Source organism: Harpia harpyja, chromosome 7 (assembly GCF_026419915.1).
Source record: "Harpia harpyja isolate bHarHar1 chromosome 7, bHarHar1 primary haplotype, whole genome shotgun sequence".
Taxonomy (NCBI): Eukaryota; Metazoa; Chordata; class Aves; order Accipitriformes; family Accipitridae; genus Harpia; species Harpia harpyja.
This window is the reverse complement of record NC_068946.1, coordinates 45,300,099-46,292,344: the sequence shown is the minus strand read 5'-3', so window position 1 is coordinate 46,292,344 and position 992,246 is coordinate 45,300,099. Positions and strand designations below refer to the sequence as shown.

Genomic DNA, 992,246 nt, shown 5'->3' with positions numbered 1-992,246 from the left:
GAGTACAACACTCAACTGCAACAGCAATCAGATGGGACTAAGGTGGAATTCATCTGCTCTACCAAAAGCTAGGTGGCCAGTTTGAACCCACCATCTGGCTCCTCCAGTAGCCATGAAAAGAGACAAGCATCCACAGAGGGTAGCTCACCCCATGGTAAGATATCCCTTACCCTTGACAGTAGTGTCACAAGACCCCACACGAGCCAGCTGCCCTAGATGAAGTGAGTGCCACTCAGAGAAGTGGTGAGTCTAGAACATACTTCTTGCTACAGCCTGAAACTTTAGTCTACTTTCTACTGTGATATAGTACACAATTATGTTATATGCCTGCTCCTTGTCTAGTAAGACTCCGGTGGGAAAATAAAGGAGAGAGTAACCCGATTAAATCCTGGGGTTCTGTTCATTTGCAAGAGAAGGACTGTTAACAGTTTTGTTACCAATACTATTGCAAGTTGTTCTATTTTCTGTGTGATGTTGGTATCTTTTAAGGAAATTGGCAGTGCAAAAGGACTGGTCACAACATTGCCATGAGACTAGGCAAAAGCCCTTTGCAGTTACGGGCAAGACATGATTTAACAGTTCTGCCCACTTCAGATTTGCATATCAGTGCCTCTGAGACCATCAAATGCATCCATAGTGCGTGCCCTCAACCATCTTGGGTACCACCTGAAAAGAAGTCAAAGTGCACCTGCTTCCCCTGATTATAAGCGAATCTGTATGTATAGCACTTTGATTTAGACTTTCTGGAGGTTTTTTTTGAACTTTTAGCTAATTACAACATATATTTCTACTTGTGTATGTAATATACAGTGGATGAACCAAATTTACATGAGATAGCAAAATGTACGGGAATCTAGTAAGGAATAAGATTGAAAAAATAAGCAGGAAGAAAGTATCAGGCTGACGCACATGAAAAGCTATAACAGACACTTTGTCCTACTTTAACATACGTCTTCTGACAGTATGATTGCCCCTTGATTACATGCAACTTACAGTTAAATAATGAGGCCGCACAGGACTATGTACCTTCCAATAGATAAACAAGGCCTTTTACCTTTGATACTTCTTTTTCCTGCCATAAACAAAGATCAAGACAAGAGAACAACTACTGTGTTTGTTACTAAATATAGCACACTTTTTATTCCATAATACTCATTTGTCAGTACAGCTTCTGTAAAATTATTTAGTTATTTCTGCAAAGAACGTTTTCTCTGTAATTTCTTACAGGACATCATAACTGCTGTGGCTGTGCGAGTCTGTCTGGACTAACAGTCAACTATCTATTGTCCAAACATGTGCTTAATAACGTCATTAATAATTGCAGTAGAGCTGCTGATGTTTCATTGACATCAGTTCTCCTGTTTTGGTAATTGTGTCTGTTCTCCTAAACCATCAAATCTCTATTACTAATTCCCCCACAAATTGGCAAGCAATGGGGCACATACAGCCTGTCACCCCTCTTCTCCCCAGGGAAAGCCAGTTGTGACCACCGGTGTGTCACAAAATGGACAGGGAAGGGCATGCAGAGATGTAAAGGTCTGGTATGTGACGCGGTGTGTCTGTTCAGCGCAGTATTTCCTCGAGGAACTAGTGCCGTTGCATTGCAAATGATCCACACTTCCCAAACTGTGATCGTGATAAACAGGAACAACCAGGTAAGAATGGACATGAACTCTAAAAATTTAGTTAATATGCCAGCTCCTGATGTGCATTCACTGTAAAGATCAGTTTTAATGTGCAGGACTATGCACTCAACCTGTAGATACCAGTGTAGCCAGCGAAGCTGCACCATTTACACCTGATGAAGACCTGACCCTCATTTTCAACAGTGCTCTGGGAAGTTCTCTTGGTCCTACACACTCACTTCACAGACAACAGGGAGATCTTAAGACCTGGATTAGTTTAGTTGCACCCTGAAGCAGCATCCTGAAAATGAGGTTGTATCGTGATCACTGAAGAGTCTAGATATGGGAGATGGCCATCGCCAGAGGACCAGTGGCAGGCAGCTCTGCCAAACACCCTCCACAGCCAGCCTTGTCCCCCTCTGCACACTGATTTCCAGCTGAAGCACATGCTGTGGCTCCCCACATGGCTGGTGCCAGGGGTGTTGGGTGTCCCCGGAGGCTCACAGCACAGTCTGCTCAGGACTGAAATGCTTCTTTCGAGCGAGAGTCTGGGTTTAGTTTTTGGGTGCCCCTGCCTTGTGTGAGGCAAAGCCGGGAGGGTGGTGGTGGCCTGGGGCAGAGGGTGGGCACAGCGCTCTGGTGACAAACATTTTCCAGGCATTTCCTTTCCTTTTTCTGTCAGCTCCCTGGCAAAGGGGAGTTTTAAGGAGAGGTCTGGAGGAACCAAAGGTGCCGGGCTGTGTGGCTGGCATGGGAGCAAGCAGCAGCCGGGGCAGAAGCTGGATCCAGCATGGCCCGGGGGGAGTGGCTGGAGTGAGGAACCCAAGCACGCCCCAGGTCGCCCCGGGGCTGGCTCTGACCCTGGCTACCCTCACAGGCCGGCCCTGCTCCCTGGCTGGGGGCGGTGGGACGGGCCCTGGCTGCTCCTGGTCCCCCACCACCCTCGGCCCCACAGCTCCCTGTCAGTGAGCGTGGGCTGCCTCGGGCCTAGGGCCCCCTGCCCAGCGCCGGCTCCTGAGGGACTCCCTAGCCTGGCCTGATCCCCCATGATGCGGCCCCCTGCCCTGGGCAGGCCCACCACCCTGGGGAAGGCCGGGGCAGCCCCCATGACTGGGCCCTGCGCCTGGCACTGAACCCCCCCCGAGGGGGGGCACGTTGAGACCCCGATACCGGCCTCCCCTCAGAGCCTGGGTTTTCTGCCACCCCACATAACCACCCTGGTGACCACACAGGGTGTCCGCCATGGGGCTTCCTAGGGGTCTGTGGGTCAGTCCCAGGCTGCCATAGGGCAGGTGCTGCCGGGGGGGTCACTGTGGGGACTGGGGGTAGGTGCGGGTAGCAGGCTGCACTGGAGGGGCTTCGGGGCCAGAGGGGCAAAGGAAGATGCAGACAAAACACCCTATGGTTCGGGCTCGGCGCCCTGAGCAGGTCCACATGGCAGGGCGCAGAGGGACGAGGCCGCTTGTTTCCCATGCCGGCAGAGAAGCAGCCAACAGTTTTTGCTGTCTGTAAGCCACCAGTGTTTCCTGGTTCAGTGCAAGATAAAAGTTTAGGACAACCCTAAGCTCAGGAATGACTTGAGTAATACTTCTGGTCTCTCCCACCCTCCTACATACAAGGACAGCCACCCTCTTGAATATATGAGATTAGTACACAAGACTGCATGTCTTATTCTTAAAACAGCAGATCAAACAAAAGCGGGTGAAGGAAGGGGAGAGGTGTTTAACACACAGAGCTGTTACTTCACATTCAGAAACATGTATAACCTGCCAGTGTTGCTGGCAGCGGAGTTTGCCAGAGGAGACCAGCTCCACAGCCATTAGAGGTGGCTTTGTGGGGGATACACCAATGGGTTGCTCAACCTTCTTGTGCATGTCTGATAACGATGGGATAACCTGTGTTTATTTCACAGAAAGACTTTACTGGCAGTTGTGGCAGGATCCAGGGTCACCCAGACCTTTGAAGTGAGAGAAATGACACCTTTGCCTGAAAAGGAGGAACTGAAAACCACTGTGGGCCATCCAATTTCTAATGGGCTCAAGCAGTGCATTTTACTAGAGCACAAAGCAGAACAAACACATTGTTCAGCTAGAGAACTTGGGCAGGTGAGGCAGCTAAAAATAAGAGGGTTTGGGAAAACCAGGTCCTGCCCACAGAGACCTTTTCTTCCATCTTGGTCTCTATCTAGCAATTTTCAGAGGCTTCGTGGGATGCAATGTCAAAAAGTCTCTGTCTCCCACCTATTTTCCCTGTGTCACAGCTGTGTTACTTGCTCCATGGCCTTCTGAGCTATTTCTCACTTCAAGATCTGCTGTGGGCTCCCTGCTCCAGCCTGACCATCCCTGCTTCCAAATGTCCCCCCAGCATGAACATGCTTCCTCTCAAGAAAGGAGGGCTGCCATCCAGATGAAGCCAAACACCTGCTGGCTGTCCTGCCTGCTCCCCCTTCTCTTGCCACCACTTTAGTGAGCCTGTAACACACATAAGATAGCAGCAAACAAAATAGCCATAATCACTGCCAGAAGGCCCAGGATCAGTCCTGTTTCTTTGATGACAAAGATGTAGGTATTGTCTGTCGCTTTTTACCCTGTTGAGCAGTAAGAAGTGCTTTGGCATAAAATTTTGCTTATAAGGAAAGAACAGTTGGAGTCTGTGTTATAAAGCTTGTCTGTACTGGTAATTTATTGCAAAGGAAAGTGAGCATGTGAATCCCAGGTACTCTGCTCCAAATGCAGAATTAGCATGCCTTGGGATAGGATAGCTTCTTCCACTTTAAGAACAGATTATACAGCACCCTCCATTTAATTTGCACTGAAGGTGTCAGTATGGAGAGCTGGCAGGGGATAGCTGGTGTGCTCTCAGTTCCCACGTCAGCTTATTTAGCAGTAACTTCCTTGTGTCAACAGGTCTCAAGAATTTATGACTTGAAGAAAACTGCAGGTCCAGAAATCTCCTCCCAGCCCGAGGAGGAAGAAAAAACACAGCTTGGATCTATCATTTGCTGCTTGCCACCATGACGTCAGCTCAGGGCTGAACTCTCTACCTGTGGCTGGGACCTTAAATAGGCTGACATCAGAAGAGAAAAGCACTTTCTCTTAGGTTTAGCAGCAAGTAGCAGCAGCGACAAAAGTGGCAATGAGACGCTGTGTATTCCTCGCTGTGGTGCCCATCCTGATGTTGAGCCTTTCGGAAGGTAAGAAACACTATCTTCTGTTTTGGGATTTATCAGGGCAGCTATTCTGTGGCAGTGAATGGATCACTTTTAGTACTTTCAGCAGCTGCTGCGAGGCTGGAGGTCAGTGGCGTTACACAACTCAGCATGTCTAGATTTTGGTTAATTAACGATGAAAAATGCCACTGCAAGCCAACCGTTTTCCTTGTTCACAGAACAATGCAAAATCACTGGTGCTTGTGATTAACTTAATTTAGCCTATTCCAAGAGCAGTTTTGGGGACCTGCATGCTAAACCCAGGTAATTCAAGCTCTATTACAGTCATAACAAAAGGTGCGACTGTTCCACCCCAGTACCCAGGGAAAGGAGTACTGCCGCTGGCCTTCTGGCCAGAGGCTCCTTAACCAATCAGTCGGGAAAGCAGTGCTGCCTGAGCTGGCTCACAGACCATTTGTTCCCTCCTGTTGAAATTAATGGGAACTTCACCACCAACTTGGGTGGCAGAGAGTTGCACCATGGTCTATTCAAACTGAAGAGCAGGTGTCATTCCTTAAGCCACTTACTACTTTTTCTCCATTGTGACAAATTCGGTAGTTGTGGGCCAGAGCCTCTGCCCAGACTTTCCTGTCCCTGATATTCAGTGACAGATACAATGGAGCGAAGGCTTTAGCAGAAGTAGAGTTAAGGCAACTATATGAAGGGTTTTGTGGCAACCTGAAGCTGTGAGAGGACGGAAACTCCCAGCTAATAATGGAGATAAAGTTACAGAGATATGAGCCAAATTAAGACCTTCACTGATGCTGTTGAGCTTGCAACTGGTGACAGATGGTTGTGGGTCTCTGTTGACTACTGTGAGTGAACATACGCATTTCCAGCAACACCTACAACATGCTACAGACCAATTTTTAGCTATAAATTATAAACATAGAAGTCTTCAAGACTGTCAGTTGGTTAGTTTTCTGTTTGGAGGCTTGTGGGTAACAGCAAGATGTGAAAAATCTTGACCCAAGAGCTACTGAAAGCAACACGAGTCTTTCATTTACTTGAACAGACTTTGCATCAGGATGGGCCTGCCCAGAAACCTTTTTCATTCTAAGTAAACATTGTAAAAGGTTTGCAGGATGTGTCTGTTTGAATAGTACTGGCAAAGGCCCTGCCCTGCTCAGCAGCCAGATGTCTCTGTTATTCCATAACCTCAGTTGTAACGTCCATTTCTTTATCTCCATAATAAACACCTAAGTCTATTAGCACATCCTGTTTCCTTACACAGAAGGCTGGGCCTAGGCAGACAGAGCCATAAAATAGCCACCTTTGCTCAGGTTACCTTTGACAAGCCTGTCAACCATGTTCAATTGCAGCTCATGTGCTCTGCTGTCACCACGGACGCAATTCTTCCTGAGTCCAAAGGATACTCCTGGATGACTGTTAGCCAGAGCCTCTACAAGGCTAACAGTTGTTGTAGACTAAGGGCTAGCTCTGTAAGTGGTTATTGCCCCAAAATCCATTTTGAGAAGGCAGTCTAAACAATGCTCCAAAACCATGGCCTGTGGCCAGCATAGATTCATGTTATCATGGTTATAGGAAAAACGTATATTTCTTTACATTGACTGGGGAGCAAATAATGCTGCCTATAGGACTTGATGACCAGTGGAGGCAGAAGACCTGGCAGAGAACTGGCACAATTGCTCCTGTTTCCCCTTCACCTATAGGAGACTAACGGATTACTTCAGGCATTGTGGTTTTGATGTGCCTTTTCTGTGTCAGCTTTATTGATCAGAAGAAAAAATTGTGTAAAATTTGCCTCACTTTGGATTTTCAAAGCTCTACAAAGCTTTTGAAAAGTGGAGTCTATTTTTCAAATGTCTGTTGAGATTTGCAATATTTTTTTTAATATACCAGCTATAAGAGTGTGTTAGTTCCAAGGATTTTAGCCACAAACACGTTAGTCGTCCAGCTGCATGCTGTTAATGACTTAGATTAAATTATGATTGCAGTGGCATTAACTCAGAGTAAATACATTTATTCCTGACTCATATATTAACTATTTCAGATTAAAGTTAGATCATATGATCCAAACTGGCCATTTCTCAGTACCACATATTTATCAGCAAGGCTGTTTTATTATTTGTTCTCATTACTTCTAGACAAAAAAAAAAAATCCAAACATTCTTTATATGAAGAGTTAAGAATGACGCAGTTTAAATACAAAATAAACATCCTAAAAATAAATAAATAAAATACTTTGGAAGCGTAAACACAGCAACAGGTAACGCTGAAAGCAGAATATGAGGAAAATATTTTTCAACTATTGTCTGGTATTAGCCAGGTTTCTCTCTATTCAGAAAGAATTATAACAAGGAAGGAAAAGAATGAGAAAAATAATGTATACTGTCATAAATTCATGGAAGTGTAGTCCTGGAAAGAGGGTCTTGATACCACTGATGATAATTTAGCAGAATATGCATTCTTTGAATAAAAATACTCTGCTTTCAATGTCCACTTGAGTTTGTTACAGCATAGGAGAAGGTGTTAGCAAAGGCAGTCATTCTTCCACTGCTGCTCTGAAAGAGTCCATATAGAGATTTTAATGATGCTTCTCCTGAGAGCATCTTCCATATTTGCAAAGTATCTATATATGTATATCTTGCAGAAAAAGTATTTTCTGTGGATTTAGCTGAGGTCTAGAGCAGAATCTCAAGAGCCACTGTGAACAAGTTAACTGTGGAGTGCAATGTCATGTAAATCTAATTAAAAACAGTGCAACTACTGAAGATGCATAATGGTAAAGGCACTGCTTGTTTAAGGAATGAAAAAAGCAAATTGACATACCAAGAGAAGGAGGCAACACTGGCACTAAGTCAGAGCTCAGCTAGCTCTCAGGCTAAAGCATATGTGCTAGAGAATGGGATTCCCTTGACCCTGCTCTGGCAGCCAGCACTGGCCGTGTGGTCCTGCCTTTGGAAGGCGGAGGGAGCTGTATTGCAGGGAGACATGCATATGCCGGCAATTGAGCGTGCCACAATTGCCTAGAAAAGAAAGGCAGGAAGGGTAAAAAACTGCTGTTGGTGTGAAAGAGCCAAATGCCAAGGGGTGGGAGAAGGACTACAAAGGAAAACATGACACCAATGAGGAATTGGGCCTGCGGACAGCCCAAAGTCAGGACATGGCTGCCCAGGGCTGTGGCTGCTCAGCCCCACGCAGGTCCCCCACTCTACCTGCTCAGAGGTTGTTCTGCACACGCAGAGTTCCCCAAGACTTTTCCAACACACAACACTAAGCTGTGCTACCATCTCCTTTTCCTTTCATCAGGAAACAGCACTGAAAATGCTACTGCCACACCTGTGACGACAAGCCCACCAGCTACAGGTAAGGAGCAAAAGGCCTCAGTGATCCCTTTCCGAGGACAGATTGGAGTAACTCAGTCCCAGGGAGCTCTGCAGCCCCCACAGGCAGGGACAAGTTCCCCTTCCCATTTTTCCTCGAGTTCCTCTCCCAGGGGAGACAAAGGTGCCTAGGTCAAGGCTGGGAATACTCTCCACTCCTCCCTCTTTCCCTGCTGGCCTTTGCTGCAATAGGGAAAGTGTTGGGGAAGATTAGAAGAGAGAGGCTGCTCTTTTCCTGCTTGGTGCCTTAGCCTCCTGCACCAGTCCCGGGTGCCTGAGGATCCCTGCAGATGAGGTGCCCAGGGCAAGTGCTGGGGGTCCCATCCAGGTTTGTCAAATCTCCTGCTGGCGTCACCCTGAGGAGGGGAAGCCTGCCCACCCCTCACCTCTTCCTCCACGGTGCACTGGGGTGAGCGCATCCTTCCTGCCAGCACCCCACTTTCCCATCACGCCTGCCCACCACCCGGAACTACCGGCTGCCTCTAACTTCCACCCGAGTGATCCTGGGGAGAAGGCCTCTGTGGGGGAGCAGAGGGTGTGCTGGCTGTACTCGGTCTGATGGCACCCCTCGACCTGCTCTGGCAGCCGGTCCTGGCCGTGTGGTGCCACCTTGGGTGGGCAGAGGGGGCTTTCCTGCAAGGAGACACGCGTGTGCCGGTGGCTGAGCTGGCTGTGGGCAGTGAGTGCAGCTGAGCTGGGGGCAATACACTGCCTGTGTGGGGCACATGCTCAAGCCTTGGGATCTAGGGTAGAAGGGGCCATGGACATGTTAGACTACAGAGGCATCATGGCCAGGGAGAGCCCAAAGTCAGGACATGGCTGCCCAGGGCTGCTCAGCCCCACGTAGGTCCCCCACTCTACCTGCTCAGAGGTTGTTCTGCACACACAGAGTTCCCCAAGACTTTTCCAACACACAACACTAAGCTGTGCTACCATCTCCTTTTCCTTTCATCAGGAAACAGCACTGAAAATGCTACTGCCACACCTGTGACGACAAGCCCACCAGCTACAGGTAAGGAGCAAAAGGCCTCAGTGATCCCTTTCCGAGGACAGATTGGAGTAACTCAGTCCCAGGGAGCTCTGCAGCCCCCACAGGCAGGGACAAGTTCCCCTTCCCATTTTTCCTCGAGTTCCTCTCCCAGGGGAGACAAAGGTGCCTAGGTCAAGGCTGGGAATACTCTCCACTCCTCCCTCTTTCCCTGCTGGCCTTTGCTGCAATAGGGAAAGTGTTGGGGAAGATTAGAAGAGAGAGGCTGCTCTTTTCCTGCTTGGTGCCTTAGCCTCCTGCACCAGTCCCGGGTGCCTGAGGATCCCTGCAGATGAGGTGCCCAGGGCAAGCCCGTGACTGGGACCTCCAGGGAGTTGTTGTTCCTGTGGCTGCTTGGAGCATGGGCAAGGAGGGAGCCGGGGCACAAACCAGCATGGGGCTGAGTGCCTGGGGTCATGGCCGGGGAGCATGGAGTGTTCCCTCCCAGCAATCCTCCAGGCTGGCCAAGCCCCTGTCCCAGCATGGTGCTAGGGGTCCCATCCAGGTTTGTCAAATCTCCTGCTGGCGTCACCCTGAGGAGGGGAAGCCTGCCCACCCCTCACCTCTTCCTCCACGGTGCACTGGGGTGAGCGCATCCTTCCTGCCAGCACCCCACTTTCCCATCATGCCTGCCCACCACCCGGAACTACCGGCTGCCTCTAACTTCCACCCGAGTGATCCTGGGGAGAAGGCCTCTGTGGGGGAGCAGAGGGTGTGCTGGCTGTACTCGGTCTGATGGCACCCCTCGACCTGCTCTGGCAGCCGGTCCTGGCCGTGTGGTGCCACCTTGGGTGGGCAGAGGGGGCTTTCCTGCAAGGAGACACGCGTGTGCCGGTGGCTGAGCTGGCTGTGGGCAGTGAGTGCAGCTGAGCTGGGGGCAATACACTGCCTGTGTGGGGCACATGCTCAAGCCTTGGGATCTAGGGTAGAAGGGGCCATGGACATGTTAGACTACAGAGGCATCATGGCCAGGGAGAGCCCAAAGTCAGGACATGGCTGCCCAGGGCTGCTCAGCCCCACGCAGGTCCCCCACTCTGCCTGCTCAGAGGTTGTTCTGCACACATAGAGTTCCCCAAGACTTTTCCAACACACAACACTAAGCTGTGCTACCATCTCCTTTTCCTTTCATCAGGAAACAGCACTGAAAATGCTACTGCCACACCTGTGACGACAAGCCCACCAGCTACAGGTAAGGAGCAAAAGGCCTCAGTGATCCCTTTCCGAGGACAGATTGGAGTAACTCAGTCCCAGGGAGCTCTGCAGCCCCCACAGGCAGGGACAAGTTCCCCTTCCCATTTTTCCTCGAGTTCCTCTCCCAGGGGAGACAAAGGTGCCTAGATCAAGGCTGGGAATACTCTCCACTCCTCCCTCTTTCCCTGCTGGCCTTTGCTGCAATAGGGAAAGTGTTGGGGAAGATTAGAAGAGAGAGGCTGCTCTTTTCCTGCTTGGTGCCTTAGCCTCCTGCACCAGTCCCGGGTGCCTGAGGATCCCTGCAGATGAGGTGCCCAGGGCAAGTGCTGGGGGTCCCATCCAGGTTTGTCAAATCTCCTGCTGGCGTCACCCTGAGGAGGGGAAGCCTGCCCACCCCTCACCTCTTCCTCCACGGTGCACTGGGGTGAGCGCATCCTTCCTGCCAGCACCCCACTTTCCCATCACGCCTGCCCACCACCCGGAACTACCGGCTGCCTCTAACTTCCACCCGAGTGATCCTGGGGAGAAGGCCTCTGTGGGGGAGCAGAGGGTGTGCTGGCTGTACTCGGTCTGATGGCACCCCTCGACCTGCTCTGGCAGCCGGTCCTGGCCGTGTGGTGCCACCTTGGGTGGGCAGAGGGGGCTTTCCTGCAAGGAGACACGCGTGTGCCGGTGGCTGAGCTGGCTGTGGGCAGTGAGTGCAGCTGAGCTGGGGGCAATACACTGCCTGTGTGGGGCACATGCTCAAGCCTTGGGATCTAGGGTAGAAGGGGCCATGGACATGTTAGACTACAGAGGCATCATGGCCAGGGAGAGCCCAAAGTCAGGACATGGCTGCCCAGGGCTGCTCAGCCCCACGCAGGTCCCCCACTCTACCTGCTCAGAGGTTGTTCTGCACACGCAGAGTTCCCCAAGACTTTTCCAACACACAACACTAAGCTGTGCTACCATCTCCTTTTCCTTTCATCAGGAAACAGCACTGAAAATGCTACTGCCACACCTGTGACGACAAGCCCACCAGCTACAGGTAAGGAGCAAAAGGCCTCAGTGATCCCTTTCCGAGGACAGATTGGAGTAACTCAGTCCCAGGGAGCTCTGCAGCCCCCACAGGCAGGGACAAGTTCCCCTTCCCATTTTTCCTCGAGTTCCTCTCCCAGGGGAGACAAAGGTGCCTAGATCAAGGCTGGGAATACTCTCCACTCCTCCCTCTTTCCCTGCTGGCCTTTGCTGCAATAGGGAAAGTGTTGGGGAAGATTAGAAGAGAGAGGCTGCTCTTTTCCTGCCTGGTGCCTTAGCCTCCTGCACCAGTCCCGGGTGCCTGAGGATCCCTGCAGATGAGGTGCCCAGGGCAAGCCCGTGACTGGGACCTCCAGGGAGTTGTTGTTCCTGTGGCTGCTTGGAGCATGGGCAAGGAGGGAGCCGGGGCACAAACCAGCATGGGGCTGAGTGCCTGGGGTCATGGCCGGGGAGCATGGAGTGTTCCCTCCCAGCAATCCTCCAGGCTGTGCCAAAGTCCAATCCCAGTGGGACTTTCCAGGGGGGACAAAGAGCCCCCATCTATGCTGTGACTTCTCTCCACTCTTCCCTGCTGGCTTTTGCTGGAGGGGGAAAGTTTTGGAGATGTTTTTGCAGGCATTGTTGCTTTCTGCTTGGGATTTCTTACTCCAGAAAAAGTATTTGTCTTCAGGAGGAGCTCTAGAAACACAACATCTGGAGATGAGCCCTCTAGCCAATGAACGTTCATTAAGTTTTTTCCTTTCCACTTTTGGGGAGATGAAAGAGAGTTATTGTGTTTTTCCGCATTGCACAGAAAATCTCTGCCTCATCTATGAGAACATACCTATGAAGTTAAGTAAAAGAAAGCAGGCAGGGTGAAAAGCAGAATTTGGTGACTTATAAGAAAATTGTAATTACTATCCTATATATAATGTATATTGAAATATAACTTTTGATTACTTATAAACTAATGAAATATGTATAGATATGAAATACATACTCTAAAATCCTTACCGAATATATGGCTACTCAGAGAAATTATAACTGTGGCCATTTTAGGCAAAGGGCATACCCTACAAAAAAGACAGCTGTTGACAGCTGTAAGCTCTGCAACGAATTCCTTACCTCAATAGATATCAGAGTATGCTGCTATGTGTACTATAATGATTAATTTGCGAGCCTTTATTTTATTAATGTGTCTGCGTTAAAAGACCCTACCATGATACTGTATTATAATAAGGCAAGTACATACAAGTGCAGTATTAAAGATGCACAGGCTATTGTATTCTGCCTTTTTCTAACTTAGTCACTGATTTTGGGAACCCTCAATATACTTTGTTTGTTTGTTTTGGTTTTAGTTGTATTAAGTAGAGTTACATTGTGAATGCTCAGTATGACAGATAATGAATTTCAGCATTACTCTGTGTCCTCACTGTGATATCCTGCTGGACTCTGTAGGGAAAACAGTTACTATACAGACATTAAGCAAACAAGACATAGCCATGGGCTCTTTAAATGCATCTCTACTCTATAAAACATACCTGGTGGTTTCCTTTAGTAGAAGTATATATGAACTATTTAATATATGAACTACTTTATATATGAACTGGTTATTGCAATTTCATAGAAATCCTGACGTCACTATCTTTCACCTTTGTATCAGGGGACCCGTGCAACCCAGACCCTTGTGGAAAAAAATTGGCTAAATGTGTTGCTTTATATAGTACTTTTACTTGCCTGTGCCAATATGGATTCTACTATAGCAACAAGGATTGTCACAGAGGTGAGTTGCAGAAGGGCAATCTATATTTTTCGTTCATAGATAACTGCTCAGGTGAATTTTTCTTCCCATATCCCTTGTTCTCATAACTGAAAACATAATCAGTCTAGGAAAGTGACTGCTGAATAATGGCTTGCTTTGCAGACAGCCACTGCTACAATGACCTAGATTGTTATCTCACAAAAAAGTAACAGCCAAAGAGATTTATGTGCTAGGGAAAGAAGGTGAGTTCTCTGTCAGGGGTACTGGAGATTAAAATGAGTCAAAAGCAGAAAAAAATGCAAGTGTAAACCTGACATCAATATCAGTGGCCAGGATTTTAAAAAGCCCAAACTCATGAAGACCTATGAACAACTGGCTTGATTTTCCCTATTGCTAAACACTCATCACAGTCCTGCTGAAATGCATCTCTGAGATACCGCTGAAGGCCAAGCATGTGACCAATGGGGCTTCTTATTTAAGTGGCAACAAGCAGGATTCTCAAATTTACTTGTGAGCCCAAAGAAGCAGGTAGACACTGAATTGCTTTTTCAGATATGGTGAACCACGTTAGCTGCTTAGTGGCTGCAAATTTGGAGTCCTTAATATAGGTATTTTCTCACTAAATGCTGTAACACCTAAGATGGAGTCTTTTGTTAGCTTCAGGCCATGCTTACAGTTTAATGTTATTCAGTTTCATAGTTTGGCCAGTTTGGTTGAGCCCAGGATCCTGCCTGCTTCTCAGGTAGCCAGAGTACATCCCCCATTGTAACTGGATTGATTGAGCAAATATTTGTTCGCTACTGATTCCTCCAGTATATGAAAAATAGCACTGATTGATTTCTGCATTGTATTTCCCTATCTCTGAAAGCTGGAGAACTCTAAGGTGAAACCCGACTTAGTTGAATGCTTTCTAATTAATTAATATTCTCTGTTCTCATTCCAGGGAAAATATACCCAGGGGTCATTAAACTGAAAGGATTTTACAGTGATAGCGTTCAAACTGTAAATTCCACGCAGTATGAAGAGGTGTTCCAAAATACAACAATGTTTGTGAGTGACGATGTTTTGGGTTTTTTTTTTCTGTTTATTTAATGCTATCCTGAATGTCATGCAGACAGAGGGGATACATGCTGCCTTTAATGTGAAGCCTAGAATGGTTTCACGTGAGAAATCTACTTCTTTCAATGAATGCTTCACAATAGTTTAGACCTATTCATAAAAGACTTGATTTTTGCCCTCCGATGAGTACATGCATGGCTCTTGCTGAAGTGATGTACCTGAAATAAGGAATATATGCATTTTTAGTGCCAATTCTATTCTGGGAAGTTCTCACATAAATTGCTCTGTATCTTTCACCATTCCCTCTCCAGAAACCATGGGGCTGAGTGAAGTTTTCCAACCCATTTAGCTTCTGATCTCTGCTATTTGCTAGGGGCTCAGTAATACTCGGTGGTATGAGTAAAAATGAACAATTTGTTTTGTTTTTTTTAACAAAAACTATCGTTTCCACACAGCACAAACTTTTCAGGATGGCTGTCCAGCTGTGTCTAAATACCTAAATAATAAGCCTCTTCCATAGGCATACCAGGATTAGTATTTTAATGCTATTAGTGAAATGGATATTACACATTTTGAGCATTCTATGATTATAGATAAAATCTGGTAAAGGATCTGCTGGAGAAATAAGACGAACAGTTTAAGTTTTACTGCCATGTTGAAACAAGTGGATTTGCTTATGCTGGTTTCTGAAAGTAAGGAAGAAGAGGTATGCAACTCTAACAGACAGCTGATCAAAAAATATTCACCAAATATTAATCAGAATTCATAAAAAATGGTTATCAAATTCTTCATGTTATTATATTGCTTCCTATGAATGTTTTATCAGAAAATAACCCAAAATTACCTCTCCGGAATGTTAAAAAATATTTTCCTCAATTTTTTTGTCCAACATCTTTTCATGACATGGCTACAGAAGGGCATGATATGCAGCACTAGAATAGATATGCAATAGCATGCAAAAGTGAAAATAGCATAGAAAATAATATTTATTACAAAGAAGGATAGTTTATCTTTCATTTCAGTTGACTTAGACATCTTATCCTTTTCTCATGGTGACTCCTGCTTGTGTGGCAGTTGGAGGCAGCTGCCTCCACCAGTTGTTTCCTGCTTCACACGGGCTGAGGGAGAGCAGTGACTTTTCTACTGACCTCATCCAGTCCCCAGTGCTTTCAGGAGTGCTGTGCTTCTCCCCGCAAGATCAACCCCTGATGATCCCACTTCACTGCATCTTAGGGACACATGCCATCTGTAAGGATGCCTAATTCTCCCTCTTCCCTCTAGTTGCACATAGGTCGGTATCACGAAAGGAGAGGTTTAGATTGCTTAAAGAATCACCATCAAAGATATTAGCAAAAGTGATTTTCTTAATGTGACTTTGTAAAAGTGCAACATTACAAAGTTTGACAGCAAGGTTCACTCTATTAGTTAGTACATCGGAGAAACATACAAAGTAAAATAAAATTAGAATTGAGCTAGAATGATTTACACAGAGACCGGAGATGCAGAAGGGTAAGGGAGACCCTCCCATTGAGTCATGAGGTTCAGAATGGGCCCACTTGCTTTCTAAACTCCTGATGGAGCTTAGGTGCAGCTAGATCCAACTTGGACAATGGTTTATGCCTAGTAGAAGGGATACAAAGTGTAAGGAAAAACTCCCATTAAATTACTATGCCAGTTTGTCCAGGAATGAGTGATTATGGATCCTACATTACTTTGAGGTAGCAGCAGTTTAAGATTTATTAACACTATTACGGTAAATCACAAGATTAGGTTATATGATTTTTAACAATACTTATCAGTATATAATATCAGCCAATTATCAGAGTGATTTAATAAAGTTTGCTATCAGCACTACAAAGTTTCCTAAATCAAATTGCACACACACACACAGATATAGAGGTTAACCTATAATCAAGATTTTTCTCTCTTGGCCAATTATAGTAAATTATTAGTACCAAATGATCTTTAAAACCTCAGGAAATCTAATTGTAGTGAATTAGTCACCATTCTCCTTCATCAACATTTGTCAGCAGATGATATTTGACCCCTTCTTCGTCAGCATCTATCAGCAGACAATCATAGAAATCCTTGCGAAATCTACTCTCTGAAATCCTCACGACATCTACTGCTTAAAATCCTCGTGAAATATACTCTTAAAAATCCTTGTGAAATCTACCCTGAGAGGCATCCCAACTCAGAGTGAGATACTGGGTCACAGCCTGCAGTGATCCCAGAGAGCTCAAAGGGTCTCACTTAAGATCACTGTTTATAGGGTTGCGAGATGATTGACTTTGGTCAATGTATTTCCATTCTGGCCACAATTCTTGTCAGGCAATTCTGGCACCCTCCAAGGCAGGCCATGATCGAAGCAGCAGGAGTTTCAGGTACAGTTCCAGGCAACAGGAGTTTCAGGTATGGTTAGGGAGTGCCTAATCATCCTGATTCACTGTACCATAGGCAGGGTAAGAAAGTACCAGATTGTCCCAAGTCACTGCAAAAGAACACAATGTTGGCTGGTTCTGACATTGCAGTGTGGCCTGGGGAGTGCTGCACCACCACAGCTGGTACCGCGGAGACGCCCTTCTAAGCTTTGAGTCTGCAAGGGAGTATCTGTAGCTATCCAGCCAGTCAACCCTAATGCACTGCCTGACATCCATTCAGCTCTGGTCTCTCCATTCCTCCACTGCTCTCCCATATTCCCTGTTCTGCAGCACCACCCCACTGCTCCTCTTCTGCAATATCTTGCACGGTGGATGTGACAAATCAGCTTGCTTTATTTGTGCCTATAGTAGCATGTTCTGGATTAAAACTTTACAGCTGAAGCCTCAGTGGTTCATATGCTTTTGGTCTATGTTTCTGCTTGCCTTTAACTCCAATTCATTTCTCTTTTATAGTTTAAGGATGCCTTCAAATATTTAGCAGGCTTTGAACAGACTGTCATCGTGGAAATTCAGTAAGTTTGCCAGTTTGGTTTTTGCACAGTACATGCTTCCCACACACCCCATTTTAATCTGTTTCCCATGGAGTATTCAGTCTAAGAAAGGATATGGGATGAGTTCAGTTCAGTATGCCTCCTGCTAATGGAGGACATTCTTTTCGTATTTTTAAAGACATTTTTACCCCCTGGATTTCCAATATGTCTGTGAATTTGGATGGCTGACACAGCTCCACAGTGCATGTCCCACTTTTAGCACCATGTAGGATATAGCACTGTGCTATAACTAGCAGTTCCTATGACATCTGACATGTCTCTGAAATTGTAACAGTTAACTCAGAGGTTCCTATGAACAGGTCCAACCTGGAGTCCCAGTTTAATTTAAAAAACACTCTCATTATAGAAGGCCACTGCATCTCATTGTGCATTTGCTGGTCTCTCCTGATGGCAGGCTGAGCAAAGATGTTATTGAATGGGCTATGGTGACTGTAGCTGTGGGCATAGGTCCTTTGCTGATCTAGGCAGACACTGTAAGATATCCCTCTCTTCCCATCCCCATCTGTTACGTTACTGTCCCAAGAGCTCTGCCAGCTTCTCTGTGAGTGCTCCCTAACCCACATCAAGCAAAACCTGGCATGCTAGCAGACAGCAGTGTAAACCCTTTCAGCAAACCCCATGGATTAAGCACTTAAGCAGACTGTTGTTCTAGCAGAGTTGTGAGGGCAGTAACTTCCAGCAGAGCGGTTGTGACAAACACATGGGACACAGTAACATCTTAAGGCACTACCACAATCTAGCACTTAAAGGTATTTGTGTGCATATCGCAGCAGCACGAAGTTCAGCTGAAGAACAAGGTAGTCACTGCTGTTCTCCACCTCACCCCAGGGAGATTGCTGTCCAGCTGAACTCAACCCAGCCAGGATGCAGTTAGCATAGATACCTCTACATTGCAAACAGACCCTTCTGAATTCATTGCGGTCATACCATGAATTATCCTCACCATGCTTCAGGACGGGTTCTCCATATCATGCCTGGATAACATAGGCTGATGTGAACATGTAAAAGTTAGGGTCTAACAGATAAGGTCCTCCACACTGCAGCCGGCTTGAGGTTAGCCCAGTAAAAAAATACCAGTTACGTGCCAACAGCACACAAAGGAGTGATGTTGTTAGCATTAAATCAAACAGCCTTTGCTTACCAGCTACCTATTCACATCTGGATCTACTGGAAAGATGGCCATTAATGTATTCCTAAGCAAGATTTGAACTAATTTTCAGGTGTCTTAGTAATTACCCACATTGTGGGGCGGCAGAAGCTAGGGGAGAGAGGGAGGTTTGGTAGAAATCTTCTGTTGTCTGTGCATCTAGCTTGTTATCCATATGGATTATATGAGACTTTAAAATGATGCTATCAATCATCTGTACTTTTCAGACCTGTAAAAGAAGGCAGAGCTTCTCTTCCAATGAGTGTAACAGTGACAAACCTGTTTATGGAGAACTCAACTGTAAACACTGAGGAAGTTAGTTCTGCAATAACTGATGCAGTAAAAAATTCACCCTACATCTCTCAGTACAGAGGTATGTAATTCCTTACTGTGGGAGTAAATAATCAGTAGAAACAGAGGTTCCTATCTTCAAAGCTGGTTAGAACATCTCTGTGTGCAGCAAAGCCCATCAGACCACAAGCCTTGTTGATTTTAAGGAGCTGAATGTTCAATCTTAGGTAATGTTGAAGACTCAACCATTCCATGCTGGGCTTTTTTGTCTTATTAAGGCTTTCTACTTCCTGTGTAAAGAAGAGAAGGAAAATGCTTATTCCCAAGTAAGCAATGGCATGTTGATTTTAATCTGCTGAGTGTTAAGTGGCTGGAAAAATCAGGACCAAATATATACAGACATATATATTGCTTCTGAGAATAAGGCAGTATTTTACTGGCAAAATAGGATGAAACTCTCTTTAGACTTCTTCCATAATTAATTGAAATGAGGCCTCACTGATTAGCTACTGAGCTAAGTGATTAATTGTTCTAAACCGGTAAAGTCTTGCATTACTAAAAGTATAATATTTGGAGAATGATTTTCTAAATAAAATATGGACTTTTTTCTCTTAAAAAAAAAATATGCTCCTATTTTGAAATCAGCTTTTGCAAAAGTTGTAGCTAATAATTAAAGGAGTCTATTTCATGGCTGATAGCCTGAGTTTGGTCTCTGAAGTTGACTGTATCCACCTCAGTCATGACATTTCCTGTGTACTGGTCCTAAATGTGAGGGGGAAATAGAAAAAATCTGCGAGCTCACAAAGCACAGTGCAATCACATCCCTCCACTGCATGCCACCCACTGAGGTTTGCAAACCATTCCCACCACCAGGACATGGATCTAAAGAGCAACATGCTGGGCAAACAGCATACTAATATTGCTCATGAAATGAGCTGCATGCCCATAAATATTTATATCTGTGTAGCACTGTATGGGATCTGGGCCTCACAGTTCAGTTGTAAGAAAAACGAAGTGAATAGTGCTGGGGGTTTTCTATAGTTTTTTAAGGTAAGGCAGAAAGTCAGTGTTCAGAATGTGAACTTATGGGTAGAATTTCCCTCTTGTGGACTGGAGGACAGGAAGGTTTGGAGGCAGTTGTAGGAGGCTGAGAAACAGAAGGTCAGAAGGTGTAATGGAAACAGGACCTTAACTGGTAAAGAGCAAAGGAAAAGAAAGGGCTGGTCCAAATACCTGCAGTATTGATGTCCAAAAAAAGGACTTACAAGGTTTTTTTCTGAATTGCTAAATAATTGGTTTATGATTTACTGAGCAAGTGCAGTGCTTTCTATGAAATGATATTATTAGTACTCAGGTTTGCTTCCTGGCTGTTTCTGTTTTAAAGCTACAACCTACTGTGCTGCTTTTAAATGTGATGTTCAGACCACAAACTGCGTAGAAAGTATGTTTCCAAAATGCATATGCAAAAGTAGTTTCTCAAAGACAGAATGGGATGATCGTTCTTGTTCAGGTAAGAACCTTGTTACTTTATCTATCCCTGAAAGGCTGACCTGGTTATTCCCTGTCTCAGTCCCTTTTTGAAAAGGGCGCTCCACAAATGGAACCTCTAAAAATCAGGGAATGTGTGTCTTTTTAAGAAAGCCACAGAAACACATTCTCATGTTTCACTTTAGATGGTTCCGTAATTCTATTCCAGTAGAATAAACTACTAAAGCCTGAATAGGCAACTCTTTAAATGCATTGGTAAACTTTTGGTAAGAATTGAAACCTAAATAAGTAAAGGATGGAACAAATTGGATCCTAGATTCACAGCCTTCTCTGCTAGGACATATTTTGGGAATAAATTCTACATGCTACCTGGAGGCAGCTATGGGGGATGCTGACAGAACTGGAAGTCTCATGATGCACTACAATGATCTGTTAAAGCTCTGTCCCTCATTGGTAGTTCTAGGATTGCATTACCTGTATTTAGACAGCTTTTTGTGGGAAGAATGATTTATGTGATTTTTAGGAACTGTTAGTTGTTGGGGTTTTATTTACGTGTTCATTTTGAATCTTTCAATGAGTACTCTGTTTATATTTTTAGCTATCCTCCATAGCCCTGAGATGTACTGTATTTTCTAGTTATGAGCACTAAAATTTTAGACTTTAGAAAAAAGTCTAAGATATGACGTTTTAAGAAAAACAACAAATACAGCAAATACTCATGATAAAATCATGAAAGCTGGCTATAAAAAAGGCCAGTGAGATGTGATCTAGTGAAGGCCTTTGTGGCCGCTAACCTGTCTAAATCTGATCCAGTTTTAGATCAGTTGCAATACAAATCATCTGCTGTGAGACCAAACTGCAGGTCATGGCTTGCCTATGTAAGATGCAGCCTAGCCAGATTTCCATTCTGATGAAGCTGAATGGTTTTAAACAATGACCATTTACTTCTAATTTTGTGCTTTTGTATTTCAGTTTCTGTTCTACATAGGTATAGCCCTAAAAAAGCCATTCTGATGCTCTGAAGCACAACAAAGTTGTGTGTTTACAGTGCAATAAAAAAAGGGGGGGGAGGGGAAGATTTTCTCCAATGTTGATTTTTTGGGGGCTATCTTCAATTCACTCAGTATTTTTTCCCTCTGAAAATACAGATTGCAGTAAAGACTGTTCTGCAGAAGAAAACAAGTACTGTGCAAAAGAAAAAGGGACTCCAACATGCAAATGCATGCCTAACTTTGAAAAGAACAATGACAAATGTGTACCGTGAGTACTCAGCTTTTTCTTGCGTTCCTGTGTTCTAGGCAAAGATAGGGAAGAAGAACATCTAGCATGGGGTCACCCTCTGTCTAGAAGAACAGGCTGCAGCTAGGTGAATCAGAGAGGTGCCTAAGGTGGTTAGCAGGTAGACAAATTCCCATGGTATCACGAGTTATGGCATTTTAACTGCTTGGCATTAGCCGTTGGTGTGCACTCATAATACTTCAGAGGAAGGTCAAGGAGAACCAAGGTCATCTGTGAGTCAGTGAAGAGGATAAACTACTTCACACTTATTTTGTGGGTTGCCCACATAAACATAAACTATTCCTTCAGAGTAATTGAGCCATGAGAACTGGTATGCTGAAGCATTTAGCAAGCAACAGGCATTAGAGCAAGACTTGCCTCAAATCCCTGGAAAGTTTCCACTGATATCAGTGGGGACTCTGTTTCCTGATAACTTTCAGACCTATGTTCTTTCATCTTGGTTTTCTCTCTGCGGGTATTTCTGTCAGCTCAGGATCAGAACAGAGCAGTGGTGTTTGCTAGTGAAGCTGAGTAAGTGACTGGTTGTGCTCTGCTCCAGTGGATAAGCAGAGGGACCTTACTTCCCATATCCATTAATTCAGCTCTTTTTGTAGTTATTGCTTCTACACACTGAACACTTCTTACTGTAAAGTCGATATATTTTAAATACAAGAAACTAGTAAGGGAGGAAAATAAAAAGCTACCAGTCCTTATATTGAGGCTTTTGATAAAGTGGGTAGCAATTCCAAGTGGCTCAGAGGTGTAGGGCTTAGTTCTTTGGAGAAATTAGGCCCTTTTAACATTTTTCAGGCTGAGAACCTGAAACTTTGAGTGCCCAGCTCACCAATCATTCTGAAAATCTCAGATTGTTTTACTCTAACAATGAAGCTAAAGAATTCAATATTAAGATAGCATTAAAGAGGAAACCTTTAATGAACATACCTTGCAGAGAAAATGCTGATAAAAGGTGGAAATACACCATTGTTTTGTGATCATCTGCTTAATGACATTATCTTTCTTTTCTTTTCTTTCTTTCCCCTTTTTTCTTTTTTCTCTCATGTAGTTGTCCAGTGGGCTACTCTGGGGAGAACTGCAAGAACAGTAAGTACAAGAATTTCTGATTTTTAATTATAGAATGGAAAAATATCTGGTAATGTTTAATCTGACTGATATAAAAATAACAAGTAGTAGTCTTTAGGGGTGCCACCATCCTGTATTGATAGCAGGAAAATGTTAGAAAAAAACAAGTGAAATTCCATTGTTGCCTGGAAGGAAAAATCCTCCTTGAAACTCATGTTCAGACAGAAAGTAGCATTTTCTCTAATGACCTCTGCATTAAGCCCAGTAGTTTTTAGTCAAAGACAGGTTATTTGACAGAAAAACATTTAGTCCTCATCTGAAGACATGCAATGCTGAACTCAGCACCACTAATGGATTAGTTTCTCCTGTAATTAATCACTCCCTCTATTAAAACGTCAGTGGATTACTCTCATTTGAAATATTTCTGCTTTAATATCTAACCACTGGTTCTTGTTTGTGCTTTACCTTGCAAGCACTGCATAATATTTAGTACTGTATACTGGTGAAGAGATGATGGCCCCGACTGTGTTATCCCATAATTGTAATCATCTGGACAAGCTAACCAGACAGGCCTTCCAAAGCTTTTTCTTTTCTGAGTCAGTTTTGCAGCTGCTCACTGCACCTTCTCCAGTTTCCACCACCATATAGATTAGGAGAGGACATTCTTCATGCCTTCTAGTGTTTGCATGTGCCTAAACTCTGAACATCTAATACAGTCAAAGGCAGACTTAAAAACAAACAGTTATGGGGTTAAACCACGACAACTTCTCACAACTCCTTTGGCTTTATTTGTGCAAAAGCTATATCCTCATGTGGCCCTTCGGAGTCTCACACTGCTGCATTCTTAAACTTATACATGTTTAATATACGTTTAACATACCTGTGTCTGCCGCAATGAGATCTTCAAGGGTTTTTTTATGGTTTTGCCTAAAATTTTTGGAGATTGGCTAATGGTAGTTGTAGTGCAGCACAGTGAATCTTGCCAGGTATAAATGTTTGGCAGGAAGGATATTTTTTATCACATGGAACATATTTTTCTAGAGAAAGTTTTGGGAATTTTAAGGCCTTTTTCATAAAGCAAATGAAAATGCTAAATCAGCACAAAATCAACACATTCTGAATTTAAACACGAATTTGAGACATGCTGATAATAAACTCCATTAATAGCCTCATCTTCTCCATACAGCACTGAGTGGGTACTGATATAAAAAGTTTGCTGAGCAATAACCAAAGATACTTTACAGATGTGTTTGGTGTAATGTTCTTTCGACTAATCATACTCCCTGTTGTCTCGATGTATGCTCCTATGATTAAATGTGCTGGATTGTTCTGCTGGTAATGGCACAGTTGGTGGTTTCATGTTGTGTATCTCCAGTACAGGCATTCAGTGTATTAAATGGCAAACTCATAAATCCAGACTGGGATCTTCAAGTAGGTATCACCAGTAAGGTTGGGTAGCTCAAGAGACTGTGTTACTCTTCACACACTTGTCTTGAAATTATGCGTTGCAGGACACAATTATCTTTTTTTTTTTTTTCTTACCATGGCTATGCTGAGCTAAGACCAGGTTTTAGTAGCAATTCCATTCACAGTTGAAGGAAGATATACAGAATCCATGTCTTCCTCCCTTAGTCATGCTGGTTCTGCAGCAAGATCAGTGAAAATGAATTTTCCTTGCCAAACATTTATTCAGATATAGCATATTTATGCAGTGTTCATAGTGCCACATAATAGACACCTCGGATTGGTGTGCCTTATGTGCCTAGGGCATCGCAAGAGCCTATTTGATGCCTAACTACTTATTTTAGCAGCAATACTAGCTTAAGCAACCCCTACACCCTCCCAGTTGTTCCTGTCCCTCAGCTATAACTATGTGAAGCCATTCAGTGCATGGGATTAGGACCCTGAGCTGGGATCAAAATAGCCATCCAGAAGAGATGGTCTTTAATGCAGATCAGTTCCTTAATGTACATCTTTCTGTGTCCACAGATGGTTGTACTGAGACAGCACCAGAAGCCTGGGAATGAATAACATCTTCTTTCATATTTCTTTCATATTTTTCATCTTTCTTTCTTTCTTTCTTTCTTTCTTTCTTTCTTTCTTCTTTCTTTCTTTCTTTCTTTCTTTCTATTTCTTTCTTTCAAATTTTCTTCTTTCTTTCTTCTTTTCTTCCTTTCTCTCTTTCTTTCTCTCTTTCTCTCTTTCTTTCTTTCATAGTAAGAGGACAGGGACCGGACTTGGTTTTCAATATTTACCATGAGTTTTCAATTGATGTTTCTTGTTTGTTTGTTTGTTTGTTTTTTCCAGATAGTGAACTCATCCTTATAATAGTGGGTACAGTGTTTGGAGCCATTATCCTGAGTTTAGTGATAGCAGTCTCTATTGTTTCAGTAAGGTAAGATTATTTCTTACAATTGAATAGAAGCTGCATTTCTGCATGTACGTAGAGAGCTAAGCAGAAATTTAGTGAGGGGCAGGGCTGTGAATGTGGTTGCATGCCTAGTTGGGCAGACAAGTTCATTTAAGTCATGTAGCATTAGAATTTGGTTTTGCCTGTGTGCTCTTCCCAGAAGTATTTGTTCTCTTGCTGTGAATTCAGCTAAGAAAACTTTAGCCAAGTCTTCAGAATACACATCTGACCCATTAATTATAATCCTGCCCTAGCCAGTCCTGATATGGCATCTGGATGAGATGGATGAAGGATGCTAATATCAGAAGACTGTGTGGCCCAAATTCAGACCCTCTGCAGCTTTCCCTGCTAGCACTTCAGCTCAAGGCCTGGCATGCTCCTTTCAGCTCAATACAGGCGGCATTTCCAGCCAAGCATCTCTTTAAAGCTTGCTATTCCCAGTGTACTGGCAAATTCCCAACTGCAGTTGCACCTCCTCACTTCTCTCCACACAATAAATATAGACATTCTCAAGCAGCTCCTCTGCCTTTGCTCTCAGCACTGCCCAGGTAAGGATGCCTACAAGACCGCCCATAGCAGGCATAGCTCGCCAGCAGGTGCACAAGCTGGTGCCAAGTGTGTGTGTGGTGTATGGACTTGTGATCACAGACAATCCAAATGCATCATTTGAGTGTCCAGCTTTGGCTGCAGGCATGAGGGCAACTTTTCTTAACCGGGCCTAATGAACGCCTCATTTCTTCCTCCGAACAGTCAGTTAGAGCTAGTGGTGGTTGAGGAAACTCCTTCACTCTAGGAACTAGTTAAAAGAGGCCAAAGTCCCCCTCTGTCTCTCCTAGCAGCTTAGCCCCACCTGTAATAAGAGACACCAATCTTTGTACCCTATCATTGATAACAAGCGTTTCGCAATAGGTATGCTAGAAAAATCTGTTGCATGTTTCAGAACAGGACTGAGCATTCAAAATAAGGTGGGAGTGGATAACTCAATAAGTTGGACTTACTCAGTAAGGCACACTAACATGTCTTTTAAAACTTCCTTTGTTCTTTCATTTCCTCTGAAGAGCCCAACGCAAACAAGATCCAGAGGAGAAAAGACTGATAAAGTCAGGAAATTCCAACCCAAATACCTCTGATGACAGACCGACCACAATGTTCCCCAGAGTCCAGACCACTTCTGGCCATGGAAACCCAGGATATCAGCCAAACAACCCATATGAGATGCGTTCCTCAAATAGAGGTCATTTTCCGGAGAGGGATTATGAAGATTTCGTAAGTATTTCACACAGGCCTACGAGAATTGCGTTCCTGAACTGTAGCGTTATGGGCTACAGACATTGTTGGAACCTAAACTCCACTCTGTCCATCCTCCCTTGATCTAGAAGGCCAAAGTGGTGCAAAGGCAACCAAACAACTGTAGATGCAGCTGAAAAAATTTCCCTGAATACAGAGATCAGCACTCACCTTATGAAGACCTTTCTAAAGCCCCAGTAGTCATCCTTGAGTCACAGGAGGGATATGTGAAAAGCAAGGGTCAAAGCAACAGTTTGGCTGGGCAGTGGTCTGCTGTGTTGTAGGACATTTGTCCGCATTGACCGAACACATCCTTCAGCACAGGTGTGCATGCAAGCATCACAGGCTGTTGTAACCTGTGCTGCTTTTAAGCTGGTCGTAGTGTCAATAGGTGCTGCACTGGCACTTCCCAGTTGCAGCTTCATGCAAGATTCACAGTCAGCTTAAGCTGGCACAGCTGCCCAGAGGGTCGGTGTCCTCCCACCCACTCTGCCAATGCCTAGTTCACAGCAAGACCCTCTGCAGTTGCTGCAGCATTGCAAAGGGGTAAGTGTAAAGTGCCATGAAAAAGCTAGCACAGCTTTTGCATTGGTATAGCCCAGGGGAGCCTGTTCAGCAGAGGCATGTCATTAGCTGAAAGGTGTGTTCTGAAAAAACTGCCTGTTTTATCCTTGAACCCTGCAAGGGAGCTGTGGAGGAAGCAGAGGCTCGAGAAGTGCTACGCTGTGATATGATTGATTTGCTGGGTTCTGCATGCATCGAGTAAATAGGAAGCACATTGTCCATTCAAATTGTGTTTAAATGACATTTTAGCTCCACCTCTGCAGTGCAAGAAACTACCCTGTTTAGTGAAGAAAATCTGTTTAGTTGTAATACATTTACATGTTTGCAGAATTGAGGCCTAAACTGTGATAGAAGCAACACAGAAACCTGATGTTTAAAAAAACCAAACCCCCCTTTTAAAAAGCTGCCAATTAAGAGTAGAAAAACATCTATTTAGTTAGTTGATTGATCAGATTCACGTGGATTTTGCCGTTTCTAACTTTCCAAAGATGTCAACTTCTTGCTGATGAAAATCTGCCTGTTTGGTTGTCCTTGAGGGCTGGTGTGTCACAGAGAGAGGGCTATCATGTGCAGTGTGCTACACGGTGAACTATTTTGAGAAAGGAGCTCTCTGACCCAGAGCTACTCTTTATTTCTTTTCTTTTCCTGTCCAAATTCTGTGTAGTATGAAGCATCACGGGAGTCTGAGGGCTTTAGGATGCAGAGCAGATACTAAGTGACCAGAGTGGTAGAAGGAAGGATGGATGACCACCGCGACCATGGGTCAGACCAAAGAGTTTCACAGCCTCTCAGCAATGCAGTTACTTCGGCAGAAAAGACAACAAAGTCCATAACCCCAGATTATCTGAAGATTTCTAAAGGAAGACCCCTGCTTGAAAGAGATCATGGACAACTCTCTGAAATAAGGGAAAAATGAAGGAAAGAGTATGGAGAAGAAGATGACTTTTAAAAGAACTAACGGACTCCAATAAACATTAGACTTCTTTCAGGAGGCCAGTACATAGGCAAGAGAGTGAGGGTAGACAAGATACCAGGATTTTAACCCTGCTGTTTTCAGTTCTTCTGGAAGATGGTCCAGGCAATATGCATGATGCTGAAAAATGTCAACACCCAGAGCTTTGCCTGTATTTGTGCTCACTCCATTTCAGCTACAGGCAGCCTGCATGGCTTTGGACAGATCAAAACTATTCTTCATGAGAACCTAACCTGTTTCTCTCTACTGTATCAAATACAGTCTTTTTCCCCTCCTTAACCCCCCAATATTTCCTGTCTGAAAGCATTCTGTTTGGATCTCTACTGACATGCATTGTGTGAGACAAAGGTACTTGTCTGACCTTTTACGCAGCCTTCCTTCCCAATACAATGACAAGAAACAACATCTTCAAATAAACTCTGTTGTTCTCCATCTTGCACAACGACACTGATTTTACATTCTCAGCTCCTGTGAAAAGTGCAAGCTTTTTTTTTTTTCCCGCTTGCACTCTTTATGTTCTGATTGAATGATCTTATGGTTGGGTTTTTTTAAATTTCTTACATACACTCAATAAATCTGTCTGTAAAAGAATCCACATTTTACTGTACTCTACAGAGTGTGCATTATCTATTGACTAACATTAACATTTCCTTATATATATAAAATATATATATATGCACAAATATGTACATATATTTATAGGTTAAGTTCATTTAAAATATCATTTAATTCCATGTTGTATTTTGTGGTTTGTTTTTTATATGTGCAGATTAACTTTTCCTATTAAACATTACTGTTTCTCAGTACCAAGGCTTTCTTATGTTGCTGCCCCGTGGTGTAAGGGGTTTTTTTTTCAACTCCAGAGACTATTTTATGTTAAAACTTGTGCAGAGTTTAGACGCAAGTGTGCACAGACTTGTTAGATCAGCACCCAGCTTTCACTCAGAGGTTCTGATCAGGAATATTATTAAATCTTAACGAAGCTTAAATATTTATTGTTGTGAGGCTGGCACCAATTTTCTGTGATCGCTTTCGGTGGGAACTGGGTAGTTAGTGCAGCTGGGTCTCCTTTGAAATTGCTGGACAAGCTGCTTTCTGTGATTGCAGCTTTGTGCATATGGGTCTGCTAATGTCACACAGCTAAAAAAAGAAGTGTCTTTCAGCTTAAATGGCAAGTTTGGGGGCCAGTGGTAGAGAACACAGTGTGTGACTGTAGAGGTTACCAGGATGTGCATGCAGACAGGTTGTTCCAGTGCTCTCAGTGATCAAAACCAGCTCCCACTTGCCAGTTATGCAGTTGAAAACTGGGAACTAAACAGTCCTGATCTTTCTCATGTGGTTTCTCTAGCAAAAGAAGATAGACCCTGCTTTCTCCGAACTGCCTGCAATGAGTGGTAGTTTAGAAGTAGCCTGGTGAGAAAAGGTGCAATTTTCTCTCTGTTGTCAAAATGGATTTTCACTGTTTCTTTCTTCCAGCTGACTCCTGTCCCTTTTGCTGCTGTCATCTGGCTGCACAGCACCTGCTGTTGGCAAGTGTCTGTAGGAGGCCAGGTTTTGGTGGCTTTAGCCACCCTCCACACTGGCTGCGTGCATCTCAACATGCACAAGGTGACCTTTACTCCATGCAAGCAGGGCTAGCATAGCTCGATTTAGCTATTCATGATACCTTTATTGAAAGGATGGTAGAGATTTGGTCTTATTTTCTTGACTTTTCCTCTGACAGTGCTCGCCCATGAGGAGCAAAGCAAGGCATGGTGGCTAACCTTAGCACAAGAGGTGGAGAGGCCCCGTCCTTCCTCCAGCTAGAAGAGCCCTAGAAGGGGGACCAGCTCCCTTCTCCAACAGTTTCATTAAAGTATGGCCCCCCGATGCCTGCTGCCCCCTTCTTTTTCTTTGAGCCCTGTGTGTTCCCACACTTCCTAGGGTGAAGGAGATGCTCCCTGCCTCTAATCCCTCTGCTAAGCCCTTTCCTTTTCCTCTTCTTTCTGATTTTTCAGCGGCAGGAAAAGGTTCTGCTGCCAGCAGAACACTCCAGGGAGTTTGCATGGGGTGGGACACTGAAAAATGGGTGGGATACAGGCAGAACAAGTGGCAAAAAGTCATGAAGCTCAGCGTAGAATTCTACTTTGTTCAGCTGGCTGCTTTTGTTTGGATACTCCCTCCTCCCCTTCTTTGTAGGGCAGACTGAAACTTGGGGTTACATGGAGTCTAATAAAAGGATTTCTTTATATCAAGAGTAACAGCCCATGCATCATGGTCTTTCATTGAGATAAATTGCCTGGTTCCATCAGCTTAGTGCAGAGGATCCTTAAAATACATGTAACAGTAGCCTGCTAAAGAGGCACATGAAAAGGCTTTTAAGTGTTATCTCTTATTCTTTCACAAAGCAATAGGAGTTGAAAATGCAGCTGAAAGCTCAATGATAAACGAAACTTTAATGCAGTAAAACTTTATTGGGGGTGCGATATCTAGACATTTGCTGTCATTGACAATGAAAGCAGCAAAAATAGTCAGGTGTTTGCGTCATTTAACTGCAGAGGAATTTTCATTGCTCTAGTTCAAAGCTAATTTCTGCAACTGCAACCAGTTCTCATTTAGCCTGTGCTGGGGAAGGGCTATCAGATACTACTGTAAGCCTACTACTCTTTAGCATTTCAAAGGCTGCTACAGCTTTTTTATCTGGACTGGAACTCTGTACCGAAAGGGCAAACTCTCAGATATTTCACTTCTGTTTGGCTATTAGCAATGTGTGATTCTGTTGGGAAATATGATCATAGAAAATAGCTCTTTGTGGTCTTTTATGACTGCTGCTGCTTGACTCATGCATCATTTCAGCTGCCCATCCTTCAAAATCCAACTGGGCATGGGAAAGAGAGCTGAGTGCAACCCTCACCCTTTGGTGTGGGAGAGGACTTGCCTGCAGGCAGGGTGAGGGGCTTCAGGGAACTGCTGCAACTCGTTTCGCATCCTGGGATCTTCTATCCATCTGCTCCCCTGAGATACAGGGTGTCCTGCTGGCACGCAACCCGCAGAGGACATGGGAAGATGGTGCCACTCAAGTCTGCTGCCTACTTTTGTCCTGACCAAAAATTACACTGGAGAGATTGCTTGGCACATCTGCACAGGGTGTACTAAAAAATGCTAAATGAGTCGGGGACAGAGGTTTGCATGGTTGTAACAAATACTTGTATGGGGGCATTAGGTTCGCTTAAGTCACGTGCCATTCTTCATTTATCTGGATACACCTGAGCACATTCAAGCGATGCGGGGTGGCAGGGGAGGGGCATGGTGCCGTGGGTGGCTGTGGGTTAAGAGCCTGGGTCTGGGCAGCTGCCCTAGAGGACCTGTCACACAGTAACGTGATGGGACAGTAGGGTAAGGATGGGCTTCATCAGGCCTGATGGATCTTGTGCTGTTTGCACTGCTTATGCCTGAAACCAGCCTTGAAAAAATGAGACATAAAACCCTGCATCCAAACACTCCCCAGCAAGGCCCAGCATCCAAACTTGCATGTGAAAGGCAGCACCTTTCAGGCCTGAAAGAAGGAAGCATTTTGCATTTTTCTGGTTACCTGCTGGTGAAAACCACTCCTTGTTTCCTTTCTGGGACTGTTTTTACATAGATACTGCATGTGATGTGCCAGGCCAGAGGCATAAACAAGTAAGAGCGAGCAATGAAGGTAAGACACTACTGCAGACCCAAGGGCTTGACTTTTCACTTCTTGTGTACTTCCTTTGACTTTGATGGTTTGTTGTGAACAGTAGCGCTCCTTCCAACAGGAGGAACAGAGGTAAGGGAAAAGGAGCGTCTCCTCTAGCCAGAAGTGCTCCCCTCCTTGCTAGGAACAGCTTCCCCAACCAAAACCCTTGGTACAGAGAGCTTTTAGGGAAACTCAGGTGAGGGCTGAAGGGAGTCAGGTAAATGCCTCGGTGAACACCACTGTCCCTAGCTGGTTTTGAGGGGACCAACAGGCTCAGAAGGGTGACTGGACCCTGGCACAACCCAGGGACAGCGGATCCTGCTTGGAATTTGGGGTTCATTAGCCCGGGGCCACAAACCACAGAAAGGCAAGCGAGGCAAGCCTAGCACTGCCTCATTCATCTGCCACTCCCGTGAGAGGAGGACTGTCATTTGTCAAGTTTGGCAACTGCAAAGTCATCAATTGCTACTTTTTTCCCAGTTTCCCACCCTTCACCCTTTCTTTCTTAGCCCAGTAATACTCCCTGTTTCAAAGCCTTGTCTGGTGTTTGTGGATGGAGCAGCTCTGCTTATTAAGGGTTCCCAGGAGGATTAAATTGATTTCTCCCAGGTTTTGGGGTGTGAGATGAAGATACTGATTTTTGCAGCAACTAGTCAAAAAAATCCCCAGACCCAACCCTAAAACTCCAAAGTGGTCTAAGAACAGGGAAACCCATAAAACATCTCAGGTCACAATTAAATGGGAAATAAATAGAGCTAAAAATAAGAATCTGTAAATTGCCTTGCAAAGGATGCTCTAACTGCTGATAAAAGGCTCTTTAAATGTATCAAAGCCGCAAAGGCAGCTAGGAAATTAGTGGGAACGCTGATGACAAGGCTATAAAAGGGTCAGATAGGAATGATGAAGCTGTAGCAGAGAAGCTCAGTGATTTCTTTGTGGCTGTTTTTACAGCTGAAGCTGTTTGGGAGCTTCCCACATCTGTCACACTCTGCAGTGGATCAGCTGGAGGAGCCGGAGCAATTGGAAGTGAAAAGGTAACATGGAGTAAAGAGTTAGCAGGAGTAAAGGAAAGTAAGTGAAGTAACTAGGTAACAGGAGGTATAAGGTCAAATAGATAAAGTGGTTGTTAATATGTGACCAGGACCAGGTGGCGCTGATCCAGAGGACCCAAAAGAGCGGTACGGGGGGCTGCGGTACCCAGCTGTTCCCAGGCACAGCCAGCCCATTGCGCCCCATAGACTCACCGAACCATCATTGATGGGCTGTGTGGCAGCCAAACACCCACCAGAATTTGAGGCTATGCAAAGCTAAAGGAGGTCAGCATAAAGCAGACAGAAAAAAAAAATACTTTACAGGTGCAGGTGGTGAACTTGCTGCCACAGGGTGTTGCAGACGCTGTATTTGCAGGTTCAAAAAGCGATTAGGCAAATTCAAGGATGCAAATGCATGACAGAGATGTACCATCTAACAACAGGGTGAAAGTGGTGTGCTGGAGGAAGGGGCTATAAAAGGAGCGAGGCCCCCAAGATAGCCCCTCCGGTTGCAGTCCCTGGAGCAGACCCTGGGGCTGGATGGGCAGCCTGGGCCAGGGGGGACATTTCTCACCTTCCGAACTCATTGACCTGCTTTATTCAACAGCAGCACAGGCTGAAAGGTGATGCCTGGGGTGTGCGTACATAGCATGTCTTGTATGCCCTAATTATGCCCGGGCTGTTCATAAACTGTGGAGGGGCAGGGTAAGGTGCTGTACACCGAGCTCTTTACTGTTTATGTTGGAACAGCCTCATAAAAGAAACAAGGGAAAATCTTTGCAAGCAGATAACTCAAAAATTGCAAAACGCTTCCTGGTTTTGAGCCTGAAAGGTGCTGCCTTTCACAAGCAAGCTCCAAAGAGCAACCTCTGGAGACCAAAGTCTATTCCTCTCCTCTCCACGAAAAGCAAACGAAAACCAACAGCTCCCACCCTCCCTCTCCTGGTGGAAGCAAAACAGCTTGCGAAGGAGGTCTGTGCTTCTCTCTGTCCCCAGTCCCCAGGCAGTGTCCCCAAACCCCGGGCAGTGTCCCCCATGGCCCCTGCCAAGGTGGGCGAGATCAAGGGGAGCAGAGAGAAAATAGCTGCCCAGCTGCTGGCCCAAACACGGTAGAGATTTCACCAGGGGAGCTGGGAGACTTGCAGGGCCAGATAAGGTGGAAAAGGGAAAATAGGGCACTGAGAGAAATAAGAAATTTTGCCCAGGATTCCAGAGAGGGCTGTGAAGGGACCAACATCGCTTTTGGTGGGCATCTGTGGCAACCGAGCATTTTCTTCCTTTTTTTGCCTGTTTTTTTTCTGTAACACTAATACCTCCAGCAGCACCCTGAGGGACATTTGTCCCAGCTGGTTTCCCAGTTTGGTCATTGCTTTGGCAGTCAGTTTTCTAAAGTGACATTAACAGCTTCCCAGAGTAACATCCATCACATCTTGGTGGGGTGGGGAAAGCTGTCCTTGTTTCAGCTGGGATAGAGTTGATTTTCTTTCTAGTAGCTGGTATAGTGTTATGTCTTGGATTCAGTATGAGAATAATGTAGATAACACACTGATGTTTTCAGTTGTTGCTAAGTAGCGTTTAGACTAAGTCAAGGATTTTTCAGCTTCCCATGCCCAGCCAGCAAGAAGGCTGGAGGGGCACAAGAAGGCGGGAGGGGACACAGCCAGGGCAGTGACCCAAACTGGCCAAAGGGGTATTCCAGACCATGTGACGTCATGCCCAGTATATAAACTGGGGGGAGTTGGCCGAGGGGGGCGCATCACTGCCTGGGAACTAACTGGGCATCGGTCGGTGAGTGGTGAGCAATTGCACTGTGCATCACTTGTTTTATATATTCCAATTCTTTTATTATTATTGTAATTTTATTATTATCATTATTATCATCATTAGTTTCTTCCTTTCTGTTCTACCAAAGAGTTCTTATCTCAGCCCATGAGTTTTAGTTTCTTTCCAATTCTCTCCCCCATCCCACTGGGTGTGGGGGAAGTGAGTGAGCGGCTGCGTGGTGCTCAGTTGCCGGCTGGGGTTAAACCTTGACAAGGGCGAGGAAAACTCTCAGCCCTCCTGAGATGGCTCCCCTAGACCCTCACCGGTGTCACTGCTGTCTGCCCTGTGCCTGCTGACATGAGCCTGGTTAAACATTAGGGAATATCTGCCTCTCCTTTAGTCATGGATGTCTGGGTGTAGCTGGGTAAAGAAAGTCTGCTGCATAAATGAGACTTTGGAAAAAAAAGGCTTTCTCTGAAGTCTTTTATCCATAGAGATGCTTTTATGGGGTATATCAGCCAAAAATTTTAAAAATTGTTACATATCTGGGACTGTCAATGAATTCAAGAGGTTATTATAGTGCTAAGGTGCCTAATACCCTCTCAAGTAGAGGAATGTTTAAATTGGTGGGAATCAGGGGTCAAGTGCAGGCAGGAATTTTGGTGCCTAACTTGTACCGACATTAATGGGAATAAGGGTCCCTGGGGAGGAATTGTGGACTTGGGCCTATATATCATTCCTATAAATGAAACAGGGCTTGTGCTGCACATGTGTAACAGTACGTTATTATTCTTTTCAAAGCAAGGTCTTTCCTTGTACACTTTTCATCATTTCTCAACTGTTTTGTCCTTCCAAGGTTAGTGTGAACAGATTCTGCAGCAAGCTCATGCTGGGCAGAAACCGTTTGCCAGAAAAACAAGCAAAAAAACGGAGTCCAATGATTTATTTCAGATAGTGATTAAATAGCCAAGTGTCAGCTGAGATTTGAAAAAGCTGCATGGGGCATTGGGAGGCCCAAACCGCACAGGTCCAGGGTGAATTCCTTGGAAAGCTGTTTGTACCCCCAGAGCACTCTGCTTGCCCGGGCGCTTGGGACCTGGGCTTTTACTCTGTTCAGTGGGAATTTTGCCAGAGATTTGAGTGGAGCCGAGCCTAGCTGGCTCTACCTGCTGACATATTAAACCGTATTTAATGATGCTTCTCCCACATGCATGCATACAAAGGAAATCTCTTTGGGCTTTCCATTTATGAGAAACCCTCTGCTAGATGCACCCAGTAAATGCTCCTGGCTTTTGTGGCTTTCCCGGAGTACTAATCAAAACGGGTCCAGTTTATTTGAGGCGAGATGTGCAGGAAGAGAGAATATTTCTTAATACACCATGCAAGGGACAGACCTTCAGGCTCTCAAACTCTCCTCCCGCTCCCTCCTCTTTGAGACTTGGCCAGAGTCCCTGGCCGCAAGATGGAGCTGTCTCTTTGCAGTTGCAGGAAAAGCCAAGCGGAAGGCAAAACCTTTTAATGAGCATATTTTAATTGGGGCTAACCATTAACAGAAGCCACAGGCAGGTTTCCAGTGAGCTGCTAATTTTTAACCCTCTCCTGTGTCACAGCCTTGTGCGTTGCCATGCCCATCCCTTTGATGGCACGCTCCTTAACTCCGGGGATTGGGGCGGATTTTTTGGGGTGGCTCATGGCTGGAGACATCTGTCACCATTTCAGTTCAGCACATCAGTAAGCCCCTCATGAAAATAGCCTCTCAGGCAGCCAAGTGTCCCCCAGCCTGCTCCAGGAGCTGTAGGAACTCCTAAACTTGCCAGGGTTGGTCTGGCTCCAGCACCACTGTTTGAAGGACTCAAGTTTATGCACCTTAGAGGCATGAGGAAAATCTCCCCCGTGTACCTTCCTTGCTTTCCAGCCCAGCAGTTCCAGCATGGCTTGCACAGAGATTTATTCTGAACCCTGCCTTTTTTCATGTAGGAGAGGGACAAAACTTGGCAAGATGACTTCAGGTGCCATTCTCCTCTTCCCTGCAGTATTGCAATGCTCCTTCTCAGCAGGTTGGGAGTGGTAGCGTTGCTCTTGAGTAGCAGAGAACAGAGGTTGGTCCTCAGATGGTAAAAATAGATATTTTCAAATCTATTTTTACAGCAGGCAGCAGCAACATGAACTGCAGCTTTAGCCGGAGGGTAGCACATACTGTATAAGAAAGAATGAAATTCAGGATTGTCATTTTTTGGCATGCGATAGTTGCCTATTACTGACAAGGATTTTGTGTGAATTGGAATTCTTTTGTAGCTTCCATGGAAAAAGCAGGAGACAAACTTTTTCCATTGTTGTGAAAATCCCAGCAGCCAGGTCTGTGGGCTGGCTTGTGGTGGGAGGCAGCACGGGGACGGCAAAGCCACGCGGTGCCCACGACGTGTGCCTCTGTGCTCCCACTTCCCATCGCGGTGCAGCCAGGAAGACCCGGCAAACAGCATGGTGAGGAACTGGAAAGGAAGAGAAAGTGTTTTCCTAATACCAGAACTGTTTGTAACATGGTGGAGGTCCCCTAGGTTCAAACAAATTTGCCTTTTTTTTCATATCCCTGATCCTATGCCCCAGCTTGACCCTAGCTCCCCCAAAACTCCTTTTCATTACCAAACCACAAATCAGCCCAGCTTGATCATCATCTAGGTTCCAGTTTTGCCTATCTTTTGTTGTATAGAGAGCTGCTTGGACCAAAGGACTGAGGGACATTCAGGACCTGCTGTGTGCCAGTGGTGCTGGAGGCCAGGCTGCATCTGGATTCCTCTTCCAGCCATCACTGGCTTCACTGTGACTTTTGGAAATGGGTAATCCTAGCTGTCTTAGCTGGTCTTTCTGGCACACTAGAGAGCTGTGCCTGAGATCCTATGGCTTCTGAACTTACTGCAGATATGGTGGTTGAATGAGTTATATCCAATAACGAGGTTATAATGAGTTATATCCAGTCAGAAGATGTCTCTTCCAGCTGCAGCTGCTAGTAAGTAGCAACCCTAAACTTCTGCCACAGAGTCTAGAAATGGGAGAAAGTCGGAGATGTCCCAGGATTTCACTGCAGGATCATTAAGGCAGAGGTGGAGTGTCACCCTGAAACAGGCTGTAGCTATGAGCTGGGGCCCTGGGACCAGCATTTTGCTCAGACTGGTGCAGAAAGAGGAGTCATCGTTGAAAATCTAGAACCTCATCAGTGCCATGGCAGATATCTAGGTGTGACTCAGATGCTTTTTTCCACCCTTCCTGCCATGAGGAAGATATGACAATGGAAACCTATCTTTAAAACACCCGAAGTATCTCTGATTGATAAAGCATTTTATTTGTTTTGACTGATAATAAAAGAGCCAAAGAACTAACTTACCATTGTATCGCTTGCAGATGCATGCCTAGGTCAGATACACTGGGTTTATGTCCTGCTTTGACCATATAGCTTTAAAATGCAAGTGATAAGAAAGCAAGCACAAAGATCAGGCCTTTCCAGCCCGGGGTTTTTCCTCTCTCTGTTCCAGCAGAACTGTGCAATGATACTCATAACCCAAGTTCAAGGGCCAATGTGGCACCTAAATACTTGAAGGAACCTAAGGCACCACGGACTAAGTGATCCTCAAGAATGGTATTTTGTAGACAGGAGACATGAGGGTCAAGAGAGAAAAGACACGGGCAGACGTGATGGCCGTTCCTGGAGATCGAGTGACTTTTTGTTGCAGGTCGTCCTTTCACGATCCCCAGGAGATAGAGCCTTTCTTTGGATTCCCATCCCCAAATCATTGTGCTGCCTCAAACTCATCTTCTACTGGTTTGCATGATCCCTTTGTCCTTAATAATCTCGTTAACATATGGGCACTAAAAGCTTTTTTTCTCAGTCCCTTATTCAGCACAAGGGAATCCCATGAGGAAGATGAAGGACTTATCCAGTTTCGTACATGGACGCAATCATCTTTCTGGGCATCTACTGCCACCGCGTCCCTGACTTCAGAAAAGCAGCCAGCACACATTGGTCCAGCGCCCTGATCACCAGCAAGCAGGAAGGATTTATACTGACAACACCCTCTCCGGGGACTTCATTTCAGGCCACACGTTACCCTGCTGATGCTTCATTTCTTGGCCCATGGCTGACCTCAGGGACATAAGGCCCCCTGCTCGCTCCGGAGCTGAGCTGCCTGCCCGGTGGCGGGTGCATTCCCCACATTCAACCACCGCAAAGTCCCCCTGTTGAGGTTGCAGCTGCTCGCTTGGTCATTAGCGCAATTACATCCCCTTTTGCTGCTGCCTGCGGGGGCAAGAGCACAGCGCTGGCTTCAAAGAAGGGTATTAATGCCGTTCTCATTGGGAAGCTGTGGCACTTCCTCCTCTGCAGGGTCTTTCCCTGTAGAGCCCTGGGCCCACACCATGGTCTGTGGGTCAGCGGTGGTCTACTGGGATGAGATAGGCCGTCTGTGAATTTGCAGGACCTTCACAAGGTTTGGCTTGAAAAATGCAATGATAAGGGTACATGACAGATAGCAGATGTTAAGCACTGACAACAGCCCATGGCTCAAAAACATGTGTAGTAGCAGCTCCTGACCTCCCTTCTCTCAGGGGTTTCTCCTGGGGGCTGTGGGGCGAGGTCAGCCTGGGCACGGCGGGTACCGGGTGCTTGAGACGACGCTGCAGGTGCCCATGGAAAGCAAGGGCAGGCACGCGACCTCGGCTGAGCCCGGCTAAATATAACCGGTAACTGGTGAGCTCCTATGCCTTGCCTGGCTCCGGTCCCGCTGCAGTATGTTCCTTCTGAAAGGCATCCCCCTTTTCCTCAAATCCTCTTCTCTGCTACTTGAGATGCCACAGTTGAGTCTCACAAGGTGGTTTTCTTCCCTCCAAGTCGTTTCTTCCTCCCATGACCCTGCTTGTCCTTTCTCCCTCTTGCTCATTCACCACCTGCTCCTGTGCATCTGCTCCTTTGCCCCAGTGCTCCCTGGGTGGCATGGCAGGACACAGGGACAAGGGAGGAGGCATGAGAGATGAGGGACGAGGGCTGAGGATGTCCCTGCTCCTACGAGCAGGGTGATTAAAGCTCTCACACACAAGTCTATTTATGTATGTTTGTACATGTGGTTGTGTCTCGGGGTACTTGGGCATGGCCAGAAGATCTGAGAAGGGACTTCTAGGTCTGCATGAGGCTTCTCTGGGCATTAAGGCTCGTATCAGGTACTTTATCTCCTGCAAACACAGGATCTGCATTTGATTTTCTTTCTTTTCACAGAAATATTAAAAATACACCACAGAGGAACAACCCGCTTTGAATTCCCTGCACACCACGTCTTGCATTTCCAGGTCAGTCATGACATGGCCGGTATTAATTTTGTTATTAATAAAGGGTGACGGCATGCACTTTATCACTGATGCTGCCCCTTTCCCCACGCACAGCCGACGGCTTGAGGGCAGCTCGTAGGTCACAGCCTGGCCCACGCACCACCTTTCTACCACGGCAGCAGTTTTGGTGAGGCATTTAGTAGTATTTTTGCACTGCTTGCAAAACACACCAGGAGTTACTGTGATTTAGCAGCACCGGGACAGTTAAAATGTTGCAACTTTTGCGGGTGTGTATTTCCTAAGACAACAGTGACTTTAAACCCAAACCTGGTGTCTCCTAGGGGTATGGAGAGGCTGAAGAAATCAGCGAGGTTTATGAAAGCAGCGCTGGAAATCAGTGCAAATAAGGGGAAATTTTGGCAGGTGGCATTACAGTTAATCACTTCTTTCTCAGAACAGCAATGCAACGCATTGGACTGAGGGCATGTGTTTTAAGCAAGATCTAATGGTGAGATCTAGTAGACATTATGCTGAAGCGGCATGAAGGTCTGCAGGCCACAGGTAGTTAACTGTTACTATAAATTGCCTTTAAAATCAGTGATCAGCTCTACAGTTGATTTATGATTTCTTTTAAAAACAGAAGAAAACGGAAAGCTCCCCAGCAACCCAAACACCACCATAAATCTGCCGTTTCCTTTTGATCTGAAGTGTTGATGTCCCATCGCACCAGGGACAGGCGGTGGTTGTGCGGACAGTGCCAAAAAGCCGGCAGCCAGGGCAGCACTGCCCGGACGCCCTTGCTTCGAGAGCCCTTTAACAGATGGATGCAGTTTGTTTGCACAGAGAAAATCCCTGAAGCAGGAAAACGCCACGTAAGAGCGGCCACTGACCCGTGGGGAAACGAGCGCAAGCCCCGCCGTGAGCCGGGAGAGGAGGGCACGCCATTATTCACGCGCCTGTGGGTACATAGGCACGCGTGTGCCTGTGCACGCTGTGCACGTCTGCCTGTAGGTACGTGTCTGGGTGTGCCCGCGTATAAGTGTGCGTGTCTGTGAAAGATGCACACGTGTGCGTGCATCTGTGTGCAGGTACGTGCGTGCATGTACGCGTATGCAGGCGGGTGTATGCACGTATGAAATGTGCATGCATGTGCGTAGGCATGCACAGGCGGGCGTGCATGTACGCGTGTGTGCGTGTGTGTACGAATGTGGGCGTGCGTGTGTGGGGGGATGTGTGTGTGTGTGTGTGTCTCCCCGTGCCCACGCATCCCCACGTGTGCGTGGGCCCGGCCGTGCCCGCGTCTGCCCGCTCCGCGCCCGCGGGGGACGGGCTTACCCCTCCCTGCGCGGCGGGGCGGGGAGGTGGCAGCGCACCCCTCGGGAGCGGGACAGACACACAGACACGCACACGTCCCGTCCCGTCCCGTCCCGTCCCGCGGCGGAGCGCGGCGCCCGCCGCCCCCGGGGCAGCTCCCGGCGCCGCCCCCGCCGCCTCCTCCTCCTCCTCCCGCCGCCGCCGCCGCCGCCGCCGCGGCTGCACAAAAGGCGGCGGGGAGGGCCCGGCCGGGAAGGGCTGCCCGGCCGCCCCGGCCGCCCGCACCATGCCCCGCCGAGGGGGGCTGCCGGCCCCCGCCGCCGCCCGCCGGCCCCCCCCGCTCCTCCTCCTCCGCCTCCTCCTCCTGGCCGCCCCGCTGCAGCCCGGCAGAGGTAAGGGCCGCTCCGCTCCCCGCCGCCCCGGGCCCTGCGAACGCCGCCCCGGAAGGCGGATTAGCCCCCAAACCCGCTTCGGTGCACTTTTGGTACGGGTTTTATTTTTTCCTCCCCGGCCCTTTCCGGCTGCCTCAGCCCCGCTCCCATCTCCCCACCGCTGCGTTTTGCGTGTGCGCCCGTTCCCCCTCCAGCCCCGGTGCCGGCGGGACGCGGCTGGCTGCCCGCCCCCCCCGCACCGGTCCGGGGGGGCGGCCGGTGCCGGGGCTTCTCAGCGCTTCCCTCCCCCCCCCGTCCGGCCCCGGGGCGTCCCCGAGCCCCGGCGGGGGTCTGCACCCCGGGTCCCCCCCCGCCCGCCGTGCCCCCGCTTGCGGGGCGGTGGGGACCCGCGCTCCAGCAGCGCTGTTGGGCACGGACCGCATCCTTGGGCTCTGCGGTGCGGGATTTTGCACCTTCGCCTTAAAACGCGTGGAACAGCTATATATGCAACTCTCTCTCTCTCTCTATATATATACTTTAATGGAACCAGCTATAACCACTTCTATTCAGGGAAAAGCACTTCCCTGGGATGTTTGTCTGAGCTGTGTGTATTAATTGATTGGACGAGGAACAGCAGCATGAAGCCACAAGCGTTCGCTCTGCCCGTGCCCCCTCTCACCTTATATCATTACCCCACTCTTTTACCTTTTATCGTTCCCCCACGTATGCGTTGCGTCCGGGGAGCAGTCCTTGTCCCCAGTGGGGATGCTCTCGTGGCTCCTGGACACGCTCGGAGACCGCGGCGCAGTTTGTGGCTCTGCTCCAGTAGTACTGGAAACGGGGTTTCTCTCCTCTCTGAGCACTCGGGGAAACTTTTTTGTATGAAGGGAGCCCACAAAATGCCCAAGTCCACCATTACTCTCAGTGCTTAATGTTTTAATGAGCGATCTTAACAAGAGGCTCATCTTGCAGAGTGCTGTGGCGTGCAACTGCAAAAACTCAGAAAAGACTTTCTTAGCTTTTATTTATTTATTTATTTATTTTGTGGGTCTGATCCTTAGAATTGATGGTTCTGTAATGCAGCAGACCATCTCGGGGACGAGGCTGTTAGAATGCTTATTGCAAGCATAAATAAAATTATCTTTTTTCACACTTAGCTGTGCAAAGAATGAAGCACATCACTTTTTTTTTTTTTTTCCCCCAAGCAAGCCAGTACATTCGTCTCCATTTGAGGAGCTGCCCAAACTAGGATTTCTTGCAGAACAGGTTTAGAATGAGGTCTGATTGCCTGGAGCATCTTTATGACTAAATTTGTTGAGTACCTTTCATGAGAGTTTCCTATCTTGCTCTGCATCAGTAGTTTGATGTATTAAAATCTCAGCTGTCTAGTGGGATGCACTGTCTTTGTCTGCTTTTTTGGGCTCTCCTGCGGTTCAGCCCAAGGGAAGGATGTCATCTGGAGATGTTCTTCGTGCCTGCTGGACACTGCTCTGCAAAATGAAATAGGGTGCAGGGCTTAGGACTCAGCGGCATTAGTGTGAAGGACCGTATGTGTGGTGTGGAGCTCAGCGGTCCAGGGGGGGTGGATTATTTTCCTCTGGAGTAATCCCAACTAAATCCTGGATGGAATTTTCCCCATTGTAAGAAGTTTAGTTGATGTTCAGGAGTGGTTTCATTAAATGTATCAGAATCAAGGAGCAGACTGAGTTTCTTCCAGTCTTACTGGGTGACTCGCCCCAGCATCTGGAAGGATCTGGACTGGCATGAGCATCTTCAGGTCCTTCCTTTGCCTGATTCAGGAAAGACTGCACTGAATCAAGCACAGCAGACTTGCATCTGGAAAATCCTGCGTGTTTTTACTCCAACTCAAAAAGCTCGGGTTTCAGTCCAAAATCAGAGGGCTTCACAAAGCTCTGTTTTCACAACAATGCTGGAAATGCTTTGGTGTTGCTCCAAAGTGGAAAGAAAAGCATACTTGGAAACTTCAAAAGCTGCCACCAGGAGGAATGTCACCCCGTGGCTGGCCACAGGAGCGTGGGCTGCTTTGGTCATGGCACCCGGTGGAAGGAGGAGACATTGGTTTTCCTTCAGATATTGCCGTTACTAAGTAAACTCCCAAAAATCCAGCAGTCAGGAATGGAGGTAAATATTATCCTACTTCCATGCAGATGGGCAAGTGAAGCCGTGGGAGAGCTGGGGCTGGTAGCCAGGGTACGAACTCAAGTGTTTGCTTTATAAAGCCCATTATTTTTGCTGTTACCCCGTGCACTGCTGCCAGAGCAGCAGCTCTAGAGGAGAGGCTTTGGACTCTGTTGTAGGGTTTGGAAACAAAAGTGTTAATCTCTGTGCAAATTATAACTCAGTCAAACAAGATACATTTTACTTTATAGAACCTATTTATGTTCTGAGCTCTTGCTGTGTCCAGGAGCTGGAATATAACTTCTGAATGTGAACAAGGAATGAAACGCCTGGGTATGTGGTAACAGCCAGCAAAAAAAAAAAACCCAACCCTAAGAAGGCTCTTGTTTGGTATGAATGAGCCCAAGCAGCCTGTCTGAATGAGACCCATAGAGAAAGTCCAGGGCTTCGCGCTCCCGGGTTAGAGTTAACCACCTTGCGGGCAGCAGAGACCCGTCAGTGCAGGGCTCTGACACCGTCATGCCTCAGCGATGACTGAGAATTACTGACAGGACCTACTTATCCTCTTTTTGCTTTTAGCCTAGGGCATGCTAAGTTTTCCTCCAGCTGTCCAGCTTGATTCACTGCTTCCTGCGCTCACAGACTGGCCCGGTATGGGAGCGACCCAGGCAGCCACCGCTTTTCAATTTTCGGAGCAATATTCACATGCAGTACAGCAAAAATCCCTTTTCCAAAGCTCTTGGGGCAGAAAGTTCTTGGGACAGGAGAAAACTCAGTGTGGCTCTTCAGCAGCCATCAGCAAGGCTGCTCAATCTGCAGATTATACCCAGCAGCAGCGTGGTGCAATGGTATCTGCAGATGCAACTGGCTGAAAATAGAGGCCTGACAATGCTTTTATTGACATTTGGGTTGGAAAAAATAGCAGACTAGGAGTTCGAGCCTGAGGCATTTCATTTGCAGCGTGCAGCCTCTGTGCTGAATCCTCGGTTGGAGATTTGTTTAATCAGTTATTGACAGTAGAAGTTAACAGCCGCACCCGGGGGAGCTGGGGCATTGGCGGTATCGAAGGGCACATTCATAGCCACAGGCATGCTTAAACAAGCTGCTGCATTCAAAGCTGATACCGTTGATGTTTGCTTCAGCTTAACTTGTGTGGTTCCATTTCTTCTTTTTAAAGCCCAAAGCCCAAATTGTGGATTTTGCAAGTGAAACTCGCTCGGTACCCCTTGTGCTGCTGGACACCAGCAATCCAGGAGCAAAGAGCATCACCGCTGCCCTGGTTGCTGCTGCCTCGGTGGGCGCAGAGCCCCCGCCGGCGTTGTGGGCAGGGAGAGCCCTCGGCCGTGGCCTGGTGTCTTCCACCCCGGCCAGCCTTGGACGTGCCCCAGTGCAAACACGCTGCCCGGCTTAACCTGGATATCCTGTGGAAATTACTCTCGTAATAAATTAAAAATAATTTACTGTAACAGGAGTCCACTATGGAAATCACCTGTGCGGAAGGGGGAGATGAGTGTCTTCCAAGGCTGCTTTAAGATGAAAATTTTGGGGAGGGGCCCCCCATATATTCAGCTGGAAAAATTGAGAGGATATGCCTAGTGTGACTTTAAAAGTCGGCATCTCGGGAGGTTTCGGACAGCCACCTTCGTTTTTCAGGCTGGTCAAACAGCTATTGCCTTCTGTCCGCAGTGATGGAAGTATTTCATTAGGAAGACGAATAGCTGAACTCTTTGATTAACCAGATCCATGAAAAAAGAGGGAAGGAAAATCACCAGGGTCATATTTTAGAGGTTCACAGCACCCCAACACAAGTTTCTGTCCTTTTCATTTTTCTTGGAGAAGGAAAAGAAAACAAGACCTCCTTACAGGTGAAGAGAGATTTACACCTTCTCCTGTCTTTTCAGCTCCTGAGAGATTCTTTGCTCTTGTTTGAACTTACAGTATGTTTAGCATTAAGAATATCTCAGAAAACCCCTGAACACTGTTTTGGAGTGAAGTAACCGTTCGGCCCATCCCGCTCTCTGTCGTTCTCTCTTGCTGAAGGTCTCAATCTGTGCACCAGTGGAAGCGCCACATCCTGCGAGGAGTGTCTCCTTATCCATCCCAAGTGTGCCTGGTGCTCCAAGGAGGTAGGTGGGCAGACCTCGGTTGTCTTGCATGCTTTTTATAATGCAGGAAGGGAGATATTCCCCCACCTCGCCTGTTCCTGACACTGTCCCATGCCAGAAGGGGTGGGTGAGGGCAGCGGGTGCTCCATGCCGAGCGTATTTTGCGTGTATGCGACTCCTCGGCTCTTTGACGCTGTAGGATACAAGTCTCTGACCCGTCTGGCCCCCGTGCATCCTCAACAGAGCAGCACTGTTCCTTCAGTCCTTCTGTCCCTTCAATTACCTTCTTGTTTTCGGTGGGTGCTGGGTCCTTGCGTGCGCTCTGTGTTGCAGGGAGCTTTGCTTGAAAGCTCTCTCCCTAAAAAGCCCCAAGCCCCTGGCTGGTGTCCTGCTACGTGTTCCTTGTTGCGTGGCCTGGCATGGCATGGGCTTTTTGTCTGTAACAAAGATAATTCTCCTTTCTGAATCTATTGTGTCATTTTGGGGGGTGACCCATGCTTCTGGCATCCACGCCATGCCGTGGCGACGAGTTACACAGCTTAACGGTGTGCTTTGGGGTGAAAATGCATCCTTGTGTTGGTGCTGAAGCTGCTCACCCGTAATTTAATGGGGCCTCCTTGGTTTGTGAGAAATTGCAAATGTCTTTCCCTGCTTCCTAAGGACTGCTCATGAGTTTAGGCTTATATATATATATATCTCTATCTTATCAAATATATATCTTATCACATAGACTTATGTTTTCTAGAGAACAAAGTGTGTGAAAGACCCGATGATAACGTCTGATGCATAGATAGCTGTTGTCTGCTTAGTACCTGTGTCCGTCTTAAGTGTTTAAGAGAGAAATATGGATGCTTACAGATGCAGGGAAAGACTCTGCCTACTTGCAGGCACAGCTGCTGTGCCAGGAACCAGCTTTGGGCTATGAGAAACCCCAGAGCAGTGGATAATCTTGAATCTCTCCATGGGCACGGCCAGGAGTGATGCTTACCTGTTCCCTGCTGACCCTTCTTCCTCTAGTGTGGCCGTCCCAGTCCTGTTTTGGGGGAGGCAAGCTGTGGACTTGAGCACATACTTCACCTTCTGGCTATAGGTGATGATGCTGAGCTGAGGATGCAGGCGCTGCCCACGCGTCCCTCTGCTGCTCCCATCCTTCCTCCTGCCAGCCCTGCCTCAGGGTGGAGGATGAGGATGGAGATGGGCATGGGGCGAGGGGGGCTCCCGAGCCCCGTGGTTTGGCTGGGTCTCAGGAGGTACCCCAGCCTCTGGCTCTCCAGGTCTATTTTACTGGATTTTCACTTACTTGTAAGCACAGCTGCAGCTCTCCAGGGACAACCTCCTAACGCTGCTAACACCATGCTACCTGACAGCGTAATCGCTTTCATGGGTTTTTTTCCAGCAAGGCGAATGGTGTGCAGAAGGGAAGGGGTAAAGCAATAGATCCCGCTTTTGAGACATCTTGTAAACAGCTGTAAGAGCTCCTCTTCCAGCCAGCTAATCTGCGGTGGTGAGATTGGATCCAGGAATGCTGGCTATTAAGCTATGGGTACCCAACAGCTTGCTTTTTTTTGTTTTGTTTTGTTTTGTTTTGTTTTTCTTCTTGGCATCAAAAGACAGCTTTTTGCAAATGCTGCCAGTGGAAATGTTTATCTGGTGGTCGCTGTGACCACTAATTGTATGGCAGCCCATGGGACTGGCAGCCTGACTCTTATCTTACAAACAGGAGAGCTACCAAAAAAAAATATACTCGTAAATGGAATGGAAGAGCCAAGAAGGAAGATGGGTGTTTACAGGGAAGTGCTGTAATACTTCCTGACCTTTAGCCTGCAGCAGCTATTTAAAACTACATTTCAAGGTGTTTTGTGCCAAGAGCTACGTGTTTAAAAGCTGCTGTCCCCTTTTACATGCTGCATGCTAAAACTTAGTGAGTTCTTATTCTAATTCTGTATTTTTTTTTATATAATTTTCTGTTTGAAACTCTAATTATTTCTCTTTAACTGACATCATCAGGTGAGGTAATGGGATTGCGAAAGATATCTAGAGGTTTTCGACTTCAAAAGTTTTAAAGTAATATTATAACCTCTTAATATCTGCTTTCCTTTTGCATAGTCATTTCACCACCTTATTTCCCTTCCCTCTGCCGCAGCCTAGTCAGGTATGCTTATTAAATTGCTTTTAGTCTGTTTTCCTTAGCTATTTCCATTAGCTGTCATTTGCTACGTATGTTGCCCGGGAGCATGCATGCCAGTCAAATTCTATAGCTCTGCTGCTGTTTAAGTATCAGGGCCAAGATATTGAAGTGGTTTCCAGAGATGCTAGTTATGTTGTGGTAGAAACATGATCAGCTGATTAGTGTGTATTTTCTGCTCCCTTTGCATTTACTTAACAGGTTTGGGAGCAAATCGGGCCATCTGTTGTCATCTTTGTAGGCAACAATTAATAATTTTTTCAGGAAGTATATATAGTAGAAGTCTGTAAGTATATATAATATAATGCTACATATAATTCTATATATTATAATATGTGAATATGTATTATATATACAGGAAGTGTAGAGATGTCTATAATATATATATTATATATATACACAAAATATATAATATATATTATTATATCTTCCTGTATATATATATATATATATATGTACACCTTCTCATATATAATATTCCTCCTTTTGGGGAATAACATCACTTGACGGTGCCATCATACCTGGTTACTCTTTGTCCCCCTGGGTGCCCGGCAGTGCCGATGCTGTGAGGGACCCCTTGGCTGTGCGAGAGGAGCAGTTTGAGCAGGAAAGCCATGCTGTTTCCCAGAGACGGTCACGCTTCATGCAACCTCCTGCAGTGTTGCATCCTCCTCCATCACCCTTCGCACTCCCGCATCCAGGCTCCGTGTGACCGCAGAGGAGCAGAACGTCTTGAGCGCTCATGGACTGCAACTAGGGGTTAGGAGTGTGCGAAAGCAATTCTGGAGCCCTGTCGGGATGGGTTTTCCAAGTGGGATAAGGTTCCTTGTATTTACATTGCCTTGAATTGTGAGGCTAAGAGCATGCATGTAGATAAAGGCTTACAGCAGAGTAGTCAAGATGCTATAAATTTATGACTACCACCTCCTAACCTGTTAGTACAGGGTGCATCATGTCCCCTCGGCTTGAATGGGCCTCTGTTCACTTCTGCTTGTGTTCGGCATCTCTGCTCCCACCCAAGAGGGTGATGATGGATGAGTTGATGATAGCAGCTTCTGGTATCCGGCAGCCCCGCAGCCCCCAGGGGCTGCTGAGCTAACCACAAGTCTTTGGGCTGTTGGAAATTTGGAAGCAGCCATAGATTCTGTTGGCTCGTGGAAGAATACCTTGAAAAACAGGACTTAAATGAGGTGATCTGTTTAAATGGCACTTAAAAGAGGAGGTATGAATGTGTGGCCTTAACGGTTGCCTGAGCATGCCTTGAAACAGGGCTGTCTGGGGGAAATATGTGACTCTTGGGTGATGGAGCCTGCTGCAGCCTTTCCATCCATGCTGGAATCTGAGGAGATTCCTCAGCTCCTCCTGCAAGCTCCAGAAGAAGCTGGAAATGACTAGAAGTTGCTGACACAGTGCTGGTGAAATACTCTGGCTGGAAACTGCACAGTGGCCCGTGGCATTGCTGTGATCTCTGCGGCAGCCTGGTTTTTGTGGGTGGGAGAGGAGGATGCTCACTGATTTTTTTGCAGTGGCATCAGGTTGCCCAGGCTCAGCAGGCCTTGCTGGATTTGCTGGGGAGAGCAGGGAGCTCTGGAAGTGGCTTCAGTACTGTCCTCTGAGCTGTCAGGTGGGCTGTGATAGGCAGGTGGGGTTTGTGTTCATGATAAACCTACCTGGAGTGATTGCAGGGGGGATGCTCTTCAAAAGAGTGTACCAGTATGGGGGGGGGGCGGAAATTATGTCATTACATTGCTGTCATCTTCTGTTTGCTGCTTTGGGGAGCAGCGTGCCAATGTGCAGAGGCTCCTCTTGTTTGTGAGGTGTGTGTACACTGTGTTCATCCATGCATTACCTATGTGGATGCATTTACATGTGTACATGCAAAATAGAGATGCACATTAATTACATTAATTAAACTGAAATTTCCTTTTTGATTAATTAATTGAACTGAAATTTCCCCAATGGCACCCTCTCTTTTCCAGCAGGTTGCTTGTACCCCATCCTCTCCCATCTCCCATCCTATCCCATCCTGAGACGTACCCCATCTCAGGAATGTGTGCCTGGAGAATGAGGAACCAAAATCAAAGGATGTTCCTGGAGGGAACACGTCAATTTTTTTTGAAATGGAGAAAACAAGCATATTTCAGAACGAATTAATGCAGAACTGGGCTGATTAAAGCAAAAAAATGGTAGGGATGTGTCTGGTCAGGAGTTAGGTATAGTCAGCTAGATACAGTCAGTGCTATTCTCCATTTTTATAGCATGAACCAAGCAATTTGTCTTAAGACTGTCAAACTGATGAGCATGTAATTGTCACATTGTTGTTTCCATTCACTCTGTCCGCTTGTGTGCATTTGCTTTTGTGAGCTTGTTAGCACAGAGGCCGGACCGCAAGGTGCCCACCGGGCTGCAAGCCCCCAGTATTGCTGACAAGGACTAGGTGGGATCTTCCCGAACCGATGCTTCTCTGTGGCACGAAGCAATGCTTGGGGCGGTTCCTGCTTGCCGTGGGGTACCTGCTGCATTTCTTGCTGAAGCAGGCATACGGGCAGATGGTCGGCAGGTATTTGGGTGCACCGAATTGCTTAACTAACTGTGAGGTGACCTCTGCTCAGGGGGAATTAGGGTTTGAACCGGTGTGCCACGTTAAGCTGGTGTGGGGCTGCCTTTTGGCACGGTTGCTTGTGAATTATTTGGACCTGCGCAATACCCTTTACTCCTCAAAGCTGCTCACCCTTTTTTCCTTTCATTTGACCTCCAGGAGCCTTGATTTTCTCTGTCGCAGAAAACTTTGTGCTTTAGTTGGATGGTACCTGGTAGCCACAGTTTTGGCTTTGGGTTTTGACCTACGGGTGCACGTCAGGGGTGTTTGTTTGTAGGGTGCTGCAGCGATTGCTGGGGCTTTCCCGAGGCCACCGTCACGCCCCTGCTCGGTGTCACCCTGCCTGGGTTAGAAACGCAAGCAGAAGTAGGGGTCAGTCCTGCACCCCTGGGTGCTGAGCTGCACCCCCTCTCCTGGGGTCTTTGCACCCCTGAGGGGGGGGTATTTTCTTCCACCCCGGGTAATGTGGCTTTTCATCGAACAAGAAAAGGCCTGGATTTGATTGGAGCTGCAGCTTAGCGATTGCTGCCCTGTGGCAAGTCCTCTGGGCCCATTTTAGAAGAAAGTTTAAGAGAAAATAGCTGGGTCGAGCGAGGGGGACCTGGGCACTGGAGGAGTGCAGAGGTGCTGCTGACCTGAGAGCTTTGTGCAGCTCCCGTCAGGAGGAGTTGTGCAGGGGCTTTCCCCCGACCTCCTGGGCCTCCTTCAGAGAACTTTTGTCACGAAGGCTGCAGAAAAACACATTGCAGCAGTAACCGTTTCTCGCTGCCGTGCAAATGGACAGGCTTGCACGCGCACGGGTGCCGTGCCCCAAAAAGGCTCCCGGCAGGTCCCGCAAGGGTACGCTCCTCACCCCGTGTGCCGGTGCTGCCTCATCCTCAGCGTGCGGATGCTGCTCTCCTGTACACCCCTTGCTGGGACGATGAACGTCGGTATGAACAGTACCGTACCCAGAGCTGTCTCTCGTGCTGTTAGGAGCTCGACTGCTGAAGAGTAGCAGCTGGTGGAGGAAGCCACCATCCTCCTCTCCCCGGGCTGCCCGCCCCTCCTGGCTCTTGTTCTGCTACCCCAGCCCCAGCCAGAAAATTAAGCCCTAATTCAAAGCCCTTTGAAGTCGAGTCTTTCCGTTCACATCAAGAGACTTTGGAGCAGACCCCAGGGAGGATTGGAAATGCCTGATAAAGGCTGCAGTTGCACGAGCAGCCCTAAGTATTGTCCTGCTTGGATACTTCTCTCCAGTGTTAATTCCTGGAGAATAACTAAAGGTTCCCGGCTGCACTCCTGGTGCTGTTTGTGTTGCTTTTTGCACAACCAGAGTGTCCTTTCTAACAGGTGGCAGCAGAAATGAGCTGGCAGAGGTGTCACCTGGAGCCGTGGTCCAGGTACTGGGAGAGCAGGAGAGCATCTCCCCACGGGTGCCCTGCTGCTGGGTAGACTGACCCAGGAGAGTGCCTGGAGCCCGACGGCTTTTCACTGACTTCAGGTCAAACCACATCCGAGAGAAACTTTTCTCCAAGGCTGCCCTAAACGTGCTGCTCTGAAAGGCTGGGCATTGTTTTTGGTTTCGTGGGGGATTCTGATTTTTATTTTGTCATGCTGGTGATGATTTAAATAGTCCCAGTCCTCCTTTCTGGGAGTTCATCTGTTTACACGACATGTTCCAAGAAATTCATGTTCGTATCCATCCAACATGCTGTCTTCTTGGCTGGACCCCACTGCTGGATGCTGGAATGCAAATCTTGCATTTTTCAAATAGCATTGGGACCTCGTAGTGAGAAAATGCAGCAGAGAGCCTCTGTCTATGTCCCGGGGCCCTGCATCCGAGGCTGTCCTCAGGGGCCCCGGAGCACCTCATGGGGTGCGAAAGCGAGATCTCTCTCTCCCTCCTTGATGTCTCCCCTGTCCTCTGCCATGCCGGAGCTTTAGCAAAAAGTGAGGTTTATTCAGCCCTGCACTAGTTTTTGGCTGCACAGCTGAAGGAGGGGCTGGTGTGGCTGGGAGCATCTTTGCATTATTTCATGTCATTTTAGCCCATCAGCCCTGGAGCAGAAGACGGTTGTCTCTATTGTTATAGTGTAGAAATAAGTAGGAATCGACTGTTGAAAATCCAGTAAGTTTTGGACATGTGACTTGCTCCCTTTGGCGCTTTTGGAAAAAAAAAAATAAAAAGGCATTTTAACAAATGGGCTTTTTGCAAACGGCTGCATTGTGCGGCCGGCTGTTCCCGAGTGCCGCCCCGCACAAGGCTGCATTGTGCACCACGTGTGGGGCTCGCAGCGAGGGCTGGAGCTCTGGGGACGGGCGCTGGGAGATTCCCTGCCATGGCAGCCCATCCTCTGGGAGCAAGCCGCTGCATGTGCCTCGCTGCCTGTGGGCACAGGCTCTCCCACCTCCCTTATTCTCCGGCAAAGCCGCCCAGTACAGTGCGCCCATGTCAAACCGCTCTGGCTGTGCTCTGCCTCAGGGACAGCTTGCTGTCTCTTTTTTTTCCCATGTGATGGTGTCTTGCCAACGCCTGCAGTGCAGAGGTGTGAGGTGGGGGGGACGTGCGGTGCTTGTGTGGGGATGTGCGGTGTCTCACCCCGGGGAAGAGGGTGCAGGTCCCTGGAGCCACCCAGCCTCAGTCTCCAGCTTCACATCTTGACTTGGCTCTCTGGGTTGGTGGGTTTGCTCTGCTTCCCTCGGTGCGACCTCCTTGCCCTCTTTTCTCTCTTTCGCAAAGATCCTTCGGGGCGATGCCTGTGAGAAAAATAATGACATCTCACCTTTTCCCCTTGAAGAGATGGCAACCAGCTGTCCAGGCAGCAAACCAAACATTTTGCCTTGCTTTCACGTGGCCCAAGACAGGGCTGGGAGCAAGTGCTGCTGCTGTGGCTGGGGTGAAACCCCAGGCTAAGCTTTCTGCTGCTGTGGTCTGTGAGCAAATTCAATTTTCAAATCCTCGCAGAATTTCTTTTTTGGTAGATCCCTTTGAAAGGCTCAAGGCTCAGTGCAGGCTGCTTTTGAGTATGGCCACCACAAATGACACCAGCTTCTCCTTGTCATCTCCTATTTGCTACAGATACCAGCATGTCAAAACAAAGCCCCTGCTGTGGGATTGATGTTTCTCCCTCCCCTTCCCCTTTGTCCGTTCTTCACCCCCCAGGAGTTTGGCAGCACGAAGTCCATCACGTCGCGGTGCGACTTCCTGCAGAACCTGATTGCAAACGGTTGTGCCGGAGCCATCGAAAACCCCAGCAGCAGCATCAGCGTGGTGCAGAACGTCCCTCTGAGCAGCAAGGGCTCCGGCCAGATCCACCTGGACGTCACGCAGATCACGCCTCAGAAGGTCGCCTTGAATCTTCGTCCTGGTGAGTCCCCAGCGGCTGTGAGCCGTATGCTGGGGAGGGTTGTGGGTGAGAAAGGGTGCCTGGGATGTGCCGAGAGCGTGTTATAGCTCGTGACCTTGTAGCCCCCCAAAGCAGGTGGCTGCCGGCCCCTTCCACAGCCCGTGAGCTTCGGTGGTGCATCACAAACAGGTTTGGGGCTGAGGCGTATGTCCCTGCTGTTACGCAAAGTCAATCAAAGCCCACCCACGACTGTTATCAGTACTAGTCTTAACCCTTGCATGTGTTTAAAAGGAACCTGCTCAGCTTAAAAACGTAATCACTGGATGGAAGGAGTTAAAATAACTTTGGATCCTCCACCAAGCTGACAGTACTTGACTCTAAACTGAGACAGCTCCTTCTATGATTTGGAAACAAAACCGCCTATCTGTTTTCTGTCGGTATGCAAAAGAGCCATGGGATCAAGGCAGAAGATGGAGATTTGAACTTGTGACTCAGGCCTTGGACTGTAGCCAGGTCCCTGTTTCATTCCCCTGAGCCATCACTTTTCTTCAATCTCTTCCTTTTAATTAAAAATTAGAAGGGAATGGCTGGACTGAGCCATGCGAGCATGCTTGTTATCAAAAGTTTTTGCATGGTGGGGGCAGGCTTTAATGTGGGTTCAGAATTCTTGCAAAAATCTGGCAGCCAATATTTCTGAAGGGGGAAAAAAAAAGCTCTTTATTGCAAAGTTAAGAAGCAAATATAAAAGCTCGATTCATTATAAGCAATTGGTGTGGGTTTCTAAGGCTTACAGTTTTGTGACAGCTCTCATGAGCATACAGAAAAATGAAATATGATGTTTCGCCCAAGAAAAACAGGATTTTGAGCTGGTGCTCACGCTACCAGTGCTCTCCCAGAGCCTACCAGTTGCTGCAGGATTTTTTGGTTTAATTCTATGGGTTGGATAGTCGTCACATCTCTTCATTAACTCTTCCTCAGCAGTATGACTGCTGCCATCAGTCAGACCCTCCAATGTAAAGAAATTTTGCTTCAAAGCCTTAAAAGCAGATACCTGAGGGTAGTCACCACTGGTTGTATGGCTAGATGCATGGCTTCTGCAACTGAATGTTACTGATGAAACAGGTTTGCTCCCGTAAAAAAAAGGGAGTCGTTATTACTCCTGTTTCTTGAGGCAATTCCTGGCAGAAAGGGCTGGCTCAGCTTCCACATCTCCCCTCCTGCAGACCCTCCTTCACATGCCGTGCCCGGTGCTCAGCACATTCCCCATTCCCAATCCCCAGCAGTTCTGCCCAGCCGGAGGCGCGGACGCCCACCTCTCTGGTCCGCGGCAGGGCGCGGGGGTCCATCTCCCTGCGGCTTCCAGGGGGCCGTGCTGTCGGATGCTTTGGGCTGCGCAGGGCTGGTGTGCTGTTCCTGCCAGCCCTCGCAGGGGACCACGCTCGTGGCCATCTTCAGTTCTCCTGGGATGGCAGAGAAGCCCTCCGGGTCTGGGCTGAGCTGCAGGAATCGCCCCGAGGGCCCCTGCAGCCATTCCCATTCCCACGCTGAGCCTGCTAGCTCCCCTCCCTGTGCTCCTCTTGCAGAGCATCAGAGTCCTTGCAGGAGGAGGGACATACCTAGACGTTTGTAATAGTATCTCCCATTTTTGCGCTTTTTGATGTTGGACAGCACTCCATTTTAGGGCTGATGACTTCCTAAACCCTTGTATTAGCATCCCCAGTTTAAATTATCCATTAATCCTTGAGCTTGGGAATGAGTTTCACGCTGTGAACCCAAGACAAAAAGGAGACAATGTTGATTTAATTTTGGGCATGAAGGGTGTACTATTTCAAAGATGAATTCACACGGCGGTCTGTGGCAATGGTGATCTTTTATTCTTAGACCGCTAAGCAGAAGCAGAAGGGAGCGAATTGTCAATTGTTCGCTGTTCCCACCCAGGCAGTTTGATCTAATCGTCCTGTGGCAGAAGTCACATCCCCAAATCTCTGTGCCCACAGCTAATTTCCAAAGGCCTTAAATCGATGTCCTTACAGGGTAGCTTTCAGATCGAGCATTTAGTTTTTATAATATTGCTTTTTAATCTTGGGTGCAGCTATAAAGCAGTGTGTCCTGGTTAAATGAAAAATATGAATAGTGTAAAAGGAATTTTAAAAGATGAATAGATGCAAGTTGAGTTGCCCATCAAGCCGTAAGTCTCACCAAGCAGAAAAAAGAGCTTTTCTTGGATACACGTCATTGTCGAGTTTGTGTTCTTAAATTGGCCGAAAGCAGTTTTTCCAGTTTCTGCATTGCCTCTGTGTGACAGTATCCAAGAAACATTTCTGAATTCAGTTTTGAGTTTAAAACTTTTCAGTAAAAGCCCTAAGGAGAGGATAGTGGTGGCGGTACATTGGGAAGGGGGGGGCTGGATTATTCCTAGAAGTGTGAATGTAATACTGTGCACAGAGAATAATAAATTCTTTTGGACTTACATCTACATACATTAGTGATGTTTTCTCTGAGATAATCGATTTGTGCAGTTAGGAATGAAAACAGAATCAGGACCAGGATTCTGTTATTTTTGGTGCTTCTGAAGGCTAAATTTGTAACTATTAAGAGAAGAAGGTTTGATCAGAGCATCTCAAATACCCTTTCTGGCACAGGAATTCCCATCTTAGGACCTGCTGAGGAAGAACAGTGTTTTGGAAACGGAAATGTTGGGAAATGCAGAACGACACATCCTCTTTTCCTGAAAGGCTTGGGTATTCCAGTGGGAAAAATATGTAGGAATGAAAAAAATAGACATGGGAACAAATTTTCCCAGAGTTAAACACATTCTCGCAGCACTGAATTAGAGTCAAGCTTGCAATCACGGTTTGCTACCGCACAGTCAATTCTAACAGGTTTTGCCCTATATAAATGATGTTCTTCTTTGTTCCCCCGCAAAATGTGTGCCAGGTACAGCGTTAGGCCCACCAGATTTGGTTGAGCCGCCTCGATAGCTTTGCTTACTGTAGGGCCAGTGCTGAGTTGCATCCTGCTGCATACCACATCTCAGCGCTGTGCCGGGAAAGTCCTGCTCCAGCTGGAAAAGAAAGCCGGGGAGAATAAGGAGGAATATTTATGGCAAGTTTCCTGCTTCCTACAGCTGATATCTGGGCAATACCTATGTGTACATGTTTGCGCATGGTGCCTCTTGCAGCCCTGCCTTTGCCAGGTGGGGTTGTAGCAGACTGCAGGGGGGAGCAATTACCTTTAAGAAAAGAAGCCCTGGCTTGGAAGCAACCCTTGATCTAAATGTGCAGGGAAATCATTAAATAGAGGGAAGGTCTTGGTTTAGGAGCTGTAGCTGACTCCTCTGATACCCCAGCACTGAGCTGGCTGAGATGCACAGAGAAGCGGGGGAGCAAAGAGCAGACGCGGATCTAAACCCTTCACAGCTTTGTTTGCAAAAGAGGCAGGCTCTGACCTTAATGCACGTCCCCCCCGGGTGCTGGGACCCCGGCTCCTTCGCCGAAGGGGTGGGTGCTGCTGGGCCGAAGCAGCTGCTGCAGAGGGCTGGGAGAGGGCGTCCGCTCGCTCCCCGCAGACGGGGACAGCTGTAGAAATCACTGCAAAGCGGATCCTGGAGCCAGGGAGGGTGTTTGGCCCTGCGTGGGGCTCAGCACAGCGTGACCCCAGGTGTCACGCAGGGCTCCTGCCTGCCGGGCTGCGAAGCCCCTCATGCCGTGTCTTGCCAGCGCAGCAGTTTTGGGATGCTGCTGCTGCGTGTTGTTGGGCTGGAAGTAAGTGGGAGCAGCTGTGCCGCTGCACACAATGAGGAGAACAATAAAATGGTTAGGGAAATGTTTTCACAATACTAAAAAATGTGTGTTTCATTTCTGGGGAAGAAGAGGGGAAGCTACGAGTGTTTTGCAGAACCTGCCGGTGTCCAAAGTTCAGCCTGAGCCATGAAGAGCTGGGAGAGGTGGGCAGGAGGGAGAGCTTGGTCTTGAGAGGATCCGAGTCCCTGGGTCTGAGACCCCACTGAGCTGGAAAATGGGCCAAGGAGGCAGCTGGGGACGTGGGATCTCCAAACCAGCCTGGGGTTTGAGGGTGCTGGAGTCTGGGGTTTCCCTTTAAACCCCTCTCTCAGCAAGGGTTTAAGCAAAGCGTAAGGCAAACATTTGCCACCTCCTCTCGGGCTCCACCGAGGTCCATCTGGTGTGAAGTTGAGTTCACTTTGAAGCCATTTCACCTTTTTTGAGGCGTGGGCAGTGCTGGCAGTGGCCTCCCCTCCTGGCACCCCTTCTAGAAGGCGTCTCTGGTGAAAGCAGTTTGGCAAAGGGGAAGGTTAGGGGAAAGGTTTTCCTCTGCTCTTCTTCGCATTTGCACAGCCTGTGACTCAGCCCTGTCAGCTCCTTCCCTTGTGTTCGTCACTTCAGGAAGCTTCGTCCCTGCCTCGGTGCTTCCCTGGGTGACCCTAACAACCTTCTTTTTCCACTTTACTTCCCTTTTGCCCGGCTTTCTCCAGAATCGTGGTGGCACAGCTCTTTTTCAGGGGAGAGGTCCTTTCCAAAGGTGTTTCTTCTGTGTCTGCTTCGGCTTGACTTCCCTGCACAGCTCAGAGGACATCTTGCATTTATCTCACGCTGGCTGTTTTTCTCCTGACCCTCTTCCTTCTCCTGCTCCACCTCCTCTATTTTACGCAGGACTTCTTGGACTGCTCCTGGTTTGCTCTGAGGACGTACCCAAGTAAGCATGTGCAGGGTCCCACTTTCAGTAGTCCATGGAACATCCATTTGAGGTTCACTCTGCTTGCTTTTCTTTCCAGTTTTCTAGGAAAACACCCCTGGACTGTACACAGCCCGGGGCAGCAGCATTTTTCATGTTTCCCGCCTTAGACATTCTCTTAGCTGGGATGGAAGGACCCCTTCCTGTATCTCCAAAGTAAAATAGAGACAGGCACTCTATAGATCTGTCTTTTTCTTGCCAGCCAGTACATTACATAGCTTAAGAGGACCCAAAGTCATTACCTGCTTTCCTGTTAGTCTCGTAAGGGATGGATTTGGAAAAGCTTATTCTCCTCACCCTCTTCTTTTGCAAGTGATCTGCAGGGGAAAAAAAAAAGCATGTGGTCTGGATTTTATGTGCGCTAGGAGTTTCCCTTTCACCACTCTCAAGTCTTGTGTGTATGCAGGTGACCAGACCTCCTTCCGAGTTCAAGTTCGGCAAGTGGAGGACTATCCCGTGGACCTCTACTACCTGATGGATCTCTCCCTGTCCATGAACGACGACCTAGATAATATTCGCAATCTGGGGACCAAGCTGGCTGAAGAGATGCGAAAGCTCACGAGCAATTTCCGGCTGGGGTTTGGCTCTTTCGTGGACAAGAACATTTCTCCTTTCTCCTACACGGCACCAAGATACCAAAACAATCCCTGCATTGGGTAAGTGGTAGGTGTACCCTGAAGGGACAAGCCCCGTGTTTGCACAGAGCCTAGCTGCAGTCTTCTCTTCCCATTCTTGCTTTAAATAATGAACCACACTTAAGCCCTGGCTTTTGGGAATGCTGATTAGCCATGGCTGTCACTGTGATGCTCCAGAGAAGTTCAAAATAGGACAACTTCCAATTTTGCAGGGGCTTTTGGGAGATCTCTGCATCTGGAGATGGGAAACTGTTGTATCAGGAGCCTGAAGCTATTTTTAAGTACCTGAAGAGGATGCAGGCATGGCAGACTTTTTTTGCATGCTTTAAGAAAAAAGGAGCAAGAGCCAGAAATTCCTGATTTCTGATCCTAGCTCTGAGTCATAGTTTGGCCTTGAGTAAATCAATTAAGCTCTTTGTCTCCATTTTACAGATAAGGAGACCAAGGCAATGTAAGTCCTTCCCAACAGAAGTGTTTGGGGGAAGTGAGATTTGTGATGGCCTGTAGTACTGATTAATGAGTTCTTGTAAAGTGTTTTGAAGATGTCGGGCAGGTTTTTTCATCTTTATTGCTGTGGAAGCAAAACAAACTGGCAGTTGCAAAAGACACAGATGATGTGGTTTGCTTTGCGGTGATATCAGAGCCTTCCTCCTTTTTGTTTTTTTGCTTGTTAGTGTCTTTGCTAGAGTCTTTTTGTTTGCCTTTTAACTGCTGGAGTTGGGATCAAGATCATTGAATTGAGGATTATGCCAGAGTGAAATTGGGTGTAGTGGAGGATGTCCAGGCTCAGATGGGTTTGGATGTTGGCACTAAAGGATGGATGCAGCAGCAAGTGCCCTCCTGGGAGAATGTCACCATTGACGCTTACCTTTGTGGTCCCCATCTTTTACCATATTCATTGTTGGAGTGCTTTCTGGTCATGTGAGGGCAGTAGGGTTAGCACTTTTATTTGAGCCATTCGTGAATACTTACATTGTAAGATCACCACATGAATGGATGCCAAGCTCTGCGAGCGTGCATCCTATAAGTTTTCCATATGAGAGGCAGATTAAAGAGAGCTGGCATCGGCTATGAGTTTCTTGGCCAACTTTTGGCGTTGACCAAGCATTTGGCATCTCATTGCACATTGACCAGACAAAATTATCTGTATTTCCTTTTCACCAGTTCTGTCCAGAGAGAAAAGTCAAATGGATTTTAACACTGAAAACTCCTGCTTTGGCCATAAAGCATAGCCAAAAGCGACCACACCGACTGAGCCGGGGAGGTGGCTCTGCCACCATGGCATCGTACGCTATGCTCTACATAGCTCTTTCCCCCAGAAATTTGGCTTGGCCTCAGAGGGATGCTCTCAGTCATCTCTGTTGTCCTCAGTTTCCATCACCTGCTCATGTTGCTTGTGGGCTGGGGACAGGATTTCGCTCCAGCTGGGGAAACCTTGGAAACTTTGTTTGGCTGTTGTGTGATTTAATTGAAGTGACATGGCTTCTGCTGAGTGAAATGGAGCGAAATGTGCAGGAGGGGAGGGATGGGAGAGGAGGAGAGTATGGAGCTGGACAACTCTGCAGCAAGGTCTGCCTGAAACTGCTGATGCCCTTTCATCAAGGGCATCCAGAGCTATCACCTCAGCTTTTCCCACCACGATCAGGCTATATCTGCATGTCCTTTTGATTTTACCCAGGTGGTTGCTTTTCTGTTTGTGGGTTACATTAAGCCAGCCTGGTCTTGGGAAACCATTTAGGAAGGATTGCCCAAGGCAGCTCGCCTGGTGGGCGCTCCCTTCCAGTTTCCATCTGTCTCCTCTTCATCCAAACCAGGGGTGCTGGCTCCCTGTTGTTCTCCGGCAGCGTCGCCTTCCCCTGCCTGCTCTGCGAGCCGGCTGTCGCTGCTGCCAAGCGGCTCGCTGATGTGGCAGTGAGGTCGTTGTCAGGTGTGGTTTTGTTTGCAGCTATTTCTAGTGTCAAAGCAGACTTTGTCCAGTAGCCTGCTCTCATCTAAGAAAAGCTTCAAGTAAACATGAGCTGTGGTGGGTGTTTTTTGCCCCCGGTCCAGGCTCTCTCCTCCTCCTCCTCCTTTCGGTGATGGCTGTCCTGCAGGTCTGGGTGGCGTGCAGCCCTGCTTTCCTGCGGGGTCTGGCTGGGATCGCTTGTGCCTCCTCCACCTCACCCCAGCTCGCTGCTCACCCCTGCTCCTGGCTTAGCATCCCAGCTGGGACCTGCCGGGGAGCCAGGATGTGGCCTCTCACAGCCACAGTGTCATTCAAGAGAGATAGTATGAAGGAAACAAACAGTAAATTTGAAAAGATAAGGAAGGCAGAAGGTTTGACTGAACACCTAATTGCCCATCTATCTCTGATATGACTTGTGGAGGTTACAACCTGAGATAACCCACCCGCACTGCTGTGTGCCCTTGTGTAGTCACTCAGATACCCAGATGCACCCAGATGTATCACATGGGTTAAGGGCTGCTTGCTGAGACCCTGCAGTGCAGAGGTTTCAGACATCACAAACTCCTTGTCTTGGCCCTAGGTGCGAGCAGGATGCAAGTCTGAACACGGCACTGATCACAAGGGATGGCTCTAATTGCCAGCCAGGCCCAGGGCAGTGGGACCTGCCCCGTGGTTAGGTGTGTGCATGGCTGTGCGAGTGGAAGTCCTGGCTCTGGGGTTGCTTGTGAGGGATTTGCGTTCCCAGCCATAGTAAATCTTAAATGTTCCTTTGTGTAAAAAGCCTCTTACCACTTACCCATAGTGGGTCATGTGTCAGCAGAAGCCTTTAATTGTTCGCTGGGTTTTATCTTTGAAGATAGGAGTGAATTAGTGCCAGCCCAACTCCTTTTTAAGCACATTTTCTTCTTAACCCTTCTCATCCCTCTCCCCTGCACACACTCTGATTTCCCACGCCACAGGAGCTACTCTGCTGAGCTCTCCTGGCTGCGCGGGGAGCACCAAAGCTGCCTCCTGATAGTTTGGTATGGAAGAAGAAGTTTTCCTGGTAGCCTGCCGAGGTGTTTCTCTGCCTTAGGGTGCCACTCCTAGCTTTCTGCTCCGGCAGCCCTCTGGAAAGCGGAGATGGTGTTTGCTCACCAGCTTGCAGGTATAGTGGGAGGATGCAAAAGTTGGTGTTAGTTATCACCACATCTCCTGTTGGGCAATTGCCAGGTGCCCGGTGACGTGCAGTGGGTGCGGGGTGGCACATACTGCCAAGAAAAGTGGATGACAGAGTGAAAATGCATATTGAAAAATAGGGGAAAAGTAGCTCTCGGCGGTGACACTTCTGTGCGATGCCCTTTGACACCAGCCCACCAGTTCTGCAGGCATGGGGCACAGCTCACACCACCCTCCTGGGCTGCTGGGGACGGTGGCTTTGCCAAAAAGCACCCTCTGCATCACTGTGAGTCACATCCTGCACTGTGGATTCCTGCTGTGAAAACCGCTTTATGGGTGCTGAAACTGCAGAGTTGCATGGCCCAGGGCAGGCTGGTGCTTGGTGTCTTTGCTCACACCTTACATGGAGAGAGATGTTCAGTCCTGGTGAGATCTCTGGAAACTTCAGCTGCTCAAAACCCCAGGGGGGGAACAAAAAAAAATGGGCTCTACTGTAGGGTTTTGTAGATAAATACCTGGAAATCGAAGTGTCCAAAACATGAAGCCTTGTGGAAGTATTTTATCCCTCTGAACAGAAGTTTGGAGACCAACCTGGTAGAGCTGGGAGCTTCTGCAGCTCTTGGCTGCTGGTGTGGTTCCTCCCAGCTGACCACTCCTCTGTTCCTCCTGCAGTTACAAGCTGTTCCCCAGCTGCGTCCCATCCTTTGGCTTCCGCCACCTCTTGTCCCTAACGGATAAAGTTGACCGTTTCAACGAAGAAGTTCAGAAACAGAAGGTTTCCCGCAACCGAGATGCTCCAGAGGGTGGTTTTGATGCAATTTTGCAGGCTGCCGTCTGCAAGGTGAGTTGCTCTGATTTCTGGGGTTTTAAAGCAAAGCAAAAGAGGAGGAGGTTTCTTCTGCTCTGTTCTAGGACCGGGGTAAAGCTTCAGTATGCCATTTTTTGGAAGTAACTACTAAATTTTTCTTGCAGAAACCATGAAAAATGCCTTGAAAAGTAGAGGCTATTGTTTTCATGTGGTTTTGTACATGAACAGGCAAAGAAAAAAAGGTTAATATTTTTTCTAGTTTAAGGGGGTAAAACCGAAGCTTTTGCAAATTCAAATTTACGGCTGCGATTTCATCACATGGCTAGACTTGTAGGTGCTGATCCCTGAGCACCTGGGACAAAATCCTTTAAGATTCATGCACACTTGTGTGCAGCAGCACCGTGCATCGGCTCAGTGCTTGTGTGCCAAACACATCTTGCAGCGGTTGACTCATGTTGAGGGTTGGAGCTGGTTCCTACTGCTCGTACCTGCCCCCTTTGTGTGTGGGGCTGGATGAGCCCACCCCCAGGCCCTGATAGCCTGCTCTCCCTCTTTGTCAACAAAACTGGAGCTGTTAGCAGTAATTAAAGACAGAGTTCATTAGCTTGGTGCCATGTTAGCCATGTCCTTAGGGTTTTTGGAGGTGTTTGCTTGAAGATCTTTCTGGAACAAGTGGGTGGGTTGCTCTGTATCCCTTTGTGCATCAGGGGTGGAAGTGTTTGCTCCCCTCCACTGTGTGGCTGAGCTTCCCTGCTCGCCAGGGACAGCTCTGGTTGCTTTTTCCCCTCTTGACATACAGTTTGGGTTTTGCTTGCTCCAGCCTTGCGTAGTCCTTTGGATTGGGCATGTTTTCTTCTGAGTCTGGATTTTGGGAGCTGGGAGATAGGCATCGTCTGCAGGAGTGGTGGGACACAGGCTTGTGGGAAACCAGAGCTTCCCTCGCCTGGGTTGGCTTCATTTACGCTTCATGCTCTTGGCAGGACTGAACCTGCCCCATTGGATCTGATGCCACCCAACAGCCATCTTCCCTCTCCCAGCCTGGCACAGGTATTGTTGTTGGCACAGCTACAGTGCTGCTCCCAATACTCATCTGGGCATAAAGTGCTTCTCAGTTTTGGAGTGGTGGCTCTCATGGTTAGAGCAGAGACATCTCAGGATGGTCACTCAGTTGTGCCACCCACTGTGTGGTTTTTTGCAGTTCCTTCCAGCACGTTATTGCAAAAATGGGACAACGTTTCCCTATGATGCAGAAATATTGTGGTGTGTATCACAAGGGCTCATTTTGGAGGTGTTGGTGGAAGGCAGGAGACCTGCAAGATATTTCCTCCACATTTGTGCTAGTCTCAAACTGTTGGTAGGGACCAAAATCTTTGACTGTCACTCCTGAGTGCACAGCCTGGTCCCTTCTAAATTCAGAAGATGAATTTAGATGCTGGTACCATCTAAATTCAGGACTGAGCATCCTCTAGGAAGGGTGAGCAGAGGTGAGCATGTGCGCTTGCGTGGCTCTTGGCATGATGTGGCAGGTCATGACAGAAGAATTTCTGCAGCCGCGGCGGTTAATTAAATGCCAGAGCTCAGGTGTGGGAAAGGGAGTCCACGGGACCGGTGTGTGAGGCAGGAGAACCGGCTGCACCGTAACTCGCGCTGCCTCGGCAGCCCCTTGCTGTGGGTGGAGCAGCTGCCTGCTGATCGCAGGTATGAGCAGCAAAGGCTCCATCTGTCCAGAGTTACAACAGCCAAAATTCCAGACCATTCCGGCTGGTTGACCTCCTAAGCCCCGTAGCCAAAACGGGAGCTTAGTGATTAATTACCGTCGTGGCGGCCGAGCGATGGGCCAGACCGGTCGGCGGCCGTGGGTTGTGGTGGGGGTCAGCACCATTGAGGTGGGTGAAGGTGGCAGACAGCTGGGGTAGGAGTGAAGCGCTGCTGCCTGATGAGGATGCTCTTTGCTGCAACAAATGGTGCTTTGCAGCCAGCAGTGATTGATGAAGTATCGTGGGGACTAAACCCTGCAGAGACAGTAGTTTCTAGTAACTCAGAAACTATATTCCTCCACTGCAGAGAGAGCAGCATACAGATACCTTGGTGACTTCTGGCGTGGGTTTCTTCATCACTACTGTGGTACCCCATTGCATCTCGTTGGCGCGCTCCAGCTTTTTCCAGCTTTCACCCTCTGCCCTATTCAAAACCCAAGATTTAGAGCAGTTATGACCTTAGAAAGTCCTCTGCCGTCAGGGCGATGTAGCATGTTGACCATGAAGTACTTTGTGCTCAGCAGCAGAGCTTGTGGCATCGGGGGGATGTCCTGGGGAGAGCGGGTCATGGCAGGGCAGAGCCTCTCTGTTTCCAAGCCACGGTGTCCAAGTGTGGTCTTCTCCACCTCTTCAAGCACTGAGGTGTCAGAAACAATACCTACTCTGTTGACTAGGTATTTTTATACTGTAATTCATATCAAACATTTCTTCTGCATGAGCTGTCTAAGAGCTCTGTAACGCTCAAGTCATTTTTTGGCCTGGTTTTCAAGCCAAGGAAGGGGGAAAGTTTGTACAGCTAATACAGACTAACAAGCAGGCCCAGGGTTTGGCTCCTTTCTGAAAGATGAAGATATAGTAAATGTTATTCTGGAGGCAATGAAAGAGCCAGAGACAATAAGCCTTTATCCTGATGCTAAAATGGTAAGCCAGGAATATTAATCAACTTTCTGTAATTACATTTTCCATTTGCAGTATTTTGGGTTTCTGCCATTCTTTAAGTGCAAGCGTCATATGGCTTGGTGGTACGTGTAAGTTTCAGATCTTAATATACTAAGATGCAGCAAGGAGATAATGCTGGATTAGAAAATGAAGCATCTTTTGAAATAGTCTCATTTGGTGCTTGCTAGACACTGGTACATGGAGATGGCCAAGACATCTGGGAGACACTGAGGTGCCTTTCAGAGCTATGCCAGACGAAGGAGGTTTTGGCTTTTAATCTCTAAGGCATACTTGTCTTGCACCTGTATCTGTTTCTTGCTTCCAAAAAGGTCTGCACCTGAGAAACTGGTCGGGGTTTAGACATATTGATGAATCCAGGGGGTCTCCTGGCAATTAATGTCTTGGCAATTGAACCATTTTTATTCAGTGCCCAAAGCATAAATTTAGATATTTATTTCAGGCTTGGAAATACTGATGCAGGGTTTTGCAGCCTTTTCAATAGGATTTGGAGGGCTGTGCTGTGCTGAGACAGTTGTGGCACTTTTGCCAGTCACTGTTGGCTGTAAGGCATGAGAAGCTGGTCTCCTGGGGTACAGGAGGCAACTGCAGCTGGTCGTAGGAGTAGGGGCAGGATCCGTAGCGTGCCCAGCCTTGTGGAGACACGTCTTCCCACTTCACTCTGCTTTGGGTCAGGTCCCACCCCTGCTTTCAAAATCCTTTATATCCCATGAGGATCAAAAACCAGATGAGGGGGCAGATGTCAGTGCAGGTTTTTTTGTTCAACAATCCCAGTCCAGTAAAAATAAACAAAAGTCTCTTTGGTTATTTGTTTTAAGCGGAGCAGAGTGCTGCTCTGGGTTTTGTGGTGGAAACTGCATGTTGAAGAGCTGTATTTTCCAGTGCCTGGAAGCTGCTGGTGGAGGCAGTGTGAGATGCAGCGGCTCCTCGGCATGCCAGCCTCTCCGGGTGCTTTTTCCATAGGTCTCCGGCTCTTTCAGTGTGGCATCAGCACTGGCTCAGCACCGCGTCTGAGACATCCTCGTCCAGGGCTCTGAGGCATCAAATGCTCTCAGTGCCCAGGTATTGGCACCGACACTGTGGGTGCTCGGTGCTTTTTGGAAGTGAGTTCCTGAACTGAGCAACCAAAGGAGTTTTGCTGTTGTTTATGTGGGAAAGTGTGTGTTGGAGGCACAGAGAATTTGTCCGCAAAGGGATGCTTAGCCCTTGATTTAAAGGTGGGCTTAGCAGGCAGGTGAACAGCAGCACTGCCCCTGAAGTGGATTTGTAACTGCTGCTTGAATGCAGCTCGTTCTCTTTGTGTGTAGCGGATTTCTAAGGAAATGAAACTCGGATTAATCCTTTTAATCTCTTTGGGAGTTTCTTGGCCTCAATCATTAAAAAAGAAAAAGAAATCAGCTTTGGATACTCAAAGAAAAGTGAACTGGATGGGCTTCTGTCTGGTGGCTGAGTAGACCAAGAACTGCTTCTTGCATTGTTAGAGCCATAATCACTTTTGGGTTGAGTTCTTAAGAAATTACATTTTGGCATGAAGATCTTGCCTTTTGTCGAGTGGGGTCACTTCAGTGGAATGAGTCCTGCTTCCCAGAGCAAAAAAGTCCTCATTGCATACTGAGCTGGACTGTAATGTGCTGGTACGTGGCAAAGGATGTGTGTTGCCAAAGACTTCTTCCTATGGCCTTATTTGCATTGTGTGGGTCTTTAAAATGCCATTAAAGAAATTATACCTTCTGCAATAGGGACGAAAAAGAAATCTACTCTGGAATAGTGTCTCTGAAGCAAGAGTTATATTTATTGGAAAGATCAGGAGGCTTTGGGCTATGACTCACATTTGCAGGCGAAAATTGCGCTGGCAGCCGCCATGATTCCGCATCTGTCTGCCTGCTCTGCCCTCTTGCCCTGTCCACACCAGCGCTTTCCATAGAAAGCGTCTTTGCAGCTGGGCTGCGGCAGCTCGTCGGCTAACATCTTACTGTAAAAAAAGGCAGAGTTCAGATTTTGCTAAATAAGCTGCGCGATAAGCTCTGGAGGAGTTGGATATATTCATCTGCACTGTGTTCCCACCAGTAAGCTTTTACCAGCTTTTCCCTCATCCCTTCCCAAGGGATTTGCGCTGTGTCGCTCCGAGCTGGGGGCTGGAGGGAGGGGGATGCTGGGTGTGCGTGGGGAGGGAAGGCGTGGGGCTGCGTCTTCGCTGGTGGACAGGGCAGGGTGGCCAGCCCCAGGGGAAGCTCTGGGAGATGGGGCTTTCTGGCTCCGGTCTTTGCCGCGGCAGGATCTCTCTGCCGCGGTTGGCAGGCGGGACCTCAGGCCGCCCGGCTTGGCAATGAGCTGGCAGTGGGAGCAGCCAGCGAGCGCAGGGGAGTGTGCTGCAGTGCGATGGTTTCCAAAAATTTCTTTTGGGCTTCGCTGTTTTCCTCCACTTCTGTTGCAACAAACAGCTTCAGTGTGCTGTTGTAGGCACAGATCTGCTTCTCGGGCCGATGCAAAGGCAGAAACCTGGGGAAGCTCCGTGGGAGGGAAAAATTTATCCACTAAATGTTATCCCTTTATTTGGAAAACAATCTATCCCTGCATCTCTCTCCATGCAAAGATGGTGATAATGTCTGGTCCTTGCACAGAGTGCCTGTGCATGCACATGGGTGCACCAAAGCCAGCACCCTCGGGCAGGGACCTCACTGTGTGTCACAGCTCAGAAACAGCTTTTACGAGCGGGTGGTAATGAAACTGCTGAGCGGGGATATTGCAGCCCTCGCTGTTGCCTTGCCCACTCCGCAGAGCCGAGGAAACAAGGTCAGATTAAATGTGTGTGGAGGAATTTGGCAGGTCTCCTTTGGCTATAAAAGCAGCTGAAATTCTTATTCTTGGATCTGTGTAGAGAAGGTCTGGTGGACAGTCCACATACCTCCTCATGCTTTTTTAAGTAAGTGCGTTGGAAGGAGATGTTGGGAAATACTAGATGGGCCCCTGATGTTTTGTTCTCTTGCCAGGGATGGGGGGACAGCAGCATGGTGCTCTTCTAATTAGTGCTAATGGGTCTGCTGCTGGACGGGCACATGGCTGGGACTGTGTGCAGGGTGAGGGGCAAAGCGTGGGCTTGGCAGGGGCAGACCGGCTTTCTCACGGGGTTTGTTTTCCTCCAGGAGAAGATCGGCTGGCGTAAGGAGGCGTCTCACCTGCTGGTCTTCACAACGGATGACGTGCCCCACATAGCCCTGGATGGGAAGCTGGGGGGGCTGGTGCAGCCCCACGATGGCCAGTGCCACCTGAATGAAGCCAACGAGTACAGCGCATCCAGCCAGCTGGTGAGGGGGCACATGGGGGCCCAGCCCTTGGAGACCTCAGGGTGTTGGTGGACCTCTCTGGAGACCAGCCACCCCCAACTCCAGCAGCCTTTGGCAAACGCACCCCCTGACCAGCACGGTTTCACCTGCTCCTGCAGTTTGCAAATAAAATTTGCGGTTCCGCTTGGGCATCCCCCCACAGTGAATGCTTCTGTGATGCTCAAAAATGAGTTAGGAGCTTAGCAAGTTCCTTCAGGGCTCATTGCGAGGGAGGGAAAAGTAACTTGATGTTCTGAAGAGGATCAGATTTTGCATGCAAAGTGTAGAGGAAACATAAAATATGTCATCCCTTTTCTAAAATGTCCAGTGGACTGTCAGCTTCTCCCTGGGGAGGCTGAGTCTACCTTGATGTGACTACACTAGCAAGCACAACAGGATGCTCCTCTTATTCACAGCCTTTGAGCACAACACTAACATAGGTCTTAGTAATAAATAGACAAACTGGCCCTTTTTTTAAATTTAAACTCAGTGGGGAGGAAACTTCTGGGGTGAACGGGCACTTGCCTGCCACCTCATTATCACATCCATCTGCAGAAGGGTGCTTTATTCAGCATATCACAAGCACTACTTATGATTTTTGTTCCTGCATGGATGTCACCTCGTAACAGGAGGTGTTTCTGCATGGAAGCTAGGATCCTCGGAGAAACTCCCTTTCCACCCACCTGTGCAATCCTAGCAAGCATATGTATACCAGAGTACAGCCCCTGTACTGACACGGGGTTATGCTGGGGAGCTGGTGTGCAGATGCTGCCTTGGTGTTCCCATGTTTAAGTCTTCGAGGTTCTCAATCAGCCCTCCAGTCTGCGAGTAAACGAGGTCTTTTTTCCCAAGGACAGCACTTCAGAAGCAGCCTGGGATTTTAAACTCAAGCTGATCTCTTGAAATTGAGCCCTCGTTCGTTATTTTGTTGCTTGTGGGTAGCTAGAGCAGTATCTTCTTGCCATCCTCTCTGTCTGGGAAGTCTGCAGAATTAAAGAGCTTATTGTAATATCTTTGCGGTTCCAGTATGCAGAAAGAGCAGGCAATGGATGTTTCCGCTTTGGAAGAAAAATCATACATTTCCACTTACTGCAATTCTAGATCTCCCCGCCTTGCATCCCTGGAGATAGCAAGCAGCTTATTACACACGTGTGTCTGCTGATGGCAAAGCAGAGAGGAAAGAAAGAAATCCAGTGTTTCAGGTGTTGCTGCAGCTAATGGTGTTGTCAGTCATAGATTCTAGTGAAAGGTGCAGCAGAAATATTTAAGGCATGACAGAATTTCTACTATTTCAGTTGGGATTGTGCTGGTACATCAGGGACTTCATCCTGCAACAAAACACGCCACATTTCTGGAACAAATTTTGCTGTTGGGAGGAGAAGAGCAATGAAATTAGTCTTTGTTTCTGTGTTACCCATTAGTCTTTCTGCCTTTTTTTGTGCCCCTAGGATTATCCTTCCCTAGCACTTCTTGGGGAGAAACTCGCTGAAAACAACATCCACCTGATTTTCGCTGTTACAAAAAGTCATTACGTCCTGTACAAGGTAAGCGCTGCTGAGCCGCCCGGGCTGGGGGGAGATTTAAACGCCTCTGGAAAGCATCTTCCTGCTGCAGCCGCAAGCGCGCGTGCGCGTGGCCACGTGCTGCCCGCGGGGCTGGCAGGGGCAGGCAGATGCGGGCAGGCGAAGCTCAGCCTGCCGTCCCTTCCCGCGAGTCCTTTCAGTGAAAAGCACTAAAGCTCCTTACAGCAAACAGATATATATGTTAGTGAGCATGCGAAGACCTAAAATAGACTCCAGCTTAATCTTGATGTTCGGATGGCTGCCAGCTGTGCAGCATGCGAGAGAGCAGAAACCTGTTCAACCCATTCTGCTGTGACTTAATCCCATTACCTAATCGCGCGCAGTGTTTCTGCCCAGCTGTGTTTTTCCATCACGGAGTCCAGGGCCCTGACGTGCCACATATAGTTTGAACTCCCTCGCCATCCCCGCTCTCCCCTCCGAAAGGAAAAGGTGACCTGAGTCGCAAGGGCCGGCCTGTGTCTGGAGCTGCCCGGCAGGGTTTCGCTCCTCTGCGGATGCAGGGGAGGTGTTTCAGGCGGGGTTGCTTTTGGAAACCTCTGCTCTGGCTCTCGAGGCTCGAGGAAAAACAACAAGCAGCTGCGTTGCTACCGTCGAGATGCTGCTGCTTGCCTACGGAGAGCGGGAGGGCTGAGCTCGTTCTCCACCCCCTCTCCCGGGGATGCTCGCAGGTCGTGAGGCGAGATGGGGCAGCCGCACCTCCCTCCCCGCGGTGCCGGCTCTTGCCAGTGCGCAGTGGCTGGGTCTTGCCCCCTCCGGCAGCAGACCTGGGTCCGTTAGTCCCCGTCCCGTGGCCATGAGCTTTGCTTAGCATTCAACGTGCCCTGTTAGCAATGCTTTGCTTTCAAAAGCTCCACGTTAACGGGAGCCAAACTGTTCCGTGTACGCCACTGGATGATGGTGCAGGGTGTGTGGCCGGTGTCCCTGGCAGGGGGTCGGTCCCTCCTCGTGCTCTGCTTTCCTTTCTGCATCTCAACATTTTCTTTGATTTTCTTTTTTTCCCCCAAGAACTTTACCGCCTTAATTCCTGGGACGACAGTGGAGATTTTGCACAAAGACTCCAAGAATATCATCGAGCTGATCGTCAAGGCCTACAACGTAAGTGCATTTTAATACCGCAGCTGCTGTCGTGCAAAGTGCCAAGAGCTCAGCCAGCTCGCCTCTCCCCAGCGTGCTCCACCCGGCTTGGCCGCCTCCCTCCCTGGTCCTCTGTACGCTGCCGGAGCTGGGGCATCTGCCCTGGGAAGGGAAACAAGGCGTGTGAGGTGGAGAAGGAGCACAGGGATACCCAAGGGAGCCTGCAGCACAGCAGAGTTTTCACCCCACGGCTCTCGTATGCAGAATTACCCTCAAAATACAGCCCCGATCTAAAACAACTCTCTCTCAGAGCACCCTACCAGTAGGTAAAATAGATTATTTCTTTGCTATCTGATGTTCAGAGGCCTCCCGAGGATGTGACCAGGCTCCAGCTAAGGTCACATCCTTGCGTTGGTCTTCATGCAGCGCAAGTTGGTCCTCAGCACCCATGAGCATCACCATGTCTCTTAGGTCCCAAAGGAGCCCTGCCTATGTGGCATTGCCAGGGCAGCCTGCCCTGCCGCAGTGGGGCCCATGGAGGACAACAAAGGACCTGCAGTTGTACTGCTGACCTGATGTTGTCCATCTCCATGGAGATCAGGGGAGCAGATCAATTAGAAGCAGCTAAATTGCATGTTCGTTGGGTAGTTAGTTGTTGACATTTCTGTTGACTTCTCCCTGAATTCTTATGGGTTGGCTCTTCGTGCTCCTGGAAGCATATTGCTGTTTTGGTGCTGGGCATGGAGATCTGACCCCATAATGGGTCAGCCTTCAGGTAGGGTTCTTCATGCATGGGACCTGTGAACACAGCTTTTGATGGCTGCAAGCTCTTCTTAGTACTACGCTCATTAGTGCAAGGGAGCGAGGAAGGACTTCTTTGGAGGAGTTCACACATCCAGAGGTCATGCAGGATTGTGCTGTGCTTTGCATGACCTGTAACATTCATCTTTTCTTCCCCCCCAGCTCCCTGCACTTAAAGCAGCCTTTGGTTAAAGCAGCATTTGGTTATGCCCTTGGGAAGAGTGCTGCCCAAAGCTTCACCCTTTGAAGAAAGGCAATGAGCAGCTAATGCTGCTAACAAGGCCCTGGACATACTGCAAAACAAAAGCCCAGTTGTCCCAGTTTGTCCCCTTGAGGAAAGAGGGTCTTGTGGCTGAGATGCTTGGCTGGGGAGAAAGAAATGAACGTTCACTCCACATTGACTTTGCATGTGGTCTCAGCGCTATCATGTGAAAACCTCCCTTTGCCTCAGCTTCCCAGCTGTAACATGCATCCGTGCCTCCATTTCACCACCCCTCAAGCCTTTGTGGATAGATACAAGCTGATGAAAACTGTTGGGGACCTGATGCCCCCACCTCTGCTCCCTCCTCTTTCTCCTCTTTGCTTGTGAGCTTTCCAGTGTAGCTGGCTAGAAACCACTAGGATGCTGAGACCATGGTGCCCCGCGGAAGGAGCTGTGGGGGATGATACGCTGCTGAGACTGGGGCTGGTTTCTTGCCTGTTCAGCTGGGTGGTGGGTGCGGGCTGGGACCCCCGGGCATGCTGCCGGGAGCTGGCAGCTCCTGCCTGTGCTGCGGGCATGGGAAACCTGGCACCCGCCCAGCCCGTCTCCTCTTGGTAGCTTTGTTTTTTTCGTGAAATGAAGGAGGAAGTTCTCACTGAGGGAGAAGGCTAAAGTTTCTGTTTCCTAAGTGGGAGTGAACCTTTTTTAATTCCTCACAGAAAGGAAACTCTGTGCTTAGAGAAACCCATCACCTGCGACAGGGACCGTCTCCTCCTGCGAGGTGGCAGTGGTTGGTGCTCTGGGTCTGGGCTCAGACTCTCCCCTTCAGTGCTTCAGCCGTCTCTGGTCCTCTCTTGTCTGCTTCCCTCCACTAATGCGTACATCAGACTTGCTCAGGGCTTACGTTACCCCCAAGATCCCTTTCCCCCTTCTCTTCATCTTCCATCTCCCTTTTTCTTCTGCCCAGCGTGCTGTCACCTCTCCCTCATCCGGCAGGGCCTGAAGCAAAAGAGAAGGGGCACTGCTTTTTTCTCTGCCCTAAGAAAAAAAACCTTTCCCCCAAATCTCAACACGCCTGGGAGATGGAAAGGCTCCTGGCGGGCTGTGCCTCGTAGTAGCTAGGTTTGGACCAAAGGGAGAAAATGGGACACTGGTTTAGAAACTGCTTTTCTAAACCCAAGCCAGGCAGGTCTCAGATGTGTTTCTCATTACACTACTGATGGGTTTCCCATGGCGGGTGGCCTTCACATCAGCCATCCCTGGAGCTGCTGCCGGTTCAGGATTTCCTTGTTTTTACACTGAAAGGATCCAGTCTTGGAATTTCCCCCAGGCTACAGCAAACAGCTTTATTTCAGGCAGAGACATTGCTCCATCTCAGGGCCAGGTCCTTCCTCTAGGTCTCTCCAGTGTCCTCCGCTTGTCCCTGAAGGCACAGCAGGCTTAGGGGCCACCAAACAACACAGCAGCAAAATCTGCAGTTGCCCTTAGTGGTGGCTGCGGTGCTGTGAGAAGGTATTGCTGTGTAATGGTGCAAAGTGGCTAATAATAATAGCATTACAATTAAGCTAATAGCATTATTATATAGGGCTAATAAGAGACCTTGGCATCTCTGTAAGAACATTGGGAGGGCCCATGCAAGGTCATAGCAAGGGTTGGCCTGGTGTCCTGTCTTCTGCCATGCCCCAGATGAGATGCTCTGGGCAGGAAGATGAGAGGGCATCATCAGTGTGACAGCTAATTCCTATGGGATAATTTTGGGCAGAGCGGTATGTTCAGCTTTACCAACATGCACGGCATTGAGCCTGCAAGCGATAGATGCTCTGTATGGTCCAAATTGCCACCCCACGAATGGCTCCTCCGTTACAGCAGAGAGATGGGAAATTATTCCTTTCTCTCCTCAAGGGCTGTTTAGGTTCACCCAGCCAAAACTCATTTATTTTCTGCCTGTTCCCAAAAGTGTTAGCTCTTTGCTGGCGTGTGAACCATGGTTTTGTTATCACATGTACTGGTAAGAGGTCTGAATTAGCACTTTTCCTTAATCTGGCCACATTGGTAAGGACTGGCGACAAGGGGGAGAGGGATGGAGCTGCAAGCTGGCCTTGGAAAATAAGTGTATTTGTACAAAAAGCTCCATTTTGAAAACCTTTGTGGTTTTTGGACACCACTCATAAAAAAATCAGTTCCAGCCATTGGAAGAATTAAACAAAACAACCTCATTCCGACTTAATACTTATAAACTTCATTTTGTTTTGACTTAAAAAGTCTGTGCGTGCAGCAGGGCGGAGAGATGAGAAGCAGAAGAAAGGGGGTAAGAGCAAACCAAAACCTCGCTGATGGAAAACGTTTTTCACTTTGAAAAGTTTCATAAAGAAAGAGATTTTTCATTTCTTTTTTCCCATGGTGGTGTTTCCAGCTGATACATCTGAAAGAGTACTTTTTGTTTGGCATTTTCTCCTAAGAGGGAAAATGTATTTTTGTGACCAGGTGAAGTCAAGAAAGCAGGACAGAGTTAGTGCAGTTTTACGCCTTCTCTATGCTGTATGACAGACGTCACAGGACGACTGCCAGTGGAGAATCAGACTTTGCGCTTTGCTAAGGGGCTGGTTTATGGGGAGGAGGAGGTGCAGATGTGCGCAGGAGGCTCTGACCTTCAGCTCAGAGATGCTCCATTTGTGCTCGAGAATGTTTTCTTCTTTCTTTTTCTTGTGCATCTGTATCTTTTCAATGCAGGCTACAGTGGTCATCACACTTGTCCTAGAGGGCATAAGCCACCCACAGGGGTTGTAGGCAACTAGACTCCCCATAAGTCTAGTTGCATTCATCAGAAGTCTCCTGGGCTGGTTAAGTCAAACCCAAATGTCAATGTGTGTGCAAGGGTGATTTTTTTTCATATAGGTGCAGAGATGTCCTAGCCACCCTCTGGAAACATCAGAAGAGACTAAAGCAGAAGAAACCCACCTGCCTTTGGGAACCTGACGGTTTGCTTTCCCATTGTGTTTCTAGAGTATTCGGTCCAAGGTGGAGCTTACAGTCTGGGACAGCCCTGAGGACATTGGCTTGACCTTCACTGCCACGTGCCAGGATGGGTTGTCCTATCCTGGGCTCAGGAAGTGTGGGGATCTCAAAATAGGAGATACGGTGAGTCTGCCTTTCAGTGTGTCCCCTGGAGAGGCTGTTTCACCCTCCGTGCAGCCGCTTACCGCTCTCAATGAGTGGTCCTGGGCAATAAAATACAGCTTTGCTCATCTTCCTCTGCTCTCCTGACGCCATGCCATGTCAATAAAGCCACGGAGAGTGGCTTTGCTAGAATTGACTCTGGGTGGTATAGATCAGCCCAGGGTAGCTGTGAGGAAAGAGGAAATACAGTCATCTTGTCTACAGCACCCTTAGCCAAAAGGTCTTGATCAGGCAGCAGGACACAATAGTCAAGAATGGGCTCTTTTTTCCTGTAATCCCAGATATTCACGTCATGCTCTCACCTGTGAAATTTTTATTGCCGTGGTCTGCTGGTCTTTTCCTGGTCCATTGAATATTCAAGGTTTTCTTGTTATTGTTTGAGAATCCTGGCTTGTATTGGCATCCTGGCTTGTATCAGAAATAGTGTGGCCAGCAGGAGCAGGGAAGTGATTGTCCCCCTGTACTTGGCACTGGTGAGGCTGCACCTCAAATACTGTGTTCAGTTTTGGGCTCCTCAGTACAGGAAAGACCTTGAGGTGCTGAAGTGATCCAAAGAAGAGCAATGAAGCTGCTGAAGGGTCTGGGGCACAAGTCTTATGAGGAGCAGCTGAGGGAACTGGGGTTGTTTAGCCTGGAGAAAAGGAGGCTGAGGGGAGACCTCATCGCTCTCTACACCTACCTGAAAGGAGGTTGTAGCGAGGTGGGTGCTGGTCTCTTTTCCCAAGGGTAACAAGTGATAGGACAAGAGGAAACAGCCTCAAGTTGCACCAGGGGAGGTTTAGATTGGATATTAGGAAAAATTTCTTCATCGGAAGGGTTGTCAAGCATTGGAACAGGCTGCCCAGGGAAGTGGTTGCATCACCATCCCTGGAGGTATTTAAAAGACATGTAGCTGTGACGCTTAGGGACATGGTTTAGTGGTGGACTTGGCAGTGTTAGCTTAACGGTTGGACTTGATGATCTTAAGGGTCTTTTCCAACCTAAATGATTCAATGAGTCTAATCTAAACCTGTCTTTTCCCGGAGTGAAGAGTTCATGGTTAACTTCGGAGGTATTGCCAAAAAAGACAGAGTGCCCAGAAAGGCAGCAACCCTCCTCTCGTGTGTTCAGTTCCTAGGGTTATTGGATGGCAGCACAGGCTAAAAATATAGTTTGCCCCTTAATGTTAACAGTATACACAGCATAATCCATCCTGTGCTTTTTTATAAAAAAACCAGAGAAGCTAAACTTTGCTTGTTTAAATTGAATACTGGTGCAGATCAGTGAGTTGCTGGGCTGTGGTGCTGGGGCAAGAGGGCTCAGACCAGCAGGGAACCCCCTCCCCTTCTCCAGGCTTTTGCTGTCTGCAAGGACGTGGGTGCAGGTTCGTTAGCAGCCTGATTGCCTTATTTGAGAAGAGTGACTCTGCAAACATACCAGAGCTCTAAGCGCTGAGGCATATAAAAATAGTTTGAAAGAGTCAACAGTAGCTGGATTTTTACCAGGCCAAATAAGGATCATGCAAAGTGTTAAAAAGGGAGGTGGCCTCTTCTTTTTTAGCTGACTTTACTGGATCTCTGATGGACGGGTAAAAGCAATCCCTGTAGCTAGGCATGTGCCCTCCTTGTTCCCACAGCGAAGCCTGAGCCCCTGACGTAGCAGAGTTAATCTGGTGGTTGATCCTGGGCTCCCGGCTTTGGCATGAGCAGGGGGGTTGCCCCAGCTGCTGCAGCTTGTGCCGTAATGGGGTTTGGCAGCGGGTGCAGCAGGGAGCCAGCACTGGTACCTCTCCCATTTTAGGTGCACCCAAGTATCGAGGTGCCTGCACAGGCAGACATGCCACAGGATCGTGGGGTCCCGTCCCTCCATCCCCTCTTGTTCAGCTGCTCTCTGCTCCATTGCTTCCACGTGGATCAAGATTTGACTCCTGCTAAGAAAGTGTCCCCAAAGAGGATAACACTGGCACTGGGTCCACCTAATCTGCCAGCGTTTAGTCCTGGGGCCGTGGGTGTCAGAGGGTGAATGGGAGCAGGATTACCCTGATCCCTTTAGCTTGCTTTCTGATCTCCTTCTGCTCTGTAATTTGAGCTCGTTGCCTAATTGCTTCAGGCCTTGGGAATGGGAGGGGGTCAAGGGAGGTTTCCTGGGGGTGCAGCTCTCCCGGCTGGGGGTGGCTGCTATGCCGCCGTCTGCACGTCGCCCCTCGGCATGTGGGATGGCGCAGGCAGTGAGAGCTCGAGGTGACCCCAGATGTCTCCAGAGAAAAATCATTCCCTCCTGATGGCTAGGAAAGGGGCTCGTTTCCTTGGAATAAAGTTAATCCTCTTTGCTAACCAGCAGCTCCAGGCAGTGCTGGCCGGACCAAGACCCCCACCGAACAGCAGGATTAAATTAGGGGCCATTCAAGCGGCCATAGGATGGTCTTGGTTTTCCCGAGGAGAAAATCCCTGACACTGGATTGTAGCAACAGAAAATGAATAGGGGGGTGATGTATAACCATGTAATGATGTATAACCCTTCTGAAGTGTCCTGGTTTCAGCTGGGATAGAGTTAGTTTTCTTTCTAGTAGCTGGTATAGTGTTATGTTTTAGGTTCAGTATGAGAAGAGTGTTGATAACACGCTGATGTTTTCAGTTGTTGCTCAGTAGTGTTTAGACTAAGGCAAGGATTTTTCAGCTTCTCATGCCCAGCCAGCAAGAAGGCTGGAGGGGCACAAGAAGTTGGGAGGGGACACAGCCAGGGCAGCTGACCCAAACTGGCCAAAGGGGTATTCCAGACCATGTGACGTCATGCCCAGTATATAAACTGGGGGGAGTTGGCTGGGATTGCTGCTGGGAACTAACTGGGCATCGGTTGGCAAGTGGTGAGCAATTGCATTGTGTATCGCTTGTATACTCCAATTCTTTTATTATTGTTGTCATTTTATTATTGTTGTTATAGTCATTATTAGTTTCTTCCTTTCTGTTCTACCAAACTGTTCTTATCTCAACCCACGAGTTTTACTTTTTTTCCGATTTTCTCCTCCATCCTACTGGGTAGGAGGGGGAGTGAGTGAGCGGCTGCGTGGTGCTTAGTTACCGTCTCGGGTTAAACCACGACATGAAGCCAGTCTTAATAGAAGCATCCATCAAAGTGGCCAGTTAGGAGCGTGCTGAAAGCTTGGGACTGTGTGAATGATGCACATCTCTATTTGCAGATCAGGATTCCCATAAAACCTTCTAAATCTGTGACCTTGTAGTCACCTTGGGCCCTTGTGCTACGTTTGTTAGATCCTTGATAGTGCTTGGTTTCAACAGAGTTTATTATTTTTAACAGCATGAATACCAGCCTGTTTGGTAGAGTTTTGCCCTGTTTATTTCATGGGAACAGGCAGGTTCCTTCCCGCTTCACAGAAACCAGTGCTCCCTGATGGGGAAAATTACTGCTAACGGCTGACAGAAGAGTTTTAAAGCGTTAGGGATGCCAAACGCCTCTTGGAACCGGCAGATGTTGGTGCATTGAGCTGCAGATGCCCTTGCTAGACATGCAATTGTTTGGGGGTTTTTTGCACACCTGGGAGCGAAGCTCAATGCGGTGAGCGTGGCCCCGCTCCGGGGAATTGCTCCATGGCTTTTCCTCGGGACCCTTGCCCTTCCCTCCTGCCTTGCCTCCCAGGACACCCTTGATGGCCATTTTGGGGCCGTGCGTGTTAACTTACACCTCAACCTGTCCCCCCGCCAGGTTTCCTTCGAGGTGGCCGTGGAGGCGCGGAGCTGCCCCGCCGAGGACACCTCCCACGCCTTCACCATCAAGCCCGCCGGCTTTCGGGACACGCTGGAGGTGGCGGTGACCTACAACTGCCTCTGCGGCTGCACCGGCCGCGCCGCGCCGGCCAGCGGCAAGTGCAGCGGCAACGGGACCTATGCCTGCGGGCTGTGCGAGTGCGACGCCGGCTACCTGGGGGCCAGGTGCGAGTGCGAGGAGGGTGCCAGCGGGGACATGCACCACGCCATGTGCCGGGAGGCGGAGGGCAAACCCCTCTGCAGCGGGAGAGGGGAGTGCAGCTGCAACCAGTGCCTCTGCTACGAGAGCGAGTTCGGAAACATCTACGGGCCCTTCTGCGAGTGCGACGACTTCTCCTGCGCCAGGTACAAGGGAGTCCTCTGCTCAGGTAGGAGCCTTTCCTCCCTCGCACCCTCCGCTTCGCGGGCGTGGGGAATCCGCCCCGAAACGGGGAAGGCTGCTGGGCTGGTGCGTGCAGGCTGCGTCTGCCCCGCCTGCCCAAATCTGCCCTCTTTCTGGCGGGATCTGTGCTCCCTTTCTTTTCTTTATGGAAAAAAGGAAGGAGACGTTTAAGTGCATCCACACTAATGAGCAAAATTGCATTATCCCCATCAGAACTGAGTTTCCAGCATTAGAGTGAAAGGCGCTCTCCTTGCAGGCTTCTCCTCTGCCCGGGTCCTACGGAGATGAACAGTCTTGGCTTTGGTGTCGTTATTTTGACGCAACCACGCACATCTTTTGCACACTGAAGTATATCCCTAGGAAAGAGTAAACCAGCACAGGCTTGAATCCTCTGAAGCTTTTTGGTGTCGTCTTTGGTTGGATTTCTTCTACATGTGCCATCCTTCCCTGCGTAGGCAGAAACAGTCTTTTTTTAAAGATAAGCATTTGAAGTAATCCTCTGGTGCAGCGCAGGTGAAAGGAAAGGTTGTGTTTCAGTCTGTTACTTATTAGAGAAGATCTGTGTTAAAGATTCCTAAAGGTATTTCAGGTATAGATTTTTCTGCCCACTGGGAAAACAAGTCGTTCACTGAGAAAGATGTAGTCGGTCAGCTTTGCTTAAGCAAAGGTAGAGGAGTTATTTAGCTGTGTTTGCTAGACTGGCTTTAATTCCTTGTCAGTCCGAGGTCACATAATTTACCTTGCACATAATTGCCTGGATCAGCCCTTGGACATAATTCCCTCAGTTGGAGCCGGGCAAAAGGTTACTCTTTAAAATTTGCCTGCTTTCAAGCAAGTAAAATATTTCCTTGACTGAAAATCTTGGGCAAAATTTCCAAACCAAGTGTAAGCTTGGAAAAATAGCTGTTTTTCACATTTTCTCCAGGGAAGTGGTGGGGTTTTTCCCCACTGTTTATCTTGCCCTGCGTGTTTCTGAGCTGGGCAGTGAGTGATGGGGCACCTTTTGGTTGCGAGTTTCTGGCTGTTTGAGACAATGTTAGGTGAGTAGAGGATGTTCACGCTTATTTTCCTGTAGCCTGGCTAGTGATGTTTTGGCACTGCTGAAGATGAGGCAGGCGATACCCCGGTTTTTGGCTTTGCCTTGGGGCTCCCTGCTGCAGAGCAGTGAGAAAGGCCAGTACCACCTTCCACAGTGACTGCCCCGGACCGGGAGGGCTGGGGCTCTCCCTGCTGATGCAGGAGCCGAAAGAAGGGTGAGCAAGCAGGAAAAAGGTATTTGAAAGTAGGTGGGGGCAAAAATAAACTCAACTGTGAAGTAATTAAGAGCAGTACTGCCTGGGGGTTCTCCCTATGACCATATTGCTTTGATAGCATAATCCCACCCAAAAGGAGTGTATTTAATAGCAAGCAGGGCAGCGATACTATAGAGGGGTTGGAATTTACTGGTGTAGCAGTTGATACTCCAAGAGAAGGACACTCCTTTGCTCAAATTTCCTTTTCATCAGGAGAGCCAGAGCTCTGCCACTCTGCAGGAAAGCAAGCTATGTGTCTTCTGTTGCACCTGCTTTCTTCTGTTCCTGTGGAGGGCTTCTGGTGCTAGGAAGAGCAGCATAGCTGGTTTGGGATTTGCCAGAGTTTTTTAAAGTCATTTAAAAGCCCTTTTTATAGCTATGAAAGAACACAAAGGGTGGGCTGAGGCCAAGTGGCCTCTTTGCTCTAGGGGTGGGATGGAGTCTGGCATGGCTGCGTGGGGTGGGGTGGTTCTCCCTATGCCTCCTGGCATTTCTATTGCTGTTGGTTGGTTGGCTTTTTCTTTTTTTAAATTCCAGCAGTTAGAATGCTAAATCTGAGCTGTAGCAAGCACCATGCCAATGACATAATATTTTAAGGTGGTTTGGTCAGCCCAAGAGGTTTGGGGCTTCACCAGCCCACCAAAAATGTCAGAGCTTGTACAGTGGGGCTGTCCCCAAAGCTGCCCCTAACAACCAGCCCTTGGCTACACAAGCATCTCTGGTGGCTTCCACCAGACGTGTGCTCTCTCCTTCCTACAAATGAGGCCTTCTTGAAAAAGACCATATGTTTAGCTTGACACTGAACATCTCAGTCCACCAGCATGTGTAGACTTGGCAGCCAGGGGAGTTTGGGTGCAGGATGTCCCTCAGGGTGGTCGTGTAGAGTCCAGTCACTGCTTTTGTTCCTGCAAGGGGGAGAAGTGACATCCTGCCCTCCCTCTGTCTTTTCCTGGGCACAGTGTTTGTCCCGCAAAGGCTCTGGCATCCTGGTGCCCACCACTCTTGCAGGCTGAATCCCACTGTGAGGGGAGACCCAACAGGTTTTAGCAAATGCAGAAACCGAAAAAAGCAGCATGGAGGGAGCTGTCACTTTGCTGTAGATGGTTGTTGTCTCCATCCTTGTTTGGGAGTTGCTTGGCTTGGACCCATGAGGGGAACTCATCACTGTTGTCAACGGCTTTGTTTATATTGTATGAGTCTTCTGGTAGTGTAGAAGGCACTTAATGCCTCTCAGTGTATTTCTGATGACTGTATTTTGAACAGCTTTTTCACCCCAAAGGAACCCAACCTCAGTTTTAGCACATGGGCTATGGTGTCCCCTGTTAAATGCATTTACACCTGCCCAAGCTGTTGAACAAGACTGTATAATGAACCTCTGAGCACCCATCCCCGACAGAGCAGGTGGGAAAGCAGCCAGTCCAACTCAGCCTGAGGTTTGGGGGAGCACGAGGAGGCAAGCACAGTTTTCCAAGCTGAGAAACAAAAATCCATGCATGCAAACTGCTTTGCATGTACGTGGCCCTGCTTTTTGCATGCCTCAGCTCAGAGGCACTGTGAGCCCATCACCAGCCAGCCTGGGCATTTCTTCCTTTTATGATCCGGAGCAAAGCTGTCCCAATTGAGTCACTGCCATGACACAGGGCTGGGCAGCAGATTGCGCTCAGGCATCCCATATTCCCAGCGAAAGCCACAGCAGGGTTGAAACAGTCTGAAATGAACTTTAAGCTTCTTGTCTCTTGGTACTCAGTCCTTTGGCCAGCAAAAGTGTTTTCATTCTTGGGTCCATTTATAAATATCGGCACCTCATTTTGTCAGGGTTTGGAGGAGAGATGACTGCAGGCAGTGCTGCATACAGCTCCTGTCCTTTTGTAGCCCCACCCCCCCTCCCCCCACCCCCCCGGTGTGAAGTGGAGAAGCAGATTTTGGGTGGGAGATAACCTAAAGGAGAAGCAAGAATTCAATTCCTGTTAGTGGGAAGTTTAATGTGCCTCCTGCATCTGTGAGGCAGGCGGGAAAAGGAGTCATTTATAACGTCATAAATGTTGATTCAAGTTGCATCCATCTCTTAGTCAATGCTGCTTAGTCACTAATAAGTGGCGTTTGTTCTGCTGCTCCCCGAGTCCACTTAACAACTCGTAGCTGTTTCAAACCATTAATCCAGCTTCTGGAAGGGCCATCAGGGATGGTTTGCAGAAGTGTTCTTTTCCTCCAAAAGAGATGCAACTGGGTTATCCACAGCATCGTGCTCTGACAAAGCGGGCAATTGCTTCCCAAATCCCTGAATGCTTTGTTCCCGGTTTTTCTCTGGACGGAGAAGTTACCCTCTTACATTGAGACGTTCAGCACATCGCTCTGGCCTCTACTCTGAAATGTGGGTGGCTGCAGGAAAGGGGAAAAGAGCTCTCCCGCCTGCAGCCCAGCTCAGGAAGGGGCAGCTGGCTGCACGGCCCAGTGGCTTTTGAACCCCTTGGCTGCCTGCCAGGCAGTTTGACAAAGGAGGAAACATCTCGGCACTAATTGCATTCCTGAAGGTCCCATAAAACTAGGTGGCAAGAAGGAGGAGAGGCCCCGGTGAGGGCATCACAAGTTTGCCTCTAATGAAGAGAGGCTGGCTCGCCAGAGGCCAAGCTTCATTAGCTTCAGTGCTGCAGACCTATTTTTTTCTTGGAGGAGGGGATGCAGAGTAGTACAGCATCGTCTTTACTTTGGTGTCTCTAGAGAAATTTCCCCTTAACTGTCACCGCTGTTACCTGGCTCCATGTGGGTGTCGTTTGTGCGCTCTTCAGCCTGGGACTGTGGTTTTGCACAGGAACACCATTACCAAGGCATAAGTAAAGAGCACCCACCACGCTGCAAGCCATTTCTACCCCTAAAACACAAAGGATCTCATCCCGAAAATCCATACTGCCTGAGTACCACACAGACTGCTGATGTTGGTGCAGCTTTGTGGGATCAGGTCTTTTGTGGTTTCCCTTCTCCATTTTTTTAGAATTAGACAATAAATCAGATTTATAAACACCTTGCAATTGTAAATCGAGCCCTGCAACTTCTCTCTAGCTCTTAAGCATCTGCGAGCATCATAACTGGTTAAGATGACAAGATCATGGCTGGCTAAAGCATGGTGAGATGGCGATGCCTCGGAGCGCAGGAGCCAGGAGTCAGGCCTCGTTTGCAGGTACAGGGCTTCCAGTGTCACAAAAAGCTCGGGTCGGCAATAAAGCATCGGGTGTCAAATTCGCAAATACATGCAAGTGCCAGAATCACTTCTGAAATGGGATTTGGGAAGTGACAGCTCATTGAAAATCTGTGGCTTGTTTCACAGAGAATAGCCAAGCTGACGTGCGATGCGGCTCCAGCTGCCCTGCAGAAACCACTTCAAAAACTGCTGAGGATGTACAAGTCCTCAGTATTTATTTCTGAATGCTTCCCTTTCTTGGTTTTATTAAATGGGGAAGCACTGTGAGGTTTTAGCCTGCACTAAGGTCCAGTGAGATAAGGCTTTTCTGTTTAACACAGCCTCAAATTAGAAATCTCACTCCTGCTTCTGCAATTTGTTTTTGACGTTCCCTGTCCCGAGTGCTGTAACAGCGTTTAACAGCGCTGTGTTTGCAGGAGGTCTGGTGGGACGATGGCTCCGGTGCCAGCGCGGCAGTTTCTGGTTGTGCAATAGAGCCCCGCGCTCGGAGAGCAGCGCTCGGGTGTGATGGCACCACTGCTGTCTCCACGCTGGGGTTTCTGGTGGGGCCTGTTACCACACAAATCACTGTGCCCATGGACACTTCTTATGGAAATAGGCTTTTTTCCACGCTTACTTTTGTGATTATTATTCACCCACCCAGGGGTAGTGCCTGGACAGAGGATACTGGTGTACATCTGAAGGCTCAAATGTGAGATCCAGCTTTAACGTTCTTTTCTTGCCTTAATTCTCTTCATTCCTCATGTGTAAGCTTTTACCAGAAGCTGCTGTTAAGACAGAAATGGGTAGTAGTTGATTTATTAACTTCCAAGGTGCAGGTGATGGGCTGAGCGTGGTTTGGGGAGGAAGCGGAGCTTGCCTGTGCCCACTGCCTGTGGCGGTGCCAAGGAGGGGGTGGCATTAAGCAAATGTGGCCCCTGCCAGGAGGAAAGAGGGTGGCCTGAGGCAGAAAGAGGGTAGGGAATGGAGCTTAAACCACAATGTTTGTGCAACCAAACCACAATCACTGCAACATTTTCTTTTAACTCATGTCAAGTCTTGTTATCTTTAGGTTTTTGATTTGGGGGATTTGGAGGGGGAGTATTTAGTTTGTGTAAAAAGGTGAAATCTGAGCACTGCCTAGTAAAAAAGGACCTGAAGGGGAGAGACAAAAGGACCATATAAAATGTGGATGTTAAAAATAATCCTTTGGTTGTTGCTAAGTGCTTGTGCTGCCATGAGCCACACAGCTGTGGAGGAGATGCGGCTCCATCCCTGGGGCAGCTGCCCTGCAGGTTGTTCCTCCTCCACTCCCTGGGCTGGAGGAGGATGGGGAGCACATGTCTAGCACCATTTTTGAGGCTTATTTTGGTGACAGAGGATGCCGTGTCAGCTCCGGTCGCTGCAGTGCAACCTCAGTTGCCGGTTGCTTCATTAGTGGTCTCAGTCATTAGCAGCAGGTGGGGGGCTCATGGAGGGGCAGGCAGTGGCTGCGTGTGCTGAGGGGGCTGCGGGGCATGGGAGGGAAGTTTGGGGGTGAGCTGAACCTAGTAAAGTCCTCTGAGCCGAAACCCTTTTCCATTAGAGCAGGTTATAGGACTGCAAGTGTCTCTTTTCCCCATCAAGGAGCAGGGTAGGGGACAGGGAGCTAAAAACTAGCTGAGGTTGGGCTAGAAAACAAAGAAGTATGTAAGTGTCATCACACTGTGTGGGGCACAGGATGCCCATCACTCCTTGGCAGCCAACAAACCTGGTTTCAAGCATCTTGAGTTCTCCTGCCTACAGAGCCACAGCATAGCCCAGAGGGACCTTATGGCCAGACTGAGCAGGGAGGAGATGGCACCGTGGTAGCATCTCTCTTTTAAGATGTGGTCAAAAGTCACTCAGGCTGCACATTTATCCTGGAGCTTCCTAAAAGCCTTTCTCCTTGCTGTATTCCTGTTTGGCCTTGGCTTTTATTACCTGCAAAAGCTGCTCAGCAGAAGCCCTTGCCCTGAGATGCCTGCATGCCTGAGAAGAAACGCATAAAACAAAAAAATCCTCCTGAATAAGCGGAAAAAATAAACATCTGACTTGCTGTGTCCCGTAGCAGTGATGAACTGAGGGTGGAGCACCTACCCATGAGGCCTGGCATCGCTGCTGTGTGGGTATCCTCTCTCCAGCTTACATCCTCCCTCCACCTGTGAAATGTTTTGGCTCCAACAAGAATTTATACAGACTGCAAACATTTAATAAGAAACAAATCAAATGGGGGACCTCCGCTGTCCTCTTCCTTTTTTGGGGTTAAACTGTGAAGCTGGGCATGTTCCACTTACTCTCATCACGTGGATTGGTGTAAAGAAATGTAAGGTTTAGGTCAGCTCCGTTTACTCCCATCCTGTGGGTCAGCCTTAAGAAATGTAAGGTCCAGGTCAGCTGGGGCAGGCAGGGCTGAGGGCTGTGATGGGGATTAACTGGAAGAGCAGCTAATTGAATTCACCTTCATCTCGCTTGGACCGATGCCATTCTCACCCTGTGTACAAGCTCCCTGCAGATGCTGTTGGCCGTGTGTCCAATGTCATTTGTCTGCATGACAGCATCAGAGCCCCAAATCAGGAAAAAGTCCTGGTTTGGTTTTTTTTTTTTCCCCCAAAGCATGTTTGTATAAACCAGGTCTTTTCTGATGTCAGTTGTTGATATTCCTGCATTCCTGCTTGACCTCCTGCAGAGTGTGGGGGCTGCCATGCCATTACAACATTTTGGGGAGGCAGAGTGTGATTGCTCAAGCGGTGATTTGGAAAACATTTCCACAGGTGGGTAAGGAACTGTGGAGGAGCCCGCTGCTGCCGTCACATGTGGGATGTTGGCTTTTAGGTCTCCCTCCAGTGACAGGAGCTCATGGCCGAGCCCTGGGGTCATCCTGGGCTGCTTCCCACGGTGCCTTCCCGAAAGGCTGGGTCTGGCCGTGCTTGGCCTGGGGGCAGCGAGCTCTGAGAGCAACACTTGAAACCTCTCAACCGTTAATGGGGAATGTCATTGAGAAACTCTGCTCTTTACACAATGTGAAGAGGATGAGAAACCACAGGCATGCATACGGGACTCGCTTACCCGCTGTAGGCAGCCCACGGTGCCCCGCGCTTGCATCCTGCCCTGCACTGGGGTAGCACCTTCTGCGACTGGAAGCAGGGACACCCAAGCCCTGGGCTCCCAGATAATTTGAAAGGGTGGAGAGAGACTCCCCAGGAGCTTTGTGAGCAGCTGGCTGGCGTTAGCATCCCTTTTTAGCAGTGTTTGAATTTTCCTCGCGAGCAAAGGGTTCCTGAGCATCAACCACTATTATTTTGGAGGGCTGGAGCGAGGCAGGGAAATGGGGGCACTCACACCTTGTTGGTGTGCTACTGCTGACCTCTGATACCTGTCACCACGTGTTAATTGCCTGTTATTTGTAACAGAGAAGCCAGGGAGGATTTTTATTTAAAACACACCCTCTACCAATGCAGGCTTTCCAGGTCATGTGGATGGGCTTTGGCTTGGGCACAAGCTCCCTCCTCTTGGCAGCTGTAAGTTGAGAGAGACAGGCACCCCGTAAACCACCACCTTGGAAGGGACCCGTCCTTAACGCTGTCTCGCTGGTGTCTGTGCAGCCAGCCTCTCACTCCCAACAGCTCCTTTGCTCATTACAAGTCTCTCTGCCTTAAGCTACCAAATTCAGCAGTGTGTCCCACGTGGTTCTGGGTGTGCTCATCTCCAGGAGCCGTGGCTCATAACCCCGTGCAGAGAGGGGCTGAGAGCTGGGTGGGAGGTGGTTGCATCCCAAATTTCATCTTCATGAAGTCTCTATTTCCTTGGCATGCAAATACTCGGTCGCCTTTTGGAGGAGCACGGAGGTGACTCAGTGCATGTGTTTCCTCACATCTCCAGTCCTGTGAGGCTCCTGAAGCCTCCCTGACGCTTCCCCACGGGGCATCATTTCCACCCTTCCCCAATCTCTCTCTTCTGCTTCCTCTTCGAATTTATTTTTTCCCCTTTAACCTGGTTTCTGTTCTCTTTCCACTTTAAACCTGAGACATGTGCTGCTCTCCTCCGAGAGCGTGTGCTTCACCGTCCTGCTCCGTGCCCGTTCAAAAGGCTGAAGATCCCAAGGGATTCAAATGGCCGCTGGGCTGGGGCAAACAGCACGGGGTGACCCTTGCCCGCTGGCCGTGACCTGCAGAAAGCATGGCCAGTGCTTGTAGCTGCGGCATGTAAAAATGCCTGGTTCCCCCTCTGATTGCTCTGCTAATGACCTCCCATGTCGCTCGGTACAGCTGCTGTGTTTCAGGTCAGAGGTGGCTGCGTTTCAGTGCAGGTGGATGGTTCTTAACTAGAATGCTCTGTGCTTGATATATATGCTTCTCTGGATTTCTTTCACAAGAAATAAATGCAGTATTAGGTATTACACCACCAGGCATTACCATTACATCGTTGCCTGTTAAATATTATTGATTATTTGGGAGTTGGACTAGGTGATCATTATGGGTCCCTTCCAACTTGAGATACTTTATGATCTTTGCATGGATTTCTCGCGGGACCACAAATGATATTTCCATTCGTGTTTCTGCTCAGTGCTGTGTTTATTCTTCATCTTCCTTTGTGTTTCTGGCAGCAGGTATGCCCTGACTGCCCTACCTTGCTCACTCCAAGGGTTTGTGTTGGTTGTTCACACTGAAACAGCAATTGAGTTGGACTTTCTTTCCCCAGCGTATCTCGTACTGCTTTGCCAGAGTTTCCATTCCTGGCACGAAAGGGCAAGGCTGCCTTTTCTTACCCCTCCTTTCCCTCTGCCCGGGCCCTCATTGCTGTCAAAGTCTTGTAGCTCTCCCCAAATCTGGCAGCAGCTCCTTGGAGGACCAACCCACACAGAGCACTGCTGTTCCTGCCTCTTTTCAGTGGGGTTTCTTCTTGTCCTCGAGCGGACCTTTAGCAAGCATTAATGCATGCTAATGAGGCATTAAATGCCAGGGCAGAATTAAAGAATAAAGAAGTGACGTCTTCAACATCTTTATGGGAGCCAGAGCCCTGCCTGTGGGTCTCTGCCCTTAAGGCGGCACAGCATGTGGGTCGCTACTGGAGGTGTCATCTGATGGTGCATGCACGTACCCAAACCCCCCTGTCGTGCTGCAGCCCCCCCCCCCCCCCCCCCCCAGCCAGGAACCCTGTATCTCAGAAAGTAGAAAGCTCCAAAATAAAAACAAGATGAACTTTGAAAACACAGCTCATTGCCTACTCGCTCCCCAAAGAGAAAAGATGGTCTTAGAACAAACTCGCTTAAATGCTTTGCCTTTATGGCCAGTGTCCCACTGAGTTTGGCATTTGCATTTGGTCCTTCTGATGATAGTAATTAACAGAAATAGACATTTGGAAATTAATGCTTTATTTAGGGTGTAGAGACAGATGAAAGTCTCAAACCAGCAGGTGAGTGAAATTCTGGGTCTCTGCATTTCTTGTTGACATGCGCGGACAACCTGTGAATTTTGCTGTTTGGTTTAAAAAACTGAATTTAAGTAATTGACCTGAAAGGGAAGTGCAGCACAGGCTATGGGTTCATTCTTTCTAGGGGTTTTTTGTCTTATTTTGAATGATATTCTGACTTCTTCCAGCTTCTTTGGGAAGGGAGAAATCCGTTCCAAAACCATGGACCTTTGGTGAACTTGCACCAGATTATGTGTTTGCATCCAAACACAGAACTGGGCAAGGCTCCCGCAGCACTGGATTTTGCAGAGAAAGAATCTCTCTCTGCTCCAGAGCCCACTCCTCTTATCGAGGTCCAGCTGAAAGGACATTCGGCCCACTTTGGCTTTGGCAGGGTGGGAATTAACCTGCTTTTCAATTGAAGGATGGACCTGAACAATAGAATTTTGCCCTGGAGTTCAGGCATTTGGGATCGTGCAGCTTTGTTTTGGAGCCAAGTTTTATTTTAAGAACAAATCTGGATTTTTTGGGGGTGGTAGGAGCTGGTAGGAGCCTACTCAGGCACCGGAGCAGGAGGATGAAGGTCGTCCTTCCTGGAGGCACCACACGTCGGTGGAAGGGTTGCAGCACTATGGCTTTTCTCAAGCCCTTTATCTTCATTTCATCCAACTGCGTGCTCACCATATGCCCCCTCATGTTTCTAAATCTTCCAGAGCTTTCACGGTGACAAAAGCCGAAGGCTAAATGTAGAGTCATGTAAACAGACCTGGGCAAAGAGATGGGCCAAGAAGTATGTAAGTGAGGGAGAAGCTCCTAGTTCTAGACCCATGGGTGCTGGTGGTATCTGGGCAGTGTTGGACGAGCCAAATGGAAACTGCTCTTTGTCAAGCAGTTTTCTTTGTCATGCTTTTTGGGGAGAAAGGAAACAAATGGGGGAGCTGCATCGAGGGGGTTTTGCAAGTGGGTCTTGTCTGTTAGGGGGCTGGGGAGTTGGCTGGAAAGAGGAGCACTGCAGTGGGAGAGGCATTGCTGTGTCCCATGGGAGACCCAATAAAAGCCTGCACAAGAAGGGATGGAGGTCGATAGAAAAGGACAGCGGCATAGAGCCCTTTTTGAGTTAGAGGATTGGAGGGAAACACAGGAGGGGGAAAAAAACAGAGGATTCCCCCCCACACACACACATACCTTCCTATCTGGCTTAAGGAATAATCTGAATTCTTAGCAGTTTCTGCAGTGCCTTCCATGTCAAGTGCTTAAGGGGTGACAAAGCCAAGGACAAGCATGTGCCCAATTTGGTGGGATGGTATTTGGACCCACGACTCGAAGGGAACCAGCACACCCATCCCAATTGCCCCTGCTCAGGATGAAGCACTGCATCTCTGGGAGGATCTGGCAGCAGCCCTCGCCCCGTATCGCTCCCTGCACCGGTAGCAGAGTAGGCAGCAGGACCTAAAAACTCCAATTCCCAGCTCTGGGTCTCTGTCCAAAAGGCCACGTGTGGCAGACTTGGCTGAGGCACTAACGTAAGCAAAAGTCGAGAGATTTGTGGAGTGCTGAGCTTACTTTAAAAAAAAAAAAAGGAAGGCTTTATTTTAAGAAATGCAGCTTTAGATCTCCTTCAGGAAATGACTCCTCGCTGCCCATTTTGGCTTTCTGGTGGATCATCAGCCGTATCTCATGATTGCGTTTCAGCTCCACTTCTGTAGCGGAGAGAAGGAAAATGAGGAAAGGCTGGCCCAGGCTGCTGCAGGAAATCCGCCTGCCCCGGATCGCTTTCAGCTGCCTTCATGAGACAGCAGTTTCCAAAGCCCTGTTTTCCCTGCCCAGTTCTCATTTAACCCAGAAGTTACCAAGTGAGTGAGAAACTGGGGGGCTGAGGCTTTTTTTTGTAATGGCAGTGCTGCAAGGTGGGGGATGCTGGCAGTAAAGTGGAGCTGGTGATGGGGCTTGTGGTACACAAGGCTGAATTAGCAGCCTGAGCATCTATTTATTCCTTCACTTTTGGTTTCATTAGCCTGCATCTCTGATGCTATTTTTGATGATTGGTGAGCTCAACCAGCACTAGGATTGAAGTAAAGGCTTATTTAAAGCCGTGTTGATTCTCGGCCAAACCCATATGCTTCAGGATATAAATATCCATTGAAATTAATGCAATGGAAAGATGCACAGATCCATTGTGTCTGGTGAAAATAACATACAGAAAATCACTATGTACTTATTACTACCCTCTTAGTGTTTGTTTTGTTGTTTCAGTATTGCGTTGTGGATAAATGAGCGTGGGCGAGCTCTCTTCTGGTGTGAACGGAGGCGGTCGGTGGATGCGTTTCAGTTTACATAGAAACCTTGGACCCTTGATGTTTGTCTGTCTTTGTTTATATAGTAACCTCCTTTTCACAAGGAGGTTGTTACGCTCTGTAGGCTCCAGGAGTTGGGGATGCTCCTGCCAACCTGCCACCCTTGTTTTCCCTACCAGACTGGTGTGACCCTGGGAATGGATCCTAAGCCCATCCCCAGTATTTAAAATTTCCCAAGCTCTCCCTGACTCCCTACGGGTGCCGACCATCTGGCAGCAGGACGGCGCCGTGAACCTGAGCTGTGCCACGGGCAGGCTGCCTTGCCTTGCCTGGCCTCTTGATGTGCAGCGCCGGCTGCTTTGAGTCATGGAAAGACATTAGTGGGGAAGTCAGTGATTTATTTGTCTAAGCAGGCACTGTGTCTTACCATAGCCCTCTCCCAAATGGAAAGGTCTACATTTTCCAAGTGTTTAAAGCCTCTTCCATTGCCCTTCCTCCTCCCACTCAAAATGTGCCATTCACAGAGCCTCTCCTGCAGATGTTGAGCGCTTTTGCTGAGAGATTGGCTGGTCTGGTACAAAACTGATGCTCAAGCAGTGCCCTATGTTGGTAGGGTTTGACTTCTTCCTCTCTCGTAAGCAGGTGGTTTTGGTGCATCCACCCCTATGGAGTACGAACAACGTGTGGCTTCTGTGTCGGGGCTCTCCGGATGATGGGCACAGCGGCCAGGGCTCTTTAAAGGGATGGCACCGGGGAATCTGGAAGTTGCTTGCCATAACTTATTTCCTTTAATTGGTTTTCCTGTGGGGGTTTTGTGGGTTTTTTTCAAACTAGTTGTTCAAGTAACCAAAAATGACAGAAGCACAGCATTTTGAAGGTCCTGACCCAAAGCCTGAATGTGAGCATGGAGGCACAAAAATAAGTGGCTTGATTTAATGGGAACAAAATGCAGTATGACCCTTCCCCTCCCAAGTACTCAGAAACCAAGAAACTGGCTTAAAAATCATGAGGATTATTTTTTTCTTGCATGGTAGGCACATCAATTTAATTTTCCAGAAGGTGGGGAAAAAAAGGAGTCTTGGAGGGGCTTGTTTTAAAACCCTTTCTCCTTCTCTATAAAGGCTGGGATAATTTTTTATTTCTTTCAAAAGAAAGCTGGTATTTTTGCATTATTTTGTGGTTCCCAGAAGTCGGAGGCTTTAGGAAAACCGCTTTCTATCAAAAGATCTAGCGACAGAGCTTTTAGCGCATTCAGTTTCAGACCTCTTGGTGCAGCAGCAGTCGATGCAATTCCTAAAAGGCAAACAGTTATTGCGTAGGGCAGATGGGCTGTCCCGCCGAGCACTCAGCTACTGCAGGGTCCTGCTTTGCAGCCTGCTATCAGGAAGCCCAGGATGAAATCAGGGTCAGAGGCTGGAAGCTTCTGCCAGAAGCTGCTATCCCGATTCCTGCTCGCCGGCAAGGACCCTGCTTGGGGACCAGAGCGACGGCATGCAGCACTGCCAACCCGGGTTTGCGCGGTGCCATGGCGAGGGCAGAGGGGATTTGGTCTGCGGCTGGCGGGCAGGCGAGGGGGAGAGGCAGAGGCAGCTGGGGTGAAACGAGGACAGTTGGACGTCCTGCCAAAAGCTGCCTGAGTGACAGCGAGACGTGCAGCCCAGCCGGGGCACGGCAGTGGGATGGGGATGTGTTTCAGGGTGGGGAGAGAGGTGGAGGAACCAGCTGGGCTGCGGGTCTCGGTCCACCTCAGTGGCCTCCTTGGGAAGAGGGTGCCTCCAAGCAGCAGAGCACACCATGGCTCCCACCCTGCTGGATCCCAGACTAGTCCAAACTTAAGTCTGGGGACCGCTCTCCCCCTGCAGAAGCATTGCTTTCCTCTGCTACACCCTCCCAGTGTGTTTCTGCAGCCTCCCAGACATGTGTTTCGTGTTAGCTCCACCAACAATCAAGAGCTGGCTGGAAAGTATGTTATCAAATTCAGAGGGAGCATTTCATTTCCCAGTTAGATCTGGATCTTTTAAACACCTAAGCTCATCTCTTTTCAAGGATGGGAACAGAAGGAAACATCTCTTGTTATGTTTGGAGAGTGTAATTAATGTCTTTTGGCTTCACAAACCAGCTTTAATAGAGAACATGCAAACTCAAAGGGTTCAAGGGGGTTAAAATCCAGGGTAATGTCCTGCACCATGAGACTTCTATTGGTTCAGAGGTGTCTTGAAACACACCCTCCTCAAGGACGCATTTTCATCTTGGAAATGAAACTGGGAAGTGAAACTAGGTTCATCATCGGCATAGTGGTGGAAGGCTTCCCACAGGCATGATCTTACATGGCATAGAGACTGCTTAACGACATGAGCACTGTGTGTGACTATAGGATAGCTGAGACTGGAAAGGTGCAGCACATTTTGCTGCAAAATACAAGTACCAGGTAGCACTCTGCATGCTGCAAACCTCAGCTCTGGGTCACCATCACCAAAAGACTCGCTGCCACATTGCCTCGGGGCTCCTCTCAGGTTGTGTCCTGAGCAAGAGGATGGAGCGGATTCCCACCTCCAGTGCTCCAGCTGGATGTTGAGAAGTGGGATGACTTCTGTCACACCCATATCAGAAATAAATGCATCCCATTCACCATGTTTCTCCAGTCTTCAGGCTGTGTGTGAGATGGATGGAGAGCACCAGAGGTGGAGCTCATGGTACTTGCAGGAGCGGCCACTCAAGCTGATGCAGGCAACGAAGATTGTAACATCTTTGTCATTAAAGGTCAACATGGAAATTCCCACTCTTGGCACATTCCCCATGATGAGCTTCAGCCAGTGACTTCTTGCACGTTGAGCCAGTGTGGCTGAGGCAGAAAACACATTTCAACATGTTTTTAAATTTTAAGCTCACACCCCACACTTAGTCATCCTCATATAGAAGGACTTTTTATTCATCCCCTTCAATAAATGAAACCACTTGCTTTAAGATGCCATTTCTTAAATTTTCCAATATCACAGTGGTTTAATAGGATGCATGATTTGGAAATGGCTGTCTCCCTTCCCCAGTACAGTTGTTCCAGGCTCTATCCCCAGCCTCCCAGGGCCTGGAAGGGATGTGTAGTCTTTCTATCCTCCTATACTGGCCTGGCACTGACAGGCTTTAAAAACTGAACCATTTTATGGTCCAGAGACAGATTTCCAATGGATTCGCATCTTGTGCTGGGCTCTGTGGTGTCCTAGGAGGACTGAGCTAAGGCTGACAATACAGGGGCTCTGCCCCTCTGCAGGCGCTGGCTCCCACGCAGGTCAGGACCATGGGGTGGTGTGAATGCAATTGGCTTGCTTCTCTTGGCCCTCCCAGCTCAAATTCAAGCATGAGCACATTTACTAAATGCCATATACATGAATTCCCAATGCCAGCTTCTTTGGATTCCTTGAAATAGTGCCCATTTAAGAAAACCATGATTTGTAACTAATTTGGACACATGCATTGCCATGGAGGCACCAAACTTGCTGTGTGCAAGAGCCTGATTGCCTGAATTAATTGTGAATAAAAGCCAGCCACCCCATCTGGTTTGCTTGTGAAGCAGAGGTCACAGGCGTCCCCGCTCTGCAGCTGCACCCCGAGCAGCAGTGGTGGTGGATGTAGCTGTGTCCATGAGCTCAAAAACGGAGCTTTGTAGGGAGGGGGCAACCCAAACCTGCCTGTACAGATGTGTCTGGGGAAAGGGCAAGGCTGTCATTGTGAAGGCAAACAGAAGGAGGGATTTCTAATCTCCATCAGATGTAGGCAGGGAAGGAGGTCACCTCGAGATCTTGTAAACATAGTCTCCTCTGTCTAGTAATGTTTGAGTTTGCAGGCTGGATCCAAAGCAAACGGTGGGAGTGTAAAAGAGGCTGTAGGAGGGCAACTTGTGATGTGCTGTAACATATGAGATGCCTAGTAAAACAGAAGGTGCTCCCATGACTTTTGGCAAGGGATATATCTTGACAATCCACAGCATCTCTGGTAATCTCCGAGTGATGGGAGAGGCAGTGAGATCAGCGGTTTTGTGCCAATGAAAGGAGCATGTATATAATTTATCTTGTCTGAGGCGCTTGAGGCTGTTTCCAGTGGGAAAGTTGAGCTGTAATTAGATTGCCAATGAGTCTCATATACCAACCCTTCAGCTCTATAAACTATGCCTTCAAAGGCATCCCTTCTCCTAGGGACCGACCAAGGAGGAATTTAAGCAGTAGTTCCAGCGAGCTGATGGATGCCTTTCTGAAACCAGATGCTCGGCAGCCAGCCACTCCACTTACTGTCACTGAAAGCCTTGAGGCCTGTTGACTTTCTCAGCCCATCGCTAAACCCCATAGCTGCAAGGGGATGCTTCAGCAGAGGAGTCCCCTTACTGGATCGGTTTCTTCATCCATCTCTGCTGTGAGCTGCCCTGAGCTACTCCCTGGGGGAGGTTTAGCTGGTCATGGCAACCTTCATGGTTGATTTAATTTTTTTTTAAGGCGTTTTAAGGTTTGGGGGAGTGCTTTTTAAGTAAAACTGTTAGGAAAGAAGGGTGGGAAAGACCTTATGACATGGTCAACCTGCTAGGCTTTTTGCTGCTAAATCCTGGGTTTAAATCCAGCAAGGAAGCACTGCTCCATTCCCGTCTTCATATCTCTCAATGTAGGCAGAGAAAGAAGAGACTAATTTGTACAAAACACCAGCCAGCCCAGTAAACATGGAAGCCTTTGCAGGAGCCCCACCTTTTACACCATTTTGAGGGCCTAGCAGTAATACTGATCTCCAAAGCTCAGGGTCTACAGTGGGCAGGGAAACGTGGAGGAGGAGAAAACTTCTTGTTGAGTGGTGTGGCCTGGAGAAGGCTAGGCTGGAAGCATGGCTTGGGTCCCCCATTTACCGGCAGAGAGGCTCTGCTAGCAAAATCCGATGCTGTAGCAAGACTGAGCTGAAAACTGGCCGCAGTCAGGCTATGCTGCCTCCTGTCCAGCTCATGCACTGAGCAGCGAGATTGCATCGACTCTGCCACATCCTCTGGTGCCCCAAAGTACTTGTCCATCCAGTGCCATGCTGCTGAGATGGACACATCTGGTTTGAGAAGCAGTATTTTGAAAGCTGCTGCCAGAGACCCTTTGTCAGCCTGAATGTTTTTGCTACTCCAGTAGCAGTGGAAATCATGGTACTAAGCTGCACATAACCCTCCTAGCTTAGCCAGAGCCTTCAGGTGGGCACGTGAGTGAAGCCAAATGATGCTAAGGAAGAGTTGGGGACTGAGTGACAGAGATGCTGCTCGCCTTCTGCGGAGGTGGGAGATGTAGCACTCTCCAAAGCCCAGTTACGTAGTGCTGGGCACCAGGAGGCAGAGGTGGGGAATATGCACTCTATGGGTAAGAAAGGCTCATGACAACATGCTGCCAGAACATGCTCTCAGGTGTTAATGTTTTCCTGGTGGTGTCAAGCACTGAATGGGGGCGAACCAGGAGAGTGCAGAAGGGCACCCTGAATAGAGCGAGACACTTGGGAACCCTCATCCAGAGAGAGGAAAATAAGAGGGTAACAAGTCTGACACGTGGCCGGAGCATACAGTCTCTACCAGCTAATCATGTTTGGGCTCTGCAATAGTAGGTGGTTGTTTGTCGCGTGGACTTCAGGTGGAAGTCAGCTCCCCCAGCTGCAGGCTGTGTCTGCTCAAAGGGAGCTGCCCTGTTCTCCCCATGGTCGCCATCACTGCTAGTACCTCCTGAGGGCAGTTTGGGCCCCTGTCCTGGCCACCTGGTCCCACCTAGGAAGGGAGAGGTGCCCATTTGTCTTGAGCGACTATAGAGGGAAGCTGGAGGAGCTGCATCTCGGTATTTTTTGCTGCTAAATGTAGATAATAATTTGATATCTAGGTGTTTCCCATCGCCATCTGTTTGTTACTCTGCCAAGCAAGGTCTTTCTGGCAGCTTTTCCTGCTGGGCTGTTGGTCCCTCCTGCTCAGGGGCAGCCGCGGCGCAGGGATGCTGCTGATGCCTCTCCCCTGCTCTTGCCTTCAGGCCACGGAGAGTGTCACTGCGGGGAGTGCAAGTGCCACGCCGGTTACATCGGAGACAACTGCAACTGCTCCACCAAGACGGACGGCTGCGTTTCCAGTGATGGGCAGATGTGCAGTGGTAGGGGCACCTGCGTCTGTGGGAAGTGTCAGTGCACTGAGCCGGGGGCTTTTGGAGAGACGTGTGAGAAGTGTCCCACCTGCCCAGGCGTCTGTAGCACTAAAAGGTACTCACAGGGGAGTTCAGGAGGGACTTATCGCTGATGGGAAGGGCAGCTCTTTAGTTCCTGGGTGACTTTTCAGCTAAGGAATTACTCCTGCTTCGTTAAACAGGGGTGATGATTAGCCCCAGGCAAGCCTGCTGCTGCTTGGAGCCCACACAAAGCAACTTGAGAGAGTTAGTTAGAGAAGCAACAAGTGTTGCTGCCCAAGTCCTCATGGAGGTTCATGTCCCTGTTCATTTCCAGTGCTGTCCTGCTCTGCAGGAAAGGCTGGCATCCCCAGTTCTGCTGCACCCTGAGCTGCAAACATCTGGGCCCAGGGAGCTGCGAGCTGCAGAGGAGGGGAGGACGGGGATGACTGCCTGCCTCGCGGTGGCAGAGGTGCCCTGGGCATCAGCCTCAGACTGGCGCAGAGCAGCAGTGCTGTCTGCCTTGATCTCAGGCAGGGTGGGTTTTGCAGTAGCTGACATGCAGCTCCTGACATCCAAAGGGCAAACAGACCCCAAACCTACCAGCTGTTTTGCACCTTCATTTAATCCACCCGTAGAATAAATCCATCCTTGAGACGGGAGATGCTTGGCCCTGAAGTTGCTCTTTCCTTGTGGTGCAGATGGTGGTGGTCCAGACCAACACCCAGGGAGTCCCCTTCCAAGGGGTGGATCTCTATGTTCATGCAGTTTCTGATGGGTGCTTAGTCTTCCTCTCCGTGTGTCTTTCTGCAGGGACTGCATTGAATGCAAGCTGTTTAACTCAGGAAGACTGGCTGATAACCAAACCTGCCAAAAGCACTGCAAGGACGAGATCATCACCACTGTGGATGTTCTCGGTAAGTAGGCAGCAGCAGGACTGCAGATGGTGGGAGCCAGTGACTGCGGCATTGAACTCTTCTTAACCAAACCAAGACATATCTGTAAACAAAGCCTCAGGGAAAACCTGGTATTTAGAAATGTGTGTGTGTGTGTAGTATGTATATGTGTATATTTGGTATGTGTGACCCTCTCTCCAGGCTGTAATCTATATTGAAGTAAAAAACCCTTTGATTTTAAATAACATCTTAAAATCAAGGTCTGTGAGGACCACTACTGGCAGTGCAAGGAGCAAAGAGAGTAGGATGAGATCAGAGAAGACAGAAGATTAGAAGAACTGTGAGAGAGTGCAAAAGGACAAAGTATCACCCAAAAAAGGCATTTTTTAGTCTTCTGAGAACTCATCTTGGAAGAAGTGAGCTTGTAAAAGAAAGCAAAGCTGTTTTGGACATGATGAGCTCTGCTTTGGTGGAACTGACTGCTAAAAGTTCCCCTGGCAAGCTCCTCTCCTGCCCTTTGTGTCCTCTTCTAGAGGTTACCCCGCACCTGCGTCCCTCAGCAGATGACTTTCTCCCCCTTCTTTTCAAGCTCCATTCTGGGAGTCCCTGGTTGCTATTTGGGGGAATAGAGGGAACCCAAACTGTGACAGCTTTAATCCTGACCCTGGCCTTAGCAATACCTCTTGGAGGGAGGGATGGAGATCAAACACAGATAAATTACTGTCCACATCTGACATTTCCTCCTCTTCCCATAGTTTATAGAGGTAGGAGTGCTCTACCTTGCTTGTCCTTTCTCTCCCTTCCTCCCAAGCTGCCTGCAGGCAATGTTTTTCCCATTGACTCTTCTCACATCCAGTGTCTAGCTTTTAAATTATGACCAGAGAGGTTTCCTACCTTTCCCTTTGGGAGGCTTGCTCTCGTTCTCTCCGTCCTCCCTGCAGTTTAGCGGGGAGTGTACCTACACCAGCACACTGCGAGAGGTCACGAGGCACTTCCAAACCACATGAAGCTCTTTTCTGATGCCTGACTGGCCTGCATTTCTTAGGAGCCAGAAAATACTGGGGATTAAAGCTCAACTCTCCTGCCTGGGTGTTGTACCATGCCAAAGGCAGCTTTTGTGCTGACTGTGCCCTGGGAGGTGAGGCTGGGCTGTGGTTTGCCAACCCCCCGCATGGCTTTCAGAGAAAAACACAGCCAAATTTCTGTTTTAAGACATTTTGGGAAATTATGCTTATTCTTCTGTTGAACTACTGCAGTCAGATTGTGGGTGGTGCTGAGCTCTTGGGAGCTCAGGGCACTCTGCAGCTTGGAGATCTGGGTTGCTAGAGAAAGAGGTAAAGCAAAATACTCCTAGGGAAAGTGCTTGGGGACTAAGGACTTCTTAACAGGCAGACTTAGCCAAATCCTGGTCTTCAAGTGCTTTTGTGTTATGTAGCACATGTTAAAAGTCCCTGCTGAGAGGCCAAACGCTGATATTTGTCACAGAAGACATAGGGCTGCATTTTCCTGGCAGTGGAGGATGGGACCTTCTTAAATATCGAATTGCAATGAACACACCCTGGAAGATCCCAAGTGCCTTTTAGCTTCAAAGCTTTGTAGAGCAGAGGCATCTATCGTTGGACTTGCGAGCCAGAATGATGCCTTTTGGGAGGCTTATATGACTTGCATTGGACTCTGCAGGATCTCCTTCGCTTCTGCAGTATTACATTTCCATTCCTGATGGTTCCAGACAGGAGCTTTCAACACGACAGGAACGTGACAGGTCCAGCGCTGAGCTGAACCTGCCAACAGCACACATCAGTGGACCTGAAAGCTCGATGGGGCCATCACACCTCTCTCTGTGGACGTGTGATCTCTGAAACTGAGTGAAGACCAACAGAGATCATTACTATTGAGACTTTAATCACTATATCTTCTAGCAGAATAACGGTGCAAGGATGGGATTGAAATCAGCTGGGACTGGAGGAACTAAGATTTGCTGCTCAACTCAGAAGGGCATTAGCCAAGAAACATGGAAGTTTTATCTACATTAATCTAATTAGTACTTTGAGTTGTAATAATCACCACTTCTCCAGCCCTGCCTTTGATACCACTGTGTAGGTAGGGCAGGTTTTCCCATCCCAGGGTAGGAACAGCTGAGGTTTGTCCACACCAGGAACCTCATCAGAACTCACCAGAGGGGCAGCTGCATCTGGGCTCAGAGCTGTTGAAATGGTGTGTATTAATCTTTTGACTGAAAGCAGGTCAAAGGCATTGAAAGGAGAGACAAACACACAGGAGAGAGATAAGGGGCTGGAATAGCAGTGGTCATTAACGCGATCATTTTTCAGCGTGACAGACAGGCACGGATACGAGTGAGGAGGAGAGCTGTGGGAAGCATTTTCCAGGTGCCTAAGCCAGGGTCACCTCTTTGCCAGCCAACAGTACCGGGTGCCCAAATCCCTTCCTCTCCCTTGAAACTCTCAGCCCATGCAGGCCGACAGAGATGTGCTCCTGCAGAGCTACCTGGCATGGCCGGAGATGTTGCCCGATCTCCGTCCCAGCACTGTCCCTGCAGCAGGGACGCCCCATGAGCTGTGGCCGTGCAGGGTGGTGGCTCTGCTGAAATCACCCCTAAAGCTAGAGCTGCAAACCTCAGATGATGGCTTTGCTGAAAGTTTGTAATGGCTTTTGTGAAGCAGCCTTCCTCAGGAAGCATCTTATAGTGACTAGAGCAGCGACAGGCTCTGCCTGGTGCTACGGTATGTTAAACGGGCAAACAAACAGTGCCCATATGGCCATGGGAATCAAGTACTCTCATTTCTTGCAACTCCCCCATCTCTGCATCCTCCTCTCCAACCAACTCCTCCCTTCCCCCTCCCTCCCTTCCCCCCCTCCCCATTTTCCTCTTCTATCTCACTCTTTAAAAACAAACTTCTCAACCATTTCCGGAGCTGGAGCCGTTCAGCACAGCTGGAGCAGGAGCCAGCCATGGGCTGCTGCTGCGGCTGGCCCCGTCCATGCCCTCGCAGGCTGAGTCTGTGCCCCTCTCTTTCTCTTCAGCTTCCACTCTTTGAGAAATTTAGCAAATTAAGAAGAAAACGGCATTTACTGCCAAAGCAGACTTGGGCAAAGGAAGAGTGTGTGTATGTGTGAAGTTGCATCTGTTTACCATGCAATGCTTGCCGAATGCCACATTTTCTCAAGCAGTAGGTCTGGACACTGCTCAGTTACAATTTGCGTGAATGATGATCAAACTCTGTTGCTTTGCAGGCTCACTCCCTATTCCTCCGCTCCCAGGCACCCGTGGGAAGCCCTGATCAGCTTGCAGGGGAGAACTGTAATAATTCTTAATATTAAACCTGCCAACTAAGTCAACCAAGTGCCATGTTGCACCTTTAGACATATCCCGTTAGAAAGGGTGACTAATTCAAAAGCAGGGGAACCCATGGCATTGCAAGTTGTTAGGGGGAAATTACCTTAAAAAGGAGAGGGTGTTGGAAGCATTTCTGTAAGAAATTAGGGTACAAGAGTTCTGCAGTCTTTAGGATTATTTTTTTAATATAAAAACCAAAATAAAACTCTGCGACTCTGCCTCTCATTCCAGAAACAGATGACCCGAATGCGATCCTCTGTGCCTACCCAGTGAACAACTGCGTCATGAAGTTCACCTACTCAGAGCTTGCCAGTGGGAAATCCAACCTCACTGTCCTCAAAGAGCCAGGTTGGCCCTCCCTTGGGTTGCTTTTAATAGCACAGGCTGCCTCGGGAGAGGTGATGGGCTGCTGGGGAGCCTGGCGGGTTGTGGAGAGGCTGATTTCACTTGCTGCAGAAAGGCACACTTGAGCAGATGAACCAGGAGGATTTAAAATAAAATGTTTTACAGTGCTGAAATCCAGCTCCAGATGCTCCCAACTTAGTAAAAAAGGACTCAGAGTGAAAGCACCTGAGCCACAGCATTGCTAGCAAGTGGCTGAAGGGCTTTCTGCCAGCTTGGGATGCTGAAATTAAACTCAGCCTATTTACATAGCAAAAAGCATGCCATGTACTGATTTGGAGATAGAGCCACTGGGAGCAAAAAAAATCAGAAGGGGACACCTGCTGCTGGTTAAGTCAGGATGTTAGGAAAGCCCCACACCACCTATGGATTTCTGCATTACTAAAGAGCTAGCTCCGGTCCAGGCAGGCAGCGTAAGGTCTTTGTGTCCCTGCTCCCCTCCCCAGGCTGCCGCAGACAGCTGTGCTTCCCAGCATTATTTTAATCACGTGCAAATCACTTTCTCAAAGAAAACCCCACGTGGTGTTGCAGGACAAGCTGGCAAGCACCCAGCAGTAGCTTCTCACAATCTGCACAGGCCAGTATGGGAAAGACTGAGATACCACACGTTTTATTTTATTTGTGCTGCAGCTTGCACTTAATTGAAAGACCAGTTGATTAGCTGACAGTTAATGTACCTATTTAAAGTGCCTAGTGATCACCTGTCTCCATGTGGGCCAGAAGCTGAGCTGGCTTTTGCCAGAGGCACCTTAACCCTCTGTGTGCCATATGGTCACCCGGCATTAAAACCAGGTGTCACTGTTGGACGGCAGAACTGCAGCACTGCTCTTCCCCTGAAGCGCTACGTGACATCCTGGCTCTGGTGACATCCATGAGAGCTGTGCCTTTGACCTGCTTCTAGCCAGGAACTTATTTAATTAAAAAAAAAAAATCCCTTTGGTTTCAGAGAGTACCGTTGCTTTTTTTTAATTTAGTCACTGCTGCTAGCGCTGCCCTGAGGTCACTTGCTCAGTGGCTACGGTCCAGGTCATTACGTCCCGGTATCCTGATCCAGGATACACTCGCACCGGAGCTAATTACTTTCTCCCCCTTGTTGCCAGCGTGCAGCTCAGCCCCCAGCGCCGTGACGATCGTGCTGGCAGTGATCGGCAGCGTGGTGCTGATCGGCATCATCCTGCTGGGGCTCTGGAAGCTGCTTGTCACCATTCACGACAGACGGGAGTTTGACCGATTCCAGAGCGAACGCTCCCGGGCCAGATACGAAATGGTAAGCCTGGGATGGAGGTGCTGCTGGGGTACGGGGTGGGGGCTGTCAGGATGCGCCTGCAGCAGACAGCTCTGCAGCGATGGAGAAGGGTGGCAGGCACGAGGGATGCGGGTGCTCGTGCCCTGCGGTGCCACGCAGCAGGACTTCTGGGACCGGCACATTGCGCTGCTCTGCCCCTTGGCAATTTACAAATATTTGCAAAATTATGCCCAGCCTTTGGTTTCATCATGTATTTCCGATCAGTGCTGGAGGGCTGAAGAATGTGGGGGAGTGGGGACCAAGCTCTGACTGTGGCGGCGGACAGGTCGGTCAGGTCTATGAGGGAGCCCTTCTGGGAGGCTTTAGGTGGGGTTGTCCAGCGTTCGAGGGCATCACCTGTGCCTGCAGATGGGACGGAAGGTGGGTCTGATGGACAAACTGCTTTTGGATCTGAATGCACAATTCAGTCAAAGCCAATTGCAGCGCTATCTCCAAATTAATGGGTGCAGGAAGGGGGGATTATACACATTTTTGCCATGACATGGATTTTGTTCCTCACCTTTGTTCTTTTTGTCCGCTCATTTCTCCAAAGGCATCCAATCCTCTCTACCGAAAGCCTATTTCCACGCATAACGTAGAGTTCACATTCAACAAGCTCAACAAGTCTTACAACGGTACAGTTGACTGATGGGGTCTCGGCGCCTGGGACTGCTGTGGACAATTGCTTGACTGTATGTGCTGCTTCCCCACTTGAAGATGGGATCCTCTTCAGGGGCGAGAATCCCTTACGACAGGACTGGTCGATGACCAAAGCCTGTTATTTGCACAGTAAGGAGAAAAGTCTGGTTCATTCTGGAGGCACGGATGCAAAGGCAGGCTCCCCGCCTGTGCTGATGGACTCTGAGCCGTGTGCGACTCCATACCCCAGCTTTGTGGATGTATTAAACCTGCCAACTAAGTCAACCAAGTGCCATATTGTAGCTTTAGACATATCCCGTTAGAAAGGGTGACTAGGTCAAAAATCAGGGGAACCCACGCCATTGCAAGTTGTTAGGGGGGGAATTAGCTTAAAAAGAAGAGGGTGTTGGAAGCATTTCTGTAAGAAATTAGGGTATAAGAGTTCTGCAGTCTTTAGGAATTTTTTTTATATAAAAAAAACCAAAATAAAACTATTGTGCATATATGATGCTGTGAGTAGAGTTCATTGTTTCCTTGCTGAGCCCCCCACTGACAGACCGAACAGGGGCTTGCTCCCGCAAGCACAAGTGGTGCTGCCTGATTGATTTATTAATAGAGCCTTATCGGTCAAAACATGGCTATAAAAATAGGAGCTGGAGCCGCAGTGACTGCCGCAGAAGGTATGTTGATTTAATACCCTGGTGTTGACCCAGGGTGGGGAGTGCCACAAGGAGCTCCTGCTCCGTGCCGGCAGTATTAAACAGACGGGAAACTGGTGGGAGCCCAAGGGAAATGGGAGTTTAGGCTGAGGAAACTAAATTAAACACACATTCTCTGGGATGTGCAAGTAGGCGTCCAGCCTGGGTGCCTGCAGGAAGGCAGCTGGGAGCACACAGCAGCTCATCCAGACCTCTGACTTCTTTTTACCAGAGGACTAGAGCTGTGGGGTCCAGCGGCGCCTGGCTGGAAAAGCAGGGGAGCCCTGAGCTTTTGGCTGGAAAGGGAGCTGGATAAAACCCAGTGTTGTTGCTTCACAACATACATTTTGTTTCGGTTTTGTTGGGTTTTTTTCCCCCAAAACTGTTACCCCAGCCCCATCTGTTTTCCTCTGGAGCTGGGGTTTGGGTTACCCTGGCTGACAGCTGCAGCTTTAAACCCACACAGACTGCAGTGGGGCTGCAGCCGCTGGCAGCAGAGAGAAGCTGGAGCAATTGCTACTGCTTGCTTTTCTTTTTCTTTTTTTTTTTTAATTTTTTGCATGTCTCTTCACCCTGAACAGATCGTGCAATAGTCAGCTGAAGGAAGCTTGCCAGGGAAAAGCAAAAAACAAATGGTGTTCATTGTTTTGACTTGCTCTTCTCATTGGAAAAGGGCCATGGGCCCATCCTTCCGGGTTTATTTTTTTTTATTTGTTTTTGCCTCTATAAACAGAAGCTCTTATTTGCTCAGTATAAACAGCTCTCCTTCAAGAACTTTATGATTCCCCCTCCTCCTACCAGCAGCACTGAAGAAACGCAGCAGACCACACTAAAAATAGCTCAAAATGGGGATTTTTTTTTTTTTTTTTTTTTTGGAGTGCAGCAAGTGGCACATTGGCAGCACTGGCACTGATCAGGTGGAGTAAAAAAACCCCAAATAAAAGAAATCTGTACCCTGTCTTCCCACTTGATTCCACTAAATCTGCCTTACCAGGGGAGGAGGGTGCATACATCCTAAAAAAAAGAGGAAGGACAGGCTCTGGTTAAATGCTGGTACTGTACCACCCTGTAACCCACCCGTGTGTGAGCTGGGGGCTGCGCTGCCTCCTCCCCGCAGCACCAGCGATAGGAAAAGCCTGAGCACTGCAGAGGGGCAGCTCTTCAGAGCCCCATGTTTCTTACACAATATTGAAGCCCAGGCTAAAGTTTGCAGGCTAAGATGTTGCATATTGAATAGCTGGGACTAATACTGCTGCCTGGGAAGGGGCATCCATGGGGCAAATTCGGTTTTTGTGACCATCCCACTGCCTAGTGCCAGGCTGGTGAGAGAGATTTCATCGCTATCACAAAAGAAAAATAGAAAACAGTAAAAAAAAAAAACCATCACGAGTAGACAGAGCAAGTTTTAGCTTGGTTCATGTGACTGCCTCACACAAGCCGTACTGCCCCAGGCATGGAAAGGGGGAGCAGGAAGGAAAGTGGAGGGAAAGGAAGGGCAGGAACGTTTTAAACTAGCTTTGCCACCCAAAGCAGCGAACACTGAATACAGCTCTGCTGCAGTTAATTTGCAAGGGACAAAGCAGTTTAAAACCAAACCCAAACCCTTTGCTTTCTTCCTTTGCACTCTGAAAGGAAAGGCATAGGCAGTGCCCCCCTGCCACCCTTTCCCTTGCAGATTACCTTTACGCTTTGGCATTTCCCAGCACGCTGCTGCGTTAGTGCTGAGAGACCTGACAATCAAGGCAGCCTTAGGGACATGAAGTTTGACTCATTGCTAAGGGGTGGTTTGGGTAAGGAGAGTGCAGAGGAGGAGAGAAAGTGCTTGGGGACGGGACAACCAGTGCCCTCCATCCCCTGCAAGGGGGAGACTCAGTTGTACAGCAAACAGGTCTGCAGAGTAGCCAGGGAGTAATGTGGGGAGCGAGTAGGTGAGGGAAGGGTGCCACAGAGCAGGCACCCGAGAAAGTGTAGCAAAAAGAAGGAAATAGAGTTGGTTGCTGTCAGCAAAGAGCATCCTGCTGCCCGTGGCACTGGGCCAGGCGGCACAGAGCACGACCACGGGTGCCTGTCCCGTGGGGACAGCAGCTGCCATGCCTGGGTGCAGGAAGGCTTCAGTCTCTAGGCCAGGCTTTCTTCACATCACTTCTACTGTCAGGAGGTAGCACAGAAACTTTATATAAATAAATAAAAAAACCAATATCTTGTTTCTAATTTTTCTAGGCTCTGCCTCCCCCCAAATTTAGCTTCTCCACAAGGCTGCATCTAAAAAAAAAAGAAGGAAGTGATGCTAAGAGCAAGAAGGCTTTGCTTTACCATGTAAGCAGATCTGCCTTTACCCGTGCAAGGTTAGTGCCAAGCACAGTCATGGGAATGGTGTATTTCAGTCAGCAGCGGTTTATTTGTGTCTGTAAATACAGGCAGTCTGACCACAGCTAGCATTCCTGAATGAAAACTACAGCAGAAGGCATTAATGGGTCACATGTGATGGAAAAATGTCAGTGCTTGTCTGGCCAAGCTGGAATCCGGATGCCACTGCAACATCAGCTCCTCCTGTTTCCCCAGCCACAGCTGGCAGCTGCTGCTGCATGGCCACTGGGACTGAGGCTCACCAGCACATTTTTCCCTGTGCTGCTGGTGCTTCTAGGGGAGACAGCATCACATCACACCCTGGGAAAAGTCAAGGCCAATGGCAGCATTATTTGCTTTGTTAACCGTGGAGATGCACCCTTTGCTATAACACAAGCTGGAGTGAGGCATGCCTGCTTTGCATCCTCTTTGCCCTGTACGGTGGAGTGAGAAGGTGCTCAACAGATGAAGTTTAAGCCCAAGCTCTGGAGGATGAATGCTTCACACTTTTCAAACTGTTTAACCTTGCATTTCTCCAGCCATGTGGGAAGAGAAGGAGCTAGTGTATTGAGGAGAGGGTCACTAAGATTCCTGGAAAGAAATACCAAGGCGAGATAACGGACTACATCTGCAGCCCAGCAGCATCCCCTGACCCCTGTATTCCAGCATCATCTCTGCATCTGAAGACACTTTGAACTGGAATTGACTGTTGTTCCTCTACCTCCTCTTCACTACCGGCCTTCAAAAAGCCAAAACAATACAATAGAGGTGCAGGGTTTGTTTCCATCCTATCCCTTTCTCCATGCCCAACAGAAACTCCTCCATTTGACTGTCATGACCCAGAAGGGTTACCCAGCCTGTGGGTGGGCAAAGGTTGCATCCACGAATTCACAGGACTCCGTCATGCACAAGAACAGGGAGGCTTAATTTCCGAAATTACTTTATTGCATTTTACTACAGGTCATCACTATCAAGGCAAGTACACTTATGATCAGTATATGTATACTACAGATTACTACCAGAAAGCAAATATATATTTCAACAGCAGCACAATCAATATTAGTAGCAAGTCTGTATTGCAATATTACAAGTTACTACAGAATTACCACTAATAAAGCAGCAAATATACTTATCAGTAATTACTTACATGCATGCCTGTGTGTATATATACATATATATATATATATGTATAATGTTACCAGTACCAAGTGCTCATCAGTGCTCATCAATGCTCATCAAACCCATCCCAGGAGTGGGGCCAATCAGGCAAAGTCTCCCTGGGTCGATGATCTGCATCACGGAGCCCGGAGTAAGCCTGGCATCCCTGGCGAGGGTCCGCTCTGTCGAGGAAGTGTCGTGGGGAATTGGGGGTTGTACTCAGGCATTTCTCAGAGGAAGAGGCTCCATTTTGGGTAAAAAGTAAATCCTATTTTATATCACAGAGACATATGAGATTGGAGGACACCACCACATGGAACAGCCAATAGATGCTGCAAATTTCTATTTTTCACCTGGCACAGTCAATAAATGATGTTTTCTGTTCTCTTGGATGAATTTTTCTGTTTCCGAACTGTATTTCTGTTCTGCCAGTTAGAACAGCCAATGGCAGTTACTGACTCTTCCTTTGTCAGGATGTTTTCCCCTTTTCCAGACTTCTTTTTCACCTTTCCAGATGATAAATTGCTGTTACAGTTCCTTGTTTTTGTAGTTCACATCAGTAGTATCTTAGGATGTCTCCGATTTCTCAGTACTCAGATGCCCTTCAAAGATGCCAGCTGTGCTCCTCAAGGATGCTTCTGGTTCCCAGGCTGGCAGGCATTTTCTCCATCAGTGTTTGAGCAGCGGTCGTCTTCTGTTCAATATTTTTCCCCTTATAACCAGACTGCCTTTATGGCTGTTCCCATCACTCCACCCCTTGGCCTATGACCACTGATGGGTCACTAGGAGTGAGAATACACCCTGCCTGCTGCGTCTCTTTTGCCTCCTAATGCGTGAGGTGGAGGAGACTCATGGCCATGTCGGGCCCAAAGTTATTGCAACTTCTGGGAGGGTTTGTTGGTTGAAGCATGAGTGTACAGTACTGGTTTGGATAAAAGTGATACAGGCAGTCCTTTGATATGAGAGGCACTACAGAAAAGCACAAATCCTACAGCTAGGATGAGAGCTAATGTCACTGAGATGTGCCGTGCCCATGCTGCAGGGTCTGGCAGCTAAGACAACGGCCACGGCCAGCCCTGGGCAGGGTCTGCTCTTGGGCTATTTGGTGGACATGTTGCTGAATAAAATTCCCTTCATATTCAATTTGTTTGACTTTGTTAGTGGAGAAGCAATGGGTACTATTCATTAACACACAAATACCCCTTTGGGAGCCTAAAAGATAATCCAAGGCCCAGTGAATGTGGGTAGCTGTGTCGGGTGCACCCACTCGGACTGAGTGAGCAGTACCTTGGTTCAGGCAGCACCAACAAGCAGCCCTGACTGAAGTCAGCCCTGCCATGCAAACTGTGAGCCCACTGAGCTCTGCTGCGTGGCAGCAGGCTGCACAGAGGTGATCTCCCCTTGAGCAGGGAGCAAGGTTACTGCTCAAGATTGAGACACCCCTTACCCAGCATCTGATGTCTATAACGAGGTAAGCGACATTTTACATTAGGCCTAAAGGTATATTGTATGCTAGCAACATCTATATATCTGTCTGTAGCTTAATTATTAGAAGTGTAGTAAGTAGTAGATTGTTTTACCACTGCCTAAATTGTCTAAATTATCATCTAAACACTAAATCATCTTTTAAATCATTGTCAGATCATTGTTAAATCACTATTTAATTAACATTCAATTATTGCTCAATCATCATTTGATTACCATTTGATTTTCATTCAGTCATCAATTAATTACCATTTGATCACCATTTAATCATTAATAAAACCCTTTTAGTTAACCACACATGATTAATAACCTGTGACAGTAGCCAACTGTAAGAGTGAGTTAATCTTCATCTGTAGGTTCTTTAAAACATCCACAGTAGCATTTGGGGTAATTTCAAGTGTAGCAGAAATACTAATAACATCTCGTTCTAATTCAGTGACACCTAAGATTGGAAACGGCGCACGTACAAACTGAGGAAACTTAGATGGCTTCGTTACTGTGGGTTTAGACACTCTGCCCTGATTACCTACAGGGTAATGGTTGTGTTGGAAGTTAAATGTCAAATCTTGAGACCAAAATGCTGAAGGAGCAAGACGTGCTATGGTACAAGTGCCTGTCTGCTGTGGTGGTAGACTCTTGGAGACATTAGTGCCGCAAAGCCAGAACCATCCAGATGTTAAAATGTCAGCCACCAGCTTCACCCAAAGTCACTGCCATGTTTGCAGAAAGAACACCATGGATTAGAACAACAATTCAATTATTTCATTAAGCACATTAATCGGAGTGTCCAAAAGGGATTATGATCTATACAGCCAGATATGTTGCTTGGGCCACATATGTCCCAATTATCATCAGTACTAAGCCAACCACTACTCTGTAGACAACAGCATGTAGAATTAAGACCAGTGAGATTATAGTTTCTTTGACAATTTGTGTTATTAATGTTCCATGTAAGATGCCAGAGTCCATTAAAAACACCTTTGTTTGTAATTGCTGATTCATTATTTCAGGTCCATGAGGTTTCCAGAATCAATACAAGCTTGTGTTCTGTCACATTGACATTGAAACCATGCTTGGGTGTGATTGTAATACAAAGTGTAATTACAATTGCTTGTCTTCCCATCCAAATTGAATTTGTGTCCTGGGGCTTTGTAAGGCGCCACGGGGCCTTATCATATGAACACGCTTTGAAAGGTTGTTGTCAATAATTTGGTGTATTGGGGAGTAAGTGTGCCAAATTAGGTTGATACCAAGGTGCTTCAGGGACAGGTTCTGCTAACCACCAAAATTTGGCATCTAATGATTGAGGGTGGTGTAAGCAATACCAACAATCCAATTCATTGCCCACTTGAGAACTTGTATTTGTAAATTGAAAAATGCGATTGCTATTACATCCTTGAGATAAGGGAATGAGCAATATAGTAATTACTAGATAGGATCCAATCACTGTGTATATTGTTATATTATAACAATTGTAAGAAAGAAGAAAGTGCTCATGATGTTGTTTCATTTCATGCCAACTTGCCAAATCAGTACAATGCATAAGGTAGGACCAAAATCCAGGGAGAATAATCTGCATTTCCAGTTTCTGATGTTGCAGCTAGGGTGACCTGAAAGAAAAACAAAACCGCTTCATTCCTTTTGGATATCAGGTAATTTGGATATCCATTGCTTAGAAATGAGATGCTTGTCAACCTGGTGATTGAGCATCTTCCTTTAATTTTCCATCTTTTAGTTTTCCAATCATTATATATAGTGCATTGGTGCTGGGTTCAGCACCCCGTTGCCTTTGCATATTGTACTGTCAATTCCCCTCTGTATTGGATCTGGCTGAAAGGAGTTAATTTTCCCCATAGCAGCCCTCATAGTGCCGTGCTTTGTATTGGTAGCTAGAAAGGTGTTGATAACACACCAGTGTTTTGGCTGCTGCTGAGCAGTGCTCACACAGCATTAAGGCTGTCTCTCCAACATTTTCCCCCTCACCAGTAGGCTGGGGGTGGGCAAGATCTTGGGAGGGGACATAGCCAGGACAGCTGACCCAAACTGACCGAAGAGATATTCCACACCATATATTCCACACCACTATGCATACTGAAGCCCTGCTTCCTGGGAAATGGCTGGACATTGCCTGCTGATGGGAAGTAAAGACTAAAAATCTTTTCTTTTGCTTTTATGTACAACCTTTGCTTTTATGTACAACCTTTGCTTTTTTGCTTTTATTAAACTGCCTTTATCTTGATCCATGAAGTTTTTTTCCATCTTCTTTTCTCCCCGCCCTGTGCTGCTGAGGAGGGGAGTGATAGAGCAGCTTGGTGGGCAGCTGGCATCCAGCCAAGGTCAACCCACCACAGTCCTTTTTGGCACCCAACGTGCGGCATGAGACAATGGCAGTTTTGTATTAAGCCTGCTATAGCTTATAGAAGTTATGAAGTGGCAAGCTTCTGTGCAGGTCATGAAGTTGTTGGCTGCACTGCTCACCTCTTTATTTTGCTGAGCTTGGGAACATGTTAATACAAATAATGGCTATGTGCTTTGCCCTGGCATTGATGGCTTACTGTGCTGGGGTAGCTATCTTGTGAAGAAGATGAGGGAATACATCTCGCTCTCCCTACCTGGGACTGATGTGGATGGTTTTATTATGCAGGCTCCCAAGGTCCTTGTTTACCTTTATGTGAGCTGTTTAATACTACTAATTAATACTGTTGGCATATTATGGGTTTTGTGGAATCTGGTCTCATGCTGGTGTAAGAGAAGACAACTTTTGGGTGAGGTGATACTGAAATGTGCCCTGAGGGGCCAGTCCCTGGGTGGCAGGATGTGTGGAAGGATTTGGGCAGATTCCTAGGATTCACCTCCCATAACCTGGGACTTTACACCTGAACAGGCAAGCAACCCTGGCAAACTGACATGCCACCTGATAGAAGGGTGCCTTGCGTACCCCAGTGAAAACCAACAGCCTCTAGCACTGTACTGGGGCCTGGCCTGCGCCTATTGAGCCCAGAGTCCAGTACTCTCAGAGGACTGTGGTTGGGGCAGGGATCCAAACTGCATCTGAAGACACCATGGTTGAGATAGGGACCCAAACAACAACAATTATAGTAATTGCCCCAGTAGTGAAAAAGAAACAGTGGACAAGGAGAGCAATGGGCCCATATCATTGATTAGTAACGGAGGAGGAAGAAGAGGAAAGGCTTGATAAAGAAGCAAGTCCTTTGACAAAGAAATTGAAGGAAGGAGTGAGGGAATTCAGACAGGAAGCAGAAGCTACCCGGTCCCTGACCTCATCAAAACTGCGAGACATGCAGAAAGATTGCAACTGCCAGCCCAGTGAGCGGATTGCTGCCTGGCTGCTCCAGTGCTGGGATAATGGGGCTGACAGTCAGCATTTGGAAGGTAAGGAAGCCCAACAGCTGAGATCCCTTGCTAGAAACTGAGGAATTGACAGAGGACTTGGAAAAGAGGCAGTAATTTGCAGTCTCTGGAGACAGTTCCTCTCAAGTGTGAGGGCAAGATACCCATTCAAGAAAGATCTCCCCAGGAAAGTGGACTACTGCACATGAAGGCATCCAGTACCTGAGAGAATTAGCAGTGCTGGAAGTCATCTACAGTGATCTAGATGACGATGAGGTCTCCAGAGATCCAGACGATGTTCTATGCACACAGGCCATGTGGAGGAAGGTGATTCAAGGTGCCCCAGTGTCATATTCTAACAGCTGGGCAGCAATGTATTGCCCAGATATGGAAACACCAACTGTGGAGAAAGTGTCATCTTGGCTCCAAAACTTTGAAGAAAATCTCTGTATCTCCTCATCCCTACAGGACAGTGCCTTGGCTGTTAGGGATGCTCCAAGAAATCACTCCCCTCCTGCCCCAGTGAGAGGGAAAGGGAAGCCCAGGCACATGCTGCCTGGTGCACTCTGCTTCTTCCTGCATGACCAGGGGGAGGACATGAGGAAGTGGGATGGTGAACCCACCTTTAAGCTGGAAGCCCGCGTACGTGAACTGAGAGGGAAGACAGCTGTTAAGAAGGGGTCACCCAAGAAGGCTGCCAGCGTAGGTGCTGTAGAGACACAAGGTGGCAATGGGCGATCTCCCAGACATAGAAGAACTGAAATCACCTCCCTTGATCCTGGTGAGGGGACTTCTGGTCTGGCACGGCAAGGGTCAGACAGTGAATGCTCTAACGAGGAACAGGAATAGAGGGTCCCTGCCTTTGGCCAGGAGGAGGAAAGGGATGACCTGGTATACTGGACTGTGTGGATTTGATGGCCTGGCACATCAGACCCACAGGAGTATAAGGCTTTGGTAGACACTGGTGTACAGTGTATGCTGGTGATATCAGGATATAGGGGCACAGAATCCACCTGGATCTCTGCAGTGACACGGGGATGCCAAGAATTGTCTGTGTTGGAAGCTGAGGTGAGCTTAACAGGGGACAAGTGGGAAAAGCACCCCATTGTGAGCATCCCAGAGACCCCTTGTATCCTTGGCATAAACTACCTCAGGAGAGGGTACTTCAAGGCTGCAAAGAGGTACCGATGGACTTTTGGTGTAGCCACTGTGAACTCAGAGAAGATCAAACAGCTATCTATCTACCCTGCCTGGCCTCTCGGAAGATCCCTTCATTGTGGGATTGCTGCAAGTTGAACAGCAGGTGCCGACTACTACCAGGATGGTGCACCAGTGGCAATATTGCACAAACCAAGACTCCCTGGCTCCCATCCATGAGCTGATTCATCAGCTGGAGAGCCAAGGAGTCATCAGCAAGACTCACTCACCTTTTAATAGCCCCATATGGCCAGTTCAGAAATCTGATGGAGGCTGGAGGTTAATAGTAGACAATCGTGGCCTGAACAAAGTGATGCCACCACTGAGTGCTGCTGTACCAGACATGTTAGAGCTCCAATATGAACTGGAGTTGAAGGCAGCCAAGTAGTATGCTACAACTGACATATTGCCAATGCGTTTTTCTCAATTTCTTTGGCAGCAGAGTGCAGGCCACAGTTTGTTTTCATGTGGAGAGGTGTCCAATACACCTGGAATCGACTGCCTCAGGCGTGGAAGCACAGCTCTACCATTTGTCATGGACTAATCCAAACTGCACTGGAAAAGGGTGATGCCCCTGAACATCTACAATACATTGGTGACATCATCATGTGGGGCAACAAGACAGAAGTGTTTGAGAAGGGAAAAAGAGTGATTCAGATTCTTCTGAAAGCTGGTTTCTCCATAAAGAAAAGCAAGGTCAAGGGACCTGCACAGGAGATACAGTTCTTGGGAATACAATGGCAGGATGGACGTCATCATGTACTTATGGATGTGGTCAACAAGATAGCAACTATGTCTCCACCAGAAGGAAACACAACCTCCCCTAGGCTTTGTGGGGTTCTGGAGAATGCATATTCCAGGTTATAGTCGGCTTGTGAGCCCTGTTTTCAAGTAACCCGAAAGAAGAACTATTTTGAGTGGAGCCTTGAGCAGCAACAAGACTTCGAGCATATCAGACAGGAAATAGCTCATGCGGTAGCTCTTGGGTCTGTCCGGACAGGACCAGATGTGCAAAATGTACTCTACGCTGCAGCTGGGGAGCATGGTCTCACCTGGAGCTTCTGGCAGAAAATATCAGATTTCTGGCAAAAACCTGGTGGCAGAGCTGAAGGAGGAAGTGGAAAGGTTAAGAAGTATCAGGGAGTGTGAGAGGGATATAGATTGGTGGACCCACACCCTACCATCCCTGAGGCAGAGGCAGCAGATGGAGGCTCCAAAAGAAGCAGAGGATCCTCTGCCCTCTTGCCACCAGGCAGGAGGGGACCTAAGAAAGAGATGGAGGGGAATGGATACAGGTCCCTGCTCAGGGAGGCGGGAGAATCCCCTCCTGCTCTCCCTCACCTTCTCAGTTGCCCGTACAGAACAGGTATGGGGCTCTGGAACTTGAGGGCCAGGCGAATGAAGATCAGAATGTAGATGAAGGTCTATCCAGGGGGCTGCCTAGGTTGAGCCAGTCAGCCCCACGCATTCTGACAGCCTCTGTTAAGAGAAAAAGGAGGGTAATTGTTGCAGGTGATTCCCTTCTGAGGGGACAGAGGGCCCAATATGCAGGCCTGACCCATCCCACAGGGAATTCTGCTGCCTCCCTGGGGCCTAGGTAAAAGACACTACTAGGAAACTCCCTGGTATGGTTTGGCCCTCTCATTATTACCCGCTATTGGTTGTGCAGGTTGGCAGTGATGAGATCGTGGAGAGAAGTCCAAAAGCAATCAAAAGGGACTTCGGGGCACTGGGGCAATTAGTGGAAGGATTGGGAGCACAGGTAGTGTTTTCCTCAAGCCCTTCAGTGGCAGGGAAATATACTGAAAGGAACAGGAAAACACACCTGATTGATTGATTAACATGTGGCTCAGAGGCTGGTGCCATTGGTGGAATTTTGGGGTTTTTGATCATGGGGGGGGTTACACGGCACCAGGCTTGCTGGCGACAGATGGAGTCCAGCTATCTCAAAGGGGGAAAAGGATTCTCCCTCATGAGTTGTCAGGGTTCATAGAGAGGGCTTTAAACTAGGTTTGAAGAGGGAAGGGGGGTAAAACTAGGCTCACCAGAGATGAGCCTAGGGGCAGCATGCCAATGTTAGAGGTGCAAATGATAGCTCAAGTCTATCTATGCCAATGTACACAGCATGGGCAATAAACAGGAGGAGCTGGAAGCTGTTGTGCAGCAGGATAGATATGAGTTAGTTGCCATCACAGAAACATGGTGGGATGACTCTCATGACTGGAGTGCTGCAATGGATGGCTATAAGCTCTTCAGAAGGGATAGGCAAGGAAGGCGAGGTGGTGGGGTGGCTCTCTATGTTAGGGAGTGTTTCGATTGTACAGAGCTACACGATTGTGATGATAAGGTCAAGTGCTTATGGGTAAGGATGAGGGGGAAGGCCAACAAGGCAGCTATCGTGCTGGGAGCCTGTTATAGACCACCCAGCCAGGATGAAGAGGCAGATGAAACATTCTACAAGCGGCTGGCAGTAGTCTCACAATTGTGTGCCCTTGTTCTCATGGGGGACTTCAACTTTCCGGACGCCTGCTGGAAATACAACACAGCAGAGAGCAAACAGTCTAGGAGGTTCCTGGTGTGTATGGAAGATAACTTCCTGACACAGCTGGTGGGTGAGCCAACCAGGGGAGGAGCCTCGCTAGACCTACTGTTTACAAACAGAGAAGGACTGGTGGGAGATGTGGTGGTTGGAGGCCATCTTGGGCTTAGCAACCATGAAATGATAGAATTGTCTATTCTTGGTGAGGTAAGGAAGGGGTTCAGCAAAACCACTACTATGGACTTCCGGAGGGCAAACTTTGGCCTGTTCAGGACACTGGTTGAGAGATTCCCTTGGGAGACAGTCCTGAAGGGCAAAGGGGCCCAGGAAGGCTGGACATTCTGTAAGAAGGAAGTCTTAAAGGCTCAAGAGCAGGCTAGTCCCATGAGCTGCAAGACAAACAGTCGGGGAAGACAACCGGCCTGGCTGAAGAGGGAGCTTTTGCTGGGACTCAGGAAAAAAAAAAGAGAGTTTAACATCTTTGGAAGAAAGGGCAGGCAACTCAGGAAGAGTACAGAGATCTTGTTAGGTCATGCAGAGAGAAAATTAGAAAGGTAAAAAGCTCAGCTAGAACTCAATCTGGCCACTGTCGTAAGAGATAACAAAAAAATGTTTTTACAAATACGTTAACAACAAAAGGAGAGCCAAGGAGAATATCCATCCTTCATTGGATGCAGAGGGGAACATTGCCACCAAAGATGAGGAAAAGGCTGAGGTACTTAATGCCGCCTTTGCCTCAGTCTTTAATAGTGACACCAGTTATCCTCAGGGTACTCAGGCCCCTGAGCTGGAAGACAGGGACGGAGAGCAGAATATACCCCCGATAATCCAGGAGGAAGCAGTAAATGACCTGCTATGCCACCTGGACACTCACAAGTCTATGGGACCAGATGTGATCCACCTGAGAGTACTGAGGGAGCTGGTGGAGGAGCTTGCCAAGCCACTCTCCATCATTTATCAGCAGTCCTGGTCAACAGGGGAGGTCCCAGACAACTGGAGGCTTGCCAATGTGATGCCCATTTACAAGAAGGGTTGGAGGGAGGATCCGGGGAACTACAGGCCTGTCAGCCTGACCTCGGTACTGGGGAAGATTATGGAGTGGTTCATCTTGAGTGTGCTCACACAGCATGTGCAGGACAACCAGGGGATCAGGCCTGGCCAGCATGGGTTCATGAAAGGCAGGTCCTGCTTGACCAACCTGATCTCCTTCTATGACCAGGTGACCCGCCTAGTGGATGAGGGAAAGGCTGTCGATGTTATCTTCCTTGACTTCAGCAAGGCCTTTGACACTGTCTCTCATGGCATACTCCTTGAGAAGCTGGCGTCTCATGGCTTAGACAGGTGTATTCTTTGCTGGGTAAAAAACTGGCTGGATGGCCGAGCCCAGAGAGTTGTGGTGAACGGAGTTAAATCCGGTTGGCAGCTGGTCACAAGTGGTGTTCCCCAGGGCTCAGTTTTGGGGCCAATTCTCTTTAATATCTTTATCAATGATCAGGATGAGGGGATTCAGTGCACCCTCAGTACGTCTGCCGATGACACCAAGTTGGGAGGGAGGGTTGATCTGCTCGAGGGTAGGAAGGCTCTACAGAGGGATCTGGACAGGCTGGATCGATGGGACGAGGCCAGTTGTATGAGGTTCAACAAGGCCAAGCGCTGGGTCCTGGACTTGGGTCACGGCAACCCCATGCAGCGCTACAGGCTTGGGGAAGAGTGGCTGGAAAGCTGCCCAGCGGAAAAAGACCTGGGGGTGCTGGTTGACAGCCGGCTGAATATGAGCCAGCAGTGTGCCCAGGTGGCCAAGAAGGCCAACAGCATCCTGGCCTGTATCAGAAATAGTGTGGCCAGCAGGAGCAGGGAGGTGGTTGTTCCCCTGTACTCGGCACTGGTGAGGCCGCACCTCGAGTACTGTGTTCAGTTTTGGGCCCCTCACTACAGGAAAGACATCGGGGTGCTGGAGCGTGTCCAGAGAAGGGCAACCAGGTTGGTGAGGGGCCTTGAGCACAAGTCTTATGAGGAGCGGCTGAGGGAACTGGGGTTGTTTAGTCTGGAGAAAAGGAGGCTGAGGGGAGACCTTACTAGATATTAGGAAAAAATTCTTCACCAAAAGGGTTGTCAGGCATTGAACAGGCTGCCCAGGGAAGTGGTTGAGTCAGCATCCCTGGAGGTGTTCCAAAAATGCTTAGACGCGGCACTTCAGTACATGGTTTAGTGGGCATGGTGGTGTTGGGTTGACAGTTGGACTTGATGATCTTAGAGGTCTTTTCCAAACTTAATGATTCTACTTCTATTTCTAATATTAATTCCAAAGATTGTGGACACCTGGGAGGGGTCATTGGGACTCTCTGGGCCAGTGTTGGGAGCTCCTCTATTCTTTTTCAGGTAGCGGGGCTGGGGGAGCAGACAGAACAAGGTTTTCTGGGATGGGGGAAGCAGAGGGACTAATGCTGCCCAGCTCCAGCCCTGCCCCTGGGCTGCTGGTGCTGCCCCCATCGCACTTGTCCCACAGTCTCTGCAAGACGATCATGGGCATCCCCTCTAACTGGCCTGCTGTGAATCCTATTCCTCACAGGGGATACCATAAGCGTCTCCGTTCCAGATCACCCTCCTGTTTGCCAGGGGGTTGCTTTGTGTCAGATCGATTAATTTCGGCATTTTGAGCATTTTGTCCCTTATTCTTATTACTCTGACCTCCCTTTAGCATCTGGATGACCCTGACCTGACCTTCCCTTTTACAGACTATCGTTTTGGGGGTGCTTCCCTGTCCTCGTCGCCTCCCCATAAGGGCTGTCCAATTTTGCAGTCCTTGGGCCATTATGGTGTTCCAGTCCCAGGTTTCATGGCATAACATTAAGACCAGGTTTTTTGGCCCCTCGGGTGGTGCATTTTGCAAGAGTTTTAGTTGCCCTGCTGCTGTTACTGGCACAGCCATCACGTCCCGGGGTATCGCCCCTTGTCCCTTAAGGACTTCCTGAGCAGCCAGTCTCATCATCCAGCCAGAAAACCCATCAGGAGTACTCCAGAGAGGGGGAGGGAGATACCCCATGGTCCCGGCATTTTTCTAACAGCATGTATTATTGAAGATAACAGGGAGAAGGTATTCACTCTGGCCCCTGCATCGGGGTTTAGGAGAAATATGCTTCCTCCCAGGAATATTTGTCCGGCGTCAGTCTGATTAAGGATCACTGGGGTTCCAGTCCCCGGCTGGTAGCACCGTGCCACCCATCCCACCCAGTCCTCATGGGGCTTTTTGCCATACTGCAAGGACAGCTGCCTTAGCTGTTCTGCGTTAAAAATCGCAGCGGTCATTGTGACGCCAGGCAGCGGGGGAGCACCTTCCTCTCCGGCAGGAGCCGGGAGTTGTACCGGGGAAGTTTTAATGCTAGGGTACATGAGGCAGCGTTATCTGGACGATGCTCAGGTAATGATGTGGGGGTGGAAGACCCACTGCCAGAATCAAAGCCCTCCTCCTCGTTATCCATTTTCAGCATGTGTATCTTTTCAATAAGCTTGCTCTCTGAGACCAGGCACGTAAGCTCTTGCTCTAGCTGTTGTATAGACAGAGGTCTGAGGTTCGTTTCTAATTGCCTAAGTAACTGGTTTGCAACAAAACTATGGGTTTCAAAGGCAACTGCTTGTGCTTCTGCATCCTTAGCTCACTGCAAAGGTTCCAGTTCCCGCCTAGCAGTGTTAAACAAAGCGCCCGCGGCTGCCAACGCCTGTGAGAAGCTCGATGAAAGCCCCCTTGCCATCTTCAGCTTTGCATTTATGACTGTCCTGCCACTTCTGAAACTCTGTTTGCTTGCAGCATTTCCAAATTCAACCAATTCTCAGACACCCAATCCCTGTCCCATCAAGGGGTTTTCCACGCATTAGCCTCTTGCCATTTTTGCTGCTCTTCTACTGCCTTCTCCTAAGCATCCATGACCTGTGTATCACAGAGCCCCACTTCTGCCACCAATTAATCCCACAGCCCAGAAGGGTTACCTGGTCTGTGGGTGCACAAAGATTGCAACCATATGCAGGTTTGCATGACCTGTGTATCACAGAGCCCCACTTCTGCCACCAATTAATCCCACAGCCCAGAAGGGTTACCTGGTCTGTGGGTGCACAAAGATTGCAACCATATGCAGGTTTGCAGGACTCCGTCATGCACAAAGACACAGAGTATTTATTACCTATGTTCTTTACTTCATTACAGTTTACTACTATCAAGGCAAGTATAGTTACGATTGGCAAAACAAGTATAGCTATACTACAAGTTACTACAAATTACTACCAAAAAGCAAACGTATTTCCACAGCAGCAATTAATATTAGCAGCAAGTCTATATTTCAGTATTACAAATTACTGCAGAATTACCACTAGTAAAGCAGCAAATACACTTATCAATAATTACTTACATGCAGGCCTTTTTTTTTTTATATATATATATATATATATGTATGTATAAAAATGTTACTGGTACCAAGTGCTCCTCAAACCGATCCCAGCAGTGGGGCCAATCAAACCCATCCCAGAAGTGGGGCCAGTCGACAACGGATGAAGTCTCACTTGGACAATGAGCTGCATCACGGAGCCGGAGTCAGCCCGGTGTCCCTGCTGAGGGTCCGCTCTGCCGAGGAAATGTCGTGGGGAACAAGGGTTCGTGTGCAGGAAAGAGGCTGCATTTTGGGTAAAAAGTAAGTCCTTTTTTTATCACAGAGGCATAAAGGGGCGTAGGACACCACCACCCAGAACAGCCAATAGATGCTGCTAATTTCTGTTTTCCACCTGACACAACCAATAACTGGTGATGTTTTCTATTCTCTCAGACCAATTTTTGTTTTATCAGACTGTTTTTCTGTTCTGTGAGTTAGAACAGCCAATAGCAGTTACCAACGCTCACTTTCTCAGAATGTCTTTCCCTTTTTCCAGACTTTTTTTTTCACCTTTCCAGACGATAAGTTGCTGTTACAGTTCCTTGTTTTTGCACTTATCAGTGGTATCTCGGGATGTCTCTGGTTTCTCGGTGTCCAGCTGCACTTCAAAGATGCCAGCTGCACTCCTCAAGGACGCTTCTGGTTTCTAGGCTGGCAGGCATTTTCTCTGTCAGTATTTGAGCAGAGGTCGTCTTCTGTTCAATATTTTCCCCCTTATAACCAGGTCACCTTTATGGCTGCTCCCATCATCAGCCTAAAATGATACCTCTCAGCAAAGCAGAAATGATCAGCTGCAGGGAACACTACAGAATTTCCCCATCTAAATAGTCCTGTTTGTGAAAGTATCTTCTGTATAGCTACTATTAGCTGTTCAGGAACAGATCAAAAGTGACTGCACTAGCTTAGCTTCTCCTCCTGCAACACTTATTTGGGCTAAACACAACCTATGGCATACCACCACACTTCTGCTCAGGAGACCATGCTACAAGCAAGAACTTCACAGTTACAGCCTTGCTCGGGCTTCCTCCTGTTCTCTGTACTGGCCAGCCTCCACCTACAACCCTGCATTTTCACAGCCTGACTGTGGATAGCATCAGCTTATGAGAGAAAGTTCAGAGGAGGATGAGGGTCATGCAGAAACAGAGAACCAAGACTGAGGACAAAGTCAACCCAGACACGCAGGCAGGGTCACCGCTCCCAACCAGCAAATGCCTGCTAAGAGAGTTAGAGAAAAACCTGAAGCTGGGGCAGGCACCAGGCTGAGTTTTAATTTGCGGCAGCATTCGAACATGAGGCTGTACTTGCCACTGTGGTACAGACCGACCAAGAACCAACAGAGTGATTACAAACAAACCAAACATCCAGCCTGTCTAGCCCACAGTCGTTACAAGCCTTCTGAAACAGATCATTTCTGTGAGACAGTGACCTCCAAAAGTCAAATCTGAAAACAAACTTCCCCCGGGCGTTTCACATTCCTTTGGTCCCGTTCCCTAAATGCAATGTTTGTGTCGCTTGCTACAAAAATCCACAGCAACAGGCTTTCCACGTAAATTTAAAGGGAAGTGATTCAGTTATTTTTCTGGGATTAAGTCTCAAATAAATTTTCATAGAATAGGCAATGGAAACTATAATACAACCTGTCAATTACTAGTTAATAAAGCAATGTTGATACTGTGACATACAAATCATACTTTTAAGGACAAAAAATTTAACTTGGCTGGTTTTAATTCAGTGCTGGAGATACCAAGATTTTGCAAGAATTTTAAGTCTGAGTCAAGCACTGCACTTATGCAGTTACACCAATTAAAGTCCGCAGGCTGGGTTCTCTTGACACAGCACTCCTCATGCTAGACAGAGATAGATAGAGTGAACTTTACATACAAATATCAAAAGCTACCTAACAATTCCTTAATGGTTCCAGCTTGTGCTGGTCTCTCACAGTCCCTGCTACACTGCCCAGAAACAGCAGCAAGTCAGCCTTCTTTCTGTTGCAAACACTGACAACGCTTGATCGCAGTCTTATTTCACTATGAAAAGTGTGATATCCTTTCATTCTGTTATAAACCATACTCCAGAGTGGATTAAGGATCACAATTTCATATAAACACCTACTTGCCAGATAATATAAGTCATGTGATAACCCAGTAATTTAAATATAGCCTTATGCCTCTATCCCAGACTCGATCAGATCAGAGAATGAACTGCAAGACTTTCAGATTCGTATATTATGATGCAAATGAGTTTTGTAAATTGTGACCTAGTTCCCATGTTAGGAACAGTTGGGACCAACAGCAGGAACTATGCGATGAATGTGAGCAGCAGGGGCAAGCAAGGAAATTAACATTTGTCCTTAATTTGAAATGGATTTTTAATCACTTTCAGGTGCCTCAAAGAAAGTGCACATGCTTGTTTACTATAATCATTCTGACAGAAGAATGCATATAGGAGGTAACATGTTTTTGTTTTGCTAATTGAAATGTTTGCAACATTGGTGTCAAATGAAGCACCAAAATACAGCTCTTTCTGGATGATTTACTGAGTCCACAATGAAGGACTGTGAAATGAAGTTTTCCAATCAATCTGTTCCTCAGAAGTTGTTTTGCTAAGAAAATGAGTTGCATGTATTGTCTAAAAGTGGCTGGATATTAGATCACATCCGTCTCTCCAAATCTGGTTGCTATTTTTTCAGCTAGAGGCCTGATAAACCAGCTCTCCAAAGAGCCTGCTCAGGGATTTAGCTGCATGGAAGTCAGCCACCTGCTTAACCCGATTCAGCATAGTTAGTGGAAAATACTGAACTCGTCTTGTACTGCAACAGTGAACCTACAACATACAATGCTGAACTCCAGCCTGAGGCAGTTTTCTGGTAAACTCTACTGTTTTAAATGAGGGCATCAGCAAGGGTGTAACTTGTTGAAAACCAGACAGATTTTCATCCTAAACATATCTAGAGTTGGTATCATCGGAAACTATTAGCTGTAAAAGAGCTAGTACATCGACTCTCCTGAAAAATAGAGTCTCAGCTCCCTCTGGTGGAAAAAGCATTTTTCTGCAAAACACTTTAAGTGAGAAAGTCTTGTTTCTGCTACAGGCCTCAAGGCCATGAGATAATTAAGATGACACAGTAAACAAACCCCAAATCCTCCATTCACTTTGAAGAACTGGAACTTCTTAGAAGTTGATGTGAAGTATGACGACTCGCAGGCTGGCTGCACAAGATACAACACACTCATCAAGTTCCAGCTGTGAAAGGTGGCTAAGAGAGCCTCCATGTTCCCTAGCTAGAGTTCTCCAGATGTAAATTATGATGCGTAAGACGACTGTTGAAGTAAATGGTAGCCCCATGGAAAACAAACCACATACACCAAGTTATAATATTCTCACCAAAATAACCAACTCCTAAGCCCCATAAGCAGCACTGTCATCAAGGGGAGTGAAGTACACTTCCAAGACTGGAGTGTGAAAAGGTAAAGTCATCACCCCCAACACACCCAGACAGCAAGGCTAGATAGAGCTGTTCCTAGTCTACAGGTAACTGTATTAACAAAGGGACCCAGCTTCCTCTGTGTGCTTTGCATCAGCACAGGAACCACAACACCATCTTTGCCTTCTTGATAGCAACGAAAATTCAAGGCGATTTCCACCACACATACACTAGATAGTTTTAAGGTTATTCCATCCTTTCTAATCAAAACCAATCATACCAGATATTTCTACTTCTCCTTACTCATCATGAAAAGTGGAAAGTAATTCCTAGAATTATTCCAGCTAGTCATAAAAAGTCAATAAACAGAAAGTACATTTTTGTTTCTCATTAGAGGAATCAACAGCTCCACTGTAATTAAACATGCAACAGTTGCTCTGACAAATTTTTTGCAGCTCCTGTAAACAGAGTAATTCCTGCAGTCACAAACACTAGAATGACTTTTTATAATACTGGGGTCCTGAAAACAGAATTTCACACTCCCACAGAAGGAAAAGTTATAGATCCAATGAAAGGACAGTAGCAAAAAAGTATTTATTAAACAACACATTATTCAATTTCACAGTGTGGGATTAAGAGCCATACTTGCTCCTTGGAAATAGCAGAGTCAAGTAATCCTGGGAGAGTGGGGCAGCAGGTCAGATCTGCAGGTGCAGTTTATTAAGAACAGTAAAATACTGTTTCCACAGACAGAAAGAATTTGAGGGTGGGGAAAAGAAACAAAAGCAACAACAGCCAACCAGACACCGTTGGAGTGTTTCGTGCAACATTTTTCAGCAGAGAAAAGCTATTCAGGCTAAAAACTGGGCATGAAGTTTGGTTTCACGCATTAAAAAACCCAACCATGGCATGTGCAACTTGATCTGTGTGTGTGCGATTAAAAATAATTTAGTTCAGATTGTTCTCCAGAAGGGCAGTTTTCTACTGGCTGAAGTGCCTTTGTATTTAACTGGAAGCCTCACGATGATTGCAGCTCCATCAGATTTGCTTATTGGCTAGGAAAGTGGCCTGCTTTCAATCTTCTGCACGAATACCAAGTCTGCTTATGTAGCTCTCCCAAGCTGCCTTCCTGTACTTCTCTGCCTCTTGAAGACGGTCTGAAGCTGACAAGATGCCACGTCCCACAATAATGATATCTGAACCTTTTTCACTAATAACTTCCTTGGGGCTTAGGTACTTCTGTCCAAGGTTATCACCTGAAATAGAGACACCGGTTTTTTTTAGTTCCTACAAAACAAGATATTCTAAAAACCTTCAAAGGTGCTAGAACGGAGAACAGGTGTGCTGTTCCAGCTCTCACTCTAACAATCCACAAACATAACTAGAAACTGTGTCTTCAACCAACGACTCCCCTATTACACAGATCAACTTTGACAGAGAGTGCTCTCCTTTTTCATGATTTACCAATCACAATAGAGGGAACAGTTTCGCAACGAAGCACCAATCAGGATTACTGAAATAAGCCTTAGCCTTCTTAAAACAAGCAAACCCACCAAACATTCATGTAAATGCTTGTGATTTCACTTCAGGTTTCATAAGAATTAAGTATTGCAGAGAAACAAATCCCCCCTACCTGGTTCAGCAATAACCTGTTTAGTCAGTATAAGACTTCCAATTCATTGATACTGATATAGATGCAGTATCAACAGTGTTACAGTTAGAATTCTGTATTTGTTAAAAATCTTTTTTTCTACTCCTACTGAGTAGTTGTACATCTAACTTATCACCTACCTGAAGACATTTCACGTGTTTTAAGGACTGCGCTTTATGGCACACAAACAAAGCTGCGCAGCCTTTCAGGGCTCCCAGGAAAGGAATCAGCGTACCCAGAAATATAGAAGGCACCTCATAATGGCAAACAGACTCCTCCCACCAGAGAATCAGCAATCAAACCCTCTTCAGAAGCCACTTTTTCACTGAAGGCTAGATCACTTACTGTATTTACAAACAGACTATAAATATTTCAGAAGAAGTTACCTCCAGTTTGCAGCTGCACCCCTGGAGTTAAGTGAAGAAATTCCGGTTTATTACTAACTCTAGATCCACATATGAATCCAAAAACAAAATCTGAGTTGTCATCAGCCATCTGTACCTGAAGAAGATCAGTAAACAGTTACAAGTGATATACCTAAAATTAAGCTTGTTCCTCATCCACCCTTTGACACACTGAGCTGTGCAAGGCAGGGGTATGAAACACCTGTTCATGCTTTACCAATATCAAGTCACCTAGAGCTGACTCGCCCCTCACTGTTCTTGCTGCACTTGCAGCCAGGAACACGAATGTTATGTTTCTTTCTATGTTATAAATAATGCAATGAATGTATGTAAACTAATTAGACATTTATTGCTTAAGAAAAAAAAAGGGGGGGGGGCTAATAACATACTTGGCATGTTTACTAGAATTCACAGTGTGAACTCTGACCACCTCACATGACTAGCCTACAGCTGCAACCTTTAAACACCACACTGTCAGATTCCTGAGTCTCCACAGGAAAAAAAACTGTCATAGTTAGAGCTGGAGAGGCTTTTGGAAGTGCAAATATTAGAAGCACACAAACCCTCCCTGTCACAACACTTTACAAGCTTTTAACCTGAAACAAGACTGCCTACTTACTGCAGCTTTTGTGTATTCACCCGTTGCAAGTGACCCTTGGGAACTCATCTCGGCAATCAGAAGACAGCCACGCTGGAGAGGAAGACCGACTTCCTTCAGACCTTTCACAACTCCAGAGCCTGGAACCACATGGGCATTAACAATGTCTGACCAGGATGCGATTCTGAACACACCACCTGAGAACATGGATAGCAAGACAGAGGCAAAGTGTCATTAGAAATGTATTAAAAGGGAAACATGAGTTAAACGAAACAAGCTGCATGCTAAATCATTCACATTTTAAAAGACAGTTTTACTACTGAAGCTTGACAGTTACAAGTTCAGTCTCATCAGACAGTTCTGATAGCTGCCTAACCACAAAGTCTAATATCTCAGTTTTACTTTTCACAAACACTTCTTAGCATCTCACCTTTAATATTCACCAATACTTTTAAGGTAACCTAGAAATCCACTGTCACAGGTGCTGTCTTTTAATACAGTATGCAGATCATATGAGACATATGGATCAGAAAACGAGTAAACAGTTCTACAGTTGCAGATGCAATACCTAATGAAAGCCGTAATGAGCACACAAGCATACAATAGCAGGCTGCCTTAAGCAGCCACACTGCATTTTCCCACGGCAAATGACTACTCATAAGCATTTACTGAGTACAACCACAGATTCATAAAAAGGTTTAGGTTGGAAGGGACCTCTGGAGGTCATGCCCTCTCAGCAGAGTTAACTTCGAAGCTAGATCAGGTTGCTCAGGGCCTTGCCCCCTTGAGCCTTCCCCAAGGCTAGAGATTCCACAATCCCTCCTGGCAACCTGTGCCAGCACTGCAGTTACACACATTGGCAGCAAAGCTACAGTAAATCGAGGTTGATGATAATCACCTTCATATTGATGTTTCACTGTGTTTCCAATGTCTGCAAACTTCCTGTCTTCAAAAATCAGGAATTCATGTTGATCTGCGAGCGTTCTCAGCTCCTTTACTACCTCCTGGGTGAAATCATTCAGGATGTCTATGTGAGTCTTCAGAATACAAATGCCGGGGCCCAGGATGGCAGCTAACTGCAGCAGCTCTTTGGAGCTGGTAACATCAGCAGAAAGGCACAAGTTTGTTTGCTTCTTTTCCATGAGCACAAGAAGCCTGGCTGCAATAGGATGTACCCCCGGCAGCTCGGCACGAGCACTGAAGCTCAGCTCTTTACATAGTCTCTTGACAGGAGCAGGACCGTTCTGAGCCACTGGCTCAAACACATTTCCCTGAATGAATTTCTTCACCTTTTCAACCATCTCAACAGCCACTTCTCCCTGCTGCTGGAGAATCTCCAACACCCCGGACAATGTGCACACAGAGTGCAGGCGAATTCCACGCTCCTCTAACCTGGCCTTCCCGCCCTGCTCCCTGTCCAACAGCACTATGGCATCCGTGACTTTTAATCCTTCTTTCTGAAGAACTTCTGCAGTTTCCAGTACACTAGATCCACTTGTTACCACATCTTCAATGATCAAGCATGTTTCTCCTGGATTAATGGTGCCTTCTACCAGCCGCTTAGTACCTTAAAAATAAAAGGCAATCAATCCACTAAATGAAGAAAGTTTAAAAGACCCCCCAAAAACTTAAAGTATCAAAACTTTAACTTGCTATGCTAATGTAAAAGATGGTATTTGTTCCACATACAAGCATGTGCTGCAACATATCCTGAAGTCCAATACCACTGGATTTTAAGAGACTAGGAATTTCACATTCACTGTCAGTATGGAGAGGTAATTTTTTTAGTTATTATCTGATACCAGTTATCACAGTTCTTACCACAGCTCAGTCACTGACTTGCAATTCAGTTCATAAAGACTGTTACTTGTCCAAGTTAATAAAATACTTCTTTATGTTTCCAGAAGTTATGTTCCATTAACAAAACTGACATACTGTTAACTGCATAAATTTAAATCTTTGGGTAAGATGACTACAGAAGTTGATTATTGCCGTGAATTGAATGCTCAGAATTACAAAACTGTTTTCTCTGGTTATTTAAAACGTCTTTAAAGCAGCCAAGTTGTTGGTACTCTTCAGCATAGTCCCTATTTTCCACAGGCAGTATTCTGCGCTTAATAAGCCTGTTAGAACAATTAGAAGGAGTAAAGCCCCAAATGCCTTTACCCTAACCAACAACAGGCACACGTCCATGAAAGGCCTCCTGGGGGGTACAACAAAGGATGCCAAGCTTTCCCAGGAAGCAGCAAGCAGCAGGAGAACATTATGCAGCAAGCGCGGTGCTTAGACCATGACAGCCTACAGAACAAGTGTACATACAGCTTTGCAATCCATGTGACACCAGAAACCTTGTGCCAGGCAGCTAATTGCTGTCACAATTGACTTGCCTTTCACAAGAAAGAACAGCAAATGTTTTCATGCCTGGCACGCTAACACAGGAGTAACGTTTAGTTTTGACATGCATGTTTTCTAATTAAATACTATTGGAAGGGTATAGCTCTTATCACATGTAGAAACCCAGCCGCTATGGTAGGTTATTGCTTCAGTCTTCTCTCCTCCTTCTTTTATTAAAATCAGATAAATGGTTCATTGTGTAGAGAACTGACTGCTTCTCACCTGGTCCACCCTGCCCACTGATTGCAGGACTACAGGATATGAAACAAAAAGGGGTTTGAGAGGCAAATGAAAAAGAGACTAGAAAGGTTCCTCTTAAGAGCTACTACACAAAAAGTTCTGTCTGGAGGTGAAATGTGGCACTGGTCTCAGCATATCAGAGAAACCGAGTTATAAATCTCGGTTTCTGGAAGAGGCCAGTAACCCAGAACCATGGTAATGGTGTCAAAGAAAAAAAGATACCGCTGAAGAAAAGAAAGGAACAAAAAAAGCCCCCCCAAACAAAACCAAAGAAACCAAGAAAACCCCTCAGGAGTCTCCAAACCTACTATGGCAGGATTCAAGCCACAGCCTAATCAGCAACCAGCTGGGAGAGCCTGGTCAGGTTGAGATGCTTCAGGAGGGATATTTTAGGAGGAAAAGCGGCTGCTTTTTGAATTGGGGTGGTAACCTTTAAATTGGAATGGAGATGCTGTACATTACAATAGAACCACAAATATATAAAGTCATTTCCCAAACAAGACAACAAGTAGACACGAATTCTTGATTTGAAGGTTTTTACCGTAGTCTTTTGCTTCCTTCCTCCGTATAAGCATTGGAATCTGATTTTCCGAGCAGATAATTGTGGCCAACGGCAGTGCTGTGTAAGGAACGCCGCACACACAGTCGTACTCCAGACCAGCATCTTTGGCTGTTTGGAAGAGAAGAGCTGCAACCTGAAAAAGAAAACCAGACCTCTTTTTAAGAGCCAGACTAGCGTGAGCGTGACTAAACAGATGCGTTACCAAGGGAAGCGACGCAAACGCGTGAAAAACCCCTCTCCTTCACATGACTTGGCAGTCGCTCTCCCTACGGCGGCTGCACCCAGCGGGCTCCTGGCTAGCAGAGCGCGGCCCCAGCCCCGGGAAGGGCTCTCTGGAGAGGCCCCGGCAGCGCTCCCGCGCCTCGCCCCCCCTCCTTTAGCTACAAGAGACCCCGGTACCCCGCAAGAGGCGGAGAGACACCCGAGACCTCCGGCCTGCCGGCACGGACGAGCGCCGTCTGGCACTCCAGGCAGCGCAGCGCAGGACCCGACCCGGCCCGGCCCCTCGCCCCCCACACAGCGGCCGCCGCACCTGGCGGAGGAGGAGCGGGTGGGAGATGAGGCCGCGCAGGTCGATGTAGACGGGGGAGGCCCGGCCGCTCTTCAGCACGAAGTCGCCGAAGCGCAGAGCGCCCGCCTCACGCAGCGCCAGCGCCGCCGCCGCCACACGGCCCGCCGCCGCCATCCCGCTGCGCGCCGCCCCGGCGCCGGGAGATGACGGACCAGGGGCAGTTCGCGCTCTGCGCATGCGCGGGCGGAGCGCGGGGCGGGGCGCAGCCGCCTCAGCAGAGCGCGGTGTGAGGGACCGGCCCCTCGCCCGCCCTCCGCCGTCCCGGTCCCGGTCCCGGTCCCGGTCCCGATCCCGGTCCCGGTCCCGATCCCGGTCCCCCCCCTTCCTTCCCGCGCTGCGGGGCCCAGCCCCGCACGGCAGGAGGCCCATCCCGCGCTCGGTTCCCCGGGGCCCGGCCCCTCACGATCCCGGCCCCACACGGGCGTGGAGGCCTGGGCGGGAGGTGCGTTCAGGGTCTGCCCGTCCCCCCGGGCAGCGGCCGCGCTTCCCGCAGGGAAGCAGAAGCCGGTGGTGCGGGGAGGGTGTGATGTGACCCGAGGCTTTCTGCTTCGGCCCTCGGGGTGACTCCCGAAAGGCCGCTTGGTTTGCGGGCTGGTGTATGCAAGGCTAAGGGTTGGCTGGAGCGATCGTCCCTTGCTCTGGTTCCCGGTGAACATCCCTCTGAAAAAGAGGAGCTGAATAAAGCGATCAGCAAGCTCTTGAGTCTTCAGGGCCTCAGGAAGATTGCCGTACGTGTGAAATAAGACTGACCCGGTCTTCTCTGAACAATCGTATTTAATCAAAAAAGCCCAGAAACCGAATCATTAGTATACTCTATTTATAGGAATGCAAGGACAGAAGATGCACAGTTTGAAGCTACATCTGTAGATGATCATATATACTGCAGTATAGTAATAACAACATGGGACAGCAAGTAATCACCTCACAACAGTACACATGAGTGATTAGACTTACAAAGGAAATATTTACAAACTTACCTTTACAAAACAACATTGTGTGCATACAAAATGAAATTCGCAATAAAACTGAAGGTACATTTAAGGCAGACCAGCAATACACTGAAATAATTAAGGCTGTGGAATTACTTTGCACCTTGAAAATGCTGAGCTGTTAGCAATACTGTTTCTTTTTTCCTCCTTCAGTTGATTGTTGCAAAGATTGAAAAGCATCAATATATTCCAACTGTTTGCTCTTATCTCAGTAAATAAGTCTGAGATTTAAGGGTTTTTGCACTTTCTATTGCATTTGCCTTCCAAAAGTTATCAGCAAATTGACCTCAGTGGCAGAGCAACGCCGAACAGTTTGGTAGAAAGAGAAGTAAAAGCACCAGCATCAGAAGTTGGACATGAAGGTGATATATGGCTTGAGTAGAGAAGATGTTGGTTTTTCACTAGCTTCATAATAAAGACTACAGTTACAGCGAATATTCAGCATCCTGACGCTATGCTAACACTCACCACTATACAGATCCCAGAACGAGAATTCATCACTTGATGGCAGTGTGCAGCCAGCCTAGTAGAATGGGATTTTATTTTCTTTCCTTGGGAAAGCACCATTTTGTGATGGGACATGAAAGAATGAACTGGAAAATAAATCCAAGCCCTGTGTTACAGGTGAATCTACCTCAGCAGTGAAAGGAACAGAAACAAAACCAGGCGGTTAGCCCCTGCGCGCTTTAATTATCCGTTAGACCTTTGTATATACAGACTAGCCTTTGCATCTGTCTCTGAAGTTTATGTTATCCCGGGTCACTTGATGCAGTCCCCTCATAGCAAGGGTATTAAAGTATGGTTATATATAGTCAGCTCATAATGTGCAGTTCTGCATTTAGCCTTTATTCACGGTATTCGTAACAAAGGCCTAATAGCATTGTCAGAAATGCTAATGAACTCCACTGAAGCCACAGACTTGTACAAGTCAGTTGAGGGCACAGACTTTGTCTCAGCATTAACTTAGTTTAAAAGTAAAAAGCTTTTAAAGATAAATTTCACTGAAAAAAATAATTTAAAATAAAAAGGCAATAAGGCTAAACAAGGCTTGTTGGTAGAAGTAGGAAGAGAGAAATTTTATAAATTTTAAAGCCTGGATTGTTTTAAAATATTAAAGTCTAAAACCCTGGACTGGATGTGTGTCATCCCTGTAGTAATGCGCGTAGTGGGTTTGGCAGCTTGGTGGAGATGTGGGGATCACCCACGGGGCAGTAAGTGCTTCAGATGGCTGATGGGAGCTGACGCTGTTACATGGGCAATCAGATTTCCCATTCGATGGCTAAGAGTGAAACGGCCCAGCCTGGCTGCTCCAAGCAGAGTGGAGAGAGAGAGGCAAGTTAGTTTCTTGTTGCCACGTGCGTTCATTAAATGTAGCTATCTTAAATAATGAGTACCATATGTCACTGTGCCCCATGGGCTCTGTTTCACTGGGGCCCTTGCTGCTGTCTTCCTGCAGGCCTGTCACCCAGCCCAGCGCCGGGGAACACTGTGAGCAAGTCTACTTTGATGTCAGTGCACGGTAAGAGCACCGTGAGGGCATCTGGAGGCGGTGGCTGTCTGCATAGTGCCAGTCTGCACCGAGCTTGTGGTGCTCTGTTGCTAGTCTTACTGTTGGTCATTCTAGCTGGTCTGAAGCTGCCGCCGAAGCTAGAGGGTGCAGCTACCATCATGCCTTCACTTGGCCGTCTTGGGAATACCCTGAGTGGTAAAGCTGCAGGTGGAAATCTTCCCTGCTCTCTGGGGAGCTTGTAAAGGCCTAACGGAGCTTTATGAGAAACGGTGAGTTCCCCATGTTTGTTACAGGCAATATTTCATGCACAAAAAAATCCGGTAGTGGAGAATGCTGCAAAGGGGGTTGGCTGTGGTGCTTCTCACCGAGTGGGCTCACTCCAGGCCTACTTACTGAGGTTCTGTAATCTCTTTACAACAGAGTTACAGTTTACAACAGAGTTACAGGACCTGGTGGATCTGCAGAGAGGCCACAGGTTGGCTGAAAAAGACCTTGAGAGAGCAAGGTCCAAAAACTTCCTCTGTATTTATCATACGGCAGCATTTCATGTCAACTTGATATTATTCAGGCAAAAGAAATCTTTGAGATAAAATGCAAGAATGCTGATAATCACAAACGTATCTGGCAGCACTAGCAGGGTCAAATTTTCCTGAATGCACTGTAAGAAGAGCAGTGCCCAGGAAGAGGAGTTCTCTAACATGAATATGGAAAAAGCAGAACCATAAAAGAAAGCAACCCCATAACATTCAAAATATTCAGAGTTCAGCACCTCCAGCTCTCCCTTGACAAGGAATCTCTTTTTTGAATCTAAGCACCAATACTTTAACATGTATCCTCTTTTGGCCTTTTGGGGTTTTTTTCTCTGTTATTTGATAGCAATGAGAGGCTTAAATATTCCCTTAAACAACCCAGCTTTTTCCCCCTGCGCATCCAAAGTGTCTGCTGTTGCAGTTTGAGATGCAAATGCAGGAGGTAGGAAAATAAAATGCTAAATAACTCCAGATTTCATGTGATACATGAGAATTTGTTTGTATTAATGCCAAGCAGAAAGCCTGTGGCTTAAACTGTACCCACAGGCCTAATAAAAGCTGTGGGTTTTATAAGCCACACCTCCATAAACATTTTTTTAAGGGCAGCACAATCACAGCACAAAGAGCCAGTTTTGACAAATAGGAGGAAGTACAAAGAGTCTCCTGTAGCGAGAAAGTACCTGAGGCTGGTGCTAATTAAAGACACCCCTTGATGACTGCTGTCTGAAGAAGTTTCAGTTCCTAAGAAATCACATACTTTGCACTCTTGCTTAGGACCAGTGTCTGGTCTTTGTCTAAGAGGTGCTGCTGGATTGCTTAGAAAATTAGCTGCTGCACTCCAGAGGGGAACTGAGATACGTTCTAGCTGATCCAGAAGGTTTAGCCTTCTGTGAACACTGTCTCTTTCAAGCCTTTCCACAACTTCCCCCTGTATTAGATCTCTCTCCACCAGCCACACAGCCTCATACACTGCTTCTGACTCTGCTCAGGCACCCAGGCTCACCCTTCTGACTGTGGGTCCCCAACCTCAAGGTCTGTCCTTGTATTGCATGCACGCGGTGCTGGATGTTGGGGGTTTTTTGCTGTGCCTCCTTTCTTCTCCACTAGGAAAATACTGACCACTCCAGCATACTGATAGAGCAAGCACAAAGAGAAGGGCCAGGTCTCTACCTGCCATGAAACTGAGCTTGGAGGTGGATCAAAAAAAGGGGCTAGCAGAGCCCTGAGAATTTAACAGTACTTGCAGAGTATCTCCACCACCTGCTGGCAAAGACAGCTTTTACTCCTGCAGATATGTCGCAGGCTCACAGTGCAGTTACTTGGATGGTAAATTAAATTTGGCTCTTGCCCTTACAAGAGAGTCTATACTGAGCACACGTGGTCAGATCAAGCCCTTTTCCTTAGGAAAACCTTTGGTAACAACTGACGTTTCCCATTACAGGCACGGCAATGGCACTCAGCACCGAGACAAAGTTCTCGCATACCAGGGGAAAAAAAAATCTCTTTGATCATCACCCTACAAGGCTGTAGAGTTTTATGGTGCAGCAGCAGGATGGGGAAGTCCCAGCTGGGGAGGTGTTTCCCCTCCTAGTCCCACTGCTAGAGAGGAAGATTTGGCCAGCCTACGAACTGCTGATTTGTCCCTGCAGACTCCCTGTGTTGGTTATACTTAAGGCTGGCTCCATCACTGTAACATCAATAAGATGATGTTGCAACTTGGCTTGCAAGAGAGAAATGTTTTAATTGTGAATATTTTTTATTTTATTACAAATTAGGCTTTGGACATAAAAATATCCTCATGAATGCTTTGGTGATGAGGTGCTAACAGCGACTGAGAGATATTTACAAGTTTGGAAATGAAACAAATGACATACTTTAAACACTGAAAACGATTTTCAAGCTGTAAGCACAAGGATGAACTCACCACTCCTACTGCACTCTGAAAGGCTTAGATGGACTTTGGGCCAAGCAATTCTGAAGCTAGAAATGGAACAGGATCCTTTATATATATATATATATTTATATATATGATACAATATATGTATTCTGAAAACCTGTGATAGAAAAAATTGTCTTCATCATCATCATCTAGTTTACAGATACTGCAAAAATTGGACACAGCCTTTTCTCAATGCACAGGTTTTGCAAAAGATTTCTGTACAGTGTGTATAAAATGTTTTTAAAAAACCCATCATAGTCCCATTGTGCTTAGTCAAAACCAGCTGTATGCTCCAATGAATTCACTGCCTTAATCGTAGCTCCAAAAGGTACTGCATGTTGACTTGACACAGCCGAAAGCCCAAGGATTAATGGGGGATTTTGGTCTGAGCACTACCATGCAACAAGAGTGTATCTAAGCCACGCCACCCCAGAAGCTGATCCAGCAGTGACTATGGCCTGATCTTGCATGTCCTATGCAGGTAAAGTCCCCACTGAAATCATGGCAGACCTGGACATACGGGGTGTACAAAATCTGTCTGTTAACCTGGAGCAGGCTTGCAATGATTTCAGCAAAACCTGACTTCAGTTCAGTTCTGCAGTACATGCTAAGGTCAGCCTAGTCTCACTCCCCACCACAATCCTACTCCTAATCTCTCATACATTTTGAAATCAGTTCAGCAAGATCAAGAGGATTTCTTATAAGGCTGCCTCACAAAGATTAAGGCAACTGCAATTTTGGCTCTTGTTTCCAGTTGGTGTTTGCTTCCCACAGTCCTTTTTTGGCGGTGGATGCAACAATACCACGTGTCCCAAGAGGTGCCTGTGGGTCCCAAGGGGAGGGAGCGGGTACCCGCCACCGTTCCCCACTTTGCTTTGGTCCCGAGGAACTGGGCAGGTACTGCCACCTCCGCAATGATTTATACCCTGCAGTTAGGGAAGCCACGTGAAATGCAAACGCCGAATACGGGACTATGTACAGACAGATCTGCTTTGCGCCTGCTCGCTCCCTGCACCTCGCCTCAGGACCAGCAGTGTAGGACCCCAGGGATGGAGGCATTACGTGCCTGGGTTTAGCCTGCTCATCAGGAAACTCTTGACGCTGGGGACCGGGTGCACATCGTACTGGTGCCTGCGGCGCTCGATGAAGGAAGCCAAGCGGGAGGTATCCAGTGGGATCTTGGAATAGCTGCCATTGTGTGGTTGCAGCCATGGATGCTGTAAACAAGTGGCTGCTGTTGGCCTTCTCCTGAACTCTTCCTGGAGAATAACGTTGATGAAATCCCTGGCGGCGTGACTCACGTCGGAGAAGTACTCAGGCGGGAAGCTGAAATCTACTCTGCACACATTGATACAAGTCTCCTCTTTGCTTTCATCCAGGAACGGAGAGACGCCACTTAACATGACGTAGGTGAGGACCCCAATGCTCCAGATATCCGTGCTCAGGGAGACAGGAAGGCCTTGGATAACTTCAGGAGCAGCGAACTCTGGGTTTCCGAGGAGGTGGTGGATGTGGTAATGACCTGTGATCTGAACTGCATCTTCCAAATCAATGATCTTGACACGAGGTACTGGGATTCTTAAATCAATGAGCAGATTTTCTGGCTGTTAAAAAGATAATAACAAAAACTTAATTATATTATATTTTTGCAAATAAAATGTGTAGATTTCATTTAGGTTTAATAGCCAATCAAAACTCGCATTTAATCACATGTGTGGGGTACAGATCAGGAGAGTGAATGACAAGGAACCAGCTCAGCTGCTGTTTACACTGCTGTAAATTCAGATCAACGCTGAAGTTGCAATGACAACATCCTCTTTTGCACTAGGGCAACACACTGGGATTTTGCACTTTGTCCCAAATACTCATAGTTTATTTTCCCAAACTAATCTCTACAGATTAAGAGCACTGACAGATTTTTAAATTTTCATAAGACTTGTGTATCTCTGATCAGTTTATTTAGATTCCATTTGTTTACATGACAACTGGCTACATAAATGTGCATAACTTGTAGCAGAAATGTTCTTCATGAAGTAAATGCTCAACTTTGCCCACGCTACCACGTATCCTGGGAGGACTCTGGTGCGTGCCATTACTGTTGCTGTCAGTTGACATGGATGGAGCTGCCAGCGTTCCTTTATAAACACCAGCACACAGTCATGCCTTCCAAGCCAGAGTGCAGCTATATTTCATCCCAGTTGTTTTTCCCTCTGTTTTACCAACTCTTTCAGTATTTAAGATCTCTCTTTCTCTCAGTTGAAGATGCTGAGCGTTGCCTACACACTCCGCTCTGGGGACTTAACATGGATTTTGCTTCCTTTGTTGGCTCTGAGATGATTTCTGAATTTACTACCTGCACCCTCTCTAGACTCACTTTTCTGTCCTATAGCCTCTCATCCTCATGCATATTTTACTGCTGCCTCATGGCTATATATATAAAGCAAAGTTCACTACAGTGCTGTTCAAACCTCTCCGCTCTTCTCTTGTGCAGTCTGCATCGACAAAATCAACACGTTCATGAGCAGGATCATGGGACAAGACAGTCCGTGGCTAGGCCTGCTGTCACTACCAATGCATGTGCTGCTTCCCACTTAGCAACAGAAAGTACTTTATTTAGCATCCCTCATTCAGGAGAACTGTAAATAGGTCACAGAAAATTGGCTTCCCACCTTGTTTCTGGGAAGTATGTTATGATCGAATAGAGAATTCAGTGCAGTTTCTTACCTCCAAGTGACACCTACTTTTTGACAGGTCGTATAAATACAGCAGAAAATACAAACTATCTTACTGAAAGAAACCAGGATGATTTAGCCTTTTGGGACTAATGCTTACATAAGGTATTGTACAAAAGGAATCTTTTTTTTTGTTGTAGTGGTAGTAGGCAGCAGAAGAATGAAAGCATCACTTCATCTGACATGCCTGGGGGTTGGAGAATTGAGAAGAGACCTCCTTGGAGCTGCATTGTCCACTATACAAGAAAGTTAAATTCATCTCTCATTCTCCATTTTTAATTGGCATTTAAGTCTAAAAAAATATCATAGATTATCTGATATCACTGGCAACCATAATCAATGTTGCAGATCACAAAACTCAAAATACTTGATCATAACTTCAATCGCTAATTCTCTGTCATCCAAGACAACTAGGATGTTGGTGAGGACAGCAGTACAATGCCGAATCCAGGACAGTACAGTGCCTCCTGCCATCTGCACTAACAAAAGGAGGTACGAGCTCTGCTAATCTAACTGAGCGTGACATTAGAGAACGCCTGAATTTCTCTGCAATGCAGCTCGTTCTTCCTCTGAACCTCTCCCCGGGTGTATTTCCCACCCAGTTCCCCTCGCAGGCTCTGCAGCACAATGCAGCATGCTGCTTTCCTTTGCCCCTGCCAGCCCTCCCCACCTCCTGCTCCCCTGCACCCTCCCCTCCCCTTGTTTCGGGCTCTCCGCGGATGTGAGAGAGACATCCGTTCCTTCTGGCCTGCCCTGAGCTGCCTGGGCACAAGCCAGCTCTGCTCAGGAGGCTTGGTAGCTGAGTTGGTACAGGTGTGAGCCCAAAGCATACCCCGTGGATTTATCTTATAATTCCCCTTCAGTCAGGTGCTAGTGACATCTCACTCTTGTCTCAGACATCCTCCTTCTCCTTCATTAAATGCAGAAAGCCCTTGAGAACAAACCAGTGAATCAAGGAAATAGGCGCATCTCTTCTCTGAAGGAAGAAAAAGACCTTGAACTGCAGGTCAGGAAGTCCTTTCTCTGGTCAATAGGTCTGAAAGATAGTGCTTGTCCATTCCGTGATCACCTCTTTGGGGTACAGACTGCACCTCCTCCCTGTCTGTGCAGCTGGGAGCTCTCTGTACCAGGGCACTGAATAATATAGCATCATTCTCTTTTCTTCCTACCTTTATGTCTAAGTGAGCCACTCTGCAATTGTGAAGGTACTGCAAGGCTTCCATTGTGTCTCTTATATAGAAAGCGACTTTTTCCTCCATAAGTTCATCATGGTTCATTAGATAATCTAAGAGACGACCATCATCCATCCTACAAACAAATCAAACCCTGCACATGAAAGATCACATGGTATATCTAGGAACAGTTAATATTTGACAACAAAATTGCAATGGAAATTTCGTGACCTAAAAATGGAGGAAACTAAAATGCAAGATCTGATGAGTATTTAATGATATCTCAAGATACTGCAGGCCATGAAGGCAGTAGAATGATTAATCCTCAGTTGTTATCTCTGGTCCTTGAAAAAGTTAGCAACAGTCTCAAAGTAAACTCATTTGCTTAAGGTGGATTCAATAGATGGGGCAATTCCTTTGAAAACAGATCCTCTTAATTATTTGGATTCATCTATTTATTTATAGAGCTGGTTGCATAATGCAGAAAAAAAATCACTGACATTTTCAGCTGGTAATATGTTCTGTGGGAAAACTAACCCAATAAAAGTTTTCCACCTAGTTTTATTTATGTGTATAAATAAACAAGCAAATAGCCCAAATATACTTTGTTGGATATAGTGTAACAAAGAAGCATTTTGGATTCTGGTTGCTACATCTCCTTATAGGGGCAAGCATAGCTGCTACACAGCTCTTTCCACCAAGAAGTATTAGAACAATGTAGGCTTCAATTTAGCTGAAACACATTTTCTCAAATATAAAAAGTGGACAAAACTGCCCAAATAAATCTGATGCTATTCAGTGGGACAAACTAACTGCTGATACAATTACCCAAGCTTCACCAGAGTAGAAAGCAGTTTTATTTGTCCCTCTGAATCTTATTTACTGTAAAGAAAAGGCAGTGGAAGCTCTGCAGAAAATGGTTATTTCATCTGACATCACAATCAATAAAAAACAGGTGACAAAATCTTTGCCCTGCTGAAGTCAGGGTGAATTTTATCCTTGGCTTTAATAGGGCTCTGATTCCTACCCAGACACTTGAATTCAAGCTCCATGTACTTACAGTTCCAAAACTAAGATGTAAGAAGTAGGAGACTCGTAGGTATCATGGATAGTGATGTACTGAGGATGCTGTAAGTGCTGTAACAAAGCTGCTTCGTGTGCTGCCTGCTCTTTCTTTTTCATTTTTTTACTAATGAATTTTACAGCAACGTCTTTCCGGGTGGCTTTGTGAACGCATTTTTTTACTATGGAGAATCGACCCCTGAAATAAAAAAAACAATAGAATAATGAAGGGGCCTCATGAATAAATCATGCCTAGTTTTCAGTGCAATAACAGACTGATTTTCAAAGTGTTGTTTGTTTCAGCACATTAATATTTCACAAGGAATCAGATTTAACAGGTTTTTCATAACCTTTTCCAAAAAAGAGCCTCCATCTCTTACCCTGGGTGTAGAGATTCTTTGGGGATTAGCAAACACTGAGAGCAAACGGTGTCACTTTGCTTTGTGCAGCCATACTGATGTCCTCTAACAATCTCCCCTGGGTTCAATTTGGTGCCACTTTTACAGGTTCTGTCTCTTTTTAGCTGTGTGTCTCCCTTCTCCAGTTGTTTTAATAAAGAGCCCTAACTTTCTCAGACAACTAAAAGAAAAGCCTTGTTAAATAATCACTAACCTATCATTTTGTCTCACTGTTTCAGGCACACCGTAAGAAATTAAGAAAAAAGCTGGCAGGAAAGCATTACGAAACTCATACAGACTAGTGCCTAGTACCACTCCTGCAAGTAAAACTACTCAGTGAAACCGTGTGCTGAACTTGGCCTCTTATTAATACATCACTCTTCTTTCCACAGAACCAGATACTCCTGTCTCTTCAGCCCCAGAACTACCTCTGATCTCTGAGCTGAAGAACTAACTGCATTAACCTGAATTGTTTGCATGCCCCTTATCTGTTGTCTGCACAGAGAGCACCTAGGGCTGACAAGGTATGCAGCTCCTGTTTAGGCTCCTGTTCAACTGACTGCCCCAATCAGCAAAGTGCTTCGGCATGTGATTTAAGTCAGTCACATGCTTAAGTGCTTCAGCAAACTCAGCCTTTGAGGTTAAGCTTATCCAGAACCAGCAAATTGTCATGACTTCAAAAGCTCACATCAAATCAGAGATGACCAAATCAGAGGAGATACCAGCGAGAGCTACCAGTGGCTGTCAGAGATTTGGCTGCCTAATTGTTCACCAGTTTGCCAAGTTACAATCCTCAAATCACAACCGATCTTGAAAAACAAAACTTAGTATTTTAACCAGTCTGTATTTTAATCAGTAGTTAATGTGCAATGCTCTTTGAAAGGAGCAGCAATTTTCAAGCTAGCTACAAAAAGCAACTTAAACTTTCCACCAAGGAAAAAGCTTCAAGCCATTGTTTTGGTATTTTATTGCAGTGATAAGCAGGCTTAACATTACCTCCCAATCTCATGCAGCTCTGCATAAGCGAGGTCAAAGTTTTCCTTCCACGAAATAGTGGCACCATCAGCAGCAGAGTCTTTGGGAGAACAAAGCACATTCAAGAAAGCATAAAATTAACGACAGCTTCCTGTGGACTATAAATGGTATATTTTAAAATTATGTGAGAATACATTACTTAAAACAGCGAACATTACCACTAGGAGTCCAGTTTCATACTGCTCAGGCACAGCTTCAATGTGTTGGACCACTAAAAGCCAGAACTCCCCAGAGGAAGGTACGGATAAGGTGGATTCAAAACTGTCCTTGCAATTTTGGGCTGAAAAGGGCCACACAGACAGTCTAAGGGCATGTCTGTGTGCAACTGAGAGGTAGAGCTATGCTGTGTGAGCTCTCGTTTCACCCAGCACAGGCTATCCAAGCCAGTCACAGACCTAGTTATGCACTGGATTTGCTAAAGCATGGGGAAATGTGGGGTCTGCTCACAGCACCGTTGTGAGTGGGCTGTACCCCAAGTTCCTGCAGCACCATGCGCTGGGGGCTCGCCTCCATCGCAGCCTTCCTATGCTGGCTGCATTGCTTGGCGGGGTATGTTTTGCAAGCTGACTTGCAGACCCCAGCTGGGCTGCCCAGCAGAAGTCCCTTGTGCTGCCAGCATTGCTGGAAAGGCAGGGGGGACACCAACCAGGACAGGGAGCCTGTTGCCCAGAGATAAAGACATGAAATAGTCTTGGGATAGAAAGCAGGGAGCTGCTAGGAAACTGCAATAGCTTCTGTGACAGAGGGAGGCTGTGAGCCCTGCTGGAGGAGCAGACATGAAAAGCCTTTCTAGTGGCAGGAGCTGGCTCTGAGCACCTCCCAGGCTATTTCTTGTATTCCTACCAGGTCCGGGATCAATGTTTTTATCAGGGCCCATCAAAGCACACCATACAGACCGCACAGGTGGACACTTGTGTGCATCAGTCCCTCCTCGCCATGCCCACTCACCGTACTCTGGGAGCCTCACAAATTCAGATGGGTCACTGGGCAAGCTGATCCCCCAGGGATTGCTGGCGCTCACTCGAAACTGATACTGGCAGCCTGGGGCCAGGTCCTCAATGACGAGGTATGTGTCCAAAGTTGAGGCTACCGACTGCTGCCAGACCTGCGAGCCTGCATTTTACAGAGGGAGAGAAGGAGAGCTGAAGGAATCAGTCTCAATATGTGAACTTAGAGCAGAGGTTTTCTCTGCCCAACTCATGCAGTACCCTGGGAGGTTAAAATCCACAGGGTTTTTAAAAGGCAACGTTATGGCAGACCAATGTATTTCTGTTAAACCATAACCAGACCACAGGAAGCTATTTTGTGTTGCAGCCACCTTCCGGTCTGGCTAAACGAGGGAAGAAGGAAATGCCCCTCATTTGACCGACTGCAACAGAAGAAACACAGCCCAGGGACAAGTTGATCTCTCCAGCAGTCTAGCTGTGGCTGTGTGCTACAAGCAATGTCTCAGGGCAGCGTGATAAGACAGGAACGGAAGGCTGATTTGATGACAGCTCTGCTATGAGAGAAATGTTAGCAGAAATACTGCAAAAAAAAAATATGGACAAGGGAGTCCCAGATGAAGCTGAGACAGGGCATCGGTGCAATCCAAGCGCTTTTGTAGATGAAGTCTTTTTCAGAAGATGTGGAGCTGCAGGAGGAGAACCAGCTTTCTGAAGCTTAGTATGGGCTTTTTGCAGATGAGCAGGATTGCAGCAAAGAAATGTGTGACTCTGTCATGTGTTTCTGCTCCTAACAGAAACAAACCCAATCACTGCCTAACCTGTGGCATCCGAAGCAGCAATACTCTATTCATCTGCACAGGGTCACAGAACAGAAAAGGACCCCTGGGACACTGAGCCCTGTCACAGCCTATGATTTCTTTCAAAAATATACAAAATTTTATCTTATTTTAGTAAGTTCAGGGCTTTTTACCTTTACATTATTTACCATGACCCATACATTTTGTGTGTGTTGTGGGCAAATTCTGATTGTCAGGTCTCACAAGGTCAAGGTTGGTTTTACAGGGAAGAGTCAGTGATTTCTTTGGAGTGGGAGGAATACTGAAAACTGAAAACACTGCTGCTTTTTTGATGTTTGTTTTGGTGGCTGTTGTTAATAGAAGAGCTTTTATTCTTTCACAAAATGCCAGTCACACTGATGGCACAGTGAGGGTCGAGGCAGAGTATTTGCTAAGAGAAGGTATTAGTATGATGGAGTGATTAAGTTTGCACATTTGCTAACATGAGGTAGGATTTTTTGAAGGATGAAGGGGAAAAAACAGAGGCCACATACCTAAGGCAAGGTTTACTGCCCAGGGACCCTCGCACCTTTGCAGGAAGAATGCAAAAAGAGATCCGAATCATTTCAAATGCCCTTTTCAAGAGCACATGCCTGTGCATATTGGGAAAACAGTGCATTTAATATCTGTTTAATTCTTCAGGGGAAAAGGATGGTTGGATTTAAGAACAAATGGATTTCAGAGCTGAGCTTGAAAAGTATGCAGTGATCTGCAACTCTATCCAGATCAAAAAAATAACGAGGCTGCTTTGTTTTTGCATTCCCAGGAAACATCCACCAGAAAGGATGGATACCATGGTGGTAGAATGCAAATGATGAAAGGATGCCTTAGTGATGGATATGTTTTAGCTTAGCACACTTTACTTGCCATAAGTGACTGGAGGAAACAGAAAGGTCTGTAATATATGAGAAGTTGGACTGGATGATAGAAGGGCTTCTTTTGGCCTTAGACTTTGGGATCTGTGAGCAACAGCTAGTGGCACCCCAGTGGTGGCAAGGATGCTTTTGGGACGTGTTGTACCATAAAGGAGACTTACTTTGTTCTCATTCTCCCAGCCAGTGAGCACAGCTCAAACCACTTACCTTCTTCTCTGTACTCCACAGTGTAGCCTGAAATGGTGCAATTGCCTGTACTGGATGGGGGTAGCCAGCGTAGTATCACAGAGGTGCAGCTTCTCTCCTGAGCAATGGGGCGATTTGGGGCAGCTGGGACACCTTGGGAAGAGAAAACAAGCACCAAGTCCAGCACCACATCAACAAGCACTAGTGCTTTATCCTGAAGATCAGGTGTATCAGGTACATCAGGTCACTACAGGGCAGCTGTGCCTTGCAGAGGGAGCACTCTAGCTACGCTGGGTTACCAGCACAACCACAGGAAAGGCAATGTCATGGTCCCGTTCACCTACCACCGTGGGCTTGATACTTCCATACTAGCAGCTAGGAGAGAACCGTGCTGCTTGCAAGCCCCGCTGCCTCAACATAGTCTCACAGTACTACAGCACAGGGGGAATTTCTTCTTGCTCACAGCTGGTGGTCAACTAGACTGCGACACCCCAGCGAGCTCCCTGTGAGACTGGCCGGGAGAATCACCCCTTGGGTGTAGAGGATCTGCCTGAGCTCAGCTGCTGTAAAGGCAGAGCCTCTTTACCTGCCACCTTCTGCTGCTAATTTTTGCTCCAGCTCAAGACCTGATGCAAAGTCCATGGAACTGAGGAAAAAAAAAATATTCCCATGGACTTCACCAAGCAGTGCGTGCGGTTCTGGAGGTAGGGAGGCAGTTACTATTGAAGTGTCCAAAAACGATACAAGGCAGGCATTCAGAGTGCTTCTGTGTGTATGGTGCTTGGTATGTTTGGCAGCAGATTGACAAATGACCAGTAATTCTTCTGTGCTTTGCTCAGGGCTCCCTTCAGCACAGGAGTAGTTAGTGCAGCCACTAACTTGCTTGGATAAATTGGGGAAATTATATCTCTAGGGCAGTTTGTGAGACCAAACAAATCTACTTCTAAATGCTTGTGACACTCCTGCATCTGTAAGTCACCAGTTAGACATTTGTCTCTGTGCTATCCCCGCCAAGGCAGCAGGCACCTCTCATCTCTCACGCTAACAGATCCCTTCCCAGAGCTGAAGGTCATGAGCATCAACTCATCATTTCATATTCATGAAAATTAGATGGGTCACTAATTACAGTGCTGAAAATTCAGGCTTGGAGACATGGCTCCAAGTTGAATCCCTGCAGAACAGTTCGCCCAGGCCAAATCTTACTCTCACCTCCTCTGTCCCCCACAGAGAAGGGGAGGCTGAAAATCAGTGTCACTGGATCCCAGGTCCCCCTGCTCCAGGCATACTCTAAAGCACAGAGCTCCCTGCGGGCTGCCGGGACATCATTCTCCCAGGGGCTCGGTAGCCTGAGGGAGCTCAGCTTCCCCCAGCTGACCTTACTGAGCCCCTGGGAAGCAGCACTGCGAGCAGAATACAGGAGCTGAACCAGTGCCAATGCCTTTTCATTTCCCAGATGTGATGCTTGTGATCAGAAGACTTAACTAAGCGCAAAGAGTCTGCGATGCCTTCAGCCATCAGTGGGAGTCTTGACTGAGGAACGGCTGTATGATTTTGATGTCTCGATTCACCTGGCACAGCTCCACATCTGGCTGCCTTTGCACTGGCTATTCCTGTGTGCTCCCAGCCCCCACCAAGGGACCCCATACAGGAGAAATCCTGGGTGTTAAGGTCAGATGCGCTACCTTGAACTTTGATGGTTGCAGAGGTTGATGCCGTTCCGTGTTCATTGGTTGCCACACAGGTGTAAATGCCACTGTCCTGAGGCATCAGGTTGCAGATCTTCAAGGTGAGCTCCCCGGAGTCACTGTGGATGCAGGAAGCCCCAATTACAAAGCGCTGCTTCACTTGCTAATGCTTTTTATACCAGCTCCTGTCCTCATTACAAACACACATGCACACAAATACTGTTAACTCATTTGAAGGAACATCCTCCCAGCAATTCGGTACCCAAGTACAACCCCTCCATATGGCAGGATTACGCTGTTAATGAAACCTTCGAGCAGAATGGTCCAGATTGCCTGCCAGGCAAATCTACTTGTCTGCTGTGGCCTCGGAGGAGATGGGGAAGGATTACTCGAGCAGCAAGCAAAGTCCAGGAGCTGAACATTTGCTGTGCCTGTCCAGAGCTGGATGCTTAGCCTCCATATATCTGGAAAGATTTCCCCAGGCACATCTTTCCTATCTCGTGAGATGCTGAGCTGCCTCTGCAGTTAAGTCCAATGCACACCAGACAAATTGGGCTTCCCGTAGATGTAGAAGGTGGTCACACAGTGCAGGGTGCCTGATATTTCTGAGGAGCTTCAGACCCCTGGAGCATGTGCCGTTGATCTAATGTGGCTGCCAGGCCCCTGGTTGGAAGGCTGGACATCTCACAACAGCTAGGGATGAAGAACACCAGTGCCCAGTTCATGAGAGACACTCAATCTTTGGGCCAATCTGAGAAAATAAACAGCTCGACAGAGCCTAGTGAATTTATAGCAGGTCTGTACATAGTCACTTCGGTTTGCACACTGCAGTCTTCAATATGCAATTTAAGAGAGTTGGCCTGAATTAAAGGATTTTGATTGTGTAACTGCTTTAGCTGCACTGGAGACCCAGCTTAGAGCCAACAATAAATTCCCTTGATGGCAAAAGTAGACTAGTTCTTGAATGCATAATTTATCAGAAACTGCAGAAGGACATGGTTGCCGGTATAACTGCCTGGACGCTGTGGCTTTTGCTGGTCTGACTATGCTGGTTTGAAACAGGACATAAATATCCCCTTCCCCCACAATCCAGACACTCATGCCAGCAAGATTTGTAAGACAGCCACTGATCTGCTGGGCCTGTTCTTGGCAGGCAGTGTCTTCACTGAAAAACAAATACAAGTGACATGACAATACAAGTGCCGATAGTGCACAGGGAGCCAATGCACAGGCAGAAGACTGTGATGGAAAACAGGACCCTGTAAGGAAATATCCCCCCATCCCAACCCCAGCCAGAGCCCAAAGATAAGGCACTAGCAATCTACTGAGTAATGGCTAAAAAGACAATTTTGGGTGCTCTAGGGCGGCCGCACAAGCCAATGGTCTCTGAAGGAAGCTCTTGATCAGATGTAATTTTTTTATTGAACATGTAAAATCCCTTCTCTCTTAGTGTTCATTTTTCACTTTCAGTGACTTTGTAGTCCCTGAATTCATCTCAGCCTGAGCCAGAAGTGCTGAAAAGTTAACATGAAAGATCACCTCCCAGAGATTTCCACTGCAGTTTGGCCTAAATCGTTTATATAAGCTGCAGATGAGCATCCAGCAGCACGCTGTTACCTGACCTGAATTCAACTACATATCTTTTTGGATCTTCCCAGTGCTTGTTGTAAAGATGGTTTTCCTCCCCGCTAGCCAGGCCAGGAACAACATGACAAGCATCTTTCTGTCCAAGCAAAGCCAGATGCAACCTTCCCAGGAGCACATGTAGACTCTTTTAGGAACAGCTGAGGAAAGGCTCAGAAAAACTGCAGGAGTTACCACCTCTGCCCATGAGATGAGAAAATGCCCAATGATATGCGTATTGCAAGCCAGTGAGGGCTTGCTCTGCTCAACTCCTGTTCCTGCCAAAAGCGAGCACGGCATCAAACTCAAGCAGAGAAGCCCCAGCAACACAGAGGCAATATTAGCCAAACTAATATGTTGGAAACATTCTGGCTTCTGGCTTGCACCTGGCTTAGGAGGTCAATAGGAGCAAGCTCATGTCTGCCAGCAACATGCTTTGTGGATATACCCCATGTCAGCTCGGGAAATGATAGAGCTACTTGAACCCCAAAGTTTGACCCTTTCTAGCTGACGTGTGGTGCAGCGATGTGCCAATACACCATGTCAGACTTGATTAACTGCATTTCTAATGAGTCTTGTAGCCTGGCTGGTACCATATTTGAGGGCAACATGACCATCATGACCAGCTGTGTTGGGATCCACAGGCAGGACCTTACCAAGATGACACCGTGTAAGTGGCTGTGCTGTTGTCATTGTCAAGAATGTTTTGATCCGGTCCTTTCCAGGTTATAGTTGGTTTGGGCCGTCCACAGACTTTGCACTGCAGCATCACTGTGTCACCGAGCAGGCAGGTGATGTCCACTAATGGCACAAGAAACTCTGGAGCCACTGGAAAAAAACATGGGGACACACACGACACCTTCTTTTAAGCTGCAGGTGAGGATGTTCCCAATGTGAGTCTAAAGAATACATTACTGGACCAACTATGGGATCTGGGTCCCAAACAGCTGGGGGTCCTGGGATTATGTTACCAGAACTTCCCCTTCAGTAAAAGCCAGCTGTCGGCAGCTCAAGGAAGGAAGTAGTGGGGACTGTCCGACCCCCAGCCCTGTGCTCTGGCAGGAGGGTGAGACTTTGTGAAGGCAGGTTTGGGGGCTTCAGCCTTGCCTGTGGCCCCAGGCTGTCTGAGCCGAGCAGCCAGCAGGAAGACTGCTTTCCCTGGGGATCGAGCAGTGGAGAGCTGCCTTTGCTGTAAATGCTGGTGGGTGCAGAGCATGCTGTTGCACTGGAGTAAATCACAGCTGCTGACTTGCCCCTCCATGCCAGTCAGTGCACAGCTGTCCTTAACTCACCTTCTTGAATGAAATTGGGGTTGATTATCTGTAAAATACAAAGAAATAAAAGCATTTATTTTTCTGGACAGTGACAAAGAGATGTCTGGTTTCACAAGGTACCATGGTGAACCTGACCAGAACCGCAGAAGCACTGACTAGTGGCTATAAGCAACCTGTAACAACCAGCACACGCAGCAAACTCTAGTGATAACAGAACAAGCCCGTGCACAGCTGGGAAGGTAAATGAAAGCTACGGTTTCTTGAACTCCAATAAAGCATGACAGGTAACAGGCACAACACTAAGGCTGAGGAGGGTGGATGTGCTTTCTCTTTGCTTGGGTGATAATGCTCAAGCCATTAACTCTTCTTCTCGGAGGTGGTTTGTGCCTCTCTGTGCCTGGCTCCAGACCCATGTCACACAGCACCTGCAGTCACCATGCACCTGGGACATCTCACCAGCACTCTGGCCACTAACCAGCTTTGGGGAGATGTCTTTTAACTTCTGCTCAGCTTCAGGAAAAAAAGGTAAAGCACTAAAACAGAAATACTGTCTTTTTTTTGTCTACTGGCAAGTACCAGTCCTGCAACAACTCTTGGCCTATCACAATGAGTAGAATTTCACTCATTTCATTGGACTGCTGGAAACTTTTCAACTTGAAACTAGGTTTGGATAAGTGAGAGTTATTTTTTCTAACTAGTTAATTGATCAAGTTAGCAAAGACTTGAAAAGCTACTGTATCTCTGTGGCCAATATATGACAATTACCTCATGTAACCCTGGAAGCAAAGTTGGGAAAAGCAAAGACAACGCCACTAAGTTCTTACATGCAGCATCAATCCTAACTACATAGTGGTGTACAATAGTATAGAGGTTTTAGCCTCATTAACTGTTTTAATCACCTCATAAGGCCTTGTTATCCAAATTCAAACTAATAATTTGACATCAAGCACCATAAACACCAGTGTGGTTTATCTCGCCTTAAATATCTTTGTTACTATCTATTTCAGAGCTATTTTGGAAGATGCCAATGAAGCAGTGGCCTAATTCATGGCCTGCCAAAGCTGATGGAAGTTTTTTGCGGAGGCTCAGAAATGAGGCCATGAAGCGGAAGCAATAACCCTTCAAAATAACATAGATACATCTTCAAGATGTATATTTATATTTTGATTTTATAAGTAGTTTTCCAAGGTGAATGGCTCAGGGTGCCATTCAAGGAGGCACTTGAGCATATTCAGGTTCATTTTGGTTTCATAGCCCTTCTTCATAGCCCCAGGCAAACCTCTGGTACCAGCACTGAGACCTCAGGTTCTGCTTTCCCCTATCACCACCAGAAAGCCCAAATGAACCAGGCATAACATGGACTCGCCACTCACAAAGGTTCATTTTTTCCCCATAGAAACATACCTTACATCAACAAATTCCTCACCATCTGAGACAGAGACTATCCTTTGTCCTAGCAATAGGTAGAATTTGATCCTTCGGGACACATCTACAGAGAACACAACATTCACAGTACTGGCTGAAGCAACTGATCAATGCCAATGCTTTACACTCTGCACTTGAGAAACGAGTAGGAGCTGCTGCCTGTGGGCAAAGCAGGTTTCAGTCCCTACCATGTAGTCAGACAGTGCTAAAGGTCTGCACCTGGTGGGCAAAAGTGTGATGGTTTGCACTCTTACATGCTCTCAAGAGCGCTGAGATTTCAAATGTTTAATTCCCAGCATCCTGGAAGGAGCCAACCTCTGCCTACATCCCTGGAGAGGACTCTCTGAGCGCTATGACTATAATTAGGGCTTCTTATTTTTTAAAGCCATGTTGGGGGCACCTCTGCGGTGAGGAGGGTGCAGGAGAGGAGAGCGTGCCACCCCTGCAATGGGACGGCACAGCAAGGCTTGGCAGGCAGCAGCCTGAGCGGGTGAGAGAGCCAGCCAGGCTCTTTGGGTCCCGTGTCAGGTCTTCCTCCTCCTGGCAGCACCTCTTGGCCCTGGTTTCGCTTGGGAAGCACAAAGCCCCATCTGAAGGGTGCAGCTGGGCACCGACACCAGGACGTGGACCTCCGGCCAGCCACCCTAGGAGCCTCTGAGAGGGTGAGGGGCTAAGAGGCAGTGATTGCTGCTCCGCAGGGTCTGGGACCCACATATGACCCGGTGGATCCCCTTCTCTCCCACCTGTGCACGTGGAAAAGGAGAAATGGATCTTAGCGATTAAGTTGCATCACTCACACAACACAGCAAAGGAAGAAAAAGCTGTTCTGTGGATAACTATTGCTCACCACTTTTCACTCAGTGAGACCATCTACTTATCAGCTGAGTAACCCCAGGCATCAGCTCATTTGCACATACATCTTCATTTTTGTAGTTTTTGGCTTAACTAGAATACACATCTATCCTCCAAAGCTCTCCCCTTCCTTCCCTGCAGCATGCACTAAATTCCCTTATTATTCACTGATTTCCATCCTTGTAGGATTAGAGATCAGGAGAAAGAAACGCTCCTAACACTTTATATTAATTTTATAACTCTAAAGGATTCATTAGAAGATGCAGCTACAATAATGACTGTAATTGATATATCTATAAATAAATAATGCTACATTTCTAATGACTTCCAAGGCACAATCATTTATAATAATTGCCTTACCGATGTTTTTTTTTCCCCTTGCCTCACCATGGGAATATCAGAAAGAAAATTACCACTCCTAGATAATATTGGAAGAGTCTATGGGTAAAATTTACATTTCCTTTGCTAAAACTTCATCTGTTAATTAATAAAATGTTACCTAACAACACCCCCACAGCCATGTCACAGCTTTTTCCCGCTGTAAGCTTAGACAAAAATAAAATCCTGTTTGCACGAGAATATTTAAGTGCTAACAAAGTGGTTTAACACATCACTTAATTAGGGAATGGGATTTGGTCTACTTTGGAGGGCGTCAAATGACAGGGTGAGAAGGGCAGAAATAGGAAAGCAAAGGTTCACAGACAGATCTGCGGCCAGAAGCCAGCTCTGCTGGCTCACAGGTCCGCTCCCAGGCCCCGGGGGTTTGCTGCCTCTCTCTGCAGGCTGGCTGGGTTTCAAGGCTATGGGTGGATGGCAGGAGATAACAGACTCCACAGAGTCCTTCTAGATTAAGTGCAAGACCTTTGAAGATGATTTCTTCATTTGCCAAATAGATTTTTAATCCCCATGGGTGGAGAGGAGGGCTCCAGAGCGTGGCCCCGCCGCCTCGGAGGACGGGAGCTCGCATACCGCTTGTCGGCACAGCCTCCTGCCGGTGCTGTGGCTGGTTTCCCTTATGGACGGACTTGCCAAGCACCTTCCAGAGCCTCTTGAAAATGACGGTGTGTGCAAGAAAAGCTGGAAAAGCTGTCAAAATCCATGCAAGTAACTCTTCCCAATTATCTTCCTCTTTCTTGGGGCTTTTACAGAGAGATGAAAGCCAGGCCATGTTGCTCTTAAGAGCAGAAATCCTTGCCAGCGAGGGGCCTGGGCGGGCTGCTGGTGAGCCGGGTGAGGTGCGTGCACTGAAATGGGGATTACGGGCATGGGGGTGCAGCTCCCCTGCAGCCACCGAGGCTCGGGGGCCAGCATCCTGCACCCGCGGCACATGATGCTGCCAGAGATGCTCGCATGGGCAATGCAGTGGGCTCCAAATCCAAGGGACTTCTCCCTCAGAGAAAAAGAGGTGAAAGACCACCTTCTCCGGCATGTTTTTGCCCTTTATAAAGCCCCTGCTCACCCTAGGGAGCTCCCACACAAGCCAAAGGGCAGCAGTGGTGTTTGTGGGGGTGATGCAGGAGTCCTGGTTTCTGTACATCATTCCCTCAAGGGAACGCTCTGCACTGCTTTGAGATTGCCGGGTGGAAAAAAACCCTGCTGGTTATGTGGCTTTTGTGGAGTTTTACTTCTCTCTGAAAAGCAACATAAGGCTCAGCCCTGAAACCCCACTCGGGCCGTAGCCGTTTGAGCGAGGCTCTCACAGCGCAGCCCTCAGCCAAGCATCCCCGGCCACGGCAGCCATGAGCGAGGGAAGGCAGCCTGGGGTCTCACGCTGACAAGGGCTCCTTGAAGAAATCCCAGCAAACACCACCTGCACCACTGCGTCTGCCAGTCTGGCCTGTGAGCGAACAAACTCATGGGGATGGAACTACCCAACGCAAAAACTTCTCACACCATCTTCAGTGTCAATCCACACCAGGCAAACACAAACCCTGAGGGATGAAACTCAGTTGGCAATGCAGTCGCTCCTCAGGTAAGAAACACAGCTGGCTCTTTTTTCTAGGAACATAAATTTAGCTGAAATGAGATAGATTTATTTTTTCCATTGGATGAAATACCTGTAGCCCGGTCCAGGGTTGGTGAAAACTTGTAACGCTCCTTCCACGGCCAGGAGAGTTTCTTTTTCTGTTTTCCCATACAGTGATGGCTGAAAATGGAAACCCCACACAAGGTGACAAAGGCAGACCATGAAACAGCCTCTGCTCAAGTGATGTGGGGTCTAACGCTGACCAGACAAAGACAGGGAGCTGGAGGGGGGGGGTGAGATAAAGAAATGGGAGGATGGGTCAGGGTTATTCAATAAAAAAAGCCAGAAATAGATCTTGCTTCTCCCTCCTCCAGCCTGGGCTGTTTCAGGGCTCAAACCAAAAAAGGCACGAGGCGTGCCTTTGGGGACCTGCAGGGATCTAAGTGACTTGAGCGTAACTTAGGGTAACAGTCAGGTTTTAGAAAAGCAGCAGAGCTGCTGCATCCAGCAACTTGGTATTATGCAGTACTGGCCCACTTTTTTCCTGGTTTGTTACACTCATGTTTTAAAGATAGAAAGGCATCTGCAGCAGTAGCAGCAAAGTCCACTTGCAAAGTGACTCCAACCACCCTAATTCTTAGCAAGAGCTTATCTTGCATTTGTGCACACATGCTGTATCTTGGGGGGAGCGAGAAACCATTTTGCAATGCCAACGGCTGGTCCTGAAATACTCTGCAAGTGCAGCTCGGCCGTCTGCAAGGGCTTCTCGCCTTGGCCGGGGTTTGCTTCTCCGTTGCAGAGATGTCCTCGCCATGCCTAACCCATCTCCCTGGAGGACACTTGAGCCCAGCCCAGACACATGCAATGCACAGAAGGGCCCAGCAGATGCCTAGATTTTTCCAATGCCACACTTCAGTCCCATCTTAAGGGAATGCATCAAAAACAGGAGTGAGAATATTTTTTCCCCCAAAGCATAAGGCTAGGCTGCAAACCAAGCCCTCTGTAATAAGATCCATGCTTTATCTAAACAGTAGAGGGCATGTTTACTCCAAGACAAGCAGCTCAGCGTTTTGTAAACACTTCATGGCACTTCTTGCTCACTGAGTTAAAATAAAATATTGACGCATTTGCACATGCTGGTAGCAGAGTCAGCAGCATGTTCCTTGCTCCCTCACTCACCACCCCCCCAAAAAAAAAAACCCCAAACACCCTAATGATTCTCAGAAAAAAAATGAAATGAGTTACAGAGGAATTAGGCCAACTGTAACTTGTAGGAAAAGATCTACCAATCTGTCTCTGACTAGGTCAACTTTTACTTTGAGACTTTTGGGGGGACAAGCTCACAGTGTCACCAGCCTCCCCTCCCCCAAAAAGAAACAAATTAGCAAGAGAAATTTCTTGATAAAAGGAGCAAATAAGGATCCCACTACACATGGATAGATGTTACCAAAAGGAAAATATAATTTAAAATAGGAGAATGGTATCTGATGAAATGTCCCACAGCATCAGCCTTTTGGTGGGGATGGGGGATGCCTTCTGGCACCCAGCATGGATGGGCTCAGCTGCCTCTGAGACTGATGGAGCAGCCACGAGGGACGCTGCCTGTTGTACGTGCACCCGTGCAAAGCAGAAGTCCTCTTGCCCTCATTATGCTCTTGCTGCGAGGCCCTAATGGCTGGTGTGCTTCAAGGGCTGTAGCTGTGGGATGTCTCTGGTACTCCAGGCACTGCGTTCTAGCACTCTACCCCCTCCCTGCAGATGAAGTAGGTCACTTCTTTCTTTTCCAAAAGCTAAACCACTGTGCCTGCGCTGCCAGCTCAGGCTATGTCACACCTGATGAGCCACCTTCCTGGTCAGTCTCAGCAATCCCCGGCCACTCAGGGCAGCAGGGCAGCGGTGTCACCCATGGAGACCACCCCAGGGAAACAGAGGAGGTTCTCAGGATTGTACTCGTTCATACTGTGATAACAGGCCAGGAAAGGCTTTCTTAACAGTATTGTGCAAGATCTCACCAAGAGAGTATTTTAGATCTGCTCTGGAGATGGACAATTTGAGGCAGGGGGTGAAGGCATTTGCATAAAGCACTTGGGAATTCTTGGCCCGAGCTGAGTGTTGACTTGGAGCCAATGCTGTATCCACCAAACCATTACTTACTCAACCACTTGGACTGTGAAGGTGCTAACAAAATGTTTTTCCCTACAGGATGTTTCCTAGTGCTTATCTTGCTCTAAGTGTCTCTGAGTAGTTCTTAACATGCTAAAATGTCATAACTGAAAAAAATAGATTATGAAGCCCAACTTACGTACCTTGGCAATAGCCCAGCTCATTAATCTAATGATGGCACTTCCACTGGCTCGGGGTGGGCCTGGATTTCATCTCTCCTTTGCACAGCTAAGAAACTGGAACAAACACTAGACACTCGTTGACAGTTGTGTGTTGTTCAGGATTACTTGTAATGCACTGCAGTTGGAGTCACATTGTGCAAAACAAGACATCTGGAGCTATGTCAGATCCCTACATGTGAGGTCCACCCCAAAGCCTGGAAGAGCTGCTCTGAATTTAGTGAGGTTTAGCTCAGTCAGGTCTTCTGACTGCTGGAAGGACATTCACTTAGACAAGAGAGGTAGCCCAATGGGTTCTGCACAGTTGACTTATGACCCCTTCAGCAATATCGAAACCCCATGAGACGTTAGGACACAGAATTGTAGGACAATTAGTTGTATCATTGTCCAGGGCCCCAGACTTGGGTGTGGACGATATTTACTGATTCACAAGGGCATACACCTTCTTCCCAGAAGTGGAGTTGCCTGTCCCTGCGCAATTAGCTACAGACATGTGGAAAGGGAGTCTCTGATCTTTCTTAAATATAGGTTACTCCTATCCCTCACGTGGCTACACATGCTCCTTAAGTACCTGCTCCTCGTGCCTAACAAGTGAGTTTGCACCTTCTGTTTTGTGAAACAACAGCGCAAAGCAGAAAACTACAGAAAAAAACCCCAAATTTCATTTCCATCCCTATGCACTTTCATTACGTATTAATAAACAAAGAGAAAAGAAGCAGCCACCAAGAGATACTATTTCTACTCAAAGTAACAATGAATGGAAAGTTCTCCAGGGCCAGCGTAACCCTGTGTGGGCAAAAACACAGTAATGGCATTTCAGCTCTTTTAAACAGTCACCCAGAATTCCACTTTCCTGCTCTCCCTATGTATGTTCTCCAAATTTCTTTCTGTCTATGCTTCCCCTTGAAACAAAGGCAAAGTGCTTCAGAAATCTGGAATCTACTGAACAGATATGTGGTATTTTATAAATAGCAAGCAAAGCTAGATCTGAAAGACGACAGTAGCTGTGGGACTTCATGGATACTACGACCAGCTTACCAACTTCTTGCGCAGTGAGTAGGCTGGAGGTAAATTGCACCGACATTTCCAAGTAATTAGTATGTCTGCTTTGCATTTAGAGACTGCTGTCTCTATTCCAGCACTGGGTGCACGTTCTCATGCACGATGGGAGGAAGAGGGATGTCAGGGGTGACAGTCCTATAAGAGAAGCCAGGTGACTTGCCCTGTTATTACCTGGCTGTAATAATAGCTATAGACAACTCCGCCTTAATGACACAGGTAGGGCCTCATGCACCTCTGAATGGTGATGGCCAGGACACAGCTCTCCTACCAGAACTCCCAGTGTCTATAAAATCCATCATGAGCTGAGCCAGGTGTGAGGACAAGGTCTTCCCCCTCCTCGGGCAGCCAGTCACACTGTCTCCAGCTCCCCTGGGAGCTTGCCAGCGGCTCTGCTGGGACGTACCATGCAGAGTAGGGAAAGGAAAACCAGGTGAGATGCTGATTTTCACTGCACACACAGGTTGGGGTGGAGAGGTAGCACAGCTGTTGAACAATTATTGAAACTTAGAACACAAAGCCTAAAAGACCGATGAAGCCCTGGACCAGGCTCTGGTGGTGCAAGTAGCTTGCCTTGCCTCTGTTTTAATGAGAAAAGACTTTGGCTCCCAAAGCCTTAATAAAGTTCATTTCTCATAACACGTTTGAAAAGAACCATCAAAACACTCATAATGAAGGGAAAGGGAGAACAAGTGTGGCTTCCAGTAGTGCATACCCCAGACCTTTACAGACTAGACTTCCCCATGGCCTCTTCTAGGGCTTCATGAGCATTTTATGAGCCTGCCCTTGCTCTGCTCCCTCTGGATGATTTTGTTTAGTTTATACTGGGTATCAGCAATCCTCCCCACCCCTCTCCCCCCCAATATTTCTTAGCTGGACCAACGAGCTGACCACACTCACTCCAGGCTGCAGATGTACTAAAACCAGCACAAAGTGATGGACATGCTGCTCCTTGCAGGGCAGTCTGACCTTAGCAAGTCACCCCCACAACTGCACTCTGGTTTTCTCTCACTCTGCCATTTTAAACATTTGCTCAGCCCCAAAGAGTTTTGCTGAGAAGCAGACTTGAGCTTTCCAAGCCATGAGGAACCTTGTGGCTCCTCGGGACTGCAGTGCAGCGCAGGGACACTGTCACCTCCAGTAAGTGACCTGGGAGATGCAGGATGGCGTTTCTGAGAGTAAATCAAGTCACATACCAGGCACACAGTTACTCCCCCAACAGCAGATTCATACCATAGCTAAGACTTCACATCAGTGTCTTTTGGTTTAAACAAAAAGGCTCTTATCTCCTAAACTTCAGAGAGGCAGGCAAGAACAGTAGACTGTACCATGGTAAAAAACCCAAATCAAATAAAAAGACCCATGTAGAGTATGCTATAACTAACTAGAAATGCTGACAGTGTAAGGACTCAGATACCTTCCACTGACAATTTTAAAACGTCTGCTTTTCCTCCTATTGAGCAAAGTCAAAACACAGAAATCCTCTGCAAAAAGAATGGCGATTCTCACCCAGCTCTGTACCATACACCTGTATCTCAGCCACCTTTTACTCCACAGGGCAATTTTCAGTGATCTAAAGCTTACACAGACTTACGTGCAATAACTGGGCACTGCCTTGTTATACTTCTAGTTGTTACCTGTGACTGGCAAAATGCTCTTTGAAAACTCAAACACAGTCCTGAGACTAATGCAGCTTTAGTGGTAAGAACCATTCGAACTCCAGGATGTCAGCTGTGTCAAAAGCTTTCCTTTAGTACACATTCCCTTCTCAAAGATGTGTTTCTGTGCACCAACACAATTAAAATAAAAGAGAGCCTTCAGGTTAATAGCTGAGGTGCTGCATCTCAATACACTTCTCCCTCTTTTTATTCCCTCCAGGAAGAAGATCAGCTTGCTTTTGCAGGATGTTTATAGTGCAGCCTGGCTAACAGCATCTTGGAGATCTCCTAGGACACAGATATCCCTGTTCTCCAATGACCTGCCCCATCATCTCTACAAAATCACGTATGTCTCTCTGAACCTTGTCTTTGCCAGTTTCAGTAGGTAGGTCTTTCAGCCTTGGTACAATGTATACAAATGCTTGGTCACTATACACAGAAAAAATGGGTCCTGCAAGATATTAATTGAGGAGAACCAGATATATAACTCTTTATGATTTTAAGCTCCTTCGGGCTCTCTCAACAAGGCATGTCTCGGTCACTCCACTAGAACCAGTGGCTTCACACTGGAAAGAGTAGTGTAATGGATCGTAATTTAGGTCCCCCTATCTGCATCAGCCTTGTCTGTGATACGGGTACGTGCATGCAACCAGTTTTACCATTCTTCTTCAGTACCTTTATAGAAATGCAGTTTCCCACTCTGCTAGGAGAAAAAAGAAACTTTGTCTTTTCTGATCCTCTAGATAATTTAAAGCACTAGTTGTGGCGCAACAACATTTGCTCCAGTGATTTATAACACAAGCTTGACTAGCAGCTCAGCATGTATTGCCAGGGCAAGGGGTGTTTTTAATATAGAAAGCTGCTACATTTATGGGCAGTTGACATGCATGCATTATTGTTTCATTGAATGAGGTCCCAGGTGGAAAACAGCAATTGAGGGTGGCTATGTGAGCCTCCAGCTCAGCAGGAGCTTGTTCCTCAGCTTCCTCCACTGCTCCCACCACAAAGACAGCCCAAACTCCAGTTCAACGCTTGGCAAAACCAGAATTGGCACTTTGTGTGAGTCACACTTAATTGGCACATACGTCCATGAGCAATACAGACCCACCAGCTCCCCTTTCAGCAAAGGCTTTTCAAAACAGGCACATGTTCTTGGAAAAAAAAAAAAATCACAAGGATGATTGTCTCTACCTCCATGCTAGTATTGGGGTCAAGGTCATCACACTCTGATTCCTCTGAGCTGTTTGTCTCCTTGTTTGGCAGCATGAAGAGGAAGAAAGAGAACAAGAGATTAGAAGAGAGATTGGTTAGACAGGGCAGAGCAGCACAGGAATTGTGAGCAGCATGGAAATGGGTAACACTACAGAAAATGCTCTTAAAAACCCAAACAAAACCCAAACCGACAACAGAACAAGGGAAGCAAAGGCAAAGACATGCTTTTGCCAAAGAAGAAGCCGTGATTCTGCAAGTCGTTCAGGTAGTAAAACCAGAGAGGAAGCACCAGGAGGAAGAACTGTGGCCACCATGCTGGAGCAACCGCTTCCCTCGGGCCCAGACCCTCCCCGGCTGGCCGCAGGGCTGCCGGCTGGCTGGGCAGTGGGTGCGAGGGACGCCCGGGTTGCAGTGGCAGGGTTCCTCCCTTTGCACATGCCATGGCTATTTCACTAGGCTTACAAGACGGAAAGCCTCTGCAAAGGAAAACACTTAATCATGGGCTCTCCTGGAGAGGGGTGGATCCAAAGGACATGCTCAAGTGCTTTCCTGAATCAAGGCTGGGCTTTGGTTGTGTCAAAATCACAAGCGTTTTCTTGCCTCTGTTGGGAGGGAAAGCCCCAGATTAGTCCTGAGCAGGCCTCATGGTCGGTTTATAGGGATGGATCCTCTGAATTGGAGCACAGTAGTCAGGCACCCAGAGCAGAAGATGGAGCTTAACCCCACAGTTCTCAACCTTTTCCATACTGGGAGATCTCAGAGAGAGAGAGACAGACACAGACACACACACACACACAAGACCCTCTCCTGGCAAGACAGAGTCAGCATCTCTGCCCTGTCTGATAAAATGGAAAGAAAAAGGTCATTGAGACCATCTCCCCAGACCAAAACTCTTAAGCATCTCAAGGTTGAGAACCCCTTATCTTAAGATGTGGTGAAATGCTGGCCTAAAGAAAACTCATCAACTTCAGCAAGGCCATTGGTTCACCCAGTGGCTTTCTCACCACTGCAGCTGCTCTGATGGAGCTGCAGATTGGGCTAGGTCAGAGGTCAGTAAATCACTATTGTCCCAATTTTAAGAACAGTTATTTAACCATATACATAGTTGGTTTTTTAATGAAGATTACTTACTTGCGTGTGGGATGCCACAAAAAAGAAAACGAAAAACAAAGGCTGCATTTTATCTTGCATGCAAAAATCCTGCTAAAATGGATACTACAAAAAAACAACAACAAAAAAGATAACTAAAGTGGAAAAAAAACCCCAACAAAAAACCAAAAAAACAACCCAAAATCGCCGCCCCCTCCCTCTCACAGGAGAGGATGCTATAGGGGGTGAAAAGGATGGGAAGCAGGAGAGCAGCACACAGCTTTCAGATGGCCTTACTCACTTTAACAGAGACTTTGTTCCCCAGAATATCCTTGGATTTACGTGGCCCATTGGCTTCATTTTTGCCACTGCTCTCCTTTTCCGCCCGCTTTCTCATGCGCAGGGTATGCCATGAACATGACTTCCTGTTGTACCAAAAAACGCAGCAATCAAACGGCAAATCATAGCAGGAAGGAAGGATTTGGAAAGGGGAACCAGCATCCACATTTGCGATTACTGCAATTCCCTAGAAGGTGGAAGCCGCTGGCAATATGCCTATCTCAATCTGAGCAATGAGAGTTGAAGTTAAAAACCAAACCAAACAGTTCTGCGAAGCAGATGTTGTGCCACACTTGCTGTTTAAATGCATGGAGCAGGGAAAAAATGCCCATGATGGAAGCAGGCAACTAGAACTTGGTCATCTGGTTTCAGGGACTTTGTCTTGCATTGCCACAAATAGAAATTGATTTTATTTTTGCTACAGTTAAAAGGTCAATTCAGCCCTCAGTCTTGTTGGTTAAAAGCAGTGAAACAAATGTAAATACAGGAGAACAGTCTTAATAGATTACTCAGTAAAGCAAATTAAAAAAATTTAAGAAATTCAAGGTGTTGCTCCCTACATGTTGCTCAGAACATGAATAGCTCAACAAACAGGAGCTACATCATTAACTTTCCAAGAGATAAGTAATTTCCTAGAATGCTGTGCCTCTCAAGACCAAGAATTTCCCACTTGATTTTGCCAATCCGGTTAGAGAGGACATCAGTCAGTTCATGGTTTTTGGCCAGCACCACAGCAGGCATGATTTCCAGTACATTTTTCACCCCTCATTACTGTTCCTATGACCTTACTCTTGGAAAAAAAAAATAGACCATGTCACCCTTTGTAAGAGCAATGCTGTGTTGACAACAGAAATTGCACATCAAAGCAGACATAAAAAATTAAGAAAAAACAAAAGAGTTCTTAATATGGATTTCATTTGGTTTAAATAGGGGACAGGTTAGGGGGGTATTTGGGAAGGGGTATGTTGTCCAAAGCAGAAAGCTCTCAAAACAGCAGTGTGATGAGCTGGGATCCAGGTTCAAAGCATCTGCCCACCTTTAAGTCATGCAAATTTGATTTGCATGTTTAAGCCCCATGTTTGGCACATGTCATGTCTACAGTACCTTGACACATTTTACAAAGCAAGTTGCATGTAATCCAACGATCACCTGCGATGCCAATAAAACGCAGTATGTTAGCAAGGTAGGACTCCAAGGATGCCCCACACAGCCGACGCTCCCCCATGAACACTGCGTCTGATTCCTAAGTGGTTTTTGGCTATACTTCAGCACCTGATGGGAGTTGTACAATAGCTCGAATTTTAAAGAAGTAATCTAACAGCCTCCCAACAGCTGGCTGCCACTGACAAAAGATTGAAGTGGGTCATATCGACTGTTTTGCAATGAGGATTAGTGTCTCCACTGCAAACAGCTGGCACGGCCAGTCATGTTTGAACACAAGGAGCACCAAAGCACCCTGCACATCTCAGCCAGACAGTGAATGCTGTCTGATATTTGGGCGTTTCTGGAGGGGGTCCAAATTAGATGTGCAGAGCAGAAGTTATCCAACACTTCAGGACTGTTACATTTTCCTTTAAGATATGGTAAGAGTCAAGGACGTGGCTGATGGACTCCCTGACCTACCGGTGAATAATACATGGTGCCAACACTACTGGATAGACCACATATTTTGTGTACAGTATTTGTCAACAGAAGAAACAGTTTTATTACTTATACTAATTAGTCAATACGATGTGGCAGACTAGACAGGGCTAAAGGTAACACCAGCTCCAGGTCATTTTTTACCCATAGGCCTTCTATTATTCAAGCCTCTTTTTGGTTTCAGAGTTGTTTTAGCTGTTTGAGTCTGAAAACATGATTTAAGACTTTAAATCTCACTGCAGTGAGAAAGAGAGAGGGGTGACGCATGTGTCTTTCAATTTTGTTATGCCTTCCTGAGCACAACTCATCCGACTACATAATTTGACTCTGAATTTGACTGTACAGCTGCCATGAAATCGGAGTCTTCACCAGGAGCCTGGCGCCGTGGATGAATCTAAGGGCACGTGGTTGCATACTGTGGTTAGAGAGGAACCGGGGGATGGCTGTGGCAGATGTGCAAGAGATGTGCTATGCAATTCCTTTGGCTTAACGTGCAATTCATAGTAGCATTCATTACTGACTGACAGGTAAAATCATCATTTCTCCTAACAAACTGCAGCAGAGATCAAATTATTATTTTTAGTGAATCTGCCACAAAATCTTTCCTCGTGTTCAATTCTGTGCCTCGAGGTACTCATGTAAGGTAACACAATTTGTAGCATACATCAGGCATTACCATCTAGTCATTTTAGATGTTAAAAGAAATCAACAGGTATTACTGAAAAGAGGGTTGTACCTTCTGTATTTAATACCAAAAAAACACTTTCTTGCATTAGTCATTTCAGACTGACAAATTTCTAAAAATCAGAAAAGAAAAATATATATCCACACGTTTGTTAAATAAGCAACAAAATGTTATAAACAAAAAAAACCAAACCAAAACAAAACCAAAAAAAGGGTCAAACTAGTTCTTTTACCTCATTAAAACATGCTCATGGTGAAAATTTATTTTACATATTTAAAATAGTACATTTAAAATTAGTTACATTACAGGTACAATGATGAACATTGCGACTATCCATTATATTGCACAACCTGACTTCATCAATATCAGTTTGTTTCTTTTCCTTTTTTTCTTAAATAGTGCAAAATACTTTATACAGGAATGTACTTGGATGGGGGTCTTGCAAACCAAAAAATATATTACAAAAGTTACTGCAAACAGAAAAAAAAAAACCAAACCAAACCAAAATAAAAAAAAGATACAAGCTGTACAAGGAAATTGCCATAGACAACAAAATCTCTCCTCCTTGAGAAGCAAACCTCAGTCCAACACGGGGCCTGGATTTTTTGTGGGTTTTTTTTTTTTGCTAGATGCTGTTATAACCAATATATAGATTAGTAACTTAATACAACATAAATATAAGTCCAGTCCAAGCAGGTCCATGTTGGTGTAAAATGGTGTAACGTAAAACATATCTTTAACCATCTATGGTTTTATTTCTCTCCAAAGGATAAACAAAACCCCACAAAATGAAAATGAGCAAAACCCGAGCTATCCACCATGGCTGCCCGACGCTGCGGATTGACCACTCAGCTTGTTCCAATGGCACTGTAGATAAAAATCAGCAGGAATTCCCTACCATTTGGGTTTGTTTATTTATTTTTTTTTTCCTCAAAAAATCCACATAGTGCTCCCAGCGAAGCCAACATGGCACTTACTTGATGCTTCCGTCGCTATTATCTGTAGTGGATTTAGTGAGGGGAGCCAAGATATTGCCGGGGATCCATCCTTCAGCGGCTGGAGAGTGGTCATTTGCAGGCTGGTACACCAGGAACATGTTCTGCTGGTTGACAGCAAGGATCTGAACCACCTCTCCTTGATTCACACAGATCTCATCCTCCTTCAGTGCATAGTAATCTTTAATCACCACCATGGAAGAGGTCCCATTGCACCCTCCCAAATCAGTCTGTGAAAACGGACACAACAGAAACCGGTGAGCAGGTGGTGCTGAGGAACCTGCCTTTTCTGGCAGCAATCCCACTAGTTCATTTCCAGCCTAACTGTACCAGGGAAAAAGATACAAAACACTTAAAGTTCACATTGGTAGAAAAGGATTTTAAGGTTCTGAAAGGCGGCGGTAATCTGATACAAACCAGCCTCCTATTTCGTATTAGATTTCACAACTACTAGCGACGGTGCCCCAGCCACGTTCTCATTTGTGTGGTTTTACAGATGAAAGACCTGCGCTGAGCCAAATGGGGGAAAGACCAATGAAGGCTCAATGTTAGAAGCCAAATGAACACTCACACATCTCATGATCTTAAATATAGGTCATCTTGGAAAGTGGCTTTGGTCAACCACAGCCAGCAGCAGGGTCCAAACACTGCTGGTTACTGACTCTTTGGTGGTTTGCGTGCAGGGCACATGCACCCAAATTATATCCTTCAACTGGCACCCTGTGAGCTGTTATGTGGGAAAAGGTCTAAACTCTTCTATACTATCAGAGTAGACATCTTCAGGAATGGGTGGTTAATGGATATTAGAGAAGCCTGAATATTGCTGCTGCCAGTACTGCAAATGGATATTCAGTTCACCAGGTCTGCAAACACAGAGTCCTGAAAAACGCTGGGATCAGTGCTCCAGCCTCCAGGGTCAGGCTCTGCCTCCATTTCCCAGCTGAAGTGCCACCCATCTGGATGCCTGAGCTTTCGCAGTCTCTGTTTAATCCCAAATCACATTTTACACCATTGCTTCAGTATGTTGATTCCTGTTGACCTGGTTAGCTGATAATTAAAGCTAACTTCACAGATTGTCTATGGTATAAGAAATGGGCTATGAGATCATGTTTTATCAGATGAGCTCAGTACCTTGCTTTGTTCATACTTGTCTCCGGGCTGTGAGTGTTCATACCCTGTGCTGCCGTTGGAGGTAGATATCTTCAGGGGTGGGAGAGATGGGTTACGGCTTGTAGCCTTCAAAGGCTTCTCAGACCCTACTGGAACAGAAGAATAGGGTCTGCTGTTGGGCTGAGGGACCCTACCGGTCTGGGGCCTCAGCACTGCTGAGCTACTTTCTTTGCGTTGGTACTCTATGGGAGACTGTAGCGCTGCAAAAGAGGACAAGAATTAGCTATATGCTTTCAATGGTGTTGCAAAGGGCTGCAGAGAGTGTGGGGGGTGACTCAATCGGAGTGTACATATAAGTTGCACACCAAACAGGAACAGGAGATGCCACCCATGGAAGCACACGGCATGTTCATGGCTAGACAGGATGCAAGCATGTTACACTGCACTGCATGTGAACTGAACACAACACTCCATGCTACTGTGAAGAACAGCTTCTCTAACCAACACAGTGGGCTAAAATATTTGCCATTTATAGCGTACATGATTGCATTCATTTTGTTTGAAATTGCACAAATTAATTGCATCCTGTAGCCAAAATAAAAGAAAGCCTGAATAAGAGATGCACAGTTCATTTACAGTGAATTTTGTTATCATCAAAAAACACAGGTCAAGACCCATAAGTCTTATCTGCGTATTCCCAAGAGAGCGTGACTACTAAATACTCTTCAGACGTGATGCACTGCAACTTGGCTCTCTCTGTGCTTTCTGTATTAACTACTTTGGTTCAAGGAAACTGCTGGAAATGACCAGCAAGTGAGGAAGTATAGATGGCACAAAGACATTAATCCCAGCAGTCCAGACCTCTCCAGAAAACACCCACAAGCAACATTAAACAGCTTCGTAAGCCTCAAAAAAGTCTGCTTGTGAGAGTGTACATTTCATAGTCATAGAGAGAGCTCACACTGGGAAAAGGAAGGATAAAAATGCCAGATGGTAAAGAAATAAAGAATTTGTTATGTTTGGAGGAAAAGGGATCAGGGCTGGGACTCACAGTGAACGGAAAAGGAACAGATTTGCTAGGCTCAGACTACGATCCCCAGACCTATGGGTTTGGTTTTTTGCATGTCATGTGGCTTTAATGGATGATTTACAGTCAGTTAATACTGTATACATGCACCAGACTAAACGTACTGGAATGCAGAGAGACTAGTCTAGCAAGAGGCAGACGGAGGACATAATGTCATAGCATCAGCCCAACCAGGGAACCACAACAGAAGGAATGTCTTTCCCAACAAGAGGAAAGGAAAGAAAAACAGAAAGGCTCAGCACCACAGAGCATAATCTCTAGCATTCCCCTTCCAGAGAAAGGCAAGACTACTCCAACAAGAAATCACTTAATACTATAGAACAAGAGACTAAAAAAAAAAATAAAAATCAAGGAGGATGCCAGATCACCATTTTCTTCAAAAGGACACAAACATAGACCTGTAGCAATCTGGAAGATTATTTGCCTCCAAAACCTACGCAGTGACCCTTGTCACAACAGTGCTTTGTATTTATGCCACAGTGACTACCAGTTTCACTCGCTTACCTCAACTGCAGCGGAAAACGCTTTGGTCCAGCTGCAGATCAGCCATAGAGGACAAGGAAGGTTGGGGAGAACTTTGACAATGATTTTGACAGTGACGGTGACCTTTTTCTAGTATATACAGTAGATTAAGCTGCAAGGTCTTTAGCAGTAAGATCTGAATGAATACTTATCAATCTGTCTCAAAACAATCTATCCTACTCAGTGCTTTTAAAGGGTATTTAGTTGAGTGTCCACTTGTGACTACTAATTCCACCATTAACTATCACAGTGATGCCTGGCTTCCAGCCTCCTGTTCAACATCTGTTAGTATTCTTACGAGCTTCTGGCAAAAATCAGTGTCCACGTACTTGCGTGCGCTCTCTTTCTTTCTCAAAAATGTCACAAAACATGATTAAAAAAAGGTACAGAACAATGGCATTTTGCTTATGAAAAATATCCATCAATGACATGTTTTCTTTGCAGCTTGCTTGCTAAAGCAAAATAAAAGAATGGTCACTATAGCCAATCATCTTGTGCACAGTCTGTTTCTCAAGCTTAGCAGCTTTGCTTTTCCAAGGAAAAATATAAAAAGCTTGAATATTACAGTGTAATTGCAACAAGTTTTACATTTCTGAACTGTGGATGCAAATACTATGCTCTGTACATAGCCCCATACTCTTCAGGGCTTCCCTGTTGAAGACAGAAAATCAGAGACAGCTTGGGCAAGAACTCACAGGGAATATTTTGTTATTAAGTTTACGCAGCATTGGCTCAGTGTGGATTTAATATTATTTTAAAGACAGAAAACATCCGCTTTAATGAAATGCAAAGCTAAAGAACGTATTTAAAGATTAGTCAGCCTCAATAAGATTACATCCTAAAAGCCACTTAAATTGTTCTGGACTGGACAGGCTCTACTGGATACAATATCATTTTCTTGGATCTTATTTATAGGTTTAAAGTAAATCCTTAAGCCTGTGTTTTAATATAAATCTATTTTTACTTGTAGCTTTAGCGATACTGACGATTATGTTCCTAACCCATCAAATTCCTTGCTAGCCTCACAGAAGATAGGCTAAATAGGTGCTGTGAAGATGCTTCAGTAGAAAAAGGGGCTCACAGGGCAGCAAGTGTTTAGAGGATAAGAGTGAATACATCAAAAATAAAACAATGAGTAAGAAAGATGTGGAAGGGACAGAAAACCCCTGCAGTAGTCTCTGTGGAGTTCTCACAAGGTTTAAAAAAAAATTTCTGTAGCTAACCTTTAGTAGAACTTACTTATATTCCAATAATCCCTCATTCAAAGCCAACTGCACAGACAGAACACCGGCAAGTTTTGGTACCAACTGGTCAAACTGGAGAACTTAGACTACTCACCTCACCAATGTATTTAAGGAATCATTTTACTGCGGTTGTATGAGGCCCTTTCTATTCCAAGTCATGAAAACTCAATATCAAGTTTTGGAATCACAGGTGAAACACTGTTTCCTTTCTCAGCTCAGCCATAGTTTTTGAACTGTCACTAACAGCTTTTGCATGTAACCCTTTCCCAGTTAACTTCTGAAAAGTAAAATTAAGCTAAATTAAAATTTTAAAAACCTCCACATTGAAGAAAAGGGAACCTCCTTTGTTTTGATGTGAACTGAAAGAGCCTCTTCAGATTTTGCAGCAAAAAAATCCACAAAACCGAACGCCAAAACCCGAAAATCAAAAAAGCTAACAGACTGTGCCAAGCCAAAACATTTTGATTCAAGCAAATAAGTTTCATTATTGAACATGTATTAAGTTTTTAAATATAGAACTCTTTTCTAATATAAGCCCCATTAAAAAAAGCTGTTTTGAAATGAATAGTGCAAAACAATTTTGGAAGCATCCAAAGTAATGATTCCCACTTTGTTGCTTCCAAACAAACAAGAGAGATACTATTTTTAGATTTTGCCTCTAGTCCCGGTTCCTTTGCTTCCCCTCATCCAGTCACGAGCAAGGACAAGCCAAAATTGTTAACTGAATCTGATTCCTCTATATTTTCAAAATACACACTTCTGTTGATCATGTGTGTGTGTTTGTCTGGTTTTTTTAGAAACACAGCTTTAATTTGAAATATTATTTCGAACCACCCCAAATCTGTTCCTAAAGCAAAACTGACATTTTGGAAAGGCCCCTGTTCATGTACACCTCCCATGGTTCCTAGGAGAAACAAGCCCAGATGTTTCCTTGCCCTCTCTTTTGTTTTTGGTTGAAAGCAGCTGCTGCCCCGCAGAGTTTGGACCTGTAAGAGGGTGGATGGTGAGGCAGCCTTTGTCCCACCTCATGTCCTCAGCTTGTAGCACATGGTGACGTTGAATAGGAGGTTCTTGTGGATAAGCCTCGCTCTGAGTAAGTGGGAGATACTGTGTAGATACAATGGCAACGTGGCTTTGACACGGTCTTGGGAAGGGATTAGATTTAAAGTCTCCCTGTCAAATGGAAAGCACCAGGTGATACAGCCCTGCAAACCCCAGCATTTTTAAAGGATCTTGCACAGAAGTACCACCAAAGGCACATCAGTGATGGAGGGACTTGAGACCTGAACATGAACCTAACTGATATACGCACGGCAACTGTGCAGGGACCCACCACCTGTTTAAGCAGGGAGGCGGTAGGCTGCCAAAACCAGTCCATGAGATGCTGCTAATGGAGCCAGGCCAGAATGACCTGCAGTCTTTAACGCAAGATGGGGCTCCAGTGGCTTCTCAGGGTGGGTTCCAGGGCCACAGAGCAGTTCAGATCAGGCTTGCCTGGTTCTTCTCCCATTCCTCACCTTCCCACCAGGCAGACCTGGCATGTAGGACAGAGACCTCTGTACAGTGGCACTGAGGTGGTCTCTTTTCAAAGACCAGCTGTAAATTATAAGGACTTTTTCCCATGTAGTCTGTGGATACCACTTGACCCAGCACTTAATGACAGGCAGACTGGGCTCTAGTTTTGTCCTTGGGATTTTCCTTATGAAAAGAAGTTGCTGGATGTTTTTTTCATAAAGGGAACAAAGACGCAAAGATTCTAAATCCCATTTAGTGTCACAGTTTGGGAAACAGAGCGAAGACCGTGTACATACCATTTAGGAAGTCTCTTTGCGTGTCCAGGACCTGGTTGATGTCCTGTACCCAAGCTTGTTGAATTTCTGGATTAGCTGCCTGTAAAATTACTCTCTCCGATGTTTCCCGGCTCATTAGAGCAAACTTGCAGGGATCATTGTCCACGTTTTCTTCAATGATAAGGTAGTTCATCTGAAACAAGCCAAGGTAAGCATGTGTTACATGGAGCATGAGTTAACATTACTCAAGAACCAGAATAAAATTTTTGTGAAAAGTTCCTGGAAATAATTGAATCCAATAACAGACTGTCAGATCATAATCAGAAGAATTTGCCTCATCTAGATTTAGGCAGACAAATCTTAAGCTTAAATATGGTGCTTAATAAAGCTCTGACAGATGCACCAGACATCCGCCTGCCTTGTCTTGAATTACAACTTCTATTTTAAGGTAACATAGACCTGACTGATGTGCTAAAAATTTATTGTAACCCGTAAATAGAGTTAAAATGTTCCTATTAAGATGTTAATGAAGTCTATCATTCCTCCAATTTAAGTAAGTGTTTATATTTCTTATCCTCCATGGGAAAGAAAGTCTCAGCCATCAGAGTATTTTAAAAATGGAATGGACTGTGCACAGGGATATACCGAAAAAAAAGAGCAATTCTCCCCTGATGCACCAGCAGATCTTCTTATTTCTAGCAGATTACAGTCATCTGTGTGCAATCACTTCACTTGACTGTAGTAACAGATACTCTTTCTGGAAATCGCATGGATGGCAATTTCGGCTGCTGTCCTGCCCTTCTGAGGCTTCTGTGTAAGTGTACCCATAACTTTAACTTTTCCTGAGCTACTTATAGCTATGATAGTAAACAAGAAAAGGTTGGCACAGCCTTTCAAAAAAAGAGAGAGAGAGAGTCTTCATGTCAAAAGTAGACAGCTCTGAAGACTAAGGCAATAATGCCTCTCTAGAAGATGTCTATCTCCAATTGCTCCGAATAACTGTCAAGGTATGGAGAGATCCATTCCACATCTAAATACTGTCCAGCATTCAAACTGCAAGAAGGAAGGAGCCTCTTCCTTCTCTTCTGGGGGTCCCTGTGAAGTTAGAGGGACATGCAGGAACTCCTCTGACATGGGGACAAGGAAAGGGACAGATAGTGAGCCTGGACAGTGCTCTTCCTCTTGTTCTGAGCTCTTGCTCCTCTGGTTGATAGCCAAAGCAAGCAAGTCAATCCTGGTATGACTGCAGGAAAAAGACTTGTAGGTCAGAGTCCCTAACCTCCTATTTGTGTCTCACGGAGATGCATTTGCCAAGGCTATCCACTTAGGTATTTTGAGAGTCTGAAAGGTATCCAGCTGAGAAGTATCCAAGAAGGGATGTGCAATTTCTGAACGCTAACTACCTCACTGCCTAAGAAGGGTTCTTTGCTAATGTAGGACATTGTGCTGAAGCTTCTATGACAGTTTGAGTGTGACAGACCTCGGAGAAAAATATTTGGGAGCCTCATCTCCCTGACAGACCACAACGGCTGCATTTGAAGTCATATGCACTTCTTACTCTTAACAGAGAGACCTCAGTGCTCAGCAGTGGCTGTGACACAGAGGAAAGAAATGGGATCTCTGGTGCTGGCTAGGTCCTTCTGCTGTGTAGGAGGATGTGACCATCAGGGAGACAGCCAACATCTCTCAGGGAGTGTATCCCAGAGAACTGGACAACCATGACTGCACATGGTATCAAAGCTAGCCAAAGAGAGCTAGTCAGTCCTGGTAACTGCTGTAAAGATGGGTTCAACCTCCCCAGCAGGATTTTATCAGCACTCGAACCAAGGTCAAAGAAACTTGGTCCTAGCTGACAGCGTAAAGCCTCCTCAAACTCTGGCTCATGAACTCAGACCAGATGCAATTTCTGGATGCCCACTTTTAGGGCAGGGTTATGAAAGACAGGTGATGAGGCAGCCAGTTTATGTGATACTTTTGGACAAAGTGCCTCTCACCAGGGAATAACCCAGCTCAGGTTGAGGCTCCACTGCAAGGTGAGGATGCCTGTAGCACAGAGAGGCAGTGAATGGTCCTGCTATAGGGAATGGTCCTGCTCCACTGTGGGCCACAGCTCATCTCTGTGGGAAAGCATGAGAGAAATGCAAAAGCAGCCAGAAGCTGAAGCAGGGGCTGGGAGGGAGGGTGTGAGAGCTGCTGGCACACAGACTCCACGCTGCGGTGGGAGAGATACACATGGAGCCACGGGGGATCCCACACTTGCTGTAGGCACTCAACAGGAGAATGAGCTGTTTCCCAAATGGAAGAAAAGAGAGACTGGAAAATTATCACACAAAAATTTTTAAACTCAGGCAGTGGGAACAGCATTACTTTCATAGGCTGTTTAACTAGAAAAGCAACTCATACCCTTGAGGCAAGCTAATTTTATTGACATTAGGAGAGATTTATTTTTCTCTCTTTATCTACAATATACAATTCAGGAATTGTTTCCTGCAGATAAAAGCCTCATTGTTATACATACAATAAGCTGAAGTAAAAATGGTTCATGTTACTTCCATCCCCAACTTTAATAATAATTTAAATCAGCAATAAGATAAAATCAAAGCTGATCATCTAAATCAAGATGATTGTTTATTTGTACACTTCAGCTTTTTCCTTTATAGCTTATTATTTGGTTGGAAACTATGAAATACACTGACTTGCAAATGGATATAGGCTTTTCAGTAAATGCTGCAGTTTCTGTCAGCCAAGAAGATGCCCTCATTTCAGTAAATATGCTAGTTATCATAGATTTGTTTAGTTATACATGGTTAATATGCATTATTTCACCTGATGTTGTTCTCTGCTGTTTCATATTAATGTACCATTCAAAATTTAGAGCAAACACAATGCATTCTCCCACATCTCTTTTTAAGCTGTATCTTTGAAAAGGAAATCAATCCCAGACTGGTTTCTCAGCTTTGAATGATCACGACATTCAAAGGAACCGGTGACTTTGCTCTTTCTGCAGGCACAGCAAAGGCTGTTCTACCAGGAAAGGGGTAGCATTCATTCACCTTCACTTACCATTTCAAAGGTTAAGTTTGCATTTGTTAAACAAGCATAAAAGCCCGTAAACAAACAAATAAATAAGTATTTTCCCTGGTTACTTTCAGTTTTTACTTTTAGTCCCAGCCCCATAATCTGGAAAGATTATTTAAAACCAAAATTAATTTCTTAAAACTTTCTTTATAGTTTAACTGGTTTTATAATTCCTCATAGCTGCATTTTTAGAACTGTGTGTGTTTCTCTTTGTTTTTGAAATAGTTCTGTCTTCTACTGCAGGCTTTTTAGCGATATTTGTTAACTCGGAGCTATGAGTGACAGAGGACCTGCCCCCACGCTGTTCTTGTAAAAATTACCCAGTAAATTTAGACACCCAGTAGTTTATTTAGAGACGGTCTTAAACGGCTTCTGATCCACTGACAGGTAAATGCAAATGTTTTCTGCAAATTGTTGTCCACCTATGACAGAATGGATCAGTCTCACAGTATAGAAAATTGGTAAGATTTCCTTACGTGACCATCAAACACAATATGCCTCTCCCTCTGTATTTCTTACCTTTATGCTTTTCTTGAACATGTAGCCTGGCGTTAAAGATCCTTTTCTAAGGAGTTCGCTGAAGATAACTATTTGCTCGAAGAGAAATACCCTACGCTCCTTTGGTCGAGACTGAACTCCAGAATCCTGCTCTGTCACGTAGAAGGTGTCCTGCTGCAGCAGCTTGCCTTGAGCTGTCAGCTTGCCCTGAGAAGCAGACAAGGCACCAACATTACAAACCCCGACCCACCGTGATCCCACGAGATGATCTTCTATGTTTCGTGCAGTCCAAGTTTTCCAAGAAGCACTGAATTCATGTGAGACATATCCCCTCTAAGTTATCAGAGCAGCAATCTTTTAAATCAAGAGCTCAGTTTAAGGAAAATAACATAGGTTTCCTTTGTTCTCATTGCCACTGATTGTGCATATAAAACCACAAGCAAGAGGTCTCAAGTAGAGTTCTTTGTACTTAATTTCAACCACTGTTCCAATTATATAGTTTGTTATTGTAGTGCCTTGGATTCCCTCTAGTCATGAGCTCTCCAACACCCCCTAAGCCAGTAGGCAGTGACACAACACCTCTGAAGGTGCAAAAAACCAGGACCTACCTGTTTGCAGGAATGCTACAATGCATAAGATGGTAAGACAACCTTAACTTCATTTTGGAGATAAGACATCTCGCCAGGACTGCCAAAGTCTACATTGGCTTAGTTACAAACCACAAGCTGTAACCTGTGGGGTTATAACTCACAAATCCCCTCCTGGATGTTGCCAAACTCAGAGGGAGCTGTTAACATGTTAATGCTACGTGACCTTACTAACAGGCAAAGCAGTCTGGTTCACCACTTATTTTATAAGAAGTGTAATTCAAACTTGCAGAAGCTTTTACAGACCTTACATTTTGAAGAAACAATAGATAGATTGTCACAAGTTTAGAGTGAGAGGTATGTCACCCCCCACCTTCGAAACCTCACCAAAGCATGCAGATCAGCGTTGGAGAAGAACAAGCACTAGATGAACAGCCTGGAGTAGGGCAGATTGTACAGACAATCATAGAAAGATAAAATACTTTTCCTTGCCTGGTTGTTACTATAAGCAGAATGCCAATGCATACCTCGAAGCCTTGGAGGCGACCCAGGTTCATCATATCATTGCAACGTTTCGGTACAAGGCACATTAATTCAACTGCTTTCTGTTAAGGAAAAAGGATGTTGTATTATTACAAGAGAATCAGAGGATTCCTAAAAGCAAAGTGTCAAATAATGAACTTCAATAGCGTGATCACTGCTAGCAGTTATTCATGGTGAGGCCCTCATGCACTGAAGATGTACGGTAAGGTCTAAAAGAGGATGGTGCACCTACAATGCAGGACTGTGCCTTCATCTTTTACTTCTGACTTAAGCTAAGAGAAATACCACATTTAGAATATCAGCAGGATCTTCAACTACTGTCAAAGGAATACTGGGGTTTTCCTTCCTCTGTATAAAGTGCCATTAGTTAACATAGCACTATTGTCCAGGACATGAAAACGTACCTCTATATCAGAGCATTCCAGACCAGCTTTTTCACTATACCTCAGGAAGTCCTGGAGAAAGCAGAAAAATTTGCATTAAGGCATTTCAGAAAGAGAAGACAAAAGCTGCCAGTTTGAAAAAGAAAAAGCATATTAAGCATGTGATCTTCTGAGAAGGAACTTGCTAATATTTAATAAATTCATCCTCAGAGGTTGCTGCATGTTATAACCACTTTATAGATATGGAAAAGGGGTGTGGATGGTTGCTGAAAACATCACAGGAAAAAGACAAAGCTGGGATTAGCCCTTGGGAATGCCTACTTGGTCCCTGTCTTAAGCCACAAGACCACACACGCTTGAAGATTTTTCTTTTCCTTTTTGCATTTCAGGGAACACGCTGCTGTCTCTTTGCTAGTGTGCAATTACCAAACTGTGATGGCAGCCTGCTTGAGACTAGTTCAAAAAAGAGAAGAAACCAGCTCAGAGCCCCGGTACTGCTGGAGATTACAGGGTAGGGTTCAGACATGCCTAATTTTAGATATTAGCTTGAGACCCCTAGGGATGAATTTTCAGAAATGCTGAGTAATTGGCATTGTGGGTAAGTCAGCAGAAACCAGAGTGGTCAGACTCCTTGGGAAAAAAATTGCGGCGAGCTCCCCAAATTTTAAGACATCAGAATATTCTGGAAATAAGTTTCTTATGCTAATTTGAAGAGAGATATTCAGAAATGGAGGCTATAGCATTTATTAGAAGCATGCTGTTCAGCACCAAAGACAGGCTTTATTAACACACATGTGCATCTTTATTGCAATTTAAAAAATTGAATGAAAGTTTGCTCTGAAACTTCAGAGGAAGAAAATTCCTATTTGAAGTTTAGTCTTCTATAAAAAAATACCAATATTAAATAAAAAAAAAAATCTTTTGATTATCATCAATTGCAAACTAATCCCACAGATGTGGCCCTCCCGCTCTCTGGATATTTTTCATGGGACTCTGTCATTGTATGCCCAAGTATAAGCAGACTCCTCTTTCCTCTTAATTTCATGAAGTTATTCCTCAGTTAAAACTAAGGCTGAGTTAAAATAACAGCATCTAATGCAAGATGCAGACTACAGTTTAGTACAAACCGCATCCTTCCACTCACCTTGAGAAGAAGCTGATATTTAGTTATTCTTTGAATGGGTTTGATCAAAAAGTCACTGATGGTTAGCCGTTGGCTTATTTCCTGTTGAACCTCCTAAAAATTGAGGATTAAAAACAATTGCAAACAATCACAGAGTAAGACAGAGAACATGATAAAATGTCTCGGCAGAGGCTTATTTCCACAGAAAGTTGGTCTGTTCTTAATCTTTTGTTTGCAAGAGGGAATTTGAGAGGATTTAAAAATCTGGCGTATCCTATTTAGGCAAGGACTGGGTAAAAGTCATGACCGAGCTGGAAGGCATTGGAAAGCACAGGATCCCTTCCCCCTTTGAGCTGACCAAGCAGGACTGCAAGGTCTGGAGACGGCTCTTTCCACTGCAGCGGGGATTAGCTCACAAACAAGTCCTGCAGTGCATGCCTCGTGCCCTTGGGTGAAACGAAACATCTTTCCCTTGTTAAACAAGCTTCTTTCACACTAATATCTAAATGTGTCTAGACCCCTTGAAACAGACAATGTTATTGGGAATTTATGAGAGGCACCACCCAGCTCCAACAACTTTTACCTCCTCCCCTGTTTGTAGACTACAGATTTAAAAGTCTTATTTTATTTTGGACAGAAATCAATGCAGTTGCAGCACTTTGAGGGCCACAGACAGTTAGTACTGGATTAAATATTTATTAGAAATTAACAACATGAGAATTTGAAATAAATGAAATAACTTTTTTTCCTTGTAGCAGAGACTAAGGCATCATGTGCACTATCAAAATCTTCTAGAATTTGTTTTAGACAAATGCCACAGGTCACAGAATAGTCTACTCGACTAGGACTCACAGTTGTATGTAGCAGTAATGAGTAATGTATAATGAGCCATGCTTACCTCAAAGTATGCCTCATACTCAGCTACTATATATTCAGATCGTGGCTTGTTTTGGCAATATACCACATACATGTGTAATCGCCGCTCCTGTGAAAGCAAGATGCACAGCAGCCTGGTGAGATATTGGCTACCATTCTGTCTTGCTATTAAAAGCTGGCAGAAAGTTGCTATGATGTTCTGCTTGGTCTTCCTTATTTTTAGTTTAATCAAAGGCTTAGTAGGAAAGTCCTACTTGCTGAAGTAGGAAAGTAAATTGGTAACTGGGTCTGTTCTCCACTTCTGCACCTTAGGCAAAGGGAGGTTTCTATGGGGGTAGCCAGTTAGAGATGTCGTTCCCAAACTGGTGGGTCTGAAATTTGCTCTAGCGTTCTGCTGTAGCTAATATCACACGAACATGTCAATCATAGCAGTTGGCAACTACCTGCCATAATTACATGTTGGCAGATGGCCTTGGCCACACCAGTTTTGATCCCAAATAAGAAGTCTGAAGAAGGCAATGATTAATGCTTTAGTTCAATCCAGCTTCTCACTGAAGATGCACAACTATAAGGCTACTTCACATTTAAATTAAGTTTAGACATGTAAAAGTATCAAGTTGACACAAGTAGGTGTTTTCAGAAAGGAGTCATCACACCCTAAATAACAATTATACTAGAGATGGGTAACAAAATAAAACTTACATGCTTAATAAAAAGCTGTGCTAAACGGTCAGGTTCTTGAAGACATTTTTCCAGTTCAGCCAGGAAAAAGCTGAAAGAAAGGATATCAACATTTCAGAATACTTCTTTAAGTCATCTCAGCAGCAAACTAGTAATACTTCAGATATATCGGTGCAATTTTAGCTACAGTATTCAATAATAAATGGAAAGGTAAGCTTGGCTTCAGCCCTTAATGGTGGCATTTCTAAAACATTAGATGAAAGCTGTGAACTATGGAGGTCTTGTCTTGCAAACTATCTTCTCTTCTTTACTATTACAGTGGTTTCAATTTTTAAAAAGTGCCAATTACTATCTAATTGCAAGAGTTGCTTTCCTTCACTGAGAACTCCCAAAGTAAAACTTTTCCATACACCAAAACGCTTGTGAAAACTCAACTGAAGCTTTACCAGGAGTTCTCAGTTGCATGAGCAGATTTGGAGTACTGGTCGACGTGAAAGAGATGCAGAAGTTTCCACTTGAATAAACAAATCAACATGTTTTTGTTGGTGGTTTTAGTATGTTCTAGGTTTAGCTGTTTTTCAGTATATTACTGTTAGTAATACACCGTAACTCATAATAGTAATAGTAATTCATAAACACTGTCTCTATCTTGACCTGCAGCTTTGGGGAGGTCATTTGTTCTAGCTTGAATGCTCTTACCAAGAATATACTAGGATGTCTAAAAGTGAGGTAAAAGCAGCTAAACTAAACTTTACTAATACTGGTAGGTTTTTCTAACTGGTAGGCAAATCCTGACAGACTCCCTTTCCATGACCTTCCTCTTTTTCACTGCAGGATTTCTGTCTCAAATGCCTCCACGGATTTGCTATAGTAGTCAGATTTGGTGAGAGGACATGCTTGCAATGGTCTGGTCCCAAGAAATACCAGAACCTCAAAAAAAGATGCACATTGGATAGCTGTTCCAACTAAACAGACCGATTGCTACCATCAGATACAGCTGCTTCCATAACTCAATCCTCTATAAATGTTAAATTTATCTGCATTTAAGTAGACTTCTTGACCCAGATATGCAGAACTAAAAATAGGGAATACCTCCCTGTGTGTTACAGAAAACTATCATCACACTTAAACAATGAATGGCACTGGTAAAAACACTCCATTGCTGGTATCAATTTAATATATGGTGAAGCTTTTTCTGACATTTTTTGTTTTGTGCGCACAAGGGGATCTGTCAGAACATAACGACAGGCCCAGGCCATGAGATAAGCACCTGTAGGACACTTAATGGGAAGGGCACCTTGTTTCCTGCCTAAGGGAAATGTCCAGAGCTGAAGGAAGATCCAGCCCGGTGTCCATTGCTTAAGACTGCACACACATGCTCAAATTCTAGTTAGCCAGAGCTGTAGAGTATTTCTGAGGGGCAGAGTTGAAATGATGACCATATTGTCCATAAGCAAGACATTGCTGTTCATAAAGTTACAGCAGAAACAGCCCAGGGTTTAAAATAAGCCTCATGTTTCCAGCAGCGTTTCAAAAGCGACTTGTATGAGGGCAGAGTAAGATTTTCATGGAACAGAGTTCCTAACTCAGAGTCAAAAGCTGCACTAGGCCAAAGCCTGTCAGAGCTTTTAGGTGAGAAGTATCTTGAAAGTATTTGCATTTTATCACCCTACTAGCCAAATACTACTGGTATGGTCAGCCTTCTTGATCCTGACAGCTGCATGTGAAGATGTTCATGTTGCTAAGAACCACAAGACATAGGAAGGAAACCATGACTTTCCAGCATTGCTACTGCTCATCATTGGAATGGATTGAGTCTACAGCTGTGACCCAAGAAACACAATTATGGCAGCCTCAGTAGCTTTCCTGGGGATCCAGCAAGTACCCCACAAGCAGCACCTCTCTGGGAGCCACGCTGGGACTGCTTATGAGCAGTAGCTCAGGAGCTGTGGATGGACCACAATGGTATCTCCCACGAAGCCTCTTGTTGTGACTTCTCAGCAAGGAATGGCAGAGCCGCTGGCAGCACAGCACTGACACAGAGCAGACTCTCTTGTGTGCAACAACATTTCTGTCACGCTGACCAGCACTCCTGCCACGGTGTTTGAGCCAACATAAAGCTGTATCTGTGAGAGTCAGCACAACAAACACCCTCCCACGAAGCCAGGCAGTGCAAAGCTATAGCCCATCAAAGTTTTTTCACTGGGAAAAAGGAGTTTATGTAGGACCGATGCTTTGCGTCATGCAGTTGTGCTGGTTCTGATTGGGCAGACAAAGCCCTGTATCAGGATCTAGTGTATGGTGAAACTGTGGCTAAAAGCACATGAATCAGAACATGTTCTCAGGATTCAAGGTAGCGATGATTTGTGAAGTTACTAAGCAGCACTTACAAACCAACAGAGACCATTTAAAGTGAGGCAACGTCCTTTGGAAGTTCAGCCCTGAATGACCTGCTGATGTTCAATTAAAAGCAGCTTAGACATACAGACACCATATACCCCAATCCTTTATGGACGAGCGGTTAGAAAGGTGCTTAAAAAGGAACAAAATGAAAAACTTACTCTTTGTGCCAGTCATAGATCTGGTGAATATTGCCAAATACTATCTTGTCTTTCCCTTTCATATCTTCAGAAACTCCTTTTTCTTCTATCCTCTTCATGAAGCCCTTTAGGATTAATGATCAGCAATTAGCAAAGGGTTCATTTGAAAGGGGAGAATAATTACACTCTTTTTTTTTCAAAGCAGCAAAAGTTTAATGTCAGGATTTTTAAATTGAAAACACTTAAAATACCTTTTGTACAATTTAAAACCAGAAACCCACCTAGATACTTACAATTACATAGTTTGCTTAAAAGAAAACTTTAAAGGATTTATTCTGAATATCTACAATACTTACAGAAACCGTTATTAGATGTCATTGAAGTGACAAGTGCAATTAGAAGATAAAAGTTAAACAAAAGCAGTTTATCAAGTTCTTGGCTTCTCTGGTAAAAGGAAGAAGCCAGACTCTGTACAGAGTTCTTCCATTCATCACCATAAGTATTTTGTGGGAGCACAAAGCCAAGCAGTAAGTTTGAAGAGTCACATGAATACGATTTCTCACACCTCCTGAGAGTTTCTTTATAAGCCTTTGGAACGCTGCAGCCCTGTCAGGTTTGCCAGTGGTGCATGATGTAAACAGAAGATAACACAAAGGTCTTCAAGTTTGGAAGCTGTTGAAAATCACTGTTAGATGGGCTGATAATTCTCCTTGGACTAGTGAATGCCAAAAGCATTGCTGAAAGCCCATTTCAATCACGTGCCTCCAGTTCTGAGTCCTTGCTGTGAAAAAAACTGGACCCTGCATGTGAGTTGGCTCTGACAGGTGATCCCTAGGGATCAGCCAGGTCTTTACAAGTTGAAGCTTAAAAAACTGTGACTGGTTTTTAACAGAAAAAATGCCAAACTCTACTTTTGCTCAAGGTTTTTTTGCAAAACAATAATACATGGGCCACACACGCACCTCAGCACAGATCCAAACCCAGCTTCTGGAAAGGTACTCAGACACAGGACTTTAGTCCAGGTGCAAACTCAAGTAAAGTACATGTTACCATTACTCAATATGACAGCAAGAAAAGCAAGAAATAAGTGGTAGGAGCGTAAGTTATTCTCCACCACTGCCGTCAAGGCTGCATTATAGCAGAAAGAGTTTGTCACAAGCCGGGTAGCCAAGAAAAACCTTTGCACGCTAGAGTTGAAACCTAAAATACAACATTTGTTAGATGGAAAGAAAAATAGTTTCCAAAGGCACTTCTTCTTGTTTCTGTCAACATGAGAAGGGGACCATGGAAGCAGAGTGCAAAATAAAGCAGTTTGTTTCTCATGCTGTATTTTTTGTTGTTGTCACTTGTCAGCATGGTGCTTTTTAGTGAGAAAACATTTTGCATAGCAGCGTTTGCTTCAGCTCACCTCCACAACAGTTCCCAAGTCTTTGACGTAGTCTTTTTCAGTCTGTACCAGCTCATTTAAGACAAACCTAAATTAAAACAGAACACACACATATTTGACCATATTCCTTGATGTTACTGTTTGCTCCTCTTACCACATATTACCTCTCCATAAAACCCCACCACCATCCAGGTCACGTAACACAACTCACTCTTCGCTCACTTATAGCTCAGTGGAATGTCAATGACAAAACCCTCACATTTCAGGTCAGGGTAGTTTCAATTCTCTTAACCACTCTTTCCCCCTATCCCTCTTCCCCCCCATATTCCAGGACAGTGTAAGAGCAGCAGCACAACCAGCTGCCTGTACTTTGAACTACCCTTCCTCACTTTTCTCCATCCCCCATGCAGCCCCCCAATAGCAATGGAGATGTGTCCTCACCCATTTTGCAGCAAGCAGGAGAGGATTTCTTGCCCCAGTCCCTCTGGCTCTGCCCAAGATTCAGCTATTAAGTCTTAATCTGGAAGTTTCAAACACTTGGAAAACAAATCCCCTCTCCTGTCATAACCAAGAGCTTAATCTTTCAGACTAGGTAATCTATGTGTGGGTGCCACATGCTTTACACTGATTTCAGAGCTAATAATCTTGGGTAGGAGAGTCACCTAATGAAGGCCTGATGCATGCAAACAACAGCAAGCTAAAAAAAGCCCCTCCTTTGTAAGTCAAACTGACTAATCACGTACTGTTCTTTGGAGGATAATTTCAAAAAGTTACAGCTTGCTGCAGACAGTCTGCCTCTCAATTATGCCAATACATAGATTTGGCACATGACAAATAAACTCCATCTGTGCTCAAGTTCGCTATGGCAGTAACAAGGCTAACAAGATAGAGGAGTGCTTTCATGTCTAATATCGCTCCATTCACATCAATCTGCAGACTGACCCACTTGAAATGATAGGGCTAAGGGCAAACACTCCTAAGATAAAAGTCTGGTTGAAAATATCTAGAGGGAAAAAAAAAAATAGACTGGCGTTGCAAGGAGAGACTCAGTTATGAGAGGTTCCTGAGAAAACAAATCCTGCTCCCGCTCCACTCCCAACACGTCCCTTGCTCAGACAGAGCGGAGGAGATACTTAAGACACGTGGCAGGAAGAGGTCAAACAGCTTCTTGTTCATTTGAGAGTGAAATCCAGCCCCCTTGGCAGAAGACAGAGCTGGCAGCGGCGATGCCAGATGCTTGTGCTCCCCGAAGTGCCCTGCCAAGTTGCGTGCCTGGGTAGTAAACATGCACAGGGCAAAAGGCTGCTCTTTTACAAAGCAGCAGCGTGTGGCCTGAACAAGTGTATGCTGTACAGTCCCCTCTTGCTGGCTGACCTACTGTGCTCTTGCAAAAGGCTTGCCATGTCTCCTCCACCCGAGGAGGCATGCTGGGAGGTTACTTTTCAGCTCGCACCACCTCTGTCTGCATTGCTCCCCATGAACACAGAGAGCTGCTGAGGGAAGCGGGAGAACCTCTCCCACCTGCCCACTGCCCCTCCTTTGGTTTGAGTTACTGCAAGGATCCATCTGGCCAAATCATCCTCTAAAAATGAAACAGTGGGTACTTGTAGCATGTAATGCTGCAGGACATGCAGGCAGGTGGGTGTGAATTAAAAAACAGTGCAGCGACCAGGTGTCTCTCAGGTGAACAGACTAAACCTGCAAATTTACACCTCTATTAGGAACCAGGGTCTGCACCTCCACTGCTTACCTTAAACTCAGCACCAGTGTTCCCCCAGCTCCCCTCTTTCTAGCAAGCAGAAAAATCAACCTTGACCATCTCTATTAGTTCTCTGAAGCCTACCTGACACAGGACCTCAGAAGTACTCCCAAATTTAAGGTTTCTAAGATGCATGCTGCCAAAAATTCAAGTTCACTCCTCTCCTCATCTGATAACATGGAGCAAGGGCAGGCAGTTGCTTGGAAAGTGCCTGCCCTGGTCACCAGCAGGTATTGACTACACAGCTGTATTTAAAATGGCATGAACTGGAACAAGGATAGAGCCTCCTTACTTCTGAGTAAGTCTGAATAACTGGATATCTTGGTAACTGTATTAAATCTATACTGAACAAACCTGCTACTCGGTGAGACTATTGCCTTATTGCTCACAGAAATGCAGCAATCAAGCATGATGGAATAGGAGTTTCCTAAGACTAAGGCTAACTGCTGGCATGCACGTGCTGCCAGAGACACAGGAAATTACTGACCATGCCTGTGCAAGGATTCAGCTGCTGTTTTCTGGGGAATGGGGGGGTCACAGCTCAAGTTGGGAGCTCAGCTGCCTCATATGGCTATGGAATTAAACCCAGCGAGCTGCAGAGATACAGAACACAGACACAAAGGAGCTGGAGAGGAGACAGATGTCTTGTGCTGAAAGCCACTAGCAGGTGCTCCTAAACATCCTGGCGTTTAGGAAATCTGGACAGAGGCAGCCACTAATTACACGTAACATGCTGCCAGTCCCCCTGCCAGAAGCGTCGCACATGAGAAAGCGTTACTGTATTTATGCTTACAGTGGCAGAGGTCTCTGCACTAAAACTGCAACCTGCAGTTAGTTGCCAGTTATCTAATTAATGAATTGCTACCAGAGAAACCCAAGAACTTGCAATATTGAGGAGCTTTTAGGAGACAGATGTGGGCAGAGATGTTCCCTGAGGGAAGGCCGACGGCTGCCTAGTAGAAAACTCCCATTCAGAAACACATCCAGGAGTGTCATGTCCCTGCCTGCTGCTGGGAGTTGATCCAGTCCCTCACTGTATCGCTTCTCTGGCTTTCTACAACAAACAGCAGGAGCAAATGATGGCTTTCACAGACCTGTGACACTTTGCTCCTACTTCCTCTTCTACTCTTAACTACCTCCTTGTTCTCCCGACTTGGTTTCCTTCCCTGCTTGGCATCTTTCCCAAATGGGCTGCTCTTCTTCCACCTCTCACCTTACCACACTCCAATGAGACCTGTACAGACCGTTACTTTTCCCCTCCATCTACCATTTGATTAGATCATTGCAGTTACTCTTGTTAGCGTAAGAAGCAGTATAAAGAAAACAGCTACCTCAGCTCTCTTTCATATAATTCTTGATTCTGTTTCTCCAGTTCTCTGTGTCCTTCAGCTGAACTATGCATTTAAGAAATGCTTTAATCATTATAAGCTTTGAAGGCACAAGTGTTATTTTCGTTACATTTAAGGGAGCGTACAGATAGTTTTAAAAAACAACTTTCATGAGCTGTCACCATTTCTTTCCTCTCCCATTACCATGAACATGAGGGCTTCCCAAATGAAACTTTCTCTTCAGTGGCATGTTCCCACCACAAATGCATCTGAATTCTGCCCCTTCCTTTGCTAATAACTAAGGCAAAAAAAATTCTCTCATTCAAAAAATCCTAGGGGGATTCTCTGTTCTTTTCCTTGAAGGTAGCTAACAAGGTCTCCCTCTGAGAGCTGATTTCACCTCTGGCAATGCAGTAATTACCAAGGCAAACATCTCAGTAATAATTGTCTAGCTGTTCAGAGGCTTTTACAGCAACAGATATTTGCTATCTGGGGTAAAAGCTGTACATTTTAAAGAGTGATGATGAACTTCCTGGGTATGCAAGTGCTTTTATAAAGTATTTTTACAGGTTAAGAAAAAACAGAAGCAAGCAGAACACAGTTTTACTCCCAGTTCCGTGCTCATTCACTGACTACAAAGTATTCTTTCAGTGCGGCTAAGTGTCCTCCTTGGGTGCATATTTCAGAAAGAAGAACCATCAAGACAACTTACATCCTGCCTCTCATTGCTTTGGCTTTTTGCTCCTCTTCAAGGTTTCGTGGGGGAGTTGAAGGTGTCATTCCTTCATTTAAGCAGCCAGTGGCATCTTTTAAGCTTCCTCGGTAAGATCCTCCTTCAAGGGTCTAAAAAAACCCCAAAGAACAATAAACATTATCCTTGAACTCCACATCAGTGTTATCTTCTGTTTCAAGTCAGTTCTGCAATCAACACTGCAGTCTAAAACCAAGCAGAGTATTCAGCAACGTTTTCCTGCAGGACTTAGTGAAACACAACCAAACCAGTTTTGAGTTTATATAAGACCCCTGCCCAAAAAGCATTAAAACAGAGAAGAAGTCCTTTTGCTAGAAGGTGGAAAAAGATGTTCCAGTAGCCCCAGGATGAGAAAACTCTTCCAAATTATTTCAAAACAACCTGAAAATATCCTGGTGTCTCAATCAGAACCAGTGTTAGGCTACACCTCCTCAGTGTTTCTCTGCAAGGGGATTCTTTGCAGTGAAGTAAAACACAAAATGAAACAGAAATAGATAGATACAGAGTAACATTCCACAATAATTAAAGTTTCCCCCAAATCCCTGGAAAGTAATTGCAATTGACCTAACAGCCTGCATGAAGGGAAGGGAAAATAAAATATCCTCCGAAAATACATCTAACTGGATTAATGAAATACTTTTCGATTTGTTAGTCCCTTGATGGAATAAAACTATTTTGAGTAAACTTTCTGGGAATGTCCTTCTCAGTTTCCCATGTCACGAAGAGCTCTTTCACCACTTACTCCTTATCAAGCACCCTATGAACGCTGACTATCTTCATGTACCAACATCTCAAACCAAGAAAATACCAAACCCCTCTGATATGATTCACTAGATAAAGCTGCTTGCACAGAGTTACAGTAATTTAATGATCACTGCGGGTTTTTTTGTTTTGCTTTTACTCTCCTCATCCTTCCAGTATACGTAAGGTAATGAATCTTTGCAGGCTCATCATAACCCTGCTTTAATCCTGACTTGTTAATTTAGTTAAACTTGCTCAAAGCAAGCATTTTCCTAATTTTAGAGGTCCTGGGACACATAGAAAAAGATTTAGCTTTGATACTAATATTTTGAACTGTTTCAGGGAAAACTTAAGAGAAGCCAAGGTATGAAACAGGATTTACTCCTTGTCCAACAGACATGGGACCAGATAGAAAGAGTGCACAATACTGAAATTTTTGAACAAATTAAAACCAGAACATTTTTATTGCTTATTCCACTCCCTGTCAGAAAGAGTTGACAAGGCAGATTAAAAGTGAGACATGAATCTTTGTAAAATTAAAGCACAGCTGTGATACTTCAAGCAGTTCTACTCTTTAGAGGGTCTTTTCAGGGAAGCCAGAAGACCGAAGTTGCGTGTTGGGTAGTAAAACTCCTGTGCCTCAGAGCAAGCTTTAAAACAAAACAAACAAAACATCCCACTGTGTAGAATATTTGAATACCAACAAGACCCCAGGAAGAGTACAGCACAGTAGCTCATGCTCTGCAAAGCCCGCTCCAAAAGTGCCTTTCGACTATGCAGTGCAGAGCCTACATGGCAACATGAGATGTAGGCTTCATCTCACATGAGGAGCAAAAATATTAGACACTCTACTGAGAAGTAGAGCACATAGGGTTAATAAAAGCATAGCAGATGAAGGTGGAAAGCAAGGAAACCAGAAACAAGAGGCAGACTTTAAAGCCCTTCCCTAGAGTCATATTAGGCCTGTTGTGTACACAGTTTTCACAACACTAAACTTACCAGCTTACTTTTGACCAACTTTTCTATTGCACTGACAAGATCCGCAGCAGTTGGGACATCGGAGGAGCTCTGTCGAGCAGCTAGCAAAGAAGAGGACTGCAAGACACCAGGTTGCAAAGGAAAAGCAAGTTAGCAGGATGAGAAGGGAGCAGGAAACCAGCGGTCAGTGAAGCAGCTTCTGAGACAGGAGAAAGAATGTGGAAGGGGAGCAGGAGGGTTACAGGACCACATGCATTGTCAGGTGAGTGAGTGTCACCGTATCAGACAAGCAGAGAATTGCCATCCACTTCTGGCTGCCCATCTCCCTGCAGCAGTTCCAAGGCAGGGAACCAGGGAACAGCATCAAAGAACTGAAGTTCATTTGCAACCAGCCTACAATACTCTTAATGTCTGTTGGTTCCTCCTTCAAAGGACATCTACAGTCTTATGGGCTCCAGAAAATTGATCTTCTTACTGCAGATATAAGAAGTTACTCCCTCCCCCATACATACATATTTAATAAATGCAGTTAAGTACAAGGTACACATGGAGCTACAAGCAATAGGGGACGGAGGCAGGGGGGAACAAATCATTCCCCATCCCTTCCCCACAGATCAATCGCAACTCCAAATGAACTCAGATGACACCTCCCATTCATGCAACTTCAGCCATCTAAAATGGTTATCTTTTCTCCCCCCTCTCTCCAATCAGTGGAGAGAAAACACATATCTCATCTATCCTAAGCACCTGGCACAGGAGGGCAAAAACACTCTTTGGAGATGCCCACTTTTCCCTATTGACATGAGAATATTTTCAGTCTCACTTCTCTATGCCTGTCTCTTGGTCGCAGTTACTGGATTTTAGGCGCCTGATATCATGTAATGTCTTTGGATGTCTCCCCATTACAGTAGCCACAGCTAATAAATAGCTGCTGGTTGTTACAAATCTTCAGAAACACCAATACCTCTTCAATGTGCTACCCAAGCATCCCCCACGGCGCTGCGAAGACTGGCCTCTGTGTGAAATATTCAGCTTTAGTTTAAGGTTTTTGCTCTGTACAGGCCTCTTCAGCCCTTGGTCTTTGTCCAAAGAAACCTCACTTTGAAAACCCAAACTCATGCGATAGCTATGAGAATTGGTATTTATTAGCTCACCTGTATGTACATTTCTTTTGAATGAAATACAAGCACTGACTAAAACTATAAGCCTTTTGGTAACCTGCCTTCGGCAGGCTGACACAACTAAAGCATGGCTAAATTTTTATAAATTCTGCATTAACATTATTGAAAAGCTTATTCATCTCTCAGCTGCTTAATAAAGGTCTTCAGGAGAGCGGCAAAGTCACCACGCAGGTGCCAACGAACACGCACCTGAGATTAAGTAGTGCTGGGGAGTGAGACGTGGAAATGTGATGGCAGGAATTAGGCAGCAGGCCACCTCTTTAAGCAGCCCTTTGGGGAGGTTGCTCATGTCGAGTCACACAGCCCAGGAGGAGAAAAAAAAAGGCAAAGGAGACCAATCCCAAACAGAAGCCTTGTGACAGAGAGGAAGCGTGAGTAGCCTGCCACTCGTCTCTTGTCTTTCACAAATAATACATCTAATCAACAGCTCTAATTACATCAACAAAACCTACACGTAATCAGGCTGGTAATTGAGGAATTAGGCTGGTGATGCAGGAATCTCATACAAATGTAAAAGCTCAGACAGCCTGTTTCACCTGCAACGCGGACAGACGTGTCTAGGAAAAAAAAGACTGAAAATAGGGACTTTGAAGAGATAGTGGACAAATACATAGACGACAACCGTCAAACATAACCATTCTAGCAGGAAGAGTCCAAATTTTGGAGGCACTGAACAGCTGTTGCTCTCACTTCTTTTAACTGAAATTGCTCAATATCTCTGAAAAGTAAGTAACTGCAGGATTTTGAAGGGAGCATGGAAATATTTGCTGCCTACAAGTCTTTCACGGTAAAATAAAACTCTTCTTTGATTGACAAAAGAGTCTGGTTTGTGTGGGGCAAATCCAAAAATGGTATTTCTATTTCCCAGGCAGTAAATTAGGAATTTCTAATATGAAGATAACTTGCAATTTGTCTTTATAAGAGCCTCCAGGAGCAGTGAGGCATGATTATTGCTGCCTTGGAGATGGGCTCAGGGAAATTTGTCACCTCCCGCACCGTGCGGACATCTACCACCTACCACTACTGCTTCCCCATGCTGCTGCTGGTCCAACCTAAGACCGTGCCTGTAAGCAGTAGCAGGACATGAGCAGGGAGCTGTGCCCAAATAACACCGTTGAAGAGCTTTGGCTCCAGCATGACTCAAACATTGCTAACGTGGTGCTCCTGTGCCAGGGGATTCAGGATCCATGTTTGTGAGATTAAGTTTTTTTTTTCCCCATGACAAAAAAGTGAGTTGGCAAAGAAAAAGAGAGAGAAAAAGGGTCTCAGACGCATCTTGCTCTATTTATCTTCTCCTTTAGGAGCGGGTGAAGAAACAGGATGCCAAAACGCTCTATAAAGCTTAGACATCTGGAGCGGAAAACAGTTTAGTTCCACAACATTGGTGCTGTCAGAAATGTATTTAAGAAATACTGAAATCACATGGCATGTTAAAAATAAAAAATAGTGACCCGACTAAAGCAGTTTTGATTTTCTCTAAAAAGAACCCAAACCAACCCCCCCAAAAAACCAAAAGCAAACTAACCCCAAAACATTTAGCTAAACAGCATGGGGAAAAAGCCCTGTGCAACTGCTATTGTGCTGGGCATGGATCCACTACAGCTCTGCTTCACTGACCTTTTGCCTCTGCCCCTCGCCAGCCAGCCAGCAGCACATGCAGCACTCAAAGGGCAAGAGTCCACAACTCCAGCTGCTTCCTTCTGGTCTTGCTGCCACCACAATGTCATAACATTTCCTGACAGATTAGCAGCAAGCCCCCGAATCCTTTCCTCCATCATTCTGCTCCTTGAGTCTCGGAAATATTTGCGCCCTTCTCTCTCTGTATTTCCAAACTCCTGCCTGAACCTTCCCCAAGAACATTCTGGGTTGGTTTTTTTCCAACAATTTATTAATCTCCCCTATCCTTGCCTCTTTGCATGCAGTAATTACAATCAGAGAAGAGAGATACAGAAGTGGCAGTGCTAAAAACAGATGCCAGCAGGAAAGCAGGAAACAGCTAAACAGGAGGATGGATTTCTACAAGGGAGATGACAGCGCCAGGAAAGGGTGGGGGAGGACACGTGCAGACAGGACCCACACTGACCGTGAATGCAAACCACTGTCATAGCCGTATTCACAGATTCTCACCCCAAGTCCAAGAGAGCAACTGAAGGACTCTGCAAGCCACTGCACCATCTACCACAGCAAATTCTGACTTAATATTCAAGAAGCCCTAGCTAACAGCAGAGAACTACCACCACCAGCAGGGTGCACAAAGATGGGCAGACCAAAGCCTTTCCCACCCTCCTGAGAGGGACTTCAGGTACCTTATGGGCTTCTGAACTAACTGGAGCTGATGGACTATTCAGTGATGATCGGCTACATATGCTGAAAATACCAAATAGCACTGGGTATGCTTTTCTACCTGTAAGTTTTAAAGCACTTCAGAATGGAGGGTGGATGGTGGGGCACAGACTGACAACGTTCCTGGACCCCAATCACACACAAAGCTTGCGTGGAGAGTCCAAGCTACCTAACTCTTGGTAAAGGTGGTATTTCTGGATTCAGGCAGACTCCAGCTTCTGTCCTACTCCTCGGGCCCAGGCTGCCACCAAAGACCATTTCTGCTGCTACTGCCAGACACCAACGGCACTTTTAAAACAAGACGTGGAGAACGCGCATTATCAGCCTGAGTGGAATTTCTGACCACACACAACACAAGCACACGATCGACCTGTCATGAAATGGAATGCCAGGGCTAAATTGCTTATCCAGCACTATTTGTAAATCCAGTTGGTTAAAGGTATTAGATTACAATTTGCACACAGTAGTCTCTTATAACTACAAGTCTAGGCCCTGGATACTAGAAGACCACTATGAAACCACTGTGAGATAGCTATGTGAGAAATGCACTTAAACAGCAAACTGATGTAGTCGGGGAGGTCTTACCATCTCATCTTGGGTTGGGTCATTGTCAAAAATCTTCATAGGAGGAGGAAGAGGTGTGTGAGACTCTTCATCTGGTTCGTCTTCTCCCCAACCCTTTTTGCTCTTCTGAAGAAAAGTTAAATATAATTAGAAGCAGGGATGGGTTTCTATCTTTTTAGATATCTAAGACTTACCACCAGGCTTTGAGTCTGTTAATACTAATACTGGCTCAATATTGCGTTGGGTGGAGAGAATGGCAGGTAATGCTAAGCATCATGGAAGAGAATCAATAAAGACGTAAGGTTTTGCCAGTTAATCCTGGTGCATTCTAAGAGCTAGAGAAATACAGTTTATAGGTCACCCAAGCAGCTAAGGCAGTTATGCCTGCCTGTGTGCTGATGGAAAAGTATTTTTTAATTTAAATGACAACAGCTCAATGTACAGTTTTTAAAATGTGTTCCTCTATTTGTGTTCAGTTAGTATCTTCCCCATTTTTTGCTTGCAATTCCATATTCACTTTATCAGGAAAGAGCCATTCTGGCAAAGAACATGCCTGCAGAGAAACTGCAGCTACAAATACGTAGCAGATTTAACAGAAACATGGCTATTTCTCTGAGTGTTTTCTTTCAATAAGGAATTATACTGCCATGGTAGGATAAGGGTGATATGAACCTCAGCAAAAAGTGATAACAGCTGCTCAGAAATAACTTAATTTCTATCCTTGGCAGCTTTCTAATAGGCTATTAAAAAAAAAATCTAGTCGAAGGACAATAATATATGCAGACTTTGAAATGCTGTTCCCTATATATTCCATTGCTCTTTGGATGACAATGCCGTTTGCAACACAGCTTCAATCAATGCCATTTTATATATGATTCACTGTTCCCTCTAGACCCTAAGTGAACTGAATTTACTCAAGTGTGAATCACACACCACAGAAGAGACTATCAGAGATATCGTCTTTCCTGCAACAAACACCAACACACACCTCATCTGCGCTGTCTCCTTGAGGAGTGGTTTCATCTCCGGTCTTTGGTGAGCCAAGGTCAAAGCTCTTCCTGCCATCTCGCACCTTCTTTTGTTTCTTGATGTTGCTCTCGGTCTTCCCGCTGTTCAGACGGCGCACAGGACTAGTCAACCATTTCTTCAAGGTGTTGGTTGAGCGCTTGGGGCCAGGAGAGCTCTGGATGGAGTTGAGGGATGGCTGAGGTTGTAAGTTGGCCACTGAATCAGACTTGCCCCCATTGTCATTAGAAGATACCGAATATGCGTCTGGAAGAAAACAACGCAGGTGAGAGATCATACCAGCACCTCCTCTATTTCCTAGGGCACATCAAGTGCTTGGCAGTCCTAAGTATGAAAATACAAGCTGCCTCAATGAAATGTTTTGTGTTTACACAAGGACATTGGGTAAACTTTATTGCGCACCAGAGAGGAATATGCCCTGCAACAGGCATTTTTCACAATCTTACACACTTCTCTCATTTCCTACCATACTATCTGTCCTTATGAAAGATCACAGACAGCAAAGTTATCTAGTTTTTGATGAAAGCCTGAATTTCATGCTAAGTGCTGAATTTCTCAGCTTCTTCCCACAGATTTCATTGTGAATTGCCAGGAAGAAAATAAGCAGAAAAAGCAGATTACTACAGGAGACCTGACAGCCACCAACACTTTGTCAGGTTCTGATTCCATAAATGTTTCTCAGCCATTTCCAGACCTTGATGACATTACTGTTAGTTAGACTACTTATTAACTTCTGAAGGTTATTTGAAGCACCTTAAAATTACCTCCTTTGCCCCTGAAAGCAATTTTTCAGAAGACTTCACACCTTCCCTAGAACTAAGAAACTGGAACGAACAATTACAAATGGTTCAAACCAAAGGAAATTCCCAAGAAAGAGATGTCAGGCAGGCTTAAAATTAAAAAAGATTTCCATTATACCCAAGCAGGAGATTCTGCTGAACTGTATTCAGCCACAATTATCGATATGCATGTTCAGATTAGCACCTTAGAAATGGGTGCAACCTCCCTTACTCCCCCCAAAAGCAACAGACCAAAGATGTGCCAATGTCAATAAGTCTTTGAAACCAAAGCAAACAAGTTGCTCCAAGATTTCTCAATTGCCTTTTAGGAACAAGTGCCCTGCTTTCATCTTTTTGAAACCATGGCAAGGCAACTCCCTCCCCAGGAGCAATCAGGGACCGAGATGGTTAATCCCACACAGTTTAAGATGAATTTTTTTTTTTTTTACAGAATTCAGAAATTGTCACACTCCTGTAAGATACATCTCAGACTGTAGATCAGAAAGCAGACAGCTGATGTTATTAAACATTTTTAGATGGTTATCTCTGAATCTTTTATCCACCCAGGAGAAAACAAAAACATAAGTTACAACACATGAAAATAGCCTGGTGCATCCAGATATTCTCAGTTCAGCAATAAATATCATTAGAGATACTGGGTAGTACACATGCTGAGGGAGAGCTACTCTCCCAGAGAGTCGTTACCTATATTGTTTTAGAAGCCAGTTCCTGCTACCTGCATGCAGAGCTCCTACCCTGCTGGGCAGAGCTGCTGCTCACAGCTGGCTATGCACTGAGCAGAGATTGCAGCCCGCTTTGTCTGCCAGCTTATAAAATGCAGACCGTGAGAGTTATAATATTTTAGAACCATAGACAGCCTCAGTCAGAAGTTGAACCAGTAATTTATTACATACCTGAGGTCAAAAGTTAGGTTTTTAGAACATACGGAAATAATTGTAACAAGCTAGAGGAAGTCAAAGTTCATTTCCCAGACAGGAAGAAAATCCAAATCATCTGTCTTCTGATGACAGGAGCAAGTGTGAGAGGGGCTGGGATGAGGGTGGATCCCAGGTGGAGCTGCTGGGGTTTTCCTGACATTCCTTCGTAAGGGCAAAGTAGCAGTCTTATCTCAAAAAGGCCTGGGTTTAGCCAGCTCCTGTTGATGTTATTTCATGCACACGAAGTGGTGTTAAATCAACTAGCACAAGATAATATTTGTCAGTGGCCAGCTTATCTTCCACTCAATAGGTTTCAGATAGTCTCCTCTCGCAGGCTCTGCGTGATGCTCTGGGAGTTCATCAGTGCACCTTGCATCAGCAACATTCAGGGTTTCACGAAGGAGATTCTGATTTTCCAAGCGCCCTTGCCTCTCTGCCCCCCCCAGAGCACCGAAAGCCCCGCAGGTGGTGGGGGAAGCTCAAGGGCTCCTCGTCAAGGGGCTGCGCTGAGCGGGGTGCCCTCAGGTGCCCGCACTCCCACTGCTGCTGCAGGAGGATTAACTTTGGGAATTACTGGTGCAAAGGGAGCCAAGCTGCAGTCATGGAAGGAGAAATGCTGGAAGCGATCACTCTGTGGTGGCTGTCACTGTCAGGGATGATTTGGGGCAAGAAGCCGTGTCATGGAGTCACTGCCTTTGCTGGGGACTGCGCTCGGGGGGAGGTTGAGGAGAACCGAGGACAAGCTGATCTTCCCGCATCTTGGTTGATTAACGTACAGAGAGGTTTCTACTACAGCTTGGAAGTAACACAGAACAAACTCCTACCTCCAGTCGACGGCACCTTGCCAATTTACCTTTTAGTGAGGGAGGGGAGCTGATAGGAGGCTAAATGGAGCCTGGGACAACCCTCTCCACCCCAAGGATTTGTTCCGAGATGCGCAATCCTACCTCAGCCCGGCGGGCTCAAGGCAGGGCCAAACCCAGGAACACCAAAGTCCGTGATGAAAGGGGCAGGGACCTCCCTTCCCACCAGGAGATGTCCCTGGTTTTACGAGCAGGGCCAGGCCCCAGCCTCGCTGCCTCCCTCTCCTTCCCCCAGGCAGCGCAGCCACGGCCGGGGCACGGACAGACACACAGCACCTCTCACACCGCGGCAGTCTTCTCTCAAGGCCGTCCCGGGGAAGCAACGGTCAGTCATTGTCCCCTGTCACCCTGGGGAAGGCAGCAGGTGGGCAGAAACAGCTCAAGTCCCGAGCTGGTCCACAGCCCACCCTGCCCGCTTGCAGGAATTTTGTCCAAAGTTTAACCTAGAGCCAGGAAACCTCTGCAGATCGAACATCAGGCCTCCAGAGCCGCAAGCCATGATGAAAGCCAACCCAAAGGTTTCCAGAGGGAGGTGTGTTACACCATGCAACAATCCCACTTGAACCGAGGCTCTGGATTTTCCCACTCAAGGTCACGCCTTTGGTGATGAAAAAGGCTATTTACCAAGGGGCTACTAAATCTCAGTCGTGCCATGCTGTACGCAACCCTGACAGATATGAAGTCTCCTTCTTTCTCCTTGTCCGCTGAAGTGCCCTGGCTGATCACTGTAAGGCATCTGGGACAGAGCCTGGGCTTTGCTTGGCCCATGCAGCCCAAGACTGGAAACGTGGCCTTATCTTGCCTTTACGTGGTAATGTAGTGCCCGCTGGCTGGAGGATAGGGGGGGAGGTGGAAAAGAAAGGCTGGTATAAATCTCCCTGGTACCCAGCTACCATGAGAGCCCCTTGAGGTGGGGTGAGTTTGCTCTACCCAGCGCCCTACATATGTACAAAGCACTCCCATCTCATTGTCCCACTTCCCACCATTGCCAATCATGGACTATCCAAAAACCACACCAAAGAGTCCACACGCAATACTCATACCCTTTTTTCCTTTTCTTTTTTAAAGAAACTGCAAATATGGACACATTTGTGAGCAAGTCGCACTTGCTGTTTGCCAGCCCTGCTGAGAATGATTTCCTTTGCACATAAAGCAGGTCACCTCGACGTGGTTGCAGAGGCAGGACTGGAGCTCAAGGAAGAGCAGAGCTCACGAAATGAGAGACAGAAACGTGCGACACAAAAAATCTGCCAGGAAAGACTTTGGAGACAACTCCTAAGCTGTGCTTCTGTGAGCTCTGCTGCTTCCATGGCATGTACAGCTACAAACACATTAATCATGACACTTGATACTAGCCTGAGATTCAGACACCAGGTGGATCAAGCAGAAGAGGAGGACATGTTACTGTGCTCTTCTTGCAAAGCGCTAGCACATACGTACTTTGCAAACTGTAATGGTAGAGCTGTTTGAAAACACAGCTTGCTTAAGAAAAGCCAGAGAGCACTTTGGAAAAAGATGCAGCGGCACATTGCATGGCAATTCAGGCAGCCGCCGCTGCCCGCAAGGACCAGCAAACCAGTGGCTGTCCTCGCACTGCAGCGGGTCTGCAGGAATGTCAGGGCTCAGCAGAGAGCTGCAGCGAGCGGTCTTCCTGCCACCAATGTCCCGGGACACACATGTCTAAAAAAAGGTATTTGGTGAAGCAAAATGGGTGTAGGGAGGTCAGCAGACTAGTGTGGCTAGATTGATTTCCTGGCCAAACCATTCATTCAGACAGAAGAAATGATGGTTTCCGAAACACCCCTGAGCAAACCTCCAAGAAACTTCTGGCAATAGGACTGTGACAGATACTCAGCCAGACCAAAGAGCTTTAACATTCAGAGCTTTTGCACTGCCGGAGGCATGAAGTATTTGTTGTTGTTGCTCAAATGAACAGACATCTATAAAACCACAGCTCTTTTACTTGAAAAATGGAAGGTTCCAGTTCTGTGCAACCTTGGGTGAAAGGAAAACTGAAAATCTCATAGACCCATTTCAGAGGCACAGTTGTATTCCCATTTGAGTTAGTAGGAATTACTGCTGGAACATAAATACAAGGCATTTTATTTTTACCTCCCTGATCCCCAGAGCACGCATGGGAAGGGAGGTCTGTCTGACCGGGCTCATGCAGCACCGGACTCATCTGCAGGAACTCAGATCTCTGACAGGGAAAGGGAAAGACTTCTCAGAGCAACTCATTAGAAAACATCAGGCTTCTCTTTTAGATTCATACTAACCACAGATCATATATGATAGGAAGGAAATATGTTTCCATAACCAGAAGTTAATACAGAATATACCTATGAAGACAGGTGACTATGGCAGGACACAATCTTGCTTTAGGTGAGGTGACTCTTCTTCTGATTTACGTACAGCTCCATTTCTCACCCCAGAAAAACAGCCTGAGAGAAAAGGATTTTTCCACAGAAGTCAAAGAAGATGAGCCAAAATGGGAACTCTGTAATCCTATTAGCATGTGCATTTAAATCAACAAATTTTTTGCAGAAATAATTCCACTCATGAATAAAAGCCAATAATGACAATCTGACCAATGAGCACATAAATTAGCTCTGCTGTGCTCGACAGAGCCCATTTTCCATATTTAGTGATTCCTGTAAAATAACATTTCTGACAAAGATGGAACTGAATCAGATGTGGGTGAAAGACTAACTTGGTCTTTACTAAAACTGTTATTTCCTGAAGAACGGGAATCTCTGTACCAGAAAATCTTGGAAAGCTGGAGTCATCTAGACCCATCCTATGCACAAACAAAGCCTCTATGTTAGTATTTCACACTAAACAAACAAGAATCATCTAAACCATCAAAATGCACCCTCTCCTGCCCTTTCCAAGAGTATCTCCTTCACCGTACAGGCTGTAAGCTCCAGTTCACAGCTCTCAGACCATTGAGGCTTTATACTCTCCCTCAGGAAATGCTGCTGTGAGAGCCACTGTGGATCTGCTCGAGGGCTTCAGGGCTAGAGCTCTACTTGACGGACGCAAAGATGGCAGAACAAGGTATGAAAACTGCTTCTTTAGTCTCTTCTGTGCTTTTGTATTAAATGTCCAAAACACACTCAGTGAAACATTTTTATTGGCACGAGTCAGGGTTACAAAACTCTGTGGCTTAGGCAGATGACAGTACCAATCCCAGTTTTAGTGTTAGAGCCTATTCTGCCTGTAAAACCTGGCATGGATTTGCAGAAATTTGGGAGGTAATAACATTTGGATAATACAAAGTCACTTTACAGCTATTCCTCAGCTGAAAACACTAGTTCATAACAATATAAATAATGAATCTGACAACTTTTAATGTCAACAGATAAACTGTCTCCTCAGGCACTGCCTCTGAAAAAAGCTCCAGTGAAGAATGTAAGTGAACATAAGGAAATTTTCAGTGCCCATGTCAGAAAAAGATAGAGAACAACTGGCTTGAAAAGCCCTTTAGATTAGAAGTACATCAAACTTTCGTAATGGAATTGCAAAACTCTCCCTGGAGTCCTCCATGGTTCCCCATCCACTCCCAGCTCAGCTGCTCTACACGTGTCCAACCACAGACCTGCCCTGTGCTTTGGCTCAAGAAAAAAAATGAGATGAGACCACGTCGGACCCGGTTTTACACCAGAGGGTAAAGACATGTTCAAACTACACCACTGAAATCTAAATGCAAATTTTGCTCCGAGGTTCAAATGTTCTCCCTAACTTTATAATCTCCTGGAAAGGAGCAGAATTGAGAAGGTTCAATTGAATTTTCAGTTTGTGTCTTGCAGTATCATTTGAAGCTTCAAGCTGAAAGTAACATCAAAAGGCACAAATCAATCTGGCAGGATTCTCACAATTCCATTTAGATGGATGAAATTACTTCTGTCCAAACTCAAGAAGAGTAATATGGAGTTAAATATTTTATGCAAAAGTTTCTAGTCCAATAGAGAAAGTAGCCTACACTGCTAAAAGCAGATGTACTTGACAAATTTTCCAGTCACTGTAATGTAAAAACTCAAAATTTGACTTTCTGTTTCAGTGCCAAACATGCAAACAAGACTAATTTCCAAAAAGAACAGGGCAAAAAAAGAACTGAAAACCAAATTAATCACACAACATTCTGAATGCACTGTTTGTTTATTGAATAAATGATATTTCTTGGAAATGGGAAGGAAGAGCGGCTTTGAGATAGAAGATGATCTGCAGAGTTCCCTTTAGCTACACTGCAAAGCAGGGGATGCTCCTGCGGGATTTTGCATATGAGTTTTGCCTTTGGGAAATGGTCATCTATCTGTTGGTTTTAATATTCAACTTCCTGATCATTACTTCCAGGTAGAAGCCTAAGCTGAGGAAAGCAAGCACCCACCTAGCTGGGGTGGGCAAACACGGTCACTCGGAGAAGCTCATTTTTGTGGCAGGCAGCAGCTCACCTCACGCTCTCAGCAGTCAAGGAGCAGTGCACACTTCTGCCCAAGGGTGATGCAGAGTGGGAATCACACCCTGCAGGAGCCTTTCTCTTTCCATTAACTACAGAGGGAGTCCGAGGAAATTACACCCTTGGCTAAATTTAGTTATTGTGAATCCCCTTCCCACATTTGAGTATGTTTCATACCAGGCCGATCTCACAGCAGGAAATGATTAGCTGAAGTTAAGCATCTGACAATTCACTTTAATGAGCAATAACTCATGGCAACTCGCCATTAGCTTCAGTTGAATAGCTTTTATTTTTAGCTGGTGTTGCTCAGATGCAGCTTTCATCCAGCATGCGCTGGGAAAGCTGACATCCCCAAGTAGTCTCCAGGTCTTGGTTGTGCCAGTCAGAGTGTCAGGGCTCAAGAGCTCCAGTTCCTGGAGGTCAGAGAAAAGTCACTGCAGTTCTGGGAAAGTTTCAAAGAGTGAGATAAATCCAAAAGCTTGGAGAAACAGCACAGAGGCGCGCGGTCTCAAGAGACCTTGGAAGAAAAGTTACTGAAATACTGAGAGCGTGCTGAATGAGTGAGCTGGGTCTCCAGGGAGAGAGACAGCACAAGGGGAAGGCACAGAGAAAGAGCCTGCTGAAATAAAACAGGACTTTGTTACTGTCCAAGAGCGCCTAGTGAGCGGAACAGCTACAGAAACCATCTCTATTGTATCTGCTGCTTCATGTGGACCTAAAGCTATTGTCAGAGGTGACTGTAGGGAGGGCACGGGGAAAAGATGAAGTTGAGCCCTCAGATGAATACAGGGCAGGGCCTCGTTCCTATAGATGAGCATTTAACCGAGGAGCTGCTGCACATCAAGGCAGAACGTGTCCTCGTGCCTCTGAAGAGGCTCTCAGGAAAGCGTGCAACTCAACCCCATGGCACCAAGCACTTGAACAGCAGCTGAAACATCTGCAGTCCTCCTCTCTGGGTGTCCCACTCAGAAACGGGTTTCCATATAACAGCATACAACTGTGATGGGTATCTACAACTTCTCTGGTGGGAGGTTTGAGCCTTTTTCTCTCCATTTATCAGCCTGACAAATTCATCCTGCTTCAGAGTCCCATCTGAGCCCTCACATAAACTGCTGTGAATTCATGACAGGAATAATAAGAGAACGAACATTCACAGAGTGAATCCACCAACCCGTTGGTAAGTGAGATACTCCTAGCCAGCTCCTATCCCCAAATACTGTGAGATAGGCACATTATTGGCCTGCCTTGAGTCCTTCAAGGGAACCTTGCTTAACTCCCCAACAAAGCAACAACTTTTTAGAATAGGGTTTTTACTAAATAAAAGCGTGTGGAAAAGCTCAGAAAAAGAGCAGTTGCTCCACACAGCAGAGTTTGAGGCCAGACGCAGTATTTCTACACACTCAATTTCATTCACCCATTCTCTTGCCTCGGGTTTGTGCCCAGCACACGTCCTGGACCCGACCAGAGCACAGCTCGAGTAAGTCCAACACATCTGCTGGGAGCGCATGTTGGAGCAGCCTTCCTGTAATGCCTCACAGCTGGGAGAGCAGATTTCTGAAGTCAAGAGGCACACATTTCACTTCAGCAAAGAAAGGAAATAAAAAGTCAAGACTAACAAGATCCAGAAAGGGCATGCCTTTTTTTTTTTTTTTTTTGAACAAATCAACATTTATTTCAATTTAGTCAAACAACTCGTTGAAGCACTTCTCTAAGTTCTACTTTACATTTTGTATTTACACTGTCCTCATTCTGTGACAAAAATAAAGTAATCCCCGACCCTGAAGTTTCCAGAATAAGTGTTGCTAGCAGCAAAAAGAACAAAGCCCCAAACACAAAGCAAAAATCCCCCTTGATATATTTTGATAGGAGACTTATGCATGTTCTGTAAAAAAAGTTTTAACCCTGAACTTTTATGGAAACCTATATGGGATGATGAGGGGGAAAATGTCACGTTTGAAGCTGAACAAGAAGAGCAGCATTTGCTGGCCTTTGCAAGTACACTGTTACTTTTAGCATAAGGAACTGTGAAATGCTTAGACACCCACATAGAAGCAGACTTTTTAACTTTGATCTAAGCAGTTTTGCTCTGCTGGGAGCGTAAGGGTACCAGAGTCGGCGAATACCATCTTTTATCCTGGTGGTGGGCACAAAAACAAACTTTATTACACATGGTTTCCAAGCAGCTGTTAGTACAACACAAGCCTTATTCTTTTGCGAAGTGTCAAGGGTCAGCTTCATTCAGCAGCTCCCAAATTGAGCTACTGTAAGAATTTTTCCACACTTAATGAAGCAATTTCTCAGTTAAATGACATCGTTGCTAAGGTCAACTCTGCCTTAACGCTTGAAGCCAGCAACCTCTATGACAAGGTGGACCACTCTGCTGAATGGGGGAAAGGAGGGAGGAGGATGACATTTGAATATTGTGTTTATCTCTCCCTGCCTCAAAAGAAACTGTGGCTATGTCCCCAAACAATTCCTCATGGAAACAACAGAAGAGTATTGGTGACAAAATAAATTGGAATTGGAAAAAAAAAGCAAGAACAGAACCCAAAGCTTTTTGGGATAGGAAGAAAAACTGCATGTTGAGAAAGAAGGGATTAGTCATTAAACTTTCCAGGCACACACAGGGCTCAGAAAGCACAGAAAACAAGCAGAACAAACAAACACAACTGTGTGCATCTTAGCGTCAGCTTCTTTTGCCAAATGCAGTAGCTTCCAACATTCAGCAGCTGTGTCTTGCTTTCTAGTGCTGTGGAGTTCTCTTTGGTACTTGGAGGCTGTCAGGAGCTCCGGGCAAAGAGAAAGTCTTTGTCCATTTACCAACCAATTCCAAAGGCGCTGATCTTGAATAACTTTACTAAGCAAGAGTGACACAGATGTCTAGGAAAGGGGGCTTTTCTCTTAGTAAAGTTGTGGTAGGTGCAGTGGAAACCCAAGGCAATCTACATGCTTGTCAAATTGTGCCTAGGTAAGAACAGAGTCCTCCATGAACGTCTCTCATTTGTTCACTCTTAAATTATTCAGGCTCTGACAGCCCCTGAAAAGAAAAGAACGGAATAAGAATAAGTTGCAAGTGGTGCAGGGCGAGAGCGGACACCACGTAACCACCAAGAACAACGAGGTTGGGGTGTTTGACGACAGACACACTGCAGCCGGAGCCTCCAGGGCTGGTGCCCAAAGCAGCTACCTCCACACCCTTGTCCTCCAGAAATACTAGCAGAAAATACAAGCTCACAGCAAAGGTACTGGTTAGGATGAATTAAAAGAAGTAATGAATGAAGTAAATGCAAGCAGCGGTTTGGAAATAAAACACACAGATAAGAACTGCTGGTGCTTGTGATGTTTTGCTCTTTGAACACGGCACAGGGAAATGGCTAAGCAGCTCGGACACTTTTAAGTGCACACTCAAGACTACCAGTTAGACTTGTGGGAAGCTTTAATTCACTGAGCTTAAGTAGGAAAATCAGAACATCACTTGCCGTCCCATATAACAGGCTCACGTGATCTATGTCTTGGTTTTTCGTTTGACAGCTCTCCAGGGCAGGGAGCAGTTCTGTGAGGAATCTTCCCCGTGGTGCCGGTCAACAAGTTCATCAAATTTCAGGTGATGAAATCACTACTACACTCTATCTGCATCAGCAAGAAAGATGGGACAGGAACTTGAAGTCTCAGAGAGCATCTGCTGCATGGGAACAGGAGAGCTCTCTGCAGCACCCTGCTGAGGTCTCAGCCCTCTGAAGCTGTATAAGTGCCTTGACCTAGCCACCAGCCTTCCCAATAAGGTTAGTCCTGAGAAACTCATTGATTCTGACTTCTGGAGGGCCACACAGAGCCTCCCACAGCTACGGCACCTACACCATTGCTCCTTACCAGCAGCCTCCTCACAGAAAAAAATTCTAAGTCCAGCTTAGCAGACATGTGGAGAGGTACACTGCATAAACTGCGCTGCTTCATTCCCAGCTGCATCACTGCATCTAATCACAAATAGCCGTAAAAATGCTCTACCAAGCAACATGTCTAATAAATGATTATCATTACAAAAGCCATATTCACTATTGCTGAGCAGCCGCTTTCTTTCAGCCCCATCTTTCAAAGTAATCAGGAAAAAGAAACACTTATTTGAACACAACAGCAAGGGCTGGACTGGTCTAGCAGCAGAGGCTCTTTGATTCTGGAAAGACTTTGTCGAATACGAGTAATCTCTTACCGCAATGTAAGATGCCTGATCACAGACATCCACCTGCCTGATAGTTTAGTATCTCCGGGACAAGTGACTGCAGTGAATATTCAGTGAGCATTAGCATTTAGATGTCTGTCTGGAGCTTGCCTTGCTTGAGGCTTTTCTTAGACAGACTGCCAGATCAAATTTTATGGCAGCACAGCTCTGAGCAGCTCCAGCCCTCCTTGAGCAACCCAGGATGTTCAAGCCTGAGTAATTTCTCTGATACTAAGACAAAGTCAACTAAGATGCTGCTGTCTGCTCAGCACCTGCGCCCTGGCAGGAGCTGTGCTCTGCTATTGCGGAGCTGAAGTTACTACTGTGATATTCAAAGTGTCTGCCTCTTTCTTGCCTAAAGCTATGATTTTCCGTCTGCTGCCCTAGAAAGGATCCCTGTTGATTAATACTTATTCAATTTGCTAAAGAAATCTATTCAGCTTCCACATGCTTCAGCTGAGAACGATGTTTGAATATCGTGTTGATCCTCAGGGTTCAAACTACAGAAGGTGCAAAGAATACCAGACTTGAGGCACTTCAATGGTATTAGCTGTGAATCATCTTTGTACATTGTACCACTCAGATACATTTGGATCTAAACCACATTTGCATTTCTAATTAAAACAGATTACCATTAGTAACTAAAGAATGTCTTAAATCAGAATCCTTAGGCCATAAAAGCTAATTGCATGATGCTAAAACTGGATTTCAAAAATATACATATTATACCCCCTGCAGGATTAATTAGGCAACATCTCTTCAAAAGAGTTCTCAAAAGTGTATTTATTCAGCATGTGGTTAAATTATACTGGGTTGTGCAACACTTTTCATAGCCTGCCTTGGCGCACACTTCTGCAGCAGCAGACAGCTGGGGCCTTGTTCGTCAGGGGTGCTCAACATGGGCAAATCTGATTCGGGACCGCAGCAAACCCCAGCTGATGAGAAGGAACACACATGCTGGTTCGTGCTCTCTGCCTCACAACCACCTACATGCTGCCTTCACCCCTAACGCAATCCTGCTGCTCCCTGCTGTGCAGCAGGGGTTGTTTTGGCCACAGTTAACTGGTGCCGCTGAACAAGATGATCTCGGGTACGTGTGTTATGTGCTTCCTGGGACATGCAGGCCTATAAAAAGGCTGAAATCAACTGGCAGATATAAATCTGGAAGTTATAACTGCTGATTATTTGATGCTCATTTTGTCACCAATTTCCTACGTGACCTCAAGAAAGTTTCAGAGTGCTCACTGAACTGTAATGTGTTTTTGGATAGGTTAAGACTGCACTGCATGTCTTAGGGATGTAAGAAACCTCTGTTCACTGAAGCTGCATGGGCATTATGAAGGGAGGAAAAAAAAAACCCAACACAGCATAACAGGCCGCATCCTCGGCTGCTATACTCTGTAGCTGTAATTGTCAGCAAGCCTAAACTGCATGAAAAAGCATCCTCAGTGGATTTAGCTGTAGCCAGGGATGTGCCACTCCCAGCTCTCCTTGTGTGCTCGGAGCTGCTTGCTCCATGTGAAATATGAACATGGAAAAATGCCTGGAAAACCTAACAGTGGAGACACCTCCAGGGTTGCTAAATGCAGTCCCTTCTTATCACAGGTGAGAGCCCATCTCTTTCCTAAATGTTTAATACAGTGTTGTCTTCTGCTAGTGAACAAGGGATCTTTGCTCAAAATTGACATATAGATCGTACTTGTGCTTTCCTGTATACAGCAACACTAAATTTCCATGTTTAATTTACAACCTTCCAACACAAAAGATAACAATCTCCACCAGAAACCACCTAATGGCTCCTCAGGATCACATTTGCTAACGGGTTCCCAGCAGGTCTGGGTCCCAGGCTTCACCCCTTTGTGCAACTTTACAGCCTTTCACAGCCTGGAAGATAATTTTGCAGAGATCCAAGATTTCAAAGTTGTTGAGCTGTACCAGGACTAGCAATGGCTGTAACACATGGAACAACCAAGTGCATTGTGGTGCAGTAAGGACAACAGAATAGCAATTACTAACTTCTCATGTGGCAACACACAGAATGGGAGATGTATTTTTTCCATTTTCCAAAAGTACTGAGCAACCATAGCTCCTGTATAGTAGAGGAGCACCCGAAAGCATTGAGTAGTACTGGGAGGTGAGGGAGTAAGAAACCAGCCAGAGCTGTAGTGGGCTTTCTGCAATGTGATGTTATGCATGCTACATTAGAGAAAAGCAAGCAACAAATACGTAAACTGAAGCATATATAATGGTGCTCTCCCCATCAAAGAGAAGAAACCCCCATGGCTGTTCTACTATTAACTGCTGTAATTCAGTTTGCACGTTCTATTTCTCATCTCATTAGGATTTCACTGGTGAAATTTTCACACTTTGTCCTAATTATCTGAAAGGAGCACAGGTGACAGGTGTGATTTCCATGTTCTCAGCTTGCCGGGGAGAGGACTGCAGGGCTGGTCCAGGACAGAGACTGACAGATTGAGAGGCATGTCAAACTCAACAGGAGACCCAACTGGATGCACTAACTACCTTTAATCCAAGTAATGTCTGGTGTTTCAGCATAATCAGCCACATCAAACATTATGAACTAAAAGCAAACAGGTTAATTTTTGGTTTGTGTTTTCTAATGACAAAGAATATTAGCCAAGGGAGATGTTTTTGAGCTGATCTCATTAGGTATTTCCTAATAATTCTTTACACGTGCTGAAGTCCGACTTAAGATCTACAGATCTTTTTTAAGAAAACAGCCAGATGTGCTTCTGTAGTTGTTTTAAAAAGTATCTTTACATAACATTGAATTGCATGATGCAATATTAACAATTGAACTGTTCTGCAATAGCAACTGATATGCAGTGGCTAAACTGGCAGAGACCTGGATTTCCTTACTGAATTGAAAACCACATCTGTAGATACCTGCTGTAATCACTAACTGCTCAACCGATTCTTCTCTTTTTAAAAGAAATTGCAACTTTTGCCAGAGACAAAAATGTTTTCATAGAGCCTGTTAACAGACAAGAACTACACTGAAATGTAACAGTGTTCTGGTGTGCTTGAGAAGTACCTTGATGCTGGTTTTAGACTGAAACATTTTGAGGTTTGGGTTTTTTTAACTTTAAAAAAATGACAGATTAGTTTTCCAAATACATACACAAGTTTTAACAAGGTGTATGCTGAAACATAATGGTTTGGAAACAACCCCAAATCCTTCTGGGGTCATGTGAAATAACTGCCCTTTTTGTTTCACTTCAAAATGGATGGATTTTATTTCAGCATCCGTGCACTGAATTCCTAAACAATACATCTATCTGGCATTTATTTTATAGGAAAGCAGCATGTTTAGCTACCCCATGTTCTTTGCAGTGAACAGGGAGTTACCCAAGCTGTATTTTTCACAATTATCTGTTCTCTTTCCCTTAGAATAAACTCTCCCTTCTTTAGGCTTTTGACAAGATGAATAAAGCCTTGTGAATTCTTATATGCTTCTTGGAGTGAATGGGAAGTTTAGGAGCTTGGCCTGCATAAAAGCAAGCCCCGTGTTTCCTTAAAGCTGGATGAATAGATGAAAGTTGAAAACAATGTACCAATCCGAATGATAAGGATCCTCATCACGCAATCACCTGCAGACTAGTAACTGAAAGCTGATCATTATAGACGCTCTTGCTATCCATTTTATACATATGAATTAAGATCTGAAAGTTTATTTTCTGTACAACTTTTGTCACATCCTGTGTATAACGCCATCTCAAAAGATAAGGCTGCAAGATCAGGTGCAAAAGTGAGACACAAAGCCGGAGGATGAAGGGCTAGCTTGCGTCGAGAGAGTTGGAGTTGTCCAGCAGTGTGTAAAATTTTCAAAAAAGAAAAAAATAACGCTAGTATTACTTGGATCTTGGGAACTGAGAGAAAGTTGCTAAAGCGTCCCGAACACTGGCAGTGAAAGATAAACATCAGATTTACAGAAAGTAGCTGGCGGAAAAGGAAAGCGGTGAGCAGAGAGTCACGTGCAGCAACCAGCACTTTGAAAGACCTCAAACCTCCTGTGCTCTTGGACACTATATTTTGCAGTAACGCAGACCCACTGAAAACCTAACTTGTTGTATCCGTGAACAAGGTTTCTACCCTCAAAAACCCCTCCTGCAAACACGTAAGATTTAACAACACTTAAAACTAAATAATCCTAAAAAGAGCTCCCTGTTGCCCCCAACCTGCCAACAGAGGAGTGGCCATGCTTCTCCTTCAACTGTCCACCTTCAGAGGTTGCTTACCAGCCTCACGACTTCTCCTGCTGAAATCCTCCTACGTCTCATTGCCATGTTCAAGGGTGGACATGCCCACGCACACAAGTACTAACAGGTTCAGACGACTGAGTCTTTGTTTACCCAAAAAGACTGGCATGGGGACTGTCAGGCATGCTTTTCGGACATGCTTAACGCAGGACTATCTGTCAGGAGGGTGTAAAGCAGGTGTGGGAAAGCACGTTTCCACACTAACAAAACCAGCGATTTTTTTTGCTAACAGTATTCACCTTGTCCTGTTAATCCTGCTTGCTCAACTGAGCAGTGTTTTCATCAACTCTTTTGTCCCTTCCAATAACTATCTGCTATGACCTACTCTGACTCCTGATTCAGCCTGCAGATGGGAAAACACAGGACTTGGAAGAGATGTTCCTGTCACAGGCTTAGCAGTTTTCTCTTAATAGAACTGGAAGAAAATAACAACACCTCTCCCAAACCTCACCACAGCAGTTTGCTTGCTTGTGAACCTGCTGGGAGAAAGAGCCAAGCACAGCTCTGGCATGAGAGAGAGACTGCCCACAGAAGACCAGTACACTTGATCCTCTTGACTTTACTGAGATGCAGCTAATGAGCAACAGATGGACTTCACCCAAGGAGTATATTTGGGGAAGGTAACAGTTTCCTCATATTTCTCATTCAGGAAGGACCAGGAAACTAAGCAAGCTTTGGTTGACACCCTTAATTTTACTATTGTTTTCTCCTCTGCCTCAATTTTGACGGAACTGCTTTGGCCATGCATTCCATTACGCTTTACACAGTGTAACCATGGCTCAGTCTGAAACACTAAATAAAATATGTTCAAATTAGGAAATGTTACGGGCTTGAATATATTACTGCAGATCACTGTGCTGCTACCACTCAGCACAAAGGTACCAGTTTCCTTAGCAAAGCTCTGCAGCTTGCTGTAACACGGTGTCAGCACCTTCTATAAAAAGCACCATCAGATATCACTTTTTACCTAATGAAGAAATAACTTTTACTAACATGCTGTTGACAGCCCTTGTAATAATGCCGGTTTGCCTAACTTCCAGTTAAGGCTCTGTTTCTGACCAGCTAGCAAAGATGTACAAGGTGGCTGGCTGAACTCCCTTCACTGCACTTCAGTCACCATCACTCCGTCAAGAGGAACTTACTTTGTTAATCTTACAGCAAAGAGTTTCATCAGACTGAGTCAGTAACAAATCAAAGACTCAGGGAAGGATAGCAAGAAAAGGAAAAAGAAGGAAAGAAAGAAAAAGAGGGCAGTAAAACAAAAAAAATGCAGAAGGAAGAGCAAAACTGCAGGAGACAGGAGAGAGGAGAAGCTGGAGGCACAGGAAACTTAAATAACAGTTTTAACAGGAGCTTAGCACAGACACAAACCCACTCAATCTTTCATTTTTAACACACTGAGATTAAAGGTTTGACATTCAGATTAAGTTTCTTTTGTTCTGAAATGAAAAGTTTGGATATGACCAGCAGCCTGCTCAGAAGAGCAACTCTTCTAAGAGGCAGAGGGACATGTTCTTTATTGAAGCTGATATGGTACATCCCTTTAAATCCATCTTCCCTGTTTCTGGCTACCCTGAAGTAAAAAGTGTTTTATATTCTCACCTGAAGCCACTCTGCAGCCACATAATATTACCTAGAACAGGGTGTAAAGTGTTGCACTATAAAGTTATGCTGACAATAGATTACTTTTTACCACAGACCCTTTTCTTTGGGCTGTACTTAAAGCACTCGTAGCTAGCTTCTCGAGTCCAGCAGCTCAGAACATCTCTCTCCTTGTGCTCGAAGAAAAGCATTTCCTACACCTTGTTAGTGCTTCCCACCCTCCTGGTGCCCCTTAGGGCAATGAGTACCCAGCGTGCCCCAGGCTGGGCTAGAACTGACTGAGCTGAACTACTGCAAAGGAATGTCCTCTAAATAAGGCCCTGGGGAGAATACAGCACACAGAATTTAGCTTCGAGGTTGAATCTGAGTCACTGACTATTCCTTACAGCCTCCCATGCATCAGAGCCTGGAGTTCAGTTTCCACCTGACCCAAGCTCCCAGCACCTACTGCTGAGCTTCAGAGCTCTCCACTGAAGGTAGTGCGGAGTAATGGCACTCACCTGCTGGACTTTGCTCTGTGTTTAAAGGCAACAAAGTTTTGAGCTTGTCACAGTCAAGGCATGCAGCTGACCATTTGCTTTAGAAAAGGCATTTCACAAAGCAGGATTCCCTCAAATTTCTTCGCTTTCCCTCATCATGACCCTTTCAAAGGGGCCTCTAATCTGAGGCGATGGACTCCACGTTAAAAGAAAACAAGCTATACTCAATTGCAAATCCTGGACTGATTTCTAAGGAGAGTTCAATGACTTTCTAGTTATCAGAAGACCATCAGAATTTGAACCCTCTTATCAGTCTGCTTTCGGGGCCAGTTTTGCAGTACTAAGAAGTATCCCATTACACTAGGTCACTTTGCATTTGTGCATTTAGGAGATACAGCAAAAAGCCTTGCTTGCCCACTCTTGGCTGATCAAGGCCATTAGCCTGAAGGCTGTGCAAGTCTACTGCTCTTAACTACCCCTTTTTATGGCTGAAAGCAAGTGACAGACTCTTGCTCTGAGGCACTCCTATATTAGGATTCATATTTTTCCGTATTTCAGAACAGACAAGTAGTCCTTATTTAGTCCATGCAGGGGACTATCAGAGTTGGAGCAAAACTGCAAATGGTACTAAGTGTCAGTTGGTTTCTCTGGATGGATCCCAGTAGCTTTGTACATGGGCAAAGCTGACAAGATCAGAAACTCACCAAGAGAAACAAGCAAGAAAGCAGTATCAAGGTCTCTATTGCTGCAAAAGACAGGATAAGATTGCTGCAAAAGAGTAGTATGAGTTATCTGTCAAAATCCTTCAGAGAAATGCCCAGTTACACGAAATTTACCTATTTCGTGATACATTGGGGACCTGGGGTTTGTTTTTTTTCAGCTCTGCATTATTGTTGCTATTTAGGAGTTCAAGTGTCCACATCACTTCCAAGCTAGACGGCACAAAAAGCATTGACACAGCTTGTACTGACACAACCTCTGTTTGAGCACAGACTGCATGCTCGTCTTCTCAATGTCTCTCACTGCACAGTTCTTATTGGTGCAACAAAACCTACTCAGTTGTTGCAAAAGATCAAGATACATCAGCCTTCTGTCACCAGGAAAAAGCAGAGCTGCCATTTCCAAAGGCAAAGGGAAGGTCATTTATGGGGCAGCAGTGAGAACGGCTCCAAGGTGCTTCACATCCATCTTAAATGCAGTCACCTATTTGTACTGCAAGTCTAAGATCAGCAAGAAGCGCTGTGATGAACAGTGTCCCCCCAGAAGCAAAGATCATCACTGACAATGCAGAATACATGAAGTCAGAGCTTCAAAGGTCTGGTTGCCGCATTAAAGAATCTCCAAGCTTAATGGCAGAAGCTACCAATGACAGCACACTGATGCTGTAGTCTGGGGCACCCAAATCCCTCATCAAATGTCAGGTTTGGTACTTGCTTATATCCAGGGACTATGTCCACCATCTGACTACCTCTGGTTTTCTTTAATAAATACAGCATAACAGATAGCCTTTTACAACTTTTTGCCCAAAGTTCACTACCAAAGACAAGAAAGAAGTAAAGCAATCGGTATCACAAACACCTTTTGTTACTAACCCGGTAAACTAGAAGTGCAAACACAGTTAACGTTTCAAAAGGAGAGAGAAGAGCCAGCTGTTTCCCCTTCCCCCTTCTAGAGACGTTTGCAGGCAGGACAGGCAGCAGGGAGATTTAGATCTGTTAGAATCAACATTTTAAAGACCAGAGCCCTGTCAGAGAGCTTGAATACTGCTCCAACCTGCTGCATGGGCCAACACATTAAAGCACAGGCTGTCCGAGAGTCTTGGCTTTCACAGTAATTTAGAACCACAACCTTTCTGTTAGCAGCCCTACCCCTACAACCGGGTTACATGTTCCTTCTTAAAGGCTGCAAAACAGCGGGGTTTTGTGCATTGACCTCGAGTCACTTCTTTGGCATGAAGTAGTGTGTTCTCCCGAGGCTGAAAAAGATCAATGTCTTATGAAATCATGGCAAACTTCATCGCCAACTAGTTTGCTGCTGTCACCACAGAAGCGTGACTCTAGTTCAATAACTGGGTAAACAGGGCTCCTGCACTGCAAATGTGTGCCTCAAGAAATTAGTAAGCCCACCAATCCTCAAAGTCATCTTTATCTGGGGATGTATGAGTGGGTTGCACAATTACCAAAAAACTGCATTTAAAAGCTTTTGTTTTAAAAAAAGGACCCAAAACAAAAGAAAAGGCAAGTTTTGTTTGGGACATTTTTGCTTGGCCATTCAGTGAACAGGAAACACTGAAATACCACACACAGATCTTAAAAAACCTCACATTATCCAGAACGAGTTCAAGAGCCATATCACAGCATAAAGACTGCAGGCTGGGAAATCTTCAGTCAATGCATCTGAGCTGCACTGTTCCTTGTAAACCCCAGATTTTTATTTTATTTTTACAAGGCGCTCTAGCTGCCGTGGCTTTCCCACATCTCTCTTAACGTTTCAGCTCAGCCAGCTTCACCAGACCTTCCCACATCACCATTCAGAGATTTCTGAACTGTGAGAAACAGATGTTTTCAAAGCATTTTGCTCCTATCCAAGCCCAAGAAAGACTAGAAAGGGGAAAAAAAAAAAATCTCATTTAAGCAAATATTTCTCCCCGCCCTATTGACCTACAGTCCCAGGGTGTTTCCTACCAGCAAAGCTAAAATGTATCCTGTCAACTTTAGCCCTCTCCCTCCCGATGCCCGTGGCCGATTCCCCCGCCCCTCCGGGCAGCGGCCCCGCAGCTCCCTGCCGAGGGGCTCCCGCCGCGCCGGGAGCCGGGGCTGGGGGGGGGGGTCCCGGCCGCACCCGCTCTGCCAAGCCGGCTGCGGGGCGCCGAGCCCGGCTGCTCTCCGCCTTCCCCTGCCCCTTCCCTCCGCTTGTCCCCGGGGCAGAGCGGGCAGGCGGCGGGGGGATGCTGCCCTGCCGAGGGCACCGCTGCGCTCCCGGCCCCCCGGCGCCTGCCCCGGCTCCCCGGGGGACCGCTCCCCGCACCCCCAGACCCCACCGACCTTTGCAGGAGCAGCAGCAGCAGCACTTCGCCAAAAGCCATCCTACACAGGAGCGGGCGGGATAGCCGCGCCTGCCCGCTTTCATGCTGCCTTCGGGCTGCTCATGGCAAGGAGCCACCGGCCCGCTTGGGAAAAACAACAAATCACAATTAAAAAGAACAAAAAAAAAAAGACCCTAAAGCCAAAAAAATATTTCAAAACAGCTGCGATAAGCGGCCGAGCCGCCCGCGGCCGCGGCGCCCACCAGCCGCTGTCCCCGCCGTGCCCGGCGCGCACCTCCGGGGGCGGAGCGGCGCGGAGCGGGGCGGAGCGCGGCCCGCGGCCACTGCGCCGCCTTATGCAACGGGGCGGCGGCGGGCGGAGCGCCCTGCGCGGCCGCGCACCGCCCGCAGCCGCAGCCGCAGCCGCGGCCGGCCGGGGAGGGAAGGGGGCCAGCGGCGAGACGGGGCTCCCGCCTCTGTCTGGAAGGAAAACGAGTTTTCAGGGGGAAAAATGCTGCTCGGGCAGGCGGCGGCGGCCGCGGGGGCGGCATCCCAAACTGCCTGGGAGGAAGTTTGCTAAAGCTCTGATATGTTGCGGAGGGGGGTTCCTCCGAAGTCTTTAAGAGGCTAAGCTTGTATTGCTGTGGGGTTTTTTAAAGTTCACAACTTCTTTTTTTCCCAATGCCATTCCTTAGCTTAAGCATCTGACAGCTAAAACCTTTTACAACTAGTTGAAAACGCTAACCAGCCTGTTGTGATCCCAACCGCTCTGCCTGTCTGCTTTCTGCGGTAGGAGACCTGCCTGAAGCACTGTAGGGTAAATGCTCACCCTTCTGACACCCGGACCAAGATGCCCGAGATCCAGAAGCACAGCTTGCTTTGGAAGGTGCAAGCCTGTTATGTTAGGATTTCCCACCTAAAGCATGGAAAACTGGAGGTGCCAAAAACCTCCCGAACCTTGCTGGAGGCGGCTGGTAGGAGAGGTCAGGCAGGATTCCAGAGCGGCAGCATCATAGTTTTGTACTCTCGCATCGAAAGCTGAACAAACCCAACAAGCTGCTTCTCCCAGGCATAGATACGTATTGAGAGGGAACAGCAGAGGGGAGATGTGCCTCTGTGTGCCAGGACTTCCGCCTGAGCAGGCATGGCTGTACCAATGCCACAGACCGGTCATCTGGACTAAGGCTTTTGGTATGCTGCGTAATGGCTTTGGAGTAAGCGACACTCCTGTGGGGCCAAGGGCCGTTTCTGGACAGGAGGTGAGGGCTGTGGCTTCAGCACAGCGTTCACAAACCCACGCGGGGTTGTACCTACGTAGTGGGTGCTGTTGGCCCAGGGGGAGGCCTGTGCTGGGTGATTTCATGTAGCTGCCAGGTGGGATCCCGCGGACCCTAGAGCCATCCTGGCAGAGGACCCCAGTACCTGGTGCCAGCAGAGTGCCAGAGACCCTCACTGGGAGACTCCCTCCACCACAGCGGCAAATATGAAACCTTCCTGCTTCACTCTGGCTGCGCCGCTGTAGCAACTGTTCTTCCACTACAGCCTCACTGGAAGGACTGGCAACCTTATAACAAGCCTGGCAGCGCAAAATTTTCCTGCCAATGCCCTTGAGCACCAAGGTGCTTTGCAATATGTAAGAATGAAGGGAACCTTGACTCTGTTTCCACTTTGTTGTGTGTTGTGTCTTTCTTTGACTTGGGTCTTTGCCTATCTGGGAGATGCAAAGGAATGTCTCGGGGCTGCACTCAGGGCTCTTGTGCCTGTAGCAGGGAGATAGTACGTCTCACTGGAAAGCAGAAACCGCAGCTGCAGCCAGAGAAGGAAAAGGGGAACCAGCGAGGACACTCCCACCCTTCTGCTCCTCTCCCCTTCCCTACAAAGCATTTGTCCCTGCCACGGCACCCCAGGCAGCAGCTCTTCAGGTGGCTGTTTCGGCTACCTGAAGTGCCAGGCAGTAAGAAGGCACCAGCTTAGGGCCTCTGAGTGATTCAGGAATCTTGTAGCAGGGCTCTTTTGAGAAGGCAGCTCTTCACTTCTCCTCTGCTTGCTCCTTCGTACCGCATCTCTCTCTTTTCTAATCCACCCTCTCATACCACATCCACCCTCTGCCCTATGGGTTGGCCGCCTCCCGCCTAAACTCAGCCTGCTTCGTGCAAACAGAAAAAAGGGGTAAGATGAACATGCTCTTCACTGGCATCTTGCAGTTTGTGTGGCATCTGCCTGGCTGGGCGATACGAGCTCTGAGGCAGGACCAGTCCCTACATAGTGCCTAGTACGCCAGAACCCTCCTCTTGGTAGGTTTTAAAAGTCATCGTAACGTTTAAGACTCCTCATTGAAGAAACTGGGAAACATCCTAAAAGTAGCATTTCACCCCTGAATTCCCGCGACTCTCGGAAGAGCCGGCGGCTGCGAGGACCCATCTCGGCGGCAGCAGCCCGGGCTGCGGGGAGGGCGGTGCGGGACCCCCGGCGCGGGGCGGTTGGAGGGGCTGGCGGGGACATCTAGCGGCAACCCCCGACATGGCGGCGGGAGAAGCCGGCCGCGCTGCCCGCAGCGCAGGGCGAGGGCGGCGGATCGCACTCGAGGAGGGTCTGTCTGAGCCGCCGGGCCGAGAGAGAGCGGCTGAGAACTGCGGTGCGGGATACGCCAAAGGCACGGCAAGAAAACTGTGCTCGGGGGTGAAGTTCCAAGGAAACGGCGCCGAGGCAGTGAGGTCTGAGACTCTCAGGAGGGTTTTGAAACAAGTTTGTAGCTCTTGCAATCGCAGCCAAGCTTGAAAACATAATTAAGGTGCGATCTCAGCTCTGAAAAACTGTTTGCTTAATTAAAACAGAACTGAAGTCTTTATTCAGGGGGGAAGCAGGCTCTCCCTGCCTCCACCCCCCCCCCCCCCCCCCATCTACAGTTCTAGCAATAGTGTGAAGGTTACATCTAAAAAGTTACTCCTTAAAAATATGTATATCTATGTATATTCACTGATGAATTATACATGCAATAAATATTTCACAAAATGAAATATGACTGAAAGACATAATAATCACATCATATCAATTAGCTCCTATAAAACAGAAGATGAGACATGCTGTAGGCACAGTCTAGCTCAGCTTCAGCCCCAGATGAGGAAGACTTCTCTCATCAGCATCGGTGGGAACTATGTGGTCAACTGCACTGAGCCTTTAGCTTCAAGTAGGGAGTCAGCCTTTGGGAAGTAGAAGTGTTGCAGAGATCACATGGGGCAGAAAAATCAGCACAGTCCGCTTGCCCTAGGTGAGGGGTGGGGAGGCACTTGCCTGTGACTAGGAAGGGTCCTTAACCTCACTTCCTATGTTCACATTATATTTTTCATGTTATTTTTGGACAGGGTGCATTAATGTGTGACTCTGTGGTCCATGAATAACCTGTATGTCCCCTGGCAAAGAAAACATTTTTGCCCTTGCTCTAACCTATGCCTGAGTCACAGGAATTCTTCGAGGAAACATCTCCTGGCACCACGCTCCAACACAACCGCTGTTATCTGCAGTGGCGTGGCCAAGAAAATTTTAGGGTCCCGACTTGCTGCATCTGAAGCTATTAGCAGTGTGCCTGCACCACGGGCCAAGTGTGCTGCCCTGTGCAACGCAGATGATGGAAGGGAAGTAATCTCAGTCTAATGTCAGGATGATGAGGAAATGAGTTCTGTCTGCTCTTAAATACACCTTTAGAAAGTCCCCAGGTATATGAGTTGCTTTCATATGAAATCTGAGAGAGTCTGTAGAAATTGTTTTTGCTGTAGAGGGGAAATAAGCTCTAATACCCAGTCCTCTTGTGCAAAATTTGGGGTGAAAGATGGACTTTTTAAATTTTTACACTGTCTCCAGTGCTCCCTCATACCTGCAACAGCTATTTCATTTTCTTAGGTTATAAACCGAAGGACCTATCTGAGGGAAACACAGGGCAAAATAACTAGTGGATGTAAACTGGCGTGCCTTCATTTGGGTCAACACAAATGCAATGAAATATGCCTGGCCCAGATTGCCCTGGAGGTCTGTAATGCAGAACAGCAGCGACAGCATTTCTCCCATAGTAACAGGTGCTGTTTCCTTCCCCCCATCACATATATAGAGAGATGAATAATGTAATAGCCGTCAAGAGCATCTGTTCATTACTCATGCAAGTCAATCCTACATTGTGCTTTAGGGTGTAAAGTGATCTCTGCAGGAAATCCATCCCTACGGCACCACTATCACAGAGTAAGATGTATTATGGCTGATTTATTTTTTTAATCCAATGAAGCTTAAGTATTAGCTACTGATTTCTTATGAAGGAATAGGGAGAGAGCTATCTCACAGAAATAACTCATAGATGGCAAAAGGAGGATGGATTTGTACAGTTTTAAATACAGCATTTAAACCTGTGACATGACTTGCAGAGACGTATTCAGGTAGCGCACGGACATGCATGAAATTTAAGCTTTGTTAATAGGGAGCGTTAGGTACCTCCGCAGAGCAATTCAGATATTGCAGGCAGGACAGTAAATATGGATTTGCCGAGAACCAGTCAGTGAGAAACACCAGGAGCAAGGACTTAGCAGAATTTGTTTTCTGACTATAGTCTAGTTTCAGCTCATGGAGAAATCAAGAGTTACACAGCAGCTTAAGGACCCCAGTAGATGCTAGCTGACTAGTTTCACTACTGATTCTTCCCCTTGCTTTCTGGGTGACTTTAGGGGAAAAAATGACCATTTCATGCCTCAGTTTTCCTGTGTGCAATAAAAGGGTATTAGCATTTCACATTCCCTTTAAAGAGAGGGTAGACATCCTACACTGAACAGCAAGAAGAGTTGTTATTGTTTGATGCGTCTCGAAATGACTGTGGCAAAATACGGCTCTGACATTATTGGTCTTTAGATTTAGTATTAAAAAGCACATCGATCCATATGTCTTGCCTGCAAATGCTATTCGCAAAACCAGGTAAATCTGAACAATTGGAGGGAAAGCAGATTGGCAGAGTGAAGCAGTCCTTGCTCAACCAGCACATTTCAGTACATTATTCTTGGCTCCGGCTCCAGCTATTTTCAACAGCACTAAACATTCATTAGATTAAATCAAATGAACCACATTCTTTAAAAATAGTCAGAGCCTTGTCATGCCAGTTGGAAAAAACAACAACTTTATTGGGTATTAAAACAGATCAAATAAATTAAAAATAAATAAATAAATAGACTCATATTCCCTCCTGGCGCAAGGGAGCACAACTCCAAGGAGAGGTTTTTGGCTCCTCAGTTCAGCACAGTGGTGGGTAAAAAAAGAACATTCTCAACTAGCTAAAACAAACAAATTAAGAAGAAATATAGACAGTCCAGCACAAACTCCACGCTGAACTGCAGTGTAGGCATATGTTCAGCAAATGTTAGAATATATCATTCCTGATCCCTCTGCTGTACGTGTCAGCATGGGATGGGTTTATGGCAACTTAGAAGAGTTGCTATGGCCAAACAGCATCCTGGCCCACCAACTCTACTGTAAAGCCTTAAAGGCCACAGCCAGACCTGTCTGCTCTGCTGAGATGGACCTCACCTTTATGTACGGCACAACCCACCTCTCCCAAACATCAGAAGTCCCCTACCGACACTAGCATAACTTTCTTTCCTGATTTACATCCCATCTTTTTTCTCTCTCTGCATCCTATAAGGAAGGAAGAGCCTACGAAAAAAAGAGAAGTTGCTTGGAGACTTATCCCCCAAAGTATCTTAAAAAGATCATCAAATAAACAGCACGAGGTGGATGGCTGTAAAGCAGACTGCAGAATAAGTTGTATACACTTGCTTTCATGTGATTCAGTCTGTTTCAAGGGAACTTAGAGTTGCCCCAAAATATTCACATAGGTATAATCTAGGAGAGTTTCACCCACTCTTGGGAGCAGAACAGACCTGCAGAACACATGTGCCCCTTCAATCTCCAGCCTAACTTTGCCTCTCAGATACCTCAGAACAGATTCCTACATTGTCCTCTGGTTTCTCTGGTTTCCTGGGCACAGGACCAATTCCACTATATATATGGCTTCTTTCCTAAGTAGTAACCATTTGCTCGCAGTGAGCTGCTTATGAAAACAGTTAGAAGCTGGCGTACAGTCCTGCCTCGCTGCCTTCCTCCAAGACCTCAGCACAGGTTCATCTGCCCCTGGACTGGCTCTACTGCTTCAGCAAGGTCTTGTGTGAGCAGAGGGGACTTGTCTGACCCACCAGCAGTACCACCAGATAAGTTACGCTCTGATGAGGCTGCAGCAAAGAGCCTCACCTCACAAACCAGTTTAACATAAGAGGTCCAGTAAGTGGAGCCACGTACCACATTACGTTAGTACGGTATCGATCAGTTGCTGGAGAGCTATGCTGGATGGTGGACACATCCTGAACAAGCTACTGGTCAGAATAAAAACCCCAACCCTTCAGCAGAAAAGAGTGAAATAAAAATTTAAAGCAGGTTTTGTGCTCATTTCCTGAAGCACTTACCTCCATTAGAGCAGAGGCATATCTTTGGGAGTTACTGCAATACCCAATGATGGAAGACACAAAGCATTAAAGCGCTGCCTTTCGGACATGTTTTGGCTCCTGTCTTACTGTGTTGGGCCTCAGCGGGGAAATCATGAGCCTATCTCAGCCCATCATGGTCTGCTTTCCAAGACAAACAGGAGCCTCACCCACTTGTGCATGACAAAGGTGAGTTGTTGTTTTAGCAACTACAGCCTAATAGTGTAACAAAAGTATTCCTGACCTGCCTGTCTCAACTTGCCCGAGGTTGTTCTATTTGGATGGTAGAAACCACAGCTAATTTTCTCTTTAAATGGCATTTCTCCTTTCTTAGAGTAAGTTGTTACCCATTTGGGGTTTTTTTTGTTGTTGTTTTGTTTTGTTTGTTTGGGTTTTTTGGGGGAAGAGTATTCAGACTATTTTCCTGAGATGTTTTGCAGAAAATTGCAAGTTCTGTTCACCACCTATCCCCCGCCCAGTATCCAACACAATTATGGTTCAAGGCAAGCTAAAAGAAAAATTAAAAAACTGGCACACACCACTTGCTAGTTAGAGAGAAAATTTTCTCTGTTTGGCCAGTCTGGAGGAATTGGACTGGAATTAAATAAAATTCAATGTCAATATTGTAAAAGCTTTTATTTATTTGGGCCAAATTATTGCATTAACTTTATTTTCCATTTCCCTTTTTTTCTAGGGTAAAAAGAATGCAGAGGAGTTCTTACCAGGCAATGTTTAGGATGGCAAAGCTTTCTGATTTACAATACCAGATCTAAGACAAGCATAAAAGAATCTGTAAAGCTGTTATTGAAACTTATGGCAGGTATAAATAAAAAGGGCACACATAACAGGGAGCCTGCTGTGCAGAGAATTAGAAAAAAAAATAGGTTTTAGGCTGTTTTTATCAGCTGGTGGAATGACTGGCTAGAAAACAACCCCTCTGCTTTTATCAGTGTGGAGCACCCCTGCCTGCTTTCATTCTTTAGTGTCCACGCACTAGCATAAGGGCATTTTTAGGATGCTAGCTCGCTGGCAGGCAGGATTTCTGCTGATGTCCTGTACAGGAATGCTGCTCCTGGGAACGTCAGTGAGCGAATGCTAGTCTAGCACCAAATACTCCAGAAATCCCCTTTCTGCTTGGTACCATCAGAGATTGCCAAAAGCTGGACTTCTACACATTGGCATTTCCAGTCACCACAAGACAGAAAAACCTGCTGTCTTTCTGTGAGAAGGACAAGTACATGATGTCATGGAGTATTTCTTAATTCCTATGTTCAGCCCATCTCTTGGTATGTAACAGCTCCACATTATATGATAGTTCCATGAGCACTTTGAGTTGTCAAGAGCCAACAGCCCTGCCAAACCCCTTTGTTGCCTTTTCTGTCTCTCCCAGGTGCCTGCTCCTTCCTGCCACTTCTCCTGTGCCAACAGAAATGTTTGTGCAGCCTCACAGTGAATCTGATCCGCAAACGGATCCAGGTTAAAATTAACCTAGGGTGGAAAAAAAAGTTCATTTTAGCCCAGATCAGTTCCTTGATCTGCCTTGGTTCTCCTGTCATTATTGTTCAGATTTTACTGCAAAAGTCTCAAAGTATACGGCAGTTGCATCACTTGTACTATTTTACTATCTCCTGGTCTCAGTGATCCCACTCACTATGGTAGATTGCGGCTGCTCGGGTAGGCACAGGACACATATCTGATGCTCAAAGAGGTTCAGCCTCCCCGTGTGAGACAAAATGGATACTTCCATCTGGCCAACTATCTTTTACTCAGCAGAGAGAAGCACCAGCTCCCAGTGCTGCTGAGATCAGGCCCATCTCTGTTGTGCCTGCATGTCCTGTAGCATGTTTTATGACGGCAATCAGCAAGCTGATGGGGAGTGGAATGTGCATTTTTGCATCTTCACATACAGAAAGACACATCTTCGAAATAAGGAAAGGCTGTAGCAGATTGAACATCGCAGAACTTGTATAGCTCCCAGCTTCCCAGTTGTCCTGTGGAGCAGCACTGTGTATGCATAGCACAGCTACAGCAGATCTGTCTGAACAGATGTGCAATGGCCATGAAGACTACTGGGGTGTAAAGCCTGAACTACCTTCCCCTGCTATCCATGGACAAAACTTTTTTTTACTAAGCTTTTTCATGGGTTAGAATGGCCTTCCTTTGCAGCAAGAGCACCCTGATTCCTTCACACTGCGTGAAACCTAATTCGACTTTTGCAGTCAGTGGAAGGAAAAATGTACTTATTTCACTGAGTAAGAGTCCTGCGGAGTTAATAAATTCTTCAGTGCTTTTCTGAAGAATGCCATTTGGCTCTTAAGGCCAGAATCTGTTCTCTGATACCTAAATGCAATTCCCATGATAGATTTCCAAGTAAACTGGGTATACATTCCTTGGCAAAATGCAGCTATTAACATAAAATTCTAAAGATACATGAAATCTGCAGAGAAAATTAAGAGCTGGGTACAGTCTGGAAGGAGTAAAACCGAAATTTATGAAGACCTAAGAATACTTTTAAAAAGTGTATCTTGAGTTTAAAGATTTCAGTGTTCCTCCCTAGTCTAGAAAACAGAAAAAATGCCATCCCAACCTTTACTGCAATATGCAAGTGATTATCCCTCATTTTTTCTTATGCTGCCAGAAATGTAATATGTATTTTGCAAATTCTAGAAAGAATGAAAATACTTATTTCACTGCATTACAATTCTGCAGAATCAATAATTCTTCCATGCATTTATGAACAATACGTATGGATTTTACATATGTAAAATAGAGCCTTTTAATAAATGCTAAGGACAACCAAAGACAAGAATGGTTTAACCTCTTATAATGACTAAGGGAACTGTTCTTTAGCTGTTCCGAACTGAGAGAGACTTATTTAAATAGATTTAAGGAAAATATAGTCAAATATGGACTCTGCCTTAAAGAAAACAAAAATACAATTCTGGAGTTAAAGGCAACTTTCGTAAGAAGAGATAATATCCTTTATAAGACCAGTTAATATGAATGGAAAAAAATACACTGGTGTTTATGTCAATAACCTCCTGCCCTAGACTTTTAGACCATCATAGTGACAATAACGTTAACTCTACTTTCTAGAATTTGGGATTAATCTGAACTAAGCTAAATTGACATTGGTTCAGGCTCTTTTGCAAAATGTGTAACCTGGGAATAGCTGCTCTGACAAAATGATTGCATCAATGACCGGATAATCAGGCTTCTTGTGTCAGGATCGGTATATCAAATCTGTGCAGTGTGCTGAAGAAGATATACAGAAACATAATTTCAATTACTTGAAATACATTATTTAATACACATGTGCTTTGCATTGCAGTTTGCCTCTCTCTGACTCAGACTGCTCAGGGGAATGGGATTTTTAGCAGAGCTGGTTCACTTCAAAACATACTCATAAAATATTTGTTTAAGATTAGCAATGGAAGGACCAGCCCAGCAGTGTACAGGCCTTGCAGGGTGCAAATACAGCATTTAGGATTAGTCCCATTAACTGTCTGGAAGCTGAAAGAGTGAGGAGGCAACATTTTGGGGAAGCTGAAATCATCAATTGTGTTACTGCAATTCTTGCAAGTACCAGTTATAGGTCCAACCTTTGTGATGATGCTATTAAAAAGTACATCCACAGTTTGAGTTTAAGTTAGTAGGCATGTTAGGCATGAACCCAGAACCAGCAGTTTAGTTTTCCTTCATGCTTAAACTTTAAACATTTCAGGGAAAAGGATCAGGCAGTAAGTTACTGCATATTGACCGAGGCAGAAAACCATGAGGAACATAATAATGAATGGTGGCTCATTGAAGCTGGTTACACAGCAAAAAGCCTAGGCAAACAACCCAGATCCCACTCTTCCCCCCGCAGTCCCAGATGGATTACGGTCCGATGTCCATCTGTGAATCTGCTAAATTTAGTCTGGCCTCAATGGAAACACAAGACGCAAGCCATCCACATGCTCCTGTTGCTCTTTCAGGATGACCTTCCTGTTAGCTTGATGGGCCAAGCACTACAGAATAACTCCCCCCTTCCCAACATGCTACATGTATTTCAAGACACACGACTAAATACAGAGGAAACAGATTTTATTCAAGGAGCTATTTTTATACCCTTCCTCTGGGCTGCTTGTTTTTCACTAGTGGGGCAGAGGCATGGAGATGTTATGGTGCTGGCTTCAGGTCAGAGCTAGTATAAAACCTCATGCTACAAACTGAACTCTCTACCCCACCTGCTTGCTCTGGCATCTGCAACGCACCAAGGTACCACAGCTCCAAGGATGAGAAGAAACAGAAGGCATCTATAAGGCTCCTATGCAATTAATAAAAAGAAACAGGCATCATATTCAGACCATTTTCAGTAGGTGCCTGCCCTGGATAACTGTGCAGAGAGCCTTGGATAATACCTGACCTGACCTGGTCTCTTGAACCTCTGTACCACAGCAGGAGCCTGAGTCCTTTCCCAGTACAACAGCCATTGCTCAGACTCAAACAGCACTTTTTGTGGAGTCCCTTCAAAGGCCGCTCTCTCTGCTCTGACCCTGCTAACACAAGGGAAGGCTGAGCTCAGCCATTTTGTGAAAGGACATGTGCTGGGATCACTGGGAAAGCTGGGGACTGGGCAGGACAGACCTTCCCTGGCTTAGGGTCCTTTGTATGGAAGATGCCTCTGGTCTTCCTCAGACCATATGGGATGCTGCACAGTCCCATTACTCCAGGAAACTATCTCACTTAATGAATTAAAAGTATAGTATTTACTCAGTAGAACTGTCTTTGGCCTTTGCAATGTCCCAACAGTTGGGACATCAATATGTGAGCAATAAAAATTAAAGACTCCTTTTCCAGCATGTCTCTGAAGACAAGTTGGGAAAATAGGACCAGTGCAGTCTTGTTTGTCCAAGTATGCATAGTTGAAGTCCTCTCAGACTGTTCCCTCTCAGATGGCTCATGGGGCCAGGAGATGGCTGTGGCCACCCATATGCAGCTAGGTCCTGGCAGCAGGGACCGGCTGGGACCTCTCCTTTGTCTGTGAGTGAGCTGCAGCCAAGGAAGGAGGTTCTTGCTTCTCTGCAGAATAGGCAAAGGGGTGCTCTGGGGCTTCTCAACACCTGCGCTGAGGACCACAACCCCATCCTGTTGCACAGACTCCTGAATATCTGAGTTGGCTTAACCTGGCCCCGGAAAGCATGGGCTGGCCCTAAGAAAGAAGGCTGGGAAGGCAGGCAGGAGAGCCAGGAGGGCATGGAGAATTTATGACCCTGGTCTTCCAGAGAATCTATGGGAGGAAATGCAGTCCTGAGCCTAATGCAGAGAGGGACTCTGCATTATATTTTTTTTTTTTCCTGTGGGGAAGCATGAAAATGCCTTCTAACAATGACTTTACAAACAAACTTCAGCAGGACATGAGAGTCTTAGAGAAACATCAAAGAGTTGGGAGAATGCATGGCTATGTCTTGCCGAGTCACTTCTGTCTCTGCCTCATCTTCAAATGCTTAGCCACGTCCGCCTGAGTGTTGCTCTCAATACCTCAGACAGACAGAAATAAGGCAAGTGAAGAGAGGAAACAGGTCCAGAGAGGTGGTAAGAGAAAGCCTCTTTAGAGCTGCAATCCTTCTCCCCCTTCCCCTCACTCCCTACATCTCCAGTCCTCGACAAGGAGACTCAGTCTGCCTGGCCAGCTGTACACTGAGCTCCACCACCCAACCCTGGACCTGCCAAACCACCATCTCTCCACAAAACAGAAGCGCTGCAATGAGTAGCCGCACCCTCTTTCAAAAACTGCCTCTCCAACAAAAACCTACAAGCATATCTACAGGAAACAACTGACCCTTTATCTTGAGAGAGAAGATTTTTCATTTTGGAAATAGACATCTCATGAGCACCACTCTGTGCAGCGTTGACAGGAGTCTGCGCAGCAGCAATACACCACGGTTGTCACTTCCTTCCACAGAGACTAGCATTTAACCCTTCTGAAATGTGAATGTTTCTGTCCTCTCACAGATCCACACAGTTTGGAAACATCTTGCACTACATTTTTGCTGACGCTTTCCCATTTGACCACTATTAGGGTTTCTCTGCCAGTTTTCCTCTTTCTTTTAGCTGGCCTCGACTAATGTGATGCTAAAATCAGAATGATTTATTATCTTGATAAGCAGCAATTCTATCCCATACTCAGTCACAGCCTGGGATGACGGTGCCAGTATGTTAATGATGAGATACAGGTGATCAATATGATATCCACTACCAGGAAACCGTATTCTCTGAAAGCCTGCCGGCCAAATTAAGCAAAGGTCCCAAAGGTGCTGTAAGCTACGCATTAGAAGACTGAGCATGAATTGCACAATAATAAAGCTGTCAGAAACTGTAATGCCAGAACAAACCTTTAGCTCAGGTGCCCTGACCTTTATGCAATATCAGCTACTGAATTCTGCCCAGTTTTATCATGTGCTCTCCCTATTTGCTGTACTCCCCAAGTTGCACCTGGTACACAGGCAGCAAGGGTGACCTATGACAAGGATGGAAGAAGCAGCAGAAAAAGCAGGTAGGTTGGTCCCACATTGGAGAATCAGGCCCAACAAATGGTGACGTGTCCAAACATTACAGCATCAATGGTCTAATCCTGATCAGACCATTTGTTGTCACAGCATGTGTGGATTACGGCACTATGTGTACCACTGCTGAGTTTCCCCCCACTTTCCCTGCCAGACTAGGTGCTGAACCCTTTGGCATTCTTGATGAGCTCAGTTGGCCACAGCATTTTAAATTCACACACACACACTGGGGTTTTTTTCAGTGAAAAAACCAGCACGGACACTGTACAGTGAAATTTGGGGTTAAGCTGACAGGGGACTAGGTGGATAAAGTTTTACCCCCTGTCAGAAGGGGAAGCAAAGGCAAAGTAAACAAGAAAATTTGCAGGCCTTCTCTCTTTTAAACAAAGACTCCTGTGTTTAAAATAATAAAAATCCACTGTACAAAAGCAAAGCAACTTCCCCCAAAATAGCCTCTCCTGCTTTATCAAAGCATTCATCAAAATTGTACTTCTCCACAAAAACAAAGTTCCAGGTAGAGCACTGGAGGCCTTTTGCTTTGACTAGATAACAAAGCAGTGATGCCATTCTGAAAATAAGGCAAAATAATGAAATAAAAATACCACGTCAGAGACATATGGGTATTCACAAGCCATCAGAACATGGCTCCAACAGCCCGCATACAATCTGCATCCGTGACTTGTAGCTCTGAGACTTACCATGGAGGACAAGTATTTGCCATGCTTGGTCAGGCTGTGCCTAGCTTATCTAGTTACTGAGGTGGTGCTTGGACTGCTGCTGCCTCTAGGGCTTGACTATGCAAGGATTTGTTAGTATAATTTGTCTTCCTGATGTACTGATGTACCCAACAGGTAAAATCCCTGGTAGAGCTACAGTCATAGTGATATGAATACCCCTACACAGGTATGGCTCATCCTCTCAGGCTTGACTTGGCCTACCTCTTAGAAACAATGAAAATCAGATCTCATCACCCATATTGCCAACTGTTGCTAAATATTTGTTCATTTTTTATTATTTGGGAGATAACGGAGTCCAGGAGAAGGTGTAAGCATGAACAACACCAAGGACAGACACTTTATGGGTACCTGAGTCTTCCACGGGGTGACTACGAAGTAGGAGAAAGCACAGAGGTCTAGGATCAAAAGACAGTAGTAGGTAGGGGAGCGAGGCATCACCAGCCCTCCAGCACTGGGGCAGACATTGCTCACTGAGGTAGAAAGGAGTGATGTGGTGGGGAGAAGCTGTGAAGGGCCGTGAAAGTGAAGACAAACAGCCACTGTTTGATGAGAGAGAGGAGGGAGACACAGTGGAGAAAAAAACAAGGGAAAGGGTGACCTGATTGAAATAGCAAAGTGGTTTTGAGTTCTGTCATCTTTCTGTTCCCATTCCTTTCACGACTGCATGGAGCCACGCTTGTATACTGAGGTAGAGCGGTAGGCCCGAGCTGGGCCCTGGCAGCCCTTGGTGCCAGCCCACAGAGAGCTGCCATGTCACACCACGCTGGTTAGCCGACTTGTTTCCAGCTGCTCTATCATAATTGAAAAGGAGTGAAAATGCAGCAAAAGCTTTCCTGATGTGATTTTTCTACGTAAGCCATGTCCTGAACTTGTAACAAGGATGCCATGAGGCACTAAATGCCGGCAGGAGGGGTCCAAGTGACCTCTCTTGAAAGACAGTCTATGCTACAAAATTTTGACTCTGAAGACCCTCGTTGGAATGGTATTAGGAACAGAGATAAGCATTTGTTTTTTTATTTAAATACTGTGTATTTATATTGACAATGGGAGCCTGAACATTGTTTGCTTAACAGAAACCCCATGACCTGTTTATGTGCCAGTTAAATCAACTGCGTTACCTAATGAAATGTTTCCTTCAGTTCAGAGCCTTACAAACATTTTAATCGACTGCTCTTAATGAAGACTTTCAAAACCAAAACCAATTTCTCAGCCTCTACAAGGACAACTGAAGGTTTAATGCAGTGCACTAAAACTTCTGAATCGTCCTCACACAGCTCCCCCAGGACATCAGGAATCATTACCATCAAATAAGTTTCACAACAGAGATTGTTTAAAACACAACAGAGAAAGTGTGTGAGCCAATGCAGATCGCAGTTTAATACTAAACAGGAACAGGGACACAATAAAAGCAGCCTAGACTCTTTTCCCCCACTAAAATCCAAGATGTTCTTAAAAACAAGAGACGTGGTAAGAAACAATCATGCTTTTCCCTACACAGATCACTCTTCTGAGATCAGGAACTGGAAGAAAGAGACTTTCAACCCCAACAAGAGTCGGATTAGCCTCACCAGCTTCGTACACTAATCCATTAAATTATCTGCTCTTTCCCATAAGGAGTGGTCAAAAAACCGCAGGTCTCAGCATGACCTCTTTTTCATTGATACCACTCTTCTTCTCACCAGCATCATTAAATCCTGATTCTGCTTCCTTCTTTCACAGCCCAGCCTGCCATCGCACCTACCAGCCACAGGCTCTCTCTGGCTGTAGGACCGGGCAGGTAACCCCCTAAACGGACAAGCTGTCACTTGAGCAGCACTGAAACTCCTGTCTCTCCTGCCCAAAGTCTGGTGCTTTCCCAGCTGATGCACCAGGGCCAATGTGACCCAGCTGGGAAGTGCAGGCGAGATGCTCACCCTGCTAACATACACCTTGCAAGACCTATGCTCCCTCTTCAGTTGGAAGAGACCCAACTATTTCTCAGTTTGCTGTTACAAGGACCCACCACTGCCACCAAAGCCCTGCTGTTAAGTGGCCTTCTGCCTGCGCAGCAAGATGTTTGCATAGCATCCTAAAAAAATATATTCCTCATCTCCTCCAGAGATATGTACCAGACACAAGTATCCTGTGGGCAGGATCTGGTTTGGGGCCCTGAACACGATCCCTTTGCATATCATCGGTCCAAAACAAGTGCCATAAAACCCTATTTTTTTTTTTGTTAACACTTTTTCCTTTGTTGATAGAGGTTGCTTAAAATTACTGCAAGAACTAGCCTTTGTTACTCTCTGAATTACACTGTGACTTTGATGTTACAAGAAAAATGCTGGGTGTGGGGTCATAAGATCAAGATTTCATCTATATGTTTCATGGGCCAAATTCAAATTTGGAATCACTCAGTCAAAGCTAACAGGCTGACACCAGGAATATGCTTGTTGCCATGTGCTTAATGAATATTGGCTAGGTCATTAAATTGCTTTCTATCCATGCAGATTTCTCTCTTAATTTGAAATTTATAGCTTAATACCTTAGAGCTCAATTCTAGGGTAAAAGAGACGGGAATAAAAGTCACAGCTTTCCTGTAATTAGCCATGTGGGATAGTTCAAACAGAGCTTCATTCCTACTGTCACAGGTCTTTCTTTTTCCTTCCTAGGAATGCTAGTCAGAAAAAAGCCATCCCACGAATTCTTGAGTATAGTAACAGAGACTGCAGATGAGTTCCTTTTACTCGGTCATCTGTAAATCACTTGCAAAAGGTGAATCCCAGAAACCTGTTTGCCTTTTTACAGAGGATAATTGCAAACACTGTCAGATTATTGGAAAGGAAGGACAGGCGGGACTATATTTGGGCTCTGAGCTGTAGTCAAGTCATGAAAAAATCAAATGTGTATCCTCCAAAGGAACACAGCCAGCAGTCAGATGGAAGGCTGGGAGACCAGTCCTTAAAGTCTCTGCGCTTGTACTGATCAACAACAAGAGAAATCTGTAAAGATATTTCATTATGAAAGGGAGGAAATGGTCTCTTTCAGGTTTGTTCTTTTATATTTGCACCATGTTTTTCCTTTTGCAAGATGTTATGTTGATTCATTACCTATTTTCAAAGAAATACTGTAAAAAAGTGAGGAAGAGACAGAGCACATGTTCAGTTGTGAATTTTGGTTTTTTATTTCCAGTGGCTTTCAGTGAGGCAGCTTAAAAAGGCTTATTTTTTTGTTTGGTGAGGACTTGCATTGATGCTCTACAAAATGTGCTGGTGATCCCACCAAATCTTTCAAGCCTTCATCTGTTCAGGTGTTGCTTGACATATTACTTTCTTTCCTCTTTCATTTCAAGGATGATAGGTAGCTTCTGTGAGCCACATGATTTACATTTATAGTCCACCATAACTTATAATAGGACCAAACACAGTAATTTGCCATTTCCCACTAAGCAGATGTAACTATGTTTTAATACTTGTCAAAACTCTGCATGTTTCTAACATAGATGGCAAATTCTATTATTAGAAGTGTTATGTTTTGAGTATAGATACTTTCTGTTCTTGAAATTACAGTGCTTGTAAAAGCAAAGAATTATGTGTCTTGGTAAATGCAAGCAAAATTCAGCTATTAACCTGCTCTTCTGCAACTGTGTATGTTTACATACTTGAAACAGACAGGGGACACCATTTGGTGTAAAATGTGCCAGCCTTCATCCTGGGTTATAGAGAAAGGCCAGAAATTTTGGAAGCCTGGACCAAGGGATTCCGAGTTCAACCCATGCCTAAAGCTACTGGAAGTAGAGAAGGACACGAATCTGAATAGTCAGAAGCCATTTATCATGCTAATCCTTCCAGCATCTCATGGCATCAGCAGGCTCTTCCAGTGACTACTGCATTTTCCCCTTTAAACTTTAAACCTACCCCTCTTTCTTTGTTCCCAGCATCTGTTCATTCAGTTTAAACAGTTTCCTGTTTTCCTAATAGAGGGAGAACTGATTAGACACAGAACCTATTTGCTGAACTCTGGCCAAAATTGTGGATTGGGTGGTTATTTTTATTATTTCTAGCAGCACTTCTGGAGATCCCATTAATACTGAGGCTCCCTGATACAGCTTTGGTATGTGCAGGAAGAAAACTGAGGCCAAGGGGGAAAGATTTATAAGGAAATAAAGGCCACGAATACCTGGCTGGAGCCAGCCAGCCCCAGACTCACTCTGCACCTGTTTGGAGATGATGGGACAAGAGCCAGCTCCAATCTGGAAGCGGTCTCAGTGTGTTGCTTGAGATAACCTGCCCCACAGGCAGGCAAAGCGTGCTAGCGCAGGCTCGGCGCTGTGCTGACACAGTCTGGTGGCTTCCAGGCATCAGTCAGCTCTGGTCCACCAGCTGCAGCCTGGCACTGTGCCCGTCGCACCGTACCTGTGATGCAATTGTGCCCTGAAGCTCATACAATCGTGCTGGAAGCAAAGTCTCCATGTCCCCGGCCAGCCCTCTGCCCCTGCACCACCCTGTCTCCATCCTCCTTGGGATTTCCTGCCTCCCTTTCCACAGCCTACTCCTGCAGTTTTTAGTTTTGTTTCATTTGAGCAAAAGGTCTAATGCACTCAAATGAAGTTTGAGTGGTGTCTCACAGCGTCCTTCAGCAGAGGACCCAAGCCCGACTGCTGGACCATGCACCCAGCAGACACGTCTTTGGCTTCCTATGAGTCATGCCAGGCAGCGACTGGTCTTACGCAGACCAGACTGATTTTCAGCTTTACTTTTCTGTTTACTCACAGATTTAATTTGCATGTAAGGAACTGCAGGGCTTCGCAAAGGAGAGCTGAAGACTAGGACAGGCTCCTGGGGCAGCAGAAGCAGGGCAGGGCCCCAGGGGTGCGTCAGGGAGGAGACGCAGCAGCGGGTCTAAGACGCGCGTGACGAGTTTGGAGTTTGCACCGCAGACGGAGCTGACAGCCAGCACTGACTTCACCTCCTCCCTCTTGCAAAGCAGGGCAAGGGGAAGCACCTAACCGAACGAGACCTGCTGAGGGGATCAAATCTGAGAGGAAAGCTCAGCCCTCCTCCCCCAGGTTTGGATGAGACGGTTCTTAAGGGAAACTCTGATTGCAGACCCTGGCCCTACCGCGCTGCTCTGTCCTGGGGGTGTGCCGCGTGCCCAGACTCGGCAGTGGGAGTGCAGGCAGGGAGCAAGGACGGACTACAGCCCGGTTTCAATGCTTTTTCTCAAAACAAACAAAACCACCAAGCTTTACTTGCTTAAACAAGAACAGAGCAAATTCTATTTCCCTTACTGCAGAGGGAAAAAAGATTTTTAAAAAGCCAGTTCAGGTTGCAGGCTTGAAGTCAGGAGTGGGATGACAGGAGCCTTTCCTCCCTGGACCTTACTTGCATTGTGTGTGGCCAAAAGTGGGGGGAAAAGCCAAAAGGAGACCTGCTCTGGCCACGCTGAACTGAACCAGTTCTGGTCTATCAGTCTGGAGCGTCTCCTGTGCCTGGTTGCATGGATGCTATATGCGGGACACACATTGCTCAGAACAGAACATCAACTAAATAGGCCACAGACACCACAGAGACAAACAATATTTCACCATTCATTGTGGGTGAAGCCCAAGCTCTCAGGATAATACCAGGGATGCGTTTTGTTGCATGCTAATTGTAAAGGATTCTTTCCCCATCGTGCTGTGCCATTACACACAATGTCTCCAGTTCACAAGTCAATAGAGTGTACCAGTACTCACTGGTGGCTTGTTTGCAGTAATAGACAGGCAGCAGGCATATACTAAACGAACACATGCTAGTGTGCACTGTGGCACTCATAACATATCTAGAATTTGGGGCATCCTGGGTGTTTATACAGCATGACTTTCCCTCCCTCTAGGCTTTTAGGCACTAAACCCAGTCCCTTTGTTGTTTAAAGGTCTTATTTTTACCCAGAATCTCAAGACAATAATGATTGCCACACAGCAAAAGATGCACACGTACAAACATTGATTCATGGAAATGGAGTTAGGCTAGTGCTGTGCCAATTCACAGAGATCTGGTAACAAAACTCACTAACAACTAAACAGTCTTTTACCCACGCCGACTGCAAGAGCAGCCCAAGCAGCTTTGCACTTACATGATACAAAAGGGGAAATCCGGAACACTCTTAAACCTGCCAGACTGTTGCCTACCTTTTCCCGAAGGGAAGAAGCAATCCATCTCCACACTGCTGCGGGAATGGGAAATGCAGAGAGCGCTGCTGGGGACCAGACCCTCCTGAGGCGGGCTCCGCTCCGTGGTCCGGACCAAACACCAGCCTGGCCTTTCGCTTGGCCTCTCCAGCAGCTCCACCGTCTGCCCCACCTGAATGCTCAGCTCGCTGCTGTGGCCAGCTGTGAAGTCCTGGAGCACCACGGTTAGTTCACACCCTCCAGACAACTGCCCAGGTTCAACAGAAAAAAAAAGAACAGGAATAGAAGTTAGAGAGGGCAGGATGAAGGCAATCATCTTTGCATCATATTTACACTAGCAAAGACAGGATTTGTATTCCTTAGAAGCCAAGTTAATAATTTCTTTTGTCAAAGTTCAACATGTTGTGGCCCTGGTTTCCTTTACTTCTTTCTAACTGATTCTGCTGGGCTGAAGTGAGAAATCAAAGCTACCCACCCAGTAACCTTTTGAATGCTAGCCGTGGGTGAATTTTCTAGCTGTGAATTTTCTAGCTGTGAGTGTCCATCAGAAACCTTGCTTTTTTTCTTGCTTTAGTTTCTGGGCTGACTTTCTAGACTGGCAATAGCCCAGGCTTCCTTGGCGCTGTGCCCTCATGGCAGGACAAATTCCAGTTCGTCCCTCTACAGCATGAGCTAGACACATTCCCACATGCCACCAGTGCAGTGAGGAAACAGCTACGATTTTTTGCAAGACAAGAAACATGCCCTCATCTTCCCAAACTTGCTCTAGGGACTTCTCAGGAGACTAGGGAATCCTGACCGGGCAGATCAGAAAAGCTCCTCCCATGTTCTCTGATGGAAAACAGAGGTGTAAATATATAAACATAGAGTGATTGATTATATGCTGACTTCCAGGATTTGTATCTAAGAATAAATGTATCATCTTACTTCCGTACTGAGCACTGGCAACCTGCTGCTCTCCTTCAGCCTCACACCCTGCGACTCTTGATGAACAATACCGGTCTGTGTTTAATTATAGTCTCTATATAACCAGAAACCGGATATATAAGCGCTTGTGTATATAGCAGAATAAAACAGAAGAAGAGATTGCACAAGCAGCAGAGCTAATGAAGCTTGTTTTCTTACAGATTTGGATCTCAGATGTTGATTCTTGGTGTCCAAAAAGGTGTGAGCACAAATCTAAGTTTTTCTGGTGTGAAGCAACTTTCTTAATGCTCCTCTGTAGTGTGGATTTCTTGCTGTCTGCCTGTCATTAGGGGCCCTCTTCTGGGTCTTTCTCCTCTACAAGCTGCCTGCTTCCCTGAAGCATGCACGAATCTTTGAGGTCCTTATTTCAGTGTCAAATTTGATAGAAATTAGTCCACTGATTCAAAAGTTATTAAGATGAGAATAGTAAACAAGCTGATTCAAAACAGTGTAATACCATAAACCTCCCTATTTCTTAGGATATGAAGGTAAACCCAAGCATATTTTAAAATGTTTTTAAAAGAACAACTTCTAAATCCAACTGAATTGGGAGAAATCTTGTAAGATGCTGAGTATCTCTGTGAAATCAATAAGAACTGGATCTGCTTATCAGCTTGAATGGGGAAGCCCTTGAGGAGAGCACACTTATCTCTACAGACTTCACACTTCAGCTGGTACAATCTCAAAATACCTTATCTTAGCCCAAGCAGCCCTGAATGCACACTCCCATGGGAACAGCCTGTCTCCCCACTCAGTGGCATAGTGGTTTGTGTGTCTAATGCAGGTGTGAAAGAAATCCCATTCACAGACGTAATATTTACAATTACAGAAAGGGGTCAGTGGACAAGGACTGGTTCTCACCTGTCCTGTGTCTCTGCCGTAGACGAAATGCTAGATTTGGGGAAGAAGAAGGAAATATTTCTCTGAAAGATTATTTGTAAATAAATAGAAAAAAACAAACAAAACAAACCATGGCAGCTGTTCGAGGCCATTCAGACAGAGTGCTTGCATTAATCCTGGCAGAAAGAGTTCAGTGGGTTGATGAAAGCACACAAGAGATCAGTTTAGCACCTAGCTATGCAGTTTATCAGCAAACCCACCATTCATCATACTGACATAATCTCCCTGTAACTGGAGTACAAACATTCCCAGGTATGGTAAGAATAAGATATTGCTATAATATTTACTGAGATTTCTTTGCTATGGACTAATTTAGGAGTAGAAAATCTTTTTGATCCAATATGGTATCTGATCTGGTATGGTATGAGATATTTAAGACACAAGAAAGAAACCTGATTACTTCTTGGTAAATACACTGACAAATCTTACCAAATGTGATGATTTTCCCCTAATTCTTTCACTACTCCTTGCCAAGTAAATTTTCTTTTGCCCACATTATGCTATCTATGATACTTTCGCTGAAAATAATCAAATCTCTCTTTCTTTTAGGGGAAAACCTGTGAACAAACACTCTGCTCTATCTACTCTTCCAGAGATAAATTTAAAGCATCTACATGCTCTGCACTCGAGTACCACTAGGTGTCCGTGTTTGCCATCACACAGCAGCTAATTTGCTATAAAGAATTAACTCTCACTCGTCTTCAAAGTGCTTATCTAGGTATGATATGCGGTGTCTAGCCATGAACGAGCTGGTTCAGTCAGAATCCCAAGACCCATCGCTTCCAATTATATAGGCAGAGGATGTTCCAGAATATTAAAAAAATTTCTTCAGATGGTTCGGGTTGATTTTTGAAAAATAAGTCATTTCTATTGCTTAAGCAGGAAAGGTGAAACAGCCCTGAAATATTCCAGGGAAAAAGGCCCAGTGAAGACAGCACTTGGGAAAGTTTGAGACTAACAAGGCATTTCCCAGGGAGCATCAGCCTGGGAAGTGCTGCCCTAAGCAGCTCCCTGCCGGTGACACTGCCCTCCACACTGCGGGCTGAGGGGCAGCTAACTTGAAATCAGTCTATCACAGGCCTTTGTCAATCCTTTCTCAAAAAACTAAACATCTGTGATACAAACAGATGCTTCAAAGAGGGCAACACCTCTAAACATTATCCCAGAGGAGGCAGGTGTGCTCCATGACCCTCAGGTACCATCTAGCCCCGAGCTCCTGTTTTCTCTGATTCATTAAAAATAGCAATTTAATATAATGAGAACTGGAAGTAATCATCCCCTCTAGGAGCTGCTTGGCACCTGCTGTGTCCAGCTCTTCCTCAGCAGGGGAGATATTCCCTCGGGTCCCTGGAAGCCATATGAATTTATATCACCTGCTCTTCCAACATCCTCTGGATGGAAACATGGACCAGGACTTCCCCATGCTCCAACTCACTGGTTGGAGCCAGGGCTAAAATAATAAATTTTCAGGGAAAGACCCCCTCTTTGGCAAGAGGAATTAAGCAGGTTCCCTTTTACAGGTGTAGGTGGTAGGTGCAAGCAGTTAACTCAGGTAGGGACCCACAGATCAGCCACAAAGAACAGAAAAGGAGATCCTTCCTTTTCCCCAAGGCCTTCCAAGTATTTACCATGTCTGTTCTGTGTCTTACATACCACCACACCACAAAGACCATTTACTTACCAAATTAACCCACAGCAATCTCTCCAGAAAGCTGATATTATACTAATACATATACAATTTGTAAGCCACTGAGGAATAATGCAAATACATCTGATTCCCGATGACAGAAATCCTTTCAACTATGAAGTGATCCCTCAAGCTATTAGTTACTTAATTTGTTTTTAGAGAGTAATTTTCCAATCTCAGAGAAGTACATCATGCTTCTCTTTACGTCAGAGCATGCAAATTGGAATACAGATGGGCTGCTGGTTTCTCACACATATTGCATTTGGTTCAGAAAGAGAAAGAAAATAGAGAATGCCCTTAAGGTTGAACTTCACAGGTAAATGGCTTCATATTTTAACATGTAGCGTTCACTTTTATTATTCCTGTGATAAAAAACACCATTAAAGCCACTGACTGGATATATTTAAAACCCAGACAGCAATCTAATCTTTGTATGGTACAACAAGATCGGTGAGAGACATTAAAATAAAAATGACAATGCAACATGCCTTTGTAGAGCACAAGGCATAAGTGAAAGATGTCACACAGGGACAAATCTAATGAATTATACAGCAAGCAATAGCCTTAAAATCAGGAAGAAAAGGAAATGGTAGAAGCAAATGGCAAAATGTAATGAGGAAGCAGGAGGGCCCCAAGCAGTCCCGAGTGAACGTGCTGTTATGTCCTGCATGAAGCTAGCAGGAGCCCCAGCCTGTCTCCACGGTGCCTGCCACCAGCAAACTGTCTCCCATCCTTTGCGTTCACTTGTTCCTGGGCTAGAAAGCATCATTGTGCATTCAGTATGTAAGTATTTTCATCAGGATGTTCTGAATCAGATCAAACCTGAGCTACAATAGAGCCTTGCCCTGTGTCACCAGTGCAGCCAGGTACCCAGCCACACAGCAATTGAAAACTCCCCTCTCTACCACAGGACATTGCTCACTAACCTCTGAGCACCAATGCGAGCAGCTTATGTCAGACACTGACACTGGTGAATGAGTTTTGTCATGACTTTCATGAGCGTTTTTGCTTCTGGGAACACCCAACCGGGTGCCTGTAAGCTAAGGGAGGGTGAAGTGCAAGCCATCAAAATGACCCCAGGCATGGACACATCCAGGCATCCAGAGGCATCCAGGCTGCTGCAAGTGCAGAAGCCAGCTCAGCTCCAGGGAGCAGCAGGTACTGGTCAGTGGAGGATTACCATGAGATGGTCTTTCCTGAATCACGGTATGTGTGCATGGCCACTGCCACATCTGTTTAGTTTCCAGCCACAAAGCAGCAGCCAGAGGAAGCAAGGCGGAACACCAGAGGCATATTTATCATTATACTGCAGATGGAGAAGACCTATCAGGTTACACACTGTCTTTCCTCTAAAATAGATCTTAACTAGTACTAAATCCACTCTAGCTGAAAGAAAAGTGGGAATGAATAGCTCTCTAACAGGGTGGGCAGGAATTTGGGACATGGGTGTCTGGAGAAGAATTCCTCAGGCACTTCTTAAATGGGTAACTAAATGGTTTATCCTGCAAATCACAATGGATCTCATGCTGGTTCTAAAAGATGAACCCAAGCTCTGAAAGGCAGAGAACTGGCAATAGTGACACTGTAGTAGGTGTATCAGCATGAGTGAATAAATACCAGCTGCCCCAGCAAATGTATCAGCATTTCAATTGTCTGTTTCTACAAAGGTGCAAAATATTGGTGTGCTTGGTGTTCCCTCCTGTGGCACAGTGCCATAATTAAGGTTTTAGTCCTTTCATAATTAAGGTCTTAAGTTTGTTAGAGGCTCATGAACCGCACTGTGGTCTGTGAAATGTGAGGGCACGTAACAGAGATGACCTGGCTACCTGTTCTGTCAGGCAACTACATTTGATGCTCATGGGAGACCCTGTGAGCTGGACCACAGCTGGGGTTTTGATGCTGCTGTCTCCTTCCAGCCAGTCCTGGGGCAGGTGCTGCACATACCTGAGCGGTTCCTTTGGCCCAGTGCTGTATTTGAATCCCTGGGCTGGATGCTGAGGAATGACTACAGCTCAGGCAATCTCATGGCCACTCACTGCCAAGTGAAGTACACAGATCAGTTATGCCTGGGGTTCACCATTTCCAAATATGCCTATAGTTTGGTCAGACCCTTCTCACAACTGAGTAGTAATAGAGAACAGGAGAATAAATGTCAGTGCATTATACCTATCTCTCACCTTTGCATCATCAACTCCTTTTGAGTACCACACTGCCTGAAAACACAGTAAGCTCAAGCAGCCATACCTTTGCTAAAGCCTATAGGCTGTCATTTGTCTGGCCTAAGGGCTCATGACTGCCAAAATGCTCTGTCAGTACATAACACATGAGTATCCTCTCATGCAACATTAAGCTATTTAAAAATAGATTATAAAGAACCATGTCCAGCCCACCTCACTATGCTAAATTATCCAGCATACTCTGTTATTAAAATTGCTGTATCATTTGTTCATATTTATCTCCTTTTCCTTTTTCTGATCCTAAAATGCTTCAACTTCCCCTTCAGTATATTTTTCAATCATAAAATCGTATTCAGAAGCAGAATCAGCAGTGCACAGCATCTGCAGATGTAGGTAAAACCCAATATACTTCAAGTAGGTAAGGAGTTGTTTACTCTGCAGCACAAATCTCAAGACAACATCTGATTTTCAGTCAAAGAATCAGCAATGGAGAATGAATCTATCAGGGTCAGAAGAGCTGCTCAGAGTATTTAAGTATTTTGAAATATGCCAACATTGTTGTAGAAGTCCACACTAGCTGGTTATTTACATATATTCAGTAGGACACAGAGCTCTGCTAGTTTAAACAAAGCATTCTGGGTGGTGCAGCACTGTGTCCTAATATAAATTGCTAGTTTTCTGTTGCTCTTAGGCTTTCTGTCCATCTGGTTTTGGATGACAGCCAATTTTGGATAGAAGCATTTAGTCACCATAAACAGCCTATTTCAAGAGGGTGAGAGAGGCAGTGGGAGCAAGAATGGCATTTGCATTCTTATCGAGAGATTAAAAAAAGTGAGTAAGACCGCTTAGACGTTGATTCTGTCTGCACTGAAATAGATCCAGGAGCTGTCACGCTAGCTGGGGGACAGGCACGAGAAATCTTATCCCCCGCGGAGTTATTTGTGAAAATTTCTGTAATTTTGTAGAGATTTTCTTTTTACTGGGAGGTTAGAGAGAAAGATCAAATTCAGAAGAAGCCTTTGAGGAATTTTGGTACTAGAGAATTGCTTTAGTTTTCTTACTTTGTAACAGGCTCTGTTTGGAGTGTGAACACTGAGTCACCTATGTTCCTTCCTCTAAAGCCTCTACAGCTGTAACGGATGCTGAGCTGAGAGCTCTGGCAATTCTGGTGAATGCTTCATTGCATCAGTACGGAGGTGTTTCTATGGGGCGGGACTGTATTTCAGGAGCTATGAGCTGAACCAGAAATAACCTATTACAATCAGCAGAATTGCTCTGGACTGAGTTCAAAATGGGAAACTTGGTGGAGAATACCTGGCTTATCTCTGAGCCTTTCTTGGTCCTCAGGCCCCTCTACCCACCTTCCATTAAGATGGAGTCGGTGCTTCCCACCCTTTCTGTTTTGTCTGACCAAACAAAGAGGAACACTGCCTGAGCTTCACCAAGAGGTCTCTTTATATTTAAGCAATTAGTCAAACACATGGCTGGGATCATGGTGACAGCCCTGTAGCCCAAATGTACCAGCTTTGCTTCTCTCGGTGAGGAGATAACAACAGAGGCATCTGGATGTGCAGCATTCTATAAATCAAGACACAGTAAGCTATTCCACAGCAGGAAGAAGAGACAGAGATGGCACGTGGGACATATAAATATGCTAACGGAAAGGAAATCTTGGTGTTATGGTCTCAAATAGCACATACCTTTCCTGTCCAGCATCTCTTGCTGGTGTCCCTACTAGACAACCATATCCTGATTGTGCTGGATTTTGGACTCTGGCATATGCTGACATCTGCGAAACAGCTTGAATGGAGCTGTCTGAATTATTTCTGGAGCCTTTTTTCCAGAAAGTAAGACTAAAGTCAACACAAATTAAACAGCACATCCAACTATAAAAAATGCTTTTGAAGATAAAGACGACCAGACTCACTTTGTTTCAACAATTTCAACAACAAATTGAACCAGTGCATCAGTCTGTATTTGATCCTATAAGACTGAATGTTTTCTCATGGCATTTGGCTCAGAGAGCTGGTACCCAAATTCCATTCCTTTCCCTTCCCTGGAGAAGCACAAAATGGAGCAGATATAATCTGTTGTTTCCTCAGAGACACAGAGCCAGCACAACTGGCTCCAAATCCCTTTGCTACCAGTGTTGCAGAAGGTGAGAAAGGCAGATGGCTGAAACCCTCCAAGGTAATCCCCCACCTGCCTTATTTCACAGCCACAAGATGTTTTAAATTCAGCCAGGGTTAATAAAAGCACAAGGATAGGCTGAAATCTGGGAGCACTGACTAGTTGCTTTCTTTTGGATGTCCAGTACCATCTGAGCAAAGCAAACAACCTTGACCGGGGAGGTCAAGAGTTTCAGTCAACAGATGATTCATCAGACATCAACTCCCAAGACACTGCTAACAAGTACACAAAATCTGATCACGTATTCTGCGCAGGAACTTTGTGAAACATCCACAGGTACAAACAGCATAGGCAAAGTGTGCACAGTAAAAGGTCTACACAGCTGATGAGTTTAAAATAGAAAGTCAGTTGTCTGCATCACATACCTGGTACCATTGCAGAAGAATTCAAGTCCAACAGAAGCTTTAGAAAGACAAGGGACAAGCACACTTTGCAAGGGCAAAGGGTGGGCACCATGCACATCTGTCTGTATTTAATTGGGGCATTCTGCCCTGGCCAGAGTTTTGAGAAGGGAGGAATCAAATAATCTTCCAGCAGCCCTGTTCCCCTGTCAGACAGTGCTCCCAGCTGAGTATGACCCCACTATTTGCTTGTCAGCGGAGAACCTACAGCTTCCCTGATGTCAACGTCAGGGAATGATTAGGACCTATAGGTCCCTGATTAGCCACCTCTGCTTTTTAATTACACTGAAATAAAAATAGTTACCTGAAGAACTAGGAACAACAGCTCACAACAACCAGAGGAAATACCTCAGACCGATGTCCTCTTGAGAAAGAAGCAAATGATATTCAGAGGAAAAGCACAGTAAGATCACCTTAGGAATGCTTTAGAACAAACCGAGTCTCAGTTTGTGCACTGGATCAAATTTGCTCGATACACATATCCCCAGATTACATCTCCTTTATAAGCTAGATAATTATTTTAGACAGGTATGTTGCTGTCTGCACAGTTACACTTCCAATGGAGTCACGAGAAGTGATGTAATTTCAAACAAGACCTGCAACAGGTCTCCCCTCCCTTGTCAAATAAAAAGCAGACATTTCCAAGACAAGCAGCTGTAGATTGCTTCAAAGCTATGTTTTCCTGCTATGGCCCTGCTGTAAGAAGCAAGTGTGCAAAGGCAGCAAAGGGATAATCTTGTACTCTCTTCTTTACCTCTGCTAGCATGCAGGGATCAGGATTTAGTGGCTAAGTGCCACTGTGTTTTAGATACATATAAGCCTGATTACATTAGATAGATACCCTCCCTGCTGGACAGCCATGCCCAGCTAGCTCCCGGCACTGTTATGAGCGCAGCGCACAGCGCTGATGGGAGGATCTGCCTTCCTGTGCCTCAGCCCAGCTCCAGTGATGCCTGTTCATCACAGACCCTCTGCTGATCTTCACTGACCTGCCTCAGGTGCTCTGGACTCTCCTAAAATACACAAACCTTAGCAATGAAGGGTGGATATCTGAAGGCAGCATGGATGGGGAGCTCAGCATACAGAAATGCAAAAGCCTGCACTGATGCTTGGTAGCATCATAGGAAACCACAACGCTCCTCCTTCAGGGATATTAGCTCCTCAAAATGAGTAAGGATCTGAACAGAGAAATCAAAAACATGATGAAGGATTTAAAGTATCCCCTGATGGGTTTTTTTGCCCAAATTGTTGAATTCACAGAACAGATGTTTTATATAAAACTGGCTTTATTTTTAATTGGAGGAGATTATTCAAACTACGTCTAAGCCATATGGTCCTGTAAGTCTGACTCCCCTCTGCCATTGCTGGAGAGGCTAGCTTGGCATCCTTCTCCTTTTCCAAGTCGTTTCCTTTTCACAGATTTAATAGCTGCTATTTTTCTTTTTTATTGTTGGTCCCTAGGTCCCGTTACTATAAACCAGGGCCTTAGGCCCAAAATTAACTTAAAGGTGGATTTGGATAAGTTGCTTTTAATGATTTTCAGTAGTAGGTTGGTCTAATAGAACATAAAGGGAAATGCAGATTTGAGATGACAGAAAACCCATCGGGAGGAACGATGACAGCGAGTGGCGTTCATCTCCAAGCTGCCGAAGGAAGACCTGGTCCCAGCTGGCACGTTTTCCTGCCCCTTTTCCTCTTGCAGGTGTCACACTGCAGAGTGGGAATTTTCAGAAGGATTTAGTACATACTAGAAAAATCAGGGCACGTTACCGACATGACTGTTAGATGGCGCTGGGTGCCAGGCAGGCTTCAGGCTGAATGAACGTGTGATGGCGAAGGGCATTGCCCTGCCCCAGCATCGCACTGGGGACGTGGCTGGGCTCAGCGCAGCCTGGCCATCTAGTGCCTATTTCTATGGCACGCAATGCAGTCCATGAATTTTCATCAGTTGAGAGTAATAATGCTTCTGGTAAATTTAAATCCCACTTTTAAGAGGCTGGTGCTGCAATGTAAACTCTGGACAGTGTTTGGGTGAGGTGTTTGCAGTTAGTCTGATAGCAGTTGGAGGCAGCCCGGCAACCCCACAGAGACTTCTCCCTCTCTTCCAAGCTGTTTTCTCTAATGCCTGTAGTTTACTGGTTGTTATACTGAAGTCTCATCCTAATGATATGCTCCAGCTCCGTGTTCCCATTAATCACCATATAAAAACAGGCCACTGCTGCTGCAAATAGGCTGCATGGGTGAACTCTGCTTGAAGCAATGCCCACTTTGAGAGGAGAGTTTGCAAAACTGCTGCATGCCCATACCCTCAGTCAGTGTTTGGCACTATGAAAAAAGGATCTTGAGGGAGATGGCTATTTGTGTTTGAGTCCTCCCTATTGCTTGCCTTGTCCGCGGCACCCACCAAGCCTTTTCAGTATTGCTGCATGATCTTCAGCCATCACGATGGGTTGCAGCTTGAGTCCTAACAGTTAAATCCTGGGGCTTTCATTCTTCTCTCCATAATACTGCTATTTACTTGAGGTAACCTCATTTGCCAAGTGATGTAACAGGGTGCACAATCGAGCCTGGCACATCTAAGCAGATGTTTTCAGTGGACACAGAAACAGCATTATGAAACAAAAATATCGCCTAAAACCTGAGCATACCAAGAGATTACAATGGCCTTTATGCAGATCAGCTTACCTAGAATAATGTTGAAAGGCCTTTGGCTGCAGTCGTATGCTTCCCCTTTTAAAATGAAAGACTGTTGCTTGTACTACTGTAACGTGACTCCCAAAGGAACCAGCAGCTGCAGGTTTTGAATTTTATCATTCTTGGCCTCCCTGTTTGATAGAGTCGACTGGAGCATGCCCAGAGGACACTCCTCCCATAAAATTTTCTTCTTTAACTACAATAACAAAAAATGTTTGCACATTTTTTTTTTCCCTGTGTGTTTTATTTTAGTTTCTAACAAGGTAATAAATTCTATTTCAAACAAGAATATAAATCCAAAGAGTTTGATAGTTGATCTGACTTGCTTTGTTTCAGCTGAAAGGAAATGCTCATTGACTTTGCTATTTACATTTGCTGTCATGTCACATTATCAGGGAGGGCTAAATACGGATCAATGAAGTCCAGCACAAACAAGTAGAAGATTGAGAGGAGCCTGAAAGAACTTGCTATGTTCATTTATCAAAGGATGAGCAGAATAATAAGGTCTATTGATAAGCACATTCCCAGCTCCTGCTTAATTTCTCTCACTGAAGACACTTCAGATAAAATACTCCGGCCCATGCAATCGCTGTTACATGTAAATGGTTCCCAGACGAATATGTTCATCTCTGTTCTTGCTAGACTCAGTTCAATCAATACTGAGGCCTCAATTTTCAAAGACAGATGTCTATGTTTACCCACAACACTCATGCATGTGTTCTTTTGTTCCCCAAAACCACATTTCTCTTTTGCATATAACACATGCAGAGGAAGGTGATACAAACTGAGCTTAAAACATCCTCAGGGTATTTGACAATGTGAAATGCAACAGTGTCCAGGATAAACAGATCTTGGTAGTCGAGTGTAAGATTTTCAGCATGATATCCAAGTGCAGTTAATGTTTGACATTACCATATCCAGTGCATCTCTAAAGCCATGTGGAGGATGTGTTCAGGGAAGCTCAATTAGAGAGCTACTGCTGAGGATTTCAGAGCTACAGAGGAGGAGTAGAGTCTGAAGTCAGTGAAGTTCAATGTGAATTGAACACTTAATTCCTTTGGGTTTCTTTTGAAAATCATAGGCTAAATCTCTATCTTATCCTTAATTGGCAGATATAAAGATAAGTGCTCAGGGGAACTACATTTGGTTTTTTGCTAGTAACTGGGAAATCAAGATAAACTGTGTAAGAAATTCTACTGCAGAAAGACAATGAATCTGTAGAGTTTGACAGTGGATCTGACTTGCTTTGTTTTAGCTGGAATAGCAAGGGATTTTGTGGCAGCCTAGCTGCAGACAAGAGGGACAACAGGAGCCCATGCATGGAGGGATAGAGGCATTGGAAAAGCATAAGGCTGTGGCAGAACTGGGCCTGCAGGGATGGAGGACAGATGACAAAACAGGGGCCTGGGGGTGGACAAAAGAAGATGGTGAATACCAGCAGCAGTAACTAACCAGGTCAATAAACAGCCCTCAGTGCTGATCAGCACTTGTAATGAAACCGAGCAATTCCCATACAAAACCTTACTTCACTTTGAGATAAAGTTTCTCAAACTGCATACTGAAGAATCCTAAAATGAAGAAAGAAATTATTAACATTTCCTGCACTTTCTTAAACTCTACTTAGTATTACTCTTAACATCCACCGCCTGCCTGCCATACTTGTGTTTGTATGCTATTAACATCATATTATCACACCTACTTAAACTATATAGTTTAGTGAATAGCCAACAGGACACTTCCTTGGCTGAATATCTCCTTTTCCAGTCACAGAATTGTGTTCTCAATAAATTCCATTTCACTAATTCATTATTTCTTCATCTATGCAGTAAGATTTTTGGCACAAGCATCTGTTTCCTTTCATAAAATGCAAGCACATTTTGGACAAGTATGATAATGATAAATAATAAGTAAGCAATTTCCTTTATCCCAGGCAATACAGTAGCAGAGCTGTGTGTTCAAACCTCATTAACACCTACCCGATCTAAAGAAAAAACTGCTGAAATGCTCTTGTTGCCAGAATGAGTCCTAAGTGGAGGGAAAACATGCTTGAACTAAAAGAGAATGAACTTAGCCTTTACTGCATGAAAAGGGATTTTACTGTTGCATCACCACACATAACACCCTAGTTTTGAGCTGGTGGCTCTTTCAATGATAAATTTCTGCAAAAAAATGATGAAAACACAATGTAAAACATCTTTCCTTCTCAGGGTTCACATGCAAGGCCTTAGCAAGTAGTGACGCTATTAAGAGCATGTACATAACTTACCGCAGCCTGCACTGTTCCCTTCTTTCTGATTCCCCTTTCTGTCCCTCCAGCAAAAAAGGGACTCTTTATCACACTGTTCCATATTGTACCATAACTAAAGTCTGGATTGATCCAAGGTGCAGATAAATGACTTCGCCTCTCCCCTCTATCAAAGGTATTTTTGTCAGTAATATTCACCGTTGAGGCATAGGAAAAAAGCAAAGAGAGTCTGAAACGTGAGTCTGAAAAGTCCCCGCAGAAAAGAGGAACTCAGGGGAAACGGTACTCAGAGGTAGGCTCATTCTTGGCAGACAGACAGAGGTTTTTGGCCACTGCCGTACCACTGCCCAGCTGCAGCAGCAAGCTATCTCCTCCTCTTGTGTGCTGAGAAGCTCCTGGGCTCCCCCGGGACAGCCTGCCCCGCTGCCCTGCTCCTGCTGGGGAAACTGGGCTGCTCCCCATGGAGGGCAGGGGCAGCAGGGGCCAGTTGTGGTTCCCGTACCCGGAGAGCTGGGCTGCGGCTGTTGGGAATGGGGAGCAGGAGACGTGGCAGTCCTCTGAGACAGGCTCCTTCCCTGAGGTTGCAGGTAACCTGCTTTCTATGCCTAACGTTAGAGAGTGTCAATATCAATCAAAATGGCCAAATCCTGAATGTTTTCAAAAACTCCTGGAGTTTGCTGGTCTTGAAAAAGTGAAGAGTGCTCTGTCAGCTGGAGCAGTACAGCCTTTCCATCCACTTTGCAGCTAGATGGGCTTTAAAGAACAGGCAATGACTGAGAAAAAAAATCAGGAAAAGGGTTTTTTGCCAAAATTTTTCTCCTTTTAAAAAAAAAAATCCCCAAATTGCAGAATTTGAAGAGACAGTTTAGCACAGAAAGCTTGAAAGAAAAGTAGGGGGGCAAAGGGACATTTCAGTATCCTAACAAATGTCTCTTTCATGCTCCCCCTGAATTTAGAGAGTTTGATGAAAGAGGCACAAACTGTAGGTCTAATTCAGGAGAGCACCCACACATATGTAGAAGCTCAGTAAAAGTCAATAGGACTAGAATTGTAAATTGTGTTCTTTTGTGAGTCAGGACTGATGTGAGTACTTGCAATCGGGACAAAACAAGAAGCAATCCATAAAAATGGAGAAGCATTTAAGTATGCGGTGAGACCATTTGATCACATGATTCTGCAGTATCTTATGGGGTGGGATGCTATTTTGTGTCTGGAGAGAGGGATGTGGGTCACTGAGAAATAAAACACTTGGTTCCATTCCCCAGTCTCTACTTATTTCCTCTGCGTTACACTGAGCACATGGCAACTTCATTACAGAGACCACAGTTGTGTCTCACAGATATTGATGATGAAGGCAAAAGGAGCACCTTCAAAACTAGACCATAGATTTTGCCATGTCTCGGTTTCCCTATCAGTGGTAGCAAGAACTTTGAGTCTCATTTCAAGAATGTCTACAAAGCCTTTTTCTTGTCTTCCAGCCACAAAGTCCCAAATAAAATTAAATGATACTACAGAGACTTTAGATCACACAAAATATCTTTCTGTCAGGCTGAAATCACCAGTAAGGAGTTTAAAAAGAGATGTAGAGGAGTGTACAACGTTTTCCAAACTGAAGCCTAAGAGAATTATAGTTCTTTGTAGATATTTCCAGAGTATTTATGCATACTGACCAAAATGGCAACAGTACTAATATAGCTAAACTGTATTTCTTTCATATGAAGGACGATTTCATCTTCTACAGAAAACAAAATGTTTATCACCCAGTTTTATTTTTTCTACCTCCTTGAAACTTGGCAGCCATTTGACATCATCCATCTCTATTAGGATGCCATGGGTTATCAACTGAACACTTATCTTAATTCATTGGCTATTTGGAAAATTACAATCCCAGATGGTTCTCTCTTGCAAAGATTTCTACAACTCACTGGCTCCACTACATACATTTGGTTTCTATTTGTATAGTAAATGTCATTTACACTGGTTGACTCCATTTTCCTTTTCTGATCACCGGATGTCATTTTACGACATTCTTTTTCTCAGCCTTAGTTCCACTTTGCAACCCAATATAATTTAAATCATTATCCATATCATAGGCTTTTCTTCTGCTCTTACAAACTATATGATAGGGAATATTCAGTTTCATGCATAATGCTTAGCAATAACAAAGGCATACTTTAATTTACTAGAATTATCATGTAGTACCATAGACAAGAAATTCAACCAATGTAAATTCATCTTTTAGCCATGGTAACAGAAACTGCATCAACTATTGACACAGTGCAATTCTTTAACCGATTCAAAGTCTTCTGCAAACACATCATGTATTATTTTGCTAGTAAACATGAACAGTCCAGCAAAAGTGAACTGCTTTCCCTGCTAACACATTTTTCTTGTGAAAAGAAGTAAGCTTATTTTTAAAGGAATTTTTAAACATTTTTCAATTACTAAAAATGGGAAGGTAGTCACAAAAGCAACACTGAATGAAGTGAAAAAGTGATCTAATCTCAGTTTACAAAAAGAAAAAGTAGCCAGTCAACAACACTAAACACGAAAGCATTACAGTAAAAAATTGGCAGGAAAACAGTCATTCCAAAAATGGGCTACAGCTTATTGCTATACATCTACAGCTATATATGTTCTGTAATAAATATAGGTTTGGTTTTCCCTTTTTATAGAAGTGTTTCTAAAAAGCTTCTTTGGTAAATACTAGCAAAACCTTTACTCTCAAGCAAAGCAAACACACTGAAGGCATTTGGTGCTCTTCTTTCGAGGTACAAGTCTGCTCTCACCACCCTCCAAAAGGATACCCAAAAGAGGAGGGTTTGTAGAATGGCACTGCTTGAGCAAATGCCTCTTAGCTGGATTTCTTCGTGGGTGAAAGCTCCAGCACCACCTGGTCACAGTATGAATCTGCTACAGCTCAGGAAAACTGCCCTGGGACTTGAAAAACACTTTCTAAACCTTCACCCAAAGTTGTTTAGAATCAGGGATGGAAAATGTAGAAGCCAACATACCTTCCCCTCTGGCAGTTCAACAGGTGTGTGCTACATTAACTAACCCTGTCCCTGTGCCACTGCCACCTTGACGTCATTGTTACTGGGTTGACAAAAGGTTTCCATGACAAACGAGAAAGCTGATCTGTTATCTCCCCTTTGGAGGAAACTGAAATGCCCTCTCTCCCACATTCTGCTAGAACCACCCATCTTGTTTTTGGCACGTAGCACAGAGGGTGCGTTTTTGTGATTGATTTAGCTTTCTCTCTGCTCTGGAAAAGAGAAGCCAAGTTGTTTGTTGTTTTTCCCCTAACTTAAAATAGAGGGTGTCACCCTCATCATACTGTGATCCCACCCACCTCACCCACAGCACAATCTTCTTTGCAGGCATGTTGACTACTGTGCTAAGAAAGAGAACAGATAACACTGAAAGAGGACAAACTTTGAAGCAATGAACAAAAACACTATTAAGACATTTGATTCTCTTCTTGGTTATAATTTATTACTTCTACTAGCAGGCATGGCCCATAATAGTTAGCAGATGTTTGAAACAGCTCATTTTGAACTTTGCCTAAGATTAAAAAGAGATCCCATAGTGTTTAAATAGCAGCTCCAGAATGAAATAAGGTTGCCTTCCTAATGTGACAGAAATGTTCATCCTAGCCTTAAAGAAGGAGGACTGTTTTACATTCTGTAAATACTGAGGAAGCTAAATTTCTGTGCACAGGCACCCACACATTATAAATTTTATATGTGTCTAATTTGCAGCAATTGACATGGAATAACCCCAATGGAAAAAAGCTGGCCCAGCTGCCTGAACGCTTCTTAGGTTTTTGCTACAATTTACCCAAGGCCTGCAGCTCACCACAAGCAGGAGAAGGCCGGACTAGTTTGGCCATGAACACCAGGTTAGCAAATTCACAGGTCCAAATTTACTTAATATTATCATTGCTATTCTCACTGCACCAAGGGAGAACCTAGCAGTTTTCAAAGAGGATCGTGTCCTGGATATGGAAACAAACCCAAAGAATCTTCAAGGAGTGATAAAGTATGTTTCACTACAGCTGTGCATCCCCACCAGCCTTACTGCCATGCTGGCCCTGGCAGGGATTTCAGCCTGTGCAGCAATGCAAATTCACCCTTTATTTAAGCACTGGGGCCTGATGCTGAATTCAATCTCATGGGCATAGTCCCTGTGAACCCTCTAGGACTACTGCTTCCCTTACCTCTCGTTCCTACAATGATTAAACTTCAGCCAAAGGCTAACTAATTAACCAGAACAGATGGCTAAGCTTCTGATTTGAGGAAGTTAACATACAATTCCTCGTACTTGCAGGTTTCTCAATGGGCACAAACAGAGATCTTATGTGGCAGACAGCCCTGATATGAAACAGATTTTGGAAGACCTGCTGTAGTGAACAAAGATGGCTCCAGCCTTTATGCATCTGGTTTGAGTTAATATTTTTATCCCCTTAGAATACACGAGATTTTTTCCTAAGCTAGGCTTTTCCTAGTACACATGTTTCTTCTGATTTTAGTAACATAAGGTTGTAATACACTGCTCTTGAGCAGATGTGATTTTGGAGCCTATCCCGAGGATTACTGCTCACCTTCAGACGGGGGCAAACTCTAAACCAACTGTGTACTATTGTCTTTGGGGAAGACAAAATGCCTTTCTTCGACTCCTGTTCAGATAATTTTAAATCATGCTGCATGACAGCTGGTTACAACTAACGTGGCATGTAATATTAAAGATGTTATTACTGAATATGAAAATAGCTAACACTTTTGCAAATATAATCAACGTGTTTAATTCATTGTCCCAGTGAGGTTCACAACTCTCAAGACCTTCAAACTAGTGCAGGACTTAAAAACATACACTTAACCTCAAGCCAGTACTAACTCTATTCCTATTGAGCAGAGCACAGCATATGCTTAACATTAGGGGCATGTGCTTAATGGGCTCATGAAACAAGTCCTGTTTTATGATTCAGCGCAAGCAATTTGCAGCTCTGTATTCATCTTCCTTACGACCAGTAATGTGCCCACAAAATTATGACAGGCCGGTGGCAGGAAACGGAGCGCTGGTCTCATCAACGGGGCCATTAGGCTGAACGAGCGGGGCACACAGCACCAGCCCAGGACAAGCCAGCCTGCTCCAGCCCCAGTGGCAAGCCCTGGTCAATATGTTCAATTTACAACCAGAGAACAGGCAGAGGAAAACCACCACAGCTAATTAAACACCGTAGCTATTTGGCATAAAGAAACTATATGCAGGAATAATATCCACCGATGGTTTTGCTACAGATTTACAATAACTCCACCACTCCCAGCAGGTGTCAACACTCCTGACTTGGAGAACACATCGCCTGCATGTATTTGTTATTTAATTACCATGATTTTCAGAAATTTGCTCTGCGGTGCTCAGAGCAGAGTCATTAATCTTCAGTAATCTCTTTGAGCAACAATTCCAACTTTTATGAGCCTGGAGCCCCTCTCTAAAGCAGTGGCTGTATTGTCTGAGCGCTGGATTTTATGCAAGGCAGTTGTCATGGCAACGTGATGGGGAGGGGAGAACCCAAACAATAACTGAGCATCAAAGAATTGTAAGTGCAAGGAAAATTCAGAACTAGATTCCATATTAGAGCTATAGGCTGTCCAAACTGCAGATTTTAAAGCTTAGGAAGACTGGATATTATTATAAGCTCTCTTGGGGATGGCTGTATTCCAGTAATGTATTATCACTGATCTGTTCCCATTATAATCCATCCATTTCACTGAAAATGACATGTTTGTGAGGCAGTGGAAAAGCAATCTGAAGAGGAACAATTGCACATTTCTGCTTTTGGTAAAGAGAAAGAGGGAGGAGGAAAAAAAGGTTAGACTCAAAACTATATTTCAATAGCAAGCCCGGCTGTTGTAAAAATAATAATGGTCTTGGCTAGCCGCTTGTTGTGAAATAATGAACCTTCTGCACCTTTATAATATTATTGCAGGCATTCTATAGAGCACCCTAATAAAAATGGATGGCTAACTAAATGAGAAAAGGCTGCTGCATTGTTTTATGAGGCAATAATCCAGTTCCAGAACACATAAATCGTAAACCCCAAACCAAAGAGTTTATACTAAGAACACAACACAACTTTATTGTTATTGTTACCCTGTTGCTCTGGTATATGCTGTTACAGATGTGTTTTCAAAATAATTAAAGTCTTAGAGTTAGCAACAGAGCAGAGCATAATTATGTCTCAAGAGTGCTGAATGCCCCAAGCTGTTATGAACTTTCATATAAGGAAGGTGCTTTTTTATGTTCGCATGGCTTGATTTGCTGCTTAAAGATGGGAACGTACAGATATGGAAGCTAAAATAACCCAGCAGAAGGCCACTGCCTGGGACATAGATGATCTTGGTTTTAACTCCAACTCTGCTTCTTGTCCAATGTTTAACCTGCACTGCTTCACTCTCCTATAACCCTTCTGTGTCTTGGAAACAGGGATAGTGCCAGTCATTTTTTCATGAGACCAAGTACAAGCTTGCATTTGAACTAATGGCTATTTTTTGCAAGAAACATGCAGTTTGGATTAGCACATTTCTAGCAAGGCAAAAGCCACCACAACTTTGGTTTAAATCAGTCTCCTCAAACCATTGCTAACCCCTGCACCTACAGGAGTGGCTGATATTCTTCCCTCCATGACGATGAGATCTGCACGTGTGAGGGCTTGCCCTGTTTACCTATGCCAAGGCTACTAAGCTATTTGGATCAGCAGGCTGTTCTTTTTGCTCCTGACTGCTCACTCAGCTGCAGGTATTGGTGGCATACTTTCGTTTTTTCAGCTTCTCATGGATAACTAGTATTCCCCATGGAGCAGAACCAGTGCTGGCCAGCTCCCCACAGATCTGGGCTGTGTGGTCAGTCTTCAGCTACAGTGGAAGCTTCTTCCGAGGGTCAAGCATCTATGAGGTCTCTCAGCCATGTGGATTCTCTAGTAATGCATGTCCCTATAAATCTATGTGTTCATACTACTGCATTTCTCCTAATTAGAGCAGCTTCTGGTTCTCACTCCCTATCCTTATGCTGATGTCCATAGAAATTATTTTTGAGATCAGAAGCTTCTGTCAATTTCCTTGAAATTTGTCCAATGGGAGCAAAAGTTATTAGAGGGCAGAGCACAAACAGATGTGGAAAACACAAAAGAAAACCTTGCTTCCTTAGAAAATTAAGTTAAAAACTTTCTCCTGTCACAAGGGTAAGGACAAATCTCTTCAGGATTTCTCTACAAACTTGCCTGCCCAATAATAATTCTGTTTATGTCTATATCTGTCAGCTAGCCACTTTTTGAACCATTTAATACATGCCACGTTTATCTTCTACTGTTCTGCTTTGTTAGTAAAAATATCATGTGGCCCAAATCAAATGCCCACAAAAGTCTATCCCTGAGACACTATTTCCTCTACTAGCTGAATTATAACCTCATAAAAAAATACCAAGCTAGTTTAATTTTATTTTCTATAAACAGGTGCTAACTGGCATTACTTACGTGAACCAGATTTAATCCATCGTTAACTCATGCTCTTTATTTATAGTTTCGTTGTTATTCCTGGAGTCAATATACCAGGTCTGCAATTCCATTGTATTAACTAAAAATGAGATGTAGCAGATTTTGAGAACTGCAATCTTTTCATCAAGTCACAGGTGAAATGGAATGATTTGACACTTACGAATCCTCTTATTTTTTTCATTTTTAGGTCAAATGCAATTTCTGAAGGTTTCTCAGGATCTTTTGTATTATTTATATCTCATGCAGGAACACAGTTACCCATTACTATGTCATTAGAAACCACATCAGTTTTGACTACTGTAGGTTAGAATTCTTCTAGCATAAGAGACTCTGCTATGTGAACTTGAACAGAAATTGGAAAGCAGCTACATAATGGACATGTTAATGCAGCTTATTTGTGACACAGATCCCTTGTCCCATTCCTTCTGCACAGGACCAAATGGTCCCATTACATTAACACCTTTAAAAGCTGTCTTGCAACAGAGGTCAAGGATCACCTGTGCCTGACAGCTGAACTGTACTTTAATGTTAGCTGTGAACCCTAGAGACTGAAAATGACTCACGATGGGTATAATCTGAAGTTGCTCAATACAAGTGCAAGCATAGGTGCACGTCTGCAGTCATGTTTCACTAATGGTTCCTTTTTCTGTGACGTGCTAGAAACCACCTGTACAGCCTAAGGGTTGGAACAGTACTATCAGCGATCGCTCAACACAAATAATTTAGGGCTCTTTTTATAGCTTCAGGATAAGCGACTTCCACTTATACACTACTGTAGCTCTTCCACTGCCTATGAGGCAAGACAGTCTATGATATGATGGCTTGTTTTATTGTATCAATTTCTGATTCAGTATTCTTTGGCTTTACTGTAATCAGTTGTCTGTGCATTTAGACATTTAAAGATGCTTCTTTCCCAATCTACTCTTAGCTGCCGCAGCAGTAATAACAAAGCATGATCTTGGACAGTTTGGCATGTGATTAATAACTGTTCGTGCTTTGGCAGTTTTAACATATGCTAATTGCGCTAACAAGGTACTAAGTGCTCCAAGGTGTTATGAATCTGTTGTAAAATCAAAAGCTCTGCCATCAAAATGCATTCATTACTCATGGTCTGTAATTTGCTTGCAGCGAGCCTGCTCCAAAAGACAGTATTCCAACCGCTTCTCCTACTCTTCTGTGAAAGACATTAGCACAACAGCACAAAACGCATCTTTAAGTGATACCGTCTCATTTCTGGAGAAGGAATCTCAGCCAACAGGCTCCCTGGTATCTTTGGAGGGTATTAGATTCCTCTTCAGCTGCAGCCAGACAATCAAGTCACAATGGGCCCCTTGCCAGGGTTGCTCTCACCAGGCTCCTCTCAGGCAAGCAAGACACACTTGGCCACCTGGGCACAGCCAGTCTCCCAGAGGACTGTGGACCTGGTGGGGCTTTGCCCATCCCTCTGCTCTGTGAGGCACTCCCACCCACTGCTTGGGGCTGTTCCACACACCCTCGCTCCCTGTTCTTTTTCCCATTTCAGCCTCTAGGCTTTATTGCTGTTCCCATTCTCCTGCTCCTCACCTTTTGCTCTTTAGGCATGATTCTTCATTCCCACCTCTTGCTATGCAGTCACACTGCCTGACAGTGTTTCTGATCTTTGCAAAATGCCAACCATGGCAGTCAGACCAAAGGGCTGTCACAAGTACCCTGTCCTCTCCATTTTACAGGTAATCTCAGACAAAACAGTCACGTTACTGTTCAAATCTACAGAACAGACCAGAACGTCACAGTATCACTTGTTCCCACTGCCCATTTTGCTGAAACATGCCCAGTTTATCCACTGACGTGAGACAGGTTCACCTCATACCTTCTCCTCCTTCTGTTAGTTCTCTCTTACGAAAATTTACATCTCTTGTTGTCATTTTTGTGGAACTGAGCAACTCATTATTTACTGTCCTCCCTCTTCCTGTTCCTTTTCCTTTCCCATTAACACAAAAGCCTTACTCAACAATGACATTTAAGTTGACATTAATTTCTGCTGTATTTGAATCAATAAAACAAGACAAACAATATATCTTTGCCTGATTACACTTTGCAACCAGAAAACCCCTGCCTGCAGGTACAACCAAGTTGTACTGACCTGACTAACTGTGCCAATCATTTCATCCAGCCAAATCACTGAATGAAATTAAAAACAGATGGTGGGACTAAAGCACTTCATTGACTAATTGGCATCAGTGAACAAAGTTCCTAGCAACAAAGAGGTTGAATCTTACATCCTAGATGTATGCAGAAATGAAGGATAGGAAGTATCATTGTTTACTTCAAAAAACTGAAGAGGGAGTAAACCACTGCACACTATGCAGCAGAGAGGAGAATAACACATGAATATGAGAGATCAGGTAAGGAGATGATCACCCAGTCAAGAGTTTGTTTGCATAAGACTTAATCACCCCAGAACACACTTTAGTGGAAGCTGGAGAGGAGTGTACAGAAGATGACTTGTTCCAAGGAATAGCTGACTGTAAATGGTAGCAACTCTTCATGCAATTAACAATCTTCAGTGGGAACAGGTATGACAGCAGAAAGGAAATGTTTAATCTTTGGATTTAAAAACAGGACTCTTCCTTGCTTGACTAAAAGATTAGTGTTGGCTCAAAGACAGTATCAGGCTCATAAAACTCTCCAGTTTCAAGCATAAAGGTTCAAAGCAATAACCTGCTTGAGAGGGGAGACAAATTCAGCTCCCACTAAAGTCAGTCCCCACACGCTTAAAAGGGACAGGGTTTGGCCTGGACTCATAACTGGTTTCCAAAAGCAGAGGTGGGAATGCACAGGTGTGATGGGCAGCTGAATCCAGACAACTCAAATGTGCACTTTTACACAACACTTTTACATGAGTGAGTTCTGTATTTGCTATATTGCAGTCGATGAAAAGAGAAAACATCTATTTTTCTGCACCAAAAAGATAACTGTGACCAGTCACACAATGGAAATGTGCCGCCCCTCAAACAGCTCCTGGAATAATCACTTGCGTTAGCACGTTACATCAGCTCATAATGCTGGTTCTAACCTGGCAATGCAAAAAAGTAACTTGGCATACCGACCACAACTTAGCAAACAAAGCACAAAAGGTTCAAATCTGACTGACTTCAAAGGACAATAAATATATGCCTAGCACGGAGCTTATATTGTGCTGAATCAAGGCTACCATTCCCTCTCTCTGCCTGCTGCTCGTGAAATAGTTTGGTCACCTACCCTATGCGGTGAGTAGAGGATGTGCAATTCAAGCTCCACATCCAATTGCTGCTTCCAGCGACTTCTTCCCTCCTGCTTAGCCACCACAGCCCCCGTAACATGCCACTGGGCTAATGCAGGGGGAACGGCTGCAGCTGGATAATCTAACACTCCTAACCTTTTTGGCTCCAGCAATTTAAAAGGAATGCACACAATTTATTTAATCCTAAAATCCATCTGGTTGTAAGAGTTCATAGTCAGATAATGCTATGTATAACATTCCAAGCATGGCACCATAAATAAGAAAGCATTTAAATAAAAGTGTTTGCAGCAAACGTTCAAATCCAGTTCCAAGATTCACTTCATTAAAAAACAAACCAATGTATTAATCTCCACTGCTGTATAAAGACATGAAAAACAGATTCCAAGAGCTTCCGAGCACCGCAAGCTGCTTCTGCATTTTGAAAAGAAGAAATAACATTAAACCAGCTTTTTAAACGCTTCTTCCTTTGCATGTTCTCATTCTTACAGAACATTTCATTTGTAACCTGGCATTCAGTCCCAGAGAGGTTTTTTTTTTCCCAACTCAAAAATGCTTCCAGGAACAAAACAAGGTTCTTGCTACATTTATAGACTTCTGGCTAAATCTACAAAGTGTCAAACCAAGCCTTGCCCAGTGCTTTCTTAAGAACATAAAGTACCTGGAAAAAAAAGTAGGACATGGCAAGTGATTCTCTCTCAACCCCCATGGTGGAGCAATGGTGGCTGGCAGCCTCTACAAACATGACGGCCAAAGTGATTTGCTCTTCACACAGGTAAATGCAGGTAAGAGCATGACTTCAGCTCTGTCTCAAGCAGTAAGGCAAGAAATTTCTTACAAAATTCTATCTTGATGAAAAACTTAACGTGGGTTTAAAAAACACCCCTCACAGTTCATTATCTATTGTTGACTATATTAAACACAAGTTTGATTCACTGTTCATTGCCCTTCCTCCGACAAAGCAAACCAGAAAATCTATTTATAATTTTTGCTGTATGGGTCCCATGTTGTGTCACTGGCATGGGATGCCAAGCCTCCCATCAGTTGCTCAAGATTCAGTAGGAGCACTCTCTTTTCCTGACTTGATAACCTTGCTGCTAGTTGCTTCCATAGCTACTTGGGTCCAGTTACAGAAAGCTGAATCACTTCTTAATAAGGCTAAGCTTTAAATTAAATTAATCTTATTTGCCACTAAAATAAGACGCTTAACAAAATTGCTGAGTTGAAATTCCAGCCTGGAATGACTATGATCTTAGGAAAAAAAATATTTGGATCCAGAAATAATTTCGTGGCTCACCTTTAGCTTTTAATGGATCCTAAATACACTAACATTCCTTGAGCAATTAATTTGTTTCCAGATGGGGCAGCTATCTAATCCTTCCTAAAATGGGCCAAATTTCGCTCTCAAAACAGAAACGCAAACCCTGTCTGTGAAGGTTTGGCCTAACTAGAGTTTGAATAACGAAAACCGGTAAATTTGGCCGGCTAATTCAGACCAAACTGAAGGCAAGGAAGACAAGATGCACACAAATGACATTCTGAATTGTACCACCATACAGATGTCAGGAAAATCTCTGAACAAGTACTGTCTGTTGGTGTCCCATAAGAAAGGGTGCCCAGTGGATTCGGCATGAAGTGGGACTGAAACAGAACTCTCCATGCTGGGGCAGCAGTGTGAGCTCTGGCAAATCACATCACTGCTCTTTGACTTGGTTTTCTCAGCCATAAAATGACTCCGACTGCTTTGCAGTGACTGAGATCTACAAATACAGAATATAAGATAGACATGCCATGCAGTTGAAGCTAGTTGCTCTTTTGCAGCTTGCCTGAGTATTTGTTAGAACAGGATTTACCATGAAAATAGAACAAAGAGCAAGTGAGACCTCTCCTGTTAGTGATGATAACGTGAAAAAGGTAAAAAGTCTTCCTAATTCTGCAATCATTCAGGACTCATTTAAAACTCACTAAACTGCTAATAGCTGCCATGATTTTATTTCATTTTCCTCAATCATATAGATGCTGCCTTGGGACACTCAGAATCACTCCTTTATTGTTCCCCATCGAGAGTTTATCTTAAGGATTTAAAATCACTTCTCTTTGCTAGATTTATTTTCTCCTCTACAGCACAAAGAAATTTAGCCAGAGACACTCTGTTGTGATTAAAAAGAAAATCTAGAAAAGTGTTCTAGTTCTTGTGATGGTATTTTATATTGTTTCTCATGAGGGGAATTATCTCCATTAATGGTGATTGCAAATCCCTGTGTACTGGGGACATTAGCTTCTCTTACGCTTGTTACTGAAATGAAAGAAGACAACTAAAATAATACAGAGCTGCTTTATAAAGCACTTATCCTATTAAGCCACTTAGCCTTAGTCTTTACATAGGGATGGGATGCCCAGAAGAATTCTTTGGGGAATTCATCAGATATAACATTAAGAAATGCAAAGGAAAGCCCTCATTCATTAGGATCAATTTTAGCAGCTACTATATTACTCCTATCAACAAAAATTCCAGGTTCACGCATGCTAGTGGCCACCTTTCAGATCTGCACGCTGGGAGGCACATCCTGGTTCTCCTGAAATGCAGCAGTGCTGCTCTTTCTCTCTCACAGCAACAAAGGACTGGGAAACAGCAGATGGAAAATAAGTTGTATATTTGTTTAGAAGACATCCGCTTTAGCCAGCTCTTACTGAACTATTTTTATTCATTTATCACCCCCCTCACAGGGAAAGTGTTTTGTTCAAAGGCTGGAGGCAAATCCTGCTACCACTGAAACAAAACCTGGAGCAGCCGATGGATTCCTGAAGGGCTGGATGTGGTGTGGAGCTACAAGAGGCTCAGAGCCAGATATTCACCTGGTGCACAGGGAGGTAGTTTCCTTGACCTGCTGAAGCAAAACTTACATTTCATTCTGTGTTCTTTTCATTTCTTCAAACGACTTATCTTTTCTGCCTTGCATCTCTGACCTTAGCAGCTGCCTAACTCGTTGCCACAGCTCTCATTGTCCCCTTCCTCCCTCTCTGCGGTACCACATAACTAATTGCATTTCAGCTTCAACAATGTTATCTTTTTTTGTGGAAACGAGCGGCCAAGTACCCATAAATAACACAAAGGCATCACACAATGAGAAGGTCATACAGGAGCAACTGGATGAGCTTGAGAAAGGGTTGATTTTTAAAGTCCTTTCTCAGTCCTCAAATTTCTCTCCTAGAAAGCTTGAAGGGCAGATGTTTCATAAAGGCAAAAGGTACCAAAGGTTCAGTTGCCGGGGCGGGGGCAGCAGAACTTCAGGGTTGGAAGAGAGTTTCTGCAAAATAACTGCATGTAGCACTAAGACCAGGACCTCTGATAGAATATAAAACCTCAGAGATTTCAAAAGACAACCCACAAAAACAACCACTGAAGGCCTGGTTCACACCTCCGCTATATTTCAGCCGCAGAGGGAGGGGGGATGCAGCCGTAGTCTGCTCAGCCCCTGCAACAAAAGCTAGAAGGTGATTCATGAACCACAGCCCTCAGCCCCTAACCTGTACCCTGCAGTCAGCAGCTGTTTAAGCCAGTACAAAGCTGGGGGAAGGTGTCCCCTGCTGGGTCTGCTGCTGGGGAGGTATGGGGGTAGCAGAGACAGGGTGCCGTCAGCCTTTCAAGTGCCCCAGCACACACTGGCAGCCTGCACAGTGGAGGATCCTCCGTGATGTGCAGTGCCTAGCTGTGAAGGCAAAGACCAGCCAGCTGAATGCCACTTTTCCCATTTTATATGTAGCAACAGATGCAGAACATGGCCCTTTACGTTTCTAAGGAGAATCAGTTAAATTCATATGAAAATCAGGTCTCACTGCATTATCTGTAGCAAGCCAGGAAGCTGAAGTTTCTCTGGGTGTGTTTCAGTTTACTTGCTTCTCTCTCTATAAATGTCACACTTCTAACTGATGGTTTAATAACTCCAACTCCAATTTTAAAGGAACTTCACATGGTTTGGTTAAGGAAAGTGTTCCTTCCCTTAGGTAGACCCCCTGCTGTCCTTTTCTATTGACTCCTCAAGATCACGCAGTAAATATCAACACTGGAAAACTTTTAGAAGTAATAATGCCAACTGAGGCCCAAGACCTGTGGGGCACAGCTGGTTCCCACCCTTAATTCTTCCTGCAGTCTCTGCAAGCTGAGAAGGCTCAGCACCTCTAGAGACAGTGCCCTAAAGACATGACAACAAACCCAACCGCCTCTTGTGAAAATAAATAACCACCAGCCAACACACAGCTTTTCTCTACGAGAGTGGAAAATACGCATGTGTGGTCCAGCCATGTTCTTTCAATAATTGTTTATTTGCAAGTACGGTCAGGAAGTGATGCTGTAGTGTCAGGAAAAACGAACCCAGGGAGAAAAAGGGTTGTGGAGTTGCGCCATACGTTTCACACCCCTCTGTTTCTCGCCCACACACATTTGAGGAGGGTGAATTTGATTTTGATTGTTGGTGGGTTTTAAATTAATGCAAGATCCAAACAGAAAAATAAAGTTTGTCTGGATAGCAGCAGCACTGTGATTCTGGAAACCGAGGCTTGGGGGAAGCTTTGGATGTCTCTCTCTCAGCTGTATGTTGCCAGGCATGCATGTGGTTTTACAAGGTGGGGAGAATGCTGACTCCAAGGCAGGGAAGTGCCTCCTGGGGCATCCTGCAGCAAAAATACTTGGCTCCAGAATAAATACTGCCTCAGATTACTGAAAAGATAGTAGGACTAGCAGAAGCAACCAGAATAGCCCTCCCCATAACTCAAAGCCTTTTCTTCCCTACTTGACCTAGGGGTGAGAAGAGGTAAACCCTTGCTGGGATCTAAGCGGAAAGAGAAAACAAAATAATGATACATTGTGTGGTGTGATCTCTTCCTCCTGTCCCCTCACGTCTAACCTCTGAATTTCTCATGCAAGCTTTCACCTCCCTCCACTGCCTGCCCAGCTCTGTGCTTCCCTGTGGCTTGCCCTCCATGTTCCTCTGCCTCCTTCTATTGCCTCCCAGTCCAGTATCTACGTTCTTGTGATGCTTCGTGGTCCTTCATGCTCACAGCTGTACTTGACCAGGCAGCACACAAAGACTGAGGTAGATGTGGCCTTGCCCAAAGAGTTAAAATCAATTAACTCACTGTCTGTCTGCTCCTTTTTGCCCATAATCAGGCATCGCACCTTTTATGAGGCCATGCCATAAAGGCCTCTTCAACTTGAGAATGTGTGAATGAGTTTTATATGGGTTTTATACACAGGTTTGGATGGAGAAATGGCTACCAGCAGACAGCAAGCTGAAGAAAGGAAAAGTAAGAGCTAAGACAGTAGGTTGTGAAATTTTCCAAGAACTGATCAGCTCTGGAGACAAGCAGTCTTGTTGAATCCCCAGGAACTGGTAAATTCAGCACACCAAGAGTCAGCCAAATCTGGACAAGGCCACCAACACACACTAGCATCAACAACTGGTTGTATAACTCAGACTAGATCCAAAAAGGCAATGGATGCTGCATGCAGATATACACTTGATGAAACGAAGGACCCTTCAACAGAATTTCTGAACACCAGCCTAAGAGCTACTGCACACCAGTACAACCCTCCACTGCGGAATTAAAGGTGTTCTTATAAATATTGTTTGTGATCTCTGTTTTCCTGACTTGATCCCTATATGAAGAAAAATGGAATTTGCAACTGTTTCCCTTTGTCCCCCTCCTTCACACACAGTTTTGTTTCCAATATCAAACCTCTTGCTAATATTAACTTTGAACTCGGGTGATCTCCAATGTCGTCTAACACCCTTGATCAATGAACTTAACAGTGTTGCTCAAAGACCTGTTCTTAACAGTAATTTCTGATCTCATTTAAACTTTTCTTCCTTTCTAGACAGTTATTCTGTGTTATCCCTATATGCCCTTTTTAGCTGGACACATGCTGTTCCACGGTTTCCTAAGTTTCTTGAACAAACCTGGCACTTTACAGCTAATAAGCTTTAACCACACAGAAATGACGAATTCTAAAAGGAAAAAAATCTATGCCAACAAGAAAACATATTGTTCCTCCAGAGGGATATATATTTAATATTGTACTGCCAAATCAAACAAACATGCTGTAATCACCAGAATGAAACCTCAGAAACAACTCAAAACAACAGCACAGGATAAATAAATATGAACTCAAGTTCTTTGAAGAACAGGAGGACAATGATCAGGTTCAGATGAGGAACAGCTTATTGCTTAATGACAACATGGAAGGTAGAACTTGAGATGAAAAAAAAAAACCAAACCCCAAACTAAAACTCTTCTTTAAAACAAGTTCTGAATCCTGCCTGCTCCTTTCTTTCTAAGCCTAGCACATTAGATGATCTAGTGCTGGCCCAAGAATGGCTTCAGAGACAACCCCAGAATATTGATGGACACTTCCTATTCTATTTATGGCCTCATTTGGGGGGACCATATAATCTATCCACTTTTAATTAACCCTTTTGTCCCTTCTATCAACATAAAAATTTGGAAAAACAGCATGACACTGAGCCAGGAGTATCTATTTCATGTCTTGAGCAGGCTTGTTTACAAAGTGGTGCTCAGACCTTTTCTCAGCAAGTGCCAGTGTACTCTCATTAGATGTGACAAAGCAAGCCTGAGGGCAGTCCGAGGAATCACCTCACCACTGTCATAGCCCAGTACTGTCATTCTATGCTGTGCAAGAAGTGCAAGACAAAAGTGAAAAGGAATTGTTCATGAGGAGAAAGGGAAGGAATTAGTGAATTATTTACAGGTCACTGAATGTTAATTTTGATAAGCAATAATGAGGAAATAGCCTTTAATGTCTTACAGTTCAGCTTGCACTCTCATTAGCATATATTTAGAGGAAAAATGAACTCAGCCACTTGATCTCTTAATATATGTATTTTTATCTAATGATTACAGATGGAATCTTGCTGGAAAAAAATACCATTTTTGACTAACATGAATCAGTTTTAACTGTTTCCCATTCAGTCAAAGATCAATTCAAATCTAGAAGCTCCTCTGCCATTTGAAGTCCAACTCAGTTTCTAATGTAACATAAATGGCAACAAATCTTGGACATCTGATTCTTTGAAAATCACAGCACATTTATAAAAGTCAAACAACAGCTGGTCTCCCTTTAGAGCTGAAAAACAGAATATCCTTTAATTCTTCTGTGCATATCAAGAATTTATTTGAATCCTTCTATTTTAAAAATCACTCAAGTTGGTGATGTCTTAGAAAGATAGGGATTTTACTGCACTTCCTTCCTTCTTATTCTGTTTTACTTGCATCAAATGGATTCACTTAAACATCCTCATAACTTAAATATCCTCTTTCTTCGCAGCAGGCATCAAAACATCTTTTTTTGTTTGGTAATATAGATTTATTGATATGGAGCATGATTTATTTCCTGTCATTTAACACCATAGTGTAGTCCACAGCTGAGTTTCAACTGTCTTTAGGAGGGCAGCATTCTGCACCTTACTCCTGTACACTTTAAAATTACAGCCATTCCGTCTAAGCAGGATCACATGTTCTTCAGAAATGTCTTGTGATTGACAGATACCACATTTGCAGTGAATTTAGGATATCAGCTAAGACAACCTTTAGCTGTGTGCCTTGCACCTGCAAGGGGAACGTGTTTATCAGCACATTAGTATAGAATCTGATTTTCACACTGCTTGCAGAAATAGAAAGGAGATATCAAGTGGGCTGCCACAGAAATTACATTTAAATACCCTCATGAATGTGTTGACCATTGATATTCAGAGCTACAATGTTCTCAGGAGAGCTTCAGCCTGAAGGAGTTCCATACACTTATCATAGAGGACTTTACTTATATTTTCAAGTGTTACTGATGTACTTATCTTCCACTAAAACATTCATTAGATTAAAATGATCTAAGAATAAGACTGAAAGCATGCTGAATGGTGATCCTTATTTCCTGAGTGAAAAAAAAATAAAATCTATGAAAATCAGTAACAAGTGTTCTTTATGAAATGGATAGCAACAGAAATGAAAATTTACAAAAGAATGCACTTTACAAAAGAAGTGGAGCATACTTTTATCTGCCCTGGGTGTAACTGCCAGTTATGCATGGAGGAGAATACTGAAAATAAATCTTTGAAGAATCTTTCCCTAGGACTACACTTTCAGGGACTTTCAGTTGGATCTCTTCTCAGCATCTAATCACCCAACTGAATCTGGATTAATATCTGCAGTTATTTATAGCTGCAAATAAAAAACTGGGAGAGGTGTTAAGAAAATAGCTGCTGCTTCTGCGCTGCTCTGGAAATAAACCTGTGAGTGCTGACCAGTTACCTTTCACAGACCACCAGAGGAATGGCTTTCCTTTGGGGACAGAATTATGTTCAAGCATTTTGAGAGCAGAGGTCCCACTAAAGTTCAATAGCACTTTCAGAAATCCCAGCTGAGATATTCAAGATGCATGGCAAATTTCATGTGTGCCTTTTATGAAGCTATTTCCTGGGAATATTACCCAATGAACAATATGATTCCTATTTCCATGGTCACTACAGATGTTCCACGTTTCCAGATACTCATTCATTTTTGACCGTGAAATGAAATCTGCTCCACAGTCAGCAAATTCTCCATAGGCAGGAACTCTCCATAGGCAGCTTGTTGGTTTTTTTTTCTTCTTTCAGAGTGTATTAGGCACGTTAGAAACAATTACATTGGAATTAAAACTTTTTTGATAGCATTCATATTACTTTAAATGTTCTATGAGGTGAGAAAGACAGAACCCCTTGCAAAACTTGTGCTGCCTTCTTTCCTTTGTTTTGGCTTTGCTATATTTTCACAGTGATGAAGCCAGGGTAGTGTGAAACGCTCAAATCTCTGGGAAATTTCTTGCTAAAATTCAACTACTGGATAAAAAAAGGGGGCCTTTGGTGAAATTCATCCACTGTCATCATCTCTTAGGTAGCTGTGGGGGGAATTGTCCAGCCATGCAGTACAATAAGAAATGGGTAAGGCTCCCCTACATGGTTAGGACTCTAGAGAAAGTTCCCTGAGCAATTACTATGAAGTTTGCAAGTGCTTCCAACAAGTGTCATTCGAAAAGCAGCTGCTCATATTTTACTTTGTTTTTCAAAAGAACGCATACACCTTTTCTGAGAAAGCTCTTTGAAACAAGACAGCCTGTCTTTAGTGCTACCTCCCCCCACAGCTGCAATAAATACTTGCTGGCACCAACAGCAAACGTCCCTACTCTCAGCAGCACTTGCACCCTTGACAGGTGACTTCTCAGAGGTAAACTTCTCCATCACCTACTTGTTACATTTAGAAGTGGGTGCTGGAAAAAACAGATAACGTGTAATTCAAGCCAGGATTAAACCTGGCTGAAAACCAACATTGCTAAGAATTACTTTTTCCCTTGTTTTGAAATCTGGTTCCAATCCAGGGAAGACCAAAGTCCATTTTTTCAAAGTTCTCAGAGGCAAAAAGGGCCTGGGAGATTTGTGTTGTAGGCAGTGCCAGTATTAATACCTGTGCTGCAGAGCTGGAAATCCTGTGCTACATGCATTACAAAACTGACACTGCTTGTAGATGACAGGTGGGTCAATTCCTGTAAAGCTGCAATTCCTGTAAAGCTACATAGTGACCAGTGTACAGACCAAAAAAGGCAATGTGAGACCTATCATCAAAGCCTCCAAAACAGAGATTAAGTTATACCAAGGCAGAGCATAGGCCTAGCACTGACTCTCTGGGCGAGGGACAGTTTTAACTATTTGGATCACATCTGGAGTTCAGAGTTTTCTGTGATGCCCATGCAACTTTGCACAATGAGTCAAATAAGGTGGGTGTAGCACTTCAGTCCTGGGATGACCTCATTTGGAAATCTAAAGATGTAATTTAAACCTTGTCTGTTTGAGTGTGTTATATTTCACTCCAAGGGCCTCAAGTTTTTTTTCCAAATGACTGAAAAATCTCAAATGGAGACAGGCAAGTACAGCCCTGCAATTCAAAAGCTGGAACATTTCATGATGCTGGCAGTGCTGCATTCCTGATAAGAAATACAGGAAGCGAAGAGAAAATCCTTACTTATACTTAGGAAAAGGAGGAAAAAAAAAAAAAAAGGCGCCACAGTAATATTACTGAGCATAAATGATTAGAAAGGCAAGCTCACGTCGAAGAAGGCATTGCTAGCAGAGATAAAACAGTTTTATTTTATCAGCTCCAAGTGTCACTTCAATTACTTCAGTTTCAGGGAACCGTTCACAGTAAAAAAAAGATACATATATTTGTATATTTTTCCCAGGGAAGAGTTGAATTTACAGGGGTCCTAGCCAAGATTCAGAGTAAGAATTGAGAGGAAGTCTCCCAAAGCCAAAGGAAATTTTAAGAATCTACCATTAGAGAGGGATAGAGATGTCAGCTCCTGGTCAAACAATTTATTTCCTTGAGAAGATAAACGTTTTGCTGCTACATGACAGTATCTTGCAAAGAGTTAACAACCTATAGCTAGTGAGCACTCAAGAAGGCTAATTAAAGTGCCAAAATGTTTTATGTCAGTTTTCCTTTGCTAGCTATCATGTTCTCCCTTTTTCACAGGTGAGGGCAGTAAGAACTCAGTGTGACAACTGCACTAATGCTAGGCAGCGTCCAAGCAATAGAAATATATCCTCTGGGGTCATAATTCACTTCTTTTTTCTTTATCATATCTTCACAGGAAAAAAATCACTTAATAGTCAGCAGTCATTTTCTATCACATAAATTTAATTTTACTTGTGGTACCATAATTCATCAGTCACTATAAGGGAATAGCACTCCAGACAGTACAGTACTGAATTCTGGAACATCACTTGCCTGGACAGGATCGGTGCAGAATAACCACAACAATACTTATATAAATGAGACCAAATCAATCCTTTCCTTTGCCCTTTAGAAACTCACTGTTGTTAAACCTAATCTAATTTACTGAGAGTAAAATACATAGGTTGGAGGAAGAAATCTCTTCAAGTCAATGCCCAGCCTCACCTGGCAGACAACTCTATATGCATCACCTTTCACAGGGCTCCAGAAAACAGGCAGATTTCTAAAAAAATACACCAGATTCTGTATTTAATTAACTACCTGCTTTACTGCCCACTCCATATTCCCATGATCATGCCCTCCCTTAGCTCTGCCATAGTCAGAATTTACATCATACCTTCCAACTTTCTTCGCATCAGCTACAATCTATAGCAGCCATTATCCATTGGCAGAGCAACTTTCCGCTGATGGGTGTTAATTATTCTGTTCAGTCCCACTGCTCAAGTACTGCATAGACTCCAGTCCATAGTGATACATGTTTTGACCATACACAAGCACTGCTGGGGGTCAACAGCTCTTGTCCCTTGAAATTCCTCCAGTGCTGCAGTAGGAATGTGTCTCTTGCACATGGCTTAATACAGAACTCACCGGCAAAGATGGAAAACGCCAAAATCCAGATCATGGTATGCACACATTGTGTCGTAATAATGCCAGAGGGATAGAGGGCTTGGATCACTAGCTGTGTAAATATTTTGTAAGAGCCTAGAGAGGATTTAAAAAACCCTAGTACCAGGGGTTCAAAGGAATAAAAAATGCTTTGGGAAAGTAAAGTATATAACTGAAAGCTACAGAATACTTTAATAGCATTGAAGAGAGACAATAACACTGAAGACAGACAGAAATCTGCTATACAGTTTTTAGTTCCGCTTGGTGTATCGGTCCGTTTGCTGAGAAACTAAGTAGAAATTAAATTGTCAGCTCAGTCAGAGACAGTGCTCTTGTTAGCAGACTTAATGTATGCATTTGCCTTATGGTATTGTTTTTAATTTCTCCGTGTCTTTAGTTCCCTCTCTGAAAATGGGAATCTCTCTCATTTTTATCTCAGGTCTGCATTTACTGTATTTGAAAAAGTAATGTTTCATATTGACATTAATTTTTTAAAATGTTTTTTCCTTATGTTGATGTTCTTATTTCAAGGGGATTTTCATTGAAAGATTATTATTATTTCATTATTTTGTAGCAAATACTTTCATTTCTTTAAGTGAGCTTTTCCAAGTAATTCCACCTTTGAGAGGAGCCTTAGACTTGCTGCTGATTCCAGGCCAGTCTGAGAGCACAGAAGAGAAGAGAAGAATGTTATTAGTACCAAAAGCAGAGAAATCTCTGGTGGCATCAGCTTTATGATCCAGGCAGAGCTGATGTGCAATGCTGGTAGTAGGAAGGATCATGGTCCCGGTGCTAGCGTGCCCCAAAGGGCTAGTTCCACTTTCAAGTGGCTAGAGAGCTGAGCTTGTGTGTAAATACAAATTTGCAACTAGACCCTACCCCGAAGTGCCTATGACTTCATGTCAACACAAACCACGCAGAAACCCACATTTTATTTGCCGGATCCATGTCGTGTGATGGGGAGAGCAGGGCACGCACTGTGCTGGGCTGTTAGGTCAGCTTTACGCTAGTGTGAGGGAGAAGACTTTTTCCTCAGTGACATTTAGGGAACGATGCCAGCCATCAGCAAGCAGGAGCTCCCTACTTGCTGTAGTCAGGTTTCCAACTCCCACTACTGGAAGTGGCTGAACTCTAGCTGATGGGATCGACAGTTTCAGAGAAGGGAGTATTTGTAAACTTCCTGCTCACCTTAACATACTTCATTTGTTTGTAAGCTGCCCAGTGAGAGTGGGATCTCTGGCTTTTCAACTTTGGTTTTAGGCACTTTAATTTCAGTACTTAATTTCCAGATTAATTTATGCCGGGAAGCAACGATTGACCACTTTGTATTGTATATGTTGATGGTGGCATTTAATAAACACAGTAATTTTCCTTACGTCCTCCTTGTGAGGAATGTAACAGAACAAGTTCCTTTACTGTTGAATGAGTGGGCACTTCCATTGGGTAATTTTGGTTTTTTTAATCAGCACAAATTAACACCAGGCAATAGTTCAAGGAAATACTACCTATTTAGAAAAACATGCAGCATGTTGGTACACAGCTTTATGGAGTTCAAACCCAAAATGATTAGTAGCCTCACAGAAGAAAGTGGGGGATCAAGGCACTCCTCGTATCTGTGTTACTTGGAAAGGAAACTTCCAAGGAACTGAGAATTCTTCGTAACGAAGAGTCTGAAGCAGTACTTCCAGCATCAGATCCTAACTTCTGCTTCAGTAACAATATCACAGGGAGAAAGCTATTTTACCTTGATTAGAAGCTTTTCAAGAAAAGAGAATACGCCCCTAGGTGACTTGTTCCAACAAGCCTTAATTCTAAAATCTCCCCTCTTACACCAATTACCTTCAATTAGAAAAATGATTATTCCCAGATTTTATATAATACCACCGATGTAGAAGAGGTCAAGATCTCAGTCTCATGACTGCTGAAAGATGAGCTGAGTCCAGTATCTAATGGAAAAGATAAAAGTATATCATGTATATTTATTTTTAGAGAGTAAAAACTTTTCAGTTCACATTTCAGAGCTTTTTTCCACATCCAAAAATAACAGGAGGAAATGAGAACTGCCCTCCTCAGCATTCTGCAAAAGCCAACAAAAAAAAAAAGCCATTAGAAGATGGACCAGTATCACCAGAAACAGCTGTTTCACAAGCCAATAGATCAACAGGCTTAACAAATGAGAATGCCCTGCATGCTAGCATTTTCTTTATGCAATTCCCCACTGCTTTGAATCCAAATATAAAGACTGAAATCCTGTCTGCTGTGAATTGAATAGGGCAAGGATTTCTCCCTAAGGAGAGGTTTTTAGATAGCATGCTGAAGAGGGCTTACTGTATAGAACAAAAGCTGTCTAGTTTGCCTTTTGGAAAAGGATGAAGAAATTTTGCATAGTAGGTTACCTAGGACCTGACTTGGATGCTCAATGGGAATTACACTTACTGTAATAGTATTCATTATCTATTGATTCTTTAGCACTGAGTCTGGTTCATGAACCCACTTTTTCCCTTCTATATAATACTTATATAATACCAAATGACAAACAAAAGAATTATTTTTCTGTCTATGAAATATTTTAGATTATAGATTGCACATAGAAAAAGTCATAGATTGCAAATGGAAGACCTCACTTGAAGTCTGTGTTTCTACTATATAGTATTTAATGAAAATGAAATGTTTGAGCCCAGGGATAATTGCTTTATATATTTTTGAGAGAGAAAAATCCAAGAAAATTACAGATATTAAGGACTGAGATCCAGATTTAAGAAGCTACTTAAACAGGTATTTCATTTAAAAGACAGGAGTAAGCTCTTTGGTTTGGTTTTTTTTTTTTTTTAAACAGACTTGGACTATTTTTTTTTAATCTGAAGAGTCTCATATAATCACCTGACCACTGCTTGCAACCAGGAAAGCCTGAATATTTAATAACTTAAATAACTTAGTAACACTTCTGGAGTCAGGCATGTAATTAAGAATATTTTCAAAGCAGAATCTGCCACTATAAAGATTGCTGTGAATTTCCTTCAATATACAAAACTGGGTCTGAATTTGGGTCTGTATCCCATGTTTGGACAACACAGGACAGCGCTATAATTAATGCACAAATGTAATGTTTGCAAGAATTCCTGTCTCCCCCCCAAATTCCTAATCCAAACAAACAAACAAAAAAAGACAAGTGCAATGTGCCATCAGGTGCAATTTGTGACAGCATCCAACATGCGAGTGACAGAGTAGAACTAGGACTCAGCTCTTCTGGCCCCCAGTCAAGTGCTCTATCCTCTACACCAAATGATCCCCTGATAAATGTTATGGCTAGGTTTAGCTGTCTTGAGAGAAAGCAAAATCCTTGCTGAATTTACAGTAATGTTATCTCATTCCACATAACAACAGAAAATCTTCTGCCTTTTTAGGAGTTTGAAATGTAAAGGTAAAGCTTTGCTCTAGGGCTGCGCCATGATGAAAGAGGAGACAGAAATCACTACTTGTAACCCAGAAGGAGTTAGCTCACAAATGGGTTAAAAGAAATACATGTGACTTGAGCCACAAGGAGTGTTATTAAGCAGAAGAGCTACTTGAAATTGGGAATCTTGGAGAGGTTGTGGTTTTCTTTGTCTAAAATGTTGCTTGGCATTCTTGTCTGAATGTTCAACTAATGCATTAGGTAATCCTTGGGTGTAATAGCAAGATTTAGGGAAAGGACAAAGTGTGTCAGCTAAATCTTTGAATTCTTTTGCCTTCAGAGAGTAATATCAACTCTTAAATGTTACTTGAGAATTGTTTCTGGCACTGAGTTAATACACAGATGGTTCCAGCACAGGATTAATCTGCTGCCAACCTGGCACACTGCTGGCACTGCAAAGCTCTTGCATGTGTTTGTAAATGAGGCTGCTGTGAACAGCCAGAGTTTTTAAAGGTAGGAGCTCTTTCTCCAGGCTCCTCTGGATGGACATCTCACTGGGGCACACAGAGAGGTCACCCATGAAGCCTAGAGCTGTGAAAAAACTCAGAGCCTGGATCTGAACTCCTGGGAATAACTTTGCTGACTATGCTGCAGTTAAATAGGCAGGGAACCACCATTTGCTGAACACATTACCTGTCGGTGCTGTTATCAGTACTACACGAGTTAATTAGAGCATGTATGTTATAGTGTTTACCAAGCACTGTCAACTGTGCCAAGAAACTGTAACGAGAGAGCATGATATGGCACAGTCTTCCAGTGCTGATAACTCAGTACCAGTCTATGTGAGAAAATAAATCTTCCTAGTCCAATAAGATTCACTCAGACCATCCTAGAAGATAAGCTCAACTACACATTGGAGGAAAAAAAAAAAAAATCCCATTTTAAAGCTGGAGAGTAAAATAACTTGGAATGATAGAGAATTGTTCCCATGTGGTAAAATGTCACCACTAGGAGTCTTGTGTCTTGGGTCCTTGCACAGCTTTGGGATCTGCTAACGGAGTCCCCTCACAGCAGATGCTAACGCGTGCTAAGGGCTTCCTGCAAGCAGTGTAAGAACCTATGTCTGAACCAAGACTGAACACAGGTGTGCCTCCATGCCGCTTCAATGGGAAGTAACACAACTCAGCTCCATCTATCATTAATTTGGGTAATATTGTGTAGAAAAACTGAGAGAGAACTATAAAGTGATGCGGGGAGATCATTTTCCTTGGAGCAAAGACACAGTAATGCAGCACTCGGGGGGCTAAATTCTCCACAGTATTCTGGCATTAGCATCAGTGACAATAAGGAAACTGTTCAGCAGGAACTGCCTCTCTAAGGATGATACACCAGTTGCTCAGATTCAACAAAGCACATACAAGTATATTTAGGCTTTAGCTGTACACTGGAATTTGTTTCTATTCATTAAATGTATATAAGGACACATGAACACACAGATAGCCTTGAGTCAGCAAGTGAACCTACTCACCTTAAAAAAGTAAAAAACATGACACAACCCTAGAACTGATTTAGCCTTTTCCCAGTGGTAAGAAATTTTTCCCTTTACAATCTGGTGCTCAATTTATCTCATACACATTCACCCTTCAGTTCAAACAAGGTTTTAGATAGAAATTCCTGTAACCTTTTCCAGTCTTGCATCCTTAAACCATCTGTTGCCATGATGGGCTGTCTTTCAGGGTACAGCCTGATAGTTTCCTGTGCTGTTGGCACTATGGACCTTGTATGCAGCTACAGCATGAAATATGGAGCATCTTACCTAGACCTTACCTGTCTACCATAATCCATGCAACTGAGTCAATGGGCTTGGGGCAAATGAGCAAAGCTTATGCGAATTCTTAAAATTAAGCATGAGCTCAAGTACTCTACCAAGTCAGGGCCTTTCTCAGGAATGATAAATGTGAAAAACATGGAAAAGCAGGGCAAGTCCATGTGGATTGAAGACATAAGAAAACATTTCTTTGACATCGGGTAAAGTATTTGCATACATTACAGTGGCCTTTGGATTAAGAGGATTAATAGTTTTCTAATGCACATTTTTTGTCAAAAAAGCACGCCTTTAAGATAAATACAACAGGTGGTCTTACAAAGGTAATTTATTTGCAATTAACTCCTATTTCTGAGTCCAGCTTTCAAAATAATGTCTTCACTGAACCTTACTTGTGAACTTTACAACCATAAAATTGAACTCTGATTTTGTGAAGACACCCTTCTACCTTGTGTAAGTGGCAGCATAATTAAAGCTCTGACAAACAGATAAATCCAAAATGGTACTGCAGAATTCATCCTTTTGCAAGTTACACATGATTTCAAAACAACACATGAAGACAATATGGACATTCTTTCAGTGGATATGACAAACCCCATCAGCGTAGCTAAGGTAAATTATTACTACCAGCCCATTTACTCCTACCAGCAATGGCTAATTCAGCTAAAAGACCGCAGTTGGAGGTATCAGGGTGACAAATTCAAATCAGGCATCCTACTGGAGCTGGGAGTCTGGACTCAGATTGTCTGATAAGTAAAGTGACGAGTACGTACGTGCTGACAGTGTGCAGCATTCCAACAGAATCTAGCGTGTCTCAGGGCCATCCATATGCTCCACCATATGTCCATGAACAGAGAGGAGTCCAGAATCACAGCCTCTGGAAAGCGTAGGTCTCCCAGGCTCTCAAGATACCAGCCAGGATCCCAGTTTTGCTCTATTAATTGGTGTGTAAGCACCTGTATTCCCTCCAACAAACTACAGATTTTAGCCCAGAGGGCAAATATGGAACATAACCAACTGTTTGCTGATTCAGAAGCTGGCTCCCACAGGGAAAGTTCTACTAGGGAATAAAAGGTTGCTGTGGGCTGTGTTTCTTCAGAGCCAATTCAACCTCTGTGTCTTAATCACAAAGAAGCTGCAGCAACAGAGATGTTACCACGTAAAACAGCAGTACTGACGAGCAGCTAGAAACAGACTGGATTTTTGTCGTGGTTTAACCCCAGCCAGCAACTAAACACCACGCAGCCGCTCACTCACTCCCCCCCACCCAGTGGGATGGGGGAGAAAATCGGGAGAAGAAGCAAAACCCGTGGGTTGAGATAAGAACGGTTTAATAGAACAGAAAAGAAGAAACTAATAATGATAATGATAACACTAATAAAATGACAACAGCAATAATGAAAGGATTGGAATGTACAAATGATACGCAGTGCAATTGCTCACCACCCGCCGACCGACACCCAGCCAGTCCCCCGAGCGGCGAATCCCTGCCCCCCACTTCCCCGTTTCTGTACTGGATGGGACGTCACATGGTATGGAATACACCGTTGGCCAGTTTGGGTCAGGTGCCCTGGCTGTGTCCTGTGCCAACTTCTTGTGCCCCTCCAGCTTTCTCACTGGCTGGGCATGAGAAGCTGAAAAATCCTTGACATTAGTCTAAACACTACTGAGCAACAACTGAAAACATCAGTGTTATCAACATTCTTCGCTCTGAACTCAAAACATAGCACTGTACCAGCTACTAGGAAGACAGTTAACTCTATCCCAGCTGAAACCAGGACAATTTTAATAGCCTAGCATAAGGGAATACAAGTTTCAACTCACTCAGTAGAAGACAGGTTGCTTTATTTTGCCTTCTATTCTGCTCTTCACTTACATTTTTCTCGGGGTGACTGGCTACAGTGTATTTTCACATTTCAGTCCTACCTTATCGCTGTCCACTGTGTTCTGTGATGTCCTGGATGCAATGGAAATGGTGTCAGGTTGACTGCTGCCATCTCCTTGGCTGTCTGCATCATCTACTCCATCTCTGCAAAAGACATAACAGGGAAACAACGGTGCTTACTTAACATACCACCTTGGAATGTGCACAACTTTATAGGTGGATTTGGAAAGTGCTGAGTCAGCGTGCCAGAGCTGGCTTTGTGCTAAAATTACCTCACTGATGCAGCCCATGTTGCTATGTAGCTTGCAATTTAAAATTATGTCACCCTCAGCCATAGGGTTGGGATTAGCACATAATCACAATGTTTGTTGCTGGAAACAGGATGGCCAGTGCCTGCATATTTACAGCATAGAAGACTCTGGTGTTCAAAAATAGCTCTGTAATGAGGGTGTGAGGCAGAATTTTTCCTTCAATTAGATTTCTACCTTAACCAAAACCATTCAGCCCAGGCTACACATGACACTGAATGAAGGGGTATTTCTCTTGTCTCACAGGAACCACATCTTCAGGAATAATACTAAGCCATAAAAATGATATCCAAACAAACATAAATAAAGACAGTGTAGACCTCTACGAGTCTACCTCTATAAGTCTGCTAACAGAGGGTATTTTCTTCCCTTCTGCTCTATAGATATAGTTCTTCTAAATTTTTAGTCGTCTTTCAAAATAAATATTTAAATAATACAAAACACATATTTAAGGACAAAGGAAAAAAAAAAAAATTAAGATCCCCGTTCTGTACTAGAATACTTTTGTACTGGTGCATGTCCCCAGGAAGAAATGTCTGGATGTCTGCCTTGCTACAGCTCTCCTGGGTGACCTTGGCTACTCATGCTTTGGATGCCTCTATAACACAGCCTGAAATAAGAGCGTAATAAAACTTGATGAGGAAATGGAGATGCTCGAATTACAGGTGGCTTTTGGGAATGCCAGCATGACAGCAAAAGAACAATTCATTTTCTATAATTTCTATTTAATCCAGGATTCAAAGAAGTTGACAAAAAAATTTAATATTACTTCACAGGCTGAAATGAGTTTGTATTTGATGATGAAACACAGATTCTCCACTGTAGTAATATATTGTCATGACCAGCTGTGATTTTCATTGTCAAACAATTCAAAATGCCAAACAGGGAAAAAAAAAATAAATCTGTTAATACTCAAATGTGAAAAAGTAAATTCTACTTTGGGAAAGAAACGTAACCTTGGACTCTGAAGAATTTTTACTGTTCATTTCTCCCTAATACTTTGGAGTACTAAAATAAAAGACCTTTGTATGTATATCATAGAAAAGCTTTCTAGCTACTTTTGCCAAGACAACATATAAAAAGCAAAGATGATGGAACCTGCTTTTGACTATAGTAAGAAAAAATAAGTGAATCCAGTAAAAAGCCCACCACAGACACTACACTGCTGTTGGTTGAGAAAATGCTAGTGATTTCATGTTGTATGGAATGACTGAGGTTACCTTCTACTGTTGTTTCGCTGCTTTGCTGGTGTCTTGGGGAGCTGAATTGGCTCTTTCAGAGCTCCTTTCAGATGGATAATCCTTTCTTGAATGACTTCCCGGATATTTTTGATCCATTCCTGTTTTGTTTCAATACTGGATGCCTAAAGTTCCACAAGGCAGAAAGACAGACACTTTATCATATTTCCAGCATGTCACCTCCTAAGTAGAAGAATTGTGGCTGGCTGATGAAAATGCATGATTAACTGTTTCTCCTCTCTGCTGTGTTGTTTTAGCTGCTGGAGTACCTGGTAACCCCAGGAGAACTGAGGGTATTTTTACCAGACCTACTCGGCAAGCAACAGCAAAGCAGCTAAGCTCTGGATAAATATATTTAATGCTAGCAGTACAGCACGCTCTGTAGAGGAGAAATAGGTTATCAGTGCACAGCTGGGATTTCCTCAGACAAAATAACTATAACATGAATTCTTCGTTAGGAACTCACTTGACAGAAATGGCTGTCAGCTCTGGAGGTTTGAGGAATTGGTTGATCGTTGATTAGCCCAGTGGCAAAGGACTAAGAGAATTACGCCTCCCAACCAAACACCCTGAGACGTGCCCTGTGTCAGTGTGCAGCTGTTCAACCCAGATTGCACGAGGAGATGCAATTTCAGCAAGGCTGCACAACTGCACTGTCTTGATTCATACTGAGGCCTTAGAGCTGAACTGCTTCTGATGCAGGCATGATCCTGCCGATAGACATGGAAGCCATGTGAATATGAGGAGAGAAGAAACTTACCTTTCATTTAATGCTCCCAAGGCCTGAACTAGCAGCTCTAAAGCAAAGAAAACAAGTAGAAAAGACTTACTTTCAGCACTGTTTTATTGTCTGAGGATGGTGTTCGTCCAGACCACAAAGCAAATTTACAGGGATCTCCTTCAACATGTTCAGTCACTCCCAGTTCTGAGGTCTAGTGTGGAAGAGAGATGATGAGAGATTTCATATATATGAAACCTCATGAGTCCAGAAAACTTTATGTTTGTAGGGAGAAATGGGGAGGCAGGGATGGATAAGGGAATAAGATCTTGTCTCTGCTTTGCTACACATAGATAAAAGAAACAGAAAACCAGCAGGGGATGGCAGGGAAGTGAATGGCTTGAGTGATACTCCTTGCATTTCCCACCCACCCTTCACATCTCACTATCTTAAACATCTCCAGACTCCCTATGAGCTTGGCTTCCAGGTGAGCCCCACAGGGCCCAGAGCCAGCCCTTCCAGGTGGCATGAGTATCCCCAACCCAGCATGGAGAAGTGTGAGCCAGCCCCCAAACTTGACCTCTACCTACAAGAAACACAACATCCAGAATACTTTCTTTGCAGCCACACCTACCAGTAACTTGTTCTTGTAAACATATTTTGTGTGTCCTGAAGAATCTTTGATCTCTTTGCTAAACACCAAAGAGATTTCAAAGAGAAACAAATGCCTCTCACGGCCTTTCCGAATGAGAGACTTGGGATCCCACACTTGGAAGGAATCCTGAAGAATCAGCTCTCCCTGGACGTCCAGGTTCTCATCAAACCCTAAAACCACAAAATACATTGGCTTGTATTTGTTCTTGGGACCAGTAATGCCCAGAAACACCAGAGCAGTAAGGAACTGAAATAAAAGGGCCTTTCTCTTTTTTTATGTATATTCTGAAAGGACATTAATGGGTATCCATTGCCGCAGTGAAAATATTTTTCTTTTTTTTTTTCCTACTGCAATGATTTAACTATTTCACCAGAAGCAAATATGTCATGTGTGCTAAATGAGACTGCTTCTAAGTGTAGTAGTAATTACTTAAAGATAAACATTATAAAGGTTTCAGTGGCAGTTACTGTACACAAAACTGCAATGCAAGGAATCTTATGCACATCAACACAAATTCAGAGAAACATAATGTGCAGTGGCTAGAAGTGCCCCATCATACCATGATGCCTTCAAGCATGCTAACCCAACCTTCAAGGGCCTGTGGCCACAGCAGTGGCACGGGGGTGCTACATCTATAAGAGCAAATTGGTATGATGTCTGAAAAAACTTTCCAGGAGGATTTTCTCATCTTCCAAGCTGCATGTCAAAAACTTTCACATGGCTGAGGATCACAGGACTCCCTCCCCATAGCTGGGAGGCTTGAAGGAAAAGGAAGTCCCTAGTGCAAGGTGCCCTCCAAGCTGCTGTCCCAGCAGTTGCTGTCTCAGCAGCTTGTGGGTCACATTTCTCTCCAGAGCTGGGGACTGCTCCTCCACCAGCACAGCCTGCTGTTGTCATGCCAGATAGCCCTGGGAGAGCAGCAAGCAGCCCTGGTCCCTGCTCCACATAGTCAGAAATAGTGTTTTCTTCAGAATACAACTGTCCAAGTGCTTGTCTACCCTAACAAAGTTATCTCTGCTTTATTATTGCGTGGTGTTAGCCATCTCATGGGGACAGATTATCCAGGCGTTATTTTGTGAAACCTTACTTTTCACCAGACACCACAGTTAAAACCATCTTTATGGTGTTTCTACCTATGCTGAGTCAGTTTACCCCCCTGCAATTTTAGTCACCTGGCCTTAATGTGCTGCTTAGCTACTGGCACCATTTCCTTTTTCTTGCTTGTTTTAGTACTCGACTTGTTTCCTGGTTCTGACTGAAGCCAGGCTGGAAATGATTTTCCCAGGCCAAGAAAATGATTGAGAGACAATAAAGCATCTCTGTCCAGAACAAAATTTTTAAATTTTAGAAATACTCCACACATCAAAAAGCCAATAAAAGACTTAACTTTGGGACAATCAAAATATTTTTTCTGTAATTTTGAAATACTTTTTAATAATGCTTTTTTTTTAAATTTATTTTTGGGATAATTATACAAACATTTTGAAACATAAACTGTTTTGACTTGGAAAACTAGAGCTTTTTCTTGAAATGTTGAGACAATATTTAGAAATGTTTTCATCCAATAATTGTTACAGCTGCCAGCAGCTAAACTGATACTGTTTCAGAAGGGTTGGTTTTTTTTTTTCATTAAGAATGTTTTAACCAAATATATATACACATGGTACATGTATACATATATATAATATATACACACACACACATATGTGTATGTACCTATATATACACACACTAAATAAATAAGAACCCCAAACTTCCCAGCCAGCTTTATTCTTCCAAGACTGTTGGAGATATATCAGAAAGGAGCTAGGAAGTACCTGAAAATTATGATCGATCAACAGTATTGCTGTAGTCAACCTGTACTAACTTTCTACACAAGTTACAACAAGGCTTCATTTATGGGCGGGTCCCTCCCCTGCCCCAGCCATCTGCTACCTTCCAGCATGCTGACGTGCATTGCGTCGTTGGCCTTCTTTGGGACACTGAGCATCACTTCCAGACCATCTTTGAGTTCCCCTTTGCCCTCCTCGCAGCAGGTTAGCAGCTCCTAAGAAGCAATGCAGAACACCTATAAACAAACTGACCAACATGCTGGCTTTATCTCAGATTGGTTTTCTTGGCAAGTAAAACAAAAAGTTGCAACCGCTTCACTAACAGTGGCAGGAGAAAGCTGAAGTGCATCAAAACACACTGTGGCTAAAGCAAGACAACATAAGGTGCTCTCGAGTGAGACTCTGCACTCAAAGGGTTTCTGGGGATTTTTGCCTATGCTGCACTCATCAGTCAGTCCAGCTGTGCCAGCTGGGTTGCAGGACCCCTGCCTGATCCAGCGGTGCTGGTGAGAACCGCAGTGCGGGCAGGGCTGGCAGTGGGCTGTGCTCAGGGCAGGGAGGTCACTTCAGGAAAGATTCACCTGAGAAGACCACCAAAGGGGTGATGACTGAAGGGGTGGTTTAGCCTTCCCATTAGCAGGTGGTTTGTACAGTGCAGGCTTGCTGTCCCACAGCGCTCACAAGACTATGGTAAACCTACGTATTGTTTCAGTAAACTGGTACAAAGCACAGATTTGTCAACACACTGAATGTACTCAGTAAGTGCCTTCCTAGTACAGCATATCACTCCTTTGGTATATACACAGGAAGCTTTAAAGAGATGCAAGTATCATATCTGGTCCTAGCTTTTCAAAGTCAGGATCTGCCTCTTCCCTTATCCCCCAGATATTTTTTCTTCTCTGGTTTACTAGTTTTGAAGTAAACAGTGGCTGGTTAAGTTAGATCTAAAATTCACCTACTCACAAGATACTGCAAAAACCTGTAACCAATTTAAAACAAACCAACAAAGGGTGGTTTTTTATTGGAAATGTTAATGTTTCACTTGGAAGTTCTTGCTTTGTATATGAAGCTTTTCCCTGTTTTTCAAACACAAACTTGTTAGCTCCTAAATAGAATCTAATGCCAGTGAAGGAGTCTCAGTTAAGAGTCAGTGAAATTTCCCAAAGTTCATTACTGCTGTCATTGAAATCTTTAATCAAAATATTACATGTCACAAACTTAGCAAGAAGGAAAGTAAACAGTTCTGTCATCCCTTCAATTTCTCTGTCCCAGTTCTTGCTTTTTAGGATTAAATCCACGTAGATACAACACCCCCCCCAGTTGAAACAGGTGATCAGTTTTTTACTGTTAGTTTTTTTCTTCCTGTGAGTCTTTTCCTTTAAAACACCCAACCTGATTTCACACTTTGTTGCTAGGCTCAGGCCTGGGAAGCAGGAGTAGCAGCTCAGCAGCAGCAGCTTACAAGTCATGAACAGGTGATGAAGCAGCTCCCTTAAGAATAAGTTAACTCATTACATCTGTGAACTGCTCTGCATGAGCTGATTTGGGCAGCTCACTAAGGTACCTTCAGTAGGAGTTGATATTTTGTGATCCTCTGGACAGGCTTGATTAAATAAGAAGAGATAGAGTTGGCCAGACCATGTCTTTGCTGAATTTCCTAGAAGAGATAAAAACAGCAGTCAGGCATAGAAAACTATTAACCCCCCTGCCAGACAGAACCACCCATAACTAATTTTAGCTCTGGACCTCTGCATTTCTTTGTTAGTTTTTTAACTCTCTTTAAGCTCACATGCAAATAACTGTGGTTTCAGAAATGCTGGCAATAAATTGCAGAGGCCCCCTAAGGCCACTTAAACTGCAGGGGCCCTATGCAAGTCAAGCGAAGGCAATGTTGAGTAAACTACACAGGCTTGATTTAAATATGACTTATCTGTCATGTCAACTGGTTTCTCCTAGTGATGAAGGCTGAAAGCAGAGTCTTAGCAGTCAATTAAAATGGAGTGACATTAAATTAAGTTGCATGCGTAGGGTGTCATTTAGCTGTCTAAACATAAGCATCTAGTACCATTTGAGAGCCCTGAGGTAGCTGCAATATCCACATGAGAGTAACAGGTCTGACACGGTGCTGACAGACCTATGCTATTCTGAGGTGGCAGCTGGGGGCCAGGAGAGATACCCTTATGACACATTTACAGCACTGAACGTTCCTGGTTTGTCACCTGAATCTCAAACAAAATGTCTGTGCTGATCAGTGTGACGTGCTCATGAACTTCTGGAGACATTACAGATAGGCACCTGGTGAGGTCTGCAAAGGGCCCAGCTGCCTCCCTCCAACTGGTTCCAGTGGGAGTTAGGAGCTCCTCAAAATCCTACAGGACCCTAATGCACATATTTAACCACCTAAAAGATTTAAAACTCATGCCCTACAGGGGCACATTCACTGCTGAAACAGAACAGGTTGGAATTCCTTCTGTCTCCACCAGGCCCTAGGCATGCCTCCCCTTGCTCCTGGCCATCAGGAAATCCTCGGTTCCTAGGGGAGCAGATGGGGAGGGGGAATGGGACTTATCTCCAGCTACTGGAGGGTAAATTTGAGGCTGTAAAGGGAAGAAGTTACAGAAGATGAAGGGGGAAGAACTGCTAAGAACGGAGATTTTCTTTCTGTATACAGTCTGATTTTCTGCTGAGTACTAGGGAGGTTACTGGGTTTTTTTAGCTCCAGTGTTTATCTTTAAGCTGGGATGCAAAAATAGCAACTTTTCACACAATGTGCCAACAGATTTTTTTTTTTTTTTGGTACTAGGCAAGTTTGGTTTAGAAAAAAATATCTCTGGTGGCATGAACGAGACCCAGAAGGGAAGGGGCTCTGTGTGTGGGTTAATGGAGTTCGCATGAAGCTGAGTCATGCCTGGCTCCAAACAGGGACAGAGTCTGCAGAGCACATGGCTAGGATTCACTTAGTAACTGCCAGAGCCAGCAAGACCTCGGCCATGTCTGTGAACTTCCTGGAGCTGGCTAAGCACACTTGTTTTTGTAGGATCCAAGTAATGAATTTAGCGCTATTCCTTCCTCCTAGCTCTCTGAATAGCAGGGCATGCTCCCAGCAAGATATCTCCCCTTTGGGCATTCCTTGCTCCGCCAGGACGCTCCCTGGTCAGACTGTGTGGAGACACAGTGGGTTGATGGAGTGACAGCTGTCCCTGCTGCACGGGAACCTGCAGCAGGGAAGCAATAGCACTGCTACATGGCAATCAGACAAGTACACTGCTGGAAAGGGACGTTCTCCCTGCAGCTCCTCCCTCTGGTCCCTGAAGTGTTGGAGTAAGACGGCAGCCTGCTGGAGTATGTCTTGGGTTGGCTTTTTAACAACTGGAGAGGTCTGGACTTACTGTGAGTGGAGCTGGAAACTGGAGAGGTCTGTGCAGGGTGGAGCACGGTAGTGCAGACATTTCTTACACACCTCTAAGTAACATGAACCACAGTGATACCTGAGCTAGCTTTGAAGTAGCTGGCAGGTTTCAGAAGCAAGCTAGTCACAGGGCTCTGTGCTCTCTACTTTGCCTGCTTCTTGTTTAAAGCAAGCTTGGCTCACATTATAGTCCACCATGGCTCACCATTAGACACAACTTTAGTTATTCCTTGGGTGGAAAATTGTCCCAAGGACCTGGAAGAAATGACAGTATCTGACAGGCACCATGTACCTACAGTTGTGTGTTACAAACCAGATGAGCTATAGAACAGGATCAACGTGTAGTCTTACATGCAATGGCAGAATCCCAGACACACACCAAAAATATCCTCTGCATAGGACAGCACAGGACCCTCAGAGGCCCTTGGATGGACAACATGGAGACAGGAATACTTAAATACAATTTCATACCATAAGAATTGCTGAATTTACCATGAAGCAGTGATAAAAGTGCCCAGATTTTGTATCAAATGTCTAAAGACATTCACAAATTAAGATAAGTCTAATTGTGTACAGTTGTTTAGTAGGAGGACAAACTGCATCCTGAACCGGGTGTACAGACCAACAGCTTGCTGAGTAGACGGATTCAGCACTGAAACCCTCATGAAATGTTTAGGTTTTGTAATGCATGACACAAATCTTTGGTGAGCAATTTCAGAAAAAATATTACTAAGGAGAAACTGAGATCCTGCTTGCACCTCTGCCCATTTCCTAAGGGACACTCCAGCTCAGCGGAGAAACTATCCAAGAACGTGGAGAAACCCAATGCTCTGCAATGCTACCCAAATCAATGAGCTTTACCACGTTCCACTCTGTAAATGCTGGTCATGCAAGTTAAAGGTGCTGTGTGGCATATAGATGACTGAACCAAACTCCGTCCTAAGGACCAAAGCTCGCTTAAATAACAGACACTAAAATCACCTCAATAATATGCTGATTTCCACCAGCTGAAGCTGAGGGCTAACACATGTTGGTAATCAAAAATATATCTTGCTAGCCTGAAGTATATGATATTACAAATATTAAAAATTACTAAATATGGGAGGCATCATTTATCTTTGAAACTACTGAATGAAGAGCGCAGTTATTAAGTAATGTAGTAATACTCTCAGATGATGAACAAGACAGATACAAAAAGTGAAAGAACCAAATGAATGAGTCTACTGCAATTATGAAAGAGTAAGCACACTAGTTCCATGCCCTATGCAATTTCGAGCTAATATAACCATACCAACAACTTCTGAGTTTTATAAGCAAAGCAAGATCTCTAGGGAGGGAAGATAGCAATCTTTATCATTTATTAGACTAATGCTATAGGATAAACTAGGCAAGTTTCACGAATGAGAGTTTGTGCATAATTTTCCACTTGTATCAACTGGTCTAAGAAAAGAAACTGCTTTTCTCTACATATATGGCTTCACTTATGTCCTTAGAACATCCCAGCTATGATAGCATCGCTATTAATTCTCTTCACAGTTTCAAACGAGATATGTCACTTTTCTTTGCTCCTTCTCCTAATTAGCTAACCCTTGCAATGGCCCCTGAAGCTGCAAATTTTCCATAGACTTGAAGGGTTCAGACAGATTACTGGGACTGCTTGTTTTCATCTCAAGGGTGGCTTTCTATGACGGTTTATGCAATTTGAGGGGTTGTACACTTGTCATCTTCAAGCAGGCTTCTTACTAAGGGGTGTTATTCTGGATAATTCACTCTCATTATCAGGGTGTTTTGGGAAATTCCAGGTTCTGCCTGGAAGAAAAGAATCAGCCATTTGCTCCCTATTCCTCAGGCCAGACTGTCCCCTCTCCTGTCACTTAACCGCTGCCACTCCAAGATCAAGATAAGAAGGATCTACAGGTACTTCCACTACCTTAGTCACTCAGATTGAGTGACTCCTAGGGGATTTTGGGGGGGAGATAGACCGCTTTCTTTTCTTGCACCAGCACCACTCGGTAGCCCAGCACAATTCCCACCAATGGAAGGAAAACATGCCCCGTTGCAAAACAACAGATGCTGACACATGAATATTCACTATTAAGCAATATCAGGCAGGTTTCCAGCCCATATACTGTGCTGGAGTGGAAAAGCTTAGCAGAGGAAACGCTTTTAACCTGTGCGAACACCACTGATAGACACCCAAGGCGGCCCACCCCCCCGCCCCAGTCACCAAACAGTACAAACCATTCAACAGGCTCAAGCGCCACCTCCTGGAAAATCCCTTCAGTTCAATTCTACTTTTAGACCAGTTGGTAACACGGCAAAAGGTGTTCATCACTTTCTGCCTCATGTGAGGTCTTTCAGTGTTGAGTTTAATCGAAATGCTATAACTGTTGACACATGCAAAGCCCAGAGGAGCTGATTCATGTCAGCTGCCAAACACATCACAGGTTGGATGCTGCTGAGTGGTTACATTTGTAAAAAGATTTTCAATGCTTTGGAAAAAAGGTTTTAGCATTTTTTCAGAAAGGCAACTAATTAAAGCTATAAGCTAGCAGACAAGAATGGCAAGATGGATGAGGTTCCAGAAATCAGAGGGAAAGCTTAGTTCAAAATTACTCAAAAACTTTAAAGATCTTTCTCAGCCTACAAAACCGGGATTGGAACCTGCAAATTTTTTAGCACCAGGTGTAGCGCTTGCAAGGGAAATAGTCTAATTGCAGTCAATGGAGTCCCTTACTAGCATGATGAAGCAAATGTTTAATAGGTTGGGTAAAATTTGCAGAACAGGAGGACAGGATCTTATTCTGGACTTAGGGCTTTCAGGTCATAAAATATAATGGGATCTGCTTTTCATTTTACCACAAAACCCAGAGGTAGAGAGTACATCTAAACCAGATCTTTAGAAAGGATCGGGTCTGAAAAATGCACAAAGGTTCCCATAAGAATGTGTGTCTCCATTAAAAACAACTTGTCACACTGATAAAGATTATACATCACACCACAGCCTATCAGTTTTCACAGCATGTGATACCTGCAGTGGAATGAAAAACCCAAATGCCAAAGCACAAAAAGGAACCCATTGCTCAGATGTAAAGTGGAAGTGTTTCAGCTGCACTAGGCATGCCAAAGGAAAATGGCAATGGCTGCTTACATCAAAGAAAGTCCCTGCATGTTCCAGGATGAGCTGGCTGGAGTCAGGCTTGTTTTTGCAGTAGGTGACATACATCTGAAATTTATCTGCCTGTGAAAACAAACATCAAGGGAAAAGCAAGTTAAGCTGTTTTTCTGCTTGCACAGTCTTTCATTAAGGCTCACCAGGATAAATACGGGTGATAAACCCCCACTTCTCAAAGCAACAGAAAAATTGCAAATTAAGAACAGAAGACTTATAGAAAACTCATGCCTTACCTGAGCAGTTCTGAGCAGAATGAGGAGCACCATGTAACAGCTATGGGAGGCTTTCTTTAACAAGTGTCACAGTGTGAAGGCCTGAAACTTTAATCCAGCTATAAAATAATTTCTAAGAGCTGTAATGATGTTACATAGATTGTATCCAAAAGTCTGCAGGTCTCAAAACCCAGTCATGAAGTGTTGGCTCTATCACCTACTTGCAGATAAAGCCAATGTAGAAACTCTGGGCAAGGGACTCACCTAGCTTAAACTGGTTTGAGCCAACATTTTTTACTTTAGACTGGCTCAGATTTGTGATGCCTGGCCCAAACTTGCCTTTCCTACCTTCATTCATACTTTAATGGCTCAAACTTTATGTTGTGCTAGGAGTGTTTTGCATTTCATTTCCTAATTTATTTATTTTTAAGAGGAAATTAAAAGCATCTGTGCACTTATGCCTTAGAGCAGTTTCATATTACTGAACTCTGGTCTCAGGGAGAGGCAGGCAAACAGAAGAGGAAGATGGCCTCCTTTTATTACTATTGCCTTTTTTATACCAGGTATCTAAATAACAGGACCCTGCAATTGGGCAGGCAGCTTTGTATGTATGTCTGTAAACATACACACAGCTCTGGACATGTACTATTCCAGAGATGATGTGATAGTATCTTAAAAATACCATGAAGATTTTGCACAGAATGATACATACATATGTCCATCTTTCATAAATAGGTAACCTCTCCTTTGTAAACAATATTTCTAAATCCATTTCATCAATATTTGTGTCATGTTTTTAAATTAAAAAAACATTTGAAATCATCCAAACATGCTCATTTTTTTTGATAAGTGAACATTTTTCATAATGACTTTTAAAATACTAATTCCCAGCTTTGAAATATAAATAAAACCTTCAGAGAAAACATGAAGATGGCCGACTTGCCTGGTAAATATTTTGAAAAGAGAACAGTTTTCATACAGATAAATTACTGTAGCCAATTTCTGGAGCCTCCTATGCCCATGAAGACTCTTAGCATCAACATTTCAAAGTCCTGTTGGAAATCATCCTGGCACTAGGTAATGGAATGAGAGAGCACAGTGGCTCAGAAATTTGACACTAACTTCTGAAGAAAAATGTTGATAAAATATGATGTTCACACCTTTGTAGAGGTCTCATGGCATAACTAAGATTCTCTAAGGAAGGTATACTAAGATTTTGAATGTCTGTCCTCCCAGGGCCCTTCACAAAGAAATGAATGTCACCCCTAAATACAGGTTTGATTTGGGGAAGTCCTGTTAAACAGGAACCAGCAGATGTAAAAGCTGTGCTGGTCAGTGCAGGACAAGGAGAGAGGCTCTGGAAAGCCTTCACACCACTGCTCAGGAGAAGAGTTAAGGGAGGGAACCTTTCACCCTGGGAGAGGTGACAGACAAAGCAGTCTTAGTTCCAGATTAGCTCCTAATCTCACTTATCACTAAGGACGTAACCCTTGCACCAATTCCCAGATTGTTTCTGTCTGTGCTGGAGGAATTAATTTGAATAAATAATGAAAAGAAGAAGCCTCATTACCCAGGTGACGAAGCAGTGGCCCACATCCTCAGGCAGTTGTTCGTATTTCTCTAGTTCTTTTAGAAAAATGCTGAAAAAAGAAGACACCAATGTAACTAGTTACAGTCAAATACCCAGGAGAAGCAGAATGACCAATGAGTTAATCAGTGCTAATGATCAGTACTTGTATCTTGATTACGAGGCTAATCAAGTGTCCTGCCAGTGGAAAAAAGTATGTCCTTGCCAAGGTATTCTGTGGTTTTTGAGCAGTGCTGCCTGACTCCACTAGAAAGGAAAAGGTAGCAATCCCTAGTAGGGGGTCAGTGTATTCAGGACTGAAAGTGGTATTCAAAAACCAGATCATTAATCTTCAAAAAGATCCTGTGCAGTGGTTCAGAGGAAGAGCAAAAAGAGAAGCCCAAAGCTGTCAGCTTTCCATCACCAAACTTGGCACACTGGGCAAAGGACAATTTAAATAAGCTTGACACTTCATAGGTAAGTAGTAAACTCCCAAAATACAGATTTTATAATCAACTCTCTCCTGACACCTTGTACCATGAGTGACATCTCTGTTTGCAGATAGAGGCCTGTACAATGTCTGGGTGGAAAGAGGAATGTGAAACGGAAGTTGCAGAAGGAGAAGCAACTGAATGTGCTGTTTCCCCAGCCCTGAATCAGGCTGGGGGATGCCTTAACATCACCAGCCAAAGGAGAAGATTGTGGAGGATGCTGGTGGAGGCGAGCAGGGGGGAAATTTATTTTAGCATTGCTAGAAGTTTTAGTGGGAAAAGGATCATGCAGAAGCAGCGGGCTGGAGAAGGATGGGTCAGAGAAAGGAGAAATGACAGCAGCAGGGAGCTGAGGGGCGTGACTGACAGTTGAAGGGGTGGTAGCTGGGAGCAAGGGAAGGTCAAAAAGGAGAGTAATCAGATGGCATCAGTCAGGGTCACTAAAAAGAAAATATAGCACCACAAAGAGAGGGAAAGTGGGAAGGCAATTGGGTGATCCTAGCATAGTTTTAAATGGGAGAGGAATATTTACCTGTATGACAGGGCAATTCTTGTGGGCTGGAACTCAATTCATCTATTACTTAAAGGCCTTTTTAATGTAATACATAGTTTGAATCTACTATCCTGATAAGCTTTGAAGCTGATTGCACAAAAGCATGCATATGGCAGCCTCTGCTGGACCATATTTATGTGTATGTGATGGCGCATTTATCTGGCTGAAGCACTGAAAGTGTCCCAGAACTTCAACAGGGAAGGTTTTTCTGATTTGTTTTTCAAACTGCTTTGGTTTTGATGTGTAACTTAATGATAGACTTTGAAATTCAGGCTGAACTTGTGGGATTCAGCACCCCTAAATGTTAAGTTTATAACTCCTATTGCATTCACATTATAGCAGGGAAACAATGCCCTCTAAGCTGACCTGATACACATCCTTATCATGATAAAAGCAAGTACAGTTAGGTACAGATTAAAAGCAGAGAGTCTCCAAGAAGTGGCAGGAAAGCTACTTATTCACCCAGCTCATGTCAACCATTCCTTTTTTCCCCCTTGTGTTTTCCAAGAGATCCTATATTTGACAGACAACCTTCCAGACTAGATGTAGTGCTGTGAGATGGAAAGCATGTATAGAACTACAAAGAATTGGTATAGTATGACTTTAACATTGTTAATCAGCTGAAGGTGAAGTTTAAACTAAGATGCAATTCATTTTTTGTAAAAGAAACAAAACAAGAAATCAAACATTACTTTGCAAATCTGGATCAATTACTTTACACTCCTGTGTGCATTGTACTGTAGGCGTTCACTGCTGACACCACGTAGATGTATAGGTATACACATGCCTTTGGTTTCCTTAGTAACCATTAACAGAACTGTTAGGAAAACCTACTTGTTATGAAAGTCATATATCTCCTGAATATTGCCAAAGATGATGTGTTCTTTATTAAGGATCCCAGCGGGTATTTCTTCCACTCCACTTGTCATTTCCCAAAGGTAAGTCTGGAAGACACCAGCAATTGTTAGCTTTGTGAATAAATGCAGCAAAAAAGACTAGATCTCCCCATTTTATTGCCAAAGGCACAGGCTGACAAGGGAGCTATGTACTTTGAGACTAAACAAACAAGCTAAAAAGAAGTTAAATGTTCCAGTGTCACAGAAAGCTCTCCAGAGAAATTCAAAGTGCTGACACTTAAAAGTTGTCTGAGGAAAAAGCAGAAACATGCCAACACCACCTGTCTTTGCTGTCCAACTGATGGTGTCCAAAAACTGCAGGCAGAAACAGTTGAAAGATAAGCTGGATGTGCCACTTCAGTAGCATTAGATACATAAAAATCTCTTTCAAACTGCAGATATGTGAAAGCTGACAGATTTCACTGAAATACACTCTGCTTTTTGCCCTGAATATCACAGTGCCCTTCAGGAACACCCTGCTGTAGAGCTAAGCAAGATATTTGACAGTGCAAATCCAGCTCTTTCTCTAGCATGAGATGATTCAAAGGAATAGATTTGATTCTTAAGAAAATGCTCCATGATTCAAAAAAGACTAGAAACCAACAAATTTCAGGTCAGTGTGCAAATATATTACTCTTTACTGAGTCCCAGAACATTGCGCTCACTCTGCAGGGGTGAGCGCAGCTTTGCAAATAAAGGCCCACTCAGGTGTCCCTGGAGGTGCAGACATTTACAGCCAAGTGTGGGGAGAACAGGGCACAGTTCTGCCAGGGAGACAAGCTCCCTCTGCCCACCCAGCTCCCACCACCAGCAGGACACAGCTCTGCAGCTAGCCGCTAATAGTGGTACCCTTACGCAAACTCTTGTTAAGGTCAGCCTTTGCAGTACAGTGAACATCACCACCTCAAAGGATGCCATGTCCTTCCTGAAAATACTGGAGACTTCCTGGGCCATAACTTACCTCTAAACATTCATGTAAATCCCTGACATAAGCTTTTTCAGTCTGAAGCAGCTCAGCCATAATGAATCTGGAAAAAAAGGAAGTATTTCAGGTGTTTTGGACATTATAAGCATTTGTACAATGAACAGAAAACAAAACATCCTTCTGTTGTCCTAATGAATCAGTGTACTTCCACTCTAAACCTTCAGCTGCCTTACTTTGCACCTTTCAGCTCCATGAATGAAATACCACTTCATACTCTAGTCCCTTGCGGGGTTATTTTCTAAATATTTTTCTGCATAAAATTCTATAAAGTTGTACTTCTGCAACCCTGAGTTGTGATTTACTATCTACATGCCCATCTTTAACAGTCAACTGATTCTCAGAATTTTTTTTTTCCCCAGGAGTAAGGACTTGAGATTCACCAACAACGCTTGCATCTTCACTAATAGTCAGTGGTAAGTCACCCTGAAACTTGACCTTCAGTGGCAATATAGATGGATTTGGGAGACACCACTACCTTGAAGAGGCTTCAACAGCTTGGTATCTAACCAGAGAAAATCCAGACTGCTAGGAAGCCCAACAACCACATCTGTAGTGCCTGAGGCTAGGCATCTCAAAGTTGAAATGCCCAATGTTTTTAAAATGTGCCGCAGGCAGACCAAGTGTAACCACTGTTCCTAAAGCAGAAACAGTTTCTTATCAAGGTTATGCGCTGTAGTGACAATTTCAGAGGGCTGAGAAGGATTGTACGTACAAATGCTTTCCAGAATATTCTCACACAAAAATTAAGATAAAATTCTGTGAAATTAGACTGTTTCTAGATTTAAGTGCAACAAGCAGTCTCCAAATATTTCCTCTAGTATGAAATATTTCCAGTTGTCTCAGTTCTACACCCACTGAAATTTGAACCTAAACTTCAAGTGAACCCTTGTGTCACTGAAACCCAGTTAACTCCTCTGGATGTCATTGGACTTTAGATAATACCTAGACACATAAAGATGCTTTTCATTTTTTCCTGTTCATTTTACTCTTCATGTACAGCCAGAGAGAAATCATGATAATGAGTATCTCCATGACATCAGGGTCCAATCGAAGTGCTTGACTCACTCCTTTTCCTTTCCAAAAGTAACTTCTGATTAAAACCAAAAGAAATTCAACCTCTATGTTCTGAAATTCTCTAGCCTACAAGTCACAACTTCTGCCCTACACCTGTAGACTTATCTCAATAGCTCCACAGCTGGAAGGAGTTATAGGACCGTCAGTCAGTTTGGTCACGCAAATATCATAAAATCACTCTTAGATAATGTTCCATGGCAGACTGCGAGTGTTTGGGGACATACTCTTTCTTTCTGGCCGACTTTCTTTTTTCTTCATTGACTTCATGATTTGCATCTCGCAGTTTTACCTCCCGGTCTGAAAGACTTGCTGGAATAATATCTAGTTCTAGGTCCTTGTTATCCTAGAAAAAATGACAGTACAGATTTTAAATTCATTGTAATCCTACTGTTGTGCGAAATGCAGAATGTTCATGAGATCAAACGGATAAGAAGGGACAAAAGTAAGATAAAGATACCAATATCAGAAAGAAGGAAATTCAAAGAGATTTAGAAAAGCTACAGTGAGAAGGGAGAAGGTAAGAATGTGAGAGAGAAATCCTAAGAAACACCAACTACGAGATTTATTATCGTCTTCACTCTTACTCCTATCTAGGAATATGTATTGATGACAAGTGTCTAAATTTTACCTTACTCCTTCACATCTAGATTAATTGCCTAGTATGGGACTTCATAAATAGTCTGATAAAGTAGAGTACTATGCAGGGACAATCCCAAATTCTAATGGTCTTCTGCCATGGAAATACCTTTCCAGACTGTGGTTAGTAACCTTGTGTAAACTAGAGACCCTACAAGAACAGTACATTTAAGGTACCTTGAGGGTGTAACTGAGGGAATTTATTTATTTTTCTTTGATACTTAATTTCAAGGGATGGTTGACTGAAAGGTCTTTAAGTGTTTCTGCTTCTGGCACTCCCCCTTAATATTGTGGCAAGGGAATAGCAGTAGGTTCTAATTTTTGTTTCTCTTGTGTTGCTCTCTTTCAGCTAAAAGAACTCAGAGTTGAAGTGGTTGGGGATCAGGTTTTTTTGGTTAGTTAAAGGATCAGAGAATAAAAATTTACAGTCAAAGCCTGAGATTGACTCAAAATAATGGCATGAGAGCAGGATTTATGGTTTATGGTAAAATTAACACAGACTTTTATTCAAATAATGTGTTTCCCCCTCCTTCCCAGTAGCTGTATGGTCTCATGGAGAATGGTGCAAATATTTGTTTAGAAAGCCTTTCTGATCTTCATCTGTCTCCTCCTCATTTCACTGATCTGCCACAAAAAGAATTTTTTCTCTTCAGAAACAGTTATGAGCTTCGCTAGGTAGGTTGACTGGGTTTTAAGTGTTTCTAATGGACACATGATAACCTTCGGCATTCATACTTCAATTTATAGCCTTCACTTCCCTCTGTGACTTTCAGCTTTGGTATAAAACCCCAGCAGGACATGGACTTACAGTACCTCTGTATTGATTCCAAGGGCTTTTTCCAGGGAGTAGCGGTATTTCCCCATCCTGAGAGAGAAGTCACGGTAGCGTTTGTCAACAGTGGTGACCCACTTCCTAATTTCAGTGGCGTGTATATGTCCTTTTTCTACAAAGCTGTCAGCCAGCTGGATGAGGAGCTTCACTTTCTCCTTTGTTTGCTGCCCAAAATATGGTCCTCGGTTATGTTGCATTATTATTATTTCGTTTGCTTTTAATTCACACAGCAGTCAGAAGCAGCTTGCAATTTTTTATACATCATTAAAGAGTGCCTGTACTTCATCTTATACAGAATCAGATGCTTTAAACTTTGCCCAGTAAAACATGAAAGGAATGGCATTTTTATAAGGACACTTATGAAGCTGCAGGAGATAGAAAAAGTCAAGTTTTTGAAACCACACACACACACACAAACACATAAGGAAAACATGTTGGAAGTTAGACATGCTTCCTTCCCATAACCAAAAACTTATTTTTTGTGAGACTTGGAGTAGAGGACAGGATTTAAAAGTCACACCTCATAAAATACACCAAGTTACTCTGAATCTGTACCTAGGTGGTTCAGCAGACCTGGGTAGACAGGTCATTAATACACCACTTATCAGTCTGGGAAGTGAGTTTGAGTGACTACTACCCTGTTTCAGAAACAAACAGAATTTAAATCCAAATTCCTGATCTACTACAAAATCCTCTGTCAGTATTTTAGTTCTAGTTAGAGCATTACAAACTAGAAGATGCCTGAACTCCAAAGCATACACTGAGCCCCCAAACTTTCCAGAGGTCTTTTCTATGCCACTTAGTCTTTGACTGCTCCTTGGTCACTATCGTTTTCCACATTGAGGAGCTTTGTGCAAATCTGGCACGAAGTAGCTAGTTATAAATTTTAGCTTAGATTCCAAATCTACCCCAGGAACTGAAGGTGCCTGGGCCCTATGAGCCAACTCAAGTACAAAATGCTTATAAAAACTGAGATATCAACCGTACAGACATGTGTAACACACATGTTAATCCTCAAAAGCAAAAGGAGAATCACTCGTATCCCCAGAGGTACTGGCAAGCTGCTTCTCAGAGATGGGGAGAACTTTCCACTCTGCCTGAAGCAAGACATGCTGTCAGGTATTTGACATTATCAGCAGGCTGTCCAGAAATGGACAAATGCATGTCAGACCAGAAAACATTGAGATTTCAAACACAAAACTAAATTCAAGAAACTTCACCAGCAAAATAAATTAACAGCTGAATCAGAGGTCATCATAACAAATTAATTGAGTCCTTAAGCAAGGCTAGGTATGGAGAAGTAAAAATCTGATTTCCTGTAACATTTAAAGGGTGTTTTGTTCCCAAAAGCTACTGGTGTTTTTGCTTTCCAAACAATTGGTTTGGCCAGAAAATTATTGGGATCAGGAAGGCTTTCAGTTACAGCTTAATTTGAGAATAACTTTAGTCTGGGAGTGACATGCATTTACCAGATTGCACATGGCAATGAAAATATTCTAGGTCAGCAGTAAGAAAGTGTTTTACTACAGCCCTAGGGAGCAAGACTAGATGCATCAGTGTAAGCAACAGTCAGTAATGGTCAATAAGAAACAAGGTATAAAACTCAATCCTAGGCTAAGTCAAGAGTAAAAATAGTTTGGAAACTTCAGGATGAATCAGGACTACTCTGATGAATATTACATTATAAACTGGAACATGATTTCAGGTGGACTGATTATGGGTGGTTACAGAAGTACTGTTAAAGGAATGTTGTACAGGTCCTGTCTGAGTAAATTAATTTCCATCCACTGCTAGTTATCTCCCATTTTTGCAGACATGCAAGCTAAGCAAAAAGGAAGGGGACAAGAACACCACAAAGCCTGTGAATCAAACCCATGCAAGCACGGACAGCCTAATGAGGAATTTAAGGATTACAGAAGATCAATTTCAGGACACAGTGAAATGAAGGTACATAATACCAAAGCCATGGTCTTGCCGCAGTCAGACTCTGCAATTTAGATCCTTATCAGTGACTGTTAATACCCCTGTGGATTCACTGTCTGTGAATTACCTATGGTTTGAATTAATTTGTCTGAAGCAGGTCCAATCACCATTCCTCTGTAAACCCCACCAGATTTCTCAGAATTGCTCCATATAAATTAATAGATTCTTGGTAATGCAGCTTTGTATTAAAAAATGTTCACCCTGAAGTTTACAAATCCATTTATTTAAAGCATTTTGTTGGGATCAGCAGATTATTTCTAATGAGATAAATGATCATCTATGATCAACCCAGCTGGAATTAATGAAACAAATTGTGGTTGTAATGACAGAAGAAAGAGACAGGGAATCCAAGATGACCTTGGATATGTTCAGATCAATTAGTTACTCTATACCATTCTTATGTGATTGTTTAAGGATGAAATTAGGGTATGTCTTATTAGGTTGCTGTGAAGTTGGTATGCAAATGGACTTTCTCTTCCTTCTGATCAGAACAAAAATGCTCCATAACCAGTACAGACCAAGGGGGAGAAAACCTCCTTTTTGTGCCTATGTCTTGCTAAAAATGAAAGATCACAGTTCTCAAAAGACATTTAGCTTCTGGGCTAGGAATGTCAGGAGGAAAATACAAAATCAAGAGAATATTACTACAGAGATTTAAGGCACTGAAACAGGATCATAAACATAGACTAAGGCAGATGCCATAATTAGGTTAAAGCCACTGTTTACCTTGGCAGGTACTCTGAATTCCCCATATTCCTTCAGGAGTTCCTGAGTTTCTTCTGCTGATTCTCCTGTGGAGTTGTGAGTAGAGAGGTAATATTCGCCTGTTTCTTGGATCCAGTCTAAGGCCTGTGAATGTCAAAAACAACCAAAGGAAAAACAAAACAAAGTGTTTGTATTTCAAGAACTAATCCTCTGACCAAAAAAAAAAAAAAAATCTGCCAAATAGAGGATATCAAATCCATTGGGACTTAATACTGTGTGTACTAAAACACTTTCTAGGAACACAGAAAAAGAATACAGTAATCAAAGCAGGTGGGAGAGGATACAAAAGGTGGTGTATGTTTCCTACAAGAAAAAGGAGTGTAGGGAATTCTACCTATATATAGATAAATCTGCACACAGGGAAAGCAGTTTTCTCATTCAGTAATACCTCAGTAAAACAAGTTTGCTCTTATATTTATTTTCAAACAAAGGAACAAATCCAGAAATTAATCTGGCCTGGCAAAAATACTGAGTTTTGTTGTCGGGTTTTGGAATTTTCTTAAATTGTTTTAAAAAAATCTACATTTGCCAAGTTTTCAAAAGTTACAGTTTTTAAATACAACTTGAGATTGCAACAGGAACCCCACACAGAAGCATTACATGGATACAAGAAACACTTACACACTGCCAGGACAGAAAGACAAAGTAGGGTTTTTACACTACCTGCTTGGCACTGCGCTCAAAGACAACGTATTGCTGGCACTGATCTAATCTCCGCTTCTTCAGGGTCCAGAAGTGAAGGACCCGGTTCTCCCTCTGCAGCAGCTCACTCAGAATGGCTGTAAGGCAAAGGAAAATGCCTGCATGATTAGTGATTCTGTGAGTGCATACAGAAATAAGCCACAAAAAGCTGAATTTACTCACTCTGCCTGGACTGCATTCCCAAGAGCAGAGCCCCTGAGACTGTACTTCTTAAAAACAAGCATTGATTCAAAGGGGCTGCTTTAAAAAAAACAAAAACAAAACCAGAAAAAACACCGCAAAAAAAGTTGCAGGGTTATCTGATAAAGGAGAAGATGCTAGAACAGAGTTTGAGATTTACTGCAGTAAATACACTGGGGTACATGATTTCTAGTCCTTTCGTTCTCTTCTGTTGCTTATTTCAGGAATCTGGTACTGGTTGACACAGAAGAAGTTGTGGTTTTTCTACCTCGTCTGTTGCTTACCCAGCACTTGCCACCAATGCCTACTGTCCTATGCAGAGCTCTGGTCATGACTGAATTTAATTCAGACCTGAGCCCTCAGTTTGACATACCTGGTAAAGTTTCTTGTACACCTGTACTGCCTGGCGACCCTCTGTGCTCCCCGTGAAGTTACTGCTGGGCTATGATTTTGGGTTGAGGCCTGGTTTTGGTCCTCTAAACTGTTTTCTGTGTGATGGGCATGTGACAGACACCCAGATTCAGGAAGAGACTGGCAGGAGACCTGCTATTCCTTGGTGTCTAGGACATACGTGTTCTACTTCAAAACCGGAGTGCTCAGCCAGACTGTATCAACTTGATAAAAGGATGCGATTTAACTCTTTAGAAGTACCATGGGTTTAACTGAAATGATTACATGCAGAGAGAGAGTGCAAGAGTTTTACACTTTATCACTAACATAAACCTTAGTTAAACCCGAGTTTTTCTATTTAAACTGAGCTAAGTCATGTGTAGCTGGCAGCAACGTGGCTCATCCCAGCCATGTCTGGGTATGGAGCTCAGGTAGCTACCTGGGCAGGTAAGGCATGGCAGCCCTCCTGCCCTAGCCTCAAAGTGGAGCAGCCACTAGAGGGGGCTTAGGCACACGCAGCCTGGGCAGCAGCTATGCTCTTTTATATTAAAACATTGAGTCTGGCTTCTCAACCACTTACAGTGACTTAGAATCATTTACAGCACCTGTTAATAACCTCTCTCACCCTAAGCCCTTTCTGAGTGTACCAATGTTCACTGCTTATGTATCAACACTGGTGGCACCAAACAGATTTGGATGTATCCCTCCCCATTTACAAGTGTGACACTGATTATGGTCAAAAAAATTGTAATACTTAAGTTAATCGCAAAACCTAGCCCAGTCCCTGCTGAGGACAATGGGAACTTTGAATGACAAAAGGAACTTGAAGCTTCTCATGGGTGCTCTAGATCAGGTCTCTGAATAAACAGTTTATGCCAAATAAAACTAATTTTGTTCTGTAGTAATAATGACTTTGCTTTGGAAGCACAGTAAGTATCCTACTAAATGTGCTTTTATTCTGAACTAAAGTGTCCACTTCAAAGATTTTCTGTGGATAGAGTCACCAAGCATAAGGATTACACATTTGGCTTAGAAAAAGACTAATATACAAGCTGTTTTTTATATAAGTGAGTCATTTCAAACAAGCTCAGTGAGGAACACTCACAAGCTTATATCAGGCGCCTATTTAAGCACTTGCTGAGTCACAGTTTAATTTTCCCATGATTTTCAACTGTAGGGAACAAAAGTCCACAACAAGAACAAGCATTTGACACAGTAGTGGGAAAAAGTTGAACAAAGTCATGTTAACATTGAAGAACTGGTATTGAAAGCAAGGAAGGAAAATAATCTCTTCAGTAGCACCATTTTCATCTTCTGTGTACAACCGAAGTTCCCATCCCTCCCACATATATAATGACTGCACTGCTTTTAACCTGTATCTTTCTGCAGCTTGTAAGAAAGCCATTAATAATAACAAAAGTAATTTATTTCTGCAGAATCACTTTGCTCATTCTTATCAGTACCTTGCAGCATTGCTAGGCACAGATTAACAACTGTTTAATTAAGCAGAAGAGTGAAAACATTTCAAACATCTCAGATGTATCATCTGATTGTAAACGGTGCTCTTTTGACCAAAGGAAAGTAACTACAGGCAGATACTTTTGCTGGTGACTGTTTGATGTGGTAGGACATCAAACAGGACTCCAGGGACAAAAAAATAGCAGATCCATCCTAGGGACAAACAAGTTTGGGGTTCATTGTTTTCCAGTGCTCAGCAGCAACAGGATGCATCTAGACCTTGTATTTGATCTATCTTTGTTTGTTTATGCATTTTTAGATATTAAGGCAAAATAGTGTCTGATCATCTCAGCTGACAACCTACATGAGGAGGATGGTGCAGTGTCACTCCCAGGGACAAGAGAAACCAGAGACAGCCCATGTTTCAAACCCCTTTCCTTTTTCCCACTACCACTTGCAACAGCAGAGTTCTGTATAAGAACTCATGCCTAGCAGAGGGGGGGTCACTTTCTGAGAGACCTCACGCCTAGCAGAGGAGGGGTCACTTTCTGAGAGACCTCACTACCATCGCTAAAGGTGTCAGGCACATGTATCATTTTAGCAACAGCAGATGGCAAAACTTATGGTGCCTTCTCAGCATGTTCACAAACTTTAGGATGACCACACAGCAGAGTGGGAAGCAAACAAAACTTTAGTACTCTCATTGAGCCAGTGCACCAACCTTTCACTTGCTGCTCGGGTCCCCTTGTATGGCTTGCTACTCCGGGCATGCTGACGTTGTTCCTGTGGATGTACTTGAGGAATACCTCGGCGTTCCTTCGTGCCAATGTACAGGCCTAAAAAAACCAGCCCCCACCAAAAAGAATCAGTAAAGATGAGCAAAGAAAGCAAAGGGGACCCAAGGAGTTCTCTGCTTATTTTGCAGGGAGAAGTTCTCTTTCATCTGGGAACATGAGAGCTTCAGCTAAGAGTCAATAAACTCAGCTAATAAACTAACAGCCTCATAAATGTATTAAAACATGACTCATTTTGAATATAGTGGCTGATTTTATATATTAAAGCAAATTAACGACAATAATAAAACAACCGGTTGTAAAGAGCTAGCACATCACACATTTTCAATCTAACCAAAGCTAACCCATCTCTCCAGAAAAGTACTCATTGTTTCAAAAAAATGTACAATCTAGAGGCATAACTTCTCAAGCCTTGCCTGCAAATGTAGTTTCATGTTATATATCAGTTTTAGTGGAAGGTGGGAGGCTGGCTGTCAGTTGACTTGTCAGCTCCACAGTTCTTACAAAGCAGCACCTGGAAGGCAGGAGGAAATCTCTGTCTCCACCCTGGTGCTGCCCTGCAGAGACACAACTGCTTCAGTTGTTAGTAGTTCTTCAGTTATTGGCTTGGAGGACAGAATTTGAAATGCTGAATGGTTTGTATAACCCAACACCAAAATGCCATATAATACCTGTCATTTATAATGCTCACCACATGCAATTTTGAGAATCTGAACTTTGAACCAGCACAACAACTAACATCCTACAAGTGCAATGCAAATGCCACCTAATTAGTCCTGATGACATCTCTCCAAGACATGCATTGATGATAACGCTTATTACCAGTGTGAAACTGGCCCAGAGTTTATACAGCCAGCCAGTAGCTGAACTGGAATTACACCTCAGAGCCTCCTCTCAAACTCACCAACACTGCTTTAAATTGACTATTTAATGGGGAGTTTTCCTGATTTATTAGAGAACTAAAATGAGACCTTGAGAAAAGCCTCCTTCTGTTCCAGATGTTTGCTGATCAGAGGGATGACATGGTCTATCTCAGCTGCTGGTCCAAGTTTATCTCGACCTCCACACCAGTCTTCATCCCGTCTGTATTCTTGCTCCAAACTCTCTAATACGCTGCACACCTGAAACATGCCCATAGCACAATTCCGTTATCTACAATCATAATCAGGAGGAACATATTCAGTAAAAGTCTGTGACCAATGACATTTCAAATCTAAATGTTTTGGACTATGGGCCATGGCATGGAGGATAACTGGGTATGAAACAGGTCCTGGACAGAATGATCTAGCAGTTCTTCTTACGCACAGCAACCTCTACTGTTTGGGATACAATTCATCTGGTTTAAGGGTGATAAATCCTTCTTCTCTTCCAATAGATAATGGGGGGGAAGCTCAAAAGGTCAAATCAAGGCAGGGGTCAGTCTGGCCCCAGTGGATCATTCAGGAAACAATCCCTGTTCTGGAAGGGTGCTTTAGATGTGTTTAAATCCCACTGAAGTCAAGGGACTTAGCACATACTTAAAGAAAAACACATGCTTAAATACTTTCCTGAAACAAAGTCTGAAGCTGGAACTAATTCTCTTCAGCTGCATGTTAGTTGCTCCCTATACAGCTTTTGTAAACACTGATGGAAACCAATAGGCATTAAATCAGTGTCACAACCTAGGTGGATGCAGGTGTTCCACTGTACAGGGCTTACACACATATCTTCTATCTTGGTAGAATAATGGGAATGAGGTAAATAAACCATCGCAATCTGAAAATTGTGTGTGCAGTGGCCTCAGACAAGGCTGAGTCTTTTGCATTGCAGGTTCTGAGAATACACTCAGTGGCCTGTGCAGACGCTGAAAAAACTGCGTAAGTTTTCCAGAACATTTAGAACTTTCCTGCTCTCTCTCAGAGGGCTCTTCCTACACACGCCACTGCTAAGATTACTCAAGATCCAGTCAGTTATTGCTAGATGTCCAGCTAACCACGTTCACCCTTTTCTCGCTCACTCCTGCAACATTTGGATGATCACAGTTATAATTCAGAGGACCTCACATGATTACGAGCATAGTCTGGAAGAGAGTCCAGCATCACCCACCAATCCTCCCCAGTATCGCAGACCATTTTCATATAACTCCATTCATGAACACATCAAACTCTGTTTTAAAACTGGTGAGCTGAGGTGAAGTGATAAACTTATCCTGCTGCCAGGCTGTTCAAGGACCTCATGCATTTGAGAATCTGATATCATCTTCTTCTTGGACGCAAACCAGTGTTCACCCTCAAACACTTACTGGAGAGCAAGTGGCCCATGCGTTATTTAGGCACAGAAAAGCATTTCCATTTTACTTCTTGAAAACTTTGGCATGCTATTGGGCTTTGGTGACTCAAAAAATGAAACTAGATGGACGGCCTGGGATCCACATCTTTCCAGAAAGGATGGTCCCTGCACATGCCAATATCAACTCTCTGTTAAGACAATGAGAGAAATGAATATAAAGTGGGCTGTCAATGAAGTCACAGAGAAACTGGGCTGTTTGAAAGCCAGGGCTCCACCAGTTATATCAAGAACATGGTATGCTTGGGAAAGACCGACATGAAAAAGTTTGGCTGGTTGTGACAGTCTCTCCACCCTTTTAGCTGCTTTTTCTTGGAGAATTCAGGATCCAGTAAATTACTCAATTCACTGTCATCCAGTCAGGGTGCAGACTGTTAAGGACCATAGATAGCTGTGCAGCCCAGGAGAAGACAACAGACTACTTGCAGCAGTGAGTTTATGAGCATTCAAAGACTGAGTGATCTTTGCCCTAAACATTTGCTGAATAGACACAACTAATGAATGAACTGGTGGGCACTGCGGTATGCTTGACTATGACTTGGAAACAGGAGGAGAGACTGAATTGATAAATTACTGGCTATGCATATTTTGGCCAGCACATTTGACTGTCTAAAGCACTAATGAATCCCTTAATGGTTTTCATTTCTCACAATCCTCCACCAGCAGTAATTCACTTCAATCTTAAATGCATCAGGGACTGTAAATCTGTTTGAAACTCTTCACAGTGAAAGACATTCATTATAAGAAATGAATTCATCTTAAACAATCTTAAAAATGCATTAAACAAATGACACCAAGAAGTGGCCCAAGGATCATCTACAGCCTTGATGTTAAGGAAAAAATAATCTCTTTCCCTAATGATATATTTAGTCATGCTAAAAAACTTCCCATGTCCGGTTCTCTAATTGAGGAACTAACTGTGCGATAATAACAATAGAAAATTTAATGGAAATCACTGCTGCCTTTTGTATAAAACCACAGGTTCCTGCAATGTCCATGCTAACACGAACTGCCTGGCTGCAGTAAATTACATCAGGCAAGGCTATTCAAGTATCCACACTGTGACACTAATTCTCACTGACTACAGTATAAATGGCACCTGTTTGTGCAAGGGATGAATAATCCCATTGTACCAGCAGCCAATTGGAATGTGTTTTGCAATTCATGGACACCTGGAACGAGGTAAAGTTGTGTCAACATATAATGGTTACTGCTATAATTATCTGTGTTGCAGATGGATTTAAAAGAAATCCCTTCATATCTTGGCATTTTTTCAGCATGGTGGTGTTTAACTACTAGTGAAAACACTGGCTAGTACTGCTCACAAAGTAACAAGTAATTGGAAACAGTTCTCACAGAAAAAAAGAATTTATATTCCTCAAAATTCACTCTGATATCACGAGAACTGGAAAGAAAAATGGTGGGATTTCAAAAATCCTTCCCATTGGAAAGGGTACAATTAAAAAAAACACCCAAAACCCCAAAAACTTCAAGAATTACATTGCTTCACTGAAAACTTTAAGATGAAAGTTATTGCAAACTGCTGTCTTTTTTTGTTTGGGTTTTTTTTTTTGTTACAATACCTGTCAAAGAAACAATTTTGACTAGTTCAAACTTTGGTTTCCATGTGTGGCTTAGCATTGGTAAGCCAATGGAGCAAATATCCTTTCAGTTAATTTTGCCAATGCTGTGAGATGCCTTGCTGGCAGAAGACCCTCTGCACTCCGGGTCAGAGTAGAAAACCCACACCTACCAGCACTGCTACATCGCAGAGTGCACTCACATTGGTGTTTACCATCTGGGAGTCACCCGAGGGCTCAACACTGGCCCTGTTCAGGTAACAGGAAGGTTCATATGGACCTAATGTGTGGACGAAGGCATGCAAACATATGTAAAAAGACAAAGGGCAGCTTTTAAGGGCAAGCAGGGCTGACTGAAGCCACACTCTTCCTTCTTTTGGGATTACTCAAGGAAAAAAGAGAAGAACGAGCACTGCTCCTTAGTGGTATTAGCAGAGCGGGTATTTGGAACAGTTCAACACCCTGTGCTGATCTTGGTGAGAGGCAAGACCTTTGCACTGTACACTGAGGAGCTAACCCCCAGGCTGTAGCGATATGCTATGGCACAGATACGACACTGTTCAGCTCACCTGCTCAGAGGTTTTATAGAAAGCCACCGAGGCGTTGACAAGTTTGAGCCTGTCCTCCATCTTCAGCATCAGCTGCTGCCAGTGCAGGGCCACCTTTTCGGCACACTCTCTGATAGCATCAGCATCATAATGCCCAGCCTGTAGCAACACTTCGGCTTTCTGCTGAACCTGCAGGGCACTCTGGTGTGTCTTCTGTAAGGAAGTGGCATGAAAGAGGGACTGTGTATGAGGGGAAGAAAGAGAGGTTGTATAGATGTGCCAGATGTATGGTAGAAAGGTGAAGCGAGGTGTGAGCATGGAGATGTGAGAGAGTGAAACATTTTCAGAGAGTTATCTTCAGTTAACAGTTACTTTCGGCAAAGCATTTTAGTTTCAATTATTCACACACATTTGCAGCATGTTATTAAAGCTTGGGACAAGCAAGCACTGACTAAGATGGGTTAGCTCCACTGATCAGCTACTGCCCCTTGGGCAACAACCTGGGGTGGGGTTCCTGGTGGATCTATTGTGACAACCCCAGTGCAGGCAGCTGCTGTGCTGAGCTCCCACCCAGCCTGTACTCAGTGCTGACTACACCCCACACAATTTGCAGATACAAAAGCAAAACCAAAGAGTTGGCAAACTATGGGCCTAATCACCCTAATTTGACTCTTGCCAGGCAGTTTGCTGGCATCAGCAGCTTTACTCATGTGTGTAATTGTCCTGTCCGCAGGATACAAAACATCAACACCAAAAGATATGAAGATGCCTTACTAAATGGCATGAACTATATACAAATATCAGCCCCTACAAGATACATTTCTGAAAGTCAGTTCACTCATATTGGAGCTACACTATGCTACCTTTAAGGGCGGAGCTGGGGGCAGTCAAGCCATTTTCTCCACTGTTCCTCAGTTTATTCAGTAGCCACTTTACAGCAGGACTGAATTATCTGCCCCATTCCACAGCCTACATCAGCTCCTCTCAGAGTAACCGAGTGGTGGTTACACCTTCCTCTGTGGGTTGCTGGGAAGAAAATAGCCCCTGGCCCTTCACAGCCTCCTGAGTAACTGTGTTCAGGCATGGTTTAGTCCAATATTTGATTTTAATTTTCTGAACAGAAGCCCTAAAATCTCCCAAAGACTCCTCTGTTCTGCATCCCATTTGTAACTGCTGCTGACAAATTCTCATGTGATACTTTTATGATCTAATCCTTGAACCTGGAAAGAAGCTTGAAATCATCTGGTAATACACTGATGAATAATGCAATTTAGAGAAAGCTATTAGCAAAAAAAGGATTAATACTTTGCAGAAACATTCAGAAAGATGTTCAAGAACAACTGGTTAAATTTAATATCCAGCTGCTTTACTGATGTTAGAATTGTAATACTTGACTTTAAGGGATTTCAACTGAAAATCAATTCCACATCTAGAATGCCTTTAGAGAACAGCCTGCCCTGTGTGCTTTGCTGATCTCTTCCCCATATTGAGCTTTACACGCTTTAAATATTTAATCTAGTGTTTTCTCCCTTTGAAAACTTATTTTGCCCCTTACTGTGGCGTAACCCTCTTCTCCCTCTGTGATTCGCATTTACCACCAAATACAAGCACTTCCCCAATGGCAGCAAGCTGCGATACCACAGCCAGTGGGTGTCTTGTTCCCCACTGCTGTCTGGTGATGGCTGCCAAGATGTGGTCAGCACAGCTTGGTACCAGCCAGCTCATACACAATTGATAGAAAACTTCTTCCTTTTCCCTTAGGAGCTGCAACAGCTGCTCCTTCCTTACTGTGAGTGGAGCTGGATCAAAACAGTCATTAGCTGAGATTTAAACTCTATACTTACTAGCAACACTATAATGTATATTGACTTATTTAACGTTTACCAGAAGACATAAAGACACTTATCCCTCCCTAAACCAGGCATCTCTTCAAATCTCCATTATGGAAATATTATTTTCATAGTTTAAAGTTTGGTTTACTTTTGATTATTTTCAAGTATATATAAACCACAAAAAGGGATTTCCAACTTGTTCTTTGCTCTGTAAAAAGCTAACAATTAACATAATCTGGGAAGCATATACACCTTGTTAACCAGGACCAGGAAAAAGCAATGGACCCCCTTTCTAGCAACCGGAGTGAGCAAACCCTGTGAGTGCAGGGTTTGTTCATAATGACAAAGATATATAAAGTACTGAGCCCAACTATGAGTCTTGTAGTACCCTACTCAGGGGAGTCCATAGCCCTCCACTACCTTCTCATTCAAAGGAAAGCAGCTCAGAGAAGGTGCTATTCCTCCTGCCATGTCCTGGCCCTGTGAGTGAGGCAAATGAGTTGGCTCACAATTAGTTTTCAAGGGCCAGGTCAAAGATGTGTTACTCCAGGGCAAGCAGGGGCAAAAGATCAGTTTAGCAGGCAATTCTTAAAAATAGCCCCTCTTTCCTCTTCTTCAAAGTTATTTGAGAATGTGGGTTTGAATGAATGTCTCTTCTGCTGTCCACAAAAGGAGAGCTGAATGAAACAAAGATTTCATGTGAGAGCATTATCGAGTAACAAAGATATTCATAAATGAATGCTGTGAAATGATCTGTAAATCGTGAATGTGAGAAGAAACTAACTTCACAAACTTCACTAAATTTCCCATTTTCAGATCTCTTTGTGAATTTTAGTCTTCCTATTTTTTTACCAAAGAAATTCTCAGGACATGTGTGAGAGTCATTTTCATGAATGGAAAGGCTGATATCTGACAGCAGAAGAATTAGCTGCAGATAATAAATAATTTATTTCACTATTAACCTCTGTCTGCATTACAAGTTTAATGATAAGTTGATTTTCTAAAGTTTTTATTCCTTTCCTTCCTTCAAGCAAGCAATGATTGATGCCCAAGAGATAACATTTTGTATGATGTTCACCTGGGAAGGAGAAACAAAGTTAACTTAGTCGTGTTACCTCTATGGCCAGCTGAAACTGCTCATGCTCTCGCTGGAGCTGCTCAGCTTCAGAGAGGGAGCTTGCATTGACAAGGCTTGCATTCAGCATTGATTCACCATTCCTGATCCAGCCAAGCACCTGTAAAGAAAGGATGTGCGTATGGAAAGGTTGCTTTAGTGCAAAGGTTTACGTAGTCACCAATCAGAAAATGCTTCAGCCTGGCTAACAAAAAGGTACTTTGCCCAGTGTGGTCTCAGGCTGAATCAGTGAGCAGAAAGAAATACTAGGATAAGGCCTTAATGACATTAATTTTTAGAGGGCAAAGATCTTATTGAAGAAGTTATTGCTTGAAGAATTAAAGTCCCAAAGTATTTACATGGATATTTGGAGAGCAAAGAGCTTTCATTTCCAAGGCTTGATCACAAAAATGAATGTTCCCCTATGCAAATACCCCAGGGCAAAACCACAGAGCATAATGAGGGACATTTGAAAGTAAACATAAAGATGTCTCTCTTTTTCAAAGTTCCAAGTGGAATCATGGACCTTGCAACTCCTTTCTGCTCCACTTGCCTGTGTTTCTTTCACACAAATGTCAGAGCTTAGCGGTGAGAAGGGAGAAGACACAGTTGGTTTCATCTGCCATGGAGTTAAGATGCAGTTGGAGTTTCCACCTGCACGCAGAGCTAGGGAGAAATCCCAGGTCTTGCATTTTATATTTAGTCAAGAGGCTTTACTTCAGGGATATTCAGATTATTTGTAGACATGCAACCCATGCTGTAAAGACTGCAGAATCAAATCCTAAATATACATAATTTATCTATCAAGCCTGTATTTATTCATTTAAGCAGCAACATCATATGCTATTTTAAGATGCGTGTTTGGAAAATTAGCACCCATAACACACGTGTAAGTTCTTGGCTGTGTTGTCTCAAAGCCTATTTTCTACCTGTGTAGGTGTAAAATTATTCCAATAAAGCCAGAAAGTTGCTGAATTCAATTCACAGATGCACAGGAAATCCTGACCGCCCAATCACTCCCTTAAATTTAGCTCGTGATTTACAAAGCTCCAAAATTGACTTTGCTGCAATATTCTACACAGTAATTTCCCTTTCGTGACATCATTTTCACCAAGTGATCCATTAAACTGCCTGAAAGAGGGATTTTCTGTTGTTTTGGTTTTTATCCTTACATCATGTGTCACCGTAGTTATAGCCATTCAGTTCCCTGTAGAGTAGGAAAATGAGTTTTCCCTAGGAGAAAGAAAGGGGAGCCATCTACACGTGTAGCTGACCCTAATTTGTAGAAAATTACATTCTGCTCAGTACAACAGTGTGGAAGATTTAATTTGTCAGCTTTGTCTCTTTCATCAGCAGGTGTTATTGTTCCTGTGGGAAATGCAACAAAGATTTAAAGGAAAAGAAATCGGGTTTTCATATGGCAATCTTTTTGGCCGCATTTTCTATCATCCATCAGACAAGAAAGCTACATTATTACCAACTACATGGTACCAAAAGCTGAAGTTATCCAAAAGATCACTGTATCTGAAAAAGACTTGAAGTGAGGACATCACAAAGCAAGACATGTTTTCACATGTTATATACTGTGTGTCCTGGTTTCTGCTGGGATAGAGTTAACTGTCTTCCTAGTAGCTGGTACAGTGCTATGTTTTGAGTTCAGAGCGAAGAATGTTGATAACACTGATGTTTTCAGTTGTTGCTCAGTAGTGTTTAGACTAATGTCAAGGATTTTTCAGCTTCTCATGCCCAGCCAGTGAGAAAGCTGGAGGGGCACAAGAAGTTGGCACAAAACACAGCCAGGGCACCTGACCCAAACTGGCCAACGGGGTATTCCATACCATGTGACGTCCCATCCAGTATAGGAACGGGGAAGTGGGGGGGCAGGGATTCGCTGCGCGGGGACTGGCTGGGTGTCGGTTGGCGGGTGGTGAGCAATTGCACTGCGCATCATTTGTACATTCCAATCCTTTCATTATTGCTGTTGTCATTTTACTAGTGTTATCATTATCATTATTAGTTTCTTCTTTTCTGTTCTATTAAACCGTTCTTATCTCAACCCACGGGTTTTGCTTCTTTTCCCGATTTTCTCCCCCATCCCACTGGGTGGGGGGGAGTGAGTGAGCGGCTGCGTGGTGTTTAGTTGCTGGCTGGGGTTAAACCACGACACTGTGATATATCCTGGCTTGGGCCATTTAGTGTAGAAAATACTGAGTATGTATGCTAAAAATGCAGCAGCTTTTTTTTTTTTTTTTTTTTTTTAAACGATACAATCAGGGCATGACAGCATCCTCTTGGGAACAGCTTTCATTTGAGCTGAAATTTTCAACGCATGCCATGGAGTTTTTGACACAGATTTCATACAAATAACTGAGTCTCTAAATAGAAAAAAATCACTGGAAACCTCAATCTTAAAACAAAGCAACTTGACCAGTGAAAAGCTAATAGGCAACAAGGTTGAGTAAGGAGGAAGGGGGACCATACAACTGAACTGAGCCAGGCTTCCTCTAGCGTTAATGGTACATGTGCATTCCTCTGCACAACTGTCCTGTTGACTCAAAAATATTCAGGGTGAAGGAGTTCAGGTCAGGCTCTGATGGACTACATCTCGTCAGCAATGCTTGCAGCACTCTTCTTGACCAAGGCTGCTGCCCTGCAAGTTGTGCACCTCCCTCCTTCCCCCAGAGTGCGAGTTCAGGCGCTCACTGTGTGGCTCCTACACTCCCCCTTGCAGGCCCAGTGAGCACTCAAGCACTAGCAAATTTTCCTTGGAAGAACTTAAATAATGACCCCATTCTATTTCCAAAAGTCTAACGCTTAAATGTCAGAGCCTCATCTGGGACTGCATCAGCTTTTTCCATAGTAATGATTTGCTCTTAGTTTTTTTTCCTCTTCTTTGTGTGTGTGTTGTTTACATACAGCAAGAAAAAATTTCAGTTGCATACCCAAAGCTTCTTAAGTCTAAGTGCAAAAACCAGTCACCTGCAGAGTCTTTCACTGTGTCACTAGTTTGGAAGTAGACTGTGAAATGGCTGGAAGAGAGCATTTACATATTTGTATCTGGTTTACAAGACCTGCTCACAAACCGACTCCTATTAGAATATGTATAGAAGCTGCTAATACAGCACCAAGACACTTCTCTGATCATTTCCTGTATTAAAAGATTCCCCATTACCTGGCAATGTGCAGACAGGCCAACAGCAAAAGATGGCTTTAAACAGACACTTCCTACAAATTACAGATTTTATCAACTTTGTAAAAGCAGTGATTAAATAATTCTGGAATTAAATAAATCTCCAAAGACTCTCTTAAAAAGCCTAACCTTTTTTTTTTATAATGGAGAAGCAGAAACACACTGACAGCATCTTAGATAAAAGCCACTTGCCACTGGAGAACAATTTCACTGCAAGGCACGGGTTGTCTAACACGGCAACTACCACAGTTCTGAAACAACTCCAACCTTTGATTCCAATTTGCTTAAAACAGGCTACACTCCTGTATATGGCTCCTCTGTAATTAAACAATAGTACTAAATTCTTCTAAAATTCATACCCGGAAATTCTACCATCTTCACTGAGCACAGAATCAGATGCTACAGGAAAAATAAAGAGTGAGGCACCCCTTGTGCAGCCTTCCTTCAGAAACGAGAGCTCTGTGTCACGTAGTGTTTCTGTCTGCTGGTTTAGTTTAGTCAGAATGCCTTCCTTGGTGTTTCTTACAAGACTTTAGGCCTTGCTAATGATACCCATCAAGTAACATTGGAAAAGTTTTTGAAGTTTAAAAGGCAACATAACGTAAGTGAATCTTTTACATCTCTGGACCCTTTGCAGCTTCTTTGAGAGGCTCTTACTCCCACAGACACAACCACCAGCAAGGACACCTTTTGGTAATTTTAGCCATGTTCAAAACTGCATCAGGTTTCCAGGAGTTCTGTGACATTAGATTGGGAAAAAAACAAATATATTCAGTGTCTCTCAAATGACAACTTCCCATCATTCTTTGGGCATATTCATCTGGAAACAAATCTAATGCCAAACAGCACAAGTGGATGGATAACAGGCACATGAAAATGAATAAATACACTTCAAAACAACCTGAAAAGTAAGTGTAGTGGGACACTGTGACAATATCCGGAAGTAAACTAGGTCAAGTTCAACACTTATCAAAAAAAGAAATAAAACATACAAAGATAAAATAAGGGGATAGGGAAGCCAAACAGCTGCAAGCACAGCATTAGAGAGTTTGTTTTTTAAACTGATCTCCACAACTCCTTTCTGCTATTGCTTTTATGTAAGCAATCCAAGCTCTGTAGTTTCTGTCAGAAATGAGTGGGATCCAAATGAGGGGAAACCAGTCTTGAGTGGGATCTTTCTTAATAACAAAGAGTTTGTGAATCACTGATCTGTACTATTTCCACTCTAAAGCAGTTCACAGAACATCTCATTTGGAATTGTTCTGCTTTAATGGCCCCAGACTTTGGTTCATTGTCTCGGCATTCGAACACTTGGTAAGTATGATATGAAGAAGAAATCCCTGGTAAATGAGAATTAAATAGATAGGGACAGTTAAAAGACACTGTATTTCCATGAGCCATTATATCAAAATGCAAATACATGTCCACGTAGCAGCCTTGACCAATTTTACTATGTCAGCAGAACTTAACCACAGCTACAATAGGTGTCTTGCAGCAACTACATCTTAACTGATTCACAAGAGTGAGAGCAATTTGGTAATGAGATCATCCATCATCTCAGATGCACCAAAATGAAAGTGAAGGAAATCTGGACCAGACTGGAGATGAACTACAAGCCAAAATCAATATTTTTCCCAATTTCACTACATGGTTGGGAATATGACTCACCTACAGGATACCAAATAGGGCACAGATATATTTTAACTTGCCTCTTTCTAAGGGAAACTGTAGCTGTGGTAATTTATAGGTTAATAAGCAAAGGAGTCCTTAGTATTCAGCTGAACAAATAAAATGATTCTTCACTACTGGTTTGCGGAAAGGTCACATAGTAAGGAAGGCTCTGATGGTCCCAAGCTCTGTTAAGGAAATGCTAATTCAAGGCAGCTGTTCTCCTCTCACAGTAAGTATTAGCCAGTTCAGTCCTAAACCCATTTCCTTTGGTTAGATTTTGGGTTGTAAAATAGTTAAGGCCCAGCAGTCACTTGATAATGAGGCAAATAACATCAGATACCTGCAGAGAGTGCTGCACTGCCACTGTATGGCTCCAGGAGCAGCTGCAGGTCTGGCCGACTGGCACTTCATCATGGTCAAGCAGGCAGTGAGACTTGGTCAGCTAGCAATAACCTGCATTTTTAGCATTTCTGCTACACATATTACTCCTCTCTATTTTCTATCATAAGTTAAAATGCTCTACTTCATCATAAATCTACCACACACAACTCCAAGCTTTGCTAAGTTGTGTGTAAAAAAAACTTTGGGAACCTATGCAAAAAAGGATACACTTCATGATCATGTTAAGGTGGTGATTATGAATATCACGGAGTCTGGTGGTTTTTTTCAGAAGAAAGCCAAAGCACTCTATAAACCTCTGGAGCTTCATGAGGAGTAGGACTTCAATTATCACAAATGCAAAATGACTACATTTTCAAAATAAAAATTTAGGAGAGTTCTGTGCTACTTTCATTTAGGGTTGAAAAATATTCACATCAAAGTGGACTTTGAAAGAAAAAGTATGCACTGGTGTTGGTGCTGCCAGCTTCTAGCTTGAGAGTTGTCTGAGGAATTTTTGCCAGCAATGATAAAACAATTCAGATAAAGCATCACTCAGATATTCACATCTGAAGAAAGAATAACCATGATCATGTGTACTGAGCACTCAGGATATTGTTGTTTGTTTGGTTTTTTTTTAGTAAACAAAGAAGCAAATCTTTTTCATGAACACCTTGTAGTATTTGGAAAAAAACCCCACACCACCACCACGCCCCGCCTCACCCGCCCCCCCATTTGTACTGGTAAAAAGGAAACCTGAATATTCCAGGTGTCTGGAAAAATGTTCCTGGTTTTCCTAATGAAACCAAGACCATTCCATTGAAATCCAGACATACACTGAAGAGTGAACCCACCTATGGATTAGGAAGCAGAAAGTGTAGTGTTATCCTGTGTAGCAAAGGAAAACAAAGAAATGTGAGGCATCCCAATTAAATATCAGGGGAAACCTAGGGTAGCAGAACATGACTGCCTATGCCAGGATGAAATCTGGAGGAAAGACATGTAACAATACTAAGATGGCTAAACAAGTCCTAGGATCTAGAGACATAGACAGAATTTTTTCTCTCACCCACATGTTGAAGATTCCTGCAGGTTAGCAGATGTATAGCAAAAAATGAAAAGGTGAAACTACTGTAATGTCATACTTGACCTCCCAGCTCAGTTATCCTTTGCTTTGGGCCAGTTCTCCACAACAGCTTAAGTCTGGATCTCAAACCACATCATTATATTCCCAGAACACATGGAATTTGAGGCAGCTCCTCCAGTTGAGAAGTTATGGGGTCAGTTCTGCACAGACTTCCCATAACTATTCATGAAGCCAAATAAATGCACACTAGAGGGAATAGAGCCCTTTGTTATTTGTAAAGGGTCATGCTACAATCTGTCAGCAAATCAAGTACTGTTAAGGAAAGGGGGATTAAGATTGTCCACTTCAAAGTATGTGACTTGGCAGAGGCTGGTTTAGCAGTTTGCATGTATGTACTGGCTGAATACTCATTTATGACCCTCAGGTGTGGTTAAAAACTCTCACCTGCTTGACTTCAGCCTGTAGGTGCCGGAGCTGTAGGCACTGCTCTAACCTCTTGTGAGTTTGGTCAGCGTTAAGCTCCAGCTCATGCTGTTTCTCATGAAGGAATTCCAGCAGTTCTTGAACCTGTGTCGCAAGATCAATGTCTTTTTCACAGATCAGCTCAATGCCTACAACATGCAGAGAGAGAGATCATTGCACTTATTTGAAAATTCAGTTGTTGCACAAATGTAAGCTTCAAAATTTTTTGCCAACTAACACATTGATTTGCAACTCTGAGTAATTCTCACTAAACTCTCTCACATGTAACACTTGGCTTTCACAGTTTCCTGTTCTGCATCACTACATTTTTCTACAAAGTAGTGTTTCTCTGGTGATCATTGCTCATCTCACCCATCAGCATCTGGCTAGTAGGACATGATTTAAGCACAGCCTTGCTCAAAAACTTGCATGCACATCGAATTAAAAAAAGACAGAAAACCCCTCCCTTTCTTACAGTAATTCATTAACTTATATTTTAGAAATGCACGTTGAAAAGAACTTAGAAGAGAAAAAAAGATGAGGAAGAAAATAGAAAAGTGAAATACAGGAAGTGAACTCTAGTTGCCAGATCTACGGTAGTGCTACAAAAGTTCATGGAACTCCACAGTGCAAACTTTTTTTCCATCTGGGCACTTTAAAGGATAGTTAACAACAATTTAGTTTAAACCAACCTACAGTTCATTCAGAATTATTCCACAGACTGACTTTCATCCAATCCTTCCATACCAGAGAGAAAAGGTAGCTTAGTACCACATTCCCCATCTCTTGCATCCTGCATGAAATTGATAAACCCCTGAGTGACCTGGTCTGATTTCATAGCTGACCCTGACTTGATCAGGAGGTTGAAATAGAGACCTCCTGAGTCTCTTCCTACCTCCTGAATTTTCTTATGACCCTACAAGCCTTGTGTATAGTAGTTACATGAAATACAAGGCAGAGCTTCACATCCTCCTTCTTTATTACTCTGGTGTGATAGCATTGCTGGGTACATTAGCAGTGTAATTGTGAAAGTTTGGCCTGGAGGAAATATGATGTCATCTCATGTTACTGTAATGCCTGTGATTGCAAACTAACAAAGACCCAACTCTTCCCTTATTGAGGTCTACTGGAATTTTGCCATTGGCCTCAATACAGGGAGGATCAGGAACCTAATATAAAAATAATCAGATAGCAGTAATGCTGAGAAAACACTACACTTTTCTCCAAAGCCATTTGATTTCATGGAATAATAGGACATTAAAAAAGAAATGTGTTAATTAGAAGCTGCTGTACAAAAGGCTTGGACATTATTTTTAAAACCCATTTAGAAAGATACCTTTTCTTCCCCCCTTATCCTCCTCAGAGACTTGTGACTTTCTTTCTCTCTCTCTCACAGTGGTATCTACAGAGGACAGTACACAAAACAAGTATGACCTTATGATTGACCCTATCCCCTTTTTCCTCGTTTCTGGTTTTATCAGAAAAAGCATGTGGGAATGCAAGTGATTGGCTTATTCCCCCTCCCAGCCAAAACAAAACAGTTTCTTCATTACCAGATAAAGTGGAATGGCCCCTGGCTTCCCATTTAGAACTGGAAATTTAATATATGTTTCTATTCTTGGGAGTAAAGTTCTTTTCAATTGCCAGACATCAGGCATTGTTGCTACAATTAGCCTGCATATGGTTCTGTATCCTCAGGACATGATGGCTTTTTGTATGCTTGACTTCACCACACCTATTCAATATTAAATGCGCAGTTTTCCTTCATGCACACTCAGCTGGGATGGTTTTGATTGTGCTAACTCATCAGCAGCAACCAGTGAACTGCCTGGGATGCTATCCAAGGGCAGCCTGCGCTCCTATGATGAATGATCTGCCCTTTCTTGCTTGTCATATGTCACGCAGATTTATTCTACAGTGCCAGCACATGCGGTGAGAGCACTTATTCTTCTCAAAGTCTGGTTTGCAAAATAGAAAGCCTTGTTTTGAGAATAATTTCATACAGATTATCTTTATATTGTGTTTTCATAGATAGAAAAGCACAGCTGATTTTCTGATAAACTGAACTTGGTTGCCATTTCCTTCACTTGATATCTGCTGCACTGCTTGAGACAAGTGAAGGATAATGAACTGAAAACGTTTTAAGAAAATATTACAGAAAAGAGTACCGAGCCACACTAACTGGCATCCTACAAAACATACATTAGTTATACCTAAGCTATATGCAATGTGAGATACTATGCAGTGAAGGAAGGAGTACTGCTTTTTGACCTGTACAAAGCTGGTTTGAAACTGCTTTGAATCTGTTCTTAGGCTGAACTATTAAAAGCCTGCGACAGGAAAGTTTACTATCCTCTTCCCTGCAATATAAACTATAGTTATAACTACCTATAAGGACATCACAAACAAAATGAAATAGGTTTGCATTTCCTTTTTAAGTAATGATGTTAGCTTGACGACCGGGAAAAAAAAGGGCTTTGAATTTTCCATATAACAGGTAGGGACTGTATAAATCTCCCCAACATCAGCTTTGCAGTGTATTTCAGGCTTGACTTAGACAAATTGCTTCTAAGATATAAAAAGATAGCTCTGTAAACCATGAGTGACTCCTAACTGTGGAGCTCATTATGACAATGATACTGACAATGTGAATAGACTTTAATAATCAAATAAATTTGTGCAATCAATTAATCAGCTATTAGAGTGTAGCTACTTTTAGTACCTAGAAGCAGAATGACTAAGGTGTGTATGCTAATGAATTACATGAACGCATCATCACTGCAGCTCAGGTTGAAGTGTTAAATCACAGCTGAATTATGATCCTAAACTTTCCATAGGAAATGGATTTCTCAGAAGTGTCCAAGCTGCCACTTTTGGAAACACCAGGCCCTTTCAACATATCAAGTTAGACACCCAAAAATCAATATCAATTTTTGAGAATATTTAGCTTTGCTATCAGCAGTAGAGCTACAATCAAACTGGAAAAATAGAAGACAGGTTCATTGAAATAAAAAGTGCTGGCTCATTAAAAAGTCCAGTCTTCTTGAGAATATTGTTATAATATTCTCTAAATGCAAATATGTTTCCTGAAGGATACAGATTTTAGTGAGACATGAAAACAATTTGAAAGTACTGCAAAATTTCAGAAAACCACCTGACTTCCAGATCTTACATAGTCCCTAAAAATCCCAAACATTTCTTTGAAGGATAATTATTTTGATGGTGAAAACAAGCTAATCCAAAGCAGGCTCACCCACATGTGCTGGAGTAGTGGAAGGAATCACAGGAACATAACTTTGAGCTGTATGGAGCTTTGGAAATACTGGACTTGCATAGATGCCTCACATGCACAGATGCCCTGAATATCTGCACAGAGTCTGATATGGTGCATCACAGGACCACTGGATTTATTGTACCAACATGACAATGTTCACAGGGATTTCCAGACACTCCACAGCCAGTGGAATCAGAATCACTGCTCCAAATATGCATCGGACATGCAAAAATCATGGGTGAATGTCTAAAACCTTCTTTTTCTACCTGCACAAGATTTCCAAATGAAAAAGGCATCATGCTTGGAAAAACATGGATGTAATTTTATCTGACAGACTTACTAGCTTAAAGACCTCCAAGCCAAATGCCAGAGTGATCAAAATTGAATCAGTATCCTGTGTGACACGATAAAAAGAATAAAGCTCAAAGAGAATTACAGGGAAGGGAAGAAACTTGGTCAATTAAGAGTGTCTGGTTAGGTAGAATGTCCCTAAAAAATCACATTTTTTCTGGCTTTATCTTCTGTGGCTACAGCTGAGTTTTGATTGAAGCAGTGGTTACACTGTACAATAGGAAGCAGCAATAGCAGCTGATTTCCCAGAACCCCTGCAAGTTTGCAGCTTTGGCAGTAAGAACAATCATCCCTTAACTTATACACTGAATGACTATGATATAGGATTCAGAAAGGAGTAAAATTAAATGAATTTTTTATGAAGTATAACTGTCCTTTATTGAAATAAAAAACAGTAGGCTCCCAAGAGCAATCTCTCTCCCTTATTTTGCCATTCTCCCAGCATTTAGCATTCCGTGCATGGCAGACATGACCATTACCTTTGATTAACTACAGTTACTCTACATCCCCATGAGGCTTCTGCTTCCTTGCCTTTGGGAGCAATGGATTTTTTAGTGGGTATGCTTCATAGAAAGTGATCTTAGATAATATTATAAAAACATTTTAAAAGTTACTTCATTTAGTTGCTAATCTTTTGTCTGCAATCCAAAAGAAGTTGTTTCTAACTTCTTGACAAACACAGAATTTTTTTTTTTTTTTCCCCTAAGAATCAGTCACTGAGACTCCTAACTGTGCTCTGTTCTGGATCATATTCTTTACCTCCCATAGATTCCTACTCATATTAAGATTCTTCCAGGATGGAAAAAAAAAAAAGCAAGCATCTTAACTGATGTATTAAGACAAGTTGAAGAATAGGACCAGGCGTAGTGTGGGCAGATCTCATAGAAGCTCACACACATGGTTCATACAATGCACCGGATTGTCTAGTTCACAACATACTCTTGTAGCAGTCCTTAAGCCTGTGTTGAGTGCAGCTTGCCAAATCAGGCTGAATACTGCCAGATTTTTTTAAAGGTGGGTGTGTAGAGGTAAAATGTTTGCCAAAGAATAGAACCATAAAAATCCTTTTTATTTTGAAAGTGCAAATTGGGAGGGAAAGAACAGGAATTGCTCTTGCTTTGCACTCTTTCCAGACATTTAAGAAGGTTAAAACGCTTCGCAAGTAACATTCATTTTTGGACTTTATGCAGTGATTAATCTAAGTTATGATATTCCTTTTCCAAATACAAAATGCAAGGATACAAAAATCTTGATTCATAGGATGTCTTAGAAATAGGATCCTACTGCTGAGAAGCACAGTAAAAGTATCAGACAGACTCCCTATCAAGATGAATCAAGTCTGTCATTTAAAAGCACATGCCAAAGGTGGGTTTTTTTACATCCAAGTTCCTACCTTTAACTTTCAAGTGCACACTGAAAAGGAAAATTCCAGTATAGTTTGTCACATTCCCTTTTTATACAAAATAATTCCAATTAGAGCTGGCTGGAAACAAGAGTTCCGTTTCATGACTGGTTTCAAGGCTCTCATATTTGGATTCTTTCCCAGAGGGCTCTTGGATAACTAGCTTCTTTCTCACCTCACTCCTCTCTCTCTCCCTCAGGCATGTCTGCACCCTGAAATGTGGCACAGGGAAAAGGTACTCAAGTCTGTGGAGAATGAAGCCAGCACATCTGGTCAGTTTGCCTCTCAATAAAGTCTAGTTGCAGAAAGGTTAACAAGCTTAGGAGCCTAGAATGACTAGACTTCATCCAGACCTGATGTCTGACCAGCCAGCTCAAGTATCTGTAACTGACTACTCACTGCAGTGCTTGTTTCTGAGCTGGTACAAGGACAAGGACCTACCAGTGTAACTTGCTTTGCCCTCCCCTCTCCATCCACTTTGGAACTGATCATGAACTCCATCTTGCAGTTGTGAAACTTTCTGAATGAAACTTGAAAGTCAGCTTTATTTCCTCAATGAGCTTCAGTCTCAAAGAAACAGCAATTTTTGATGTATAATCCTGAATCAAAGAATTCCCCAAACTTGTGGAACAGTTCTGGGAGTGGAGAGACAGGTATTGCCCATACTTACTTATGTTAAAAACTGATGTATTTGGTATGTATTGGGGTATTTTTGCTTGATATACATTTTTGGGGTTTTGAGTTTTTCTTGGTTTTTGTTTTTTTCTCATGTAAAACAGAGATCAAATTGCACTGCTTACCTGAAGCCTGGACCTCCATGATGTATTGGTGTAAATCTTGCCCTTGCTGGATGACTTCAAAGGTCATGTTGTTCATGGCCAACTTCCGCTCAGTGTGACGCTGCAAGCGCTGCTCAGCCAGAGTGAGGTCTTCGGTGTTGAAATCATTCATTTGTCTCAGCAGATCTTCATTCCAGGCATCTAACTCTGCTGTAACCTTCATGGGCAGAAGTCAGACACTGTATTCACTCAAGATCTATGAAAAATCTTACTCTCAATTTGTGTTTGTACAAAAGTACTTCACATTTTAACTCTGATCCAGAAACCTCCAAACCACAGCCTCAGTACACTCTGGATCCTGCCCACTTAATGGTCACGCTTAACATTTTGCTTAGGTGAGGATCCATGAAAAGATTATTGGTCCAACAAGAAATCTGACACCTTTTTCCCTTACACATTCCAAAGGGCACTGTAAGAGAAGACCCACTATATTCACATGGATGGTAGAGGTAATGTTTCTGAATAAATTCAAATTTAAATGAAGAAGTAATGCTTACAGAATTGCAAAACAATTTGTAACACCTGTGACCACATAATCCCAAAATGGCCTGAATTTTTCTAAAAACATTTTGCAACACACTGTATGTTATATATTACAGTGGAAATATTATTTATTCTATCTTCATAGAACTGAACTTGTAAGCTGCTTCCAGTAAGCCCTATAACAGGGAGAACTAATACATTTTTCAGAATTATTATTATTGATATAATGTATTGTGAACAGTATCTACCCATTGTTCACAGAAAATGCATCATGAGACTAAATATTTCATTATGAATTTGTGAGTTAACCCCCACAGCATTGATTGCAGTTGTACAGTAAGTCTTATGCTGTGCTTTCAGGGACTTACAGTCTTTTATAAGGGTCTTTTTGTTGTCCTCCTTGTTACACAGGGAACAGGCCCTGTATAACTTTTTTCTCCTGTGGATCTGAAAGCTTTTAAATGGGGGAATGAATATAAATAATTCACTTTTACAGATGGGGAAAGCACAGCACAGAAACATCATACTTAACGGCTACGTGAATCACCAGTAGAATCACGAGTCATACCTGGCTCTAACTGAAAACCTATATAACCTGCCAATAACTCATGGGAACATGCAAAATCTTCTGTTGCTTTCTCTGCTTCCTGATCACAACATGCAGTCTGATGATTTTAGCAGTCCATTTACTGTATCTTCTTTATTTTACATTTTAGCCCACAAGTAGCCATCCGATATGAAAGTCCTTCTCCGTTTTTGCCTGTTCAATTAAAGCAAGATCTAGCCTCCACCCAAAGAGCACAGTCTCATGTCAACCTAGATTCTGCTACTGCAGACAAAAAAGAGGGAATGTGCTAGTGACAATGAATTGAGGGAGGGGGACACGGGAAATGGGAATTAAATAATGCATACAGGCTAGTATTGTGCAGTAAACAATTTTTTAAAGTATTGAAAAATTTTTAAATAAATGTCTTAATTCTGATTCATAGGTCGATTCCTCATAGCTAGATTCAGGAGAGCTAAAACCAGGTATCTAAATTCCCACTTGTGCACGTTATGATGTAGTGAAAAGTTCCTGTTTCTCACTAAAAGTGCTCTTCAGTGCCTGTGTGCAGTGAGATGCTTAACTTCCTAAGTAGCCAAGATTCAAAATTTTCCATTCAGTTTTCCTTTCCAGAAAACATACATTATATCCAACGCAGGCACAGGAAGGTGACCCAAATGGACCGGCTCTCAGCCCTTCTCACATTAGAATGGATGGCAGTACACAGTTTTGCATTAGAAGGGAAAGCAAGCAGTCTTTAGGCCCTTTTTTGAGAGAAGCAGAAAAGCAGATTTACTCAGCCAGGAACCTGGGACCTCAGCTGCAGGGTGAAAGGCAGAGAGTAGATATCCTGAGGGGCTTCTATTTTTCTTCAGCTTATTCCATTGCCCATTCCACTCAATTACCTTTAAATAATAGCTATCTCTATAGTCTCTTTGGCCCCATTCCTGATTCCAGCACCCTCTGATTCATTGACATATCATAGCTGGAGTCCCTGGACTGTGGAGACTTATTGGCAGATTTAACAGTTACGGAGAAATGGTCAAAGTAGATGCTGGAGAAGGGTTTTACCAGATACATTTACATTCAGAGGCAGATCCTCAGCTAACAGTAATCAGAACTGAGGTGGTCTTGACCTTGTTTCAAACTACAAACAACAGAATGAATTTAGAGTTAACACAGGTTCCTACAATCATGACAATAACACTTACAGTTCAATACAAAGCTCTTTCTGCTATTTCTAATGGAAAGGCATGTGATATAAGGGAATCAGAAGAATTTTATTTTTTATGAGCTATTATAAAACTGTCTGTTTGAATCCATTGCATTGATTGTCAGGCTGCTAAAACATAATAATTTGAAATTTTGCAAAGATTCACAAAGTACTTCCCAATTTCCTGTAAACACTCTCATGCATGCGCATTCAGGAAGATGTCTAAAAGCATTTATAAGTGACAGTAATAGAAAAGATTAAAACAATCAAAGAATGTGTTACATTAGTTTGCTCTGACAGCCATAATACTATGATTGGGGGATTCTGATCAAATCAAAATCTCTCCATCCCGTTTACATCTATGGACATCAACTCCAGGACAGGAAAATGCAAATCTTTCAGAAGGTTGAACAGTCAGGGGAGTTGGCAAAGGATATATGAAGGAATCAACAAATGTTCCCATAAGTATGCTGAGATCCAGCACTTCTGCAAAACTACCTGGGTTAACCTCTCTGCTGTGGTGCTGTTTCTCTTACTAACTTTTCCACTTGGCTGTGGAAAGGACACTGATCAGCATTGCTTTTATCATTAAATCTACAATAATTTCCACTCGAGCATGGGGAAATGGCTGATCCTGACCATACTGCTTTTTGCCCCTTAGGCCTGTGTGACAGTCTGACAAATTATAGTCAATGTCTCAAACAGTCATTAAAGAACTTTGGTGGAGAAAATGGCCTCTGTAAAAACGCTGGAGTTTTGTGAACAGGACAATGTGACCGGAGGAGAGGACCCCATGGAGGGTGGGACCGTGCTTCTCCAAAGCCGCAATTCCTTATCTTAAGTCACCAGGAGAAGGAGCACAGCATATGCGCCTGGAGGAGGAGGCCCCACGGAAGATGGGACTGTGCTTCTATCTTAAGCGGTCATGCCAGCAGGGAAAGAGAGGCAACTCTGCAATGAACCACACCCCCCCAAAGCTCACTGACCAATTCCAGAGAACCCCGGGAATGGGAACTGCGCATGTCGAGACCATCAACTAACACACTATAAAAGAAGGGAGAACGAGTTCTCAGTGCACGCCCTCCGGAACTGGATCTCTACGCTGGCTGGACCAACGCTGGACTCAGGACTGGTGAAACCCTTTTCTTCTCTCTTTCTTTCTTTCTTTCTCTCTTTCTCTCTCTCCCTCTTTTCCTTCTCTCTTTTCCACAGTCCCTACACCTCATCCTTTTGACCAAGTCTGAGACTAGGAGTGGATCTAGCTGCCCTTGGGCTCCTCTTCGAGAAGGAGTCCAGAAAGCAAGGGGGTCTGCTCTGAACCTCGTGACTCAACAGGAGGCCTCTCCTTCTGATACAGTTCCATATTCCATTTCTTTTTCTACACCTCCCTTCTCTTTTCAAACAGTGGCTTAATGACATGTTGCAAGGTTCATATTGATAAGTTCACTTGTACTTGGGCAAGGTTAGCTAGGTTGAATAAATGTTGATTGTTGTTTGAACTCCCCTGGTGTCGTTTCACCTTAATTCTGACAAAGGAAATCCACGAACCTGAGTCGCTCCAACTTTGCAACGCGACAGCCTGAGCGTCCAAGACAGGTCTGTAGCAGAGAGGCATCTACAAACACTCAAGAGGACTGCCTCCCGGGCAACCAGTGCTCCTCGTGCTCGTGTCGGCCACCAGCTTTCACCAGGCTCCCCACACAGGAGGAGCTGCACCTAAATATCTACCTGTGCTATTAGCCATTGCAAGGCACTGAAGGGTTTATGCTCCTTTATCCACACTCCCCAGTTCAAACCAGTGGTTCCAATTAAAGAGGAAAGGACGGCATAGGCTGTCAGGACACGAGCTGATAAACAACACAGGATGCAAGGCGAGCCCATGGTGCTCTATGCCATATTGCCAGGACCGGGAACAGGGGTTAAGATTGCATCTGAGTGGCTCTAGACAGTCGGACAGGTCCAGTGGGGCTTGTTAGCCCAGTGCCAGCTCTGTCAGGGCCAGGAGCACAGCCACCAATGGAGGGGAGAAGGAAGGAAGGTGGGAAGTTGCCTCTGAGTGGGGGCTGATGAAGGATGACAATCATGCCATGTGCTGGGTTAGGGGAAGAGGGGAAGGAGTCAGGCACAGCGAGAGGTAGAACATCACCAAATTTCTCAGGCGAAGTGTGTACAAGAAGGTTGGGTACATTGCTCTGAGTAACTGAGACAAACAGATGGCTAGAAGGGAATCTAAAGCACAAAGCAAAGAAGCAATAGCAGAGCTGTGATAACAACCCAGCCTTCCTGAATCCCAATCTGGTGCCCTATCCCAGAGATAATGCTGCTTTGCATATCTCATTAAGACATTTCCTTTTCTGTCTGTACAGCCAATGCCTCAAAATCCCAGCAGTTTCTGTACTTCAAACTGGACCATTTGGAAATGGTCCCAGAGTCTGAATCTGAATCCCTAACTGGTTTGACTTGGGTACAGGGAAATTGATTTATTTTTCTTCAGGAACAAGCTGTAATTAGGCAGCTCTGTTAACTACAGATGTATATTTTTCAAGTCTAAAAAGGGCCTTCGGATGCTTTCACAGATTGATCAGGCATTGACATCTATGGTGAAACTTGGACTGCATTAGACAAAAGTGTCCTATCTCCTACGCTGTGGTAAGAGCCAATTGCACTGGGCCTGTGTCAGGAATTGTCTCATAAATGAGGCTCACTTGGCCATGAACTTGTTTAATTCCCTTCTGACCCAGAAGAATGGCTGGTGAGAGTTTACTCTCTTCATCTGCTAGATTTTTGGTGGGAAGAACTGACAGCACTTCTTATGTTTATTCAGTTTACTTCCCAGTGTTTGTGATTCTAAATAGACCTTAGCATCCCTCACATGCCCTGAGAAAAGAGAAGCCCTGAGCTCTGCTCTGTTCCACTGCGGCATGAGAGAGAAATCATACCAAAGCAGAAGGGTCATGAGAGCAGCAACGGTGGCAGTGCACAGGTCTGCATTAGCAAAAGCAGCAGACTTATCTGCAGGTGCCCACACTGTTCCAAGGAAAGCTGCACACATGCCTCATTGTCAGCCACACTCTGTCTGACTCCTTGGAAGGAGCCATGCTCGTTCCTTGCAGGTCATATAAGGTTGGTGGTGGCCAAGAAACAGCTCCCTATTACTAAAGGAAGGTCAAGTGACCCCAGACTACTAATGAAACAGAAAGACACAACAAAGCTATTGATTGACAGTGAGCCTAGAAAGCACAGTTCTTCATTCTTCACCTGAAATAGATGCTCCTGCTGCCATGATAATGGGAGGGGAACTAATGCTGGCAGTGAACCCAGTCTAGTATTAAATAACTGAGATACCCTTATCAGAGCAGTGGAGGCAGAGCAAGAGTTAACTTCAGCACATGAGGAAACACTGGGTTTGTGCTGAGCTCCATGCTACTATCACAAGGCTATAATAGATACACAGACTATGTCAGCCAGGTCTGTTTTTCATGCAGACACAGTGACCACAGTCTAGACCACATACTCTTTAGGCAGGAAACCTCCTAAAGCAGCAACCTAATATACCAAAAATCCCACTTCTGCATTTGCTGCTTCCTGGATTTACCGTGTTGCAACACCAGCAGATAACATGACCAAAGGGAAAGAGACATGTTCATCTTCAACCCTGGAGAAAGAGGAGAGGTATAGAGAAGAGGTACGCAGGTGAAAAGTAATAGCAGTAATAATAACAACAGTAGCAGTCCAGCCATCTCATGCCTACATTGCAGCCTGCTTGTGAATTAGGCCAAAGAGCCTACCCAAGCTGCAGCAGCTGATGTGCAGGCAATTGCACATCTGCAATAATTTAATATCTAAATCCTAAGTATCTTTTTCTTGATGCTGCTGCTGAGTTTTTCTACAAAATGGTGCTGCTGAGCCTAGAATGCTGCTTGCTTGGCCTTAATTCAGTGTTTGACACCTGAAGTCATCGTGTTTAATGCCAACCAGAAAATTTTGTTTGCCAATTGAAGGAGGTGGAGAGGGGAAATGAGGAATCAAGCAAAAGAAAATAAATGTTATATGGCGAATGAATCACATAGGAGCTGGTATTTTGAAATATGGGCTGAGGAAGGGCATATGAGGAGGAGGGAAATAAAGTTCTATCCTGAGAGCAGAAGCTATTAAAGAGAGTGGGCTCGCAAGAGGGAACTGAAAAAGAGTAAAGACGCTTGGGAAGAACAAGCAAATGTAGGAGGCAGGTTGCAAGAGAAATGATGGGGCAAGTAGGAGGAGGAGCAAAGGCAAGAAGAGTGGGTAGAGCATGGGGATGTGGCAGGACAGGAAGAACAGTCACACAGGCACAGGGCAGATCTGTACAGAGCTCAGAATCAAGAAAAGGGAATATCTACTTCATTTCAAGAGAAGAAAAGGTGGCAGCCATACAGCTGGGATGAAGAGAGAGTGAGGATGGATGAGATGAGAGGTCAGATATGATCCAGGAAGGAATCAAAAAAAGATAATTCTGACTCCTGGATGCTGAGGGAGTGTCTGTGAGTGCAGAAAGAAAGGGGTTATAATGGAGTAGGGGAGACCAGATGTCTAAGGCATACTAGAGATTGGGCACCAGGGATGCCAGGGGCAACAGCACTTGGCTCTGCTTCAGCGTTCAGAGCAGGCTGGAAGAGCAGAGGACTGGATGTGACAGTATAAGTGGATCTATGGGCAGACTAATACTGAAGGTATATGGTAGAAGAGATGTAGGTAGGAAAGGGTGAATGAAACTGTCACTTCTACAGATCATGTAAGCAGAAAGTTTGCTGTTCCTCCTTCTCAGGCCTCAGTTTGGGCTGACACTGTGCAGTACGACAATACTGTCACCTGTTTTTTTGATGACAGAGATGCCACACTGGCTTAGTGGGGACCCGGGCCACTGAAGTGTGAAAAGGCTGTCACAGTGATGATTCTGCTCCAGTGCTTTTGGCTCCTGAATCCCTAAAATATCAGGATAAAAAATGGAATTCAGCTCCAAAAGACAGGGTGCCCAGAACAGCTTAGTACTTGCCTTTCCTTAATCTTAAGCGACACGCAGTTTGGAAACTAGGTATATATGGAAAAGAAAAACGAAAGCTCACTAAGCATGAGACTTTATAGGATTCCAGCTTATGAACAGAAGAGGCTGAATTTTTTCTTACCATGCCCTTACAAATCTATCTCAAGATCTCTGTAACTCTCATTTCTTTGCTCACATCTGAGTGTCAGCTATAAGTCAGTGAGGGGCTGTAAAACATCTTGTACCTTCAACGCAGGCAGCTAATTCATTTGAAAGATTCTGCTAATTTTATAAACCTGGAATAGGAAACTAAAGTGAGTTGTGAATCAGTGAAGTAAACTACTGTGAAAGCTGGCTCCTGTTCCCTTCTAAACTCATGCTCAGGGATGGATGCGAACAGCCAGAAGAGCCAGCAAATGAAATCAAGGCTGAAAAATTTAATTAGCAGGTGAAATGGAGCCAAAGAGATTGAATGGTGGAAAATTAGATATCCAGCAGGTGAAGATATTAGTGGTCATGGGGCTTTTTGAAAGATAACAAACAGCATACAAGATCAAATTTATATTGTACAGTGGGAACCTCCATAATCCCTTCCAAGACTATGTCTTGGCCTAGGAACCACATTGCTCTAAGACTACAGTGCATAGACTCTGTCTAGCATTGCACAGATCCATATGCATTGCAGGAAACAAAACAACACACACAAGGGAAGGAGCTGGGCAGCTCTGGGAAAGGGAAAGGGAAGTTTCTTTGGAGGTAACCAACAACTGTTGCCAGACAGGTATTGGCTGAGATCATTCCTGTTCTCAGTCACAGAGTTTTACAGAGGCCTACAGGTGAATTTGATCATCTCTCTACAAATGAAAAAATATGCAGAAAAACTCTGGATGGCAGTAATTTTGTTAGGGAATGCAACTCTACATTTTACCATTCATTTCTTATGCATTTACTCAGCATTTTACTGTATATTAGCATTCGTTCAAATAATGGTTAATAAGGCTTTAAATGACAATTTCTGAAGCAAGGGACAAAGTATACTTGACAGATTTTACTGAGGATGTAACTCTGCAATAAGGCTGTGCTTCATATGTATAATGCACTCAGTGTGGTGCCAGCACTGCCGCTAATGTCTGCCAGCTATTGTCCCTTGAGTCTTACACCCTATTTCCTTGTAGTGGATCAGCTACCACATACATATTGCATTAATCTCCCGAGTTACTTGGTTGGCTGCACGAACTCACTTGAAGTCTGTATCTCATAGAAAGACCAACCATATAATCCTAATGATCCCATCTTGTCTTGAAATGCGCAATGACTTGGTAAAGTAATAAACCATATCAGGCATCAAAGTTAGACACATTTGCTAAATAAAGAATGGGTTGTCATTTTATGGTTTTAAAACCTAAGGCAGAATAGTCTCCCATAGGGATAGCTAGGCGCTCTCATGTTTCTGTTATGTCTGTTTCCAGGTGTTGTCATAGTTTGGATTTCATAATTTACCCCAAGAACCCAGAGTGTAAATATCAGTCAATATAATGAGATTAAGGCAAGAAAGAACAGGCAGCACATGCTATGTGCCTGTGGGTTTGTATCCAAATTCGTATCTGCCAAACCTGCCTTGACTCAAGTACAACACAAAAGCTGCCAGTGCGGCTTAGAAGTCCTTAGAAGTCCTAAATGAATGCAGCTGGTCTGCCCTGCCAAAGAAATAGGCAGGTGGCTTCTCTTTACATAAATTACTTTTCCTGAAGACAAATGCAACAATAGTTGGCAGATTTCACTGAAATACAAGAAAAGGTCCAATGATGCCTAAATAGATGGAAGTAAGTGTTGCTCGTGCAGTAATCATTAATTTTGAAGTTTGTCTGGACTCCAAACCTCTGTCAAGAAGAGAAGATTATAGAAAAGCTCAAAAATCAGGAGGGCTACAAAGCAGATGGGTACAGTGCAAGTTTAGGAAAGAGTGCCAGAGGAAAGGGAGATCTGTGTCATGGATTTCAATATCCGAGGAGAACAGTAAAAATAGGAAAGTTTCCAAAGAACAAATGACAGTCAGGCACTTTCTAAATAAAACTAAAGGCCAATCACTCAATTGCCATTTGTGAGTTTGAAAAATTCCCAACAGTTTCAGTTTGCATTATTAATTAGAAAGAAGAGAGAGAGAGGACAGTAGGGAAAAATCAACAGACTCAAAAAAGTTTGGTACCAAAACTGAATGGAAAGAGACAACATGAGATGTAGCTATTCCCTGAGACTGAGATGTAATGCGCAGCCTTCCCTAAAGCTGTTGGAAGCAGGTGGGCTCCCACAGCTGCATCTCTCTGGCTTCCACTAGAGAAATGCAAGTTTTTCCTCTCACCAGAGTGCCCATGGAAGGGTCCTCATCATAAGGGATTCCCTGGAGCACAAAAACCTGAGAACCAAGGGTGAGAACACAGACCTGAGGGGGAAAAATGGGAAACTCAATGCTTGACGACAGAAGCAGCAAAGAGGACAAAGGTGTTCCAGTTTGGGAGGTGGAGGGCCCACTTTTGACAGACTGTTTGTGTGAGTGCAGGAAGGAGAGAGATCAACATGGCTGCAGCAGTGTGAAGGGTTTTGTTCGGGATGTGTTCAATATGGTACTGTTCTTTGGGCAGATGGAAGGGGGCTTATCTAGACTAGAAAAGGAGAAATTCATTTGACAATCATACTGGTACACATTATTTCACTTTTCTTAATCTATGCAGGATCTAGGCTATTATGGAAAATTAAAACCTAAATACATGTCCAGTCATAGCTCAAGGTACTTGTCTTTAGTAGAAAAAATACTTAATTTCCTGTTTTAAATATTGTCATCTTTTTCCCTTAAAAGCTTGGAATAGTCAACCATCAGAAATACGACATGCTTTTTAATTATGGCAATGAAAAAAATCTTTTTGCTTCTCAACAATGGCATGAGATAATTTTGTTAATTTTGATAACAGTTTCCTACTGACGTGGAATCCTTATTATATGGCTGAGGCAACCGACTGCAATCTACTTTCTAAGGATCATTATTGTGTCAATTTGAGCCAATTCAGCTGTTGTTTGAAATGCATAGCATACACATGTCATTTAATATTTTACTTCAAATTGCCTTTTTATTATCCATCAAACTGTTTTTCTCGTGTAAGCACTAAATGTACTTATAAAATTTAAGATACTGACCTGGAAATATTTTTATTGTGTGTTCAGTTATAAATTAAATGTCATAATTATTCTAAAATAAAAAATATTTTTCAGAAAGAGGTAGCTTTCTAAATAAAATCATCTGCCCATAGACTCCCTATGAAACATGTTCTCAGATATCCTTGTAATATTAATCTTGCAGAGGGAATTCAGATGTTCTTACGATAAAAAATAGCAAATCTACAGTGACAACTAAGTGGTGATTTTCTTTAAAATCCTTTCTAGCTAATCTGATTTTAGAAGACTATGAAGCACATTTCCAATTTTAAATATCTTAATGTATCACAGCCACTCCAAATGTGAATACATAGGATTCATGCAGAAGCAAAACAGGGGTCCACATAGTATTCTCATCTCTGGCACCACATATGGAGGGGACTAGGATAAGCCACATCATCTCCTGATGCCTCAGTTGCCCCATCAGTAAAGCAATCCATGGTGGTAACAGGCTTTGAGATCTTTGATGGAAAGACTATGTACAAAGAAAAAGAATTTGGAAACAGTGATTTTTTTAAATTTTTTTTTTAGGTCTTTCCTTAAATCATCATAATTCTAGATTCTGACCTAGAACTTGCAGTGAAACAGGCTGGGATCTTAATGAATGACTCACATGGGTTCACCACATACTGCCTACAGACACATTTGGGTGTTCCAGAAGCACATACTGTTTTTCAGGTTTTTTGCTTCATTTTTGGAAAACACAGGTGTCATTTATAGGTATGTACAAGTATATGCATTCACACCCCATTTATATCTTTAGAGTAAAAGTCTCAATTATTCAACATTTGCCACACAATTGTATCAAAAAATCTTCTATTTAAATATAGGAGATACTATGTAGCATTCTTAAGGCAAAGTATGTTATCTGACATGAAATACATACATTTATACTTATACACACATACTCACAAAGAATACTGTCTCTCAGTATCAAGGGGGCTGTGTATATCTGGCAAGTAAAATGAAACTATTCTAATTTACATAAATAACAAGCACTGTGGAACTGACTTCAGTGTAATACCTAACTACACAGTCACGACAGGAAAGCTCAGATACTCCTCACTGATTTCTATCTCTGGCATCCAATTATAGATCAAGACACATAAACCCCTCTGTTTCCAGCCTTTTATTCCACTATAAATCATTATGCCATGTCTCAAAATAAATACTTACAAAGTATAACACAGCATTCTAAGGCTCCCATTAAATACCAGTACCCACCTTGAGATTACTGCAGATTTACAAACAATACCTTCAGGAATACCATCATAAAACACTTAAAGGTGCTCCATGAACTGAACAAGCACCAGTGGGATACAGTGGGAGGAACATAGCCCAGAAGGGACATAAGCGCTGACACACGGCTTTCATGAATTTTGTGCACAAGTTAATTTACATGTTGTTCTTTTCACATCATGTCCTATCAGAATTACAGCAAGTAATTAATGAGATTGGCTGGAGTCTCTTTAAAGTTTCTCTGTCCAAGAATACCTCAATTATTAATGTTTTGATGAGTTTTCCATCCAGTGCATCTATCTGATTTCAAAACAGAACTACAAAATAGAACTGAAAGACCTTTTTTGCACAAGGACATAAAAATAGCCTTTAACTTTCCCCCTTTTTTTCCTTTCCTTTTTAAATAAACCCACTGCGATGCTTAGAAAGCCCATCTTTTAAATATCCTTTCCTTTCATGCATAACATGTTTTTTCACTCAGTGGTTTAAAGCCAAGCATGTATCTGTTTGTATGCATCTGCGTGTGTATCTGAAGAGACAAACCTCACTAATAAGCGATACAGAACTAAATCCCTGAGTGACTAGTGTCAATAAAGAGTTACAACAGGGGCATCTTATAAAGCTTCTCTGCAAAGCAGGCAGACTCTCAGCATAGTCAGTTAAGCAGACACAAATCTATTTCAGTGCATTCTAGCAGTATATCCTAAAGCATATTTTTAGCTTCAACATGCTGAATTTAAAACCTGGTTGTAACTCTCTCTCTTCCTCACTGGAGAGCTGAGCACAATCAAACAGCTCCAGGTGTATCCTAACAGAGTATGTCTACCTATACTCCCTCTCCCACAGCTCTATCTCTCTCAGGTCATGCAGCCAGCTCTTACCTCAATGGTGTACTGTTCAAAAATCCGGAGCTGAAGGAAAATGTCTAGCTTGATCTTCCTTTCATGGAAGAGCTCTTCCATCTGTACCTGGGCCTCGTCGAGCTGCTGAAGGACAGATTCAATGTGGCTGATGGAGCTATTGTGTGGAGTCTTATTGTTGGAAACGGCAGAGTCCCTGTAGCAAGGCAGAGAGCATGGTTAAAGCTGAGCTTTAAGGCAGGCAAAAGAGCAAGAACTACACATTTGTGATTCTGCGTGCTGCTGAGAAGCAAACTGAAGCACAAAGGGCTGAGGTAAGGTGTATGCAACACTCATCTCTTCTACTTGCTGAAATCCTGCAGCTCCTGAGCTTGGCACAAAGTTTGAACAAGGGGATCATCCTTTCTTGTGTCATGACACTGTGACCTTACACACTTGGGAAGAGAAGGGGAGGAGAACGACACATCAATCTCAATGGCTCTCTTGAGGAGACTGACTGGCAATCCCCTTTAATCCTACAGAGTGACCTGCTCCAGCCTACACTCACACCAAGCTCAGAGATGCTATGTAGCCACCTGGACCTTTACGAGTTAATATTGTGCATTTTCTTTATTACTTACAGACTAATTGAATCAGAATTACCAGCATTTAAGACCAAGGGGTAGGGATGTCTTGATTTCCTCTGGATTATGTAGTACAGCAATAGATGCAGAATACAGTGCAAAAAACTCCACTGAAGGAAAACACCTTTCAAACACTGTAAAACAGACTGTGACTTGTCTTTTCACTAGGGTAAGTGAAATGAGACATGCCTGTGACAGGTCGAATACTGCTCCATCTACACCTTCCATATACAGGCAGCAGAAGGGAGCTAGCCCTTTTAACTGGTAGGCTAGGATCAAGGGGAAGTTTGCTGTACCTGAAAGAAGTCTTAGCATGGACATAGGACAATCCTGACAGTTTCTTTTCTATTTGTGCTTTCACATATATTAATGGGCTCAACTACAGTCTGTTACATCTTCAGTAAATTTTTTTGGTGAGTGTTTTATGGATAAAGAGCCTTCACAGACATTTAAGACATTTACAGACAGCTGAAATTTAGTCTCCAATGTGCCACAAAAGGTCCCCCAACTTTAACAAGAACCAGAAAGGAAAATCTGAAGCCATAATTTAATCCTGGCTTTGGTACTTCAGCTAAAACAAGATTTAGATGCAGTGGTTGTCTCCATCCATTCCTCTCAAAGGCATGTGATAACAGCTGCATTATTTGGTATACTTAAACCAAGCCAACTGAAAACCCTATCAAATACACTGTTGGAAAGACCTGCACACTGGTAGGATAACAGGATGAAGTGGGTAAGCCATGAGGTCTTACCGTCAGTATTTCCCATCAATCTCCAGTTCTGCCTTGGAGAAGGTGGGGGGACACATAATTACAAACCCAACAGCATATACTTGACTATTGGTGCAACAACAAACTCCCACGTGTGCAGCAAACCAGCTGACAACATTGGAAGACAAGCAAAATGTCAGGTAATGCTGCCAGGTCACCGCATTGTCCCACAGGAACCAAATGCAGCTGGGAGCCATTCTTCTGACCAGCTAACCTGGGCTGCTGAGTAGAGGTGCCTGTGGAGTCTCCCCACTGTGGCAGAGTGCTAGCGTGTTCCCTATTTTTAGGGTTTTATTTCCATTTTCTGGGTTGAATTTTCCCTCCATAAACATCTAGCAAAGCATTCATAGTTTTCTACAGAACTTGACTGAAATGCTTGCGCTTTGCTCTTTGCAAATTACCATCACGCAGGGTCAGATCAAAACAACGTACAGTCAACTTAAATGTTAATTGAACACTGTCAGTGAGCATAATTGAGAAAAAAAAAAAAGTATAACCTTTTGCAGATGCCTTAAATTGAAACTACACACAGACAAACAGTAAGGTGCCTTAAATTGAAACTACACACTGACAAAAAGGTAAGTTTAAAACACACCTTTGAGGTTCTAAGGCAGCAAAACACACGTTATTCTGGTTTTATTGTGTGTCTTGAAGGAACAGAACAAGCATTTGCCTGAACATCTGAAGCCTAAGAATAAAATTAAAAATACAAAATACTATTAACTGCATAGTAGTTTGCTCTTTGGATGTGTTTCACCTCTTTTTCCTCAAATACTTTGTTTGATACGCAGAACTTCAGATGCTCAGCGTTATTCTGAAGCAAGCACTATCAACTTCCCTTGCTTATAAGGGAAAATTACACCAATATTACTCTCTGCAGGTGATATGGTTTCTGCCCCACTCTGTCAGTCTTGTGTTTTCACCTTGTTGGTGACCACAAGGTCTCTCTCCACCTCCACATTAGAGCTGTACAGAGGAAGGATGAATGAAGATAGCAAGGGGAGCTTTTGAAACTACGAATCTGAGACCACATTCAATCAAGTTCTGTTTCCTTCAGTCAGCACCTGTCTTCTATAAAAGGACATGAAATATGTCTTCATTCAAATGCAGGATTATTACTATTCATATATTATCTAAATGACGCAATGAATTATTCAAGACTGGTGTTGAATAATCTCTCACGGGATCTAAAGACACACTTGGTTTTAGAAATTCTTTCTCATTAAACATTTCACTCTTCAAATCAAGCCATACTTGCATTTCAGTGGCTGATGCAATACAAAAATCTAAGCGTAATAATCCGGTATTTTTTCACAGTTTCCTCAGACAAGGCCTTGACAATCCCTATATAGTCTGATTTCAGAAAGAAACTTCTGAGATTGGATGCCCCCGCCACAAGATTTCTTGCTCTGTCTGGTGATGAGAAATTCTGGGAAAGAATTGATAAAAGATCCTTACTAGTCCTTGAAAGGTTACAAGTTAGAGTTATAAAATGCAGGGAAATTATTGGGAAAAAATACAAAATAAACTTTGGGGAACATAAAATTGGGCTTAGTGCATTGCTGTTGAGTTTGTTCAGAATGAACGCTGTGCTCCTGAAACCACTTTCAGTGCTTTAACTGAGAGAAAGCTTAGTGAAACATACCCGTTACCAAAAGCTCATATGCTGAACTACTGTAAAGAAGGCAAGATACATAACTTTTCACTGTCTTTTTTTTGCCCCTAACATTCCTGTTCTTTCACATCCTGCTGGAGCAAGTCATTGTTTTGCCTTTCACAGATGTGCAGAAATATTGCCCCCAGCAGTACTCCTAGAAATGCAGTTTGGAAGATTTGCTTCATGTTGACTGCTGAGAACAATGATCACCTCAGTAAAACACCGATAAGGAAGAGTGAAAACAGTGTTTCCAATGCTACCAGTGACATGTACAGTGTTGCTAGACAGGCCTGTTTCATTCCTGATAGGTATGATCTCCTGATGCAGAGTCACTGAAGGCCCTGAAGAGCTTCTGTGAAGAGCAGTCCCAGGCATTGTATTTAACTAGTTCAGGCAGCTGAGCTTTTCTGAAGCTATCAGGAGGAGACACAGAGTGCTGTTACACAAAACGATCTTCTCTAAACCAATATCTGTTCTCTCAGAGATAAGGATGAGAAACGTAAAATTTTTCAAAGCCCCATTAATTTTATTGGTTTTAACCTGTGCTATGACATGCTTGATAAGAGCAGTGTATTTCATTCTCTTCATTGTTGTAGCATTTGCAATCTTCAGCTATTCTTCACGGTAGGTACAAGGCGATCCACACTGAGAAATGCAATGCTGTGTTAAGGAAAGATTGCAGCAATTCTCATTTTTCCTCCTTTCCTTTAACTGTGTGTTCTTTACTTCTGCCAGCAGCCACAAAAGCTGGCACAAATGGGCACGAATTCTAAAATGGGCACACACAGAAGTGGTTTCATGTTTTTCTCACACAGTTCTGCTTCACTTTTTGAAAGATTGCATTACAGGCTTTGCAGTTAGTCAGAGTGCTCAAAACCAACACTTGAATTAGAGATCGTCTTGACAGGTCAGCTCTGCAAATCTTTGTGTGCATTCAGGGCTTCTATCCTTCAGACAACTGCTCTCTCTGTGTTTGGTCTTAACTTTATCAGAAGCAGGGGATCACTTTGCACAAACATGTTCACCCTGTTCCACCTTGCTCACTGCCCAGAATACAAGCCAGACCCCAAAACAACATTTCTTTGTTAAATACAGCTGCCACAAAACCTGTCTTGGCATCTCACAAATGTTTAGGCATGACACCAGTTCCAAAAAAAGTCTCAAACCTGAGGCCACCCTTACCTTTCAAAGACTGAAACTAAGAATTGACTAAGTTTACATTAAAAAAAGCTAAAGTCCCACGCGCTACCTCTCAGTTCACCTCTTCCTCTGCATGACCTTCCAGCCACTACACCAGCCTTTCTCCAATAACTGCTGTTCATACTGATGCTCCACTGACTTCTCAGCTCCAAAAATTGCCCTGGCCACTCTCTAACCCCACATGCTGCTTTCCTACTGACTCAAGCGCAGGCAAAAAGCTTTTAGGCGAATCCCACAGGCAGCACCAGGACTCCTTCAATACAGACACTTTCTGCAACCCCACAAACCACCCCACACTCCACCTGATGGTCTTATACAGGGTCCCTTTCAGGCTCTTGTCCATGGGTGTTCATGCTGAAATGATGTTATGCCAATAGGTGGGATGAACAACAAAAAAATATTTAATCCAGAATTTCACTGCCATTTTTGTGATCTCATAGAAATGCACTAAACTTTGCAAAAAGTTTCTTTGCTTAAAGGGAAATTGCCATACAGACCTTTGACCTGTTATGGCTGGCTGTACATACATTCTTATCTAAAACCCCCTCTTTCTGGCAGCTCACTTACCAAACACAGCCTATTTCCTTCCTATTTATCTCATCAGCAAAGATGAATGGATGGATGGAGCCTAGCTATGTCTGCTCCCGATCCTTCCTTTCCAACTCTGATCTTGGCAAGCAATACCACAGGTCAGGTCCCTCGCTCTCCCCCTGTGATGCAGGCAAGCCACATACAACAAGACTAGGAATTTACAGAGGCTGCCTAGGGCTGAATGACAAAACCTAGAGAAGTCCTTTCAAATATCTCTTTTTTTTTTTTTTTTTTTTTCTCCTCTCTGACCCAGTGGAGAAGACTCTGCATTCAGGGTGATAGGAAAAAGTATAGAGGAAAGCTCAGCACATGGCTGTAGAAGACTCAGGGACTCCAGGAGGGCTCTTAAGGGCAAAGCTCCACCAGGGCCCTTCCTTATCTACTTTGTTCTAGAGCACTTTAGGCTCTTCCTATTGTGACTTATGGTTTCCTGCACTTCTCATGTGAGAACTGAAGGCATCAGATTAGGAAAGCTCGGGGTGAGAAGGATGACATAACTCTCTGGGACAGTCTCTGGTGAAATGTATAAGACCTGGCAGACCTGCATGTTATATATGTATACAGGACATACACACTATGTACATGTAGATAAGGGCAATCTGTAACAGTACAAAGATCTAAAGAATAAGTGATGTATTGGACTTGGTTTTGAGCTCAGTAATATCACTAAAAGGCAGGAAAACTCCAGTGCTGTCAGCGAAGTTAAAGCCACAGAAAACCACTGTATATGAGAACAAATGAGAGAGATCTCACAACTACAAGTTTTGTGTAAGCTTACTCTGCAAACATTCGTTCTACTACGCTTACAGACTGAGAAAGCAAAAAACCCCCAACTTCTTGGAGCCAGTCTCTTCATGTATTTTAAATCAGGTAAAATGAGCTGGTTTAATTCATAATGCAAGTCGAACTGGCAGTATAAGACCCTCTTTGACAGTATGAATAAACCCCACATATACAAAGATAAATAGAAGGGTGCTGCATGCAAAATGAGAATGAAGATTGTTAGACACGTATATTTTATTAAGAGGCATACACTTCTACATCAGGAGTAACCATATAAATCATGAGGCCTCAGCTTACAACCATTTAACAATCTTCTATAAATACCAACTAAAAATATTCACCTGAAACACATTTGTTTCAATTCACTTCACGGTGCCTATAAATAATCTCCCTGTCAAACAGGAACTCATGCTGATCCACAGACTACTCAGTCCACACAAATCAAAATCCTTGCAATTTCAATAAAACACTCAAAGACTTTGAAGAATCATAAATAAGCAAAGGATTAATAAACTCTCCCAATTAATCCTAACTTAGAGTTCCCTATTTATGCACACCTAAACCACAGCATTCATCAGATTTCTCAACACCTGTCCTCCAGGTGGATGCTTACCTGAGCTGTTGGATTAGATCTTCCCCTTCTTTAATAACATTGAGGGTAGCATCCAAGGTGGCTGTTTGTTGCTGCTGAAACTGCTTGATAAGCTCCTGAACTGCATCCACAGAGTCAGCACAGACATCCTCTAAGAGCTCCTTCTGCAGATCTTCCATCCATGTCCACAGCTGGGAAGGAGGGGAGGGAAATATAAATCAGAGAGGGATTGAGATTTAACCCTTTTGCTCTCTAATTCCAGATCAGTAAGTATTAACTAGGGCTGTATGTTTCACATGAAAACTGACCAAAAGTTGCTAAAAACAAAAATTGGTTGATGCAATTCCATTTTAAGCAACAAAGTGAGATAAATATAATGTCAGGTTTTTTTTTTTTCAAAAACTAATGTGCATTTCAGTTTATTATATGACAATAAGTAATTATATTATTCTGATTAACTCTTTACACAAATAACAAATTACAATGCCCTACAGCTGTGATAACCTAACCCTTTCAGGAGATGTGTGCTATCAGCTGCTATTAATTTCACACACAGCTGAAGCCTGTTGCAGAACAGACCTAAAATCTTTGGTGTGTATGTATGGTACTGGCTGAAGTCTAACTGTGCCTGCTCAGCTATGCCTTCCCAGGCAAAAGGTTTTGTGGAGGGTTTGGTTTGGATTTTTTTTGGTTTGGGTTTTTTGTGGGTTTCCACCCCCTACCCCCCTCCTCAAAATGCACCTCAAACTCTGCTTTTTAACTTTGGGAAAATCCAAACGTAGGAGACAGCAATATCACCAATCCCATGCAGATCCATTAATTTTAAATAGTCTTGACTACCAATTTCAAAACAACAACAAATCATTTGAGTAAGTGCTTAGATGAGAATTTCCAGCCAGCTGTTCATCAGAGATCTGGACAGTGGCAGGCAAGCCCCAGCAGCCTCTTGTTGGCTGTAAAGGCTTAAAGCAGACAGAGGTTTCCCCTTTAAGCTTGCTGTGAAAAGTGAGTGTAAAATTGCACCAACTGAGCTGGCAGTCTGCCAGCAAATCCTAATGACTCCACCAGAGAGACTATTTTCTGTGCCATGCCTGCCCCATTAACCCATATTCTGCTGGTATATTCTTCAAGGTAACAGAGAAGTACAGGAGCGGGAAATGACACATTGCACCAGCGCGCTGGGAAATGTCTAAAGGCTGTGGTGCTGGTGGCAGCAGGGCTGCAATTCTGCCTGCCGTTCCAGGGAGCTGCAAAGAAGTTTGTCTCAAAGGGACCTAGAGGTACACATGAAGCAGACAACAGACGTTGTGTGGGGGTGGCAAAAGAGCTGGTGAAAATGTTCCTGTTCAAAATGAGGCACACTGGATCCCCATCCTACAGGATTTCTTCTGAGATTGTGAATTCTGCATGTCCATGTAAAACGAGAGGAGGAGAGGGACATCTTAAGTGCCGGCTGGCAAGGCTTCTCACAATTAGGGTCCAAACCTAAGGCCAGTCATCAAATGTTACATTATACGCACGCTACTGACTTCAAGGATATCATGCTGATCTAAACCAAAATCAAAATCAGAACCCATCCCAGCACTGCTCATGATATCAGAAAAGGGAGAGCCCAGCTCCCTGTGCTATGTCCCCACCTCCGCTACCGACTCTTTGCTTGACACACTTTCAAAAACAAGTTTTAAAACATATGCTTAATTTGAAGGCTTTTCAGTTAGATTTTCAGAGTCAGCTTTGAATATTTTGGGTAAACGCCTCTGTTTATTCATAAATAGCATAATCATAATGGCCTACCCTATTACTGGCCTGAAATGGAATGTCTTTGCTCAGGTTATTCACATATTTTCACATTCTCAGGAGAAAGACATGATATAAAAAGGCAACTATTAATGACAGAAACAAACATAATTAAGTGGTCAGGCTTGTGAAATAAATGAAAGAATGAAAACATATTTAAAGAACCAAATAGAGAGCTTTTTCATTTGTGGCCTGAGGTCCACATGCTGAACTTTGGGAAGCCACCATAAAGGAAAATGCATTGATGCCTTTATATGCTAATTACATTCAGACTCTTCCTGGTTTTGATCTGATTCCTGCACCCACTCAAACAGTAGGGACAGCTGGACTGTAACAGGCGAGGACCAAGTTGTTCAGGAATATTACTTTCTCTGCTTATCAGATCTTCAATTAATAGAGCACTTTGTAAATATAGAAAAGAAAAATGGCCATGCATATCAATAATCCTTCGGTTTCAAGTTGGGAAAGCCAGTAGTTTTTTAATTTCTTGCTGTTGTCATATTTCATTTTTTCACTTAAGGTAACAAGAAAAGCTCACGGAATTTCCTTTACAAAAATGAAAGTGAAATTGAGAACTTGCTTCATTGTTAGGAATCTGCTGTTTTCTTGAAATTACCATGTTAGAAAGGGCAGAGGAGAAAGTTTCCGATCCCCCACTGTGACTTCAGAGGAAAACCCTCTTTTCAAGTGTCTGCAGAACCCAACTTTCAGCAGCTGCCAAAAGGATTTGGACATTTAAGATCCTAAGTCACTTTTTGAGAACACTTCTAAATCAAAGCAGTTTTGAAATACTTAAACTGTACTGTACCTGGAACCGAAACACTCATTAATTTCAGAGAGCACTCAAATATATTATCTCATATTAGCTTCAGATGTTTCCATTAATGACCTCTGATTGTAAGGATTTGCATAATAAAATCTATCAGAATCTAGGTCATCCTTGACTCAGAGGCCTTTAATCCTTTAGACTCCACCAATCCCTGGGAAATCCTAATACAAAGAATCAGTCAATATTAATAAGATTAGGACAATCTTTCAGGAACAATTTACAACAGGAACCTGATTCAAAAACCACCTAGGTTATGTGCTACAACTAACAGCACCTGAAATAAATTACTACCAAGCCCCACTTGTGAATGCCACAGCAATGAAAAGATGAACTCCAAGTCACTGCAACACCAGAGTCAGAATCACAGCTCAGGAAAATCAGTCCCTATAGGGCTTGATGTTTAATTCCAATGCAGCCATTCAACTGATTTAAAAAAATCCTGACTATTAAAACCCCATATCACCAGATAACTTGTGCATTTCCTAATTCATGCTGCAACCTACTCTGAACAGCTAGCTAGCTTAGACTGAGTGAACTGCTTCAATTTTTCATTGAAATTTGACATATTACACAGGACAACTTTTCTCTCGTATTTGTGGAAACTGACTTTCTTCTTTTATTCTTAGCATGAGCAAAATTTGTGAGCACCTGTCCCATTCACATACATACTCCAAACTACTGCTAATGTATCACTTGATCCTGTACAGGAGCCGTATGTAGATGCATGCAGACATTGCAAATACTAACACAATATTTTTGCATCCAGCTGTGGTGACTTTTACTAAGCTTGCCAGTGCTGCATATGTCCAGAAAAGGAGATAATCTCTGCATTGTATTACTTAACATGTACTAAACCAAAGATACAGAATCCTGGAAAAAAATGAAGAAATAACACAAAAATAATTTTTGTGCTTCCTTCAAGATGATCTATGCTTTGGTATAATTAATTGGATATGGAAATACTAATGCATTAGTGGTAAAACCTGAATTAAGTCCATGAGAGAGATCCAGCCACAAATCTGACTCATGCAAACTATGTCTAAAAATGTCATAGTTGTCAGCTACACAGAAGTCTAAGGCAAATACCCTAAAACGTCCATGCTGAAGGTCCATACAGGCTCCAGAATTGAGGCTTTATTTATCAAGGCAACCATGGTTTTAGACAAGAAAAACAATTCTCTTCTGATTACTAGACCAGTGGAAAAGAAGAATGACCCCCCTCCCCTTCTTTTGGGGGAGCATCTGGCAGCTCTCATGCATTGTAACAACTTCTGTGTCTTCCTTGGATATAGAACACAGGCAGTTTCCCTCCATCCAAGAGACAATATATCTCTTTATTCCCAGCTATTTCATCTGATGCAATACCCTTCATTTTACTCAAGTACTTAATGAGACCACTTACTGGAGGTTTGAAGGACATCTGTGCCTGTTACCTAGAAATTAATGCTTCTAACTTAGAGCAAGGGACCACTTTAAACAAAATCTAAAATCTAAAGAGATTGCTAAGAAAATCTTGCCTGCGTGTTTGGAATAACTATTAAACACCCAGCGTCTATACTCTGCTTTTTGCAAATGCTAGAGATGAGTTTTAATCCACTCAAAACCAGTTTAAAAACACTGAGTAATGGGAGCAGTGAAAAGCAAAGAACCAGTCAGTTCAATCCATGACAATTACCATCATACAACATTTTTGCTAGTTGTTCAAAACAAGGATGTTAATGGAAACAAGCAACTTTCCAGGGTATATGTTCTACCCCTTTGCTATGTCAGAGAAGTGTCATGTCTTGCAGTACAGGCCCCAAAAGGATGCTCATGCCAACTCAGTAAAGTGAACATCCATCACAGCAAGGAAGGCTACAGCAGAATGCAGAAGAATTTAGTGAAATATGGGGACCCTCTTTTCCCACCTGATTTGCACTGTTTCCACTCCATGAGTTGTGACATAAGTGTGCAGAGAACCAAGGGCAGGTTGAGAAGAAAACCCAAACACAAATAGAATTGCTCCAGCAAGAGATGTCCATCAACCCTATTTTCCTCTGCTACTATGCCACGCCTATACAAACCTATTCTGAGCAGTAACATCTATCTTTTTCATAATATGCATTAGGAAGTCACATAGACCCCAAGTTCAGGTTAATTTATAGCAGGACTTCAGCCTGTGCTTATGTTTAAACACCTGTTCAAGTGCTGTTGTGAATCTGGCTTCACTGCACACCCTTTAGGAAATTGCCTTTTCTACCTTGATTTCGCTGCACTAACATGGCAGAGATAATAAAACTTTTCAGCACAATTAACCTTCATCAGCTGATATTTATTCACACTTAGAATGCATCCAGTGCCGTTTCAGTTGAAAGAACTGATGGTTGTTATAAATTGGAAACATATTTCAACAACATTTTCCAAAGTCATATTCAAGGTCTTGTAGAAACGTCAACAGAAACATAGAAAACAATGTATGTAATGATGAGCTGTAATGTGACCGCATGCCACCAGTGAAGCGTCACACAACGACACTGTACCTAATAAAATGTGGGATATGACCAGACACTACATATGAAATGCCACAATATGTGACTTCCATGGTAAGATACAGCTGATGAAACACCTTGCTGCAAGAAATAATGTTGTCAGATACCACCAAACTGGTTGGGAAGAGACGACGAGTGGGGAAAAAAGGGAACATTCTGTGAAAAAAAATCTGATCTCTTCCTAACCTCTTCCTTGCTTTTTCCTTTTTCCTCGCCAATTTCTTGACATTCATCCTTGGTTGGACTGCATCTGGTGCTTCTGTATGCTGACGCTTTTTAATTAGTAACCTTGCCTATGGCAAAAGGATTTGCAATGCCTAAACATCTGATGCTTTTTCCAAGTCCTGTATGGACCAGATTGATATAGCACAAAATAATCTCCTCTCAAGGGAAACATGATTTGGGTAGCTACGCTTACATCAGGGAGTGTGTAGATTCCCAGCTCAAGGTCATGTAAATGTAATTCAGGGACTATTCCCTCTAGAAGAGAAAGTTGGCTTATAACTGAAGAATCAGATGTACATGTTCTGTGCTTCTTCTGCTACCATTATGAATTGCAAAAACATGTTCCTCTTCTAGTATAAATTTAATGTAAGTTATTTGTAATTATGAATCTGGATGTAGTTAACTTCAGTAATTGTAGTAAGCAAATCAAATTCTGCACTTGATCATATTGATAACAGGCTTGGAGAAGTTCTTCCTACATCAGCAGATTTACTCAAATTTACACCAATGTAATACAGTACAATTTGGTGCAGGAGGAGCTTTCCATAGCTGTAAAATACATACTACAAATTCAGCAATTTACTTAAATAAATGCAGGAGCCATTACATTTTCCTCTAAATTGTTCACTGGTTCTAAACCTTTCATTACTTCTCAAATGGGAGTTGCACTACCTCTTCCCTCTGTGCTTTTTTAGTGACTGGCCATATCACTTGCAGTCTTACGCTGATCTGCTGCTTTGAGCCTTTTGTGCAACTTTGTGCACTACACCATAGGAATCTCATAAATAAATCACTTGTGACAATTCTGAATCATTCTGAAACTTACTAAGGATTAAAAAACCTGTGGTACCTTTCTCTAACCAAACAGTCTTATTGGATCCATCAGCTTGAACCACTACAGTGACACTAACCATTTTAAACTAGTGGTGTAGACTCTGTTGCGTGCATGTACTTAAAGCATAACAGAATGTGTCTTTTGAGTGATAAGTGAATTACAGGAGTGTCCCTGTATGGCTTTGATGAAGATTTACTCAGTACGCAAATTATCACAGGCACTGGCTGCCCACTCTGTTGCCTTTGTACATGGCAGTAAAAGTTGCAAGCCCACACAGTAGAACTGGGAGAAGCTCATCTTCCTCAGCTTCAGGAAATTGGGAAAATGGGCTGTAATATGACTAATAAAAGGGTGCCTTATAAGAGTTGGCACATCCTATTTAATGGTGCTCATAAAACAACCTTCTAGCTGCAGCATGAACCACTGTTATGTGGGGAGCAAGGCATACGGGCTGGAGACCTGTCTCCATAACACATGAAACACAGGCAAGGGCCCTCAAAAGCCAATGATGGTATTTGAGCAAAGCCAAGCAGTCAGTCAAAAGGCTGGTGAATGGCCTGAAAAATGCAGATAGTAAAGTGTGAAGTTAAATGCAGTCTATAGGAATCCTTTGGCTAGCACATGGCTGAATGATGGAAAGAACTTCTCTTCCATGCACCTGCCCTTGCTCTGCTGCAGGTTCAACTTCCTGTCATTTGGTTTATGTGGCTGCATTTACAAGCATTTAATTCTTATTACCTTAATTCTGTCTCACAATTTTTTGCCATCACAGATGGCAGAATTTTATTCACTAGCAGTCTGGCTGTGCTTCAAACTCCCCTGCTCAAGAGCGGGATGTGCTGCCAGGATACTACAGCTCTCTTCATTCCCAGCTTCTTAATCCTTCATGGAAAAACCTTGCTTCTAGACAACAAATGGACAGGAAAGAGGGGCATCCCACACCACCCCAGCTGTCCTGGTTCCTCAGTCCCAGCTATTTGGTAGCTTTACAGACAAGATTTAACTCTGCAAAGAAACCACCAACGTGAATGACTGGTGAATGTTTGCATTTTGGTCAAAGCTACAGTCTATGCTCTGGAGTTGGAGAGGGATTTGCTCTTATTTTGCTGGTTCATGGTAATTGACTGCTGATAACTCAGAGTGAACTTTTACATAGCTCACACAAAAATAATGCTTGTTATACCAGCAGAGCCCTCTCTACAGCCCCTATTATCAGAATGAAACAGTAAACTGGCAACATATCTCTCTTCTCTGAGGAACCTGCCATCCAGGTGAAGGACTGCACACGTTACCTGCATGTGCAGCTCTGGCAGTTCATGTCCTCTGCTCTCTGCCTGCAAATCCACCTCTGATGGGAATATCATCACGTTTAGGAACTGAGCACTTTTTTAAAAAAAAAAAAAAACAGCATTTACTTAATCTGTTATAAAAGCATTTGCTTTTTTCATCCCCTTGTCTTGTGATTTCTCTACTTGTAATACTCCCCCACCCCCAACTACACTGATTCAGCTCCCAGCAAAAATAGTGTTCATACTTGTAAGAGTCATAAATTTAAGGTTTGATGTTTCACAGCCCTGCAGTGAGAGGAGGGGCAGATATTTTCAAAGACTGATTTTGTATGCTGCTTTGTATGTATCTCAGCTGTTAATTTTATCCCACTGAAGGAACAAAATTTCTACCTTTTGAAAAAGGCACGTGGTGCTTCATTCTAACCCTGAAAAGTGCTAGGATGTGAAATGGCCAGTCACTGAATATTTTATCAGCAGAAAGCCAGTCTGGGTCATTTTAGTGGTTTATGCTTTCATTGCTTTTTAAACCTGGCCATAATATGAGAAAAGGAACAAAAGTGCTGTCCAGGACAGGGGTAGTGTGTAAGTGTGTAAGACACATACTTTGTGGTAGACATGTTCTGGGAACAAGACCTTTTCAGGACTTCTACAAGTTGCCAGCAAGTGGAATTGCTAAACTGATTATACCCTTCATCACAACTCTCTATTATCTGATTGCTCTGAAATGTCAATATTAACAGTTAAAGTCAAACAACAAATTATTAAGTTCAGTAACATTAACTTTGAATCCTGTGTCAATTTACAATGAATGACAGGATTATACAGTATGTCCCAGAACCACTGTCATGTTTGCTCCATGATTAACTTTGATAGATTCTGTCAACTCTTCTGATGAGAGTCAACAGCAGCCGACCTTAGCCCCACGAGCTTTCTGCTCCCTGCTTTCCAGCAACTCTGCCACAACTTAAGTGCCAAGCTCTGTCAAAATTACTGACCTACACTGAAATAATCTTCTAATCACGATATTCAACTGAAGCAGAGAGAATTTAATTTCACAGGTCTTGGTTATCAAGTAAAATTAAGTTAGCAGTGCCTGCAATAAAACACTGTTACTGTTCCTAACTGACAGGGTAAACCCACTCCCATTACTCACTTGAGTAACCCCACTGGTATCTATGGGGTGACCAAGGTGACCTGCTGACCACAAATAATTTAGGTCTATATAGGAAGTTGCCTGACACTTAATGGTCCAGGACTTTGCTCTCAGTTTCTCATGGCCTTATCAGACAAGCTGTTCAGAGTGAAACATTCCATATGAGGTATCTGCCTAAGGCTGAACTTGATGAATTTCTAGGTAAAAGGTCCAGAATGAGAGGAAGGGGAAAAGGAGTTGCTTTGCCTGTGTTAGAAAAGGAGTCTTATTTCTGCTCACATGAGATGCTCCAGACCCTCCACGCTTTTAAGCAAGGGTTTGAAATTTTGCAGAGTTTAGCCTTGATGTAAAGAATATACATTATGTCATCCCTGTGAAAATTTGCCCAAATTTGGTCACTCAGAAGACCTCTGCCAAGTTCCAGTTTGCACATGTTCAGTAAGAACCTGTTAAGAGTTTGGCAGTTCATTTTTCTCAACATTAAATATTTCCTGAGCATACTCATCCCCCCATTCTGTGGGCCAGGTAGACCTGACAGGCTCCACATGGAACTGCAAGCACCGAGTACCTCGTCCTACTGCTCTTCTGACCTACCAAGGGCCAACAAAGCACAGGGCACATGACCTGAAACCACACTACTGCCTCTCCTGCTTTTTGCTGCTGTCTTGCTGGACTCAATGCAACACAAAAGTGGTAATCTGAAAGCCACTTAGAAATGAGAAACCTAGAGTGGTAAAACATACTTTTCATGCCCCAAAGAGCTATGAAGCAATTGCAGAACTGCTTTGTTCAGGTAAGACCCATATACTGTAAATGGATCAAGTTCCCCCTTGTTCTTAAATTAGCAACTGCATTATCAGCCAATAATACAACAAATAATACAACAAACCTTTACTTCAGTTATACCGAGAATACACCGAGGTACGTATACTTGCTCTTAAACACCTACATTAATCCTAAAAGCTTAAAATCCTGCCGATGAAGCCAAGCATGTACTTGCATGTGGATATCACACAGAGCTATCTATGTGTAGCCTCACCTCAACACTTGTTTGACAAAAGTAATTCCCAGGCTTTTCTATACTGTTGTTTAAAACCCCAGCACTGAAGCTGTATAACAAACTGCTGGCAGCGTATTTCCTGCCACTTTAAGCCAGGCAAAACAAAACTATGATTGCTAAACAGAGAAGAAAATCTGTATGGAAAGTAAAGACATTTACAAGATGCTGTCATCATTTAATTACGCAAGAGGATTTTACAAGTTTTTAATGATATGGAAATGGTGACAGTGTTCTTTTGGGTCTACATTTTTATACTTGGAATTGTAAAGTACACTGCAGAACCGTAAGTATAAAACTGTGAGACCAATGTAAAATATTAAGATTCAGACAATGAATTACAAGATGTTTTTATTATTTGCCTTGAGGTTCTTGAGTCTTCAGGGTGTGATTTTATCACATCTGCAACCTCTTCTCCAGGAGGCTCAAAAACTATTCCCTTTTAAACTAAATGAAATGACAGCCAAGAATCTTGTATCATCATTTGATCCTAGCAGCTGAGAGCTCACAGAAAGACGTCAACTATCATGAGATTTGTGATAAAACTGCAAGATCTGACAATCTTGCCAATAATTGATTCAGATCTGAAGTAAGAACCTGAATTCAATTGCACTTAATCCTGAGAGAAATGATTCAGGTACAAGTCTGTTGAGTGCATCTATCCCACTGATAATAATTTATAACTTTACCCTGCCATACAGATAATTGGATTTGATTCCCAAGGTACCAGGTTTCTGCTCACACCATCAGGAATGCCTTAGCCTAAAAGGGTATGAAAATATTGACTATAAACTAAGAGAGCATAATGAATACTGTAGGACAGTGGGACACACAACATATCTTTTATAGGCATAGCCATAGGACCACTACATTACTCCTGAGTTAGGACACTAACAATCACTTAGGGGACTGGTCTAAATTTAAGCCTCTAAAATGCTTTTACCATACCAGAAAGTCATCATTTCAGCCTATTGCACGTATTGTTAAGTAAGGCCACTTTAAAAAAAAAAAAAATCAAAATTATTATTATGCTTAATTGACAGTCTTTTTCATATTCCTTCAACTGTATAAGTCAGTGTTTAGCAGAAGGAATCCTCTTACAATGCTTTCACAGGAAATGAGCAGTGATTCGAGTCTACTGTAGTATAAAAAGGCCACTCTTAACTTTCATTGCTCATGGGATATCCGGATTTAAATGACTCCCTAATTCAACACTATATATTGTCCTGAAGAAATTCTAGCAAGGCAGATTACAAAAGGAAACATTTCTTTGACAAGATCACTTTTTAAAAATGGGAGCTGTTAGAAGTTTCTCAGGTGCTGGGAATCTGAGCAGTCACACCTGGGGATGAAGAGGTGGACAGAGTACAGGTGAAGCAGTGAGAAGTTCACAATCAATGTACTCATCCACACCTGGGAATTACCACATCAGAAATGCAATTCATCTGTGCTAGGAAGACAGTCAGAAGCAACATGTTTGTTGCAGGAAGATATTTAGAATATTTCCATAAAAGCAATGTCAGTAAGACCGATTCTTTCTACTTAATTCTCCCTTTCACCAGTTCTGTCTCAGTAGATATCAAGAAATAATGAGAATTTGGAAAACTTAGATGAAAAATACATCTAGGCTATAGTGTCCTGCATTATTGCCAAGAAAACATAAAGGGAACCGTTTATTCATTTCCAAGGACATAAGAGAAACAGTTGTTAATAGTTTAAGAAATGGTTTTAAGAATGGATTAAAAGAATAGTGATGGTTATTATTAAGTAAATAATAAAGCCTTCTAGAATAATGCAAAATACCTCACGTGTTAAACATGTTAACATGCCAGCCAAAACGCCTTCTCCTTGCCTCAGGACACTCCTAGATGATGGGTTTGGATGGGCATAGTGTACTCCAGCATCAGGCACAGCGTGGCAGGTAGAAAGGGCAAGGTTGATCAGGGAGGCATGTGTCAGCACTGTAACTGGAATGCCTCCTGGTAAAACAGCAGCAATGGATCTCAGATCTCCCTGTATTTTACTGCTGCAGCAAAAGGATTTTTTGCCCTGACATCTGTTATAATTTAAATCTGTTATTCCAAACTCTTTAACTCAACTAAAAGTGCTACTGACTCAAAGGGAATTTTGCTGATAAATCCTAACTTTAAAATTGGAATCTAATGTTATCTTTGTTGTTTGGGACTGAAATCCCAGCAAATACAGTGAATTTATTTTTAAGCAGTTTCATAAAATGAGCGTGGATGGTGCAGATCTGACCTAGACAAGTGGGCAAGTGGCTAGAGTAAGAACCTGCATTTGGTTCAGCCCAGCACTGTAGGCTGGGAGGTCTCACCAGGGCTGAGTGCATTTCCTACTCAGAGCCCAGGGAGGAACCAACTGAGATCAGTTGGTTGGAAACAGAGAAAGGACATAATACTATCATAGGCATGGTGGCAAAGGAAGGACATCTGTATTTCTTAATTTTTGAGGAATCCAGCTATCTGTTTTCAATTCATATTGAAGAATGACAGTTACATTGGTTAACTTGCTGTTTTACAACATACGTGAAGGGCCAAGCAAGGCCAAGCAAGGCCAAGCAATGAGTCATTTCTACTTGAGCCGATCTATTTATAATATAAAAAGGCAAATACAGATCCAAACATGTGCTAAGGCTCTCTTGTTGTAATGCTTTGCCCTTTGCACCAGTTCCCCCCTGGCAGTCTTTGGTTACTTCACTGTGTCTGTGGGGATCCCCACAGCTGGCAGACAAATACTAAAACCACAGCAATTTCCTCACTTATTATTTTTGGCAAAAACTGAGGTATTGGGCTGTGTGACTCCCACCAGTGCAGAAAGGTGTCATTGAAGGAGGCAGTGACACACAATGAAATTCAGTGAATCTGCAGAAAATCAGTGTTTGGCCCCCCACAGGAGTGAATTAACACAGGGGTAAGTGAAAACTTCCTTTCTCTTGCAGAGCTACTGTGCATCCTTCGACGTTGGGGAACTGCTGGAGACTGCAATAACTTTAGCAGCCTCTTTACACCCAACCCAACAGCTGTCATTCATTCTGATGAATGTGGATTCTTGGGTCCACCCTGACTTTGCTGATGTTCCAGTTTTATGCTACAGCTGCCTTGACTGTCCCTTGAGAGAGAGAGAGGCACCCAGAGTCCGTCCACTGTGGATCTCCCCAAAACCAACAGCAAGTACTTACCGAGCTTTTGAAAAAGGCATCACAGCACCAATCTGTCCCATGGGTAAACATCAGTGAGGCACAGATTTAGGGTTTACTCTCAATATCTAGTAAACAGCATTGATGCTGTCACAAAAGACTGGTTTTTTTAATAGTTTCAAAAAAATGTGCATTTTTATACATCTGTATTTCTATACACCAAATCAGGGCTCATTAAAACTGGGTGAGTGGAGCAGACAAATTCCCTTCTTGTTGAAGAAGGGTAGAAGTGAGTATAGTGCACTGCAGTCCAAAACCCTTCATACAGAGAAGCTCTAGTTCCCAAACCTAAATTAGGCTACACAGTACCAGTAATCATCAGCAGAAATTTAGATGATAGAAAACATATTATACTGATAACTTCCTGGATTCATGCCTATCTTTGTGTTACTAGTCACCACCTGCATAGGTGAAGGGAGGTTAATCACAGTAGGAAACTGTTATGAAATAATTTTGACTGAGGAAATAACCAATTAAGCTTCCCCCGTGGCAAACCAGCATAGTTGCAAGCGTTTGAGCTACTCTGGAAACAATAGTACTATTCACAAGCTTAAAGTAACTAGATTTCAGTATATTGCAGAAGCAGGATGTAAAAGGAAAACCTTCATGTATCAACAGCTATAATGGACACACTGTAACTCCATCTTCCATATATATATATATATGAACATGTGCATACACCTTCTATTTAAGGAGGCTCCCCAACATGCTGAAGCCTGCTATACACAACTTGTTTGTAACATGTAAATCAACAAAGACAGGCAAAGCTTTCAGCTTCAAAGAGCATCTTTCTGATCAAGTGTGCTTTTGCAAACAGATGCTATAGAGCATGAAAACAACCATTCTGACTAATCCATCTCTCTCAGCAGAAACCCTATCTTTAAAAGTCACTCATCACTGAATGCCCTTTGGTTTGCAGAAAAATGTGAAGTATGCTTTAATTACATCCCCAGTGGCCTCCCATTTGATGTCCTGTCCACTGTATCTCTGGCGAGACAGCCTTATCTCTGGATATTTTTCAATTACACTAAACAGCATTTATTCAGGTCCTCACTGATTCACTGTATCAGTATGTGGCTATTTGCTCTTTAACTGTAATTTTGAAAGTGAAGTCTGCCTCATTAAACAACGTAAGATATCCAGTAACACTTAATAATAATGGCTACATTAATTAACATTACATTCAAATGGAATCCCTCTGAGGATATGTATCACACTGCTAGCATGTTTATACCTAATGTGTTAATATCAACTCATATTCTTAAAAGAGAATTCTTGCTTTATAACAATACATTCTAGTTGTGAATTAAGCATCACTTGATATGTTGGATATACTGTCCCTATATTTTAGTGTACTATATCATTCATATGTTTCATTCACTTTTTATTTCCTCTTTACAACAGTTAGTCACATGCATCAAATGAGCTGGATTATCAGCCCTGTGTGGTGAAGATGCCTTTTCAATGTCATCTGAGTTTTCAGAGTCAGCTTCTTGCAGCACTCTGCAATACACAGAAAAACTCCCTCATGCACATCTTACCTCTTTGGTGTGGGTATGGAAGGAGACTGACATGTCCAAGAGAAGTTTCCTCTGTTCCACCCTCCGGACAAAGTCCTGAATCCGTACTTCCAGATGCCGAGCTGCTTTATAGATCTCTTCAGGGTCACATTCCCCAGTCTGAGCCAACTGCTCTGCAGCCTCCAAAAGCTTGTCTGCATTGGTGTATGTATTCTACCAGCAAACAAAGCAAGAAACAGAGTATGAGTAATACAACTGTGGCAAGTAAACCCCTGAAACAGGCTGCTTATACTTTCAACGGCATGAAAGCAAGTGATTACCAGAGTTTTAAAACAATAGTAATAATTTCTACTGGCACTGCCATCTGTGAAAGGAGAATGTCTAAAGCCACACAGGCTAATCCCTAAGTATACATGAAATAATTTCTCATTTGAAACACACCACTGCAGCCCAATCCTGCCAGGCACAGCAACAGTACTGTGCACTTGTTTATTTCCAAGTCCCCTGGAATTTCTCTAAGATAATGTAATGAAGCAAGTGGGACTAACCACCTCAGAAGCCTACGGTGCCTCACGTGACACTCGGCTACAAGCTCGTTGCAAAGGCCTCCCAATGGCTATCACATTACAGCATGTAATCATGTTAGCCAGAGATGTCTCAGCCTCAGGAAACATTTGCCTTTCATTGGCTTTTGTGAGATATCTTGAGAAGACCGTGTCTTCAAGTTCCTTCTATGTTTTTTCCTCTCGTCTACTGTTCTGCATCATGTTTCTAAACAGAGTAAGGCTATTTGGTTAGCTTGCAGCTGCCAATATATAATGCTCAGATTGCTTTAGAGGGGTATCATTTCCCGTTTGTGTGAGGCACGTACCTGCCCTCCATTACATCAGAATTTGAACACTTCACCATCCTGAATAGATCTACCCCATAGCCATGGCCTTTGTGATATGAGATGTATTACCCCTACTTTACAGAGAGGGAACTGAAGAGTGCAGAAGCTAAGCGATGTACCCAAGACATGCCAGACTGTGGAGGAACAGAGGTGAATTCCATCAAACTTACCTCAGCTTTCCAACTACCTGCCCATCCTTTCTCCCCCTCTTCCACATTTCTGGAAAACATCACTGAACTAATATACCAGAGAGTCTCATAAATAACAGCAGAAATGGAAAGGAAGTGCAGTCATCTTCTCCACAGCCATGGAGCTATGGTTTAGTCAGCTATGTTTAGCTAACTAAACATAGCCAGCCCTTGCTGTCATAGAAAAGCTTTCTTCACTCAAGTTGAGGCCAATAGCTCTGTTGCATTTAACACTTAACAAAAATAAGGAGAGACAAAGATATCAGCTTCAGGGTGTTTCCAGTACCGGGTGAGATCTTCAGAAATGCTTGGTGTTGGCCTAAGACTGCTCCCACTGGGAATTGTAACCTCCCCATCAATAGAAGCAGAATTGTAGAACTTTCCTTTTCAAAATCCTACTGAGAATCCTCCTCGGTTTAAAAATGCATTAACTTGATGTGTATACACAAAATACCTTTGAACACTGTGGACACACATGTACTTCTGAGCATTAAAGGAACACTGTCAAACATAAAAGCCATGAATCAAGTCATGTTGTTCTTACTTAGATAATATCCTGCTGCAGTCAATAGTTGTTGCTTGAGAAAATATTCAATACAAAGATGGAACACTGGCCTCCAAGTGTTTAATGGGGGAAAATATTTCCAGTTATAAAAGGCAGAAAGAAAACAGCTCATTCACTGTTCATTTTCCCAGTTTCTGAGGGATGACTATAAATATACAGTATTTGCACTTCTCCTTTTGGACTGTGAAGAACATATTCTAGACAGTTTTGTTACCAATAGTAAATTTTTATTCCCTCACTTTCAGGCCACTGTTATAATGGTTAGGTTGTTAACAGCAGCAAAACGTTACATTTTAATAATTTTTTGGAAACCTCCTTAGCTGAGAATTTGTAAAAAATGTTCCATTTAATATGATCTGAGTTAGGGTCCAGTTTCACTTAACAGCACCCTTTCTGAATGATCCTCTTCCAATAGTATTTGGAGCAAATGCCAAAGCCAGCACTATTTTTCAAAGTCTACTCTGCTGTAGGGTTTTTCACACATTACCACTACAACAGCTCAAACACCAGTCCAGCTCCCTGGGCAGAAGGCTGTTCCTTGCTTTTATTTATAATACTTAGTATACTTTTAAATGCATTCACCCTCTGCTTAGGGCACAGATTTGGGACACAAACATCTTTGTTGAAATACAGTATGAATACAGCTTTGCTGCATTTGTCCCTAACACACTTATGTTCATCTCTGCTGAAAACCATTACAAGTTTACTGACTCCAACATGTGCTGTACCTAATTACATCTAGATGAGGTGAGTTCACTAATACATTGATCAGATATAAATATACTGCATGGTGAAAAGGGTATAGGCTGAGCACTAGACTTTGGAGAAAAAGAGTGCAGATTGGCCTCAACAGAGGCTCTGGCCACGCTGCACAGATGGTAAAGGATGCAATGGTCCTGCAGCAGTCCCTTTGTATTGCACAAGGTTCTCCAAAGGCAAAGGGGATTTTCTGCAAGGAAGCTGGGTGAATGTGGAAGGAGGCACACGCAGTATTTCCCCTGGGCTGTGCCAGGCACTGTCAGCATACAGTGATGCTTCCCTGAAGTATTCATACCTAATTTTGGACACATTTGCATAAATGTGTCATGCATAAGAAGCCTGAAGCATTTTAAGTATGGTGAAATTTTTGTTCACCTCTTTTTCTATCTTTGTCCACTGAGTTCACAGCTAAGTGTCTGGGGTTTAAAAACAGGTGCAGTTTATGATAGGAAAAATACTAATGGCTTTATCCCCGCCATTCTAGAAGGAAGGCCTGGTGCTGAGAGATTTCCAGCTCACTTTTGCAGATTTCATAAGTTTAGATACATTTCAGATAAGCAACCACATTTGGGAGTTAAACTCACTTGCCTTGAACTCCAGAGTTTGACGTATTCATGAAAGGATTGTCATCTACTGTCCGATGAGATATAAACACAGCACAGGCCAAATAAGCTAGAGGTTAGTTGTTTGGTGAGGGCCTGCTCTACTTTTGTTCTGTTCATTTGCTTAAAGTGCACTTAAATCATATCAGTTGTTGTTACACATACCAAATATTTTCAAGTACATCTATTTCTCTACAAGAGCTGAACTAAAGCTATGTTGAACCTGAGAGCTTCATCCTGGTTGGCACTATAAAGCTGCACTGCTTGCCTGCTTCGTACATTTTCATCCTAAGCTTGTTCTCTTGTTAGTAAGATCTTCAGAGTACAGACCCTTATTTCATTTGTTTGAAGCGCTTTGTACTTCTTTGGCATGACATAAACTTGGATCAGGCAGGGTGAGAATCCAAGACAGAATTAAGTCTCATGATGAAGAAATGCATATAATGTCTCCTTGTCCTGCTACCCCCAGCCAGATTCCCAGCCCTTCTGAGATCTGGCAGGATCTACCAGGAACACAGGATCTAGGTACATCTCCAAACTGGCATCAGGATTCAAAACTTTGGAAGAAGGTAAGAGCTAATGCAACCGTAGAAGGAAATTTTTGCTACCAGCAGGACAATCACGGCTGTCCCCCTTTCTGAAATTGCAGACCCATGGAAGGTTTTCTATGGCATCCCAAAGAAGGTGACACCAAAAATGGCTAATCCCTCCAGAGGGGAGATCCCATGAAGAATCTCTCCTCTACATCTGTGAAAATTAGTTCCTGTCAAACAATAATAGCACGAGTTCCACAGAAAAATAATCTATGAGTTATAAAATTATATGCTCTCTGAAATTTTAGGGTTGTGTGGCATTTTTTTCTAACATTGCAATAGCCCGAGAGAATTGTCATGTGCAAACCCTTGAAATTCTCAGTGATCTGCTAACTGGCATTACATATTTCTGCACTGTTTCAAGCACAAAACCAACTTCCATCTCAAATCTCTTAATAATCTTTCTATATTAATCTTTGCATAATCACCTATTTCAATCATGAAATCTGCAAGCACAAGAAAATGAAACTGCACCCTTCAGATTTCAGAGTGGAAATGGCTGTAATATATGCTTTTGGAGTGCATTTTAGATGGAACCAGGAGCCTTTCATATCTCTTCTGTTTCTTGCAAATAACAAAAAGGAAACACAATTATGGAAAAGAAATAGACTAGCAAAACCCATACAACAATCCCTACCACAATTCAGAATCAGAGGTGATTGTTCTCTTATCCCATGGCAATATTTACTAACAGGATTCCCCACAACTTTGGTTCATTAATTGTTAACAGTTTGATATTCTGTAGCAAGTTGAAAAAAATGGTTTACGAAAAAGCTGATGTGAAATTTGCCTGTTACATTTATCATGCTTTTCTTTGCATTTCAGACCAACAAGCGCCAAAACGTCAGGATCCATTTCCATCTCTGACCCAGGTAGCAGATCTCAGCCAAGATTCTATCATGTTTCCAGATTAACGCATACGAAGCCATCGCTGCATTGGAAATCCACTATCCAAACACAACTCTTTCAGCAAACTGCCTAAGAGATTTCCTTAAAGTTGAAACAAACATTATTTTGTCCATAATCTTTGTGCCAGAGAAGTGCTTCATCAACTGTTCTCTCCAAGTCTTTTTAACCCAGCGCAGGAGTTGCCCTGATTCTCAACATCAGAGAGCATTGGCTGCATGCAGTTTGTGCTTGGCCTCACATTACACAGAAAATAGCATTGCAGTGCTCAGTATAAACCAACGAAAGGGCCCCAATTCTGGTGTGAAAGTATTTGACATTTTTTTCCTAATTAAAAATAAAGAAATAATTAAATGAAAAAATACTGAATAATGCATCAGTTAATTCTTGGACTGATACAAGGTTAGAGGCAGCAGAACAGAAATATTTTGCCTTTCTTATTTATGATATGTATTGCAACCTCAAGAAGTCTAATATCTTAGTCACTTAGAAACAAATTAGAATGGAATGCAATAGGATAGTTCAGTTGGAAGGGACCTACAACCATCATCTAGTCCAGCTGCTTGACCACTTCAGGGCTGACCAAAAGTTAAAGCATGTTATTGAGGGCATTGTCCAAATGCCTCTTAAACACGGACAGGCTTGGGGCATTGACAACCCCTCTAGGAAGCCTGTTCCAGTGTTTGACCACCCTCTCAGTAAAGAAATGCTTCCTAATGTCCAGTCTAAACCTCCTCTGGTGCAGCTTTGAACCATTCCCATGTGTCCTATCACTGGATCCCAGGGAGAAGAGACCAGCACCTCCCTCTCCGCATCCCCTCCCCAGGAAGCTGTAGAGAACAATGAGCTCACCCCTCGGCCTCCTTTTTTCCAAACTAGACAAACCCAGTGTCCTCAGCCACTCCTAACAGGACATTCCTTCCAGCCCTTTCACCAGCTTTGTTGCCCTCCTCTGGACGCATTTAAGGACCGTACCATGCTTCTTAAATTAAAAAAAAAAAAAAAAAAAAAAGGAAACGTACCAATCATATGTATTTGTGTTTTCACTGATCCTTCCCCACATTTTTAAGGCATTAATCATTTTAGTGCAGCATTTTGTTTTCAACCCAAGTGCATTTTCAGAAAATTATTCCACGTAGTTTTCCCTCTACTCCTAGCAACTACACTTGTAACTAGTTTATTGCTGCATGTTTCTAGGCAGATTACATCAAAAATAGCTGTGTATAATGGTAGTCCAGGGCAGAGTTTGTGCCCTAAATCTGGACAATTTTTTTCCAGAACAATCTCCCCTTGCACAGTATTCTACAGCTGTTTATTATATTCGGGAGGTTTTCACAGTAACTGTCTCCAATATCTCCAATGTGTTGTGAACCATGCCAATCAGCCAGGGAAAGATGTTTGGTTGTACACATCAGGAGAAACATGAGGTCGGGGAACAGGGCAGGTGATCAGATACATTATCGCATTAAATACAAACTACATACCCTAGACACTGCACTTCCTAAGTATATGTTTAGATATGCTGAAGAGGAATGAGGCAACACTGGTCTGCCTTATTCTGTATTAATCAAGTTCTGGGGCTGCGAATGGCAGTTCCAGGCAAAGGTTCCTCATATTGATTCAGAGAGCTTTGTCGCCTAGGTTTTACCACGTAAAAGGCATGGAAGAGATAGTATCTCTAGAGGCCAGTAAGTACTGACTAGAGAGAGAACTTAGATGACTAGCTTAGATCTGATCATCTTGACTAAAAACTAGTGATGTGAATCCCATCTTATGCCTGCAGGCTGAAGCTTAGGAGACTTACTAGGCTTTCTCTGATGTGATACCTCCTTTAAGTTCTTTAGAGCCGTGACTCGACTCTTCAACACCAAGATGAAATCTCAGTATTATCACTCCTGCTGTGAAGATGGGATGTCGAGACAAAGTTCAAAGCCTGATCCATCTCTCACTGAAAACAGAAAAAAGGATCTTACTGACTTCAGTGAGAACTGGGTCAGCCTCCTAGCCATTTACTCAAGATCGCAGGAGGAGATAAAAAACGGCAAAGGGCTAAAAACAGAACTCTGGAGGCCTTGTACCCTTCCTTGTTCTGCCCATAGACAGTGGGTAGCATTCCTCCTTGCAGAAACTACAGCACAATTCACATTCGCAGAATGATAATTAAGGAGCTGATTCTGCTTTTCTTCTCAATCCTTATAAACTATTGTTATCCTTAATTATGAAGCTCAGTTACTGCTATCAGATTCTTTGCTCAAGCCACTTTGTTAAAATTAGCTCCATTTTTTTGTTTAGGTTAAGCAATCTCACAGTCAGGCTTTTGTGGAGAATTATATCTTCAGTAACTTGATATTCTAAACCTAAAATGAGTGACCACAATGAAGCATTTCTTTGATAAATAAATCTGGGATTTAAGGAAGCATCCATCTTTGTCAAAATTCCTCCTCCGTTAAGAAGGGCAAAGGCTAAGTGCATATGATGATCTAATGTAAGATGTGATTTTATTCAGTTTGAATTTCACATAATCAAATCAAGACCTATATTCTTACTTGTGCTCTATTGCTCTAATTCAAAACAGACTTACCAGAAATTACAGCTACAGAAGTTAAAGGCAGAACACCTCTCTGAGGTCATGCAGACACTTGCTCTGTCAGTACAGGATTGTTCCCTACTGTACACTAGAACGGAAACTTCTTCAGACCTTTTTAAAAAACATCCAGGTTAATGAAGTTTCCATCAACTTCATCTGCAGACTGTTCTTCCCTTAAATATGGCAGTTCATCTTAAGTTTTTCTTGTCATAGTTTTGCCCCAGTTCTCCTTGCACTGCCCTTCCTGAAGTTTGAGCTCTACAAATACTACAGCCTGTTATATTCATCTTTTGATGAAAACGTAAGAACATGACTACCTTTAAATGAATTAATCACATCTGTTTAACAAATGAGGGTCTAAGGTAAGTTTGTGAGTGCAAGCATGTGTGAGTGTGTGCCCAGGTACCAACCACTTGACAATTTCAACAAAATTACTACTGTTATCAGAACTGCATCTATTTGCAAGCACTGTCTATGAACCAGAGTGCCTGGAATGTCACCTATGCTTCCGCAGACCAGCACTGCATAGAAAACCTCTCTCCCAGCTCCTGGAAAAGTTATCTTTGCAGCTGGTACATGGGGTTGAAGGGTCCTTACGCCTCTCATCTCCCATTGTGGGGCCATGGTTCATTCACAGTGTTTTAAATTATTTTTCTTCAAACATTTTCTCGCTGAGCATCTGTATTTACTGATCCATTGTTACTTTTCTCACTGACATTTTCCGGGGAGACCTTATTGCGGCCTTTCAGTACTTAAAGGGGGCTTATAAGAAAGATGGGGACAGACTTTTTAGCAGGGCCTGTTGTGATAGGCCAAGGGGTAATGGTTTTAAACTAAAAGAGGGTAGATTCAGACTAGAGATGAGGAAGATATTTTTTATGATGAGGGTGGTGAAACCCTGGAACAGGTTGTCCAGAGAGGTGGTAGATGCCCCATCACTGGAAACACTCAAGGTCAGGCTGGATGGGGCTCTGAGCAATCTGATCTAGTTGAAGATGTCCCCGCTCATTGCAGAGGGGGTTGGACTAGGTGACTTTTAAAGGTCCCCTCCAACCCAAACTATTCTATGATTCTATGATTTGAAGCTTAGCTCAGTTCAGGAACATCCACAGATTTAGGGAATGTGAAGTTTGCTTCCATTTCAGATGGCCAAGAGGCCATATATAATACCATGCTGATACTAATTATTACTTTACACCTCCAGTTAATTCCACAATTTCAGTGAATTATATAAGCATAAGGGATTTTTCAGCATGAATGGGAGATAATCAGTTCCCAGGAATGACAAGGTGGATATGACACAGCATCCTCAATAACCGTTGCCAAGAACCAGATATTTTTTCATTTATCGTTATTTTTTATTTATGATTTTCCCTCAGGGTTCACATACAAACTGAGATGAATTTATTATTTGAATTTAAAAGAGTGACACTTACACATTACATCAAATGCTGAAACCCCAGATAAATTGTTTAAAAGCTACCTTAGACCTTCAAACTATTACATAAGCAAGATTAGAATTAATAGCTGGAAATATATTAGCTAAAAGAATTCTTTGTGCTATTTCATATTGAATGCTTACTTTAGATTAAAAAAAAAGTCACCTATGGTATATTTTATCACATCAACTGTTCATCTCAATCAGGAGTGCAGTCATACATCAAGTAGCGAATACTCTTATTACCACAATCACACTAATTAACTTCGGTGTGATCCCAACCATTATTCAATGAAATGCCAGTGAAACATATAGTGAAATAACACCTTAAATGCCATCTAATATCACACACCACATTCAATATTAATAAGTATGCAAAGACATAGATGCACACATGCATGCACATACCACATACACACAAAGATCAAGCTAACTTTTTAGCTCAGTGTGGTCAGCTCAACTATCACTGAATTTTTCTACCACCACTAAAGAGTACCACCTATGCAAGGACATGACTTTGAATGCCACCAGAGCTATTTTCTTCTTCAAAATCAGAATGCTGAAAAGCATGTTTGGCAAAGATCTAGACTTTTCAAACCTCTGCTTAGTTGTTTGGGTTTTTTTTTAAATGTTGCAAGATTAATTTATTTTTGTTGTAAGGGGGAAGACGAGGGATTTCATCTTTTTGTAGGCAGAAAGACTACACCCACCAAAGGTTCCACCTGGAGCCTGGCAAACTTCCCCTTTCCTCCTTATTTTATTTTAATTAGCGTATGTGTGCAGTCTCCTCTGTTAAATAAACCACTAAACATTTGCTTAATATGACATAAGTAAATAGTCCTACCTTTCCAGGGAAGCAAATTGCACACTTCATGTTATAAGGAGGGCATATCATTGCAGGATTTACACTGGAGTCTGACACACATCCTTGAAGAAGCTGCAGTTTAAACTACCAGAAATACATGCACCTTTACACTTTGTGAGATGTGATTTAAGAAGTTTTGATCTGCAAAACTCCACACAGGAACTGGAAGAACATCCCTTTGGCACAAGAATGAAGTTTTAGTCCCACAAAGCCAATCGTCGGTGTCTTTCCTGAGACCAAGAGGGTTGTCAGCTGAGAAAGCAGTGTTGCCCCAGGAATGCTCATACAGTGGGTCTAATAAACAACCAACTGTGTTTATAAACTAAAGAACCATCGATGGAAACAATTTTCAAAGACTGCATTGAAAAAACTTGGCAGTTTTAACTGAGGTGGTCTCACAGCCCTTCAAAGCCAGCCGTTATATCTCACTTTGGCCTTAAGGTACCCTAAATAGAAACAGTATCTACCTGATATGTAGGCTTATTTTATGCTTATAGGATTTATTTTTTTTTCTGTCACCCTACTGCTCTTCCAGGAGAAGCCTATCTGAACAGCATATTAAAATGAGATGATGAAATACTCCTCTTGCTGTTTCAGTATTTTCAATATTTTATGGACTGTAAAAGGATCTAGAAGAATTAGGGAAGATATCTGAAATTGATGATTATTGACCAGGTTTTATCCTAGTATTTGATCCTTAGTAATATCCACGAAAAGAGCTTGATCCCTTCTCTTTGAGAACATCATTGCACAGTAACAGGCAGGTGAAAGTGAGCAACAGCAAGGAGAGCAGAAGGATGAAGACAACATAACAGATTGAGATGCCATTATACAGTAGTTCTGTTATCAATCATGAAACCAAACTGGTTCTAAGGCCAAAAAATAGTATCATTTGACGTTGGGTAGTATTATGCAGCACAGTGAGCGTACCAGTAAAACAGCATTATCACTGCGCAATGATTTGATAATTGGGTAATTAGCAGAGCATATGAATGAGAGCTGCTCAAGTGACTGTAAGGTAACAGCCTTTCAAACTCAGCAAAGGTGAGGAAAGCACTTTTTTGTGTGGAAATCACAAGGGAGCACAAGAAGGCAAACTGTCAGGAGTGAAATGCAGCATTTTGAAAGCTTCTTAAATGATAAGTATCATCAACGAGCCCAGATAGTTCACGGCAAAGCTCCGCAACTTCTTTATGATAGGGGGGAAAAGGGAAGGCAAGTGGAGAAACAAAGAAACATGTGGCAGCTCCAAGGTGAGCAGCAATCTGGGAGGGCACAGTATTGTTTTCTGTCCCAAAGGCTCAGCTCACATCTTTTCTAAGCCCAGCAGACATGAGTGCAATCATGACAGCTTTATCAAGTCCTGTCAGTCTCCCAAATTAAAATAACTTCAGGCGTTCTGGGTTTAATATAATGCTCACAGTTTGGAGATTTCAAAGACACAGCGATGACAGTATTAAAAGGCTTCGGACTGGCTGCAGCACTGGCCAAAGTCAGTACCAAATACACCTGGCAGCACTGCTGCCTTGAAAACAGAGGCAGAAATAAACCTATGAGGATGGAATTCTATAAAGTGCTTGGCTTTGTTTCTAGTGTCTAGGGTTTTATGAAACCTGCTTTAAATAAGACAGCAAAGCATTTCCTCTCCTCATTTCCCCCACAGCCACTACCCTGACTCAGCTGTGCCTTTATTTCCATTAATGTAGACACAGGTTATAACATCTTTCCTGAAGTACGTTTTGAGTGACATGGGACTGTTTATAGAATGAGATAATGTTTAACAGATTAAACTTCAGCAAAACTTCGACCCAAATTCTCCAGAGCTTTCAGCTTAAGAATTCCTATATAGCCAAATATAAAGACTAGGCAGTCTGGAGCACAACACAGTACCGCATATACATCACATAACAATCATAATTTCTTTCTGTCTGGTAATATGTGACAAAAATGCAACACAGGCTGCTGCAAAAAGGTAAGTCTACCATGAATGCATCATAGGACCTAAAGATGCGCAGTGAACTCTATTTTGCCATAAGTAAAAGGCCACCTCTGACAAGCAAACTGAAGTTTGACAGAAAAAATACGGAAGAACACCAGTCTTTTAGCAGGGTCAGTGCACTGCTGCTACCTCAGGAAGGATGCAGAGATTTAATGAAATTTTTGCTGCTGCTCCTTTGAAACACAGATTATGTCCCTGAAAAACTGCATTGCATCAGCTCCTGTGCACCGCCCTCGGTGGGAGTGGTGCAGGAGATGCTCTCAATGAGGGCATCATGTCTTGTGGTGCAACTGAGCTGGTGCCATATACTAGCACTCTCTATATTCCCTCTAGACTCAGAGGGAGGCAGGGAGTCCCTTGGTGTTCTCCTGGATCTCTTCTACTTGCTCAGTAAGTTTAACTTGTAGCAAAGAATCACTTAAAAATTGGTCTTTCCATCCAGAGTAAACCTCACACTTCAGCACACTGCCTGACAGAGACAAAACACATGATGAGAATAAAACACCAACACCTCTGTTTTGTTGACAGTTTGGATATTTCCATTTGGCAGGAGAAGGTTTCTCAATATACCCTGTGAACAGGAATGGTAACACATCACCTGCCCACCACTCAGATAACCTCCGTCCCCATCCCCCTACTCTCTGGACCTCAGATAATTTGATGACAAATGCCCCTCTGCTATCTACAAGAATAAATCAGCCTCCCCAGCTTCAATTAAAGTTGAAGTAACTTTTTACTTTATCTCCTTGTTCCAGCTCAGCGTCCTTAGGAGCAGGTCAGCAAGATGGTCCCTTTGGATTCAGAATCTCTTCACTGTCAACATTAATTCAGCTCTCCGTCATGGTTTACACATTGGAATTTGTTTCAAATTAGTAGAAACCATTCTCTGAATCTTACTAGATTTATAAACCAATTTTTCACCACTGTTATTTCCCTGACATGTGAACTGTCTGTACGGCTTACCCATCAAATTAGTTCTTCAGAGGTGCCACCAAAGCAAAACAGACTGAGGGCTTTCTCTCCCCTAAAATTTAAAAAGATTAAAATCTTCTCTAACAGCTAGTGAGATGTACTGCATAATTATAATGAGGAAAAATAAAAGGGGTTTTCACTAGCCTGGAAGTAATAAACCATTTTATTTATTTATTTATTTTACACCAGACTTATTCATATACTTTAGAAAAGTTCCAGACAGGAACTAACATTTTTCATGTTGGTCAGAAAGCATTCATATGCGGTGCATTTTAAAAACGCATTCTACCGTGTGAAATTCAATTCAGGTTATCCATAATCACAACAAAGATTTAGAAAGATAACTTTAAAAAAAATTTTTTTTATTTCTGGCTCTTATTAAATGGCCACACATGACCTCAGATAAATATATCTTAATAATGACTTACAATGAGAGATCTGGTACAGAACAGTATTCCCACCAGAAATCTTCATGCTATAAAATGTACTGATTTTTGGCCTGTAGTAGATCTCCAAGAATATTGCAGGCATATGAGATACTGCCTCTATAGTCAACATCTGTCAAATTTTTTACTATAAAAAAAACCTGAGAGCTTTTTAGTGTATCTTTATTTAATGTTGCTGAATCCTTCCCTCTCCCTATCCAATCCCCCTTCCTCCAAAAATCCCAAATCAGGCCCCCAAAGGATAAGACTGGACATAACATGAGACAAAAACAAAGATCAGAGAAATTCTCTTTGAGTTGTCTTTTGATCTCTCTCTGCCTGCTATCCCGGTGTCCCAGTTTTGTGCCAAACCCCAAGCAGTAGGATCTGGCACCTGCTCCCACCCCTGGAGGGATGCCCAGCAGGTCCAAGCAGCAACTCACACTCCCCTCACCATTCTCACCCCCAAACAATCCCTATCCTAGCACACAAATCAGGTTCTGCTCTGTGCTCTGAAGCATCTTCTTTTTTTTTCTGTCCCATATTTACATGCAACTATAAGAAAACTAAATTTACAATGGTTAAATGACCTAGTGACCCAATTACCAGTCCCAAGGGGAAGCACACACTCTGGCGAGTTGACTGATATTTCAGTGTGGCTGCACAGCCCTGGCTGTGCTGTGAGGCTGCTTTGCTCCCATTTGGTTTTCAATGGATGACAGAGGAGCAAAGCAGGAACGGAGCCCATCACTTGGTGCGCACTGAGGAACTGTTCACAGATAAAACTATGAATCCTTTGGGAAAGGGCCTGGAACTGGGAGGGACAGCTTGCCACCCCAGGAAACCAGAAATGGTTACTTTTTACAAAGGAGGAATGGTGTGAGTGCATTCCTGGCTGGGCAGTATTTGTTTGAGCCACTGTTGTGGTGGGAGCAAACACCTACCTCTGATTTTAAGGACTCAGCTGGGTCCATTTTTAGTCTAAAACAAACCCCAGAAGACAACAGAAAGTAATACTGAAATTGTACTAGACCTCTCTCTGCCGCTGCAGAGCACTGCACGTTTTAAGTCATTCCTGCGCTCATCTTTGATTTGTGGGCATTGACAAATCCAAGTTATGGTTGTCAGTATAACTCCTGGCCACAGGCAAAACAACCAGGAGCCAGTCACCAAAAACTAGTGCTCTCAGCCATCACCATGCAGAAACACCCTTCATTTCACGGAACACTCAATGCATTCGCTTCAGCTCTCAGGTTGACATATTTAAAATGAAGGCTGCACTTTCCACTCCCTGATATTAATAAGTCGCAAACGCCCTTTTATGCTGTGCACTTTTGCAATGAGCCCTAATATTACTCTGGGGGAGGCAAAAGCAGGCTCTGCTCTCCGTTTACTGCATACCTATGGATCTCACTAATGTCATGAGGAGTTACCTACACTGTGCAGAAAAACCAACCCTTATGCATTGAACAAAACTAATAATAATGAGGGTTGCATGTTAATAGGACATGGTGCCATTGTTTTGGAGCATATATTGGTTTCTGTTGTATTAGCTGCATGCTAATGTAGGCAATCATGCTAGACGAACACATGTGCACGTACTCACTGACAGTTCAGGAACACCTCCTGTCTCAGTTCCTGACTTCTTGCAAATTCTGCTATTTCTTTCTCCCCAAACAAGCCTCATTTTAAGCGTAGTGACATGAGAAGGCCAATTCTGCCTGCTTTTCTCATGTCAATCTTAGAATTTTTCTCCCTAGCTCAGCAAAGGAAGAGAGGAACCTGCGCTTTTGCATGTAGTAGTGCTCTGAACCAGACACTAAACAAAGATGCCTAGATGCCTCAAACCATATGCCATTTCCATAGTGACACAAACCAGTGCTTTCTTGGGCTTGGCTCTGCAAAACCAGACCTCACAGACCACAGTTATGGAGGGCAATATTAATGGCTGGATTACACAGCCATTGAATTGGATTCTCCCCTCTTTAGAACAAGTTAATTATAAACAAATTCTCTGAAAGTGGAAGTGTGATTCTGTCTTGTGCAGCAGAGTGATCAATCGGACCCAGTTAGTCTATTCCCAAAACATTTGCACAATGATAATGAATACCTAAAACCTGTCCTTGAAAATTATTTTGCTCTGTTACTGAATACAAATCTCTTTGATATTGGCTTAATCTACATGAACTTTCCTTTACCAAATGTCTGCAAAGCAGCATATTTGTGATTTGCAGCAATGTCATAATACAGTTGCTGTGGCTAATGTTGTGCCATTCTCCTAAAGTCACCACTGGCTGGCCCAGAGGAAGAAGCACAGCCATGGGCACCTCCTTCTACTGCCCTACGACAAAATCAGAAAGTAAAAACGCTGATCAGATTCATAGTGTCACTTTTCTCCCCCTGAGCCTCCCCACTATCAATAGCTACAAAAAATTGAATTGAAGAGTACTAGTCCATCATCATTACAAATGAGATTTGGACATTGCTGCAATTAATCTTCCTGAATCAATAGGTACAATTTGATAACCCACTGACCTGCCAATAAGAGCAGCACAAACTAAAATAATCAGAAGGGATCAAAAGCCTTTAGATGACAATGGTTTTCACCAACATATACAGGTCAGTCAAAACAGCACAGTTCATCTAAGTGGGTATATTTCACAGAAATTGTCAATGGTAAATATCTTTTGTTTCAGCTGTACGTTTATTCAGTTGAGACATCAGTACCATACTGAATATATTTGTATTACGCATGTTATATAACGCATTTTCCAATGTTCTCTTTAAGAAATTTATGGCCTTGAAAAAACAATTTCCAGGATTTTTCTTTAGGAAATTCTGGCTGTCTTTTCTGATTCAAAAAGAAATGAATTAAAAAACTCAGAATTCCACACACAATAGAAATTCCATTTTCCAGAACCTCTAGAATTAAAAATACATATTTCTTAAATAGCTTCATTGTCTCCCAGTCTGCCATGGGAACAGCATTATACATTTATAGGCAAATTAAAGGAACATATTTTAAAGACACAAAAATAAACCTACCCAAATAAACCAGCGATAGGAAGCCAGCTCCTGGCAATTTTCAAAATTGTATTGTGTTGCCAAGCCTTGAGATTTTATAGGGAGCATTTAGATTGTGAATCATGCTACAGGCGGTTTAATGAAAAGATCCAGCTGTCATGTGATTTTAGAAGAGAAGAAATAGGAAAGAAAATCACCTCCAACTTGAAGAGAAATACACTGACATGCAAACTCAGAGACATGGCGTAATAGGCACAGCTCTTCACGTGATTGCCAGGAAGATTTCTATGCCATTAAAGGACCTCTCTAAAAACAGGTTCCCCATTACCACTAGATCGCAGAGTACCAACAGCCACCAATACAATTACATTGCTTTCAGCAGATTAGTCAAGATGGTCTTCCAGCAACCCCTGCTAATGAAGTCTCCATGGGCATGTCTAGATCATGCAATGGAGCATGGTACTGATATCCACAGCATACTCTGAAGAGTATCACACTTCATCAGGGAAAGCACATCTTACATGACCTGCTTCTGACTTAGATCTGGCAGTCAAGTCCCCATAGCATTACATCTAACACAGCTATACCGCACAGCCCTTTCCAGCCTTTCTGGTTCCTGGCTCGGGCTGTGCAGAACAATTTCAGTATCTCTGCACTTGCAATGCAGATATGTCCCGAGTCACCCAGAAGCCGCTAGACTTCATGCAAAAAGTCATGTTATTGCTTCCATGATAAACTATCTGTCTCTTCAGCTATGCTATTAGAAGTTTTTAGATCCAGAAGTCCCAAGATAACCTTCACAGACAACCCATATATAGGCAGTTTAATTCTTCTCTGCTGCTTGTGACTGCCAGATGCAGCCTGCTGCCAGCCAGAAGAAACCAAGAGCTCTGGAGCCCAGAGCTCCTGCAGCACGGTACAAAGGCCTGTGTAATCTGCTGCCAGTGGGCATTTTTTCCTCTTTGTGTAGAAGTGAATACATTTACATAAATGAAGTGAACAGGAAACTGTAGATTATAGCTTACAGAACTTGCTAATGACCATGCAAAGGATGATGAAGATAAGAGTAGGGCTGATTTTTTGTTGCCTGTCTCATGTTTTTGTTATTTTTAAAAAGATATGGCATTACTGAAACCACAGTTGTTATTGCTAACTTCAAGCATAGTTCTTACCAGGTTTAATTGCCTGCTTTCTCCCTGTTTTGGCCTCGTATTTCATCCTACATAGGATTTTAGTCACCCAACTCAAAGGGAAAAATCCAGTATGGCCAGTGAGCTATTCCTTTCAACAGCCAGGTAGGTAACAAAATTTTCAAAAGTAATAATGAAAAAAAAGTCACCCTAGGACAATGCTCCCTAAGTGCTCATTATCAACATGGCCTTAATTTATGCCTAGCTGTTTTACATCAGTATTGAACTTCATGCCAAACTTTAGAACAATGACATCCAACAGAGCTGGAATTTCTATGGGAAAGCACTAGGTTTTTATCCTGAAGGCCAAACAAGTAGCTGTTTGCAATTCAGTTTTGGCCTGACTATTCCATTACCTCACATAGTTTTAAAGCAGTTCAAGTAAAACTATGTGGGACTGAGATCACACAGAATACCATTTTTACCTGCAGAATTTCTTACTGAATCCACTGGATATTTCACATGACAAACAATATAATCATATTTTTCAACATATTTACACTTAAACTTCTTTTTATCCCCAAGAGCTTTTTGAAAACTCTGAACTGACAGCATTTTAGAAACAGTACAGTGGAGGAAGGGAATAATCTAGACAGGAACACTGGAGCACAAATTGCTTCTCAGATGAAGAATATCACCTGATCTTTGATTTCTAGTAGATGATACAGGCCCTTGGCTTTCAAGGTCTCCTCTGAAAGCCTTCCCTTGTGGGAAATACATTTACCTCCCTGGGAAGAATAAAAGGAAGAGCTGAATCTTAAAGGAACTGTATACATACACATAAGGTTAACTTTGGTGGTTCGAAGCCAGTGTTCAAGTGTTTAATCATCATCTTCCAAAAGTTGTCTCAGCGAAAAGCAAGCATAGATACCCAAGAATAGGAAAACTGAATAGCTTCCCAAATGGCATACTGCAAAGTTCAGCATTTTTCCTTGCATTTTGTCTGGCTCTCCTTCTTTGTAATAATTCAAAAATAGTCCATGGCATTGCATGTATACTTTGGCAAAATGGATCCTGTAAAACTTTCAAAGTTGGGAATACAGGATCCAGCCATGTACCTAAATGAAAACTCTTTTAGTCACAAGGCCTGAATCAAGAGCTGCCACACTGGACATACAGACAAACCCCCTGAACTTTGATGACCATAGCTTAGCCTCCAGTCAACCTTCTTATTGTGTTTGATAATGAGGGACAACTCCACACGTTTTGAACCAAGGCTGTTCAGAACACGTGCTTTGTTGCATGCCAGAGTTGTGATATTTTACCTTGTAAACATCAGTGCCTTTAGATTACCATGAAAAAACCCACCAACTACTGCATGCAAACATGCATACATGTACTAAATACAAAACTCAGTTGTAGCTGCGACCATAATGTGGCCCAAGAGCCCTGAAAGCAGCTCTACAGATCCGAGAGCAGCTTATCTCATAAACACAGATGACAACACCACCTTGCACTAAAGCATGGACAGCCCAGCATTGCATTAAAAAAAAAAAAAAAAAAAAGGTGGGGTGTTTTTCTGGGTGACCTTGAACAACGTGGGTTTTGGCAGGGGTGGGAGAACACCAAGGGGACAGTGTGCGAGCCAGCTTCCACTTCTGCTTCATTTCACTTCGAGACAATGTTTGGTTCGTTTGGATTAGAAACATCACCTCTGTTTACAATTAGCGGAGCTTTTACAATGCATTGCGAGTGCCATCTGCAGGTTGAAATACGTAGTGGTGGGCGTTCGCATGTCAAAAATGCAGATAAACCTACCCGATAGGAAATCTTGACAGCACATCTGATGGGAAAGCTCATAAATGCAGAAAGACTACAGAAATGCTTGTTTCAGATCATTGCAAGCACCAAACCACTCAGTCCTGTGGCAGCAGAGTGCAAGGGATTGAGCGAGCAGTTTTCCCAGTATCTTTCCTAATTCTGCACCAGCACAAATGCAGTGATGCTCTTTGTGAGCAGAGGAGGATGTTGAGAAGGCCACTTAAACTCCAATTGCCAGGAATGCTAGAAGGGAGGAGAATGATCTGTGGCCCCTCTCTTCGTATACAGAGAATAGGAGAAGGGTTTCCAACACATGCAGCTCAACTCAGTAGTGGTGAAGCGTTTGGAGATTTTGGGAACACAAACCAGTTAACAGAATTTTCCGGTTAGAAGGCACACTGGTTTTCAGGATAAAAACCCTGAATAAGGAAAAGCTAGAGAGTCTAAAATGAAATTATCTTTTGATTTACAATCATAACTGGCTGAACTATGGTTATCTGATTTGCACAAAGTAATTCCAGCCAAACAAAGAGGCTGTCATTGCAGGAACATTGCAGCTACATCCAGAGTGGTATTTCTTTGGTGATATCTTGATAACTACCTCATCAATTATGCCTGACTACTAAATTTCACTGTGTGGTAGGCACTGTGCTTAAGGTTGGCATTTTCAGGGTGGCAGCCTGTGAACAGTATCAGGACTGGCTGAGAAACAGTCGCAGGTATATACAAGATAGCCACTTCCCTCCCAGGAGCTCAGGCTTTTTAATCCAAATTCAAACATTTGCCATCTGTGCGTTCCATGTAGAATAAACACAGTCAGAAAAATTGCCGGAGCATTGTCTAAACAGCAGTTATGAGAGAAAGGGACCCCAAATTATATTTCCTATTGCCCACAATGCAGCGCTCTAAAATCACTGACATTTTCTGAGCACAGCTGTATGCAGGAATGTGATCTATTGGGGCCATGCCTGATTGAATCATTACATCCAGATTTATAAATCTGTGGAGTTTCTAATCAGACATAGAGGAAGCACGTTCCACCTCTCAATCTAGTGCCTTGGCAGGTCAGTCAATCAGAGCATTTCTCAGCACAGCAATGCCAGATACACCACTCTTCTTTACATGCAGTTAGGCAGCGTTCAAAAACATGAATGTTTTGCCCGCTGTTGAAAATATCAGGAAAACTCATGAAAATTGCTTCTAGTCTGACCTTTGCAAATGCCTTCATAAAACAACAGGAGATAAGAACAAATACATCAGAGCCAAAAGAAAGTAGATTTTAGAGAATAAATTTATACTGTATGGCAGGCTCAGTATTTTTTTCAGAGAACTGCCAATAGGAAATACTATCGCTTATACTGTCCATCTCACCAGGTATGTCAGTAGGACACTTAACTTTATTTTTTAAGAAAAACAAACACAACTCTTTATTATCATTAATGTCAGTAATTAACATCCTGATGAGGGGAATGGACAAACTCATCTGTTTGTTTCACAATCTTAGCACACATGCTTTATATTATATGGCTATATTGGGAATAAGCAATGCCTGTTATCCACCCTAGCCATGGCAAAGATATTACCTATCTTGAGGAAAATGACAAATAATTAAACTTAAGTTTGAATTAATTACCAAACAACTCTAAGGAGTTAAGCATCAAGAAGGGAGTTAGGAAGAATAAAAACTGGTCATAATCAGAGTGGGGAGGAGATTTATTCCCCAACCACAAAACTGACCTCACTAGAAGCTTCTGCAGGAGAACTCCAGGTGTGATAAATTTATGGCCTCCCCTCTTAGCCTCACTATTACTCTTACCAAAGCAGAGAGTATTATATCCTTAAGTCCTTGACCTCGGATAAAGCCTGAGATTCCTTTCACTTCCCCTCAGTGCATGTCCCCATGTCCATTAGCCAGCACCACATTCCAGTGTCAGACAGGCCTCATAAATTAGCAGTGGTATTCTGATGTGAATGCACCAGAGGAAACTATTCCTGTCAAAGCCAAGGGGGAAGTAACCAGGTTCGACTTGTGTCAGTTATTTCTAATTAGGAAGCACCATAAACTTCATACTCGGAGTGCAGGACTGATCGCGACTGTTCACAATTGTCCAGGCAGAGCAATGAGATGCTCATTGATGCTATCACATAAGATGTAAAAGAATCAGATTCAGAGGAACATAAGAGATTCTATACCCATGCAAACTATACTTTTCTTTTTCCTGTCCATCATCCTCCCAAACACCCACCTTCATTTGAACACATTTGGTCATCCAGAGAACTAGAGTCATACATTCTTTGTTCTGAATTTGGCCTCGTGAATTGAATGGAAATGCGTCTGAAGTTATTCACAGACAAGACATGCTGAAATAGTATAGAAGGAGGACTAACAGAGGGGCTGGAAAAGTCTTAAGTGAAATAATTCTATTCTGACTTACCCTAGTACCTACACATGCAAGCTGCACATCTGTAAGGTTCCTAAACCCTGATGAGGGGATGTATCTCCAAATTACATCATCCAGTGGAGCAAGCCATAAGTGAGCTGTTGTTTCCATGTCCAGACAGCTACACAGCTTGCTCTCATCTCTATTGTCAAGACCATATTATTTTTCTGTCTTTTCTCACATGTTCCTAATTTGTTTCCTACATCTCCAGTGAAGTACTACTCAAAGAGGAGGTAAAAAGAAAAAAAAATAAGCTAACTGTGATCCAGAAATATGAGAAATAACTGGAATTATAGAGCTAAATGTATCATAGAGAAGGGAGATTTAGAAAATATTAATGCCACAAAGGACATTAAATCACCTATTTTCAGCTCCTGTATATTACATTATCTTCATTTTCATTCATTAGCCCAGTATTGCATCCAGTAACAGCTGACTCAAGCACATCTTCTGCAAAGGCACCTAATGTTGATTTCCGGATGAAAACTCCCACTAACTTGTGCTTTTGGACGAGGCCGTGTAGAACCGTGGTTTGCAACCTCCAGCCTAAGGTCCATTTTAATAAATTTGCAAAAGGTAATTCTAGAAATTCAAGCCTATTACCAGAAGGTTTAAATCCACAGGAAGTCCCATGAAATTTTAGAGGCCCACCAATCAGGAACTGCTGGTTTCAGGCTGTGTGATTTGTCAATGGTGTGCAAAGGCATCCCATCACAGCTGAAAGCTAACACTGAAGTTCACTAGCAAGCCAAGCAATAGAATATTCCATCAAAAGCTGAGCATCTAATTAAAAGAAGGATGTTGGCAAACTGAATGGATCCAAAGAAATAGGTAACAGAAGATATTTAAGGGATTGGTTAATAAGAATATGCTAGCAGAATTAAATATGTTTAACATGGTTAAGAGGTACATAGGAGAAGACATGGTAACATTCTACAGATATTTCAAGGTTGTTAATTCATCTCCTTTCCTGGCATTTATCTCCTTAAGAGACACTAAAGGGATATAAACAAGGTGGGGAGGAAGACTGAGAGAAATATAAATTGAGGGAGAGGGGAAAAAAAAAAAAATCTAGCCAGTAGCTGCCATAAGGCAGTGAAATAGTTTCCCTGAGGGCACAGTGAAAGAGGTATGTCCCTGTTGCCGGAAACATCTTAAACTAAACTAGGCCAGCACATGTACTACAGAAAAACAAAACTAAAGTCTAATATATTTTTGTCTTATGCCACAGTGAAATATTTGAGAAATAACCTTCCTTGTGTGCATCAGGCAGACGAAGCATTTGAGACATTCTGCTTTACATAGATAATCAGGATTTTATCTGAAATACCCAAAGCAGAAGTACCTTTACAGAAGATCAATTTCTGACAGAGGATGCTTCAAGTCTAAAACAAACAGGTGTAACATGATCTGACAGCCAGAGCTGAGACTGGATAATTTCTGGCTGTAAGATACTTAAAAAAAAAAAAAAAAATAATCTATTCAGCGCCTGGAAGAACTTTCAAAGGTCCTCTTTCTTTTAAATTCTATAAATAAAGACAGGATGTATGTTTAAACATCTACTATGACCATGCTTTGAGGAAAAGTTATAAGCTTTTGGCTTCATACCAAAATACCTGGAAAAGCCTTGCTTACACTGTGCTATGAGGAAAATTATTAATAATAAAAAATAATAATGTCTACCTGTAATGATTGCCTCTCCAAACCAAACAAAAAACCCTTCCACATAATACATTGTACTCTCGGAAAGAGCGGAAGGGTAGTTGCCCTTACTGCAAATACACTCCAGTGTTTCCCCTGCTTCTTTACTAGCTGCTGCTTTCTACCTTATTCTCAAGGTCCTCAGTGTCCGCTGTAGGAGTTACAACTGATTTTTCTATTGCTCTTGCTTGTAACCATCCTCCTCTATGTCCCAACAGTTTGCACTACTGTCCCGTAAACTGCTTGCAATTTCTCATATGCTTTGAGACCTCCCATTAACCCAATGTGGTGATTTTCTGATTCTAAGTCCTGCTGCTACCATGCTCTGCAGTGTGCATGCTAACTTTCAAACCTGGGAGACAGGATTGCAGTCAGCTTCAAATGTTTGAAGAGAGCAGTGTGACCCAAAACAGCAATAGTTTTTTTCTCAATATACAAGAGGAGTAACAAAAATCAAGCCAGAAAGCAGAAGTCTTTGATTCAGACTCTTACCTGTGCTACCTCTTCAAAATCATCATGTCTTTTCTGCAGTGCGCGTGCTCTGTGTAGAGACTTCCCCACTCCTGTATGTTTACTCAGAAAGGCTTCCCCGTGATTTTCAATCCAGTCCAGTACCTGCCAGAAAAGAATAACATTCAATTACCTCTCCTGTCTCAGCAGCACAGAGAAATTCTCAAGGTGAGGATAAAACAGCTGCAGAGGTATTGCTTTGTGCTTGCTACGGCTAAACACATGCAGATCTGTCAAAGTCCATTCCAACTGGATAGAAGATACATGTTTATAGAAGTTACTGGTCAGTTAGAATTATTGGATTTTTACTATTCAATTTATTTTGAAGTGTAGCTTAGTTGTTTGAGCCTGGCAGATATTAAATATTTACTTTCACATAAATGAATTTTGAGGAACAGGAATCAGAAACCTGGAATCTTTTACAGCAAGTATCCTCCTCTTAAGAGCTCCTTGAGTAAAGTGAAAACCAGTGATAGCTGATTTCACATAAATAGCAGATCTCAATGGGAAGCACCTTAAGTGGTTCCAAAAGCATGATGGAGGGATCAATTAAAATTTAATTTGATGTGGGGAAAAAGCATTGTCAGAGTAACTAGAATGAAAAGGTTAAGGATCCTTCACAGTAGGCCATAAAATATCAACAGTGTGCAGCCTCCAAGTCTTTCAGGTTTTCAGTTCCAAATGTAACTGATCCTTATGGAAAAGTAGAGTGGCAAATCTGATATTCTGAGAGTTAAAGAGGATTTTCTTTTAAAAATAGATCAACCATATGAGCACCACCCATTTGGAGCTCCTTCTCACAATAACACTGGTGCTAAAATTTAGATCAGATCTGTTCGGGTTCTACTAAAAGCTGGGAAAAAGAATTAACTTGACAATATGAGCTTGGGAAATTTCAGGATGTGATCTCCACCCCTTCTACATCTCTTTCCCAATACACAGAGGCTAAAAGAATAAATAGTACTAGATCAGTACTTGTATTTGTGTAAATAGCTAGGACTTCATTCAGCAAGGAGCCCTGCAATCGCTCCTTGCCTTGCAACTCATAGCAGCTTGGCCTGAGAAGGGCTCTGGTACCAGGAGAGAGCCGTTGTGTGAGAGGCCACTTGTCTTGTGTGGGGCTGATAAATGAGCAGATATTGACTAAGGCTACTAACCTAAGACTGGAAAAATGGAAGATGTGATTTTTTTTTTTTTTTTTTTTTTAATTTCAGGCAAGTAAAGGTATTTCATGGCTTGGTTGTACAGAATCTAAACCACCTGGCCTTTGAGTCTTTTCTGTACTGTAGATCCCAAACATATTTTTATAAGAAGTTCCAAGTACAAACAAAGCTTTATACACATATACTTACTTCCCAACCCTATTTCTTTGCTGGGAAAAGCGATTTTTTAATTAATATTTTGTGCTTTCAAGGTAATTTTCATCCACAGAGTACAAATAATTTCACAAAATGGGGTATCGAAGCACTTGATGTCCTTCAGGGACAACACATATTTGGCACAAGTGTCACTGCGGGGATGAGGAAGCAGGACCAGGTGTGTTGGCAGTTCAGTCATCACTTCCTCCTTCCCTTTCTCTGACCATTTTGTCTCCCATTTGCTCTGGGTAGAGAATCCCAAATACATTCCTTCAAACTGTTTGACAGCCATGAGTCAGCTGGTCTGATAAGAGCTTTTCTGCAATATATTCTTGACCAGGAATCTGTATATAATTTCTAATAACATTAATTATTGGAGGGTAGCCTTCTAGCATTCGTGTCATTAATAGTGTGTAAATAATTCCATTAACATCCTCTTTCCTCTTGTCAGGAGTTTTCAACTTATCTATTAAAAATGGAACCAGATCAAAATTCAATTTTGAAAAAAACCTCATCTAATGAGGCCTAATTTTTTAATTTTTTTTTTAAATGGCAAATGGCTGTAATTTAAATGTTTCATATTAAGTTAGTATGCAGTTTGTGCTTTCTATTTATTAGTATTTGATAGCCACTCACTGTAATTCTACAGCAAACTATTCTAATAACTTTTACATGCTTATAGCACTAAAGTAGTAATCACGTAATAATAAAATTTTTATCCCAACTAATGTTATATTAGGCTGCTTTAGTTACTGTTCGATGACTGTTGACAGAGATTGCCTCTTCTATTTTATAAACGGATGTTTCATTACATGCTTCAATTCAGAATAAGAAATACAACGTATGATACCCACTTTAAACAAAGATAATGAATCTAGGCCAGAGTACTGGTCAAAACATGGATACTTTGCTCTCAATAAAAAAACACAACCAAACAAAGTGCTAGAACATTAGTCCACAGGGAATAAACCTTTGTTCCAGGACTTATCCAAAAGCTGGCAACTCTTGCAGCAAAGTCTCATGTTCCATTTGGGCAGTTATTCCATACTGCCTGACACAGAAGGGCACCACCTCGTGATTCACCAAATCCTTCCTGTAACATGAAAGCTTCCCTCTGAAGTCATCTATGCAGGTATTGATTAGGTTTCCAAATCCTTTAGTTGATAAGATTAGATATAAAATACCCCTTGGGGTGACAAAACTGTATATCCACTTAATAAATCAACACTATGCGAGCAGACAAGATTAAAAAAAAAAAAAAATCTTTAAACCATCCACTAATGACACTGGCCGTAACACCCTATTTGACGACTACTTTCCTATGCCATTTCTCTGCTAGAGTGCCATGCCTCAGATTTCATAGACCCTATCTGCTCTTTAAAAAGGTCTGGTTCAAATTGTTCCATAGACTCTACTTCTGCCACGATTCCTGCAAGAAACAAATCACGATTTTTTAAAGAATAATTTGCTTAACAGCATTTTCTGTGGCTCTGAAACCCATGTTAACATATTTGACCACTCCGGTCTTCAATGCATTTGTTTTCACAACCATTCTGTGAAGTACATGAATGCTATAATTCCATTTTGCATAGAATGCGGGGGGGGGGGGGAGGGGAGGAATATATATGTTAAGAAACTAAGTGAATTGCTGAGGTGTCCCAGGAAGCTGGCAGAACACAGGATGTTAGCATGAGTCTCTGATAATCTGATAGGCCTAACTATCAAAAGAATCCTCAGCATTTATACGAGCAGCTAATATGTTTTTCCTTATATAAAGCATTTGCCATCTGCGACATAAGCTCACAATAATTTGCAAACAGGGAGAAATATCACATCTTCGTTTCTGTCATACAAGGCACAGAAAGTTTGCACTAAATGAGGAGCTGAGGTATGGAATAATTGAGTGAGCAAAGCAACAGCAAGAACATAAATCTGGATGGATACAAAGCACTTACTCCCCAGTGCAAACAATGAGAAATGTTGAGCAATTAGTCTGTGGCAAATGCAGCAACAACTCTGAAAGGTCACAATTAAACCTGAAATCACCAGCACTTGTAAACATCTACCTGTCAGCATGTTTGGGGACATTCTCCCTTACCCTGAAGAAAGAAAATATCTTTAGAACTAGCATAACTGTGTAATAATTCAAGATAAACATTTAACATTTTAAACGAGAGCACGGACTGTATAATTTCCTCTACTGCCAAAAATTAACATCCTCTGAGATACAGTTAGCCATTGAAGTTACACTGACTTACTTCAAATAATTTAATTACTTCTTAAAAACATAAACAGCTTGAAGATGCTGTTAAAAATGCAGTTGAGTGTTTTCCAAATTACATCTTCAAATTGTCCTTTATTGCCAAGCTATTTTTTCTTAAAACAGCTAGAAAAAGGCTGTAAGTCATGAGTTCTTTGGAATGAAAATACTGTGCTACAGGTAGATCCATCATCTGAGGTGTTTCTTGAAACATAAAATATATTTTTTAACTCCAGTATATGCCAACTCTCTTTCTAGTATGCATTTACTACTGTACTTCCACTAGTTTGAAAGCTACTCAGGACAAGGGGCCAGGACTTCCCTCCTGCTTTGTAGCTCCTAGGACAGTAAAGCCTGATCCTGCCTGACTGCAGTTTAAATACAGGCCAGCCACTGTGTGGACACACTCCCCATGTAGGCAGCATTTTCCAATCCAGGCTGCTGTCCATTAGATAATACTACATTAATAAAAACATAGCTGAGTTCAAACTTCAAGGCACATCTCCAAGCACTGGTGAAGCTGCCTCTGGAATCACCTAGGAAACATTGTAACTCACAGACATCTGAAAGGACTGGAGTATAATAGTCTTGGTATTTTACCTTCACCTGTGGCAAATTTCCATCCCACACCTTACCGACCCAATCACTCTTGGTGAGTTGATTGGGGTATCTGTTTCTGCTGTTCCTCTGCCCAGTCCCATAAGATGTCCATAGAAGGAAATAAATGAGTTGCTCTGTTTACTCTGATGGTAGCTTGCATGGGACTCCAGAAGGTGTGCACATGAGGCTAGGAGGTGAGAAGGAGGCTCCCTTTCTTTTCTGGATGGAGAGTCATAATTCTGTGTTTAATTCCCAGCTAGTAAAAGTTTATACAGCATCAGGCTCAAAAGCATGAAATGTTTGCTAGGAGCCCATTAACAGAAGGAGAATTATACCAAATGCTCAAGAAGCACATCTGATGTCAGCAACATTTATTGGTAGGAATGCTGCAGGATACACAGGTGTGTTAAAGACGTAAATATCTCTTTTTTTAATTCATCTAGCATATCTCTCTTTTTAGTTCACCTAGTTTAAGATCAAAAGTGGTAGGAACATTACTTTGTTTCTATCATGATGTGCATGTCCTGTCTCCTTATCTCCCCAGGGGCACAATTACACTCCCAACAAAATAAGCAGCAAAGCCAGGTCACTGATGATAGAACTCTTGCCTATGGAAATCTAAGACCTATGGCACTCCTAAACTGGCAAAATAAATACTGCCCCAGTGAGGTCAGGGAAAAACGTACTTGAGAGTCCATTTGCAGGGAATGGTGGTAGTTTGTACTGAACAAGGTAAGAAAACATGGGAAGAAAGAAATAGAAGAATGGTTTTAAAGGAAGAAGGTTGAAGAAGCAATCAGGCAATAATTAAGCAAAGTTCGGCGATGATAATTGCTCTTCCTCTAGGCTAATTTGTATGATGGGAGTATGGCAAGATGATTGCATTAGTGCAGTTAAGGTCAATTCTTTTAATAGCTTAAAAAGTTAATTTGATTTTTAAATTAAAAAAAAAAAAAGCAATGGGCACTATTTTTAAAGGGCAGGATTTTCAATGTAGCTCTTTGAAAATGAAGCCTCTTTCTGTAGGTATCTTTCCTAATCAGTAAATGTGAACACTAAGCACCACCTCGCAACTTTATCTGACTTTAAATTAAAATCTCCTTGAGAACCAACTCTTTCCTAGCAAGTCCTCATGCTCTGCTCCCATTTTACATGAATACAAAATGTGAAAGGAGTAGTAAACCCATTACTTTAACAAACAATATCTGTCGTTGAAGTTAGTTGAAAAACTTCTGCATTTTCACATCTTTTAAATTGTATTTCTTTTAGCAGCAATGAATGAAGATTAAATGAGAATGACTTGCACAAGAATCATAGAATCCTTTAGGTTGGAAAGGACCTTTAAGATCATCGAGTCCAACTATTAACCTAACATTGCCAAGTCCACCACTAAACCATGTCAGGGTTGATCTGCTTGAGGGTAGGAAGGCTCTACAGAGAGATCTGGACAGGCTGGATCGATGGGCCGAGGCCAATCATATGAAGTTCAACAAGGCCAAGTGCCAGGTCCTGCACTTCGGTCACGGCAACCCCATGCAGCGCTACAGGCTTGGGGAAGAGCGGCTGGAAAGCTGCCCAGCAGAGAAAGACCTGGGGGTGCTGGTTGACAGCCGGCTGAATAGGAGCCAGCAGTGTGCCCAGGTGGCCAAGAAGGCCAACAGCATCCTGGCCTCTATCAGGAACAGTGTGGCCAGCAGGAGCAGGGAGGTGATTGTTCCCCTGTACTCAGCACTGGTGAGGCCGCACCTCGAGTACTGTGTTCAGTTTTGGGCCCCTCACTACAGGAAAGACATTGGGGTGCTGGAGCGTGTCCAGAGAAGGGCAACCAAGTTGGTGAGGGGCCTGGAGCACAAGTCTTATGAGGAGCAGCTGAGGGATCTGGGGCTGTTTAGTCTAGAGAAGAGGAGGCTGAGGGGAGACCTTATCGCTCTCTACAACTACCTGAAGGGGGGTTGTAGTGAGGTGGGTGCTGGTCTCTTCTGTCAGGTGGCTGGTGATAGGACAAGAGGAAATGGCCTCAAGTTGAGGCAAGGGAGATTTAGGTTAGATATTAGGAAAAATTTCTTTACGGAAAGGGTTGTCAGACATTGGAATAGGCTGCCCAGGGAAGTGGTTGAGTCACCATCCCTGGAGGTATTCAAAAAGCGAGTAGACGGGGTACTCCAGAACATGGTTTAGTGGGCATGGATGATGGTTGGACTCGATGATCTTGAAGGTCTTTTCCAACCTAAGTGATTCTATGATTCTATGTCCCTAAGCATCACATCTACACATCTTTTAAATACCTCCAGGGATGGTGACTCAACCACTTCCCTGGGCAGCCTGAACACAGAGGCTTGCTCAAATATACCAGTCACTGAACCCTGCCCCTAGTCCTACAGGAAGGAGAAGAGAAGTGTAAGCTGGTGATTAAACCAGCATCAATAAGATGCAGCATGTTTTGCTAGCAGTGACGGGGCACCCCGACTTCTGCATTTGACCCAGGCCCGTGTTGAACAGTTTCATTGCTCCTGAGTGAGATGACCCATTGAAGTGCCTTGGCCAAAGGAATCATTAATCTTTGTTACTCTAAACCCCACTGTTGTTGCCATAGTGACTCTTAAAACTAGGTTACTCTGAAAACTGAAAATAAATTATACCATTTTACACTTTAAGCAGTTAAGAGTCAGATCTTGATCTCAAAACAGTACAAACCTGGCATAACTCAAAGGGGTTAGATTAACTCTTTGGTAACTCTAGCAGAGTTGTAATAACTTCCACAGCAATTCCAGTGAAGTACACCCAATTTATTCAGCTTTAAATGAGGCCCCATTTCAAATAGGTGCAATAAGCATTGCCTAACTTTAAACACATGGATAGAGACTCCAAAATCTGCTAGGCTTATGCCAGTGAAAGGAAGCCAAACAGTATCAAGTTGCCACTATGTGCACTTTATTGCCTGCTCTTGAGATGCTATGGGCTAACTAGAGTTCTGGTGTGATACCAGTAATTCATATGGTACTTCAAAACTTGTGGGTTTATAGTATCATCACCATTTCCACTCCCAACAACAATCAAACCTTATCTTTACCTTTTCTGTAGCTGTTATTACGAATGCTCAGTAACTCCAAGGCCTTGCATGTCGGAAACTCTGCCTTTACCAACCATGCTTTTTGTAACCAGGAAGTGTAGTTAAAAGGTTCATGTTTCAGATCGTGCTTTCATAGGTACTTTACACCCAAAGCTTATTGTAAATGTGTTGTGATACTGCCTAGCAACAAAACCTGATCTTTTCTGTCAAAGCCCTTCAAAATTGTACAAGCCTAGTTAGTAACACTTACTGGGTGAACTAGAATTTGCAAATACAAGACAGAATCTCTTGGCAGAAGATCATTCATTTTTCTTACAATAGAAGAACCAGAAGCTACACATCACATATGCATTTATAAGCACACAATTCAAAGTAGGCGTGCTCTCAGGATACTCACAAACTACTCCCTTCTTGGGAGGTAAAAGGAAGGGGCCTCTAAGCGGTAAAGAGTGCGCATTTGCCAGGGAGACCACTGAATGTCTGGGTGGAGGCAGTAGCTAGTGTGGGATTGTCAACTTCTGTCCTTTGGAATTACATCTGCTCCTGGATACTGTTGTTCTGCGCAGGCTGGCATGGGCAGCCCAACCCCTGGCCTGCTACCAGGCCCTCCGGGAAAAGTTGGTGTCAGCAACAGCACCAAGGAAGACAGAACAAACACTGAGAATCAGAAGAAAAACAAAACAAAAAATCCCCCCAAACCCACAACAACTCAAGGAGACTTAATAAATCCTAATCCTCTTTCATGAATAAAATGCACACCAAGTCTGATTTAAATTAAAATATAGTTTCTTTGTTGGATTCCAAATCATTGCTGAAAATAGATTTCTTTTCCCTCCTATCCCTGGCCCTGTCACAGCAGGGTAATGTCAAGTAAAGGTCTAGCTGAGAAAATACACCAAAATACAAAGGAACTTCTCCTCTGGCTTTTCCTGCTATTATTAATGGTTTATAATAGAACCCAAAACAAAACTCAGCCATTCTCATTTGTGGTTTTTATCTCTTAATAAAAACTGAGCTCCTTTTTTCACTTCTTTCTTCATTATAATTTCAAGTTGGTGACACAGTAAAGTATTTCAAAAAACAGTTTTTTGAAGAGGGGAATCGCACCTCATGTTTAAACCAGAAACATCATCTTTGGCTCCCATGAGATTATTTTTAATTTCAGAGACATCTATATCTGACTGTAAAGCTCAGATCTTGTTCCCACCAAAATCCACAGCAAAGTTTCAACTGACTTCAGTAAACATGGATCAAAGAACCCATGTTTGTAAAGTTAATAGGCAGTGGCTAGTTACGCATCCAGCAGAATCTGAGCCTCCGGACACATGCCTGAACACCATGTTCTACTTCCCATTTAGCAACTTCTTAACAAACGTAGTTCATACAACAGCATGTTACAAGCTGCATAGGTTAATACACATAAGTGCACTCCTAATGTACAGATACAACTCTGCTAATGCAGTTCAGTAGCACTGGAAGGGAAAAGTGCCTTACTCTGTTCACTCTCTTTGGATAAGCATGTCAAATTATGCAAGAGTTTTAAGAAATAAGCAAAAAGCAACAAGGACTTCATATCGAAAGTAGACTGGAATTTGAGTGATTTGGTTCAATGCCCAGCACTGCAGTTCAGCAAATTATTCAACTTCCCTGCCTCCATTCTCATTTCTAAAATGACATTAACCACACTTAAACAGTCAAAATAAGCAAGGCTGACAAAGTGTTCAGAGTGAAAGCTGCCTTTTACTTTAAGTTTTTGCAGCCTCTAGCAGTATGTGGCTCCAAATTCGGTTGAGGATTCTAGGAAACTTTTCCAATACAGGAACATACTGAAATATCATAAATAGTAAACAACATCATGGCAGCTCTGCAAAAGTGAGCAGGCAATCCACTGAAAGGCAGGGCTTTAAAATCAGGTGGAAGCTGCTCCAAATTCACTGTGGTATAAATGCCCAATTGCTGAGCAATAGCTACAAATCCTGAAATACCATAGCTTGACCTGTCCATGTGGTGATGACTAATTCATCTTCAGAAAGTAATATAGCCAGCCAACCAAGTTCTTCTGTATTTAATTCAGCTCAGACAGTGAGTCGTAAGAGTCGCTTCTTTCAAACTGGCTTGAGACCTAATCAGTGTATCCCGCTATAACCGGCCAAGCAATCTGAGGTTTTGGGGGTTTGTTGGTTTTGTTTTTTTTAAAGAAGAGGTGGAATTGAGTGAACAGAGCTATACTCATTAACATAGTCTGAGGATTGGACAAGAAAGATTAATTCTGATACTTCTTCAATCCTTTCTCAAAGAAGATCTCTCTTAAAATGCTACAATAGACAACCTTCCCTGAAGTCAGTCAAAAATTTGTCACCTCCATTTTGCCTTTTCACCACAACTCCTCTGTGTGGCATATATGTACTCAACTGTGCCTGGGTCTCTTTCAAAAGCCAGAGAACTAATGCAGCTGCTATTAAGTATGATTTTTTAATCACTCTCTGCTTTTCCTCTCTAATTGTAGTTATTCCAAATACCACCACATAATTAAAGAGGTCTTTTCAAAAGAAAAAACATGCAGTGCCATTTACCCTTGGAGGGAAAAACAACCTTACAGACCTATCAGTGTTTGGCTGCATAGTGCAACTAAATTAATGAGGGGAATTAAACACAGAGCCAATTACAACATTTAAAAAACTTCCTTTATTCCCTTGTCTACATTCAACCAAAAAAAGAATTCCCCATGAAATCAGATTGTAGGTGTTTTTATGAGCTTCCTGGACATTATGTGAAAGTTTCACCTCCTCCCAATTTCTCATTTTAACATCAAAAATCTAACCTCTGTAGTTAAAAACCCCACCAGTTTGCCAAAAGCAGAACATCCATGTTCTGTTCTTTGCAGCAGGGACAGCCTTGCAAAGTACAGCTGATATTAGTGAACACATCTGAGTAAATTATACAACTACTGAGACATGTGCGTCCACCAATTTAGAAGAGTGTCGGAAAAGTCCTCACTATGCAAAAATACATGCACATAGTCTTCTTCAGATTCCTCACTGCTTCTAGCACCCACAGCTACCCTACAAGCCCATCTGGAAACAGGACTGTAGGAGTTTGTCCAGACAAGACAGTCCCTGCAGCAGGATCCTCGTTCATCAACAGCTTCTGCAGTGGAAATCACTACAGAATAACAACTCCCCCTGGCTACCCACTTCTTAGCAGCTTCTGTTGCAAAAGTATGCAAAAACAGTTGTGAAAGGGCTCCAGAATTAACAGTATGAGTAAGTGAAGACACCCTAAATATCTCCCATAGCAATGGCCTGAGCACGAAGACTGTTGTCAAGTTTTCTAGCAGTCTCAGAAGTTCATGGTGACTTGCTGATTCAGGACTTAACTTGCAGTAGTATTGCTCTTCCATTCCTCACCCCCCTCGAAGAGCTTTCACATTACTGTAGACCTATAGACCTGTACAATAGTCTGCTCCCAGATATGCCACTCTTCCATGGGCAATGTAGCTGCTTACTTCATGCAATGATGAGGTGTGCATGGTCTCCCACACAGCTGCTCCAACTTAACTCTACCTTTTCACAGACTTATATGGCAAAAATATCCTCATGTCTGCTTTCTGCAGATGTCTATTATGTACTTGTGCAGTTCTTCACATCTATAAACATATTATGATGGTTTAAAACCGACATGCATTTGGAGAAGAGTGAGAATGTGATGTGTTCTGGCCCCATCCACCTTCACACCATGTAAAGAAAAGAGCTGATCCCAGCCTTAGTAATTAGTGAGATGCAGGATTTAGTCATGTCTCTCTCTTGGGAACAGCACGTTCAATTCAGGGCTTTGGCAGAGTTGGCTGGGTGTAGGCTGGGCATTTTGAGAGCAGTACTTGCCCATTTCCTCTGGGCATTGGCTGAAGTCACACAGGCCCAATCTGTTCCTTCACTAAATGCTGTCATCTAGGGTGCAAGCTCCACAAAAGGGAGTGGGAATACACATGCCTCCCTTACCCTGAGAAAGAACTTCTTTCCACTTAACATTGTTTTCCTTTGGTAAAGTTCCCATTCATCAAATGTATCCCACTTATCTTTCATTTTCGTGATTAAATATTTTACTTGATAAAATTTGGCAACTGCCTCTCTAAAAACATTCCAAGTAAGAGAACAATAGACAGACAAATGAAGAACTAATGTTCCTTCCTTAATGCCTGGATTGTTACTAATGTTCCCAGAATATTGTTTTTAAGAAAATCAAAAAAGAAAAAAAAAATCTTCAGGTTAAAAATCCTGTTGTATTCTTTAAGTGCTGAACTTCTTTTAGAGCAAGTTTCAAAGCTGTGTGTGGGTGGAGAAGCTATAAATAACCACATTTGTGCATGTTCCTTCTGTAGAAGACACAGAAAATGTGCTCTGTATCAGATGCTGCTGTGCTCTGCATGAGGCTTCTCAAGGCTGGCAGGTAGAGTATTTCTTTTGCAGTTATGCTGCTGGTGTTGCTGTTTGTGAGTCTTTTTTCCAACACTCAGGAATCATACCTAGCACTTAGCTGTAGTATGATGAATTTGCAATACAACTAATCAGATCTGTCAGTCTCTAACCAATGGTAATATTCAGAAAACCAGAAATATTTTCTTACCTAGGGCATATAGAAGATTTTGGTCGTTGCTGTCCATAGCACTAGTTAGAACACTGATTTTGCTCCTTCTGAGGCTAATTTCTTGTTCTCCAGGTCTCCATTTCCTGTTCCACGTTTGCCCTTTCAGATCAGTTTTACAGGGTGCAACTGCTGGGACAGTCAGGGCTGGGGCCAGCTCTAGTCATAGGTCTGGCTGTCCCCCTTCTAGGCTGTTTGCTTGGACATAATCAGAGTTTTCTGAAAGAATGTCCCAGGTCTCTCACAGAGGATGGGAAGAACATTGTCCCAGGCAGACTGGGCACTGAAGCAAAGGCAACCTGAAAAGCTCTTGATCTTTTGCTCAAGCAAACCTCCCTTTCATTGTCCTCTATGGTTGTTTCCACCATTTTAGCTGATGCTCTGGAGCTCTCAGGAAGAGAAATACCTGAGCATGCTCAATGTCTGACCCAGCTTCTTCCTCATGTGCATTGAAATAGGGGATCTCTACAGCTCTTAAGCACCAATAGCTGAAACAATATCCTAATTATTAGAAACCTCTTTCATGCTGAGTTAACAATACTCAGACTATGCTGTGACCATGTGTAGTAGGGAGTTTTTAAATTTCTCAAATAATTATTTAGCATCTTGTGTTTCCTCCTACCTCTAGTAACTCTCTATTTTGCCTGTCTGGCATCAGACCAACAGAAAAACAGCATTTGCAGACCTGATAGTAAGTAGAGACACCTGCAGGACCCAGCTGATTTATATTTCTGATTGGCAGCTCTGATTTAGATTAATAAAGTGTTGACCTCCAAGTTGTTGTTACTAATGACACTTATCACCACAGCTAATTTTCATGTTTGTGAACACAGCATCACAGTATTGGTCTTCATGTTTGTGAAGAAAAGCATTCTGATCCTATAGAAAAATTTGGGCATTTCAAAGTGTGGCCCTTTGTAGCTTGTGAAGTCATATGCACTTTCCTTGCATGTGTTTGCTTCTTTTTTTTTTTCTCGATGGGAGTGTCCGAAATGTAAAAAGCCCCCAAGAAATACAGCAAGTACACAGGAGGGAAAAAAGGAGGTACATGAACTCTTTAGAAAAGTACGTTATCCTCAGGTATGTAAATAGAGCAATTGGTTTTAACTCTGCCAGTGACAGATGTGCCTACGGGCCTCAAGAGAGGAAACAAAACTAAGATAAAGTGGATAAAAATTCAGAAAAAGAAAAAAGGACTGTTCTTCACAGTTCCAACCCTGATCTGCTTTATGGCCCCTTTCAGTGCCTCAGTTTCTCTGTCTGTAAAACAAAGAAAGAGATCCACTGATAAATAAATGTCAGACTAAGATAATGATATCATTACTGCTGCCATTAAACGTTCAGTGGTAGCCACTGAAAACTCAGGAAAAAAACCATGAAATAAACCCTGAACACATTTACTACATGTTTTTTAGCTCCAGCTGTAACCAGAGCATCATGGTGTTAGTGTAGGCAGACGTATAATAGTATAATGGTAAGTCAGGTAGGCACCTACCTTGGGAATACACTCCTCATCTGCTCAGCAGGAAAAGAGCAACCTACATGGCTGGCTCCTAATTTCAGTGCTCTGGGTGACTGGAACTGTTACCACTGTACTAACCTGAGATTGCTCTGCTAATTTAGACAGTACCGTCTACATTTTGATAGTATCAACCCACCTAAACTCTTACTAGTTTAAACAAGATGTTTAAAGGCAATTAACAATTAGAAAGGAGTGATAAAGCAAGGATGAGCTTTACAACAGAGTAGTCTTTAATGCAAGCACTATGCTCCAGGCCCCATATAGGCACTCCCCACTCTGCTTGAGTTGTCTGCTTCACCATGGAGAAAACTGCTGATTGACCAGGATATTAAATAAAGCGCTGCTTTAGGTTACTGTTGGGAGCAGATGATTTAATCATCTTGGTTTAACAAGGCTTATGATCACAGCACACAGCAAAGACAGGTTTAGTAAGACAACAAATCCCAACTGGGACAAATGGGTCTTGGTACATAGTCTCATCCCCGTAACAGAAAAACTCACCAGGATGGCACAATGCTGCAGGAGTCTTAAACACCCCTGCTAGGGTCACAGCCCTTGGGGGCTGAGCATCATGCCAACATCAAGGAAAACATAACCTTTCCCCCATGGGGCTCTCACCTGCTTTGGGACTAGAGGCAAAATATGACAGTGCAAACCATGTGGGGAAGCAGAAGTAGGAGAACAAGGATGAAAGAAGTGCCCTGAATGCCCGGAGTGGCTATTCTCCATCAGGGACTTTTCTAGGCTCTCTTGTCTTTTAAATAAATAGCCTAATGTCTCAAACATTTTATCTCCCATTTTAAGATACTCTTATGTGTCAGGGTGTGCACAGGGGGAAAGGAATGCAGCGCAAGGCTGTGTTTGACATCCTGGCAGGGTTCCTCTGCCACTGGGTCCCGCCTAGGGATTCAAACCTGCACCACAGCATTTCTCCTGCTGTAGGGCCACTGCAGCATCTCTTCTGTTGTTATTGCCTGTGTGTCAATCGCTGCTCAGGCAAACCAGCTGCATTTGACACATGGTGTGCCAGGGCAGAGAATTCACAGCTCAGTACTGCAAATAAGTGGGAAAAGGGCTAAGTTACTGTGGTGTGTGAGGAGCTTTGCATGTAGCATACAGACCCCATGCTGAGCCAGGCAGTCAGCATGCGAGACAGAGCAGAGCTGAAATAAAAAGCCCAGGACATTTGCATCGCTGTGTAATCTACACATAACTGTACCGCTGATTTCTTCTTCATGTCACAACAGAAATGGATCCTGTGAGGGTTTTGAAGGGTGAAAGGCCAATGACCTTACAGATTCACCAAAGGAGGCCATGGATAATGGCAATGAAAAGCTGTTTGTGGAGAGGTAAACAAACAGATGCTGAGCCCTGCCTCCCCCGGCAGACTGGTAATGCAATAATAAACTAGAATATATGTGCAAGCAGGACCAGACTTATGAAAAGCCCTTTCAGCAAGGAACAACCTTGAGCTGACAACCAAGAGAGAAGAGGAGCCACCTAAAAGACTCCAGGAGTGACAGTCATGGGCAGAATGAGGGGCAGAAGTGGTTGGGGACTTCCTCTAAGAGCACCTTTTTAATGAAAAGTTCAGTTTCCTCCAAATTGAAGTTTTCTGTGAAAAACTGCTTCCTTTCTTATGTTTTTCTCCTAGCTTGGTAGCTCCCAGAATATGGCATCCCCTCATCGTGAACTTCCTTCTCTTCTGGTTTCCTGACACCTCATGCACTTTCAAAACCTGAGGAGGTAAGCAAGCAGAAACAGTACTTTTGGATTGTTTAAAGTTACTTTTTGCTGGAGGAAGAGGGAAATATAAAAAAAAAAAAAGGTCATTTTGTGGTTCCCCCCCACTTTTCCTCCCTTATTTGGGAAGGGAACTGTCTCAAGGTCAGAATGTTTTGTATGTTGCTGAAGCCAAAAATAAAAGTAATTTTCTCCATCCCTCAACACACGTCCCATCCAAAAATATCCAAAAGGCAGGAAAGATACAAGTAAAGAACTATCAAAACAAAGGGAGGAGAAAGGTAAAAGACTAATGGACAGGCCCGAAACATGTTTGTTTTGTATGTTTTCACATTTGAAAGACATTTTTGTTAAAAGGGAACCACAGCATAACATAAAAGAAAGTTTATAGCTGTAATAGTATGCAGGAGTTTGAGCCAACCAGCTCTGTCTAAATGTGCCTGAAGGGTCACCCCAGCCTAGGCAATAGCTTCCAGAACTACAATCCAAAGATTACAACTTTAAAAAACAAGCAAGAAGCTTTGTGTAAGAGTTCCCTATGAGGAATATGAAACAAAAGAAGTTGCTTAAAGGTCTCCTGTGAGCTAAAACACTGTGTTCAGTCCTAAATACTGCACAAACTCGTCCAAAGACAGAAATACCAGCACTCTTTAGTCAAGTTAGGTAGGTAGGGCAGCTACCGAAACAAGGCACAGCCAACAGGAGATGCTAATAGAGTGAAGAGCTGTTGCAGAGCACGGCCATACGGAGCAGAGCTAGTAAAAGTAGTCTGTGGCATGGAGTAAGGTAGAGCTGCTGGAAGGAGAAGCAAGAGCTAGTGGGAATGACTAGCATGGAGAGGAGCAGCTAGCAGAAACAGGTCATGGTGCCAGATCAGCTCAACATAAATTGGGCCTTGCTACCCAGCAAAACATAATAATCTCAAATCATGAGTGCAATTCATTACCAGAGGGGGAAGGTAACCAGCTGGCCGAGCAGCTGCTCTGTGGAGGAAAACACAGTGAAATTGTTATAGTTATACTTTAGGAACTAGCTATCATTACCCTCTTTGTTATCTGGCTATGTTTTTTCTCACTTCAATGAAAATACCTTTTGTTGGCCATCAGTCAAAAGCAATATGAAAGAGGATTGATCACTCTGAGTGACAGGCAGGATCATGAAAAAGCTGGGAGGCCATGTGAGGACATAATTGGAAGAAAAGATCAAGGGAAACAAATGGAGTAGAAAAGAATGACTATTTTGGACTCCTAAGCCAATGCCTAAAATAGCATATTTATTTCTTAGCATAACAGACCCTTATTTAATTTTTAGATAGTCCCAATAAATCCTATAAGACCTTTTCATAAGGGGTAAAACTGGACTAGCAATGACTTCGAGGGTTTAAGAGCAGGGATTTGTGAATCAGACATCCTGACATGAAGAGTTCCAGTCATGAAGCTTTCGGTGACCTTTGACAAGTCGCTCAACATCAACATTTAGAAAACCCATAATCCTGAGATGAAAGAAACCACAATAAGCAAGAAGTACTACTGTTATTGTTACTTCTTAAAGTTACAGGGGAGAAAGTCTTCTGGCATTCCAGCCTACGTTTATTCAAAGACCTTACTTTTCTCCAGGTCCTTGGTGATGATTACTCATTCTAGCAATTGCTAGAATCAAAAAATATACATATTTCTGGAGAGAACTCTACTCTATTTTTCCTCCTACTATTTTTGGAGGCCTAATCAGTAACAGACAAGCCTGTTTCTTTCTCCTCCTTTGCCATGACAATGAGAGCCAACAATGTCTTTCAGAAACCATAAACTACACATCATATTTTCAGGGATGCTGACATGCAAACAATCCTGGGATAGAAATAGACAATGAGGACATGGTATATAAGGAGGACGATTCTGCTTAAGTGTAACAGCAAATTTTAGCAGTTTGCCTAGGACTGACTTCCTTGCAGCTTGCTGCAAAGCAAATCCTGGATCAGAAAGGCACTGAGTGGCCTGTCATGATGGCTAAATGTGCTCTGCACCACACAGGATAGGGCTCTTGCATCCTAATACATCTCACCCAGTATTAGGTAATAAACTGAAGGTCTTGTCTGAAGACCCTACCTTACCATTATTTCTCTGACATTCAACAGTAAGAGGGGAAAGTATCCAGGGTACAATTCAGATCTTAGACAGACTGTATAATTCTCTGAAGATGCCAGGGTCTCTCTGTTGACTATAAAAGGAGACTATGCATTAGGCTCCTGACTTGGATGATTCAGTTACACTCCTGAAGACAGGCAGGATAAATCCAGACCATGGATAGTTGCATCTACCTACAGAGAACTAACTGTACCTTTATATCACCTTCTCCATTTCGTCATACTATGAATTATGTCCTCTTCATCCACTATGAGGTAGATCCAAAACTTCAATGAGTCAGTGGGATTTCAAAGGGTTTTCAGAAGGCCTTCTCAGAGGTTCCTAAGCTCTCAGTAAGAATCCAAACATCTGCAGTTCAGGAAATAGCAAAACAGACCATCCGAAAGGACTAGGTCTTGAAGGACAGACAGTGCTCTAAACAAGAAAAACACTTTTTGGGACACAAAGGAATTTTTTTCTTTTTTTTTTTTTTCCCCAGTTCCTCTTCTCACTTCAGTAGGTTCAGAGATCAAGCTGGCTGGTTCAGATTTCTTCAGATCCTATTTCCCAAGACAGCTGTGGAGCTCATCAAAGTGTTCTCGCTCTGCTCGTACATCAATGCTAAGTAAACTTCAGCTGGTAACTGAAGCTGGCCCCTGAAGTTTGATATCCCTAGCACTACTGCTCTGTGTGTAAATTAAAAAGTGATCATTACTATTTTTTAATCAGTGACTCTTTAAAAGCACAAAGAACAATTGTCTGCTTGGCTTAATAACTATATAGAGGAAGAAAGACACAAAGGTTGTTTCCAGATAATTTCAAGTTACAGTTTAAATCAAATTATGAAGAGGATAGAGTATTGTTAATCAGCAACCCTTAAGGAATTTCCAGAATAAATATCATTAAATGAAAATGTAATAATTTAAACCTATAGTTCTTTGTGAAGAGTTTTGGCACAAAAAATACAAGATAATACTGATCTATATTTAAAGAGCATTGTCAGAATTTTAGAACAGAGTTCCCTCTCTCTCACGTGAGTCTGAAGTATTTAAAGCAACTCATTACTTAGGCTGATAGCCTGAGACATCTCTGAGGTGTTCTTGCACCATACACTGATCACTAGTAACAGGGTGCAAATGTGACTGCCTGGACAGAAACACAGAGTCTAGCTCTATACCAAGAGCCATTGTCTGAACATGCTCAAATACCAAAGTGCCACATATTTGTACTCCTCACTTGGGAAGCTGTGCTGTGGCCCTTCGATGAGCAGATTTCTATGCCAGAGTCACTGGTAAAGAGGAAAAATGCATGTTATTTCTTTCAGCTGTGTACTTTTTCCAAGAACTCTGTCCTGTTTGGGTTGGACAACCCTGAGTGCACTGTCCATAAATGTTCTGTGTCTTTGCAAGCTAAAGGAACTAAAGAAACATCCATATGAAATCACCAGAAACTGAAGAAATATGTGGGCAATATTCTCCTTCCTAGCATGGCTGCCTTGTGCAGCAAATCCAACACAATCTGGTCATTGAGTAATAAGGATTGTATAGCTGTGCAGTGTGCTCTTATTCTACTACTCTGTCTGCCGCCACTAGAGCTTAGAGATACATATATAGCCAGCAGAAACCATCTGAAACTCCTGCATAATTCCATGCCACTGTGGGTTCAAATTAAGGAATGACGGTCCTTTTTTAACAGTTCAAAATAAGCAACTAAGTCATTCAGCAACCCTTGTATTATCTAAATAGCCATGTCATTATTAATTCTTTTCATAATATCTGCAGGATACTAATCAGCACAAATATACCACCACTTCACTTTCAAATCAGTGTCAATGTTGGTTACTTGTTAGTCCTCTTCAGAAGATGAGTGGGGCCACAAATCTCTTCATTGCCTAGACTTGCACTCACATTGCCTGAAAATGTGCCAGATCCTTTGGCAGGAACAAAAGGAATGGAATGAAAATTGCTCTAAAGAAGTGGTTGCCAAGATGTTTTATTGCATGGTCTGTGACGAAGAATGGATGGAAACAAACAAACAAAAAATCCTTTTACTACAAATGTACCATCCTTTACTGCATAAATAATAAGGCAGACAAGTACTAAATAAGAGGCTGTTAGAGACAGAACTTGGGTTTGGAAACGTGCACATCTTATTAAGTTAGTCCTTTAGAGCTATGTAGGTAAAAGTTGTATGGTGATCTATCAGAATTGTGTGGTGAAATATTTATATCAGATAATAAACCAGGTGTGGAAACTCTGGCCTCAACAATTGCTGGAAGGACAGGGTTAGTGAAAACAGAGGTATTTATCTCTGTCACAGATAACAAAAGGTTTTCTCTCTTGTTACATCCCATTGGGAGAAGGTTGCCAAGTAGTTTTACCAGTATTGACTCCTGAGTTCCTTTTTCATTAATTTTTGGGGACAATACAACCGTAGTTAGAACCTCTACTCATTACCAAGTAATACTTCAACCTTATTGCTGGTAAGGTCACATATACCTTCTAAGCTCAGAGAAAGTACAGCAGTAATACTTTGAAAACGTAAACATATAAGTGACAAACATTAAGCGCATCTCATTACTTGATAAATTTACCAAAGGGGCTGTGAAAATTCTCTAGGATGCTTTGAACTGTAATGTTTTAATTAGTGATTTGTCAGTGGAAGCTATTTACAGGCTAAATCTGCTCAGATGGCACACAGAGCATGTGATGTATTTTTGCAGGGTGCTGTGGCTGAAGTACCGTATGACTTGATTATAATGTTCTCTTTTCTAAGCAATTGTTTACAAATAGATCCCTTGTTTTACAAGACCCAGTGAAGGTATTATTGTAAACAAAGCATAAAAGGAGATATATAGTCTGATTTCTTCTGTCTTTGAAACAAACTATGACAAACTGGAAAACTACAGAATGTTGCAGAACTCTTCATTGCCTTGAAGTGATCAAAACAACTGAGTGTATCCGTGCGTGTGTGGGGGGATGGACAGACTCAATCATCTAAAATCTTGTGTGAGAGCTAAATGAATCATGAACTGCCTTGAATATCCTAGCATTCTTCTGCAAATGGACTACGTAGATCACATGCACCACATGAAGTGTTCAGCATTCTCAGATAGTGTATGGAGACAGATAGATGTTGGCAGGACAGTTTTACATACAAATGATGTCAGGATCATGCCCTGATCTGTTTTCTTGGCCAGTAAAAGCCAGACACTTTACAAGTTAAAGTGCTTGGTTATGAAGAGAGACAGCCTTGCCGCTGCAATACTTCGCAGTCTCCCACAGCAACGGCAGCTGGTAAGCATAATGATATCAGTATGGCCACGTGGCCTTTCTATCCATCACCAGAGGCAGACAACCACACAAGGAAACCAAAGCTATGCCCATTAATATATCTAGGCATGAAGCCAACAGAATGCAGATCTACAAATTTAGAGAAAGCCAGGTAAACCTGACACTGGTCTAGCTTCACCTTTTCAGTAACCAAGAGGATTTGAGACATCACCTCAGCTGGTATGGCAACAGTCCTAGCCTTCTTAGTACGTGCCTCCCTCTTGCCAGTAAGCATTTGTTAGTGTCATCTTGCTATTTACCACTGGTCTTCATCTGGCATGATGGGCTTGTTCCATTTTGCTATGCAGAGCCACCACAGCTAACTCAAGGCTTTGTACATAGCCAAGAAACTCCACCAGCACACAGAATACCTCTACATCCACCTATTTTCCAGCTCTTCCTTTACAGGCAACCATCACAACCAAAGTGAAGCAAGAAGAAAGCAGCACCAGCAGTGACCTTGAGAGAATCATGTGAATCTGTGGAGAAAAAGGCTGCCTAAGCTTAGCTGTCAGGCTAAGTGTTGGTGTGTATGTATGGAAATTATGTAAAGACTGAGAATTTCCATGAGAAGGAATGAAGCCTGCAGAATAAGAGTAGCAGTTTGACTACTCTGCCACGAAAGTGCTTTAAAATACCAAGTTCAAGGCTTGCACAGACCATTTCAATAATGCATCTGATGGGTCTCCATATTCCTTCTACTTTAACAGGTAAGCTTCAGGCTTTACAGCTTCAGTTGAATGAGTTTATGAAGTGAGAGAATTCAGACAAAATTCTTGCTCATATGAAACAAAGGGAATGGGGGAGGCAATGGGGTGAAGAACAGCGTTAACAACTTACTCCAGCTATTTCCAAGGCTGCTTGGTAACATCTGCTCATGGTACAACCCTCATGCTACCCTTGCTTGTTTCACAGTGTTGCTGTTCACAGGGGCAAAGGGAACATATTAAAGTGGAGGAATGCATGCAGAGGCAGACAGGGTAAATCAGGATGTAACAGTGGAAAGCAGTGGAAATTGGAGACAAGGTGAAAACAATTTCAAATTTCAACAGAAATAGAAATGATGTTAATTTGCTGGTAAATAGTCTGCAGAAGGGGAAGATGCAGAGCAGAGAGGGGCAAAAAGGAAAAGCTACCAAAAATGGGCTGAAGCTTCTGCAGGAATTACAGAATATTACTATGAATGTCAAAGGGATCTTTTTCCTCCCTTGGAGGACAGAATCTCAGCACCTCCTCCCACAACTGTGTTCTAAAAGGATCAAAGGATTCAGCTCTTCCTTATCTGAAATGATAGAGAACTTCTAAAAAACGACTGAAGCAATGAAGTATTTTACACACTTGGCAATCCAACATTTTTATAATGATCCTAAATACTTTTGGTGTTAAAAGAGTTCCTTGTCAGTTCCTGTCTGTGTAGAGCTTCATAACAGCTCACAAATTGTCTTAACTGCTATCCCTTTTGTGGGAATGGTGCTCCATTTCCTGTGAAGGCTGTAAATGCAGTTTCACACCATTTATATTGTTTCCTTCTTGAAAATTCCGTGTGTTCATAACTCATTGTCCTTAGCACACCATTATTTATCTTGGTTCAGATGTGCAAATTGATGTAATTGTATTAATACATAGATGTAATAACAATCTTGTAAAATATCTGATGGTGTGAGGTAGTGATTACTTCCAATGTTATTTTATACTGTAACATTTCTTACATTAATATTGTAACTTGGCTATCCACAGTGTTTAAACTTTTTTTTTCTACAGCGCAACTTGTATTTTGATTATGACATGACACTAGGGATACCTGACTTACTATCTCAGAATAAAAAATACTCTTATTTCTTTTAATCCATCATTTTCAATGTTTTCAGGTTTTGTGCAGTTCAAACTAAAACCCAGCTAGAATCAAAAGGATTTCCTTGACAGCGTGAAACTATCTGAGAACACAGCCCTGAGCTGCCAGTCATGCATGTAGTCTGGCCTTGCAAATGATGCAGAATACACCCAGGAATGACATAAACGAGCCCTCTTTAACACAGCTTAACCCTTAAATCTAGTCCAAAAGGCACATACTTGGCCTACATAAAGCCTTCATCCAGCTAACCAGTTTTGCAAGACCTCTCTACGAACATTTGATATTGCATGCCTAAATACTTGTTCCCTCTGGCAAGACTAACTAGAGTAGTTAGGTGAGAAATTATTGATCTCTCAAGATTCATAAGAATCTCTTCTTGGAGAGGTGTCTTTACCAAAAGCTATTAATGCAATTAATGGCAGACTGAGAGGATGCAAAATAATCCTGGAGTCTGTATTAAGAACATGCAACGCAACAAAACCTGTCCCTATTCACATCTCCTTTTAAGAAAAGATTGATACAGAACAGTTGACATGAAGAGAAAGGTATAGATGAACAAGTGAGGGAGTGTAAGTTCTGACATGGAGATCGTCTTTCACCAGAATTTTTACTGCACTGGCCAACAGCTGGAGAGGGTGAGCCACAGGACATCCTGGTAGGGAAAATTGCATCTGTGAGAACGTGCTTAATTTTGAGCTGGGTGGAAAGGGAAGAGGAGCATCTTCCTTAGAGAAACTACACTGTATCATTACTTGTCTAGAAAACAGCAAAGTCTAATAAACTCGTGACTCTCCTGTCAGGATTTGTTCTCCCACATCTTTTCTTTTTAGAGTTGAACCAGGAAGAACTCAGTTAAAGGTTATTAAATTTTGACAAGGCAACAAATTATTATAGAAAAATGCTACTTATGATTAGTGACAACGTACAGGTAGACAGCTTCACCTGCCAACTGATGGGCATTTAACAAAATAAGCGTAACAGGAATTGCACAACAGATATATAAGAGGCGATTATTTTCAAAAAAACCACCATCAACCTACTCAGATATCTTCCTCCTCCTCGTGGAATCTACACTTCATATTTCTGTTTAGCTGATCATTTCACTTATGAGTTACAAAGCATTTATCTTGAATAGTACAGATGTTTAGTGAACAGAATGATTCATCTCTTCCTCTTTACTTTCTAAGTAGCACAAAGAGATGCCTCCAGTAAGTGTATGCTAGGACAGAAACATGTCTGTCATTAAGTTGTTGCTTTCCAGATAATAACTACCCATTAAGAGAAAAATTTTGAAAGATTGCTGCCAACAGAACTCACACAGAGTAACGCTCTCTAAAGTGACTGTACTCCAGTGACTCTCACTGCTTGTTTCTTTTCCTCTCACCAAAAGTCACAGTACTTACAAAAGACCTGTTCCTTTTGAAAACCAGTGACGCAGCCTCATTGCCTTGCATATGTGGGAAGTAAAAGTCTGAATGGGTTTCATGAATGAACCTCATAAACACTTCTACTGATTTCAAAAGATGTAAGAGAGAAAGTTTTGGTTTGGAGAGATTGAACAAAAGTGTAAATCACCCTAGGGGATGAAGAATTCCTAAGATAATATGGATTCTTATTGACATTATAGACCACAATTGGAAAAAGCATAATATCAGAATTTACAACCCTTGATTTTTGAGATTTTAACTCCAAAATTGTATTAACTTCATATAGTTTGCAGAGAGTATTCTAACTGAATTCCGAGTACATGCTCTATTTAATATATAGCTTATGAATTTCATTACCATGCAGTATGTTTACTGACACATAATGAAAGTGAAGTTGCTTAAATTAAGCACCTGTTACATTCAGTCCCAGTTTTAGTTATATATATGGCATGAATATTTGTGTGGTTTTATAGGAAAAAAAATGAGCAGGTAGAAATTCTGGCAAACTTTTCAAGGCTGCCAGAGAAATGGTCATACATATTTGCAAAGGATATCTACAGCTGCAGTTCTGTGTGTGCTGGTGCACTTCAACTATGGCACTAACAGGACCACAAATTTGCATGTTGAATAAAAGTTGCCTGTCTCCTGTCCTTGCTGCTTCATGTCTATTTTGCATGTGACCACTTTGTCACTCCATCTCCACCTCATTTTTCACTTGCAGGAAGGCAACAACATAAAGAACCCTAGGGACATTAGAATGCTCCATAAACATGATTAGAACGTTCAGCCTCTTCATTTAAAGCAAGTACCGTATTGCTACCAACATCTGCTTCGGGCTGTAATGGGGCCCTTAAACAAACCACACCATCCTGAATGAGCAGAGCCCTGTAACATCTGTTGATTGTGCTTGCATATTTGGCAGCTACAAACATGGCTTTTCATACTCGCTGCCAGTTACGCTGTTGTGCTGGTATTCAAACGGATTCCTATGGGAGAGAAAAGTTATTCACCTGGAGCCTAAGTTCTCAGAGGTGAGCCTGTACTGTATAAACTGTATTTCTGTGAGGTGGGCTCTGCACATCAGGGTGTGCAGTTCATTTGAGCCAGCAAACTCATAGCACAGGTACGTGGACTCTGTAAGTGGTAATAATGCAAAGATCATCTAAAACACCACCACTAAAAGGCCTGTATCTGCATTGTTTCCATATAGGAAGGTGAAATACACCACAGTTCAATTGCTTTTTACACTTGAAATTCTTCTTTCTATTAAACATCACTTTCTCAAGAACAGTAAAGTACCTACAGCTAATTGCTCACTTGTGAAAAATTAACTGCTGAAAATAGTGTCACATTCTTGTGGGGAATGAACTGATCAATAATCAATGGACTGATTGATGATTTCCAACATGAAACCGAGAGGTACTGAGAGGTGCTGAGAGGTGCATTAGGATTTTAGCATATTTCTAGCATAGACAGAGCTGCGTGTGACATCTTGGTTATGGCAATATCCTCTAGATGAGTCACTAAACAATCTTTATGACTGCAAAGAAAGGGCCATTCTTTATCTTCTTTAGTAATGGTATTACCTGTTGAACATCCTGCTGGAAAACACAGAGCTGCAGCCTTTGATGTAGCCGGACCTTTCTGTGTTGCCAGATGCTCTCTAGGCGCCGCTGGTGATGCAGGACTTCATGTACCACATCCAACACCTGGTGAACAGCCTTGGAGTAGTTTGCAGTAGCAGTGAGGGATTCAGAATTCCCAGGACTCAAGGGACGCTGTAGAACATCCAGCAAGGCTTTTCCATCCTGGCTCACCTGAGTGAAGAAATAGGTCTACTTCACTGCACTGATACTTAAACATCCAATAGCTGACAGAAAACAGTCTAGCTGATGCTTTTTCCCCTGTGCGTTCTCCTTATTTTAGTCAAAAAGGAAGAAAGACCTCATAACATCTCTTTTTGACTTGTACTTACACATTCAGCACTTGCCTTCACTTCCTAGTGGGCCTGCTGTGTCACTCAGCAGGACCACAGATACTGCCCTGCTGGGACTGCATACATAGAGACAGAGATCCCGAGACTATATTACGTTCTGACACTCGGGCACTGAAAATTCTTGACATATACTAGTTGATGACAGGTGGCATTTGCAATAGCTGGCCTATTTTTGTGAGGAGGTGGCATTTTAAGAGAACCACAGATGGCAGAGTTATTCATATTCTGTATGATAAGGGAGAGCCCTTTCTTCGTAGGATTACTAAGTATGTATATACGTTGAGAAGTGTGGCATTCTGATTCTGTATTTCATTCAGTGGCTGTGAAAAATAAATTAGTATATGATAGCGATTCTTTTCTTCACCAGGAACAGCTCAGGAGGACCTATAATCTCCATTTGCAATGGGCTACAAAGTTTGCTGGCAAATGCAAAGCCCTCTGCACACGTGTAACCTTTTTTGAGCATATTAAAACACATTTGCAGATGCAAAGGCATTTGGGCATTAAAAAATCCCAGAATGTCAGATTTTTTAACGCCAGATTTTTTCCTGGAACATTCCTGGAGCATTTTCATATTGCAGGGACAAAATGAAAAATGGAACCATAAAAACCAAACTGCTATTAACAAGTGTGTGCATGCACTGTTTCTCTAAAAAAGGCTTTTAAAAATATTTTTCAGTTGCAGATTGCAAAGTTAAAATATTTTTTTCAACAGAAATGGTAAAAGAGGACATTATTGCAATCCCTTTCTCATCCCAGCCCACTCTTCTCTTTTACCTCTGAAACAAACTGCAGTGAAAATGACAAGATCTTCTGAAAAGTTGTTATTTCTGTGCAATCACAATCACCAATCTTGCCAGAGAATGGCTTAATGAATGTTCTTCGTCCAGTTTAAACTTTGAACATTATCAGTCAAAGTTCAACCACATCTCAGGGATTTCCAAGTCTCATTTATTTCTGTATTATAAGTTGCTTGTTCTAATGTAGCAAATACCCTTTAATACCCAAACCTGTGTCTTTTGGCAAGCCATGCTACATCCTAGTCTGCTGTAGCAGTGTGTATCTGGTGCATTTTCAGAGAAATGAAGAGAGCCTTTGAGATTTATACTGGCAAAAGCAGGAGTCAAATCTCGTCATACTTACAACTATTAGCTGGCCTTAAGCAGATCCTTGGAGATTTTTTAAATATTCAGGGCAATTTGGAATTTGATCAGGAAATATCTGGAGAGTCCATAGGGACTGGCTTTCCATACTCAAATTCAGTTTCTGCTGAAGACCAGCTGGAACAATTTGCACATGCTGAAGCCTTTGGGGTCACAGACAGAATGATTGTACTCACCAACAACAGTGGATAGTGGTGATATGAGGGAGGATTTTAGGAAGAAACACTGAGGCACAGGTGTTACCTTGGCAACATTATGGAGGTGGCAATAGCTGCTAGGCAGGAAGCAGCAGCTTCTAGACAGGGAAGGAGACAAGGCATACTACATCCTATTTTATCTGTGGGAAGATAATCAGCAATGATTTAATCACTGGGAACCGGAAACCAAGGCTATGCACACACTTGGGAGCAGCTTGTTAGATCAGAAACTCACTCTGTGCACTGGCTAAATTCACTGTGTGAATTCACTATGTTCCTGTTACTGGCCTTTGGCTTACAGTTAGTCTGAATCTGTCCCTGGGTGGTGTTACAATGCTTTTAGTATAGTCCCTGCTGGTTTACACTGATAGAAATCACAGCAGAATCAGGATTAACAATAAAGTTTCAAAAGTTTACCAGTCAGAGATATGTGATTGCACAGACAATATGACAGACATGCTTTACTCGGGACAACTTTCCTGGAAAGTTTGTGCCATAATATAGACCTATTCACACCTACTCCATCTCCCAAGTGCAGGCCCTGCATGTCAGTTTTTTGCCTCCCAGAGGTATAATCCTGCAATTCTTCCATTTTGAGGGGTCAGATCCTTGGGTGAAATATTCTGTACACTAATTATGACTGATCAAAACACCAGACTAAATTCAGTCGTCTTACAAAGAAGTGCTCTTCCAGAGCTGACTAGTGGGTGAATATGACCAGCAAGGCCTTTACAGTAAAAAGTCTCAGTGGTAGCAGCAATGCAGAATGAAAAGCTTGTTTCAAAGGCAACAGCTTGTACACCCCTGCTTCGTCCAAAGCTGAAACAGGACAATGTTCTCCCAGATTTGTGGTGCAAGGGAAAGAGTGAGTACACTTCTGCATTCTCTCTTACTCCTTTTTTCTTCTATAGGATTTAGGCTTTTATGTATTGCATAATTTGTTCCTGTTGTCTGTCTAAAAAGCCTCAGAGATTACAAGTTATGATTTTTCCTGGATGGGCATAGCCTTCCAGTTATTCTCTGCTCAGCCAGAGATAAACACCAGACTTCGAGTGGTTGTGTTGTCCTGCTAATAGTCATTAACACAAATCAGAGGCTATTACAAGTGTTCTCCTGCTCTCCAATTTACATGCTTGTCCCGTCATGCTGGCGTAAATACATGCAAGAAGCACAGTGACAATCAGGTAACCGGTGGTACTCAGAATTTGCAAGGATTACACACATATTCCAGGATTTCATATCTTCTGCAGCTCTGAAGTTCTTTGGCTTAAAAAGTTTCTTTTCTGAAAGTATTTTTGTTGTGAATATTACTGCATTCCCAATCAATGGTCATGGAAGGTTTGTGCGCTCAGAGTTCACCAATGAACAGATTTCGGAAAGGAAGGGAACAGCTTCACAAAGAGAGAAGCTACCAACTGTGCTCTTTCAGTCATTTCCATGTTCTCCTTAAACCTGCAAAAATAAATCACCAAATCTCTTTTCATGTGAATCTTTTTAATTTTTCAAGGACTGTGCAAGGAGACAAGCTTAGTTGCACCACTTCACTTACGTCTCACAATGTATTTTTAAGAAGTATTGCAAAAGTTTTAAAATGAATGGAGCTGCACCCAGCATGACTTGCAGTCCCTGTAAGGTGTAAGTGCCAGTGCTGCATTTGTCAAAGCAAATTTGACCATTTCTCACTTATTTTGAAAAGTACAGAATTGCTTCTGGACTCTCTGGGAAGGTTTAACTCACCACCCGACACAACACACATATACACTCCTATCATATGCTGATATTCCTGCATTTTGACTTCATGGTAGGAAAAGGGCTAGGATGGGCAGTATACAAATGTTTCTGTAAGAAGTTATGTGACCTTGGGTAAACCAAAAAATAGATTTGTTGTGCTAGTGGAATTATCTCCATGGATGTTGAATACATAGCTGGAGAATAAGTTAAAATCTGTAGATATCCTATATAGTGGGCCAGAAAGACCGCCAAAGCAGTGACTAGACTAATGGTGCCATCTGTGAAACAGCTACAATTTGCACTAGGGAAAAAAATTGGTCTTTAGAGCAAATATATTGCCACTTGATTCTCAGAAGAAGGAAGGCCTGTTCTACCAGCAGCTTGCCTTAGCAGAGGAGAGGATTGCTTAGCTGTGGATTCCATATCAGGCCCATGATCTCTGCCTCCACTATTTCTGAGCTTCACTTAAGTGCAATAAAGGAAAGAAGGCAAATAATTATAGCTACAACCATGGCAAGATGGAAAAAAAAGAGCCTCCCTATGATTCTTTGGGCGTCTCTTCTTAGGTTCCTGCAGTGAATCTGAACTGCTTTGTTATACTCTAACAGCACAGAATAGGCCCATATATCCTATTAAATGTTAATTAATAACCTATTAGATATCCATATAAAATCATTATTCCAAGGAATGTTCATTCTATTCCAAATCTCTTAGAATTACAGAAATAGCAACAGAGATTTTCAATGACTGCAGGAAAAGAAAGGAAAGAAAAAGCTACAATTTTCATCCCACCATAGAGAGCTCTGAGGGAAGAAACATTATTTTCTATGGGCAAGGGGCATTATCTAGATTGGAGAAATAGGCATGTGGATAGGAGGCAGGACTCCTAAGGCTTTTCAGCTCACCATGTAGCTGTGGGAAAAGGGATGAACATCTCTGAAATAACAGACTGTAACCTTTCTGGGTACTTATTAGTAAAATAATACAGAAATGTTTTAAACAGCTGTGTCTGTGATAAGTTATAGCTTTCTGAGGAAGCGTCAGCAAAAGCAATATGCATGTAAAATGTTAGTTTTGGTAATGAGTTTTAAATTAATTTTAATTTCACAAAAACTAAGATTGGGGCTGATAAAATGTTGGTTTCAAACATTATTATTTTTTATTTAATCCCAATTTGACCTAGTTTTTAGAAATAATTTTTAAATGCAATCAAAAAAACTTAGTTTCACCTGACTAGGCACATATATAAAATTCACAGTTGCAACGAGAGGTCAACAGGACTGTTCTGTGTTGACTCACACAATCCGCTGTTCCTGAGAAGCTTCATTATTGAATAAGGAATTGCCCTTTGTGATTGCAACCCAGACTTGCTCATTATAACTGACTAACTTCCAAATTCTTGCAGGTGTTCGGAGAATAAGAGATTTCTATCTCACATTCCTTACATTCATCATTAAGGTATCTGCACAACTTCACTGTGTATGTATGAGTGCCTACCACCAAGCCTAGATTAGCAAATCCTTTTTTCTTCTACGTTATACTATAGATTCTTCTAAGAACATGATGACCAGAGCAAGGCCTGAGCATGGAGGAGAGCTGTTATGTTCTGTTCTGGAGTCTTCACTTGGTAACTAAGCAAGCACTAGCACAGTCCTCCAGTCCAGCTTGGAAAACCCTTCAAGGAGCAAAATCCCTTGGTACCCAGAAAGACAGTCAAGCACAGCACAGTACAGGGAAATGAAAATTACAACTAAACCCAAGCATTCAGGTGGTCTGTGCATTACTTTCCAACAATCTTGAGTCCTGGAGACATGAATAACAGAATAGAGTGGATAATGTACATGGCTTCCCAGGGTAATTTGCAGGTCGGCCCATGCCTGGGGTGAACATCTAGACTAGCCTTATTCCTAAAAGGAGTCTTCTCGGATGCCAGGGAGGTCCTGTAGCCCTTTTGCAAAATAAAGTGGACTAAACACAGACCCTGGCCTGCAGAGGCAGATGCACTGAATGTTGGCTGCTTGTCAGTAGCTTTTATTTCATGCTGCAGCCTGGATGGGGGAAAAAGCAAGTGAAGAATTTTATGGTTTTTTTTTTTTACAAAATGCCAGAGAATATATTTTAGTCTTAGCATCCTTGGTACCCTCTTTTAAAGGAAAAAAACACATACCCTTTTTAGGTCTGAGATATTTGACAACAGTATGTACAAATACATCTGACGTGGCTCTTAGGGACATGGTTTAGTGGTGGACTAGGTAGTGTTAGGAAGATCTTAAGGGTATTTTCCAACCTAAATAACTCTAGATTCTATCTAAAGCACAGTCTTTTGCAGCATTCATTGTAATGAGGACCTGACATTTCTGTAACTTTGTATACTGAAGGAAAAAGCCTTTGGCATCCTCTGTTGCCATTAGCACACCTGGCTAGTGCCAGGATTCATTCACAGAAGGAAAGCAAGAGGAGTAAAGCTACTGGTGGCTTAAAGGGGTACCCTCTTCAGCAAAGGCAGTGAAGTGGCTCTTCTTTGGGGTGCCAACACTAGTTCTAGATTTCATTTCTGTATGGGGTTTGTCCCTCAGATTTGTCCTTTTGTGCCCTTGCAAGCAGATTGCTGGGAGTCACCTCCTACAGCCTGGGATTAGATCACACTCCTTCTTTGAAAAAGTTGCAGAGATGGAAGGCACAACCTATCTCATTTAGAAAAGCTAAGCTCCAAAATGCAAATACCTGTTGTCACCTAACAGATACTCACATTTTTCTCTGGGAAGCACATACCTCTGTGTAGGCCTGTGTTACTTGTTCATACAGGGTCTGATGATGATGAATGGCCAGTTCCAGGTCTTGCATTTCTGAGGGGAGGCCTCCTTCACTGCACATTTTGCACCAGGCATCCACACCTGAAAGGAACTGAAACAATTCCAGGAATAATGAACAACAGTGACACAGAACATCATCTCATCAACATTAGAAAACTTTGTTTTTAGAGTGCCACGTATGACTGCAGCAAGGACTGAGGAAAACGTTAATAGTTATAACGGAGTCCTTCTGAGCACCCTGGAAGAGCACATTCCTGTCACCTCCTCAGTACTTGAAGAACACCTAGCTCCAAAGGAATGTTTTCTGTTTCTTCTGGATTAAAAACAAATGCTCCTTTAACCAGGCTCAGAAAACACCCATTCTAAGAGTCTTTGCATACCATGCAGGGAGGTCACAACATTGCATTCCAAAAAGGGAGGCTGCAACATGGTTAGAAAAAAACATAATCGTGAGGCACAAAAGGACACAGTTACAGCTCCAGCTGTATTTGGCATTGTCTCAGCTGTCAATCTTCCCTCAGTTGCTTACCTGTCCTTAACCCTACTGATTTGAGCAACAGAAAACTCCCATTAAAATCAATGCTGACATTCATTTCAGTGAAAGGCAGACAGTCTGTATTCAAGCAGTTCCCAACCAAGGGCCAACTCAGTGGGATTGCTGATAGGATACCAAGGCTTTAAACCCCTAGGTCACACATTTGATTCTGGCCCAGGTCAGCAGCGATCAGATACCATTACCATCTGACGGCTGCTAAGCAGCCAATGCAAAATGAGCTGCTGGTCTCAGTCCAGTTCCTGGTGGGCAGACATCCATGAAAAGGGAGAAAAATATCATTGCTGTTGCAGTTGATATGGTTTAGCACCTTGGTTGGAAGCCTTAACAGACAGCAGAAACTGAATGGCTTCAGGGAGCAGAGGAAAGGAAAAAAATATTTTTCCACTCTTAAAGGCCTCCAGATCAGTGCTGATGCACTTTGGCAGAACAAATTGGGGAAGCTCTCCTGGGTGCTGCCTGTTCTGTAAAAGAAAAAGGAATTTAGTCTCTAAGGTTCCCATCCTGTTTTTCTTTTAAGCAGGCCTTACTTCAATGACACAACTCACATGTTCGTATTTTGTCCATACTAACTGCCTAATGCCACCTCATTTCTTCTCATTAATATTTTCTCTTCCTCCATCTTTCTGTTAAACCAGCCTGCCATACTTTGGGGCTATTTATAAAAAAGAACAGCTAATTATACAACAGATGTAGTGCCCTGTAGGGTGAACGAATAATGCCACACAACCACCCTCAGAATTACAGCTTTATCCACTCCTGAAGTGTTCACCTGTGGCTTGTTAGGGAAGCACTTGCTCACAGCATGAAGGGCTGCGAGATTCAAAGCAAAGAATTTCAATTCAACTCTGGCTCTAGCATCAGCATCCTTTTTTATTAGCAGTGTAAAGCTATTCACCATCCTGCTGTGTAATCAAGGCTATGAAGTGTTTGCATTGTAAACACTTCTTTTCAGTGCACAAAGATTCCGTGACAAAGATGAATTCCTAAACGTTCACGTCTACAAAGTACAAATCTACCAGTGAAAACCGTGCTTTCTAGAAGACTGGAGGCAAGGATGGCAGGTTCTCTGTGTTAGTTTGACTCCTGATCTGTTGAATCTCTTCAGATGAAATCCCCAAACACCCTTGCATAAAGCTGAAGTCATCATATTTTGTGCCAAGGTAGTGGAATTCACATAATTTCCTATGCAGTTTTAAGAGCATGGAGCTGAGATCAATCCCTTTTGGGGTTGTTACATGAACCTCTTGGTTGAAACAGTGAACAAAAACCCTTTACACCTTATAGACCAGTGCTCCTGCTGCTGGAATCACACTGTTACAGCTCTAATCAAAACTGCTGAATTCTACCAGTTTTAGTACAAGCTCTTACAGTCATATACCACCATATACCCAGACTGTGATTTGCACAGTAGGTGGGAGAAGTCTCAAGATCCTATGCACATAATCACATTTCCACCTTGTTGTCTCACATCTATCTTTCTTTTGTATATCTATTGCATACAAGCAATGTCACACCAACAATTACATCGGTAATTTCACTTCTGCCACTAGCAGGAGCAGTTGACATCATCTATTTTAAAAAGTTTTAAGAAATGCAGACTGTCAGTGTTTGATACCCTGAAACAGTGCATAGTGGTCTGTGCTGCATGTGTAGATTCACACAGGGAGAGCAAATGTTTTTTTTCTAAGGGTTTTTGCAAAATGTTAGTTCATACCATAGGACTACTGATTTGGGTATCTTGAAAAAAGCAGCTATGTTAATTTTTATTATTTTTCACAGACTGTGGCAGACACAAAAAAACTTTATTAAATGTAACCCTTCATGCTAGAAACATATTTATACCACAAAATTACCATTTGACTGAGTTGAAAGAAGATGCATCTAAAATTGTAAATTGCTAACTGTCAGGCTGGAACAGGAGCTGTTACTGTCCACTGGATACTCAATACCATTGAAATTAATTGCTTAAATTTCTAGTTAGCCTATAGACTACAATAGCTCCTACTGGGAACAAAAAAGTTGCTTAAATATGGTTTGAAATGACAGCCTCCAATAATTGTACATGTTTTTCAAGACTTCAGGAAAGATTAAGAAAAATTTCTCCTAAAAAAGTCCCTAAGGTACCTTTGTGCCTCTGATCCAATCCAAATGTAACTTTAAAGTAATGACCTACACTTACTCCTGACTCACAACCTATTCACCTAAGTTGCAAATTCTGTATTAGGTCAGGTAATAATGTATATACTCAGACCACTTCTTACTAGCTTTCCTCAGGGACCGGTATGCTGTATCACATGGTTGCTCCAAAACACAGCTCAGACATTTTGTAGTCCATATTTCTCCACATTTTTTTGCACGGTCCTTGCCTACTGCTTGCTAGGCTTCTGCATGGAAGCTGCAGGATAACCAGGGTGGTTCTCCTAGGCCCTGGAGAAATTAAAAGCAAACTTCTGTACATTCATGCTCCAGAGTGGGTGTGGAGAAAGATGGGAAGGCAGCCATGAAACTGTTTTCCTCAGTGACCTATAATATCTCTTGATGCCCTGAATTTTTTGAACAAGGCTAATTGTATATTTCTTGTTGTTGTTTCTGGAATTTCCCTATCTAATGCAGAAGTTATCTTGGTCTTATCCCTGCATCTTATAGGTATCAACTGGCTTTTCCTTTCCTCCCTTTCCTCAAATTCTTCCTCCCTTTTTTCTTTTCCTCTCTTCTTAATTTCCTTTCCTCAGATAGAGGAGTTCAGGATGTGCTTAGAGATCCAGGCAGAGATAAGAGATGAGAACAGTAGTCTTCCTGGTTGGGGAGTAATGTAGTATGAGACAAATGGTCAGGGGTCACTATTCAGAGAATCAGGACAAATGTCTAGTGTGTGCACCTAACACCTACTACCTTAAATAGCAATTCTGCTTGTTCACTTCTAAGGGTAGACTCTGACCCAGAATTAATTGGTTGAGATCTCTCGACTGAAGACATTAATTTGTTCATTCTGACAGGATCTGTAGAGTGAGCATCTTATGAATACTTTAGCACACTTTCAGAGATTACATCCAAGAAAGGGAGGACACCTGGTATGTCTGCTTCCCCCATCTGGCAGTTAGTGGGCCAGAATCTATCTGGTGTAAATCAGCACAGTTCTCTCGAAATCACAGTGAGATAAGGGATGTTCTCCTACATTCTCTTGCAACTTTGAATAGACTCAGATGTACCTAAAGATACAGAAGCAGATTCTCTTTTGCACTAGAATATCTCCATGCTAGCATGAGAAAGGGAGGGTGGGGAGGGGGGAAGAGAAAAGAAAAAAAACCCCAAACAACCAGGAGATTTGTAGCAGGTGGAATTAAGGGACATTTTGGAAACACCTCCACTGAATATCCTGAGTTGCACCTTGACATGGACATAATGGTTGTTTGGAGTTTAGTTTACTGGCTTTTGATCAAACACACGTGCTGAAGGAAGCCTGGCTGGAGGCGAAGTTGGCAAGATTTGTCTTGTCTTCCTTTCTTTTCTTTACTTTCCTTTTTTTCCTTTTTCTTTGCTCTTTTCTTGATGATGGTTTAGTATGTACAAATTGTGTTTAAAAAATTTAAGGAAGACACATGCATGCACACACACAAAAGACAAAAAAGAAAGAAACAAAGCAATAAAAAAAAAAAAAGCTTTGATCCAGGAACTCATTCAGCCGAGTCCCATTCAACATGCCACATGTATCTGCTGTAAGAGCCAGGAAAGCAATGTGATTCTGAGGCACGTGAAGACAGATATGAGGTTCTATTCCCAGCAGGGTTGACTCAGCCTTTCATCCTTCCAAGCCAGACAAATTGTATTCTGTGCAGTTTTCTGTGTGGGGTCTTTAGGAAGAGACCTTGAAAAACAAGTTGCTTCCTGCTCATCTTTCGTATTACAGGGATCGTAGAGCTTTTCATAAATCTCTGTCCCAAGCCAACAACTTCCCTGCAGGCTGGGGTGTCCTAAAGGCTTAAAGATTATGGTCCTAGTAGACTTGCTTCCTGTTGGCACCACAGAGAACTTCAATCAATATGAAGGAATGAACAAAGAGACTGTAGCAGCTTATCACATTGGAGAAGGAATGACAATCTGCATATCAGATCGGTATGAGGGAAGCAGGGTTTCACTGTGGGAGAAATGGTTGGATCTGCAACAAGATTACTGACAGAACAAAGGGAGAAAAAAAGATTTGATCTGGGACGGAGGAAATAGTGGGTTTATCTATATCTTTGCTTCAGAGATTTAAGCCTAATTTTTTGTTAAATAATGAAGCCCTGATTTGAGTAAAAACAAAAACAAAAAAACCCTGGGTGATGCCAAATAATAGTCAGTCAGATTTGGAATGAACATTTGATAGACAACAGGCTGAGTTATAGATCAAATCCCAAACGCCTCACTTTTTATACTATATAGAGGTCAAATGACTAAATTATTAGCATTCAGGTTGTTAGTTTATCCTACCAGAGTTACTAAAGCAAGGCCAAAATTTTAATATTGGCTAATGGACACACTGACTCCCACATTTCTTTTTTGCAGCAGTCTGAGTTTACAGGCTTCACATCAGCAGTAATCTTCCACTGAATTGTCTCTTATTGCAAGTGAGGAGCAACTGCTGTTCACAATTAGCAAATTCTCCTGTCTGCTTAGTAACAAGAGACTGGCTTCTGTCAGGCAGCACACACTTCAGTTCCTTATGAAAAGGTGCCAAGGCAGGACTGGATTTTTCAGACCTATCCATACATTTGTAAAGAAAAAAAACCCCAAACTGAAAGTGACATTAGCGTAATTTTTTTTTTTTCAAGTTAAGGATGAGGTAAAATACCCACTTTGACAGTGTTTAAAAGGTATGAAGACAAAAGAAAAAATTCACCTCTAGCTTGACAGACAGTTCAATACAGCTTTCCTTTTTATTGCTTTTCATGCTATACAATACCTCAGCAACTCCCCATAAACTGCAAGCAAGACTGGCACTTCAGAAAAATAGGGAATCACTTGTTAAAAAAAAAAAAAAAAAAAATCCCGAAACCCAAACACCAAACCAAAACAAATGATAAAGAAGTAATTAATTAATAAACCTTAAACATTCTCATTGTCACTATAGGCTAGATATAATTTTTTTTTTATTTTTTCTTTGTGAACATATGATGACTGACAATTATTAACATGAAGACTACACCTAAACACTACAGTGCCCATTGTACAGAGATGACAGTACTTATACTGGGCATCTTCTTAGTGTATCAGTCCCATCAGAGCCACTGAGTGTGCTTACATGAGTATGTGCCCAGTAGGGTGAGTAATTGCTCTATACTATGGCCTGTTGTCAATAGGAAACACAAAATAAAGAAAAATCCATTATAATTCTACAGTCAGAAACAAACAGTAAAGAAAATCTTTACTCTTTGAGCTAAACTTTTCCATACATATATTCTGGTTTACAAGGCACAGTTTCTGACTTATCACTTATAATTTCTTCAGGCACTTGAAGTATAGGTCATTTTATAAACATCAAGTACACCCACTTAGTAGCTTTGATATTAACTACTTGGAAAAACAAGCACACAACAATACTGAAGAGAGCCCCAAAGCAGGGTTTGTCACTGGAAAATGAATGTAATCAACATATGATCAAAGTTGAACCATCACGATTAAGTGGACCTGGTTTAGGTGTAAAAAAAGCAGAAGGTTTATTCACTGACATATTTTAAAGCTTTTGTAGCTATGAAATTATGGAACAATTCTGGTAGTTGTTAAAGACACAAATGAGTTCAGGGACATGGAAAATTCTCTTGGATGTTCCTAGCTGTCTCTGAATTCTCTACTTAGTGAGGTCTAACAAAGTTTGGGACTGTGGAGAGCACTGCAAGAGTAGGTAGTGGAACAAATTCCGTAAGTTTCATTAACACTAATGTGCTTTGGCTCCTAGAAATTGTCTGCTGGTATAGGTCTATGTCATATGTGTGAATACTCCTGTGCGCATAGCACATACCGCATATACATATGAGTGCAGACATACTGTTTTCCTGACCATAATAATCCTGCATTTATCCACAGCACTAATGAAATATTAGGCAATAGAAATAAGGCAGCATGTTACCGCACCAGTGCGCTTCACTTATGATCAGATTCTTTCTCATCGCTAAGGCATAAACATATTTTCTTACCCACTCAGGGAACACGTGCCAGTTTTTCAGGGAAGATGTTACTATTTGTTTTTGAGACACTGATCCACTAGGAAAACCTCAGGGCGTACAAGCCAAAAGCCATCAGGTAATAATTGCAGCATCGTCATTATCAAAGTAGCAATGGATCATTTTGCCAGTCACAAAAGAAGCTCACCTGTTCAGCTTTCTGGTGGAAGACAGCAGACATCGCTAAAATGGTGCTGCGCTCATCCAGAGCTGCAGCAAAACTCTTCCACTCTTGATCCAGCTGGCTGGATATTTGTTTAATTTGCTGGGAAGCATAATGGCCTGCCTCGGAAAGCCTTGACGCAACAGACATGATCCGATTGATGTTGACATAGGCATTCTGAAAATTAAAAAGCACACATAAATAAAGAGAAGGAAGAACTGTGACCACCCTCTGCCTTCATTACACATTCCAAACACCATCAGTTGGAGTAAAGCTGAGCAGTTCAGTGAGAGTAATCAACCGCCTGCTTAAATATGCATGAATAGCAGGCATACTACCTTCCACTCTAAAAATATATCCCTCAGGAATCTTTATGCACATCTATGCCATTATCTAACACTATTATCTCCCCCTCTCCCCTTGCATATATTTATGTAAAACTTATTTGCCATACTTCAGCTATTTAGTCACCTGTTAGGGTCTACTCATTGCTTCTACCTTATTCTTGATATTTCTATTGCATTACTTCATATTTCTGGATGCTAAATCCACATATTCGTAACTGAAATGTTTGCTTTCAGTCCTTTGAGAACTCTCTGACAATCCTTTATAGACGTGCAGTGTCAACAAATGGAAAACTCTTATAGAATTTAAAAAGAGCTCATACGGATATTCTATAGAAATATAAGAGTTTCCATAGAAATGTCTATTAAATGATATTCTTTGGTTAAAATGTTATCTTTTCTGCAGGTTATTTTAAGCTGTTCTCCAGCAGAGATATCATTTAACTACAGTGAATTTAGAAGGATTCAAACAGCCTGCTAAGAGGGTATTATTTTCTGTTCTTCCATAACAATTTTCCATGATGGTTTTTATTCAGCCTTGAAGCAGTGGAAGGATAGTTCTTTCTCAAACTGAACTGTGGACAGCAATGTAATTGCATTACAACACTCCTGTTCCGCATAGGAACATAAACCTGAAAATAAATAGCCATCATGACAATGTCTTACAAAGATGCACCATCAAAGACAAGTGACAGCTGTCTTGCAGATTTCTGGAATGTCATTTGATGTAAACACTTCTCCTTTCTCTTTCCTCCTTGCCAGAGGAAAGGAACAGCCCAGAATTTGAAACGTTTTGCTAATGTTGACTCACCGCTTTCTTGTCTCACTGAAGTATTTCAAAACGGCTTTAGGATTTTCAGAGAGTAGAATCTGTAAGACCCTTATGCACAAGGACAGACATAGCCCTGATGATTTTAACAGTATTACTCATGGGTAAATAATAAATCAAAGGTGGAAGTGTTTGTTGGAGCAGGATCTCATCATAGTGAGTGGAAGCACAATGTGGAAAGGTATCTGCCAATCCAAACACGAAACACAACAGAGCACTGCCAAGGCAGGCACAGGTCCAAACTAAGTTGCAAAGCAGGGCAAAGTATGTCTGCAAAGTGTGTGGGATAACTTTGAAGTACACTCATCGTACCTGTAGGTGCTAAAGGAAGGAAGGATGGGGCCATAGCCCTTACAGCCACTCTGCTCTCCCTGGTAGAACCATGACTGTGACAGCTGTCACATAAATAACACAGATCTAATGCAATACCCAGCCTCCAGTTTTGGGTTTTTTTTCCCCTTATCACATAGACTTTTCTTAAAAATTGGATTTGGCTTAAAATTGTCAAATTAATTTTAAAGAAATAAAAATATTTTTTTCAGTACAATTAGAGATAAAGATCAAAATTGTTCTGAAGTTTAAAGTATACTAAAAAAGATATTATGCTTTGGAATTTTCACCCCGAGCCACAGTCAAACACTTATTTGTGTCCCTCTAGGTTAGAAACTGGAATTTAGACTAAATACGTAAGCCTTTCTCCCAGAAAGTCTTCATGACTGAGCCTCAGCCAAGATCATTTTGCAATGTTTCAGGTCAGCTCTTCTGGTGGAAAGCAGTGTAGCATCACTACAGTTGCTAAAGCTTGGATGAGTTGCGCCAAATAAAGACATGGAACTTTGCTGCGTTTGAAGGAAAAGTTGCTGCATAAGTTTTGATTTCATGTAAAAAATATCTTGCTTTTATTTTTTTTTTTTCTCTGCAGAATTATCTCAGCCATTGCAATGCAATGAGCATGGCAGAAAGCAACTGTGAATTGCTTGGTTCCCTATAGCTACAGTATATAGATGTATTAACTAGTGGAATGTTAAAGGTAAGATCAGTTGAAATACAGCAGAGGTTCTTACAGTCTGATTTTTAAGTTAGGGAGATTTATATATTGTTATGTCTGTTTGTTATATTTTTATAAAGATGAGGATTTTCATGGATGAAATGTCACTTTCCTAGATGAGAATTTTTCAGGGAAGAGTACCAACCTGTCCTGTAGCCAATCCACTAATTCCATAGCTTTTCCAGCAGAAAACAAGGAGCAGCTTGGGAGTCACCTGCTCACACCTCCATTCTTAGTGCACCAAGTGGAACTGGTTCAGGAAACAGAGACTCCCGAGCTTCCCCTGTTGCTTTCTGAGCACTAAACGGATTCGAGTGCAATATCACATGTGGTATGCTCTTCTGTGTAGCTCCAACAGGTAGTGCAATGGGGATACCTCTTACTTCCAGACACATACACTCTTTACCTCCGCTTTATCCCTCCCACCTCAGTGAAGCAGAGACATTGGAGCGAGGCTTCGACACATAAGACTTGCCCAAGGTCTCACAGAAAAACCAAGACAGAGCAAAGACTTGGCTAAAGATCTGGAACTCAGGACAGCACATCCTACCAGACGTAACACATTTTACAATCTCAGGACCTTTACCCAGTGTCACTATGACTGGGAAAGATGGGATCTCTGGGAAAAACTGGGAAAAATGGGATCTCTGTTATGGATTGAGGTAAAATGCAAAATTACTTTAAGGCACTCCAGAATTTAGTTTCATAAGAAAAACATCTAATTGACCACAATCCACAAAATGCAAGATATTTCTTTTGCACCTTGAAGTAGAAAAAAATTGTAAGCCACATTTTTTCATCTTTATCAGCCAATGTGTAATGTTCTGAGCAAAATGGAACAAAAAACCTATGCTGCCAAAATTCAACTGTTGACAATTCACAAAGTTAAACCTGCCTTTCCCTCTGGTTTGTTCAGATCTAAAAACTGAATGAATTGAGATTTTTCTATGTCACAATTATATAGATCTTTTTATCCTAATAGGAAATAAATAAAGCAACTAATGTCTGTGACTTTATTTTTCCTTTAGGCTGGAAAATCCACTACTAGCAGGTTCATAGAGAGTCTCACTTTAAATATAACCTAAGGCCTCATCTTTCTTTTTTCAAAACTGAGAGGTGCCCCCAAAGAGGACTGCAAGGCATCACTGATTTATGGCTATACAGGACCACAATATGTCAGACAACGAGAAAACAATATATTAATGTCTAGAAGTAAGGGTAAAAGCACTTCAGTTGACATTCTGTTGTAGTGATGCTAGGATACACCCAAGTTTTGGCTAATAGTATCCTTTGTCATTGAAAAACCTTTATTTTACATGTATTTGCAGACTTTTCAAAAGCACTCCCCATGTTAGAGTTAATTTTTCATTGACTTTATTTCAACTTTGAAACTTTAGTCAAAAAAGGGGATTTTTTACTCCTAAAAATCACTCGACTGGCAAACAAAAGAAAAATTTCCCTACATGTACATCAGCATCATGATATGCAAGAGTTTCTTTTACAGTTTAGGAAAGCCTTGTGCAGTGCCTTGCAAGCGCATATACCCCTCTGTCCACCAATTCTTAGTCCATTTCTGTCACGTAAACAAGGCCTTGATTCTGGTCATTGATGTCTATAACATAGCTGTTCCTTCCAGTGTAAGCAATCACTGCTAAGGTCTCTAACACTTGGTAGGATAACAGCCCTCAGTCTCAGCAATAAGCGCTGACAGCAGTGGAGTTTCAATTGTGGAATGATCTCCCACAGGGAAATACACTAATTCAGCCCTGATCATCCAGTGGGCATGCTGGGAGACCTTCCCTCTTAATTAAACCTTCCAACCCTAGCTGGAACAATACTTTCTTCTAATACACATATAAAAAGACTACCTTACACTCACAAAAGAAAACAGCAGTGAGGAGCATTAAATCTGCAAGGAACTTGGCTGTGTTCATCTCATTTCCTAGAGAACTAGTTGAGACATTGTGATGGCAAGCAGTGAAGGTGGGCTGCAAGAGAAGGGTTTTGCAGATTAATTGAAGGTGAAATTTGATTGTTGAAGAGTTGTTCTTTAAAATAAAAAAAAAAAAACCCCAACCCCAAGACCCCAGCTTGCACCCTGTTACTCTGAGTTTAGAAACCATCTGTGAAATGAACCTAACACATAAATCCAAAGCAGAATGTTTCAGTGACAAAATAAACTCATGAGGTATCTTTAAGACCTTTAAGTTTCTATAACAAGGCCAATTATATGTAGTCTGTTGCAGAATAATATTGGATGGCATTTTAGCTCAGCCTACATATAGAAAAATACCATTCATTTAAGATAAACGTTGGGAATTTTCAACAGACATCATTAGCCTTTACATGGTAATTGTAACATGTTTGAAATGTATTGCAGCTTTCTTAGGACAACATGCATCTCCACCTAGCGTCAGCCAGCTAACTTCCTGACAGCACGATAGGCAGCAGTGCCAGCACTGAACTGTGCCATTTTTATGCATGTCCCAGAGAAAGTGATAACTCATTCCTTAAGGAGGTTAACAGATCCAGGCAAAAAAATGTCCTGGCAAAGGAAATACGAATAACTTCAGTCAGAACAAATACCACATATACGATGTATCCAAGTGCAGAGCTACCACCAGTATGCTTTCTGTCATATTGAAACACTGTTTTTCTTCTCTAGTGAATTTACTAGATTATTGAGATTACTCACAAAATGTTGGAGCTAAATATTCATCTTTGTGAAAAGTATTATGGCTTCAGTATAAACATTATACAGCTGTGATAAAGACTAACATAATTTATTTTAAAACTGAAGTGGAAACAAGCACGGCCTTGAATCACAGAAAAAAATATCTATGGTCCTTATTCGAAAAAAACCCAACACCCCAAACCACGCACTACAGTTTATTACTTAAAATACATGACTTCTCCACATCCCACATTGTTCATTTAAAAGGAAGAATTATTATTGTAAAAGAAACAGAGTATCAAATTGTTTTTCCAAGAAGGAGCTTTGGTCACAGCATGCCTATAGAGATGTATAGGAAGAGCATGTGACAAAAGGCATGACCCAATAAACATTTGGAGAGCATATTTTCTAGAGGAACTGAAGAGAATATTTTAACTATTATTAGTTATGCCAAGCTTAAAAGACACTAGGCATAGCGTAAAGAAAAAAAAAAAAAACCACCAAAACAAAACACCTTAGAGATGCAAGATCTGATCCAACTTCCACTGAAGTTTGTAGGGTTTTTCCCTGCAAAATATACAGCCATCCTCAGCTACATTGTCCTCCTCCATATCTTCTCTCAGTACTGGTTTTAATGTATTGACAAAACAAAACAAACCCCAAAAGCCATAAACAACCCCAAGCCCCACAAATGATAAGAAAGCTTCAAGTTTTCAATATTTTTTTACTCAGATTCATGACAGCTGAACTATTCTCAATCCAACAGTTGCTGGGACTAATATATTGCATAAAAAAAAAGATCTAGCTAAATTATAAAGCAAATTTCTAGCAAAATCACAATTATAAAACAAATTCCCAGAGAAGAAGTTTACAGTGTGATCTAGTTCACCCTTGAGACTCAGAAACCAAAAGATTTATATAAAAAAAAAAGCAGCACCATTTAACTGTGTTTGAAAAGTCATTCTTCTTGAACCAATCTCCATGTCTTGAGTCCAAAGCATGGTAGCTAGATATTTGAGTTTTGTAATTAGCATGAGAGAGCTTGAAGGCTCATCAGATATTAATCTGATATGAATTATATTAATGTTTTAATTTATTAAAACTCACCACAATCTTAAGTTTTAAGTCTTGGGTAGGTCACAATATTCACCTGGGACTGCAAACAGATCTGAGGGCAATAACCTCCCCATTCTCTGGTAAAGAAACAGGAAAGGATTCCTGTCATTTTCTTTTTGCAGCCAAGGGTATTACATAAAGAGATTGAGGAATACTGGATTATAAACACAAATGAGTACATACCTAATAGCAAATTCACCAGAGCTATAGTTTTCTCTCTAATACCTTTTGCATTATGTTACTTAATCCTAATCCTTAACTTCACAAATATTTATCAGTGGGTAACAATGCAAGAAGATTCCCGATATGCAAAAGTAATTTATGCATATAAATATTGTAGGAGCAGAGCCTTTGGCAACAGACTGCAAAGCAAAGACCATTTCTTCCTTTGAAAGTGTATAGCACCTTGAATAACGACCTAAACCTCCCACTGACTGCAATATAAATATTATCAAATAATACGCACTAGTCATTTTCCAACAGTCTCCAACAGAAATCAGATGGTATCATGAACAACTGAACTTAAGATGTTGCCATAAAAATAAGACAGTTGAAGGAGGGCAGTTGTGCAGTTGCAATTGCATGATTATGTACTTCTAACATCACTGACTGTAGTTTTCTTAGAGAAAACTATATTGGATAAAAAAACCAAACCCCACATAATCAGACTGTACATGAGAAAACCTGGCAAAACATAGACACCTTGTATATCTACAGCTACAGTTAGCTATGGTGGTTCTTTCCTGCTAGTTTCTCTGTTATCAGTAAGACTCTCCTTCACTAAAGTGTTGTTACACATGAACCAGACCTGATCCATATTTTCTAGCTTCACTTCTCCGACAACCAAAGTATGGCTCAGATTGCTGTGTAAGCTTGGGGTATGTAATGTCCTACCACTATGCTCACAGTCATCACCCAACTTTCATAGAATCATAGAATCATTTCGGTTGGAAAAGACCTTCAAGATCATCGAGTCCAACCATTAACCATGCCTCCTAAACCATGCCCTGGAGTACCCTGTCCACTTGCTTTTTGAATACCTCCAGGGATGGTGACTCAACCACTTCCCTGGGCAGCCTGTTCCAATGTTTGACAACCCTCTCAGTAAAAAAATTTTCCTAATATCTAACCTAAATCTCCCTTGCCTCAACTTGAGGCCATTTCCTCTTGTCCTATCTCCAGACACCTGACAGAAGAGACCAACACCCACCTCACTACAACCCCCTTTCAGGTAGTTGTAGAGAGCGATAAGGTCTCCCCTCAGCCTCCTCTTCTCTAGACTGAACAACCCCAGTTCCCTCAGCTGCTCCTCATAAGACTTGTGCTCCAGGCCCCTCACCAACTTGGTTGCTCTCCTCTGGACACGCTCCAGCACCTCAATGTCTTTCCTGTAGTGAGGGACCCAAAACTGAACACAGTACTCGAGGTGCAGCCTCACCAGTGCTGAGTACAGGGGAACAACCACCTCCCTGCTCCTGCTGGCCACACTGTTCCTGATAGAGGCCAGGATGCCGTTGGCCTTCTTGGCCACCTGGGCACACTGCTGGCTCATATTCAGCCGGCTGTCAACCAGCACCCCCAGGTCTTTCTCTGCCGGGCAGCTTTCCAGCCACTCTTCCCCAAGCCTGTAGCGCTGCATGGGGTTGCCATGACCGAAGTGCAGGACCTGGCACTTGGCTTTGTTGAACTTCATACAATTGGCCTCAGCCCATCGATCCAGCCTGTCCAGATCTCTCTGTAAAGCCTCCCTACCCTCAAGCAGATCGACCCTGCCTCCCAGCTTGGTGTCATCTGCAAACTCGCTGAGGGTGCACTCAATCCCCTCATCCAAATCATCAATAAAGATATTAAACAGAACAGGGCCCAACACCGAGCCCTGGGGAACACCACTTGTGACACGCCGCCAACTGGATTTCACCCCATTCTCTACTACCCTCTGGGCTCGGCCATCCAGCCAGTTTTTCACCCAGTGAATAGTGCACTTATCCAGGCCACAAGACGCCAGCTTCTCAAGGAGTATGCCATGAGAGACAGTGTCAAAGGCCTTGCTGAAGTCTAGGAAAATAACATCGACAGCCTTTCCCTCATCCACTAGGCGGGTCACCTGGTCATAGAAGGAGATCAGGTTGGTCAGCTTTCTCTGGTTTTACTTCATTCAAGTAAATCGATCTGTCTTGAGTCCATTGCTGACCATCACTGGCTCTTGCTTTGAACAAATGCAGGGGTTTCATCCTTACTACAGAGGGTCTTCACATAGGCTTGCGTAGAGTTGTGCATGCCAAGAGACAAAACTACCATCTACCACAGGAGCTGGGCTGTGGCCAGGAAAGGGTCATTTTAGTTTCAATCTCCTCTTGCTCTTCCTGCGTGCTTTATCACCAATGGAGTGACTAGTATGCAGCCCAACACCCTTACGCAGCAAGCTGATGTTTCCTGCATACCAACACCCTCATATTCACAATACTGACTTTTAGGAGCACGAGGAGTCACTCCACATTTTTCTAGCAAAGTATCTGCTCCGTCTAAAAAAAAAAAAAAAAAAAAAAAGAGCAACACTGCTAACAGCAGCACTATACTGACTTAAGAACAGTAGCTTCAGGTTAGTTCAAGTAGCCTGCAGCTTAAGATTATTACCCTTTTCCTGATAGCATATTTCCGTACATTCTGTATGGTATGTCTAAATATTTTGATGGTTTTAATATTTTGTACCAGCTGTGGAAACTGGTTTGCTGCTAGGTGACTGTAAAAGTGAGATTTGGTAAATAATTATTAGAAATCTTATACTAACACTATGATTGAAACAATAGACAAAAGTATAGCCAAGCAATTAATTAGTAGAGGTAGTTACTCATAAGTTTTGCAGTTCTTGCTCTTATGACTAGATGTTCCTGTACACTAGATGAGAACAATGTTGAAACTGACCACATGTGATTGAAGTTGCGTTAAGCTTCAAGATCAAAGAACAAGGACAAGAATAAAGACTTCAAGGACAGCCAACAAGAACTTCAAATGGGTCGGTGGTCGCAAAAGCAGCCCTTCGACTCAAATGGATCCTTCATTGCACAGGATCGGAGGTAGGCAGTACTAAGATAATCAGTTGCAATTATTTTTATGTGTATGTATACTAATCTGATTAATATGCAATTAGTTATTCTATATAACCTGTTAGTGCTAAAGCTGTGGCATGCACGCTAGGTGGAACTATCCCCTGTGCATCCAGCGCTGCAATAAAGAATGCCTGCTTTCTAAAACTCCAAAACAAGTCTTAGAGAGTTTCTTCAACTGGCTTTTCGGTATCATTTGTAGATTGATTCATGCTGACTGTATGGGCTTCCATATGACTATACATGTGTGTGGGTTATACTGGAGACAGCACAAAATGGGAGGTACATCATCTGTCACGCTCTTTGCCCTCAGCCGAAAAGGTCTCTCTCCTGGGCAGCTCTATTAGACAGGAGTTTGGCAGCACTGAGATGGTGAGATGGCACAGCTGCAAGCCACAGCGCAGCCACTGAAAGGTCCCAGCCCCCCAAAGTGCCCCCAAGATCTTTGCAAATGTCTCACTTCCTTGCATCCCTCATTCCCAAAAGTTCACTTGGGGACAGTTGGAAGAAGAATGGAGGAAAATAATTTTTCTTCCATTAGGTGGACCCTCCCTGTCACTCATTAGTTTTCTATTAACAACAATTATCTCTTTCCAAGTTTAGCTCCCGGTTATTTTAAGAAAACAATACCAGACAGTACCACAAAAAGGATAAAGGGACGTCCTCCAGCTTGACTCTTCTAATGGTGTTTTCTGAAAAATTATGACCGACTTTGCATCTTTCATAAGCCAAATGACTTTTAATAAACTAATTTCCAGGACACATTTATTTGTTAGGATTCTGCGAGCAGCAGTGTTATATGGAGGCCTTCCTATCCTGTATTTCGCTAGATGGCATTATAATGGCAAGCTTAACAATCAGGTGCCTAGAGCCTGTTTTTCAGTGCTCCTTTCAACTATAATCACAATAAATACATTAGTAGACATTATAAACATTTCTCATCTTCCACTGTTATGCAATGCCCTAATGAAGCACAGTGCTTTAGTGAGGAACAGCTAGGTAGGTGGAAATGGTGGGTGGAATTTAGGTCAGAGAAGTTAATTACCTGATCTGGAATTTGGCCAGAATACCAGGGTTAACACCTGTAATCTTATGAAAGCAGTGTGCGATCTTCAACCACCTCAGGTAGTCAGGACCTCTTTTTCACATTTCAGACAGTTGCTCTCAAGTACGTTGCCCTTTGGCGGCATAGTAGGGCGTGGCTCTCTAGTGATTTACACCATGAACTTAAACATTAACCACCACCTTTGAGGTCTCAGCCCGAGTGCAACTGTAGTCTGACCATGCACAGCATGAAGAGGTACACCTGTAGGAGCTGGTGTACTCAGGGCAAGCTTTTGTATAGTTGACAGAGAGCATTCAGAGAGGGCTCATCTCTGCATTCTGCAATTGCAGCAAGGGGTATGCACGCATTTTTCTAACCCAGTGCAACAATCAAAACATCAATACATTCTGTCCTCATTTCTGTGCCGAAAGCAGAGCAGTTTCCAGAACAAATACCTTATGCCTGGAAAGAACAAGAAAGAGAGCAAAGCACTTGTAAATGTATAATGATGGGGTTTTTGTTTGTTTGTTTTTTTAAACCTAAGGTAAATTGAGTTGCATTCAAAAGGACTGACCAATTAACTACTGAAAAAGCCAAAATCCCACTGTGGCCACAACTGACAGCTTGACTAGTGTCTCTTTTTCAAGGTTTTGAAAAGTACCTTAGCAGGGCATGGGGGAAGAAGCATAAATTATTAAGGTACCACCTACAGCTCTCATTAATTCCCAGTCAAAGAAATGTCAAAAACTTAAAAAATACTGTATTTGCTCTCCAAAATGTAAACAAATTCCACAGGACTGTGCTGCTCTTAAGTCTAGGAAATAATCATATATCAGTGTCTGGGTGGACAGAGCAACACTGCTTTCTGGGAAGAGGGCTGCTGCCACAGCTCAGCCTGACCTTCCTTACTTCACCTCTCACAGGTCCATAGTGCTCTCTGAACTGGAGGTGGCCTCACATGCTGGCCCTTTTCTCACTCACATACACAGACCCGCTGTTCACAGGATGCCCTCAACTCACCATGGAATTCATGGCAAAGTGATTGTGCTGTGTCTGTAGGTCAAGGGCATGTTGGTAGCTCACACCGATCTCTGTGTGACTCTGCAGGAACAATTCTTTGTTGTGGCTGATCCAGTCGAACATCTAGAAGTATTCACACAGGACAGAGGAAAAAAAAAAAAAGTGTTAGACAAGGATGAAAAAAACAAAGAGACAGTGCAAAATGTAAAAATCCACAGTTCTGAGACAGATACATATGCAACACAGACAGAAAAACCCTCATCTATGTTCCTCATCAAAATAAGCTGTTGTCAAGCAATAGAAGCATTTAAGTTATCACCATATTTCATTATTAACAGAATGATAGGTCAGGAAACATAACTCATAAAGCATGTTCCTCAATAAGCTGATCCCACAGTCTTTTCCTGTAAGTAATGGGAATTTCATATATAGAAAGATGGCAGCAGAGGGACCTAAAATCAGGGGTTGCTTCACTGACCGAAGATCTAGCAGTTCATAAAGTACCCTTAATCCAGAAATGGACCAAAAATTCCATAAATATTATTGATGTGATTTTCTCACCCCCCCTTTCTTTTTCATCTATACATAAAGTTTCCAAATGTTACATTAAAATAGCCGGCTGACTTCCTACGCTTATATTTCCTAGATCTTTCCAATTCTAAAGCCAGAATCCAGTCTATCTTCCACTTATTATTTTTGGGATGAAGAGAGAAAAAGAAAAAAAAAGTACTTTATTAATATCTATAAAAAGTACACATTTCAACTTCTCCCACTTCCAAATGTATTTTCAAGCAAAATGGATAATTCAGTACTTCAGACAGAGAGAAATATATTGAATAAAGCTGATGAAACTCATGCCTTATTCTGTAGCACGTTAATGTGACGTTTCAATCTGCAGCACGTTCATTTGTTATAAGCTGTCACAACTCAGCGAGGAGATAGCATGTTTATATTTTGGCTTGGTTTGTGTTGTGTTAGAGAATAAATGCATTCAAAGTGAGAACCTTTCATTCTTTACTCCTGTCTACAGCTCTGCAGGCATTACAATCTCAGATTTCTTCTCTTCTGCAAATATTTTTGTTACAGAATCCCTTCAAACCATGTTCCCTCATCTCCAACCCAGCAAGCTGGGGAACTGTCCATTAATAAGGACTCCTTCATAATAAAATAACCAATGTATTAATTCATTATAAGGAAAGAAAAACTAATTGTAGAGGCAGTAGAGGTCAGGTCAATACAGTTCCTGGTGTTAGAGAAAGCATTTTAGGGTGAAAAGGCAAGTGATGCAGCTTCTAAGCAACCACCTTACAGTCAAAGGATCAGTCCAGATCTTTGTTATTAAATTTGTGTGTCCTCCAGTCAAGAGCTGTTTTGTTCTTTAGCACTGAATGACAATTTTTGACCTGTGGCAGCTGAAGAACACTCAGAGCCCACTGCTCAGGCACTCTATGTTGCTGTAGTTTCTCAGGGTCAGTTACCCATTCCCTGTAGAGACGGTGCTCCTAAGAGTAGAGAAAAGGCCCTGTATGGGTCACCTGAGATTCCTGCAATAAACTCAGCATTTCATGCTAAGCACTCAATTCAGCATGGGAGAGCACTGCTTTATGCAGGGGATTTGCAGAAATAATATTGAATATCCCTCTCATCAAAAGGCAAATAAACATTGCAAGTGCTCCAGTGCCACCAGACACACTACACTGACCTGGTCCCAAAAATCTGTCATATATGCCTGACTTCTTAATCTTTTGTTTATGAAAATATACTTGCAACTACAGAGTCTGTACTAGCTTGTATTTTGTGTTGATGATAGTCTTAAAGGCCAAATTTGGTTCAAGTTACAATGATGCAAGTCCAAAGTAATCTCATTGACACAGTTACTTTCTCATTTGTACCCATGGAGCTGGTCAAAATCAGGCCTATCACCATTTTTTCAGAAAGTATAAATATAAAGATTTTTGCAAGGATGAGGTCAGGGGTTTCAAACATTACTACCAATTAAACAGAATGAAACAACCTACCTTAACCTGAAGAGACACCTAAAGCTTTCTCATTGGATTCCTTTTTCTCACTTTATTAAGATTTAATAAGCAACATCAGCACAAAATAATTTGCCACACTTGCGGGCTTAAAGAAAAAAAAAAGCTATAAAGCCAGTAAAGAGAGCAAAATTCCATAACAGCAAAGTTCATGTCCCAACAACAAGATTTTACATCTCTGCTGAGAAACCAACACATACTTGTAAGTAGATATACGTTTGATGTGAACATTTCTTAATGTTTTAAACAATCTAAAGACATTTGGGGAAAAGAGAACTGGCAGCAATCCACTAAAAATAAACAGTAAATCTAGTATTTTATGCTCAGCAAAGCCAAATCAGGATCTTTTAAAAGACAAGTAATTTAAACTAGTAATCTATTATTCTGTGGATAGGGAGCATTTCTGCCATCTAATCTATACACATATTATTGGATGAGAATCTAGGTTACGTTAAACCAGGCTTCTGCCTTTTAAAATACAATAATAAACTATCAAGAAAAAAAAAAAAAGAAAGAAATTTAGGAGATGATTAATCTTTTTGTCTTATTTAATCAACTGAAATACGCAATAGCAGTTGAAAGGATGACCTTCAAGAATTTTGAGCAACAGACCTCAGTGATGAGATCTGTACCACCTTCCAAAACAGTATGTTTTTTTAACCTTCTATTCATGGACAATAGCAGATTTTGGAAGAGACTCAATTTCAGTTTAGACTTTGAATCCTTCTATTGTAGTCTTCATAAAAAATTACTTTGGTTTCAGCTGGCCTATGCCTGTAGCAAATTATTCCCCGTCAATATGGTCTGGAGTCTCTTCCTGACTCTCTCAAGTCTCACTTGAAAGCCCAGAGAATGAAGAGTTTTGAGTTTCATGTGGTTTGGAACAGGGAGAAAATAAAGCAAGATGCCTAGGAATGAGTGCAGAATAAAAAGATGCAGATTCACTATGGTCTAAAGTAGGGTTAATGATGCACTTTGCACTGTAAAAACTTTCATTGCTCTCGAGTCTTAATGAATAATAAGCAGTATTTACAGTCATTCTTACTTTATACAGCCACCAGGGCTTTGCAAGACTGCAGACATGTCTACCTTACGCAAAGCATTACTATATCTGGGATATCCAAACAAGTTCCAGATGAATTGGTACCTCTGCATGGCACAGTCCAGTGCTGTATGGAAATACTAGACCCTCAAAACAGCACAGCCTGGGCACAGTACTGCTTGGATTTGTCTACATTGCTTTTGTTTCCAGGGCTGGTTCCTTCCCAGACTTCTCAAGCATTTCTGCTTAATGCTTACTTAACTGTAGACATTTTCCCAAGCACCCAGAAGAGACTATTGGGTTTTCTTCTCTTTCGGCATCATGGAAAACTTCATAATTTCACCCTCCAATCAAGGATGCATGGAAATGATAAGTATCGCACAGTCCCACAGATCACAAGATTTGCTTAACAAATGTGGGATTTAAATAAATAAATCAATAAATACATAAAAATGGGGTCTTATTTGCTTTTGATATCTAATGGATTATGTTTGCAAACTTTTCTCTTTGACCACAAAGTCTAAAATGGACTTAAACAATTTTCTCATGATAATACAACTGGAAGTTGAGGCTCTGAAAATACCAGATGTCGGGTGACTCATGATGATGCTGTGAGAGTTTGCAATGTGTGGCCAGGAGGTTTCAATATGAAGGTCTGTCAACATTGTCTGGCCTGGCCCATATTACTAGCAATATTTCCTGAAAGACTTCAAGTTAAACTTGTTTTCCACATGAGAAATACTGATGCTTCCTGTGTTCCTGAAGTGAGTGTGCTGCCTAGTTTGCTTAATTAAAGCACGCCATTAAGGATGTGAGCATGGCAATGACCCAACAATTGCTATTTTACTCAACCCTGCAAGGACGACTCCAGTGTCAAGGGGCTAACTTGAGCTCCTGAAAGAATGTTCAACATCCTTTGATAAGTTAGTTTCCCTGTCAAAGGAATGAGTTTTTAATACAGTAAATAGCAGAGTCTGGAGAACGTGCCCTGTGAGATCAGCTTAAGCCAGATACAGTGTCTCAGCTAACTGAGATTTTCTGTGTCATTATAACATTGCGATATAGCACTGTATCAATTGATCTCATCCCATTCATGAAAAAGACTGCCCTAACAAACCTAGCCTAGTGATTATCACAAAATTAATGGATCTTTAATTATTCCTTTGACTTACTTCTTAGTTGGAGTCATGCTGACTGCCAGTGAGTTAATTCTTCTCTTAAGTCTGCTAATCATTCCTGCAGTCATGAATTCACACTAAAAGGAGTGCAGAATAACTAAGATTGGACATTATATCACTTAAAACATGTGAACCAGCTGTCCTCAATGTCTCCCAGACTGGCACTTCTCCACATTGCTGTAGATAATCTGGAGACCAATTAAGTAGTTAAGAGTTTTCCAGTGACTGAGTAGCTGGGGGGAGGAGTTAAGCATACTTAAAACCGAAGATAAACTCCAATGTGATTATCTCTTGTAGTCCCCGTTCCTAACAATACATAAAGGAAAGTGAATGCATATGCTGAAGAATGTTAAGTGCTGCATTTCATTAAGAAAATTAGTCTCTTATGAGAGAGTCAGAAGAACTAAGAATGATCCACAGGGTCTCCACCCAATGCTTTGTTAAAGCATCTACCCTAACTGTCATTAACGATCATACATGCACCAGTAATTATTACACATGTGGTCTTGAGGCCACTTCACTTGAGAGTTAGGGTATCAGATCATATCTCCAATGTCAGTCGTGCTGGCAACAATGAGTTCGTAGCCTCATGTTTTCTCATCATAGTTGATGAGTTACTAGAAAATCCAGGTTAAGTGTTAGACCAAAGAGCAGGTCTCAAGCTGGCCATGAGTAAGTCCTACAGAGGGAGAATGTGACTCCATACTTTCCCTAGATTTGTAACATCTGGCAGGCTAGTGAGTACAGGACAAGAACAGCTGTTTGGGAACAGAGAACAAACACATGGATAATGGAACAGCATGTATGCAGACTGTGTGCAGTCCAGCCCTACTTCAGATAAAATGAGATTTATAACATCATTTCAAATAATAACCTCTGCTCTCTGGCTTTTGTCAGAGCTCGCTGAGGAGCATTAGCACTGGATTCCGGAACAGTGGTGCACAGCACCACAGGATGATGTTCCCATCACACGGCTGGCAGCACACCCTATGCCAAGTGGTGCTGATGGGAGGATTACAGCCCTCATGGTTTTGGCAGCAAGTGAACTGAATATATTTATTAATGAAATTGTTTATACAAGCTAAAAATAATAAATCCCAAATCCATCTAACGCTATACTAGGACTGGAATTAATTATGAACCTGCTTGTAGCAAATCATCTTCTCTGTAATTTCTGAGCCATAAATATCAAACTCATACGGGTAAGTAAGGGCAGAATGATAACCATTATAATCACACCATCTTGAAGAACAATATAGGATACATATCAAGAAAACGGTCCCAAAGGGACATTCAGGTCAAGTCCAATCACTGCTTTTGGCAGCTAACCACAGTATAAAGTTTCCTTTCATAAAGGGATGAAGCTCCACCTGAAAACTAGTTAAGTGCCACAGCTCAGCTCCTCCTATGAGAGGCAGTTCCAGAAACTTTCTGCTCCTGTTACTGAAGTCTTCATATATTCTCTGACTTAAATCAGACTAGGTCAACACTGTCCTTTAAGTTAAAAAATTTCTCCTCCCAGGTATTTAACCTTTTCCAGTGTGGACAGGGAGCATTCACTGTCCCTCCTGCTGTTTATTTTACTAGAGCCCAGCTCTTTTATTTCTTCATAAGATACACAGCCTCTCTCTGCACTTGTTCTAGTTCACGATTATCTTTCTATCCAAACTAAGGTCCTAACAGGACTTTGTGGAATTTTGACTTTTTGCTGGAAATAGCCTAGCTGACATCATCTAGGATCACCTGTGCAGTGCTTCTCCCATCAACTTTGGAAAAGAAGGTACAAAACCAGGAGAGCAACAGCTACTGAATTAACATCAGTACCTTCTGCATTACCTCACTATCTTTTCTCTTGGTAGCCTCCTGCATAAATATTGACAAAGACCAGCAGTGTATACTGGATTTGTTCTGACAAGATCAACTTGGGTTACATTCCAAATAAGAGCAAGTTCAAGAGCACTTAGAAAAAATATGAGGCAGGGTTTTGTAATAAACTCCAGTCAGTCTCACATGTAATGCACCAGGCACAAATGTATTCTCTCACTATGCCTCCATATGCTGCTAACAAAGAGGAAAAAAAAATTAATCTGAAAGAATATCTTTCCTGTAGTTGAGTAGAGGGCAGATGACTAATTATATGCCAGATGAAATCCCTATTAGATTAGTGCTTTCCAATCTTTTCCAATTTGTGGACACCTTAAAATTTTAAAGGCAAGTGCTATAGCAAATGAAAGTCTATGGAAAATATATCTGTTTTATTGAATGCCTTTACCAACTACTAAGGAACTTAATATCCATGATCCACAGGTTGGAAAATGCTGGAGATAAGCACGCATCACTTATTAAAGAGAGATCCATATAAGAGTCCATGTGCATTTTGAATTTTCAAAACTATCTAGCCAGTGTTAAATTGACTAATCTACAACAGAAAGTGGAAAGTTCCACTCTGAGGGCATCTACAGATAAGCAAGTTCATTTTCATATGTTTCCACAATATAAACGAAATAATAACACACGTAGAACAGTAACTGCCAGAGTCCCTCTCTTGAGCTTTACTAAGTTTCCAGCTACAAGGTCTATTCCTATCTCATTAAGTGAGTTGAAGTATTCACAACAATTCAATTAAAGGTAAATCAAGCTGTATTCCTTACATCTCTTGCAATTGAATTTAGCCAGTATTTGAACAAAAAAAGAATACCATGCAACAGATTTGTGGTACACACACAGTCTACACTGATATGTAAGGGCCTGACCCTGAAAAGATTTGCACGTGAGCTACCTTCATAAAAGGCAATCAATCAAGAAAGTCTCCTAGTGCCTCCAGACAAGAATCATAACTACAGTTTAACTGGAACCAGACATATCTACGTCACCTGTACAGCTGGAAAAGGCCAACAGAAGTGCAACACCTCCACAAAGGAGCACATGAAAAGAGCCAACAGTCTAAAGAATCAGGACATTTACCTGGAATACAGAAAAATCCCTCTGCTCAAGCCTCTGAGCTAAATTCAGGAGAACAGAGGGCTGATGCTGGATGTCCAGGCTAGCTGCTCCCTAAGGGTTGAGGAGCCAGAAACAAAGACCCAGCAGGCAGGGCAGGGGCCTCATTAGTCAGAACCTGTCCCACAGCCCCTGAGGGCTGATAGCAACCAGGTTTAATGAAGAGATCATCAGGCAAGTTGTGGTGACAAGACAAGTCCGAGCTTAAGCTAGGAAGTCAATCAGCAGGTCAGGATCAGGTCCAGTGAAGGTAATCAGGCTCAGGCACAGCCCCACGATTGCAGCACAGGTCCACAGTGACAAGGCAGGTCCCAGGTCATGCCACAAAATCAGACAATGGATCAGTCCCCAGCTCAGCAGGGCCCACGGCCAGGCAGGGCAGGGGCAAAGCTGGAGGCTGATACCCACAGCTGAGCTGAAATGCAGCTCCTGGCCCATGGGCAGCGGTTGGGGAGGCCCCAGGTGAGGCTGGTCAGGGCCTTTAACACCCAGCAGTGCCCACAGAGCCCTAACACTGGGTTGGTTACATGAAGGGTCACTAGGAAAATGGCTGTTCTCAGACAGGAGTGTATTGGCCCCAGAATAAATTTTGGACTTAAAGAAAACTTTGATAGCACATTTCATTTTTTTCATGAATCATCAAATTTGATGAAAACTGCTTCAACAGAAAAAAATCCCAATCTGCTGTAACTCCTATCGCCACTCTACAAATACAGCCTTAATTAAATCAAAGCACTTGTAGGTTTAAAATAGAACTCAGTGTACATCTAAATGCTTTGCTAAGCCAAGGCCTAAATACAAAGTTGTGTTTGTTTTTCTGTTTGCCTCTTGTTTACAGATGGTGACGGACAAGCCAATACTTCTGCCAGATCTTTCCCTTTCACATGTGTTCAGCGTGGTCCACAGCCAGGGTAAATTGGTGTCATTCCAATGAGGCCAATTTACACCAGCTGAAGATTCAGACCCACAGCTGTATTTGTGTAACCTCAATGCTGCATGAACACAGTTTTTCCATTATAAATATCTGTGTATATGATTCATAGAGTACAGTAAGTTTAAGCTACAGCACATTAAATTATTCCAGACAATGGGCCCAATTGTCAACCCACTAGAAAATTAGCTAGATGTGTGACATGACAAATAGCTTTGTATTAATATCAGAGCACCATTTCCAACACACTCATGCTGAATGTTCCTAGTAAATGCCAGAGATCTGTGTTTTTTTCCTGACAGATATCAAGCCACAGCCATGCACAAAGTAAGGCACGTGATTCCTATAATGCTGAAGAGATGCGATAATTTTATTGTTGAAGGTGGGAGAAAATTACAGATGCTGAACACATAAATATGACTAATGATATCTGGGCGTATTTTACGCATCTACATTTTTGCTTGCTTTTTGAAATATTGTACCTTTCCACCACTCTTAGTGACATCAAACACTCAGGCATTCCTGGAAAGGATTTTCTGTTGCTTAAAATGGAAATAGCCTTTCCTGGGCACAGATCATCTACAGAGAACTGCTTGCTGTCTAAGTGCAAATTAATTCATTGGCTGGATAGGAAATGTAATACTAAAGGAGATAAATAGACAACAGCCTCATGAATGGAAAAAACAGTGTAAATTATGTAAATAGATCAGAGTGGGTCCCCAGATGAGGGATCTTCCTCTCAGTGTTCAGAATCTGTGAGATACAATTTCATTCAGTTGAAAATGCTGTATGAGTTTGGTGACTTTGTTAGAGACCCTGGTTCTATTCCCGGCTTAACGCGCAACATTCCTGTGACTCCAAATAGCTGCCATTAAAAACAAAACAGCTAGGCAAATGTTTACAGCTTTATATCACAAGCATGGCATTTCCCCTACCAAAATCACCTGTGTCTGAGGCCCAGAGATACAGCTGTGGTGTAATCATAGGTTTAAACTCCCGACATGTCATGACGCTTCAGGGCTGGAGCTGGGACCTCTGCACAGATGGAAATCCAAAGATGTCAGCCTTCCGTTGGATTTTGGGGTGTCCAGCACTCCCTACCCCTGTGCCCCGGCTATTTCTCCATCCCATGAATCAACCGGTTCAATGTTTTCCCTTGACACCGGCAAACCTGGCAAGCTGGGAGGGCGGACAGTGTCCCTGCCTGGGGACACACGCTCCACAGGTGGCACCGGGCCTCACCGCCCCCTCGGCAGTGCCCCTGGTTTTCATGGGGCTGCCTTAAGGCCTACCTCAGTGAACAGACCTTTTGGCAAAAAACTTAAAAACCAACTCGCCCCTCACAGTGACTTCTGATTCCCCAGGGCTGAAAGGATTGTAAAAGCTAATTTGGCTGGGTGTTAAGGGTGCTTGCGCATTCCCCTGTGCAACAGGCGCAAGTCATGGGTTGTGGAGTGGGGCAGCGGTGGGGTGGCCTGTGAGGAGGCCGTGAGCCGCCCCGAGCCGGTCCCGGCCGGTTCCCGCCAGCTCTGGCACTGAGGGGGCCCCAGCGGGGAAAACCACCACAGGCCAGAGCCTGACCATCACGCCAAAACCTCCGTCAGCCAGAGAAGCGCCTGGATACAAGGGGTTAGGGAAATAAAATGGCGGCCGCGGAGGGCTGGAGACACTCTGTGGGGTCGTCCATGGCAAAGGGGGCAGGGACACCCCCGAGGGATGGCGAGTGGCCCACGCCAGGGCAGGGACACTAAGGAACAGCAGCAGAAAGAAACCCATGCAAATATTATCCCCAACATCCCTCACTGCCTGTCACCCCCGCCAGAAGAGTTTTGATGGACTGGGTATAAGCTGTGACAAAAATCAGGGAAATTGAGTCTGGGGAAGAATAAGTGTTTATGGGAGTTGTGTCCTACTTTTTACTCTCAACATCCAAATTGAGATCAGAAGTTTGTGTTGATTAGCAATAAATTGAGCAAAATTCCTCAACTCGAGACTGTTTTGCTTGCGACACCTTTTCAGTACCTGTGTAGGATGTAAGGCATCCAGGATTTTGACGCCAAGTAATATGGAGGGGCCTTGCAATACATGAAGGTTGAAGAAAACATTTCTGGATTAGTTTTCATAACGTGCATGATATGTAAGAAGAAGAGCCAGAGTGACCTGGTTTAAAGCGACACTAATACTCCCGGAAATGATCCACAGACCATGCTCCTGGTTTCACCTCTTAAACCATCATCAGCTCCTAAGGAGGGACCCTCTCAACTGCACACCCACCCTTATGTGTTCCCTATAACTAGATATGAAGGCTAATTTAAGATATACATTTAAGACCCCAAGCTCTGCCAAGTGTGGGCCATTTAAAGCATTTCAGCCAGGTCAGGAAGATATTAATTTAGGAATAATCACATAGCTACACCTGAAAGATGCTGCACAATAAGTCTGTGAACTCATGCATAGTTTAATTACATTATTTCCTGACAGCAAGGCTCTTGTCACCTAACCTTCTTGAGGATCAAAGCAATGAATAAAAAAAGCAGCTTTCTTCCCTTTTTCTATAAGTGCAGGCCTCTTTCTTCTCTTTTTCTAGATGTGTGGGCTTCGTTGTCCTTTAGAGGATTTGGGTCGTCTTATCTTCATTAGTTAAAGCAGAACTTCATGCTTGTAATATGCTATATTCATCCTTAAAAATGAGTTTTAAGTCTGTATTCAGATGCCAAAACACTTTCTCTTGCCATACTGATCAGGGGAGCATTCCTGTGCTTCCCAGTGGTGCCAAGTTGGAGAAGCTGAAACAGCTTTGAAATGCTCCCTATCAAAATTGGCAAGCAAAATAAAGAGGAAATTTGTGCAAATGCAAAAATATTCCATCGGAACATACTGCCTTCAATTATTTTTGGACCCATTCTAATGTTCATGGAGGAAGCAAGAGGAATAGTAACTGCGTATCCAGTGTCGGCAGCAGGAAACTACAAATAGCACAGCACACCATGTTCCAGTTTCAGCAGCAGCAGGCTTCAGAGCCGTTTCCTTACAGTCAGGAGCGGACGGACTGTGAGGCGACTGCTGCCAGAGTCTGGAAACATAGAGCAGGAACTACGCCATCACTCGGTTAATGTTTTGCCCTCTTGGACTGAAAGGTCACAAGTGTGTTGGATGATCCAGTGCAAATCGGATAGAAAGTGGCCTCAGACTGCTGTTAAGTATGCTATAGGGCACACTTAGCATGAAGGAAATGCGCAAGTCTTCCTCATCCCTAGCTGCAGCAGTGGAGCGAGGCATTGTTATTGTTTTTACATTCCCATCAAAAAGATCAGGTTCAGTTCCAAGTGCTGTGGAGGCAATATATTTAGCTGCCTGCAAAAAAAAGCAGATTTAGCACCACAGGGCAGAATGAATTGATAAAGAAAGATGGAAAGCACTGAGATATCTATTTTACACATCAGATCAGGACTCCCACTGCAGGACAGGCTTCCTGTGTGACAGGAGGCAAGGCAGTTAACCCCTGTGGTTTTTAATTCCCAATTTTTAGCTTTGAACTTTGCATCCTTTGTACTTTCATTTTGCTGTTCCAAAGCCAATCCAGCTCAACAGCAATCAGTCTCTGGCAGATGATTGCCCTTCCTGATGGACAGCTGTCCACATCTGAAAAATCAGCATCACAAGTGCCTTCAGAAGATTCTTACATGCTTTGCTTGTGGAGTCTGAACTTGGGTCATTGAAGTGTTACGGGAGGAAGTTTTGTACCCTCAGAGCTGTCAGACCAGCAACAGACTTGTTGCAGCAGAAACAGAAATGTCAATAGTAGCCTCCAAAAGGAGTCCTGCCCCCTCCTCCACAGCGAAAGAAATGATGGTTGCAACAAGGGTAGATGACATTCACCACTAGAATAACATCCACCAGGAAGAGGATTTCTGATATATATTTATCCAGTTCCCTGCGCTGCTCTGCTCAGCAGGCAAGGCAATCCCACACTTCCTCAAACCAGATGGAAAAACTGTGTTTGTAGCTGCTTTCAGTTGCAGGAGCAGCACAAAGCAGTTGGTGCGTACTTGTGAATTTGTCCTGTTGTTACTAGATTTGTCCCCAAGCTTTCTGCTGGTGGATTGAAAGTCAGAAAAGCGAATGTTCACAATGCTATTGGTACATAGGGGAAGATCCCCTGTGGCCTTGACTGATAAGAAAGTAGCAGGATACAAGCTTGACACTGTGAAAAAGCTGCAAGCTCCTTTGGAACATTACTAATAATGAAGACATTTTGATTTTACAATCCAATTAGCAGAAATGAGCTCTGTTTGTGCTTTGAGGGAAGTTAAAAACTTCTATAATGATCTCCTGGTCTTGCAAAAATCTGTTCTTTCCTACCAATACCAAGAACAGGATCTTATTAAGTGTGACCAGCAGTGGTCAAAGTAATGAACAGTTCCCACAGAGCCCCCCATGATTACCTTCCTCTCTGGCAACTCTTCACTTTAGATTGGGAGCAACAAATTGTGGATGGCATTGGCAACCTGTCAGAAGCCTAATTCATATTACACAGAGCAGATGTCAGCTAGCTGCATCTTTAATTCAGAGCTATAGCCTGCAAAGACTGCAAGTCCAGCATGCGGGTTCCTGAACTGAGAGATATAGGCTATGCAGGCTTCATCTTCCTGTTAAAGATGAAGGGTTTTGCAAGCAATTTATCCTTATAGATGCTGAAAAGGATTTACCCCACAGTTCCCCAATAATTCTTCCGTGTCCATGACTAGGTGAGGGGGATTGCAGATTTGATGCAGTTTAGCTGCCACTCTCAGAGCCTTCCAAAGTGGAAGGTGCTGATGCCACTCTGAAATCTCTTTAGCACGTGACATCTATGCTCACAGCATCACAAGGAACTGTCAACACACACTGTGCACAACCACCCCTTGTTATAACATTTTTTCTGCTTCTAGGTAAACTTTGTTCTTTTGTTTGTTAAAAAAAAAAAAAAAGAAAAAAGTCTGAGACCGGGTAAACCCAGTAATTTGGGGAATCCTTGAGCCTAAGCCCTGTTTTGCCACTACCGAGCTTCAGAAAAAAAATTGGTAAAGATGTATTCAGAACATCATACTATTTATTCAGCTGCATCAGAACACCTCATAGTGGCTTATCCATGAGAGAGCACTGATGTGCTTCAAGACAAAGCAGGGGCAGTACTCAGTAGCAAGAGGTCAATTATTTTAAAATGCAAAAAAAAGAAACAAGACAGAGAACACATTTGAATAAACACTGAAAATTAATGAAAAACTGCTGTTACAATAGTTATTGCTACATGCTTTCAATTCTCACCTGTTTTATTAGAGCCTCCTTTGTTCTAAGATGTGTGAAGTAATTAAATAAAAGTGATTAGGGCTAGCATAGGTTCATTTGGGGAAATACACAGATTTTTAAGAATGGATATACAGTTTCTCCCTTTGATATGAATTTCCTATGTTGATCCTTTGTCCTTGACTGATGCTATTAGAAAGGTCTTGCACAAAACATCTTAAGTGAAGCAGAATATTCCCAGTACTATACTAAAGCAACCCAAGTCATGTGTGGATACATATCTGTATTCAGTAGGAATGTTTCTATACCCTTACATCTCCAAGGGCATTTTTCAACTGCAAATCTGCATTTCCTTGCTGGAAACAGCCCATACCCCAACCAGATTCAGTACCTTACTGTGCTAGGTGCCATAAGAACATGCACTTAACTATTGTTTATGCACCCAGCTCAGTCTCAATTTAAGCTTCCTTTCCATATCATCTATATAATTATCTTTCTGACATTTTAAGATCTGATACTGTAAGACAGTGTCTACCAATTCAACAACTTTGGGACCTATCTGCACCTGTTTGCTGTGTTCTGCCTGGTATTAGAAATTCTGTGTAAGAGCAAACACTTCATGTTGAACATGGGGCTTGTCCTCTCTGCTGTTTCAGTTTCAGAGTGGGCTTCAGTACAAAGGATGGCATGGGATGATGATCTTCTATTCATGTGGCAGCTTATTTAGACTGCTCGCTGAGTTTCTTTCCCAGCATTGGCATCCCAAGTCTGATTTTATTAATGGGGAAGAACAGTCGTTGAGTGAGAATCTCTATACCAAAAAAGGCACCATATGCTAAGGGAAACTTCAGATCATAAAAGAAAGCATTTTTCACCGGCAGTATGAGAGAGTAGACACCAGATATGGAAACAAGGTTTTAGGAGAGAACAGACACTATGTGCTCTGTGCAAGAGTCCATATTGCATGAGAAAAGACAGAGAAAAAGATGCTAAAGCAACTTAAAATACTTTCACTGAATGTTGCTCTTGAGCAATGTCTATTCCAGCTCCATAAATGTAGAGATCTGTATATTTCTTCTATAGCTTAAAAATAAGAACCAATTTTGTCAGGAACATTTTCAAAGCTTGTTTTTCTTATATTAGGACTGTTGCAAGCCCTGGCAAATCAGGCTGCCCATAATGTTGCAAATGCGTACTAACATAACTGGAATGGGGGCCGGGGGGGGGCACTAGCACAGACAGCTGGAAATAAGGTCCCATTTCTGTAAGTGGGTGCCCAAGTTGCTAACCCTGCTATCATTAAGGCTGGAGCCAGACACAGTAGCTAGACATGGTGGCTACACAGCTCCTGGATGGAGAGCTCTAACAGCAGTGGCTTACTGAATACCTGGCAGTGGGAACCCTTACAGAGACTGTTGAGTCTTTCACTAATTTCAGTAGAAGCTGAGACTCTCTCTGCTTTACAGGACCAGGCCTCTGTCTTTTTAGTAGACAACTCAGGGAGACCTCAAGCACCGAAATGCAATCAGATCAGGGGATGCAGCTAAAACTAGCCTGAAACTGAGTTGTTTCACCTGATGAAGGGAGAAGCAGCTGCTTCGGGCTGAGAGGGGTAGGAACCAACAAGAAATTGAGCCCTTGTGATCTCTGAGAATTCTTCTGGGACTATGGGCAAGGGATTTCACTTATGCTTAGCAGTAAATTCTTGGTCCCTCTTCTTATAAAGCTCTCTGCAAACACATGCATGTTCATAAACACAGACCCCAGTTCAGTACCTTTCCCAGTCAGTGTCTGTACCCCAAGGCCTCTGTCCTTTGACTGCTCAGACATTTGGAATGGTCTGAGGATGAAAGTAACATGCTTAAATGAGCCTCACTTAGACCCTCAGTCAAATGTCTCTGCAGAAGACACTAAGCTTATTGACTCCTTTTATTGCAGCAGTCTTATGGAGCTTACCTCAGGTCTAACAACACCCCCTGTGTTCAAAATCTCCAGGAAAGCTCCTTACTGTGGAAGCTCACTTACTGTGCTATTGTGATATCCATGGTGTAAGTACTTAGATAGAAAATCCAGGGCATGCTGAGTTCTGTACACCAATGCGGTGTTCACGTAACTTAAATGAAATCTAAATCCTATGCAGAAATCCACGTCTAATCCATCCTTCTTATGTCTGTATGATTATTACTGTTAACTGTTAAATACCGTTCATTCAGTAACAAATTCTTTCGCAGTGAAACAGCACAAGGGACATATATACTTCTCCTTGGTGCAAGACACTAAGGATATGCTCTCATTATTAATCCTGATTCCGGTTCTTTCCCCTCTTAATATGCTTCCTGCCTCCTCCCCAGTCCTAATTAACCACCTCCTCAGAACTCATTCACTTTGTATGCATTTCACATATGACAGCTTCCTCTGTCAGCTTCTCAGTACTTTCCTCATTGGTTTCCCAGTCTCATTCCCTGGGACACATCCCCCTTACAGTAATTTCTAAGCCAACATTTCACAGGAAATCTTGGAGGCAATTGTATATATGACACGTAGAACAGATCAAAGAAACCGAGTGCTTCCAGCAGTGAAATAAGAGAGGGGAAATGGCCCTTCACTAAGTGGATTTTATCTCAGTCAGAGTCGTCTGTCCCAGATGCTATGCCTTTTGGCATTACACGAATCCTTAAGGGTTAATATGACATGTTGTAAATGGGAAGACTCTATCATCTGCTTATGTATCACTTCCAGGGTCTTTCGTCACTGCTAGAAGAAGAAAATGTAGAGATGATGGGAAATGAAGAAGGAAGTGAAGATGCTGCTGATCTCTTTAATCTTTCTTATGCTGCTTTTCCAGAAAGTCAGCTAAGACCCATTTCTAGGAAATGCTTCCCCATACAGCATCACTTGACTAAAGGAGCAGCTAAAATTGCTCTACTTAATGGACTATAATAAAATAAACTGCCTCCTATTAGCAAGAAAGATCATATCATCAGATTTGTAATGCATTTTATTACAGAACATACAGCATCAGAATTTTAAAGCACAATATAAAGGGAAGTAATGTATGAAATGGTTAAAAGTGGATATGTATCATACAATCACAACTGCATTGATAGTTTCTCTTCTCTCAAACATCAAGATATCAATATTTCTTTCTTAAAGCTATCTTTTCTCCCCTAAACCACAGTGTCAATTTCCACATTTTGCATTTTATTATTACATCAAAGTCATCCTGCATCTTTTTAGATGAAGAATAGCTTGCAGAACATTCCTTCCTTCTGGGGAACTTGAACCTTTGGCAGGTGTAACCCTCCAATAATGCGTGAGCATGGCTCAGATACTCAGATTATATACTTCTTGGATAATCTTCTCTCCCAGTGACTTCGCTGTGGAGCTAGAGCTTCTCTGTATTTTTCTAGACTAACTCTGCATGGTGTTAAGTTAGATTCTAAACAAGGAACTCCTAAATTTCATGTGGCACTTCAGAATAAGCATTAATGGCTATATTGTGCTTCTGCTGAAAATCGGTAGGAGTCTTCCCAATACTTTCTTTAGGAATGGGAATAGGACACTGGACAGGAGTCTGGTACAGCTGGTGTGTCTGTGATTTTCCTCCTTCAGAAACCAAATGCCCCATTATTTATTCACTAAAAAGGGGCCGAGTTTAAAAGCACCTATGCAGTAGAACAACACATCAGTTCCCTTATTTAAGGAGACCAGACCGAGGAAGAGGCCTGAAGCAGCGCTGTGCATGAGAAGGGATGGATGCAGTGTGTGCTCCTTGGTGCCACGGCCTTACTGCCCACAGCTGCACAGGGAGTGGGATGCAGGAGAACTGCTGCAACTGTTATTCCACCCTATTCGCCCTCAACCATTTTGCTTACTCCCCCTCCCCTCCAAACTTGCCTTCTATCGTATGAGCTTTGCATTGTTATCATATTCTGATCACTCTTGCACTCACTGAAGTCTTTCTGTCATTCCAGGCTGGTCACATCACCTGGGAAATGGGAGCAACAGCTGCTATGGGGTAGAAGCTGCAGACCATGCCCTCCGCTCCTTCTCGCTGCAGCCACCCGCAGAGCAGCAGTAGCATGGCAGCCCCCAGCAGCCAGCAGAGCTTCCCATAGCCTGCTCCACAGGGAAAATCACAGGCAGAACTGTGTTTTTCAAAGGGAAGCTTTAGTACAGATGAGGCAGATGGTTTTGACTGCAAGCCGACTACTTCACTGCTCCTTGAAGACTAGATGTGGCCTGTGGTTTGCCACTAGATTTCTACAAAGCTGGCCCTATCCAAATAAAATGTTTCTGCCACCACAAACTTCCAGTGAAATTCACTTGTGGCATTTTCTAACTACCATTACCATCTTTTGGAGTTTGTGTAGTGGACTCTGTAGAAGGAGAAGGGGAGGTGATGACAGAGAGAACATGCAAAGTCTCCTCTGCATACCGTTAGAGGCTGACCCCAATGATATTACAGCAGCCTGCTCTTTCTTTGCTCTGGTGTTACAACTTTACAGTAGAGATCCTTGGTTCAGTCCAGCTGATGACTGTATCGTTTATACTTAATGTGGACAAGACTGATTACATCATGATAGCTGTTTTTCATTCATACATGCTGGGGTAGTAAAATTGATATGGAACCAACCCAGAATGATGGGGAAATTCCTACAAAAGTCAAGTTGGGTGCCAGTTACAAATGATTTCCAGAAGAGCTGGAAAGTGCAGAGTGCAGGGATAATTTTTTTGTCTTTTTTTGTATTTATTCAAGTGCAAAACATTTTGTCTCTTGCCTGAATTCTTCTCCCTGTCCAGATTTCAACCAACCAGTTAACATTTCTCAGATAGTTCTAATAGTTGGATCTATGCTGATTGTGGGGTTTTGTTTCAAACAATACTCAGTTTAGACTGGACTACATCTTTTCATGTTACTGATGGCTAAAAATATTTTCCCTGTTACCCAGTAAAAACACAGTGAAGCCTCAGTTCTAGTTTCAAAATTATATATACCTATGTACATACATATGTATATATTAGTTGGTGAGGAATCAATTTGTTGAACAGTGAGGGTCAGGGCTACACCAGCGGTTGAAATGTGTTATTTATCAGCAGATCATTACAGTCAGCACTGCACAGCATGTGAGCTTCCTCACACCACTCTGCCACAGCTCCCCACATGGCTGACCCACCTGCTGATTTGAGCTTCAAGGAGCTTCCAGTCTCCATCTGGGGATTCAATCTCACTGCACTGCTTGTGCCCATGTGATAGCCCAACTTCTCCTCTCCCTCTGCCCTGGCACAGGAAAATAAAACCCTAAAGGCCTGACTCAGAGACAAAGTTTCTCCACAGACAGCTCTGCTCTCTCCCACTAATTTGAGTGGGAGAAACCCATGGTGTGACTGCCACCCCCTCCTTTTCTTTTGCCAGTAATGCGAGTTGCTCAGCACACAACTATACAGACCTTCTGTAAGTTGTAATACCTGTAATTTGAATAATTTGTGTGTCCTGGCAGTGACTGCCATTTATAAGTGTTCCAGTAGAGGGGATCTACAGGAGGGAAAAAAGTGAATTGATTTGCTTTGAACATCTGGGGCATTTTAATACCAAGGGCTTAAAAAACTAACCTACCTTAAAATACTGTGTGTTTTTCCTTCTTGTATTCCCCCCCCCCCCTTTTTTTAATCCCATCTTTAAGAACTTTTTAGGCAATGAGAACACCTGAAACTTTTAAAATCAGAGGTGTTCAGAAAATGGAAAGTCCTTGTCCATTTTCTCCTTGTTAGAACAGTTTTCCCAAAATATCACCCAATGAGTAAACAGAGATATTTTAAAAGGCCCTAAAACCTTATTTATATTCAGAATTTTATGTTGGAGTTTGAGCTTTCACAGGGTATTAGAGTTGTCATTTGATTAGCACTAAATGACATATCCAAGTTATACGGAAAGAGCTGTGTCTCTCCCCAGGAGATTAAGGCTATCCTGGCTCTGCTACCATACCTAATTGTAGAGGGTAGAGTGCAACTGAGCAAATGGAGGTACCAGGAAACTTTAAAATTCAATATACAGACACACTGTGGTGGCTATTTATACAGTGTAGACAGCGCTCAGACTGGATTTAGCTCTGAACATTTTATGAGACGAGTAGTTTCCAGTCTGAGATGGTCAGACTACTTCAAAGAGATCTGCAAAAGGCAGCTAAGGAGAATAAGCACATTAATATTTTACATCAGTCTACATGTGCAAAATGTGAAGTAAAAGGGTCTGCAACCTTCCCTGGAAGAATTTTAGGGACTCACAAACTGAAAAGATTAAAAACACTGATTTGAGAGTATAAAACAACAAATTATTTTCTATTCTTTGGGAAAATGTAAGTAATCAAGGAAAGGCAAGCAGAGCTACTCAGAGAAGCCAAAGCAAGACTGCATGTTTAGTTAATGTGAGGTAGATGAATAATAGATATGGAGAAGATCAAAATGCCATTTTTGTCAATCAGGAATTGCTCGAGACAGCTAGTGTTAAAAAGGCAGGAATCACTTTCTAACTGCTTCTTCCTTCACGTCAAAAGTTTCATTTACCTGCTGACTTGCCTAAACTTTTCACTTAACAACCTCAGAATAACATATGCAAAGAACCTAGCTGTCACAATGCTCAGACTTGTTTCACACCATCCTTTTATTCCTGTTCAGGAGAGAGAAAGGAAAACTATATTGGAGACTTCCTTCAACACTGCAGAAGAACTTCTCAGATGCTGACTTGATCTGAGAGCCTTTCAGCTTATAACATTAATAATAATAATCTGCTAAATAATAATAGAAAATAATAATCATAAATAAAACCAAAAATTTATGTTAGTAAGCAGTGGTCATCTGAATAATCCCAAAGAAACTGAAAATCCAAACCGAAGCACTGAAATACAGCCACTGCTAGGAAGGACAGCAGTGAGTGATCTCCTTATAGCATGTGACACACAAGGAAAAGGGAGAAGAAGAAGAAATTGTAGCATTTAGAAGAAAAACTCTGCTCATATGCATTCTTGAGTGATGCTGCAGTGACTCTCATTTTAGAGGGAGTCATCTGAATTCAAGGTTTTCCCAATGGGAGGATTGATTATACAATGATGGAGCCTTTTCAGTCCTAGCATCCCTTAGAGATATTTAGTACATGCATTGAAAACCAATGTCTTGTGTCTTGCTCTGCACTACAGAAGATTATATTTTCTCAGCAATGTGCTGCTTCTTGATGTTTCAAAAATAATATTAATTTGCAGCTGATTAAAAAAAATCATCCTCAGTGAGATCTCCCTGCAGATGAGGTCTGCATTACTTTTGCTATTCCTCCTGGGTCCAGGCAGACACATTAGTGAAACAACTGGATCATACATTAAGTGGAGAAGATTCAGAGATTGGTGCTTTTGATGGATATACAGACTACATAAACATGAGTCCGAGAGCTCAGTACCTTCCACTGAGAATACCCTACTTCTATGGCCTAGAATTTTAAATGTGCAGCAAAGACTTCTCACAAAACCACCTAACAAGATGTCAAGCACTTCTACATTAAGAAAGTGAGACTGCCAAGACTCTAGCACAACACAGTTTTCTAAAATAAATTCACCAAAATCAGTACCCGCATATGCTTCCAGAGGCAAACAGCACACAAACACTACAATTAGTAAGAAGCCTGCTTTATTGTGTATTACTGAAATTTGTAGGTGGTGGTGTGTATGAGACCTGGTTAGAGAACTCTGGTTGTTTTTTAGCCAGTCTTTTCAACAAACATGACAAGCTGCTATGCTTCGCTTGCAGGGGACTTCCCTATCTACTACAGGTTCCTGAATGAGTATCTTCTGAAGAGGCAGGGAATGGGGATATAACTCTGTAGCGGTACTGCACACCTGTGAAACTACAGGTTCCTAAAGCCATGTTACTCACCTGTGCTTCTACTGCTCTAAATACTGTTGTACACTGTATTTCATTTCGAGACACCCTATGTGCTTTTCAGGCTGATATGCTACATTACAAATGCCTAAGAAATATGAAGTTGCAATGCAATCTCTATGGAATAATTTAATGTTAAATATTTCTCAAATAAGGTCTTCTGCTGGTGAACAGGAATCTTGGCCACTGACTCAGCGTCAGGCATGAATTCAAATGCCATCCTTATGTGCTTTTTAATGCAAAACAGCCACACTGAGTTTTGCATGCTGCTGTCATTTCAGAATACTTTCTCTTGGTCTGTTTATATGTTTAACCTAAACACAGTCTCAGATCTCATGCTGTGGGAACTAAGTGGCCATGTCCTTGGTACAAAGCCATTACTAAAGATTTTACCGGTTGCAAATCCTGTTGCAATTTCCTAGGAAAGGGAAACTGAAAATGTTGTTTGAGATAACAATTAGGAGGATTTAAACTACAAATTTTCCATAGACTTGCAAGAAGTGCAAACAATAATCATAGTGAATCAAACCCTAAAATCATTCTTCTTTAGGTGCTGTGACATGTAGATAAATATATTCATAAGCTGAGTAAAAGAAACTTGAAAAAAAAGCCTGATTCTCGTGCTAATGTCTACCAAATGTACCCATTGTGACACAAAAAAGCAGATTAACTTTCATCAAAAGTGACACAGACAAGTTATTCTTGGATATCATTATGCCTGCTACATCCAACGATTCAGTGAATTTGGTTTACGAGTCACATAAAGTACATCTGTTGGCAACATGAGATTTACACCTGTGATAAATATCTCATGTTGCTAATTATAGAAAAAATGGTCACATTGTCCTTGCAATAAAGTCTTGGTTAGAGTATGAAAGGAACAGATTATTCCCTACCTTCTCAGCATCTTGCTCAAAAAGCCGGAGTTGAAAGCACTGGTCCAGTTTCAACTTGCGGACATGCCACATCTGGTGCAAGTGTTGCCGGGTAGAATGCAGCTTGTCTAAAAGGCTGGTGATCTTTGGCACAAGACTTTGAAAATCTGCACTTCCAGGAATGCAGTTCCTACCAGAAAAACCATCACTGCATCTTATGCATTGTAATAACCTCTGACCCTCACGATCCAGTTCTTCCACAGGAGCTTTAATCACTTTTTTCTTAAGCTGCGTGTGCTCATCAATCAGCCTTCTTGAGCCCTCAACATCAACTGGAAACTCCTTCCTAGCCAACATTTCCTGGAGATCCTCCAGCCTTGATAATAAATGGATGGCACTGTTGAAAAACTCTTCCAAGGAGACGCGCAACTCTATCCATTCATCGTGGTTGTAATCCAAGGATCCTTCAAACTCATCTGTCAGTTGAGAAGGATCTACGAGTTTTGCCAGGCCTTCAACAGATACCATACTTGTCTAAGGGAGGGAAAATGACAGCATTTGAATCAGTGAGGGTCTAATCAGAAATAATAGTGCAATCCATAAATAGCATGAAGAGATTATTTACTTCATCAATACATAATTGAAGGAACGTTGTAAAAGATGCTGAGAACTATGTTTAATTTCAATGAATTGACTGGATTGAAAACTTTTCTATTAATGGCATTGATTTATTTATTAAAAGACATTATATTTACTGGAATAATGTCTATCTTTTTCAGCTGGCCTGACTATCAAAAACATATAATGAGAATGCTTCTGCCATAGATTAGTTTAACCCAGTTGGACACTGAAGACTTCTTACTGCAGCTGTTGCACATCTGGACATGATTGTACACTAAAAAAGTACACAGTATTACACGGATTCTGCTACTTGTGCTGTACTCAGGCTAGTGGCTATACAGCAGCAAAAGTTTTAGGCTTATGAACGGAAGCAGGTATTCTGACCTGCCAAAACACAGAATATGCTGGTTTTTTCTTCCAGATTATTCCAGCTGGCTTTTGCCACAGGCAGATCTCTTTCATGTAGTAATTTCTAATGTAATTAAGCCAAAATCAATGCAAAAGTGAAATGTCATTGGAGTATTAACAATTAGAATTTATTGCTAATAGAAAGTACTGCTCATGAATCATACACAATCAATGAGAGATGGTTTTAATTCATTCAGACTCAGTAATCAGTGATAGAGAAATGCACTGGGTGCCTGGAAAGCAGATTACAGTTTAAGGACGCAACAACTAATGGCTCTTTTTATTTTATTTTAGCCAAATAATTTTTTTCCAAAATATGAGCATAACGTTTCTTATGTTACTAGAGATCTTCAGTGCTTTCATGTTAACACACAAGTTGGCATCCCTTAAAGGCTTGTGATGTTCATCAGTGACTGGGCATCTATCCCCTAAAGATAAGGCCTCTAAAGAATGTCATAGTTTGTGCTCTTCAGAAATGGAGGCACCCAATAATAACGGCAATCTTGTAAAGTCATCTACAAAGAAAAATACCTCAAGTCCTGTCCACTATCCTGAGTTATGTCCAAAATAGCAGGCTGCCCACAGGTTTAAAGTTAATAATAGGCTTTTCTTCCAATTTTTATCCATCTAAAAATATCAGGCATTCTGCAGTGCACTAAAATTGGGACTGTATTGAACTTATGATCAGCAGAAAGATTATTTTAAAACTTTCTTGCAATGTTCGTTGCTTTGGGGAAAGGGGAGGACAGAGGGAAGAAACAACAAACAATGGGAAAGTAAGTATGTAGCTTCACAGGGATTTCAAATTTCTAAACCTCTTGACCTGGACACTGACCCCTTGAAGATAATTCAATTTAGAGTTTAACTGCCTGTCAAGAAAAGACTTCTCTTCATGGCTAATACCTGGGCATTCCCCCTACAGTGTGTCAAGCTAATGCAAACACTACTCTTATCATGAAAAGAATTTGACATGATGATATAGCAGAAAGGCCTTTCATTTCATGAATTCTGCAGCAAATTTCTTTATTTAGATTTGTTTCTTTAAGGAGTTCTTGAAACTCTCATGAAAACAACCTTAGTTAGGCAGGTAGGTGGTAAGACAAAGTAACTGTCTTTCAGGCATCACCTATCTTTCTTTTAGAAATCACTTTAAAAAGTGCTGCCCACTATTTAAACCCTTTCAGCAGGAGAAAGAAAGTAATCTTGAAGGCACATCTGAATTAATGCTAACTAAGCTGCCAGGTCCATTCCTCAAAGTGACAGGAAGCTTTGGAGTCCACATATGTCAACGAAACCCTTTTTTTTTCTCTTTTCTTTGATGATCTGCGAGCATGCTTCACTCTCTGGACTGTGACACAGCATCATTCTGCCAGAGTCTCACAACACAGAATCAGATCATTAGCCTCCACTAAAGGTCATACACTGCCCTGGAACATGCATAATGCTTCCATTAAGCTGAAAAGCAGAATCTGGCCTTAAATCGACACTGGTTACTGCTGAGTTTGTAGGTGGAGTAACTCAACAGAGACTTCCATTGCCTTCCACTGCAGTCTGTTCCTGCCAAGGACCTTGTATTTGATCACAGCTGTGGGAAATCACCATGATGGTTCAGTGCAGAGAGGTTACCTGTGTGCTGCCCTACATAAATCAAATATATGTGAGTCATATTGACCTGCAATGCTTATTTGATATTCACAGTTCTTCTTACAAGAAAGCGTGAGCTGCCCCAGACCCTGAGCCTACTGATAAGCAGCGGCATCCACAAAAATCCTTTAAAACAGAAGTTCCTGGATTGTGGTGTGTATGTTGCAGGAGTTCTACTGCATGGTGGACCACAGCTTAAGAAATCTTTTTCAAATCTTAGAATTGAAGAACTCATCAATTCTGAGTGTCTGCAGGTGGTCCAACAGTCAGCAAAAACACTGATTCTCCTCTCCGGTCCAAAAATTTATGAATCATTACAGACACCCATGTCAACAGCCCAGCAGACAGCCTAAGGCTCAAAGGCACACACACAAAATGAAAATACCCTTAATGTGTGCCAGCATGTATAGCAAACGAGTTCAGAGCTTTTAACACAATACAGACTCAGAGCTGTAGCTATGAAGAATGGCTTGACCACAGTTTACTCTTCACTATCATCGCACCAACTCCACACTATAAAAAAAAGTCAAGACTCCAGAAAGTATTAATTAATTTTAAAAACAAACAAGTGTTCTAAAAATATATATTTGAACTCTGTTACTTTACTTCTTGGTTTTGAAGCTTTAGGAAGACATTGCTTTTGTTTACTAATGCACTGGAGGATTGGAACTCAGTGTTGAATATACACGTATAAGCTGTCTTGTCTTGGGCTACTATGAGACTGCCCCTTAGTGCCCGTATGTATTTTAAACAGAAGCTCCCCATCCCCAGAAGCTATTCTATTACAAGTCTCTGCACAGGCTCCCTCCTGCTCCATGTTCTTCTGTACCCATACATCTTCTTTCTCCTTCCCACTGCCCTGACCCCTCTCATTCCTCACAGGCAACATTGCCAATCTCATTGCACTGTAATGGCAGGCACTTCTGCCAGGAGCAGCAATTTCAGTAAGTGTGAGGAATCTCTGGAGGTGACATAAACCTATACTGAAGGCAGCCTTGCTTTCAAAGGCACATAGGGGATAGCAAGTGGAAGTTACTTTGATGGCTGAGTCCTCATAGGTAGGCAAGGAAGGTAAAGACCCATTTAAACAAAGCAAAATTTATGAGTTGACTGTTTTTTGTGAGACAAAGGGAAAAAAAATGTACAAATACTTAAACTGTGATAACAATGTAAATGTTTGTTAATGCTCAACACCAATCTAGTTGCCCATTGCAATTCAAGAGCGCTTTTAAGAAGAGGTTGAAAATAAGGACATATTTATATCACACTGACTTCAACAGATCTTAAATATATACTTAAATATAGTCTTCCATTGCACTCAACATTAACAACTATAGTCAAATTCTCTTCCAAGTTCCAGAGATGCAAAATCTGAGTGTCTCTCTCAAATTAATGGATTGGTAAGTAAGACAGCTAACAACAGAATTGTTTCTCAGCAAATTAGAAAAAAACAACACATGACTAACTAATGGCTGTGCATGACTGATGTATGAGCACTTCATGCACCTAAGCTTTGCTTCTCTTTGGGTAAGCTGAAATTCACAGAAAACTAAAGTGCACTAAGAGAACACAGATAGTTTGTCTTCGCCAATGACAAAGTTAGTAAAACTCCCTTTAATTATGCAGTTGTATATTGGTTACTTCTCAAAGAACCTGCCTGAGGCACCTTATCATTAACATGAGTTTTTAATGTTACCCCTGAATTGTAAATCTCAATTAAATTAAAGCGGTGACAATATATAGACACATTTAGTATAAAAGTCTTTTATAAAAAAAACCCACTACCTGAAGTTGGGTAGAGGTCAACTAACAAACCCATACGTTAGCATCTAGAGGACTTTGTCTTTAATATACTGACTGATTTGGTGGGTTTTTTTCCTAAGAGAAACAAAGGAAAGACTGAATGCAACACCACCAAAAATAAATACCACAAAAAAACCCTCACCAAAGTGAATTATGTATGTGAACCTCTGACATGAAATGTGCATCCTTTTCCATCAGTGTGCTCAGAAGGCAACCCGATGCCAGGGCATAAGCCCACTCCTGCAAACAGTCCTCAGATGTATTTTTTTCTCTCAATCACAGGGCTTGGGAATTTTTTTTTTACCTGAAGAACATTTCTTATCAGAGATAATGCTTTACCATACATCTCTGATGTGGCTCTCACCTCAAAGATGAACTTGGAACTGCCGAAGTTTGTTTTCTGCTTCTGCCAGAAATTATCAGGTTTTATAATCAGGGCAACATGAATCTCAGCAGGAAAAGCTTCTTGAAGGGTCTTGAGGAGAGGCTTGATCAAATCCCACTTGGATCCCCGCATATCAATAATAACAGTGAATCCTCGTTTGCAAACATCTTCGCTGTAGGAATAAATGCATATCAAGATAATTAATATTGTGGACAGTCACACTGAGCCTTAACTTCTGTTGCTAGTGTTCACTGCTTCAGAGCAAAGCAAGGAATGATATACTTCAAAATAAAAGGCAAAAGATAGTACAGCTTGAAGGCTATATGAAAGGCTATATTAATTTTACCATAATCTAATTTATATGCCAATCAAGTGTATATATTACAGTTTAATCTCTAGTTTCCCAAATACATGCAGTTCAAATTTTCACTGAAAACATACATAGTTTCACACAACTGAAAACAGAATCAAATATATCTGTATGGAAGCTATTTATGTGTCCATACAACGGATTCTGCTTTCAACATATTAAATTCAATCCACATCCAAAGCCAACAGGCAGGGTCCTGTGCCTTAACGTTGCTGGCCACTTGTAAATTTGGGTGCCTTCATTTTCACTGGCTCCCTTAGGGGCTTTTTAAAAAGTCTAATATCCAGATAAGTGCCTGGCAATCATTCCCTGAAAGGAAGGTCCTTGTGACTCAGCATGTGCACTGTTAAAATGGGGCCCTTTCCCCTCCTGATTGATCTTCCAAATGTTGCCGGATCTTTTTCAATCTGCAGCCATACTTTTCTGCCAGCCTTCCCTTCTCTTTTCCCTACTCTTCCCTTCTCAAAAGTTCAAGATAGTTATCTGGCCTGGTCATTGACAGTGCATAGGGCCCAAAAGCACCAGAGCATTAACTTCCAAATACATCTTCCCTTTTTCCACAGGAGAAGAGAGGAGAAAGAATAAAAGGACATGTTGATTCAAGTCAAATCTGGGCAGCTTTCAGCATAGATTTTCCAGGGACATAGTATTGCTCCTCAGAAAAAGAGGTATGGCTCAAAAGTATCATCCTCCATCTGCAGCATCCAACATTTGATGAGATTTAGGAAGTGTCTACTCCTCTGACTGACCCGCTAATGTATCTGCCATGCATGGTGTTTAAGTCTTGAGAGCTTTAGGCCTCAAGCACTTAGACAAAATGTGAAATTCCCCATCCCCAGTAATATTATTGGTATGGTAAATGAGTAAAATTCATTGGTGATGCACTAAATGTGCCAGATTGGTCTACCTACTGATCTAATTTTATTTTTTCTTTTAAGGTGAAATGGAGGTCACAGCCTTCTCCACAGAAGAAGAAGCTGTTGGAAGAAAGGAAGTGTGGAAACAGGAAAGGAAGATGAAAACAGAAAGAACAGTTGAGAAAGAAGAGAAACATGGCAGAACATGAACATATTTTATATAATGAATGCAACAGTGAGATACAGAACAAGAAATCCTCTTTAATATATGAATATAGCACCTTTGACCTTTCTGCAAACTGGCCAACATAAATAGGATCAATATTGTGGACATAAAGGCATATGTAAGATAATTTAAAATAGCAAGTGTTGATATCACTGGAATGAATCTGAAATATGTTGAGGAAAGATATTATTAAGTATGGCTTTAATGCAGAAATAGTAAGACTCTGTTTAGCCTCCACACGAATACCCTCAGTGCACAAACATACAGGATAATTTTCACTATACTCTACCTCTCTAAATTCTTAAAGCACTCTTTCTGCTAATAAGATCCAGCTCCTACATACCTCACTGAAAACAACTATATAAAGCTTACAACTAGGTTTCTGGGCTGGAACAAGGACAGGGATATCCTTCATAGGAGGCACACTAGATAAATATATATAACTTAAAAATAAAAGTCCTTGGTGACTTTACCACTATCTAGATTTGCGCACAGATGGACCACTCCATGGCAAAGCAGATTTTGCCACGTTAAAAGAGTTTGCTAACTTGAACAGTCTCAACTTCGTGCCAGGAAGGAGCAGTCAAAGCCAACAAGCTTGGTCCTCTGCCTTAACATTATTGGCATATCTAGAGCACACCACATACAAGAGTCAGTGCAAAGAAAAAGTAGGGAGACCAGGCACTTCCAAACATTGTCAGGAATATACATCTTTTTATTCTCCTTTTACCTACTGCTGAAAGGTCAGACATCTGATCCTTCCATAATAATGCCAAAAAAGGCTGTAAAAGAACCTTTGTTGGTGGTGCTACTGCCTCTTGCCCTTTGGAACGAGAGCCGAGATCAGAAAGGGATGAACAGAAGGGGTTTTGTGTTTTGTTTTTTTTTTTTTCTTGCAAAGCTTTATAGCGTCTTCAGAAACTTCTGCCAAGTCACCGATCCCTGTTATACTGAACTGACTTTTCCAAGGATTGATTTTTCTTCAAACACTTGACAAAGAGATCCAGGAGCCACACGGGCATATGGAGAGCCCCAACAGTAGACACAGTAATAGGTAAGTGGAATCTGTCTTTTCTAATATAAATAAATAAATACCCACCCCCCATTGCAACCACAGCAAGGCATAGCCAATATTAACTTCAATCCAACTCCCCATGGCTGCTGCCAACCTGACAATTTATCAAATCTGATCTAAAACAATAACTTAATACTTACTGATGAACCACAGAAAAAACTGTTTCAGTAAGCAGAACAGGAACGTCCTGAGGGACTGAAGTCTTCCATTTATGAACCTGAACTAAAGTCTTAGACCTAGACCCAAACAGACCCAAAATCAGACCCTGCCCCCAGCTTTAGAGCGTAGACAGTGTAATACCATCTTGACACCTACGATTACATACCACTATGACTGGAAGTTCAGCCTGCAGTAAGATAGATATTCCAGATAGGGAACTAAGATATGTAACTATGGGCTGGATTCTGTGTTTACTGAAGGTTTACAGCCTCTATCGACCCTGGAAGTGCAGAAAAGCAGTGGAGGAAGCAGACAGTACTGCTGGCCATTCCCATCAGCACACCATGCCTAAGCATGCCTGTGTGAAAAAACACTCCACAGCACACTAAATTTCTACTTTCAGGTTTTTGGAGACTTTACAGTATGTTTTTTGTGGAAGAAGAAAGGGTAATGATTCCCCAGCTTTTTTGGGTGGACACAGAAGAACAGCCACTGACCCTGCAGGCCAGGCTGGGACATCAGCCCACAGGTAGGGGTCAAGATGCTTCCTAATTCTTGTCCTGGAAGAGGCAATAAGCAGCCATTCCCTACCAGCACTATCCACACTCCTTATAACTAGACCAAATTTTCAACAAGCTTAGTACATTTTCAAGTATGAAAATGATAGGATGCAGGGATGGAGAAGGAGGAAAGGAAGGAGAATAATCATAGATTTCTTAGGTTCAAAACATGTCAAGAAGTAACAAGTATTTCACTAATAATACAAAACTCAATACAATGCTCTTAATTACAAAGAGGATTTCCCTACTTGATTGGTCACATAGCATCTAAGTTCCGGTATGAAATAAAAGAAGTGAAAAGATGGGTATGCCTTTTCAATTATAGTACAGATAATGTACAAATGGATGGTATTTATCATTTTGAGCAAATCTAATTCTATTTCAAAAGCCTTGCTCACAGTCTTGCAGAAGTGGCTCTGCTTGCAATTTTTTTTCTTTAATGAGTTGAATGGTAACAACCTGTAACAAGACCTGTGGGTCTGTCCTCTCATCTACAGAATTTGATCTCCCCAGCACAGTGATAATTCCACACATCCTTCTCTGACCCTTTGCAGAAAATTAGCACCTGATTTCTAAACCTGCTTGTCAAAAACTATTATTTAACAGTGTTTAAACTGTTGCAAGCCAGAAAGCTGCCTGCTCATTATTTCTAATTTTGGTTGCGGAGCATGGTGTGGAGAGGGGTGCCTTTGAGAGCACTTACACTACACAAGCAGACAGCTGGATACTAATCAGGTACTAATACCTCAGAGAAAGAAGAGGGAGATAAGAAAATTATTTAGACTGTAAGCTCTTCAGGGCAGGGATCATCTGTCGTACTGTGTCTAAGGAGTCTGCCTTGGTGGAGGTCTCCAGATACCTATATTCATACTACAGTCTTCAGCTGTCTAGAATGAATTCCAAAAAATTACTCTTCAGGAAACTATAGATGCAAATCCAAAGAATTAAAAATAATGAGTAATAACAGTCTACAAAACCAAAACTGAACACGTTCTGTGAAAGTACAAGAGGCTTACATAAATGTGGGGACAACTCATAGGCAATTTAGTTAAAAAAAAATTTAAAAGGCCAAAATTTAAGTTGCAATATCCAAACAGTTACAGCTATCGATAGGATCCTAAAAAAGTTGGCCTTGTGAAGACAGAATAAAGCACCCATGAACTCTGGTGAGTCAGAGCAATCTGTGAAGATTTGTCATCTTTGACAGTCAGTCATTTTTCTTCAGTTACCTCAACATGTACTGAGGAAATGACCCTAGGTTCCTTTTCAATAGTCTAGCCATGTTTATCAAATTTATTGTTTAAAAGCAATAACTCAAACCATTCCCAGTTTAGCAATTGATCGGGAAAAGCATCAGTAGCAATCAAGCTTCCTCCACACTGTCCAAGCAAGACATGCCTTATCCCTGGCTCCCGAGATGCTACATCAATCCACATATCTATTATGCACAAGTAATCATTTTAGGATGGCAATTAATGTTGAATGTGGTGCTTAATTTTTTCCAGTATTGATATTTGACAAGAAACTGGAGAAAACACTCAGATCAAGGTATTTGGACAATCTATCAGCCTTTTGGCTGTGCTCATCTGGACTAGATTTGCAATGGTGAGCATAAAATATTTGATAGTTGATATGTCATTTCAGTTGCTACACTGCTTTTAAGCAAAGACAAAGACCAGCTTCTAAGTTTAATAAAAATACCCTAGAATATTTATGAAAACAATACTTATGATCTGGATTTTTAAAAAAAAGCATAAAATTGAAACTCAGAAGCAGATGTGATAATTTTGTCAAAATAAATGCCTCTATTTTGGTTTCTAGGGTACATTCATAAGGTTATTTTCTCAAATTTCCTCTTTAATTCAGGCACATTCTAAATTGTGTTTTCTTTGGCAAGAGCTGGATTGCTGGGTACCAAATGAGTTTAAGGACTTCATGCTTTCTGATTAAACTTTCAAATACCTATCATTGATTATGTGTATTTTTCATCCTTACAGTTTGGCCAAAGCTTCCGGCATTTAGAAGCTCCAGCACTTGATTAGCTGAAATAACATAATATCTCTATTCCCTTTTTGCAGTCATTAGTTATTGACAAAGAAGCACATTTAACACGCCTATTGGACCACTAAAAGCACAGATCTTACATGTATAGCATCTCATTCAAAATATGATTTGTTAACAGTGAGAGCAAGATCTCCTTTAAGGAGGGTCAGCATAACCTTGTCAAGAGACACTCTCAGCATAACAAGTCGCTCTACAAGCATCAATTTGTAAGCACACAATCTGCAGGAAGTTAATTTTTTTTGAGGTCACCATTCCTTTGACAAATGTGGCTGTAGTCAGCCAATTGATTCACAAGCTGAGGGTGGAAAAGGGAGAGGAGAAAAATGGGTATGCGAAAGCCTCCAAGCACAGACTATTATCCCAAAGGCCTCATTTCATACTGAGACCAACCTAACTCCGCTGTCTGGTTTTCATATCAAAATGTGCTAAGGATCACTTCAGTAACTTACGTGTTAATATTTTTGATCAATAGCAATTTTTTATTCATCTTGTTTGTGGCTTGTTTACTCAGCTTGAAAATGAAGCTGTATGGGGAGGTTTATAATCAGCATCACTTACTGACTTTCATACTTTGGTTCTACATTACCATGTTGAGCCTGAAGATCACCTTGTCAATAGAAATAGTCAGTCATCTATATTCATGATATACTTTCCAATACATTTAGAGGACCAGGTAAAGTCCTTTCTAGTAGACCTGCTTGTCAAGCACTCCTGAATCAGCATTAGTTATTAAAATATTTTACTCCATTTAATACTTTTAAGCAAAATGTACCTTGCTCATTATCACAGTTACCAGGTATGTTCCTGAACTTTCACACCGTCAGTCTATCACATCCCCTAGTGACTGTGGCTGTTCGGCATGATGAGGCAGTTTGTTTTCCAAAGATCCCAGGACACCTGTGACTGCTAATCCTCACATCTCCCTTATATGCTAGTATATCAGCGACCATCAGAGGAAGTTATTGATGCACATCCTGAAAGCACCATTACTCTGGAATAACAATTCACAGAAAGCTCCCACCAGAGAACTTCAGCTACCTAAAAGACTGTAGGTAGACAGACTTCATCCTAGATTTTCCTTCTTACATTTTCTAACTTGGCTTCACAATGCTTTTTTGTAATTAGAGGAGAAACAGTCATGCAGCCTCCATTTCCAATTAATCCTTTCTTCCTTACTGTGACCTGAATTTGTTTCTTCTCTTTCACAGTGCTGAAAAGGAATCACTCATTCTCACTTTTCTTTTTTAAAAAGAGAAAGAAATCGAAGCCAGTTTCACACTGGCTGGAGCTGGACATAAAGCAGTGATCTAGAGAAATTTCACTGACATGTTGTAAAAAGACTTGGAGCCAGTGAGGTCCGGTCAGAGACAAACCTCCTGTCTCTGGTTTCCAGCCACTGCTCTTAGGGGACATGAGGTGTGATTGCGAATGGCACAAGAATGCAGATGTGTGGGCTGCACAATGTCCACATTCAACCCCCACCTCTGGCCCCATGTCAACAGGAGGGAACAGAAAGACAGAAAAAAACCCAAATATTTTGGCAGAAGCTAACTGGTGCCAGAACGGGTGCTCCTGCTCTTCTCAAGCAAGTAACCTATTTTGGTATTTGATTTTTACTTCCAAGAAAAATGGCTCTGAAGTCAAAGCAATTCTGTTGTAAAATGATGTAAGCTAGGAAGAACTCAGACACCAGCTAGGTGTAAGAAAACCTTTTCCCAATAAGTAACCATGATCCTATGAGTTCCTGAGAGCTGTTGTGAGAGGTGCAGGTCCCATATGGTATCTCTGTCAGGATTCAGCAGTGTTGTGTTGTGCTGTCTTCTACCCAGGTAAAAATCCTGATCTACATCATTACACCCTGAAGCAGAACTGCGACCCAGAGCTCTGCAGGCATTCGTCCTATTTAATTGAGCAAATAAACACTATTTGAGAAGCTTCCTGTCTTCATTCAAATAGCAAAGCTATAAAACACAGCTGTGTCCAAGAATGCATGATTGCAGCTGTTAAAGCCAAATCTGGAGGACGAATATTATAATTTTTCACATTCCTATTAAGTTTCTGCTGGTAAATGATGCCTTCATATAAACCCATTTAACCCTCTTCCCCTTTTGTTGTTGCACATCTACTATATTTGGATCAATATCTGGCAGGTCTTCCTTGAAACAGCTGCTGAGATAAATACGAAATTAATCAGGGCTTTGTTTTTGTTGAAGCAGGGCTACATTTAAAGATTTATTACTACAACAAAGAAATATTTGAACAGCAAGTACCATTCAGCTATCTCTTGAGCATATAAAGTCTTGTATCTGAGATGATTTGGCAGAAACAAAACAAAAATGCTTTACTAAATGAAAATTATATGTTATTGACATTTGCTGGAAAAAATAAATATTAGAGTTGTGTTGAAATATAAACACACCATTCTTGAAAAGGTTCAGATGAGCAGAGGGTATTGAGAATATGTTTGGAGGTTCAAGTCCACTGGATTCCAGGTGAGAAATAAATATATATGGTTGTGCTTAGCACAGCCAAACTAGTAAGATTTTAAAAATAAATATATCTTTTTGCCTGCACTTTGAGCATTTTTTGTAGTTCAAGCAAGGAGACCCTGAAGTCCATTTCACATGCAGTCACTCTAAAGTTTAGTCTACAGTCAACACTGCCAGATTTTCACATAAGGAAAGGGATACTTCATCTGGGCAACAACTACTGGGGGGTCTTAGACCCAGGATCCTGATTTACCAGTTCAAGGCATCAGTGACTTAACAAGTGAGTGAATGGAGCATGGTGAACAGCTCCAGGAATTCCAGTCATCATAGTAAAACACAACCACCCCAGAATGGAAAGTCTCCAGATTACAAATACATACATTGCTTTGAAATGCATTGTGGGAGGCAGAGTTACCCATAGTGGAAAGACCTTTTACAGCATAAATAAGCCTGCAAACATGTTCGGCTCATGCAAAGAATGATTAATGTAGGTTTAGACAGTAGACAGCAAGCAGCACCTGGTGAAATCCAATATATGTCCAGAGGCAGACACCATGCCAAATTCTGTCCTGATGTAAGCAGGTATAACCTCTCCGGGACTAGCACACTGATCCAGGGCTCAGTTGGGCTCATAGATGAGGACAGGAAAAAATACTCTTCAAAGATGCTAAAATCACTTTTTCTAAGTAGTACTGACATTTCTTGCAGTAAGCACTCATCAGTTCTCATATGCTGCTCCTGGCAGTACAGGAGAGCAATGTACATCCATGTACAGAAGAGCTGTAATTAAAATACGGAACTAAGGAGAAAAGATGAGAAATTACACATTTATTCAAAATAAGTTGTTTCATGATGAGTGCAGGTTCTCATGAATGTGCGTACTGAATTAAAAACTGAAAAAAGGACTTTATAACAGCAAAATATTCTGTTTAGGCCTTTTCAGATGAAATCTTTTTTTTATTTTGTTCCTTTTTTTGATCAGACAACATAAAAAAAAAGAACAAAACCTTTGCTTTTTATCAAAAAAAAAAAATATTTTGATTGACATAAAATTCTAGAGGTATTTTTGGTGAGAAATTTCTAAAGCTTTTGGATTTTTCCTCTTTTCAAAATCTGTATTTCAAATAGCAGCTTCTTCCACAAAAAAGTAACTTAGCCCATTTGCAGTGCAGAGTTCAGCATGAGATTTGCTTTTCAGTTTTTATCTCCTAAGCAGAAGTGATATAACCATTCTTTGAGGCTTACAAGATTTTGGCCGGAGTCCACTCATCCGCCAGGGCACACACACTGGATACAAGTGCATCTGTTAGGAGGAAAGGTTGAGTGCTACATCCCAGAAACACTCTGCGGTCCCTGCAATGAGTCTGTTTTGCGAAGACACCGCACGAGAATTTGAGTTCTCTTTAGAAGTATATGATTTAAAAGCTGTTGCCTCCATTTTCCCCAGGTTGGACAATGAGGACTGACCATGACTAATAAATCAGTGGTACTAATTTTTTTCTGAGCTCCACCCGTATACAAACAAAGCGGGTCTTTGTAGGCACAATGATTTACCCAAAATAGTTCACTTATCAGATAGATACTTCCTGCCATGCCAGGCTGGGTGAAGACTGCCTGTGGTATTACAACCAGAAGGGCTTGCTCTGAAGCTACAGAATCAACCTATGTTATAAGATACACTTGTAAAATCAATTTTTGTGTATTCCTTTACACAGCAGACTTTACTCATTCTTTCAAGTAACTACCATGATGGCACTGAGTGGAGAAAAAGTCCTTTTTACTGAGTCCTCAAGAGACAGTGGATACTGATGTGCTATTCACAATCCAGCTTCCGAACATATAGCTCACGTCTGATTTTTTCTGAATCTGTCTCCTAGCAAGGCCAGGCTCTCTCACTCTGTCTAGCAAGGGGGACTAAGCCTCGCCAATGAAGCTACTTGATGAAAGGTATCCCTTATTATTTGCATGGAGACATAAATATGTGATAGATCAAAATCACTGATGCTGACTGAGCACAAACAAGCCAATAACTTGGTATTTCAAAGGGAATAGAAGACGCAAAAGATACTGTTGACCCCCAGAGTGCGAAAGCTGGATCCAAAAAGCTTCTGGAGAGAAAAGATGAATCCAACAGTTGAATAATGGAACCAAAACCTGGTAATAACTGTGCAGACCTCAACTGAGTCTCTGAGCTAACTCTCTGCCTGTCTTCCCAAGAGCACTTGAGGTACTTCTCCAGCCTCAGATGTTCTCACCTTTGTAGGAGATTGAGCTCCTTAGATGCTAGTGTGCGGTCCCCTCAGTTTTACAGTCCATCATGCTAAGCCACTTTCCACCCTGATGGGAGCTCACGTATTGGTGTCATGCCAACACAGTTTTAAGGCTGCTTCCCTCATGATCCTGAATTTCCATCACAACCACTAATAATTTCAGTTCTCCACCAGTACCTCTTCCCGTCAGTCACCACTAATTGGAAAAAGCCAGAGCAACTGTTTCGTCAACTAAAGCAGGTTCAGATAAATGCTCTGAAAAATAATTGCCTAGTTTCAACCGCCTGCTCCCTTTCCCCTATTAGCTGTACTGCTTCTCTATCAAAAGCACAATAAAACTTCACAGGCAAGTCCATCCACAAGTGCCACATGTGAATGTGCATCATCCTATTCATCTCAGGAACCGCATACTCCAGGTGGTGCTTTTCCTGCTGCCAGACCTGAAAATCATATTGACAAATTAACGTATGCCAGGATAGGAATGATAGGAATCTGCTAGTCAGAAAATTCTTAGAATTTATTGTGGCTATCAGCCAGCCCATGGTAATAAAAATCTCAGAGCAGATTCATGGAGCACTGCACCTAAGGATATTTGGCCTAATATTGAGTGGCTCATTTGATCTCAAAGAGACAAATCAAAGATATGTCACAGGCCACATCTACTCCACCGGACTAATGGGCTTCCTACCTGTGACTTAAAGAAATGCAATATAACAGTAGAAATGGGCCTAATACAGCAGGTTTCTGTAGCTGGTTGAACCACCACAGTCACTCCCCCAGACAACAACTGGTGAGAAAAAACAGAAAGCATTTCACAGTCGCTGTGCAAACCCCTAGCCTCACATTAGGCACATCACCCAGTATAAGAAAAGCCTACTACGTATAACTCCCTGACACTGAGATAACACAATTAAATGTAAGTATTTTCCTTCGAATTACAGCTTCACAATTTATTCATTTTTTATATCTGGCTGGAGCACTGCAGTCCAGGGGATGAGACTGCGAGTCGGATGAGACTGAGAGTCAGGCAATCCTACTGGGGTTGCTCGCCTCCTTCTTGTGTTTCTGTGCTCTAGCTCAACTCTACCTCCAGTTTTTTTCATCTGTAAAATGGGTGTTACCATACTTTTCTTTATTGAGGCTAATCTATTCTTCCAATTAATGTATTATATTTACCACATTTTCAGACACAGGTAGGATACATAATTGCAGGAGAATTACAAATTGCAAATAGTCATGGCCGCTTCACAGTTAATTCACAAAAGCTTAAGCAAGATCACTTAATAATCTAAGCATGTGCTTATTTATCTGTACTGGGCTATATTCTCTGTTACACATGTGCTGATTTTATATAGGGAGCATTTATTGCTCTATACATATGCTTATCTAATTGTACTGAATACACATGCTTTATTAAACTCATAAATGAGCACATTTATGGGTCTACGTGAAAGTAGAGCCCTTCATATTTTATTTATAAAGTGGGACAATAGAACTGCATTGACATAGAACATCCATTTAATTCAGAGGATTTAGGGTCGTCCCAGAGATTTTGCTATTTTTTGCCAGAATCAAAGCTCTTGGTTTTTTTAATTAGATTTCCAGCCCATCTGCTTGCAAAGATAGCCTTGACAATATAAACTAATGCACATTTGTCTTGCTGAGTCTGCAGCCAGTGGAAAGAAACAATGAGACTAAGAGAACAGTGAACTTGCACCCTCCATCTTATTGGGGTGTTAACTAAAAAGCCAATTCTGACTGCCTAAATACCAGGATTCTTAACTATTTCATTGCTGTTAACTTTGCCACCAAACCTGCAGATAAAATGTTTGTCAATGCCCTGAATTATTCACATAAGCTCTTGCCCATTTTGATGACCATGCTGTACGATTCAGGCTGTCAATTAGGACCAGGCAAGTACCTGGCCAAATATATACTCCTTCAATTATAATCAAGTTTTTTTCTCCTTTTTTAATGTGTGGAGTAAAAGCATTGATCACAGCATAATCAGACAACTAGTACTAGAAGCCTATAGTGGAAAAGATTGCAAAACCACAATTATTTTGGATTTGATGTAGAACCCACAGGAGCACTAGCCTAATACATAATTTTAAGTGCTTTGTGATATAAAACTAAGGAAAACTGATTAAAATCTCTGTTGCTATGACGTGCTTTACAAACAACATAGAAAACCTAGCTCAAATAGACAGACTTTTTCCTACCACTTGAAAATAATAAGACGACTGCACTGGTTTCTTATGAGAGTGACGCTATACCAATTCATAGTACTTCAGTGCTAAAATCACTCACAAAACCAATGACTCTAAAAAGAACTGACTATTGCTGCATTTTCTGTAATTACTGATTCCAAACTTGAATAACTGCTTCAACTCTCTTTGATATAAGATCTCCTAAAATCATTAACAATGTGTGTTTATGTCCATCAAGCAAGCTCACACAGGTTGTTGATATCTGAAAATAAAGAGGTAAGATTGAGTCTGAGTTTATAACAGTGGCTGCTGCCTGAATTATCATATTGTGGGGATGCTGCACGGATGCAGTCGCGTCCTGGTACTGGGTTTTCAAAGGACAGCAATGTTCAATGACCATGCCTCTATAATCCTATGGACTGTCTGATAAAAATACCTTCCATCTGGTTCCTGTTTGTATGGTTGTGCCTCACAACATAGGGAGCTTGATTAAGCAATTAAGATGGTTCATGAAGCACATGTTTACACTTCCTCGAGATGGATGGACTTATGCACTTGACTGCTTTTCTGGAGGAGGATCACAGTATTTAAACAAGAATTAGGAAAAGGACATGGGAGGTAGAAGCCTGCAGGCCAGGCAGGCCTTTTACTGCTTTGGTTGACCTCTTGCATCAGTTTCCAAGTTTATTTTCATAAATTAGTGTGTTAGCCTAAAAAAGTATTGATATCCTCATTTCATTTGTGACTAAGAGCAGATATGGTGAATGCATGTTTCCACCTTGATGATTTCCTTCTTATGCCCCTGGCAATTTACACAATGAATAAATATCTTTGTTGTGTCATAAGATGTAAGAGACTTGAGGAAAAGTCCTAGGCTTGGTGAATGGTTGCCTAGACAGATCCTCTCTAGTCTGTTATTTTGAGATACATTTATTGCTTGATTCTGTTTGCAGAGCAGATATGTATTTCCAGTAAGTTCAGATTCTGTTGAAATCAGCTGTAGCCTGGAAGAACAGATGAATCCTGTGATTTTCACAGGAGGCACCTATCAAAGGCAGGAAGAACTAATGGTTTGATAAATCAGTCCAGACCCACTCATATAATTACCTGATGTATTCATTTCCAACTAACTTAAAACCCAGCAAAAAAAATCCTATTACATCATCTGGTGATAAGGACTTCTTTGCTCTTCCCTCTGCCCCATCTAACTAAAATAGTTTATCATTAGCTTTGTTAGAACTTCACCAATATTTGAATCTATGTGATGCAAAACATGAAGTGCCCCGTACATTACTTCTAGCATTGGAAGAACAAACCTACATTATAAGAATGCTGTCATAACCTGTTGTATCGTCTTTCACCCTGAAGGATCTTAAAGAGCTTTACCATGAGTAATCAGGTGTTAAATAAAACAGGGTCTAATATTATGCTTTAGAGTATTTCGCTCAACAACAAAAGCAGAGGGAACTGCTTTTTTGTATTCTTAGACAAAGAACAAAATACACCCCAGGAGATCTTTGACAATTTCGTTTGAAAAGGAATTTAATTCTTGGCCAAGAAAATGAGAAATACGAGGAGAAAAGCAAGGACTTAAAAAGCTATGTGCCAAAAAATGTTCACAGGTGCAGGAATTAGACTTTTAGCAGAATCCCTAATTACACCTCTGACTTTTGGCATCTTTTCAAGGCACCATGAACACAGTTAAAGTTCTTTTGTGCATTTGTGTCCTCCCACAAAAAAGGTAAAAATGTGTTTTCATTTGTAAAAACAATTATAAGTCAATTACCTCTAAGTGGGCAGAGTGAACACAATATTGGCAAGACAGACTTCAGCTTCTGGAAATACTGATTTGTGACCAATTTTAAAAGCCCAGAAATGTGGATCAAGAGAACTTTGCACTGGTACTGTATCTGATACATTTATTTGATTTATAGTGCTCAACTTTCTGTACCTTATTCAAACATGTCTGCTTTAATTTTCTAAGTGCCACTGGGAATGCATGAAATATATTATATGTATTTTAACATGAGGACAATTAGCATCTTATTCACCAAGGCAAATATTTCTAAACCTAGTGTTGAAGTTACAGCAGGTGGATCCTCAAGTGGCCTCTTTCTCAAAGGTACTGAGTTGATTTTACCTAACAAAAATGTATGCCTTTTTCATATAATTAGTAGTGCCCAACAAGTCATCAGAAAAGCGCTGCTGATGCTAATATACCACAGATGCAATTTAACAGTCCATAAAACTATCGAGATGAAGTGTCCCACAGAATTCACTCCTAAATGAAAATCCCAGGAAACCTTTTTAGCTGATCCTATTTTCCTGTCACCTACCACATACCATCTGACACTGCAAAATCATTGGGGTGGCTGTTCTGGAAATTAAGGAGAAACTTAGATTTCCAGTAAGCCTGGTAAGTGTGGAATGATGTAACAGTTGAGTTCTGCCTTGTGAATAGAGAAGAAAGAAACCCTAAAAAACCCGCACATATTGCTTGTGTATTTGATTCCTAGTCTAACAGTTCATTAACAAAGCAGAGCTTCCAGACTTTCTTCCTATGGGTAAGATTGTCCGCTACTTTCCTATGTACCTGCTTTTTAATTAGATTTTGGAATGGAATTGCAGCTCCTACCCACAAATCTCCAGGGGGAAGCAAAATCTAAACTAATCTGTGATCCCAGAGATGTTTGCTTCTCCAGATGCAGTTTCTGAACTAAATTACAAATGTAGAAACAGAAGAATGGAGAAATAAGGGGGCATAACCACAAAATTGGATGTGATTAATCAGTGTTCTAAGAGTTCAGTTCTGTCTTGAGAATGGAGGAAAGAGAGGTCTTAAAGAAATATTGCCTATTTGATTAATTCTTAGACTAACAGTTTATTAACAAGGCAGCATTTCCAGATGTTATTCCTATGTGTAAGATCACCCATTAGTTTATTGGGTACCTGTTTTTTATTTAGATTGTGTTTTGGAACTACAGTTCTTCTGTAAGTTCTTCTGTTCCCTAGACTCGCTGCATGGCAAAATGGTACATTTGTAATGAGACGCTTTAATCAAGTGTATTTTCTAAGGTCTGGAAGTGACACAGTACATGGCCAATTTCTTCCGCAGTGCTCCCAAGACAGTATTGGGAAATGCAACTTTAAAGACCCTGCTTCCTAGAAATGAGAGGTCTAATCAGTGCAGGGACCTATATTTCCGCCTCATGCAGCATAATTATAATAAAATCACTTAGGGTTTTCTATCTTTAAGATGTAAAAATATCAGCTAATTTGGTTTCCCAAACCTTTGTGAGGTGACTCCTGTATGGACTGGTAAATTTAGGTTATACAGTTAAACCAAGGGAGAAGAGAAGTCAATGTTGAATCCAGAACTAAAATTCAGGAAGCTCTGACTGTGTGTCTTCCCTGGTGTTCCGGGATGGCACGTACCTTAGTGCAAATGTGACCTAAATGGGTGGCCTAAATTAAACCTGAGGCTCTCATCTGATTACCATCTACAAAGATGACAAATGACACAAGCAGACCTGCTAATAAACATAGTCCTTAGCCGGCAGTCTAAGCAGAGCTGCTAAGGCTACTGAAAAGGAAACAAAATTTCAGCCTCCAATTAGGACTGACTCACAATAGAAAAACAATGGAAGGAAAAATTTGCATTGCTGCATAAGCAGAGGACTTTGGCCTCTAGGGTGGTCAACTGCTGAATCACAGAAGATTGAGACAGAAGAGACCTATTAAATCATCCTAGTCAGGAATGTTGTTAGTACTTTGCCAAGAAAGAATAGTAATCAGTACCATAAGCTTACCTTTCTTGCAGCTAATCTTTCACTAGCATTAAATTAACATGCAAATAAAGAGGAACGGCAGGAAACTATTTTAGAGTTATAGTTTATACTAATATAATTTAAATGGAATTTAAATGAAAATATGGAACATGAAAGTCTCCATCCACTGTTACTGATGGTATGCCTTTTTCATGTGACATACAAAGTGTAAGTGCACAGTATATGAAATGTGTACAGGAAGCCAAATTGGAGTTCTCTAAGGGAAAGAACTTCTATTTCTAGTGAGAAGTGATGTTTGCCCATGGAGCTGCTTAATACCACACAACAGCACTTCAGAACATAGCATTCATTCTTGACCGGAAACAAAGTATTTTGCTGATCATCCCTCAGGATCACCAAAGCCATTTACCATGCATTGCAGAACGGTAACCTGCACAGAAAATTTGAAATCACTCCCTGGAGTTCCAAAGTATCACAGCCCCATGTATGGGTACAATGTGTATTTTAAAATGCCATAAAGTTCCTGCTAAGGATCCCACCCATCTCCATATTAATGCTGTGCTGGTATCCTTATTATATTTATTCTTTACATGGATACATTTAATAACTGCTTGGATGGTGTACCCTGGTTTAGGACTGGAGGAGGAAGAAGGAATTTGCTTGAATTTTATCAAGCAAAGGTTTTTAATGACTAATTCTTTCAAACTAAATTTCAAAAAGTAATATTTATTTGATCCTCAATGACAACATCAACAGCAGAAGCATCTGGCTTGCCAGATGCTCAAATAAATAAATCAACAATCAAACTTAACTCATCCTTCTGGTAAAAGACTAAGTGCTAATATCACTGCATGAATATTAGAGATTGTCAATTCTTCTTGTATTCCCATGGGAAACAGGACGATAGAGGAGAGCTACATCACATACACACTTGAGTAGTCCACAGGAAAGGCATATGAAAGCAGCCTGAATTTGGCTGAAGATGAACTGCTGCTGCTGTTAAAATTTTCAGAGAGAGATGCAATTATTCTACAAAGCCAATGCTCTACTACAATTTCTATTCAATGACTTTAACCAAAAGGACCATTCAGCAAAGATGTCCCTTGTAAATATTGCATGGAGCCTACAGCAGGTTCCTACTTTCTCTTGTTTGCACTGTAGTGGGGGTATGTGGAAGAAGTGCAGGGCATTTCCCTGAATGCGGCTGCAAGACGAGGGAAAGCCGTTTTGGTGCTTTGGGGTTTTGGTGAAGTACCACAAAGGAACTTTCTAAAATATTACATCACTGGAAAATTGTCCAGAGACTAAGGTTTGTCTTTAAACTTAGACATAAAATAAAGCCCCATGTACACAGGCAGGGAAACCAATGCTCCCTTGTTAATAGAAGAAAAGTACAGTGGCACCGTTGCAGACCAGACAGTATCTGACAAGCCAAAAGCATGTTTGTGCTACACTCTTCTGCCTTTTTTTGGAGGTGAAGGAGAGAGTCTAGAATTATTTTTCTTATGATTTTATTTTGTATTAAGGTATTTCTCTCTCTCTCTTTTTTTTTCCCCTTGATCTAAGTAGCCCAACAGCCTCACACCACATAGTTACAACTACGTTTTGCTGCACACGGTGTTACAGGATCCACAGGGAACTCTGCAGCAGCGCCAGGATCCACAAGGAAAACAAAATACCACAGACTGACTTGGTTAGAAGCACCTTGTGGAAAATGAGAAGAAACCATTGATGAGATTTACAACCGCCTACCAAACTTGGATACCAATTCCCTTTGCAAACAGCAGGGAATTGAGCATCCCAACCTCTGAGACAAATTTTGCCAGTCCCAACCCATACTTTCCATGCTATAAGAGCATCAGCCTGCTCAATACCATATGTTACCATGAATTGGTCATTGTTCTATTTTAGTATGATCCCATTTTCTAACACCAAAAACTAGCATGCACTTTTATGAGCGTGGGAACTGCCGAACCCTTGGTAGTGGTTTGCACATTGATTCTCCAACATTTAATAACAAATTTGCCTCTTATATGCTATGGAGATATCCCCTTTACCTCTAGTCTCTAAGAAGAGGTGAGTTCAGACCACCTTTCCCTCTCTGTGGATGCTAATTAGGTCTCTTTCCTTCACGCAGCTGTCTACTCTCATTAAATTTGTAGGAATTTAATATTCTTGAGAGTCTTCTCTGACAGATTTGGTTTAAACAGTGACTGACAGACAGCACGATTGTGTAAGCTTTTTATCATTTGGAGACAAGGCTAAAAATATATTCCTGAAAACACATCTTCAGTCCTACCCAAGCTGTGCACTGGGGAATCGAGGCTTTGGAGCAGCATCCGCAACACCTCCATCCATCCAGTGAGGATAAGGACCAGGCAGTCTAGACTGAGAGGACTCCACTTCTGTGTCTCCCATTATTTGCTCCATACTGGCATACAATAAAGGTCTCATCCATTCTCCAGGGGAGTTCAGAAGCACTTTCCATTGACATTAAGATACCTTTGACAATATGCCCATTACAAAGCAGACCGCAAAGGACAACAGTTGTTTTTCCTGCTTCTAATGACATCCATGAAGAGAGTGGCATAAGACACTTCCAAATTATCATAATTTCTAAGAGTGGAAAGGATGTAGCACATACTGGAGTTACTGATGAGGAACACAAGCACCCATGCTGGAATGAAACAAAAACCATTTTACAGTCTCTGCAAAAACCGTAGGAAAGAGATCACCGAAAAGAAAACTTAGGATTGGCTGAACCGCTGCATATTCTGCTGACGGCTGCTGACAGCTTCAGGAGGGAACTGCATGTGGCTGGTGCCAGCTCTGCTGCCAGCACGCCGCTCCCACAAAAGGTCTCTGTTTGCTAATTTTAGCTCTTCTGAATTACTGCTCACATTAGTGCAAACTTGCCTTCTCCACGGAAGTCTCCAGGTTGCTGCTGCCTGGACCTCTCAGAGTACTGCAGAGCCACAAATCTGATGGTTAAAAAGCCCACAAGGAGCATGCAACAGCTTTAAATCAGCACTAGCAGGGAAAAGGCCAGAGAAGGCAGCACAGCAAAGTGTGCTGCAGAGACTCACAACCCACTTGCCAGAGAGCCACTGAGGAAGAGGATGGAGAAAATGATGCTCTGCATAAAATTTATAGCAGGCTGCGGTACCCACCAGCTCCCTCACCAGTGAGCGGGTGCAGGATATATCGTAGTTTACAAGTTTCTGCCTTTTCTCCATCACCTCAGCTCCTTCTTCCAGGCAGCAAATGCCGGTACAATCACCATGCAAAAGCCATTTAGCAAGGAGGAACAATGCTGATCTAATCCCCAGATCCAGGGCTTGGATGGAGCTCAAAAAGCAGTGTGCGGTAGCGCAGCTCTACGTGAGACAGCTCAGGGGATGGGATCAGGCCCCAGATCCCGTCAGTGCCACCGGGTGTCACTCGGTCCTGGCGGCTCCTGCATCCTAGCAATGGTGGTGTGCATGGTGAGGGGGTTTGTTTTGCTGTTTGCTCCAGATTTGGAGAAATCTGAGCAGAATCCTTCCAAGCTTAAACCCCCTGTTGGAAATGCAGTCAGACACTACCTACAGCATCGCTAACAGAAATACAGCAATAGGGAGAGGCTGCACAGTGCAAGCACCCATCCTGTGTGCCAGAGCCAGAGATCAGCAGCCCCCAGCCCATGCTGGGGAGCTAGGCAGCATCTGAGGCTCCCCCAAGAAGACAGCTGTGGCTTTCTCAGTGCCTTGGCAAAGCTCAGACCTGTGTGCCATCAACCCCTCAGGATGCCTTGAGGAGACTCAGCTGATGCTGCTGCATGGGGTCACCATCCTTATAGGAGGTTGCTGTTTCCAGGTCAGCCCCCCTTGGCCATGCCTTTGGTGGGAAGCGCTGCCCCAGGCATCCCTACCTCTGCTTAGAGGGTTTTAGGACCCCTCCAGTCCCTCCTCTCTGAGTGAGAGAGAGAGAAGCCAGATGCAGCAGTGCTGTAGAGTTATGGCTCGGCAGCAGCAGCCTGTAGGCTATTTTCTGTGCAGTGGACCTGGGAAGATGGGGGCTGCAGAGAAGGACTCCACTTGCTGCTGTCCTGGCTGCTCTGTGAATGTGCTGCCTGTGGTGAGGAGAAACAGCCCACAGCTGGGATGGTACAGTGGAGCAAAAAAGGCAGACCAGTAAAACCAAAAGGCATTGGACCTGAACTGGGTAGAGACACTTGCTTTGCTGCCTGGGAAGAGCACAAAGTAAAACAGTGACCTTTTATTTCATCAGTTGTGTCCCCTCATTGAGCCCTATCTGCTGATTCCGCTGAAGAAAGCATGACTGAGCTCTCACTGGGCTGGAAAAGCAGCACAGTCCCAGGAAAAGGAACTTCTCTCCCAGACCTGTGCATTTTCTTTGTATGTTAAACTTGGCCTGTAGGGCTACCTCTGCAATCCTAAATCTTCACATAAGTAACCCGTTGTAGAATCTTTATGTTGGAGACGTTAGATGAACCAGAAGGAACCCAATATGACTTTGAAATCTCAGCACGAGTCTGCATGGTTGGCAGTAAGAGAAAACTGGACCCCCTACTCTCCCCTGTAAAAAAGAACAATTGCCTTGGAAATAATTCAGACACAATAAATGTGGGACTCCTTCATATTAACTGTTTTCAATTGCAGATTTATAGCCTAAAATTAAGCAGATGTTGAGTGTTGAATAGAACACTTAAAAACACAATAGCAAGTTGAAATCATAGTTTCTCTGCACGTAGCAATCAGTAATTTCAATTATTTATTGGAATACAATTAATAGATAATAAAATGGAGCAAGATACTACTTAAGAACATAGAAATATTGAAGAAGTTAGCGTGAAAAACAGTAAGAGATTTTCAGGTCTTCCAAAATGGTGCAAATATTTTTGGATACAAGATAGACAACTTACAAAAGGATTTGCAAAGTATCTTCTATATCCTTTAAGGAATTTACTTCAAATAAGGAAGTCAGCCTTGAAATAAATAAATAAAATAAAGGTTGATGTTATCTGCGCCCCTGAACTCATGTTCTGAAAAGAGGACAATCAAATCTCCAGGAGTTTGTCTCAGTATTAGCATTGCGTTACGCTTATTTGCCTCTATTTCACAATAGAGAGATCAGAGAGACTTCTGCTAGGCCAAACAGAAGATATTGATGATCTCTGGTAGAAGCGATATGCAGAGCTCAGCTTAGCCTTTTTCTTCTAAAGACTAATAAAAGGCAGGGTAAGCTGGGCTGTGCAATTCACAGTACATTAACTCAAAGCTGTGTATCATGCTTTTTGTGTTGTTCATCACAAAACCAGTCTGAAAACACTTGCACTGTTATCCAGCTGGAAGGCAGAGCAGGGCTCAGCAGCTAACCAAGCTGGAACCAGTCTGAGAGTGCTCTCAGCTCCCATGGAGCAGAGGAATAGAGGACATTTGATTTAGGTCCAGAGCTGTGCAAGACTGGCCCTTACAGTATCCAGGAAAACAGCAGCAGGCAATGAAAGCAGGAAGTAATTTGGAAACTGATACAGAAAGCCCCCATTTACCTTAGGTTTGGACTAATTTTCAAAATAATTCCAGGGATTAAAAATAAACAAACATGGGAAATGAAAATCTTGCACCTATTTAAAAAAACTCCACAGATTTATACAAAACAGTGAGCTGGAGAGGCTGTTGTTTTCATCCCTCTGCTGCAAGACAGGAGCAACACCACCTGGGTCATTCCTGATATGCCTTCTAATAGGGTCTCCAAGATGGAAGTGCTACAGAAACATGCTTCATTTCTTCAATCTATGATTTTAATCCATTTCTTTTTGTCCCATTTGCCATGTACACTGAGACCAAATTGTTTCCTTTAGCTCAGTCTCGCATACTGGATTGTAATCACATACCTTTTACTTTCCCTCTCTTTAACCTAAGCATCCCCAACACCTTCAATCTTTTCTCATAACTCCTGCTCCCCAGGCTCTGATGGTTCTTGTTGCTCGCTCTGCACTTCTAGTAAGTCCACATTTTCTAGCAGCTTCTGGTAAACAGGGGAGCTTGCCGGGATGGCAGCTGTAGACACTGCAGAATTTCAACATCAATTATAGCCACTGTCCACTTAGCTAGGAACAAAATGTCTCACCAGGTCGTTACCACAGCTGGAAGGAAATAAGAGATCCTCTTTTGAAGAGCTGATCTCCAACAGGAGGTGAACATGTAACCTGGTCCTGAGGTAGTCAGTAAAGGGACACAAGAAGCGAAACAGTGATGTGGTCAGAAGCCTTTTAACAGGACAAGGTGAGCCCACCATTCCCACAGAAGTCACCCAGTCCCTAACAGATGGTGATAATAACATCACGTACCAATACCACGTACAATGGCGGCTGGATTTGAACTGGCTACCAAGTGGCAAAAGGCTCTCAAATTCACTAGCATTCATGTCGATTATATACTCCTAATGAGCTTCTTGCTCCAAAATACACTTACAATTTTTAAAAACAAAATCAAATTATATCTGAAGAAAATAGTAAACCTCCATTAGCCTCATTAGCTTCACTTCATTTTTTACTGTGGTATTTTGATACAAGTGTATGGTGGAATAATTATCTTACAGATGGCACCAGATATCTAGTTCCTAAAATTAGTATGAAGTCCCTGGTGTTATTTTTAAAATACATGGTTATTTTTGTAGATCTACAATAGCCTCCAGAAAAAAAATGATCCTCAAAAGCTTCTTTTGTGCTAGGATCATGTAACAGAAAGTAGAGCTCTAGGGTTTAATTCCTATCAATCAACAAAATGAGTTTCACACTACTCCCGGCCAGAAGAGTTAATATACACAGTACCACAGGTCATCAGAGAAGTGCTTAAAATAAATACAAGAGTGGGTGAGTATTGCTACATTTTGCCATCCCCTGTATTGTTCTTCCAATTTTATAAAGCCCCAATCACTGAAGGAATTACTAGAGGCACTTAAGTTGTCCTACTGATCCTAGCACCTTTCATCGAACTCGGGCAGCTCTAAGGAGCTGTTCAAACACACAGGGCTGTCCCTTGGAAACATTTCGCTGCTGTTATGAGCCCCCGACGTCCCCCAGAACAGGGATATATTTGAGCAGGTTTTTAAACAGAGGACAAATAAAAAGTAGATGTCTTTAAAAATACAGGCCTCCGAGGCATCTCAGGTTTCCCCCTCTGTAGCGAGCACAGAAGACTGCTTATCTTGGCTCCAGAACAGATTGATGTGTTCAGCCGGAAGATTCACTATAGCTGACAGAGAACATTTCCTTCATCGTATTGCTTCACCATGCAAGGGGATAACTCAGACTAATAATATTCTGTCTCCTTTTTATCCTCCTATAGCCTACGCATAACTTAATACTTAATTCCAAAGGGCTCGCAGAGGAGATTGGCCCGGTGCTAGTTTCATTTACACACATATAAATCAAAACTCAGTCTACCGGAATTGATAGCACTGCACTAGTGTTAAAAAATAAAATCATCAGCAAGGCCAGAAAATTCCCCCTCAGCTCCTTCAGTCATAAACACCATGTTATCCTAGATTCAGTCACGCCCTCCAAATTTCTAAACATCGCATCCCATTTAAATTTGCATATAAATAGGAGCTATCCTGATTCACAAGAAATACAGCTTTGCCTACCCAGAAAGCATTAGTGCAAATGTAAAATAAGCAGAAAATGGCAGAGTGGTAGAAACCTGGCATCCGTGGCAATTATCTTTACTTCTAATGAATAGCGTCTTCATTTCTTAGTAACTAAGTATAGTGGAACTGTTTGGAGAAAAGGACATCATAATATGCCTGAAAGAACCAGTGTACAGCACCGAACCAGGACCGCTTTTGTCCACAGTGTCAGATACCCACTCGCAACCTCCTCCTAGTACCTGAGCCTGCAGGATCAGGCTTTTGAATCTTCCAGGACCCCTAAGTTACCCCAGGTACTATGGACTGCAAGGGTACCATTTTGGGATATGAACAAACCGCGTTCCTAGATCTGAAGTCTTAACCCCCAAGCAGTAATCCTCAGCCACACAGGAAACCCCACTGACTGCAGGCACCTGCCTGACCGTGACTTACAGCTGCATCAAAGCACTCCCTATTCTGCTCTAACTCAAACACACATTGCTGCTTTCAGAAACCCCACATTATTATTCTGGTTTTGAAGGAGGAATTGCAGAAAGCTGAATCAGAAACTTTGAAAACCACTGGCAAGACCCTGGTTTCACTTACCCTAACCTATCATCATATTTCATCACCAATCTTATACCTGCTCAAAGCTCCCAGCAATGTGCCACCTCTGCCCCCTCCATTAAGATATAAAACAAGGGTTAAGTGACAGATAGTATCAATGTGGATAGCAATCTGTCTCACTCAGAAACCATTGCGCCGGGAATAAAGAAAGAATTATTATACTGGTGTCAATATGATAAATTACAGTCTCTTTTTTTCCCTAAAGAAGAATTTCTAGCTTTTCAACTAGCATAGAAAACTCTCCCCCTTTCAGCACTCTGAACATCAGAGCAGTTTCTCCTGACATCCTGTTTGGAGTCTCTGCTAATGAAACTGTTTATTTTGGTGGTTGGCTGATCATCATAGAATGGTTTGGGTTGGATGGAACGTTAAAGATCATCTAGTTCCAACCTCCCTGCCATGGGCAGGGACACCTTCCACTAGACCAGGTTGCTCAAAGCCCCATCCAACCCGGCCTTGAACACTGCCAGAGATGGGGCATCCACAACTTCTCTGGGCAACCTCTTCCCGTGCCTCACCACCCTCACAGTGAAGAACTTCTTCCTTACACCTAATCTAAATCTACCCTCTCTCATTTCAAATCCATTACCCCTTGTCCTATCACAACAGGCCCTACTAAAAAGTCTGTCCCCATCTTTCTTGTTAAGCCCCCTTTAAGTACTGGAAGGCTGCTCTAAGGTCTCTCCAGAGCCTTCTATTCTCCAGGCTGAACAACCCCAACTCTCTCAGCCTGTCTTCATAGGGGCGGTGCTCCAGCCCTCTGATGCAGTTATTCATTGCAGCACTCATCTTGGATTAAATATGAACTGGGAGCCAGTGATATGAATTCAAACTGTTCTTTCCATGTATTTGTTTCCAAGAAGAAAAGTTTGAAAGCTCTGCTGGTTGCCCTTGTTAAAGTGAACAAAATGTTTAGGAAAATGAGTTTTCAGTGTTTTCTCATACCACACAGGTTACACAATCCCACGTGCCAAACCCATGAAGTTTGTGGTCATGTTTCCCTCCTACAGCAGTGAGTTCACAGCTGCGGCACCAGACAAAACAGGACTAAGAGGAACGTAAAGAAGTCACCTCCTGATTCATCATCCCCTCTCCCTAACATTTATACCCATGCCAGAGGTTTGCCTATAGAGTTATGGAAGAATTTAAGAAGAAATTATATTAGTTATTCTAGTGCTAATGGGAATCCATTAGAAATTTTTTCCTCATGTCCAGTCTAAGCTTCCCTTGCTTCGGTGTAACACTTTTGTTTCTTGTCCTAACCCTATGAACCCCTTCTTTTTGCAGCATCACAACATGCTTTCAAAGACTCTTCTCACTCTCTTCTGTTCTCTACGCTGAGCAACCTCTACTCTTTTAATCCTTCCTTGACAGGCCACTTTTTCTAGACCTCTGATCACTCTTGCTGCTTTCTGCTCCATACCTCTCCATGTGTAATGTCCCAAACAGGAACCAGTATGGTGGTTAGTGTCTCCACAGAACCAATCTGCAAGGATCCTTGGGAAACTGGTGAAGGTGCTTCCTGAGTAGCCAGTCCCTCACTGCTGGGCACATATTCATGATGGGAGGTTGTACCGCAGGGGAAGGAATAGTCTCTGGCATAACTAGAGAGATGCCCTTCAAAGGCTTCAAACATCAGGGCAGAACAAGACTTTGCAGTAGGGACCAGGAGGAGGAATGCTTTTTTAGTGTTTCTAGAGAGACAAGCAGCTGGGTCTTGTATTAGCTCCTTCAGCATGCACCTCTGTCCCCCAGCTTCTGCATCATCAGAGAAAATTAACTGCTGGACTGATTCAGAGTGACGCAACTAAAAGCAGCATCAAAGATTGAGCTAATCGATTTAGTTGTGTGGGAGTGGGGAACAGAAGGGATGTATGTTGCTATTGCTGCCACCTCTGTGAGGGAAGAGCAATTAATACAAAAGGTTGACATGTTAGAAGGTAATTTTTGCTGTGCAATTGCTTGCAACCCCAAGCAATGTCATATCTTCATACTTGCGACCATGCAAAAAATGATAAGATGTAAGGGAGCAGTTTCATTACTGCAGCAGCTGGAGGGGGATTGCCAAGCCCTGGGACATGCACTCCCAGGGAGTGACCTACTGCTCTCCCAGCCCTGCAGCATGTCTGTAATCTCTCTCACAATATGGTTGAAAATAGAGCTGGCTAGAGGAAAAAAGGGGAGGGGGTGGGGAGAAAAGCAAACTAATTCAGCTTATTACTAAAACCTTGATGAGCAAAAGTCCAATGCAGCAAAAAAATGCATTGCCAGAGGGCTTGTGAAGTCCAGGAAATGAGCACTGGCAGATCTGGCACACGCGGCTGCGTTTGCCCCTTGCTCTGTGCAGCCGAGTGATGAGTCTCCAAACAGCCCTCAACTCTCTTCCATACCAAACACGGGACCTTTGTTCTCTGCACATTGTGTGTTTAAGGAACTGAGGGTGTTTCTGGACCCCTACCTCTTCACTTCCAGATGCAGCCAACCCCTCTGCCCTTCAGGCGTCAACTTCACACTCTGCAAAAATATGAGCACTGTTTAACAGGTCATACCTGGGGTTTAAAAAAAGAGGGAGCTCCTGGATAGCACAGAGTGTGTTATTGCAACCCTGAACATCCCTTCTCAGCCCCTCACTTGCCCTGGGATAACCTTCACCTCAGTAACCAGTGCAGTGGTTATTGAGTAAGGATATTTGGCAAGCTTGAAAATAGGGAAAGGAAGCTGGACGAACGGGTACATAGCCTTGTACTCTTGGAGACATTAAACATTGGCTCAGAAATACCTGCCTGGGCACTGAACCCTATAAACTGTCTCCCAAAGCTTGCAAAGCTAAATATACACTGGCAACAGACCTTTCCTCCAGCATCCCTGGGAAAGGGATGGCGACCTGCAGATTGGAGGAGGAACATGGTGACTAATGCGGGGAAAGGTGCTGGTTTACAATCAGAACCATTTGAAACAACTTTCTTTGAAAGCTTCCCCCTTGTTCCACCCATGTTCCTTCCCAAGCCCAGAGAAAGCTCTGGAAAGTGCTGGAACAGGAAGATCTGCCTCCTCACACAGGGCAGGCTCTCCTCCCCAGCAACTACAGTCCCCTACCTCAGCTCTCCTGAACTTCCCACAAGGTATTAAAAAGCAACAGCAGACAGCAGGCTCTCTCCAGCTTGCTATATTTAACTGCAGACCTCTAAGCTCTCTCCTCCCTTTGCACTCCTCTAGAAGAGCCATGCAGTAACATGGGGAACAAGAGCTGCTCCTCATTACTGTCACGAGCCTGAAGCTTGGTTTTGCTCGCACTGCCTCCGCTCTGGGGCTCCTGCATTGCTGCATGTGCGATAAAAACCATCAGAGTATACACAGGAGGAGGAAGGGAACCCTTTTGTTTCTCCGTCCCAAGAACTGAAGGTACTAAATGTTAATACTTGGAAATCAGCAACTGCCAAGAACAAGTTCCTCACCCACCCATCCACCCTAAGCTTTGAAGTGTTTTCTTTCTAGCTTTACCTTGGCACGCTGGCCAAATAAGTCACAAGTTTCCGAAGGTCTTCCTGCCTTATTCTGTCGTGATTGCTGCGGGCTGGGAAGGTCAAGACAGGACCACCTCGTTTATCACGGCCACCTGCGGAAAATAAAGGATTGTTAGAAAATCAGGCAGGAAGCACACGTCAAAAAAACTATGTGCACTGAATTGATAAACATAAATTACGGCACATTCAAGAGTCCGTGCACTCTTTGTAGCTTTCAGGCTTGCCTAATTGAGGAAGACATGCTTGCATTTGCTGGAGCTCCAAAGCAGGGGAAATAAATAAAAAAAAAAAAAACCAACAAACCCAACACACAAGGAAAATTGCTACTAGCATTTCTTCTGGCTTTCACCTAATCCCTTCAAATGTAATATAACTGCCAATCCAAGCAGGCAATGCTAACGAAATCTTACTGTGGGGATAGTTTTAAACTGGTCAACACCAAGATAGTGAAAGTATTTTTCACTGTTACTCAGTGTGTTGCATTGTTCATTGCCAGATAGTCTACAATGTCCTGCCAGTTAGAAGCGATGTATCCCAGTAATGTTTATGCAGCAAGACGCTCTAATCTATCTGGCAATTCATTAGAAATTGAAATTTTGATTAGAAGTTCATGCCTCCTATGCTTTCTATTTAGAGAGTGTTGTTAGCAATTGGAATGATTTTTGGTTTGTTTTTTTCCTGTAGCTTTCCTGTCTTAAAATCCACTCCTTTTAAACCGCAAGTGTCTGGCACTTCATCATTTACAGCAATTGTCAAAAGGCTTAGCCATAAAGGAATGACTCTACCCTGAATTATACAATCACAAATATAGGGGTGAATACAATCTATTCTACAGCACCATATTTTATTCTCTGCTGTGAATAAAGTTTAATAAGCTTGAAACTGAAGTCTAGTGCCTCAATGTTTAGTTCTTTCTTCACATATTATCACAGGATTTTTTCAGGAATTGCGTGTTGTTAGACATATGTTCGCATTGTTATCTAGGAAAAAAGTCATAGCAAAATTACAGTTCAAAAAACCAGCATAGAACTGCAAAGACCTTGAAAATAAGCTGTAAAAATGCAGATGAGTTTGTGCTTTTCAATGGAAAGTATAATCCTTTTAACAGAAATATCACTTCTGAGAAAGGAGAATCACGTGCTTCTCTGAACTAATTTACCTGGCCAACAAGAAGAAAAAGCTACGCTAGGACACGCACATCTCCGGCACAGATCCATGCTGCTTTCTCTCATGCAGAACACAGGACGCCCAGACTCTGTGGGGCATGACTTCTGAAGGGGTCCTAAACACCCTAATTCAGTAGGAAGAGCCCTAAGAGACTCTGCTGTAAAAGTAGGATTGGCATGAGAGCACATGTGCGCTTGGAAAAACAGTATCCTGGATCACCACAGGGCAAAGAATTTCTCTGGGCAGAATTTAGATCAGGAATCAAGGAGGTGCTTCATATGGCAGGAGTTCCTGCAGGAGGACAAACCAGAAAACAAACTGATGAGATACACGCATGTACCCCCAAGGCACAGGTTTTCCAGCTGGCCCTGCACACAGAACAGAGAAGTCACTTGTAGATCCAGCTCCCATCTGACAACGTACCCCTGTCCAGTCCATTTTATTCTGAAACCGTCCATTCAGTTGACGGCACGATAGGTACAAGCTCACAGCACAAACCGTCTAGCACAAAGTATCTCTCTATGTGTTCATAGTCACACAGAAGCAGCTAAAAATAGCGATGTTGTTACTATATATACATTTTGTTCAAATATATATATTACTTTTTTAAAAATTGCTAAGTCCTGTCTAAAGAGTTTTCTACAGTACTGCAGACTGTGCAAGTCAAAGTCTGTTACATAAACTTCATCTATACTGATAGAGATGCCAGTGTTACCCTATGTGTTACAGTTTGTCAGCATTGAAATTCCCATAGTTTTCAATGGATGCTATATACCTGAAGGGCTACATCGTGCAACTCTCCCCTGGAGCCAGGTCATGTCCGATTTGTCCAGCGGTATAAACGGAGAGGCAAACAAAAGATGCCATCTTCATTTTGAGCCCTTGTGCAGCCAGGGGTGCATATGGAGTACAAAAACTGTCCTGCCTAATCTCCACCCAGATCTCTGTGCCTCATGTTTGCCTTTGGCTCCGCACCATGAAGGTGAGGAAGGTCCATGGGAATTCGGTGTCAGCTTGGTTGATCCATGCCTCTGCCACATAGCATAAGAATGGGGGTATAACATAACAAGGATTCAATTTACAAGGAAATAAGCTCATTTTTATTTTCAGATCTATATACATATATATTTATAAAAAAAAAAAAATCCTTATTTTAAGTACATTCTCCCTTTGTTGAGATTATTTCACACACCGTAACAATGCCAAAACCATTATATCATGCATGATGTGTCCAACAGAAAAGCAAGCCAGCCTATAGAATGGCAAACCAATGTAGTAACTAAAGCTGGAGGGAAATATTTTTTCAACACAGGAAGCTTTTCAAGGTTTTGAAAAATTTCCCGTCATATCAAGATGTAACCAAGGCTTTCAAAAGCTTCCAAATATTCACTGAAGCAGAGACCTGAACTTGAACTGCATCCCAGAAGAACACACTACCCGCTACTCAGTCAGGCTCCCTCTCCTCCTCCATTCCCAATTAATTAAATATTACTACAAAGTGGAAAAGCACTAAGAGATGAGATCAGGAGACATCCAAGCCCACAGTTACAATCCTCTCCCAGGATATGAAACACCTGGGAAGGGCCATGGGCTTCCCACAGCCCAGCAGCCCTGATCGCTCTGATGCTGCTCGTTCACCTCGGCTTGGTAAACCAAAAATTGTGTTTCTGACCAGGGACCCCTTTCCCACCTACAGTTCCACCAAAGTGAGCTCTGGGGAAGGAGAAAAAAAAAAAAAAAATCTAAATTCTGGTATGCTGAAAAAGTTAAATCAGAAAATTCTCGACCCTTTTACTAAGAGTAACACAAGGATTTCAGCTACAGAAAAGGAAACAGGGTCCAGAACATTCCTGCCCTGTCTTTGCTTCAGGATAAAAATTGTCCCTCAACAGTTCATCGACAGTGTCCTCAGGGGAGCTGGATAAATAAGGCTCTAGCACAGAGTCAGAAGTTACTAGGACAGACCAGAGGAAATGGGTTAATTCTCGTTGGAGGAAGAAGGTTACATGATGACCCAGTTGGAGGTTTCTGGATGATGGAAGGATAAATAAGTGCCTGGACCGATTCCTTCTAGTCCTATGGCACAGAAAAACAAGGAAACATGCAGCAACTCTCAAGAAATGTGAGCTTTAGAAACAAATGTTTCTCATTTGTGATAAAAGTACAGCTCTATGCTTTGAGCAATAGGGTGAAATTATTATTACAAGTGCATCGTACATATTAAAATCCTTCACTTGTTTCCAAATTATTCATGAGCAATCCCTAATTTTTATGAATGCCTGCATAATTTACAATTTTATGAAGAACCTTTATGAAGAAACGTCAGGTTTCTTCCAGAACAAACCACGGTATGTTTAATTCACCATAAGACTTGCAGAGTTCAGTAACTGTGGTTTACTCTCTTAAATACCAGTAATATGTAGCTTTTCCATTGCACTTTATAACTGCAAATCTCAGCTTTTCTAGGCAGACTAAATGGGATATTACCACCATCGAACTTTAGACACCTAACATGCCTATATTAGGACCCTCATCTCCTTTAACAGAGCCTCCAGACAGGTAGCAACAGCAACTAAAAGAGAAGAAAACCTTTTGGCATTGTCTATACAGGGAGTCTATACCTTTCCTCTTCTTTATTATTAACTCCTTTTTTACAGAGGGGAATAATGAGGTACAGAGAGGGGAAGGAATTCAACCCAGATCCCACAGCAAGCCACTTGAAGAACCAGGAGTAGAAATTAGGTTTTCTGACTCTTAGTCCACTGTATTAGAGCTTCATAGTGCTTAGGCTAAAAGTCAGCAACTAAAAACATTACAGAAACTCTGTCTCTGCTTGTTAGTAATCCACCCAAGGAGGCTAATGTTGCTGCAAGTCAGCCATGATCTCAACACCAATTTTATATGCACAGTCTCTTCAGAGAACTACCCGGCACATTGTTTCAAAAGAAAATAAAAAATGGAAGGAAGTAGAGAGTCTCAATTGCTCTAATCAGTGTGTCCCATCTCCTGCCTCCCACTGGGCTCACAGACATGGGATGCAATAATCAAACATGTCTTTAGGTTTGCTAATTACAGTTATTAAATGCTAAAACAAACAGCTGATAATTTCTAATTGTTTTTCAAGGTGGGTTTTCATGGGCTTTGCTCTGATTTAGGGAGACAAACAGATGGCCTAGTTATTAGTGGTCTGGAAAAAGGAGTCAGAAAAACACACATTCTTCAGGGCACAAAGTACACTGAGAACAAATATGTAGCCATATATCTCTTGCATTCCTCCTACAAAATCCTTTGTTGATGGCCTTGCCTGTCAGTGGCTTGCTTGCCAGTTCTTCCCATCTCCCTTTCTTCTAGCCTATACAGAAACCATTGCTAAATTCAGCATTTGTTCCCAGAAGTAGGCATTTGTTCCCAGAAGTAGGATTACATCATTTTTTTCTCCTCAAATCATACAGGGGATATTGCAGTGATGGCATAAGGCATCGTGATGCATACCACATTAAACGAAAACATTAAAGAAACCTCAAAAAACCTACACAGGAAGCAGGCAGCATAGTCAGTGACCTTCTGATAACCACTTTTCTGGTCAAGCCTGCAACCGAGAGGAAAGGGACTCCAGCCATAAGATCCCTATCCTGGCAGCTGCCTGAACTGACATCTTAATCATTTCAGTGGCGGGCCCAAAGGTTTCTGCCTATGGTGGCTCCAGCTGCCCACAGGTAAGTCAAGATGTTGGTCAACCCCAAGTGTTACTAATGTGAACTCAGTGTATGGGCCTTCCCAATTTCAAGTCCTGAGGCACAACCATCCCTGATAATATACAAAAAGCTGAAATGCCAGCTTTGTGTAATCCTGTTTAGGACAGGAAATTATCGGTTTCCTTTAATGCAGACTTCTTGTATACAACAGATAATGATTTTATCAAGCTCCATTTTCAAGCTGCATCTCTCCAGTTCTGTCAGTATCATGATACTTACCTGCTTGCATTTATCTATATTTAAGGGATTCAGGCCCTCTGCTTCCTTTTGCACTCTCTTTATAAGCATGAATTCACAAGGATTAACCAGAGACACAGACAAATGTCCACACATGTAAAGGCTCCCAAGCACCTTGTCTAAGGTCCTGCAACATATCAGCAATGGAGACAGGAGCAGTACACAGTGTCTCTGGCCTCTGTTCAGATGTCTACTGCAGTTCAAATGAATATGCAGCTTCATCTGACTCCTGCAGATCATAAGCTGATCAATCTTGATGTTGCAGACTCTGCTGAGACCATAAGTGAGTTTCCAGAGGAGCTGAAATACTCCTTCAGATGGTATTTCAGTCCAAAATATGGTGAAAAAATGAATGATAATGAAGACAACTAGGAGACAGAATGAGTTCAGCTGATGTCAGGCGCCTCCATAAAATGACAAACAATATGCTCTGGATTTCTAAATCTAATTGACAGACTTCCTAGGAAAGCAAAGTATCAAGGAATTGGTATCCAGAGTCTTAAAATAATATTCTTTTTGCTGCCATAGCTGAGCTCTGTGAGAGTCTGCTTGCTACCAGAACTCCTATGAACAGACCTCTACACTAAAGCTCCTCCAGCTTCAAGAGGGACTAATTTGTTGTAAGGGTCATATATAGGATTATCTATATGACCACCCTCAAATTCAGTTGGTTCCACAGCAGGTGATTCTAGTGCAACAGTGATGGAAATTTAAGCTCCCACAACAAGCCCACCTGCAAATTAACACAGCTGCAATGCAGTCACCAGGTCCTGATCCTCTAGTGTGTTGCTCTTTGCAGCATCCCATATCCCAGAGTCAATTGCCTGAATCAAATCCTAATGGCCAACAGTTGCAACATTTAGGGTTAATGACTCCAAAAACAAGGCTGTATGTTCCACCAGAAGATCACTTAGCGGAATAGATCAGAGGCTGTTGACGGGATGCTCAGTGCAGCCACTGGAGGATCCTACTTCCCCCCAGGTAGATTTGTTCTGCAGTCACCCAGAGCCAATGCGTGGATTTGAAAAGACCACGTGTTGTGGCTTGTAATACACCTTCGCTGATTTATGCAAGTGTTTGGGGGTACTTCTTCAATTTTAAATGTTTACTTGCCAACAAGCCACTGGGAAAATTGTCTCATTTTCCACAGAGGAAGTTATTGCCCCAGCAAAGCAAAACTAAGAACAAGTGAAACTCATTAAAACGAAGGAAGAGCTTCTTTGTGTGGAAGGTAAAACTTCCAGAGAGAGTCCAGAGGAGCCTGTTTCTTCCTCTGGAAGAAGTTGGTTTGCTGTAAAGTAGCACCAGTACCCTCCTCTTCAATGCTAGCCCTTATTCACACCTATGCAAACCTCACTGACTTTTGCCCCAGCTGCAAATTGTTTTTTTGATCTCGCCTCCTCTATCACAGATGTATGGGAATAGCTGTATATATTTAAAAAACAATAGAGCAACTGCACAAAATAAACCCCAAATCTTCTAAAGCAAAACACTCCACTGCACACCCTCTTGCCCCTGGAGAAGTGAAGGGAAAAAAACAGCACGTGGCTGTCATGCTGCTGATGGCCATACTGACAGGCACTCCAAACTCATGCCACTGGGCGTAACTTCAGAAGCTGTACAGAGTAAGGAGAAACAAAGAGATGCCATATTCACCCTGATCACACACTGTTTGTCTTCCTGATTTGAGATAAGCACAGAGAAACAGCAATGGCAAAGTTTCTGATGGTCATCAGCAAAGGGAAATATGTGATAAACTGATTTAAAATAACTGGCTGCTCAGGTTTGCCACGTCCCCAGCAGGTAAGTCCTCAACAGCTACAGCCAAGTGGAGGATCCTGCAAATTAATGAAAGTTCGGGGGAGAGTTCAAGCTATTGGACTCATGTAATTGCTATTAGGAAGTCTTTCCCCCGCCCTGGATTTAAGAAGAAATTCAGTCTAGAGCTGGAAAACACTAGCAGATGAAAATGTTTCTGAAGTTGCACATTCCAGCAACGTTTTTCCATTTCAAATAGCCTATGTTTTCCCACAAAAAAAGTATTAAAAAAACCCAACCATTGCTAATACAGAGAGGATGTCCAGTTGTGAATTTCAGTGCTTCTTGTCAGTTAAAATTGATTCCTTAGGAAAAAAGCATAAGCCTACAAACCAAAGCTCCTTCACAGAAATAAGGAAGTTTTCAGAGGTGACGAGTCTCATTAGTGGGACAGGAGAGCACACCTTACTGCAAAATGACCAAAATGGTTGGTTGTTATCATATTAATTATCTCGGGTGCTACAGTCACCTCCTTGGGCCCTTATATTGATTTATAAGCTCCCAGCCTTGATTTCTATATAAGGACAACTCTCAACTGCCTGTGTAAATGGAGACCCTCGCTGAGATATATATAGAGCTCACTGTGTCTTTAAGGACGAGAAAACCCTGTGAGCTGGAACAGGATGGGATGTATACAGACCTTCTTGCTTCACAGGCTCAGTTCCTTCCTCTTATTGTTATTTTGAAAGTCCCTATCATTAATTGAGAAGCTATACCTATGTGACAGGATGCAGGGACCCATCGACCAGGAGGTGGTCAGAGTCCAGCACATTTGGATGACACCCAAGCAATGACTTGTGATCCCACAAGTTCTTGTGAGTCTTTTTGGATAGAAATTTTGATTGCATTGATTTTTTGCCCAGTTTTGTATGGCACTTGAACCTTTCTGCCTCTCCACAAGGCAGCACAGGTTGCATCACTACTTTCACACATGCTAATTAAGGAAGCACACAAAGGAGAAATCTCCCTGCTCTAAGGAGATATTGGTGGATCTTGGCAAGCTGCTAGTGTCCAAGCGCCAGGACAGTAAGTGCTGGCAGTGACTAGACATTCTCCACAGAAATTATTTAATTTAGTCCATGGCTACAGTTAAAATGTATGGAAAGAAATACGGCAACTGATACTGCACACTACATTTACAACCTGTAAATGAAATCAGAAATCCCAGGAAACATTTTGCTTTCTGCTTTAACCTTAGAGTCCCAATGAGGATATTTAAACAGCCCCTATAGGTAAAGGCTCTTCTCTATCCTCAAAAATGACCTAATACTCTTGAAAAACAAAAGGAAAAGAACAAACAACAACAAAAAAAACCGTGGCAGGCTCAGACCTCATCAAAAGACCTGGAAACTTTACAGTCTAAACTTCCTCGTTTTCTTCTTCAAAGAAAAATTTGCATCGATGCAGCAGCAAATTCTAGATGAAAGCATGATGGCCCAGAACCACTAGCAAAATTCAATAATCAAGCAATGCTATGTTTTTCTAATAGCCTATTTCCTCTTTTTGGAATTTCCGTTCATTTCAAACTACATCAGGGAATGGTATAAAATGGAAGACATTTTTCTGTAACAAAATGTAGAACGATGCTGATGTTTCATTTGAAATTTCCATTCCAGAGGAAGAGGAGAATGGAAACTTTTAATTTAAATCAAAACTTTCTGTGCAAATACAAAATGTTTACATCATTCCAATATTAAATATTTTGGTTAGTTCTATTCCCAACCCAATACAACTTCCAGTGTCCACAAATCAGCGTTTGAGACCCCCTGAAACCTGGATCGGAACTCCTCCAGTGCCCAGAGGGCCCTGCGGCATTTCAACCCTTTCTCTGAAGATTGAAGCGTATCCATCACAGAAAAAGAAAAAACATGCCCCTCCACATGTGGTCCCACGTACCCCTGGCACTAAGTGACCTGTGGTGTCTTCGGACAAGTTTTTGGGAAGGTCAGTGTCTTCTTGTCTGAGCCTTCCTCTGATTCACCCTGCTGGCCTAAATTTAGTGAAACCTAATTGAAAAGTTGATCTGATCTATTTACACTGAAATTCCTCCTCTAAAGACCTTTCGGGAAATCTCTCTCTGCTTTTCCTTCAGGCTCTCAGCCAGGCTGAGACATTGCTGTGACCCAGCTCCCAAGGCTGCTCCCGAGACATGCAGGGTTGGGGACAGGGGGCTTTTGAAGGATGGAGATGGCCAAACCGTTACCGCATCCACTTCTCCCTGCCCCATGCCTTTTGTTACCCAAAGTCCACAGAAAAACCTCCTGCTTTGCTGAACGCACATTGGGAGCTCTGCTTGTCACAGCTGCAGCAGCTCACCAGTTTATTACACCCTTCTGCCTTTTGCTGTTGATAAATCCATGCTCAATCACCCTCTCAGAAACCTGGCCAGCCTCCTCCTTTGTACTCCTGCCTCAGCAGATGAGCAGAAGGTACCTGGGTGACAGGCGTGAGCCCACGCGCTGTTGCTCTTCTGAGCTCTCCGGGAATGGGAAGTGCCGGGAAGGATCCCAAGAAACTCTTCTGGGTGGGACGTGGGGAAAGGGCAAACGCTTTCAGCGAGACCCACAGCATTAGTCAACTAACAAGCTTTTCATAACCTAAGTGTATGAAAATCTCCATGCATGGGAAGGGGACACGATAACACGCTCCCCTCCCTCTCCTGAGAGCCTCATACGCTTCCTCCCGTATTGCACTGATCAATAGAAAATCTCTGATAAATATAATCAAACAGCTGAACAACATCCCAAGTTAAACCACTCTTCTACAGCACCTGTGCTTCCTAGGAAAGACTACAAGCCCAGCTTCCAAAATATTTCACCACCTCTCACTGAAAAAAACTACCTAAAATAATCTACAACCTGTTTTATTTCCTCTCCTCTGCACTCATCAGAATACAAAACCCATTCTCTGGCTTGTAGCTCACTCCCTAGTGGTTCCCAAAGCCATTCCAGTGCTGCAAGCAATATGGTGAACCACCCAGGCAAAGCCAAGATTTTATTAGGGTTTAGGCAACAAGCAGGTGGCCAAAGCCTCCCTCCCGCCAATACCCTGCTTAATATGCTTCCACGAGGTCAGCGATGGAAGCAATCAGACGGCGATGGCCAGGATGCACCGTGCCCCCGACTGCTCAGGCCATCTCTCTGCTTATGAGTGCTGGAATGGGATTTTCAGGTGCTGTTTAGCCACACACGCACATGAACTTTTCTCGGGTTCAGTCTAGCTCATACATGAGATCACTGGAAGAAATCAAGAACTAGTTCCAGGAAAAAATCCCAACATTATCCGCCCCTCAACTCTCCCGCAGCGCAGGGATGCGGATGCAGCCCTGCGCCTGCTGCTCGCTGCCGGCTGAGCCAGCTGAGGGGAAGCGCCAAGCACAGAGCCCCAGACGGCATTTAGGCTGGATGAATGCATGTCCAGCTAGTTAGAGCTGCATTTCAACTCCGAAATTAAGTGCACTTCTGAAAATTTGAGTGCTCCTCTGAGATTACACGGCTGTGCAGGCAGGTCCTGTTGTGCCTGCTCTGGAGCAGGCGCCAGCTGGTGTCACTTCCCTGCCTGTTCTGCCCTGCTGCTCTGCATGGTCCAGGTGTGGAGCATCCTGAAACACAAAGCATAGTATAGCCCCCGCCTGAAGGAGCTTGTTTGTTCTCTGCAGCTTTCCTGTTGAATCATGGACTAAAAAAACAAGGCGGTGAGCCACAGCAGATGAGAAAAGAAATAAACTGTGTAACTGAGATGTTCAGCTGAGATTTTTTTGTGTGTGCTGATAAATTCTGCTCATGTAAGGAGAACCCCCTTGACAACTTTACTGTAGTGTTATCGTTAAAATTAACTGTAGTATAAAACTCTGAAGAAGATTCAATAAAACTCTTTTTCCTCGAGGAAGCCTGATTAAAAATGCAATGTGCTCCCAGAGTCTGTGCTAACTACAGAACAATTTTATTTTTTTTTTTTTTATCTTGCAAAGTCCAGCTATTTGATTTTTCTATTTGGCAAACATTTTCTCTTCTGTGCTCAAAGCATACTCTAGGAAGTTATTCCATTTTAATTAAAAAGAGCCTAGCCATCAGTTGAAGTGCTCAAATCCTTTTCTTAATCTGATTTATTACAACAACCCAGGGGAAGACTGGGCAGTACTTAAACTCTGGGCTGGAGGGTGATGCTGGGACTGCTGCAATAAGACACTAGCAGCTCAGAGCATTCTATCTGCAAAGGCCCCTGACAATTGTTGCCCATAGTTGTTGTGTTTGGAGACAATGGAGAGGAGGTGTAAATCCTAGGACCGCTATCTAGCTAGCTGTGTCAGGAACAGGCACATTTTGAGCAGATACAAGTCTGGAAGCTGGTGAGTCTACGAAGAATGAGCTGTCCCTTGCCTGCAGCAGATCACGGCACGAAACCCTGGGGGATCGTGTTGGCGCTGCTTGTTTAACGCCCCCCCAGAAGGCAAGCTTGGCCCAGGACAGCGTCTAATGAGCTGATGATTTGGTGTGAGACCCTCTGGCTCAGAGCTGAACACAGGCACTGTCAGTGGAAGGGGCTATATAAACGATCCAGACAGGTTGTCGTTATTAAATATTCCATGAATTACCGCATGACCCTGCAGTCATTTCCATGCGAAGCAACAGCAGGAGCCAAGAACTCAATTCCAGTATGGTCCATGCATAAATTCCTCCCTTTCACTTCCCCAGAGCACCCAGTTCAGCTTTGTGTTGCAAACAAGTCTGCAGGTATGCTGTGTTTTTATGACTATGCTCCTCTCTTTGGAGCAGTGAAAGACAACAACCACATAAAACATTTCAGGACATTCAGAATGAGACAACAGTGCGAGGTAAAGTAGTCCTGCACGCGAGTACTGTTGGGATAGTCTTGGGTTTTCACACGAGCCTTTTGGTGTCTCACAAACTTCTCTCAAAGTCTTTGATTTTCATGTTGTTGGTCAGAAAGTTCAGGGTTTATAGAGCCACAAATGGTTTGCCCAAGTCACTGCTGGACTTGTGATCCCTGGACCATTTACCTGTTGCTACAAAGGAAGACATCTCACACCAGCTACTAGTAAAGGTGAAAGCTTTTCCTGCCTGGCCAGGCATCTCCATGGCTCGGCAGGGTGACCAGCCCCATCCTCATGGGCCCCACTCCAGCACCCGGGGGGAGAGCCAGGGAGGAAGAGTCCAGGCACCTAACAGCCTCCCTGCTACTCTCCTCCCCTCTGCAGTCAGCATTACTGCGGAGACGAAGGAAACAAAAAGCAAAGACTGCAAACAAGGGGGCAGGCTATTTTTGATGCAGGTGTTCTCATTGCAACAGGGGAGATGACCAAAAGCAGCCTGAATGGTTTGCAATCATCAGAAACGCTGGCACTAGAAATAACACGGTTTCACACTGCCAATTTGAGTGACTTCATACGAGATTATGATCACTTCAGAGTTTCTCTTCCCCCTCTCCCTGACAAGCTGTAATTCACGCCAGAAACAATATCATCCAAGCCATTCTCAAAGCCTTTTCCATACCGTCTAGTCCTCATCCACCCCCAGGTCCTTGAGATTTGTTTCCTGAACGAAGGCTCTAAATCTTTGTACAGGATGGCAGGAGCTCTTTGAGCATCTGAGCTATTATGTAAATGCAGCATCAATGGTACTTTTAACTGCAAGTTGATTAGGATTGCAAATGAAACACCAGTGATTTACAGGTCTGAGTGCCTCCTACAAACAGGAATTAATGCTGTTTGCTGACCTTGAACCCAAAGCAGGATCCCTGAACTGTCCTGAAGGCTGAGACGGCACAGGTCTGGGCTGGAGCTGAGAAGATGCATTTCATCCCACCTGTGCTGCCCATTTACTGTTTCTCAGAATATGACGAAAATCAACATGGGCCAGATTCCAACACTCTGAGTATTACTGGATAGCCCTGTTCCACATACAGCCCGTTTCTTAGCAGAAGAGCTAATTTAAATACTACCAAGTCCAAACATGAAACTGGTCCCTCGTGACTCTGCAGCGCCATAAGGACCAGGACGCAGCAGACAGTGCTCATCCTGGGCTGGAAGGATCCAGAAACGATGTGCTCACCTGACACGAAGGCCACTTTCTCCTTCAGTATAGGAAGGACATCAGCAGCTTTTAAACCATCATTTCGAAAAGAACCTGCAAAATAGAGGAAGACAGGAAAGCCACATTAGAAGAGAGCATGTCCTTGCTCCCAGCTTCACAGACACTCCATGTTTCTCTAAATCAGACTGGAGAAAGTCTATAAATTACATAAAAGCACCAAGAAATAGACCCTAATGGCTGATACACAAGCAACATTAGCATCAATAGAGATATGTTTGTAAAAAGAAGACACAGAGAATCAGCTCATCACTTTATCCTTCAGAAGTTTTGAAAGGGTAACAAATTTCCCACCAAGTAACCAGATTTATCCCCACTGCCTTTTTCACAGACCATACTGTCAAGCCTGGGAGATGCCCAGCTTGCACACCGAGCCAGGAGCCTTCTCCTTTCACTGTTTTGAGCATAGTCCAGGCAAAATTGCAAGGAACATTACAGCACATACACATCCATTTAGCATCAGTCCTGGAGACAGATTTGCATGGGGGCTGGCTTAAAAAAGGCTCTTCCCCTTCCCCGCTTTCTGCTCTGCACAGAACAGCTGGAGATGGAATGGCTCAAGGTGGGGACCGCACTCAGAGGGAGGACATGCTCCTTACAAGCCAGCCAAAGTTTTTCCTGGGGAAGGAGTGGTTTGAAGCCACAGTGCATCCTCATGTAATTCATACTGTTTGATTACATGTTAAATATACCTGCACAGACCATTTGCCTTCCCCGCAGTGCCAAATTATTTCACATCTCCTGAAAGTTCACCAAAGAAATCCCAGATTTTTACTCTCCTGGAAGCCTTAGGAAAAGAACTGACAATGGTTTCAGCCACCAGCAGCATGTTTCTGCTTTGAAAAAGACCAGCAGTAACGGATCACCCCACAGCAAGCGAGACACTGCTATTCCATCAGGACTATTACAAAACAAAAGGTGGGTTTGAAGGACATCTATACCTGCACAGACCATTTGCCTTCCCCGCAGTGCCAAATTATTTCACATCTCCTGAAAGTTCACCAAAGAAATCCCAGATTTTTACTCTCTTGGAAGCCTTAGGAAAAGAACTGACAATGGTTTCAGCCACCAGCAGCATGTTTCTGCTTTGAAAAAGACCAGCAGTAACGGATCACCCCACAGCAAGCGAGACACTGCTATTCCATCAGGACTATTACAAAACAAAAGGTGGGTTTGAAGGACATCTTTGCAGTTGCTCTGAAAAATAACTCATCCATCACTGGGTAGTGAATACCCATCACGACAAGTGATCTTCAATATGGCCTTAAAGCTATTCCAGTTCATCAAAGAGTACAACACATTTGAAACCCTGTATTTTTACTTTCTGCCTTTCACAGGCAGGCAGCAACCACCATTCTTCTGAGATGGTACCAGGGCAAGAGAGTCTTCTCACAGAGCAGCTTTCTTGACTGGCAACATTGTTCCAGCCATCACACCTTCCTTGTTGAACACAGCAGATGACACCTGACCATCTGGGTCTGAAAGTGGGAATGGGGATAAAAGCCCCCCCTATATATTGTCATCTATTTCTTGCATCATGCAGCCTGCAAAGGTACAATGGTTCAATCCACGCAGACATATGGAACAGACAGGATGAAGATGATAACAGCCATTTTCACCCGCAGCTGAACCTGTGTACCTACAAGTATTGTTATTACCATGGTTGAGTTACTGTTAATGGCAAATGAGGTAGCATTTGCCATTCACAGTCAGCTTGTGCAACAAGACTGTCTTTTACATGCAAATACATCCCTCACCGGTGACCGATGGCTACAACTACCTCTCTGTGTCCCCACATGCTCTCAGGTGTCACCTCTGCAACACTCAGCTCCAGAAGATGAGCAAGCTCACCAGCTCAGCCTACGCTTGTGAAAATCAGCACACAAAGGAGCGAGGTAATTCAATGCAAGGCCAAGACCAATGTAACTGCAATTTGAACAGGCATTGGAGCACGGTCCTGAGAGATCCCTGAAGAGTGCTTTGTGTCAGTGAAGTGTTTTGGGACCAGGGAAACTAGTCCTGGTTGCTGAACTCTTTCTGTGTTTGAGTAAGCAGAGCTTTGTGCACTCTGTGTTAAATATAGGAGACTTTGGTAATAACTTACCCTCTTAACAACAATAACCTCTCAGATCCCAGGCTGTGGCTAGCTCACATCAAAGGTAGGAACCGTTCAGCCACAGGCAATATTTGGAATTTAAGCAGCCTTGTATATAAGCATCTCATCCAACCGTGAAGCAAACAACAACAGCCAACATGCTAGACACTTCACGATGGCTTGAAGACACTGAAGCAGAGTACTGGGCCAAATTCCTCCAGCTGCAAGATCAGCAGAGTCCATGCAAGTTGAGTTTTGGCCAATATTTGTTAAATTTGTCAGGGAAACAGCAAAGTCAATACTTAGGCACTTAACTGTGCAGTAGACGTTATACAACTGAAGTCATAGTGAACACCAAAAAAATGTCAGTGGGTGCAGTGTTCGTGTATGTAAAACACACAATAATGACTTCTTACCAAGAGCCCACTGTACTGAGGGCTGAAGGACAATTTCAAACACTCTCCCACAAGGAAGGGCTGCATCTCACAGAGGTAATATGCACAGAGACCGGGAGAAAAATGTATGGCTTTTAAAGATGGTCACCTCCTGAGCTGCAGCAGGGCAGGCTGCAGGCAAGGGGTTCACTGCTAACAACCCCGACGTCCTGACTGTGCACAGGAGAGGCAATAAAAGACACAAATGAGGACAGTGCTGCCAGCAGGTGTTTTCACCTTTCTCAGTATCCCCCAGGACAGGTCAGTTATGCTCCAAAAAGATGAATGAATTAGAAAACTCTGAGCCCATCCTACAGCCAGGGAATCGACAAAAACTCCCAAGAGCTGCAAAACTTCCCTTGGGATGAGGGAGGAAACGTCTGAAGGGAGATCAATGCCTAAAGCAATGCCCTCACTCTGGGTAATGTACGTGCTCACCCAAGCAGCAGTTCGTGACCCACAGATGAGGCCATGGCCACTGCTTTCAGAGGTCACTCCAGCTCCTGACAAAATCATCGCGTTAGCAGCTATGTCTCAGAGCATGCTGTCAGGTTTTCCACAAGGGCTAGGGGAAGTGATGCATAAATGGGAAAACCAATGGCTGTAATAAGGGCTCCAAAAGCAACAGCAAATCTGTCTCCAGGAGGGCCCAGCGCAGCAATGATGCATTCCCCAGTTCATAAGTTATTATAAGCATACCCCTAATAATGCTCATTTTCATCCTATTCCCCAGCTGTTTCTAATACATTTGTTTTGTTTGTTTGCGTGCTGGATCCAAAGCCATGTCTGCATAGCACCATCTAATTTTTGCCGCAGAGCCCCGGGTATACAACCATCTAGCCAGTTCATTACTAGATGATGACAAAGGCTGTACTTTGTATCCTGCCCTACACCTCTCTCCTACCCCTGTAAGACCCGAGCCCTTCTGTGGCAGAAGGACGAAGAAGGACAGATGGATGAAGGAAGGGCAGGCTGAACAGTGAGCCATCCTGCCCATTGTCCATGCACTGGTTTGCTGGTTCACCATCACCATAAGCATGGGACTACACAACAGTGTCCCTCTTGCCCTGCTACCTGCAAGTCTCACCATAGTCTTCAAAGAAGCTTAAGCATTGCAATCACCTCTTTACCAAAAGAGAGGCACAGAGAGCATGGTGCCATGTCCCAGTCACCCTGCAGCCCCTCACACCTTTATCACATCCTGGCTATCCACGCAGCGGGGACACTATGACTATCCACAAAATTTTATTACTCCGGTGACAGGAGAAGAAAACACACCACGCCTGCAGGAGCAGCTGACAGAATAAACTATTCTTGTAAACTTGGAAGCACTGAAAAATTAAAAAAAGTGGATCCTTAGCATGGCTGAGTCACGTTTCAGGGCAGAACAGCATCGCACATGCACAGCCCGTCTCCTAGCAGGGATTCCCTGCACAGCAGAAGCAGCTCACAGTTTTAGGTGAGATGCTGTAATGAGAAGCCAGCTGGGCAAGATGGGAAGCTTAAGGCATGCTTCCACGTTAAATGCAGCAAACCTGAAATTGAGAAAAGAAAATTCCTTTCTACCCGCACAAATGCCCCAGTTGGCCTGGGGATCTCGCTGCCGCAGGGTGCGGAGGTCAGCAGCTCAAGGAGCTTCCCAAACAGGTTAGAGATCTGCGAACAACAAACATCTCCAGGGAACTGTAAAGATTAATAAAATAAGCAAGAGTTTTGGAAAGAATATAAGCCTACAGACTTTGGAGTGAAAGCCAAACTCTAACTCTTGGAGTGAAATATAAATTATCCCGGGAGAGAGTCCTGCAGGCTTTAGGATTTCTTTTGCTAAGCAGAGTGCAGGGCCTCTGTTGGAGACACTGTCTTGGGCTAGCTGGACCAATGGTTTGCTTCAGAACGGCTTTTCCTAGAAAAGCTTCAGTTCTAATCTGAAAAATGCAGCTCTTGGCTTCAAATAAAGATCAGCTGCTGGAAATATGGAAATACTTTCTATACTTAAAAAAAGTATGCGTAGGCAAGAAGGCGGCCTCCTGTCAGAGCACTGCATGGGGCTTAATCACTTGGCTCCTGATGCCTTCAGCGGGAGTTGTTCATCCCAAGTCCCATGCAATGTTTCAGGAAAGGCAGCCCACATTCTCCTAGTTCTCAGAACAGATTTGACTATTTAAAAACTTTGGCATGAAGTTTCTTTAACCAAACAAAACTGAACTCCTTGGGCTAAACCCATTCCTTGAGGAACTCTACTGGAGTCCAGGAGGCAACAGTAGGATTAATCTGGTCCACATTGTTTCTTTCCTCTTCCCTCAGTAGCGGCCTCCCCTGGCCTCCCCTGTATTTCTTTCCTCCTCCACCCCTGGTTTTTGGAGCAGTTGTCTCCTAGCTTTATCATAGCCTATTTACCTTCCTACCTCTTTTTCTTTTTTTTTTCCCCCCTCAAAGTCTCACTGCATTTTATGTTTGTTTGCAGTACAGTAGCATCTTGGCTTTCTACAACATACAAACAGAAGGGACGTCTGATGTGAGCACAGAGAGGCAGAACAAAGGAGACTTTATTATTCCCAATGTAGCCTTTGCAAACTGAGACACAGAGAGATTGACTTGTCCAGCGTCAGACAGAAAGTTTGCGGTGAGCTGAACCCTCATTTCCCCAATGCGTCCCCAATGCCTTTCTCATACAACCACCCCTTTGTTTTCTGGCAGAATATAATCCTCCTTTTTCTTCTCTTTACACTTCTTGCTTCCTCCTCCTGCCCTTCTCTCTCCATTGTTCTTTCTTTCTACATTTTGGCCTCAAATATTTACCTTTTGTGTGTCTAAACCCTATTTAACCCCTTCCTCCCTTTCCTGCACACTATTGTCTGTCCCTGCAGGGCTGTGAGCCTTCCTAGTTTGGTTTCTCTGATTTTCTTTAAGCCATGGAGAGGGGCTTAGCTGAGGGCTGCCGGGGCCTTTGCCGCTGGGATTTTGCTCGCTGAGGCTCATTGGTTCAGAGGCAGAGAGGCCACAGCGTGGCACAACCATTTGGTTGAATAGAAGCAACATGTGCTCCTGACTAGCATTTTAGCACCATCTGGCAGAGATAAATGGGGCTGGACACTCTGCATCTGTCGATCACTCTTCTGTGGACAACAGCCTGATCCCTGATGCAAAGAAAGAGTATTTTAGTGCCCTGAGCCCCCCAGGAGCCTGCAAGGCTCTCTTGCCACACTTCCCCACTGCAGACAGCAGAAGGGCAGGTTTTGACTTCACAGAGGAAGGAAGGAAGGAAGGAAGGAAGGAAGGAAGGAAGGAAGGAAGGAAGGAAGGAAGGAAGGAAGGACGGACGGACGGACGGACGGACTGAATTGAAGCTAAAGGCAGCACCAGCCAGAAGAAATACAAAATTAATCTGTAAATATCATTACCAACTATTATTGAAGATTAACCCAGAGCTATATATTTCACTAACAAAGGTTATTATTCTCCTTAATAGCCAATAAAAAGTAATACCTGGTCTCACAGGAAGCATTTATAGTCCTAGGACTGCAGGTCAGAGTGTGGCAGGGACAGGGTGAAAGGCAGGTTGGACTAGCACCATAGCCCTGGGGCAAGGATGGTGACTGTCCCCCTCCATCCTCGGTTTGCTTTCTCAAGCAAGAACTTCTCACCTGGTGCTCCTGACATGTTCACCCTTCCTAAATGAATGAGTACAGCAAACAGACTGTCTGCATTCAACATGCCTTGAGCAGTAAGCATGGCCACAGCATGCAACACTCATCTGGAGAGACCAGCAAAAGCTAACATGGACATTGCCGATATTTTCCCTGGAAGCACAGCTAGCATTGGCTGTGTTTCTCACCCCATGCAGAGCCAGGGCTAGAGCTTGCTTTCAGCTCTACAGTAGAAATGTAAATAATCCCTGGGCCCTTTGTAGACTTGTGATGGCTTTCCTGCTATATAACTAAAGACCCACATAGCTTTTAAGCTTGTGGCTGAAGTCTACTTATTTCTGCACATATAAGTATGTATAAACACAGTATTATAGACATATAGGTATGCAAAGTGGGTTACAGGTACCTCACTGAGGATCCAACCACAAATCTGCTGTGAATCTGATATCTAGTACTCCTGTTACTCTTGTACGGAGTAAGTGTTTTTATGCCACCAGATCTAGCATGCAGACTGACGCACAGACCCACGCCATAGCGTCAAAAGTTGCAAGAACCATGGACACCAAAATAGATGGTCTGCACAAAAGACTAATCCCACTGCACCACATACTAAGCACTTTATCCCAGCTGAGACAAAGTTATACTCATTACATTGCTGCATTTATTTGAAAATGAAAAGATGAATGTTGCTTTTATACGTAATACTTATGCTCAGTCCAAGACATTATTTTGTCTGTGTTTCGTTATTCTGTCCTTCCTTTTATCAATTATACACCACTACTGCCCACTGGCACATCCTTCTGGTCACAGCTACTGGGTGACAATACTACTGCCTCTGCTTCCAAGTCTTGCCACTGCTTGTCAGAGGTCCAGCTGCTTTTCTGTCCCCTCTACACTGACAGGTCGGTCCTTCTGATTTCCCACTGCTTGTGTCCCTGCAAAGGCACAGTCACTGCCAGCACAGCCCCCTTCCCTCCCCTGCCTGTAATACTGAGAGAGGCAGGGCTGGGGTTTGGGGGAGCTTGCTAATTGCTGAGATTGTTATTCCTTCCACGAGGTACTTGGCAGCATCAAGCCTCCCAGCACAGCCTTTGAATGTCCACACATTTAAACAGTAGCCTCAGCTTGAAAGCATGCCAAAGAATAGGCAAGGCTTCAAGAAAGATACAGCCGCTTGCAGCAAGCATGCAAATTCATTAGCCTCTGTGCACATGTGGCCTCTAATAAGTTGTGTTCGGCATCTGAAGTCTAAAACATCGCACCCTGTGCATCCCACCTAAGCCAACAGCCAGGCTTTGCCTTTTCATACGTGGCACAAAACCATTTAAAGCATCAGAAGGATACCAAATTAATGCATAATCTGCGGCAAAGGCTCTACTTCACCTCCATCCATGGGGGATTTTATTCATTTCATTTTAAACATACACTAACAGAGATGCTAAGAGAATGCAATGACTGCGAGTCAATCTTTTACGCATTTCCTTTTTGTTTTCATCAAGACTTTGCAATCAGGCTGAGATCTTTCAGTTCCTACCCTTAGAAAAATAATTAGACATTATAGGTAGCCCTGTGGATAGCACATCTGACTGCTAGTCAAAAGACTTGGCTGTATTTGTGGTTCTGCTCCTAAATTGCCTTGTGATCCTGAACAAGCTGTTTTAACTGCACTAGATCTTGGTTTTCTTCTCTACAGAACAGAAATAATGACTGCCCACATTAATAAGCACAGGCAGGTCCGCAGACCTCAAAAGCACCTTACAAACATGAATTAATTTTGTCTCAAAAAACCTTTCTGAGGCAGAGAACTGTTCCAGTGTACTTTTATAGATTGGCAAAAATGAGGCACCAACAGTAGGAAAGACTTGCTCTGGTGATCACAGAAAGGACTTTTTGGGCAGGAAAGGGAGACATTAAGAGAATTGGAAAAATTTGGTGATCTGACACAAAATCCTGTGTTTTATTTCTTAAGTGTTCAAGGGATGGATGTGCTGCCCCAGAGGGAAATGAGTGCACATTCAGCACCTTGAGCTTTTAGTCATTAAGTGTCTTGCTGTAGATTGCACTACACATCAGTGACCACCCAGACGCAAGAGTCTTTTATGGTGTTAATAGAGCTATGGGCCATTTGTAATCCGAAGTCACATTTTAAGTATGGCCATGGTTTCTACCCAAGCCTAGAGTGCGTGAATATTTTCTTTCCATTTCACTCGCCTCTCAATTACAATTGGATTCCTTATGGAAACATTCCTCAGAATTTTATAATCCTGTAAAAAGTTTAGACTTGCTGATGGATTCCTGTAGGAAGGATACAAGTCCTCTGTGAAGTTGCAGAGGTTGGGTACCCAAGGTCTCATACTGTGTTAAATTCTGTAGGTTAGAATAATTTCCTTTAACTGGCATTGGTTTAGTTGACAGGCTTTTTCCAAAAAGCTGCAGTAGAGCATCTGCCAGCACCTGTCACTTATCAGTGACGTGCTTAGGGCTTCCCATTCGTCTCTCAGAAAGCCTCCCTCTCAGATCCTGGGGGTCCCCAGCCGCCAGTAACTTCTCCGGGACAAAAAAATAAAATAAAATATCTAATTATGTACAACATTCAGGAGGCACTTTGCTGAAACTCCAGCCTTACAAAGGAACCATATGCCAGTGCCTCAAGTGTGCTTTGCAAACATCTGCCTCTCAGGGGGATTTCATGCCAGACAGTAAGAAAGAAACTTTAATTAGAGGCCAATTGAGATCCTTGTCCCAAGGCCTGTGACTTCCCCAAAAAAGAAAAAAAAATCACAAACAAAGCAAGCAATTACATTTGCCCCCATGTTTAAAAACAATCTGTACATTTTCTCTTTTAATACAGAGTTCTTTTTTTAATTTTTCTGACAGGGTTCAAAGTGCCCCATCTGAACAGACGCACAGGCTGACAAAGTTCCCATTGCCTTCAGAAAGATCCCTGCCCGGGAAAGATGGTTGTGTCTAGTGCGAGTGTCGGAGTGAGTTTTAAATTAGTCATTTTTGATTGTGGTTCATCCAACATTCACAAACTAGCGCCTCACTATTAATTAGGCTTACTTTTCCCTCTGCCTCACCTCGCCTTAAATCCCATTTGACCAGATACTTTTCTTCCTTTGCTCATCCCCTTCAGTCCCTCTTTCTTTCTGCTAGGGCTTATGATTTCAGCTCACAGCTATTGCATCATCCTGTGAAGCCAATTTAAAAAAAAACTAACAAAATGAAAACCCAAAGCTGCAACTCAAAGGGGTGTTTTCACTTCCTGTGCACAAATTCCCCAGTTAGGGATAAAGCAAGATCCATGCCCTAAGCTCTTGAAACGGGGCAGGCAAGTAGAAACATCCCTGCAGAGGGTTATGTGGGAGAACAGGCAAAGCCCTGCCAGGATCATAGAGGATGTCCCCATCCCTGAGTGGGGGACAGTTCATCCAGACTAGGTGGTTGCAGGTCTCTGGGTGATGCACCTCTGGCCAAAACCAGCAAAACCAAGGCAGCAGGAATGGCAGAAGAAAGCATGCCAGCTAATGTCAGGTGCAGCACATCCCTGCGGGGGCACAGGGAAGGCTCACAGGCTACGCTGTGATGCTGGGCTGCTCTGACAACAGCTCCCCACAGCCCTTACCTGGAGAGCAGGACCTCCCTTCACGCCCCACTCTTCTGTCCTTATTTCAGTTTCCCAGGGTCTACTCCTCTGCAAACCAATCTAAAACCAACCCCAGCCCGCTGACAGGGAGTGTGCATAACCCACTTGCAGCTGACTTCAGATTGCCCAGACCTCTCTAATGCAGCACTCAACTGTAAAGCGGCGGCGGCAGCAGCTCCTCTGAGGGTCTCGCAAGGAAACGGTCTGGGTGTAACAGCGACCAGTTTAACTTCCCTGACATCCTAAATCTAAACAAAAGCAGGGCAAACATTTTACACACATAAGCAGGAGGGGGAAGGCAAGACACTCACAGGACTAAATAATTTATCTGCCTCTCTTATAGATGCTGACATTTTTGACACACATTAAACATTAATGAAAATCATTTTATGGATGGCTGAGTCATGCCAGTCAATGCATAATCTCCTGCCTCTCCACCTGCCCCTTTCACCCTCATCTGGCTCCTATCGCGGAGCGCAGCCACTTGTAACTCTGCCCCCTGAAAGAGCCTGGGCTCCCCCAGATGCCAAAGAGCAGAGCAAAAGCACCGAGGGGGCTGAACAGACCCTAACAAACACATGGACGAGAACCAAGCCCACCGAGTCCTAACCCCGCTGCTGTTAAATTCACAAACCTGCTGTTTTGTTAATTAGCTAACACGAGATGCTGTGAATCATTTTGGAAAGCAAATTACCCCCTTGATTTCTAAGAGCTTCTAGCTGCATTTTTTTTAACTTACTATTTTTTCCTTCTCCCAATGTATAAATGCCAATTAAATTACTGCCTGCCTCTGTTTAATCTAATGTTAGCCTACTCATATTTTCAGCTGCTCCCTAATGCCAGTACAGCCCCTTATGCCCAAATCTCTTTAGCATGCTAGTATAAATGTTTATAGCCCTAAGACTTACTGCTGTAAGAACCTTGACATTTTTGTGGTAAAAACCTGCAATGTTATTTTAATGTTGAATAGAAAAGGATCACCAATGGGTTGAAAACGCAGCTTTCTTTTAGTTTGTTCCATCTAAGGACACATATAAAGAGATGACTGGCATTAAAGCCTCACTAGCTGTCTGAATCTCTTCCTGGACAAGCAGTCCTTAAATTTGCTGAAATGATAGACTCCACTAGAAGGTAGAGTTACACAAAGCCACTGGGCAGCCCTCAAAGACGGAGAATACACATTTAATCTCATCTTACATATCCCATTAGACTGTGAGAGTGGATGCCAGAGTTACCAGAAATATGTTCTTCATCCCAAACATACTTTTCTTTATGGAAGGGCCTAAAATATATCTAATAAGATTATTGCCTAAACCCAGTAAATTGGCTTCTTTTCATAAAGGGGGAGCTCAGAGCTGCACAAATAACTGGCTACAGGTTAATGAGATCTGACTGATCTCCAGAGGGTGCAAGCTGCTGCTCTACAGATCCCCGACAGCTGGAGTCAAATGACCATCCAACTCATCCCTAAAACACACGAAATAGTTTGGGGCCTCTCTTTCCAGCCCACTGCCAGGTTGCAAATGCAAAAGCCACAGACCTGACCTTGTCTCCTTATTTTTTTCTTTCAACAGAGGTGACAGAAGCGCAATATATCGGCAATGATTCTTTTAATTTCGCAGATTGCATTATAAAATCCTTTTCCCATGTGCATCTTCCCTTCTTCTGAAGGGATTTTACTGGTTGGTGGTTTCCCTGATTTCAGTTTCACTGAACAGCACGGTCTGCAAAAAACAGCAATTCCAGGCAGGAGGAAACAGTCACGTGCAAAGTGTCAGTAATAGTCCACAATTCAGTAAATTAGAGATGAGGGGAAAACACAGCTTCTGCTTTCCCCCACATCTCCTACTGCAGGTGAGATTTCACTCCTCCAGCTGCAGCAGTTTTAATAACTCATTTTTATATTTTCCCCCAGCCAGGAATCTATCCTGCATGTACATGTCATGTGAGGCATCCCTGCTCTCCAACTCAAAGACGCAACCACACGCACCTTCTCATATTTTTGTTCTAGCTTTGCTGATAAAAAGACAGACTGTGTCCATGTTTCCAGCCTATGACTCAGCCCAGGGTTTCCACAACCTTTTCCTGCAAACTCCAGCTCTGCTACTGGAATGATTTGTCCATTAGTAGTTGTTCAATAACTCTTAGGCACTACCGTGCTAATACAGCTTTGAATAAATGACAAGTCACAGTCAGAAGTCAATGAAACATTAGGAGCGACGACAAAAAAAAAAAAAAAGGCAAATTAACTGCACAAAGGAAAAGAAAGAAATGTGCTGATATTTTTCTGCCTACTTCCAAAGCGAAGGCAGAATGAAAGGCAGGCTGGAGAGAACAGATTCATCACACTTTGGCTTCATTATTATAATAATTAATTTATATTAGCAGGTGCACATTAAGAAGATCTGTTTCCACCCCTCTGCCACCACCAGCTGGTGCAACATGCGTGTGTCAGTCATGGGAAACAGTAGTTGTGCTGATGCCCCTCACCACCCATCTTATGTCTGCATCCTGCCCAGCCTGCAGCTTTGTTATGGGGTCCAGTCAGCATCACTGGTACAGGGCTGTACAGTTTCTACCCAAAAGTGCCTAAAATGGCCAAAGCCATGGTTGGAGACAACCAAACATGTAATGGCATTCCCCATATTTCATGGCAGCTGACTGATGGCAGAGCGTAGGTGTCATGGCCACAGTTTGAGGCAGGACATTTATAATAACCTTTTATAAACCTGACATTCACAAACATGCACTGGAAAAGTAGCTAGGACTTCCTAGCCAGAACTCTTGTTCCTGAGAAACAGATCCTGGAAATGTTCATGAGTCCACAGATCTCTGGTTTATACCTCATCCAGTTGATTCCACCACAGGATTTGGCCCAGTGCCCACCAGCAGGGTTCAAGGATATTAGATGGGATTGAGGGGGCTAGAATCAAAGAATCATAGAATCACTTAGGTTGGAAAAGACCTTCAAGATCACTGAGTCCAACCATCATCCATGCCCACTAAACCATGTCCTGAAGTACCCCATCCACTCGCTTTTTGAATACCTCCAGGGATGGTGACTCAACCACTTCCCTGGGCAGCCTATTCCAATGTCTGACAACCCTCTCAGTAAAAAAATTTTTCCTAATATCTAACCTAAATCTCCCTTGCCTCAACTTGAGGCCATTTTCTCTTGTCCTATCACTTGTGACTTAAGAGAAGAGACTGACACCCAACTCACTACAACCTCCTTTCAGGTAGTTGCAGAGAGTGATAAGGTCTCCCTTCAGCCTCCTCTTCTCCAGACTAAACAACCCCAGATCCCTCAGCTGCTCCTCATAAGACTTGTGCTCCAGGCCCCTCACCAACTTGGTTGCCCTTCTCTGGACACGCTCCAGCACCCCAATGTCTTTCCTGTAGTGAGGGGCCCAAAACTGAACACAGTACTCGAGATGCGGCCTCACCAGTGCTGAGTACAGGGGAACAACCACCTCCCTGCTCCTGCTGGCCACACTGTTCCTGATAGAGGCCAGGATGCCGTTGGCCTTCTTGGCCACCTGGGCACACTGCTGGCTCCTATTCAGCCGGCTGTCAACCAGCACCCCCAGGTCTTTCTCTGCTGGGCAGCTTTCCAGCCACTCTTCCCCAAGCCTGTAGCGCTGCATGGGGTTGCCGTGACCCAAGTCCAGGACCCGGCACTTGGCCTTGTTGAACTTCATACGATTGGCCTCAGCCCATCGATCCAGCCTGTCCAGATCTCTCTGTAGAGCCTCCCTACCCTCAAGCAGATCGACCCTGCCTCCCAGCTTGGTGTCATCTGCAAACTTGCTGAGGGTGCACTCAATCCCCTCATCCAAATCATCAATAAAGATATTAAACAGAACAGGGCCCAACACCGAGCCCTGAGGAACACCACTTGTGACCAGCCACCAACTGGATTTCACCCCATTCACCACTACCCTCTGGGCTCGGCCATCCAGCCAGTTTTTCACCCAGCGAAGAGTACACTTATCCAAGTGATGAGACGCCAGCTTCTCAAGGAGTATGCCATGAGAGACAGTGTCAAAAGCCTTGCTGAAGTCAAGGAAGATAACATCCACAGCCTTTCCCTCATCCACTAGGTGGGTCACCTGGTCATAGAAGGAGATCAGGTTGATCAAGCAGGACCTGCCTTTCATAAACCCATGCTGACTGGGCCTGATCCCCTTCTCATCCTGGACTTGCCATGCAAGTGCTCAAAAACTATCCTCTTGGTAATGACTGCTTAAATTTTGTGATCTGATGAAAATGCAGCCTGTGGAAATACTTCTACCCTCTCTACCACTTTCCTGGGAAGCCCTACCAAGTGTTGCAATATCCATTTATAGCAAGGTGTACATTAACTCCAGAATGTCGAGATACACGACACTGACTGCTAATGAAAGCTGCAATAAAAGCAATAAATGCTTTTGCTTGGGATAAAGCAATAATGACATGCTTCTGAATAAAAAAAAATGCATACTGAAATATTATAGAAGGAAAGTTACCATGCAGGAGAGGTACAAAATTCAATTTTCTGAGTGATATAGACAAATAACCTTTTCATGGCTATGAGATGCTTCTTTGAAAATGTTTTGTGAACCCATATACAGAGAGAAAAACAAAGAGGTAAATAGTCTCTTCTTCCCCTGCACTGAAGAGCTACAGTACTGAGCACACTGCCTGCTATAAGACTCCTGACAATTAAGGATGTGTCACCCTGAGCAGTATCTCTGTCTGCACGTATCTAATCTGCCCATTACCATTGTCCTCAGCCACTGCAACACAACCATGCACAGAAATCCTACGTTATGGGAATAAATATCCATTGAAGCCAAAATGGCAAGTCAGCTGAGCACATAAATTGCCCAGATTCTACCCGAGGACAAGAATAATTATCTTTCCAAATCCACTTTAAAACCCTCACTAAAGAATACTTTCTGAAGAGGTCAAGCCCTGATGATAGCTAATACTTTCAAACGAATCTTTGTTATTGCCCAAATACAAAGAGCTGTTTTAATGCATCACGACAGAAGAATGCCTCCTCCAGGAGCGAGCTTGCCCGCATTTGTATAGATCATCACTTAAGTGTTCGGTAAGTCACATGACTTTGTGGCTTTGAAAGATTGCACTTTGATGTCCAATGAACAGATGTCAGCATAAAAAGATAAGAGGAAAAAAAAGTCCAAGCTCTGCGCAGCCGGCAGTAATTGACAAAACAGCAGTGAGCTTGTGTGTGGAGACCAAATAAGCAATAGCAACTGAGCTACCTCCTCACCCCTTTGCTTCCAAAAACTGTTTAGCAATAGTGTAGCTACAAAAGTGTGAGTAAGGTGAAGTGCCCTAAGTCACCACTACCTGCTCAGCAACGTGGCTATGCAACCGCTTACACTGCCGCTAGCTCAGAAGCACCCACCACTGCTAGAAAACAGGTACCTGGCAAAATAGTGCATTTGAAGCTGCAACATCAGTTAGTCCCTTGGGTGTCTATTGTTTGAGGAATAGTGTGTTGTAGCTTACGCTACCACTGTCACTGCTGTTCCAGGGATAAACAGAAGGCTTCTGTCATCAGTGTTTTCAATCCAGCCCTTTTCACAAGCACTGCTATTCAATTATAATGATTGTTTTGTTAAGTGTGGCTCTACTCGGGAAACTGACTCCATAAAAATAGGATCATGGAGTTCATGTTTATTGCATCTCAATGATTTCCAGATCAAATGCAGTCAGTTTACAAGTAAAAAAGATGTTTGGTTTATTTTTCCAACTACCAGGTCTACAAACTCATGCTGGGATCTAGAAGTTAAGTTGTCATCTTTTTGGCTTGTACGATTGCAAAAGGAACGAAAAAGAATTCTGCTCGCCCACTCCCGGAGTGGCTGCGTATTTCCAGCTTCAACAGAGATAATAAGGAATAAAAATGAAGACATTCTTTTCAAACCCACTTCTCTAATTCTGCACGTCAGGGCTCCAGAAAGGTAATCTGATTTTAAAAGCTACTCCAAGGGCAACTCGAAGTGACAAGACTTAAGTACCACTTAAAATCTTACTGCATATTTAGGTACCTAAATAGTATGTACCTAACTTTAGGCACCCATTTTTCAAAACCGTTCCCCTTAATTTAGTCAGCAAATTAATCAGATTTGCATGTGATTACACACAGATAGCAGATCATTTCAGTAGGAAGGTGCTATTTTTATATAGACACTTGTCGGAGCAGAATTGCATGTTAAACTAAAATTTATGAGTCCGCAAGCTGAGTCTACATTAACTATTTGACAGCTGCAAATTACTGCATTACAGACATCACCAACGCGCTTACACAGACACATGTGCATACATGTCACTTAACCATTCCCCAGCTGTCTGTCTGTAAACCCTCAGCATTGTACGGGTTAGCAGGTTTCCCTCATGGCAACTCCTACAGGTCATCATCAGGTATCTGAGCCCCACTATCATGCACATGAAAGCAGCAAGCTGTTCTAGGGAAAGAGGAACTCCTGAAACCTGGCTTGCTATGGATTAGCTTCCTACCATGTTGACACACAGATCCTCCAACTCTTTGTCATGTCCCTTATGAGCTCCCTACCGCAAAACCTCCACTTTTCAGCCATGCCTTTGCTTCTCCCCATTTCATCCTCCCAATACGTCCAGCTCTGGCCTTCTGGGCTCCGGTGCAATTGGTTTTGCATGCCACCAGTCAAACATGCATTATACCCCCAGTGCTGCTCTGTGGACCCCAGTACAATGGTTGCCTTGAGCCTTGCAAAGGATTTGAAGGAGCCTTAGCTAACAGCTGTATGTGAAACACAAATTTATTGAGGGTAAACCTAGGGAACGTTTGCCCCGTTAACCAGTTGTCAAGAAACTTTGCTCCATGACCCATGGTACAGTCACGTTAATGCTGACCACTCTGTCTGGATCTGGGCTTTGCCTACTCCTGCCTTGTGCCTTTAGGAGTTAATGACAATGTCTGATGGCAACCAAAGAGATAATGCATAAGAGCTTACAGGAAAAGTGGGCTGAAAATAAAGGCTGGGAACATGGCCAGCATTTACAGATGTAACAAGTTCAGAGGAACTTTCCAAAATATTAGCCAGTTTTATACACCCAGCCTTTCCACACTGGTTTCACGAGCTGGAGGTGCCTGCTTGCAGGGGCAATCCTGCCAGGCCATCCTTGCAGCTTTACTGTGGCTCTCCTAGTGTCCTATCCCACTCCAACAAGGACAAGCAAGGGTGTTTAATTAAATCCAATTGTTACCATTTTTATCTCAGTGTAAAATTGTTGATTTGGAAAGCACCGTGCCTGGCTTTCACCATTAAGGAGTTCTGTGATCAATGTAACATGAGGCCAATTACAGCAGTTATGGCGCTGAGAGATGTATTTCTGTTCTCTGGCCCTCTTTATGTATTCATGTGTAAAGCGAAGGAAAGTGCAGCCTCAAATGCTAATTGCACTGCTTAGGACATATTCACTCCCAAGGAGCTCCTTCCAGGGCCCCTTCAATCACACAGCTATTTAGCGCCAGGCAATTGCCAATCCTCTCCCACTCCAGCCCCAGTCAAGGTCTTGCCCGTGATGATGAAATCTGCCTGGAGATTTAGAAACCCGTAGTCACGCAAGACTAGGTTGTTGCTCCTGCAAACAAGCCACTGCTGACTTGCCTTCATAAACTGTCAGGGGGACTCTGAAATGAGCACAGCGAGAAGGAATGGGTGTACTTGTGGCTCACGCCATCCTCCAGATGATATTTTCCCAGCATGTAGTCACAGCTCGTGCTATTTGAGTCATCCTCATCTGAGAATGCAAATAGTTCCCAACTGGTAATACAGCATTTCTGCTTGCAGGCTTAGAGCTCAGCTTCTCTCATGACGCTTCAAGCTGAGCCGAGTCATGGAGAGCCAGGGGCTGTTCGATGACGGGGGGAAGGGGCCTTGTACGGATGGGATGGTAGGATGGTAGGCAATGAAAAGTTTTGGGCTGGAGGGAAAACGGAGCCCTCCCAATACTATGGCTTTAGACTTTGGATTAAACCCTGTCTTTAGTCATGCCGATGCAGAGAGGTGCAACCCTACGCAGTTTTCTGAGAACTGTAGATTTACCCCGCTGAAACCACCCTTCAGTTCCACACTTCTTTATGACTTTCCTCACAGTTTCTCTGTGAATTATTTTAATTCCTTATAAGAAGAAATGTATTTGCCTTGCCATTTACAGTGCAGGACATTGCACAGTTATTGACTTGGACCTGAATGCTTACCGCTTGGATTCCCAAGAAAAATAACATTAGATTGGAGTTTAGGTTGAGTAAATTCATAGATCTGAAAGCAAAAGTAGCATTTAGTGGAAAGCTGTAATTACTCCAGACAACCAAGAGAAATACAGAAAATTCAGAGCTGAGTTAAATGTAAAAGCAAACTAAGATGGCTAAGGTATGGAAATCAGTGTTAAGGCATACCAGCAACCTTGCAGAGAGCCTTCAGGGATACCAGGGAACAAGTGCACAACTATGGCTACTGTGCAGTACTACTTAGTAGCAGATTAAATTGATATTGAAAGCCCATTTCATTTTTTATCCTTCCCTTATTAAATTATTTTAGGATGAGAAAAAGGAGACCACATATCTGTCTGCTAAGAGTAACATGGAGGTATACCACATTAATCTGGCAATAAAGCCATCATGGACAATCACTTGGCTCAAAGCCTTAGGATGTATATCTTACTCAAAAGTTGCTTATAAATTAATTTAGCCCAGGAAACAGTTACTGCCTCATAAACACGGGATGTTTCTAACCTTTCATTTACCTATTCTCCTGCAAAAACAGGAGATGGTGGAGATGCCCAGACACCAGTGCAGGTCCCAACCCCTTTTTGTGTCTTGTTTAAGAGAGCTCTGCAGAAATTAACACTGAACCCACACTCATGTTTTATTCCTTGGAAGGAAACAGCCTTCTCTTCCTTGGTGTATCCTCTCAGAATGCCTGTGAAGGAAGTAACCCATGTCACAGCGAAGATAATAAAAGCTGCAGGTGGCCCAATATGTGAGACCTTCCCCCGGCTCCATTAGGCTCTGCCTGGTGTCTTGCTATGCCAGCTCTGGTCTCCAGGAAGCTCTGACATTCTCCTTGATGGTCCCAAGAAAAGGAAGGATAACGGTTCACCGGGGTTAGCCTAAAACATTTGCTTTTGAATCCTGGCCACAGTCGTAACGTGCGATTGCACAGAAATTGTTCGCTCTTCCTGCATCTTGGTTCACCCATATGCTGGGGACAGTGTGTTTCCTTACCTCCTGAGAGCAGCCGCAGAGCCTGGAAGCAGCATCTTGTCTTTTCACTGGCCAAGAAAATTTCTTACCATCAGTGGTAAGTGGGTGTTTTCACTGTATGGCTTGCTCAAAGGGAAATTAAAGGCAGAAAGAAATGATGTAAAGCTGTTCTTGAAAGAAAACATGTCCATCTCTAGAAAACTGAGAAAATATTCAAGTACCACTCATTTAGCACTGCTGTCAAGTAAAGTCTCGAGCAATTAGTCTGCTGATTGCTTGAACTTCACTGGGTGTAATATCACTTACCATCAGTCCAAGCCACAGGACGTTTCCAGCACATGGTGGTCACAGAGAGCAATTCTCAGCTGCCCCACTGGCCTGTTTTGACACAGTGAAGACCTTCAGGTGCAACCGACCATCCAGTGCCAATTTTTAGTGGACTAAATGAGAAACAAGAGTGGAGAATACTGCATTCAGAAAGAAAACCAGCTTGTCTGAGTCATCCCTGAGCTTTCAACACACACATCTTTGAGCAGGATCACTCATATCCTAAAGCAGCCTCCATGGAGAATTGAGTGCTTGGAGGCAAAGTGCATCTACCGTGTGGGTGAAGAAGAGAGGCATGGGAAAGCCAGGTCCCTTGCTGAGGTCACACATGGGGTTATCACAGGCTCAGGACAAGCCCCTCATCCTTTGCGCAGAGCCCTGTGCCATGTACCACGCTGCCTACCCTGACAAAGACCAGGACGGAATCAGTCATTTGCTTATCCTCCACACTGCAGATGTTTACAGGTGGTTTTACTAAACACTTCAAAAAGGTGCTCGTCTCAGGAGTCTGTTTACACATTCTCAATCTTCTGAGCTTTCAAACATTTAATTAGATCTGGAATTCCCACCGCAGCAAGTAGTGATCTTCAGAAGGTATGGAGTCTGGGTGGTGGAAGAGGCATTTAAGCACAGAGTGGGTGTTAGCCCAGACCTCTTCCTCCTAAAGCCTTCCTTACATCTGACAATGACTGCACCAAATTTCCGAGCAATAACAGCTCCAAAAGTTGGCAAATTTGAAAATAAAACACGAAACCACATACTTAAATGCCTGGGTACTGCAGCATATAATTTATCTATCTATTAGCCTGAAAGCTGCTAACACGGTTGCAGAAAGGAGCTGCAGTGTGGGGCAATAAGCACAAGTTTTTTGTAAAAGGTTCTTTTCAGAAGCAAGAACACCTGGTCTCCAAAACTATCACCTTCAACTTTTAAGATGTATGCCCCAACTCTGTGTGGGATTTTCAGTGAAATGAGGATGAAGATTTGGTCCTCAATCGGAAAACCTACACATTGAAATCTGGAGTAATCAGTTGTTGGTCTCTACTCAGGTGAGACTCAGGTGAAGCAGCACCAACACCAAATTACCTCTCATTTAAAGTGCTTGTCCCATATGGCTGCATGTGAGGTGCTAAGCAGGGCATGGAGAGGAAGCTGACAGTCAGCAGCGTTTGTCGTGTGGCTAAAAAATGAAGATGGCTCTAGAAAAGAAAGACTCTCCCTGCTCCCAGTCTTTCAGTCAGAGAGTCACGTTTAGACCAAAACCACTATTGCTAAAGAGGAGACTCATCACAGGCAATATAGCTTCCTACTCTGGAAATACTGGGTTTGATGGTGTCTGTGATTTTAAATTGGGTCAGCTAACCAATAATATGGTCAAAGAAATTCATACCAAAAATGGGGAGAAAATGGCAATGGGCAGCAGAGAAATATTATATGAAGATATTAATGACTAGATGATCTTTGTGCTTCATCCTGTTGTCCTGTGAGGGAAACCAGGTCTCACACAGGACTTGTTGTAGCTATGAGTCAAATCTGTTTTTCCAGACAGGAGAAGCGTCCAAGATCTCAGATGCATCTCCACCACAACAGGTCCCAGCCACATGCTCTTCTGACAGAGAAGGCCAAATTCCAAGGCCTTTCCAAGGCTTTTCTTAGGCCAAGACCCGGATTTTATTGTGAGAGGACTTGTGCTGAAAGCCAGTCAGCAAGTCATAAAGAGACATGCTCATGTCCAAGCTCTCCAGGCTGAAGCTTTATCTGTTTATAGAAGGTGCCTGTTAGAGAAATTGTGCCATGTGGAAGACAATGCTTGTCATTTATTCAGGCTGCATACTTTTTTATTTCAGCCACAGATACACATTATTGCTTGAAAACAGGGTAATCCAACTACCCCATGTTCTTCCTTTAACCTGTCTAGAATTTATAGGAATTTAATAGAATATATAGGACTTTCAAAAAAGAACAAGATTGCGCGATAGCTCAGAACTGCCAGGCCTTTCCAGCTGAAAGTGCAATGGGGTGAAAACAGACAGTTAATCAGTGAAAATGAGGACGATGAGTCCAAAAAGAGAAAGTGAGAAAGGAAGACTCTCATGTTTTTTAAAGAAAATATTATCCTACTAAATTGCATGATTAAAAGTCAAAAGAAGAAAATCTGAATGTCGCACAAGTTAAAAGAATTACATTTTTATACAGATATTTTTATCCTGTCTTCTAAATAGTCAATAATCTGTTGCACATAAAACTGTAGGATGGTAATTGGAAACAGAGTCTAGTCTCATGACAGGAAATAAACTCTTATCAATGGCTTTTGCAGATCTCAGTCAAACAGTTGGGAAACTGGTAGTCCTGGAAATTAATATGTAAGATCATGATCTGAGAGAAGGATATAGCAAATACACTTATCTGTAATGAGTCCATACTGTTTTTTTGCCATAAAGATAACCCTTGAATAAGAAATCCAGCTATTTCCTGGTTTGGACTTTGTCAGGATTCCTGGTAACAGCATTGAGGAGAAAACCTACGTAATTTGCTTAGTAAACTGAGACAGACTCCAGCTTCCAAGCAAGTACAAACAAGAGATTTTCTAGCATCTCATGAGCTGAGCTACAGACAAGAACAGAGCATTACATAACGTGACAGAAACCCATTTTCACCACAATCCATTAGTGCAGCTGAATCACTCAATTCTGCAAACTGCACTGATCATTCAACATTAATTGGGGCAAATTAAGTTATAATTTATGACTTTGCTCCTTCGTAATTACTTATGGAAAGAAATCATGAGGAACTAACAATTAAGATGATGGGAAAAAGCTTCAGAATGATTTGTTGAACACAAGCGTCCTTTCTTTTTCTTCCCCTTTCTCTCTGCTTACAAACAGACTAGTAACTTACCTCTCAGTTATTTGGGTCATCATTTACAGCTATGCCTTGATATCCAACTCATGGGAAACAGAAAATTCACAGCCCACTTTCTCTAGATGCATGGATAGGACCTATGTCCATATTTGTATGAGAGACACACAACAGCCAGTGGACATCCTAGGATGATATTACAATGGAAAGCATTTTTAGGGGGAAAAAAAAAAAGAAGAAAAAAAAAAAAAAAGGATTAAAGAGAAGAAACCAGTATAGCAAGGATATCTGGAAACCAAGGGAGGAATCCATGAGTCTGAGGCCAATGCATCATTACAGACCCACAGTCCTGGAACAGTGTGACTTGCGCACAGGGCTTGTGCCTCTCTTTTTCCAGAAGGATGATTTGGACCCTTAATGAAATCAAGAAATCATTTCAAACAAGATCAATAACTACTGCTTATCTTATATGCACAGAAAAGGAAATTTAACTTAGGCTCAAAGGCAAATTACAAAGAAAAAGAAAACCTCTAGCAATGTAACCTCATAACCAACTATTCCTTTCACAGCCTATTATTCCTTGCATACTGTCAGTCCTCTTCAGTTAAATACCCTGTGCTGTTTTAAAGACTATAAATCAGTGCCACTTCAAATGGATGTTGTAAATTCATGCAGATGAGAAAGACATACATCCAAGCCATAATTCTTTATTCCAGGCTAACTTGCTCAAGTTATAAACTGCCTTTTTGGACACAAAACAGGCCTGACTGATCCATTTTTCCACAGTGATCAGAAGACAGGGTGTGGGGTTGATAAGAACATGCTGATATTTGGCAGTAAAACTTCATCAAATGTTTCCAGACAAGATAATATTCAAATCCAGAATCTGTAATAAAAGCAATATGCAATTTCTTGCCCAAGCTGAAAATTCATGATCACTTAGTTCCCATTTTATTCCTGTCACACACTGTTTTCTTAAACAGAAGGTATTTGCTGTAGAAAAAACCTAAAGGAGTTGACATGAATAAAAAGGCTTTGGTTCCTACCCTGCCTTCCTGTTTACCAAGTAGCAAATGTTGTCTGAATTTCTTTACCGTATGCAAAGATAGCAGCTAAATAACATACTGCAAGGAAACATATCATTACAAGGCCAAGCCAATACATACAATCCATGCATGAAACACCCTCTGAAAGAGATGGGAAATCTTGACATGGGGTGATTAGAGATTCAGGACCTGGTGGTAGTGTGGAATATATAAATCAGAGAAGAAGTTGGCCCTTCATTTATATTTTTGAAGTTAATGTGTCTTTAAAAAAATGGAGCAAGCTAGAGACTGGTGATAGGCTCAAATGATGGCTGTTTCTCAAGGAAGAACACAAAACCATGTTAGTGCAAAGGGTGATGATGCCTTTCCACTTCTGTGGGTGCAGAGCGGAGAAGCAGGGAAGGATTTGGGGAACAGCTAACACGAGGATGTCTTCACATCAAACAGCAGTGGAGTGTACAGATAACCAAGCAGTTATAAGTGTACTTGAGAAGCTACCACAGTAAGAAGCTTGGCAGAGGCATTGCCTATCTTCTAGGCAAGAGAAATTACTGTCCCAGCCTGCTGTATCACTTACTGCTCAGGTTAGTTCTGTTTGAGCCAACCTCTCAGTCACTTTGCCACTGTAACCACAAGAACAGCTCTACCATCCAGAAATTATTCCTTGAGCCTGTTCACTGCAGGAGTTTGGGTGTGGAATGGAGATATTCAGGGCAGTGAAAAAGCAGAGCCTGAGCAGCGAGAGCTGGATATGGCTTCAGGATGAAGATGCTCCTTGCTCTGTCCCCACAGTCCTCCCTCACCTGTATTAATTAGCCCTGCAGGCTTGGAAAAGAGACCTGACTGAGGTGGGATTGTGTTATGTTGGCCCTGTGTACATGGACCGATTTCCTTGTATTATGAGAGAGGCACCATCCTCCTAAGCCCAATGATGATGGACATCCTTTCCTCTGCCAAATTTCTCATCTGTCAGGTGTCTCTATGAGAAAAGATGGTTCTTTTTGCTCTTGCCCATAGCAGCAAACCAAAAATAACAAAAAGCACTATTGAGCATTTTGTGGCTGTTTTGAAATACTACAAATGCTTCTGACAATAGACCAGGATTTTCAAAGGGATGTCCATTTGGGGAACCTAGTTTCTTAGCAACTGCAGAAGACCTCTTAAGGAGTAGAGATTTCAAGAAGAGAAGCAATGAGCGTGTTCTAAACCTAGCCTCTAGTTAGGAAACTGCAGTAGGGTAACTTGAAGATATAAATCCTCAAAATGTCTGCTTCTACTGGCAAAATCTCATCCCCAGTGTCATATCAGGCACAGCCTTCTGTGTCTGATCCCCTTTGCATCCTCCTCCTGCTCCCACTAAAGCAAATAGGTGTTTTTGTCAGTGCTGCAAGCAGGTCCTGTTTCCACTAAAATCAATCTTTCAGCATGCTTAGGAAGTTCAAACAAGCACTTGGCTGTAAATCTGAGGGTTTTATCCAGACAATGATGTTAGCCGTTTGTGTATGTAGGAAATGCTGCAGATTGACCTAACACTTCTTCTAAACAGGAGTTTTACTACATCTCCTGTGTCAGTCACAAAAGTGATAGGCGGAAAAATTGTTCACTGTTATTAAAAAGGCAAGTCAGTTCCCAAAACAAGATATATCACACTCCAGCATTTCTCTGGCAAACATTCCTGTGTACTTAATGACTCCACTAGGAAAAGAGATTAAAGAGAATTGTATAGATTGGATTATTGAATGACAAACTCTTTCAACCTGCAATTCTGAAAGCATAACATTCTGGCATCCCACCCTACACTTCAGCAGCTGGAATATCAGATACAACTAAGGCTCACTGAATCCACTGCTAGTGAGAATCAGGCTTTACACTGTGATGTGAGTTTCCTTTTACTGTTGGAGGGGAGTTTTTCTATTAGTCTGAAACAGAGCGCAGCATAGCTGAGCAGAACACAGGGTAGTTTTGTCCTTTTCACTTGCCTTGCTGAATGGACTGTCAGCAGTTCAGTCTATGTATCATGAATGCTAAGTCCTGGTTCAGACTGGAGTCCTCAACAGACCTGCTGTGGTACCAGTCAGCCTCATAATTCCCACCACTGCAAGAGCAGCACAGCATAACACACAAAAAAAATCCTCTGCCCCCAAAAACCCAAATATCCTCCTTTCCCCTAGATTTAACAACATTTCTGCTCTCCATTTCTGCCTTCTCTTTCTGCATTGCTGAATGTACATCTGGGACCTGCTCAGTTGCATTTCAGTGCTGCACACTTTATCCCAGCCCTCCACTGGGAAACAGGAATCACTTTAGGTGCCTCTTCAGGCAAATTTCTTTAGTGGCCTCCTGTTTCCCCCACTCTCCCCCTCCCCCCAACTTTTTCTGATCTCTGAATAATTTGTTCACACAGTATTGCTTCCCTTGCCATTAGAAGCCATAAATCAAAACGCAAGCACTACAAGGTCTTACATTTTCAGAATCTATTACTTTTTGGTTTCTTTGGAAAAAAAATCTATGTGACAAGTATGAGGGAGTCACAATTGCTCTTTTAACACAGGCTGACAGAAACTGAGTTTAACCCAAATTTCTACCAAAAAGAACTTCCCCCCCCCCATTACTTTAAAAACAGAAGAGTTCTTCAAACCTTGGCTCGTTTTCTGCCTGCAACCATCAGGTTGCTGTCTGCAGACTGCTGCCCAGTACAATGTGCCTGGCTCTTGGGCTCCTTCCCTTCATGGTCCCACCCCAGCCTCTGGCATCCCTTGACCCCAGGATGGTGGTTCAAGGAGGCCTCTCCCTGGGTCCAGGCATCTCCTGTCAGCTTTGCTATTTGTCACCACAGAGCAGCATGAAGTGACACTGTGGACAGGGAAATCACCATTACAAGCCTGGCTCAGGGGATCTTACAGTCAGGTTCAATACGGCAGGACAAAATTACCATAGGGTGGGGAAGTGCTGAACCAGGCAGCAGAGAGATCGCTCTAGTAGCTGCTCAGCAAGAGAAATGCTTACTGTCCCCTAGGTTGTTTTTCCTGCTCTTCTGGCCAAAATCCCCATTTTGCCATTAAATTACTCTCATGAGATCTTTAGACTGACAGGTCCAGAGTAACGGCACAGCCTATGGAGCCAAAGATTAGAAAATCCCCTATCAGCTGTACTCAACAAGTAAGAGAGCTGGTCAGCACGTTTTTATCTGTTAATGGCTCTACCATCCTGGATCATCTCTATGATCTTCCTACGGAGAAATTCTGCCTGTGATTCAAGGACAAATGCTCAGACTTCATCACTGCATCTCACAAACATTTCCATCTGTTTTTGGATCCTACCTACCTAAAATCTGCAGTAATAAATTCAAAGAAGTGATACAGGACAGAGGCTTGTTTAATTACCATGAGCCCTCAGAAGCTGTTTGATAATAGTGAATGCTCTTCAGAGGGATCAACACCTCCTACACAAGTCCCTGAAGCATGTAATTCCTCCAAAAACCCCCCATCTGAAAGCCAACAGTGATCACCTGCATCTTGCAGATGACCTAAGTGAAAACAAACATGCACGTAAAATAGCACCCAACTATTACAGCAACTTGAAGCCATCACAGCCAGCAAATGCAAGAGATGAAGCTCAGAGTCATGATGAAATAGCTTTCTCATCCTGACCCTTGTCCTGAAACTGCAAAAATGCATCTTGCAGAGTCAGATCAGCAGCAAGTTATTTTGGTTTTCTACATCCCATATCTGAGAAGAAAAGAGGAAAGAGCTGCAGGTAACCAGAAATTTGTAAGTCACATTACTTTGAAGATGGTTGTTATTCTGGGTTGTTTTACAGATGTCAGAATTATTTACTAAAGAATTTGCTTTCATTAAGAAAATCATTTTTATAGATGGATTTCACTAGCTGCAAATAACTGAGATATCATTTAAAACACTAGAGAAGGGCTTTCACCACTTCAGAGTATTGGGTTTTGTAACCACTTCTGCAAATCTGCAGAATTTATGGCTGAAGTGTGCTTGTATAATTCCAAGAAATGAGATCCCAAATAATTCAAAGCTAAGCAAGGGCTTACACAAATGTTAAACTGTGAGGTCCTGTAGTGTCTTTTTCTTACAGGAGCTTCTGAGCATAAAGAGAGCACAGCCAGAGTCCAGTTATCATCTGGCTATCTCTTCCCAGGAACTCACTGGTAGTAATCACTAAGGTCTGTAGTCCCTGTTAGAGGATGCTAGCACAGCTGAATGCTCCATTAATGATCTATATGCTATCAACAAAGATTATACACACACACGCACATGTGCGTGCGCAAACTTCAAAAGGCCAACAGGTTTTAGCCAATCTGTGAAAACTGGGCAATTAGTGCAACTTTTCCTGTTAAGAGCTAGTGTCCTCAGTTAACAATTCACGACAGATCACTGAAAACAATTAGGGTTGTTAACATACAAGGCACTAATGACATTTACAGCATGAAGTCATGTGGTGTCCCGGCATGATGTAGATATTTTATACTAGAAGATACATACGCTAGTGCATGTTATAAACCTGCTTATTACAGACTACCAGAAGTGTCACCTTAGAATCCCAATTCCTTTGAATAAAAATGTAAAACGAGTCCTGTATTTTCTTCTGGTGATGCATACTACAGTTCACTGGAGTTGTCCATTTAAAAACAAGAAAAAGAGAGAGAGAGGAAGCAAAAAGACAAACCCTTACCCCCTTGGGACATCTACTGTCTGGACAGGTCCTCAGAAAGGTGCTTTTAGTGCCTGCCTAATTGGTGCTCTGCTCAGAGTCCTGCTGTTCTCCAGGTCCCTGTCCCCATCTGCCATGTTTGCAGGGACAGGGAGTGGGCCTTGATGGGCACTGAAGCTAAATGCAACGAAGCAATAGCAATAATGGGCACACACCATGGAGATGGATCTAAAATTCAGGTCTCCTGTGCAATCCCTCTGCTTCCCTCATCTTTTAGAAAGTAGTGAAGTTCCCTCTGTGCTGCCAATAGACGGGGTTTGATTCCCGTAGCCTTTTTTAGCCCTATGCCAGTTTTAATTATGGTGGAAGGAGTGGTATTTCACCTCTAGCTTTGCAAATTCTGTTCCAAAGGGAAATTCAAACAGGGTTGGTTTTATGCTAATTTTGAAAGAAAACAAATTTGGTAATGTCAAAATTTTCCATAAAACAGACTTCCAAATGTTGACTGTCATCCTGATGCTTTAGTGGGCATTTAAAAGAGCAAATCTGAAACAGCTGAAATACCTGGAAAAATTAAACAGCAACTCTTGCCTTAAGAAAAATATAAATTGATGGAGTAACCTGCATTAGATGCAGAATTAAAGTGCACATGGGAAATAAACTGGAATACGTTGCTCAATTTTTGTTCATCACAGGTCATCAAGCTAAAATGAGAAAAGCAAACTTACAGTGTTTTACTAACCTAAGTTATGGAATAGAAAGTGGTCTAGGACTGCTCCCATAGAAGTTTGGAAAAATACACATTTTTAAAAAGACTGATTCTTCTGGCAAATTCACAACAGACTATGGCCATGAGCTGTAAAGGATAGACCACACACGTGGTTTCTGGACAATCAGTGACCAGACACAAGTCTTTCCTCCGACTTCATGACATAAACTTGATGGTTACCAATATTTACTTAGTCTGTAAATAAAGGTCATGATTTGGTAATACTTCTCTGCTCCGCGGGGTTATTTAAGCATGTGCTTAAACAATATGGAAAGCAATGGACTATAAGGACATAGCCATGGCCTTTTCTCAACCAGGAAAAGTTCCTTGTCACATATTAAAAGAGAAAATCCCAACCCAGAGGAGCACAGAGGAGAAGATCTTCAAAAAGTGCAAACTGAACCGCAGCTCAAACACAAAACACAAAGATATTTGCTGTCAAGGTTTGAAAAATACACTTTCCCCATTTGCTAGGGGTGACTCGGTGGCTTTGGCCGGTACTAACATGTCATGAAGCCATCACACACGTCTACACTTTCTGGATTTGACCTTTAAAATAACCACCAAAATTACCAGAAGCCCAAACCAGAACTCTCAAAACTGACACAAATTTGAGGTTTTCCCCCCTTTTTTCCTTTATCATATGAAACATACCGACAGACTTGCACAGAGTCTGGCTTTGTCAGAAGCTTTATTCTATAATCACTCTAGGAAAGCAGAAGATATCCTGCAAACCCACCTCTCCACACGCCCCCAGCCTTTTCTTTATTTATTTGTTTCCTTCAATAGCAAGAGTAGGAAAGAACTTCATACAGCACTGAGGATGAACAATTGCGTTAATAAAACTGCTGGAAATACACACATCTGGGACAAAAGCAAGCTTCAGCCTGACAGCTGTTTGAAACATGTCAGATAGTCTCGTTCTGTTGAACAAAATCTCCCCAGTACAAATTTTACACAACTCAACTTTTTATTCAAATTTACTAACTTGCGACATAACACATGCTTGTGAAAAACCTGCAAGTTAATTTTCAGGGACCTGAAGATATCTGAAGATTTAAAGATCTTCAAGCAATTCCCAGTTAGAAGAAAGCACGTCTGAGCTACACGGGTGTCAACGTGGTGTAACTGCCCCAAGACCTCTGGCTTTGCATCCACCCAACAGAGGACAGAGCCTGGCCCTGGCACTCTCCTCCCACACCCGGCTCCATGAGGACTTGCAGCACACCATGTCTAACAACTGCTTTCTCAAGATCCAGAGGGCAAACTGGAGGAAGCCGTCAGTCACTCACTACATACACCATGCCCATATAAGCCACTGCAATCCAAAGGAGTTTCTGTACCCATAGACAGTAGATATATCCACTTGCAAATTCTTGTCCTCAACACTAATAATAACTGTGCTGTGTATAATCTGCTAGCCAAGAAAAACACTTTCATTTACAGTACGAATAATAATAAAACAAGAATTTCCTCTTTTTCCACTAAGCAGACCCACTTCTTGTTCCTCCTTACTTTTGGCTTTGTCCACCCAATGTTTTGAGCATTACCTGCATGCTTAGAGAAGGCAAAGGCGCTGCCCATTCCCACTCACAAGCATCCCAATAAAACTTCTAGTGCTACAAACTACTTCTTACTTCTTACTTCCTTTTAATGACAGTCAACTAAGAGGCATCCCCAAAAAAACCGTTCCAGGTGCCTCATCATCAAAAATTATGGTTTCAGGAGAGATTTCCACCCAGTTCCCCAGACAAGAAAGATGGATCAGATCAAACCAAGCTGTTTCAGCACAGGGGAGGGAGTGGTCAGGAGGCAAATGTGAAGGCATACAGGGAAAATACACACGCAACCAGTATTTGACTGCAGGGACCTACAATCTGGCAGTAGGAGACATCCAGGTTTTTTTTAACCTTTTGTTCATTGTTTTAGTAATTTTATCTCTCGATGACAGATGAGGCGGATATTGCTAGGAAACTAAATGATTTCTTTGACTCAGTGTTCTGTGGGGAGAATGAGGGAAACGTGCCAAAAATGGAGAGAAATTTCCCGGGGGCAGAAAATGAAAAATTAATGAAATGCTAGGCAACACTCGAGTATGTCAAATGAAAGAAAAAAGGGATAAGAACAATTAAAATTAGACAAGCTCTGAAGGAGTTGGGAGGATCAGCAAGGCAGGAGCAATAGTCTGAAGAAGAACTTGTATGGTGGAAGCCCTTTAATTCCCCATGAGGAGCAGACGAGAGACTGGACAAGCTCAGGTTCAGGACAGAGAGTGGGGAACATCAGGCTCCCTGAGCCTGGCCTTAGCACTGGGAAAAGTTGCTGGCAGTAACTTGAATCAAGAGTGACACACATTCACAGGAGGGATGTCAAGGTGGACAGACCTATTTTTTTTCCTGTAGGGAGATGACAGTGAAGACAGACCCAGGATGAATAAGCCAGTCTTGTTGACCTGGTTTTCAGCAGGCAAGTACTACCTCTATAATCAATGACACCAAGTGGAGAAGACAGTGTAGATATGTGGTAACTTACCAGGTAGGGGAAAAAGTAACATATGCGGGCTAATTTTCCTTATTGTATATAAAGCTGTATATATATTATCATATATAGAGGTGTTCTGTGCCTGTGACATCTGGTTATTGAAAGGCTGTGTCAGCACCAAGCCCAAATTTGCTGCTCCCATCTTGCAGCCACTCAGCTGCCTATGAGCTGTTTAGCAGAGTAGTTAACAGCTCCGAATTGCAGTCTCTAACCTAATCACGGCTTGGGGCTGCCAAACCAACTCTGCACACTGATCCTGCAGTGGCCCCAGGTTTGCAACTGGAGTCCTAGTTTGGAAACAGTTCTCTCTTGGTGGGGAACAGCAGGAGAAGGCCATGGATTTAGGTCTAAACTCAAGAAGGCACTTAGGCACATGGCTATGCCTCTTTAGGACAGGGCAGTTTTCCTAGATTAGTGAGTGATGCTTCAGGTTGCGAATAATAACACAGGTGAAGACTAGATGCAGAGACACGAAGAAATGGGAAAATAGGTCAGTCAGTCACTTCTGAGAACAGAAGAGAGAGGGGATAATGCTGGAAAACAAATAGCTAAAAGGACTAAACTCAGCTACCTTGATGACAGTGCAGGATGTTGACCGAGAAAGCATCACTGGCAACAGCAAAAAAATTAAAACAGGCCAATGATGGAGAACAGACAGTACCACCTTTACAAAAAGTAGAAGAAGGCTTTGTGGACCATATCCCAGTGACCAGTATGTTTTGCAGGGCACAGTGGTAGCCTCCAGTCTCCTTAATTTTCTTTTTAAAGGGTTAATTTTCTAATGAGGGTACTTGCCAACAGGTCACATGGTGAGCACAGCATGTCTGCTGGTATCAACTAAGTTGTGCTCCCCTACCAAACCAGCCAGCATTTCTGTTTTACAGAAGCAGGGTGAGGGGAACTGTCAGATGGAGGGAGAGGTGCCAAGACTTTCTTGATGGAAGGTGATAGACAGGTCTCACACTTCTATACCAACTGTTTCAAAGCCTGATTTTTCAATAACTTTAATAAGTTCTTCTGGATCCAAAATAAATGTGGACAGATGACATGATACCCAGACAAAACCTGACTCTCCCAGTGGGAGGAGGAATATTCCTGAGGTTAGGAGGAACTCAACTTTTAAAGCCAAAGAAAGTAACATTTTTCCTATATGCAGCCATTACATTTCCTTTCTGTGCATCTCCTCCTTCCTGTAAAAGAAAAACACTCACGACTAAGTGAGATCCAATATATATATTTATGTATATATATAAAGTGTGATGCTGGAAGAAGCCTGCTGCCAGAAATCCTGGATGCTTTGGAACCAAAGCTGTGCTGAAATCCACTAGAGCCCTTCATTCACAGCTCAGTGGGCATCTTCCAAAACCCTGCATGAAGCTGTACCCCAGAGCCTCTCCTGTGAGTGTAAGCAGACTTGTGGATTTTACATCAGGAATGGCACAACCTGAGAAACGGTCCCATTCCTACCAAACTGACTGGCGGGCTTTTCTCCCAATTGAGTGTTTCACCAGTTCGACAAGAATAAACACGTCATAACTGGCTGTCCACCTTCAGCATGGGGGTAAAGTGTTGCTCACCAAAACCAAGCCAGACAAAAGGCAAAGGGCCAGCTGGCGCCTGTCAAAGGAAGCCAACCATAGGCAGCAAAGGCATGAGGTGGAAAGCCGAGCACCAAATTTTGACTCCAGGTATGTCTGCACAGATTTGCGAGGCCCTGGGTTTGGAAGGGGATTTGTGCAGGCGTAGCCAGTACTTTTACTGCATTTATCGCAACATCAGGTTTTAAAGCACTGGTACAATGGTACAATGGTGAGCAATGAAATCACAGCCCAGATTTGCCTTTGCATCTACAGCTGTTTATCTGAATTTTTGGCAGCCATCTCCATCAGCTAAGGTTTTCATTGGGCTCTTTGTTTGGTACTGCCTGGATCCTCAGCAACTGGAATCAGCAGCTATGAGTTCACATCACTTCAGTGAAATCCAGAGAGCTGATATGATTTGTCCCAGCTGAGGATCTGGCCCACAGTACGAGAGAGATCACATCGTAAGGGAAACAGCTTCACCGGGGAACAAGGCTGTGGAGCCATCAGGGCTGCCATCTGGCTTTGCAGCAAAAGGCATTGACACTTCAAAGGGAGGAGAGGAAGGAAAGACTCCACTGAGCTGCTACCTGGCTGTGCAACCCTGCACCGCATTTGGGTGGGAACATAAACCCCTGCATGGGATTCTTTCATACTCTGAAGCACCACTCTTTGCACCGGGTAACACTATGCATTTTTCTACATTATAGCATCCGACGCATATAAATCAGTAGCATCACTGTGACTCTCTACTTCATTCACTGGCAGAAGTGAGTCCTAAATAAAACTCAGCACTTTGCAGATTTGAATCACCTACACAGAAAAAGGAGAAAAGCAGCCTTTTTACTCTTCTCCAAAATCCAACACAAAGCAATGACCAGAGGAGGCTGTGAGCTACTTGGAAAGTAACGTCACAGGCAGAGACAAACCTCAAGGTACTTTGTGCAAGACTAGCCTGGACAGCCACCATGACACCTCTCATACATATTTTCACAGACCAGCCCCCACACTTTGGTGGTTTTCCCCTGGTCTCATTCTGTTGCTTTTCCAATGTGCACCCTTCAGACGCTGCGGGGACTGGATCGTCTACCCCTGTTTGTGGCAGTGCATGTGCCGCAGCAGAGAAGAAGGAGTTTGCAGGATACTCAGGGCTGGCTCCTGTGCCAAGGGTGAGCACCACCAGCCGTGGAGCTGAAATGGCCATGTGGGGAAAGGAAGCGTTGTGCCAGGGATGGTTGCCAAGGTCTTGGGGGAGAAGGGTCTCCAAAATCCATGGATGAACCCACCCCTTTGCATAAGAGAGGAAGAAAAGCTCCTGCTATTCAGGGCTCTTCAGCGTGAGGAGGAAAGTGTACAACCCACAATGGTTTAGCCCCAGGCCCCTTTTCTGTACTTACACATTGGGTATCGTGTCACCCTGTGACGCATCCTGGCCCTGGGGCGTCCCATGGCCTCTGTGTGGTCCTGACTTCGCAGAGTAATGTTAAAGACAAGCCTCCGAAAAAACCTCAGCAAGAGGCTGGTTCATCAACCGGCATGTCCCCAAGCAAGCCCCCGACCCTGCCCTGCAGCTTGTGGGCCTCCCTGTCCCATCGTATAATTACAGAGAAAGCCAAAAAGATTTATTTTGATAAGCAGGTGTGTGTGGCGGGCAGTCACTGAAATAATATTTCAGCTTGTCAGAGCATCTCCTCATGAAAAGATCTCGATATTATGAGGTTAAGAAAATCTGAATGTGAAGCTGAGCCACAACACAAAAGCCATGCTATCTGTCAAAGTCATCAACAACCTTGTCGGTAGGATTTAACAGTCAAACTCCCAGCCCAGAGCCTGTCAGCTCTGTCTCCCACAGCAGATAACGCATTTAGCAGCAAAACTCTTTCACATGAGACAAAAAAATTATTTGACCACAGAAGTGAACTTTGGATTTTAGATTCTCCTTTTTTTAATTGGTGATGAACATGTAATAAAGAGGAAAAAAAGAAAGCTGTAAAACAACTGAAAAACAGATGTAAGTATTTCTGAATTAGAGTGTAAGCTTTTTCTGCCAGAGGACTGTACACACCTGATCTGCACCACTTCCAGGATTGCATGCCTAAAATATTTCCTCATTTAACAAGTAGGTTTGAAACTTCTACAGAGCAACAGCTGACCTTGATAGCCATTGATCAGAAAGCACTTTAGAATGGAGCAATTCTCTTGTAATCTATACATAAAAGCTTTTATGGAGCTCCAGCCATTGCTGAAATGGTGGGGCTCATATGGCTAGAAGAAAATGGCACTTCTGCTCAGCCTCCACGTACCCCTGGAGGAAACAACAGCAGACTATAAAATAAAAAATTTGAATTAACCAAGGATCAGGAAAACTCAAGCTGGGGAATGCAAAATGTCCAAAAATGAGTGCAAAACTCCTTCTTGAGCAGCTGTGCTCACTGCTGTGTCTCAAGCCACAAGGTACCCCCGTCCTGAGCTGAGGGTGGGTGAGCAGCAAACAAGTTTGCTCTAATGACAGCGCTAAGAGTGCCTGGGTTGCATCATGACCTACCATGCTTAACTGAGAGCATACGGTCACCTCGACCTGCAGAGAGCTGAGCCTGAAACCCACCACCTGCCCCACTGCAATCAATACAAACTGGAGTCAATACAAAAATACAACCCCCAAAACCTCATCACATGCAGTTTCAGAGACACACGTGCCAGTTCCTACAGGAGCCGATGTCCTGCCTCGCCACCCTGCACGCTCCCAGTGCCAAATGCACTGGCAGCACTGCTCTGAGGGTTTATGTGCTCGCTGAGGACTCACTTGCTACAAACAAAGGAATATTTGACCTTTCTATGCGAAGAGCTAGCAAATTAGCCCTCTATCCCTGCATGAATTGGGCTGTCTTAAAAGGGAGAGCCTTCATTCTCTGCAGTAAATCTGTAATTCAGTTGACGTGCTGAGCAGCAGGATAAGGGGGCATCTGACACAGAACAGATGTCGGATTTTATCTTTTTTTTTCCCTCTCCTCCAAGTCTAGACAGTGGGTCTCACGTGCTCCCACCTGGGGACACGTCCGCTCGATCGGGCTCGTGGAAATGAGCAGTGATGCACCTTGTGTGGCTCACCCAGAGGGACCCAACCTCTCAGGGGAAAGCCCACATCATCACTTAGTGACAATGACACCCCATTACAGGCTGGAAGCAGGATGCTGAGGCAAGGGTGAGCTAGTCTGCTACAGCATTCAAACCGAACTCTCACAAAACCAGTGGCAAAACACAGTAACGTTCAGTGGTGGAGGATGAGCGCTTGCCCCAATGCCACAATACAGGCAGTGGAGTGTATCCTGTACCAGACACTCAAACCAGCAGCTGGGAGCCCATTAATGAGGACAGGGAGAAAACAAGCCGCAAATCTCCACACGCCCGCCCCACCCCCCCACTCAGTCTTTGAGACATTTGAAACACTGTCCTAAAATTCTTTGCTCTTCAGCGTTTGCAGGTCACGTCTTCAATAAACTAGTTTCCAGCTAAACTTTTAATGACGAGTGAGGCACTTGCGTGCTCCCAGGGCATGATGCTGAAGGGGAGGCTGCTGGGCTGGGTGCCCCAGACCTTCACCAGCACCCCCCTGCTCAGCATACTGAGAGCACAAACGTTGCACCCTCAAGCCTAACAGTAGCAAAGAAGTTTAAGATGTTTAAGGTAAGTGGGTCAGCTACACAAGGCTGTGAACGGCATTTCCAGAAACGTGTTGTTATTTATATAGCACCATAGGGGACTTCGGAGATTCAAAGACAAATAAATCATGACAGAGTCCCTCCCTGAGAGGCTTTGTAATGTACAACTCAAACCCTCTGGGATGTTAAATGCCTCCTATGAGGTGCTAAGTGCTATCAACTCCCACCGACTTCAATGGACATAAGGATGCTCAACACCTTGAAAGACAGCACTTTCAAATTACTTTCATCTCCAGCAGTGTGTCCACTTACCCAGTTTTAGCATAATGAAGTAGCAAATGATAACTATACCAAAGAACAATACTCTGCAAGGGACAGATGGAGGACAGGACCACATAGATTTTCACCTCTAGCTTCTACACTACAGAGGTTTGCTGGGAGGAGATGGACTTCTCTGAGAGGTTGAACAGAAGAGTGACCAGGTATGAGAGTGCAGCAAGACACAAGTGAAAACATCACAACCAAAGCTGACCTTCAGCAAGGGCTGGGGCAAGACACCTCACTGCCCTAAACTGTTTTTGAAGTGTTTCTTTCTTTTGGGTTGTTTTTTTTTGTTTTGTTTTTTTCTTTACATTTTCATTTCAGTTGCTTCATGAATGTTAGCTGTGTCTTCAGTAATAGTAAACCATCTACAGCACAAAAATTCCTTTCCTAACAGGTAAGTGATCCAGACTGAAGAGGTGCAGGGGTGTCCTAGATCTTCGGACCATAAATCTGATTCAGCTGCTGCCTCCAAGCCCAATTTTTAATTAAATTTTCTCCTTCTATGAATGTGGGGTTTTTTTCTCCCATCAATCTTACAGCAATGGGTTTGGCTTTTCTTTCTCTTTTTTTTTTTAATCTTTAAATCTCCAGGTAATTTAAGCTGCTTCTCCCATGTAATCTTTGCTTAGGGCATTGCTACAATTCCGTAAGATTTTCAACACAGAGAGAGGTCAATCCTTATAATGAAGCTTATCTTGCGGGAGTTGTAATATTTGAGACACATAGTCAATGTAATATTTATGGGCTCTATTTATTAACACCTTTGATGACTAATAGTGAAGGTTATATGTGTTTGTTGGGTTTTTTTTAATCAAATTACCTATATTTCTGTATAGGCAGGAACAGATTATGATGGTCTTCTACCAAGTGGTACAGAACCAACCCTTCAAATCACTAAGTAGAAAAACAAGGTCATTCTAGTATGTGCAGGACGGAAAATACTGTTCACCTTTTTAGCATTTTTCATTTGATGATCTCAAAGCGTTTTGAAGAGATTAAGGATGGTGAAGAGCAGTGTCCATTAAAGTCAATGAAGTTACCCTTTAAACTTCAAAGTGATCTGTGTCCATGCCTTACAAGCAGAGAGATAGAGAAGTACAGTTACCAGGGGTTTTGCCATCAGAAAAAAAAAAAAAAAATCAGAACCACCTCACTGTGAGCAAAGCACACAGGTGGAGGAGCAGATACAGCCCCTGCAGCCTACGTGCCTCGAGAGCAGGATCCACCTTCCTGTGCTTCCAGCTCTCAGCTGCAAAACTCCCCCCTGCCCCGCACACACGCACATCATGCACACTACCCTGCTCTATAAACAGTTGGAGGTGTGAAATTCACTGGGACTTTCACATCCAAGCAACTCTAAAAAGGGACAGGACAACTCTCATTTATGTCCACAGTTTCAAAAAGTTTCAAAAGTAAATCCAGTAAGTACAACAACTGCTTCTAGTTCCAGAGACAGTAATAGAAATATAGATAGTGTCCTAAAAATACATCTCTTTCCAGGTGGATAGAGACAGGAAGAGTCAAAAGAGAGATGTGAGCTTATTTACAGAACGGTGTGAAACAGCAGAAGGCTTTCCAGCCCCGTCATCCTCTGCTTCCCAAAGGACTCCTTAAACATGTTATTGTTTTCACTGGGATTTCATTCCAACGGGGGACAACAATCCATCAAAGATACTCACTTACTCCACTAAAATGCTGCTTGGCTTTATGATGTAATAATAAACATATTCATATTAAATTTTATTCCTGTGAAAGACAAACAGCAGGAGCACATATAAGAGCAGTTGCTCTGACTTAAGTTCCACATTTTCCCCATTCACTGACAAAACCAGATTTCTTTTCCATCTTGCATTTCATACAGGGCTAGATTTCAAATGAGGACTGCCTTTTGCAGGTGTATTTTTGCTTCCTGCATAATTAGAGCACCCCCATTTGTGTGCCAGCCTTTGAGAAGGAAGAGCCAGGCAGAATACTTGTGCTTCTTTCTGCTTCTGTGTGGCTGCAAATCAAAGACCTAGAGAATATTCTGCACCCTAAATTCATTTAGAAAGTTCAAAACTACAAGAAAGGCTCAGGGCTTCAAAAGGTGTACCCAACTGCTCTGCATTAACCATCTTCCTTGCAATAATCTCAAATTGCTGTGACTACTTGCTATGTAGATCAAACTCAGGTTTCTGCTCGTACCTTGTTATAAAGCAAGCTCCTAGTCACCAAGGCAGTGAGAGCACTGCTTAGAAACTCATCCAGATAACAAGAAAAAAAAATCAAAGAACATAACTTGCATTATAAATGTGGTGTACAGGCCACTTGCAAAAGTCAAGAGTTGTGAAAGACAGCCAGAGAAAACTGAGCATGTGTTTGTACCATGCATACCTATATATTTGTGTGTGTGTGTGCATATATATATATAGGTATGCATGGCATAAACATGTCAGATTACCAGCCTATCTAAAAGAAGTGCAACACTGCTAGGAATTGAGAGAGAATTTTTGGAGATGGTCTTGCATGGAAGGGGCTTTTTGCTTTGCTGTCCATATCTGTGACATATCTGGCTTTCTACAGGACATGGACTCACTATGTGTTGCTCCAGCTCCCTGGATGGCGTATGCTGTATGTCCAGCAGCAGGTCGCATTGCATCCATGGCATGACTCTTTTTGGCTGCCAGCTGATTAAGATGTTGTGAGTGACATGATTGATTCCAGGGGCTGAGTAATGCTGTACTCTTACACAGAAACGAATTGTCCTTTCCACTATAACTCCTGGTAACTTCAAAGTCCCTAATGCATGTTCACTTAATATCTCTGCAGAGAATGGAAATACCATCCCAATTTTATAACAGATTTGCTCATGTTATGTACCTGAATACAAGACCTTACTGTAGACTTGTTCCTCAGTATGTGACAAGCAGCTGAGCAACAAACAGCTTTTTGCCACCAAAATGCCTTTGTACCCTTGGAGAGTGGCTCCAGCACTGTTTCACAGCACCTGAACTGGGCAAAATGGCCATTGGTCTTAGAATAACAGAGATCATAATGTTCTTATCTAATAGCACTTGAATTTGTTCCTATTACATACAGTGATAACGTTCCATAATACAGCCAGTTGTCTGCATGCTGTGCCCCTCTGAATAACCCAGTTTAAATTTCTATGAACAGGCATAATATATCCCATCTCCCTCTCCACGGAATTCTTCCTTTGTCCATAATATGCTTTCTAGCAATTTTTATTTGGAAATAAAAATACTTGTGAGGCATCATCTCATTTAATTAGGCCCTGAGAAAGGCAGATATGGCTTGAGCACTGGCTGATAGTCATCTGTCTTCCAAATAAAAACTGCTTGCAGATATAGGAAAGCTCTTTAAGTTGCTTTGGCAAGATACATGAAGTAATGTTTACACTTCTTTGTACACAGATCTATCCTTAGATGTATTTAGGATTTTTTTCAAGTCTAGGTGTTCTGCTACTGATTTGGATACTCAAAGGGCCCCTCTGCTATTGAGTAGGTTTAAAAAACACCATCCCAAACGCTGTCCTGTGGGCTCAGCATTGTCCGAATACCACTGTTGAATGCTCCATTTTGAGGTGGAGAAAGAAAGAGGTGCTTGCAGAGCACCCATGTGCAAAGAGTGAGGTGGAGGCCCTTCTTGGCTTAAACCAATGACAAGAATTGAAAGACATCAAACATCAACTCATTCTGACCACAGATCTCTGCACACAGGAGGAAAATGCTGAGGAACCGGCTATTTCCTATTTTCCTATGTTGCTGGTGAAATCTGGCAATAGGAGATGCTTTCAAGCCTTCAGCTAGCAGATACTCCCATTTTTGAAACTATATAGTTCTACAATGGATTATCCCAGCCAGGATTTTCTGAAAAAGAAACAAATCAGAAAATATGAAAAGACACAAAGGTCAATAAAACCTCTTTTGGAGTATCCGTCAAGTGATGTTTACTGTCATCAAAAGGTTATATTTCTCTAAGAGCATTACAGACTGAAGCAGTTTGTGCTATGATGCATGGGAAGCAACGGGGATGTTGCGAACAACCCATAGACTGGAGAACAGCACTCCACCTCAGGCCATCCAGGGTGGGAGGACTATAAATCCTCCTTCAATTCCATTCACAAGTCTTTGCACATCAGGCTAAATCTAAGCGATGAGACTGCCAGGAGCAATATCTTATAAACCTCATCTGCTGACCAGCTTTTCAACACCCTCAGCAGGAGACTCTGCATGTCCACCTGGGCATCAGCCAGTGACTCTCATTGTCCTAAATGATCCTTTAAATTTTGGTAGCTGAACCACAGGACAGGAAAAGGGATAAACCTCATGAATTAAATGGTGTAACTCTGAATGGTCGGGTCACTTCTAAGACATACTCAGCAAAATCAAAACACAGGACCTCAAGACATCATCTGGTCTATGCCAACCCTACAAGTGACAAAACCCTACTCTTTTTACTTAAAAATCCAAATGGAAATAGCTCTCATTTTAGAACGGAGTTGTAAAAAATTAGCAGCCCCCTCCTTGCCTTTTTCTTGTTCAGAAGAAAAAAAATCCCTCAGCTTCAACACAGAAAAGTTACATCAACATCACATGCACATGGAAATGCCAAAGTCAACATTTAAGTACCATGCTGTATCAGGTCAAAAAATGAGAAATAACTGCAAAAACATCTCCAAACACAACATGAAAACAATACTAAATAGGTTCGTTGTTACTGTTGACAGAGAGAAGCAGTTTTCAGTGAGGTGTACAATCTCCTGCCCCAAACTCGCCTTGCTACTGACTCTGACTTCCACAAGATTGTATCTGGGTTTGGCTTGTTCTGCTCAGGGAAATCACTTCTATTTAAACTGCAGTTAAGGAATTTTAAAGAAAAACTAAGGTGGGACTTAGGCTCCTAATCCTCACCAGCATTCAGGGCTCCTTTGTATTGAGCTGAGTGCCCTTTGTTTCCCTGTGCTGATTGCAGGCATTCAGTACATCACAGGAGATGCTTTTTATTGCACATTACTATTGCCTTGAATCCATAACTCTTCAAAAGCCCAGTGCAAAACAAGAAGGCATGGGTGTAGCTTGTCCTAAATGACATTACAAAGAGATACAAGACAACTGTAACTTGGCCCCAAAAAACTTCCACAAAGCCCAACCAAAGGTTGTGTATCTGTAGCCATCTCCCATGTAGCAGCAGAAGGAAAGGAGAGCATGGCAGCAGAGAAGTGGGGCAGAGTATAGGAGAATACCTGAATGCATCTCTTGAAAGAAGGGAGGATGAGTGAGTCTCTCAGGCACATGCATCTCCTGGATTAGTGCTAACCATGATAAACACAATTTCCAGAATCTCTGACAATTGAACCCAAGGCATAGGAGAAAAATCCTTGCATTTAAATTAAGCATGAAAATGCAAAAGTACAAATCTATTCTGCCATAATGCATGGGAGCATAATATATCTGAATACCCAAGCATCAGTTAAAACCCAGACACTTCTAAGGGTATCAACCAGGTAGAAAATATGTGTGGATTGCCTGTGCTCCTCTGAAAAGAACGCCCTGTCCACCCTTAGTAAGGCTCATTCATTCATTTAAAGAAATATAATCTTAAAAAACTTGCTCGAGCCTTTGATCTCCAGTCATCAGTACAAAAGGCATTTGGAGTACCACTCAGACTTAATTAGCTTGCTCCTTTTTTATACATGACCTCAGTCACACTCTAATTAATCCATTTGTAGTTAAAAATCTCTGAGTCAAATCCCATACTTCATTCTTAAGACAACTTCGGAAATGGATCCCCTCCTCCCCCTAATTTGTTGCACTACTGGCAACATCCACCCCTCCTTTGGACAGTCCCCCCTTTCCCACTCAAGAAAAAAAACACACAAAGCATACACCTCCAAGGAGTAACTGAACTTGGATCACTAAGAAACAGGGCTCCTCAGCACACAGAATAAAAAGGAAAATATAAGCCTTATTTTGTAAAAAAGGAGAACTGTGAAAAGCTGAACCCCACCTCCTGTATTGCACTGAGCAACTGCTGCACGTAATGCAGAGAGCTGTCAAAAGATTTAATTAGGATACAAAATCCAGCGATTTAAGAATTCTCTCTCCTTAAAACATTCTTAGGGATTTGCTCAGAATTAGAGGATGGTTTAAACATTAAAGGGGTTTTTTTTCCCCCTTTAATGAGATCAGCTGCATAGTGGAAAATGAGACTTTATTTATCTAAATATCACATGAAGAACTGAATAATTTAATAACCTCTCTCAACTAAATCCATCCCAATATATTTACATGTCTTTTTTTTCTTTTGCATATAAAATACTTATTTTGTACTTGACTTCCAATGTATAAACAATTCTTAGCTTTACAAGCAAGATAAATAACTAGGATTCTGTATTAAAAATCAACTGTTATCTTTGCTAGCAATAAAAAGTCTTTAACTTTATACTTATATTCAACTCTGAAATCATATGGTGGTTATTCACTTAGGCTAGATCTCTTAATGAATATTTCTGGACATAAAAAATGTGTGAAGTTTTTCCCTCCGGTTTTTAAAACACTTTCACCTCATTTAAAAGTGTTATGCACCATTCTAATATCAATTCTTGTCAATTCTAGATCAAAAATAGCACTGGGAATCAATAACACCCAATTGATCATTAGGGACCTAGGAATGCCTGAGTTATGCATTTGGTTAAATGGAGTTTTACAGAAAACTTTAACATTTCAAGGTTTGGAAAATAATCTTCAAGTCTAGTACATCTATTTCCTTTCGATACTGCTTTACCTATCACAAGGGCCAGATTCTGCCACCCTTGCAAACGTTTCCTGTCTCAATGGACAGTTTAGGTTAATTTAGTTCAATAAAGTCAGTGTAATCAGTTCACCCACGATTAAGAAAAAGACTGAGTATTGGGGAAAAAAAACCCAGGAAGATTTGTTTTCTCTTTCTGATATATGAAAAAGAAATGGGTGCGGAAAACTGGGGTCTGGTTGACCAAAAATAATCAGTCTAGTTTACTACCTAGAAATGATATTTAAATATTTAAAAAATATATGTAGATAAGTAAAAAAAAAATCTTTTCCATCCAGCACAAGTAGCTTTACTTAGCTAATACTAAGCAATTTTACAGTGCAGGTTTTCTGCATTTTAACTGAAATCCAATTTTCACCCTTAGCAAGTTTGTTATAAATCATGGATGAAAAGTAAGTTGGCAAATCATCTTGCCTAAAGTTTACTAAATAATATCAAACCAAGCCTCACTCATAAAAAGATCAAAAAGTAAAAATGAAAAACAAAGACACTTCTCACATTAATTAGAGAGGCTAGATGGACTCCTCGGTGTGATGACGTTAAGGGTGCATCTGCCCACTTTGGTGCATCTCCTCTCCCCATGTAATTCTGTGGCCGCGCTTGAGCTCAACAAATGGAAGAGCTTAATTTGTGCACAGCTGCCAGCATGCACTCTGCTCACCAGTCACTCTTTCTTAGCAGGGAAGCACTCGCTTATATTAATATTTATTAAGGCTCTCTAATGGTGCTGGCCTATTTGCGTGCTTCCACTTCAATCCATGGTTGCCTCACAAGAGCATGGTATGAAATAAATCAGCTCCCCATTCGCAATATCTGCTTCCCTGACTGTAATATATGGCTGTGCATTGTGGCAAAATGCAAGCTAGGGGATTTCCACCTCAAGCAGCTTTTCCCTTTCAGCTGTGAATAGCAGGTAGAGTAGAAGAGTGCGGATCGCTGTGGTCTCTCACCACTTCCTTCCAAGTCAAAGATGCTCCTTGATCAAGTAAAGCAGGAGAAAAGTGAGTGAGGGAAATTGAGTAGGTTGCAAAGATGCACTGTGCAGAAAGCAGTAAAGCCCTATGGCACTGTGCAGGCTCGGGAATATGTTCAGTTGTGGGTTTTGATCGTGGTTTTTTCCAGTTAAGAACACTTCGGAGCATTCCTAACTCCTCCGTTCCTGCTGAGCCTTCGCTTTGCATAGGGCTGTGGCAGGTGCAAGCTCTCCCTTCGCAGCAGAGCACTGGAAGACAACTGTAGAGGCCAACATTCAGCGGTTTTCCTTCATCTGGTGCAAATGGCTTACAACAGAATCGAAGGACAGAACAGAGAAATGGGGCAATACAGGGGGCAATTCATCTTATTTGAAGGAGACGGCTAAAAAAAATTGGATGCATCACTCTCTAAGAGTGTCTATATCTCATAATTAACAACAAAGAGATTCCTGATTAGCACAGATGCAGGTGTAAACGTTGTAAACTTCTGAAGTGGGATCCATCAATCCCACCCACAGCACCTTTAGAGAACTGAGCTGCTTGGGTGTCTTTGAGTTTCCTCCGCCTGGAGTTTTGCCTTTAGCAGTAAACCAACGTGTTTAGGCCCAATAGCATAACACATGCTGATTTAGAGGGTGAACACTCTGGAAAACAGCACAGGTTTCTAATTATGGCATGAGGGAAGATTTTCAACAGTTCAGGCAAAAGCTGATGGTGTAACGACCATCCATGTGTTTGAAACCTCTCCACTGGCTAACCTAAGCTGCCAAACTTTGGGTGTCTAACCCATAGTAGGACATCCAAGTGCACTGTGTGCTGCCTGACAGTGTGGTCACCAGCGCGGCAATGAGCTCTGCTTTCCAGCAGCCTCACATCGAGAGATTTGTCTGCAGGTGAGCAAAGTCAGGCTGCACTTAGGATAAAAGTCTAGGCACGTGGGACGTGCCAGCCCCTCATTTGGCAACTTCTGCTTGCATTAGCTCAGAGCCTGAGGAGTTATCAGTTCCCAAGGACAAGACAATCTCTAAAGACAATACACAAAGAATAGAAGAAGGGAAGGAGCACAATCCTATTTATGCCATGAGCAAACTGCAGTATCAGAGAGATGAAAAGCTGGGAATGAAACCATATCAATCCAGCATAGTCAAGTGTTCAAGTAAAGGACAGTCCTTCCTTTCCAAGAGAAAAGAAAATAAAGGAAAATTCTAATAAATGTTTCCTTTAAAAAGAAAATACTTGTATATAAGAGCATAAGTAGTGAGAACACAACATCAGTATTGGCATACAGATCTTTAAAAGATGGATGTTCTCAGGATACAAGTAAGGAGCTGACACTTTCCCAGTACTAGCACAGCACAGTCTCAGGATTAACTGAAAATGAGACCGTGTTATCAGTAGTTCACCAGCAATGCCAGGTTCTCATAGTCTGCTTTTCATTTTCATCGTCTACTTCATTACCATGGCCTTGATGCAAATTAAAATAAAGTCATTACTCTCTAGACAGATACACAATTTTTGTTAGAAAGGCGATGAACCTGGTTCCTGTTCCTGCAAAGAATTATGCAGTAAGAAGTCTAATTTTCTACAGATAGCTTAATGAGGCTGCGTATATGTAAAAAGTTACCCATAGGCATATTTGCAGTAGAAAGGCCGTGGTTATCTCTTAGCTGCAGAGTCTTCCAGAGACCCAAGCGATTACCATTGTTGAGAGCCACAAAAGCAATACTATGAATTCATCATTAGAACAAATATTTAATAATTGTGCTTTAATAGTTACACCCGATGCTAATATTCTTAATGATGGTGCATCATTCAGGTGGGAAAATTCCTGCATCGTGTGGTGACGGGTACACCACCATGGACACAGCCAACCTGTACGTCTGTGGCAGCTGCAAAGTCCAGAAAGCTCTCATATGCCGGGATGGCATCAATGGCCGAGCCACAGAGCTGCAACTGCACAGGGGAGCCAGAGCACCTTAAATCAATTCTGTGGGACTGAGGGAGGGATGGAGGGAATTAGGCAGGACCATGGAGGCCAATATTCACAGCACAGACAGGGACCCCATCACCTGCCCAAGCAATGCCCCCCCCCTCATGAAGAGACCAAGTTGCAGTCTGCTGCTTCTCAGTCTCACACACGTCTCAAGGCTCTTGGCTGTATGAGGATTTTGGCACACAGCTGGTGAGGAAGCATGGGCACCTCTGCAGGAACAACCTCCCCAGGACGGTAGGCTGCATCCAGGCGAGGGCGGCATCGACGCGATGGGGACACCAGGCACGTCTTTGTCACATGAGTGAGAGTGCTGCTCATGGGGGAAGCCCCAGCATCCCAGTAATGTCCCCAAATGCAGGGCATGATCAGAAATGTGCGAGGGGACTGTCAGGACATTATGCTGACAACCATTACAGTCTTCCCGTGACTGCAATGGGATGTTCCAGGAGCAAGTCCGGCATTGCCATTCCTACTTTTTCTCTCTGGCTGCTCTAAGCAGGTGTCTTTAGACTTTTTGAAGGCTGAGCACATTTTATCTGCTGTAGCCCTTCATTCTTTAGGACAGGCCAGCTGTGATAGTTTCCAACTCTTCTATGTAATTTTTATCCAACTCCTGACTGCAAATTGCATGGGAATGCATTTTCTCACTGTCAATAAATGTCTCCCCTTGCTGCTTTTTAAAATGAAGGCATATCTCACAGGGCATGAGAAACAGGAATTTTTATCAATGACTGTCATACATATGTTACTTGCTTCTACCACGGTGGGACCAGGATGACCGAGTTGTCACAAATCGGAGACAAGGCAGCCTCAGGTACCCATGGGTGAGGCTGAGAGGCTGGAAACTGTTGCCTTGCAGTCTGCACAGAGCACGGACCCTGCAGCTACCCGGGAGCTGCGTAAGGAGTACATGGCCCAGGGACCTTCAAAGAGATTTTGAAAGGAAACAGCTGGTGTTTCAAACTCCCCTGCGTGTTTCTGAAAAGCTGCTTGAAGCATGTAAAAGGAAAGGAAATATTTGTCTTTGAAAAGAAAACAAAAAGTCATTAAAATCTTGGAAGATGTGACACCATACAGGAAAGTAGACAGAAGTAGTTCTTAGAAAATACATAATGTAATATTTGTCCCGTTTAGGTGCCTCATATTCCTAGGCTCCCACAGTAGACCAGGAGCAAGGAAGGCTCCCTGCTTTGCTCAGACACAGACCAAAGACCCCATTAAGGGCTAAGAGGATGAAGCAGAGACTGTGAGCTGGAAGGAAGGGATAACAAAACCCATCCAAAATCTGGGGGAACCCCATATAGGAGATAGTAGAGGAATGAGAAATGCTGCCATATTTGTATCTGCAGTACAGTTGTACTGCAAATACCTATAGAAATTGGAAATGAAGTGACTGATTGGATAAGTCCAGTGTTAACAAAAATAGCACTGTAAAACACATACATAATTAGAAAGTTGTTCTGTCATGTAGAATAAATAGATTTCCTGGCTCCGGAACCAGCACTGTTGTCAAAATAATTATCAGTGAGCAAAGCAGAATCTATGGTCTGTTTTGGAGATAAGCAGGAACCTCTCCGGGACCATTACCAGCCCAGGGTTAGACCTCGTTAACCCTAGTTAAGCCAAGCGGGATTATATGCTGCAAACCAGAACTGAATTTGGCTTTATATTTACCACTTGTTTACACAAGCAGGTCAAGCAGATCCCATTTCTGCTTCCAGACACTCTCACCAACCACTTCATGCTTCCCTGGGAGAATTCTAATAAAATAGCCGCACTATTCTGCATTGGTGCAGCACTTTTTGATTGCAGTCAGACTGGTCAAAGCCCAGGTCTCATGCTTCTCTTCAGAAAACTCCGGTCTCCCAGCCCAACTCACAGGACATGCTGCGGGAGTTTGGCCTCCCGGTGCCTGCAGGAGCTGGGGAGCAGCCAGTTCCTCTTGCCTCCTCCAGAAGCTGGAGTAAATGGTTTGCCCATGACATGGCCATTTGTTTGAACTCAGACCACACAGTCTGCATTTGATGAGTAAACTAAATGCAGGTTGGAAGTCAATGCTCTTTGCTGTTGCATAAATGGTGCCTGGCAGGATTTTGGCTTGGTCTGAGTAGCACTTTCCTAAACAATTTCCAAGCAGGGCAGCACAGGCCATGGACTATTCCTCATGAGCAATCTGCATGTAGCCACCCTGCTGGAGACTAAACCAGGGCCTCACCACAGACCTGGGCTGCCCCATGCCAGGAGCCATCACTGCTAGAGAACAGTCTCGACCACATTCAACTTGTTGGTCCAGATGTACTCCCGAGCCTAAGTTCAGTGGCTTTCTCGATAAAATGGTGATTAATTAGCCTTATGCTGCAGTATGGGAATTACTTCTCCTTGACATCTCACGTAGGCAAATACAGGGGGACGCTGGCTTCTGGTGGTGGCTCTCCTTCCCCAACAAGAGGTCACACACACAGGCCCTGTGCATGTTAGGATGGAGAGAGCAGCCTTGCACTGACTTCATGTCCTTCTGGTGGGCAAACCAAATTCCTGCCTCCACTACTTCACAAACACAAACCCTACAACCCTCTGGACCAGCTGGGACAAGGTGAAGGCACAAAGGAGACAGGGAGGACAACTATTGTTCAAGTACAAACCAGATCTGTGCTTAAGCATCCCCCAGTCCCTCTTGCTGGGGAGCTCCAGCTCACTGCATTTCTAAGCGATAAAGTGATGTATATCCATCCCAACGTGCTATGCAAACAGCCAGTGACTCAGAGGGTAGCGCACGGGCAAGCCAAGACGATCAATCTGCCACAGCTGAGCATGTCCAAGTCTGCTATTTTCACTGGGGGATTTGTAACACTTGTGCTTTGGGAAACAAAACAAACAGCGGCGCTCTTCTGTACGCACCAGCTCCAGCAGCTCACCAAAATCAAACCAGACTGCTCAACCTGGAGGAATTAATTAGAGCCCCCCCACCCCGAACCGTCTGAAGGGTTTAGAGTTTTATTCTTACTTACTTGCAATTTTACTGCTCTTATTCAAAAGGAAAATTCACGATCTCAAATGTCAAGAAGTTATGTTCAATTTCCTCCTGGCGTTTTGACCTTCTCAACATGAGGGAAGTAACCCTTAAAAAGCCAATGGAGCAGGGCTGCAGACAATATTTACATTGAAGGGCTCCTGTATATCAGTCAGGACAAGGCTCCACGCTGGGGACCTCTCATCCATCTCAGACCCAGGAGATACCTTCTCATTTCAATGGACAAGTGTAGAACAAATACCAACATTTTCAAAGAATTTGCAAAAACAGTGAATAATCTAATGAAGTCCAGTTTAGATTCCAATATGGAAACTCAAAACCATTTCTTTTCTAATTTATTTTTTCAATTCACTGTATAAACACAGGAATTGGGTCCTCAGTTTTACTCTTTTTAGAGAATCAGCATCTCATGCAGCTGCTGTTACAATTCAGTGAGAAGCATTCTGACATGCCAGGGTGAATTCTAGATGGTTAGCGATTTCCAGCTAAAATTTCCAGAAGTAAATAAATCACTGAGTTTCATTTTGGGCATTGCTGAAAATGCCACCCAAGCTGAAAGGGAGTTCACATTCATTAAATATTACTCCAGGTTCTGCAAAGAAAGGAAGAGAGCATGGTTTTCACCATATTATCTGTAGAAAGAGAGCTAGTAACAAAAATACAGAAAATGTGAAGATCTCATGTCCTGGTTTCAGCTGGGATAGAGTTAACTGTCTTCCTAGTAGCTGGTACAGTGCTATGTTTTGAGTTCAGAGCGAAGAATGTTGATAACACTGATGTTTTCAGTTGTTGCTCAGTAGTGTTTAGACTAATGTCAAGGATTTTTCAGCTTCTCATGCCCAGCCAGTGAGAAAGCTGGAGGGGCACAAGAAGTTGGCACAAAACACAGCCAGGGCACCTGACCCAAACTGGCCAACGGTGTATTCCATACCATGTGACGTCCCATCCAGTACAGAAACGGGGAAGTGGGGGGCAGGGATTCGCCGCTCGGGGGACTGGCTGGGTGTCGGTCGGCGGGTGGTGAGCAATTGCACTGCGTATCATTTGTACATTCCAATCCTTTCATTATTGCTGTTGTCATTTTATTAGTGTTATCATTATCATTATTAGTTTCTTCTTTTCTGTTCTATTAAACCGTTCTTATCTCAACCCACGGGTTTTGCTTCTTCTCCCGATTTTCTCCCCCATCCCACTGGGTGGGGGGGAGTGAGTGAGCGGCTGCGTGGTGTTTAGTTGCTGGCTGGGGTTAAACCACGACATCTCATCTGTCATGTCAATTATGAACACACCCTAAAATGATGAGAACAATTCAGTCTAATTTCATCTAAAAGTGCATTTGCTTGGCTGCTGGAAGGCAGCAAGAACTAGTATAGCACTCCCTCCACAGTGGTCTGGTTCAAATCCAGCCTATGAAAGTTATTTCCATCCATCCACAGGCTTTGGAAGAGACAGGTGCCCACATGCTAAGCCACTATTACAACCCACATCTTCTCTGGCAGCCTCAGCTGCAAGGCTGAGGAAGGAAACGTGCATGGAAGATGGGCACGTCTCCCCTTCCTTTTGCTCCCAATAGGCTCACTCAGGGCCACTACTTGCCTCAAAACAGGGGTAACACTGGAAAATATGCCCATATGTCTTGAGGAGGAATGTGAAACTGCAGATGTTGCATGCCAATAACTTTCAGCAAGTCCCTTCCAAACCATTTGGGGATTTCCACACAGACAGCACAAGCTTCTCAGCCCAGCATTGTGCAAAGAGTAATTTCAACAATTGTCACCATCTTTTCATGCTCAGCTATACCAGCTATTCAGACTTCCTTGCTGTTACAGACACACAGGACATACTATGTGGACATAGGACCTTAATGCTAAGGAAAACTTCTTCCTGTTACAGGAGCATTGCTGCTCCTGCAGTACAGTGAAAGGGAGGTGAAACTCAACTCTTACAAGAGATCTGTGGCATCGATTTGTGTTGTTTTTCATCCACTGCAAGAGATCAATGAGGCACAAGAGCGAAAGAAAGATGTCCCTCACTGCCATGAAGTTTTACAAGCATCCTCCTACCGCTTCAGCCAGCTTGCACATTTCATAGTGTTATGAAGTTTAAATACCATGGGATAGATCTGTCTGGCAATAAATTCAGCCAAAGGCAATCTCTTAAAAAGCCATCATTATGTAAGGGTGTGCTTGCTCATTATAATGAAGGATGGAAAATAACAGTATGCATCACATAGTGTAATTCAAAATTGATTTCCTATCGTGACACATTTTACAGAGGCTATTCTGCACAGTGCCTTTGCCATGGTCTAAACCAGGACTGTTTTCCCACTTTTCTTCCCTTTCATCTTCTGTTTGCCCAGTGCAGGAGACTATTTCAAGGCAATGCCTTCATCTTTGCTGCACATCAAAAGTAAATCAAGGGAGGAGTGCTGCTCCTATCCTGGCAGCTCTCCATCACATTTTAAAACTCTTCCTTGAACCAAAAAAGCACATCACTCATTTTATTTTGCTACTCGTCAAAGAAGAGTTGGTTGCTAACAGCAAAAAGAGCCACTTGTGAAACATGCCAGCTTCTGGTCTCATCCTGCCAGAAGCTCTGTCATCTCAGTTTCCACCGACGCTCTGCTTCCTACAAGAATCTGGACTGTGCAGGATTGGCCTCTCCTAGAGACTCAGATGGTGCTAGAGTTACGTTTCTACTTTGAAGACTGTATAGAAACCCTGTCACAACACCTTCAATTTTTCAGCTAAGCTTTTCTTTCTGTTTATTTAGATTTTACCTCTTCAGTCACTTCAAATTTGTAATCTTTTTGTGCTGATGCTGCTAAATAGGTCTTTTTATCTCAAAAATCACTTTACCACCAACACTGCTTGGCACCCTTGTCTGCAAACTCAACAGAGATGCCAAGGGCTATGGTGTAAACTACATTTCCCACCTTTTATCTTCTGTTGGATGGTGCCCTTAACATTACTGGTACTGTACCTGTACCCCTTCACAGGCTTGTCAAGTTGGTGTTACATGCACACACAGCCATATTCACACCTACGTAAGAAGTTAGCTTCAGCCACTGTTATAAAGGTAAAAACCCAGAAGACTGCAGCCCCTGTGGAAATAAAATGCAATGAGCTGCCCATGAAAAGCCACTTCAATAAGGTGACCTGCCATAATACCATGCTACAACCTGCAGCATAAAGCAAACAGCTGATGGGGCAGAGGAACCTTGGGTGACCCAAAGCCCTCTTTGCTCATTCCAGATCCCAGCACCCTGGGGCTGGAAAGGCCATGAGCATAATTCAGTGGTGATTTCTCAATGTTACAGCCTTTTCTCTAGCCTGCCCTGTGGGCTATGGTTACACTGCAGTACGTCAAATACACTGCCACACTCTCCTTACTAAATCCATGTCCCTTATACGCCCTTGCCTCCTAACCAACACATTTCAAACCCTTCCCGCAGGACCCTGGGGAGGCAGCTGGCTTCCCAGGTAGGGAAAGAGCTGGTCCAGCAGGGCTCAGGCACTGCCCCGCTCCTTGCATTGGGAACAGGGCTGCCAGGGCAGGACTAAGGAGCTCATGCAGACACTTATTTGTGCTTCACATGCTATAAAGAAGCTGCAATTCCCCATTTTCAAAACTTGCAGAAAACAGTAAAAGATTATTAAATGCCTGGGGTCCAATGAAAACTGGACTTTCTATTATTTCTATTTTTAGAAATAATAACTGAACTATAATTATTTCTACTGTAAGACAGAAAGCTCACAAACTCAGTGTTTGGACCAGAGCAACTCAGGAAAACAAAGCAGTCTGACAGCCCTACAAAGCCCGTCGGGGTTCAGCTCTTGAAATCCTGTCCTATGCTTGAGCTACAGCACCATACTTGGTGCCTTTTGTCTTCCCAAAATAGCAGCTAGCAGGGCTGGAGAAGAATCAATTCCCAAGTAAATCTTATGCAAATTGGAACCACACAAAGGAGGCTATTAAACTGCAATGGACATCGGCAGCACCACTCTCAGACCTGCATGTCATGTTTCAAAAAAGGCTGATATTAATTAAAAATAGGTCTCGATTTATTTATGTTTCTTTCCACTGTGCTTTTTTATTTTAATAACTGAAATACTGGACACTCATGACCCATTCCATTGTACAGTTTTATTCATAATTAATACATGCACATAATCTTTATTAAGTTACATAAAAAATAATAATGGAGTTTTACTATCAATATAAAGCAACAAATTAGGTTTTGTCTGTAGTTTCAATTTGTCCAATAACGATATTAAACATATTTGAAATTAAACAGCACAGATGTTAATCAGATAGAAGTAGGTCTGCAGTACCTTTGCATGAGTAATGCTACATGAAATAATTAAAATTTCACATTTATGTCACACTTTCCATCTCCAAGGGATCCCAGAACCTATTAAGTACAGCAGAACAGACATATTCTGTAATATTTTGCCTTCCTGCGACAACTTCCTTCCCCAGATTTCAGATCATTTCACAAACACTAATCAAGCCTTCAACACCCTGCAACGCTGCTGCACAGCGAAGGGGATCGGCTCCGCAGAGGGCACGCAGCCCTGAGGATGAGGTGAATGGCAGCAAATCAGAGCAAAGGCTGACTTGGTATCGACTGCCTCCATTCAGCAAAGGCTTCTATTTAATAAAAAACTTAATCATATGTTTAAGTGTGCTTTAATGGATGTAAGCATGGCCTCAAGCATCTTGCTGAATGTGAGTGTGTGGTGAACAAGGACCTGGCCAAAGTGTGGTGCAGAGTGTGGCCACTACTGGCCCATGAAGGCAGCTCCTCCCTGCCGTCTATTTGTCATAATTACTTCAGGTTAGATGTAAAATAATCTAATAAGTTATTTTAGTTGGGTTTTACGTGTGAGGAAAATAACTAAATACCCTCAGACCCAGCACTGTTTTTTATGTTCCATAAATCCCCACATCTTTAACAGGTCTTGCAACTCAGCTTTCTTTCCCTGTATACTTTCCAGTTTTCCAACGGACAAATTTTCCAGCTGACATTTTCTAGAAGGGACTACATTTTAAATCAAGGATAGTTCTCCAAAATTTTCTGTGTCAAATGTACTTACTTGAGTAGCACTCCATGTAATGGAGAGGCACCACTGGGTAAAGCAAGGGGAGAACCTCCAACCCAACTGCTCTCTAATGGAAGCAACGGGCCATTCCCAACCTGAGTTGTTACTGCACTGAGCAAAGCGTATGGAGCACACCAACCTATGCACACAGCTTTGGCAGCTTGCTGTGGCAACTCCTCTTTTAGACACGAGGAAGAACTGACTAAATGCAATTCAATTTAATGTCTTAAAACTTCCTGTATCTGTAATATTGATTTTGTTTAAAAGAATGTGATTTGGAGATTATGGAAAAAATACAGAGAGAGAAAAAGATTTTCACATAAACTGTTTGTTACATCAACATATTTCCAAGCTCTGTTCAGAAGCCTAAAAATCATATTGATTCGTGGACAACATAGTAGCCATTGAATTTTTCTTTCTGAGGCACTAACATAACATTGGACCTTTTCCCCATCATGTTGCAGAGGACACAGAGGATTCTGCCTAAGGCTTTAGCTGCAACACGCTTTTTTTGCCTGTATTAGCAGTAAAGGATCATATTAAGAGGTCTAGGAGATTGTAGCAGACTGAAAAATTATTATCCTTGTCTTTTAAGAAAATGAGAGCAGGGCCTGGGAAGAAATGTCCGATAAAGTCCATAAATGTCCATCAAGTGCTAAGCCGAGGACCATAAAACCTTCCTCCTTCTCTCTAAGCTCTGTAATGACAGCAAACCATGTTATGAAGTATAATGATGATTTCAGCCTAAGGTTTTCTGTGGTTTTTACTTTTTCTTACCAAAAGATGGAAGTCTGTGGTTAATTCTTCACCTGCAACCAGACTTAACTGAATTCAGAAGAGGAACAATGATATTCTGTATTTTTCCCGCCTATTATTAAGTGCTGGTTTCCAGTTTTGTCTAAATGCCAGTTATCAGGATTCAATTTACCCCCTCCGAGGGGGATGTCTGGTATCATTCTGAGAATAATAACTGCAATATATTATGTTAATTGAGCACTAATAAGCTTCACAGTGCTTTTGCTTCCAAACAGGAATGGAAATGTCTTTTTTTAAATAGACTGCATTAAGCACCTATCTATACCTGCACCAGCCCATTTCTGAATCTGAGAATATGAGGCAGCAGCACAGATTTTCTGGGCGTTACAGAGAACATAAGGAAAATCCAAAAGATCTAACCTCTATTAACACACTTCTTTAAAGCCCAAGCCCTGTTTAGGAAACCCCACATGAAGAGTGCATTTCGTCGAGACGGCCTCCCCTGTCAGCAGCCTCCAATGAACTTTAAATAATGAACTTTAAGGCTGTTGTCCCACGTATCATCAATCTTAAAGACGAGGAGTCTCCAGCAGTGAATTTCTCTTCTGTTTAACTCTCAATAGAACTGTATTTCATGCAATTAATGTCAGATGCTGCTGTGCATTTTGATCATTTCATTTACTTATAGAACAAGAAATGATCACGACCACAAATTCAAGGCATCTTTCGCACTCACTAAAATTTGGCAGTAAGCTTGCAGGGTTATGCAGGCTTAAGAAGACTCTCAGGGATAAAAGAGGATTATACTAGTTACCTTAATTAATACTTTGTTATTAGATAGACTAGGGACAATGACCTTTAAAGATGAGCAAGAAGAATTCCCTCCCGTGTCCAAAAGAGGTTAATATATGCAATTACATGCATTTGTATCAGTATAGATTTTGAGACATCACAGCCACCTTATATTTCTCATTTTGGCATGACAAAAATAAATAGGAAAGTTTTAACGCTGCTTCAGTTTGAACCCTTGCACCAGAACCACCCTCCCGCCCCCAAAACAAAAACCCCAGAATCTTGGTTATTTACACTGTTCTAATAAAGGCAATGATACCTGGAGAGAACTTCTTACTGCTTCTACCACTGACTGTACTTCTCAGTACCAAGCAGACAACCCGGGGCAGGCACAGTCCCATGTACATGATGGACTCTCAGCTGCAGGGCCATCAGGGGCACAGCTGCTGGAGGTCTGGTGGGCTGGTAGCCCCAAGCGTCCCACCACATCTCCCTGGGTACCAATCCTGCTGCCTCACCAGCTGGTGAGGATGAGCAGAGCTGTGCCACAGGGCTCCACACCATTGATCCCTTTCAAATTTGAATTTTCCATCTACAGTGATCTTTTATTGGTGTGAGGCCAGTTTCCAACAGCACACAGCTGCTCCTCTGCTACTGCTCATCCATGCAGACCTTTTTCCAAAGCCTGCCTTCTTCCTTCCCCCACCACCATTCGGCCTATGTTCTTCTACAAAATGCTCTTCCTCTGCCATGGCACTAATATCTTAAAATGTCACCAGAAAGCTGGCTGAGCATGACCTCCCCAGCCAGCACTCACCCTGCTTGTCCACAGTGAAACTACACGTTTCCAGGTGTTTTCTTACCACATCACTTGAGAAAGCTTCCTAGAAGTTTCCTGTCCTAACAGCAGATGTTAAGGAAACTAGCCTACAGTTTTCCTGTTCATCTCTTAACCATTTAAAAATAATAAAAAATACGTTGTCTGGTACTTTACAGTCCTCAGAAACCTTTCTCAGGAAAGAGTGCTTTTAAACAGGTCCTTTCATGGTTCACCAACCCCCTTGCACATTCATGCCAAACGATCAAAGGGGGTTTCCTTTCCAGACCTGGCAAACATTATTTAAAAAGATAAAGGTAAAAATCTCACTAAGCCAGTAATACAACTTTTAGAAAAGTGGAAGCATTTCATCTTTCCCCATGGAGATCTTAGGCCAAAACCTCTGCTGGTACAAACTGGTCCACCTGTGCTAATCTAAGAGCTCTTATCACAGTGATACTGTCAAAAAAGGTCTCATTTTTTCCTTTGTTGTTCTTCCTCTTATCTTTTTTAGATATCAGTACGTTACTTTAAAGAAAATATTTCATGTTAGATTAACACCAAAGCTCTGGCAGAGGCCACAAACCCAGAAGTTTCAGATACACGACAAATCCAAACCTCTTCCTGAGTGTCCCAGATGAATGGGCACCCTCCCATGCGAACTTGCATATTGAAGCACCACAGGTCCCAAACCATGCATACCCAAGCCCGTGCAGGTTACTCTGGATCCTTTCCTGGGAGCCCAATCTTTCCCTTACACAGGTTTCACAAAGACCACCTACAGTGACTTGTTTTGAAGCTATTTCAGATGTACATTAAGAGGAAAGTCTAAAGGACCAGACCTGACACATTCACATATCATACTGACACCCTTTACAAAATACCACCAGCTCTGTGGGCAAGATGCCCAGTAGAAGGGTTGGATGCTTTACAGTGATGTTTCTAACATTTGTAAAGGCTATAAGGGACTTTGGTTAGTGGTCTGTTTCAGCTGCCTGATGACTAACACAATTTTATATGATTCTAATTAGAACTGTACCAGTCCTTGATGCAAATTTAACACATTCGCTCCCAGTGACAGGTGTGCTGCCAGCTCATACCTAGCATCCAGAAATTAGGCCAAAGACTCCTTCCTCCATCACTGATATAAATATTAAAAAGGGCCTACCAGCAGTGAGATCTAAGACACCGTGCCTTCCACTCCACTCTTACAGGACCTACTGCCATTCACTTGCAGATCAGAAATTTCAACAGTTTGAGTTTTATGCATCTAAAACTCCTGCATAGGATTTCTGGGACAGAAAACTACCAGGAGGTGTTTTAGACATGCCAAATTTGCCACTCGCATGCAGCAGAACTGGGCAGCAGATGCCAAGCAGGTCCACCCCACACTCCCTGGAAGCATCAGACTTGGACACATCTGAAGTATGGTAGCACTAGTCCTGCTTCAGCAATAGTTTTATCTTGCTTTGAGTCAGAGGGGTGGGTAGGACAGTGATGAACCCACAAGCATCAAAGCATGCTCGTTAACTTCACATGGACGTTAAGAACATGCTTAAAAGCTTTGCCGAACCAAGTCTGTAATGATCAGCCCAATCTAAATAGGGAAACTGCACACCTCATGCAAGGGGGAAGCTGGTGTTAACTGGGAAGAAAAGTGCTTAAGAGATCTCCTCAAAATCCTCCCTTGCTCCAGTAAAGCCATACTCATGCAACATTTGAGCAAGGCCAGGATGTTTTCTGCTGAGCTGGGACCGTATGGTAGCACCTCGTTTGCAGGAATACCTGTTCCTTCTCTAATGCATAAACGTAACTGCTTGTTCATTGTCAAAAGTATATTGGGCACTGGGAATGATGCGTCTTCTTTTACACATCATGCCCAATTGTTAACACCTCTTGTAGCCAGATATTGAGGATACAAGCTGCCATGAAAATAACTGAATTTATTATATACCACACTCATTTAGAAATCACCATTGATTTTTAAAAAACACAGGGGGAAATAATTAGATTTAGTAAGTAGCAAAGCTTCTAACTGATGGTGTAGAGTCCTTTTTTTCAATACTTCCTATATACAAAGTTGCAGAAAAATGAAATAAAAAAACTTGTCCTTCTCACCAGGCACAAATACAAATAAAACAAAATCAACATTTCACCAAATGCATGAAACGTGCTTGCTGGCATGTGCTGTGAGGGTGTCACTCAGGAGAGCATTTAAATGCATATGTTTGTATTTAATGAGTTATATAAGAATTCAGAGTAGGTTTAACATCAAGCATGTGCGTCTGTGTTCTGCTGCACAGGGGAGATGTGGTAAACCAAGGTCTCGGGAGCTGAAGCACCCCAGGGGTACGGGGCTCGGCAGTGAGGAAAGCCAAGTGTGCCTTGCCCCTGCAGAGCTGCTCGGCATTTTTCATGGCTGATCCCCCGTGTTTCATATGAAACACGCACATTATTGCACTTTGGCTGTGCTTGCCAAAAATAGTCTACTGCAGCCACGTGGTGGTTCTCCCTCTACGAGGAAGAACAGCTGATACCTTCTTGTCTCACAATAACTCTTACCCCTTTAAATCAAGTTGACTGAAATATGTAAATCCCCCCTTTTTTCATGCCTGTGGACAGGTTAGCAGATGTTTTCAACATCCAGGCTGAAACCGTAAATGATGAGACAAACTTGGACCTCTGCAGGTTCATTTGAGGCTTGATGAGGGAGAGGAGCTGCCTTCACCTGTACCTGCACTGCTGCCTCAACGCACTGCCACTCGACTGCAGTCAGGAGGAGGATGCCTGAACCCCAAGGGGATAATGTGCCACAAAGGACAAGCCCCCAGCTTCCCTGCACCCATTCCTGCCTTCTGTGCTCTCTCCTTGGATGTCTGTGATTAGACAGGGGAGCAAAAAAAAAAAGTGACCTCAGTTTCAGCTTTGAAATTAACTGAAAAACTATTTATTTTTTTAAAAGCACAATCCATGTATGTAAAAAGACTAAATGCCCGAGTGATTATTTCAGTTTTCTGTCTAGCCAGCTTCTACTGCATGATCCCAGCATAAAGTAAAAACTTCACACTGGATGCATCCCTCCAAGAGAACCTCCTGTTCCAGGTGATGCTTTTTACTCAGGTGTACAGAATTATTATTCGCAAACCAGTTGCACCTGGAGGCCCAGACAGAAATCAGGAGCCAGCACGCACATTACGGTGCAAATACACCGTAAAAGCCTGACAAAGAGCTTGCAACTGTAAATACACGCAGCTAGAGAAAAACACGACTGGAGGGGGACCACAGCAGTGACACCAACTGTCTGCCACTCAGAGATGGTGGGGGCACAGGAGGACCGAGGCATCAACCTCCTGCCTCCAGATGGAAACATCCCCCTCGTCCCTCTTGATTTTTTTCATCTCAGTTATTTTTTCCCATGGAATTTTGTCCTACTAAAAGTTGTTCAATCTGGACGCCTAGAGAACGAAGCCCCCAAATGGGCACCAGAGAGATGGTCCTGGCCACCCCCAGCAGGGGACCAGCAGGACCATCTTTGCAGCTATTATTTACGGACTGGTGATGAAGTGGGGGGATGTTTTCTGCTCATTAAGAGGCAGGGGGAGTGGGACCACCACTGTACTCCTTCCATGCATGCACAGCACTGGGCAGCTACTGAATAAGACAATGCTCCCTCATTAGGGAGAGGGGCGACAAACACGTCTGTCATCCTTCTGTTACTATTTCCAAATGAACTCAATTAAGTTAATTAATTTTTTCAGTGCAACAAAAATGGCAAGAAGAGGCTGGAACACTAAATGAGAATAAAAATAAAATACCGCTCCTCCTTCTCCAACTCAGATCTCAAGATTGTTTGCTTTCAAATTAAAGTAATTTTCAAAACATTAACTTGAAGAAAATCACTAAGTGTTTTTCTCTGTGGCTGCTTAATTTGAAAAGTCACACCCACTCTTCTCCCTGCAACCAAGTATGATTAATGCAAAGCAACATACTTTCCTAAAAGAGGAATTGCTGTCACACTTCTGTAATCTCAATCAATTATGGATACTTCAAAAAATACAATGAGCTTACATTTAATCACTATACAAGTTTAAAGGGAAGGTTATGTTACATGCTTTCAATATATGAGGATACAGGCATGTAATTTTCATTGGGACTAAACCTTCTTTTAAGGGAATGTGGTAGGTAATTTACATATAAAGACACAATTTCATAATTAACTATGTCTGGTTTGTCTCCTGATGGAGTCTTTAAAATCAAATAGGATGCTAATTCATTAACAGTTTTGTGCATATGCCTACATGTTTTGCCTACCATACAGATTTCTAGAAGGTGGAGAAAGAAGAAAAGCTTTCCATTCTCACAATCTGCCATAGATTGGAGTTAGAAAAGGAAAAGGCAAACAGTAAGAAGGCAGATATAGGATAAATCTTTAAATATGATTAATTTAAATTATTTCCATTTCATTGGTGCTTTATCCTTTTTTATGTTAATGATTTGATGATTGCACCCAGCAAAACTAAAAAAATCAAAGTTTTTTTTCTTTTGAAGAAATGACACTATGAGTGAACTTCAGTGCATGAAAAACATGTTCTCTAGAAAAAAATTCTATCAACTTTAATTGATGAATTAAAAAGAATCACAACAACAGGAGAGGATGCCGTCTGTTTGTAAACTGGTTTTAGTTCTCTTACTAACAAAATCATGGATGCACCTGGAACTCCTAGATGAAGTTCAATCAAATGCAAACAAACCCAAGAAGTTTTAGCTAAGCAGCACACGTATTACACGCACAGTGACAACACAAGATCCCTTTTCGGATGAGGGTTTCACTGTGGCATGCCCTGTATGAGACCCAGGCTGAAAAGATATTCAGTGCTTCAAGAAACCTTTCAAGGTAGTCAGAAGTTGCATAAAATTTTCTCTCTTACTGCAGAAACTGAGTGACCTCAACTAGACAGAAGGCCTCGCTTCCACCTCCTAGCAAAGATTTATGCAACCGCTACAAAAATATCATCATCTCTACTCTGTTGCGCATGTTCAAAGTCAACCTCCTCATCATCTCTGATACTAATTTCACCTTGTGCTTTGCTCCCTCTAATGTCAAACCACCTAGGAACCTAATACTCTTGCTGAGACAGTTAACTGGAATTATCCTCCATCTGGCTGCAACACAGTCAGCTGCAGTAAGAGTGAAGATGTTTTTTACCTTTTTGTCCCAGGTGTCTCATAATGGTCACTGAATGAGTTCTTCTAAGACTCCTGCAATGCAGTTGAGCAGCATGATTGCATTGTTTCAGATTTAGAAAAAGGCATGTAAAGAACACCTACCCTTTAGAAGTGGCTTCTTTTTGATGCTTAGAGGCTCTGAACTGCCTCTGGAGACTCCAGCAAATTTATACAGATCACCTAAGCTGCTGATTGAAGTACTCAGATCAAATGCTTAAAATTGAGATGTGACTATTCCCTGTTGGAGACTGAGTTTCCAAGGTACTGCCTAGCATTGTAGAAATTTATCCAGGTGACACCATCAAATAAATCAGGAGAAGCAGACAGTGTTTACATGGGCACATCTAAACTATGGTGTCTGGGAAATTTTCCCAGCTCCTACTCTGGATGTATACTCTGGCCACATCCCAACTTAATGTCAGGGCAAGTGCTAAGTCCGACTGTCTCCTCTCCAGGTCCTGTTTTCAACTGGAGGAAAACCTTGGTAACTCAGGAAACCCAAGTTTTGCTCTAACATATTGAATGACCGGGACTGCAGCAGCGCCCTGCATGCTTTGGCACCAGTTAAATCATTGGGGACTCCAGACACATAGAAAGTTGAAAAAACTCAGCACCCAGGAAGCTTATAAAGGTCTTTAATGACCCAACAACCTATGCTCTGTCATTTTGCAACCTTTTCCTCTAGAATGCATGTTATTATTACTTTGTAATTATTAATATCTGTCACCCTTATTTAAGGATCAAACTTCTGGGGTCTGGTGAAGGCTGCAGCTCCTTCTCTTTACACATAGAAGCTCCCAAGCAATCCCAGCAAGTGACCCTGCCCTGTGCCGGGAGCAGTCTGGCAGCCAAGGCTGGCTCTGGTTCTCAGGCACTTTTGTTTCTAGTGTCGATGGGGGATGAGACCGGTGCCAAAGTGGCTGACTCGTGGAGGAAATGGTCCATAACAAGTCCCTAACACTGCCCATTACAAGGTCAGCCATTTGTCTCACTGTTCAATACTTTCCTGGCAATTGATGCCCCCATCCATAGCGTGTCTGGTAATAAGCAAAGCATCCTGCTAGAAGCTCTTTTGTGCTGCCTACCTATAGCCTGATACTCATTCACAAAAGCTTTCCTGTACGCAAGCTTAATGGATAAAGCAATCAATACAAACCGAATCAGACTCTGTCCAACTGTTTTCCTTCCCTAAGTAGAGTCTGAATCAGGGTTTTGTCTGACCTGCTCCCTAGGTCCAGAATAACTAAAGACAATATGGATATTTACAATCCACCACAACACTTCTAACATAATTATGACATGTGGGGTAATATCCTCAACTCAGTTTATTGCCTGGCAAAAAGAATCTCACTGGTGAAAACCAATGTGGTGCTGTAGTGCTGCAGACCATCAGAGGAACATGGGACAGCCTTTGAAGCCCGTATTTCAGGTGTCAGATCTCACTTTATACCAAAACAGTGAAGCACAAATCAAGAATTCAGAGTTCTAGCAAAACTGCCTTTCAGTATCTGTTAAGAAAGAGAGGAAGCCAAACAGCTACATGTGCTTGCTTTCTATCAAGGTTCTCATTAGGCTCTCATGCCACCAGTAAAAATAGAAAAGGAGCTGAAAGCCAGGCTTTTGTTGGAGGTTCTGGGTTGTTTTGATCTACCTGTTGCAGAGAAGTACAGTTTGTTCCCTGTTATTCATGTTTTAATGTCCTATCTCCCATGCTGTATTTCACCACAAACACATTCCCCACAAAGCAAAAACGGTGAAAAGATTAGGTGAGCTACAGAAACTCATGAATATCAGGTTCTAAAGGCCTGTAAGAGCGCCAGCGTGGCCAAGGATTGCTTTTTTTCATATTCCTCTATAAGCACCCAGGATGTCATCAAAATCTGGGACAAATGCTAATAAACCATTTCATATTTTTTCACTCAAAAGATTCTTACACTGGAGTTTTCAGTCTGCTTCACCCTGCAACATACATCAATGTTACAATCACCAGGGGACATTGAGAAGTTCAATTTTCTGTCTCATGCAAAATCACGAACATGTACGGAATGCTGCACTGAGGACAAACCTGGGGATGCCTCACAGCCAGATGGACCCGGGGCTCAGCTCCCCTCTGCTCCCCGCTATGTTGCCGCACCTCTGTATGCTCTTTGGCAAGGTCCTTCACCCCTGTATGTCTGTCTTTATACCTTAAGCTTTTGTTTGCTGCCTCCGTTTGGTCTGGAAGTTTTTCAAGACAGAAACCACTTATGCCAGAATAGGGCTCCACTCTCAATACCAAAAATGACCAAGAGACTTTTGCCAGTTATGATACACGGTTCTCTGTATTTTAAAGCTTTTCCTCACTAGGATTTAGACACTGATTACAAATTACATGCTGAACAGGTCTGAAAAACTTAGCAGAAAATCTGCTACTACAATGGGAGATCACCCCATCACCAGCATTATCCCCAGTACAAATGTGCAAACCCAGCAGGGCAACTCAGAAGTCAGGAGCTGTGTTTCGTGGAGAGCGTGGGAGTTATAATCTTACTGATTTATGGACACTAACTGCCTTGCGAGGCAGTAATGGTTTCCCACAGAGGTCATCACAGACACTGTTTATCAGTCTGCTTTGAGCAAATCCCCATTAATAAATAGGTGGCTGCAATGTTTATTAAGAAAACCATGAGTCACATGACAGAGCCACAACATTACAATTTCAGTTCTCCTGGATGGCCTACGAATATGGAGAACTCGATGAAGCAGGTATTCCCAAGAGAGGAATATTAATTAAATAAAATACAGATACGCACAGATAGATTGGCATAGTTTGTGTGCTCTGCACGGCTTGAATTACTTCCACATGACCACACTTTATACTTACTTTTCCATACATTGATCTTGCAGCCTAGATTTTACCTCCTTATCTTCTCTTTGTCCATCTAGCACATAAGAAAGATTTATAGCATGTTACACAGGGTGAACCTGTGAAAAAGCAGTTACCATGGCAACCCAGTATTTCTTTTCTGTATAAACTTGAAGTACTGAAGCAGAGGAACGCCAGAACCCCACGCCAACTTCAAAGTTGCTCTTTGTTCCTATTACGATGTTTTAAAGCAAGCAAAATATTTTACTGCCATCAAGCAAACATATTAAATGTCTTTTAAAACCCTTTAAGAAAACACAGCCCTCATGGTCAGTCATTGCAAAGCACCACTACAGACATAGCTTGCCACATATCGAACACATTATCACAGAAGAAGTATCTCATGAGATGCCCCAGCCATGCACACCTGTGAAGAAGCATGTGCAAGCGCAATAGGTCACTGCACGCCACCACTGGAATTCAGTATTACAAGTCACTTTTGCAATATTAAGATACTTCATGGTCAGATTCCTACACGTTCTTCTACTAGATCACAAACCTTGACCCACAAAGATTAATGATAGCTGTATTTTCTAAAGGTATAAAAACAGATGCTCCATTTCAGTGAACCAGCACTATGCCTTTGCCCTGCCATCTATCACAGACTACTTTATGTTCATGTGCATAGGCTTCACTGCCCGTAAGATTATTATTTTCCAGGAAATTGCATCTTAATTCAGGGCACCCTCCCTTTTGCAGTGACATCAGGCAGCTTTACTGCAGAAGTCACCAGCAGATACCTTGGGGTCAGGCTGCTTGACACAAACCCTTGAGCCCCTTCATGCCACAGGCTACACACAGGGAAAAGGTGAGCAGAACTGGGGTCCTGTCTGCACCGTGGAGCAGAGACTCTCTGTTCTCTGTAAGCAAAACTTTTCTGCCTAGGGTGTGCAGGATCTGCGGCCCACACACTGCACAGAGCCCAACAGGTCCAACACAAATAAACAGATGTGCACCAAGGTGGCCTAAACATCTGCTAGGACCATTTGTCCAGACCTTTTGATATAAAGCATTTCTTTGGGGGGGGGGGCAGGGGGAAATTCAGGAGGAAAATAGAGTACATTTCCAGGGAAAACCAGATAAATGGTAGATCTACAAATAGTGAAACAGTAACCTCTTTTTTTCTCTCCCTTTTTTTCATATGGGAAACACTGGCATAAATAGTTTTGTCTACAGGATACATCACTGACCTTGGAGTGTGGAGACCCAAATTTATAATTTTGACTAAGGAACTTACAAGCTCAGTGTCCTTCAGCAACATGACCCTGGCACCTCCATTTCTCCATGAAGCATTACCATACAGCAGCATAATTGTGCCAACTGAGCATCTGAGCAGATAGATCGACTAGGACAGGCCTAAGCAGCCATCCCAACTGCTTCATATCCTGATACTGCTTTTTCTTTTCCCTATTGCAGTGTATTTCCCACATGGCCAAAGCCCTTGTCAATAGCCATTGCTGCCCAGCTCCCACACCCTCGCATCCCCATGGTGGGACACAAGACCACCTCCTGTGCACGCTGCACTTGTCCTGAACTCCCTTCCAAGTGAAATCACTACAACTATTTTTATGAGTAGTAAGGGCTGAATTTCCTGTGGTGCTGGTAGCATGGAAACACAATCTCTGTTTCACAATATTAAAAACACATTTTCCAATCAGAATGGGGTAGAAGGAGAGGGAGAGAGGTAGTGGGATACACATGCATCCCACTGAAGACAGCTGAGCCTCAGAAAGTCACACATAAATATGGGGGCACTGCCATCTGAGGGAAAAACCCTGCTTTTTGGGGGCTATGATGTAAATTGGATGGATGTAGCAAATACATGGTTTGCTATGTAAACTGTGAGGTGACTGACTGTTTTTTCACCTGCTGAAGTGCTCCTGCTGCGATGTGCTACAGCATTTTGTGTACAGATGGGAACCAAAGCTCAGGCACTTTCTTCTCCAGTTATTGAGGGAGTCTAATAGTGTTCCCAGTGAACCCGGCAGTAACGTGGTGCTACTAAGCAGAGGCCCACTGCTGATCTCACTAAGACTGGTATCAGAGCAGAGTCATTCCTTTTTACTGCAGAACTCCATTTTAATTTTATTTAGAGAGGCAGCGTGATCTCATAGGCAAGGCATCAGGAGATCTGGGTTGTGTTCCCCGCCATGCCATGTGATCACAGGCAAAACATGCAAGTGCTCTGCACTTTCTTTTTGGTTTTTTAATCATCTGCTGCATGCTGGAAATGATCATTATTTACTGCCACAGAGTGCTCTGAGATCAATGAATGATAAACCCTAAAGAAATGCTAAGTGTTACCAATGAAGTGTGCGATTTTTAGATTATTAGAACGATATAAATCAGGACTAACCCTAGTGTCACCAACGTAATGCAAAATCATGCCTCGAGGTGATCTGAATTGGTAGTAAAGTTCCTGGGAACAACATATGACCCAGTGAAAGTACAGTTCAGTACTCAGCACACGAATGATGTAATGGTATAACAGGCTTTGACATGGAAGACAAAGTGCCATAGAACAAAAAAAGCAAGTTCATCTTATCTTGTTCATATTGTGTCAATTTTCCTTTCCTTTTACGATTGCATTCTTTCGCAGACATATTCTACCTCTTTCTGTTCCTGCTAAGCTTCGTCTTGGTCTTATGGCCTCCTCCCTTCCTTCCCTTTCTAAATTCATGCTGTGCGTAAAATTGTCTCACTCATTTAGAGTAAGATTTACTCTTTTTGGCCCAGTGCTCTGCTCCATTGTAGGCCACCAGTCCTAAAGCAGGGAGATTTAGCATGTGTTTCATAAAATATTTCAACTCTCGGTTCATGTTTTTATTCTTTTGCATTTCTTTTATTTTTCCTTTTTATGGAATTTGATCAACACCACAGGATTGGTACCTGGGCTCTAAAACCAGCTGATTCAACAATGTGTTATCCCATCATACTCAAGACAGTACATACAAATGATAATTCTCTATCAGGTTTGTTCCTCATTAGTCTGAATTCTATAAGAAAGTCAGAACCTGAATGAGCATTGCTGGCTGTACCTTGAATCTAATTTAATCCTCAGAGTAGCATCACTATATCTATTATTAATAGCCAAACTCCCAGCATCATATCACATGGGTGCTCTGAACACTTAAAAGATGAAAGGAAACAGAAATATTTATGTATTAGACATTTACATATCTTGGATATTTAAGCCAAGACTATCACAAGAAATGCCTATTTGTGCTGGGTTTGGCTGGGATAGAGTTACTTTTTTTCATAGTAGCTAGCATGGGGCTATGTTTTGGATTTGTGCTGGTAACAGTGTTGATAATACAGGGATGGTTTCCTTATTGCTGAGCAGTGCTTACACAGAGCCAAGGCCTTTTCTGCTTCACACCCCACTCCACCAGCGAGAAGGCTGGGAGGGCACAAGAAGCTGGGACAGCTGACCCCAACTGACCAAAGAGATATTCCAGACCGTATGATGTCATGCTCAGCAATAAAAAGCTGGGAGAAGAACAAGGAAGCAGAGAACATTCAGAGTGATGGCGTTTGTCTTCCCAAGTAACCATTAGGCATGATGGAGCCCTGCTTTCCTGGAGATGGCTGAACAACCTGCCTGCAATGGGAAGTGGTGAATGAATTCCTTGTTTTGCTTTGCTTCCATGCGTGGCTTTTGCTTTACCTATTAAACTGTCTTCATCTCAACCCACGAGTTTTCTCACTTTTACTCTTCTGATTCTCTCCCCCATCCCACCAGTGGGGGAGCAAGTGGCTGTGTGGTGCTTAGCTGCCAGCTGGGGTTAAACCACCACACTATTGCAATGAATAAACCTCATAACTCTAGGCAAAATCAGTATTTAAAAAGAAAGAAGCCACTGCTTAGAACCAATAATGTTCATAAGACAGGAAATAAGGTAATATGAGGTGCATCTCTGGGCCTCTGGTCACTGGTAGGTACCCACTCTTCCCCCAGGAGACAAGAACCTTGAAATGGAGGGAATATTAGGTAAAAGAGATTATGGCAATTATGACTAGTTATGATTCTTAAACACCTCAAGCCATGCTGACTGTTGCAAACATGCTGGAAAGTGTTATTAGGATTACAGCTATGATGGGGGGACTCCAGTTGCAGTTCTTTACTTCCATTGAATGCAAAAGACTTTTTGAAAGCCACAGTTATCTGTTAAAACTTGATGGCAAGGTAGATACTGCAATACCTGCAAGTTAGCTCAGTTCTATTCTGTATTTCCCTTTAACATCTGTAGAGCTTTTTGGGATCAAAGACAGCTCTTCCTATCTTTCTGGAGAGGGAAAGATAATTGAGAGCTACAGAACAGACACATCTTCCATCAGCCCTAACCTCCAACAGGATGGTGGGACGTGATCTCTGCAAGAGAACTGCCAGGTCCACAGCAGGATTCAGCATAAGCTCTACAAGCCAGACCAGTGTCAAATGCATTAATAGACCCAGCTTAGAGAAAAGAACAGGTCTTTAACTCTCAGGTGCGTATCTCACTTACTGCCAGCCTAAACATAGGAGAGATTGAAATACCCTTTTAGTGAAAAGGGGTTTAAAATCCTCCTGGTTTTCTATTTTGGGTAACAAGTTCATTCACCCAGATGGAAGAAATGAGCTCCTAAAAGGCTCTGCTTATATAGCCAGGTAGCACTTGTGACAACAGATATAAAACAGTTTAAAGTACTGCAAGTGAAGTTGTTCTGCTTGATTTTGAAAAAGAATCAAAAGCATTTCCAGCTTGCCATTGCCAAGTCAAATTTGGCCTATAACAAAAAATCAAACTCTTAATAAAACCAGAAAGTGTAGGTACGTTCCCATAACCAAAAATGATTGAGCTGTTACAGCTCAGCAATTTACTGCCCATCCACTGAGTTGCAATAACTATGTGTGCACTTTAAGCCCACTTCAGTAGGCTGAAATAAAATATATTTGCTGAAAACGTGCTTCAGGGGATACCTGCAGCTGTTTCACGGAGGTTTAAACCCACCACGCTAGTGATTGGTGTAAGCTAAGAGCACACCAACAGTAGATTAGCATGTTTTGCCCAATAAACTAGAATTTGTTAAGCCACAGCTATTTGACTGCTTCCAACCATGCAAATTCACCATTACTGCATTAGCTGAAAGACTAGGTGCTCACAGTGACACCAGCTCAAATTAAAACTGCTGCAGCTTCAGAAAGAAACAGTTGAGATTGACAGTCATAGATAGACCGAAAGCTTTTGAGATAGCTGCCCTCCGGGATACGTAGCATAATCAGACACTGAAGCCAGTAGAATTATAGGATCATGTCAATCACAGTTCTTTAGGCTTCTTTTAAACACATATATCTGAAAATTTGAAAACAAAACATGTTTCTGCATATATTTTCAGAAATGAATGGTCCACTTTGTGGGGTTTCTTAATGCTCCTGTATGCAAATCTACATGTTAATCATTTCTGAATCACTCCCTGGAATACTATACATATGATAAATATTTAATTCCTTGCACTGACATTACAGGTTGAATACTTTTATATTCCTACCACATTATTAAAGCCACGAACAGTGGGGAACAGACTGAAATAATCAATTATATTTGATCATTCTTGGCCATAGCCGCTGCAAGGATAAATCTGCCAAAGGAAAGGAAAACATGACAATGCAAGAAGGTGCCAAAGAGCTTGAGAAACTTGTTCATTTGGCATTATGTGACAGTAGCGACATGTGCCGCCTCCTATCTACGTGGAGAAAGAGCTTCCAACAGACTTTAGAAAACTTTTGTGTGGTCTCAAAGCATGTAAGTGGAAAAGCATGGACACTGGAAGAGACATCCATTTTTTCAACACACATAACCTTAAGGAAAATAATTAAGCCATAGGCACTTGCCCAATTATCACTGGGGATTTGAAGTATCATTATGACCTTTTCCAGTGAATTCACAGGGATAAAGTCAGGAGCAGGTGAGAGAAGCCCACCGCACAGGCAGGGATGAGAGACCTGCAGACAGGTGGGCTTCTCTTCCAGCAAACATCCAGGAGGTCTGACAGCAAAGCTCTGCTCCTCCTGCTGTGCAGAGATCCTGTCACTAGGAGGGAAGTGTTTGCAGAAATGGGTCCCATGAGAACTTTGCACAAATCCCCTCCCTCCCAGCTCTGCCATCACCATTTTGGACTGGCTGAAAATCTGAGACACCAACTTCCTTCAAAATCTCTCATGCCCATGGTGCCCCAGGGTCCCACCGCCACCACGCTGGCACCCACCCTCTGCAACCGGAGTAGCAAACTGCCAATTTCTTTTCCAGCTCTTTTCAGTCCAGAGCGCCAGAGCTGTACTTATAGTGATTTTTCCATCATTGTTAATTTGCAGATTATCCAACTGCATTTGATCAAGACAGAGAGAAGAAACTAACAATATAGCACAGCATTTAGGAACACTAATTGCAAATTACTCTTAAATAATACATCAGCCCTCTCTTAATTATGGCATCTTTCATTCTCCTCAGAAAAGTGCAGCATCTGCTAATGTATTTTTCCAATTATTAGTATGAAGTTGCAGGGAAAAAGTAGACTAGTGGCTCCTTTGTATCTTGACGTGCTCTCAGCCTAAGTTTCCCTGAATGTCCATAAAGTTTTTTTATTTTTTCCTTTCTGACTTAAAAAATTCATTCTTAAGATATATTTCTTGAACCAAGGCTCACTCACTAACACCCCTTTCCGAAGGAAAGGGTACACTAGGAACCTGGTTTGCCTGAGTAAGTAACTAAATCTTGTATTTCCCATTCATTTCAAAAGGCTTTCAAGGCTGAACCACTGTAAATTCTGCAAATTTCATCTTTCTACTTGCTTTACTGTACCAAAATCCTTGCTGCCATTTTCTCCATTTAACCTGCCATTTTCCTCAGTACTTGTATGAGGGATTGAAAGATGCTGAAGCATGTGCTGCTACGCCAGTTCTACACATGCCCATTGCCAGAGTTTTCAAAAGGCGTCCATCACTCTGAGCTCTTTAATGTCCTCTCATCAAATATGAGGATGGCCATGACAAATTCTCAGCAGTGGTGAGCCCTAAGCATTTGCACCAGTTCCTGGCTCTGGCATTGAAAACCAAGCACACGGCACATTAGCTTCTGCACCAAAGCAAATGGCCACCTTTGAAAAACATTAAGGAAAATTATTTTCCCAGCACTACCCACTATGTCAGTGGTGGAGCTGGAACCTGAGGTCAGCTCCTCTTGATTTAATACCCTGGATGCTACTGCTTCTTGGGAGCACTGCACTCTAAGGCCTGTAATTTGAATTTTTAAATAACTCAGAACATTGGCAACTATATCTGCTCATTTCATTCTATTGTCTAATATTTCCATCAGGCTCCAAATAAATCATGTTTAGTGCATAGAGCTGACATGCAACAGCTCCAGACCTACTTCTACCTATAAGGAACACAGCCTTGCTATGGAATCTTCAGGTGGCCGTATGTAGCCAGCCAGCTATCTCACCTGTAGCCCCATGACAGTACCACCAAACTAATAATCCAAATGAGACACCCTTCTTACTCCAGCAAGTTAATCACATACCTTTATCTGACAGGCGCAGGCTCAAGATTATTGCTCTGAGCGACCAGTTTTCCTTTCCTCAGAGAAAACCAGCAATTAATAATCAAATTAAAAGAAAAAAACAATCTCAACCTCACCAAAAATCAGCATGGGTCTTTAAAGAGTTTTTTCAGCCTGTACTTCACAGGACGTGCATTCTCTTACTAGCAAAAAACAAAGATGGGCTTTTAGGTTCTCAGATGTGTTGGCCTGTGAATCTCCTTGCCCTAACATAACCTAGAGCTGAACAAAGGACAATTTCTTTTACTTTGTTTGAGTTCATCATTGGACTGAAAACCTTTTCAAATTTTACAGGAAAACCAGTACAGTCAAAATGTCTATTTCAAGGTAGAAAAGGTGAGAGGTTTGATGGAGACCTTCTTTCTCCTTCTTTTCAGAAGTAATCAGGGACTACATTGGTTCCCAAATCCTTCCTTTAGAAAACATCCCTGAGACCAGTATGTTACCACAAAACATTTCAGCTTCAACGCACAGCATGTGGACTCTGCCAAAATTTTTCTAACCATCCCTAGCAGAGTTGCAGCCCCAGCAAAGGCACTCTTCCTGGGCATCCTCGAATTTCCCTGTCACTGGCAGAGGGAGCCTGTTCTTGCATTTCCTCAGAGAATGCAAAATAGGAAACAGCCCTAATGGTGAAACAGCCCTCATAGATAATTAAATAGAAAATCTGGCAGATTTTCAGACACGCTGCTACCTGCCTATGAATACAAAGCAGCTTGCTTGACAGCCAGCTAAAGCACTGGGACCCCTGCCTGGGTTTGGGTTAGTCTCCTGGAAGACTTTAAACAAATGTTTATGATAGATCAGCATTACACTGCTCAGTTAGTCTCGTCCAAGAGACATGACACCCACATCAGTCTTTGATGACTCAAGTAAAAATCCCACCCCTTTCCCAGCAGCACTGTGCATGCTCCTACTAGGTTTTTCTTCTAAGCAGTGCCCAGCCCATTTCTGGGTATTTTCACTGGCAATCCCATAGATCCAGGTATTAACAGCCAGGCTATTAGCTGGTGCTGCTCAACTGCATTTGTAGCTGCATCCACCCGATTTCCACTTGTTCCAGACAACAATTTTAACACTGACAGACCTAGTGTGGGGTCTATTAACCCCACAGTATCCAGGCAGGTGAAAATGAACAACTTTCCTCTCTTCCCAGCAGCCGTAACAGCTGAAGAGTTAAGAGCATACCGAGGGCAATGCTCTTTTTAATAGCACTTGGCACAACTAAGCTTTATTAATTCAGAGCTGTTATTTTACAGCTTCATTTGTTTCTGCCAATTTTATGTTTTGAAGAGTGGAGAAAGCACGAAGGAATAACAATTTAAGTGGAGCTCAGCAGATGGAGAACGAGTACCTCTTATTCTCTCCATCACTGCTGAAAACAGAAGTATTCCACCTCAAAGGGATCCCTTGCCAAAAAGAGGAAAAAAGAAACAACTCAGCAGTTACCAGAGCATTTGAACCATCACAGACAAGTATGTTTCTTTGCAATGTTGCACGGGGAGATGTAGCTGGGAAGAAGATAGGCACTTCAGCAGCACCATGAACAGTGGTGGGTAGTCAGTGTAGTGAAAGGCATCTTCTGGAGACTCAGGCTCCAAGCCAAACTGGCACTTTTCAGCCTCTCTTTTTTCCTAAAACTCTGGATATAACAGGGGAAAAGCTGCTGGAAAACAGGACCCTAACATGCCAAGTTGCCACCAAGCGTGTGAGCTGGTTGTGCTTCTACTTTTCTGTTCATGGCTCCTCTCCACTCCACATATGTGGCAGCAATTCACCTCTGCACCAAGGAATAGGACAAAACCCACCCTCCTCCAGGTATAACGCATACAAAGCAAACACACACTCAGGCCTCATGACTAAACCCTGGCACAGGCAGACTGCATTGCCATTAAAGGATCATACAGGCTCATGAGAGGGAAAAGATAAAGACCTGTTTGTAAGGGAAGTATCACAGGTCACAGGAAGCTATGTTGCTGTCCAAGCTGGAGAAGGAGGGTCAATCAGTAGTTCAAAGCACAGGAATCAGAAAAGACTTTAAAAATCACATCACTCTGAAATGGTCCAAAGGAGGAAACATGCTGCTGCTAATGGGAGAGGTCACTGGTTTGTTAACTCAAGGGTACTATTGGGGCAGAGCTGCCGTAGCCCCATCACGCTCAATGTCATTACAGCGTGTTGATCCTATAGGTCCTAGTGGAAACCCCCATATAGGAAGGCCTCTAGCACATGGTGGTGGGACAGGAAACACAGCAAGCAATAATCACCCTGGGGCCAGATACAGAAGGTACAGAATGGGGAATAGCAAACTCAACAGTCTCCCACACACCACCTCCCTGAAAACAGAGAAGCAGGAGCAGAACGTGGTGCAGGATCCTGCCTGGGGGATTTTTGTTTTTCACTCTGCTCTTCAGCTTACTGCACAAAACGCTCACATACCACAGTAATAAGCACAGTATAGAAATGCCTCCAGAGGTAGATTGGATTAGAGACAGCCAAACAAGAATGCCACAGCTAAAGGGATAATCAGAGCTCCTCTCCACAGGGAAAGGGCAAGCCTCGGCACTTCTCTGTCTGTCAAATCACTTCTAAAAATAAACTTGGGAGACACATCCAGTCCTGATGGCATGACAAGAGTTAAATTGCAGCACTGGGAGCCCATCATGCCTCCTGCAACTACAGAATTGATATGCTCAGAGGACAGGTACGCCCATAAGTATTTCTCTGGCATCCTCCACTATGGGCGGTGGTCAGGTCCTGGATGCCGCATCAGCTCACACTTACCACCCTCCACTTCAGAACCAACTTTTACTTTTTCCTGGGGAAGGCCAACTTTTTCTTTTTTCCATCCCAGTTTCCAGTAGAACAAGGCAGCATAGGCTCAATAAGTTTCACTTGGAGCTCATTATCCCATGATTTAAAAATCCACCCTTTCTAGCGCTACCCCCTTAGTATCACCTAAGAAGGCAGGACCCAAACTTTCCTGTCAGCTGAGGCTAGGGAAATGCAAAAAACTTGTTTGATTCCCCTTCAAATGAATTGTAGAAAACACATTTTTTCTTACCTATGTAAGAGCACAGGAAAAATCAATGTTACAGCTAATACACCCTTTCATAGGACCAGAGTAATCTGTAATAGATGTCTGCGCTGCAAAATAATACTTGGCAAACCCAGCGTGCTTTAGGGTCAACAGAGAGATGTCATTCCTTCCTACATAAAATCATTAACACTGACGCCACAGATATGCTACTCGTAATGCTGGGTAAATATCCCAGAAAGATTAAAAATATTTTCATTCAACTCTCTATTTAAAGGAATATAGAAGCACCATTTCATCCCTGAGCTGATAATAAGGTCCACGTGTGAAAATAAAAGTGACATGAATAAGATTTCAATGGAAAAAGCTTTACCCAAGGAAAAGTTTCTACATCAAAGCAGGCAGATAATCTGACAATATTTTCTTCTACAAAACTGGATAAAGTTACTTAATGATTTAAACAAGATACAATATTATAATTTTTATTAGTCCCTAAAGAGCTACAACTAAGCTGCAGGGGAAAATTGCCTGCCTTATCCTAGTAGAAAATCTAAAGCAATTGTTATTTTTTTCTGTTTTGCATGATCATGACCAGAAATGCAAACAAATAACTGATTTTTGAAAATTACAACTGCAAACATTAGTGGGTTTGGTATGAAAGTACTCGGGAGTTAAAAAGTATGCAAGAATCTGACCAGTTTTCCAAATCGATGGGAGTAGGAGGCTGCATCCTCTCTCATGCTCCTTGTGCTGCTGTTGTGTTCCTTGACCATCAGCTCACACCAGGGGCATTGCCAAGAGGTCCAGGACGTCAGGGAGACCAAGATACTTCTCCAGCAGGATGTATCTGGACTTACGAGGTAAAGAAGGACCTTTCTAAAGGGAGGAGTTTGAAGCTGGCCACCCCTCCTAAGAGCAACTAACTGCTAACTGAATTCTACTATTCCAAGAGGTAGCAGAGAAAACTAATGGACTTTCCCTGCCTGCTTAAACAAGTGATATACATGGCTCTTAAGGGATAAGTATCAGTAATAATATGTGCAATAAGCAGCTCAGCTGCTATCAAGTGAGAGGCATTCCTTGTCTCTCTGTTGGGCAGTTGGATTTTCTCCACTGCATCTGATACTTACGCTAGCAGCAGAAATGTGAGTGCGGTACAGGTGTTGCCATTTTAGTAACAGTGAGCTACGCAGTAATTTGGTCACAAGTGAAGAAACCACTTACAAAACTAACCACAGATTTGCTACCAATTTGGTTACATTCTCAACAAGTTTTCTTCTCTCCCATTTTTTCACTCCCTCAGTCCTTGCCACAGTCAGTATTTTGTTCAGCAGGGTTCATACACGCGTGGCATCTGAGGACAACCTGGCCTTGAAGCTTAGCCCTTCATCTATCTCCTGAGCATTCCAGGTCCCCCACACAATGTTACTAAGGATCTCCAGGTTAAACATCTGTCAAGAAGAGAGGTTAGGCAGTAGTAACTCAACAGGAACGGAAATTGGTGTATTAGGACCACAAACATATTTGTAAAATGAACATGCTGTCATGTAATCCCTACAGAACTGGAAAGATCTTGCTGGTTCTTTAAGCATAGATGTTACAGCTCTCCCTTGGCTCTCTGTATATATGTAATCCTGGTCGTAATTACATGCATATGTTAGAAATTATTTATAATTCAATGACAAGAGAGAGATTTCATTTTTGTTTGGTCACTGCTGCTCTGCATGTTTGTGCTGCATAAAGCACAGATTTACTTTGCCAATCAAAATCTGGTATCTGAGATCCCTGCGGTCAAAAACACTTCAATTTTTTTTTAATCCTTCAAAAGCTTTTTCTTTATCCACAGTGCTCAACATTCCTTCTTCTGCTGCTTCTTCTTTTCTGACTATCTAACTTCTTGATGCTATGCTTATACTATGCTTATCACTAAGGTATCTGAGTAGCAAAGGAGCCAGGGCAACTTAAAGAAAAAATGCTCCACTTCGGAGCTCAAACACACTCATCAGAACACTTAGGGGCCTTCTACACTAGGTTCAGTTTCTCACACCAAAAATCAGGTTTCACCCTTTCCCCTGTAGCACTAGGGTGACAGCACTGAGCGGGAAGTACAGGGAAGTCTCAGCATTTGGTTTAGAAGCAGCATAAAATGTTTATTTGTGAGCAGCACATCAGGAAAGCAACTCTGTATCCTCTCGGTATTTGGGCCATCTGCCTCATTACTGAGGGACCAAACCAGAAGTACTTTGGACATAGATCAGAACATCTCCTCTGTAAGAAACTGACTACAAGCAATCACTTTAATCTCAAATTATAGATATTAATAGTAGGAAAAAAAAAAAAAAAGCAAGCTGTATTGCCATAAGGCCGGTAGACAACTGGGAACTTTATACATCCAAAAAGAGTGTTAGGGCACCAGGCTACAGAAACATCTTCAGGTATCAGAGAGCTGAGAGGAAGAAGAGGCACTTGCCTACAGATTTATGAGATCAAAAAGAGTTTAGAGTGTACCACATCAGCAGACATCGGATGCTCAAACTGTCCTACTTTCTCTAACAGCCAGCTTGGGAACAGCCCAATCTCCTGAAACACTCATTTTGAAAGTCCCTCTGGTCTAATAACAATGCAGGTATGCATTGGTTTATATCATTAATGCTGTTCATAGTGCAACCAGCCTATAAAACCAGAACTAACCTGCTGAAGAGATACCCGAGACAAAAAATATGTCAATGAATTACAGCTGGGTTTGCTTTCCTCCCCTTTTGTTACTGAGCCACCTATTGACACTGTGTCTACTTTTAGTTTTGCTCATTGTTAAGTTCATGATGCAGACATTGAAGATACTGGGAGATTTATTATGTCATTTGTTCCTGAAGGAAAGACAGCAAACAAGGTATGTCCATAGGTGGATTGCTGGGTAAATGACAAGCAGAGTACATATAACTCAGGGAAATCCAGCCATGCTAACGAAAATGATTTAACTTGATCTTAGTCAATAAATATTGCATCAAAATTCAGAACAAGAAATAGAAAGTTTGTACATGAGATTTATGTTTCACTCTATGATTCACATTATAAGTGGTTTGATTAAATATTTATTCTAATATCCACTTGGGTTAAGAATTATACCAATCTGTCTGTATATACCTATGCAGAAGCTCTTAGGAAATCTTATTAATGCACCAAAAATACATTATCAACCTCCTAGTTCTATTCTGAAACCATTTTTTTTCTTGCTAAAAAAACCTGCCAATATAATTTATTCCTTGCCACCATGTGCTATTGATCTTCACAGCTGTTGCTCATGGGCTAAATGAAGAGAGGTTTCCGTAAAAAGAGAATGTGACTTCTCAGACCTCTCAAATACCTTCAGAAGCAGAAGTTCAGTAGAGTGAACATTAAAGGAGAACTTTTAGAAGGCTGTAGGTAAGCTCTGCTGATTCACCATGCTCTTTGATACATTTCAAGATTTAGATTAAATTCTTCAAAAAGCTAAACTTCATCTCTCTGATAGTTCAGTTAACAACATCTTCTTTCTGCTAGAGGGAATGATTATGATAGCTTGGCTTGTCTCAGATTGAAATCAGCCCAAAAGTGCATGTTATTTTCCTGAGCAGACAGAAATCAACAATATTTACATGAAAATGGGCCTGAATATTTAAAAATGGCAGGTGATGTTGAGAGACATTTAAGAAGACTTGCTCTTAAAATTGTTTATGGCTCAGACTCTGAAAATGAGCTCAAGTTATGCATTCCACTGTCATTAGTCATATCACAAAACAGAAGCCACAAGTCATGACTGAATTGGTTGATTATTGGTAGCTGACAACCACTTGTAAGGGGAGCTGAGAACTTGAGGAACTTTGTTGTCAGCTCTAGCACTGTTTGATTCACTGAGTTACATGGTCCTCACCTTTATTTTTCTCCCTCTGAATGAATTTAGAAGGTTATCTACCTCTGTTAAGTATTGCTGAGAGAAAAAAGGCACTATAAGTATTCCCATTGTGTTGCTGTTTATTAATTAATGTAGTAAAAAGGCACGATTGTGCATTTTTTTGTTTAGGAACACAATGGGCAGCCTGTTAAAGAGCATCAAACTTCACCTCTGCTGATTTGATAAAGGAAATATCACATTATTAAACACAAAAATGGCAAGCATATGATGATTCTGTTGGTCTGCCTTTGACAGAATCTATCAGCAGACCTGCATAGATGGTCAAAATTTATATGTAGTGAAAAATGTTCAACATCTCTGATCTGCTTTTACTATAACTTCTGTCAAGGTTCTTTCAGCCAGCCAGCTATCTGGTTGTATCTGCTAACAGTGATTTAAATTCACAAATTAAATGCTTCTTTCAGCTCAGGAATGGGATGAAAAATGAATGAGACTTGCCTTACTTTTTTTCCCCATTATTTCTTATCAATGGGCAGAGGACTCTAATTCTCCAGATCACCAGATCAAGTAGCAGTACTACCGAGCTAATTTAACTGGAGAGAATATATCAGTACAGATGCTATGGACTCTCCTCAGTGCTAAAAAAAAAATAAATTAAAAAAATCAAGATAGGTTTCCAGTCTCAGTCATGTCACAGCCCTCCTGTGTGACCTTAAGCAAGGCACCTTACTTCAGCATGCTTTTTCTTTTCATCAGTAAGACATATATAATAAATCATGCCTGAGTCAAAAAGGGTTTTGAAACCCATCCTGAGAATTCTTTAGGTCTAAAAGTACAAAGTCCAGAAATTGGTGTCAATCAATTGCCTTATCAACCTCTTTAATTTTACTGCTTAAGTATCCGCAGAAATAATCAAAGCATAGATACCTATGTTCTGAAGCAGGAAGAGACTATCACAAGCAAGATCCGCCACTTCAGACAAGTTGCAGAAACTTCCTAGCAGTTCTTGAGAAATGAAGCTACATGGTGTGGTCACATTAGATCATTTACTTCAGAAAGGTACTTAATCTTTATTGAAATATTCCAGGTAATTAATAACTTCCCACATCCGCTGGTAAGCTACTGCAGATGCTATAACCCTGATTGCTAAAGTGTTAGCCGTCTTTCCTGTTTCAATTTACCTGACTTCAGCTTCCAGATAGGGGATCTCAATATGCCTGTTCCTACTAATTAAACAACTTTTTAATGTAGTATACATTAATTTAAGTATTCATGGGTCATTTCTGAACCTTGTTTTCACAAAAGTTCTTAAAGGTCACTACAACAGTAGTCTCAAGGGTTGTGCTGTCTGGAAGCCCTTAAAGCTCCTTCTTGCACATTGATACACGCAAAGCCATGGTTGCTTTTGTCTGGCAAGCCAGAGTAATGCATCCTGGCACAACGCCATTGCATTACGGACAGGGCACAAATTGCCCTAACCTGCTTTCAAGTACTGGATGGCATCCAGTCCTTGAAGTCCTTGTCCAAGCAAACCTTTCTGCCACCAAACCCAGGTGACATGGCTGTAACCTCTGTTCCCAAAGAGGGAGGGACTGTTAAGGGAGAAGTCCAGGTGGCTCTCCAGCCTGCTTAGGGCTATCTGTTAAGATCCATTGTTCAGAAGACGACAATCTGGCTATACAGTCTAGATTCCCGTTTTCCCTCCTTCTCTGTTTCTGTGTTTTATCAAGCAAAGAAACTATAAAAATAATAGATTATTTTACAGAAAATATACTCAGATACTTCTCTCTCTCGATTCATCGTGTCAGACCCTCTCCCAAATTTGGCTGCTCCTGAAAGTTGGCAAAACCATAATTATGCAGCTGTACGCTCAACAGCTCAGTGCATCAGTATTCACAATGCATAGTTTCTTTGCTCTGCATTGATTAAAAGGAATGTTGAGTGGAGAATGGCACTACAGAGAAAATACTGTCCCCAAATTCCTTCTCCCCAGGCAAGGTGTGGTGGTCAGACACAAATAGGACAACTCCACCTGTTGTCAGCTGTGGACAGGACATCCAGGATACTAAACACCTATCCAGGTGAGCACTGTCACCCCAGCATGTGCAATCATACCAGCTGTCTTCCTTTTCAGCTTGATCAACTCATCAAGTACTGCCACATCAGCATTTCCCCCTCAGCAAGGAACAGAAATGACAAACTGTCCCAAAGAACTAGGATTGTGTAGGATTTACTGCTGTTTCCCCTTGATTGCTTTTCCTTACTGTGAATCACACAAGTGCCTCTGCAAGGTACTAAGGTTTCTCCATTGCTATGGGAACACAGTACTCTGCAGCTACTAAAATATTCAGCCCACCTCCATACAATACCAGGATTTGCAGATGCCAGCCAAATACCTGGGCAAAGAAAGGTTTTCAAAAGCCAATATGGTACTAGCATTTAATAAGGAGAAAGGAAGGTTATTCTCTCTGAACAGCTTGAGACTACTCCAAACGATGGAATTGCTGCCGACCTGTACTCAACAACTCTGCCTCCCCCTCACCAAAGATGTTCACAAAAAGGCAAAGCCCTGGCCGTAGGAAGAGACAAAAAGAAACACCTACCTCCAGAATAACACAAACATCAGTCATCCAAATGTGACTGAATGTTTGTGGTCAGTATTCAGCTATCTGGCACCCAACAAACTGGATAGTCTCTGCCCTGAAATTACCCTCCCGCAGACCTCCAGGACAGGCACACAGCCAGCATCCAGACCTCTGGCTTCTACCTCAGGGTTGGGGTTAGATGGCATTCCTGTTCAAAGAGCTGAATATTTCCTCTTTTTCTTTTACCCGCAAACTCAAATATCAGAAGAAAAATAAGAGCTTATTTCCCATCACTGGCTGGCACAACTTTTCTGTAATCTGGAACAATAAACAAGGACACTTGCATGGGATTTGGCTTTTGTTAGGCAAGGATATTACTGGGATTCAATGGGTTTACTTCTGGTTTATTGGGCTATCCCACTTTAATAAGCCAGTTCTTACAGAAACGTATTTGCCTATCAAGTGGTAAGATGAGGCATAAAAACTAAGTTGCAACAGAATTGAATTCAGCAGGAGGGGAATTAATTATTTCTCTTTGAACAAAACAAAACAAAAGACAAAGAAGTCTTCCAAGCATATTTCCAGGATCATCCTGAATCTATCAAATTACCGATCAGTCAGAAAACATTGAGGGGGAAGGCAGATGATCGACTGGATGACAATTAAAAGCACTGTAAATCTGCTCTCACTTAAAATTTTGTGCCTGTTTTTGCTGTGTTCCTAGTGGTGGTAAGAGCTGTAGGGATTTAGGGAGTACAGGAGGACCAGCCGTAACTACAGCCTTTGCTGAGCAACACCAGCCACACTCTCTGAAGACCGAGCTCCTGGGTCCAGGGTCCAGCAGAATAGGATGGAGAGGACCAGTCCATGATGACTGGCCACAGCCCAGGATTTGCCTCTCGCTTAGGTAGTAACCACCCATGGTTTCCACAGTCTCCCACTTTCTGTACAGGACGATTGAAACAAGAGTCATTTCTTTGCACCATTCGAGCCATGCAGTACTCGTACCTAGTGCTTGGTAAGTCACAGGACCCTCCATCTTCTCCTTTTGTCTATCATTAAAAGTATTTACAGGATGCTTGCAAGCCACAGGGAAACTAAGTTACCCCAAGACGTCTGATCCAGCCCACTAGACACTGGCCATGATTTGAAAGGATCTGTCTGGACCTTTGAAGCACTTCACAACATCCTCACAAATTATGACCAAGTTCAAGCTTCCTGCTTCCTTGAAAACTCATAGAAAAGTTCAAAGACCAGCTACTAACCCAATCTAACTTGACTTGATATTCTGCAACAGTCTGGATTAGACAAGAACATGGAGTTCAATGTGGTTTACTGGTGGAGTAATAGATTATCTTCTTCTGTATTTACAGGAAAACAAACCTTATGTACCTTCAATCTTCATTCTTCTAAATAAATAAACAAGCCCTATCTTTAGTATTTTTCAATGAGATCCCCTTATATATATATTTTCCGGTTTTCTGATCATCCTAGTAGCCCTTCTTGGCACCTTTCTTGAATAGAGATGTCCAGGCTTCTGTACGTATTTCGTTAATAGCATCTTATATTGAAGTTGGAAGTACTGTGTATTTGTAGTAGTCAATTATTCTTTAAATCATAGTCATTTCTTAAGCTGTGGTAATGCTGTCATGTGTTTCAGCTCTTTTTCAGATTGCCTAATGCACCACTGGAAGACAGTCAGCTCTGGATATGATAAGCACAGTACACAAATATTGGGTAGGATAGGATAGGACAGGACAGGACAGAACAGAAGGAAACACAAGTTACTGGCCATGCTGTTACAGATCACAATAACATCAAAGACTAAAAGTTCAAAGAGCAAAAAGCAAATATAATACAAGTTACAATAATATAGATCTTTATAATGAAAAAGTAGATAGCTTCAGTTTATGCCATGCACAAGTACATGAAATAATAGTGATTTATGTTTTTTAAACAAAAGATGTATTTCAGTTAGGCTCGTGGGGGATGAATATGGGGCTTTATATCCAAAGCTTCATTTTAACCAGGAAAAATCACTGACTCCTGCATGAGGCAGCATTCAACTTCTTTCCTTTGCTTGAGCAGGGCACCCGGCTTGTCTCAGGAATCCAAACCCGGTGGGACTCCTTTCTGGCATCCACCTCCTGACTAGCTGTGAGTGTATCTACTGACATTAAGCAGCATGAGATCTTCTCAAGGAAGCAAAGCCCTACATGAAAAGATTTCACTGCAAAAGGAGGAAAAGTCTTTAAAGGGAAAACTACCCAGCACACTACTCCAGAAGCCAAGTTGAACTTTCATTTTAGATATAAGCATTCTGTCAGAACAGAGTGCTCATCTACTTCCTACAGTAAATTATTCTTCCTCAGCTGTATTTCTGTACACTTTAAATTTTGATATAAACTTCTACTGGAAAAGAAATCCCAGCAGTTATAATCTTAGCAATTATGTAGGAACTTTTTGCTAGGTACCAGAAGTTGAATTGTTACCAGTGACAAAAGCATTGTGCCCTGAAAGAAGCAGGACAATGTATTCTCATCATGTAAAGATGATAAACCCCTCTCCACATAATGAAAAACTGAAAACATTGGCCGGCAGCATCTATGGGAAAGAAAAAAAAAATATATATAAAGCAGCAAGACCCAAAGGTCTTAAAGCCTAGCTAAGAAGTTTGGTGGCCAAATTACCCCAGAGAAAAATCTTTAGCAGAGAATTAATGCTGTGCCAACATTGAAAAAGTACAAGCAGGCAGTTAGGACAACTATAAACTATAGTCTGACATCAACCTCAATCAGGTGTATGTAAAAGTTACTACAAAATGCAGTTGATAAAGATGAGTACAGTCAATAGCTCAGAGCATACTTCAATCGCTGAAATACCTTGTCAAACAAACCCGACTTCATTCTTTAATGAGGTTGCAAGTTTGGTTGCTGAAGTCTGGTTGTATTGATATAGTGCACTTATCTCTTTATAAAATGTTTGATTTAGCATGGTGCAACACTCCTATTAAAAATTAGCATGATAGAGTACCAATAAAGTGTGCATTAAATTAATTCAGACCTGGCTAACAGACAGATCTCAAAAACATTTATCAGTAGGGAATCGCACATGAGGGATGGGTGTTTGCAGAGCTTTCTTCAGGAATTATTATTACGCTTGAAGCCACTGTACATTTTCATCAGTGTTCAGGAGGCAAAAGTAAGTTTGCTGCTAATAAAATGCCTACTTGATACAGAGCCTGGTAAAGCGGCGAGCAGTAAAGAAGGCAGGACAGTCTAATGCAGCAGCAATCTGGGTTGCTTGGGAATCCATTCCAAAACCATGTATTTTTACAAAGCAAGGTGACAAGGTGCGCAGTTAAGTGGAACTTGTCTCTGGAAGACAGTGCCTCTGAAGGAATTTAGGTTAATGAGCTACAGCAGCTGAACCTAAATCCTTTATTCAGTGATGCTGCAAAAGGGATCTGCAAACAGAGGACTGCAAAAGGAGAAGAACTGGAAGAAGAACTGGAAAACTACTGCAGATTATGATCAGTATTGCTACAGTGAGATTGAAATTTTGGAAATAATGCAGAAAACTGCCATCAAAAAAAAATATCAAGGTACAGAAAAAAAAAAAATCTTAGAATAAGCTTAGTTTACATAGTTTACCAGCAATGAAACATCTGACTGCATTACAGGGTCTAACTACTGCCACTTAAAAAAAAATTTCCGATGGGAAAAACTATAGAAAGAGCAGGACTGGCCATAGGATTGACTATAGGAAGACCTAAGTCAATTCTCCAGTTCTCACTATCTTTGGTATTTGTTCCAGAAAATAAAAAAAATTTAAAAAAATAAAGCCAAGTGAACTGAACTGCTAAAGCTCAGATCTTTAATGGCCCTGGCTGAGTAAAATATATTCCTTTAAAAAGTTGTGCAGTCAGCATGAAAGTCAATAGATGCATCCTGACCCACAGTCTCCTACTTCATCCAGCACGCAGCAGCAAAACTTAATGGTGTGATCCTCTAATTGTCACACAACAGACTCCTCAATGACTTACTGGGAACTTGGTGCACTTGCTGCAGTTCAGGTCTGGGCCCCTTACCTGGGCAGCACCCTGCTGCCCTTCAGTTGGTGTAGGCTCAATGAATTTGAACCATTCAATTTGAAAGACAAAAAGAGGGAAAGGAGTAAAGATTTTGCAGACTTTTCACTCACAGTGAAAGGCTAAAAAAGAGGAAAGGAAAATGCTTTCAAATTAGTAATATTTTCCATCTAGATGAAGCGTTCATGGCCTTTGGATGTGTAGAATTAATATCTCCACTTCACAAATAGGACAAATGGGTCATCGAGGAGTTAGGACACGCTATTGCCTGACCACCCTGTCAGATGCCTTTACTACCTGTCACAACTAAAATGGGTTATAAGACCTAGAAATAAATCTGTATTTGTGTATACCAGACCATGGTGTCTCAGACAGACCATGGAGACAGTTCATGGGTCTGTTCCATATTATCTTCAATTAATTTCATGTGTAGCTTAATAGCATTTCTGTGCAGTTATTGCATAATAATAACAGAGGGCAACCCAGCTGCATGCTCAGTATTCATATATAATGTCTTGGGTGTCACTAAGTCTGCAGTCCAACCCCAAGACACGCAATCAAGTTTTCTCTGAGTCCTGTCCCAGGGAGGACAGCACCCCACCTGTGGCCGCTGGCCCCCCATTGCACCTCCAGCCCCACAGCCCACCACAACCACCACCGGACAGCAAAGCTGTGAAAACCAGACCTCCTGGCTGCTATCCTGAGCTTCTGACAACTGCCTCAAAGTGACACTTTGTAAATACACATAGCTGAAAAATCTGCACACATTCAAGCTGCTAAGTACTATATATGTTGTTACACAAAATATTCACTGACCTCTTGCTGAATGCATTTTAACTGAAGTAATTATTCAGTCAGCTCCAGCTGCTAGAACTCCATCCTGATATGTCTGAAAGTAAACGGCTTTCCAGATTGGTTGCTCGGAAGGCTGGAAAGTATCTGCAGATTGATATGCAGCTGGGAAGGGAGTCTTCCCAGGCCCCTCTGTTTTTCACAACTTCTCTCATCAATTTATCAATAGGTTTTTAATGCTCTTATCAGTGAGCTCCTATTAGGTTAACAGCCTGAAGTATGGATGAAACGCATAGTCAGGGAGAGGCTTACGGTTTGTTGATTTCCAGTGGATATTTCCAAACTTTTTAACATTCTCTTGTTTTCATCAAAGTGTAAATTGAATTTGAACTTTCAAGGTAGCAAGTGTGCTTCTCGAGTTTCCTTGTGAGGATTTTCTCTCATTAATTAATCAATAAGTTAAAAGCTTGGGTTTACCAATTGGCAAAGCTTCCACTGATTCAACTTGGGAAGATTTCTAAACTTAACACTGCCTTACTGTTTGTGCTCCCCTACAAATAATATGATGTTATGAAAGAGCATTTTTTTGGCCCTTCCAACCTCTGAAAGGGCCTTATGCTAATGCTAGATCAAACTTCCTGTAGGGTGAAATAAGTTGTAAGTATCCAAGTTCAGTAACGCTGCCCTTCTCATTTGGCTAAGACAGTATCCAGGAACATACCCATTAATGAGAATATCACACTCGTAGTATTGAAAAGTGGGTCTGGATGACACAAAGGCTAAATGCCACTTCTCTAGAAAAGCATAATGTTATTGCCATCAGCAGGACAGACAACAAAACTTGTAAATCCTTTTAAAGATTATCCAAGAGGGTAAAAAAAATTACCCAAGCAGTTCAAGCAAGTCTAGGTCAGAGTCAGGAAAAAAAAAAACCCAAACCAACCAACAGATTTACTGCTTCCCAGCCTCATACTCTAATTAAATATAATCAACACTAGCATTAACAATGCCCATTTCTTATGGGTTTCTGTCTTGTGGAGGGGTTCCCTGGTGTGTAAGACACGTTTCGATCCAAAGCCTCCTCTACAGCATGGGCTTTCAGAACCGCCCTTTACAATAGGGCTTCTCTGCGGTCTAATAACGATATAACTCAATTCATACTCAGCCTTTTCCCACTGGGCTCAAAAATTATTACCCAGAGAACTGGCAGTATCTCTCAACCACCACAATGGTGTTGGTCTTTCAGAAACTGGGCTAAGAAACAAACTGGATTTGTTCAGTTGCTTATCAATAAATTTTGCAAAGCCTTTTCTACATCTTCTCCTGCTCTGTACAAAGATGTCGCAAGTTTGCACATCCCAGGTATTTCTAAACATGCCAAAGGTTTATCTGAGCTGATTATGCTTTGTGAATAGCTAACTAGGACTATATAAACAACTGAAAGCTTAGGCTTTAAGAAGATTTTTGTCTAGCAATTTATATCAGATCCATCAGTAGGGATGATAGTGTTAAAATTCTTGACAGTGTTTGGTAGTCTAGTAACAACAGAAGAATTAAAAAATCTGTTTGGTTATTCAGTCAGGATTCCTAGCGTTGTTTACAACACAAAGGGACTTATGTATACATTAATTACATTCAACTTTAAAAATTTAAACCCATGGCATTGCAAGAAAGATTTATAATGCAAATGACCAAGGCAAAAAGACTGTTAGGAGAAGGCAGAAAATTAATTACAAAGACTTACGCAGTTAATAATGGCTTTGCACATAATACTATCATGTTTCTTTTTCATAAGTTAAAGCTGGAAACTGATTGTAATTATTAGGGAGGCCTCAGCTCTGCTGATTTCGTTAGACGTCTGGCAAATGCACTTTTACAGGTTAATGAAAGGACCAAATTACTCAGTTTCACATTATAAATAAAAATCTGGCACTTTCTAATGCAGAATGAACTCCTCTAACAGAGCCTTTGTCACGAAGCAATCTCCCCTACTAAGAGAACACCCCAAAATCGCTCTATGTGCACAGAGTACATGTTGACTCTCCCTTGGTTAAGCAATTGTTTTTTGTCACTCTCCAGAAGGGTCTGTTAAGGCAGTGACTGCCACATTGTCCCTATAGGCACCAGGAATAATTCTAAAGATTGTTTCCCCTTTGGAGTCAGACTAGTAATGGCTCAAGTAAGAAAAGAGGGACTTGAAGCAAGCTGTAAGAGGGGCAGAATATAAACGTTTGTTTAAATAAACATAACTAGTGTCACTTGGATGCTGCAGATTGCAGGAGATGGTACAAAAAAGAGGAGAGAGTTTATGTGTCAGCAGTGTAAACAACAGTCAGAAAGTCATCATCAAAACAAACCACTTTGTGCTTTATGATCCTCTCCAGTCCAGCCTTTCTCCATTCAGAAGACAAGGCCTCTTGCTAGAAGTGGCAAGGCTGCAAATCCCCTCAGAGGACCTTTGAGATAAACGCAACGGCTAAGATGCTGCCTAAAGCAGACACCCAACGCTGACCACGGCCACCCTGCCCTTGAGCTAAGCCATGGCCTCCCCATCACCCACCATCTCAAGGATAGCTCATCCTTGAGCATCACAAGAGGGTACCCCACCAGTCCACTTACTGTGAGTTGCCCACCTACCGCCTTTGCTTTCACTTCATGTGCTTGAGAAACTGCAGCATATAGAGGTCCCACCTCTCCCATCTCAGTCTGCCTCTCTGCCTCATGCTCTGCAGCTACTACCCCCCAAAACATCGAACAGTTTCCCCCTCACCCAAACACTGGTACAGAGAGTTCATGTTCCCCATTTATACTGACCTCTCCAAAAGGCTCATTTCTTTTCCAAGATCAAAACATACATTTCATGTACACACGTAAATTTTCTTTAGGGCTGCTCTGTTCCCTTGAGTTCGGTTGGGCAACTTATCTATGTACTGACTCAGGTCCTTATTTTGGTTTTCCATTTTCTAGGTTGTGAAATCCCCAAGGAAGGGATTATTGTGATATTTGCACCTCATAACAGTGTTGTGAAAATTACAAGTGCTTAATAAATACACAGCAACATCCACATATATCTGACAACCCAAACAAAAGAACCAAGATGGAAATGTTGCTTCTAACAGCAAGTGAGAAACAGTAGAGCAGAGCATTGCATTTCCCATGCTCTATCCCCTGTTATCTCCAAGCTTACTTTGGCAGAGTACTACTACTTTTTAGGGGTTCTTTGCTGGCACTAGCAGGTTTTAAATGAATATAAAATGAGTGACAAATATTCCACATTGAAATAGTATGTGGCACTGTACTGAGATATAAAATTTTAAGAGACATCTTGTCAATGGTATTGGACGTAAATCTAAAGGTATCTCATCTAAGAGAGTGCGGTATTTCCACAAGGCAAGAATTAAAACATATATAAATCTATTCTAAACATTCAGTTCACCCCTTTGATTTCAAGAGTCCAGATTTCCCAAAACAAAGAAATTCTGCAAGATCTGTTTTGTGTACACCAGTGGAAGCAACACATCTGTTAATGCCAAGAGGTTTAGTTAAGCACATTCAGAACAGATTTGCTGCACAATGTTAGTGGCACTGAACCTGAAAGCAATCGTTAGAGAAGGAATTTATTCTTGTGCTAACCCCAAGCAAGAGTCTCCATCCAGCCAATTTAATATCAACAGCAGTAATTTCAACAATATGATATTTAACCACAATCCTAAAATGGCTCAGTCTGGAAGCAACGCAATATCAGCGTTTGAAAGAATGCATCCCCAGCAACATCTGAAGAGGGAGGAAAGATTCAAGGCTACAGTAGCTTTTTCATGGGGTTGCATACACAGCTTTTGCTTGAACTTTTTCTTAATTGAGGTTGCAAAAGAGTATGCGAGGAATGAACCCACATACCGTTTGAGTTGGCAGCAAAGTCTTCAGGGGACATTAACAAAGGACAAGTTCTTTGCTCTGGGAGAGTCTGGATACAGTGCTACACCACAACCTGTGTATATGCCAAGGGACGCTCAGGTACCCATCGACCCTCTACAGCTTTTACAGCAGTGAACCCCTAAATGCATCATCAAAGGAGATCACAAGGCCCACAGATTAACCTTTTTTTCCTTCTGTAATTCCTTCATTTGCTCCCCTCCTCTCTCCTCCAGAAAATTCCCCCTCCCCAGAGACACATTCCCTTCCACTCCTGCTCCCTTGAAAATGTCCAACAACAGAGGATATTTTCTTTTCGCTGTTGTGGCCCTCTAAGCAACCTCGGCTCAGGGAAGCCCAGACTGCAGTCCCTAAGCCAGATGCAGTTTTTCATGACAAATCATTTGGCCTTGAAAACTTCCTTGTGGCTTTTGGGAGGGAGGATGTCAGTTCGAAAAAGTTCAAATTCTGACCCACATTGACAATGCCTTTATGAGACTTTCCTTATGAATCCTAACCTTGTGTCAATGTATTCATTGTGTGTCTTATCATGCTAGATGATTAGATCTTTCTGCATACACACGCATTAGATGAAATCCCATTTCCACTAAGATTTAGTTTTACAATGAATTTCAATGGCAGAAGTTTGCAATCATTAAGGAAAAGAAGTAGACATACAAGCTGATAGAAACCTCTATTTCTCAGTAGCTGCTGCAAACAAGGCATGCTATGAAACTGTTCCACTGAGCAGATTGATAATTATATGACAAATGTAACACCCTGAAATAAAACAGCACCACTGCTTTTGTAACATGTTTTGTATGCACTTCCTTCTCAATAAGCGGGAATGAAATAAATAAAAAAGACCCAGAAAAAAACAAAGAATATTAAAAGCATAGAAAAAACACCCAGAACTTTGCACTAAAGGGATTATTGGTCTGATCTAGTATTGCAGTCTCCATGCTCTTACAAGCCCCAATATTTTCCTCACCATAACACTGAAGAAACACTGTATTTCATATCTGGAATTTCCTTGTAGTGTTCTCTCCTTCCTGAAGTTTATTGTACTTTGGGAAAGGATATTCTCAAGATGCCACAGACAAAAGACATGTAAGAATTCCTGCTGATAGCTCCTTGACTAATTGCCGTGAATGCATCCAGCATACCAGTGAGGTTTTCTCTCAGTGTCAGCATCTATTTCTCCTCCAAGCCTCAGTAAAATAAGAAAATTTTGCTGCTGAAGGAGACACTTATATCAGCTTTTTATCAGTCCTTCTGTACCACCTGTGGATAACTTAAATGGCTTAAAGTATTCTATCAAATTAAATAGGATAAGTAGACACAAGTTCTTACAAAGGATCAGATGAACTTTAAGGCATTAGGAGAGAAAATAATACCTAATCAATGCTTCTGTAGAGGGTCTCTTGTTCCCTTATCATTTGTAAGAAAACAAATGTACTTGTACTGATAGATCATAGACTTACAGCCTCCAGGAGTGGCTGGTTGTGACTAAGCATTCCCATCTATCAGCACAGTGGCCTTGATTTAGCATTACCTAACCTCTGATAACACAAATTAATATCCCCACTTCTCATTCAAACAACAAGCAAAGTTGTTATCAGACAACTCAGTGTAAGCAAACTGATTTAGGGAAATGCATCACCATGAACAAAGAAGTTACCCACTTGCTGGATGTTTTCAATAACTTCAGTGTCGTCTTCTTCAATTAATTACCCTTTACCAGTCTCCGACACTTTTGTCTGAAGCAAAAGGGTTACTGTACTGTAACCGACACAGCTCCTTGCTCTCCACTCATTAAGTCCTTCTCTTAAAATTTCCTTTTTCTTTCACTTTCTCATGCACATACACACATTGTTGAAGTTTACCATAGCTGATTCTGAGTCAAGAAAACAATGTTCATTTTTATCACAGATTATAGCTGAAATGTAACTAAGCAAGCATGCTCTTCTGATAGATTGCTTGAGTAAAAAAAAAAAAAACAAAACCCAAACCCCAACCCAAATAAAATTACCCCAAACCCCCCATAAACTCATAACTGTTAATTTGAATCATCACAAAGGCATATTTTAACTTTTAACAATTCTTGTCTTCATTTCTTTGCAGTTGCCAGCAAAAGAGAGCACTAAATAATGAACAACTTGAGATAAATTTGATTGTGGGACAATTTCAATACCATGATCTGCAGATCAGAGGAAGGACACTTCAACATAGTAGTGAATAGTTTAGGTAAGTTCAGTCATGACTCATACACTCCACAAAGAGAAAATGATGAAACTGATAATTTAACAAAGTAAATATAAATGGTTATTTACCTGCACACTCGCTACGGCTCATCAGGATTGCATTTGCTTCTGTGTCTGATTATTACAAACTTGTATCCAGCCTAAAGAAGTCACAGAGTATTTCTACAGTGCAAATGAGATAGTATGAGTACCAGAACCACTAAAGCTGTGACTACTCAGAATTCACCTACATTCTTCTGAGAAATGAGCCTGCTGGGAACACCACCCTGTGGCAGTGAGGCTGCTTTGGTACCCATGTTAGCTCAGGTATTTCTACCAACCTACTACAGACAGACCAAGGGCTTTGGAGTCATGAGCACCCTTGGAGTAGAAGACACACATCCTGGGAAGTGTTGGTCCTCTGAGCAGCCCATGCAGAGCTCTACATGTGCCACAAGCTGTCTGGTGAAGAGGATGTCTCTAAAATGCAAGCTAAGCTGTGCTTAGTTTACCTTATGCTGATATAGATAGGCTTGTTTAAAATTATTATTATTTTTGCAGAAGGTGCAAAAAGCCAAGGAATAGATATAAAATATGTGTCTGTATAAAGTCCACTGTACCCAAATGTCCTGTAAGCTCAGCTTTTCCATGTTTCTTCAAGTTCTGGAAAGAATATTGATAGATATATTGGCCGGATGGAATTGGATGAAATTCCAAGATCACTTTTGATAGATATCTGGGAGGCCTCTGTGCAATATATGCATATAAAAGACTGGAAAGGAGCCCTGCTGTCAAAACTTTGTAGCTCTCCCATTCACCTATAAGTGGAATGGAAAGAATGAGGAAGCCAGTTGCAAAATTTCTCTCAGAAGTCCCACCAAGATTGAGTTATGGGCCCTGGAAGACCCATGATTCTTTTGTAAATATTTTAAACTCTTATCTTTGTAGAAGGCAAAACCAGACCATTTCTGAAATAGAACTTCTGGTGATCTTGTTGGGGGGCCAGACTTCTTCAGCACTGGCAGGCTCAAAATACCTTGGCTCTGTGCTTTGGATAGAGACAGAAGATGTCAGTGAGCCAAACTGAAATCCTTTCCTACCTTGCCAGGTAAGTGTTTATAATTGAGCCTTTTCTGCTGCCGGTGAGGATATCTTGAATATTTATGTGAGCTCCTTCTTCCAAAAAAGCCATTCAATATCCATTTCGTGAGATGGAGGGTGCAGAGCCTGGCCCTGCCTCTGAGAGAATAAATCCAGGATTAAGAGCATGATTATAAGAAACTGTAGAGTGCAAATATCAAAGATTGAAGAACCAAAATGTCTTAACTGTGTTAGGGCTGTGAAATCCATTTTAGTCAGAGCTTTCTGATTTTCTTGAAGATCTCTGGGTTAGGCTAGTGTGCATATAGGAGCTCGAGTCCCACATTGGCCCTGGCCATCCCAGAACAGAAGTAATAATATTTTTTGTTTCCTTGATAGTAGACAGGTCTAAAGTAGTGTATTGGGTTTGCATGGCAAGGTTTTGGTAGCTGGGGGGCTACAGGGGTGGCTTCTGTGAGAAGCTGCTAGAAGCTTCCTCCACATCCGATAGAGCCAACGCCAGCCAGCTCCAAGATGGACCCACCACTGGCCAGGGCCAAGCCCATCAGCAACAGTGGTAGCATCTCTGGCATAACATATTTAAGAAGGGGGGGTGGGGTAATGCTGCGCAACAGCAGCAAGAAGAGAGAAGTGAGAATATGTGAGAGGAACAACTCTGCAGACACCAAGGTCAGTGAAGAAGAAGGGGGAGGAGGTGCTCCAGGCATCGGAGCAGAGATTCTGCTGCAGCCCATGGTAAAGACCATGGTGAGGCAGGCTGTCCCCCTGCAGCCCAGGGAGGTCCACAGTGGAGCAGATATCCACCTGCAGCCCAGGGAGGACCCCTCGCTGGAGCAGGTGGATGCCCGAAGGAGGCTGTGACCCCATGGGAAGCCCACACTGGAGCAGGCTCCTGGCAGGACCTGTGGACCTGTGGAGAGAGGAGCCCACGCTGGAGCAGGTTTGCTGGCAGGACTTGTGACCCCACGGGGGACCCACACTGGAGCAATCCCCATTCCCCCATCCTCCTCCGCCGCTTGGGGTGGGCAGGAGGTAGAGAAATCAGGAGTGAAGTTGAGCCCAGGAAGAAGGGAGGGGTGTGGGGGGAAGGTGTTTTAAGATTTGGTTTTACTTCTCATTACCCTACTCTGATTTTGACTGGCAATAAATTAAACTAATTTCCCCAAGTCGAGTCTGTTTTGTCTGTGACGGTAATTGCTGAGTGACCTCCCTGTCCTTATCCCAACCCATAAGCCTTTTGTTTTATTTACTCTCCCCCATCCAGCTGAGGAGGGGGGAGTGATAGAGCAGCTTGGTGGGCACCTGGCACCCAGCCAAGGTCAATCCACTACAAGTAGGAACATTCCTACTGGAATATTGCCTGTATTACCTAGAGTTGATTCATATTTGCCAATAAACTTCCTGCTCAGATGGCTGGCCAGGTTGTCTTGCCCTCTGGAAAGCCATGTCTTAAAGGGTATCTTCAGGGAACCAATCCTCATTGATGATCTGGAAATTTCAAAGAAGTAAACCAGGATCTGGTGCAATGGATTAGGTCTTCTGCAGTCAAAATCATGGTCATGTTGCCACTTGTCGTGATTTAAGCCCGGCTGGTAACAAAGCACCACAAAGCCGCTCGCTCACTCCTCCCCCCCAGCCTTGGTGGGATGAGGAGGAAAAAATATAAAGAAAAGCTCGTGGGTCAAGACAAGGACAGGGAGGGATCACTCACCACTTATGGTCATGGGCAAAAGACAGGCTCAACTTGTGGAAGAAACAAAATCAATTTAATTTACTACACATCAGATCAAAACAAGGATAATGAGAAGTAAAACCAAACCTTAGAACACATTCCACCCACCCCTCCTCCCTCCTTCCCAGCTCAACTCCACTCTCGGTTTTCTCTACCTTCTCTCCACAGCAGCACAGGGAGACGGGGAATGGGGGTTGTGGTGAGTTCATCACATGTTGTCTCTGCTGCTCCTTTCTCCTCAGGGGCAGGACTCCTCACTCGTCCCCTGCTCCAGCATGGGGTCCCTCACACGGGAGACAGTCCTTCATGAACTTCTCCAACGTGAGTCCTTCCCATGGGCTGCAGTCCTTCACAAACTTCTCTGGCATGGGTCCTATCCACAGGCCAATCTTCAGGCACAGCCTGCTCCAGTGCGGGCTTTCCCATGGAGTCACAGCCATCTTTGGGGGCATCCACCTGCTCCGGCGTGGGCTCCTCTCTCCCCAGGCTGCAGGTGGGCATCTGCTCCCCCGCTCCCCTCCATGGGCTGGGGGGGGACAGCCTGCCGTCTCACCACGGGCTGCAGGGGCATCCCCTCCTCCCCCGCCTCCTCCTCCCCTCCTTCCTCACTGACCTCCGTATCTGCAGAAGGGTTCCTCTCACATTCCAATCTCCTCCTCCACTGCAGGTTTCCCCTCTTAAATATGTTTTCGCAGAGGCGCTACCACCGTCGCTGATGGGCTCGGCCTTGGCCAGAGGCGGGTCCGACTTGGAGCCGGGGAAGCTTCCAGCAGCTTCTCACAGGAGCCAGCCCTGCAGCCCCCTCCCCCGCTACCAAAACCCCACCACACGAACCCAAAACACCACTGATCCCTTTTACCAGATGGTAGAAAGAGTTCTTCATTGGCATGGAAGATAGCAAGACAGACATGAGAAGATCATGTGAAGAGACAGTTTTTAGCTGGACACCAGACCTTGAGTTTGTGTGCAGTTGTCTGTGCTCCCCATCCCAGAGCAGACGTGTGTCACGGAAACTAAGGAGAGATTAATTTGTCATTTTATAGTGATAGACAAAGAGGATGTGAATTAATATAATCAGGCAAGGTTTATTTGGTAAATACACAATCATCAGCCAGCTCCAAATACACTGTTCGGGAGCCTGGCATGCAGAACTACATGCATGCAAGGTGGCGTGGATCCCAGTCAACCTTGGCAAGATCTGGCTACTGAGGCTGTGTGAACTTGTGAAGTGTTTCACAGGTTTCAGAGGGGACTAAAATTCTTCTTGATGAGCCAGCTGGCTGGTGATGCAGAGTCAGCACAGACACAGTGAGCATAGTATTTCACATGGTAGCACCAATTTTTCTTTGTTTTGCTATATACCTAAGTGAGCAAGGAGGAACTGGTCCAGAGGGATTCCTGACTTTATATTTTGAATGAATTGAAGCACTGGGAGCGATGAACTGAGAGGAAACTCAGAACAACCCTGTGCTTTACAGCGTTGGAAGGAGGCAAAAGGAGGACACGCACAGTAGCAGCCCCTGGATGCAAACACACGTTATCTAAGCTATTCCTTTTCTTAAAATCCCAGCTAGCTCAGCACTCAGAGCTCTGAGTTTTCTCTTGATGGGGCCAACTATGACCATGGCTCCTCTCCTCTCACAGAGGCAGAAAAAGATGCAAGGGGACAAGCTGGTAACAGCCCAGTGCCCTCCCCTGCACAGACCAGCCTTGGATGCATGTGGATGTGCTCAGTCATGGCAACATCAGCTCTTAGCGTCAAGACGAACTTCGTTTGCATTCATACAGACACAGAGGTATGGCATTTCTACATCTTGTTTCCCATTTACTCTCATGAGCAGCAGCTTTCAAGCTTAACTCATTTCGTGCCTTCCCACCCCAACAGTGCCTTATTTGTGTCCCTTCTGCTCACCAGCGCTTGCTCTCAGCTCTTTCATCTGATGCTGTAGGTTTGGTCTGATGATTGCACAGCCAGCTTGTCCCAAGTTTTCCTCTCCCACAGGCAAACTAACTTTAAAATGTTATTTATAATTTTAGGCCACCAAAGATTGTAAAAGAGATATATAGATTTCAGATGAAGCAGTAATAATAAAAAGAATGTCATTGCTCATTTCTTTAAACAAACTACATGAAGCAAATTAGTGTGTTTTTTTTCTTTTGAAACTCTTAACCGTCAAAAACAATGATCTCATGGTTCTGAAAACAAAGAGAAGTATTGAGAAATTTATTTTAAAAGGACAAAGACAGATACACTGCAAATAGATTTAAAGGAAAAACAACAGAGGTGGAAGGTACTGGATGGCAGAACTTTAAATTACTTCAGTGGGAGTTATAAATGTCCTAAATGGCTCAGAGCCTGGCCATCATTGAATGCTGGTGTGGGGAGCCTGCAACGCTTGCATGTGGTGCTTGGCTCTCACCAACATTATCCTGCACTCCCATAAACACTAAGCACACCAAAATAAAAAATAAGTTAGTCTAAGTGAATACAAGGAAAAACTTTTCCTACTACAAATAAACAAAATAGGTTGAATAAGATAAAACTGATACAGTTTTATAGCATTATGACATTTTGATTTTTTTTTTAATTCAAAAGCAAACAGAAAATTATCTTCTCTTCCTTTTTTTTTTTATTTTTATGTTGTTGCATTCTGCTTTTGTTTCTTGTGGTTTTGTTGTTGTTTCTTGGTGAGCTTTTTTCCCCTCAACTCTCAATCAGACCATAACTGACTCTTGGAAAAGCTGTAGTTTTTCCCTCCTGTAGATTTCACCCTCTGTGCTCTTGGGTTTGGGGACAGGGCAGAAGCTGAGGTGCCAAAGTACTGAAATGGAAGAGTTGAACTCAGGTATTGTAAATTGCTGCTTTTATATTATTACCCATGTCAGCACCATTTTAGCCAGGTCCAGAGCAGACAAGTCCACTGCATTGGGGTAGCAGTCTGGGGGCAATGCTCTGCTACCCAAAGATTTTCAAGTGCATCTAAACCCAGAGAAGAAGCTCGGATGGCTCCCAGCACCCATGTAGCAGCTTCCCCAACTACCACCTGCTCCCCCCACCCTGGGGACAGCAACAAGCAGACAAAGCCTTGATTTGCACCATGGATAAGAAAAATAAGGATTCATTTTTTCTTTTGAGATCCTTCTCTTTTTTTGCCCCTCTAAGCACAGGGTAGCGTGGCTCTGAGTAAGAGGGAAGCACCCTCTGGCAAAAGTCGTGTTTGACTGGAGGTGAGCATGTTCCAGGGCCAGGAGGAATAACCCACCGGTAGTGGAAGCACTGCTCACGGATAGGGATTCCAACAAAAACGTCAGCCTCAGGCTTAATAAGAATTAAGGTGGACTTAACACTCTTAAAACAAATAACCAGGGAGGACATATTGTGAGAGGCATCATGCAGGAGCTTTAGCATCCATCGGTACTTAAAGAATTTCTCTCTTCACAGTTAATGCTGAAATTGCACCACAAACAGTTAACCTTAAACTATCTCAGGGTCTAATCCTACCTGGCTTTCACACACACACACACCAACTTCCGTTCCCCTGAGAGTTCAGGGCCAGCCAGGTTATGGATGAGACCCATATAATCTAAAACTCTTGCAACCAGCCCCTGCTGATGTCCCCCCAAACCACCATTGACAACTTTGCTCTCGGCAAGAAAAATAGCTCGCTTCCCACCCTTGTGGCAAGACAGCTCCCAGTTCAAATGTTCAAGCTCTGGTGGGCTGGCTAAAGCAATGTTTATAGTTCAGTGGTATGGATAAAAACTTACACAATGCTTTACGCTGTCAAAGCAAAATGTGATCATTCCAGACTGTGCACTGACATTAGTAAAAATATCAATTAAGGCCAAAAATGCACTTTTACACTGAGCTGCTTGGATTAGATTGTAACCAGCTCAAGGATAAGAAACACTACTTGTTTATCTTAATCAAATTTAAAAGTCCAGGCCTTTGTATTATCCTCCCCCACAACAGCCATTTCAAGTGACAGTAGGAATTCCCCAGTGGCTTCAAATGGATTTTTTCTGCCAACACATTCCTTCTTCAGTTTTAAATTTTTCTTTCTCCTGTTTTTATAACTTTTAGGCAAATACCACCAACTCATGATTCCCCAAAACACAAAGAAACAAAGCGGAAAGAATAAAAACTTCAACGTACGACAAGAAATATGTGGGACAATTTGCAACACAGTGCCAAATAAACACTCATTTGCCTTCATTTGAGGTCAGTGGGGGAAATCAGTGGGAAATATTTGTAATTACAGATTGGTGAGAGACAATTGTGGCAGTTGTATGGCCTTTTAATGATACATTTTGCTCTAATTTGGCCTTGGAGATCTTACGATAAATGGAAAACACGCAGAGCTCTGCAGGGTCCCAGAGTGTCTATTTGAATGTCTTCAAATAAGCCAGATTAATTTGTTTCCAAACTCCAAAATTTTATCTCAATAAAATCTGTGAAATATTACTGCATACGATTAAATTATGATCAGTGCATTGTATTGGATGAATATCAACAAGTCCCATTGGTGTCTCATCTGTAAGTACATATATTACATATAAGTGAAAATTATGTAAAACTTCAGTTCTGTATTACTATACACACTGGACTTAACATACTATAAAACAGAGATTGGATTGCTCCTGATTTTGCCACAAGCCTCCTGAAACTTTCCTTGAAACTTGGTTATCAATGTAAACTTTGAAAGGACAGATCCCAGAGGTTTAAAGTCCAGAATACATATACAAAAAGCAAGCAAATGTACACTATTTGCAAATCTCATTTTTAAGGTATTGGTGAACCCAACCCACAATTTTGAAAGCCGGAGGTTCACAACACTGCATAAGGCTTCCAGCTAACTATGTTTATTAAATGATCCCTATCATATGCCAGGTAGAAGGATGAAACCTTGCACACCTAAACAAACTTGTGTCTGGTGATATCTTTTTACTGATAGGTAGATGAGAAACAGAGGTTCAATTTAGATATGTTTACAACTATAAGCACGGAACACTTAAGATATACTTTAAGTTTTCCATTACTGAACATCTTATTCTGTTACTATTACTGCTTACTGTCCTGGTAGCAAGACACTATTGATGCTTATTAAATTTATGCTTAACCAAGCTTATTGCCTGAAGCCCACTTGCAACACTGCTCTGGGAATTACTTCACCAGTGCAGAGTGCAAACTAAAAAACTAAGATTTAGATTTTTAATTCCTTTAAAATTCAGTTTTTCTTTTGGTCTCTGCCACGTATATTATACATGTTTCAAAACATGCACCTCTACATTTCCCAAATTTCAGGTCAAAGATTTTTGTTCATGTTTCCTCCTACACATCATTGACCAAAAGAACTGTTGCTACTTTCTCGTTTCTGAGCAATGAGGTTTTTGGTCTGTTTAGGGATTTTTATGATAATGATTAACAAAAGCAGGCCAGAGGAATGGGGCTACGCTTGAAGAATGTCTGTCTCAGCAACAGAAGGAAATCTGGACTTCTCTGTGTTATCAAGTCACATATTTCATTTAAAAAGTTACCTTCTAAGAGAAAACAGCACTACCGTGCTGCCATCAACCGCTAGCCCCGAGCAGAGCACCCACATCCAGAAAAGAAAATGCAAACTCTTTCTGCACCTCTGACTTCTAAACCAACCAACTCCCGCAACAGGCACTGGGAGGGCAATTTCAGGGTGGGACGGAAGAAACAGAAAGCATGATTTCTGTGCCTTCTTAATAACAGCTCTGTCCACAGCAACAGTCTCTGTGTACATATAGACTGAATAGTCGGGCTCTTGGCAGACATAATCTGGTGGAGTGGCTGAGCGTGTGGCTGTTACCAGCAAGAACAGCTCTGTGGCTGTAACTCCACCAAGATCTAATGTTATTTTTACCGCACACTGACTGTTTAATATTAGTAATTATGCACATTTCTGAGGTTTCCTTTTCACATGCAAAAAAACACAACAAACAAGGCAAACACTCAAGCATCCTGCAGCTTTAAATCCCATGACATGGACCATAAGAGCTTTTACGACATCCTGGGTGAGATCTGTTGTGCAACACTGGGAGGCTGTTTGACAGTGAAGGACACTCCTCTCCTGCAGGCCTGGTGAGACCGTCAAACTCAAGGATGCAAAACAGAAGAGACATTAAAAAAAATATATATTTTTTTTTTTTACATTGTCTTTGATTCCGGCTTCCATTTTGCTGACAGCCTGGCACCTCATGAATGCAGATGTTCCTTGGCTCTACAGCTTCCTTTAATCAAGGAGAGGTTAGCTAATGACCCTGTGATTTAACCTTTAATGAGCAAAATAGGGGAAGTTTTGTGACATATATCCACATTAGTTTAAATCTATACATCTGCACTCACTTAGACCCAGGCCATGCTGGTCGATTTTCCTCCTCAAACCAGTGTTTCTCCTGAACAAGACTCTCTGCCTATAATATATGCCAAAACCTTCTTAAATTAAAGACATAAATTAAAATAGAAGAAATAAGAATTCAACAAAAAATCTATTACAGTTTTAAAAAATAAACGTAATCTTTTTAATCTACTGGGCTTTAAGTCAGGACTCCAGTGTAACGGGGAGGAGAAGAGAACTACACGAGAAGCGACCAGTTTCTCCCCACTGTGGTGCCGTCCCAGTGCCTCTCAAAAGCTTATTCTTGGAGGCTTAATTCTGTCTTGTAGCAACTGACTCTATTTGTCCTAAATATTCAGCTGGAAATATGGTCTACATTACAGTATTGCACAGAGAGTCTTTTAAAAGCCTTGTGATCATTAAAGTTAAAAGTCTGATGAGTAATGTTGTTCTGTCTAAAGTATATGTCGTTCCCTTTGCCTCCTTGCTTTATTTTGAGACAGATATACTTAAAATAGTTTTAAAAAAATATGGAGATTATTATCCAATCTAAAAGATTTAATTTAGCATTTATATGGGTTTTAAATGCATGCCAACACTTTCCTTCATTTCAGCGTTTGGCAACTGTTCGCTATTCACAATTCCAAAGGCTGCAGACACGTCTGATCATTTTAGGATATTTACAGTTGTAGCCAATAAAGACAGTGCTGATTTTAATTAAACTTTTAATTGCTTTCTGAGACAACAACAAGAAGCCACGATTGCATGAAATTGTGACTGGCTCCTTTAAATAATAGTGGGTGCGGATTGCCAGAAGCATCACTGTCCATCACTTCCTAATGGGTGGGTATAAATAAATGCTAAATCATCACTCCTGATAACATCAGTAGCAGTTTGGTAATCCAGCCCAACTGTAAACATCTTTGTTTCCAGTGAGAAGAAGAATATGGACTAGACAAAGAAAAAAAGCAACCCATAAATTAACCATTCTGCCAGGCCAAACACCAATATATATCATAGCAATTCCTCAGGCAGAGTGGGACAATTCAGGGCACTGGGAGCAGTGCGCAGTCACTTCCATGCTACCACTTCAAGTCTATCTCAGGTCTCCAGGGAGCAAAATCTCTGTGCTACCTTAAGGTTGTACTATAGCATCCGTATTTTCCAGACTTCCCCAAATCCCCTTACTTTTTGGTCTCATTTGGGAGATACCTCCCACGCCATTCACGTACATGCCCACTCTGGCCATTGCTTACATGGAAAACTCCAGCATTTCTGCAGCCACCCTACAAGGCGCTTTGGCAGCTGAAAGCACAGCCGTGGCTCGGGGCTGCATGAGTCACCCATCCTGAGGGACCACCAGCAGGCATCCTCCCAGCTCGGCCAGGGAATCACGGGTGGACAAGAGAAGCGTTAGTGGTCTGTGGCCAGTTCCTCTGGGCACACATCCATGTCAGAAAGTCACCAGGATGCCTAGGACCGCTGGGTCCCATGCAGGTGGCCCTGGGTGCTTCCTCTTGCGGGGCCAGACACTGCGCTGCTGTGTGCAGGACGGCTCCATGCATAAATAAATGACTTCAGCCTCCAGGGCTCTCACCAGCAATAAACTGCCATTTAACAACATAAATCACCCGCTCAGCCAGCCCGGGGATGACGGAGGCTCAAGAGCCATCAGCTGGCATGGTCTCTGCCTCAGTGCAACCTTCATGAGAAATGGAGAGAGGAGCACTATGCAGCAGCCAGGGATGTCCCACAGGCACTGGTAACCACTCCGAGCACATCAAAATGCTGAGCAGGACCCTTGCTTCATGGCAAGCAAGGGTAATGTTCAATTTCTTTTTATAGGCTTCCTTCAATCATTTGGAGAGCCACTTACACAGTTTACATATTTAAACATATTACATCATTCTGCAAGATCCTGGGAAGATTTGATTCCTTGTTCCTTATTACCGCTGTATTTTGGAAAACAACAGCAACTTGGATATATCATTAGTATTTTGTGACTATTAGACAAAACATTGCACATTCTCTCTCCACAAAACATTTTCAGGTTCATCAAACATAACTGTGTGGGCCATGTCAAGAAACAGCCTTTTTATATGGTTCTTTATGGCATGGGAGCTGTTAGCCTATCTATAAATGCTTACCAAAGCATCCCAGTATAATTTGCCTCTGTGCTGCCATGTAAATACATTTGATCTCCTCTGTGGACAGGCAACACAAGACATAAGCTCCTAACCACCAGCTAATAATAATGTTTAGTTATTGGGAGCTCAAAGATGCTTACACGGTTTTAACCAAAAGCTGCTTTGTGAAATGACCTGCCAGACATTAACACTGATGAGATGTTTTAGGTGTGATTATACAACTCTTTCAGGCAGGGAAAGCCTTGCCTAAGGGCTCCAGGAATGGGCTTTTATGGTCAGCAGTGGCTGGTGATGACAGTCCCACCCCCATTTCTAAATGATTAAATACCCCCAACTCCTTCAGTTGCTGACAACCTCCTTCATTCCCCTAAAGCACCTTAAAACTGTTTGGCTGCATTTCCCACAGAGTTTTCTATTATTCAACACTGACTCTTTGCTCAAGACCTCCTGTATATTATTTCATGTAAATCATGCAAAATTTCACACTAAGCCAGTTGACTTGCTACAGTCTACTTTGAGCAGTCATATGCATGTTGCAACGCAGCGTGAAACACTGCTTGCAAGGATTTTCAAATTTTCAAAGATTTTTTTTTTTTCCAGGTTTTCAAACCCCTTCTTCATTAATGGAAATGCTGAAAATCCCATTCTTGATAGAAACAGCTCATGATGCAACATGAGAAGACCCATACCAGTAATGATACTTCCTCAGGAACTGGAGGTTTCCCCACAAAGTACAAATAAAATGCAAATTATTATTGTACCCCTCACACAGAAATACAGAGAAGCCCTTCACTATCCAGTCCATTTACTCACTTTAGTCAACATTTATCATCAGTCCCATGAGCATTAGTGCCATTGTAACTGCAGGCAACAACATTTTGCATCTCCTTAGTGATACTATACAGCATTAAATGCAAAAGAAGGATCTGTAAATACCTTATCAAAGAACAGCTGGTTTGAGCCACTTCTATACCACAGATATATTTTTCACACCTGTACAACTGCATTGGCATCTGAATGTTATCAGCATGGGGGAGCATCCCCACTACACACAGTTCAGCAAAGTACTGTCCAAAACCTATTCTGAGCACTGAATGTATTTGGATGCTACCACTCCTCAGTGCAGGGAACCTTTGCAACATAGTTTGATTAAAAAAAAAACCAACCAAACAAACAAGAAAAAAGTTGAGTGAAGAAATCTTTTGAGTCAAACAGAAAAAAAAAAAAAATCCAGAAGTCATCATAACCAATCTTTAGAAGGGAGAAAAAGGGGACTGATGAATGAAAATTATCCATCAAATGCTCACAAAGCCTGATCAATTATTCCCAAGCTCAAAACTTATTATTTCCCATATAATTTTCCCATTTTTGCCAAGTTCTGCCTGCAGTTAAATTCCCCATGCAGTTAAATCCCCTTTAGCCTGAGTGATGTCACTTAGTTTACACAAGTTTAACTGAGAATGGGACTTTTTCCCCACTGGTAATGTCTTTACTCAAAGGGCAGGATGGGGCGCTGGTCTGCTGAAAGCCAGGAAGACCCTTGGGGAGCAGCACTGTGGACTCTGCACTTGTTCTGCCCATGAAACTTTGTTGATTTCAATGACTGCTTCATGGATGGGACATACCACGTGTTGGCCGCAGGAATCGAGGAAAAAGACCAGAAGCTAAGGTTGCTTTCCATCTTCAAATCAAATATCATATACATCAAATCAATATTGCACTGTTACATTCCAGAGCATTTAAATTAGTATTCTTCAGAAGCTGTTGAGCTGCATAGGGCATGTAATAAAATACAGGCTAAGTGACTGATAATCTACCATGCAGACCTCAAACTTTGGAGCATTAAATTCAAAAGCCCTTTAATTATACCTCACCCACTATTAGCTCCAAACTCCCAGCACTGTAACACAAAATAGAGAATCTGTGGAGGATCCCCTTAATTAATTTGTTCATCAGCTTTTTAGACTGTTTGCTGTATTTTCATGGGCTGCTTTGACAATTATTCATATTTTACGCTTTGAAAATATTGGTGTGCACTTGCACTCAAATGCAAGTCCTAGGTAATGCAATCAGAATCCCTGCACCAAGTTCCATGGAGTTTCATGCAAACCTTAAAGACCTACAATTTCAAGCTGTATTACCTAGGCATCTGTTATATTCCTATATTTTCATGGGATATTGCTAAGTACCTTTTTACACCTGCACCTTTTTCTGGAGAGATTATTTAGCTGTCTTTGTATCTGAATGAGCTTACAAAGGAGGTATTTACAATACCTCAGACTCATACTACAATATCTCAGACTAATACACAGGTATAAAAGCCAGACACTAATTTTTCTAGTTTTAGCTACAAATCATGCTTTAGATTCTGCATTAGTGCAGGTGCATACTGCTGACCAAATAACTACAGCCCCACTATTGCAACCCCTGTAAATGTCTATTCATGTACTAGTGAAAAAAAAATCTTGTGCTTAAACTGGCATTCAAGAGTTCTACTGATGTGGAGCCTTATGCATTATGCAATGCTTTTTTTGTGTGTATTCCCGGGGCTGAATATATATTCATGACCCAATAGCACTGGGATCATCTATAGGTTGGCTGTATAAGATGAAAAGGAAACATTCAGAGCTCTTTGTTGGTCAGGCTTCCCTACAGATACCATTGGTAAAACTTCAACAATCAGAGAGGCTAAGGCAGGCTGACAGTGAGGATCCCCCCCCGTACTCAGCACTGGTGAGGCCGCACCTCGAGTACTGTGTTCAGTTTTGGGCCCCTCACTACAGGAAAGACATTGAGCTGCTAGAGTGTGTCCAGAGAAGGGCAACCAAGTTGGTGAGGGGCCTGGAGCACAAGTCTTATGAGGAGCGGCTGAGGGATCTGGGGTTGTTCAGTCTAGAAAAGAGGAGGCTGAGGGGAGACCTTATCGCTCTCTGCAACTACCTGAAAGGGGGTTGTAGTGAGGTGGGTGTTGGTCTCTTCTGTCAGGTGTCTGGAGATAGGACAAGAGGAAATGGCCTCAAGTTGCGGCAAGGGAGATTTAGGTTAGATATTAGGAAAATTTTTTTTACTGAGAGGGTTGTCAGGCATTGGAATAGGCTGCCCAGGGAAGTGGTTGAGTCACCATCCCTGGAGGTATTAAAAAAGCGAGTGGACAGGGTACTCCAGGACATGGTTTAGGGGGCATGGTTAATGGTTGGACTCGATGATCTTGAAGGTCTTTTCCAACCGAAATGATTCTATGATTCTATGATTCTATACTTGGAAATTCCTTCTCTATATCTTAGCAATGCTTAACACGACATCTTGAAAAGTTGTGCAAGATTTGCAATACATTTTGATACTTCTTGCCATAAAGAGATTTCCTGAATAGTCTGGGACAGTTCCAGGACGATTTTGCAAGGACTCTAGGGAAAAAAAAAAGGTCTATCTATTGCAGTTTCTGACTATCAGTGATGGATGGCTGTCATTTTACATATAGTAAGAACATTTTTCTCTCTGCCTTAAATTATTTTTTTCATATTTAATTCCATCAGGTTGCTTTCACTTAACCTTAGTAATGCCATGTATCTGTGTCAAAAATGCAAACAACTTTGGCAGATCATAAAACATCATCTTATTCCACCATAGAGAATTACTGGTAACATGGAGATTAAAATAATCTACACAGACTTCTATTGCAGTTCAAATTAGTAGATGAATTCTATCCAGTGAGTAAATTTTTCCATACTTCCTAATTGATTTGGAAGCTACATCACATTGAAATTGAAACCCTATGTGATAAATATGAACTTTAAATACATCCTCATGCGTTCAGAGTTAATGCACAACAGTATTATGTCAGCACCAATGCCAAGCAAACAAATATAATTTTACTATTATATCAAAAATATTAAAATGATGACAAGATGGCATTCATTCTTTAACCATGTCATCTGAACTTACTCTGTGGTGCTTCTAAAGTGTAATTGGGATTATTTAGTTTCATAGGCTAGGTCTCCTTCAAGCAACCAATTTGAAAGAAAATGGAGATGGGCAATCTTACAAATGACAAAGGGCCATTTTCCTTTCCATTTCAAGGTAAGACCAAACAACAATATATTGGTTCAATCCTGTTACACAGGGACCAGGAAGAAGATGTGCAAGTCAAATGTCCTATGGAAGCTCAGTGTCATGGGTTCTTCCAGACATAGGTTTTGTTGAAGCTGAAAAATTTTCAACATTGCTTCTGGTATTTCCATATCCCAAGATCTAAACACATATTTTCCATCTAAACAAGCTTATTTTAGATATAAAGAACCATGGCAATGGACAACCATGAGTCCTAGGAACAAATCTTCCCTAAAGGCAGAACTTTCAGAAGTGTAAAGATCCTGTTCAATGCATACACAAAAGAAAAATCATCTGTTTCACAGCTCCACACACAATAGTAATTACTTCTACCATATAATAGTCACCTCAAGTAATAGTGGCAGCTAATGTTTAAAAGCATTTGGAACAAGATGAAATGGCATATTGATAACACCAAATACTGTAAAGCAAAATACACAGTTTGGGCTGTGATCTAGATTAGGCTTATTGTGAGGTAAAACAACAGAGCACTGTGTCTGAGATCACAGCCCTGAATAGTGTGGGTCATCTTAGTGGCAATGGGGAGGAGCTGGGAGAACTTCAGCATATCTCTTAGAGAAACAACATCACTTCTTGTAGGATGACACTATCACAAAAGAAATGAAGCCAGGAGAGTAATTTTTATTTTCTCCAAACAAGTAAAAATGACAGAACTTTGTAGTTTATATAAGTTTTCTGGTCTGATTATTGTAAATTGCATGTTATTATTTTTATTTCAGAAACACCTACATATGTTAATCACATGTAATGCCCATTGTGCTAAAATTGTATACACACACTGGGCTCTGTTCTGGAAAGCCCAAACTGGATATGCAACCAAAGGACAAATAAAACATGAAGCAGAAGACAGAGAGCTGTGGCACACAAAGCTTAAGAGATTTGCCCACGGTCCAACCAGACATTTATAGCAAGGAAAAGAACTGAACACAGACTTTCTGTCACGTAGTATAAACACATTACCACTCTGCCTCCATCATCTTACGCCTTTACTTTAACTAACAAATTAACCTTAAGCCAAGTTACAACAGCTGGAGAAAAATACTGGTCCCTAGTTACTACAAACCCTTGTGTCACAAATCTGACAGAAATAAGTGGTTTATTCTTTAATATGTCAATAGCTTTCTTGTTTATTCCCTCTTCTTCCTGATCTTTAACATCTCCTAAATTGTACGCACGGGCCGGTTCAGTTCTTTAATATTATTTGCATTCAATAGTGCTTATCCAAACAGTATTTTTAGTTAACATGCAATTTGGACAGGACTAGCATTCCAAATCTAACATTTATCTTGATTACTTTAAGCTAACTGTACCCACAGGCTCTAAAATGCCAGTTTGGAAACTGCTTTGGGCACAAGATAATATGAGATCTCTAATTACCTAGAAAGTTTTAAAAGAAGATCTGATTTAGGCCCTGATTCAGCAAACAAATAACATTAAGCACGAGTAACGCTGTGGAAAAGATGTGAAGTCGTTACATAAATCACACAACATTAACTGCACGCTGAAAGCACCTTGCTGAAATAGGGCCTAATTTAAAAGTCTTAAGTTCTTTTTAATGGAGTGTACTTCCAAGTGCCTGGTGTGTTGTGGTTTCCTCTTCTCCGTTAGGGCAAGTAGTCTGAACACAGGGCCGAGAGCCAGGAATTCCTGCTTTCTTAATCTCTTTCTGAAACTGTCTGTCTGCGTTTTGGACGAGTCCACTAACATGACTGCATCCCAGATTATCACTTGAAAAATGTGAAAAAAGTTTCTACTCAGCAACTTCCTCTACAACTTATGGTTAGGATCAATTATTTTTTTAAAGGTCTGGGTGATTCACTTTTAAGGTCTCCTAATATAGTTATAACAGATTCTCTACTGTCCCTAATCAACTTTCCAAAGTTATGCGTTCTGTGTATGCATCTCTTCCTCTACTGGATTTTTGGTTTTTTAATTAATAAATGTCATTTAAGGATCTTTTTAGCACTGACATCCAGAAGAACAACAATGGAGTAGCTTCTTTCCCACTGCAAAGATCCTGCACAAATGATTGATGAGATCCTGATCTGGGGCAGCACTGCCGGGAGATACAGGCTTGCGGCTGACAGCCCTTTCAGGCAGACCTTGGCACACACCTGGTACCAACTCTATCACATCACCTCCGTGTTCTGCTGCTGGACGCCACAAATTCAGCACTCAGAGCATTTGCTCGGGATTGTTATCTCCTCACTTCATCTCTCTGATATCACCAACATTTATTATGCCTTACAAAATTAAGAAAATAGAAATGAAATCCAATAGGTCCCTAAGGAGATCTAACTTGCAATTCCAGTGTAATGCTTTAGATCTTCCTTGGGTGAGTAGTTCTTGCTGACACTACTTATCCCACTGATTTTAATGGAAATGCTGAGGTACTGCCTTAACTGGACGCTACTGGACACACGGCACAGCAGGAAATATCAAGAAAAGGAGAATGAAGGAGAACAACTAACAATCACAACATGGGGTTCTCTCTTTTTACATATCCTGGTGCTCCCTGTGATGCAGTACATCTGTAATTAGTGGTCGTTACTGAGAATTGTAATTTCAGGGAACAGTCAGAAAAAGGGAGGCAATAAGTATAGATGAGGAAGAGAGATTCCTGAAGAAGAATCTGATCTGAAGGATGAAGGTTAGAAAAAGAAGAGAATACCGTTGTTTTTCTCCTTAGCAAATGAAGAATAGAGACCTTGCTGTTCATACGAGCTCATGGCACGGACTGTGCGCCAAAAGGAAGGGAACTTTGGGCAAATAAGGGCCAATGGGGAAAAAGCAAGTGTGGCTCATACTAAACTGAGATCTCTCTCATTTAAGTCCTTTCCTGGTCTCTCATACTCTCCAGACAATGATACACTGAAAACATCCAACAAGTCCCCATTACTTCTCATAGCAGATACAAGCATTCCTTATACGACCCGCTGCAGCGTTATCTGATAACGAGCATGTTAAGAAAATGGAAGAATATAATCACAGGCTTTGAGACTAGACATTGCTCTCATCTTAACCATGACACAGCCATTTTCAAACAGTATTTCTCATACTGTTGTATGAGAGTTCAGCTGATGCATTTTTTTTCTTACGCATTCTTCCCTTGAAAATAACGGATGGTCTCTGAACAGTGTAAGAATGGTAACTGCTGGTACTGTTATTACCAGAAAACACATTCCCACCAATACAGGTGGAGGAAAGATTATTTTTTAATTGAATTCCTAGGAAAATATTTTTCAAAAGCACAAAAATGTTCACACAACTATGACCTGCATATCCTATTTTAATTTGGAGCTTTACTGAGACCTAACACTCACACGAGGTAAGAGGGGGAGAGAGAGAGGCAGGCTTCCCTCCCAACACTGCGTTTGAGGCTGACTTGAATTTGTATTGAATTCAGAAATCTGTCAGCTCACTGTCTCACCCTGAGCCACTGGGAGCACAGGCGTGTGCTAGCTCCTCTGTGTGAAGGCAGCCAGGTGAAAATATTTTGCCTGATCACCATATTTAGGGGTCTGTCATATTCCCTGAACAAGCTACAATTTCACTCATGACTGAAGAAAGCGGGTAGAGCCACACAAATGTAAGCAGCTACATAATGGCTGCATCTGTTTTAATTTTTAGTGGCTTTTCAAATACTGATTGTTATTAAAACAAAGTGTATTTTGTCACAGATGCTCGCAACAAAGACTAATTGGCTGCACAATTACCAGGCTGTGGCTGAATGGGCACTGATGCAGAAAGCTGGGTCTGTCCAGGGTCAGCGCACCTGCGCCCTGCTCAGGATGGGGAAAGCCCAAGGGCCATGATGGGTTCCTGGTTTAAGTCCCAAAAAACAGAGTCAGAAAACCAGCCTGCATAACCAGGGCTTAGTACTAGCAAGGACAAAATGCTTTGATTTGGCTAATTTCTGGGTTTAGATCTCAAGCTTTATGAGTGTTACAGAAGACACTCTCCAAGTTCAGAAAGCTTTGGGAAGTGTGATGCCAGTGGAGGTTTGCCTTGTGAGCCCACACTATATGCAGCCCCATAAAGCAGCAGAAACCAGGAGCTGCCACAGCTCACTTTGCCTTGATCCTAAGGAGAAGAAAGGATGAATTTGTGACCTTACGAGCCACTCTTCAGTCCCAGATCTACTCTGCCCAGAGCTTAGGATGAAGGTTTTTATTCAAGCAAAACTTTCTTTGCTTGACTTGCTTTTAAATAGTGATACCAAGACTTGTTCTCCAGTGAAAGGTCTCTTCCACTCAGGTTGCATGCAGTCTACATAACTGGAAGACAGTATTTTTTAGACAAGTGTTAATCTCTGAAAGCCTGTCATTATTTCAATGAATCAGACCCAAACCCAACATTCTTCAGAAAAGTGTTTAAAAAGAAATTTTCCATAATTTTAATTCAGCACGATTTGTCCTCCTTTAAAAGCAATTTTAATTATGTTTCAGTTTTGAATTTATTTCCACAAAATGCATGAGATATTATTCTTCATTTAGACTGTGTCACTGAAAGCATTTCATTACATGATAAAAATCCCCACAAGCCTGTCTGGCCTCAGGGTAGAAATGACTGGAATGACATCTCTGTATTTTTAGTTTGAGAATTAAATGTGTATGGGCTGCAGCTCCAGTACCTTGCAGCAGGCACCCTTCAGGAGTAGATGGCACAGCAGGCATCACGACAAAGGAAAGAAAAGTAAAGTTGGTGACGGAAGGCAGGCAAGAGACTAACAACAGCCAAACTTGCTCTGAATTTTATAGACACGTGGAAAAGCCTGAAGTAAAACCATGTTGAGTCTAAAAAGAAAAGGAGGCGCAACCATCTGGTATGTCTGATGGAATTGCATACAGGAGTCAATAATCCATAGGAATCTATAGTGTCAGATAAATTGCTAAGCATTTCTGCAACAGAACCTGCTTCAGGATGAATGGGTGAGGCAATTGCAGTAAATAAACTCTGACTGTGGGTGCACAGTACTAACAAGCTTTAGCTACGAGATCTGCTAGGCTGTATTCTCTGCTTTAAGATATACATATTCAGGCATGAAAAACACCTCCTTCACTCTGCACTGATACTACATTTGAGTGAGATTATTCAGCATCCAAATTATGCGCTCAGCAAGATCACCTCCATTTTGGTAATTGCCTTATGAATGCATAACACAGCAGCGTGGGGATTTGTATTCCCAGGAATGTCTGCTATCAGACATCAGTCGTTAGTCTGCCGAGGACGTGGTACACCAGTTGATAGAGGCATACAACACTCTTGGAAGATTATAAGCAAGAATCTGATCCTCCCTGGTTTCACTAGGCTCTCGCTCATGGATGCTGACCCAGAGGTAAATTTTAGGCATGACCCTGTGTTGTATGTGATACAAAAATTACCCTTCCTAGAGGCTACGCAGGAAAAGGTCAGGTCTCAGGACAATTTTTGCAGGTCTGGTAGAGAGCACAGCCCTGCACCCCTCTCATGGAGGATGCAGTGTGCAACCCTCTCTGCCCTTGCTAACACCTCCAGTCAATGCAAAGGGACATTTTAGAGGCACTGCTAGTGCTGCTGGGGTAAAGAAAATCCACCTATTATAAATTCTTTACTTAAGGCTTGCAAATTATTCTCTCTGTAGGGTGCACAAGGAGACAGGATCTGGCATCCCTGAAGTGAAAAAGACCTCAATTACTCATCACTCCCTTAACCTCAGATACCCCAGTAATTGCCGTGAGTCAGTGAGGCACTTCCAGTAAGCGCTCTACACAAGGGCTGATATCCTTTCTGCTCTTTTCCAAAATAGCAACCACTTGAGTGGGAGCAGCGCTGATGTGCACACGGATGTCCTTGAGACATGGGCAGGGGAAGCTGGGTGCCTGCTTTTCGCTTGGCTGAGGGGGCAGAGCACAGCGCACGTGGCAGATGGTAGGGGCTGCACTGCAAGGTAGAGCTTTACAGATGGTGCCAGAGGCAAACGTGTTATGCTGAGGAAGGGGAACATAAAGGAGGAGTGTTTTGGAGGTGCATTCATCCTTCAGAGCCACAGTAATAATTATCGCTGGTTAGAGAAACAGAAGTGATAAACTGGCTGTGCAGGCAGTGGCCCCTCACCTCACAAGGGTGAGAGTAGGTGCAGCTACTTTAGCATCACAGCACAGGTCCGGAATGCACTTTTGAAGAAATCTCCCAACTGTTCCCACTTACTGTGCTTTGATTTGTGCAGCTGAGGGGTCTTATGGGCACCCAAAGTGCATCCTTTTGGATGATGCTCAAATGGCTGATGCACACACACCACAAGTGGGTGATCTGGGCATCCATGGGGCCAGTCCAAAGTGCAACAGCTGAAATGCACAACATGCAAACAGTGGCTCCTCCACACCAACCGTCCCTCGTTGCAGATTCATTCCCTCTTGCACACTGTTTGCTACCATACTTGTAGCAGCCTGTACCAGTTGGGGATTGCTCACGGTTTCTGAGTGTCCTGAGCTCCAAAACCAGAAACAGCATGTGGTCCCTTCCACAAGATGCATTTATCAAGACTGAAAGTCTGATCTAACTATTCTCTATCACTTAGCCGACTGTGGATTGGAAAGTGCCGAGCACAACTAGTAAGTGAACAAAATGATTGGTCAGATAGCTGGTTTTCTTCAGCTATAAAAAGAGGACATTCAGATCTTATCATATTCCAGGCATGGATAATATTCTACTCTAAGAATTACAGGCCCAGCCAGGAAATGCCTGTTGTCACCACACTGCACCCTGTGGCTACTAAACATGCAGAAGGGAGAACAGTCATGCACAGGTCTCCATCATGCATTTCATCATCTCAAGACACCATTTTGAGGTTTGGGAAAGTTCAGTGCTTTTTCTTCTTTCTTTTTTTTCTGCACACAGATATGACAGAAATTTATTCTAAATTATTAGATTAATGAGAATTTCTCTCACACTTTGCTGCAAAACCAAGAATACTTGAAGAAGACATGCAGCCATCACAGGAGGTTGTTTCATTCTGAGGCTTGCACAACCACAAGGGTTGCTGCCTCTCTCTCATGAAGTGCTGTGCTCTTTGAAATGGTTTTTTCATGGTCTTGTTGCCAACTTAGGTAAGAGCCGTTCTTCTGAGCCATCTCAGCATCACTGCAGCTGGAGCATTTTCACTGCAGAACCCAAACTTTTGGCTTCCATGAGACTCCATCCTGTTTGGCATATTTCACCTGACAGAAATGTGCCTTCAATCCATATTCCTGCAAATATTAAATCTATACATGTGGCCCTGATTTGCAGCCTCTCTGCAACTCCACTTCTAAATCTGGTCCATTTTTTCAGTGGAAAGGGCCAAAGTTATTACTGCAGGTAACCACAACTCAGAGCTGCAAATCAGCATAGAAACGATAAGCCAGTAGAAACAATAACAGTAGAGAACCCAGATATAGATCCCATAAAACCAGCACTTTGCCAAACTGCTTAGGCCAAAAATCCTTCAGCAGATGCCTTATGAGTAACTTTTTAGAAATCATAATTTGAAAACCATTGGATAGATCAGCAACCAAAAGATAACATCACTGAAAGCCCAAACCATGTGGGTTTTCTTTTTTTCTGTAAACAAGCAGGACCATATTCTGTTCTCATTTATAGCCATAAGGATCGCTGGTCTCAGCAAACAGCCATCCAAGATTTAAATTCACAAAACACAGAAAAATTAAGTTCAGGTTATTTCTGTGGCTGAAACTTTTGTTCTTGGACACAAAGGAAAAGCTATGATACAACCTCAACAGTCTTAGGATAGCAAGGAAACGCACAAGAAGTTTTCTTATGTCCCAGACTACTGCAACAATAGCAAGGAGAACTGAATCAGAGTTCGAAAGTAGAGAGGGCAGCTGGTTTGCAGATGAAGATAAGAGATAAATCACTGTGCGGATGGGATGGAAAAGAGCAGCCAGTAAATTTCCACTTTCTTGTGCTGGATCTCTTCATTCCATACTCAGTTACTCAAAAATCCCATCTGAATACTAGTAGCGAGTAAATACTATAGAATGGGGCAGGAGAGAATAAAGAGACAATAAATGAACTACAACCTTCAGGAAATGAAGGCATCCCAATCACTTGCATCAGTATTACAAGAAATTCATTAAATTGGCACTGGGCCACCTGGAACAAGCTGAATTAGCTAAATAATGAAATGTTAATTCTTCAGTTTTGCCCTCTCTTTTACCCAATCAGCTGTTTGCAAACACTCTGTAACTTCCCTACTCACAAAAAAAAAAAAAAAAACCACCAAAAAAAACCCCACCCAAACAAAACCAAAAACCCAAAACCCCTCCCAGATACGGACATATTGGAGAGAAGCCCAGAGAGAAGAGTGCAAATGTGCAGAGGTCCAGAGCACAGGAGCTCCTGGGAAAGCCTGAAAGAGCTGAGGTTATTTCATCAGAGGGGACTACGAAAAGACACACTAAGGGTTTTCAAACAAATTCATGAAAGGACAGCTTCAAACTTGCAGATTCCTGTTTAAACTTCTGCAAATGAGATAAAGTTTTAGGAAAAACATTTGAAAATGGGGCATAGTGAAATGCTGGAACAGACCCCACTGCAAGGGCTGTGGCCATCTCCTTGCTGAAGCTGCCAGATATAACACAAAGAGTCGCTGTCCTCACCATGAAGTAGGGGATAGACTAGACAACCTCTTGTGGTCCATATTTTCTATGAACAACCTGCCACCAACGTTGGTAAGCAACTTTTCAAAAGGTGATATGTTGATGCTGAACAATAGGCCACCCCAGTATCCACTGTCCAAGACACTGGGCTTTCCTATACCTCTGGTGACATAAAACATGAGTGTCCCCCTATGCAGCATCCAGTTGTGAAACATCATATACCTGACAGCATCATCGTTGTGACAAATCTGAACCACAGCTAAAGGATCCCAGGAGTCTTTTAATCAATACGTTTCCTTTAAAATATCCTTATAATTCATTTTGCAGTGGTGGTAGCAAATGGTTTAAACATGGAAAGGGTCATTTTAGGTAACTCTCCAAAGGGTAGCCTCTATTACCTGCAAGTTTGAGAAATATCCATTACAGATATCCTTTAAACTTGGTAATGAGCCATATTTAATAGGTTGGGGGGGGGGGGTTATAAGTAAATTTGAAACAGATTCTCCAAGTAATGAAACAAAGTTGGCGAGCTAGAATTTCACCATGTGGCTGAGCGCCGGCATCACAAGTATGTGGGGGTGCTCAGGGCCCTGCGTCTGTCCCAGGCATTTGGCAAAAAGCCGCTATTCTATTTCTACTGCCACATGAGGCTTTTATGTTCATAGGATTTAAACGTTTCCTGTTCCTGCCCATCCATTTATCATTTTCTGAATGAAAACCTGACAAAGACTTTAACAAGCACATAGTTACTTCAGGCACCTCAGTTTTAGGCAACATCTAGAGACAACAGATACAAGAAGCTGAAATACATGTTACTCATTTTAGCACTTGATTCTCAAATTAAATCTGTCTAACCGAAGGGCAAGTTTAACTGCATACTTGAATAAAAACATCGGGAATAATTCTGGACAGGACTGTATCCCATTGTGTCTAACATGATGTATCTATAATGTGCTTTTCCCCTAGGTATACTTTGGGCACAGTAAAAACCTAATAGTATTTTACCGAATTTTGCAGCTCCGATTATCCTGTGCTTAATCAACCTTTGCTCTTCTAGATTTCCTAGTTTGCAAAACTAATTATAATGAATTGGCCAGCATGTATACTTACTACTGCCCTTCACCGTATCAAAAAGGACTGCCCAAATATGTACTACAGGTCAGCTATAAGCTAATAGCCACAGACAAATCTGAACAGATGTTGCTAGCAAAGAGCTTGTGCTTTTGGAACTGGAGGACAATACTCCATCCTTGCTGCCCTTTTGGAATTAGACTTATCTTCTATTGCAGATAAGATAGATTTTCTATCTAGATAGAAGAAGATAGATATCTTCTAGATATCTAAGGACTGATTTTTTTTTTTTTAATTATTATCATCATCATCATTAATCATAGCTGATCTGCTGTATTTATTCACTTTACTGTTGCAAGAATATAACAGACACTCCCAAGCATGTAATAAATATATGCCTCCCACCATCTGATTGGTAGGAATCAACAAACTACAGCTAGTTTTAAAATAGATGTGCACAGACTTTACACACTGAACCTAACAGGCAAATCTGAAGGCAAAAATCTATGGTGAAAAATTACACCACTACATGACTGAATACAATAAAGCACTCGAGTGAAAAAGACTTACATTCAGCCTTGCAGCAACACTTAACATTTTTACTCTACAGAGCCAGATATCTGTCCCCAAGTATTTTTGCCTCTCTCATCTAGATTATAACTCCTGCAGAATAAAACCCGTCACCATCAACATAAAAAGATCCCTTGACTGCTGACCTGATTTTTTTTTTTTTTGTCCCCTAGAAGACAACCATTTGAAACTCTGATTAAACAGGATGCACAGGAACCTACTCTCTTTTCCCCAGCAGTGACAAAAATAGCTTTTCTGAGCAAGCACATCAAGAGTAAACACAAGCTGCTACAATAAAAGAGAAAGTTTGATTTCATAATTCTTCCTTGTGCAAGGAAGCCTTTTAAAGAGAATACTAGGTTCGGCAGGACCCTAGACAAAGCAGGGGAAGTCCCATGGCAGCCACACAATAAATGGCAGCACTATTAACATTAGGTCATAACCTCTGTGTCGCTGAGCCTTTGTGTGCATTGAGCCTGACGTGCTCAAAGCTGCCGACAGCTGTTCCAGGGCAACACATGGCAAAAGAGAAAAGCAGCAGCCAGCAATGAGTTAAAAACATTGCTTTGGGTTTTTTTCCTGTAAGCAGCACCCCTTGAACTTGCTATTATCTTCCTGCCATCTCCTCCAGACCTGTCCAAAACCACAGATGGGTGACGTAGGTCTTTGAAATAAATGTAAACATGCCAGGTGCTTTCCTTTCCAGTATAAAATAGCTGTGCCTTTCCTGCATTTCTTTTAAAACAGTCACTAGTTTCTAGCACTTGTGTCAGAAATCCATCATCCGGACTTACTCAAAGACACCATCAGTTTAGCACGCAGATTATCTGCTCATGTATTCTGACTTCTTGAGATTCTCTTTTTCAATTAAGAAAAAATGCATTTGTAAACCCAGAACTTTGAATTCCTCCATTCAAACCAGCAAGTAAACCAGCATGCTGCTTCACACCCCAATAACAAGTTTATCTCAAACATCAGATGTGTCATAAACATTACCCTTACAATCTTTTTTAAGCAACAAACCCAAGCATTTTTTAGTCTCATGGCTTTTCTCAAGGCACTGGCAATATATTATTTCTGAATATAAACTATTCCCAAAGTCCAAACATTGCATATCATAAAAAGATGCAGCTTTTTTTGGACCATCTTGTGGCTTATTGCCAAAAAATGTAAAACTATCTTCCTATCAGGAGTTCATATTTATTCCTGAGGAGCAACATGCACTGGATGGAGCTGATAAATAATTCAGAAGGGAAATACTCTTACTACAACTAGGAAAGCACTCACTCCGAAAGGAAATAACAGGAAAATCAGGGGAAAGGATGAAGTTCTACTGGAAACTAATTCTTCGGGATGTCACGATGGCATTGCATGGGGTAAAAGATCTTCCTTCATAATACACTTCTACATCTTCATGGACTGCAGGGGAGCTTAGCGAGGCTTACGCCAAGGGGCCTTGGTAAACAGGAGTGACATAAAATGAAAAGTAAAACTGCATGGATTTCTCTAATTACCAAAGCCAGGTCTGCACCCAGTTTTCCTCCACATGTGACTGCTGGGCAGGGATGTGATTTTATACCGATACAGTTATAAATACACTGTCCCAGTGTAAGCCCTGCTGTGGGCATCATTGGATGACTGCAGTGCTCACCTCTGTCCATGCAGGTAGACCTTGCCCTGGGGAACAGCTTTCCCTGTGAAAAGCACCTTTAACTACCCAAACTGTGGTTACATTAGGGAGTCATGTCTGGCTTTAGTACCACTGGTGGTGTTACTAGTGATACAAGTCCTCAAGAGACAAGGCCTTAGTAAACTACTGTGGGCATCTGGCAAACTCAGGAGATGATGTGTCCCGCACCATGAAAGAGCCTGTAATCGTAGTTTGTTGCTGAAACGCTACAGACTGAGGTCCCCGTTGCTCTGCAGAGCGTAACGTCAGCAGCAAACACAGACAGCAAAGAGATTGCTGTGGGCTTGAGACAAAACAGAAACTTTTTTAAAATAAAAAAAAAGAAAGAAAAAAGAAACTCCCATCACACTCGCATTCATCAGACATAAAAACTGGTTTGTGTTCTATTAAGATCTTGCCTTAATCTGGTAAAATCAGACCCTTTGCTTTATGAAATGGGCCTGGCACTAGCCTTCCCTCCTCTCTCCCATACATAGGACAGGATGAGGTTCGAGACCTTGTAGCTCTTCGGTCATTCACAACTTTCCAAATAAGCTTGCCATTAATTCCCCCATTCTCTCCCTCCAGTCACACATAGAAGCTGCACACCCATTAGTAACTATTAACCAAGCCTAATCGAATACTCTAGCTGAGTTTGAATGTTGCTATTCAGTTTGGGATGTTTAAACATAATTACAGGCAGCAAGACTTTTTGACATGACAAATATTTTTTAATAACATTACCAGAATTGTTAGTTCTGTTTTCACTGTGAAAGCAAACAGAGCAATTCCAGCTGGAAAGCTAACATTTATCCTTGCAGTAGGCTAAAAAAGACAGACTCTGGCAGCCATGCAGCCAAGGAAACTGCTTCCACTAACCAAGGAGCGACGGTGCTTCCAGGGAGACTCTACTAGAGCCAACTTTTCTGCAGTTCAGAGTAGTGAACCATTACGAAACTTCATGTACTAATAGTTCATTCCCTTCTTTCATTGTTTTTTTTCCCCCCAATTCCTTCATAATATCCTTCTTTTCACACACACCCTCTGACTTGCACCAGATTGAGCCATGATGAAAATTACTATTTCTTCAGAAAGGGAAACACTGAGTTACTCAACAAGAAAAATCTTCCAACACTAAGACGATAGCCTAATGCTGAGTGCAGAGGGGTCGGAAAGGGAAAGGTACATGCTAAAAACCTTTGCAATCAGAGCTGACAACAATAGATTTTTGTTCACTTACGTTCATTGTTTAAATTGTATTCTACTGCAAGGAGTCTGGGCGCCTTTCAAATGTAAATATTTTACAAGAGAATACCATATGGGAGACACAGCTGTTTGTTTTTATTAGGAAAAAAAATTGAATCCTTTCATTTTGCAAGGGTTTTTTTGGTTTGTTTTTTTTTTTAAAGCTCAACTCGTAGTTATATGCCAACATTTGAATTATCTTAGTTCAAATTAATCCCTAAGTAGTTGCAGGAAGTGTTTGAAGTTGGGTTTTTGCAGTTGTTAAGCGCTTAAAGAAGTTGTAAAGGAAATCAAGATTGCAAGATGTTTATACATCAGTATTTTCCCATGCTTGATAAGAAAACAAAACACATTGACTCCTTAAATATTACTGCAGGTGACATATTTAGAGTTCGATAAGGCACGATGACATTTAAATAGGTACATAAGCAATATCAACTACAAAAATAATACTACCTGGCCTAAAATCAGAAACCAGCAAAAGCTTCAGAGTAACTAATTTGCTTGCCAAATTAAGCCTCTAATTTTGTTTACAGATTACTCAAACAAAACCTTGCAGATTTTCTGAAACGTGCTGGTGCTTAAAATAATTTGCCAAATAATACCCGTACAGTGAGTTAAGGCAGAAAAACAATGCTTATATACTGTCTTTAAAGCTTAATTTGCACAGGACACACAAAGAGCCGTGAGCAGGAGCAGAGCATCGACATCCACGAGACTCATGTGCCCACGGGCCCCGAGAAGCTGCTTCTGGTCTCTTGAGACCAGAGAGAATATATATGTGCATGTCTCACCTTTATTTACCCTACTAACTTCTTCCTTTTTATCCTTATACTTTGCATAGCAAAAAAAAAAAATTAAGTCACCAAGAAACAGGCATCATACTGAAGAACATCAGTGCTGAAATGCTATATATGTACAGCCCTAAGCCTGACCCAAGGACTGATATAACTAGAGGAACCTCATGGAGGGCATATAAAGACCCAGACATCCAATGAGTGACCCTTCTCCAGGATGCTCTTCCAGCAAACAGTGGTTTAAGAGTTTTCTCTGAAACAAATTCTAATTAAACTGTTCTGTAAGCTTTTTTTGCTGGACTTCTCTTTCATGAATTCATTTAATCCCTGTCTGAATCCATTTATAATTTTGATCCCTACAACCTCCTGTGACAATGAATTTTCTAGTTTAATTATGTGCTGGGCAGAAAAACTATTTCCTTCACTTTAATACTTCCCTGTCGTGCAAGATGCCCTCAGACTTGTAAAATGTGCTGCACGCTACACAGATAGCCAAGAGTAAAGGTTTTAATGCAAAGTCCAAAAGTGCAGAAGCTACAAAGTGCTGAGAGCTTCATCTCTACAGCTCTGGGAATCGATTGCTGCCTGGGGCTGGGCACTAAACAGAGGTGGAGGGTGGAAAAGGAAAGGAAGCATGCTTTTTGGAGGAAACATGCTTCAGTTAAAAATTACACCTGAGAAAACATCACATCTTTTATTAGCTAGAGCAGTTAGGTGAACATCAGAAACAAGCCACTGAATCATCATTTAACCCGTCAGCTCTCCAGCACGCATAGCCCTCCACTTTGCAGCAGTTGCTCCACTGCAACCTTCCTCGTGTGCTATTGAACGCAATGTAAACCCTCTCTCCCCTTCTTGTACACCAGCCAAATGTTTCCTGCTCCTCCTCATGCTCCCGCTGCTGCTTCTCTCATCCCAGCCACCCCAGGGTTTATCTGATTCCCAGAAAGCAAAGTCCAGCGCTATGGTGTTGGGTGAGGAAGGCTGCTCTCCTCCGAGGGTCCACGATCCGTACAGAGAGTAGGAGAGCAGCTCCCCCATCCCTGCTGCTCCGGGTCAGCCACACAGGCTGCATTCCTCCCAGCAGCAACTATTTGCCTTTTCACTATTGTTGTACGGCAGCAGCTAAAGCTTTCAACCAAAATTGAGCTGGCCGCCATGCACACAGTAAAGACAACATCCACTCCAGAGAGCTTAACATCTGAAATAAGATGATAATCAACGACTGAGAGAATTCAGGTCAGCGTCTCCATGTCCCAAGCAGGGAGCGGTATGGGCAACCCAAGCTGCTGCAGGTGGACGGGCCCCGTGTTGTCCTAAGAAGGTTATTATTTCTATGAGTTACACCCATTTGACACTCCCTGTGGGAGACTGTAATTCAGCACAGCACTTCTGCACTGGCCTGAAGGTAAGATATGTTATGGACTGACCACATACTAAAAATTAATTATATCCCTCAATATTGCTGGCACACATGTGTCAAGACGAGAAGTCCTTCTCCCAAAATAAAGAGGCTTTGGTGTAGCCCCAAAAGGACCACACAAACTACAGAAAAATGACAGTTTGCCTAGTATATGTTTGCATAAGGTAAATCTCACTGATGCTCATTTATCACTCCACATGTCTCTGGGATTGTATTTTCTCCCTAATGCGGGCAAACTCTTCCTGCAGTACCAGCACAGCACACGCTGCTCTGAAGTAAAATCCCTTCTTGGGAGAAGGCTGAAACTCAAAGTCACTTGTGCAGTACCTTTTCACCTCCCCACGCCTGCAGTGCCACAAACCACTGTTACAGCCCATCTTGCGTGCTTCTCCCTAACATAGCACCCTCCCAAAGAGCATCTGCAGGCTTTTCCTGAAGCGAGTGACAGTGGCAAAGCCTTTCGGTGACAACCTGGTGAGACCTAGTCACACTACAAACACTGATGCCTAATATTAATTTAGACTAACAAGAAGCAATCCACATCTGTTATAGCCTGTTTAGTAATGCCACTGAAAAGCCAGTCCACATGAGGGCATTTCCCTTTTCAGTGGGTTTGTGTTTGAAATTCAGTGGTAGAATTCACCACGGAAAGAGAGAGAAAAAGTTTTAAAAGATAAGGAAATGGGATTTCTCTGGACAATTGGCAACAGAGGGGTTACTGATGTTCAAATGCGTGCTCCGGGCAAGGGCTGACTTTCTGACACTGTGCCCCAAACCATGTTGTTCTTATAATAAAATCATTCAGGCATCAGTCATGAGGTAGAAGATTACACTGAAATAGTACTGCCCACACTGTATCTTTTTCATTTGCATCATTTACTGCTGGGCATCTGAAAAGAAAGGACAGCTTATGTAAGAGACTTACTCAGGTCTGGGACTGTTTTTCACTTCTCCTTTGACACAAAATCTTTCTTCTTATAAAGGGAAAGCCAATGTTTTTTCAAAGCTGGACTAGACAAATTCAGACATTTCCTCTTTCTGGTTGAAGTATTTTGTAAGAGTAAGAGTAGTAATCACTTTGGCCCCATGTTAAGGTTGAGAAACACAAATAGTCTCTTTGATATTAATGAAAAACTAACATCTGTGGAAAGGGGAGGTCTCCAGAATAACCTCTTTTGCCTACAAACAACAAACCTATCTGTAATGACACAGGGACCCTCTAAACTTAGTGCTTGCAGGAGTGACGCAGGACCTTACAAGCCTTTTTCTCCTGCCAGCACAAATAGGCTGCACGTTTTGAGGCTCTGTTTGAAGAAGCTGCCCCAGATACCCACTGCTGGTGATGGTACCACTGCCCTGCTGTGATGGCATCAAAACTAGCGCTAGGCTTTGAGAGGCACCTGATGGCACAGGAGCTTAACTGAGAGCTAACACAGATGAATTTACACCTCAGAGCACAGAAGAGATTCAGTATGTAACTAAACAGCACTTCTTAACCGCTGAACCAACTGCATTTGTGTTATCAGCCTACTTCATTGAGCACAATCACTTATTATTTCCCTTCAAAGGTGTAAGACTCTACGCTAGCTCCATCTCGGTGCCTTCCTCCAGCAGTCTGAGAGATTATATTAAAAGTGTTTATTAGGACTGAAAAACATCAATGGAGATTTGCTAAGGTTTCTTAACTCAGTTTGCACCTCAGGCCTCCTGTCAATATGAAACATCAGGTTTGCATGCAGGGCACAGCTCCTCTACCCAGCTCAGGAAGGAGTCGGGGAAGAGAGCAAGGGGAAGGTGAAACAGCATTGAGATCTTACTGAAAATAAGGGGAGATGAATAACCAGTGCCTGGCAAATCCCAGTGAGGATCTACGCTGTGTAACATGGGTCATGGGGCCTTCATGAAGCCCAAGCGAGGGCAGCCACTGCTGATGGGGCATGGGCACCCATCTGCATGATGTGCTACACTGCCCTGACTCTGGTGTCACAGAAATTGGGGCAGCAACTCCAAGACTGTGGCAAGACAAATTTAATAGAATAGATTCAGGCAGGGACAGAGGGATACCATATGTTCCCCTCTTAAATAAAAACCTGCTGAGAAGCAGCATGCAAATGTAGAGCACAGTGCGTAAATAAGCACTTTGTCCTTCAAGGGTTATTTTCTCCCCTCGAAGGTTAGCTGGTGACCAAAATCTCCTGATCCTGCCCTGAAGTCACGCTTAGTCTTAACCAAAATGCTTCAGAGAGATACAGACAGCAGGAGTGTCACCTGCCAGCTTTTAGGGCTTTATAATACAATCTCTCTTCCCCACAATTTGTATGTCTTGTATATCACGACATGAAGTTCCTCCTGCTAGATGAGGGTTAAACCTCTTATCCCAGGCATGAATGAGCAGTTGCTAATGTAACAGGACCCTTAATGTGGCTGTTCATATATACCATAATACTAGCAACACAACTGTGTGTGACGTGATCTCTACCTCACTACTGTCTGTGGGTTTTGGATAAGACCCCCTCCCTGCCAAATTTACCTATTGGTTATGGTACCTATGAGAAACATTTGGTGAATAATTAGAAGTTACAGTTCAGATTTACATTAATAATAATGACAAAATGAAACCAATAAGTTTCCAATGTAATCACTTCAGAGTCAGCAGAGAAGAAATTGTTACCACGAATCCAAGTTTCTAGTTAGGCCATTGCCCCCATATCCATCAGTATGCAACAAGCAATCAGAGAAGCTATTCCAAAAAGAAAAATACATTTTGCATTAGCGATAAATTTGCTACACGAGATTTCAGTAAGTTATTAATAATAGCATATTCCCCACTTAGGACTCAAACTGCTGTTGCCAATTGGAAAACTAGCTCCATATGTGTCTGTTGGAGTTGTAACAGCACTAGTGTCCAGGTGTAGAGGTTATAATTTTGGCAAGGAACACCTATCACTTCTGGAGGTACCTAATCAACATGAGCACGACTCAGTGTGCTGTCCATGCTGCTGCCAGCCCACATCGAGAGGATCGTGTGCCTCAGCTGCAGCAGTTAATGCAGCAAAGCACAAATGTCAAAAGACATTTTGACGTGCAACTCATAAATTTAAGAGTTTACTTATGGACTGTTATCAAAATACTTATGAGGCTACAGTGCTCACTCTGTAACCTGCATCCACACAACCTACTTCATGTTCACTGCCTGAATTACTAAGTCTTTATATATACTCTAGCTACTGAAATCAATGGAAAATAGAAGTCTAAATATTCTGATGAATCTGGACCCTAAATTCTTACTCATTTCAGTAGGGATCTAGGGGCCTAAAATAAAAGTTAGGTGCTTAATACTTTCTCAAATCTGGATGCCAGGCAGCAGGCACCTGTACAGGACCTGGGAAAGACCTGGAGGCTTTTGGTGTCACCAAATGATAAATAAATAAAATTATCACAATTATAACTTTTGCTGCTGCTGTTAGCTCATATGGGATCAATCTGAAACACCACAAATGCAACAGCACTGAAATCATCAAGGAGGGGGGAAGAAAGATAAAGTCAATGCTTCAAAATATGGCAAGAACATGGGGAGTATATTATGCTAACACATGACACGGCACAATTCATACAAATGACAGAAAGAAGTGAGATTGGAAAGAGCAGTTCCCCAGTGTGCAATACTTTTTTGGTTAGTTCAAATTGTAGCTGAGATAGCTAACAGTTATTTCTTCAGGAAAAGAGACGCCATGAGGCCAGTCTCTCATGAGGTGGTATAGTATCAAATCTTCCCAAACTGATAACTGAAGAGATCATAAAGGCTTTCTTCCAAATCCCCAATGACTTTTTTTTAAAATAATTTAAAAAAAAAAAAAACTTTAGCCACAGGTTTACAGATCCTCTCTATCTATTTAACCACTGTAAGTGTCACTGAAATATCAGACAAGATACCTGCACGAGAAGGGGGAACCAACTTCTCCTCTTTCTCCAGACTCTTTGGTTTATAGTTTCACATGTCACACTGGTATCAACTCTCTCCTGGCCAGGTGATGTTATAGTTAAAACACCCTGTGATTCCCAGAGCCCTCATGATGTAAAACTCTCTCTCCTTCCCACCCAGCATCTCAAGGACAAGCCTGGCATTAGGACAGGATGCATGGCTGATGCTGGGAGTCCAGCACAGGCATGAGGCACGTGCCTTTCCTGCCACGCGACCAGACGGGTGCATGCCCCCTCCTGAAATATCCACTTCATCAGAACACATTCACGATGGTAATAACTAGGACACAATCTGGTTCAGTGGTTAATAACTCCATCATTATGCTGCGAATTTGGTTGTTTACATCTAACATGAGTGGGAGCACTTGTGCACCCAGTGATTTGGGCACTGCAGCTATAATGATACCAATTTACAATATTCTCCTGACACCATTAGTTAATGGTGGAGTTTATGGGAGAAATTTCTTTACTATACAATATAAGATCTGCACAGAGTTATTCTTCTGCCTTTATTAATATGCCCTTTGACAGTTTCAGTTTACTAACAATAGTTTCAGAGTCGACAACTTGATTGATTTGTCACGTTTTTATCCTCACAAGGTGTAAGAAGACATGTAATTTAGATCTGGCAGCTACAGGTAATCATTTAGCAAATCATACCGCTAGCCACGAACAAACAAGGAACATTATGCCAGTGAATCTCATCCATTACAAGAAGGAAGCAAGGATGTGTTATAGTGAATAGTTTTTTCAATAAATTTGCAGCAGTGGAAGTGAGGAATTTGACTCCCATTGAGAGAGGCACTTGCGATAAAGAACTGAAACATCCAAAACATCATCATGCCTTATGCACATAGCTCCACCAAAATCATACAGATCCTTGATCAGAAATGCAAATTTGGAAAGCAACCTGAAAAGCCCACGCAGTGGGATGGGACATGCCACAAACTGTTACTTGTTCAATGAACAATTACTGGACTTGTTCATTTCTGAAAGAAATGAAAGGGACCTCATCTTCAAATGAACTTCTTCATCCACAATTTAACAAACAAAACAAACCTCTGAACATTGCAGCACTAGGTATAATCAACACATCAGACAGCATTAAGTTAAAACAATGGCTCAGATATCACTAAGCCTCTTATGGGAATTCGGTCAAATCTAGACTTATTTGGATTGCATGGCAGTTTGGGAAATCCAGTAGTAGAGGATCATTTTCCTTCCAATCAAGCTAAAGAACCTGAATTTTTTCTTCCTTACAAGCAAAAAAAGAAAAGAAAAAAAAGAATAATTGCATTGGCCTTGTATAAAATTGCTCAACTGAACCAACTTGTAGCCAGCCTGAAAGCTTAGTGACTGTGTCTGTGCCAAGCCACTTCTGAATAATGGTCCTTGTCTGCTGCTCCTGAGGCTGAGAGCACTCAAGAGGCAACAGAAGCAGCTTATTTCAGAAAACGGTACATCTCATCTTGTTCAGCAATAGCCCACTTTGGCCCCGATTTTATGGTCTGAGAGATAGAAACTAGATGATAAGGAAAAGCACTGATGAGATTTGAAGAAAGCCTTGTCATGGTCTTCTGTGCTTTCAAGCTGATTTATTTGCTCACAAATTTTGAGGACTGGTACAGGAAGTCCATCAAAAAGGAAGAGAGAGTGGCAAGCCCACCCAGCCCAGAGAGCTGGGAGCCCAGCATCTGGCTCAAAAGTCCTGGATGCACCAGTACTGGGCATGCACATGTGTAAAGCAGACCCAAAGCCTTACATGGGCATAAGCAACAAATATCTCGATTTCCATTTATGTCAACAAGGGCTGCAGAGATTCAGTATGTCTGAAAGTAGGCGTGTGTTAACGACATGTCCATATATGGATTTAAATGTCAAAGTTTTTTAGGATGCTGCGTTGAAAATATTGGCCCTTGCTCCTCATAACTGTTAGCACCCGATAACTCTTTAGATTGAAGTGAGAGATTTTTCTTTTACTTCATTCTTATGACAATGTAGCATCACTGGCTTCAAGTTAATTATTACAGAGTAAACCCAAGTGTTAACAGTAAAAATTTAATTCCTAAAATTACATTTAGTAACTAAACAATGCTGAAGTAAATAAACCAGAAGACTTGACTAAGAGAGCAACTTAACCAGCACTGTCTGTGCTTTTGCTGGGCTATAAAGGAGAACTTGTGGATGTTGTGACAAAACTCAGCTTGAAGCTATTAATTTTCCAAACAATGACATAGCCTGATGTTGATCTGAAAGTCGTGAATTAGGAGATGGAAAGAATTCCTGACTTTCAGATTTCATCACATATTTTCATGGTGGGGAAAAAAAAAAAAAAGTTTTGTTTTCCTCATTAGAGGACTGTTGCATCTTTAGGAAGAGCTTTCCTTTTGTTCAGGGTTGCCGTCTTCCTGTGTGGTGTCATTCAGCCCCGCGCTGTGACTCTGTACAGCAGGTCTACGCGGCTTGTACAACTATTAAGAACCACTACAGCAAGACGCTGAGATTAAAAGTAAAACAACACTGCTGCAAACTTCACTCTGAGTTGGAAGTCAAGTTCAATTTTTTTCTGGCTCATGCATCACCACTAATAATACAAATCCTTTCAGGTCCTGTGCTGTGTAAATCCATTACTCGTGAATTATGTCTCCTGTGTCATCTGGCCAACCCTATTTCCTTCTTTGGGGTTGCACACGTGTCACTGGGAGCATAATTTGAAGACAATGAGTTTGTAAATTTGAAGACAATGAGCTTATAGAGGTGGCTTTACGAGATAAATGCAGATAACAATAGTTTTGATAGTGTGTAAACTAGGAAAAGTTTCAGGCTTTTTGGTCAGAGTTGTGGTGGGTCTGTAGAGCAGAGTAACGAACTCCAAGGCCTGACTTTCACTGTGTGCAGTGAGCAGATCTCTGGAGCAAGACCAGTTTATGTCATTTCTTTGCAAAGAACTGTATTTTAATCACTGGGGATGTCATGGTCTAGAGAAAAGGAAACAGGAAAGCGAAGGCTAAAAGCAGCACAAAGGAGGTGTCGAAATGCCCACGTATTTTTGCCTGCTCACTGTGTCCGTCAGGGATGCACTGAGGTCTTTGTTCCAGCTCACAGAGCTGTGCCAGTGCAAGAGTTTCACGTCAATGCAATTAAACCAGGACAACTGTGCTGATGGGGCTGTGGACGCAGCATTTTTAAGAAAAAAAAGGTAAAATTGCTTGTCAGGTTTATTCTAGTCTTTTCCAGGGCAGGATGAGCGCAGCTGTGCTGGCGGAGGTGCATCTGTGCAAGGGCCTTTGGCCAGAAGAACTGTGATGGATACAGGAGCTCAGCGGTGACAACCACATGGCACTGAGGCTACAACTGGTCCAGGAAGTGATTGAAAACCTCACATCAAAAAATCCACATCTCTCCCTGCTGGCTTTCTGAGCAATGAACTGTCACCTCCAAGACCAGTTTGTCCTCAGGCCCCAGTAAGTGGGAGCACTAGCACTACAAATACACGTGAACAGCCCAGAGCCGCTCCCAAGGAAGACGGTGACAAAGTTCCTAGTGATCTTGTTGGAAACAGAAGCTGGCACAAAATGCTGCAAGTAATTGCATGATCTTACTATGACAGTACTCTGAGCAAATCAATACTTAGGCTGCATTTCATTTTGCAAATTAAATCAAGGATTCAATTCTTCTGTCTTGCAGGAAATGTCTCTGCCTTACGAGATACCACAAGGAGAAGAAGAAATAACTCAAATGTGCCTTATAATCAGTTGCATCTATTCTAGGACCACAACCACTAAAATGCCTTAATCACATATTTAGCATTATTGCGGGGCATTAGTATAAAGTAGATTATTTGACTGACTTAATTGTGCATTTCTTATAGTATCACAGTGATTTATTTTAAATGTCTCCTTAACTCCAAACTCCCTGTGCTTGCAGTGCTTGGATTTGGGGAAGTTACAATACAATACTCCCCACCCTCCCCCAGCACCCATGGGGAGGAAGACCTGTCTGGGATTGTATAAACTCAAATGGTACTCTGGCTGTTTACTTCAGCAGATGATTTGGCCCAAAGTATGTTGTAAAGCTCAGGATGGGAGAAAGGAACAGCATGTTCCAGCCTAGAAAGCAGGTCTGAAGGACATCGAACCCCTCCTTAGTCATACTTAGATTGAAACAGCTGATACTGGGAGTGTCCTGAACAGTCTTATTCACTCTACCCCTGCTAGAAAATCATATGATATGCCGGGGTGGAATGCTAATTTTAAATCACACTACAAGCAAACATTTTTAGAAAGAGGTCACATCTAGTAGGTTAGACACAGGGCTGCTGAAAGCCATGAACTCATGGATGGAGATGCTACCCCAGCAGTGCACCCCTCCACACTTTTGGGAAGGTGTTTACCCACCCTCATCCCTCACGTTCTGAAGGGCAATGAGATTTACTGAGCTTGGTAGTCAAGATGAATTAATTACTGACCTGGTTCTTCCCTTAGTTATCTTGCAAGTCTGATTTCACCATCAGTCATGGCTGCAAACAACATTTGTTTCACTGTTCAATCATCGGGCCTCAGGAAATCAAAATACTTGCCCCAACATTAGAGGAAACAGTGGCATAATGTTAAAAATAACTTGGACCATATTTACAACTATCTGATTTAGAGCTAGCTCTACCCACCTGCTTCCTTCCCACTTCCACCTCCAATAAAACTCGTTTCATTCATCTTTGCTTCCATGAGTTCCCCATAAATCATGGTTACACTGCTGTCCTTGTCTCCTTGATTTGATTTTTAAGATTACCTATCAGCTACATTTTCAGATGATTCAGTGAACTTCACTGTTCTGACTTATTAGAAATTGATGACGGTTAAAATAACTTTTGCTATTAAAAGCACAGCCAAAAAAAGAGAACATTTTACTTTGGAGAAAATCCATTTGGATGCACTCACTCCCTTCTAGAAGCCCTAAACAGCTTGATCCAGGAGACCTGCTAAAAAGAAATGTAATTTCTACTTATAGCAGGCTGAAGAAACTTTTCCCTTGGAGATTACATCACTTTGATTGGATGTTATGTTTTCCACCCTGATCTCTCTAGTAAAGTGAAACTGTACGAGAAACATATTGCTCATTGAAAAGCTGCATACAGAACTACTGCAAAACAGGGAGAAAAATACCAAAGGAAATAGAAATGATGAGCCAAATTCTTTCCTGATTTACCCCTGCACAACCAGGTTCAGCTGAAAAGAGCTGCCTTCATTAAGGGAAGGACAAAATCGATAACATTTTCCTTTGAATATTAACTGTTAAAAATGTTCAAAAACAAACCCAAAAGACAGAACAACTCCAGCATGAAATGAAGAACAAGTAACTAGCTGAAATCCAACACTAACATTACAAAACATTTATTTTAGTTTACACCATGTGCATATAAATAGAACACAGTGCAAGCACCACTCTGAGGCAACAAGAAGGTTGCACAAAATAGCATTCAAAAATCAGGAAATGCCAGAATTAAGGTTGCCCAGGCAACCTTAATTTTACCCCCCATGCATATGCATTTTACAACACTGCCTTTAAATACACCATAGCCTTCCATTTCTCAAATAGTATCACATACAGAAGAAAGCTCCTAAGAGCAATAACCAACTTGTCATGTTGTACATGTTGGTGACTTTTGCTTACAGGGAGGAAGCAGATTGGTTTGTAATTTTTCTTATTGCAAGAGTGAATTAATTTCACTCAAAATTTAGCACAAATATGTCCCACAACATCAACTTGGGAAGTGAGTTTTCAGCCATTTCTAAACCTTGGAAAGCAGAAAGTGATTTTCACCCTGACATAAAGTCTGGTACCAACATATTTAAAATAAATACACCTGTGTGGGCAATGTAGCCTTTTCTCACAGTTGAAATTCATGTTCTCCTGAGCTAAACAGATACCATGTTTGCCCTGGCATATTGCCCTCAAGAGACTAGATGAATTAGTTGAGGCAAACCCAGAACTTGTTAAGCTTTGCTAATTCATTTCTCCAACAGGTGAAGACTGGTCCAAGCAATAAACCAGCCCCTGTGAAACAACAGAAAAGAAATCCCCTTTCCTGAAGGAACTGTGGATATGTAAAGCCATAAAGCTGTAGAGAAAATAAATACAAGTACAGGAATGAAATTAATAAACTTTGCAGTAGTTGATGAAGTTAAGGAACTTTCACTAATAATGAACCAAATGAAAATATATATTTCCTCCTCTCCAATACAAGCTAATGAATAAAGAAACGCAAATGGAAGCCACCTTGAAAACATCTAAGTCTAATTATAATGGTGCATTTTGTTTCCAGGACCCTTACTTCCCTCCTGTTTTAACAAGGATCTTAGGCATTTCTGAAAAGCCAATAGGAAAACCTTCAATTTATTTGTGTTTATCTTATTGGCACTTTACAACACAGCACGTTGAACCATTCACCATCAGGACAACTTTCCTGAGAAGGCAAATGGTTACTCACAGTACGAGATAAACCAAAGAGAAGTGGCATAAGAGGCTTCTATTCCCCATGATAACAGGCACTGTAATTCCCCTTTAGATAAGAGTCTATCTCTTCTCTTATTGCCCTCAGACAGTAAAGGGCAGATAGTGCTCCAGCTGAAATCAGTTTGAAAACTCCCTCAATTCCATCAGAATAGATCCAAAATCAGTCCAGCACAGAACAGAGTAGTGCACTTGGGAGCACTGAACCTGGACCGAAGAGACTTGGCTGCACGCCTCATCCTTGCCTGCCACTCCAAGTAAGCTGTGTCCCTTCTGCACACCACTCTTCCTTCACCTGCCAGCTTTCCCTTATCTTCCTATTTACATTACAAGCTCTTTGGGGCAGGTTTCACCTCAAAGTACCTGTTTGTACAGTGCACAGCAAAGCTCAGTCACACAAATAATAATGAAAAAAAAGAGCAGCGAGAAAAAGAGCAACTAAAGCAAAGACCTTGAGTTGTACAAAACAATCCATGGCTTGGATAGGCAGAGCTTGTGACAGATTCTTTCCTACTCCCATTAAGTTGATGGCAAAGCTCCCATTAGCCTTAATGAGAGCAGGATCAGACGCAGCCTGTGTACACTGAAAACTTTCAAAAGGCCAAAAACCGTCTAGCTTGAATGACATACAGCATTTCAGTTCCTATGGAAATTTCAAATTCCTATCGAGTGTGTGATGCAGTCAGTCCTGAGCCACGAGTTACATCCATTTCCGAGCACAAAGGCTCCTCAAGGACCCAGGCACCTCAGAAGCACTGCATGCTTTATGAGAAACTTTGGTCACCCAGCCAATAATACTTACAACAAAAATAATATTTTCCATTCTCACATATTGCTAAGTTGTAAACTGTTCCTTAGATACCTGGACATGGAGTTTATGAGAAACACATGTAAAATCCTGACAAGCAAACCTTGTTTATACCTTTACACAAAATAACTACTGAAAGGACCAATTTTCAGAAGATGCCTGTTGGGACCTCTCAGGTATGCAGCATGCCAAAGACATCATCAAGCAATGCGCTTCAGATGCTGCTCTGCTTTCCCTGAGATGCATGCCACCCCCTGAAACTTCCCTTGCTTTTTTCCCAGGGCGGATATCACCCTGATGGTTGCCTTCAAATGTCACCAGTGACTCAGTAAGAGCTTGTCGAGCTTTCCCAGTAAAAGGATTAAAAATTCTTATGTTCAAGATAATTCCTCGTAGTATCCACTGTCTGGTTTAAATCACTACTGGGTGAACACCATATCTTTGTGATGTTCACTGGGATGTGACAAAAACCTTCCTACTCAGCTCAGAAGATGCAAGACCTGATAAGCAGCTCTACATTTGCAAATCAGCCAGAGGATTCTGTCATGTCCTTCTTGTGGACTACATAACATCTCTATTTTCACTTGTAACACCAAAAATAAGGAAAAGTCAGCACAGTAAGGACTTTCTGTTGCTAAAAACTGTAATTCCCAAACACTTAATGCAAATGAATCTGCTTTAACTGGCTGCAAAGTTGGTGGGTGGCTTTTTGTTGTTTTGGTTTTAACGTATGTGCTTCAATGTGACAGTCTATGAACGGATCTCAGTCACAGCTATGGTGACTGTGCACTAATGACATTACTCCATCCCTCTCTTATCACTTACAAAGCGGATGGGAACAAGTAATTGGGTACTTGCTTTCAATTATTTTCTCCTACTGTATCTTTTCTGTATCATTTCATGATGTCCTTGGGTTAACTTGACCTTTATACTTTCCAACAGAGCAAATGAAGAAGTGCATTAAAAATTGGTTTTGTACTTCTTGTAGCAATGCCTCAATGTGACTAAGCTGTTTTATATGAAATCTAGGATGACAGAAAGCTGTTTTTGCCTACTTAGATACACATACTCATTGAAAGTACACCAGGCAAATACACCTTTCGGCTTTGCATTCTTATGTCGTTTTAATCCCCAGAGCAGTACATTTGGCTCTAATATATCACTCAGTACCTTAACTGATAAAAATGGATTCACTGTAGATGAGCAGTGCTGTAACAGAATAAAATGTGGTGCTAGAAAGCCTGGGTTTACTCAGCAAGAAATCTTCATCCTCTACATTCACCAAAATGTGTCCCCTTACCTAAAATTAGACTAGAACATTAGAGTTTCATTTCCAGTTTTTATCTCTCTTACTTTTAGCTACAGCTTCCTACAAACTGTGTCACAGACAAAAGCAACCACTAACGAAGTGCTATAAAACTTACACTCTGGGCAACAAAATCTCTCCAAAATTATGATCAGAAGAGTAGCTTTGGTTTATGTCATTTTAAAGGATCTGATACACTGCCATTTAGTCCTCTACACCACCTGGTATCACCACAAGCTGGCTTGGCATTCCCTGTATTTTTAGAGAAATTCTATTTCTCAGCCCATTTTACAAGTTGTGTTTGTTTATTTATTTACTTATTAGTGTGCAGGTAAGAAATAACCTGAGAAAACAACTGTGGTCTGTAAGAAGTGATAGATGTGCAAACTAGAAGTGTCTCTTTTGTTGAATACACATAATATTTTTAGCATGAAACCAGCAGCATAATGTCCCTACTGAATTTAGGATACAATTAGAAGAACTTTGTTGTCTTGGAACTTTGGTAAATACTCTTTGAAGATTTCTGAGGCCCTTTGCAAGCTGAATCTGTTTAAATCAGCAGTTATAAACGTAAACACCTAATGAGGGTGCCGAATAAACTGTACTTTGACTAACTCTAAATTATAAAACTGAAGCTGGGAGCTGACGAACTGGGCATTAAGTTTATCATACACATAGAAAAACAGCAAAGTGGGTACCTCCCTCACCCTGATTTTAGAATTAATACACCAGTGCAATAGTGAACAAGAAATCTCATCCATCACTGTTTGTCTAAAAGACAAATCTGAAACTAGAACTTGAAGAATTTCAGCCCTTTTAGAAGATTTTGAAAAGCTCTTAATCCACCATCTCTTCAGACATGAAGATGATCTTCAACTGTTAAAATCACCCTCCAAAACTGTCAGTGGTAGAAAGGACAGATGTGCCCAGCATACAGAGAAACTCACTACAAGACAACAAAGAAAAGGAAAGAAAAGAGAGGGGAATCCCAGTGGTCCCATCATTGAGGGATGGATGAAGACAATGGCTTTAAGTGGAATCTCAAGAACTTCACTCATACGTGCCAACTGTTCCAGTCGGACAAGCTTAGAGGGACATCCAACATGTTATTCCCTAAAAGCTAAGTTGTTATTTCTTAAGACTAGCATGTAGCTCTCTGGAGATCGCTGCCTCCTATTTATACGATGACTGTTTAGTACTATGTGTTGCTAATGCCAGCACTCAGGAAACACAGACACCACCCAAAGAGTTTGTTTTTTATTTAAAAAAAAAAAAAAAAAAAAAGGTGCAACCACAGAGCATAGCTTATCATAATAGCTTATCATAGTGATGCCAGGCAGTCACGTAAGCTCATGGAGAAAACCATGCATTCCTAGAGATGATGAGATTTTTAAATTACTATTATTTACAAGTTGTTATTCATTTAGACAACCACCGTGTGCACCATTTCATGGATCCATCACTGTTATCCCCAAGTTCTCCTCCCTCCGTACTCATCCGAACTGTTCACCTTCATCTGTCCCATCTCATGCATTTAGTGAGCTCAACACTTGCTGGTGTAGACTGTCACATACCCCTTGAATGACCAATACAGCCAGATCTGACTGACGCCTCAACTTATTTGCCATAAATAAATATCAAGTACCTCTGCTTGCCATCAAACCACAAGGGTAACGACTTCACCATCAGTGAGGTCTCAAGGAGTTCTGCCTTCTTTTAGAGGAAAAAGAGGCAAATAAGCTCATGGAGGAGTCTGGGCAGTGCACTTACATTAATGGGGCAGTGTGAAGGCTTGGTACCGAAAACCTGGTTTTCTTGACTGCCTGGCAGATGCTCATAAGGGTAGCTATTATTACTGTAGTGTTTCTGCTCTTTTCTTTAAAATCCAACAAAGCAGGCTCAGGCTGTTATGACCTGCACCAGTATATCACATATGAGAGATCATCTTTCTGTTGGAAGTGTGCATGTAAGGCTGCCAAAACAGGCAGATACATTCCCTTCATTTCTCACTTCCATCAAATGCAGACAGTTTGTCTGACCATTACTCTCCCAGAGCCTGTCTGAGGTTACTACACGGGTGACAGTGGGGTTATTTCACCTAACACAGCCAGCAGCTTACTGCTTGCTTGGGGCAACAGGAGGAGGAAGCTTAAGGGAGCCAGGTCAACCAGCTTCTCACTGGTTTCTTGGTTGTAATCCAACCCATTAACAGGCCAGCAATCCCTCTGAGGCTCCGGCTCCAGCTCTGTGAAAGCCTTTCCCTGTCCTCCTTTACTACTAATTCAAAGAGTATCAGACAAAATGCTCAAGCAAAATTTGGACCATGTCAGAGCCAGGCGCTCTAATTTTTTTTACAAGAGGCTGTGGTGGGAGAAAGGAGGTCCTGCAGTTAAGCATGAGAAAATTGAATCCACTTCTGTTCCCCCACCACTGTCAAATCCTAGCATTTCACCCACCTCTCCATGCTTTCATGCCATCTGTAAAACAGAGATGCTAATAATCCCCCACGTCTCACAGCTGTTCTATGAATTAACTCACCAGGGCTCAGTGGTGTTTCAGTACTGGTGACGGGAGCTAACAGGACATACACAACATCACCTCTTTTCTTTGTCAGCTTATTAATTACTGCACATATTCTCCAGGTCTTGCAACTGAGTGTGTTTTAATGGCTGAAATAAATAAATAAATGAGAGCAAATAACCTTTCACTGCCTATAAATCAACCATCTGTCGCATTCTTGGATATGACAAAACTTCTAATCAATATATAATTTTCACCCTGTTTTAATGAGTGTTGCTGTATTGCTACCTACTGCTGATTATGGTTATGTCTCCTGTTGGACTGGTATTAAACAGTTCTGTAATGGGAGATGATGCCAGCCCAAAGCCTTCATCATTTAGTCATACCGGATAAGCCTGCACGCATGAAGTGCATGTTTGTATTACATATTTCACTCAGCTTCCTAAACTGGAGACAGCAACAGCTTTACAACCATAGCAGAGCCTAAAAATTAAAAAGCAGTCATGGTAACTTTTGCAGAACCTTTTCATGGAATAACTAAGGACTTTTTCATAGTTTGTTTCAGCCTAAATGGACTTCTCTCACACTGTCTGGGCTGCATCTCCTTCTGTTGGGATTTAAGGAGCACATGAACCAAATACTTAAATGGGAAGCATCCAAGGAATAGTTAACTGTTGAGAGATGGGAATTTGGGATGGTCCTCTTCCTTCTGGGTCATGAATAACTAGAGCTGGGAAGAGAAAGGCTGTTGCCTAATGCAGGATTTTAGTATTTAAAAACCTGGTTTTCTTCCAAAAGAAAAATGGGGCCCTAGTGGCTTGGCAGCCTGCTCCTGAGCCACAGATCCTGTGATGCCAGGATCCTCAGCCCCACAGCGGTTTGCACACCCGGCTGCCCTGGCACCACGTACCCTCCCAAGAAGGCATCACCAGCCCCACAGCGGCTCACACAGCTGTGGGGACCCTGGGAAAGGTCCAACTTCTGTTTCAGGAAAATATACAGCTCCTTTTAAAGCAGGAAATCCAGTGAAATAAATTTCTCTTATCAGCTTTAATGTAAATATGACAGTTCAGGATGGTGTGGAGTAAAGTGAGATCTCAAATGATCTCAAGTAAGATCAGGTATAGTTTCCTTGCAACTTGTGCAAGAATAGCCTTTGTAGTCCAGTTTGGGTCATACTCTGCTTCACAGGTGTATTGGTTTTGTGTGGCAAGGTTTTGGTAGCAGGTGGGGTTACAGGGGTGGCTTCTGTAAGAAGCTGCTGGAAGCTTCCCCTGTGTTCAACAGAGCCCATACCAGCCGGCTCTAAGACAGACCCGCCGCCGGCCAAGGCCGAGCCAATCAGCGATAGTGGTAACGCCTCTGTGATAACATTTTTAAGAAGGAAAAAAGTTGGGACGGCAGTATTTCGGCAGCCGGAGAGAGGAGTGAGAACATGTAAGAGAAACAACCCTGCGGACACCAAGGTCAGTGAAGAAGGAGGGGGAGGAGATGCTCCAGGCGCCGGAGCAGAGATTCCCCTGCAGCCCGTGGTGAAGACCATGGTGAGGCAGGCTGTCCCCCTGCAGTCCATGGAGGTCCACGGTGGAGCAGATCTCCACCTGCAGCCCGTGGAGGACCCCACGCCGGAGCAGGTGGGTTCCCGAAGGAGGCTGTGACCCCGTGGGAACCCCGCGCTGGAGCAGGCTCCTGGCAGGACCTGCGGATCTGTGGAGAGAGGAGCCCACGGAGCAGGTTTTCTGGCAGGACTTGTGACCCCGTGGGGGGCCCACGCTGGAGCAGTCTGTGCCTGAAGGACTGCAGCCCAGGGAAAGGACCCACGCTGGAGCAGTTCGTGAAGAACTGCAGCCCGTGGGAAGGACCCACGTTGGAGAAGTTCATGGAGGACTGTCTCCCGTGGGTGGGACCCCACGCTGGAGCAGGGGAAGAGTGTGATGAGTCCTCCCCCTGAGGAGGATGAAGCGGCAGAAAATAACGTGTGATGAACTGACCGTAAACCCCATCCCCGTCCCCCTGTGCCGCTGGGGGGGTGGTAGAGAATCCGGGAGTGAAGTTGTGCCCGGGAAGAAGGGAGGGGTGGAGGGAAGGTGTTCTGAGATTTGGTTTTATTTCTCATTACCCTACTCCGGTTGATTTGTAATAAATCAAGTTAATTTTTCCCCAAACTGAGTCTGTTTTGCCCGTGACAGTAATTGTTGAGTGATCTCTCCTATCCTTATCTCGACCCACAAGCTCTTTGTTATATTTTCTCTCCCCTGTCCAGTTGAGAAGGAGGGGGAGTGATAGAACAGCTCTGGTGGGCACCTGGCATCCAGCCAGGGTTAACCCATCGCAACAGGAAGTGTGACTGTAGATGCAAGAATTTGGAAAAACTGGAATTGGATTTTATTGTTAAAAAAAACCCAAACCAAATCCCAACCAAAACACAGAAAGGCCATAGTCAACAAATAACAACCACCAAATAAATATAATTAGTTCACTTTCTATATTTCCATATCATCACCTTGTAGGAATGTGATTTAAAGTTTAAATTCTAACTTTCCTACTGCGCCTCCCAGTCCAGCACAGAGCAGCAGAGAGAGAAACCACTGCACAGCAAGAACACGCTTTTTCAGCCCTGGCACTCAGGAGGACAGGCAACACTGCAGATACGATGAGAGGGACAGACAGGCAGCCCCTCATTTCACGCATGGAGAATGGCCCCTTGTAACATTTGGTTCTATTTTTTGGTCCTCAATTGGTTTAAAAAGCACTGTGTGACTTGGTAGAAGGCAAAATTACAGACAGGAGCAATTCTTCAGTTCAGGTAAACTGTCATAGACTATTTTGTAGGGGGACAACTGTGAATAAAATGCAATGGATGGAACTGGAGGAAATCTGGGAGTAGATCTGGGCTCACTGGAGCACAAAACACCAAATAAAAGTTCAAACATTTCAGCTGCCTTCCCAACAGCCCCCAAACTGTTCATACCGCATCCTCAAGATTGGGAAGATCCAGGTCTGGAGGGCAGCTCAGTGCCTGTCGAGGCTGGTGCTGGTCCTGGACAGAGCCAAACCCCACAGGCACACACTGAGCCTTTGCTTTCCTGGTAAAAGCCGCAGTGCTGTGACTCACAGCACCCAGCTTATTTCATGTGCGAGTTAGCTGAGTCCACATGCACTAGGATGGCGCAGCAACAAGGGACACTGAGCCTGGAGACTTGGGTTTCATCCCAGATTACACCCTGACCCACTGCACACTGCAAATGAGGTTCCTTGCTTCTCCAGGAGGCAATGCTCCCTTGATGACAGGCAATGGAAACTCAGGCGGGGAAGAAAATAAAATTTTTAAAAAAATTAAAACAACAACAACAAAAAAATCAGGATCATGATCTCCAGTGTCTCCATTGCAGGATGCAAAAGCCACTTCTTTCAGCAGGCTACCCACAAGGAGGCCACATAAAATCCCCCACTTCACACACAGATAAACAAAGCCCAGATGGTGCTGGGGAGAGACAGAGGGAAACCTCTCTGTATGTGCACACTTTATAATTTGGGGAAAACTTGCAGATACCAGGGCACAGAGCTTTCATACACCAGCAGACAGATGGAAATTTGAGCAAGCCTCCAATATCGCTGCTACGCTACTGCTTTTAATCTCTGCTAGAACAGCAATGAAAGAAAGGATCAGGCAACTACAGGAAAGGGAATTTTTGGTGATTGGAGCAGACCTGGCTGGCTCCATAAATCACTGCCCTCTCTGTTCCTCTCTGCTGCAGAATGATCTAACCTTACTGAAGGCAGTGGCAAAGCTCTCATTGACTTCACTGGAAGGACGATTACTGGAAACAGCTACACTAGAGGTGTGAGGAACCCAGATTCTAACTAACATTTTAATAACCTACAAAGGCCTTGCTTCTTGCTTCTTTAAAGGGTGTTAACCTTTTAAAACATTGACAATTTAGCTGGTTACAAATTCACCCCATGAAGAGCAAACTGGGGCAGAAAAGGGTCCGAGACACACCATTTAATACTTGCCAGAGCTGCATTTGTCATTCTAAGCTCCTAATTGCACTATTTAGAGAAAATATATTTTTCCTTCTTAAATTTTCTCTGCACTAGGCTCTAGGCTGCATGTCTGAGACATTGAGTGAACTGGTCTGTCACAGCACCTAGTCACCAAACTAAGCAATAACAGCAACCATGGATAGCAAAAATCAGAAAATTGACCTTTTGTTGCTACCACAGTCTTACTTGGTGTGGAAGCTCAAACATGCCATTATTAATGAATCAGACCAGCAGTATTTCTGTCTCTTGGCTTGTTCAGAACAGACAAAACTACCTCATCATTTCTGCTGCATGAGCACATAGTACACTACCACAGGCTGCTCTTCGTAAGTCCTACCCCCATGGTGGGCATAGGGATGCTCCAGCTAACCACAGTATAAGTTATTCTGCATCTCATAGACTCTAAAAGCTACAGCCAACACCTTGGCTACTTTACATTGGACACCTATTTAACATTCTTGAACAAGTGACTTCATTTGCAGAAGCCAGAGAGCTGTGTTATTGCTCTTTTCCAAAATGCAGTCTCAACTCATATACAAGTCCAAAATGTACTTATATGTCTAATATTAGGAACTGCAATCTGAATCTTTTAGCCTAAGCATCCATAAGGCTCTGGTATCAAAACTCACTTTCACAATGGTGAAAAAGAGACATTTATGTGTTGCTTACAAATTGCAGTATTTGGTGATGTCCTGGTTTCAGCTGGGACAGAGTTAATTTTCTTTCTAGTAGCTGGTATAGTGTTATGTTTTGGATTTAGTATGAGAATAATAATGGTAACACACTGATGTTTTCAGTTGTTGCTAAGTAGTGTTTAGACTAAATCAAGGATTTTTCAGCTTCTCATGCCCAGCCAGCAAGAAGGCTGGAGGGGCACAAGAAGTTGGGAGGGGACACAGCCAGGGCAGCTGACCCAAACCAGCCAAAGGGCTATTCTCAGAAAATCACTATTATTTAAGATCTACATACAGAGCAGCTTTTCTGTTGGATACAGGGAGATATGTACGACAATAGGGGAAGAAAAAAATACATTTGGCAGAAGTCCTACAGAATGAAGTTTGGTGTTATAAAAGACAGCTCGTAGCAATATATTGTGCTACCCTGGCAATGTGGTAAATGCAGAACCTGCACTAATGCCAAGGCACTCCAACATGCACATGTAAGTCATGTCCAGGGTAGATGGGGCTATAACTATTGCCAGCTCTTCTAAGCAGTCCCCAAGGAATCATCCCAGCCTGAAGGATGAAGCACATCTTCTGATGCTTTAAGCCACAACCAGTTCAATGTTCTCTCTATGGCTTTGGTCATGCCAGTGTGACAAGTCAAAACCAAAAAGTACGTCTGAACTTATTTTTTTTTAAATGTGAAACTAAAACTCCTAGAATAAATAAGATTTATGTTCCACATCATCTGCAAGCCATGCAAATACAGATATTACTGTTCTCCTACTCCAGACTGCTGCTTTTCCAGAGCACAATGTCCGGTATTTGTCTTAATTCTTTCTGTTCACCCTCCCAGGGCAAGGCCAGTAATTGCCAATGCTTTTATGCTGTGCTATCCAGACCAGCCTTGCTGCATGAATACTGAAACACATGAGGAAGCACTGAGGAGCATAACACAATCCACCTCATAGAAACAAAGACAACATGAAGACAAGTTAAAAAGCTGGAACTATCCAAATAGGAGCAAGGCTGAATGATACCCAAACCAGGTGCAGGGCAAATAAACCCAGCTTTCCTAAATTCATTTATTTTTCTAAAGAGCTGGACAATAAATTAGACAAGAAGTATGACCATGATGTAGGAAAAAATAAAAAAATAAAAAAATAAAAAAAAAAGACATTTGCCAAGAAGTCTCTAGAAACTGATTTTCCACTAAGGAAGTAATAATTATTTGGAATCACCTGTAAGATTTTTAAAACAAATTCACTGTAATATCCAAGTGTCATATGGATTACATTTTTCAAAGGAAATACAATAAGTGGGAGAGGAAACTACATAATGAATGGATTTTTCCCTTTTAATTCTTCACATTTTACTTCAGAGACAAAAATTCACTTATATATACAGGAAAATATCCTTTTCCTCTTAGACATCCTAAATCACATTCAGTGGACAGATTATGGGCATATGGACCTACTATGAAGGTACAGAAGAGGGGAAGGAAACTCTGACCTTATTTCACTACTTGGTTTGCTTAAGGCAAGAGCTTCTGACATGAACAGTCACATATATGGCCTCAGAACGTAAATACTAACCACCACAAAAGATGCTACAGCATGCACTAGCCCCGGTTTCTAAACACCTTTTTAGGAACAACCAGCACACCCCAGAAAATTTAAGAAGTTGGTAGCATCTATTCAAACTCTTGGCTTAAAACCCAATTTCCAGGTTTTTCCCTAATTTCTTCATTTTAATGAGGTATAGCGCATCTTTCCATGTGATCAGCTGTGTGTAACAAACTCTCAGGGGGACCGGGCTTGATCCTGCTGCAGGAGGCCACCCAGACTGCTCTGAGATGTTACCCAAGGCAGGATTTTGAGAGCTGCTGGAAGGAAGACAACAATTCACACGTGAAAACAATTTCAATAAAGTTGCAATAACCCTGTTGCAGATAAGCGCTGTTCACGTTGTCCCCAGTGAGGGTAGGGACGCCACCCCCAGCATGCTGGACGTTGTGCTTATCACTGCCTTGTACCTTGACTCCTTCCTCTGAGTCACTTCGGTAAGCTTTAATTTTCTTTAATCATCTGTAATCAGTGGGAAAATTCCAAATTCACACCAATAGGAAAATTAGGCTCCATTTACTTGTTAAACATCCCTTATTTCTGCTCAGGTTTTGCACTCTGTAATAAAATAAATAAAAAACAGCTTTATCTCACCTAAACTGCTATGAGACATGACAACAAATCTGTCAGTCTCATAACCCAACACCACATGTATCTGTCTTTCCTTGCCATAAATTTCTGCTCGAGCAGCAGGAATATGACAGCTGTACCATGCACTGGCATATTTGCAACACTAAACCTCTCCAGAGCAGCTTGATGAAGGGATGAAAGCTCCATACCCCCTAGTGAAACAAAGCAAGCAAGGGAGATAAATCCCAAACTGCCTTGGTGGCTAACAGCACTTGCACAGTTTGGTGAATACATACGCAGGAGAGCAGGAGGAAGCAGAGTTTGCAAACTGCAGCCTCTGTTGTCCTTCTGGAACTATGATACTTTATGACTTCCAAATAGCTAGAAAATTGACTGCAGCTCCATGGTAAATTGCTGCTTTCCCCCATACACACACTCCCTATATATTCACACTATATTCTGCAATATTTATCAATGGGAGCAGGGGATTTTCTTTTATTTCAAGACTTATCTTTGAAGTAAATAAGTGAGGGAGGGGGGAATTGCCATCTTTAAAGAATTACTTATCCTTAGGTCTACCAATTTCCAAGTATTCCACACAAACAGCAGCCCCGGGACCTCTTTGACCCACCAGACTCCCAAAATAAAATTTAAAAAAAAAGTATAAAAATATGCAGGGAACTAACTATGTTTGTTTAGTAAGAATCTTGCTTTTCCTTCTCATATGCCCTCCTCACATGTTGTAATCATACGGGCAGTAGTTGATGCAAATCTTAAGGTCTTTCTGCAGTCTTTGAAACTATCCCATATATACTGGTGGCATAGGTCCCCGAAGCCCCCTTTCTCCCACATGGTTAAATCTCTAGTCTTTGTACATGCTATTCAGAGTATCAGTTGCCTTTGCTGCTTAAATTGCTACACCTAACCCAGGATCTCTAAATTGCCCTTGTCTTTTAAAGTAGTTATTCTTACCAATGATGTAACCAAGGGCTTGTAAATTTAATAACATGCTGAGCTGGCCCCACCATAAATAACTATATTAGAGACAGTAATATCAAGTAGGACAAACTGGAGGCACATTGCATCAGGGAGACTATCTGCCCTTATCCCACAAAGAAGTGAATAAATAGTGATCTGGAGCATCTTTGTGACAAGGAAAAGCTCTGGGCTCTTTTGAAGGCATTATGAACATCTTTCCACAAGGAATCATGTCCACAGAGAGAAACTTTGCTTCTGAAGGTTTCCATGAGCTTCGGATGCCTGTACATGAAATGTAAAAGCCAAGTGCATCCATCGTGTAAGGTATAACTTAGCCAGCACACCCACAAGGGAATCACATACAACTCCACTGGTTGTGTCCACACCAGTCCTCACAAATTGGCTCAGGAGCCGACATGAGTACAACATGGGCACAGATCTGCCTGTCTGCTCTCTCCATGGGGTCTGGCCTGCAAGCTGCCTGGGGAAACTCCTGCAAGAAGCCCACCAACAGCCCATCATGTGCTCCTCATACCCTCTAGCCTACATCTCTGTGACGCTGAAACCACGCCAAAATGCCAGGTGTACCCACGCACATCTGTGCAATCCCATATGCTCCGAGATATGGACCCCATCTACCCCTAGTACCAAATCTGCAGATTCACTGAAATACAACATGGCAACTGGTTTCACTAGTTGGTGCTCCGGCAAGGCAGGGGTGTACTCATCTCCAGGTAAAATTCTTCCTGCTGAATTATTCCAATTGACCAGAAGCATGCTGGGTGCTTCAGAGAAACACAGACATAACCCCAGACCTGCCAGAACTCAGAAACAAAAATAAGACAAATCTGTATTAAAGTGCATCATTATTCAATGAGTGGAGGCATTACCATGCAGACAAGACAGAGAGAGAGGGAAGAAGCAACTCCATCAGAGCACCCATCAATCACTATGGCACGAACAGAGCCAACAGCTCCATTAACTCTGGCATGTGCAGGTCGCAGGCTTGCTTGCTTGTTTGTTTTTTAATATATTACCAGCCTCATTTTGAATGTAAATATTAAAGCGTGGTAATTTACTGGTGATGCAAGCAGAATGGCTTTTTAGGCAATGCTTAACCAACTAGAACCAGCTGGAGCACAAGTCTTATGAGGAGCAGCTGAGGGAACTGGGGTTGTTTAGTCTGGAGAAAAGGAGGCTGAGGGGAGACCTTATCGCTCTCTACAACTACCTGAAGGGGGGTTGTAGTGAGGTGGGTGTTGGTCTCTTCTGTCAGGTGGCTGGTGATAGGACAAGAGGAAATGGCCTCAAGTTGAGGCAAGGGAGGTTTAGGTTGGGTATTAGGAAAAATTTCTTTACCAAAAGGGCTGTCAGGCATTGGAACAGGCTGCCCAGGGAAGTGGTTGAGTCACCATCCCTGGAGGTATTCAAAAAGCGCGTAGACAAGGCACTTCAGAACATGGTTTAGTGGGCATGGATGATGGTTGGACTCGATGATCTTGAAGGTCTTTTCCAACCTAAATGATTCTATGATTCAAGTTGGAAGAGCAGGGCTGAACAAGGAGTTTCCAGCAAAAATTTCTTCTCACTATGAAATATGGCTTTGACTCAGCAAAATAATCACAGGAAAGTGTCCCTTGTTCTCCAAAAAAACCTTAATATTTCTGTTGGAAAATGTAAACCACTCATGAACTAACAACTTCTATTCTAATTTTCTGGGAAGCTTTCAAACAAAATTTTTCTGTTATTAGTGTTTTTGTCAAAACATATCAAATTAATCTGTTTTTCTTTTTTCAACCAAAAGCTGAAGAGGTTTCTCCTGAAATCATCAATAAATATGGACATTTTTATTGTTACCACCAAAATTTTCAGGATGAGATGACATGGAGACCATTGCACTACTGGTATGCAGAGATAGCATGGAAAAAGCATGAGAAATGGTAAGTGAAACAGCCTGAATACCATGAAATTGGACTGAATTCTACAAATAAAAGACAGTTGTTGCAGAAAAGTAGTGTTTAAGGTTAAAAGTAGCCAACTGCAGCTCAAGCCATGAGCTCACAAACTCCTGGCCTCTGGGCAGGTATGATTTGAAGGAGACCAAACAGTGCTACATATGCCAAGTATTCCCAGAAAACACAACCAAATCATAGCAAAAGCATCTGGGATGCAGCTTTTCCTGCGTTTTTGTGTCAGTCAAGCTCATTTCCAGAAACGCAGATAAACCATTCATGCACAGAGGTTTCCAAAATGCTTAAGACAGCTTGTAGGCTGCATATAGACTTGTCTCTGCATATAACACAGCAAGCAGGAGGACCTAGACTGGCAGCACATGCTCATAACACAGGACAAATTGTAGATTTGCTGAACACAACCAGCTGAGGCCAGACTCTGCTCTGGGACTGCTCAGCCCACTGGTGTCCCAGCCATGGGATTTTGCATCCCGTCTCCACAGGTGTAAATGACCCCACAGACTGCACAGCAGCAGAGTCAGCCCTTCGGGTTGGACTCATGGCTGTTCCCTCATGCTACAGCCCTGGGTGCATGCATGAGGGAGTGTGCTTCAAGTACGACTCAATTTATTTCTCCCCATATAAATAATACCTATTGAAAAAACAACTGGGTTTAAACGACTACAACAAAATTAAAACCACCAAAAACAAGCTGATGGGCTGAGATGAAAGATACTGTATTTATTCTGTGAAGGACAAGCATATAATGCATTCGATGACCCAGAAAAACATACTGCAACATCTAGGTCTGTTTGTTACAAGTAAATGTCAAGGCAACTGAAAGAAGGAGAGGTCAAGCCTTCGCCTCAGACAGCCAGAGGAAGCACCTAGTCGCGCTGTGAATGCATTTGGAAATAAACACCGACAAGAGAAAGTAATTTCTCTTTGGTTGTCATCAGCTTCAGGGCTAGAAGACATGAAGCTGTCACACACCATCATCAACACTCCTGCAACATGCACCACATGGGACTATTAAAGGCAATGATATGGGCCCCAGCATTCGGGGGGCACCCCGTCCAATGGTCCGGGCATCTCTCCTCACCCACCATGCACCATACACGTCACTGCAGCGGGGCTTCCTCCATTTGTTTATATGGATGCTCAACTCTCCTGAATGAGCCTACGCACCAAAATAGGATTCCCTTGCTGTCGCCTCCACCAGAAACTGGACGAGGTCCCATGTTGGAAATAACACGTTGCCCTGGTGAGGAGCTGGATCACGGTATCCAGTGCATGTGCTATGGGAACAAGGGGATCGTATCTCCTGGGGAGAGGAGACGGGGCAAGATGCTCTTTTATAGCTGAGGGTATCTTGGAGATGTCTGCTGGCAAGTGACACAGAGTGGTGGCTTGCTGTGCAGACAGGTCACAGCGTGTGGACATGACCTGCATAACCACTGTCAACAGGTTCCCCAAGGGGAAAGAAAGGGGGCATAACTCTGCTCTCATGCACACTGATGTTAAACCAGAGTAATTGAGTCTCAGCACAGCAGAAATCAATGAGATCACTGTCAAGTCCAATGTCAAACACACACACACTTACAAACTTGCCCAAGATAGCATTACAGGGATTTTTATACTATCCTTTGTGAACTAAAATCTTGAATGTTTCCATTCAGGTTTTGCAGAAAGCCTTGCTATATCTGCCCTTTATCAGCATGTTTAGAAGGCTGTGAAAACCCACAGAGCATGTCTCACGTCAAGACTACATATGTGCCAGTCATGTGCATAAAAATCTGATAATCACTGCTGTTATCCAGAAAATATTGCCTGGGTAACAGCTTCCTTACAGCCCATGAAAGCAAGTGCAGTTTAGAAGAACCTTGCTCTAAATTGCCTGTAGGGGGAAAAAACAGGCACTACCAGGCCCTTGGGCAGGAATGTACAAGTACATCTACTATAGCTGGCATCAGACTGCAAACCGATAATCAGAGGCCAAACCTGGGAAACACCAGCTGCATTTCTAGCCCTTAGACTATTTCATTATTTCCTATAAAACAAGGCTATTGTATAGGACAAAAGCCAGGGCAGCTTACCGAACTCGCTCACAATTAGCGTTACTCAGCCTGTGGCCCAACTCACGGCTCGGCTGCAGCAGAGCTGGGTTACCGCCCCCTCCAATCTGTCACTATATCTGTAGGCAGTCACTCCCTAACCCGGTTGTGTCAAAATGATCCAGGTTGGCTTACTATTTAAAAGCATGGAGGTTTTTCTTTAACCCAGATAATTTTGACTGATTTGGGTTAGAGAAGGACTGCACATGCAGCTACACCTGCAGATACCGACCCTGCAGCAGTGGGGACAGTGCCCAGCCACTTCGAGCCTGGCTTGGGTTCAAAGCTTTGGAACCCAGTTCAGCTGCAAGCCAAGCAGCACATCTGGCCACAGCTGTAGATACTGTTCAGGAAAAAAAATAGCATATGAGGTTGCATTCAGTGTCACAGATGAACAATGGAGTGTAAAAAGTTAGGGTATGATTCACAGGAAACACCACTCAGCTTTGGATTCCATTATCACAACAACAAAACAAAAGATACTGGTACTAATGGTCTTCATTCTTCAACTAAATTCTTCATTTTAGGGTAACTAGGATTGGCTTGTTAATACTACACAGCCACACACAGAGATAGGCATCTCACAGTACAGGGCATAGCTTCAATCACCTCTCAAACCAGAGCTAAGTGTGTATTTGTTTCAGCCAACCCAACTCCAGAAAGATGAATTTTAAAATGGAAGCACACTGGAAGAGCTGAGAAGCTTCTCTCACATAAGCAAAATGCCATCTGTTACCTGTACAATAGCAATGCAGTTCAGCTCTTTCTCTCCCCCTACACTGGCCACTGCCTCACGCACCAGAGCCCTTGCTTGGCTTCCCAGCCATGGGCAGAGCTTGCAGAGGGACACATGCAAATATAATCTACAACTCAGAGTGGGAAGGAAACAGTTTTGCATCCTTCTTTTTTTCACCTGCAAGAGGCATCAGACCAGCGTCCAGGATCACATTCGAGTCAGTGTCAAAACCAGCAAGACTCCAAGAATCTCTTCCCCAAGTTTCTTACCTAGGCATGCCATCCCATATCATCTTCCAGCAATCTCTGCTACCAGCCTGATGCGAGAGCCAGATCATGTCCTCCTGCTGGCTAACATAGCTGTAAAATGGGAAATTATATTTTCTTGTTTCACAGAAGTTTGGTTAGACTGAACATATTTGGCTTTGTAAAATACATCAAGAGCCAGAGATGAAAGATGTTCCTTAGGTGCAAAATACTAAATGATTGTCTTCATTTAAGAACACAGGATCTAGTAATCCAGAATTTGTTTGGGGATATTCTGAAGGATTAGACTCTTAGACTCATTCAAAAAAAGGAGAAAAACTGGTTGCACATATGCTTCAGCATAAAAGTATTTATCTGACATCCGGCCAAAACCATTTTATCTCTGTAAGCAATCCTTAAACACTGCAGAATGCATTCACTGCTTTCATTACCAAATTACTTTTTAAGAGTTCAGCAGGTAATTGAAGTTCCAAATGTCTTAAACTGGTTTGGCAACACTGAGATTTCTTAATGGACTTGCTATCCAAGAACTTTAGAGGAAAAAAATCAGCTGGATACTAAATATATACCCTAAAATAAGATGGATTCAAATTACACTAAGAAGCTGGCTTTTAAAGAGGGAGAACATTTTAAATGAAGAGTAAAACTCTGCTCAGAGGAGGTTCCATGATATTGAAGCTTCAGCTCATATTCAAAACCACAGGGCAAAAAGTCCTGTGAATTTTTCAAAGACACTGTGTTGGCCTAAATCTGTTCCTATTGAACTCAAGGGCTGTTAATTTCAACCAAAAACTAATTAGGACAATGCTGTCCCATATACTTCATACTATTAACGTATGCTTGTTAAAAATGGAGGGCTCTAAAACCTTTTTCCTAGATAAAAACCATTTTGTTTATTGCTTTTCCAATTCACTCAGCAGGAACAGTAAAAGGAATGAGTCTAAATCTGTTCCACGTGCCAAAGTCCTCTGCATTTAACCAGCGGTGCGGTACTCAAAGGCAGGGACAGGAGGGTGATGAGCAGCACGAAGCCTGCAGGCTGGCCAGGCAGCCGCCAGCTCCAGAGGTCTAATGAGGACTCTTGCCCCGACTACATCAATAGCTTTTGGCAAACCATTTTCTGCCTCAGTTCCTCGCATTTATAAAGTGGAGATGATGACAGCATTCTGTGTTAATAACTGTTATATGCACTGCTTTAAGTGTTGTTATTATTTTATTGGGCTTTTCATCCACAGCCAATTACCCAATTCTCAGAGGGAAACTGAGGCACAAAGCAACGCTAACTGCTTAATGTCATCCAGTAGGCCACAGCAAAAGTAGGACCTTCATCTCCAGAATTTTACATTATACACTATCCTCATCTACAACCTTGGTACTACAAGGTGAAAATTAGCTTGCTGTTTGTCCAGCACTGTCAAACTATGGGATACTTGCTTACTTCTGCTAACATTGCTATTTGCAGCCTATCTTGTTGTTGCTGTTGTTCCTGCAGAGAAAGCACAATATTAGATTTGTAAAATCACACTATATGGGAAAACATTGTGATGGCAAATGCAGGATTATGGTCTCACTGCAGGGTCCCAGCAGCAGGGAAAGCTGGTGATGATGTGGGCTGCTCGTGGTCTAACATGAAGAGCTTTAATGATGACAAGAGGAACACAGAACAACAAGACCAAGCAAGGGCTTTGCTTTTCACAGCAGCAATCTTTTCTCTTAGGATTACTCCAATGCAAAATAAACCTTGTTCTGCAATGGATCAGTTTTCACAGCAAGGAGATAACTGGTATTTAAAGACAAACAAGAATAATTGAAGAACCTTCTGGTCTGACATAGACCAGAAAAGATGAGATGCATAAGATTAAAAGCCCTGTAAAAGATGCTGTTCTAGCACATAAGTTTCCTATATTCAAATTATGGTTCCCACCCAAAAAGGCACAATTGTTTCATCTTATGGGGATGCAACACTCATTCCTGTATCACAGCCTTGCTGCTGAGGCATTTCTACTGCAACATTGCCACTAGTAAATATAACTTGGGGATACCTACAACCTCAGGATGAAAGTTTCTGGCAGCATCTAGATGCACTCACACCAGCAGAGTAAGCCGTTAGAAATATCGACCGAGCTCTCTGTCAGATAAAGCATGCCAGGCTTTACCTAAGGGAGCCTCAGGAAAGTTATGGATGCAGAAGGTCAAGAGCTCCTGTCAGAAAAGCTTGCAATTCAGCTGCCGCACCGTAATTTAACCCTATATGAACACTACACACCAAAATGCAGAAGAGGGCTGAGATATTGGGAACTCAGCTCCAGCCAGCACCAGACAAAGCACCCACCAATTTGGGACAGTGGAGACAACCAGAGCCTGCCTTTCCCGTTCTTTGTATACAGCAGGTGTTCACTCACAAGCCTCTTATCAAGCAGTGGAAATAGGAAAGCTCTGCCTGGCCAACACGTAGTGTTTAACAGCTTGTAAACTTCTTTAACAACAATAACATCATTTCACATTTTACAGCCCCTCTTATGCTGCAGGGCTGCAACACACTTTGCCATCTTAAACAATGATCTGTGATGTGCTGGACCCATGCGCAGCTGGACAGGAATAGCTGAAGATACGAGGAGGTTTCCTTCAGGCATACAGGCTGGGGTGTGACACAGGGGAATCCCGTGTGTTCCCAGACGGCTTTGATAGCAGCCGGAATGGATAGAGTGCCCGGACCTGGTTGTCTGCATGTGCTGTTCCTGACACAGAGCTGCCAGAGGCTGTTTTTGCTTTACCTTGCCTAAAGCAAGAGAGGTTATGCAAAGACAGCGGAGGTGCTAAGAATAACAGGATCTTCACCCTGAAGCCCTATGGAAGAGTCACAGATACAAATTACCTCTCAACACTAAAATGCAGCAATTCATACAGTCAAATTGCTGAATTTGACTATTCATGCACACCAGCATTGCAAAGCATAACCTCAGGTAGAAATGTAGAAAAGCAAGAGAAGAATATAGCTATCCCAAGAGGAATCTGGCCAGGATATTAGGAATGCAGCCTTCTTTTCCAGAAATTGCTCAGGGAGTTCCTTAGTTGCACCAACAGCTTCAGAACTGTGAACCTCAAGCCTTAACATCAAAAAAAGTACAGTTTTAATATCTAAGGCCTCTTAGGGGCTCAAATGGATGGGTGCCAACAACAGAGCCCACAGCACCTACTCATCCATGAAGGCTTTCTATCTAAAAATCCCATTTATCAGCAGAGTGCCAGCAGGACTACAGTATGATAAGCACCTCCATGACAAGTCCTAAACTTCCAAACTAACACATTCATTTACTTATCCATGGGTAAATGTGACACTGAAACAGACAGCCTTCTTGAGCATCAATACCTAATCCAAAGCAATCCATTACAGCTTTCCCATTTGTTTCTGGATTGAGAATAAACTCAAGTTACTTCAGCACAGTAGAAACATTGTGTAGAATTACACAATAGAAATATTGAGACAGTTTCAAGAGACTGAATACAAGATTTATATTCACTCCTACATGCTGAATGCCTCCTATAGGTCGGTAGAAGCCCAGGCTGGTGCCTGCTCAAGTCCCACTGTGAAGCTCCTGTGCCACTGATGTTAAGAGGAGCTGTGCAAGGATGTGTCCAGACGAGGCATCAGGGACTGATGATGAAGCCCGTGGCTTTCTGGATCAAGGCTGTTCAAGTTTCACTTACTGTAGCTAAGAGGTGTGGGTGTTTCTAAGTCTGGTGTTTTAAGGTCTCATGTAGCACCTATATCCATAACTCTATAGCAAAGTTAAGGATGAAACTTATGTAAACTAATCCTCCATTTTTTACAGACAGTCAAAATAAAAAACATAATAGTGTTTCATAAAAGATGACAGCCCCAACTTCAGACTCCCAATGCTTGAAGGGAAACAGGACAGCCAAGAAACTGCAATATGACAAGCATAGTTTTGATTTCCCCAGCAAAAGATCTCCAACTCTCCACTACCAATACACTGGACAAGCAGGATTGAGGATGGAGAAAATAATTTGTTGCTGTCTGATACAGAAAGCAGATAGGATTGCAATGGCAAAACAGCAAACAGTGACACTCCTGTGGGTTCAGGCTGCGGCAGCTCAACACGTGGGTGCCCAAGACCAGTTCAAATCAGGTCATAAAATCCAATTCATCAAAATAACCTTTTAAAAATAGAATGCTACAGTTGGCTTCCTCTGAAACCTAACTGCTTCAGGCTGCTGCCCGAGCCACTGTTTGCAGGGTGTCCGCACACCAAAAGGAAAAGTAATGACTAGGGAGGTTTTAATTCAGTTCCTGGAACAGCTCTCAGGAAAAATACATACATAGATTGGAAGAGCAAAAAGGGAGCCAGCAGAGGAGATCCCTTCAGAAGTCATTAGCTGCAGCTGTTAACATAGCTACATGTTAGATGAAAAAAAAAGAGGAAAAAAAAAAAAAGGAGCTTAGTCCTGCTTTGTCTGCCTATGCACTTTGCATGCCTGCTAGTTAGCCACCCTAAGCCTGCCCTCTGCACTATCCTATTAGTTTCAAGATTGTCAGTTTAATCTCTATGAAGTTTCTGTCTTGTCCATTTGAGATACAGCTACTTTGTGTGCAAACAGAGGTCACTGTGCACCCCAGGAGCAGGACAAGAGGAAAAGGAGTGACAGAGTCCCCCCATAGCGCACTCTCATTCAGTTCAACAAGACGGAAGCCCATTTGGATTGGGGACATCCAGAAAACAGAGCCAGGAAGCAGGTTTTCTCCTTCTTAAATCTTCCAGGTATACATGAGCCAAAAGTAGCCTTTGCTGGGGAGCTGCAGCCAGCAAAAAGTAAGGGCTGTGCTCTGGATGGGGGAGCAATGGAGGGGCAGTGGCATTTACATGGGGAGAGAGCTCCCACACCAATCTCTGCAGTCCACAAACCAGCGACTACAGCCTATGCTATACCTCCCACAGCTTCTGTCTCTAAAGAAAAGAAATATAAAGATAACTTCCAAAGACGTAACTTTCCTTTGCTATACATTCTCTTAGGAAGATGCAACATGACTTTCCATTTCTTGTCAGTGTGAAAATTACTCTTCAGAGTAGTACTTAATTACAACTCTTTGCAGTTCTCTCATTCACATGTTATATGGGGAACATTACTGGTAAACACAGGTCGTATATGCAATGCATTCAGTGCTCTTCAGAAGGCCATGGGTATTTATTCTACCCTGGACAATGCCACGTTAAGTGAACGGCCCCATTTGGAATAGCGACACACAGGTTTTACATTTGCTAGATATATTCCAAGAGGACAAAGTATGAGGAAAAATGAGACCAAGAAAAGGAAATCATATACTATGGTTATAGCTCTGTTAAACTCTGCTGTATGGAACCAGTCAGGAGGTACCTTCCCACGCCCCAAGTAACTAACACGCCCACAGGAGACATCCACAGCATAAACTTTGTGGCAGAGTGGCTGGCTCTGCAGTGAAAGGGAATCTGGCACTCGTAAAAGACAACAAAAGATCAGAGCTGTAAACAGCTCCTGACAGCATTTTCTTCATGAAGCGATCTCTGAAATATGGAATATATTAGCAAACCTGGGCTGGAAAGCAAAGCATTTTTAGGTAGGTGGAACTTTTTAATAGCATGTCATTAAATCTCTCTTACGTTTAGCATTTAATAGATGTAGCTTTCACAGCAGCACGCTCATTACAAGAAAGGCACAGGGGACCCTACCAAACAGTGAGCAGCATGGACCTAGAGCCCAAGTGCCTCGCTTTGTCAGCATTCAGGTACCACGGTGATGAGCAAAATCATCTGGATGTCTTAACACACTAAATTAGAAATATCCTTACTCTGCTACCAGTCCTCTTTGGCCTCATCCCCACAGGAGTCTGTCAGCTGAACACGGGCCAAAATTTCTGCCTGTGTAAATTACTGTAGCTCCTTTGCTGTCACTGGCATTGGGCCATTTTTCATACCACATGTGGCTCTGACCTACGTATATTTAAAAATAGGGTCAGTGTAATAAAAATCTTAAGACCATTTGACTGGTTGGTGTGGACATAGGCAAGGTGTGTTAATCCCATTTCCAGGACTAAGGCCAAGATGTACAACCTGTCTGAAGTAGGTCACCTGCATCCATATATAGGCACCCACATCAAGTGGTTTAAGAAGAGCCAAGTGTTTGCACATCTCTCTGATTTCACCTGTCACTTCAGCCGTGACTTTTGACAATTCTACAGTAAAAAGGGATTGGTGGACTTTTCCTGGCCCATGCCCTGCCAACAGAAGGTAAAGCCATGCAGCACTTTGTCAGACTTTGCTCTACTACCAGAACATGGGTTTTTCAAGAACATGTGCACAAAGTCATACAACCTCAAGAAAACCACTTACTACAGCTCTGTGCCTGATTATCCCTTTTTATAGATGGGTTTGATGAGACCTCCCTATTCTACACAAAGACTGTGACTATTTAAGTGTTCTGAAATGCTGTACTAATTTTGTGTATTATTTCTAATTACTATTATCTCCATTACTACTGCATACCAAGGGGAGATGAGGATGGCTGAGCCAAGCAAAGCAATTATTGTTCATCCTGCATGTCTCGAGCACTTCTTGACTTCTGAGGTGGATGCTGTAGAAACTTGTCCTTTGAATACCCAAGAAAGAACCTACCAGCCATTGGTTTTGAACTATTGCACATGAGCATTGTAAGGCTCCCAGGCACAAACATCATGACAGAGCTGAAGCTGGATCAAGTACTGAAATCAATCCTAATCACAGCAACCAGGTCCAAGCTGCCAGTTACACCTTACTGCACAACTCAATGATGAAGACAAGCAGCTTTTTTTTTTTTTTTTCATATCTTTTCCCATGATAAGGGCTTACATTCTGGGAAGTATAATTTTTACAAACTCCCATTATTCACAGTTTTAATTGACCTGAACTCATCTAACCAATAGGGTTTTCCCTCTGTTCTGTTTTAGCACCAGAGATGTTTTAAACCAAGCCAGTGTTAACTACTTTATCCTGGCCTCAAATAGTTCAAGACCGTCTCATTACAAATTTCATAAATAACCTGAAGCAGCAGACAGATTACAGACTAACAGGAATCTGTAATAGATAGCTGACCTATTTAACACCCCAGCTAACTTTCAAGCAGGATTGAGTTGAATAGGAGCAAGCTGTTAACAGGAGATTCGCACACCGTAGATCTAAGTCCTTGAAGCTCACAAGATCATTACTATTTACCCGGTAGGCCTGACTTGCTCCTTCAGACTAAATTTATCTGAATGCTTCAGACTGACTCTATTAGCATCACTCCTGAACTCTCTGCCTCAGCACAGAAAAGCAGAGCAGGAAAGTTAAATTGCTGCAAACACAGTGGCAGTCAGATCCAAGGAGGCTGGCTCTTCATGACATATTTCTGTGAACAAGAGGCATTAAATGTGCAGCAGAACACCCAAGGATTTTGGCTCTGTGTCTTCACTTCATAGGGAAATGCCTGTTCTCCGCAGCATCAAAGCAAGACAGGCATTTGGTGCAGTCACCATTAAAAGACTGCAGTGTGATAAATAATGGTCTTCGATGGTGAGAGGCATCTCCTAGAAGAGAAAACCTTGCTATTTTTCCTGTGCTTTGCAGTACCTCCTATGGCTGCCTTTCCCATTCTGAGCATGGTACATGGATAGGCTTTGCCTGTTCCCCCCTTTCACTATGTACCCAGCCAACATCTGCCAATTTTTTTCTCTAACATGTCAGAAAACCTACCTTTGGCTTTCCATCCCAAAAGTTACAACACCAATCAAACCTCTTATTGTCTCATTTCTGTGATTTCCTTTGGCTTCTGACCTTCCCCACACTGACATCACCCACTTCCCTTCCACAGAGGATGCAGGCTGCAATCCTTTTCTCAGCCAAGTGCCCTCCAGCTCTGAAGTGCTCTGCTATATAACTTTGTTGCATTCTTCCATGGGTTTTTTAGGTTTCCCTACAGTTTTCTCATTTCTTCCCTATTTTTCTGCTTGTACCTTATCCTCAGCCATTCTTTCTGCTCCATACCCAGTGCTAGACTGTAATTCCTCTGGCTTGTCCTTCAGATGTGTTTAAAAGCAAAGCAAAGCAAAAGACAAGTCTTCAGTTAAATGAATTCACAATCCACTTGACAGCTTTTATTGTAAGCACTTAATGGCAGGGATCATCTTTTTGTTCAGTGTTCACGCAGCATCTGCTTCAGAAGCAACTAATCAGTGACTGAGACAATAATACAAATAATAAACTCTGGTAGAGAACCATCGTAACATAATGACAATATTGTAGGTCCTATAGGAGGATAGCCCTATTGGAAGTTTTGTTGCATCCACTCACAATCCTTCATGTGGTCTCCTGCACCTATAGCTTCAAAAGCTACATAGACCGACAGGTATGGCACTTGAAGGGCCTGCTGAAACCAAAGGCAACCCGCTGAAACTTTTCATCTGGAGTTTCCACTAAACCTGTCCCATAGGAAAAGACAGTAGTAAACAGTGGAAGAGAAACACAGTCCAGACATTTCCACAGAAAGTAAATCTGCTTCCACAGAGTACTGCATATTTCTTGCTAGCTATTATTTTTAACCTCTTGCAGATTTATTTTTACTACAATTTAAAAGTATCTGTTATATGCCATAACATTATTATTATGAGAGACATTAAAATAGCAAAGTATTTTAGGCACTTGATACCATTTTACAAAACAGGGAATTAAAGCCAGCGATGACTGCGGATCACTGCAGCAGCCACCGATGCACATGACCCCCTTTCAGACTTACTTCTTATACCTCCTCTGTGGACAGAAGGAAGATGAACAAAAATTGTGCAATTGCTTCCAAAGTTGTGGTGTGCTTTCTCTTGCTGTTTAACTAGGGGGGAGCAAAAAAGGAATTCAAATGCAGCCAATGGGATGAACTTCTGCCTGCTGCTACTGGACTATGGGCACAGCCTTGGGCTCACAGCCCAGAGCCACCGAAGCCACCAGCTAAGCCTACACATCTCATACCAAAAACTACCTGGGATTGACACATACCTTAGAATCATAGAATAGTTTGGGTTGGAAGGAATCTTTAAAGGTCATCTAGTCTAACCCCCCTGCAATGAGCAGGGACATCTTCAACTTGATCAGGATGCTCAGAGTCCCATCCAACCTGACCTTGAATTTTTCCAGGGATGGGGCATCTACCACCTCTCTGGGCAACCTGTTCCAGTGTCTCACCACCCTCATCATAAAAAATACCTTCCTTATCTCTAGTCTGAATCTAACCTCTTTTAGTTTAAAAACATTACCCCTTGTCCTATTACTACAAGCCCTACTAAAAAGTCTGTCCCCATCTTTCTTATAAGCCCCCTTTAAATACTGAAAGGCCCCAATAAGGTCTCCTTGGAGCCTTCTCCAGGCTGAACAACCCCAGCTCTCTCAGCCTTTCCTCATAGGAGAGGTGTTCCACCCCCTGATCATTTTTGTGGTTCTAACCTTGAGGCTTTCATTCCATTTTTCACTAAGCTGTTTTAAATAAGCAAAAGTTTGTTTGCACAAGAGCCTCAGGTTTTGGCTTCATACTGTATACTCTATTAAGTCTAATAAAATACATTCAAATAAATAAATTCTGTCTTCATTAATCAGCTTAGCTTTTCAGTGCTCCAACACCGATGGACGTCTATTCATATCAAGACAAACTATGGTAGAGCGTAACTTTCCACTCCTGAAAAGCACTGCTGCAAAGCTCTTTGTTTTCAGCTTGGATGCTGTTTGGCACAACAGTTTGACATTCACTTACAAGACTGGTGAAAAATATGCACTGCTAATTTTCCTAAGTGCCATACCAGCATCTCTGGGGGCTGTGCGTTTGCTTACCTTCCCATACAGTAATATGATTTGCTTCCAGCTAATAAAGTGGACTTCGCATCAGCTAAGGCAAGACTTTAGTTAGGGCATCACCCTTCTTCGTTACTGAATGATACATTCATGGCAAAGAGCTAAAGTTGATAACATCTTTAAAATACATATTATTTTTTTCCCTAACACACGGGATACAAGCTGATAATCCCTGCAGATCTCCTTTTTCTCCCCCATTGCCCCTGCGGTTTATCATGTCCAATTAGCCATCTGCCATGCCTGCACTGCCATACAAAGGAAGCCCACTCTCCTTCACTGCAGCCCATCAGAGGGGCTATTGTCCCGGCTGACAAACAAGAATCAGACACTATTGTTTCCAGCTGACGATGCTGCTCCCAATGTAGGCTGCCAGTTGCCATTAAAACAGCAGGAGCATCAGGGTACACTCCAGGAGTCAGGAACCACGCCAGCAGCACCGATATTACCAGGGAACATTTACAAAGCTCTTTTCGCTAGATGTATTCTAATTTCAGGTAGCAAGCCAACCTGGGCCAACTACCACTCTTCATACCCCGGCTGCACCGAAGCATGCCTGACCTACTGCCTTTACTGTTTTACCAAGTGCTCACCTTGCAAAGAAAGGCTCACAATCCGTAGGAGAGAGCAACATCTTGGAGTTGAATCTTTCCTTCCAATGATTTTTTTTACTTTAAAGGTAAGGCATGTCTTCTGCCACTTCAACACAGCTTATTCCACACACGCACAAAAAAAAAAAAGGAGTTTTAGAAACCTGAAAACTCCACTAAGTCTACATGGGTACCAACTATGTGACAAGGTTAATTTAATTTCTCTCACAAACAACACACACTCACCCTTTTTCCCAAGGCCACTTCATGAACAGAAATGACCAGAGCAGCTGGTCTGCCAGTCACCGAGATGTTGAATTGAAGATCATTTCCACTTATTATTCTCAGCAAAGCATGATGTGACCTTACGCTAAAAACTACAGTCTACCTAATTATGGTAGTTTTGTTCCATCAGTGAAACTGAAATGCTGGTTCATATAATTAAGGTCACAAAAAAAGGAATTTCGTTTTCAGTTTTAAAGGCAATTTGTTGCCTTGAAGTGGGAGTGCGACAAATTAGGCCTATGTACCTATATGTTCTCAGTCCTTATATTGTGTAATTTGGAAGAAACAGAAAACACTCCCAGATTTTAGTAACAAAGCCACACATGTTGATAAGGGAGAAAGAACCCCAATAAACCACAATTTATTCTAGGCACTAGTTAATGAAAATGAGCAAACAAAATGAATATTCATGTTTAAAAGTAGAAACAGAATTATCTCCTAAGCCCTTGATTAATTAGGAAACAGGAATTATTTAAACTTCAATAAATGTTTTACATGGTATTTCACACTCCAGCATTGAACATACATAATTTTAATATATCACTTTGAATCCTCACTGAATAGTTCAAAATAAAATAAACGAAAAGCAACTGAAACTAATGTTATTCCACAGCAATCACATACATAACAACTTTAGCAATGACTTACAACAGAGGAAAGGCTTTGCCCTGGATTCAAATACTGGGCTTAATCTGAACTGAATCTGAAATATGACATGAAAACTTAAATATTTTGATGAAATATTACTCCATTCTTAGCACAAAATGCTCTAAATCCCATTTCAGCACACTGCAGTCCACATATCACACAGGTGACTGACTCGAACCTAGATTTACGATTGCCATTGCGATGCGTGGGCCAAGTTCTGTTTTCAGTTACATCTCTGAAAACTCCCAAACAATTCCTCTAAAGTCCTCTGGATCTGCGTGACAGAAACACAATCTGTCCCAAAACTGAGTGACAAAAAAATAATTCAAAATATTATGACTTCTTTCTTTTACAGCCCTCCACACTTTAGGGTTCTCCATTCAGACAATCATATTTGACTTTCTCGTATCCAGCTTTCTTTTGCAACACGTATATTGTAATATTCACTGTTATTCTTGCCAGATTCACTAGGCAAAATTCCCCAAGTGGCAGAGTCCCTTCAGTTAAACACAGGGTGTGTGCGCCATGCAAGGCTGTAAAACGGGAGTTGTTTATGCAAAGAAATATTAAAAGCAGGACACCAGTCCAAATCAAACAAAAGCATAAATACCTCTAAGTTGTTTCATGACTTACTTTAAGTTCCAGCCATAAAATGCACAGTGCTATGGGTTTATAAGGCCTAATACTCCATAAGTATTTTCTTTGATATAATTATGAAGTACTTGAAATACCACTGGGTACTGTATGGTACATGTTGCCATGGAGCAATAAAGCTGCTATACATCCATAATCAACCTTCCTAGGGACCATAAGGTCACAGCAGCTGAAACAACAGAATACTTCATCCCCAACCTTCAAGAGACCCAGAGCACCTGTCTGCCCGGAGGACTCTCCAGCAGGCTCTTAACACGAGGGTGTGCTTGGAAATTAAAAAAAAAAAAAAAAAACAAAAAAAAAACCACACCACCAAACCCATCAAAGTTGCTCCCATTTTTAAAACCCTCATGTTTCCCCAGCAGGTTATTATTATGGCACATTATGGGAGGCAGGTGGTGGGAAACAGTGATAGTTATATTTGCCTGGCCAAGATGGATGCTCGCTTCTATCCATGCAGCTCATCATCCCATGGCACGCATGGCCATCCAAGGCCACATGCAAAATGGTCTACACTAGCACTAGGAGGGTTGTACAGGACTCCCCTTTGATGACTTTGAGATACCACTTTTCTTCTTTCAGAGTTTCACCCTCAAAACACAGCGTAGGCAACAGGTTTCCCCGCCCCCATAACTTCTGTAGGTGCCATATCCAGCCTTATTGCATTGCCTGTGCACTTTACTAATGTCTGTACTATAAGCTTATGTTCCCTATTGCACCCTGTCCTGGAAATCAAGGATTATGAACTTCAATACATACCAGCTCTGAACAGAAGCTGGGTGTGAAAGGCCTCTTACTCTGGAAGTAATTCTGTTCAGCGTTAATTGAATTAATATCAAATAGAATAAATACCTTCCTACTGGCCTATAACACAATGCAATCTCATCCAGAAGAAACACATTGTAAATGACTATCAGATGTCACCCTGTTGCCCTGTACATACTTCTGAGCGAGGAGGAAGGAAGAAGTATGGGAAAGTGTGAGACAGAAAGAAATGCTTTTCTGAACATAAATCACCAATTTAAATTGATCCCTTCCAGGATCAGACAAAAAGAGATCCTTCCCTTTTGTCACAAGACCCCACAAATCAGCAGGTTCTGCCCCATTTCTGAGCAGTGTCTGCAGGGTGAGAGTGGGAAGAGGACAGTCATTCCCACCAAGACCTCTTGATTCACCTACATGTCCTTTGCCATGTCTACGTGCCAATTCCTGGACTAGCAGAGCTCCCTCCAAGAGTCCTGAGGAAGAAGAGCTGGGACAACTGCAAGGCAGAGCTACATGGCCTTCCCCATGCACTGGGGTACCTGGTGACAGAGGCTTGGGAGGATCTGGATCCCCACATGTAGCGAGATAACTATCCTCCTCCCCCATGTCAATCACAGGAAAAAACACCTACATTAGACAATAAGGAAAGAAAGGAACAAAACTCATATTTCTGACAGGGTTAGAGGTTAAAGCCTCTAGAGAGAGGTACAGATTTTAATTAACAGCATCACCTTAAAGAACACAGGAGCTTTCCAAGTGGTAGGCACAACCCGATAGTCTTTTCTACAACAGAGCCTCCTTTATCAGCACACATTACCAGAGCAGGCCTTATAAATTATAAAGTCTCAAGGTGAGGAAGCCAGCCATTGTCACGTGAACACCTCACCCCCAGTGACAATTCGATTGAATCAATTTATCTGCTCTATGAGGAGACACTTGATTCCATCAACCTCATGGAGCACTTCTCTGCAGACATCATTTCAAGCACATCTATTGATCAAACAGCCTGGCCACTGCCAATCATTTTAAAGTTATTTAGTAGCAGAGCTGCCAGTCACTCATGCACAAATGAACAACACTGGAAGTATAACCGGCTGGTGGAAAGCAGAAAGCAAACAGAATAATTCATCGCAGTCAAAGGAGATGGAACAGTATCAATTTTCAACTCACTCACAGGAAGTATCGATGACAAAATCAGCATTATCGTATCAGACATAATCAATGTTATACTTAAGTGCCAGAAAAATAAATTAGAAAATAAAACTGTACCTGCTGGTGGATAAGAAATATTGATGATTACCCTTGCCAGTAATCGGTAGTTTGCTAAATTGTTCTGACACTGACCTCTATAAACACGTAAAATTTTGGTAAAGGATTTCCTTCTATGTTTCACCTCTGCTTCCAAAACACACTGCAGAAAGTCCTCCAGCCTAGGCACGAAGGTAAAGCTTTCCCCCTGTGTCTGTATCCAAGGGATATCTGTCATTTGTATGCTTTACAAAGTGACTGACTATGTTTGAAACAAGTATTTGGATTCAGTTCCATGCAATATAAAAGTCTTGGTACACATCTAATACAGACTACTGAGAGTTCCAGAGAACTTGCTCATATTTTATCTGTCACCAAAATAGACATAAGAAACTTAATAAGGCATATCTAGGCATAGATTTTGTTTCTTACTCAAACATAAGCTCAAACAGAAGCGATAGATGTCGTGCAGAAATTACTGCCTCAATTCAGCAGCCAGTGTTATCCCAGAAATCAGAGCTGGAGACTGCAATAGTCATTTCTGCCCTTAAAGTCCCTCTGCCTGTTAATTTTTATCCCAATTACATGGGAGTGATTCTCTAAAAGACGACTGAATTACTCTCTGCGTATATCTGATGGTGAAAATTAGAACAGTCCCTACCCTGCCTGTCTCCAGGGAGGTTTAACTGACTGCCAGCATCAACCACACAGGTGTTAAATCCACCCTTTTCTTAAAAGTCATTCCTAGTTCTCATCAGTGTAAGCACCAGAAAAGACCCTCCTTTATTACCTCCTGTTAATTCCTTCAGTTTTACTTTCCAGGTACTGCTCAGAGAGCTGCTATCTCGGTTGTCATCGCTGATAAGGGACTGCTACCTCCAAGTGTTTGGGTGCTGCTGGGGGAGCCGCTCTGTGCGCGGCGCCATTCCCAGCATCAGCCTCCTCTGCTGGTACTGGGGAGCAGCCTATCGATCCACCCGGCTCAATGCAAAGGCCAGCTGGTTCCTAAAAGCCCCTGAGCGAGATATTAGTTGTTTGGACTCCAGTTTTTTCACTGAGAATAGTGAGTTCATGCTTTTCCATGTAGTAGCTATGAATTCAGAAAGAGTTTAGGCAGCTTAGCATACACTTGTGCTATTGAACAGCTAATCTTTAAACCACATAGATTCATGGGTTTTTGATGTGAATGTATGAGGGTCTGTAAGCCACAACGGTTATGCTTTACAAATCCAGAATACAAGTCAGGACAGAAGGAATAAAAGAAAAAAGCTAATATCGAGTGAAAAAAGGATGCTAAGTCAATGCAGATCTCTGCAGCTATTTCAAATCAGACCCCATCTCACAGTCCTTACTCAGGCAAGATTGCCATTGACAGCCGAAAAGAGGAGTGGGAGAGTCAGTTGTGTCCTGTCTACAGTTGTTCTCCTAAGCCCCACATCAGCTGTTCTCTCTGCCATCCATTAAAAACGAACTTCAGACAGGCACAACAGCAGCACACAAACAACGCAGGAAATCAACAGTGCAATTTCATGTGAGTTGTGCCTGATTTTGTGCTTTTTCCCCATTTGACAGTGATGTTGCCTGGCCATTGTAACACCTGACAATCAAAATGAATTACTAATAGTTGGGGTTTTTTCCCCCTTGTCATCTTTTTGAACACAAGATGCTACATAACAGTGCAGAAATAAGAATTTCACTATCTCCTTCAATGAAGGTAGATGAGACAATCATCAAGGGTGGCCTATGCATACATGCTTCAGTGCAAGGATGTGGCCTAGGCATCCCTTCCAGGCCCAGGTTCCTGTAATTTTGTTTCGTCAAGAAGCAGAAGTGTTAGGAGACTTGCTGAAATCTCCAGGTTAAATGTGTAAGGCAGGTAAAAAACGTATTCATGGATCTACAGGTGAAATTTCAGGCAAAGGAGGCAGATTGGGAGAAATGTCTAGTCACATGGCTCCCTGTGCTTTTTCCTCATTTAGGAATAGTTTTTTTTCATATGAGCTAGACAGACTTGACTCTTTCTAAATTCAATGCCGCTAACATGCTTATGTTGAGAAGGCAGTGTCACAGAGAAATGATTCAGCTTTGTGTGAAGGAGGGGAGAGAAAGAAAAGGTGGGGGGAACCTTAATTAACAGGTTCCTTTTAAAAGGAAAATTGGTGGGTTATTTTTCTTTTTTTTAAACAAATCTGTCATTGTTGAGACTTAGGAAATTAGCTTGTAACCAGGTAGGCTATCAGCACACAAATATCCTATGGCTTAATGGCTTGTGGATCACAAGATACACACAGCCAGACCTTATTATAGTTATCCTCTAGATCAAAGGGTTTTCACATAAATGGGGTTCAGTCTACCATAGCAGGGAGCTGCTGCAGGCCTTCAGAATTTTACTTCTTTAAAGTTTTGGTGATTACATAATCGGTTTTTTGTAACTGGAGCTCAAGGCACTGTGTGTAGCTAATGAGCAGGTAGAAGGAAGAAAACAGCTGAAAAGCAAAGTCTTGACAAACAGCTGTGGCACTAAGTGTCAGTCCTAACCCCAAAGGGTCAATCCCCTTACGAAACAAGCATTTAATCCTTTACAATTTTTAATTAAAAATCTACCAAGAAGCCTATAATACTTTATTAAGATTTTGTCGGGGGGGGGGGGGGGGAGGCAGACCACAAGTTGTTTCAGTTGAGATGCTGATCCTGTGCAAAGCAACGTTTCAGAGCTCCCACATAAACACCACCTCACAAATGGGTGGTGCAGTGGGGACCCCAGCACATACCCACTGCCCAGATAATTTAATTAACCACTGCATCATTAGCGAAGGCCCCACACCACGCTCTCCTGTAGCCCAGCTACACTTCTGCGCCACTTCAGCATCCTCTGAAACGCGAGAGCGAAACACACGGCTCTCGCCCAGCCCTGAGACACTTTGCGAGCCCGTCCCCGCGCGGTCAGCATCCCCGGCCAGCAGCGGGGCTGCGGGCGAGCGCTGCCCGGGGTGCCTCCGCCCTCACTGCCCGCCCGAACGCGGCAGGGGTAGCGCCCGGCGCTGCGCCCGGGCGGAGCGGGGCGGGCAGCGCAGGCAGCCGGCTCCGCTTCCAACTACCGGCCAGTACCCGGGCGGCCGCCGCTGCCCGGGTCGGGGGCCCGGCGGGGCCCAGCCGGCGCAGTCTGCCGCGGGGGCGACGACGCGGCGGCTCTCCCCGAGCATCCCCGCGGGGCTTTTGTGCCTGCCGGGGGCGGGGGCCTGGCCGGTCCTCCCGAGGAGGGCGGCGGGAGCGCAGCCCCGCGGTAGCATCCTCTCTGGGGCGGAGGCACGGACGAGCCGAGGGGCTGCGGCGGACAAAGCGAGGAGGCAGGCGGGGAACCCCCTCCGTTCCGTTCCGTTCCCCTCCCCTCCCCGCGGCTCCGCTGCCGGCGGTGCCCGCGCCGCCGCCGCCAGCCCCGCATCCCGCGGCGGAGGCTGGGCCCGGCGCTGCCCCGGCCCCTTCCCCGCGGCTCCCCTACCTGTTCGGAAGAAAGCATCCACCTCGGAGTCGGGGACAGCGCCTTCCTCCGCCGCCCCTTCGGCGGGATTCATGGCTGGGGTAGAGGCGGCGGCGAGCCCGGCGGCTGGTAATATCCAGTGAGTTCGGGAGGAGGAGAGCCGAGAGAGAGAGAGAAAGAGGGAGGGAGAAGAGGAGGGAGGGAGGGATGGAGGCGCGTTTAGCAACGAGCCCCGCCGAGCGCCGCCCGGATCATCCCTTCCGCGGTGCCTGCGGGGCGGCTGCCCCGCGGCTGGGCTGCGCTGCCCCCGGGCTGCGCTGGGCGGCGCGGCCCGGGGCGGGGTGCCGGTGCCGAGCCCCGCCGCCGCCGCCGGCCCCCTCCCCTCCACCCGCTATTGTTCCGACCTGCTCCGCTCCCCCCCCCCGCCGCCGCCGCTGCCCCTCGCCGCGCTGACAGCCCGGCCCGGCCCCCGGCGGCCGCCCCCGCCGCTTCCCTACCGGCACTTCCTGAGCCAGGCCGGGGAGGCGGCGGCGGCGCCCCCCACCGCCGGGGCAGCCCCTCCGCGGGGCGCGGCCGCTCCGCGCAGCGGCGTGCCCGGGGCGGGGGTCCAGCTGCTGCCGGCGGGGCGGGCCGGGCCGGGCACGGCACAGGTGCGGGCACGGGCGCCCCAGCGAGGCGGGGGGGGGATTTTTTATTTCCTACCCCTGTGCGCTCCGCAGCCGTGTTGATGCGCATCAGCGGTCTGCACCGCTGCCATGTCTCCCCTCTGCTGAATAACCGCGGGGGCACGGCGCAGCGCTCGGCTGTCAGCTGGGCAGGTACTCGGGCAGCGAAAGTGAACGCCGGTGTGGTTACACGGAAAAAAAATTCTTTTCTTTGTTTTGGGGTTTGGTGGGGGGGTTTTTTGTTTGGGGTTTTTTTTGGTTTTTGTTGTTGTCGTTGTTCTGTTTTGTTTTGTTCATGGGCTGTAAGGCACGATTGCTTTGGAAACGATCAGTGAAACTGCATGTTGTTGCAGGTATGCCTTCATATTTTATTCTTTACAGTCCTAGGTGACTAGAAAGCCAAAAAGGAGTTTGAAAAGCCAAGACCCTGGTCCCAGCTCAGACATTGATTCAGCTAGCTAAATGATTTTTATTTCTCTGCTGTATCTCCAATATTTGTGATTTGGGACAATAATTGTTGTCTCAAAATGAGTGCTGTGAGGAATACTTGTTTGTACTTTGTTAGCAGCTGTGTTAAGTATTATTCCCTGAGCCCAGCTATCAAGATTTCAAGCACAGACAGGCAGAGATAGACAGAAAGACAGATGTTTGCCATTTGGGCACTTTTCTTTCTTCTCCTGTTCACCTATTTGAAGTCTCACCAGCTCCTCATTCTTCTATAATCACGTAACAGCTCTAAAACTAGCAGCCTGCTTAAGGAGCAATGTTGCTCTTCCACCTATTCAAAACACCGTTGTAAAACAGGAATGTTACTCTCACACCTCACAGTTGTTCATCTTTGCTACCTCTGCCATTAGAAAGAAAAAGCAACTGTTGGAGTAATTACCCCTTCTGGCTGTATTACCCTTGGATAACCCATCCTTGCTGCAAAATCGCATCTCCCAGTCTCAAGAACAAAAGCTTTTTAGCCAGCACATCCCTGTGCCCTCAGTGTCATTATGCTGTAGGGGTAATGCCCAATCGCCACTCCTTTGCCACTGAAAAACCCTGATGTTTAAGGGACTCCATAGGTGCACAGGAGGAAGTCAGCTGTAGAAGATGAGGACAAAATATCCCCGGGGGAACCTGGTCACCGCAGAGGGACTCACTGGAGCACTTCAAAAGAGCTAAATATTCAGTCTAGTGCATCTCAAGAAAGAAAATACTCCAAATAGCAGAAATCTCAGAGCCAACTGGTTGTAAGTGACACTGTTTGGGTCAGATCTCAATCTGTCAGGTAGGCTAGCAGCTGAGGCTGGCAGAACCTTTCCTGTTTCAGCCCAGAATGTTTTAGACAACAGAGGAACATGCATTTTCTCCATCTGATCTCTTCTCAATAGAGCGTAGAGGAAGGCTGGATTTGGATGTATGCTCACTGACTAGATATATTGCACTTGATAAAAAGGCTGAAACTTTCCCTGCAGAAACTTAACTGTCAAAATGGCAATGACCAGGCAGGATGAGCAGAGATCCCAGTCACATCTTCTCTGACCTTACTGTTTACTACTGGAATTGAAACAGAATTGAGAAGCAAATCATATGTCATGCCTGTGGACTGCAGAAATAAGAGCAAACATCCTATAGAGATCTATCTAGCATTTACTTTCCCTCTGGCTGCCTTATTCCTTCCCTTCTGATCTACTGCCCATTTCCCAAGCCTAACACCAGCTGGTTTTAACTGAAGCCATTTACCTTTCTATGTTTATGGATTAAAAGGGTAATTTCACAACTATCTGCAGAAAATATCTACCGAAAGGGTATGTCCAGGCTGCCGAAACTCATTGCAGACTTCTGTGCTCCCTCTGAGCTCACATCATTAGGACAACGAGGGTGCCAGGACCACCTCCATATCAGGAATGCCAGCAGTAGGGCATTACCACTGTACAAGCACCTGATTACAGGCTTTCAGGCACCAGACTTTCTTCAGTGACTGTTCACCCCTTCTTCCACATCACATCACAATGCAGAAAAGCCTTCCATCTTCCAGGCTTAAGCAAGCCGCATCATTTCAAATCCCATCTCAGGATCTCATCTCTGAATATTCACTACCCACAACCCAGATTCCCTCCTTAACCCTTATTCTCCCCCAGACTCTTACCTACAGGTTCATTTGTGAGTGTGGGCTAAAGCCTTGGTAGCTGTGAAGAATGTGGCTTCCTCATGAAGTGCTTTGAGTCCACTCAGGATTTGGTACAATATGGTGGTTTTTAGAATCAAGGCATTCCTCCTTCAGGAGCATCTTTAGAAGCTAGACAGGAGTTACCCATAAATAGGGAAGGTTTAGCATCATCCAAAGGGAATTGATGTTGTCAGTGACAGAGAAATTTATATTCTCCTTTCATTATGAACCCTTCAGGAGTGGTCTACAGCATCACTTGTAGAAATCATATAGGTTACAGAAAACATCTTTGTATAACCTGCAATCAAATGTGTTAGAAAATGCTGAGGGACGGAGAGCAGTTCATTTAGCTGACCTGCCATCCTGATACCTACATGGATTCCCAGCTAATGATTAAACCAGTTAAGGAACTTATATTTAACTATATAAAATACTGATATCTTCTGAAAACAAATTATTTTTTTCCTTCACAGAGCAACTTCATTAGAACAAGAATGGTTCCAGATCTCTCATACTTTGAAACAAATTTCCACTTTTTAAAGAATAAAGGTGTTTGGAGGTTTTTATCCAGTTTCATTAAAGTATATCAACCCTTAGCCATGCATTTTGTTGCCCATTTCTGCTGTGTAAGGCACAGCAAGTTTATTCTTCCGTGTTTGCAGCTCCACTGATCAGGGAAGCCCTGCACAATATATTCACTGTTTTCATGGCATTATCATTGAAGCAACAGTCCTCCTGTCACATTTTGCACACGCCTCTCATATGCACGCACCATGCCAATGCAGGATGGGGAGTACCACATTCAGATACCAGCAAATTTTAGTGCAACCCCAGACATTAAGTGAGCTACTATTTTTATTAACATTGCAAGCAGAGCAGGGCTGTGACTGTAAAATATCATTAACAGCTAGGAACCACCATGACTTCAGTTCAAGTCTCGGCAACAAGTTTACGGTTTTTGTTGTTCAAAGAAGAGCTGTTAAATATAGAATGAAATACTTTCTGCAATATATAATTCACTTTTTAGATATAACGCTGAAGGCACCTACTCTTTCCTTGAAAAACAAAACACAAAAAAACCCCTGTAGAATTACATAAGCCAAAATACACTAGTTTCACTGACAGACACTGCTTTAATCTTTTGCATGGCTCTACTTGACAAATACCTCAATCCATACCAAACAACTTAGTTTAACTAGGTACGAATATTTTTATTTGTGACAGCCCCTAAAGCTGCTCAAAGATCAGAAACTGTCACACAGGCTTCTGATTTAAGGCCTCTGCTACAGTCAAGTTTTCCAATGGGTTGGCAATAGGTGGCATCTGAGATGAAACATTTTTTAGCTAAATCTCATGAGCTTGCAAACTACAGGATGGGAGGAGGGAGAACAATTTGAACAAGAAAACAGTAAAATTCATCTTTCTAAGACAGTACCTCCAAGATAGGAGAAATGTATTTGAAGGCTCTAGGACAGTTGCAGTGCTGGAAACAGTACAGCACTCTGAGAAAGCACGTGCAACGTGGGTGTCTTGCACAAAGGATCAGGATTCAAGTGCTGCAAAACACAGTACACGCGCCAAGGGTTCTCATCCAGAAAGGGACAGGGAGAAAAACCATCCTGCCAGGCTCAGCAGACAAGCCGCAGTGTGCAAGGTGCTGCAGAGACCGTTATTTGTGCAGAAAGTCCCTCCCTTTCAGTGTCACAGCAACATCTAAATACAGAGTGTTAATAGATAGGATCAAAGAGAAAACCTGAATAGCAGAGCAGGAAAACATAGGTCTTAAAAGCACCTAAGGCTGCCTTGTTAATAAGTTATTTGCAGCTCCATTCTGGGGTATGTGAGAAGAATTTCTCACACCCAGAGACCTGTTCAGACCTATGTCTAGGTATTAGAGTTGAAATTACTATGCTCTTAAATGGGACTAGGCAAAGAGGGTGGAAGTTTCCATCTGTATTCTAGACTATCAGGAATGCTGTGAGGGAAAATCTGCAAGTGTCCAGAAACACAGTGCGCAGAGAAGCCCCTAGGGCAGGATGGAGGAGGCAGAAGGCATGTTTCATATGCTTGGACTCAAATGCCCACATATATGCCAAAGATTATTTCTGCTCAGTAGACAGCACATGCACATCAAGGTTGGCTTTGCAGAACCCACATATACATTTACACATGTAGGTTAGCTCTACCCTTTGCTCAGATGTGGAACAGCTGTATGGGCAGGCATAGAGCAAACTCTAATCCCATGCCAAAGCCCTTGTCCCAGCATCATCGCTGCTATTGTTATCCTCCCCATCTGGATCAAAGCTGAAGTGGGAATGTCTACTCAGTTGCCATCTAGTTTCCTGCTTCCAGAGTTGACATTAGTTCCAATTTCCCTGAACTTGGACAGAAAGCTGAGCAATAATCACTCCTCTCCAGAAACACCACCCCATCCAGAAGAAAGTGATTTACAATTAGCAAGACAATTTTAAAAATATAGAGTAGTTTTATCACTGTGGCGATGCAGGGGTTTACTAGCATCAGCAGACAGACAAATGTGCCTCTTCCATATAATAGAGAACTGCATTTGCCACTCAGGCCATAGAAGCTTAAACTGAATTAGCAGCAAGCAGAACAGCTGATGCATCCATGAAGATGACACAGGTCTTTCTCAAAGTTTACAGATATGAATCCGGAAAGAGTCAATAGTGACTGAAAATCCATTTCTCCCAAGTTGCTGTTTGGATACATTTGTTAAGTAAGTTGCTAGTGCTAATGGATCACAAATTCTGTTAACTAATGAAAAAAAAAATTCTAATCACAAAGGTGGTATCCCTCAGCCAGGCTCCATTTGCTACAGCAGGGTAGAAAAGAGAAGCTTGTATTGGCCAAGTCTACACTATACTTTTATGTACATAAAGAACATCAGTCTTAAGCACTGTTAAGCTGGAACATTTTATTCTAAGTTTCCTGCAAACATTTAATCCTGATTCTGCATTTTTGCCAGATTCTTAGCGATACTGAGCAGTATTTATTTACCAGGAGCTCCTAAACTCTGTGCAACCTCCCAGGCAAGTTCTGCCCAGTGCAGAAAGAGTTACAGAATTAGACCAGAAAAAGGAAGTATTAAATAATGAAGTGTTTTGCGAAGAATGTAGATGTACATAGTAGCCATTCAGAAAACCAATTTTAAGGTGAAGCATGCATTAAAATTAAACAGTGACTACTACTTTATTACCACAACCATTCATTTCAGTGCACTTGTAGGATACTAATTTCACACATGGTTGGACATAAATACTAACCTGTTTTCCATTTCACCAGTATAAATTTGTGTGAGATAGAAGTTTCTTCCTGGGATAAAAGAAAAGTAGTGGTGTTGTACACAAAACCAAAACCAATGATGTGAGCTCAGTTTATATTTTAGAAAAAGTTAGAAAACGAAATGATTGGATCTCTAAATTTGTTAATGCATTTAAGGCTTTGGATTCTCCTAAGAAGCCCTAGTAAACCTAAAATTAATCAGCTAACACATTAAAAGTATCCTTAGGACATCAAATGATTCATGCATTCTTATTGAATCAGGTGGTGTCATGTCTGAAAACCTTTTAAAATCCCCTAGACCTCCTTACTACAAACTACACTATACAGTCCTCATAAATCCTGCCAGCAGTCTTTACAGACTCTATACCTGGCAGCTGTTTATCCTGCTTAGGGCTTTACAATATCTATAACACTGAAAATGTACATTGTAATGTTCACACCAGACTCCACCCAGTAACTGGAATGTCTTTTCCCAAATTACCCAAATGAATAAGGTTAATCAAATAAATTTTGTTTCATTTTTAAGTGAACATCACAGTATCGCTCATGTAACAAATTTGGATAAGACTTATCTGCAGAGCCTCACATGAGAAACTGACACAAGATGCCCTTCAGTTGTTTTCTTGTGGTGATTTGGAATTTGTATTTTTCTGAAAACAGAATTAGTGTTACTGAAGGCAGCAACCAGTAAATTACTGAGGCCGAATCTGATGCATGGGAGTTGTTCAGTGACTCTGAGTTTTCACCCACTCTCCTGCAATCACACCCAACTGTACTTTCCACTACATCTCAGGGGCAGTCGTAACTCTTCCTGACACCAGGAGCAGGGGTCGGTTATTCAGCATCTCCCTGCTTTCCAGTAACTACTTCTCTCCAGAGAGCTTTAAGAGTCTTGCTGAGCAGATCTCCTCTTCTGCCACCTTCCCCAGATATCTTTTCAGCCTGGCTTACAGTTATGGCTGGAGAGTTTCCAGATGTTCTTCATTTATTGTCCTTTTGGCTTTTTCTTTTCCACCTAATAACAAGTCTCCTTTCTCTGCTGCCTATAAACAGAGGTTCATAAGGATGGAGAGTAGCTGCAGCTTCCTTCCATTATTGCTTGCTACAGGCAAGTGTGAAGGAGGGAAGGTGTTGGGATACTGGGAGTACAAGAGAAGCACATGTGACTGCAACTAAAGACTAGTAAGTAGGCAAGGAGGAATATGTGTCCAACCAGCCACATCCCTGTGCTTCCCGGCCCCCCTGGGCTGAGAGTCAGCTTTCCACCCCACTGCACAACGATTACAGACCTGGTGCTTAGCTGCTTGCAGTGGTGCTTCAGATCTCGCACAGCTCAAAGCCCGGCTTAGCTCTGAACTTTAAAAGTAGGTCTCTACTGCCACCACATCTTGCTCGGGGTATTTTACACTTTCCATGCATTAAAAGGTCAGGGACAGATTCCCATGGTTCACAAGGAGACCTAGACAGACAGACAGGGATGATAATGTGTGTACGGTATATTGGAGATTCCCGGTGAAGTTTGTGACAGTTCTGACAACTGTAGATACGAATGTTTTTCACCCTACAAGAGATGCTTCAGTGGCAGAACATTCAAGGAAGAACCTCAATACATCAGAGAGGCCCAAAAGCCCCTGTATAATTTGGATTTTCAGTACAAACTGCCACTTCGATATTTATATTTTTAGTTCCAGTGCTGATGGGACAAAGATTCATGCAGAAGTGCAGCTCTGGTGTGCTGAGAGCTTAGAAGGAGATAAAATTAGGAACCAGATGGGAAGTCACAGATGATACTGTTCTGCAGAAGGGACAAGACAGTAGCTGAAGATACTATTTTCAAAACAGTATTGTTCCTAGCCACTGTGACACTTGCTCTGAGAGGGAGGTCATTTATATGACAGCAGGCAAGGCTGACATACTTTCTGCAGTAGAAGAGCTGCCTTCAGGGTATTTCTACATCCCGTCTGTCAGTCTGATAGAGGCTGGTATCAAAATTGCCCTCCAGGGAAGCTGTGCTGTAAATTCTTAAGGACCACACATGATTCTGAATATCTTCGAAAACATAATGCCTCACAGCTGCTGGAGCTGAAGTATTCCCTTCCTTCAAAGGGTAAACCTTCAGTGGTCATCTGGATCTGTTTAGAAACACTGATATCTGCTAAAAGGAAGCTCTCTGTATCATTATGACTGCTAAAATGAATCTAGAAACTGTACACAAGCACCAACCATCTTCCTTTCTTTGACTAAGTCATGTCAGCTCTTCCCTGTACTCTGGTGAACATCTGGAAGAGACCAAACCCATGCTTTGCTATGTTTATTTCACAGACAGCACTAGACAGCTCATGCTCCAGAGCTGCAAGAAGTCCATGCTATAGGCTACAGACCATCTGGCTACCAAGATCCAGTGTCATCAGACCAAGCCTCTTTGGTCCTAGTAGAACAGGGTTTTTGTACCAGCAGACCTGGTGTATAACACAGAAGTCTACAAAGGCCTTCATACACTATCTTGTCAGCGATTAGAGAAAGCATAACTCATTTCATCAGGACTTCATTTCTTGGGTAGAGTTGTCTGGGGCAGCAGCAGGGAGCTCAGGATACCAAACAAATACCCAGGAAGAGAAGGTTGGGCAACCTTTCTTGTTTCAGTGAAAGGCAAAGTTGGGCTAGTATCAGTTTTTAACATCTAATAAATTTGCTGTAGCACATAGCTTTGGTAAAACTGACTGAAACAATTCTGCTAGAAATAGCAAGAAAGAATTCAGAATGTTTTTCTTTCAAAATTTGACATTTTGACTCTCTGAAAATAGGGGGGTTTTTGCTTCAGAGACTTTTGTTTTAAATGATTGGTGGTTAAAGACAAGCCAAGTATCCTGAAAGTGAAACAAATACAGGGTGCCTGTGCAGCTTGAGCAGTTACGGCTACTGGAAAAACTCTGAACCTGTGTACATGCAGTACAAGCTCAGCGATATTCAGTCTGGTATGTAGCCAAAGAAAAAATACTTTTACTCCAGTGCCAAAGCCAGAAGAACAAATACATATTAGGTAGAAACGAATATTGGGAGTAAGGATTCTTAGATTCAAATCCAAGGTTTCTTTGTGCTGTGAACTGTGACCTTCCAGAGAAAAATTACCCCTCTAAATAATAATTAACCTATCTGCAACAGGGCTACAGTGTTTCTTACCTTCAGGGAAAGGCTAAATTCATTATGGTTCAGTGAAATATTCTTAGATCTACAGCTGAATGACACACTACTTCAGGGTGAATTTTACTCCTATGAGAAGCCTTGGCAGATCCTTTGCACAGAAGTGAATTCCACATTCCCATTTATGGTGGTGTTATAGAGCTATAGCGGGATATTTTGGTGCCCAAAAGACACACATTCCCCTTCCAGCCTCTGTTTACTCCTCCCAGCTGGCACTGCAGGCGCAGTGTGGGCCACAGCCACATTGGTCCCCATTTGCTCACAGAAACGACACCCAAAAACCAGCCACCCCTGCTCCAAGTCTGATGTTCTGCAAGTGCTAAATAATATCTGATTGCAAGTTCTGCCAGGAGAAGCTTTTATCTCAAAGATAAATCTCTTCATCAGTTATAAAATGGAACAGCACAACATTACAAATGAATTTAAGATTCAAATGTCAATACTGTAAACATATGCAGCTTTCCTAGGCAACAGAAGTAAACACTACAGTCATTATTATCATTCATGCAGTCAAATATAATTTGAAATCCATGAATTCATGTTTGTTTATATGTAATGGCATTTTAATCCTTTTATTTTAATCTCTTGCCAAGGCCAACCTTCCTGCTCCCTTTATATACATGTGTACATACACGCATATTTGGGCTGATTCTCCCCCAGTCGATGGAAAAGAGAGTTTCACACACACTTCCTTTTTTTTTTTTTTTTAAAGTGTGGGGAACCAAATTAAAACTAACTTTGGCAAGGAAGATTAAAGTTCTCTACTGAATATTTTTCTTTATTTACCAATGACTATTATCTTGTCTAACTTTTTCGACTATGTAGGTTTTCTGTGCCTTGTATCTGCTGCACAACAGCAGCACTTAGGTTTAGGCAGTAGTATACATAAGTGTCATAAGTCTACTATTGACTTTAACTGTGGAACTGGAGTAAAATCCCAGGCCCAGTGAAATTAAAAGCAAAAGTCCCTCTAACATCAGCTTTTCAGTCTGATCAGTATAAGATGTTTTTATTGCTGAAAATCCCAGGTTCAAATACTACTATCAGTGCAACTCATCATCCATTTAGATTGTGAAACTGGAACTAATCTTGGGAAGTTTAATCAGGAGCAATTTCTCTTACTTGAATTAAAATAAACATTTGTTGCATTCTGTATGTTTTCAGTGAAGAGTATTGTTCAGAAAATTATCCTTCCACCCTGTACTAATGTGCTCCAGGATCTCCCCCACTACTTTGCATCAGTTATTAGACCTTGCACTACCCATGAAAACACCAAGTTCTTACACTTGAGAAGGTACAGCTAATTCAGAATTCATCAGTGCACATGAGCAGCTTAAATTATTTCCCCCAATGCATTATTGTGTGTTTATCTTCACTGAATTTCGTTTGCCATCATATTGCCCAATCATCCAGTTTTATTAAATCCTTCTGGACATCCTCCTGGTCATCCATACTTTCTTGCTTGGTTTCACCACCTCATTATTCAATTAATCTTCTAGATCATTATGAATTGTATTGAAAGGTATATTCTCTACACGACAAAGTGATTATTCTTAAGATTGAATTGGATTTTGCTGTGATGCATTTAGCGGTGCAAGAAACACAACCATGAAAGCATTAGAAAAAGAAAAATACTCCAACATATATCTCTAAAGAAAATGAAAGCTAGATGGAATTCCCATCCTCACCAGGGGCACAGTGGTTTGTTGTTCCAGGCCCAATAACACTTTCCGTGGTTTATGGTATGCTAACAAAACAGCACACACTTAAAATAAAGCCTGATGCTTCCAAACCCTCCAGTGCAAGGGAGTTGAATATCCCTGCTGCATCAGCGGTGCCTGCATTTTCTTTAGTCCTCCTTGTACCTGGGAAGAGCACCATAAGCCTGATACCACTGGCTGACATGTTCTCCTTCCTTCTAGGAGCTCTTGCCATGTCCTGCAAACCTGGGTAGGGAGAGGGGGATAAGCAAGAAGGAAAAGAGGAGGGAAGGAAAGCATCACCACACTGGGATTATGCCAAGAGCCTGGTAGACATAGGCACTCCACTCCCATTACAGTGCTGCAGAAGTTCAGTGCCAAAGACCATGACAATAATTTCAAAAATCCCTAAAGAAATGACTATATCTGCCACACTTTGCCAAGGTGTGGTGGAGCTGCCTCCTTGCTATGCTATAGTTTCGTCCGTAACAGTGTGGGTGGACATTTTTAGACACTAACATCAGACAGAGGAGCTACTGACTCAGAATCTGCTGTGAACTTTCAACTAACAGGAGTCAACTCCAAAGTCTCCCTCTGGAAAAGAGTTTTCTGCAGCCTCAGAGAAATTGGTCCATGAAAAGGTTTCAGAAACCTCCAGCTGAGCCTACCCAACAGATGTTGCTATATCTGTCCACCCCCCAACCAAAGACACACACTTCTTCAGAGCCCAGTATAATTTTCATAGAAGTCTACAGAAAGACAGTTCAAGCTCCGGGGCTGTCACTTCCTTATACATTTTGGAAATAGTCTCAGCTAAATCAAAATTGCCATTGGCCTTCCTCCAGATTTCAAACAGAGAACAACTGCAGGGTTTGACTCTCATTTGCAGTTTCTGATTCTTTAGGGCAATGCTTTCTGTTTCCCTGCAATTGGCAGTTTTCTTCTACCCATGTTTTTAGAAATCTCATTTTCCCATCTTCTTCTGTATTATTTTAATGAAAGACAAATTATCTAAATAAAAAATGAAGTTGGGGGTTGATCAGTAAAACTCAGCAACTGTGTGACAGAGTTGTCAGCTGTAGGTGGAAGGGCTTGATAACCCAGAATTTCCCTCCCGGTCCTCTGCCCTTCTCTGCCTTCCTGTCCACAGGGGAGAAACAGGGTAGCTCTGGTCAGGAGGAATGCACTGAACATGAACATAAAGATTTGGGGTTTTTTTTGCCTTAAAGGTATTTTACCATTTATAAGATTTTATATACTACCATATTTTCATACATAAAGCCTTTGGGTGATTTGCACATATATGAGTGGCTCTGTGTGTGTGCATGCACACACATTCTTATACATGTCCAGGAATCTCTGGATCTTGTAACAATTCTGCTATGGATTTGCAAAATGACCTCAAGCAAGTCACAGTTCTGTGCCTCTCTTTTATACTTCTGTAAAATGGTTATAGTGATACTTATTTGCCTCCCAGGAGTGGCAAGGAGCCCTTGTTCCAGTTTATAGTGTTCCAAGATGCTCAAGGAGTGCTAAAGAAAAGTGGAGAGTTAATTGGTTCATAAATTGTCAACCTTGCGGTCATCCTCTAGGTTAAAAATAGCTTTAATAAGTCAGTTCTTTTTGAGTTAACACAGAAAAAGGCAATTACTTATGACAAGGTAGGAAGGGTTTGGGGTTTTTTTTTCTGAAATGTACCCAAACACTAATTAGTGTGTAAACATTTATTACAAAGTACCACTCTTTGGAGACCTGCAAACAAACTTCAGTACAATCCTAACAAATGCTACGGCACAGACTGCTATGCACACATCACATATACTTTTTGTAACATATTATTGTAATACTAATTGCTTCAAGACATTATGAGGTAATTATAACACCATTATGGAGACAAAACAATGTTTCAATGGTTCTATCAAGATGATATTATGATACCAGAATGAAAGAATGTCAGTGTGCACGTATGGAGGCAACACTGGATTATCAAAGTGAAATGAAAGGACGATGCTGTGAATTGTTGATGAGCAACCTTTAACAAGAAAATAGAAGTGACACCAACACAATTCTGCAAAGATGGCATGATATCCAAATTAAATAAAACAAAATCATCCATTTAAATAATGTTATGAACAAGAGCCATTTATGCATTTGTGATTTGGCTTTTTAAGTGAGTCTGTTACAACAAATGACAATGTTTTGACAGTTCATCTTTAATGGCAAAAGGATGATCTAAGCCATGGGCCCCTTTTTTTTATTTTCCCTCCTCTAATCACCTTCCAAAGAGATTATAAAGTGCATTTCTGGTAAGAAGAGTGGTTTCATAAAGACAGCACTCTGGAGATCAACATTTATTCATTGTCATTTATTCATTGCCAGATCACCAGAGAAAAGCTCTATTCCTACATTTTTTTTGCCTATCATGTCTCATTTTTACTGTGATATCTAGAGACTGAGCCAAGATCAGAGTCTTGTCTTGCCATGTACTATCAAGTTTGCATGTGCAGACACTCCCTGGTTTGAAATAGTTTGCAGCCTGAACAGCAGAACTCACTGGGAAGTTTCAATCTAAGTATTACATTTTAAGGAAAAATAGTCTTCCAAAATTCAAAATTTCCCCATAGGAAAATTCCAGATTTGCCAAAGTTTTTTTTTTCTTCCATTTTATGATGGAAAAATCCAAATTTGTTTGTTTGTTTCTTTCTTTCTCTCAGGCCAAATTCCTCACCCCTCCATTTTCACTTAAGATTAGTCCTCCAGCCTGAATTACTTCCCATGATGTGTCACATCTCTGCCCTAAATAAGCCACCACATGTTGCAGGAGCCAATCTGTTCAAAAATCCCAACCCTTATAGGAGAAAAATCCTTCCTGTAATTGCACTGAAGTGAAGATGGTGCAGAAGCTGCAATTCAGACCAGTATTTAGGCACATTTCTGTTCTCAGCTGCACTTCCAGTCCAGACCTGTGCATCTGGAGAGCCACCAGCTCAAACCCTACACTGGTGTGCTGCCACTGCAGCCTCCCACAAAAACTTCAGCTGACATGTCAGTGCCACATGTGTCCTTCTCCTCCGTTTCAAGAGGCTCTTTCATGTAAGGAAATATATTGTACTATCCAGAAATCTTTCTCAAGTGACCTCCCAAAGGATTAGTGAAAATGGGTTGCCCAGTAACGGCACTGATTTTTATTTGACCTGCAGTTAAAGTCCAGTCTGGGAAGGCTGATGTATATATTACAAATAGCCTGTAAGGCACATTGCACTGAATAGAAGTCTTAAGACATATCCTGTATTAAGATGCCTTTTCCCAAATAATTTCCTAATTTTTCTGACTGCCTCCTGCTTAAGGGTCGTGTGGTTGAACAAAGAGATGCTGAACCACCGTCACCTCTCCTACTCCCATTTGAGCGTGCAGAGGATCCAGCGTGTGCATACTGTAACACAATTTCCATAGCAACACCAGAAGAGTCTTGTTAACCACAGGTAGCACAAACACTCACAAAGGTTTTAAAGCGTTCTGCAAGCCTTGAAAGGAAGGTGCCAAATACGCTGATTATAATTTAAAATCCCTGATAAAAGCATAATTTTAAAGTAGCAATTGAAAAAGGAGATCTCTTTCAGGTGGAAACAGTATTGCTGTTCAGCTCATCCAGCTCTATTCTAAGACAACTCCCTAAGAAAAATTTTCTGCTTCTTATAAAATAAAGTATTGTTTTAATAGTTAATATGAATCATGAGGGAAACTTTACTACAGAAAAGACCACATAATTTCATCTAGATAATTGTTGTTTTTCTATATATCTGCTATATAAAGCTATAACACAACTGACAGATAGCCAAAGAGAAATAGAGCAGTAATGGTGCTATTGCTCCCTCTACTGTAAATATTCATTATTTCTTATTACAGGTGATAACAATCCAAGTCATTAAAAATAATTCAACTAATCCAAAAAACAGCAACAAAAAAAATTCATGTTTTCAGAATGGCATAACCAAATTATTATGTTCCCTAGCAATGCAGTGGAAAGAATATCCAATGAAATGATGCCTTTTTTTTTTAATATATAAAAAAATCAGCAGGTATCTGTAGGTTTTAATTCTAGCTGTAGTCATAGGTAAGCATTAAATGGATAGTTGCATCCATTACCTTAAAAAAAATAAACACATGAGCAAACCTTTCTACCACTGATCACACTCTTGCTTCCTAGTGGCAAAGGCAAAACAGAAATAATAAGTGCCCAGTGAGAGGTATTTTGACCTTCTGAACAGCCTCCTATTACGAACATCAGCACTGAGGAATTCAGGGAATTAATGAGGGAGAGTGGAAAATAAACAAGAAGGTGATTCATGAGGAGATTTACAGGGCTGAACTCTATGTGCATGGGAAAGCAGATTATTGAATAACACACAGCCTTCCATTACCAGAACCGCCTTATTTCTCAGCTCAGCAACCAAACGCATTCATTGCTGAGGTGCCAGGCTTACACAGAAAGTCTTCAAACAAACTCTGATCCTCTGTCAAAGACCAAAGAGGCTGAACGTAATTTTATCCAAACTGTCTAAAAATAGATTGCTATTGAGCAGAGGACAGAAAGAAGTTGCCTCAGCACCAAATTGCTCTCTTCAGAGGCTTTATTCCTTTGCAACTAGACATTTGTAATTTAAGAAAAAAGCTTCTTCCATTTTTTCTGCAATGTTATAGTAATGGAGAATGAGAATGTAGCCGCTAGATTTTTAGTACAGAATTCCTGCTGGGAGGCAATTTAAAATTGCGTTCCCTCTTTCTCAGTCCCTGCTATGGCTCAAAGCAATCAGCAGCAAGGGGAGTCCAGCAAAGGAGGGGCCAAGGGCAGGCACATGTGGGAACATCACCCCTGGACCTGGCTGGCACTTGCACAGGCAGCATCATGTTTGACAAAGATCCCCAAGATCCACAGAACAGGGAAGATTCATACACCTCCAAATTCCCTGGCTATTTAGAGAGCAATTTGAAAGTTAATTGCCCTTTTATCCTTTCTCTAAAATATTTCTTTACAGAAAGGAATGAGATAGCTTTCATTTTCTACTAATTTTAATTATACAAGATAAGGCTCCTCAGCTGATTTGTTTTAACACACTCTCCACTCTTCAGTTTCGACAAAGCACCTCTTCTTGTTTTACCACTTATTGAAATCAATAGAAAAATCCTCGCCGATTTCACTGAGCTATGGACCAGATCTTTGCGCTCTGCAGCCTTTAAGGATCTGAAATTGTGACTGTATTTTAACATACAGAATTTTTTCTTTTGTGCAAGAAAGCATGTGTCAGCCGCTTTGGGGAGTGTGTTTCAAGTGTTATTCACTCCGTGCTCTGGTGCTTGAGGAAGCATATGGCTCTTTGTGTTTGAAGTCCCATAAATCTGCATTAGTTTAAAATATATGAATGTGAATCATTAGCCTAAGATTTCAGAGCTAGTAAAAGAGAACACAAGTTCAATATCACTTTTAAGCATTTCTGAATTTGACATTATCATGACTGAAAATAAGAAACATATTTAAAATGTGTCACTGACCACGCTTAGGACATAGGATCTAGGGATAAAAACTTCTTTTAAAGTTCAAAAACACTTTTTTTTTTTTTTTTGAATCTTCACAGACAAATAGCTTATGAAGATTACCTATGCAAAATAGCAGCACCATCACTTGAATCTAATTAAAACCATTTGTCAGAAACATATTTTTAAATTCAATGACACCTATACAGCCAGCCTTGAGTTCAAACTACAATTATCCTGCCCTGCATATAATTAGAATCACAGGGATTAATGAGCACATACAGTTACACATTTTTTTCGTCCACCCAGGTTTTTCATTTCAGAGGAGGAAGGAAATAAGTCATTGAGGAAGAAGGTAAAAAATAAAATAAAAGGAAAAGTTGTGTATTTAAGACCACACTAAAGTGAAATGCATCCACAGAGAATAAAGGGGGTTTTGGTGTGAAAGAAGGACTTGGCAAGGTTTGGAAATATTTCCAAAACTTTTACTTCTAAACTGTCTTCATGACATGGCCAGAAAGATTTGGGATTCAGGTATGCTTGTCTTTAGACACAAGGATTACTGTCTTAAGGTAGCCTTGAAAGTTCTAGATGTTTAACCACTGACTGAATTAACAGAAGCCATTTATTTCAAGTAAAGAGAAAAGACACATTAAAATAACAAGGAGGCAAGATAAAATTCATTTTTTACATGCACCTCGTTTCCACTTTGTTTATTCCTTATCTAAAGGCAAGAAAAAATGAAAGTGATAAGTAATGTCAAAGTAGCTTTTCACTACCTTAATGCTCCTCCCGCTTCAGACTTTTACCAAAACCTCGAAGGTGTTCCAGCCCTTGCTCTATGTTGGGTCACAAGGGACAGAACAGCTAGAAAACAGTAAGCTCTTACTAAAACTTCTCTCTCCCACCATAACTTATTATCTCACCTGACATTTCTCCTGTGGTAGATTAAAGGTGGGACAGCAATGGGCTGCACCACATCACAGAAGATGAGCAGAACTAAATAGAATAAAATGCAAAGATCTTGTATCTTAAATCACACTGCTATCACAAAAAGAGATATGGTCTGCAAAGACAAGGAATATAATTTATTGGTTCAGCAGATATATTTGGGAAACACCAGATAGGCTTTTGGGTGCGTAAGTCTTCCTTCAGGCCTTTGCAATACTTTTCCCTAAAAAGCAGTTTACATTCCCCCAGATATGTCTGGTTTTCCCAGTAATACCACCTGACCTAATAACATGTAGCATGTTTTGCTACAGCATTTGTCTTGCTCATGTCTTTAGGTTGGATCATCACAGCTACAACACTGTAACGCTATGGCAAGACTGAATTCCACACTTGTTAGCTTAGCCACAGGTTGGGCAGGCACTGGCATCCTTTCATCACTCAGAAATAGTTCTCAAATAATAATCTTAAAAGATTTCCAGACACAAAGAAGTCTGTGGTAATAAAAAAAGAAATGTCCGTGTCAGGTATATGTCCAAAGCTCAGGACTTAGATTTAGTCATCACAACTGCTGTTTTAATTCATAGGTGCTATGCCTTATCAAGGCTATGCCTTTTCAGTGCTTTGTACCCCTTCTCTTAACCTGATCCAAAGCTTGCCTTTTCACTAGCGTTTCATGGACTCTGGGTGCAACTAAGTTAACTAATCTGACTCAGTCAATAAAGAATTTATCTGTCATTGGCATCTTACAAATTGCCTTGCTTGTTTTTTCCTGAGGAGATGCTCCTTTAAAGGCTGGATGAAGACTGAACCCACAATACATGAAGTGTGGATATGCAGATTCCTTATGTTTTCATAGCTTTCCCCCATATACATAATATATGGTGCTTGCATGGTGTGGGCAGAGCTATGCTGCTGACAACTTGTCTTTACAACAAATGCCTCTATTTGCTGTAAGAAATACAACCACTTTTTGCAAAGCAAAAGGTGGAAAAAAGCAGACTCTGGCTGCAGCTAGGCTAAATACTCCGAACAACAGCAGCATTTCTTTTTTTAGTTCAATCAACAGTAGTTTCCTTCCAATTTTCACCACCAAGTCATTTCCTCCCATGGTCACTATGTCATTATTTGTACAGCAATAGCTGCTTTACAGGAGAAGTAGAAGACACTGCTCCTTTCGCCAGTGTCGATAGTCAATGGGAGGACCACATCTCAGACCTGTAAGGACAGACTCACAGGAAGGGGCTTTGTGCAGGCACGTTCAATTGCCTTTCCAGTGCCAGAACAGATATCAGGCTCTCATTTTAAAATGATGCAAAAGAGAAAAGTGATAAAAAGCACAGGGCAGACAAAAGAAGGGCTGAGCTCTGTAATGACATGATTCTCTAGTTTCACTGTGTGCTCAAATACATCAGCTCTTTTTCCAAATTAAAGCTGTGATTTAGCAGCCTTCCTGACTAGCAAATAACTGCTATATAGCAAGATTTGTCCATTTTTTAAGTATCAGTATTAGACTCTATCCTTTTCCCTTGTTAGCAATTGAAGGCAATTGCTAAAATTCTGGCTCCTTGCTTCTAAGCAGAAATTGGTTTTGTCAATGCTTCTCTGCTGGCAGGGATCACCTGAGGCAGGACCCCAGCTTGTGCCCCTTTGACCACTTCATCTTCAAAGCGAATGACTTGCCCTGCTGGGGTGGTCTTTCTCTCCCCCACCATGCAGCTCTGCACCAGGGCACCCCAGGGCTCCTCTCCCAGCTCTGTCTCTACTGCCCACTAGCCCTGCAGCAACCTGCTGCACCCCAGGCACCGCCCTATTCTACCTCTTCCCCCATGCCCCATTTCAAGCCCTAATCTTTCTTCCAGGGAATTGTAATTTAGGTTTAATACAAAACTTTTAAGAGAACCTTATTTGGTTTCATCTTGTTTAGGCAAAGGTAGGAGACAGACTTTCTGGACTTAAAGGATTTATTATGATAAGTACCTGAGTCGGTAAAGAATTTCATTACAATACTCTTCAAGGTCATGAAAATGCAAGGTTTTATTTTATTTTCACTACAAAGTTTGCAGTCATGTTGCATTTCTTGTTGCTTATCAAAGAGAAGCTCCAGAGTCTTTCTGAACCTTAGTTACGTTAAAATAACATGGTAAGAATGAAGTCATTCTAATTTGATCATTTACAATGCCACTTACTGAATGGAGCCCTGTGGCTAATTTGGGACATAAATAAAGTGGCATTTTAACCCCAGTTGTCTTTGCCACTGTCCCAGAACATCTTTGCTCCCCCAGCATGGTAGAGTAAGAAACTCCTGCCTTGGCTACAGAACTCTAAGAGTTTTGAAACTGGCCAAGAGTCAAACTGGGCAAGAAAGAGTCATACTGGGCAAAATGTGGGACAGTAGGGACACCTAAATTTCAGAAAAATATATGTAGAGCAAGGAGCTGAAAACACAATATCCTATTTACAGGCTGTCATGAACAGTATACAAAACCCATGGATAAGGTCCCAGGCTTAAGCCCTGACCACAAGAAGATGACAGCACCAAAGGGGCCATTCATGCCTATAAGCAGCAGGATTATTCTTTCAGGGAACTTCATGTTTGGTTGCCACTTCTGTTTGGGAAGCCCTTGTTAAAACTCTCCAGCTACTGCTTCCTCCTGGGCAGGAGGTGGCCAGAAGTCTTGGCTTTTTCATGCTCAGCCTCAGTTGCCACATGCCCATCTCAACATGTTACAGAAACTTGCTACAGCACGCAACAGCTCACTAGAACAAGTTTCCATATGCTTTTTTCCTAATGCTGTTTAAGCAGGACCCATTTCAAAGTTCTTGTACATTCATGCATCTGCACAGGAGACCTCATGATTTGAGACAGGCACATGACAACTGGAGGTGAGCACAAAAAGGGGTCAAAAGGAGAAAATGAACAGGTTCTTTGCAAGGCAATGGCCTTTTTTTTTTTTTTCAGTCTGCCAATGTATATCCATTAAATATTTTGTCTGCTTATTCTTTTTGTGATAGTAAATAACCAATTCTGTTCTTGACTTTTGTGATACTGTTCTCTTCAACTTCCTTTGTGCTACATGCACACACATGTACAAGTCTTCTACAAATCACTCTGCTGAGATGCCCACCAGGTAAAAGTTATTAGAGTCATCACTGGAGGGGAGTACCACCTCCTGCACATGCACATAAATTCCTCTCATTTTATTGCCCATATTTACCATCAGAATAGTATGAGGGTTTTTAGAAGTACAAGGGGTCAGACTATTATTTCCATCTCCCTTTCAGGATGCATGATTCTCCACCAGTTTTTTCCACTTTAATCAGTTTTCTTTTAAGTATCTCAAGCAACTATGCTTTCCCATGAAGCACATTCTGCTGACATTTCATTACATTGGGTTATGTTCAAAACTAAGTCACACCCTTAGAAGAAAGTCCTGTGGAGATGCTAAAGGATCTGGTTCAAAATTTAACAATACCACTGACTTTTTTTTTACTACCTCTGAGGCCTTTCTGCAGCCTGCATGCCAGATAATTTATTCCATCAAATTTTCAGTATTTTGCGACTGAGGCTGATTTCAGTATTTCTCTGCTGATGTATCATCCCTTACGTATTTCCCTCGTTAGTGGACAAAACACTGCGGGGAGGGAGGGTGAACTGGAGGTCTTCTGCCATTTACATTAATGGCACGAAAACTGCAAATATTAATATTGTTATTCAGTCCATTGAAAACAGGCTAGAATCTCATCAGTAATTATGATTTAGTGAACAGAGCCTATTTTAAAACAATACATTTTCTCTCTTGGCACCCTCTTTCTTTTCTCCAGAGAAAACATCGTGTCTATGCCTATTTTTTCTGGATTTTTTTCTTACTTTCATCATAGAAATTAGAAGGAGGACAACCCTATTTTGCTCTGCCATGTTCTTGGTTTGGACCAAATCTAGAACAGGTGCTAAAAATCTTGATAATTTGTTGAGACAATATGGGGATAATACCCTCACAAAAGATTGTCACATAGTAGAGAATGCAGAAATAACTCTGCAAAATAGAGTAGAAAAAAAGAAAAGTTGTAAGCAAAAGAAAACTTATGCATAGAATGTGTTTTTGCTTATCATTTTCAGCATAAATATACAAGGAATCTAAGGAAAATATGGATTCCACTGCAGGACCCATGATAAAAAGCCCAAATCTTTCCACTACCTACAGAAAAAACACTGCAACAAAAGCTGATACAGAAAAAACTAGACTCAGAAAATGAGAAAAGTCACTCTGATTTTCTCCCATTCCCTCCTGATTACCTTCCTGAAGGTCATCCCATTCCCACCTGAAGTTCATCATTCAGGCCCTGCCACCAAGCTCAAGACCTTAAAAGCAGGATCATATTTACCAGGATTTTCTTATTAATTTCTTGATTTGTAACTTAATGGTTTGAAAGAAATGTTTGTAAATATCATTTTAGGCAAAAAGAGGTCCAGCAGACGGTATTCAAAGAATGCTAAACTGATGATCTATGCTAATTGCTTCCACCAGTTTGCTGAAGAGCCTCAGCTGAACATAATATTGAAAGTACATTTCTCTTTGCACCACTGCAAAAGGATTTCCAACACCTCTCACAGAACAGCTGAAGCTATTACTAGTTTTGTGCCACCATCCCTTGATACAAATGACAGTGTGCTTCTCCATTTAGCAGCCACTTTTCTTTGCTCTTCTCTGCTGTTTCCCCCACAAGTTCTGTTTTACTATCATTTTTTGATATAGTACCTTTCAGTTTCCCTTTCCAACTGTGCACCATGAAGACTTCTCTATTGTAGTTTTCTCCTCAGCTGCTGAAAATTATAATTATTTCTTCTAGTACTTGGCTTCCTACCCTTTGATCCTTTTTTTGCCTTCCTAGTAAGCCACCTGACCCTTTCATACTTCCTCCACCCCTTTTTCCCCTCATTCACCTCCTCCTCTTCTTTCCCAACTGCTTTCATCTTTCTTTGTCTTTTTTGCTCTGGCTTCCCAGTTTCTCTTCTCTTCAGCTGAAAATGTAAAATTTTTCCTAGAGCCTGATAAAGCCCAGAAGTCAAAAACATAATCTTTAATCTTATTTTCTGATTTTCAGTATGGATTCTATTAAAATGGAGTTGGGGTTTTCCACTTTACAGTATACTGATGCAGCATTATCAGAGTTCTAGTTACATGTTAAAGGACTAAAGGAATTGAAAAGAATTAAAAGCCAAAGCAAAGTTTAGATCCTTTAGATATTTTGCTAATTTAGATATTAGCTAAAATTATGTACAGATGTAGAGGTACACACAGCATCTCCATCTTTCATTATGTATTGCTCTTTGTAGCTCTCTGGTCTCTTTATATTAGTGATACCAAAAAAAAATACTTGAAACAGACCAAACCAAGAGATGGTTATCTAAACTGGCAGATTTCTGTTTATGGGCAGGGGACTGACCAAGCTGCACAATGGGAGAATAAGAGCCAGGAATGTAACGTTTGCTAATGGCATTCATCATGCAGCACGCACATGGGTGGATGCTGCACTTAGCTCACAGGTTTGGCAGTGTGGGCCACCCAAACCACTCAGGACGATCCCACAGAGGGATCTACAAAGGTAGAAGAGGAATTTACCTTACCCTCATGTTTCTTTTCAAATTTCTGAGTGGGGTAGACAAAAAAGCAGCTGAAAGCTTTTCCTACGAAAGAGGGAAAGCAGACTGGGTTCCCAGCCTTGTGTTTCCCCCAACCTACTGGTAACAAAGGACTTACAAAACTATGCTGTTCTTCTTAAAGATTCCCCCAACCGGCAAGTTCCCAGTTAAAACACAAGAAATCATGGATAGAACAGGTAAATTAGCTTTACCAAAGCCACAGCAAGGAGAGAAAAAAACCTCTAAAACTTTTAGCAAAAAAAATGCAGCTGTGCTTCCATCGTCGCTACCTCGGTTTTACCCCTGTTTAACCTCCTTTAGCTCACTGGAGTTGCACAAAGACATCTGCCTGTGTGAGATTTCTGGCTCAGCACATGTACTTTGCTGGGCCAGTTTCAAGGTGTGCTTTGCAGTGAGGTCTCTGCACAAGGCAGCACTCAGACAGACCTCATCACAAATCAAGGTCCAACCCTTCGTCAGGGCACCAGTTGCACACTTGGACCTTATGAGGCTTACACAAAGGCTCAGATATATGTGAGAAATGTTTTTAGGTTTCCATCAAGCAGTAAGCCCTCTAAGGTAATTGTAGCAGCACCTCTAACCTGCTGGGAAGCCTTGGAGAGGTTTCACAGCAGGTCTCAGTTGCTGAGCTGTGTCAAGGCACAGCCTTGGGGAATTCGCATGCTCCACATTCCTCACTGTCTGAGCCAGTCTCTGAGCACCACCTTCACACGCTTTCTGGCTCATTCTGTGTGTCTAAAGTCAAGATACCGGTCTCAGAAAGATTATGTGCTCAGCAACATTTAAAACAGCCACTTTTTCTTTTTTAATGGAGTGGAAGTTCTGCTGACTATTTCTTTTTGTTATCAAATTGCTAATCATGGATCTAACTGCTTGCTCTAAAACCTAGTGTCAACACCAACTGGATGTACATCACCATCTGCCTTAAGATTCATGACTGAATTGCTGTGATTTAGTAAGTTGCAGCACAACAACCACACCAAAGTAATTCTTCATGTTTGCACTTAACCTGTGGAAAATATGAGAGGAATCATGTTAGCTTAAACCTCTGTGAAAGAGAAAACACAGATGGATGTCTGAGTTCTACTTATAATGTTGTGGCCTCCTCTGTTGTACTTGCTGAACTTCTGACACCAGAGGATCAACAATCCCTTGGCTCTACTGTAATGCTGTCAGTAAATAATGTCTTAATGTGAGCTGTGGTAGGGGAAGAGGACTATTGGAGCAACCAGAACAAATACATTAGGACTGATACCACACGGGCACACAGCTGATTTTTGAAGACCAATGTGTTTTCACCTACTGTGGCCCAGTGCATGGCAGTGCTCCTACCAGTTGTGTCAGTGGTTGTGGAGGCTTCACCGCACTCATGATTTGGGCTCTTGCACCTCCCAACCATGTGCCAAGTAGCCCAAGAAGAAATTACAGCAGCGACTTTGGTGGCTAAGTCTCTGTGGATTCTTTGAGGGGGTGATATATGGTCCACAGATGTCCTCAAAGTAAATTTCCTCCCAGGAATGTGCTCTCCCAAGCTGCCATATAACCTTGTAACTCTGCAATGTAACACCATCACACAAAGACCCTTCTATGGAAAAATATTCCAGTGGGCTGTTTTGCCCTTTTCTGTGCCCAGGAACACCTGGGCAGGTGCCATAGGATGCTGCAGTCTCCTCCCTGACACAGAGGGATACAGATAAGGGGAGCGAGGACTCCACAGAGGGCAGAAGGGAGAGACTGAAAGGCAGGGACCAGTTGCGAGTGTGAGGTGGGTGCACAGAACTGGTATGAAGATCCAGAATGTCATCTTTTATCCACAGCTTATCCACTGGATCTCCTTCCTCCATCTTGTGTTGACCTCCATTCTTTGCTCCCCAACTTCTGAAGCCAAGGCCAGAAAGGAAACTTGCGTTTGCACACCAGCATGTCAGAAGTGCCGTGCCTTCACCTTGCTGCTGACTCGTAGTCCCTGTGGTGCCAATTCGACTTAAGAAAAATGTCTATTTGATGATGAGTTCCATGAAAACACGGAAGCTTTTGATAGTATCAGTTGTTATTGCTGCAGCTGGCAACCTGTTGCACAATGTCTCTTCTGCTTCTTCCCCAGCTAGCTGGGAAGTAGATGCAGGGTACGCCTGAGGCTGTCAGCCAGTGTCCCTTCCCTGCTGTAGGTGTATAGCAACTTCTCTGCTGGATGCTGGCTGGGTCATAGAGAGGGAGAGGGAAAAACTACTCACTCTTACTGCTTTATTATCTGTTTCTCTTTGAAGCATGGAGTTTTCAGGAGAACTGGAAGGGAGGAACGACAGATGGGATCCAAATGAACTGTGACAAACAGGCTCCCTCCTGCCACTCAGGTAAGCCTAGGGGCCATGAAATAAGAAAATCCAGCAACCAGGCCATAGCTGTCATTTTTTTCTTTTCCTGCCAAGTGTCAGAGCAGCCAGTGTTGCAGCAGGTGGCTAGAAAGGCTCAGGGGTCATTTAGGATGAGTGAGAGCATACTTTGCAGGTACATTCTACCTGCACCAGAGAATTCGGGAACAAAAAATTTGCAGCCTGAAGGAGACACCCTAGTGAATCTTGCTGCCCTTGGATTGTCAAATTGGATGGCAAAAACCCAAGATCAAGCAGGGAACTTAAAGTAAATAATTGATTTAGACCTCCCAGGCTTGCTGAAAGGTGAAGATGGGATGAAGATGGCAACATCTGAGTTTCAAAAATGTATTCAGTGTTCAGAACTTTCCACCTACATACATATTGCACGCTGCTAAGGTCCAAGAGCAAACAATGTATGCAAGGCTGTATGTGCAAGGCTATTGTTTCCCTTGGCTATGGCTACAAATAGGGAAATAATAAACATTCAGGTCTCCCCTCTCTATTTAAGGATATGGTGATACAAAACCAGCAAGCTGCTCTGCATTGTCTTTCTCCCATATCTCTCACAGACTATTTGTTCTTTCCAAAAGACAGGATACAAACGCAGCATGCCTCCACTGCCAAGGCAGTTTGCTTTTACTTTGTTTCTGTCAAATGATCCCAGTGCTCAAACCCATGAAGCAGAAATCAGCCCCTCTTCTGTGCTCACTTTCTTATCAAAACAGGGATTAAAGAAGGGTGAACCACTAGGAGCAAATTGGGGGAGGAAGGAGTGTAAGTAGAGTTTTCCTAATGCTAGCAGTGTGCATGTCCATAACAACCTCCTGCTGACTTATTTCCGTTAGTGATAATGTGGTTACGGCACAGCAGCTTTCTGAGAGATACTTCCTTTGCACATGTTGATCCTCTCATCACTATTAAGGTTTTGTTTTTATCATAGAATTACTGTGCTATGCTAAATCAAGAATTCATGTTTCTCTGTAATTAAATACATTCCTATTAAACAATGTTTATGAACTATTCTGCATAGTAAGAAATTATGGCAAAGAATAATAAAATATAAATATGAATCATAACAAAAATCGTGGATTATTTAATCAAAACCCAATAAAACTTGTTTAATTTAATTTTCTCAAGGAATAAGTGTCTACATTTGCAGTTTCTCAGATTGATTTAATTCATTCTCCATAAGCTTTGTTTCTGCTCTTAGCAGTCTGCAGAAAAAAAGTTACTGTGCCCATGTTCTATTGCATTTGTACCCTCTCAGCAGTGATATAAATGCTATTAAGCTCCCCTGACAGTTTGTCCAATACTTACAGATTATTGCTGTGGGTTTTTTTAACCCTGGGGCAATGCTGTATCACAAAATGTCTTAAAGGGAAAACAGAATGACACATGATGTTTTTGATGTTATATTCTGTCTTATTACAGCACACGAAAAATTATTTAAAATTACCTACCTGTTAAAGCCAGCTTAGATAGCAGTAAGTTTAAAAATAAATATGTGTATCTAGATAAAAATAATTATGTATATACAGTCAGGGTGAATATTTTCAGATGACTCTCAAATGGTTTCTGAGAATCCTGAAGGTGAGGAAGCCCAGAGATAGCTGTTCATTTCCCAGGTGCTATGGGGAGTCTACAAAGAAGGTAAAACCAATCTTCTGGTTTTAATTTGTAGCAAGTTCCTATGCCCTTTTATTAAACAGTTCTTCACCAACCTGAAGAGAACAAAGTCCAACTGCTGCTGAGGCCAGTGTCTCTTGCGAATTGTTTACAAGTGTTAGAGGCAGGGTTCCCTGCACCTTCTGTACAGGGGGAAGGAGAAGTTGGCCTTCTACTACTGCTTTTCCAATGGAGGAATCTCGCTTTCTTTTGTATTCCTCCCACAGAGTTTCCTACAAGGCAGCATGATCCAGCCCTCAGTAATTAAGATTCCCATCCTCTTGCTACCACATTGAAGCACAAAAGCCTACTCTGACATCAATAGGAAAGAGAAAATAATATTATTAGTGCTAATTGGTCAGCAACAAATGTCTCTGGGACATATAAAGCCTATTCACTACTTGAAACAGTTACATAGCGGAACACATAACTGAGCACGAGAACTCCATCAAGAATCCTCAGCAAGCCTGCAACCAGTTCAGCACAGACTTCAGCTAGCTAAACCCAAATAACCAGTACGCTTTGGTGAACGACAATTTAGTAACATTATTTAGCTTCTTATATCTGTGAAAAAAAAGAACTGCTTGAAAGAAGAGAGTTGTATGTTCACGTTGTTTCACTTCCATAAGAACCAGGCTATCTCCCCCGCACTTCCTGACGTTCAAAGATATGCCAAGATGCGATTTTAGACAAAAGCACCAGGAAGGGAGAAAAACTTTGTATATAGAAATAAAATAACCATTTCCATTTCATTTGTAGGCTAAAGCCACATAAAGAAGTATTGCCAACTTCTGCTGGAAGTTATTTAGGATTCACCTCTGGAGCAACCTCACTGCAGTCTACATAGAGCACAAAGGCACCAGCCTCCCATAAACTTGAAGGAAGATTGCAAGAATGATAATATTCTGATATAAAAGCTTTCAAGTTTTCCTACTGTAATAATTACAAAAATGTACAATTTCTGTAGTTGTTCTGCTCTAATTACTGAATGATCCCTTTTTCGGGGTAGTACATTATTACTATTTACAGCAGTCTTTTGCCAGATATCTAGTTTATATCTACATCAATAAATTTGTATCTATTGTGTTACATACCGACAGCACATAATTCAGAAGGTATGTACTGTTCTTGACTCTATACTCTTCATCCTTTAAGGTGTTTTGCATTTGAAGGTTTTTGACTAAAGCATCCAAACAATTTACAAAGGCGATACGCAGTCCGTGGGAACTATTTGTAGCATACTTATTTGTTGGTTTCGGACTAATATTATGTATCATTTCAGGGTAAATGGATAGGAACCAGGCCTTACCATGACCCTGCCTTCCCTTGTAAATCTTTTACGTTTCAGAGCTCAGATGACCTCCTGGAGTTATTGTTTTTAGGCTGTCTGCCTAAAATCATTCCACTTGAATCATGATTTTAAACAGGGGATTTGGGGGATACACAAACATTGGGAATATATATTTTAACATAAAACAGGCCCTAACTTAAATATACAATTCTAGAAGCTGACAGCCCAGTTGGACGTTCGACTCATATTGTGCTGCTGTCCCCTCAGACAGTCACACACAGGTTCACATCTTTGCTGAGAAATACACTTGCAGGCTGTTCTCGCTTTTTTCCCAACCGCCTTGATCCCAGTGGAGCCTTTGTCTCCCAGACACAGACCTCCCCGAACCAGGAGCCACTCTATTTGTACAAATGTGTTTGCAAGTTCCCTGAAAAACTGCATGCAGTGCCCCTTTTGCCCCACTACATTTACACACCCCATGTTACCTTTAGGCATTCTGCAGCGTAGACTATGTATAACCAGTACCTTGCCTGTCTCCAGAGTCACAACAATGTTTCGAGGTGACCACCCTGACGGGTTCTAACACTCTCTTCTTTGCTGATCTCTAGCATGATTACAAACAGCTATTTTCTGGAGCCCTAGTGACCTGTCCAAGCTCCCAGCCTCACCCTTCCTTGGGCAATGCACAGCTGATAGGATCAGGGATTCACACAGGGATGCAGGGAAAAAGGAGCCTTGCTCCTGCCAGTAGACTACAGCTGGGATCACAGAGGTGCTTCTAGAATCAGGTCCAGTGGTTCCTCTCCTTAAGACTGGCCAAGCTCCATGGAGAAAACCTCGGCCTCTGGTAATGATGGAGAATGGGGAAGAGCTTGGAAATGGGGAGAGAGGACCAGTGGATGAGCAGGCAGGTGGGGAGGGAGATAACTAGAGTAAGGATGAGCATGGAGCAGGAACAACTTAATATGCAGAGGACAGTGGCGGAGACGGTGGTGTTAAGGTGGGAAAATTATGAAAAGGTGAGATACCTGCGTGGACATTGGTCATGGAATGGGAGGAAATTATCAGATACAGGACAGTTTTGTGGTGAACTGTATGTTTAAGAGTTCAGGGAGGTATTTTAGGACGAAGACTTGCAAAGGGTTGGGAAGTGAAATAAGAATAGGTGGAATTGTAGAGGAAAAGGAGCTAATTGACCTGAGAACAGCAAGGCGGGAATTACTGGACTTATACTGAGGAATTTCCACTAAGCAGAGCAAAGAATACAGGTAGTAATGTCATATGGGGTGGTAATTTTTCAAGTGTAGAAACATAGATGTTCAAGGCCTGGAGGAGCTCAAGCTTTTGGGATGTCATCTTTTGTCATTTTTCAGCGTAGCTTACAAATCTTTAAGAAGTTAATACAGCTTTCTTGGCATGATTTCTTGATCCACGAGTTTCATTAGCATTCTGCACAGTAGGAATTCAACTCCAGAAGTGTTTTTTCTTTTACTGTTTTTGAGCTAACACTTTCCAAGACCTATTTTGTCTGCTAGTAATCACTTGGGAGATTGTTATAACCATTTTTTTCCCATTTGTTTCACTTTTAATCACATTGAACAGCAAAAGTAGATGAATAAATTTCAAGACTGTAAACAGTTGTTTTCAGTTTCATCCTCTGGTTCTCGTGCAGAAACATAATCCAAACACTAAATCAAATATTTAAAAACAGATCTACCTTTCTGACTTTCTTGTTAAAGACATGAGATTTCTTTAATATCAGACTCTGGAAATCTTTAGAAACAGCCTGCATTTTGAGCCTAAGGTACCTAATATCAATTGAAGCACATTTAGAAGCCAGTCTTTTTAAAGGTCTATCCCATACATACTGTAGTGCTCACTAAGCTCACAACATAATAGCGTAGGTCACACTCCTCTTCAGAGGAGATCAGATGGGACAGAAAGCAAGAAGCCAGCACTGAACCTTGTAAAGGTAGGTCCACCGTAACAAAAGGGCTGACACTTTTGGTGCAAGAAAAAGGCAAAGAAACAGGAAATAAACTAAGGGAGATGACAACTACTGGTCTCAGAATGGGGATTAGACTTGTGAGTGAAAGTGGGGGATTCAGTAAGAGATACTGAGCACAGAAACAGCTTATTTTAGGTCAGCAAGCTTCTTTCATGTGTTCTGACACAGGTGCTAAGACTGAGGCCACCACTTCCACCTCTGCGAATGAAACTGGAAATGAAGCTGTGAATAAGTCATAGCTCTGGAAATCAAACTGAAGAGAAGGAAAGGGAGAAAATCCAACATCTTGACAGAAGCCAAATAGGGGGAAGAAAAAATGCAATAGGTTTTACTCAAAAGCCAGGACAGTCTCTGCATGTCAGGTCATCCTCTGTATGACCAAGATAGCAGGTCACCTTAGCCTAATTCAGCCCTGAGAAGGAGACCCTCATCCACCTGAGGGGGGACTCACAGAGCTTACAAGACAGCCAGTCCCATGATATAAGAAGCGTTACAACACATCTGATTTCAAAGTCAATATTGGCAATTTAAGTGGTTGGAGAAGGACAGAGGATGTAGCAATTGCCTTAGAGAAAATCTGCTATATAGCTACTTTATGTCTCTCCATATGGAGAAGCACAGACACCAAGAGTTCAAGCTTCCCTGGCCTAAGCCAGGCAATGTCCCTCAGTTGTAATCCAAGATGACTCATGGTAGAAAAAGAAAAATCTGCTTTCCAGTCTCTATATTTTCAGCCTTCTCTGCTGTGGGAGTCATAAATTATGCTAACATATTCACTAGAAAGCAGAGTGAGATCACTAAATTCATTTCTCATAAGACAACAAACAGTCATGATATAGGAAAAGATCTCCAGTCACTTTCAGTACCTGGAGGTACTTTCAGTGCCTCAGGCTGGACAAAATTGAAGGTAGTGATTTTTAGGTGATTTATTTATAAATTTTTTTCTGTAAAAGAGATATGACACAGATGCTGAGAAAGATTTTGTAAGTATTTGCCCAAACGTTTAAGGAAATATGAGGAGAAGGATATCACTGAAGGATTTACATGGCTGTTCCATAAGTGGAAGTAAAAATGATTGCTTGAGAACTTTAGCTGAGAAATATTGAAATGAAATGGAAGATCGAAAAGCAGACTTTCCAAATAAAGACTGTGTTGGAGCTAGTTGAGAAAAAGTGAAGCATAGTTCCCATCCTATAAAACAGGTTAGGAGAACCCTGTCTTAGAGGATAAATGCTTTTCCATGACTAAGGTCTACTTAACATCAATAATTGTTTTTCTCAGATATGATAATTAAGGTGAAGATGATGATATTGATGCTTTAATGCTCTTTACTTCTACTGAATAATTTAAGATGAACACAACATTTTGCCTTCAAGCTGTTACTTTCATCCTTTGATGTAGACCCAGGCCTAAGGAGACATATCTAAGACATGCTTATTTTCCATCATTTCCTATATTGTTTCAAGGAGCAGATAATGATACGTATTCAGCACTGTTATTTGGTTTTTAAAGGAAATAATCCCAAGCCTACTATTAAATAAATAGTAAGTTTCCTAATTATTTCAAATGCTTTAGGTTAAGGTCTAAAAAGAGTAAAAAATACTTAGGCCTCTGATAAGATCAGTTTGAGAAAGTTCCCAGTGTCTAAACTGAGAATACAGGTCAGCTTCCTAGCTAGGGTAAATGGAGTTGTGCCAATTTACATCAATTGCATATCTGGCCCAGCTGAGATTCCATTTTAAACATACTGTAGCATCAGACCCATGTTTTAACTAATTCACCAGAAAGATAACCAAAGCTCATCATTTTCACAGGCAGAAGATTCTGGCATTTTTTTAAACATCAGGGAATTCTTCAAATTGACAAAAATAATATTCAATAATAATATAAGTAAAATTTATATAAGCACAGTATGTACAATTAATTATAAGGTTTACTGTGAACGTGTTTCTCCATCACCTCACTGCCATGTTCTGAAGCCAATCCAGTGCAGCAGCAACCCTAAACTGGAATAACCAAGCAGTATACTAGATATAATACACTGAATGTTTCTTACAGTGTGTTCTGACAAAACTTACTCATCACACTATGGTGTTAACATTGAATCAAAATGACAATTGAAATGTCTGTGTTATTAATTACTTTGCTGATAGGAAGGGAAAATATTTGATAGAGGAAGTGTGTAGAGGCAGCTACATGTTGGTAGATTAAAGGGAGCAGTTTCTCATTCCAAGGACCTAGAGGATGACACCTAGATTAAAAATTCCCTTAACATATTTTAACAAATTAGAGAAATCTTGTGGAAAAAAGATAGCCATTCAATAAGGGAATGTGCAAAATTCTGCAGAGAGTCAGGATTCAGCAACAATATTCACAACATAAGGAATAACTGGATAGCTCATACTGTTGCAGAAAGTTTTGAGGACTATTGTGAAATTCAAGTTCAGTATCAGTTAACAACACTGTTCTGTTGCAAAAGAGAAAAACATTGTACTGAGAAATATAAACAGGGGTATCATTTATAGACAGATGATGTAATCCTTCTGTTATTCTTAGCACTGGTAAGGTCTCAGCTGGAGTGTTTTGTCCAGTTTTGGGCATCGTATTTCAAGAAAGATGTGTATCAGCTGAAGACTCCAGATTAGAGTAACTAAAATTGTATGAAACACAACACACAGGCAGGATTGATCAATTTCAGGTTGTTTACCATAGAAAATAGAATATCAAAGGTGACATAGTAATTGTCTTCACATCTTTAAAACACAACTGCAAAGAAAAAAGGGAAGTGATGCTCTCCAAGTTCATGGAGAATAGAAGTCAGTAGGTTAAAATGCAGCAGGGAAGATTTAAGCTGGGAGCAGGACAAACTTTTTCGCAGTGAAGCACTGCAACAGATTGCTCAGGGGGAATGGTAGCTCAGAGTGCAGCAGAGGCCAGCTGCTCCCTCAGGGTGGGAAGCTAGGAGCCACATGCAATGCCACAGCTGGCAGGGCAGAGACCCACCAGCCAGGCCCTGTCCCACTGCCCCCAGGAAGGGATCTGGCAGGCCAGGGGAGGCAGCCCTGAGCCCACGTCATCAGGCAAGTTCCTGGTGATGAGGCAGCTCCAAGGTCAAGTCAAGCAGTTAGTTAGCAGTCTGGGATCAGGAGGGCCCATGGTCAAGCAAAGCAGGACTGTAGTGGAGTTAGAGCCTGGCATTCTACGGCATTGCTGGGACAGGGACTGATGGCCCTGGGCTGGGCTGAAATAAGGGTCCTGGGCCCAAGGGCAGGCATGGGGGTTATGCCAGGGGAGGCTGGTCAGGGCCGTTCAGGCCACTGATGCCTTCAGGGCTGTGGCACGTAGAATGCCACATGGAAAGGCTGGAGGTCTTCAAGAGCAGGCTAGACAAACTCCTGGCAGGATGGGCACAGACATCTCTGACATCACAGACTTCTGCCTTGGGGCAGAAGGAGAGACCAGATGGCCTCTAGGCTTTCCTTCTTTATTTTGACATCTTAAGTTTGATGCCATAGGTCTGAATTATTGTACATCTGCTGTGGCCTGTGGTGATGTTCCCCTAGACATCAGGAAGGGTGCCTTGGACAGAATGGAAAGACGTCACACCAGAGCTCTTAAAGGTCCTGGATCAAAGAGCAAGAAATATCTTCCCTGCTTCTAGGGCAAATATATAAGACATTGATAATTTCCATCCAAAGGCTTTTTATTGTATTTATTATTCCAATAATATTGTTATACTGACTATGTTTTCAATTTGGATAAACTGCTTTCACCTCTATGTCCATAAATATTCTGTATGGTTAATATAAATATAATGGATGGTGAATACTAATGTTTTAGCTGTTTCTATATAGTGGAAAGTAGATTATTTCTTCAGCTGTGCTTCCTTTGGCCCTGAAGATTTATGGTTTTCATACTCAGATTGCTTGCTTACCCAAGTCATACCACTGTTGCCAAAGAAAGAATATGCATGAATAAATGTCCAGCAACAAATTTAAAATTACAGTTAGGCCACACTTCTGTAAAATTAACATCCTTTCAGATGTTACAGGAGTAATTATTTCCTGTACTCACACTATTAATTTTACCCGTATTTTTATAACTTGTAATCGTTATGTGCTTCCACTTTTTCCTTCTATTTTACTTATGGAGTGGTTTTGCTATAATCTTTCTTAACTGTACCCACCAAATGTGTGCTTCAGGAATCCAGTTAGTCTCTGATATCACTGATGCTCCCTATTTATCTAGCCCCTAATCATCACAGCACACTTACAAAATAAAAGCCTAGGTCAAGCCCTACTCAAGTATTTTGGGCATGATACTGGATTACAGAAAACCTTGTCTTCCTCTGAATGGAGGCAAAATAGCATGCATTCTCCTGTGATGCATTTTTAATTTGTGCTTATCTCCAGGTGGAAAGGAGAGCTATAATGCATGTAGGTAGACTGGCTCACATGTGGGAGGCACTGAATCTCTGAGAAGACTTATTTGCGAGTGTAATTAATATTGAACATTTTACCGAAGAAATTGAGTGGCTGAAGTTTTTAGCCCTGGCATGTAAACTGATTGGATTTGTAAGTTTATTCATACTTTCATGTTGTCCTGGATGACTATGCTGTATATTGTGATTTTGAGTTAATGTTTGTGTTGAAATGGGAGACCAAGTTACCACATATTTTAACCAGCTAACCACTAACCCAGCTGCTCTTTTTAAAGTCAGGAGGAAATCTTTTTTTAGGAATCAGAGAATTACTTTAACTATATTCTTTCAGGGATCAATGGAGCTAGAATATTTGTAGTAGGCTCTTTTCCAGCTTTTTCTTTTCCAGACAATTCACAACACATTAACCATTGGGATAGAGAGACAGGGACAAAGGTTGTAAGCTTCATCTAGCAATTTGCTAAAGCCATTTCTGCAGCACTATGCTGTAGCTGTGAGGTTAAGCCCGAAAGAGTTCCTTTGTTTCCAAGGTCACTCAGCAGATATGACTGATGAAAAGTATCCTGGCTCTGTCTTGCTATTCTTCACTCCGATTTTGTGCAGTTAGTGTAGATGACTGGAGAAAACTTTTTGTGTCAAAGGAAACAGATCAGCATCTTTTCACCACTACCTAATATTCAGACAATCTTTGTCAAAGAAACCCAAGAATATGAGGGAAACTTAGTACCATAACATGTGTTTTCAGTTACTAAGAAAACCAAAGGGCAGGTAGTGGTTTTGAATCTAATGGCAATTGATAGTCAATTTGTATGGGAAGCAGATTGCAGTCTTCTCACATAACCTCAAGAAACCGGAACGTAAAAGCCTATCAGTTAATGCTGACAACCCAGCAAATAGGGCCACAGATTTCACTATGGATTCAGAAAAGTACCTAAATACTTCTCACAGCACTTAAATGTGTTGCTTCTTCAATTATTTTAGCCACTTAATAGAGAAAAGAAAATGGATTTGTGATTTGCTATTAGCAGTGGAAGACAACCAGGTTAATGAGCTGACATGACTAGATGTATTGGTGTGATTGATTCACCTGCAGATCTTAGGAAAGGAGCCCTCTCTCTCATCCCAAATACCAATGTTGGACAAATGTTTACATACTGAAGACTGCATAGTGCCATAATTCATATGTGGGGCCATTTAGAGGACTAGCAGAGCACTGGTTATAGCACTGTTATTACATTGATGTAACCCAACTTTATCTTTTAGCTGAAAGCTTTAATTCAGATGACGTTAGGCCATCGATGTGAGCAAAGCAATAGGTTACACTGAGGTAATCAAGAGTGAACTTGAAGAAAAAAAAAGTAGAAGAAAAAAGTTCCGAACCAGAATCACAGAATCATTTAGCTCGGAAGGCACCTCTTGAGATCATCTGAATGAGCTGGTACAACTCGAATGGAAGTTAAAGCTTCACACTGAAATTTGTGGATAAAGGTCTATGACTGTTTGCAATAGAAGTATATTATTTTAAAAGTATCTCAGATATTATAACTTACTTATCTATGAATCTGCTCCTAAAACAACAAGAGTTACAGGATTTAATCTTGGTGGGACAAACTTCATTGACCCTTGTCTTCAATACTCTCATCGCTAGTACTAATTCCAAAACCTTCCTCATTGGAAATTTGGACAAACACTCTAATTAGAGGCAATTCTTTTTAGATTCTTTTTTACTGTTCTTCTCTTGCTTAATTTCTTTTTGTAACTTAGAATGAAAATGAGAAATGTTTTGAGAAATTAATCTGTTGTTAGAGTTTGTTCTTCCCCTAAAGCCATCAGAATCTAGATCTGCTACTAAACTTGCATACTGTGAAAATAGCCTATGTGTTTGTAAAGGTCATTTTGATGATACAGTAGATTTTATATTTAGTAGAGCAATAAATAAATAGTGCCATGAAGTTTTAACCAAAAATTACTATTTTCATACATACACTTTCACTAATAAAACATTATTCCTGTCAGTAGGATTGGCTGAAAAGACAAGTTTTGACAAAGACTCTATGACATACCAGTGGAATTGTCCTAATGTTATTTAAACAAAAATGTGCATCCATTTATATTATGGAAATGAGTCACTTTTTAGTTTAAATGCAGTTCTTATTATTTTATGTCCACGTGGCGCCATCTTGTGGGATTCAAAACTCATGCACAATTACTCCGTGCAGTATAATATCACCAGCTTTCTGAAAGCTCTGGGTTGTTATTTAAACCGTCATTAGCTCAAAAAGGTCAAACCAGCTTGAATCCTGGTGATGTTTCTTTCAAATCATAACTCAATACCTTTATGATCTTGTCCTTGTGGGAACTTCTCAAGGTAAAGAGCATTTAATGTGCTTTACATAAGATACTTCACTTAAATGTGGGCAGACAGGCCAAAGATAAGTTGTTTTGATTTTTCTCACTATATTTACATATTAGGAAGAAGAAAGTCACAGCTTATACACCCATTCCTTCCAAATACATCTTAAAATCAAATCTGATGACAGGCCTTCTGAACCACACAGATCATAGATCTTCCATGCAGCGAGTCCTGCTGTAGCTTTAAATATGTATGATTGAACTTAAGCGTATCTTTGACTGAGATGTTGAAAATCTAGAACACTCTGTAGATTATTTTCAAATAATCAAACATTGAACTGAAAAGTTCTCTACCAAATATCTGCTTCCTCTAATAGTATTTTTACTGTGATCAAGATATCCCTTCAGCCTATCTGACAAATGAAGTACCTGTTTTCTGTAGGTTGTATTCTTAACTACATATTCATTGCTATTCATCTCCCCTTTTCTGTTTGTTATACATAGATTGAAGGATAGGTGGATAGACAAAAAAAGCTGAATTCCCCTCAAAAATCTTTGGTCCCCCAAAGCTATGTTCTAAATACATTTATTTCTTCATCATTATTAAGCACATCAGTCTTGTATACACTTTGCTGTATCACCCTGGTATTGCAACTTAAACTGTAAATCATTTAAGGTAAGAATAAGCTTTTTATTACTTTCAGTGATGCTTCATGCACCATGGACATCATCTCAAGCATTAAAATTGCAAACACAACCACATATATGTTTTAATTATTCATAATTCAGGCAGCTTTTCCCTGCTTAATGATTTGAGTCTTTTCCTACACACATATTTTTGTCCTGTATTACATTGGTCCTCTCACTATTCTCTAAATTATGTCCAATTTGTCAACCACTTTCTGATAGGGAGAGCATATTCTGTCACAGTAGAATTAATATACAGTTAGTTTGTAACATGGTTTTTCTGCGTAGATGGTCCAGTACATGATGACCTGTGTTAAGCTATCATATCCCACTTCACACTTCGTATCGTTTCACTACTTGGACATTATTGTACAGTATTTGTAAAAATGATTTATTATTCCTCCTCACCAACAACAATATAATTCTTATTCCTTCACATAAACTAACCCTTTAGATATGGCACAACATCAAATTTGAGATAAATCATGGAAATCCAAGATGTCCCCTTCATCTGTTCAGGACAATGCTGCTTATCATTATACTTTTCATTACACTTTTATTTATGTTATGTTAGACAGCTTTTTTTTTTTTTTTTTAATTGCCGTTGGCATTATTTCTACACCAAGTAGTGTTGGAACCTGGAAGATTGCCACAGTTTGCTTTCCCAAAGTCTGAGCAAACCTGGCTGTGGCCACATCCAAAATTGTGCCCCTGGAAATGTTTGAGGAACGTTAGTTATCTGTCAAACAGGAAGAAAAAATGAAATTGGTTTGATGAAATGCAATGGAATGAAATGGAATTTAATTTTCTCTCTGAAACATAGCTTGATCATGAGTATGAATAACAATATAATATTATGTATGAATGCAGCACATGACATTGAAGCATTTCATTACGTAAGCAAAGAATAAGCTTTTTTTAATCAAAATTTTACCGTAACAACCAGACAGGTCCAGAGATATTCAGTGATTCCCCACACTGTTTCAATGAAAAAAGCCAATGTCAGTCAGAGAAAACATCTAGGTCTTCTGATAGCTAACTCTATGCTCAGAATACACTGCTGCTAACTCTTGTAGTTTTATCACAAGTCTCATGACAGCTTGTACTTTTCTTTGAAGACTGACCATTTGCAGGTCTGTGACTTCATGAGAATATCAATTCTTTACGCAATTTTTTAATCTTTACAGTTGCATTTTTAAAAATTATTTGTAAGACAATCTTGCTATTTCATCCATAGTTTTAAAATGGTTCAGTTGACAAGAATGGAACTTGGTAGCCTTCTGTATTAATTTTCCTTTTGATGAAAAAATGAAGTGTTGTTCTATGTGTCTTCAAACAATACATCAAATCAAAGGATGGTATTGTGGCTTGGGGGGATTTTTTTTAATATCTGCTACTTGTTGCTAACAACTTGGGATAATTCTTCCTTAATTGTTTAAATTGCTGCACTCACATCTGTAAGTTCAATGAGAATTTATCCATAAACTTCCATAAACCACCTTAAGAAAAAAGTATACCAATGGTTCTGGCACTTGTTTGGTAGTTGCGACACATCTTTTTGAGCTGTTTTCATCTTCTTCCATTTTTCTAGTTTATTTTATTTCCTTCAGCTGTTCTCCTATTACAGCTATCTTCTTATTTTACATTTTTCAAAGAGAAAAATTGAAGCAGTCTCCACATTCCTGCCAGAAAACCCTTGTTTTGACAAGATGATAAATATCTTCATGATAGTTTTACTTCAAGTTCAGCATCTTTTCAGTGAAAATGTTAACACAGTAATACCCAGTAACAACACAATTACGCATTGGGAGAGCACAGATGTTGAGTACTTATATGCACTTCTGCTATAGTACTCTTAATAACATAGTAATGTAACCACATTTTCAGCCTGAGTAAATGTAATTGCTTTCAATGCTATGTTTTCAGAAGGTCAATTTATTCAGCTAATAAAAGCAAAGATATGCAGAATATGCAAAGAATATGCAGAAAGATATGCCTCTGTGTGTGAAACCTGAGGCACCATCCTTTATGATGTACGTACATGGGTGTTTTCAGGGATTGCCAAAGATTTAACACTAACTGAAAGCCAGCGTGGAGAACAAAGAACTGACGGTTTTAGCCTGTAAACAAAGTATCAACAGCTCGCTTTGACTCGCTACCAGCCTGCTTTTACCTTTGGTGCCCGAGGACTTGCAAGACACAGGCTGCACGAGCAAGCAGAGGCCCTGAGGTAGTTTTTTGAGCAGTCCCCCACAGAGACGTCTGTTTTCCTTCAGGGTGGCCCACCCACCTGCAAGGCCCCTTCTTCCATTTATTTTATGAGTGCATTGAGCCCCTGCCCCACAGGGCCTACTGCTCCCGAAGAATCCCTAAGACACCAGACAGCATTGGGACGAGAAGACCCAGCTACGTGAGGTGATTTTTTTTCTTATCAAGCGGAGAGGCAGGTGCCGGGGCTCCTCAGAGGGGACGAGGCGCGAGCGCTGAGCCCCGAAGGGAGGGGGCGGCCCCTCACGCCACAACGGCCACAACGGCCACAACGGCCGACGGCCTCGCAGCCCGCCTTAGCCCCGCTCCTTCCCCCTTCTCTCCTCCGATTGGCTCCTCGGCGCCCATTCTCCACCAATCCCCGACCGCGCTCCGTAAGGCGGCTCCTTCCCCTTCCCGCGCCAGCCGCCGCCTGCGCGCCGCGAGGAGCTGCCGAGCGGGGGCGGGTCAGGGGGAGTTAGCCCCGCCCCCCGCAACGGCCGTCCCGTCCGTCAGCCAAGCAGGCTCGGGATTGGTCGGCGCGAGGGGGCAGAGCTGGACGACGGCTGGCCCCGCCCCCGCGTCTGCCGGGGCCATGGCCAGGCCGGGGGCTGCACGGCCCTGCAAGGTGCGTGCGGGGCGGGGGTCCCGGGGGGAGCGGGGGCGTTCGGAGCCTCTCCGTGTCCGCGGTCGGGTCTCAGCCCTCTCGTCAGGTGCCTCATTGGACCCCTGACTTGCTCCGGTGGGGGGTGGGGGGCGTCCCCGGCGAGTGGGGAGCGGGGCGATCGGCGTAACGGCTCCTGAGGGGGAGTCGGGCCTTCCGGCGCTGAATGCCTTTGCTTGCCGGGGCTTAGCCCAACCACCCTTCCTCAGGGCTCGAAGGGTTTACCTGTGTCGGTAAGGGGCACCGCAGCAGGCTTACTGTTCAAGGGTTCTTCCACCGCGGCGTAGCCGTGGTTTGTGCCGTGACCGTAGTTTATTCTTAAAATCCCCCAAAGTTCAGGTGTGTATTTATCGAGCTTGGTTTCCGTCTGGAACGTATGTTTGCGCGTCAGCCCTTGACCGCGTCATTAAGTGAATTACTGTGTCCGTAGAGTAGTGCGGAAATTCATAAAGCTCCATGCTGTAAAGGTATGGTTTGCGAAATGAAAACTACAAGATTGGGGCCCTAATGGCAGCGGTGGGCCCCGTCCTCGGGCTGAGAGCTGTAAGCTACCTTTAACTGATCTGCCTCAGCAAAAGTTCTTGGAATTAGTGGGCAGTGGTAGTCTTCAATTATGTTGTGGAAGTGCTTCATGAAAATCAACGTATATTTCTGTAATCGGCAGGTACTGTCTTCTGGAAGGCTAACAGGAGCCGCTAAATTAACAAGTGGAAGAAAACAGTAAGACCTTAATCATGAATACTATCTAAGATTGAGTGTACGTGTGAGTGTTTGGGAACCTTGTACTTGTCATACCTCACAACTAGCCAAAAATTCTTTTTATATATCAGAAAACGTTTTTAGCTGAAAGGCAGCACATCAGGTTCTAAGCAGCCCATGAATAGACAGACACAAACTGAATAGAAATTTTGCCTCTAGAAATACAGGGTTGAGTCTCTCTGCGTGTTTTACTAATAAAAGATTGAATTTGTATAGTTACTAGCCGTACATCAGACTTGAGTAAAGACTGAATAAGCTGTTAATATCTGCTAAACATGTTTGTTGCAGCAATGCAAAGTTTTCAGAAGGAGAAAGATATTTTGTTTCTTGATAAAATTAATTTACTTTAGTTTGCTATTACTGAATAAAAGTAAATTTTTTTACTTGGCTGCATATCAAGGAGGTAGTATAAACAGTCAATCTGACTTTTTCAGGTTTGGCATAAGAAAAGGGTGTCATTCAGATGTGGAGTCTGGATACTCTCTCTATTCCACTGACTCTGACGATCAGGTAATTAAATGACTTTTTAATACAGTTATCTCTGTTATCTAAAGAGAAGGGAAATTGGAATACCTTGAATAATAGAAGAAAACCAGGTTAGTTTAGATACTACTGCATCTAGACTAGAATTAGCTCCTGCAAAGCTAGCAAGAGTATCTGTACTGCATCTTGCAGATACATGCAAGTTGACTTTTGTGTGCAGTGAGTTTGGCTCTGATAAATCTCATTAAGGCACAGGATACATTTTGCAAACACAACTGTGCTGTTTATGGACTAGAGTTGACCCTGGCAGAAGTATAGCCATATTTGTTAGGTTTTGTGCTGAAAAGAGTAAGTTGTATGGAGTCGGTGCTGCAGTGCTGTTTTCTGTGTAGTGCTGAGTTAATTATCTCCGAAATAGAAATACACTGTAGAAAATAGCTTAACTGTACATGGAAATAAGAATAAAAACCACACATAGGCAATTACTAAAACACAAAGTCCAGCAAATGGACACGTGTACAAGAACAAAATTTAGGGTTTTTGCAAAGTTTGCGTGTTTGCAAAGCTTCATGTAATTACAAAGTAATACATGGAAAATGACATGTGTTTGCTGGTTATCAGTTGTTCTTTTTCAGGTGACAGAGTGCGGAACACTCACCTCTAAAATAGTAGCTTGGTTTACTGGAAGAAAACAGTGATACTCATTTTCTGACTGCAGTATTCTTTGTGCAGGTTGATACTATTCATAATGGACTTGACCGTTGTGCAGCTTTACTGAAGAATATCTTACAAAGTGAGGCTACAGGTTGTACCTATTGAAAATTTAAGTTATGTTTTTAGTTTTTTGTAAGACTGTTTTGATTTGTTTTGTTGACTAGTTGTTTTTTTTTTTTCAACTAATACTAGGAAGGGAGACTATCCATAAAAAACCTGGGAAAACAGCTTCTGTTAAAATTACTTCCAAGCCTTTGCTAACCAAAGGAAATACTTCCAAGAAGAAAGGGTTGAAAAAAAATATTACTCCTGCCCACGTCCGAAAAGAGATAGGTAAGCGGGCTTTCTTGGGCTTGCTTTTTTCTCAGCCAACATTGAGAGACTCCTCAACTTACTGAGATATAACAAGGCTTCAGATAATTGTTGTTATTTGTTATAGGTTGATCCAGGGCTGGATCCACAAAAGGATGTAGACATTATTTATTGCCTTTTAGAAACCTTAAATGTTTACTAAACAGTTAACTAAAATCCATAAATGTTTAAGCTTCATGTACAAGGAAGAATGTTGAGTGCATTTACAAATACCAACACCAACAAGTTTAGCTGGTAGGAGGTGTGGAGGAGAATGATAATACCCATGCCCCATTTCTTTTGGACAGTGAAACTTTACAGTGCTTGGTCTCCATTTGGGATATACAGCTATAAACTGTCCTGGAGTTAGGTGTCCAGCCAGGCTTTTCTTAAAGATCAGTTTCTGGAAACAGGAAATGTTGCAATAAATAATAAGAACTCAAATGGTTTAGTGGCCAGAGCACTTGAATGGAAAGGTAGATGGAGTGCTGTAGGCTGAGTTGCTCTCAGTTGAAGTATTTCACTTTTTATTAGTGTTTCTCCCTCTCTCTACCCCGTTTCTTTTGTGTGATTTCTAATCCAGTAGACAGGTGGGCCTGTAGACGAGGTGTGTAGCAGAGTGCCTATTTTGTGAATTGTAGAAGGTGAGCACATAGCTGATATCTTTCCAGCACCGTAAAAATACGGAGTTTTAATTAAGTTTTGGAGAGCGCTTTGGTATGGGTTATTCTGAGTGGTTTAAAAGCTTAGGAAGCAGCTAAGCAGAGATTTTAAGAATTGTGTTTTAGAACTGGCCTTCTGTAGGGTTAAATCTTTGTGCTTCCTTCAAGGACAGCTGTCTGTCCAACTGAGTTAGGTTGCTCTGTCTGGAAGAAAAAAATGATGGATTAATTTGCTAGTGAGTAAAAATCTGACTGGAATCTTAGGCCGCAGGGTCTCTTGGTTTTCTTTTTCAAAGGAACCTGCCAGAGTCTGCCTGACAACACAACGGGTTTGTGTAGATCGAGAAGACAGACAGCTTCAGCTGGGTCTTTTGTTCTTTCTTTCTCTATAGTGCCAATATCAAATAGAAAACTTGCCTCGTCCACCACACCTTCGACTGAGAAAGAACTTTCCAGTGCAGCACAAAAACAGATGGTTCAACCAATTCATGTGCCTTGCAGTCAACACTCTCCTGTGATGCATCAGAAACTGTGCGAGCATGTGCAAACTCAGATGTCTCTGATAACTGGCCAACCACCACAGAACAGTAATGAAATTCTTACTGTAACTCCTTTTCCTACCTCAAATCACGGTTAGTAGAACTATTAATATAGAGCCTGCTATTTTACTGTATGAGTTTTGCCCAAAATTGCCCTGATCTATGAGTGTTCTTTTCTTTTAGGATGTCAAAATGTTACAGCTTTTAATTATCGATTACCTACCTCCACATCAGCTCTGTCCCTGCAGCATTCAGCTAATCCCTTATCTACTCAGTCAGTAAGTAGAAGTATGATTCTGACTATTAATAAAGGTTTTTAATTAGCACTGCCTATTTATTTATGCATTTATTTGTGTAGGTTTTCTTGGGTTTATGTAATAATTTTCCTTAAAGAAAAAATGTGCATATTTCAGCCTACAGTGATGAACAGAATAAATGATGAGAGAAAATACTGCTGTTTAAAATACAATTTATGTAGACACCAAAAAATGAAATTAGAGGCATTTCAACTGGCAGCTTATTTCTGAATGGTGAATACTGTAATGGACAGCAATCATGGAAGGTGCAGGAAATTACTGGTTACTGTTGATAATTACATTCTCAGTAATGCACGTTAGGATCATTAACCAACTCCTGATAAAAGAAATCATATCTCATATGTAGCTTTTCCCTGCCAATGATTAAGTTGATTATTTCTTCAGACACTGTGTATTATCTTAGAGCCACGTTTTAAAATACTTGTGTATTTCAGGGTGTAGAATAGAACTAATGGAGAGTACCAACTGCCACCTTGGGAAATGTGGTAAAGGGCTTGCACCTTGAAACTGTAAGACCGTAGACTTACCTTCCATCTGCAGGTAGTCCATACATAGCTAGTGCTGTGCTTGGCTTTTAAGAAATTAATCTACTTAAAATATTGAAAGGTAACAGTGTTGTCTTGTATTTCTTTCTTCCCTGTTCTGGTTTGATTCAAGGAATGAGCGTTCATAACGCAAAAAACCAAAACCAAAACACTGCTGAGGTGTTTTCTTTACAGACAAGCTGAAAAAGAACGGTGCTTTAATGTTGCCAATAACATTTAAGATAAAGGTAATCTAAACCAGGTTTACATTTTAATTACTCCTTAACATACTTGAAAATTGTGCAATTAATGAGTTGTAGTTACTTTTACAATTTGCAAAGAATGATCAAGGCTACATTGAGTCAGACAAGGGTGGTGTTTTGTTTTTTTTTTAAGAATTAAAAAAAATCATGTTAACTTATTGTTTAATATGAATATTTTTTATGCAGGATGTTCCTGTAGACAGTGGCAATGAATGTGTGCCAGAGATGGGAGGACCTGTGGTTTGCCCGGTGGTTTCTGCTGCTTCTACTACTGCTGCTCAAATACAGTCTGCCGCTGCTCTTCCTAGTGTGATCCCTTGTATGGCATCAGGTGCATCAAGTAACTCTGCAGTGCCTACATTCATCCCATCATCTTCTGGCAGAGAGATGACCCCAAACCACGAGCAACAGATAAAAGAAGCAGATTTGATAAGATGCATACAAGCTCACCTAGCCCTGTTAAAATCACATGAAATGATGAATGGCAGGACTGAACAGAAGCGCCATCATCATTGTCCAACAAAACATAATGCTTCAAGTAACAAGGAGGAGGATACTTCTGAAGAACACAGTGAGGACATGGTCAATGAAGAAGATGAAGTGAATGTACTTGACATAGCCCCAGTGAGAGATACAAGCTATAAGACAAGTTTTGTGAAGAAGGTTCTAAAATCTAGAAAAGAAAGTCCAGAAGAAACAGCCCATAAAGTTAAGACTGTAAAATATCTTCTGGGAGAGCTTAGAGCACTGATAACAGATCAAGGTGAGGACATTTTCATAGTGCAGTAGAGTGATTACATACAAATAACACAAGAGCTGCATTAAATGAGTGAGCACTTCAGTTTCTGGAAGTTTTACTTGTCAGATGATACGTGACATTTTAGAGTGGTTTTCCACAAATGTAATAGCTTCATGTTTTACTCTGGACAAGTATTAAATTATTTTTTGGAGTATTTTAACGTCATTGTAACAGCTAGGATAAAGATCGTTCTCATTTCATATAGTGTTTTCCCCTGAGAAAGGGAGCAGCGTAGACAGATTGCAACAGCAGTCCCACCAAGGTTGGTCAGAGAGATGGTGGGTTGTGATTTATCAGGAACCTAAAGCATAGTTTTCATAGTCAAGCTTAAAAATTTTAGATAAATAAATATAGTTAAAATAAAGATGAGGTTTTCTTGAAAAAAAGTAGATACTATTATATCACTTTGTAGATTGCTTAATAGTGTGTAGAATCTTACTGTTATATTACAGGTTTATATGTTTATGGAGTCTTTTTTTCCCTCACCTCTTGCAGATGATTCGGAAATGTTAAGGTTGATGAGTGAAATAGAAGACTGCATATCATTGCTCCCAGCCGTAGTGGGAAGCACAAATATACAAGCTGAAATAGCACTAGCTTTACAGCCTCTCAGAAGTGAAAATGCCCAGCTGCGTAGGTGAGTAACTCATCAGTGATTCTGTATTTACTGCAGATGCACCTAAAGCATCTTTAACTGGTCTGTTCTAAATTGCATATTTTGTCATTGTTATGGTGTGTTATGGCCCTTTCATTCTTGTCTGTGCAGTATTTATACATTAGAAAGTGTATTGGTTAGGCTGTATAGTTTAATAAATAATTAACACATAGCAAGACTTCAGTTAATACTGATGTTTTAGTAGCATCAGTTACATTGTGATTGGGCCTTTGTCTAGGTGGGATCAAGGTATCATTCTCTCTGAAAACTGCAGTATCAGAACAGTTAGCCTGCTTATATTCTTTTTGTAGTGTATTCTCAAATGCAAAAATGTCTCTCATTTCGGGGGAGCTCTCAAATATGTAACTGGGTAGCACTTTACTTCAAAACAGAGGGAAAGATATTTACCAGAACTTACAAAGGGTCTTCTGCGTTGAAGAAATATAGGAATCTAAGAAAAATGTGTTATTAAAACTTTTTTGTATTTTTGAAACATTCTGTGACATTTAATTCTCAGTAGCAACTTATTACCAAACTAATTTAAAATGCAGTTGTTTTGAACTTACTCTGAGCTTTCTGAATTTGTGCTTTTTCACAATTCACATTTAGGAGACTAAGAATATTAAACCAGCAACTCAGGGAACAAGAAAGAAGTGAGAAGACATCTGGACAGAGCTGCAACTATGAATGTAAAGTACTAATAGAGAATGATGCTTGTTAGGGTCGTTTTTGTTAAAGCTTTATTTAAACAGATACAGACATATAAATATATAGATATATAAATAAAAAATAGCAGTATGTATTGTGGCCTTTAGTGGCAACTGAACTAAGTGTTGTGGGTCTAATCATGCAATTGCATTTGCATGGATTCTTGTGCCTGTTTAGACTCCGCATAGCGAGACTCAGCTCTTCAGCTGCCGAGCAGATTATTTATCCTTATGTGCCTCTTAAAATGAAGATGACATATTAGATAATTAAAAAGAAAGCTTGAGTTTTGTCTTGCTGCTTCAAAAACCCCTTCTTGGTAATATGAATTTTGCTTACAGATAGATTATTTAAAAACTTAGTTTGAATTAGAAATTCAAACAGTACCACATAAAACGCTTAAACCTTTTATGTTTTACTTTTGGTAGTGGTTTCTTTGCAGTCCTTGAATATGATGCTCCAGAGTCAATTGAAAGAATCACTGAAAGGCCTTGAGTCACTGCAGGCTAAAAATGAAGAACTGATTAAAATAATAGAAAGTCAGAAAGAAGAAAATAAACATCTTGCAAAATATATTCAAGATAAAGAAGAAGAATTGCTTGAAAACAAACAGCATTATGACATTCATTCCACCAAGCTCAAGATTGGTATGTGTTTTGCATTTGTTTATTCTTCATTTAGTGTTTTAAAAATTGAAAGAAATAATTAGGTAAATTCTTTTTGGCATTTTAGAAGTGGAAGAGGCATTAGCAAACATGAAGAGCCTTCAGTTTAAGCTGGAAGCTTCAGAGAAAGAAAATAAGATTTTGGGCATAACGTTACGTCAGCGTGATGCAGAAGTTAACAGACTGCGTGAATTAACCAGGTGCTATTGGCTAAGCTATTTTTTTGCCTATTGATATCACTTTTATTTTTTTTTTCTCCGTACTTTGGATTATTGTAATCTTAGTATCTGGGTAGTAGGAGGTCATGTAGGCTAAAACTTCTCTTTGTAGTTACTTTTACTGCAATGGTGCTATAATTTTGTTAAAACACACTTGTCATGCTCCATGACTTGAGTTCTGTTGTAAAGTAAAATGCTATCTGCCATAACTTGTGTGAAGTTTTAACTCTTAATAGCAGACCTGCCAACAAGGAACTCCATGGAAAGTGCATGGACCTGAAAACCTACTGATATTTCCCTTGAAGCTGTAGAATTTGGAAACTAACTCTTAAACTGAATTAAGGAGGGAAATTTTCTTTCTTTCTTTACACTGGTTCAGAAATTGGTCTGTTTTGAGAAGAACTCACAGAAAGATCCGTCTTCAGAACCCACAGCAAACTCTTCATGTGGGAAAGAGCAGTCCTTTCTTTAACTGTACACACATTTGAAGTAGATTATGCCCAGGTATTAATTATGGGTAAAGGTGGGAGTTCTTGGATCACTGAGTGAAGGTGGTGTTATTCACAGTTTTTTAGAACTATTACTGTGAATTTATTTCATCATGGTCTTCTATGATGAATATAGTGGCAAGCTGGGAGACTTCAATAGCTTTTTGCACATGCAAAGTGGTATGTACATAAAATTTGTTGGGACATGATGTGCACAGGAAGTTAAACTGTTGTCTGTCTTGTTTATAGTTGATACAGATTGGAATGGCAGAATATTTCTAATCAACACTCCAGATTCTTTAGTAGAAGTTTAGACATGTTACACACTTCTGTGACTACTATACTGACCACCAGATGGTAGTATAATGATGTCTTATTACATGTGTATATGTATATGCTATATACGTAAGCATTTAAGCATTCATTTATTTTGATGTACAAAGCAGAAAATGAGAATTATTTCTTCTGTTATAATCTTTTATTTAGATGCAATAGGAAGGAAATTGATAAAAAATTTCTCACTGATTTTGGTAACTTTCTATATGCTTTTTAACAGTTTCTTGACATCAGTTTATTTCATTTTGTAGTACTCAAAGCAGGTAAATCAGGAATAATCTCAAGAACTTCATTGGGTTGTGCTATTTTAGTTATTTTATAAGCACATTGAGCTGAGCTGAAGAAAGAAATTTAAGAAACTTGGAATTGGTTCACATTTATACTACATTTTATGACAACATGTAGAAAGAATTGCAACTTTGCCACAGTCTGATAAATCTAATGTTTTGGTGTTACATAAACATTTTAAACTATTTTTTTAGTGACTATTTTAAAATCTGATTAATTGATCTTGTCTTAACAGAAACTTGCAGGGCAGTATGGCCAAGCTTCTGTCTGACCTCACAGTAGACAACATTAGACCCAAACCTGAAAAAGGTCTCTCGAAGGCTCTTTTGGAAGACCATGAAAAGCAGATGCAACCTGATCTGTTTCCTGGGAGTACTTCAGTAATGACTTACCTTAAAAAATTAGAAATGGATCATATTTTGACAGATGCAGAACTTCACTTCTCAAATAAAAATGGAGAATTAGAAATGCAAAATCTAGCCTATGAGAAGTTTGCTGCTGAAGGAAGTAAAATAAACAGTACGTTCTCAGAAGGAACGTCAGCTCCCAGAATACTACTAACCTCACTGAAGCAAGATGCAGAAACAGTTAGTGATTCTGGGACTTTACTAGGTGACCAAAACAAGTTGGATGAGACTGTTTATATTCCATTGACTAGCAATGCCTCTAAAAAACAGCAGCCAATCTATGAAAGAACTGGTGTGCTACCCCAAAGTAGAGGGGCTTATAAGATGTTGGACTACCACTGTGAGATCTCAAACTCTGTGCAGCAGAATGGATGTGAGATATCAAAGGATCTAACTATTGTGGATAAATTAAGTGCTGCGTACAATGTGAAAAAGACTATGGAAAACATGCCTGAAGTTACAGGGGATGAAGTAAAGCCAGAAGGAGACAAAGTCCAAATGAGGCCAAAAGGCACTCCAAGTGGAGCTGCAAAAGACTTCACAGATAAATCAGACCAACCTCAGCCTGGTGCATACCCTCGCATGCCGATGCTATTTCCAAAAGAGATTTCTCAGAAAAAAGGCAGTGAAATAGCTGATTTTAGTTCCATTTCATTTGATGATATATCAGGAAAGTCTGAGTGGAGTGCATCCTCTTTCTCAACATTTACTTCTCGAGATGAAGAGGACTTTAAGAATAGCTTAGCAGCCTTGGATGCCAACATAGCTAGGTTACAAAGAACTCTGCAAAATAGCATTATGAAACAATGAGGAAACAAAATGGGGTGCACTTGTTTGGATTATTTAGGTTTTTCTGAAGTATATTAATAAGTATGGTAATGATACAAATACTTGTATTTTTTGGTATGAAATTACTTGTTCCTAGCTGTTTAAATTATGGTGGGATTTGTTCCTCATTAAGCTGTGGTGCTGCTTCCCTTGTTGTGTACAACTTGAAATAACTGGTATAAATGCCTTTTTTTTTTTTTTAATTATGATTTAGGTTTATACTGTTTAATTGCAAAATTAATTCTTAGAACAACACTTGATAACTATTTAAGAAACCGATGTGCTGTTGTCAATACAGTTTTTCTATTAAATGATAAAGTACACATGCATGCTTTTTCTGCATGCTTTTTCTAAGTAGTAAGAACAGCATTGAGAGATGCATTTGAAGTCAGTTATAGATGTGATAAAGAGAAATTTTTATTTCATTATAATTTGACTGTTATAAAATTGGATGCATAGTTATTTTCCTTGGTTATGACCATGTGTTTCAAGAAACTAGCTCCTGGTTCTGGTTCACCACGAATGTGTGCAAACAGTAGTGTCAACATCAAAGAAACAGGTGAAGAGGACTGCTTATTCAGCTGCATTGCTTCTTAATCCAAATTGGGTTTAATCAAGAAGTGGGAATTTAACTGATGAAAGTGGAGCTGCCTTGAACATAAAAAGTGTTCTGACTTGACTGGGTAGGTCTCTTCAAGTTGTTTTGTTGTTTTGGGGTTTGGGTTTTTTTGAGAGAGGAACTTAAGTGCAGAAGGCTAAATTAAACTTCCTTCTTTACTCTTCCCACCTCCCCCCCCCCCCCCAAGGAACAATTGCAAGGTACCATACCTGGGTAAGAGGCTCCGCAGGTAGAGGCCAGGGAAGAGCTAGCTACAGAGCAGCTCTGCAGGAACGTTTAGAGTTACAATTGCTAAGTCAGGATCATGCCGTTCCAAAAAAAAAAAAAAAAAAAAATGCAGCTACCGTATGGGATTTGCAGTGTATGGTAAATCCTATAAAATGAAGTAATCCTTTTTTGCTCATCACTGGTAAAACTCAAATTTTCAGTTTTGAGCATTGTACTTGAAGAAAGAAGTTGATTAAGTGGAGATTCCAGATGAAGGCAAGAAAAGATCCATCAAAGTTCTCTTCTTTTCTACAATTCTGTTTTAGGTCACAGTTTTTACAAATGTTTGATTTTATGTAAACTAAAAGAGAATGTAGTAGCAGTGGATAAATGCAGGACAGACTGATGCCGAGAAAGAGAAGCAGTAAGAGGCTTCAGCTGACACAAAGGAGACAAATTGTTGAGGTGTTGTCGTGGTTTAACCCCTGTTAGCACTGTACCAGCTACTAGGAAGACAGTTAACTCTATCCCAGCTGAAACCAGGACAGGTGTCAAACATCTATTGGGCATAAATACAGAGAGTCTGGACTGAATCGCCCAAACTGGCTCTCGCAGGAATGGGAGTGGAGGGGGGAATGATTCCAGTCCGTTGTTCTCCTTGACAGGACTTTCCAGATCTCAATGTCAAGAATACGAGTCATGCAAGTTTTTAAGTTACAGGTATGAGAAGGTAGTGTTACTGCTACTGTTCTGTTCCTCTTACACCCTTAGCAGTGCTTGAATGCTGTTTTTCATGACTCATGGTTTTTCAGGGAAGTATCTTTGGAAAGGGAGCAGTAGTATAAGGACCTGAATTTAAGACTGCTTTTTCTACGGTGTTGCTTTTTGCTTTTTTTTTTTTTTTTTTTTTTCTCCTAGAAAACATTACTGTGCTTCCTGGTCCTGGCCTTTTCTTTTATGTTACCATGTAGGACAAAAGTCTCGAGTTTTACCACTTTGAAGAATTTTATTTTATTTCCATGGTTAGTTGCTTGAATGAACACGTTTTAAAGTTAGGGCACTATCCATACATTGTGCTGCGGAGCAGTTCTGTGATTATTTTAGTTACTGGTAACTGAGCAATAAAAAGGTATGAAGACAACACATACTACAGAAGATGCCAACTGGCACTCCTGCTTCAAAAAAGGAAAGTTAGACTAAATAGTGACTTCAGTGATTTAGAATGCTTTTAAGGCTTGGCCTGGATTTCTTACTACTCTCCACACTACTCGTGCTCAGATTCAAAATAAGGTTGATGGTATGAAAGTGAACAGGTTTTAATTAAATATTTACAAGCAGGTTCAGTGTAGAAGCAAAGCAAGATTTAAATTATGATTATGGCGTGAATTAAAGACAAGCTACAATAAATTCAAGTCTTTAAAACTCACGAGAAGGCTGAAAAAGATTGAAAGAATATTCATTAGTAGACAAATTAATTCAGTTTTCTTCTTGCAGCTAGGACTTACTCCATTTGAAGGAGGATATTTGTCCTGGCCAAAGCTGCATAAAGCAGCTGTGGTGTCAAGATGCCCAAGCACGTTCTCGCATTGAGAGCATTTACATTCATTTTTATCTCAATGGGTGAAGATGTTACACCATCTTACTTGTGTCCTGTTCATCATTACAAAGTTAGTTCTATCAAAGCATGAGATGACTACTGGGAAACCCTTTTGGGGATAATGAGATATGAGCAGGTTTGTAATGTGTATCCTGCTCTTAGAAGGAGGAGAAGCTAAGAAGGAAGAAACAGGAGGAAGGAGTCTTCTTTAATACAGTTCTTTGTTTTGTACTCAGACATGTCAATCAGAGCTCTAGCAACTTTAAATGAAATTCATAATGCCCATATAAGGGAAATTTTGTATGTGCAGTGTTGTGGAAGCAAAAGCCACCAAGATCAGGTATCTAAGTCTTTAAAAGGTGGGAAACGCTTCCAGGATTCAACTCAAGACAAGGGCATTGAAACTGTGGAAGTCAGCATAACTCTAGTCTTCGGATAGGCTCAGTAGAAGACAAATCATGGTAACATCTCTTACAAACTTGTTCTTTTAATGTGTTGTATGTAGTAAATAATCCCTACAAAAAATAAAGGAAGTCCTAGAACTTGCACATTTTGTCACATACATATTTGGACCACCCCAATTTGCATAGTCTTGGAAGTACATAGTAAATAAGATCCCAAGTGACTGAGTGGAAAGAAATATTTATCTTTGGTGCATAAAAAAGCTTAAAAGTTATTTCTTATCCCTGTAGTAACAAGGTAGAAATCACTATGGATCAAAGGCATCACCTTTGTCAACACCAATGCTTGGAACATTGGAGTAGCTCATACTGCAGTATACACTGTTGCTCTTCACCAGTCAGGATATGAAAAGTGCTTGTCATTGCATAAATTGGGAGTTACTAGGATTCATCCTTGTTACAAGCAAGTAGACCTCAGGCCTGTGTCTTTCGTAGACTGAGATACATTCCTCTCCATAGTACTTTTAAGAACTTTTCAACTGATTGAGCTACCTGGCTAGATTCTAACACCAAACTTTGTTTCCCCGCCAGCCCTGGTTACACTTGCAAAAACCGTAACTTTCTATTTGGAAGCAGGACAGAATTTTACTTGTGTAAATCCAGCACTCATGCCAACCACTCCAATAACAGCAATACAGTCTTCCTTTGACTTCTGGTTTTGGACACATCCCTACAAGGCACAGTCATGACAGGTAGAGGAGTCAAAGTGTATTTGCGACAGAATTCAAGTTCCATTTCTGTTCCAGGTTTGTTAAGGATACTTTAGGATAGCTTGGAAGGGGCGAGAGAATACAGTAACGAATTGGGCCACAGTGTCAACTATGCAACTCATTTTTGTGTTGCATATGGAATTTTGCTGTTGTTTCTAAGGAAAAAAAGGTAGTATTTAAATTCAGGTAGATACATTGTCTCAGAAGAGCATGGACCTTACTCAGAGCTGAAGGATCAGACAAAGGGCAACCAGCTGTGGTGCCTCAGCTTCTGTAGCGAGGAGGTGATGTTTGAATGAGCAAGGTTAACAGCAGCATAAACAGCTATGAGATATCAGAGACAGTTCAAAAAGGAACCATCTCCATGTCCGAAGGCACGGAGACACCTGCTGTTTCACTGTGATCATGGAAAAAACAGCTTAAGATTTTCTTCCACTGTATTGGAAGTAGTTATAAAATAAGTTATAGTATATTTTCAGTATTTACAAAGATTTACAATCGAACCTTATGATGCCAAGTTGAGAAAAGTGCAACTAGTTGGGCTGAGGAGTTTTTATCACAGGTAGCTATCTGATCATACAGCCGAACAACTATTCAGCAGAACTTTCCAGCTTGGCCAGCAAAGCTGGTTTCAGGTTCTGTCCATCATGGTATCAGCTTCCACATATAAGGGATATATGAAATTTGAATATTCAGGATGAAATCATTGTTCTATCTTCAGTAATAGCTGCTTTGAAACATGTCTCCTGTTCCAAGGATTAATTTACAAGGAACAGCTCAGCAGCTGCAACTTCAGTGATCACGTAGCCTCCTGTAGATTTTTCTTGTAGCCACAGAGAGAAGATACAGGAGTTTCATTTTTACAAACCATGTTCTGTGAAGTTGACATCTGTGCTTTCTGGTGATGTGGAAAGGAAAGGAACTCTTAAAATATGTTTCGTCAACCTCTTAACAGTCATTTTCCTTTTATGAACCCTTTTTCTTATGGAAAAGGGAAAGATTGGGCAATACCCTGGAATCCAGGATACTTGAGTTTAACCCATATATAATTCCCTGCTCTGACTTCTTGAGCAATGAGTGTCTATAGTCCAGTGCCTCATTCAAAGAACTGGAGAATGGTGATAGCTCCCTGCAGACACGAAAGATTGCTGCCTTACTACTGTGTCCAAGTCGATCAAAGACTTCATAAGGAACACAGATGCCTTACATGCTGAAGTGAAGCCAGTGCTGCATCTGCGTGTGTAAATAAGCTACCTGGGACACCACTTGTGGTCAAGTGGCAACATCATTCAGCTCTGTATGGAAGGAAGGTTTTACAGCTCACAGTGCATTTTGCAAAGTAACAGTGATTGCTACTGGTACCTCAAGTAACTTTCTTAAGTCTTTGACTTATGCAGGCATCCTTAACAAGGGTGAATTTTTTTTCCTTAGAAGGGAAAGAAACATTTCCCTGGTTAGAATCTGGCTGGTTAAATCAGAGAAACAGATTAAGGAAAAAAAAAAAATAGGTTTAGTCACTTCAATAATCTCCCCAAATAAGGCAGAGGATTATTCAAGTTTGAATGGCCCAGCCAGGACAGGTCTGCACACCTACCACCACACCAGAACCAGAATCTACAAGGAGAGTTGAGAATGTCAAGTCAGCTTTGGGGTATTAAAGTGGGTATGACAGACAATTCAGTCCAAACACAGATTTAGCTCTAAACGATCCTAGGTAGATCAGATTACCCACATTAATGACCTGCTTCTGATTAAGCTCAGGCAGGCCATCTCAAATGGTTCTTGATCAAGATTAATGCAAATTGTTCTAGAGATTAGTGTCCATCTTCCCCAAAATTCAGGGAATTCCTTCAGTAATTTCTTTGCACAATGAAGTCCTAGAGTCAATTTTCCTTCAGCCCGATTCAGGGATATTCAGTAGTCTTTTTGTGACTGAGTCAGGGATTTTGCCTGCAGAGCCTTAGGTACAGGGGAGTCAACCAAAGAGCAGATGAGGTCTTATTGCTGAGCTTACTTTAGCCTACCTGTTTTGAAGGTGAAATCAAGAGTGACAGTAGCTTCCATGACTGTTCTTATGATTTGAGCTGTAACCGGACAGGAGCCTGAACAGAACAACCTGTCCTTTCCCCCAGCCTTCAATTAGTATTATGTTTGATCAGGTCTTTCTTCACCATAAGAATAGTTTATGGTTTGTTTTTTTTAAAGGTGCACACTTGTGCATATATGATATATGCACACGCACAGTGCATAAGCTGAGAAATCTTTTTGGTGGAGAAGAAACTAGTTTTCTCAGGTTTTAGTCTCCAGATTTCTCTTAATCTGTGAAAATAGACTGTTTCTGCAATCTTTAACAGTCTTTATAAGTGTATTCACCTTAGCTCTTTTCATGTGTTACTGCAGCGTCGGCAAGGGAAGGGTACCTCTCTGTAAGCAGTCCACACCTTCAGTTATTGGGAATCCCCTGTTATACTTGTCAGGAGTCTTCAAAGGCTTCCCAGTAAACTATGGCGCAGCTGTGAAGAGAGCTGTATTCATCAGGTTATCTTTGTGCACATGTGGGTTAGTCAATCCCCATGGTCATGCGCTGCTTTCCCTTCCAGTGCTTGACAGAAGTGCCACAGTTACATGGTGATGTGTCAGCTGTGAACTTCAGATCTACACAGATGCTGTGGTCTTACCAAAATGTACCTTCAGTGAATGATTTCACACGGTGTTTGAAGATGAAACACCAAGCTGAACTGAGAACCAAATGCTTTTGCAGACGTATTCTGTTTATCGGGACACAGAGTGGAGACAATATTATCGCATAGGTTCTCCAGCTGTACTCTTAAATGTCTGTCCTGGCCACACACAAGACTTCAGTCACAGTGCACAGCCAGGCAACAACCCCCAGTCATGAAGTGACACCAGTAGTATTGCAAGTTCACCAGCAATGATACATGTTGGAAATCTCTTTTTTGCACGCATGGGAACATCCATTACTGAAGTTTTTACACTGTGCTCCAAAGACAGTGTAAAAATGGTGCTTTACTGACTGGAAAAAGAGCAGCTTAAACGAGTTGAAGTGTAGTGGCTATCTGTGCTACAGTTAACATTATGTGGTTTATAGGTCCTTTAAGCATTTGCATGTCTAAAGACTACTTAGAAGTATTATTTCTTTTAAGACTCCTGGTTTTGTCCAAGCCCATGATGGATTCTGGCTACTCCTCTGCTGCAATCATACAGCCAAAACATATATTTTCTTACTGCCTCCTCCCAGATTCTATTCTGTATTTAGAAGCTAGCAGTGATGGTTTTGGACTTGCAATTATGATATTAAGCTAAGTGTAAAATATTTTTCTTGGCATAATCTAGAATATAAATAGCTTTAACACCAGTTTCAGGTTCTCGTTATTCCCCTAGGGAATGCCAGTTCTCTTTCATAGTTAGTCTCAGAACTAAGATCATCCCAATATCACCCTTGCCCCAGTGCCCCCTTTCCAAGAAACACAAGTGAAGCACGGCCAAGAACTCCGCTCTGCCCCCCAAGACTTCAGACAGATAACACAGAATTATTGCTCTGTGCAGATGTTCCCATACATTCCCTCAACCTTCCTCCCCCTTCCCTCCCAATCTGCGGAGATGCAGCAGTTCACCATGACACTGGGCTCTCTCCAGCACTAGCGTTGTCTCCAACCAAAGTTTGTGTTTCTGTTGAAAGGATTTTTCAGCATGGCGTTTTTATGTCTCACACTGGCCCCTGGGCCAGGGCTTGAAATTTAAGGGCTACTGACTTTCACCTTCCCTCTGCAACACCAAGCACACAGGAATGTTGCCACCTAGTCCAGCTTTTAAATCATGACCCTCTGTGCGAGCGAGTGGTGGAGCCTCCCTATAAGTAATGAAGCTACAGTTTAAGTGATTGCTTTCATAGCAGCCATTGACTAAGGAATGACAAGCTCAGATCAGATTTTAAAGTGAGTTCTTTCAAAAGCGCTTACTATTTTTATTTTAAAAAACTATTCATCATCAATCCAATTTGCTCAGTGTAACATATGCTGAGCAAATACAGGCATTTACCTGTTCAAGCGTCCTAGTTCTTCCCAGGAGCATTCCTGAATAGGGTTCTGCAACCACTGCTGTGGTGTTAAGAAGCCTCTGAGCTGCCCCATCTCAAGGACTCACAAATACCTCCCTTCCCTCTGCCAGCGTAGGCAGCAATGCCAACTGCGACGTCAACCGAGACAACAGCCGGCAGCGTGCGTACGGACCGAGGAGTCACAGCCCAGCCCCATTCATTCACTGTGTTTGGTGAACGCACACTAAACACTCCCTCGCCTGCCATCGCTGTCTTTACTCCACTCTTGTCTCCGCCATCTCATAGCCCGACCCTCATCCTTACAAAAGGGTTGAGATCCTCCCCAGAGAGAGCACTGCTTCGAGGGCCAGGCTCCAAGCGCATTCACTCTGCTGTAGCAGAGCCTCTCTCCTAGCAGTTGGCTGTGGAAACAAGAGCAGGAATCATCACCACAAACCCGCCGAGGAGCCTCAGACACTGTTCATGCAGGCTGTCTCAGGCCATGTACGGAAGAGCTGCTATTGTTAGTGCCACTCAGGAAATATTCTAGGGAATGTGTAATTGTTTACACTCAGATTCTTTTATCAACACTTAATTAACTGCAGTTACAACACATGTTCACCATTAATATTTTAAATTACTGAGATGTTTTTTAAATCTATTCTGTTGGCTTTCATAGAAGCTTCCACCAAAGGTTCCAAAAGTGATAGGACGTAGTGCTGTGCTTGCAGTACTAGCCCCTTCTTGCTTAAGGGTCTTCAAGTATGATCTTGCTACATTTTGTGCCCATGACAGTACAAAAGGGACCGTTTCTAAAAGTTATCTGATGCTGGTTCAATTTTCTTCCTTTGTAAAGAGCTCTGGGCATTTCTAAAACACTGTTTTATCCAGCTACAAGAAAAGCTGTTGTCATCCAGCCATGCTGCAGAAAGTGGTTACTTTGGATTTGGCCACATCTTCCAAATACACTGTTTCATCAGTCATTTCATCCCACAGAAGCCACAATGAGAAAAATTTTGCTTCTAAAATCCAGAGACCACTTCTGAAAGTCTAGAAATTTTCCCCTAGTTGGCTTCTTCAGCTGGATCCCCTCTGCTGAAGTAACTGAGCAGCAGCTTCTTCACCTTTTAAATACGAACATACCTAGCCTAAATGTACTGAAAGACTAGTTTTCCTTTTACAGAGACCTGGGAGGCCTGCAAATGAAAGTCATTTTACAGTGCCTGGGTTTTGTTGAAAAATCAGTCAGGGCTCCAAAAATTAGTGAAAAAAAACCCTTCTCCTTTTGAAGATTACTTTACAGGCTTGCAAGAAGATTCATTACTTGGGTCACAAGGCTTGAAGTTGATCATTCTCAGCTTATGCTCTAGACAGTCTGGCTGTGTAGTACGCCTAGTCATTAAAGATTTCATATTTGTGGTTTTGCAGGATTTTAAAGGAGTTATTTTGACAGTTTAAGGGGACATTAACTAGTCTTGTTGTTTCCATCCACCTCTTGCAAATATTGACAATTACATCAAGATTACAATTAACGCATTCCTTCTGTGCATTATTGCACTTAGAGTTGATCAAATCTGGAAACATCATTCCATTAACATTGAGAAGACTGTGCATTTTTTTTCTGGACTAGTTGTGCATTTCTTGGTCTAATCTTTGTGGCTTTATGCTCATATATTAAAGCCTCTCCCTTTCCTTCCTGCCATAATTCTCTCCTTGCAAATATCATGTTGTGTGTGGTTCTGCTCCCATCTTCCTTCCAATGCAGCCCTTATTGGGATAAGAGTCTTCCTCGGTTACCCACTGGAGGAAACAAATTCTTACCATAATAGCATCTGAATGTCTGTGGGTAGTTCATTATAAATCATGGCTCTAACTTCCAGGGAAACTCTATTTCCAAGCCGAGTTCCCCAAAGAATGCGCATAAAAGTTTGTGTGCTTGAGATCAGTGTAAGTATCTGGGCTCCAAGCCTGTGAAGGCACTCTGCATCTCAGGTTTAGGATCAGGACCTGTGTTTGTTAGATTATTCAGTGCTTACACTATTTAACAGAGAAACTAATAGCTGAAGGGATGCTTTAACTGAGCTTGCAGTTATTCTGTTCTTCCTACTCCATCCATAGTTGATAATAAATTGCAATATTCTCATGCCTCAGTCCCAATGTATTTGCAGAAGGCTTCCATTGATCTAGAAAATACTAGGACTACTACTAGAGGGGCATCCAAATTTTAATGAAAAGTGATTTCTTCCACAGGCAGGAAAGGACTTAAAGGGTCATCCCAGAATAGTTAAGGAGAAAATTTAACTCCATACTCTTTAGCTTCCTTTGCTGAGGGCAGCAAATATTTTATCTACAGATAGAGCACAACTAGTGACAATCACCACATTGAAATCTGTGCAACCCTTATGTGTGCACTCTGTTGGTTAATTCAGAATCACTATGTTGTTCTTTTATCATCACTTCCCCCGAGGGATCAGTACCGAGATGACATCTCCTGATCCATTTCTTACCAGAGAGAGCTTTCCTTTGTACAGGAAAGGTTAAAACAAATGAACAAAGATTTGAGACTTTGTGATAAATGCAGGTTTGCATGTCTGGTGCTTCTGGAACAAAAGAAACTGTTTGTTAGTAAGAAATGTATTCAAATCAGTCATTTATTACAACATTAAAGGGCTGCCTTTGCACGGCCATTCTGAATCTGCTTCCAGTCAGATCAAGGACTGATATTTATTAGTGAAGCTACTCACAATCCAAAAAGATATGAAACTGAGGCATGGTTTTTAAATTAAAAAAAAGTCCTTCTTACCCTTTTCAGCCATAACCTGTACCTAGTAATAGAAAACCAGTTTTAAAGAAATACTGGAAAAATCACCCCAGCAATGTGGCATCACTACTACAAGCTAGAGAGCTTTATTTGGGGTTTTTGAAGATGAAAGCTTTGCTTTCCTGGCCACTCATTCTGTCGCTATGTAAAGACAAACACAAATCACTGCCTTAACCCTGATGACAGAGATAAACTCTATATAAAGCTAAACACATTTTAAGAGTGAGAGCAAAATGAACAGTTTCCTCTTACACATTTCAAAACTAAGCCACAGAAATATATTACTCTACCTCTAAAGAGGCTTTATACATAACGTAAGAGTATATATAACTCTTCACTAGAGTTATCATTACAGTATGTACTTTCAATGAAGCAAAGGCTTTGGAGATTAAACAAAGACCTAAGAAACACAGAACAAGTAATTGAAAGAATGTTAAAATTCTTACCTGTAAGACAAGCCAAGAAAACATTAGCAAGATTTAGCTACAGCAACCAATTTCTGGACCCTATACCTTTATCTTTCTGGTAACCATTTGACCATCCCTACAAAAGAATAAATAAAAAGCATAGAGTACCAACTTTATTTGTGTTTATGTGCTGGTTTTGGCTGGGATAGAGTTAATTTTCTTCATAGTAGATAGCATGGGGCCATGTTTTGGATTTGTGCTGGAAACAGTGTTGATAATTCAGGGATGTTTTAGCTATTGCTGAGCAGTGCTTAGGCAGAGCCAAGGCCTTTTCTGCTTCTCACCCCACCCCACCAGCGAGGAGGCTGGGGGGCCACAAGAAGCTGGGAGGGGACACAGCCGGGACAGCTGACCCCAACTGACCCAAGGGATGCTCCAGACCATAGGACATCATGCTCAGCATATAAAGCTGGGAGAAGAAGGAAGGGGGGGATGTCCAGCATGATGGCGTTTTGTCTACCCAAGGAATTGTCACACATGATGGAGCCCTGCTTTCCTGGAGATGGCTGAACACCTGCCTGCCAATGGGAAGTGGTGAATGAATTCCTTATTTTGTTTTGCTTCTGTGCGTGGCTTTTGCTTTGCCTATTAAGCTGTCTTTATCTCAATGTGCAAGCTTTTTCACTTTTACTCTTCCTGTTCTCTCCCCCATTCCAACCTGGGGGGGGAAATGAGCGAGCGACTGTGCAGGGATTAGTTGCCGGCTGGCGTTAAACCATGACAGACAGTTAATTTGTTGAGACGGGTGTAAATCAAAACACTTCCAGGTGTCCCTGCCCATGGCAGAGGGGTTGGAACTAGATGATTTTAAGGTCCCTTCCAACCCAAACCATTCTATGATTCTATGATTCCACTCCACCACATTCTGTTTTGGTTGGCAAATGCCAACGTAGCTATAGGGTCCCAGGAGTTAGCATTCAGGAACAGCTCCTGGTAGCTTTATAGTACTTGTACTGAGGAGTTCCTTGAATATTCCCACTTTTTCTAATTAGGCTGAGCAAGGAATTCTTGTTAAACTTCTTGCTAAACTCCAGTTTTCAGCAGGATTTTTCATAAGCTTGTGATCGTATGGTTTATCTGACAGTGGGACTCTGTCAGAAATCTTTTGAGCATCTGATGTACCAAACACATTTGTAGCAAATCATGCGTTTGTCCTATTTATTTTCTTTTCAACTAATTTATATGTTTTGGTGAAAGACAAGCTTAAAATATGCCCTAGACATCTGGAGAAGGTGCAAGTTGGTGACTGTGATGGTTCTGGTCTCTCAGGAAAAATTCCCATGTAGAGCTGGAGCTGCCCTGGGAAAGGCCTTTCTCCTGCACCACTGAGCTCTAGTGCTGCACCTGCTGCCTGCATCGTTACATTTGATATGCAATTTTCCTGAAGAGCTCAAAGCAAAGACTGTCAGTCTTGTAAGACATACATACAGTAAAAACTTGGTATATTGTATGACTTTTGAAGCTTTGTAGCTCTCCCGGTATCATTCCAATCATCTAAAAAGTCATTTAAGCATGAATGAATGCTCTAAAGATTGCAGGGTAAGATAGTACTGCTGTTCTTACTAGATATACATATCTAGGCATATCATCTCTTCCCTCAGTGCTTAAGGAAAGGGCTTGGGCCCAGCTTATTACAGTGACAGTGAATGGCAGTGAGAGTCAGGCTGGGACTAAAAACAGGTATGAGAGAGAGAGAAAGTCAGATGAGATAGGGAGAAAAATTCTTTTGTAGATAAAGGAGGAAAAAACACTCTGCACAACTGACAGCAGCAGACAGCTGTCTGGTTAGGTCGACCATCTTTCCATTTCCAGGATGGTTGAGTCACTGAAACACCTGAGCGACAGCTTCACAGTTACCATTTATATTCTATTACTTTCAGGCTTCTCCTCTGTAATTTTATTTTCAAAGAAATGTTGCTAGAATGCCTTTGTTTTCTGTTGAAGCATGCCTGGCCCCACGAAGGATTCCAATTAGCTCTAGCAGGCATGAAGTATGCTGTTTCTTTGGGAACATCAAATCTAATTAAAACAGTAGTGCAGATATAATGCCCTTGGGTGCTTGCAATCCAAGGCATATCTGGGATACTGGGAGACGGGATAATTTCTCATCAATTTGTAAAGGTCATTTTGGGGACTAGTGGCATCACCTTCCAAGACACGGAGAAGCCAGATGTTAATAATGCCCTCAAGCAAGGGATAGAAAGTGGAGAGATAACCAGTGACATCAGGAAGCCCTAGACTGTCATCATCTAACACTATTTAAATATTATTGTTAGTGACTTTTTGACTGCTCCAGTAGGCATAATTTACCCAAACTGTTGAGTAACTTACTCCCTTTGCTCCTGAGTCAGGTTCCAGCCCCTACACAATTTCCTCTGACCCGCTTTCAAGATGTCAGCCCCGGAGCGATGAATGAAGTGCCCAGACCTGAACACAGCGCTCCAGAGACAGCTATCCCAGAGGCATGTAGGGAGCCAGCCCTCCCTTGGCAGTGACACCCTACCTGCACGGTCGGTACTTCTCCAGACTACTCCTTTTATTTTGCGTTTTGATTTTCTGTTGCCATGCCACATTGCTGTTCACGACATTGTTCAGCAAAACTTTTAAGCTTTTTTTTTAACTAGTGGAGCTTCCCAAGCTCCTCCCTACCTCTTGACAAGATTATTTACTCTTAGATGTATTCATTTATATTTTCCAAACCTATATTTTCCCTCTTTTATTGTTTTTTAGACGTGCTTCTAATCACTTTGCAATAATTCCCAATGTACTGTAAATTTAACATTTCATTATTTTTCTGTTTTCTCTCCCCCTAAATATTTTTTTTAGAGTTAAGTTTGGCTCTGCATCACAGCATCTATGTTTCCTGTCTTTTAAAGAACTTTCAATCTGGCTATAGTGCTCCTATGCAACTAGTGGTAAATCCTGAACCATGAGTTTATATCCTGTATGCGCTCATATAATCTATAACAAAACCAGAGAAATTCTTAATACCCAAATAAGGAGCTAAGTGGGTTTTTTTAAATTCTTTTAGCCTTTTGGCTTCAACGAAATGAGACAGAGTGCTTTGGAAGCTGTTTATATTCTGTGATAGTAAGTGGTATTTCGTTCAGTTGTAAATACGTTGCCTTCAACTTTCAGTTGGTATTCCGTAGTCCTGTACTGGCAGGCAAGATAATGGGATGGCTTGACATGCTTTCTCTGGTACCATACATAATTTCACAATCCTACTGTCCCCTCTTAATTACCTCCGCTCTAGACTGCACACATGCACAGCTGCATTAAAAGCAGATGATGTTACTTGCATAAAAATGCTAAAATTTGTTATTCAGCTTTATTGAAGCCAAATGAGTTCTGGACAAAGCTGATGCCTTGGATAAAGATTGTGTGTAAAGAGGAAATGGGCTTTCCAATAGCAGCTGTAGACCCTAAAGCCTCAGGTAGAGATGTGTTGGCAACAGTCAATCTGTTAGTACTTAGGCAGTTTTTAATATATAATGAAAGCATGGGGGGGTTTTTTGGTTAGCATGTGTTTTTAGATCTATTTGATTAATTGTTGTTTTCAACCTATCATTACACTTGCCTTAATGAGATTACCTTATTAAAAGCCATAGTTCCATGAATACACTAATTCATTCACATGCTCAGTTCTTTAGACATATAAAAAATTAATTTGAAATGTTCTCAGAGAAAAAAGTCTATTGCACTAGAGAAACTGTTAAAGCTTTTATTACAAGATTTGTTGCAAATCACTTTGCACTTGAATGCCTCTAGTGATGAATAGGATTCCAATCTGAGTCTGTCTCTAGCTTATTCTGTTAATTAATTAAGGCCATTTTTCTGTTAAGTCAACATAATTATTCATATTGTTATGAGGCTAAAAGACTGCAAACTAGATTCTGTTTTAGAAGAAGAGGGATACGTATAGAGAAAAAGACAGTGTAAATCTTATAGTCCTGAAAGTCTAGTACAAATAGGCAAAGAAAACGTGTAATTAATTATTGTTAGAACCTCCATTTAAAAGCAGGGAAGCTGAGATGCAGAATTCTGCCCAAACCAATTTACATTGTAAGTCTGTAGTAAAGAAATTAAAATGTTTCTTGAGCTGCATAGATGTGGTGAAAACATTTCACTTTGATGTGACTAGGCTACTCTAATTTCCAATTTTCAGCTAACATGAGAGACATATTTATGTTACTAATGAACTTGTACTCCAGGATAAAAGCAATATGTGCAACATATAAACATGTCAAACAGTTCCAGTTGAAAATGAAATTCTGGCAGCAAAACATATAGGCTGGGAGGTTTTTTTCTGCAGTTTATTTTGGGGGTTGATTTTGGAGTCTTTTTTGGTTGTTTCTAACCCGAGCCTTTTGGATGTTTCAGGGTGAAATGAATGCAGTGTTTCAGCTGAAGTGAGCCTGTTTTCCAACTTTTATGTATTCAGAGACAGCTGGTAGGAAGCCTCTCTCTTTTTCATTAAGGGGTAAAATTGTAACTGATTTTTTTTAATGTCTACAAAAGCATTGGGAATTGGCAGGTCTGGAGACTGACACTTTCTTTTCACATATGGAAATGTCTGTTCCTCTTCTATGCTTCTCACCCCTATCTAGAAACTGTAGTTGGTCAGCAATGTTGTTCTTTCTATTGAAACACTCGTCATTTCTGAGAATGTGACCCATCAGGGTGCTAAATCAGCACTACTGGTGAGATAAGTAGTTTGAGCAATAATCTGATTTAAGAATAATTAAGATGTAGCAGAAATACTTCTAGATCTTAAAAAAACCCACACCCTGCTTTATAAAACTATCAAGGTACCTTTCAAGAGACACTTTCTGTATAGAAGTAGGTTACTGAGTGCGGGAGAAACACTGAATCTCATTTGTTCCAGCAAACATACTGATCGACAGCCTTACATTATCATAATTCATCTGGATCTCACACCTTTACTATTGTCTTATTTGGGGCCTGGTTTTAGTTCTTTATCTTTATGGTAGACATTTTGCAAGACTCCAGTAGCAACATCCATCCTGATGAAATGACACCAGAGGTCCAAGGATGTAAACAAGCTGTGGTTAGTACATATCTGAAAATTTGGGAAAAGCTTGAAAATAGTGTTCGTTGGAAGAATCTGCTGGTTACGATATTTCTGTTCTACTCCGCTCCACTCCTTTATTTCTGTAGTTCACCAAAAACATATTTAGCCCTTTGAGCTGTCACAGCCATCAATCTTCTAATACTTTACGCTCATTCAAAAGAATTATTTTTGAAAATAATAATCAGAGTTGGTATCTGCATTGCAATGACATCTTAGTCTGTTTTGGAGGTCAGAGCGGCAAACTAGCAGCCTTTTTCTGGATTAAGGCTTGGAAAGACCTCAGTCCTCTGCTTAATGACTAAATACTGCCTTAGTGCTAAAGGCAGTCACACACATATACATATGTATATTTACACATATATGCATCTAGAGGCAAAAAAATCCTACAGCCACAACATTGTTTTTAAAAGACTCTAATATTTTGTTAATCCTTCTGGTGGAATAACAGAACATTAGTTTTCTGTATCAAACACTCCCAGAAACAAAATCCACAAAGTACACACTTTCACTGAAGTCAAATTCTAGCTCCTGCAGCAGGGATATAAACTGAATGTCTTAATGAATGCCAGGTACAAAGTACCTACCCACAGCCGCCTTCCTTTCTCAGCTAACAGCTTGTATTGGAGCAGCATCAAAGCTGGCTACAGGCACAGCAAATGTATGCACCTGCATGGAGTAATTACCGAAGCTAATGCCAGTATGTATTAGCTTCAGTGCTCTTGTGAAAAAAAGTATGGATTAACTCACAGCATTCATTATTATAGCTGTCTCACTGCACATCCATTTTTTATGAGCACTTATAAAGCAATATCCATCTATGTTCCTTTTTTATTTCTGATGATGGAGTCCTTCAGCTGTGACATTGGAGTGTACTTTAAAGCTACTCCTTTGTCTGCTTTTCTCCCTCTTTTTTTTTTCCCCATTTCAAACTCAGCATTAGTTTGCAGGTTACTGCTCATGTCCTGCCACCACACATAGACCTATTGATCTATTTGCAACTTTTATATAATATTTACTTTTTAATGTCCCAATACTGATTTCTTCCTCATCATCTGGAACTAGTGGGAAGATTGCTTAGCCCCAAAAGACAATTTAGAGATCGCTTCTAAACATCAAAATGGCTTTGACAATCAGTGCTGTCTGCAGTGGGTATCCATCTAATGAAAACTGCATTTAGACACTCCTGATGTTTGATGGGTATTGTCCTATGCTGGAATAAATGTGAAAACAGAAATGAAAAGCTGCTACTTCTGTAACCATTCTCTTGAGCTGTCCCCAAAACCACTTGAAATTATTTTTATTGTGAAGTTACAATTTCTTTTCTGTGAAAATGGAGTAAAGATAAAAATAAATTTGAGCTCTAATACCCTGCCTGCCCTCTGTATGCCTGTTTTGTCTAGACTGTGAACAACGAGAACCAGACACCATCTGAATTGTTACTTTAGTTTGTTAAGGAAATGAGGCTTATACGATCCTGGTATCTGTCTGTGTCCCCTTAATGGCTTTTGAACTCATTGTCTGATTTCAAGCTAATGTGACAGAAGTGAGGGAACAACAAGATAATTAAGCTACTACAAGTTTCATGAAAATTAGAAGTTGGATAGAGGAGAGGGAACTATAAGTGCCCCAAAAGCCTGCTGCAAGAATGCACATGTAGTCTGAGATTAAAGAATCCATACAGTAAAGATCTCTCATAAATTTCCCCTCTGCAGGAAAAAAACCCTAGAATCTGAAATTGCAGTTGGTCAAGAAATACAAATAAACAGCAACCCAAGCTTTACTAGTCTGGTGCCCAGGGAATTAGTCTGCTTATCTGCCAAAAAACAGCGATGCATCCTGCGATGCACAGGAGGAGCTAACACTACAGTGTGACAGGGATCAGATTGTCCTGATGCTGGGCTGGGGATCAGCTACAGAGGCTGGGATGGGCAGCCTGCAGAGCTGGCACAGCTTGGAACAGACAGCAAGCTGCATAAATGCTGTGTGAAAACAGAGTGTTTACTATAAGTGTACTCACTTGGATTTGGCTGCCAAAAATTTAGGAACTACAAGGGCATAAAGCAGCCCGTGACAAAAGTAGTTCTTTTGATCAGAGGTGACTTGAATACCCAATGTTTCACTGCAGGGCTGCAGAGAAAAGAGATGCCAACTTTGATGTCTGCAGATTCTCTGCTGCAAGGAAGACAATTAAGCTATTTTAAAAAGACTGTTTTCCTAACATGGGTGAAAGGAATAGCATAACTGGTATTAAGAAGCTGCCCTGGAACTGCAATTCACAGTGACACTGTACTAGAAGAGCAGTGCTGTGAGCAAGCAGATATTGTCTATTTTACACAGAGCATGTGGGATGGGACCAGGAAGACGTACAGAGAAAGATCTGGGAAAAAAGTAGTTGCATTTCTTTTTGGTACTATGTGTATCTCTGGGCTGTTACTCATTTTTGTGCTCAGCCTCTCCCTGTTTTCAGCCCAAAAGTTCAGGGACACTCTGAAGTCATTCTGTACTTAGCTTAAGGGTGAACACGTGGCAGAGTCATCTGCTTTTCATCTACTTTCCTTCTCCTTGGGGAGCCCTGTTCTGCTGCTAGCAGAGAAGGGAGCCCTTCCTCTGAAGATGGAGGAGAAGGTCTAACTCCAGGAATGAAAATTCAGTTGTGTATATGCTGATGGTGTTGTGCCAGGCTAGCAGGCATGTGAAGTAGCTCATTAGTCCCAAAAAAGACGTTTCCTAGGTGTCACATTAAAAATGCAACTGTGTCCTCTGCAACTTCTAACAGTATAATAATAATTGTCATGTAGCAAGCTCTGATCATTGCTATTTTCTGGTAGATGGAGCTTGCTGATCCCTTCTGTCAGCCCGTTGCTGCTTTGGAAGTTGTCTAGATAAGGAATGATTTTTTTTAGTGTATAGTTAATTCATTTTCTACCCATAATGAAAAACTAGCTCACCTGCACGCTGCCCTACATCTTCTTGAAAGCACTCTGCCGATGTAACACGCCACATGCAGCGGACCACCTGGTTTGTAACCAGGGTTTTTCATTCCATCAGTCACGAGAGGGCACTGTTAAACATGGTCTCCCTCTCTTCTACACGAGGGGTTGCCTGCAGGAATATTGTAGAGTTTGTACTACCTTAATTCCTTGGAGCCATGGCAAACAGTTATACTTTTTTGAAGTTATACTTTAGACCTGCCTCCTCTGTGGTGTAAGATGCTGACAGCAGAAGGATATATTAATTGTGTATTTACTAATAAGGAATGTGACCATTGTAATTTACTCATTGCTTTGCAATCGCAAAAAAGGAACAAGAACATGTCTCGTGTAGTTCTCAGCCCTGCACCCAGATTCTAGGCATCCCTTAACCTTCCTTGGGGAGGGAATGGAAGAAGGGGGCAGGGTGTTTTTGTAAGAAGCAAAATTTAAGCCAGCACAAATTACTCTTCCATTTCTTTTTCTTATAAGCTGTATTGGACAGGCAGTAGCCAATATTTGTTTAAAATATATTTTCTCAGCACGAGGCTAGATTATGGAACTCCCTGCCACAGGACACGCTGGGATCAGAGAACTAGCATGACTTGAAAGAATCTGAATGTGTCCACGGTCACCAGCAAAGGCTGAGTCTTCAAAATTAACACAATTAATTTTAAAAGAGTATTAGTAATTATTTTGTAGCTTACGTCATCTCTTTAGAGATGCCATGTAGGGGCTTGCTGTTATGCACTGCTTACTTCACGGTGGTTGTGCTACTCTGGCAAGTACCAGGTCGGTGGCACCGCGCTGTGCTAACGCGGCTGCACCATCGTCAGCGCCAAGCTACGCTGGCAGGCTCTCTGCCCACAGCTCTTTCTTCATAGTGCGACGTAGGTGAACCCTATATCCTATAGTATCCCTCTGTTAACGCTTGTACCTGCAGCATTACGCCAAAGGCCGTGAGGGTAACAAATACTGATTTGGCACCCCCATGTTTCTAAGGAGTCACAGATTTGTTTCCTAAGTGGTAAAATTTCCCTTGTGCTGACTAAGCTTCCTGTCATGCAAAGTAAGATCAAACGATTTCTAGATTTCAAGCAAAGAGAAGCATGGACCAAAATGTTCTCTATTGCCTTTACTTATTATTATCATTATTCCTCATTTTAAGCATCTGAAATGCTGTTTATGTCACTGTCCGTGTGCCAAAGTTCTTAAATAGCCGCTTGTTTGTCCTGTGAGCAAACGGAGGCCTTCACACTTAGTTCTCCTCCTCCATTCCCAGTAGCTTAAGATGTATATGAATACACAAATGTGTAAGATAAAAATGCTTTGGAGAAGGTTGTGTTTAGTAAAGCAAATGGCCTGACTTTGGGCGATCGGTTATTTGTACTGCAGGAGGCCTGTGAAACCCCACTGGGTGAGGCATTTTCACAGGTCTATAAAAGACAAGACTTTGCTTTGGAAGGAGCTGGGGAATACCTTGTGTCCTCCTTGTGTTACAGCCTAGAAGTAGTGGAGTTTGACTGTGAATTGCCTCTTTCATCTGGAGTCAATGAGCTCAGATAAGTGGCCAGACCATAACTTTCTTTGGTCTCCCAAAACTTCCCTGTAGTTATTTCCTTGCTTAATTTCTCCAAAGACTATATTGACAGTTACAAATAGGATTAATTCCTGGTTTCTGCTGGTTGCTGGTAAAGCTGAAAATTGCATATTCTGCCTTTAGGGGTGCTATGATGGTCTTACTCTTTCAATGAATGATACTGTTTACTGTGTTTGGATAGGTGAGTGTAATTCACTGTACGAGGAAAGGTACAGTAAGAATGCTGTAAGATGGCAGATCTTGGCTTAGAGTAAATGAAGCTTCATCTTCTAGCTATAGGAAGAAAAGCTGGAAATTTTTTAAAAAATCTTTTAAAGAAAAACTTGATCCTGCAAAAGGAAGCTGGAGTTCAAAATAGAAAGTCAGTGGGAATTTTGCAGGGGGAGGAGTCTCCAGATGGACTGCAAACTTCCAACCTGCTCTCTGGGTTTGAGAACTTATTGTGTCTATGGTAAGTATTTGCTCACTGCCTACATGCTTTTAAATGCTGTAGTGGGAGAAGTGGATTTGAAACAAACATATGAAATGTTCATGGTCTTGTGTAATTCTTGGTATGTTGACAGAGCAGTAATGAAAGGCTGTCTCAGCTGACCAGTTGGAATATAGATAGAGAATGTGCATGTGGTAAGGAGATCTGCGTTCAATTACCGTCCTACCACAGACTGGCTGCAAACAAGACAATTATTCTGTGCCTCAGTTCCCTAATTCTAAAACAATAATATTCCTTTGTCTGACTTGTCTACTTAGATGAGATGCTCCTTAGGGCACTGATTCTCTCTTAAAATGTTTGGGGGTTTTTTATCAGTTAATACAAAGCAGCTCTGATTATCTGAGTGCTACTGGAATTCTATTGCTCCTAATCAGAAGTGGTTAATTAGTCATTTGTTATCTCTGGGTTTCATTTTTGTTTTCTTTACCTAATCTTGGCAAAAATGCTTTATTCTGGGATAACAACATCGCATGGTACTTTTGGAAAACTCTTACATGATGTCTTTATTTCGCTTTAATCCCATTCCATCAAAATTCAAGAATGTCAGCAATGGTAGTCCAAATTCCCATACTAGACCACGCAGACAATTTTTTTCTTAGACTAAAAAATTTTGTTATAAACAAACACATATTATTACCACTGCAGAGCTGTTTCATTGCCAGTTAGCCCCCTGTGCATAAAGATAGTTTGATGCTTTCAGATTAAATTTGAGATGCCAAAATGTCACTAGCCTGGGTGAAATTTAATGCAGTCTCTTGTACATATGTGTTTTTCACATTAAAAATATCACTTTGGCACAGAAGCCACTTGGGCTGACTTAAAAATGTTTGACCAGATAACAAGGAGACGTAAGAGTCACTGGAAGCATTTCCAACTTGGGATATTTAATTAGACCTTATGACAGAAAATTCTTATGATCATCAGAAGATCAACATTCCAACATATTCCTGGTTATGTTTATTAAATATTCCCTTTTTTGGTCCTAAGTGCGAATGTTTGGAAAAATGTTAAGTTAATACAACCCACTTGACTTCACTGGCACATTTTGCAAAAGGAGGAGGAAAAAAATGTGGAAGCCACTGAAAACTGAAGGGTTCTTGCTTTGGAGAAAAACAAAGTTCAAGCCAATGCTACAGGCTGGCTGGAACTCTTCCACAGTTTTAAAAGGAAAAGACCCTATTGAAGACTCTTTTCACAAAACTCCTTTACATCCTTTGAATCAAAGAGGAATGAAGCACACTTAACACTGTGTATAACACATTTCTTTCAGAGAGGCCAGCTTTATCTTCAAGTCCCAGCTAGTTAATCTGTTCAAACTCATTTTTAACTTAAAGTCTCAGAAATTTGACACACCACAGGGACTTAAAGTTTTTAGTCTAGATGGAATTTGCTGACAATACTCTTAGCCAGGGCACTGATATAGCAGGATTGGTTTCTCTCATTATGTTTGTTAAGAATAAATGTTTTTCTCTCTCAGGGAAAAAGAAGGGGACAAGTAAAAAATACATTTTCTCTCTCCCTAGGTCTGTAAACTGTACTAGCTACATCTGTATGATATCTTCAGACGCCTGTGCCATATATGAATGATGTGCAAATACAGTTGTTTTGGAAGTGTCTGGGAAATCCTGTGTGAAGTATTCCCCTCCACAAGTTGCATGTTTTCACCTGCTCTGCAATAGAGGTCTAGCTATATATAAATCCAGAAACCTAGGTATATCTACAGTGTAATTGGGGCTGGCTTCCAAAGTATAGATGGTAAAATATTTATGTGGAACTCCTGCTATGGGTGGTTGGCAATCCCAAACATGCACTGGAGCATGGTCAGGCATGTATTGCATTTCCAGATAACAATAATATCCTCTTGCATTTCTACTGTTTGAGTATTGGTTGATAATTGCAACAGAATTTCCTGGCAAATACTTTTAATTACAAATGCTATGTTACTCTCCTATAACTGTTGAAGTTACCTAATCTGAGGTTTGTCAAATAACAACTTTATTGCCATGAATTAGGCAACCTTCTCAATTTATCATGTTTACTTCTTCAGGGTAAAAAATTTGTGTTACATGAGACTTACCAGCAGTTGTTTCTATCACATTGTTCTTACCTTTCATTCCCAAGAGTTAGACTATTTGCATGGCACTCTTAGGATTTGTATTATTAAAAAAAAAAAAAAAAAAAAAGAGAAAGGAAAAAAAAAAAAGGCAAGAATATTGTGCCTCTCTGTAATCACGCTGTAGCCATGTAGCCATTACCAGTACTTCTTTCTTTAGGCTAGGAATTGAGATTAGAGACTGAAGGTTGTAATAAAAGTAAATTATACTCTGTAGCTAGCTTAGCTGGTCTCTGTATGGAGTGGAAATGGGCACTAACTGCATATGTAACGGAAGCTCTCTAGTTCTCAGCTATTACTTGAGCAGAATGTAAGCATGCTCTGGTAGAAATGGTTAATAAGCATATTGGCTGAATTTTTCCAGCCTCTGATTCATCTCAACCCCCCCCTGTCAATTTGAATTTAGTTCTGCTGAAGTGAGAGCTTCAGGGCAAAAAGCTGTGTCTTCCCCACATGTGCAGGTACTATCTGTTTCCGCTTCATGAAGAAAAGGATAAAGCTAACTGCATGATGCAGAGCGGCAATATTGTCTTTCTGTTGATTGTCTTTATAATTATCCATTCATTTGTAGGGTCAATCTAGCCTCAGTGGGTACTTGTTTCTCAATGCCTTTTTGTATAACACAGAGTAACCACTCCCTTTCTCCATCACTTGACTCGCATGAAAACCAATAGTACTCTGCTGGTGGATTTCATTCAGCAACAGTCAGAAGTAGTTAATGCTTTTAATGCTTTAATATATGAAAGTGGAAGTTCTCCGCCACCACCAGTGGCTTTAGAAAAATGATGGTGCAGAATTTTTGCAGTCCAACCAAATATTTGGTCTGCTAGTCTGAACAGTTTTTTAGTTTGAAACACAAGTTGTACATTTTAGCTGCTATTAAAATCAGTGAAATTGCTTGCTTTTCCTTGTGTATGCCTCTAGCTTATACATTATTCTAACCTCTAAATACAAGGGGATAAAACAGCTGCTGAGTTTCCAAATCTGCAATTTCCCCAACAGCCAAATGCTTACAGCCCTGTTGCCTTTATCCAACAAACCTAAAAGTGTAAAGACTCAGATACCTGTACATGTTACCAGATACACATAAACTGCCTATGTGGTCTTTTGCTGACACATCTAATTAATTTTTCTTGCTCCTGAGGTAAGTGAACTAATGCTGGCCCAAACGTTATATGTCAATGTTAGTACTACATTGTGTTTGACCTCTCGGCTTCCTCCCTCCTTAAGTACTCAATCTCCATTTGCAGCGAAACTCGCAGGCTTCTCTATGCTTTCTGTGTTCATGGTCAGCAAAGACACAAGCAGGATGGGGGATGACAATGTAGTCCGCCTGCAGATGTGGGAAGATATTATAGTGGCTTACGTTTAGAAGATTACCTTCTGATCTCAAGAGGCTTGAAACTGCATTGCTTTTTAAAATGAGTGCTTACATTCTGCAAAAACAGGCACTCACATGCCAGAAAGAGAAAAGAAAGAATTAGCTCTGGGAAATGGATGAATGTGTTCCTTCCCAACAAAGTTACTTCCTAAGCATCTGATTCTACCAGTTTCCCTGCTTAATAAGGGATCATATCAAGAACAAGCCCTATACTTGAGCAATTTCTGGAGCAGAAGTTTAAGTGAGAAGGGAGCACATATAAAAGTGCAATTGTGTTTAGGCACCTTCTGAACTTTATCCTGAAAGGAGCCTAGAAGATTTTACAGAAAGATTGCAACTGAGAGAATGAAACAGGAAGAAAGCACAAGGCAAAAGGAGAGGTTATCTTTACTCCTTTTATGCAGCTCTGCTCCTTGTACTCCTGATCACCTGATAATCATCTGAACCCTATAGTTCAGCTTCAGTAACTCACTTTTCCAAACACTTTGGCTGGGCAACTTCATCCTTCATTTGTTTCCTGTGCCTTGCCCTACAGAAGCTATATAAGCTCTCTGAGGGTTTTGCTGGTTACAGTCCGTGGCTTGTAAGCTACAAAAATCTAAATGTAGGTCAAGATGAGTTGAAATCTTTTAAACACAGCCAGCCACTGTTTCCTAAACATGTCCCTGGAGCAGCTGCGTGAAGGATGTTTACAATTAAAAAAAAACCTCAAGCAGCCAGTTAAGAATGCACAGGATTATTCTAGCCAGCAGCATTCATTAAATGCCATATCTGAACATTCATTATCTTGAGCTTATTCTGATTTAGGATCAGCATCTAAAGAAGTGGTACTATGGACTTCCAGAATCCTAGAGGGCTCTTAGGACAAAGGCCCAACTAGAAGATAAATGGTCCTAGCAAGGACTCTGGGGAGAAACTGTGACTGGGGAGAAACTGTGACTGGACGCAAAGTGTTATGTCATACTGGCTTCTACTAGGATGGGAGTTCCCCCCCCCCCCCCCCCCCGGCTTCTTGATCTGACTTGTGTAACCAAAAAAAACAGGAAAAAAAAAGAGAGAGAAATATGTGAGCTCTGCTAAGAATGAGTCAATCCCTTGAAACCCAGCAGGGGCACCGTCTGCTCTCCTTATGGAGCTCAGTGGCTTTCATCCCAATTCAAGTGTCTCCTACTCCTCCCTCTCAGCTGAAGGCAGATGTGGGTTCACTGGCAACACTGGGCTGTGTTCTTTGTGAGTGTTTAAGGCCTGAGCAATCATTTTAAATTGAAAGCAGAGACGGTGATGCTATTACAAGATAGTCTAGAGCAGCAATTCCCAAATGGTAAGACATGAGAACATTTACAAGAAAGGAGTTTCATGAAGTCTAGGCTAGAAATCAGCAAAGAAAAGCATAAACATGATGCAGAGCAGCATCTTCTTGGAATGAACACTTAAAAATGTTGAGAAGAAAACTCTTTCCCAGAAGGTGTTGCCAGTGCAGACTTTGGTCAGCTGTGGCATGGAGAAGGTCAAAGCAAGCTCGTGCCAGGCTCTGTGTGGTTACCTTAGGGTTTCATGTTCTTTCTGTGTTCTAATGCCAAATAAACATTTATCTGTAGGAAGAAAATGTTGATATAACAAGCATTTTTCTTTTAACAGCTCATGTGCCAGTGGGTATGTAACTGTTGGATTCTGTGTGCGCGCACTGCCCTTTGAAATCAGCTATAGACAGAGAGTCATGCACTTCAGCAGAGATTAGGGATGTACGTCCATTTGTTTTGGACTAAGGGGAAACACATCTGTACAGTCCAGAATATGCCACCACCATGCACTGAGAAGGAAAAAGCCTAGGAGTAGCAGCCTGGCTACATGTAAGTAGCATAGTATGTATGTACAGTTGAAAGCTAATGCTATGAATGGTGTTATCTGGCACCAGATTACCTGTGAAGTAAACTGGCTAATAACTGTCTTTAAAATTTATTTGTACCAACTCATAAGTGTACTTTACAGATATTCTTAAAATTTCCTTAAAGCTTCATTGTGACTTCACAGAAAAGAAAACCTGAAGAGGGAGTTTCAACAGAGCCAGTGAGAACTGAGGTATTCAGAACCTTTGAAAATAAAGTCACTTTTCTTTAGGACTCCCATTTTAGTGATTCAGGTTTAAGAAAAAAAAAAGTCTCTATTTAACTTTTTTTGAAGCTCCAGAGCCTTTGAAACAGGAAAAGCATCTTGTGTTCCTAACAGATAGTCTATCTAAGGGAATTAGGAGTGAGAAAAGTATCACTGCCAGCAGACAGCTGCTTCTTGAAAAGGCAGCAGCAATTCCACCTAGTTCACTCAAGTTTGTACCACACCTGGAAGAGAAAGAGTCAAAAGGGATGGCTACAACTTTGCATGGACTTATACTGGTAACTGCTCTCATCCTTTGCAGAGGCTTGTGCTCAGTAAGACAAACCATTTACCAGGAAAAGGCAGCATCTTGCACTGCCTCCTTGTACAGCCTACTTGGGTTGTAGGACACATCGTCCATCAATGGCTGAAAAATTCACCTCAGAATTGAAACGAAAAACATTGAGGTCTCTGCAAATTTAAAAGTCCTGATATTGCTGCAGCAAAGTACAGCTTTGCTGTGACTTGCTTATCTTGGCCACGTTTTTCTGAGTTGACTGCTGTTGAGCGGAAACAGAGTGAGGGGAGAAAAAGAATTAGAGCCTGGACCGTGGTTTGCTCCATCACCCCTAGAGGTATTTTAGAGTCTGGCGAGGAGGCAAGTTCTCTGCAGCTTGTGCTTTCCCTTTTCTGTAGCAGTTCAGAACCACTTTTAAAGATACCTAGCAGTAATCTGATTGCAGCACAGAATGAAAGGTGACAGAAAGGAAAGGCTTTATCCATAGAACCTGGGCTTTTGGTGTGTCTATCCCCATGTGTGTTTATGATCTGGCTATAAATCTATTTCAGATAAAAAGTCAGTTGTTTGGGGTTTTTTTAAACGTGTAAATAAAACCTTTTAAAAGTACCAGAGTAAAAAGGCTTTAGGTTTGCAATGTACCCAGATTTCCCCACCCCTCCCCTTCAGGATCTCTAGTTCCATATTATAAAACAGCAGTTCTAATGTCTCAGTGTTGAAGAGGATTCAGTTTGTCCCCATCTCTCATTTGCTCTTTCTTCTACACTACTTTAGCACTTAACACAATTAACTGTAAATGGTTTATTAAAGTAAATCCCCTGCTCCAGATTTGGATGTCCCTAGGCAGATATGCCAGTGCACTAGCCCTAGCCAGGCTCTGGGGGTGGGGTGGGGGGGAGGCAGAGGGCAGCCCTGAGTCCCCTGGGTGCCTGAGAGAGTGCCCCTTTGCTGGGATCGGGGTAGTGGGCGGCAGGGCTGCAGCTCCGGACAGACCCCTTCCCTCTCCATACATACTCATACGCATACCCCTGTAAACACACCCCTCCGGCGTCCTATCCAAGTCCCATACAGACCCTCGCATACATCCTCTACGCGCTTCCCCTATATGCAAGCTCGCCCCAGAAAACATATATACATCCCATATATATTTCACACATGTCCCATGCAAGCCCATAAATGCACCCCTCTAAGCTTCCCCATATGCACCTCATACAGACCCCACAACCCTATACGCTCTCCTGTACACATCTCATAGAGCACCCATATGCCCCCCTATACACTGCCCCATACGGGACCCCATACCTAGTCGCCCCACCTGCGCGAGCCGCACTCAACAGGGGCTGGGCTGGGGTGTGCCCGGGGTGGGGGGGTGTGCCCGGGGTGGGGCGACCCCTCCCCGCCGCCACCGCCGCTCCCGCCGCTCGCAGTGGCGGCCCCGGGGCTCCCCCCAGCCCCGCGGCCGCTGCCTAATAAGGCTCCGAGGCGGCCGCCAGCCCGCGCTGGCGGAGCAGGGAAGGAGTTAAAGGGAGCCGCGCCGACCGCAGTGAGTATCGCTGCCGGGCACCGCTTCCCCCCGCGGGCTCCGCGCTTCCCCCGCTCCCCGAGTGCGCGGGGCAGGCGGCTGCGAGGCGAGCGGCAGGTGGGCTGGGGCTGGGGCCGGGGCCGGAGGCGCCGGCGTGGGGCTGGGCTGGCGGAGCTCGGCGGCGGGGCGGCTCCGGCAGCGCTCCCCGGAGCCGTGGGGCTCTCCATGCCGGCTGCGCTCCGGGTCGCGGAGGGAAGCCCGGGAGCGGGCACGGGTAGGGGGGTTACCGGGGCATCCTCCGGAGGGGGAGGTGGAGTAGGCGGAGGAGGAGGAGGGAAACCTGCCTCTGCGGAGGGACGAGGTAGCCGCGCTGCAGTGGGGCAGCCCAGCGGTGCGGGCTGCGGGCACATGCCGGGCTGGGAGCACCGGAGCCGCGGGTTTCCAGGGGGTGTCTCGACCCAGCTCCCATCCCTGCCCCTGCAAGAGCGTCGGCTGGGCTCCTGCAGGGAGAGGTGCTCACCGACGGCTCCCCTCCCAGGGTGCGTTAATCCGAGAGCAGGCAAACCTGGTAGTAAGTACTTGTCATCTTTTATGTGTGATTTGTTGTAGTTTTATTGTTCTCTGTTGGCAGGTAGCAAAGGATTGCTAAGAACAAGCATTTATAGGCTAGGCTGTAATGATCATCTCTTTGGCTCTCCCTTGGACTTCTGAGCCTTTCAAATGTAAGGGTGCATGTGTGAAGGCACATGCAGAAATGTTTCTTCACTGCACATCTACATCTTTCATGTTTCAGACAAATGTATGTGGGTTTTTTTCTTTTCTTTTCTTTTCTTTTTTTAACTTCTGCTGTTCTCAGAGTAATTTGTACCATGTTGCACAACACACTTGGGGTCTCAGAGAAGGATAAATCCTGGTGACACCATTTAAACGTACTGCATAAGGATGGGGGAAGATGAATACTTAAAATCATTAACAGGGGTGGGGGAAGGAGGAGGTGAAATCACTTTTCTGCATGCTGCCTTCACGCTATAGAGCAATATGCTTTTTGGGATTCTTTGCCATTTAATCCTCTTTCCTGTATGTGCACATCTGGACTCTGGCCTGGCACTGCTCCCTGCACTCAGACTGGAAGGGAGTGGCATGGCAGACTAGCAGGGGCTGGAGACCAGGGATGAAAAGACAGAATCCTTTCCTTCTCCTACAGCTTAAAAATACTTTTCAGCTCCAGCCTTGTCTTCTGCAGAGTAAATCCATAGGGATACTTCACCCAGAGCCAGGAAGTAGAATCAAAAGTGTTTTGAAGCCTAGATTATGCTCTCTACAAAGGGAACGGCTGAGAGGATGAGTGCAAATACCTGGTTCCACATACCCTACTTCTGAGGGTTTCCAAGCATTGAACCCTGTGGAGGGTGAGCATGGAGTTACATGACATGCGGAAGGTGTGTTCCCCACTGAGACCCTCCAAAATTATGGCACCTCTTAGTGGAGTGCTGGAAGTACCATTTCTGTCAGTGAAGCTGTAAGGGAAGGAGCAATTCCTCTCACATTTTCAATCCCAAACAGAATGACTATCTCCCTCCCCGTACTTCCTGCACACGTCTGTATTTTTTTTCCTAATGACTTGCATTATTATTTGCCAAATATGGTATGTGTCTTCCTGTGCGACTTTATATTTGCTGAAATGTTCCTGGAACTAGGCTCTAAGAGTGCATTTTAGGAGCCTTCTGTTTTTAAACCAGAATTATATTTACTAATAACTGTCAAATGGCATGAATAGTTAATTTTCATCTGGCATGTATCCACAGCATTTTGTTTCCTCAGATGATACTATCCTTCTGCAGCTAGTCCCTTCGTGCACTGTAGTTTGTAACGTAGTGCTCAATGTAACACATTTTCATAATATACCTATGTGATGCTTGTCCTTAGCATTTTGCATTCTAACCCTACAGGACAAGTGTTTTAACTCCAGCAGTATCTGGAGTGACTTTGTTGGTCATAGTAGGAGAATGTTTCTCACGAGGGGACCAGCCACTAGAAGGACAGGCAACATGTCCTGTGCTAGTAATGGTATTTAACCTTTTAAGAGAGACATGAGCAGAAAGAAAATGCCTGGTTTAATACACATCACAGCTAGGATTTTATATAAATGTGGGAGGCTTACACTAGTTAATATCACTGACCCAGTTTTTATTGGTCTTGTAGGGAAATCTTAAAAAGTCTGCTGCAAAGGAAGTTAGAAATCTGATACTTTGCTGTTGCAAGCATCTCTCCATAGCTTCAGTTGCCTTGCTACATGGTGCAAAGGAGGATGAAGGAAATAAAGTGAAGTTCTGTTAGTTTGCCTGTATAATGTTGAAAGGGAATTTATAAAGTCTGAAATAAGCAGTGATTACGTATTGTCATTGGCTTAAGTTAAATGTAAGAGGCGCATGATTTTTCACCAGTTTTTGGTCTGTTTTGTGTTCTCCCTGACTCCTCCTTTAAGATCATTAGGACTTCCTCTGGGCGATGATCCTATTTTTACAGTCAATCAAAATCCATACCAATATCCTTATGCAGGCCAAATACGCTGTATTAGAAAGACTATAAACCAACAGCTACAAATTACTTTCAGAGCCCTCCTAAAACAAAATGCAGATCTAAATAGAGTTCAGAACTGCTCCAAATGCTGTGCATTAAAGTTGTGGATGTCTAAATCGGGAAAGTGTGCTCAGAAGCTCTGAGAGCCATGTAGGGAGATGGCTGACATTTCTGGTTAGACTCTGGAGAACTGGGAGCCACAGTCTGTGGTTGTTGGACTCTTTTAGGTAGTTTGGGTTCAGGCCTGAGCATGGGCTGGAAGGGATCCTGGACTGTTTCATCCTTTTTTTTGCGGAAAGACTCATCTCCTCTCCTTCATAAGCTTGTCAAGTTCATACTAAAACATGCTGCAGTTGTTTGCTTTTGCTATGTTTAGAGCTGTACTCAATAGTCTTTCCAAACTTTATTCCACAGGTATGAGTTAGGAGGTAACAAAGGTAAATTTTTTTTTTTTTTTTTTCCCCTTGGCTGGTTAATACCCTCTTCTCTCTTTGATGCTAAATTATTCACTTTTAACCTCCCATTGGAAAGTGGGATGTCCTTTCTCTCATTGCTCTAGAAACATGTTGCTACACCTGTTGCAATAGACTTCTTAACTTTTTCTGAGCCTGAATGACAACAGTGGCATCCACTGTTCCAGACAGGATCTTAGCAAGCCTTGTACAGCTGCCTTCATCCACTTCACTGATGGAAATGCTTCCATGGTGTACATTAGGATTACATATGCTGCTTGGATTTCAGCACTGCATGCAGAGAAGAGATGATTAATCTATAGTGCTGAAAAGGATTCACTAGTGAAGCCAGATGATCCAGGTAGGATGGACTCTGGAGGGGTGGGGGGTGTGTGTGTTGTGTGTTTGGTTTTTTTAATTTATCACAGCTTTAAATGTTATCTATGTTGTCTGTGATTACAGTGTGGGTTTTGCTAAAATCTAGGTCTTTCCTGAGCAACTGTAAAGGGTCTGTTGAATGTGCTACAACAAGGTCTGTCTCTAATGATGTCTTCATTAAGCCTCTCTACAAACAGATGAGTATACTAATTGCCAGAGTAACATCATTTGGCTCTGTGAACAAGCTACTGAAGGTTAACTTATGAATGGAAACTTCAAAGGATCATTTGCAACCTGCTACATGAAAGAAATACCAAAATGAAATGAAAATACATTTGTACCTCTGTTGTTGTTGCTGTTGCTATTAAAGCCGATATAGAATTCCAGTTTAATTTTCCTGGGAATCTTGACTAATTTCATAAACTTTTTTTTTGCCTCTGAAGTTTCAGCAGCTGCTCCCTATATAAAAGCTAGAAATAACTGGTTCTCCTTCAGTAGGAATGAAAGAAGAATTGAGCTCTATAGAAATGAGGAGATTAGAGCTCCATGAGGCATATACCCATTTAATGCTGCTGGAAACCAAACCCGCTCGAATAATCTTAACTCTCACTTCTGGTGAGCAGAAATTCTAGGGGGGAAAAAAAAAAAAATTCCCTTAGTGACTTATTAACAAAGGCTTTTCAGGTTTACTGGGATTTATCATGTGAGCCTAATCTACCTTTTGTTCATCCAGTTGGCAGGCTTTAAGATTTAAAGGGGTCTGCAGAAACTCCTCCCCCAAACTCCTTATTTAATTAAAGAGGCTTGGTGCATTATTTACCTTTGAGTCTTCCATTTATGTGGGAACAATGAGTTGGGGTTAACATATTGTAAAATATTTGTGAATGCTGCATTATAAGCAGAGACAGGGGAAAGAAACAGGAACTCTGCCTATACCTTCAAATTTACACTGACCTATGTGGGTTCACTCAGAATGTCTGGAAGTGAGGCCACTCCTACATAAATACTGAAGTATAAATACAGGTGTGTAACTCTACAACAAATTTCTTTGCCTCTGTAGGTGATTAAAGAGCCTGGATGTGAGTCAGTCTTCACTTGCTTCTATGAGAGCTCTCCAGTCATCAGATGTGCAGATCAGGCCTTGCACGTACCAGTATTTCATATATTTTGCTTTGGTAGTTCAGCAAACACAGACTGGTAGCTGTAGCTCTCTTGCTGATTCCCCCAGTTTCTTCTCCTCCCCCACTCCATTCATTGCTGTAGCTGTGAGCATCAAGTTGCAGATAAAATGACTTCTGAGAGAGCAATGGGATGCAGCTCTTGCCAAAGGCAATTAAGTGCTTAGGATTACAGTGTGCTTTACAAAGTGTGTTCTTGCTGAATCCCTTTCCTCTTCTGCTTGCTGGCACAAAGCAGTTTCTTGGCACTTACCTTTGTTATAACAAGTCTGAGCATTGCTAAACTTCACTACAGTATGTCAGCTCTCTAAATAAGTCTAGCAAGCTGCAGTGTCTTATGTTTTGAGGACAGTCTTGCTGGTGATTCTTCAGTAAGAGTCAGCTTGACCTCATCACCCCTGCTGTAATTGGATTAAATTCACTCACTTGCTAAAATCATGGCCAGCTGATGGTATATTAATTATTCAGACTGAAGTGTTGTTTTGTATGCACAGGATTCTTGGTGCCAAAGGCATTTTTAGGGCTTGTCATGCAGCTGATGTGCCATAGGATACAGAATTGTCACTGAGGGACGTTTTCAGTTCTTTTCTTCATCAAGAAAGGATTAAAACAGACCATACATTCTGTTTGAAAGTAGGAGATATAACCTGTGGGAGATGTAAAAGATGCCTTAGTTGCCAGTCATGGGCATCACGTGCTGTTTCTTCTTGTGAAATATGATAAATTGCCAAGAGTCCACAGGTAGTCTGAAGCTGCAAACCTCCTGGCTGAGGAAAGTGATGGCATGTGCTGTTTTACACACACACTGCAGGTTTTTTTCTAATTGTTGCACAGCAGGTTAAGACCATTGCTCTGAGTTGTCTTTTTACTGCTGCTTCTGTTATTCTTCAGCTGTCTTGTAATCTGGGGTATTTGCGGAGTGATGGGATGATACCTGAACAGAAAGATGTGCCCAAAACGATACCAGAACTGTGTAGTGAAGGATAAACTGACTGCCAAGCCTGTAGTTTCATCCCAAACCCTTTTATATCCTGTCTAAACGAGTGTAATCAGCTTTCAGTGAGAAATGCTGCTAAGTAGCAAAAATCACTATCCTGATTGTTAACATCAGCAAAATATTAAAGGATGAGTGGGTAATGGGGAGACCAAGGACTGAGTTGCAAATACTCTTACAAAGAGGATCAGGATTTGGGTGGCTGGAGAGAGACACAGTGGTAGTTGGTCTGGCATAGAGACTCTGAGATGTTCCAAATAATGAGAGGATCCCTGTTTTGTGAGTTAGCTGTTCTTATCTGCCTGGAAATATTGCAGGTTTCCTGTTTGCTTCTAAGGCCTGTAAGAGTTGTGTTTTGCAGGCAGCATGACTCAAAGGACCTACAGCTACCAGCTCTTAGTTCTGATCCGGACATTGTTGCATTTGATTTCAAGGTGATGTTGTTTTCTTAAGTGCTATAAACTGATTAATACTCATGGTGCAAAACAATAGATAAACAAGGTGAGACATGGATGTGAGATTTTCTGTATCTACTAAGTAATAGTCACAATTTCATTTACTGTGTAAACATGCAGTGCAAATAATAAGGATACCTGCTTTAGTACCCCATTACAAAATGTACGTAGTTGTATAATCATACTTTCTGCAGTGTTAACTCTTATGAATTTACTTGTCTCTTAACAGAACAAATATATCATTCCATTAATTCCTTATAATGATGCAAGCAGTTTTTTAAATACTGAAGTAAAGGCTTTTATCATTCACATCTTTTATTTTATGTCAAGTATTTGGAATGAGTGTAATTTTAAAAAAATAAAAAGAAATCGCTGACCATCTCTCCTGAACAAGGAAGTATTAACAGTCTGACTGGGTAAAGAAAAAGTGTGAGGGCATGTTCTGTAAGAAGCACTCACAAAGTCTAGGTCAGGGAACCACTGTCTGTATGGTCTTACACTGTTGATTATATCAAAAGGAAAGTTGCAAAACGGAAGCAATAAGCAGGCTGTGTTTAAAATACACAGGAAAGAGAAATTTGTCAAAAATGGCCTGCTTTACTCAGGTTATTTACCTTAGATCTTTTATGATCATAAGCTTTCCTTTCCTTTGGTGGAAGAAGGGGAAGGTATTAAGTCAATGCTTCATGTCTGAAAGAGTTACTAGCTCTCCACATCACTAGTTCAAGTCTAGCCTAGTTTTGGAGGCGAGAAACCTTTTCTGTTTTGTGCAGCGTAAGTTTACTCCAGTGCTGTTGCGGGTTAGATCGGTGGGATCTGCCTGTATGCATGCTGCCGCTGTTTGAATGCTGACATTCTGGCTGTGGTGGCCTCGGGGGTTGTATCTCAGGCAGAGCCTGTGAGACCATCACAGAGGGAGCCCTGGCTTTGAAATGTAACAGCTGGTGTATGGGTGTCTCACCCCCAACATCAGACCAGTGCAATTCCTCTGACCTCAACAGAGTTGCAGCATTCATGGTTTTCAGTAATGTGGGAGCAAAACTGGGCCTATATTCTTTTAACTGGTCTATTTAGCAGCTCTTTTCCATATGCAGTCTCCATGCCAGTGATGGGAGCTTCCTGGAACTGACAGGAGACACAAAAGACCCTCTTCTCTAAATCACTGGACCTTAAGAATATTGAAAGGATGTTACAACAAGCCTCATAATACACCATTGTCAGGCTCTCTCTGAAGATGCCTGCAGTGGTATCATACCTCTAAGCTTTCCAGAGGGGGTGTGGTGACCCCACATGGAAGAAAATAGAAGAGTAATGGTTTGGGTGGCTGTGAGGAATTCTATGGTACTACTTCCCCTGGCTGTAATTTGAAACCAGCTGATGGTATTTAGTGCTGACTGAACTCCTATCAGTAAGAGGCAAGCAAATATCTGAGCATGTATCATGCAGATTTTTTTTAAGAAGAAGTCCTGGCTTGTGTGTCTGCATGGCTGGGTGCATCTTTCTCACGGACAGGGGAGTGGTGAAAGAAGGTTTGTTTCATTTTCTTCTTCATTTCCCTTTCTTCTTCCTCTTATTTTCCTGTCGCTCCACAGTACAGCGGTTTTTCATATTGCTGTGAAAATGTCCGTGCCTGTGAGTGAAGTGAACACATTTGAATGGAAGAGGCTGCTGGTTTTTGAAGTCTGAACTTCAGCATTCCCAGGGGAGTGACAGAGTTTGCATTCTGCACTTCCTTCAGCCCCGCTCAGGGATGTGCCTTAACGGTGCGTAGTACTCTTGCAGGAGAGGTTGTGGCAAGCTACCTCTGTGGTGTTGGTGAAACAGGCTTGAGTCAAAGAATTCATTTTTTTTTTATTATTATTTTCTTGGCAGTCAATACAAAATTCTGATCACTGATTCAGATACTGAGGAACAAGACCACCACAAACAATTATGAAGTTGCTTACATAAATATTTGTTCAGCCCTTTCCCTCGAGTCCCTGCTTGCTGCACGCTCGCTGCAGGTTACAGAACTGCAGCAGCACTGAGGCAGGCTGTCCCTCGGGGGTGTCCCTGCCCCCTTTGCCATGGATGACCCCACAGAGTGTCTCCAGCCCTCCGCGGCCGCCATTTTATTTCCCTAACCCCTTGTATCCAGGCGCTTCTCTGGCTGACGGAGGTTTTGGCGTGATGGTCAGGCTCTGGCCTGTGGTGGTTTTCCCCACTGGGGCCCCCTCAGTGCCAGAGCTGGCGGGAACCGGCTGGGACTGGCTCGGGGCGGCTCACGGCCTCCTCACAGGCTGCCCCACTGTCCAACCTGTCACTCACACCAGTTACAATCTCGTTATGTGAGAGATGTGAATAAAGGCGTGGCGGTGGGATGGCGGTGAGTATCCATAAGGGAATCCCCTCACACTGAGGGGCAGGTGAGGAGGCAGGAGCTGTGCTGTGTCCTGCAGACATGGCTGGCCTGAATGCCTACCAGGCAGGCTCGAAAGCACTTGCTCCATTTTGCCTCAGCCCTGACCTGTGGGACCAAAGCTTTATTGGAATTGACGGGGAATTTTGTTCAAGTTACCTGCTTAAGTCAGCCTGAACATAGATAGGTACTGGGCTACTTACTGATCAATTAAGCACATCTCATGCAGAGTAAATGTCAGTGTGGCTGTTTTATACCGGTCTTCTTCAAATGCTTCTAAACTTAGTCAGCAGAAGTATTGCTCCTTCATTTTATGTGAAATTGTGCCATTATCTAGTTCATCTCAGATGACTAATAAAGTATTTAGTTCTCATTCAATCTATTTAGCTCATATCTGATATGAAACTTGAAGTTATATTCCTTCTCCAAGGTATTTCCAAGCTATGGCTGTGGTTGTTGATGTATGGAGACCAAATTGGTAGTCCTGGTTAGCTTGAACAGAAGTGGGGGCTCAGTTCCTGATAGGACCACAGTGATATCCAGAAAATGAGGTTGCAAAAGTTAATGACTTGCATAGCATCTCAACAGCAAGGACAGAAAGTCAGAGGTGTTCAAATTGTTTTCCAGGAAAAATGGTGTGGACCTTACTCCTTTTTCCACATGCGTGATCTTGACCTTAGACTTTATGTAGTATGCTCTAACTGCAAACTCTTTACTACTTTATCCTTTTTGCTTTTTCTGAGATGGTAAAAGTAAACATGAATGTGTAAATACGTTTTAGTACTTGATGTTATATTTGGGGGGGATATTGTACTTTGCTTGACAGCTAAGGTAACTTGCTTTGAACTTGCTGTAATTGTTCATCAGTGCATGAGCACTGTGCAGGATTCTGTACGTGACAGGTACCCATATATTACATTAGCAATGTATCATTATTGATATTGGTGTAGGGAACTGTAGTAACATAGCCTACTTCTCACCAAATTAAGGAGGAGAAAAACGCATGGTGTTTCATGTCTGTTCATGCCTGTTATGTATTCTGTGGTGAATGGAATTCACTATATATAGCTTTCCAGTACTAGTTCCTTTCTAGCTGGTTTTATTACAAGCATAAGGTTTTGAGACAGACTGTGTCAAGAGCAGGCGTCAGAGTTAACTTTGTCAAACCTTGTTAATTTTTGATCTGTGTAGCATAGAATTTTTCTCCCCAAGAACCAAACAAAAATATTTTCTTTTAAAAGTGTGACAGCTACAAGATAATGAACTAAATTGAACCTCAAACCAAAGATTTTATTGTCTTGAAGACACACTTGCTGTAATTGCACTTCTTGTGAGGTATTTTTTTTTCTTCTGTCCAAGCTTATATTTTACTTCCAAGACAGGAAATACAGCTTTGCTGATTACATTTTTTTTGAGATATAAATAAATTACTGTCTTCAAAGCTGGTGTTCATTTAAAAAATGCTTCTGAAATGAAACTTTGTGATGAATTAAAAATTAAATTAAAATGTTGGTTTACCTGGGTTGGTAAAATAATTACTTATGGATTTCTGTACTGTGTGTACAGATGTAAAAGGTGCTTTCAGGGTGAAGGGTGTTAAAAGAAAAGCTCTGGCACCTGTAACTCATCTAATTTGTTTTATTTCCTATTCCTTGCTGTTCATATCTGTCCCTGTCCCACTCCCACAACTGCCATGATAGGTAATGAATATGTTTGCTTTCTATCAGCTTGCTCCTCTGCTGGGGTTAGAGTACAGATAAAAATAACAAAATTAATCCAGAAGCTGCACAGGAGGAAGAATACTAGCCATGTGTATATTTTATTTTATTGCATTGCTTATGGATGATTGTCATTAGATACTAAGAGACAGTGTTCAATATGTTGGCAGAAAGCAGATTTCTAAAATAATATTCCTGTATTAAACCATGTGATGAATTCTAGTCTGGTTGTCACAGTGGCAGGAGGTACTTTTCTAAACTGATGAATCTTGGTCATTGCTTATCCTCAGGGAGTGGTGTGATATGTGGGGATGCTGAGTCTACTTAAAAAATGAATAATATTAAAACTGCCTCAGCGTTCCAGTTATCCCAGCATTGTGTCTGACAAGCTGATAGAAGATTCTTCAACAACCATTTTTTGAGACCCACTTCTCTCCCTACCTCTCCAGTTTTCACAGGTCTTGTGTTAAGAATATTAGAGGATATGTACCCATTTATGGACCTGTTGTCCAGGAGTTTGTTTAATCCCTTTTTGAACCCATGGACATCCTTTGCCTTCATAGCCTCATGTGACAGCACGTTCCAGAAGCTTGTAATGTGCTGGGTAAACAGGTATTTTCTATTTAAATGGGTTTATTGCTAGTTTCAGCGAGTACCGTCTTGTTCTAGTGTTGTAGGATTTGGCAAATAACAGTTCTGCATTCAGCAGCTCATGTTTGGTTTTTTTGGTTTTTTTTTTTTTTTTTGTTATACCTGGTCATATCCACCCTCAGCTGCCTTCTTTCCAAACTGAATAGTCCCAGCCTTTTTAGTCTCTCCATGTAAAGTATCTGCTCCATTTCCATTTGGTTGCCCTTTTCTGCACCCCTCTAATGTTACCATGTCCTTCTTGGTGTGTGGAGAGCAGATCACCATACTCAAGTTGTGGGAGCACTCAGGCTGTGTGAAGTGGCAGAAATGCCCTGTCTTGCTCTCTTTCTGATGATGCCCTGTACTTTGCTGGCTTTTTTGACTGCTGCTGAACACTGAGCCAATGACTTTAGAGAACTATCAAGGATGTCTCCAGCTTCTGGGTAGGAATGGTTAGAGCTGGTATTGCCTTGACAAATTACTTGAAATTTATCTACACTAAAGCCTACTTGCCAACTTTTTTCCCAATCAGATAGTTTTGTCATTGATGAACATGCTGAGTAACACCAGTCCCAACACCGATCCCAGGGATTGCACTGCTATTTCCTCTCCACCTTAAAAAGTGTCTGTTAAGCTCTATCCTTTGCTTTCTTATTCTTTCTAATGTGGTCACCCTTACTGTGAATGAAGTTGGACTTGCCAGAGTGTGGTTCCCAGACTCTCCTACACAGCCCTTCCTGTAGCTGGGAGTTACACAGGCAGTATCTGCAAGTCCTCCGGTACAGAGGCTCTCTGTAAGGCTGGCTTACACACCTTGGTTAGTGGTTCTTCAAATTCATATTTGAGTTTCTTCAGAACTTGTGTGAACATTATTCTGTCCTGGTGACTTATTAACATCTAACTTCCTTGTTTGGTCTAGTATTTCCTGAATTTACTTCAGATCAATCTGGCTCCTCTGCCAGGTTCGCAACAAGGAGTGCAATGGGTGTGGAAATCTCCCCAAAGATTTCATCAGTCAAGACTGATGTAAAGAATTCACTGAGCTTCTCTGCTACAGCTTTATCATCCTCATCTGCCCCTTTTACACCTTTGTCATCTAGCAGTTTGACCCCTTTCCTAGCTGGCTTCCTGTTGCATTTAAAGAGCTGTTTACTAGCACCATGATCTTTGTTTGCAGGCACTTCGTGGATTGCCTTTTAGCCCTCTTAATTTCCTACTTACATTTGACTTGCCATGTTTTACAGGCTTCCCTGTCTTTACTTAAGCAATCTATTTTCTAAGAGCTGGCCTATGTCCTGCAATACTCGCCTAACTCTCCCTGAGGCTTCTTGCTTTTTGAACTGCTTTTTAGTGTCCTCTTTCTTACTTGCCACATCCTTATATAGTTCCCTTCTTAAAATTGAATGTCTGTACACTGGGTTTGTTTGGTGACCCTTAATGTCAGTGCCATTCTTTGTGTTACCCAACAGGTAGCCTTTATAGCTTTCTCTGTTTTGGGTTGTACCCTATACTTAGAAGTCTGTTTTCCACTGGAGAACTGTATATGGATCTAGAATAACGACCGATACTATATTGTCCCTTTCTTTTCCTTTTGGGCAAATACTGAGTGTTTCTGAATGGCCTTATATGTTGTTGATATATGGCAGCTGTTAGTATTGCAATGCCCTGTGGTAGTCATCTATTAAAATTGAGAGGCGTAAGCTGGGCATGAAGCTGTTCTGGGTACTAATGAAGCTACATATATTACCTTTTGCATACACATAGTATATGCAGTGATGATCAAAACTTTGCAATTTTCCAGTTTTGCAGACATGGAAAAAACATGGAGAATACTCTGTGGTTATATGAGAGGTCTCTGTGGACATGTTTACAAGAGCTGAAGTATGTTTATATTCATTTTTTGTGCAGTTACTGGAAGATTGTTCTTCTTCCATAAAGCATGTGCATGCATTTGAAAGAGCAGTACGGAAGTTTATTCTCTACAGATGCACTTCGAAGGGCTGCTTTTACAGATGCAATCCTGCATTGAAACAAGATATGCAAGCAAGTTATTGTTGATTAATATTGCTTAACTAGTCAAAGCCAATACTGACAAATAACATCTAGGTGGCTGAATAAACCTAGCACTGTGTTATCTTTGGACCGTATCAGTGAAGTCACATATATTCTTTTTACTAGGAGCACACAACTGGAGTGTTTGGTTTGTTGTTTTTTTTTGGTTTTTTTTTTTTTCTGGGCCATATCCAGTCCTCTGCTACAGCAGTCACCTTGCATTCTGTAAATAGAAACAGCTAAATTTGCAGAGCTTGTCTGTTTGAGCCTTTACTTAACCTGCAAGTGCTGGACTAATCTTGCTTCAAATGTAGCTATGTGTCTGTGCTTTGCTGTTGAAGGTCTTGGATACAAGCCTACTACATGCCTGCCTGGACCAGAAAGCTGTTGGAAATGTACATGCCGTTTCTGTGTGGTGACTTTGCCGATGAGTTGCAGGAGTTCCCCATCATATGAGAAGCTAAATAATGAAGTAGAGTTGTATACTTTAAAAGTTACTGCAAAAAAATGAAAGTGAAATTTTCCAGAGCAATTTCTTCACCAAAGCTGACTGGAGTCACATCTGTGGTGAAAACCTGTACCTCATCACTTCATCGTAATATGTGCAGGTGAAATGATGTTAAGTGAAGGAGTTGCCTGTCATAAAGAGGAACTGGACTTCACAATACAGAAGACTTTTTACAGTCCTGTATCTGACTAATCCATTCTCTTGAGTGATATCCTATCAAATGAAACTTCAGTGGCTGTCAGGATCTTTTGTGATCATTGGCTTCTATGGAGGTATTTTGCTGTGGAATTGTTCTCAGTGCCAGGCTTCAGAAGGATTTTGCTTGTTATCTAGATATCATTTTCTACTTTACAGTTAGACTGGTAGGTTTATGTAGCTACTTCAGCCAGACTTCACTTGTCTGATACTTCGGTATTGATAATTTCAACAGCGTATTAATTTACATTTTTCTAACGTAAAATCCATTCATTAATGTGAATTATTTGCAGGATTTCTACTAGAATGTTTTTCAAATGTGTCATGGTTTAATCCCAGCCAGCAATTAAGCACCACACAGCCGCTTGCTCAGTCCCCCCAATTTGAATGGTGGAGAGAATCAGAAGGGTAAAAGAGAGAACTTGTGGGCTGAGATAAAGACAGTTTAACAGGTGAAGCAAAAGCCATGCATGCAAGCAAAGCAAAACAAGGAAGTCATTCACCACTTCCCATTGGCAGGCAGGTGTTCAGCCATCTCCAGGAAAGCAGGGCTCCATCATGCCTAATGGTTACTCAGGAAGACAATCACCATCACTCCGAATGTCCCCCCCTTCCTCCTTCTTTCCCCAGCTTTATATGCTGAGCATGACGTCATATGGTCTGGAATATCCCTTGGGTCATTTGGGGTCAGCTGTCCCAGCTGTGTCCCCTCCCAGCTTCTTGTGCACCCCCAGCCTACTTGCTGGTGGGGTGGGATGAGAAGCAGAAAAGGTTTTGACTCTGTAAACACTGCTCAGCAGTAACAAAAGCATCTCTATTATCAAAACTGCTCTCAGCACAAATCCAAACCATAGTCCCATACCACCTACTATGAAGAAAATTAACTCTACCCCAGCCAAAGCCAGCACAAAATGGTATGGTCAAATATATAGTTCTTACTACTTTCATCACCAGGTTTCAAAACACTTTACAAAGAAGTATCAGAGGGAAAGGAGTTTGAAAGGACTTCTTTAAGGCCTGAAAAAAGGTAAGCAAGGTGAATCTTCTGATGCTATGTCTGAATGCAAAGTTTTCTTATTCTAACTAAAATCAGTTTAGGAATTCACTGAATAAAACTTGTGAGTGAATATACTTGCGTTACCTATAATGTAGGCTTAATCTAGATTTAGCTTAATGTACTGGAAAAAAAAAATGCAAACAGAAAAGTGACTTATAAATGCAAGTGTACCCATGAGAATGTTTAGGTATTATCAAGTATTTAAGTTCGTACTTTTAAACTGCGTGCTTCATATAGAATTTCTAGAGCTCATCGGACAATTATTTTTGGGTGAATTTTTTATCCCAATTCTCTGTGAGACTCTAATGTAAGATTTTGCCCTGTACTTGCATTAACATTAGTTCTCTTAGTTCAACTGGATTAATTAGCTCAAAATTATGTAATTAATTTAGTGGCAAGCCGAAATATTAATTTCTTCCACAATGAGAGACTCAATGTAAAAACAGTTTGCAGAGGTTAACTCCGACTTATTATCCACAGCTATTCCACCCCATCTGCAGACCAAGAAGATTTTTAGATGCTTATGAACTGCAAATGAAGCTATTACTAGCTACCTTTGGAAGTTTGTAACCTGAAAAATAAACGAGATTAAAAATCACCCTTTAAACTTATTACATACACTCCCTGTACCTTGCCCCTTCCAGATGACAAAGTTATTCACTCTTTTCCATCTTCAAATGAGAGAATGTGAACATGCTTTGTAAGAGAATTGCTCTGCAAAGTTTCCAGGCTTACAGGAGACAGACTTCTGGAAATTAAAAAATGAACTTACTAGAAAAATAAAAACTTTGAATTGTGTGACAAATACTGAATCTCAGCTTGTGAATACAAAAGCTGAGCTTAGGTTCAGTGTCAGGACTTGATGCTGTTATGTTGAAGACTTCTGGTTAACTTAAATTCAGAACAAGGGTTGACTGTTCCCTTTTGTATTACAGAGTTACATAGTACAACAATTAACTTTGAGTTGTGTTATGCCAGCTGCTGTGTAAACACTGAGGAAGACCTTGTCACTGCCCCCAAAGAGTTTTGTCCAAGATAATGAACAGCTGCTTACTTTGAGTGCAGTGATTTTTTTTTTTAATGGAGAGCTGTACTGAGCTGATAAAACTGAATAGTTGTGATTTGTTTCTTTAATCAAGGGAGATTTGCTGTGCTTCTGCTTTTATTCCCTGTTTTTCAGAAGTAGATGTCTTTTCATTGGTCTTATAACATAGTAATTTGTGTTGTTAAAACATATCTCCTAGAAAACCACCTGTTTTTTCATTTGAGAGAGAGAGAAGACCAAAATTGCATACAACACTTTTTTCATTTTTCTGATTTGTTACCTTTTCTTATGCTTTAGAAAAAAGGAACTTAAATTTAGATTTCTGCAGCTTCAGTTTCCAGCCCCTGGGTTTTGGTATGTCTTTCTCTGAGATAACTTTAGCATCTAGTACTGCTAGTCCCCCTATGAAAGTACTTCTGCCCTGTGTGATAAGAAACCTTGTAACCATCTTAAACTGAACTTTGTACGTTTTTTGGCTACAATAAACATATATGTATATATTTATATTTTTAACTATATTTTTCCCAATCTCCAAATCATTGTCATGCCCCATTTAATTCTCTCCAGACTTTTTCAATGCCCTTTTAAGGGTTTATATGATAACTCTACCGTCAAGGCAGAAGTCTGTGACTTTTCCTGGCTCATGTGTGAGAGGACTTGCATTTGCTTCAGTGAGGCAGTAGACATTTTCCATTATGTGTGTGTGCGTCAAACTGAGAGGCCTTGCTTGCAATTCGAAGTTCTCTGAAATGGTAAATTTAAACCCAAACACTGGGGGGAAAAATGCTAATGCTGTATGTTTTTTAAAGAAAAAAGAAAAAAAAAAAGGAGAGGAAGAACTAACTATGCCCTGGGGACTGTCCTTGACTGTGCCTTATTACCACAGCTTTATCCTTTCCAGTTCTTAAAGATGCTGTCAGTTATTGAACTCTGATGACCTGATTAATGCATTGGAGGGATGCCTATAGATTGTGGTATTGATATTGTTTCCAGATGTTTTCCTGGCAGGCAGATTGGCAACAAGATGTTGTCTTTGTGGTGATGAGGGGGAAATAGTGTGGACTTTTCTGTCTTTTTTTTTTTTTTTTTTTAATGGAGCTTGTCTCAGCAAATAAATACCAGTCATTGGGTCAGTCGCTCTGAAAAACAGTAGCCTTGTGGTAAGCTGAATTCTGTAGATTTATTGGAGTCTATAGAGTAATACACTAAACGGATATGATATCTATATTGCTTGCAGAGACTTAAAAGCCCTATAATACCTGCTCCTCCTTTAGTCAGCAGGGAGCTGTCTTTTGAAGCTGCACGTATCCTGTGCATGTGGAATCTATGGGATAATCCCAGACATGTTTCTTGGGGCAAATACTGGATTTCACAGGACTTAATTCAGAGACTTGAGTTCAGTCAATGCAGGAGGCAGCAGCTGTTAGAAACTCTTGAGACACCAGTGTTTAGGAATTGTCTTCCTGTATTTTGTGCTTCAGCCAGGCAGCACTGATCGATCTCTATATAGGTGTGAAAGGGTTAAACTGAATTGCTGACAGTATCCAGTGGGTCAGAATAAATGACTGAACTGTCCCTTTGTGACAACATTGTAGTGTCCTATCAACTTTTCTGTGCCGCCAAGAAATAGCTTCTTTTTAGTAACACACTGTTTTGTTTGCACAATGGCCACACGTACAGCTGGTTCAATTTAACCCATGAGACTGAAATGGTTTGTGAAGTGGCTTCTCATTTTTATTGTTAAAGCAGAGATTAAACTCTAATCTCCTTTTCCTTACAAGGGGATTTCTTCCATATATCAGTATATAAAGTGAAGACTTGTTGGGCAGAAGAATCAGCTGGGAGACAGGAGTGTCACAATGCAGTTCTTCCTTTGGATCTGAGTTCTTTCACCCCTAGAAAAATGTTTCATTTTTCTGAAGGGGAGGGAGCAGGACTCAGTGGGAAGTCCATATCCTAATAAACTGAAAATTAGCTTACTTTCTTGGTGGAATTTGCAAGCTGTGCTGTTTCACCATCACTAACTCATTTTAAAACTGGTTCAACTGTGTCTAGATGAGCTGTTCTCTGTGCAAACAGTAGTGTACATACATTTTGTGCATCATAACTTACAAGGAATGAGATGGAAGATTCCCGGAATTTTTTTCTTTCACCTTCATTGCATTACTGTTTCATACAACATCCACATAAATGCATGATTCTACCTATGGACATGCTAGGGCACAATTCTCTTCCTTTCGTATCTGTTCTCCCTTAATGTCAGAAGAGCTAGAGATGGAACGAGACGATGTGTTTTGCTGACCTCAGGACCCCACATGCCCCCAGTGGCTTGCAGAAAGTGCTTTATTGGAAGGTGGATGCTGTAGCTCTGAACACTTATTGCACATGTTTTAACATATAACCTAGGGAGACCATTGTACTGTTGCACTTTTAGCACTAGAAGAGAGGGAGATAATAAACTGCTGTAGGAGTAAAAGCCTTGGCCAGAGTTTCAAACTTTAATAACAGTTTTTGTTGTGAGGAAGCTCTGAAATTGCAGTGGTTCTGAGCCAGGCCATGCTATAAATTTGAGATGTTAGAGACAACTTGTTAGTAATGTTCTCTGAGATTTCTTACAGAAAATGTGGTTCTTATTGCAATATGCCTCCTCATTCCAAGAGGACTGGCAGCTGGTTCTACTACTGCTTGTGCCAACAAGGCTGTAACTCTGTTTTTCTCTTAATCATCAAATTAATTTTCTTCTAGACCATGAAATAGAGGCTTCCATTTAGACTCAAGTTTAACGGTGGGTTTAAACTTGCTGCAGCCTCTAGGTTGGTAGTGTGCAGTGTAGTAGGGAAAGGCTCATGGTTTTGGCAAAGCTCCACTTATTTACTTCACTTAAATTCAGTTTGTGACCTGTCCTTCATCAGCTTCACCACTGAGTCCTACCTGCTTCTGTCTACAGCCAGGCCAGTAAAAATGCCATAGGAATTTGAAATGATGCATACAAGACACAACAGGAGAAAGCAAGCTCCTTCTGCCATAGTTCTAAACCAACTAAATCCCTAATACATGATTTGTCTTTTGTATATCTGGCCAAATGTTCCCATGCAGTAATTAATGGCAACTGTCTGGTGAGCAATCTCTAGTGGAAGGATCACTAAAGCTTTCTGTGAGACAGCTTTCGAGGAAAACCAGTGTTCCAAATTCATTTCACCACTTCGGTTGTCTTCTGAGGACCCACAGCAGCCTGAAGAATACAGAAGCAACCAAAGTCTTACTCTAGTTTGGATTACAAAATCTAATTAACATGGAGAGAAAATACATATCAATGTTATTGGCTAGTGTTTTCCATAGGAGAAGAAAGTACTCCAAAATGGGTTCATTGCTATAGATGTTTGAGAAGGGCAGGGAGCGTCTTGGCTTAGTCTGCCTAAACTCAGGAAATCTGAAATAGAGATTTATGTTCCCAGCTTAATTCTTAAAGTTGTGGGCAGGGAGGCAGAAAGGGAAGTGTATTCAGTGGTATGAGGCTAAAGGCAAATTGCCCAGATCTGCCCTCAGAAATGTAAGCACAACTTTCAGTAATTTCAGAGGGAACTGCATGAGATGATGAAAATGTAATGTGGTACACAGAAGTATCCAACTCCAGTACTGTCCTTGCAGGGGATGAGACCCAATGGTCCACGGGGGCCTCTCTAGCCTTCTTTACAGTAGCTGTGCCATACAGTGTCTTTCATACTCTGATCTTCAAGTGGAATTAGGCTTCTTTCTTTAGTTAGCGGGAAGCTGCTCCTCTGCCATATTGGAACCATTCTTCTGATTTCTAACCTAAATCTATTCACTGTTCATTTTGCACCCATGATTATGTCTCTGGTTATCCCAACCCCTTGTTACTCAGAATTGTTTTATTTAAGTATTTTTCTGTTAGATTTTGTTTGTTTGATATCTGTTAACACTATGCTATCAAGAGTGGGGCTAAAACCCAGCAGAGGGATGTTTAGAGTGAGAAACAAAATGAACCAGTAAGGTATGTACATATGGAAGTTAACTCAATTAGGTTGCAGAACTGCAGCTTTGGGTGTAAAACTGTTCCCCTTGAAAGGCACAGCTGACCTCTTGCTGTGCTCCTTTGCCATCTGTGCAAGAGAAGGTTGGAGGCACTGCTGGCCTTATGCACAGGGTCCCCGGAAATGCCCTGATCTTACCCAGTGAAAGGTGAGCTGTGGCAAGAAATTAAACTAGCATGGCACTTCCTAGTTTCTCATTTTATATTCCAGCTTTTAAGTCCCTGAAAATCAGCAGTGTGTTTAGTCTTTCAATGGCAAGAGATGATGATGCAGAATAGTAGCTGCCAGAGATGACTTATGAGAATGATTAGTTTGAGAACGTGAGGGGTAACACAAAGTAACATTTTATTTTGTGCCAAGTCTAGTAGTTCCTAAAAATAAATAAATAAAAGATTAAAAAAATTCCTGTTAGTGCACTAGTGATGAAGCTGGAATGTGTATTATTTGGTCTCTACCTTTTTTGCTTTGTGTAGGTAGCATTTTTCAGAAGTATCTATGTTCTGTTGAACATCAGTGAAATTTAGCATAAAGTATCTGAGGAACTCTCTGAAAAATGTGTTCTCCATGAACTACGTTGGTTTTGTCATGCATTTCTCATGACTCTCCAGGGAGGCAATGCTGCATTTGGAAGCAGGGAGCTTACCTGCTTTGCTATGGTTCTCCTGAGCATGGACTGAAATAGAACAGCAAGTTCCTGATCTGTGTGGAAACAGGAAACAAGGCTGCTGTTTCATGGTTAGATGCATGGAAAAAATGTGAATTTGATTACCTTTTTGGATTGAAGGACTTGAACATGTAAGGCTTTTTTGGGTATGCAGGTCCTCTCCTTGGCCGTATCTCAAACTTGTTCCTCAGTAAACCAAAACAAGCTATGCAAGTATCAGGGAAAATATCACTCTAAATCCATTACTATGATGTGTCATGTTTTACACCCCACAAAAGCTGTTAGGTGGTATATTATGATAAGAGTAAAGAAAATATAAATTTGCAGTAGCAACAACATGAAAGAAACTGGTTTGCTATGAGGTTCCTAAGAGTCCTTCTTTCCATTTGAAATACTAACTGAACTCCAGTGAGTATTGCTTGTGAACTGTGCTGTTCCTGCCTCCATCAGACAGCTTGCTTAATGAAAGCATAGAAATAATGCAGCTAAATATATAAAAGGGGAATGTTTGAGTTGTATGCTTTCTTCCAGTTTCACCTTTTCTTAAAACATCAACATACATACAGTTGCCTTGTCCCAGTGGAAGTCATAAGGAGGTTTTCATTAGTTCTTCATTGTGAAACTTATTTGGATAGTTAATTGCAATTGCCTTTGTACTTATACCGGTCTACCTTGGGACCTCTGACAGCCACAGCATGTCTTAGGCTACTGTGTTGCCATATCTTCTGCTTCCTCAGCCAACCCAGAATATCAAAGGTAGGAAGCAAATAAAATAATTTTGTTTTATGACTCCCATTCTCCTCTTCACAAAACTCTCATGCAAACTGATAAGACTCCACCTCCCCCCACACTGGAAAGTACCAGAAACTTCCCTTAAAGATGTCTCTTGTAGCCTTGCTTTAAATTACAGTTATGGGCAGTATTAGAAAAACTCAAAGGTTAAATAATGTTTGGCTCATATCTACTTAGGTGGAGAATTATAGTATGCATTTTACTTACTACTGCAGAGGCTATAGTACTTGCTTAGTTTGCAAGAGCACTGCCATGGCTCTTGCCTGTGCACCAGATTTGGATGCAGTGAGGGCAAACCCAGATTTGCCCTCTTTCATTTGTATAAAGTAACCTTGAAGCTTCCCAGCTCCCCTCCTGTTCTCTGTTCCCCCAAAGTATTCTAATATTTGGAATTTGTAAACACAGGATTTGGGATTCCATATGCATCTGGAACTGATAAACTGTTGGTATTACAGAGATGTAACCCTTTATACCTCTAACCTAGGAATTCTCTAGAGAGAACTTACAGGCACATCTGATGTAGATGCCGGCAGATTCCTAGCAGCTAAAACCAAAATGAAAAAGTTGCTGTTGAATGAGTGGAATTTTCATTGAAAACTTGGGGGGGGGGAGAATAAAAACTATAGAATCTGTTTGGCAATAAATACAGCCATAATATTTCTGGGCTAGGAACTGAAGAGATGTGAGTCAAACAAAATTTGTCAGATGGCATTAGTGGGGGAGAGAACCATTTGGAAGAGACAGGGCAGTGAAGGAAAAAAAAACCCAAAACAAAACACTGCCCGCCCCCGCCGCCCCCCCCCCCCCCCCCCCCGAAAACCTCACCCCTAACAGAATCTTGGATTAGTTGAGGTTCAGTGAATTGCTTTGTTGAAAACACAAGAAAAGAATTTAAATGGAGAAGGCCTGATAAGGTGCAGGGCATCACAGATCTGTTTCCATAGTGACATTGTTCAAACAGAGGCTTAAAGGAACATGAATACTATTGCAGCTGAACTCTATAGTATGAAGATACCAATCTTCCAATGAGGATACTGGCTGTTGGTTGTTTGATGTTTTTCCCTATTAGTTGGATTTGGGAAAAAGGTGGTGAGGGGAAAACAAGGGCTTAGACAAATAATTGGCTTGACAGACTGCTGCTTCCTTCCAGTGCCTGCTTTCTGCATTTTACATGTCCTCTCCACTCGTTTTTACTTCGACTTTTGTAATTGTTAAAAACTGCGTTCAAGTGGTTTTAGAAAAAGAAATAGACACCCCCACCCTCTACTCGCCTATACTGAAGCAAACACAACTTTATACCAATGTGGGATTCAAATATGCATGTTCCTTCATGTCTGTGTTTATTTTCCTTTGATAAAAAGGTGCAACTGAACCATTTACTTAAAAGTGAGTTCAGTGTGAGTGTAGCACAGTACACTTAGTATTTCATGTTGCCCACTGCCCTAATCATCCTATATCCATTGGGAAATTCACCAAGTATCACCTTCTTTTCATAACTGATGTTTTTCCCTTTGAAAAGCAGGGTTAAGCTCTGGTTAGAAAAAAAGCTGTTTCATGTTACAAATATTGTGGTGTTGGAGTTCTTCCTTCCATTTTTCTTCTCAAAACTGCCATTCTGCAGATTTTTCTTAGCTAAGTGTACTCTGAAAATAAGCACAAACCCCTTAAGTTATAGCTGTATAGAACATATTTTAAGATTAAAAGCGTACCAGTCACGTCTGTCTAAATTCTGATACATTAAAAAAAAAAAACAACCAAAACCAAAAAACTTTACTTAAATAAAACTGCAGCAGTCCTTGGACTTGAACTTTTTAGTACAGGTTGAATAAGCAACCTAATAAGAAGAGAAATTTATGTAGAAAGAAGTTAGAAAACCTCTTTGTGCTTCTTTAGCAGCTTGGCTTCAGTGCATAGAAGACTGGGGCAGTATGGAAATGCTGATTTTTATGAGAATGGCCAGGTTTAGACAACTCTCACTCAGACATGAGCAGCTTCATATTTTGGACGGATCAGCTGGTGTTTATCATTACCATGACTGTTCTTCTCCAAGTGTTTGAGACCATATGGAGTCATTGGAGTTGCACCCAATCTGGATCTGATCATTAGCCTGTTTTCATCTATGAACACAAGTAGTTTGAATTGGAAACATGTACTCATTGAATCCATTGACCTTTAGAGTTAAGGAGAATTACCTAGGGAAGAGTTTTGGCTTCAGTGAGGTAAATGGATTAATTTTTTTCCCCAAATTGATTACTTGGCCCCAAATTTTACCTTTAAAGTAATTTGAATGCATATTGCAAAATATTTTCTGTATATTGATTCAATAGCTGCTTTATGAAGACATATCCCAAAGGTGCTCAGAAGCAGAGGGAAGAAAAGCAAGTAACTGTGAAAGTGCAGTATCTTGGCATGAACATGCTAACTTTAAACATGCTATTCTAGTTAGACTGTATGTTTGCTTCGGTTAAGGAAACAGGCTAGTACAAATGTCCTGTAATAGCATAAATCTGAGTATCTAACTTAGACTGTGATGATGACAATAAACTTGGAAGAGAATTCATTTTAAAGAGGATGTTTCTGCAGAAACTATTTATATTTTGTAATTAAATTAGTTTCTACATATTCCACAGGGTTTTTTTCCTCTCAATCATAGCCCTTCCGAGTGCCAACAGAGCAGATAACACTCATTAAATTCTTCTCCTTTTCAATCCCTACCTTAAGGGAAAGAACCTCTACACTGAAATTTCTTATTTCACTTCTTGGGAGGGATAGAGAGCTGGGAATCACAGACACCAGGGCAAAAGTTATGCCTCTTTAAATAGTGTGGAAGAAAAATGTCATTTTGAACTAAACTCTACTTTTAATGAAAGATGCCATTTTATACTGTGCTATTGTATTTAATATAAAATTCTGTAAATTAGTGGGAAACTGAAAATTGGACTCTTCAGTCTCACTCTCTCCTTTCCAAAGAGATTTCATTGTTAAGTGTCTCCTACTCTAGTGGGAGATTTTCAAAGATTTCATATATAGTCTTGCTACTGAGCTGTCAGTCAAAGAGCAGCCTACAATTACTTGAAGGGGAGTTGCAAGATGAAACAGCCAAGCTTTTCTCAGTAGTGGCAGATGGAAAAATGAAGGGCAGTGTCCACAAGTTGCAGCTTGAGTGGTTCACATTGAAGCTTTAGAGGGTAGTGCAGCACTGGAATTGGTTACCCAGAAATGTGGCACCCCTGTTTCTGGAGGTATTCAAGGCTTGTTTAGACAAAACCACATCTGGTCTGATCAGGTGTTGATGGTAGTTCTGCTTCAGGTGGGCTATTGGGTTAGGGATGTGTAGAGATCCTTTCCAGCTAACGTTTCCAGGACTCTGCCATTATGTTATCAGTTTAGTAATTTTCCTTCTTTCATGCTTATCCCTGGGTAAGATAAAGACCTCTTACAGCATCTCCCAAACCTGGGGAACTCTCAGTCTGTCTGGGGTCCTGGTTCATAGTTTATAAATTTGGACAGTTCATTCAACTTAAAGTTTACAAAGCTGTCTCTATCATCCCAATTCTGAACCTTCCTGGATCTCAGCAAAAAATGGTACATTTTGATCATATTTTCATGTGTGAGGTTTTTTTTTCTGATGTGATAAACAATCTCTGTCTATTGATCTCTCATGGAAATCATAATGTCTTACTCTCCTAATCTACTGCTATATTCTGTGAGCCTAAAGATGAATGTTCTTAAAACTGCACATAGTAGTTGTAGAATATCCGCCTAGCTGTTTGGAGTATAAAAGATCAGTGCTCCTGACTTTAAAGCCTGTGAAATCACATACATTTTTAAAAGCAGTAATGTCATTCAGTGTTGTGTTCCTCACCACAGCACATCTTTTCCTTGCAAGTCCTTTTTTCAGAAGGAATATAGTTGCATTTGAACTTTCTGCCTGTCTTGTAGAGCTTCTGCAACAATTTGTTTCTATAGTAACTGGGTAATTTATCTTTGAACGTGAAAGGAGCATTATGTTTTTGACTGGAGTCAAAAGTAGTGTAACTCGGGTTCTCTCTCTGGAGTTTGCATTAATGCTTTGTTAATGCCAGCTTGGTTCTCTGCAGGTAAACACTTGTGTGTGAAGAAAATACTTGTTGAATCTTATAATTACACTTGTAATCTATTATGAAAGTCTGTTACTAAATGGGTAATGCCAGAAGAAACTCATAGGATGGTTTAGGTTAGCTTTCTGTACAGCTAGAATAACAGAATTTCCTAGTCTATCTGAGCAGACTTACTGTCACAAGCTCTATAACAGGGGTTTGTTGCACTCCATGCCAGGAAGGCTCCCTGACATGACCCTCGTTTTGATAGTTTAGTTGTGTGTGTGTGTGGACATGTCCACTGTCAGTGCAATTCACTGAAGGTGCCTCCTGTATCTTTTGGATATCGGAGAAATGTACTGGAAAGCCGAGCATGACGAGCACATTGTGGTATGCTTGTTTCAAGGCTGATCACTCCTTCCATAAGAATGGGATGCCTTTTGCCTTTAAATATTCCTTCATACTTTTGAATCAAGTTGCACTGAATACAAGTATTTATTTTTAAAATCCAAAATAGGTAATACTGTTAAAGATTTTTATAAAGACACAGATGACAAAGCTGAGAAAATCATACTTACCTGCCAGATCAAATCTTCTCTAACAAACAGGAAATAAATGTTACACTATGATTCTGGCAATGCAGTTGTCTAATGTATATCCATGCAGGAGAAACTTGGTTTGATGTAACTTGTGAGTTTTATCTCTGTCTCGTCTGGGATTTCTTTGAGGATGGCAGGTCATCTGATAGTCCAGTAGGAGGTAATTTTGCCTCTCCTCACTGGTATGTGGACAGTTTCTGCCTCTCTGGATTTGCTATTGTCACTTCAGTAGGTCAGGTGCAGTCATCTAAATTTTACCATCCTATTATTAACTTACCGTGCAGTAGGATGTTCTGTCTATCCTGAGTATTGCAGAAAACTTATTTTATATTAGCACATCAACTGACTGCTGAACCATATACAAAGGTAGGCTTGGATTACTTAATGAAGCATGCTACAAGCTTTTACTTGAGATTAGACATGATTTTGGCATGATGGACCTATGTCCACACTCTGTCTTCTCCTTAACAAAGAATTTAAGGAATATTGTGACATAAACCTAGAATGTATTTCTAAGATAGAATGTAGGCAGGGACCTTTGAAAAGTTGTGCCTTGGAACAGAGGAGGATATTCAAACTCCAAATTCTGGTCCTTCTGGTTGTAATGTGATTTTATTTTCAGTCCTGATCCAGCGTCCCCTGTGCTTGGATGAATGCTAGAGTTAGTAAAAAGGGAAGGGTAAGAACATGACAACAGGGGCTGGGGGGACAGGAAGGAGGAGGTGAATGTTGTCATTGGTAGCAGCTGATACTTAAGATGTGGATCCAAGATCCCTGTGGACTGAAGATTAGAAACTTGTTCATTTTGCTGTACAAGCACTAACAGGCACAGCTCCTGGGCTAAGAAGTTTCCACTTAAAAACACAAAGGTCCTATCCTTTTACAAGCAAGGAGATGAGGAACTCTGTCCTGGAAAGATGAAGTACCTTGACAAAGGTCACTGTAGTTACCCCTTCTCACAGAAAGTGATAGTGGCTCAACTCATGTCTTCCAAGTCCAGGGCATTACTGCCAAGCCATGCTTTGCTTTCCCTAATGATTTCTAGCAGTCTAGTCAACAAACCAGAAAGCTGGTTACCAGGGAGCTGGCAGAGACCTCCCCTGTGCTATGGAGGGAGTGTGTGTGCATATTCCGTTCTGAGGTTAAACTACGTTTCTGCCTTCCAAGAGCCTTTGGAAATAATTTTCTCTCACTCGCTATCCAGGCAAGCAGTATTCAACCTGTGGATTTGGCATCTTAGAAGTGTCCTGAGCCAGTTGTTGCTTCAGAACCCAGTGTTGCATGCACAGAACCTGGAAACTCTCAGTGGGTGAGAAAAAAGCAACCTTTTCCAAGTACCCTTTGAGGTATATTTGTTTTTAAAGAGTGCATTAATATTGGTCAATCTTTGTCCGGTTAACATTGAACTAGTGAATTAGGAGCTTTCTTCTACTTCCATAAGAATCTATATTAGTTTTTCTTGTTCTGGTTGTTCAAAATGAGAAAATGACTTAAAGTCATGTCGCAAAGGAAAAAATCATTAAAGACAATGAATAATTTTGCAGAGGAAGTGTCCCACTGTTAAACCTGACACCAGTGTTGGGGTTTTTTTCTTCTTTTGCGTGGGTGTTATATTTATGTTCTCCCTTCCCATCCCTAGTCAACCCTCTACTTCTAAGTCATGTGGAAAATGATTGTGCCAAAAAATAGCTAGATGAAATATTGATAAATGTGGGAATCACTTACTTAGAGCAGAGGCAAATTAGAAGGCAGCTGGTTTTCATCTTTTCTGTTAACTTGGGAGGTGTGTGTGTGTGAAGAATTGAGGCTACTGATTTATGTCCCCATATCATGGTCTTGAAGGGGAAAAACCAAGAGTGCTGAGAGTGAGAATTAAGCACACAGCATTTCTTCTGGCTTCTATTCATTATAGATTGACTTTTAAGAAATGGAGGGAATGGTTTTTGCAGCTTTTTGTCTCTGCTCTATGTCAAATGTCGTAAGTGCTAGGAATGATATGAGACTAATTCATGGTATCCTTTATTCCCCAAACAGCTTTCTACTTGAAAAACCTTACTGAAGTGGAATGAGTGTTCTCCTATGTTTACAGCACTGGGGAGATGTTGTGGTACTGAGCATGGTGTCTGGGTTAATTCTAGATTGACTATCAGAAAGGTATTGTAGTAATAAATACAACTGAGGATTTGAGAATCCCAATGTAATATGTTAATGGAGAATGTAATTTAAGTTCTTATATAAAGCAAGTGGTTTTGGCTCCAAAACTATCCATTATTGTGGATAGTTCTTTCAATTTGTTAGTTCCAGGGGTGGCCAAATAACAAAGTTAGGAATTATAATACAGAATAAAATAGAAACACTTATTCTGGCATTTTCAAAACTCCTATCTGCAGCTCTGACTATAACTCAGAAAGGCTTGATAGAACTGAGAAGGATTCAGAGATGGGCAGAAAAATCGGAGGTATGGAATGACATCCATAGGACCAGAGATTAAAGTAGGACTCTTTAATTTGGAAAAAATCTTGGTTGGAGGCTGAGGGTGTCATAAAACTAGAAATGGTCTGGAGAATGTAAGCAAGGAATAATCAATTATAGCTGGATATGGGAGAACTCAGTAAAACTCAGACAACAAGTTTAAAACAAGTCTTATTTTCATATTTTATTTTTTTTAATACAAGGCATGTGCAATTGATTGTGGAACTCACTGCAATAAAATGTCAAGAAGGCCAAAATGGGTTAAGGAAGAGGTTAAATTCATAGAGCTTAAACTTGGGGACTATGAAACATGATGGTCTGACTTCTTAAGTCCATAAACTGCTGATTGCCAGAAGCCAGGAGGGTGTATTTGGGAAAGAATTGCTGTAAGCTTACTCTGGCTTTATGTGTTCTTTCCCAAGGCAAGTGCTACTGATGGTCACTGGAGATAGGATATGCATAAGAATGAGACACTGGGGCATTTTTATGGCTTGTTTTCCAACATCTCTAGCTGTCTGACTCCATTTATAGACATGATATTTTGGTAACCTTCCACTTAATGATCAAACTACATCCTTATATTTATTCTGTACTCCTCTCTTCACACATCAAGGCATACAGAAGCCCTGTCTGCCAGAGCATCACCCAGGAAGTTCTCTGTTACCTATTCAGTGTGACTCCCTGAATTTCATGAGAGCAATTGCTTTGTGAGGTGCTGATCCCAATTCTGTTTTGTCTCTTGCAGCATCTATACACTCACTTCGGCTTCACTTGCTGTCTCTTTAATCATCTTGGAAGTAATTTCCACTTCTATTTATTGAAGTTATTTACTGTTGTTATCTAGGTAATTTAGCTGTTGCTTTCCTAGTTGAGATCCATGCTTCTTTCCAGCCGCTGACCTTTCTCTTTGTCCACTTTCAGTTTTTAGTATTCCTCCCTTGAAATAAAGGGTGGGGGGAATTTCTTGCTTTTGTCATGGAAGGGATGGAAGTTTGGTGCTCTGGTTCATGTTTGTGAATTTTAAGGAAGCGATACTGTAAGCCGTTAGTTCTGTAAGCTGTTAGTTCTGTAAAACTCCTTTGACAAGTGACAGACAATTGTATTTCACATGGGCAAAACGCATGTGAGATTTTGTTGTTCTGGATTTTGCTTGTTTAATCCTGTAACTGCCATGAGTGAATTCCAGGTCAATGCCAGTGTCGCATTAGTGGTGTGTGAGCCAGTGCAGTGAAGCCACAGGGGCACACTGGTTCGTTAACCTCTGTAGTGGTGTGCTCCGAAAGTGTGTATATTTTTGCTGCTGTCCCAGAGACTGGGAGTGGGAACTTGGAAGTTTACCACTACAATCAATAGGAAACCAGCAAGTACTTAGGAATGAGAATTGATTTCCTTTCTGGTATCTGGCCCGCTGCCTATTTTTGGGGTTTATGTAATATTCCAACTTTCACACTCCTCTGGGGGTGCAGAGGTGACTGCTTTCTTCCCTGGCCATGCATATTAAAATACAGCTTGCATACAGTGTGAATGTATGAAGCTCTAGGCAAGCCATCTTCAGGGAGCTGAGGAAATTTGTTTGCCTTACTAAGAAGGGTGTCATGTTGAAAAATGCTGTCCTGAGGAAAACGAAAGAACTGTGGCTTAAACACAGGACTTTTAAACCAGTGAGGCAGGCTTCCTTAAAAAGGACTAGCTTTTGGGGGGCTAGACAGGTAACACAGTTATACTCTATCTTCTATAACCAGAAGTTTTCAAACTAACTTTCCAGCTTTTGTGGTTGTGAATAAACCTTCTAAAGAGTGCAGTAACTGCTGCAGCCATAGCCACCTGAGTTGGCAGGCAGCCTGAAACAATAAGCCTTGAGGTGTGAATTCCTCTCATTCATTCAATGGATGGCTAATTCAAATGGCGTGATACAGCTTTAAAGGTGAACATTAACTGTTTCATTGTGCATCAAAGCAGCTAGAAAAATTGGAGGATATGTAATGAAGGTGAGTAGTATTGTGTTGGGCAGTCTTTTAACAGCACAGGATGAGCTAAACACTTGGCTTCTGAGTATCTGTGCAGCCCAAGTCTGCTCAATTAAAGAAACATTAGCTATAGATGAGCAGCAGTAAACAATGGAAAGTATGAAGTGAATAAAGGGAAAAATAGACCTTTGTCATAACATTTCAACTGGAGTTAGTCATGTATTTGCCTGCTGGCAGTCTCATGCTCACCGAATTCTTTGACACCCTTGGCATGTAAAAAGGTTTGCCTACTTTCTGGATTTGGGGTTGTTAGCTATCTAGTCTGAAGGAGGAGAGATCAAGTATGCTCCATACGTGATAAGAAGTAGTTTATGAAATAGGGAAGTGCATGCTGTATTTTGTTGCTGACAGAAGTAAAGAGTAATTTCTATTTTTCATTTAGCACAAAATGATTAGTTTGAGAGGGAGAGTGCTGTTGCTATGTAGTCTGGCTCAGGAGGAATTGGCGTGCCCTTTAAGAATGGTTTTGTGCTCATCTGAATTAGAGACATGGAAGAGATTTACTGTATGAGCTTTTATTTTAAGGTGGCTCCAGCTGCTAAATAACCATTCTGAAAGGCTGAAATACATCTAAAGATCTCCCTTCTCTTTCTCTATATCAAACATGACTTAATTTCTCTAATTACAGATTGTTACTGATATTTTTCAATTTGCTGTTATGTTAAAGGACTTCAGTGTCATAGTTTGGGGAAAAGACAGCTAGCCTCAAAATGCTTCAGTCTGGAATGAAGTCAAGTGGTATGAAAGTAGAAGAGGAAAGTAGTAAAGCTTTCCAAGACATTCAGCATAGATACATTATCCAGGAAGAAGAGCTCTCGGATTCACATGGAAGTCAGTTCTGCAGAAGCCAGGAGCAGATAGACATTGGAAACTGTCAACAATATGGGAATATTAATTTGAATATTTATAATTAGCTATAGCAAAATCCTCTTAGGCTGTGTCATCCCTTTACAGAAGCTTCTTGGAAGCAGATTCTCCTTGTCCAAATCTGTTTGGACATTAATGACATAGCAGATTTTTGCCAGGAGGCCTGGATAGTCAAATAGCAGATCTAGTCCAGAATACACTTGCTGGACAAAATGATCTTAATTCTATTCATTGGGCCTTGAACAGGCCTGCAGTTACCCCAGAAAGTTTGAATCACTTCTGGATTTGAATTGTCCTGCATGCCCATTGCTGAGCACTGGCCTTCAAAAGTTATGCTGCAGGTTTTTCCAACCCAACTCAATGGGTTTGTTAACACATACATGTCTTACCTCTTGTTTAGAAACGCAAAACCACAGTGAAACAGGCAGTGCAGCTTTAATGTGTATATGTAAAACTATGTCAGGGCCACCTTAAAATCTTCCTAGTTTCACACTCTGCCTGGAGTCATTACTTTCCCTGGTGTATCACATGTACTTTCCAAAGGAAGGGGCCAAATGCTGTGAAACTTATTGGAAAGGTTTAAAATCTTTGACCTGTTCTATGTTCCACTTGTTCCTGTTTTTCTTAGACTCTCTACAATTGGTAATTCCATTCAGTCTGTCCCATATTCTTCTAATCAATTCCCTCCTAGATCTTTTTCCATTTGGCTGTTCTTGAGACTTCTGATCTTGTTGCCACAAACTCCTAAACTGGTTCATTTTCATGACTTGTAAGTGTTATAAAATTTTTTAAGGGTGGCCAGTATTTCCCAAACTCTCCATTCATTTTCCAGTGTCTGAATCTGACAGCTGCCCAGTCCTTTAAGCTGATGCAGTGTCTGCTACTGCCCTAATTTATGCTGCTGACCTTTCACACCTAAAGCTGTGCATCCCACCTCAGAGATGGCTGCACTCCAGGACTGCATGTAACAATTCACATATAAAACTACAATACCTGGAAAGCAGCTTGGGACAAAAAGGACACATGAATGTGTCAGATATTAATGCCAGTGTTCCTGGAGGCCTTGCTGTCTCCCCAGTAAAACAGGTCCAGAGACTGGCTTTGTTTCCCTGTGGCTGAATTCAGCCAAGATCATTCCTATCCAACTTCATGAGTGACTTGAAAACACTGAAATGAATTGCTTTAAACCCTAATAAGTAATTTCTATTACTGAGAAGGATGTATTCACTGCCAGCATGGTACTGGTGCTGAAAGTGGATTACATTAGCCTTTTGTTTGAAATCAATTGAGTTTACAACTCCACTTCAAAGTCTTTAGAGCTTTAAAATAGAGCCAGCAGAAACTGTTTAACAAGTCAATGCTGCCTTGGGATTTGTATTGTTCTATCTTTAGTTGTGAGAGGGAGAGACTTCATTTTCCTGCACTTTCACTTCACCAGGAGAGTGGTGCCGAACAATAAGCAGCCTATTCAGTTTTGCCTTACCACTGGCTTGCTAGGTTTTACCTAGGTGCAGATGCCTCCCTACACAATGAATTGCAATTCCTGCACAGTTTCAGAGTGTTCTCTCTCACTTTAAAGCTTGATTTTTAGATTTGATTGTTAGATTGCACTGTCCTTTTGGATTGTTTCACTTTTCAGAACTTTAGTTATGACGAAGAATCCCTTAAAAAGAATTTATGGAAGAGTGGAGCCTTTTAGACTTCACACATTAACTTCTTATTCCTGTTGTACAAAGGGCAGCACATTCTTTCAGTGACCCAAGGAAAACAAGAGCATTGGTTTAAAGTGTGGATGATACCCTACCATTTCAAATTCATAAATTTCTCAGTCACTGTATGTGTTCTAGTGAAACTAACAAACCAGGAAGCCTTAGTTTAAACATCAACTGCTTCTTCTGAGGTGGGGAAAGCATCTTCCATAAAATAAGAGCTTCTCTTTAACCCCCACACAGTGAAAAGACTTCTGTCAACGTAAGTAGGCAGAAAGGGAAGCAGAGAGTGAGTGGGTGAGTACCATTGTTTCACCAAATGTTTGTCTTTGCTCTCTCATTTGTGGCTCAAGCAGTGAGGAAGCTGAAGCAAGCAACAAGATGCGTTTTACCTTAGTGAAAGGCTGTCAGTCTTGGCCCGCTTTTCAAACCTTCCTTGGTCTGTGTTGTTCCAACTTAGGAGTAAAACTTCCATGTTCTTCAAGACCCACTGACTTGGAAGAAGTAGTGAAACATCAACTCTGTGGAAATAAAAGTCATGGCTGTTTCCTTTTTAGGACTGAGGTAGTTTAATCTTGAGTTTGAGGAGAAAGTGTAGGTACTGGGTTGCTCATAGAGTCTGTCAAAAATGCGACAGATAATGAAGAACAAAGTGCACTCAAGTCAAACCTGACTCCTGGTGTGTTGAGCATGCAGATTTTTTTGTGTGGCTCTACCACAGAAGGAACCCCAGACAGTTATGGATTTCCCCCACCTCTTTTCCCTCAAGGACAGGAAAAAGGGAAGATACAGACTCATTATACTCTTACTATTAAAAGACCTTTTAAATACATCAAGACACTTCCCATGCACTTCACATGCATTAAGTCATATAGAAGACTGAGGTTCATAGCTGGTGTGTGATTCAGGCAGAGTCTGAAGCAGAGTCTCCCACAGTCTGAATACCTGTGCACTCCTGGGTCCTGACTCCTTTGGGGTAAGTTAAGGCTGGTTTTGCACTTTTTTTCTTTGACTAGAAATTACTTCCTTCAGACTAGCATGTATCTTTCCATGAAATGCTTTAGCTGTGACAAAGGTACTGTTTTCTTAAATAGTTTTGCCAGAAAAGTCCTCATTCACCCCATCCCATTAACATGCTGTCTTTTTCAGAGGAACATGAAGAGACCTCGGTTGTCCTGTTCTTACATGTGGTATCTCTGACACCTAACACAAGGCTCTACCTTGTTGCACAAATAGAAGCAAAGTTAGAGTAGCCTGGCAGCATGAAGCGCTAAAGTTTTGGGCTGCCCATGGCATTTGCTGCTCAGAACTTCCTTGTTCATATAGCAAACGCAGAAAGTACTAGTAATGGAACCAAACAGATCTTGGGGGGGTGGGGTGGTGGTGGTGGTGTAAGTGATAGTTAATGGATGAAGCAGTGTGCCTCCCTCTGTAACTGTTCTTTCTATAAAGCATGTGCACAGATTTGTTTCATCAATGTTTCACAGTACTAGCAAAGACAAAGAGTTTTAACTAGCAAGTGAGCAAAGCTTGAATTTTATACTCTGAATGTTTATCTTATGATTTCTAATGTCTCTGGGTTCTGGGGTGTATAGGATTGATGATAAGACTGGAGGCTGTGAGCAAAGGATACTTATTTTTGCTTTTTCATGAAGACTTATGCAAGGGAAAGGGAAGGGAGGAAAAATGTAATAAACCCAAGCCTTGTGCTTAGCTCTTGGAAAAACATGCTAATATCACAAAATGGCTTTGAATGAACAATAACTGATATTTACAAATAGTTTCTTCTGTTGGAGTGCAATTTGCATCCCAACACAAGCTCTTCATTATAAACACTGGTTTCCCTGTGCTGGTACAGAAAACGCATCAGTGCCTCATGCTGCCAAGCGCTGTGGTTTTTCAGAAGGAAGAAAAAGGCTTAACGCTATTTGTTCAACCCAGCCAGAGATCTACTGTTTATAATCTGAAATATCATAAAATGTGTTTTCAATTACCTTGTGCATATTTTTAAAGAATTAAATTTCCATCAAAGGATTTTGTGAGCTGTTTGATCTCACTGTGTCTAAAGAACCCAATCTGACTGGAGATAGTTTTGTCTGAACACATACCGCGCAATTGTAACAAATGTGCCCTTTGAGTGTAGATGACTTTAAGAGAAATCAGTCAATTTATTAGTGAGAGAAGAGGATGGTGGGGGGCTAATTTCCAGTGTTAGCTGTGAAATTAGTAGCTAAAGACTGGACAAGTGAAGGGACTATGGTTCTTTGTGCTATATGGCTGACTTAAGCTTTTGTTTTCGTCTGTGTTAATCTGGATATAGTATTCCATTTTCCAGACATCTTTAAGTGTGAGACAGAGCCCTACCCTACTGTGAGAACCTGGAAACAAAAGATGTAGTATTTTGGTGCACTGAAAAAAGACTGCTTGTGATGCTATTGTGCTAGGCTCTGTACAAGAACACAGATTCTTTGCACTGAATTTCAATACATAAACCAAAAATAAAAAGAAGAAAGAGAGAAAGAAAAATTAAATGGTTTTATCCAGAAATAGTGTCAGATGTTTGAATTCCTACTACTTGATTGTTCTGCCTGCTAGACCACGTTGTCTTTCCAGTGTCAGGCTCTAAACAGTGTGATGATGGAATTCAGATTGCTGCTGCTCCTGGATGGAAACTGCATTTCCTAAAGTAGAAAAGCAAGGCAAAATATTGAGAGTTCACAGTTTTGCTTTCTGTGCTGATACATCTTATGCAAAGAAACACCTGGAAAAATTAGCTTAGGTCTCAAGAGTGATAATTAGTCCAGTGGATTAGTATGCTCACGTTGCTATTTTAGCTTTGGAACTGGCCTGGATACGTCTATAGAATATGCTACTCCCCTAATTAGGCTTACATTAGATGTAAGAACACCTTTCCTGTTCCATTAAAGTAGCTGTTATGTCTCCTTTATCAATGCAGCTATTTAGAAATAATTATCCTACTGCAGTCAAGCATATATCACGGCTTTTGATCTCTTTTCCCATCATCCTTTATTTCTGGGGTATCCTGACATGAAAGCAGAGATTTTTCTTGCACATCTTGCTTTTTCCCAGCACTTACTGCTTACCTTTAAATTCAGGTCTTGTTTCAAATCAACTGAAGATTGGTTAGCTGTTGATGTTGCTCTTTCTATGTGCTAATTTGCAGTCCTCTTTTAGAAAGCTAAATTTATCTGCATTTAAGTAATTAATGAAAATGCACACTACACCAAGTTAAACTGAAATTAAGTCAGGAACACTTAATTACATGTATTTGTGTGGTGGCATTTGATCTGTCTTTTGCTGACATTGTAATTGTTACTTAGGAAATACCTATGATATCACAAATAGATGTCAGGTAGAAAATAAGCAGCAGTAGGTGAAGCCTTAAAAAGACAAAGAGCCTTTTTTATGCAGATGTCCTCTGTACTAAGGAGAAAGAAAGAGAAAGCCAGACACTCTGTACAGCAACAGCACGGTTGTATCTAAACAGAAAGGGGCCTGTTTTTCCAAAGTTTCCAGCTAGTGATAATAGAGGCAGTAATGAGATACAGAACTGCTTTCCATCTTACTCTGCCAATTCAGCTCCAACAAAGATGCCAAATAAGTTTCCATTTATGAACTTTTCAGTAGAAAACAGCTTTAGCAAAATCCCTGCTCTTTTTTTTTTCTGCTGAAATTGTCTTTTGCAGTTTGTGGTACTTGCTACCTGTCTGACTGTCATTAGCATGAAGCAATGGAAGATTTGTATAAATGATATGTATGGAAAATCCCTAAATCATTCACTAGCTGTTTCTTAGTATTTCTGGAAGGGAAAGTAGTGACATCTCTAGGGATGGTTTTTCTATCAGCTGGGCCTTCACTAATGTGATTAGCAGGCTAAATGCTCCAAATAAATCCATCACTGGCATCAATTGCATCAGAAGTGAATTTTGTTCATTTATTAATACATCAGTAAAACCCCAGTATTTGTTTCCAAGAGTCAGTGGAAATGGATCAAATTTAATACTTATTTTTATCCACACTGTGTTTCAAATTAGTGTTTCTATACAACATGTACAAAACCATTAATGTCTCTTGACCTTTGCTTCTACTGAAATCTTATGGGAAATTCCCTCATATCAGAAGCACCCTGATTACAGTACACCATGTTCTGATTCTAGGTGAGTGGTTAATTTTAAGGACTTATTGACACCATGCAAGCCTCAGTGGGGCAGAGCAGTTTTGTTTTGGTTTTTTTTCTTGTTTGTTTGTTTTTATATTTGTTTTTTAACCAATAATGTAGAAGCATGTATAATATGTGCTAATCTGGATCTTATTGCAAGGCAGACTCATGTTTCTTAACAGTCACTTGTTAGATCATGTATATGGGAGCAGAATGTGGGTGTCAGAAAATGGGGTGTTGCATCTGAGAAAGCAGTTTAGGAATTGTTTTGGGGCTAGTACTGGATGAACAAGGAAATAAGGACTGTCATTGTGATGCTGTAGGCAAGAGATCCGATTAAGCCCTTACTGAGAGGTAGAGAAGGGAAAGAAACATCGAGAGGAGAGATGGGGATGTTACTTTTTTCTAACACCACGGAGACCATTATACACTTACCATATCCAATTCTAGTAGCCACAATTCACAAAGGAGGCTGAAATTGGAAAAGATTCAGGAAAGAGATAAAAGAATGATACATCATGTGGAAAAATGCCTTGAGGCCAGAGATGAAAGAAGCTCAGCCCATTTAACTTTTCAAAAGGATAAAAATGTGACTCTAGCTGATTATAATTGTACCTACCTGGACAGGAGGTTACTGATGGTAGAATTAGGTAGAATTAGACCCAGAGGCTGGAATCTGAAGGAGAGTTTAATTCTCACTAGAACTGAGATGCCAAAATGTTTAACGATCTTAAAAAATAATAATATGGTTTAGAGACATCTTAGGGTGACTGGATGTCTTCTCTAAAGGATCTTAAATAAGTGGAGGAATTCTTGCATGATTTCTTTGGGCTGTGTCCCACCAAGTTCAGACAAAATGATGGGATTCATCTCTTCTAACTTTGAACTCAGTAAAAGTTCTCAGTTGCCAGTTTGAATTCAGTTCAAACTTCCAGTTTGTGGTCCAGTTTATAGTCTATCTGAAGACCTGTTAAGAAGCTAATTAGTGTTGTCTTGGTTTTGGAGGACAGATATCTGTTATAAAGCATCCTTATAACTGGTGCCAAGGGAAAGCCTCATTAGAGCCTATGTGACTTTCATAGTTAACTTCTCTATTGTTACCATATTGCTTTAACTCCTGAGTTACAGCAGGCTGTCTTCCTGTAAATCATGCTGAAAGACTCATAGGCCAAATGAAGGCTGGAATCTCTGTTTGTACTGTAGCACAGGTAAGTAAGGGAAAAACTGGAGCGTACAGCCAGCCTTAGAGCACAGGACAGGGACAAACTTTTGAGCTCTAATCCCACTTCCACAGTTTTCGAGAACTCACTTTAGTCAAAAATGTTACGAGTGAGTGAGCACAAGTGTGTGTGTCTGTCCAGAACACGCTCAAGCATGACATTTGTGTAGAAGCAGCAAGGAAAGCTTGTGTTAGTTTTTTGTGTGAAGCAGAGAAGCTTAGGGAAAACTCAAGCTTAATGAGGCTGATTTGGGTTATTTTGTCCACTGTAGCTGTGACCTTTAAAAACAATAGTAATTTGACTGAAGAAAGCCACAAAGAGCAGCTGGGCAGTATTACTGTTAGGTGTGTCAGCCACAGGAAGGCCTGCTGTCTCTTTCTGTCAGGGCTATGGGAAAACTGGCAATCTTTTAAAATGCCTCACTTCTCAGGTCATACTCAAATTGAAACACAAAAGAAGAATAAGCTCTCTTTATCCTCAGTCTGTCTGAGGAGTCAGCTTCTGATAATGAAAACATGTATGGTATTGCACAAGGAGAATGACTTATTTTTGGAGTAATTGGCAATCTTTTAAGGAAACTTGCCACTGTATCAGTTACAGGTAAGCCTATATAACATCTAATTAAGAATGTATTGATCTGAGTTTGAGAGAAAAAGCTGAAAAGCAGTCAGGTTTTATTAAGCAAAATATTCAAGAGAAACAGCACAGTATTTCCACCACTGAGTGAAAAATTGGCCTGTTCTAGTGCTTTTCATGTAAACACATTCTTTTTTTCAAGTAACCTTATTTCATGAGACTGTGTTTATTCCAAAACACACAAATCATCCTGGGTGAGAGCTATAAACTTTATCTTGCTTGTTTTGGTTGGAAATGGCCTTGGTCTCTCTCAGACCCATAGAAATTGAATAGTCTTGTGTTTGGCACAGTGGAGAAGAATTTAAGCTTATAGATTGCACTTACCAATATACATGGAAGAAGGATGCATCTGTTTTCTTGGGCATTCTAGGGAACAGATTATCTCCGAGGAGGTGGCAAATTCTTTTCTATGCATGCTGTCAGTCTGCACATCTCGCTCTTCTTGCAGACTTTTTGTATGTCTCTTGGAAATATCCAGAGAGAAGGGGTTCTACAACATGATTTTAAACAGCTTTTTGCTTCATCCGTGTTCACAAAGCTCAAGCATACAAGCAGCAACCCTGAAAATTTTGCTGAGTCCTGATTTAGGAGATGGATGCCCATAGTTGAAGTTCTGCACTTGATGCATCTTAGGGTGAATTTTATTCCCTATGATAGGGTATCATAAACCTAACACCACCAGGCTTGACTGAAAAGAACAGTGATTAGTCTGTGTTTTTTTTAACATATGAATCTGTTGTCTAATGCTCTTATCTTCTCTATTTGCAGATTGCTCAGTAACGTATAGAGGATAGTCTGTTTCTGGCCAAGGCACACACTTTCTTGCCAGGCACGTTGTCTCATTTGTATTTGTGCTATTTCCCCTATTTTTTCTGCAAAGTTCTAGGTGTAGCAGCACTTTTGCATCTAACCTGAGTTAGCTATTACAAAGGAAAAGAGAAATCTGGACGGTCCCTATCTTCTGTACCTATTAGCTCTGAATGGGACATGATACTGCACTAATCCAAAGTCTCAGCATATTAACAACACACCAAAACTAGTCTAGGTTTGGGCTAGAGGCAAGGAGAATTGCTGAAGCACTTGAGATTCAGCAATAGCACATTATCTGTGCATATGGCAATGCACAGTCTCCTTTGGATGTCTTGGAATTTAGAGACAATGGAGAGGGAGGAGAGGTTCTCCTGTGGGCAGGCTTGCTGTTAGAAGTGGGAAACACTTTTCCTTGCACAGTTCTTCAGGGAAGAACTAAAATATTTCTTTGGAGAACTCAGTGTACAAGAGAATATTTTTCTAGTTATTGAAAAATCTCATGGAGACTAGGAGTGGTTCAGGTTTGTTTCTTTACAGGGAGTGGCATATATTTTTGCCAGACATGGCTCAGCTCTGATTAATTTAAATCCTGATTAAAGGAAAGTTCACTGTATTTTATGTGATTGGACTTTCCTGCCCTGCCCCTTCCCCATCCAAAGATCCCTAGAGTGCGATAAAAACATATGGGCTCCTTTTAAGAGGCTACATTAAAGGAACTATACCTCTTCAAAAAACTGATGCAAGTCATTGTAATCCTTTCAGTCCCCTCTTGTGAATGTCTGCTTCTCAAGTGGATTCAGAAATCCCAAAAGAATTTTAGATAAACAAGATTAAATTATGTAGTCAATAAAAGCAGAAGCATTAAACATGAAAATTCTAGATTAAAACATTTTTTAAAATTATAGTCTTATCAGTTTTTAAACTACTGAAACGTCTGAGGGTCTTCTTTTTCTTCCTTTTAAGATTAAAAGTTTAATCTGGTATAGCCTTCTTCTGGTTAAAGGGATGTCAATGATTGTGTTTTCAATTACTGTGTTTTCCACTGTCCATGTGTGTCTGGACCTCTAAATAACATCTGTATAAAACTCTTGAAGGCAGTAGCCCCATTCCTGTAAACTCATTAATTCAGTACAGTTTGGATCTTTAGTCCTTTAAAGGGCTGTGAATTAAGCTTGCAATGAATTTCCATTTTCCCTATTATTGGGTGATGTCATTGCAGGCATAAAGAAAGAATATGAATATAGATGGAGCAGCCAAAATTCACGAGGAGATGTTAATTTTTTTTTTTGTTTGGATTAGAGGTTCATTCCAGAGAAGTAAGTATATTTTTCCAGCATTTAAAGCCATTAAGTTTTTACTTAGTATTGGGTTTTTTCCCAAGTTTTGGCACTAGCAAGAGGTCAGGAGCTGACAAAAACTGGTCATAAGCAGGTATTGCTTAATCTGTTTTCTCTGCTTGTTGATGCTGCAGAACTTCCACTACAGAGCCAATCTCTTGATGAACTTCATAGGATCAAATGCAGATATTTTGATCCTTCAACAGCTGTAAAATCCTGATTTCTTTGTGGTTTCACTTGTCCGGTTTGTGTTACAGTGATAAATATGCTTTTTCAGCAAGAAACAAAATAGCAATTATACTGAGTGAAGGCAAATCAAGATAGCTCCTGGTATTCTGAAGAAACTCAGTAGTTCAAGTTGCATATCTCTTCTTCTGTCTCTACCTAGTAGAAATGTATAATGTGCCAAGAACAGTCAATAGCTTTTCGTGCTTATAAGAAAGGAGGTGCTTTGGTGTAGGGCTGTCAACAGTGGCTTAATTGGATCTTTTGGTTGGTTGTTGTTTTGTTTTGTTTTTTTTTAAATCTTTTTCATCTTTATTCCTGTGATGGGGGGAGTTAGAGGGATACACAAGTCTTCAACACTTACTAATTGTATGCATGGTCCCTCATTAAGAAAGGAAGCTGGTTAGAGGCGTAGTCTAGGTGCTGACAGTGGTAGACACCTCCAGCTTAACCACAGTAAGGTGCCATCACTGTCCCTGCCAGTTACCAGAAGACTGCATGAGTCTTCAATACTGAAAATATACCAGTTTCCAGAATGTTAATGCAGTACCTTTATTAGCATAAAATTCACCTGTATATTTTTGGGGTGTTATTTGATATGTTATTTTTTCTTTTGATATCCTTTCTCAGTGAATGAGATTTATCATGTACTTTCTCTGAAGCAGCTGATATGCAGGCATAACTAGGGTGTCTAGTGGAATCAATCCAGTTCAGAAAGTTGGGTTGAGCCTGGAAGTTAAACCATTTGTTAGGATTGAAAGTTAATACTCTGAAGCTGATCTTGATTTTTGTCCTTTAAAACAGGGGAAGACATTCATATGTGCTGCTTTTCCTTATTGGTTTGTGCTAGTAACCTCTGTGAAATAAATTATAACAATTAAATTAAAATCTGGCTTTTAATACTCAAGAGTTGAATGCACGGCACTTGGCTCAGCTCAAGAGAAGTCCCTATGCCATGGCTAATTCTCTTCTCAATGGGATCAGAATGAAAAATTACACCACAGAAAGCAGATGATTGCAGAAGATTCATTAATAGGAAAACTTCTTGTCCTGGGAAGAGTTTACAGCTGTAAATCTAGCTCACATTTTCAATTTCTTACTCAGATTCCCTTTGTGTTTAGCTGCCTGCCAGGTTAAACCACAACACCTTAAAGAAAGGTTTGGTCTTTGAAGCATATTAGTCTTGAATACTACATATGTAGTAGTACAAACAAGTTTTATGCTTTCTTTATAGATGAATAAATTTGTCTCCAAAGTATTTTGAAAACACTAGTCTTTTTCTGGTTAAATAACTTTTGATTGTTGAGCCTCTGGTGTAGTGGTAAGCATATGGCCAAAATTATGATGATCTTTGTTGCTAGGAAATATGTTTCTTTGTAAAAGATAACTAAAAGTGACCTGTGAGAGCAGAAAAGGAATTAGGAAGAGAGAGAGAAGGTGAACCCAAATAATATGCAAGCACAGGTTTCCTTAAGCTCTTCAGGTTGGAGAGTTCAAGTTAACAGATGTCTTTTCGGAAGAGGCATTATAAAGGTTTGTTTGTTTTTTTTTTCTTCTAATGCTTTAACTGACAACAGATTTGTCTGATTATTTATTATATTTATTTGTAAACAATGCAAACCAGTTTCACTCGGTATGTGAACTGAGTAGCTTGGAGCAGATGTCTCACTTAGCTGGGTTTATGTGCTTGGATTTTATTGGATGTCTGTTCCTGAGCTTTAAACCTGTCAGCGGTGCCCCCAGTCTGTTACAGTGGTGCTTTTCACGCCCTGTAAGTTCAGAATCAACCACTGCCATTAAAACATTTGCTTTCCTCAATGTTTACTTAACTCAAATGCAAAAATATTGCAAAGGATTCAGTTCTGTCAGATGCCAATAATACTGTATCTGAAGACTTCACAGGACCATGTTTCTTCTGACTGAAAGCTGTACTAAGATTTTGTATCCTTGTTCCATGGTTGTTGCTTCATTTTTATTTCCACCTAGATGTGCATAGTTAATATTACTTACCTAAATAGACCCACCAAATTCATGAAGACCTTTATGGATGCGCAAGGCTGTGCAGCAAGCAGCGAAGCTTGCAACAAAGTCCTTAAGGAAAGGAACTGGCATTAACTAGGATTAGCACTTCGGGAAAGATGGCTGGTATTTTCAAACGAGAGGGCACACTGGTATGCTTTATATGGTTTGCATTTATCTGTTCCATTTATTTAACATTAACAATACAAATCTCCCACTGATTTTTTTTTTTTTTCTTCCACGATATAAAACTATTTTAAAAAATTCTACAGTAGTTTACACTTCAAAATCAATTTGTCGGTCTCCAAAGAACAGGGAAAGAAGTAACTTCGTAACAGCACAGGCAGCTTGAAGAGGCTAGAAACCTATAAGTAGTCATTTATCTATTTATCATCATTCACCTTTTTTCCTGAAGCTACATGTTTTTGTGAGGAGCTTGCTGTTTATTTTGCACACTGACAATCCTTACCTTGTTGGAACAGTAAGGACATATAACAGTTATTTAAGTGACATGTAAGTTTTTTGCCTCTAACAGACCATTTTGGGCTCTGGTGATTTGAATCTTCCATGCAGAAGATAGAGCAGCTCTGCATAAGAGGGGTTAAAACATAGGCAGCACTTCAGTCTAAAGAAAGTAGTAGTTAAAATACACATAGCATGGGGAAATCTGGCAAAAAGAAAGCCCACAAAAATCCTTTTCTACTCTCTGGGAGATTTATAAGGTACCACAGGACCTTCCCAAAGTAAATTAAAAATATTTAAAAAATGCAGCAAGACATCAGGAAAGTTCTCTCTAGCATTTTTTTTTAAACTTAGGGCAGAAAGACAAAGAACTTAAACGTTTAAGAACAACAAAATCCAAATCCTCTAGTCCTCCAAAATAATTGCTACTTTAAAAACAAAACAAACATGCTTGGGGAGGAGTGTTCATCAAATACTCTTCCAGCAATCTCCAGTTACTGCAAGAATACTTTCCACTTCTCTGGATGGATGTCTTGTGCATGAGAATCTGAAAGAGTGTAACCAATGAAGTTTGCCAAAAGGCATGATCAGAAGTCTGTTAAATCAGGGGAACCTTCCCATTCCGTTCAACAGAACTTGAATGTGAGGTATTAACCTGATTTTAAGTTGAGGCAGGTTAAATACTAAAGCTAAGTATGAAGTTATTCATTACATGACCAGCTTTGACTACTTGTTTTAAACTCGCAGCCCTTGGCAATATCAGGTCTGTTCCTTGACAGAATTAAGGCCTAGCATGTAATTAAAAAAACTTAATATACCAGCCTTCAGCTGATCTGTCTTTCTAGAATGTAGAGAACAATTTAGGTCCTAATACTGTGAAAACTTACTTTTATGATTAGTTTTATTCAGAAGTGCAATCATATTGAACTTGGCTAAAACTCTTTCTGTGCAAGCTTCCATGTTGTCTACTGTTATGCACAAAGGCTTATGGGAGAATCTCCAACAAGCCTTAGCAAGCTGAGTGAGCAGGTGATGATCAGGACTGCCAGAGAGGTGGCCGGTGGATGAGATTTGACTTTGATTCTTTCTAGCTACTGAGCAATTTGTTTCCTCCTCAAACATAAGAATATTTGTTTGCCTTTTGACCTTTAAGGAACTGGCATCATCTAGCTCTGCTCCGTCGGAAAGCTGGGCAGCCCTTTGAAATAGATGGTTAGAGGTCCAGAGTCTTTGCTTAAGCTTTGTTACCTGTTGTCTGTCCTCTAGCAGCACAATGTAGTTGGGCATGAAACCACCAGCACTTAGCTCACTGCAACAAGTAGAAAACACCAAAACATATCTCCTGCAAGACGGGCTACTATCAAAAATTCATGCTTTACACAACTATATAGAAAACCTGTCTTCTCTAACATTCTTCATGAGAAGAAAACATCACAAGATTATCAGTGAGTCCACATGTGAGATCTTACATTATGCCAGTGGCAAGCAAAGCAAAGAATAAAATCTATGACATAACCACTTGGTAATCCTCAATCATTCAGCAGTGTGTCACTCCACGACTAGCAGTCTCAGCTTCTATTTTGTATAAATATAAATAATGTGGGTAATTGCGAGTGCCCTAAAGCCCCTTAGTCTTCCAACTGGATAGTCTCTTACTTTGTCTTAACTTAATATTGTAGATAACTTCCTTGTAGATAGCAGGTGCTATGTTCTTGCCTAGAATGTTTTCCTGTAATTTCCCCCCACGCACACCCATATATGTAGGAAAAGTGTAGGTCAGGAAGAAAACAAGAACACATGTACATACCTGGTCAGTTGTGATTTGTTTATGGTATTATAAATCTAGATTAACTCTATCAATACCAATGGAATTACTTCACTTCCTCTCAGGAAAATGGCATGTGTTGAGGAACTGCAAATCTACTGTTTGAGGGACTTAATATTTAAAGAGAAATAATATTGACTTTTAAAATGAATACTTTATTTGATCAGGGTTTTCACAGCAGTTACCCTTGTATTGTTATCTTTGTGTGATCCAGGAAACAAACAAACAAAAAAAACAAAGCCCAAAACAAAACAGCAGTTGTTTTCTATTTTCTCTATCCTTATTCTTTCTTATTCTTTATCTTCTTACCCTTGCTTTGGAAAAAGATTTATTTGGATTATCTTTGGGCAGTGAATTTCTATTTTTAATTTTTCTGGTCCACCATATAGGAAGGATAACCCCTGCCCAGGACAGAAAACTAACCGCTAACATAATAACATGCAATGATGAATAATTGAAGATTTCTTGTGTGCTAGTGGAGGAACTTTCTAGCAAAAAGTTGCTCTGAATCTTGAATTTTTTTTTTTTTCTTTTTTCAAATCAGCTAGTATTTCTAGTTTAGTTCATTATCAGTTCTGGATAATGCAAAATACATATGCTGGATCTGAGAAGGCTTTTTTAAACAGCTTAAAACAAAGACTTCCTCTCCTGTGGCAAGTGCTCTTGCTCAAATAAACACTTGCTTACTCAACAGGTCTGTCTCTGGTCTCTTCAAAGACTTGCCTGCTAATCTTCCATCACTACAATGGTGTTTTGGTGCTCTTCTCTCATCTCTTCGAAGTCATGATAAAAGCAACTAGCCATCACTAGTGGTGCTTTATATAGAAAGTTTCTAAGCTTATAAAGCAGAAGGGCAGAAGTGCAACTGGCACCTTTGCATAAAAGCATCTTGAAGATTTGAGGTTGGTGCATGAAAATTCAGTGTGGCTGTAGTTCCTGTCTCCTTTCAATGAGAGAAGAGATAGCCCTTCTGCTCTCCTGACATCTGTTACTGTCCTGTGCTGCCCTGAGGCAACAGAGTATTGCTGAGTGTTGATATTTCCATTATTCCCTTCTTGCTTCTAAATCCCTTTGATCATTGGATCCACATGGTTGAATGCAAGTGGAATTAATATCACTTTAAGCCTCCAGGCTCGTTCAATTTAGCATGTCTCTTCCTTCATATGTATTCAATATTAGAGCCTCCTATTGAACTAAAAACAAATACAGTGCATTTGTCTGCTTAACTCATTTTACAAGCTTCTAAGATTCTATGCTGCTGTGTCCCAGCTAACGTATGTTAAAAACCTAGCAGAAGGCTAGCTTCATTTTTTCTGTGGCTTTGTGTGGCACAGGAGCAAAGAAGTCACTTGCTGAATTGGACCAGTAGTTTTTCAACTGAAAAACGATTGTTGTGACTAGAGCAGCAAGAATCTCTGCAGCTTTACCCATACAGGCTCATCATGGATCTGTTTTATCCCGTTTCTGCTTGATGTGGGTTTGCATTAAGCTTGGGTTTCAAATTCAGAGAAAAGCCAATACTGGAAGGAAAAACTTGCTGTGATTAGAGATGGCAATGGTAACTGAAATGTTTGCCAAGCTCAGGAAATTGGCCTAAGTTTTAGACTTACAAGAAACCATTTCAAATTGGGCAATTTTCTTCTTTATTCAAGTTTTGTTCTAAGGATTTCCAATTGTGATATCAAAAACCTATAAAAATAGGTTTACTTCATATTTTCTCCCAGATCTCTCTTCATGCATAGCACGAATAAATCCAGATAGTGTCTGTCTTTTCCAGCACAGGAGCAACTACCATTTTGTAGTAAGTGGTTAATAATTGTTTCAGATATCTCATGGGCTTAGATAATAGTACTAGAAAAAGTTGCTCTTGTCTGTTAAACCAACAAGCCAATTCTTGGAATTCTGCTGTATCCTGTTATTTAGTCTTGCTGTTATTCCCCGTCAGAAACTTTAAAATAGAAAATAGGGCAGTAGCAACTCTTTTTGGTATGTCCTGACTGTAGGAATTGCCCTTGCTTTTATTTCTTTTTTTTTTTCTTTTTTTCCAGACTCATCAAGAAGGGAATTGTTTTTCTCTTTGCATTCATGACTCTGTGTGTGTTAGAAATACTGATGCTTTGCTGAATATACTGTGTAATGTCATCTTCTAAGATCCTAGAAAAGCTGTTTTCTTTGTCACTTGTTGGGTGAATCCTTCAGATGTATGCTGTAGAACCACACGTGAGCAACCATGCTGCCTCTGATCACTTGCACTGAAATGTCCTCAAAACAAAACTGCATCTGGCTACATACTTTAAAGCTTCAGAGTGGATTGTGGCGTTTGCTTTAATGACGAAGCATAAAGCTGCACCTCGTGACAACTTGCATAATTTCTATAATCTATTTTATAGCCAGTCTGTATTTCTGAATGCCTAAAGAGCTGCTTGCTAAGGGCTTCTTATGTAGAAATTGTTTGGCTGTCATTTCTGGTCATACAAAGTTGACACGAATGGCACTTATTGTGCAAATAGTAAAGATTATTAAAACCCAAAGACTCAGGCCCTAACGATTTCTTGCAGCAGGGTTTTGATCCAGAGTTGTCAAACATACTTTTAAAAAAAACAACTCTCATAGCCATCCCTGAGATTAATAGCATTCTTGTACCAACTAGGAGATGCGTTGAGAGAATGGAGGCAGGAAAAGATCACAAACTGAGAGGGAATCAAGATCTGAAACAGAATCTGGAAGTTTTGGCTCCCTGTCCTCTCTTCAAATTACTAGACCTTGTGTGGAATTTGCCGGGATTACTCTGTTTAAAGATTCTCTATTAAAGCAATGAGATGCTTTGAAATACCTCCACTATTTGAAAACAGGACCATGCTATTTAATCTAAAGAAGAAAACTCTTGCTGGCTACTTTACCTCTGGTTTCCGATAACCTAGTCATTCCAAATATGAGGCTGTTGCCTCAGAGGCAGAAATCATCCATTGTCCTGTACTTCACCAGGCAGATTCCTGGAGGCTGTTTTTTCCTGCCAGATAAGAAATAGAATAAATAATGTAGGATCATTGTGATTGCAGATCTCACAGAACTGTAATACTGTAGTTCATGATTAATGGGTTTACACTGAGCTGCCAGAACTTTTACAAAAAGATTTGCTACCAGATCCCTAGCCAGTGTAAACTGGTTCACTTTTGTGACCCTATGAAAATAGACTCATTTATACCAGCTTAAAACTTAGCTCCTTACCTTAAGCCATTCTTCTCCTTTACAGAAACATAATAATAGTAATCATAAAAGCATCATTTACCTGGGCTTGTCTGGCCTCTGTGCTTTACCTTTAATTTTAAGCAGTCTGATGCATCATAAGCCATGCATTTATTCTTTCAGTCATCAGTAATAGTGTCCGCAGAATACATCGTTGTACTCCCGTACAGCTAAAATGCATCTGACAGTGATGTCTTGGAACATTGTGCCATTGCTGTGAGAGGACAGAGGAGGCAGGAAGAAGCAGTAGATCATGTCAGCAGTGATGTGAAGAATGAAGGAGGTATTGAGCAAAAAACCCCTCCAAGCTGGAAATAAACACTTGCACCCTCAAAAACCCCACAAACAAACCAAAACCTCAGGAAGCAGGAGATAAGCCTTTCAACAGAGTCCAGTAGATTGAATACTGCCATGAAGAAATACAGGAGAAGGTGATGATAAACATGGGAACTTGGAACTTCTCAAATCACTTTGCATTCTGATGTTCAAGAACTGAGGAAGGACAGCATTTCATAGAGCCCAAGGACAGCAATAGAACTGGGTCCTGCTTCTTATATGGACTTGCTGTATGTCTTCTAAAGTCATACAGAGCTCAGGTTTGAAGCTGACATGGCAAAGATGCATGGGAGAGGTCTAGCTGATAAAAACAAAACAAAAAACCCAACAAAAAAAACCCCAACACCCAAAGTCTAAAAGCTAACACAGCTGTGGCTTCATTGTAGTAGCTGGCAGGGTGATACTGTGAAAAACTGGCTAAGCAGCAGCACAGGTGAATGTGTATTTCGATTAACAAGTAAATATTTTGCAGCACTTCTTTTAGCTGGGGAATGTGGAGACATGTTGGCAGAGAAGGGATCTATGGCCATTGGAAATAGTAGTGAAGTGACTGCGGTTACAGGAAAAGTAGGAATGGTATTTGTGGCATAGGGGAAGTCTTCCTGTCTTGTAACCTCTAACGTTAGACATCCTTATGCTGTTTGTCTGAGGCTGTGTGGCAATGCACTGCTGCGGCTGGGTGATATGAACTCTGATGCTGTGGCACAGTAGGAATTCCACTACAGACCTCTCACTTGCTATGCAAAAAGGTCTTTGTGTTTTTACTGCTATCTTAGCTTCCGGCACTATGGATCCTAGAGGTAGTTACTGAGGGTTTAGGATTTGCTGATACTTGTCAAAATATTGCTATACTGATTTGGAGTTGTTTAGTGATACATTTATATAGTCTGTATATTTATATGGTCTTATTTTTATTAATTACGTTACCTATATCCCTCAATCTTCACAGCTAGGTTCTTCAGAAACTATACTTGATGTTAAAAAAAAATCCTCATTCTGATGCCTTTAGATGTAATGTAGCTCTCTCTTTTTTTTTCTTTCTTTTTTTTTTTTTTCTTCTTGAAATAGTTGGGTACTTAGCTGCCTGGTTCTCTTCATGAGTGTTTGTGCTCACAAAATTTTTTCAACAATCAATTATTTTGCATGTGATTTTTGGAGGCATTTTTTAAAACTGAAGCCTAAGCATTCCATGATCAGCAGACTTGGATATGTATCACGAGGTGCAAATATTCCAGGAATTTCCTCAGCAAGACCAATGAACTTTCCGTTTGTGTACCTTTGCAGTTTTCAGTGCAATGATTTCTACTCTGTTTACTGGTTCTGGATACAGGTTATCCTTATAATTGTCTTCTATTGGAAAAACATTTTTTTAATAATCTCCATGAGAAAATGAAATCTTGTGCAACTGGCCAAACTACCCTTTGCTAGAATTGTGTCTATGCTATATCTGCGGGTCCACTGGGAAAAGCAGATTTCTATCCTTCTCTCTTACCTGTGTTGGTTTCTATCCTTCTCTCTTACCAGTGCTGGTTTCTAGATTCATGGCATGGAGATTTTTTGTCTAAAAGAGGATTTTTGTGGTTTGCAGAACTCTCATTCCAATTTGACACTTTCTGTGACAATTTCATAGGGTAACTTTCTGGTTGTTCCTGGTATAGGAAAAGAGATTCTGCTTAAGGGGAAAATGGTATGGATTTTATTGATATTTTCCCAAATTCCCTCCCCAAATTTTACAAAATTCTTTGAACTTTTTAATCCCATTGATACTAATAAAAGATCAGGTTTCCCATTTCTTCTGTTATTTCCAAATTAAGAACCTTTTTGTTCATGGACACCTTCTAGAACTGAGGCATACTGTTACTTTTTTAATAATAAATGATACCCCAAGGCACATCTGGTTTAGAGCTTCTCTGCAGAGTTTAAAAGTGGACCCAGTTCTAAACTGGTTTTCAGAGCCTGCAGAGCTCTGTATTGAGTGCACAGAAGTCTCCTGGCAAGTGCTTGTAAATGAAGAGCTTGCCTTGGACCTGGTTCCCTATTCAGGTCTCACTAAAGGCACTGGCAGTCTTTCTACTGACTTTAGCAACATTGAAGTGAGACAACATTATTTTGTCTGTTGCTCACCTCAGATACAGTACTCGTGGAATAAAATGTGTGACTGGGAACAAAACACAGAAGCTGGCTGGGTTCCGCTCTCTGTCCTCCATGGCTGAAATTTGTTGTCAGACTAAATTTGACAGAGATCAAATTTTAATCTCAATTAAGGCTTCAATATGCTGGTCTGTTAAGAAGTGTAAGTATCTCAGTGTGGTGGTGGAGCTAATTTAAGGGGAGGAGAGGGAATCTATCATTAAAGAAATCTCTGGTAGGAACTGCATGCAAAAGGATATGAAAACAGAATGGAGAAAACATGAACAGTTTTTGTATATGCAAGAGATATACAAAAGAGGTAATGGGATGTGAAATGTCAGCAACATTTGAAGAACTAGCTTTTTTCATATGTGGGATTATTTTTAAATCTTCTGTAATGCTTTATCTTAAAAAAGTGAAGAATGCATTTCTCTGTTTCTAATATCAACATTGCACATTTTTATTCACATCTGTGTAAACACTTGGATAATTGTCGCCTTTCTGACCTGCTCACTTTCAGTATTGGCATCCAGAGCGGTTCTTGGGATCCCATATAAAGGAGAATTGCCCTAGACTGGTAACAGCACAGATTAAGTGAGGCACTTAGGTGGGGAGAAACAGAAAACATTTTGCAAACAACAAAGCTTAAAAAATGGGGAGGGGGGTTGGGGGGGAAATGACTCTTCAACAACTGACTTTGTGGGTGAAAGTCAGTCAGAAGAGATTTGTATGAACCTTAGTCATTCTTGGATTATTTGTCTGTTCTTATATGGGGGGGAGCAGAGGTGGGAAATCAAAGAAAATGTCCTGGAGTTCATTCAATTAAAGCTGTAGAATTGAACAAAGGAGCCATCAAGATTCTCAACCATACTGCCAGTACAGCTGAATATTGGTTGGCCTTTGACTGCCTTCATCATATGTTCTTTGTTATCTTCTCTCTGCCTGTGTGACCATGCTCTTCCCATCTCCGCAGTGCCTTTCTGTAACCTCAGAGTTGTCTTTTTAATCTCCTGTTGATTTCTTTTTCCTTTTTATTCTCTTTTTTGTTTTTAATCTCAATTCTTCCTTTTTTTTCCTCTGTTCCCTTCTTGCTAGGGATCGTCTCTGCCTGGCAGTGACATGAAACGGTGTTCACCTGCCATCTTTCACTGCCCATGAGGAGAGCTAGGCCAGTTACTCTCAATGTGATAGGCAAGTTGATGTGACTGACAGGATCAAGCCTCTATAGAACATCTTCACAAGAGCATCACAGTGCCATGCTTTGCTTAATTTTGGCCTTTTAAAAGGGGATGGGAAAATTTTCCTTTGTGGACATGATGGAAAGATTTTATTATTCCTACCATTTTTTTCCCTGCTGATAGAGTAAATGTTGGTATGTTCATTGAACAGCTATACTGTGTAAAGAGGGGCTGAGGATTGGATGAGGCTCAGATTTCATGAGAAGAGCCATTATAACGAATTTCCATGCAAGAGAAGCAAAACAGGCCCTTCTTGGGCTTGTCTCCCAGCTGGAAGCAGGGCAGTCAGGACAGACTTGGATCTCGGACTGAGAACTACCATTCTTCTGTTCATACCAGCCCCACTGAAATGTGAAGAGGCTCAAACCACTGTTTCATATTTGAATTTTCTTTTATATAGACTTTTAATCTGATAGCTTTGAGAACGTACATTGTGTGCTTTTGTAGAACATAGCTGAACAAATGTGATGTGATCTAAGTAACTTACTGCAACTCTCTAATTTACAAACCCAGTAAAAAGTATGTAAAAACTTTTTTATGCAGTAAGGTGTTTGAATGTAATAGGGCAGTTTATGTTTGAAAATGGAAATGTCTTTAAGGGTATTGATTTCTTTGCCTGCATGTCCCACTCTCTGCAGTCTCAAATGAGAGCTGTGTTCACTTGTTATGAGAAATGGACATTTGGCTGAGATTTGCTGACTGGTGCTTTAGTAAGATCAAACCAGATTCCTTCTGTCTCCCTCTTCCTCACTAAGCTCTGCAATGTTAATGATTTATGTATTGATATTGTTGTCATTTTCACAGGCTGGGTTTTTTCACCTTATAACAGTTGTTTCTTCTCAGATTTATAGTGTTCTCTACAGAGTAATAGTTGTCTTGCTGGCCCATATCCAGCACGTGAAAGTCCTATATTGTAGTCCAAATTTAACATCAATTGTCAGATGAGTCATGGGATTGAAAGGGACTTCAGAAGGCCATCCAGTCTTTCCCATGTCCAAGGCTAAATCAACTGTACATGTCATTCCTGACAGACATTTGTATGGCTTCCAGCAGTGAAGACACCACAGACTCCTTGAGCAATCTCTTTCAGGACTGCTTCAATTCTTATTTATTAAACTTTTTCCCTAATGTATGGTACAATTAAAAGCTTATGACTTCACATCTTATTTCCCACGTACATTGAGAATAAATTTGTCTTCATTTTCTTTTCAGCAAGCTGTTAAATGTTTAAATATAATTACCACCTTAACTTCTCCACCTAGTGGGGCCCGTTTGGGGAATTATTCTGTTTAAGAATTTATAAAAATGCTACCACTTTTTGTTTGCTTGTTTCCAAAGTCTCCAGCTGGTTCAGGCTTGGAGTGCAACATGCAGCACTGGATGTAAAACCTTACTAGCTGTGAGAAGAGCAGACAGATGGCTTCAGTGTTAGGAGTTGGTCTTGTTTGGTTACATCATTTCTAAAACCTGGATAGTAGAGGTAAAGTAGGAAAGAAGTCTCCAGCTCAAAGGATGCATGTAGGGGTTCACATTTCATCATCTGAAGACTGCTTTAACTTCTTCATGATCTCTGGTACAGCTCTCCTGGATGACACTCTTAAAGCTTTTGCTTCTTTCCATGAATAGAGACAGGAAGAAGGTCACAGGAAGATGTCCTGTGTCAGATAGGTAATGCAGGGTTGAGGGTGTTGTAGACTAACCATAAGCTCATTCTCTCTGTAGTAGACAAGTTTTGAGAGCTGTTACACCTGTAGAAGAATTTCTTCTGCTACCTAATTGTAGATGTTCTTGTCAATGCTGCAGCTGTCTGTCTGGAGAATCTTGCAGCAATAAGTTTTGCATACTATCTAGTGCTTTTAACGCTTTGTTAATTAAGAAAAAATGGTATTGTTATTGTATAGCCCCATCTTGCATCTAGGTTATAACTTTTTCAGCAAGGTGGTGTTTCTGTTTGCTTTACAGTGCCAAATACATTGTTAAGGATTGATGTATAACCAATGATTGTTGGAGTATGCTGGCTTGCATACATGAACAAAAGTGCTGTTTCCAGAAAAAATAAACTTGCAGGAGAACTTATGGGCTAGGCTTTCTGCTGACAATTAATGGGACTTCATAGAATGGAAGGCAGCACAGAGTTTGGCCTTGTGCAGACTATCTCAGCATGAAGAACCAGTGGCTCATTCAAACAAAGAACCTAATTCCTTTAGTATTAAGTATTTGCAGTATAATTTGAAACTTAGTGATATTTATCCATGGCCCAGTCTATATCTGGCTGAAGCCAACAGGTTCCTTTCCAATGTTACCCCAGGGTTCACACACCTCAGCCAGTAGAGTGCATGTTTTGATTTTCCCAAATGGCATAGAACTTGGCGGACTTGAGTCTCTCTTTGTTTTTTGAGTTCTGGCTGTATTTGAAACTAAAGCACAAAGCAAAATTTAGAGGCTAAAAATTCTGTGTTTTATGAACCACAAATCTTCCATGACTCACCTTTCATGCAATTTTATGGCCCTACTGGCTTGGAAATGGGCAATAGCAATTGGCCACCTGCAGCATTAGCATCAAGGAAAGTTAATGTTGTGGTGACTCTTTGAAATGTGGAACCTAAAAAATAAAAAAAAAAAAACAACAGACAACTTCACTGTAAACTGCTGATTTAGCATAACGTTCTACCACTGCTAAGACATCGCAAAAATATGATTTCTTCTATAAAACTTTTTATTTAAATCCAATGCTAGGCAGACCTTTTAAAACTTTCCCTATGCTAACTTGCTCCAGAATTAAACTTGTTAGCTCTGCTAGAAGCTTTGCTGAAACCTGCATTCAGATAAAAGCAATTACCTTACAAAATAAATAAGAAATAAGATTTTTCTTTCTTTTTAAAAGATTCATTTTTTATTCAGTCCTTGGATCTTTGACATCTTGATTTTACTTTTTCTATTGTCTTCCAGCTCTACAGTCTTATACTAAATCATTGAAGCACGGAATCATTCTTCTTCCTCAATACTGGGAGAGTTAATATGTATAAATGACTTTTAAGGGGCTTGGATGGAAGGTGGTGTTGAAGTGCTAAGTACTGCTGTTAGCAAAGCACTATTATTGGGCTTGTGTATGTTGAGTATTAAGACCTGAAGCTGGAGCTGCAAATTTGTGCTTGTGTACTTGAAACTTCATGCTATTATCAGCTTATACTGACATGCTTCACCTCCACATGGTTGCCACTGGCACTGAAAGTTGTTCTAGAATTGCAAGTTACATTTCAAGAAGGTTTCAAGAGTCTCTATTCCAAACGTTTCACCAGCTGATCCTCAGGTTTTCTGTGTTGTTCAGTTACTGATGCCACATGGATGTGAGTTGGAGAGAGGAAACAGGTTGGAAATTCTCTTCTGTGTGAAGATTACCTGAAACAAATGTCTTCCTACAGGTTTCTCTGCTACTTGCTTCAGTCTATGTCCTGAAAGGCAGCATAGCACTGGGAAAACTGTTTTCCTTCGTGCAAAAATATGTTGGTAGTCCATATCCTGCTGTTCAGTGATCAAGGTCATACCCACACCCAGATGTCTCCCTGAATTTTGGATAATCTTTGACACATGCATGTTTCTGTCATAAACACCAACTTCTACCAGTTATTTTCTGTTCTTGTAAAGCATAAGATCTAAGGTGCAAATTAAGTACAAGGGTTTATTGGTAAGACGAGGACTGGTGCAATCTCTCTTTCTTCAGATATTATAAGTTCATGCTCTGCATAACCTGAAAATCCTTCTTTAAGGACTATAAAAGGTAATATTAGAAGTTTATTCCTTTATGAGGCCAGCTGTCTGTGATGAAATTCAGATTGAGATTTTTAGTCCAAACCTTCCTAAGACTAAGGTGTTTGGATTTTGCTATATATTAAGTACAAGAAATGATCCTTTAAAGGAAAACCAGTAGAATTTTATTGCAAGTGACCTGCTGTGTAGTACACTGAAAACCTTTCTGCAGGTCTTGCCTTTTTTTTTTTTTTTTTTTTTTCCCCTAAATGTTGCTTATAAACTAGAATTGTAGCAGGTTTTGAAGTCAGATTGAATTACTTCCCTCAATGTGCTTCTATAGGAAGCCACTTTGGAATCAGCAAGAACAAGCCCAACTTGCATCCCATTTGCCATCTGGGTTTCCCTCTGGTTTCAATTTGCTGCTATAAAATAATTCTTAGGTATGGATGCTGTACTGAACCTGCCCAATGCATGTCACATTTAGTTACTCATATTTCTTCTAAGATAACAGCTGCGAAGAAGCTGTGTTTCTTGTGGTCTCTCCTGATTTACTGTTTCTTAATCTGATGTTTCAAATTAAACATGCAAGGTTTTGAGTCTTAAAATGTCATTGCATTCTTTTAAGACACATGTTCAACTGCTTTGTAATGGGCATGTTTTTTCCTAAAGTTTAATGGTCAGTGGTTATGGAATAATTGAATAATGTAGCATGTCTGTAATCAAGATGAGTATACATTATCAAATGTATACATCCATATCTTTCTTTTATGTTTTTCCACATCCTTCCTTGTATCTGAAATACCCTTTTCAGCTACTTTAATATATCAATAAACCTTTAAGGTGCAATTGTGCAAGGGCACATATCAGGGCTCATGTTAGATGTGTTCTGTTACAGCAATATGACTACTGATAGCAGGTAAAGTTAGATATCTGTATAAATCCAGTGGGCCTGGTATCTTTAGTACCCTAACCAGCACTGTTAAATTGAGGAAAATTAGAGGATGTTTACAACTGTCTGTATCTGCAAGAAAGTCACATCCTTGCCAGTGATTTCTTCGCTAGACAGCACAGAGGACCAAGGAGGGCATGATTTTCTTTTTCCTTGATAAGAACATGTGGGAATTTTTTGGTTGTTTTTTTTTCTTATATGATTTATATAAATAAAGGTTTTTTGACTGCCATCCTTCTTGTGCTCTAATAAGCCTATCTTTAAATAAATGTGGGTCACTTAGCATCATCTCGAGTTATTCTTTTATATAAGATGAGGATGAAACTCCTCACCCAGTTATGTGATTGTACCATGGAAACCATTTCAGGTTAAAGCCCATGCTGCCCATGCTGCATTAGTTATGCTAATACAATAAAAGCACTCAATTTATTGATTAGACAAACAGATTCTCTTCTTGCCTCTCTCTCTGATCAGCTAAAAATAATTCAGTGCTGTGTCACACAAGCCGTATGACAATATCTTTTTGTTTCTTTTAGAGACTTGTCAGCTGAATATTACTTATGAAGTTTGTTCTCAGTCACACCGGGTTAGCCACTTTTGTTTATGGACACTTCTACAGTAGCCCCTGTTGTGGTTTGCATACTCAACAAAAGCTAATGAACTGAGCATGGCAGAAGCCCTGGAAGAGTACGTAGGAAGAGTTGTCCTTTTTCTTGGAAGGATACTCAAGACATACAGTAGACTGAAGGAAATCTGCCACAAACCACTTTTGTTCTCCTCTTATCTCAAACAGTGTAGCCTGAACTCCTGGAAGATACTGCACAGTGCTACATAAGAAAATGACCTAGATTAATTTCAGAAAGCTCCTAATATACTTTGTAGCTCAAACTCTATCACAGTCTCACATGTGTACATCTACTTTGGAGCTTGACCGTATTTCAGTCTTTAAAGCAGCCTGGAGAACATTATTGTATCAGAATAAAACATAGGGGCTGCAATAGTATTTTGTTAAAATGAGTACCTGGAACAGTTTGAACCTGTTCTTTCCTTTTTCTGTGTACAAGCAAGGTTCTTGCTAATGCAAAGCCTTATGGCTGACTTGCTGAGTGTGAAATCCAAGGCACTGAAATGATGGGATTTGAAGAACTTGCTTACTTCTGGGAAAATCTTTGACATGATGGTCCCAAATGAAATTGTAATTTAGTTTGGAATTTTTTTGCTGTCATTTTAGTGAGGCTAAGCTTTAGCACAAATTGCAAGTTGATCTGTAATTCCCATTTGTGTGGGACAGTTATGCAAATGCATATTGTGGGAACATACCCAGAGATTTTACATGCATGGTGTTGCCAAAACTTAAGCTTGCAAAACTTTTGGATCATGGAGTTGTGCTTGAAGATTTGGCATCTGATCCTGTTCCTACTGCCATGTCTAATAGTTGCTATCAAATTTTACTGGGAAAAGCATAGGACATTTAGGGGTCTGGCTTGAAAATGCCTTGAAAATTTTTATGATGAAAGGGCTTTTCTGGAAACTAGGTATATAAAGAACAAGTGAGATAATGATGATCATTTATGGATGAGACAACAGAGGAAGAAACACCAGTCCAGTCAGGACTGATACAAAATAATACCTGTTATAATTACCGGGTCTGAAGGAGAAGTTGCCCGGAATAGCGTGGCTATGATTGGTGGGGTTACAAGTCCCTTGCTTGCTGTTCCAGCTTCTAACCTCTTCCCATCTGCTAAGTCTACACATGACTTCATCACCTTTGCTGATCCTTTATGGTTTATTGCTTTCCCTACACGCTGTTTCTTGGGTACCAGTAGCTGACAGGAGGCAGGATACTTCCGTGTGTGGTATTGGAGGGCAAGACTGAAAAGATAGTCACAAGTCATACAGCTGTAAAAATTCATTTCTGTAGTTCTGTGGAGAATGTGTTCAGTTACAGATTTGTATAGAAGTATGGTAACCACATGTTAGTGTTTGTGGTAGAGAAAGAAGCTGTAGGAAAGGAAATAAGGTGTGTGAAAAGGTGAAGCAGTCAAGCAGGTTTAGAAATGAAACTCTTTTAAATACGGAAGGTTTTGAAGCATAATGGATAACATTTAGTCCCTAGCAAAACTGTTGAATTCAGTGACCTGCGTAAGGGAATAAATTTTACCTAGTGTTTTTAAATGTGTGTTTTTTGAAAACACCCTCCCACCCCCCTCCTCCAGTTTATTCATAGAAAAAGAAAGCTATAATGAGATCCAGCTTCTTGTAAGTTTATGGTAATTTTGTGCCTTTTGCTAGTTATGCTATTTATGTGGTCCTATTACTGTAGCCTGACTCCCACCCTTTAATATAGTTATCCTCGCAGTACTTCTTTGTGGTAAGGAAGTACAATAATCCCCACTTTACAAATGGGGAGCCATGGCAAAAGAGAGGCTTAGTGACTTGCCCGAGGTCATGCAGGCAGCCCATTATGGAGCAGGGAATTCAACCAGGACTCCCAAACAGCAGACAAATGCTCCAACCTCTGGGCTGTCTGTCCTTTCACTCCTATTTTTAAAGAACTCAAAAGGTTCTATCCAGATTTCAGAGATGGTTCAGGTGTTATTGAAGGCAGTCTGGCTAAAATATCAGAATAGCTGGACCAAGTAAAAATGTGCTGCTTAGGTGTACAGTTGCAATATCAGTAAGTCAAATAAAGGTTTTTCAGCTGGCAGCTCTGGTTTCCTCTCACTTGCATGAGCTTGCTCTACTCATACACACACACATGCTCTCTCTGCAACTCATTTTTCTTCTGCCTTGGAGGAAGGACTTGGTAAAAGGAAATTAGTATAATTAAATGGTTATGTAGGAAGCTGATGGTAAGTATTTACTTATATAAAATAAGTGGAGGAGAAAAAACTGAGGTGGATTTCTTAGTGTTTGCTTTTTGGGGTTTATTTTTGTGAGTAGAGTATTGAGTGACAGAGATTTGTTCCCAGTAGAAAATGCTTGAAACACATTAGTCTGCTTTGGTATTAGAAAGATTAGAGGGCACACTGTGAGAATTTGTAAGGATTTATGTGCTTTTTAGAAAGGGTTAAGAATAAAGAAAAAAAATCCAGATTGGAAATGCTGTCTAACCACATCACTACCCTACAAGCCAACATTTGCATGGTGGTTTTCTTTTATGTTTAATCCCACAATGTTTGTATTGCAACTTCAGTTACAGTTGGTTTTGTTTAAAGACCATAGTCTAGGTGTGCACAGCATGTGAAATGAAATGTTATGAGTTCATGTAGCATCCTTGAAATCTTATTCAGCAGCAGGCTTGAAATACCGAAGAAAAAGATTTTAGGGATAGGCTTATTCTAGAAAGTTGCTTAAATAAAAGAAAAAAACCCAATCAGATACATTCCATATCTTTTAAGTGTCTGCTTTCTTCCTGTCTATCAAATTTTAAGCTTGAACAAGATTTGTTCTCTGGAACATTATTTCTTTGAAATATTTGGACATGGTAGTTCCATAGTAACACCAGATTGCACAAATGGAATTATTTATTTGTTTGGGAGCATAATTGTTAAACATCCTCGAAGCTGAAAAAAAATACTTCCTAATTATTTACTAGAAGCATCTTCAGCTTACATAGCTAATTAAAGTCAGACTGCTAAATGTGAATGATTAGAGGCTTATGTTGCTAGAAAACTGCTTGTGCTGATTTGAGCTAATATTAATTTGTAAATTCAATCCTGTTTAGACACTTTTTTTAGAACAACATCAATCCGTGCGAGATGTGCTTAAGGAAAAGACTGGCTATTACTTTATTTTATGCTTTATGGTCTCATTATATTAGGCATCAATTTGTTGACAGTTTTTGGCATCTTACCAACATGTGATAGAAGTACAATCTGACCAGTAAGAGTGGCTTAGTTGTTCAGGATTTTCTTCTTTCTTGCAACTTAAATCCAGTGCAAACAGAGGTCTCTTTATTTCATAAGTACTTGTTTAACGCTAGCTCTACTTTTGAGACTTATTGATTTTGGTGTATTCCAGGCCAGGAAAATCAAAGTCATGTTGTGAAAATATCCTCCTGAAATAAGTTATTACCTTTTAATGCAGTTGTAAAGGATGACTTTTTGGTTAAGGCTCTGGCCTGGGACTTGAGAGTTCAAACTGAGTTCAGCTCACGGCTGCGACCCTGACCGCAACTGTAGGCACACCAGGCAGTCTTCCTGGGTCTCAGTTCCGCACCCAGAAAATAGCACTTGTCACCTTAGGCTGAAGACTTTTTACTATGTATATGAATATGGTATACATACAGGACAATCTGCTCCTGATGTGATTCTTAGCTGTTACTGTAATGTAAGTAATTAATCATAACTTCTGTATTACCACTTTTTTCTCTTCTACAGTCCACATCATGGGGGATGTGAAACTGGTGACATCTACTCGAGTCTCCAAAACCTCCCTGACACTCAGCCCCCCTGTCCCTGCTGAAGCACCAGCATTTACTCTTCCTCCTCGGAATATCCGAGTGCAGCTGGGAGCCACCGCAAGATTTGAGGGGAAGGTAAGAAACAGATGATGGAGTACTTCTCCATTTGGTTTTGCCCTTTCCTGAAGCTGCCTAGTAGGCTGCAAAGATAGTGAAATTGCCTCTGCAATAGGGACCTTTACTCAACAAGAATACATGAGTGTTTACCCTCCTTAGGAGGCAGGAGCATTACAGGTCTGTTTGAGCAGAGGAGAGTGTTGCAAAACCTGAGCGTGTGCTAAGGATAACCTGGTTGAGCATGCCAGGCACTGAGCTTAGGATCAGTGGAAAACTGCTTCAGGAACTGTCTTTAATCAGAGACTACCTATTCTCCTACTGCATATTCATCACGCTGCATCCCAAATCTGCCTGTTTGTGAAGCTTCATGTGCAACATAAATCTAACCCCGCTACAGCATATTCTTCCTAGTAGCCAAGCTAGGAATCTGTGAAGAGAGTTGCAACATTTCTGTATCTGCACCACCTGCCATACATGTTGTTAATCTGAAAGCAAAAAGATAATTTTCCGAGGAAAGGTTGATTTGTTCAAGGAAACTTGTTAACCCAAAGGGTTTAAAAGGGAGTGTAGAAGGGTGTGGATTCCAGGTTCTCCCCTTCCCCTCATGCTTGGGACATTGAATTGTGCTTGCTGGCATCCATGTTTCTTTCATGCTTCAATCCGGTATGATCTCTTTCTTGCTCTAGCCATCTTCTTTTCTCCTCCCTTAACCCAAATCTTTTTCCTGGAGCTACCAGTTTTCCCTCTCAGCCCTTTCAGCTTCCTTCTGTCCATGTCATCCTCTGATTGCATGCTGACAGCTATACCATCAAACTGACCGCACTTTTATTTTTGAAGCTGTGGGACTTGTCTGACAGACGCAGGATGCTACGACTTTACTGTAACAAAAGCAAGGGCTAGAAGGAATTTAGGAAATTCATAACTTCTGAAACTCTAACTTAAACAGAGGGCCAGTAGAGGGCATCTGATATTTATCTTATTTGTTTATGCAAGAGCAGGCCAGGAACTGGGATTTTTCAACAGGAACTGGGCAGAAAAACAATTTTGGGGGTATATAAATTTTTAAGTGCCAAACCAAAACTCAGAAGTAGTTCTTGGCTTTGACTTTTTGAAGAAAAGTTGGCATTTTTCATAGAAAGCAGATAATTTCAATGAAAGTGTTTAAACCAAAGAACAGTTTTTTATCAAACCTTTAGAAAGGTTTTTTTAAAAATAGCTTACTTCTATTGCGATTTTAAGGTACCAGTCAGAAATCCCCTGTGTGTATGACATTGGTCAGTCTCAGTGAGCATTCCCTTTCTTACTGGTTTTATCCCCCACCCCCCCCACCCCCCCCCATTATTTCATCTTGCTTTGTTGCAGACGCAGTGGAAAAATGCCAACATGTTGCTACTTTATGCATATGACACTTATGCACAATACTATCCTAACTCTGACTGGTTCTTCCAGACAGCACTGCAACTGGCAATAGCAGTACAGTGAAATCAAAGTTGAAGCATGTGATGTCGCTAAGATTTGGTTTTACATTTCTCATGTTTCCTAATTAAAAGCTCAAGTGGAATATTTCCAATTTTAGTGCACGCTGCGGACTTTTTATTATTAGTCAAATGGAAGCAACTGGAAAATATAATGACCTACAAGCTAGAGTGCTATCACTGCTTTGCATTTTTTTCAGATCTGGTTTTAAAGTGTTAATTTTTCAGGGATACCTATCCCCTTTTTAAAGTCGCTTTGAAGGCTGGAAGGGTAAAGTCTGAGGGTTTTTTTTTTTAGTACCTTGGAAAAAATACACAAATTCAATACTAATTAAAGTGATAGGCTTAGGTTCCTTGAAGACAACAAAGTTGTCTTAAGTTCCCTGAAGAAACAAAGCTTTGCTTGAAGTCCTGGACTGAACCTACTTGATGAAAATCTAAATTCCAGTTCTTCCCATTTGGTATATGAGCATGGCTGAAACCTTTAATTTTCCATCCTTAAAATGGGGATGATAATATACTAGCTGCATGCATGTTGTATAGCTGAAATAAACCTTTAATGCTCAAAGTGCTTTTCTAAGTGCCAAACATGAAGAGCACAGCATTGCTGAAATACACGCGAGATCTGCAATTACTTTGTGGCAAGTAGCGTGCCTTAACGGTTTGGCAAACCAAGATGACGCAATTACAGCCACTCTCTTTGGCACTTCAGCTTCTTGCTATGCATGGAGCATTGCCTGTTTTTTGTTCAGCCCAGCTTGCTGCCCTGAAGGAGATTTGTTTTGCCTCTCTCAGCTAACACAGGTGAGAAGAAACATGTAACACAGCTGAAGACATAAACCAGCCAATTTTTATCATGGTGAATTAGTTCCAAATTTCCTGGAATCCACCCTAGCTGCAGGCTGAGATATGAACTTGCAATTTTTAAAATTTTTTTTTGGGGGGGTGGAGAACAAGCTACATTATAATAATTGGACATAGAGAGTAATGGAGCACAACATGTTCTCCTTATCTTATACAAGAAAAATTAGGTTTTTAATTATAATAACAACTATTAAAATTGAGTCTGTGTGATGTGTTGTTTATAATGTAACATGGTTGGGGAGATTGTGTTTGGTTCTGTTGTTTATAACTGGTGGGTTCAAATTCAGTATTTTGTTTGTGCTCCTAGTCTAGTAACGTGGGCAGGGTGAGGGGGAATGCAATAGTCCAGTTTGAAAGGATACTGTCACTTAACAGCTGCAGCAGCCTGCAGAGCTTGTATCATCTGGGTCCATCTTCAGCTGGTTAGTACAATGTTGCTTCTTCTATCACTTTAATGTTCCAGTGGTTCATAAGGACAGTGGACCTGTTCAGAAGGACAATCTTAATAAAAACAATTTATTAAGAGTTAGTAATAGAAGTAGCTACTGAACATAGTTAGGTTTATCTGTCCTGGAAAATAGGCTACAGATGTTATGATGGGTTGTTGCTGATACTCTGCTTCATCACACAGTATAAATATTGAACTAGACTCAGGCTAAAGAAAAATAAAAAGTTTTAAAAATGGCTAGACAGGAGATTTTCTTCAAAGAGTTCCTTTGCAATGGAATTTATCTTATCAGAAAGAACAAACATTTTGAGAATCCAAGACAGGATATAAATCTGATATTGTGATGATCCTGTACTCTCATTAAGTGAAGAAGGAAGAGAGGGCCCCGGAGTTAAACCTGTTGCTTTTCTTTCCAGTGGCATGTAAGATAAGTTGTGTGAAATGGCAATTCAAGATCAAGGAGTGCGCAGATACTGAGAAATAGCCCATAAATGTAGGCAGTTGAGGTAGAAAGTAACTGGAGTTGCCATTAACAGGAATTCTTTTTTTTTTAATTCTGTTCCTCCCACTACCACCCTGGTTTTCTTACTAAAATCTCAGCAAGTTTATCTATATCTGACTGCAGATCTCAGATTTCCAATGTGACCTCAGCGTAAAAAGTTAGCTCATCATCTTTCAAGTGTATGAGCATGATTTTGGCCTGGAGCACTAACTAAGGGGTGGAACCACTTAGTAAGGCAAAGGCAAGGTTACCTTCCCTAGATGCTCCCCAAACGTCTGCTGCGTGAACATCTCAGTTGTTCATCAATCAATTGCTGAGGTTATTTTTAGGGAAACCATCCCAGATTATTATGAAATTGTGTTGTGGGTTCCCAGTTTGTTAGGAATTGATTGATGTGCTGTTCTTCAATTGCACATCCTGTGTGAGGTGAACAGCTCAGGGCAGTAATCTCCTGCCTTGTGCTAAGGCATTGTAGTTTGTCCATCAGAGCCTTTAAGATACTCTTGGAAAAGGAGACCAGGCCAAAATGTTACCAGGCTTTGTTTTAAGCTGTTTGTTTCTCTGTTGTATTAATCACTGGAATATTTATCAGTGCTTTGCAACATTAAATTGTGATTGTATGTCTTTATCTTTCTAATTCATCTGAACATCACTGGATTTTGTAATGCTCAATGGCATACTAATGAAGAAGATTCCTTTCTTTGTAGCAAATATCATGGGTGTTTCTGTGGCAAGTGTCACTTGAAAGGACAGGGAAATGCTTTTCAGCCATAGCACCTGAATAAGCATCTGTGAATTATTAGGCAAGGTGGTATTTTGATGCTGCTGATAACATTTGATCAATTCATAATCCAAGCACAGTATCCTGTCAAATTCTTTCAGACTTTGGGTGTTCCTAAATTTCACTTTCTGAAACCTGTGCAGAGTACTTTAATTATGACATGGAGCACATTACTGTGCTGAGCTACAAGATCATTAGCAATATACCTAGTTTAAAATTTAATTTGTTTCAGTCTCTCTCACTCTCTGAAACTCAGCTGCACTATTCTATAGCAAAGGTTCAAAATATCACAGTAGACCAATATAGATGCAAATTGTATAATTTTCCATACAGCCAAATGAAATAAAGCTTTTAAACATTTCCATGAATTTCAGTAGCTTTTCTAACTCATGAGAATGGCAAGCATGTATTAATACAAGTGCTGGGCAGAAGCCCCTAGCAAGATTTTTCGCTGGAATTTGCAAATCTGTACAAGTTTCCTTTTCTTGTGATGGGCAAGGGTGGCCACCAATTTCCACAACTTCGCATATTTTTGTGCCTACCTGATTTCTTAGTATCCTGTTTACTGGTCTTCCAGAGACTGCAGGCTCAGTGACTGAAGCCTGTCATGTCTTGAACTCCATCCTTTCTGAGACCTCTGACTTCATATTTAGAAATTTGACTTCTAAATATTGGACAACTTTATTTACCCAGCTATAAATCGCTGTAACTGTTTAGAGGGGAGGATAAGTCTCCATTGTAGAACATAGCAGTTACTTAAATGTTGCCCTGACTCCACTCTGCATCCACATATACCCACAGCTTAAGTGTTGCTCTCAGCCTGAATTGGCCCATGCTAGTGTTAAGGCTCAGGTTCAGCTTTTGCTTGGATTTGTGAGCCTTGCCATGTGTGTATTAAGATGGCAAGCTAATCCTCCCGTTCTTTTTCTGTGTTTAGAAGCACTGAAAAGTTTTTTCATGACTGTCTGGGGAAGTCTTAGTAAGCAGGTTGGCCTTCTGCAGCAGAAAAAAATACGGGGACCCTGAAGTCCTGGTGATGTGTGTAGATGAATAGAGCAGCAGGATGGACTGACCCCAGCAGGGCTCTGCACTGTGACTGCCCACATAAGGATTCAGTGAATGTTGGTGCTCTCATCCAGGTTTCCCTAGTCCATGTTAACTTCTGTACAGAAAGATACTTCAAGGTACAGAGAGATTTACTTAGGTTTCTGCAGCAAACTGATGGAGAAGCTGAGAACCAAAAATGAGAATCTTTACTGCTCTCTAACCACTGAACCACGTTCTCTTAGTCTTTCCCTCCCTATTTTAAGCTTTGGGTTCTGACACCAATAAAATAGTCTGCAGTAACGTTGTTGCTTTAAAAAAAGTTAAGGTGGTTGCCCAAAACAAGCATTTTTAGTTGATAAACTATATGATTAGCTGCCCACATATAATTTTGCTGAACTTAAATAGCAATAGCCTCACTACATCAAAAACATAGTGTGAACACTTCTGGTTCTTTACTGTAACGTCACTGAATGTCAAGCAGTAAAAAATGACAAGTCAAAGAACCATCAGTTTCCAACAAACCCTTCCCTGTTCAGAGTGATATTAACTTCTGCATTTGATTGTGGCAAGCAGTTAACTCAACCTGCTTTGGCTATACACACGTATAATTTTTCAGGGTAATATTGACGGTCATTAATTTTATGAGCCTAAAGAATACTTGTGCTACAGCTCTGCTTGAGAGGAACAGCCAAATGTCATGCTACAGACCACAGACTGATTGCCTAGGGGTCAGGAAAGAATTTTTCTCCTTGAATAAAACATTGCACTGTTGGCAACAGTGCAGTATGGGTTGTTTTTCTGCTTCATGTGAACCATCGTATGTGGTCCATTGCCAGAACCAAGATATCAAACTACTAAATCTAGTTTGGTATTCTAATCCCAGGGAGCTGGGTTTCATGTATTGACATGTAGTTCATGGTTTGAGTAGATGTTGGGGTACTTAGTTCAGTTTGCTGCCCATTGAGTAGTTACTGTTCTGCTCTTCCCCTTCCATCCCCCTCCAGATAAGGGAGCTGGATGGTAAATTTTAAGGCAAGCCAGGTCAATGACAAATCCTGTCCGTTTTTAATGTTCTTTCTGGTAGTCTTTCTACCACCCTGCTGTTGCAACACCCTATCTGTATCTGTTCGAATCAGTTAAGTCTAATGAGGTGCATCTGTTCGCCAACTGAGCTGCTTTTGCTGCTGTTGGTTGCACAGGTACTTTTTGAAACATCATGCCTGAGAAAATAAACTGGGATCAGGCAATGGGAAGACAGAGTGATTCTGCCATCTGTTCTGAGATAGAGGGGAGACCCATTTATGTGGTGTGTTAAGAGACAAAGAGTAGAGAAGCATTAAAGTAACTAGTGATAGGACAAGAGTAAACGGCCTCAAGTTGTGCCAGGGGAGGTTTAGTTTGGATATTAGGAAAAATTTCTTTACTGAAAGGGTTGTCAGGCATTGGAACAGGCTGCCCAGGGAAGTGGTGGTGTCACCATCCCTGGAGGTATTCAAAAAACGTGTGGATGAGGCACTACAGGACATGGTTTAGTGGGCATGGTGGTGTTGGGTTGACAGTTGGACTTGATGATCTTAAAGATCTTTTCCAACCTAAACAATTCTATGATACTAAAAGAAGCATTGAAGGGAAACACTCCCACAGCATTTGTAAATCCTTTCAACTACCTGCTAATAGAAAAACTGAGATCTAACCAATTTTTTTTTACTGTGGCTGCTGCACCAGCTTTGCATGGCAAAACCTTTGTTATCTTCCCTTTGCTTTGGACTCAAAACAGCAATGTGTGCTCCGCTTCCAAGCCTCAGTCAGCAGGCACTCCAGAAGTATGCCTTAATTACACTGTATGTCTAGATTTGAGGTGGCAGGATCTGAAATGAGAGAAGCCCATATGATAGAGGATGATGACATGGCACAAAATCCTTTGCTGTTGGCATGAGATGCTTGTTGTTGCAAAAGGTACTGGGCAGCTGATTGTATGAACCTGGCAGTGGTTTTGGATCTGCACTTTCTGGAGGGGTGCCTGTTCTGAGCCATATGAGGAAGAAACCCAAGAAAGATCCATGTTTTCATGGGAGACAGTTGTCTGAAGAAAGTGAAAGCTGTGGGAAGACTTGTGCTGATCTGTAAAACTACCATGCACTGTGATACTCCCAGAAATCTGATACGAAAGAGAGGCATGTTTTGGGGAGCAAAGAATTGAAAAATTTATCAGAGTGGAGATCTTATTCGATCTTTCTTTCCACATACCGTTCTTCGGGAAAAATGTGGTGCGTTCAGAAGTTACTGAAACATTTTGTATCAAACAGACACTGGGGTATAGACAGCTGAAACAAAAAAGGAAAATAAACACAAGTTAGGTGGCTGTGAACAGCTTATTGCACATCTTTTTTCTGTTTGGATCTCCTACTGCTATTTCTTCTTCCTTGGTGTAATTGACCTCCCGCTATACTCACTTACCACAGTGCTGTTTTTTTACCCATTTACGTGTTCTTATGAGTAATGCATGCATTATTTTATTTTATTGTATAACTCTGTATTGGCATATAGAAGCAGTGGCTCAAAAGAGTTTCAGCTTTAGACAAGGGCAAAGTGGGAGTGGCAGCTCTGCTGGGAAGTGGTTAAGGTGAGGTTCAGTCAAAATTCCTTCCTCACACAGTGTCACCTACACCCAGAATTATTCAAAGACACTCCCTTCATCAACTGACAGAAGCACCCATGTGTTGATACCCATTTACCCTGCCTTGCATATGATATTCCTTTAAAAAAACCTGCAGGGATGCAAGTTGCTGCTCAAGAAATTTCTAGGTTTTAGACAGGAGTGTAGTGGTCTGTGAGCTCCAGTTCTGTCTCTCAGTCTCTTTAACTCATAAATTCACTTCATATCTGTCTCCCTGTTACTTATGGCCATCACAGTTATACTCAGGACTTTCCAGGTAGAAGTACTTAAGCATTCCTTGTGTTGCCTGTGTGCAGCGTATATGATGACTCTCAGAAGTGCTGGACTTACTACACCATCCCATGCAACTGATCCGTGTATGTGCGGAGGCAACAGCCAAGATTTCTGGATGTTTGGCAGCAAAGTTTGGTCAGACCTTTTGCAGAGTTGCTCCAATCTGCCAGATGTTCAGAAATCCTAGACAATGCTGAATATCCACAAATTCCACCCAGACAAAATTTCTAAGCAGGAAAGAGGCCATGACTGGGGAAGACTGGACATTCTCAGTTGCCATTTCTCAGGGTTGATTTTTTTTTTAATATATATAATTGAGCCTGTTTTCAGTAACCCACCCACCCCCAAATTGTGGAAGAAATGTGCTATTTGCCACTATCAAATTTATTATTCTGTTTGCTTTCCATCTCCTTTCCCACCTTAATTGCTTATCTATAACCAGCTGGGGACAGTTCTCTGCTGCTCTGCACAATGGCAGAAAAACTTGCTCCCTATTCTGGCTTGTTTTGATACCAACTACTGTACTTAAAGGAACATAAAACCCAATTTTTTAATAATAATGGAAATAATAATACAAGTTTTTTAGAACACTCCAACTGTATATATGTATATATGTATATATGTAGTGAAGCCAGACCATGCATTTGTGCTGCTCTTGGTCACCACTTTTTCTTTCTTTACTTTTTCTTTAACATGTTTCAAATTATTTTAGATTTTGAGATGGAAGCAATTAAAATCACATGAGGAACCTGACAATAAAATTCTGTGTGATTTAATTGCACCTACCTGTTCCCAGTTCGAGCTGGGGGAACCAACAAACTGTTGACTCTGAAAAGTTTATTGTAGATATCTGTTTTGTGATCGCCCACTACTGTGATGTATTGTCGTAAAGCACGGCTTTGTATCAGCTAAAGAAGGCAAGTGTGTTTGTTTAAGGATTTATCCATAGGGATATCCCTAGGGTTGATTTTGAAGAAAATTTACTTCATTAGTAGGGATTTCTGAACTTGCTATTTTTCTGTAGTCCTTAAACAGAACTCAGAGAAAAAATTCTTAAATTATGTATTGACAAATTTGCAGGAAAAGGAGATATAAAATATTCATATTGTGGTGTAAAGAAGGTTCAGTCTTTTAGAAAAGGAATGATGGAATGAATACCATGACTAATCATAAAGTCCACCATTTAGGGATAATAAGACAAAAATGTCTGAAAAAGGAATAGAAGAAAATCTACCTGTTTCCCAAGAGAAAAACAGCTAATCAGCAAATCGTGAATAGCTGAACAAAGATATGTTCAGAGATTGAGTCCGTGTAAGTCAGGGTAGAAGCAGTCAGTATAATTCTTCTTATTTTACTTGTCCCATGATGGTTAATCATGAATCTCTCAAATTTCAACAAAGTCTTATTAGATTCTTCAATTCTGCTTTTGATTTGAAATATATCATCATCTTTTCCAGGCTAGTCTCCCTTGCTCCTCTGGGCCAGTGCATAAGTCTTTGTTGTGGTCAACTCCACTGGCAATAAAACTCATCATGTAGCATTGTGCTTTCTTATTTAAATAAATGTTCTTAGTACATGAAATGTGACTGCAACTTTTCTCATTATGAATTTTTAAATTTGCTTTTTTGGGGAATTGTGCATTTGACTCCTTTCACAGTCATAATAGGTTTAAAGATTAAAGAAGACATAGTTACTGGAACAGTGTGAGCAGTTAACTTTCTTTTCCTTGTGCTGCAGTAGCCTATATTGGCATGAGAGGGATGAAAGGGGGAAAATTTTGGGTTTTGTTTTGTTTTGTTTTGTTTTTTTCCTTCCAGAAATATGCCCCTAGCTGGAAAAACTTTAGATTTCCCTTTTCTAGCTGATCCAAAAGGTAGGATGGAATACTTATCATCAGACGTGCATTTGGCTAACTAGTAATATATTTGCCTTTTCCTATCATGTGCAAGGCTTAAACTTTACTCCAGCACCTTGCCTTCATCTGGTTGATGAAACCACAAAGGTCAGGGAGGGGTTCAGTATCAGTACCATATGTAACTATGAGAGCACGTAAAATAGCAAAGTAGGCATTTGACTGGCTATGAATGTGTACCTGAGAGTTTGACCTGAATTACACCAAATGATACTAAATCACACTTTTCGATATAATTCTGCCTTTCCCCTGCAGGAAAAGAAAGTAGTCATTAATAGACAGCAAGCATGATGCGTTCAGAATCTTTGCAGAAGGCCACATGTGGAGAAGGTTTATAATAAAAACACATCATTACTCATTGCGGTTTTGCTCAGTCCACACTCACTCTAACACCTAGACTCCAAAGCTAAAAATTTCTGCTTTTGACATGTTACTTGGCTCTGTTCAGTCATGGATACAGTATGAAGTTTGGAAACCTACTGGGCAAAACCAGACAACATACTTTTTTTTACATGTAACATCTGGATTCCCTAGCATCTAAGTGCATGCTGAACAGAAAATAACATTGCTGTGAATCGTGTACAGTTCAACCCATTCATGAAGGAGAGAAACCAGTCTGTCTGACAGAGCAGCAAGGGCTGGCTGCTCCCCAAAGGAAATTGAGCCAGGAGCTGAGGGTGAGCCATGCACGGGCTGTGCCATCACCAACGGGCCGCAGTCCCACAGGCTCTGAACACAGCAGGCAGGGCTGTGTGTACTCCATCAGGGTCTACTGATGGTCCCAGACATGGCAAGCAATGAACCACTTTCAGGATCCAACCAGAGGGTACAGACAAGAAGAAAAGTAGGCAAGGCCAGATTGTCCTTCCATAGGTGCCTAGTTTGGTTTTTAATGTTCAGTCTGTAAGACATTATCACTCTGTTACTGGAGGTTACTGAATCTCTAGCATGTACCTGAAAGAGTATGTATTTCTGTGCTGAAGCTGCCAGAGCTCATTGTTTAGTGTCAGCCTTCATCATGATTTTTAAGCCAAAAGAGATCCCAGTTCATAGTTCAGCATGTGAATACACATCTCTGTGTTCTCTTCTTATGTGGAGGAAATAAACTTTGGAAGAGGAGAGATGTTGATATGTTGGGGTGGTGCTTGATGAGGGAGACACTGCTACTTGAATCGCTGTCAGAGGTTATGTGTCAAAGCTCTGTGGACTAGTAGGAGCCAGAAAATCAAGGCATTCCACTGACTGGTCATCCCTGAGATGACTAGTCCAGTATAAGGGCCTTGAATTGCCTGCCTAAATATGTTGAACTTATTCTTCTAGTAAACTTGACAGCCAGGTTATTCGTTGGGAATTAAATCACGTCTGTTGACTCACAAGTTAGTAACCTGACCTCTGGGCTAGCCTTCCCACATTGAAGATATGTTGTAGTGAGATTCTAGAGATGATCTAAGCTCTTATGCCTCTCTTCTTCAGAGAAGTCTTAGGAATGTACACCACTCTGCATAAGAGAGTGAAAACCTGGAAATGTTCCATTTAAACAAACAAACAAAACCCCACCAAACAAAAAAACCCACCCCAACCCCCCTTTTTATAGGCTTTCTGATCGTGAAGATAGCTTTATTCTCTGCAAATTAGTGCATTGCTGTAAACTTGCAGCCAGACAGAAAAAAGCAATCCTTGTCTTCTGAAAATACTGTGGCTAAAAATGGTACAAATTCCAAGTCAGCTTTGCATGTTTTTATTGCTTATATAGAGACTTTTGTAAGTCATGTGCAGAATGAGGTAGAATGGAAAAATAAATCATTTTATCTTTCTTTCTGAATTTTTCTTGCTTTTCTGCATCTTTTCAAAATACTATAGTAAACGTTACTGTATGGAATATACTATTTATTACAAATACAATAGCTGAGCTTACTAAAATACTAATTAAAAGTCATACGGTATGCCAATGTGTAATGTATACCAGAACTTTTCTTTTAAAGATGACAACAACCTGCACATGTAGCCCAAAGAAAATGGAGAAGCAAAGACTGACAAATTAAATAATTCTGTTCATGGTTACTTAGCTTTTGGTGACAGAATATTGAGCTTATTTTATCCGGCTCTGTGCTCTCTCTACTCATGTTGAATCAGAATGGTAATTTTCCTGTAGCTGCACAGTAGAGTCAAATTGTAACTGTGTGGCTTGAGAGGTTGCCATTCTTTCCATGTGCCCCATAATATACAAGCAAGCCTATAGTTATGGTGCACGTATTATTTAAATTGTTTTTGCAAAGCTTAGAATATTAGTCTAATGCACGCTATTTTGTAAGAGCTTTGAAAAAGCACCCCCTCCACACATGGTGGTGCCTGGTATCTTGTATCTGAAATCTAACTCATTTATATCACATTCCCATACTATACTTATCAGGCAAACAATGAATAAAGAATTTTTCTGTTCTGTGAACACCTTGGAACAAGAGTTCAATATACTTAAGCTTCGTTCTTTTGTCTATATAAATTCTGGTGTTCCTTTATAAAAGAATAACTCAGCAGTTCGTCTCTACAGGGAGGTAAATATAAATAGTTCAGAACAGAGTTATGTTAAAAGCCAGGGCACTGGAATAAAAATCGTGATAAAATCTTGGAAAAAAAGATTAAAGAACTATGGTAAATGATTTTTGCTTTTTTTCATGGTACCACTTAAACAGCCTAATTCAACTGGAGTCCTAGTCTATGTTTGCTGGTAGTATTTAACACATACACAGGCCAGACTAGAGTTGGACCCTTCTCTGATGATCTTCCTAGCTAAAACAACGGAGGAAATAGTCATTGTTACCCCCCTTGACATTCATGTGGAATACTGAGGCACAGTGAGATTTATTGGTTTGTGCAAGATCACACAGAATAGATATCTGGATTCAGAACTGAACTGCTGTCTTCCAGAAGTTCAATTCCTATCCAGTAGCTTAGACATGAACCTATCCCTATTGGAGATAAATAGCTTCTGATTTTGGAAGAGAAAGTTAAGGTTTGCAATAGGGGCAGATATCACCAATATCTACGTGCCTGCTGTTGGATTAAGAGCATCACTTAATGAAAACACAATGCCAGAATTAGATCCTCAGTGCCTTGACACAAAAGCTAGTTTGTTTGCCTGTTGGAATATGCTAATGGACAGAAGTGTAGACCAAGATTTATCTTCTTGGGAGACTATTACACGCTCATAGGTTTAATGGAAAACATTATGTTGGATTTGTTCAGGTCTCTCAATAGGAATGCCAGCAACTGCAGTTAAGCGGAGCTCTATTGAAAGCATATGCAGAGTAAGGACTTTTTCCACAACCTAAACAAATGCAGCTACTTTTGAGTGCACGTGTGTTGTTGCTCTTACCAATATCACAGCAATTTTAGTTTTGAGAGAATGCATTAGAAAGAAGAGGTGAGCCCACAAAATTTCTCTTGAACTCAGCAAGTCTATAAATATTTATTCTGAACTGTTGAACTATAAATTTATGGCCACATCAATTTATACTTAGTATTTCAGTTAGTGCTTTGAGGGTTTTTTCTTTTAAACAGTTGTTGCTTAGCCCTTGATTTTTATTTTTATTTTAAACATAGCAGTTTGTGTATTGTACTGTATGAGTTATCCCTGCTAAGCCATTATTAAAAAGTATGTGTGAAGCCTGGAAAGCTTATAAATTTTACAGATTATTACAGGATAAAAACATCACTGACAGTTGCTAATGAGCAGTTGATGTTTTGCAATAGGCTTATGTATGGAAGTCTTAATTATTTAATGCATAGCAGAATAAACAATGCAATGAGAAATGCTAGATGTTTAGGCAGTCTAATGTATGTGTATCTTTACAATCAAGCATTGCATTTTATACCTCTTTGTAATTACATCAGTTCTACTTTTTAATGAAATTTAAAACAATTAACATTTCATGCCCAGTGTGCTTGCCAGCCCTACCAAGTAGCATTAACAACGAAGCAGTACACATAACTGAGGAGAATTTTTATAACCTATCCAGAGCACTGCCTTTGCCAGCAGCGTTCGTCACTATCAGCAGACAGTCTTTAAATGAACATACAACTGTGCAGTCAACTCAGCAACAAAATCCAGTTTTTGCATTTTCTGTGGCCGCTGCCAGACTCCTAAATTGCAGGAAATAAATCTTGTCTGGCTGGAAACTGATAACGTACGAGCATGTTCATTCAGAGCAAAGAGTTTTTGTTACCACCTTACATTCCAGATGTGGGTTGTTGCCCTTAATTATGAATTTCATAGCTCCAAACGTGTTTTCGTGTAGCTGTGTGTTTTGGGCACAGAAAGAAAGCACATATTTTCTTTTTTTTATTAATTTTCCATAGTAGGTCATGCATACTGTGTATGCTTATGTAAATTTATAGAGATTCCTTACCTTTTGATAGCATGTATTGGTATTGAATTCCTAAGAACAGCATCTCTAAGCTAGGAAAGTATGAAGCTCTTTTGGTCAGTGGCATAGGTCCTACAAGAAGATAGGGCTACTAGTATTCGGTGACCTGTAAAATAAATTCACGTCCTATTAAGACAGAAACTTTGTATTGGTATGAAAAAAAAAAAAAAAATCTTTCAGTCTTCCAGAAATCATATGCAATGGAAAAATTACTTCTTTGCAAGTGTTATTACATTGAATGATGATCATCAGAAAGGAAAGAAACAGAGTGGATTGTCATCTTTAAAAAGTGACTGCTAATTCAAACCCCAAATATTATTGTTATGAAGGGATCGTTGCTCTGAAAATAACTGACACTGTTTAGTTTTGTTTTTTTCATGTGGTATCAGCAGTTTTTTGGCCCCATGATGTCCTAGTCTCAAGCTGTGGTTCAGAGTGTCTGGATTCTATGATCAATTCTGTGAGATAAAACAGCTAAATGTTCGCAGTTTTCCTTCTAAATGGGGGCATACACATATTTTGCTAATGACAGAGTGAAATGTTGGTGTTAATTTCATCCTGTACTTGTCAGGGGGCTTCCTAGTGCTTTTGCTTGGTCTAAACAATCTTTATCCGCTCTTCTGAATTGTTACTGAATGAAGGATTCACAACTGAAAGTAAAAATCTTTGTAAAGTGTTAAAAGCTAAGCTTTTTGTGGTGGGAAGAGGGGAGACAGTTTCCCAACAATTTATTTTTATTGTGTTGAACTGTTTTATGTTTCAGCCTTTCTTCTAGTGCTGCCAAATAAAATTTATGAACAAAAGTAGCGGCAAACACAGTAAATCAGGCTGTCCTGTTGAAGTAGAAATGAATGAACTGCTCCTGTTCTGACAGCTCTCGCAACACAGTGAAACTCTGGGCTGATTTTTCAAAATCTTGTTTTCTGTAGCAAAGATTGCTGCTGCTCTGAAATGAACACTGGTCAGGAAATTTCTGGTATGCTCCTAAACTTATTGCTATTGACTTAAAGCAGCTGCTTCATTTACTAATATTTGATAGGCATCTTGATTCAGAATCACCAAAAATGGGGAGGAAAAGAAGGATAGGGAAAGAGAGCACATATTAGGGGCTTACTGGGCTACATGGAACAATTAGCAAGAGCCTTATTTCCATTCAGCAGCCAGAGTTGTTTCCCTTTGAACTCATTTACATTCTTACTGCATAATCCTAAATGGCCCATAACCACGCACACAGTCAGCTATTTCTTTGCATTTTTTGGCATTTTAAATATTCAAACTATTCAGCACCTCATAAAATTTAACACTTTTTAAAAGGCCTTAACATCAGTTGGTCCATGGGAAGAAAGCTTCCTCTTTGCAGTTTGCTTTTTTTTTTCTTTAAGGAGAGACTCCGAAGCAGAGAAAATTCTCATTAAAATTGATGAGAGTTTCACCCAAGAGAGGGCTGCAAAGTTTATCTTCCCTGTTTTGTTGAGAGCTTTTGTGTTTGCCCTTGCCTTTGAAATCTTTTTGGCCCATTCTACAGACACTTATATTCTGCAGAGCTGTCTAGCAGTATTGAAGTTACTCGGAGCTGGCAGAGTCGTATCTTATTATATTGCTTACATTCTCCTATGGTGGTGAGTTAACATTCTCTTATTTGTAACACTATTTTATATGCTCCTCATTTTGCTGCCAAGACTCTGGACCTGTTCTGTCTGGACCCTCTTTACTGTTACTTGATACCTTGCACTTTGATACCTGTATACAAACACATTAATACGATGTTGATGGCTTCACTCATTATTCAGGGTTAGAAGAGCAGCTTCCCTCCTCTGCTGCAACTTCAGTTCAGTCTTCGCATTGATTGCTGCAATAGCAAATTTGTTGGCAAGGAGGAAATATGGTCAGATTATTTGATCTAACATTACTAAATATGGAAAGATCATTTCCTTTTAGTGTGAGTTTGGCAAAGTCTCTGAGTGCCTCCATGTCTCATAGGGGTAAGAGAATCCTTGCTCATGAGATGGCAGGGCTCATAGAAAGGGCTTTAAACTAGGTTCAAAGGGGGCAAGGGATAAAACTAGGTGCACCAGAGATGAGCCTGGGAGCAGCATGCCGATGTTAGGGGTGGATTCGATGACCCAGCTCAAATGCATCTACGCCAACGCACGCAGCATGGGCAATAAACAGGAGGAGCTGGAAGCCATTGTGCAGCAGGATAGATATGACTTAGTCGCCATCACGGAAACATGGTGGGATGACTCCCATGACTGGAGTGCTGCAATGGATGGCTACAAGCTCTTCAGAAGGGACAGGCAAGGTAGAAGAGGTGGTGGGGTGGCTCTCTATGTTAGGGAATGTTTTGACTGTTCAGAGCTACACGATTCTGATGACAAGGTGGAGTGCTTATGGGTGAGGATGAGAGGGAAAGCCAATAAGACAGATATTGTGCTGGGAGTCTGTTATAGACCGCCTGACCAGGTTGAAGAGACGGATGAATCATTCTACAAGCGGCTGGCAGTAGTCTCAGAATCGTGTGCCCTTGTCCTTGTGGGGGACTTTAACTTTCCAGACATCTGCTGGAAATACAACACAGCAGTGAGTAAACAATCTAGGAGGTTCCTGGAGTGTGTGGAAGATAACTTCTTGACACAGCTGGTGGGTGAGCCAACCAGGGGAGGAGCCTTGCTAGACCTGTTGTTTACGAACAGGGAAGGACTGGTGGGAGGTGTGATGGTTGGAGGCCGTCTTGGGCTTAGTGACCATGAAATGGTAGAATTTTCAATTCTTGGTGAGGCAAAGAAGGTGGTCAGCAAAACCACCACTATGGACTTCCGGAGGGCTAGCTTTGGCCTCTTCGAGGCACTGGTTGAGAGAGTCCCTTGGGAGACGGTCCTGAAGGGCAAAGGGGTCCAGGAGGGATGGACATTCTTTAAAAAGGAAATCTTAATGGCTCAGGACCAGGCTATTCCCATGTGCCGCAAGTCAAACCGCCGAGGAAAACGACTGGCCTGGCTGAATGGGGAGCTTTTGCTAGGACTTAAGAAAAAAAGGAGAGTTTATCGTCTCTGGAGGAAAGGGCGGGCAACTTGGGAGGAGTACAGGGATCTTGTTAGATCATACAGAGAGAAAATTAGAAAGGCGAAAGCTCAGCTGGAACTAAATCTGGCCACTAGTGTAAGGGACAACAAAAAATGTTTTTACAAATATGTTAACAGTAAAAAGAATCCCAAGGAGAATATCTATCCTTTAATGGATACAGAAGGGAACGTAGCAACCAGTGATGAGGAAAAGGCCGAGGTACTTAATGCCTTCTTTGCCTCAGTCTTTAATAGTGAGTCCAGTCATCCTCAGGGTACTCCACCTCATGAGCTGGAAGGTAAGGATGAAGAGCATAACATACCCCCCTTAATCCAGGAGGAATTAGTTAGGGACCTGTTACGCCATCTGGACACTCACAAATCTATGGGACCTGATGGGATCCATCCAAGAGTACTGAGGGAACTGGCTGAGGTCCTTGCCAAGCCACTCTCCATCATCTGTCAGTGTTCCTGGTCAACAGGGGAGGTCCCAGAGGACTGGAGGCTTGCCAATGTGACTCCCATTTATAAGAAGGGTCAGAGGGAGGATCCGGGGAACTACAGGCCTGTCAGCCTGACCTCGGTACCGGGAAAGATTATGGAACGGTTTGTCTTGAAAGCACTCACACGGCAGCTCCAGGATAAGAGGGGGATCAGGCCCAGTCAGCATGGGTTTACGAAAGGCAGGTCCTGCTTGTCCAACCTGATCTCCTTCTATGACCGGGTGACCCGCCTAGTGGATGAGGGAAAGGCTGTCGATGTTATTTTCCTAGACTTCAGCAAGGTCTTTGATACTGTCTCTCATGGCATACTCCTGGAGAAGCTGGCATCTTGTGGCCTGGATAAGTGCACTATTCACTGGGTGAAAAACTGGCTGGATGGACGAGCCCAGAGGGTCGTGGTGAATGGGGTGAAATCCAGCTGGCCGCGGGTCACGAGTGGTGTTCCCCAGGGCTCGGTGTTGGGCCCTGTTCTGTTTAATGTCTTTATTGATGATTTGGATGAGGGGATTGAGTGCACCCTCAGCAAGTTTGCAGACGACACCAAGTTGGGAGGCAGGGTCGATCTGCTTGAGGGTAGGGAGGCTTTACAGAGAGATCTGGACAGGCTGGATCGATGGGCTGAGGCCAATTGTATGAAGTTTAACACGGCCAAGTGCCGGGTCCTGCACTTCGGTCACGGCAACCCCATGCAGCGCTACAGGCTTGGGGAAGAGTGGCTGGAAAGCTGCCCGGCAGAGAAAGACCTGGGGGTGCTGGTTGACAGCCGGCTGAATATGAGCCAGCAGTGTGCCCAGGTGGCCAAGAAGGCCAATCGCATCCTGGCCTCTATCAGGAACAGTGTGGCCAGCAGGAGCAGGGAGGTGGTTGTTCCCCTGTACTCGGCACTGGTGAGGCCGCACCTCGAGTACTGTGTTCAGTTTTGGGTCCCTCACTACAAGAAAGACATTGAGGTGCTGGAGCGTGTCCAGAGAAGGGCAACCAAGTTGGTGAGGGGCCTTGAGCACAAGTCTTATGAGGAGCGGCTGAGGGAACTGGGGTTGTTCAGTCTAGAAAACAGGAGGCTGAGGGGAGACCTTATCGCTCTCTACAACTACCTGAAAGGGGGTTGTAGTGAGGTGGGTGTTGGTCTCTTCTGTCAGGTGTCTGGAGATAGGACAAGAGGAAATGGCCTCAAGTTGAGGCAAGGGAGATTTAGGTTAGATATTAGGAAAAATTTCTTTACTGAGAGGGTTGTCAAACATTGGAACAGGCTGCCCAGGGAAGTGGTTGAGTCACCATCCCTGGAGGTATTCAAAAAGCGAGTGGATGGGGTACTCCAGGGCATGGTTTAGGGGGCATGGTTAATGGTTGGACTTGATGATCTTGAAGGTCTTTTCCAACCGAAATGATTCTATGATTCTATGATTCTATGTCTCAGATCTTCAGTTATGAAGTCAGAGTGACATTTTCCCACATGACAGCTACCTATTTTGGAACTGAAAATGTCTTCAGTTTGTACATAACTTGGTATCCTTCACGCTCCTCCTTTGACAAAATGTCAGAATTTCACCACTTTGCAGAGACCTTGTCATCTTCGTGTGCCAATGTAACTCATAAAAATGTGCAACAACTACAAGGGAGTAGGAGGGAGCCAGGACAGCATCTGGGTGGCAATGGGGGAAATGCCCTAATCTTCCACCCAGATTTTATCCAAGGTTTATGGCATCTGACTGCTTTTGAATTGCCAACCTAGGGAAAAATTGGACAATGACTAAATATAAATATAGATCTAAAAATGGACAGAGATTCAGTCTGTTTATAAGCCCATCTTAAGATCAGAAAACTGTATTTACAGAAAAAAAAGGTCCAGGTGAGCTATATGGGTGGTTTGCATAAAAGTCTCCTCATGCGCTTAATGGCTACAGGTCAGCTGGCTACAATGTAGGGAAAGTAAAAAGGCAGATGTTACTGCTGGTAGAATGATTTATTAAAGCTCCATCAAAAAACCACTGCCACTCTGCGACTGCAACACCTGTGTGAAAATGCCCCCATTAGTGTAACAGAGGGTTACAACCTCTGATTCACTTGCTGATTGACATTGTAGCTACAGAGAAATGTGTTTCTCTGTACAGTGTGTTCCCCTCATGTCCATTATACTGGAAAGGGTAGAGTCCACCTTCATAGTGTTCTGTATTTCATCTGAATGATGTTTCAGGTTATTTTGGGTCTGTCTGAAGACTCCTGTAACAATGTTAATTTAAATGCAAGAAATGTAAACTTATTCGTTAAATGAAATAAAATCTAATTTAGGAAAAGCACCTATGCATGTGATTATTTCCAAAAGACATAAGTAGGGTTTATGCATTTTCTTAAGGGCTGTGTTAATTGGGGCTGGTGTTTGAACTTAGAAATTAAAAAAACTCAAAGCAGCTTGACACTCAGTGCTGCTCTGAAATTCCACTCGAGTCCTTCAGAAATAATTTAGGACAAATGGACTTGTAGATTTTATGGTACCTGGGAAAGCAATGCTTTATTCAAACAGCTATACTCTGGTGACTGAGCACAAAGCCAATACTCCATGCACCTCTGGGAACTCTCCACACTGAATTTTACAAAAAAATATGATTAAATGTAGAAGATTGAAGAAGAAATTATCTGCAGCTGCTGTCTGCTTTTCAGTTAGCAGACCATGTCTTCCATGGATAGGTCATAAATTCTTAACTGCTGGGAGTACCATAAATGCTGATTCCCCTAAAGAACTGTGGTAGTATGTGTAGTGTTCAGCACATTTGCAAACTGCAAAAAAGGGTTGAATAGTGAGATAACAAAATTTGCAGATAATGCAGAACTACTTTAAAGAGTTAAAATTAAAATTGGTGGGGTGCCATCTGCAAAAGGATCTCATTCTGTTTAGTGTCTGGACTATGAAACATCAAATGCCATTTGGCACTGATGAGTACAAAGTAGAAAAATAAAATCTACTTAGTTCAATTTTTATTAGCTATTACTATTTAAAAGAGAGGTCTTGCCCTGAACAGCTCTCTGACTAATCAACTCAAGGTGGGAAAAATAGCAAATAGCGTTAAAAAATTTTTGGAAAGAAAAAACCCCAACAGTCTGCTGTGTCAATCTAGAAATCTGTGGGTTCCCACACTTTGGATGCTACATGCAGTTCTGCTCTGTCCTTATCTCAGGCTAGAAAAGAGACAGAAAATTTGACAAGGATTATTGGAGGTATTTCATGGCTCCTAGTACAAGCACAGATTGAAAAACAAGGGCTCTTCAGCTTGAACAATACAAGCAGACAAGGATTTGAAACAGGTTTATAAAATCATGAATGACATGGAAGTGAATGAAGAATGTTTATTTGCTATCTTCCAAAATATAAAAAACAGGAAGCCACAGTAAAACGTCAGACAACAAGGTTAAAACAGACAGTGCCTTGCACGCAGCTGGGAGGCCCACCTAAGCCTGCCCTTATGATGTACTAAGGTACTGTACTTGCTCAGGCTTGTATGGTCTAGAGTATAACTTCTGGCTGTTCTCTAAATTCCCACTTATATGCATGAAGTAAATCTGGTTTTGTGAGCATCTCATAACTTGTCATTTTCAGATGGAAGATACAAACCAGCTTTATTTGTATAATTTCTGTAAAGCTTCACAGAAATATAAGGTCCAAAGTGTTCTCCTTACAAAGAAGCTTGCTGTTTTTCATGAATTCTCCAGTGCATTACTGTTTTGGGCACCTTTCCTTTCTTGTAACATCTTTTGCCCATGACCACCATAATGGCTGTGTTTGTGTATGCATTTTCTGTGTGCATGTTTCTTTATGCATTTTAAGATGGAAGTTTTGTCCTTGGGTACCTGAATTTCTACTTAGACAATTAGGAATTGTGAAGTGTGATAGTAGGTCACTAGACCCAGTTACGTATGTTTCTTCTAGATTATCTAAGTAGCGTGCGTGTAATGTCAGCATATGATCTGAACTGAAAGCATGCTTCCAGCCAAATAGAGCATTGTAGAGTTAATGAAGCAAGATCTAATGAGTTTTCATCAAAGAATTTTGTATAAGATAAAATTTTGTCTTTTTGCTATAGAATTCTAGATTGTCAGTACTGGTGTCAGGGAGGGAGTAAGCACAGAAGCATGGCAGAAAGTTATTCTTCACGTGATCAAATCATTCCACACTGTCTAGGATGAATGGACTTTTTGCCAAGCTCCTGCAGAAACCCTTGCACATTGCCAGCCAGTAAAGTGAAACTCTATGAAAGGGTGTCTCTTCTGAAAATTTAGAGTATCCTTTAACTTTTTATTTTCCCCTAGCTTCTGTCTCACCTGAATTCTGTAATTGTATCCTATGATCTACAGATTAGATCCAGGATATATAATCTGAACTTGGTCCATATAGGTTTATGATACTGTGGGAGTTTTAGTGGACTTCTAAAAATAAACTAAAGTATACTGGTTTTCATTCATATCCCCGTAGTTGGGTACAGCAGTCACAATGAGCCAGAAGTCCTCAGCCCTCACTATCATGTTTTAAGTCAGTGAAAACTACGTGTTACTCAGCATCTTCTGAAATTGGGCCACAGGTTTTTCCATGGGACTAGGAAGAGGTAAACTTAATATGGCACACCAAAAGCTGCACTGAAATAATAATTTTAAAGGAACAGCTTTTAATAAATAGGAAGAAAGTGCTAAGTCTCTTTTTACCTTTTGGGTCTCCTTACCCTTGCACTGAATTCTATGAACTGCATCTCCAGGTAATTCTTCCGTATCTCTCATCAAGGCAAATGGGACAATGACAAATCTTGTAGCCTTTCTATGTTAGTGCTGTGGCATATGATCTTTCTAATCGATACTAAAAGAATATGACATTTCCTTCACTCACAATGTTAACATTAGCAATATCAAGGAGTTCAATTTGGCAAAGGTTTTCTTTTCATTGCCACAAATGAGAATCAAGCAAAATATGTATGGTTTGAAACTTCTATAGGTGAAACCTTGAGAAGGAGCTCAACATAATTATGCATGGTCTGACATTGCCTAAGAACAGAATGCAGGGATTGCCAGGGATGGGTGCCTGAAGAATGAGTTGTAGCATTTGGTGGTGCTTTGCCGATGATTGATTCTACTTTCTAATTTTGATTCTACTTTCTAATTTTGTTTCTTTTTTATTGTTGCTGGTTTTGGTTGGGTTTTTTTGGTTTAGGTTCGGGGTTGGGGTTTTTTTGGCAAGACAATGGTCTGTTTGAAGGCCTGTGTTGTCATTTTTCTCTCCCTGCTCCACACCATTTGGGAGAAGAAACAGATAATTGCACACACCAGTTGTGAAGACTTACGTCTTCAGAGTTGTGTTCCAGTTAAGGTTACACCCAAAGAACTAATTTATGAGGACTGTGTGCATGTTGAACAAGAAACCTAAACACCAGATGTAGAGTCCAGAGTTCAGCACTTGAACAAAAACATACCCAAGGCTTACAGAAAGACCATTACCGTTTCTTGTACGTACAATAGGTAATGCTTTGAAGTGAGCTGTGTTTAGTCCTAGTATGTATTCCATTTTTGCTTTAAATGAGGCAATTGTAGATTCTGGACTGCTCCGTAGAAGAGGTAGGTTATTTGCTTTGTTTGCAAGGTCATAGCTAAGTCTCCAAATATTTAACATTTTCATGTTTAACCTTGCCAGGCAAGTTCTCTGTTTTAGAAGCAAGCTTTTAAAATGTATAAACTATTCTTGAGATATGGTTTGTGCATGTTTAAAGTCTCAGAAGGAGCTTAGCAATGTATCGTGTCCGCTTTTCTTTATCAAGAACATCTGCTGTTCATTTGTGAAAGCAAACTGCAGCTTGAGCCTAACAGAAGCTTCGTTACAAGACTTACAAAAGAGCTGCACTGGCCAGAACCATGTTTCCCACCTACGCTAACCAAAAAAATTAAATTAAAATAAAAATATGCCACCTGTTAGGTGGGGTTGTAGTCACAATGTTCATGTTGTAGTATCCACAGGTTTATAGTACTTTTCTCCTAAGACTGACATTAAAAGTTCACATCAGTATGAACTATTACAACAAGAAGTAGCTTTTTTTGTTAGAGAGCACAGCCCTGTTCCCATAGACAGAGCATGTGTTATGGTGTATCCAGTTCTTAGCATCCTCTGCTAAGTTTGCTCTCAGGTACTTCATTCCCCTCACAAGTCTTTTGATCAAGGTGCAGATCCAAAAACTCTTGGGTCTTGATTCAAGGAAGATAGAGGACACTGGCTAGAGTCTGATGACTATGGGAAACACCTCTTTTTTTGTAGGACCTAGGATGAGCCACATCCATAGAACAGCAGTTACTGTCTGGATTGAATCTCTTGGGGCTGCATGAAAGCCTTCAACTGTATGACCTTCAGATGACCCCATCTAATACATAACTTGCAATAAAGTGAATAATATTGCATTTTTGCTGATACATAGACATTGGAAGAAGAGGTACACTATACAGTCTCTACCGCATTTCAAGTGTAAGTGCAAGTGCTTTATATTGTTTTTTCATATATCTTCACTTCTTTGAGTAGAATTACACTTAAAAAATTTGTCATGCTACTTAATCACTTTTCTTCTGCTGCCGAGTCCCTTCTTTTTTGTGTTAGGCTTTTGTTTGCAGGCAGCACAATAAAGGTCAAAGTTTGTCAAATATTCTGAATGGTTTTCCACACCTCCCTTGACATCTCTTCCTGGTGTGACTTCTACTGATCTGCCCAAAGCATACATTTGGGAGCTCAATGGTAACATCTGGCAACTATAACTGAGGCTATCCTCTTTTTATCCCTTTGCAATTTCTGATCTCTGTGGCCTTTTCTGAGATGTAGTTCCCAGAAATTACTGGCTTCTGGTTGAAGGTGGGCATGGAACAGAGGATAGGCTACAAACCCTTCTCAAAAAGTTACCTCACTCTGGCATTCCTTAATGTTACGATAGGCAGGCAGCCAAATAAGCAAAACACTTGCTATTCACCTAAAGGAGGCCACTGCTGTCAGATATCATCTACCAACCCACTGGCCAGTTTCTCTTAAAAGTCTATTTTTTGTCCTATCCACTGTGGATGTGGGAAACAGTTTATTCTCTTCTGCTTTGCACATACCTTTATGCATTAGAAAACATTTCTCATTATTGCCATTTTTCTTGTAAGACTTGTTACCCAGGTCATTCAAACTTTGTTTTCATGTTGTTTTAATGCTTCCAGACACTGCAGTCTGACTGTAAATGTGTTAGCTACACTACTAACCATCAGCGTTTTTAAGAAATTATTTCTCTGTGTTGCAATGAATGAGATACAAGCTAAGAGCATCACTTAATAGCCTCAGGGGTTGCATATCCCTAAAATTCTCAAGACAAGTGGAAAAGTCTATTTTTGCATATTTTTGCTTTATCAGTGCACATATTAATTAAAACAACAAAAAATTCCATACATTTTCTCTAAGAAGTACATTCTGTATTTTTCCATCTCAAATATACATAGGCACTTATGATACCAAGTTCTTCTCACTGAGAACCATGGGTCAAAAAGCAGTGTCACTTAGCTACAGGAGCAGCAAACCTGCTTATTTTAGGATGTTAAATACTACCTACTATACTCTGTTATTCTTTAACAGCCTACAAAGGGGACAACCTTCCTCAAAAAGCAGCAAGGTATGCAAATTGGATTGGAAGCTACATTTTAAATAGCATGTGAAGTATAAAAAGTTGGATAGAGAATATTTCTGTCATTCAAAGGTAAATTCAAAATAATTTTTCTTTAAATGGATTGAACCACCCAAATACAACTGATTCTTTTATTCAATGATTGAATACTTTACATACATAGGTCTTAATTCTGGATTTTGTGGAATTAAAGGCAAAGGTAGTCTACAGAAATAGCACAACTGAACACTATGTGCTGACAGAATCTGAATGTTTTAAAATTCTGACTTCATGGGAGAAGGATTGTCTCTTTAGAGGAATTTTAGTCATTAGTGGAATTCATATTGCAGCATATGAAATCATCTCTGTGAGGGGAGTTATTTTGAATAGCAACTTTGTAACAGTTGTATCATTGCCAGTCTTAGTACAACTTTTGTTGTGCCTGTCTATGTATGATGTAATTTGGGGGAATTTTGCAAACCAAGACATCTTTTTGATAGCTGTTTTCTTTCTGATCTCATTGTTTGTGTGTTGATGTGACCTTGAGCAGCAACATAGGACATTTATCTAGTCCTTAATGTCAAGCACTGAACACCTCAGCCAGTATAATGAACATAATGTTAGAATATGTCATGTAATGTTTGCCATCATTTCCAATAGTCTTAAAGTGTTACTGTCAAAGTGAGCAACACTCAGTAATAGCACACACCCCATCAGTGTTTCGCAGTTACTTACACTTTGGTTTATTGTCAGTTATGGTTAATTCTTTTTGGGTGCTGTGGGTTTGCGTTCATTGTCAACCTCACTGGAGCCAGCAACAGTTATTACAAAGCAGGATATGACTTTGAAGTTAAAAGCATGAGCCAAAAGAGTGTGTCTCATTGCCCTAAACTGCTACTGCAACTGTGATGCATTTAAATAGGCAAACCTATGTTTTTTTGAAATTGGTATATAAACAGCTCTTTTATGGAGCAGAGATATAGGCCAAGTTTTAGAAAATCTTTCCTGCCCTTTCGAACAAGAAAAAGGGTCCCTGAATAAATTTGGCATTGGTGGTCTCTGAATGCCTTTAGGTTTGTGACAATAGGGACTAGTTTGTAGCAGCACATTTTTTAATAATACTATCCTTTAGTGTACAGGTTCAATAGATTTGTTGGGTTTTTTCTCCTTATTTCTTTTATTTTGGAGCCTAGCGCCATCCCTTTTCTATAGCATTCCCCAGACCTAGATGCAGAACTGAATCTTAACTCTGGAAGTTTCACAGGCAACAGGTTCTCTCAGCTCTTTCCACTTGCTGTGTTGATGCATGGAGCAGAAGGCCTGTTTCATCTTGGCAGACTTTTCCAAGAAGACTGAGCAGTTGATGGGTCCAGACAAAAGCTCAAAACTCATGTTTGTGCTAATACAATGGTTATTTGCTACTTGCTGTCAATTTTCCACTTGTTAGTGTTGTAGAGCAGGTAAAGAAATGCTGTAGCCACTGGGACTGGCAATACTCACACAGGCCAAGCTGTAAATAAAGGTTATAGCCTTCTGGTGTTGGGCATTAAATAAGCAGATAAATTTCTCTTTGCTGTGGATTTATTCAAGGCAGATGTTTTTAGTGAGCTCTGGAAAGGTTAGGGAGGAATATAAAACCTGCTGCAGTTCTGGAATTGATCCATTAGGATCAAAACCTAGTAACCAGTGATTCGTTTAAGGGTCCCTGACACTTTTATGGCAAGACTATGTATTTCAGAGCGGGCTGGCTCAGTTTGAAACACATTCCATACCCAAACCTGAAATAAATCCTTGCAACAGAGCAATTCTGCAAACTTCTGCTTTCCCATCATTTCATTTTTGACAAAAAATAAAAGAAAAAAAATACAGTGTTTGGGAAGAGAGTGACTCATCCTTTTGAAAGGAAATGGCATGCTGATCGCCTGTGTTTGTGATTTTCTGTGTGGCATTTCCTCAGTGTAGAGGTGTGGATGAGCAAAATAATACAGACATAGCAAGCATAAAATAAACACACATGGAAGAAACGGAAAAATAGTTAATATAGGCTTAGCCATGTGATACTGGAAGGGCGTGTATAATGCTCTACCAGAGCTTGAGGGGTCAGGTAAAAATGGCCTTGTGTGGTTCAAGAGGGACTTAAGAATATGATAAAATAAAAAGAAAAATGGAAGGAAGGTGTTTCCCATTGCTTCAACCCCAATTGTTCCCTGGGATACATGATGGAAGGTTTATGCTTGGGAGCTTTGAAGCTGGGCTGAAGAATACAGAGAAGAAAACACCAGGAGGAATGATTGTGAACTGGAAAAAATAGTAAATATATTAGGTGACGTGTAATTGATGACATGTATTCACAGGCCAGAATCTCAACAGCTGTAAACAGATGTGGCTAGACTAACGTTAGTAAAGAGGTTGTGATGTAATGCACTGAAAAGGTGGTTCTTCACACCAATTCAAGTGCTACTCCGTCATTTTACTGTATTGTATTACTTGAAATAGCAGTTTCAAAGCCAATTTGACTCAACTATTTTAAATTCAAGGAAATCATAATATCCAGTGAAGCAAAAATGAGAGTTAGAAACTCCATTCTGATATACTCTCTGGCTTTGGGTAAGTAAAGTAATCTCTTTTGGTTTCTTAATCTAAAATGAAAAGATAGGTAGGAGAGCATTGACAAGTTAATAGTAAGAAACAGTTCTTTGGTACAAGCCACTTTCTGTACCAGTGAGCACATTATCAGCTAACAAGAGTTACACTACAGTAAAAATCTCATATTGATGCTTCACAACTCCATTTTTCTGAAAACAAGATGTGCTGAGAAAGGTATTCCTGGGAGCCTGCCCTCTGAGTAAGCACTAAACCAATGTGCTGGAGTATGGGGTATGGCTGAGTGGGAGCTGCTGTTTTTCAGAAAGCACAGGAAAGAAAAGGCATGGCTGCAAGGAGCTTTAGAAAGATGCTGTGGGATTTTTAAACAGCAGTCGATTCCCCATTGTGCCAGATCCCACAATGCGTTCTTCATAGAACATGGCTCTTAGGTAAAGATGGAGTCAGAAAGAAGTTAAGAAGTTTGTACCAGAAGTGGAAAGTTTCTCCAGCTTATTCAGCATATTCATGCTCTTGGCAAACATTAATGTCCTGTCTCTGTATATTGAGTAAGTAGTGCCAGGAAGAAGGGGTCGCCACATCAGTGGCAAAATTAATTTGTCTGAACTGATACCCAAGGATTAAAGGAAAGAGAAAAATTTCTGACAGCTGTAGGTTAAGCTCCAACAGATGAGAAACTCAGCTGGAGTGAGGTGGGGCTGGATTAAAAATGAAAGGTTTTGAAAGAAGAGAACCAAGAATGGGTAAGTTTGGTTGGCTAAAGATTGTAATTTGGAAAGTAAGTGCTGTGCCGTCAGAAGAAAGCAGAGCTGAAATGCAGACTGGAAACTGAGAGGAGAATGCTGGGAGGAATTTGCACAAGCCACAACCAAGCCTTCTTCAAATCAAGACAGATCATCAATATTTTGCCCACCTGGAGGTTGAAGAAACTTCCTGTTCAGTTGCCAAGATTTGATAATGTAGTTCAAAATGCAACATTGCTCCTTTGCCAGTGAGCAAACACAGCCACAACTATTACTCATCCCAGCTCATCTTGATCCACTCAGTTACTTCATGACATGTAGGCAAAGGATCAAAGAGTCGGAAGATGGAGAGCTAACATATCAGAATGGGGGAATAGGAAAGAAATAGGGGAAATACTGTAATCAGGAGTTGTTATGATGACTGGGGAAGTGTGCTAACAGTTAACACATACTAAAGTGACCTTCAAAGAGGATGGCATGTCTCATAAAGCAGAGGAAGAACCTTTGTCTGAGGAGTTAATTCTCTGGTGGAAACTGGTGTATGTCTGCTTTTCCCATTTTTTTACAAAAGACAGACACAGATCCTCAGCAGGTTTCAACAGCTCGATTGAAATCGATAACTCCATTCTCAGTTATACCAGCTGAGAATCTGCCTGCAAATCTGAATGTATCATTAATGCCATAGCAAGCAAGGATATATTAATATGGTTGCTATTTAATGAGCACAGGACTGGTTCATTTTGTTGAAAACTCTTCTTTGGGCTACCAGTAGACCACAAAGCTCTTTAAGTCGAGCAGTGTGTTTGTGTGAATATGTCTAGGTCTTTATAATCCCCGTACCACCATAACATGAGAATGACCCTTAATGATACTTTCTCAAATCGCAACTCCTTATCTTCTGCTTTTAAAGATCAAGACAAAATTTTGTATGTGTCTGCATTTCTTGCCTGTATATTGTCAGGAGGTACTATATCTCAGCACATTTGAAAATTAGATGGCTCCATACAGATTTACAATATAAGCCTAATCCTTAGCAGCAATGCTAGAAATTTTTGGTCTAGATACCTTGCAGTCTTGCATACTTAGAGGTATAGTAGCACTACTGCCCTTGAGTCTCTGAACAATGGGGACCCAGGTGTCAGGATTCTTCGTTGGCACTGTCACTATGTTTCTGCAGGTAAACCGTTCTAGTGGGAAACTTTTCTGTGTAGGTATCTATTTGCCTGACTAGTCTTATGATTTTTACAGTTTGACTTATCCAAGAGGTTTTCATTTCATTATGTTCTGCCATTTGGCTTGCAAAGAGTATGTGTTTAACAGCTCCTGTGTCAAGAACTTTCCACTGCATTGCTAAATGTCCAACATTTCTTCCTAATAGCATCATCTGTTATGTTTGCCTTCTTCCTCCACTCTCACATATTTCCAGGTCAGAGGCTACCCCGAGCCTCAGATCACGTGGTACAGAAATGGGCATCCTGTCCCAGAGGGAGACCATTATGTCATGGACCGCAGCATTCGGGGGATATTCAGCTTGGTAATCAAAGGTGTACAGGAAGGTGATGGTGGTAAATACACCTGTGAGGCTGCAAATGATGGTGGGGTTCGTCAAGTGACTGTGGAACTGACAGTGGAAGGTAAGAGGATACTTATACTGTTGTTGCGATGATTATAGAGTTTAATTAAATGAACAAGCTGGGTTAAACTGTCTGGTTAAAATCACAAATGTACACACATGCTTCCTCGCTGGTGCAAGAGTAAGATTCAATAATTGCATTTCACAGTTTAAGACATTTTGCAGGGAACTACATGTCTACAGCTAGATATAATGTGCGTTCAGTTTCAGATGTGTATGAGGATGCCCAGGTAACAAAAGACCTAGCTTTAAAGACTCTGCTTTAAACTTTGTAATTTTCATGGAAGCCACTACTCCAGACAGAAACAAAGGCCTGGAAAGTTAGCATTTTCTCTCAAGCAGTAAAAACTGTGGCAATATTGGTTGCTTCACAGCCTATCAGATAGGCACAGTGAGCCAATGGGTTTCTGGAGTTCTCCATGCATGCTTCCATTTGCTAAGCTGAACGCCTGGTTGTAATTGCATGTTTAATGTCACACAGGAAACAGCCAAGATCAAACCCAGGAATTTTTAAGAGAACATCTGCATATTAGATAGTTGCAAACTGCCAAATTTAAAATTTAAAGAGTGACACAAAGCCAGGGAAGGATGGAAATCAATTGTACTGCTTCTCTCTTTGCAATTTGGTCATGTCAGAGATCTGTTGAATATCAAAGCTTCTCAGGTCACAACTTTGTGTTGAATTCTTGAAACAAAGCAAAAATCCACAGCAGTCCTGAAACAATCAGCATTTGGGTTTATTCAGAGTCAAAATCTCTAACAGATATCCTCAGAGTACATACTGAAATATGCATAGATCTGGCATGATTGTTACTGCCTTCTGTTGTAAAAATTATGCAAAATCTCTTTTTTCCCCCTATTTTTAAGTTGTGACAACTTTTATGAGTGACAACTTGCATGGAGGTGGAGGATTTTTTAAAGCTGTTTTTATATCAGTTTTTGTGACCTCAGCTTTGCTGCAGTTTAAAAGCAATTTCATGGCAGTACCCAATGACCGAATTTCTCAGAGTTTAAGAATTACGCAGTCTTTCTTCTAAGAATCCTTCTATGCATCAAGATAGCAAAGCTCAGATTTTTTCCTGTTCTTAGCAAAGATATCTATGCGGGGCTGATTGCTACTTGAAAAAATGAGTGACTGAAACACAATGTAGTCTTTCCATCCTGCCTGGCTGTCCTATCTGACAGCAATGTAGGTGCTTATAAGGCTCTAGAACAAATATTTTTTCACAGCCATCAAAGCTGTTTGTTTCATGCTGCCACTTTGGATCTACCCCAGGTCACTACCCTTTTTTAATATGCCAAAGCTACCAGGAATGCTTTGTGCAGTAGATGGCGGTGAGCTTACACGACTTTGTACGCATCTCCCTATTGCTCACACCAGCAAGCATGATGAACTATAGTGCTTCAGAAAGAATCATTTTACAGAAAAGGTAGTCTGGGCTAGCACAGGACTAAAAAACAAATCAAGTAAAGTCAGACCTCTTTCAGAGCCCAAACCACTTTTTTTGCTATCTTAATTTGAATTAGTGCTGCACTGTAGAAATTAGACACAGCGTTTCATTCACTTGTTTAAAAATATTCTTGCATGCATAATCTGCAGTGTTGTTACTACTGAGGCCAGGGGTTAGCTGGTAACTCCGCTAAAACTTGTTTTTGAAATTGGAGAGCTTAACTTTGGGCTACAGATGACATGACCTTATACTGCAGGTGTTGCATTCCTCCTTTATGTTTGAAACCTGGAGAAATGCATATTTTACATAGTCTTTAGTATCTGTAATTCCCAATGATCTTGACAAAACTTCTGACTTCCTGTCTTTCTGTCTTATGCTTACAGGAAACTCCTTGAAGAAATACAGCCTGCCATCCAATGCCAAAACCCCTGGGTAAGAAGTCCACTGGCTTTGATATTTTTTAACAGACACCTAAATGTGTTTTGGTAAAAAAACAAGTAAAATGGCTCTTTCTAAAGAGTAACCACTTCTCTGGATTTTAAGTGCTTCTTGCATTTTGTCTTTAGCTCTGATTCACTTTGAGGGCCAGTCAAAAAGGGTTGGATTCTTATCTAGTTTTCAGCAATTCCTCACTGGAAACATATCCACAAGGCTCCTTACCTGTGCAAGAATCAGAGGTAATGGAGGAAAGCAAAGCCTGGTGATTGATGACTCAGTTCTGCACAGCATTGCATTGGAATAGAGTAACTGTTTGGCATGATTTCTCACACTTGTGAGATGGGGATAGCAAGAATGGCTGGGCTCTTGGAGGCAGTGCAGTGCCAGCTACATCAGCATCTGAAAACCAACACTTTGATATCTGTGAACTCAAATGCTCTAAGTTCAAATCTCAATTTATCCCAAGCAGAATAGCTACTATGAGAGCTGCTCTGTTAGTAAAATGGTTGAGGCTGTCAGGAAGACATAAGTAGCTTGATACAGCTACTGCTCCCTCATACTGACAGGAATTAATCTGGTTGAAAACAGAACAATCTGCTGGTATCTGCGATGTTGCACCCTCTTGTCTCTGCGCTCTGATATTCAGAAATCCTTCCCCACATCTTCCATAACCTGACAGTCTCCTCATAAAGCCAGAGCAAATACTGCTTTAAGAGTCATCAGTAAGAAAGAAAAGCAACTGAAATCAGCACTCTCTCACATATAATTTAAGTATTTCCAAGCAACACAGTGGGGAAACTGTAGTCCAGAAGAAAGGATTGTTCTGGTTTGGAATGACTTAGCAAGAATAGTTTGGAGTAACTGTTAGCAAGAATGGGTTGATGGGGTGATCTACACTGGTACACAGAAGAGCCTTCTTGCTGTCGCGTAGTTTCTGCACTTCACTAAGCACTTACAATTAAGTGAATGCCACTGTTTTAAAAGCCCCAGGCCTAATTATTCCAACAGCTGAATTCATTTCTTTATAAGTGGCTTGAATTTAAGCAGAATTATTTCTGATTTATATCCCTGGACTGTGTCACCCTGGATTATGTTTCTGATTATGTTAGTGATCAGAATACAGATAGTTAAAACTGAAGATTTTAATTTCATCATTGATATGAATATTGTTTATGTATGTTTTGAGTTTTAAAATTAACTGAGATTACAACAGTGAAAATAGTAAGTGAAACTGAGTAATCAGGAAGGCTTTTACATGATAATGTCTGTATTGCAAATGTACTACTAGAAATACACACATGCTAAATAATCAAAGCAAGAAAGGACAGGTTTTGTTATACATTCAGACTTTCCAAAGCACTATCCTAACCCATTGCATGGAGTTAGAGTGATTTTCCTCACTTTTCATTCTTATGCATTTTACTCCTATTCACTATTAATAATTTTATGGCATGGAAAGTTTATGCCTTGCATAAACAGGGAGGAGGGAAAAGAAAAAAAAATTACATTTCAGTTTGTGTTTATCTAGGAGACATCCATAAAGCTGCAGGCTAGCTAGTAGTTGATTTTCTTTTAATGCATTAGTATATGTGTATAGATACATAAATACAGAAACACCACCTAAAGATGGTCACTAAAAGACTTCTTTAATACACATTTATGCTCTTCTTCAGTGGTGGCATGAGGAAGATGACGTTAAAAGCTATCAGTTAATTATGTGATGAAGCGTTTTCCATTTTAGCATATTGCGGTCACCCTTCTCTCCCAAGACTTTTTGCTGGTCCTCTTGTCCATGTAAATCCTTTCATTATGGTATTGTCTCTTACTTAGAAACCTTGAGCTGCCTATATGGCAATCATCATGTCTTGGCAGCACCTTGGACTAAGGCAATGCAGTCACTGTTAGTATCTGACACCCGGTAGAAATGGTGAGATATTGACACATCTTACTTGCATGTGGTAAAACGCCATCTGGAAAAGAAGGCCTTGAAAATAGTTCAGTTTGCTTGAAATTAAAGGTTAAAAAAGAAAAAAAAAAAGAAATCACCATCTGCTAATGTGTGCTTTTGCTGTACCAGAGCTTCAGAGCAAAGAGTGTAAGTGTTCCCTTTGACATTAACAGACCTGAAGTTGCACCTTTTTTTTTTTTCATGCTATAATACTGCTTGATGTTTTACATTTTATGGCTGTGTAACTGAGGGATTTGGACTGCAGTCACTGATGTCACTCTAGTTTCATTCCACATGTCGTTTCCCAGCTGTGCCATCCATGTCAGTAGAGCTGGGCATTTACACTTAACAGATGTTCACCTGGGATGAGTGTACTTTGGTTTTGTGCCCTTTTCATGTTTGCTTTGCAAACATTGTAGTGAATGAGATTCCAAACAGAAGCCTTCCCCAAACAAAAAATATTTACTAGGACATGTCAGAAATGTTGCAAAACCAAGTTGCTGATTCATAAACCAGAAATTACTGTGTCATTGCACACAAAGTCAAAACAAATTGCATGATAAAGAACTGTGAACAGTGAACAAGTATGCACAAATAATTTATTAGGAGGCAATTAAGAAACAGAAAATGGGAAAAACTAAATGAATGCAGTGTTTCCCATCATTTGGTTTGCCCAGCTCTGCTTATAAGCAATTGAAATTGTCCCCAATATCTGTTATGTGATTTATGTGTATGCTGGATGAGGGTGTGTAGCATCATACTATTCAGTTGCATGAGGAGTCAAGAGCAGTCATCATCAGCATTTCCATTTTTTCCACTGGCCAAAAAAATATCATGTAACTACAATCTTGAGTACCACCAATTACATACCCTTGTTGGCAGACTACTGGTCTAAAACGCTTCCTGAAGTGTGCTCTAACCATGACAGCTTCCAGTTCTTCTGTAAACCCAGGATGTCAATTGCCTTTCCAGGGGAAGACTTACTGTTCCATCTGTGGAGCATAGGCCAAGCATCTGGGGAGAGAGTCCACCCAAGTTTGCTACAAAACCTAATAGAGTTGTTGTGCGCGAAGGCCAAACAGGCAAATTCTCATGTAAAATAACAGGACGACCTCAGCCTCAAGTAACTTGGTTTAAGGTATGATTTCCAAAAAAAATAGTGTTTTCTTTCTCTTTTGAAATTTTGTGACTTGAAAGGATGAAATGCACTTGCCGCTGCAAATTATCATGGCGAGAATTTACATACAAGGAGAGACATATTATTCCTCATTTTTATGCTGAATGAACTCACAAAAGGCAATAGCATTCCTCCTCAGTATAAACTTCTCCCTTATCTGTCTCATTGTTGAAAATATTTGTACAAAATATCACCTGAAAGCACGAAACAAGATCCAGGTTCCATTAGAAAAATAGCGAGTATGGGACATACTTGCCCAAAGACCTTACTAACTAGATAAAAGAAATAGACAAAGGATAGAAAATGTGGATATTATCATCTCTGTTTTATAGAGAAGGTCTGCAGGGATTTAATGCTTTGACAGTGGTTACAGAGGAGTCTTTGACAGCTGTGAAAATCACAGCTGTATTTCCCAAGTTCCATGTCAGTGTCTCAGTCATCAACTGCCTTTTCTGTATCACTCACATTGGGTTTTACCTGTATATTAGAATGAAGATGATGTTTGCAAAGAAATGAAATTGTATTGAAAAGAAAATTAACTGTTTAGGAATTAACAGATATGATTGGGTTTTGGTATGCACGATTGTTTTTGCAAATAAAAAAAATATCCAAGGCTGATGAACAGCAGTTCAATGGTTTCAGTCTGACCTCTGCTAAAACAGTGGTAGCAGAGAAGTGTCTGACATAAAATAAAGGAGATCTGAGCTGTCAACTTCAGATCTGCAATAAAACTGGGAATTTTGAACATCTGTCATTTACAAAAAAAGCGTTATAAATGAGTGATATTTAAAATTCATTAGACTATTAAAAAAGCATTGAAGACTTAAGTCCTAGTGCCCCCTTTGGGCATACACAAGATCTCGAACCACTTTTTTTTGTTAGTAAGGAGAGAGCTTTCATGTGATAGTTAAATATTACACTGATTAGGCCATCTTTACTGAAACAATTAGCACTTTAGAGAATTACAATTACTTTCTTTAATTTGGGAAAAGAAATATATGACTGCTCTGTTGGCATCCTGCTCCACTTCAGCCTTCAACAGACAGTTGCCTTATGTATAGTAAAAACAAAACAAAACAAAACAAAACTTTTCTCAGAGCTTTTATTTTTTTCTGGTGTCTCCAGGTTTTCTGGGAGGAGGGGGAAAGAAACCACAAAACCCCCAGAAAACTGCTTATAGGGCAGGGAAATACTTCCAAGTCATAGTCTGCTTAATTCCAGACTTATCCTAGTTGTCTGTAATACAAGAATGCCAGGGTACTTCTCAGAAAACAAGCAGCCTCTTGCTGTGGAAGTACTCGCAAAGACATCTCCTTCAGCTGGCAGCTCCATCTAGAGTCTGCTTCTCCCTCTAGCTGCCATCAGTTCTTTTGGGCCTGCTGGCTCTCTAGGCAGTCTGCAATGCAGCTGCTCCACAACAGCCTGCTTCCAGTCCCACCAGACTCACTCCGGTTTTCCAGCCATGCAACTCAGTGCAAAACAAGATTTGTCATTCAGTTCTCTTTGTTCAGGGCTGCATGGTAAACAGCAAGTAGGGACTAGCAATCCAGCACCTTGGATCTATACTTTGGTACTTCTTCATACATGTTTTTGCAGTTTATTAGAGGTTATATTATATATTTTGCTATTGATTGTCAGCTTCTATAATGTGTTATTCTATAAACTGGCATTCATTGTCTGATCAAATGAATTAAGTATGCAAAGTTCTTGTTGTTAGCAGCTCCATGAGTTCTGTTCATATTTATGTCCTTCAAAAACATATTTCAATATTTGCAGGTCTGCATATACTATTCCGTAAAATACGATAGGTGTGTTGTTCAGAGGTTCAGTAGTCATACCATTGCTGGCCTGCAGACACCCAGTCCAGTCTCTTGAGCTTATCCTCAATCCATCACTTTTGACTAAATTGGTTTTCTTTAGGCTTTCATAATACTATTTTAGCACCTATTTTGAGCAACATGAAGCTGTCTTTCAAGAATTCATATGCTTTGTAAAGGGCAAATGTGTTGTTGCTCTTTATCAGAGTTTTATTGGCAGGTGGTTGTTGTGAAGCCTGTTTTTGCATCCCTATTCTTAAGGCATGGATTAACAGGTAATCATGCATGTGCTTTGGCTAGCTGCAAACAAGCTCAGGCCCATAATGCTTCTGGTCATGTCAGGATGGCACTGCAGGGTCCTGCTGAGTGGTAGGTATTTCAGCTCTGCCTCAGCATCATGGACCACATCTGGCTAGTGCAGAGCCAACACATGACCACCTTCCATACAGCATGGAAGCTTTATAAACAATTAAAATTGCACTTTTCAGAACTAATGAATAACCTTTTGTGTAAATGTCTTACTCTGTTTATTGTTTTCATTCCCCTTTTCTTACTCGTTAAGTTGGAAAGAACAGAAGCTTCTAAGGTATCACCACCAAACCCCTGGCTTGAAATAGCTTTTTTAAATTCAAATAGGACTTAGAGCACCTAGATAGCAGTGAGTTGATGGAGACTTCAGGAATGACAGTGTCTGAAAACACTGTAGTGTTTCCCAAATGTTTAATGACCAAAGCCCTACAAATCATAGATTTGTATGCTTTTCCTTCCTAAACTTAGGATAGGAAAAGCTGTGGTGCCTGATAGCAAGGGACTCCTTTAATGGCTACTGCTGAAGCAGAAGCACTGATTTGCTCACAAATGAAGTGTTGGTCAATTATTTCATAGAATTTAAAAGCAAAAATTGTCATTCTGATCACCTAATCTATGTAACATAGCGTATAGAACTACATGCATTTCTTCCTGCCTCAAAGCCGTACCTTTTGATTTAACTCCAGTGTAGCACTGCAAAGGAGCTGTGTCTCAGCAATGCCTCTTAATGTATGCCTAGTGCCTTCTGCCAGCCTGACCTGGCCACAGATAAGGTCCTCTTATGCAGAATTTTTCCAGTTCCTGAAGTGATACAGCATAAAGGAGCTATTGAGGGAGAGAGAACTACTCCCCAGCTTGGAAGTTTTTGCTTAAAAGTGTGATCTTTGACATGAACAAACATGAACAGAAAACTGGGTTGAGCCCACATACTGTGAAAAGAAATTTTTCTAGGAATATGGACATAGTAAATAATGAAAAGCCCAAACCGAACTGACATGAGTGGGTGGCAAAATGCAGGGAAAAACAGCCTCCTGAAGATATGAATTATAGAACTTTTGGACACAGTTTTTTGTTTATACCATCTGAATATTATTCACAGAAGGAATTTGGCTAAAAGATAGGAGAAAGGCATTTTGACCTGACGTTTTACCAAAACATTTCTTGCTCCCCTTCTCTTATGAATAGTTAGCTGTCTCATATTGTCTTGTGATATTTGCAGGGTGATATTCAGTTGCAGCAAAATGAGCGTTTCAACATGTTTGAGAAAACAGGCATCCAATTCTTGGAAATCCAAAATGCTCAGCTTGCTGATTCAGGAATTTACACGTGCACAGTGGTAAACAGCGCTGGGAAGGCATCTGTGTCTGCAGAGCTCACCGTTCAAGGTACAGCAAAGAGTTTACAGGAGAGAGCACAAGTGAATAAGAGACATTCCTTTAAAATATCTTTGCTTGTGTTCTCAGTATAAGCATTCGCTTTTTCCCATTATCTTCCTCTGTCTTCATTAAATAATACTGTGATAGCTTACAGCATGCTACATCTGAAAACTTTGTGTTGGTTCAATGGGAAAAAGGCTATCCAAATGCTTTGTAACAACTTTCTCTAAAACCAACTTTTCACTTTTACTGTGGTTTTTACCTCCATATGTTTTGAATATAGGTTTTAAATTCAGCGAATGGAAACCTTGCACTTGTCACTATAATCAGTAATAAATTTTGTATTTATTGAGTATCAACACCAGATGCACCTTTATACCAGCTCCCTTTTGGGAAACAAAATTGTATCTGTATTTGTAGAACCAGGAAAGTAAAGTAAAGGAGCATAACCCTAAACTGTAAGAGAAAAAAACCAGCTTAATGAGATTAAAATTCAGGCTTCTCAACTCCCAGCCCTGCCTATTTCACTGCTGTTAAAGGAAATAAATGTCTTTATATAAATAATTTAGGATGTTCTATTCCATATAGGCATTACCATATGCGGTTCATTTTGCAGTTTGATGCTTCTTAGGGTGCCCTTTGCAGCAGGCTCAAAATCATACAACCTTCAGCAACCACACTAAAGAGGAATTTCATCAGTCAGTGGGTAAGCAGTCACTGGACCCAATTAAATAATTAAATCAATAGTTGCTGGCTTCAGCTGCAGTCATAAGATCAGCGGGTTACATATGCACCCGGCAGTGAATTTTTTGATGCAAGATTTTTGGGTTCACATCAATGGTGTCATTCTGTAAGATACCAAGAGTATAAATAAGAGGATTTACATTTGGGATCCTCAGAACCACAACTAGCTTTTACCACTTAAAGCTGTACTTTTTATCTCTAAGTTCCAATCTGATGAAGCTATTGTAGAAGGAGCTTCTACAGATTGCCTATTCAACTGATGTTTTATAGAAAGGGCCATTTTGTTCAATAAGCCTTTTTTTAAACATGAAACTTGATCCTTACTTGCTCTCCCTGAAACGGTGAGCTTTCTGTTGTGTAATGGGTACATCTGCCTTGAGAGATGATGCGGAACTGGGGTCACAAAGTCAGTTGTGGTATATGTTTGCTTCAGATGCTGACCACATCTCTGAATAATGTGGGCATTCTTTCTTGGATTAGTACAGGTCAGTAAAAAGGGCACTCTTTTGCAATGTACTTGACTAATCAGATGATTCCACTTACCTAACCACAATATATAATACCTAATTCTTTCATTATCAATTAAATCGGGTCATAGGAGTTGCTGCAAGATGCTATCAGACAATCAAGTGGCTCAGAATTAATACATTTTCTTTTAAATCCATCCAATCTCATATATAGATAAGCTTGTTCCAAGAGCTACATTTTTCCCCCAACTTCCCATAGTGGAAACTGGAGAGGGAGGGGGAAAATGTTCTTTTAATTGACAGGGTTGCATGGTATTGTCTTGTCTGCAACCGGTAGTTATTCAGCTTCCTCTTCTGCATTCATCCAGTCTCTTTTCAGCTTTAATTTTTATGTGAAGAATTTCTGTTACTTTTTATTGACAGGTTTATTGAAGAGAGGTCAATGGGTTATTTCCCTCTCTCACTGCAACTTTTGTGTGTGTGTAAATAGATTCTTTTGGTCACTCTGAATGGTGCGGCAAGTCCAAGCATTTAGATGTGGATTTTTCCTTGCAAAACACAGTGGAAATCAGGGTATCATCCATCACATGTTTTTGTCTTTTCCCTGAGGCAAAGACACTGAAAGCATTTTTATGGAGTACTTGTTGATGACTTGCAAAATTCATTATCTTGCAGATTCTTTATTACATGTCTTTCTACTGTAGTTTCTAGTCTCACAGCTGACAACAGCATAGATGCAACTTTGATCTGACCAGGAGAAAACAGGCTGCATCCTGTAATGTTAACTAGGGAAAATGAAGAGGTGTGGCTGGCACTTGATCTGGAGTGGTACTTCTCTCCTCCCAACTATTTATTATCTCATGCTGCCCCCAAGAGAAACAAATACTGTCAAGGTTTGGGGGAATGCATGGAGGATTACATACATATGAACTAAGAGACTGACTATGGGCAAATATGTGCTCAGTTATATCAATGCAGCTGATGAGGTACCTTGGCAGATCAATAGCCAATTCCCAGCCATGTTCCCAGATTTCCTGGTGGTGTTGCAAAGTGAAGAAATGTGATATATCAGTTTTTGTGTTATTCATGTTAAACATGATAATACTTGCTACACAGCAAATGAGTTAACAGGTGGGCTCAGGTTTTGGGAGTTTTTACTGCTTTTAATTTGGGTTTGTGTTTTAGCCAGAAGACAGCTGCAGTTTCACTGTGGGCATGCTCAGGTGTAATACAGAAGTTTTGCCTTTCTCCACTTCCACAAGCTCTGTGGAGTTCCCATAAGATGTGATTAGCCGCCTCCCAGTTGGAATCTCTTCCTTGCTTCTCTCCCCCAACAAGGAGCCTTTGAGGCTTACAGACTCTTTAGTTCTCAAGGGACATGAAAACTTAGTTGACCAGCAATGTCTCAAAATGGACCAAGACCTCTTTGTGTTTCAGCTGAGCAGCTTGCTGTTGTCCATATCGAATTTCAGGTGTGGTGATAGTCAGTCTTGACCTCAAGGGTTTGAAAATATGAAAAGTGAGGGTTCTTAAGTATATTCTTTGCTTAAAATCTCTCAAATTTACGGAATTGTGTACAGTATTGTATGTTACCTGTTTTGTTCTTTTTTTATTTCAGGTCCAGATAAGACTGACACATATGCTCAGCCACCATGGTATGTTTTTACTGGAGTACTTTCTCACAACATTTAATTGCAGTGCACAAATTTTGACATTTACTGCATGAGCCTTCCTTACAAAGTGGTAAATCTTTTTGGGTCAGTCTGTATTTGGAAGTTGGAAAATGTTTACTTGGAATGAGATTCTCTCTTACTGCCAAATTCAGCTGCTCTGGTAGACTCCTGTGAAATAGTTGGTGGAACTGGTGGCAACACTGTGAAGTACAGACTTCTGGTCTGGTTCAGAAAGACAAAATTTAGATGGCTTTATGCTTACTGTTCCCATGTAACCAAATAGTTATATAAACTGATCAAAACCTACGTGAGGAGAAGTTATGCTCTGTACCAATTGGTCAAACTTCCTTTTTGGAGTCAAAAACCTGCATGGATCTTGACAGTACTGAGCTGGTTGTTCTTTGCTGTCATAAGCAAAACATGGTCTGGCCATGGTCTTTGCTGTTTTCTGAAAATACGTACAAAAGTATGGGTAAAGTAACAAGGAACAAAAACCAAATCATATTATAGGGGTTTATCAAGATTTTTAAAGTTAAATGACTATAATTTTTAAAAAAATTGTAAAATGGCTTTTCTTCATGAATAAAAAATACAGAAATTAAATACTCTAAGATAACTGTGTAAGACACTTTCATGAAGGCCAGTTGCTTTACAGTCTTCAGGGTGTTTAAACTGTCCTCACATGCCCTGGATGGGATTTCAAAATGGCATGTTTACATTGTCCTAACTCCATGTCCACTGCAAAGTGGATCTGAAAATGCTGTGCTACACTGTTTTTCAGGTATGTGTCATTTTTAGGAACATACTTTAAAATAAGTTCAGTGTATATGAAACTGTGCAGCTCTACGGAACCCATGTACTGGCTTCTTCAGAGTAGTTTTGTCTCCTCCATTGTTTATTCACAAAAAAAGACATATTTTGTAAAATGTAAAAATCTTACAGTTGTAACTGAAAATCTCATAGGTGTTATTTCTCTAATACATTTAACTCTGGCTGAAGAAAGTACCACAGGAAATATCCTGAATCTCCCTGAGAGAATAAGTCAATGGCTCTAATTATAGCAAAACAGAGCTGGGCTAGAAATTACTTCCCGTATTTCAAATATGTTCCAATTCTGCCTTTGAATAATACTTTGGAATTGTGAGACACAGACACTGTGCTCTACAGGTAATAGCTTAGTGGTCAGAGCAGTGAACTTCAATGAAGGAAACTTAGATTCAAGTCCCCAGTTAGTCAGCTACTCCTGTGCCCCCAAAGTACTGTGCAGAAGATCGATTGTAATTCTGAGAATCTCTTCCTAGTAAAACCATGGCTGATATTGTTACGTCCAGTCAATTGATTTTTTTTTTTTTTTGACAACACCCCCTCTCCCTCCCTTAGACTTCAGTCAAGTTTCCTCATCAGTCCTCTTTTCAAACCACCTAAATTACAAGACACCATAACTAGAAATAGCAAATTCACTGCACAGTTTACATTTTCATTTCCCTTTAGGGAACTATTTTATGTGACGTTTTGAACTATAACTATATGTGGGCTCAATTTATTAAAGCATGAAGTAGTGTTACATCATGGTCATTCCAGGGTCTCATGTAATTGCTCTCTATCTAAAGCAGTGTATGCAAGGTTAGTGTCTGACTCACAAAACATGTTAAAACCTGAGCAATGGATTTGTATCCAGAAACTCCTCAGCTGAGACAGTGTCTGAGCACTGATGACATTTTATGAAGCTTTTCACTCCACCTCTTTCATCCATGTACTTAATCTGTGTGAAGGAAACTAAAGGCTCATTAGTTCACCTTCTTGTTAAGGGTTTGTACATTTATATCATTGCTGATAATAATGATTAGTCTTCATACAGTGTCATATATCTGTAAACTTATCATTTTCCTTCAGCATGCCATCAAAACCAACAACACTTGCTGTTAAAGCTGTTGAAAATTCAGAATTCAAACAGGCAACTAGCAATGGGATTGCTAAAGAGCTAAAATCCAGCAGCACTGAACTCATGGTCGAAACCAAAGACAGAGTGTCAGCAAAGAAAGAGACCTTTTACATCGCCAGAGAAGCCAAAGACAGTATGCAGGGACAGCACCAAGAAGCCAATGCAGTGTCTCCTCAAGAACCTAAAGAAGCAAAAAAGGGATCTCAGGTCTTGCAGAAAACTTCAAGTACCATCACACTACAAGCTGTGAAACTGCAACCAGAACCAAAGGCAGAACCTCAGGCCACTTTCATCAGACAGGGTGAAGACAGGAAAAGGGCTGTGCAGCCCCTGATGTCAGCTCAGCAAACCCTATCTCTGACAGGGCAAGTCAGTCCAAGGAGTAGAGAAGCAGAAAACAGATCTGGAGCCCAGCAGGCTGTAATGGAGGAGAAGAAGGAGGCTCTGGGAATTCCCCCTCAGTTTGAGAGTCGTCCACAGAGCCTGGAAGCATCAGAAGGCCAGGAGATTAAATTCAAGAGCAAAGGTAAAGGGATGAAAGTTATCAGAGCCCTGGGGTTAGTCAGGTTCCCTTTCTGTGTGGGGAAGCGGGGAAGCAATTCCTTCTTCAATGCAAGTTGTTGTCCTCCTAAAGCATTTTGGAAATAGATGCAGAATCTCATGCTGTTTCCACGATACTCTTCTCAATGAAATTTTCAAATCATTCCATACTGTAGTGTCCATCCCTCCTCTCATTTGGGGTTTCCCCAGATGTAATCAATGCCGCTCTTTCTAGGAGGTAGTTATAGGGACTCCTCCATCATGAGGGTGCAAGAGAGAAAATGGATGGTATGCTTTCCAGAACTCTAATTAGTTATATTGCCCTTGAGCCAAAAAATTGATCAGATAAGAAACTACAGTCAATCACTGCATTTCCCTTGCAGCATCTACTTTTACCCCTCATATTTGGTCAACCCAGTGCTGATCTGAGTGCTTCCTAACAGCTGAAATGATAAAGTCAGAATGAAAAGGGAGGTTTAGAGTTTGCTCCACAGAATTTGACCAGGTTTCAACCTCCCAGAAAAGTAATGAGAGCTGCATTTTGCTGAATCCAGGGAGTAGATTTGGAACACTTCTCTTTTTTTATTACAATTTTAGTAGAAAATAATTTTGAAGCATTTTTCTGCTTTTTTTTTTAAATAACATTTGCACTTTAAAGTGTTCCCATGAGTGTGAGAGAAATTGTTTTTTATGTCCCTGGAGGAAAAAAAAAATCATAACAAAACCATGGTAATTTATTTCATTTCTTGATAGTTCTTGCCCCATGAATAAAGAATACAGTTTATATCACAAGCCCAGAGAGTAAGGAAGGGAGAATATATTCCAAAGATCCTGGCACTTTTTGAATAGTTTATTTTTCAGGTATATTAGTACTAAGAACGTGGATTGTTTTCCATCAGAGCATCTCAAAAACTTTGCAAGGTTTAACTAATTCATGATCCTGTTTGGTTGGGAAATGTAGTCCCTATTGTACAGAAACCAAGGAGATCATTCAGTTCTTATTGAAGCCAGTGAATGCCTTTTCATTTGACTTTGGACCCAAAGTGCAAACTCTTATATGCCAAGGGAAGTCGTCTGTAGGGAAGTTACAGTGGAATGTCCCTAATGCGCTTTAATAAGTAATCCGAGAAACTCTCTTTCCTGAGAATCCTCTCTGCAAAGGGTGACCAGGCTTGCTTTCACAGGAACCTCTGCTTCCCGGCTGCAATGGACAATGGAAATGCTATTAAACCCTTAAGGAGGCTTCTGCCTGCCAGGTTGTCAGCTCAGCATGCTTCTGGGTCTGTAAGGTTACTACAAAGCACCCAGGTTCTCTGGTATTTCAGGGCTTGATTCCCTCCCCCTCTCCGGCCCCAGCTTTTGGAGGTTCTCCCACCTCCACTGTTCTTCACTAACTGTGGATTCTAATGTGCTCCTTCTCTGCTGAGCAGGAAAGGTAATCTTTCCTGGATAATAACTTCTGGTTTCTAGTGGAGAAAATTTGCAGGAAAAGGACATTTCCTGCTTTCCGATGTATGCAATGGGCATTCCATTTTTTGCCCCATTTATGGGTGTAATGGTAACCTACACCCTTCCAAATTTTTATGGATTTGGAGCTGGATTTAGGGACTGCTTTTTTTTTTTTTTTTTTTTCTCAAAAAGAAGGAATTCCTTGTTTCCCTATTTCTAGTCACTTGTATCTGGTGGGGTCTTGCTTCTAGGTAAGAGTTCCTCTTCTTGATGTCCCTCCCCTATCCTTGTATTTTCTCCATTCAGAAAAGTTTCCTGCAGTATATCATATGTCTTTGTTGCAGATATTCCTGCTATCTTTTACTGTCTGTACCTTCCTCCGGGTCTGAGCACTCTTGCTATAAGGAAATAGGTAGAGCTGGAAAGGAACATCAACAAGATGGAAGCCCCAGAGGGCCTTGTTTGCTGAAAATAAGTGAAGGATGGGGTGGGGGATCTTTTCTGGTATTCTTTCCTAACCTCTCCTCTTTGCTTATTGTAGCAACTGCCCCATGAAGCCCAGACCTCCCTCAGCACTACCAGAAGCCAAATCTGGTTTTCTATAGCTCTGACACAGGCAAAGCAGGCAGTGAAGCCACAGCAGTTTTGCGTCTGCTCCCTGAAAGTTTACTGTTCTAGGAAGCTGCTTTGCCTACACCTGGGCCCTAGTCTGGAAAAAAATACCCAGAATCACAGAATGTTTGAGGTTGGAAGGGACCTCTGGAGGTCAGCTGGTTCAACACCCCTGCTCATGCAGTGTCACCTAAAGCAGGTTGTCCAGGACAATGTCAAGGTGGCTTTTGAATATCTCTAGGGCAGGAGACTCCACAACCTCTCTGGGCAACCTGTGCCAGTGCTTAGTAACCCTTACAGTAAAAAAGTGTTTATGTTCAAACAGAACCTCCTGTGTTTCAGTTTGTGCTCATTGCCTCTGGTCCTACCACTGGACACCACAGAAAAGAGCCTGGCTCTGTCTTCTTTACACCCTCCCTTCAGATATTTATATACATTGTTGAGATTCCCCTCGAGCCTTCTCTTCTCCAGGCTGAACAGTCCCAGAATAAACAACCTCAGTGGTAGGTACCATGGATTGCAAAGTACTGCTAGGTGCTCAGAGAAACCAACTTAGCAAGGTAGGAAGGAATGGGGAGAAATTTCTTTTTTTCTCCTCTAATATCACATCCGTTTTGTCTGTGACTTTTAGAGCAACAATTTTCAGGTAGAAGTGCTTGGGGGGTTTTAAGTTACCAAATATTTGTTATTTTAAAAGATGGACTGGCCAAGAGGTTTTGGAAGATCAGGAATATCAAACTGTCTATTTGAAAATAGTTTTGTGTATTACTTGCTCATTAAGGTTTATATAATTATGTATGTGTAAATTATACCTAATTTACACTAAAGCAAATAATGGAATTACACTAAGGGGAATACCTGTTCATAAAAATTCAAAGACCTGATTGTCTAGTTTCAGGGAAACCAAAACCAGATGTGGAGTGGTTCAAAGAAGGTGAATCTATTAAAGCTGGAGAGGATGTCCAAATATATGAAGAAGATGGAATTCATTGCCTATGGTTAAAGAAAGCCTGCTTGGGGGACAGTGGATCTTATAGCTGTGCAGCTTTCAACCTCAAGGGCCAGACTTCCACCAGCTGGTTGTTAACTGTCAGAAGTAAGTTCTTGTGAGCCCATCTGCACTTTGAAAACTGTGGCTGGGCTTTTCTAAGCTGTCAGAAGGTGGTGACTACAAAATTTCTACTGCGACTTCTCAATGCAGGTTAATTCTGATTCCTAGCTCTGTGAATAATGTGGTGTGGCATAGCTGGAAAGCCATTTTCTGAATCAGTTTCCCTTCTGACCTTTTGTTCTTGTTGTTTGTATAGCCAAAACCATCTCATTGAATGTTTTGTACACAGGGAGGCCTGTTCTCCACTGACGTTTTCTATTAATGCTTGTATTTCATACAGGTTGCCAAAGATTTTATTGTTGTTCTGCATTCAGTTCTTTTGGAGTTGCTTAGCATTTCTATAGGACACTGCATATCTGAAATGTTTTGCAAGCACAAAGCAATCCTGTGCAGTAAAGTGGGTAAGAAGAAAAGTGAAGGAATGAGAATTGCATTCTGCTAAATTCAAGTACACCTCCCAGTGACAAATTATTTTGAGCTTGAAGGCACTGTCTTACTGGTCTGGTTGAAATATTTGTTGGCCTCTTAGCAAATCCTAACCTCAATTCTAATCTTTTCACCTGGTTTTAGGTTTTGTCCTGGAGCTATGATCATGATTATGCAACATTCCTCTATTTGCTGTGCCTGAGGTTAAACCAGGATACCCAAGATACTCTCCTTCTGTCTCATGAGAGACCTGTAAACTGCATCCTTAAGTCACCCTGTTTCACTGCCAGCCAGGGGAAATTTGGGAGAGGGACTGGGAGAAGACAGACAAAAGGAGAGAAGAATTAGCCTTCCTGTTCTTTGTGCTGAGCTCTCTGGTACTGTTGCATACATTTCTAGCGATTGGCTGCAAATGGTGGATTCTGGCATAGAAAACCACCACCTAAGATACAGCTTGAGAGCTGGAAACACCTGCCTCTTAGATTATAGAAGAACCCCTTCTTTATACCAGTCCATTGCTCAAAATGATTTCTATTTCCCAATAAAACATTTCACCATGGTTTTGATTCTTTTTTTTTTTTTTTTGCTTGTTTACATGGGATGAAGCTGTTAGCCCAGCCATGTCAGCTAAGCATACCTAGAAAAAATCACTAAGTGGTAAAGATAATTTTGTCAATTTGGGTTAAAGGAACTGTTTTCATTTTGGTTTTAAAGGGCCTAAAGTTCAAGAGGTTGCTCCATGCTTTTCCAGTGTCTTGAAAGGATGCACTGTGAGTGAAGGGCAAGACTTTGTGCTGCAGTGCTGTGTAGGAGGCGTACCTGTGCCTCAGATCACATGGCTTCTCAATGGTAAGGAATCCCCTGGTCTGCAATACACACATGCACACACTTACATCCACAGTCTCAAATGCTGCTCTGATCAGTACATAGCAAGGCTGTGAATAGTGCACAAAGCACACTAAATCACGTAACGGAATCTACTAGAATATTTGAAGAAAATCAGTTTATATGCACATAATATGCAGGAAGGGTGGCTTTCTTGAGCATTCTGTCTTATTGCAGTTTTCCAGTATGTCCAGCAGGGGACTCTGGTGACAAGATTGTACGCAGATGGGTTTCCTGGGTTTTGTTTAACACAGCTTCTCACCACGCAGCAATAAAACCTGTGTTACTACTGTGTCCTGAATCCTGTGCTACTCCCACTCCTTTGGTACTAGCTTCTGCTCTGAGAGTAACGGATTGGCATCATGATCCTGCAGGGATAATAAGTTCTATGCAAAATAAGGGCAGTATATCACTCTTACTGTAGGAGGGAAACCCATGCCCGATTCCACCCTTCCATCAGCTGGGCAAGTCATAGTTGGCATTAGTAGCTATGTCCCCAAGATCTTAAAATCACAACTTTTCTGGTTGCTTCTTTACTAGAAATGTGTTCCTTGAGATTCTAACACTTGCCCAAAGCTGACTAAGAAAAAGGATAAGTAAAATATTTTTTACTTTTATCAGACTGTATAATCTCCTACCCTGCCCTGATTACACAACTGAACGTGTAAGTTTCTTTAACAGTCCCCTCTTAATATCAGAGTTGGGCCCAAACTTCAGCATTTTGCTTAGATTCCCAATTATTTCAGTGATCCAGGGACATTTTGGCTAAGGGTTCTTTCCATTTAGAGCTGTATCTATTAAATACTGGACAGATTTATTCAGCTTAACCCTTGATCACCTCTGTTACTCCTGAAGAGCAATTGATTTTTTTTGCAGACTCTTCGAGGCTATCTATCTCTGTGTGTATGTGTGTGTGATTTAAGGACAAAGAATAGCATACTTTGCCATAAAAATGTTTCCTCCAGTATTGTTTTAAAATTAATTATTTGCACATGATCTCTGTTTTATTTTAGCTATTCAGAGTAAATGGGATAACTGAAAAAGGTGGCAGGGCAAATGAACCATGACTTTGAGACTGCTATGTTCCCACAGCCTTGTCTGTTCACCTTTCCAATAGCTCCATGTCTAGAATAGAAAGGCCACTGCTTTATTTACAACATGAAACATGTGAGTAAAGGCTCTGACACTCTCCCATTGAAAATAATTTGTTTCTCTGTGTGAAGGCTGCTCTGCAGTTCCTCCTTTGCAGATGTGAGTAGAATTGCTGTTTTGCTATGCAAGAGCTGTGTCTTGCAGCACAGAAAGAGCAACACCAACCCATAGAATCAGTCACTTCATCTTCATATTCCAAGGGTACCCCTCACTCATAAAAGGTTCCCTTAGTCATTGAATGATGTAGACCCAGTTGCCTTCCACATACAGAGCATCCTCCTGTCTCAAGTGACTTTCTGTGTTACAGTTCATTAGGCATAGATAAGGCACCTCCATTGATGTAACTGTTTTCTGCTTTGCTAACCAGAAAACCATTGTCTCCTGAAAAATACAGCCTAGAGATCAATAAGCAACATGTTTCTGTAGGCCTCCAGTATGCACTGTGCCCCCCTGCCTTTTTTAAGGATGTTTGTTCTGCATTGACCTTTCTTCTCACTAATCTCAGATAAGTCTGCCCCTGTTCAGGTATAACCATATTTATATTGCATCCAAGCTTCTAACTGCAATTGGATCAGTATCACAAGGAGGCAAAAGCAGGTGGGGTTTTTTTCAGATAGTTTGGTTTCAAACCATTAGGGTTCTGTAAGTGAAAGCCAGTGCATTAACTCTGCTCTTAAATCAAAAGGCAATGACGAGTCTGAGTAACAGAAGCACAAGAAACTATCATAATAATAAAAATTAGGGACATCATGTATTATTCTAAAGACATAAGCACACTACTTTCATTCCAGACTCCTAAAACACACCACTATAGGTTAATGCTTTTCTGTCTTATATCTGATTGTGAAACATAACTGTTTATATACCATTTTGATACAAACTTGAATGGATTATAAACGGTTGTTTAATGCTGATAATTCCATGTACACTCCTACGGTCATTATTTTACCTAAGGATCAAATTGGCTATGGTGATATCCATTTGAATGCAAACATTTCCTTTCTGTTAAAGAGCTAGCTAGATACTACAAACTTCTCATATTTATATCCATTATCAGATAAAGGAGAAAGTTGTGTTTCTGGTCCTGAAATATTACTCCAAGCAGACATAACAATGCTTTTGGCAAAATGACATAATGGAGTCTTTTATCAACTGGCCATATGAAGAAAACAGTATATTCACAGTATATAATTTGAGGCAGGCAGACAAATTTTGTTTTAAAAAAAGTTGTGTTGAAATCTGCTGTCCGTGCTTGGAATATAAAGTTTTTTATGTTCACAACCGATAGGCTGCAGCAGAGAAAAAAGCAATCTACTGAGAGCAATCACACTACTGTTCAAAATATAGCACTTTTGAAGAACTCCATAGAAATAAAAATCATATGGGACAGGATGTGTAAAGTTCACAAGAAAATATCAAATGCAAATTGTCTTCCAAGCATGACAATCATAACAAATTAGAATTAATTTTTGAAAGGAATATTGAGAAAAGTACCTATATCTCAGTGAAATAATGAATGTAAAGACCAAGTTATCACATCATAAGCAACATGAACAGAAGGCTGCTTTGACAAACAAATAAAAAATAGGAAAAAAGCAGAAGATTCTCACTCCTAGGCTGGCCAGACCTTGATACTGAACAACCTGTACGCTGTCCAATCTGCCTTCCCATGATCTCTGAGGTGATCACCTGAGAACTAAAACAACTGGAATAACTTCTTGTATGTTACATACAACTGCTACTTTAGATACTGAGCATTTTTGCCAGCTGTGACTACATACAAATTGAAAACATTTTCCAAGCTGTTATATAGATTGACCTCTCTTTCAGGACAACCAAGACAAAAAATAGATGATGTATGCTGTGCATTGTCTATAATTACTGCTTAGCATCTGTGAGGATGAGTGGTTTTTCCATATTCATAGAGACTGCACAAATAAGAGCTACCTGACTGAACTATGGATTTTATTCAAGCTCTTACTCTTCTCTGCAGCTCTACCATCTTCAGTTTCTTTCTTATACTTTCTCCCTATTTCAATGATTTAAAGCTTTTTTCTAACTTTTTCAAGATGGTTCTTTTGTGCTGTTGCTCTCACTCTGCCCTTCATTTTAAGTTTCTTTCTGAATTTTCACTGGTTTACTGGCAAATTCCCTGAGAGTAAACTTCTTGTGTTTTAGTTCTGGCCTCACTGAAGCCTTATGGGTAACTTTTTACATGTGCTCTCTGTGACAATACTTCAGTACGTAACTGCAATTTACTTTAGCTTCTTTAAATACTTTATTGGTAATTTCTTTTTAAAGTGCAGGAATAAGGCCTATATGACTGTATTTTAAATATCTTCCTTTTCATGTTGCTTTCTGTGTGGGTTTTTTTTTTTTCTTCCCTGAGTTGAATTGAACCTCTTTCTGCTGAATTTAAAAACAATATGACCATGACTTTAGCATAACAATTCTCTGAGTAGTGTTTGGTTTTAGGATAGTTTTCTGATCTGTCCAGAAAGCTTTTAATAAATGGGCCAGGGGAAAATTTCCTTTCTTCTGGCATAACATGCCAGCAGAAAGGTATTTTTTGTTATTGTTCCTGCTGCCAAGCTGTCATGGAGATTTGACTGTTCTGCCTCTGGAGAAGGGAACGTTTCACTACTGGGAGAGTTGTTTTTATTAGATCAAAATATAAGTACAATGGACATAACTTAGAAACTTGCTGCAGGTTATTCCTCAGGGCTGATATACCTGTGTTTGTTTTTTGGTGTCTGATGAAAAGACTATTCTGTAAGTGAATTCACTATTCTGTGAATAGTGCTAAAAAATAGTCACAGTTTTGTTGGGAGCTGGAGTGAAAAAGAGGATTCCCTGACAAAATTTGAGGACACGATGAAGGAGACCACATTTTCTTTTTTCCACATAGAACACTTACCCTATTCATCCGCTTATTTACAACAGAAATAAAAAGGCATTGTTCTGTTTTTGATGATGCAGCTTTTATCCTGAGTGTAATTCTGATATGGTTATCATCACAGCATCATTAGGCACCATTAATAGTTTCAATGTCAGAATCCCAGACAGGATCCCTGTCAGGTTAGATATTCTACAGTCAGACCAGGAAGGCAGTCCAGTCCCCATGTCCTCTTACAGAAAGCTTTATCTGCTTGGGCTTTAGCTCTACATGTACATATTTGAATGTAATGTTATTCACGCATGCAAAAAATATGTGATTGGACCTAATAGTTACAAGTCTGTGTGTAACTGAGTGAAAGGGAGCTCAAAGGAACAGGTAATAAGAATATGTGACCTGTGATGAAGGTGGAGAGAGTTTATTATTAAATCTGGCTGGGGACATCAAGGGCAACAAGAAAAGCTTCTATAGGTACGTTGGTGATAAAAGGAAGAGTAGAGAAAATGTGGGCCCTCTCCAAAAGGAAATGGGAGATCTGGTTACCTAGGATATGGAGAAGGCTGAGGTACTTAATGACTTTTTTGCCTCACTCTTCAGTGGCAAGTGCTCCAGCCACACCACCCAAGTTGCAGAAGGCAAAGGCAGGGACTGGGAGAATGAAGAACTGCCCACTGTAAGAGAAGATCAGGTTCGAGACCATCTAAGGTACCTGAAGGTGCACAAGTCCATGGGACCTGATGAGATGCATCTGTGGGTCCTGAGGGAACTGGTGGATGAAGTGTCTAAGCCACTATCCATCGTATTTGAGAAGTCATGGCAGTCCGGGGAAGTTCCTGATGACTGGAAAAGGGGAAACGTAACCCCCATTTTTAAAAAGGGAAAAAAGGAAAACCCAGGGAACTACAGGCCACTCAGTCTCACCTCTGTGCCCAGCAAGATCATGAAGCAGATCCTCCGGAAAACTATGCTAGGGCACATGGAAAATAAGGAAGTGATTGGTGACAGCCAACATGGCTTCACTAAGGGCAAATTGTGCCTGACAAATTTGGTGGCCTTCTGCGACGGGTTTACAGCGTTGGTGGATAAGGGAAGAGCAACAGACGTCATCTACCTGAGCTTGTGCAAAGCATTTGACACTCTCCTGCACGACATTCTTATCTCTAAATTGGAGAGACATGGATTTGATGGATGGACCACTTGGTGGATAAGGAATCAGCTGGACGGTCACACTCAAAGAGTTGCTGTCAACAGCTCGATGTCCAAGTGGAGACCAGGGACAAGTGGCGTTCCTCAGGGGCCAATATTGGGACCGGTGCTGTTTAACATCTTTCTCGGCACCATGGACAGTGGGATGGAGTGCACCCTCAGCAAGTTTGCTGACGACACCAAGCTGTGTGGTGCGGTCAACATGCTGGAGGGAAGGGATGCCATCCAGAGGGACCTTGACAGGCTTGAGAGGTGGGCCCATGCAAACCTCATGAAGTTCAACAAGGCCACGTGCACATGGGTTGGGGCAATCCTAAGCACAAATACAAGCTGGGCAGAGAATGGATTGAGAGGAGCCCTGAGGAGAAGGACTTGGGGGTGTTGGTTGCTGAGAAACTCAGCTTGACCCGGCAATGTGCGTTTGTAGCCCCAAAAGCGAGCCGTATCCTGGGCTGCATCAAAAGAAGTGTGACCAGCAGGTGATTCTCCCCTTCTACTCTGCTCTCGTGAGACCCCACCTGGAGTACTGTGTTCAGCTCTGGGGCCCCCTGCTCAAGCAGGTCCAAAGGAGGGCCATGAAGATGATCGGGGGCTGGAGCATCTCTCCTATGAAGACAGGCTGAGGGAGTTGGGGTTGTTCAGCCTGGAGAAGAGAAGGCTCGGGAGAGACCTTATAGCAGCCTTCCAGTACCTAAAGGGGGCCTACAAGAAAGCTGGAGAGAGACTTTTTACAAGGGCATGTAGTGATAGGGCAAGGGGTAATGGTTTTACACTGAAAGAGGTAGATTTAGATTAGATATAAGGAAGAAGTTCTTCACTGTGAGGGTGGTGAGGCACTGGAACAAGTTGCCCAGAGAGGTTGTGGATGCGTGGCAGTGTTCAAGGCCAGGTTGGATGGGGCTTTGAGCAACCTGGTCTAGTGGAAGGTGTCCCTGCCCATGGCAGTGAGGTTGGAAGTAGATGATCTTTAATGTCCCTTCCAACCCAAACCATTCTATGATTCTATAATTCTGTGTTTCTATTCTAAAATTGGAGTCTTCTGGGCAGTTGATTAATGTTCACCCCAGTTTTTCATGTGGTAGAAAATTTGCTAACTTAACAAACAGATGTCTTATAAGATACATAAAGGAACAACATCATCTACCCCATTTTATAATATATGTAAGTATTAGATCATGCTGATTTTGGCATATGTTTGTATTTCAGAATGAAACTTCCTATGCAGATAGGTAGTGCATAGATAATGACTGCCTTCTGAGTTTGCTAGTGTTGAAAATCAGAGATGAGAGAAAAATCTGTCCCATTGTTTATTTTATCCTGCTCATAGTGCAGAGCTGGTTCTTAGAAACCCCAGAGCTTTTGTCCTAATCTTTTAAAATTATTTTGGCAATGAAATCAATTTTGATCTTTCCTTTTTACCATCATTTCCCAAGTGACAGTTGTCTTTGATTCAGTCCTGCGCAATTTCTCTGCAGTTTCACCCTCTTCTCTTAGATGACCCTAATTTCTTTTTCCAGCATGATGTTTATGCACAGATATCAGGCCCTCTTAAGCATTGCATACACTGGGAAAGCAACCAATGATGAGCCATTAGTGGAAACTATTTAATATTGGGAAAACAGATTGCAGAAGCATTTCAGAAAGTAAGGCTGAGATTGATGACAGTTCCTGAAACAATAGCGAGGCAACTTTAACCAGTCTACACTAACATTTAAGCTTGTTCCAAACAAATTCAAGGAACCAGCTTCTTAAAATGAACTTCTTTAATAGTCATATCACCACAGATCAACCTGTACCTGTCTGTTACTGGACGATACATACTGTAGTGTAGATTGTGTAAACTGCTTGTGTAAATCAGCCTCTTGGCTCCATCATAGATTTTGCTGTCTCTCTTGGAATGTCTTCCATTACAGAGTACTTGATGGACGTCTTCAAGTGCTTCTCCATGCCCAACAGGTTTTTCACATCTAGACAGTAAGGCTAATGTCTAGTTTCAGACAAAGTAAAAGGTGGAGACAATGTCTGAAGCAAACACAGAAGACATTTCTTTCCTTAATCATCTGAAAGAGAATCTATTCAAAATACAAAGATAAACCTTTCTCCTCTTGCTTCTATTCAAGGTAGCACCCAGTGAACCTAATGGTGAGATTTGTCTGGTAACTATATTCTGCTTTGTGCCTGGGATGCTGCTGTTTGTAGTCACTAGAGAGCAGTGGCTGTGCACCAGAAAGCGGGATTTGGCTCTGCACTTTAATATACTGGCTGGCATTAGGCATCCAGATTTCACTGAAAACAAGAAGTACTTTTGAAACTTGTGGCTGATGTATTAAGACAATTCTCTTCCTTTCTGTCTGCAGACCAGCCAATTCAGTATGCCCATTCCACCTTTGAAGATGGAGTTGCAAAATTGACTGTCCAAGATGCCCTACCAGAAGATGATGGCATTTATACCTGTCTGGCTGAAAACAACACAGGACAGGCATCTTGCAGTGCTCAGGTCACAGTCAAAGGTGAATATCTCAGCCTGCTGTAATTACTGCAAGGATATCAACTATAATATTTGTAAAAAAAAAATCTTGGCTCCTTAACAGAGGTGGTTATACGTGGATTCCATGTTTTTTCTAAGCTGTTGTCAGCTGGGTACCTTTTCTCCCCCTTGGAGGTGTGTGCAACTTAAGTGCTTAAGGGCTGTGAAATGTAAAGTAGTATGCATATTTCAGAAAAAGGTATTAATGCTCTGACCTTACCAAGAAGGGCTTAGTGCGGTACAGAGCAGTGAGGGTGTTTTTGAAGAGGTGTACCCACGTAGGAAAGGACTGTCACTGCTGAAACAGTAAGTGCAGTATCACCTGTATCACCTATCAGGCAGACAGTGTTATGGTGAGGAGGCAGATGCTACTCCTTTCTCTTGAAAGGCAGAGCACAGAGACCAGTGCTAGGGACTGCAGTTATGATAGCAAATGCCAATATTCTTGTTCTGCTACCAGGATTTATCAGAGAGAATTCTGAAGAGGTATCTGTCAGTTAATTGGGAGCAGTATATCTCTAAATAAGCAGAATTTTGGTAGTGAAAGTACCAGAAGAACATTGTAGTAAGCAAGTGAGGTGATCTGTTGTCTCTGAAATCTGAGAGCACCCTCTCTGCAAATATCAATAATTTGATACTCTCAGTGCTGATTTGATGTAGCTGATTTGTCCATGAAAGCCATAATTCTGCACTAGGATTTGAACAAACACAATCTAAAAGACTAGAGATCGCAATGAAGAAAAGAGATGACAGAATCCCATGGATAAATTGAACAGTGAGGTAGTATCAATCAATATTATGGTCTTTATTCTTATAATCTCACAGGTGTTTCATTTTATGGCCTAGAGGCGATCAGCCCCCTCCCTCTACAATCCCCCTCCCTCAGACTCCCCCTCCCTCTACAATCAAGCCTGTATTTAGTATTTGTCATCTGCAAATGATTTTTTTCCCAAATTTATAATAGTTTGGCACTGCCTGTCCAACAGACTGCTGAGTGACAGCTGCCAAGGAAACTATTCCATTTGTCTATGACCAAATAATACCTGTGCCAAATTTGTACACGCAGCTTGGTGGGAAATGTACCCTGAACCCTGGGATCCCAAGATTTGTCTTTGTTTACCAATGTTCTGTGGTGTTTGTCTGCAACATTTCACTGTTATGCCTGCCCCTATTCTGTCTGTATGAATCCACTTAAAACCCTAGACAAGCTTAAAATGAAAACAAAGTAATTCTGGTAAACCTATGAGTTAATTTCTTGATTACCAAATTGGAAATGCAGTCATCCCCTCCCTGCCCACCCCCTCTGCCCCTGAAAAAAGGAACAAAGTAGGAAAACATTGATTTAAAATAAGCCTGAAACTAATCTGTTCTCAAAGCTGTCATTTATAATTTCTTTGAAGCATTTCATCAGCATTAGCTAAGGGCCAATCAAGAGCGCTCCACCTCAAGGGAGCTATCTTTGACATGGGACCTGCTGTGATTCTTCACTGGGATGCAGAAACCAAAAAGACAGCCCCTCTCTTACTAACCATTTCTTAGTTATTTTAGGCTTGACATACAATGCTAACATGGAAGCAACAGTGACCTAGCCTTTCCCTAGGCTTGTGTACTCTGCTGAGCTATTTCAGGCTATGTAGTCACTGTTGCACTGAGTTGGATTTCTCCTGTACATTAGCCAGTCTGGGGCTAGAAAGCTGCATTGCCACTATTATAAGGAGTTAGTTCCTCTCTTTTGCATCCCATTCTGTTTTCTGGGAGTCATGGAGTGTGGGGGGAAGAACAAGAGCAGAATTAAGAACATGTGTGACAGGCTGTAAAGCCACGAGTTCAACATTTTTACAGCTTTAGCTGTCCCCTTCACTTCCTCCCTAAAACTCATTATGTCCCTGTTGCCATAAGGATTACAGTAACTTTCCCCAAGACTCAGATCAATGTGGATTTGCCTGCCAAAAATAGTACCAAATTTAAAATCGTGATTTCCAAATCTCTTATCTGTTCATATATTTTTTCCATCAGACCCTCTAGCAAATGCTTATTGGCATTAGAGTTCTCTGAGACTCTGAATGCTGCTGCTAAGGCTTCTCTAAACGCTCAGCTTTTGCAGACAGATTACAGCAGGAAATCAGTGTACGTGCAGAGAGAAAACTTCAAAAATCCTCTCCTGACCAGACATTGATTTTTGGAATAAAGTCTGTAAAAACTGTTTCTGAATTGTAACCCATCTCTCTCCAGTTGTTTTTTGTCTCCAAGATAATTTAAGGTTTTCACATTTCATGCAGTGCTCAGTTTGTTCATTCATTGCTAGAGAAATACTTTCCTTTCATATGTAAAAAGTAATTTGTATTTAATCTAAGAAGGAATGGATATTCTTGGCCTATCATCAGTATCAGACCAGTGTCAGAATTCAGCTTTTCCTTAACTTGCTACTGTGGTCCTTGGACAGGTCTCCGAGTCTGTCTGGGTCTACATTTCACTTCATATTGCCATTTTTGGCTTTGCTATTCTAATGCAGTGAGGAGCATATCTGCTGTGATCACTGGGGAAACTTTACCTGGAGTGACTTATCAGTCTTAACAGTAAAACTCAATTTTATTTTCAAAGGCAAAAATCTCCACCTTCTAAATTAAATTAAACTCACAGATAACGCAAAAAAGTCCCATACTGGCAGCAAGGATAGTCAGTGACAAACTGTTCAAAGGAAAAAAACAACCAACCACAACGTAAGCCTCATGTTTGAATTATAATACAAGATGATACTTAAACCTGCTAGTAGGTTACAGGTGTTATCTGGCCACACACTATATTTTCTGATCATCTTTTGTGCATTCTTTGTCCTTTAGAAGAGCTGTTGCTTTGTTTTTCTCAAAGGAAGTTTCCTTCTGTGGGATTATTGTAGGAAACAACATTTTAAAGGCCCTTTGCTCCAAGTCCTATTAAACACAAGGGGGACATTTTCTGTAGTATTTTCAATATGCTTTGCATTGGGCCCTGGATAACTAGCTAGGCTTGTTGTGGCATAGCATTCCTTCTAAGTCATCAGTCTCAGATTCATTTATGGTTGTCTTTTGCTTCCTTATTATTAAGCAGGATAAATTCTGCCTAGCGCTGAGCAACCTCAGTCCTTCCTCAGTTTTGTATGAAAAATGCTGAAGGTACTTAGCTGTTTGTAGGAGGCTTTTGGCACTGTGTCGAAAAAGTCCCACACTTCACATGGATGGGGCATAAGAAATGCAATGGTCTTAAAAAATTCAAAATAGTCAGTCTTATGCTTCTTTAAGACAAGAAAATAACAACTTCAAATCACTTAAGTAAGTGATCTGAAGGCTGAGTAAATTGGGATAGATCCATCAGAGAGTCTGCGGAGAAACTAAGTTAATCAAGGTGAAGCTAATTTTGGCTTTGTAAAGGACTAAGTAGACTAAATTGAATCCTGACAGCCATCTTCCCTGTGACAGTGGTTCCTTACAGCTGAAATACAGGTAGAGATGAACTACAGGGAATGATCAACACTTCTTTGAAAAAACAGCTTAACAAATGTCTTCACCATGAGAAATTTTTCTGACTGAACTCTCCAGTGAGTGGGGTGCACTGAATAAAATGCTAGATTAATTAGTCTAATGCAAGAAAACCTGAGAGGTGAGAAACATGGTCCAGGTTACTCAAACATTCAATGACAGATGTTCCTAAAATGGTACCATTTGCTGCTCTGCAACTGTTAGAATTTTTCCTTTAAACTTATGCATCATTTTCTATACAAAGGAAAATCAGAATTTGGGAGGCTTTGGGGCTGATGTACAATTTTTTTTTAAGTTTTTAAACAACGTCTACATGACTGAGTTGTTTCTGTTATTGTATGTGCAAGCTAGGCAATTCTGTTGGTATTCCCATTTAATATTACAATTTTCACATTGTTTTGTAATATGAAAATAAGTATGTAAGCCATTTCTTAAATACACCGGGCATCCCATTTAAAAAACAAAACAAAACAAAACCAAAAACAAACCAAAAAAACCGCCAGCTCCTTAACAGGGATATGCAGGGTACATTCAGGTCACCTGAAATACACAGCAATTATATACTGATGGTGATTGTAGATAGTGAAGTTGAATATTAATATTAATCAGCTTTTATCAGGGTGGCTGAACATTTTCACCATTTTTTTACGAATAGGAAACTGAGGTGCAGAGAAGTTAATTGACTTTGGATGTAGCTATATAGTAAGTCAGTGTCAGTGCTTTGCTCTATCTGTGACAATCAGAGTGTATAGGCAAGACAACTAGTGGTAATAACTGGTATAGTTGGAAGGTAAGGCCAGCTCCCAGGCATAGTGACTGTTCTTCAGGTCTGCCTCATACCTGAATGAGATAAGCATTCTGATACGTGGTTGTCTCTATCAGTTAACTAATCACTGACAAGGATTTATAGGTCAGATCCACCTGTAGAAAAGATGTGTCAAATTGGTATTTAACCACCTGACATTCACACCAATTCCTGGGTGTACTACACAAGATTACAGGCTGGAGGGAGAGTGGGAATAGGGATGGGACATATGATAGGCTCAGTCTACTGTTGTGCCACTCCAAATTAATACTGTGTGTAGGAAGCTTTTGCTCTTTTGCAAACAGACTCTGTGTGTAAGAGAGGCAGCTAGTTGCTTTTTCCAGCTTTCTCTAGGTATCGTATCAAGCTGGAGTGCTTGTTACATGAGGGCTGACTCCTAGGAGAATGTCCTTCTCTCTTGCAGTTCTGCAGTAGATAACAAAATATCTGACCCACTGCAGGCTCCTTGAGAGTTCTCTAGCCTCCTCCCAGCATCACTGTTTGATTCCAAGAGGGAGGGCAGGAAGCGTTGGTAGTGATAGCAGCAGCACAGGCTTGCAGCCAGGGTACTTTTGTGGGCTCTAATGCTCTGCAGCCACCCATTTTGCTGATGCTTGTCTTCTGCACACTGCTTTTTTGAATAGAGGCCTAATACTGCCTTCCTTGATGAGCAAACACTATTCAGCAAATACTGCTGCTCCTGCTCATTAGCTCTTGACCTCATTTCTCCCTCCCTGCCAGCAGTGCACTTTCGTGACTTCACATCTGTTCCCCTTTCTCCCCCACCACTTTCTGTTCGCACTTTTTTTTTTTTTTTTTAGTGCAGCCTCCCCAGCATAAGTCTCTATGTTGGGAAGCCTGTAGCCCTTACAATCCGATTACTGTAGTCATTCATTGATCATTGGACGAGCAGATTAGAGTCACCTGAAAGCCTGTCAGAGTCCCTGCTGTAACCATTTATCAGAGCAGTGAAGGGAGATGCTTTCTGGAAAACCAGTTTGCTTTGTTCCTGTCACTCTTCCATCTGGTGTGAGTGGGACCATAAAATATAACCAGGTGGAAGAAAGGCTTTCAGGTAGGAGTCTTTTCTTCCAGTCATGAGAGAGGCTGTCTTTAGGTTGTGGGTTGTTTTTCTTTCTCTCTCAGAATGACCTGTTTTAGACATTAATCTTTTAAAGAAGGTTATCACTGCAATAAGCAGCCTCTCTTTGAAAATTTAATTGAGAGGCTATAGCTTTGTTTCTCTGAGATATATATTCTGCCTAAGGTAAACAAAGTATGATGTCTTACTTGCCTACAGTGATGAAATATTTGTGACAGCTTTTCAAAATCACTATTTATTTGAAAGCATTTTGCTGTATTTCAAGCGTGACATAAATATAAAGGACTATAGAAGACTTTCCAAAATATACAAGTCTAGTCTTGTTAAATGTCAAAAGGCATTCCAGATCGGTAGCCTGGTGGAACCACTTGGCTATGTAAGAATTGGTTTCAGAGCACTAAGTGACAGGGAAGGGGGTTTTGTTACTATATTGAAAGGTCAGAGGTAAGCTGTCATGAGCATCAAAGAAACTCTGTTTCAGTGCTTTCAAGAGTGTCCCAAAGTTCTCAGTCCAGCACTCTGTATGGGTCACTAACAGCTGTAATCCTTGTAAGTCTAAGCTTCTCTTTTTTTTTAAAATTGCCTTCTTTCAGCACCTCAGGACCAAACATGAAACACAATGCCGGCTAGAGACCAAAAATAAAGGACAAAGGCAAAACATGTGTGGAAGCTTTTAATGATATAGGATTTGTGCCATCAATATGAACAATGTTCTCTAAAGACAGCTTCTTGATATAAATAATTTCCAGTAAAAGGGGAACCAAATTTGGATGCAAATGAGGGATGAGTGCTTGCAGAATGAGCAAAAGTTAAATGGCAGGAATTGCATTAATATTTCTTACAAATTAAAAACAAAGATGAGATGCTGACAGGAAAAAAATGTTTGACTTAAAAAGAAAAGAAAGAAGAAAAAACCCCCATCCCTACATCTGATGGTCTTCTCAACTGTGAAGTGATCAAATGCTGTGAACATTAAGCTATTATATACCAGAATGACAGAAAACAGATGGTTATTATAACAGTCTTGGGAATGGCCCTGTATTGCCCAAGGGGCAAACTGTCCCAACATGGATTGCCAAATTCTATAATGCTCTAAGTTTCAGCTGAAAAGTGGAAGTCATCAAAATACATATAAAACCTGTTAGGTGAGTATATGCCTGAGTAATTTTGAAAGTATGGGCATCATGTTACCCCAAAGAATGTTTCCAAGAGCAGCTGATGTGATGTGGCTTAGCTAATGGGAACTCAGTCAGTCATCAAACTATCTCATAAGATTAGCTCAATTTATAAAACTCTCCAGAAATGACTGTTGTGCAGGTAGATTTGAGGTAGGCAAGCTGTAGGATGGGAGGAAGCCCTAATCAGAATTAATCACCAAAAATCAGTCCAAAAGCATCTGAGAGTTGGATGTAGTGTGTGTTTTTCTGGAGGAAAATGGACTTGGTTTCTGACACTAAGCATCATTTCTGTCTGCATTCATTTTCTGGCCTTTTTGCTCCTTCTCTTGTGTAGTTATGAATTTACCCACCTTCTGTTACTTCTATGAATTGAATTCCAACCTAGCTTCACTGAGCTTCCTTTCCATGACTACTAGATTAACCTGAATTTATCAAAACACAGTCCTGTTGTGCAAATATTGCTAAAGAAATGACAAAGAGCAAATGTATATTTTAGTCACTTGTGTACCATCAGTCCATGTGTACCATGATACATCAGATGGAGTAGCCACCAAAGAGAAATTTAGTCTGTAGAATGGTTATGTAACAATTAAAAAACATGACAACACAGGTAAAATGGCTAACTAAGTGCTAGAAGTGACCTGTTTTAACATCTAAGCTTTTCATCTCCAGTGCCTCTTACTTAGGCAGAGAGTCACAAATGGAAGAGTACCTGTAGGATTGATGTTTGCCTTTAAACTACAAATCAAAAAGTGAAATACATCTTTAAGCAAGTTGTTTCTCAATGTTAGAATTAAAATTATAGAGGCAGCAAGGCAGAGTTTAATGATATACCTGTGCCTACTTTTTTTACTTTTTTTTTTTTTAAGATAATTAGCATTTCTGTTAGTGTGAGTTTTGTCCCTTTCTATTAATTTCTCTTGGATTTGGGAGCAGACATGTTGACAGTATTTAGAAGCTGGTTGAGTACCTTGCATTATCAGCTGATGTAAAACATATACACAAACAAACATATATATGCTCCAGTGCAAAAATCTCATGGAAGTTTCACTTACAGAAGAAAGATTCTTGCATAAGCAGACAAGCATGGCCAATGCTTACAGAAAAGCAGAGGATGTCAGGGTCTCACAAGAAAATAATAATTATGAAATGGCTTTTAATCAAAGGACTCAGTGAACTAAAGGGATTGGTTTGAGAGCAGGGTGATGTGCATGTTTCTTCTCAGTATAAATATTTTTGAGAATACCATTATCAAAAGTGTAGGGAAATGGGAGAACCACAGAGAAGAGTTGTGAGTGTATAGGCAAGGGATATTCAGCACCAGCAGAAAAAGATGAGCAGTGAGGGTGAGAATTAAAGAATTGCTTTATGAACAGCATATAAAGGAGGAGAATTAGGGTTGTAGGAAAGGAAGGTCTAAGCAAGGAAAAGAGGGAATGGGTTTGCCTAAGGGAAGCATCTGTCTTTGAGTTAGGTGACTAAAGAGAAATCTGAAAATTTCATAATCATGAGCTGGTGTATAGAGAGCCAAGTAAGGATGACAAGTTCTTAAAGGTATGTTTCTTCAGTTTAGTCTTACAAAGTTAACAGTGTGCTGTTCAAGCATCTAACTGGGTTGCATTGTAGAGTCCCTAGGTTAGTATGGCCAACCAAACTGAAAAAAAAAGCTCAAAAAACAAACACAGGGCCCCCATGCTGAAATTTAGCAGGTCCTGCCTTGTCCTTACTAGTTCTGCAAGCCTACACAGTTCTTTTGCCCTAAAAGGCAAAAATGTCCACATAACAGAAGCAACATAACAGAATGTGTTGTATGTACATTTGGGATAGAAAATATATCTAACTAGGCAGATACATCACTCAACACCTGCTTTAGCACTTCTTGAGATCTAATTTTGTCAAGCAGTGATACCTCACTTTTAGAAGAATAAGGTTTCTATTTTACAGACTGGAAAAATGAGTAATGCAGATATGTCTAAGCACCTTAATACAGGTTACAGTGTGAGTCTTAATGAGCAGGTCATTACTTTGCAGTTGAGTAAAGGAACAGAGGGCAGGAACTTTGTATATTTGTATACTGCTGGAGGTGTTTCCATGCAGCTTCATTTTAGTCAAGCCTTGACTGCTGGTCCACATATATAGACTTTGCCTTTTTTTTTTTTTTTTTTTTCCTTCCCCAGGGTAATGTCTTAGTTTGAGAGATTTTTAAAAGAAATTCATCAAGACAAGACAACTGACCACAAAAAATGCCATACTAGAACTACCTTATCTTTTCTGGACTTAAATGCCAAACAAGCCTTGCTTTAGAATTCCTTTCTGACACCAACTTTTACCCAGAAATACAATGTTGCTAGTTTTTTCTTTTTTTTTTTTTTTGTTTTGTTTTCCTTTATATTAGTCTAACTTCAAATGTTTCCTTGCTCTCAAGCTGAGTCCTACTTGCCTTATTTGAGGGGTTCCTTAAAAGCATGCGTAGTACATTATCCTTCTGATTATTCACTCAACAGAGTGAGCAGAACTATTTCAATATTACCACAGGTAACTATTCTGTTGCCAGTGTGGATTTGCCAGAGGAGGAAAGCGCTGAAGGGGCTGTAACTCTTTATATCAGTGGCATGCTCGTGAACACTTGCGCTTTATATGACTGCCTGTTGCTATTGTGCTTCTATTGCATTTCAGCTCATGCACAGCCCAGGTTTTTTTCTAATGGAAGTGGTATCTCTATACATCATGATACACTGCAATTAAGTTAAATTCTACCTGGGCAGCTGCACAAAAAATTGAGACTGCACATGTGAAGGTGAAATTCTGCCTCAGCAGTATGCACATTTTCACTGTGGATCTAAGCTGGCTTGATCTAGCATATATGAAGCACCATTTCTGCAGTTCTCCATGTCAGACTGGTATCTAATGCTGGGGAATTTGTTAGCAGACGGACAGCTGAGCTGCCTTATAAATGCATTTGGTAGGTATACGAGCTCTCAGGCCTTCCATGGAGTTGCTGTCTGTGGCAGTGACAAAAGAGCGATTACTTGATGTAAATAACTTGCAAACAGGGTTAGTCATTAATAAGGCAGACAGTTCTGAAGGCAAAAGCAAACACCACTTCAGTTGCAAAAGCTTCCAGTGAGACTGTCACTGAGGAATTTGGTCTGCTGACTGCAAAGTGATCTGCGGTGAACTCAGCTGGCTACTTTGTATCTCTGTCCCCTGCACTCCAAATGAGACTTTTCCTGAGGAGGGGAAGTGGAGAGGGAGTTGCTGATCTCTTTTCCCTCGGATCCAGTGATAGGACACGTGGGAATGGTTCAAAGCTGTGCCAGGGGAGGTGTAGACTGGACATTAGGAAGCATTTCTTTACCGAGGGGGTGGTCAAACACTGGAACAGGCTTCCTAGAGAGGTGGTCGATGCCCCAAGCCTGTCCGTGTTTGAGGCATTTGGACAATGCCCTTAATAACATGCTTTAACTTTTGGTCAGCTTTGAATTGGTCAGGCAGTTGGACTAGATGATTGTTGTAAGTTTCTTCCAACTGAAAAAGTCTATTCTATTCTATTTTGACTGTTTCTCCCAAATCATAATTCTTACTGGTATAGTCAGCCTTTTCATAGTGGGATTTCTGGGGTGGCATCTCTTTCAAATGCTGTGGGTTGCAGAACAAGCTGAGTAGACAAAACAGAGGTTAAAATGCTGATAACTTGGTGATATCCCATACAGAGGGAAAGACTCAGGAAAGAAGGATCGTACATGGAGCTGCAGGACAGGGCTGGAAGACTAGCCTGCAGTAAAATAAGTAGACTGCCAGACTGAATAAAGTGGAACTCAGCCTCCTTTGTATACCCCTAACCACCCTGACTAGTATAGGCTTAGGGCATTGTCAGTCTTGGGTTAACAGTTTTTCTGTGTAATGCAAGGCACAACATCCAGACTATAACTTGGCCCGGCTCTTCAGTGAAAGCATCTCCCAAGGATATTTAAATCTCGCCTTCCATTTACAAAAACAGATTATAACTGCAGAAATAAATGATGGGAGGTAGATGTGTAAAGAACACTACCAGGTCATTAAACATCTAGTTCTCATGACCTAAGTTTGCAAAATGGCATACCAACCTGAGATCTTTAATAAAGCAAAAATGTCCCTAGATATCTCAAGAACATAGAGGTCTCATATTTTTTTTATGCCAGTATAAATCAAGTTTGGAATTCTTGGAAAACTTGCAGAAAATATTTTGACCATATCACTGCAGGCCTGAGGCAGAAAAATACTTTACAGGAAGAAAGACAGATGAGATGAGTATCCTAATATCAATTTTCTGCCTTATAAAATGTTATTTTTTGAGTTGATAGCATTGTTAACATGAGATCTGATAACAGCTGGATTTATTTACATTGAAAATATTTGGAGAGGTGAAACTCTTTTCAAGATGAAAATCTGTGTGTGAACCTGAGTCTGTCTTTGAGAGATTTTAGTGGAATCTGCTGCTTCTCTCTCTGAGCTTGCTCACACACAGAGCTTTTTGAGTTAAGCATTCTCCTCAGCTCAGTTGATTTATTAGCCTCTGAGCCAAAATGATATTTAAACACCATAAATGGTAAATGTTGCTGAGGCAGTCCTTTCGCACGGCTCAGACTAGGCACTATTTGGCAGTTAACCACATGATTCTGGCAAACAGATTCCTCAAGTATAATTAAATCTCTTATAAGACTAAACACTGCAAGTTGTTTGCAGCATTCTGAACATAAGGCAGCAAGCCCTATTCTTTGCATGTCCTTGACTTGTAACCAGTTGTAGCCCTGAGTTATTGCATTGAAGGTGTGTATGTGCAGTGCTGTAGCTGACCCTGCTTGAGCTGGGGGCTGGACTAGACGATCTCCAGAGGTCCCTTCCAGACTCAATTATTGTGTGATTCTGTGCAGTGTTGAACATGCTGAAGTCCTGATATTTCAGCAGGAGATGTCAGCATTCTGCAGCTCACATTAAAAAAATCTTCAGTACACCTGGGTAGGCAAATGAACAAGAAAATTTACTAGAATAGCTGATGCCCATAAAACATCAACTGTTTTGACTACAGGCTAGGTAAAACCCAGGTCCAGTCTTTGGAAACCTTAAAGTTTGCATCCTGATCTGGATTTTCTTCTTCACTCCAGTTTCAACAGTAAATCTGGGAATGGAAATGCCGCAGTGCAGTTATGGATTCTGTTTTTCCTTCTCTCTGAGTGTATAGGTTTATCTATATCTTTTACCTTAGAAGGTAAATAGTTGGTTGCATACTTGCAGTTAAACTGGTACATGTGTGTTTTACAATTGATTTGTAGGAGGTTAACTCTTCAGGGCAGCATGAATTTTCCACTTTTTCTTTTACGTATACACCTTCAACACAATAACTCACCCTTGCTTATCAATATAAAGATGTTTACAGTGGTGTTCAAGCACCAAGTTCTGATCCAGGTCCAGGATTTAAAAAATTCAAGTGTATTTTGGCTTAGGCCCACAGCTAACATTAAGACTCCTCTTGCCATAATTTCCAGTCTGCAGATATGTGGAGGTTAAATTTATGTAAGGACTCTTTAAGTCCTGGATTGAGAAAAGTCAAATAATAGGAAAACATTTTTTATTCCTTAAATTTCTATTAATACAGGTTAATAGATAAACTGATGTTTGATACAGTAGCTGTAGATGGATTAACTTACTATTGATTACACAAACACAGGAAAAACAGAATAAGAGATTAATAGAAATAGTTGTGTATCAGAGGCAATATATCTCTTTTCCCATTGCCATCCAAATATGCTGAGAATCTGTATTTTTGTAAGAAACTGGAAAAGTTTAAATTCTCCTTAATCTCTGTGGACTTAATGCACTAAGTGGCTTTTTTAAACATAGATTTGGATGCTTATTAGAGTGTCTTTCTAATTAAAAAAATGAACCCTTAGGGGTAAGGCAATGCTGTGGGAAAAGCCTATATTATTTTTGCTTTGTAGGAAACATATGTGGGTATATAAGGTACCCTTTAAATATCTTGCTTACTATTTCTGGTCTCCCAGGCTGTGTTTCCCACTGAGCTGTGTATCTTATTACTTGCTGTTTCCCAGCATTCATGCATATTAAAGCCTGAGGAAAGGCAAAAATCATAGGAACCATATAAGTGGGATCATTGTGGTGGACTTTTAAATCTATCACCCTGTGTAATGCCTTATCAAAAGCCTGTTGAAATGACAGAGAGACCACTGCTCAGCAGAGAATTCTCCAGCTGGGCTTATGTATTATGCCAGACCACAGCTCTGCGCAAAAATTGTTAAACTTCTTGATCTCATAATTTTGTAAAAGCCTTTGGGAATTCAGTGCTGTGTATGGAGCCTTTGAGAAAATTATAGTATATTCTGTATTATCTTGCATGATTTGACCTGCACAAAACCAACAGCTGTGGTTAAAAAAATTACAGTAGCTTATAAAAACTACCACAAATAAACTAGTTTCATGGTCTGAAAACAAGTTATTGAAATGTACCTGTGTTTTATCAAGCCCACCCTATGTAGTGCTTTCTGATGTTCCTCATTAATTGCTTTGGCATGACCCACATGGGGGGAACTTAACTGCGGCAGCAGAAGTTGATTGGGGAAGGGAAAGGAAATGGAGGGAGAAAATTAACTGCCCGGGGTAGAATTTTTTCAGTCACTATGGCAGTACTGCTATGTGTTAACTCTTATATTTCTTCTTTTCATTCTTAGAGGTGAACCTACTCCTACTTGAAAGTAATAAGTAAGAGTGGTGAGGGAGATGTTAAATGGCTACAGGTGATTAGAGCGCATTAACATAATAGGACGAGATCGGATCTCCTCTTTTCCACATCCTGTTGATTAAGCTTGAGGATGCATGGATATGTAACAAAGTCATGCCTTTATGTTAATGTCAGACAAAATTTTCCTTAGGTTCCATATTTCCTTTCTGGTGCCAGATGTGCCATATTTTTATTGTCTGTAGTTTTGGCAGCAAAATTACCCTGTGGTGTTACAAAAGAGGTTGTTTCAGCCAGAAGCATAGTCACTTGCAGTGTCTGAGCTAGGAGCTGTACCTGTGCTTTCTTCTCTTCCTTCCCCCTGCTTAGGGCCCTGAAGCCAGCTGTTACTGAAAAACATAGAATTCTGAACCCCAGCAGAGTTCATGTGGTGAAAGGGTCGTTGGAGGAATAAGTGAAAGCAAGCCCTAATACTGGCCTTTTGTTGTGTGCAGCTTGCTTACTTGTGTCCTGTTTTTCTCATCTCCTTGCCCTCCATTTTCCTGGTGCAAGTCACAGATTTTGTTCCTGATGTATGAGACTAGCTAGCACCCAGCTGTGGCCAGGGAATGTGAACTTCTACGGTTGTTACACTTTCTGAAGCTACCCTTTTGCAAATGGTGCCTGGTTTTTTTGTGTATAGTTTTCCTTGCACTACTTTCCTGACAAAATAATTAGCCAAGTGTTTTCAAAAAGAAGTGGAATCACACAGTATCTTTTCACCATAAATGGGAACAGGAGTTATTTGCTTAAGCTTGAATGAGCAGTGTCCCTTCTTTTCCCAAGTGCCCTCCAAAATCAAATTGATTGCTGTTTTTCCAAACAAGAGCTGTAAAGGTTAAAATTGAAGAAGCCCTTAGGTATATCAAAATAAGCTGTGAACATGTACAGCACTGCGATCTCATGGTAAAATTGTGAAATCTTAAAGCCTTCATCAGAGGAGCACTAAGTCACTGCATGGTGCTATGTAATAAATAAACAACTAATAGCATTTACAAGCTTCAGAAGAATTTGAAAATAGTTAACATTCAGGCTTTGTAATTTGGCCTCTGCATGATTGTATCAGTCCCTTCTGAGAAAACACAATGATTTTAGACTAAGACTAAATAAAACTAAATAACATATCTAAAACTGTCTGTGTTGTCTTGTGTAAAACATCTGTGAGAAACTGAAGTTGTCAGTAGTCAGTTTAATTTTTTTCTAAGTCTAGAAGTCCACAATATCAAATGTGAAATAAAGGAAGAAAAGTTGCATGAAATGAGCCCCTATGGTTTCTTAATGAACAAATAGTGTTTATGGATTAGAACTTAAGTCTTTTTAATTGCAAGTCAAGAAACATTAGACAATTTTTGTGATATTCTGCTTAAGTTGCTGGTACAATAAACATATGCTACCGATCAACATATACTACTGGCCAATGGTAGCATAAGATTAGAGATCCCCATTAAAAAAATATATTGAAAAAGTAGGGGAGAATGCTGTGTTTTGAAGAAAGCCTGTTCAAGTTGTCATGGAATCAGTCTTTTTAGCCATATATTTACTGTATCCTGGATGTCACATGTTTGAAAAGGAATACTGGTTGCCTTAGCCATGGTAGCTTCTAATGGATGTATCACATTTAAAAAGGAATACTGGTTGCATTAGCCATGATAGCTTCTAATTTTTGAGCTCTTACATAGAACAGATTTCATATCTGTTGGTGCACAAATGCCTTCACTGCCCCTGTGCTCCAAAGAACATCAGCAATAGAAAGGGAGATGCTTTTACTCCTGCTTTGTAATACGTATTGAGAAATCAAGTATTACTTCAAGGACTAAATCAAAGTGCATATGCATTGGTATATGATAGGTTTACAAGGATAGGAATGTCTTCAGAAAAGTTATGATATGTGAAGTTGCCTTTGTTTCTGCTCGTGGAGTATTCCCCAAGTTTTCAACATTTCAGACTTAATAATCCATCTTAATGTTCTGCTGCGTGATTACACTGTCTCCCCTAATGCAATAACTCTTTTGTGTCTCCAGTAACTTCTCTTGCACTGTTGAAGCTGTACCCTTTAAGTTTTTTACTACTTATAAACCATAGACTTCTGGGTTTTGATGCTTACCGTCGTAATTTTCTGTTTAAGCACAGAATGGGTATTCATACAAGAGGTCAGCATAAACCTATGCAGTGCTTAAATTTAGTGTAAAAGCTACTTTTAAGATTTGTGTGACAGTGAGGCAGGTTCTGGCCCCCTTCATTTCAATTTGACAGCTTCACTTACAAATAGTGAGCACTGATCAGTAGCAATGGCGAATTGTTCTTCATCCTTTAATCCCGCAGGCCACTCTTTTAGAGGTAGAGGCCTGCACCCTCAGTAAATCTTCTTAATGTCACTCATATCAATAGGTCTCCTCACTAGTGTAGGATACATCTGCCTGAGATAGGCCTCAGTTTCTGAGGTTAACTTTTTTGTAATCTTGTTGGGTTTGTGATTCATATATGCAATTACCGTGAATTATTTGCTTGCTTCCTTTTAATGTTTATGCTCTGTGCAAGAAGGTGGTTTTATTCCAGTACATGAAACTTTAATTTCTGCAGCACATATTTTGGAGGAGTTAGCATTGCTGAAAAATTCCTTTTGGGAAATGATTTTGCTATATTCCTTCTGTAGTTGCTTGCCCATTTCTTTTGAATAAGCTGAGGCTGTTATACTGTATTGTCTTCCTCGATTACAGAAATCCATTTATTTAGACTACAAGGAACAGGCATGTCAGTCTAATAAAGCAAAGAGCCATTTGCGAGGGATGTGGAGTGCTGCTAGTACTTAATGCTGTTTGTACCAGGGCTCTGCTGGAGGCAACTTGGTCTGTTCTGGGAGAATTGCTGTTAGAGCAATTTCTTTTCTGGTCACTGTTAATGCTCTCATGGAAGCTGTTTCAGCTCTTTTTTTTTGTTATCTGTCCTTCTCTGAAGGCTTGAACTTCTCTGATCATACCCCAAGTCTGTCTGTTTCTCTGTTGGTCTAGAACCACACAGCTGCTTTTATTTTCCTTTCTCTGCTCTCTTTTTATTGCATATCTGCCTTCTCAATTTGCAATGTTATGATTTCAATAAAAGGGATAACAGAAACATTATTGTTTGTGTCCTTTTCTTTCTTTTTTTTAATGCCTCTTTCCTCTCTTATTACTTTCTTGTTTTTTCTTTTTCCTCCTTTCTTCTTCTTTTCCTCTTTTTTCCCATTATACGGCTTTCTGCTTTCCCTCCCCTGTCTGTTGTAGTTTGAGGGACAAAGGGATTTTCTGCAAGGCATTAGAGTAGTGAATGAGCATGTGCTGATATTGCTTAGCGCAGCAGTTGTTTGAAGCTGTTTCCCTGAGTAAACAGTAGAAAACAGGAATATGGTGAACCACAGCAGTTATTACTGTAGATGGATTTGACTCAACCTCATGGCTATTTTCTCTACAGCATTAGTCACTTACAGGCAGGTACTATAGGGAGCCCTAAGACTGATCAGTGTGACCCAATGGTGAACCAGGCATTTCAGGGTAGTAAGTCCATAACACCGAGCTGAGTAGGTCTCAGTCAGGTCCCATATTTCCATTCTCACATGCATCAATGTCTCACTGCTCAGTGCCAAGAAAAGACCTACGACATAAGCAAACGAGACAAGATTTTGGCTAGAAAAAGCTTTGCTAGAGAAGAGGAAAAACTTCCTCTCCAGGCAGCTTCCAAATTTACATTGAGCTCAAATAACCCTGGGACAAGCTTAACTTTTTGCCTCCAGAAGGTTCAGTGGACTTGCTCAGTGAGGTGCTTTCAGTTTTTCTAATTACTATCCTTTTATGAATGGTGGTTTTTTTCTAGCCTGGCACTTTGTGTTACTTTTGCTGTAATATGTTTTGGATGATCTTGATATACCTTTGAAAATTTTGAAGGTAGGAATAAACAAAATGAAGCTATTTTCATGTATGGACAGAAAGTAGGGTTGGCATTTTAAAGGCAAGACGTAAGAGGTCCGAACTCAAGCTAAGCAAAACAAAAAGTGTATCCAAGTGACTGATAAATATTTATGACTTCTTACATTTGGTCATGATCACTGCTTTGGCTTCAGAAGTGTCTTTGCTCAGGTTTTTAGAGCAGATCTCTCCTGGTCTAGTGTACCGTATAGGTCACAGTTAAATGATCTTGCTTCATAGCCTCTGAATCCAAGACAGAAGAGACCACTGTGGATACTGGAAATTACATATCTATCACAGGTAGATTTTATTTTTAAGAGGGATTAATTTAACTCCAACACTCATCATTTGATTAAAAAAGCCCTAATCTAACAGTTTGTTTTGTGATATATGTTGATAATCTCAGGTTTCAATCTTTCCCATCATCAATCAGTTGGCTAAGTGTAGTACAGGAAAGGAGTATGGTGAACTCAAACCCATTTGATATTGACCGTGTAACAATCTAAATGGTTTGTAGTTTCATACACAGTGGCAAATCTTATATTTCTGTGAGTTTACATTTTTAACTCATCAATCATGAGAATAGCAACTTGTAACACATCTTAAGATTTTTATGTGAATTTAGCAGTGATTAAAGGCATTGAATTGTTGGTTACTAGATGTTGGGGATTTTCGTTGCACCTGAGCATATGTACTTGGGGAAAATGAGTGTAAATTTCTATGTGATACTCTGTGATATCTGTTAACAATGATTTAAGAGGATCCCTGGAGGAAGGACAGTTCCATTCGCATTTCTTGCCTTTCTGCTTGGACTACTGGCAAGGCAAAACAGCTATATTGGGTAGTTTCAGTGATTTTTGCCTTCTGAGAGCTGAAACAAGACCGCTGACTCAAAATCAGCTTGACCCTAGGTCAGTTAAAATTTGTCATGAAAATTGCAGTAAGAGACCCCTTTTGTTCTCTTCTTGACTTCACAGAAAAGAAGAGCAGCAAGAAGGCAGAAAGTGCACAGGCTGCCAAGTTAAACAAGACATTTGCACCCATCTTCCTTAAAGGCCTGACTGACCTCAAAGTAATGGATGGAAGTCAAGTGATAATGACTGTGGAGGTATCAGGTGTGTAGCTATAGAACAGTATTATTCAAAAATTTTAAGTCCTGTTGCAAAGTATGTGCTTTTTTCCACTGTCCTTTTCTTTCAGCAGGTGTCTTCAGATGCCATTTTGCAATTTCATGAAATCATAATCTGAAGTTTAAAAATACTGAAAGGGTCAAATTTAAATCTTTCCATGATCCTGGCAGTTGTTGTTAGCAAATCTATTATCACAAAAATATCTATTTGAAAGTGAGGCTGGGAAAAATTGTTTTAAAATGTATCTTGCACATAGTGGAAAACATGTAACTATTGAAATTTGCTCAAGTATATTAGTTCTGGACTACCAAAACCATATTAGGGTTTTCTGTTTCTTTTTAATCTGTGCAGGTTGCAATTCTTTGTATGTAACTGTGTATAGTGAGTACGGTATTGATGTACTTGATGTTAACACTATGGAATGGGTCCAGACTACAAGGAACCCGTTTTTTTAAAAGTAAAAGCTAGATTCGTCTAATCTGATCTGCAGGGTGGAAGAACATTGTCCAGTGTTAATGTGTTCAGACCTGTACAAGTGTTTCTTTATTGAAATAATAATAATAATAATAAAAAATGATGATGTTATTATTGGGTCCTGCTGTTGAACTAAAACTAAGTCTTAGTGGACTTGTAATACCTTTTGTTGTGAACCAAAAAAGATTAGTGCTGCAGGAAAGAAGAGTCCTGGTATGAACTTTGGTAATAGAAACCCTCGATAACCACCTTTGTGGGATCTAGAACTCATTCTCCGTCTCTGTTGTATACATGCCACCCTTATTCATCTGTATTTTAACTGTAATAAGACAGACTCAGATCTATTCCACATTACACAGCATCAACAGAGTTAATGAAATTCCTGAATGTTTTGAAGAAGAAATTACAGAATCAGGTGACAGAAAACAACCAACCTTGTTCATTTTCTTAATCAATATATGGTGGGGTTTTGTGCGTATCTCTGATTTTTGTTGTTTCCTATTTTTCAGCTAACCCACCTCCTGAAATTATCTGGCTGCACAATGGGAAAGAAATCCAGGAGACAGAAGATTTCCACTTTGAGAAGAAAGGCAATGAGTACAGTCTGTACATCCAGGAAGTATTTCCTGAAGACACAGGCAAATACACCTGTGAAGCCTGGAATGAATTAGGAGAAACTCAAACCCAGGCTACATTGACAGTACAAGGTATAAAGTTCTTCTCCACCTTAGGAAATGCTAAAAGAAAATAATTCTAATGTGCTGGAGGAGTGTCTATTTAAAGTACATGAGTGTTTATAAGGTCTGTTGTGAAGGATGCTAGGAGTTCTCAGTCTCTGCATCTGAATTAAAAAAGATATTGAGCAGAAGCAACATTAAAAAAAATCTTTTTACTCTGGAACATTATGTTACTATTTAAAAAATGCATTCCTCAGTCCTACTCCTAGGGACAGTGCAAAACTTCTGCTAAATGCAGCTTCAGATTATAACTACAAGGCTTACTTAGCTATGGACTTAATGTAAACCATTTAATGATGTTTTTCTTTCTAATTAAAGCCCTGAGTATTTGGAAAAGCTGTCTAGGAGCCAGGTATCCTGGCTTTAATATTAGCATTGTAGTGGTAGCAGGTGATGAACACATGATTTCTGCAATTTGAGAACTAGCTGTGAAAAAATTGGCTTTGAATCTCCACATATGATGTAAATCCCACAGTAAACACAGTACCTACAAACACCCTGCGACTGGGCGTTCACTACCTTCATGACAGGGGACTTCATTTCATCTTGCTGTATGCCAACATTTTTCCATTTTCATTACTGAGAATTATTGGAAATTAATGGGAGACTTTTATTATTTTTAATGTAAAGGATCTTAACCCCAGGATTTCAGAGAGCTGGGCCTCCAGGGGTGGGTCTGTAGTCTGTTGTCACTGTCTGCTCTGAATTCAGACCTTCCTCTATTCTCTAAGCTCCCCTGAGTTCTACCCTCAGGGTCGGTCTTCTATATTAAATGCGATTTTATGCAATTATTAATGATGATTTTTTACATGAGCTCTCAACTGCACAGCAGTCATAGTACTGTCACTTGTCCTTAAAGCTATTCCTACCCAAATTCTCTAAGGAAATATCTTCAAGATTCCTTTTAGGGCAGCTTTAAAGTCCCTTTGTTTTGGTCTTAATATTACCTTGGATCGAGCCAGTAAAGTGCCAAGTAAACAATTAATTTTAGTACCAACACAAGTTACTTCCAAATTTAAAGCTTGACTTATTTTCAGATTAAAAACTTATACCCTGCATGTTCAAAATAACTTTGCATATCTGTGATTGCTTTCCCTGAAATTAGTTAGCTTGTTAGTTACATTCAAGCTTGGCATTTTTTCCTGATTTGTAAACTGTGTTTGTAAACTACAGAACCTCAGGATGGTATTCAGCCCTGGTTCATTAGCAAACCGAGATCAGTGACAGCAGCTCCTGGGCAAAATGTCCTTATATCCTGTGCCATTGCTGGAGATCCTTTCCCCACTGTTCACTGGTTTAAAGATGGGCAAGAAATAATGCCGGGAACAGCATGCGAAATCCTGCAAAATGAAGACATCTTCACACTGATCTTGAGGAATGTGCAATCTCATCATGCAGGGCAATATGAAATTCAGCTCAGGTATGTTTGCCATGAAAAGGGCTTGTTCCCTTTGAACAATTAGTTATATTTACCCTCGGGTTGAAAATCCCGCCTGAAGAATACAAGAGTTCCCTCCTATTGGCTCAAAATGGTAGGATACTAAAGCAACAAAATATTCCTGAGGGATGAAAAGAACTAATAAAACTCAAAAAGGAAAGAGGAAACACAATAAGAGTCAGAAAGAAGAACAAAGCAGTATAGAGTTTCCTTTTGGGATCCTGAAAAACAAAGCTTTGTGGCAGCAGTATGGGAAGAAATTTGGGTTTCTAGCAAGGGCAACCACAACCAACGTCTTGATTTTGGAGCTATTGTTTATCATGCTTGGCATCTCTCTGGATATTTGTAAGGATGCCTGCTTTCCATGGGAACAACCTAGCCAGGAAGGGCCATTCCACAAGATTATGATCCATCTCTTTAAGGGGAGAAAGTGTTTCTTAGCCATGTTTGAAATGTCTGAATTTTATATGGAAGTTGTAGTCTCCTTTTTCTGATGCTTCTTTGAAATGAGGCACCCTGATGCTTCTTGTCATTCCTACAGAATTTGGAAGAGCTGTTTGGAATTTATTTTTTTTCCTGGTAAAATAACTGCCCTTTAAATGAAGAATCAGATTTGCTGGTTCTTTACCTCTTAGAAAGTGCCACAGCATTTTCCACCTCCAGTGATGAAGATTCGGTGTAATTAGAGATCCCCTATGTGCTTATAGAAAAATTAGTGTACAACTTTAAACTGATGTTATCATTCTATGCTATTTACTGTGCATAGATGTATCGCCTTACTTGGCTAATATTTGTGACTTTCTTTATTAAAATTTATTTAACCATCATGGACATTTGAATCCATTACAGTGGAAGAAAATTATCTGCTCTGCTCCACATGCTAGCTCTTGAATGCACACAGATTAGTCCAGTAGGCAGTTTAGACAGATACTGCCCAGTATTACGAGGTGTTAGGACTGCAGTTCTGCACCACTTGCACTTGCCTGGTTTATGGTGGTTTTTGCCTTTTTTCATGCTATTAACAAGTTATTTTTGTTTCATATAAGTCAGTCTAGTACAATATTTAAAACCTGAATCGTCCTTTGCCTGCTTGCAAAGAAATTATCCATGTCTTCCTAACCAAGCAGGGAGGGCATTGCTTAATAGATTTAACCCGTTTAGCCTCTAAAGAGTGAGTTTAATTTTTTTATAGTTCTAGTTTATTTTCCAACCAGTGTCGCCCAAATGATGGACATGTCACTGTGTAGATGCCTAGCTGTAAGGTATGTTTCCATAGACTATCACAGGCAGCCACAAACTAGCCTCAGTATGTTTTAGTATTTGAAGTCAGACAAGGCACTCACTTTTCACCAGAAAAGGGTGCTTTAGAAAATTATAGGTGTTGTATATCAATATTTTCTATAACAAAGTTTTTCTACACTTAATTTCAAGTCTTATGACTAACATCTATGTAGGTAGAGCCATACGTGCCATGACCTTTTTGCAAATAAGCTCCTTGGTAGATTTAGACCCTTTGTACTCTGCAATAAATTGTGAACAGACTCATTTCAGAACAATTGGTTTGTTCACAGTCAGCCCAGGTCATCCAGGGCATTCATAATGCTGGTTTGTGCAGGTCATGTCTACATACATTCTTGCATCTAAGAAAAGTCTCTTTGGGGATCAGTGGCATTTCTAACACTCAGTACCTCTGGCGGGATTAGAAATGCCAGTTCGGTTTCGTTAAGGTCACTAACCGCTACCTGAGAGAGCAGGCCTAACTGTGAGAATTGCTACCTTCTACTGGTACATTTCCACACTTCAGTTTGTGTGCCCTGAACATGGGCATCTTCTCTTATGATATGCTGGTGGTTTCACTTGAACTGAAAGAGAATGAGATATTTCAGCAAAACTTCAGGGGTGGAAGAAGGAAAGAGAACAGGAAGAACAAAGGAGAGCTAAGAGGGCTTTGTGGAAGACTGTTGTGGCTGACTTGAGCAAGTCAACATTAATGATGGGGTGTAGTTGGTGATTACCCAGGCCAAATTCATCACTGGAGACCTTTGTCAAAGTGGAAGCCTGACAATATCATGACTCCAGAACATAACAGAATGTACACTTAGAAAATAAATTGTTTCAGAAAATTAGCGGAGGAGAACAATTTTTGGGGGCATGAGAAGAAGTAAAGCTCTAGCTAGAAAACAACACAGCAGACTACATGCTAGTTTCAGTTATACCCTAATCCTTTTACTGGAGAAATAGCTGGGGATCCCACAAAGATCAGTGCATTCATGTTGGCATTTTCTAATCCATAATGAGTAAAGCTATGCTGCAATTAGAGCAAGGGAAATGCTGATACCTCTTTTTACCCTGCTGTCATTTGTAAAATTTCAGTTACCGTTCGAGGAACAGAAAGCCATAAGCTTTTAGGTAATTGCTTATATACTATGAATAACAGAACTGACTGCCTCAGGAATACCCAAGGAGCCAAATGTCAGCTATATATGTTTGTAATAGAGCTAAAATAATTTTCAGCAGCAAATAGTCTTGTCTAAATAGCTTTTGAACTGCCCGCATTTGTCTTGAATACTTGATTGAGAATTGTTTATATATTCAGAAACAGTCTTAACAGTACCTGAGAGGAGAGCTGCGTTTAGTGTCTTTCTCTCAAAAACTACTAAAATTCCATTAAAACTATGGAATAACTGAGAAACCACAAGTCAATACACTGAAGAGTTTATAGAGAAGTTGACAGTGGGCTATTTTTAAACATAATCATTTTCTTTTCAAATAAAATGTGCAGCTCCTTTTCATGTATTAATTTTAGAAGCATGTTGCATAGCTGCTTTTAGGGAGTCATTCCTTCTCTAACTCCCTTAATTTAGTCTGGGCATAGTTTCCTACCAGTGTTAATTATTTTCCAATTTTCTTCTCCATTATTCTTAAGCTCTAAATTCTGTCTTAATACCTCCACAATTCTCCTTTTGTGCTGGCTGCTCACAAATTAAAACTCTGGTCTTAAAAATTTGGATTTAACAAAAGATCTATTTGTCTCTTCCTAGTTCTTTCTTCTTTCATCAGAGTGAGCTGACAAGGGTATGTAGCTCAGTGTGATCCATGAATGATTGCTGGTTGGCTTTCTGTCTTTCCATCCCTCAGCATTATTTAGAGTATGTTTGCTTTGCCTTTTACTATATAACAGACTACTAAGTCTGACTTTTAAGAGGGTAGTCATTGTAGCTTCTCCTGGTCCTTGTTTTAAACCTACACAGACCTCTGATTCCTCTACACTTGCATTCTTCATTTTAATTGCCCTAGTAATGTTCCATTGAGCCTGTTATTGCTCAGGCCTCAAGGAATGGTGTTGCATAAATATAAAAAGAACAACAGATTCACCCGCCACTGTGGTTCATCTGTTGAAATTTAAATATTTTACAGCCTGCAAAATCCTGGCTCGTGCAGATGAGGGATAAGAAATCAGTCAGAGTCTCTGTGAAACCATCGTGATTGAAATGGGAAATAACAATTCTTTTCTGACTCAGAAAACCAGACATCTTTTTCTCCTCCTGTCCTTTGCATACTTCCAGTGATGCAAGAACTGGTATGCTTTTATCCCAGTATGACTTTCCCATGTTCTTTCAGTCAATGTGTACGTCGTAAATGAAGAGGTAAGCAAAGAAATTGGGAGTACTGAACAGAGACTGTGTTTGTTGAGTAAAGCCTTTATTTTTATAACATCACAGTCAACATGAGTGACCTCAAAAATCCTCCTGCAGTTCCTTAAACAAATCATCTGCTTTGTTAACCTTTGTCTTCTCAGATGCTGAGTATTTCTCTTCTCTCCCACTCCATCTTCCATAGAAGTTTGGTTAGTGTTGATTAATCTTATTTAGAGATTCTGATAATCTGATTAAAATCAGAGGTAAACATTCATCTTATAAATCAGTGGTACCTTGAATACTCTGCAATTCACATTATATAAAAAGCAGTTGTAAGATTAAATTCCATTGCACCAAACAGCAAATATAGTTCTGTCTTTCTGTAAAATACAGTTGCAAACCTTGTTTTCTGCTATCAACACATTGTCTATTTTTAGGAAAGAAAACCATACCCCTTCCCATTCCATTCTCCCACTCAATGCTGTAAAATGCAAACAAAATGATTGGTCTTTCAGGTATAAAAAGCTTTTGGCCAAACCCTCAAGTGAGGTAAATCAGTGCATCCTCTTTGAAGCCGGTAGAGCTGCTCTGCTTTATGTCAGCTAAAGTTGTGATCCAGTAGATTAGTTGCTTTCTTTGGGTCTAAACCTTCATGAAGTCTGGACTTTCTCTGCATTTAACTAACTCACAAAAGAGTTGCAAAACCTCATTCTGAGGCTTTGAAGTTACCTGCACTGAAGCACCAGCTGTAGCTAGGGATCAACTTCTTTCCCCCTTTCAGTTCATTCTTAAAACAAAATGTAATTTACTCTGCAATACGTGTTTCACACTTGGTAGGCCAGTAGGAATTTTCAGTGTGTGAAACACGTATTGCAGAGTAAATTACACTGTAATTATCAGTGCTTTTTTTCCTCTTCCTCCAGAGAGTGCTTCCTAGGGACACGCAGACAATAAGTCTCATCTAAGGTTCAGTGAAAATATTTGAGTAGATTCTGCCAAGAAACTAGTATTTCAAGATATTTTGAACATAAAAGCCATTCCAGGGAAAACTGATCCCACAATAGGACAGAGAGCTATTTTTAAAATTGCTTCAGGCTTTGCAGCTGGGGTTTTATTTGTTTTTGGTGGATTTTTTTATTATTATTCCTTGACATTTTAAAGATAAGTCCTGTGCATGGGCATTCTACAGAACAATACTGCAAAAGTCAACACTTCCAGACACTTCTTTATAGCATAGCTACTAAGCATAGGTTTTATCCATGTCTATCATTATTCCACAATAATAGAGACACTAAGATCTGTCTTTGTCTAGGGTTTTGTTGATAAAATGCCAGCACAGAGAACCTCAAGTTGCAGAAGTAAGATTGTTATTGCCAAGATTCAAAACAGCAAAGACGTGAAAGACTTGAAGTAGTACTTGTGTACTGCAAAGCTCTATTTTTTCTAGCTGCCTCCACATATCTTGCCTTGCCTACATTCTGAAATTGCATAAATGTAAAAGTATTTACAAAGTTTCCAGAGTTATTCTTCATTGAATTTAGCATCTAAACCATCCAGTCTTTATTAATTTTTCTTGGCTTGTTTCTCTTTTTCCATCTTGTGATCTCCAAGGTGAGTCAGTGTTGTTAACTTCACCTTTTTAGACTCTGCAACTGAATTCAGAAGACAAAATTATGTTCTCTCTGCTCCTAAAATCATTAGCAAAACTCACTTTGATTTCACTGGGAGCAGGACTTTCCCTGAGAAGGCTACACTTTTGAACAGGGATATGATGAATCAGACACAGACTCAAGATTTGTATCCAGTGGTCTAGTTTTCAGCCATTCACTTGAATCAGAAATCATAATTAAGATCAAAAAACTACCTTCTAAATAATTTTTCCATCTAGGTACTTCTATGTCCCACTGTTGCCATAATTTGTAAGTACTTCCCAAGGTTTTAAAAATAGATAGAACAAAATGCTCTCCTGCTTTCTCACCCCCTCCTTTATTTTCCAAACCCTGTGAAAAATAGCTTAGTTTAGAGAGGTTTACTTTGCCTTCCTTAGTTGCTTCTCAGCCTATGTGAAGAATTTGCAGAGGGAAAGATGCATTGCAGAAATGGGGCCTGCAGAAATGCTATTCTTCTTCATAGTAGTCAGGACCACATTCAGTATCCCTAGATCCCTCTCCTGGGAGACTGCTGTCTCTGTTACTTTAACCTCTCCCACTGGTGACACAATTGTTGTAGGCAAATATTTTTGCCATACAGTCACGACAGAAGCTGAGCAGTGGTGCCTCCCTATTTGATGTATGCTGTAAATTGTCTATACTTCAGCTTGCGTAGCTTCTCCTACTTTGTCAGCTTTGGATTGGTTTTAAATCCTAAAGGAAGAGTAATTGAGCTCTAGGAGAGTTACAGGAGGGATCTTCTGGTAAACCAACAGCCTGCTAACAGCCCTGTAGCAGTGGCGAATGAGAAAGTACTTGAGCAGTTTCAGAGTGTGTCTGCTTTTCTTAAAACCTTCTGAGAAGCAGGAAAGAATTCATGAGTTTCAATAGTGGCAAAAGGGGCCAGTTGGAAATGCACTGTTTGAAGACAACAGGTTGTCAGCACTGTTGGTACCCTGCCATTATTTGATGCCAATCAGTGTGTTGGGAGGTGACGTGCAATTCTTTCTATTTATCTTTCCGTATGTCTTTCCTTTTTTCTATTTTTCTTGCTTCCAAAGGGAGGTCACACATAAGAGGAAGTAAGAATGGCAAGTCTCCAGTGCAGGACTGAGTTACTCTCTGCATTGACTTGGATCCTCTCCTGCCATTTGGACAGTTTCTCTTTGGTACTCAGATGTTCTCTAGCCTTTTGTATTGAAGGAAATTCAGGTTGTGGCTTTCAGTGCTGTCCTTATGGATTGCGTTCAATAACAGTTTCTAGTGTACATATTCTGACTTGTTGGACACGAAGTGTTGAAAACATATATATAGCTTCTTGTTGGTAATGGTCTTAAGGTCAAATAAGATGTGTTCCTTCCTGCAGGGCCTTTGCTTTGCAATTCAGTTACTTTGGTCAACCCCACTAATTTCTTCTTGGCGTTAAAGGCTTGATTTTCGTATTAGGCTGATCCACTGTTTCATTTTCTAAAGCAACAGAAAGCAAGGGAAATCTATCTGAAAATGTGAAGGCACTAATTGCTGTTACAAAGACGTAACTTAGTGCTGCATCTGTGTTAATGATCCTGCTTACTGTGTGACTTCATTGCAAAGTTGCAAATGGGTGAAATTATAGTTTATTCACCCAGACAGAACCTTATCTAGGAATGTATTTCCATGCACTATTTAAAAACCAGGTCAGACAATATGTTTATGGCAAACTAACAGAAAGGCACTCCTGCATCTGTGTTTTAAACTTCAGGCCAAAGTGGACTTGAAGGTGCTCTTGTCTAGCAAGTCTTTTGAAAGGAGAATACAGCTGGGAAAACCCGCCTCTCTTTCCTTCCTCCCCCCAATGCACATCTGTTTTGCTCATGTCCAGGAAATGTTTTCAGTAGCAAAAATTATTTTTGTTTGAAAAAGAAAAATCATCCAGGAGTTTGTAGTCCATTTACAAGCTTAAACTGGGAAGGTCAAAAGTTTTTTCACTAATAAAAGATATCTCCAGTCCTTAATCGGTTCAAGTCTGTTTTTTTAATAGCAGTTCAGGGGAGCAGTGGCAACAGTTACACAACTGCTGTCCTGGGGGAGTTAAATTTTGCTTTTGGCATCTCCTGTGTTAAGTGGAGAAGAGCCATTTGGGGCTAGAAGAATGATATATATCTGTGGGAGGGAGGGAGCAGCAAGGGTGGGGGGAACACTTTAATGAATTCTTTAATGGGAGCCCTTTCCAGAAGGCATCTATGGTATTCCTCTGCAAAAGGAAGAATAAGTACTCAGCACCATATATGGTGACACTTTTATGTTTTTTAATATAAACATGTACAGGCTGGAGCAATCTATGTAGATGGGTTTTGCTGATTGGTTGGGCTGGCAGGAAGGGAAGGAAATGAGACCCTGCTTTTAATATCTTAACATTAGAAAACTTAAGAGCTTGGTTTTGAATAAATAAACAGTAGGCAGAGTTGGAAAGATTTTCAACTTTGCAAAATAGCCCCTTCCTCTGCCTTGATTTTCCAGCTTTTGTATTTGTTTTCCTTTAGCTTGTTTGTTTGCAGCTGTTTCATTCTGTAAATTGCTTTGATTTTTTGTTTGGGGAGTATGTGGTTCCCAGTGTAGACAGCAACAGAACAGTAAAAGCTGTTTGAGATAGCTTGGCTCCAAATATAAAGGGACCAAATCCACCTCAGTCAACCACCACAATGCTGGGCATAGGAAAGGAGGATGCCACACTGGGTTTGAGGTGCTTTAGTGCAACACACAATCACTTAGCTGAGGCAAGTTACAGTTTTGGAGGGAGAAACCTCTGCTTTTCTGATTTCAGTTAAATATTTCAGGAACCAAGTTGGAGAATGCAGCTGCCAGGTGTCTCTGATGTTGCGGGAGAGTTCAGCTTCCAGAGCAGAAATGCTCAGAGAGTGAGTATTTTTCCCAGGGACTTGCATGGGTGGGTTCTATTTTTTGCTCTGTTAATTCCCTGCCCTTACAGACCCAGGCTGGCTGCTGTTCAACCTAATCCCCAAATGTGACCCAACAAATTGTTTTCATCATACAGGCTAAGCACACTGTACCAAGCCAGAGTAGAGAAGATCTTTTTTGTTTGTGCCCTTATATGGCTCCTGAAGTCATCATTGATGCAATGAACTAATGGAGTGTGCTCCTCTAATCAACCTCCCCTTCTATAAACACATTTTGTTCCTGCTTTGAGATTGTTCCCTGACATTTTTAAACCAGCCCCTTTCCTGGCTCTCTCTTTCTTTTCTTTTTCGGATCATAGTGGGAGGGAAACAGCCAGCTCTGGAGAGCGAAGAGATGGTGGAGACCATGGTAAACTAACATTTGGTAGAACAAGTGGCTTTAGAAAGAACAGCAGTGAAACCAGAGCAGCTGAGGAAGAGCAGGAAGACGTCCGAGGAGTGCTGAAGAGGAGAGTGGAAACTCGGGAACACACAGAGGAGAGCTTGAGGCAGCAGGAAGCTGAGCAACTTGATTTCCGTGACATTTTAGGCAAGAAAGTCAGCACCAAAAGTTTTTCTGAGGAGGAACTGAAAGAAATCCCAGCCGAGCAAATGGACTTCCGTGCAAACCTGCAGCGGCAGGTCAAACCCAAGACCTTGTCAGAGGAGGAAAGGAAAGTTCATGCTCCTCAGCAGGTGGACTTCCGCTCTGTGCTGGCCAAGAAAGGCACCCCAAAAACCCCGTTGCCAGAGAAGGTGCCACCTCCTAAACCAGCCATTACAGATTTCAGATCTGTGCTGGGCTCAAAGAAAAAGCCACCTGCAGAGAATGGCAGCGCTAGTACCCCAGCACCAAATGCCCGCGCCAATTCTGAAGCTCAGAATGCGACCCCCAATTCTCAAGCCCCTGTTGCCAAACCAGCAGTGAAAAAAGAAGAGAAGAATGACAGAAACTGTGAACATGGGTGCGCAGTGGTGGATGGAGGAATAATTGTGAAAAAAGCTGAAAACAAAGTAACAGCAAGCAAACCGCCAGCAAGCAAAGGAACAGCACCCTCCTTTACAGAGAAGCTTCAGGATGCTCAAGTAGTAGATGGTGAAAAATTGGTCTTACAATGTCGGATTTCCTCTGATGCCCCTGCAGCTGTCACCTGGACTCTAGACAGCAAAACCATCAAATCATCAAAGTCCATTGTCATCTCCCAAGAAGGTAAATTAATTGAATTACAAGCCAGCTGGATGGCACACTGTTATATCCGGGTCTTGATTAATAATATTTAGTTCATTAAAGGTAACGGAATACTTTATTTAAGTCCTGTGCCAGTAACTGTTTCCAGATGCAACTTTCTTGTTATTTTAGTGGAGTACACAAGGAACAGTATTGTTTGACATTTCTTGCAGATTCTCCTTTAACAGCTTGCAGATGTAATTTTTATAAAGTTGAACTTCTTGCATTTTTAAATGCTGTTTACTTTGCTAACGCTGTTTAAGGAGCTGGTACATGACATGTATTTAAGCTGAACTTTAAGGATGAGAACATTGAAAACAGAATAATATTACTGCTGGTTTACAAATTCTGATTTAATTCTTCTGTATGTTTAATATTTCAGGCTTCTTATTGCAATAAGAAACACAGAAGCAAAGAGGGGTTGTGTTATAGAAAGACATTACTAAAACTTCAAGTTACATAGTTAAGATCAGAGTTGAGAATTGATTTCAAGTGTATTTAATGCCCCACCACAGATGCTTCTGTTGCCTTTACAGACACTGAAATATTTGAACCCCACTGGCCTGACAACTTTTAACTAATTTCAAAACAGTACAGAGTTTGGTAAAAGTCCTCAGAGAGAACACTTACTGTTGTCAGATTGAGTCATTTCTTTATATTCCACATTCTGGATAATCAAACCCTACTAGACTGTTTTTTTATGAATGTTAATATTGTATCTAGACAAAATATATTTTCCTTGGGGCAAAAATAGGGAGGATAATTGATAATACAAAAAAACTTTACTTCATATTTGTTTCATAAAACACTAAGGGAATTATATAGAGAGTGACACTCTCCTGCGTGTTGTAGTAAAAAAGTTCATGTTCACACGAAGAATTATAACTTGACACAGGGGTCTGCAGTCTTAATTGTGAATCTTTCTTCATTTAATCCAGACTATTTTCAGTATTATTAAATGAGAACTAAATGAATATGCACAATGGCTCACCACAACCAGTCAATCTTTGTGCCATGTTCCAAGCACTGAAACACGAGGACTGATTTCAAATAGATGCAGTCAGAAACAACGTTGCCTTCAGATGGGGGCTGGGGGGTGGGGGGAAGGTACCTGAGTACTACATTAAGGGGATACCAAAGTAAGTAGATGGAGAGGGGGAAATGGTTGCAGGTGCATTATGTCTAGCATGTGTCTGAAGTAGCATAAAAAATTTATGAGCACGTGATGATTTTCACCAGAAGGGACTGTATAGAATAGAACTGTCACGTACATGAGAAAAAGTTGACTGGTGGTAATGCCATCCTTGTAAAAAGGACTGACAGAATCAGGAAGGTGGGAGACTGCAATTTAATCAGCCTTACACTGGAAGCAGTATTTCAAGGGTGTTCTTGGAGTTGCTCAGAGTGAAAAGAAATTATGCATCCCAAAGTTTTATGTCTCCTATCAAAGTACATCAGATAAACAGCACCTCTGTATCAAAGCTTCTGAGCTATGGTGGAGCCTCCTAAAGTCCTAAAGCTTTAGTGTTGTGGTGCTGCAAAAAGCTGTTTTCTTGACTGAAATAAACTGAGTAATTGACTGTTACAATCCCCCAACTCATATTTACTTTATAAATGGTACTATGGAGCTGAAAATCCAGTGTAGTTGTGTTTACAGTGAAGTGATCCTCATGTACAAAAATGCTCTACCACCTGCCTGAGCAGAGCATGTGACTTATCCCATCCAGTTTGTCTGGGCTAGGCGACACTGTTGGTCATAACACCTCAGAGTTGGCATTTTGTCAGAATGTCACACTTTAGCAGTGCTTTCCACTGAGGTAAGGAGCAAAGGTCACCACTGGATAAGGAATCCTCTGTTTCAGGACAGCTTCTTGCAGGGAGTGAAGAAACTGTCCTTATGTTTGAGTTGTACCTGCATTATTACACTAGTATCATGCTTAGGTAGTCAGTATTATCGGTACTTCAAAGTCATGCTCTCTTTTGCACGTATTTGCAGAGGATCTTAGAAAGAAATATTACACAGGGAAGTAAATGCTACAGTTTTCTCCTTTAATGGAAAGAAATGGAATGAGGATTAGAACTACTTTTTTTTTTAAACCCTATTACATACCCTCTGTTACACTGAAGGGATGCATTGCATGATGGTCAATTTAGGTTTTTTCCTGATAGTACCTGCTAGCTTTGGCACTTGGAGAAGAATGTGTTGCTGCTCCCCCACTGTGAGATGCTTTCATGCCAACTGTTAAGTAATTAACTAGGTATGCATGATACTTACTTTAAGTAAGTTTCAGTTTTCTTAGAGATTGATTTTTCTCTTTTCCCCTAGTTAGGAACCCATAAATAGTTGAAGGAACCAAGGGAGGAGAAGGAATAATTAGAGCTACAGACTAGAATTGAGAAATAACAACTTCAGGATGAGTATCAGTACAATAGAGAAACTGTATGGAATAGCATCACAGAATGTGTTTGGAGCAGCTTTAAACAGAGAGCGCAACAATAAAACTGGATGCAGTACTCAGCAGCCCGATGCCAAAATCCTAGATTCCCCCTTTTGCACCAAACACTGAAAAGGCATCTTCGTCACACCCACAGGTGTCGTGTCCTTCAGCAGCAGTGCCTTTGTCCAACCTTGGAGCAGCATTTAATGGGCTCTGGAGATAATCCCCTAGAGTCATCCTCAGCTGAAAGAAGGTTGAGTCTGTGGGGAAGGAGCAGAATTCAGAGCAAATGGACCTAGCTCACATTAATGGGCTTAGATCTTGCAAAGCCATTTTTTATTTCTGCAGCATGACCTTGCTCCTCTTGTGTTCAGCAACAAAATCCACTGTGAAAGTGGATAGACTTGGTCTATTCTTACCTATTTCACCAACTGGTTTTGGGCTGCCGTGATGTTTGGTGGTGACCACTGGTTCTCACCTATCAAAAATTTTCCAGAGGTATCTCACAGAAGAATAACTTACTTGTTCTTAGTGAGTTGGACACTGGAAAATCCTCTATCTAGAGTGAGACATGTCTATCTGCTTCTTATCATACAAGTCCCTCTTAGTTAGTATGGGCCACTGGCCCACAAGCTGTTCAATAAGTAAGTAACACATGAACCTGCAGAATGCCATGTATTTGTCATTTGGAAATTAAATTAACCCTCTCTGTCATTACCAGAAAGCAAAAAGAAATAGCGGTTTGCTGATCTCCCGGTGCTAAACATGTTGTGAAGATAAATACCTAAGATCTGGTTTCAGGACCATGCCAACCTGAGAAAACAGGTGGCATATTTGCCCAGGAAGGGCAGACTTAAAAGTATACTTGTATGTAACAAGTTCACAGGATAGACAAACTAACTAGTCTCTTTATGTAGTCACTCACTGAAGGTAACTTTCCTTGGCATATTTGTCCCAGCTGATAGTAACACCCTTTACCTGTTAGAAACAGCTCTATTCACACGTCTCCTCTGTGTTTGAAGAGGCTAAACACTACATTGCCTGTCCAAGGCAGTTTAGCCATTAGTATGCAAGAGAAGGGGGGACGTTAGGCCCACTTCTGTACCATCGGAGAAGCCCAAGTTCAAACACCAGGATCAGAATAATCACTGATTGGTAAGGTCTCTGGCAAAGGAAAAAATAAATCCTGCTCCAAAAAAGACCTTCATCTTCAGGCATATTTATGCTGTATATGTGCTGTATTCTAATACTTAATCTAGGGCTTGCAACATATTCTACTATTCCATGGTTAGGTTTACGTTAGCAGTTAGAAATCAGAATCCGGGCAGCATTATACTGAATGTCACAATCACAACATATCTAAGATCAATCTCATTCCTTCCATTTTACATGTCAACTATTACTGTTTTGTTTCCCTTTGGAATCATGAACACCAATACTTGTTTCTCCATTTCTTTTAATAATTCCCCAAATAGTATTCTGTCAGGTGATTGGCATGTGTGATTTGTTGCTTAAAGTATCATTTTTATGATAAAGTGAGCTCTTACATCATTTTTCTTTTACAAACATGTCTGACCTGGTAGGAGTTTATTAATGGTTTGACTTTACATTTTTCTTCTTTTAAATACTTGTTACATTCCTGGGATAGATATTAATGGGGTTTTTGCCTGTGAAATCTCAAAATAAATGGTAACTGTAACAAACAAACAAAAGAGCGTACTCATAAATTAGAGCATTATGCATTTATACGGGCAGGTTAGATGGTGTATGGTTAAGAGGCAGTTGATTTTAATATAAGAGAGTTCTTCATTTGAAATTATGGGAAGCTTTTTGTTTGGAAAAAAGTATTTAAGAAGGCTCTAGCAGGCATTACAGTGGAGTTAGACGTATAAGGACTGAGTAGAACAAGCTTCCTCACACGGTGAACACTTTAGAGCAGGAACCATTTTGTTTTACATTTGTATAATACTTGGCACAGCACTGCCCTGTGCTAGTGTCCTGCTATGTGACTCACTCTTGGATAGAAAATCCAGATAGAAAATTTTTGCATGGTTACAAAAGTTGTTCTAGAAGACGACACTGAAAGGGATTTGGAAGCTGGCATCCTTACTAGACTGGAGCCTTGAGATGCACAGTGAATATAAGTCAAAACTGGCAAACTTGCCATTTTTTAAATCAGCTTGCTGTGCTTTTTTTGGCTAGATTTAGTACCATGTGACTACATAGATTGAAGAGGAACTACTTAATATAGCCTCAGGTAGCAGTGATGGTGTAGCTTAGAAAATGCCCAGAGTTTGTATTGCTTTTTGTAAGACAGCTTTTTTTTCTTCCTAAGTTTCTTGGCAACATAAAGAGTTGGTAATCTTGTTAGCAATAATGCCTTAACAACTTTCTTGTGACTTAACGTAACTCCTAAATCTTCCTGTCAGCTGTGCAAGTCTGTGTCTGTCAGTCTAACTAGGATTTGCCATGACTTTTTTTATTTCTTTTTCAATTAACTTGGAGCAAGAGTTTGGTGTGTAATGAACACAATTCTGTGTATTGCTGAAAGTAGATGGATTCTGCAGCTTAAAAAAGCTTCTTCAGAAAGTTTAAGGCTAGGGAGATCATCTGAGCATCAGTTCTGACACAACTCCATGTTTGTCACATGGCCATAAAATTTCCCTCTGTACTGCCATTTTTGTCTGAATCTTCCTTTTCCAGAAATGCATGCAGTGTAGGTTTAAATATAGCGAAAGAGAGACCTTTGCTATAATCACTGGTAGTTTATTGCAATGTCTAATTATTCATATAAGTGTTTTGTTTTTAAATCAAGAAACAAGGCAATGTTTTATTTCTAATTTGAATTTATCTGGTTTCTTCTTCCATACACTTGTTTCCTTTCTCCGCTAAGCTAAAGAGCCCATTTGTACTTGACAGAGTAGCTTTGACTGTAATCAAGATACCAATCTCTCCCTCTTCTTTTCTAAACTTGACAAGTCAAGCCATTACTAACTTTCTCTCCATAATGCATTTTATCCAGCCCTTGGAGGCTTGGGGTTGTTTTGTTTTGTTTTTCTTTTTAATACCTCCTCTTCGGTTGCTATTTGTTGGTTTATTATCCTATTTAGAAAATAGGCAGCAGAACCATATGTCGGTATCAGCATCAGGGAGATGGAGGTCACCTTCCTATTGCTGTGCTTACTGGAGGTCATTGGTCCTCTTTCTACCTCACAACAGTGGAGCTCATGTTTGTTACTTCTATATTAAACCTTTAAACCTTCTGAAAATAGAGCATCCCTTGCTGTCCATGGATGCTTGTCATTTCACTATCTTAAGCCCCATTTTCTTTGAGTGAGTAAGACTCAGCTTAACAAGTAAATGAGATTGTTTATGAGGACTGCCCTGTTTTCTCTCTCTGTCTTTTCCCTTTCCAACATTCTTTCTATCATCTGTAAGTTTATCAACATTAATTTACGACTACTTTTACATCACAGATTAAAATACTGAATAAATTTGTTCCTAGTCTGATCACAGAGAAAATCCACCAGAAACATACCAAGTGATGATTTCCTATTGTCAGCTTCTTCATGAGATCTTTATTTTGGCAGCTCTAACTCTTCCTAAATGAATGTCATTAATATAGTAATATAGCATTAATTACCAGAAGAATAATGTGACATAACACAAATATTTCAGTAAAGACTAAAAAAATTAATTTTACACAGATACATTTGCCAGTTAAATGTGTAATCTCATGAATAATGAAAGTAGGTTTCTTACATGGTTTTCCTTAAAACTCTATCAATTAGTAATAATTAAATTTGACATTTTTTCTTCTCTGAAACTCATGTGAGTTTTTTCACTACTTTGCCTGTTGTCATTGTAACTGTAGTCAATATTTTCCAGGTGAACCCGCTTGCCATTTTTAAACATGACTGTGACACTAGCACATATTTGTGCTTTCCCAGACAATTTGTGATTTATTAGAAAATTAACACTATGGGCCAATGAGTTCCTTAACAAATTTGTTATGGCTCCTAGGCACAATTTCTCATGGCCTAGTATTTATTGATATTGCCTAAATACTCCATAGTACTTCTTTATCCCATGGAATACAAATGAGAAAGACATAAACTTCAGTCTGCATCATGGATAGGAGTCAGGAGGTTGGCCAGCTAGATGCCAGTGTGGGGAATTAGACTCAGGAGCTTTTTTTTGTTGGTTTGTGTATTTGTTTTATATCTGATGTTGATCTTCTGTGGACTTTCATGGAAAGAATGCAGAAACCTAGAGATATTTTAAACTGGCTTGCACTATTTTTGAGTAAGTCAGAAAATCCTTTAATAGCTCAAAATGCAAGGGAAAGGCTTTGTGTATCTAAACCAGAGCTTCCAGTAAACTGTCAGCTTCTGTGGCTGTTAAGGTCTTTTCTAGAGCTGCACCAGTTCCAATGTCTAAGTGGAAGATCCCAGTATTCATGCTTACTCCAGTGTGCATTTTGTGACAGTGTTTTAAAGACTGTCCGTGGGCTGGTTCCTAAAAAAATAGTAGAGGGATGGGGGGACAAAATGGATAGCAAACTCTTTTAGTTGACTGGGATTAGGGAGGTACCAGGATTCAGAATACCCAACTGGAGTAACCAGTCTGGGCTTTCTTGCAGTTATGAGAAAATAAGCTTTTTTCAGGTCATGAAGGGGTTTTGCAGAGGAAATACCAAATACTTCGTTGAAAGACATTTGGCCTTCTAGCCCCGGGAATTGACTGTAGCTCTAGATCACAGAACATAAGCCTGTTGGGGAGTTTCCTGTCCTTATGAAATCTCATCAAGTTTTGCGTGTTTGGAGGGGTTTTCTTCTGGTTTTCTAAGAAAATGAGGTTTCTACAGCCATGTGCTTTCTCAGCCTCCCCTTATACTCCTGACCCAGCCTGGCTAATACTTTTTTGAACCATTGGCCAATTTCATGCAAAGTCCTAGTAGTCCACAGTTTCATGAAAACTAGTGGCTAAATAAAAGAGCATGACCCAAATTATCTCATTTCCCCTTCAGTCCTCCACTGAGGGCAGAATACCACCATTGCGATCTGGTGGTAGCAACAACCCCAGCAATCCCCATGTACTTTGTATGTGCTATTCCAGTGTAGCTGCTGGGGAGTATGAAGAAGTGGAGGGAAACAGGATACAGATTATTGCTGCAAGGTGGTGGAAGTCAGGAGAAAAAGGATGCAGCCCTTGAAAAAACACATTTCCTTCATCCTCCTTCTCACAAAATAATTTCATTAAAATTCAACACATATAAATATTCTTTTGGAAGGAGTAAGACTGACATTATTTCATGAGGACTCTGCTAGATTCTAAAAACAAACATTCAGAGCACTGAATGTACATGGCAAGTCAAGGATCATCATGAGAAAACCCTAGGATTTGCTGCTAGATTTTAGTATAACTGTGGGGAATGACTTATTGTTAGGGTGGGGTGTTCTGTTTGTATATGCTGCATAAGGAAGTGTTTCTCATAAGTTGTTAACTTACATTGCTGCAGTTATGCTGTATGGACAACACTGCAACAGTATGAGTGGTGAGGAATGACCGTATGTCACATTAGTCTTTAATGAGCTGAGGAAGGGCTTTTGAGCAGGTAGAAAACTCCAGCAGAAACTAAAGTAAATGCTGCTTTGTTCCAGTCCCTTAATGATCCAGTTATCCTTACAAGCCAGACTCCTTCCCTGCAGTAAGGTGGCCAGAGATCTCCTCCATATGTATGTGTCTTTGTTCTGTAGTTTATGTTCTTTTGCAATAGTATTTTTAGGTTCTAATGTGTGATCTTTTCTCATCATGTTACATAGATTTATACAAATTCTTAGACTGGAAGTTATCTTTGGCTTGCTCTCCAATTGTCTCTTTAAACAGTAGAGACATGTGAATTTATATTTGCTAGATGCCTGCAAGAATAATTCTCTAGTGTCCCTCCTCCATTTGGAATGGAAATGCAGCTCGTGACATTTTTGGCTCAGCCTGACTCATGGAGGAAAGTTGCCTCAGGGAAGGCACGTCGCTTTTCTTTTCACCCTGTGGTTGGCTGAGCACAGCACATGCGAGTCAGGGGTCAGTGGTCCTCTTCTGAGATAGTTTTTGCATCGTTTCTCAGGGGGAAAATAGTCATTATTTGGAGCTTCTTGATTTTGTAGAGGATGATGAGGAGGGAAAAATTCATTTTCTTCTAAGCCTTGCATGTGTCTGGCAAACGAAATTTGTTGGGAACCATTTGAATGTTTTTTATAAGATTCGTCTTGAATAATAACATCCATTTTTACAATGAGGGAAAATCTGAATGCCAAAATCATAACTGCCATGTCAGAACTGAGGTCTAGTCTCCAGGGAGAGCCAGTAAACTCCCAAAGTTCTTCTGATAGAGGAGTGTTCTTTTCAAGGACCTTTTGAGGTCGTTTTCCAGGACCAGTGTCACCTGCACCTGTGCCATCTCCCACATCACAAAGGATATATTTGATGGGGAGCCTGGGATCAGGCACTGTAGAAGGCAGAAGGCAGCCTCCAGTTAACATAGAGACAAAGGTGGCAAATAGCAAGAGATGCTGGGAAATTTCCTTACATCTCAGGACACAGGGGAAATGTCTAAACAAGATCATCTATCCAATCTTGCTGTTAATTGGGAGAGACTGTGAGAAAGGTAAGTGGAGGAAGGGGGGAAGGTATTACTGTGGCTGAAACAGGTGGAGGGTGGAGGCATTCTGGACAAGCTAACAGCAATAGGTGGAAGTGCACAATGTCTCGGGCTGTGTTTAGGGGACAGGCCAGGCTTTCCAGTGAGGAAGGAGAAAGCAAGCCCACACTTCACCCTCACTTAATGAGGGATATTTGGAAGGGGAAAGTCTGGAGTGTTTTAATTGGGGTTCTCCCTGGGGAGCAAAGTACTTTGTTGTTCCAAGCAATGCAGGTGAACATAAGGGACTGGGTAAGCAACAGTTCTCCTTCCTCATACCCCAACTACTGGGAACAGCTTCTGTTTTGGTTCACAGAGTTTTACATTTTAAGAGGAAATGTATTTCCCTTGGGTCATACCAAGCTTCCCTTGGTAACTACAGAGCTTATGTCGCATCCTGTTTCTGCAAATCCAATGAAGTAAAATTTTGCTTTTTTTGTTTGAAAAGAAATGGATTTGCTGCAGTGACAAATTTGATTTGCCACTGATATATTGGACTTTCTAATGGATGTTTTACAATACCAGACACTCGTTCTTTAAGTAATTCAAGCAAAAAGAAAAAGTGTCTCAGTGCCATTTTTAAACTTGTGCACTAAGCTAAAGTTCTACTTTCACACGTGGATGCTCATAGGAGTGACACAGATAAGGCTGAATCAAAATATTGCAGATGGCCGCTTGACAGAAGCCCTCTCATTTGCAGTCCTACACTACTAGCACTTTTGGGAAAAGATCATCTGAGTGAGGACTTCTCGTCCCTGCTATGAGACAAAGAACAGCAGCAGAGATTCTGCTCTGTGTCTTCTCTACCCTCATCCATTAACAGATTTAGGGCTGCAGGGACAGCTTCGAGTATCCTAGGGAACAGCAGTAAGATCAATTTATCTATCAATGTGTTTTTATTTTATTTAGCATTAATAAGGTTCCAATTTGGATGTTGAATTTTTAAGGACAAAACATCTTTTTCTAGCAGTGAAGATCACCTGTAGTAAAGGATTGGATCATTTGATGCATTCTGTTCCTAAATAGTACTAAGTTTTTTATGAACTGCAATATAACAACCATTTGATCTCTCTTTCCTTTGTATTAGGGACACTGTGTTCACTTACCATTGAGAAGACCATGCCTGAAGATGGGGGCGAATACAAATGCATAGCTGAGAATGCAGCAGGAAAAGCTGAATGTGCTTGCAAAGTGCTGGTAGAAGGTAAGTTCTTTGCTGGATATGGGAAAACCCTTCCTTAGAACTTCCTCCTTCCCCCCTTCATTTCCCAATAGCAGCCTTTATGAACCACAAACACAGAAAAGAACTCTGCTCCCTTCCCTTCCGCACTTTTTGGTCAATAAGTAATTCAGTGTCTACCATAAAGGAGCATGAGCAGAGAGACAGTACAGAGCCAAGGGCTCTGGCTGCTTTGTGGAATAATCTATGTTGTCCTGCTGCCCACTGTATTTCTACAAGGTTTTTAGAGCAGTAAGTTGAAACCATGAAGATTTGCTTCAGAGCTGTATGCATTATTTAAGAGCACATAAGAATTCAGTATGTGAGCCTTGGTACCAGTCTGCCTCAGGACAATGTATGGCACATTTCTCAGTCTAGAACTTTTCAATTCTTTGCATTCACTGACGTGGGGTCATTTGGTTTTTCTAGTGGAAGTGAGCAAAAATAAAAAAATTGGCAGCTCAACCACCCTTGTATGCCATAGTCTTAGAACATGTACAGTTTGCTGACTGAGGTACCCGTTTTCAGCTTCAGTCGTGCTGACGACACTGTACTTTTGCCAAGTAGTCTTGTCCTTGGGCAAATATTTTGTCATGAGGTTGAGAGTACAGAGTTTTAAAACTGCCATGGACTTTAAGTTACTTAAGGGACTTTAAGTAACCAAATATGCTTCTTATCAGCTCACCTTCTGGTGAGCTCATCCTTGAATACTGTGATATTTTCCATTGTGACTAAAAAGAACACAAAACCAGACAACAAGCCCGATAACATAGTTCTTGGCTACTAAGCCTTCACAACTGTGTTACAGATGTGGTATTTGGGGCAGGAGGTCTAGAAAAGAAAACTATTATTTGTTTTCCTAATATAGGAAGGAAAGGTACCACAAGGTAAGAATATGATCCTGTAACTCCATCAGTAAAGGTTAGTCTTTATGTAGCTGGAAAAGGAATTAATTATACATATAATTACAGTTAATTATATTGGTTCCTGCAATGACACCTTCTGTGATACCATGGTCACAACATAGTCTGGCTTAGATGTTTGATAAGCTATTGTTTATATTTCTGTAATTTAAAGTAATAAATTTTACCAGCGCTGAAGTTCAAAGAAGACTATCAAGAAGAGGCTTTAAGCAAAATCTAGTACCCTGTAACACCTTAACTACCACAGATGCAGAATGTTAAAGGATCAGATCATCAAGTGCTTAGCACACAGTAGTTCTCCAGAGCTGCCCTAATATCTTTTAAATGTCTCAGTGACCTATGTGTTTTTTCCTTTGACTTTGTCTTCTGATCTCCTTCAAGTAGTTGTTTTTCTTCCTGAAGCCTCCCTTAGCATATTTCCCACTTCCAATTTCCTGCTGGGCAATGGATATGCTAGGAGGCTGGAGGTAGGCTTTGGCTTGCAAAGTCTTGATAATGGGAGGCTGTCAGCTCATGACATATTCATTGCATGATGACATGAATGGCGTTACATCAGCTGTCTGGCTCACCCTAGTAGCGGCACCCATGGCGTTAGGAGCTCACTGCCCACCTAATGTTGGACACCAGAATGACCACATTCCTTACCTTGATACTGGCTGCCTCATCTGTCTTTTCCATTCCCTACTGGCGTGCTGCTTTGTACGGGTGAGTAGAGGTTTTTGAGGAATGGCACCACAGCAAACTCCAGCTATTTAGGAGAGACGCCATTTGATATCTCATGTCTGTGACTGGCAGAGGGGATGACTGTTATTTTAAAATTAGAATTCTGATGTAAAACAACAATTAAAATTGCTCCCTTCGACTCAGTCTGCTGGCAGCATCCCAGATGCTGATTTTCAGACTCAACAAGTAACCATTCATTAACCATATCATTATATTCCTTTTGGCCCCATGGACTCAAATCAGACTGGAGGAATGTTTGACTTCAGTTGTCAAATTAGCTCAGGGACAAATCTGTAGAATCTGAGTGTCTGAACTAGATCTAGCACAGCCTTCTGCTCTGAATTGTTTACTAGGAGATTCTGTCTTCCCCTGATAACTTTTTAGGAAATGTAGAGAGACAAACTTTCATGCTCTGGCACCTAGAAGTAGGTGACAGAAATAGGTGGTTCCATAACATTTATGTTATCTTTTCTCTGGTAACTAAATTTCAAACAGCTATCTCATGCACAAATCCTCTGAACGCTAAATATTTGAAAGCTATAAATTGATACAGCTATTGCTGAAATCATAATCCAGATTTGGGATCTTTCTTCCAAAGATAAATGTCAGGATCAAACAATCTAACAAGTGGAGCTCGTTAGGATTTGCATTATATGACATTCTCGACCTAGGATAACCTTGCTGAAGAAAGGTTGAACCTCCTAGTTATATGTGTCTATGTCATATCAGATATGCATGGAAGAGAGCTTGTATTGACTCAGCTGTCGGTGCAGCCTGCAGTGCTGAGTAGTTGCTGGATCTGAGCTGTACAATCTTGAGAATAATGAAATCCATCAAATTTGAGTTATGTGGTGTCCCCTTTGCCATTTTTATTTAGGAATGTACCAATGTGTAGTAGTTTCTTGGAAAGATTTAAACATACAGAGGAAATGTTGCTTTTCAAAATGTGTTCATCTATATAGATCACATAGACAATGGAATAGAAGAATGACAAGGCAAGGCATTCTTTTGGATGAAATGATGCTTCAAATGTGCCTTTGTTTCCCTCTTTCATGCACTGCTAAAGCAGCTTTGTGCATGTTGTACTTTGTTCTATTCAGTTAAAATAGACCTATCAGCTTAGAAGGTGCCTCTTGTCTAGTTGCTTTCTCAGGTTCTCAGTGCAGCTGCTTTCATAGAGGGCTTCTCCCTCTCTGCTCCCTCTTCTAGAATGTGAAATTCTCCAGCAAGTCTGTGCAGAAAATCATTCTTAAAACTCAAAAGGACAGCAGTTTCCTTTAACTTTGCAGAAAGATCCAAAACAAACTGATGTTAATAGGCAGCTTTTTCATTATTGATTTTTAAATAGGATTTGTATTGTACTATTTGTTTTGATTGCAGATGCCTCATCCACAAAGACCTCAAAGCCTACTGAGAAGAAGACCAAGAAGACTAAGACCACACTTCCCCCTGTGCTGCCAACAGAGAGTAAGTGACAGTGATTTTGATTACTTCCTTTTCAGTGAAAACAAAAGAGTGCTTTGGGATTCTGTGGTCGCTCCCTTCTGTTTGCAGGCATAGTATCAGAAGCTTGTGCTGTTTCTTTAACCTTTGCACACAAGTCATGTGAAATGATTTTTTGCCTTGTGGGGATTAGAAGTGCTGAAACTGTGAGTTCAGACCTAGCCCACTCTATTCTCAGTTTTCCATAATGGTGCAATAAACTTATGACACAGATTTATTTTTGGCTGCCTCTCAAAGAGCACAGAAATTCTCTAGTAGTTTGCTTCAAGTCGTGTTGTAGACAATGTACTGTCTTAACATTGGTAGGCAAGGTATCTTGACTGAAATGTCCTGTAGCATAATTTGTCCTTTTCCTCACCATCAGGAGTTGTTTGGTGAATTTTACATTCTTTGTTTTAAGCTCAAATGCTTTACTTGCTTTTAATGCTTTCTGAAATAACAAATCAGCTATAAATGCCCATGTTTGCTACTCTGCATACATGCATTTTATTAAAAGGACACTTTAAATGGTAAAGGCAGCACAATAATGTCAGTTTAGAAATTCCTAGTACCACTACTACTTTTGAAATTAAGTGTCCATGGAATACAAATATCTCTTAATATATCTGAAAGTTGTCTATCTAAGATGTCCACAATGTGACTTCCTAAATAAGGTGTAAAGACATGGTTCTAATGGAAACATGAAATATTTTATCTAGTGCGCGGTCTCTCTCTCTCTCAAAAAAAGAAATAAACTATAATCTGATTTTCCCGCATGGAACATTTTTAGCTTGTTTCAGCAGGACTCAGTGCGGTTTTGTACTGATTGATGATCACAGGTAATAATTGTGCTTCTGGAATTGTTGACTTACATAAAGCTATGCCCTGGGCTGCGGCTGTTTCCAAGTTGCTGGCTGAGCATATAACTTTCCCTCCAGCCAATCATTTGGGGGTGTGGCAAGGGTCACACCAATACGCTCCACCTCTGCACCTGAGCTTCAAATGCTGTAAATAATAGCAATTGAGAACAATCATTTTGTTCTTGAACACCAATAGAAAAGAAAGTTTTAAAGCCATTTAAAGCTCCACAGGATAGTGTTTTGAATAGTGTTTTCTATGCACACAAATGCATACATTTCCTCTGATCCTCCCAGTAGTATTATCCATTGAAACTTTCCCAGGAGAAAGTATGAGTTGGGAACTAAGTCTAAATATGCAGATATATGACCTGATCCACATCCTGCTGAAATCACTGCTTGTCTTGCTGTTGATTTTAGTGGAAATTGGATATAGGTAGCAAAGCAGAAGCTAGCAACTCTGGCTTCAGAAATGATGGGGAAAGAAGTTTGAAATAATGGTGAATGGTTTTCTTAAGGTTGTTCCATGGCATATTATATGAGTGTTTAAAGTTCTTGAACTTCTCATAAGCTCTTTTTTCAAAATACCTTTAAAACATCTTTCCTGTTGCACTGAAAACATCAAGGTGGCCAGAGAGAATGTTAGGAAGCTGGGCTTTGGAAGAGCTTTTGGAAAACTTTGGAAAAATACATATTTAATTTTAAAAAGATTTGGCTGCAGAGGTTCCACAGGTGGTTTTTAACATCTCAGCCTCAGTCTCTGAGGACTGTGGGTATTTGTCTGCCTGAAATGAGTCTTATATTTGTACATTTGTCAGGGGCAAAACATACAAAACTGATCCAGTAGACTTTACAGTTTCAATTTAAACTGAAATCCCTTTCAGATGTAGAGATTTTAAAGTTCCTTATCTGAAAAAGAATGAGCTTAACAAGTCAGATATTTGTGCATCTTTACTTTATTTCTCTTGAAAAGAAGGTTAATAAAGAATGACTGTGAATTAAGATGTGCCAGTCTAATAAGGAGATAAATTTTCAATCTCTTCTACACTTTGTTACCACATCAACTCTCCAACAGTCCTAATGGCAAGTAGAGTGTAAGGAATGGTATTGAAGAAATAGAGAACAAAAATTCCTAATAATCCCACTAAATAAATTCTGATTTTTGAATAGTGAATTCAGTATATACTGCATGGGGTACAGAAGCTATATGCCCTCTGTAATTTTTAGAAATACTTCTCAGGGGAAAAAAAAAAATCCGTATTTTCCATTTTCTGTAAGAAAGTGCAAGTCAAATTTCATGGTTATCAGCTATATCAACCTTTTCTCCCTTCAAATAAATTACAAGTGATCCTTGTTTTTTGCCCTAATAGAAACCTTCAGGAAAGTAATTAACTTTTAGTTCCTGAAAGCACAGATCAATACATTTCTTTCTGTGAGAAAGAATGAATGTTGTCAGTATGTTAATCTGTAGAATTTGTCTCACTGTGAGAATAGTTGCTGACCCAGGTCATTTGACGGCTCATTCTGACAACGTTATTTTATTACTGGAAGCTTGGTTTTGTAAGCTAGAGAAATCTAATAGTAAGTAAAATTTGGGGCATTACCTCTTTTGAAATGCAATACATACTAGACTCTGGTTTAGAATAAGCAGTTATTCTCAGAAAAACATCTATGAAGGCAGCTTTGTAGCATTCAATGTTTTACAGTATCTCTTAATGGATGCTTGCAGTGTTAATGTGCAGAAAGATTGCTCCCATGTTAGCAAATTAGGAAAATTAAGATGTATTTGGTTTTGCTTACAATTAACATTCTATCACCAGAATTTAGTAATAATTATGTCTCTGCAGAATGCAACTCTAATGATAAATAGAATAAATAATAATGTTTCTGAAAATAACAAACAGATCCAGCTTTGAATCTGAGTGAAATCAATTCTGAGAGAGAATGGAGGAAGGACACTTCTTTTTTTAATGTTGGAATTGGTTCATTCCTCACTGACTGTACTGACTTAGGCTTTGTCACTTGAGTCTTTGCTAGGTGGATGTGAAATGCTACTGAGTTAGAATAATAAAGTGTTATGTTTATTCTGCGCAGATATAAAAGACTAGAAGAGGCAGTGGAAAATTGGAACCTTTCATTATTTATTATACTGCATACTCCATGCTATGCCAGAACAATCAGTGGATAATATAAGGGTCTTCTAGTTTGACATAACCCTGCAGCAGAAGTACTAAGCTAAAAATTCTCACCACTTGAGCATTTCTCTAGGGAGCTTTGAAAGTATCTGCTGTATAGGGATTTGGGCACCCAACTCCCATTGAAATTAGAAGTTACTTCAAATTAGGGCTAAAGGGAATTGCTTATTTCAATTACCAAGGCCACCTGCAAAATCTTCAATGCCTATTAAATGAATGGTTTTGTCCCAAGAGACTGTGAAAAAATCAAAGTGCTGCTTGAGATTTTTAAGAGTAAATCATGATTTGAAGGTTTATAAATAAATATTCTCTTTTTCAAAAAATCTGTTACTACTCCACACTTCCTAATATTTTGTCCTCCTTAATGTGTCTTAAGCTGAGGATCAAAATAGCAGTAAATCATAGCTGAAGTAATTAGCCCAAGATCAGGCACATTCATTTGGAGGTCTAGAACTGAACTTTCTTGATCCTCAGTCTTGTGATTAGTTTGCATGTGATATCCAAAATACTATAGATTTTTTAAACTGACATCCCCAAAATTTACAGAAAACATGAGTTTTCCAAAAGGACTTTTTTTCCAAAGTTTTTTTTCAAGATTTGCTGAGGAAAAAGGCATATTACAACAGTTAGATGCTATTTTTTAAACTTCACCAGGGCCGAGCTGTGCAACATAACTTCATTGTAGTGGGAAGAAACTGTATCCCAATCATTGCTACTGAGGAAAGAATTGGCTTTAATGCTTTAGAAAATAACCCTCCTAAATCTAAGCATTGGATTAAAGTGTTTGGAAGGAAATGCTCACTGGTTTTTGTAGGGCTAATTCACAGCACTACTTCCAGTAAATACTAAGAAATGGCAATTATCACCTGTCATAATCAGTGGTATGAAAACCTAAGAGGACATCCCGGATTCCTCATCTGACTAACACTTGTTAAACTCGCTGTTCTCATATCCAAATGACATACATTGAAGGGATGAGCCAGCACGGAGTTTGATTGCACAAATAGAAGTTCTTCTGCTCAGTTAAAAATAAAGTTACATCAAAGAAAAGAACTTCCTCCACACACCTTCAAGTAAAGGAGCCCAAAATACGTTATTTAGCAGTGCTTGGTATCTTGCTGATATATTTTTTTTATATCTGCTACTATGTAAAATGCTTGATTTCATGTCAAACACGTTTTGGTTAAGTAACAATGCATTCTCTTCCTGATAGTTGTTAATAAAATGTCACCACTAGCACTGGCTAGATCAAATCCTGTGGAAGGCTGTACTGTTGTCTTCCCAGACCTGATTTCTCAACATTTTTGGTACCTGAATGCAAGGCTGAGCAGTGGCATCTCTGGAACTGTGTGTCATAAAAGTAAATATGTCAGACACGACTCCTTATCATGTTCCATAGTGGGGGGGATTCTGAACATTTTAATTACCATGGAAAAATGATGAGTCAGTGACCAAGTGATTAGCACACAGTTCTGTTACTTACTCTTTGATAAAGAATCTTGTCAGAGAATCTAAGTCTGCAAGCACCATTTTAAGAAAATGCCATTAAAACATTAAATTTGATGTGTCCAGTTTAGATAATATATAACTAAATCAGTAAACACCTGAAGATTTTGTTGCTTTCCATTCTACCAATATAATATGAAACACAGCACAGATGAATATAAAATGTTTCAAAATCTTCATTTCATGTCAGATTGTTTTGTCCTCAGTATAAAACCTGCCCCTTTCTAAGGGAAGAACTCAGTTACTAAGGAAGTAACTGATCAGGTCAGAGATGTTCTTTTAATTGCAGAAATAAGAGCACTGTGTAGCAGCTGTGATCTGGTGACTGTGCTGCTGCTGTCCTCTTTGGTCCCTGGGATAGTCTGAGATGCTTTTGAGGGTCAATGAAGCTATTCAAACCAGTTCTCTCAGTCCCATTCATTTCCGAGGTCCACGCTGCTTTACTCCTGGCTGTTGCAAGAAAAACCAAGACATTTTCTGTGCAGTGAGTGCAAGTACTTAGTGTGTTGGAACAATATGAATTACATTGCCAGGGAAGCCTCTGACCACTTTTTCAAGGAAAGAAATTAATCTTATTTTCTAAGGGAAGCTGAAAATTCTTCTTTTAGTCTATGTAAATAAAATTGCCATCAGCTATTTTCAAGACCTAGATACGATTTCTCTGAAACTCTGAATAATGAAAGGTGCTGACTTCATTCCTCAGCATTGGGGTCCAAGGGTGAATAACTGTGGCACAAGGCCTAACAACCAAGCTGAAGTAAAAAGGCAATGTGAGATTTAACTTAATGACTCTTAAGGTTGGTTGCCTTCACAGATGAAAAGAAAATTCAGTTACTATACGTATAAAGAGAGCAATGGAGAAACAGTAATTTGTTGTGTAAAACACTTCTCCTTAATGCCCAGTTCAGCACTGTTTAGCTAATGCTGGGTATGCATTTTGAATCTCTGCCAAGTTACTTTACAGCTCACACCATACTGACATTTTCTGAGTTAATGTTGGCACAGAACAGTATTTTCCATGTGGTTTTCATACAGTTCATCCTACATTGCTGTATGTTGACAGAAGAAGACAGAGATGTTTATTGACTGTCCCATGCAGAGAAAAATGAGTTCAGTTTTTGCAATGTGGCCTTGAACTGAAGAGGTGCCATGCATCATTAATACCCAGTTAAGTCATCGACTAGAAATTGCAGATCTGAGACATGTAATAGAAGCATTGACCAAAGTTTCTTCTCTATAAAACATGGACCTAAATCCATTGGCTTAATTAATGTGTAAAAGTACATAACACCTAGCTTTTCCCACTGAAATCATTTGGAGCTCCTATAATGTCTCTCGCAGGACATGGGAAATATGAAAACTAAATCTATATTTAAGATACCAACATTGTTGTCTTGCTCCCACCAGAGCTTTTAGTGGAACTCACATGACCTGGCTTGTTTGTAAGCTCTGTTTGGTACTGGATTACTTCTGCACTGCTCAGATTTGCTTTAACTGCAGAAATTGCTCAAGCACTGGGCTGCTAAAATGCTACAGGATTGTTTCTTCCTTCAGCCAAGCTGTTTTCAAATAGTGAGTTACTTTCAGTGTATTATATTGCATTATTGAAGCTCTGAGTGTGCTAGTATATGCTGGCTCTCTCTTGACTGGAATGCAGGAATGAGTATTTCCTGGATTTTTATTTTTATTTTGAGAAGGAGGAGGCTGGATTTTTTTCAATTAGAGGACAATTTCTGCATGACTTAGAAACTAAATATGGGATGTCGCAACAAAATGACAGTTGTTTTTAATGAAAAAAAAAAGCTATTAAAAACTGTTCTGAAACATGCAAACGCAAATAACTGACTTGTATGGCATTTAGTTTTCTAATTTCTGCTTGTCATCAAATTTAAGCCAGAGTTGCTTTCTATTTTATTGTGTTTAGATAATAAACAGTTATTTGGAAACAGTATGAGGAATTTGCTCTTTGAGAAGCAATGAAGTGAAACTGTTTAAGCTTTCAAACCTTGATGAAGTTTTCAGGCTACTGATGTTAGTGCATTGTGACTGTCATTTTTCTTGGTAGCAATTAGCATAGGTTCATGAATGTATGAATAAATTGGTAAGTAATGATGTGTTGTCTTTTTCTACTACAATTGTAGCCATCATCCTTCTCCTATTTCATCTCGTCTGTGCTAAGTAATACCTGTAATAAGTTTTTGCACCATCAGTGAAGTCTGTGACAGAAGCAAGGATAGAACTGAATAATTCATTGCCTTGACCACAAGGCCAAGTGTTTTATTTTTTCTGTACTTCTAGGTCTCAGTCACTCCATGCTTTCTAGCACAGCAGTGAGTAGTGAAGCTTTACAGACAACAGTCACCTTTGATTCAGACCCTGATACCTATCCCCAGAAGGGTCTGAAGGAGGTTACACTATGATTCATTTACATGTGGGAGAGAGAGACCTCATAAAGTCCCATCCCACACCTCTGAAGCATTCAAGTGAGATGGGGAAGAAGGAGCAGAGACTTGAATCTGGGTTTTCCATCTGCTGTATAAATATTCTTGTTACCACAATATCTAACACGTTGCAGACATGACTTCTTTTTTCAGTTTCTCTTAAAGGAAACTGAAAAAAACAATTTAGTTCCTCTCAGAAGATGAAATCTTGAAAAGTTTTCCATGAGGGGAAAATGGTTTCCTATGTGACTATAGTATTACAGTATGTCATTAGCCCTTCTCCTATCCAGAGCTAAAATGAGGCTATTCCACAAGCAGACAGAAGCAGGGAAATGTCTTGCTCCTTATGTTAACGGAGTTAGGTATTTACTGTACTTGTTTACCAAGTGCTGAAATCCATCACTATAGAAGACATGCACATAATTTTAGGCATGTCCCTTAAGGAAGGCAGTAGGAATTATAGACTGGTTGGAAATGTGATCTTGAGTACTGATGTTTTTTTCAGACTGTAAGAGTTTTACTTCATGCTTTATGAAAGCAAGTTGTGCAGAGAGCCATTTCAGGGGAGGGCTATGCCTATTTTTAGTAAAATTCCAAAAAAGGGAAACAAAAAAGAAAGACGGAGGCTTCTGAACATATCTGCTCTCATGGATTCACCATCAGGGCAAAGAACGGCACAACCAAATGTCCCACAGCTATCAGTCTGTATGGGATCTTTCCCGGTTTTTAGTTTATGTTCCCCAACCCAGACACAAGCTCTCCAAGAGGCAAACCTGCCTATAAAGTTATGTAAATACCAGCCTTGTAATGTTTAAATTAAGTTGTTTCTAGAAGGCAGATTCATTTAAGGAGGGAATCTTATGTCCTTTTTCTTCCAGGTTGGTTTTCAGCTTCAGCCTGTTTCAATGTAAATATCAAAAGTGGGACAAACTGTCTTTTTTTTAAAAAAGCAGCAGAGGCAGACTTGAACTAACATTTCCAAGAGGCTCAAATATTTTAATGAAAACAATAATTTGACCTTGTCAACTTTGGGTAATCTTATTAGATCTTTTTCACTAACTGTCTCCAGCAGGTTTTGAAACAGAAGTTGCATTTCAAAAAGATGCATAAGATAAGCTGGTATTCTTAAGGAAGATCTAAGAATAGTGGAGTGTAGGCTATTAGCCAAAGAAGTCAGCTTCACAGACCCAGAGACATATCCTTGTACTCATTCCCTTCCACCCTGCCCCTGCCCTTCATTTCTGCTCAGGGCTATTTGTGTCTGCAAAACAGGATATTCAGCCAGACCTTCCAGCCAGTCTTTGCAATCTGCATGGTTTGATGAAGTCCAGTGACAGTCTGTATATCTTCAGTTAAGTGAATGTAATGTCCTGGTGGGTAAAAACTAAAAATTAAACAAAAATTTTGTATTTACATATAAAAAGCAGTACCCTAGCTGAATGACGTGATGGGTTCATGTTCTTTGCTTTGCTGCTATGGAAATCTTCATTGAGGTGAGAGTGTTTTAAACTGTCGTAAGCATAGCCCTTAGTTATTCCAGGGCTAGGAGGGACACCATGCATTTATTTGACTTACAGGGTAAATGTAATACCTGGTGGTTCATTATACATCCTAACCCATATAGAAACATTGTTCTTTAACAATGCTGAATTGAATATCACTGACTGTAATTGTGAATGAACAAATTATGTTATTGGGGTCCCTTCCGTGATGAACAGAGAGTGGCTGATAGTAGGCAGAGAAAAGTGAGAGGGGTATCTCTGTGTATAGATACCCATGTGTATGTATTCTGCAAAGGCAGAGAATGACATTGTCAGCCAGGATGAAAAAAAAAATCTTGAGATATTAAGAGTCAGAGTGAAACATGAATGTTTGGAGAGTGTAATGACTCTACCAGCACCTTGCTTGTTAACTAAGGTACTGCAACAAATACACAATGTAGGCCAAGAGGTGACAGCTGAGTGAAAAGCATGCTGTATTAAGGAATTTGCTTTTCCTCCTATTTGTCTGCAGTGACATTTCTGAAAAATAGCAACAATATCTGCAACCCAAGATGGCACTTGACAAATGGTGCTTTTTCCTCATCGTTGAGGTGCTCTTTGTTCATATCAGGCTTAATGGAGTGTAGAAGTAATCAAATTCATGTCATTGCTTTAGCTTTTATTAAAATCCATTATAGCTCTGAGGAGATACCCAATAGCTATTTCATTCTCAGTTTAGAGAAGAGCAGAGAATCTGATGTCAAATACAGCATGCGCACACACACAAAAATGTTTACATGTTTTTAAATCCTATAACTGAGTTAGTTTGCGTGGGATTATGCACCTAATGAGTAACTAATGCACTATTTCCATTAATAGGGATATTTAACAGCAGATGATAGGCCAGACTCTGCAGCCCTTCTAGCTGGCACCTGATAATATAAGTAGTTTCATCAACATAACTGTGACTACAGCCTGAAGTAAGAGTTTCAGCTCAGGGTGTGACCCTACAATGACAAAGAGGAAAGCTGCTTTGAAAACACCACTTGTTGCTTTTGCTCATACAGCTTGGGCAGGAAGGAGGATCTGGAAATATATTTGCTGTCACTTACTACAGCAGCCAGGGTACATGTCAGTCTGTTGGTGGCCCAAAAAGTAATGGGTCCCTTTAATGAGCAGTAGTGCTCTTTGAAGGCCTCCATTTAAACAGGGTTAAGCCCACATGGAAGACATGGCAGGACAGATACCTAGCTCATGCCCTGGTGGTCCAGTTACAGTAGCATAAACATGTCATAACTACTAATCTAAACTTTTAACTAGTTCTGTTGAGCTGACAGTCATTGAAGAAAGGCTTCCTTGGGAGATACCCAACTATTTTTTTTTGACTCAGCCATAAGTACTGGAAGAATATCCTACCTCTCCATTATTGTGTTTCTGGTTCCTATAAGATCAATAAAGACCGAGCATATAAATCTAAGCATACTTTGAAAGAAAATTACTATGAAATGGAAGTTTATAAAAAAGAAGGTAGAAAAACTTCTATATTCAGTGCATAGTGAAATATTCTCCAGAATGAACTGAATAAACACTGTTGTTGACAGCTAAACCATTAAATACCTATTAAAGCCTTTGGTCTTTTAACAACCTATAGCACATCTGTTAGTATCTCCAATGACTCTAAAATTTAAAATCAATCTTCACATCTGTCTGTTGCTTGAGCTATAACATTAGACTCCCATGGTGGGTTCACAACTCATGGCTCCTTATTCCTGGGGCATCAGGTGATGTGTTCCCTGGGTATCATGCACAGCTTGCAGTTTGCTGTAGCCAAGGAGGTTAAAATAAAAGACTCTTTTTATTGGTTTGGTGGATTTGGGGCAATTTTTTTGCTGCTTGGTGTCTTGCTGCTTTGAAATAACTTAAGTAAACAATGAACCAAAAAATTCAAAACTTTTGAGACTGTTATGGCTATCACTAGGCACCTATGCACATTCTGCCAGATATTCAAAAGCACTTAGCAGATACTGCTTCCACTGGGGGCAATAACATCTTAAAAACCAGCCTACTTCAATCAAGCTGCCTACTTGAGCATAAATAAGAAATGTCCTTTCACAGCAGAGGCCATCCTCTGACAAGGATGCTTAGGATAGCAGATAAAAAGAGAGTGCTTTAAAAGGAATGAGCCCCTCCACTTCTGGAATTCAGTGGTTTGAAGGCATCCAGACTGTTACATTTAATGGCCACCACTAGACCTAACTCCTATGAATTTGTCCTTTCGAACCTGTTTATGTTTCTGTCTTGCAAAAAATTACTTGTCTGTGAACATAGATTATGCATGCTATGTTTAAAAATACTTCTTTTGTTTCTTTTATGCCTGCTGCCTGATAATTAATTGGGTGGCCCCTAGTTCTTTTTTTGTGAAAAACAGTTAATAGCCATTTTCTACCTACCTGTCTTTTCTACTGTCTTTCTACTTACCATTCACAATTTGTAGAACATTGTCTTCCCAAAATTTATACTCCCAGATTTCAAATTCTGGGCCATGTTTTTTGATACTGCGACCCTTTCTCTTATGAATATAGCAAAAAGTTGTCCCTGCTTAGGGAAGACGATGAGGCAGAGGGGTGATACTAGTATTTACTGCCTGTATATAGTTGTTTCTTTGCTAGCTCAGAAATGGTGTAAGAAGCAGTATGTGGTGTTAGCTACCCTAGTTTTAACTGAGCTCATTCAGCATTGATTATGCTGGAAATCTGAGCAGAAATTCAGTATGAGATCTTGGCCTAGTGTTTTCACCCCAGTTAAACTGCTATAAGGAATGGAGTATGACAGATTATGGGAGATGTGTAGCAGATTTCTTTGATTCTTTTAAAAGTTCCAGCTTCAACTGTGAATATTCTGAGGCTCATTCAGGATAATAAAAGTGTTTTTTAAAAGTATTTTTAATTCTTGACTTTAATATGCTGAAAGAACATATTATAGTTTCAAATGCCAACAAAGCATCGCTATGGATGTAAGCTTTGCAGTTACTCTGGTACCTTCCAAAGCTCACCTTTGAATTTTTTTCTAACTAGGTGAAGCAACAGTGAAGAAGAAACCAGCTCCAAAGACTCCTCCAAAAGCAGGTAATTTGTTGCATGTGTTGTCCTGTAGGAATAAATAATAAACCAAATTTCTAAGTACAGCTGTTTGCCTACTAAATTTGTTTGCATATGTGACTAAACAGTGGGTAAGCAAAGTCCCATTTTCAAACTTGTTCATAAGGTTACACTGCCCTGAGACTTAAATTATGAGCATGCAAAAAAGTTACTATCGAATAAACTGTATCAAGATCCTACCAAATGTCAGCAGGCATTATGGTAACCTGTTCATGTGTTTGCACTCTCCTAGGCAAAGCTAACTACATTTAAAGTTACCGAGAATGTTCCTCTATAGGAACCTGCTTTCAGTGCCTTAAAACTTTGTTAGACTTTTAAACTGTTCAAGATGTTTTCTATGCCAGATATGTGCCTCAGCCTAGTTTCCTTCAGAAAAGGAAAATTCAGTTTCCTCTTCTCCAAAGAACAAGTCAGGGGGTGGGGAACCACTTTGTTTTAATTACATTGAAAAGAAAAAGAAAGCACTTTTTTTCATGCCCAGTAGCCAGTAGCCCTGTGCTTTGGAGAGGAATGTTACATTTGGCAGTGAGATCATTCTAATGTTAGGGAATGCCTTTTACCATTTCTGTCAATATGTCCTCAAATCTGTCCCCTTCCCCCCCCCAACACCCTCTCCCCCCAAATATTTTTTATTGTGGTACTCTTGTAAAGCAAACAGATTTCGCCGGAGTTGTCTGGGCTGTGATATTTCTGGCATCTGTCCCTAGCAGCTACCAGGGATCTGACACATTCAGCATCACACCCGAGAGTCAGGAAGTAGCACAATTAGCAAAAAAGATGTTCTGCCATCTATTGATACTCAGGCAGTGAGAGGGAAGAGGAGAAATACCTGATTCAGAAATGGAGGAGTATGAATGGGACTGCAAGATTTTAAAGCAGCACTGTAATACACAAACAAAAGGATCTGTCATTGCTTACAGGAAAATTGAGTGTGATGGAGAAAGACATCAATTGCCTTCCTTGTCTCTCTAATAGATGTCCCACATGATGTTTATCTGGCTACTGAAGCCAGAATCTTCATAGGCAGGTGTTGAGTCTTAAATTTTCTGAATGCTGTTGATGACATTCGGGAGCAGGTTTGCAGACCCCCTCAGCACATGCAAATTGATATGAAGTTAGCTGGAGCCATTCCTCAAAAATACAAAGTGCAAAAAAAAGAAGTTTTTCTGAAAAACCCAACAAAAAGATTTCATAAGCTGTATATTTGGAATTGGTTGTAGGTCTTAACACTTTTGGCCTTTGGATTTCTGTACGTTGGTCTTGCATGAGCAAACTTCTGACAGGTAGATTGTTATTGCTTCACTACAGTAGAACTAACGATATCCACAGGATTGTTTCATTGCAAGCAACAGATAGCTGCTAATCTGGATTTCAAATGCTGCTCTGAAATTGTTGAGCTGAGAGATGTATGTGGTTTGAATTTTAAGAAAAATAGAAAGTAAAGTCACCTAAAGAGAGATCTTTTTTTTTTTTTTTTTCATCAGCTGCTCCTCCTCAGATCACTCAGTTCCCAGAAGACAGAAAAGTCCGTGCGGGTGAATCAGTGGAACTGTTTGCCAAGGTGGTAGGAACAACACCCATAACTTGCACCTGGATGAAATTCCGTAAGCAGGTAAATTGTTTTCTGGTCTGTTTTAACAATCATTGAAAAAGTGGAGTTGGAAAGGAACACCAACGACCCATCTTGTGCATCTCCCTTCCTCAGAAACTGGCAAAATCCATGTCCTTCCTGCCAGATGTTTTCCTCACCTCTGCTGAAAACGTTCCAATGATGAAGATTTCACAACTTCCATTAGCAACCTATTGCAGTGCTTAAATTTCCATAGTGTTAGAATTTTTTTCCTAATGCCAAGCCCAAATCTTTCTTGGTACAGTTTAAACCTGTTGCTGTCTGTCCCCTCCTATAACAAATGACTGTTCCTTTGAGAAAAGCCTTAAACCATGTAATTAAAGGATAGGTGGTGAGAAAGATATAGGTATCTGAAAAGTATCTGTCACAGCAAACCTTTCTCCCTTCAAAAAGAACCTCTTCTTCATTGATGCTTGGTCTAAACTTATGTCAGAGGGGCAAAATGCCATACAGGAAGCTTGAGTGAAATGTCTTGCAACACAAATGTTGTCATGCAAGGCACAATGGCAATTAAGTTGCCTAGGTTTATTTATGCTGCCTAGGGGCTTAAACCCCGTAGGTTTAAAGTTCCTTCTGCTTGAATTCATTTCCTTGAACTATGCTACATGTATGCATAAGAGCAGTTTCTAAAGAGAGTTGCTTTAGTGAATAATAAAACCACTTTAAATCAAATAACCCAATATGCAACTACAAACTGGAAGATGAAGTGCCATGTTAGGGTAGAGCAAATATAAATATGTACTGTAGCTGCTATTCTGTTTATTTCATTCTGAACTCATTATGCAGTCTATAGAAGATAAATAAAAACATCTCCTCCTACAGGGAAGTTTAGACTCTAAATCCAGATGTGTCAGCATTTAATTGAAAGAATTCAAAACAGTTTGCTCGTGCAAAGGGTATTCCAGAGTCCATTTTTGCTAACCCCAAATAACCTCTTACTTTAGGGGAAAGGGTGGGGGTTTTTTTTCCTGAACTCCCATGTTTTCTTAAAATTCTTTAGTTTCAAGACTGGTATTAAAAAATGGCTTACTTATTTCTACAAAAATATTTCTCAGAAGCTCCAGGGACATTCAGTGTCATGTTTTGCTGAGCTCTGTCTTATCACATGCATAAAATGTACCCCTCAAATGTGTGTTTCTGGTTTGTGCAGAATTCTGAGTTCATTGTTGAATAAATACAACAATCCTATTTACATAGATTTCAAGGCCATTTTTATATGCAAAATTTATGTGATAACAGAGACCAGCAGCTCATAATACACATATCAGATCCATAATCTGTGATTCTACACCTTTTTTCCCTCTGTAAAATATTATTTTTACCATCTTTATACTTTATTCACTGTAAGACAATTGAAGGTTTGCAAAATCATACATTAAAATGACATGTACATTTTTAAATGGTTCACTATGGCAGGTGAATGAGATAGAAAAGAAAAAACTTCAGGAAGGTTAATAAAAACTGTAGGACAAGTGAGGCCAGCAGTCTTTCATTTATAAAATTAAATGGGAGACAGTGTGTAGTGTGCTGCACCATTATTTTGCTTTCTTTTTGACTTATACTTCACCACATACTGTTTTATTCTTGGATTTCTTCCTCTTCTATAAATGTGGTTGATTTCAACTCTGTTCCATTTCCAGTCCTAAAAGTGAAAAATCACCCAAGTATTCTTACAATTTTCCTGGGGGTTATTTGTAGTAGTTATCTGAGCAGATCCAGTAAGTGGTGAGTTGTGATTTCAGCCCTGCTGCTGTATGCTGGGACAGCATGGACTTGTCGCTGTTGCTGTGCTGTCGCTGACAGCAGGGACTTGTCCTCTCCATGTTCCTTCCTCACATTCCCTCAGGTTCGAGAGAGCCACAGTGGCCTCTCACAGGTATATTCTGGACAATATCTTTTCCTTGAAGAAAGGGAATGTCACAAAGTTGTGACCCATACTTTGTACATGATGGCAGTCTAGTGGAGGGATGCTGGAACTGTGCTCAGCTTAAAAAGGGGAAAGCCTTTGAAAGCCTCTTCCTTAGTTGAGGAACAAAGTCCATCATTTAACATTGTCAATTGTTGGAACTTCTTAACTATGACCAGTGACTTTCTTTTGGGAACACAGGGATCCAGCTTTGTGTTCCCCACAACCATTGCAAGCCACCGAGCACCCTTTCAGGGCTTTCTCTGCTTAACTTCAGGGCTTTCTCTGAATAACGCAGATCTAGTTCTACTAGACTGATTTTTTTATTACTATTACCCTTTGACTAATTCTAATGAAGCAACACATATAACCCAGTGCAGAATTTCAGAAGAACAAAGTACGGGGGCAGGGGGAAACAACTTTCAGTGTAATTTAAACTGTAATCCTACATAATCCCATTTGCTAACTTTCTATTCAAGTTACTGTAGGAGCATCTTTCTCAGGTTACTTTTGGGCATATAGCAATACATGTGTTCTATCTCATTTGAGGAGAAAGCAGGGAAAGTCCTGCTCTTAGCCTTGTAATTTCTTATTCTCTGAATATATGAGATAAGATAAGGCAAACTAAATAGCCTTAATTTTTAATGAAATTCTGAGAATGAGTTGGAAGAGTCACTTATCTAAGAAGGAAGTGGTGGGAGGAAGAAGGGCATTGACATTATGTTGTCTGTTTCATAAGAACACAGTGTACAGCTTCTATAATTGCAGTGTAGCATTATGAGGTTTTTAAATAATCTGTCATGTCTCAAGCTAATGCTGATTAAAATCTAAGTCTCCTTGGCCATTTATGCTATGATAGCTTTGATTCAATTAAAGATTAGGTCATAATATGCCTATGATAGTCAGCTGAGATTTTGATTTTTGCCTCTCCAGAAAATAAAAATGCTATAGGAAAGCCAAATTGGCTCTTCGTATGTCTCTTTGCACAGCTATAGCATTACATCTCCATTTCAGGCAACACCATCTTCAATTGTTCAAACCTAAGAAACTATTACCTTGATTTATGTGGAAGTACAGAATAAGGCTGGTTAAGACAAGAGGGTAAAATTCACAGCTATGGATGATTTGCACATTGAGCCTCTAAAGGGGAATGGCAAATGAATTAGAGTATTTAGAGCTAAACCCTTGTTCTGCTGTGGTCTCTGTGAGATATGCAAGACCAGGCTTTGTTCTTTTGCCAATTACACAGTTTGCACTTTCAGCCTGTCAAAGAAGGGTTAGAAAGTGAAACTCCTATTCCTTAGCAGAGTTCCAGCAACACAAATGCTCCCTGTTGCCTTTGCAGGACTGGAGCCATTATAATGTTCCACTGCATTTCTAGATGTTTTGTGTTGATTACACTCTTTACCAGCTGCACATATTCACTGCTGTAATAGAGTTATCTTCAGATAACGCTTAATATGATAACCTTGATTTGTAATTTGAGATCTTTCAGATATAAGGAATTCATCCCATAAAATCTTTTCTTTTTCTTTTGAATTTGGCAGATTGAAGAAAATGAATATATTAAAATTGAGAATGCTGAAAACAGCAGCAAGCTAACAATATCTTCAACGAAGCAGGAACACTGTGGATGTTACACCCTAGTCGTAGAGAACAAACTTGGCAGCAGACAAGCACAAGTCAACCTTACAGTTGTTGGTAAGTCCATAATAATGTTTTAGATATATACTCATTCTTCAGACATGACTCTACACTTGCTTTTTATATGATGATATGCAAAAAAATGAAATAAAATAATCAGATAAGTTAACAAGACTGCAATGAAAAACTAGTACTTTAAAAAATATCTGGACTAGACAGTGACACTGTAATAAGGACTATAAGCAAGTTCAGCAGGGCTATACTGTGTTTTATTTTGAAAAATTACTAAGTACAGATGGAGATAAAAAATAGCTCAGACTTTAAAAAAAAACACAAGAAAAAAAACAGCTCATGGCTCCATTTTTTGGTTAGATATCACTTCTCTTTATCATTTAATGTTTGCAGCATCCAGCTGTTTGCTAGACTGCAAATTTTAAAACTGTTAGTTCAGGAAAGATTGAGGTAGTTTCTATTAGACTGTAAATTTGAAAACATCCTGTTGCTTGGGGGAGAGAGATTTTATCCTTTTAATTGAAATTCCTACCATTGTCTACTATTTTATAGTGACAGAAAGCGGTGAATAAAGGCAGTCTGTTTTGAATATGGAGCCCTTCATATATGGGCTTTTACACACAACTATTTTAAAGCTTCAAACAGCCTTGTCAGATGGCACATTCAGGCCATCAAGTTTGTTGTAGCAGGCTGTGGACAGCTGCAGATAGCTGTAGACAGGTAGACAGTTGCAGTATGTTTGCAGATAAAACTGCAGCGTAGATCTAGACCAGCTAGCTTGAATGTCAGACAAAATCTAGAGCTGTGACATCTAGCTCTGAAAGGGCTAATGAACCCACTTTGGTGTGGATACACAGCAAATGGTTTCCAGGGAGATGTGGGGAAGAGGGTGATTTGGTTAAAACATTAGTCTTTGGGATGGGTCTGTTTCTAGGCTCTGTTATCTATGGCCTGCAGGGGGGTTTTGACACAAGGCAGGGGAGGGCAGAGCTTGCCCAGGCATTTGGATCAATTCTAGTTCAATCAGGAAGGCTGCATCCTAATCACACGCTCAGAACTGCATTGGCTTTGCTGTCCTAACAGATACATGGGCTAGTGAGCAAGAAAAGCGGGTATAAAGCCAAAGATGAAAATCTGACTCCAGTGCAATCAATGGCAAAACACCATTAACCCAAGTTGGACTGGAAATTCATTCCAGCAATCCAGTGAATAACAAAATTTAATGAGTAGACTCACGCTTCCAAGTACAATATCCACTGCTAAAGAGTGAATGTCCCTCAGCTGTATACTGCTGTACATATTGTCAATAGAGGCCTCCTGATTATTTAAATGGACTTCTTTCCTCTAATCTGTGGCTTTCATTGCAGTTAAAAGATAACTGAATGAATGAGTATAAATATCAAGTAGATTCCAGCAATGTGCCAGAGAATTCAAGGACAGAAGAAAATAGAATAAGTATTTTTCACATGATGCATATATAAATTGTACTACCTTTACCAACAGTGGGTTGTGCAGGTCAGAAGTATAGCTAGGTTAAAATGAACACCATGAAAAATTGGTCCTCGAATAACCACCATCTACATTGTTCTGGGTACAGCTTTTGGCTCCAAAGCCCCAACACAGCTGATTAGCAGCTAGAAGAATGGCAGGAGATTAATCACTCTTTACATTTCCCTTTTTTTCCACTCTTTCCTACGCAACTGCTGCAGGCTGCTAACTGTAGCAGGTTATTGGGCAAGATGGATTTTTTTTTTAGCTGAACTAGGCCAACAACTCCTATTATCTTGTCACTGTGTGAGCCTTGACTCATTATAAGTTACTGTTTTATATCCTTTGGAGTTAATTGGTTTGAAAGTCTTTGAATTCTATAGCCTTATAAAGCTACATCTCAGCCTTCTGCTTTGCTCTTCCATAAGAAATGTGCCAGAGAACAGTGGGATTCCCAGAGATGCTTTTGGGAGAGTTGGGTGAAGAATCCTCACAATGTGCTGGAGTTTGCCATGTGTTTTGGCTGATGGCAAGCTATCTGTTTCCAACTGAAAAGAATAAATTCCCTCTTGTAAAATCGCCAAGCTCTTCAGTGAGACATCTCGCTGATGTCAGCACTGCCAAAGGCATGACAAAGCCTCAGGATTCCTAGTTTGCTACACATGCATTTTAAGGCCAGATTCTTCCATCTGGGTACTCAAAAATGTGGGAAAAGGGAGCAAAAATGTCTTCCTTCTAGGGAGTGGGTTAGAATCTCACTACTGAGATAAAATCCTTTTAATAAAAATCAGATAAAATCTGTTTGCACCTTTAAAGGTGTTAAATGTTCGTGAAAATTGGAAGGTACTTTTCTCCAAAGTCTGCTCCAGTCAAAATGGGGAACCTATGCTTCTCTCAATACGCAAAAAGTGAGACTTCTTAGTCTACCAAAGCTCGTCCTTAGTCCTAAATTCTCACCTGTCCATTCTCTCTGCCCCATCCAAAATACTGGGAAGAAACTTGCCCTCCCTGCCCTGACCCCACATTCATAACAAGCATTTGTGGAGAAAGCCCTGGTGCTAGAGATCAGCTCTGTTTGCCTCAGCTATTTATATTAAGGCTCTAAACTCTGTGTGAGCTGCCTCCCTATAAGTTTACTGATAAACGGCATGTCTATGTGTATGCTGTGTACTCAAAACACTGCTGACTGACCATAGTCCACAACTGAGTCTTGAATGTATTGAGGGAAACTACAAATACAGAACATCTGCTTTCTGGAGGAGTGTGTCTGAGCCAACCTAGAGCTATGTTTCTCAAAGGGCTAGCTAACAGGCTTGTCTGTTCTGAATTTTAGCAAATCAAAGACATTTGTTAAAATACAAAATGAAATAAACATGGAAATAAAGAAGTATTTCTTTTATTATTACTTCTTACAACCACGTGGATTGCAAAGTCTTCATGCTGATGGGCAAGCTTCTCATGTGAAAGACTCCAATAAGCATTTCCCAAATTAAATTTGGACTGTAACACATGCCAGGTAGCAGGTTGCCCAGAAAAGTTGTGCAATCTCCATCCTTGGAGGTATTCAAGTTCAGACTGGATAAGCATCTGAACAATCTGGTCTGACCTTATAGCTGACCCTGCTTTGAGCAAAACGTCTAAAGACCGTCCTGAGGATATTTAAGACCATCCTGGATCTTGGTTTTATACTTTCAGTTGTCAAAGACCTTTCTTCACAAAAAATAACATTATCGACTTACCTCCAACCAGAGGACAAAGGACTGAGCTTATCTGCCAGGATTCAAACCAGAAATGATCCTGCTATGATTTAAACTCTGAGTCCTAGACTGTAAACTATAGCTGGGTATGATTTTTAGAAATTATTTTTAATAATGACTTTTAGGGGAAAAAAGCTACCCTGCGTTCCTTTGAATTTGCCTCCTAAAGTCTTAAATTTAACTGCTCGCACTGTCAGTCTCAGCCTTCAACTGCAACCTTAGCAGGAGTTCTGACACTTCAAGAGTTTGAACAGTATATCATTCAATGCAGTTGGGGCCATGGGAAAAGATGCTCTTGAAAGAAACCCAACTTTATTCCAAGGATTTTTTTTCCTTTGCGATTTCAATGAATATCAATGAACAAAATGTCCATTGCACTCAGCCTCCAGTGTGAGCTGTTTGCAGTCCACACACCAGATGCACTGATACGCAGTCAAGTTAGATGAGACTTGTTAATTGGTAGGGAGTGGTGATGAGTACACAGCACTGAGGCACACGGACTGAGTCTTGAGTTTCACATTGATTCATTGTGTAACTTTGTCTGTATAAGCACTAATAATACTGGGAGACCTGCAGCAAAAGTGAGACATCCAAGTTAAGCAATGCCTGCCTTTAAAAGATTGACTGGTCCCAAAATGTCCATGTTGAGCTCTTCTCTACTGTGATGATTAGGTCTCTGAAATAAGCAATTTCATTAGCTGAGTGGTGTCTCTGGGAGAATTTGAAACATGTTTCAGCTCCAAAACCAAAATGGCCTGATGTGAGACTGAGCTAATGATTTACGGCAGACGCTGCATCAGATTAAAGTGGACTTCTGTTGCCAAAGCTATATTAAATGAGCCAGTGATGAGCTTAGTGTAAGACAGGACTGATTTAGGCAAGGTAGAGCCCTCACTCTACAGTGATAGCAAGGAATATTCATTCCTTTCATGCCATTTATTGGATGTATTTGGGTAAATTTCAAATTTATGGTTCTGAACATTTTAGCTATGTGACAGGAATACCCCGATCTGTAACCACTTTTGAAAAAGGAACTTGGTTTTCATACTGCCTAAAGCCGGGTACCATGACAAAGAGTGAAAAGAATAACGGAGTATTCAACAAAGAGAATTTGGCATTAGAGAAGTAGTCTGTTCTGTAGCTATGCCACAAGTTTCCTTCATGATTTTGGAAAAATTGCTTCATGTTCCCCTGCCTAGTATACAGGGTTTTTCTGATGGTCAGTGTTTGGTGAATACTTTGGATATTAGTGACAACTTTTACTTCTTTTAATACAGAAGTAAAAACACATGTACTACCTACCTGGGGGCTGATTTTGATCAACCCTGTTTGTCTTTTATAAATCCTTTAGATTTGTATTGTTCTTGGTGTGGTATTGTATAAAAAAAAAAATTATCATGGTGATTAGTGAGCTATATGGTAGATACATGCTGAAGAGTAAGAGCAATATCATTATTGCCTAAAGATAATTGTTATAGTGTTTCTATTTACTCTAAGCATTTGTGCACATACCGTGTACTGCATCCTCATGCACTGTTGGAAAGTGATAAACCAAGTACTTAAGGACACATATATAAGCATGTTGCACACCGACATGCAAGTACTATAACATGAATTCACTAATACCTGCTCCTCTGCATGCGGTTATGATTCCATACCTGAGTTGGGATGGAGAAGTTGCTTTCTGTGAGGAAACTGTTACTTCTGTGTCTTTAGCAGAATCTGTATGAGCAGACTTTCCAAGCAAAAATGAGAAAATACAAGTTTAGCTTGAGAACAAGATCTGATCATCACTAACTCCAATAGTCATTGAATATAATGGTAGGATTAATAATTGCTTATATGAAGGGCTTGGTTGTGGTTCAACAAGTGACATACATGCATACTATATTAGCATTAATTCTTTGCTTGAAACTCTGTTAGATGGAAATGTGGTAGCGTAACCAACAGTTCACAGTGGCACTGTTGGCATTTTTTGTGAGTGCCTGAGAAATCTGGCTCAGTGCTAGCCACTCAGACTGAGTGGATCCAGCGATGGTCAGAAACTGCCTTCTCTCTCTGGAAAAGCAAGTGCAGACATCTATGAAGCACATAATGAAGCGGAACAACCATAGACTCTTCTACAGAGAATACTGCAGCTCAGAAGTGCTAACATGAATGCTTCTGAAACTTCATCTTCTTTTGAGAAGCATCAGATTATATCTTGCAGTATCCATGTGATTCCCTGTTTACAGTTAGGGTTGAGAATGCAGTGAATTTCCTAAGAATATGTGGGTTGACTCGGTCTCTAACCTTTAGCCTTTTAAATTCCTCTGGATTGCTGGAGCATTTTTGTCATCAGTTTTATGGTTAAAGGGCAACTAGACTAGTGGTTAAGGAAGAGACATCTTATGTTGCTGCAGTTGTTGCTGCTGTTGCAGTTCAACAGTGTTGTAACCTCCACTGTCAGCCTCCCCACTAATGCTTGGTGGCAAAACTCTGCAGCTGTATCAAAACTAAATTTTCACAGCAAGATAACAATGTATAGAGGAAGAACAGCTTACGTTGCCCTATGCATCAGTGCTGGTACACTGATCTGGATTTATTCCTTGAAGGGCCATCTAGTTTCAATGTCATTTCTGTTAGAAGAAATTCCAGTAGAACTCCCTGCTTAGTTATTTTTCCTGGTACTTATCTTCACCTTTCTTCTGATGAAGAAAAGGAAATATCATGACAGTATTTCTCACAACAAAATTCCTGTATTTTGCTTGGTGTTAAATACTAGAAATGTCTTAGTTACTAAGAAATTATGCATCACGACTCCTGCACACAAACATGGGATTCCTAGGACCCAAACTCATCCTGGTGGAGACTTGGAACCTGCTGGTAGTTTTACTGGAGAAAAACCTAAAATTTATTCTGCCTATCAGTGGACAGGTATCAGAGCTCTAATTCAATGTTATCAAACCAGATGCCTAACGTGTAGCACATGAGTAATCCGAATAGCTTGTTGACTCAGGCACAGAAGCATATGGTCTAGAAAAAGGGCTCCTGAGAATGCATTATATATTTGTTTGTTCCATTAGGCCTGTGGCAGAAGGAGATGTTCTTGTGCTGAGGGCATTTGCGTGGGAGCGGTGAGCTTTGTTTTTGTTCCCAGCTCCATTCTCCCGCATGTCCTTGGACAAGGTCATTTTACTCTTTTATGCCTCAGTTGCCCCAACTGACAAAGTGGGAACAACAGCATGAAATGGTGCTCTGAGCCTCCAGTATTTGTAAGCTATCAGGTCTCAAAAGGGCAGTTTTAAAATAAATTAGTCTTATGTCAGAGTTGTCGGGAGGGGCAATATGGGCTAACTAACCTTGTCCATGTGGTCCTGGGCTCTGCTGGGGACGCTGTTTCATTAGGAGAAAATTTCTGTTCATTTCAACTTCTCTTATGTTGTTTTGTGGGAGAATGCAGGCATTGTTTCCTAGTTTAATTTTACCCTTAACCTATGGTACACTAACATCCAGAAGGGTGTTAATGGTTGTTACAGGGTGTTAAGGGGTAATAATACCTCTAGTTATAACACTCCTCTCCCTTGGAAAAAAAGCTGCAGGGCATAGTTTTCCGAGCAAAGCAGAGAGGTCTGCCATGACCCTGAGCCCTGTCAGCAATAATGCCAAGTTCAGTTATGACCTTTTATGGTTTCGCTTTTCTCCTGCTGATGAATTTCAAATGAAGGCTTTGCCAGTGCAGTCGGCATGGACAGTGTTCAACTGGCTTTTGCAGCATATTAAATACCTTCTCTGGCTAAACAGCTTGTGGAATGGAATTAAATTGTTTCTTTCTGTCTGTTCTTTATCTGGCAGACAAATATCACAAAAGCTAATAATAGTGGTACATAGTAATATGATAACTGGATTTAGAAAGAAACCAAACCAATTTTGAGAACAGATAAAGAAAACTACTTCAGAGACATTGCTTCAGCACTGTCTCTGTTCATAAAAGAAAAATAACTTTTTTCAGAGGTTGTGGTTATACTGTTCTCAGTTTTCAGTGGCTTTCTACTGGAACAGCATTGCTGCTTAAGAGCCCGCCAGAGCCCTGCAAGCTCTTAATGTGCAGCAAGCCCTATCGCCTTGCTTTGGCTCAGCATGACCCTCACATCAAGTAGCAGAACAATTTCCATTTCCCTGCACTCAGATAAGGAGATTGCTGCCTTTTTTGGTCTCCTGGAATGGTGCTTGTGTTCTGCAGACTCTGTAAACTGAGCCATGTAGAGAAGGCAGATCTGGATAGCACAGTTTCATGTTATGTGGGTGTTCTGTATGAGCTGTGGGCTCACCACCTAAGCAGAAAGAGAGAAAGTCCCTTCCCTTATCAGGAGGAATTTTGGGTTACACACCACTGAAAAAAGGCAAGGACCTCAAGTCAAATTTGTCTCATAAATAGCAATGATATAAAGGCTGAGCATGCTTATGCTTTATGCTTCTCAGAGTGTACAAATACAAATTAATTAAAGGTTACTCCAGGCTATATATCAAAACCTGTTTACCAAAATATTTCTGAGAATTTGACTGAGGAAGGAGTGCAGCTGAATTCAATTTGGGAGTAAATAAGAAGTGCATGTTTCAATCCTGGTATGGTCTTAAATGTGGCTTATACATTTCATGTGAGGCCAGCTCGTGACCTTACCATCTGCCCTAAGGAACGCATGCCACAAAGAATAAACTGGAATCTGAACTCCTTGCTCTGGGGTAGTGGTAATTTATGTCTCTCTTTGTTGGGAAGTAGGTTTTTTTTAATCTGTGCCTAGTTTGCTGGAGCACAAAGAGAGGAAAGCAGTAGAGCCCTCCGTCACATCACCTCCACTCCCCTCTTACTCCCCTATGCATGGCGTATAGCACATACAAGTTGCTACTGCTGTTTCCTCTGTGCCACTAGTGTCAGTGACTCTATGCAGTCTCTGTGTTGCTGTGCGGAACAGTCCCAGAGGCAGGCTTGAGGCCAAATTAGCTGCTTGTCCATCTCCTATGCCTGCCACTAGGCTTTGGGAGCCAGCTCGGAGCAACCCTACCGATATTCTTAAAGAGATTATGTAGGGAGCTTTGTGCTTGAGCCCCCCTTAGCATTTAACTGTCCAACCTCCCACTGTCTTGTTAGCCTCTGCAGTCATACTGTTAGGCAAATGAGGTGATCATGCACCCTAGTAAAAGAGGTGTAAGTACTATCTGCTACAAAGGAGGTGGAGTTTGTAGGATTCTGACCAAGTTCAACAGGACTGTGTGGGTACAGCCAATTTGACCGTGACAATCTAGAACATCATAAAGCATAGTTAAGTCTTGATTTTGGTGTTATATGCATGCTGTAAGACTGGAGTAACCCTATTTTCATATAGTTAAGACTATATGGTGGAGAATATATACGTTTTCTTTTGTTGCATATAGTAGTGAACTGAAATTAGAGCTTGATATTTTAAATCAATAGCTTCCCCTATAGAAATGTTCACAAGGAGCAGTGTATTTTTGGATGCACTCCCTTCCTTCTAGTTCACATGTTGGCTTGTGGCTGTGGTTTGGTCCAGAATAGGAAGAACAAAATTGTGGTCCAATGAAGCCTATGTAAAGCCCTCATAATATAAGCCTAAGTATGAAGTATGTTTGTGTGTGTGTGTAAAAGACTGCACGTGACATGCAAATGAAATATTGAAGATGGGCAGCTCAAGGACATTAATGGTATACTAAACACTAAAAGAGAAGGACAAAATAGAGAATTGTGCTTGACTTCCACACCCCTCCTCAACCCAGTGGATATTTTTATTGGAAGCAGTTAATTGTGCTGATAGAGATTTCATATCCAGAAGGGAATGTAGTTTGGCAAAATATCCTAGCTTTCAATACAGACAGATGAATAAAGGGTAACCTTTAAAATTCCCATAGAATAAACTGTCAAGAAACAAAACAGACACATGGAGAGACCATCTGCAAATTCTCTGAATGTGCAGTACTGTAGAATACCATCCAGTCTGATATCAAATAGTTTTTAAGCATGGTAAAATGGTACATATACATCTGTCATATTAAGAAATAGCAAAGATTAGGCTTTTGTTCTTGTTTATGATCTCCCATAGCAGCTACTATGCCAGTATTTATACATTGAGCAGATCTGCAAGCAGTGACACACGGTAGACTTCAAACAAAAAACTTGCATCTTTCTGGCTCAAGAGAGTCCAGCCAGGGTTGCAGGTTTTTGTCTTCGCCTACTGGGAAAAATTTATTAGGAAAGTAGAAGTATTCCCAAGGCTGACAGATATTAAACTAAAGCCATGTAGCATTTTCTTTACCACTGTTGTCCCCTTGGCCATGAATGTTTTCTCTCCAGTGCTCACACACCTAAGCATTGCTTCTGTAAACTACAGTGGCCAAATGGATTGCAGTTATCTAGGTGAGTCATGGGAAGAGAGGTCACTAAAGTAACTGTGGCCTAGGCAACTGATAAATCATGCCCAGAGTTTCAATTGGAAACAGAAGTGTGCTGAAAGTCAGCAAAGCGAGACTGTATTTTGATGTCCTGCACGGCAAGCAGGCTACTGTGCTCTGCAAAGACTGAAGCACATGCATTCTTTCCTCCTTCAATATAAAATTCAGTGCAGAGCATTAGACCAAGCTAACACTTTCTTTTTTTTCTTTTTTAAACAAACACATACCGTGCACATTTAGCTGTGTGCATAGCAGATGTCAGAGAATCTGCACTACTTTCACAAACCCGAACAGATGCCTCCGTAAGGTGATAGACTACTGCCTTAGCTTTTTCTTCAAAGTATTTTCCTCTTGCTATCAGCAACTTCTCTGTTCTGTTTGGATTTAGGATAAGTCAGCTGTTACATATCCAAGTTCTTCTATCTGCATCTTGAGATGATGCAGTGATGATTATGAGCTGAATATTCTTCTTCTGTACAGATTTTGAAGAGGACAGAGGTAGCATCATTCCCTACAAGGTCTGCATGGATAGTAAGTTGTAGTGAAAAGAAGATGGCTATCGCTGCTGTTTGACTAAAATCATACAATCCATGTGTGCCACACAACCAGCTCTCTGGTGGCTGCTATAGCATCGTACAAGGGTTCTGATATTGCAAATGGTGTGAGCATTGAATTCTCACTTCTTGCAGCTTCAAGGAGGCTGGGGCAGGACTAGTACAGGGAAGAGGGATGCTGGGGTTTGGGCACCAGGAGATCAAGATTCAGTTCTCGTCTTTGCTACAATCTCTCTTTCTAATCTTGGACAAGTCATTTAGCTTCTCTGTGATTCAGTTCATGATATCTACACTATAAGTTCATGCCAGTTAATAGTCCCCTTTATCCTGGCAGAAAATGAGGTGAGTAAAATGTGACAACTAAGCAGGGCAATAAGCCATTCCAGAGGTTAAGGACATCTGGTCTCTGATATTTGTGTTTAACAAGAGATGTACTGTATAATGATGACTCCTAGTGGAATGATGTTTTAAGTGTTGCCAAAATGAATAGAGATAACCTAAATTCTGGCAGTCTCTTCTTCTGCCCTGGCATTCTCATGCTGAATGCAGTGGCAAACCCGTGGTGTCCATCTCCCTTCCTCCCTCCCAGTCTTTTCCCTCATCCTTAACAAGTTCTATTTATAGATCTTCTAATATGTTTAAGTTGTGAAGGGAGATGGATTTTCCATCACAACTGAACTAAAAGGAATTACAAAAGTATTTGCAGGGAAATTATTGGTCAATAGAACTTGCACTCTTCCAAAGAGTGAACTGATATTTAACTGTCTTGATCCGATTAGACTACCCCATTTTCCCTCTTTATGAGTAAAACCACAGCAGTCAGAGGAGAGGTCCCTCTGTCCAAGAACTGAAGGCATATTTGTGGCAACCTGTAGCTATTTCTGTCTGCTCAGTGATTTTCCTAGGAATGATCATTTGAGTATGGAGGGGTAACTGATATAGTCTACCACAGTAAGGCTTTGATCAAAGTCCACGGCAGTTTTCCCCAGCATTTGGATGTTTTTATTGCTGAGAAAGTGGCTGTATTTTTTGGCTGGTTTGCCAGCTCTGGCTTTCTTAAGGAGAAAGTGATAATGTCCATTAGCAGTTTTAACCAGCAAAATGGGGCAGGATTGTATCAGTCCATGTCCAGTGTAACCACTGTTTGTAGCATCTCACACTTTCTATCTTTTTCTTTTCATCTTCTGTCATTTTATCCCATCCTTTGATTTCTCATTCAACCTTTGGCCACTAGTTCATCCAGATCAACATCATAATTATTTTGTAGGTTTTGCTAGATTACTTCCTAGGGGATTATTCCCAAGGAAGATAATTGTTCCCTTTAAAGTCTTTTGAAGTGCTTAACTTCCATAATTATTTTCTTAATCAGTAATATTTTTTTTTAAGTCAACATTTTTCTGTCTTAGGAAAACATTCATTTCAGTAACTATGTAATCATTAAACTTCATTTTGAAAAAGTCATATAACTGCAAAGTTTTTGCATTGTATGGGATGTTTGCATAGTTGGCTGCTCTTCTGCACACCAGGTTCTGGTGATACTGGCCCTATTCATGCAAATAAGGACTGTGGGAGCAAGCCCCTAACTGAGGAAAAACAGTTAGAAATTTCTATCTTCCACCTCCCCAACAATTTCCAAAATGCATATGAGATTAAAAAAAATCTCAATATTTAAATGATGTATTCTAAGTTGAATTCCTTTTTACCAAAAAGTGCACTAGGCTTCCAAAAACTGCACATAGGCGAAGTTGTTCACTAAATTGTTAGCAGACAAAGTTATCACCTTTCAAGATCTGTGTTTCTGTGCCAACAAACTGGTTTTAGTATCTCTTCTGCCCAGGTAATATTGGATGAGTGGCACATTCTGAGGCTGTGAAAGGTCAGTAGTGGTCCTGAAGTATGGAAGCAGATGAAGGGAGCTGGAGAAAGAGCGTCACAGCTATGGCGACTGTTACAGGGGTAAACCTCTAAGGAAGTTCACGAAGGAGTGGTTTGCACTATCGTGGGAGATTTGATTTCAGTACTTGCAGGCATAGCTGTGACTGGTTTTAGTCTCCACAGTTTCTCTAATGATAGCTGTGAAGGGCATTAGGCTTCAGCATGGCTTAGCAAGATGCCCGGGGAACTGAACAACCCATTCTGAGGCCCATGTGGGACTGGCATCTAGGTTAGCTAATTCAGGTATATCTGTCTGTGCTGCAGTTGTTCCTTCTCCCTGTAGTACAAACCTCTGAAGCAGAGCTATGGCATGGAAAGAAAAAGGCTGTTAGCTAGGGCCAGTTATACCCTAATGGAAATCCTACCCTCTTACCCTCATGATTTCATCTAATGTGCTTTGCGTATGTTTTTGCAGATAAACCAGACCCACCTGCCGGAACACCTTGTGCATCAGACATACGGAGTTCCTCCCTCACTCTCTCGTGGTATGGCTCCTCTTATGATGGTGGAAGCGCGGTGCAGTCCTACACTGTGGAGATCTGGAACTCAGTGGATAACAAATGGACAGATCTCACTACTTGCCGCAGCACCTCTTTCAATGTGCAGGACCTGCAGGCTGACCGGGAGTACAAATTCCGTGTGCGAGCAGCTAACGTGTATGGCATCAGTGAGCCCAGTCAAGAATCTGAGCTGGTAAAAGTTGGAGAGAAACAAGAAGGTTAGTTTTTAAGAGGAAAAAAAAAAAAAAATCTGAATTCAGTTAAACTCTATCTTAACAGTTCTCCAGTGAGGCCAGGCAGCTGTACACACTCCTTCACATGTGCCTGTGTGCAATGAATGCTTATGCTGGCTGTAAGTGTGCTGAAGTCCCTTTGCAGACTTCATGTGGGTGTCTGAGCATGTAAGTTTTGCATGCATCCAGTGTGGAAACTTGGCTTCAGGGATCCCACAACCCTGCCTTGTGAAAGCAACCAATAATTTGACTTCTGGCTTACGGTGTGAGTGCTGGCTGACAGACTTCTCTAGTTCAGTGCACAGGTAATGGGAGATGAAACCTTTCACACATAAATTACACATTCAGACCGTGCCCAGCTGGAAAATGATGCTTGGTGACTTACCTGAAACATACTGATGGAATCATTACCATTTACACTGGACACACCATGGAAAAACAAGCCATAAACACTATCCCAAATTTGCTTTTGGAAAAAGTAAATGTGCTTGCTGCTCGCCAAGCACTGAATATGCAGCAGAAACTGAATTAGCCTCTCATACCTAGTTGTAGTTTCCGTGCTTCAAATCCCAGCATGGTAGAGCACCTCAATCCTGTTGCCAGTAGTACACCAATCTTGTGAATTCAAGGCTATCCTACTTGGCATGTTGGTTTTGCAGCATTATGGGTGTTAAAAATATTTTTTAGGGGTTTTGATTACAGTTGCATGTACTTGTAAAAATATTTTTCAGTATCTTTTGCCTCTTATTTTTTGCTTAAGATCTTCTCAAAGGGCTAATGGGAAGAGCTGGAGCATTTGGGGAATTTTTTGGAAACTGGTACCAAAATTTTAAACACACACACAAATCAGCATTATTTTTTAAAAAAAGATATTGAATGCATATTTTTGTGCATGCCCACATCTACCTACTGTGCAAGGATCACTTTGATAGTCATACCACACCGAAAAGCCCAGACCAGGAATAATGTATTTTGCCATTTTTCCTGTCTTTGAGGAGTGGACTGTGTGTTCTATCATCTCTCCCTCCTTACTTCTGTATGCAGGGCTTTGGAGTTTTAAGAGTCTCACATAATCCTTGTGATGTTATCTTTTATTGCCACAGCAAGACAAAATGATAGCAAAGTGGTGCAGCATCACACAACTGCGTAAGCCTCTCAACAGACATTTCCAAACAAAAGTAAATCATATTTCTCTTCAAGTGTTAAACTGGATGCATTCTGAGAAATTACTTTCTTCTATTTTAAAGATTTAAAACCTGACCTAAATCAAGATGCAGCCTCTCTTCAAAAGGGGGGGAAATAACATTAAGAGTAGCAATAAATTGAAAGGAAGCTAGACGGCATTGGCTCTTCATAATAAAATTCCCTGTGTTTGAATGCCATCTTTCTTTAGTTGCAGGACAAACTCCTACTAGAGTTGGGGACCTGACTCTTCCCTACATTTGTTTTTCCTAGAGCAAGCACTACTTGTACTGGACCAAAGCAAACAAGCTATTTTTCTTTTTAAGCCTGAGAGTTTTCTTACATAGATTTAATACAAAAAGCCTAGAAAGTGTATGAATTATTGTGATACATATTAAAAAAAAAACAAACAAAAAAAAGTTGTTTTGAGTGAAAAGAAAATGTATTCTGTTTGCAGGAGGGTGGGTTGTCAATGCCAGGGTGCTCTCAGTGCCAGGGCTTCTTGATTTCAATTCTTGATACTGCAGCTAGCATGGAGAAAGGGCAAGTCATATAAAGTGTGTGAATATAACTGGTGCTTTAATTAAAGGCAGTGGAAAATGCATGTGTGCAGCACCTCTCAAAGTCAGGACTTTAAGCTGCCATCTATGTAAACACTTAGCTGAGTAAATAGGGATTTTCCGTTGCTGCCAGAAAGACTGATTACTGGTTTTCATACTGAGGTGGCCAGTGCATATTAGCAATCTCAATATAATCTTAGTGAAGAAAGGCATGGCTAACTTTTCACTGTGCATTTAAAGAAAACAGCTACTAAAATAAGGTTGTAAGTCACAACAGATTAAAGTAGGCATTGCCGTGTTTGAGGAAAATTTGGTACCATTGACTCAGTTCTGAAAAAGGTTTTAGCACAGCTACTCAGCCCTTACCAAGCTCAGATATGTTCCATCTGTCTAATTTAGGCTTCCACTGGTGAACCAAAATGTTTCTAGTTCATGGCTTCAATATAGTGTCACTGCAGAACCGGGAACTGACTGCTTGGTCTAATCAGTATTTGGCAGACATTAACTCCTGGCAGCGTGGTTGGGATCAGCTCCCTTATGCAGCCCTTAAAAGGGGAGGAAAATATGATGTGCTCTATGCAAGTGTGGTTTCTAGCTGAGGAAGATCTGAGGACAGCTACCCCTGAGTGGGGAGGGCTCGCTTCCCTCCCTGCTCTTCTGGTAAATCGCTGCAAACCAGCTAGTCTATGCTGGGACATACAAGGGTTGCAAATCCCGAAAAAAGAGAGAAGGGCTTTAGTGACTGATTATATCTACTTGATTGGCTTTACTACCAGAGTACTGATGCAGCGTTATGTGTTGGATGTGAAAAGACGATGCCCATGCATCAGACCAGCTATCTGCTCACCCTGCACCCTTTTTTTTTCTGTTGTTTTCTTCTCATCCGCTGCATATAACTCCATACTCTAAAACACCTAACAGCATCCAGAGTACCGCACTAATGTTTCATAACATAAATCTGTTGACACAGTGGGGATAAATCAGTTCATTAGGCTTGCACTCTATGATGGCAAGGTGCAGCTTCAGCAGCTAAAGGGAGAATTATACAGGTCACTGTGCAACTGCCTTTACAGTTTCTCAAATTACTGGTCATAGCCACAGGTCTTAGGAGCAAGCCCAAGCAGTGTAAGCAATATATAACAACATTCCAGCTACAACCTCTTTCCCCTCATACCTGCAGGCAACATAGGGAACAACAAAGTGGTGCTACTGACAGTTCATGCACATGAAAATTAAAAATGAAAATCAAGACATTTGGGCCAGCTTTTACTCTGTCTTACATCACTGGGCTTGCCAACATCACTGCCTGCCTTTGAGTGTGCATGCAGAACTGAGATTCTGTTTGGACCTCAGTGATTTCAAAATTCAGCCATGCTCAGGAAAGTGCAAGCTGTCCAAATTTTCTAGTCATCTTGAGTCTGAAAAATTTGTCTGGATGCTTTGCAAGAAATTTTTTCATGTACAAATTGCTTTACTTTTGGCTTTGCAATCAAAAAAATGCATAGGGAAGCCAGAAAGTATTTGTCACTGAACCAGAAGTGTTGTTATTGATTTTAATATTTTCAATTTATTTTCTATTTCACTAAGGCATTCCTAAAGCTATTTATTAGATGGCTTTGAACTGATTCAGTATGCTGATATTTCTAGTAGGCAGGTGCAATGCACAAGTATTGCAAAACCCATGAACTTGATTTATTAAGAAATGGTGACCAGATTGCGATTGTGTAGTCAATAGTCATGCAGAAGTGGTGAAGAGATTTTAATTATGAAGCTAATGCACAAACTCCCTGACTGCTTTTTGCTGCGTAGCCATAGGGTCTACCAGTTGCCCATGTTACTGCGAATAATTTGACCAGCTTGTGTAAGTACAATATCCTATATAATAAGTTTTTCATGTCTTTTTATTTTCATCATAGAGCTTAAAGAGGATGAAGTGGAGCTATCTGATGATGGTAAGAAGTTCATATTTTAATCAGGACAAATGCAAATCTGTGGTTTTAATTCGTGTTTTATGGAGGTTTTAATCATGGTCCTTAATACTTATTTGTAGAAGGGAAAGAAACAGAGGTCAACTATCGGACGGTCACTATCAACACTGAACAAAAAGTTTCAGATGTCTATAATATTGAAGAAAGACTGGGATCGTAAGTACTGTATTGTGCTTTTGAAGACTTGGAGTTTTCAAGGCTACCAGTCAATTATAAAGATCATGTGCATTCATTCTTTGACGGTGTCTTGCACTTTCAACATTCCAGCTGGGCTCCTCTGTTCCAGTAAAAATAGATTTTAACATATGTTGGCCTCCACTCCATAAAGATCCTTTATTCCTATTAATTGATGATTTTAAATAGGCACTACATGCATTTCTGGCAAGGAAAATGGAGCCCACAAATGAATAAAGCTAGAGGATTCATTCGTTGTTCAGTGTTCTAAAAGCTAGCTGAAAAAAAGGTACACATTGTGTGCTTGCATTTCCATTATATCCATTAGTGGTAATAAGATTATCCTGCCCATGGGCTAGAATCTCTGTTGACAGTGGTCATAATCCCAAGAGCATTAATAGTATTGCTCAGTGAAGGTCAGTGATTAGCCTGGCTGTGTTTCTCAGTGCTCAAACTCGTGGTTATGTGAATTGCGTGCCATGATAATCTTTCAGCAATTTGTGCTGCTGGTGGTGCTGAAGGCCAGGGGATCCTGTATGCTGCCATTAACAAATCTTGATATGTTTATCACAGAGGTAGAATTGTACAAATGCAGCCATGTGAAATAATAGTACTGAAGCCTCTAGCATTCAGGTTCTGATTTCACCTATATCCTATACCTGAGATGTCTCCTATCTGCTGCCCCTTCAGAGGTGTATGACCTATAGAAAACTGTGTGCAGAGGAACTTGAGCCACATGAATTAAAGCCTGGTAGGAGTCCATTTTTTGAATCTTCTTACATAAAACTTGCTAATTGGAATAGCGGGCTATTCTAAATGTGGTATTCATGCAAAAGTTCTTGCAGATTACTCTGCACAAAATCAGTACAGAACAGTACTTGATATGAAGACATTTTTATTTCAGAATGGAGTGGTTGCGCTTGGAATAGTTAGTCAAATGTTGCTATTCATGGTGGCCCATACACTGCAAAAACGTTTTATAGAAATAGTTATATATTTTCAGGGGGAAATTTGGACAAGTCTTTAGGCTTGTTGAAAAGAAGACTGGAAAAGTTTGGGCAGGAAAATTTTTCAAAGCATACTCTGCTAAAGAAAAAGAGAACATAAGGGATGAAATCAGCATCATGAACTGTCTACATCATCCAAAACTTGTCCAATGTGTAGATGCCTTTGAAGAAAAAGCCAACATCGTTATGGTCTTGGAAATGTAAGTATAAAGCAGATCACACTTAGAAAGCTAATAATGTTGAAAATAGTTGTGCATACAAAACTAGCAACTTACCCAGACATGGGACTGTCAAAAGCTTCAGGATCTGCAGGGTTTGGATGGTTTTCGCATCTTCCAAGTTTTTCCAATTATTTATCCAACTTCTTTAAACTGTGTAAATGAATCTGTGTTGTATCTCTTAAAAATCAGTGAAGATGTGTTACAGTCTTTATTGTCTAGTTTGTTTGTTTTTAATCAAGTACATGTGGTGTTTTTCTGCAGCTCACTCTTTTATTGCCAGCTTGGGAGGGGAGAGAAAAAAAGTTAGCTGCAATTTGGGCTTGCATTTAGAACAAAAAACATGTTTAAGGAGGAGAAAAAATATTTTTTTCTTTAGGCAGTTCTAAACATGTATTGAAGAAGCTTGTGTCAAATTTCACTTAAACACTGATTAGTTGTCTCTTGCAGAGAATTGAATGTTGGTGCACAACAGATAGTAGGAGAGAAAGATATGCTTGAGAATGCAAACATCTAAGCTACACTCTAACAAAACAGTTGAATTTCCATGAAAAATTCACCCAGGCAAATTTATAGTACCCAAGAGGTATTGGGAACACTTTAGTTTTCATCAAGTGCTATATCCAGTTTTTATATTTTTAAAAGTCCTTAAAGGACTAGTCTGATGTGTTTTTCCTGCAACAACATAAATACTCTGATTGCAAAACATTTATTTATAATAAGAGAGTGCTGTCTAAAAAATCTCCACAGGTGAACCCAGTGAATGTTCTAAATCTAGACGAGTAGATGCAGAAAGATTGGTTACACTGACTGTTTCCCCCAAAAAAGCTAATTAAACATTAATTGATCTGCCCTTAATGTCAATACACAAGATTCTCCATGATGGTCCAGGTGTAGCAGTCGTAGAAGGGAATTTCTCCTTTACTTGAAAGTCATTGCACTCTTCGTCCAAAGCTATACAATTAAGTAAAGCTGAATTTGAAGATAGCCTATGTTGCTGTCTTGTTCTTGCTGAGTATGATAGCAACACTTAGTTTTACCTCCCAGAAATTGTTTGCCTTGAGCTACTTATGCCACACCACTGTAGGAAGTTGCAGAAAAGCACCACAAAAGCATTGCTGTAAAGCATCTCACAGGGCTGTGACTTGGGTATCTTTGTATTTAAAGATAGTAGATATTTACCTGCAGAAAAAAGAAGGTTCAGAATGTGTTCATGCACCAGAATTCATTATAAGAAAAGAATCTGCACAGCATGGGATGGAAAGTAATGGTCAGACTTCAAAAAAAATAATGACCAACATGACCAACGTTTACATCAGCCATAACGCACCTGCTTAGTGTGAATCCCATACTTGTGGCAGTAGCAGCTGGAAAGAAAATGAAATCCTGATCTGTGCTGATGTTTTTCCCAAAAAGTTACATCAGTCACTTGTTCTGCTGCCACATCTACTTCATGTGCTGTCTGCTGCAAGAAGCAGCATTTTTTTTGCTGGCTGGAAGTGCTAAATAAGATATAAATTGTTAGAAGCAAAAGAGACTATACGTCTGTTTTGCTTGCTTGGCGCTTGCCTAGATTATGTGCAAACTACTATTGCACTAGTGTATTTGAGAGACTGGATCTCCATTATTCAACCTTGGAACTTATGTGCAAGAAGGCATTTTTATTTTCAGGTTCAACAGTTGAGCAAGCTGATGACGGTAAGGGAAGGGAGCCCTACTTAGCTTGGAATGAGGAGCTGGCAGACCTAATGGAAAATAAGGAAATGTATAAAGAGTTTTGAATAGCATATGGCTTTACACTCCATTAGTTCCCCCCTGCCAACAAAGGGGGTTTACTTTTTAAAAATATAGAAAAGTGCGATCAAATTCAAAGTAGTTTCATTAGCCAGTCTAATTCAGCTGTGATTTTAGTTTGGGGTGGCCACCTTTTCAGGCTTTTGAACCCCTCCACTGAAATTTCCACAGTGTCGAGAGCCGTAGGAGGAGGGGTTCTTAAAGCAGCGCGCAGGCAGGCAGTAGCAGTCTGTCCTTGCGCTGGAGCAGGTCTGGGCAGTGAGCTGCTTGTGTGACACCTGCGTGTCAGATGACTTGGTAACCTCTGTGCTGTCACACGTTACCCAGCTGACACAGTCCCAGCATGGCAACCGCACCTGTATTGTTAGAGAGCCGCTGATGGATCATTTCTGGTTTAGCTGTTAAGCTAATGTTTCTTTGCGTATCGAAGAAGTTGTGGGAAATACCTTCAAAAATTCTTAGTGTCCAAGCTGTTCTCTTTATTCTCATCAGAGTCTAAATGTGTGGATTTCAAATAAATCAAGCTCACCTGCCATCAGTCTCCTTTTAAACCAGATTTTCGCAGTGACTGGAATTTAGCAGCTCCTGCTCCTTTCAGATTGGAAGTATTGATGAGGAGCAGCTTTGGATTTTTCTTCCTGATAATCGTCCTAAATTTTTTATTTTAATTTTATTCCCATATCTTTCTTATAACTTTTTGAACTTCACCCTCTCTCCTTTTAATATTTGCCATGCCACTATTTTATATAGTTTGATTTCATATTTATAAGAAATTTAGAATTTTTTATCATTCATTTAAAATCAAACACTATAATGATTCAAATCACTTGATGTGCTCTTCCCTGGAAACTCCCATCTACCATTTGCTGGAAGTCAGGGGCAAATCTCAGGCACTTCCTTTTCAAATATAGTGATGTACTCGTTCCATGATAAGCATCTCAGTGGGAAAAGAATATCGAAAAAATAGTAGCATGTTGTGAATGGCATTCAGCACTGGGAGCTAAGTGCCTTAAAGTTTTTACATACTTCAGATAGTCAGTTTATTTTGACATCGATCAGAAGAAGATTATTGTATTGCAAATTAAGATTATTAAAGCAAAATTTCAGCAGTAAAATCCATTCATTTGGTGTGATTTAAGTCAGCACAAATCACTGAGGTTTTCTCTTTTTTTTCTAAGGGAGTTTTATTAAAATGCAGTTGAGTATTTGCCTGGGCAACTCCAAGGTAGATTCTTCTCACTGTTCTTCCGTGACCAGAACCTTATAATAAAATATTTTTAAAATGTGTATTTTGTGACTCTGTAGACATGAATATTTTCTCCTGTGACCTCATCTAGAGAAGACTGAAAAGAGGAGAATTCAGAAAAGAATGAGAGATTTAGATTCTGAACTAGTTGTGACTGTTTGAAGAAAGCCAGCTTCTCCTTCTGTGCATACATAGAACCTAATCTGCATTGGTTCAATTCATCTTCCTAACCTGCCAAAAATTAAACTGGATTTGGTATAGGACATAAATGCAAAAATATGCATTCTATAAATGCAATCGCAATTTAATCTAATGATGTTACCAGAGTGTCTAGAGGTCCCAGGGTAAAAACAGCATGTAGATGTATTAACAGTAGTTAATTTCCAAATAATATGCTAAAATGTGGTGCTTGAGACAATGGTACTATTTCTGAAAATTTTGCACTTTAGGGATCTAAAAAGTATGGCACTTTTATAGTAAAAATAAGTTGTCATTTTCTGTGTTAAATGGTCAAAAAACAACAGGTACTTTTTAGTATTACGATGGTTATCCTTTGGAATTGCAGAGTGCTCCAGATACAAACATTTTGCATGCAGATGTTTTCATATACATCTCCATGCTGGTTAATGTCTTACTGAAGTAACAAAATACTAGATCCCTGACTTAGCAGAGCTGTTTATTCAACAGCTGTAGCCATATTATTAGCTTTATGTTACAAATGTGCTATAAACCAATGTAACCTCTCAGTTTGTCAAGCTTATTCTATTCTTACTATTTTCATGTCAATAGGAAACTGCAGTAGCATTTCTAATTATATATTTTCTGAAATCTTATAGCCAAAGCAACAAATGTGTCCAGAACTCCAGATGTTTCAATTTCAGTTTAGTACACAAGGGATATAATCATATATCTGACAACCTGCAAACACTGCAAGGCCAGTTTTCAGTTGTGTGTTTTCCTTCTGTAACTGAAATCTGCAATTACATTTGGCAATAAGCATGACTGCTGCAAAATATTAAGTCAGATGAAGACCATAGAGCATTTAATTTAGAACAGATTTCTAAAAGCAAAGCTGCTCTTCACCACTTGCTCCTTTCTGTATGGGTCATTCACCCACCGCATACAAGAAAAGTATTTCCCATCTTTGGATGTAAGCAGATAAACCAGTTGAGTGATTACTCAGAGTTTAAAAAAAAAACCAAACCAAGCCAAACCACAACTTACATTTTGCTTTATTAAATCTAGGTTTAAAATGTCCCACTTTAGTTCCACAAACAGTTCAGTCCAGGAGATTCTACCCTGGAAAGTCCAATTATTTCACATCTTAAATAAGCATAAAAATGGAATTGACCTACAAGGAGTGTTATGATGGCTCAGCTAAAAATACCAGCACTGAAAGAGTTGTGAATTATACCCTTGTCCTGTCACAGCTAAGGAGGAAATTCCCTCTGAGCTCACCTGCGTCGGTAATTTACCCTTTGAGCTTTGCATTCCAATTAACCATATAATTTCAATTCTTCCTTCTTCAGCCATTCTTCAGCCAATTCTTCCTTCTTTGTCACTCTCAGTCTCTCTTCTTCCCAAATTTTTGCTCATCTACTAGAAGTTTTGTCCTCTTTTCCTGGGACCCATCCCATGTATTTTAGTTTTCTTTATTTCTAAATTATGTTATCTGCGCTTGTGTAGTGATGGAGCATAGGAGGGAAGGAAGCAGGGAGAAACATGAGCTTAGAGTCTGGAACAGTGTTATAAACACATCAGTGAGGTGACAATCACACGGCACACACGCTTTACTGCCAGGTGCAGGTGGCTGAATCCTAAAGACAGGATGTAAATCCAGCTACATCCCTATCGCCTGGGATAACAGTGTGAGTGTTTCACAGTCCTAACCTGGGAAAGACATTCAGAATGGAAAAACCTATTGATTTATACCACATACAAGAAGTGATTCTTCCTGTGTGATCCTTGTATGGAAAATGCCACTACAAAACATAGATTGCATCCTGAAGTGACTATTGCAAGTTTGAACTATCTCTACTTGTGTAAAGGATCTAGTTTGATTAGTCCCAAAATGAAAAAAGCTACAGAAGTCCTCTTTTTATTCTGTCTTTCATAGGGTTTCTGGAGGAGAACTCTTTGAACGAATCATTGATGAAGACTTTGAACTGACAGAAAGAGAGTGCATTAAATATATGAAGCAGATTTCAGAAGGAGTTCAGTACATCCATAAGCAGGGTATTGTCCACTTGGATTTGAAGCCAGAAAATATTATGTGTGTCAACAAGACTGGTACAAGTATCAAACTCATTGACTTTGGACTTGCAAGAAGATTAGGTAATGACTTTTCTGCCTATTTCAGTATGACATGGGGAAAAGGGCAGGACAGGTGGTAATTCATACTTACTGTTATATTATTTCATGATAAAGAGTAAATAAATATGTTTCATATAAATAGTTCTGGTTTGGGGAAAAAATAGAAAAGGGGAAAATAAGACATTTAAGAGTGAGAGTAGGGCACCTCATCTTTCAGAGGAGTTTGCAGTGAAATGTATACAATCTACCTATTTGTTTCTATGGACGGAGTATCCCTGCAGACTACAAGGTAAAATACACTGTAGTTAGTAATGTTAACAAACTACAGGAAACCATAGAACGCTAACTCTCTAACTGTAAAAAAAAAAGAACAAAACCTTGATCTTCATGAATACTACAAATCCTTGAAACTTTTATAACAGGAGGAGTGAAGGTGATGTTCTAAAAGACTTTAAAATATGGATAATTACATTAAATTTACACTTCCCCATTAGTTTTATCATTTCTTATCCTAAACAGCAGCATATTGTTGTACATGTTAAACATGGGAGGAATTCCATAAAGAGCTGTGTTTTGGTCATGTTCAAAATTATTAATATAATAGCACTACTTAAAAATAAAACAATGGGATTGAGGAAAAAAAAGTTCCATTTGACAAGTTCCTCCGCTTCCTAAGCTGTTTTCAGCTGCTTCCTATCATACGTTTTGGACTAAGCTTTCCAACATACTCTGCAATTTGAAAGCCAAAGACCTTGGAGGATTGTTGTCTTCATATTGCTCAGTGTTATTTCAGCTCTAAAAAGCTGTCCTCCAGTTGTGTTTGTTAGTGTTAAACAATACCAACATCACACACTGATCTTCTTTAATCTCGTATTTTCACAAGAGAAAAAAAATCATTCCAGGAATTAAAAGGAGCTAAAATACTTTATGAACCTGTTATACTGGGAGAGCTGAGATTTGCAGCTCTTCTGTCATTGAATTGATTGGGACAACTCAGGAATTGCTACTCTCTATACTAAAAGGCCCAGAGCTAGATTCTTAGTTGTAATTTTTGCCTTCCCTCTTTAAACAAAATAAGTATTTAATACTTACTAAAAAGTAGAACAATGATTTTTGTAAGAGTACAGTTTGGAATTACAACCTTCTGGGTTTTGTTATCTGCCTACATGCTGCTCCTCCTCCTTCTTTTGACACTTAACTAACAGACTACTGCATACCCAAGAATATAATTTTACTAAACCAAACCAAAAATGGTACGTTGAATGAAAAGGGGAAAAGAACTCTGCTTTTCAGATTTTTAGATGACGTTCAACTCCAAAAGGGTATTACATGAATCTTGGTCACACAGACACTGTGAACTCAGAGATAAGGTATTTATTTCATTCATTAAAAAAGAGATCGCTGCCATTTATGTTCCTTCACCAGTATGGAGCCAATAGTTTTCTGGGAGCATGAACTGGATTTTGTTCTTGTTGAGGGAACAGATGAACTGTTAAGTAAGTTCCAGTGCTGAAGTTTGTGTTATCAGAGGGGTGTGAAAGACTTCATCCCGTGATGTTCCAGCTGTCAGCCTGAAAGATACATTTACTGCTGAAGTGAGTGGATTTCATCAACAGGAGATAGAATGTAACCACAGAATGGCCTTTTTATAGAAATTTCTTCAACTACCCTTTTAACTAGAAACCACAGTTACACCCACATTTAGAAAAAGGAAGATCATCTTTTCAGTAGCCTGTTCATATCCATCAGCTTTTCCATTTTTCTGTTAATCTTGTGGCATCACTGTATATTGCACAGCTGACAGTAGCTTATGAGCTGCTGCAGTCATGCCACATGTAGTAAATCTGTAACCTATATATAACTTTTCTTGATGCAGAAGGATGAGTGCTATGGGCACTGACACTGATTTTGATTTCACAATACTGTACATTCAGTTGGCTTAATATATTGCCAATTTTTGCAAAGTTACATTATAGGTACTTGCTGTTTCTTTCATCAGCCTGCCGTTCTGGGTGATGTGGTGTGTGTGGCATTTCCCTAGGAAGAGAAAGTGCCCTCCCATTCCATGCCCATAAAGCAAAAGCACTGTGTTAATCATGAAGATGTTTGTAACATTTCGGTTGAGACATTTTCCAAAAGTAAAAAACAATTTTTACTGTTTCATTTACTCACAAAAATTGCTAAAAATTCTTTTCATGAAGTGCCCTCTTCTTGCCAGTTGTCTTATGCGGTGCACTGAGGGCACGTTCCTCCACTTGTGTTCCTTCAAGCCTTGTGATTTTGAAATTGGCTGTCAAATTCACTTTGCCTTTGACAGATGTGGGCTTGGAGCCCTTGTACTGTGGACCTGACTCTGAGCAGAAACCGCTCAACCAAGGGACTGCTGAAGGGAACAGTGGTTGATTTTGCACTTCAACTTCTGAGATTTACTTTTTGTAACTAGTGCAAACCAATGCCTCTAAATATTCAGTGTTTTGATCAGTTTTAAAGAAATTAGGATCAGCTCCTTCTGCAGTCATCTTCTGCAGCTAATTAGTTCTCTTACACTGTCAGGAAATACCAAAGCTGCAGCTGGATATTTTCCTGACCTTTTTTGGTGTGCTGAGGAACACATGTAGAAAATTGTTTAAGATAAACTTCTTGAGGAGAAAAGAGAATGGGTTTTGAGTACTGTGAAGATTTTTTTTTTTTTAATCAGTTGATTATACACAGTGTCGGCAACAGTTTCCAGCTAGCTTGTCAGCTTTCTATCTGAACTAAGGGATATCCAAACACAGATCCTACATGTGTACTAAGCTTGTAAACATCTGTGTAAAGATTTGACATATTATTGCACAGAAAAGGTCTTATTCTTTTCTTTTTTCTTTTATACACAGAAAATGCTGTGTCAGTTGTTTCACACCGTATGCTTGCACTCAAATGCCATGTTTTCAAAAAAACATTTCTCTGACCTATGGGCACCACATTTCATATACCAGCCTTTTGCATACACAGTGGCTCATGGTAGTTTACACAGTGCACAGAAAAGCCTCCAAACTTGGATGTGAAAACCTGAGACTGAGATTTGCATGATCATGATGAAGCTTTTAGAAAATAGGTTCTTTGTGACAAATTTCAGTCATTTTTCATAAGGACAGTTGGGGGAAAAAAAGAGGGTGTTGACCTTACAAAGAAGGCAAATGGGAAGATGGGGTCTTAGGCTTCCTGTTTGTGCTTGGAAAAGGAAGGGTGATTTCTCCTCATTGCCACTGTGGAGAAGACATTGCCCTTGTTTTAGGCTAAGTCAGTTTAGATTGGTATTAGGGAAAGGATCCTACTTTTGGGGGTAAGAAAGCTCTGGTTATGTGACTGTAGGGATGTTGTGGAATAGCTTTTGAATGTGCTTTTTAAAGGCTAGTCAGATATCTGGCAGGAAGATCTTGATGTTGGTGAACTTGCATGGGAGGATCTAGGTGATTCCCTGGGGCTGCTCCCAGGCGTTCTTCTGTCTGCTTCTGTCTCTAGAAATGGATACTCTCTGCGTTGAGGGGTCTCTGAAAGCAGGACTAACGTGAAAATGAGGTTTCCACAATTTATTTACTATCAGCATACCTAAGCAGAGCAAAAAGGGTTTCACATGGGAAACATAGCATGACTGTGAGTGAATTACTGTGGTGGTGCTTAAAAGTTGCCTCAAGCATGCTGTTCAATCATTAGGCAACTTACTGACCCCATATATCCTTCAATTTTCATTTTGTAAATTGGGGATTTGCCTACCTCAAAAGAGTACTAATTTAGGTGTATGATTACATTTTATGAAATGACTTAACAGCTTTCAACAGAGGTAACTGTAGGTGTGGAGTCAGTATTGGGATCAGCATTTATATTGCAAAACTTGGTAGAGGAAGTTCTGGTAAATAAAAAAAATTCTGTAAAGATTCCATGTTGTGGAAAAGTAGCTTCTGTTGTACTCTTGTCAAAACTTTGATCTGCTGTTGTTTGAGGTTTTTTAAGCTTTCCTCTTGATTATAGAGCTGCAAATCTCTGTACTTGTGGTAACCTTAACAGGAGCAGCATTGGAATCTATTACATCTGTTTTTCTTCCCATTCATATCTGTTTTGTTTAGATGGTAATCTCTTTGGGAGAGGGATAGTTCCTCACTATGTCATTCTACTGTGCCTAATCTGGATGCTACTCTTGCACAAAAGATAAACATAATGCAATGAATCTCACTTAAGGCAAATACTGATTGCTCAGGCACATGTGTAGACTGGAGAAGAGTTTCCCAACCTAAATCCAAGCCTGTTTCAAGTCAGAAACAATTTATTTCCCAACATTTTTATACTTTTATAACACAAAATTTTTATTGGCATTGTTTTTATTCCCAGTCCCTAATCTATTCCTTAGTTTCTTTCCTGACCTCGCTTATTCTTTTCTTCTTCTTCCCATCTTATTTAGAATGAGCTTTCACAAAAATGAGCTAGCCCATTGAGATTTGCCTAATAATTTCTATCTAAATGACTTGTGCCATGTTTCACGCTATGACTAAAACTTAGACATATCACTCATAGTTGCACACTGGCAGCACAAACTGGCACTACTAGGTTCTGTATGGGTTGTTATTCTATCTTTATCACTGTATTTTCCAGGAGAGCAATAGTGGTGGGTCAGCACAAGAAAGATGAAGAGCAAGTTCGTGCGTCCCATAACCTCACTCTTTCAGCTCGTATTGCTAGCATTAGCTTCCTTGTAGATCATTTTAAAAGCATCCACACTGTGTTTAAGTAGAGCCAAATGCAGGACACCTGTGCTACAGGCCAGCTGAATAAAAGTTTGGAGTGGCAGCTGATGACTAAACATTCGTGGTTCCCTTTCACCACTTTGCTTGTAGGCAAGCCTGGTTTTGAGAGCAGGCTCAAGCCCAGTTTTACTGACAAGGTAGTGATCTGACAGGTGCACATCATCTGCTTTTCTTGTTTCACCACTGACCTGTGCCACTTCAAATTTCAGAGGCATGCAACCCAGTATTGATTTTCTTTCCTGTTTGAACTATAAAAAATGTCTTGGATTAAAATAGTTATTTCTTATCATTATAATTTTATCACTACTCTTTCTCTTTACCATAAAATCCAGACCTCTGAGCTCCGATAAATCTTAGATACTTTGTGAAAACTTCAACTTCTTTCTAACACCGGAATCCTGAAATCCTCTTGTGCAACTGCTAAAGTGGTGGAGGCTCAAACACTTTTGTACTTCAGGACATCCAAGTCTGAATTAAGAATAAAAGTTCTCCTCTTTCTTAGACTTGGTCTTGTGGGAACCCCTTGCAATAGGAACCTTCTTACTATGTGCCTTGTACAGTGCTGTGTGCTTGAGGATGCTTAATAAATAATCCTTTATTGCTATACATGTATCAGCTAAGAAAATAGCAGTTCAGGCACCATTTATTTCTTCTGATAAGGATCTTTAACAAAATCACAAATATGAGGGCAAAACTGGTTTTCCTGTTACTGGGGAATAATTGTTTTTAAAAATCTGCATGGAGCAGTTAATGGTTTTCTCTTTTGTTCTTCACAGAAAATGCAGGTTCTCTGAAAGTTCTCTTTGGGACACCTGAGTTTGTGGCTCCAGAAGTTATAAACTATGAACCTATTGGATATGAAACAGATATGTGGAGTATAGGAGTTATCTGCTACATTTTGTGAGTACCTTTGCTATTCTTAACAGAAATCCTGACAGTTGCTGACCATACAAAATTTCTATCAATTTCTGAATTCTTCTCCAATTTTCAGGCCTTTGGTATTCTAATTAGCAGCTCCAGCATGTTTAATAAAAATTCTCTGTTCTCTGAAGTGTGTAATTGGTAAACTGCAGAACTAGCAGTTCTGGAAATTCAGCCATTTAGTGTTGTACATCTTACATCATAAACCAGCAATGCTTCATCTCATTTAAAAAGACAATGTGACAGTATTTTATTATTAACTTTAAACTATTTTTCCTTCCCAGATGTTAAAGAGAAATGTTTGGTCATGCACTAGTAACTGATAATTTCTATTCTTTTATTCCCGAGAGAAAATTTTTGTGAAGTTTTGGGGTCTTCTTATTCAGATTGTATCCTTCGTGGGACAGACTGAAGTATCCCAGCATTACCGTATCTGTTCACAGTGCATTTTAATTTATAACTAAGCACAAACCACTGGATAAATACATTTTATAAGCAGCATGGATCAAGCTCATGGAAATATTTTAGAAGACAGTTAGCTGCAGATCTTGGTTACATATTTCAGTATTTGATTTGATCTTTGTATGTGATTTGATAACTCATGATTATGAACTTCAATGGGTCTAGAGAAATGTGTATGGAAATAGGATCTCCATGCCTAGAACAGCAAGCCATCTTCTTCCAACTGTGACTTTACACATTTGATGCCATACAAACAAATGAAAAGAGCAGCTCAGTTTGGAGCATGGTTCTTTCTCCCTCGCTCCAGTTTCAATAGTAAGTAAACAGCAGATCTGCTTTGCACCCATTCTTTTAAAAGGCTTCTTTCAATAACTCACTTTCTTTTTTGAGTCCCCTCCACCCTGGCTACCCGCTTCCTTGACACCTGGCATGCACAGTTGTTTGCCTCATCTTTACTGTCTCTTTCTGTGATTCTGCTTGTCAGCCCATACTTGTTCTCATACTCTTCTCATTTCCAAACTAAGCAACATAATTTTCTTTCTTGACCTGTGCAAAAGCTACTATATCAACTCTCTTACTCCCAGCAAAGAGTCTGAATATTTCTGTTATCTCCTCTTTCTTATGTGAAGCATGCTACACTCTTCAAGGTCGCTTTGCTCTGCCAGTTTATTTACAGGACCTTTATTTTCCATTCACTTCCAGCATTTCTTTCTGGATCTTGAAAGCTCGTTTGGATCACTCTGTAGTTCAAATAACGTAGACCACACACGCAGTACTCAGATGACAAATTCATTTCTTTCTCTAGCTTTTGAGGCCTCCCGAGTTACCGAGCACTGGAAGAGCGGTACGGAGATCCCAGGCTGCCGGCCCAGCCATGGAAAACCCAGCAGTTACCTCGAGGCTGCATTGCCCCCTAGAGGCCTCTGACACGTTAGGGAACAAAACGTTAACCGCAGCGTTCCATGCACATTTGGGGAGTTTGAAGGCTTTTGCTCTCATTTGTTATCAAAATATATGATGAGGTTTTGTGTGTTTACAGCATAGGCAGTGACATGTCAGACAACCGAGGCAAAAACCGGTGATAGCAGTTGTGTGTGCCCCTAAGGCGTGCAACCAGAGTTGCTGCTCCGATACAGTACGTGCTGGAGAACACCATCATTGTCTAAGTAGACACGGCAAAGGGAGCAGGTGAAACAAATGGAGAAAAGGTGAAATCTCTTGCCAAAGACCAGTCTGCCGGCAGTGGCAGAACTACTTCTTCCCAGTTTCTCTGTGCCACCTGAAGCAAGATATTTGGTTGCTGTGATGTTCAGCTGATAGGATTGGGGTGGTGTTACATTTGATTCAGATGACCCAATATGCCTTGTGAAATATATTAAGAAATGACTTGTTTGCTAAGATGTCTTTAAGCTCATTTAACTCCTCATGAGGGGAAAATTACATTACCCAAACGCAACAAAAATCTTCTTTTTGATGCATAGCTACTGCCACAATGATGGCTAACAGTAATAATCAGTGTTTGTCTTTCTTGCAATAAGAATAAAGTAATAGAAGTTAGGGAAGATCTGTGAGTCATCGCTTGGACTTGCCCTCTCCACCCCAGAGTGACAGGCTCCTAATCTGTCTTCACTTCCTTAAAGCCCAGCTATTTTTGCAGACTCACAACTATAAGCCATTATCCAAAATGGATCATCACATCATCATTACAGAATGCAAATAAAAGTCATTGAGAACTCCATCTCTCTTTAGTTGTAGCTCTGCTTTCCTGTTTTGATTATAAACTCAGAACTGCCAAATCTCATGCCCGATGTGTAAGACTCACTCATTTGGTGTCTGTCTCACATACCATCACTGTGCTTGTAACTTAGCATTTGCGTCCCCCCTCCCGCTGACATGGTGAGTGCGGCCATGAAAGAAGAGGTGAGCACTGCAGCACCACTGGACTTAAGGGCAGGTCTGCTACAGGCAGCTGATGGCCCAAAGCTGCTGTGGACCTCATAGGTCTGAAGTGAAGCAGAGGGAGCATGCTATTGCAGGACTTGACAAAACACCTCTTTTAAGGTAGGATTACAAGAGGGTTGAGAGACCTGTAACCTGCCTAGAAAGAGACGGTGTTTCCATTATGACCCATACAACAATGAATACAAACCAGGTTTAGCAAAGAGCTACTGCAGACATCTCTGTGGGTGAAGGGTCTTCCCTGCAGAAGAATAAACGGGTGGGATGTAATCTCAAGTAGGAAACAGGGTGACAGCGCTTCTCCAAAACCCTGCAGCAAAACCTCTCTCCTAGCCTTCTGCTTTGCAGGCGTAAGTACAGATACCGCAGTCTCTGTTGGGATGCTGCATCTGTCTTCCTTATGGCATGACTGACTTAATTCCATCCTACAGCTCATGGGTTCCCTTTCCACATTTCTAAGCTCCACATTACATCCTTTTAATCTTTGTGGATAACTTATTCAGTCCTGTCTCTTCATCAGTCTTTGTTCTTCCTTAAATTTCCCTGTTTGTGTTCTCCACCTCATGTTTTTTATCTTCCACTTTTATCTTGCTCTCTGTCCTGTTCTGCATCACAGTACCGTCCCACATACTTAAGTTGATCTATTGCCTTTGAAGTAACAGGCCACAAATATTATAGCTTGTGTATATCATCTCCATTTATGTCTATTTCAATGTTTCTTTTTGCATTTACAATAATCTTTATCTAACGAAGGTTAAGCCTTCCAGCTCTTTCTGTCCCATTTATTCTCCTGGGCATTAGTGAATTTGTTTGTTGTGTTTCTATTTCTAGTTCTTTTCTGATGATCCATTTGGAGAGCCAGCATTTTCAATATTTAATAATCTGAAACAATTTCTAAATTCTATTTTTATTTCAAACCAAATTTCAGTCTGAAATTTCAGTGCTGTGTGTATGTATGTTGAAAGTGGATAGCCCTTTTCCTTCTGTCACCATAGAATCTGACTGGAATTTGCTGTGGCTGATTCAAACCTCTGTTTGCTTTCCATTAGTTCTTTTCAATGTAGTTCATCTCTGTCAATTAAGAATTTTTTAATATGCTATATCTTAGGCTGTTTTTTAATATCGTATTTGATCTTGCAGTATACTCTCTTCCTTCAATGCCTTCCTAATAACACGCACCCTGATTCTTCAAATGTTCCCTTTCCTTTTTATCTATTGTATTCTTCATCACTGCTGTCATTCCTTCCTTGTTTGGCAGTTTGGGTTTGTTGAAAGATCTTTTGGCATCGTTCATCTTTTGGGTGTGCTGACTTGGGACTTTGATAAGGCAAGACATTCACGTTGCTGGCTTACACTTGGCTCCATGACATATTAGAAATTTAAGCCTTGTTAATACGAAGATGAGAGAGCACTCCTTGTTCTTTCAATAAAGCAAGTTAGGAGGGCTTTAATGTCATGACTGTACTGCTCAAAAGAAAATTATTTGTTCAGTGGCACTGGCAAATTGTAATTCCTTATTAATCCACTGGGCACGTAAAACAAGGATGAGAACAGAGTAACACCCTTGCTACAGCAATGACCTGTCTTCCTTTATGGGGGTTCAGTGGTCTGTTTCTTCCTTGAGACAACCGGTGTGGCTTGAGTCAGCCAGCCCTCAGCTAAGGAAAAGGTGGTTTTCTCCAGTGGATGCATGTGTCGTCGTCCCCCCCCCAAAGTAGCCTGAGACTATTTATTTGTTTTATTTCACTTGTAAAAGAATTAAATTACTACATGATCTCCAGGGTGCAGGCATTATCATGTGTTTATTTGACATGACCTGCACAAGTTTATCAGAAGCAGATAGTACTTTTCACACTAAGATCTGTTACTTTTTTTCACTGCTAATGCAATGCAAAGACTGTAAGGAGGAGCTCAGTGTCATCAGCCCAAATCAGCTAGTGCTGCAAGCACTGCTTGCAGAGGAATGCTCAAAGTCTGACTTTTTGAGACATGCAGCAAACTCATCTTTCCTGGATTAGTGGCAGTCTTAATGCAAAGATTTCCAAGTGAAATGCTATGGTGTTTCTTACATAGGCAGTGAGATCGGTGACCACATAGGACCCTTTTGATCTTAACGTTTCTAAATCTGTCCTCAGAGCTTTGTTAGAACAAACCGATAAATGTTAAGGAACTTCTAGAAGATAAAATATCTTTCTTCTTTATTTAGAAGTGGAAACTGTGGAAGATCTTCTAAACAAATGGTTCTTAACATGCCAGGAAGATGCCTGGTTAAGTAGCTGGAAAAATGTTTTCAGTAAACAACTTGCTGCTTGTCTAATAGTAACTTCACAGTGTAAGCTCAGTATTAATTTTCTGGAGTGGTAGCTCATCTTTATCACTTAGCTTCAGCATTCCAAACAGAAATTGTTTCCATAATCTGTCAAAAGAGTTGCTGGGCCATTATTACTTTAAATGGCTATTAAGAAATGAACAACCAAGACTTAGGTCAGTGAACTCTGCTAAAGATAAGAATTTCTGGTTATAATCTCCACTAGTTGCTGGATTTTGTTTTCTGACTATAGAGAAAGATCTAGTTCTTGTTACAAGTATTTCCATGACAAGGCAACTGATTCACAGTGTAAAACTGTGGTAGAGAAAGAAAATTATTTTAGCCTTATAAATTTGCAACAGCACATTCAGAAATACAAAAATAGGTTCATTGAAACGTTTGAATGGGTATTGCTGTTACACTGGTATTTGGAAATGACAGAGTGAGTGGAGGCCTAACCGGTACCCATGTGGTAATTTACCAAATACATTGAAATGCATTGGATGGGTCAATCCTACCACAGCATTTAAGATTTTATCCAATAATTCTGTCATGCAATTCATTAAAAAAAAAAAAAAAAAAGCCAACCAAAACAACCAAAGGGATTTTTTGCTCTCTAATCTCCTTCTATTTATCCTCATCCCTCAAAAGCTGTGTGTGGCATGCAGTATCCCTTTGCCCAGAAAGCTAAATGTCTTTAATAAGCACTGCCTCTTATGGGAGTGTGGAGCAGTGGGGTTTCCACATGAAGCAATGTCTCTGTACCTGTAGCAGTCTTTTTAGCATGGAAATGATCTCTCAATACTGCAGCTTTGATCTCTGGAAATAGGCCAAAATACTATCTAATGTAGCACAAGAGCTGAACAGTACTATTTGTTGTAATGCTACGCAGAGGTCACCTTTGGCGTACTTCGATCCAGTATTGAAGGGAAACGGGATTGTTATTGCTCTGGCTGCCCAAGTATGTCCTCTGGAAGCTTAACTGGATGAAAAGATGTGCATCTCCTATACTGACAGTGAACTAAAGAAATACTTCACAGACCCTTCATTTGTACAAAATGTGAGCCTTTCTAGGAGTCGCTGAATTGGCTGAGAGATTATTGTACTTGTTACATAGTCAAAAAAGAGACAACTTAGCAATTAGTATCTGAAACCCAAAACTTAAAACTGCAGTCTGGATGAGTTTTTTCCACTTTCTAAAACATTATAGAGAACAATGACATTGTCATAAATAGGAAAATGCTTAAATACTGGAGTGGAGATAGGTTTAAGACCCTGCAGGAGTGCTTCACGGATTCCAGGGCAGAGATTTTGCTTCAACGATTTACCTGGCCATGACGGCTGAACAGTCTCTCATTGTGCCGCGGCTATACCAACTCTCCAATGCTATCAGGTATAAACCTTGTCTCTTCCAGTAAAGTAAGTGTCAGAGAACAGTCGTGGTAAAATTGTTTTACGTGAGCATTTTTTGGTATGTTAATCTTTCAGCTTCTGTAACTCACGCCTATTGTATGTCCATAAATGGGTTTATGCCACCTTATACATTTTTAACGTCATGCTTCACTGTTGCATTTGAACGCACCCCATATAATGGAAAGTAAGACACCAAACACCTTCTGTTCTGATTTACCTCCTTCTGCCTGAGAAGAAACAAACCTTTTATCTTCATCTCATGTATTATTACAAGCAAATTTCCGAAGTATACACTTGAGATTCTAGACTCCACTGTACTGCACACGACTTCCAGAAATGGTAAAAGATTTAGTATCCGCTTTGTCTGAGGCTTCAAAGAGTGTGTGTTTCTGCTTTGCTTATAGAAATAAAATCCTTAAGAACAAATGTAAAATCGGATTTTGAATGTAATTAGTACCAAAAGAGTAGCAAAATAACTTCAGAGGAGGAGATTATACTAATATTATTAATCTAGTAACTCACTTTATTTGATCCCAATCTCTTTTTCTACCAGTCTGTTCTGTGATACTCAGTAGCATCACGATATTCATGTAGTATTATAACCATATAGTATTTTCAGAACCCTAATAAGTTCCACTTATTTTTCCATATGTTAAAAAAATGTACTACTGTTGAAATGTAACTGGTGGTTGTAACTGGTTAACATGGTTGTACAAAGGAAGCAAATAAAGCCTGTAAAATTTCATGAAGAATAGGTTATTATGTAAATTGCATGCCAGGAAGACCTGGAAAACTGAGTAACTTCTAGTTCTAAGGAGTAAGCAACCTTTCCCCTGAAAGATTTTACTGAAAGGGTGATATATACAGGAATCAAAAGTATCTGGGTGCACAAAGGTACAGTATAATAAAAGACAACGCTCAACTGGAGAAAGATACTCTGCAAAAATTACACCATGATGTGCTGTAATTGCCTTTCACTCACAATTTATCAGTTATATTGAGTAAAAAGCCTTGGAAGCTCAACTTAGGTTATAAAAGAGTATTATTTCCATTTCATGCATCATCATGACTGATTGAGAACATAAAGACCAAATTACCTTTGGATGCATCTGGATAACTCTACAGCCTGCAGTGATGTAGCACTGTTTTATCTGGCTATATAATTCAGGGTGGTTTTGTTTACAAAATAGCCCTGTGGATTTCATTATTTCATTATGCATCTTTCTTCTTGGGCTCTCTCTGCAGGAGTAAATGGAATAAAATATACAAAAAAACTTGGTTTGACAGTAAAGGCAGCAAAGTCACTTTGAAAGCACCAGGAAGAAGAAGAAAAAAAAGCTATTCAACTGAATTTGGTGTGAAAATTACCGCATTATTTATGCAGAACTAGACAAGTCATTTAACAAACTAGTATGCTCCACTTTCACCTAATTCTAGTTCTCTTCTCAAAAATGTCTTGGGAAAAGAGAAAGAAACAGCAAAAATTTTCCTTTCAGTTTTGCAGTCAAATTCTAGTTTCCTTCCCATAAGACTCTCTGTAGATAGCTTTGAGTTTTTTGTTTTTTTTTTTAAGGGAGCTTTTACTGATAAAGATCTGCAGAGCATAGGAGATGTCACACACGATTTTAGTTTGCTCCTCTGAAAATTTGCAAATTGAGACTGTATCTGTCTGTCTGTCTGTCTATTCTATCCCCAGGGTCAGCGGACTTTCTCCTTTCATGGGAGACAACGACAACGAAACCCTAGCCAATGTTACGTCAGCAACGTGGGACTTCGATGATGAGGCTTTTGATGAAATCTCTGATGATGCCAAGGACTTTATCAGCAATCTACTAAAGAAAGACATGAAGTAAAGCTGTTGGACTTGATACAATTTCTATGTTTGCATTTAGCCCAACTTGTCATTCTTATTTCCCCACTGTGAATCTCCACGTCGACGCAGGCACCTCTGGCCATACTTTCTAAGTCTCTGCGTGCAGCTCTCGTTTATTTTACATGCAGGGTGCAGGGTCTGAATGGAGCACTTCCTTTTAATCGCCTGCTCATTCTGCTTTTCCCTTCCCTCGGGCAAGATGCACCCTGAGGTTTTGCGTGGCTACTCTTATCTTCACTGTTGTGTGACACAGAGTCCTGCATGACATGTTCTCTCCTGATCTGAATGGGTTGCAATTTTGCCAGATTTAGTTCCATGTGTTGCTTTTAAGTGCGGTACCTCTGAGTAGGCAGCTTTCATATAAATCCAGTAATTGGGCAAGAAAAAAAAAATCAGAGTTGGAAGCCCTGTTTACAGCAGATTCTGAACAAACCAAGGAAAGAAATTGTACTTCTTCCAATGAATTTGCAATTGGATGGATGGAGAACAGAGGGTTATTTATCTGTGTACCATGAACAAAGTGAAGAATGGGAGTGGCTTGATTAGAGATTTGGACATTTCTGTTTTGTTAAATGTTCACTGCTGCAGGGAAGGAGGGTATTAAGTGGTGGGAAAGGGGAAATCTCTGTAAGTGAAGGAGAGGAGATCTGGGACAGGGTTCTGCCAGCGTAAGGTGGCTGAATCATTGCCATTGTGGCTCTGCTGTATGTGTTCCATGCCTAAAACACATGGCTTTTGGTGCTTTGTTTTATAATGTTTTATTAACACCTAAAAATGCACAGTTTTCTCTCAAAAAAACTTACAGAAATTGTGCAAGAGTATTTAAGAAGTAAGCATGGCCAGGAAAGAAGTGCCATGTGACCTATGTTGCTAATTTTAGGGAACAGAAAAATCAGCTCTCAGGAAAGAGAGCGGAAAATAATGTTAAAGAAGTTAGGTTCAACTATCGTTAATGGCAATACTGACTAGTCTTTTTATATAAAAACAGGAGTCGCTTAAATTGTACTCAATGTCTTCAGCATCCTTGGCTGCAAAAAGACACCAAAAACATGGAAGCCAAAAAACTTTCCAAAGATAGGATGAAGAAATACATGGCCAGAAGAAAATGGCAGGTAATAAAGAGGACAGAGAATTGGGCTAGTTATCCTAATCTAATGTTTATGATTCTGAGAAACATGTCGTGCCAGGTGGTTTCTGCTGCTGGTGAGAACTCCAGCGTGGCCAGAGTATGAATGCAGTAAAGCAGGTTTAGTTTAGGTTTGGTTTCTATGGGTGAGCAGTAGGAGGGTACACGGCTGCGAATATATAACACGTGATGATTCCACTTCAGGCTACTAAAAGGCGTATGAGTTCAAGTATAGCCTTTCCTATTCTTTTGGAGCTACGACCATCTCTCCTCCCTGCCCTCTCCGTGCCACTGAGGGCTGGGAGACTATGTTATCCTTAACAAACCTGAACAGGTAGGGAAAAGCTTATGTGCCTGGCCTCTCTAAAGATACCTCATTTTGTTGTAGTTTCATTCTCCTAAGCCAGTGTCCTGTTGGAGCACCAAGCTTCTTGTGGATTCAGTCAGATTGATTTAATAATTTTCTTTGATGTATTTGGTCTCCATATCTTCTTTTTTCTTAATACTGGAACTGTTGTAGCAGGTCCACCTGTGCCGTTCTGATAGCTAGGGGAGTTGGTGTATAAAATCCTGGATCCAGCCTTTTGAGTAGCCTACAAAATACACATTTCTGTAAATCTTGTGTTCTACTGTACGTGTTTCTTAGGAGCTCATGCAAGCTGTACAAAAATACAAGTGTCCGTACTAGAGGCAACATAGTTTGAGCATATTTTAGTATCCTGGTGGTTGATTCTCGAGCCTGTCAGAGGTCTGCTTCCATCATGCAGACGGTACTTTCTCATTCATTTCAAATTAGCTGGTTATTCATCCTTGATGAAACTCGTTCCAGCCCATATGGCTATTGAGAGCCGTCCGCCACCAGAGTCAAGTTCCCATTAAACAGGACATAGCTTTTCTGCTGGCCCTCTTCTCGCACAGTGCTTTTTATCTGCAGCTAACAGAGACATTCATTTAGGTATGAGTTCATCACGGGAAGTTTATATCTGCAACTAAATTTGGTAATTCAGACCAGCCTGCTCTGTCTCTCCTAAAACAACAGAGCTATATATAAGCAGTTTGTCCAACAATTCCAGTGAGGTTTGCAGAGATCCCAGATAATTGGTCCGAAGCACGATTGTTACAGAAAATCACATGCCTTTTGGATTGGATTGATCAGAAGCCTTTTATGTTATGTCTTAGAAAACAGGCCATGCTGTCCGAGCAATAGGAAGACTGTCGTCCATGGCAATGATTTCTGGTATGAGTGGGAGGAAGGCCTCTGGGAGCTCGCCTACCAGCCCTATTAATGCAGACAAAGTAGAAAATGAAGGTAAGGAATTTTGCTGCACCGTATTTTTACCTCTCTGTGAATCAATCTTCCTAAAACTTTTAGCAAAATGCTAGAGACCAGTCATTGAGTTGGTTATTCCTGCTCGCTCTCTCTGTTTTTATCTTCTTTTTTTTTAAAGAAATCTATCAAAAATTTATTGTTTTCATATTGTTCTGCTACTCAAAATGCCCCAGTATAAGTATGGGCAGTAGCCTCTTCTCTTTTTAAAGCCAAAGAATTAAGGCAGATTTGTCAGCTGCCCTTTCTATCAGTTTGGGAATGCATGTTTATACAAAGATTACAGTGATGTATTGCCTTCTCATGCAAGCGAGAAAGCAAGCAAGCAATAAGGTATTAACACTTGCTGTAACAAAGACATGTACTCTGCATTAACCATGCTCCTCAGACAGGGGCATTTAAGAAAAAATGTGTCTACATTATTCCCCTACGTCCCCATTTGAAACGTGGATTCATGGTGTGTAACAACCAGAGGTGCAAATGTTTGACACTTCTGAAAATCAAGTCAGTCATTTTGACATATCCACACAGACTGTGGGCCTGATACAAGTTGAACTGGTTTACCTCTCTGACTAGCAAAAGTCCAGGTTCAGTTAGAAACGAATTCAAGGAAAAAATAAAGATGATTTGTAGCGTGGCAGCCTGCATGTTAATTTCATTCTATTTATGGCCTGAATCTTTGTCCAGCTGCAAAAGATTGGCACAAAACTAAGCAGCTAACATCCTCACCGTCCCATTAGCCTTACAGAATAAAGTCAAATAAAAGATGCTTGCATTACCATCTGGTAATTAAAAATTAAAATACATCTTTTGAGAACATGCCCTGTAAAATAATTAACTATCTCTTCACTCTCCTTCAGATGCTTTCCTTGAAGAAGTGGCTGAAGAAAAGCCCCATGTAAAGCCATATTTTACTAAAACAATCCTTGACATAGAGGTTGTGGAAGGAAGTGCTGCTAGATTTGACTGCAAAATTGAAGGTACTTTGAATTAGTGTTATCTGTTTCTTTCTTTCTTTCCTTGCCAGCTTTCTGCATTGTGCTGTTGTTTAACTTTTTAAAATTTTTTTTCTGTATTATTGTTGAGTTGGTGCCATTTTGCTTTACCAATATCTGCATGTTACAGCACGAATGTGTTGCAGTAACAGAAATTATTTGGAGCTGCATGGGCTTGTTCTGTGCTTGCCGTAGAACAGAAGTCTCCAAGAGTCAATGTGTGAATCACTAATTCAGAATAGCAAGTGGGAACAGTAAGGTGATTTTTGAGGGAAGAAACAGTAAAACCAAGATGCATTATAGTACCATAAATTGCAAGAGTACACTCTTAGAGACTGCTAACCAGAACCAAGAATAAGTAGGAAGTCACTCATCTGAAATGACAGACAAGTTTCAGGTGACCTCAAGATAACTTCAAGCCATACATACATGGTATTAAAGGCAAAGAAGTCCCTAACAGTGTATCTGCATGAGAAGTAACGATAATATCATTGCGCTGGTTACAAAACTCGCATCTAGAAAATACTGTATTGTTGTTTGGTTTTTTTAACTTACAAGTTCAAGAAAGAAAACTCAGAGTGGAATATGCAGATAGAAAGAATAAGTTTATGAGAAGGCACTTAAGGAGCTTGGGCTTGGTCAGCCTAAAGGCCAGTCTGAAGGCCAAGACCTGCTAGCACTTCTATTGCAATGAGATTGAAGCTTCTGTATCACAGCTGTTGATGAAAACTAGAAATTAGGAAGAGAAGAGCTGTTAAAACAAAATGGACAGAGTCGGTCCCATACTGCATGTGTTCAAGTTAGCCAATATCTAATCTTAAAATGAGGTTCAGAAACTGCCTCACTGACCTTCTGTTTGTTTATTTCTGTGCTCCTAATCTCTTTCACTGCCTGTGTTTCCTACCTCACAGCGGAGATGTGAGGATGGATTATTGTTGCTGATGGATGCTCAGCGTGAGGGGTATGTGCATAAGTACTGCATGGAATAAAATAAATGGATGTACCACAACTGATGTTCCAAACTTCTCAGTGTATCGCTGTAATGTTCGTTGTGTGTTAGGGATTCCTGCACTTTATTTCTGCTCAGTGGGAAGTCATCCTCCCGTCACAGTCCAGAACTTGGCAGAGACAACAAGCCTTCAATTTGTTATAGCAGCCAAGAGTACTGTATAAGGGATTGTTCTCCAGCATGTATTGTACAGCCCTGCTCTGGATGCTTCAAGTATAGCAGAGCCATTAGCTTCACAAAAGGCTCCAAACTCCTGTTGAGATGCATAATCAAAATGCTTTTCTTAGACTCCCTCGCTTATCTTAACAAACACAAATAGGAATGGGAGTGCCACCATCACCCTACAGGACAGGCTGGTGCGTAGGGAGCAGATGAAGAGGAGGTAGATTCAGAATGGCCACAAGAAAGCAACGTGAAGCAGGATATTAAATTGTAGTTGTAGCCCAAAACACCTGTGTCCTGGTTTCAGCTGGGATAGAGTTGGCTGTCTTCCTGGTGGCTGGTACAGTGCTATGTTTTGAGTTCAGTGTGTGAAGAGTGTTGATAACACTGATGTTTTCAGTTGTTGCTCAGTAGTGTTTGGACTGATGTCAAGGATTTTTCAGCTTCTCATGCCCAGCCAGTGAGAAAGCTGGAGGGGCACAGGAAGTTGGCACAGGACACAGCCAGGGCACCTGACCCAAAGTGGCCAACGGTGTATTCCATACCATGTGACGTCCCATCCAGTTTAGGAACGGGGAAGTGGGGGGGGGCAAGGATTCACCGCTCGGGGACTGGCTGGGTGTCGGTCGGCGGGTGGTGAGCAATTGCACTGCGCATCATTTGTACATTCCAATCCTTTCATTATTGCTGTTGTCATTTTATTAGTGTTATCATTATCATTATTAGTTTCTTCTTTTCTGTTCTATTAAACCGTTCTTATCTCAACCCACGGGTTTTGCTTCTTTTCCCGATTTTCTCCCCCATCCCACTGAGTGGGGGGGGAGTGAGTGAGCGGCTGCGTGGTGTTTAGTTGCTGGCTGGGGTTAAACCACGACAACCTGGCCCTTGAAATTCTAAATCTTGGTGCAGGGAACTGTGGTTTCCACAAAAGCTACTATGTAAGGTAAGCCTCAAACACACTGTCAAGAGTCCCTCACTGGCTGATGTCCAAGACACACGAAAAGCTGTCTGCATTCACTGCTAAAGTAGTGGAAAGAGAAATGTAGTGAGCACCTCAGCACTAATTTTCAATTTTTTCCTATTCATAATAAAGTTGTTTCGGGTAAATGTGCAGTAAAAAAGCCTCACATCATCTACATTTATTTTAAATAGAATTCAATGAAATATTTGTATATCAACATATTGGCACTTCCATACACAGATGGGGAATTAATGCTTAAAGCAATTACAGATTAGTTAATACCTGTTCATTGCAATTGCTGTTCTCTCTCCACTACTGCAGGCTATCCTGACCCTGAGGTAATGTGGTACAAAGATGATCAGCCTGTCAAGGAGTCCCGTCACTTCCAGATAGATTATGATGAGGATGGGAACTGTTCTTTGACTATTTCTGAAGTATGTGGGGACGATGATGCCAAATACACCTGCAAAGCTGTTAACAGCCTTGGGGAAGCCACGTGCACCGCAGAACTCCTTGTGGAAACAATGGGAAAAGAAGGAGAAGATGAAGAGGATGAGGAGGAAGAATGAAACAAGGCTCAAAGAAAAAAAAATTGAAAAAAATATATTTAAAGACTCTCCTTATAAGGCTCAGAAAACCAAGTTACTAAAAGCACCTTGTGTGATATGTAGGTCTTTGGGGGGTTGTTTTTTCAGCATGATCAGTTGATACCTGTTTGCTTTACGTATGGGCATTAATTCAAATCAGCAGGCAATTTTAAGCTGCTAGCATGATTGGATTTACTTTAAGCAAGTCATCAACTAAGTTGCCCAGTCTATTTTTAAAAATGTATGGAAAACAAGTCTACAGTTATATTCTGAACGTCTTAAAGAAAAGGTCTATTTACTGAGCTCAGTGCTCTACACCATCACTTTACTCAGCCAAAACTGCAGCTAAGCTGGCTCCCCAAGATCTACTTTACAAGGAATCGTTTGCCAGACACACAGTGAATCTCTCCAGTCCTAAGAAACAGGCTGCTCCCTGAGTGGTATCTTCTATGAGGGAAGGTTTGTCACAGCCAGCACTGCAATTTGTATGTTCATATGGTTCATTTTTCATTTCTTTTAAACAGAATTTCACAGTCCTAACTTCAGACACATTTACTGCCTCCCCTTTCTCAGTGCACTGTTAGTGCTGTTGTAATGCTGGCAAAAGTTAAACATCCAGGTGGTTTCCCGAGATACTTCCAATCTTGCTTTTAACCAGCTGATCACACCTTGTCACCTTTCCCTTATAGAACCTGTCACTTCAGTGCAGTTACAGCTGCCTACTTAAGTAACAGACTGAAAACACAAAGACTGAGAATATTTTCTGTTGTTCTGGTCAGTCTAATAATGACTTAGGATTCATATATATGCTGCTGTGAAAAAACCAGGTTATTGCACAATCGTGACTTCTATGTGCATGTGTGTGAATGGAATCCCAGGTTAGTTAAAGTTTTACTTGCATTTATTTGGCAACTGCAAAACAGATTTCAACTGATGATAAGCTGGAAACTCCCACAGATTTTTGGAGCAGCCAAAAAGATAGTAGCCTGGATTACAAACTCCTTTATACTTAGCAGTTTCCAAAGAATCTTAACCTATGTAGGACTTATTTCTACCTTATGAGCTTGACTGTCTTGTTTTTGTCTTGAACCTGCACCAGTAAGGCTGTTGCATTTTTTAAAAATGCAGAAAAACAAAACAAACCAAAAAAATCCAAACCCCAGTTTTTTTCTCAGAAATGGTTAATGCACTCAGACTTAGTAACTTTGCTTTCCTTTCACAGTATTGGCACCTTTAAACTTTTTTGTTGCTGTTGTTCAGAGGTAATATCAGAGGCTGCAAGGTGATATGCATAATCCAAAACCAGTGTCTTATATCTATGTATTGTTCCAAAGGTGATTCTTTTTCTTTTCCACTTTTTGTGTGTAAAGTGCAACCGTTTGCATTTCAAATGTTACCTCTTTTAAAAAAAATTACGTTAAATCCTCACCATTAAGTAGTCAGTGTACTTTAATACAGGTGTGTACAATATCAACCTTAGGTTGTTTGATATTACCTAGTTGTGTATGTGTTTCATATGATTTGCTCCTTCTACATTCAAAGCTCAACTAATGTGGATGACACAATGGTTTTTAACTGCTTTACTCTTTGTTGCTAAGTTCAGATTGCCAGCATGTCTTTTCCTTTTCAATTGATAAAAACCTCATGTTATACTAAACACAGTATTGCCACAATTCCTTATACAGAAAGGTTTTAAATCTGATTTAGAGCATACAGAGCTTTTCTCACGTTTTTTTTTAAATGTTTTAGGCAACAACGGGGTGTATTTTGTACCTTAATAAAAATATGCTAATGTTCTCCCGGTTTGTTAAACCATCAGAATTGCAAAGATGAGAATGCTACGGCTGTAGTTACTCACAGTTCCTAAATAAATAATACCACAAAGCATGCTCCTTGTATACTCTATTGCAGGCGTCACTGTGTTCACGTTGGCTAAGCGTTATCAGTAGCAGCGGTCTTCTCCTGTTCTGTCCTGAGAGCTGCTTGGCACACAAATGGCTGAGGTGGCAACAGTGAAACCTCCTTGATCTCTGTGGTGCTGCTGCACTTCTCCTACCCCGTCAGCCCAGGCTTGCGCTGTGCGGAGGCTGCTCTGCCCGAATGCTATCAGGTACAGCCTGGGGCTGCACTAGTTGTAGCTGCGTGCTCTGCCGCACGTCTCCAGCCTCATCGCATCCTTCACAATGAACAGAACTGTAAACGTGGATGAGGCACCATGACAGCAGTGCTTCTCTTTTACAGTTGAAAATTCCCTCACGGGAGGGGGAAACGTATAGTTCTGAAAGACCGTAAGAGCAAGAGAGAAAAAACTCAGGGAAGTCTAAATGTAGATGTGTACTTATACCAATGTTCCTAAAAACTGTAAAGATGAAGATATTTAGCAAATATGCTTGCGCTGCCTCTATGCAGAGTTCTTCTAACGTGCAGTCCAAGACACCACGGACCATAGAAGACCACGCAGAAACTCCCTAAAGCAAAGATTGTGAAACATCCTGCTTGTAGCAACACGTTTCTTAAGCAAATCTCCAGCCCTCAAAACAGTCACCTTTGCAAGATGTGCTCTACTGTCTTGTGAATGTAGCTAACTTTATTCACTGACTGCTGGTTTCTGTTCAGGTAGGCATGCAGAATCATAGAATGGTTTGGGTTGGAAGGGACCTTAATGATCATCCAGCTCCAAACCCCCTGTCGTGGGCAGGGACACCTTCCACTAGACCAGGTTGCTCAAAGCCCCATCCAACCTGGCCTTGAACACTGCCAGGGATGGGGCATCCACAACTTCTCTGGGCAACCTCTTCCCATGCCTCACCACCCTCACAGTATTTCTTCCTAGTATCTAATCTAAAAACTGCCCTCTTTCAGTTTAAAACCGTTACCCCTCATCCCATCACTACACTCCCTGTTAAAGAGTCCCTCCCTGTCTTTCCTGTAGGCCCCCTTTCCGTACTGGAAGGCTGCTCTAAGGTCTCTCCAGAGCCTTCTCTTCTCCAGGCTAAACAACCTCAACTCTCCCAGCCTGTCCTCATAGGGGAGGTGCTCCAGCCCTCTGATCATCTTCATGCCCTTCTCTGGACTCACTCGAGCAGGTCCATGTCTTTCTTATGTTGGGGGCCCCAGAGCTGAAGGCAGTACTCCAGGTGGGGTCTTGCGAGAGCGGAGTAGAGGGGGAGAACCACCTCCCTCGACCTGCTGACCACGATTCTTTTGACACAGCCCAGGATACAGTTGCCCTGCATAAAGCAGTAACAGGTCCGGCTCTGACAGCCTGGTCTGTGGCTGCATGTACTGGCTATCAAAACCCACAGACTCAATATTGGTGTTCCTGCACAGATTTTCCCCGTCCCTCACTTCCTTTACTGGTCCTCCCGTGTCCCACAGGCTATAAACTGCCTATTTCTCTTTTTCCCCAAGGGTGTAACTAGCTTGCCATCTCCCTGTTGCCTCCTATTAACATCCCTTCTAGTCTGCAGGAAACAATGACCTCTACTTCAAAAATGATGTGATACGTACCTAATTCAACTCTGAGCAACTGACTCCAACCTGTACTTGACCTTGAATTTTTTGTTTCGTTTGAAGAATAGAATTCTATTTCTACTGAAGAAGGATATTTTATGTACTTGAAATCCTGTCTCCTTTTGCCAGCCATCCTAACTGGTCTAATAAAAGGTGTGACCTCTTCCTATAAACCTTGTCTCCCTTGCCTAATGTTTGCAGAAAGCCACTCTCGGGGTGTGGTAGGGTTGAAACAATCCCCAACAGCAGAGGTTATGCGAGACATTGGTACTGCCCAAGATGGACCTCTTCATTCTTCTTGTACGTCTTTTGTGTAAAATCCAAGTCTTCTCAAGAAACATGAAAAATTTGGGACTGGCCGCCATTTTTCGCTACCTGGGTTTCTGGATTTGCATAAACTTAATTTACTTAATTACAGGCCTGTCCAACCACCCACGCATCCCATGCCTGTTTCTGGTTGATGAAAAGACCTTTGCTAATTGCATGTGTGGCATGCAGAGACTTCTGTATCGCCATTTCTCTTCAGTCACAGGGAAGACAGCACAGGACTTCATAGCTCCCTCTCTCTCCTCTGTAGTGTCAGGCTTTGAAAATGTAGCAAATTTTTTTTTTAATTGCACACATGAATAACGAATGATCAGTTTCTCTAAAGTTTCTTGGAATATTTATTGGAACATTGCACTAAAACATTGGTGTTTGAAAATGAAATTCTCATAAATCATCTTTGAATTTTGAGCCCTATTGACTGCAAGAGATGTGCACGTAACGCCATGAATTTCTCAGGCCACATAAATACTTAGGTGAAAGCAGAATTTGCTGGGACTGGGAAGGAGGCTTATTCTGTTATTCTCTACTGCTCATAAAGGAACTGCACCGTAACCAGTATGAAAAATAAACTGACAATTGTTTCTGAAGCTGAGAAGCAACTCCACAGAGTACTTACAATTTCTGTAAGAAAACAAAAAAAACCAAAAACCTTTCATCCTTTCCTTGTAACACTTTGGAAAGGTAGTTCTAGTTACATCTCTCCTAAAGAAGATGCTTGAATTTGTTGCTGTGAGAGCAACGCTATCCAGGTTTTTGCTGTTGTGTAAAACTCCAGCAGAAAATGAGTTACAGCTCCAGCTGCGCTCGGCTTCAGCAGCTTATTAAACTATAAACGTGATGCAAACCTACTAAATATTCCTAAAATAACCTCACCTTGGCAACTAACGCTACTAATTTCTCTAAGGAAATGACAGACCTATTTCTTCCTGCGGCAGCGAGCCCGCAGAGGGGCATTTTTAACCTGTTTTAAAAAGCGATCGAAAAGGTCGTTCACCAGCGGGCGGGCACGGGCCAGCGCCGCGCATGAAGCGAAATTCCCCAGGCACTTGCCACCCCTCTCGGTTCACGCTTCCGAGCCCCGCTCTGCGGGCACCACGGGATCTGGCCGTGGCCCGGGCCGCCCCTCGGGCACGGGGCGGCGGGGGGGGGACGCGGCACCGACCCCGGGCAGGGCCGGCGGCGCCCGCCCGGCTCCTTCCCGCTCCCGGCGCTGCGAGGCGGGCGAGCCAACGGCTGCGCAGAGCGCCCTGCCCGCCTCCAAGATGGCGGCGGCGGCGGCGGCGGGAGCGCCGGGGGAGGCGGGGAGGTCCCGCCCCGCGGCCCCCCCGTACGCTAAGAGCGGGCGGAGGCCGCGGGAGCGCCGCAACATGGCGGCGTCTGGCAGCGGCGGCAGCAGTCGGGCGGATAACGGCTACGGCAGCCAGCAGCTGCGGCGGAGGAAGGGCCCGGGCGCCCTGGCCACGGCCTACCTCGTTATCTACAACGTGGTGATGACGGCGGGGTAAGGGCGGCGTAGCGGGGGCCGCCGGGCGCGGCCGCTCGCGGCGGGTCTGCCCTGGCAGGGGCGCCTCGCCCGGGCTCCCCTCGGCGTCCCGCGGCCCGCTCGGCGCCCCGCCCGCCTCCCCGGGGCAGGGGCCGCCGCCGGCCGCCGCGCGGGGGAAACTTTCCCCTCACCGGCCGCCCTCCGCCTGGCGGGGCGGGGAGGGGGACGCCGCCGCTGCCGCCGCCTCTCACGGCCCCTCTGCCTGCGGCGGCGGCGGCGGCGGCGGCGGGTGCGGGTCGGGCTCCCCTCGCCTCCCGGCGCCGCGGGGCTCGGCGGAGCCCGTCCCGCCGTCGGAGGCGGCGCGCTCCGAGCGGCGGCGGGTGGGAGCCTGCGAGCGCGGGGCGGGCGGCTCCGCTCGGACGGGCTGCAGCCGTGCGTGTGCGGGCACGCGTGTCCGTGCGTGTGCAGCCCCGGCGGCTGTCGCGGGGCCGGGTCAGGGCTGGGAGAGGAGTTCCTCTGCGCCGCCCGGGGATCGGATGGGTCACGCCCGAGGACGCCGTTCCCCGTGTCCCTCGTGCTACCGGATGCCTCGCACTTTCTATCACACTAAAAAACGCACCACCACAACCCACCCTCTCTTGCTGCTTCTCATGCCGGAGAGGGCTCTCTTGTCCGCATACGTAAAGCTGCTTTGCTCGCTTGCTCGTTTCTCTCCGTGGTGCGCTGTGCTATGGCGATAACCCGGGGCCGGTCAGGGCCGGGTGCCGGGCCGTTCCCCCCGAGCGTCCCCGCCGGGGCCAGGCCTCGGCTGGGCGGCAGCAGCTCCCGGGCGTGAGCCTGCCCGGCACCGGCCGAGCCCCTCTGCGGCGTGTCCTCTGCCGCGCGCCCTTTCCAGAACGAGTAAGGCGGGACAGCACAAGCGCGTGTTCTCTGGGAGCTGCCGGGTTTTATAATTGACGCCTTAATTTGCTCGGTAACTGTTTTCTCACCCAGGTGATTGTGTAGATCGCTGTCCTCGCCTCGCCACCTCTGGTGTGCACTCCAGCAATTTTTAGTAGAGAGGTGAACGTAAATGCAGGGAATTTATCCATAGCAGTAGTTAAGAAGGCAAAGCTGTTATCTGTCAAAGCCCTGCGAGATTTCCCCGTAAACCCTTCAGCTGCTACATACTTCAGTTGAAGTTGAAAGCTGCCGCTTGCAACGTGTGAACTCCTAGGCTTGCTTGATGCTCTGCTCTTGCCCTGTGTAGCAAAATGGAGACTTGGGCTGGTTGGTGAGTGCTCGAGTGTGTTCTTGGGCGCAGAAATAAAAATAGCGACAACTGGGGACTCTGAAATTAAGATAAAGGAGAATTTGTCTTTTTTTTTTTTTTTTTTTTTTTTGGTAAGAGCCTGTAGAGTCTTCCTGGAATCCAGATAAAAATAAAACCATCTTTTGAAAGATGGAGGATATTTGGGTGGGAGGAGAAAAGATCCTTTAAAATGGATCCCAAATGAGCCTGTGTCCCACTAGATAAATCTTGGCGGGTGAGGAGTCAAGCAAACAGACTAGTCTCGCTATTTCTGGGGAAGATTAGTATAGAATTAACATAGATACGATTTATTTCGGTAGGGCAGTTGGGCGTGGTGATTCTTGTCTTAGCTGGTGCTCTTTCAGCTTATAACCTCATTACACTTACGTGGAACAAAGGTAGCTGGGAGGGGAGAGCTCAGTTCTTGTAAGGTGCTCGTTACACCTGTTACCCAATAGGCATGCTACCGTGAAACAGAACTGCTAAGCAGGTTTATGGTTCCATGTGATATTTGCAGGGTATTTCACTCAGAAGGGAATGATAATTACCCGCCGGTTTGATAAAAATGAATCTCTTGTTTCAGAAATACTTAATTATGTGAGCAATACAACAGAGTACAGGCAGTCAGGAGGTCTCTTCAGTTTGGTTGTGGTGTCCCTGCACGACGTTAGGAAGTTAACCTCTCTGAGCTCTTTTTAGAAGTAAAAGCGTTTGCCTGCTCGCTGAGCTACTCATATTTAATTCACTTACATTTATAAAAGATCTCAAAAACCTGAAAGAGAAATTGCGGTATAAATGGAAAGTTTCTTTAGAGGTCCTGAACGCTTTATCATGGTAGGGCAAGTTCCTAAGCATATGAAATTTCTATTTCCTCAGAAGAAAAAATAAAAACAAATCCAAGTCTTAGAAACTCAGAAATAAATAGCATAAATGTGTATTTAGCTTCCTGTTCTCACGTAAATCTTGATCATGACGTTACCTGTTTTCTTGATTTATACCAAACTTCCTAGAAAATTCCAGTCTTGGGGGGGATGTGGTTTATGGTGCTTTAACATAAGTTGTTTTTTTCTGGGCATGTTTGCGATTAGATGATTTCTGCATTTTGGAGAGCTACAGTAGGAGTCCTGTGATCAGGGTTCATATCTCTGCGTTGTCACTCACTGCCATTCTTCTGGGGTTGGTTGTTGAGGGCTCTGACTGATAACGTGTCTTCAAATGGATGAGGATTTTGTGCTTCCCCTGGACACTGCTGAAATTCCACAGTATACAACATTGAGCTTAGGAGAAAAACCTCAGTTAGTTATTTTCCTCTTTTTGAAAGACTTCATAATAAGGTAGTTTTTCAGGAGTTGGTTGGCAGAAGCCCAGTTGTTCATATGGGAAGATTGATACACAGCTGGTGGCAGTAATTAGTTACTGTCCCTGTGTCAGAGTGCTCAGACTTAGTTTCTCAGACAGCACTGCCTTGGAATTGTGAAAAGACAACACCAAAAATTTGAAGGTGCCACATGATGAAGTGATGCTGTAAAAACACATGGGATTTTTAAAAAAATTCTTTTAAGTGGGTTTTTTGGTTTTGCTTTACAAAAAGGTGGCTTTTAAACTGAAGTACACAACAGCTTTGTTGCGCAATAAACAGGTAGTAGAGTAAATGTCTTAAGATCATAGTTGCCTTGGCTATTAGCTTTATTTAAAATGGATCAAGTAACAGTTGAAAAATCTCAGCATAATTACTGTATTTACTTTGCATTTATTTTGACTTAGCTAAAGAAAGTGTACTGATTCTAAAAATAATAGATCTTATTTCTAATTTTATACTGTAGTCAATGCAGTATATGGATTCCTAGTAATACAATGGATTAGCAAAACAGTAGAAAAAGTATACACACCTGTGGATCCCTAAATGAAGCTGTGTACACTTACCATATGTTTGGGGCCTTTTCTTTCAGAAGAGGGACCAACATGATGTAACAGGGAATAACCAGTCCTGGAGTTGGTTCTCCGCTGTACTTGCTCAGGTTTCTTGACCGTGGTTCAAAGTGTTAAGCTGTAGAAAGCATTGCATCTTTCTTCTCTTGCATTCAGTCAAACTGTTACTTTCCCGTCACAGCGTGAAGTCATGTAGTCATGCCTGACCTGGCATAGGAAGCTCATTCTGGAGGCATAGATGCAGCACAGAAATTATTTCCTAAAAGCTGCGGTTGACTGAAATCACTGAATAATGGGGGGATGGGAAGGGAGGGCATGCTGTGTTAGACTTGAGTGTAAATGTTTGATAAGCTGCTTTAAAACGTGATTATGTTTCTTGTTTTTAGTCAAGTGCCGTAACTGACTAGTACCTCTGGGTAGAAGTAGCTGGTGGTGGTATATACAATGAATTTCAAAAGGATTTCACTCAAGAAGGTAGATCTTCACGTAATAGCTTTTGAATTTGCAAGGGTTTGTGTTATCAGCGTTGAGCAAAGAGTATTCTGGGTTATGAGTTTCATTGTCCATATCTTCAGTGGCTGGTTATTGAGAGTCAAAGTACACTTCTCCCTTTTCAGGTGCATTCGCTGCATAGCTTTGCTGTATTCTCTTGCATAAATGATGCAGAACCTCAGTATACTTTGCATAAGGACACACCTTTTTATAATTTGTAAGACAAATGATGGGAATTAAACTAAGGATCTGAGCATGAAGCTTGCTTATCAAGTCTGAGCAACTGAAAGTAAAAAAAATTAAATTGTGTGTATGCAGTATTCATTTTCCTTAGTTTGGATTAATCAAAGAGTATAAGAGTCTAGCTAAAAGTTTACATGCATGGCAGTGGTAATTCAGTAAAATGTAACTCCAGCTGGTACTTTAGGTGGACTTCAGTATCTAGGTCAGAGAAAGCCAGAAAAACTAACTTACAGCTAGCTTCCATATGACAGTTGTGCCTTTTGCTGCCCTTTTAAACTTCTCACCATGTTTCTTTTTCCATTGATCTTCCTCACTTTCACCTACTCCTATTCCATTTTCTCTAGTCATAGAGGGTGAAGAACTATTTAAGAATCACAGAAGCAGGACAGAGGTACTGGTACTAAAAGCTTCAACACAAACTAGGCATAGCTTTTAATTTTGTACAGATTAATACTTTGATCTGTATTAAATGCTTTTTGAAGGACAGTAAATGGAATGGAAAGTACAGTCTTTCTGGAGTCAGTGATCCGGCAGGGAGAGTGGAGATGAGCAAGGGGCTGGAGCTCCTCTGGGAGCCGTGTGCTTCACCAAACGCTCAGTTAAGGTGAGAACAGTTTGCAGGCACAACCAAGAACTGGTACCTTGTGCAACCTGAGAAATGCTCAGTTCAGCAAAGTTTCTCAGCAAACACAGAAGATTAGGAAAAATAGAGGAACTTGACAGATAGGAACAGGACGGTGTCAACCTGCTCTGATTTACTGTTCTAAAAAAGAAGCAGTCAGTGTTGCAAGGGAGAGTCATTAATACTACAGCGCTTACTGGTTTATTCTACAGTGAAGTCCAAGTAAGAAATCAGATTCTTTCTTTGTAAACAGCAATTACCTGGCAAATGGTTGTCTTTTGGTTTCACAAGGCAGCTTTAACTGAAATAACTTGTCACTACTGAAAAAAGGGAGGGCTTGTTTCTCATTCCCCATTTCTCTTCCCCACTCCTACTGCTTTTCTTTGGTGCTCGTCTTCTGAGGAGTCCAGGCAGAAATGAAATAGCTTTTTTTCAGTCATACTAACGATGTTGTTACGAACACAAACTTGGATGCCAGAGTTGTGTATTATTGAAAAATCTGAACTTCACAGTGTGTTTCAAACAGTTATTACATTTGGGACAATATTTGTATATACTTCATAATACCTAATGTGGTACTTGTAAGCACCTAGTATGCTGTAAATTAAAGGAATTTCTTCATCTTCCTTATTACAAAACCACAGCTGCAGATTTTTTTCTGTAGAGTGAAAAGCTGTCACATAGTTAGGGGACTTTCTACGTGTCTACACACACTTCCACTGAGGTGCATTGTTGTTAGCAGAGACACTTGGTGACTGTTAGCGCAAGCTTTGTAACAGCACTTCTGGGTTTGGAGCGAGGTGGAGGTAAAGTAGTGTGGCATTAGGAGTAGCTGAGGGCAAGACAGCCGGGATGAACCTGTCAATGAAAAGTTTGCAAGCTGCTGGTAAGGATTCCCACTTCTTGTTTTCCAACCCCTTCTCCCCATGTTTGCCACAAGCAATTGGAAACTAAAGTTAACTACAGATGCTCATTTCAAATGAAAAAGTGTTTGACCAGGGTGTACCCACCTTAGTTTTGTGGCTTGTCCTAGACTTCACTGAAGAATTTCTGACATGGTGGGCAAACACCGACTCTGGACAGCTCTGGTAGTGAAAGATCGACCAAGATTGGAGGAAGAATTTTTAGGATTGCTTCCTAAATTACCTGAGGGGAAAATCAGCAGGGTTAATAGGTCACATTGTTTGTAGTATAGTTGCAGTTATATAGGCACTACTTATATAGGCCTAGATGTGTTTGTTGCTTTAAAAGGAAAGCTGGGACAGGAATGGCCATTGCTGCCTGCAGGGCTTTAGCAGGCTCAGTTTTCTTGCAGTTACTTACCCATAACTGTTTCTCATAAAATATATGCTAGCAATTAAGCTGAATGGTCTGTCATAAAGTCTAAGGGCTTACTTTGAACTGAAACATTAAAATCAATGCCTTCTCAATCTTAATTGTTCGTCATACTTCTTTAACTTATGGTATGGTAAGAGATGATTGACTAGCAGTAAATGTTTTTCTGCTTAAACTAAACAAAATGTGATGCCAGTCTTATTTAAAATGTCATTAATACCTTCCATAACTAAATTAAATACAGCTCACTGAAAAATAAACTTAGACATTAAAGATATTGGTATCATGTTGGTGCCAAAAGATGTTTAAAAAATGCATAATCTTTAACTTTGATAAATTTGCAGAGAATCCAAATATTTGATGTTTTCACTGTTGCAGTCGGTAGGCAAAAAGTTAGTATCTTTCAGGGCAGTTATATGCCTGTTGCTTTCTCAGATAAGGTATTAAGGATTTCTTTGTATTTATGCTCTGCTTGATGACTCTTTATCTTAGACTTTTTTCTCTCTTTCAGGTGGCTTGTTATTGCAGTTGGTCTAGTTCGAGCATACCTGGCTAAAGGTAGCTACCATAGCCTTTACTATTCAATAGAAAAGCCCCTGAAATTCTTCCAAACCGGAGCTTTGCTTGAGGTAGGTGTAGTCTTCTTCCCCAGCATTACTAATATTTGCATGAGTGTTTTGTTTAGGAGAATTAAGGCAGCCTTTGTTGAACAGTGCTTTCTAGGTACCTGTTTTTTCATTAGCATTTATAAAGTGATTTGAAGGTAAACCTAAGAAATATGCTTCACACAAATGCTGGACTTTTCCTTTTAGCAAGTGGTGAGGGAACTTACTGTCTGCTATTTAGCTTGGGCAGCAGAGCTAAATATTAAACTTAATCTTTGAAATACAAATATTGAATCTTAAGCTCTTGTGATAGAACTAAACGTGTTTCTGAACTGCTTCATTTGAAATGTTAGTGATTTTTTTTTTTTTTTGTTCTAGATTCTGCACTGTGCATTCGGTAAGCTTGCAAATTTTCAGTTTTATTATTTTTATAGAAGACTGTAGTTTTAGCAATATATTAGTGTGAAAAATGTTATGGTCTATGAATTGCCAGATTTAATTCTTGCATAACTCACTACTTTCTGCTTGAAGTACATTCCAATTTTTTACTAAATAATTTGACAAGTTAAATCCCAAAAAGGAAAATAGCGTAACAGGTTTTCAATTACTTGGCATTTTATTTTTATCTAGATCCTTCCAGTGCTACAAATCTTAGAGCAGTTTATAAATGTTTTATAGGAGATCATTACTCTCCATCTCTACATCCTATAATCTTCTGTACCAAGCTGTCTTTCCTCCAAAAGAATATTTCTATCTGGAAGTAATTTAAAGTCCAATAAAAATAACATTTCAAGCACTAGAACTTTTCCCACATCCGTAGAGCATAGATACACCTTGTAAAATAGGGAGGGGTAACCATTCTTTATCCCAGATTTGGCTGTGCTTCAATGGAACTGTTTGGGAGAGTACAAATTACTTAAGACTTGACTCAGCAATTCTTGTTAGCCAGTACTGTGAGGCTTGTTTGTTAGCTTGGTAGCAGGAACTCAACTGTGTCTGTGTGGCTTGGGATCAGTAGCAGTGTTGTGGTTCAGTCAACCTGAAGAGCCTAATGTCTGAGTGACAGGATTGCATCTTGTCAGGTTTGTTAGTCGTCGTAAGTAGTGAACAGTTTGGCCTCAGCATTTGGATGTTTTGTTCATAGAATAGATGATGTGTGGCAATCTCTGCAAGATCAAAGCCAATTTGCTATAAAAGGGAGCAGTGCATGTCTGCGTACTTTTGCTTAACTCTGATTTTTCTAAACAATCCAGTCTTCACAAAGAGACAGTCATGTTCAGGTAGGTGGTCTTGTGATTTTAAGTATAAGTGTTTGAGCTCCTATCTGAATGTTTGCTAGCTACTTTTTGAAGAGTAAGATGGTATTAAGGTTCCTTAAGTGGCAGCCACATACCTGCTATTTTTCAAGTATCGTACAAACAATCTACATACTGGAGGGTGTATTGGATTGTAGGTTCATATTGAATTCCTGTGCAAAGGATATATATGTTTTTTTAATAACCAAATATGGTAGTTGGAAAACTTAAAATCATATACATAAATTTGTCGGCAGAGGGCAGTCTAATACTGTGTTTGATAAAGTAGTAGTTCTGACCTTCCTGAATAATTCAGTTACTCTGAAAACATTATCTTATAAAGGGCAGTTTGTAGGCTGAGCACAGATCATCCCAAGACATGAATGGTCATATACTCCTCAAATTAATGTAAAGGCTTCTCAGAGTAACCTGTATGTATCATATAGTTGCCTGTGCTGTGAAGGCAGTCCTTCCAATACTGTTTTATTTTACTAAATCTCAATTACCATTTTTTACCAGAATAAACCATACCTACTTCTCATGTCAAAAATTAATAATAGAATATGAAATTTTTGAAGTCTTATTTAACAACTGGCAAGAAGGACGAGTTAAATCTCAAAACACTGGGCAAAAAAACTTGCAGATAAAATGCTATTTTACCATCCTAAATCTATAATGCTCTACTGTTTTCTTAAGCTAAACCTGTGTGCAGATGCCAATGTTTACTAGTATTAAATCTAAGAAAGTGTAAAAAATTTAATTGGATTCTTTTCCTCACACTTTAGAGTGTATGTCCACAGAAATCAATGAATAGCAGGAGAGAGTCCTGTGTTTCACCTTCCAGGCTGGTGCAGAAGAGCAAACAAGATAACTGTAGCGGCCTGTCTGTGTGCAAAGCTAATAATCCTGGCTCAGCTGATTTGAGGTGTGGATCCACTTAGCCTATGTTCTCCTAGGTCGCAGGATTTAATATTAGTGAAAAGAGCCATTAGTGGAATGTTGCAACATTTTACACCATAATTCTATTTTTCTGCTTTCCCTTACAAAAGTTTTTTATAAAAAAACCTACTTATTTTATTATAACTGCCCATGCATATTTTTTTTTTTCTCAATGGCAGCATTTGTCACCTAAATAAAGTGAAGGGTTTTTGCACAGCTGGATACACTGCTGCTGTCTGCTGTAGTCCTACTGACTCTGGTAGAAGTTTCTATGCAAGGAGAAACAGGAAATTTGCAGCTCTATAACTAGAGCTGTAATCCTCTGTCAGTAGGGGAGCTTATCTGTGACAGATGGCTGTGTGTATCAGCATAACTTTTCTCTCCACATCTTTTCAGTGGAATCTGAAATGTTAGCATCTGTGAGGCAAGTTCTTCAAAATACAAAGATGGATAGGGGAATGTCTCTATCAAGCATGGTTGAGAACAGAACTTTGACATGTGGCAAAGATCTAAAAAATGAAGAAGGAGAGCTCTGCATGAAGAGAGGAGGTAACATGTAGCCCAGAGACCAAGAGGGGAGACTGAAGGGCAGGCAAATGGAAAGTGAACATGTAATTCCTTGACTTGTGTATCAGACGGAACCCAAGTGTATGAATGGCATTGATCTCCAGGCAGAAGCTCTTCCATGCTGAGCTTGGTATGGAGACTGGTGATAGGAGACACCAAAATGTAAAAGCAATAGTAGTACAGAGAGTTTGTGAAGGGAATGGAGAAAAGCAAGAAGGCTTTGGTGAGTACAGGCCCAGCCTACAGAATCACTACATAGTGGTGCTTACTGATAACCCTCTGGCAAGCCAAAGGCAGCGCTGGTTGGCTTTGCTTTAGCCTGCTCAGTTAGGAGGGACACGAGGGCTCCACCTGTAAGCTATGTGTACAGCCTGTTCTCAGTCAGGAACTCCCTGGGAGAGAGGAAGCACTTGTTGGGAGTTGGAGGATTTCCTGCTGGAGGTGGGAGGCTTAGTCCAGGATCGGGAAAAGGTCTGGGCATGGCTTACTTGCTGCTTGGTTCTGGACCTGAGCCCTCTGTCAAGCACCGCTCTAGCATGTGCAGTGTTGTATAAGTGGTGACAGATGTTTTTGAAAATACCAAGTTTAAAATTGACTGTACCTTTTCAGAGCAATGAGTAAATAAGTAGAGGGAAGTAAAGTTTACATAAATTGTAGCTGGTGAGTCACTTATTTTGATCTCCTGTTTTTGGCATAGATTGGCATTGTCTTGGCTATAATGAAAAACCTTGTTTGTCTCACTAGTGAGATAATCTTAGATGGTTCCTGCACAGTCTTTTTGGCTTATTTATAGATTCCTTTGCAAGAACACTAGGTTATCTTGCTTAGGAAAGGATGATCTAAATTGTATAAAAGAAAAGGTCTGTTATATCATAGGAGTGAGACTTTAATGAGTACAGATTGTGGGGTTTTTTAGCACCCCCTTTTGTGTTGTCTGAGTAACAGACAACAATTCTGCCCTGAGGTTTTACAACAGAAATTAGATTATGAACAATATGTGATAAAACTGAAGAGCACTGTGCGTGTAGGATTTTTCCCTCTTTTTACACTGAAAGAAGACTAACATAATGGCGGTGTGACTGAAAATAATTCTGATTAAACTTGCTTTTGGCTTTTCTTATTCTTTCTTCCTCTTTGGTCTTTACATCTTTCTGAGGCTGTTGTGTTGCTTGCTGTGATTTGCATTAGTTTTAGAAGCACTTTTTACTGTATTTTAGGAGGTGCAACTGCTGTTGCATTTGTCTTCATCATGCTATTGGAAGAAAAGAAAACTTTGTGCTGTGAACTTCAGAAATTTTCTGTAATCTTGCAGTCTAAAACCATTCCTGTGCTTTCAGGCCTGGTGTGTAGGATCCTTTTAGTGGTAGTTTAATCAGCACCTCAGAACTTGCTTACAAGAACTAGTGAAATCTGCTTCCTTGAGAAAATCTTGAAATTGTTTCTGTACCTACCAATGCATCAGCTATTTCTTGGGTTTTGTTTTGTTTTTTTAAAAAGTTGTATTCCCAGGAAGGAATTATAAACTTCGATCTAGCCCATATTCTGATAGTTACAGTGTTTCTTCAAAGTAGTTATACTTTTTACTTGCTGTTTTGGGGGATATACTGTGCAAAACATCTTTATTGTTTTTAAATCACAGTAATGAAGAGTATCTTGGATATTTTAATCAAACAAGGTTTATTTGAAAGACTGTATCCCAAAAGCTATTTGATTGAAGTTATTTCATCTTATTCAGCTGTTTTGTATGTTAAGGAATGCTGTGATTGCAACAAGACCAATTACTTTTATTTGCATTTTGATGCATAAAGTCTTGTCAGGGGATTGCATTGTATTAGGCTGTATAAACACACCACAGGACAGACTTCGTACTCTCAAATTAAAAAAATTAAATGCTTTTCTTCCAAAAATTTCAAATAACTGGACTTTGGCTTAGCTGTGTTTTATTTCCCCCACCTCCCACCCCGATAGTCAGGAATATTTACTAATTGCAAAATATCTTCCAGGCATTGTTCCCTCTTCTGTTGTTCTGACTGCTTTCCAAGTGATGTCAAGGGTTTTCCTGACGTGGGCAGTAACACATAGTGTAAAAGAGGTAAGTTAAGCTACAAAATAGATAGAAAAACTAATGACCCAGGCCAAAAAGCAAGTGTTGATTGCTGTCTTATTTTCCTTAAAATGACTTCTGTTTGTTTATGCAAATTTCTGTGGATCAAAAGAAATAAAAATAAATCCGATGTCATCTTTTCTTGACAATCAAATAGACTGAGGTCTGATTCTCTCACTGTAAGACATCTAGCTCCTGAATAGGTTTTGCAGTCCTTACTTGAATGTTAAAGAGGTTCCAGTGTGTAATATGGAACCTGGAATTTGGGACAGCATTCTAGTATTGATCTCACTAGTGCCATAATTAATAGCAAAATCTCCTCACTGCCCCCCTCTTTCATGCACAATTTGCTTTCTTTACCATGGCATGTGGAAGCTCCCCCTCAACTGTTTGTGCACAGCAATGCCTGGATGTTCTCTGTTATCACTCTCCAGTATAATCTTCCCTCTGTCCTTCGCTCATTTTCCTTATATTCAAGCATAGGTGGGTTTGGGGCCTGCGTGTTTTTTTTCTCATTGCTTACCACACCAAATATTGCTGTATTTTATACAAATCTCTGCAGAATCTTTTGGAAGCAGTCTTATTGAAAATTATTCCTGACAGCTATTTTAAAATCTGAACATGCTTTAATTGATACAGATCATGCTGACTGACTCTTTCATGTCATCTGAATACCTTGTAGTAGCCCAGATATGCCACATCTGTGCCGTTACTTTAGCCAACCAATCTTACTGGTTTTCTTCTCATTAAAGAAAGAAATTAGCCTTGATGCCAGTGTCAGCAGGGCTGCCTGAAATAAGTCATCTAGTGTTGTTACATGCATAAGATCTTTTGTGACTTGACATGGAGAATGTTTTAAGGAGCTTGTTTCATTACCAAGTCTTCAGGGAAGCTGCTTTCTCTTCCTTACTCCAAACCTGTTATCAGAGCGTCCATCCACATGTAGAGTAACATAAGTCACTGTAGTTCTTAGTAATTAACAGCCCTGTCTGATATTATGATGCTTGTTCATGTGGAGCCTTAGTTTCATGCTATTTAAAGTGGAAGAATGTTATTTTTTCTCAATAAACTCAAAATCTTGTAAATACTTATCTTCTGATGGATTTCACTTTTTGGGGCAAATAAATGTACTCTAGTCTCTGTTAATTCACTGGAGATAAATACTAGATTTTGAACAACAACAATAAAAAAGCCGTAATCCCAAGACATTAGCTTTTAGATAAATATAGAAAATATTTTTAAAGAAAAATGCCTGTAGTTTTGCGTTTTACCTGTATGATGTTGAGGTACCTGGTGTTTCATAAAGAACAGTGATAATCTGTTTTTATGAATTGCCTCCTGGTTTTGAAGTAACCCAAATGTTAAAGGTTGGAATGCATGGATTAGAATTATTCCATGTGTTGTCTGTTAGACATCAAAGGGAAGTCTGTAAAATGATTGTGGGTTAGGTTTTTTGAAACTTATGCCCACATTCTCACCAGAGAAAAACAGCAAAATGGGAGAAAATGAGCAACAAGTTCAGCCTAACATTCAGTTTTTAACAAGGATTTTTTTAACAAGTATTCTTTCAACAATATTGCATGCAGTTTTTTTCTTCACATTTGTGTGGTCTTTTGGTTAAAGTCTTGCAAGAGACTCTATCGTGTTACTTTTTTTTTAATGTCTTAGAAAGTGGGCATAAGAATGGTAAGGATGAGGAATCCTGTGGTGAGTTTTTCACCTGTGACTTAGAGCAAATAAATCAAATGAAGAGGCTGTATTCTGACCCCTCCCCTTCCCCCCAGCCAGAGAGCATGCAGCCTCACCTGGGGAGATGTACTGAAAGTGTCACGAGTGTTCTACTTTTTCTAAAGGGCTGTCTGCACAAGTGAGCTCCATGGTGAAGTCCAGGATTAAATTCTCACACAGCTTTATGGAACTTGTAAGCTATGCAGTTGCATGATGAGGTTCTTGTAAAATAAAATGCAGTTTTCCTCTTTAACTTTTTGAGTGAGACTTGTTCAGTATCTTGCTTTTCCAGACTGTTTTCATATATAATATAGTTAAAAGAAGAAACATCTGTATTGCATCCCTCCTTTCTGTCAGAATACACTTCTAGATATGTGATGTGATTTGAAGCATGCTTCTTGCCACTAACATGTTTGTGCTTTTTGTTGAATTTAGTGCTGATGTGTTGTTAAATTCAATTTGAAAGTATTTATAATAAATGTTAAAGCATGGCAAATGTTAAAGCACTGCACACTTCTTTGGGTAGCAATGAGATTCCCTTTACCTCCACCATACGAGTATCTGTTAGCTTAGTGGAGGAGGGCCTGGCATGTAATAGAGTACTTGTAATCATTTTTGACATTACATCAGAAAGAAGTCAGTTTGGTGAATTTTACCGTTTCCCCTACAAGGAGGGAAGAGAATGAGCAGACTGGTGTGAAGGACTTTAAGAAAGTAGGCATAGGAGAACAGAAGGTGCCCTTTGGTTCAAAGTTGTCTTTTTGAATTTGTGTAAACAATGAGATTGTCTGATGACATCATGGTAGGCCTTCGTAGAGTTCTGTTCCAATAGATAATTCTGCACCCAGTTCTGTTGTGTAATTAAAAAATGGTGTCAGCAGTGATTTAATGCTTATCCACTTGGGTTCAGTTACAGATAAGTTGCAGATAAGTATAGTTTAGAAGAACCTTTCTAGAACACACAGTCGAAAGGGGTGATGTGAAGATGGCATGTACAGAATATTGAGCTGGTAATTAAGACTGTAGTATCAGCAGTGGTGAATTGGCATCTTCCATCAGTAGTAAAGCATACTTAAAGAGGGAAGAGCATCTTAATTTATGATATCTAAGACTAAGTTGTAGTAAAAGAAGTCCACGCTGGAAAGTTCAGAACTCTAAATGGGTGAGTGCAGTTGAAAAGCTTAATTCATCACTGCTTTACATCTATGTAAAATTTGAGTAATACTGTATAACACAAATGTCTGCAAGGCCCGTTGTGCCTACTGTGAAGCTTCCTTTTTTCTCTCCCTTTTTTTTTTTTTTTAATTGAAGTACCAGAGAACCAGCACTCTGGAGGGAGATGTGCTGTTTCATCATTACAGTTGCATAGTGCTGCTGGTTTTACTCTTCTGCACTGGATTTCTTAATTAGGTGTTCAGCTGAAATTTTCTGCAAATAATTTGTCAAACCGTTACTCTTAATGTGGAGAAATCCTAGAGAATTTCTCTTTTCATGCGCAAGGAGAACAGGAAAAACCTCTCAGGCTTTATTTTGTCAATTCCCAATTCTTATCTTTGCAACTTAAAAGGCTATAGATTCTCTTACATTTTAACAAACATTGTCTGCTAGTTCATAGTATTGAAGATAAGCTAAAATATATTCAGGACCCTCCTTGATCATAAATTGGTTTGAAACACATGCCAAAAAATTATGCCTGTGGTATGATTGGCTCTTATTAAGGCAGTTGGACAAATAAGTTGTAAATAAAGTGTAAAATGTGCTTTGACTTTGTCTAACACCTCCTTCAAAGACTGGCATGAAAAAGTACAGGAAGAGAAACAGAGTTCTGAGGGCAACATTGGGCTTAGTGGTTTACTAGGAGTCTACTGTTTATTGGCTGTACTATCCCCCTTATCCTCAACTTGGAAGAGGAATGATACAAATGCATCATTATCAGTGCCTAAATGAGTAAGACTCGAGAGACTGTTTTGTAAATCAGTTCCTGTGGGTTTGATAACGTGCATCTCGGACTTCTTTATTTGAAGTATTGAAAAATTGTCAGTCCTCGGAGAGATGTTCTAATAGTGACAGACTTCTGACAGATTTGTTAGTGTGTAAGAAACATACTTTTTAATGAGAGGCTGTGTAGTGTAGTTAAAGTACAATGATAAAATGCACAGTAGCCTTCTGTTCCTTACTGCACAGAATGGAACTATTTGAAAACTGTATAGGTCACTCTTGTATGAAAACTACCACCAATTTCCAGTATTCTTTCTTTCTTAAATAGGGACACAAGCTATAAAGGCACAATCATTGATTCTTTAAGTGACCTTACCAGGATTGTGTGTGTGTGTTTTATAATGGTATGAACTGTTTTAATAACTTCTAAACACAGTTCTAATGTTAAAGTAGATGGGAAAGGCTAGACCTGTGAAGGCAGTGTTACAGAAGTCCTGTGATAGAACTGCCAGATTTCTACTTCTACATGTATCATTCACTGTTAGCTTCACAGTTTCTTGTCCCTGCTCACGTCCTTGGGTGCTACTTCAAGCTACAAACTTTTATTTGTTGGTTTTACTGACTTCCATAGGTAGGGAAAGAAATGGGGTTTCAAAGGACAGGTTGAAGTCTGTGACTCATAGGTTTAGGTGAACTCACTAAGCTGCTACTCCTGATTTGACCAGAAGATGCAGCTCTGGAGTGCTTGTGAAGCATGTTGCTCCTTGGGAACAGCATCATCTGTGAAGTGCTGTTAACTTTTCTAGGTTGGGAGCTAAGTCTTGCTTATAAAGAGACCCCAAACAGGATTAGCATCCTGTAGCAATGTAAAAATAGATTTGATCTCTTCTCTGAAAATCTTCAAATAAGTTTTGGATTTTGTTCTTTTATGGTGTTGTAAAGGAGATTAATATATAAGCAAATTATCAGAGTTTCATGTAGAATAAAGGACAAGGTGCATTTGCTGCAAAATGCAATGAAAGTGACTTGAAATGCTATATGCAGCAGAATATAGATTAGCAGCAGCTCTACATTCCAGGATATCCCAAGATTTCTGTATAAATCTTTCTGGGTTTTGTAGTCTGTAACAGAAAGCTTTTTATGGGTAATCCTCCTGAGTGTTTTTACACACAAATATAGTATCAGTCCCCTCCTATTAAAAGGTTTCTGATTGCCCATACATTTTCTTGTTCCTTTTTTCATTTGTACATGCACTTTGCCCAAGATGAATAGAGTGTATCACCCACACCTACTGATTTCCTTTTCCCTTTTTTCAAGAGTTGGAGGAAAAAAGAAAATGCGGGCCCCTGTGGTTGAGCTCTTTTTGTTCCCATGGCCCACTGAATTTGGGCTCAAGGTACTCACACAGCTGAGAATTCTGTTGAAGGGAAGGGAAGGAATGGGAGGGCTGCATAAAAATCATGCTTGTGCTCTCAAGAGTTTGTAGTGCAGGTATGTGACCCCATCTACTACTTCATCACTGTTATTCCATCTGAAACTTAAACCTCATAATTATGGTCCCAAATCTAATAAATCTAATAATTCATTTAAAAATACATGCTTTTTAAGATTAACGTTCAAAATATGAAGGGAGTAAAAGCTGGTTCAGTGACGTGTGCCTGAAATAAAAGCTTTAAGAGGTGTAAAGCAGTGAAACATAATAATGCCTTGAGTGTGACATTAGAGGAACTATGCTGGATGCAATAAGCAGAAAAAGGAGCAAAGAACAGTGAAGGAGGTAGTTGTCAAACTTGCCTGAGGTGAGACAATCTGAGCTTCTGTTTCTTCTCTCCTCCCAGCCAGTGTCTTGGTGTTAGCTGTTTTGCTACTGCTCAAAATTAGGACCTAGTTTCTCATCTGTAGAGAGAGAGAAACAGTGCTTCTACTCAGAAGTAGAACGGATAGTAGAAGTAGAATATAAATTCTAAACCAGATATAAAGTGTTAGACTAATGTGTTAGCATCCTTCCTGCTTGCTGCACTAGGAAGCAATCACAGGACTGAAATAGAAGCTGGTACTATATAGGAATGGAAGAGTTATGAGTTGTTCTCAGCATTTCAGCATTTTCTTGTATTGATTTACCTTGCACAGAATGGGAGATCTTAAGATATCTGATCACCAAGCAGAGCTATTCTTAAGCAACTAGGAAAAATACGGAGCATGATAAGAAGGGGGTTTTACTGCTGTTAATGTTGCTTTTAAGCTCATTCTTGGAGTCTGTTCTCTAAAATGATGCAGTAAAGCAACCTGTGGGAATTCATTTCTTTGAGGTTTTCTTGGGTCTAGTGAGTTACTAGTAACACTTGAATTCATACTGAGCTTTTTTTCTTTCTTACAGGTCCAAACTGAAGATAGTGTCCTGTTGTTTGTGGTGGCCTGGACAATCACTGAGATAATCCGTTATTCTTTTTATACTTTTAGCTTGTTAAACCATCTCCCTTATCTCATCAAATGGGCCAGGTAGGTGGCATAATAGAAATCATAGCTTTAAAGCACCGATTTGACAGGGATATTTATATTGTAAAATAGTTGCAGTACAAAAAATTAGATTCCACCTTGAGGTAATTGTGCTGTTTGTGAATGTGACTCCTTAGCTTCTTTCCATCAGATTTTTGGGTTAAAAAAAATCTATTGCATTGTAAGCTGAGAAAGTAGTTTGTCAGAAGTCAGTCCCATTTACAAAGTGATTGTGTTTGTCAGAAACTGACATTTAACAGTAAGGGGTAACAGACTATGTGAAGGGGTGGAGGAGAATAGTTTTAAAGATAGTTTTTAGACTCTTAAAGGTAATATTTAAATAATTCAAACTGATTGCTGATTTGAATACTTATCTTGCAATAATGTTCATACCTTGCTATGCTCTAATCAAATAAGAGCTAAGGGAAATAAATACTGAGTTGAGAATTTAAAATTTGAATATCCATAGTAACATTTAACAAATACTTTGTCAGAGTTTGTCATAACTTTTAATCCTTTCTGTAAATGTTTTGTTCTAGGTACACTTTGTTTATAATATTGTATCCAATGGGA

General features: G+C 42.1%; 7 protein-coding genes and 3 long non-coding RNA genes across 34 annotated transcripts in view; 7 read left to right on the top strand and 3 right to left on the bottom strand.

Annotated features, from left to right (window-relative positions):
* The first annotated feature begins 8,738 nt into the window (after positions 1-8,738).
* Positions 8,739-28,305, top strand: MUC13 (mucin 13, cell surface associated). Its single transcript, XM_052792373.1, has 14 exons — positions 8,739-8,859; positions 9,136-9,192; positions 10,340-10,396; positions 11,369-11,425; positions 13,058-13,177; positions 14,100-14,206; positions 17,110-17,168; positions 18,582-18,727; positions 20,030-20,155; positions 21,282-21,393; positions 22,475-22,512; positions 24,799-24,886; positions 25,960-26,167; positions 27,417-28,305. The coding sequence occupies exons 1-14, from the start codon at positions 8,739-8,741 to the stop codon at positions 27,465-27,467; spliced, it is 1,347 nt and encodes a 448-aa protein (XP_052648333.1). The 3' UTR covers positions 27,468-28,305.
* A 12,720-nt stretch (positions 28,306-41,025) lies between these two features.
* ITGB5 (integrin subunit beta 5) lies at positions 41,026-105,303 on the top strand. Its single transcript, XM_052792486.1, has 15 exons — positions 41,026-41,236; positions 45,395-45,480; positions 53,389-53,593; positions 58,731-58,980; positions 62,735-62,903; positions 68,728-68,889; positions 70,356-70,451; positions 71,496-71,585; positions 75,571-75,705; positions 79,444-79,873; positions 98,093-98,315; positions 99,032-99,135; positions 102,701-102,817; positions 103,972-104,138; positions 104,710-105,303. The coding sequence occupies exons 1-15, from the start codon at positions 41,131-41,133 to the stop codon at positions 104,803-104,805; spliced, it is 2,436 nt and encodes an 811-aa protein (XP_052648446.1). The 5' UTR covers positions 41,026-41,130; the 3' UTR covers positions 104,806-105,303.
* A 3,459-nt stretch (positions 105,304-108,762) lies between these two features.
* On the bottom strand, positions 108,763-131,955 carry UMPS (uridine monophosphate synthetase). The gene is made up of 7 exons (XM_052792042.1): positions 131,793-131,955; positions 131,240-131,393; positions 128,963-129,631; positions 128,086-128,261; positions 127,449-127,563; positions 122,051-126,667; positions 108,763-109,060 (listed from the first exon to the last, which is right to left on the bottom strand). The coding sequence occupies exons 1-6, from the start codon at positions 131,943-131,945 to the stop codon at positions 126,486-126,488; spliced, it is 1,449 nt and encodes a 482-aa protein (XP_052648002.1). The 5' UTR covers positions 131,946-131,955; the 3' UTR covers positions 108,763-109,060; positions 122,051-126,485.
* Positions 131,956-132,587: 632 nt separating this feature from the next.
* Positions 132,588-667,077, bottom strand: KALRN (kalirin RhoGEF kinase). Of its 13 annotated transcripts, XM_052792839.1 has the most exons (61): positions 666,729-667,044; positions 496,713-496,787; positions 483,642-483,756; positions 455,793-455,985; positions 450,974-451,486; positions 428,679-428,801; positions 417,484-417,675; positions 410,539-410,670; positions 404,266-404,496; positions 378,737-378,859; positions 355,358-355,549; positions 340,908-341,077; positions 334,692-334,866; positions 322,066-322,261; positions 316,221-316,387; positions 309,452-309,571; positions 306,526-306,744; positions 303,023-303,172; positions 301,979-302,093; positions 299,191-299,306; positions 298,489-298,611; positions 295,761-295,943; positions 294,536-294,654; positions 293,214-293,280; positions 292,191-292,300; positions 290,316-290,385; positions 288,510-288,599; positions 283,514-283,606; positions 282,053-282,164; positions 280,097-280,287; positions 279,575-279,676; positions 278,727-278,869; positions 277,240-277,342; positions 236,412-236,441; positions 234,585-234,831; positions 193,970-194,253; positions 193,003-193,107; positions 188,915-189,010; positions 187,136-187,266; positions 183,358-183,424; positions 181,971-182,074; positions 179,431-179,500; positions 178,751-178,837; positions 177,874-177,966; positions 176,751-176,801; positions 176,331-176,408; positions 175,238-175,423; positions 171,662-171,833; positions 167,019-167,257; positions 165,870-166,117; positions 162,529-162,652; positions 161,118-161,177; positions 150,643-150,670; positions 150,007-150,178; positions 147,725-147,846; positions 146,064-146,195; positions 144,147-144,311; positions 143,160-143,238; positions 141,764-141,964; positions 140,701-140,839; positions 132,588-138,403 (listed from the first exon to the last, which is right to left on the bottom strand). In XM_052792839.1, exons 1-61 carry the CDS (start codon positions 666,799-666,801, stop codon positions 137,858-137,860), a joined length of 8,952 nt encoding a protein of 2,983 aa, XP_052648799.1. In that variant the 5' UTR covers positions 666,802-667,044; the 3' UTR covers positions 132,588-137,857. The 13 variants fall into 13 exon arrangements, 11 of the variants coding, with proteins under 11 accessions (XP_052648799.1, XP_052648794.1, XP_052648789.1 ...); XM_052792834.1 differs by lacking the exon at positions 188,915-189,010 and having other exon boundaries at positions 167,019-167,146; positions 666,729-667,045; XM_052792829.1 differs by lacking the exon at positions 188,915-189,010 and having other exon boundaries at positions 193,003-193,104; positions 666,729-667,043.
* On the bottom strand, positions 211,935-214,763 carry LOC128144262 (uncharacterized). Its single transcript, XR_008236021.1, has 2 exons — positions 214,665-214,763; positions 211,935-214,220 (listed from the first exon to the last, which is right to left on the bottom strand). It is a non-coding gene; the product is annotated as an uncharacterized LOC128144262 (long non-coding RNA).
* Positions 666,348-694,772, top strand: LOC128144261 (uncharacterized). The gene is made up of 3 exons (XR_008236020.1): positions 666,348-666,846; positions 692,147-692,233; positions 694,679-694,772. It is a non-coding gene; the product is annotated as an uncharacterized LOC128144261 (long non-coding RNA).
* A 12,765-nt stretch (positions 694,773-707,537) lies between these two features.
* Positions 707,538-720,581, top strand: CCDC14 (coiled-coil domain containing 14). 6 transcript variants are annotated; one of them, XM_052792641.1, is made up of 14 exons: positions 707,538-707,573; positions 708,274-708,329; positions 708,803-708,878; positions 709,584-709,644; positions 709,758-709,898; positions 710,971-711,210; positions 711,301-711,395; positions 712,408-712,984; positions 713,516-713,657; positions 714,285-714,364; positions 714,809-715,027; positions 715,113-715,245; positions 716,611-718,901; positions 718,985-720,581. In XM_052792641.1, the coding sequence occupies exons 1-13, from the start codon at positions 707,541-707,543 to the stop codon at positions 717,590-717,592; spliced, it is 2,835 nt and encodes a 944-aa protein (XP_052648601.1). In that variant the 5' UTR covers positions 707,538-707,540; the 3' UTR covers positions 717,593-718,901; positions 718,985-720,581. The 6 variants fall into 6 exon arrangements, with proteins under 6 accessions (XP_052648601.1, XP_052648600.1, XP_052648599.1 ...); XM_052792640.1 differs by having other exon boundaries at positions 709,584-709,656; positions 716,611-718,293; positions 719,102-720,581; XM_052792639.1 differs by having other exon boundaries at positions 709,584-709,656.
* A 9,123-nt stretch (positions 720,582-729,704) lies between these two features.
* On the top strand, positions 729,705-734,974 carry LOC128144179 (uncharacterized). The gene is made up of 3 exons (XR_008236001.1): positions 729,705-729,953; positions 730,901-731,059; positions 732,933-734,974. It is a non-coding gene; the product is annotated as an uncharacterized LOC128144179 (long non-coding RNA).
* An 11,047-nt stretch (positions 734,975-746,021) lies between these two features.
* Positions 746,022-970,653, top strand: MYLK (myosin light chain kinase). 6 transcript variants are annotated; one of them, XM_052792706.1, is made up of 33 exons: positions 746,494-746,679; positions 773,139-773,280; positions 807,755-807,912; positions 838,282-838,489; positions 840,323-840,371; positions 843,298-843,463; positions 846,848-847,013; positions 849,834-849,870; positions 851,782-852,356; positions 855,324-855,527; positions 856,683-856,817; positions 864,465-864,617; positions 882,922-883,059; positions 884,058-884,255; positions 885,459-885,705; positions 893,827-893,907; positions 894,267-895,156; positions 905,400-905,516; positions 908,558-908,644; positions 920,214-920,264; positions 921,782-921,909; positions 925,381-925,534; positions 938,083-938,385; positions 942,059-942,094; positions 942,193-942,286; positions 943,308-943,511; positions 948,686-948,903; positions 954,440-954,563; positions 962,423-962,575; positions 963,588-963,711; positions 964,905-965,034; positions 965,913-966,032; positions 968,501-970,653. In XM_052792706.1, the coding sequence occupies exons 3-33, from the start codon at positions 807,763-807,765 to the stop codon at positions 968,746-968,748; spliced, it is 5,688 nt and encodes a 1,895-aa protein (XP_052648666.1). In that variant the 5' UTR covers positions 746,494-746,679; positions 773,139-773,280; positions 807,755-807,762; the 3' UTR covers positions 968,749-970,653. The 6 variants fall into 6 exon arrangements, with proteins under 6 accessions (XP_052648668.1, XP_052648663.1, XP_052648664.1 ...); XM_052792708.1 differs by lacking the exons at positions 746,494-746,679; positions 773,139-773,280 and adding an exon at positions 746,022-746,129; XM_052792703.1 differs by lacking the exon at positions 773,139-773,280 and having other exon boundaries at positions 746,427-746,679.
* Positions 970,654-973,929: 3,276 nt separating this feature from the next.
* The window catches only part of HACD2 (3-hydroxyacyl-CoA dehydratase 2), a 23,402-nt gene continuing 5,085 nt past the window's right edge, over positions 973,930-992,246 (top strand). The window contains exons 1-6 of one of the 3 annotated variants that reach the window (XM_052792710.1): positions 973,930-974,107; positions 980,513-980,630; positions 980,985-981,003; positions 985,411-985,499; positions 991,555-991,676; positions 992,213-992,246. The exon at positions 992,213-992,246 is cut by the window's right edge and continues 145 nt beyond it. In XM_052792710.1, the coding sequence (XP_052648670.1) occupies positions 973,974-974,107; positions 980,513-980,630; positions 980,985-981,003; positions 985,411-985,499; positions 991,555-991,676; positions 992,213-992,246 (516 nt within the window). In that variant the 5' untranslated portion in view covers positions 973,930-973,973. Of the gene's footprint in view, positions 974,108-977,682; positions 977,784-980,512; positions 980,631-980,984; positions 981,004-985,410; positions 985,500-991,554; positions 991,677-992,212 lie in introns of those variants that run through there. The other 2 variants (XM_052792711.1, XM_052792712.1) reach the window with 2 other exon arrangements.

Coding starts and splice junctions, on each gene's coding strand:
- MUC13 (XM_052792373.1), top strand. CDS start 8,739: ATGGCACCCCTCGACCTGCTCTGGCAGCCGGTCCTGGCCGTGTGGTGC. Junction 18,728..20,029: donor CTACATCTCTCAGTACAGAG/GTATGTAATTCC, acceptor TCTGTTTTAAAG/CTACAACCTACTGTGCTGCT. Junction 22,513..24,798: donor TGGGGAGAACTGCAAGAACA/GTAAGTACAAGA, acceptor TGTTTTTTCCAG/ATAGTGAACTCATCCTTATA.
- UMPS (XM_052792042.1), bottom strand. CDS start 131,945: ATGGCGGCGGCGGGCCGTGTGGCGGCGGCGGCGCTGGCGCTGCGTGAG. Junction 131,394..131,792: donor ACCCGCTCCTCCTCCGCCAG/GTGCGGCGGCCG, acceptor TTTCTTTTTCAG/GTTGCAGCTCTTCTCTTCCA. Junction 126,668..127,448: donor GGTGCAGCTGCAAACTGGAG/GTAACTTCTTCT, acceptor TCTCTATTTCAG/GTGATAACCTTGGACAGAAG.
- CCDC14 (XM_052792640.1), top strand. CDS start 707,541: ATGGCCAGGCCGGGGGCTGCACGGCCCTGCAAG. Junction 711,396..712,407: donor ATCCCTTATCTACTCAGTCA/GTAAGTAGAAGT, acceptor TTTTTTATGCAG/GATGTTCCTGTAGACAGTGG. Junction 715,246..716,610: donor AGACTGCGTGAATTAACCAG/GTGCTATTGGCT, acceptor TTGTCTTAACAG/AAACTTGCAGGGCAGTATGG.
- ITGB5 (XM_052792486.1), top strand. CDS start 41,131: ATGCCCCGCCGAGGGGGGCTGCCGGCCCCCGCCGCCGCCCGCCGGCCC. Junction 75,706..79,443: donor ATCTCAAAATAGGAGATACG/GTGAGTCTGCCT, acceptor TCCCCCCGCCAG/GTTTCCTTCGAGGTGGCCGT. Junction 79,874..98,092: donor CAAGGGAGTCCTCTGCTCAG/GTAGGAGCCTTT, acceptor TCTTGCCTTCAG/GCCACGGAGAGTGTCACTGC.
- MYLK (XM_052792703.1), top strand. CDS start 746,517: ATGCCGGGCTGGGAGCACCGGAGCCGCGGGTTTCCAGGGGGTGTCTCG. Junction 895,157..905,399: donor CATTGTCATCTCCCAAGAAG/GTAAATTAATTG, acceptor CCTTTGTATTAG/GGACACTGTGTTCACTTACC. Junction 965,035..965,912: donor AGACAAAGTAGAAAATGAAG/GTAAGGAATTTT, acceptor ACTCTCCTTCAG/ATGCTTTCCTTGAAGAAGTG.
- KALRN (XM_052792839.1), bottom strand. CDS start 666,801: ATGAATCCCGCCGAAGGGGCGGCGGAGGAAGGCGCTGTCCCCGACTCC. Junction 298,612..299,190: donor TTGAGCGCAGTGCCAAGCAG/GTAGTGTAAAAA, acceptor TGACATTCACAG/GCCTTAGACTGGATCCAAGA. Junction 193,108..193,969: donor AAGGAGACAGCGCAGATGAG/GTGTGTGTTGGT, acceptor ACTTTTCTTCAG/AAGAGCAAAAAGGGTTGGGG.